This window comes from Ambystoma mexicanum, chromosome 2q, assembly GCF_040938575.1.
Source record: "Ambystoma mexicanum isolate Mex_15411 chromosome 2q, UKY_AmexF1_1, whole genome shotgun sequence".
In the NCBI taxonomy this organism is placed as follows: Eukaryota; Metazoa; Chordata; class Amphibia; order Caudata; family Ambystomatidae; genus Ambystoma; species Ambystoma mexicanum.
This window is the reverse complement of record NC_090924.1, coordinates 247,917,169-249,070,601: the sequence shown is the minus strand read 5'-3', so window position 1 is coordinate 249,070,601 and position 1,153,433 is coordinate 247,917,169. Positions and strand designations below refer to the sequence as shown.

At 47.4% G+C, this 1,153,433-nt stretch overlaps 1 protein-coding gene and 1 pseudogene across 1 annotated transcript; both read left to right on the top strand.

The window, feature by feature from the left end:
* Positions 1–442,588: 442,588 nt before the first annotated feature.
* GET4 (guided entry of tail-anchored proteins factor 4) lies at positions 442,589–1,064,297 on the top strand. The gene is made up of 9 exons (XM_069647221.1): positions 442,589–442,844; positions 540,594–540,672; positions 601,970–602,051; positions 678,072–678,221; positions 785,181–785,319; positions 818,770–818,910; positions 819,002–819,077; positions 995,086–995,158; positions 1,062,889–1,064,297. The coding sequence occupies exons 1-9, from the start codon at positions 442,696–442,698 to the stop codon at positions 1,062,975–1,062,977; spliced, it is 978 nt and encodes a 325-aa protein (XP_069503322.1). The 5' UTR covers positions 442,589–442,695; the 3' UTR covers positions 1,062,978–1,064,297.
* LOC138570324 (uncharacterized) lies at positions 520,474–521,336 on the top strand (annotated as a pseudogene).
* Positions 1,064,298–1,153,433: the final 89,136 nt, after the last annotated feature.

Sequence of the window (1,153,433 nt, the reverse complement as noted above, 5' to 3'; positions counted from 1 at the left end):
CCCTTACCTATAGAGTCCCCCAGCAGCTTTGCTGGATTTGAAGGTTTTTTTGTTTTTCTCCTGCTAAGAGCGAACCTCTTTTTCCCACTCTTAGGCCTTTTTGCTATGTGTGTTCTAGGTTATTTTTGTGTTTAATGCCTATGGAGTTTCTCTCCCCTCCATAGGAACCATCTTTATTCACATGTGTTACACAGCACCCTCCGTGCAGTGACACAGGGTTGTCGTAGCGACCCCCAAACATAGACTCCATACCCTGGGCCTGACTACTGTCTCCCAGGGCATGTAAAGTCCGAATTGACATTACTAGTCAATTTTTATGAACTATACCAGTACAAACCATCTTACTATGGAGGTACTGGGAAGGGTTAATAGTTTTTCCCTTATCTTCATTTTCGAGAGGGTACCGTACAGTCCCTCTCTCAAAAGTTTCTGGCTGGTGGCAGTGGTTACTACCAAAAATATTCAACGGCTAAAATTTTCCTATGGGATTTTCCCATTGTTCGAGGCTACCACTTTTTCCGACAGCCTCGAACATACCTCCGGTGTATTTTAATATTAACTTTACTCTGGTAGGTTTTATTTGCCAGAACATTAATCTAACTTCTTTTTCGTGTCTTTCTCTAAACTCCTAACCCAGGTCGGGGATCCTTTGTTCGTCTGTTTGGCGGGCTTCTGCCGAGAAGCCCTCCTTTCGGCGCCACCGAGTCTGGGGTGGGTCCATTGTGTGGGAGGGGGAGTAGGACCCCTGGACAGGGTTGCCTCAGCAACCCATGTTGCACTCTATCCTGACAGGCTGGAGGGTCTCCCGCCAAGATGACCACTTCACTGTGTGAGTGACAGCTAGGCTGTATGAATGGGGATCTTTTTGCATAAAAGCAGGGTCCTGAGGACTGGAAGAGCAAGACGTCGCCACTGGAACTAAGAAGCCAAAGAGGAGAGAAGCCAAAGACATCTGCAACGACTGAATCACCGGTGAAACCCTGCTGCAGCGTCTGACCACTTTTCTCCACATGACGAGAGAAGATCTTCACCTGCAAGAGCCTTCTTCCCTTGAGCTGGTGGGGCCAACCAGTTTGCCAATTGCCTTCCTTGACCTGCCTTGGTCGAATCTCCCGCACCCTGTACCCGGAGGCCGGATAGCCAGGCACCAGTCCACCCAGACCGTGATTTAAAGGAGCATACCTTTTATTCGTCGGGCAGCACCGCGACTGGTTTCATCCCTGGGTAGTGCAGTAACTCGAACCTTCCTCCACGACGAGAACCTCTCTTCCTCTGCTGGACCACCCGAACTGCAGGAACTACCAGGAACAACCGCCACCGCAGGAGCCACTTCTTCATTTTAAAGGTACATTGTTCCGCCAGGCCGCTCTTTCTTCGCGGTAGCACTAAAGGTGTTTTAAATCCTTTACCTACCTGTTGGGTTGGCCGCCCCTCTCTCTTAACCTTGTCTTTCAACTTCTGCATCCACCTTTTCAAAATCGTTAACCAAAGACTTGACTGCAGCTACAAGAACATTTTGCTCCTGGGCCCTTGCCCTGTACCACTGACTCTGGCACAGGCCTACTGACTCTGGCTACATTTGTAAGACCTGCCTTCTTTAGATTGATTCGCAACTAGAACTGTGCTGATGCACCTACTTCTTATAACTACCCCTTTCTTCCCCTTTCTAAACCTTGTGAAATGCCATTTTGCTCAGTTTTCATTTAAGTATTGCCTATACTGATGCACTATCTTGCTTAATCTGGTTCACAAACTTATGGGAAGTGTTGCTAGGGTGTGTAAGAAAATATTTCTATATAACTTGTGCTTTCCCTCCCTTGTGAGAAATTGATAGAGTATCCCTTGTATGTGGTTTACACTGTGTCGTTTTGCTCAGTTTTCACTCTGGTTCACCGGGTCTACAATTTAACTAGGGAGTATGTATATTTTTGCTCTGACTTATTTAACTTGCTTTAAGAACTGTGATAGATGTGTTTATTTAGAAGTGTATAAAATATATATATATATATATACTTTTTAATACAAAGCTTTGGTCAGTGTTTCCTTGTGCCGTAGTATGGTAAGCCTATTGTGTAAACCCTGAATATTGCTCATCTCCCTCTTGAGATAAGTCTGACTGCTCAGCCACAGCTACCAACTAAATCTTTGTGGTACGGACTGATACCAAAGGGGATTTATTGCTCTCACCTGTAGTCCTAATCTTGTGTAGTGCTCCCTAAGGGAACTGCACAGGATTCAGCCTAACAAACACCTTCACACACACATTAGTGAGTAGCTGCAATGTTGCACTACACAACGTTGAAGCTGCTTGCATATGTACATGTGAAAGTGTTCAAGAACACCCGTGTCCATATACACCCGTATGGTGATTATGAACAGCAACCTATACTGCAAAGCAAGCAGCTACAACGCTTCTTGCTTCGATGTATGTGAAAGTACACACATACACACGTGAAGGCAGCTCCACAGTCATTACAACCCAATTGGCAGGCTACAATTAATCTGCAGCCTATACCACTTGGTATAGGCTGCCGATTGACCAATCAACTTTCCTAAACACCCACTAGGGTGTTCCAATACTGAGTACATGTGTCACAGGATGCACCTGTGCCTGTGGCTTTCATGACAGTGAAGGGATGACAATCTGACCATACATGCCAGGTCACTTTGACATTGCAGCAGTGAGTGGGCATGTAGAACGGTGTAACATGGCTCAGAAGTGGGTTGGTGCAGTGCAGAACATGTGTACGTTACCGACTATCTACATGAACAAGTACATTATGATGTCAATCAATTAACAGGAAGGCAGTGTAAGGGCAAGTTCAGGCATCACGTGCAATGTGCATGCAATGGGTTGCATGGCTACTGGCAACCTCCCCGCCCCCCTTAGCGGAAATGCAGGGAGGCATTGCATGGCAGCGAAAGGTTGACAAGAGAACTGTGTACTGGCAGACAGTGTTGACTAGCGTCAATTGCATCATCTGAGTGAACTGACAACACAGCAGATGAGAATGGGACAGTAAGCAGGACACATGATGAACCCTAAGTAGTACACCCATTTGTGCAGAAGGCACTACACCAGTTAAACAGAGTCAGGGGGCCAGAAACAGGGGGAGGCCTGTGCCCCACACAGAATATGACACCCTAAACATGTGCGTGATGCAGGACTGAGCCAGAGTGGGCACGGAATGGATGATCAAATGCCATTAAATGTATGTCATCCTGGACACGTACTACAATGATCATCCTGCCAAGAACACATAGGGGCATGCATGGAATGCACATAGAGCATGAATGGGCACTCATGTCCCTGCGGAGCATCTGCCATCTGCACAGTCCGAGTGAGACCCCCTGCATCAAGGACAAAGGATGTACCCCACTGTATGTGCTTGGCAGGTTGGCAGGGGGAAGTGTGCATGTACACAGGAGCGTTGAACAGGTCATTGCAGTAGTCCAACATGAAACCCACCAGTGCCATGGTGATATTGGGATGAAGGGGGGTGGAGGAGCAAGGGAGCATGCCTATGTTGAGTACCCGCATGCAGGCTGCACACACATGCATGTTAGTCATGCCATGACACAGTCCCAGTGCTGAGTGGAAAGAAGACACCCCAGGCTACATGCAGAAGGGCCAGTGAGCTGGAACATGGACCGGAGGGGCATCCGGTTGACTAGCATGTGAGTAGGGTGCAAGTGTGGTGATGAGGACAGTCCCCGTCTGCTCTACATGTCCTGCATGCTGCACAGCAGGCACGCATCAGTGAAGCATTGCATGACTCGCATATGAGAACCAGGTACACATAGCATGTAGTGGCAGTCAAGCACAACACATCACACAAGCAAACCAGACATGGTCTGGACAAACACGCGACAACACTCACTGGACGGGGCATCATCTCTCCTACTCCTTCGTACAATTCTGCCGGGATGAACCCCGCAGCGACTGACTCATGCGAAGTGAGATCTTCCTCCTCAGGGGATGGCCCACTGCCAGTCACCAGAGTCATGTTATAATTAGAGGCACGCTTTAGCTCAGCAGAGCTTCGGAGGTCATCCCAACGCTTTTTGCACTCCTGAGCTGTGTGCACCTCATGTCCAATTGCACTGACACTCTCTGCAACATGCTTCCAGTGGGACAAACGCTGGGAAGCCGTAGTGTGACAATTCGGGTCCACTAGCATATGATGGTCGTGTCCCGACACGTAGTCCACAAAAAAGTCTAGTTCCTGCTTGCAGAAAGGCTTCTTCCTCGATGTGCCGGAGGCAGGAGCCGTGTCTGGGGTCCCAGCCTCTGCTGCAGATGCAACATTCCTCCTCTTGGGCAGTGGTCCGGACCCTGACTGGCAAATGCCACCCTGATCAGTAGGGGCAGTGGCGCTGGTGGATTGAACCGAGGGAGTGGCAGGTGGAACAAGGATGGAAGCCCTGACTTCCGTCAGTGGCTGCTGGGTGCCCTTGACTTGACCCTGCAGAGCAACATCTGCTGTGCCAAGGTCATTGACCAGGACTGTCCTGTATGGTAGACTCACAGCCGGGGTGGTGTCGGCTGCTTCTGCCCATGCACTTGCCAACACCCGGCTGCTCGGGCAGAAGATGACAATACTGCCCAAGGGACATGTGCCACGGTCAGGGCAGCCCTGTGTGCACTTACTGTGTACCTCTTGACCTTCTGGAAATCATCCTGGGTCTCTGCAGGTGCCAACGCAGCATGGGCTGGCCGACCCTGAGCCTGGGTGGTGGTGTCCACAGCTGCACCTGCAGCTGCCACTACCCTTGGGCCCGTGGCAGTCGATGAAACGGACTGCCGAGACACATGGGTGCCAGTGCCAGATGCAAGAGCTGCATCTCCCGGAACCACAGGGGATGGTGGCATGACTGCACCAACACGTGGCACAACATTGTGCCGAAGTGGCGCACCCCTGCCTCTTCCCCCTCTGCAGCCACCCTGGATACCCTGTAGTCCCCCTACTCCCTGGTCACCCCGGCCACATCCCTGACCACGCCCGCCACGTGGAGTACACCCACCTGAGGCGCCCCTCACCTTTTGTGGCCTCCCAACCATGGCACAGATGTAGTAGTGCCGGCACAGATGTAGTAGTGCCAATGGGAGGTGTACACAACAATTGTCTTGAGCAATTGGGGTGAAAGGGGTGGCATACAAGATGTTAACAGCACCCCTGTGCACCTCCAAGGCTGTATGTGACCAAGGTGATAAAGTGACGGGTCATGCAATGCTCAGGCACCCCAAAACTGCAGTAAAATCATGCACACAACCCCCAGTAGCCCACGTGTGTGAAATTAACCTCCCGCAGTACGCGTTGGCACCCAGGGACACGAAAAAACACGTACGCGTGGGATACGCAGGCTACAATGACCTCGGAAACGGGTACACGATACACAGGGGGACCCGCAGTGGGAAAAATAGTGTGTGCGACTCACCGTCTGACTAACGTGGTAATGAAAAACACGCATAGCCAATACCCCCGCCAAAAGAAGAGATACGTCCTTGATCCGCTGTGAAGTTGTGATGGCGCGTGAAACAACCAGAAGTAGCAACACATGCGTCGGTCTCCACGAAAGACACGTACAGCGAACTACTGGCCCTACTCACCTTTAACCTGTGCTGAAGGAAACGCCTGCGTGTGTCACGTCACCTACGCGCTTAGGTCCTTTCCTCAAATTACATGCATTAACATGCGGATGTGCTGTTTTTTCACATGCTGAATCACTATGCACCCGTGACGAGGGAAACGCCCGTGCGTTTCACATCACATAGGCGCTTACGCGATAAGGGCCTTTCCTCGAATTACACGCTGACGTGCTGTTTTTTCACGTGCCAAATCACTCTGTATCAAGCTGGCCATGCGACAACACATGGAAGACCACGCTCCTGCCGAGAAGGCCATTTTCCTGCCCCCCAGATCCCCCAGCCGACTCCCACCACCCATCTGCTGCTGCCTGCCTGCTGGCCACGTGCCCTGCTATTTGGTGCCTGCACGTCAACCATCTCCAGGGGTCCAGTTGCTGTGACCACCCCTGCTGGAACAGAAGACTCCTGACTGCAGTTCCATCGCTCCACAGCCCAGCACCAGGACCTCGTTGCCCACCCACACCTGCCTCAGGGGTTGCCATGATGGGGCAAACACCATCAGAGACCACTGGCGACCTCCAGCCAGAGAGGCAGAGGGCTGCCAGCTTCAGTGCCGCAGAAGTTGGTATCCTGGTGGAGCAAGTCCTGGTGCATTATGTAGCCCTCTACGGAAGAAGACGCGCCGACAAGGATGGACATGAGAGGATCTGGAAGGACATTGTGGCTGCCATCCACGTGAAGGGGGTGGTAGCCCACGACATACGACACGTCTGGAAGCGCTGGGAGGACTTCAGGTCCAAGAACCTCAGGAAGGCCCGGCGCCTCTTGGAAGCAGCGGGTGCAGTGAGGCGCCAGGTCCACCTTACCACCAACGACATGAGGGTCCTGGAACGCATTAACCCAGTGCTACACCGCCAGTTCCTCAAGAGGCAGAGCAGTCCAGAGTTGAGTGGTAAGTGTCCATGCGTACCTATTAGTCGCAGTGCATGTTAAGGTGTGCCAGGAGTGTGCAACTTGGACATATGTCTGAAAAGGCCCATGTATGGATGTGTATGTGCAGGGACATGACCATGCTGCATGTGAGTCCTGTCATGTGTGAAGCACATCAATGGTGTATGTGTTCCAAAGCATGATGCACAACTGCGTGTATGTACTATGGCATGGTTGGGGTGTGACACATGGATGCTGGTTCCACCTTCATGTACGTGCACAGCATACATGTGCGTGTGTGTGTTTGACATGTGTGCAACTATGATACGCCATGGATGCATGTGACACAGACATGTAGGAACCCGATTGGCAGATGTGACATAGTTGCTGATGATTGAACTGTGACAGGTGGTGGAGATGTACAGATGCATGTCTGTCTGTTGGTGTGTGTGCATGTGTTCGGCACTTCCCATGTTGCGCGTAACGTCATGCCAATCTTCGGATGTTGATGCTGGTGAGTGTGTATGGATACTGCTGCTTGCTGCACAATTCCTATTCATTTGTGCATGCTTGTGGATTAAAATGATATGAGTGTTGGGGAGTGTGATGCCATCGGTGAAGTTTGACACTGCCACTCATGTGCAACTGTCATGTGTGTATCCGACCATGGTACAGTGCCCTGATGCCTGTGTTCTGTCTCTCCCTGTCTGCAGCGTTGAATGATGAAGAGGATGGATATGGTGCTGTGGAGCACAGCGGCAGGGATCCCACCGCCAGCCGGAGATCCAAGACCCAGCTCTCCTCCCACGTTGTCATCTCTTCGTGGAGTGAGGAGTCTGGTGCCGCGTCCATGGTTGCAGTAGGCGTAGCTAAGCCCCCACAGGGGCCTATGGAGGAAGATGGCACGGAGTCATCCAGGTTGGTGGGGGGTTTGGTTGAGGAGGAGGCTGTGGAAGGCCCACCATGGGGCCTGGAGGGGCAATTTCACTGGTGCTAGTGGTGCAGTCCAGTGGCAGGGACAGGAGGCAGCACAGGCTGCCACGGAGGTGCCTGTGTGTAAACCTGTCCCCGATCCTGTGACTGCATCATCCCGCACCAGCAGGGATGCCTTTGTCCAGACCCGTTTTCAGGGAGGGGATGCGCACACAACAACTGGCCTTCCACTCCCTGCAGACTTGGCAATCCATGACCGTGTTGAGCCTGTCCTAGTTGGGATGGCGTTGCGTCAACGTTGTATTCGGAATGACGTGCAGGGTTCTCGTGAGGACAATGCACGTCATTTCGATACCTCATTGACCGCGTCGGCCTACTAGGACAGGTCACCAAGGCTGGGTTCCTCCATGTGCTGGATCTTCTAGCGACCCCCTCCTCAACCGAACCCTCTATGCACCAGTCGTCCTCCGTGCCATCTTCCTGCCCAAGTATCACCTGGGCGCCCTGTGGAGCTGCCCCTGACCCAGCGGCCAGGCTGGTGGATGACACATCCCTGCCACAGTCAGGAGTCGGAGGTCCAGCAGGAGTGGCCACCCCAACAACTGGACCCCAGCAAGAGGAGGACGTGCAGGCATCGACAAGCAGGGCACATGCACGGCAGCAGCAGGCTCAGGTTGGGAGCGATGATGGCTTGGGGCCTTCAACATCACAGGGGCAGGAATCGGCCGGAGGGCAGGAGGACCCTGGATTGGGAGTGTCTTCCATGTGGGAGCGGTTGGGCCAGCGGATAGATGCGGAGTGGCGGCGGGCGGAGGAGGCACGGCTCACTATGGTCAGGGCAGAGAACTCCATGCGCAGGGCATTGAGGAGGGCTGAGTGCCTCGAGGCAACTCACAGGGAGTTGGAGGACGCCATGACTGCATCCCTGCGAGACCTCGGGGCCAGGGAAGAGGCACGCCTCCGGGACATCGACGTGGAGTTCGATGATGCCCTGGCCCGGAACATCAACAAGTGAGCCGTTGGACTTGCCCGCCGCCTTTGTACATAGTTCTTTAGTGTTAGGTTTCCTTTGTTTTTTCTTTTTTTGGAGTTAATGGACTTTGCTCCACTTCATGTATATAGTTTTTTTTCATAGGACTTTTTGGTAGGTTTCATTTGTTTTGGGGATCATGGACCCTTTGGACTTGGATTGTATATAGTTGAAGACTTGTACATACTTTCTTTTTTGACATTTTCTATGGATCAATGGTTTCATTTTTTTGGGATTATTTTTTTCATATTGACATTGGTGATGGACCTCTTTTCTTTTTTCATGCTGTGGATTTTGGTTTTTCATTGGATTTTCTGTTTTGTTTGGTAATATCTGTCATTGTTTATTGATTTTCAAGTTTGATTTTCTTTGTTATTTCATTATGTTTTTAATACATTTATTCTAACTTCATGATTGGTGTTGTGTGCTATCATTGGTTTGTGCATGTCTCAATGAACATTGCCTCAGTCATGTGTTGCCACTGTGTGGCTCTGTTGTGCATTTATGCATGGGCATGGTGGTTCTTTTAAGACTTTCATGGTATGGGTAATTTGGGAGTGGGTGCTGTGGATGGTTGCATGCTTGTACTGGGGGCAAGGGGGATTTGGGTTGGCATTAGGGCCATGTTATTGGGACATGTTGTTTGGTGGGCCATGTGTTGGGGCCTGCTAGCAGGTGCCCATCAATGGGGCTGGTTGAGGGTGTGGGGGGACATGAGTCGGGGCCTGCTGGCAGGTGCCGTCAGTGGGGGTGGGCAGGGGTATGGGGGGACATGAGTCGGGGCCTGCTGGCAGGTGCCCGTCAATGGGGGTGGGCGGTGGTGTGGGGGGACATGAGTCGGGGCCTGCTGGCAGGTGCCCGTCAATGGGGGTGGGTGGGGGGGACATGAGTCGGGGCCTGCTGGCAGGTGCCCGTCAATGGGAGTGGGTGGGAGTGTGGGGGGACATGAGTCGGGGCCTGCTGGCAGGTGCCCATCAATGGGGGTGGGTGGGAGACATGTGTCGGTGCTCCCGAGTGCATGGTGCCATGTGGGCTGCCTGTGGGGCATGGTGTGGGGTGATGGGCTGCCTGTGGGACGTGGTCTGGGTTGATGGGCTGTCTGCAGGGCATGGGGAGGGGGGGGCACACCCAGGAGGACACACACTGCCAAATTGCGTAAGTCCACACGCACCCCCGGAATACACGAAGGGGAAGCGTAAACGCATATGAAAGTCCACACGCACCCCCGGAATACACATAGGCCAGCGAAAAATGTGTGTGAAAGTCCATGCACACCCCCATACCCACGTAGGCCCGTGAAAACGCATGTGAAAGTCCACGCGCACCCCCGGAAAACACGTACGTCAGCGAAATCACGTCTGAAAGTCCATGCGTACCACCGGAATACGCGCAGGCAGCCCATCCACCCTCCCCATAGCCCGCAGGCAGCCCATCTCCCGTGGGCAAGGCCCGCAGGCAGCCCATCACCCCTGGGCATGGCTCGCAGGCAGCCTATCACCCCTGGGCAAGGCCCACAGGCAGCCCATCACCCCTGGGCATGGCCCGCAGGCAGCCCATCACCCCTGGGCAAAGCCCGCAGGCAGCCCATCACCCCTGGGCATGGCCCACAGGCAGCCCATCACCCCTGGGCATGGCCCGTAGGAAGCCCATCACCCCTGGGCATGCCCCGCAGGCAGGCCACAACACAGGGTGGACTTTTTCCATGCATTTTACCTGACGCAGCGGGGTACGTGTATTCCGGGGGTGCGTGTGGACTTTCACACATGTTTTCGCTAGCGCGGGCGGGATATGTGTATTCCGGGGGTGCGCCTGGACTTTCACATGCGTTTTCGCTGGCCTACGTGTATTCCGGGGGTGCGCGTGGACTTTCACATGCTGTAACGCTCACCTGGTTCCCACGGAGGCCTGGCGTCGAAGGCGCAGAACTCTGAAGATGGACAGGAAGGGCCCCTCTATTCTGGCTTCCCTGGCTCGTTGGATACCCTCCTGTGCGTGAAAAGGGAGTATTACCAACTGTGGAACAATGCTCAAGCCTCCCACTCCCTTCCAACCCTCCACGATACCTCCTCCACGATTCCCCGTGAAGCCTCACCTTAGGGTTTGGAAGGATGAGCTCTCCATCCTGCTTCTGATGCAGGGGCGCGTTTAAACCCAGTTACTTCACTGGATTGAGGATTGATGGGAGTTCAGGTAAGCTTGACTGTTCAGGTAAGGCGCTGTAAAAGTTCTGTTCAAAAGTTCAAGCTTAATAATAATGTTCGTTGTCTAATTGCAGCAAGCGCTAATGCTTATGTCTTTTTCTCCTTAGGGGCCGGGGTTCGGAGTGCCGGAGGTATGGCGCCGACCCGAAGTGCAGTGGGAATAATCCAACATGTAAGACTTAAAAGGAAACTGAGCTTTCCTTATTCCTTTTCTCCCTCTCACCTTTGTTCTTGTCTTTTTTCCTCTAGGCGCCAGGGCGTAGCTGAATCCGGAAGATCGCTGCTGAAGATGGAAGTGCCTTGCAAAGGTGAGTAAAATGCAGCGCTGCAGCGATCGAAACAAAATGCCTTTAAAATGATGTCTTCCTTTTCAGGGCCGTTGGAGAAATGACTCTGGGATGCAGATTTAGCAGGTAAGGGCTTTTCTTCTCCTATTCTCTTCCTTTCTCCCCTTGCAGGTGTTCCAGGGTGCTGTCAGGCGTGGCTGAAGTCAGGATGCAGGAGCTAACACGGTGAGCGTCCAGCTGCTAGGTGCAGAACAACGCGAAGCACGTGTGGCTGTTCGGGTGGGGTTTAAATAGCCTTGGAAGAAGTTCCTGGTATGTATCCTTCCACCAATCAGGTATGTATCCTTCCCCGACCACACCCGGGTGGTGAAGTAGTCCTACAGGTAAAGTAGTCCCATTCAGGCCTCAAGAGGGCCTGGATGAAGCAGCAAGGTCTGCATCAGGTAAGAGTGCACCCAAGCACTTAAACACATATCCTCTTCTATGAGCCTGGCACCTAAGGCGCCAGGACTGGGGTCCGCTATGAGCCTGGCCCCTAAAGCGCCAGGACTGAGTCCAAAGGGCCCCGACTTGGGCCCGCTGAGACTTCCCTGGGGAAAATGATGTCTGCCTCTGGGGTTGCTGGGCCCGGCCTGGCTCCTTGGAGGTAGGCATCATGACAGTAACCCCCCTCAAGGCCCCTCCCAAGGTCTTTTCCTCCGGGGGTTTTGGTTTGTGCGGGAATCTTCGATGGAATCGTTGAATTAATCGTGGTGCGTGAACATAGTTACTGGGTTCCCAAGATCTTTCCTGAGGTCCATATCCTTTCCAATCAACAAGATAGAAGAGTTTCGACTTAACTATCTTGGAATCCAAAATGTCTTTCACTTCGAATTCTAATTCTCCATCAATTTGGACAGGGCCTGGGGGCTCAGACAGTCTGGTTCCAGGTTGTACTGGTTTTAGAAGAGATGCGTGAAAAACGGGATGAATCCGCATGTTGGATGGTAAATCGAGTTTAAAGGCCACTGGGTTGATAATAGCTTTGATGGGGTAAGGCCCAATGAATCTGGGATTAAAAGTTTGCTGACCCTTGAGGGGTAGATGTTTAGTTGCTAGCCATACCTGATCTCCTACTTGGTAAGGAGGAGTTTTACTTCGGTGCAAATCAGCGTTTTCTTTATACTTTTTCTTGGCTTGATGTAAGTGGGTTGTAGCTTCTTTGAAGGCTTGGGTTATTGTGGAATGTAGGTGATTTACTGCAGGCATCTCCAGGGTCAGAGGTGGATCTAGGTCAGAGGTCCGAGGATGGTGACCATACAGGGTATAAAAAGGAGTCTGTCCGGTTCCAGAATGCACTGAATTTTTGTATGCATATTATGCAATCCAAAGGATGTCTTTCCAATTTAACTCGGATTGGTGTAACATGCACCGCAGATATTGCTCTGATTGGTTCTCTCGGTTTGTCCGTCGGTCTGGGGGTGGTGGCTGGTGGATAACCGCACGTCTATTTGTGCTAGTTGGCAACATTTCTTCCAAAAGTGGGAGATAAATTGACTTCCACGGTCTGAGACTAATATGGAAGGGAAACCATGTAACCGCACTATATTTTCCATAAATTCCTTGGCCAAGGTGGAAGCTGACGGCAATCCTTTTAAAGGGATAAAATGGGCCATTTTGGAGAATAGATTCACTATTACGAGAATCGTGTTGTAACCACCACAAGGAGGCAGGTCAGTTATAAAGTCCATTGACAAGGTGTGCCAAGGTGCTGGTGGAATGTCCAAAGGTTGAAGTAGGCCGGCTGGCCTTTTCTTTTGACTCTTATTTTGGGCACAGATTCCGCAAGACAACACAAATGACTTTATGTCTTTTCTCCAAGAAGGCCACCAGAAGTGGCGTTTGATCTTTTCTTCTGTTTTCGCGATACCGGGGTGTCCTTCCATTAATGATTCATGATGACGGGTAATGACAAGTTCCTGCAATTCTTTACTTGGCAGAAATAACCGCTCTTGGAAGTAGGGTAAATCATCCTTAACGGTGTAGTGAGGACCCTTTTGACTCCATTCCAGTAAGGGAGAAGAGTCAAAAAGCTGTTTTACTTGAGCTTGGATGTCCTCAATGGTTTGCAATGAAGTCAAGCCCAGAATTCTTTGTTCCGGTATGATTGGCACAGGTTCTAAACTCGAATTGGGTTCTTCCATGCCTATCCGGGATAAGGCATCTGCCTTACCATTCTTGCAGCCAGGGCGATAGGTAATTACAAAATCAAATTCCGCAAAGAATAAAGCCCATCGGAGTTGTCGCGAAGAATGAGCTTTGGCCGTCTTTAAATACTGCAAATTTCTGTGGACCGTAATTACGGTGATGGTGTGTCTTGCACCGAGAAGATAGTGACGCCAAGCCTTGAAAGCTGATTTAATAGCCAGTAGTTCTTTGTCGGTAATTGCGTAATTGAATTCAGGTGGAGAGAATTTTTTGGACCAAAAGGCTACAGGGTGTAGTTGGTTAGTTTCTGGGTCTCTTTGCGACAGGACAGCTCCCATGGCCGAACTGGATGCATCGGTTTCCACGATGTAAGGGAGATCTGGGCGCGGGTGCTTCAATACAGGTGCAGAGGTGAATTTGGTTTTCAGGTCCTGAAAGGCTTGTTCAGCCTCAAGAGTCCATTCAAAGCGTTTATTTTTCTTTAGGAGAGCTGTGATGGGTTGAACAGTTCGAGAAAATTCCGGGATGAACCTTCGGTAGAAATTGGCAAAGCCAAGCATGCTTTGCACTCCCTTCACAGAGCTAGGAGATGGCCATTTGAGAATGGCGTCCACTTTCCGCGAGTCCATTCGGATTCCTTGAGGTGTCAGGATGAATCTGAGAAACTCCACTTCTGTGGTATGAAAAACGCATTTTTCGAGCTTGGCAAATAATTTGTGCTGGCGCAATTTCTCAAGAACTGCCCTAACATGGTTTCTGTGATCAGATTCTGAGGAGGAATACACCAGGATGTCGTCAATATAAACGATGACACAAACATCGATAAGTTCCCGAAGAACATCATTCATGAAGTACTGAAAGGCGGCAGGTGCGTTGCACAAACCGAAGGGCATTACTTGATATTCGAAGAGCCCAAATTTGGTGCGGAATGCAGTCTTCCACTCGTCGCCCTCTTTTATACGTACCAGGTGGTAAGCTCCTCTGAGATCTAGCTTGGTGTACACACGAACATCTTTTACTTGGTCGATAAGCTCAGGTATCAGGGGCAAAGGGTAACGATTCTTAATCGTTATCTGATTTAGGGCGCGGTAGTCAATACAGGCCCTAAGGTCTCCTTCCTTTTTAGGTACGAAGAACAAAGCGGAAGAGACTGGTGACTTTGATGGGCGAATGAAGCCATTGGCCAGGTATTGATCCAAATACTGGCGCAAATGCAGGTTCTCAGGTTCAGTAAGAGCATAAATCCTACTACAAGGTAGTTGTGCATTGGGTACCAAGTCGATTTGGCAATCGTATGATCGATGGGGAGGTAAGGTGTTAGCCTGCTCTTTCTGAAAAACGTCTTGGAATTCTTGGTATTCAGATGGTAGCTGTACAGGGGTGGAAGTTAGAGGCTAGACCCATAGCTGGATTCCTTGGGTAACAGGTTGGTTCACAATCAGGAAAAGTTATCTTCTTTGCTCGCCAGTCTATTCTCGGATTATGTGTTTCTAACAAAGGGATACCAAGAAGTACTTGAAATTGTGGGGCCTTGATCACATCAAACACGATTGCTTCCCGATGTCCGTCCTGACCAACCAGAGTGATTTCAACTGTGGAATGCGTTACAGGCCCTGAGGCTATTTCGGTTCCATCAACTGTAGTAATTACATCTTGGGTTACTTTCGGGCGGAGAGGAAGCTTAATCCTGGAAGCCAATTCACGGTCTATGTAATTTCCAATAGCTCCACTGTCTATGTATGCTTTTATAGCATGCAACTGCTGAGGCTGTTTTGGGTTCACAAGCACCATTGGCATGACAAAATGCGAGGTCAAAGAGTTTGTTTTCAAGCTCGGCAAGCGGACCCCTACGCTTGTCGGGCTAGGTCGTTTCCCGAACCAGGTGTCAATAACTCGTTATCAGTGGCTCCAACCACCTTCTTGGGTGGTTTAACTGGACAACTTTGAAGAAAGTGACCGGAAGTTCCGCAATACAGACAAAGTTGCATTTGTCGCCTTCTCTCTCGTTCCTTCTGCGTTAATGGTCCTTTAACACTGCCAATTTGCATAGGTTCGGAAACGTCAGTACTCTTGGAGTTAACGTGGGTCTTGATAGGTACTCTGGTTTCATACTTGAGCCGATCTGCTTTTCTATTTTGAAGTCTGTGATCAAGTTGAACCACTAAGTCTATGTAGTCTGCGCAGGCCTGGGGTGGATCTACTATCTGAGCTATAACATCTTTAAGCTCTCTGCGCAGGCCTCGATGAAACAATGTGATCCTTTTATTTTCAGGCCATCCGGTTTCCACAACTAGTCTATTAAAGGTGGCGATATAGGACAAAAGATCCTGATTACCTTGTCGTAAGGATAGCAGTTTGTTGTCAAGGGCGTGTCCCTGCGAGTGTCGAGCGAACAATCTTTCCATGCTGGCCTGGAAGCCCTGGAAATCCCGGAGAATGGGATCATCCTGATTTACCAATGGAATAGACCAATCGGCAGCACAGCCACTGAGGTAAGATAGTACAAAGGCTACTTTGGTCTGGTCGTTGGGGAAGGCCCCGGGCCTGCATAAAAAGTGTAAACGGCATTGGTTCAAAAAAACGGCATATTTCTTGGGATCCCCCGCAAAACGTTCCGGCGGGGCCAAAGGCATGTGTCCAGGTAGATTGATTTGTACCGGGTTATTCGAACCCATTGTTGTAGAAATATCTCCGGAAACAGGTAAAGGAGTGTGCTCTGCCTGGCCCTGCAATAACCTTTTGGCCAGATCATCAGTTCTTTCCTTGGATAGGATTAGTTCCCTTCTGAGAGCATTAGTCTCCTGGCGGGCTGAGTGCACTTCTGCCCGTAATTCCCCAAAAAGATATGCCAGCTGATCTGTCTCGGAAGTCTCCATAGCGCCCAGGTGGGAAATTGTGGTAAGGCTTCGCGTTCTGTAACGCTCACCTGGTTCCCACTGAGGCGCGGCGTCGAAGGCACAGAACTCTGAAGATGGACAGGAAGGGCCCCTCTATTCTGGCTTCCCTGGCTCGTTGGATACCCTCCTGTGCGTGAAAAGGGAGTATTACCAACTGTGGAACAATGCTCAAGCCTCCCACTCCCTTCCAACCCTCCACGATACCTCCTCCACGATTCCCCGTGAAGCCTCACCTTAGGGTTTGGAAGGATGAGCTCTCCATCCTGCTTCTGATGCAGGGGCGCGTTGAAACCCAGTTACTTCACTGGATTGAGGATTGATGGGAGTTCAGGTAAGCTTGACTGTTCAGGTAAGGCGCTGTAAAAGTTCTGTTCAAAAGTTGAAGCTTAATAATAATGTTCGTTGTCTAATTGCAGCAAGCGCTAATGCTTATGTCTTTTTCCCCTTAGGGGCCGGGGTTCGGAGTGCCGGAGATATGGCGCCGACCCGAAGTGCAGTGGGAATAATCCAACAGGTAACACTTAAAAGGAAACTGAGCTTTCCTTATTCCTTTTCTCCCTCTCACCTTTGTTCTTGTCTTTTTTCCTCTTGGCGCCAGGGCGTAGCTGAATCCGGAAGATCGCTGCTGAAGATGGAAGCGCCTTGCAAAGGTGAGTAAAATGCAGCGCTGCAGCGATCGAAACAAAATGCCTTTAAAATGATGTCTTCCTTTTCAGGGCCGTTGGAGAAATGACTCTGGGATGCAGATTAGAAGGTAAGGGCTTTTCTTCTCCTATTCTCTTCCTTTCTCCCCTTGCAGGTGTTCCAGGGTGCTGTCAGGCGTGGCTGAAGTCAGGATGCAGGAGCTAACACGGTGAGCGTCCAGCTGCTAGGTGCAGAACAACGCGAAGCACGTGTGGCTGTTCGGGTGGGGTTTAAATAGCCTTGGAAGAAGTTCCTGGTATGTATCCTTCCACCAATCAGGTATGTATCCTTCCCCGACCACACCCGGGTGGTGAAGTAGTCCTACAGGTAAAGTAGTCCCATTCAGGCCTCAAGAGGGCCTGGATGAAGTAGCAAGGTCTGCATCAGGTAAGTGTGCACCCAAGCACTTAAACACATATCCTCTTCTATGAGCCTGGCGCCTAAGGCGCCAGGACTGGGGTCCGCTATGAGCCTGGCGCCTAAGGCGCCAGGACTGAGTCCAAAGGGCCCACGACTTGGGCCCGCTGAGACTTCCCTGGGGAAAATGATGTCTGCCTCTGGGGTTGCTGGGCCCGTCCTGGCTCCTTGGAGGTAGGCATCATGACACATGCGTTTTCGCTAGCCTACATGTATTCCGGTGGTGCGCGTGGACTTTCACACGTGTTTTCGCTAGCACGGGCGGGGCACGTGTATTCTGGGGGTGCACGTGGACTTTAACACACGTTTTCGCTAGCGCGGGCAGGGTACGTGGGGAGTTTTCCATGCGTTTTCACTAGCGCGAGCGTGGTATGCGTATTCTGAGCAGTGCGCGGGGAGTTTTCCACACGTTTTCGTGGTTGGGGGGCTGTATGCTGGTCCACTGGCCTTTGCGCCATGTAGGGGATTTGTGCAATGTTTTTGGCGCACGGGGCGGGGTTGGGGCTGTAACTGACACTGCTGCAGGGTCGCTACGCCACTCTGCATCACGGCTGGTTATGGATGTTAGTATCCATGAATACGCTGTGCGCTAAAATGGGTTTTGGCGCACGCGGCTGCCGCAGACTGCTGCACGCGCACTCTGTGCGCCAGCCGCGTGCGCCACTTGTGCACTAAATTCTATGAATGACCCTGTCAATGTCAAAAGTTGAGGTACCATGCAATGGAACATTAAAGCAGTTCAGATAACGCATAAAAAGAAGAACATTTGGCATTAAACTTGGGTATAGTATCTAGGTAAGTGGCCATACATAATTCAATGCACATGACAAATGTTGTTCCAATATATATTGTGCAAATCTTTCCAGTTGGTAGTGATGAGCTTCAAAGCAAGGGCAATGAACAAATCATATAACTTGGCAGAGGTAGTCAGTTTGATGTTCGTGACAGCCAGGTTTCCCCAAAATAAATTCAGAAAAGATAGAGGAACATCAGCTATAAAGATGAGTTTAAGGAATTTCCAAACTTCCTGCCATAACTTAAATATATGTGGACAGTCAAAAAACATGTGTTTATAAAAGGCAGGGGCACCACTGCACGACCAACATTTATCATCTGCACCTACTATGGATTTGGATAATTTCAAGGGGGTAATAAATGCTCTATGAGTGAAGAAGAACAGATGTTGTGTTATGTTCGCAGAAGCAGATATGCCCCTGACCCTAGTGTACGAAAGAGACCAGGTGTGGTCACTAAAAGCAGAGCCTAGGTCATGATCCCATTTCAGGCGCACCGGCCAAACAGACACCGAAATCAAAACATTGTAAAATGTTGAAACCTTGATATTGGAAACATTGATTAAATACATATGTAAGGTCAGCAACATCAAAGGGATGTACCAGGTGCTTTTCTAACACCCAACAAGAAGGAATGTCTGAGGAGTTAAGGGGAGCAAACCAGCAGCGGGAATTTTTAAGAAGAAATTCTGAATGATATGATTTAAAGTTCGGAAACCTAACTCCCCCCATGTCGTATAGGGCTTTTAACATGGCAACAGCAATCCTCTTACATTTTCCTGAGCCCCATAAGAAATTGAGAAGAATTGAATTGACCAATTTGAAAAATGAGGGGGACAAAGGAACCGGCAGGAGCTGCAAATAATATAAAACAATGGGGGACAGCGTCATCTTAATTGTGTCAAGACCGCCCCACCAGGAGTGGTAGGGAGACCACATTGAAGTTAATTCTCTAAGTCTTTCTAACAATATATGCGTGTTAAATTTAACAGTATTGCATACTGAGGAGGCAAAACGAATACCAAGATATTTAATCGAATCGCTACACCATTTAAATCCGAACACATCTATGTCATGTTTGATGCAAAAGGAGTTGAGGGGTAAAATCTCTGATTAATCTTTAAGTTTGTAGCCAGATACTAGGGAAAATTGATGAAGTCTATTAAGCAGGTGGGGAAGGTGAAGCTTGGGGTTCTTAATAAGGATAAGAATATCATCAGCATAAGCAGCAATTTTAATAATCCATTTCCCACAGGGGATACCAGGAATGTTTCTGTCCGCTCTAAGCAGTTCTAACAAAGGTTCAAGAGAGAGAATGTAAAGAATAGGGGAGAGGGAGACGCCCAGTCTAGTTCCTCTACATAAGGAAAAGAAGGATGAGGCTAGACAATTGATACTAATAGATGATTTGGGGCAAGAGTAGAGAAGTTTAATGAGGGAGATAAACTACTCGCCACAGCCATGCCATCGGAGAGATTGAGACAAAAAGTCCTAGTTGACCCGATCAAAAGCTTTTTCCGAATCAAGCACAATTGCAGCACAGCCCTGTTTATCTTTCTTGTCCTTAGAAACTACATGGAAGGCATCTAGCAATAATCTAGCATTTGCAGAGATGTTCCGCCCCTTCACATAACTGACTTGGTCGGGTTTCATCAAAGCAGGAAGAGAAGATTCAATACTATTAGCGAGAAGTTTTGCAAAGATCTTGCTTTCAACATTAATGAGAGGGATTGGTCTATAGTTGCTGGGAAGTGTGGGATTTTTATCAGCTTTGGGAAATAAGATGAGCAAAGCCTCTGAGAAGGAGCCAGAAGAGGATTTTTGGGAGATGAAACTGGAGTATAACAATTTAAGTCTAGGGGTAACAGAATGGGCAAAACTATCAAAAAATTCAGTAGAAAGACCATCCGGCCCCTTGGGCCTTTCCTTTACCTAACCCCTTAATGGCACGAATGATTTCAGAAAGTGAGATATCATCTAAGTTAGAAAGATTAATTTGAGGATAAGACTGTTGATATTACTAAGAAAAGTATCAATATTCTCGGAGGGAACAGTGGTTTCAGGAGTGTATAGGTCTGCATAGAATTGTTTAAAACAATTTAAAATATCATCAGGGTGATTAAGGGAGGTACCAGACATCTTTAATGTTTGAGATATATGTTCTTTCCTTCCTAGTTTTAAGATTAGAGGCAAGTGACTTCCAGGCAGAGGTTCGATACATTGGAGTCATGATAGTAATGTTTTTCAGCGTTGGAAAGTTGGATATATAGATCATCTAGATGCTTTCTATGCTGTTTCTTTTGATATGGCCCCTGAGCGCAGCATTACACGCATCCCAGTTGGTAACAAGCAATACATTGTTGTTGGAATGATTGAACGGATTGGATAAACTGCTGATCATGTAACAAAACAATTATTGAATCTCCATCTGGACGACAGCTTTTTGATGTCCTCAGAATTAAAGAAAGTGCAAACGGGGGCATGATCAGAAATTATAATATTAGAGATAGAGGAGTCAACGATAGTGCCAGTGAGATATTTAGAAGAGAAGATGTTCTCTAGGCGGGAGAGTGTGCCATGTGGAGGCGAGTGAAATGTGTAATCTAACTGCGTTGGATCGGAAAGCCTCCATGAGTCTACTAGTCCGGTCTCCGCAAGACAACCTTTAGGCTTTACGAACGCAGACCGAGGTAGGAGGGTCCAGCGGCCGTGGAAATCGCAACCCCCACACACAGGGAACGGAGTCGCTCCACGGAGCTACGGCGCGGGAGGGAGCCTCACCCCGCCCTGTGAGTAGTGGCCCATCTGCCACAGAAGACTCTCGGCAGACGAAAGGGCCTGAAGAACTGGCCGAGTGCCATCAAGTGAGGACGAAGTGGTGCCTCACTGCCAGCCGGCAGACCAGGGAGAAGACATGGAAATACGGCGGTGGGGCCGTTGTGGGTGGCGGCGAGGGGAGGTGAAGTTCCACCGCTCTGTTGTCCACCCCACCGGCGGGGTCCGCGGGGTTGGCGAGTGGCTCAGCAGGGGGGAGGGGCGGTGCCTGACTGCTGGCTGCCGCCCCAGCAGAGGACCCACCTCACGGGCGAATACGGGCGTATCGGCCCTGAATCAAGTGGAGACCTGCAGTGCTGGACCCAGCACCCCCACTACCCTACCCTCCGAGATCTACAGGGGGCCAAGGAGGTGTGGCTCCAGCCCAGCGACGCTGCCAGCAGAGGCAACGGCAGAATCTGGTGGTGGCAGGCCCAGCGCCCACAAGCGTAAAGTTAAGGAGGAGACCGGGCGGCCCCCAGTGCGCACACAGAGAGTCAAGCAGACACAGACGGCCATAGATGTTAGGAGCCCTGCGAGTAGGGATGCACACCACCAGAATTCCGGCACGAGCTGGGAGGGGGAGAGACAACACGCACACCAAAAGTCAGAAGTCCATCAGACATCCCATCATTCAAGGTGCTAAGTGACTGGAGGGGCACCCTAGTGCACTGGGGTGTCCAAGACAAGCCCCCAACCGTATCACCGGCCCCAGAGGCACCCCCGATGATGGAGGCCCAGAGGGCAAGTGCCGAGGGCACATGAGCATGGCCACACTCTAGGCCAGAAATTATATGAGAATCCAGCGCCGGGGGAGACCCAGCCACAAAACCTGGGGAGGGAAACCAGGAAATAAACCGGTGACAGGGTGTCAGACACCTGCCAGAATGGACACCATGCCAGTGGGTGCAATTTAGTGGAGATCAGTGCCAACATTACAAGAACAGCAGTGAATCAAGCAACACAGTCGGACCCAAACAACAAGACCTCCCCGGGGCAGCTACCGCCCGCCCCCACATCACCGGACGCCTCACCAGCGACCTGAGCAGATTACGTTTGCACCCATTGCATGCTTCAAAGTGGACGGACCCACAGCTTCCCACAGGAGATAGTGGGGCATGGAAGGAAGGCACAAATGTCAAAAACAAGGGGGAAGTAACGGCATACGGTGTCCCAGACACCAGAACCTAGACAGGAAACCAGCCTGATGCAACTCTGGGGATCAGATCCCACAACGCAGACAAAAGGGAGAACGCAAGGGGAGCGACCACAGAGGACAGACACAGACTCAGCCAACGCAACAATGGCCACGAAAGAGGACATGAAAGCATGGTTCAGAGAATTTCAGGCACAATTTATGGTTTCCACGAACGCCCAATTTGAAACAATGAAAAATGAAATAAAGACGGCAGTTCAAGAGCTAAAAGCAGAAGTGGTGAACCTGGTGGAAACAACCGATACTCTGGAGAAAATAGTCCACCACAGGGAGGAAGAAACGCAGCAAACCGCCGAGACTCAGGAACATCTGGTCCGCCTGGCCCATAACCACGAACTGCAATGCAAGGACCTTGAAAACCATTCCCGGAGGTCGAACATACGAATAAAAAATATGGTGCAATCCGTAGAAGACAAGGATATGAAAGATGTGGTAAAAAAAGTCTTCAAAGACATTCTGGCGACTGAAGAGGAGGTGGACGTCCCAATAGAAAGGATCCATAGAGTAGGTCCGTGGCGGACGGACGAACGAACCGGGCACCAGGCCAGAGATGTGATAGTAGCTCTCACGTCATACACACAAAAAGAATACATTCTACGCAAAGCAAGGACTATGGACCATATAAGAATGAATGGAGTGGACATCCATCTATATCAAGATCTGGCCCTGGCAACTCTGTAGAAGCGGCGAGAAATAGGTCCAGTCACGAGGGAACTAGCGGCAAGACACATCAGGTACAGGTAGACCTTCCCATTCGGTCTCCTCTTCTCATGGGAGGGCAAGCAACAAAGAATAACGACATGTGAAGAGGGCGTGCACCTGCTGGACATTCAGGAACCAGAAGAAAACCCCCAGAGAAACCGCATGGAAGGGCCCTCGGTGCGAAGAACCCCATGGGAGGGGAAGATGGATCAACAGGAGGTCCAGGCGACCCAGCAAAAAGAAATAACCCGGAAGAGATGCAAGTCACTCTCAGGCACTGGGTTAGACCCTGTGCAAGGGTAACACCCGCAACCCCGACTGACACAGCCCCCATAAGCGATGGAATCCACAATTAGCGGGCGGGGTGGATAGAGGGGGACCCATCCCGGGCGCTGAAATTGGAATCCGAGTGGGGTTTAGGATCCCCCACAAAGTTATCCCTGAGACTGTAGAGGGCATGGCACAAAGTGAGAAGAAGAGTTGGAAGGAAAATTAGAAGCTATCCAACCAGAGTTGGCCCAGAAACACTCATCTAAGTTGAAAAGGGCTTTAAGGCACATTCAGGGGCCACTGGAGTCCATCCGCACCAAAGGAGCGGAAAGGAACCTTTTACACTTGAAGCACTGGTATTATATAAAAGCGAACAAAGCCAACAGACTCCTAGCCATGCAGTTAAAAGAGAAGCAACAAAAACAGTTGGTAAAAGCACTGGTGGACGAGCAAGGACTAATAAAATCACAGAAGTAGGATATTGGGAACGTCTTCAAGGACTACTATAAATGTTTATACACCTCGTACCACCCCGACGAGCGAGCGCAAGACACATACTTGGTCAGATCACCCTTCCAACGATGTCGATTGAAGAGAAACAACAGCTGGACAGCCCAATCACAGAACAAGAAGTAATCAGAGCAATCCGGGACCTTCCCAACAACAAAGCCCCAGGTCCGAACGGCTATAAGGCGCAATTCTACAAACTATATAATGACGACTTAGCCCCATTTCAATGCCTTCAAAGAATTGGGCACCATCACACAATCCATGAACGAGGCCAAAATAGTAGTGTTCCCAAAGCAATGGAAAGACCCGACACTTCCCAGCTCGTACCGCTCGATTGCACTAATAAACTTAGACTCTAAGTTGTTCACCAAAATACTTGCAATCCGCCTCACAAAAGTCCTTCCGAAACCGATTCACCAGGACCAATTGGGCTCCAAACAAACCCATGACAACATCAGGAGAATAACGCACCTAATTGAGAAAGTAGGAATTACACATACATCAGCAGCCCTATTGGTGCCAGACGCAGAAAAAGCGTTCGACCGCATGGAGTGGTTACTGCTTTTTCGCATCTTGGGTAAGATGGGCATGGGGGATGACTTCGTAAACATGATACGGGTAAACTACAACAAGCCCAGCGCAAGGATCGGAGTAAATGGAGAGCTCTCAGATAAGGTCAGGATTGAGAGGGGAACAAAACAGGGGTGTCCCCTTTCGCCACTCCTGTACGCGATATTCCTGGAACCCCTCCTAGCACGGATAAGGGACAGACCAGATATAGGAGGCATTCATATGGGAGGGATCTCCCACAAAGTCGCTGCATATGCAGATGATATGCTGGTGGCCCTAGGACACCCGGCAAAGTCATTACCACCCCTCCTTCAGGAGGTAGAGGCCTACGGAACCATCTCGGGACTAAAAATAAATAGACAGAAATCGAAAGTTCTTATACTGGAGGGCCAAAGGGAGGCCATTCACAGGCAAGCGTCAGCTCTCCAACTGAGGGTGGCAAATAACGGGGTCAAATACCTGGGAGTCATCCTGACCAACCGCATGGAAAACCTATATGAAGAGAACTATCCCCTCCAACTAGAAAAAATCATGAAGGACACAGAGAACTGAAACCCCCTATCCACCGCAGTCCTCACCGCCCACAGAATGAATGGAGGCTGCGCCCTCCCCCACTTCCGCAAATATTACGAGGCAGCTCAACTTTGGGTCTTGAAAGAATGGATACCGGACTCCTCCCAGAAGCTGTGGATAGCACAAGCGGTGGCCACAACCCGACTCTGTCACATGCTATGGATAAAAAAAAAAAAGAGTACAGACACCCCAAAGTACAAGTTAGCGAGGTTCTAATGGTATGGGACAGCACCACCCATAAACAGACTCTGACTATAGATCCGGCTCCCTTTATGCCCATGTTCAAAAATCCAGAGTTCCAACTGGGTATGGGCAATGGCGCATTTCGTAAGTAGGAGGAGGCGGGCTGCACAAAGATAGGTGATATGTACCAGATCCAGCAGATCAGATCTTAATTTGGCCTCACCAACAAAGACGGATACAAGTATGAGCAACTATACCACTGGCTCAGCTCCCCTCGGATCAAACATGCAGCGACAATAAACCTGACCCCATTTGAAACATATATTATGACTCATGCAGGAACTAAGAAGTTTATGTCGGACACTTATAAATTCCTCAACGCACAATCTGAAAAGATAAAATGGCTATACATGAAAAGGTAGCAAACAACGCCTGGGAGGGAAATTCCAAAAAAACAATGGGAATACACCTGGGGGCAATTCCCAAAATGACAAGGGCGGTACAATCAAGAGAGATGTGGATGAAAATACTTTTAAAATGGCACTAGACCCCGGAACGACTACACACGATGTACAAGCCCGCCTACAACAGGTGCTGGAGAGAGTGTGGTGCAGAAGGGGGCTGGAGACACATCTGTTGGGGCTGCCCGGCTAGTCAGCAATTCTGGACAGAGGTCAAAACCGAAATGGGCTCAATGTTCGCCGGAGCGGGAGACCCAGGGGAGGAGGTGTGGATGTGCGGCCTATGGAACCCCAGAGACAACACAACTTCATGTGCCTGCTAATAGCGGCATAGCTGGCCATCGCACAAAAGTGGAAGCAGAAGACCCCCCCATCAGGGACTGAATGGCTACAAAGGATATGGACACATATCGCGATGGAACGCATCACGTACAACATCCAGGGAGATCGCCAGAGATTCAGGACAGATTGGGGAGTCGCCCTGGATTACCTACTGGGCGACTACATGGAACAATGGTGCCCACAGAAAATTAGGATTTTAGACATGTTTACATAGATTTCAATGGACTTGGACACTAGGACAACCAAATACACAGAGGCCTTCTGAGGGGGGAGGGGTGGAAGGTGAGGAAGGGAGGGAGTGTGACAGAGGGAGGGAGTGTGAGGGAGGGAGGGATGGGGGATTGTCACAGACATGTTGGTCCAAATGTTGTGGTTAATGAAATGCAATAAAAATACATTTAAAAAACAAAAAAAAGAACTGTCGTCTCGTGCTGGATAAGCCCGAGGCCTTACTGTGCTCCAAGTGCTGGAGAGGCCCGAGACTGTACTGTGCTCCAAGCTCCCATTTTATCCTGTGTCCAAAACATGGGGAAGGGAGACCCAGGCTACTGCATCCTGACATATTATTTGAAGGCAGTTCTTTCTTTTCTTAAGAACTATCCCACAACCCTTTTGTATTAGTTATGAGGTTTGGCAATAGGTTTCTCAGTATAGGCCTTTTTGATTTGACACCACTAGTACTGCCTTATTTTTCATTTGATGGTTGAAGCTTGCTCCCATCCTAGATTTAGGTTTAGAATAGGCATTTTTCCAACTCGCATACAGAATTCATTGTTCAATAAACACCCTGTCACTGTGATCACTTGTGTCGGTCTTACTTTTTTCCATGAGTTTCTCACATCTTTGACCTTGGAGAGAACAGGGAGGAGAGATGTCCAAGAACTGTCACTTATTCCACTGACTCGTTGTGACTGGTGTCGGTAGAGGTGTAATGATCTCACTATTTTTGCCACAGTAGCTTATGAGTTGGTTTTTAAGAGTTGTTTCGGGTTTCCTAGCCTCGGAATTCTCCCAATCCGATATGGGAGAATTTTGGGAGTAGTAGTCTGTTAGCCAACAGCTCTGGGACAGAAAATCTCTAAATGAGAACAGAAAAGGTAGGGAAATCTCACCCAGAATAACTTCCTCAGGGAGCCCAGGGATTATGGTGGTCGATCTTTCACAGGATTCGTCCTGGATGTTTATGTGTACAGGTATCTTGGGATATGTCTCATTATCCCCATGTACACAGGTAACCCTAACTAGGGCCGCATTTTCCAAGTCCTGTAACCAAATCGGCCCGTATAGCAGTTTGCTTACTACCAGAATCAAGTAAGGCCCTTACTTGTCTCCCATTTACCCAGGTCTTTTCGTGTGTAAAGTCAGTGGAGGCTTGAAATAAGCAGATACTAAAGGTCTCTAGCTCCTCCTCTGGTTTGTCCCATTCTTCCCCTTTTAAACAACCTATTTCCATAGGTCTGTCCCTGAAATGCTTTGGGCAGTTCCTAGCTACATGTCCGGTTACTCTACAAGAAAAACTGACAAGAGGAGGTGGTCTACTTCCTTTTATTTCCTCCCTTCTACTTTCATCCTTGGTTTTGGGATCCATTCTTTTCGTTTCAAGCTTGTCTCGTGTCATCCCTTCTTTAGTACTATACGCCCCACCTGGTTTATCTATTCCTTGTGGTTGAGGTCGGTGGATAGGTTTATGATCCTTCCATTCCTCCCACCAATGGACTGAGTTGAATTGTTTAGCTGCATCAGAGTGATTTTGTGCAGTCAATGGCCGTGGCTAAGGTAGGTTGATTTAACTGTAGAACGTCTTTCTGCAAAAAAGGGGTTAAGGAATTAGTGAATTGTTCCAGGGTTAGTATCTGTCAATTCTTCTAGGGATTTGATATTAATCCACAGTGTCACTGTGTTTCCGACACATTCTCCTATTTCCAAGGGCGTTTCTCCTGGAATTCACCTAATGACCCTCTATTTCTGCCTATAAAAATTGCAGATTTGCCCCACTCTTTAACAGTCCCTCCTTAATGGATATAAATGTAGCACCATGTGCAATAGTAAGTAGTTGATAGGAGGTTTGCAGTTCTCCTTTCAACAAAGGACCCAAGTAGCATCTTTTGAGGTTCTCTTCCCATCCCAGTCGTTCCGCTAGGTGCTCAAAGTTCAGAAACAAATTCCCTAAATCTTCGCCTTCAAGATATGGCTGACCATTAGTACCACAAGCCCATTAGTACCCCTTGTGGTACTAATGGGCTTGTGGTACTAATGGTCTTGCCTGCAATTCAATCAGTTTAGTAAAATGTTCTTGAAGTCTAGCTTCGGCCTGCATCTGATGGGCCACTAACTGGGCAATGACATTGGGTAAGTCAGCCATTTCATCCGGGGTGTAAAGGCTCCTTCCGTGGATGGTTCGGAATCAGAATATAAACAACTCTTGACTCTGTTGGATAAGGTCTCGAAGTCTGCTGATACCCCTGAATCTGAGTCTGGCAAAAGAAGGGATTTTGGTTGGTTAATCTCTAACCATGATGGCCCAGCGACAGATGACAAAAAAAGGTTTAAAAGGGGCGGGGGAGTTCAGAGCACTATGTCTAATAAAAGTAAATATGGGTCGAACTTTTATTACTATTCGATCCCACTGTTGTATATTATAATGTGAGAGAGGAAGGGTGTCCAATAACACCTGAGTCTTAAAGAACAGGTCTTGTTGGCCAGTTGGGATCCGAAGTTTGGAGAACAACACCTCTTTTAGTGTGGATACACAATTTGGTTTCCCCTTCTGGTGGTATAACAATTATCAAAAAGGGTTTAGATTTTTAACAGATGAATCATATCCCACTTCTGACACCATATATAAGGAAGGCATGGTATCAAAGTAAGACAGAAGACACAAGTGATCACAGTTCAAGGGTGTTTATTAAACTGTAAAATGGGTGTGATAAACGCCTAAATCTAAGATGGAAACAAGCTACCACCATCATATCATTATAATACAGTCCTAATGGAGTCTTGTTAAATAAAAGGGCCTATAATAAGAATGCCTATTGCTAATCCTTACCGCTATGCTACAAAAGAGTGTTGGATAATGTTCACAAGAAAAGAAAGAAGTGTTCACAGGTCAGGATGTTATGGCCGGAGTCTCCCTTCTCCACATGTTTAGCATGGGACAAGGAAGGACTCCTCAAGCACAGCACACTCCTGGGCTTCTTCAGCACAAGGTTACAGTTCCTCTTCCAGTATCAGAACCTTCTGCGCTTAAGTCTCTTCACATGCAAAGTCTCTTGCTTCAGAGCACCTGATACGCCAAAACGACAGAACAACAAAAGTTGCTTCAGTTTCTCTTTACAGTGAGCGATTCCTCTTACCCTTGTATCCCCCTCAGCCGGGATACGTTCTTTTCTTTTACAAAAGCCTCCCTTGATTGGGCTCAGACCATCAGTTCACTGTGGACATCCCTCAGTCGGTTCATGCTTGTCATCAGAATGTTCACAGGTATCATACTATTTACCCCAATTTGCAGGCATCCCTCAGTCAGGTTCACGTTTGGCAATTTCTCAGTTAACCTAGTTTTCACAATGTGGGATTTACTTCCCTTAGCTTTCTTTCAGGCTTCCCTCTGTCGGGTTCATACTGCCATTCAGGCTAAAGATCCTCCTCTTGTAATAATCAAGAGTCTTAATCTCCTTTTAAACAATTGTGCAGTTTGTTCTCTCCACTTTACGGTTTCCCATAGCACTAGCCAATTCTCATCTTGCTGGGTAACGCAGTTATTTTATCACAGACGCTGGTTTCACAAAAATCACTTGGCGTTCCCCTCTTCGGGGCACAAACACCACTTTCACAGTTACTCTTGTGCACACTTTCACAAAGTGTCAAAGACTTTTGACTGTACAACGGGTTTGGCATAACCCTTGCATGATCACGTTGACACTTCACGTTTTCCTTGGTAGTTTCGCTAACCACAAAGTTTCGTAATTCAATATTTTATTTTTATTTATGCACTGGTTTATTACATACCTTTCACAAAAAATGAAAATTATATCCATCAAATTCATTACAGAACAGTTAAATGTGATCACAAAATTAAAAAAAATTAAAAATCAAATCGGTCCTCAAATTATCTACATCATTAAAACAGTTTCCATAAATTTCAAAGCAGCAAACATCAATGGATTTTCCCCAATTAAAAACATATTCCACCATTCTTCCATTGTCAATGTATTAAACTGATCTCCAAACTCAGACAGATGTTTCATTCTCAATGGGATCAATTTTGGACATTCTATCATCAGATGTTTTATTGATTCAATTATCCCACACACTTTACGGTACCTACACATTTGTCCCATTGCATCACATTGTCTTCTATTATTAAGTACCTCTTTTGTTGGCAAGATATTCACCTTAATCTCATGAATAAGTCACAGTACTTCGGGCTTGGGAATTCCAAAAGGTACATTGGAACTTGGCTGACAGATCTATTTTCTAACTCCAGTTTAAGGGCAGTTTTGTATGGAAGTCTTTTGGCTTGGGTCCCAATCCAATCTAGCCTCATAATCAGTTTTGTTTACTTTGCCTGGATTTCTCACTAGGATATCCCATGTTGTGTCTGAGTTACTCAACTCCTTTATACAATCTTGTTTCATTGGTCAAGAATGGGATCTCTGTTGATTGAATCTCTGTTCTTTAAAATCTCCCAGGGCAAGAGCTTATTCGGTTCTGTACATTTCCGAAAGAGCGCCAATGATTTTCCATTGAATAATTGAATGGATAGATTGCAGTCCTAGCTCGTATCTAATAAAAGCAGTCGGGACACTATTCGGGAGTCGAAGTACCCTTTTCCAGTAAAAACCGTGCACCACCTGCCAGAATCTGGGGGCGAGAGTCATGGCTACTTCCACTCCATATGTGAGAATGGGGATCACCTTCTGCTTACAGAAGGTAAAACTTGGCGTTAATGAGTACTTCCCATATCGCTTTTGGAAGATTAGCACTTGTGTAGTCAGTCCTTTAAATTTAAGATTTATCACTTGTATCCACTGTTTTTCAATTGTGCTTGGATTAATAGATACTCCCAGGTATGTCATTACTTCTACACATTCCATCCTCTCCCACACACCACCTATAATTTGGTCTTCTTTTCACATGAGCATTAGATAACACCATCATCTTGGTTTACTTAACGTTTATCTTAAGGCCATTTTCCTCCAGGTATACTATTAGCTGGTTTAAACGGCATTGCAAGCCAATTGGCGTTTGGTCAATCAAGACCAAATCATCTGCATATATTATCCATGGGAGCTGTTGGCCACATATCTCTGGGGGGGAATGCTTTCACCCCTGTTTGACTAGCCGCAAGGTCTGACAGATAGATGTTAAATAAAGCAGGGGCCAGAGGGCAGCCCTGTTTGAGACCTCTTGAATTTGGAATTTTCTCTGAAACCCTTGATTGCTTCCAGGAGATCCCCGAGGCAATCCCATGATGTAATTTGTCCTTGAGGCACTCTCTGGAAACACTGTCAAAGGCCTTTTCAAAGGTCTATAAATGCAAGGTACATTTTTGTTTTGGTCTTAATAGCCCTTAGCTTAAGTATATTTAATAAGAAAAGTTTCAGATTAGTACCTACTCCTTTAACGAAACAAGCTTGCCTATCATCAATATGGCCAGCTGTTTTAGCCCAATGATTAAGATGCCGCAATAAGACTGATGCAAAGATTTTACCCAATGAATCCAGGAGGTCGATAATTGCTTGGATCACTTTGATCGCCCTTCTTGAATAGTGGTACAAACAAGGCCGATTTCCATGAGGCTGGAATTTCTCTAGCCAACCGAATATGGTTAAAAAGGGTATAGCAGACGTCTGCCCATTCTTCTGGGTTTTGTTTCAGGATATTATTATTAAGAGCATGTGGCCCAGCTGCTAGTGATACATTTAGTTTTTTAATCAGCAGTATAATATCATCCCGGTCAAAATCAATAGACCATTTTCTAACCACATACCATAGTTTTTCCTTAGGTGCTTTCTGTGCTTCTCTAAGCAGCGAGAAGAAGAGGGACACCCACTTATCCTCTGCCACTATCGAGGCCATAGTCGCAGGTTGATAGACAATGTTATTAAGAAGTGCCCATAGGTCCCTTGTGCTTCTTTTAGCAATTATTTTTAGTAATTCTTCAGCATCTGTCTGCTGTCTCAGTGCCCTAGTTGAGAGAAGACAATTTTTATATTGTTGTCTCCCTTTTTTCATGAAAGAGAATCTATCGCTAGACTGTAATCTCTCTTTCTTTCAAGAAAGGGGTACCAGCTAGAGCCTTTTCGAATTAGCACCCATGTGGCGCCAGACCATGCTATTCTGGTACTGATTTTACTGACAAAAGACTTCCGTCTATTATCTTCTTTCTTCACATACAATGTTGCCACTGCAACTTTGAGCTTAACACAGTCCGGTTCACTATCAGCTTCTTTCAACTCACTAGCTGTGCCGAACTCGTTGGCGGTTCCTTTGCCGCTGGAGTCAAGGATGGTACCACAATGGCAACCACTTCTCCCCACCATGGCAATCAGTGCAGGAGGGTTCCACGTACCACTGACATCAACACACCATTCGCCAGCTGCGATTCCCGGTATTATGCTTCTTTCATCGAAGGCTTGCGGCTCTGTTGAAAAGGACAAGGGCAACTCCCTCCTTGACATCCTTTCAGGTCTCACCGCCTTTCTCCTCCGTTTGAACTGCCATCCTGGAATGGCTGCTTCCTCGTGCATTCAGCCTTGCTGGGGGGGTGCTTGTGTGCTCTGCCTTTTATCCCAATGGGGTAGGGAAAGGGTGGTCAGGCGTGTGTAGTTGGCAGTAATTGCCTGACTCTGGCTGACCCTTGTGTTGGGACATGTCAGGTAAACGGTCGGTTTGGGTATTAGTCCGTAGTCGTTCACGCTGTGAGAAAGTGTTTGTGACGGAAAAGGGGGAGGGAGGTTGAAGGGTTTCTGAGTATCCTACTGGGCCATAAGGAAGGAGATACCACGTCTCACCTTTCGGTGTCCTACTTCCACTCCCAGAGCACCCCCTCATTCAGGTGATCCTCCCTCACTAGTCCAACCCCAGGAACTGGATCCCATAGCAATGGCCGTGTCCTGACCATCTGGATGACAGGTCCCTGGGGACTAGTCAGTGAGACACCTTCAGGTTTTTCCCAGGTTACTCGCATATAAAGATATTAAGCTAGTTGATTTTATACACTTGGGGCGTTATGACTATATAAGTTTAGTAATCCCTTCTAGAATGGTCTATGAGATGTTGAATGAAACAGAAAACCTTCTAAAATTAGGTTATGATCTAAGGCCTTATCCATCAAAAACTGTTTCCAATGGAGCTAAAGACGGAGTGCAAAGGGTCTTGTCTCCCAATAAAATGGCATCAACTGACCGGCCTGGAAGGGTGACTGACTACCACCAGGTGGGGAATGAGAAAGAGTTGGAGGTGGCTTGCCATCTCTCTAAGAGAATCCATAGCTCATCTAAATGAAATGAAAGTGAAGCTTTAGCGTGAGGCCTGACTTAACAATACTTTCTTGGAATGTCTGGGGCTTTTCTGCATTGTGTACCAACACAACCCTATGTGAAAATCAAATCTCTGTACCCATTCCCCTCTTTGTTTGCAAGAAACTTGGATTACTGGTCTCCCCCTACTTGAAGGGTATGATATTGTTAGGGACTAGGCTCTACAGGGTCATAGGGGTCGTCCCACTGGGGTTTATTGATTGCAGTTCAACAGGGTAGGTAGGGGCTTAAGTTTTACAGACTATTCGGTTCCTTGAAAAGGTGTACTGGTAGCCTCTATTACATTTTTTTTTTAGACAATTTGTATTATTTAATACCACAAACAACCAAATAACCAAACAATAAACAATTGTCACAATGCAACAATAACATGACTCCCATCTTACCCCAAGACCCTCCCCTCCTCCCCCAAGCTTACACCATACCATCAGTCCTATCATCTACTCTGAGGGTATATTTTGTGCTTCGCCTGTCGAAGGGTCATTTTCTCCTGCTCCAGTCTGAGCCGGTTCAAACAACGTTACCACTAAATGTCTCCAGGCCATCAGTATCCTGTTGGCTGCTTCACTCCACACCACCGTCTCAGCATCCACCCATTTTTGGAGGTCACGCCACCACACCTCTACCTTCTGCTACTGGCTTTCCAGCCCATAGCAATCCTGCGCTTAGCAAGTATGTAGGCCAGATCCTTGAGCTTGCATACATGTTTCACCTTGCAGGGCCTGGGAAACCCTCCTATCATGCATGCCCACACAGATTTTACTTCCAGTTTAATATGTTTCTCCAAAAGGCAACTCGCCACCTCCCGCCAAAACCTTCCTATTTCAGCACATCCCCAGAACATGTGTATCATTCCCGCATTAACTTCTCCACATTTAGGACATGTCTGTATCCCTGCAACCTTGAATCGCGCAATCCTCTGTGGGGTCATATACGCCCTATGGGTAATATACAACTGGATTTTCTTCAACCTTGCATTTCTAGACACTTTTTTATGATATCTTTGGGCTCTCACCCATAACCCATCACTCATAGGTTCCCCGGCTTCCTCCTCCCAGTCCCGTCTTAACTGGAGCACCTCTTTACCAACCCGAGACATGAGCAGCTCGTAAATTCGGGAGATCTCATGTCCCCCATCTGATACATCATAGATTGTTTCAATGACCGTTTCGGGCTCACCCTCCAACACTATGTCCGGCCATGTATTTTTTACCATCCATACCAACCTGGTGTACGTGATGTATTGTCCCCTCTGCAACCCAGTGTTTAGCACAAGCGTGTCGAATACCATCTCCTTCCCCTCCTGCCACATATCCCCAACCGTTGCAACCCCATTCGGTTCCCAATGTCTGCGGATTGTGTTCCGCAGTTGTTCATCCACTCCCCTCAATGTCACTAGCAGTACCTGTGGGGAGCGCGGGGCTGGGTTCTCTATAGCCTGGCAAGCTCTCTGCTATATCTTCCCTCCCAATCTCAACATCCTCGTGCAGCCCTTCTGTTGTGCTTTTGGCAACCAAATCCATTCCTTCAGAAAGAACGGGGCGCATTCTGCCTTTAGTAATCTAGACTCTGGTGTCGGGTCATCTGAGAGCCACCTTGCAAAATATTGCAATTGACTGGCTAAGTAATAAGTCTCAAAGTTTGTCAACCTGATGCCCCCCCTATCATATGTGTTTTGTAGTTTCCACAGTGCTATCCTATTTCTAGTGTTGTGCCATATAAAACCCCTGCATAGCCTGTGGAGCTTGACAAAAAATTGCTTGGGTATCATGTGTGGTATGTTTCTGAAGAAGTGCAACAACCTAGGCAACACCACCATTTTTAGTAATGCCACTCTCCCCATCATGGTCAGGGGGAGCTTGGCCCAAAATGTCATGCTGCGTTCACTATTGGTCGCCGCCCTCTCCAGGTGGGGTTTATGTTCAACCTCCGGTGTGTGATATATATCGAAAGGTCTCAGTCACCCACTGTATTTGGAGTGCGGGTAGCTCCTCCTGTGGTATCCCTTTATATGTGCCCATGGGGAACATCCATGACTTCTTGGGGTTCACAGTTATTCCAGAAAACGATGCATACCTATCCATCACTTCTAATATGTATGCTAGATTTTCTTCAGGGTATCTCAGGTATAACAACATATCAGCATACATGGAGATCAAATGTAGCCCCCACCTTCGTAGGCATCCATACTTCTGCGTAACGATGCCTCAGGTATATCGCTAAGGGTTCTAAAGCTCTTAGAGCCGCCATCAACCATGGCCATTTGACAGAGTCAAAGGCTTTCACCGCATCCAATGATATTATTGCTACCTCTTGCGAGTCCTCCCCTGTTTGTCCTATGATTTGATGGAGCCTCCTGAGGTTATCAGATATGTTCCTGTGCGGGACATCCCCTGTCTGATCAGGATGTACGAGTTTATTAATGAACGGCTCAACCTGTTCACCACCACTACAGTTAATATTTTGCGGTCTTGGTTCAGCAAGGACAGCGGTCTGTACAACCTGCACTCCATGCTGGACTTGTTGGGTTTAAGGAGCGGGATAATGAATGACTCGCTCAGAGATTCTGGCAACACTCCTCTTTCTAGTGCTTCATTCAACATTGCCAGCATCGGGGGGAGCAGTTCCGCCCTGTACATTTTATAAAATTTGCTAGGGAGTCCATCTGTCCCCGGGGCCTTGCTAGTGGGTAAGAGCTTGTTCACCACCTCTAGTTCTTACAGGGTGACCGGGACCTCCAAGTTCTCCCTTTCCAGTGTCCCCAGTTTGGGAAGGCCTATATCTTCCAATGCGTCTAATATAACCTCCTCTGTCTCCCCTCACGTAGCAGCGTACAGTTGCTGGTAGAACTCTGTAAAGCTATTGTTCACTTCTCTTTGAGTGTCTAGTGCATGCCCATTCCTGCCTCTTATTGCTCTAATTGGTTGCTTAGGCGTCTCACATTTGTACAACCAGGCCAGCAGCCTGCCCGGCTTGTCTCCCCCTGCATGCTGTCTTTCTATGTACTTTTTGTAATTTAAGTTACACAACCTTCCCCATAGTCCCCCACAATTTTGTTTTAACCTGCTAATACTCTTAATCTCTTCTGTGGAGTGCTCTCCCTTAAGCATGATTACTTCCAGTGTCACCTCTGCTTAGTGTAACTCTCTGGTGATCTCATCATGTAGTCCTTTGGATTTAGATATTGCCGGTCCCCTCACAACCACCTTAAATGCCTCCCATAGTGTGCTGGCTGATTCCACACTTCCCGTATTCAGTTCAAAGTATTCTACTAAATTTTGTCTTCTCTAAACCTTATATCTTTCAAAGCCTCCGCCCTCGGTCTCCATGTCGGTATCATGCCCTAGGTGGTGAGTACTGCCACTCCACGATCAATGGCGAATGGTCCGATAAGACTCTCGCCTTTATATTCTGAGTCCACTATCTCTCCTGTCAAGCCTGATGTAGCAAATATGTAGTCCAGCCGCGTGTGCAGGTTCTGTGGTAGTGTGAGTATTGTCTGTCCCTCGGGTGGTGCATCCTCCATATGTCCACTAGATCAAAGTCCCTCAATAGGACTTGGCAGCCGGGGCAGGCTTAACCATTTTATCATCTGATCTATCCATGTTGGGGTCTAGCGTGCAATTAAAGTCTCCCCCCATATGACCTCTCCTCCCATGTAAGGGCCAATCATACTATACAGGGTCTTGAAGTAGCCCGCTGTGTCTTGGTTGGGGGCATACGTATTGATGATGCTCAACTCTCTATTTCTACCAGACCTTTAATCAGTACCGTCCTCCCCTCAGGCTCTATAGTGGTCTGTAACTGCTTAAAGGGGACATGTGGTGCTATCCATGTGATAACCCATCTGGCATACGCTGAGTACGTTGCTCCTATGTTGGTGCGTCTCCACTTCCTCCTTGCTGTTTCCAGCTTCTCTTTCGTGAGGTGGGTTTCCTGTAGTAGAGCGACATCTATTCTCTGCCGTCTCAAGTACATAATTATTTTGTTCCGCTTCAAATAACTATTGAGCCCTCTGACGTTCCAGGTAACTATCTTCAGGTCTCCCATCCTATCCGTATCCTGTCCCTCCCTTCACCCCCCTTGTCCTCTGCTCCATGCGTAATGGTGTATGGGTGTAAGCTGGTTCCATTGAAAAACAAGAAATCCAAAGACTGTATAAAGTGAATTCTAACCCAAAATCCTCAGTTTAATACTTATTCATATATTGGTATCAAAAGATATCCTAATTTAATTGCCCTTTGGAAACCAGAATATAAGCCAAAGAAGTAAGAAAGAGAGTAGGGGGCTGAGTTCGTATTTCAAATGAATTCTGTATTTTATTGAATAGAAAGCTTAACTCTCTTCAGAATCTAAATCAAGATGGTTTATAATCAAGAAAACACTTTCAGTACAGTAATTTGGAAAAACTGAAAAAATAATTCATAGTGATTTAAAGTTGAAGTCGAAAAGGACTTCAGGCACAATGGGCCTCATTACACGGACGGCGGTAAGGGTTAACGGTCACCGTTAATGGCAACGGTGACCGTTAACCCTTACCGCCGTACTACGAGGTCCCTTTGCGGGTTGGAGGAATTAACGCCTGCTTCTTGCAGGCGTTAAGTACCAACCCGCTAAGGGACCTCGGAGCTAATTACGGCACCGCAAAATTGCGGTGCCGTAATTAGCGCCTTCCCCATTCCCATAGAGCCCTATGGGGCAGAAATGGGAATGGGGAAGGGCAATGGCGGAAAGGGGATTTACCGCCCCTCCAACCTTGGAATGGGGCGGTAAATCCCCTTTCCGCCAAGGCGGTGCCGGTAATTTACCGGCATGGTCCAGGGTGCTAATAGCACCCTGGATTACCGCCTTCCATGTAATGAGGCCCAATGACTTAAAAGAGGTTGACATTTTATAAAGACTCGGTGAATACACGAACTGAAAATCAAATAAACAGTCCTGATATTAAGGCACATAGATTAGTGGAACACGTCACACAAATGTTAACAAGCAATGAAAAATAATGACACCCATAAACTAATTGAACAAATCAAATAAGTTTTGACAAGCAAATGAGAAAAAATAATAAATAAGTACACATTCACAATGATGTGAATTCACAGGTCTGCCTACGTAAAATTGCACAATTACTGGTGTCAAAAAAGGTCTAGAATGCTGTCACTTCAAGGGTCATAAAGTTCCATCTCGCATAGGCTAATTACGTTTCGGCGGGCCACCTGTAGAACCGTCAATGTCTGAAAACGCCCTCCTCGGGGCAGAATATGAAGTAGTGATCCCTGCAACGATGCTGGGGGGAATACTTTGGACAAGGTTTCTGACAGAAACCTGCATCGTGATGAGCAAGTGTGCTGCAGCACGGTGAAAAAATCGAGACCAGCCTTCATCTGGTTGCAAAAAACTGTTGTGCATCCATAGTGTGATGAATTCTAAAATGGTGGAAAAGCCAAATGGCGCCCTGGACGTGGGTAATGTTCCTTGACTCTGTTCAATTTGTCATGGAGTAGTCATGGGTAAATTCTCGTATTAAATTAGAAGAGTTGTCATCGTGGAATAATTGTGCAGCTTGCCATTAAGCTATGATAAGGTCAGAGCTGGTGGGTCCCATGTAGAAATCAGGAACCCGCGTCACTGTATGATGGATCCGTAAAGCCGAACAAAAACTGTTCCATTAACAACCCTTCAAACTTCTCCCCCTCTTCCCTCCCCCGCCCTACCCAACCCCAACTGTTGCCCTTCCCCTGCCCCCCCCAACCTCCCAAAACTGTTGCCCAGCTCCATCCCTGGATCTCAGGCTACCCCGCATCTAGCCCTTTTCTTGGTACAACCGATACTCGGTACTCAGCAGGGGGGATACCGCCCTAGCAGTATCCCAACTAAACTACCTTTGGGGCTTGGTAGCGCGTCTCCTGGTATTGCCTCCTGCTATGCGCTGACAGCACGTCATAATACAGGCCATATAAGCTGATCCACCAATCCGGTGTGCAATCCGCTATAATCTAGTCCCAATGTCATTATATGTGCCGTACTTATCTCTCTAGAAAGTCATCTTGTGCCACAGTGTGGCACTTGTAAGGCTCCCGCTCATTTCTCTGTCGCACTCTCCTTCTGATCTTCCGCTCCCGTCGGACAGTTCCTCGAATCCAGTCATGCACTCACTTCCTCTAGTGATTCAAAGAACAGAGCTTTATTCTTTAGGAACACCTTCATTTTTGCCAGGTAGAGCAGCATATATCTGTAGCCTGCCTCACGCAACCTCCTCTTCACTGCCACATAATTCAGGTGTTGCCTCTGTACCATGAGTGTATAGTCCGGGTACGCAGTGACTGTTGCTGATGCGCTGCTTATTGTTCCTCCTTTACGGAAGTGTTCCAGGACTTTCTCCCTGTTTTTATAGTTCAGGATCTTTGCGATAATAGGCCGCAGTGGGGCACCCGGTGGCGGTCTCCTTGACTGGGCCCTGTGTGCTCTTTCCACTGCAAACCCTTGGCTTAGTGCTCCACCCGTTATCTGCTGCAGCAACATGTTTTCAACATAGTTCTTCGGGTCAGATCCCTCCTCCCCCTCCGGAAGCCCCACTATGCGCACGTTGTTTCTGTGCACGTGCCCTCACGCTTCTTCGGCTCTATTTTCGAGGTTACGTATCTGTTGTTGCAACACGTGGATGTCTGTTGCATTAGTCTTACATGAGCTTGTGTTGTCTTTCACTTTCTTTTCTAGGGTCCTTGTGCGCTCGGCCAGTGCTCAAACATCCTGCCGCAGTAAATTCACATCTATACTCACAGTGTCAATTTTAGACTCCTACGTGGTCCTCAAGTCCGAAATGGCTGTGTCCATCCTACTTCCCATTGATACTTTCAGTTCCGCTATAGTGTCCAGTATATTTTGGTTGTTTAGCGCCATTTTCTCACTTTCTCTAGTGCTTTGTCTTTTCCCGCTGGCACCCTCCGTCACCTGCAATGATTTGGCAAACTACTCAATGGTGGATTGTTTTCCCCTGACTTTGGGCAATGTGGTAGCCATTTTCGCTCGTGAGTGGACTACGAGCCTGAATACGCCCTCAAACTCGTCACTCCTTGCTGTGTAGGGCCCTCCTTCCCTATTCCAGGGACGTCCCCCTCAGCCTGTTTCCTCCTAGTTATGCTGGAGCACCCCTGGCTTCACTTGTCACGGGGGTACATTCGCTCCTGGGGGTACATACAGTCCCAGGTGTCCACCAGACCCGGCTCTACGCGTCTGGCTAATGTTTGTACCGTTGCAGCTTGAATTTCAATGGCCATGTTCAGTGTTGTGTCTAAACTGGCCCCTGGGTCTCTCCCAGGAGGTTGATGCTTTTGGTTGCCTTTAGCACACAACCTCACCACTAGCAAGGCGCCACTCGCTGTACGCCTTTATCACACACAGGCCCCACCTCCATGCTGACAGTGGCTGTGCTGGCACCTCCTGACACTGTTGGGTTTTATTACTTGGTGTTTCTCCAGGCCTGTCAGCTGCTTCACAACTTATGTGTACCCTACTGTTCCCATCCAGCCTTCGTACGTCACTTGCATGCTCGCTACAATGTTACACTCTGAGTGTCTGGGCACTTCTGTTTCCCTTTTAGCCTCCGCTAAAACCCTTGGAGCGCTGTCCACTCATGCAGTCTCCCTGCTTGTATCAGGCACATTGCGGCTTATGTGAACACAACTGGCTTTCTTCCAGCTCTTTTGCTGCACTCAAGTGCGGCTACAATGTATACCGCAGAGTTTCTAGTGAGCATCGGTCTCCATGTCTATCCAGTATTATGAGCGCAGCCCGCTCCTACGGGTCCATGTGTACAAACATCTCGGCGTACCTTTTGTCTCGGGTCTCGTTCATTGATCAGCTGGCGATGTGTTTTTGCATCCGCATAGCTTGCTGCCTTTAGTAGCCACGTCCAACGAGGGCTCCCTAGTTCCTGTGTGTCCCGCTTCGGTCCGCACCCCGACTCACGCCAGCAGTATTCCACACAGACACTGGATCCATGAGTCCCACTAGCCGGGTCCACGATATGGCATCTGGTCTCTCCTGGCCGTTCTCGACCCGTGTGCCGCTACAAACCCCTGCGGCAGACTTCTGCTTTATTACGATAAGGCGGATCGAATTCCGACGCGCTCTGAATGCGATTCGTATGCAGTCCTCTCCTCCAGCATCAACTGCTGTGCGGACTTAAGCGAGGGACCCCCAAGTCCGTAATTATGTCACTCGGTCCTATCATCCGGGTCCGCCATCTTGTTTACTTTGTCTTATGACATCCACATCACGGCAGGCTCTGTTTCTCCTCAGCCCATGTTTTGGTGCATGCACAAACTACAGCACATGTGCAGCACGCCTTCCGACACCTATGCCTTCAATTTCAGCAATCATAGGCGGCATTTAACTTCTTTTGATACGGATCGATTCCGGATCTGCAGGAGCTTCCAGGAAATCACGTCCTACTCCATGGCTGGATAGCTACTCCCCCTCCTCTATTACAGTTGATGGTATATCTAATCTTAAGAATATTCTGCTGTTTAACATTTACTGGTGTTCAGAGGACAATCTATCACCAACTCTGCAGAAGATTAATCAAAGAATTGAGGAGTGGTATCTGACTTGCCCCAGGGATCAGGTGATAGTCCTTGGGGATTTTAATGCAGACTGTTACTATTCACCACCTATGCATGATGATACATCAATGAAAGATATTCAGTTGAAACTTTCTGTGTGGGATGGGGAGGAGGGAGGGACATCCATAAAGGCGGCAAGATGAAAAATCACACAAGGCCAACTGTGCCATTTGAATTTGGAGGGTTGGGGTCTCCATTTGCTATTCCCAGATAAAAAGAATGATAAGGGTAACTTAGACACATGGTTTGGTGCCATGGCCTCCTCCTGCATAGACTATATTTTTGTATCTAGTGCTTTACACGATGTGAAGAGATCTTTTGATGTGGTCCGGAATGACTTTAGCGACCATGCAATGTTGACTGTCAGCTTTAATTGGGAAAACTATAACTGTAAAGCTTTGTACTATAAATCCCAGATTAGGATAAACTCACAGGGCAATTGCTTAAAATGGAATGATAAAAAGATTATTTCTTTTAATCTGCACATTTTGAATTATTTTGAGAGCTTGACCCTTGAAACTAAGAGAGCAATTTACACAGCATCCACCTTTAACCAGTATATCTGAAGGATGCTGCCGAAGGACGGTAATGAATTCCTGGTAAAATTCATCACCACAATTTCGAGCCCATCCTTCAACATATGAAAAGATTAGCCAGGAAAGAAATTAGGTATGTAAAAGCCTCTTTGTTAAGTGACCTTATGTCTAGGCAGAATAGGATCAAAGGTATAACGCAGAGATTGAGGAATTGGTGAAAGATGTATAGGGTCAAACCTTTACAAGCTGACAGCGAGGCTATGCGTTCTTCTTTAAAAGAAAGTAACTTGCGTACCTTTTGGGTTTTGATTAATGACTTAGAAAGAAAACAAAACTTAATTCAAGCCAATCCGGTTAGGGAAGAAATCTGGCACTCTCACTTTAGAGAACTATACAAAGCAGGAGTCCAATCCACCCTCCCTGCATATGAAGGGACTGGTCACTCCAGTTTATCTAGGGAGATGTTGTGAAAAGTATCTCGAGGGCTAGTTGATCAAGAGTGGGGGAGGGGCATAATTCCCTAACATATACAATATTTAAACAGAATTTTGACCCATGGTCCAGAATTCCTTTCATCCTGTTTAATGATATCGTACAGTCCCAGATAATTCCAACTTCCTAGAAAACCTCCTATGTCTGTCCTATTTTTAAGATGGGTGATAGGTTATCACCAGAAAACTATAGACCTATATCTATAATGGATGCAGATTCAAAAATCTTTGCTGCAATTATTCTGAGACACATGGAATACTGGTGTAATGATAACAAACACTTCACACATTCCAGCTGGGTTTTCGCAAAGGAATGGGTACTGATTGTGGTGGTTTGAAACCGACCACTCTTCAACAAGGAATTCATAGGAAAAATGATTCCTCTGTAGTTTACGTTGCCTCAATAGATCTGTCCAAGGCGTTCGACTTAGGGGACTGTAAGAAGCTCTGGAAAAAATTACAAAAACTCGGTATGCCTGTCGGTTTGTTGAATGTTTTGATCTGTCTTCACAATTAATCCTCTGTTAGGGTGAGAATGAATCATGAGGGCTTAATGTCTCAAGCTATTCCTACTTCTAATGACAGGGTTGTTTAATTGCCCATACATTGTTTAATTTGTATGTATCAAATGTTGGATGTTACTAAAATAAAGCATCCCTAGTCTCAGTCTCTCCCAAAATTGGCAATATTCAGATCTCTTGGACGCATATGCGGAAGATTTTATATGAATGGATCCTACACCAATTGGTCTACAGAGACTATTAAATTGCTCCACGAAATACATGCAGTTAAACAATTTAGCAATTAATCCTAAAAAAACAAACAGTCATACGGAAGTTGTGCAGAACCCATGAGAAATGCTCATTTACTTGGTTCATAAATAAGATCAAGATCCAAGCTATGGACCATAGGGTCTACTTGGGTTATCCCATCGTTGCTCACCCTAGCAGGGAATTCTATAGGATCTATTTAAGGAACAAAATGCTATTACTTGCAACAACATATGTTAATCTGGTGGTCCCTAGATTAACATATGGTTTGGAACTTTTCCCTGAATGGATTCATATGGAGCTGGATCTGTATGAGGCTCTAAAACGGAGGAAGATTTTATTCCACCTACCCCGTTGTATTACCTTTGCGGCTCTAAGATAGGAGCTGGGTTTGCAGTCACTTTCCAGTTTGGTGGAGTGGAAGCAGTTGTCGCTTATGAGAAAACTATGGTTAAATCTGGTATCTAATCTCTATGGACTCCTTGGTATTCTGGGTAGGGAGGGACGGGGTAATAAAGGCTTCATCCAAGAATTATGAACAAAGTGTCTTTCAACCCTTTGAAAAATTGGGTCCTCTCAGACTATCTTAATAACTAATCCCAACTTTGTAAAAAAAGAAAAATCGGCTTCTCAATTTGTCCAAAACTATAGATGCAACTACATTTATATGGTCATATAATTTCTTATAAAAAAGTAAATTGGTACATTAGAACCGTATTTGATCCGATTTTCAAGGAAGCGTGTTAAAAATAATTTATTGCATTTAACTGTTTACCTAGTAATTTAATCAATGATTTATGCTTTCTTTACACTGTTGGTCATCTTTTCTTTTTACTTAAAAATTCTGTTTTAGTACAATATTTTCTTTTTAACTATGCAAATTGTGATTATGCATTATATAATCGTAGTTTGTTTTCTACTAATCGAAATTAATTTGTTCTGTTCTATTCCTATTTCAGAAAATCTTTTTTGTAAAGGTTTTTTTATAAAACCATAAACAAATAAATAATAGAAATAAGAGGGCATGCATGAAAGATCATGAGAAAAAGGTGGAGAATAAATAAGACCACCACAGAGTGTACTTTATGAATGGATACAGTGCAGCGAGGCCCAAGACTAGCATGAGATGTGTGACACATTATGGCAAAGCCAAGAGGGTAACCAGGAGGGTGTGAACCTGCACATAAAGCCAAGAGGCCTACAAGGAGAAGCAACTGAATGTGAATCTGTGCACACTGGTAAATATCGACAAATCTGTGTGGGCTGAAGAGCCTAGGGTTCCTGTTTGTGCAACCTGTGATGGGTGGACCTTGTGGTCTGACAACTGCGCCTAGACCAGGGAGCCCCAAAATTGTGAAAGCCAGAGACATTGTGAAACAAACCAAGAAGGAGCAATGTAAGTGAACTGTTGATGCAATCCAGAAGCAGGGCCAAGTTGACCTGGAGTTGTGTTGAACATTGAGAGACTGAACAAGTGCAAGGTGATACGTTGAAGTCTGGGGGAAGGGAACCCTGAAACATGTTGAACTGCAAATGTTGTCTTGAGGACGAAGCCTCAAGACCCTTTTCTTTTGAACTCTTTTGCCTTGAACTTGGGGAAGGACACCCCAAGGAGTGTGTGGAACTCTATGCCTTGAACTTGGGGAAGGGAACCTAAAAGAGTAATGGAACTTTCTTGAACTTGGGAAGGCGAGCTAAAAAGGAAGCTGAGAGCTGGAAGAAGCTCAAAACTTTGTTTTGATCACCATTTCTTTGATTATTGACATCCCTACAGATTGGTTAGCTTTAGTTGTGAGGGCAAGGATAGGTTTTGGACACAGACAGACTTTTAAGTTGAACTCTTTGACTCTGACACTCCTTAGTTTCCTTCAGGTAGGGACATCCCACCTTAGCATAGGGCAAGCTAGCCCTTCAACCATCCAGACATTTAATATAATAAACCATTTGATTTTGAACTCTTAATCTGTTGTCTGTGTCTTGCTTCATGATGTCTTCACATATCCAGTGTGGAGGGGGAGAGATCCTCGAACCCTAGACGATTGTTGTGCTCCAGTGAAGGAGAGAAGAGCCCCTTGATTCCAGAAGAGGGGTGTACTCCTGTGAGGTAGAGAACAGCCCATTGATCCCCAGGAGAGGGGTGTGCTCCAGTGACAGGGAGGCAAGCCCCTTGAGACCAGAAGACCCATGACAAGAGAAGTGGGAGTAGAATTAGCAAGAGAGAGACGGACTGATCCCCAAAAAAAGGGATATGCAACAGAAGAGGAGAGCCACTTGAACCACAGATTAGAGGCATGCTCCAGTGAAGAGGAGATCACTTTAAGCCCAAAAAAGGAGTGTGCTGCAGTGAAGAGAGAAAGAGAAAGTGACTTTGACCCCATGAAGAGGGGATGTGTATTCGAGCGGCAGAGCCCCTTTGCCTTATTAGAGAGTAGGAAACAATTGAGAGAAGGAAAGCCCTAATAAAAGGGAGGACCCTTTGGACACTTGGCAAAGGAAAGAAACGCTAAAATCCTGAGAGAAGGGGGGAGGCCTTATGGTCCTCAGAAGAAAGTATAAGAACGGAGCTCTAGAAATCACTAAGCAGGGGACCTTCCTGTCTGGAACATTATGTATGCCTTATTTGTAGTCTTTCACATATAATCCTGCTTTCAAGTACTGTTTCCCAAGAACCTGAAACCATTCCCATGCAAAAGACTTAGGTTTAACATGGAATAAAATGAGATAGCCAACAAGGAAAAAGGAAATAGTTATAAAATCATATCAAAACGTAAATACATAAATTGTCTAGCCATGGGGAAGAATTAGCAATCCAATAGAGATGCTGTTTGTGGTAATAAATAATGTCACAATGACGTAAACGACATCATGTCATTTGGCTTAGGATGGAGTCCTGGGTTGTCGCTCCGAGTCATAAACTGGATGAAGGGTTTCCATTCAGCAAGAAAACTGGGCATTTCGCCTTTCAGGGTGGCTTTGATTTTACACATAGCTACAATAAACCACAATTTAACCCACCATTCCCTAATGTCTGGTGCAGTAGAGGAGACCACCCCCCAATTCCGTGTCAATACTATTCTGGCAGCGACCAGGAAATGTGTAATCAACTTGGCTGACTTGGTGGACAATTTGTATTGCTCATCACAGTCTTCATCCCCCAAAAGAGGTATCAGGAGGTTCCATAGGGAGATCTATCCCTGTAATCCCCTTAATTTGGGCCAAGACCTATTTCCAGTAGGACTGAATCACAGCACAAGACCACCGAATATGGTACAGAGTCCCCAGGGTTTGCACACATGTCCAGCAATGGTCTGGAATAGCAGGATCCATCATATGGAGGCACGAGGGAGTAAGATACCTTCAAAATATTAGCTTATAACTATTTTCTTTCAATATAACACATCTAGATGATTTAGAGACCCTGTTCCATATATTGTTCCATGCAAGATCTCCCATAAGAACATTCATCTCTTCCTCCCAGCACAACATATAGGCATGCAGGGGGTTAAAGCGGCAGGCATTTAGAACATGGTATAATGAGGAAACCTTACGAGTGGGGGGTCACCTATAAAGAGATCCTCAAATGGGGTTGTATTCCTTTTAGCCTGTAGAGAGACATTAAAGCTAGATAACCAGTGGCAGAGTTGTATATAAAAGTACTTATCAATATCTTGGACCATAAAGGCCTGATTACAATTACCGAAGGTCGGGGGAGTTCAGATGCAAAAAGCTGACCTAGTCGCTACAGACTTCCTTCCACCCACCTAGTGAACCTTTCCTGCTGACAGCCTGGTGGAAATTCGGGTGTATTACATATACGAGTAAGGGGGAAGGGAACGTCATCCCCTGATATTTACAAGCCGCCTTGTCCCAATATGCCATTAACACCTGGGTTGACAGGAGATTAGCCTCTTTCTTATGAGCCAACAGCAATCGCCAGCACCAATCAGGTAGAGGACTCTGGATTCTACACTGCTCTATACCTAACCAATGCTTAGGGTTTCGGTCTGCGCTCATACTATCAAAAAAAGGGTCTATCTGTGCCGCAAACAGGTAATTCTATATCTGGGACCCCCAGATCTCCTTTATTCTTTTGCTGCCATCAAAGTACGTCGAGAAACCGTCTGTGTTTTCATAGCCAAAGGAATCTAAAAATTGAAGTGTGTAGGTCTCTAAGGGCCTGCTTGGGAACCCAAACTGGGAGAGCTTGAAAAACATATAGTAGGTGTGGTAATAACGTAATTTTAAGTGCTGCAACCCGCCCCAGCCAAGAGATATCGGTCTGTGCTCATCGGAGAAGGTCGACCTTGGCAGAGGAGAACAGGCTTCGGATATTTTGTACATATAACTGAGAATGAGAAGGTGTGATCTGGATTCCCAAATAGAATTTTTAAACCATTACAACTCAAACTCTCTCTGAAGTTCTTGTTTCGACTCAGGTTTCACAGAAACATTATGACTAGTGAATTTGGCTGTTGGAAGTAGACTATCTCCTAAGCAGGAACTTTGCATACAGTAGACCCATAGGAAGAGACCCTGTGAGCAAGTTGGGTCAACGTTGGGTTTAGGAAGGTGGGTGGTCATGGTGGGCAAGGGTTGTAAGATGCACCAATACATATTATGACATAATGTACTGATCCCAACCTTATTATACTAAAAAACAAATAAAAAAAATATTTTAAAAAAAGAATACTGAATTTTGAGTAGTTGATCTTAAAACCAGAAACCTGATGGAATGACTCTAGCAAAGAAACTATACGAGGTAACGTGGTCAGCGAGTGATGCATTAAAAAAAAGGAGGTTGTCCGCGTAAAGTGCAACCTTATGCTGATACCCAGCTATAGTGATACTGCAGATATTATCAGTCGCCCAAACCTTACTTACCAGGGGCTCCATCGACAACACAAATAATAATGGAGACAACTGGCACCCCTGGCGAGTTCCTCTAGTCAGGGCTAGCAGCTCAGACAAAACTCCATTTAATTTTATACGAGTAGTCAGATGAGCAAAGTTAGTCTGCATTCTTTTAATAAAAAGCAGCCCAAACCCAAAATCCACCGGCACTGCAAAGAGATATGACCAGTCTATATGGTCAAATGCTTTTTCCACATCTATAGATAACACAGCGAATTCCTGGTCATGCCACTTCGTGTACTCAATTACATCCAGAGTTCTGCAGATATTGTCAAAAGTCTGTCGCCCTGGGACAAATCCTGTTTGTTCGATCTGAACTATGCCCGGAAATACAGCTGCCACGTGTGAGACACCTGAAGGTGTATCCCTAACTAGTCCCCGGGGATCTATCATCCAGGTGGCCAGGACATGGCCATCACTATTGGATCAAGTTCCTGGCGGTGGAGCAGTGTGGGAGGATCACCTGGATGGGGGGGGGGTCCTTGAGGAGTGGAAGTGGGACACCGACTGGTAAGACGCGGTATCCCCCTTCTGTCAACACATTTTCCCCATCCTACCACATAGGATATTCCGAAACACTGCCCCCCCTTTTTCCACACGAACACTTTCTCACGCCACGAAAGACAACTAACACCGAAGCCACTTACCTGACATATCCCAATACAAGGGTCAGGTAAAGTCAGGCAATTGACCACAATAACACACACCTGATGGCCCTTTCCCTTCCCCACAGGGGTAAAAGGTGGAGCACGAGAGCACATACGAGCAAGGCAGACTGCACGATGACTCAGCTATCCAAGTACGCAGTTCAAGAGGAGGAGAAAGCAACCTTGCCCTTTCAGACCCAAGCCCCCAAAGCCTCCGTGGAAGGAATCTTAAGACCGCAAACAATAGCCAGCGTGTGTTGCGGCAGATGTCACTGGTACACTGGCCCTCCTCCGCTGATAACCAAGACAGGGAGAGACGCTTGCCACCGTGGTACTAGCCTTCACTCCAGAGGCAAAAAAAAGTCAAGCAGTCCATCACAGCCGGTGAGTCGAAGGGAAAGCCGATAAGAAACCGAACTGTGTTGAGCAAAAGTAGCAGACGGCTAATTGAAGAAAAGTACAAAGAACTGTTAATAGCAGAGGGGAAAACCAGCTGCAGAGGAGTCCGGAACCACGTGGGTGATCCTTCGAGAGACTTTGGGAGATTACCCTATTGTTGAAACTACTGTTACCAGAATGAAGGCTTTGGGAACTGGGTGAGAAAGGGGTCAAAGTGGTCATACAGGGGTCTGGTAAAATCCTCTGTACAGTCGAAAGTCTTTGACCGGCAGAAGTTGAAAAGCGAAGGGAAGTGAATCCCGACTCGTAAGAAAGCAGAAGATGGGGGAGTGGCCTCTGTGTGAAGCCCGTCATTAGAGTGAAAAATAAGGCACTTCCCGCTGGCTGTTGCAGTGCGGACCCCCGGCAATGCAGATCAGAATGGGTAGGGAACTATTTTACAGCATTTCCGGGATGGAGCAGTCCCGGGCCGGAAACAATCACAGAGGCCCACGGCCCTACGGCAGACTTCAAGATGGCACCACGGCATCTTTTACTGAGCCCAGCGAGGTTGCCCACATCGAAAGAACCGTAAAACAGGCTGGTTTTGGATCAGAGGGGGAGAAACATCTGAAGCAGCGCTTGCGGGATTACCAGTTTATCCTCTGTCACCAGACCAGATAATGGTGATCTGGCAGCACTAGATGGGGGACACACCCTCTATACCGGCATGCCTGAGGTGGGGGATATTCCCCGGATGTCTGAAGATCGGAGCAGTAATATCTACTTCTCCCCCACCCCCTTCGTATCCCACCCTTACCCCACCCTTCCGGCCACCATTATCGCATGACACAGCTCTGCTTCTTGCGGTTAGCCTGTGACAACCGGGCTTCACTTGCTCCCGATCCACTGGCGCATGGGACTTTGCCCTTCTCCCCCCTGATACCACTATATGCAGGGCTCCTCTGCGGTGGATGACTTCTTGGGATCTCATTAAGGACTTTTTCTTGTCATTGCTGCCCTCAACGAAGTGAACTGCACTCTGTGTGATGTTCTGCAGCCAATTGCCTGCAGGTCTTTGCGGTGACAGGACAGACTACCATTCCCCGGAGGCACCCGAGAGTAGGCAATCCATGTGGATAACCGCGACAGTGCAAGGGTGACTTCACAAGAGAGAGATCCCCCCCCCGCACTCAGCTACCAACATGTCTAAACATCCCAAGGCTCAAAAGAATGTGGACATTTCCTCTATGTTGTTGCCAGCAGAGAAAGAAAAGAAAATGGAGTTGGCAAAGTCTCTGCCTCAGGCTCCGGTATGCCCATCTGGGCAACTAGCCACCAAGGAGCCCATTCAATCCTTCATGCTCGATATCAAAACAGAATTCCACAGTTGCATGGCTGAAATGTCCACCAAATTAGAGCGCACCGATCAGACGGTGGTGGAGATGGAACAAAGACTGGGGGATGTGGAGGAACAAGCTCAGGATGTAACGCTCACCTGATTCCCGTAGAGGCGCCGGTCTTGACTGGGCGTATACCGTATCTTCAAAGGTGATGTGTAACACACGGCTGGCTCTTTGGGCTGGACCTCTGTGCACTGTATGTCTGACTCGAAGGGTAAGATGTCTGCAGATAGAAAATATGGGATTAAGGAACTGGGTTATTGAATGTCTCTCTCTTCTTCCCTTTCTCTTCTCCTGTAGAACCCCAAAGGTTAACGCTCTCACCTTAGGTAAGTGAACGCCGTGCTCTCCATCTGCCTCGGGGCAGGGTGCTGTAACCAGTTTCTTCACTGGATAAGGAGAGCAGGCCTCTTGACTTCAGAGGACTGCTGTCCGTCGTTTACTGCACGAACGGTAAGTTTCGAGTAATTCTAATGTCTTTAAAGTCTTTAGTAATGATGTTTCTTGTTTTGCAGGGTTCTGGCGATGGCGGATGACGGGCTGAAGTGAGTTGAAGATTGAGCCCGTGTGATGAATAGAAGAGCCTGGAAGCACGTAAGTAAGCGCTTGTTGCCTGCTTCACGATGCGCTCTAACTGTCTTTTTATTTTGCAGGTACAAGTTCGGAGCGGCTGCAGGGTGCCGGAATACCCACTGGGTTAGATGTGGAAAGGAGTAATGGCACGTGAGTATTAAAGTTCCCCAATGTCTTTAAACGCACCTTGTTTTATCTTTCAGATGCGGGATGCAGCGCCGAAGGCCTCCGGAGCGTGCGAAGAGTTGGTAAGCTTTTGTCTTTCAGATGCCGGAATGCAGTGTGAAGACCTCCGGAGCGCACGAAGAGTAGGTAAGCCTTTGTCTTTCAGATGCCGGAATGCAGCGCGAGGCGTTGGTGACAGCCGATGGACCAGGTAAGTGAAGAGCTGTCACTGAAGACCGTAATGCTAACCTGTTCTTTCTTGTCTTTATAGGTGTTGCTGAAGACTGGATTCAGGATGGTAAGCCTTTTTCCTTAGGCCCAGGATCAGATGCAGAAGACACGATGAGCGTTCTGCTGCAGAGGATGCAGAATAACGCAAAGCAAGATTCATCCATCGGGTGTGGTTTAAATAGCCTCCTGTAGTGCTTAGGTGTCTCCTTCCACAGCCACGCCTAGGTAAGAAAAGAGTTCCTGCTTTCCAGAAGAGTTCCAGTGTTCTGAATCTAGGGAGGTGCTCCTGCCCCACCCAACAGGAAAAGTAGTTCCAAACAGAAGAGGATCAGAGGCTCAACTGGCAGGCAAGTAAGCAGCATGGTCTGCTGCAGGTAAGTCCACCCAAGCATTATGAGCCCGGCGCTTCCAGCGCTGGGACTGGGCATATTTATGAGCCTGGTGCCACTGGCGCCAGGACTGGGTCCAAAAGGTCCCAATTGGGACTGGTTGGCACTCGGAACCTGGGTTATGGATCTGCTTCCAAGGGAGTTGGGAAAACCCTGACCTTTTGGAAGCAGAGATCATGACAGTACCCCCCCTCAAGGCCCCTCCCAAACCGGGCTTCTCCGGGGGTTTTGGCTTGTCAGGAAATGTTTGGTGAAATCTTTTGATTAGGCGAGGAGCATGGACATATTCAGCAGGTTCCCAGGATCTCTCTTGGGGGCCGTAGCCTTTCCAGTCAATTAGGTAAAATAGTTTAGATTTGGAGATCTTGGAGTCCAGAATGCTTTTGACTTCAAACTCGAGTTCTCCATCAACTAGGATAGGTTTTGGAGATTTAGTTAGTCGGGTTTGAGGTTGCACGGGTTTTAATAGAGAGACGTGGAAGACCGGATGTATCTTCATGTGCGGGGGCAAGTCCAACTTGACCGCTACTAGGTTTACTATGGTAGTGATGGAATAGGGACCAAGGTATCTTGGGTTGAATGTGCGTGGCCCTTTTAGAGGTAGATATTTGGTGGATAACCAGACTTGATCCCCTACTTGATATTGAGGGGCTTCCTTCCGATGTTGATCTGCTCCTTTCTTGTATTGTTCTTTAGCCCTTTGAAGGTGAGAAACAGCTTCCTTAAAGGCTTGGGTGATTGTAGAATGCAGGTAGTCTACTGCTGGTGTTTCAAGTTCTTGGAGGGGATCCAACTCCGAGGTTCGAGGGTGACTGCCGTACAAAAGAAAAAACAGGGTTTTCCCAGTTCCCGAATGGACAGAGTTATTGTAGGCATATTCCGCTATCCAAAGGATGTCTTTCCAAGTTTTTTCAGTTTGTTGCAGCATGCAGCGTAAATACTGTTCCAGAGTTTGATTGGTCCTCTCGGTTTGTCCGTCGGTCTGAGGGTGGTGACTGGTCGATAGTCTCACATCAATTTGAGCCGACCGACAGCAACTTCGCCAAAAATGAGAAATAAATTGACTACCTCGATCCGAAATTAGAACCAAAGGAAAACCGTGCAGTCGGACGATGTTTTCGAGAAATTCTCGGGCCAGAGTTGCTGCTGTTGGCAAGCCTTTGAGCGGAATGAAATGCGCCATCTTGGAGAATAAGTCCACGATTACTAGAATCGTATTGTATCCGGAGCATGGAGGTAGATCGGTGATGAAGTCCATAGAAAGCGTATGCCAAGGGCGAGGTGGGATGTCAATAGGGCGTAAGAGGCCTGCTGGTCTTTCCTTTTGACTCTTGTTTTGGGCGCATACTCCACAGGACATTATAAAGTCTCTGATATCTTTTTTCCAAGACGGCCACCAGAAGTAGCGCTTGATCTTTTCTGAGGTCTTGGCCATACCGGGATGTCCTTCCATTAAAGAATCGTGATAACAAGAGATTACTTTTTTCTGTAAATCTGTGCTGGGTAGGTATAATCGTTCTTGGAAATACAATAAGTTGTCCTTTACTGCAAAGTCCTTTCCCTGCAGATGCCAATTCTGTATGTCTGCTGGAGTTACAAGTTGCCTGGCTTTATCCTTAACTTCCTCTATGGATTCTGTGGCGATTACACCCAGAATTCTTTGTTCGGGAATGATTGGTACAGGTTTAGGGTTGATCAAGTGTTCTTCCACTCCCATCCGAGAAAGGGCATCAGCTTTACCGTTCTTTGTACCAGGTCGATAAGTAATTATGAAGTCAAACTCGGCAAAGAATAATGCCCAACGGAGTTGTCTAGAGGATTGGGCTTTTGCGGTTTTCAAATATTGCAGGTTTCGGTGATCCGTAATCACAGTAACGGTGTGTCGGGCCCCCAGCAGATAATGCCGCCAAGCCTTAAAGGCAGATTTGATAGCCAGAAGTTCCTTGTCAGTAATTGTGTAATTGATTTCAGGAGGCGAGAATTTGCGGGACCAAAATGCCACGGGATGCAACTGATTGGTTACCGGGTCCTTTTGTGATAGAACTGCCCCCATGGCAAGGCTTGAAGCATCAGTTTCCACGATGTAGGGGAGTTCGGGGCGAGGGTGTTTTAAGATTGGTGCAGAGATAAATTTAGTCTTCAAATCCTGGAAAGCTTGTACCGCCTCGGTAGACCATTCAAAACGTTTGTTTTTCTTTAACAAGGCAGTGATGGGCTGGACTATTCGAGAGAATTCGGGGATAAACCTGCGGTAAAAGTTAGCGAAGCCTAACATGCTTTGCACACCTTTTACGGAGGATGGTGATGGCCATTTGAGAACTGCATCGACCTTCTTTGAATCCATACGCACTCCACCAGGTGATAATATGAATCCCAAGAATTCAACTTCAGTCACGTTGAAAACACATTTTTCCAACTTAGCGAAAAGTTTATGTTGACGCAATCTTTCGAGGACCATTTTCACGTGTTTCCGATGTTCAGATTCCGATGAAGAATAAACGAGGATGTCGTCAATGTAAACAACAACACACACATCTATGAGCTCTCTGAGGACATCGTTCATAAAATATAGAAAGGCGGCCGGGGCATTGCAAAGTCAGAAGGGCATGACCTGATATTCAAATAGCCCATACTTGGTGCGGAAGGCCGTCTTCCATTCATCGCCCTCTTTTACTCGTACCAAGTGGTAAGCTCCTCTAAGATCCAGCTTTGTATATATGCATGCTTTTCTGACTTGGTCCAGGAGTTCAGGGATCAAAGGTAACGGATATCTATTCTTAACGGTGATCTGGTTCAGGGAGCGATAATCTATACAAGTTCTAAGGTCTCCTTCCTTTTTTGGAACGAAGAACAAAGCTGAAGAAGCAGGGGACTTGGAAGGACGAATAAACCCATTTGCCAGGTATTGATCCAGGTATTGTCGAAGGTGAAGGTTCTCAGGCTCGGTGAGGGCATAAATTCTACTACAAGGAGGAGTAGATCCAGGTATCAGGTCTATCTGGCAGTCATAAGACCTATGAGGAGGTAGAGAGTTAGCCTGATCCTTCCGGAAAACATCTTGGTATTCTAGGTATTCGGGAGGTAACTGGGGAGTCTCTGAAGAAATTGCTGCCAGTGCAACACCAGGTGGAGGGTGACAAGTAGAGACACATTCTGGAAACTGGACCGTTCTTGCTCGCCAATCGATCAGAGGATTGTGTTTCTCTAACCAAGGTATTCCTAGAATAATCTGAAACTGAGGGGCCTTGATCACATCGAACACGATCTTCTCATGGTGTCCATCTTGACTTACTGGCGTCACCTCTTGAGTGGTATGCGTTACTGGCCCGGAGGCTATCTCCGTACCATCCACCGTAGTAATGACGTCCTTTACAGCCTTGGGACAAAGAGTTAGATTCATCCTCAAAACCATTTAATGATCCACATAATTGCCGATGGCACCGCTGTCGACGTAAGCTTCAATTGCATGTAATCGATCCGGATTATCAGGGCTAATGAGGACCATAGGTATCACGAAATGCGAGGTCACGGAACTGGTTTTCACGCTCGGCAAGAGGACCTCTATTCTTGTCGGGCGAGGTCGTTTCCCTGCTCAGAGTTTGTAACTTTGGTAACTGCAGCTCCTACTGCCTTCTTGGCAGGTTTCACCGGACAGTCTCGAAGAAAGTGCCCTGAGTTTCCGCAATAGAGGCATAATTGCAACTGTTTTCTCCTTTCCCGCTCCTTTTGTGTTAGAGGACCTTTCAGACCCCCTATTTGCATGGGTTCACCGGAGTCTACTCCTTTGGAAGGAGTTGGCGGTTTGGAAAATACTCGAGCATCAAACTTGGAACGATCGGCCTTCCTGTTCTGCAGTCTGTGATCTATTTGAACGACTAAGTCTATATAGTCCGAACAATCTTGTGGGGGATTCACTACTTGGGCTAACACATCTTTGAGCTCTCCACGTAGACCTCTATAAAATAGCGTAATCCTTTTGTCCTCAGGCCATTGAGTTTCCACTATCAGTCTGTTGAAAGACGCAATATAAGCCAAAAGGTCTTTTGTCGCAACGAAAGAAGCTCATTGTCCAAGGCCTGCCCCTGTGAATGTCTTGCGAACAGTTTTTCCATACTGAGCTGAAAAGCTTGAAAATCATGGAGGACCGGATCATCTTGATTTACTAGAGGGATCAACCAGTCTGCCGCATTGCCACTAAGGTACGAAAGCAAGAAAGCTACTTTAGCTTGATCAGTTGGAAAGGCTGCTTGCCGGCATAAGAAATGCAACCGGCACTGATTGATAAATACTGCAAACCTCTTTGGGTCACCAGAAAATCGTTCGGGCGGAGCCAGAGGTACATTCCCAGGTAGGTTGATCTGCACTGGATTCATAGAGGATGTAGAAGGAAGATTTCCCCCAGATGCGGGTAACGGGGTCTGTCCGGCTTGTGAATGTAGCAATTGTCTAGCGAGATCATCTGTTCGCTCCTTGGAAATAATCAGTTCCCTTCGTAGAGCGTTCGTTTCCTGACGGGCTGCATGCACTTCTGCCCTTAGTTCCCCAAGTAACTGGGCTAGCTGGTCGGTATCCGAGGTTTCCATAGCGCCTGGACGGGAGTTTTGTGGTAGGCTTTACGTTCTGTAACGCTCACCTGATTCCCGTAGAGGCGCCGGTCTTGACTGGGCGTATACCGTATCTTCAAAGGTGATGTGTAACACACGGCTGGCTCTTTGGGCTGGACCTCTGTGCACTGTATGTCTGACTCGAAGGGTAAGATGTCTGCAGATAGAAAATATGGGATTAAGGAACTGGGTTATTGAATGTCTCTCTCTTCTTCCCTTTCTCTTCTCCTGTAGAACCCCAAAGGTTAACGCTCTCACCTTAGGTAAGTGAACGCCGTGCTCTCCATCTGCCTCGGGGCAGGGTGCTGTAACCAGTTTCTTCACTGGATAAGGGGAGCAGGCCTCTTGACTTCAGAGGACTGCTGTCCGTCGTTTACTGCACGAACGGTAAGTTTCGAGTAATTCTAATGTCTTTAAAGTCTTTAGTAATGATGTTTCTTGTTTTGCAGGGTTCCGGCGATGGCGGATGACGGGCTGAAGTGAGTTGAAGATGGAGCCCGTGTGATGAATAGAAGAGCCTGGAAGCACGTAAGTAAGCGCTTGTTGCCTGCTTCACGATGCGCTCTGTCTTTTTATTTTGCAGGTACAAGTTCGGAGCGGCTGCAGGGTGCCGGAATACCCACTGGGTTAGATGTGGAAAGGAGTAATGGCACGTGAGTATTAAAGTTCCCCAATGTCTTTAAACGCACCTTGTTTTGTCTTTCAGATGCGGGATGCAGCGCCGAAGGCCTCCGGAGCGTGCGAAGAGTTGGTAAGCTTTTGTCTTTCAGATGCCGGAATGCAGTGTGAAGACCTCCGGAGCGCACGAAGAGTAGGTAAGCCTTTGTCTTTCAGATGCCGGAATGCAGCGCGAGGCGTTGGTGACAGCCGATGGACCAGGTAAGTGAAGAGCTGTCACTGAAGACCGTAATGCTAACCTGTTCTTTCTTGTCTTTATAGGTGTTGCTGAAGACTGGATTCAGGATGGTAAGGCTTTTTCCTTAGGCCCAGGATCAGAATCAGAAGACACGATGAGCGTTCTGCTGCAGAGGATGCAGAATAACGCAAAGCAAGATTCATCCATCGGGTGTGGTTTAAATAGCCTCCTGTAGTGCTTAGGTGTCTCCTTCCACAGCCACGCCTAGGTAAGAAAAGAGTTCCTGCTTTCCAGAAGAGTTCCAGTGTTCTGAATCTAGGGAGGTGCTCCTGCCCCACCCAACAGGAAAAGTAGTTCCAAACAGAAGAGGATCAGAGGCTCAACTGGCAGGCAAGTAAGCAGCATGGTCTGCTGCAGGTAAGTCCACCCAAGCATTATGAGCCCGGCGCTTCCAGCGCTGGGACTGGGCATATTTATGAGCCTGGTGCCACTGGCGCCAGGACTGGGTCCAAAAGGTCCCAATTGGGACTGGTTGGCACTCGGAACCTGGGTTATGGATCTGCTTCCAAGGGAGTTGGGAAAACCCTGACCTTTTGGAAGCAGAGATCATGACACAGGACCACGCAATCACCCCGTAGGAGGTTCAACGGAAATTCAGAGCCCTGGAGGACAGAAATTAGATCCTGGAATACAAACGAGAGGACGCAGAGAACAGGGCTTGAACAAATAATCTGCGGATTAGAGGAGTGCCCCCATCCGTCCCAGATGAAGACCTGACGGAGTATGTAGGGAACTTTTTTCAATCCCTCCTTCTACATATCGACAAACAACTCCTTTTGTTGAACCGCACTCACAGACTGCGTACCTGCAGAGGGCTTGCTTTGGAATTTCCACCGAATGTGATTACCTGAGTCCACTTCTACACAACAAAGCAGGAGATCCTGGTGGTGGGTCGTACCCGGGATGAACTAAGTTTCCAGGGCTCCCACCCCAAATTTTGCAGGACCTAGCGACCGCCACAATTCAAAATCGCAGAGCGCTCCAGCCACCAACTCTCTTCTTGCGGGACCAAAAGATCAGGTACCTCTGGCTATTTCCTACCTCTGTACAGTTCACATTTAAGGGGGTGTCCTGGACAATATCATGTCTGGAGGATGCGGATGGGATCCTAAACGCAACTTCCCCAGACAAGGAGGGTGTCTCTCCCCGCCGGACACTCCTGAGGGAGTCGAGGGCTTCCAACCAAAGTCACGATGTTCCGCCTGGTCAAGAGTCCAGAAAGGCTGCAACCCAGGGAAATCTCTGCCGCACTCCTGATCCAAAGAAATGTTACCACCATAGGGATCTCATACTCTCTTATTGATTTCCTCAGTTCTGGCAGCTGGCACCGAGGAAGCACTAATCAATACAGGCTCAAGAAGGGCTTCATGCGGCCTACATCTGACCTCAAGAGGGATGACACCTGAAGTTCCTTGGGGAGTTTTGCCTTATGTTTATGGCAAACCTTAAGTTTTGGAGTTTGTTGTTGGGACTCCATATTTTTTTGCTGCTGTTTGTTTACTTAGTTAAAATCTCAGTTTGAACGGGATGTCAGAAATCTTCATGTCCTAGATGGCATCTGAAATCCACCTAGTCTCCCCACCCACCATGGAAGTAGAAAGCCCGGCAGTACCTCACCTGAATTTGAGATTGTTTCACTTAATGTGAAAGGTTTGAACTCTCCAGTAAAACGGAAATCGATCCTAAGGGGGTTGAAAGATTTAGAGGGAACAGTAATTTTTCTGCAGGAAACCCATCTCCTTCCGGTGGACTACATTCGCCTTCGGAATAGAGACTTCCCCAAGCAATTTTTGTCCTATGGTGGGTCTGGTGGGACAAAACGGGGGTTTGGGGGTGCAGCAATTCTGATGGCGAGGGGCATCCATTTTGAAGATATGGACACTATTCGAGACCCTGAAGGCCGATATATTGCAGTGAAAGGTAGGCTCATGGGGCAACTATACTCGTTCATCTTGATCTACGCCCCTAATGAAGGGCAAGAACATTTCCTGGGGGAACTAGAATAGTCTCTCTTTCTCTTTCTAGAGGGCCATATTGTTATTGGGGTTGATTTTGATGGTGTTCCCGACCCCAGCAAAGATAAAACACATGCTCCCTCCTCCAAAGATTTCCAAATCGCCCTGAGTATTCTTCACTTTTTCAAGTCCCTAGGAGTGGTGGATTGTGGGATGTTTTCCCTCACTAGTCCAGGCCCTGCAACATTACTGTGCATTGCTTGCATCAGGAACATCAGAATGGCCGCTGGAAAGCATGCTGCTTGCTAAAAATCACCCAGAATTGCGAAGGAAAAATCTGAAAAATAGGCCGCCATCCACTTTTGCCTATGTCAGTGGTAACACAGGAGACCACTGCCAAAACCCATCATTTGGCTACCCATAGACCAAAATGACTGCAAAAGAAACATAGAGCTGTTTGGAAATCCGTTTTTCTTGGTTGTCAAATTTGCAATAATCATGGCTCACAAACCACCCAGAAAGATCCAACCTCCTTGTTGGGCGTTGGACATCATACTACTTCAAGAATCCACATAAATATAATGTCAACAGGAGTATGTGTTATCAGAACAAAACCCACTTTTGAAGATGGCTGCTGGAAAGAAATCTGTCAAAAATTGGTGCAATACCATTACTCGCCTCTGTTAGACGCTAGCGATCTCCAAATCTGACAGGAGAAACTTGTGTCTCAAAAGCTAAATATGCCAAAGAAGAGATTTCCATCAAATGCAATATGGGGTGCCACACATTGATTTTCATGTTGAAAAAAGACTGGAATTGAAGATATGTTTGCTTATTTTAAATTTGTAACTGTGATTTTTCACAAGGAACTATGTCACAATTGACCATAAAGTAACCTGATTCAGCTAAAACTTCAAAGAGGCTTTCTTCCCCTGAGAACATACCACAATGTTCCTTCCCACCAAACGGAGAGGATATCGCATTGGCATGTTAATGAGAAGGGGAGGAGACTTCCTCTGCTGCTCTGGGAAAGAGACAATGGGTTCCTTGAACTGAATAGAAAATGCTAATTCGGGTGTGACTGACATCAACTGCCCTGGCAGGAAGAAGACCATGTGACTCTCTGACTCAGCCAAACTTGGAGGCGGGCCAGACTGAAAATGTCGATTTGAAAATGAAGTAACTGTATGTTTTAGAAAAAGACTTATAGCAAATTGTACTGAACTGATACAAATATGAAATGTATAAGTTGTAAAATGAAGAATTCACTCACAGTTTAAAACTAATGTGGAATCTGTGCGACATTCAGAGACTGAACCACGAAAAAGTTCATATTCTAGCAATTGTGATTATGTTAGGAACATGAAAAATTACAGGAATATGCCCAGATGGTATGTGCATGTATGTGGAAAAAATTGTACAGGTCCGAAAATGTGTAACCAACCAAAAGCGCGAAAAACTGTCATTTATGAACCAAAACTCGTAGGAAGAGAAGATTTGGACAGAAACGTACCTTAGTCAATCTGTCATGTAATTATGTATTATTAACAAGTTGTGCATATTGGAAATATGTTTTTTGGGAAAAATAGATATGCTGGGTAAAAGCAAAGGGGAGTAATTTCCTTTGGACCCTAAACACAGTGTCATTCTGACACATCATGAAACACTGTTCCTTTCTCAAATCAGGAAAGGGGGAATTCTCTGACCTATCAGATCCTTAGAGGGTTGGGCATAGTAGAATCAGCCTCCCCACCCCTTTGGAAAATGGATAAATAGGGAGTGTTGAGGACCCAGAAAGACACACTTTCACTCATCACTGATCCACCGGCGAAGCGCTCTGCAGGAAGAACCCATCTCCAGAACCCTTCTCTAGAACAAGACTCCAGAACCCTGAAGCAGAGGCCTAACCCAAAAAGCTGAACCCTTTGCAGCAGGCTTTTAAAATCTTGCAACCTGATTTAACCCCTAAACTTCCACGGGGCCTAACCTAACTCATTCAACAGCCTGGCTGAGCTGTTTTGCTGCTTCTGGCCAAAACCTGTGCTAGAACCCAAGATCCAGATCAGTCCAGCAGAGCTGTAACCCAGAACCCATCAGATCCAGTCCAAGAGGCCACGCAGAGACCAGAGTGCTGAGAGCAGAACCAAGCGCCTGAGACCTGTTCGGTAGCAAGCGAATCCCAGCCAAACCATTGACCAGATCTTTGACGGGTCCATTTTAAACTAGAGTTGTGAGTATTTAGCGTACAACTGTCCATAGTCATCTCTTAGTTTAAAGTAATCCATCCAACCCATTCCAACATATCCACACTGCATTGTAGAATCTCTTTTGTCCATTCTGAATCCTTTCTCATCCATCTAATCCTGTAATAATTGTTTTTTTTTTTAATTTCTTTTATTGATTTTATACAAACAAAACAATGAAAACCAAACAAGCAGCATAATCATAATGGTTCAATTACACATCAAGTTATCGTAGTCACTGCTCCCATTATCCCTCCCTCACCCCGTGAGCCTATTTGTCCATCTCTTTCAGTGTTTGGCACATGCGGCCGAGTTTCGTCCTCTTCGGAGTCTTTTGGGTTTGATATTACTCCAAACCATTCTGTTATTAGCGTTTTCCAGGCCAATAGGGTGCCCACCTCCCCCTCATCAGCCCGGCTACTCGCATCTTGCCATGCCATTGTTTCAGCCTCCGCCCATTTCTCTAAGTCCTTCCACCATACATCCACCTTAGGTTTGTGGCATTTCTTCCACCCCATGGCGATCCTACGTTTCGCAAGCACATATGCCAGATTTCTTAGTTTCTCAATATGTTTGAGTTTCCGTGGCCTAGGGAACCTGCCCAGTAAGCAGGCCCAAGCTGTGTCTATGACAAGAGTAACCCCTTTATTGGCCAGTTTCTGCGCCACATCACTCCAGTAGCATCTAATAATCGGGCACGACCAAAACATATGCGTCATTTCAGCGTTTTCCAGGTTACATTTAGGACACACTTGTATGCCAGCGTTTCGGAACTTAGATATCCTCAAGGGGGTCTTGTATGCCCTATGCGTTATATACAGCTGAATTTGTTTTAATCTGGCATTTCTAAATACTTTTTTGTGGTAACCCAGGGCACACTCCCACATCCCGTCCTCCATCGGGGCCCCCACTTCCATCTCCCAGTCCAGACTCAGATGCGTCAAATCTTTACCCACCTTAGCCATCACCATCTCGTACAGTCTCGAGATATAATGAACCCCTTCAGACATATCATACATTGCTTCCAAAACTGCATCTGGTTCTTCTATCAAAACTGTTTCTGGCCAGGTGCTCTTAATCATTCGCACCAATCTAATGTATGTGACATATTGCCCCGTGTGTAGCCCGCCTCTTCCTTGAGTTCTGTAAACTCCTTAATGGATCCCTCCTGCCAAACATCGCCTTGCGTTGCCAGCCCCACCGATTCCCAGTAGGTCCTAACAATCGCCCTTAGCTGATCATCCCCTCCTGTCAAAGCAACCAACGGTACCTGCGGGAGGCAGGGGTATGGGACCTCCATTAGGCGACAAGCCCTACGCCGAATTTTCCGCCCGAGCTTCAACATCGCAGGGCGCCCCCTCATTTCAGTTTCGGACAGCCAGATCATTTCTTTCAAATAAAACGGGGCACAGTCCTGCCCAAGCACCCTGTGCTCAGGGGTCACTTCATCGGAGAGCCACTTAGCCACATATTGCAACTGTCCAGCCACATAATAAACCTCAAAATGGGGCAGTCTAATACCTCCTTTTTCATAAAAGTTCTGCAGTTTCCAGAACGCCACCCTATTTCGGGTACCGTGCCACAAGAAATCCCTACACATGCTGTTCAATTTACTAAAAAACTTCTTGGGTATTATGTATGGGATATTACTAAAGTAATGCAAAAGCCTGGGCAGAACTACCATCTTGAGCATAGCCCCCCGCCCCATCATCGCCAAGGGCAATCTTGCCCAGAACTGCATGCTGTTTCTGATTTTCTCGACGGCTACTTCCGTATTGTGTCTGTGTTCATCTTGCGCCGTGTGATATATATCTATGCCCAAATAGCGAAAAGAGCTTGTTTCCCACGGTACCTGTAGCACCGGTAGTCCTTCTGCAGTGATCCCCTTATAGCTACCTAATGGGAATATGACGGACTTTTGGGGGTTCACCGAGATGCCCGACAACTCTGCATACCTTTCCATCACTTCAAGTATGTATGAGAGATTTTCTTCTGGGTATTGCAAGTACAGCAACAGATCGTCCGCGTACAAGGATATCAAGTGTCGTTCCCCTCCCACCTCAATGCCAATCGTCTCATACTGTGCCCTAAGGCATTTTGCCAAAGGCTCCAGGGCCAAGATGTAAAGCATCGGGGACCAGGGGCACCCTTGTCTGGTGCCTCTGCCAAGTTGCCATCTTTCGGATATCACCGCTCCAGTTTGGACCCTGGCAAGCGGCTCACTATACAACATCTTGGCCCACCTGATATAGCACAGCCTCATTCCATACCCTTTCAAAGCAGCCAATAGCCATGACCACTTGACCGAGTCAAGAGCTTTGACTGCATCTAGAGACACTATTGCCATCTCACCCTCGTTCTTAACACCCCATTCGACCACCCGATGAAGTCGCCTATGGTTGTGTGTAATGTTCCTGCTCGGGACATAACCCGTCTGATCAGGATGTAGGAGTCTGCCAATCACTTTCCGCAATCGATTTGCAAGGACAGTTGTGAGAATCTTGCTGTCTTGATTGAGCATCGACAGGGGCCTGTAGGAACCACATCTGTGCTCTGGTTTATTGGGCTTGGGCAGAGGTATTATAATCGCCTCTCTAAGTGACTCAGGCAACCGTCCTATCTCAAACGCTTCATTCAACATGTCCAGCATTGGGGGGAGGATGTCCTCCTTGTATACTTTATAAAATTCGCTGGGGAACCCATCTGCCCCTGGGGCCTTACAAGTGGGCAGCTGCTTTACCACATCTTCTAATTCTTCCAACGTGATTGGCTCATCTAACTCCTCCCTCTCTTCGTCGCTTATCTTGGGCAGCCCTATGTCTTCTAACGTTTCGGTTATCGTGCGCTGGTCGCCTATCTCATCATCTCCATACAGCACTCTGTAATATTCCACAAATTCTTTGTTAACCCCTCTTGCGTGGCCACCTCTTCTCCGTCCTCCCTAATAATAGTCCTAATCAGAGGCTTAGGGGTCTCGCTTTTGTATAGCCAGGCCAAAAGGCGGCCTGTCTTGTCTCCCCCCGCGTGCTGCCTCTCAACATATTTCTTATAATTAAGATTACAGAGTCTTTCCCAGTGCCCTGCACATTGTTGCTGTAGTTGGAGTACCAGCTCCGTGTCTACATCTTCGCTCTTTAACGTTGTTTCTAGCTCAGTTTCTGCCCTCTGTAGGTCAGCCAAGACCCCACCCTGTAACCCTCTTGACTTAGCAATGGCCGCCCCCTGCATCACCACCTTAAAAGCTTCCCATAGTGTGCCCGCAGAGTCAACACTTCCAGTATTTTCCACAAAAAAGTTAGTAATCTCCTCTCTTATATCTTCTCTAAAGATTGGATCTTTGAGCGCCTCCGCTCGGAGGAGCCATGTAGGGATTTTCACCCTCGGGGGGCAATATTGCCATCCGAGGATCAGGGGCAAATGATCCGAGAGGACCCTGGCCTTGTATTCGGTTTGAGTAATCTCGGACATCACATCTGCTGTGACAAAGACGTAATCGAGCCTAGTGTGCAGTTGGTGCGGGGCTGAATCGTGTGAGTATTGCCTCTCAGTGGGATGTTTCATCCTCCACGCATCTGTAAAACCAAAATCAGTTAGCAGCGTCCGCAACGCTCTCGCCGCTGGGCTAGGCTTACCCACCCTGTCATCTGACCTGTCCACCACCGGATCCAACACACAATTGAAGTCCCCGCCCCAGATCACGGCGCTCCCATACACACATTAAGATTGGTACACAGGGCTCTGAAATATGCTGCTGTTTTTTGGTTGGGGGCATACGTGTTTACTATGCATACCTCCCTGCTCTCCACCAGCCCCCGCAGTATAGCCATCCTTCCATCCATTTCAACCACCTCTTGTGTCAATTTGAACGGGACATGCGGTGCCACCCAGATTAGCACCCCCCGGGCATATGCAGAGTATGGCGAGCCCACTACGGTCCCTTTCCACTTTCTCTTAACTAGGTCCAACTTCTCCCGCGTCAAGTACGTTTCTTGTAGTAACGCGATGTCTATTTTCTGCCTTTTCAGATACATCATGATCTTGTTTCTTTTCAGGTAGCTGTTAAGGCCCCTGATGTTCCACGTTATTATCCTGAGGTCCCCTATAGGTCGTTAATAAGCACCCACCCGATCCTCCATCGATTGCGTCCCTTCATGCACCGCAAGTACCACAAACTGATTCTCCCAAATAGGCTCGAAACGAAACTTAAACTCCCCATAACCACACACACACTCAACTCCCCATCCCCCAACTTTCTGATGACCCACCCCGCCCGCAACAATACCCTCCACAACCGTTGCCCAGCCCAATTCCTGGATCTCAGGCACCCCCACATCTAGCCCTGCCGAGCGCAAGCTTCTACTCAGGGCTCAGTAGGATAAAGCCGCCCTAATGGCCACTGAAACTAATAGTCTATTGGAGTAGGTCATCCGCGTTCTGTTGCTCCTTTCAAAAAACATTACACATTCAATTGCCAAACCGTTACCGATTACAGTTACACTCACTATATTCCAGTCCGAATCGAGCACCAGGCTCAGATTGTGTACAAAGTTCAGTTAGTCACAGCTTCTCCATACAATCAGGGTCCTTCTCCTTACTGAATCTTCATTTGGTATGATCCTGCCGATCCCGATCCGCTTTTTGTTCCGGGCAGCCCTGCAGGTCCAGCCTTGCGACAACATCCTCAGGGGTATCGAAAAATAGCGCTTTGTTCTTATGTAGCACTTTCAATCATGCCGGGTACAGAAGCATATATCTGATTCCTGCTGCCCTCAGCCTCCTTTTGACGGCTACGTAGCTGTACCTCTGCCTCTGTACCAGCATTGTGTAGTCCGGATATGCTGTGATGTTGGTGGATTCTCTCTCTATCGTGCCGCCCTTACGAAAGTATTTGAGGATCTTTTCTCTATCTCTGTAATTCAGGATCCTCGCGATGATCGTTCTTGGCGGGGCCCCCGGCCGGGGTTTCCTCATGAGGGCGCGGTGCGCCCTCTCCACCGTAAATCCCTGCGAAAGATTACCAGCTCTGATCCCTTGCAGGATCATGTTTTCAACATGGTTTGTGGGATCTTGGCGTTCTTCTCCCTCCGGAAGGCCAACCACGCGAATGTTGTTTCTCCTCGCCCTTCCTTCCACCTCTTCCACACGATTTTCCAAGTTAGCGACCTGTTGTTTTAAGACATGAATCTCCTTCGCATTGCTCGTGCTAAAATCGGTATTAATCTTCACAGCACTTTCCAAACCGCTGGTCCTTTCTGCAAGTGCCCTAACATCTTGACGTAGCAGGGTGAGTTCTGTACCCACAGCATCAATCTTATTCTCCAGAGCTGTGCGTAGATCCACCATTGCCAAGTCCCATTTAGCGCTTAGCCCCGTTATAGCTTCTAGGATCTGGTGCTTATCCCCTTCGGGGGCATCCTCCTCAGGGGTCTCGATCGCGCTCTGTACTGATGTTGAGGGGGTCCGTTGCGTTCTCGTGAAAGTATCCATCGTGGGTTGCTTGGTCTTGACTCTCAACCCTTTCGCCGACATGGCGCTTCCCGCTGCTCCTGTACGCCTCCGCTTTAGTGCTGCTGTTGCACCGTCCTCGGTCCGACAATGGTCCGGCTTCCAGGTCACCTAACGCACATTCGAGATGGCACTTCGAATTGTCTTGCGGATGGGCTATGGCCTCACACTCCCCATGCCACTTCCGTAGGCCTCATCACCCAAGCATCCAATGTCATCTCCTCCTGCGGTCAGATCGCCGAGGCTCCATTCGCGTATGTCAGGCCGGGCGCCTTCATGGATTCGACCACTCTGCCATATCACCCAATTGTGTTACTTCTCCAGGCAATTTACCGCAGCCGTGTCCCTCAGGTCCGGGGAATCAGTTTCGTTTCTCCTCGGAGGCCTTTTCTTTGTTAGCCGCCATCTTGGTGTCAAAGCAGCCACACAATCGCACTGACAAAACCATGTATATCTCACGATTCTCGGGGACTATGAGCTTCTCCAGCGAACTTCACTTAGCGTGCGGCTTCCGACACCTGATCCTCAAAGTTCTAGGCGCTCGTTGCAGTTTCAGCAGGTAAATTTGGCAAAAATAGAGTCGGATCATCAGGAGCTCCTCACGCAGCACGTCCTATTCCATGGCCAGTTAGCCACACCCCCCCCTGTGATAATTGTTAGTGTAAGCCAACCTGTTTGTAATTTAAAGCACATCTTTCATTTTGAAATTTTGACTCTTTTGAGAAAAATCTACCTTCACTAAAACCTCTGTAACTTTTGAACCATACGTCCTAGAAACGGAATTTAAATGTCCCTTTGAAGCGAACATCCTCAGCTTCCAAACGAACCCAAAGCGATGATAGTTCTTCCGTAATCGGAAAAATTGCAGCGAATTTGCATTTGGCTAAATTTCATTCCATGTAAAACAGCTATTTCTTGATTTCAACTTCTGTATTTCGTTTTCCATCTACTAATCATTCTATAATCATTGCTAGTGTTGACCTGACCCAATCCAAAGCAACTCTCACTAGTTCTGAATCCCATATAGCGAATTAAAGTCATTTTTAGCATTTTTCCCATTCTATTCAACCACATTTAAAAGCAATTGATCTGTTTTAAAATCATTACTGTTTTCTCTAAGCTTGCTTGGGGGGAATCGAGATTGAAACTGCAATTGTTGATGGTTATTCCTGAAACCTGTGTGCCCTCATTCCATCTATTCATATTTCATATTGGGGGGAGTGAGTAACAGGGGGAAAGAGGGATCCCATTGTCTTTGATTGAAGTCATATCAGGTTTTATTTCTGTGTTGCATTCCTTCCTATCATTGCAATTTCCTGAACCCATAAAAAGTATTCTCTGCTACCTTATTCTTCCTATTCCTACTCCTAATTGATCAAAGAGATTGTTGATATTGTAATATTACCCATTGCTGATCATTGTTCATATTCATAAGTGCGATGTTCAGATAGTATTCCTATATATAAAAGTGTGATATATATTGTTCAATTCTTCAAATAAATCTTTTAACTTTGCAAAACAACCTTCTTCTTGGTTCAGTGATACCGGGGGGATTCAAAGAGAGGGGCGTTATATAAGAGTACATCATCCAGAATTAAAAGAACTTTTGACATAAAAATATATAAATAAGGGTTTCCATTGGGCAACCCATACTAGGCATTGACTTAGTTGGAGTGCTGGATTGAAATAATTTACAGATTGGCGGTCGTCCGGGATTTCTGGATTAGATCTACCACTTGTGCAGCTTAATATACATAAATCCTGTTGGGCTACCGCGCTGTGTTACACTGTAAAAACACCCCTCAAAAGGGAACGGTCTAAGTAAACGGTCTGTTTTGCAAAGATAAAATAAACTTCTGTAAATCAGGATGGAAATTAATATTTCCAAAATGGCGACATTGGTAGACATCAAGCTGGTTAGAGAACACCTTTTGCATAAGTTATTTGTGAGAGGTGAATGGACTGAGCAGGACCAGAATGTGTGGTTGCAGGGTTAGATACATGGCAAGACCAGAGTCCCTTACATGTGGCCCTGAGTGAACTATATATGGCCCCTAAGGCCAAGGATGAGCAAAATAAAATTGCCAATATAGCTGCATATCTATATTTATCTATGGGAGCCAAACAGGACAAATACACTGAAGGCCAAGATCTGGCAAGTAGGCAACTGATGGCGTTAGGAAAGGCCCAATCTGACCTGGAATCTTCTGAGCAGAGGCTGCAGAGAAACCAGGAGTCAGAAAATGAAAGCAGGCAGTATATAGTTAAATTCAAAGAGGACACGGCCACCATGGGGCGCAGGGATGAACGCAACCTCCGTGTGAGCTCTCCCCTCGGAGGTCCCAAAAGTGGCTTGAGCCCCGGCTTTGGGCCCCCCCCTCGAGTGACTACCAGTGGCAGCTGTCCGAAAGTGTCCTCCGTCAGCTGAGCAAAGTCCTGAAGAAAATCGGTGAGGAATTCGCCCAGAAACGGTCCGGGAAGGGAGCCAGCGAAAGTGAAAGTAAACAAACGCATGCAAGTACGGAGGAGGGCCTGGCCGAGGACCGCTCGGAACGCATGAGAAGCTTTCTGGAGGACAGCGGGTCAATCGCCAGCACCTACAACCAACACGGCAACCCCTGCAGCACCGAGTGAACCAACGGTGATCACGACTGGGCCCCCACGGACTGCCGTTGCCGAGTTGTGGAGTCCTGTTAACCCCTGCGGCACCGAACGCACCAACGTTGGGCACGACTGGGCTGACCGCAGTCAGGAAGCCCCCACTGACTGCCATTGCCGAATCAAAGAGCCCTGTCAACCCATGCAGCACCGAGCGCACTAACAGTGGACACGATTGGGCGGACCCCAGTCAGGAACCCCCCACGGACTGCCGTTGCCGAATCGTGGAGCCCTGTTGAGAACCCCATTAGGCCTGACTGGGTCCATCTCCGGCCCCCTTCCCGGACTGGGAGGGCTATTAACCCCACCCCATGAGGTGCCCCTAGCGGGGAGGACGAAGAACGTGGTGACACGTTAGTTAAAATCGCTGAACTCCCTGCGCACCGTAATACGCAGGGATCACTGTGCCGCGCCTCCCTGCAGGCCCCGCGCACGGTTTCTGCTGGCACGGCGCGAGGGACCTCTCGGGTCCAACATTCTGCCTGAGGGGGGAACCCGATTCATGGAATGAGGGAATCCACCACCCCGCAAACATATGGACATCCATCTGTGTCCATATAAATGTACGCAGCTGTTATCTTCCAACTGTTTCCAGAACCTGACGCACCTCCGCCACCTCCCTGGTCCTCGGAGCGGACTCACACTGTGTCTCACCGCCCTGAGTTCTGCCGGCAGCCCCAGAATCCAAGTGATCGCGTTGTGCGCACCCGTGAGCAGTATCTACTAGCCTGTTGCGTGTGAACTCCTGTGCCTCTGGCCCCGGAGCCGCGTTGGGTCCTCGTCTCATGACCCCCTCACGGACCTGAATCGAGGTGTGGACCCACAACAGCGTAGAATGCACACCATAAATCCCAATGGCTGTACGTCGACACCCACGAGGTGTAAAGGATAGGGGCCAGTCTTGAATCTACAGCCCTGTGCATCCTCAAAGAAGGTAGAGCCCCCTGTTTAGGGGCGTGTGCCGCCTCTGACCCGGGTTTCATCATATGGACCCACATCACAAACTAGCCAGATTTGCCGACGACCCGTCCACTTCATTCAGCGGATCTGCAGAGACTATGTCTATGGACGTATCGGAAGCGGGTGCCGCTGCCACCAAAGGAGACATCACCACACTACTGAATGAGATAAAAAACTTGGGGGCTAATCTTGGCGGTAAAATCGATAAAATTACCCAGAGAATGGACAGATTTGAAGAACGACTGGAATGTGTGGAAAATAATCAGGCGTCGATTGACACCCTGGAAACTAAGATGGATGTACGGATTCATAACATTGAAAAAAGGGAGGTTGAGGCGCGGCTCAGGATGGATGATTAAGAAAATAGGGAGAGGAGGAACAACCTCTGCTTTTTTGGTATTCCAGAGCGCGAAGGTGAAACTGAAAAGGACCTCAAAGATACCATCCACGACATCATAAAAATACTGACCGCTGATGAGGACATCGACGAACCTAAGACCGAACGCATACATAGAGCTGGTGGGCCGCCTGGCGGCCCACGCTCTGTCCTGGCCAAATTCCATCGATATCAAGATAAAACCAGAATTCTTGAGAAGGCCAGGTCTGGAGGCCCACTCACATTGGGAGGCGCCCAAATCACCATTTTTCAGGACTTGTCTTCGCTAACATTAGCCCTAAAACGCCTTTGCAGCCCCCTGACGAAATGGCTCAAAGACCAGGGCACACGGTACAGATGGTGATACCCCTTCTCGCTCACTTTTGAGCACGGCAGCAGAAAAATAGTCCTACATTCTGAGGATGAAATCAAAGACTGCATCGCTGACCTCCTTGGCACAGGCCCGAGGGGGAAAGAAGGAGGCGACAATGAGCCACCGAGATCGCAGTGGGAGCTGCAGGGCCCCAGGCGCAAGAGAGTAAAGGGATCGAGAAAATACAGACGCCCCAACAACACTCCCGATAATGAATAAGCAAGAGGAATTGCGTGCGACTTGACCTGACTACAGCGACAGCTGAAACACGGGGTGTGGACCCCCGCAGAGGTTGCGAAATTGCAGAACCCGCCGCGTGGGTGCCGCCGCAGGTGGGGCACCCCTTTGGATTGGGTTGTGACGAGAACTCCCACGAGAAGACCTGGGGGACACACGTAACGTTAAACTCTTACATGTTTGTTGTTATTACTGTTGAAATTGCATATTGTTTGGGGGGGGATCGAGAAGGGGGCTCACCCTTATGTTGCGATGGTAAATCTGACCGGGACCGTGAGGCAACGGTCCCCACTGATGGTCCGCCAACGGACTGCACACTGTCATCTAGCCCGTTCCGGACGTCGCCAACAGCTGCCCATGCAGCACCTCCTGTTCCTAGACCCAAACGAACACCACCTACTATGGCGGAACAGGGGGAAAGGAGAGGGAGGTAATGGACACTTGGGAAATGTACAGACATTAATGGGCTCACTTCAACGCATCACAGCCAAGGTGGCACTGGGAACTTGCGTGTCTCTCTGGCCGCTGGGGATGAATGATCTTCAAATACAAACCAATGATGGCATCACTTGAGAAGTCTAAGGGCAAGGGTTTCCTCAGAATTGGGTCTATCAATGTGAAGGGATTGAACTCCCCCACTAAAAGGTCGTTGGTGCATAGAGAATTCCGAAGATCTGGCATAGACATTCTTCTCATTCAGGAGACGAAATTTGCAAGAGGGGAGGAGTGGAGCGTTCTGGGGAGGCGGGGAGGCAGGGAGGCACGGAATTCTGGGGTTCTGGCCCGCTCAGAAGGGGAGGGGTCGGAATCCTCATCAAGAAGGGAATTGGGTTTGAATTGGAAAAGACCTGCTCGGATGTAAGTGGTCGAGCCCTTCTGATAGTGGGAAAAATTGCAAGAGTTCAGGTCACAATTGCTACAATATACTCACCCAATAGCGGACAGGCCGCATTCCTTAGGAAAACGATTCCCAAAATAGTACTAGAAACTGCAGGTCACTTCATCCTAGGAGGCGACTTTAACCAGTGGGTGGACCCATCCGTGGACTGGAAACCTTGCAACCCGGCCAAGAGGGCTCAGCATAGAGGGGACCGTACTGAATTCGCGGTCATGATGGAACTATACGATCTACGGGATGTGTGGAGGGTTTTACATCCCGGCAAAAGTGGCTTCACTTTTTACTCGATTCCCCATGGCACATTCACACGGATAGACTATATATTCTTCTCACCTGACCTCACAGAATCCACAAATTACTCTGGCATTGTCCTGATAACATGGTCGGACCATGACATGGTTCTGGCCGACGTCAATTGGACCAACCTGCCTGTCGCTGGGGGATCTTGGCGCTGCAACGAGTCACTCTGGACCGATGTGGTGTTTAGAAACGAAATGGAGACTGAGATCGAAGAATACTTTAAGGTGAACAACAACGGGGAGGTCTCTAGACAAGTGATCTAGGAAGCTGGGAAGGCTACTTGGCGAGGCATATTGATACGCGAGGGCTCCTCTAAAAAAAGGGAACGCAAGATTGTAGAAAACAAACTGCATAATGAAATACACTAACTGGAGGCGGAAGTAAGGGATAACACAGAGGTAGACCCCACTAAAATAGACATAGCTCCGCGTAAAAGGGAAGAACTACGGCTGTTGGAACATGGCCAGGTGGTGCAAAAACTGCAATTCCTAAAACAGACATACTATAAGAAGGGGGACAAGGCTGACGCACTCTTAGCTGCCAGGCTCAGGGAACGGAGAGAGGAACGCAAGGTGAAAGAGATAATGGAGCCCACTAATCCCACGATGCACCCCCCTCACTCAATACCCGAGTGCTTTGCCAACTTTTACGAAAACCTATATACCTCCGAGCTGAGCGCTGCCCAATCTGGTATAGCCTCCTACTTGTCCTCAATCACTATGCCTACGATAGCACACACTGAGGCCGACATCCTCGATAGTCCTATAGCCGAACACGAGATACGGGATGCAATCAAACGGCTTACACTAGGGAAGTCTCCGGGTGAAGACGGTTACATGGCCGGCTTCTACAAGACCTTTAGCAATCAACTGTCACCCTTCCTCACGGAACTCTTTAATGAGATAGCGGACTCGGGGGTCACACCGGACTCCTTTAAGAGAGCCCTCATAACAGTCATCCCTAAGGAGGGCAGAGACCCCAAATTATGTGGGTCATACCTCCCCATTTCCCTCCTCAATCTCGATGCCAAGATCTAAGCTCGTGTACTGGCTGCGAGACTGGAAACCTTAATGCCTAAGCTGGTCCACCCCGACCAGGTTGGGTTTATTCTTGGACAGCAGGGGGCCGACACCTTGCGTAAAACTTTACACCTTGCCCACGCAGCGCACAGTCTGACCGACGATCCGGCCCTCCTATCGATTGACGCAGAAAAAGCCTTTGATAGGGTGGAGTGGGATTTCTTGGGAGCAGTCCTCCAGAAAGTAGGGATAGGCCCCAAATTCTGTGATGGATACGAGCAATATACGCTTCTCCCAAGGCATCAATATTTGTGAACGGGGAATATTCCAGGTGGTTTGAACTACAGCGAGGGACCAGACAGGGATGCCCCATCTCTGCGATTCTGTTCGCACTCTCCCTCGAACCCTTGGCGCAAAAAATTAGAGATGATCCCCGAATAGAGGGAATACGGCTGGGAGAGGCAGAGTATAAAGCAGCGTTGTACGCCGACGACATCCTTCTACACGTAACTAAGCCTACAGACTCTATCCCTCATGCCCTAACTCTAATAGAAGAATATGGCCAGTACTCTGGATTTAAAGTAAACAAATCAAAGTCCATACTATTCCCCCTCCAAGGTACCCCTGATGAGAATGATGCCAAGTTCCTCCCTTTAGGGCTTAAAGTGGAACACACGACATTACAATACCTGGGTATACAGATCACCAGAACCCTGGGCGACCTCTATGAGGCTAACTTCCCCCTGCTCCTCCGACGGTTCGAGACAGACCTCGAGAAATGGAGCAAACTGACGATTTCTTGGCTGGGACGTATTAACGCCGTCAAGATGGTGTGCCTCCCCCGCTTTCTCTATCCTTTTCAGATGCTGCCGATCGAGATGCCCAAAAAATTCTTTGTAGATGCCCGAAAGATCATGATGCGATTCATCTGGCAGGGGAATAAACCGAGGATCGCATACAACACACTTATACTCCCCAGAGACAAGGGAGGGGTAGGCCTTCACAGATCTGGAGACTTACTACAAAGCAGCCCAGCTGCGTGTCCTAATCCCACACCTTAGAGACCACAAACACCTGCAATGGGTACAGATGGACAATCACTACATGTCCCCCGCCACAGTGTCAGAATGGCTGTGGTCACCATATCAGCGGGTCCAGAGGAGGATTAAACATCACCCCATACTGACCACCATATGGAACATATGGCGCACTGGGAAAGAGATGCGAGAAGTCACTACCTGGCCATCCCCGCTCAGCCACCTGTGGTCTCCTGGCATAAACGACCATATTCCGAATCTAGAGCGCTTCCGGTCATGGTACGAAGCGGGCCTGGAAAGGGTGGGACAACTCCAAAGAAAGGACTCGTTCATCACACTACCGGACCTGACGACGGCACTGGGGATAGGTAATTTGTCGACATTCCACTTCATCCAACTAAAAGGGGTGCTAACGAAATCCGAATGGAGAGAAAAATTGAAAAGAGACCTTACCGCATTTGAGAAACTCCTAGATTCCAGAACAGAAATGAAAGGCCTTATATCTGTAATGTATCAAACACTACTAGCAGCGAGAGGCGGAACCACAGAATCCCTTAGAGCCAGATGGGAAAGTGATCTTGGCGAAGAGATACTCCCCGATCAATGGGACTTAGTGTGCAGAGCTGCACCCAAATCCTCCATATCTAACCAATATAAGCTCCATGCAATAAAGCTCCTACACAGGTGGCATTATGATCCACTCAGACTTTCTAGAATGTCCCAGTCCATGAGCCCGAGATGCTGGAGAAATTGTGGAGAAAATGCCAACTACTGGCATATGTGGTGGGGCTGCCCGCATATTAAAGTGTTTTGGACTGAGGTCCTGGGATGGATTAAGGAAGTAGATGAGATCCAAAGGGAGCTTGACCCATGCCTTGTACTGTTTGGTCTCGAAAAGGACGAAGACGATTGGTTCCGGGTGAAAGGTCTGGCCCCCCAGCTATTGTTGGCGGCGAGGGCCCTGATAGCGATCAAATGGAAATCTCCTCAGGTCCCAGGAAAGAATGAGTGGATTAGACTGGCCACGAACATTTATGTGATGGAAACGATCACTGCCTCCCTGCATAATAAATCAGCGAAATGTGAAACCCTGTGGATGGACTTCAAGAATAAATATATCACACCTACGCCCGATTCCCAATCAGAGGAACCCTCAGAAGCTTAACCTCATGATGCAAGACTCAAAACATTACAAAGGCTGAGAGACCCATTTCCAGCGGCCATGGTGCTCCCAGATGTGGCACTGTGTCAATTGTGGGACCCTAGTATCTGCGTTAAACGTTCATAATTGAGATGTACACCAATCCAAGTGGGGGTCGGGGGTGGGAGTGGGTTGAGGCGAACAGTGGAAGAGACATACCCAGGTAAACTGGACTGTCACACAACTAAGGGACTTCAATAACAGGATCTAGTTTGCATTGATTGTTTGACATGTACTTCTGGAAGATGTATAATTTTGTTTGATTACTGTTTGCCTCTCTCTGTTTTTTTTTTTTTTGTTGTAAAATCAATAAAGAAAAATGTTTTTAAAAAATAAAATCGAAGAGGATATGGGTATCCTGCAACAGGAAAAGGCAGAGCAGGATACCAGAATTCTGGCCTTGCAGGATGAGTACCAAGAAAGTGTGGACTCTCTACTGCAGAGCCAGAAAAAGCTGGAGCAACAACTGGACTTCAACAGGGCATGCGCAGAGCAGGTAGTCACCCTGCAAAACCACCTAGATAGAGAGAAGGCAGAGAGCAACACATTAATTCTGAAACACCTGGACAACAGGCAGAGTTTGATGAAGAGCACCAGAAAGCTGGTGCCCTTCAAAGACAGAGGGACGACCTGGCGGCCCAGAGGCAGGCTCTTGCTCAGGAAAGGGACACCTTAGGCCAGGAAGTCTGCCACTTAAAAGGGAAACTGGAAGAAAATCACCTGGCCCTCCAGGGACTGGGTGTCCTCCAAAAAGAGCATGATAGATTTTTAGAGCATACCAGGAGGGTGGAAGATGCTCTGGCAAGAAAGGAGCAGGCCAGTAGGGACGGCACTCAGGAGGTAACCCTCCTGCAGCAAAGACTGGCCCAGTACACAAAGACAAACCAGGAAGCACAGAGAGAAAATGAGGCTCTCTGTGAGAAAAATGATAGGCTCCACAGGCAGGTAGCCATGCAGGAGAGACTGATAGAGACTACTAAGGCCTTGATTGAGGAACAGAAAGCTCAGGTTCTTGCATGGCGACAGGGAGCAGGGGCTGATAGAGATGAGGTTCGCTGGGAAAGGGAAACACCTGAGCATAACCTCAGGAACCCTAGGACCAGAGGCCTTCATCTCTCCCAGTCCCTGGACTCTGCCACCCCCATGTCCACTGGTGCACATGAGCCCAGGGCCACGGGGATGGCAGATTACTTTCCAGTCAGAAGTATGGGGCTCATAGACCAGCACCTCCCAGGAATGGATGGGCGGGCATCTGGGCATGGGTACCCAAGTACAGTGAAATTTAGTGGGGCACTCCAGGAGAGTAGGCCCACTAAGAGCATCCTAAAAACCTCTGCCCAGTAAGGACAGTGGGGGGTACCCATCAAATCCTGAGAGCAAGGAGGAATCAGAAGACTCCTCTGAGCGCCCCAGGACACAGGAGACTAGGTCCCCACATTCTGCCAGCCATTCCCAGGCTCGCAGAATCCAGGAGAACCTAGAAGACCAGACGGGCACCTCTGGGAGCAGTGCCTCTGAGTCAGAGAATGATTGGACCAGGGTTACCCGAACCAAGAAGGCCAATAAGGCAAAAAAGGGCCTTGCTTAAGGACCCCTTAAAACAGATCAAGGCAATAAGGGGTGTCATCACGCCTTATCATAAGAATGATAAGTATTCTGTTTGGGAGCACTTAGAGCTCTTTGAGCAGATGATGGAAACTTTCCATTTGAAAGATAGAAGTAGCTACATTCAGTATGTGAAATGGACATTCTCACCAGAATACTCCAGTTTCTTTGCGGGGCTGGAGGACCAAAATCATTCAAGATAGTCCAGATATAGGGCGGCCATCTTGAAGCATTTTTCTGTTCACAGAAATCCCCAAGAGGCTCGCAAGGCAGCCTACAACTTGCAATGTGGGGAGGATCAGGCCCAATGCAAATTTGTTCAGGAGTTAAAGCGGGCTTTTGCACAGACCACCAGAAGGGTGCGCATGGATAGCAGAGAATTTATTAATACGTTTTTCCATGCCTTGCCCAAATATATAATGACCCAGCTCATGAGAGATTTTCATGAGAAAAGATCTTTAGACTGGGTCATTGAACAGGCTACCCGGATCTATGAGGTGCAGAAGCCCAGCGAAAATAAAAATAATGCGCAGGAAAACCCCAAAACCAACAGCACCCCTGCTGCTGCCAAGGTGGCAGAGGTAAAGGTCACCCCCGTTTTGGATTTGGAGATGGGGGGGCCTAAAAACCTGCCTGCACCAAATAATTCACAGCCCAGAAGGCCCTCGGGCCAGTCACAGACAGGGAGTCGAGGAGGTAGTCCCACAAATGGGGTCCCTCGCTCCCCTGATTATGTAAGTCCCCGCTACAAGGGAAACCGAACCATCCTGGGTTATGTGTGGACTCCTCCAGCCCAAGGGGGGGGAATCCAGCCAAGCACCTGCCCCAGGGAACTTCCCTCCTAACGTCCCCCAGGAGGGCAGAAATTCACCAAATCCTGGGCAGAACTTTTTCCCCAGGTATCCACCCAATTTCCAACCCCAAAACCATCCATCCTTCTTTCCCCAATTCCCTGAGCCCAGACCACCTAATCCGGGAGAGGGGTGGCCAAGGGTGGAGGGGTACCCAAATCTTCCCAACCCAGGGTATTACCAGAGAAGGGATAGCTACCCTTCCCGGGATCAGCCCAGGGGAGAAAACAGAACCCTGTATCAACCTGAGCTGGTTTCCCAACTTGAGCGCCAGGTCCAAAATATGGCACAGGATCTGGGTCACATACTGAGGGCTCAACAGAACCCTCAGATGAGCATGCCACCTAGAGATGGGGGGGGGCTAAAAATATACCTGCACAAAATCAGCAAAATCGAAGACCCAGAAGGCCTTCAGGCCAATCACAAACAGGTGGTAGTCATGGAGGTAATCTCACAAATGGGGCCCCTAACTCCCCTGATTATATCTGCCCCCGATACAAGGGCAACCGACCAATCCTGGGGTATGTATGCTCTCCCGCAGCCCAAGGGGGGATCCAATTAGGTAAGTACTGCCCCGGGAAACTTCCTCTTAACTTCCCCCAGGAGGGCAGTAATTCCCCAAATGCTGGGTTAATTTTCTTCCCCCGATAATCACAAAACCCCAACCTGCAGTCCAACCCTCCTTTCATTGCCCGATTTCAGAAACCCACACAACCCAATCCGGGAGAAGGGAGGGCAAGGGTGGAGGTTTACCACAATTCACCATATCCAGGGTACTACGGGAGAAGGGATAGTTATCCTTCCTGTGACCCACCTAGAATTGACCAGAGACCCCCGTACCAGCCGGAAAGGGTGTCCCAACTGGAGCACCAGGTCCAAAACCTTAACCAGGATCGGGTCGCATGTTGAGGGCTCAACAGAACCCTCAGATGAACATGGCGGCTCCGAACCCCACAGGCCAAGGCTCTGGTACCCAGAACAATGACAGGGTGAGAACCCTGACAACTCACCGGTTCCAGAGGAGGTTGCATGGGGGAAAGGAAGGCGTAAACCCCTAGAGGAAGCGTCCTTCCTCACTCGTGAAAAGCTGCTGGATACCCAGGAACCAGAACAAAAATCCCTGGCCCACGAAAATCTGCACCCCAAGGAACAGAGGGTGGGTAGGAGAAATAAAAAACTCAAAAGGCCCATTTTGTGGAGGAAGTTAGTGTCTTCAAATTTGAAGGGGAAGAATCCTTAGAGGATTCTGGGAATAAGATCTTCTCCTTCAAGGACAGGGGTACTCCTCCCAAAGAAAAAGGGGTCCCAAGAGATCTAAATGAAGACTGGGTGGGTGGGGGGACTGAGTCAGAACCGCCCATCTTTGAAACCCAGAATGAACACCCAGGAAACCCAATAGTAGCAGAGGGATCACAAACCTCACAAACCAATTCTGTTGACTGCCTCTAAAAAGGGGGTGGGTGGAGCAGCCCAGAATCAGAAAAAAGGGAGCACGAAACTCCCCAAATATCAGAATGCTAAATTTTCCTTTCAGATCCCCAAACTCCAACCCAGAATTATGCCCAAACTACCCCTGTGTCGGAGTCAAACATAAGGAAAATGACCACCCAGCTTGCCCAAAATGCACATTACATTTGCCCATTGGAGGAGAAAGAGGGCAGATTTTATGCCCCGTCCAGGTGCAACGGCAAAGTACATTTCCGGTGCTGGTGGACACTGGATCCCAAGCCACTCTTCTGTCAAAAAGGGCCTTTGATCAGCTAAATTCAGGAAGGGGGAGAGGTACCAGATCCCTCTCACCCCTCTTCCTGGACAACTCCAAAACATCAACGGGAAGGAAATTCCTGTCGAGGGGACTGTGGATTTGGAAATAAAAATTGGGTGACATAAGGTGAAACACCCTGTCATAGTTGTAACTCCCAGGGGCACACCCCGTCTACTAGGGAATGACATCCTGCGCAGGTTGTCCCACCTAATAGACTGTGTGAATAAGGTCCTCTGGACTCAGACTAACAGGCCAATCAATTGTCAACCATGTTAGTTTAAATGGCACATGCCACATGGTTGAACAAAAACCTGATCATATTGAGTTTCACTTCCAGAATAATCAAATACCTGACGTGACAGTAATTGCTGTAGGACAACAAACTGGTGATGGGAACTCCACTCCATTCCTGAAAATCAACCTTCCTTCCAGTCCCAAGTGGCATTCCACACTGGAAGGAAATACAATCTGAAAATTCCAATTCTATAGCCAAAAGTGATGAGAAACCAGCTCAAAGTTTAGCTGATATTCATAAAATTAGAGAACAGTTATTCATCCCTATTAAATTAAATGAGGGGAAGGAATCTGTTCTCGTCCGAGTGTGCGTGAACAACGGTAAGAGCTTCATCAGCGAAGCCATGTTCCGAAAGCTCCCAAAAGATCCAGACATTCCCACATTTAAATTGATAAGTGGGAAAAGGGCCTGTAAACTCACAATTCCAAACATCTCCTGCCTAGCAGGTGTATGCTCAAAATTTCTATGGGAAACAAAAACATAGTACATAATTGTTGGGTTGTGCAAGATGACCCTGCTGCATCCTATTTAGGCAGTGACATTCTCAATCGTTTTGCCATTAATTTGGATCTGATAAATTACAAAGCCTGGTCCCATCTAGGGGGCAATCCCATGGACTTTGATGATTCAGAAAAAGCATTTCGATCAGCCCAATTGCTGCCGTATGCAGTTGAAGTTCAAATTGGAGAGGAGGTCACCATCCCAGGACGGACACAACTATTCCCACTTGATTTAAAAATTAAAAGAGGACAGAAACTGCAAAATCTTGACGCATATGCACACCTCAATGTCCATCTCCAACAGCAGGGGTTGGGGTTAAATCCAACACCATTAGTCAATGTAGAATACAACACCATTTCAATATTGATGGATAACAGCGACCCTAGGAGTATCACTCTGGGCGCAGGTACCATTATTGGAATGGCGGTTGATGACTGACATTTTTCCATGGATCTAGGTAATGAACCGATAGGACCAATCCACCATGACTGTTTTGACAGTGACAGTGACAATGAGCTTCATTACGAGTCCGCCGATCTGGAATCCGGTGATTCTGTGACGACGGTGACACCGTTTCCGCGACCGCAAGGTTGCAGAATGAACGCCAATTAAGGCTTGTGGGTCACGGGCAACACACCAAGGCGGAAACGGTGTCACCGTCGTCACGTAAACACCCACTCACATGGACATACCGCCACAAAAAGCGGTGCAAAACCCATGTCCGGAATCACCGGAAACGGAAATACCATGACGGCGAAAAAAACGGAAACAGAGAGGCGGCCATTAGCACAATCCACTGCCATTCTCAGACACCACAGGTCAGAACACCTCCCTGAGACTGAGAATACATCTACCACCATGGCATCCAGGATCCCAGCACGTAGACAGCGAAAGCAGTGCTTCATTGAGGCCGAGCTCACAGTCGAACACATTGTGGAGAATGCAGAAATGCTCTTCAGCGCAGACCAGCGGCGCGCTACCCAGCAACGCCGCAAGGAGTTGTGGGCCGAAGCAGCACGCAAGTTCACAGCGTCGGGGTGACGACATGGACTGTGAAGGACTGCCATAAGAGGTCTCAGGCTCCGGGTGCGCAACCTCATCGCTGCACACCGCCAGCACAGCACTGGCACCGGTGGAGGCCCTGCATCCCCTCTGAAGTTGCAGTTGTGGGAGGAGAGCTGCAGCAGTGTCCTGCACCTCGAGGGCATGCACGGCATCGGAGACGCAGAGGCAGGAGTGAACCCACCTGCAGATGCCAGTAAGTGCACAAAGTACAAAGCCATAAGTGTGAATGCACCCCAGGGGTGATGCAATGGACCCACTGACCATGCCCCCCAGCCAGGGCAGGAGTGACCCAATGGACCCACTAACCATGCCCCCCCAGCCAGGGCAGGAGTGACCCAATGGACCCACTGGCAATGCCCCCCAGCCAGGGAGGGAGTGACCCAATGGACCCACTGACCATGCCCCCCCCAGCCAGAGCAGGAGTGACCCAATGGACCCACTGACCATGCCCCCCCAGCCAGGGCAGGAGTGACCCAATGGACCCACTGACACCACAGATGGCAAGTAACACATCCCCAATGCATGTCCCCAGGAAATGCACACAGTGCGTGCCTGAGTGAAAGCAGAGACACACACACCTGAGTGCATCAACAGTCATAAGTGTGTACATGCAAGTGGTCATGGATCGTTCAGTTTGATGCATGTGATGGACACATCAAGTAACATCACACAAATAACAGCATGCCCTCTGTATCCCCACAGCCATGTCAAGTGACAGCGACGACGGGCAACAGGCGACGCAGCAGCCACCTGCACGCGCCCAACGCAGCACTCCTGCCCAGGAGGACGATGCTAGCTGCTCTGGCACACAAGCACCAACTGCATCGGGCACAGAAGCACCAGTGGACGCCACCATCCCGATGCAGGCACCCACCATGGCCCCGGATGCCATGCTGCAGTCCATCTGCACAGCTGAGGAGGCTACATCGAGTGATGACAGTGCCCCGGCCATGCAGGCCGAAGTTGTACAACAGGGTGAGGGGGACAACACGGATGAGCTGTCATCCATCCATGGCCTACAGTTCAGCCCCCAAACACTGCAGAGCCCCATGCGCTCCCCAACGCCCTCTATGGCTGAGCTCAATACTCGCATGCAGCGCATTGAGGAACAACACGCCACCCTGACGCAGCTAGTGGAAAGGCAGCTGGAGGCGGCCAGGCTGCAGCGTGAAGAGGCCATGCAGCAGCAGGAAGAGGCGAGGCTGCAGCGTGAGAGCAATGCAACATTGGTGCGTCGGCTCTCCAGGGCCATTGGACATTTTGCCACCACCATTGTCACCCTGGCACGCCATGTCAGGGAAGGCAACAGTGTGCAATCCAGCATAGCGGAGTCTATGTTGGTTGCCCAGCAGGCGATTCAAGGACGTGTGCCCACAGTCACTCCAGCAGTCACCTCAGCCAGCACCACCCCATCAAGCTCTGCCACTGCCAGGCCACGGAGGCGCTCTAGTCGGCTGACTGGACCCACCGGCAAGGACACTCCTGCGCATAAGCGCCCCCGCAAATAGTGCCAAGTGGGGATGGCGATAGACATGACATTCGGGGACACGATGGGTGTATGGGGGTGGGTACGTTTGAGTGGTGGGGTGGTCCATTAGGGGGTTAGTAGTTTGGGGCCTGGATGGGGGTGGGTACGTTTGGGTGGTGGGGGAGGTCCATTAGGGGGTTAGTAGTTTGGAGCCTTGTGGGGGTAGGTACGTTTGGGTGGTGGCTGGGCATGGTTGTACAGCTTCCCTACCCAATGCACCTTCTTTCCTGTTTTGTTTACAATATATCACTGTTGAAAAAATCTTTAATGAGTGGACATCCATCATTTAATTTGCAGTCAATCCATTTATTCACCGGCTTCGTCATATCCATGCAATGCTGTCAATGTGCAGTCTCTCAAAAGTAAATGTGAATTAGTGTATCCCGTGCTCGTTGGCCATCTTGTGCAGGTCAATACTTGTGCAGGTCAATACTCTAACCAGGGACCTCTCCACCCAGCTGGGGGAGGCTGCTGAGATAGCAAAACCGGAAGTCTTTCCAGGCTTCAGGCAGATGGTTGAAGAGCGAGTTAACCTAGCTGATTCCTGTGAGACTCCGGAGCAAAAGCAAAAGTTAAAACAGGTGTTCTTAGATTTTCAAGATCTCTTTGCGGTGGACTCGTATGACTGTGGTTACACCGAAATCCATACAACAACAATTCCCACAGACCCTGAAAGGACTCCAGTGTTTGTGAAGCAATACCGCCTGACTCTCGCATCCATGAAGTCCCTGACGGAAATCATCAAAAACCTTGAGTCCCATGGGATAATTCGTCCAGTCCACAGCACCTTTAATAATTCGATGCTGGGGATTTTAAAACGGAACGGCCAGTGGAGACCCTGTGCCAACCTTAGGGAGCTAAATAAACGGGGCCACATGTCCCGATGGCCGCTCCCCTACATTGACCAGGGGCTGGCCCAGATCCAGGGGTCAAAGGTATACACTGCCATTGACCTTACCAATGGGTACTGGACCGTGACTATCAGTAGGGAGGACCAATACAAGCTGGCCTTTACCTTCAGGGGGCAGCAGTACACGTGGACCTGGACTCCCTTCGATACATCAACTCTGGCAATTAATTCAACATCTTCCTACATAAGGCCATGCCTGACTTGGGTGAAAGGGGTAACCCGGCCTATGTGGATGATGCCCTGATAAAAAGCTCAACTGTGGAGGATATCCGTGATGTTCTGACACAGTTGAAGGTTGCCAGAGCAAAACTATACTTCCAAAAGGCAAATTGGTGCAGAACCCGTGTCAACTTCTTGGGGCATGAGATAACTCCTGAGGGTCTCTGTCCCCAGAAGAACAAAGTGGAAGCACTCCTAAAACTGAAAAACCCCACAACACTGCGTGAGCTAAGAAGCCTCCTATCGGTTCCCTTCTGGTTCTTCTTTTTCTTATTCTCGGGTTTCAGATGTTTCCTCTATTTGATTCTCTCTTCGCTCCTCAATTTGTTGCAAAGTATGCCCAGGGTGACAACTCTTTAGCTGATTAATATGGACCCATTTCTTTTCTGTCATTTCGCCTTTGGGGATGCGGATTCTGTAGGCGACAGCTCACATTTTATCTACAATTTAAAAAGGACCGCGCCAACTGGGCAAAAATGTGCACTCTTTGGTCTAGGTTCCTTTGGAAATTGTACAAGTAGACCCTGTCTCCTACTTGGTATTCCTTGTTGGTTGTTTTTAAATTATATTGAGTCTTCATCCCCTCTGCAGATCTTTCTAGATTCCGCTGAGCATACGCAAAAGCATGTTGAAGGTGTTTTCTTAGATTCTCAACATACTCATGAGTTGTGGAGGCATTTATCAGTGTCTGCTCCAGTGTTCTACAGAGCAAATGCAGAGGTAGCACCATCCTTTGTCCAGTCATCAGCTCAAATGGAGACATCATAGTTGCAGAAGAAGGTGTAGATCTGATGGCCATCAGGACAAGCTGCAATCAGATGTCCCAACTTGGCCCAGAGTCTGCCACAAACTTTTTTAGAATGCTCACAATGGTTTTATTGTACCTCTTAACTCAACCACTAGTGGACTTGTGGTAGGCAATGTGAAGTTTACTTTTTACCCCAAAGGTCTCCCACATCTTTGTCATCACTTCACTGGTGAAGTGACTACGTCTGTCTGACTCAATCCTTTGGGTTAGGCCAAAACGTGAGAAGATGTGGTGAATCATCAGGGCAGCTGCTGTTTCTGCCTTGCAATTTGGGGCCCGGAGACATTCCACCCATTTGGTAAACAAGCATGTTACGGTCAACATGTACTTGTTCCCCCTAGAGGAGCGAATCATGGGCCCGATGAAATCTACTTGTAAATCCGACCAAGGCAGTGTCATCCCCCTCTTCTGGAGGGGTGCTTGGTGTGTGAGTGATGTTGGCTGAAATTGTGCACCCACAAGACACCCCTTCAAGTATTGTTCGAGGTCCTGCCCCATGTGTGGCCAGTATGCAACCTCTTGCAAGATTTCTAAAGTAGTGTGAAACCCCCAATGACCGGCTGTGGCCGTGTCATGTGTGTGATTTAGCATCAGGCTTCGGAATGAGGTAGGGAACACCCATGGGTCACAGCCAGATATGGGTCTCCTTACCAACAAACCGTCTTGGATTCAGAACATTTTTGGACATTTCATCAACACCCTGAGGTCCTCTTTCCCAATATAAAAGGTATCCGTCAGGGGAAAGTTCTCAGGGTCCTCAATGTGTTGATAAAATATACCAATACTTGGATCGCCTTTTTGTACCATGATTAAATCAGCATCTGGAGTCTCCTTACTCCATCGGGCAATTGTGAGTTCATTGTGAGCATTTGTCTGGGACCTAGTGATAGCAGTGACCTGGATTTCCCCCAACAACGACTCGATCTCAAGGAGATCGCCCTGGATGGCTCTGGTTTTGTCCAACTGACCACCTAGGTCGTTTCCATTTTTTCTGGCCCCTCTATTCTGGAATGAACCTTGATCTTCTTCCAATAGATGGTCATCCCACTAGAGGTGACCAGATCATCAATATTTTGGATTAGCTTCCCATGTTTAAGCAGTTTATTGTTAGCACATAGCATGCCTCATGTTTTCCAATTAACCAGGTGCTCCACGAACCCGTTCCGGACATAATCTGAATCAGTGATTGTGACCAGTTTGTGGTGTTGGTGTTGGACGGCAGTGAGGATGGCCTGATGAACTGCCACCAACTCTGCTACATGACTACTACGGGGACCGATTTTGTCCCCATCAGAGAGTTCCGGAGCATCATCCACCCATGCATTCCCAACGCCGGCCACCAGTTCCTTTTCCCTGTTGTTGTCAACATGGTAGGAGAACCCGTCCACATAAACTGTGGGCATTACCTTGCACTTGTCTTCTACATAGACTTTGTGCAGGGAATTCAGGTATGCCTCCATGTTGTCTTGGGTTTTAAGACTTTTGTCCTCGAGACATCTTTCTCTGGCACAATCATGCAAGTCAGCCAGACCTTGCACGAGGGGACTCTTCTTGTTTTGGCCATTTCTGACCTCCACTGGAAAGCCTTGCAGTGACAGAATCCAGGAAGTAATTCAGGAATTTCTCACATTTCCGGCCCCGATTCTGTCACTTTGGAGGTATTGCAAAGGCTGGTGGGGAGTCTCCACTATGATGTGTTCCCCCCGGATGAATGGGCAGTAATTTTTCAATGCCCACACCGTTGCCAGGAGTGCCTTCTCACAATCGTTGAATTTTTCCTCTACAGAGGATAAAGTCTTGCTGGCATAGGAGATGACTTTATTGACCTTGTCATGCTTTTGATATAATACTGCTGTCAAGCATGTATTCGAGAACCCTGTCTCCAAGAAGAACTCCTTGTTTTTGACAGGGTGAGCTAGACAAGGTGACTGTGAGAGGCTTCTTTTGAGTTGCTTTACTGCCTTGGCTTGTTCTGGACCTGACTCCCACTTGACCCCCCCCTTCAACAGATGGATCAGGGGTCTTGTGATCTCTGCGTAATCCTCAATGAACTTTCTACTGTAATTAGTCAGTACAAGGAGGCTTCTTAGCTCACGCAGTGTTGTGGGGTTTTAAATATAATTATGTGCGTATCCCACTGCTGTCAACCCTATTGGAGGGCAGTTAGTGCGAAATTGTAGTAACCAGTTTCTGTTTCTTTCATAGATTTGTACTGGTTGTGTTTTCACTACCAAGGAGGATTTCCCCAGGGACCGGGAAAGGAGAAACCAAAGGAAATCCGGGGTTGTCGCTCAACACCATAAAGGAAGATCCAAGAGGAAGCTGGGGGTGTCGTTCCACGTTCCAACCAGAGAAAGCAAGAGGAGCGTGATGCACCGCTCTCTGATGGAAGAAGGACTCATACCTGACTGATCCTGCTTTGCCCCATTGAGGAATCCTAATTGCCCGATTCCCCCTCGACTTGGAATCGCAGAAGAAGTCGGGGGAGGGGATGTAGGATATATTGACCCACTCAACAGTATTTCCCCACATCACCAAACTGCATTTGTGCAGAAACAGCAAAATGGCTGTGCTGGCTCCTGTGAGCGCCATGGCCTCAAAACTGCTGCACCTTCTTGCCAAGCATACATTTGGCAGGATGGAACAAGGGGACACACTCAAAGAGCGTGCCAGTATGTTCTGACATATACAAAAGGAAGAAAGTGAAAAGGCAGCACTGCTTTGCAGAAAACCCCAAAATCCCCATTGAAAAGGAAACTTTTCACCTTTATAATAATGCTGCTGATGCTAATTCCATCTGTTCTTTCTTAAATCACTGTGATTAATAAGGCCCTGCCATGCACATTCATATCCACATTGTGCTTCAGCAAAAACCAACATGACCCCTAAATGACAGGCTCTGTTAAGCCAAATCTGAGTAAAAGAAAGGCCCAAGAAACTTCACTTTCTGCCGTGCACGGGAAATGCTTTATGTTGTGCTACAAAATGTCAAAGGAATGTGCCCTGCAAAAGATATCATAGCTCTGCACACATGTCCATTCCAGGAGACCGTTGCCTTGTACAGACTGTTGTGCACAAGAAACTAACTATGGCTGCAAAACAATATTGGGAAGTCAGATGGCAAAATCGAATTTGAAAGGAAATACTAGCAGTTTTCACCCCATGTGTAAAATGGGCTTTGCAAACCAAAGAAAAATAAATGCCCATTTTAAAGGAAAAGTAATACGTTGAATGAAAGCTTGTCTGTGCCTAGCCGTGATAAGGGGTTGGCTGCTGGGAAAGACATATGGGCTATTTTTATTCCAGAGGCTTGTTTTTTTCATTCAGGACCAAACAAAAGAAAATGAAGATTTTAAACTGACTTGGCTAGATTTTCCAAGCTTCTTAAAACAAGTTATTCTAGTTGGCAGAGCGAAGGCCTCCTCCTAAGGAAGGGAGCTACCATAACCTTCCAGGACACGAAAGTGATAATTGCTAGGTTGGAAAACTGAGACTAACCAGGACAAAGAAACTTCACATACTAATCAGACTTCAGTCTGGGAAGGGGCCTCTTTCAATAGAAATTCTGGGACATCAAAGTGCGAAGTGGATAAGGGGCAACAAACCTTCAAGCAAGCTGGATAAACCCCTCCTCCCTTTGGGGGAAGTGACAGTTGGTGGTAGCTGAAAAAGAACAAAAAATGGTCTGGTGCAGGACAAAGGACAGCCATTTGCATCCAGAGACCATTTCATAAATAAACCTTAAAGACTTTTATCTCTGCAGCAAGACTTTGTAAAAATGCGAAAATGCTACAGTTTAAATTTGATTTTATGGCCTTTTATTTAAGACATTGTAGAATTCCCTGACACCTTGGGAATAGAAATGGCTAATTATTGCGGGTTGTAAGAAAAGTATTCATGTTACCAATGCTAATTTTTATACTTACATCCCTTATGATCATCCACACCCCAGTTATAGAATTTTGAGTAATATAAATCCCATTGAAAAGTGCGAAAAACTGGTGGAAGGGCGAAACAATGTCTCACAAACTGGAAGATTGGACTGCCATGTGCTGCATAAAATATGTAACCTGCTTCTGTAAGTGTTTAGATGTTTCCACTGTATGAAGGTGCCATTTAGGGCAAAAATGGATTTTAAGTAAAGTAATTGTGGGACGTTTTGGACATTGTACAACTCACATCATAAATCTGACATCATTTTCTGGAAATCCAACCAGCTGAGAGCGAGGTGGAGACTATCACCCTTGTCCAATCCAGTTGTTAGAGGCGTGTTTAGTTAAGCCTGCCCCAGCCATATACTTTGATGATGTCACTATGCATTATAAATAAGAGTCCATAACAAGACTCTAGGAGACACTCTTCCTGACATCCTGCGCTGTGTTCCTATTCCATCCATCCAGATCCCAACTACAAAGCCAAAGCATTGCTGACCCTACTCCAGGGTCCACTGAAACACCCAAGCAGTGCTGATCCCATTCCCAGCAAGGCCTCAATACTAAAAACCCACTAATCTCCCATGAAAAAGGGGAAATCAGTGGTACCTTTTGCATCCTGAACCAACCTGGCTTGATGCCCACTAACTGCATGCTTGCTACAATCCTGCCATCCAGCTGGCCTTTAGTATCCAGTGACCAGAATTGCCATTCCAGTCTAGTGCCATCCAGTGACCAGAACGGCCCAGCTGTTTGCCAGACGTGCCACCGTGTGGTGACCAGAACCTATTGACGGTCCAAAAATCCCAAAACTAAAAGGTGGACTGTGAGTATAAATCACCACCCCATAGAAATCCATAGTATACCTTGTCTTGCCTTGGTCCTTATTGCACTCTCTAAGCCATCCTATCCTTACCCTGATAACTTGTTAAAACTGTTAGAATTATCCCTGCAACTCTGCCCTTGATTTCTAGTGCTAGTGCCATCTCTTTAGAAATTTTGTCTTGTGTAATCCTAAGCCATTAGTCCTATTTCGAGTGATCGGACTGGTTTCCACCAGGGTTGGGTGCCGGGGTGACAGGGTTGAAATCGCGAATCGGCCCTGGATCTTACTGTGTCCCTCTTTGGTGGGCTAGCCTGAATACTCTAGTTTAAAGTAAAACTGTTCTTGTAACAACTGATTTCCTTTCCTATTTCACAGCGTCATTTTACTCAGAGCGCACCTTTTTATATCTTGTATAACTCCTCCAATTTACCAACTAGAGACCTAGTTTCACTTCTAGAATATCCCTGGGATATACCTCTATTCCCCAGCCCAAACACCGCCCTCCAAATCTGTATTTCACCTGTTTTTATTGAAAACCGTTTGGGTAATTTAAGTCGGGAATTGAAAAATTGCAGTTTCCAACATGTCATTTTGCTGCAATCTGTATTAAACTTTCACTCAAATATCGAACTGTATGCTCTTGGTAATCCATTCTTAGTCATTATTAGTGTCTTTGCATTGTTGCTTTAGTGAGGAATTATATTTGCTTCAAGGATTTTAACACACATTCATTATTTATGTGTCCATTTCCGAGTGTCATTTCATAACATTGCAAGGGGTTTAAAATCTGCTTATGTTTATCCACTCAGAATTGATTATTTGTGGGTTGAGGGAACATTGCAGGGGGAAATTCTAACTTGGGTACTCGCTTTCCTGAATCAAAAAGTGTTCCTATTCCGCTGTGCTGTGTATATGTTCCACTAGAAGGATAAACCCTGTGCATTACTTACATTCTCATTGTAATTATGACCCTATTGGTGATTGCTGCCCTATATTAAAAAATGTAGGATTTCTTTTGAATTTTAAAATAAATACATACATTTTGTATTTTACCAACCAGCCTGGTTCATGGTCCATTGTGACCCGGGGTATTTGAAAAGGGGGTGTGATAAGAGTTGTGTACCATCTCAATACTGACTCTATATAATATAAAGAGATAAGCATTTCAATTGTGCGCTGCATACTAGGCCGAGACCAAGGTGTGTGTTGCCTGATTGAAATCCTTAACACACCAATGGAGGTGGATTGTGCTGATTCTCTGCTGTGTGTCCTCAGTCCCCCTCTCTCGGTGAGCTCCCCCTACTCATTTCGCCATGACCAGAGGCACCGGCAGAGGTAAAAAATGGGGCCATGGACGAGTTTGCTAAAGTTGATTCCCGCTAGAGCCCTGCACCCTAGACCAGCTCCCTTCCAGACCAGATCCAACACATCATGTCACCGCCATCGAACCTCACGCACATTATGGAAGCCATGGCAAAAGGCTTTGTGCCAGTCCACGAAAAACTGGATGACATTACGACTTATGTGGCGTCCATGAGATTGCAGCTGACCAAGGAATCAGGGCGCATTGCAGAAGCAGAGACGAGAATTGGAACAATGGAGGAGACCGTTCAGGGGCTACGGAGCACCGTAACATCCCTGGCGAAGGAAATGAAAATGGTGAGAAACAAATGTGACGACCTTGAATCGCGCTCCAGGAGGAACAACATTTGCATAGTGGGGGTCCCGGAGGACGCACTGTCTGGTGGAATGGAACAGGCAGTAGAAGATCTTCTCAGGGACCTGCTTGAAGCACCAGTGCTCTCCCCCTTTTTTGCTGTGGAACGTGCCCACCAGGCTCTCGCCCGAAACCTAACCAGGAGACTTTCCTCGCCCCATCATTGTGAAAATTCTGATCTGCCGGGACAGAGACCATCTTTTGCTCCTTGCCAGGAAAAAAAGGAACTATGCCTGGGCTCCCAGACAATACGCATTTTCCCAGACTTTTCAATCTCAGTCCAGAATGAGAGGTGCCAATTTGTCAGTGTCAAGAAATTGTTGCAGGCCTGTGGAATACAGTATGCAGTGCTATTCCTGGCCCGCCTGAAATTTCAGTTCTGGGGTAAATTATACTTCTGCACAGTGCCGGACGAGGCTGTGAAATTCACAGAGGCTCAGATACCGATCCTGGTCCACAGGGAGGCTATCGAGAACTAACAGCTACCAGTCTGAGTGAACTCATCATGGACTTGTTTCAGTTACCTCCTTTTTTCAGATGAGTACATAGCACCTAAAGATTAACCTACCGCCACCACTTTTATATTCAAATACATGATCCTGAAATTGTGCTGTGGTGCGGACCGAAGCGGCAGTAGTTAGCCCCATAGCAGCTTCTTGAACAATGTTGGGTCAAGTCTGGTCCTGCTGGCCCTGTTGGGGTGGGTGCTGGGTGGAGGATGGGGGCAGGGAGGGGTTTTATACTGTAGGTTGGGGGAGGTCAGTGAGGGTGGACGGGTGACGGTGGACGGGTGGGATGGGTGGAAGTAGAGATCTACGCTAACAACAGGTGTCTTTGAATGTTTAAGCACCTTGGGCGAATAAGAAACGGGAACATGAATTGGCAGCACAGTACAGGGTTGGAAAAGTCTTCATTTATAAAAGCGGGAAGTACATTCGGAGGTTTGTGGAACATCCAATAACCATGACTATCCGCTGCAATGTGGCTTAAGGAGATGAGCTTGAATGTTAGAGGGTTGGGGTACTTCACAAAATCACGTAAGATCTTGGCCTATGTTAATAGACATAGGATAAATGTCCTTCACCTACAGGAGACAAATGCGAAAGAGTGGACATCCAGGGGCATTGTAAAGTAAAGGTGGTGTTAGTTCCCAAACTCTTATATATATTTGCCAACGTCCCAATCTGGCCCGCTAGGCCCTTCTTCTCCAACCTCCACATGCTCTTTGCACAATTCCTATGGCATGCTGGGCGGTCTGGAAAATATTGGTAGATATGGACTCTCCATACGATAAGGGGGGCTTCATGGCCCCTGACCTTGATCTGTACTGGTTAGCCGTGCAAGCCCCATATGCCTCCTACTGGTATGGAGAAAAGCCACAGCCACCCCATGTCAAACTCGAGCGCCTGGCGGTCGGAGGATCGCATCTCAGGACGCTCATGATGGACTGCAGATACAAAGACAACTGCCCGTTCGATGCATTGTCCACCACTGTGCTAGCTTGGCGTCATATCTTCTGAGCCAAAGCTGGGATACACCCATACTATAAATGGCTTCCACTGTGAAAATTCCCTGGTCTAGGAGCATCTTGGCTACAGAGCCATAGCTGATCTATTCCTGGATGGGAAGTTCATCAACCCACTAACATGGTGGTGGGAACACGCTGGCTCAGGGATGGAACTCGTGCAATATTACAGGTTACACGCAGCTGTCCAATCGCAGTGGCCATGTTATCCTTCTGAACCCCTGGAGACAGAGGAGTTGGCATACAAAGCCAATTCTCACAGCAGTTGGCGTATATTATTTACACTCTACAAAATGCTTGTGACCAGACGGCCTTCCTTTGACCCCGAAGATACGCAATACCTGGTCTGAGGACCTGGGGATCGAGCTATCAGACTCTCAGTGGAAACACATGTGTGCACACACTAAACAGGTCACTGTAAACTTTCGATTCAGATGTATACAATATAACTTGTTAAACATACTGTATTACACCCCCAAAAGCCTCAGAAGGATATCTCAGGGTGTGGAGGGTTGCTGTCCTAGGTGCCACTTTAGCCCTGCCAATCACATTCATATGTGTTGGTCCTGTGCCCAACTGGGAGTATTCTGGGACACTGTACTAAAGGCTCTAGCTGATGTTATAGGGGTTCCTCTTGAGCGCTCGCCATTGGGGGCCCTATTTGGTATGTGGGATAACCTCCCGCACAAGAGACTCCGCTCGTTTGTAAATAGAGCTTGTCTGATTGCCAAGAGATGTATGCTACTGAAATGGAAACATGTCACCACGCTTAATTCCAAGACCTGGCTGATGGCCCTTACCTGGGACCAGAACTGTGAGGAGGTGTACCTGGACTCACTGGCCCCCACATCTTGCCCCACCAATGCCTGGTCAGAGTTTAAATCCTATCTGACCACCCTTCCTCCCGATGAATAAGTGAACAAATGTCACAAACTAAACTTGCTGATCATACCACTCCATCGAGCAATGCAATATATGCACCTCAAACACCTCATGATATGATGCTTTGGTAATGCATTGTGGGATGTTTTACCCATGCAACCGAGCCCTACCACATAAACTGTGCATTACTGACATTGAAAACATCATGATGGCCAGAACTCCCCAGAAAATGCACAGGGAAAACATGAAGAATATGCTGCCACCCATTTGAGCACAGGAGGGCACTGCCTAAAACCACCATTGGGCTACACACACAGTAGCCTGTACCCATTGGGAATGGCAAGGCTGATTGCCAAAAGCAACCCAGAGCTGTTGGGAATTCATTTTCTTGATGTCAAAAAGTTGCTAAAATCATGGGCACAAGACCACTCTATTGAAATGCATTAATTCAAGACAGATCCCAAAAATGGGTGCAGTACCAGCTTTGTCCACAAACCGGCGCTAGCGGTCTAAACTCTGACAGGAGAACTGCTACTTCAGAAGCTAATAAGCCTCCTGAGACAGCTGGAAACTTCAAAGGCCGGCTGGTTAATTAAAACTCTTAACCACCTGCTGTTCCCAGAGACAATCTGATTGCATTAACAGGCCAAGAGGCTGGGAAACCTTCTCACCTCAGAGACCCACACAACAGCCCAGGAAATCACAGGTTTCTGTTAATCAAATGCAGAGTGGCCCCCTGGTCTGTTGACCTCAGCCTGCCAGACACAACATAATAGACTCTTTCCCTTGAATGGGGTATGTTGATTTTCAGTGTGGACTGTAAACAGAGCCCTGCCTGGGAGAGGAGAGACATGTGGTACTCCTAAGATTCTGGGGGTGGACTCAGACACTTTTGTGGAATCATATTGCAGCAAATATATGTTTAAGTTAAATGCTTCTAAAATATTGTATTAAGCTCACAAAAATGTGCAATTTGGAGACCTTAATCTAAGAAATGTACCCACAATTCAAGACTTGATTCAACTTTGTACCATGTTCTGAGGCAAAACCCCGCTATTTATTGATATTACAGACACTGGGTTTATGCTAGAGACCTAGTAAACTAATTGAAGATGGGTAGAAAGGCGGTGTACATGTGTGCCATTTTTGGTAAACGTCTGATATTGGTAAATCAACTAAAAACGAAAATAAGTTGTCATTTTTGGATGCAAGCCCCCAGGAAGATCAGAGTTGGGCCAGAATGTACCTTAAGTAATCTGTAATATGTATATGTAATGTCAAACAACTGTGTCCTGGGAAATATGTGTAGTTATGAAAAATGATTTCTAAGGTAAAAGCAAAGGGGTTTTTCTTCAATAGATCGTAAATGGCTGACATCACTCTGACACACTATCCTTTCTCAAATCAGGGACCAAAGAATCCTTTGGCCTATCAAATCTTGAGAGGTTTGGGCATGCAGAATTAGCCGACCCACCCACTTTCTAAACACATAAAAAGAGCCACTGGAAGCCAGATAGGATTTTTCTTTTTCACTTTCTGCGGAGCATTTTGACAGACAACTCCACATCCAGAGATCCAGACTTCAAATCCATCAATCTCCAGAGACCAGAAATTAACTCCAGAATTTGTAGCAGAGAGGCCTGAATCCACAAGCTGAATCCTTTTTCAGCAGGCCTCCAAATCATTTGCAAACTATTCAACAGCCGGGCGAGCTGTTTGAATTTTTGCCAAGAACTTTTGCCAGAACCAGAGACCCAGAAGGCAGAATTATCCGGAGAGACCAGACCCAGACCAGATCGCTGTGCAGTGCTGAGAGCTGACCCAGATCGCTGTGCGCGGAACCAGTACCAGAGAACTGCAGTCCAATCCTGACCCGATCCGTGGCGAAGTCGCATTCCTGTCCAAAATATAGTGTGAGTACCGCCAGAACTGTGCAAAACCCAATCTCTTAGTTTAAAATAATCTAATTCAAACTATTTTAACCTATTGAGAACTGCATCCTAGAAATCTTGTGTTCCTTCTGTGATCTCAAACCTGAAAACTGTCATCTGTCATTCTGAGCTTGACTTTTCTTTTGAGAATCTACCTTCACGAAATCGTCCGTATCTCCGGAACCGTTTGTCCTAGGAACGGAATTTAACTTTCATCTTAAAGCTAAGATTCTGGGAATTCCAACGAATCCAGAACCGACTTTCTATTCATTATACTTTTTCTGTAATCGCGCTCGACACACTCGGAAAAATTGCTGCAAATTGCGATTTGGCTCAATTTCTTCACTTGGCAAAATAGCAGCTCCTTGCTTTCCTTTGCTGAAATTCATTTGCCACCTGACAATCATTCATAGAGCATTGCTAAAGTGATCCTGAACTAATACAAAGTAGCTGTCACCCACCCTGAACCTCTAGAGGGAATTAAAATCATTTTAGCATATTTTTCACTTCTTTGCATACCACCTTTAAAGTACTTTGCCTGTGTTTAAAATCATCCCTGTTGATCTAAGCTTGCTAGGGGGGAACTGAATTGGGATTGTACTGTGATTGTATTCCTGAAGACTGTGTGTGTCACTTCCACCCCCTTACATTGCATAGAGGGGGGGGGGTGAATTGCCAAAAGGGGAAAAGTAATTATATTATGTTTTGCTGAAATCATATCAAGTTTATTCCTGTGTTGCTTCTTTTCCACCTTGCATTTCCTTGTACCATATAAAGCATTCTCAGCTACCTTATCCTCTATACTACTCCTAAGTAATTACCCAGTGTGCTAGTATCACATCATCTATTGTTGATCACTCACTGTCATATGTCTAAGTGTGATATCAATTATTAATTTATTATAAAAGTGCGATATATATATTGTTTAATTCCCAAATAAACCTTTTAAATTTGCAAAACAAACTTACTTCTTGGCTCAGTGGGGTCAGGGGGATTCTAAGAGATGGGTGTTATATAAGGGTTGTCATCCAGAGTACACGAACTGGACATAAAAATATATAAATAAGGGCTTCCCTTGAGCAATCCCAGACAAGGCACTGACTTAGTGGGACTGCTTGATTGGAGTCTTTAACAAAGTGGGGGCTCCTCCGGGGTTCTGGATTAGATCTATCACTTGTGCAGATTAATACAGTGTGCCAGCTGACAGGATACATATCTGATTAGATCACCACGCTGTGTTATGCTGTAAAGCACTCCTCAAAGGAACGCTCTAAGGAAACGGTCTGTTTTGCAAAATAAAATACAAGCTTCTATAAGTCAGGAAGGAACTCAAATTCCAGAATGACGACACTGGTAGACATCAAAATAGCCAGAGAGCACTTCTTACATAAACTATTTGTGAGAGGTGAATGGACTGAGCAAGGCCAGGATGCGTGGCTGCAGGCAATCACACAACAGGTCACTGCAACTGGGTTAGATATCTGGAGAGATCAGGGTCCCTTACATGTGGCCCTGAGTGAACTATACATGGCTCCTAAAGCTAAAGATGAACACGACAAGATGGTTAGGATAGCGGCATATTTGTATCTATATATGGGAGCCATGCAGGACAAATGTGCTGAAGGCCAAGATCTGGCAAATAGGCAACAGATCGCGTTAGAGAAGGCTCAATCTGCCCTAGTCTCTTCTGAGCAGAGGATGCACAGAAGCCAGGAGTCAGAAAATGAGAGCAGACAGTATCTCATTAAAATCAAAGAGGACATGTGTATCCTGCAACAGGAAAAGTCTGACCAGGATACCAGATTTCTGGCCTTGCAGAAGGAGTACCAAGAAGGTTTGGACTCCCTACTGCAGAGCCAGAAAAAGCTGGAGCAACAATTAGATTTCAATAGGGCATGTGCTGAGCAGGTAGTTACCCTGTAAATCCACCTAGATAGGGTAAAGGCAGAGAGCAATAAACCGATCCTGAAATGCCTGGATACCCAGGCAGAGTTTGATCAGGAGCGCCAGAAAGCTGGTGCCTTTCAAAGACAAAGGGACGACCTGGTGGCTGAGATGCAGACTCTTAGTCAGAAAAGGGACACCTTAGGCCAGGAAGTCTGCCATTTAAAAAGAAAAACTGAAGAAAATCACTTGGCCCTCCAGGGGCTGGGTGACCTCCAAAAAGAGCATGAGAACTTGTTAGAGCACACCAGGAGGGTGGAAGAGGCTCTGGCAAGAAAGGAGCAGGCCAGTAGGGATGGGACCCAGGAGGTAACCCTCCTGCAGCAAAGATTGGCCCAGTACTCCAGGATCAATCAGGAGGCACAGAGAGAGCATGAGGCTCTCTGCCAGCGCAATGATAGGCTCCAGCAACGGGTAGCCATGCAGGAGAGACTGATAGAGTCTAGTAAGGCCTTACCTGAGGAACTGAAAGCGCAGGCTCTTGCATTGCAACAGGGAGCAGGGGCTGATAGAGATGAGGTTTGCTGGGAAAGGGAAACGCCTGAGTATAACCTCAGGAGCCCTAGTACCAGAGGCCTTCATCTCTCCCAGTCCCTGGACTCTGCCACCCCCATGTCCCCTGGCGCACATGAGCACAGGGCCACAGGAATGGCAGATTACTATCCAGCCAAAAGTATGAGGCTCATAGGCCAGTACCACCCAAGAATGGATGGGTGGGCATCCGGGTATGGGCACCTAAGTACAGTGCAATTTAGTGGGGAACCCCAGGAGAGTAGGCCCACTAAGGGCATCCTGAAAACCTCTGCCCAGTTAGGTCAGTGGGGGGGTACCCATCAAATCCTGGTAGCAAGGAGGGATCCGAAGACTCATCTGAGCGTCACAGGACACAGGAGACCAGGTCCCCACATTCTGCCAGCTATTCCCAGGCTTGCGGAATCCGGGAAAACCTGGAAGATCAGACGGGCACCTCTGGGAGCAATGCATCTGAATCAGAGGATGAATGGACCTGGGTTACCTGAACCAAAAAGACCAATAAGGTGAAAAGGGCCTTGCTTAAGGACCCCTTAAAACAGATTAAGGCAATCAGGAGTGTCATCACGCCTTATCATAAGAACGCCAAGTATTCTGTTTGGGAACACTTGGAGCTCTATGAGCAAATGATGGAGACGTTCCATTTGAAGTACAGCAGTAGCTGCATCCAGTACGTCAAATGGACATTCTCCCCAGAATACTCCAGTTTCTTTGCGGGGCTGGAGGACCAAAATTATTCAAGATGGTCCACCTATAGGGCGACCATCTTGAAACACTTTTCTGTGCATAGAAATCCCCAAGAGGCTCGCAAGGCAGCCTACAATTTGCAATGTGGGGAGGATCAGGCCCCACAATAATTTGTGCAAGAATTAAAGCGTGCCTTTGTGCAGACTACCAGAAGGGTGCGCACGGACAGCCAAGAATTTGTTAATACTTTTTTCCACGCTCTACCAAAGTACATCAGGACCCAGCCAGTGACAGATTTTCATGAGAAAAGATCACTAGGCTGGGTCATTGAACAGGCCACCTGAATCTATGAGGTGCAAAAGCCCATAGAAAACAAGAATGCTCAAAAAAGCCCCAAACCAACCAACACCCCTGCTTCTGCTAAGGTGGCAGAGGTAAAGGCTGCCCCCATTTTAGATTTGGAGATGGGGGCCTAAAAACCTGCCTGCACAGCAGAATAATCCCAAGCCCAGAAGGCCCTCGGGCCAGTCACAAACAGGGAGCCAAGGAGGTAGTCCCACAAATGGGGTCCCTCACTCCCCTGACTAAATAAGTCCCCGCTACAAGGGGAACAGACCCATCCTGGGTTATGTGTGGACTCATCCAGCCCAAGGCGGGGGATCCAACCAAGCAGCACCTAACCCAGGGAACTTCCCTCCTCACTTCCCCCAGGCGGGCAGAAATTCCCCAAATCCTGGGCAGAACTTTTTCCCCAGGTACCCACAGAACTTTCAACCCCAGGACAATCCATCCTTCTTTCCCCACTTTCCTGAGCCCAGACAACCTAATCCGGGAGAGGGGAGGCCAAGGGTGGAGGGGTACCCAAATCTTCCCAAACCGGGGTATTACCAGAGAAGGGATAGCTACCCCTCCCGTGATCAGCCCAGGGGAGAAATGAGAACCCCGTATCAACCTGAGCGGGTTTCACAGCTAGAGTGCCAGGTCAAAAAACAAGGCACAGGATCTGGGTCGCATGCTGAGGGCTCAGCAGAACCCTCAGATGAGCATGCTGGCCCAGAACGACCCAAAATCTGGACCTGGTGCTCCAGAACAATGACGGGGGCAGCACCCGACAACCCACCGTTTCCCAGGGAGGAGGCACAAGGGGAACTGGGGTGTAAAGCCTTGGAGGAAGCTTCCTTCCCCACTTGTAAAAAGCCCCTGGAAACCCAGGAACTGGAACAAAAATCTCCTGTCCCTGAAAGTCTGCCACCCAAGGAGCAGAGGGTGTTAGGAGAAACAAAGGACCCAAACAGACCCATTTTGAGGAGGAGGTACAAATCTTCCAATTTGAAGGAGAGGGATCCTCAGAGGATCCTGGCAAAAGGATCTTCTTCTTCAGAGATGGGGGAACTCCTCCCAAGGAAAAATGGGTCCCAAAGGATTCAAATCCAGACTGGGTAGATGTGGGGACTGAGCTAGCGCTGCCCATCATCCAATCCCAGAACCAACAGCATCAAAATCCCCTGGTTCAAACCCATCTGGTGACTGCCTCCAAAATGGGGGGGGCGGCCCAGAACCGGAACTCAAAACTTCTCCCATCTCTAGTTGCCACCTTTTTTTTGCAGATTCCCAAGACTCTCCACAGAATTCTGCCCAAATCTCTTCTCTCTCTATGTCCAAAACCAGAAAATTAACCCACCAGTTGTCCAAAAATGTACATTATCTGTACCCCCTTGCGGAGAAGGAGGGAAGATACTATGCCCTGGTTCAAGTACAGGGGCAGGGTACAGTTTTGGCACTGGTAGACAGTGGATCCCAAGCTACCCTTCTGTCCAAAAAAAAAGCCTTTGATAAACTGAATTCAGGAAGGGGGAGAATTACCAAATTCCCCTCACCTCTCTTCCTGGACAACTTCAGAACTTTGATGGGAAGGAACTTCCCGTCGAGGGGACTGCGGATTTGGACATTAAAATTGGGTGACACAAGGTGAAGCACCCATTCATAGTTGTGACTCCAGAGGGCACCCCTTGTTTACTAGGTAATGACCTCCTGCGAAGGTTGTCACCCCTAATAGATTGCATAAACAAGGTCCTCTGGACCCAGACTAGCCTACCAATAAAATTAAAACAGAGTGTCAACCATGTTAGTTTAAACGGCACATGCCACATGGTTGAACAAAAATCTGACCAAGTAGAAATTCACTTCCAGAACAACCAAATTCCAGACGTGACAGTAATAGCAGTAGGACAACAAACTGGTGATGAGGGGTCCTCTCTATTTCTGAAAATCAACCTTCCTTCCAGTCTAAGATGGTATTCCACACTGGAAGGAAACACTCTGAAATTCTTTGCCAATCCACAATCAGACATTCCCACTCCTATAGTCCAGAAAGATAAGAAATCAGCTCAGAGCCTGGCTGATATTCAGCAAATTGGAGAGCAGTTGTTCATCCCGGTTCAGTTAAATGAAGGGAAGGACTCTGTTCTCGCCCAAGTGTGTGTGAACAACGGTAAGAGCTTCATCAGCGAAGCCATGTTCCACCAACTCCCAAAAGAACCAGCCATTCCCACATTTAGACTCATAGAACAATGGGAAATGGTTCTGGAAACACCCAATTCCAAACATCTCCTGCCAACCAGGTGCATGCTCAAAATCTCCATAGGCAACAAGAGCATAGTCCATAATTGTTGGGTCGTGCGAGACGTCACTGCCGCCTTTTACTTAGGCAGTGACATTCTCAATCGCTTTGCCATTAGTTTGGATCTAATAAACTTCAAAGCTTGGTGCCGATTGGCGGATAATCCCATGGGCTTTGATGATCCAGAGAAAGCATTTAGGTCAGCTCAATTGCTACTTTATGCAGTTGAAATTCCAATTGGAGAGGAAGTCACCATCCCAGAAAGGACCTGACAATTCTCCCTGGAAGTGAAAGTTAAAAGAGGACAGAAATTGAAAATCCTGATGCTTATATTCATCTAAATGCTTATCTCCTACATCAAGGGTTGGGGGTAAACCCAACACCATTAGTCAACATAGAACATGAAACCATTCCAATAGAGGTGGATAACAGCGACTTAAAGAGTATCACTCTCACCGCAGGCACCATTATTGGAATGGCGGTTGATGACCGACATTTTTCCATTGATTTAGGCAATGAACTGTTAGGACCAATCCACAAGGACTGTTTTGATAGTGACAGTGATGACAACACAACACCAGACAGGATCTTTACCTGGCATGGGGGGAACTTCCTGGTGAACCTTCCTGCTCTTATGGTAAGGAAGATGTGACTTGTGGCTTCAGGAGGGATGGGGTGATTTTCCAGGTCCATGAGGGCTGCCTTTCCCACCTGAAGCCACCAGTCCAAATCAGCTGGAGGAGGCCGCTGAGATAGCAAAATTAGAAGTCTTTCCAGGTTTCAGGCAGATGGTTGAAGAGAGAGTCGACCTAGCTGATGCCTGTGAGAGACTGGAGCAGAAGCAAAAGTTGAAACAAGTTTTCTTGGATTTTCAGGATCTCTTTGTGGTGGACTCATATGACTGTGGTCGCACCGACATCCACACAACAACGGTTCCCATGGACCCTGGCATGACTCCAGTGTTTGTGAAGCAATATTGCTTGCCTCTCACATCAATGGAGTCCCTTACTGAAATAATTAAGAGCCTTGAGTCCCGTGGGATAATCAATAATCCGGTGCTGGGGATATTGAAGCCAAACGGCCAGTGGAGACTCTGCGCCGACCTAAGGAAGCTCAACAAACGGGTCCATACTTCCCGATGGCCTCTTCCCTGCATTGACCAAGGGCTGGCCCAGATCCAGGGATCACAGGTATTCACTGCAATAGACCTGACCAATGGATACTGGACTTTACCTGTCAGTAGGGAGGACCAATACAAGCTGGCCTTTACCTTTGGGGTGTAGCAGTACACATGGACCCGGACTCCCTTCGGATACATCAACTCCGGCAATGAATTCAACATTTTCCTACATAAGGCCATGCCCGACCTGGGTGAAAGCGGTAACCTGGCCTATGTAGATGATGTCCTCATCAAAAGCTCAACTGTGGAGGAACACATAGTGGAGATCCGTTATGTTCTGACACAGTTGAGGGCTGCCAGAGCAAAACTTTCCTTTCAAAAGTCACAGTGGTGTAGAACCCGTGTCAATTTCTTGGGGCATGAGATTACTCCTCAGGGTCTCTGTCCCCAGGAAAAGAAAGTGGAAGCACTCCAGAAATTGAAAGACCCCACAACTCTGCGGGAACTCAGGAGCCTTCTTGGACTGACTGGACTGAAAGTTCATTGAGGGCTACGCAGAGATCACAAGACCCCTGATTCATCTTTTGAAGGGGGGGGGTCAATGGGAATGGAGTCCGGAACAAGCCAAGACAACTCAAAAGAAGCCTCTCACAAGCGCCTTGCCTAGCTTACCCTGTCAGAAACAAGGAGTTCTTCTTGGAGACAGGGTTCTCTAATACATGCTTGACTGCAGTATTATACCAAAAGCATGACAAGGTCAATAAAGTAATCTCCTATGCGAGTAAAACTTTATCCTCTGTGGAGGAAAAATCAACGATTGTGAGAAGGCACTCCTGGCAACGGTGTGGGCATTGAAGAATTACCGCCCGTTCATCCAGGGGGAACACATCATAGTGGAGACTCCACACCAACCTCTGCAATATCTCCAAAGTGACAGGATCTGGGCCAGAAATGTGAGTAATTCCCGAATTACTAACTGGATTCTGTCAATGCAAGGCTTTCCTGTAGAGGTCAGATATGGCCAAAACAAGAAGAATCCCATCGCGCAAGGGCTGGCTGACTTGCATGATTGTGCCAGAGAAAACTGTCTCGAGGACGAAAGTCTAAAAAACAAGGACAACATGGAGGCATACCTCAATTCCCCGCACAAAGTCATTGAAGAAGACAAGTGTGAGGGAATGCCCACTGTCTATGTGGATAAATGCTCTTACCATGTTGACAACAACGGGGAAAAGGAACTTGTGGCCGGCGTAGGGAATGCATGGGTGAATGAGATCCCAGAACACTCCGCTGGGTACAAGACTGGTCCCCAAAGTAGTCAAATGGCAGAGTTGATGGCTGTGCATCAAGCCATCCTCACTGCTGTCCAACATCAACTCCACAAACTGGTCATAATCACTGATTCGGATTATGTACTGAACGGGTTCGTGGAGCACCTGGTTACCTGGAAAACCAGAGGCATGTTATGTGCTAATAACAAACCCTTGAAACATGGGAAATTAATTCCAAATATTGATTATCTGGTCTCCTCGAATGGGATGACCATCTACTGGAAAAAGATCAAGGGTCATTCCAAAGTAGAGGGACCAGACAAAACTGGAAATTACCTAGCTGATCAGCTGGCCAAAACTGGGGCCATCCAAGGGGATCTAATAGAGATCGAGTCCCTGTTGTGGGAAATCCAGGATACAGCTATCACTAGGTCCCAGACAAATGCTTACAATGATCTCTCAACTGCACAATGGAGTAAGGAGACCCGAGATGCTGATTTGATTACGACTCAGAAGGGGGATTCAAGTGGTGTGAGAGTGGGCAGTCTGTGGCAGTCTAATGGCGTCTAGGGCGGATGGGGGAGAAGCCCTGGACCTGAGACACAACATCTTTGAAGATGAAAACGAACCACGAAGGCTGCGGAGTGCCAACTGCGCCTCTATTCTTTTGCTGGCCCCCTCATCTTCCCCATCCTCTAACAATACTCAATCCACGTTACAATCTACCATCTTATCCTGTGCAGGCTCTCTGAAAAGGCCGGGAGGCAAACTACAAAACATTCCATCAAGAAAGCTGCCTAAACTAACTGTTCAACAGCACACCTCTAAACCCAACCACCCTACTCAGAAGCACAAACAACAACTTTTACCTGAGGAATGGATTGAGCATTCCGCTGGTTTCTCCATGATTGGGGACGCCGCCAGCAAGTCGAAACGATTGGAGCAACACGGCACATTTGATCCAGAACCGGTGATGGGCTCCAGCCTCAGGGGATCAGTGGCGCTTTGGCCCCTGGCTGCGACGGCGGACAGCATGGAGGGTCCTCCCCTCGTAGGGGGAGAGGCCTCCCATGTCGGCACCCGGGAGGAGCTGGGGTCGGGTGGCGCCTGTGAGGAGCCCCCAATCGGGCTAACTGCGGCTCCGCGGGACAGCGGAGCTGCGGGGAAGCCTCGCTCCATCAGCTGTTGGAGGCTGGGGCCGCACGCGGAGGACGATGCAGCGGAGCTGGGCTGACTGGGGCACGGCACCCCGGCCCGGTGGACGACGCGGAGGAGCCGTCCCTCGGAGGAGGGGGGGCCACCCGGGTCGAGGGCCGGGGGGAGCCGTGGCCGGGCTGCCGCGGTCCCGCTGCACCCGCGGGGGACTCGGAAGTGCTACAGAGTCCCGACGAGGAAACCAGCGTCTCTGGGGTGGAGAGGCCTTTGTACTCGGCTTCCCATGGCTCAGCTGCCCCACAGCGCCACCAGGTGGTTACAGACATCATTACAAAGTCTCCATTGCAAAACCTAATAAAGGCTCAAGTCCACCAGCAGAATGTGTCGAAAATACTATTTATGCAAAACTTGACCCGAAGTCTCCAGTGGGGGGGGCTTACCAATCATCTTGGAATCACAAGAATCTCGGCCAGAGAAAATGGCAATTTCAACATCCTTGCCAGTGTACAATGAGCCTTGTAGTGAAGTTCAGGAGTTTCATAGTGAAGCCCCAACTGATTTGGAGGCTGTGCCATTAACTGAATCAATACTGGGAAGTAAGAACTCTCTACCCCAGTCAGTCTGTTCCACAAATGCTCCACCAGTGTCACCGGAAATAAATAGCGTGGGGCAAAACGACACTGCTAGTCGAACTTCTCATATCTTTGAGAAAGGTAATTTTGGGTCTAAGCCCACCCCCTTGGTGGCTCCCTTGTGTACGGAGAGTGAAACACACAAGGAAAACGGAGGTAAAGAGGCCTTGTTGGATCTCCGGGAGGGCCCCATTTCGAGGCCGCCGACTTCCCAACAGAAATCAAAGGAAGCATCGCGGTTATGGTCTCTGTCAACACCTGTGAGTTCTGCATCTAACAGAAGACCAAGTGAGTCTTCCTATACTATTCCGAAGGAGACTCCGTCAAAAAAAGCGGACTTCATGTACATTATGTCTGCTGTAACAATTGCATTAGTACCTTTTTGCAAGCTTTATGAGGCAATAAATGACTCCCTGAAAGATCAAACATCTATCTTTGCGATGATGAACTCTAAGCTTATTTACTTAGAAGGCTATATCAATGCTTTAGAGAAAAGAAAAAATGACCCAATTGGTACTTCGCATGTTCACCAAGTCGAGCCCATGGAAGTCCTTACAGGCTTAAGAAAAATCAACAAAGACAGGCCAGGGATGGACGTAAGCACTCAAACAACAACACCAGACACACTGTGCCGGGACGCCTCCAACAAGGATTGTGGGACAAGGCCAAAATCGGGTTCAACCTCCTTGTCAGTTTACCTCAACACATTGCCACTCAGAGCAAATTCGATAACTAACAAGTTGGGCGATAATGACGTGATGTGTTTAGACGATATTCTCCCACAGAAAGAACAACTAGAAACGAAAACCACCCAAGGCCTAAGCAACAAACAACTGAATCCAGGGCCGCCACTCGAGGGGAACTTGGATATGAGACCTAAGCAACAGACTCTTAACTCGCACATATGCCTTAAAACGGCCCCTTTGTTTAAAGTAACCTCAGTGATTCAGCAATCTGACCTACTACAAAAGGATCCCATACCAAAGAAGACTCAGCAATCTGACCTCCTACAAAAGGATCCCTTACCAAAGAAGATTCAAAACTTGGGAGGGAAGAAATCAGTGTCAATAAATGCGATAGATACAGAGAAACAATCAGAAGTCTTACCTCAGTCACCTAAAACAACAGAAGATTTTCTTATGCAAAAGGATTTGATGGATATAAGTCAACACTGGGATGACTGCCCCGATAGTCAACAGAAAGGGGCGAATCTCCATCTAACTAAGAGGTCATCTAGTCATCAGACAGTTACTAGAGACCTCTCAGATTTCACTTCATTAGATGAGCGTTTTAAATCTCTACGAAGCATTCATGGGGACCAAACTAGAAATCCTATTGAAAAACAAAATCAAGATCTGGTCTCACCTTTACACCGGCCTCAAGTGACATACAGATCAAGAGTTCACACGCAAACAAAATCTGACATATCAGATCACTCTAAGGATTCGATGTACTCCCACAAGAGAAAGGGATTTCAGGAATATAAACACCATGAGAGTGGGGACTATAGACCTCACCATACGAAGAAGTCACATCAAGACTCTAAAAACCATAAGATGGACCCAACGGCCAAAATTCGTCAACGGTCTGGCAACCAAAAATATCTGGTCTTAAATAGACGTACAGTGTTGAGACTGCTACATAGTATCTCTTCTCTAAGAAACTTAAAATCAGAAGATCTCAAAACGGTGGAACCTTTCCACGAGGGTCATATGGCACAGTGTCTCCTATATATATCATCAGCCGACGTGACTACCTCGTTGTCAGCAGCAGCGGAGGCACTATTCAAACAAGGTTTTGAGCTAACACTAATTAGACAACCTATAACAGACCATGACAAGACAAAGGATCGTACAACGGAGGACAGATCGAATGAAGAACGCCAGAACATTAGCTCAAAGGCAAATCCCGCAAAGAAACCAGCAATAATCTTAAAGTCCAACACGGTCCACTCCACGCCTCAGGGGAAAGCCATTCCCCCTAGTAATTCTCCTAACATAAAGGCGATCATAACATTAGAGGAGAACCAAAAGGTGACTCAAGCTAGACCGTCTCTTGAATCTTCTACATGGGCCTGGCTCCCAAAAGCTTTATCTACACGCCTTCATAAATAGCCATCAGAATCCACTAAAACTGACCAAGAGCACCACCGACTGTCCCTGGCGACCTGGAATAAAAGAGGGTTTTTACACTTAACAGCTCCTGGAGACATCAATTTAGGGGACTATGACATCTTATGTCTCCAAGAAGTTTGGTTACAATCTAAACCAACATTGGATGGCTTCGAGATCGCTTTCTCAGAAGCATTAACGGGATATAAAGGAAGACCCTCATCAGGTCTAATCGTTGCAGTCCGGATGGGCATGGGACTAGAAATAACTAAAATAATCTTGAAGACCCCTTATGTCATCGCGGTACTCATTTCTTGGCGACGAAAGGAGGCTGGGGAAGAACTCCCCTGTTGGTGATGTCTATCTACTGGAACCACAAAGGGATGCAACAGACCTTACTGTTTGATACAGTGACCTCTACTTTGGACTCAGTCTACTTAGAGTTCAGAGCATGTGATGTTATAGTATGTGGAGACTTAAACATTAATTGTCCAACGGCTTGCAATAGTACCACAGGTCACACACAGAGTAATCCTTGCAAACAAGGCTTAGCCTGGCAGAAGCTAATATCGGCCAGACATCTTTTTAACTCTGCAGCCACTCTTCCCGATTGTAATTCTTTACCAACATGGTAAATAGGCTTGTCCAACTCAACAATAGACTACATATTTGTCTCTGATCTCCTCTTAGCCCGGCTGACAGACTTCAGAATTAGCCAGACCAGCCAAAGCGATCATAATTTGCTGGCTATTAAATGGGCCTCTACAAAACTAGATACAGACCATTATCCTGGAAGAATTGAACCGGAAAGAAAAGGCAATCGGATAAGGATCACACGGGCCAACATTCAAGCAATCACTCGTTCGTATGGAAGCAGTAAGGAGGCCACAAAGGTTGATTACAGACCACTCTTGGAACCTTACAGAGCCACGACAAAAAGATTGAATGGGCCAAATACATCCCAGAGCCATCACGCACATAATTTTGACGCCCTTTTGGTGGCACAGAGAAACATCCTCCGCAGAGCGAAAAGGATGGCTGCAAGAAACAACACGCCCGCCAACAGGGCGCATATAAAGGAGATAACAAGAGCCTACAAAAACTGGCTACGGTTCTACCGTTTAAAATTACATCAACAGGACTCTGAAAATATGCTTGAACAAATTAGAAAGTCCAACTCTAGAGACTTTTGGAGCCTGGTTAACCCACAAGCTAAAGAGGCATCTACAATGATGCTAAACAGCATTTCGGAACTAGCATGGACTGGGTTTTATTCATCACTTTTCAAATCTCCAGATCCCGCTGAAGGCCCTCTATCTCCTCAGACGACAGCACGGTGGGTCGACCTCTCCGACAGAACGGATATTTTGAATAAAATACTCAAACCAAAGAAATCGGGGCTCCAGGGCCTGATGGTCTATCTAATGAGAATTTGAAATCTGCACCAGAAGAATGGGCAAACCTGCTGAGTCTAATTTTCTACAAATGTACTATCTCCCGCTCAATCCCGCCTACTTGGACCTCAGCAGTTATTATCCCTATATTTAAAAAAGGAAGGAAGGACAACCCTAGAAACTTTCGTCCGGTGGCCCTCCTAGATGTTATAGGGAAAGTTTATGGTTCCCTTCTGCTGGATCACTTTAATCAATGGGCAAAAAGAGCACCCTGTAATGACCCTCTCCAATCAGGGTTTAAAAAGGGAGTAGGAACTAGTATAAACATCTTTATCCTCAGCCTTTTAAAAGAAAAAGCTCGGGAAACAAATCGGAACCTATTCCTGGCATTTATAGACCTGACCCAGGCCTTTGACTTAGTCAACCGAAGAAAGCTCTGGGAAAAACTCATCAGTTGGGATTGTCCCCAGGAGATTCTGAATCCTATCAAAGCTTTGCACACTTCTACATCAATGCAGGTACGATTGAACACCAGTGGCCTACTCTCGTCATCCATAACAACTGACAGAGGGGTCAAACAAGGCTGTCCACTAGCTCCAGCCCTCTTCCTGTCTTATTTTGGGGACTATAAAGATATTTCAACTAGCACACGAGCATTCCCCCCAGAATTGGGTAAAGAAAAGATCCCGAGACTTCTGTATGCAGACGATCTTATCCAATTGGACCAGATCCCAATTGGCTTACAACGGCAGTTGTCTGCACTGACTACATACACAGCTGCCAACGACCTAGAGGTAAATAAACAAAAAACGAAGATAATGGTGTTTGGAAAAAACCTAAAAAAGACAAAGAAGAATTTGTGGTACCTGGCCACAAACAAAATCGAACAAGTGACTGAATTTAAATATCTTGGAGTCCTTATTGACTCCACGGCCAAAGATTTAGCGATGCAACACCATCTTTCGGAAAAAATGAAAACTCTCGCCTCACAAGCAAAAATATTGGACAACAAATATGGTCGCTTCTCATTGTTGCCCCTAATCAAATTCTATAGGGGCAAAGTTATTCCAACTATTACCTACGGAGCGGAGGCTATGCCATCTTTACCCCACAGCTTATGGGCTAGATTGGAGAGTCTGTTCTGGCGTTCAGTCTTGAATCTACCATCTTCCACTCCGATCGCCTTGATAAGACGTGAACTTTCCTTCTCTTCTTTAGAGTCAATAGTGAAAAGAGCGGCAGTTATGTTATATCGAAAGATAAAAGATCCTTCCTCCTCGGCAATTTTTCTGATGGTACAGGCAGAGATGAACGTAAGTAAATCCATGTTACTATCAAAATGGGAGCTAATGTGCCTACAGCAACTTGAAATCTGCGGAAGCTCCATGGAAGAACTTTTGGGTAACCCGACAAAAACTAAAACACGAATGGAAGAAATGGACTGGATAATTACACTGGATAAGGCATCTGAGTAAAAAACTAGCTAGACATCTACCTCCAACAATCAGAAAACTGAATGAAATTCAACCTTTCTTGATAAGGCATCCAAACAGGAAAACTCGGAGCACTCTACTACGTGCAAGGCTAAACTTGTTACCCACAAACGAGATTCTGTACACAAGGGGCCTTGCAACAACGAATACTTGCCGTTTTTGTAATAACTCTGAACAAAGCAAAACATTACGGCATCTATTATTACTGTGCTCAGGCACAGAGAAATTTAGATCACCATACATACTTCATCACCTAAAAAATGCCTATCTAAGGGAAGAAGACCTCTGGTGGGAGCGCTTAATAGGAGGCTTGAGAACATCTTGGTCTATCGCAGCTACTAAAATCTTGGACTAGATCTTTGCACATGTACCTCCGAGCTTGGGGGACTGGACATAGATAAATAGATAGATGACGGCAGTGGGGAGTGTCTTCTACCTTACTTTCGTGTTGCTGTAGATTTATTCTCGTGTTGGGATAAATACGCTGTGAAACTTTATGTTCATCTTCTTGTAAAAATCACTTTGGTGATTATATACTCGTATAATAAAAAAAAATAATAATAATAATTGGTAAGTTTTATCAACACATTGAGGACCCTGAGAAATTTCCCCTGACGGATACCGATTACATTGGGAAAGAGGACCTCAGAGTGTTGATGAAATGTCCAAAAATGTTCCGAATCCAAAACGGTTTGTTGGTGAGGAAATCCCTAGCTGGCCATAATCAATAAGTGGTCCCTACCTCATTCCGAAGCCTGATGTTAAGTCACGCCCATGATGCAGCCACAGCCAGTCATAGGGGGTTTCATACAACGCTTGAAATCTTACGAGAGGTTGCATACTGGCCACACATGGGGCAGGACCTCGACCAATACTTGAAGGGGTGTCTTTTGTGTGCACAATTTCAGCCAAAATCCCTCACACACCGTGCACCTCTCCAAAAGAGGGGATGACACTGCCATGGTCAGATTTGCAAGTCGACTTTATCAGGCCTGTGATTCGCTCCTCTAGGGGGAACAAGTACATGTTGACCGCGACATGCTTGTTTACTAAATGGGTGGAATGTCTCCCGGCCCCAAACTGCAAGGCAGAAACAGCAGCTGCCCTGATGATCAACCATATCTTTTCGCGTTTTGGTCTACCCCAAAGGATCGAGTCAGACAGAGGTAGCCATTTCACGAGCAAATTAATGACAAAGATGTGGGAGATACTTGGGGTCAAAAGGAAGCTACATATTGCTTACCGGATAGCCTCTAGTGGTGCAGTAGAGAGATATAATCGAACACTTGTGAGCATATTAAAAAGGTTTATGGCAGATTCTGGGCCAAGTTGGGATATTCAATTACCTCTTGTCCTATTGGCCATCAGATCTACCCCTTCATCTGCTACTAAAATGTCACCGTTTGAGCTGATGACTGGACGCAGGATGGTGCTTCCCCAGCATCTGCTCTACGAAACCCAAGAGCAGACATTGATCAATGCCTCCACAACTCATGAGTATGTTGAAAATCTAAGAAAACACCTTCAACATGCTTTTGTTTATGCTCAGCGAAAGCTAGAGAGATCTGCAGACAGCATGAAGACCCTGTCACGACCCTCGCCCAAAACCCCCTCTGGCAAACCCATTGGCCAGGTGGAGTCAGGACTCGGGCCTCTAGAGCCTGGCATCCTCTTCAAGAGCCCTCATGGGGCCAGTCCTGGCGCCTATGGCTCCAGGCTCATACACCATGAAAAACAATGTGCTTGGGAACTACTTTATTGTATTGTCAGCTAACATGGAGGCACCCACATAGCTTGGTTCCTAAGAAGCAAGCTATGCGGTCTAGTGTTTTGGCTGTGGTAGCCTAGGAACTACTTTACCTGGACTATTTTGTTGCGGCTATTTAAACCACACCGAGCAAGACAACACGCTTCGCGTTACTTTGCAGCTTGCAACGTGACGCTCACTGTGTCCAGCTATTCCCTCGAACCTCGGAGAAGCAGAACCTGCAAGGAGACAAAAGGAACATCATTAGCAGCAGCATCTTACCTGCAGTCTTCATCTTTAAACACTTGTAGCTACTGAGAACAGCTTCCTCGAATCTGCACGCCTCCCGGATAGAACGACGTGAAAGAGGAAGATAGAGGCAACATTAAAGAAAGCAGTAGAGACATTTACAAATTACGAACTGCTCAAAAGGCTTACCTGGCTGGTCGCCTCTAGGCTGGCACCACTCCGGACATTCCACTTGCGCTGAAGAACACTGCGACCTACAAGGAAGGAAAACACAGGTTAGCAAAGGCAAGACTTCGCAACACTGCGCATAGTGCTTACTTACCGCATCATAGCGCTCTTAATGCGCCATCATTTACCAGCGGGGCTCAACCAAGCCAGTTTGCCACACTGAATCTGCGCATACCTAATGGGGAAAAAAGAGACATTTTAAACAAAGAAAGGCATGCAGGATAGCAACAAAACTAAATAACAGCAATAAGACCTACCTGAACAATATCAAACAGGCCGGCGCCAGAGGGACTGAAATCATATGGGGGTGGAGGGAGGATACTTACCCAAGTCGGTCAGTATTGAACATGGTCCTCCTGTATTTTCAGGCAGAGCCTTTGTAACGCTCACCTGACTCCCACGGGGGCGCTGGCCTGGTTCGCACTGCTGTGACCTCATCTAAGGTGATGCGCAGGGTTCGGAAGACGGACTGGACCGGGCCCCAGATCTGGCTTGTCTGACTCGCAGAAGTATCCTTCTGTAGGTGAGAATAGGGGGCTAACTGTCTGCGGGGTAATGCAATCGGCCTCCCACTTACCCCTCTCACCCTCCTCAAAACCCTTTTGTGCTTCCCCGTAGCATCTCACCTTAGGGTCTGGGAGGACGAGCTCTCCATCCTGCTTCTGATGCAGGGGCGCGTTGGTATCCAGTTACGTCACTGGATTTTCGGATGGGTGAGAACCAAACTTGCTTGGCTTCCAGGTAAGTTTTTCTATAAGTGGTTCCCCTTGTATCCATGCATTAATGTTCTAATGCTAGTGTCTTTTTCCCCATAGGGGCCGGGGTACGGAATGCCAGGGAACAGGCACCGACCCGAGGTGAGCGGTGAAATCCTTGTGGAAATCAGGTAAGTCTTTAATGAGTGTTTTGGTAATGTCTTTTCATTCACTCATTAACGCTGATGTCTTTTTCCCCTTAGGGGCCGGGGTCCGAAAATGCCTGGATGCGGCGCGGACCCGAAATGAAAAGGGAATGACCCAACAGGTAAGTCTTGACATGGAGTTTTAGCTTCCCTTTTCCCTTCTTTCTCTCACCTTTGTTCTTGTCTTTTCCTCCCTAGGCGCAGGGGCGCGACTGCGAATCCGGATGGTCGCTGCTGAACATGGAGGCGCCCTGTAAAGGTCAGTAGAATGTGGCGCTGCAGCTATCGATGCGATGTGCTTTTAAAAATAAATGTCTTCCTTTTCAGGATTGTCGGCGAAATGTCTCTGGGATGCAGATTTAGCAGGTGAGGCCTTTTCCTTCTTCTGTTCTCTTGTTCCCTTCCTTTGCAGGTGATTCAGGATGCTGGCAGGTGTGGCAGAAGTCAAGATGCAGGAGCAGACACGGTGAGCGTCCAGCTGCTAGATGCAGAAGAACGCGAAGCACGTGTGGCTGATCGGGTGTGGTTTAAATAGCCTTGGAAGAAGTTCCTAGAATGTGTCCTTCCTCCAATCAGGTATGTATCCTTCCCCGACCACGCCCGGGTGGTAAAGGAGTCCCACAGGTAAAGTAGTTCCTTTCAGGCCTCAAGGAGGCCTGGGTTCTGCAGCATGGTCTGCATCAGGTAAGTGCACCCAAACACTTTCATAATGAGTCTGGCGCCTATGGCGCCAGGACTGACGTTTTCTATGAGCCTGGCGCCATAGGCGCCAGGACGCTGTCCAAAGGGCCCCTATAAGGGGTTGCTGGGACCTTCCCCGGGGACTTGATGTCCGCTTTCGGGGACGCAGGGCCTGAGCCGGCTCCCCGGGAGCGGGCATCGTGACAGCACTCCCCCCCAAGGCCCCTCCCAAGGTTGGTCCCTCCGGGGGTTTTGGTTTGTTTGGGAAGAGTCGGTGGAATTTCCTGACTAATCGAGGTGCATGCACATGGTCACTGGGTTCCCACGACCTCTCCTGAGGTCCGTACCCCTTCCAATCAATTAGGTAGAAAAGCTTTGACCTAAACATTTTTGAATCTAAAATGTTCTTCACTTCGAATTCGGATTCCCCATCTATTTGAATAGGTTCTGGAGGTTTGAGTAGTCGGGTTCCGGGGACCACTGGTTTCAGAAGTGACACATGAAAAACAGGGTGAATTCGCATATTAGCTGGTAAATCAAGTTTAACCGCTACTGGGTTAATTATTGCCGTAATAGAATAAGGTCCCAGATATTTTGGGTTAAAAGTTCGAGGCCCTTTGAGCGGTAAATGTCTGGTAGCTAACCACACTTGATCCCCAATCTGATACGGAGGTGCTTCACTCCGATGTAGGTCAGCATTCTCCTTGTATTTTCTCTTGGCTTGTTGTAAATGCGTGGTTGCCTCTTTGAAGGCTCGGGTAATGGTAGAATGCAGATGTTCTACTGCGGGCACTCCGAGGTTCTGAGGCGAGTCGAGGTTTGAGGTTCGAGGGTGATGTCCAAAGAAGGTATAAAAAGGACTATGGCCAGTTCCAGAGTGTACCGAATTATTATATGCGTATTCGGCTATCCAAAGAATGTCTTTCCAGTTGCTTTCAGATTGCTGTAACATACACCGTAAGTACTGCTCAAGGGTCTGATTTGTCCTCTCGGTCTGACCATCGGTCTGAGGGTGGTGACTGGTCGATAATCTTACGTTGATTTGTGCCATTTGACAACATTTGCGCCAGAAGTGGGAAATGAATTGGCTTCCCCGGTCAGAGATTAGTATAGATGGGAATCCATGTAGCCGAACAATATTTTCGAGGAATTCTTTGGCTAGGACAGAAGCTGAAGGTAAACCTTTTAAAGGAATGAAGTGGGCCAATTTGGAAAACAAATCCACAATTACCAGAATGGTATTGTATCCCGAACAAGGAGGCAAGTCCGTAATAAAATCCATTGATAGGGTGTGCCAGGGTGCTGGCGGTATGTCTAGAGGTTGAAGGAGACCGGCTGGTCTTTTCTTTTGACCTTTATTTTGGGCGCAAACACCACAGGACATCACAAAAGATTTAACATCTTTTCGCCAAGAGGGCCACCAGAATTGTCGTTTCACCTTTTCCATTGTCTTGGCAATACCGGGGTGTCCCTCTATTAATGTATCATGATAACCTGAAATAACTAGTTCGTGTAAATCCTTGTGCGGCAGGAATAAGCGTCCTTGGTAATAAGGTAAACCATTATCTATGGTAAAGTCTGATCCCTTTTGTATCCAATCCTGTAGGACTGTAGGGTCCAGGAGTTGTTTCACTCTGACTTGAATGTCTTCAAGCGTCTGTAACGAAGTCATGCCTAGAATTCTCTGTTTGGGAATTATTGGTACTGGTTCTGCGTTTGTATCAGATTCTCCCATTCCAATTCGGGATAAGGCGTCTGCTTTGCCGTTCTTGCAGCCAGGTCGATAGGTAATCACGAAATCAAATTCAGCGAAAAACAAAGCCCATCGGAGCGGCCGTGATGACTGAGCCTTGGCGGTTTTCAAATACTGTAAATTCCGGTGATCAGTGATCACCGTGATGGTATGTCGAGCGCCAAGCAGGTAATGCCGCCAGGCTTTAAAAGCGGACTTTATGGCTAACAGTTCTTTGTCAGTGATTGCGTAATTAATCTCTGGTGCCGAGAATTTTCTGGACCAAAATGCTACGGGATGCATTTGGTTGGTTTCAGGATCTCTTTGAGACAGAACTGCTCCCATGGCTAGGCTGGATGCGTCAGTTTCGACGACATACGGGAGATCTGGACGTGGGTGTTTCAATATAGGTGCGAAGGTAAACTTAGCTTTTAAATCCTGGAAGGCCTGCTCGGCTTCTTCAGACCATTCAAAACGTTTATTTTTCCTCAAGAGTGCAGTAATGGGTTGCACTATGCGTGAAAATTCCGGGATAAACCTGCGATAGAAATTGGCAAAGCCGAGCATGCTTTGAACCACTTTTACAGAGCTAGGTGATGGCCATTTGAGGATGGCATCCGCTTTTCTTGAGTCCATTCGGACTCCTTTGGGTGTCAGGATGAAACCGAGAAACTCAACTTCTGTGGTATGGAAAACATATTTCTCCAGTTTAGCAAATAGTTTGTGTTGGCGCAGTTTTTCCAGAACTGCCCTAACGTGTTTTCTGTGATCAGATTCCGAAGAGGAGTACACTAGAATGTCATCGATATAGACGACAACACAAACATCGATGAGTTCCCGAAGGACATCATTCATGAAGAATTGGAAGGCAGCAGGCGCATTGCACAACCCGAAAGGCATTATCTGGTATTCGAATAATCCGTATTTTGTACGGAAGACTGTTTTCCATTCGTCGCCTTCTTTTACTCGCACCAGATGATATGCCCCCCGGAGATCTAACTTGGTGTATATGCAAGCGTCCTTCACCTGGTCAAGGAGTTCAGGAATCAGAGGCAGAGGATAACGGTTTTTAACCGTTATCTGGTTCAATGCGCGGTAATCGATACAAGTTCTAAGGTCGCCTTCTTTTTTAGGCACGAAGAACAAAGCCGAGGATGCCGGGGACTTTGACGGGCGAATGAAACCATTGGCGAGGTATTGATCCAAATTTTGTCTCAAATGCAGGTTCTCAGGTTCGGTAAGGGCATAAATCCTGCTACAAGGGGGTTGTGCACCGGGCACCAGATCGATTTGGCAATCGTACGATCGGTGAGGAGGTAACTTGTTGGCCTGTTCCTTTTGGAAGACGTCCTGAAAGTCCTGGTATTCCGGAGGTAATTGCATGGAGGCAGAGGTTACAGATGCTAGATTAATCTTCAGGTTTTCTGGGTAGCATGTTTGTGCACAATCCGGGAAGGTTATTCTCTTAGCTCGCCAATCAATTCGAGGATTATGTGTCTCTAACCAAGGAATTCCAAGAATAACCTGAAACTGTGGAGCCTTGATTACATCAAACACAACTGCCTCCCGATGGCCGTCAGGACCAATAAGAGTCACCCCAGTAGTGGAATGTGTTACCGGTCCAGAGGCAATTTCAGTTCCATCGACTGTGGTGATGACATCTTTGCTGGTTTTAGGACGGAGAGGGAGGTTAATCCTAGAGGCCAATTCACGATCCACATAGTTTCCAATAGCCCCACGATCGATGTATGCCTTTATTGCATGCAACCGCTTAGGCTTTTCTGGATCTACGAGAACCATTGGCACAATGAAATGCGAGGTCTGAGAGTTAGTTTTCAAGCTCGGCAAGCGGACCCCTACGCTTGTCGGGCTGAGTCGTTTCCCGAAACAGAGTCTTCATGGTTTTTATCAGCGGCTCCTACCGCTTTTCGGGGCGGTTTTGCCGGGCAATCTCGTAGAAAGTGTCCAGAGTTCCCACAATAAAGACATAATTTTAACTGCCGCCTCCTTTCACGTTCCTTTTGAGTTAAGGGTTCTTTAACCCCTCCAATTTGCATAGGCTCAGAGACATCAACTCCCTTGGGGTTAGCGTGGGTCTTGACCAACACCCGGGTCTCAAACCTGGACCGATCTGTTTTTCTGTTTTGAAGTCTGTGATCCAATTGGACCACTAAGTCTATATAGTCTGTGCATTCTTGGGGCGGATTTACAACTTGGGCCAAGGCATCTTTAAGTTCTCCGCGTAGACCTCGATAAAATAACATGACTCTTTTATCCTCTGGCCATCCCGTTTCCACAATTAGTCTATTAAAGGTTGCAATATAGGATAGGAAGTCCTAATTGCCCTGTTGCAGGGATAGAAGTACGTCATCCAGAGCCTGCCCCTGAGAGTGTCGAGCAAATAACCTTTCCATGCTTGCTTGAAATCCTTGAAAATCACGGAGAATTGGGTCATCTTGAGTAACCAGTGGAACTGACCAATCGGCAGCGCAGCCGCTGAGATATGACAATACAAAGGCTACTTTGGTCTGATCATTAGGGAAGGCCCCAGGTCTGCATAGGAAGTGCAAACGACACTGATTCATGAATACGGCGAATCGTTTGGGGTCCCCAGCAAAGCGTTCAGGTGGGGCCAGCGGCATGTTTCCAGGTAAATTAATCTGCACAGGGTTACTGGGAACCACAGGAGCGGGGTTCCCTCCGGAACAGGGTAGAGGAGTTTGTCCAGCTTGACCTTGCAAAAGCTGTCTGGCCAGGTCATCAGTTCTTTCCTATGATATTATTAATTCCCTCTTGAGGGCATTAGTCTCTTGAAGAGCGGCATGTACTTCGGCCTGTAATTCCCCCAGTAATTGGGCCAACTGATCAGTCGCAGAAGTTTCCATAGCGCCTGGGTGGGAATTTGTAGGAAGGCTTCGCGTTCTGTAACGCTCACCTGACTCCCACGGGGGCGCTGGCCTGGTTCGCACTGCTGTGACCTCGTCTAAGGTGATGCGCAGGGTTCGGAAGACGGACTGGACCGGGCCCCAGATCTGGCTTGTCTGACTCGCAGAAGTATCCTTCTGTAGGTGAGAATAGGGGGTTAACTGTCTGCGGGGTAATGCAATCGGCCTCCCACTTACCACTCTCACCCTCCTCAAAACCCTTTTGTGCTTCCCCGTAGCGTCTCACCTTAGGGTCTGGAAGGACGAGCTCTCCATCCTGCTTCTGATGCAGGGGCGCGTTGGTATCCAGTTACGTCACTGGATTTTCGGATGGGTGAGAACCAAACTTGCTTGGCTTCCAGGTAAGTTTTTCTATAAGTTGTTCCCCTTGTGTCCATGCATTAATGTTCTAATGCTAGTGTCTTTTTCCCCATAGGGGCCGGGGTACGGAATGCCGGGGAACAGGCACCGACCCGAGGTGAGCGGTGAAATCCTTGTGGAAATCAGGTAAGTATTTAATGAGTGTTTTGGTAATGTCTTTTCATTCACTCATTAACGCTGATGTCTTTTTCCCCTTAGGGACCGGGGTCCAAAAATCCCTGGATGCGGCGCGGACCCGAAATGAAAAGGGAATGACCCAACAGGTAAGTCTTGACATGGAGTCTTAGCTTCCCTTTTCCCTTCTTTCTCTCACCTTTGTTCTTGTCTTTTCCTCCCTAGGCGCGGGGGCGCGACTGCGAATCCGGATGGTCGGTGCTGAACATGGAGGCGCCCTGTAAAGGTGAGTAGAATGCGGCGCTGCAGCGATCGATGCGATGTGCTTTTAAAAATAAATGTCATCCTTTTCAGGATTGTCGGCGAAATGTCTCTGGGATGCAGATTTAGCAGGTGAGGCCTTTTCCTTCTTCTGTTCTCTTGTTCCCTTCCTTTGCAGGTGATTCAGGATGCTGGCAGGTGTGGCAGAAGTCAAGATGCAGGAGCAGACACGGTGAGCGTCCAGCTGCTAGATGCAGAAGAACGCGAAGCACGTGTGGCTGATCGGGTGTGGTTTAAATAGCCTTGGAAGAAATTCCTAGAATGTGTCCTTCCTCCAATCAGGTATGTATCCTTCCCCGACCACGCCCGGGTGGTAAATGAGTCCCACAGGTAAAGTAGTTCCTTTCAGGCCTCAAGGAGGCCGGGGTTCTGCAGCATGGTCTGCATCAGGTAAGTGCACCCAAACACTTTCATAATGATCCTGGCGCCTATGGCGCCAGGACTGACGTTTTCTATGAGCCTGGCGCCATAGGCGCCAGGACGCTGTCCAAAGGGCCCCTATAAGGGGTTGCTGGGACCTTCCCCGGGGACTTGATGTCCGCTTTCGGGGACGCAGGGCCTGAGCCGGCTCCCCGGGAGCGGGCATCGTGACAGCCTTCCCCGCAGACCACATCTGGGCAAAGCTGAGAAGTATACCAGCGAGTAACCCGGCTGGGTGACGTCCCTGTGGATATCAGGTGAACGTGACAGAACGTGAAGCCTACCATAACAAATCCACCTGGGCACCATGGAGACATCAGAAATTGACCAATTGGCCCAATTACTAGGAGAGCTTCATGCTGAGTTTCATTCTGCCCGACAAGAGACTAATGCCCTCCGGAGAGACCTAATAGTGACCCAAGAACGCACTGAAGAGATTAGCAGGCAATACTTGCAATCATAGGCAGGGCAGACGCCTCTACCTGGAAGCATTCCAACGATGCAAAGCCCTGCCATACCACCCACTCCGGTACAGATCACGTTACCTGGAACAGTGCCCCTGGCACCACCAGAAAGGTTCTCAGGCGACCCATGGAAGTATGCGGCATTCATCAATCAGTGCCGCCTTCATTTTCTTTGTAGGCCTGGAGCATTTCCAAACGACCAAGCTCGGGTAGCTTTTGTCTTATCATACCTGAGTGGTAGTGCAGCAGATTGGTCGGTGCCGTTGGTAACCCATGACGATCCTCTATTACATTACTTTGGGGGGTTCCAGAGAGAAATGGAAAAACATTTTGCTCGCCATACCCAGGAACAAGCAGTAGACAATGAACTCTTGTCCCTCCGACAGGGGAATCAGGACTTGTTAACGTACATTGCTACCTTCAACAGACTGGTTGCCGAAGCTAGGTGGCCAGAAAACAAAAGAACCACGTTATTCCATCGAGGCTTACGAGGCGAATTAAAGGACGTCTTAGCCCAGGTGGTTGATCCACTGTGCAGAATTCATAAATCTGGTTGTGCAGCTAGACCACGGGTTGCAGGACCAAAAGGCAGACCAGTCTAAGACGGACCCTCAGACCGTGTATGTTCGACCAAGGGAAAACCTGAGTACCTGAAAATGCTGTAGAACCCATGCAGATTGGTGGGATACGGTCTTAACAAAACAATAGCGAGACAAAGAAGACAACAACAGCTTTGTTTGTATTGTGGGAAACAGAACATTTCCTGAAGGACTGTCCAGTGAAACCCCCAGGAAGAACAGTCGGGGCCACAGAGAAGGATGAAGCTAAGGAATCAGAAAACTACCAAGCTCGACAAACGTAGAGGTCAGTTTGTCGAGTGAGAAGAAAGAGTTGCTGACCTCGCACTTTGCAATACCAGTGATCTTAATTAACCACCAACAGTCGTCAAGAATGCATGCCGTTGACGCATACATCGATAGCAGGGCAGTAGGAAATTATATTGATCAAGAACTGGCAGCAGAGATGGGGCTTCCTTTGTGTTCTAAGCCAACTATGGACAAGGTAACCACCGTGGATGGGACAGAAATCGCTTCCGGACCAGTAACCCAGTGCACAGCCAGGGTAACCTTGCTGTGCCACGACGGACATCGGGAGTCTATTTCATTTGATCTCATCAAGGCACCTCAGTTCAGGCTAATACTAGGGATGCCATGGTTGGTTGCTCACAACCCTTTGATAGACTGGCGGGCATGAAAATTAACCTTCCCCGGTGACTGCTCTCCTGCCTGCTATTACCAAGAGGAGAAACCCGACGTCTGTATCCCCATGACTCCCGGAGCGACAGTATCAACCCTGGGAGCAACTAATACCTTGTCAAGTGAATACCATGATTTCCAGGATGTTTTCCGAAAGGACCAAGCCAATACTTTGCCACCGCACAGGCCCTATGACTGTCAGATCGACCTTGTTCCTGGTGCACAAATCCCTTGCGGCAGGATCTACGCTCTCACAGAACCAGAAAACCTTCATTTGAAATCCTATTTAGACCAGTACCTTGCAAACGGATTTATCCGTCCTTCGAAGTCCCCCGCAGCCAGTCCTTTGTTCTTCGTACCGAAAAAGGAAGGAGACTTGAGAACCTGTATTGACTACCGCGCATTGAACCAGATCACCGTGAACAACCGCTACCCCTTGCCACTTCCCCCTGAGATGCTAGACCAAGTTAAAGATGCCAAGATTTATACCAAATTGGACCTTCGAGGAGCGTACCACCTGGTCCGAGTCAGAAAAGGAGATGAATGGAAAACCGCCTTCCGTACTAAGTACGGCTTGTTTGAATATCAAGTCATGCCCTTCGGGTTATGCAACGCTCCTGCAGCATTCCAGTATTTCATGAATGACGTCTTAAGGGAGTTAATTGATGTGTGCGCCTTAGTGTACATAGACGACATCTTAGTATACTCAGCCTCGGAACAAGATCATGTCAGGCACGTTCGTTGAGTCCTCACCAAGCTCCGTCAACATCGCTTGTTTGCAAAGCTTGAAAAATGCTTTTTTCACATCACCGAAGTAGAATTTCTTGGTTTTATCCTTACTCCAGGAGGCATCAGAATGGACATGCACAAGGTAGATGCCATTCTGAAATGGCCTTCACCGACGTCTCTGAAAGGGGTACAAAGCATGCTGGGCTTTGCGAACTTCTACCGCCGGTTCATCCCAGACGTCTCTCAGGTTGTGCACCCAATCACAGTACTATTACGAAAAAACAATAAAAAGTTTGCTTGGACCGAAGAAGCAGAAGAAGCCTTTCAGGAACTTAAACAAAGGTTTACCTCCGCTCCAATCCTGCGACATCCTCGTCCAGACCTCCCTTATGTCGTTGAAACTGATGTGTCCCGTCTCGCAATGGGGGCTGTCCTTTCACAGAAAGACCCGGAAACCAGCCAGCTACATCCTGTGGCCTTCTGGTCGAAAAGGTTCTCACCTCCAGAGATTAATTATGCCATCACAGACAAGGAACTCCTGGCTATCAAATCCGCCTTTAAAGCCTGGAAGCACTACCTTCTGGGGGCCAGACACGCCATTACAGTCATCAGAGACCACCGAAACCTGCAATATCTCAAAACAGCCAAGGCCCAGTCCTTGCGCCAATTACGGTGGGCCCTTTTCTTCGCCGAATATGATTATGTAATCACATTTCGACCAGGAGTCAGTAATGGAAAGGCGGATGCCTTATCTCGCATGGGCATAGATGAAATAGTATATACAACTCCAGACCCAGTACCTATCATACCTGAAGACAAACTCTTGGGTATAACGACAGACTTAACACAAGCAGAACTACAAAAAGAAATCCAACGGACAATGAATCCTGATGCCTACCTCGCATGGCAAACTCAAGGAGAACAATATACCATCAAGGACCATCTACCCTTTTTTAGGGATCGCCTATATGTACCCAAGAAGGAATTACAACAGCATATTATTTCAAACTATCATGCTTCACCGATCGAAGGGCATCCTGGGATCGCCAAAACCCTAGCTAAGGTGAAAGAGAACTTTTGGTGGCCTACTGGCGTAAGGACATCATTCAGTATATTCAGTCCTGCGGTGTCTGCGCACAAAATAAATCATAGAAACAAAAACCATCTGGCCTCCTACAACCATTGGACATTCCTCCAGTTCCATGGCACACTCTTTCCCTTGACTTCATCACTGATCTACCTCCAAGCCAAGGGTTCAACACCATCCTTTTAGTTGTGGACTTATTCTCGAAGATGGCCCATTTTATTCCTCTCAAAGGCCTCCCAGACGCAACCACTTTAGCAAAAGTGTTCCTGGAGGGTGTGGTTAAGCTACATGGCTTCCCTTCGGTTCTGGTCTCTGATCGAGGCAGCCAGTTTGTTTCAAACTTCTGGAAAAAATGTTGTGCAATGGCGCAGATCGACATTCGGCTATCTACGAGCCACCATCCCCAAACGGACAGCCAAACCGAGAGAACCAATCAGACACTCGAGCAATATTTATGGTGCATGCTGCACCACGAACAAAGGAATTGGAAAGACCTACTATAGATAGCCGAATATGCATATAACAATTCTTTGCATTCAAGCACGGGACAAACGCCCTTCTATACCCTTTATGGCAGACATCCACGTACCTCTGAACTAGACCTTCTAGCCAGCTTGGAAATGCCAGCTGTAAAGACTCTACACAAAACCATTACTCAGGCTTTCAAAAGGGCAAAGGAACATCTTATTCATGCCAAAGAAAAACAAAAGAGATTCGCCGACCAACACCGGAAAAAGGCCCCTGATTATCAAGTAGGAGACAAAGTGTGGTTAGCCGCTAAATCGTACCGATCAAGGGAACCCGGACCTTTCATCCCAGATTCTTAGGACCCTATACCATTAAGGAAATTATCAACCCAGCAGCCGTGAAACTGGATTTACCACCTAATCTACACCTCCACCCAGTATTCCATGTGTCCCTCCTGAAACCAATGCAAACCGACACAAGGATTGGGACACCACCTAAGCCCATACTTGACGGAGAACCAGAATACGAAGTCAAAGATATCTTGGACTCTAAATACTCTAGGACCAAGTTATATTATCTCATCGATTGGAAAGGATTTGGACCACAAGATAGATCCTGGGAGCCCAGTGAGAATATCCACGCACCACGTCTAATCAGGAAATTCCATAGGAACTTCCCTACCAAACCTAGGCCAGACAGAAGGAACACCATGGGAGGGGCCTTAGGGGGGAGTGCTGTCACGACCCTCGCCCAAAACCCAAACCCATTGGCCAGGTGGAGTCAGGACTCAGGCCTATAGAGCCTGGCATCCTCTTCAAAAGCCCTCATGGGGCCAGTCCTGGCGCCTGTGGCGCCAGGCTCATACACTATGAAAAACAATGTGCTTGGGAACTACTTTATTGTATTGTCAGCCAACATGGAGGCATCCACATAGCTTGGTTCATAAGAACCAAGCTATGCGGTCTAGTGTTTTGGGTGTGGTAGCCTAGGGACTACTTTACCTGGACTATTTTGTTGGGGCTATTTAAACCACACCCGAACAAGACAACACGCTTCACGTTACTTTGCAGCTTGCAACGTGACGCTCACTGTGTCCAGCTATTCCCTCGAACCTCGGAGAAGCAGAACCTGCAAGGAGACAAAAGGAACATCATTAACAGCAGCATCTTACCTGCAGTCTTCATCTTTAAACACTCGCAGATACTGAGAACAGCTTCCTCGAATCTGCACGCCTCCCGGACAGAACGACCTGAAAGAGCAAGATAGAGGCAACATTAAAGAAAGCAGTAGAGACATTTACAAATTACGAACTGCTTAAAAGGCTTACCTGGCTGGTCGCCTCTCGGCTGGCACCAGTCCGGACATTCCACTCGCGCTGAAGAACACCGCAACCTACAAGGAATGAAAACACAGGTTAGCAAAGGCAAGACTTCCCAGCTCTGCGCATAGCGCTTACTTACCACATCATAGCGCTCTTAATGCGCCATCATTTACCAGCAGGGCTCAACCAAGCCAGTTCGCCGCGCTGAAGCTCTGCATATCTAAGGGAGAAAAAAGAGACATTTTAAACAAAGAAAGGCATGCAGGATAGGAACAAAACTAAAGAACAGCAATAAGACCTACCTGAACAATATCAAACGGGCCGGCCTCAGTGAAGTAACTGGACCGCACCCACCCATGAAAGACAACGCGCCCCTGCAAATAAGGCAGGACTGAGAGCACGCCTAATTCTACCACAAGGTGAGGAGAGGGCGCCAGAGGGACTGAAATCATACGAGGGTGGAGGGAGGATACTTACCCCAGTCGGTCAGTCTTGAACACAGTCCTCCTGTATTTTCAGGCATAGCCTTCCCCGCACACCGCATCAGGGCAAAGCTGAGAAGCATACCAGCGAGTAACCCGGCTGGGTGGCATCCCTGTGGATACCAGGTGAGCGTAACAGACCCACTATGACTTAAAGACTACCAGGAAAGAATACAATATAGGAGACCGGGCCTACTTATACAATTTCCAAAGGAACCAGGCCAAACAGTGCAAATTTTTGCCTACCTGGAGGGGTCCTTTTGAAATTGTAGACAAAATCTCACCAGCCGCTTACAAAATCTGAATACCCAAAGGCAGTTTGGCAGAAGGGGAAGATAAGTTGGTCCATATTAATCAACTAAAGTTTTTCTTTGCCATCCTAGGCACACTCTGCAGCAACTGGAGAAGTCTTCTGGAACCCCAGAGGGGGCCACTCCAGATCCATAAAATTCCAACTCTAAAATATTCCATATATAGCCTATAAAATACAATAATAAAAATGTGTCCTGATTATCAAATGTATGTGTCCGCCCCACTACATTAATAGTGGTGGGGAAATGTCTACGAATATGTTTTTGCTTTGTCATCATAGGATTGATAAACCATGGAGACGGAAACCAAGGAGGACTACCCGGGGACCGGGAGCAAAGATCCGAGGGGCCTGGAGTATCGCTCAATACTCACATCAGGACTGGCGAGGAGAACCGATCGATCCACCCCTGATGGAGGAAAAAATTAGGAACTTTGCCATTTGTGGAATCAGAAGAGATTAAACTGACATCCCAGTCTTGCGAATTCCCATTGATGGACGATCAATGCCAAATCGCAAGGGGGGGCTTGTGGGATGTTTCCCCCACTAGTCCAGGCCCTGCAGCATTACTGTGCATTGCTTGCATCAGGAACATCAGAATGGCCACTGGAAATTAAGCTGCTCGCTAAAAATCACCCAGAATTGCGCAGGAATAATCTGAAAAATAGGCCGCCATCCACTTTTGCCTATGTCAGTGCTAATACAGGAGACCATTGTCAAAACCCATCATTAGGCTACCCACAGAGCAAAATGACTGCAAAAGAAACACAGAGCTGTTTGGAAATCTGTTTTTCTTGGTTGTCAAATTTGCAAAAATCATGGCTCACAAACCACCCAGAAAGATCCAACCTCCTTGTTGGGCGTTGGACATCATACTACTTCAAGAATCCACATAAATATAATGTCAGCAGTAGTATATGTTATCAGAACAAAACCCAGTTTTGAAGATGGCTGCTGGAAAGAAATCTGTCAAAAATGGGTGCAATACCATTAATCGCCTCTGTCAGACGCTGGCGATCTCTAAATCTGACAGGAGAAACTTGTGTCTCAAAAGCTAAATATGCCAAAGAAGGGATTTCCATCAAATGCAATATAGGGTGCCACACATTGATTTTCATGTTGAAAAAAGACTGGAATTGAAGATATGTTTGCTTATTTTAAAATTGTAACTGGGATTTTTCACAAGGAACTATGTCACAATTTACCATAAGGTAACCTGATTCAGCTAAAACTTCAAAGAGGCTTTCTTCCCCTGAGAACATACCACCCTGTTCCTTCCCACCAAAAGGAGAGCATATCGCATTGGCATGTTAATGAGAAGGGGAGGAGACTTCCACTGCTGCTCTGGGAAAGAGACAATGGGTTCCTTGAACTGAATAGAAAATGCTAATTCATTCCAAGATGGCCGCCGCGAGGGGAGACGCGGGTGAGACTCACTCCGGCCGGGCCTGTCATTTGCACCACAATAAGCCACGATCCCCAGGGCACCCCCACCAGCAATGAGTGGCCCTGCATGCCCTGGGACTGCGGGCTAAACCGGGAGGCGAATTCCCAGCAATAAGATCCGGTGGTGTGTCGGAGCGGAGGGCCCCTCCCCCACCGCGGCATCAGCACTCCCAGCGCGGGCCGGAAAATGTGCGAGGCCGCGCTGGGAAGGCCAGGAGACCAAGCGGGCACACTCAGTCGGCGTCAGAGAGACGCGGCGGGGGAAGCTACAGGGGATCAGCTCCGACGGCGAGGAACGCCACGGTTTACCAGCAGCGGAAACGCCCCCTGCCCTTCCTTGCTCCCCCACGGAGACCACAGCTGTTAGCACCGAGGACGGTGCGGGAGGAGCGGATCGCCGCTGACCCAGGAACCCGCATGGGACAACTTAAGCACACGGGGTCAGGGCGACACGGCCCCCGCTCCCTCCCATTATGAGGGAAGCCCGGGAGGAGGAGTGGAGAGACGGCACTGGAGATAGATAACGCTCCGGCCCCGAGGTGGAGACATCAGCAGCAGCTACCGGAGCGGCAGCTAATCAGGTGAGCGGCCCCCCAGCCCCCATCCTCCAGCCCCTGCACAGCATTATTTGGGACTCATTGACCATCAAGCAGGGGAAGGACGCCCATACACCCTGCATACCAGCCAGAGAAGGCCCAGAAATTGCAAAGCTAAGGAGGGGGAAGACTCCCCCCCCCAACACCCAGAATAATATAAAATAAACAAGAGAGGGTGCAAGGAAAACAGAGGGGGGGAGCGGGACAGGCAGGGCCTCACACCCCACACCCTGGCAACCAGAGGCTCCGCCAATAAGAGTGGAGCGAACAAATAAGAGACGGTAACCCTGTGCATAGCGGACACATAACAACATCAAGCAAGGGGCCATATCTAAAGCGAAAGGGAAAGGGGGGGCCACAATCGAACTCTCAACCCCCCAAGCAAGAGACGAGCCTCCTTCAAATGTGGGCAACAGATACCCCGGCAACAACCAAGGGTAGAACACAAGAAGGGCCAATGCTGCTGACAGCAGATTCCTCCCACACCACAGGCAGTCAGCCCCCAAGAAAGGACGATATGCACGCCTGGTTCGTAGAGCTACAAGATAAGCTCAAGTCAACTGTGCAAGATTAATTTGCCTCAATAAAAAATGAAATTAAACAGGCAGTCCAGGACTGTAAACAGGACATTGCTAACCTCGAAGAAAGGACAGACACCCTAGAAAAACTCTGCAAAACGTAGAGGACGAGGCAAATCAGTACAGTGAAACACAAGAGCAACTGGTGCGCTTAACCCACAATCTGGAGATTCAGTGCGAGGACCTAGAAAACAGGTCCCACAGATCAAACATCCGCATTAAAAATATGCCAGAATCAGTACTGGATAGAGACTTGAAGAAAGCGGTGCAGGAGGTGTTCGGGGATATCATTGACGCACAAGAGCCGGATAACATCGGGATCGACCGCATCCACAGAGTGGGCCCGAAACGCACAGGGGCACCTGGGGAAAGACCAAGAGATGTGCTTGCCGCTCTCTCATCGTACCCGCAAAAAGAACTCATTCTAAGGAGGGAGAGGCAGATGGACCAGATTAGGATGAATGGCATGGACATTCAGCTTTACCAAGATCTGTCAGCCGTGACAATCCTAAAGAGAAGAGAAATGGCCCCACTAATAAGAGAACTGGTCTCGAGAGAGATAAAATACAAGTGGACTTTCCCCTTTGGCCTGCTGTTTGAGTGGAAAGGAAACCAAAGAAGGGTGACCACCTGGGAGGAGGGCCTAAATATTATGGACATTCCGATAGAGGCGGCTCCCACCAGGCGCGAAAGGGCAAAGGGGGACCAACTAAAGAGGCCGAGAGGTTGGGACACGGTTCGGCAGAAAAAGAAACGGAGTGGAAGGGGAAAGATCATTCCGGCTTCCAAGGTACGCAGAGAGGTATCGGAGGAAGGGCATCGAAATACTTTGGAACTTACAGGCCCGGCGCGGAGCGGGAGAGACTCGCATTTAGGTCTGATGGAAATGCGGGGTTTAGTATCCCCCGCAAAAGTATTCTCGAGCTTACTGAGGGCAGGGAGCGATAGGCGGAACGCCAGAGCTATCATAGGAACCTCGGGAGCAAAGTTGTTACATGGTTTCTAGTTGGGGCACAGTTGGGGCGTTGTGGAGGGTGGGGAGGTGGGATCATCCGGAAGAATTTGAAGGCCAGCACTCTCGGGCTAAGGGGAAAGTCAAGAAGGACAGGCAGAAATTGGGAAGATTAGGTTACTCACCCTAATTGTTAGGGGCCTAAACTCCCCTGTGAAAAGGAAAAAAGTAGAGAATATGCTCAGGAGGGAAAGGGCTGAAGTGCTCAAACTACAGGAAACACACATAAGAGCCGTGGATAGGGGGAAAGTACGCCTTTGAGGATTTGATATACTAGCGCAATCTAATGCACCAGGGAAAAGAGCAGGGGTGTTGATAGCAGTTAAGGGGGGATTGGAAGCAACAATGATAGACAAGCAGACAGACCAAGAAGGGTGACTCGCATTTGCCAATATTAAGATGCACAATTCTGTGTTTACCCTGGCATCCATCTATGCTCCAAACACGGGCCAGGATGGCTTCTTGCGGGATGCGATGGGGAGATTGGAGGGATTCGCGAAAGGAGAACTAATTATTGGGGGAGATTTTAATATGGCATGGCAACCTCAACTAGACAGGAGTGCGGGGGGCCCCTACACCCAGTGTGCCCCACCTGAAAAGCTAAAAACAAAAATGGATGGTATGGCACTCTGCGACGCTTGGCGGGAACTAAAAGGTCTCAACAATGGGTTTGCATATTACTCGCATGTGCATAACACGATGTTGAGAATAGATTATTTCCGGGTCTTGGCAGGGATTCTGGGTAAAGTTCAGGGAACGGAACTGGGCTCCATAGCACTGTCAGATCACGCTCCTCTATGGCTAGATCTATTGACCCCAGGGAACGAGGGAGGCCTGTGGCGTTGGAAATTACCACAGGATCTGCTTTCCGACCCGGTGATGAGAGAGGCTATTAGAGATAAAATATTAGAATTTTTTTAACACAATGATACGGGAGACGTCTCTCTGAGCATGGTATGGGAGGCGTTCAAGGCGGTAACTAGGGGACACTTTATAGCACTGAAAGCCTCAAGGGACAAACAAAGGCAAGGATGGGAGCGAGAACTAGAAAAGAAACTAACTGAGATCCGACAAGAAATGTTGAACCATCCCACCAGAAAATTAAAGAGGACACTACAATACACACATAGGGGCAGCTGGAACTCCTCCGTAACAAAGAGGTATAGGGATCCCTCCTCTATCTCAAGCAAAGATTCTACATAAAAGCCAACAAAGCGGACCGACTTCTTGCATGGCAACTCTCCACAAAACAAAAGTCCATGATCATTCTCAACATCAAAAATCCACAAGGAGAGAGACTAACGCGTACCAAAGATATAGGGGAAACGTTTAGGGCATTTTATCAGGAACTGTACGCAACGGAACACCCAGATGAGGAGGGCTAAAACAGCTTCCTGCGACCACTCCCCATCCCAGAAATTTCAGAAGAAGCTAAAATCGCATTGGATTCCCAGATAACTGAAAGTGAAGTAAAGAAGGCAATAAATGATCTCCCACTCAATAAGGCACCAGGCCCGGACGGCTTCACGGCCTCCTTCTATAAAAAATGTGCGGACATCCTGACTCCATTTCTCACTCGACTGCTTAACTCCTTCAAAAGGAGGCAAACACACGATAAGCTCAGAAGAATATTACACTTGGTAGAAACAATAAACATCACCCACACCCCAGCGATTCTTTTATCGCTCGACGCCGAAAAGGCATTTGAAGGCTAACTACGCTTCCCCCTCGATAAGAGTAGCAGTTAATGGGGCAGTCACGGAGTGGGTAATGATTACTAGGGGGACGAAACAGGGATGCTGTTACGCTCACCTGGTTCCCACAGGGGCGTCGATCGGACCCAGACAGCTGCGGTCTCCACCAACGTGATGCGTAGTGAAGAGATGACAGTCTGGACTGGCCCGCCTAATCTTGTATGCTGGACTCGTAGAAGTATTCTCTTGCAAGTGGAGAAAGGGATTTTGCCACCCGTGGACTTTAGTGATGCCCCCCCCCACTGTTCTCGTTCTCCCCACTAATCACCTCCGATAACTCCTCTTGGTAACCTCACCTTATGTTTTTAAATGATGAGCTCTCCATCCTGCATGGCATGCAGGGGCGCGGCGATACCAGTTACTTCACTGGTTTGAAGGTACTGGAGGAGTTCCGGAGGAATGTTGACTCCAGTGTCTATAAAGTTCAAAGAGTTCAATATGTCTGAGGTTCACTCTTGTTCCATTCCCTCGTTAGGTTGCAGCTGGGTCCAAAAGAATATTGCCTGGAGGCAGCTGATGGCGTTCAGGTAAGAGTCTGTATTAGCAAACACTGTCCGGTAAAAGTTGCATGAGTTTAACTTGCTGTTTTCTCTCCCTTTATAGGTGCGGCATAGAAAGATGCGGCGAATTAAAGGATAATACCTCCGGTGGTAAAGCAGGTAAGCCTATGGTGGCAAAGAGATTGTCTTTGTCGGTTTTCTCGGCTCACCTTGTTATTCCATTTGTTTTCCCCCCAGGTGCTGGGTTTCGACGAAAAAAATGATGGAGGCAGCGCCGAGTTGAAAGATGCGGTGGACTGATGAGCATAACGCGGCGCTGCTGCTGGCGAAGCGACGCGACCTGAAATAATGTCCTTTCCAGGCTCGAAGATGTGCTGGGTCCGGAATCAGGTAAGGAATCAAATAATGTCCGTGATCTAACCTCTTCTCCTTTCTTTTCCTTTTGTCTAGGAGCTCCGGATTCGAGGCGGGCGTGGTAGAAGATTGGAGGCTGACTTGCAGACACGGTGTGCGTTACGCTGCTGGATGCAGAATAACACGAAGCATGAGCTGCTGTTCGGGCGTGGTTTAAATAGCCTGCAAAGTAGCGCTAGGTAAGAAGTTCCCCAGAACCACACCCGAGTAAAAAATAGTCCCTGTAATAAAATAGTCCCATCCAGGCCTCACGTTGGCTTGGACTCATTTGCAGCATGGTCTGCATAAGGCAAGTAAAGTCTATGAGCCTGGCGCCTATGGCGCCAGGACTGATTTCTATGATGAGTATCTGGATGCTTGTCCCAGGGCTGATGGACTCGATCCGGATGCCCGGGGGTAGGCATCATGGCAGATGCCCGCTTTCCCCCCTCTTGTACGCAATTTTTCTGGAACCGCTCTTAATCAAAATTAGGGAAACTACCCAAATTAAGGGGATAGAGATGGCGGGCAGACAGCATAAGGTGATAGCATATGCGGACGATATGCTTTTAGCGTTAGAGGACCCAACGGACACACTCCCCCGGGCGGCACAGGTTCTGGAGTCATTCGGGGACATCTCGGGCCTGAAAATAAACAAGAATAAATCAGAGATCCTACACTTAGCAGGGGATAGAGATCCACTGGACAGGGGGGCGGGATCATTGGGTCTAAAAATTACAGGTGAAGGCATAAAATACCTGGGCATAACACTTACACAAAAGGTAGATGCGCTTTACAAACGAAATTACCCCCCTCTTCTCGCCAAAGTAAAAAAAGACATGGAACGCTGGTGCCCACTAAATATCTCGTGGTGGGGAAGAATACAATCTGTAAAAATGAACACACTCCATAAGTTGTTATATTATTTCCAGGCCCTTCCGATCATAATCCCAAACTCGTTCTTTAAAGAGTTGGCAAAGACGGTCTCACGGTTCATCTGGAAAAGGAAATCCCCAAGAATGGCCAGAGCGGTCCTAACGACCCACGTCAGAGAAGGGGGACTAGCTCTCCCACACTTCAGGAACTATTATCATGCAGCGCAACTCTGGGTACTGAAGGAATGACTGGGGGACAACCAAAAATCGATCTAGGTGACGCAGGATAGGGCGGTAGCAAGAACCCCCCTAGAAGATCTCTTATGGAAACTCAAGCAACACAGACACCCAAACCTTCGAATCAGCGAAATAATGAAAGCCACAATGAATACCTGGGATGAGCAAACGCGGAAAGGTATCATCACCACGACAACTTCCCCTTTCACACCGATTTGCAGGAACCCGCAGTTTGCACCCGGACTAGAACAAGGGGCCTTAGAAAAATGGGAAGAGGCAGGGTGCAGGAAAATCGGGGAAATGTTCCAGGACAAGGAAATAAGGTCATACGCAGAATGCAAGACCATGTGGAACCTAACGAGCGCGGACAGGTACAAAAATGAATAGCTCAAACACTGGTTAACAACGCCGGAGATGTACCAGGCGGTGACCAGGGATCTGACCACTTTCGAAAAATTCCTCCTTACGAACTCAGGGGATAAGAAACTAGTCTCCACCCTATACAACTTCATAAACAGACAGGAAGAAGGTGTAAAATGGGCCTATATGAAAAAATGGGATATAACGCTGGGGGAAGAAACTACGATCCACCAATGGCAGGCGCTGTGGGCTGACATCCCTAAACTAACTAGAGCAGTCCAAACCAGGGAAACGTGGATAAAAATAGTCACGCAATGGCACTACACGCCGGAGAGGCTCAACAGCATGTATCCGAATTCGCCTAACCGTTGCTGGAGAGGCTGCGCTGAGCCAGGCAGCTGGAGACACATCTGGTGGGACTGTCACAGGGTCAAGGGTTTCTGGACAGAACTGATCTCAGAAATGAAGAAGATATTCCCAGAGGTGGACCAGGTAGGGGAGAAGGTGTGGCTGTGCGGTATGCAGGATCAACACACCAGGAAATATACAAAGGCGCAACTGAGAAGTTTCATGGGCTCGGTCATTGTGGCATGGGCCACAATAGCGCACAGCTGGAAGCAGCAAGACCCACCAATGATGCACACATGGCTACATAAGGTCTGGTCGCAAATGACCATGGAAAAAATTACACATAACCTTCAGGGAACACGGGACTCCTTCATGAAAGAATGGGGAGGAGTGCTAGAATACCTGCAATAGGACTACATGGTGCAATGGTGCCCACATAATATTAAAATAACTGACATATTCACCTCATAGATTAGCCCGAGGACAATGAAATCACTGTTACTTCTTCCGGAAGGGGGAATGGGCAGGGGAGGGGGATGGTGGGATATTTGGTGGGGCTGTTGTTTTTTTTCTGTAAGCAGTTTATATTGTGAAAACAATAAAAATAAGTTTGAAAAAATAGAAAATGCTAATTCGGGTGTGACTGACATCAACTGCCCTGGCAGGAAGAAGACCATGTGACTCTCTGACTCAGCCAAGCTTGGAGGCGGGCCAGAATGAAAATGTGGATTTAAAAATGAAGTAACTGTATGTTTTAGAAAAAGACTTATAGCAAATTGTACTGAACTGATACAAATATGAAATTCATAGGTTGTTAAAATTAAAAATGTGCTCATAGTGTAAAACTAATCTGGAATCTGTGCGACATTCAGAGACTGAACCACGAAAAAGTTCATATTCTAGCAATTGTGATTATGTTAGGAACATGACAAATTACAGGAATATGCCCAGATGGTATGTGCATGTATGTGGAAAAAATTGTACAGATCTGAAAATGTGTAACAAACCAAACGTGCGAAAAACTGTCATTTATGAACCAAAACTTGAAGGAAGTGAAGATTTGGACAGAAACGTACCTTAGTCAATCTGTCATGTAATTATGTATTATTAACAAGTTGTGCATATTGGAAATATGTTTTTTGGGAAAATAGATTTGCTGGGTAAAAGCAAAGGGGAGGGATTTCCTTTGGACCCTAAACACAATGTCATTCTGACACATGATGACACAACATGACACACTGTTCCTTTCTCAAATCAAGAGAGGGGGAATTCTCTGACCTATCAGATCCTTAGAGGGTTGGGCATAGTAGAATCAGCCTCCCCACCCCTTTGGAAAATGGATAAATAGGGACTATTGAGGACCCAGAAAGACAAACTTTCACTCATCACTGATCCACCGGCGAAGCGCTCTGCAGGAAGAACCCATCTCCAGAACCCATCTCTATAACCAGACTCCAGAACCCTGAAGCAGAGGCCTAACCCAAAAAGCTGAACCCTTTAAAGCAGGCTTTTAAAATCTTGCAACCTGATTTAACCCCTAAACTTCCACGGGGCCTAACCTAACTCATTCAACAGCCTGGCTGAGCTGTTTTGCTGCTTCTGGCCAAAACCCGTGCTAGAACCCAAGATCCAGATCAGTCCAGCAGAGCTGTACCCCAGAACCCATTAGATCCAGTCCAAGAGGCTGCGCAGAGACAAGAGTGCTGAGAGCAGAACCAAGCGCCTGAGACCTGTCTGGTGGAGAGCGAATCCCAGCCAAACCCTTGACCAGATCTTTGACGGGTCCATTTTAAACCAGAGTTGTGAGTATTTAGCGTAGAACTGTCCATAGTCATCTCTTAGTTTAAAGTAATCCACCCAACCCATTCCAACATATCCAGACTGCATTGTAGAATCTCTTTTGTCCATTCTGAACATCCTCAGCTTTCAAACAAACCCAAAACAACATTCCAATTCCTTATAGTTTTTCCATAATCGCGTTTCTCGCACGCAGAAAAGTTGCTTCAAATTTGCATTTAGCTACATTTCATTCCATGTAAAACAGCTATTTCTGGCTTTCAACTTCTGTATTTCGTTTTCCATCTACTAATCAATCTATAATCATTGCTATTGTTCACCTGACCCAATCCAAAGCAACTCTCACTAGTTCTGAATCCCATTTAGCGAATTAAAGTCATTTTTAGCATTTTTCCCATTCTATTCAACCACATTTAAAAGCAATTGATCTGTTTTAAAATCATTACTGTTTTCTCTAAGCTTGCTGCGGGGAATCGAGATTGAAACTGCAATTGTTGATGGTTATTCCTGAAACCTGTGTGCCCTCATTCCATCTATTCATATTGCATATTGGGGGGAGTGAGTAACGGGGAAAGAGTGATCCCATTGTCTTTGATTGAAGTCATATCAAGTTTTATTTCTGTGTTGCATTCCTTCCTATCATTGCAATTTCTTGAACCCATACAAAGTATTCTCTGCTACCTTATTCTTCCTATTCCTACTCCTAATTGATTAAAGAGATTGTTGATATTGTAATATTACCCATTGCTGATCATTGTTCATATTCATAAGTGCGATGTTCAGATATTATTCCTATATATAAAAGTGTGATATAGATTGTTCAATTCTTCAAATAAATCTTTTAACTTTGCAAAACAACCTTCTTCTTGGTTCAGTGAGACCGGGGGGATTCAAAGAGAGGGGCGTTATATAAGGGTACATCATCCAGAATTGGAAGAACCTTTGACATAAAAATATATAAATAAGGGTTTCCAATGGACATCCCATACTAGTGATTGACTTAGTTGGAGTGCTGGATTGAAATCACTTACAGGATTGTGCTTGAAGAATATTATATCCAGAAGAGCAGGACTTCACTTTTTTCTCACAGGTTAATCGCTCCTCCTCCCATATAGATCTGATCCTGGTGTCACCCCAGCTTATGCCATTTATTGATAAGGTGGCTATCGCCCCCAGGGTTCTCTCAGATCATGCCCCAGTCCTCTTGCATATTAGAGCTTGGATTCTAGCCCAGTCTCCCAGACCGCAATGGCACCTATATGATCCAATCTTAAGTGATATGTCCCTGAGGGACGAGGTAGCGAAAGCAATACACCATTATTTCCCTGAGAACCCCACAGAACTAACGTCCCCAGCTACGTAATGGGACTCTATGAAAGCAGTTGTCAGGGGTGTCTTAATAGCTCATACAGCGGCCTATCACAAATGGAAAAAACAGACCCAAGTCCAACTTGAACACGAAATCTCTAAGACCGAGGGGGAATACAAGAAGGGGTGGTCCCCTAAACGCAACTTAGCCCTTCGCATTGCACGAAATAAACAAGAGGCCCTATATGCTGAAGAGACGGTCCAATCTTTGATGACTATCAAACAGGGATACTTTGCTAAAGGTAATAAAGCCAACCGACTCTTAGCAAGAACACTGGCCCAATCCAGAAAACGAAACACTATCATAGGCCTTAAAGATCAACAACGGGTGACTCAATATGGGTAACAGATCAAAATACAATTAGCGAAAGCCCACCTGCTAGAAACGATGTCAACTTCGAGTAGATCAAGCTCGGCCCAAAAATGGTATATTGAGGAAGCTGCTCTGCCACACCTGTCCCCGGAGGATATGGAGGCGTTAGAGGCCCCAATTCAGCAGGCAGAGGTACAGGTGGTAATTAGAGCCTTCAAGTCCAGAGCTCCAGGCCCCGATTGATTCTTGCCAAAATGTTATAAACCTTTTAGTAGCCAACTGCTCCCGCCTTTAACAGCCCTCTTCAATTCTTTCAGAGAGGTGGGTAGTGTGACTCCCTCATGCAAAGATATTACTATTAAAACCTGGTAAGGATCCAAGGGATTGTGCCTCCTATAGGCCAATCTCTTTGTTGAATATCGACAAAAACATTTATTCGAAAGTATTGGCAAACCGCTTGGCCCCACTCCCTCCAACGCTGATCAATGCAGATCAAACAGGTTTTGTCCTGGGAAGAAAAACAGGGGATAACATTAGGCAAGCCCTGAATTTGATCGAAACGACCACTATGGTCCAAGGGAAATTAGCCCTTTGAGCTTTGGATGCCACTGAGGCATTTGACAAGGTGGACTGGTCCTTTATGCACTTAACCCTAGAACCTTTTCGTTTTGGGCCCGGCTTTAGAAGAATGATCTCGGCCAACTATTCCTCCCTGTACTCTACTCCAGGTTAACTGGGAACAATCATCCCCGTTCCCCCTTACGTGCAGAACACGAACGGCCGGCCCCCTCTTGTTTGCCTTAATCATGGAACCGTTGGCACAATGCATACGTAGTAACACATCAATACAAGGGGTCATGGTTCAGGGGTCTTTCCACAAGGTATCTCTATACGCCGACGATGTATTACTCTCCATTACTAATATTCGGCCCTCCATTCAAGCAGCCCTTCAAGAACTCTGATCTTTTGGGCAAGTAGCAGGATTAGACATAAATTATGGGAAGTCGGTGGCATTGGGGGTGGGGCTGCCCCACAGCATGTCTCCTCTTTTCAATACCTCTGTCCACTCCGTTGGGATACCAATTCTGTTGAATATCTGGGGGCTCGGCTCACAGCCTTCATGAAAGACCTTTTCACGGCTAACTTTTCCCCCCTCATTAAAACACTAGAAAAGGACCTAGTAAAATGGGCAAGCCAAGAGGTTTCATGGAGGGGCCGAATCACGGCAGTCAAAATTAACTTCTTCGCCTTCTCTATCTTTGTTCATCCCTCCCGGTGGAAATCCCGAATAACTTATTGGATCGCCTTCAACGTAAAACCCTGGGTTTTATCTGGCGGGGCAAGAAATCTAGGTTCCCCAAAAGAGTCATGATAGGTGGTTCCCAGTTGGGGGTTTTGCGGGTGCCCGATTTACATTTACATAAATATGCAGCGGCAGCACAAATATCACACCTATTAACTTGGATGTCCCTCTCTGCCCCACCAAAATGGGCTGAGATTGAACAGTCCAAACCTTCTCTCCCCCTTCATTTTCTACCCTTCATCACCCATGCTACACAAAAGTAATTTCAGAACCTGCTCTCATCAACAAAGGTCACCCTGAAGTCATGGGATGAGGCTTTGAGACAGAAAAAGATTCCTAGAGGCTTGGGCCTACTATCTCCAATGTTTGGCAATCCTGCCTTCTCCCGGAGCATGCATTAAGAAGCTTTTGGGAGCTGCAAGCGTGCAGTCTTCAAACACTAGCCCAGTTATTCGAAGTAGGCCAGCCGCGCTTGTTTGAGGACTGCAAAAGGATGTTTCAACTCTGGGAAGCAGACAGGTTCTCATATGTTCAGTTACGCCACTGGATTACACACCCTGAGACAAGGCAAAAGGCTACGCAAACTCTGAGTCTGATTGAGTTAACAGCCATGGAGAATCTGGGGACGGGTGGGGTCTCCAAGCTATATAAACTCCTATGGAAGGACTTGCTGGCTTCTTGTCCTGCTTACATGAGCCACTGGGAGGCGGATCTGGGCCACCGGCTAGAGGATCAATCGTGGTTAGATATTTGGGCCAGTGGCCACTCTTCCTCTAGATGTGTGACCAATAATGAGCGTGCCATAAAACTCTTATTTCGCTGGTACTATCCTCTAGCACAGATACACCACTTCTAAGCTGCAGTACCTCCCTCCTGTAGGCGTATTGTGTGCCACTTGGCTCATACTACCACATGTGGTGGGATTGCCCACTGAATCATTCCTTTTGGAAAAGCATTGTGACGATAATAGAAGCTGTCACTGGTAACAAACTTCCGATGTGTCCCAAAACTCTTCTCTTGGGGGCCCCAAGTGAGGAGATATACCCTAAATCTGGGGTGCGGGCAAAGTTACTGACACATTTGTTGGTGGCTGCGTGCAATACAATTGCCCACCGCTGGAAAGCCGTAGAAGGGCCAGAGCTTTCCTTATGGTGGATTAAAGTATGGGACATACTGGTGGCGGAAAAGGTTACAGTCGGAAGGAAAGGAAAAATCCACCAATTCCAGGCCATATGGGCCCCCCTGCTGGACTATGATTATCCAACATTGACGTTTAAACCCTGCCCGGCGAAACTCTATTTAAACCGGGTGAAGCTAAGTAACATTTGATTACCTGGAGGAAGTGGGCTATACAGGGTTTTGGGGGGACTGTTTCTATTTGCATATTGCTTATCCAGTCAGGCACACACAGGAGGATTTATGTTGATTGCCTTAATTCTTATCTAATGACCTAGATGCTTTGGATCAATAAAAAAGTTTGTAAAAAAATAAATAAAAAGAAAGCAGAAGAAATTGAGTGAATTATCAAGGTTGGCAAGAGTGAACCCAACGGAGGGATGCCGATGGTAAGGCACGAAGCCTAAAGTCCTGATGAACAGTGCATTGACAAAGGTGAACCCGACAGAGGGATGTCCATTGTAAACTGTTTTTTTTTTAAAAACAATTTTTATTGATTTTCCGTCAAACAACACAAACCAAACTTGCAGTACATATTTTATCATTTTGAATTTATATCACTTAAACAATGTCTACTGCTTCCCCAATGCCCTCCAACCCACCCAAGCCTACTCTCCTGTGCATTCTGTTTCTTCATCTTGCAACTGGAGTCCTTCTCCCGTATGCTCTGCTGGGTCCCGGTCGCTCGACCAGTCTTGCGTGGCTAGTAAATGTTTCCAGGCTGTCAAGGTTTCTGCTTCCTCCTCCCCACCAGAGTTGCTAGCTTCCTGCCATACTGCAGTTTCAGATTCTGCCCATTTCTGGAGGTCTTTCCACCACACTTCTATTCTCGGACTGTGGCATGCTTTCCATCCCATAGCGACTCTGCACTTCGCAAGTATGCATGCCAGGTCTTTTAATTTGCTAACATGCTTATGTTTACATGGTCTGGGAAACCCTCCTATCAGGCAAGCCCACACTGTTTCTGCCATTATCCTAACCCCCTTTACCTCCAGCCTATGTGCTACTTCTCCCCAGAATCTCTCAATTACTGGACGCTCCCAAAACATGTGCACCATTTCGGCATTCTCTTCGTCACATTTGGGGCATGATTGTCATCCTGCATTTTTTAATTTAGCTATCCTCTGGGGTGTCATGTAAGCTCTATGGGTTACATATAATTGTATTTGTTGCAACCTTGCATTCCTTGACACTTTCTTATGGTATCCTTGGGCCCGCTCCCACATCCCGTCAGTCAAAGGGGCACCCACTTCTTCCTCCCAGTACTGCCTCAGTTGTACCAGTTCTTTCCCAACTTTGGACATCATCATCTCATATATTCTAGATATCTCATGCCCTCCTTCTGCTATGTCATATATTATGTCTAAGGTGGCATCCGGTTGGTCTTCTAGTACTATTTCGGACCATGTCTCTTTGATCCGCCGCACTATCCCATGGTACGTGATACATTGTCCCATATGTAACCCCGTTTCCTCCATCAGCCTCTCAAATTCTTTTATCCTCCCCTCTTGCCATATATCTCCCATAGTTGCTATCCCTACTGGTTCCCAATGCTTTCTGATCATCTTCATTAGTTGGCTTTCTTTTCCCGCCAGCGCGACTAGTGGCACTTGCGGGGAACACAGGGATGAGTTCTCCATTACCTGACAGGCCCTATGTCATATTTCCCATCCCAATATCATCATCTTCGGGCGCTCTGTCATATCTGCTTTGGACAGCCACATCATTTCTTGTAGGAAGAATGGGTACATTCCAGCCTAAACAGCCTAGATTCGGAGGTTGGATCTTCTGATAGCCATTTTGCCACGTATTGTAGCTGGCTTGCTAGATAGTAAATTTCATAGTTTGGCATTTTTATCCCATCTTTGTCATGTGAATTTTGTAGCTTCCAAAGGGCTATTCTTTTCCTCGTCCCACACCATAGGAAATCCCTACATATGCTTTGTAGTCGAGCAAAGAATCGCCTTGGTATCAAGTGTGGTATGTTGCTAAAATAATGCAGTAGTCTTGGCAGGACCACCATTTTCAGCATTGCCCCTCTCCCCATCATCGCCAAGGGAATCTTTGCCCAGAACTTCAGGCTATTTTCAATGCTCTTGATCGCTTTCTCAGTATTATGCAGGTTCTCTGCCTCCACCGTATGGTAAATATCTATCCCAATATATCTAAACGTGTTGACCTCCCATGGTGTCCATTGTAAACTGTTTAAAAAGACATTAAGACTTATGAATGTAACAAGTGAAAGTGTTCTGTGAAAAGCCATGGTGAACCCCAAAGAGGGAGGCTGAGATTCGAGAGGTGTCTGCGCCCAGAAGAGGGGGACCCAGGGGTGAAGAACCCTCGCCCTAAGTGTCATAAGGAAGGAACTTTTAATTCTGTTATGCTGAACCTACCAGGTCATCAGAAGCAGGAGATCTAACTACCGAAGGTCCTGATATAGCTAAGAACTTGTTTAGGATCTGAGACCCAGAAGAGGGGGGTCCAGGAGTGAAAAGCCATCACCCAACGTCTATTTAAAAAGGAACTTTATTAATTTTTTACATCAGGTACGCGAAGGCAAGAGACTTTTAGGAGAAAAGACACACAACCATCGATGGTCCTGATACCTGAGAACGGAACTGTCGTCTCGTGCTGGCAAAGTTCGAGAGTGTGTTTTGTTCAGGAGTCCCACCTTGTCCCGTGCTCAAAACGTAGGGAAGGGAGACCCCCGGCTATACATCCTGACTTATCATTTGTGAAAACTTCTTTGCTTCTTGTGAACCTTATACCACGCTCTTTTGGGATTTAGTTGTAAGGATTGGCAATCGTTTTTTTTTTTTTTAACATAGGCCCTTTTATTTGACAAGACGCCACTAGGACTGCCTTATTTTTCATTTGATGGTCATACCTTGCTCCGATCTTAGCTTTAGGTTTAGATTAGGTGTTTTTCCAACCTGCATATTCAGTTTGATAAACACCCTTAAACTATCACTTGTGTCTGTCTTTACTGTTGCCACCATGAGTTCCTTACACAATCGAGCTGCAAGAACCTTAGGATACGGGAATCATAATTTAAAACTTTGATTGGACGGTACAACATGCCAAGGGTGGGATCCTTATCCGGCTTACCTATAAGTGAAAGCAGGGACTCACCCATAGTGAGCAAAAACGCTACTGTATCAATAAAACTATTGACAATTGGGACTAGCTGGGGGGAGAGAAGGGTCATGAATTTTTTATAAAACAGAGCCAAGTAGCCATCCGGCCCTGGGGCCTTATTACTAGGAAGATACCATATAACACGGTCACCTCTTCCGCCGTGATCAGGCTCTCTAGTTTCTGTCTGTCTTCTGTAGGGATGGAAGGCAAATTTGCTTCTCTGATGAACACTTTCTGGGCTTCTTCATCCCATTGATCAGCGCTAAAAAGGGAGTTATAATACTCAACCAAAATGCACATTTTAGAGTCCTCATCCTCTTTCAACTGCCCGTACTGTCTTGCAGCTTAACAATAGTATGTTTACCCCTCTGGGCCTTGAATTTGTACACCAGAAGCTGCAAGGCCTTATTAGAAGTGCTAAAATAAAATGATTTGGTCTGAAGTCATTTCTGAGAGATATCTGAGGCCCATAAGGCTTTGAGTTTGGCACTAGCTATTTGTAGCTGTCTCTAAGTCCTATGAGCCCCTCACCTCTTATATAGCAACTCTAGCTCCTTCCCACGCCTCTCCATTTCCTCCCGCTGGGATACCAGGAGTCGTTCCTTAGCAGAAACCAGGCTGATATGTTCCCCACGCAGTGTGGGCTTTAGCACGTCCCAAACGGTGGAAACTGGTACCTGCCCAGAAAGGTTTCCCTGAAAATACAGGGCTACAGAAGAGCAATAGGCTAAATCACTGAGCAAAGAGAAGAGCAATAGGCTAAATCACTGAGCAAAGAGTTATTTATCTTCCATAAGGAAGACCTACTGGCACCTGGTGTCGATATATCCATTTGAAGTGCTATCCGCGCATGGTCCGAGACCAACGCTAAGCCAATAGAAGTATTGTCCACTTTCGGGTCCAGTGAGTCAGACACCAAAAAGAATCAAGGTGAGAGTGACTGTGGTGCATGTGGGAGAAATGGGTATAGTCCCTCACCTCAGGGTGTTTTGCGATCTCCAAATATCCACCAGTAGTAAGTCTTCAATTGCTTTCCTAAGTGATTCAGACCTAGCTGCGTCAGCCCCACACGCTGAAACTGACCTGTCCAACCCACCATCAAACACTACGTTAAAATCCCCCCCTACGATAAGCTCCCCCACCTGAAATTGAACAATGCGTTTTGAGATTGATTGGGACCATAACCAAAAGAAAGTGAGGTCCACATCCCCAACCAGAACATGAAGGCCCAAAAAAACGGCCTTGCGAATCTTTAAGTGATTTCAACACTGTAAAATTCCAAAAGTGAGCAAATAAAATAGCCACACCTGCTCGTTTAGTTGGGGAGGTCCAAAATACTGGCGTGGGAACCATTTAAAAAGTAACCTGGGCCAATCCACCTTTAGTAGATGTGTCTCCTGTAAAAGGACAACATCAGTTTTCAGTTCCACAAGTTTAGCGAACACGCTCTTTCTTTTTCTGGGGGAATTAGGCCCCTGCACATTTATTGAAATCACCAATTTACCCAATTGTTCCATAGTTTGTCATTTCCTTAATTATGACCCAGTTCCGGACGAAAAATAATAATTAAAAAAAAATCACCCTTTAATAGCCATTGATCAATATAAACCAACCAAACAGAAATGAGCCACAAAGAATAGAAGAATAGACCCCAGCACTGCAGTAAAGAAGAAAAAGAACAAAAAGTATAACAACAAAAAATACAATACCGTTCAGGACATACATCGGGTCACCAATGAACCCAAAGAGAGTGGGTACTCCTGTTGCTCTAAACAACCTAAACTACCTATTGCTAGGCAGTAAGCCCAAATGCACTCCTACCGAATCTTCGTTCGGGAGTTAAATGTTGACTCTTAGTTGATCAATTGATACTCTCATGTGGAAAGAGTGTTAATTTAGTCTTGACTTTAACAAATTACAAAATAGAAAATAAATAACATCAATAAAGGATAAATCGGGCATGTAAGATCACTTATGTAACCAATTATACAGATCTGGTACTGACCAATACTTTTTGATACTTTTTAATAGACCTCTCAAGGTCTGTTTTTTCAAACAAATAAACAATGTACAAAAGAATTATTCAGACAATGGTGAAGCATCTAGGAATTCTCATTCCAATTAACAAACAGAGTATAACCTGGTTTGTAAAGGTATATAAATGTAACAAAAGCAGAAAGCAAGTAGCTCAAAGCTTAGCCTTATTATTCACATCCTGTAAATGTTCAAAGGGACATGTATACATTTCATTAACCAATTGTAAACCAGCGATATAAATTTAACAAACAGCAATAAGTTCACTCTTAGGGTTTTTGTATTGTGAAGTAACACCATTCAGGGAAGCCCCTTTTAATAGGTGACATAGGTAACCAACGCGTTTCGGATCGAATGATCCATCTTCAGGGTGGGGACTTCACTGTTCCTGTATGTAGTAGAGTAGTGATTGTTAAATGCGTTCTAAAAGCCTTTCCTGCGGGGAATTCAAAAGAATAAACATTACCATTTAAGCTAATCAGTGAGGTTAACTGATATAATTTTAAACCGAAATAAGTAGAGAGGTAATGGGTACTAACCTCAATCTGAGGCTGATAAAGTTCCAATTCAGACCCAGTCAACAGCTGAAATGCGCCGGAGGCCGGGAAGTGACAGAATGCGGCCAGGACACCCTATAAGGAATAGTGACAGAGCAATGATCAGACCAAACAGTCGTGAGTCATCTGGATGGTCATAACAAAGTTTTCTCAACGAGCTATGTCTAAACTATCCACCGAGGGGATAGAAACAGATATTAAATGTATGTTGGAGCGCCAGCCTGGTATCTCGCTACGAGATACATGAAGTTCAAAGCATCACGCCAAGTGTAAAAAGGCGGGTGCAAAAAAGTGCAGACGCAGGTGCGCCGTCCAAACGGAGTCTAAAGACTTACCTAGGTTGCAGATAAACACCGAGTGAGCCGACCGCTGTAAGCGTAGCGGCTCCACTACGGTAGGCATTAGTTGGTGTCCCGGTAACCCCGCGCATGCGCGTTGGGCCAGCCGGGAAATCCGCCATATTGGTGTGGGCCACTTATCGCAGAGAGAGGAGCTCCATAGAGTAATAGGTAAGAGCACCTTGGAATCAATATAACCCATGTAGCGGGGTCTCTATATTAAATATGTAGAGGAAAGCACTCAAACAGAAATTGATTACTCTGGGATGCGAGTGGGGGCACCACCGCGAAACCAATAGGATTCGCGGGGTGCCCCCATCTCGCATCAATATAAATGACAATTCCATGGGGGGGTATCTCAGGTGGCCGCATCTCTGTACTAAAAAGAGGTATTGAACTGGCGAGTCAAGCCAATATAGCTATGTGCATTCCTAATCTACTAATCACCAAGTGACAAAGTCATAGAGTAAATGTATCGACAAGTCCATGGTGACGAATCGAGTGGACAAAGAGGGGAATCTGTGATATCACACAATCTAGTTGTTAAGGACACAGGCTCTAGGTATTTGAAAACGAAAACCTAATAAGGAATAAAGAGAGTGGAAATATGAGCTCAGAGTCACAATGGCGTGGGGACAACCCTATTTACCGCTTGGGGTGAGGCATTGTAGTCCATGAAACAATCATATGTCAGTTACCCTTGCAGCTGGGCGGACATTGTGGCGATTCAGGCTAATTTATACAAAGCACATTAAATCAAATTCAACATTCATCCCCCGAGGGTGCAGTGAGTCTAGAAGATCAATCCATAGTATTTCACGTTGTGCTAATTTCCGTTGTATATCTCCCCCCCTGGTACCTGATGTCACTTGTTCTAAAATAACACATTTTAACTGCGCCACCGTGTGGCGTGCCTCTGTAAAGTGCAATGAAACAGGTGATTTGGGACTCTTGTTCCGAATATTGGACTTATGCTCAGTCCATCTTATTTTCGCTTTCCGAGTAGTCATTCCTACATAATAGAGTCCACATGGACATTTCAGTGCATATATCACATTTTGAGCATCACAGGTACAGGAGTGTTTTAATTGTAAAGGTTTGCCAGAATGGGGGTGTGTAATGTGATTGCCCTTTAAGATGTTGCCACAGTGTTGACAATTGTGGCATGGAATAGTGCCTTTGTGTTGGGTGGACGGACCCCCAACTGGGATCTCAGCTTTCACTAGAGTCTTTCGTATAGATCTGCTATTTCTATAAGCAAACGTTGGAGGATCAGGGAAAAGATGTTGTAATTGTGGGTCCAATTGTAGCATGGGCCAGTTTTTTTTGATGGCTTTCTTAATTCTTGTGCTCTGGACCGAGTAGGTGGTAACATATGTCAGTGCTTCTCGAGATTTTGTTGGCTTCGGTACTAGTAGTGAGTCCCTGTTTATCTCACGGACCTTTCCTGATACATCTGAGATCAATGTAGAGTCGTATCCTCTTGCTGTGAATTTATTTCCCAGTGTAATCACCTGACGTTCATATTCAGTGGGTTCTGAGATGTTCCTCCTATAACGTAGAAATTGACTCAGTGGCACACTGTCAATGGTTCGTTTAGGATGGAAACTTGTGGCGAGTAATAGACTATTCCTGTCAGTTGGTTTGGTGTAAATCCTGGTCTCCAATTTAGCTCCAGCCACGTAAATTTCCACATCCAGGAAATGTATGGTTGTTGTACTTGTCTCTGTAGTAAACCTAATGCGTGGATTCATCCGATTCATCATGTCAAAGAAATTGACAATTCGTCTTGAGGGCCAGTCCATACCCCAAAGACGTCATCAATGTATCTCACGTACAGGGATAGGTGTCTCATCCATCTTGGTGATGTGAGAACATGTTCGTATTCCAGATAGTACATAAATGCATTGGCATAGCACGGTGCCATAGCTGCACCCATGCTTGTGCCTGAAATTTGGATAAAGTATCTATCCTGAAACTTAAAAAAGTTATTGTTAAGTACCAATTTCAAGAGGGAGAGAATGAACAGCCGGTCTCCTTGACATTTGTCCGATCTCAAAATAAGCCATTCTATAGCTTCTAGGCCAGCTTCATGGGCAATATTTGTGTATAAGGACGTAACGTCCATAGTAAATAATATATCTCTCCCTTCCACAAACTGCGTGTTCTTCAACAGTTGCAGAAAGTGCATGGTGTCCTTCACATAAGTCGGCGTCTCTTGGACCAAGGGTTGAAGTATTTTGTCCAGATATTGTGCCAAAGGTTCAAGGATGCTGTTAGTAGCTGCTATAATGGGGCGGCCTGGAGGTTTTAACAGTCTCTTATGGATTTTAGGTAAGATATACATCACCGGCATGATGGGATGTTTATTGTCGAGAAACCGGCGTGTTTTCTCAGAGATTACGTCATTCTCTTCAGCCTCATCCAGGACTTTTTCAATCAGAGCTCGCACTGTTTCTGTTGGGTTCATAGGGACCTCAAGGTAAGTTTCCTCGTCTCTTAATTGGCCTTCAATTTCATCGAGGTAATCCTGTTTGTCCATCAGGACTAGGGCTCCTCCCTTATCTGCTGGTTTGAAGATGATAGTTTGATTGTCTAATAGATTTTTCAATGTCTGGCGTTCGATTTTAGTGAAGTTTCCTTGAGCCTTAGTATTGAATCGTATCTTCTTGAAGTCTTCAAGTACGGTCTTCTCAAAAGTGGATAGTATATGGTTATGTATTGGGGGATTAAAAGTACTTTTAGGAGTAAGCTCTAGGAATTCATGTGGTTCCTTTTCGATGTTGTCTTCTTCCAGAGAGTTGAAAAATACTTTAAGCTTCAATTTGCGCATAAGTTTAAAAAAATCAATCTTTTCCCTCAATAAGGTACTGCTATTCATTGGAACAAAGGATAAACCTTTCCTCAGAACTTGTGTCTCCATCTTCGAGAGATGGTATGACGAAATATTGATTATCAGGGTTTCTTCGTCCCCTTCTTTCTCTGTGGATTTTTTCTTTTGTCCTCTTCGAGTCGGCTTTTTTCTAAAAAAGGGGAAGTCGTAGCTTCATGGTTCGTGGACTCGCTGGCTAAGGGACCTTGTGTTGTTTCCGCGGTCTGACCTGATGTGGCGTCTAGTTCTGTGCTGGAAGCGTCAGAAGAGGTGTTCCCAGTCGAGGGGTGTCCGGTCTTCCGTGGATTGCTACTATTCTGTTTATTCGGGTTATATCCGTAATAGGCTTGCCAGCTATAGACTATGTCCAACTTATAGTCTAGCGTGTCCCTTCTGAACTTCCTGATCTTTTTAGCTTCAAGTTCCTGTGAATAGTTTGCTAGTTTCTGATTAGTTTCTTCAAGAATTTGTTTAAGTTGATCTGCCGTGTAGGTTTTGCTTAATGAAGTTTTAAGACCTTCTATATCTTCATTCAAGGTAGTCAAAGAACGAGCCAGTTCTTCAATCGTTAAAATGATCAAATCCAGTGAGCATTTATTGAGGATTAAATGCCAACGTTTCACAAAGGCAGGATTTTCTTTGCATAAGGTGGGTTCGAGGTTTACCCTCAGGCCTCTTGGTATCCTCTTTGTGGTGAAATACTGAGCTAAAGTTGATGCATGTAACTTGAGATTGATTTCCCTTCGAATCTTCCACTCTAATTGTCGAATCAGGGCTTCTGGTTTGTCAGTGGTTGTCAGTTCAGTTCCTGCTATCTTAATCAGCCCCAGGATTCTCGTGGCTTCTTCTTCGCTGAAAGCTAAGGTTTCAGCTCTGTTATTTGTGGTCTGGTCTATTTTAGAGAAAGACATATTATACTGTTCACTAGAGAACAGATATAGGTATTATATAATACCGAATATCTAGAAGGTGCGTGCAATTCCCTTTGTGTGGTCAGAGAAGGAAAACACAAGAGAACTATGGGGTGGGAATGCACAGCTCATGTAAATCTGGATAATTGATGTGGAGTAGAAGCACACCAAAGGTGTTAGTTCACACTATTAAATAAAGAAATAATGTCAATGAATTTTATGGTGAAATTTCAGGTGCAGGCGGGCTAACGTCACAAGACCACTTGGGACAAAATATCTAAACAACCTAAACTACCTATTGCTAGGCAGTAAGCCCAAATGCACTCCTACCGAATCTTCGTTCGGGAGTTAAATGTTGACTCTTAGTTGATCAATTGATACTCTCATGTGGAAAGAGTGTTAATTTAGTCTTGACTTTAACAAATTACAAAATAGAAAATAAATAACATCAATAAAGGATAAATCGGGCATGTAAGATCACTTATGTAACCAATTATACAGATCTGGTACTGACCAATACTTTTTGATACTTTTTAATAGACCTCTCAAGGTCTGTTTTTTCAAACAAATAAACAATGTACAAAAGAATTATTCAGACAATGGTGAAGCATCTAGGAATTCTCATTCCAATTAACAAACAGAGTATAACCTGGTTTGTAAAGGTATATAAATGTAACAAAAGCAGAAAGCAAGTAGCTCAAAGCTTAGCCTTATTATTCACATCCTGTAAATGTTCAAAGGGACATGTATACATTTCATTAACCAATTGTAAACCAGCGATATAAATTTAACAAACAGCAATAAGTTCACTCTTAGGGTTTTTGTATTGTGAAGTAACACCATTCAGGGAAGCCCCTTTTAATAGGTGACATAGGTAACCAACGCGTTTCGGATCGAATGATCCATCTTCAGGGTGGGGACTTCACTGTTCCTGTATGTAGTAGAGTAGTGATTGTTAAATGCGTTCTAAAAGCCTTTCCTGCGGGGAATTCAAAAGAATAAACATTACCATTTAAGCTAATCAGTGAGGTTAACTGATATAATTTTAAACCGAAATAAGTAGAGAGGTAATGGGTACTAACCTCAATCTGAGGCTGATAAAGTTCCAATTCAGACCCAGTCAACAGCTGAAATGCGCCGGAGGCCGGGAAGTGACAGAATGCGGCCAGGACACCCTATAAGGAATAGTGACAGAGCAATGATCAGACCAAACAGTCGTGAGTCATCTGGATGGTCATAACAAAGTTTTCTCAACGAGCTATGTCTAAGCTATCCACCGAGGGGATAGAAACAGATATTAAATGTATGTTGGAGCGCCAGCCTGGTATCTCGCTACGAGATACATGAAGTTCAAAGCATCACGCCAAGTGTAAAAAGGCGGGTGCAAAAAAGTGCAGACGCAGGTGCGCCGTCCAAACGGAGTCTAAAGACTTACCTAGGTTGCAGATAAACACCGAGTGAGCCGACCGCTGTAAGCGTAGCGGCTCCACTACGGTAGGCATTAGTTGGTGTCCCGGTAACCCCGCGCATGCGCGTTGGGCCAGCCGGGAAATCCGCCATATTGGTGTGGGCCACTTATCGCAGAGAGAGGAGCTCCATAGAGTAATAGGTAAGAGCACCTTGGAATCAATATAACCCATGTAGCGGGGTCTCTATATTAAATATGTAGAGGAAAGCACTCAAACAGAAATTGATTACTCTGGGATGCGAGTGGGGGCACCACCGCGAAACCAATAGGATTCGCGGGGTGCCCCCATCTCGCATCAATATAAATGACAATTCCATGGGGGGGTATCTCAGGTGGCCGCATCTCTGTACTAAAAAGAGGTATTGAACTGGCGAGTCAAGCCAATATAGCTATGTGCATTCCTAATCTACTAATCACCAAGTGACAAAGTCATAGAGTAAATGTATCGACAAGTCCATGGTGACGAATCGAGTGGACAAAGAGGGGAATCTGTGATATCACACAATCTAGTTGTTAAGGACACAGGCTCTAGGTATTTGAAAACGAAAACCTAATAAGGAATAAAGAGAGTGGAAATATGAGCTCAGAGTCACAATGGCGTGGGGACAACCCTATTTACCGCTTGGGGTGAGGCATTGTAGTCCATGAAACAATCATATGTCAGTTACCCTTGCAGCTGGGCGGACATTGTGGCGATTCAGGCTAATTTATACAAAGCACATTAAATCAAATTCAACATTCATCCCCCGAGGGTGCAGTGAGTCTAGAAGATCAATCCATAGTATTTCACGTTGTGCTAATTTCCGTTGTATATCTCCCCCCCTGGTACCTGATGTCACTTGTTCTAAAATAACACATTTTAACTGCGCCACCGTGTGGCGTGCCTCTGTAAAGTGCAATGAAACAGGTGATTTGGGACTCTTGTTCCGAATATTGGACTTATGCTCAGTCCATCTTATTTTCGCTTTCCGAGTAGTCATTCCTACATAATAGAGTCCACATGGACATTTCAGTGCATATATCACATTTTGAGCATCACAGGTACAGGAGTGTTTTAATTGTAAAGGTTTGCCAGAATGGGGGTGTGTAATGTGATTGCCCTTTAAGATGTTGCCACAGTGTTGACAATTGTGGCATGGAATAGTGCCTTTGTGTTGGGTGGACGGACCCCCAACTGGGATCTCAGCTTTCACTAGAGTCTTTCGTATAGATCTGCTATTTCTATAAGCAAACGTTGGAGGATCAGGGAAAAGATGTTGTAATTGTGGGTCCAATTGTAGCATGGGCCAGTTTTTTTTGATGGCTTTCTTAATTCTTGTGCTCTGGACCGAGTAGGTGGTAACATATGTCAGTGCTTCTCGAGATTTTGTTGGCTTCGGTACTAGTAGTGAGTCCCTGTTTATCTCACGGACCTTTCCTGATACATCTGAGATCAATGTAGAGTCGTATCCTCTTGCTGTGAATTTATTTCCCAGTGTAATCACCTGACGTTCATATTCAGTGGGTTCTGAGATGTTCCTCCTATAACGTAGAAATTGACTCAGTGGCACACTGTCAATGGTTCGTTTAGGATGGAAACTTGTGGCGAGTAATAGACTATTCCTGTCAGTTGGTTTGGTGTAAATCCTGGTCTCCAATTTAGCTCCAGCCACGTAAATTTCCACATCCAGGAAATGTATGGTTGTTGTACTTGTCTCTGTAGTAAACCTAATGCGTGGATTCATCCGATTCATCATGTCAAAGAAATTGACCAATTCGTCTTGAGGGCCAGTCCATACCCCAAAGACGTCATCAATGTATCTCACGTACAGGGATAGGTGTCTCATCCATCTTGGTGATGTGAGAACATGTTCGTATTCCAGATAGTACATAAATGCATTGGCATAGCACGGTGCCATAGCTGCACCCATGCTTGTGCCTGAAATTTGGATAAAGTATCTATCCTGAAACTTAAAAAAGTTATTGTTAAGTACCAATTTCAAGAGGGAGAGAATGAACAGCCGGTCTCCTTGACATTTGTCCGATCTCAAAATAAGCCATTCTATAGCTTCTAGGCCAGCTTCATGGGCAATATTTGTGTATAAGGATGTAACGTCCATAGTAAATAATATATCTCTCCCTTCCACAAACTGCGTGTTCTTCAACAGTTGCAGAAAGTGCATGGTGTCCTTCACATAAGTCGGCGTCTCTTGGACCAAGGGTTGAAGTATTTTGTCCAGATATTGTGCCAAAGGTTCAAGGATGCTGTTAGTAGCTGCTATAATGGGGCGGCCTGGAGGTTTTAACAGTCTCTTATGGATTTTAGGTAAGATATACATCACCGGCATGATGGGTTATTTATTGTCGAGAAACCGGCGTGTTTTCTCAGAGATTACGTCATTCTCTTCAGCCTCATCCAGGACTTTTTCAATCAGAGCTCGCACTGTTTCTGTTGGGTTCATAGGGACCTCAAGGTAAGTTTCCTCGTCTCTTAATTGGCCTTCAATTTCATCGAGGTAATCCTGTTTGTCCATCAGGACTAGGGCTCCTCCCTTATCTGCTGGTTTGAAGATGATAGTTTGATTGTCTAATAGATTTTTCAATGTCTGGCGTTCGATTTTAGTGAAGTTTCCTTGAGCCTTAGTATTGAATCGTATCTTCTTGAAGTCTTCAAGTACGGTCTTCTCAAAAGTGGATAGTATATGGTTATGTATTGGGGGATTAAAAGTACTTTTAGGAGTAAGCTCTAGGAATTCATGTGGTTCCTTTTCGATGTTGTCTTCTTCCAGAGAGTTGAAAAATACTTTAAGCTTCAATTTGCGCATAAGTTTAAAGAAATCAATCTTTTCCCTCAATAAGGTACTGCTATTCATTGGAACAAAGGATAAACCTTTCCTCAGAACTTGTGTCTCCATCTTCGAGAGATGGTATGACGAAATATTGATTATCAGGGTTTCTTCGTCCCCTTCTTTCTCTGTGGATTTTTTCTTTTGTCCTCTTCGAGTCGGCTTTTTTCTAAAAAAGGGGAAGTCGTAGCTTCATGGTTCGTGGACTCGCTGGCTAAGGGACCTTGTGTTGTTTCCGCGGTCTGACCTGATGTGGCGTCTAGTTCTGTGCTGGAAGCGTCAGAAGAGGTGTTCCCAGTCGAGGGGTGTCCGGTCTTCCGTGGATTGCTACTATTCTGTTTATTCGGGTTATATCCGTAATAGGCTTGCCAGCTATAGACTATGTCCAACTTATAGTCTAGCGTGTCCCTTCTGAACTTCCTGATCTTTTTAGCTTCAAGTTCCTGTGAATAGTTTGCTAGTTTCTGATTAGTTTCTTCAAGAATTTGTTTAAGTTGATCTGCCGTGTAGGTTTTGCTTAATGAAGTTTTAAGACCTTCTATATCTTCATTCAAGGTAGTCAAAGAACGAGCCAGTTCTTCAATCGTTAAAATGATCAAATCCAGTGAGCATTTATTGAGGATTAAATGCCAACGTTTCACAAAGGCAGGATTTTCTTTGCATAAGGTGGGTTCGAGGTTTACCCTCAGGCCTCTTGGTATCCTCTTTGTGGTGAAATACTGAGCTAAAGTTGATGCATGTAACTTGAGATTGATTTCCCTTCGAATCTTCCACTCTAATTGTCGAATCAGGGCTTCTGGTTTGTCAGTGGTTGTCAGTTCAGTTCCTGCTATCTTAATCAGCCCCAGGATTCTCGTGGCTTCTTCTTCGCTGAAAGCTAAGGTTTCAGCTCTGTTATTTGTGGTCTGGTCTATTTTAGAGAAAGACATATTATACTGTTCACTAGAGAACAGATATAGGTATTATATAATACCGAATATCTAGAAGGTGCGTGCAATTCCCTTTGTGTGGTCAGAGAAGGAAAACACAAGAGAACTATGGGGTGGGAATGCACAGCTCATGTAAATCTGGATAATTGATGTGGAGTAGAAGCACACCAAAGGTGTTAGTTCACACTATTAAATAAAGAAATAATGTCAATGAATTTTATGGTGAAATTTCAGGTGCAGGCGGGCTAACGTCACAAGACCACTTGGGACAAAATATCTAAACAACCTAAACTACCTATTGCTAGGCAGTAAGCCCAAATGCACTCCTACCGAATCTTCGTTCGGGAGTTAAATGTTGACTCTTAGTTGATCAATTGATACTCTCATGTGGAAAGAGTGTTAATTTAGTCTTGACTTTAACAAATTACAAAATAGAAAATAAATAACATCAATAAAGGATAAATCGGGCATGTAAGATCACTTATGTAACCAATTATACAGATCTGGTACTGACCAATACTTTTTGATACTTTTTAATAGACCTCTCAAGGTCTGTTTTTTCAAACAAATAAACAATGTACAAAAGAATTATTCAGACAATGGTGAAGCATCTAGGAATTCTCATTCCAATTAACAAACAGAGTATAACCTGGTTTGTAAAGGTATATAAATGTAACAAAAGCAGAAAGCAAGTAGCTCAAAGCTTAGCCTTATTATTCACATCCTGTAAATGTTCAAAGGGACATGTATACATTTCATTAACCAATTGTAAACCAGCGATATAAATTTAACAAACAGCAATAAGTTCACTCTTAGGGTTTTTGTATTGTGAAGTAACACCATTCAGGGAAGCCCCTTTTAATAGGTGACATAGGTAACCAACGCGTTTCGGATCGAATGATCCATCTTCAGGGTGGGGACTTCACTGTTCCTGTATGTAGTAGAGTAGTGATTGTTAAATGCGTTCTAAAAGCCTTTCCTGCGGGGAATTCAAAAGAATAAACATTACCATTTAAGCTAATCAGTGAGGTTAACTGATATAATTTTAAACCGAAATAAGTAGAGAGGTAATGGGTACTAACCTCAATCTGAGGCTGATAAAGTTCCAATTCAGACCCAGTCAACAGCTGAAATGCGCCGGAGGCCGGGAAGTGACAGAATGCGGCCAGGACACCCTATAAGGAATAGTGACAGAGCAATGATCAGACCAAACAGTCGTGAGTCATCTGGATGGTCATAACAAAGTTTTCTCAACGAGCTATGTCTAAGCTATCCACCGAGGGGATAGAAACAGATATTAAATGTATGTTGGAGCGCCAGCCTGGTATCTCGCTACGAGATACATGAAGTTCAAAGCATCACGCCAAGTGTAAAAAGGCGGGTGCAAAAAAGTGCAGACGCAGGTGCGCCGTCCAAACGGAGTCTAAAGACTTACCTAGGTTGCAGATAAACACCGAGTGAGCTACTCCTGTTGCCCTGCCCATATAGACATGATTGCTGAAACATTAAGCAACTTCATGAGCGCCCTCAAGCCAAACCAACATAAATTTATCAATGGTAGAACAGCCTCCGGACAGTGACCCCCAAACTGTGGAGGGAAGATTGGAAGGAAATCAGGCCATTGCACCCAGTCATGTCGGCCCTTCCGTGTCTCCACGTCTTTCTCGCCTGTCCGCAGAGGGCCATCTGCGGTCCCTGTGTCTGCTCTTTCTGGAACGTGTCTTGGACCATTCAGTTTGAGAGACATCACATTCAGACCCCTCAGAGATTTGCAGCTATGCATGAGGGATCTTTAACACCTCCAGCCCAGCGGGTAGTGAAGTGAATTGATGCTGGATTCCCTCATAGCTGAACAGGATATGGAAGGAGTACCCCTACCTGTATTGAACCCCTTTCTTGACCAACCACTGGGTAAGCGGCCTCATCTGTCGACGCCTCTGGATTGTTCCCTGTGCCAGGGGTTTTACCCAAATTGTTCGTTTACAATTGTTCGAATGAATAATTGACCGAATTTAAAGGGTCACAATTGACCTTTTCACAATTGACCGTATATATATATATATATATATATATATATATATATATATATATATATATATATATATATATCGCTTTGGTAATATATATATATATGTATATATATATATATATATATATATATATATATATATATATATATCTATAAGTGGTTTTGGGCGGGTTTGGGTTGATTGAGGAGTTGCGGGGGGTTTCCCCCGCATATATGTTACAATTGACCTTCACAATTCGGTCAATTGTAAAAGGTCAATTGTCATTCGAACAGTTGTAATACGAACAATTTGTATACAACCGTGCCAGGTCCTGGAATATTTGCAGCACAACACCCCTGAATGTGATGCTATGCTGTTTCCTGGGTTTTTTTGGAAAATGTGCTCCTTGGTACGGAAGAAATGGACTCTGGACAGTACATCTGGGAGGAGAATTTGCCGCTGCTGAAAATTTGAGAAGACCCTATGAGTGCGGTCCAGAGTCAAGTTTGCTTGTTCCGCTTAATATTGCAAAAAAGATCTCCCACGTATGCCTCAAGGTCCCAAAATTTTGTGTAGGATTCTGTGAATCCAAATATTATTTCTTCGAGAACGGTTCTCGGAATCTTCTAGCCGCTCATTTGTGGCTGCTTTGTGCCTCTCCAACGTCGCCACCCGCTGCTCCAGTTGTTCGTGAGAGTTAGCATGATCACTCAAACGATGCTCTGCCCGTTGAACATTGTGGGATAACTCTTGGAATGACTCCTTTAATTCCTGCAAGATGGACGCCATTTCCTTTTAAATGGACTGCAAAAGCTGCGCAATGTCAAATTTGGTAGCTGGCTGTGAGTCGTGAGTCATACCCACCGACCCAGATGTAACTGGCCTGGACGACTGTAATACGTTCTTAATAGAGGCAGAGGACTTCTCTTTGAAATTGCGGGACTTCATAGTCAGATGAGCCTGGTCCAGCGCCTACAAATTCCACCTTGTGGGGCCTGGCCCGCCACGTTACAGATACAAGCACCAAGCCAGGGGAGGGGAGGCGGCGAAAAGATGTCGGCCAGATAACACAATTCAATACATCCTGTGCCACTAGTGCGTAATCCAAGTGCAACCAAATAGGCAGCCCAAGGTAAAAAACCACGGGGGACCAATCATGCACCGCCTCCTTAACTGATTATGGGATACAAAATCGGAGAGCATCCCAATCTTTAGGGTGAATAGAGCAGCTATTAACTAATCCAGGGATTCCAAGGGCCAAACATCATTCAAACTCCACTGGTTGTACTGTCACAGGTGGGTGACCCACACCTATAGAATACAAGGGTTTTGCCACATTGAAAAGCCCACAGTGTGGCTATAGAAAACGCGGCCCTCCCGATGTGTCTGGTTCTCACTGTATGCAGCACTGATGGAGCGGTGCATGGAACTCCGTCACCAGGTGAGGGAATCTACCGGTACACATCTGCCAGATCAGAGGCTCTTTATTGGCTCAGTGAGGGCTGTCGGAGCCCAGCAATTCACCATCGCAGGCCCGCCACATTGTGGCTCTTCTCGGGCTCAATAAGGGACGCTAGAGCCCAGCTGCAGTGTCGCTTCCCCTGAGGGATCACGGGGGGGGGAGCCCTCTGTTTCCTTGGCATATAGCCCACACAGCAGGCCTCCATGGGGTGGAGCCATGCACCGGCAGCACCTCTCCCACTCCACCTCCACTCGCCCCAAGCGGGCGGCCGCAGTGCAGTCTCTGCTCCCAGGAAGCGGCACCCTCCCCGTCGGATCCTCAGAGAGGGGGGAGTGATCAGGCCCGCCAACCGTGCTTATGAGCTATTGCCTCCCACAGCAGGTATTCTGGCTTGGGCAGTGTTAAATGTTCGGCATGGACCATCGCTAAATAAAGCAGTTCAATATAAGTATCAGGCAAGGAATGTAAGCAATAAATCAGGAGCGGAGGCTCGGCTATGTCAACAGGTCTTTTATTAAACGAAGACTGCCCGTCGAGGCGGTAACCCCGCCTCTCCCATCACGTGGGGCGCAGCCCACTATCAACTGCAATAAACAGAGGACTGTTCCTCTGAACGCTACTAACAATGAAGATAGGACATTACATCTCCCCCCTCCTTAAACAAACACTTCAACGGCATTTAATTGGATTCTTCAATCCATCTGATGGGTCTGCGGATGACCCTCTTGGATGGGCTGCGCACCGGCGGGGCTGATTTTACCGGAGTGCTGTCACTTTCACTGCCACTGTCATCCGCGTCTCTTTCCTCTTCTTGATGCTCAGAGTCCGTGTCCGACGAGTCATCTATCGCTGTTGTTGAGGTGTTGACAGTGATGTCAGTGCTGTTGAAAGCCTTGAAAAAGGATGAATTCCTGGTGATTGTGCCACTTGGGCTAACGGCAGTTATCATCGACCCTTGGATGTGAGTCACTGTCATGGGGTCTGGTTTGAAAGCAGGCATGTCCTTCGTGACCTGCTTTTGCCGTACGAGTACTTGGTCGCCAATGCAGAGAGTGCTAGGTCTGGCACGTCTTCTGGCATCTGTGTATTTCTTCATCTTGTCCTTACTTTCTTGATCTTTGCTTCTGGCCTTCTTTATGTGCGTGGCCTCATCCTTTGCTCGCACATGGTGGGGAAGTCTTGTTTTGATGACACGCCCGAACATTAGCATTGATGGGCATTCACCGGTTGAGCTATGCGGTGTGTTCCGATACTCTCGTAGTAAGGTACAGATGGCTTGCATGAATGATCCATTTGTGATGGAGCAGATTTGTAGAGTGCGTTTGAGGTTTCCCATGAAACGTTCCACCATTCCATTCGCCTGTGGCCACAGTGGTGTGACTTTGTGGTGTTGGAAACCTAGATGTTCTGCGAACATGGCAAAATCATGGCTCGTGAAGGGAGGTCCATTGTCGGATTTGACTCTGGATGGGATGCCATAGTCAGCAAACGTTTTGTCCAGCGCAGGTATAACGGATTGTGCACTGGTTGAGTGAATCAGATGTACTTCTGGTAATCGCGACATTTCATCAATGATCACCAGCACATATTTACCGTTTGCCAGCGGCCCAAACATATCCACTGCTACTTCATCCCACACTTGCAGCGGCATCTCCGATGCTTTGAGTGGCTCAGGGAACCACCGCCTGACATGCTAGGCATTTCCGTAGTAGTTGTTCTACCCGTTCGTCTATGGATGGGAACCATACCTTTGTTCTCAGTTGCCTCTTGGTCGACACTATTCCTCTGTGTCCTGCATGGGCGATGTCTAGTACCTGATCTTGCAGGGTTTCTGGGATGACTATTCTGTTTTCTTTTAATAGTAGGCCTTCAGGTGATGTGGATAGAGTATGACGGACAAGTTTGAATGTGCGAAAGTGTTGTTCCTCCTCCTTGGACAAGGAAAATGCCCCTTTTGTTCTGATCTGCCATTGATTCGATTTTAGGCAAGATTGTACTGTCTGGAGTAGTACGTCCTTTTGGGTTGCTTCCAGTAGTTGTGCCGTAGTGATATATTTGGGTAGCGCACTGCTGATCAGGTATCTTAGATATTGATTTGCTTTGTGTGATTGGCGCTCATCTTGAGCTGGAAGTGGGTAAAGTGATAAGAAGTCTGCGGGATTGTTGTCTTTGCCCGGTCGATGTATTATCTTGAATGAGTACTCTTGTAGCCTCAGACCCCATCTAGCAATTCATGGTGGCATTCTTGCTGTCGGTTTTCCATATATGGTGGTGAGAGCTTGGTGGTCCGTGATTATGGTGAATGGTCGTCCATACAGAAATAGATGATAGTGCTCGCACGCCCACACTACCGCTAAGCTCTCCTTTTCAGGTTGGGAGTATGCGCATTCTGTCTTGGAAAGGCTGCGGCTGGCGTAGGCTACAATTCTTCTTGGCGAGTCAGGTGATGCTCCATGCTTGGATTGTGCTAGTATTGCTCCTAGTCCAACTGGGCTAGCGTCTACTGTGAGTTCCGTGTCAAAGTCAGGGTCGTAATATGCCATGCAAGAGGCCGTTGCGATTCTTTTCTTGATTTCTTGAAATGCTTCTTCACATGTATCCGACCACTGGAATTCTTGATGCTTCCCGGTTAGTAGTCGAAGGGGCGTGCTCACTGAGGCAAAATCTTGTATATATCGGGTGCAATAGCTCGCCATTCCCAGGAATGAGCGTACTGCTGAAGCTGACGTGGGTGTGGGAGTCTCAACTAGTGCTTGAACCTTTTCCGGGTCTGGTTTCAGGCCATCTTTTGAGAATATGTGTCCAAAGAATTTGAGAGTGGATTTACTGATTTCGCATTTGTCCGGGTTGAGTGTGAGGTGGGCATTTTCTAGCGCCATGCAAACTCTCCTCAGTGTGTCATCATGGCTCTCTTGCGTGGTACCGAAAATTAAAATGTCGTCCGAGTAGTTTAGACAGTTGGGGATGTGTTTTATCACTTGATGTATTTCGTTTTGGAAGATTTCGGCGGCTGAAGATACCCCAAAACTGAGCCTTTTATATCTGAACAGACCTAAGTGCGTTGAGAAGGTGGTAATATATCTTGAAGTAGGGTGCAACTCTAGCTGGTGGTACCCCTTATTTAGGTCTAACTTGGAAAACACCTTGGATCCATGCAGTAGGTGCATCATATCAGTCATTCTTGGAGCCAGGTGTCGTTCCCGCTCTATGGCTACATTGGGGGCCCTCATGTCCACGCAAATGCGAATGCTGTCCTTGTTGTCTTTCTTTGGCACGGGTACAATGGGAGACACCCAGAGGGTTGGTCCCGATGCTGGCTCTATGATGTCCTGCTGCAATAATGACTAAATCTCGTTCTCCACGTGTCTTTGTATGTTTAGTGGTATCCCTCTGTAGTGTTGTGCTGTCGGGGGTAATTGAGGATTGATGTGTAGCTTTACTTGTTTGTCCTTTAATTTTCCCAACCCCTTAAACAGGGAGGGAAACATTTGTTTTATCATGTCCTTGGGGCTGGTCGTGTATGCCGACATTATTTGATACATGATTTGAATGAGTCCCTTTTGAATTGCAGACTTGAAACTCAGGATGCTGCCGCCTGGCACGTCCCCTTTTATGACATATATTTTGATCTTTTGATTCTTGTCTTTGTATTGACAGTGTGCCATGAACATCCCTTGGCAGTTGAGGGGCTTATTGGAGCCATATGGATATATTAGCGTGTCTGCTTCCTTCAGTGACTTCTTGTAGTTGAGTCGTTTATAGGTCTCATCATTTATGACATTAACTGTTGCCCCCGTGTCAATCAGGAATTCTTTGTTCTGCCCATTTATTTGTAGTAGCAAAGTGGGACTGTATTCCGCGGCTATGCTGTTTCCAATGGCATGCACGTATCCCCTTTTCCTGTCCCCGCTGGATGAGGATGAGTGCGAGTCTCGTCTTCTGAGAGGCAAATTTTCTAGATGTCTGATCTTCTGTCTGGAATGTCTCCTTTGTGAGTCATGTCTGGTGCTGGTGTGGCTCGCGTGTTCTCTTCTTTCTTCCCGCCTTCTCCCCTCTCGTGGCGTGTCGCGGGATGAGTTTTGAGGTTGGTGTCTGGATACTGTGGGTGACTGTCTCCTGCGAGATCTCGGGCTTTCTCTTGTTGAAGGTCGGTCTAGCCTCCTCGTGTCCCTGTGCATTTCAGTCGGCTGGAAGAAGTTTATGTTTCTGCATACAGATTGAAAGTGGTTTTCACCTCCGCACTTGTCACAGTTGTGTCCGATGGCCGGACATGGACCGACATGTGGAAATTTGAAACCGCACCTGTAGCATTTCTTTTGTTCAGTGGGACGTGATTCTCTTGATGTTCTGATGGGGCATATCGATGCCGTGGAGGCGGATTGTGTGATTTTGATGTTATCAAGTGATTCTGTCTGTTGCATGAGGGCAGAGTCAGCTCGTGCGAGTTGTAGTATCTCTTCTAATGTCCTGCTTTTTTGCAATAGTTTCTTTCTGAATTCCTGAGATGCGCAGCCGGCAATGGTTTGGGACTTTAGTGCTTCTTCCGTTGAATATCTGTCAAAATCACAATATTTCGCTCTTTTTCTGAGACGCATCACAAAACTGTCCATATTTTCGCTGCTGTCCTGTGTGGAGGTGTGGAAAATGTGTCGTTCATAGTCGACATTTCGCAAAGGTGCGAAATAAGCATTTAGAGCATCAATGATGCTTTGAAAAGTGTCTGTGTTAGATTCAGGCATTTCAAAAACGATGTCTCGTACTATTGGTCTTAGAGAGTGGAGTAGGATTCCTCTAAGTCGGCGCTCCTCCCTTACCCCTGATGCGTCTATGTAGACATGCAGCTCTTTGAGCCATCTGGCCCATCTGCGGGCAAGGCTGCTAGTGTCTGACATGTCAAATGGTGGCACAGCAAGTAGTTGTAGCGATTCTGAGCCACAATCGTCTTTGTGAGTGGCTTGACGAGGTGTGGAACTGGAGGAGGGGTTTAGGATTCCACTATCCGGGTTATCTTCAGACATATTAGCTTTCTACTTACTGCCAGTGATGCCTTGTCTGTCTGCTGTTGGCACGCAGGTTTGCAGTGAAGTCTATTGGAAATGAGATTAATCGTGCGCAGGAGAGCGTCTTGGTAAGGCACTGTGCTTTTGTCTGAAGCACACGTGGTTGGGCCTGTTCGTCTTGCTGTGTCGATTTTGAGCGAGCCGCGTGCTTTGTAGTGCACGCACACGTGGTTGGCCCTTGGTGCTAGTGTTACTACGGAATTCCTGTGGAGCGCGATTGAAAATTCGCGCGTGCTGGGCCTGAAAACAGTTCTTTAGCTGCGTGTCGGAATACGCGTGATGTTGCAGCAGGTCTCCACGTGTGTTACGCGGCGCGCGTAACGCGTGGGTTGGCAATTTCTGCCTGCTCGGGTGAATGCTGCTTATGAGTCGGGGCTTCTTACTTGAACAGATGCTAGCGCCGCGTGCGTCGTGAACGGCTCCGGTGCTGCAAGTCAGGCGGCTGGAGTCCTGGAGTCGGTGACTGACGGCTGGCAGGACCTTCTGGCTCCGGCACCGGTTCATGAAAGCCTCGTCGCCATTGTTAAATGTTCGGCATGGACCATCGCTAAATAAAGCAGTTCAATATAAGTATCAGGCAAGGAATGTAAGCAATAAATCAGGAGCGGAGGCTCGGCTATGTCAACAGGTCTTTTATTAAACGAAGACTGCCCGTCGAGGCGGTAACCCCGCCTCTCCCATCACGTGGGGCGCAGCCCACTATCAACTGCAATAAACAGAGGACTGTTCCTCTGAACGCTACTAACAATGAAGGTAGGACATTACAGGCAGGTTCACCAACGCTTCAGGCTATAAGCCGCGGACCGGCATCTTGGGCCGCTCAACTGCGCTCATGGCGAGAAGCACCGTAAAACTCCTGCTGCAGCTGCACAGCTTCCACCAAAATGTCCCCACCTCCTTACTGGGGTCTATCAGCACGCGGCCCACTGTCCTCAATGCACAGAATGATTTCAGGATGTCACGAAGCTGCAGATTCCGTGGCAAGGCTGAGGAGCTCACGGGTCTTAGGACTCCATCAGCCTTCTGCCGGGCCACACCAATCTAAGGTTTAACTTTTGCTTAATTTTAACTTTATTCCGGTGTCAGTACTGTGTTCCCTCGGTATGTAACAGCACTCAAAACAAGCTTTTGGCCAGATGGTATAGTCCCCACGTTATTTCAACGATTGTGTCCAATCGGGCCTATAAGGTCCAGCAGGCAGACCGGAGAAATCCATCTCAGTTTACCATGTCAACAAATTGAAGGCCTAGTGGGAGAATAGTAACCCACTCTCATACTAGCTCTGTATGAGAACAACACTCGGGAGACTCCTTTACCAATAGCAGTACATGGGGTGACCATACAACAGGCTTACCAAGTTCCAGCTACAAAGACCTGGTGAAACTTCTGGAAAAATAATCCAAATGTGTTCTCCCCAAATCGGCAAGTATACAAGGGAGCTTTCATAAAATCCAAACCCCACACTGGAGGGTAATTTTTACTGAAGCCCTACAGATTACCATAGGCCAGAAAGAAAATTGTCTGGAGGAATTGAAGACAATATTAGATCTCTGTGGGTGCGGGGGGTGGGGTGATTGAGAGATGTTACAGTGACAGGTCGTCCCCGACAGATATCCCAATTCAACACGTATTCAATGCCGCAAATTGATGAATTGGTGGACATCCTAGGGGATGCCAGACTTATATCCACCCTAGACTTAACAAAGGGCTACTGCCACTTTCCCTTACATCCCAAAGATAACCTTCTTTCAGTTTACAGTATTACCCTTTGGCCTGCATGGGATAAAATATTATTGCACCAGGTCTTAGAATGCTGCAGAAAATGCATTTGATGATATTGTTATCAAAAGAAAGAAAAGGACAGACCACTTCAAACATTTCTATATAGTGTGATGAATCTGGAGACTTTGTCCCTTCTTCCCCAGTGGTAATCAACCTCTTTGACAATAGGCAGATAAGCCCACTCTGCAAAACCCTGCCTAGGGGTTTGGGAAAGCGGGACCTATCTCGGAGTGACTCCCCTTTAGGGGACATGGACTCCCATTCCCATGGAGAACTCCCTATACCCAAGGTAGTATCTGCCTACATGGGTGTAGAAATACTGACAATACCTCTGTGTTTGGCACAAGGTAATGCTAAACTTCCAACATGCTTGACAACCTGTGATGAACAATACGCCCCTTTTGAATACTGTAGCAGGAATAAAGGGCCACCAATCTTTGAATGGAGGAGGAGAAACTGAACACTGAGCCTAGACACGGATGTGTGAACGTTGTCAAGGGGCGCAGCTGCTCAGACCAGCGGAGACGGTTGTAGCACGGAAGAAGGTGAATGCCGTAAGGAGCCAATGTCTGCCAGACAAGGACGCGAGCAGGGCCTGAGAGGGAGAGACCACATGAAGCAAACTGGATCTGGAGTTGCAACCACATACAGCCAGCAAACAGCCTCTGAGTTCAGGGACGAAGGGAAGACTGGGTCCTCTGCTCTCAGACAGACAGCCAACAAAAGAGAGAGCTGAGATGAGCAGAACACAAACACTGCTAGCATTCAGTGCAGAAGAGTGACGAGCAATGGAGAACACTGCACCCTCTGATGAGAAAGACTAAATGGAGCAAGCACTGCAACACAGCAGGTACTTAGGTTTCCCAGGTCGGAGCGAGGAAAATGGAAGAGGGAATGAGTGGGGAAGAGGGAAGGACTGCCTTAGCCCTATCCAAGGGTCACAGGAACTGAGAGTAGTGAAAACCGGGCACAAGGAAAAGGGTTACAGAAGCCCGAGAAACCAGAGCAGCATAAGCTTTGAGAAGGGTCACAGGGACCCAAAGCAAACTAAGAGAACTAAGCAAACTAAGAGAGCCAAAAGGAGAAAGTGTCATAGGAACCCTAAAGAACTACATGAGATATTGGGTCAGGGGAACTCAAAGGTGCCACAGAGGCACAATAAGCAGAGTGAAACGCAGATATCACGGGTGCACGAAGGCACCCAACAGTTGGGAGAGACCGACCAAGTTGGTGGAAAGGGATCAGGGAAATATCCCTCTGCCTAAAGAACTTTGGGCATTTTGTTTCTCCAGGAACTTTGGTGAACTTTAACTGTCCAACAATGTAACTGGAAATCATTTGAAACCTTCTTGGACTCCAAGTCCCAGAAAGCCTCAAGTACTGAGACGAGGAAGAGGAGCAAGGAGTCAATGTGGAGGGGATGTGACACCAAGTGTAATGTGCAGTCTAGTTGTCAGGATCCAAGTCAGCTGCGCAGGACATTTAAACCTGGAGATCGCCTGCAGCTGACAGATTGGAGAAGGAGAGAGAGCGCGCAGAGCGGGAAGCGAGTCTGGAGGCAGAGGCAAGGTCACGGAGAAGGGACGTGAGGAGAACAAGAAATGTCTACCGGTAGCAGACAGGTGGCGTTTGGAACCGGAGAAGAGGAACTCTGGTGAAGTTGAGGTGAATGGTGTGCAGCAGTGCCAAGGGAGATACAGTCCTGCAGAGCTGCATTGGTTCAAAAGCTGAAGTGGGAACAAAACGGGACTCTGTCAAGAAGGGGAAGCTTGCCCATTGAAAACTCCTCACAGCAGCCGTACGGTAAACCGGTGAGTCACCCTAAACGAGTAGGGGACACTGGGGCATGCAAACACAATAAAGAGTATTTGGGAAACAGTTTTAAATAACAACCAAATAGAATTGAAGGGAAATGGCAAATATCGTACAATTCTCCTGATATGAGATGTCAGTTGGGGGAAACAAAGAACCAGCATTATTATAAGCCAAAAGACATTACCAAAAGAACAAGAGGGCAAATATGCTAAACATCTCTTTATATGAGACGTCAGTTGGGGGAAACCTGGAACCAACATTGCCATAAGCCAACAGATATTGTAAAAGAAACAAAGCAGAAAAAGTTGTACAATTTCCCTGATACGAGATGTCAATTGGGGAAAACCTGGAACAAGTATTGTCCAGAGCCAAGAAACATTGAAAGAAAGGTTGACAGACCAAGCTTGAACAAACCCTCATATATGGCATATCAGTATGGAGGAAATTGGTACAAGTAATAACTGAAGTCAACAAAACTTTATTTTTGAAGAAGTACAATTGTGAGATACCGAAGAGGAATATCAATGTTGCAGAAAGACGTGATGAGAGTGAGTTGGTATTCTGAGGGTGGATCACATGGGAGTTTATTCTTCCATTTTTTATGTGAGGAAGAAACCTTAATTCCAGAGGTTTTAATGGCATGTTGTCATTATTCAGAACCATTTATATATAAGAATCTGAAAACTACTTTGTTCCAACAAACCCCTATTCATTCTTCATGTGTGCATGATAAACCTAGAACATATCCAACATGTAATATTTATGATGTTTGTTGTCTGCATAAAACTGTCCAACAATTTAACTGGAAATCATTTGAAACCTTCTTGGACTCCAAGTTCCAGAAAGCCTCAAGTACTGAGACGAGGAAGAGCAGCAAGGAGTCAATGTGGAGGGGATGTGACACCAAGTGTAATGTGCAGTCTAGTTGTCAGGATCCAAGTCAGCAGCGCAGGACATTTAAACCTGGAGATCACCTGCAGCTGACAGATTGGAGAAGAAGAGAGAGCGTGCAGAGCGGGAAGCGAGTCTGGCGGCAGAGGCAAGCTCACGGAGAAGGGACGTGAGGTGAACAAGAAATGTCTACCGGTAACAGATAGGTGGCGTTTGGAACCGGAGAAGAGGAACTCTGGTGAAGTTGCGGTGAACGGTGTGCAGCAGTGCCAAGGGAGATACAGTCCTGCAGAGCTGCATTGGTTCAAAAGCTGAAGTGGGAACAAAACGGGACTCTATCAAGAAGGGGAAGCTTGCCCAGTGAAAACTCCTCACAGCAGCCGTACGGTAAACCGGTGAGTCACCCTAAACGAGAAGGGGACACTGGGGCATGCAAACACAATAAAGAGTATTTGGGAACCAGTTTTAGATAACAACCAAATAGAATTGAAGGGAAATGGCAAATATCATAGAATTCGCCTGATATGAGATGTCACTTGGGGGAAACATGGAACCAGCATCATTATAAGCCAAAAGACATTACCAAAGGAACAAGAGGGCAAATATGCTAAACATCTCCTTATATGAGACGTCAGTTGGGGGAAACCTGGAACCAACATTGCCATAAACCAACAGACATTGTAAAAGAAACAAAGCAGAAAAAGTTGTACAATTTCCCCGATACGAGATGTCAATTGGGGAAAACCTGGAACAAGTATTGTCCAGAGCCAAGAAACATTGAAAGAAAGGTTGACAGACCGGGCTTGAACAAACCCTCATATATGGCATGTCAGCATGGGGGAAATTGGTACAAGTAATAACTGAAGTCAACAAAACTTTATTTTTGAAGAAGTACAATTGTGCGATACCGAAGAGGAATATGAATGTTGCAGAAAGACGTGATGAGAGTATCGGGTAATGAACCTTTTTGGAAGAGATACCTGGCAGAAGAGTAAACCGGGATATCAAGAGTTTCAGTTGAGAGGTTCACCAGGAAACCCACTTTGAATTGATGTGTTGAAGAGAATCTTGGTCATTTAATTTGTTATTTCAATTGAACATTTTGTCAACCAGAGAATTAGAACTCTGTTGAACTTGGCTTTTACCTTACTTTAATCAAAATGAGAGAAAAGACATTTGTTTAACCATCCTGAAAAGTAGGAAAGACTTTCCTTTGCCATATTCCAACCAGTGCTGTGGAAAAGACATTCAGTTTTGCCATCCTGAAAGACTAGGAGAGACTTCCTCTTTGTTATATTCCAACCAGGCTTGTGGGAGAAACATTTGTTTTGCCATACTGAGAAAATGATTAGGTAAAATAGACATTTGCAGTGCCTTTAAGAGACCAATCTTGAAACAGAAAATTTCGAACAATGTTCCTGAAATAATCCAGGGGAAGGGAACCATACCCTGGACGCAAGGATTTAAATGTGTGAGTTCTTGCACATTTTGTTGAGTTGAGTTGTTGAGTTGAATTTTTAAACATTTACCTTGCACCTTTTGGTTATGTATGTTAGTGAGAGGGTCAGATTTAGTTTGGAAATGAGGTCAGCCTGCTTACTTTTATAAGAAGGGACATTTACGTTAGGATAATGTAAATGTCCCCCTCCTGTTCTTGTCAACAATCAGATTGAGTATGAAGTATCCAGGATATGCGACTCGAGGTATAGGATGGGTCGGCTGCAGTATTTGGTGGAATGGAAAGGCTATCCACCAAGTGACCGTACTTGGAAACCCGTTGGCAACATCAATGCCCCCCGTTTGCTACTTAGATTTAATCGGATTCACCTGGGCAAACCTGGTGGGACAGGTTTTCGGAAGGGGCATGCTGTCATGACTCGATGGGCTTGCCCCTTCTGGAGATCGTGGTCATGATGACACCGTCTTGTGGCATCCAGTTTTCCTTCCAACATAGCGACCACCGTCTTACCAGCCGCATCAGCGGTCTAGTTTCCTGGATCCTGTTTTTACATGGCAGATAGGCGCCTGACTCGAACTCAGCTGCGTGTCTCAACGCTCCAACTCTGAGCTCAGCGCGTTGTTGCTCGTTTTCCATACCTCGTTAGGCAGCCTCTCTCCTTCCCGTCCCTCGCTGCTTGCTGCTGCCTATCCCACTCTATTTCCTGACTTCTTGTGCGTTGTTTAGCCTGCTTCTTCCTGGTTATTCGTCCCCGATCCTTCCAGGATTCCTTCCGGGACTGACACCGCTCAAACTTCTAAATGGACGGTACCCTCCAGTGCCTGTCTATCCAGCCCTGGCTGACAGGGTGGCGTCTGGAGACGCGCGCCCTTATCTCAGAGACACCCGCACCAAGAAAAAGGACAAGCCTCCTGTGACAAAAAAGAAGAACTCCAAGTGCAAACAGGTGAGCCCGGGGAGAACTCGTGACAGCTTCAACACTACAAGTGCATTTCTCAAATTGTTTTTGGATCAATAATAATTGCCCTGATTTGAGAAAGGCACTTGTACTGTTGAAACACGTGTAATCCAAAGGGCACTACCGTATGAGCGGTTTCAAACTGCATGTGTTTGCCAAAATTGGCACTAAGACATTGTTGATGTTTACAAATTTTGTGTTTCATGACTCATAACCGAAAGATAAAGTTGTTGAAGCACAACAAATTTGTGTAGCACATTTTTTGGTCTGTGAGGATAAAATGTATATGCTCTCTACTGGAAACACTCAATGCAACCCTCTGGGCCTCCAATCGACGGCACGCGCCTCTGAAACACTGCACCTGCAAACTGATCCCATCAGCACCCTGCCACATGCAAGAACTCAACCTCAGCAAAAGAGTCATCAGGAGACAAGAGAAAACCTGGTGCCGCTCCAGGACTGCAAACAACCTGGTGATCCTCAAAGAACTCTGACCAACCCGTCAACTAATTAACACAGCCAAGGCCTCCTACTATCAGAGCACCATAGCAAAAGTCAACAACAAAAGCAGAGCCCTCTTCAAAGCAGTCATGCACTGCGTCAACCTGCTAACCGAAGCTGCCATACCACACTCCATCAAAAAACCCACCATCAACACCATCTTCATCGATAAAATCAGCAAGATTCACCAGCACATAGATACCAGCTCTTCATCCACAGACAAAACTCACTTCCCGCCCTTGTGAAATCTCCACACACTGGACAGCATTCAAGACGCTCTCTACAGAGGACCTGGTAGAAACCCTGGCCACCCTCAAAGACACATTGTATACAGAGGTCATCCGCCCAGCAGTCATCCTCAAGACTCTCCCTGCAGAAGCTCTCCTTCCCTACCTGGAGATCATCAACATGTCCCTAACTCAAGGCACCTTCCCCATCGACAGGACAACTCCTCCTTCTGCTAAAGAAACCCACTCTGGAAACTGACAAACTGGGTAACTAATCACCCCATCGCCCATCTTCCCTTCATAGGTAAGATCATCCAGAAAGTGGCAGCCGCGCAACTGCAGCAACACAGACAGCAACAATCTCCTCCAAACCTACCAATCCGGATTTAGACCCAGATACAGCATGGAGATGGCAACCATAGAGGTGGTCGTCAACGCCCTCAACATCCTTGATGACGGCCACCCCCTGCCTCCTGGTTCTACTTAACCTCTCCGCTGCTTTCACCTACATCGGCACATGGGGATCAGCGACATTGTCCTACACTGGTTCAAGCCCTACCTCGCCAACCACCAGCAGTTTGTTCATATGGACTCCTCTATATCACCAATGCTACCAGTCACCGGTGGAGTCCCACAGAGTTTCCTCCTCTCCCCAGTGATCTTCAATCTATAGATGGAGCGGCTGGAACCCCTCCTAGGCACACAACATCCACCAATATGTCGACGACACACAGCTATACCTCAACATCAACTCCATCAGGGACATCCACATGCTCAAAACCTGCCTCTCGCTGATCCAGTCTTGGATTTCCAGTGCATACTTGAAGCTCAACCACTCCAATACCAAATTCCTACTCATCAACCACAAAACCGAACACCCAGACACACATACCTGGCTATCAACCATGAACCGTGAGGGCTTAACACCGAAGCGCCCCTTCTCTTCCAAGTCCCTCGGGTTCCACATGCACAAAACCCTCTCTTTCAAGACACACATAGCTAAGAAAACTCAGACAGCTTGGTTATCAGTATACAAGAAACATAATCTCCCCACAATTGTCTGCTCAGTGTCTTGTAATATCTAAAAGAATTAGATACACCTTAGATTGTCTGTTGTCAATGTATGGTTTAATTTATATTGGACTTGGAATATTGCATCATATCTCATGTAAACATACATTGAAGTATGTGACTTGTGTGAGTGCAAAGCCAACAATAACCTTTGCGCACATACATTTATGTTTCGCAGATCAAATAGCTGTCTCTAGGCTTGTGCTTCGAATTTCTAATGGTTACAGCAAGGTCTATTTTTGAACGTTGCTGCTATTTGACCCAGTTTGTCTACTACTTTATTTCTGAATAATTTATTGGTAAGTACAACATGTGCATAATAATTGTTTCCAACATTCATGGTGAGTAACCATTAATAAAAACACATTTGAGGTGATTCCATCTGGTTTAGGTTGGAATGCAGCTTTAATAGCTGGTAATGAGGCAAGTCGGGTGTATACCTCTTGCCTCCCTCCAATTGGGTGGATTACTGGGATTTGGATTCTTAGTTGCTAATTTGAACATATTATAGAGTTACTTCCGTGTTGCATAGAAATTGGCCTCAAGTGGCTTCATTAACTGGGTGTCATTGCATGCGGCAGTGCCCTCTTTTATTCCTCTGGCCGAGTGCAGTTTGTCCTTATTTGTTGCTGCTTATTTCGTGGGGCTGATTCTAGGTATCCTGCAGTGTTCTGCAATGCCAGATGTATGAAGCGACTTGAGGCCAATTTCTATGATACACGGAAGTAACTCTATAATATGTTCAAAAGAGCAATTAAGAATCCAAATCCGAGTAATCCACCGAATTGGAGGGGGGAAAGAGGTATACACCAGACTTGCCTCATGGCCAGCTATTAAAGATGCATTCCAACCTAAACCAGAAGGAATCTTCCCAAATTTATTTGTACACATTTTTACTCACCATGAATGTTTGAAACAATTATGATGCATATGCTGTACTTACCAATAAATGATTCAAGTATAAAGTAGTAGACAAACTGGGTCAAAGGCAGCAACCTTTGAAAATAGACATTGCTGTAACCATTAGAAAGAAACTCGAAGCACAAGCCTAGAGAAAGCCATTTGATTGGCGAAACATAAATGCACCTGTGCCAAAGGTTATTTTTGGCTTTGCACATTAACTGTATGTAACTCATAAGGAACGTCACACAAGTCACATGCTTGAATGTATGTTTACATGGGATATGATGCAATATTCCAAGTCCAATATAAATTAAACCAGACATTGACAACACACAATCAAAGGTCTAACTAATTATTTTAGCTATTATAAGACACCGAGGGCACAATTGTGGGGAGATTAATTTTCTTGTATTTTGGCATAATCTGACTGGTAAATTATTGCAGTCATCCTCTCACATGTTGCAGACAGTGCAGCCCCGACACAAATAAACGTTGAACCCCAAAGTTCAACCCCAAAAGTGTTGGCACAACTATACTTGGCAAAACTGACACAAGCAACCTAAGCAGCTTGGTTATCAGCTCTCCCTCCTGTGGAACGTCAAGCCCTTCCTCCCCCCGGTCAGCTTTAGGTCCACCATTCAAACACTGGTCCTATCCCACCTGGATGGAGCCAATGCCCTCCTTGAAGGCCTCCCGTCCTTCTCCCTTGTGCCCCTCAGAAGTGTCCTACACGTAGCTGCATGCCTCATCAAGGGTCTACACAGATATGACCGCATCACCCAGCCCTCATCAACCTTCAACTGGCTTTCACTGCATGCACAAACCACCTTCAAGTCTTGCTGCATCATCTATAAGGCAGTTACCCTCAAGTCACCCAGCTACTTTCGCAGAGAAATTCAGCACCTCCGGTGGACAGCGCACCACTAGAAGCCAGGGCACATGCAGACTTGAAATCCGCACCTGCAAAAATAAATGGACCAGAAAACAAGCTTTCTCTGTCTACACACCAAGACTATGGAAACTCCTCACTGTCAGCCTCAGACTCGCCCCCATGCTCCTACAATTCAGAAAAGAACTCAAGACCCACCTCTTCAAGGAGTCTCTCCTCCTCAATACCTAGGCCATCACGTCGCCCCTGCTCCACGTGACTCGCTAGCCGTCGTCCGCCCCTCTCCTCCTCGCCAACCTGTACAGCTGTACCCCTCCTCTGTGACTTTGTTATTTGGTACACTATAAATGGGGTTGTGTAAACTACTGCAAGATGGCGTCCTGCCCGTGACAGTGGCAGTAACGGACTCATGACACATCTTGTGATATCAGCCCGTGATCATGACCAGTAATGTCACAGCACTTTACAAACTCAAAAACGACACCAAGCCCGGAGCAGCACGGCAAGCAGGCCCATCCATGCAGAGGAAGGGACATGGTGCTCTTCTGAGGTATGGTTCAATGGACTAATACTTGTCTTTAGTGCATGGAACGCTGCAAAAAGGGAAAAAGAGAGCACGTGGCACAGTGTGGCAAGCATGCTTAAAAACAAGAGCCTGTGCTAATCTAGCACTATTATTTGGATGGCTGTTTCTGTGATGGCATGCGTAGAAGCAGAGATTGGTGTCTGCTTTCGGGTGAACACATTTTGGTTAGTAAACCGGGGAATGTGTAACAGTATGCACTGCAGGGCATATAAGTATTCATCCCCTGAGCATATGTTGACTCATGGTAGTACATCACAGTACGAACTCGTGATTTTATATTCACTTTCGGCAAAGAAATAATGAACTAAGTTATTGTGTGTCGGGTTCAGTTTACGACAATAGCATGTTGTTACAACTGAGATATATGTATAATTACAGCTCAATCCATTTTACTTTCCACAGCTGTCTCCTCTTATATGTATGTGAGGGAAATCATTGACAAACTTTCAGGTAAATTGGTTATCCTGGTTGTTGATCATGTGACACAATGATTCGTGACACTAGTGCTGTATAGTTACTTTTGATGCACAGATTGAGATAAACTTTTAACAGATCTCTCTCTCTCTCTCTGTTTTCTCCCTTGTTTAGAATTGAAAAGCAGCAAAAGCCAGAAGAACCCATGGTGGTCTGCTGGTGTATGGAGTATGAAAGCCAATTTACACCAATCTCACTACTAATTATCACTTATAAATTTGGCGCACTGATATGAGCCACCAGACTAAAGAATGGAATTGCTCGAGGTCGAAAAAAATGCCCTTTTAGGGCTGTTCTGGTCCTGAAGAAGGCAGTGCATTTGGATATACCGCTGAAACCGGTCGACCTTATTGCTAAAGTGTAATATCCAAATGAATGTAGATACTGCTACATTATTTTAGGGTTAAAAACCAAATACAGGGATATGATAAATATTGATTTTGTATCAACCTTTATTTTTATCAGTCTTTCCTTCTGGGTAGACACATAAGGATGAATAAAAGAGGTTCCTTACTTTAGCAGTATAGGATGCTTTTTTAATTTCCACTGGTAGTTGTAGAGAGGGTGAGTTTCTCTTCTGTCCTGTCCCCCTTTTAGATCGGCAGGACATCAGCAAGACTTAAGGATAGGCACTTGTAGGCAGGTACAGTTGAGTTCTTCAGTGAGGGACGTGTATTTAGGGAGAAATAATTTCCTGGTGATTACCTCAATTGTGTGTTGTTGTTGGTTCCCCTCCTCTGTGCCCCTCTGTGTCCTACCTCCCCACTGTATATCTGTTCTGTTGTTACCTCTGAAAAGCGCTCCATTATGCATCTGTACTGTTGTGTATCTCTGTAAAGGTCGCCATTGCATTTTTCATTTTATCAGTATTAATTGTATATGGTATTAAATACATTTACAATATCTCTCCATAGCAAACAATTAATAACAAAGAGAAGAAAAAAACAAACTAAAATTAATTTTAAAACCACCATCATATTGTAGAAAAAAGACCTCGTAATCAAAAATACTCATTTGATGGGCTTAAAAAACAGGCAGATATAACAGTTAAAAGCAAAGATCAGCACACATTCATCATTACATCTCAAGATCATTATTCATAAATTTGATAGCATTAAGAAAATGTAAAAGTGAAAAAAGAACCGGATTTGAGTGACCAAACAATAAATACGACCATAAGATCTCATAATTAATAAAAATCTGGCTTATATATAAAATGTCTAACATGTATCAAACTTTTAAAATGCATCTTTGGACACTTTACCACGATAGGTTTGAGCGATTCAACACTTTCATCGTCTCCACGATTTCTACATTTAATCGTTTCATTCAGGAGCTTACCACATCTTACTTGTACCTCATTTGTGGGGAGTATATTCAGACAAAACCTCATAAAAATAGACCGTGCCCTTCCATCGTGGAACAAGCTTAGCTAGGAAGGAAGAATTCCGATCTTTTGATGCTCACACCCAAGATAAGCAAGCAAACTATATCCATTCAGGGTCTCAGTAGTCTGCAGCAAACAATGCTTTCTTGATATGCATTCGATTTCTAGGTAACTCCTCCAAAGGAAAGCCACATCTTACACAATCTTCGTACATACTGTAACTAGACGGACCATTGACTCATTTAACCATTTTTTTTTAAAGGTGACCCACATCTCCATAAAGAGAATCTTTTGACAGGTCAAAACATTTCCAAATTGGACTCAAATATTTCCACTTGAGTCTACATACAATAGAGTTCAGACCCAATTCATACCTAATAAAAGATATGGGTACACACTTTGGAAAATTAAAATCTTTCCTCCACACTATTGCCTCAAGAAATCCAGTTTATCTGCAACCCACATCTGCATTACCTTAAGGCCAATAAATAATTTCGGCACCACTTTCCCAACATAGAAGAGCACGAGAAGTCTTACAGAAAATGTACAATACTTTCTATTTATAAGGCGCATATATGCTCCCAAGTGCTCTGCCTTATTTATTAGGTAGTGTGAGACAGGCATGGTATCAAGAGAGACACAGACTCAAATGGGTTTGTTTGAAAACCTTTATTTACCAAGGTTCCTCGATTGGTGTAATGCCTGACTGGACCTAACTCTAAAGGGGTAATTCCCTTAACTGATGTTTCAAATGGACGTCATAGTTTAATAGTCCAAAATAAAAGTCAATCTGCGTCTAAACCAATGCTTGCCCTCACTCTGTACAAAATGTGATAGGAAGTCTTTTCATAGCAGGAAAAATAGTTGTTCACCAAAAAAGTGTAAAGCAGGGTTGGTTACAGGTGGTCTTCTCAATGTCTGTCATGATCCCAATCAGAGAGCACAGTTTCCTTTCAGGCATTCAACATAGGCAAGGAACATTACATCAGTTAGCGGGTCAGAAGTGGATATTAGCCTGGCATATATGGCATTAGCACCATTCACAGCATATGTTTCCATAGACTCTCATAGTGTCAACATTGGTCTCATACGCTAAACATGGCTGCCGCAAGATCCATTTGTGCCTTGCAGCACGTTCCATTCATATCGCAGAGGGAGCTACTTAAGCCCCGCCTCTGCAGGAACGCTTGCTTTGCGTCTGCTCCGCTGACAGCGAGTAACGCTACCAGTGTTTCTCCTCACATAACATGTCAAAGGAGAAAATATAAAGACATTAGCTTAACAGAAAAAGACAACAGAATATAATAGTTATAGAAAATACTTACCGAAGCAAAGTTATCTCTGAAGCAGTATCTTCCCTCAGCAGTGGTTCTTCGTTACTGCAGCAGCTCCTGTCAGACGTTTCTCTCACAGCGAGGCAAAGCTCACTCTAAAGTCATATTTCCTCCCAGAAAGGGATTCAACCCGATCCCGACAAAATAAAGGCACTGCAGGAGGCGCCGCATGCTGAAAACCGTGGCCCAAGTACAATCATTCCTGGGGCTGGCAAGTTATTGCACAAGATACAGTCCAGAATTTGCTACCACAAGTGCATCCCTGCGTGCGCTTACAAAGCAAGATGCCAAATTCGAGTGGGGACCAATACAACAGAGGAGTTTTGACACAATCCAGAAAGACATGGGCGCGCAGTGTGATATCCTATTTTGACCCCAACCTACAGATAGAATTGACTGTGGACGCCAGTCCGTAGGCCTGGGGGCAGTCCTTGCACAACATTGGAGAAGTGAACATGCAAAACAGAAAATAGTCTCCTATGGCAGCAGGAGTCTCACAGAAAACAGAGCAGAGGTATTCACAGGCCAAAAAGGAGTTGCTGGTAGTTGTCTGGGCAACAGAGCATTTTCATTTATTTATATTCGGTAAACCGTTCACGATAATAACGGACCATCAGGCACTTGTAACAATCTACAGCAAACCGACGGCACAAAGGCCGCCAAGAATCGCAAGATGAGGGCTACGCCTCAAAGAATACAAATTCACCATACTGCACAAACCAGGAAAAGATGAAAACCCAGTGGACTTCTTTTCACAACATCCATTCGCAGGAATAATAACCTCAAAAGACCGAACAGATGGTTATATATATTACATAATCCACCAGGCAATCCCGCCGGCCATTTTCATGAAGGACATTGCAAAACAAATGGCTGAAGATGCCACCCTCGCCCTGGTAACATCTTGCATCAACAATGGAAGATGGAAATCAGTGGAAGAGGCGATCTGAGGAAATCAAGCATTGGATGAAAAACTGTTCAAGACGTTGTCAAGGTCAAAAGACGAACTTTCCATATCACCATCGTCCCAGCTACTAAAAGGGGACGGAATAATCATGCCAGCTGTATTCCATCAACGAATAATAGGAATAGCACATGAAAGCCACCGTGAAATTGTGTCCACGAAATGAAGAAACTGTTCTCCGGCGTGTACAAGCTAGTAGAGGAGACACTGAAATCTTGCCATATCTGCAAAGCACTGTGTTCCCGGAACCTGTACACATGTCTGGACTCCCCAAAGGAATTTGGGAGGAGGTAGCAAAAGACTTCTTTGGGCCCCTCCGATCTGGAGAATATGTACTGGTAGCCCTAGATGAACACTCCAACTACCCGAAGATAGAAGTAGTACCCTTTACGGCAGCCACCACACTCATACCAGCATTAGACTGCATATTCTTGGCGTTTGGAGTGCCAAAAGGTGGTCAAATCTGACAATGGCCCAGCATTCACCAGCAAAGACTTTTGCGACTTTGCCAACTACCTCGGATCCCATCACTGCAAGGTCACACCAGTCTGGCCTCAAGCGAACGGAATAGTAGAACGTTTCGTGGCCAATGTCAAGAGGGCCGTTTGCATTGCAACGATCACGCATATACCTATTGAACAGGCACTTTGCCAACTCCTAAGGGATTACCGCAATACCCTGTATGACTTCACTGGAACATGCTCGGCAGAACTCATGTTCGAATGTCCAGTAAGGACGAGAATTGTCTTGAGGGCCAGGAAATGGAAGAGAACAAAAGAATGGCAGAAGCCAGGGTAAAGGATCATCGAGCGAAAGAGAAGATGAAAGAGTATACGGACAAAAGGAAAAGAGCATGAGCTGCAGAGCTGACATAGGAGAACAATTGCTGGTACGACAAACACAAACACACCTCGACCCGCCTATGCCCAACATTAGCAAGAAATGTAAGACTCCGCACTAGACTAGGCAAATCATATAAACCATATCCTGTATTATCACCACCTATCAACCCCACACTACACACAAATAAAGCCCCAACAAAAACACAGAAAGATTCTAGGAAATCCAAACTGACATCTAACTCGCCTGATACACACACCCCAGGTAACAGCCCCATAGCCATCCATGGAGCACTGATTAATGCTAGGTCCCTGGTAGCGCATGCAGTTGACATTGCTGACCTAATTGTAAAAGAAAATCTGGACTTCCTCGCCATCACCGAGACCTGGTTACATGCAGCAGCAGGCCCTTGCCTCCTTATTGCTACCCCAAACAACTACACTGTCCTCATATCAGACAGAGAATCGTCCAAAAGGGGGAGAGGATTCACCTTTATTGCTAAGGCCACCCTAGAACTCAGAACCATACCACACAACTACATTACATCATTCAAGCTATTCACAATGAAATTGCCTCTCAGCTCCTCAAGCACCATTACCGTGCATCTAATCTACAGACCACCTGGGCCTCTAGGATACTTTGCCGAAAAAATTAACACCCTACTATCAACAAACACAAAGCCCTCATCACAAATCCTTTTACTTGGCGACTCTAACCTAGGTTTCAATGACCTCAAAGACCAACCTGCACTGACTTTAGCTAATTCCCTGTCTGAACTAGGCTTCACGCAGAGAGCACTCTTCCCCAGGCATGAAAAAGGAATAATATTAGACTGGGTAGTAGACTACAACTGTGTACCGAATATATCTTCTATCGAACAGCAATCTTGGACTGACCACTTCCTACTGACTTTTATTTTACAAGATTGCATACTCCCCACCAAAAAGAATCCCATTGCTCCACCCATCCCAACAAGGAACAGAAAAAATGTAACAGTAGATAAGCTTATACCTCTCCTCCTCCCCCTGCTCAATCCTCTACCTGCCTCTCCCGATCCATCAGAATTAATGGACCTCTATAATGAAACCATTACCTCAGCAGTAGATGCTATTGCACCGTTAAAAATACGTAAAAGTAAACCAATAGCGCACTTCAACTCTTGGTACAATTCCTATCTAAAAAACCTAAGGAATGAAAAAAGGAAATGCGAAACTACATTTTTATCGGCCAAACGAGATACGTATAATGAAAGGATCGAGAAAGCCAGCTCTAGTACTAGAGAACTCTTTGCGATTCTAAGAGAACTCGAATCCCCCATCCCCCTTACAGAGAGCTGCTCCAAGGACCAAAACCGGTGCACTAAAATTCAAGATGCCCTAGCCAATAAAATCACCTTGCTTCAAAAGAAAATAACTGCCAAAAAACTCAATCTGACTACCCAAGAGAATACCCTGCCTCCACAAGGGAATATCTGTGAAAAAAATGTCACACTCCCTAAACTCTTCATCGTTTCAAATTTAGTTCAGTATCTACACCAGAAGTACAAAAAATCATAGCCTTGCTCAAACCATCCAATTGCCAAGGTGACGCTTGCCCAGCATCCATCATAAAGGAAGCAGCAAGTGTCCTTGCTCCCTTCATTACCTCACTAATCAATACTTCCTTCAGCACATGTGCTGTCGCTACCAACTTGAAGAACTCATGGGTACTGCCTCTACTAAAAGAGAACATCACTGGAACCGAATATACCCACTAATTTTAGACCTATCACGACAGTCGCCTTCTTATTAAAGATTATTGACAAAGTATCTTATAACCAGATACAAAAATACTTGGAGACCAACAAACTACTCGGACTTGGTCAATCTGGCTTTGGACCCAAACACGGCACAGAAACAGCCCTGATTGATCTAAAGATTCAGATTGACAACCTGAAAGATAAAGGGAAATCAGCCCTCTTGCTTATGTTGGATTTATCTGCCGCCTTTGATCTGGTTGATCACAAGTTTCTTTGCAAGCACCTTTCCACAGTGGCACATTTCTCAACAGAAGCAACAGCATTGATACAATCCTTCTTAAACAATAGGACTATGAGAGTCTTCTCTGCGTTTGCTGCAGCCGACCGTGTCCCTTTTTCGTGTGAATTTCCCCAAGGTTCATATTTATCACCTACCATGTACAATGTGTTTACCAAACCACTGTTTGATGATCTAGACAATCTGGGTGTCACCTATTATAATTACGGAGATGACACCCAGATCCTTATCCCCCTGACAGGCAACTACGATAAAGATTTAGCTTTACTAAACAAAATGTACCTCTTCATTCAGGCCTGGATGGCCACAGATGACCTTTGCCTGAATGATGAGAAGACCAAACTACTCCTCTTAGCAAATCCTAGTCACAATAAAAAACTGAGCGATCAATACCAAGCATTCAATATTGATGGAAACAATATTAAGGTCGCCAAAGAGACAAAAACTCTGGGGTTCTATCTTGACTCCTCCTTGAATATGCACAAACAGACCAATGCCTTAGCCTCGGCAACTGCATATACTTGTAAGCTCATCCATGCTTTTAAGCCCTTTCTCTCCGCAAACAGCTGTACCACGCTAGCTAGAGCACTAATATTATCCAAAATCGACTATTGCAATGCACTGTACCTAGGTGCAAGCAAATTTATCATGAAAAAACTCCAGATCTTGCAGAACAATGCAATCCGAACTGCATTAAGCATACATCGCAGACAACGCATCTCTGCCACGAGACGAGACATCGAGTGGCTCTCTATCAAAGAGAGAATACAACTGAAAACATTATCTCTGATCTTTAAATGTCTCAACAATCTAGCTCCCCAATACCTTGTTGAAAAATTCACCAAAAATAACCCAACCCGACTTACTAGATCTTCCAATTCAGGCCGCCTACAAGTGCCCAGGTATAAACTCAAAAAAGCTGGCGGCAGTATTTTCCCAGTTATGACCGCCCAACTGTGGAATTCCCTACCTGCAACAATAAGAGACAACCAGTCCTTCTTTACATTTAGAAAAGTTATGAAAAATTGAATAATTTCCAACAATGCTTCGTACTAGTCACAGCGTGAATCTCTGTATTATATTTCTGCACAATGTACACTACTGGAAATATCTAAATGCATACTTCTGACTTTTGCCTACCCATTGTATAAACCCTGCTCCTGTAATTACTGTAAATTGTATTCCCATGTCCTGTATATCTGTGGACTGCCCACTGTATATTTATTGTAAATTGTACTCCCATGTACTGTATTTCTTTGGACCGCCCACTGTATATTTTTTACTATGTGTAACTAAGCAACTGCATAACCCTGTAATTGCGCCCAGGTACCTCTGGGTTTGGTGCGCACTATATAAACAAACAAACAGGGATATGCCACCATTCGACCCACGACCCATGAAAGTCTCCCACATAAAGGGGCCCAGGGGCACAGTGGAAAGAGACGGATAGATCATAACCAGAAACAGCTCCTTCTTCAAAAAAGCAGGAGAGGACACACTGCAGCTAAATAGACAATGGAGTGAAGAAGAAGAATATGAAGAGAGACAAGGTGGATCATCAGGGTACTCTGCAGGAAGAGGAATCCGACAGAGATGAGCCCAGCCAGGAATGTGTATGTCCAGACGTAAATGAGGAGTTGCCCCGACAAGGAAGGCCACACTGCATGGTCAGGAGACCTTGATGATGGATTGAGGAAATGTGGTAGGACTGTATTTATTTTGGGGTGTGATGTAGGGTCGCGCAAACGTCACCCTGCTGGGACGTGTGGAGCAGTCACATGACCACAGTTACTGTGAATGCACACAGCTTGCAAATAAAGCACTTCCTGTTTAGCCAACAAGGTGTTTGGTCCTTCATTGCCGGCGCGCTGCTGCTTTGTCCCAGCACACCATTCCCGCGCCAGGAACCTCACACATTCAATAACAGCTGGTAAGCCCTGTGTTAGGGGATGGTTTACGCATCTAAATAATACGGTTTGATGTCTTTTCTGACTGCTAGTGGCTGATTTAAACTATACAGCCAAGCAAGATGCAGAATTACTGCAAGGTAATTAGCAACGCTACCACTGCTTGGTTGCATCATTGGGTGCAAAGTGGACAGTCTGACTTGCACATCCAAGCGAGAGGCTTTGCGACTGCTTGGATCCCAACAACGGTATCTTATTTTAAACAACGTGGTTGGATCTTTTTACCGACTGCTGGTGGCTTATATAAATCGCACAGCCACGTGGGACGCAGCACCAGTGAACAGCAAGGAGTAATGCCACGACAGCTTAGCTTTTCAACTGGCTGCCAAGTGGATGGTCTTACTCGCACACTTAAGCGAGAGGCTTCATTATTGCATCGCAATTAATAATGCCATTACATTTTACTGCAGCATCGGTCGTTTTTAATCTATGTAGGTTGTTTAATTATTCCACCATGTTATATATTGGGACATCCTATTTGATTGCAGATACAAGCGGATAGATCAAATATCAATCCCCTCTTTTAATTACTGCATGTTTTTGATTGCAGAATGGCAATACTATATTTTTCAGCTTATGCAAATTTGGTGCTTTGAATTGTTGGGATTGATGGGACTGCAATTCGACTTTTGAAATCAGAAGCAATTTATGAAGCGGGGTGGACTGGCGTATAGGGAACTCTGGAGATTTCCCGGTAGGCCTCTGCACCCTGGCCTCTTGTGTGGTATTTCCAAATGTTCCCATAGGGAAAGGGTTGGGCTTGCTGAAAATGTGTAATATAGGGCCACTTTGAAAATTATTTCCAGGGCCTCTTTTCGTTCCCAGTCCACCCCTAGAAGGAAGGTGAGCGTATTATTTATGTCTCCACCTTAATTGTTTGTCATTTTCTTGTTACTTTGCAACCCAGTATTTATGCAACAGAGACAATTGTCAGTTTTAAAAAAAAATGTAACATTTCTTTTATTGATTTTTGAGGTTACAAGAGCAACAAAATGTCAGATCATTACTTTATACCATATCAACATTCACTCTTGTAAGGTAGGCTCTAATTACAGGGGTACCCCTTAATTATACAGGTATCCCTAATCATGCTCACACCAGATTAAAGTTTACCCCTCTAGGGAATTAAGGCCAAGAGTCTATCTTGCAAGGATAACAAATGTATTCTTTACAGAGATGAGGATAGGAGCAAAGAACTCTGCTGCCTGAACAGTGTCCCTCAACCGTCCCATTCTCCTGCAAACTGGAGCCAGACAGGAGCTTATATATTTCTTGACTAGGTCACTGGATACCGTCATGGCTCCATCCAAAACTGTCCTTCTTCCCTACAAGGGATGCTGCAGTCTTCCTTCCTTCATGGTCTAATTTTCGTTTACGATATACTACTTAACAATTTGCTAGCCTATGCAAGAATATACTGTAGCTCATGTTTTTCATAATTTTGCTACATCATGAACATTTATATGTAAAAACATTTCCCCGTCATGCTCTCCATATTGCAGCCATTCGACTGATATTTTTATCTGGTCTTATATGATATGATATGATATGGCATTTGTAACGCGCCTATACACAAGTGTTTCAAGGCGCGACGAGGCAGGGAGGGGGGAACAAGGGGAGACAGACAACGATCCTTCTAGGCCAGGTGTCATTCAGATCGCGCAAGTGCATGGGTAGGGGGGACGGACAAAGTGCAAGGGGGAAGGGAGAGGGGAAAGTGCAGTACAGGGTTAGTAATGAACAAGATAAATAATAAGGGCCAGCTGGTGGCAAGTGCAAGATAAGTACAGACAAGTGCTGGGAAGGGGGGCTGTACGGATACAGAGACAGTCCCGCAGTGCAGGGGTTGCAAGGAAGGCAGTGCAGAGGAGAGTGGCTGGGCCAAGGACCGAGATTGGTGAGTGGCCCAGTTGCTGATTCAGTACAGTTTCAGTGATTTAGCAGGGGAGAGGGGGAGAGAAAGCAGAAGCAAAGAGGAAGGTTTTGAGGTGCTTCCGGAACCGGAGATGGTTCTCCTCAAGTTTCAGGGAGGCAGGAAGGCTGTTCCAGAGGGAGGCTCCTGCTGCGGAGAGAGATCTCCCCCCAACTCGAAACCTTGTTTTCCATAATTCTGCATTGTGTGCATGAGCCTTAGCCTGCCTGGGCTCTCTGACAGACAGCAACCAGCTGCTGAGTTACATGCTGGCCTGCCAGAGCTAACGAACACCACAGCAATGCCTGTAGTCTATTTTTAGCGCAGGCCACATTCCTTTTGGCAGACAACCTGCTTCCACCGTGCTTTTTAACACCAATGCATTCAGCTAATAGTTATTTGTGCCTTATATTTAAATAATAACTGCCTTCTTTGAATGCTCCTCCTCCCACCTGCTCTCTTGTAGAGCTTAGAAACAGTCAACAGAAGTCTTGCCTAATTCTAAAGCACTTAGGAATGAAGGAAGGCGCTAGCTCCTTCCCAACATTCCCCCCTTTCTTTACTTCTACATTAACAAACTGATCCCCACCCGACATATCTGCAAACCCAGAAATATTAGTCTGAGTTTTGCGGTTTATTGTATGGCAAGGTGTTTTAGATCCCCCAATTGATACCATCATCTTTGCACTAAAAGGGACTACATGAACACAACATCGGAGACCCAGTTGGCACGTGCAGAAGAGGACCAAGAAGAATACGATAACAGGAACCAGTATTTTTACTGCTGCCCCCAGCTATGATGGGACCCAATCAAAGGCAAGCGATAGCCAATCCGTGTTCTGAGCTCCACCTTCTTTCTTCATTTGAACACCTAGATTGTGCACCGCCTCAATGACGTGGGATAGTGACCCATTCTCTGCATTCTCTGGGGTAAAAAAGTGCAGCAGCTTCTTGTACCCAATGAGCCAAAAAAGATGAAAAAAAGTCTCTGCTGAGCTGAAAAGTTCATACTCATCAGGTATTCCTCTGAGCAGTGCGGAAGAGTCTTTTGAGACACAATTTGATCTCTTCTTTCTTCCCCGCGGTGGAAATCGTCCTTTTTCTGGCAGCATACCAAATTCTTGTGTGATTTGCAAGTTTCGTTCTGTTTCTTTAGGTGCTAAAGTGTCTGTTGGCACCTCGACAAGCATTTCTTCTTCCATCAGGTGTTCTTCCAGGATTACTAGTAGCACTAAGTGCAGGGTAGCCAATGAACACTTGCCCCTCCATGAGGGTGGTAGGTGCAAGTAGGCTTGTTGGCCACAAACCCATTAGTAATCCATCACTGCTGCTGTACCTTTCGTCATATCAGGGATCACAAGAGTGTGGTTGCACTATGTGTTTGCGCCAACAGGAACTGTTCCTTCATTGCTAAAACAAAATTCATACTATGTCTATATGTATTTGCACCGGCTTCTCCATTATTGCAATTCATGTCAGCCTTGTCATGTATTGGGACCATGTTTGCGCATCCATAGTTTCTATTTGGGCTATTGCTTCTCTGTTGTACTCGATCAGTCCCTCTGCCGGGCATGTCACTGTGGCGCTCTGCCATTTGTCGTGTCCATTAGAGTAACCTCCCAAGGAAAAATATGGTACTTGTAGACACTGGCAGTATTTTGTTTTGCAATTGCATAATGCTGGGTCTAGATCAATGCTCCTCATCTGCACGCTGTGTGCCTGGAATGTTCCCTTTATTTTACATATTGCAAGATGTACCAGGAATTGTGCCTCTGTAATTGGGACTGGATGTGGAACTAAAACCTTAAGAGCCCCTGATGCGTGCAGCACAAGTGCACACATGTAACAGCGTTCATTTATTACATTCCTTCCTGCAGTGCGCATATCGGAGTACCAGCTATTCAATGTTTCTAAATGCTGGATGTCAGAAATTAAGTCAAAGCCCAACCCCTTATATAAATCATACGTCATTCGTACATCCCGTTTCATTCGTCTAGAAAACTTGTAGGGTTGGCTGACAAAAAGTGAGCCATTTTGTATTTCCTTTTTTTATATATTCATATTATTTTCCAACTGCCCTCCAACCCTTTATATGGCCACCTCATATAACAGACATACCTTCATCTACTCCAACAACCACGACCAGTGTCATACAAAACAATATAATACTTAAAATATATAATGCATAATTCCTAGAACAAATTACTTTTATGTTAATCTTATCCCTACATAACAGAGAGGTTTGAACATGTCAGTCAGGCATTCTTGCTTATTTCTGGAGAGGAGCAAAAAGGCCATCAAGAAAGAGAGAAAGACAGAGAGAGAGAAAGAGGGAGCGAGAAAGAGGGAGAGAAAGAGGGAGAGAGAGAGAAAGAGAAAGAGAGATAGAGGGAGGAGAGGGAGTAGAGGGAGAAAGATGGAGAAAGAGACCCTTTTCCCACCAGGGCTGACCGCGTTCTGGACCTCCAAAAATTGAAAAATATCAAAACAAAAATTTGGAAATAAGATAAAAAATAAAAGAACAATAAAAAAAGAAAAAAGAAAAGAAAGCAAGCATGTACCACTGCACACCACCCTGGCATGGACCCTTTAAAAAAAAAGAAAAAAAATCTTCTTTGGCTATGTCCTCACTTTGTTGATTGAACTTTGCCTTGTCTCAGATGCTCTTTGGACATCAGAGAGATGCACCCAATATTTTAACTCTTTCACACGGACGGTGAGAGGAGTACAGAAGACCACCTCATAAGGCCCTTGAAACCTGGGGCTGATCAGTTCCCCAGGTAATAATGGTCAGTTGTAATATGGGCAATGCTGTGTATGGAACGGTAGTCTCGCTTTCTTATCCGATGCTAGTATCCGGACCGCAGCACTGGCTGCAGAAGGGCCATCCAGGCTGATCCTAACAAGCACTGGATCCTTGCTCTATCGAGGAAGCATACTCCTGCTACGTTTGCAAGACGCCTGCAGAATTTCACTATTTTGCTTTATCTCTTTGTTATTTGCTGATCCAGACTGCGTGGTGCCCCTAAGATGGCCGCCGCTTGTAGAGGGTGATGATCGCCTAGCAACCTACAGCGAAGTCCATTGGTCCGCTGCAGCATATCCTTTGCATGGCTCCACCAGAAGGCGTGAGCCGGCTCCCCAGTTAAGGCACCCTTTTAAGGCACGCAGCCTGTCTGTGCCTTTGTTTCTACAGCTGATTGCCGAATTGGCAGGAGCACATCCCTCGCCGCATCACAGCTGAGCTGATTCAACGCTAGTATCCGGACCGCAGCACCAGTCGCAGAAGGGCCATCCAGGCTGCTCCTAACAAGGACAGGAGTCCTGCTCTATCGAAGGAGCATTTCCTGCTATGTCTGCAAGCCACCTGCAGAATTCCACTATTTTCCTTTATCTCTTTGTTATTCGCCGATCCAGACCGCATGGTGCCCATAAGATGGCGGTTGCTTGTTGATGTTGACGGTCGCCTAGCAACCTACAGCTTGGTGCCGCTGGAAGGCGTAAGCCGGCTACCCAGTCAAGGCACCCTTTTAAGGCATGCAGTCTGTCTGTGCATCTCTGTTGCCGTAGGGCCGTGGGCCTATCCACTATGCCCAAATCCTAAAAACACCTGGCGTGAGGTAAGAAGCCATCTAGACTTTCTACTTCCGAAATTATGATTTTACTTCTTGCCATTGCTAAACGATACTGCTCCATACTCACCGTCCTACCTCCCCGTTGAGTGAGCATCTACTGACTCCCACTAAGTGCTAATTAACGTCACCTTCAGCGCCTGGCCTATATCGAAGCTAAATAGTAACCGTCGAGCTCTACTCGATCCTGCACAGCGCCTTGTCCACAGGCGTAATCCACCTGCCTAGGCTGCGAGCTCGGCACCTCGATCCTGGAAATAAAATCTATCCAAAACAAAGAGAAATTCACAAAAGAATCCACTATCTATAAATCAACCATCTTGGAGACAAAAAGGAGAATTACAACATCAGAATTTCTAATTCCAAATATAGCACCAAGGAGCTCTTTTCCATCCTTAAAGAAATAGAATCTCCTATCTCACCCCTTGACTCCTGCAAGAAAGACACCTTATGGTGCACCAACATCCAAAAAGCCTTGCTCAACAAAATGTCTCTACTTCAATCCACAATTGAACCACTGCCAACCCTAACATCCACAACATGAAACAGAACAATCTGAACCCCCAATCCGCCACACCTACCACCCAAAACAAAGCTTTTGAATTCTCCCCGGTCACTCCAGCAGAGGTTGAATCTATAATTAAAAGCCTCAAAGCATCCATATGCCAGGGAGACTCCTGCCCAGCATCCATCATAAAAGAAGGAGCCAAAGATTGTGTCCCTTATATTTCCTCCTTCATAAATGCCTCCTTCGCCTCATGTACAGTACCTAAAAACTTAAAAGATGCCTGGGTTATGACATTAAGAAACCCAACCTAGACCCGAACATACCAACTAATTACAGGCCCATAACCACTTAGCCTTTCCTACTAAAAATCTTAGACAAGGCGGCATGTATACAAATCCAGAATCATCTTGAGTCCAACAATCTCCTAGGCCTAAAACAATCGGGATTCAGAACAAGACACGGGACAGAAACAGCCCTCTTGGATCTGAAAATCCAAATGGATGAAGCAAGAGATTCTGGCAAGCCTGCTCTTCTCCTCTTACTAGATCTTTCGGCTGCGTTCGATCTAGTTGACCACAGCATCCTTATCAATCACCTCAACACAGCCACATCATTCTCCAGTAAGGCTGCAGCTTGGGTCAACTCCTTCCTAGTGGACAGATCCATGAGGGTCTTCTCCTCCTCTGCCTCAGCCCACAGCTCTGACCCATCTCCCATCACATGCGGAGTCACACAAGGATCTTGCGTCTCCCCCACCCTTTACAACAACTTTACTAAGATCTTGTTCGACTACCTAGATGATCAAAGCATCTCATACACAAATTATGCGGATGACACGCAAATACTGATCACCTTTTCAGCTAGCTACCATGCCGACTCCTCTCTCCTAAATGACATATATAGCAAAATACAAGCTTACATGGCCAACCATGGCCTTTGTCTCAATGATGACAAAACAGAGATCCTTCTCATTGGCTCCAAATTAAGACTTAACCAGCTAGGCCCGAAATATTCCTCATTCACAATTGATGGCAACCATATCAAAGTTGACAAAGAGTCAAAGACCTTAGGCTTCTACCTAGACTCGGCACTAGCTCTCCAAAAACAAATCAATGCCACCTCATCCTCTATGGCCTACACAACTAAACTAATAAATGCCTGTAGACCCTTCCTGAACACCGACAGCTGTCTTACGCTGGCAAGAACCCTCATAATGTCCAAGCAGGACTATTACAATATTCTCTATCTAGGTACCAGTCAGAGACATTTGCATAAGCTACAAGTAACGCAAAATAATGCTCTGCGAGCAGCCCTTAACATTCCTTGATCTAATTACATTACGCAAACTCGTCGCAATGCCAATTGGCTCCCCATCCAAGACAAGATCACCTTCAGAACGCTCATGATCACACACAAGTGCGTCAATAACTCAGCTCCCAAGTACCTCATGAATAAATTTGCTAGAAAAGAATCCTCCAGACTGCTTAAACATTCATAAATTCAAACTCACTAAAGCCGAGGGTTCCAGCTTCCCAGTGCTTGCAGCGAAGACTTGGAATAAGCTCCCACCAGAATTTAGGACTGACCCGGTATTCTTCTCTTTTCGGAACAAAATAAAAACCTGGCTCCTCTCATTCTCAAGCTGATCTTTTTACCTCCCCGTACCTTTGATCCTCTAACCTGCGACCTCTTGACACAATCACTGACTAACTGTTCAGCTGAATGTCCTCCGCTTTAGCTCAATCTGCTCAGGCACTTGGATAATCTGCGCATTTGTACATGCCTGTATATTATACTGTATATTCTATGTTATTTTATTTACTGCAATCCACTGTACATTTTTGTAATGTTTCTGCATCTACCTCTGTATATTAATGTTTCACATTCTGCATATTGTAACTATGTACTCAAGAAATGCGCCCATTTACCATTGGGTTTGGCGCACTATATAAGCAAATAAAACAAACAAACAAAACAAATACAGGGGTGGTCACTATTTCTCCCCTTTTACAGCACCCCACTAACGCCCTCTGTGCCTCCGTCCCGTCTCCTGGTACATTATTGATGACCCATCAACATATAGTAGGTTTCCTTCTGTCAATGCATGAGCTGTTCATCAGAGTGGGAAAATAAATAAAACCCATGTATATAATCCAGAGTTGCTAAAACAGGGGCCGTGCAAATAACTTCTTTTAAGTCCTCAAATTGTCTATTCAGTTTGTCAGTCCATTCCAATTTACTTTTAAGTAAATTGAAATGGACAGATCCTTCCATGTGAGCGGCCTTGTGTAGACTGCGTAGCCTAGGATCCATGCCCTACAACAATTACATAAGCCCACAAACTGCTGCATATCTGACATTACTGGGTCTAGGGGTAGTGTGTACTGCCACCGCCGTATCTGGTAATATTTTTTCCCCGTTTGTAAACATGAGTTGTCCCAAGTATAGTACCTCCTGTTGGCAGTATTGTAGCTTCTTTTTATCTGACGTATACCCTTTGTGAGCCAGCAATTGCAATAATGCAACAGAATCCCTCCTGCATTGATGTTCATTTTCACTACACACCAAACAATCATCCACATACTGGATGATTGTGCTGGGCACCTGACTTCAATGTTCTCTGTACTGGGGTCACATCTCTCAGTAACCTAACATCATGTGGATTAATAGTCCATAATTGTGCTGGCACATATCACATGTCAGCCTCAAAAAATAAAAACGGGGTCACCACTGCCATCAGGGGGAACTGTACCTTCCTATACTGCACCATGATCTCACAGGGGATGCAGAATTCCAAAATAATCTCCCCATTTTTCTCACTGTCCTCAAATAATTAATCAGTCATTTCCTTTAATTGTACATTCGGATCTATACATAATACTGGGTGCCACTCGCACCCGTCTTGGTCTGTTCCAGTCAGCACTACTCTTTTGTCTGACACTACTAGTCCTTACAAATTTAATGAAAATATTGTCCCTTCCACCATCTCGGATGGCACCATGGGTCAGAAAACAAAATCTGTGGGCACTCGCCAACATTTTGTCGCAATTTGAGGCACTGCTTTTGCGAATACCCTAATACCATGGAAAATATGTCTGGGACCACAGGAACACCATGGACTACTGACTCCCTTGCCATTGCATTGATTATTACCATTGCCCGAACTACGCACATTCCTGGAGTGGAACACACTACCCTTTGATCTGTGAATGATATAGTTATATTTAGTTTACTGAGCAGATCCCTACCCAACAAGTTCATAGGGGAACTCTCTGAATATATCAAGGAGGCTTGTAATACCTTCCCTTCCACTTTTATATCCAGCTCCTCAGTGTATGGAACTGTAGAACTAGCCCAAGAGAGCCCCTGCGTGTCAAGAATTTTACCTGATAATAGAAAGTTCCCCTCCATAATGCATGATTTCATTGCGCCTGAATCTACCATAAATATAAATTGCTTGTTTCCCATTTCCGCCTCCACCAAGAGCTCCTCTTCAGGGTGTGCGGTTGTCAATAGGATTGGACATGCAAGTGCTCTCTGTGGGCTGTCCTAATCAGAATATGTATTTGTCCCGGGGGAATGAAAAAGGGCCGCCCCCTGCCATTGTAACTCCTTGGAATGGGGCGCCTGTTCCCCCTGCCATCCTGTTGAACTGTGTTCCCTTACCCTGCTGTGGTTGTTGCCCACGTTGCCCCTGCCTATCAGCCCCATAAGGGAACTGATTTTTACCCCCTCACCCAAATTGGTGTTCCTTGAGGCCCTTGGAATCCCTGCCCTGGAGGTGATGGCCCATAATTAAATCCCTTCCCAGGCCTGTTCCCGCATTCCCTTGCAAAATGCCCCCATCTCCTGTAATACCATCACTGTGATGTTCCCAATCATTGTCCCTGAGGCCCTATCCCCCCCAAAGCCTCCTGCTCTTGCTCCTCAAAATCCTCCTTTTCCCCTTGGTGCTCCTTCATACTGCCACTGTGGGTTGGGGTGCTTTCCCCCCATCCCATTGTCCCCGTCTGTCATCTCCTGTCCTTTCCCCCTGAGCCGATGCCGTCACTGGTGGTTGGACGAGAACCTTATTTAGATTCTTTTCCACTAGTTTTGCCTTCTCCGTTTGCCGCTTCTGGGCTGTCTCCCTGTCCCGCTCCTTGATGCTCCTACAATGGTGGACGATTATACTTTGTATCTTCGCCCATTTCAATTCCCACAATTGTATCTAGTGCCTTCTGGACCTCTTTTGGTAATCCCCTCTTTACGATAAAATAGAAAAATGGTACCAAAAGATCCCATTGCCCTCCTGTCTCACCACTCCACATTTCTTGCAACTTAAGAATAAACTTAACTGGGTCCTCATCATCACCCATTGTATATTACATAAAGAATGTAAGTCAGTGGTATCTGGGTACATCCTTTCGTAGGGCATGCCATACCCTTGCCCGTACCTCATTAAAGGCTGACCATCATGTTCATTATCTGCAAGACTTATCCCAGAGTAACCAGCCCTTGTCCATATGTCCTCAGCCTGGTCCCCAACTATGGTGACCAGTAAACTCTTAAGGTCTGCTAGTGCTAAGGCTACCACTGCTGTCTGTAACGCTCACCTTGGCATGCGGGGGTATCCGGAACCTCTGTGAGACACCGCTTTCCGCTTTCCGGGTTACATTTTCTGGGATGATTAGTCTGTGGGAACAAGGATGAAAGAAATAATGAGATGAGGAAGATCCTTAACAGCTCCCTGCACATTACTCCTGCCCCTCCCTGCCACTATTAACACCCACCCTTTGAGTGTGTATATGCTCACCATATATATATATATATATATATATATATATATATATATATATATATATATATATATATATATATATATATATATATATATAGAGAGAGAGAGAGAGAGAAAGAAGGCTCTCCGTCCTGCTTTTGTCTATACTCAGCAGTTACTTCACTGACTCCCTTGAAGCCCAGACCTGCTGCGGCTTGACGCGTCTCTGTGGAGATGATCCCAAGTGGTTAGGGTAATTATAGAACAGTTCTTAATTCTCTGCTCCCAAATGTTGTGAGTCCTTGCCTCAATGTCTTTACTTGTTATTGGCGTAACGTGCCTTCATATATGTTGTGATTCCTTGTCTCAATGTCTTTCCTTGTTTCTTCTCAGGTTGTCACGGAGCGGATGGATTGGATGAACGAAAAGCCGGGGCGGAGCGGCTGCGTAGTGAAGAAGCTGCCGATAATTAAGTATGGAACTACTCGAAGCCGTGCGTGCCTGGTGAAAAGGAGGGGCCGCCGGCGCTGCAGAGCCGTTAGCTGGTAAGAATGGAACTGCTGAAGCCGCGCGGGCCCAATGAAGAGGAGGAGCCACCGGCACTGCGGACCCGTTAGCTGGTAAGTATGGAACTGCTGAAGCTTCGCGGGCCCAATTAAGAGGCAGGGCCGCCGGCGCTGCGGAGACGATCGCTGGTAAGTATGGAACTGATGAAGCCGCGCGGGCCCAATGAAGAGCAGGGGCCGCCGGTGCTGCGGAGCCGATCGCTGGTAAGTATGGAACTGCTGAAGCCGCACAGGCCCAATGAAGAGGAGGGGCCACCGGCGCTGCGGTGCTGAAAACAGGTAAGTATTGCTGTAGGGAAACTCCATTCGCTGAAGATCAGGCTCCGGAACTGCAGTGAGCGTCTGCTGCTCGAGACAGATGAAACGCAAAGCTTGGATTCCTGCTTGGGTGTGTCTTATATAGCCAGCCACACCCAAGTCCGATAACAACTAGTCTGTTGCTTCTGGTGCCCTGGCAACTCACTTCCCCCTCCATAACGAGCTATATACATATGTTTATGGGCAGAGCTGGTTCCAGGTGTGCCATGCCCTGGTCCAACTGAGTCTTTTCTTGTGTCTGGTGAAATTATTTGGTGCAGACCTATAAGAGTGTCCATCCAGTGTGTATGAATGAGCTACTAACTTGGTGGGAGCGGGATCATTTTAGGTGGGGGTCGTGACATGTTTGTTTTTCAAATTCATAGATCCATTTACTAGCTCTGGCTATAAGCTGGGAGAAAGCTTTAATCACATTATTTGGGTCTATTTGAGGCCATGGCACATACTGCATTATCCCTACCCCTATATGTATAAGAGGCATCTGCATATCTATTTTGTCTTTTACCCCTTTTTTCTTCTGATTGTATACTACCACAATTAAATCTGGTCTATTTATTGGTCTGTCCCTCCTCACTGCCTCTTGTGGCAGGGACAGGTTGCTTGCCACCTCTTCTCCTTGATCTCCTTCTTGCCCTGCCTCTTGATTATTTCTACCACCTTGATCTTCCCATCCATTTTCCCTTGCTTGTTCTACTTCTTGTCCCAGGACCTTCCATACCCACTGCCCATCATCTTTTTCAACATTTCTTATTGCCCCAGGGTTGAATCTAATCTAATCAAAAAATCTCCTGACTTACAATCCCCTATTTTCTGCACTGGTACCCTTATTTCTGGTGATACTTCTTCAGGTTCTTGTAACCTGACTAACCTTTCCTGCAATGCTCTTAACTCATTGTCAACTCAACTCATTAAGAGGCATCAACATCCTTTTCATAACAGAAACTTGGCTAGATGACAACTACAAGATCACCCTCAATAACTGCCTGCCCGATACCTTCAAGTGCATCCAAGTAAACAGGAAAACCAAAAGAGGTGGTGGACTAGCAATCATTCATAACGAACACCTGGAAATTAAAGCGCAAGATCCATTAAACATCAACAAATGTGAATCCCTAATCAAAGGTCTATCAACTGATCCCAAAACAAACCTGAAAGTCATACTGATATACATACTACCAACGTACGATGCAGCTTTCATAGACAACTTCATAGAAGCAATCACCAACCTGGCCATCAGACGTAACCAACTGATTATCCTCAGAGACTTCAACATCTGGTTCCATGAAGAAACCACAACCTCACCAAAATCACTTACCGGCCAACTAACAACAATGGAACTACATCAGCTGGTCAAAGGAGCAACCCACATGGCAGGACATACACTAGATGCAATCTTCTCCAACAGAAAACTAATTACCACAGCACCACCAATTCAGATCCTGTGGAGCGACCACCTCATCATCCCATTCGTAAGCACATTGCCCTCCCCAATTTCCAAGAAACAAGAAAAACTACCAACCAACATGAAAAGAAACTAGAGAACCATAAAAAACTCCAACTTTACGGAACAGCTGGAGATCACCAAACCACAAACAACGACCACGAGCAAAGCTGACCTAGATACTAAAAAAGATAAACTTCACAACTGGATCCCCACAACAATCGACGAGATTGCAAAAGAAAAACCTTTCAAGCCATCCCGCAAAAGAGCAATAGCAAAATGGTTCACCCCACTACTAGGCACCATGAAAAGGAAAAAACAAAAACCAGAACTAGAATGGAGGATCAATAAAGACTGCGGAAAAAACTCAAACTTCTACAACATACCCGCTCATACAAAAAGGAATTACTAAAAGCAACAATAAAATATTACGACAACAGAATCCTCAAAGCACCAAACACCCAAAAAGAACTGTTTAAAATCATAAACAAAATTAAAAAAACACCTGGCTGCAACAACACTCCAATACCATTGAAGAAATTATGCAATGACCTCGCAGACCACTTCAAAAATAAATTCATGACTGTTAGGGAGAATTCTCTTATAAGGCTAATTTCCCAAACCTAGTGAGTTCTCCAGCAGCTTTGCTGGATTTTTGGGGTTTGTTTTTTTCTCCTGCTAAGAGTGAGACTCTTTTCCTCCCACTCTTAGGCATGATTTGAGGTATGTCTTTGACTTTTTGTGTGCTTATGGGCTATGTTTTTTTTACTCCATAGGGTATCATCTGTGTTTGTGTATGTGTTACGCAGCACCCTCAGTGCAGTAACAGAGGGGTGTCATAGTGACCCCCGAACATAGACTCCATACCCTGGGACTGACTACTGTCTCCCAGGGCATGTAAAGTCACCATTGACTTTACTAGTCCAAAATTGTGAACAGAACCAGTACAAACCATCATATTGTGGAAGTACTGGAAGGGGTTAATTTGATTGCCCCTGGGTCTGTTTCCAAGGGGGCACTGTCCAGTCCTCCCTTGTCAAGTTTCTGGTTGGTGGCAGTGGTTACCACGAAAAATATTCCACCGGAATATTTCCTATGGGATTTTTCCCATTGATTTTAAACACATCACTTTTTGGTGCAATGTTAAAGATACCGCTGGTTTAATTATTTAATATTAAATCACTGGTTGGGTCTTTTTGCCAGAACTCTTTTCTAAAATGGCGTTCGTGTCTGTCTCTGTAACTCCAACCAAGGTCGGGCCCTTTGTTCCACTTTTTGGCGGGCTTCTCCGCAGAAGCCCTCCAACTGGTGCCACTCTGTCTGTGTTCCACAGGATGTGTGGGTGGGGGAATGGGCACCCTGGACTGCGTTGCCTTAGCAACTCAAGTCGCACTCTGTTCTGAATAGCCCAGTGGTGAGCCGCCCGGCTCACCACTTAGCATGTATGAGTGACAGCTAGGCTGTTGAATGGGGGTTTTTCTGCATAAAAGCAGGTCTTTTGGGACTGGAACTTCAGAAGTCACCACAGGACCTAAGAAATCCAAAGAGGTGAGAAGCTGAACCATCTGCAATGACGACACCACCGGTGGAGCCCTGCTGCAACAACCTCACCACTTTCCCGACGACAAGAGAAGATCTTCTGCTGAAAGAGTCTTCTTCCTCTGAGCTGGTGGGATCAACCAGTTTGCCAGTTTCACCTTCCAGGACGTCTCTTGGTCGAATCGCCCGTGCCAAGCACCCCGGCAGCCGGATAGCCAAGCTTCACCACTGTGACTGCGAATAAAAGGAACGCACCTTTTAACCGACGAACTCCGCGGCTGGTCTCTTCCCTGGGCAGTGCAAAGACTCCAAGTTTCCTCCTCGACGAGATCCTCTCTTCCCCTGGTCGAAACCACGAACTGCACCCGCTGCCAGGAACAACTGCCACCGCTAGAGCTTCCTCAACTTTAAAGGTACTGTTTCCACCTGGCCACCCTTTCTACGGTTTGCTAAAGGTGACCCTTAAATCCTTTGCTTTCCAACTGGGTTGGCCCCAGACCTTCTAACTTTACCTTCTGAATCAACCCAACCTCTTTTGAACATTTCTACAAAGACTTGAATGCATTTCTCAACTGTGTGATCTTGGGCACATTTCACCTTGCTCCATTTAAAGTGGGCCTGGCCTATGAACTTTGGCTCTACATAGACTCTGCCTTCTTTAACTTGTTTTGGTCTTTTAAAAGTGTTGGGAACTGTTTTATTTTTATGACCTGCCTTTTTCTCTCCCTTTTACTTAATTATTGGAGTGCCATCTAAGTTACGCGCTCACCTCTGTTTTGACAAAAAGTGGTGTTTTGACTTAGACTTGTCTAATAATTCTTAAGGGACGTGTGTATAGTTTTCTGATTGTGTTTTGAACTTGCTTTGATTAATAGTGCTGGTGTATTTTCTAAAGTGTGTGTTTAATAAATAAATATATACTTTTGATACAAAGCTCTGGTCAGTGTTTGCTTGCTCTACTGTGTTTTTAGCCCTATTGTGTATCCTCTGTATACTGCCTAACTCTTCTTGAGAGAAGTCTGACTGCTCAGTCACAGCTACCAGGTAAATCTGGGTGGTACAGACTGCTACCAATTGGGTAAACTGCTTACTCCTGTAGTCTTAATCTTTTTGCAGTGTTCCCCAGGGGAACTGCACAGGATTCTGCCTAACAATGACTATCCAACAGACCATACAAAACAGACCATGTAACTACTACACTGAAGACACTGACTGATGCAAGGAACGCCAGAACAAACTCTGAAACTTCCCACACATATCAGTGGAGGCTTTCATCAAACTCGTAAACCAAACCAACAAATCTGTCTCCCCGCGGATCCCAGCCCCCTGACATCTACAAAAGGAACACCAATGGAATACTACAGGAACATCCTCAACCAATCAATCTCAACAGGAAGAGTGCCTCAAGCCTTCAAACAGTATACATCAAACCACTCATTAAGGACACAACAGGAAACGTAGACAACCTCTCCAACTACAGACCCATCTCCAACATCTCCTACCCAGCTAAACTCCTGGAATCGCACATATACAGAACAACCCAAGACTTCATAGAAGAACATCACCTATTAAACCAGGCACAAGTAGGCTTCAGACCAATGAGAGGAACAGAAACTGCACTTATTTCAATCTGGGATGACCTAAAGGCGAACGCAGACACAAACAGCACTGCTCTGATACTTCTAGACCTCTCTGCAGCATTCGACACAGTCAACCACAACATCCTTATCATGAGACTGGAAGAATTCGGAATCACTGACACCGCCTTACTTTGGGTCAGATCCTTCCTAACTAATAGAACAGAAACAATATGGATGAAACCTTACAAATCAAGCCCTTGAGAATCATCATGCAGAGTCCCACAAGGATCATCCTTCTCGCCACTTCTATTCAACATCTACCTGTCACAGCTAATTAACATAATCGAAAGACATGGCCTCACCTGCTACAACTACACTGACGACACACAAATCTACAAAATACAAGACTTACACGAAGACAACGCAACACTAGAGAACTGCCTTCATGAAATATACAACTGGATGAACTTAAACTACCTCAAACTCAACCCAGGCAAAACAGAAATAATGATCATCACAAAAAACGTAGAAGACAACCTCTACATCCCATGGCCAACTGAACTTGGTGTAACCCCATCATCAACTGTAAAAAACCCAAGATCTCACTCTAGAGCCACAAGTAAATGCCGTAACCAAGAAATCCTTCTTTCTCCTGCGATCGGTTAAAAGGATCCTACCATTCCTCTCGTTCACCAATAAAACAACTGCCGTCATCGCCCTTATAATGTCCGGACTAGACTACGCCAACAGCCTATATCTAGGCCTGCCTGAACGACTCCTAAATAAACGCCAACACATACAATATGTGGTGGTCAGATTACTCCTTAAACTACCTCAAAGAGAACACATCACACCAGCGCTGAAAACGCTACACTGGCTAACCATCAAACAGCGAATCAAGTTCAAATCAATGTGCATAACCCATAGAGAAATCCACAACCAAGGTACAGAGTTCATCAAAAGAAAACTAAACATACATCACACTGCAAGGCCACTCAGGCCCAGCAGCGACATCCTTTTGGAACCCAAATCATACAACAAGAGAAAACTCGGAGGATCCTCCTTTTCCCACCTCGCCCCAAAAACCTAGAATGAACTACCAAAGAACATAAGGAACACAAGAGATCACCTACAATTCAGGAAACTCTTCAAATCATGGCTCTTCACCCATAACCAGAATGAATGCCCATAAGGACATACACTGAGGAACTAGGGCAAGAGAAAAGCCTACCCTGACTCATTAAATCAACCCTTATCAATAAGGATATATGGACATGTAACATATCTATTTATCAATTAAAAACAATCCTCACCAATTATAACTAGAACACCCACCATTTTAATTGGAAGGGAGAGCAAGCTATCACCCAGCAATGGCACCTGGCATCCTCAGGAGCACAGGCAGCAATGGACCATAGACAGTAATGCATAGGAAAGAATGGGGAGAGATAATATAACTCCACCGCCTAAGCAGGACTTATGCCTGCACCCCGGGTGTACCAAGCTCAACAGCTTAGCTGGGGGCCAACCTCTTCCCCGGCTCTGAAACTACACAGTCAGGAAAGGGAAGAGAAGTTTATACCACCCATGGACTACCGACAGTAAATAGATAGAAAGAAGGTGGGTAATGATAATAAAAGCCCACTGTTGTTCTAGGGGCAATGCTCACCGAACCTGGGGTACTATGCCAATTTATCTGCTGAAATAGCCACAGTATCACCACAGAAACTAGACAATCATTATACCTAGAGAGAGAATCTGCAAATCCCCTTTGACTACCTGATACATAAACTAAACTACAGGGATTATGAGGCATACAACCCACTAACCAAAACCTCTAATTTCTGGTTACTTAATTCACACAAAACCAACACAACCACCTCTCTCACACGAAATCACACAGACTTCATCACACCGCAACAACAAACTACCAACACACAGATCGCAACAACAGCATGCAAGGTCCTGCTTCGATCCTATTTGCATACCTAAGCTCAGCGCACGGTGATAACCGTACTGAAGCTGCCAACAGTACACCATCTGTCACTTTCCTAAGCCCTATTCACCCACAAACCCACCTTGTCCACCTTTCTTTACAGATCCGCCTGAGCGCCTGGAGACCAACTCCGTTGGTGACGGTGCGCTATATAAATACCTTTAACATTAACATTATTTATATCTGCTTGTGGGCCCTCTGAGTACACTGATTCTAGAGGCATGTCAGCGCTTGTGGATGGGTTATATGGAGGTGGAGGTGCAAAAGCTCTTTCTTCCTCGCCCCCCCCTCTAGTTGCTAATCCTGTTGTTAACACTCTCTCTACCACTGGAGGCTTATAGACTGGGTTTGCATACTATAATTGTTAAGGATTTCAATCATGCAATAGACCCGGGTCTCAGCCTAGCATGCAATGCACAAATGAAATACTTATTTTATTATGTCTATAGGTTCAATATTCTGAGTGATATACCACTCATATCACACCCCTTTTCAAAATACACCCAGGTCACAATGGCCATCAGGATAGTTAGTAAAGGTAATATTTATTTAAAATTAAAATCAAACATATGTTTTAATATATGGGGCAGCAATCACCAATGTGGTGACAATACAATTGAGAAAGTAGGTAATGCAGTTGAATTCACTTATAGCAACACAGAATATAAAATATCAGAGAAAAGAACACTTTTGGCTTGCTTGAAAGATAGTGCTTAAGTTAAGATTTACCCCTGCAAATTTCTCAACTCACAAATAAGCAATTCTACACAGATGTAAGTAAGCAGCAGGTATTCAGGAATAAAGAACAGTGTACAGGATTGGAATACAACCTTCCCTCTCCGAACAAGAGAGAGAAACGGTTTGGAAATCTGACACTTTTAAAATGACATTCGAAAATTGCTGTGCAAAACAATGAAAAGTGTGTAAAAGTCCTTAAATCAATATAAATTCCAATCGGAGCAACTCTGAAAAGATGCTAACAATCATAAGCTATAGTATGAGCAGATTTACACACTTTGAATCTTAATGGAAGTTTGGAAATAATTGAAATTGAAAATCACACGTGTAAACTTTTGCAGAAATACGAATTCCTGCCTAAAATTTACTAAACGTTTTTTTAAAAAAATGGGTAAATACACTGTTTTGGGATGCGGTTTTTGTGTTGAGATTTAGCTACAGGTCTTATGTTTAAGTCAGAGTTGAAATGAAGTCTCTAGCTATTAAATTGAGGAAGTTATGCAATGTTGAATGAGAGACGTTTCAAGAAAATAGAGCAGAGAAAAACTGAAAATCGGTTTTAAAATGACAGGTTAATTTTACTTAAACTAGATTTAATGGCTAAGAAAAAGAGAATGCCACCCGTGAATCTCCACAGTTACACGGCCTCTTGTAACCCTTCATGTGGCGGATACCCCGTTTTCTTTATGGGAATTACTTTATTTAATCAAAATCGCTAATGGCTTATGGTCTAGAAAAACAAAAATGAGGAGAAAATCGGCGCTAACACTCGGAATCACAGACAGGGTTGCAAGAATTGTTCTGACAATATTATAGGTTCGTAAGGTAAAGATAGGATGTTTTAGAGATTGGGATAGGACAAGGCAAGATTAGATATGCTATGGTTCACTATGATTCCTATTAATACTTAAGATATTGGACCATCAGGGGCTTGTGTCATCACATGGATAGGGTCTAAAGGACAGCAGGGCACATCTGGCGGAATTAGGTCAGCTGGGCCGTTCTGGTCACCTAGACGGGCACCTCAGACTGGAGACTGCACTGGTTACTGCACTGCTTACTGGAGACCGGAGATCAGTGGGATGGCGAGTTTCGGCAGGCAAGCATTAATGGTAGCAAGCCAGACTGGATCAAATACTTCCCTTAAGTTTTGGGATGGTTTCAGAATTTGGGCCTAGCTGAAAAGGAGTTCAGCAATGCAGAGGCCTTGGCTTTGTAAAGAAATCTGAAATCAGGATAAGATGGAGAATTCAGGAACAGGGTGCCATGCGGAAATCATGATGAAGTCAGGAATCAGTGTGTGTAAGTGTGTTGTGAGGCTCCCTTATTTATCATATCAAATGACATCACCAAAGTTTATGGTAGGGGCAGACTTACTACCCACACCCACAAGGCTATGATTGGGCAAGAGCACAGTTCCCGCCTTGCTCTTTGCTGGTTGGATGACAGAAAGAGCTGTCATGTTTCATGATATGATCTGGAAACCCATAGCTATTGGGACCAAAATCTAACTTTCCCACAAATACATATTTATGTAGTTATGCCCTCTAAGAAAATCGGAGGAACCTGGTTTAGTCGTTCTGTTGAATTTTGGCAATTTTAACCGTTAAAGGTTTGGCCTAACATTTCCCAATTCTGTACATATATGCACAATTACCCCTAGCATATGGGTACACAATATTATATTTGCAACATTAATAGTTTTGTTATGCTCACCTAGTATCCACGGGGGCGCCACACGATACTGGATGGAGGTCTAAGCGCTATCCCGGATGCCTCTCTGCTTGGTTATGTGCCAGACGTTGGGTAGCGCCTATATCAGGAAAATTGAGGATTAAGATACTGGTTCTGTGATGGGTGTACTCCCACCTACCTCTGGTCCAAATCCCCTCCCTTGGGTTATTGCTCACCTTAGGTTTTTGTGCGTTGAACTCTCCGTCCTGCGTCTCTGTGCAGGGGCACGTGGTTGTTGCGGGCGTTCCGTGGACCTAGTTGCTTCACTGGTCCGTGTGCCCATATGTCAGGTCCAGACCGGCTGTGACTCTGACTCTGCTTGCTGTCTTCCAGGTGGGTTATAATGTCTTTCCTGTCTTTAATCTGTCTCTTTCTTTCCCTCTGTTTTCTCTGTCTTCTCGGCATCTTGCTCCACTACCCTGTTCCCTAACAATGTCTCTTTTTGTTTTCACAGGGATGGTTGCGATCTCGGAGTTGCCGCGCCGATGGCAAAGACCACAGTGAGTTATTGATGCGCGGAGCGCTGCGCTGTTTATTGGTGTTAATTGCTAACCTGTGTTCTCTTCCCTTCTTTGTACAGGTTGCAGTGATGTTCCGGAGTGATGAGCGATCGAAGCGCTGCTTGCCCAGGTAAGTGCTTTGTTAATGTTGACCTTGTTCCTTCTCCCTTGCAGGTTGCGGTGAAACCCTGAGATGGCCGAGGTAAGAGAAGTGCAGGGTGCTGCCAGGACTCGCTCTTTACCCAGGTAAGAATTGTTATTAATGCTGTCCTTGTTTCTTTACCTTTGTAGGTTGCGACGAACTCCAGAGATGGGCGAGGTAAGCGAAGCGCAGGATGGATTCAAGACTGGTTACTTCACAGGTAAGTGTTCTTGCTCGCTAATGCTGTTCTTGTTCTTCCAGGTTGTTAATGTAATCCAGATCTCGGGCTTCAGGATTTGGCCGCCGGAGAAGCAGATGAGCAGGAGCTGGACACGGTGAGCGTTACGCTGCAGGAGTGCAGAATAACACGAAGCGTGTTCTGCTGTTTGGTTGTGGTTTAAATAGCCCAGGTAAAGTAGTCCCAGGCCAAGTAGTTCCAGGCCCAGCCACACCCAAAACACTAGACCGCATGGCTTGGTTCTAAAGAACTGAGCTGTGTAATAGGCCTCCATGTTGGATTAAAGTCCAAAACTGGTATTGCTTTATTCCTGATAATGAGCCTGGCGCCAAAAGCACCAGGACTGGCTCCATGTATGTTTCTGATGGAGTTTTAAGGCCCTTGGGGCTAGTGTGAAGGGCTTTAGCCCCACTGCTGCCAGGGGGCTGTTATACCTGAGGGGGTCAGGGGCATGGATCGTGACAAGTTTCTGCGCAATTGGTCATTCTTTATAACTTCTGTTCCTTATGCAGTAAGACATTCTACCACGGTTTCAAATGGATAGCATAAATTCAGATTTAGATGTATGTACTTTTCACTCTTTTTCTTATTCTTGCTGCCAAGTTAAATGTCTTGCAGTTCAGTGGCAAAATAAGCATTTTAAACCCAAAAGTCACATGTCATTTTTTTTTCTTTCTTCCCAAGTGTGAGCAAATGGCAAATCCTTTGAAGTTGAACGAGGGGCCTCTCCCTGGAGAGTGGAGCTTCCTGCCCTCTCCTGGAAGGGTGAGTGTCCAAGCCTGCTATTGTCTTCGCCTGGGGCACAGACGAATGTCTAATGAAGTCCCTTTGTCATAAGTATGCGAGTCCTCCCAGCAGTGGAGGTGTCAACCTTTCTCAGGCTAAGAACTGTCAGAGCAGGGTTTCTTTTTTTATATAGTTGATTAACTCAGACTGGCTTTAGCTCTAAGTTTCATCTTTTAAATATTTCATTTAAAGATATAAAATTTAAACAGTTTATAGGTAGATTTTTAACATTAGCACTCCTTTGACATTCTTAAAGAATTAAGCCCTTGCACAAGAATATACTTTACAACAGGCGATTTTGCTCTTCATTCCTGAAAAAACAGATTAAACTTATTCCTTTAAATCCGATTTTCTTCTGCAGCAAATACACATTTTAGTCCACACTAGTTCTTACCTCGAGTGCTGGGATTGTTTGCAGCCTGGATACATGTATCATGCCTTTGTTTAGAGTTTATCTCTGCACAGCTGATTCTGAGATTTGTTGCAAAGTTTTAGCTGCGTTTCCCGTGGAAGAATGAAAACACATTCCCTGGTTTGCTTTTACAAAGATACTGTAGGCAGAAGCTGTCATTCAATGAGGCCCGGTTCCTCTGAGCCACACTGGATGATCCTGGGCATTGCAGGGTGTTTTTAATCTCAATGATTCAGTAGAAATGAATGGATCTAGCGCCAAAACAGCACTTTTTATGGTTGAACAGCTTATATTTTAAAAAGGCATTTTGGGTTTACAGCAAAGTACTGCTGCTTCTTTCCTCTGCTTTATGTTGAATACTGCAAAGCACACTGGCACATTCCTGCAGTGATTACTCTTGTTTTACCCCACCTGAAATGGGGTTGGCAGGGCAGTGCAGCCTTTTTCTGGTTATTACAAAACGCAGTTTCAAGATTTTAGCACGCACAGAGTCAGCGCATCCATTTTGGGCTGTTTCCTTCACCATTGCAGTAAAGTGATGTAGTGAGGCACATTGGAATGGGTCAAAATATCCCACAGAACCCCCCGACTTTGGTTTGACTTCCAGTCGTGGGGAAGTCGGGCAAGTGGGATTTTTCTTTCCTTTCGTGAAAAACACAGGTTTATTTAGGTGTAAGTTCTTCTTCCATCAGCGAATGATGTGACACGCTCTCCTCACCGGCTCTGGTTGGAATAGGAACAATACCCCGTCTTCTCTCAGGCTTCTTATTGGGTGTGGAGCGATACTCCGGATTTCTTTGGTTTCTCCTCCCGGGTCCCTGAGGAGGTCCTCCTTGGTTGTTAGGTATAATCAGTGCAAATCTATAAAATACAACACAAACCAGTTATGACAATTTTCTCCCCTACTGTCCTCCAATTGGGATTTCAGCAGTAGGATATATGCATGCATTCAGTAACAATTTGAAATATTCCACACATGCATTCAGTGACAATTTGAAATATTCCTATGTTTCAGAATTCTCTCCCAATGTGTTTTCTTTGGACGCCTCTATTTGCTGCAAAGTGCGCCTAGAGTGGCAACTCTTAAGCTGATTGATGTGGACCCACTTTTCTTCCTCTGTCAAGTCGCCCTTGGGGATGCGGATTCTGTAGGCGACTGGTGAGATTTTGTCCACAAATTTCAACAAAAGGTCCCCGCCAGCTAGGCAAAAATGTGCACTCTTTGGCTTGGTTGCTTTGGAAATTGTACAGGTAGACCCTGTCTCCTACTTGATATTCCTTTTTGGTTGTCTTAAGGTCATAGTGGGTCTTCATGCTGTCTGCAGATCTTTCTAGATTCCGCTGAGCATACGCAAAAGCATGTTGAAGGTGTTTTCTCAGATTCTCAACATACGCATGAGCTGTGCAGACATTTATCAATGTCTGCTCTTGGGTTCTATTGAGCAGATGTTGGGGTAGCACCATCCTTCGTCCAGTCATCTCAAATGGAGACATTTTAGTTGCAGAAGAAGGGGTAGATCTGATGGCCATCAGGACAAGGGGTAATTGAATATCCCAATTTGGCCCACAGTCTGCCACACACTGTTTTAGTATGCTCACAATAGTTTTATTGTACCTCTCAACTCCACCACTAGAGGACTGCTGGTATGCAATGTGTAGTTTCCTTTTTACCCCACGTATCTCCTACATCTTTTTCATCACCTCGCTGGTGAAGTGACTACCTCGGTCTGACTCAATCCTTTGGGGTAGTCCAAAACGCGAGAAGATGTGATTGATCATCAGGGCAGCTGCTGTTTCTGCCTTGCAATTTGGGGCCGGGAGACTTTCCACCCACTTAGTAAACAAGCATGTTACGGTTAGGAGGAGCGAATCACATGCCTGATGAAATCTACTTGTAAACCTGACCAAGGCAGTATCATCCCCCTCTTTTGGAGGAGAGCACAGTGTGTGAGTGATGTTGGCTGAAATTGTGCACACACAAGACACCCCTTCAAGTATTGGTCGAGGTCCTGCCCCATGTGTGGCCAGTATGCAACCTCTCGCAAGATTTCTAATGTAGTATGAAACCCCCGATGACCGGCTGTGGCTGCATCATGGGCGTGACTTAGCATCAGCCTTCGGAATGAGGTAGGGACCACCCACTGGTCACAGCTAGATATGAATCTCCTCACCAACAAACAGGCTTGGATTCGGAACATTTTTGGACATTTCCTCAACACTCTGAGATCCTCCTTCCCAATGCAATCAGTATCCGTCAGGGGAAAATGTTCAGGGTCCTCAATGTGTTGATAAAACTTACCAATGATTGGATCCCCTTTTTAAGCCATGATTAAATCAGCATCTGGGGTCTCCTTACTCCACTGGGCAGTTGAGAGTTCATTGTGAGCATTTATCTGGGACCTAGTGATAGCATTGACCTGGATTTCCCCCAACAGGGACTCAATCTCAAGGAGATCCCCTTGGATGGCTCTGGTTTTGGCCAGTTGATCAGCTAGGTCATTTCCAGTTTTGTCTGGACCCTCTATTCTGGACTGACCCTTGATCTTTGTCCAGTAGATGGTCATCCCACTAGAGGTGACCAGATTATCAATATTTTGCATTAGCTTGCCATGTTTCAGTGGTTTGTTGTTGGCACATAGCATGCCTCTGGTTTTCCAATTAACCAGGTGCTCCACGAACCCGTTCCGGACATAATCTGAATCAGTGATTATGACCAGTTAGTGGAGTTGGTGCTGGACTGCAGTGAGCATGGCTTGATGAACTGCCATCAGCTCTGCCACCTGACTACTACGGGGACTGATTTTGTACCCAACGGAGGGTTCCGGGGCAACATTCACCAAGGCATTCCCCACGCTGGCCACTAGTACTTTTTCCACGTTATCAACATGTTAGGAGCACCCATCCACATAGACAGTGGGCATTCCCTCACACTGGTCTTCTTCATAGACTTTGTGCAGGGAATTCAGGTATGCCTCCATGTTGTCCTGGATTTTAAGACTTTCGTCCTCGAGACAGTTTTCTCTGGCACAATCATGCAAGTCAGCCAGACCTTGCGCAAGGAGACTCTTCTTGTTTTGGCCATATCTGAGCTCCACAGGAAAGCCTTGCATTGATGGAATCCAGGAAGTAATTCTGTCTGGTGTGGAGTCTCCACTATGTTGTGTTCCCCCTGGATGAACGGGCGGTAATTTTTCAATGCCCACACCATTGCCAGGAGTGCCTTCTCACAATCGTTGAATTTTTCCTCCACAGAGGATAAAGTCTTACTTGCATAGGATATGACTTTATCGACCTTGTCATGCTTTTGGTATAATACTGCGGTCAAGCATTTATTTGAGAACCCTGTCTCCAAGAAGAACTCCTTGTTTTTGACAGGGTAAGCTAGGCAAGGTGCTTGTGAGAAGATTCTTTTGAGTTGCTTTACAGCCGCGGCTTGTTCTTGACCCCACTCAACCCCCCCTCAACAGATGGATCAGGAGTCTTGTGATCTCTGCATAATCCTCAATGAACTTTCTACTGTAATGAGTTAGTCCAAAGAGGCTCCTTAGTTCACGCAGAGTTGTGGGGTCTTTTAATTTCAGGAGTGCTTCCACTTTCCTTACTGGGGCGGGAGACCCTCAGGAGTTAACTCATGCCCCAAGAAATTGACACGGGTCCTGCACCACTGTGAATTTTGGAAAGATAGTTTTGCTCCGGCAACCCCCAACTGCGTCAGAACATAACAGATTTCCGCTACGTGTTCATTCACAGTTGAGCTTTTGATCAGAACATCATCTACATAGGCCAGGTTACCCCTTTCAACCATGGCCTTGTGTAAGAAGATATTAAATTAATTGTCGGAGTTGATGTATCCGAAGGGAGTCCGGGTCATGTGTACTGCTGCCTCTCAGGTAAAGGCCAGCTTGTATTGGTCCTCCCTACTGACAGGTACGGTCCAGTACCCATTGGTCAGGTCAATGGCAGTGTACACCTTTGACCCCTGCATCTGGGCCAGCCCCTGGTCAATGTAGGGGAGGGGCCATCGGGACGTAAGGACCCGTTTGTTTAGCTCCCTTAAGTCAGCACAGAGTCTCCACTGGCTGTTCAGTTTTAAAATCCCCAGCACTGGATTATTAAAGGTGCTGTGGACTGGACGAATTATCCCATGGGACTCAAGGTTTTCAATTATTTCTGTGAGGTACTCCATGGATGCGAGAGGGAAGCGATAATGCTTCACAAACACTGGAGTCATACCAGGGTCCATGGGAATTTTTGTTGTATGGTTTTCGGTGCGACCACAGTCATGAGTCCACCGCAAAGAGATCATGAAAATCTAAGAAAACTTGTTGCAACTTTTGCTTTTGCTCCAGAGTCTCACAGGCATCAGCTAGGTTGACTCTCTCTTCAACCATTTGCCTGAAGCCCGGAAAGACTTCTGGTTTGGCTATCTCAGCGGCCTCCTCCAGCTGGGTGGAGAAGCCCCTGGTTAAAGTATTGACCTGGACAGAGGGTTTCAGGCAGGGAAGGCAGTCCTTGTGGACTGTCACGACCCGTGACACAGAACCCCACTGGCATGGTCACATGCCAGGTAGTGTTAGGACTCGGGGTTCATTTGGGGCCCCAAGCACCTTATAATATCATCACACTCTCCTGGAGTCAGTGCTGGCGCCTTTGGTGCCAGGCTCATGTTCAGATTGGGACTTTTACTTGAAGGGACTACTTTTTCCTGTGAAAGCCTGAAGCCAACATGGAGGCACCCACACGGTCTAGTTCCTAAGAACCAGACTATGCGATGCGGTGCAGTGTTTTAAGGTGTGATAGCCCGGACTACTTTACTTGGACTACTTTACAGGGGGGTTATATAAACCACACCCAAGCTACAGAACGTGCTTCGCGTTATTCTGCAGCCAGCAGTGTGACGCTCATCGTGTTTGGAGACCAGCACCTGGCGATCCTTAAATAGCGGACTTGCAGAGGAGACAAAAAGGACATCATTACCTCCGTACACCTAAGGGGGAAAACAAACAAGGAAAGACATTAATAGCAAGAAAGAAAAGCAAAGGCCTTTAGAGGCTGCTATAGTCGGAGTTACCTCCTTAAAGACACTTGAATGGTTGGCACCAGTGAAGTTAACTCGGTCGCTTCAACCTGCAGAAAACTACGCACCCCTGCGCAGAAAGCAGGACGGAGAGCACGCCAGACATCATAACAAGGTGAGGAGGGGGCCATCAGGTCGAGTCCAAGGGGCTCGTGGGAGGAAACGAAATCAGTTCCTAAGTCCAGTCCTCATGTGTTTTCAGGCCTGCCTGCCATAGAAGACATCACCCCAAATTGGGCACGTCCAGGTTGAATCTGTCAACCAGGGCATACGGGCGTGGATACCAGGTGAGCGTAACAGAACGCGAAGCCTTCATAATAAAATCCACCTGGGCGCCATGGAGACTTCAGAAATGGACCAACTGGCCCAGTTATTAGGACAATTACGCGCCGAAGTGCATTCGGCTAGTCAAGAGACTAATCCCATGCAAAGGGATCTTGTCGTCACCAAAGAACGCACCAAAGAAATCAGCAGGCAGTTACTGCAATCACAGGCCAGGCAAGCTCCATTACCTGGGACAAATTCACCGGCACAGACAACCACGTTGTCTGCCGCTCCAGTGCAAATCACTTTACCCGGAACAAACCCATTAGCACCACCGGAAAGGTTTTCAGGTGATCCAAGGAAGTATGCTGCTTTCATGAATCAATATCGCCTTCACTTCCTCTGCAGACCGGGCGCATTTCCAAACGATCAGGCATGAGTAGCATTTATTTTGTCATATCTGAGCGGTAGTGCGGCAGATTGGTCAGTGCCGCTTGTGAGCTATGATGACCCATTACTACGTGACTTTGGGGGCTTCCAAAGAGAAATGGAAAAGCTCTTTGCTCGGCACACCCATGAACAAGCTGTAGACAACAAACTCTTATCACTCCGGTAGGGGAATCAGGATCTACTAACATACATAGCAACCTTCAATAGATTGGTGGCCAAAACCAGGTGGCCTGAGGACAAGAGAACCACATTGTTTCACCGAGGCCTTCGAGGGGAATTAAAGGAAGTCTTGGCTCAGGTAGTTGATCCACAGAGAGACTGTAGTGAATTCATCAATCTGGTGGTACAACTAGATCATCGACTACAAGATCGGAAAGCGGATCGGTCCAAATCAGACACACGGGCCGTGTATCTACGAACCAAGGATGTTACTCCGCACATGTCAGAGAATACCACGGAACCAATGCAAATTGGAGGTATACGACCACCGTTAACAAAAGCCGAAAGAGACATGAGAAGACAACGGCAGTTATGTTAGTACTGCGGACAATCGGGGCACTTCCTCAAAGACTGTCCAATAAAACCCCCCAGGTGAATTGTGGGAGCTACAGAAAAGGTTGAGCGTAAGGAGTCAGAAAACTGCCTAGCTCGACAAAAGTAGAGGTCAGTTTGTCGAGTGAGAAGAATGAGCCACCGACCTCACACTTTGCAATACCAGTGAGCCTAATCAATCACCAACAACCTTCAAGGATGCACTCCGTTGAAGCTTACATAGACAGCGAAGCAATTGGGAATTATATTGATCGAGATCTGGCCGCACAGATGGGGCTTCCCCTAAGTTTTAAGCCGAACACAGAAAAGGTAACCACGGTGGATGGAACTGAAATTGCTTCCGGACCGGTAGCCCAATGTACAGCAGGAACAACCCTGCTGTGCCAAGATGGACAACGGGAATCAATTTCTTTTGATCTCATCAAGGCACCTCAGTTTCAGCTAATTTTAGGGATGCCATGGTTGGTTGCTCATAACCCTCGGATAGATTGGCATGCAAGAACATTGACTTTCCCTCGTGATTGCGCCTCCACCTGTTATTTCCAAGAAAACAAGTCCAGTATCAAGGTTCCTACGAATCCAAGAATCGGTATATCTACACTTGGCGCAACCAGTACTCTCCCTGAAGAATATCAAGATTTCCAGGATGTGTTCCAGAAGGAACAAGCCAAGATCCTACGACTGTCAGATTGACCTCATACCTGGTGCACAGATCCCTTGCGGCAGAATCTATGCACTCACAGAACCAGAAAACCAGCATCTAAAGTCTTATCTGGACCAGTACTTGGCAAATGGGTTAATTCGCCCATCCAAATAACCAGCAGCCAGTCCCTTATTCTTCGTACCAAAAAAGGAAGGGGACTTGAGAACCTGTATTGACTATCGCGCCCTGAACCAGATCACCGTGAAAAACCGTTACCATCTGCCCCTTATTCCCGAGATGCTGGATCAAGTCAAAGATGCCCAGATTTATACTAAGTTAGACCTCAGAGGAGCGTACCACCTGGTCCGAGTTAAAAAAGGAGATGAATGGAAAACGGCCTTGCGTACTAAGTATGGGTTGTTTGAGTACCAGGTCATGCCTTTCAGGCTTTGCAATGCCCCAGCAGCGTTTCAATATTTTATGAACGACGTCCTAAGAGAACTGATTGATGTTTGCGCCTGGTCTACATAGACGACATCCTGGTGTATTCAACCTCAAAACAAGACCATGTCAAACACGTCTGCGCTGTCCTTGCCAAATTGCGCCAACATCGACTATACGCAAAACTTGAAAAATGTTTTTTCCACGTAACTGAAGTAGAATTTCTCGGTTTTGTTCTTACTCCAAAAGGCATTAGAATGGATGCGCACAGGGTGGATGCCATTCTTAAGTGGCCCCCTCTGACCTCATTAAAAGGGGTTCAGAGCATGCTGGGCTTTGCAAACTTCTACCGTCGTTTCATCCCAGACTCCTCTCAGATCGTGCATCCGATCACGCTACTGCTATGAAAAAGCAATCAAAAATTCATGTGGACAGAAGATGCCGAAAAGGCCTTCCAAGAACTTAAGGAAAGGTTTACCTCAGCCCCAGCAATTGAGCTGACCGAAATTCTTTTTCTGAATCATCAAAGTCCATGGGATTACCCCCAATGGGGATTAGGATTTGTAGTTTATCAGGTCCAAATTAATGGCAAAGCGATTGCCTAAACAGAATGCAGCAGGGACATCTCGCACGACCCAACAGTTATGTACTATGCTTTGTTGCCTATAGACATTTTGAGCATACACCTGCTAGGCACGAGATGTTTGGAAGTGGGAGTTTCCAGGTCCATTTCCCATTTGTCTATCAATTTAAATGTGTGAATGGCTGGATCTTTTGGGAGTTTTAGGAACATGGCTTCGCTGATGAAGCTCTTACCGTTGTTCATGCACACTCGGGCGAGAACAGAGTCCTTCCCCTCATTTAACTGAATAGGGATAAATAACTGTTCTCTAATTTTCTGAATGTCAGCTAAACTTTGAGCTGGTTTCTCGTCATTTTGGACTATGGACGTGGGATTTTCTGATTGTAAATAAGTATAGAATTTCAGAGCATTTCCTTCCAGTGTGGAATGTCACTTGAAACTGGAAGGAAGGTTGATTTTATGAAATAGAGAGGAATTCCCATCACCGGATAGTTGTCTTACAGAAATGACTGTCAAGTCAGGGATTTGGTTGTTTTGAAAATGGAACTCAATATGATCCTGTTTTTGTTCAACCATGTGGCAAGTGCCATTTAAACTAACATGGTTGACACTATGTTTTAATTTTATTGGCCGGTTAGGCTGGGTCCAGAGGACTTTGTTCACGCAGTCTATTAGGGGAGACAACCTTTGCAGGATGTCATTCCCTAGTAGACAGGGTGTGCCCTCTGGCGTCACGACTATGACCGGGTGTTTCACCTTGTGTCGCCCAACTTTAATTTCCAGATCCGCAGTCCCCTCGACAGGAATTTCACTGTCATCGAAGTTCTGGAGTTGTCCAGGAAGAGGGGTGAGAGGGATCTGGTTTCTCTCCCCCCTTCCTAAATTCAGCTGATCAAAGGTTCTCTTTGACAGAAGAGTGGCTTGGGATCCAGTGTCCACCAGTGCCGAAAATGTCCATTGCCCTTGTACTTGGACCGGGACATAAAATCTTCCCTCAATCTCCTCAAGGGGGCAAATATAATGTGCATTTTGGGCCAGTTGGTGGGTTAGTTTCTTGATTCTTGATTCCGACAGGGGTAGTTTGGGCAGGATTATGTGTCGTGGCTTGGGGATCTGCAAGAAAAATGTGGAAGTTGGATATTGGGGGAGTTTTGGGCTCCCCTGGTTCTGATTCTGGGCCGCCCCCCCCTTATTGGAGGCAGTCACCAGAATAGGTTTGGGCAAGGTGGTTTTCTGGATTATCATTCTGGGGTTCAATGATGGGCGATCCTAACTCAGTCCCCACATTCACCCAGTCTTCATTATGATCTCTCGGAACCCATTTTTTCTTTAGGAGGAGTTCACCCATCCCTGAAGAAGAATATCTTTTTGCCAGAGTCCTCTGAGGACCCCTTTCCTTCAAATTGGAGGACCCTAACCTCCTCCACAAAATGGGTCTTTTTAGGTCCTTTATTTCTCCTACCCTCCCTCTGTTCCTTGGGTTGCAGACTTTCAGGGGCAGGAGATTTTGGTTCCAGTTCCTGGGTTTCCAGGGGCTTTTCACAAGTGGGGAAGGAAGCTTCCTCTAAGGCTTTACACCTCCGTTCCCCCGTGCCTCCTCCTTTGGAACCGGTGAGTTGTCGGGGGTTCTCTAGTCGTCATTGTTCTGGAGTACCAGACCCTTGGTTTGTGGAGTTCTGAGCCGCTATGTTCATCTGAGGTTTCTGCTGAGCTCTGGCTGGTACGGGGGTCTCTGGTCCATTCTTTGTGGATCACGGGAAGGGTAACTGTCCCCCTTCCCATAGTACCCTGGGTTGGGAAAATTGGGTTAAACCTACATCCTTGGCCTCCACTCTCCCGGATTAGGCTGTCTGGGCTCAGGAAAGTGGGGAAAGAAAGGAGGGTTGTTCTGTAGGTTGGGTTGAAGTTTTGAGGGTACCGGGTAAAGAAACTCAACCCAGCATTTGGGGGATTACTGCCCTCTTGGGAAAGTTAGGAGGGAAGTTTCCTGGGTTAGTACCTACCTGGTTGGATCCCCCCCTTGGGTTGGGGGAGTTCACATATACCCCAGGATGGGTTTGTTACCCTTGTATCGGGGGCTAATGTAATCAGGAGAGTTAGGGGTTCCATTTGTGGGATTACCTCCCTGACTACCTGTCTGGGATTGGACTGAAGGCCTTCTGGTTCTTTGGCTGGATGGATTCTGTACAGGTATATTTTCAGGCCCCCCATCTCCAGATCTAAAATGGGGGCAACCTTCACCTCCGCCACCTTAGCAGCAGCAGGGGAGTTGGCTGGTTTGGGGGTTTTATGGGTGTTCTTGTTATCTACAGGTTTCTGTACCTCATAAATACGGGTTGCCTGTTCTATGACCCAGTCCAGTGATCTCTTCTCGTGAAAGTCCCTCGCCAGCAGAGTCATTATGTATTTGGGGAGTGCATGGAAGAAGGTGTTCATGAACTCCCTACTATCTGTGCACACCCTCCTGGTGGTCTGCGCAAAGGCACGTTTGAGTTCCTTCTCAAATTCTTGTGGGGCCTGATCTTCCCCACACTGCAGATTGAAGGCCGCCTTGCGGGCCTCTTGGGAGTTTCTATGGACAGAGAAGTGTTTTAAGATGGCCGCCCTGTAGGTGGACCATCTTGAGTGGTCCTGATCCTCCAGTCCTGCAAAGAAGCTGGAGTACTCAGGGGAGAATGTCCATTTCACATATTGGATGCAATTCTGACTATCTTTCAGATGAAAAGTGTCCATCATCTGTTCATATAATTCAAGGTGTTCCCAGACCGAATACTTTGCATTTTTATGATAGGGAGTTATAACACTCCTAATGGCCTTGATCTGCTTCAGGGGATCTTTTTGCATAGCCCTCTTGATTTTGTTGGCCTTTTTGGTCTCAGTCACCAGAGTCCACTCGTCCTCTGACTCAGAGGCACTGATACTGGAGATGGATTCTTGATCCTCTAGGCACTCCCTGATTCTGCGAGTTTGAGAATGGCTTGCAGAATGTGGGGGCCTAGTTTCCCTATTCCTGTGGTGCTCAGAAGAGTCTTCTGACTCTCCCCTGCTCCCAGGATTGGCGGAGTACCCCCCCCCCACTGCCCTCCCTGGCAAGAGGTCTTTAGGATACTCTTTTTGGGTTTTCTTTCCTGGAGTTCCCCACCAAATTTAACAAACAGATCTTTTGGTAGGCGGTATTTTTGAGGATCCAATTACCTGACTCTCCCCTCATCTAAGTCTTCCCGGTCAGAGATATTAGCCCTAATCTTTGGGCATCTGTACAGGGACGCCCGTCCATCAATTTCTGGGTGGCGCTGATCTGTCAGTCCCATCTTACCAACTCTGTTGAAGTCTACCATCCCCATGGCCCCTGGTTCATATAAGCCAGTGGACATGAAGCTGGCAGAGTTCATGGTATTGAAGAGGTTTGAGTCCCTGAGTCCAGGGATCCTGATGTTAGGATCAGGGGTTGCTCTGTCCCTCTCTACCTTTTCTCTTTCAGACCCTATTCCCTGGTGATATGCAAAAATCTGAGACTTTTGTTCCTCTAGCAAGGCCTTACTGGTCTCAATGATTCGCTCTTGCCTTGCTATCTGTTGGTGGAGTACATCATTCTTTTCAGAGAGAGCCTCATTGGCTCTCTCTGCTTCCTGCCTGGTCTGGGAATACTGGGCCAATTTCTGCTGCAGGAGACTCACCTCCTGAGTTTTAGCATCATTGGTCTGGGTGTTCTTTTCCAGAGCTGGTCTGGTGTGCTCTAGTAGCTTCTCATATTCTGTTTTTAATTAATTGAGCTCCTTGAGGGACAGCTTTCTTCCCTCTAGCTCAGTTTTTAATTGGCTTACTTCCTGGCCTAAGGTGTCTCCCTCCTGACTCAGGGTGCCCCTCTGTGCAGCCAGGTCATCCCTTTTGTTTTTTGAATGTACTGAATTTCTGGCGCTCCTCATCAAACTCCTCTTGAGAGTGGAGGTCTTTAATAATTATTATTATATTATTTTCCTCTTTTAATTTGTCTATCTGGTCTTGTAGGACAACCATCTGTTCTGCGCAGACGCTAGTAAAATGTTATTGTTGCGGCAGTTTCTGTTGACTCTGTTGCAGAGAGTCCACCCTTTCCTAACACTCCTCTTTCTTTTAGTGTCTGTAATTGGGTTTCTTGGTCTGCCTTCTCTTGCTGTAGGAGAGCCAGATCTTCTTTTCATTTTGTAATATTCTGTCTAGATTCTGTCTCTAATTCTTGGCTCTTCTGTAGCCTTTGACCTGCAGAGTCTAGATCATTCTGGATTTTCTCGTGTTACCACTTGATTCTTTGCCAGAACTATGTTTTCAGCAAGCCCATCCTGCATTACTCCTATGTGGAGGTATAGGTAGGCCGCTATTCTGCAATTTTACTCTGCTCCTCTTTCACTTTTGGGGCCATGTACAGTTCACTAAGAGCTTGCTGTAATGGGCCCTTGTCCTGCCATGTATCCAGGTCCATGGCAGTGACCTGTTCTTTGATTTCCTGCAGCCAGACATGGTCATTCTGTCCTGGTCACTCACCCCTGACAAAATGTTTGTGCAGGAGGTGCTCCCTCGCCATACTAATTTCTACAGGAATCGCCGTTTTGGAAATTTCAATTTCTTTGTTACTTATTTTGGGTTGATTTACTTTTACTTTTACAAACAGGCCTGATTTTGAAGTATTTGTTTTGACAGGTGCTTGTACAGTGTAGCATAGTACACCAACCCAGCAAGGTGTCTCTACCCTGCAGGCTAGTCTGCTGTGTTAGACATTCACGGATGGTAACTCGAACTCAAAATCACGGCACAAGCCCCCAAATCTGTTAAGGATTTCAATCAGGCAATACACCCGGGTCTCAGCCTTGCATGCAATGCACAAATGAAATACTTATTTCAATATTCTGAGTGATATAACACTCATATCACACCCATTCTCAAAATAACCCCAGATCACAATGGACATCAGGCTGGTTGGTAAAGGTAATATTTATATAAAATTCAAATCAGACATATGTTTTAATATATGGGGCAGCAATCACCAATGTGGTGACAATATAATTGAGAAAGTAGGTAATGCAGTTGAATTCACTTCTAGCAACACAGAATATAAAATATCAGAGAAAATAATACTTTTGGCTTGTTTGAAAGATAGTGCTTCAGTTAAGATTTACCCCTGCAAATTTTTCAACTCACTAATAAGCAATTCTACACAGATGTAAGTAAGCAGCAGGTATTCAGGAATAAAGAACAGTGTACAGGATTGGAATACAACCTTCCCTCCCCAAACAAGAGAGAAAAACGGTTTGGAAATGTTACACTTTTAAAAAGACATGCGAAAATGGCTGAGCAAAACAATGAAAAGTGTGTAAAAGTCCTTAAATCAATATAAATTCCTATGGGAGAAACACTGAAAAGATGCTAACAAACCTAAGCTATATTATGAGCAAAATTACACACTTTGAATCTTAATGGAAGTTTGGAAATAATTGAAATTGAAAATCACACATGTAAACTTTTGCAGAAATGCGAATTCCCGCCTAAAATTCCCTAAATAGTTTTTAAGAAAAATGGGTAAAATACACTGTGTTGGGATATAGCTACAGGTCTTATGTGTAAATCAGAGTTGAAATTAATTCCCTAGCTATTAAATTGAGGAAGTTATGCAATGTTGAATGAGAGGCGTTTTTAAGAAGAGAAAAACCGGAAATTGGTTTTAAAATGGCAGGTTAATTTTACTTAAACTAGATTTAATGGCTGAGAAAAAGAGAATGCCACCCGTGAATCTTCACAGTTGCACGGCCGCTTGTAACCCTTCACGTGGCGGATACCCCGTTTTCTTTATGGGAATTACTTTCTTTAATCAAAATCACTAATGGCTTATGGTCTAGTGAAACAAAAATGAGGAGAAAATCGGCGCTAACACTCGGAATCACAGACAGGGTTGCAAGAATGGTTCTGACAATATTATAGGTTCTTAAGGTAAAGATAGGATGGTTTAGAGATTGGGATAGGACAAGGCAAGATAAGATATGCTATGGTTTACTATGATTCCTATTAATACAGTCCACTTGAATTTAAGATTTTGGACCGTCAGGGGCTCGGGTCATCACACTGATAGGGTTTAAAGGACAGCAGGGCACATCTGGCGGAATTAGGTCAGCTGGGCAGTTCTGGTCACCTAGACGGGCACCTCAGACTGGAGACTGCACTGCTTACTGGAGAACAGGGATCAGTGGGATGGCGAGTTTCAGCAGGCAAGGATTAATGGTAGCAAGCCAGACTGGATGAAATGCTTCCCTTAAGTTTTGGGATGGTTTCAGAATTTGGCCTAGCTGAAAGAGAGTTCAGCAATGCAGAGGCCTTGGCTTTGTAAAGAAATCTGGAATCAGGGCAAGATGGAGAATTCAGGAACAGGGCACCACGCGGAAATCAGGATGAAGTCAGGAATCAGTGTGTGTCTGTGTGTTGTGAGGCTCCCTTATTTATCATGCCAAATGACATCACCAAAGTTTATGGTAGGGGCAGACTTACTACCCACACCCACAAGGCTATGATTGGGCAAAAGCACAGTTCCCGCCTTGCTCTTTGCTGGTTGGATGACAGAAAGGGCTGTCATGTTTCATGATATGATCTGGAAACCTCCCATAGCTATTGCGACCAAAATGTAACTTTCCCACAAATACATATTTATGTAGTTATGCCCTCTAAGAAAATCAGATACATAAATTGCATATTTCGTGGGTCACATTCCAATCCCACTCCCAAGTCGGTGGGACCTGGTTTAATCTTCTGTTGAATTTTGGCAGTTTTAACCATAAAAGGTTTGGCCTAACATTTCCCTATTCTGCACATATATGCACAATTAACCCTAGAATATGGGTACACAATATTATATTTGCAACACTAATAGTTTCTGCGCAATTGGTCATTCTTTTTTTAATTATCTTTTTATTGTTTTATAACATACAGAACAAACATCAAACGATCCCCCGTTCCTCCCCACCCCCCCCCCCCAGCAAGCACTGGAGTTCCCATTTGTCCGACCCATTTCCCAAAAAAAAGAAACATACGAAATGTAGTCAACCAAGAAGGTCCAGCAGTTTCAACCTTTGTGGGCACCACTGTTCTCTGAATTCCCCTTTCAGGCAGGACAGTGTCGCACCCCAATCCGCTGCAAAGTTCTCCAGATTATTGTTGACCGCATAAGTGGCCCATTCCATAGCTACCAGATCCCACATTTTTCTTAACCATTCCTGCTCCGTTGGGATCCTGGGCCCCTTCCACCTCAGCGTGATGAGTGATATTTGCCACTAACGTAAACATAATTCTCGCCTTAACTAGGCCTCTCCCCGCTCCACCATCTCCTATCCCCTGCCTCCCCATCAAGACAACCCGGGGATCCCGTCCCTCTCCTTCTCCGAATGCCTGTTCCTGTGCCTCAATGACGCTGCTCCAGAAAGGCCTGATTTTAGGGCAGTCCCACCATATATGGGCTGCCGTTCCGTCCTAACCGCACCCTCTCCAGCATTCCTTGGATGTCGCTGGGTATATCACGTGCAGTCGGGCAGGTGTGTAGTGCCAACCGAAGATGTACTTGTACCATGCCTCCTGTAATTGGGCCGCCCTTGCCCCCTTCGGCAACCCCCTCCACAGCCTCTCCCACTCCCCTCTATCCAATCTCGTTCCCAGAATCTCTTCCCATCTATCCATGTATGCCCAGTCAGTTTTTGGGCCAGCGTCCCCTAAAGGTTTGTAGAGGTCCAAAATTAACCCCTAGCCCCCTCATGAGTGAGAAGGAACCTTTCAAACTGCGTTGTAGCCAAGTAGCCGCATTTCTTGCCTCCTCAGTCATCACCCAGTGTCTGATCTGAAAATACCTGTGCCTTTCTCCTTCCCCCAGGGCGAAATCCTGCTTGCACTCTAGGTATGTTTTCACCTGCTGTTCCCGGAACATGTCCGTGATGACCCTGCATCCCCCCACTTCCTGAAAGCCCATCTTACCAACCCAGGGGTAAAGTCTTTATTGCAAAATATCGGGGTAAAAGGGGAGGGATAAGCCGTGATCCCTAACTTCCTCACTGCCCCGTCCCAACTATCCGCCAGGCCCTTCGTTATAGGGCTGGGATACATGTGTGGCAGCCTAAGGTGGCGCGGTATCCAGAGGACCTCCCCCAGATGATGCCGGGTGACTGCACTATCCATTTGAACCCACTGTTTCCTGTACTCACCCGAGAACCACTCCCTGACCACTCTTAGCTGTGCAGCCTCATCGTACCGGCTAAATTCCGGGAGCCCGAGGCCCCCGTCCCTCCTCGACATGGTCATTAGGTGTTAGGCCAGCCGCGGCCTCTTGCCCTCCCATACAAATTCCTTTGCCGCCCTGTCCAGTTCTCTAAAAAAGCTAGAAGGGTCTTGAAGCAGAAAAGCCTGAAAAAGATAGAGTAGCCAGGGCAGGATCACCATTTTAAGGGCTCCCCTCTCCCCAACCATGATATTCTGAGGGAGCTCCACTTCCGTAGATCCCTTTTGACTGCCTTCAGCATGGGGGCGTAATTTGTTGCATACCACCCCTCCAGAACTGGGGTAATTTTCACCCTCAAGTACCTTAATCCCCCAGGGCACCACTTAAAGGGGGATCCCTCCTTAACCTCTGCGGCATCCCTAGGTTGTAAAGACAGGTTCATGAGCTCGGACTTCTGCCAGTTGACCCGCAAACCAGATACTTCCGCAAACATGGTCAAGAAGTCCTTGCTCGCCTCAATAGACCCCTTCGGACTTGTAAGGGTGAGGAGCATGTCGTCCGTGAAAGCCGCCACCTTATGCTGAACTCCTCCAAACAGTATGCCCTGTATACGCTCAGCATCCCGAATCGCCTGCAATAGAGGCTCAAGGTAGATTGCATAAAGTAAGGGGGAGAGTGGGCACCCCTGTTTGGTTCCCGGCCTTAGGCTAAATGGGTTTGATGTTGCCCCATTGGCCGAAATACGTGCAGAGGGGCTTTGGTAGTTAGCCCGGACCATCATAATATAGTCTTCCCCCAGTCCCATCCTCTCCATGACTTGGAACAAGAACGACCACTACACCCGGTCAAACGCCTTTTCCACGTCTAAAACCAGGAGCACCGCCGGAGCGGCCGTCTTTTGGGTTTTTTCTACCAGGTGGGCTACGCGCCTGAAGTTGTCTGAGGTCTGCCTCCCCTGTACAAACCCTGTTTGATCCGGTGGATTAGCGCCAGGAGGTGCCCCTTGAATCGCCTCGCCAATATCTTAGTGTACAGTTTCACGTCCGTATTAATAAGCGCAGTAGGCCTATAAGACATGCAGTCTTTGGGATCTTTCCCAGGCTTATGGATGAGCGTGATTTTAGCTTTGTCCATAGATGGATTGATTCTGCCAGTTACCTTGAAGGAATTAAACAATTGCGTGAGGTGTGGAGTGAGAATTTGGGAGAAAGTCTTGTAAAAAGACGCTGGGAAGCCGTCCGGCCCTGGGGCCTTGTTACGAGGCAGCAATGCTATTATGATTCTCACTTCGTCCTCTACTATATCGCAGCCCATCTCCTCCCCCGCTGAATGGGGCAAACTAGAGAGGGGCAGAGCCATGAGGAAGTCCCTCTGCGGTTGTGGCGGGGGATACTGTGAGGAGTATAGATACTATAAAAACCAACTAAGTGACCCACTCCTCAGTTCGAGTGAGTCTGTTCCCCCCCTCATCCCTCATGGCCAAGATCACATTCTGCTCCCTGGCTTCCCTAAGGAGGCACGCCAGCAGAGTCAGCCTTGTTGGCCTTCGCGTAATACTTTTGCCTGACCATAAGCATGGCTCTTTCCGCTTTCTTAGCCCTTAGCACCCCCAATTGGCCTTCAACTAGCCTGTATGCCCTGAATGCTTTCCTAGATGGAGCTTCCCCCAACTTGAGCCTTGTCGACTCCATCTCCCTCTCCAATTGTGCCTCCAGCTGCCTCATTTGCCTATTCCTGTCCACCTTCAAGGCAATAAGCTCTCCCCTTAGCATAGCCTTGAAGGTATCCCACCTCGTGCCCAGGCTTGTGTCGGTGCTATTGTTCAACTCAAAGAAAGTCCTTATTTTTCCCCTGGTCTCTTTCCGAGTCACCGGATCCCTCAGAAGTTCTTCGGGGAATCTCCACTTCCACACACCCCGATTATGCTTCCCCAGGCCCAACTTCATCTGCACTATTTTGTGGTCTGCTATACCCAGGGGGCCCGCCTCTACCATCTCCACACTCCCCACCAGACTTGCTGAGATCCATATAGAATCAATTCTAGATTGTGACCCGTAAACCCCTGATACAAACGTATGGCCCTCCTCCCCACCTCGTAAGGCCCTCCATACATTCCTAGCTCCACCTCCTCCACCCGATCCCAGAGTTGGGGCCAGGCCACCGATCCACCCCCAGCGCCCTTGTGAACCATCCTGTCTAGGTGTCTGTCCCAGGCCAGATTTAGATCCCCCATTAGGATGATTTGTCCCCTTGCAAAATTCTCCATGACACCCAAAGTTTCGCGCAAAAACCGATCCTGGCCCGTGTTTGGGGCATACACCGAAGCTATAGTGAAGGGCATACATGCATATTCCCCTCTAACAAGGACATACCTCCCATTCCTATCCCTGAAGACTTCCTGCGTTCTAAAGTCGAAGCCCCTCCCGAAGGCCAGCGCGACCCCCCTGCTTTTGTGGGTCCTGAGGCGAAGAATATCTGAGCGAAGCCCATCAACCGCAAATGCTCCTGATCCTTTCTCAGGAGATGGGTCTCTTGAAGGGGAAGTATGTCCGGGGTGTGCAAATTGATGAACCATTCCAATTTGGCCCGTATTGTATTGTATATCGTATTGGTATTGAGCCCCCTAACATTGTGAGTCATCCATCTGAACTCAGTGGGAAGAAACTAACGCAGCCCTGCTTTTTGCCCCTCTGCCCCCAGCCCGAGCACTCTTTCCAGCGGGAACCGCCCTCCTCCATCCCCTCCATCTCCCTCCTCTGGCCACTCTGTTGCAGTGCCCTACCCCCAGTAGGCTCTAATTGATGGGACGCTCCGATACCTCCCTTACCCCCTCCCACCCCCTTCCGACCCCCGCCCCCAACTTGGAGTGTGCCCGACCCTCCCCCCCACCCCCAGCCAGACTTAATGGTCCTTCCTTGATCCAACATGTTTTCTACTCCACCCTCCTTGGCTCCATTATATGCCCATTCCCCACCACTCCCCATTAGACAACCTCCAAGGCTTAGGCCTGCAGACTCAACCAGAACCTTTACCTGGATCCTCTACCCCCCTGCTCATCCCTTCTCTCCGGTGGACCCCTCAGCGTAGCTCTCCTTCTATTCCTTTCCCCCACCGTTGACCATGTCCACAGTCTGGGCCTCTCCTTTAGCCCTGCAGCGGCCGATGGCCCGCCCCCGTGGGCCTCCCCTTCCCATTCAAATTCCAAGTGCAGTATACTTGCCGCTTCCTGAGGCGTGGTCATTCGCTTCGGGCCCCCTCCCATTCAAACAAACCAAAGGGGAATGTCCATTTGTACTTTATTCCTCTCCCCGAGAGCTCCCCTAGGACTGGGTCCATATTCCTCCTTTTCACCAGCGTGCTATTTGCCAAGTCCTGGACAAGGAGATCTCTTGCCCATTGTAATGAACTGGTTTGTGCTGCCTGGCCGCCCGCAGCACCGCTTCCTTCTGACCATATCTGGCGAATGCAGGCAAGATGTCGCAAGGCCTGGCATTGGTGCCCCGGGGGGGCGACCGACTCTGTGCACTCTGTCCAATTCTATCGACTCCGGGCCCTCCTCCCCCAGGAGGTCAGCAAAGACCACCTGGACCTCCCCCTTCAGATCCCGGTCCGTCACTGATTCTGGAAGAAATTGTATCCTGATATTGACCCTTCTCGATCTGTTTTTCAGATCCTCCACTTGGGCCTCCAGGTTCCTCGTTGCAATGTCCAGCCGCTCAATCGCTTAGTTGTTAGCTGATGCGTCTTTTTCCGGTTCCTGGAGCCCTCTTTCCAATAAGTCTGTTCTCTCTCCCAGCTGGGCCATTTCTTGTTTCAGCTTCCCGAGTGCCACATTCAGATCAGCTCTCATCAGCTGGAATTGGTCCTGGACGGTTTTAGCTAAAGTCTCTCTCAAGGCGAACATTTCCCCTCTGAGGTCCTGCCTCGTCATTTGTGCCGAGTCCGCTGCTCCCTCCTGCTCCGGCTGTACTTTCGACTGACCGATACCCCCTCTGTTCAGCTCGCTGGCCACAGTGTAGGGAGGGTACCTTGGGGGTCTCCGGAACGCTGGCCGGACTTCGCCGTTCTCCCCTTAGCCCTGGAGGACATCTAACTCCTTGACAGCGTCTTGCGAAGTTGTGCGTGCACCCCAATCCTCTAGCGAGGGCGATCCGGTTCCTATGTGCCTGTCCTCCGGTAAATGAGTGTGCCCCGGACAGTCCTCCTTCTCTCTCTCCTATCGCTCTGGAGAGGTGACCTTGAGGATGCCAATCTTCGGCTTCATGCCGTTGAAGACGGTCCTCAGACTGTCGGGCGCGGGTGCGCCTTTTCGGGTTATTCTCGGGTGAGCCCCCCCTTCCAAAGGTGGCCCCAGGTCTCGTCCCAGCTGCCTCCCCATGTGGGGGTAACTGCTACTGCCGCCCTCCTCCATGGTGTTGGTGGCAATGGTGGGTGCCGCTCCTCAGACTCCTGGAGCTACCTCCTTCCCATGTTGCTGTGCTCCAAGCCTGCCTCGTTAGCCCCCCGTTCCGGGTCCCTGGGCCTCTCTTCTCTCTAAGACAGGCCCCAGCCACCCCACGCACTTTGCCAGCTCCAGAGGGTGCGCTTGTTGTAGATGCCGTTGCCAACCCTGAGAGTGCCTGCAGGGGCTAGCTTGCTCTGGGCACAGCACAATATCCTGGACCCGGGTCTCAGCTCCACCCCGGCCCACTCTTGGTTGATGTAGAATGGGGGGGCAGTTCAGGGGCACCCCACCTGATGCTCACTCAAGACCCTGGGGAGCCGGCGCCTCTTACCTCCACTCCCCGGCGGCTTGGCCCCGCTACTGCTTGGGCCGCACTGCTCCCGGCCACCTCCTGCACACCCGCCTCCTCCGGGGCCCGCCTCCGAGCTCCCGGCCGCCTCTCTCCAGGGCCGCCCAACCAGACCACCGTCACAGCCCACCAGATCAGGGGGGCCCACGCTGGGGCACCGATGCGTCCAAAAAGCACAGCAGCGCCTGCTCCGCTGCGCTCCTCCTCCTGCCGGTCTGGCCCCCAGGTGCTGCAACGGGGCTCTTCACCATTTCTCCCGGAGCCACCCGGCGTCGTAGTGGTGTTAGCCTCAGTGCATAAATGCCCCGTTCACTTCACTCGTGGGGTGCCACAACCAGGGCGCCCTCCCGCGCTGACTGGTGCGGCTCCTGCACTCCACCGACAAATTTGTTGCGGCTTGGAGGCCACGCCAACTGTGTCGCGGGCTTCCTCAATCAGCCCTCCGCAGATGTAGAGGACACCCCTGTGTCCCTGCCGTGTGGCCTGAGGGCACCGCTGCCCGAGTCCGGTCTGCTGCACCTGGGGGGGGAGGGGTCCCCAACAGATAGGCCTCGGAGCCCGGGAGCAGCCATCGGCATGTCTACTCTGTGCCGCCGGCCATCTTGAATTAATTGGTCATTCTTTATAACTTCTGTTCCTTACGCAGTAAGAAATTCGAACAAGTTTTCAAATGGATAGCATAAATTCAGATTTAGATGTATGTACTTTTCACTCTTTTTCGTATTCTTGCTGCCAAGTTAAATGTCTTGAAGTCCAGTGGCAAAATAAGCATTTTAAACCAAACAGTCACATGTCCGTTTTTTTTTCTTTCTTTCCAAGTGTGAGCAAATGGCAAATCCTTTGAAGTTGAATGAGGGGCCTCTCCCTGGAGAGTGGAGCTTCCTGCCCATCCCCTTGAAGGGTGAGTGTCCAAGCCTGCTATTGTCTTCGCCTTGGGCACAGACGAATGTCTAATGAAGTCCCTTTGTCATGAGTATGCGATGTGAGTCCTCCCAGCAGTGGAGGTCTCAAACTTTCTCAGGCTAAGAACTGTCAGAGCAGGGTTTTTTGTTTATATAGTTGATTAACTCAGACTGGGTTTAGCTCTAAGTTTATCTTTTAAATCTTTCATTTAAACATAAAATTATATCAGTTTATAGGTGGATTTTTAACATTAGCAATCCTTTGACATTCTTAAAGAATTAAGCCTTTACACAAGAATATACTTTACAACAGGCAATTTTGCTCTTCATTCCTGAAAAAGCACATTAAACTTATTTATTGAAATCTGATTCTCATCTGCAGCAAATACACATTTTAGTCCACAATAGTTCTTCCCTTGAGTGCTGGGATTGTTTGCAGCCTGGATACATGTATCATGCCTTTGTATAGAGTTTCTCTCTGCACAGCTGATTCTGAGACTTGTTGCAAAGTTTTAGCCACGTTTCCCCGTGGAAAAATGAAAACACATTCCCTGGTTTGCTTTAACAAAAATACTGTTGACAGGAGCTGTCATTCAATGAGGCCCAGTTCCTCCGAGCCACACTGGATGATCCTGGGCATTGCAGGGCCCTTTTAATCTCAGTAGAAATGAATGGATCTGGTGCCAAAGCAGCACTTTTTATGGTTGAAAAGCAGGCATTTTAAAGAGGCATTTTGGGTTTACGGCAAAGTACTGCTGATTCTTTCCTTTGCTTCTTGTTGAATGTTGCAGAGCACACTGGCACATTTCTGCAGTGATTACTCGTTATACCCCACCTGAAACGGGGTTGACAGGGCGGTGCAGCCATTTTCTGGTTATAACAAAATGCAGTTTCAAGATTTTAGTGCGCACAGGAGTCAGCACATCCATTTTGGGCTGTTTCCTTCACCATTGAAGTAAAGTAAGTGATGTAGTGAGGCACATTGGAATGGGTCAAAATATCCCAAATAATGCAGGTTTAGGCGTTACAGGGTATATCCCCTTCCATTGGATCTCTTTTTCATCTTCTGATCTTCCATACCCTTGAATAATTCCGAGAGATCTAAAATCTCTTTTCGTTTTTGAAATGTTTTCCTTTATATTTTGCTGCTAAAAAGCTTGACATTTTTTCTAGCATGTTTCTGTTATGGGAGCCCTGCTCTGGCCAGGAGCAGGATAACCCCCTTACTTTGTTATGTGGGATGTATTGACCCACTTCACTATGCTAGGCGGCATCACTCTGATAGTATGGTGCAAGGAACTGCAACAATGGCAGCAAAATTCTTGTGCATGCCAAAAACCTACAAACACCATGTTCTCAAGCACACAAGAAGATGGATGCACAACCGGACACCCATGGTGCATGTGTGGGGGAATAGAGCACACCCTGTAGAAAATGTGCCAGTGGGCTCCATGACCAGCAAACAGAGTGCAGAGGGAGAAGCAGCGCTTTGCAAATTAAACTCCAAAATGTGCCTATAAATGACATTTGCTTTGTTGCTAAAAACTCCAAAATGCCTAGAACACAAAACTTCTCAACATTCAAAACATTGCTTGGCGCTAAAATTCATGTAATCTAATGAAGCATTGTGAACATACAAAGTCCTATAGTGAAGAGCAAAACATTTATCAGACAAACTGGATTGTCTGTAAACTGACAGCCCCCGTCAAACTCTGGGTGCAGTACCTTGGGCTACCTGAATGACAGCTGTCAGATGAGTTACTGATGAAACTTCAAAGTGATCTAAACTAAAAAGTCTGCCGGCTTAGCAAACATAAAAAGGATTGTGGCTAAAAAGAATACAGCTCTCAGTTGCTTTTTATCCCACAGAGTTAAAGCTAAGAAAGTAATGTATTTATGTTTGATGCAACAAGTTTGTTTTTTCCTGGATTTTTTATTAAGAATAAATTAGCTTGGCTGAGCTGTTTTCTTCCAGGGGGAGGGAAATTCTCTCAGCTGAAACTCACAGTGAGATGATAATTGTGGGTTAACCCAGACTTGTGTCTACAGGAAGAGAATGAACAATAGCAGACCCTTCAGCCCACGAAACGGAGGTGTGAGAGGGTCATAAATGGCTCCTAGAAGGAACTTCCCCAAGGAGGGGAATGCTCCTGGACTCCAGGGAGAGAAAAAGGGGTGTACCATTTGCTGTTAAGAACAAACAAAGAAAAATGTTTAAAGACTCATAACTTGTGATTCAAAGTGGTGAAAAATATACCAAGGACATATCTGTTAGTCTAATTTTTGGCTGCACGTTTTATGAGGCGGCAGAACCGTAAACCATGTTCTGGACAGGAATGGCAATATATGTGGTTTTATGTGAAATGTATTAATCCTAGAATTGTGAAAAGTTACACACACATCCCTATGTTATGCACACACATTTGTGGAAATTTGCATAAAGTTTGGAAATTGTATTCATAGCGAAAAGGACAAAATTCTGTAGAAAGTTGAAACAAGATCCCACAGCTGCAAGATTTTCAGGAACAGCTACTACATAAAATATGGCATCTTTGTGTGTGATTTGTGTAAAGGTGACCAATGTAGAAATATCTATTTAGGATGAAATCCAATTTTGAGACCAGTGGCTAAAGGGAGGTTTCTAAGAACTGTAAAGCAAACCATAAAATGTGACATCATCCGGCCTTGATCCAATCACTCAAATGCAAGGCGGAGATGATGTTTTGATCCAATCCCAGCTCACAGGAGCAAGCTTAGCTAAGCCGGCCCATACACCCATTTTGTGATGTCATTTGAAAGGATAGAGACAGCTGACACAAATAGAGACTCACTGGTCCACTCACTTTCCTGATTCCGGCAAAGCACTCTGATCCAGCATTCAACATCCAGCTTTAACATCCTTCCTCATCCAGATACCAAGACTCTTGCAAGCAGTAGAGAACTATTGATTTCAGCAAGGTCCAAACCCTCAAATGTATTCTCACCACCCAGTGAAGCGCTGTGGGGTGTGGAAAGGCCTTTTGAACTAGTATCCTGAAACTCTCTGGCTTGCCACCACAAGGCTTTCCGGAGGAACTCGCTATCCAGCTGATTGAAATAACCAGAAACAAGAAGGGCAGATCCTGTGCAAAACCGGTGACCGGCCTAGCTGATCCAGTCCCGCGCCTGATGTGCTATCCTTCCTAGACCAGACCAAATCCATTGACCAGAACTGACGGTCGCATTTAAATAGAAAGGACTGTAAGGATCAATAGGAAGGACAGTGACCCATAGTATATTTGCAGTCTTATCCAAATCTCAACCCATCCAATCTGTAATTCAGCATCATAGTATTTTCAGAACCTTTCTTGCGCTGATTTTTCTCATTTGTTTCATAAAATCATAAGTCATTAGTGATTTTGAGTAACTAACGTGAATCCCAGAAATAAATTGAGTATCTACCACATCTAGGGTTATGCTAGCCATGTAACTGTGGAGATTCATCCTCTTTTTCATAGTCATAATATAGTGTGATCAAACCCATCTTTCATTTTCAAAGTGCATTTCTGTTTTCCATTCTCGTGCCTATTTTACAAAAACGACTCTCACTAAAACCTTGATAACTCCCTCAGTTTTTATGATAGAAACGAAATGTCAACTCCTACTTGTACCTAACATCTATAGCTATCCATAGAACCCCAAACCGTTATAGCGAATATCGCGCAAGGAAAAGTTTGCTGTGAATTGAAATTCTGAGAAATTTTACACATGGGAAATAGCTTTCATTTATTTCCCACATGGTGTAATGTTTCAACACTAACCTGTCTCGTGCAGCAACCAACGAGGCAAATGGAGAGTCCCCTGAGGCCCCTAACACCTCCCTCCACCCTAAGAGGGAAACGAAGGGTTGTGCAAGGGATCCCAGGGAAACCCTCCTGGGGGAAAAAACCATGCTGGAACGGATGTGGAGCTGGATCGGTCGCGTTATCCGCTGGCTGCAGCTCCTCAAGATTTACAGGACTCACTGGATCTGGTCATGGAATCTCGGCGAAGTCCGGATTCTAGATAAGTAAACAAGAGATGAGCGAAGGAACTAGGTACGAGAGGAATCAATGTAATGGTTGGTGGTGTACCTAACGTGTCTGGAAGGGGAGGCTACCGGAGCTTCCTGTAGACTCGTGGGCAGCGGAACTGGATGACTGGGCAGAACGGCAAGGCTGTAGGAAAGAGCAGTAAGGAAAGGTAAGCATAGGAATAAGGTATAGAGTAATAAACACCCTAGTTGCGAACTCACGTAGCGTCTGTAGAGAGTAGCGACGCACTGAGCTTCGGCTCTGCTGAGCCATATCCGGAATCCATGGGAGAACGAGATGACGTCAGAGGACGTCTGCCATGCGAACGTGAAAACACTGCACCGTAACCCAGAGGATGAGGTGCCATCTTGGAAGAAGGGGAAACGGAGAGTGCTCGCAATCTCCAGCGTTGCCACAGGGAACGCCGGTGCCAGCGAGCCGTGACAGTATGCCTCCTTCCGAGGGTAACACCCCATGGCTTGCCCGGATGACACCTGTGAAAACGGCGAACAAGTAAGGGGGCGTGGACAGCTGAAGCTGGTTCCCACGTACGGTCGGCCACAGAGTAACCCTTCCAATGGATCAAATACTGCAGTCGACCGCGATGATAACGGGAATCACAAATGCCCGAGACTTCGAACTCAGGACCATCCGTAGTGGCTACTGGAGGCGGGTAGGCCTTTGTAGATCGACCAAAACGATCCGATACATGAAGCTTGAGTTGTGAAACGTGAAAAACTGGGTAGATCCTGGACCAAGAAGGTGGAAGCTGTAACTCAAAATCCAAAGAATCTTTTGCTCTCAATACCTTGAAAGGTCCAAAATATTTCGGAGACAATTTAGAGGGAACCAGATGTCTGGGCAGAAACTTTGCTGAGAGCCAGACCAAATCCCCCGGAACAATCACTGGAGACGGTGAAGGATGCAAGTCAGCATAACGTTTAGAATGCTCTTGAGCTTCCAGTAATGCGGTTCTGGCCAAAAGATGTCCCTGTTGAATGTCGCCCATTAGGGCGTCCACATCTGGAAAGGCCGAAGATCTGAGAAGAGAGGATGAATAGCAGGAAGGATCGTACCCATAGGTAAAATGAAAGGGACTCGTTTTGATAGAAGCATGAGGAGCGTTATTGTACGCAAACTCTGCCAAAGGTAACAAATCCTTCCAATTGTCCTGTGCCGCTGATACAAAACAGCGCAGATACGTTTCCAGAGTTTGATTTAAACGTTCAGTCTGCCCATTAGTTTAAGGATGGTATCCCGAACTCAAGGCTCTTTTTATGCCTAAAGCAGAGCAGACTTGTTGCCAATATCGGGAAATATATTGGGAACCCCGATCTCACACTATGCTGTCAGGAAGACCATGCCGGGAAAAGATGGAGTCTATGAAATGTCTTGCCATCTGTGGAGCTGTCGGTACTGAGGGCAGAGCCTGGAAATGAGCCAATTTGGTGAAATAATCAACCGTTACCATAATGGTGGTATGATCTTTAGACTCAGGTAAGTCAACAATAAAATCTGTGGAAATCAATTGCCAAGAACGGGTAGGTATTTGGACTAGAGCCAGCTTTCCCAATGGTTTACTGCGAGGAACCTTGACTTGCAGACAGACCACACAGGAAGAGACGTAATCAGTCACGTCCCTTCTTAAGGTTTCCCACCAGAAATGTCTCAGTATGAGCTCCTGGGAGCTGGCTATTCGACGATGTCCAGCAACTATAGAATCGTGACACATGTGCATTACTTCAGTTCGGAGCTGGAGTGAGGGAATGTACACCTGATGACCCCGGTAGAAACATCCGTCTTCGAGACTTAGTCCCCATTTATCCGCCTGAAATCTAATGGCGTCCATTAAGACATGAGTTTGGGCTGCTACAGAGTGGAGGAAGTCCTGAACCATAGATATAAATGTAGCATGAGGAAACAATCTTTCGGTCTGAAAATCAGATTTGCAATCGGGATCTCTTCGAGATAGAGCGTCTGCTTGAAGATTAGTTTTACCTGGAATGATAGTGAAAGTGATATTGTAGGGAGAGAAAAAATGGGCCCATCTTGCTTGCCGGCTGTTGCGAGTCTCAGCGTATTGTAAACTCTTGAGATTCTGATGGTCGGTGCGAACCTCAATGGGATGTTGGGAACCCAAAAGGAGATGTCTCCATTCTTGAAAGGCCCGTTTTATAGCCAGCAACTCTTTCTCTAGCACCGTGTAATTGATCTCAGAAGGAGAAAAAGTCTTGGACAGAAAAGCCACAGGGTGTTCTGGTCCTTGAGCAAAAGCTTGTTTAAGCACTGCACCCAAAGCAAAATGGGAGGCATCAGTTTCGACTATAAACGGTAAGCTCTGATCTGGGGTTCGCAAGAGTGGAGCGGAAGTAAAAAGAGTCTTCAAAGTATCAAAGGCTGACTGGGCGTCTTCTGTCCATTTAAAAGGCTTTCCCTTCTTGAGTAATCTTGAAAGGGGCAACGATTGAGGAAAATCCTGCTATAAATTTCCTATAGAAATTCGAAAACCCCAGAAATCTCTGTAGTTCCTTGATAGAACTAGGAGAGGACCATTCCAGAATAGCGGTCACCTTGCGAGGATCCATGGAAATTCCAGTAGGGGACAGAACAAACCCCAGGTACGTGACTGTAGTCTGATGGAATCTGCACTTTTCTGGCTTGCAGTAGAGGTGGTTACTTCGTAATCGGTGTAATACCCGACATACGTGTTGGTGATGTTCTTTAGGATTCCTGGAAAACACCAATATGTCGTCAAGATACACCACTACCGTATGAAGAAGGAGGTCTGAGAATATATGGTCAATGAATCTTTGAAAAACTGCAGGTGCATTCGCGAGACCGAAGGGCATAACCGGGTATTCGAAATGTCGAAAAGGGGTACGAAATGCGTTCTTCCACTCATCCCCTTCTTTAATTCTGATGAGGTGATAAGCCCCTCTGAGGTCCAACTTTGTGTAAATTGTTGCCCCTTTCACTGCTTCTAGGATGTCTGGTATTAAGGGCATTGGGTATCGATCGGGAATTGTCATCTTGTTAAGACCCCTATAATCAATGCAGGGACGTAACTCGTCCGTGTCCTTCTTTGCTATAAAGAATAATGATGAGCCTGCAGGGGAAGTCGATTCCGCAATCAAACCGTTTCTGAGGTGGGTATCCAAATACTGTTGTAGGACTCATTTTTCCTTCTAGGAAAGGATGTACATCTTTCCGAAAGGGAATGGCTGAGAGGAGTCTAGACGGATGCAACAATCGTCTCTCCGATGAGGCGGAAGTTCAGAAAATTTGGAAGAGGAGAAAATGTCCTGAAACTCTTCGTACTCAGGAAGAACAAGACTAATCAAGTCTACTATCCTTTGAGGGGCAACAGGATTCGAAGAAGGAGTACAAAATCCGACTGATCCTTCAGCAAGACAGTGTTGGGTACAATATTTTGATCCCAAAAAAATGGAACCGGCTGCCCAATTTATGCAAAGGTTATGTAGTCTTAACCATGGCAAGCCCAAAATGACAGGGTAGTGAGCTGCTTTTATTATATCAAATACGGCGTCCTCCCTGTGTGATCCAATGAACATCTTCAAAGTGAGAGTCTGTTCTCGTATAGGTCCCGATATTAGTGGGGTTCCGTCTACGCCTTCTACAGGTATCGCGATTGCTTTGGGAGACCGGGGAATATTCTGTTTTCTCACCCAAAAATCGTCCATGAACAAACCAGGTGCCCCACAGTCAACCAAGGCTGGGACAGTAACAATGCTTTTATCTGGCAGAGAAAAAGTGACACGCAGGACTACCATGTCCAGTGAGGGAGACAACCTTGCAGGAGATTAGGAACCTGTATCTGTTACCCCGACCGTAGGTCCCCTTACGGATGAGGTCTGGCGTTTCCCGAACTAAATGGTTTTCTGAGAGGAGCGACTGGGCACTCATGATCAGAAGAGCCGCAATACATGCATAGTCCCTGGTTTCTTCTGCGGGCGCGTTCCTCTTGAGTTAGAGGACCCCGTGTAGTGCCCACCTGCATAGGTTTGTCCGGAGTAGCAGTTTTAGGGGAGGATGCTAATTCTGGCGCAGAGCGATGACTTCTCCCTTTCCTCCTCTCAGTGTGCCTTTCTTGCAGTCGATAGTCCAGCTGCATGGTTAACGAGATTAGTTCAGCTAATGTGTTTGGTCTCGGAACTCGAGCTAGTTCATCCTTCAACTCCTCATTAACCCCTCTCCTAAACAACGTAATAAGCGCATCATCGGCCCATGATGTACCTAGGGCCATTTGTTTAAAACGGGTAATGAATTCTAAGATTCCTAAAGACCCTTGCTTGAAATCTAGAAGTTTCTCTTGTGAGGAGACATTGTATTCCCTCAGAGAAAACATAGCTTTTAGGCTCGCCGTAAAAGCAGGCACAGAATCTAATATGGCATTGTTGGAAGTGACAATAGGCGTGGCCCAAGCTAGCGCGGGACCTGTGAGATGGGTAATCATATATCCCACTCTATCTCTGTCCGAGGTAAAGAAGGCTGTTTTAAAAGCAAATTGCACCGTACATGCATCCAAAAATGTACTTAAAGATTGCGGGTTTCCGTCGTATTTCCCGCCTGGTAGAGGGCCAGGAGGAATCTCCAAACTAATGGGGGCCTTAATTAACATTTGTTGTTTGAGTATTGCATTTTTCATGCTTTAAGGCTTGTACCTCATGGGACAATCCTTGTACTGCGGTCGTTAATTGCTGCACTTGGTCTAAGGCTGCCTGTAAAGTAGTCATGATGTGTATCTTTTCTTTTTTTTTTTTTCTCTTTTATAAGGCGTCGCTAGCTGTAATGTTTCAACACTAACCTGTCTCGTGCAGCAACCAACGAGGCAAATGGAGAGTCCCCTGAGGCCCCTAACACCTCCCTCCACCCTAAGAGGGAAACGAAGAGTTGTGCAAGGGATCCCAGGGAAACCCTCCTGGCGGAAAAAACCCTGCTGGAACGGATGTGGAGCTGGATCGGTCGCGTTATCCGCTGGCTGCAGCTCCTCAAGATTTACAGGACTCACTGGATCTGGTCATGGAATCTCGGCGAAGTCCGGATTCTAGATAAGTAAACAAGAGATGAGCGAAGGAACTAGGTACGAGAGGAATCAATGTAATGGTTGGTGGTGTACCTAACGTGTCTGGAAGGGGAGGCTACCAGAGTTTCCTGTAGACTCGTGGGCAGCGGAACGGGATGACTGGGCAGAAAGGCAAGGCTGTAGGAAAGAGCAGTAAGGAAAGGTAAGCATAGGAATAAGGTATAGAGTAATAAACACCCTAGTTGCGAACTCACGTAGCGTCTGTAGAGAGTAGCGACGCACTGAGCTTCGGCTCTGCTGAGCCATATCCGGAATCCATGGGAGAACGAGATGACGTCAGAGGACGTCTGCCATGCGAACGTGAAAACACTGCACCGTAACCCAGAGGATGAGGTGCCATCTTGGAAGAAGGGGAAACGGAGAGTGCTCGCAATCTCCAGCGTTGCCACAGGGAACGCTGGTGCCAGCGAGCCGTGACAGTATGCCTCCTTCCGAGGGTAACACCCCATGGCTTGCCCGGATGACACCTGTGAAAACGGCGAACAAGTAAGGGGGCGTGGACAGCTGAAGCTGGTTCCCACGTACGGTCGGCCACAGAGTAACCTTCCAATGGATCAAATACTGCAGTCGACCGCGATGATAACGGGAATCACAAATGCCCGAGACTTCGAACTCAGGACCATCCGTAGTGGCTACTGGAGGCGGGTAGGCCTTTGTAGATCGACCAAAACGATCCGATACATGAAGCTTGAGTTGTGAAACGTGAAAAACTGGGTAGATCCTGGACCAAGAAGGTGGAAGCTGTAACTCAAAATCCAAAGAATCTTTTGCTCTCAATACCTTGAAAGGTCCAAAATATTTCGGAGACAATTTAGAGGGAACCAGATGTCTGGGCAGAAACTTTGCTGAGAGCCAGACCAAATCCCCCGGAACAATCACTGGAGACGGTGAAGGATGCAAGTCATCATAACGTTTAGAATGCTCTTGAGCTTCCAGTAATGCGGTTCTGGCCAAAATATGTCCCTGTTGAATGTCGCCCATTAGGGCGTCCACATCTGGAAAGGCCGAAGATCTGAGAAGAGAGGATGAATAGCAGGAAGGATCGTACCCATAGGTACAATGAAAGGGACTCGTTTTGATATAAGCATGAGGAGCGTTATTGTAGGCAAACTCTGCCAAAGGTAACAAATCCTTCCAATTGTCCTGTGCCGCTGATACAAAACAGCGCAGATACGTTTCCAGAGTTTGATTTAAACGTTCAGTCGGCCCATTAGTTTGAGGATGGTATCCCGAACACAAGGCTCTTTTTATGCCTAAAGCAGAGCAGACTTGTTGCCAATATCGGGAAATATATTGGGAACCCTGATCTGACACTATGCTGTCAGGAAGACCATGCCGGGAAAAGATGGAGTCTATGAAATGTCTTGCCATCTGTGGAGCTGTCGGTACTGAGGGCAGAGCCTGGAAATGAGCCAATTTGGTGAAATAATCAACCATTACCATAATGGTGGTATGATCTTTAGACTCAGGTAAGTCAACAATAAAATCTGTGGAAATCAATTGCCAAGGACGGGTAGGTATTTAGACTAGAGCCAGCTTTCCCAATGGTTTACTGCGAGGAACCTTGACTTGCAGACAGACCACACAGGAAGAGACATAATCAGTCACGTCCCTTCTTAAGGTTTCCCACCAGAAATGTCTCAGTATGAGCTCCTGGGAGCTGGCTATTCGACGATTTCCAGCAACTATAGAATCGTGACATATGTGCATTACTTCAGTTCGGAGCTGGAGTGAGGTAATGTACACCTGATGACCCCGGTAGAAACATCCGTCTTCGAGACTTAGTCCCCATTTATCCGCCTGAAATCTAATGGAGTCCATTAAGACATGAGTTTGGGCTGCTACAGAGTGGAGGAAGTCCTGAACCATAGATATAAATGTAGCATGAGGAAACAAACTTTCGGTCTGAAAATCAGATTTGCAATCGGGATCTCTTCGAGATAGAGCGTCTGCTTGAAGATTAGTTTTACCTGGAATGATAGTGAAAGTGATATTGTAGGGAGAGAAAAAATGGGCCCATCTTGCTTGCCGGCTGTTGCGAGTCTCAGCGTATTGTAAACTCTTGAGATTCTGATGGTCGGTGCGAACCTCAATGGGATGTTGGGAACCCAAAAGGAGATGTCTCCATTCTTGAAAGGCCCGTTTTATAGCCAGCAACTCTTTCTCTAGCACCGTGTAATTGATCTCAGAGGGAGAAAAAGTCTTGGACAGAAAAGCCACAGGGTGTTCTGGTCCTTGAGCAAAAGCTTGTTTAAGCACTGCACCCAAAGCAAAATGGGAGGCATCAGTTTCGACTATAAACGGTAAGCTCAGATCTGGGGTTCGCAAGAGTGGAGCGGAAGTAAAAAGAGTCTTCAAAGTATCAAAGGCTGACTGGGCGTCTTCTGTCCATTTAAAAGGCTTTCCCTTCTTGAGTAATCTTGTAAGGGGCAGAACGATTGAGGAAAATCCTGCTATAAATTTCCTATAGAAATTCGAAAACCCCAGAAATCTCTGTAGTTCCTTGATAGAACTAGGAGAGGACCATTCCAGAATAGCGGTCACCTTGCGAGGATCCATGGAAATTCCAGTAGGGGACAGAACGAACCCCAGGTACGTGACTGTAGTCTGATGGAATCTGCACTTTTCTGGCTTGCAATAGAGGTGGTTACTTCGTAATCGGTGTAATACCTGACATACGTGTTGGTGATGTTCTTTAGGATTCCTGGAAAACACCAATATGTCGTCAAGATACACCACTACCGTATGAAGAAGGAGGTCTGAGAATATATGGTCAATGAATCTTTGAAAAACTGCAGGTGCATTCGCGAGACCGAATGGCATAACCCGGTATTCGAAATGTCCAAAAGGGGTACGAAACGCGGTCTTCCACTCATCCCCTTCTTTAATTCTGATGAGGTGATAAGCCCCTCTGAGGTCCAACTTTGTGTAAATTGTTGCCCCTTTCACTGCTTCTAGGATGTCTGGTATTAAGGGCATTGTGTATCGGTCGGGAATTGTGATCTTGTTAAGACCCCTATAATCAATGCAGGGACGTAACTCGGCCGTGTCCTTCTTTGCTATAAAGAATAATGATGCGCCTGCAGGGGAAGTCGATTCCGCAATCAAACCGTTTCTGAGGTGGGTATCCAAATACTGTCGTAGGACTCATTTTTCCTTCTAGGAAAGGATGTACATCTTTCCGAAAGGGAATGGCTGAGAGGAGTCTAGACGGATGCAACAATCGTCTCTCCGATGAGGCGGAAGTTCAGAAAATTTGGAAGAGGAGAAAATGTCCTGAAACTCTTCGTACTCAGGAGGAACAAGACTAATCAAGTCTACTATCCTTTGAGGGGCAACAGGATTCGAAGAAGGAGTACAAAATCCGACTGATCCTTCAGCAAGACAGTGTTGGGTACAATATTCTGATCCCAAAAAAATGGAACCGGCTGCCCAATTTATGCAAGGGTTATGTAGCCTTAACCATGGCAAGCCCAAAATGACAGGGTAGTGAGCTGCTTTTATTATATCAAATACGGCGTCCTCCCTGTGTGATCCAATGAACATCTTCAAAGTGAGAGTCTGTTCTCGTATAGGTCCCAATATTAGTGGGGTTCCGTCTACGCCTTCAACAGGTATCGCGATTGCTTTGGGAGACCGGGGAATATTCTGTTTTCTCACCCAAAAATCGTCCATGAACAAACCAGCTGCCCCACAGTCAACCAAGGCTGGGACAGTAACAATGCTTTTATCTGGCAGAGAAAAAGTGACACGCAGGACTACCATGTCCAGCGAGGGAGACAACCTTGTAGGAGATTGGGAACCTGTATCTGTTACCCCGACCGTAGGTCCCCTTACGGTTGAAGTCTGGCGTTTCCCGAATGAAATGGTTTTCTGAGAGGAGCGACTGGGCACTCGTGCACGGCATGATCAGAAGAGCCGCAATACATGCATAGTCCCTGGTTTCTTCTGCGGGCGCGCTCCTCTTGAGTTAGAGGACCCCGTGTAGTGCCCACCTGCATAGGTTCGTCCGAAGTAGCAGTTTTAGGGGAGGATGCTAATTCTGGCGCAGAGCGATGACTTCTCCCTTTCCTCCTCTCTGTGTGCCTTTCTTGCAGTCGATAGTCCAGCTGCATGGTTAACGAGATTAGTTCAGCTAATGTGTTTGGTCTCGGAACTCAAGCTAGTTCATCCTTCAACTCCTCATTAACCCCTCTCCTAAACAACGTAATAAGCGCATCATCGGCCCATGATGTACCTAGGGCCATTTGTTTAAAACGGGTAATGAATTCTAAGATTCCTAAAGACCTTTGCTTGAAATCTAGAAGTTTCTCTTGAGAGGAGACATTGTATTCCCTCTGAGAAAACATAGCTTTTAGGCTCGCCGTAAAAGCAGGCACAGAATCTAATATGGCATTGTTGGAACTGACAATAGGCGTGGCCCAAGCTAGCGCGGGACATGTGAGATGGGTAATCATATATCCCACTCTATCTCTGTCCGAGGTAAAGAAGGATGTTTTAAAAGCAAATTGCACCGTACATGCATCCAAAAATTCCCTTAAAGATTGCGGGTTTCCGTCATATTTCCCGCCTGGTAGAGGGCCAGGAGGAATCTCCGAACTAATGGGGGCCTTAATTAACATTTGTTGTTTAAGGATTGCATTTTCATGCTTTAAGGCTTGTACCTCATGGGACAATCCTTGTACTGCGGTCGTTAATTGCTGCACTTGGTCTAAGGCTGCCTGTAAAGTAGTCATGATGTGTATCTTTTCTTTTTTTTTTTTCTCTTTTATAAGGCGTCGCTAGCTGTAATGTTTCAAGACTAACCTGTCTCGTGCAGCAACCAACGAGGCAAATGGAGAGTCCCCTGAGGCCCCTAACACCTCCCTCCACCCTAAGAGGGAAACGAAGGGTTGTGCAAGGGATCCCAGGGAAACCCTCCTGGGGGAAAAAAGCCTGCTGGAACGGATGTGGAGCTGGATCGGTCGCGTTATCCGCTGGCTGCAGCTCCTCAAGATTTACAGGACTCACTGGATCTGGTCATGGAATCTCGGCGAAGTCCGGATTCTAGATAAGTAAACAAGAGATGAGCGAAGGAACTAGGTACGAGAGGAATCAATGTAATGGTTGGTGGTGTACCTAACGTGTCTGGAAGGGGAGGCTACCGGAGCTTCCTGTAGACTCGTGGGCAGCGGAACGGGATGACTGGGCAGAAAGGCAAGGCTGTAGGAAAGAGCAGAAAGGAAAGGTAAGCATAGGAATAAGGTATAGAGTAATAAACACCCTAGTTGCGAACTCACGTAGCGTCTGTAGAGAGTAGCGACGCACTGAGCTTCGGCTCTGCTGAGCCATATCCGGAATCCATGGGAGAACGAGATGACGTCAGAGGACGTCTGCCATGCGAACGTGAAAACACTGCACCGTAACCAAGAGGATGAGGTGCCATCTTGGAAGAAGGGGAAACAGAGAGTGCTCGCAATCTCCAGCGTTGCCACAGGGAACGCCGGTGCCAGCGAGCCGTGACACAAGGACTTCGAGATTTCAAAAGTTTTCTTCTAACTAAATCATTGTTTGTGATTGTTTGCAACTGTTCAAAGCGGCTACCATAGGAATGTATAATAATTTAAGTATTTTTGACCACATTTGGTGTTTTTGCCGAGTCAATTCCAAAGACAATTTCAAAGCCATTCTCACAGCTGAAAAGTCAATACGGTTTTCTCTTGTGTTTGAAGGGGGAAGGTGAGAGTGATATTCTGGTTGATTTGTGCTATTCCTGAATACCTGCTCCCTCCACACATCTATTTAATTGCCTATTGGTGGGTTGAGGGGTGTTGCAGGGGGAACCGCTAACCATAGTGCTATCTGTTCTACACCAATTCAAAGGTATTATTTTCTGTGCTGCATTTGTCTTTGTGCTCATTACTTGATTCCTAGTGTATTAAAGATATTATTCAGTGTTCTGTCACCCCATTGGTGATTGTTGTTACCTATTAAAATATATTGTGATTTAAATTCTAAATATATAAATAAATATTTACCTTTGCAAACTAGCCTGATTCCTGGTTCAGTGTGACCGGGGGGTCTCAGGAGAAGGGTGTGATGCGAGTGGTATATTGTTCAGAATATTGAACTTATAGATAAAAATAAATAAGGGTTTCAATTGCGCACTACACACTGGCGTGACTTGGGTGGGTGCCGGATTGAAATCACTTACAGCTTGGGGGCTCAATGCCAGGATCCTGAATTTGACATACCACTCGTGACAATATAACACAGCATGCTAGCCGACGGGGTACATACACCTTGTTGGGTTACCATACTGTGCTACACTGTACAAGCACCCCTCAAAAGAAATACTCAAAGGAATTGGGCCTGTTTGCAAAAGTAAAACAACCCTGAGAAAGCCAGAAGGAAATTAATATTTCCATAATTGCTAGGGAACACCTTCTGCACACATTGTTTGTCAGGGGTGAATGGCCAGAACAGGACCAACAGGTATGGCTGCAAGGAATAAAACAGCAAATCACTGAAATCAATATTGATACCTGGCAGGACAAGGGGCCATTACATCAAGCACTTAGCAAATTGTATATGACCCCTAAAATAAAAGAGGAGCAAGGCAAAATTGCCAAAATAGCGGCCTACCTGTACCTCCACATAGGAGTCATACAGGAAAAGTACGCAGGCAATGTAGATTTCACAAAGAGGCAAGGGGAAGCACGGCAGAAAATCCAGAGCAAGCTGGACTCTGCAGAGCAAAGGCCCCAAGATAGCAAATAATCTGAAACAGAGGCTAGGCAGTCTGCCACCAAACTCCAAGAAGATCTGGCTCTCTTCCTGCAAAGGAATGCAGAGCAAGACACCCAGACACAGACACTGCACAAAGAGTGTCAGGAAAGGTTGGATTCCCTACAACAGAGTCAACAAAAGCTGGCGCAACAATTAGCTTTTACAGAGCATGCACAGAACAGATAGTCACTTTAGAGAACCACCTAGTATCCTTCAAAAAGGAAAACAAATTAATTATTAAAGTCCTAGAATCCCAAGCAGAGTTTGATGAGGAACGCCAGAAAGCTGGTGCATTCAAAAAACAGAGGGACGACCTGGCTGAGCAGATGGCACTCTAACTCAGCAGAGGGACGCCTTAGGCTAGGAAGTCAGCCATTTAAAAACAAAGTTGGAGGAAAGTAAGCTGACCCTTCAGGAGTTTGGGGAAATCAAAACTGTTAGAGCACACCAGGCGGGTGGAGGATGCTTTGGCAAAGAACAGACTAATAAGGACCAAACTCAGGAGGTGAGTCTCCTGCAGCAAAAATTGGCCCAATACTCCCAATACAGGCAGGAAGCACAGAGAGACAATGAGACTCTCTGCGAAAAGAATGACAGGCTCCACAAACAGATAGCATGCAAGAACAAATCATAGAGACCTGTAAGGCCTTAATAGAGGAACAAAAGGGTCAGTTTTTGGCATGTCACCAGGGGGTAGGGGCTAAAAGAGATGAGGTAAGATGGGAAAGAGAAACCCCTGAGCATAATCTCAGGACCCCTGGCATCAGGGACTTCAAACCCTTCAGTTCCATGGACTCTGCCACTCTCATATCCACTGGCTCACATGAACCAAGGTCCACGGGGATGGTAGACTTCAACCCAATGGGAGATATGGGACTGACGGATCAGCGCCTCCAAGAAATGGATGGACGGGCATCTATGTACAGGTTCCCAAATGTTGGGGCCAGCCTCTCTGATCATGGAGACTCCCGTGAGGGGAGAATCAGAGAACTGGATCCTCAAAAATATCACCTACCAAGAGATCAGTCAGTCAAATTTGGTGGGGAATTCCATGAGACTAGGCCCACAAAGAGCATTTTAAAAACCTCTTCCCAGCTAGGACAGTGGGGGAGGGGTACTCAGCCAATCCGGGGAGCAAGGGAGAGTCAGAAGACTCTTCTGAGCGCCACAGGTTTCGAGAGACTAGGCCCCCACATTCTGCCAGCCATTCCCAGGCCCGCAGAATCAGGGAGAGCCTAGAGGATCAGACAGCCACCGCTGGTAGCAGTGCCTCTGAGTCTGAGGATGAGTGGACAAGGATTAGTGGACAGAACTAAAAAGGGTAACAAATTAAGAGAGCCCTACTGAAAGATCCCCTGAAGCAAATCAAGGCTATTAGGAGCGTCATAACGCCCTACCATAAAAATGCAAAATATTCAGTTTGGGAGCACCTCAAATTGTTTGAGCAAATGATGGAGACTTTCCACATGAAGGACAGCCAAAGCTGTATTCAGTATGTCAAGTGGACATTTTCACCTGAATACTCCAGCTTCCTTGCGGGGCTGGAGGATCAGAACCATTCAAGATGGTCCACCTACAGGGCGGCCATCTTAAAGCATTTCTCAGTACACAGAAACCCTCAAGAGGCCCGCAAGGTGGCCCACAATCTGCAATGAGCGGAAGACCAGGCCCCACAAGAATTTGTTCAAGAGCTGAAACGTGCCTTTGCGCAGACCACCAGGAGGGTGCGCACAGACAGTAGGAAATTTATCAATACCTTCTTTCACACCCTTTCTAAATACATTATGACCCAGCTGGTGAGGGACTTTCATGAGAAAAGATCACTAGACTGGGTCATTGAACAAGCAACTCTCATCTACGAAGTGCAGAAGCCAGTAGAAAATAAAAGTGCCAATAAAAGCCCCAAACCAACCAACACCCCTGCTGCTGCTAAGGTGGCAGAGGTGATGGTTGCCCCCATTTTAGATCTGGAGATGGGGGGGCCTAAAAACATTCCTGCGCAAAATCCCACCAACATAAGACCCAGAAGGCCCTCGGGCTAATCCCAAACAGGGAGTCAGCGAGGTAACCCCATAAATGGGATCCCTAACTCCCCTGACTACATCAGCCCCTGTTACAAGCGCAACAGACCCATCCTGGGTTATGTGTGGACGCCCACAGCCCAAAGGGGGGGGATCCAACCAGGCAGCTGCCAACCCAGGAAACTTCCCTCCTCACTTTCCCCAGGAGGGCAGTAACCCCCAAATGCCGGGTTGAGTTTCTTTCCCCGGTACCCGCCAAACACCAACCCCCAAAACAACAATTCTTTCTTTCCCCACTTTCCTGAGCCCAGACAGACCAATCCGGGAGAGGGGAGGCCAAGGGTGGAGGAGTACCAAAACTATCCCAACCAAGGGTATTATGGAAGAAGGGATAGTTACCCTTCCCGTGATCAACCAAGAGTAGACCAGAGGACCCTGTACCAGCCAGAGCGGGTGTCCCAACTGGAGCGCCAGGTCCAGAACTTGGCACAGGATCTGGGTCGCATCCTGAGGGCTCAGCAGAACCCTCAGATGAGCATGGCGACTCAGAACTCCTCAAATCAAGGGTCTAGGGCTCCAGAGCAATGACGGGGAGAGAATCCCCGACAACCCACCGGTTCCCAGGGAGGAGACACAAGGTGAAGGGAGGTGTAAAGCCTTAGAGGAAGCTTCCTTCCCCACTTGTGAAAGCCCCTAGAAACCCAGGAACCGGAACCAGAATCTCCTGCCCCCGAAAATCTGCAACCTAAGGAACAGAGGGCGGGTAGGAGAAATAAAGAGCCTAAAAAGGCCCATTTTGTGGAGGAGGTTTGAATCTTCCAATTCGAAGGAGAGAGGTCCTCAAAGGATTCAGGGAAAAGGATCTTCTCCTCCAGGGATGGGGGAACTCCTACCAAAGGAAATTGGGTCCCAAGAAATCCGGATCAAGACTGGATAGATGTGGGGACCGAGTTTAAACCACCCATTATTGAACCCCAAAATTACCAGCAAGAAAATCACCTTGTTCAAACCAATTCTGGTGACTGCCTCCAAAAAGGGTGGGGGGCAGCCCAGAATCAGAAACACGGGAGCCCAAAACTCCCATCTCCAACTGTCACTTTTTTCTTACAGGTTCCCAAGATCCCAAACAAAATCCTGCCCAAATCACCCCTCTATCAGAATCCGGAGCAAAGAAATTGACCCACCAATTGGCCAAAAATGTGCATTATCTTTGCCCCCTTGAAGAGAAGGAGGAAATATTTTATGCCCCAGTCCAAATACAGGGGCAATGTACATTTTTGGCACTGGTGGGCACTGGATCCCAAGCCACCCTTCTGTCAAAAAGGGATCAGCTGAATTCGGGAAGGGAAGAGAAATAACAAATCCCTCTCACTCCTCTTCCTGGACAACTTCAGAACTTTGATGGGAAAGAAATTCCTGTCGAGGGGACTGCGGATTTAGACATTAAAATTGGGCGACACAAGGTGAAGCACCCGGTCATAGTTGTGACTCCACAGGGCACACCATGTTTACTAGGGAATGACATCCTGTGTAGAGTGTCTCCCCTCATAGACTAACCGACGAATAAAATTGAAACATAGTGTCAACCATGTTAGTTGAAATGGCACATGCCACATGGTTGAACAGAAACCTGACCAAATTGAATTCCATTTCCAAAATAACCGAATCCCTGCATGACAGTAATTGCAGTAGGACAACAAACTGGTGATGGGAAGTCCTCTCTATTTTTGAAAATCAATCTTCCTTCCAGTCTCAAAGGGCATTCCACACTGGAAGGGAACACTACAAATTCACAATCAGAAAATCCCACTTCTATAGTCCAAAATGATGAGAAATCAGCTCCAAGCTTGGCTGACATTCAGAAAATTGGAGAGCAGTTGTTCATCATCCCTATTCAGTTAAATGAGGGGAAGGACTCTGTTCTCGCCCGAGTGTGCGTGAACAACGGTTAGAGCTTCATCAGCGAAGCCATGTTCCGTAAACTCCTAAAAGATCAAGCCATTTCCATATATAACTGTTAGACAAATGGGAAATGGACCTGGAAACACCCAATTCCAAACATCTCCTTCCTAGCAAGTGCATGCTCAAAATTTCCATAGGCAACAAGAGCATAATCCATAATTGTTGGGTTGTGCGAGATGTTCCTGCTGCATTTTATTTAGGCAGTGACATTCTCAATCGCTTTGCCATTAGTTTGGACCTAATAAACTTCAAAGCTTGGTCCCGATTAGAGGGTAATCCCATGGACTTTGATGACCCAGAGAAAGCATTTCGGTCAGCTCAACTGCTGCCATATGCAGTTGAAATTCAGATTGGAGAGGAAGTCACAATCCCAGAACGGACCCGACAATTCTCACTTGAGGTAAAAATTAAAAGAGGACAGAAACTGAAAAATCCTGACGCCTATGTTCACATCAATGCCCATTTTAAACAGCAAGGGGTGGGGTTACGGCCAACGCCACTAGTCAATACAGAACACGACACCATTCCAATAAAGGTGGATAACAGCGACCTAAAGAGTATCGCTCTGGGCGCAGGCACCATTATTGGAATAGCGTTTGATGACCGACATTTTTCCATAGATTTAGGTAATGAATTTACAGGACCAATACCCAATGACTGTTTTGACTGTGATAGCGACAATGAGACAACACCAGACAGGATCTTCACCCGGCATGGGGGGAACTTCCTGGTGTACTTTTCCTGCCCTTATGGTAAGGAACATGTGACCTGTGACTTCAGGAGGGATGAGGTGGTCTTCCAAGTCCCCCAGGGCAGCCTTCCCCACCTGAAGCCATCAGTCTAAATCAGTACTATGACCAGGAACTTCTCCATTCAGCTGGAGGAGGCCACTGAGATAGCCAAACCAGAAGTATTTCCAGGCTTCAGGCAGATGGTTGAAGAGAGAGTAAACCTAGCTGATGCCTGTAAGACTCTGGAGCAAAAGCAAAAATTGAAACAAGTTTTCTTAGATTTTCAAGATCTCTTTGCGGTGGACTCATATGACTGTGGTCGCACTGACATCCACACAACAACAATTCCCACGGACTCTGGGATGACTCCAGTGTTTGTGAAGCAATATCGCTTGCCTCTCGCAGCAATGGAGTCCCTTACTGAAATAATTAAGAACCTTGAGTCCCATGGGATAATTCATCCAGTCCGCAGCACCTTCAATAATCCGGTGCTGGGGATTTTGAAACCAAACGGCCAGTGGAGACTCTGTGCTGACCTAAGGGAGCTCAATAAACTGGTCCATACCTCCCTATGGCCTCTTCCCTACATTGACCAAGGGCTGGCCCAGATCGGGGGTCAAAGGTATACACTGCCATTGACCTGACCAATGGGTACTGGACTGTACCTGTCAGTAGGGAGGACCAATACAAGCTGGCCTTTACCTTCAGGGGGCAGCAGTACACTTGGACCCAGACTCCCTTCGGATACATCAACCCCGGCAATGAATTTAACATCTTTCTGCATAAGGCCATGCTCGACTTGGGTGAAAGGGGTAACCTGGCCTATGTAGATGATGTTCTAATCAAAAGCTCAACTGTGGAGGAACACATAGCAGAGATCAGTTATATTCTGACACAGTTGAGGGCTGCCAGAGCAAAACTCTCTTTCCAAAAGGCACAGTGGTGCAGGACTCGTGTCAATTTCTTGGGGCATGAGATAACTCCTGAGGGTCTCTGTCCCCAGGAAAAGAAACTAGAAGCACTCCAGAAAATAAAAGACCCCACAACTACGCGGAAACTAAGGAGCCTCCTTGGACTAACTAATTACAGCAGAAAGTTCGTTGAGGATTACGCAGAGATCACGAGACCCCTGATCCATCTGTTGAAGGGGGGGGTCAAGTGGGAGTGGGGTCCAGAACAGGCAGCGGCAGTAAGACAACTCAAAAGAAACCTCTCACAAGCGCATTGCCTAGCTTATCCTGTCAAAAACAAGGAGTTCTTCTTGGAGACAGGGTTCTCAAATACATGCTTGACTGCAGTATTATATCAAAAGCATGGCAAGGTCAATAAAGTAATCTCCTATGCAAGTAAGACTTTATCCTCTGTGGAGGAAAAATTCAATTCAACTCCTGGCAACGGTGTGGGCATTGAAGAATTACCACCCGTTTATCCAGGGGGAATACACCAGCCTCTGCAATATCTTCAAAGAGACAGAATCCGGGCCGGAAATGTGAGTAATTTCAAATTACTTCCTAGATTCTGTCAATGCACGGCTTTCCTGTGGAGGTCAGATATGGCCAAAACAAGAAGAGTCCCCTCGCGCAAGGTCTGGCTGACTTGCATGATTGTGCCAGAGAAAACTGTCACGAGGAAGAAAGTCTTAAAATCAAGGACAACATGGAGGCATACCTTAATTCCCCACACAAAGTCTATGAAGAAGACAAGTATGAGGGAATGCCCACTGTCTATGTGGATGGGTGCTCGTACCATGTTGACAACAACGGGGAAAAGGAACTTGTGGCCGGTGTAGTGAATGCATGGGTGAATGATGCCCCAGAACCCTCCGCTGGGTACAAAATCGGTCCCCCAAGTAGTCAAGTGGCAGAGCTGATGGCTGTGCATTAAGCCATTCTCACTGCTGTCCAACACCAACTCCATGAACTGGTCGTAATCACTGATTCAGATTATGTATGGAACCTGATTAACTGGAAAACCTGGCATGCTATGTGCTAATAATAAACCATTAAAAAACGGAAAATGAATACAAAATATTGATGATCTGGTCACCTCGAATGGGATGACCATCTACTGGAAAAAGATGAAGGGTCATTCTAAAGTAGAGGGACCAGACAAAACTGGAAATGACCTAGCTGATCAGCTGGCCAAAACCGGAGCCATCCAATGGGAACTACTTGAAATTGAGTCTCTGTTGGGGGAAATCCAGGTCACTGCTATCACTAGGTGCCAGACAAATGCTCACAATGAACTCTCAACTGCACAATGGAGTAAGGAGACCCCAGATGCTGATTTGATTACAGCTCAAAAAGGGGATCCAATAATTGTTAAATTTTATCAACACATTGAGGACCCTGAAAACTTTCTCCTGATGGATACCGATTACATTGGGAAAGAGGACCTCAGAGTGTTGATGAAATGTCCTAAAATGTTCCGAATCCAAGACGGTTTGCTGGTGAGGAGATTCATATCTGGCCATGACCAGTGGGTGGTCCCTACCTTATTCCAAAGCCTGATGCTAAGTCACGCCCATGATGCGGCCACAGCCTGTCATCAGGGGTTTCATACGACATCACTCACACACCATGCTCCCCTCCAAAAGAGGGGGATGACACTGTCTTAGTCAGATTTGCAAGCCGATTTTATCGTGCCTGTGATTCGCTCCTCTACAGGGAACTAGTACATGATGACCGTAACATGCTTGTTCACTAAATGGGTGTAATGTCTCCTGGCCCCAAATTGCAAGGCAGAAACAGCAGCTGCCCTGATTATCAACCACATCTTCTCGTGTTTTGGACTACCCCAAAGGATTGAGTCAGACCGAGGTAGTCACTTCACTAGTGAAGTGATGACAAAGATGTGGGAGAAACTTGGGGTCAAAAGGAAACTACACATTGCCTACCGGCTGTCCTCTAGTGGTGGAGTTGAGAGGTACAATAAAACTATTGTGAGCATTTTTAAAAAGTTTGTGCCGGATTCGGGGCCAAGTTTGGACATTAGATTACCCCTTGTCATGATGGCCATCAGATCTACCCCTTCTACTGCAACAAAAATGTCTCCATTCGAGCTGATGACTGGACGAAGGATGGTGCTTCCCGAGCATCTGCTCTACAGAACCCAAGAGCAGACCTTGACAAATGCCTCCACAACTCGTGGGTATGTTGAGAATCTGAGAAAACACCTTCAACATGCTTTTGCCTATGCTCAGCGGAATCTAGAAAGATCTGCAGACAGTATGAAGACCCATTATGATCTTAAAACGACTAAAAAAGTATATCAACTAGGAGACTGGGTCTACTTGTACAATTTCCAAAGGAACCAAGCCAAAGAGCGCAAATTCCTCCCAACTTGGCGGGGTCCTTTTGAAATTGTGGACAGAATCTCACCAGTTGCCTACAGAATCCGCATCCCCAAGGGCAGTTTGACCGAGGGGGAAGACAAGTGGGTCCACATAAACCAGCTGAAGAGTTCCCACCCCGGCATACTTTGCGGCAGATAGAAGGGCTTACCAGAAATCCAGAGGGGGAAGCTCCGGATACCTAGAAAAATTATTAAATCTTCATTGATTGCACCTAAGAAAAGGAGTAGAGGATCACTGAAGAATAGATGGGGTATACTGCCAATTGTTAACCAATGCAAGTGTCTTTCCCACTGCTGACATCCCCCCGAAGATGTGTGGACACAGTAGTGGGAACATTTCCATAACCATGCTATGTTCTATCTTCTAGCATTTGGACTAAGAATCATTCAAAGAATCACCAAGGAGGACCACTCAGGTACCAGGAGGAAAGACCCAAGGAGCCCGGAGTGCTGCTCAATACTCCCAACCAGAACCAGCAATACTCCCAACCAGAACTAGCAAGGGGAGTGGGTTGCCTCAAGCACTGACGGGAGAAGCGACTGAAGTTCTCCACACGGACAGAAAAAGAACATCCCAATCTCCTGACTTCCCATTGACGGGAGGTGGTCAAAACCAAGTCGGGAGGGGGGGCTCTGTGGGATGACCCACTTCACTATGCTAGGCGGCATCGCTCTGATAGTATGGTGCAAGGAACTGCAACAATGGCGGCAAAACTCTTGTGTGTGCCAAAAACCCACAAAAACCGCGTTCTCAAGCACACAAAAAGATGGATGCACAACTGGACACCCATGGTACATGTGTGGGGGAATAGAGCACACCCTGCAGAAAGTGTGCCAGTGAGCTCCATGACCAGCAAACAGAGTGCAGAGGGAGAAGCAGCGCTTTGCAAATGAAACTCTAAAATGTGCCTATAAATGACATTTGCTTTGTTGCTAAAAACTCCAAAATGCCTATAACACAACACTTCTCAACATTCAAAACATTGCTTGGCGCTAAAATTCATGTAATCTAATGAAGCATTGCAAACATATAAAGTCCTAATGTGAAGAGCAAAACATTAATCAGACAAACCGGATTGTCTGTAAACTGACAGCCCCTGTCAAAATCTGGGTGCAGTACCTTGGGCTACCTGAATGACAGCTGTCAGATGAGTTACTGATGAAACTTCAAAGTGATCTAAACTAAAAAGTCTGCCGGATTAGCAAACATAAAAAGGATTGTGGCTAAAAAGAATACAGATCTCAGTTGCTTTTTATCCCACAGAGTTAAAGCTAAGAAAGTTATGTATCCCACAGAGTTAAAGCTAAGAAAGTAATGTATTTATGTTTGATGCAACAAGTTTGGTTTTTCCTGGATTTTTTATTAAGAATAAATTAGCTTGGCTGAGCTGCAATCCTTTGGACGTGGACAATTTTTTTTTTTTTTTTTATTGAAAAACTACCGTTTTGACATAAAGAAAAAACTTTTGTTTCAAAACAGAAAATGAAGAGAGAGGAGAGAATCAAGATCATAAACTCTGTTCCTTCACATCAAAAGTCATCACTGTCATTTGTCATGAACCGAGCAGACTCCTGTTCTGTTCAACGCTGGTGAGCCTATATTAGGCTAGACAGGAAATTTCAGGAGTACATTCAGGTAATTAACAATTGCACACACGTGTTTCGTGTTGTTGCCAGATGAGATCCTATGCCACCACGCTTCCATGTCTCCATCTAAAGGGGCAAATTGACCCAGATGTTTCGAACGAATGCCACAGATTGCCTGGCAATCTAGGATTAAATGTTTTAAGGATTCCACCGCATCCAGACAAAAACGACAACAGTTATTATTCGTTGATGGATTTTTCCTTTGTCATAGGATTTCCTTCGACTGCAAAGTATTTAGACGAAAGCGGAGGAATTGGTCATGATAGTGGCGAGAGTAGCATCGTATCAGGTAGTATGGCTGTGTATTTAATTGTTTCTGTTCAATTCCTAACCAGCTTGCTGCAACCAGTTTTTCCCGTTTCTCTAAGTTGGTGATCCATGCCCAGGCTTCAAATTTTCTCTTAGCATGTTGTGGGCGAGAAAAAAGGTCAAAGTTGCTAATTTCCGCCGCATCGATCCAATCTTGCACTCTTGAATACCATTGACTCAGCAGACAACCAGTTTTCGGCTCTTCATTGATCGCAAATATCTTATAAGCTGGAGCTCCACTGATCTCTTTCATCTTACGCATTAGTGAAATAGATTTCCATATCACCTGGCTGAACAACGAGTTTAGTGATAACTCATGTCGTATCAGTGTCATTGATACGCAGGACAGAAGGTTGAGGACACGTCTCCAAAATTGGCCCTCAAATTGATTCCATTTTGGCTCACTGATGTTCCAGCCGGCTTCTGCGCCAAACGTTAGAATTGGTACTACCTTTTGTTGGTAGAACATTAGCACAGGCGTAAGGGAGAATTTGCCAAAGTCTTTATTTATCTTAACCGCTTGCAGGGCTAGTCTTGAGGTTTTCAATTTTAGGTCTTTTACCCACTGATCTTCGCAGATTGAAGTGTTGAACTGGACTCCTAAATAGCAGATTGAGTTGACAGAAGTTAGAGACTGGCCATCAACCTCCCACTTGAATGCACAATCTTTTCTGCAGGTCCCAGGGCCGATAGACAGTATTTTCGTTTTGTCTGTGTTGATGGTAAATTCGTTAATAGACAAGTACTCATAAAGACTGCATAGTAGCCGTTGAAATCCAATCTGTGTTCTGTCCATCAGGACCAGATCGTCAGCATATGCAATATATCTTACCAAGATCTTATTTATTTTTGGAGGGAAGCTATGGGCTTTCTCAAGATAAATCGGAAGATCCGCTAAGAATAATTTGAATAAGTCTGCTGCGAGTGGGCAGCCTTGTTTGACTCCCCTTGTCGTAAGTATATTATTTGATAGCATGCCAATTTTGTTGAGACAAACTCGAAATGACGTCTTCGAAAGAAGTGCAATCATTGGATTGAGAATCCCAGCCGGGCAGTTCCACTTACGCAATTTAGACCAGAGCAAGTCACGATTGACACAGTCAAATGCTTGCTTCATGTCTATGAATGCTAGATGAATCTTAGTTCTTGTTTTTATAGCATCTAGTTTCAGAATTGTTAATATTGCAAGATTGACGTCTACTCCGGTTCCTTTCGAGAAGCCTGTTTGTCGAACGTCAAGGATTCCAGCATGTTTCGCCCAGTTGACCAATTTCATCCTGAGGTTCGAACCAAAAAGTTTGCCGATTGAGTCTAGAAGGGCGATGGGATGGCAATTTTCTGGAGCCTCCCAGCTGCCTTTCTTGTGGATCGGTACCACAATTGCGGTTAACCAAGAATCGGGTAATTTCTTAGAGGAGGCAATTTTCTTAAACAGACACTCAATAAAGGGTGCCATTGACGTGTGTTTTTTTTTAACTTCACGTTGCTCACCATATCTGGGCCAGCTGCACGAGAGTTTTTTAGCAGCGCAATAGCTCTGACAATATCCGCCTGTGACATTTGCACATCCCAGGGCACTGTTTCAGCAACCTGAGCTGGTATGATCTCATTGCTTTTAGAATTAAACACTGCTGAAAAGTGTTTACACCACTTGTCACCCGCAATTGTATTCTGGGTTGAATTTAGGCTGTGTATGTGGCCCATATTTAAGATTTGCCAGATGTCACATGTGTTCTTAGTGATTAGGAACTTCATCATTAGTTCCGCACAAACTTGCTCCACAATGTTTTTATGGGATCTTGCCCAGTTTCTATAGCTTGCTCTTCTTGATTTTACCTCTTAAGTCTGTTGAGCAATGGTGATGTTTTTCTTCTTTTTTAATAGACACACATCTCTTCTCAGCTCTTTCTTTTTGTCGTCCATCACTTTACTAAATGGATGATTGTGACTTTTGACTTTTTGAGGTGGATCTTTTTTGTTTACTATGTAAATTGACAAAAGGGGAGTGTAATCCACGCCGTTTTGCAAATTCATTAATCTTTCAATTAAGTTGCCAATTATATTCACACTCAGCCAAAGACGATTGCCACTAGAATTCGCTTCCACTGGTGTAGCATATCTCAATGCAGCTTCAGGAGCTGCTAATAGGCATCCAAGTTTTAATAGCCTATGATCGCTATTGGGCATTTTCAAAGATTGAAGATTGATTAACTTGGACTCGAAATCCCTGGAAACCCAAAAATAATCGATGATACTGTGTGATGACAATCGTGCCATGTCGGTTGCGCCGGAATGTCACCTTGGACGGCACCGTTCAGCAACACACAGTCCCGCATCTTCATTGCGTCTGACCAATGTTGCACTTTCACGCCCAGATCTCCATAGGCGAGTTGTCTATAGCTTTGGATGTTTGAGTCATGGTGGAACCATGTACAGTTTAAATCACCACAACAGATGATGGTCAAATTGTTGTATTTCAGAATTGTCTCATCCATTAGCTCGCAGATCGCATTAATGAAGACCTTTCCATTTATTTTGGCTGGATTCCAATAACAGATGATAACCAGCAATGATGGATTTACCCTTGCGGCATCGGTCGTTGAGTGCAGAATTATGCCTTGAATGAAGGGGTTTGGATTTGAGCACATGGGTGTAGACCAATTTTCAGATAGACGCACCATCGTCAATAGGCCTGCACTTGGACGTCCTTGTATGTTTCTGATGGCTGGATTAACAAAAATTGAGAATCCATCTCTCATAGGCGCTTCAGAAAGCCAAGTCTCTTGTAAACAGATTGCAAAAACATCGTCTAAGGGAACCTCAAAGCCTTGAAAGAGGTGATGGAATCCTCTGGTGTTCTCCGAGAGGATTGAAAAAGGGGCATCCACGAGTTTCAATCATTGCTAGTCAAGTGCTTTCCGTCTCGGTCGAGCACCTTGCTTTTCATATTGATGACTTGATTGACTCTTTCTCACTTCCACAGATAAGCTGCTACGTAGCTGGTTCACGTCAACAGCTTCTGTTCCCATATTGTGTTTCCGGTTCGACTGAGATGTCGAATCCAAAAATCAGGAGGTCGTCAACCGCTTTAAGCAGAGTGTAACGAACTCCTGCCAATTCGATGTGGAACAGATCAGCATCGGAGCATTGCTCAGTAACATATTCTACGATTTTGATATCGTCAGAGTTGATCAGCCGCAGGGGTGGAATATGTTTAAATAGTCTCAGCACATTTGCTCGGTTTAAGTTTAACTCATTATCATCTTTGTGGATATTTTCCAACCTGAGTTTACAATTGTATTCGGCAGCTCGGTCAGCATGAGGTTTATGCACCTTGGATGTAAATCGAACTTGCTGTTTACGTTGATTCGTAGTTAGTTTTGGATTCAGGCTCAAAGCTGCCACATATGATTTCTTTTCCTCTATGTTAGAAGGGGCTATACTCATTGCTCGATCGACTTGCGATTTTGAGGGAGAGGAAGACGTTGTGGCATTTGTAGCTCGAGATGAAGGATGTAAAGAGGGCAGACTTTCGTCGCTAGAAGTATGAGACTTCACATCATCATCTGAGTTTGAGTACGTAGAAAGGTCACATAAAGCGGTTGAAGCTGAGTTTATTGATGTGACCGATTGACAGTTGTCCGAATTTATGCGATGCCGTTTTGCGCCAGGTTTTAAGAACATTGACTCTCAGTTCTTTTGGGAGCTGTGGATTCCTTGGCGCCATCACTCTGGTGCTTGAAGAGTCCCACCCTCGGTGGTGTAGTGAGGTTTCTTATAAAGCTTTTCGTAGATGAATGAGTGAGTTTCTTTACTTTCTTCACTGTTGTGGTGGATTTGTTTTTTTTGATAACTTGTGGTTGTTTCTTAACTTCTGTTAAGACTGCAGATGTTTTAGCAGGGCAACCCACAACTCCTGTTTTGGCCGAACCAGTGAAGATGCCGAATGAAGAGAATTCAGCTCCTTGCGAAGCCACTTGAGGTGGAACCTGTACAGGTAGCCTCTCTTCATCGAGGGACACACATGCAGCTGCGATAGACAAGTCAATTACCGGCTGAACTTGTAGAGGAGCACTATCAAAAGTGATCTGAGTGTTTCCTGCCACACTATTTTGAGCGCTTTCATTTTCGTTGGCATGGGCTAGTATCGACTTGTTTTGGGCCGGCGTTAACAGACGAGTACCTGCATCTTCCTCAGAAGCTTGTAGCCCAGCAAGAGTACTGGAAGATGGGACAGGGGTCCGTGTAGCACCTCCAGAGTTGTTTGAACAGCAATCTGTACACAACATGGGAGCTAGTTCTCTAAGCACCTCCAAGAGACAATTTATCTGGAGCTCATGTCGCTCCTGTTGCGTGGCAACTAATTCGCCAAGGCGCGATTGCCACTGTAAACTGTTGTCTTTCTTCTTGCATCTGTTTTTGTACAGACTTGGTGAAGTGATCTAGATGGTCAAGTTTAGTTGAGCGATTTGATAAAACTGCCGCTTGATCTCGAATTGTTTCATTCAGTGATTCGTAGAGTTTTACAAACGGGATCATCGCTTGGGATGAGGCCGCCAGCACATTGTTGTGCAACTGAATTGCGGCGCCCACCGAAAGATTGATTTTGGAGTGAGGCGTATTTTGACCGTCTTTTCCTGGACTTGGGGCAATTGACGGCTCCGTAAGAGAAGTGAGAAACTTTGATGGAGTTGCAGGAAGAGCTGCAGCATTTAGCTTTTTCGCACTTAGACGCCCTTCAGATTGTTTGGCAATAGATGGCAAATTTGGAGCGTTATCTTTTTCTTGATGGCTACTTCGTGGCGTTAACAAAGAGTTTGTAGGTGCAGAAGCTACAGTTATAATATGTGGAGGCACCATGATCTTGTGGTTCAGATTAGAAGGAGTAGTGATCACCTGCTGACACTCATTTTTACGGGGCTGCTGGTTAGACGCTGATTTGTGAACTTCCTTTTGTGGGTATTATTGAAGTGGTGTTTCACGAAGATTGATTGCACACCCATTTACTGGTTTTGCTAAAGGATGATTAGAAATCTTGGAACCTTGCACAGAGGCAGCCTCGTGTTGTAGATGGAATTGTTTTTTTTGAATACCGAGGCCGTCCACCATTGCCACAGATGACTGAGGGAGCTGCCAATGACCGCAGTTCCTTAGTCGGCGTGTCAGACGCCGCTGGCAGGACTGTGGTTGGGTCCGCCGGGCTACTGTGGATAGCCGTTTGAAGTATCAAATCTACAGTGGCCTGATTACCACTGGTTCGTGCGTCAGTTTTTTCAGGGATGCTCTCGATATTACCTTCTGAAGTATTTGTAGCAGGTCACTCACCTGTAACGGCATTTACATAACCATCCAGTTTGCTAAGTAACGAGACTATACTTTCAGCAGGTCTTTTGTGTGTGTCAAACGTAGCACTTATGATTTCTGCGTCCGTTAAGTCGAATGGAGAAAAATACTTCTCGGGGAGAACAGTTGGCCTTGGAACGACATCAGCTATTTCTTCATGTGCAATTAGCAGGAACGGAATCGTCTCCAAATCGGCCAGAGAAAGCAGCACCAGAGGTCTTATTGGATTTTCACATGAAGGAGTACATGGCTGACTGCTCGAAGAGTCAGTCGCTTCTGGTACGATAGAACTTGCAATCTGGCATGTAGAGTCAACAGACACATTGGAGACTTCATTAGCGATGTCTTGATGCACTTGGGCACTAGTCAGGTTAGGCAAAGTCAAATTCAAGCTTGGTATTTTTGACGTGGCCGGAACATCATGCAATGCTAATTTGCTTACCTTGGGGCCAAACGCGGACTTCTCAGGCAGCGCAGTCCAAGGATTTAACATGCGGCGCTGCTGCAGCGTCTTGCGACGAGTCTGTGGGCTGCTTAAAAGGGACACTTTCTGCGGAACAACCATACCGGCATTCCGTCCCTGGTCATCCTGGTGACCTGAGCGCACCGGTCGAACTGGGCAAACTGGGCAAACTGGACTCTGCCGGGCTCACAGGGGCAAGCTTAGCTAAGCCGGCCCATACACCCATTTTGTGATGTCATTTGAAAGGATAAATTGAGACTGCTGACAACACATGGGGACTCACTGATCCACTCCCTTTCCTGATTCCCGCAAAACACTCTGATCCAGCATTCTACAACCAGCTTTAACATCCTCCCAGATCCAGATGCCAAGACTCTTGCAAGCAGTAGAGAACTATTGATTTCAGCAAGGTCCAAATCCTCAAACTTATTCTCACCACCCAGTGAAGCTCTGTCGGGTGTGTAAAAGGCCTTTTGAACTAGTATCCTGAAACTCTCTGGCTTGCTACCACAAGGCTTGCCGGATGAACTCGCTATCCAGCTGATTGAATAACCAGAAACAAGAAGGGCAGATCCTGTGCAAAACTGGTGACCGGCCTAGCTGATCCAGTCCCACGCCTGATGTGCTGTCCTTTCTAGACCAGACCCAATCCAATAACCAGAATTGACGGTCCCATTTAAATACAAAGGAGTGTAAGTATTAACCCTTTAAGTGCCAAGGACGAGGTATCTCGTCCTTGGAAGTGCACACGCAGTGCCAAGGACGAGATAGCTCGTCCTTTTCGGCACCTTGTTTTGAGCGATCCCTGCAAAGCAGGGATCGCTCAAAACTGTAATCCAACCCCCGGGCTATGTGAGGGGGAGGTGCCCAAACCCTACTGCCCCATCTATTGGGGGTCCTGCCCCACCTTTTGGGGTGGCCCTCTCCCCCCTCACCCCAAATGGAGGTGGGGTGTACCTCACGCAGCCGTTTGGAGGAGGCCCAGGGAGGCCTGCATGAGGTGTGTCCCCCAGCCATTTGGGGTGAGGGGGGAGAGGGCCCCCAAAAATGGTGGGACAGGCCCCCCCAGTGGGTGGGGCAGTAAGGTTTGGGCACCCCGGCGCCAGATTGGCACACCAATGTGACCCTCTGCACCAAGGGGAGTTGGGTTACCAAAGGAAAAAAATGAAAATGGTGGAACGCTTTTTAGGGGGGGCGGTGGGGCACCCCAATGGGTCAGGGATTTTTCTAATGGGATGGGGCGTTGACCCCCCCCCCCCCACCCGCAATGGAGTGGGTGCCAAGTCATGCAGCCCTTCCTGGGACCAGATATCTGCTCCTAGGAACGGACGCCTCAGCCCAGGGAGGAGTGCAGGACAACCCCCCCCCCCTATCTGCCCCCGGGGAGGGCTACATTTTGCTGGTGTGACCATAGGTAACACATGTTCTTTGTTTTGTTTACAGCTTTTTCTACCCGAGCAGCTGCAACGTTATGTGAGTACTGTTTTTTATTATTCTATGGTTAGGGCCCACTGTCAGTGGGGTGGGTGAGACTGGGGCTGGATTGTTGGTGGTGTGGGTGGGAATGGCCCGTCTGGGCAGATCACCTCCAACTGTCCTGGAGTTGCGGCTTGGCTGCATTACAGCTTTTCCCTTCGGGGAGGTATTGGCACACTGCCGAGACTCCTTGGTGGGGAGAAGCTGTAACGCAGGGCAGCCAGGGCTCCAGCAAAGTCGGCGGTAATATCCCTGGCCTTGGGCACCCTTCTCCCATGTGGGTCTTTGCTGGTGGTTCTGGGTATTACATTCTGGGCCGATTTGCGTAAGTCAGACCTCTGTGGATTCCCACGGGTGTCCTCTTTTGGGAAATGCATGGGGTTCCCTGTTTCCCTTGCTGGCTGCGACACCCTAGGCCCAAATCTGTAGGTTGCCCACATGAACAAAATGGGCAGTGGCGAATGGCTTGGGGTTCCCAGTCGGTTACCCTTTTCCTTTTGCGCCCCCGGTAGGTGCACCCACACATGTGAGGTACCGTTTTCATCGGGACACGTGTGGGGACACGGGAAGGTAGGCCAAGTGTTGTGGGGGGCGTGTTTCGATGGGTGCGGCGAGCGAAATGTGCGGAAAAAGCGTTTTTTTCCCCACATTTCCGACTTTGCAGGGCTGTCTGGGTAAAAAAATCTGGGGCGATGGGCGCAAATCACACCTCTGCGGATTCCCACGGGTGTCCTCTTTTCGAAAATGCATGGGGTTCCCTGTTTTCCTCGGTGGCTTGGACACCCGAGGCCCATATCTGTAAGTTGCGCCGGTCGGCAGAATGTCGGAGATTTCCCTCTGACAACAGACTTGGGGTTACTTGTGTTTTAGGCTTTCCCCTTGGCGGCCAGGTAGGTGCACCCACACATGTGAGGTACCGTTTTCATCGGGACACCTGTGGGAACGCGGGACGGTAGGCCATGTGTTGTGGGGGGCGCGTTTCGATGGGTGCGGCGAGTGAAATGTGCGGAAAAAGCGTTTTTCCCCCCACATTTCCGACTTTGCAGGGCTGTCTGGGTAAAAAAATCTGGGGCGATGGGCGCAAATCACACCTCTGCGGATTCCCACGGGTGTCCTCTTTTCGAAAATGCATGGGGTTCCCTGTTTTCCTCGGTGGCTTGGACACCCGAGGCCCATATCTGTAAGTTGCGCCGGTCGGCAGAATGTCGGAGATTTCCCTCTGACAACAGACTTGGGGTTACTTGTGTTTTAGGCTTTCCCCTTGGCGGCCAGGTAGGTGCACCCACACATGTGAGGTACCGTTTTCATCGGGACACCTGTGGGAACGCGGGACGGTAGGCCATGTGTTGTGGGGGGCGCGTTTCGATGGGTGCGGCGAGCGAAATGTGCGGAAAAAGCGTTTTTTTCCCCACATTTCCGACTTTGCAGGGCTGTCTGGGTAAAAAAATCTGGGGCGATGGGCGCAAATCACACCTCTGCGGATTCCCACGGGTGTCCTCTTTTCGAAAATGCATGGGGTTCCCTGTTTTCCTCGGTGGCTTGGACACCCGAGGCCCATATCTGTAAGTTGCGCCGGTCGGCAGAATGGACAACAGACTTGGGGTTACTTGTGTTTTAGGCTTTCCCCTTGGCGGCCAGGTAGGTGCACCCACACATGTGAGGTACCGTTTTCATCGCGACACCTGTGGGAACGCGGGACGGTAGGCCATGTGTTGTGGGGGGCGTGTTTCGATGGGTGCGGCGAGCGAAATGTGCGGAAAAAGCGGTTTTTTCCCCACATTTCCGACTTTGCAGGGCTGTCTGGGTAAACAAATCTGGGGCGATGGGCGCAAATCACACCTCTGCGGATTCCCACGGGTGTCCTCTTTTCGAAAATGCATGGGGTTCCCTGTTTTCCTCGCTGGCTTGGACACCCGAGGCCCATATCTGTAAGTTGCGCCGGTCGGCAGAATGTCGGAGATTTCCCTCTGACAACAGACTTGGGGTTACTTGTGTTTTAGGCTTTCCCCTTGGCGGCCAGGTAGGTGCACCCACACATGTGAGGTACCGTTTTCATCGGGACACCTGTGGGAACGCGGGACGGTAGGCCATGTGTTGTGGGGGGCGTGTTTCGATGGGTGCGGCGAGCGAAATGTGTGGAAAAAGCGTTTTTTTCCCCACATTTCCGACTTTGCAGGGCTGTCTGGGTAAACAAATCTGGGGCGATGGGCGCAAATCACACCTCTGCGGATTCCCACGGGTGTCCTCTTTTCGAAAATGCATGGGGTTCCCTGTTTTCCTCGGTGGCTTGGACACCCGAGGCCCATATCTGTAAGTTGCGCCGGTCGGCAGAATGGACAACAGACTTGGGGTTACTTGTGTTTTAGGCTTTCCCCTTGGCGGCCAGGTAGGTGCACCCACACATGTGAAGTACCGTTTTCATCGGTACACCTGTGGGAACGCGGGACGGTAGGCCATGTGTTGTGGGGGGCGTGTTTCGATGGGTGCGGCGAGTGAAATGTGCGGAAAAAGCATTTTTTCCCCCACATTTCCGACTTTGCAGGGCTGTCTGGGTAAAAAAATCTGGGGCGATGGGCGCAAATCACACCTCTGCGGATTCCCACGGGTGTCCTCTTTTCGAAAATGCATGGGGTTCCCTGTTTTCCTCGGTGGCTTGGACACCCGAGGCCCATATCTGTAAGTTGCGCCGGTCGGCAGAATGTCGGAGATTTCCCTCTGACAACAGACTTGGGGTTACTTGTGTTTTAGGCTTTCCCCTTGGCGGCCAGGTAGGTGCACCCACACATGTGAGGTACCGTTTTCATCGGGACACCTGTGGGAACGCGGGACAGTAGGCCATGTGTTGTGGGGGGCGCGTTTAGATGGGTGCGGCGAGCGAAATGTGCGGAAAAAGCGTTTTTTTCCCCACATTTCCGACTTTGCAGGGCTGTCTGGGTAAAAAAATCTGGGGCGATGGGCGCAAATCACACCTCTGCGGATTCCCACGGGTGTCCTCTTTTCGAAAATGCATGGGGTTCCCTGTTTTCCTCGGTGGCTTGGACACCCGAGGCCCATATCTGTAAGTTGCGCCGGTCGGCAGAATGGACAACAGACTTGGGGTTACTTGTGTTTTAGGCTTTCCCCTTGGCGGCCAGGTAGGTGCACCCACACATGTGAGGTACCGTTTTCATCGGGACACCTGTGGGAACGCGGGACGGTAGGCCATGTGTTGTGGGGGGCGTGTTTCGATGGGTGTGGCGAGCGAAATGTGCGGAAAAAGCGTTTTTTTCCCCACATTTCCGACTTTGCAGGGCTGTCTGGGTAAAAAAATCTGGGGCGATGGGCGCAAATCACACCTCTGCGGATTCCCACGGGTGTCCTCTTTTCGAAAATGCATGGGGTTCCCTGTTTTCCTCGGTGGCTTGGACACCCGAGGCCCATATCTGTAAGTTGCGCCGGTCGGCAGAATGTCTGAGATTTCCCTCTGACAACAGACTTGGGGTTACTTGTGTTTTAGGCTTTCCCCTTGGCGGCCAGGTAGGTGCACCCACACATATGAGGTACCGTTTTCATCGGGACACCTGTGGGAACGCGGGACGGTAGGCCATGTGTTGTGGGGGGCGTGTTTCGATGGGTGCGGCGAGCGAAATGTGCGGAAAAAGCGTTTTTTTCCCCACATTTCCGACTTTGCAGGGCTGTCTGGGTAAAAAAATCTGGGGCGATGGGCGCAAATCACACCTCTGCGGATTCCCACGGGTGTCCTCTTTTCGAAAATGCATGGGGTTCCCTGTTTTCCTCGGTGGCTTGGACACCCGAGGCCCATATCTGTAAGTTGCGCCGGTCGGCAGAATGTCGGAGATTTCCCTCTGACAACAGACTTGGGGTTACTTGTGTTTTAGGCTTTCCCCTTGGCGGCCAGGTAGGTGCACCCACACATGTGAGGTACCGTTTTCATCGGGACACCTGTGGGAACGCGGGACGGTAGGCCATGTGTTGTGGGGGGCGCGTTTCGATGGGTGCGGCGAGCGAAATGTGCGGAAAAAGTGTTTTTTCCCCACATTTCCGACTTTGCAGGGCTGTCTGGGTAAAAAAATCTGGGGCGATGGGCGCAAATCACACCTCTGCGGATTCCCACGGGTGTCCTCTTTTCGAAAATGCATGGGGTTCCCTGTTTTCCTCGGTGGCTTGGACACCCGAGGCCCATATCTGTAAGTTGCGCCGGTCGGCAGAATGGACAACAGACTTGGGGTTACTTGTGTTTTAGGCTTTCCCCTTGGCGGCCAGGTAGGTGCACCCACACATGTGAGGTACCGTTTTCATCGGGACACCTGTGGGAACGCGGGACGGTAGGCCATGTGTTGTGGGGGGCGTGTTTCGATGGGTGCGGCGAGCGAAATGTGCGGAAAAAGCGTTTTTTTCCCCACATTTCCGACTTTGCAGGGCTCTCTGGGTAAAAAAATCTGGGGCGATGGGCGCAAATCACACCTCTGCGGATTCCCACGGGTGTCCTCTTTTCGAAAATGCATGGGGTTCCCTGTTTTCCTCGGTGGCTTGGACACCCGAGGCCCATATCTGTAAGTTGCGCCGGTCGGCAGAATGTCGGAGATTTCCCTCTGACAACAGACTTGGGGTTACTTGTGTTTTAGGCTTTCCCCTTGGCGGCCAGGTAGGTGCACCCACACATGTGAGGTACCGTTTTCATAGGGACACCTGTGGGAACGCGGGACGGTAGGCCATGTGTTGTGGGGGGCGCGTTTCGATGGGTGCGGCGAGCGAAATGTGCGGAAAAAGCGTTTTTTTCCCCACATTTCCGACTTTGCAGGGCTGTCTGGGTAAAAAAATCTGGGGCGATGGGCGCAAATCACACCTCTGCGGATTCCCACGGGTGTCCTCTTTTCGAAAATGCATGGGGTTCCCTGTTTTCCTCGGTGGCTTGGACACCCGAGGCCCATATCTGTAAGTTGCGCCGGTCGGCAGAATGGACAACAGACTTGGGGTTACTTGTGTTTTAGGCTTTCCCCTTGGCGGCCAGGTAGGTGCACCCACACATGTGAGGTACCGTTTTCATCGGGACACCTGTGGGAACGCGGGACGGTAGGCCATGTGTTGTGGGGGGCGTGTTTCGATGGGTGCGGCGAGCGAAATGTGCGGAAAAAGCGTTTTTTTCCCCACATTTCCGACTTTGCAGGGCTGTCTGGGTAAAAAAATCTGGGGCGATGGGCGCAAATCACACCTCTGCGGATTCCCACGGGGGTCCTCTTTTCGAAAATGCATGGGGTTCCCTGTTTTCCTCGGTGGCTTGGACACCCGAGGCCCATATCTGTAAGTTGCGCCGGTCGGCAGAATGTCGGAGATTTCCCTCTGACAACAGACTTGGGGTTACTTGTGTTTTAGGCTTTCCCCTTGGCGGCCAGGTAGGTGCACCCACACATGTGAGGTGCCGTTTTCATCGGGACACCTGTGGGAACGCGGGACGGTAGGCCATGTGTTGTGGGGGGCGTGTTTCGATGGGTGCGGCGAGCGAAATGTGCGGAAAAAGCGTTTTTTTCCCCACATTTCCGACTTTGCAGGGCTGTCTGGGTAAAAAAATCTGGGACGATGGGCGCAAATCACACCTCTGCGGATTCCCACGGGTGTCCTCTTTTCGAAAATGCATGGGGTTCCCCGTTTTCCTCGGTGGCTTGGACACCCGAGGCCCATATCTGTATGATGTGAGAGTGTGACATTTCCGGTGAGAAAACAGACTTGGGGTTACTTGTGTTTTAGGCTTTCCCCTTGGCGGCCAGGTAGGTGCACCCACACATGTGAGGTACCGTTTTCATCGGGACACCTGTGGGAACGCGGGACGGTAGGCCATGTGTTGTGGGGGGCGTGTTTCGATGGGTGCGGCGAGCGAAATGTGCAGAAAAAGCGTTTTTTTCCCCACATTTCCGACTTTGCAGGGCTGTCTGGGTAAAAAAATCTGGGGCGATGGGCGCAAATCACACCTCTGCGGATTCCCACGGGTGTCCTCTTTTCGAAAATGCATGGGGTTCCCTGTTTTCCTCGGTGGCTTGGACACCCGAAGCCCATATCTGTAAGTTGCGCCGGTCGGCAGAATGGACAACAGACTTGGGGTTACTTGTGTTTTAGGCTTTCCCCTTGGCGGCCAGGTAGGTGCACCCACACATGTGAGGTACCGTTTTCATCGGGACACCTGTGGGAACGCGGGACGGTAGGCCATGTGTTGTGGGGGGCGTGTTTCGATGGGTGCGGCGAGCGAAATGTGCGGAAAAAGCGTTTTTTTCCCCACATTTCCGACTTTGCAGGGCTGTCTGGGTAAAAAAATCTGGGGCGATGGGCGCAAATCACACCTCTGCGGATTCCCACGGGTGTCCTCTTTTCGAAAATGCATGGGGTTCCCTGTTTTCCTCGGTGGCTTGGACACCCGAGGACCATATCTGTAAGTTGCGCCGGTCGGCAGAATGTCGGAGATTTCCCTCTGACAACAGACTTGGGGTTACTTGTGTTTTAGGCTTTCCCCTTGGCGGCCAGGTAGGTGCACCCACACATGTGAGGTACCGTTTTCATCGGGACACCTGTGGGAACGCGGGACGGTAGGCCATGTGTTGTGGGGGGCGCGTTTCGATGGGTGCGGCGAGCGAAATGTGCGGAAAAAGCGTTTTTTTCCCCACATTTCCGACTTTGCAGGGCTGTCTGGGTAAAAAAATCTGGGGCGATGGGCGCAAATCACACCTCTGCGGATTCCCACGGGTGTCCTCTTTTCGAAAATGCATGGGGTTCCCTGTTTTCCTCGGTGGCTTGGACACCCGAGGCCCATATCTGTAAGTTGCGCCGGTCGGCAGAATGGACAACAGACTTGGGGTTACTTGTGTTTTAGGCTTTCCCCTTGGCGGCCAGGTAGGTGCACCCACACATGTGAGGTACCGTTTTCATCGGGACACCTGTGGGAACGCGGGACGGTAGGCCATGTGTTGTGGGGGGCGTGTTTCGATGGGTGCGGCGAGCGAAATGTGCGGAAAAAGCGTTTTTTTCCCCACATTTCCGACTTTGCAGGGCTGTCTGGGTAAAAAAATCTGGGGCGATGGGCGCAAATCACACCTCTGCGGATTCCCACGGGGGTCCTCTTTTCGAAAATGCATGGGGTTCCCTGTTTTCCTCGGTGGCTTGGACACCCGAGGCCCATATCTGTAAGTTGCGCCGGTCGGCAGAATGTCGGAGATTTCCCTCTGACAACAGACTTGGGGTTACTTGTGTTTTAGGCTTTCCCCTTGGCGGCCAGGTAGGTGCACCCACACATGTGAGGTACCGTTTTCATCGGGACACCTGTGGGAACACGGGACGGTAGGCCATGTGTTGTGGGGGGCGTGTTTCGATGGGTGCGGCGAGCGAAATGTGCGGAAAAAGCGTTTTTTTCCCCACATTTCCGACTTTGCAGGGCTGTCTGGGTAAAAAAATCTGGGACGATGGGCGCAAATCACACCTCTGCGGATTCCCACGGGTGTCCTCTTTTCGAAAATGCATGGGGTTCCCCGTTTTCCTCGGTGGCTTGGACACCCGAGGCCCATATCTGTATGATGTGAGAGTGTGACATTTCCGGTGTGAAAACAGACTTGGGGTTACTTGTGTTTTAGGCTTTCCCCTTGGCGGCCAGGTAGGTGCACCCACACATGTGAGGTACCGTTTTCATCGGGACACCTGTGGGAACGCGGGACGATAGGCCATGTGTTGTGGGGGGCGTGTTTCGATGGGTGCGGCGAGCGAAATGTGCGGAAAAAGCATTTTTTTCCCCACATTTCCGACTTTGCAGGGCTGTCTGGGTAAAAAAATCTGGGGCGATGGGCGCAAATCACACCTCTGCGGATTCCCACGGGTGTCCTCTTTTCGAAAATGCATGGGGTTCCCTGTTTTCCTCGGTGGCTTGGACACCCGAGGCCCATATCTGTAAGTTGCGCCGGTCGGCAGAATGTCTGAGATTTCCCTCTGACAACAGACTTGGGGTTACTTGTGTTTTAGGCTTTCCCCTTGGCGGCCAGGTAGGTGCACCCACACATGTGAGGTACCGTTTTCATCGGGACACCTGTGGGAACGCGGGACGGTAGGCCATGTGTTGTGGGGGGCGTGTTTCGATGGGTGCGGCGAGCGAAATGTGCGGAAAAAGCGTTTTTTTCCCCACATTTCCGACTTTGCAGGGCTGTCTGGGTAAAAAAATCTGGGGCGATGGGCGCAAATCACACCTCTGCGGATTCCCACGGGTGTCCTCTTTTCGAAAATGCATGGGGTTCCCTGTTTTCCTCGGTGGCTTGGACACCCGAGGCCCATATCTGTAAGTTGCGCCGGTCGGCAGAATGTCTGAGATTTCCCTCTGACAACAGACTTGGGGTTACTTGTGTTTTAGGCTTTCCCCTTGGCGGCCAGGTAGGTGCACCCACACATATGAGGTACCGTTTTCATCGGGACACCTGTGGGAACGCGGGACGGTAGGCCATGTGTTGTCGGGGGCGTGTTTCGATGGGTGCGGCGAGCGAAATGTGCGGAAAAAGCGTTTTTTTCCCCACATTTCCGACTTTGCAGGGCTGTCTGGGTAAAAAAATCTGGGGCGATGGGCGCAAATCACACCTCTGCGGATTCCCACGGGTGTCCTCTTTTCGAAAATGCATGGGGTTCCCTGTTTTCCTCGGTGGCTTGGACACCCGAGGCCCATATCTGTAAGTTGCGCCGGTCGGCAGAATGGACAACAGACTTGGGGTTACTTGTGTTTTAGGCTTTCCCCTTGGCGGCCAGGTAGGTGCACCCACACATGTGAGGTACCGTTTTCATCGGGACACCTGTGGGAACGCGGGACGGTAGGCCATGTGTTGTGGGGGGCGCGTTTCGATGGGTGCGGCGAGCGAAATGTGCGGAAAAAGCGTTTTTTTCCCCACATTTCCGACTTTGCAGGGCTGTCTGGGTAAAAAAATCTGGGGCGATGGGCGGAAATCACACCTCTGCGGATTCCCACGGGTGTCCTCTTTTCGAAAATGCATGGGGTTCCCTGTTTTCCTCGGTGGCTTGGACACCCGAGGCCCATATCTGTAAGTTGCGCCGGTCGGCAGAATGGACAACAGACTTGGGGTTACTTGTGTTTTAGGCTTTCCCCTTGGCGGCCAGGTAGGTGCACCCACACATGTGAGGTACCGTTTTCATCGGGACACCTGTGGGAACGCGGGACGGTCGGCCATGTGTTGTGGGGGGCGTGTTTCGATGGGTGCGGCGAGCGAAATGTGCGGAAAAAGCGTTTTTTTCCCCACATTTCCGACTTTGCAGGGCTGTCTGGGTAAAAAAATCTGGGGCGATGGGCGCAAATCACACCTCTGCGGATTCCCACGGGTGTCCTCTTTTCGAAAATGCATGGGGTTCCCTGTTTTCCTCGGTGGCTTGGACACCCGAGGCCCATATCTGTAAGTTGCGCCGGTCGGCAGAATGTCGGAGATTTCCCTCTGACAACAGACTTGGGGTTACTTGTGTTTTAGGCTTTCCCCTTGGCGGCCAGGTAGGTGCACCCACACATGTGAGGTACCGTTTTCATCGGGACACCTGTGGGAACGCGGGACGGTAGGCCATGTGTTGTGGGGGGCGCGTTTCGATGGGTGCGGCGAGCGAAATGTGCGGAAAAAGCGTTTTTTTCCCCACATTTCCGACTTTGCAGGGCTGTCTGGGTAAAAAAATCTGGGGCGATGGGCGCAAATCACACCTCTGCGGATTCCCACGGGTGTCCTCTTTTCGAAAATGCATGGGGTTCCCTGTTTTCCTCGGTGGCTTGGACACCCGAGGCCCATATCTGTAAGTTGCGCCGGTCGGCAGAATGGACAACAGACTTGGGGTTACTTGTGTTTTAGGCTTTCCCCTTGGCGGCCAGGTAGGTGCACCCACGCATGTGAGGTACCGTTTTCATCGGGACACCTGTGGGAACGCGGGACGGTAGGCCATGTGTTGTGGGGGGCGTGTTTCGATGGGTGCGGCGAGCGAAATGTGCGGAAAAAGCGTTTTTTCCCCACATTTCCGACTTTGCAGGGCTGTCTGGGTAAAAAAATCTGGGGCGATGGGCGCAAATCACACCTCTGTGGATTCCCACGGGGGTCCTCTTTTCGAAAATGCATGGGGTTCCCTGTTTTCCTCGGTGGCTTGGACACCCGAGGCCCATATCTGTAAGTTGCGCCGGTCGGCAGAATGTCGGAGATTTCCCTCTGACAACAGACTTGGGGTTACTTGTGTTTTAGGCTTTCCCCTTGGCGGCCAGGTAGGTGCACCCACACATGTGAGGTACCGTTTTCATCGGGACACCTGTGGGAACGCGGGACGGTAGGCCATGTGTTGTGGGGGGCGTGTTTCGATGGGTGCGGCGAGCGAAATGTGCGGAAAAAGCGTTTTTTTCCCCACATTTCCGACTTTGCAGGGCTGTCTGGGTAAAAAAATCTGGGGCGATGGGCGCAAATCACACCTCTGCGGATTCCCACGGGTGTCCTCTTTTCGAAAATGCATGGGGTTCCCCGTTTTCCTCGGTGGCTTGGACACCCGAGGCCCATATCTGTATGATGTGAGAGTGTGACATTTCCGGTGTGAAAACAGACTTGGGGTTACTTGTGTTTTAGGCTTTCCCCTTGGCGGCCAGGTAGGTGCACCCACACATGTGAGGTACCGTTTTCATCGGGACACCTGTGGGAACGCGGGACGGTAGGCCATGTGTTGTGGGGGGCGTGTTTCGATGGGTGCGGCGAGCGAAATGTGCGGAAAAAGCGTTTTTTTCCCCACATTTCCGACTTTGCAGGGCTGTCTGGGTAAAAAAATCTGGGGCGATGGGCGCAAATCACACCTCTGCGGATTCCCACGGGTGTCCTCTTTTCGAAAATGCATGGGGTTCCCTGTTTTCCTCTGTGGCTTGGACACCCGAGGCCCATATCTGTAAGTTGCGCCGGTCGGCAGAATGGACAACAGACTTGGGGTTACTTGTGTTTTAGGCTTTCCCCTTGGCGGCCAGGTAGGTGCACCCACACATGTGAGGTACCGTTTTCATCGGGACACCTGTGGGAACGCGGGACGGTAGGCCATGTGTTGTGGGGGGCGTGTTTCGATGGGTGCGGCGAGCGAAATGTGCGGAAAAAGCGTTTTTTTCCCCACATTTCCGACTTTGCAGGGCTGTCTGGGTAAAAAAATCTGGGGCGATGGGCGCAAATCACACCTCTGCGGATTTCCACGGGTGTCCTCTTTTCGAAAATGCATGGGGTTCCCTGTTTTCCTCGGTGGCTTGGACACCCGAGGCCCATATCTGTAAGTTGCGCCGGTCGGCAGAATGTCGGAGATTTCCCTCTGACAACAGACTTGGGGTTACTTGTGTTTTAGGCTTTCCCCTTGGCGGCCAGGTAGGTGCACCCACACATGTGAGGTACCGTTTTCATCGGGACACCTGTGGGAACGCGGGGCGGTAGGCCATGTGTTGTGGGGGGGCGCGTTTCAATGGGTGCGGCGAGCGAAATGTGCGGAAAAAGCGTTTTTTTCCCCACATTTCCGACTTTGCAGGGCTGTCTGGGTAAAAAAATCTGGGGCGATGGGCGGAAATCACACCTCTGCGGATTTCCACGGGTGTCCTCTTTTCGAAAATGCATGGGGTTCCCTGTTTTCCTCGGTGGCTTGGACACCCGAGGCCCATATCTGTAAGTTGCGCCGGTCGGCAGAATGGACAACAGACTTGGGGTTACTTGTGTTTTAGGCTTTCCCCTTGGCGGCCAGGTAGGTGCACCCACACATGTGAGGTACCGTTTTCATCGGGACACCTGTGGGAACGCGGGACGGTAGGCCATGTGTTGTGGGGGGCGTGTTTCGATGGGTGCGGCGAGCGAAATGTGCGGAAAAAGCGTTTTTTTCCCCACATTTCCGACTTTGCAGGGCTGTCTGGGTAAAAAAATCTGGGGCGATGGGCGCAAATCACACCTCTGCGGATTCCCACGGGGGTCCTCTTTTCGAAAATGCATGGGGTTCCCTGTTTTCCTCGGTGGCTTGGACACCCGAGGCCCATATCTGTAAGTTGCGCCGGTCGGCAGAATGTCGGAGATTTCCCTCTGACAACAGACTTGGGGTTACTTGTGTTTTAGGCTTTCCCCTTGGTGGCCAGGTAGGTGCACCCACACATGTGAGGTACCGTTTTCATCGGGACTCCTGTGGGAACGCGGGACGGTAGGCCATGTGTTGTGGGGGGCGTGTTTCGATGGGTGCGGCGAGCGAAATGTGCGGAAAAAGCGTTTTTTTCCCCACATTTCCGACTTTGCAGGGCTGTCTGGGTAAAAAAATCTGGGGCGATGGGCGCAAATCACACCTCTGCGGATTCCCACGGGTGTCCTCTTTTCGAAAATGCATGGGGTTCCCCGTTTTCCTCGGTGGCTTGGACACCCGAGGCCCATATCTGTATGATGTGAGAGTGTGACATTTCCGGTGTGAAAACAGACTTGGGGTTACTTGTGTTTTAGGCTTTCCCCTTGGCGGCCAGGTAGGTGCACCCACACATGTGAGGTACCGTTTTCATCGGGACACCTGTGGGAACGCGGGACGGTAGGCCATGTGTTGTGGGGGGCGTGTTTCGATGGGTGCGGCGAGCGAAATGTGCGGAAAAAGCGTTTTTTTCCCCACATTTCCGACTTTGCAGGGCTGTCTGGGTAAAAAAATCTGGGGCGATGGGCGCAAATCACACCTCTGCGGATTCCCACGGGTGTCCTCTTTTCGAAAATGCATGGGGTTCCCTGTTTTCCTCGGTGGCTTGGACACCCGAGGCCCATATCTGTAAGTTGCGCCGGTCGGCAGAATGGACAACAGACTTGGGGTTACTTGTGTTTTAGGCTTTCCCCTTGGCGGCCAGGTAGGTGCACCCACACATGTGAGGTACCGTTTTCATCGGGACACCTGTGGGAACGCGGGACGGTAGGCCATGTGTTGTGGGGGGCGTGTTTCGATGGGTGCGGCGAGCGAAATGTGCGGAAAAAGCGTTTTTTTCCCCACATTTCCGACTTTGCAGGGCTGTCTGGGTAAAAAAATCTGGGGCGATGGGCGCAAATCACACCTCTGCGGATTCCCATGGGTGTCCTCTTTTCGAAAATGCATGGGGTTCCCTGTTTTCCTCGGTGGCTTGGACACCCGAGGCCCATATCTGTAAGTTGCGCCGGTCGGCAGAATGTCGGAGATTTCCCTCTGACAACAGACTTGGGGTTACTTGTGTTTTAGGCTTTCCCCTTGGCGGCCAGGTAGGTGCACCCACACATGTGAGGTACCGTTTTCATCGGGACACCTGTGGGAACGCGGGACGGTAGGCCATGTGTTGTGGGGGGCGCGTTTCGATGGGTGCGGCGAGCGAAATGTGCGGAAAAAGCGTTTTTTTCCCCACATTTCCGACTTTGCAGGGCTGTCTGGGTAAAAAAATCTGGGGCGATGGGCGCAAATCACACCTCTGCGGATTCCCACGGGTGTCCTCTTTTCGAAAATGCATGGGGTTCCCTGTTTTCCTCGGTGGCTTGGACACCCGAGGCCCATATCTGTAAGTTGCGCCGGTCGGCAGAATGTCCGAGTTTTCCCTCTGAAAACAGACTTGGGGTTACTTGTGTTTTAGGCTTTCCCCTTGGCGGCCAGGTAGGTGCACCCACACATGTGAGGTACCGTTTTCATCGGGACACCTGTGGGAACGCGGGACGGTAGGCCATGTGTTGTTGGGGGCGTGTTTCGATGGGTGAGTCGAGCGAAATGTGAGGAAAATGCGTATTTTTTCCCACATTTCGGACTTTGCGGGGGTGTCTGGGTAATAAATTCTGGGGCGATTTGGGCATATTATACCTCTGCGGATTCCCACGGGTGTCCTCTTTCCGGAAATGCATGGGGTTCCCTGTTTTCCTTGGTGGCTTGGACACCCGAGGCCCATATCTGTATGATGTGAGAGTGTGACATTTCCGGTGTGAAAACAGACTTGGGGTTACTTGTGTTTTAGGCTTTCCCCTTGGCGGCCAGGTAGGTGCACCCACACATGTGAGGTACCGTTTTCATCGGGACACCTGTGGGAACGCGTGACGGTAGGCCATGTGTTGTTGGGGGCGTGTTTCGATGGGTGCGTCGAGCGAAATGTGCGGAAAAAGCGTTTTTTTCCCCACATTTCAGACTTTGCAGGGGTGTCTGGGTAATAAATTCTGGGGCAATTTGGGCATATCATACCTCTGCGGATTCCCACGGGTGTCCTCTTTTCGGAAATGCATGGGGTTCCCTGTTTTCCTCGGTGGCTTGGACACCCGAGGCCCATATCTGTACATTGTGCCGGTCGGCAGAATGTCTGAGTTTTCCCTCTGAAAACAGACTTGGGGTTACTTGTGTTTTAGGCTTTCCCCTTGGCGGCCAGGTAGGTGCACCCACACATGTGAGGTACCGTTTTCATCGGGACACCTGTGGGAACGCGGGACGGTAGGCCATGTGTTGTTGGGGGCGTGTTTCGATGGGTGAGTCGAGCGAAATGTGAGGAAAATGCGTATTTTTTCCCACATTTCGGACTTTGCGGGGGTGTCTGGGTAATAAATTCTGGGGCGATTTGGGCATATCATACCTCTGCGGATTCCCACCGGTGTCCTCTTTCCGGAAATGCATGGGGTTCCCTGTTTTCCTTGGTGGCTTGGACACCCGAGGCCCATATCTGTACATTGTGCCGGTCGGCAGAATGTCTGAGTTTTCCCTCTGAAAACAGACTTGGGGTTACTTGTGTTTTAGGCTTTCCCCTTGGCGGCCAGGTAGGTGCACCCACACATGTGAGGTACCGTTTTCATCGGGACACCTGTGGGAACGCGGGACGGTAGGCCATGTGTTGTTGGGGGCGTGTTTCGATGGGTGAGTCGAGCGAAATGTGAGGAAAATGCGTATTTTTTCCCACATTTCGGACTTTGCGGGGGTGTCTGGGTAATAAATTCTGGGGCGATTTGGGCATATCATACCTCTGCGGATTCCCACGGGTGTCCTCTTTCCGGAAATGCATGGGGTTCCCTGTTTTCCTTGGTGGCTTGGACACCCAAGGCCCATATCTGTATGATGTGAGAGTGTGACATTTCCGGTGTGAAAACAGACTTGGGGTTACTTGTGTTTTAGGCTTTCCCCTTGGCGGCCAGGTAGGTGCACCCACACATGTGAGGTACTGTTTTCATCGGGACACCTGTGGGAACGCGTGACGGTAGGCCATGTGTTGTTGGGGGCGTGTTTCGATGGGTGCGTCGAGCGAAATGTGCGGAAAAAGCGTTTTTTTCCCCACATTTCGGACTTTGCAGGGGTGTCTGGGTAATAAATTCTGGGGCAATTTGGGCATATCATACCTCTGCGGATTCCCACGGGTGTCCTCTTTTCGGAAATGCATGGGGTTCCCTGTTTTCCTCGGTGGCTTGGACACCCGAGGCCCATATCTGTACATTGTGCCGGTCGGCAGAATGTCCGAGTTTTCCCTCTGAAAACAGACTTGGGGTTACTTGTGTTTTAGGCTTTCCCCTTGGCGGCCAGGTAGGTGCACCCACACATGTGAGGTACCGTTTTCATCGGGACACCTGTGGGAACGCGGGACGGTAGGCCATGTGTTGTGGGGGGCGTGTTTCGATGGGTGCGGCGAGCGAAATGTGCGGAAAAAGCGTTTTTTTCCCCACATTTCCGACTTTGCAGGGCTGTCTGGGTAAAAAAATCTGGGGCGATGGGCGCAAATCACACCTCTGCGGATTCCCACGGGTGTCCTCTTTTCGAAAATGCATGGGGTTCCCTGTTTTCCTCTGTGGCTTGGACACCCGAGGCCCATATCTGTAAGTTGCGCCGGTCGGCAGAATGGACAACAGACTTGGGGTTACTTGTGTTTTAGGCTTTCCCCTTGGCGGCCAGGTAGGTGCACCCACACATGTGAGGTACCGTTTTCATCGGGACACCTGTGGGAACGCGGGACGGTAGGCCATGTGTTGTGGGGGGCGTGTTTCGATGGGTGCGGCGAGCGAAATGTGCGGAAAAAGCGTTTTTTTCCCCACATTTCCGACTTTGCAGGGCTGTCTGGGTAAAAAAATCTGGGGCGATGGGCGCAAATCACACCTCTGCGGATTTCCACGGGTGTCCTCTTTTCGAAAATGCATGGGGTTCCCTGTTTTCCTCGGTGGCTTGGACACCCGAGGCCCATATCTGTAAGTTGCGCCGGTCGGCAGAATGTCGGAGATTTCCCTCTGACAACAGACTTGGGGTTACTTGTGTTTTAGGCTTTCCCCTTGGCGGCCAGGTAGGTGCACCCACACATGTGAGGTACCGTTTTCATCGGGACACCTGTGGGAACGCGGGGCGGTAGGCCATGTGTTGTGGGGGGGCGCGTTTCAATGGGTGCGGCGAGCGAAATGTGCGGAAAAAGCGTTTTTTTCCCCACATTTCCGACTTTGCAGGGCTGTCTGGGTAAAAAAATCTGGGGCGATGGGCGGAAATCACACCTCTGCGGATTCCCACGGGTGTCCTCTTTTCGAAAATGCATGGGGTTCCCTGTTTTCCTCGGTGGCTTGGACACCCGAGGCCCATATCTGTAAGTTGCGCCGGTCGGCAGAATGGACAACAGACTTGGGGTTACTTGTGTTTTAGGCTTTCCCCTTGGCGGCCAGGTAGGTGCACCCACACATGTGAGGTACCGTTTTCATCGGGACACCTGTGGGAACGCGGGACGGTAGGCCATGTGTTGTGGGGGGCGTGTTTCGATGGGTGCGGCGAGCGAAATGTGCGGAAAAAGCGTTTTTTTCCCCACATTTCCGACTTTGCAGGGCTGTCTGGGTAAAAAAATCTGGGGCGATGGGCGCAAATCACACCTCTGCGGATTCCCACGGGGGTCCTCTTTTCGAAAATGCATGGGGTTCCCTGTTTTCCTCGGTGGCTTGGACACCCGAGGCCCATATCTGTAAGTTGCGCCGGTCGGCAGAATGTCGGAGATTTCCCTCTGACAACAGACTTGGGGTTACTTGTGTTTTAGGCTTTCCCCTTGGTGGCCAGGTAGGTGCACCCACACATGTGAGGTACCGTTTTCATCGGGACTCCTGTGGGAACGCGGGACGGTAGGCCATGTGTTGTGGGGGGCGTGTTTCGATGGGTGCGGCGAGCGAAATGTGCGGAAAAAGCGTTTTTTTCCCCACATTTCCGACTTTGCAGGGCTGTCTGGGTAAAAAAATCTGGGGCGATGGGCGCAAATCACACCTCTGCGGATTCCCACGGGTGTCCTCTTTTCGAAAATGCATGGGGTTCCCCGTTTTCCTCGGTGGCTTGGACACCCGAGGCCCATATCTGTATGATGTGAGAGTGTGACATTTCCGGTGTGAAAACAGACTTGGGGTTACTTGTGTTTTAGGCTTTCCCCTTGGCGGCCAGGTAGGTGCACCCACACATGTGAGGTACCGTTTTCATCGGGACACCTGTGGGAACGCGGGACGGTAGGCCATGTGTTGTGGGGGGCGTGTTTCGATGGGTGCGGCGAGCGAAATGTGCGGAAAAAGCGTTTTTTTCCCCACATTTCCGACTTTGCAGGGCTGTCTGGGTAAAAAAATCTGGGGCGATGGGCGCAAATCACACCTCTGCGGATTCCCACGGGTGTCCTCTTTTCGAAAATGCATGGGGTTCCCTGTTTTCCTCGGTGGCTTGGACACCCGAGGCCCATATCTGTAAGTTGCGCCGGTCGGCAGAATGGACAACAGACTTGGGGTTACTTGTGTTTTAGGCTTTCCCCTTGGCGGCCAGGTAGGTGCACCCACACATGTGAGGTACCGTTTTCATCGGGACACCTGTGGGAACGCGGGACGGTAGGCCATGTGTTGTGGGGGGCGTGTTTCGATGGGTGCGGCGAGCGAAATGTGCGGAAAAAGCGTTTTTTTCCCCACATTTCCGACTTTGCAGGGCTGTCTGGGTAAAAAAATCTGGGGCGATGGGCGCAAATCACACCTCTGCGGATTCCCATGGGTGTCCTCTTTTCGAAAATGCATGGGGTTCCCTGTTTTCCTCGGTGGCTTGGACACCCGAGGCCCATATCTGTAAGTTGCGCCGGTCGGCAGAATGTCGGAGATTTCCCTCTGACAACAGACTTGGGGTTACTTGTGTTTTAGGCTTTCCCCTTGGCGGCCAGGTAGGTGCACCCACACATGTGAGGTACCGTTTTCATCGGGACACCTGTGGGAACGCGGGACGGTAGGCCATGTGTTGTGGGGGGCGCGTTTCGATGGGTGCGGCGAGCGAAATGTGCGGAAAAAGCGTTTTTTTCCCCACATTTCCGACTTTGCAGGGCTGTCTGGGTAAAAAAATCTGGGGCGATGGGCGCAAATCACACCTCTGCGGATTCCCACGGGTGTCCTCTTTTCGAAAATGCATGGGGTTCCCTGTTTTCCTCGGTGGCTTGGACACCCGAGGCCCATATCTGTAAGTTGCGCCGGTCGGCAGAATGTCCGAGTTTTCCCTCTGAAAACAGACTTGGGGTTACTTGTGTTTTAGGCTTTCCCCTTGGCGGCCAGGTAGGTGCACCCACACATGTGAGGTACCGTTTTCATCGGGACACCTGTGGGAACGCGGGACGGTAGGCCATGTGTTGTTGGGGGCGTGTTTCGATGGGTGAGTCGAGCGAAATGTGAGGAAAATGCGTATTTTTTCCCACATTTCGGACTTTGCGGGGGTGTCTGGGTAATAAATTCTGGGGCGATTTGGGCATATTATACCTCTGCGGATTCCCACGGGTGTCCTCTTTCCGGAAATGCATGGGGTTCCCTGTTTTCCTTGGTGGCTTGGACACCCGAGGCCCATATCTGTATGATGTGAGAGTGTGACATTTCCGGTGTGAAAACAGACTTGGGGTTACTTGTGTTTTAGGCTTTCCCCTTGGCGGCCAGGTAGGTGCACCCACACATGTGAGGTACCGTTTTCATCGGGACACCTGTGGGAACGCGTGACGGTAGGCCATGTGTTGTTGGGGGCGTGTTTCGATGGGTGCGTCGAGCGAAATGTGCGGAAAAAGCGTTTTTTTCCCCACATTTCAGACTTTGCAGGGGTGTCTGGGTAATAAATTCTGGGGCAATTTGGGCATATCATACCTCTGCGGATTCCCACGGGTGTCCTCTTTTCGGAAATGCATGGGGTTCCCTGTTTTCCTCGGTGGCTTGGACACCCGAGGCCCATATCTGTACATTGTGCCGGTCGGCAGAATGTCTGAGTTTTCCCTCTGAAAACAGACTTGGGGTTACTTGTGTTTTAGGCTTTCCCCTTGGCGGCCAGGTAGGTGCACCCACACATGTGAGGTACCGTTTTCATCGGGACACCTGTGGGAACGCGGGACGGTAGGCCATGTGTTGTTGGGGGCGTGTTTCGATGGGTGAGTCGAGCGAAATGTGAGGAAAATGCGTATTTTTTCCCACATTTCGGACTTTGCGGGGGTGTCTGGGTAATAAATTCTGGGGCGATTTGGGCATATCATACCTCTGCGGATTCCCACGGGTGTCCTCTTTCCGGAAATGCATGGGGTTCCCTGTTTTCCTTGGTGGCTTGGACACCCGAGGCCCATATCTGTACATTGTGCCGGTCGGCAGAATGTCTGAGTTTTCCCTCTGAAAACAGACTTGGGGTTACTTGTGTTTTAGGCTTTCCCCTTGGCGGCCAGGTAGGTGCACCCACACATGTGAGGTACCGTTTTCATCGGGACACCTGTGGGAACGCGGGACGGTAGGCCATGTGTTGTTGGGGGCGTGTTTCGATGGGTGAGTCGAGCGAAATGTGAGGAAAATGCGTATTTTTTCCCACATTTCGGACTTTGCGGGGGTGTCTGGGTAATAAATTCTGGGGCGATTTGGGCATATCATACCTCTGCGGATTCCCACGGGTGTCCTCTTTCCGGAAATGCATGGGGTTCCCTGTTTTCCTTGGTGGCTTGGACACCCAAGGCCCATATCTGTATGATGTGAGAGTGTGACATTTCCGGTGTGAAAACAGACTTGGGGTTACTTGTGTTTTAGGCTTTCCCCTTGGCGGCCAGGTAGGTGCACCCACACATGTGAGGTACTGTTTTCATCGGGACACCTGTGGGAACGCGTGACGGTAGGCCATGTGTTGTTGGGGGCGTGTTTTGATGGGTGCGTCGAGCGAAATGTGCGGAAAAAGCGTTTTTTTCCCCACATTTCGGACTTTGCAGGGGTGTCTGGGTAATAAATTCTGGGGCAATTTGGGCATATCATACCTCTGCGGATTCCCACGGGTGTCCTCTTTTCGGAAATGCATGGGGTTCCCTGTTTTCCTCGGTGGCTTGGACACCCGAGGCCCATATCTGTACATTGTGCCGGTCGGCAGAATGTCTGAGTTTTCCCTCTGAAAACAGACTTGGGGTTACTTGTGTTTTAGGCTTTCCCCTTGGCGGCCAGGTAGGTGCACCCACACATGTGAGGTACCGTTTTCATTGGGACACCTGTGGGAACGCGGGACGGTAGGCCATGTGTTGTTGGAGGCGTGTTTCGATGGGTGAGTCGAGCGAAATGTGAGGAAAATGCGTATTTTTTCCCACATTTCGGACGTTGCGGGGGTGTCTGGGTAATAAATTCTGGGGCGATTTGGGCATATCATACCTCTGCGGATTCCCACGGGTGTCCTCTTTCCGGAAATGCATGGGGTTCCCTGTTTTCCTTGGTGGCTTGGACACCCGAGGCCCATATCTGTATGATGTGAGAGTGTGACATTTCCGGTGTGAAAACAGACTTGGGATTACTTGTGTTTTAGGCTTTCCCCTTGGCGGCCAGGTAGGTGCACCCACACATGTGAGGTACCGTTTTCATCGGGACACCTGTGGGAACGCGTGACGGTAGGCCATGTGTTGTTGGGGGCGTGTTTCGATGGGTGCGTCGAGCGAAATGTGCGGAAAAAGCGTTTTTTTCCCCACATTTCGGACTTTGCAGGGGTGTCTGGGTAATAAATTCTGGGGCAATTTGGGCATATCATACCTCTGCGGATTCCCACGGGTGTCCTCTTTTCGGAAATGCATGGGGTTCCCTGTTTTCCTCGGTGGCTTGGACACCCGAGGCCCATATCTGTACATTGTGCCGGTCGGCAGAATGTCTGAGTTTTCCCTCTGAAAACAGACTTGGGGTTACTTGTGTTTTAGGCTTTCCCCTTGGCGGCCAGGTAGGTGCACCCACACATGTGAGGTACCGTTTTCATCGGGACACCTGTGGGAACGCGGGACGGTAGGCCATGTGTTGTTGGGGGCGTGTTTCGATGGGTGAGTCGAGCGAAATGTGAGGAAAATGCGTATTTTTTCCCACATTTCGGACTTTGCGGGGGTGTCTGGGTAATAAATTCTGGGGCGATTTGGGCATATCATACCTCTGCGGATTCCCACGGGTGTCCTCTTTCCGGAAATGCATGGGGTTCCCTGTTTTCCTTGGTGGCTTGGACACCCGAGGCCCATATCTGTATGATGTGAGAGTGTGACATTTCCGGTGTGAAAACAGACTTGGGGTTACTTGTGTTTTAGGCTTTCCCCTTGGCGGCCAGGTAGGTGCACCCACACATGTGAGGTACCGTTTTCATCGGGACACCTGTGGGAACGCGTGACGGTAGGCCATGTGTTGTTGGGGGCGTGTTTCGATGGGTGCGTCGAGCGAAATGTGCGGAAAAAGCGTTTTTTTCCCCACATTTCGGACTTTGCAGGGGTGTCTGGGTAATACATTCTGGGGCAATTTGGGCATATCATACCTCTGCGGATTCCCACGGGTGTCCTCTTTTCGGAAATGCATGGGGTTCCCTGTTTTCCTCGGTGGCTTGGACACCCGAGGCCCATATCTGTACATTGTGCCGGTCGGCAGAATGTCTGAGTTTTCCCTCTGAAAACAGACTTGGGGTTACTTGTGTTTTAGGCTTTCCCCTTGGCGGCCAGGTAGGTGCACCCACACATGTGAGGTACCGTTTTCATCAGGACACCTGTGGGAACGCGGGACGGTAGGCCATGTGTTGTTGGGGGCGTGTTTCGATGGGTGAGTCGAGCGAAATGTGAGGAAAATGCGTATTTTTTCCCACATTTCGGACTTTGCGGGGGTGTCTGGGTAATAAATTCTGGGGCGATTTGGGCATATCATACCTCTGCGGATTCCCACGGGTGTCCTCTTTCCGGAAATGCATGGGGTTCCCTGTTTTCCTTGGTGGCTTGGACACCCGAGGCCCATATCTGTATGATGTGAGAGTGTGACATTTCCGGTGTGAAAACAGACTTGGGGTTACTTGTGTTTTAGGCTTTCCCCTTGGCGGCCAGGTAGGTGCACCCACACATGTGAGGTACCGTTTTCATCGGGACACCTGTGGGAACGCGTGACGGTAGGCCATGTGTTGTTGGGGGCGTGTTTCGATGGGTGCGTCGAGCGAAATGTGCGGAAAAAGCGTTTTTTTCCCCACATTTCGGACTTTGCAGGGGTGTCTGGGTAATAAATTCTGGGGCAATTTGGGCATATCATACCTCTGCGGATTCCCACGGGTGTCCTCTTTTCGGAAATGCATGGGGTTCCCTGTTTTCCTCGGTGGCTTGGACACCCGAGGCCCATATCTGTACATTGTGCCGGTCGGCAGAATGTCTGAGTTTTCCCTCTGAAAACAGACTTGGGGTTACTTGTGTTTTAGGCTTTCCCCTTGGCGGCCGTTTTCATCGGGACACCTGTGGGAACGCGGGACGGTAGGCCATGTGTTGTTGGGGGCGTGTTTCGATGGGTGAGTCGAGCGAAATGTGAGGAAAATGCGTATTTTTTCCCACATTTCGGACTTTGCGGGGGTGTCTGGGTAATAAATTCTGGGGCGATTTGGGCATATCATACCTCTGCGGATTCCCACGGGTGTCCTCTTTCCGGAAATGCATGGGGTTCCCTGTTTTCCTTGGTGGCTTGGACACCCGAGGCCCATATCTGTATGATGTGAGAGTGTGACATTTCCGGTGTGAAAACAGACTTGGGGTTACTTGTGTTTTAGGCTTTCCCCTTGGCGGCCAGGTAGGTGCACCCACACATGTGAGGTACCGTTTTCATCGGGACACCTGTGGGAACGCGTGACGGTAGGCCATGTGTTGTTGGGGGCGTGTTTCGATGGGTGCGTCGAGCAAAATGTGCGGAAAAAGCGTTTTTTTCCCCACATTTCGGACTTTGCAGGGGTGTCTGGGTAATAAATTCTGGGGCAATTTGGGCATATCATACCTCTGCGGATTCCCACGGGTGTCCTCTTTTCGGAAATGCATGGGGTTCCCTGTTTTCCTCGGTGGCTTGGACACCCGAGGCCCATATCTGTATGATGGGAGAGTGTGACATTTCCGGTGTGAAAACAGACTTGGGGTTACTTGTGTTTTGGGCTTTCCCCTTGGCGGCCAGGTAGGTGCACCCACACATGTGAGGTACCGTTTTCATCGGGACACCTGTGGGAACGCGGGACGGTAGGCCATGTGTTGTGTTTGTGTGGTTTTCATAACGTTTTGACCCATTTGCTGGAGCCCTTTGTCTCACAACCCTTTCTTTTCCCAAATGTGACCTACATTTAGTCGCTGCTTTAGCCACCATACACTTTTGTAACCTGCACAAGTCACCTACCCTTGAAAAGGTCTGCCTGTGCTCTTTCAAAAAATGTATGGCTGCCGTTCCTCACCACATTGGTTTTCCCAATTTACACATGCTAAGTGCGTCTGGTCAGGCCGTGAGCGTAAAACTCCTGTGTACCATGGCTCAGTGTTTGGCTTGTGGTATTGCTTGTTTTGTACAAACACTACAAAAATGGTATGCTCTCCTAACTGCAAGAGTCGGGGGAATGTAGCGGAGCATTGCTTTTCTCAAAATTCATAGAAGCCATTGCCGTACCAAGCCAACCATGTCCAACACATACCTTTTTTTCAGTCATTTTCCCGCTTTTCCCCCATTCGATGGCAGTTTCCCCTACCTAGTTGTTGCCTGACCTATACAAATCACCCCTTCCTAAACTTGGAATTTTGTCTACTTTTCAGAAATATATGGCTTTCTGTCCTCCAATTTGGCTTTCCTGCCCTTTTCTTCCATTCCGTCCATGCATGTCCAATTGGCAAAAATGGCAAAAATCGCCTACCTCTCACAAAACGGTTGATATCCCCATCAAAATAATTTTTTTCCATTTCCACTCAACCTGTTCCTGAAAGCCAACACATTGGGGAACTCAGCACAGCAAACCATTTGTTCCTAGCTCTTACAAGGAAAAAACCACAGGCTTCTTTGTTCATCATTTTATTGGCATTTTTTGAAAAAACCCAAAATTTTCGCACATTTTCCTTATTTTCTCTCACCCCCCTACAGCAACCTGGGATTCCTGGGTGGCGTTACGACCGCCTACATGTGGGAAAAAAAGGAGCCAAATTTGGCCGAGATATCTCATGTAACAAAAAAGTTACAAGCCATTGAATGGCCACATACCAAAATCACCAAAAAAGGCTCTGGCACTGGGGAGAAATACCCATGGCACTTAAAGGGTTAATAGGAAGGACAGTGACCCATAGCATATTTGCATTGTCTTATCCCAATCTCAACCCATCCTATCTGTAATTCAGAATCATAGTATTGTCAGAACCTTTCTTGCGCTGATTTTTCTCATTTATTTTATAAAATCATAAGTCATTGGTGATTTTGAGTAACTAAAGTGAATCCGAGAAAGAAATTGAGCAGTCACCACGTGAAGGGTTACGCTAGCCAAGTAATTCTGGAGATTCATGTGTGGCATCCTTTTTTTCGTAGTCATAATATAGTGTGATCAAACCCATCTTTCATTTTCAAAGTGCATTTCTGTTTTCCATTCTCGCGCCTATTTTACAAAAACGACTCTCACTAAAACCTTGAAAACGCCCTTAGTTTCTATGATAGAAACGAAATTTCACAACTCCTACTTGTACCTAACATCCATAGCTATCCATAGAACCCTAAACCGCAGTCCTAAAGTCTCCCGTTATAGCGAATATCGCGCAAGGAAAAGTTTGCCGCAAATTGAAATTCTGAGAAATTTTACACGTGGGAAATAGCTTTCATTTATTTCACACTTGGACTTTGAGATTTCAAACGTTTTCTTCTGACTAAATCATTACTTGTGATTGTTTGCAACTGTTCAAAGCGGCTCCCATAGGAATGTATAATAATTTAAGTATTTTTGACCACATTTGGTGTTTTTGCCCAGTCAATTCCAAAGACAATTTCAAAGCCATTCTGACAGCTGAAAAGTCAATCCTGTTTTCTCTTGTGTTTGAAGGGGGAAGGTGGGAGTGATATTATGTTTGATTTGTGCTATTCCTGAATACCTGCTCCCTCCTCACATCTATTTAATTGCCTATTGGTGGGTTGAGGTGTGGTGCAGGGGGAACCTCTAACCATAGTGCCATCTGTTCTACACCAATTCAAAAGTATTATTTTCGGTGCTGCATTTCTCTTTGTGCTCATTACTCGATTCCTAGTGTATTAAAGATATTATTCAGTGTTCTGTCACCCCATTGGTGATTGTTGTTACGTATTAAAATATATTGTGATTTAAATTCTAAATACATAAATATTTACCTTTGATTTCTCTCTCTCTCTCACACACACACACACACACACACACAGCGACTCATCCACCTTCCTTTCTTTTTACCACAAAACACAAGAGAAAATATTCAAAAACAATTGACTAAAATTCAGGCCCATTGCTTATTCTGAACCACTACTGTTTCTCCTTATATCCTTTGTAACACCACCTTCCCAGCATTTTCTTTATATGCTGAGGATCCCATTGCTTTGATCGTCATAAAATCATAAAATACTAATGTGTTGTACTACCTTCTTAACCTATTATGGCTGAGGTTCCCTTACTTCCCAATCTTTATAAGCTGGGGCTCCCTTTCCTCTGCGTCTTTATACACGGAAGTTCCCTTTTCCATTATAAAAAGTAGAAAAACAAAAATACGTGACAAGTTCAATACATAACCCACCTCTTATCCAATCTACTCTTTAACACATCAAATCCTATCCAATATATTCCTTAACACATCACCAAAGAGTCCTATTCCATAATACACCATAATACATCACCAAAAAGTCCTATTCCATAATACATCACAAAAAGTCCTATTCCATTGACCTCGTACATCATCCACATCATCATACTATCATACATGCATACATACATGTTCCCATGCTGCTATCACTTGCAAGCGTATACTCACATGTGCATGTTTCACTTGAGTTTTCTCTCTGTTACGAAGTTTGCCTGTCTTTCTGGAGCCATTCCCCACTTCAGTGAGCAGAGATGATTTCTTTTAAAATGGCTCCTACTAAAATCACTCAGGATACATGCGTTTTTTGATTTAGGGGACTGATCACTATAGATGGGCATGGCTCTTTTCCTGGTGACTGGCCTAGGGCTTCACAAAGTACGGGGGCAAAAGACTAAGGTCACATCCGGGTCACCACTGTAATAAGACATTCCATTCCTAGATACCCGCTGAGCCCTCCCCTTGGTCCCTCCAAACTGCCCTTTTCCAAGCCACAGATTCCGCCTCCCCCACCTGTGAAAATCTTCCCACCATTTCTCTATTTCCATAGCAATCCTTAGTTTAGCAAGGATGCAGGCCAGGTCTTTTAACTTACTAACATGTTTCCGGCCTGTAGGTCGCGGAAACAGTCCCAGTAAGCAAGCACCTGGGAAAAGCGCATCCAACTCTGCGCCTCCTCTACGTAGTCTATTTGCCACCGCTCTCCAGTATGATGTCGTCACTAGGCATGCCCAGAACATGTGCAGCATTTTTGCATCCATCACTTTACACCTAGGGCAGCACTGCACCCCTGCTCCCGGAAACTGAGATCCTCTGAGGTGGCATATATGCCCTGTGTGTCACTAGCAGTTGTATGAGCTGCAATCGCACATTTCTATTTCTTGACACCGTCTTCTGTAAGGGGTGCCACCAAGTCGTCTTCCCATTTGCTTCTTACTACTAGGGGAGAGGCAGACCCATTTGCCATAGTAGCTCATATATTCTTGATATGACGTGCCGTCCCTCTGCTATATCATATAGGGTGTCCACTAGCGGATACCTTTCCATTCATTTGCTATATGCAGGCCACCTACCTATAATCTCTTTCTTGATGATGTTATATTGTAGATATTGGCCTGTGTGGACACCCGTATGTCTTGTCAGCTCAGTGAAGGGTATCTAAGCAGTATCTTGTAACAAGTCCCCTATGGTGGCCACCCCTCAGCCCTCCCAGTGCATGTGTACGCTCCTTATTGCTTGAGGCAGCTGTGACACTACTGAAACCAGCAGAATCTGCATCAAGATTCGGTCTTTCAGCCCCATCACTTCCATCGCCCTGTCCCACACTTTCACACCCAAGGATACTAAGTGTGACCAATTGTCTCTAGGAGGCTTCTTGAACCACAGACAACTCTTTCAGATAATAACTTTGTCCAGTGGTTTGCAACATCATTGTGTCAGAGATTGGTCATCTGCCATCCAATCTACTACACATTGTAGCTGCCCTGCTATGTAGTACAATTCAAACTGCAGAACCCTAATGCCCCCTTATTTATATGGCCTATAAAGTGTCGTTAATGCTATCTTATTCTGCTCATTCTGCCACAGAAAGCCCCTACAAATACACTCCAGTGTTTTAAAGAAGGGTCTAGTTATGTAGAATGGGACATTAGCAAAGAAGTGTAATAGCTTGGGTAGCACCACCATATTCAGCAAAGCCACGCTGCCCATCATTGAGAGGGGTAACTTAGTCCAGAAATTCATTGAGCCTTTAACCCCTTCTAGAGCATATTGTGTGTTGCTCCTCCTCAGGGTCGTGGTACACATTCACTCCTAAATATAGAAAAGTGTGCACTTTCCATTGTAGCGAAAGCACAGATAGTTTGTCTCTCCTCTTCCTGCGTAATCCCGCTATTGGGAATATCGTGGACGTATCCATGCTAATTGTGATTGCTGACATTGTTGCGAAGAGCGCCATAGCTTCTAATATCAATTCCAGATTATCCTCTGGGTTCTAAATGTATTGGAGTCTATCATCTATATATAGGGATATCAGATGTCTGGCCCCATCAATTGCAATACCTGCCTCTCTGTATTCTGTTCTAAGGTATTGGGCTATTGGTTCCATCGCAAGAACGTACAGTAGCTGTGATAATGGACATCCTTGCCTTGTTCCCTTCTCCAGTTCCCATGCCTCTAATATAATCTTACCTGTCTTAACCCATGCCATCGGTCTGGTGTACACCAACTGAACCCACCTGATAAATGCTTGCTCAAAACCAAACATACGTAGGGTTGCGCAGAGACAGTACCATTTCACTGAATCAAACGCTTTTACTGCATCCACAGTGGCTATGGCACATGGGGTCTCCCAATCTGCTGCCCTGTCCATTACATGATGTAATCTCCTCAAGTTCCATGCCATACTCCGGCCTGGAATGTAGCCCGTCTGGTCTGGCTGCACTAGCTTAGGTATCACTGCTTTCATCCTCATCGTCAGTTTGGACGTAAGAATTTTATTATGTGGATTGAGCAGTGAGAGGGGCCTGTAAGTCTAACTGGATTTTGTGGGGCTTAATGAGGGGTATGATAATAGATTCTCTAAGGCTAAGTGGAGGGGTCCCTACTCTGTAGGAATCATTAAACGTACTGAGCAAGTGGGGGGCCAATTCGTTATAGAATTCGCTAGGCAGACCATCTGAGCCTGCCGTCTTTCCTGTTGGCAACCCTCTAATTGTGCTTTGTGTTTCTTCTAGGGTGATAGGCCCCTCTAGGCTGTCCTGTTCCTCCTGACTTAGTACAGGAGCTAAATCTCATCTAACATCTCCCATAGATGACTGCTTGGTGTCAGTGGAACACCTTGGTATAATTGTGGATAAAATTCTCAAAACGTCTCATTAACTCCATACTGGGTGTAGCATGTTTCTCCCTGTCTCGTGTTTATCGCATGTATGGGGCTTTGCTGTGCCTCATTCTTGTATAACGAAGCCAACAATCGGCCGGGCAATCATGTCTCCTTCCATATGCCGTTTCTCTGTATATTTCGCAAAGCTACGTTGACCCAGTCTCCCCCAACAGTCCATACATTTCCGTTGTATTTCCCTCACTTTTACAACTTTGTCTGGGTGCTGCTCTCTAGTCTGCTCTAGTTCCCTCAATTGTTCCTCCACAACGGACAATTCCTTATTCAAGATTGCCTGGACACTAATGGATCTTGCTATGGCGGACCCTCTGACCACCACCTTCAGTGCTTCCCAGAAAGTTCAGGCTCTGGGCACACTTCCCAGATTATGCGACACATATTCCGTAATGTCTTTAATGCTGTCTCGAAACAAGGGATCGCTTAGCGATTTGCTTCTAAGCCTCCACGTGGCAATCTGTGGTCTGGGGGGCACATATTACCATTGCAAGCTAAGCGGTGCATGGTCCGACAATACTCTCCCTTTATACTCAGCCGATGTGATGTGATAATTCGCTCCCTACAAAATAATTATCTATCATAGTATTTACTGCGTGGGGCGCTGAAAAATGAGAATATTGTCTAGTGTCTGGATAATGAACTCTCCAGGCAGCCACAACGCAAAGAAATCCAGGAGTGTATGTAAGGCCCTTGCAGGCGGCGCTACGTTGGTATACTTATCATCTGATCTATCTAACATTGGATTTAACATGCAATTAAAGTCTTCTCTCCGTATCATGTTACTGTCCCGATACGAGCCCAATCAGGGATATAATGTCTGGAAGAACTTGGCACTATGGTTGGGGGCGTACATGTTGATCATACATGTATCTACCTGTTCAAGGAGGCCTTGCACAAGCACCATCCTGCCCTCATTATCCGATTTAACATAAGTGATCTTGAAAGGTACAGAGGGTGCTATCCATATGAGGGCTCTGCGGGCATAGGCGGAATAAGTTGAACCAAATACCACCATCCATCTACTTGACAATAGTGCCTGTTTTTCAGCTTTAAGGTGCGTTTCCTGCTATGTCCACTTTACATCTCCTAAGATACGCATATACTCTATTCTTCTTCACATAGGCATTCAAACCCCGTACATTCCAAGAAAGCACATTTACAGTACTTGCCATTTACAGCGGTCTCTCTTCTTGTTCCGTTCCCGTGGTTCACCAACCCTAAATGCTATGCTATCATTTTCTCTCAGAGTACCTGCAGGCAAACCCTCCCCACAATAAATCACCACAACCAAAAACAATTGCCCACCTTTGTTACCCTTGCTCAGGGATGTCTGCCTCTTCCATCTGCCCCAAGCCATCCTGCCTGGGTCTAGTGCACAGCGGATGGGCAAACAAACACTTGCCCTTAAAAACTGCAACTTGGAGGTTGTGACCCACACAGCTGTAAATCCGGTCTACTCATCCTTATTATGAGGCATTTTCTGTTAGTAAAACCTGCCATATATAAAGACAACACTAATATAAGCGTCTGCCATCTATTCATCCTGGAAATGTCTCATGCCCGCCAGCCTTGCAGTCTCATGGTGTTTGTATAAGGGCAGCACTGTAGGTGTGCCCCTTTGTTCCGTGCCCACAATACAAAATACTCTATACGTTCTTAGCCTTGGGTCGGATAATACTCTCTACGTGTCTCCCCTGATCCTCTTCTCTGCCATTCTCAATATGTCCTATCTTCTCTCTATTCATCCATACTTGCGCGTCTTCCGGATGGTCAAAGAACCAAGTCTTATTTTTGTATATCATTTTGAGCCACGCTGGGTAGATCAGCATTTATTTCAGCCCAGCTGTGCGGAGACTGTTGTTAGCCGTTGCAAATTGCGCTCTGGGCCTCTCCACCTGGAACGTGTAGTCAGGGTAGACCACCAAATCTGCTGTGGCTCTCTTTGTAATTCAAAACTTTAGCGATAATCAGTCTCGGGGGTGCTACCGGAGGAGCGCGGGGCGTGTTGTGGCACTTAGTTAACGCCCTGTGCGCTCTCTCTATTGTAAATCCTTGGGTGCGGTACCCAGGCCCAATTTCCTAAAGTAACATATTTTCAATGTATGTCGTCGGGTCATTTCCTTCTTCCCCCTCCAGCAGACCTACTATGCGTATTGTTTCTTCGGGCTCCTCCTTCGGCCTCCTCCACTCTGTTTTCCAAGAGGCTAACTTTCTGCTGCAATCCAAGTACATCCGCTGGCATGTTCCTGAGCGCCCATGAATTATCTTTTACTTGCACCTCAAGCCTAGAAGTGCGCTCACACATCTTGCCGCAATAGTCCCACGTCTAATTGCACTTCTTCAATCTGCGATCCTAATCAGGCCTTGAAGTCTGATCTTGCCAACATTACCTGGTTATGCAGCTTCATGGCGACCTCTTCTTTTGTTAGCACTGATTCCGAGTTTCCACAAGGTGTCTGCGGTTTTGATTTGGCAAAACCGTCCAAGGTAGGTTGGCTTGCTTTATTTTTCGTCGTTTGGGAGGCATTCAGACAATTTGCCATCTTGCTAAATTGTTTTCTGGTGGACACCCTTTTAGTGGCTCTTATGTGCAGTTCCCCGATTGTATATGTCCAGAATCTCTTTTCGTGTGTGTTCTGAACTCGTTACGTGGGTTTGTGTCTCAGCACTCTTCTTTTGGCAGGCACGTCAGGGTGGGCCCAGCTCAGGTGGCGTCTCCTTGCGCAGTGCTTTGTGAGCTTGGGCGGCTTTCTCTTCTTGTCTGTCACCTGCGCTTGATTTTCGGGTCTTTAATGAGTGAGTGACTGGCTGTGTGACATGCGTCCCTTCTGACATACTACAGCAGGCTCCTGCAAGCTGCCTGTGTAGCACTAGTGGATGTTACACTCCCAACCGGCAGTGGTATTTATATGCGCTACTTCTCACAGTTCTTGTTTGCACTTTCTCCCCTCACTTGGCTGCCTCATACAGGCGATTGCGGCGCTTATCTTGCTTGCTCTGGGTCTGATATAGCAGGGACACTGTGCCAATATCCCTGCCCTGCCACAGTTTCCCCCGTTGACTCTTCTCGCTGGTTGGTGCCCACTGTTTCCCTGTATTCACTTCACTAAAGTCTCCGCGGTCTTATTTCGAAGGGAGTTCACCACGTGTTATCACCTTGTAGCCCAAGTACGGATGTACCCTTCTTCTGCCGTTTGAGCCTCCAGCTGCTCGTCTTCCTCTGATCTAAGCAGCACAGCCTGCCATTAGCACTGGCCTCCCCATGGTGTTGCTTTCCATTCCAGGTTCGTTTACTTTTTCAACTTGAAGCACCCATCTGCCAGCAGTCTGCTTTCTCTGTGCCCAGGTCTCACTGCCCCTTTGTAGTCTGGACTAGTATTCCTCTAGTGCCACCCCTGACCCGGTTGTCCCACAAGCCTATCTCTGCCATTCACAGCATTTCACACCTCATATCTCAGCTCTGGACAAGTCTCTGCCTTCCTTCTTTCAGTCTTGTGAACTTCAGTTATTTACACACCTATTCCTTCGTTGCACGGTGACTCGGCCAGTTTGTAAACTTTGTAATTTCTTGGATCTTAAACGGATTTAGCAGGTGCCATCTCAGAGGACAACCTACTCCATCAGATGCTTGCCACGCCTCTCCCCTCCCCCCCAAACAATTGTCAGTTCTTACACTTTTTGCTGTTGTTCTTTTCCTTACACAGACCTCTATTGATGGCAATTTTAGCACCAAAATGATTCAGCTGAGTTGCCGTTTCCTGGAGTGGCATGCGGATATGTTTCAGATCTGAAATTGTTTCGGCGAGACATTGATCCCTCACCGGGAAATCCGTAATGGCTACAAGTTCAATGAACCATAACAATATTCCATTATGGCTGCCATACTAAGACAACGTTTGTTTACCTTCTCAAAACAGAACTATGTTCATCTCCATAACCGTGGTATCTGTCCAGCCGTCTATGTGCCCATGTTGATGTGACAACAGGAATACCTTGTCCCACATTTTAAGGTGGGGTCTCTTTTGTCATTAAATAGATAATTGGCAAATAAATTGGACTAAATCATAATTGTTTTCAATTGTAATTTTTGTATATATTTGTTTTATTTGTAGGACTTTACCCATCCTGTATATTCCAAGATACTTTTCCGCCCTGATAAAGGCTTGGCCTGTTTAGAGAATTGCATGGCCTAGAGCCGAAACTCAAGCAGGTGATCAATGAAGGGACATTAGTCCATCTAAAAGGATCAGGCAATAACTTCTTAGCCCTAGTGATACAGTTGAGAGCTGCAGTAGAGGCTTAAATAGTATTATGGACAAACTGTTATTTTCTACTTATGTTGCCAGACAGGCACATTAACAGACATCTTCGACAGATATTTGAATTGATGTGGTTTTGCACATAATTGTGTTTTTTTGCACACTTTATCTGATTTGTACACAATTGTCAGTTATGAATGGTAATATATGTAGGTTGTTTGAGTCCAGTAGGTTGTGAATTTGAGTATGTGTGAATTTGAGTATGTGTGATCTAGTGTGATTGAACATGATTGAGTATATATCTAATAGCTTCATTCGAATCGTCATTTGCCTGACATTTTGATGGTTTGCATTTTTTGTACTATATTAATAAAATACAATCATATGTATAATTAAATCACCTTCTGTGACCTCAACGTTTTATGGAAAATTGTGTGTTAATTTATCCTGAGCAAAGGTACGTGTCCTGAGGAGGGCTACACGTTCAGTGACCTTAGCAGAGTTAGCTGCTGGCAATCGGTATGCTTCTATGGATGAATACAGAATACCCTGCAAGGGGGATTTCTGACAAATCAGTTCTGGGAGACATAAGCATTTCGACAATGTTGTGGACGGACCCCCAGCTATACCAGAGGGACACTGGAAGTCTGCGAACTTGGAGGGCCCAACTCCCTGCCCTCCCAGATACACGGAGGACTCAGTCAACGGCAAGTTCAAACTGTGGTTTATTACAGACAAAACAGACAGGGATCAGCACAAGAACAGAAAAAATCCATGCACATCTCGCTCTTCCTCGGCTCGCAGGCCAGTTCTACTACCCACTGGCATCAGCATGACATCACAACCTGGGCCCATCTCCAGAAAACCTGTCGGGCCAGGCTATTTGGTATTGAGTATTTTATCACCTATAGTGGACTATATGTTACTCTATATAGTCCACTATAGGTCTGGCCACACAGGAAATGTATAACAATAGAATCTCGCAAGCAAACTCAAGCACAAAGGAACTATTTGTAATTTTTCTTCGTCAAAATCTTTTTATTGAAACATCGATAAAACATTGAATTCATCCGAGAACTAAAATCAGTGACAATATTATTTGATCACAAATAGACGGTCAACACCGCCCAATTGTCACTCATCCATTGAGTCAGCTTCTAAAATTCATAAAGTTCAACATTTGTCACTGTACTTACAACTTCAATTAATCTTTTAACAATACATCAACATTTCATTTTAACGTCTTAACAATTCCTCTAGTAAATACATTTCATAAACAACCCTTGGGGGTATAGTATTGTAGCTTTGTGTTCTGTAGCGTTATTAATTGGAGAAGAAGAAAAGGAAAAGAAGAAAGGAATGAAAAATAAATTAAATAAATAAAAAAAAGAATATAAAACCCTCACCAGAATCACCATTAGTTCAGGGCCTTGCCCTCAGTGGCACTGCAGCATCCCCCCATTCTTATTTCAAGCCGGTGGGCCCTTCATTCGTTTCCCAAGCTTGTCAAGGTTGGAAGAGGTATTTAACCAGTCTTGGCTGGAAGAACAAGTGTTCCTTTTCCACCACATGGTCTAGGAATGGGCCCCAAATATTTTTGAATTTGGCCGTCCGGTTTTCCATTGCAGCCGTTACTTTCTCTATTCCAAGAAGTTCCCAAACCTTAACCCACCAGTACGCAATGTGGGGACCCTCCAGTTCCTTCCAGAATCGAGCTCGTGTAAGGCGGGCCGCCATAAGTAGTTGAGTGATTAGCCACGCTCTTGGACCGGACTGTGGAAAGGACCAATCATCTGGAGTGTCGCCTAACAGCAGCACTAATGGATCCATGGGGAGGAGGGTTTCGCAGATGTCCTTAATTTTGGACCTGATCTCCAACAAAAAGGATTGAATGATCGGACAATAGACCACAGGTGCCCCAAGTCTCCCTTTGCCCCACAACCATGCCAACATAAATCAGGATAATCTACATTCATTGCGTGCAGCCTCTGCGGTGTGAAGTACCACCGGTAGCATATCTTAAGTGCGCATTCCCTGACTGATGCGCACCTGGAGGACCTATGTGCTCTGTCCCAGATTCTCTGCCATGACTTCGGAGATATCTCTATCCCCAGCTCCCTCTCCCATGCCAAAATATAAGAAAGTTTCTCCTCCTCTGGGACGTTTTCTAGAAGGTGATAACACGTTGCCACTTTGTGTGAGCGTTGACTTTCCGAGACCGTTACCTCTAAACCTGAGGTGGGCCTAGTGGCAGCCTTTTTAACGGTCGGGTTGGTGGTCCAATGCCTGAGTTGTATATATCTAAATCTCTCCGTCTCTGGGAGGTTAAATTTCTACTTTCACTGGACGAAGGTCAACAGGTTATCGTCCAAGTAGAGCTCTTGCAGTCGCAAGGTCCCCGTTCTTGTCCAGTTGTGGTATGAAATGGGTTGGAGCCCTGGAGTGAGGCTGGGTTCTGCGTGATTGGGGTTAGAGGGCCCAGTCCCGGGGCGATCCCCCTTAGCGTACAATGCCTGTCCCAGCAGCGGAGCGTGGAGCTTGTGGTTGCGAGAAGGGGCCTCTGGGAGGCACGTGCCTCCCGCGGTAGGAAGGGGAGATGAGAGAGAGGAGCCCCGGAGAACAGTTGTTCAATGTCCCGCCATTTGGGGGGGGGTCAGCTTGGATAGCCCAGCCCAGGATGGGGGCAATTTGAGTTGCTCAATAGTATCTCAAGATGGAGGGGAGCCCCAGGCCTCCAAGCTGCCTACTTCTGATGAGAATTCTGGGTGTTCTACACTGCCAGATAAAGCGGCATATTTCTTTCTGCAAATCTTGTAAGTCTCACTCTGGAATATGGCCCGGAAGCGCTTGGAATGTATAAAGAAGCCGGGGTAGCAAGGTCATTTTAACAGCAGTTATGCGTCCCAGCCATGATATCTCCTGGAGGGCCCATTTTTGTAGAGACTCCATCGCGTCTTTTATTAGCGGAGGAATATTGTCTCTCACCAGCCCCGAGTATGTCGGAGTTAAGTGCACCCCAAGGTATGTGATTTTGGAGTTTCCCTAGCTAAGGGAGAAGGTGCTCTGTAAGGCGTTTAGCACCTGCAGGGTTTTAGGTAAACTCAGACCCTTTGATTTGGCCATGTTTATTGTGAAGCCCGAGATCTGCTCAAAACGGTTAAGCAGACTCATAAGCGGGGAACCGAGGTCTGAGCCTCTCTTAAGAAGCAGAGCACATCATCCGCATAGAGCGCTACTTTGTGGCCCTGGTCTCCTACCTCGAACCCCTGGATTTCAGGGTGGAGGTGGATGTGCTGGGCTAGTGGTTCCAGTGCTAGTGCAAAAACCAATGGCGATAGGGGGCACCCTTGCCTGGTCCCCCTGCCGAGGGGTATCTGTGGTGTCCAGTGGGGGTTGACTCGTATTTTGGTGGAGGGAATCTGGAAGTTGGACAGAACCAATTTAGAGAATTGTGGGCCGAAACCAAAACCCTTCAGGACCAAATGCAGGTAGTCCCATGACATGCTATCGAAAGCCTGATGGGCATCTAAGGATAGCAGTGAAAGGAAACCTGGTATGGAGGGGGCTAGAGCTATTAGGTCTATTGCTCTCCGAATGTTGTCGTGGGCCGCTCGGCCCTGGATAAAGCCTGGTTGATCCCCGTCTATTAGTGTAGGTAACACCTCCCCCAGGCGCCGTGCTATAATTTTACTAAACAGCTTGGCGTCAGTATTGAGCAAGGCTATGGGCTGGTAGGATGCACAATCCACCGGGTCTTTTTCGGGTTTTAGGAGTAAGGTTGCATTTGATTCAGCCATGGATTTTGTAACGGAACCTGTTTCCCATAAGACATTAAATAGCTTTGTGAGATGCGGTATGAGTTCTTTTGCGAAGGTTTTGTAAAACTTGTTAGTGAATCCGTCTGGGCCCAGAGCCTTGCCAATAGGGAGGGCTTTGATGGCAAATTCAATTTCTTCCACCGATATTGGGGCTTCTAAGGATTCTAGTGAGGACTGTGGCAGCTGAGGGAGGTCCACTTTAGTTATAAACTCTTTGGCGAACTGCAGGTCCCCCGTGTGCAGAGTCGCATGTTCCCTGAAAAATTCTTCTATAATGCGGCATTTACCCTCTTCAGAGTATGTGCCTTTGCCTGATTTATCCCGCAGAAAATCTATTCTATTTTGCTTAGTCCGTTTACCCAATTTGGCCGCTAATAATTTGTTAGCCTTATTTCCCTTTGTGTAAAATAATTGTTTGGTGCACATCATACCATAGGCCGCCCTCCCCATGCTTCTAGCGCTTTTTTTGCCATCCTCAGGTCTCTCAGTGAGCGCCGGGAGGGTTTCTTCTTGTGCGCTTCCTCTATTCTAAGGGCTTCTCCCTCTAAATGCTCCAGCAGCAATCTCCTAGCTCTCCCCCGTTGTGCTGCCTGTTCTATTAAGTGGCCCCTAATTACTGCTTTGCTTGCTTCCCAGATCGTACCCCAGCTCACATCGCCCGTGTCATTCTCTCTATAGTATTACTCCATGGTTTCTCTAATGTGGGCACAAATCACTGGATCATCTAACAGGAAATCATTTAGTCTCCAGGGGGGTTTCATGGGGGGGGATAGTTCGGGGAGGGGTTATGGACAGTGAAACCGGGGAGTGGTCTGCAAGCGCTTCTGGGTGTATGTTCACTTCCAATACATTTTGGATGAGCAAGTCTGAGATAAAAAACATGTCCAGCCTTGAAAATCCCCCATGAACTGCCGAGAAATATGTGTAATTCCTTTCTTCTTGATGGCAGTATCTCCACACTTCAACCAGGGAATGATCTTTCAACAGTGAGGTGAGAGCCTTGAAGTTGTTCCTGTCATTTAATGTTGGCGGTAGTGTTTTGTCAACCAAGGGGTTGATCACCGCATTAAAATCCCATCCTAGAATCACTTCCCCCTCAGCATGATCAAATAAGGCTTTCGACAACTTCATAAAAAACTGGTCTTGGTTAGTGTTTGGGGCGTAGATGGAGACCAGTGTGACTTTACGCCATCTAGTGTTGCGTTGACCAGCAGAAACCTTCCCTCCCCATCTCGGACCACTCCCGGGGTCTTAAAGGAAATCCCCTTGCGCACCAAGATGGCAACCCCTTGTTTCTTCAACCCGCTTGAGGCAAAGAATCTGGTGGGATAAAGCCTGTCGTTTAGGTGGAATTCATCAGCCGGTTGTAAATGGGTCTCTTGGAGAAACAGGAATGATGCGTCTAAGGACTTTGGTCTATGGAGGAGTGCTTTGCGTTTCAGGGGGAAGTTCAAACCTTGCACATTGAGCGAGAGGAATTTATAACTAAGGGTTGCCATGTTATGGTCGCTCAGGTTTTCGCTTTAAGCAGGCTCTCCTAACCAAGTCAGGAGTAGGATACTTCTTTAGATCGAACATTGCGGTGCAACAGGAATGAGGATTGTGGTGAGTCGAAACATAACATCCCCCTACCAGCTTCAGGGTGGGGGTAAACACTGTAAACTCAAAGAAAAAATAAAGGTTAAAAACAGATGAAACCATATAAACAAGCTACTTTCATCAAAAATTGCATCGCTCCTAGTTCCCGAGGTAATTTAAACCAGATACGAAATATGTCGGGCGGCATCCATTCCGGCGCCCAAGTCAGCTATTAAACAGAATTTTCCAATGCCCTAAGTCGAGCTAAGCTTGAATTCAGGAGCGGCAGGGAATTGCAGTAATTTCACATGGACTTCGGTTGAGGTGGGTTAGTCCCTTACTGCCACCTCGGGGCAGGCTGCAGGTGAAGCATTCCTAGGCGCAGTTCAGGCGTAGAAAGGGAGGCATCCGATGCTGTTCAGGATCCCCCGCCCCGCCAAGAGAATCTCCTTCCACGGGTAACAGTGGGAGCTAACCGGAGATCCAAACGGTGGACGTTTCTCCTCAATGAAGATTGAACCTCCCGCCCTCGAACTGTTCAGGTCGCTGCCTAACTCTCTCCCTCCGATGATGCTGGAGGCAAAGCCTCTTCTGGGGCTTTGGTTGCTTTCCCTAGGCCAGATTCTCGTCATGGGTTTGTTGCGGATTGTGGCCGACGTCGGAACCTCCCCCGCCCAGCCTTCGGCGGGGGGCGCAAGGCAGAGCCATTCGCCTCTTGGGATTGCGGATTAGGGTCCACCTCATCGGGCTTCTCGGCCATCAAGCTTTTCCCTTCTTTTTCTGAGGAGATTATGGTGTGTTGATTACGGAGTTCAAACATCAACTTGCATGGGAACCCCCAGCGATAACGGATCTTTTGGGCCCTTAACCAGGATGTTACCCTCTGCAGACTCCGTCTGCACGCCAGAGTGTAGGGGGCCAGGTCCTGGAAGAGTTGGACCTTTGCGCCTTGGAATTGTATTGAGTCTGAGTTCCTGGCTGCAGCCATGATGTCCTCTTTCTGGCAATCAAAGTGCACCCGAGTGAGCACGTCTGGGAGTAGGTTTTTCCTCATCTGGACTGAAGAGTACACACGGTGGGTTCTATCTAGCTTTAAATCTTCATTTGGTGAAAGGTACAGGAAGGCCCTAAACAGTGTCTCTACATATTCTGCCAGGTCTCAGTCGGGGATCTGCCGGGGATCTGCCGGGGAACCCCTCGAAGGTGCACGTTGTTTCGTCTTGACCTGTTTTCCAGGTCAGCCTGTTTTTCCCAAATGTCCTCAAGGTGCTCCTCAATGGCCTTTACCCTTCCTGCCAGGGTTTCATTATCATGGGATTGCACACAGGTTACATTCTCCAGGTCATTAACTCTAGACTCCAGCCCCCCAAAGGCCTTCAAGCATTCCCTCTAGGTCTTCTCTGGACATAGCCATGTTGGAGGCCTGCTTCGGGGTTGGGGCCGGGTGGATTTTAGCTGTGGTAACGTATGTAAGGGGTGGGTCGCCCGGCTGTGGTGTCAGGTAGGCCTGAATGCTGTGTGTTTTCTTTTTAACCACTGTTTTGGGCATCCCCCGACGAGATTGTTAGTATCACCCACTTAACTTTACAGGGGACCGGGATCCCCCAAGAGGAGAGGCATGTAGGGGCTTGCTGCATGTGCTTTCTGTTCACCTGAGCACTGTAGGGTGTGAGAAGCTTCCGCGCATTGTAGTGATGTTGTGGGCCCACTCCCCACCGTTGGGGTCTCCCTCTGGGGTTCTTTTGCAGTTGATGGGGCTCCTTCAATAGGAAACCCTGCCCTTACCCTGTACCCCAGGGCCCCGACACTCACCGGGGCTTTGTATGTGCATGGACCTCCGCTCCTCCCTTCAGCGCCGGGGTGCCCCCTCTTTACGTTATCCGGCTCTCATGGGGCCTTATGGATCTCTCGGTCTCTCTCCACACTGCGGGCTGCAGGCCCGTCGCCACCGGGAGCCGGCGCTGTGCGGGAACTGGGGCCGGCGAGGCTGCGGGGACTCTCCCCCTCTCCGGCGCTCCCGCTATGCCGGCAGGGGGTCCTCCGGTCACCAGGCAGGCCGCCCGGCAAGTCTCAGAGTCGGCAGGGAGGCGGGAGCCTCCACTCTTCCCGCCCGTCGGGCCGCACTGCTTCTTCGGGGCTTCCACAGACAGCTCGCTCCTCGTCGCGTGGGGGGATCCCCCCCGCCCAGCCGGTCGACCCCTCCAGGCGCAGCTCCCAGCCACATACGCCGCACTGCAGTCGGGCCCGGCAGGGCAGCACGGCCTCCCTCTTTCTTCAGAGTTCGTGCCGAAACTGCCGGGGGATCCACCAACTGCGGCGCAGATCGCCGGCTGGTCTCCTCGCTGGCGCTGCACAGCTTCCTCACCGGGGCCCCTCCGCTGCAGGTGCCCCTTCAGGCCAGTCTTGACATTCCCATGTGTTTCATCAGTAGCAGCCTGGTCCTCCGTCGCTGCCCCTCTCTGCCGCCGAGGCCAGCGGTGGGAGTCTCAGCACTGACGCGGCACAATCAGGGAATCCCCTTCACAGAGAATTCTCGGGAAGGCGCGCGCCGCCATTTTTGCTTTCCTTGCCGGCAGGTTCCACAGCCCGAAAAGTGCTCCATATGAGGGGCTTTCAGCCTCAGAGCCCATCAACACCTCTGGCAACGCCTCATCTGCATTCCGGAACCGAAATTGGGCAAACATTCCTCCATTTAACAGGAAAATTGTATGACTTGGGCGCTACGGAGTGGAGCTCAAGGGAAACACGACTACACGGCGTGCTGCCTAGCCACGCCCCCCACTATTTGTAATTTTAAAAGAACTTGAAACTCTGGTCCCGGTGCCAGACAACTGTCTGAAGGACAACATTTGGTATTCCAATATACAGCAAGCCCTATCTAACATAGTAATCACTTTTCAGGATAAGAATGCTAAAAAAAAGCCAACCTACCGAACTTGATCTCATCAGCCAGTACTCCCAAGCGTTCTCATACCATTACACCGCTTTAGTTTTTCTAAAATAACAATTCTCGAGGTTGAAAAAGGTCATCCTCTCCCTCAAACTAGAGACTTGGCACCCTTCATATCGAAGTTAATCAATACATCATTCTCTTCGGGCAGCATCCCTAGCAATTTAAAGGAGTCTTGGGTGCTCCCCCTCCTTAAAAAACAGCAATTAGATCCAACTATACCTACTAACTACAGGCCTATTACAACAGTGCCATTTTTACTCAAAATCTTAGACAGGGTGGCCTCTCTCTAAATACAGGAGTACCTACAGCAAAACCAGCTCCTAGGAGTCCGCTAATCTGGTTTCAGGCCTCAACATGGCACAGAAGCAGTGTTAATTGATCTAAAGGCCCAAATCAACGAGTTGAGGGGCAAGGGAAAATCAGCCCTACTACTTCTTCTTGACCTTTCGGCTGCGTTCGACTTGGTGGACCACAAGGTCCTATGTAATCACCTGGACTCAGCAGCCCATTTTCCTCAGGAGGCCATAGTTTGGATACAATCCTTTCTGAGCAATAGGACCATGAGAGTCTTCTCACCATCTGCAGCAGCAGACCCCATCACCTTTGGAGTGCCTCAGGACTCCTGTGTTTCACCCACAATGTACAACATATTTACCAAGCCCCTTTTCGATGATCTGGACATTCTTGGTATCACCTACACTAACTATGCAGATGATACCCAGATTCACATACCACTTACTGGGGATTGCGACAAAGATTTGGCCTTGGTAAATAGAATTTACCTCATCATCCAGGCATGGATGGCTGTCCACGGTCTATACCTGAATGATGACAAAACTGAGCTGATCATTTTGGGAACCACCTCTAACCTAAATAAACTTGGCCCTACATACACCTCCTTTAATATTGATGGCAACTCTATTAAGGTTGCCAAAGAGGTAAAAACCTTAGGCTTTTATCTAGACTCGATCCTCACCTTTGCCAAACAGGTTAACTCTATGTCCTCTGCATACACTTGCAAGCTAATTAGAGCCAGTACACCATTCCTATCCAAGAATAGCTGCATCATCCTGGCCAGACCTCTAATCTTGTCTAAATTGGACTATTGTAACTCCCTTTACATTGGTGCCAACAAGTACATCATCAGCAAAATTCAAACTCTCCAGAATAATGCCCTCAGAGCAGCTTTGGGTATAGCTAGACAATAGCACATTTCAGAGGTAAGGAGACAGAATAACTGGCTCTCCACCAGTGACAAAATCATGTTGAAAACTGCCTCGCTAACACACAAGTGCCTCAACAACGCTGCACCCCGCTATCTCACAGAGAGATTCAATAGAAACATCCTCCAGCCAGCCCACCGGACCGTACCAAGGTTCACATTGGCTAAAGTTGGGGGGAGTAGTTTCCCAGTTAAAGCTGCACAGCTATGGAACTCACTACCACTCTCCCTGAGAGTGGACCAAATCTACCTGAACTTTAGACAGAATATTATCAACTGGCTTAAAGAAAAGGACCACTAAAGCACTCCAATCACTCTCCATTTGTCCATTTGTCTCTACTATCTCTTGCACTGTAAATAGTTACCTGATTGCACAATTTATGTTGAATCCTATCTTAACTATGTAACGTTGTATCGCTTATCCATACTGTATGCACTTACCACTGTCTGTATATGTTTGCCCATCCTTTATATTACTTTGTAACCCTAAGCTGAAAATATCCTTGTATCTCCTGCGCCCTGATACCCTCAGGTCTGGCGAGCATTACAAATAAATAAAACAAACAAACAAACTCTACTGGCTCTCGCATGTCAGGTGGCTGGCCTGGAACATCCCCAAGTTACTAACTATAACTGTAGCAGTGTGGTGGACTTACCATTGGTTCTGACCCATTGCTGCCCACCCCTAGGGTACTAGACTTTGATTTGCTAGATCAGACATCCCCCAGGCCTGGGACCCTCTGGTAACAAGAATGACTATGTGTCTGCATTATAACTTGTGTACACCACCTTTGCTCATGAGAGTGCTCTCTGGATTGGCGCAACACTTGTTGCATATTTGTTGCATAATCTTTTCTGGTAGTCTGGGAGCAGTGTTCCTTTCCCACCGGTGCTTGCTGTCCATTGTCTGCTTCGGCTGCATCACCTGTTCAGAGACCACGAATTTGAGCTGTGGAGCTCCGAATTATGAGGATTTATTGTTATTTTCTGCAGCTGGTCCCTTTGGCGTCTGGGGATTGGAATGTTATCTGTATCTGTTGGCCTTGGCTGCGGGTCCTGTCTCACCCTTCTTGCTCTCAGTCTAGGCTGAATCAGCTGAGCTTGTCTCTTGCTCTGGGGCCTGCTGTAATTTTCCTAAACCTTATAATGTGGTTTCTCCAGTGTCCCTCCTCTCTTTACATACTATACTACATTTCCATAGGTTAGTCACACTTGGCTCTGTCAGGTCCCGTAGGTGCTCCTCCAGTTCCATAAGGTTATTTGCATGTAAGCATCTGCAAGCTGTGCTCAAGATCTCTCTTCTCTTGCAGTTTGTGTGTTTAGCTAATGGCAAAATAATAAAAGCAATGACAGTATGTATATCTACCTGTCCTCTAACTATAGAACTGTACACTAATGTTCTTCATGTATTCAAGTGCTTGTTTGTGTCCTGAAGTGCAGATGGCACCAGTACTTCATGTCTAACGCTACTATGTTGTGTTTATCTAACAACGTCAACAACAGGGTACCTTGGTGATTAGTCCAAACTGTCCATACAGGTATCCTTAATCACGACCTGTGGCTCTTCATCCTCTCAGCGTATTTGTCAATCATGTGTCCATTGGGGATTCGTCTGAAATAGAATGGGTGATTTCGGTGCTTTCTGGCCTTCTTCCGTGTCATGAATTTGATAGGAGGGGAGGCGGGTGGCAGGCTTCCCCGTCCCTCTTCAGTCCCCCCACTGGTTGGCCTGTTGACCACATCCTTATAGGACAGTCCTGCTGCTCTTGGCTGCCATATCTTCGTTATTATTCTGAGGTGCCCATGGTAGTTTGTGTGGTCATCGTAATGAACAGTTCATGTAACTGCACACTCCTTCGGGGTTGCACCAAACCCACTTTCCTGCATAGTACTTTGCATCACGTGGGTTGTCCAACTTCATGGCGCTAGTTGGGAACAGATCACACTCCTCTCTCTCATCTGGTCTCTTTCAGCCACAATCTCGTCCTTTGTTTCCCTATATTTGCGTCCATCAGGATATGCATTCCAGTGGTTTCTTTCGCTGTTTTCATGTACTTTGCCATGCAGATTTTGATCCCACACATTGATGCGGCTGCCAACACAAGAGCTCACGTTATCACCTTTAGTCCATCTGAAAGCCATGCCAGCATCCACGACCATAAGTACGCTATCCAGCTCTTGTCTTTAACTGTCCCCCTTGCTTCATCTTCCATCTTGTCATGCATTTGTGCCAGCTGTGCAACTGCACCCGATAGGGTTCCGTTATCCTCGTTGTTGGCAGGTATAAATGTACAACAGGAACTCCTATCTTGGTGCAAACTCCTCCTTCCGTGGCTGTAAGCATATCCAGAATGTAACTATCCGGGAGACCCACCAACCTTATTGCTCAAAGCTCTTACTTTATGGCGTTGAACCCATTCACAGTGGAATTGATAGTCACCATCAGCTCCCAAATCTGTAACCACTTTGCATTTGTGTACGTCTGTACAGAGGGTATTATTGATGCAAAGAACATTTGTGTCCTGATGAACAGCCTGTGCACCACCAGAATTTCATCTAGTGCCCTTTCTGATGCTTCCGAGAAGGAATTCCCTCCTCTCTTTACTCTGCTCAATCTTGCTGGCTTCTCTACCTTCTCTGTCTTGGCTGTTGGTGCCACTCCAATTGATCTCTTCTTTCTTTTGTCATTGTCCATTTTTGGGAAGTCATCAAGCTTCACATCCTTCCTCAGCACAATCCACAAAGGCATGTTGATGTGAACCAACGAGCAAACTCCTCCCCAGTCAGGTGGCAGGTTCTCGTATGCTTTTGATCTGCACGCCCAGCAGTGGTCCATAATCACTACTGTTCCGCCCTTTGTAGCTTCATGTTGTTCAATGCTTTTGCACTGCACATTTTTGCCAACTTCCACTTCACTGCTGTTCTGGTAGCACAGTGCTGGTGTCTTCAGGGGTTTTATTGCCATTGGTCCAGCTTCGTGCTCCACCCATGTTAGTAGTTTCGCACTTGCATCCCATTCCTTCAGGCACTGGTCATTCTCTTCCTGCACCATGTTCATTGGTGACTGCGCAAGTGTCAGGGCTTTGCTTACCACCACTCCATCCTGCCATCCATCCTTAGTGTATACTTGGCCATACACCAGTGTAGAGGAGCAGCCAAATGCCTCTACAGGAAGTCCTGCCCCTATTTTTCCTAAATGTTGGGAACCGGAAATTGTGTCATGTGCAACGCCATTAATGGTACCTATACCACCAAGAATCTTTGAGATGAGGTATCCAATAAGAAAGCCCTATGTGAAGTTTCCCCAAAAGACTGATGGCTTCATGAGAGAAGCACCTGAAGATGTGAAAAGGAGAAGCTAGTGACGTCATGAAAGATAAGAAGTGACGCACTGGGAAGGATGACCAGTGAAGAGAATGCATAGGCGCTATAGAATCTGATGGCAAAGTAAAAAATTAAGAAGACTTTCATGTGCGGAATGAAGATTGCACGTGCGAAGAACATTGCAGAAAAACAAGTCGTTTTATAATTGTAGAGATTCTGTAATGCAAGTAGACTAAGAATTCGTAAGGCTGGCTATACGTAGTATATAGACTGAAGGCGGTGCCGCCAACATATATGCATATAGAATTCTGTTCATTCAATGATACAATTTAATAAGCAAGTCTCCATGGAGGAAGACGGATTGAGAGTGCGTGTCACAGCAAAGAATAGGCTTGAATCTGAAGCAAGACTAGAGATGCTGTCTGGCTTGATGGCAAAGACTGCAAGCAGCCAATAACTGGTTATCAGCCTGTAAAGAACAATATATGTAAGAAGCCGGGGCATGCCAAGTTTCTTCATTAAAGACTATTAAATGCTAGAATACGAGCAAATTCACTGTCTCTGATCACATGAGCTGAGGATGAAAATAGACGAAGATCATGGTGCACCAGATTGAAGATGGCGAGTGCCTGCAGTACCTTATATTCCCAGGGGCGAGAAGGTACTACAATTCCGAGTTCAAAGACAATGTGAATGGCAGACGGCATGAGTGATGAGAGGTGTTGGGCTAATTGGGTGGGGAGACATGGTCAAGTTCACCCACCAGCACCTGGGCTACCAGCTTACGTGCTGCTAGAGCATTGAATGTTCGAGAAGGGTACAAGTGTACCAACCAACTGTTGGAGGCCATATAACGAGGAGCCTTATAGTTTAAGAGCCAATGAAGTGTGTTTCTAATTACTGTTGAAAATGACTTGCACTATGACTTGCACTAAAGGAGGCCATGAGTGCCCACCTGACTGTAGAGACCCAATCACAATCCTTTCCCATATAGAAAATATACTTAAACGTCCCCTTTGAGCTAACCACAATCTCCCGTAGGTTTTCTTAGTTTGCCATGTAGTATGACATCACGTATGATGAACCTTTAGTATATAAATGTGATTTTTTACGAGATGCTTGAAGATTATGCTGTGCGACGTCCGTTGTACTCCCTGTTTTAGACAATTGAGAATAAAACAGAGTTATTTGCCAACTCCCTAAATCGGATTTACTGCTTCGTGTAAGGATTTATTCTCAGTCCCATCCATAGTATGATGTGTTATCTTGATTAAAAGGGCCTCTACGGTTCACGTGGTAGCATGTCGGATGGTTGACATAAAGAATAATCGACCTATGGACTCTAGTGCTTCGGATGATCGAGTGCCCTTTGCCATCTAGCCAGAAGATTGCGAGGTTTCCTATGGAGAGCGGCTAATATAGAATTCTTGCAAGAAGATAGATAAAGGTGGGACGGGTCCCTCTATGACGAAATCCCTCCTGGTTTCCACAGGCGCCGTTCGGACAGAAGGCGAAAGTGGTCAATTGGAGAAGGGAGTCAATACCAAAGGTCTCGAGCTGAAAAAGCGAATGGTGAGTAGACTAAGGGGAATGGCAAATTAAGGGGATGGGATAGTGGTAGTTTTTCTAAAAATTAACTGGGGACTTAGAAAATAGTTTAGAAGAGATAATGAGTGGGTTTTTGTGTGTGTATGTGTGTATATATATATATATATATATATTGTAATGTTGAAGAACATCAAAAGACGCAATTCAGGCGAGCAGCACTCCACACATAAATGTTCCAAAAATAGTCATTTGTAGCCAACGACAAACACTGCTACTGGGGTTGCACGTTATAAAACAACCTTTATTTTCGTTCGTGGCAGTTAAAAAGGTAAAGTTCCCCCATGAGAGTCTCTTGCCAGGCGGCAGCCCGACGCGTTTCGCCACAACCTAGTGGCTTGTTCACAGTAACCCATCCCACACAGGAAGTTTATTTTTATAAAAAAACACACTATTGTGAAAAACATCAAAGAGGTGACTTGCAAAGTTGACATAATGGTCAATGGCCATCTTGGCTTGGGCTATTGAGACTGATAGTAAAGCCTATGATGTTATATCTAATCAAGCCATGCTGGTATGCATTTTGCAAATAAGACATAGTGCTTGCAATAGCCGACATCTGGACACCATACTGATTACTTGAGAATAAAATATTGCGCAGCACATTTCTATATTTCAAACTGCCGTAGCCGTAGGTAGTAATGGCATAGTGCATGAGAGTTTTAGGAGTGTGTTTTTTGCAGGCCATTAATAATTATAGTGTATAGGCATTGTCATTACAAGCGGTGTAATTATATAATTAAATAATTAAAATGAACTTCGCAATGATCAGGCAGTGTTGTAATAAAATAGAATAAAGTGCATAGTGCTTCCTATGATAGAATTCATTTCACATTTTAAATGAAAACACTGTCAGAGTCTAAAGTGCATAGTGCATGGTTGTTGCATCCTGTGAACAGTAGTCACATGGTCACAATTACAAAATTAATTTCTAAAAATGCAAAAGTGAACCCGCAAAGCCACATAAGCGAAATAGGCCTGCAATCAAAAATATAATACAACATTCCTATGGTTACCATAGGCAACATTGAATGAAAAAGATAGATGTAAAAGAGAAATGTGCACAGAAAGTGCCATATGTATAACTAAGACATAAGATAAAAAATTAAAAAAGGCGCTCTAAAATCAGAATGGTCCTGTTTTAAGTGTAAAAATATCAGCGAAATGTATAGTAAATGCCACTGCTTGAGTATCATATTAGTAATAAAAAATATTTTTTGTATATGCCGATGGCCACATACATATATTATGTAGCACAAGAACGAAGGTTGCCCAAGTCGAATTGCAAGTCACCATAGAAAAGTGAGAAATAAGGGTGATGTAAAAATAGAAAAGAATAAAAGAAACTTAACACAATTAATTAAGGATAAGAAATCACAGTGTGTAGTCATAAGCTCACTAAGGTTTCTATACTATATCAGATAAAAAACCTTATGTCCCAAAAAAGGTATAGAGTGTCAGGATTCGTAATTCAGGGAAGCATAATGGCAGTCTTTCCGTTCCTGCTCGCTTACCTTCCTCACCTGGTTTTCCTCCGCTTTTGTCACGGAGACGCTGGTTCAGGACACAGAAGTTTGCTCAGCCAGTTCGTTCTGTGTCATTAAAGCAGCGCTGGGCTTTACCATGGAAACGCAGTCAGTCTGCGTACCCGAGGTCACATGTCTTTGCACGTTGTTAGACACTCACGTGACTTTTTTGTTTTCGTTCTTATGCCCCGCCTCCTCGCTACTCGCTGCTTCTGAAATTATTTCTCTTGCCGCTACGGACCTTGCTTTGCTTCTGTTGGATTAGTGTTTGACCCGGATCGTTTACTGGACTCCTGCTGGTTTTTCCCTTGTTTTGTGCCTCTTGTTGGATTGCCTCGACTTTCGGAACCCCTCATTGGAATTGTTACGGATCACAGATGTCTGCTTGATTTTGCCCGCTTGGTTTTCGATTCTTGGAACTATTCACAGATTTTCTCGTGTCTTTCCCATTCGGCTTGCGCTGCTATTTACGTACTCCACTCTGCTGCAACTGGAACTTTCTATAGACCTGTGGATACAGACTTCCTCATTGTCCCTTTGGAACTTGAGACTCTCTTGTGTAGTAGGCGCCCGCGTGCCGTCGGTTTTCAGGTGGACATTGTTGGCTTACCAGATTTTTGGTTTAGGCGTCCTCGTGCCGGCGGTGGGTAGGTGGATCAACGCTCCTGCTTTTGCGGATCGCTCCTGCTCTTCATTTCATCTTCTGGATATTGTACTTCCTTGGAAACTCAACTGGTAAGACTGTTCCTATATTTCTAATTCAAGTTTTTGTCCTTGTTTTTGGTTCCAGTGAATTATTGGTTATTTTCGTTCTCTTAGAATTCTGACGCCAATCTTACTATTTGGAATTGCCATTCAGTCAACTACAGTCAATTTTCAGGTACTAAGAGTTTGGGTTATCTGTTCATTGCTATTCAGGTTGTCTTCTGTCACTAATGTACGGTTCCTTTGCAGGTTGACCGGTTCCTGTGACGTCCCCTCATCTTTAGGTCAATTGACCGTTCAGAGAGTTTTTTCTACCTCTCTGTCGGGTACATTGACAAAAAGAACTCGTCCACTACACGACGAGTTCAAAATCTTGAAGTCAGGATTCTGGTTGCTTTGTCAAGGAATATACCCTGACTTAACATAGAGCTCTTCATCAATGTTGTGTCCCACAGGGGTCTTTTTTTTAGAACAGGGGGGTGGTCCTGACCTTAAACATTTAAGCTACAATGATTTGCTGTAGACACATTTTTCATACATCTCCATATACAATACTGCTCACTTAACAGATTATGCATTTTGGGAGGAAAAACATAGAAATCCAAATGCTGAAAGGGCTGGAAAACCAGTTTTTTGACCTTTATTACTTTAGGTCACATATTACAGCGTAGCAGCCCCACTGTCTTATAAACTTCCAGATAAATAGTAGACAGAAAAATCTACAACTTAGTCATCAGCATACTCTATTTTGTACAGCGAGGACTTGAGTATTTAAACAGGGGAAGAAAGGCATTAAATGCAACTTTTTGTATTTGTAAGCGTGCCAGAATTAAGCTGAACTTTAGGCATTCTGTTTACATTATCAGAAAGAACACATTAAAGAAAAGAGAGGTGTAGTTTGTTGGCTCCACAATACTACTTTTTTTACTCAATTATATTACCTATGTGTTGGTTAAACAAAATATTGATTCATATTTGTCATCAGTGTTTTGTACAAAACAAACATTTGCTTGAAAGGACCTGAAAATAAGGTCTGCTGAGAGGCAACACTTTTGCAGCCAATACTTTGTACAAAACAGTTTTTTGCTTCGCGACACCTAAAAATAGGAACTGCTAGGAGGGGTCTTGCCTTCGAAGTCTAAAATGAATTTAGTCTCTTCTTGTCGGAGTAATCTCTCATTGTCTCCCCCCCTGGGACCTGGAATGACTGTGTATGCCAAAGAATGTAAGGCACGCAGGATCGGCATTATGAACTTCAGAAAAGTGTTTCACCATTGGGTAGGAGCAGTCTTGTTGATAATGGCTCTAACATGTTGGAGGATGCGTACTTTCAACTTACATTTTGTACTTCCAACATACCATTTAAGACACGGGCACATCAACACGTACACCACCAACTCAGATTCACATGTAATTTTACTGTCAATAGAAACCAGATGTTTCAATATCGGGTGAGCATAACTTTTACAGTTTCTCGCATATTTACACATTTTGCACCTGATGCATTTAGAGAAACCAACTCCTGTTGTGGAAAGCCAATTGGTGCCTGAATCATTCTTTTCCGTAGACATATAGCTTTTTACCACTAAATCTTTTATGGATGTGCTTTTCCGAAAGGTAATATCAGGGTAGTTGTTTAACATACTTCCTATGTCTTTGTCAGCTTTCAGCACCTTCCAATATTTGTTAATTATCCGTTTGATAATTCTGGAGTGGCTTCCAAATGTCAAAATGAGCCTAGTGGTGTTCTCCTCTTCTTGCGTTTTTAGGTCTTTCTTGGATGTTGTTAACATTTTTTGTCTGTCCATTTCTCGGACCTTCAGATATGCCCTTTCAATGATCTTCCTTGGGTACTGCTGTTGCAGGAAGTTTTGAGCCGTTATTTTACTTGCCGAGTCAAAGTCCGTAATCTTGCTACAATTACGTCTGATACGAATAAACTCTCCATATGGAATACTCCATAGAAGAGGCTTGGGATGTGCACTATTTGCGTGTAGAGGGATGTTGGCGTCTGTAGTTTTTCTATACAGGCATGTCTCCATTTTTTGAGCCTCTATCTTTACCTCTACATCCAGAAACACTATGGACTGATGACTGTGGTGTTCAGTAAACTTGAGGTTTACATTGTTAATGTTGAGTGATTTAACAAACTCGCACCACAGCTTGATAGAACCATCCCAAATTATAAACAAATCATCAATGTAGCGGAGCCACAGCACTATTTTCTCATTGTATTTTTCATTAGTTTCTGCCCATACTGTATATATATATATAAGAGATAAGGAGATAAAGGCCCAAGGATTCCTGATTCAATGGAATTTCAGAAGAAGTCATTATACGCTTCAGCCGAAGTAACTTAGGCGACGCAGAGAATAGATCCCTGTTAGATAATCACTTAAACCCCTTTCAGGGTATATTTAGGGGCAGAGATAAGGAATAAAGCGCTGAGGATTAATGTAAAAGAGTCGACTAGTCTGTCTGTCTTCAATTAAGGTTTTGAAGAGTGACAATGTTGTAAAGAAAATTAAGAGAAGGTTGAGAAAATATAGCATCTATCTAGAGACGTTGTCGGTACTAACTTAAGCTAGACTGAGATTATTGAAAAATAGAGGGTTTGAGCAGCGAGTTGTTGGAGTTCGTTCATATTTGTTGTTTTTATAAACATATGTTTTGTAAAGCACTGGTAAGTATTGACAGTCAATTGAGACGTGTCTTAATGGAAGTATAGTGCGGAATGGGTGAAAGGCACGGCGGATAAGATGTTCATGTCGTGGCACAAGGGGGATCTTTGGCAAATGCAATATTGCAACACATGACCACATACCTGCACGCTGCGTACACGGGAAAGAAATTGTAAAAGAAGTTAGCTATTTTAGAGCTTTGGAAGGTGTACCAGGAAGAGAGAGAGGATCCGCCACCTGAGGATTGGATGCTTACCAAGTGGAAAGAGGAAGGTGTTGAGCCTTCTGCTCCCATTGCCTCGCCTGAGATAAAAAGCGTTAGTACAGAAAGCGCAGGATTGTATCCATTGAGGCAACTGAAAGCGGCGACCGGGTATTGTAATCCGATATACACACGCCTGCTTATAGCAGTGACAATAGTGTAGAGGAGATAAAGAGAAAAGAGGATATCTTTAAGGTCTTACAAAACAGGGAAGAGAAAGGTGAGAGATCAAATGTATCGACAGATATAGAACGGGAGATTAGGTGATGGAAAAGAGAAAAGGATAAAGCTGATGAGGTAACACTCGTACAGAATGAATGGATGGAAGGACAGATATTGCTTAAATTAGATGGAAAAAGCATTGAGGAAGTTAGGCAAAGGGAAGATCGAGATGAGCAAGATAAAGGCAGGGAACGAGAAAAGAGATAAAGTAAGATGAGCAGAAAATGCAGAGCCGACAGCGGCGAGAACAGTTGTAACAGGAGGAGCAACAAAAGAAAGGGCAGAGGAACAAAGGAAGTATGATAACAGACAGAGAGCAATGGAAGAACGGGATAGAAAGAGAGAAGAAGAGGAAGTGCAGAATTTAAGAGATAAGAGGATACAGAGACGAAAGGAAGAGGAAGAAAGAAGAGTGGGGGAAAGGAGAAAAGAGATGAGAAAGGAAAGTTAGATGGGAAGCAAGAAAGCAAAGAGAAGTAGATGAAGAAGTAGAAAGAAAAAGGAGACATCGAGAACGCAAGATTGATTGCATTCAGAATAAATTAATGGAGCCAAGTCCACTGATACAATGGAGTGATATAGAAGAGTTCCTCCCGTTACAAGGAGAAACGTCAGGATCATCTAAAGTTACATTAGATGAGGATTTCGATATAGGGAGCATCGGAGATAGGCTTTTCCTATCAGGATTTAAGAGAAAGAAGCAAATCGAGTAGCCAAGGAAAGGGAGATAGATTTATAATCTACCAATCATGAGGTGAAGATGGAAGCTCATTTGGTTCTGAGCATAGAGCCCTGTCTTTAAGCAGGCTAACCTTAGACAAGGGTGTAAGGGAGGAGAGACGTACTAGTTGGGGACTAGACATGTCAGATGAAGATAAAGAACCCTTCAGTGGGGAAGGAAGGAGAGCGTGTGCCCCCGAGGGAGGCATACAGGCAGATAAAGGAGTAAGATAGTCTGATCTAGAACAACCTAAGGCTAGGATGCCAGATCCTATAGCATGTCCAGAGCACCCTAAAGGATGATCTTATAGTGAAAGGGGGGAAAACGACATCATATGTAAACCGGTTAGGGACCCTGCCAGGAAGAAGGCGATCAGGAACTATTGTTCCTACTGTGGATAGGCAGACGATGGGAGCGGATTGTGGAATAGGGTTTACGCAGTTTCCTCTACTGGAGAAGGGACGGGCTAGACCACCGTATAGTCCAGGGCCACTGATGGACAAGGATAATTTAAGATGCAAACTCCCCAGCTTAACGGCGGGTGCGGGAAAATGGATTTATGAGTTAGAAACAATGACCGGAGATAATACTTTAGCAATAGGGGATATTAAGGTTCTCCTAGCAGCTATTCTTGGGGAAAGAGCAGCTGACATTTGGACGAGAGCAGGTAATTAGAGTGTCACGGCACAAAACACAGCACACGATGGAGTGCCATTTAACCGTAGGGCAGACGTCTGGAGAGCCCTTGGAGTAAAATATCCTGACGTATCAGATATGGGTGCGATTATGACATGAAAGAAGAAGATCCGCTTGCTTACATTCAAGACATTCAAGAGCGCTGGTATCTTGAAAGGCGCGAGCCGTCGAGTAAAACAGTGGCAGTATTTTACCATATTTTGTGTCAAGGACTGCCTGAGCTGGTACAGAGACAGGTTAAGAAATTAGTGGGAATGGAAGCAAAACAGTGGCCCGAGATACAGTTGACTATAATGCATCACTGTCAGCTGTTACAGGAGAAGAATAAAAAGAAAGATGATGCTAGGAAAATTGAGGAAGCTAAGTTAGTCCAGAAGAAACTGTCAAAATACACCATAGAAGGGGTGGTATTGACAATTGGAGAAGGGCTAGATGTACAGCAAGCCGTGGATACATTGCATGCGAATAATCAGCATCCAATGAATCAAGAAGGAAGTGGGTTTAAACCACGGGGTAGAGGCATAGGCTACAGAGGAAGGGGTGGATTTTAAAATATCCAAATGGGTTTCAGAATGGGCAGAATGAGAATCAGAATGTGCAAGGAGGATTTAACAAAGGAGGGCTAACTAGACAAAACCCTCCTATATGTTGTACATGTGGAATGACAGGGCACATTGCGCGCACATGTGGGAGACAAGGGTATATTTGAAATAGTCAATACTCAAGAGGGAGGGGACAGCTTATCCTCCAGCATATAGCTCACAGCCTATGGAAGGATTCGCCCAGGATCAGACAGTGTATTCGGCATAAGCACCACAAATGCAACAGGTGCAGCAACTGCAGCAATTATCATTGAATCTACCGCAAGGACAGTCGCAGCATGCTCCCATGCAGATACAGCAGAATGCAAATACGGAACAGTTATAGACACCTAGAATAGGGGGTGTCCCAGTAGTGGGAGGGAATCATTTCACAAGTACAGGGGTATGTATGTGTCCACAATAGGCCAGCTCACAGGGCAACTTGATGTGCTCAGTACTATCCATGACACCAGACCCCCAAGAGGAACCAAGGGTTGATGTGATGATAGGAGGCAAATCCTTTTCATTTTTAGTTGACACTGGGGCTAATCGTTCATGTACACGAGAGGGAAAATACCCAATGTTGGGAAATGCCATGAATGCTCAGGGATTCTCTGCAGCTAGAAGTCAAGTTCCTTTTACTGATGAATTACCAGTCACTATAGGAGAATGTGAAATGCCTGTTCCACTGTTGTATTCACGCTAGACTCCTGTTAATAATCTGGGAAGAGACTTGATGACAAAAACTTAATATGACAATTTCTTTTACTGATGAAGGTATAGTGTGCTCCACTATATGAATGTGGGTGAGTTTATATTGGCATTTAAAGGGCAAATGGCTCTGCGTCATATACTGATAGAGCCAGAAGTTTTCCTTTAGGGATGATTATTCTGTTAACATGGCTACCTGTCTTTGTGGGAAGGACTTTCTGTTTAGACCACAGATACCTATGGACGAAGAAGGGGGGCAGACATAGATGCAGCCATAGTATGAGGGGAAATGGCAATGCTTGAATGCACAGATGATGAGGGTAGACCATGGAGAACAGTAATTGCCATTGGGGAGGAGTGCAGATTGACTGACATCACTGACAATTACATGTTTAAAGATGATCCATCAGATGATGAAGTGGTGTTGTTAATGAGCATTATGTATTGGATCAGACTAGAGAAAAGGGAGATCCCACAGCGCATGACAGCAATGTGACAGCACCCAGCATTTTTTGATGAAGACTTGGAAAACGTGATAAGTGTTTTATGGACTACAGGCCCTTATGATGTAGACCTATCATAGGGGGTGGGAGAGGTTAAAATAAAGTTGAAACCAGGAGCAATTTTACCTCAAGTAAAACAATACGCAATGTCTCGAGAGGCAGATGAGGGCATTTTTCTCAGCATTGATGAAGCAGCGTATTCTGGTACCGTCAGGGTCATCGAGTAATACCACGGTGTACCCTATGAAGAAATTAAAGGGAGGGTCGTGGTGATTCATACAAGACATGAGACTGATTAATCAGATTGCAGAGGCCGAGTTTCCTTTAGTTCCTAATCCAGCGACGATATTATGTAGTATCCCAGTAGAAGCGCAATAGTTTTGGGGGGGGTTGATAGAGAGCTCATAGCCAAGATGGCAGCATCTCTGTGAGCTTGCAGCCGTCCTACAGAGAGGGGAGGCCACAACACCGCCCATTGGGGTCCAAACCAGCCACCACGAAAACACTGGAGCGAGTGCCACCCTGTTGTCCAAGTTAGGGGCTCAACGGGGCACTGGGAGTCCCATGCCGAGACAACGGCGTGCAACGAACTGGAGGGCCGGGTGCATGACCAGAGGCCAGCTTTGCATTGTGGCAGCAGAACCACCCAGATTCTGCATACTGAAGACAGCGAAGCAACTGATGAAGTACTGTGCCCAGCCGAGGGGCTGAATTGGTGAAACTGGCCCATGGTGGTGGAGCGCCCAGCAACTGTACGGGACTGCGGCAAGGTGCCGAATACCAGCGATAGACTGAACTGGCACGCAGAGCCCGCGGTCGGAGTGGATGTGGGGAAGAGAGGAGTGAGACGGAGGCTGGGAAACTTTATCCCCAAGGGCTTGTGATACAGCAGACCCGTTGGTCCCTCCTGTGGCGAGTGAGGCCCCCTGCCCCCAAGAGCCTGGGAAGGAGGCCAGGATGGGGTACAAGGGGGTGAGCTGCCCGCAACTAGCAGAGCCGGCGGTGGTGGAGCGGGGGGAAGATGAGCAGATTAAGTGAATCCTCCCAGGAGCCTCTGAGGGATGACGTTGTGAGGGGCGTGGTGGCCCTGGGCCCCGCCTGGCTGGTTGAAGCGATCTAGGGCCCTCAAGTGATGACTGGAATGAACCAAAGCCCCAGACAGCTAATAAGCCCCAGGGCACGGCAATAATGCAGCGCTGCTCCCTTGTCTTGCAGTGACATTCCGAGGAGGGGGGCAGTACTCTCTAAATTACAGAATGCAGTTACAGTGAACTCTCCACCCCCCCCCCCCGCAGGAGCCATAACACCAGCTGGGAGGATTAGGCTGCTTCCAGTTGCTTAAAAAAAAGGGGTAGAAGCACTGGCTGGCTTGCACACAGAGGGCCCTGGGCTGGAGATCAGAATAACTGCCCAGCGCACGTTGACAGCAAAGTAAATCCAGCAGCCCAGACAGGGGGGAAGACAGCCGGAAAGACTTCTGATCCCCTGGGAGAGTGGAGCCCCCCCCCAGGGAACCCGATACATACACCAGGTGGCAACAGACTGTTTAAAGCCCAACAGTTACCCAGAGGGGAAGGACGACCTGCCCTGGTAATACTGGGAGCCGGAAGGGGCTGCAAGCAAGAGCAACTGGGGTGTTGAGGGGGAACTTGGGGCAAGTTGCCACATTTGAAGTACTTGTACCTAGAGAGCAGAGGACAGAGCAAAGTGCTGAGGACTGATCACTGGGAGAAAGCCATGTTAGTGTCACCACTCAGCCTGCTCACAGGCCGGGAAGTCAACATTCAGGTGAGGGGTGGGAGCTAGCCTTGAAGTGGTAGACAAGTAGCGGGGTCAGGGGAGGGGTCCACCCAGTGCGCACTGACCGCTGGCTGTCCGGAGGAACGTGGCAGGGAGCCCCACAGAGAGAGCTTTATGGCTAAAGGCAATAAGCAGCAGTCCCACTTGCCATTCACACAGAAGCAAAGCCAGCACAAGGAGAGCGACAAAGTGATGGCACCCTGAGACGCGTCAGGCAAGATACCCTCATTGACCCAAGCGGAGGAGCTCGCTGGGTCGAGTGAGAACACCCCGATGACAGAGCTTGGTCAAGTGCTGGAGGAGATGAGGTCGGGCTTTGCATTCATCAACGCAAAGCTGTATGGGATGGCGTACAAAGTCGACAGGATGCAGGAACGTATTGATAAGGAGAGCTGGAGGACCTTCCAGGTCGAGTACAGGGTGAGCGCACTAAAGGACACCAGCAGCGAGGCGACGCAAGCTATATAGGAGCTGCAGACGGAGGTAAAGACCATCAAAGACAAGAATGAGGACCTGGAGGCGAGGTCAAAAAGAATCAACATCTGGGTGGTGGGGATCCCGTAGTCAATCTCGCAACAGAACATGGAAGTCACCCCTAGACCGGGCCAGAATCCCTGCCCGATAATTGCGAGAGTCTTAAACTATAGAGACAGGGATATCATACTCCGCAGAGCAAGGGAACTTGGAGAACTCACTTGTGAGAACACAAGAGTGTCATTTTATCCGGACTTTACCCAGTCAGTCCAGAAGGCCCGCCTTTCATTCATGGCAGCAAAAAGGGCACTCTGGGACTGAGGGATGCAGTACTAGATGCTATATTCATCCAAGCTGCGGGTCCAACATGAGGGTCAGACCCATTTCTTTACTGATCCCAGTGCAGTACATGACTTACTTGAATCTTTGCCTAAGTGACCAGCCGGTCCAACAGGCTCAAATCAAAAGCTGGGTCAGAATGGTTTTTGTTTCAAGTGTTGCTGTTTGTTAGGTCTCCCCGATGGGTTTTGAACAAATTTGCTGCAAATGTAATTAATTAAGTCTGACCGCATAATAGGGAACTGTTTTGACGTCCTCCCCTCGAAGTAAGGAGTGGTGGGGGTCACTTGGGTAGCGGTGTCTGGCACCCCCGGGCTGTGACCCATGGTAATGTGTTTGGTGGGGTTTGTTGGGTGGCAGGCTCCAATCACTGCAAGTTGGGGGATTGCAGTGTGGGTGGGGTTGGATGGGGTGGGGACAGTTGGGAAAGGAGGGGGGGAACAGAGGGAGCGTAGCCAGCTGGGAAGGTGGCTAGAGTTTTTTCAAAAAGCTGCACGTCTCATGGGACTAGTCAACAGCAGGTGCACAATCTGGGAGAGTGGCCGGGCTGGGAGAGCCCTCATCTATAGTCCATATCCCGGTGATGGCGAGTAAAGTGATAAACTGGAATGTGCGGGGGCTTAACAACCCACGCAAAACCTGTAAGGTGCTCCAGTACTGTGAACAGCACAGAGCCAAAGTAATGATGCTGCAAGAAACTCACTTAATGGGAAAGGGCAATGAGATGGTGGCTAGAAGCGCGGGAGACTGCAAACACTACACCTATTCAGCGTATTCAGAAGGGGTAATGACGTTGGTGCATAAATCGTTGGTATTCAGGACAAAAGATACGGTGATCGACCCACAAGAGAGGTACGTCATTGTTTCGGGATGCTGGGGTAACACGATGATCACATTTGTCAACATATATGGTACCAACTTAGATGACCCTGGGTTCTTTGAGGCATTAGTGAACAGATAGCATAAATATGTGCATACCAACATTGTATGGGCAGCGGATCTCAATGTTACACTGGACCCTAAGAGAGATACATCGGTTGGGGAGGTGAGACGACGGTCCAGAGCAACAGAGGCGATCCTGGTATGACAGAACTAGAGCTGGGGATGTGTGGAGGTTGATGAAGCCGGAGGGAGGGAGTACTCACACCACTCGTCGGTGCATGGCACCTCATCCAGACTAGACTACATCCTTGCTTGCCCATATCTGGTGCACCGAACTGTCGATAGTGTATTGCTCCCGAGAACACTTTCTGACCGCTCTTCCGTCCTATGGTCCCTGTGCCCAGATCAGAGGATGTCTCGTCCTTCATGGAGGTTTAATCCTGCAGCAATGTCAGACATAGTATTCAGAAGCGAGGTTCATGCCATGGTCAGGGACTACTACTGTGAGAACTTGGGTACGAAGATGAGAACGAAGATGAGCTCGGTATGGAAAGTGTTCAAGGTGGTACTGCGGGGTGAGTGTCTCTCCCTGGAACTGGCATGTTAAAACAGATACAGAAGCAATTACATGACACCGAGCTAGAGGTTAAGAGCTGGGAGAGAGTGGTAGACGGGAGAGGCGGGCTGGACTCGATGGCTAAACTGAGGGAGTTACTGGACCGCTTCAATGACCTGGCAGAGCGGGAGGTTAAATATCTGGCCCGCCCTGCAATGGCACGCTGGTATGGAGAGGAGGGTAGGCCGGGCAAACTCCTTGCAGCAATGGTGAGGCATGAAAGGGGCCACAGGGAGATTACAGAGGTGAGGACAGCATAAGGGGAGGTGGTTGTAAAACCGGAGGCAATGGCGGATGCTTTTTGCCATTATAAACAAGCTCCTACACACATCATGGGGGACACTGCCAAAAGCGGAGTTAGAGGACTATATCAGGGTGGTGACTTTTCAGAAGCTTAGTGGGGAAGCGGTAGAGGCCCTGGCAGTACCTGTAACAACCAATGAGATTCTTACCGCATTGAGAGCTCTCCCCTCCTCCAAAGCGCCGGGCACGGACAGAATCACTGCTTAGTTTTATAAGGAGTGAGGCCCCCGAGATGGCCCAGCATATGCTAGCTGTGTGGGTGGAAGGGCTGACTGTGGGGCACCTCCCCTGAACGATGCACAAGGCGATGATGCGGTTGATACTTAAACTGGGTAAAGACCCCCTGGACTGCTCCTCGTACCGCCCGATATTCCTGCTGAACCTTGATACGAAAATATTGGCCAAGGTGCTGGCAGACGGCTGCTTCCGCATGTCTCACATATTATTCACATGGACCAATCTGGGTTCATCCCAGGGAGGTCGAACTCATTAAATCTAAGCCAGCTGTTCATAATTTTGGCCCAGATAGACCCCAAGAAACAAGCAGCAGCAGCACAGCTAGACATGGAAAATATATTCGACTCCATGGAATATGACTACTTATTTGAAGTTTTACGTCAGATGGGGGTCCCACAATATTATCTCTCGCCAGTGTACCTGCTGTATGCCGGGTCAAGCGCCCAGATTAGAATAGGTGGCACACAATCTCATCTCTTCAGTCTTGGGAGGGGAACTAGGCAGGGCTGCCCACTCTCGCCTCTTCTCTTCGCTATGGCAATTGAGGACAAGGCCGCCCGGTTGCACAGATTTCCCGTTGACAGAGGTTTGGCGATGGGAGGGGTCAGGGAGCTAATTTCACTCTACACAGACGACGCAATCTTATATTTTAAAGGACCCTGCTAATAACCTGGCCCCATTGACATGGGAAGTGCCAAGGTTCTACTCCATTCCCCCTAAACGAGTCCACGAAGCAGCCACTAAACACTGAAGGATATAATTGGGAACAGTCTGCGGTAACATACCTGGGGGTGCAGGTGAGCAGAGACACCCAAACTCTCCTAGAGGATAACCACGTTAAATACCTACACACCCTGAAAGCCAGTGTGGAATGGTGGTGCAGGCTCCCTCTCTCGCTGCTGGGCAGGATTGCGGTCGCTAATATGATAGTGATCCCCAAGCATTTATATATTTTCCAGAACATCCCAGTATGGCTAGGGGTGGGTTACTTCACAGACGTGCAAGCTCAACTGGTCAAGCTCGCTTGGCACCCGAGGAGTCCTTGTGTCAGCTAGGACACATTGTAACGCTCACCTGATTCCCACGGTGGTGCAGGTCTGGCTTCGAGTGCTGATGCTTCTTCAATGGTGAAGCGCAGGACTCTGAAGATGGACAGGAACGGCCTTCTACTCTGGCTTCTCCGGCTCGCAGGAATATTCCCCTGTGCGTGAAAAGGGAGTATTACCTACTGACTGAGTTATGCTCAAGCCTCCCACTCTCTTCCAACCCTCCACGATACCCTTCCATGATTCCCCGTGAAGTCTCACCTTAGGATCTGAAAGGACGAGCTCTCCATCCTGCTTCTGACGCAGGGGCGCGTTGAACCCAGTTACTTCACTGGATTGAGGTTGGATGGGAGTTCAGGTAAGCTTGATTATACTGGTAAGGCGCTGTAAAGGTTCTGTTGCAAGTTCAAAAGTTCAAGCTTTAAATAATAATGTTCATTGTCTTTTTTCAGGTGATGAATGAAGATTCCTTTGGAGACTTCTTGCAACTAAGCACTGATGTTGATGTCTTTTCCCCATAGGGGCCGGGGTTCGGAATGCCGGAGATATGGCGCCGACCCGAAGTGAAACGTGCCGTTCCAGTATAGATCTGGTAAATCCTAGATGAGCGCTCAGGTAATGTTTTTTCATTCGCTCATCTAATGTCTTTGTCTTTTTTCCCCATAGGGGCCGGGGTCCTGCTTGGAAGCAGCAAGACCAGAAATGAAATGGGAATGACCCAACAGGTAAGTCTTAGAAGGAAACTGAGCTTTTCCTATTCCCTTCCTTCTCTCACCTCTTGTTCTTGTCTTTTTCTCTAGGCTCTGGGAAGTGGCTGTGTATCCGGATGATCGCTGCTGAAGATGGAGGAACCCAGGAAAGGTGAGTGAAATGCAGCGCTGCAGCGATCGTAACGAAATGCTTTTAAAAATTATGTCTTCCCTTTCAGGATCGTCGGTGATGTCTCCGTGGTGCAGATTAGCTGGTAGGTCTCTTGTCTCCCTTTGCAGGTGACCCAGGATGCTGACAGGCGTGGCTGAAGTCCAGATGCAGGAGCTGACACGGTGAGCGTCCAGCTGCGAGGAGCAGAACAACGCGAAGCGTGAGTTGCTGATCGGGTGTGGCTTAAATAGCTTTGGAAGAAGTTCCAAGTGTGTATCCTTCCTCCAATCAGGTATGTATCCTTCCCCGACCACACCCGGGTGGAAAGCAGTCCCACAGGTAAAGTAGTTCCTATTCAGGCCTCAAGAGGGCCTGGATGTGGCAGCATGGTCTGCATCAGGTAAGTGCACATTAAAACACTTGAACACATGTCTAGCTTTATGAGCCTGGCGCCTAAGGTGCCAGGACAGAGGTCCAACATGAGCCTGGCGCCTAAGGCGCCAGGACTGAGTCCAAAGGGTCCCAGCTTGGGCCCGCTGGCACTCCCCTGGGGGAAATGATGCCTGCCTCTGGGGTTGCTGGGTCGGACCTGGCTCCTTGGAGGTAGGCATCATGACAGTACCCCCCCTCAAGGCCCCTCCCAAGGTTCTTCCCTCCGGGGGTTTGGGTTTGTTCGGAAATCTCCGGTGAAACCTTTGTACTAATCGAGGTGCGTGGACATGGTTACTAGGCTCCCACGATCTCTCCTGAGGTCCATATCCCTTCCAGTCAACAAGATAGAAGAGTTTCGACTTTACCACCTTGGAGTCTAAAATGTCTTTAACTTCGAATTCTAATTCCCATTCAATTTGAACTGGATCTGGAGGCTTGGACAACTGGGTTCCTGGTTGTACTGGCTTCAAAAGTGATGCATGAAAAACTGGATGAATACGCATGTTGGACGGTAGATCCAGTTTAAAGGCCACTGGGTTGATTATAGCTTTGATGGGATAAGGTCCTATGTATCTGGGATTGAAGGTTCGCGGGCCCTTGAGGGATAAATGTTTAGTTGCTAGCCATACCTGGTCTCCTACTTGGTAAGGAGGAGTTTTACTTCGGTGCAAATCAGCGTTTTCTTTATACTTTTTCTTGGCTTGCTGTAAATGAGTTGCAGCTTCTTTGAAGGCTCGGGTTATTGTGGAATGCAGATGATTTACTGCGGGCATTTCCAGGGTCAGAGGTGGATCTAGATCAGAGGTCCGAGGATGGTGACCATACAAAGTATAAAAGGGGGTTTGTCCGGTTCCAGAATGCACTGAATTGTTGTATGCATATTCTGCGATCCAAAGGATGTCTTTCCAATTTAACTCGGATTGGTGTAACATGCACCGAAGATATTGCTCGAGAGTCTGATTGGTTCTCTCGGTTTGTCCGTCGGTCTGGGGGTGGTGGCTGGTGGATAACCGCACATCTATTTGTGCTAGTTGGCAACACTTCTTCCAAAAAATGTGAGATAAATTGACTTCCACGATCCGAGACTAAAATGGAAGGGAAACCATGTATGCAAACTATATTCTCCAGGAATTCCTTGGCCAAGGTGGAAGCTGAAGGCAAACCCTTTAAAGGGATAAAGTGGGCCATTTTGGAGAATAGGTCCACAATTACAAGGATTGTGTTGTAACCAGCACAAGGAGGCAGATCTGTTATAAAGTCCATTGACAGGGTGTGCCATGGTGCCGGTGGAATATCCAAGGGTTGAAGTAGGCCGGCTGGCCTTTTCTGTTGAGCCTTGTTTTGGGCACAAATTCCACAAGACAGTACAAAAGACTTTATGTCTTTTCTCCAAGAAGGCCACCAGAAGTGGCGTTTGATTTTTTCCTCCGTTTTAGCGTTACCAGGGTGTCCTTCCATTAAAGATTCATGATGATGGGCAATAACAAGTTCTTGCAATTCTTTACTTGGCAGAAACAACCGCTCCTGGAAGTAGGGTAAGTCATCCTTAACGGTGTAATGAGGACCCTTTTGACTCCATTCCAGTAAGGTTGAAGAGTCTAGAAGTTGTTTTACTTGCGGTTGGATATCCTCAATAGATTGCAATGAAGTTAAGCCTAAGATTCTTTGCTCAGGTATGATGGGCACAGGTTCTAAGCTCGAATTAGGTTCTTCCATGCCAATCCGGGATAAGGCGTCTGCTTTTCCATTCTTGCAGCCAGGGCGATAGGTAATTACAAAATCAAATTCTGCAAAGAATAGAGCCCATCGGAGTTGTCGTGAAGATTGAGCTTTGGCCGTCTTTAAATACTGTAAGTTTCTGTGGTCCGTAATTACGGTGATGGTGTGTCTTGCCCCGAGAAGGTAGTGACGCCTAGCCTTGAAAGCAGATTTGATGGCCAGTAACTCTTTATCGGTAATTGCGTAGTTGATTTCAGGAGGAGAACATTTTCTGGACCAAAAGGCCACTGGGTGTAGTTGGTTAGTTTTTGGGTCTCTTTGCGACAGGACAGCTCCCATGGCCGAACTGGAAGCATCGGTTTCCACTATGTACGGGAGATCTGGGTGCGGGTGCTTCAATACAGGTGCAGAGGTGAATTTGGTTTTCAGGTCCTGGAAGGCTTGTTCGGCCTCAAGAGTCCATTCGAAGCGTTTGTTTTTCTTTAGGAGAGCGGTGATGGGTTGGACTGTTCGGGAAAATTCCGGGATGAATCTTCGATAGAAATTAGCAAAGCCGAGCATGCTCTGAACTCCCTTCACCGAGCTTGGAGATGGCCATTTGAGGATGGCGTCCACCTTTCGCGAGTCCATTCGGACTCCTTGAGGCGTCAGGATGAATCCGAGAAACTCAACTTCTGTGGTATGAAAAACGCATTTTTCGAGTTTTGCAAATAGTCTGTGCTGGCGCAGTTTCTCAAGAACTGCCCTAACATGTTTTCTGTGATCAGATTCTGAAGAAGAGTACACCAGGATGTCGTCAATGTAAACAATGACGCAGACATCGATAAGTTCCCGAAGAACATCATTCATAAAGTACTGAAAGGAGGCAGGTGCATTGCACAAACCGAAGGGCATCACCTGATATTCGAAGAGCCCAAATTTGGTGCGGAATGCAGTCTTCCATTCGTCGCCTTCTTTTATGCGCACCAGGTGATAAGCTCCTCGGAGATCTAACTTGGTGTACACACAAGCGTCTTTCACCTGGTCGATAAGCTCAGGGATCAAGGGCAGAGGATAACGATTCTTAATCGTTATTTGATTTAGGGCGCGATAGTCTATACACGTTCTAAGGTCGCCTTCTTTTTTTGGCACGAAGAACAGAGCTGAAGAGACAGGAGACTTGGACGGGCGAATAAAACCATTGGCTAGGTACTGATCTAAATACTGACGCAAATGCAGGTTCTCAGGTTCCGTAAGAGCATAAATCCTACTACAAGGTAGTTGAGCATTGGGTACCAGATCGATCTGGCAATCATAAGACCGATGGGGAGGTAACGTGTTAGCCTGTTCTTTCTGAAAAACGTCTTGGAATTCTTGGTATTCTGACGGTAGCTGTACAGGGGTGGAAGTTGCTGTAGCTAGACCCATAGCTGGATTTCTTGGATAACAAGTTGGTTCACAATTAGGAAAACTTATCTTCTTTGCTCGCCAGTCAATTCTGGGATTATGTGTTTCTAACCAAGGAATTCCAAGAATTACTTGAAATTGTGGGGCCTTGATCACATCAAACACGATTGCTTCCCGATGTCCATCCTGACCCACCAGTGTCACTTCAACAGTGGAATGCGTTACAGGCCCTGAGGCTATTTCGGTTCCATCTACTGTAGTAATGACATCTTGGGTTACTTTCGGGCGGAGAGGAAGCTTAATCCTGGAAGCCAATTCACGGTTTATGTAATTTCCAATAGCTCCACTGTCGATGTATGCTTTTATAGCATGCAACTGCTGAGGCTGTTTTGGGTCCACGAGCACCATTGGCATGACGAAATGCGAGGTCAAAGAGTTAGTTTTCAAGCTCGGCAAGCGGACCCCTACGCTTGCCGGGCTAGGTCGTTTCCCGAATCAGGTGTCTCTAATTCATTATCAGTAGCTCCAACCACCTTCTTAAGTGGTTTAACTGGACAATTTCGAAGAAAGTGACCGGAAGTCCCGCAATACAGACAAAGTTGCATTTGCCGCCTTCTCTCTCGTTCTTTCTGCGTTAATGGTCCTTTAACACCACCGATTTGCATAGGTTCAGATACGTCGGTACTCTTGGAGGTAGCGTGGCTTTTGATCGGTTCTCGGTTTTCATACTTGAACCGATCTGCTTTTCTGTTTTGAAGTCTGTGATCAAGTTGAACCACCAAGTCAATGTAGTCTGCGCAGACCTGGGGTGGGTTTACTATCTGAGCTAGAACATCCTTAAGCTCTCCGCGCAGGCCTCGATGAAACAATGTGATCCTTTTGCTTTCTGGCCATCCAGTTTCCACAACCAGTCTGTTAAAGGTGGCTATGTAGGAGAGAAGATCCTGATTACCTTGTCGTAAGAATAGCAGTTCGTTATCAAGGGCCTGTCCTTGAGAGTGTCGAGCGAACAATCTTTCCATGCTGGCCTGGAAGCCCTGAAAATTCTGGAGAATGGGATCATCCTGATTTACCAATGGAATAGACCAATCGGCAGCACTGCCACTGAGGTAAGATAGTATAAAGGCTACCTTGGTCTGGTCGTTAGGGAAGGCTCCGGGTCTGCATAGAAAGTGTAAACGACATTGGTTCATAAAGACGGCATATTTCTTGGGATCCCCGCAAAACGTTCAGGCGGGGCCAAAGGCATGTGTCCAGGTAGATTAATTTGTACCGGGTTACTCAAACCCATTGATGTGGAAATGTCTTCGGAATTAGGTAAAGGAGTGTGCCCTGCCTGGGCCTGTAATAACCTTTTGGCTAGGTCATCAGTTCTTTCCTTAGATAAGATCAGTTCTCTTTTGAGAGCGTTAGTCTCCTGGCGGGCTTAGTGCACCTCTGCCTGTAATTCCCCCAAAAGCTGGGCCAGCTGGTCAGTCTCGGAAGTCTCCATAGCGCCCGGGTGGGAAATTGTGGGTAGGCTTCGCGTTCTGTAACGCTCACCTGATTCCCACGGAGGCACAGGTCTGGCTTCGAGTGCTGATGCTTCTTCAATGGTGAAGCGCAGGACTCTGAAGATGGACAGGAAGGGCCCTCTACTCTGGCTTCTCCAGCTCGCAGCAATATTCCCCTGTGCGTGAAAAGTGAGTATTAGCTACTGACTGAGTTAAGCTCAAGTCTCCCACTCTCTTCCAACCCTCCACGATACCCTTCCACGATTCCCTGTGAAGTCTCACCTTAGGGTCTGAAAGGACGAGCTCTCCATCCTGCTTCTGACGCAGGGGGGCGTTGAACCCAGTTACTTCACTGGATTGAGGTTGGATGGGAGTTCAGGTAAGCTTGATTATACTGGTAAGGCGCTGTAAAAGTTCTGTTGCAAGTTCAAAAGTTGAAGCTTTAAATAATAATGTTCATTGTCTTTTTTCAGGTGATGAATGAAGATTCCTTTGGAGACTTCTTGCAACTAAGCGCTGATGTTGATGTCTTTTGCCCATAGGGGCCGGCGTTCGGAATGCCGGAGATATGGCGCCGACCCGAAGTGAAACGTGCAGTTCCAGTAAAGATCTGGTAAGTCCTAGATGAGCGCTCAGGTAATGTTTTTTCATTCGCTCATCTAATGTCTTTGTCTTTTTTCCCCATAGGGGCCGGGGTCCTGCTTGGAAGCAGCAAGACCCGAAATGAAATGGGAATGACCCAACAGGTAAGTCTTAGAAGAAAACTGAGCTTTCCCTATTCCCTTCCTTCTCTCACCTCTTGTTCTTGTCTTTTTCTCTAGGCTCTGGGAAGTGGCTGTGTATCCGGATGATCGTTGCTGAAGATGGAAGAACCCAGGAAAGGTGAGTGAAATGCAGCGCTGCAGCGATCGTAACGAAATGCTTTTAAAAATTATGTCTTCCCTTTCAGGATCGTCGGTGATGTCTCCGTGGTGCAGATTAGCTGGTAGGATCTTGTCTCCCTTTGCAGGTGACCCAGGATGCGGACAGGCGTGGCTGAAGTCCAGATGCAGGAGCTGACACGGTGAGCGTCCAGCTGCGAGGAGCAGAACAACGCAAAGCGTGAGTTGCTGATCGGGTGTGGTTTAAATAGCTTTGGAAGAAGTTCCAAGTGTGTATCCTTCCTCCAATCAGGTATGTATCCTTCCCCGACCACACCCGGGTGGAAAGTAGTCCCACAGGTAAAGTAGTTCCTATTCAGGCCTCAAGAGGGCCTGGATGTGGCAGCATGGTCTGCATCAGGTAAGTGCACATTAAAACACTTGAACACATGTCTAGCTTTACGTGCCTGGCGCCTAAGGCACCAGGACAGAGGTCCAACACGAGCCTGGCGCCTAAGGCGACAGGACTGAGTCCAAAGGGCCCCAGCTTGGGCCCGCTGGTACTCCCCTGGGGGAAATGATGCCTGCCTCTGGGGTTGCTGGGTCGGACCTGGCTCCTTGGAGGTAGGCATCATGACACACATTGACCCAGCCGTGGGACAGAGAAGGGGTCGGAGCACCAGACGTGGAACTGTACTTTCTGGCATCTCAGCTCTTCTTAGCATAAATTTGGATGACGGGAGCTCGGGACCCCTCATGTACGCATAGAACAGCGCTCAGTGTACCAGTCTTCCCTCCAAGGGGTGCTGATCACCGGTAAGGTAAAGGACAAATGTAAACTTCACCCAGTGGCGTGCACGGTACAGGTTTGGAAAAGAGCTTTTAAGTGACTCGGGATAGACCACCCCTTGGACGCGGGCACCTCACTTTGGAACATAGAGACCCTGAAGCCAACATGTGATGAGGCTATCATTCAGGACTGGCGGGGGCGGGAATTTACCATTTGGAGGACAGGGGCCACCGTCATGCAGGAGTTATTTGAGGATAAGATGGGAGGGGGACTGCACAGACGGCTACAGTATTATAGAATGAGAGCAGCATTCAGGGAGTGGTCCTCTGTGCTCACAGAAATCCTGCGGTGTTGAAATATCTCAGGTGCTCCCCCGGGGATGGCGTGTGGTTTCTACGCTCTATGAACTCATCCAGGCAGACTCCTCTAGGGAAGCCCTAAAGTGTAGAAAGAAATGGGAGGACGACACTGGGACACTCTTTACGGATAAACAATGGGCGGTCCTCTGCGGAAACACATGCAGTGGGGCATTCAACACCAGGCTACAACTAATCCAACTGAAGACACTACACAGAACATACCTCTCTCTGGTCTGCCTACACCAGTTTGATAACACTAGATCTGCGGGTTGTCCGAGATACATGTGATCTGGTCATGAATTAAGCTGCACTCATTTTGGGTGTGGGAGTACCTGTGACTATGTCGGAGATGCTAGGGCAGGCAGTGCTGCACGATTTGTTGTGCTGCATGTTTGGGTGGCTCCAGGGGCTGTCGAAACAGTACCGGAGGTTACTATCGACTTGCATGATCACTGCCAGTCATTGTATTTTGATGAAGTGGATGAGTGCATCCCCCAGGGGTGAATTTGTGGCTGAAGGACCTGGTCTGGTTTAGTGACACAGAAAAATAATATGCTAACCTCTGTGGGTACAGACCGGCCCAAAAACATCTGGAGCCCCTTTACCATCTATTTGCTGTCCCGGACTAATGATCCAGTTTAAGTGATGAATCAGGTGGGGGAGGACTGCGGTCTGATCATGGTACTGTGTCTGCCGATCATAACAAACGCCCATTGTGATCAAGAACTCGTCTGAATGAATTGCCCGATAATGTCTGAGTTTTGAATTGCAATCACCAGATACTTAATGCTCACCTGGTCTCTGCGGAGGCGTTGGGGCATGGTTGCAGCCCTCCCTGAACTTGAATCACCCTCTTCAGGCCTCTCCCTCAGTAGAAAAGCTGTGAGCGGTGGTACATGGTGAAACTGCTCCTGCGTGGAGATAAGAGTGTGTGAGTGCGCCAATCTGCGATTGTTGTATCTCTTGAACCCTTCACCCCAAAGTACGGTTTCTGGGAGCATAGGCCGGCCCATAAAGCTCACCTGTGAATTATGGAAGATAAACTCTCCGTCCTGCTACTTCAGGCAGCGGCGCGTCAAATGGGATCTAGTTCCTTCACTGATCCCTGATAAGGATTAGTCCAGTCCAGCTGTGACTATGCTTCTCCTTATGATTTGTATGTCTTTCTTGAGCTCTTGTGATGCTGTTCGTTCTGTTTAATGTCTTTATGTTGCTCCTATTTATGCCTGCAATAATGTCTCTCTTCTGTTTTCTTCCCTTAGATGGAAATGAGGCCTCAATGCAGCTGTGAGACGCGAGACGGGGCTGGATGGAAGAGGGAGGTACTGCAATGTTAGAATGCAGGTAAGTGATAGTTTAAGGAAAAGCGGGAAGTATGGCGAAGCACAACGTTAAACTGACTGTTTTTTCGATGTCTAATCTTGTCTTCTGTTTTTCCTTGCAGGCGCTGCTGTCAACGATGGAGCATGTCGTGCTGCAGTGCCAAGATGAAGATTTTGGCGTTCCGGAAAGTGTAAAGATGAATACTTGGTTCGCCGAAGAGATGTACAGGTAAGAACAGCTTTCCCCAGTTGGTAAGTATGCTGGCAGGAAGCAGGATCTTCAAAGGTTAGTCTGATCTCAGGCGAGGGTGAGCGTTACGCTGCTTGCTAGTGCAGAATAACGCAAATCGTCTGTCTTGAGGATCGGGGCAGCTTATAACGAGACGTGGTTCAATGCCAGCTCAGTCACTGGTTTTGACTCCCTTCTCCCTGATGGCTATAAGAGCATCTCCACGCCTCACCCTAAACATGCTGGTGGTGGGGCTGCTCTGATCTTCCCTGAGTTGCTCCCTTCTTCCTTCATACCCACCCAGCCTTACTCTTCCTCCGAGAGCCTGCTCTGCAAGCTGGTCATCTCTCCCACTTCCCCTCAGACCATTGCCACGATAGAGGCCGCCTGGCTTTACCACCCTGCCCCTTTCTGAATGGGCCGATTTCTCCACTCTCCTCACAACCACCTCTATTCCTTCTCCTGAGTGATTTCAACATCCACCCATCTGGCTGGACACACTCTCAATACCTTCATCCACACTGATCTTTTGCTCTCCTCCCCACTTATCAACCCACTCTCCTGATCACGCCATTCTCTCCTCTCACCTGGGTCCTCTCTGCCATCTGACTGCATCTTCCCCAGCCCTGCCAATCTTATTCTTGAACATCCGTCCAATGAAACGAGTGTCAACTGCTGCCTACGCATTGACCTTCATCACAGTCCCCCGCCCCCACTGCACACTCCACTTCAGCAGCCTCCATCTTTCCATTACTAACACTCTTAACACTCTTGCCCCAGTCATGAAGATCCGCCTGAAACATGCCTCCAAGCGTAACACCTGGTACGACTATGAACGTACAGCTCTGACATGCAAATGCAGATCTGTGGAACACAAGTGGCAGACCTCGAGCTCACGCTCTTGACAAACTGGCCTGTCGCATCCAACATCACAGCTGAACTCTCTAAAATCAGCGAGGAACTAGCCAACCCTTCCGCAGTCTCCACCTCCCCATTTCCATCCCAGGCAACACATTGCCAAATACTTCACTGCAAAAAACCAAGGGCATCCTGACCAGCCTCGCTTCTTCCTGCCCCACCCCCTCCTATGGCCTCTCGCCTCCGAACCCCCTGGCCCTCTGTCTCTCCTCCTTCTCTATCACACCTGATGAGGTCACCAGAGTTGTCCGCACATGAAGGTCTCTTCCAAACGGGTCTCCCCTGTTCCTTGAGAACCATTAAGGACAATATTGGCTATCTTGGCCCTGCACTTGTTGATTTCTGCAACCACTCTTTTGGTACTGGATCATTCCCTTCTTCCGTTAAGCACTCCTTGTGTGCCTGACTCCTGAAGAAAAAAAAAAATACTTCTACAGACTAGTCTTGTCTGACTATCTACCTCCTCATCTCAATCCCACCCTTCCTTCAAACACTTGGTGAAGCTGGTCTGCCTTCAACTAACCCAGTAGACTGAACTTGTAGGTTGCCTACACGACCATCAATCTGGATTCCGAGCATCCAGAGACACGGAAACTGCTCTTCTGAACATCCCTGAAGAACTGCTTGCATCTCTTGATTCTAACTCTCCCGGTGTTTTCATACTACTTGATCTCTCCTCTGCATTTGACACAGTCCACCACTCCTCCTCATAAAACGGCTCCACAATCCCTAGGTATCTCGGAGCAGGCACTGGACTGGCTGACCTTCATCCTCAATGACTGTCCATCCCAGGTTATTTTGGACTTTCTCCTCTCTATCTCCACCTGTGGCGTCCTCCTGGGCTCCACCCTTTCTTCCTGGGTCTTTAGCATATCTTGCGCCGATTGCACACCTAATTTTCACCTTCTCCCCTAACTTTCAGTGTTATGCTGAGGAGACACAACTCTGAACTTCCCCCTAATCATCTCTTTATTTCCTTCATTCCTGGCTGCCTTCCTCCATCATTCCTGACTGCCTGTCTGCCATCCAGACCCGGTGTGCTTCCAATGATTTCTGCCTCAATGCCAGCAATACGGATATCCTTTCCATTGGGAATCCTGCTTGCTCTTTCTTCCCCTCACTCTAGCCACCCTCTATTCTCTATGGGTTTCTCCTTCATCTGAAGCCAGAAAACTTGGAGTCCTGTTCGACCCCGCTCTGTCCTTCCTCCCTCACATTCAGGACCATGCCAGGAAGGGCCACTTTGTACTCCACCTCCTCAAAACAGTCCTTCCTTTTTTTACCCCCCCCCTCTGAAACTCAATGGGCCTCATTACGACCATGGCGGCCATGGAATGAAGGGTGCCAGTAAGGGACTGGCACCATTCATTCCGGGCCGCCACATTACGAGTTATGCAGCGGGTCCCGCTCTGTACGCCTGACCAAACATGCTGGGCGGGACCCTTAGCAGACCGGGATGCTAACAACGGGTCTGTTGTTGGCATCCTCCCCATTCCCATTGAGCCCTATTGAGCTTGAATGGGGACGTACCGGGACTTGCGAAAGGGGAATTACCGGGCCCTCGAAGGTCAGTGAGTCCCCTTTTGCAGGACACGGACCCGAGTTTGGAGGTAGCCATGCCGGTAATGACTGCATGGCTACCTCCAAACTCGTAATGAGGCCCAATGTCTCTAGAACTCTGGTTCTCTCTAGGCTAGACTACTGCAATCGCCTCTTCCTTAATCTACGCTCTTCTTATCTATGACCCCTCCAGCTAATCCAGAATAGGGCTGCAAGATTTATCCTTGGCCTCAAGCCCAGCGACCGCATCTTGGCCTTTTCCTCAGATGGTTCACTCCTGAGCTGAAGACCACTAAACAACTATATAAATACCTAGAACGCAAATGGCAGAAAGAAAAAAACCAAGGAGAACAGGGCCACCTTGGCTCAACACCTCTATCAGTACAAGGCCGAAATCCGGAAAGCTTAAAAGCCCACTACAACTCCCGAATACTAAACTGCAAAAAACCGTCCCTTGTCCCTCTGCAGCCCAAAAACTACCGCCCCATCTCGAACACCAGATTACTTGCCAAACTCATTGACCGAACCGCCTACTCCCAACTAAATGCCTTTGTCGAAGCCAACAATCTCCTAGACCCCGCACAATCAGATTTTAGAACCCGTCATGGAACCGAAATCACCCTAACCTCAATCTGGGATGACCTTAAAATGACGGCAGACTCCGCGGGATGCGCTGCACTAATCCTTCTTGACCTATCTGCTGCCTTTGACACAATCAATCATTCAATCCTCCTAGATCGCCTCCACTCCCAAGGAATTCGCGGCACTGCTCTTAAATGGATAGCTTCATTCCTCAAAGATAGGTACCAAATAACGATACTCTCCACCTATACCTCCCAAGCCCGACCAGTCGACACGGGGATGTCCCACAAGGAGCATGCCTATCTCCCCTCCTGTTCAATCTGTACTTGATCACCCTCCCTAGTTCGCTCACACAACATCCTGTGTTACAACCACGCCGACGACACTCAACTAATTCTAAAATTAATGAACTCAAATCCCAACTCCCGACCTGACCTGGCCTCCTGCCTCCTCGACATAGAACTCTGGATGACCCAAAGCCACCTCTTGTTAAACCCCTCCAAAACGGAAATCATGGTATGTGGCAACTCCGAGCTTCTTCCGCAACCACTACCCTGGCCATCCACCATGGGCAGCTCGCCGAACCCCTGCAACTCAGTGAAAAATCTTGGGTGCATCCTTGACTCGGACCTAACACTCTCGCGCCAAGTCAACAAAGTCTCAAAATCCTGCCGCTACCACCTTAAAACCCTAAGGCGCATCTTTCCTTATATCTCCTTTCCTAGCAGACTCTCCGCGGTCCAATCAATCGTTATGTCAAGACTGGACTATGCAAACCCCCTATACCTCAGAATCCATGCATACCAACTGAATAAACTCCAAAGGGCACAAATCGCGGCAGCCAAATTGCTACTTGTGCTCGGCCCAAGAGACCACATCTCCCCAGCCCTTAAGACGCTGCACTGGCTTCCAGTAGCCCGAAGGGAGACTTTCAAAATCTCTCATCGAGCACTGCATAAAACTGGACCTCAATATGTTCAAGACAAACTTAAACAATATCACCCCCCTCGCACCCTAAGATCAAGCTCAGCCGGCCTCCTAGTCATTCCTAAAACAAACTCAGTCAGATTAGGCGGATCAGCATTCTCAGCCTTGGCCCCCACCCTGTGGAACTCACTCCCACCGCACATCCGCCAAACTGAGGATTTAACTGCTTTCCGCAAACTGCTAAAAACCTGGCTCTTCCCCTAAAAGCCAACCAGTAAACAAACTGACCCAAACAGACAATCAGTATCCCAACGACACCAACCCAACAAACTACCTGAGGCGAGAAATTGACAGCTAATGAACCCGAATATAAACTAGAACGACAAACAGAATTAAACGAGTAATGTAGATCAAAATAGTGAAGCGAATAATAAGAATAAATCACAGGGAAACTGTAATGAGATGTAAACTACTGAAAGGCACTTAATAAACGAAGAGGGACCGAAATTAATGGCATCGATGAAATAGTTAGAATAGATGAAGCGTGTTGAACAGACGAATGCACTGACTGAAAGAATGCATGAGCGGAAGAACTAATGACCATATAGACAGAATAAGTGTGTAAATTGAATGAGTATGTACATCGGATAAATGTATAGAATGGATGAACTTGCTAAGCGTGGACTGTGCAAAGTGGTTGACGATAAACAGTTGAATGCACTAAATGGAAGAATGCATGAGTGGAAGAACAGATGACAACATAGATAAAATGAGTGTGTAAATTGAACAAGTATGTAGATCGGATGAAGGTATAGAATGGATGAACATGCTAAGCAGATGAGCGTCTGGAGTAATTGGGTGTGAAGAGCGGACGAGCATGTATGACGGATGTGTGCATAATTACAGAGAAGCGAATGTAGATCTGATGAATGTACAGAACGTATGGGAGTGTAAAGTGAGGGAGCGTGTAGACCACGGGAGCGTGTAGAGTGGGAAGCCTGTGGAGTCGGAGAAGTGTAAAATGGGGGAGTGTGTAGAGTGGGGGAGCGTGTAGAGTGGGGGAGTGTGTAGAGTGAGTGAATGAGTGGGGGGAGCGGATGAGTACATAGAACGGATTAGTGCATAGAATGGAGAAGTGACGAGAGCTGATGAGTGCTGCAACAAATGAGTGCAAGGGAGTAGGTGAGTGCGGAGAGCTGTTGAGTGTGGCAACGGATGGGTGCGGGGAGTGGGTGAGTGCCGGGAGCTGATGAGTGCGGGAACGGATGGGTGCGGGGAGCGGGTGAGTGCCGGGAACGCGTGAGTGATGGAGTACATGCATGGGGCAGGCAGGAGCGCGCAGGGCGGTCTGGAGTGCATGAGTGCGTCGAGCAGACCGGAGTGTAGCACAGACAGAGACGCATGGAATGAATAAAAGTACATAGAAAAGACTGGAGCACATAGAACTGCATAGACGTACATAGTATGGTTTGGAATGCAGGGAACGTTCAAAAGAGCATCTAACACACCATAATCACACCCCACGCTTACTCTCTTCTTTACACCACCACTCAACTAGAACACAGTGATACTATGACACCATTCCGTATAACTGTTCTCATACTAACATCTCCCGCTCACGCCCCATCATTCTAAGTAAACACTGCTGGTTACATACCCCCCAGCCAGGCGTTCCCCTCAGGCCTAACGCATCCACAGTCGGTCTGGATAAATCCTGCCAGAACGAACACATTCCCCTGATCTCAACCATCACACCTACCGCTAAGAAACAGCTTTTTCACAAATACCACACCAGCCGCACACATACCTGGTGCGCACATGCGCCGTTGACTCTCCCTACTCTCTCTACTGACCTGAACTTCGGTTCCCAAGGGCGTTCAACCTACCAGCGCCTTCAGACCATACCAATGGTATATAAGGCGCTATATAAATGCAAAATAACATAACATAACATGTAGCTGAGATCGTGGGCACGCCCATAAGTGCCGGCTAACCAGCCACACCCTGCCACTCCTAGAGAGTGAGCACGTGCAAAGGCAATCCATTAGCAGCCACACGCAAGAATACACTTGGGGCTGCTTAATGGATAGAATGTTCAAGGTTAATGCATCCTGCTTAATGGATGGAATGTTCAAGGTTAATGCATCTGAAGTGCTATGTCCATAATAAAAGCTTTTTGGTGTTAAATGGATGTTCTTGTTTACTTTTGTTCATGAGCCTGGCACCAAAGGTGCCAGGACAGTGTCCACCCAGGTCACCTCTGCATGCGACCCCTGCATGCCTGTGCACCCGACTTCATGACCATGATACATGTTTGACTGTTGTTGATGAGACGTGAAAAGAAAGTATAAAAAAAAAAAAAGAAGCGCGATATTTCACGGTGATGGATTTGAAAAATGCATTTTTCTCATTTCCATTGCATAAGGACTCACAAGACTTAACTTCCTCCATTTTTCACCAAATTCAATTAAAACATACTCGTTTGACTCAAGGGTACTGAGACTCTCCATTGATTTTTAATAGAGTCCTGCAGATGGACCTTGGCAATATCGATTTGAAAAGTACTGTGATACAGTACGTAGATGATATTCAGTTACATGTCTTTATATCTAAAATGTTATAGCTAAATACACATATATCAAGTATTTTATAACAAAAACCTGTATACCGAAACCAGTCCCCAAACCCCAATTTACTACCCTTAAAAACCCACCACAAACATTTCCCCCCAAAAATTAACCCTTTACCCCACCCAAAAATACATTCGGCATACAGTTTTTCGTTAGAAAATCCTTGATATATGTGTGTTTCTGTATATACATTTTCGATATAAAGACTGGATACCATGATATTCTGATTTGTAGCATAACAGAAGATGAGTGTAGACAAGACTCGATTCAGTTAATGACTATCCTTGCAGACAAGGGATATAAGGTAGATGAAGAGAATTACAGTATTGTCAAGAAGAAGTGTTGTATATAGGCCAGTTGATCTCACATGAGGGGAAAAGGGTGACACTTAAACGAGCTGAAGCAATTATGAAAACTGCAAAACCGCACATGGTAAAGCAGATGCAGCGATTCTTGGGACTATGCAACTATTTGAGAGCATGGGTGTTTGACAAATTCTTTTTATTTTCACACGCTGATTGGACAGTTATGACAGCGGTGCTAGCACAGAGTACTACATTAGGGTACAAACCTCTGGCATATTACAGTGGGATGTTAGACCCAGTAATGAAAGGGCATTTTCTGTGCGAACAGTCATAGCCAGCAGCTGCGTTCGCAATTGAGAAGTTTGCAGGCATTGTAATGGGTTGTCCTATGACACGTTTTGTAGAACATGCTTTATTTGCCATTTTGGAGAAACCCAAGGGTACATTGGCATCTTAGAGGGCTTCACTGTACGAAGTAATTATATCCAATCCAGCGATTAAAACTGCTAGATGTAAATAGTGAACCCTATCAAATTTATGTACCAGTGGCAGAGGGTGAGCATGTGCATGATTGCGCAAAGTGTTACGACAACATACCACACGTTAAAGAAAACGCACTGTCAGGAGAGGAGATTTTCTTTATTGATGGTTCTTTGAAAATTTATCAAGACAGGTGGGAAAAGACATTTCGGCGCAGCTCTAGTGAGGCATAGAGCAAACAGTGAATTTGAGGTTGTAGCAAGTGCAAGACTACCGTCTCACTTTTCAACACAAGCAGCAGAATTGGTAGCGCTCATTGTGGTGCTTGAAAAACACAAAAGGATAGGAAGTGACGATATACAGTGACTCCGCCTATGTGACGTCGACTGTACATGCAGGGCTAGTACATTGGAAAAGGAGGGGGTACCTCCGAGCGGAAGGCACTCCAGTGCAACATGCATCATTATTGGACAGGCTTATTAAGGCACTACAACTCCCAGTAGCCATAGCGATAGATAAATGTGAAGCACATACTAAGCAAACTGATTTTATTTCTTGAGGAAACGAAGACGCAGAAGCCAAACATGTTGCATACGCACCAGATATTTCAAGTTTTGATGCTCCCGATGTTAAAGAAAAGGTGGTTAAGATTATGGTGGTAAAGGAAGGATTTAAACATTTATCAAGAGCTCAGTTAATGGAAATTCAGGGCATTGCACCACAGGAAGAGCAAGAATTATGGAAACAAAGGGGGTGTTCTCTATCCCCCACAGAAGTATTGTGGCGACAGGACAGTACCGGCAAGCCGATGACGCCACTAGCATTATCAAGGGTAGCACTTGAACAGCTGCACTACCCAGTGCATGTAACTAGGGAGAGTCTCGCTGCAGCTATTGCAGAAGACAGGTTCGTACCAAACCTGTTAGAACACGTGACATTTTATGTAATAAATTGCATCGTATGTCAAAGGTTTACCGATGGGCACACCCTGCAAACAATAAGGAGCGATTCCTCGACTGAATGGTCCTTTTCAGCATTTACATATTGACTATGTTGATATGCTGCAAGTATGTAGTGGATATAGATATCTAATAGTGGTGGTGCGTCCCTTCTCCAAGTGGATCGAAGCAGGTCCTTGTACACACCCTGATGCCACTTGCGCAGCAATGTTTTTAGTACGTGAAGTCTTTCCAAGATGGGGAGTGTGTGAAGTGCTGAGATCCAATAATGGGACACATTTTGTTAATGAAGTATTTGAACAAATAGGATTATTATTAAATATTAAACACAAGTTTTCTTCTGCTTATCACCTGCAAGCAAAGGGATATGTGAGAGACTCAATACCTTCCTAACGGAGAGAGTCGCTGGGCTTAAATTGACACTGAAGAAGGGATGGCTATATTGCCTGCCGTTAGCGTTATATGCCCTAAGGAATCAGCTTGGTTTGGACCATCACCTCACACCCCATGAGTTAGTGACAGGAAGACAAATGAAAATGCCTTTGACTCCTCCACCGAGAAGCAGAAGTGATGCCCAGAGTTCTGCAAAACTGTTAGGAAATGAATTAAATGAGTACTTAACATGTATGACCGCTAGTATCTCTATCATTTAAGATCAACTCAAGCGCCGGGGTGTGGGGCGTCGGTCTCAGAACACAGATGAAAACCATTCAGCAGCCGAAGTTTCTAAATTATTATCAGCACCCAGGTTACTTATTGGTGATATGGTGCTGATCCGGAACTTTACTAGAAAGTGGTATGAACCTAGATGTGTCGGACCATTCATCATGGAGGACGTTACTCCCTCTGCAGTAAAAATTCAAGGAAGAAGAGCATGTATCCACCCAAGCAATGTTAAAATCTGCATTAGAGAGGCCGACGCACCCCTAACTATCGATACAGAAGCAAGACAAGAAGAAGAATTTCAGCGTGTGCAGACTCGATCGATGACAAGGAAGAAGGACGATAAACCAACGGATTGATTAAAAGGTGCAGATTTGCACTTGGACTGTGGCTCTCCTCAACGCTCCTTATAGATATTATCGCAGGCATGCAAATCCATTTCTTGAGCCACATAGCTCTTTGAAAATAAACTTTAGAAAGTTGTTGACATATTGTGGATATGTTTGAGAGGCAACATTTGATAAGAAATTGGAAGAGTGAACAATACACAGATTCTTTTCGTACAATGCAATTACTTGCTTGAATCTATGGTGCTGACAAACAATGATGCCCATAGGATCCTACCTGTGGTTTTCATATTTATTCTTAGAGCTTATCCTGCTCTTGCTGGGTGTAGTGTCAACATACTTACTTTTCGGTGTGATCCTAAAAATGGCTTTGCTATAAGGAGGCTGCTTACAAAGATAATGGAACATATCCTGCAGCTACCTGATTTACCTGATTAAAACATGTTTTTGTTCCTTAAAGTAGTAGAAAGGCACAATGAGGAATCTTGAAAATGGTACGATTTTAGAAAATGAGCAAGGCCAAGAGATTCCAGAATGGCACAAATGGTGGGGTTTCATATGTTGGTTTTTCATATATGTGTTCACAATTATGCTTTGTGCCTTCCCGTTTCTTCTGATTTATTATTTTATTGATCCAAAGAAAGCAGAAATTCCTTTGATTCTCCCCACTTCAGTAACTCGTGTAGATTTACAAATTACTAATGAACCTAGGTCTCGTGTGTTCTCTGCCCAGAGCAGAGCTGCTTTAGAATTATTTCCATGGGCAGCAACCATTCTGTTGGGAAGATGCAAAAGGACTACAGAGGAAGATGATAATATTGACACATATTTAGACAGCACAGCACATTTGGGTAATAACATGTGGTACAAGCACATGAAAAAGGGTGAAAAAACCTCGAAGGAGAGCTGCAATGTTTGTGCTCCCATACCTTATGCTGTGGGGACCTCTAGGATCTTCATAGCTACAGAAGTACCAGTACAGAAAGCCCATTGTCCCACGCATCTTGCACTCTGCCAGACATAAGGTCAGTTCCAGGGCTGAACAGCATCCTTTAGATGGCCGACTGAGAAGAAGTCTCCAAGAGAAGACAACTATATACAAGATTTGAAGACAAAGAAAAGCCAGAGACACGAAATCTGGTGATAAGATAGGAACAGTCTGGAATAAACAGAGCAGGTATCAGAAGAGAAGAAAACAAGATGCTAGATGGTCAAGGCAAAAATCCAGAGGAGATACGGAGGTGCAAGGAACGAAGCCAGTTACAAATTAAAGGAACAGTGTTGACTCCGAAAGGATGGACTGAAGGCCTGATTGTGTGCAGAGCAGCAGCAATAACAGGATTTTATGAGCCAGTTGTGACTACAGCAGAGAATGATGCAAGCACCACTGGCCATAGATTGTGAAGCTGTTGACATGGGTCAACGATAAAGGAGGACCCTTGCAGATAGTGCCTCTGGCCAGAGCAGCCCTATGCTTCAGAAATAATGGTAGTTGGAGAAAATCAACAGTATGGCCAAATCTTTGATGTACCAGGCATGAAGGATGGAACAGTAGTTCTAATGGATCACTACTGGGCTTGTGGGTCCAGAGTTTATATGAAGTTGCCCAAGGACTGGGGAGGGAAGTGTTCTCTAGGGCTTATTCATGTTCCAACACTAGTGATTCCGAAAAGTGACCTGAATATTGAAGAATTTCCAAAAGCAGATGCACATTTGAGGAAAAGAAGATCACTTGAGTTTCTCAATCTAACCAGGAGAATTACTTTTCAGTGAAATTGATAGAAGCCTTTTATGCGATTCTGTGTGAGACCAGATTGTTCAGCCAGACTGCAGCAGTCTTCACAACTATCTTTATGCCAGGAATCCAGACGATGGCCAATGTTAAATGGCTGCAGATTACCAGATGGGAACTCCTGCAGATGATCAACACTACTATAAAGGGATTCAATGCGATCAAGGAAGAATTGAGAGCCAGAAGACTGATGACTCTCCAGAATAGATATGTCCTTGACATGATCACAGCAATGGATGGAGGTGTTTGCGCCAAAATCAAAGAATAATGTTGCACGTTCATACCTTCTCATGATAACGAGAATGGGACCTTGATGGAGGCCAGAACGTTGTTGACGAACCTGGACAACAAAATGGAAGACGAGACATAAGATATTGCAGATGACAGCTGATTTGCGTCCGTCTTCTCATGGGTTCCGCAGTGGATGGCGAATATCTTCAAGCTTTTGGGAGCTTAAAGGAATGGTTCGGTCAAAACATTTTATTGCCCCGACGGGTCGGCCATGTGTTTTTAAGCCCAAGTCGCTCGATTTTAGAAAAATTTCCTATGGACCTTACCTGAGTTTTCGTCCATTAAACGCACGCGAAAACAGGCATCAGGGAGCTGCCATTTTGTGATAATCCTATCATTTCCCCCATCGCCCTGGCTGACCTGCTTTTGCGGCACTAAATCATATCCCCCGCCCCAGAGCCTGTCATCAGCAGACGCGTACCGCCCATTTCACAACGCCAAAGCACGTCTCGTGTCAACAATCGCTGCACTTCAGCTAATGACATGTCGCCATGGAAATGGCAGGACGCCTCTTTCCTCAATAAGTGTAAACAGACCGTTTCACAACACACAGCAGCAGATGTTCGATTCCATTCCTCTCTCTGTGTTACTTTGAGTATTCTGTGACTCGTTTCTGTGCTCTGGTCAGCTACCTTCGTTGCTTGTAGCCTGTGTGAACAGATACCAATACCACCGCTATAAATTATTTTAGTTTGTTTAACACACAATGGCTACAATAATGCCCTATGAGCCCGAGTATACCGAGGAGGAACTACTGGAAAGGGAAACACGCGAAAATGATGGGTCTTCGGACGGCAGTTGGGTGGACGATTCAACAGCTGAAGAGCCTGGACCTAGTCGCATGGATGGTGTGTCCACCTGGTGCACATGCAATCGGTGCGAGCTAATGCCAACCGAGGGTGAGAACTGCTGCTGCTGTGAAAACTCGGGATGCGTGGCCTAGATTTCGGAAGGCGAGCCACGACCGCAATGCATCACTGAGCTGCCAGACTTCAGGGCAGCCTGCCTCACACGGTCCGTGTTGAGGAAAATGATGGTGCTTTTGCACGAACTTCGCGCAACTGTTCGTCCTCATAATCCGAGTAACGAGTAAGTATACTCTGCTTGTCATGCCACTCCTATTTCATGGTCTTCTACTATATCCAAAATTACATATACATATCATTGTAACGCATGAAAGTCGTTCAATAGTGTGCAGTGTCTAGATAGCATTTGTCCGAGCAGAATGCCATTAGTTACAAGAATTGTCATTGACAACAAACGTTTATTAAACTTATCTTGGTAATTTAAAAACAGTTTGTTTCATTCCTTTTCACGGGTGGTACAGGCTGGTGGCCCATCGTTCCTTTACATGGTGGCTTCACGGGAGGCTTGGACACCGCGTTCGAAGAGTGATACCCGCCTGTGCCGTTCGTGCCATAAGGGAAACGTTCCCGAGTGACAGCGGTCAGTACAGGGGATTTTCTCTCGCTGTGCTGCAACCTGACCTGTACAATGTTTAAAGTCTTGTATTTTTGTGTCATCAAAATAAGATACAAAATAAAACACCACATATATTTTAACAACCGTTGTTTCGATTTTTTAAATGAATCAAGTGTGTCTCCATTCAAGGATGGACGTCAGACATCTGTGCTCCGAATGGGTGAAGGTCAGGTCGCTGTGAAGCAGGGTGGTCACTATCTAAGCTAACATAATATATTCTCAATAATGCCTGCACTAAATAACACTTGTTCAAAGTCTTTCGGTCGGTTCTGTCTCTATAAAAGTCACACATATATCTATACTATCAATTAACATTGGATTATACAGGCCTTAGCTTAAGGGTCTTGACCACTATAATACACTGTTGGAAGTGTGGGTCTGTGCTCACAAGAATCTCCGGTATGTGGCATTTGTTATTGATGGGCAACGATATACTGCAGTCGGGGTCTAATGTTAGTTGGGGATCTGCTAGGTGGGCATCATGGCGTGGTCAGTGGTCTGGCACATGAAGAGAATACCTTGCAGGGACACAGGGTCAGAATGGCAGTAAGTTTCCACTGGCGATGGTGCGTGGGCAAAGACACGTTTGTGGAGATGAACGAGCTATGGGCTTAGTTCAGGCTGGTTCACATGCAGGACCGTGATCTCAGAGGAAGAGTGATGTGTTACATTTATTAGCTGTTGCAAATACCTCTGGAGTTTTCCAGTCAGAGTAAGAACGAGGGTGGGGGCCATGTGCTCTGCGCAGTGAGGCCTGGTCACCAGGATGCAGTGGAAAGGGGGTACAAAAATGGATGCCCTGTGTCCTGCTCAGTGGTCCCATCTACGCGAATGTCATCCAAAGTTAACATCACATAAGGGCAAGGGGCGAACCCACTACTGGAGGCACTTGGTACGAGTTTCTACTGAGAAGTAAAGGATGAGAGGGGCCTGATGGCCCCTTGCTCCCACACACTTGCCTGCACGCCCCAGGCCCATCCATCCCACCCACCTCTATCAAAGGCGGTTCGCACCCGGGGATGAGCGCTGGCATGGGGGGCTGTCAAGGGCGCAAATGGCCAAGGTGCCAAACAGCATGTACACTTCAAAAGGTATCCCACGCCCAGGGGCCATCGCTCACATGGCCTCCTCAGAACTCGTGTCTCCAGGCAGGCCGCCCCCCTGCAATAAACATAAGTGTGTATCCATTCAGCAGTCTTCCTGTGCCTTATCTGCACGCCCCAGGCCCATCCATCCCACCCCCTCTATCAAAGGCGGTTCGCAACCGGGGATGAGCGCTGGCATGTGGGGTTGTCACGGGCGCATACGACCAAGGTGCCAAACAGCATGTACACTTCAAAAGGTATCCCACGCCCAAGTGCCATCGCTCACATGGCCTCCTCAGACCCCGTGTCCCCAGGCAGGCCTCCCGCTGCAATAAACATAAGTGTGTCTCCATTCAGCAGTCTTCCTGTGTCTTATCTGCACGCCCCAGGCCCATCCATCCCACCCCCCTCTATCAAAGGCAGTTCGCACCGGGGATGAGCGCTGGAATGGGGGGCTGTCACGGGCGCAAACGGCCAAGGTGCCAAAAAGCATGTACACTTCAAAAGGTATCCCACGCCCAGGGGCCATCACTCACATGGCCTCCTCAGACCCTGTGTCTCCAGGCAGGCCTCCCCTGAGGCAGGCCGCCCCCCCTTTAAACCACATAATACCACGACATACACAAGTCATTCATTCACAAACGCACCCCTGTTTCTAATACTTTATAAACCACTTGATATGTCTCATGAGAACATCTTTGTGCTTTGCAAGTCAACTCCTGAACCTTCTACCTGAGAAGCACTGAGATCTATGCTAATCTGCTTGTCGTCGTGCTATCTGTGACCGCTTCGAGCAAACTCGTCAGTGTGCTACCTGTGGCCATCTACTTGTTCTCCTGCAACATACTGCTCGGCCTGCTGAATCCAACTGTTTGTTGGTCAAGGTAAGGCAATGTATCCTAGTCATATTTCGTTCATTTTTACATTTCTATCTATTTGTGATTACAGTACCCAATAGAGCTATGGTCATTGGTCTCATTGCTATTGACTTGAATTTCAATTGTTATGCTATCAATAGATCTATTTATTTTCATCTGTGTCAATTGTCATCGAATTGCATCCTTCGGGGGTCCAGTCTATAATGTAAGCATGTTTCCTTTTCGTGCAAGACAGAAGATCCAAGGGACGAGTCACATGTTCAGAGTTTAGTCACATCATTTAAAAAATGTCTGTAACTTATGCAAATACTAAGCCGCACATGATGAACTGGTATAGTTCCGGCGACCAAAACAAACCTTGCATTGAGCATGGTATGGTTCATTTACTTTTTTACATATGACATTTTTATTCATCAAGGTTTTATAATAATATTGATATTTACTCTTCAGAATTTTCAACAATGCCTGCCTGTTCGATTAGCGGTTGCCCTTCGAAGACCCATGCTAAATCTGAAGGCACTACAATGCATGTATTCCCGAAAACAGTTGATCGAATAAGAGAATGGGTCAGACATTGCAGATATCCACTGGATGAGCTGGAAAGTAGAGTCCAACAAGTCTTTGAGGACAAGAGGGGTGATCGATACCGCATCTGCAGCCGGCACTTTCCCTCGCACATGTACACCACATCTTGGGTAACAAAGAAGAATAAACGGCGATCGACACGAAAATTGCTCGCAAACGCTATTCCCACTCTATTCGTCCACATTCCGCCACTGGTAAGTCAAGTGTCCGTTTTTAGCTTTAGGCCTTGCGGTAGTGTGTAGGTAGCCGAATGGATTCATTGATATTTTAGGTGTTTGTTTCCAATTTGTAATACTTTCGACATTGATATGAGTGTATAGCTTTTTGAATAATGACATTTATCAATATTTATTTTTAGATTTCAGAACCCACAAACGAAATCTATATATGGGCACAAGGAAATGTGCTATATTGCGCATTACTCAAGTATTCTGTCTCCTTACATGGCAATTTTAAATATTGGCATTTCATTATCAAACAATAATTTACCTTTAGAACTGCTTGAATATCCATTGAATCTGAAGCAAGAACATTCTACTTCCGTGACGTGCTCGCAGTTATCAGCCACTTGTAGCGCGTATCAGGTAATCACACTTGACTATTCGGCTACAGACTTGTTTTATGCATGTCAAGTAATAGTTTTTATGTATCGTGTGATTATTTTACCAATTGTTTGGTTAGTGCTTTCCAATTTATATACACCTTAGTTGTCGTCCCCTGGTGTTTGTTTTCAGTTATAATTAGTGTTATCCATACTAATGCAAGTACTGTCTTTCAGGGATATGCTGAAGTGTCCACCACATTGACAACAGCCCTAGATGTTCATCAGAAGCACAAGGTTTGGATACTGACAGCTCCATCGACCGTGATCATCAGGACTGGAACACTTGTCATTTGATTGTTCTACACCATGTTTCATTCGTGGTTAGCCATTGATATGTACCTGTGCGGTCGACCCCAAGTGTGTGTTGTGTTTTCAATATTGTAATGCTTACTAATGCAAATACTATGTATCAGGCAGTTGTTGAAGCGTCAACCCACGCATTTGATGCAGAGCCCAACATTCAAGTAATACCAGGGGAAGAGGGACCATGCGGATACGAATTGGCGCAACAGCTTTCGGAAGTGCGCACCACATTGACAACAGCCCTAGATATTCTTCAGCAGCACGAGGTATGGATACTGAAAGCTCCATCGAGCGTGATCATATAACGTGATTACATTTGCTATACTTTCTTCCCTATTAACGCAAGTACTGTGTTTCAGGGAGACGATGGAGCTTCCACTACAATCACAAGATCCCATTTAGATGATGCAGATGTAAAGAAATCGGAGAAATAAGTCGATTAAATCTGATCATATTTAAATATTCCTTGATTCTTTTAGACAATGCAACATTTGTGGTTATCTCTTTATATGTACCTGTTCCATCAACCCCAAGTGTGTGTTATGTTTACAATATTGAAAACCATACTAACGCAAGTACTGTGTTTCAGGGAGTTGCTGATGCCTCCTCTTCAATGCAATCATTCGTGGCAGTCCATGCAGAGCCAGAGGTATGGATACTGACAGCTCCATCGAACTAGGTCATCAGAGCTCGAATACTTGTCGTTTGATTGTTCCACACAATGTTTAAATCGCGTTTGGCTATTGAGATGTACATGTGTGTTCGTCCTCACGTGTGTTTTATGCTAACAATATTTTGATACACAGTAATGAAAATACTATGCTTCAGGGAGTCGATGGAGCCTCATTCCGTGCTGTCTATGCGGATACAGAAAATATAGTAGTTGCAGCGCAAGAGGAAGGGGAGACATGCGGATACGAATCGGAGCAACAGCGTGCAGATGTTGAAGGTTGAGTCAAAAAAGTTGCAAAGAAAAGAAACAAAAATAAGGTTAGTAACAAAGAGTTCATAACTTTAGAAATTCTTTTGTGCTGGGGACTATTTTATGTTTTTTTCCAGTCAATTGCACTATACTTTATCTTGTGTTTAAACTGAACATCCCTTTTCCAATCTGTCCTCTAGTTACCCGTGGCTCTACGAACTATACATACACAGACAGTGAAGCGAATGAGAGATGTTGATTGCCAGAGCATATACACTATGGAGGAACTATTAATTCAGATGCGGCGTGTTGAGACTCGGGATGCTCATTTCCAATGGCCAGAAAATGAAATGAATGTGTCCGTAGAATCCAGCAAAGTTGTATTGGACCATTGCTACAGTACGACCGCACCACCGCAACAACATGATACTGGATGTATTGAAGATAGCTCTGAAGTAGTCGCAGATCAATTCACACAATCTACACCCACCAAAAAATTGCCACCAAAAAAGCTGTCGACATTGTTGTGTTCTCCCATCAATGTTGAATTAGCAGATGTTGAAATGACAGAGAATGAACCAGCAGCAGCATTCACCGACGCATCAGAACTTGATAGCAGTGATATTTCTTTCAAATGTGGTGATATGTCGTCAACGTCACAGGCCGAAACAACTTTGACGCAGGATGACAGTCTAATGAAAGAGGGCAAATACATAGTATTCGACAGTTGTTTGATGGATATTATAAGTATGCTGAAATGTGGGCATTCCGTCAGAGGGAAAGTATGTGGGAAGCCATTGATTCATGTGACTCGTCAAAAACAAGGCAGTAACGTCACAATACATGCCGTCTGTAGATTAAATCATACATTCTCATGGTCTGCACAACCGATGCTGGGGAAACTGCCAGCAGGCAATCTACTGTGTGCAGCTGCATTACTTTTTAGTGGCTCCAGTTTTAGAAAGTTAGAGTCTTTCTTTCAGTTTGTGGGACTCCATTTCATTTCAAAAACACAGTACTACAAATACCAACATGATTATCTGTTTCCAGCCATTAGTGATGCTTGGAAAATTGAACAATTGTCTCTAGCAAGTACATTCGAAGGCAAACGATTCAGGCTAGCCGGCGATGGACAGTGCGACAGCCCTGGATTTTCTGCCAAGTACTGCACCTACCACTTTCAGGACATGGATAGTAAGAAAATTGTGAGTTTTGTGGTCGTGCAGGTAACACAATGTACATCCTCAGTGGCAATGGAGAAACTAGGATTTATAAAATCAGTGGAATATCTGCAATCGAGGGGAATGCACATCGACGTCATAGCCACGGACAGACACGTTTCAATTGCCAAGACAATGAGAGAGCAGTTCCCACATATTAAACATCAATTTGACGTATAGCATCTTGCTAAATCAATCAATAAGAAAATCTCGGCTGCAGGGGAAAAAAAAGGTTTGGAAAGTATTTCAGAGTGGTCCCAGTCTATCAGCAACCATCTTTGGTGGAGCTCCAAAACTTGTGAAGGGTCAGTGGAAATACTACTTGAAAAATGGCGGTCACTGATGCACCACTGTACCAACGTGCACCACTGGTCAGAAAACCTACATTTCCACCAATGTCAACATGGCCCTTTGTCCCCAGTGGAGGCACGGAAGAAGAAGTGGTTGAATCCATCTTCACCGACACACAAAGCCATTGAGAAGATTGTTTTTGATAAAACTCTATCAAGAGATTTGAGGGGACTGACAGAATTCTGTCACACAGGAGGTTTGGAAGTGTTCCACAATATGTGCCTAAAGTACAGGCCAAAGCGCTTGCATTTCAGCATACTGGGCATGAGACATAGGACTCTACTTGTCGTCTTGGCCCATAACGAGAATCTCGGCCGTGAACAATCTAGGACTACGGGTAATGTAAGGATGCCCCGGTACACTAAGGCCTTTTCAAAAGCAATGGGTAAGCAATGGGTGATCAAACCAGTCTATGAGGAAATGGAGTTCGACTTTGTCAAAAGCCTTATTGTTGCTGTATTAAAGAAACACAGATATGGAATTTTGAACGTTTCTGTGCAGAGCACTGATCCATTGGCGCCCAACATTGCCACTGTGCCATGTCCACCCAAAGGAGAGCTGGTTGTGAAGTACAAATCCCGGTTTAAATAATTGTAATACGAGTGTCTTTTTGTAAATAAATGTTATTGTAGAGTGTGCATACAAAGTACGCTAACCCTAACCCCTACCTTCACCATCCTGGGTGCCGATCAACCTGGGTGTCATCTTTGAATTCTCTCTCTATTCACCTCATATTGCTGACCTTGTTTATATGTGTATGTATATATTTTTGTTGATGTAACTAATTTTCGCAATCTCTTGTAAATGATGCTCACTGTTAACCGAGGGGAGGCTTGCGTATTGCAAATAATAAAACAAACAATAAATCTCACTTTCAACTCAACTCCTCGGGTACTTTATACTTTCCCTGACCTTCCCCAAAAAATTAAAAGTCTCAATAGTTATGGTTCTTTGGGGCTTCAAAGCTCACAGACAACAAGGACAAAATTGGGGGCCTTAGAATGCGGCAAGCGAGCCATTGCAGATGGGAGAGAAGCCAGTTCGCATTTGCACATTGAGGCGCTGTACATAGATGGATTCGAAACTTCAAGTTCTCCCAGATGGCTTTACTACGGGATGTTGCAAAGAAAGAATGTATGCTCATTTCTAGTGAAGGTCAGCGGCTTTGATTTTCAGCTCGCGCCCTGAAGAGGCCCACAACTCGCACTGGCAGTATAAGGTTCTATTGTTTTTTGACCTTGAGAGACAGGGACCATGCCGAAAGAACTTCATTTGAAGGGGGGGTGGGGTGCAATAACGTAAGAGACGATAAGGCAGAACATTCTGAAACTAGACCGAGTTTCATGTTAGTTCAGTATACGAAAAATCGTTGTCAAGAGCACAGTGGGATTTACGGACTGAATTACGCAGAGACACAATGGAAATTGCAAATATAATGTAAGTAACTCTTTAGACGCTTTTATACCGGAATGAAGAATTAATGAATGGATGCATGAATAAATGAATGAAGAGCATTCCACACGCATGTAGACAAAAAGTCGTTTCTCATTGTGTACTAACCTCGATTTATTTTGTTACTTTTTGCATTGATTTTAGAGCCGAACATACTCCATTGCACTATCCTTGAAAGCAAATAGTTTTAGCTCGGCCGTAATAAATAAAATGAATAATATTAATAAAGATCGGCTGGCGAGACTAATTATAAATTTTATGTTTTCAAAACAGGTATATCCTTCCCTTTTGCTACTGCCACCAGTTTCAGACACCGGCAGATGGTTTTTTCAACCGCTAGCTGCAGCTTAATGTAAACAACTGCACAATTCTGCTGATTTTATGGGACGATCGCCAACATATCAACCTTTACGCTGGCCTAGTGCCTACTTGATGGAACAGCCTTGCGGTTCAACGTGCAACAAAAGTGCTTCTTTTAACGAAAATCAACACCCTGTGCACCATAAAGGAACAGCGCGTGACTCACGATAAACTTTTACGGATTTGCGGATAGAGATAAAAGAAAATAAATGGCTTTCGGAGTTCATATGGCAATTGCTGAATATTCTATAAACATTTAATGTCAAATAAATGTACTTTACCAAATTTACCAAATGTACCGTGTTGCTGTTTGATTTTAAAGTACAGTTTCATATTCCGAATTGTGGCGCGCTGTGTTGCGAGTTGATCTGTGTTGGTTTCCGGGTTCTGTGTGAAGTCGCGTAGAAGACGACTGGGCGCGTTTGCCTATGCAGCACAGAAACGTCACGGAGAGAGGCGGGGAATATGAATGTTTTGATAATGTCAGGCTCAGGGGCGGGGGATATGATTTAGTGCCGCAAAAGCAGGTCAGCCAGGGCGATGGCGGAAATGATAGGATTATCACAAAATGGCAGCTCCCTGATGCCTGTTTTCGCGTGCGTTTAATGGACGAAAACTCAGGTAAGATCCATAGGAAATTTTTCTAAAATCGAGCGATTTAGCCTTAAAAACACATGGCCGACCCGTCGGGGCAATACACATTTTTGACCAAACCATTCCTTTAACTCATGATGGTGATGTTTGGGTTCTGTGTAATCAGAATAATAATTACACAGTGCAAGAACACAGCGAAGAAAGCAGTAGGAATGAAGATCATGATAGATGTTGAATCAGGGTTTGGACCCAAGGAATTAACAGATGAGAAAATCAGAAACTTCATAAAAGCCAGTATGTTAGCACCAGAGGGAACAAAGTTCCAGCATCCAAGAAACCACAGGAAATATGTGGGATGATGGATTTACTGGAACCCGAATGGCCAATGTAGCCATATGACGTGGAGTGTCGATGAACAAGTAAAATTAGCAAGATCTCTGAAGGGATTAATGAAAATGTGGACTCCAAAAAAATACTTTTTCAAGAAAGGATGCCGAGATGTGGAAGCTGGTGGTGATGAATCGACCAGAGGGGGGAGTGTAGAGGAGCAGCCGAATGCCTGTACAGGAAGTCCCACCCCTATGTTGCCTATATGTTGGAAACCGGAAATTTGGGCATGTGCAACGCCAGTAAAGGTACCTATACCACAAACAATCTTTGAGATGAGGTATCCACTAAGAAAGCCCTATGTGAAGTATCCCCGAAAGACTGATGGTCTCCTGAGAGAAGCACCTGAAGAAGTGTGAAGATGTGAAAAGGAGAAGCTAATGACATCATGAAAGATAACAAGCGACGCACTGGGAAGGATGACCAGAGAAGAGAATTCATAGGCGATATAGAATCTGATGGTGAAGTAAAGAATTAAGAAGACTTTCATGTCCGGAATGAAGATTGCATGTCCGAAGAACGTTGCAGAAAAACAACTTGTTTTAAAATTATACAGATGCTGCAACGCAAGTAGTCTAAGTATTCGTAAGGCTGTCTATACGTAGTATATAGACTGCAGGTGGTGCCGCCAACCTATATGTACATAGAACTCTGGACATTCGATGATGCAATTTAGTAAGCAAGTCTCCATGGAAGAAGACGGATTGAGAGTTATGTGTGTCACAGCAAAGAATAGGCTTAAATCTGAAGCAAGACCAAAGAGGCTTCCTGGCTTGATGTCAAAGACTGGAAGCAGCCAAGCACTGGTTATCAGCCTGTGAAGAAAAATATACGTAAGAAGCCGAGGCATCCCTTGTTAAGTTGCAAAGAGAGAACACCATGAGTGCCAAGTTTCATCATTAAAGACTATCAAATGCTAGAATACGAGCAAATTCATGGGGCCTCATTACGAGTTGGCCGGTAAAAATTGCAAATTACCGGCAAGCCGGTGCAACCATGTCCGTGTCGCACTGCTGCTGGAATCAACGGTTGATTCCGAGTCAACGTGTACGTGCATACCGGCATGCCGGTAACGGCTCCACAAGCATGCCGGTAAAGCCCTCCAAACCCCAGACAGCAGCATTATCAATGCCGCACACACCGGCACCAGCATCCTAGATGCCCTAAGGAACGGTACTATTGATACCGGTACCGGACGCAACGTCATCGCGTCAGAATGCGAAATCCACTGGTGGCCATCTTGAAAATCAGAACCCATTGCAATCCTTGACCGACAAGCTGTATCGAATACTATGTCAGGGACACGTGGAACCGTTCGTCGCAGAAAACCCTGCTTCTGTGAGCCTGAGCTGAACATGCTTGCAGACACTCTGGTCGGGAACGCAGATGTGGTGTTCGGAGGAGACCTGCGCCGGCCAGCCCAGATCCGGAAGAAGGCCATATGGACGGAAGTGGCCTCAAAAGGGTATGCGGTGGGCACAACACCCGGGACCGTAAAAGACTGCTGCAAGGGGTGGGACGACTTGCGTCTCTGTGTCCGGAACCTCCTTGCAGCTGAGCGCAGCCAGGGGCAGGCAACAAGAGGCGGTGTACATTCACCCATCAAATTGCAGTCATGGGAAGAAACATGCATCTCAGTCATCAACATGGAAAGCACCGAGGGGGTTGGAGATGCGGACGCCGTAGCATCATCGTCTGGAGATGCCGGTGAGTGACCATGACTTACATCCGATATCCCAGAAATGTCCCCCCATTGTCAATGGTGCTTTTCGAATTACAAGTTAGTGCCACCAGATACCTGCCGCCTTGCCACACACCAACTAGACCATAGCACTGAAACATGCCCCTTCCTGGAAGACTGGCAACAAACCCTACAGACAGACTCCACATGTCTCCTGCAATGCACACACAACTACCATCTGCATGCGGAGACATACATTACTGTCCACAACCTGCCCTCAATGCCATGACAACACATGGTCCAATCGACCTCAGGCCAAGACGCATGCATCATTGCCACCACTCGCCCACATGCTACCCCCACCATATCTCTTCCCGCAGACCCAACATCATTGCAGCAACGTACACGGGTCGACCACATCCCCATCACAGGCAGACTACACATGTCGCAGAGCCATGGCCGCATGGACACAACGCCCATGCCAGAACACACCAGTACCCCAGCCAACAGGCACATGCCCATCCATGTCCACACTGCAAAATGTCCCCGCTCCGCTTCACGCCCACTCATGTGTGCTCCATGCCACGTCCTACACTGTGAGCATGACAATGCACATGAACAGGAATGTACCAAGTTTGATGCATGTTACATGGAATGTCACACAACAGTAATGGGCCGCTGCACTGTCCCCGATAGGCACCTCATCAGAAAGCAAGGGCGAGCTAGCCACACACCAAACACCACTGCAGCATGTGGACGGAGCACCAAATCCACCAGCAGCAGCCAGGACCCAGGAACCACCAGCACTGAACCAGAGCGTACAACATCAACCGCTCACCCCCCCGCCATCAACATACACCTGCCAGTCAGCACAGGAAGTAAAAAACACCTGCAGACAGTCATCCTCGCAAAACAACAGCAGCAGTGCCAAACCCGGTATCTCACCCCAAAACACTCCTTGCCAAGGAATCACATCACATGCGGATCTGGTGTCACCAGACATGACTCTGCCTGAAGACCCATAATCCCCTGTCCTGAGCCTGTCTGCAGAGCCACTCTCCCCTGTCCGGAGCATGCCGGACCTTCAGGACTCATCCACAACGACCCATCTGCCCTTCCCAGGAAGTCCAATGTTGAATGCAGGGGCACGCGGCACCGTTGAGACCACTTGTCAGGAACGCATAGCAGTGTGCCCCAGGATGAGGAGCCTGTGTTCAGTCCATCAAGCCACCACACCCCACCACCCTGGGCACTGCCTGGACTCTGCCACATCCGGGACATTGATGGCCGCCTCAGCCGAACGGAGGAATGGCAGGAGGCCAGGCATGCCCTGGTAAACCGCTACCTCACTGAGGCCAAGCTGACCCGGCAGACGATGCAGGACCACAAACGCAACACTGCTCGCATGCTGGGCAGGGCAACTGAGGCCGTCTATCAACTGGCTCAAAGAGTGCGTGAGGGAAACGAGGTCATGTCCTCAATGGCTGAGTCAATCAATCTGCTTGTCACTGCCATAGCCGAACAACGGCACATCATCACACCACTGGTCGAATCCGCTGGTGCAATGCCAAGCACATCCACCCAGGGGAGCCCCGTGCAGTGCTCACAGAGACTGACTTGTTGCAGGGGCCTCAACCACATGCACCTAAAAGGGGCCACAAATTGTCCATGGTCACCAGTGCATGGGTTGAAGTAGTGGATGGGGAAGGGATGTTGGTGTAATGGTGGAGGTGGCTGTGGACATGGGGGAGGTGTTTGTGGGGTGGGGGTGTTTGGATATGGGTTACTGGGGGGGTGTTGGGGCATTGGGTGTGGGGGCATTGGGGGGTGGGAGTTTGGTCGTTCAAAAGGGGGTAGATGTATATGTGGCGACAAGGTTATATTGTACATAGTTCAACAACCATCAATACACCAGGTGTAGCAAAAAAAAAAAAAAAAAATTGTCTGGACATTTATTCTTCAGTGTGTAACGATTCGATATTGCACAGTGTCCAGCACGCAGTGTGACCCACGCCCATTCCAATTTGCCCTACATTTATTCAGAAATAATTTGCAGCCAATGCCTGACGTGTCGTATGTCCATCATGGGCATGGTGTTGCTGAGGAATTCCAGCATCCTCCTCATCCTCATCCTCCTCCTCCGTGGCATCATGTCCATGTCAGTGGTACATTATGCCGGATGCCCATGTTGTGCAGCATGGTACTTACCAAAAAATGTTGCCCATCTTCTCAGGCCCGTATATGGGGGCCCCAGCGGACCTGCTGAGGCACGGAGACTGTGCCTTCAACAGCCCAATAGTCTGCTCAATCATCACACGAGTGCGTGCATGTGCACGACTGTAGTCCTCTTCGTGCCTGTTGAGTGGATGCCCGACAGGGGTGAGGAGCCACGGCTTCAGGGGATAACCAGCATCACCTGTATGGGAGCAATTGGAAATTTGATTGTGAGGGTTTTTTGCATTCCTTGTGTACACTGGCTGTACATTGTTTGTGGTGAAATGCAAGAGATCTTCACTGCCAGCTATTGCCATTTCATTAGAGCAACACTCAGGTTGGTGTACTTGATGTTGATCCATGGTAGGGGAGCATAGGTAACGTTCAGGTCCTAGGGACCTTAACACCCGATACAGCACTCACACAGATGATGTCAGTAGGTCCATGATGTACTCACATGTGATGTCTGTGTTGCAGAGAAAGATTCTGGATGATGAATTTCCCTGATGTGCAACATGATACAAGTAGTTTTGCCTATCATGCTTTCAAATACTGGATGATGCCATGTACATGTCCGTCAATGCCTTCCCCCATGTGACCATGGCAGAATGGAATTGGTGGTATGGTCAGCCAGTGTGGGGAGACATTTCTGTGATGGCGTTGGGTGTCAACTGGCATGGTGGAACTGAGGTTCTGTGTATTGGTCCTGCACCACTCGCACATGTGTCAGTGGTGTTGACTACTTGCTGAATTCTATTTTCTACATCCATGTCCCATTGATTTTTTGAGTGTCCCTTCTGGTGCACGGAATGGCATGGTGGTGTGCGGTGTACCTGGCAGGGCCAGTGACAGGGGATTCCCTGAGAGGCAGTTGGATTTGGCTCAGTAATGGCTGCATGACATGCTGCTGCGCTCATGTGAATTATGCATTGTGACTGCAGGTTGGTGTATTGTGGTACCTGTGGCTCAGGTCTGATGATGTACCATGTGCATGTGCAGGGGTGGGTGCTGTGTTCGTAGCTACCATTTACACATAGCTGTGCGGCCATGGCATGTCTGCATCCATTGTCAGTCTATTGCATCCTGTCGTAATCATTGGGGTCACAGTGTTTGGCACCCAGGACGGTGCCCACCCCACTACAACCCCCATGGCCCTGTGGTTGGACTTACCCAGCAGCCAGGCACGTTAAGCAGCATGGAGTTGTGCATCATGTGTGGATCCCCGGAATCTAGCACTGCAATGCGTAATTATGTTGCTTGCATCACACACCATCTGGAGATTCAGGGAGTGGTATAGCTTCCGGTTGCTGTACACTACCTCCGTGGCTACCTCCATGGCATATCTCCATGGCATGCCAGACTACCAGCTCCAAATGGGTGCAGTCGAGGATACCAATGACGTTTGGCATGCCTGCCAGTGCATAGAATGCAATTTTGGTGGCATTCACCTCCTCTGCAGTCCGTGGTAGCGATATGTGGGGCCTTGCGTGTTTCAGGATTGCACCCAATACTTAGTTGAGCACACAGGAGAAATATGGCTGTGAGATGCCATGCAGCTGCCCCAATGTGTGCTGGTTGGTGCCTGTGGCAAGGAAGTGGAGCACAGACACTACCTTCAGCTGAGGGGGGATGACGGTACGGATGTTGATCAGGCTGACCAGGTCATTGTGAATGAGATCCACAATTGTGCGTATTGTGTCCCTGTCCAGGCGGTACAGGGTGTGGATCTGTGCATTAAGTCTAATGGACTGGCCCTTATGCGAGGGATTGGTTGCTGCCTGCAGGGTACCACTGCCTGCACTGGTGGTATGCGGTGGCCCAGTCTCACTCTCCTTCTCCTGCTGCGCCTCCTCTGCATTCCCTGGTTTAGTGCCTGCTGGAGCAGTAGCAGTGCAGGCATGTCCTCCAGCCCCAGTATTGCAACTGCTAATGGTAGCATTGTGTGTTTGGAAGGGGTGTGGTGTGTGGGTCTGCTCTTTTTGTGCTGTGCCAGACTCCATTGCCTCCACCTATGCTGATTGTGTGCACCTGTGGCAGGTTTCAACACAGCAGATTGCTATCAACGGCTGTCCCGCGATGCCGGTGTTAACGGCATCATGGTACCCATTCTTATCGGCATCTGGATGCTGTTAAGTGCATGTCTGTGAACCTTGTAATGTGCACTTGCTTACAGCATGCCGTTGTTACTGGCACGGCTGCCGCGTGCCCGTACCCATTCTGGGTAGGTGGTGCCCAGTCACAACGGGTCCCTGCTGAGGCCGGTAGCACCGGCATCGCGTGTCATAATGCACCGGTCCGGTAAGCGATGCTGGTATTCCTTTACCGGTATGGTTATTACCGGACCGCCAACCTTGTAATGAGGCCCATGGTCTCTGATAACGGGAGCTGAGGATGAAAATAGATGAAGAGCGTGGTGCACCAGACTGAAGATAGCGAGTGCCTCCACTCCCTTGTATTCCCAGGGGCGAGAAGCTACTACAAGGCCAAGTTCAAAGACAATGTGAATGGCAGACAGCATGAGTGATGAGAGATGTTGGGCTAATTGGGTGGGGAGACAAGATCAAGTTCACCCACCAGCACCTGGGGTACCAGCTTACGTGCCGCCAGAGCATTGAATGTTCCAGAAGGATACAAGTGTGCCAACCAACTGTAGGAGGCCATATAACGAGGAACATTACAGTTTAAGAGCCAATGAAGAGTTGTGTTTCTAATTACTGTTGAAGATGACTTGCACTATGACTTGCACCAAGGGAGGGCATGAGTGCCCACCTGACTGTAGAGACCCAATCACGATCCTATCCCATATAGAAAGTTTACTTAGACGTCCCCTTTGAGCCAACAACAATCTCCTGTAGGTTTTCTTAGTTTGCCACGTAGTATGATGTCACATATGACAAACGTTTAGTATAGGAAAGTGATTTTTTACGAGATGCTTGGAGATTATGCTGTGCGTTGTACTCCGTTTTAGATAATTGAGAATAAAAGTTATTTCCCAACTTCCTGAGTTAGTCTTACTGCTTCGTGTAAGAAGTTATTCTCCATCCCAGCCATAGCATAATGTGTTACCTTGATTAAAATGGCCTCTAGGGTTCACGAATATCTGTGGTCTCTTCCAGCAAGCCTGTTCTCCTCCTGTCTCCTTCACTCTTGTCCAGGGACAGGGTAGTTCCTTCAGAGTGATAGGCTTAGTTTCTCCCTGTTCTGGTCCATCACTTATGTACTGTATAGCTTCATCTAGTTGCCAATAATTGTTCATCATGTCTAATGTATTTATGTAATTATCTTCATACGAGAACGTTCCTTTGGACATCCATCTCAGTGTAGCTGTCTTCCCTTGAAATCTTCCTCGAGTTTGCACCATCGCGAGATACATCAGGCATTGTGCTCTTGCTGCGGGTATTTCAGTTGCTATGAACGTTCTGGGGGCACTCATTGCGTAGGGGAATAAAAAGCAGAAATAACAGCTCTCACCAGTGGTTTCCTTACCTACTTTTGTCATGTGTTTGTACCATGTCGGTGAGATATATATCAACACCCTTCATGTCCGTGTCAACACTGCACTTACCTCTCCCTACCTTGTCAGCAGTGTTCTCCTGTCCATCTGACATTGTCGTTCCTCCTGCTCGGGTTGGGGACATGTTAGTAGAGGGTACAGCGGTAGCGCTAGCAACAAGGTATATTCGCCAGAATATGAACCCCATCAACCCACTTGGATATAACAGACACAATATAATAATAATGTTCTTTATTGTTTCCCTCTTTTTCACTTACACTGCTTGATCCTTGCAGCCTGAATATATAGTTGCCCGCCCGAAATGATTGAAGAAATGCAATATTTTGTTAGTATTGTTGTGAAACACTCTTAAGCCCCGTGGACCAAATAATCACGGATGGCGAAGGCAAACACTTCCGCCCCCAGTTTTCTTACTCATGGGTCTCTTAGAGTGGCAAGGACTGGGGGATCACCGTGGTCAATCTGAGGGTCCGTTTGCCCAAATACTCTATGAAGGCAAGATAGTATACTCCGGGAGATCGGGCTCGGAATTTGCTTGGTTTCCTCACAGCGTGGACCAATGTGTTGGAGAAAGTCTCCGGGTGACAAGTGGAGGGCAACATGAATATAAACAACAGTACAGTGGTATCGCCTTGCATGTAGGCTGTGTGCGTGTGCAAAAGAGAAAAATAACAGACAGTGTAGTACCCTAATCTATATCCACAAGGGTTCCAGTCTCTACTTCTGCTGCATAGGAGCATGTGACCATTGGATGTACTGGTCTTGAAGTTGTTTAAGTTCAGAACGCGCTTGCAGCTCTCCTAGGTGTTGAACGTTGGCCCTGTCAGTCAAGGCAACCTTGTTGTAAGGTGAGGCCGCTGCTTTGTAGGGCTTGACATCCGTCAAGTGGTTCCAGACCATCTTGCCCTCTAGTTTGACAGCTTGGCCGGTGTCATGATTCCTGCCCCTCATGTCCCCAGCCCTCCAAGATGTCAGGCTGGAGCCAGGCCACGATCACCTACATGGCCCTCAAGGGCCTCTCCATCCCTCCAAAGACCCATTTGGCGTCAGACTTGGCGCTTGTGGCACCAGACTCACTCACTCCCATAGGATAACATTGGGGACTGGACTTGTAGTGCTTTGATGGGGACAAGATGGATGCCCCCACATATTTCAGTTCCCTGAACTGCATGTGCAGTCTAGTCTTTTGGGTGTGGTTCAGCCCAGAGACACCTGGGATACCCAGAGACTATTTAAGCCACGCACAGGCTGAGAAACATGCTTTGTGTTTTCTGCACCTGCAGCGTGACACTCACCGTGTTTGGATCGGTCTCCAGTAGGCCTGCATCTTTCTTCTGCGCTCAGCTCCTCAAGAACAAGAACACCGTTAGGAACAGCCTTACCTTGCGGCGCTTCTGCCCATCATTCATCGCTTCTTCTGTTCTGCGGGCATCTTAGGCGGTGTCCTTCCCATCCTGGCACGCCGCTTCCTAAGGAAAAGGGAAAAGAACAGAAAAAGGCATTAGTAAGCATTCAGCAAATCTTTGCTTATTTTTAAAGACTGTACAAGCTTCAAACGCTTACCTGAATCCCAGCCGCTCTGGGGGAACTCTGTCTCCGGAACTTCTCATCAATTTTGCAAGATGGAAAAGAGACTCCAGGTTAGCGTGGAAACATCTAGAGACGCTGCATATCGCGCTTACTCGTGCATCGCGCTCTCACTCACCTTCAGCGCTACTCATCTCAGCAGCACGTCGCCATCCCCGGACGCCGGCCATCATCTAAGGAAGGAAAGGAACGAAGTTAGAGAACTGTTCAAAAGACTCATTATACCTCATATAAGACCTGTCGGACTCTTGCCAGTGAAGTAACTAGGCAGCAACGAGCCTGCATCAATCAACGCACCCTCTGCGCTGAAAGCACGACGGAGAGCACACTTTCAGAGAAAACAAAGTGAGCTGTGGACCCCGGGGAAGAAGGGGTCAAAGCACACAGAGACAATAGGGAGTTAAACTCTACGAATCCTGTGTTTCAGGCCCAGTCTCCAGTCGAGTAGACTCCAGGGAAGGGTTCGAGGTCGGAAGAGGTCAGAACAGGCTGAGTGACATCCCCGTGGATACCAGATGAGCGTTACAGTCGGCCAGTTGCTCCATGATATGCAGACCCAGTGAACCTGGCCACATTTCAGCGCCAAACGAAATTCCTGAGGACAACGATATCCCAAACACTCACAGGATTTTTCAGTCCAGAATCTTGTGGTACGCTAATTACAAAAAGGATGCATAAGCACCCAAGAAAATCCAGGACAGTGCGCTTTATAAGGTTTGTAAATTGTATATTTAATTCAATCACAAATGAGCCCTTGCAGATGACACGTGTTTCGGCCACTTTGGCCTTTCTCAAATCTGGGCTGATTATTAACAGACTGTTCAGAATTGGAAAATATATGTGAAAACATGTATTACATCATACATTAGGAGCAAACAATAATCATACAAATTGGCCATTTGGTCACATTAAAAGTCATGGGTTTCAATATATCAACATAAAGCATAATTATATGATCAACGGTAAATTCAAATGTAAATATAAGTAAGCAAAAAGAGATAAGTAGGAGAAAGGGGAGAGACAAAAGAGGGTGTGTGGGGGAACAAAACAAACAAGAGACAAAGAAAGCAGATGAGATAATATTAGTAAGCGTTTTCTTCGTACTCTTTAAACTTAAGTTACCAAATAGTTGTCAAGCTCACGTCTATCCCAAGTCAAAAAACTCACCCAAACCGGGGGTCATTATGTTCTTATTCAAAAAGCAAACATTTTATTGGGTCAAATCCCAAAGCAGTGTTATTCTGTTGGGGTAAAGGAATTATGCAAATAGATTAATGAACAGGAAACCTGTTAGCCGCAAGGAATACGTCATTAATGTGTGCTAATAGTGCACTACTAGGAACTATATTGTGATACACATTAAACCTAAATGACTGGATTTAGCCTGATAAGGGCTCACCACTTTCTGCCCTGTCTCGTTACATATAGGATCTATGTATTGGTGATATTTCACTGAAGCCACTCATTCAGTACCGAGTGTGCTTACGGACACGCAACAAAGTTAAACGCTATTTACACACTAATCGGAGAATATAATGTGGCGCCGTGTCTCCGCTTGCATAATATTAAGCAGAATAATATAAAAATCTAGTAACTGGAATCCCCATCTCCTTTCCTGACTAACAGGATTAAGTCGCTTACCTAAATCAGAGGAAAATCACTTCAAACTAATGGCGAGCACCATTTTGGAACTCTTTTAAAAGGTTTCCATAGTAACTTAATGCTCCGCGCAAGCCGGCGTGTCATTGCTAAGCAACTAACTTAGGAAACACACAAAACAGTGTATAGAGTGGTTCAATAGGATTAATTTATCCAAACTATCATCTGTCCTAAAAAGCGGGTGCATATCTTTAATGTATTTTGCTTGTTTTATAAATTCAAATTAAGCTATTAGCAAAAGGTTACAAAAAACGCGCCGGAGCAAGTCTACCAAGTGCGAACACTAGTTATTTAAAGGGGCAGTCACTCTAAAATAATGTAGGACTGGAAAATGTTTAATTTACCCTAACTCTAAGTTGGAAAAATACCTAATTTAATTTTCCTAATTTAGACTGATTGAAATAGATAACTGTATTGTTAGTAATCATGCGTCACATCTAACCCGAAACGGTGAATGGAAAATAAATAACCCCTTGATAGGGTCAGTATTACCTGTTATTACGGTCCTCTTTAATTGACAAGTAGTTCAAAAACAAATGCAGGGTGACAAACGGGAAAGAAGAAGAGGCATATAGTCCAACATGGGCATTAAAATCAACGAACCTAGACAACAAAAAGGTCCTTAGCATAAATAATGTGAGAAGTGATAAAATGACAAAATGCACTGTTATTAGAGGCATACTATCTGCTTAGATCATACATGAATTAAGTCCAATGAAAATCTTCACTTAACAATGTTGTGAACATTATAAAAATGAGGACATTTCGGAATCTAAATTTAGACCCAAAACAGTGGTATTGAAAAAACAAATCATTCTTGCTTCTGATTGTTGCAGTGTCTGTACTCTATCTCCTCCCCTTTTAGATAGGGTAACATGTTGTAGGCCACTGAATCGTATGTTGGCCTTATCATCCATCTGATGAAACTCTTGCCAGTGTACTGCCAAAGGTAAACTTGGATCTTGGCTACCTATTTTGGCCAAATGTTCACAAATCCTAGTTCTCAGTTCTCTTTTTGTGCTCCCGATGTACAGTTTGGAGCAGATGCATCTGATTTCATAGACAACATATTTAGTTCTGCAATTGATTGTATGTCTAATCGAAAATATTTTTCCATTTGGTCCTGTTATTGCGGTAGATTTGTCTTCAGCGAATTTGCACATTGTGTAATAGCCACATTTTCTGAAACCTGGTTCTATTTTAGGGAGCCAAGTGAGTCCTTTATCCTTATGTAGATCTGGTAATAAGGATGGACTTATAATAGTTTTCAAAGTATTTGCTCTTTTGAATATAATTGTGGGGTTGACATCAATAAATTCTCGCAGGTGTTCATCCAACCGTGATAGATACCAATGTTTATTTAAAATTCTTCTAATTAACTGGTGGTCTTTGTTGTATTGTGTGATGAACACAAGTTTCCTTTGTAGAGATTCTCTTGGCGTTTTGGTCTTCAAAGTTTCCTCTTGTTTTAGATTCTTGGTTTTTTCAAAAGCTTGTTGCAGGCATTTGTTTGGGTATCCTCTCTGTTTAAAACGAGACCTCAAAAATTGACATTCATTTTTAAATTTCAAGTTATCTTGGCAGTTTCGTCTTGCACGGATATATTCCCCCAATGGGATGTTCTGAATTGCAGCACGTTGGTGACAACTCTATGCATGTAAGATTGAGTTGACCTCTGTAGGTTTTCTGAAGGTCCAAGTTTCAAGACAGTCATCCTTGACATGAATTGTTAGGTCCAAGAAGTTTATTGCATGATCATTATATTCTCCTGTAAATTCAATTTCAAGTTTATTACAGTTCAGTCTTGCAATAAACTCCATGAGACTGGGGTATGTGCCATCCCAAATCAAAAAGATATCATCTATATAGCGTGTCCAAAGTTTAACTTGGGTTTGAAAAGCCGGGTCCGGATACACTATATGCTCTTCTAACATTCCCATAAAGATGTTGGCGAGTAAGGGTGCATACTTCGTCCCCATTGCCATTCCCTTCAATTGCTGGAATAGACAGTTATCAAAGTTAAATAGGTTTGAATCCAGAGTAATCTGTAACATTTCTTTTAACATTGTTATATGACAATAGTAGGAGGCTGAGTCATCTTTGAAACTGTGGTCAATGGCTGCCAATGCCCATTTGTGCTGTATCGACGTATATAACGCCTTGACATCCAGGGTTACCAATAGAAATGTATTTTTCCAGACAAACGATTTTAATGTTTGTATGAGACTCGAAGAATCCCGTAGGTAAGATCTGACTTGGGTTGCACGTGGTTTTAGTATCTCATCTAGGTATTCCGATAGGGTCTCTGAGGCCCACCCTATCCCGCTTAGAATTGGTCGACCTTCCGGTATATCCTGAAAACTTTTATGTATCTTTGGTAAGAAATACATTGTCGGGGTTATTGGGTTGCGTGTAATAAAGAAAGCTCGTTCATCATCCGTAATGAGACCTTTTTTGTGCCAGCTCATTATTGAGGTGTCAATTTGACTCAAGATTTGTTTTTGATCCATTAGGCTGAGTTGCCTATAGCATCCTGGTACCGTCAAATGGTTGTTTGCCATTTGTAGATAATCTTTTCTGTCCATTATGACAATATTTCCTCCTTTATCAGCCTCTTTAATGACTATTGATGTGTCTTCAGAGAGAGTTTTTAATGCTAGTCTTTCACCTTTAGTCAAATTATCCGTATTATGTTGATATTGTTCATGTTTCTTTGTGTGTACACATTATGAGTATAAATCTTGCGTCACCACTTTATAAAATGTGTCGATAAGGCTGTCAGAAGTTAGTTGCGGATTAAATTTTGATTTTGTTTTCAGTTCCTTAATGTTCACAAGATCTGGTTGAATTCTTAATTCATTTAGCAAATGATGCATTTCGAAATTCTCATCTTTGTTTAAAGATCTTAATGTGAAGGTATCTTCAATATCTTGTATAGAAAGCTCACTGACAGGACCGACTGTATCTTTTCTCACATTGGTACCTGGTGCCTTGGTAGCAAAAAAAAAATTTTAATCTCAATTTACGTATAAATTTAAACAAATCAATGTGTATATCGATTTAATTTAGTTTTTTGTTTGGTGCGAACGAGAGGCCTTTATTCAACAGTTGCCTCTCATCTTTCATAATACTTCTTGTCGAAAGGTTCAATACTAAATCTTTGTTTATTTGTTCTTGATTGCTTCCTTCGAGCTGGCTCTTGTTTGTCTTTTGTTTTCCGCTGTCAATCTTGGTCCTTCTCCGTTTGCATCCCCCCCTCCTTCCTCTCCTCCTTGCGGTATATTCAGTGTGTTCACCCTTGGGGATAATTGAAAACGGACTGTTTTCACTGGTTGGGTTCTATTACCTTTTTTGTATCTCTTAATTTGGTTCATGTAACTTTTATCCTGTTTTGGTGGTTGTATTGATTCAGTATCAGCTGTATCTGGTTCAGAGTCCGCATTGGAACTTGCCGATGATGTGTTTGGTGTAGAGCTTTTGGACGATGGTTTCAGATAATTACCATATTTCGGTTGAAAAGTGTACACTCGATCCTCTTTGTAATCTCGAGCATCTCGGTAACTTTTTCTTAATTTCCTAATTTTGACTTCATCTTGGTATACTTGAAGGATATCATACATTTTTTCATAATTCTTAAGTTTTGTTTCCTCATTGGATTTCATTTCCTTGATTTCTTTTTTAATGGTTTCAATCCCTCCTACCGCTCTCTTATGTTCCAATAGTAAGTCCATCATTTTCATGGAGCTGTTACTGAGATTAGCTTCCCATGCTTCCGCTAGGTCTGTATCCTCATTGTTGGTGAAATTGGGAAATATAAGAATTCTGAGGCCTCTTGGGACTTGGTCATTTTTGACGTAGTTTTCTAGGGAGACTTTCTCCCAATATTTATCAATTTCTTTTCTGGATATTCTTTCCAAACGAATAAATTTAGTGCGAAGATCATCCTGACGTTTGTTTAAATTTGAGAATGCATGTGTCATGTCTCCTTTTTGTGTAAACAGATTCTTGGTTTCTTCTTCCCTATTTTTAAGGTATGCTGCCATTGCCACTTTATTGTTCAAAAATAGGTTCCCGAAAAAAAACGTGCAACGTCTGCCCAGTTGCCAAACTGCAGAAAAGTAGGAACAAAAAGTAAGGCTTAGTGTTGCAGTTGGTCTGTCAGGCGACTCCTCTTATATTGATTGTGGTGATAGGGAAATGAGGTTCAAAACGATAATAAAAGTGTAGACGGGGGCAGGAAAAACCCCTTGGTCATACCAGTTTTTTAGGAATGGTCGCAGGTCACTGGATTGACGGTAAGCCACATGAAACCCGTCAAATGTAGGAAAATACAAAAAGGATGCATAAGCACCCAAGAAAATCCAGGACAGAGCGCCTTATAAGGTTTGTAAATTGTAGATTTAATTCAATCACAAATGAGCCCTTGTAGATGACACGTGTTTCGGCCACTTTGGCCTTTCTCAAATCTGGGCTGATTATTAACAGACTGTTCAGAATTGGAAAATATATGTGAAAACATGTATTACATCATACATTAGGAGCAAACAATAATCATACAAATTGGCCATTTGGTCACATTAAAAGTCATGGGTTTCAATATATCAACATAAAGCATAATTATATGATCAACGGGGGGCGTGGCTTGGACGGCCATGTAAAGGGTCGCACTCTGGAGGAGCTCCGCTGATCCTGTTTTGATCCTGATGGAGGGGTGCGTCCACGGGGGCCGGCCGACGCTGGAAATCGATGTCCAGGTGTGGGAATGCCACCACTACACCCGATGAAAGTTTGTGATCTCTAGGAGACCCGGGAACCGAAATAAATGCGATTGACTGGGATGAGCCCTGAGCAGGCGGACAATACAAAATGGCGGCGACACTTTGCGAACACCGAGGACCGTGAAGTCAGTGTCGCGATCACGAGTGCAGAACCCATGGGTCCCTTCGCTTGGGGACTAGTACACGTGAGCGCCGCCTAGGACGCACGGTGGCCCGGTGAGCTGGAGGGCCGAACGGATGTAGCTGTGACGACGGGACCGTGGGCCTGGTGGTTGGGGTGCTCTGGGCATGTTGGATGCCCCATGGTGTGGTGGGCCAGGCTTTGTGCACTGAGTGGCGTGATTCCCCTTCGGTGCCTGGCGGGACGGGCCCCCGACTCATACAACAACATGACCACGAGAGGTGTGAAATCCAAGGCCAAACAGCCCACGATGGAGGCTTACGTAAAGTCCCCCTCAGGGGCGGAAGGAGGCAAGAACAAAGAGACCCCCGTGACGGTCGCAGAGTCGCCGGGCACAATACAGGAGGTGCTGGCGGCGATTGCGGACTTAAAAGCGTCATGGGAGACCAAGTTGGGCCTCGCCATGAAAGGGCTGCAGGAAGGCTTAAACCTTAAGATCGGTGCCATCCAGGAGGAGGTGAATCTGCTTAGACTGGATGTGAGGGCGATCTCGGAGCGCACGGGGACCACTGAGAAGGAGACGGCCACGAACACGGCAGACTGCGCTGCTCATAAAAAGGAACTACACGCCCTTGTGCAACGGGTGGGCAACCTGGAGGACAGAGCGGAGCAGGCGGAGGGACGTGCCAGGCGCAACAATATTCGCATTGTGGGCCTACCTGAAGAAACGGAAGGACCAGACCCCACGGAATTTGTGGAATCCATGTTTTTGCAGGAGATTACTGGCGGGGTGCTGACCCAGGGGTTTGCAGTCGAGAGGGCGCATAGTGCCCTAATCAGGAGGCCGCCTCCTGGGGCCCCCCCGCGGCCGGTGATCGCGAAAATTCTGAACTACCGAGATCGCGAAAAGATTCTAGAATTCTTTCGAAAAGGGGGAACGATTGACAGAGGATCGGCCAAGATCACGGCCTACCCTGACTACACGCTACAAGTACAGCGGAGTCGGATGCACTTCGGGGCAGTGAAAAGGAGACTTCGTGAAGCTGGCCATCGCTACATGCTACTCTACCCGGCCAAATTGAAAGTTTTTTACAGAAACAGATCCCTGTTCTTTGAAACACCGACTGAAGCAATGGACTGGCTAGACGCGCTGGGCAGTCCTCAAGAACCGGGCATCCAGGCAGAGACTACGGAAGATAAGTAGCTTACGGCTGGGTCGCCTAGGGCAATGGGGCCGAGACATTGGGACTTGAATATAGTCATTAATATGGCATATGGTGCGTATGATGAGGTGCTGACTGGCTGGCCCATTGGGCGTGCCTACCCGTGGTTACTTGGTTGGGAGCTCCGAGAGGCTTCCTTTGTCCCCAGTAGTAACATATCTAAGTAAGTTAAGTCGCTGTTAGATCGGCGACGCCCCGCGGGGTCCTATTCCTTGAATACGGGATAAGACCAGACGCGGGTGGGCCTGAGATCCAGGGATGGAGCTGGGCTTTTGTTGGGGTGGGAGGGGTTGTTTGCTGTGGTGTGTAGTTGGGAAACAGGGAGGGGGGACGGGGATCAAGGACGGAAGAGCCGGCGGAGAGTTAGACCAAGGGAGCATTGTGGGGAGGGCGGGGCTGAGTATAGACCGAACTGATGGCATCGGATAGTCTTCGCATAGCTACCTGGAATGTCCGAGGCCTCAATAGTTACCTCAAGCGGAACAAGGTAATGCTATACCTGAAGAGGATGCGGATAGATATAGCCCTGCTACAAGAGACCCACCTCACTAGGGAGAAATTGGAGGTGGTCAAGAGGAAGTGGAAGGGCAATGTGGTGGGCGCCACGTACTCGGCGTATGCTAGAGGGGTTATCACCTGGGTGGCGCCGCACGTGCCGTTCCGGGTGCTTGACTCGATAGTGGACCCAGAGGGCAGAATGGTGGCGATAACAGGACTCCTGGAGAACAGGGAAGTACACATCCTCAACCTGTATGCCCCCAATCATGATACTGCAGCCTACTTTAGATCCCTCTATGGCAAACTAGGCCCCTTGGTAGGGGGTGCGATGGTGTGGGGTGGGGACTTCAACTGTGTCTTGGATCCCAAAAAAACGACCGGTCCGCTGACACCAAAGGGAAAATGTCGCCGGCGGCCAAGGCGCTCGGGACATTGCTGGGAGACCTGGGACTGGTAGATGTGTGGAGGAAACTCCACCCCACAGATAGGCAGTATTCGCAATATGCGGCGCCATACGATTCATACACGAGATTGGATTATGTGTTTGGAACTGCCGAGATAACTGCGGGTGAAATAGTGGGGGCGGAATACAAGGCCCGAATATTGTCGGACCATTCGCCCCTGGTGGTAGAGTGGCGACACCAACCCCCTAGGCCTCGGGTCCCCACATGGAGGCTCCGGTCGGAGGCACTGCAGGATGAGGGATTCCGGGAGGACCTGAGGGTTGCCATCGGGGAATACTTTGAGATAAACACGGGTAGCGTGCGCTCTGTGGGAACTCTGTGGGAGGCCTTTAAGGTAGTGGTGCGCGGAGTGGCCATCTCTAAATCCAAAGGACTTCAAGGGAGTATCGAGAGGGAGCTTCAGGATACCGAAAGGGAACTGGAGAGCCTAGCTCATCTCGAGAACGCCACTCAGGAAGACAAGACTAGGGCGAGGGACCTTCAGGTGGCGTGCAGCGCTCTTTGGGATCGATTATGCAGATTGAACCATAGGAAATACACCGAGAGGCTGCACGCGGGGGGCGACAAGCCAGGCAGACTGCTGGCCTGGCTGTACAAGAGCGAGTCCCCCCGGGTGGTTATTCATGAGATCTGTGGTGAGGACGGTTGTCTTCGCAACACTCAGGATGGGGTGAACGAGGAATTCCTCAGGTTCTACAAACGTTTGTATGAGGATACTGGGGAGGACAGGAGTCAGGACATCCTGAACACACTGGAAGACATTGGTCTGCCCACCCTAGACGACCTGGAGCGGGAGGAACTGGACGCCCCTATCACTTCAGACGAGCTGGAGGTGGTGATCCGGGGCCTCCCCACGTGTAAGGCACCTGGAACGGATGGACTGCCTAGTGAGTTTTACAAGGTGTACGTGCAGGAGCTGCTCCAGCCACTGCTGGCCTTGTTTAACGAGGTATACGAACAGGGAGAACTCCCGTTGTCCCTCCGGGTGGCCATGATTGTCCCATTACTGAAACCAGGCAAGCTGGCTGTTGAGTGTGGATCTTATAGACCTCTGTCCTTGCTAAACCAGGACAGCAAAATACTCACGGCGGTGCTGGCCAACAGGTTGAAGAAGGTGATCGGCAAGCTGATCCACCCGGATCAAACGGGATATGTCCCAGGCAGGAATATCAGTGATAACCATAGGAGGCTGCACCATGTTATCGACCATACTAAGGACGACATGGGCGAGATGGCGGTAGTGTCGCTGGATGCGGTCAAGGCCTTCGATTCAGTGAGATGGCCTTGGCTGAAAGCGGCCCTGCAGGGATACGGCGTGGGCCCTGGGTATATCAGATGGGTCCAGTTGTTATATAGCAGTCCGGTGGCGAGGGTCAAGACAGGGGCCACAGTCTCGGATGCCTGGCAACTCAGCAGGGGAACCAGGCAGGGATGCCCTTGGTCACCCATGTTATATATACTCGCGCTGGAGCCGCTGGCGATATGCCTGCGGCAACAATACGGAGAGGTGGGCATTAACACCGCCAGCGGCAGCCACTTAATATCTCTCTATGCGGACGATATGTTGCTTTACTTACGCTACCCGGAGGAGAACCTGCAGTACGTACTGGAGGTACTGGATCATTACGCTGTCCTCTCGGGCATATCAGTGAACCCCAGGAAGTCTAGCCTGTTCCCTTTGGGCGGGTACAGGGACGTCCCGCTGGAGAGGCTGCCTGTGTTGCCAATACCATGGCGGACTGACACGTTTAGGTACCTGGGGGTAAATATTTACCACCGGACTGAGGCGGTACACAAGCATAACACAGAGAGAGCCATAAAGGGGGTCAGGAACAGCATGGCATTCTGGTCCAGATTGCCCCTGTCCATGATGGGGAGGGCGGCTTTGCTGAAAATGGTGGTCCTTCCCAGACTCCTGCATTTCTTCGTGAACGTCCCGTATTTGATCCCTAAGAGCCTATTTGTGCGACTTCATAGTATGTGTAGGGGCTTCGTGTGGGGTAACTCCAGGAATAGGGTGGCCCTGTGGAAGCTCCAGAACCCGCACGAGAAGGGGGTATAGGCTTGCCCAACTTCGAACTATATTATCTGGCGGGGCAGCTGTTGTATGTGGCCAGGTGGTTGTCTGATGAAGATTCGGCGGAATCTAGGTTGCTGCGGGAGGATGCGGCCCCATACTTCCTGAGAGAGGTGGTGTGGCTACAAAGGAATAAACTGATGGGAAGAGGGCGGCTATTGAGGTTGGGATGGGAGGTCTGGCACAGAACGTGGAAATTGATGGGGGAGTCAGAACCGCTATCTTGGCAGGTCCCGCTGGTGGCCCTGTGCGAAAACGACTCCCAACTGTTTCAGTCTGTCCGTAGGCACTGGGAGCCAGTGGGCCTGGCCACGCTCGGGGACATATGGCGGGAGGGGGAGGCGTTGGACTTCCAAAAGTTGCAGGATGAGACGGGGGTGCACAGAGGCCAGTACATCACCTATGCCAGGCTAGTGAAACGAGTAAGAGAGAGATGGCCGGTGACGGCACTGGCAGATGACCCTGATGCCACCCTTGAAACTATGTATGATGTCTCAGAGGGCGGGCATGAAATATCACGGATATACGAACTCCTCAGAGCGAAGGCTGGGAAAGATTTTCCCCAACTGAGGCATGAATGGGAGGAGGAGATGGGTGGACTCATGACGGAGGGTCAGTGGAAGAGGGTCCTGGGGTATCATAAAAAGGTGTCCCAAAATGCACGGCTCCAACAACTCCAGTTCTACATTACTCACAGGGCCTACCTGACTCCCCAGAAGATCGCACGGTTTGGAGGCTCGATGACTCAAAAATGCCCCAGGTGTGGGGAGGTGGACACAGGGTTGCTACACATGTTTTGGGCCTGCCCGGAAGTGTATAGATTTTGGGAGGAGGTTAAGATGAAGCTCGCAGGTGGGGGAGTGGTGTTGGACGTGAGATCGGCCTGGTCGTGTATGCTTGGGATCTTCCCCAGGCCCAGACACCTTAGGCAACTGGGCAAGATGAGGGACCTGGCATATGTTCTGGCCAAACGCAGGATTGCCATGAACTGGAAATCGGCCAGCAGGCCGAGAGTGGAACTATGGTGGGCGGACCTCGTGAGGTGGGCGGAGGCGGAATCCGTGGTATGGTTTGAAGCGGTCACTAGAGGGGGCGAGGTGGAGATAGGGCCCTTGCTGGCCTGGCGACAATTGGTGGCCTCTATGACCAACCCACAACAGGGTTTGGACGAATCTGAGAATTCGAAAGATGGGCCTACGGACAATGCTCCACCTGACAGTGCCACGACTGAGGATACAGGGAAGCCGGCTCTGACTTGATGGGGGTGGGGGGAGTTTTCTCGTATTTTCTTTTGTGTTTCTGTAAGTAATTAATAGTTGTATTGTGTTGTGTGTTGTTTGGTTTTCTAAAATATAAAATCAATAAAATATTTAAAAAAAAAAAAATTATATGATCAACGGTAAATTCAAATGTAAATATAAGTAAGCAAAAAGAGATAAGTGGGAGAAAGGGGAGAGACAAAAGAGGGTGTGTGGGGGAACAAAACAAACAAGAGACAAAGAAAGCAGATGAGATAATATTAGTAAGCGTTTTCTTCGTACTCTTTAAACTTAAGTTACCAAATAGTTGTCAAGCTCACGTCTATCACAAGTCAAAAAACTCACCCAAACCGGGGGTCATTATGTTCTTATTCAAAAAGCAAACATTTTATTGGGTCAAATCCCAAAGCAGTGTTATTCTGTTGGGGTAAAGGAATTATGCAAATAGATTAATGAACAGGAAACCTGTTAGCCGCAAGGAATACGTCATTAATGTGTGCTAATAGTGCACTACTAGGAACTATATTGTGATACACATTAATCCTAAATGACTGGATTTAGCCTGATAAGAGCTCACCACTTTCTGCCCTGTCTCGTTACATATAGGATCTATGTATTGGTGATATTTCACTGAAGCCACTCATTCAGTACCGATTGTGCTTACGGACACGCAACAAAGTTAAACGCTATTCACACACTAATCGGAGAATATAATGTGGCGCCGTGTCTCCGCTTGCATAATATTAAGCAGAATAATATAAAAATCTAGTAACTGGAATCCCCATCTCCTTTCCTGACTAACAGGATTAAGTCGCTTACCTAAATCAGAGGAAAATCACTCGCGTCGGCTTCAAACTAATGGCGAGCGCCATTTTGGAACTCTTTTAAAAGGTTTCCATAGTAACTTAATGCTCCGTGCAAGCCGGCGTGTCATTGCTAAGCAACTAATTTAGGAAACAGACAAAACAGTGTATAGTGCGGTTCAATAGGATTAATTTATCCAAACTATCATCTGTCCTAAAAAGCGGGTGCACATCTTTAATGTATTTTGCTTGTTTTATAAATTCAAATTAAGCTATTAGGAAAAGGTTACAAAAAACGCGCCGGAGCAAGTCTACCAAGTCGGAACACTAGTTATTTAAAGGGGCAGTCACTCTTGTGGTACGCTGTCTTCATTGCTCTCCTCACCGTCTTCTGGGCCTCCACTGAGTAATATCTGACGAGAGACAAAAGAAGCGCTAACCACCAGAGAAGTCACATAATGATCTCTTGTCCTAACACATCTGCACTATTCTCACAATCTTTCAGTGCTCTTGTGGGAGGAGCCAGGGGGAGATGCATGCACCGTCCAGTCAACACCTCATGGGGCGTTAAATGGTGGTCACACCCATGATTATTGCACAATACAAACAGTGCAAGAGGTAAACAGTGCAACCAATTCCTTTTGGTACTCTGCTGTGTCTTGGCTATGCACTTCTTCATAAGGCCGTTCAACCGTTCACACACTTCATTCGCTTGCGTGTGGTACACACAGGCAATCTTATGTTGGATGCCCAACAATGCTGTAATGTGCTGCAACACTTCGTTGGCGAATTGGGGCCCAGTGTCGGACCGCAGGACCTCACATACACCCCATCTTGGGAACACTTCTCTGACGAGGAATATGCCGCTCTAAGGGCATCAGCATGTGAACAGGGCCCAGCCTCAATCCACCTGGAGAATGCGCATACAACTACTATCATGTAGCAGTACTCTTGACAGACTTGGATCGTGTCTACATAATCCACATGTAAACGCAGGAATGGGCCTACTGGTCTTGGTATGGCTCCTCTCACCACTCTCAGGGTATGCCCTGCTGTAAACTGCTGGCAGGTCAAACAGTTGCTCACAAACTCAGTCACGTGTTCATTTAGGTTAGGGCAGAACCATGTTTCGCCAATGCGTGTAACAATGACCTCCTTCCAGGTGTGTATTGGATAGTGCAATTGCGTCAATGCTGTGTTCAATAATGCTAGTGGCATCACCACTTTTCCTGTGTTATCTTGTCTCCATAGTGCATATGTGGGAGACATTGAATACCCTCTCCTTATCCACAACTCCTTCTATACCTTGGGTGCAGCTCCCTGCAACTCCATAATCTGTGCTTCTGGCAGCACATGGTACCCAGTCCTGGAATACCATATACCTGGTGCACTCTTTCGCATTTGAGTTTCCTCCTAGCTCCCACTGCTCTCCAAAATATGCTGCGAAGTCTGCTGCTTCGTTTCCTCTTGAAATAGGATCTTTCCCTTTCGTGTGTGCTTGGCACTTCACAATTGCTACCTCTGTTGGATAAGCAATTACTTCAATCAGTCTGCCCAGTAAGAGTGCATGTTGTATTTAAGTCCCATCTGCCCTTCTGAACCCTCTCCTGAGCCATCGTGCCAGTCCAGAGTGTACTGTGGATGTCACATAGGCTGAGTCCGACTAAATTGTCACATCCTTCTCAATGCTGTTTTCCTGGGCTAGTATTAGGGCCACTAGTTCTGCTGCTTGTGCCGAGTAATGGGATGGTAGGCGTGCACATGGTACCACTTCACTTGTCCCGTCCTCCTTCAGTCTTACCACTGCAGTCCCAGTATGCCTGATCCCATTCTGTCTGGTCAATTGTTGACGAACCGTCAATATAGAGCACATCACCCCCGTAAAGTACATCCTCCTCCACTTTGCGAGTGACACTGAACATTTCTATGTTTGCTGTGCAGTCGTGTGCATGGTCTCCTGTCTGTAGAACGCCTGCTATAAATGCGGCCTGGATAGCAATCCTGCATCTCACTTTTTTCAAGCCTACATTAGATAGTATCACCTCATTTACTGATGCTCTTTGTGTAGTTAGAGTGCTCTTCGGCTCCGGCCGGATTGTGAAGAGGGCGTGTTCCACGAAAAGAGTGGTGGTGTACCCCATGGTTATCGCTGCTAACTTTTCGGCACCTGCCAGAGCTTGTTCTCACTGATAGTGTCCTCTAATCACTTGGTCAAGTTGCCCACTGTAATAGGCTATGGGTTTGTGGCCCATGCTTGTCTTTTGTGTCAGTACTGCCTTCATCACTGTACCATCAGTGTGTGAGAAGAGGAAGAATTCCTTTTTGTAGTCTGGGATCCCTAACACTGCTGCTGTGCTTATTGCTTCCGTCAGCTCCTCAAATGCCTCAGCCATCTCTGTGTCTTGTTTCCTTTTTTTGCTTCTCTCAGTGTCCAGTGGCCTTGTGTATGTGCAGTAGTCAAAGACCCATGCTCTGCAGTAGTTGCATAAATCTAAGAATTGTTGCATTTCCTGCACTGTCGTGGGCCTGGGTGTATTGCATATTGTCTCTGCGGTTATTTGTCAGCCATTTTCGGATATCGTCTGTCAAATGTATAGCACCTCCTTCTGACAGTACTGTAACTTGCCCTTGTCCACCTTGTACCCCGGGTCAGCTAGCACAGTCAGCATGTGAACGGAGTCCTTCCTACACTGGTATTCTGTTGCGCTGCAGATCAAAATGTCATCTACATATTGCAAATCTGTGCTTTCCATCTGAATGTTGCTCAAGTCCATCTGTATCACTCTGTTAAAAAAAGATGGTGACCAGTACCCTTTTCGTAAACAAGTGTGTATCCACTTCTGATTTCGGTACATAAAGTGGGTCAAGTCTTGGGTGTCTGGGTGTAGGGGCACAGAGAAGAATGCATTCTTCAAATCAATCAGTGTGAAGCAGGTGGCTTCTGCCCGAATGCTGCACAAAATTGTTGCTGGATTTGCAACTAAAGGATACTCTGCTTATACAATATGGTTAAGATGCCTTAAATCCTGTATGAAAAGCCATGACCCTCACTTTGCCTTGCGTACTGGGTTTACCGCAGCGTTGCATAGAGATTCTGATGGCACGAGAATGCCTATCTCAATCAGGGCTGTTATTGTCTCATAAATGCCCTCATCTGCCTTGTTGGTTAGGGGATACTCCTTTACTCTGGGCAAAATTGCTCCTTGCTTCAGCTTCATCTTCACTCCTCCTATGCTCTTTATGCAACTCACATCATAGGGACTTGTAGTCCATAGGGTGCTGGGTACCTTGGCCATGTCCTCTTCCCAGAAAGAGGGTGGTGCCTCCAGTATCATTGCCATGCTCTGCGGCACTTCTTTATAGTGAATATGCAACCAATAGGTCATACTCATTTCAAAGACCATCTCAACTTCTAGCCACTCTTCCCTGAAAAAGTTATTTGACTGTCACTGTTGTCAACCTGCATCCCTCTGCCACTGTGATCACTGCTCTCCATGCCTGCCCTGTGTCATCCCATCCCATGCACTGAAATCCAATCCTCTCGTGCAACCACTGTCTCTTTTTCTATTGGCACTATGGTTCCCCCTGGCTCATCCATTGGTAGCTCTGGCCTGAATAGGTACTTGTTTGGAACTCGACACATCTTCCCTGCGATGCCTGGAAGCCATGCAATGGCAATGACCGTTCCATAATGGAACATTTCTGGGTCCACTGGCACTCCTCTGTAACGTACGTCCACAATAAGCTTGACCGATCTATTTTACACTGAGCATGTGTATGCCTGGTGTGGCGCACACTACCACCTTGTCTGTAAATGAGATGGTCATGTTCAGTCTGCTCATAATGTGTTGTCCTAGAATGTTTTCAGGTATCTGTCGAGAATAAAGCAAATGTAGTGATAGATCATGATCTCAGTTAGAAAGTGAGATATTGTCTGTAAAAGGAACCACTTCCCGAGCCCAGAGAATTCTTGAGCGTTCATGACATCGCCTGACAACTTAAATGCTCCTTCCCTAATGTAGGACCTAGTTCCCCCTGTGTCAGCAAGAAAGGAAAACGTTTTGTCACCTATCGCCACCCCTATCCAAGTTTCCTCTGCAGGGTTGGGTGTGATAGACAGAATGGTACACATCAAGTTTGTCTGTGGGCTGTCCTATTGAGGGTACACGGACATCCCATTCCCAGTAAAGGAGGTTGTTCCCCACCATGGTTACTCCTCCCAATTGTCTGGTGTGGACTGTCGCCACATTGTGCTGGTGCATCATGGTTCTGTGTCAGCGCTAGTTGTGTATTCCCTCAAATCTGTGCTGCTTGTGCATACTGTGGTGCTGCATCTGTGATGCTTGCGTTTGTATCTGTGGGGCTGGTGCTTGCGCCTGCAGCATCTGTTGATATGTGCCCTGCACCTGTCCTTGCTGTTGCTGGTCCTGTGTATACTAATTGTCTTGGACACCTTGTTAGGGCTGTAGGCCCTGCCCTCCCCAGTTCTGCTGTATCCCCCTGTATCTGCACACTCTTGAAATGTGCCCTTTCCCTTGCCCCTGAAAATCCCCCCAAAAATCTCCTGGGTTCTGCTGCATCTGTTGCCCATATCCTCGAAACCCCCCTGAGAAACCCCTTTGGTTGTGATCCATCTGTGGTCCGAAGCCACACCCTCTCTGTTGGCCTCACCTTCCTGAGAACCCTTGCTGTGGGCCACCTCGCCCAATGAACTCTCCTCCCGTGGGCGGTGCAAACTGCTGTGGGTGCGAGTGCTGCTGCGGCTGCTGCACTCATTTTGCTTCATCCAATCTTCATCCTTTTTCTTAGTCTTCTCCTGCCATAGCCTGCAATGGTGAACTTCTGGTAAGCTGCATTTCAGGCCACTCCCTTGCTTCCAACCCTACCAATTTCCTTAAACTCTCCTGAAGAGGTTCTGGTAGTCCCTGAACCAATATGTGGTAAAATATGGCTACTGTTTTGTCCCAAGGCACTCGAGTTTCAAGGTGCCAAAGATCTTGAAGCTCCTGAATGTACTGCACTGGGTCTTCATTTCCCTCATTTTGCTTGACTAATCACCCCAATGTCGAACGTGTCTGGGTATTGTGTCCTCAGTGCTTGCCATACTGCCGCTTTGCAGTTTGCAAATGATCAGCCATCATGTGCTGTGTTCTGTGTCGTCACTGCTGGAAACCCCGCCCTTTTCCATACATCAGCTGCGTCTCCTAAAATCGATACTAAAAGTCCCTTTACGCCACCTACTACTGTCATGATTCCTGCCCCTCATGTCCCCAGCCCTCCAAGATGTCAGACTGGAGCCAGGCCACGATCACCTACATGGCCCTCAAGGGCCTCTCCATCCCTCCAAAGACCCACTTGGAGTCAGACTTGGGGCTTGTGGCACCAGACTCACTCATCCCATAGGATAACATTGGGGATTGGACTTGTAGTGCATTGATGGGGACAAGATGGATGCCCCCACATATTTTGGTTCCCAGAACTGCATGTGCGGTCTAGTCTTTTGGGTGTGGTTCAGCCCAGAGGCACCTGGGATACCCAGAGACTATTTAAGCCACACCCAGGCTGAGAAACATGCTTTGCGTTTTCTGCACCTGCAGCGTGACACTCACCGTGTTCGGATTGGTCTCCAGTAGGCCTGCATCTTTCTTCTGCGCTCAGCTCCTGCAAGAACAAGAACACCATTAGGAACAGCCTTACCTTGCGGCGCTTCTGCCCATCAGTCATCGCTCCTTCTGTTCTGCGGGCATCTTCGGCGGTGTCATTCCCATCCCGGCACGCCGCTTCCTAGGGAAAAGGGAGAAGAACTGAAAAAGGTATTATTAAGGAAAAGAACTGAAAAAGGTATTATTAAGCATTCAGCAAATCTTTGCTTATTTTTTAAATACTGTACGAGTTTCAAACGCTTACCTGAATCCCAGCCGCTCTGGGGGAACTCTGTCTCCGGAACTTCTCATCCATCTGCAAGAGGGAAAAGACACTCCAGGTTTGCGTGGAAACATCTAGAGGCGCCACATACCTCACTTTCCCACCGCATTTGTTCTTCATAACCGGCATCCATGCTGAAAACGTCGCAGCACCTAAAAGACACAGAAAAAGAACTCAGTTAAATGCAAATAGGAAAGGGGCGCATCACACATTGTGCTCTCACTCACCTTCAGCGCTACTCATCTCAGCAGCACGCCGCCATCCCCGGAAGCCGGCCATCATCTAAGGAAGGAAAGGAACAAAGTTAGAGAACTGTTCAAAAGACTCATACTTACCTGTTGGACTCTTCCCAGTGAAGTAACTAGGCAGCAACGAGCCCGCATCAATCAACGCACCCCTGCGCTGAAGGCAGGACGGAGAGCACACTATCCAAGAAAACAAGGTGAGCTGTGGATCAAATGGAAGGGTTGGACCCCGGGGAAGAAGGGGTTCAAGCACACAGAGACACTAGGGAGTTAAACTGTACCAATCCTGTGTTTCAGGCCCAGTCTCCAGTCGAATAGCCTCCAGGGAAGGGTTTGAGGTCCTAAGAGGTCAGAACAGGCTGAGTGACGTCCCTGTGGATACCAGGTGAGCATTACAACTACTAACCTGTGTCCGGCTGTCATTTTCTCCATCTCATAGATTCATTTCCCAGCCCCTACACTCAACAATGGTAACCTACACTTCACATTCTCCTTGTCAGTGTGCTTCCACGGTACTGAGGTCGCACCCCTCCTCGCTCTAGTAAGGCCATCTGTGTGAACGCTGCCTCCTCCTCATGCGTCCTTCGAGTCAGTCTTACTTGTCGGTCGCCTCTCTAGCTCTCAATACCTGTGCATACATCTATTGGCTCCAATAGGGGCACACTCCTGCCATTGTCATACCTCCTTGACAACTGCCCTCTCGAACAAGCCATTGCTGTCTCCCATTTCCTTCATCCTTGGAGGTCTCTAATCTATCCATATATGTAGTGGTGTCCTGTTGAGTCTTGAAGTCAGTGGTCAGTCGTATGTGCTCATTCGTGCTGCCCTCTCCTTCTCCCCATGTGTGCATTCAAAACTTGCATGCCACTCGCTTGTTTGTCCCTGCCCCCGCTGACTGAGGTCGGGACTGCTCCCCCCTCTCATCCCCACTGTACTTGTCCTCATTATTTGATTCTGTGTCCATGTTACTACAAAAAATATCCACAAAACTCAGTCTCCTCGACGTAGAGTCTGTGTTAGGCCTTGAGCTGAGATCAATGTCTCTTAGATCGCACCTGCTTCCTCCTGCCCAAGACCCTAGACCTGCTCCCTCCCAGTCTATAGTGCTCCTGTCTCGTGAGTGGGTACTGTCTGGTTCTGTCTGCCTGGCCTCTTCGAGTCTGCCACTTCCCCCATCTAGACTTCATGTTTTTACCGTCCTTCGCTTGCTCGACCCTCTTCTTGCGCGCTCCCTCTCTCACCAACCTGTCCAGCTGCAACTTCCTCTTTTCCCACTCTGCTAACTTGCATTTTTCCTGCTCTGATACCTCTCTACGCCTCTCGATCTCTTCCAGCTACCTTTTTCTTCTCTCCAGCATCTCCCTTTCTGCTCTCTTTCTTTCCTTAAAATTTCCCTCGATCCTTTCTTCATGTTCCCTCTCCATGCGCTCCTTCTCCTCCCCCTTCCTTTTCTCCCTATCCTCACGCTCCAACCTTTCCTGCCAGTCCTCATCTCTTCTATCTTCCTCATCCATTATCACAGCCCAGTCTGTGGCTTTGTTACTTCTCTTCAATCCCTCTATTGTCTTGGTCACCCCTTATACCTCTCCATCTGTCTTCCCTTGCAGTTTCAGGAGTATCTGTCCTCCTATCCACTCATTCGTGGCTATGCCCCCCAAGCCCTTTTCCGCGCCCTCATGTGTCTTGCTCGTTGCATCTCGTTCACTAGCCTGCTGCCTTGCACCTACTGGCTTTTCCTCCTTAGCATATGGTGGTGGCTTGTAAGTCGGGTTAGAGTACTCCTCTGATGCCCTTAATTCCCACATTGGATACATCCCCTGCTCATCATCTGTGTCATTGAATGATACACTTGGCAGGGCTGGTGCGGAGGGATGAGCCCCTTCACCTCATACTGGCTCAGCATCCACCGACACATCGCTGTATCCCCCTTGCCCTCCTGGAACATGCGCCAAAACTTGAATATGGCAATGCGCTTTGTCAACTTCCCCTTGTAAGTACCCTGTATGTGTGTCAATAGTGATTGCTGCACGTCTTTGGAGAAACTTCCACAAGATGGCCTTGGTTTAATTAACTTCCCCTCTGTATTTTCTGATCATTTTATGCTATATTTGCACATTTTCTCTTGGTAAGGCGGTAATGTCTTACACAGGTGCTGAAGGGGCGTACCCCCGCATTCCCCGATACATTATGCAGTACCTTTACCTGAACTGAAGTCGAAGGTTTCGATAATTCGCTGTTAAGGGAGAAAGGGACAATCTAATGGCAATACTTTTCAGTTTCTACAAGCTTCTTCTGCTCCACAACTTATCAGGCGTGTTCCACGCATCGCCCCTCCTGCACACTCGTTGCCTCCTCAGGCACACCCACAATCTTGCGCATGCGCCTTCCGCGCACCGCCACTGGTTCACCTCGTCTGCCAATCCCAAGTTTCGAATTCTAGCTCCTCACCGTCTCGTGCTCTCTGTGTCCTACGTGCAAACCTATGGACGACGTCACCAGTTCTAGATAAGGTAACACACAAACAAATACCGTGCAGACACTGTAGTAGCCCATTACTTCCAAATCACACAAAAGCCCCACAGATGTCTTCCAGCCTCTAGGCGGAGTATATCAATATTCTCTTGTGATTGAACACGGGCATGCGTTTTCCCGTCTTCTCGAAATATGCGAGGGTCCTGCAGCCTCTCATGTTCGGCGGCGAAGGAGACGATCTGGTGCTGGGCTCACGCAGCAAACCATCCACTCTGCTACCAACTTGTTGGGGACAGACCCCCAGGTATACCAGAGGAACACTGGAGGTTCGCGAACTTGGAGGACCCAACTCCCTCCTCTCCCAGATACACGGAGGACTCAGTCAATAGCAAGTTCAAACTGTGGTTTTTTTAAGGCAAAATTGGCAGGAATCAGCACAGGAACAGAGAAAATCCATGCACATGTCGCTCTTCCTCGGCTCGCAGGTCAGTTTTACTGCCCACTGGCGTCAGCATGATGTCACATCCTGGGCCCTTCTCCAGAAAACCTATCCAGCCGACGATGGAGTATTTTACCACCTATAGTGGACTAATATTATATATAACTCCACTGGCTCTCGCATGTCATGTGGCTGGCCTGGTCCATCCCCAAGTCACTAACTATAACTTTGTTGCAGTGTGGTGGACTTACCATTGGTTCTGACCCGTTGCTACCCACCTCTAGGGTACTAAACTGTCATTGGCTAGAGCTGACGTCCCCCAGGCCTGGGACCTGCAAGGGTTCTCCGCTCTCTGTGTATCTCTTCAAGGTAACTAGAATGACTATGTGTCTGCATTGTAAGTTGTGTACACCACCTTAGCTCATGAGAGTGCTCTCCGGATCAGCGCAACACTTGTTGCATACTCTTGTCTTGTAGCCTGGGGCCAGTGCTCCTTTCCCACCGCTGCTCGCTGTCCATTTTCTGCTTTGGCCGAATCACATGTTCAGAGACCACGAATTTGAGCTGTGGAGCTCTGAATTATGAGGATTTGTCAGGGTTTTCTGCAGCTGGTCCCTTTGTCGTCTGGGGATTGGAATGTTATCATATCTGTTGACCTTGGCTGAAGGTCCAATCTCACCCGTTTTGCTCTTTGTCCAGGCTGAATCAGCTCAGCTCGTCTCTTGCTCTGGGGCCTGAGGCCTGCTCTAATTTTCCTAAACCTTATAATGCGGTTTCTACAGTGTCCAGCCTATACTACATTAACATAGGCTCTGTCAGGTCCCGTAGGTGCGCCTGTAGTTCCATAGGGTTATTTGCAAGTAAGCATCTGCAAGCTGTGCTCAGAATCGCTCGTCTCTTGTGGTTTCTGCATTGCTGCATTTAGCTAATGGCAAAATAATAAAAGCAATGACACTATGTATATGTATCTGTCCTCTAACTATAGAACTGTACGCTTGTGTTCTTCATGTATTTGAGTGCTTGTTTGTGTCCCGAAGGGCGGATGGCACGTGTTCTTCGTGTCTAACGTTACTATGTCGTGGTGTCTCTAATGACATCAACATGGCACCTTGGTGATTAGTCCAAACAGGTATTCTTAATCACGACCTGTGGCTCTGCATCCACACATGGATAGGTCTGTACGTGTCGGACGGTATGGCTGGCTGAGAGGATACCTCTCAACGTATTTGTCAATCATGTGTCCATTGGGGATTAGCCCGAAATAGAAGGTGATTTTGGTGCTTTCTGGCCTTCTTCCATGTTATGAATTTGGTAGGAGGGGTCAGGGGTTGGTAGGCTTCCCCATCCCTCTTCAACAACATTGATGAAAACATGTGGTTCACAATCCTGCAGGTTAGGCAACAAAGAGGCAAGGTTCAAGACGGGGCATCGGTTAAAAGTTACATTGGCTGCGGACATAAGCAATTTGTGGTATCAGGTAAGTCTGGAGTTGAACACGTGGTGGGACTTTCCTTTGAGCAGTAGGGACAGCACGGCATGACGAACTGTTATTGTGACCGTGTGGCTTTGTTTTGATTTGATTTTTTGAATTTATAACGCTCACTGAACAAAATAAACTGTATAATGGCGGAGATGACGATGATAAGATAAGAGTATAGCAACATTAAGCCCTCATCGTAGGGAGGTTTGTCTATCTGAACAGGAAGGTCTTTAGTGCTCGTCAAAACTGAAGAAGCAAGCTCATAGTCCTCAATTCAAGTGGCAGAGAATTCCACAGCCTTGGACCAAAGACAGCAAATCTTCTATCGCCCCGTGATTTATAGCCTGAATGAGGGATAGCCAAAACATGACTATCACTAGAGCATAGCTGCCTTACAGGGTAGTATAGCTCCCTCAAATACAAAGGGGCAGTACCATTTACACACTTAAAAGACGATGCAGGCTGTCTTAAACCTAATACGATCTTCTATTGAGAGCTAGTGTAGCTTGCGGCAAAATGGAGATACATGAGCGGTTTTCTTCAACTTAAATATCAATCTGACTGCTACTTTGTGCTTTCTGAAGTCGCTGAAGTTGTTAACAGCAATACACAACAATTGACTATTACAGTAGTCTAGGTGGGCGCCGGTTAAGGGTCCCACCACAGCCGCCTGATTTTCGGGGGGTATATAAGAAAGCACTACGCAGCAGTCTCAAAACAAAATGTACTGCTTGAATCTTGGCTCCGACCTGTGCTTCAACCCCAAGCACAGATTTTTTACCTTAGATGCAAATTTTAGGCTTTTGCCCAAAAGCAGGCGAATAGGCAGGTTCTTTGCAATATTCAACAGATGCTTTGGCCCAAACAAATAAGCTCAGTCTTTGAAGCAGTGAGCTGTAAATAGTTTTTGACATCCAGCCACTTACTTCTTTCAGACACTGGCCTAGTCGATTAAGTGCTTCCTCAAAGTTGGCAACTCGAATGAAAAATCAGTACATCATCCGCGTACGAGTGAAAATTCAGCCCATAGCGCTTCTGAATTTCTAAAAGAGGTCGGATGTATAGATCGAACAGCAGAGGAGACGGGGAGGACTCCACAATTTAATTTAATGAGGTCCGACAGGAACTCCCCCAGCCTCACTCGCTGTTGACGGGTTGGTTAAAAGGACCTAAACCAGCCCAGTGCCAAGTCAGAGACTCTTCCAACTTCCTGCAACCGTTCCAAAAGAATGTCATGGTTCACAATGTCAGAAGCTACGGACAGGTCCATCATCACCAATAGTGAAACCTCCCCTTGGTCCGCGGCCTTTAGCAGTTCATCCTGTACAGCCAGGAGTGCAGTCCGGGTTCCGTACTTTGGCCGGAAACCGGACTGAAATTTATCTAATAGCAATTTGCGTTTGACAAACTAATTGGTAACAATCTTTTCGAATATTTTAGCAGGCCGGCTAGCCCTGCGAAGGGGCGAGAATTCTGAAGAATCTCCATGTCTGAAGATGGCTTTTTCAACAACGGCGAAACAATGGAAAGCTTAACATTTTCTGGGACAATCCCGCTTGTCAATGATTTATTGACAAAAGTTGTAACGAATGGGGTAAGTTCCTGCGCCATTCTCTTTGCTGTATAGGCTGGCAGTGAGAATAGGGAATCGATAGTAGGTTTAAGAGACCCAATAAGTTTAGATATATCATCTTCAGCAACTGGGTGAAACTCAAACATAGGTACTAATGTCTGATTCTGTAAATCATCCGAGTTGCCTAGAGGTTGGTTAGACAAGGACACAGGGAGTCAGTGTTTTCTATCGACAGGCAGCAATAGCTCGTAGGCAAGCTTGGAGTTCAGCTGCGACTGGGTCTAGGGCTACTGTAAGGGTGTGGAAGGAGGAGACCGACACAGAGGTGGAATGATTTTGGGCAAATACTTTTATTCTTTAAAGAAAGTAAAGAGAAACCCCTATTTTTCCCTAACTCTAAGAGGGGTTCCCTGCCTCAACTAAATACTAAGGAGTCTGTCAGGATGTCTCTCTAAAGAAAATAATCCACCGTCCTGTGACAAAACCTATTTCCAACTCTGACACTTGAAAACAACCTAAAGTGGGTTACTGTCATGTTCCAGAAGAATGAATCTCTTCCTCTGGACCCATACAGATTGATCGTTTTTTTTTTCTTATAATAAAAAAGTATATATATATATATATATATATATATATATATATATATATATATATATATATATATATATATATAGCAATTTCACAAAGTGCAGGGAATGGCTCCCTTTCCCTGGCCCCTCTCAGGCTTCTTTTGGCAGTTCAATATAGTTGGGGGAAATGTCTCCCTTCCCCTGGCCTTTCTCAGGCTTCTGTTGGCTATTCACAGCGTGGCGGGGAATGGCTGCGCCTCCTGGTTTTTCCCACAGGCACAGTCATCCTGGTTCACTACCTTGTCAGGTACTGTGACTATGGAGATCAGCAATGATGCTTGACTATGGGTGCGGGTCCCAGACTCGCACTTCTTGCTTCATGCTTTCTATTGATAGCCTTGGTTCACTCTCCTGACAAGGGCGAATGCTAGATTTCCAATATGCAAATCTTACTTGTCCCATCTCAGGGGTCCACGCCCAATATATATTTTTTTTTATAACACTTTTTATTGGTTTTATTCTTAAAACAACAACAACAGACTCCTATTTGGAGCCAATCCCCAACAACAAGTAGAAGAAGCCATTGGATTCAAGCAGGTCATACATAGCTTAAGAATTTGAACAATCCTTACATCGCCTTTATGCTCGTATATCATTTGCAATAAACTCATGGAACTCATATAGCATCCTCCCATCGTTGGCAGATTTTCTCAGCTTTATCAGGGCACCTGCGCGCCCTGTACACTCGCCGTTCCAGGGCTATATATATCTGCACGTCTGTGACCCATTGCTCAGCTTGTGGTAGAACTGCAGAGCCCCACATCCTAGCAATGTTTTGTTTAATCACTGCTGTGGCGGTTGAAAAGCATAATCTCTCATAGCGTGACAGTTCTATCTCTCCCTCCACCCCAAGCAATAGCAGTTTGGGATGCCTAGGGATCGTCTGACCCAGGACTCTCGATAGTATGTTGCAGCACTGCTGCCAAAAGTACTGTATTTGCAGGCAGTCCCACAGTTCGTGGAAAAAAAGTTCCCTCCTTTGACTGGCATCTCAGGCAGTTAGGTTCTGCAGGCCTTACCCCAGCGAGGGCCACCCTTGGGTAATAAACCCTATGTAGAATTTGTTGTTGGATCAATCGTAACCTGGCCGAGATAGCCGACTTGCACGGGTACATTAGAATCGTGACCCCAGTCTTCTGGCAAAATATCTCCCACCTCCCCCTCCCACTTGGCTTCTACGCCCTATATTCTTGACTTCTTTCCATTCTACTGTTTCCCGACCACTTTCTAGCGGCCCCAGTGCCTCCCTTGCCACCCGACCACTTCTCTTTATGGTCTGCATTGGTCCCAGGTCCTCCTGGATGGCTGCAATCTGTTGTGGGCATTCCCACTTCTCTATGGCTCTCGTCTGAGGCAGCCCGCAGCTGAAGTCTTTCTCCAGCTGGCATGGCTCCTGCTTCCCACGTTTGCAAGGTTTCAGGGACGCCAGGAACTTATTCCTTGTTGCGCGGCGTGTGGTCCCTCCACACAGGACCCACTCTCCACCGGCTTGCTCCCGCCTTAGCGTCCTGGTCGGCCTTCTTCCTTCCTGGACCATATGACCTCTCGCAGCTTCTCCAGGGCGGGCTCAACAACATTGTTAGTCCTTCTTCTATTTTATTTGGCATCGAACCAGTAGGAGTTTGCCCACTCAAGGCAGTTCTAAGAGGTTCTCTTGAGGTCTCTGCACCTCCTCCTTGTCAGAGTATCACTTTAGTGATTTTCCCAAGTGACAACAAGAGATCTTCTTCGTCTCAGTGGTTGGTGCATAGAATCTTCTTGGGAAGCGTAGTTCTTATTCCTCCTGATACTAATACCTTCTAGGGGATGTTTTCTTCTACCCTACATACATACAGAGAAATATAGGGGAATGGGTGAGGGAGTATGAGGTGAAGAGGGTGAATGAGGGTTTGGTGAGATATACTAATACCACGTTCTCTCTGGATAGTCGTCCCTAGTCTCACAGGGGGGATCCCTCCCCATGAGATCCTCCCGCTGAGAACCACCCCCAGGGTGACTATCGGGTAGCAGCCCCACCTCACTGGCCTCATGAGAAGGGACTCCCCTAGCGAAAATGGAACGACATCTGAGGATTCGTCACAGTACACTGTGGTATGATATGGGCTGATGTTCATCACCCTGCAACTGTGCCAACACTCCTTGGGCAGACCCGTTGAGTTTGTCACAGTACAACAGAAATGGCTTTCTGTAATCCAGCAAATCGAAAGCCAGGGTCATTGCAAGCAACTGCTTTATGGTGACAAGGGCATCTTCAGCTTCCTTGAACCATGATAGGAGCTCATGGGTCGAATCATGCGTGAGGGTCTGAAGGGGCTTAACTTGGTGACATACCCTGAAAACCACTGCCTGCAGTAACTGACCATCCAGAGGAACCCTCTCATTTGTTTCCTGTCTGAAGCTTGGGAAGTTTCTGTATCGCTATAACCTGTTCCTGGGATAGGTGTCTTCCCCCAGCTGTAATTTCATGGCCCAGGTATCACACACGGGCAGACACAACTGTAGCTTGTCCTTAGATGCCTTGTGACCTTTTTCAGCAAGCGCTGTCAACAGTGTGAGGGAGTCCAGCCCACAGTCTTTCAAAAAAGCAGTGGCTAGGAGCAGATCCTCTAGATCCTTCTTCGGGATTTGGAAAAATAGAATGCCGCACACAACACCCCATATGAAGATGAGTGAATTTGCAATGCATGGATTTATGGGTAAATGTAAACAGGTACCGATTGTCAGGGTAAATGGGTATGAACAAGAAGGCAGAACATAAATCTACAACTATGAAGTATATGGATAAGTATGGGATACAAGACAGGATGGTGGCAGGGTTGGGCACATCGGGAAATGCTGGTAACAGCAGCATGTACCACATGTAAATCCTGGACAAAACGATAAACTTCTTTTCCTGGCTTTTTTGTAGGCTAAATCCAGGTATTGCACAGACTACGAGTTGGAACAATAATACATGGGTCGAGAAGGGACTGTTACAGGACGGATACCTTTTTCGGCCTGTTTGGAGATAGGATACTGTGGTACACACTTTAATTGGCTCAGCATTGAGCATGTAGCCAGCTTCATTTGCATGAGTAGACCATAATTTGGTAGGGACTTGGTCCAATACTCCCTCAGGTGTTCCTGTAACACAGCCAAAACATCATGCTCTCAGTGGGCAGAGAGGTCAAGGGATAGACCATCGGGGGAACAATAGATGGAACAGCTCAATTTACACAACACATCTAACCCAAACAAGTTCACAGGGGAGCAGAGACTGAACAGGAATGCATAGTGTTCCGAGATAGGACCAAATGTGACCATAAGACGGGGAGACACAGGGTGAGGTTTCAGAGTACCTCCAATTCCAATAGCATTGACAATGTCATTGCTCAATATGTGGAAATTTAGATGCCTTTAATGGTGAGAGCAATGCTCCTATGTCAACCAAACAGGATACCTTGTGAACAGCAACAGTACAATCAACATAAGGAGCAGCAGGATTAAGCAGTATGAGCGGTGCAACAGGTTTGGGTACCCCTTGACAATCACTTTGGAGCGATGGTGGTGGAGGCGGGGTTACAGACAACCCAATCTGTGCAGTTGGTAGACCACATCGAACGCCATATTAAGGCCTGATTTGGAGTCAGCTTTTCAGTGCCCAAATTATTTACAGTAGTTGGACCGTTCGCAGTATGTGTTTGTGTGGTATCTCTCGTTGTTCTGTCCCCGTTCGTATGCTCGGCATCTCTTCTTCCCCTTCCCTGTCTTCACCCCCTACCCTCCTGGCATGGAGCGGAACCTTCCCCTTCCCTGGGTAAACTAACTGCTGCATATGCAACACCATAAGTTTTGCTTCAGTGCTTTATTTCTGTCAATCTTTTAATGGAAGTGTTGAGTGGTTAGCAAAACCTCTACCAAGTTCTTTCCCTCTAACTCCATTAGTACTCATTTTATACCATCCGATACCTTGGGTTGCAGCCTCATAACAAATTGTGCCACCACAGCCTGTGGCACTACAATGGCGGCATCAATGATTCCAGAATACTGTCCAAAACACTGTTTCAGACGCTGAAGATTTTATACAGGATTTTCACCCTTTTCTTGTTTACAGGCATTTATTTTTGACAAGTCCGTTTTCAGGGGACACATTCTTTGGGAATTTTTAATGATATTAAATAAATCAGCGGCACTCCATGGTGCGTGCACCCCGACGATGGCATCTCCTCCTACAGGAAGCTAAGTAGATATGCGCCTGTGCTGGTATTGGCGGGAGAAGCTGGACACCTGTGAAATGTTTGTGTGGTGGTGGATGATGCTGACTGAAAGAGGCTGAAGATCTAGGCTCATATTGGGCTAGTCAAAGAGATCATCAGGGTTGACTGGAGATAAGTCGGTGGTTGGGTAGAGTCTGGGCTACCGGACTGGCAGTCGGGTGCAACATTTAAAATGGCTGGATTTCAAGAGTCCAGAGTGTCTTTCGGAGAGTCCTTTGGAGGGGAACTCTCTTGGATGATGGAATATAGGTGGTTGTGCCTTGTTTTTTGGTCTCAGATTTGCAAATTGGAGTACTCAGTCTTTAGGGTCTTGAGCTGCTCTTGGATATCTTTCTGGGCTCGGGTCTTGGATTCTCGGTAGCTTTGGCATACCAGTCTAGGTAACTATCTGTCATGATGCCCGCTCCCGGGGAGCCGGTTCAAACTCTGCTTCCCCGAAAGCGGACATCCAGTCCCCAAGGAAGGACCCAGCAACCCCATATAGGGGCCCTTTGGACAGTGTCCTGGCGCCTATGGCGCCAGGCTCATAAAAGACATCAGTCCTGGCGCCATAGGCGCCAGGCTCATTATGAGAGTGCTTGGGTGCACTTACCTGATGCAGACCATGCTGCAGGATCCCGGCCTCCTTGAGGCCTGAAAGGAACTACTTTACCTGAGGGACTAATTTACCATCCGGGCATGGTCGGGGAAGGATACATACCTGATTGGAGGAAGGATACATACCTGGAACTTCTTCCAAGGCTATTTAAACCCCACCCGAACAGCCACACGTGCTTCGCGTTGTTCTGCATCTAGCAGCTGGACGCTCACCGTATCTGCTCCTGCATCCTGACTTCTGCCACGCCTGCCAGCATCCTGGATCACCTGCAAAGGAAGAGAAGAAGAGAACAGAAGGAAAAGTCCTTACCTGCTAAATCCGCATCCCGGAGACATCTCGCCGACTATCCTGAAAAGGAAGACTTTTATTTAAAAGCACATTGCGTCGATCGCTGCAGCGCCGCATTCCACTCACCTTTACAGGGCGCCTCCACGTTCAGCAGCGATCATCCGGATTCTCAGTCACGCCCCAGTGCCTAGGGAGAAAAAGACAAGAACAAAAGGTGAGAGAGAGAAGGGAATAAGGAAAGCTAAATCTCCATGTTATTAAGACTTACCAGTTGGTTCATTCCCTCTTCATTTCGGGTCCGCGCCGCATCCTGGCATTTCCGGACCCCGGCCCCTAAGGGGAAAATAGAGACATCAGCGTTAATGAGCGAATGAAAGACATTACCAAAACGCTCATTAAAGACTTACCTGATTTCTACAAGGATTTCACCTTTCATCTCGGGTCGGTGCCCTTTCCCCGGCATTCCGTACCCCGGCCCTATGGGGAAAAAGACACTAGCATTAGCGCATTAATGCATGGACACAAGGGGAATCTCTCATCAAAAAAACTTACCTGGAAGCCAAGCAAGTTTGGTTCTCACCAATCGAAAATCCAGTGAAGTAACTGGATACCAACGCGCCCCTGCATCAGAAGCAGGATGGAGAGCTCGTCCTTCCAGACCCTAAGGTGAGACGCTACGGGGAATCACAGAAGGGTTTCGAGGAGGGTGAGAGGGGAAAGTGGGAGGCCGATTACATTACCCCGCAGACAGTTAATCCCCTATTTTCGCCTACAGAAGGGTACCTCTGCGAGCCAGACAGTCAAGATTTGGGGGACCTTGTCCAGTCCGTCTTCCGAACCCTGCACATCACCTTAGAAGAGGTCACAGCAGCGCAAACTAGGCCAGCGCCTCCGTGGGAGTCAGGTGAGCGTAACAGAAAGCGAAGCCTTCCTACAAATTCCCACCCAGGCGCTATGGAAACTTCTGAGACTGATCAGTTGGCCCAATTACTGGGGGAATTACGGGCCAAAGTACATGCCGCTCGTCAAGAGACTAATGCCCTCAGGAGGGAATTAATAATATCAAAGGAAAGAACTGATGACCTGGCCAGACAGCTTTTGCAAGGTCAAGCTGGACAAACTCCTCTACCCGGTTCCGGAGGGAACCCCGCTTCTGTGGTTTCCACTAACCCTGTGCAGATTAATCTACCTGGAAACATGCCGTTGGCCCCACCCGAACGCTTTGCTGGGGACCCCAAACGATTCGCCGTATTCATGAATCAAGTGTCGTTTGCACTTCCTGTGCAGACCTGGGGCCTTCCCTAATGATCAGACCAAGGTAGCCTTTGTATTGTCATATCTCAGCGGCTGCGCTGCCGATTGGTCAGTTCCACTGGTTACTCAAGATGACCCGATTCTCCGTGATTTTCAAGGGTTTCAAGCAAGCATGGAAAGGTTATTTGCTCGACACTCTCAGGGGCAGGCTATGGATGACGAACTTCTATCCCTGCGACAGGGCAATCAGGACCTCCTATCCTATATTGCAACCTTTAATAGACTAATTGTGGAAACGGGATGGCCAGAGGATAAAAGAGTCACGTTGTTTTATTGAGGCCTACGCGGAGAACCTAAAGATGTCTTGGCCCAAGTTGTAAATCTGCCCCAAGAATGCACAGAGTATATAGACTTAGTGGTCCGATTGGATCACAGACTTCAAAACAGAAAAGCAGATCGGTCCAGATTTGAGACCCGGGTGTTGGTCAAGACCCATGCTAACCCCAAGGGAGTTGATGTCTCTGAGCCTATGCAAATTGGAGGGGTTAAAGGACCCTTAACTCAAAAGGAACGTGAAAGGAGGCGGCAGTTAAAATTATGTCTTTATTGTGCGAATTCTGGACACTTTCTACGAGATTGCCCGGCAAAACCGCCCTGAAAGGCGGTAGGAGCTGCTGATAAAAACCATGAAGACTCTGTTTCAGGAAACGACTCCGCCCGACAAGCGTAGGGGTCCGCTTGCCGAGCTTGAAAATTAACTCTCAGACCTCGCATTTCATTGTGCCAATGGTTCTCGTAGATCCAGAACAGCCTAAGCGGTTGTATGCAATAAAGGCATACATCGATAGTGGGGCTATTGGAAACTATGTGGATCGTGAATTGGTCTCTAGGATTAACCTCCCTCTCCGTCCTAAAACCAGCAAAGATGTCATCACCACAGTCGATGGAACTGAAATTGCCTCTGGACCGGTAACACATTCCACTACTGAGGTGACTCTTATTGGTCCCGACGGCCATCGGGAGGGTGTTGTGTATCAAGGCTCCACAGTTTCAGGTTATTCTTGGAATCCCTTGGTTAGAGACACATAATCCTTGAATTGACTGGCGAGCTAATAGAATAACCTTCCCGGATTGTACACAAACCTCTTACCCAGAAAACCTGAAGATTAATCTAGCATCTGTAACCTCTGCCTCCATGCAACTACCTCCGTAATACCAAGACTTTCAGGAAGTCTTCCAAAAGGAACAGGCCAACACGTTACCTCCTCACAGATCGTACGATTGCCAAATCGATCTGGTGCCAGGTGCACAACCCACTTGTAGCAGGATTTATGCACTTACCGAACCTGAGAACCTGCATTTGAGACAATATTTGGATCAATACCTAGCTAATGGTTTTATTTGCCCGTCAAAGTCCCTGGCATCCTCGGCTTTGTTCTTCGTGCCCAAAAAAGAAGGCGACCTTAGAACTTGTATCGATTACCGCGCATTGAACCAGATAACGGTTAAAAACCGTTATCCTCTGCCTCTGATTCCTGAACTCCTTGACCAGGTGAAGGACGCTTGCATATACACCAAGTTAGATCTCTGGGGGGCTTATCATCTGGTACGAGTTAAAGAAGGCGACTAATGGAAAACTGCCTTCCGTACTAAATACGGATTATTCGAGTACCAGGTGATGCCTTTCGGATTGTGTAACGCGCCGGCTGCCTTCCAATACTTCATGAATGATGTCCCTTGGGAACTCATCGATGTTTGTGTAGTCGTATATATCAATGACATTCTGGTGTACTCCTCTTTGGAATCTGATCACAGAAAACACGTCAGGGCAGTACTTGAAAAACTGCGCCAACACAAACTATTTGCTAAATTGGAGAAATGTGTTTTCCATACCACAGAAGTCGAGTTTCTAGGTTTCATCCTGACACCCAAAGGAGTCCGAATGGACTCAAGAAAAGTGGATGCCAACCTCAAATGGCCATCACCTAGCTCTGTAAAAGGGGTTCAAAGCATGCTCGGCTTTGCCAATTTCTATCGCAGGTTTATCCCGAAATTTTCACGCGTGGTACAACCCATTACTGCACTCTTGAGGAAAAATAAACGTTTTGAATGGTCTGAAGAAGCCGAGCAGGCCTTTCAGGATTTAAAAGCTTAGTTTACCTCCGCACCTATATTGAAACACCCGCGTCCAGATCTCCCTTATGTCATCGAGACTGACGCATCCAGCCTAGCCATGGGAGCTGTCCTGTCCCAAAGACATCCGAAACCAACCAACTGCATCTCGTAGCATTTTGGTCCAGAAAATTCTCGGCACCCGAGGTTAATTATGCAATCACTGACAGAGAACTGTTATCCATTAAGTCTGCTTTTAAAGCCTGGCGGCATTGTCTGCTTGGCGCTCGACATACCATCACTGTGATCACTGATCACCGGAATTTACAGTATTTGAAAACCGCCAACGCTCAGTCATCACGGCAGCTCCGATGGGCTTTGTTTTTCGCTGAATTTGATTTCGTGATTACCTATCGACCTGGCTGCAAGAATGGCAAAGCAGACGCCTTATCCCGAATTGGAATGGGAGAATCTGATACAAACTCAGAACCAGTACCAATAATTCCCGAACAGAGGATTCTAGGCATGACTTCGTTACAGACGCTTGAAGACATTCAAGCCAGAGTGAAACAACTCCTGGACCCTACAACCTTACAGGATTGGATACAAAAGGGATCAGACTTTACCATAGATAATGGTTTACCTTATTTCCACGGACGCTTATTCCTGCCACATAAGGAATTACACGAACTAGTTATTTCCGGTTATCATGATGCATTAATAGAGGGACACCCAGGAATTGCCAAGACAGAGGAAAAGGTGAAACGACAATTTTGGTGGCCCTCTTGGCGAAAAGATGTTAAATCTTTTGTGATGTCCTGTGGTGTTTGCGCCCAAAATAAAAGTCAAAAGAAAAGACCAGCCGGTCTCCTTCAACCTCTAGACATACCGCCAGCACCCTGGCACACCCTATCAATGGAGTTTATTACGGACCTGCCTCCTTGTTCGGGGTACAATACTATTCTGGTAATTGTGGATTTGTTTTCCAAAATGGCACTCACTTTATTCCTTTGAACGGTTTACCTTCAGCTTCTATCCTAGCCAAAGAATTCCTCGAAAATATTGTTCGGCTACATGGATTCCCATCTATACTAATCTCTGACCGGGGAAGCCAATTCATTTCCCACTTCTGGCGCAAATGTTGTAAAATGGCGCAGATCGACGTAAGATTATCGACCAGTCACCACCCTCAGACCGAGAGGACAAATCAGACCCTTGAGCAGTAATTACGGTGTATGTTACAGCAATCCGAAAGCAACTGGAAAGACATTCTTTGGATAGCCGAATACGCATATAATAATTCGGTACACTCTGGAACTGGCCACAGTCCTTTTTATACTTTGTTTGAGCATCACCCTCGAACCTCAAACCTTGACTCACCTCAGAACCTCGGAATGCCTGCAGTAGAACATCTGCATTCTACAATTACCCAAGCCTTCAAAGAGGCAACTACGCATTTACAACAAGCCAAGAGAAAATACAAGGAGAATGCTGATCTACATCGGAGTGAAGCACCTCCGTATCAGATTGGGGATCAAGTGTGGTTAGCTACCAGACATTTACCACTCAAAGGGCCTCGAACTTTTAACCCAAAATATCTGGGACCTTATTCTATTACGGCAATAATTAACCCAGTGGCTGTTAAACTTGATTTACCAGCTAGTATGCGAATTCACCCTGTTTTTCATGTGTCACTTCTGAAACCAGAGGTACCCGGAACCCGACTACTCAAACCTCCAGAACCTATTCTAATAGGTGGGGAGCCCGAATTCGAAGTGAAGAACATTTTAGACTCAAAAATGTTTAGGTCAAAACTTTTCTACCTAATTGATTGGAAGGAGTACGGACCTCAGGAGAGGCCGTGGGAACCCAGCGACCATGTGCATGCACCTCGATTAGTCAGGAAATTCCACCGACTCTTCCCAGACAAACCAAAACCCCCGGAGGGAACAACCTTGGGAGGGGCCTTGGGGGGGGGGGGAGTGCTGTCATGATGCCCGCTCCCGGGGAGCCGGTTCAAACCCTGCTTCCCCGAAAGCGGACATCCAGTCCCCAAGGAAGGACCCAGCAACCCCATATAGGGGCCCTTTGGACAGTGTCCTGGCGCCTTTGGCGCCAGGCTCATAAAAGACATCAGTCCAGGCGCCATAGGCGCCAGGCTCATTATGAGAGTGCTTGGGTGCACTTACTTGATGCAGGCCATGCTGCAGGATCCCGGCCTCCTTGAGGCCTGAAAGGAACTACTTTACCTGTGGGACTAATTTACCATCCGGGCGTGGTCGGGGAAGGATACATACCTGATTGGAGGTAGGATACATACCTGGAACTTCTTCCAAGGCTATTTAAACCCCACCCGAACAGCCACGTGTCCTTTGCGTTGTTCTGCATCTAGCAGCTGGACGCTCACCGTGTCTGCTCCTGCATCCTGACTTCTGCCACGCCTGCCAGCATCCTGGATCACCTGCAAAGGAAGAGAAGAAGAGAACAGAAGAAGGAAAAGTCCTTACCTGCTAAATCCGGATCCCAGAGACATCTCGCCGACAATCCTGAAAAGGAAGACTTATTTAAAAGCACATCGCGTCGATCGCTGCAGCGCTGCATTCCACTTACCTTTACAGGGCGCCTCCACGTTCAGCAGCGATCATCCGGATTCTCAGTCACGCCCCAGTGCCTAGGGAGAAAAAGACAAGAACAAAAGGTGAGAGAGAGAAGGGAATAAGGAAAGCTAAATCTCCATGTTATTAAGACTTACCAGTTGGTTCATTCCCTCTTCATTTCGGGTCTGCGCCGCATCCTGGCATTTCCGGACCCCGGCCCCTAAGGGGAAAAAAGAGACATCAGCGTTAATGAGCGAATGAAAGACATTACCAAAACGCTCATTAAAGACTTACCTGATTTCTACAAGGATTTCACCTTTCATCTCGGGTCGGTGCCTTTTCCCCGGCATTCCGTACCTCGGCCCCTATGGGGAAAAAGACACTAGCATTAGTGAATTAATGCATGGACACAAGGGGAATCTCTCATCAAAAAAACTTACCTGGAAGCCAAGCAAGTTTGGTTCTCACCAATCCGAAAATCCAGTGAAGTAACTGGATACCAACGCGCCCCTGCATCAGAAGCAGGATGGAGAGCTCGTCCCTATAGACCCTAAGGTGAGACGCTATGGCGAATCACAGAAGGGTTTCGAGGAGGGTGAGAGGGGAAAGTGGGAGGCCGATTGCATTACCCCACACACAGTTAATCCCCTATTTTCGCCTACAGAAGGGTACCTCTGCGAGCCAGACAGTCAAGATTTGGGGGACCCGGTCCAGTTCGTCTTCCGAACCCTGCGCATCACCTTAGAAGAGGTCACAGCAGCGCAAACCAGGCCAGCGCCTCCGTGGGAGTCAGATGAGCGTAACACTATCCCCCTGTTGGTGGTGTGTATGGGCATTTTCTTCTATAGCACTTGGTGCAGGATTATCTTGTCTAAATCGAATGTGCCTGAGGAAAAAGTCTAGGTGACTCATTCTGCATATATTTGTGCCGTTTATCCAGAAACCTACAGGCTTTGGGCGAGTAGTATGTAAATGTAAAAAAAACTGGGCTTCCTCTAGGAGGAATTGGCACTTCTGTAGACTGACCTGAACCCATTCCTTCAAGGGATATGACAAGGTATGACTTTTGGTGGAGCCAGGTCCATGCCTAATTTCGCCTGCGCCGGTGCACTATTGTGTCCCGGTGCTGTCGTAGCTGGTTTGACTCATAGCTGACCACTCGGCTAAGTCTAGCCAGAGGCCCAGGCAGGGAAACCCGACCCCTGCTCCTTCCCCATTACAGAAATTTCAGGGACAAAATGTAGGTGTTGGTCGAATTCAAATGACTGTCATTTGCAGTCGCTGACTTCCGGTATGCTAACCATAGTGCAGGCAGCTTTTTCAGAGATGGGGGTAGGAAAGGGTCGAAGACAAGACAAATGAACCGCGGAAACGAAGCCTGTTACAGCTCCCGTACTTAGATAGGGGAAGAGTGTGAATACAAAGTTGGGGTGGCGCATACAAGGTTTCAATAGCATGGGTGGGGCCTGACTTCATCCCATATATTTTCTTCAAATTCACACAAGGTTCTCTCATCCCAGTCCCTGGTTTTATCCTACTCTACTCTGACCAGCAGCGCGGTCTCATGTCAGTAGGGAGTATGGATGCGCTGCTTTTTACACTTACTTTTAACTGTGGTGGTCAACAGTTTTTATAGTTTTCCTGCTCAGATCGCAACATTTGTAGGCAGGGTACCTTCCCTCCGATGTCGGGCAACAGAATAATTTTACCAGAGACAACCATTTCCCCAACCTGTTTCAGACAATTGTACACAAGACATGACACAACACTGCATTACCTTTGTTCACCAATTTACGATTTTTCAGTTGGCTCTCCTGCTGCGCCTGCTTATTCTACTCCCCGGGCATGCCTCCATGCTCTCCTCAACAATAAAATCATCTCTCCTGGCCCCAAGGGGGATCGCCTTCGGCGATCTTTGTGTTTCGCCGCGGGGTCGCGAGAATCCAATATCGCAGGCACCAATCTTGTTGTGGAAAAAGTAACTGCAGACTATTCCGGTGGATTGGTGAATGGCTCTATTAGCAATAGCAAAGCCACAGGACAAAAACAAACCAGCAGCAGAACGAGACTCAGCGCAACAACCTCCACTCCCCTGAAAGTGCTGAGTTATATACTGGAAAGTACACATGCATTTCAATGGAGAGGGAGGTATGGACATGAGACAGGAACAATACTGCAGGTGGAAGCACAGTTTCTCAATGGTGAGGTGTCTCAGCATACAAGGCTCAGGAAGCAGCTGCATTCTCATGCTCTGAACAATGCAATCAGGCTGGAAGGCATATAACAATACAGTGCTTTATACAACGTAAGCTACTTCTGCGGTTCACACACAGTTAGGAGTGGGCAAGCACGCTTACTATATAACTTCCGTTTGCTAAAGCAGCCTTGCCTAGGATAGCGGAAGCCTAAAACATGCTTACTTATGCCAAAAGGTAAACACATCAGAGGTGAGAATTGTGGAGGCGAGCGCTGCTACACTCTAGACGATGAAGCTGTTGAGGTTAGACCCTGTGCAGAAGAACATAGGGCTCACTTCACAATGGTAATAAGGCACTTGTAAAACATGGCAGCTAGCATTAGCAGCACAGTATTATTATGCAAAAGGGAGTCAGGGAAGTTTATTAAAATGTTAAAAACCCAGTTTGCCGCCATTTCCAGTAATGTACAACTTGCCATTCATTTTTCTGTCTCGGTTTTCATATATCCAATCAACTTTAGTTCTTTCTCTCTGTATCCTCCTGGGTTCATCCTTTTCCTTTTTAGATGGTATTACCCAAATTGACCTTTTACAATTGACCTTTTGCACAATTGACCTAATTATAGTGGTCCTAATTGACCTTCTGCACAATTGACCTTTATATTATTTTAGCTATTTTATGTATGTATTGGGTTGGTTTTGGATTTTAAATAATATAAGGGGATTGGGTGGTGGGTTGTGGGGGGGGTTTGGATTGGGTGGGGTGTGTGCGGGGGGTTTCCCCCCGCATATATGTCCTAATTGACCTTCTAAATTAGGTCAATTCTCCCGAGGTCAATTGTGAAAAGGTCAATTAGTATACAACCTTTTAGATTGTTTTCTTTGTCTTCTTTCCATTGCTCTTTGTACAGTTTTTTTGATATGTGTCAAGTCTGATACCAAATCTATCTCTGTTTTGTTTTCTTTCCATTCTTGAATCCTGCAGTCAATATTTCTAACAAGCCTTTTTTTGCCTTCTTCTGAACAGCTGCTGCTAATAAATGTTTTTGTTCTACTGCTACACCAGTGTACGCCATACTTCTTTACAAAGTGACTCATTCTTTGGCATGTGTTGCACTTTCTTCCTAGACCCGGGCAAGCTGTTAGCCATGTGGTCTTCCATCCCATACCTGAAGCACTGTCTTTTTTGTCTGCTTTCTCCTAGATATTTCTCCTTCTGTTGTCTTGGTTTTATGTTCTTATATGTATTCTTCTGTCCTTGCTGGTTTCCTATTCAATGATTTGCTTCAGTTCCCTCTGTTTTTATAGTGCTCTAGTTGCTGCGCTCTATGCTGTTAGTATTTCTTCCAATGTGGGATTTGTGCAATGCAAAATTTCTTTCTAGAATGTTGGCGCTTTGACAGCCCACCACCAAGGAGTCTCTCAAAACAGTAACTAAGATTTCCCTAAATTGGCAGTTTTTTGGTAGCTCTTTTAGTGCTGTGAGCTGGTCATCTATTGGTTCCTCTTGCCCTTCTTGTATCTCATAATAATGCAACATGTGTCTTAATGTGTTGCTTTTCCTTTCTCGTGGTTTGAAATATCCTCTGCCCTTCTATCCCCAGCACATTCACTAATACTGCCACTTTACTTTTTTGTGCTGGACTCTTGAAAGCCTGCTGTCTCCATATACACTTTGAAGATATGCAGCCATTGCTGCCACAGTATACTAGGCGTACCTGGATTAGCTATGTCAGAGGAGTTGCCACTTGCTGTGCCATTTTGTTTCGTTTTCATTATATTTCTGTTCAATTCAGCACTGTGGGATATTGTAGTTAGGAATCCCTTCTTTTGTTGACAAATTGCAATAAGATTTGATCTTCTACTTTAAATAAACAAGTCTCACCAAGTAGCGTTTTGTATTTGTTTTTATGCATTCTCATGAAAGAAACTATGTTCCTCTGTGGAGACATAGTCTCGTGAGAGCAGCTCTGGCTGTCATCTCTCAAGACTTTGCCTCGTGACACAAGGACTTGGGAGAGCGTGCGTAAATTAGAGGAATTGTAGGGAGAGTTTGCACTGCGGCAAGCCTCCTGGCAAAAGGCCCATCCGGCCTCAGCACAGTGTGCTGCACAGACATTACGGACCATGTGTCAACTTATTATGGACAGTGAAGCTAACTAGTCCTATGCATTGTGACAAATCCTTAGAGGTCGTCACTTCTCCCATAGGGGGGAACCCCTTACCCTGAGAACAGAGAAGTGAGGCTGCTACCCGAAAGTCCCCCTAGGGGTGGGGGGGGGGAAGAGAGAGAGAGAGAGAGAGAGAGAGAGAGAGAGAGAGAGAGAGAGAGAGAGAGAGAGAGAGAGAGAGAGAGAGAGAGAGAGAGCTCTATAGGCTAACCCCTACTGAGGGGAGGAAGAGGATAGGTGTACCAAGTAAAACCTATGTGACTCCAACTGAGACGAAGAAGTGGCACAGAGCCATAAAGAATCCCTGGTGGAATGGTAATCCCCATTCTAGCATTCCGCAGAGGCGGGAATGTGAGGTTAGAATAAAAATTGGCAAAGGACTTACAGAACTGCCTAAGAAGCCAGAGGAACAGCTTTGGGAAAAGCCACAGCCGCACCATCAACTGAAGGAGGACAGCCCAGGGAGCGAGATACGTAGAAGAAGAAGAAATCCCTAGGTCTCGGAGGAACAAATAACCCGGTGGCATGGAGCGAGACTTGAGCAGCTCTGGGAGCGGGAGGTTGGTACCAGAATGAGAAATGAAAAGCCAGAGCCAGAGGGCAGAGAAACAACCACGCAACCCAGCGAACGACCACAAGCACCAAAGGAGAATCGGCAGAGTGTCCAGAGGCCCGCGAAGGTAAAGGGCTAGACGATGGTGCAGACTTGGAAAGCAGGGTCTGAGAACCACATGCAAAAATCAGGTACTCTCCCTCATGACAGTACTTGGCGAGAGAGAGTGAGACAAGCTTTTCAGAACTAAAAGGAAGAGGAAACAGGGTCTGAGATCCACACACAGAAAAGAGGTGTCTTCCTCCCAGCCACGCTTGGCAGGAGAGTGAACCAAGTGGGCCAAGCCAAGGCGAGGGAGAAGAGGACCCGAGTTCCTTTTATCAGTTGTGAACTGTGTAAAGAGAACCTGCGAGAAGGGAGACATTCCCCCCTGGTGTTGTGAACTACAAGTAAGCCTGAGAGAAGGCCAGGGGAAGAGAGACATTCCCTCTGGTGTTGTGATCTGTGGAGTAAGCCTGAAAAGGGCCGGGGGAAGAGAGTATTTCCCCTGGCATTGGGGAAAAACTGAGAGCAAGATATCTGGAGGGAGACATTCTCTAAAAATCCAATAGTTAAGAAACAATTATGGACAATAAGCAATGCTGATGTTTTGAATTGGAACTTTGCCTTTTGAGTTTGAACTGAGAACATTGCTGCTTTACAATCTGGGACTTTGTTTAGTACCTTGGAAAGGGATTGCGACTTGGAGTCATTCCCTCTGGTAAAGATGCCACCACAGACTGGGAACTGTGATCTGCTGTCCAGAAGGGAGCCATTCTTCTGGATCAAGAGGATCATCTACTTCATTAGTTTAGTTATAGATGTAAAGGGCAGAGATAGGTTTTTGATACAGGATGGTGTACTCTTGATTTATGTGGACATCCTGACCGATTCCTTAGTGTTTTAGTTGAGGCAGGGAAACCCCTCTTAGAGTTAGGGAGCAGTAGGTTTTCTCTTTATTTTCTGGTACAATAAAAGTGTATGCCACCTGTGTGTCAGTCTCCTCCTTCTGCACCCTTATAGTACATATGGTAAATGATTGCTGGAGAAGCTCAATAAAGAAGTGATCATCAATTAAGTATCTGGGTCTTAACTTCAAGGCACAACATAATTTGCAACAAGTATAAAGGATCAGGCCTACTGCCATAGAAGATGCAAGGTGCAACACCACACAACAAGCCTTCCTGCAGACACCAGGTAGGCCAGCGATCCTGTGGCTACAATGGGAATCCCTATTCACGACTTTTCTAGATGCCTTAGGAGGGGTGGGAGTGCAGAGCCGGCAGATGACTATGTCACAAGAATGCGTGAGATGGCCATGCTGTGTGAATTTGAGGACAACACTGAAAACATATGTGACATGTTGATAGTGCACACAAACAGTGGAAAGGAGCAAGACAAGTTTATATTGGAAAAATAACTGCAGTTGGATAAAGCCATCAAGATCGTTAGAGCAGCAGAAGAGACCATGCTGAGGCATAAGGAAATGGCGGGAAGTTTACAAAATGCACAGGTGCATGCCATCCAATACAGAGGAAATAGAGAGAGGCCCAGGAGGGATGCCAGAGAGAGGGAAGCAAATGAAGCCTCTAAAATGTCACAGGTGCACGAGCTCCCGACATTTGGCGAACGACAGACAGACCATGCCCGGCCCGAAACAAAGAATTTACGAATTGTACGAAATTTGGACACATCGCTATAGCGTGCGCTGGCATAGAAGAAAAGTGACATCCATTGAAGCACTTGGACATACAGAGAGTGATGAGTCCTTAAAAGAGGACGGGCCAACAATCATTATGGTGAACAGCTCGACTGCCTGAAGAAAGAGGCTGCACTGCTTGATCAAAGTAGATGGTAATGAGAACAAACTAATGGCGGATTCAGGATCAGACTTAACCATATTACCCATACGCACCTACAAGGAAATGGTAGGAAAAAGTGAGGTGGAGGTTTGAAGGATGAAGCACCGACCCACAGTGTTCGGTGGGGCCCCAGTAGGTCTATTGGGCGACTTCAACGGGACCATAGAATTCAAAGGTAGACCTGGACAAGGGTGAACTTTTCAGAAGAGGGTCTGCAGTGCTGGGTTGCGATGATCAGGCGAAGTTGAACATCCAGCTAGACCTCAACACAGAAGAACAGGTACTCTCCATAAGAGCAGGAGGAGTGTCTGTGTCAAGGGATGAGTTCCGAAAGCTGCTTTCAGAAGAGCTGGAAAAGATAAAGAAATATGTACCTAAGATTCGGCAGAGGCAAGGTGCAATGCCAATCAAGCACAAAGTTAGACTGGTTCCCGCAACGGTGAGAAGTGCATTGCAAGACCAACTAAAGAAGATGGTCAAAGAGAGCACGATCAAAACAATGGAGTCAGAGTGGCTAAACCCAGTGGTACGGATTAAAAAGCAGCAGTCCAATGATATTAGAATCTGAATTGATCTGCACAGTCTCAATGTAGAGATCATAACAGAAAGCGATCCACTGCCCAGGATCAACAAACTGATCTTAATGATTAAAAATCCAGGTACTTCTCAAAGTTGGACATGCAGGATGCATATCACCAAATAAGTTTGCACAAAGAATCAAGACCTTTGACGGCGTTCATCACACCGCTTGGCACTTATCAATTCATCAAAATGCCATTCGGCTTGTTCTCTGCCGCCTCAGTGTTCCGAAGAATGATGGACTTGTACAATCCTCACTTATGCCGAAGATGAGGATGCTCATGATATTGTGTTGAGAAATGTGCTTACTAAACTGCAAGAGGCAAGAGTGAAGTTGCAATAAGAGAAGTGCATAACTAAGACAGGGGAGGTAGAATATTTGGGTTACAAGATTTCACGTGAAGGCCACAGTTCCCTAGAAAAATCTGCTGGGCAAAAGCCCCTGCACCGGCCAATAGGGAAGAACTAACATCGTTTTTAGGACAAGCAAAGTATTATGCAAAGTTCGTACCCCGTTTCTCAGAGATGACAACGCGGTTGAGAGAACTACTAAAGAAGGGGACAGAGTATGTATGGAAGCTGGAACAGAAGAGAGAGTTTAAAGCGGTAAAGACAATAATAGTGGACAACTCATACTTACGACCATTCAACCCGATATGGAAAACCTACATCACCACTGATGTGAGTGCATGCGAGTTAGGGGCGACAATTACGCAGAAGAGAGGAGACGTAGAACACGTTGTGGCATTTGCATCCAAGGCACTGTCGGATGCAGAGAAAAACTACTCCACAGTGGAGAAAGAGATGTTGACGTTCGCCTGACAGTGGAGTACTCTAAGACTTGTGTGTGAGGCACCGAATTTCATCTAGTCACGGATCACAAGCTGTTGGTGCACATGTTGAGCCCATGGGACACAGACAACTACTCCAAGATTGGCGCACATTGCAGCAAAACTTTACATAGAAGATTGTGCATATTCCAGTATGGAGGAATGTGGCAAGCTGACTGTATGTCACACCTACCGGAGCAAGGAGGTCAGATAACCACATGTCTGCAAGATGGATGTGTGGTGGCATCATTTGGGGACGGGAGGAGTAAAGAATACATGGAAATGAGTGAGAGCCACTGGTCAGAAAAGGCGGCCAAAGATGAAATTGTGACGCAAGTGACTAAATGAGTCAGAAATTGATGACCGAGCAAACAAGACATTCCTAGAAGATTTAAGACTGTACTGGAAGGTGGCAGAGAAGATTTATGAAGCAGAGGGTCTGCTGCTCAGGGGCGATCAAGTGATAGCTCCCATGGCTATGAGGAAACTCATACTGTGCAGAGCCCATTCAGGAAATGTAGGCAGCAAAACGACAGAGTAAGAGAATTATACTGGTGGACCTACATGGACCAGGACATCCGGACTACGAGGAACAGATGTCATGAGTACCTCAACAGTGATGAAAGAAAGGCAATCACCATTAATTCCCATGGAAATCCTGAAAGGGGTATGGCAGATGTTAGGGCTGGACTTTATAGGCCAGTTAGAAGCCATGACCTCCGAGCACAGATATGGTATGGTAATGGTCGACTATCAGTCAAAATGGGTGGCAGTGAAATTTGTGGCCGACATCAATACAGCAACAGTAATAAATATCCTCACGTCAGTCTTTCAAAGTGAAGGGCTACCAAAAGTGATTGTGATAGACAATAGAGTCCAGCTGAGATCAAATGAAATGGAGAAATACATGAGAGAAAACATCATTAAGCAAATAAAAACAGCCCTGTATCATCCCCAAGCCAAAGGGCTAGTAGAAAGGACCAAGAGTTTCATAAAAGAGGCCATGCAACTGGCCATGGATCCACACAAGACAGTGAAGGAAGCAGTGGCTGCTCACAGATTGACACCCAATGGAATCACCAATGTGTCACCGTTTCACATGCTGAGAGGCAGAAGGGCTGCATCCACGCTAGTGCCTCAATGGCTATCCAAAGTGAGGGAGGATGACTTTATAAACATGGAAGCTGTGTGGAGAATCAAGAGCAAGGATCACATGAAAAGATGGAGTGACAACGTAGGGCAGTGTTAAGATGGATTTTCGAACTCTGACCGGGTGGGAAGAGGTTCAAAAGGCCAGCCAAGTTTCTTGGAACAGGGTAACCCTCTGGACAAGCCAGACCAATCAAGGTAGCATTGACGGCGGTATAGACTAGGTCTCAGGAGGGGTGAGGGTGATCGAAAGCCCACAATGAGCACACACAGTAAACTACACCACAAATTACTCTGTCAGGTGTATATATCAAAAATACATATACATTTATGAAAGGCCTTTAAGTCAAACACAAAGTAAATCTTCAGCAGTATCAACAAAAACACTGCAACACTAACTATGAAACATATATACAGTAACCAATGGCCTAAAGGAATATTACACAGTATAGATCCACAACCTGTAAAGATAGGGGTCACACAGTGCAAATATCTTTTAGGCAGTCTTTCACAATTCAAACCCTAGCTAAGAAGCAGTCCAGTCCCTAAAATAAGTGGAGCCTTGAGCTCAAAAGTACATTCGGTGCTGGTGAACGTGTGTTAGGCTCACCTGGCTCCCACAGGGGCGTCGATCGAACTGGACAGCTGCAATTTCCACCCACGCGACGCGTAGTGCAGAGATGACAGACTGGACTGGCCCACCTAATCTCGTCTGCTTGACCCGAAGAAGTATTCTCCTGAAAGTGGAGAAAGGGAATTAGCCACCCGTGGATTTGAGTGATAACCCCCGCTCCCCCACTGTTCTCCCCTCTAATCACCTCCAATGTCTCTTTTTATATTCTCACCTTAGGTTTTTAAAGGATGAGCTCTCCATCCTGCGTAGAATGCAGGGGCGCGTAGATAAGCAGTTACTTCACTGGTCCGAAGGAATTGGAGAGTTCCAGAACAATTTTGACTCTGAGGTTCCTGGCGAGGAGCCGTAAGTATATAGTTCTTAAGAGATCAAAATGTCCGACTTTCACTCTTGTCCGATTCTTTGCAGCTTGCAGCTTAACCCTAGAGAAGATTGCCTCATGCGGCGGGTAAGAGTCTGTATTATCCAACACTGTCCAGTAAATGACAACTGTATGTAATCTGTTGCTTTCTCCCTTATTACAGGTGCAGAGTGAGAAATTATGGCGTTTTGAGGAATAATACCTCCGGCGGTAAAATCAGGTAAGTCTATTATGGTGAAAGAGATTCCCTTGGTTTGTTCTTTCAGCTCACCTGGCTGTCCTTTTGTTCCCCTTAGGTGCCGGTTTCGGCAAAGATGAATGGAGGCTGCGCCGGCCTGTGGAGATGAAGAATGCCTCCGGCGGTAAAATCAGGTTAAGTCTATTGTGGTGATTAATATTGCCTTATTATTCTCTCGGCTCACCTTGCTGTTCTTTATTCCCCTTAGATGCCGGAGTTTGGCGAAGAAAGAGGTGGATGGTGGAGGTGCTGCGAAGACTGGTGAGTATAGCGTGGCGCAGCAGCAGGCAATGTGAAGCGCATCAAATAACATCTTTCTTCCTATTCGAAGGCGCGATGGATCCAGAATCAGGTGAGGAAATAAATATTGTTCTTGTTCTAATCTTTTTTCTTCTTTCTCCCTTTTTTCTAGGAGCTCCAGACTCGAGGCGGGCATGGCAGAAGAGTGGATGCTGGCTTGCAGGCACGGTGAGCGTTACGCTGCAGGATGCAGAATAACGCGAAGCGTGAGCTGCTCTTCAGGCGTGGTTTAAATAGCCTTCAAAGTAGTTCCAGGTAAGACGTTCCCAAGGCCACACCCGAGTAAGAAAATAGTCCCTGAAATAAAGTAGTCCCCCTTCAGACTTCCCATTGGTTTGAATGCTGAGCAGCATGGTCTGCATGAAGTAAGTGAAAGCAAATGAGCTTGGCGCCTATGGCGCCAGGACTGACCCCTTCTATGAGCCTGGCGCCTACGGCGCCAGGACTGTACCCAGATAGCCCCTAGCCGGGGCTGCTGGGTTTTTCCCAAATATCTGGATGCCTGCTCCCGGGCCAGATGGACCTGGTCCGGATGCCCGGGGGTTGGTGCACTCGGGACTAAACTTCGGCAGTCGAGTCCACTTCGGTCACAGGTTCAAATCCTGCAGTTGCGCGGCTCTGCAGCTTTCAGGTGATGCGTTCCGGGAATGATTCTGTGGTGGGACAGTGGCGTTTTCTCCACTCCTGGTGAAGGGATAAGGCCAGTTCCACTGCAGCGAGTCTGAGGGCACAGGGGGGCACAGCAGCAAGGCACCTACGAAGTTTGTCACCACAGCTGGGAGACAGTGACCGCGTATGCTCGGATTTAGGCGTACTATCCTAATTCCAGACCTAGGAATGCTAGGTATCCGAAACTCGGCAGGAGAGTGCCTTATACCTAGAGTTTACAGTCTGCAAAGGCTCAAGTCGAAACTCAAATCAGAGGTGGTTCCAAGGCAAAAAGGTCCCATACGAGCTGGACAGTTCACTGGGCGGTCCAGGAACACTTCCGAAAATGCTCGCTTACAGGTGTTGAGAATAGTTGGTCCCACTATTCCAATGGGTCAAAGCGCATTTGCAAGCCTTCTAGGTTCGATCAGAAACAGGGTGTCCGATGGCACAACAGCGGGCTCAGGGTGCAAAACCTTCCAGCGGGTCACCAGCGGTTCCACGGATCTGCTTCTTCGTTTCAGGATACTTGGCTCTTTTACTAAGTGTGAACTCAGAAGATCGACCTTGAATGGGTGTAAGGTGTCTTCTCTTATCCAGAATCTCCTTTGCACCAAAATGAAGAGATAGCAATAGGAGATCTGCTCACATTCAGCCATCCCAGACGTGGGCCAATCACGGACCACAGTGGTCCCAGTCACTCCCAGCACACCTGACATCCTGGCACCCAGAATGTTTACTGGAACTAGACAGAGACAGCCCACATCCTGGGGGAGGCACACACACACACACACACACATGCACAAGCCCGCAAAAGCTTTGGATTGCGTGGGGGTCTGCATGACCAAATAAGGAATTTCCTGGGTCAGCTCGACCTGGGGAAGGCAAAGGGGCAAGATGGCCAAAGGACAGAACAAAGGACCTTGTGACATGGCCATTTTGGGCACAGGACACTGTCCTCGGCCAAACGCGGTAAACGCGGTTTGGACCATAGAAAGGAGTGAAAAATGCTTTTAGTCACCAGCTCTGTCCTGGGCACATCTGTACATTCACGATCCTTTGAGGGAGTCAAGTGCCTTGAAAATGAACAAGGGACCCCAGCGCACTGTGCTGGAAGGTACATTGTGCACTGATAAAATGTTACTAAGGAATAGCTTCAAAGTGAAAGACTAAGGGAAACAAAGTCTCCCTGTACGGACAGTCTGAAGGGCATGTTAGTTTCCCCATAACAAAATGAGCAAACCCCCAGCAGAGTGCAGCAGAAGGCTGGGCTTCACTGGCAAAAGTCAGGTTAGAATGGTCAGAAAAGAGCACAAAGTTGGGGGGGTTCACAACTGAGGGAAAATTACCCCTAAATGGAAATCTTTCCTAACATTCGCCCAGGCCTCAAGATAAGGTGCTTATCAGGCCTTTTTACACACAGAAATCTTGTCAGCCCTTTTAATTCTTTTTTGCATACAGCGTACACAGGCTATTTATAGCAGTACCCCCATAAATCTTGGAGGTCACTTGTGACAGGCTGGCTAGCAGCAGCTTGCAAACCTTACTTTAGCAATCCACGCAGTTCCTTGAAAGAAGCAACTGGGACGAGTCCTGGCGTATTTCTTTTTAACACTCTCTGTTAATAATTCTAACAAGATAATACTTTGAGTGATGTGGAAGGGAATTTGTGTTTTGTTCACATTAGTCAACTGCCTACATTTTGTAGGTTACAGTGTTATTAAAGCATTTTGAATCATGATCATGCTTTTCACATATACAGTATTGCTTTAGGACATATACAGTATTGTGTAAAATGGAAATTGTCTTAAACTAGCGCTGCATTTCTGCTTATATTTCATACTTAGATTTCTTTTCATCAGAGAAGCACATAACTTGTGTTTGATGTCTCGAAGTTTTAGAAGAGCCTCCCAGCAAGCAGTTGTTTGGCATTTGTGAGAAGGAAAAACTTTTGGGGGTTTTATATGAAGACCTGTTTTGTCTTACGATTGTATGCGTCCATGTGCATGTGCATGCATGAAAGGGCACTGTACATAGTTTGTTGTCTTAGAGAGCAAGGAATAGCTGGGCATAGAGACTGAAATTTACTTTAACTCCCTTTCTGACCACCCGCCCACCGTAAGCGGGTATAATGGATGCAGGTAGCAGCAGTGCTGTATATATTTTCAGTGGCACAGATTGTATAGGTACCTCTGAACAGGACTGCTATATATTCAGGCAGAGTAGCCTAATTTATCAGCAGAGCTACTACACGTATGCCATGGCACAATGCCAATGATTCACAGCAGGGCCGATTGCATCATTCCCACATTTCTTAGCAGGACTGCTATGTTTTGGGACAGTACCTGAATTTGTTAAAAGAGCTGCTGTAATGACAAAGTACGAACATGTGTTGGCATTTTCTGCAGCAAGCTAAAATACTGAGCAAGAACAGTGTCTGAGCTCTTCCCACCGATTTCGCTACAGAATTCCTGAATCCCATTACTGCGATGTAGAAAACCTTGCATGGAAAACAAAAAATGTCTCCCAAAGAATAGATGGGGAGGGGCGTTGGATAGGGGTATTTAATAAAGTGGGTGGATATGGAGGGGGTGTGCTGTGAGCGGTCTCCCTCTGCATTAAAAATACAGAAAATGTGTTTTACATGCAGGATTTTCGACCTTGCAGTAAAAAATGTGGGTATTTTCACGTAGATCCTTCCCACCACCCTCCTCAGCTGGTGTGATACACGCTGGCGGACAGTGTGAGAAGATGGCACTGCTGTCATATACTTTAATCCCTCCTACTCCATCTTGCGCTTTTCAAAACTTCTGCTTCTCCCATGTCCGATTACTGAGTCCCAATACCAAAAATCTAGCACATTTCAAAGCCTCATTATGAATCTACTGACTCATATAGGATAGTTCAAATAGGCTGTGAGATTTTGAGAAAGCCAGTTATGTCAAACAAGCCTCACATGCAACTGCCAGTGCCCTAACCCTATGTGCCTTTCCAAGTCAACAGCCTGTTGGGAAAGGTAGCTCAGTGGATCAATAACCTTGCTGAAGAGATCATTGTGTAACCGATTAGTTCAAATCCTGTTGATAGGTTAGTTAATGCGTCTGCATCAGAGATATGTGTTTAAGATTCAGGTAACATTCAATTGTAACAGAGCTGACTTAGCTTTCGACTTATCAAAGGACTACTAAATGTTCAGCGATGCAGAACACACGCCTCTCATCAGGATCATACAATTACCTTTTTTATAGCAACCACTGAAAACTATTTCAAACCCATATATAAGTGGGGGGATAGGTACAGTATATAAGGAATGTAGACGGTAGAAGGGAGATGCAGGGGGTCTCCCTCTGCATATATATATATATGGGGAGAAAAGGGTGTTGACATTTTTTTTTTCTTAAATTAGCTTTTTCAGTGGTCACAGTAAAAACAGCACAGTGATCACACATATCCCCTCTCTTCAGGCCTGCTATTGCTGTAATGGCTCACAACACCCACATCTCATCAGGCCGGCTATACTTGTAATGGTTCAGAACAGACTCATTCAGTCAAGGCTGCTATACTTGTAATGGCTCAATCCACACATCTCATCTGGGCTCTTATAATGGTATGCAGTGCTGGTAAAGCATCTGCATGCAAGCAAGTACTGCATCTGGTGAGACGCACCTCCCACCTCTATAATTCCCAGCCTAATGGCCAAAAAAAGGTTTGCACACATCTAAAAAGGAGCACCCAATGGTAAAGCTGAACTTAATTTGTAAATGGAAAAGGCATTTTCAGCTTTTTAAATATTTATTGGTGCTATATCAAAAGACAAAAAGGAGAGAAAGAGCAACTCTGAACCTAAGCAATACAGGAGAACAAAGTGAGGGGTCGGGGAGAGGCAGCGAGAACAAAGAACGTATTAGACAATCCAAAACAGGAATTCGAGCAACAGGAAGAGAGAGACCAATGAGCTACAAAGAAAGTGAGAAGGGAAACAGAGGTATATAATTGGACACACACACACACAATAGGAGTGAGGGATAGAAGTAGAGCAAGAGAGACGTAGAGACAGTAAAATAAGAAAACACAGATCAACGGCAGACAGGGAGATCTGTAAACAGAAAATCCAGATTAGAGAAAGGCAGGCCAATAACATAAGAGGCAGTGTAAGAAACTAATCAAAAGGGGTAACAACCACAACAGAGAAAATGAAAAAACAGATATAGCCAGAGTAATGACATGAGAGAGGAAGAGGAGTTATATCAACCGATACAGCACAATGTAGGAGGATAAAAGCAATAATAGAATGCAGAGATGGGAGAGGAAGAGTGACAGAGCAACATACCTCAAAACGTGGAATAACAACACTTGAGAGGCAGAACATCAGAAAGTGAGAAACAGGGGGAACAGAGTAGGAGCAAGGAGAAGGAGAGTTGGTGCAAAAACGCAGAGTGGCTGTCAAGAAGGTAGTGCCAGGCAGCAACAGTAGGCACAAGAGGCAGAGACGTGATGCTGGTAGAGTGAGGGACTTGATTTATGAAGTAACTAGCTGGCATCTGTAGTATTTCTTACCAGAGTTTTGGTGTCCAAGTATAATGAAGATGAAGCTGGGTAGTACGCATCAACAAGTTCTTTATCACAAATGTTTTGAAACACAGTTTTAATTTTACGCACAAATTGGATAGTTGTCAGACAATTTTTTACTCTTGTGAAGAAAGAAACTAAATGTTTACACTCTTGAAATTGGATTTACTTTCCAATTAAAAACCGGGAGTAAACTACTCTCATGTCAAAATCCTATTTGGATCACTGCACTTGCCTCTCCCAGACCAAGCACAGGGGGAACTAATCCACCCCTGGATGAGCTTATTCAGGTTGGTAAAACATTCTGGACAACCCATCAGCATTGCTATGTTGGACACCTGGCCTATGCTCAATGGTGAAGTCAAACCCTTGCAGGCTAATGGACCACCTAGCAACTTAGGATTCTCTCCCTTCATGTTCATGAGCCACTTAAAGGGCTTATGGTCAGTGTGCACAGTGAAGTGAGTCCCATAGAGGTAGACCTCAGCTTCCTTAGGGCCCACACAACAGAGAAACATTTCTCTACTCTGGACCACCTGAGCTCTCTCAGGCTGGCGACTTATGAATCCAATCGGGTGTTCCTTGCGTTTCTCATCTATCAGTGATAGTACAGCTCCTAACGCAGGCTCAAAGGCATCTGTCTGCACAATAAAAGGTATTTTGTAGTCCGGGGCCCTGTGAACAGAGGACTGGCACAAGGAGTCTTTTAAGCCATTGAAGGCCTTCCCACACTCCTCAGGCCAAGAGACCTTCTTGGGTTTCTTTGGAGTTGTGAGAACAGTCAGAGGGGCTATGGTACCATGGTCTGTAATGAACTTTCTGTAATACCCAGTGAGACCTAAAAAGGTTCTTGCCTGGGTTTGAGTAGTGGGGGTATGCCAGTCTTGTACTTTACTAGCTAGAGGCAGAATCCTCCCTCCACCTACTTCATGCCCAAGGTAGACTACTGAACCTTGACCAATCTGGCACTTGCTGGCCTTTATGGTCAAGTGGGCCTTCTGAAGAGCCTGCAACAAAATTCTAAGGTGTTTCACATGATCCTCTCAGGTGGCACTGAAAACTGCTAGATCATCCAGATTTGCACGACAGAATTCATCCAACCCATTAAGGACATGACTCATAAGCTGCGGAAAAGTGGGAGGTGCATTTTTCAACCCAAATGGCATTACCCTTAACTGGTAAAGGCCTTCTGGAGTTGAGAATGCTGTCTTCTTCTTGCCATGTTCTGCTAGGGCTATTTGCCAATACCGTGCAGTGAGGTCAAATGTGCTGAGGTACTTGGAGGCACCCAAGGTATCCACCAGCTCATCAGTTCTAGGGAAGGGGTGTGCATCTGTCTTGGTGACAGCATTCAGAACCCTGCAATTCACACAGAACCTCAGCTCAGAGGTACCTGCTTTTGGTACCAGAACCACAGGACTGGGCCAAGGAGTACTGGAGGGTTCAATCACCCCAAAATCTAACATCTTGTTGACTTCTGTCTTGATGTAAAATCTCACCTTATCCGATATACTGTATTACTGTATCCCCTACCTTTGGTAGGTACACTATCTCCTGTGTAAATATCATGTTTGCACCAAGGTGTCAAACCTGGAGCTAGGGGAAACAAGGGGGAGAATTGCCTCAGCAAAATTCTCACCTCATCTTGCTGACCAGAAGTCAAGTGAGGAGACACTTTGACACCCTCAATGGAGCTGTCTGAAGAACTGCCCTGAAACAGATCAGGAAGCGGTTCGGAGTCTTCCTCCTCTACATCAGATGACAAGAGCAGTGCAGCAATTTCAACCCTAGGGATGAGAGCCTTCAGCCTATTCACATGGAGCACTCCTGGAGCCTGTCCAGCCCTTCCAATGTCCACTAAATAGTTAACCTCACCCAGTGGCTCCACTACTGAGTAAGGGCCTGGCCATTTATCCAGTAAAGCTCTAGGCCATATAGGGTTCATGATCACGACTTGCTGGCCTGGTGTAAAGTTGACAAGGGAAGCATTCTGGTCATACTAGTGTTTCACCAGAGTTTACCTAGCCTTCAACTTATCACTAGTCTGAGCCATCAGGACGACCATTCTCTTCCTTAAGCCTAGCACATAGTCCACGACATTGGTAGTAATAGTGGGAGTAGGCGTTCTCCCACCCCCCTTGACTATAGCCAAGGGTCCCAAATCAGGGGGACCAAAAAGAAGCTCATAGGGGCTGAGCCAACCCCCTCTTGAGGTACCTCTCTGTAGGCAAACAGCAAGCATGGAAGAAGGAGATCCCATGGTGCTCTTCCAGATCCCCAATTATGCTTTTGAGGGTTCTATTGAACCTCTCAACTAAGCCATTGGTTTGGGGTGATATGCTGAGGAAAACATATAAGTAACTCCACACTCCTTCCACATGGCTTGCATGTACTTGGACATAAAGTTGCTGCCCATATCAGACACAGCTTCTTTAGGGAAGCCAACCCTAGTGAATATGCCAAGCAAGGCTTTTGCAACAGACTTATCAGTTACAGTCGTTAGTGGGGTGGCCTTAGGATACCTGGTGGCATGGTCGACAAGCAACAGGATAGATCTATTGCCTGAGGATGTCTGAGGGTTAAGGGGACCAACAATGTCAATCCCTACCCTTTCAAATGGTACCACCACAACTGGAGTGGTACCACTGGAGCATGGAGTGTTGTGCCATTTTTTCCAAATAACTGGCAGGTGGCACAACTCCTGCAGTGATTTTCTACCAGGACCCCCCCGCCCCATCTTGGACCAGCAGGAGTGCATGGCTAATCTTAGCTTGGTTCTCTTGAAGTCAATGTGAGCAGCAAGGGGGACTTCATGAGCCAGATGCAAGGGGAAGGGTCTTACATGAAGGAGACCCACCAACCTCCTATGGTCTCCCTTCTGTGGGCTCACTGTACGGGAGCCCACCTTAACAATAAATACTGTGTTTCCCAGGAGGTTCACCCTGAAGCTGGGAACAGGCCTGTCTCCTTAGGCCTTCCAAAGATGGGCACTCATGTTGGCCCTTACTAAACGCAACCCTATCAGGACCACCTTCAACCAACAAACTCTGGAGTTCAGGATGGTCATGTGGATTGAGAATTTCAGGCAACACCTTCCTCGTCAGATTCAGGTGTTTGGCCAACTACCTCCACCTCAGTGGTAGGTGGGTTAGGGGGAATATTTTCTTACCCTCTCTTGTCTCTTTTGACTCCTTTAGCCTTGAGTTTACCTCACATGCATACTCAAATGCAGTCAACCAGTCCATAGAATGTCATTCTTTTCATCATACATACTGAGCAGATCTTCAGGAAACCATGGATGAGACGAGGACCCAGACCCATGTCCAGATGTCCTGGAGGAGCCAGTTGTAGGCTGCATCTTGGCCAGTTCCAACTGGTGATCCCTGTCCTTCTGTATTCCTGCTTGCTCGACTCTCAGCTTTGCCATGTTGACCTCAAACTCCTTCTGCTTAAACAGCAGCTTGTGCTTCTTGAATACAAGCATGGCTTCAGCATCAGAGCCAACAGATAAAACTGTTACGCTCACCTGATATCCACGGGGACGCCTGTATGCCCTGGTTGGCGGATTCCCCCAGATGTACTCAATTCGGGATGATGTGTTTTCAGGCCCACCTGCCATAGAAGACAGGAGGACTGGGCTTAGGCTCAGATTTCGTTTCCTCCCACCAGACCCTTGGACTCGACCTGAAGGCCCCCCTCCTCACCTCGTTATGATGTCTGGCGAGCTCTCTGTCCTGCTTTCTGCGCAGGGGCGCATAGTTTCTGCGGGTTGAAGCGACTGAGTTAACTTCACTGATGCCAACCCATTCAAGTGTCTTTAAAGAGCTAAGTTCGATTATAGTAGTTTTTGAGGGCCTTTGCTTTCTTTCGGGCTATTAATGTCTTTCCCTGATTGTTTCCCCCTTAGGTATGCAGAGGTTCGCTGGGTGCGCTGCTTGGGTTCGACTCCTGCTGGGATTTATGGACGCGGAGCATATGAAGAAAGGTAGGTTCAGTGCGAAGTGCGGCCCGCTAATGTCTTTTTGGGCTAACCTGTATTCTTTATTCCTTTTCAGGTTACGATGGTCTTTCTGGGCGTGCAGTGATTTCCGGAGCAGAACCGGCCAAGATATGCCCAGCCAGCTGAGGAGATTTTGGTCGCTGCTGTGATTGCCGTGAGTAACCTGTTTAACGTTGTCCCTTTTTCTCTCCTCCCCAGGTGCTTCGTTCCGGTGCGAGCGCGGTGTCCTGAAGATGCTGCCAACGGGATGGAAGACCGCGAGCAGCTGGGATTGAAGGATGGAAGACTGCAGGTAAGCTAGAACTGCTAATGATGTTCTTTTGTCTCCTCTGCAGGTCCGCGATTCCAGGAACGCCGGGGGCTGGTCTCTGAACACGGTGAGCGTTACGCTGCTGGCTGCAGAATAACGCGAAGCACGTTCTTTAGCTTGGGTGTGGTTCATATAGCCTACCCTGTAAAGTAGTCCAGGTAAAGTAGTCTGGGCTACCACACCCTAAAACACTGCACCGCACAGTCTGGTTCTTAGGGACTAGACTGTGTGGGCGCCTCCATGTTGGCTGCAGGCCTCCACATAAAAAGTAGTCCCTTCAAGTCCCATTTCAAATATGAGATTGGCGCCAAAGGCGCCAGGACTGACTCCAGGAGAGTCCCTGGTGAAAATGCAAGGCCCTTGGGGCCCCAAATGAACCCCGAGCCCTAATCCTACCCTGCATGTGACCATGCCAGTGGGGTTCGGGGTCAAGGGTCATGACAGCACTCCCCCCCCCCCCCCAAGGCCCCTCCTAAGGTGATTCTCCTGCCTGGTCCAGGCTTGTCTGGAAAGTTTCGATGAAACTTTCTAATTAGACGTGGTGCATGAATGTTCTCACTAGGTTCCCATGATCTGTCTTGAGGGCCATAACCCTTCCAATCAACTAGATAGTATAGTTTGGTCTGGTATATTTGGAATCTAGGATTTCTTTCACTTCGTATTCGGGTTCTCCATCGATCAGGATGGGTTCAGGTGGGGGTTTAACTCGTGTACCGGGTTGTACTGGTTTTAGCAGTGAGACGTGGAACACTGGATGAATTCGCATGTTAGCTGACAATGTTAGTTTAACTGCTGCCGGGTTGATGATGGCTTGAACAGCATAAGGCCCCAAATAGCGAGGACGAAATGTTCGGGTTCCCTTTGGTGGTATGTATTTTGTTGCTAGCCAAACTTTGTCTCCCATCTGATAGTCAGGAGCCTTTTTTCGACGTTGGTCTGCAAACCTTTTTTGCTTACTTTTGGCTTGTATTAAGTGTTCTGTTGCCTTTTTAAAGGCCTGAGTGATGTTTGCATGAAGCGTCTTTACAGCCGGCATTTCGAGGCTGGGAGGGCTGTCAAGTTCGGAAGTATGCGGCTGTCAGCCGTAGAGGGTGAAAAAGGGTGTTTGCCCAGTACTGGAATGTACAGAATTGTTATAAGCATATTCGGCTATCCATAATAGATCTCTCCAGGTTCCCTCAACTTGATGCAGCATGCATCGCAGGTATTGTTCGAGAGTCTGGTTGGTCCTCTCTGTTTGACCATCAGTTTGGGGGTGATGGCTGGTGGATAGCCGTATGTCGATGTGAGCTATAGCGCAGCACTTTTTCCAGATGTTTGATACAAATTGGCTCCCTCGATCAGAGACCAGGACTGAAGGGAATCAATGCAGTTTGATACTGTCTTCTAAAAACACCTTTGCTAGCTGGGAAGCATATGGAAGGCCTTTGAAAGGGATAAAGTGTGCCATTTTAGAAAATAGGTCCACTACAACTAAAATGGGATTGAACCCTTGGCTGGGAGGTAAATCAGTAATGAAATCGAGAGAGAGTGTGTGCCATGGTGCCGGAGGTATTTCTATTGGTTGCAGGAGGCCAGCTGGTCTTGCTTCAATGACTTGTTTTGTGCACACACTCCACCTGACTGAATGTATCGGATGAGGTCTTGACGCCAAGTGGGCCACCAATAATTACATTTTACTTTGGCTAAGGTTTTGGCGATTCCGGGATCACCTTCCATCAAAGAGTCGTGATATTCTGAAATGATTTGTTGTTGTAGCTCAGTCTTAGGCACGTACAGGCGTTCGCCAAAATATGGCAGTTGATTTTTGACAACGTATTGTATTCCTTTGGTATGCCATTCCAGTCACTCGCTTGGGGTTATTTCCTGTTAGATCGCATTTCTAAGTTTAGTTTGTGTTAAAGCTGTGGTGAGGCCTAAAAGCTTGTCCTCAGGTATAATGGCCACTGGATATGGAGTTGCATATTCTCTTGCATCGATGCCAATGCGAGATAGTGCGTCAGCTTTCCTATTCCTTACGCCTGGCCGATAAGTGATTATATAGTCATATTCGGCGAAGAAAAGGGCCCATCGTAATTGGCGCAAGGATTGCGCCTTTGCTGTTTTTAAATATTGTAAGTTCCGATGGTCCGTAATTACAGTGACCGTATGTCTGGCCCCTAAGAGATAATTCTGCCATGCCTTGAAGGCGGATTTTATAGCAAGCAGTTCCTAATCGGTAATGGCATAATTGAGTTCAGGAGGTGTTTGTACATTGTGGTGACCAGAAGGCCACAGGGTGCAATTGGCCAGTTTCAGGGTCTCTTTGAGAAAGAACCGCCCCCATCGCCATACTGGAAGCATCTGTTTCCACGATGTAAGGTAAATCTGGACGAGGATGTCGTAGGATCGGGGCTGAGGTGAATTTTTCCTTTTGTTTTTGGAAGGCCTTTTCAGCATCTTCTGACCATATGAATTTTTTATTGTTTTTTCGTAGAAGTAACGTGATTGGATGCACAATCTCAGAAAAGTCTGGGATGAATCGATGGTAGAAATTTGCAAAACCCAGCATAATCTGGATCCCTTTTACTGAGATCGGGGAGGGCCATTTTAGAATGGCATCCACTTTGTGTGCATCCATTCGAATGCCCTTTGGAGTAAGAACTAAACCAAGAAATTCAACTTCCGTTACATGGAAAGAACATTTTTCAAGTTTTGCGTATAGTCGATGTTGGTGCAGTTTGGTAAGGACAGCACGGACATGCTTAACATGGTCTTGTTCTGAGGTTGAATACACTAGGATGTCATCTATGTAGACCAGGGCGCAAACATCGATCAGCTCCCTTAGGACGTCGTTCATAAAATATTGGAACGCCGCCGGGGCATTGCACAGCCCGAAAGGCATTACCTGGTACTCAAACAACCCATATTTAGTACGAAAGGCCGTTTTCCATTCATCTCCCTTCATGACTCGGACCAGGTGGTACGCTCCTCTGAGGTCTAATTTCACATAAATCTGGGCATCTTTGACTTGATCTAGCACCTCGGGAATAAGGGGCAGTGGGTAACGGTTTTTCACAGTGATCTGGTTCAGGGCGCGATAGTCAATACAGGTTCTTAAGTCCCCTTCCTTTTTTGGTACGAAGAACAGGGGACTGGCTGTCAGAGATTTCGATGGGCAAATGAACCCATTTGCCAAGTACTGGTCCAGATAGGACTTTAGATGTTGGTTTTCTGATTCGGTGAGCACGTAGATTCTACCGCAAGGGATCTGTGCACCAGGTATGAGGTCAATCTGACAGTTGTAGGACCTGTGCGGTGGTAGCGTATTAACTTGTTCCTTCTGGAACACATCCTGGAAATCTTGATATTTTTCAGGGAGAGTACTGGTTGCGCCAAGTGTAGATATACTGACTCTTTGACTCATAGAAACCTTGAAACTGGACTGGTTTTCTTGGCGATAGCAGGTGGAGGCGCAATCATGAGGAAAAGTCAGTTTTCTTTCACGCCAATCTATCCGAGGGTTATGAGCAACTAACCATGGCATCCCTAAAATTAGCTGAAACTGAGGCGCCTTGATGAGATCGAAGGAAATCGATTCCCGGTGTCCATCCTGGCACAGCAGGGTTATTCCTGCCGTACATCGGGTTACTGGTCCAGAAGCAATTTCAGACTCATCTACTGTCGTCACCTTTTCTGTGTTTGGCTTAAAACTTAAGGCAAGCCCCATCCGTGCGGCCAGATCTTGATCAATATAATTCCCAACTGCCCCGCTTTCTATGTAAGCTTCAACGGAATGCATCCTTGAAGGTTGTTGGTGATTGATTAGGATTACTGGTATTGCAAAATGCGAGGTCAGTGGCTCGTTCTTCTCACTCGACAAACTGACCTCTACTTTTGTCGAGCTAGGCAGTTTTCCGAGTCCTTACTCTCATCCTTTTCTGTAGCTCCTACAATTCGCTTGGGAGGTTTTATTGGACAGTCTTTTAAGAAGTGCCCCAATTGTCTGCAGTACAAACATAACTGCTGTTGCCTTCTCTTGTCTCTTTCGGCTTTTGTTAACGGTGGTCGTATGCCTCCAATTTGCATTGGCTCTGTGGTATTCTCTGACGCGCACGGAGTAGCATCTTTGGTTTGTAGATACACGGCCTGTGTGTCATATTTGGACTGATCCGCTTTCCGATCTTGTAATCGATGATCTAATTGCACCACCAGATTGATGAATTCACCACAGTCTCCAGGTGGATCAACTACCTGAGCCAAGACATCCTTTAATTCCCCTTGAAGGCCTCGGTGAAACAATGTGGTTCTCTTGTCTTCAGGCCACCTGGTTTCGGCCACCAACCTATTGAAGGTTGCTATGTATGTTAGCAAGTCCCGATTCCCCTGCCGGAGTGACAAGAGGTCATTGTCTACAGCTTGTTCATGGGTGTGTCGGGCAAAGAGTTTTTCCATTTCCCTTTGGAAGCCCCCAAAGTCACGTAGTAACGGATCATCATAGATCACAAGCGGCACTGAGCAGTCTGCTGCACTACCACTTAGATATGATCAAATAAATGCTACACGTGCTTGATCATTAAATGCAGCCGGTCTGCAGAGGAAATGAAGGCGACATTGATTCATGAAAGCTGCATATTTCCTTGGATCTCCTGAAAACCTTTCTGGCGGTGCTAAGGGTATTGTTCCGGGTAAATTTATTTGCACTGGAGCGGTAGACGACGTGGCTGCCTGTGCCGCTGTAGTTGATCCTGTTATGGAGGTTGCCTGGCTGTGATTGCAGTAGTTGCCTGCTGAGTTCTTCAGTGCGATCCTTGGTGACGTCAAGATCCCTTCGCAGGGTATTAGTCTCTTGCCTAGCCGAATGCACTTCGGCGCGTAATTGCCCTAATAACTGGGCAAGTTGGTCCATTTCTGAAGTCTCCATGGCGCCCAGGTGGATTTTGTTATGAGGCTTTGCGTTCTGTTACGCTCACCTGATATCCACGGGGACGCCTGTATGCCCTGGTTGCCAAATTCCCCCCAGATGTACTCAATTCGGGATGATGTCTTCTATGGCAGGTGGGCCTGAAAACACAGGAGGACTGGGCTTAGGCTCAGATTTCGTTTCCTCCCACCAGCCCCTTGGACTCGACCTGAAGGCCCCCCTCCTCACCTTGTTATGATGTCTGGCGTGCTCTCCGTCCTGCTTTCTGCGCAGGGGCACGTAGTATCTGCGGGTTGAAGCGACCGAGTTAACTTCACTAATACCAACCCATTCAAGTGTCTTTAAAGTGGTAAGTTCGATTATAGTAGTCTTTGAGGGCCTTTGCTTTCTTTTGGGCTATTAATGTCTTTCCCTGATTGTTTCCCCCTTAGGTATGCAGAGGTTCGCTGGGTGCGCTGCTTGGGTATGGCTCCTGCCGGGATTTAAGGACGCGGAGCGTAAGATGAAAGGTAGGTTCAGCGCGAAGTGCGGCACACTAATGTCTTTTTGGGATAACCTGTATTATTTATTCCTTTTCAGGTTACGATGGTCTTTCTGGGCGTGCAGTGCTTTCAGGAGCTGAACCGGCCAAGATATGCCCAGCCAGGTGAGGAGATTTTGGTTGCTGCTGTGATTGCCGTGAGTAACCTGTTTAACGTTGTCCCTTTTTCTCTCCTTCCCAGGTGTTTTGTTCCGGTGTGAGCGCAATGTCCTAAAGATGTTGCCAACAGGATGGAAGACTGCGAGCAGCTGGGATCGAAGGATGGAAGACTGCAGGTAAGCTGGAACTGTTAATGATGTTCTTTTGTCTCCTGTGCAGGTCCGCGATTCCAGGAACGCCGGGTGCTGGTCTCTGAACACGGTGAGCGTTACGCTGCTGGCTGCAGAATAACGTGAAACACGCTCTTTAGCTTGGGAGTAATTTACATAGCCTACCCTGTAAAGTAGTCCAGGTAAAGTAGTCTGGGCTACACACCCTAAAACACTGCACCGCACAGTCTCGTTCTTAGGGACTAGACTGTGTGGGTGCCTCCATGTTAGCTGCAGGCCTCCACATAAAAAGTAGTCCCTTCAAGTCCCATTCCAAATAGGAGCCTGGCGCCAAAGGCGCCAGGACTGACTCCAGGAGAGTCTCTGGTGAAAATGCAAGGCCCTTGGGGCCCCAAATGAACCCGAGCCTTAACCCTGTCTGCCATGTGTCCATGCCAGTGGGGTTCTGGGTCACGGATCGTGACAGACTCTACATCATCACTGTCTTCATGAACCCCATGGACGAGGGCAGCAACAGCTCTGCTAGAGCTGTCAGTGAGAGCAGCCCCACCACCTTCTGCACTCTCATTTGAAGTAATGGCATTAAGTTGCACCTCTTGCCAATCCATGATCCTTTGTACCTTGAACGGATAAGCCTATCACGGTACACATCATTCTCAGTGTTTCTGACTTGGAAGCATTCAAAGTTATGTTGTGTGGGGTACATTATCTGCCCAGCAGAACTCCCCTACATCACCAAACTGCATGTTCAGCAGTACCAGCAGAATGGCTGCGCTGGCTCTATTGAGCACCATGGCACTGCACCAAAATGGTGTTTTGCAGTCACCGAAAAAATGGCTGTGTTGTCTTTGCCAAGCACAGATGGGGCGAGATGGAACATGAAACACCACGAGAATGGCTTCCAGTGTTTTCCTTATGTACACCAAAGAAAGGAACTGAAAAGCAGTGCTGCTATGCTGCCAACTCAAAATTTCCCATTGAAAAAGGAAATATTTTGCCTTTAAAATGACTGCGCCCTGATGCTCTTTTCCACTGTTTCAACAGGACACAATTTTGTTCCAGTGAGACCCAGCTATGTCCATCCAGAGTCAGGTGAGCTCCAGCAAAAGGGGGCTGTGTCAGGCAAGATCTGTGAAATAACAAAAAACTTCACTCCAAGCCATAAGGAAAAAACGCTTTACTTTTTCAACAAAATATCACAGCAAAACTATTCACAAGAAGCCCTCTCTCTCTTTGCTTATGTCAGTTTCAGTGGACCCTTGCCTTGAACAGATTTCTGTATACGAGAAATTAATTAGGGCTACAAATAATGTTTAGAATCTAGATGTAAGAGAAAAGCGCATTGTAAAGTGACAGCTAAGGAAAATTAACCATGTGTAAAATGGTGCTTTTTACAAACAAGAAAATGTCTGTTTAAATGTGAATTGTTGAATTAAGGCCCTGTCCTTGCATAGAAATGTGAGGGGGGGATTGTTTTAAAACATATGTAGGATATTAATTCCAACAGTCCTGCTTTCTGGTTCAGGAAAGAAAAATAAATAAACAAATTTGCTGAAGCCACAGAACAGGTTTTCTCCTGACCTGGCTTCAAAGGACTTTGCTTCCTGGGAACAGGATCTGCCTCCCTTCAAGTGGACCAGCCCCCATGGCATATGAATAGGCAAGGGTGGTGGATCTTGCACCCTCGTTTCAACAAATACATGCACCCCTGCGTTCGTTGGAGGAGAGTATGCTAAGTTTGGTGGATAGAGTCCATTATTGGATCTATCCTAAATCTGTGTTCTGTGGTCTCCTTAATTAGAGATCCATGGATTTAAATCTGAGAATATCCACCCACAATATCAATGAACAGTCAATTCCATTTGGCTAGTAAATATTTAGAAATTAACAAAGGAAAAACAGCATTTAGTCCATGATGCTTCTTTACTCAGTGCAAACAGACATGTTCTTATTTTGCTCTCTGTACAACAAAGAAAAAGGAGGGAAATCACACCCTATCTTATATATATTTTTTCTATAAAACGTGCTTCATATATTCCTTGTTTTTCTGATCCACTGACCCTTATACTAATCAGTTTTTTCTGGGTGCCAGGGAGAAAAAGACGGACTCTTGTATCAATAAGTCAACAACAATATGAAAACAAATGAAGTTCCTATCAGTAATAGGAACTCCCGTCCCCTGCACACCATTCAGTAGTGTAAAGGTAACTTTCCAAACATATCTCAATATTTTCAGTAATTCCAACTGTTAGTTGTCTCGGTATATCACACATTATTTGGCAGCAGTCAGAGTAAATCTACACTGCATGTGGAATTCAATCAACAAATATTCACAATTAAAGTTCAAATTGTTTTACTGATAGTATTTCTCAGTATTTCATAAAATAATATTTTTTCTGAGTTCTATTCACTCAATGACTCAATTGCAATTTAACAACTAGTCAGTGGCATTAAAACAATACATTGTAGCTTCCCCTAGCATAAAGGGGACGCAAATGGCAGAAAAATGTAAATCATGGGGAAAGTATACATGGTATAACTTGGAAATTTAAACGCAAACATGCTTTGTGATAATAGGTACACATATATAAAATTGTAGAATTTTAGGTGAAGCGGTTCCCACTAGAAATTGCGAAAGATTATTAGAACTACGAAACATCAGACAAATGTGGGAATTGGAATGACAAGTTCAGTGTAAAATCTGGAATCTGCCTATGTGATTTTCGAAAGTGCCACAACTGTAAAAAGGTGCAATTTATGTCATAACTGATTTTGGCTAAAAGAACTGTGGGAGGGCCATGGGCATTATAAGCTCACAGCATAAAACTGATGTCATGTACTTGAAGTCCAACCGGCTGACAGGAAGGCGGCAACAGTCACCCCTGACCAATCCAGTTGTAAGAGGCATGTGAAGCCAAAGGTCTGCCCCCATAGTAAATCCTCTGATGTCACCCGCTTATAAAAGGTGGAAGCTCAGAGAGACAAAGGAACACTCTCTTCTGAATTTTCCAGCTCCTGCGCATCCAGATATTCCATATTCACTCTGCAAGATTCCAGATTCCACTGCCAGACCAGAGCATAGCTGACCCTATCCAGGCAGAACCACTAATCCAGAAAAACCCCAATAAAACTCCCAATAACTCAGGGAGAAAGGTGGCTGAATCCTCATTGGGATTATCCAGTGGTACCTGCTTGCCCTGCTACCCGCTTTATCCAGCTGATGTGCCGCGACCAGACCCTTGCCCAGCTGTTTTTTTCTAGGAGAGCCCACTGCTGTGACCAGTGTCTAAATATTGCCTCGCCGTCCAGAAACCCGGTCCGCTGTCCAAAATACCCCAGTCAAGTGCGTGTTGTGAGTATTTCCCTTCCCCAACAACCGTAAACTGCATCCCTTGCTCTGTTACCTTGTATTTGGTCCCATCCCATAGAAATCCCATAACTGCCTTAGCAGAAATCCTTAAACCTGTCAGAATCCTCTGTGCATCCTGTCCTTGATCTCCAAGTGTTAGCGCCATTCTTTTAACTAATTTCTGTCTTTGTGTAAGTCCTTAGTAATATTTTGATTAAATAAATTAATTCTCCCTAAAGAGGCACACAGCGTGAAAGGGTTAAAACTGCAGCTTAACCTTTTAATTCACGGGTGGCGTTTCTCTTTTCTAGCCACTAAAATCTAGTTTAAGTGAAACTTGTAATTTCGTTTCCAAACCGATTTTCTCTGTCAACTGCTTTGATTTTTAAAACCGAATTCCCTTTCCCATTGAGAATCTCATCCTTTAATTAATTTAGAGTCACTCTTTCACTTTCTTATGATTCCTGTGATGTGCATTTGTCCCTTAGCATGAAAAGCGCATTCCGATTTTGTCTATTCCACCCGTTTTTCAAACCGTTTTGACATTTATACCTGTGTAAAAAAATGCAACACTGTTTTAGTTCCCCAGTCGATTTTCTGAAATTTATGCCAGTTGTTAGGACATTGATTGATAGTTTCCTAGTGGTCTTAAACTGTTATACTAATTTCATGCCTTTCTCATTCAACCGTGCCTGTAACATAAACATTTAGTAATTTCGTGGGCCGTTTGGCTCAGTTTTCGGGAAGCAAAATCCGTTTTCACCTCCTTTTCAGTGTTGGTAAGTCAGATTTTAATTCTAATTGTTGCATAGTGTACCTGACTCCTTGCTACATCACCCCATCCATGCAAGTTTAATAGGGGTTTGAGGGAGTGTTGCAGGGGCAATGATAAATTGTGATCCCATTTAAAAATCCATTTGCAAAGTAATCCCGCTTTCGTTCAATTATGTAGTGTTTATTTTACATGAAAAGGTCTTAAGTGCATTACATCATTTTTCATGTACTCATAACTACTTTGGTGATTGCTGCCCAATAATAAATGTGTGTGATTTCAGTTGAATTTTAAAATAAATATTGTATTACTATCCACTGGCCTGGTTCATGGTCCATTGTGGCCCGGGTTTTTTTTAACAGGGGGTGTGAGACGGGTTGGGTGCCATCTCAATCTGAATTCTTAGTCAATAAAGTAAAAGTGTTTTAATTGTGCGCTGTATCCTAGGCAAGTAGCAAGAGTCCTGGTCTGGTGTGTGACGCCCCATTAGAATCCTTAACAGTTGGTTTGCTTCCATGTTTTAAGATAGGTTGTTAACCTTTACGGTTAAGTTACTACTAAGGTCACTATGTGTCCTGGGTAAGTGTAATCTGGGTACCTTTACCAGTTCGCAACACTGGGTACCTTCGATCCTATCCCACCGCTTTACACCAATTTGTTAAGATGGATTTCTGAACTCTGACCTGGTGGGCAGAGGTTCAGAAGGCCAGCCTAGTGTCTTGGAACAGGGTAACCTTCTGGACCAGCCAGACCAAACCAATCAAGGTAGCATTGACGGCGGTCAAGACTAGGTCTCATGAGGGGTGAGGGTGATCGAAAGCCCACAATGAGCACACACAGTAAACTACACCACAAATTACTCTGTCAGGTGTATATATCAAAAATACATATACATTTATGAAAGGGCTTTAAGTCAAACACAAAGTAAATCTTCAGCAGTATCAACAAAACCAACACAACACTAACTATGAAACATATATACAGTAACCGATGGCCTAAAGGAATACTACACAGTATAGATCCATAGCCTGTAAATAAAGGGGTCACACAGTCGAATATCTTTAAGGCAGTCCTTCACAATTCAAACCCTGGCTACGAGGCAGTCCAGTCCTTAAGATGAGTGAAGCCTTGAGCTCAAAAGTACATTTGGTGCTGGCGCACACGAACAGGCAGTTAAGTTAAAATAATGGGGTCTCTTTTCAGGTGGCTGTTGCGACTCATGAAGTTGGGTGAGGTAGTGAAGAAAGAATAAGTTCCCACTATTCAAGGAGGGTCTCCCCAATAGGGCAGAACAGGTTCCAAGAATTGGGAATAGCTCGGTAGCACAGGCTACCTCGATAAAGAGTGGCCCTCAAGGGACACTTGTGCGTAAAAAGGTCTATGGATGCGCCAGGGGCCACGGGTAAGGGTTGCAAGTACTAACCGACCCTTGGTGCACTCCGGACGAAACTTTGGCAGTCGAGTCCACTTCGGTCACAGGTTCAAATCCTGAAGTTTCACGGCTCTGCAGCTTTCAGGGATGCGTTCCGGGAATGATTCTGTGATGGGAGAGTGGCGATTTCTCCGCTCCTGGTGAAGGGATCAGGCCAGTTCCACCGCAGCGAGTCTGAGGGCACAGGGGGCGCAGCAGCGAGGCACCTACGAAGTTCGTCTCCACACCTGGGCGTCATAGTGACCGCGTATGCTCGTGTTTAGGCATACTCTCCTAATTCCAGACCTAGGAATGCTAGGTAAACTTGGCAGGAGAGTGCCTTATTGTTGTGTCATGACTGTCGTGTAGTCGAAGAGTCCTCTGTCCGCAAGTGCCACACAGAGAGAATCAAAGTCACTCTCTGTACAACCTTTGAGGCCACAGGTGGGAGATGTTCTTCCGGAACTGCGGAACTCGTGGAACCCCGAACCACTGTAAGGGAAACACCGGTTAAGTATCAAGCCAAAACAGCATCAACAACCAATCAACAAGTGGAACGGTCTTACCAAGAGGTGTCCGTGGAGAATCAGTTGTACCTATAGGGGAGGTTCTGAGACCCAACAAGACTGTTCCTTCAGCACTGTAGCAATCCCAGCAGTGTTGCAAGAGCCGGGCTCAGCGGGTACCAGAATCCGCACAATGAAGGCAGAACGTAATGGATAGAAGTCCGAGAGGCAGTCCGTGGTCGTAGCAATGAATCCAAGAAGTAGAAACCAGAGCCAGGGGTAATCCGATAGCAGTCCGTAGTGAAATCCGAGTCCAAAACCCAGAGGTGACAAAAGACAAGAATAGCGCCGTACAGGAGTCCAAGAGAACAGCTGTGAAGCAACGAAGCCCTACGATGCAGCCGTTTAAATACTAGCGCTGCTATTTCCTCCCGGTCACATGAGCCGCGACCGCATCACGTGAGCGTAGCTTAGAAACACGCGAGCGGGAGGCGGTGGTCATGTGACGCTGAAGAAGCCGGTCTCGCAAGCGCCAGGGAAGACGCCAATGGAGGGGGCGTCTCCGTGAGCAAGCAGCATGCCAAAACTTGCGCTGTGGCACTTGGCGCCGTGGCACCTGGGGATTCGAGGAAAGCACATGCGAGTCCCGGAACCGGGCCAGAGGACGGGGGGAAATGGAGGTACGGGGGCGGGAAATGGGAACCCTAGAAGAACTAAAGGGAGAGTGAGTGGAGTGCGTGACACTTATACCTAGAGCATACAGTCTCGAAACGCTCAAGTCGAAACTCAAATCGGCAGTGGTTCCAGGGCAAAAGGTCCCGTACAAGCTGATCAGTTCACTGGGCGGTCCAGGAACACTTCCGAAAAGGTTCGCTTACAGGTCAAGCAGGAGGTGTCGAGAATAGTTGGTCCCAATATTCCAATGGGTCGAAGTGCATTTGCAGGCCTTCTAGGTTCGATCAGAAACAGTGGGTCTGACAGGACAACAGCGGGCTCAGGGTGCCAAACCTTTCAGCGGGTCACCAGCGGTTCCACGGATCTGCTTCTTCGTTTCAGGATGCTTGGCTGCTTTACTGAGTTTGGTGTGAACTCAGAAGATCGACCTGGAATGGGTGTAAGGTGTCTTCTCTTATCCAGAATCTCCTTTGCACCAAAACGAAGAGATATCAATAGGAGATCTGCTCATATCCAGCCATCCCAAACGTGGACCAATCACGGACCACAGTGGTCCCAGTCACTCCCAGCACACCAGACATCCTGGCACCCAGGATGTGTATTGGAACTAGACAGCTCCAGCCCACATCCTGGGCGCGCACACACAGGCATGCAGAAGCCCTCAAAACTTTTGGTTTGCGCAGCGGTCTTGATGACCAGATAAATGTCCCGGGTCGGCTCGTCGTGGGGTAGGCAAAGGGATGGCCAAAGCACAGAACAAAGGACCTCATGGGATGACCATTTTGGGCACAGGCCACTGTCCTGGGCCAAGCACGGTAAATGTGGTTTGGACCATAGAAAAGTGTTAAAAATGCTTTTAAAACAACTGCTTCCTCCACCAGCTCTGTCCTGGGCACATCTGTACATTCACGAAAAATCCTTTGAGGGCGTCTAGGGCCTTAAAAATGAAAAAGGGACGCCAGTGCACTGTGTTGGAAGGTACATTGTGCACTGATAAAATGTTACTAAGGAATACCAACAAAGTGAAAGACTAAGGGAAACAAAGTCTCCCAGCACTGACAGTCTGAAGGGGATGTCAGTTTCCCCTTAACAAAATGAGCAAAAGCCCAGCGGAGTGCAGCAGAAGGCTGGGCTCCAATGGCAAAAGCCAGGCTACGATGGTCAGACAACAGCAAGAAGTTGGGGGAGGTGCACAACTGGAGTGCAAATTACCCCTAAATGGAAATATTTCCTAACAGGTAGTGCAAAGAACAGAAGTAGAAGAAAGAGACATGGTGAAGATTCGTCTACCTGATAAGGATCGCATGACAGTGTCCTGGTACAGCCAACCCATCAAAGTAGTGCAAAAAGGGACAAATCACATATGTACGTGAGATGGGAAAAGAAACCTAAACACAGTGGCAGTGTTCGAAAAGGGGCTCATTGCTGAAAAGGGATTACCACCCCACGCGCAAGCACCACAAGGAAAAAGTCCTGCTAAGGGAATTGGAGTCACCATAGAGGAGAGCAAACAGGGAATGATCAGCGAGTCAAGAGAAATGGAAGATGAGATTAGTAGAGAGGGAACCGCAGGGTGAATGTGATGCCCTTGCACCGACAAGAGTTAGAGAAGAAAAAACATCACACAGCATAAGGAGTCAATATGGGCGGCCACAGTGTAAGAGAAGGCGGCCTACGAGTTACCAAGACTTTTTAATGGAGTAGACCATGCTGCTCAAGAAAAAGATGCATGTTGTTGTGTACTGGGTACACGCGTTGCGCATGCGCGAGGCTCATGAGCTCGCGCATGCGCGGTTGTTAAATAAAGGCGGTGCCCCGGCAGTTCTAGCCGGAGACCGGAGCCATCGCACGTCTCCGGCGTGTGTCTTTGGTGTGCCTGACTGCGTGTGCCTGGGCGCGCGCTGAGTGACTTGCGGATCGCCCGCGAGTACGCAAAACTGGCGACGAGGCGGGATACGAACCGCTACCTCGTTCCGACAATATCGCAGGAACGGAGCGCAAATCTGCAGTCGCGGACCGCTCGAAATGGCCGGCGGCCATTTTGAGCGCTCGACTGAAAACATCACACGCAGTGGTTGCGGCCCGTTCTGGGTGCTTGTGCGCCATCTGTGAGTCATCAGCAACTAAAGCAAACAATTTTTGGACACTTCACAGCCCAGCTGGAGCAGGGCTGTGATAAACAAAGAGACAAAGGACAACAAAGAAGATCTTTTGTCACAGCTGGGAGCCGGATCACCCATTTTCTGCCAGGACTTTACTGTGAGTACCCAGGGAGATGGGTGATGAGTCAGAAGAGGAGGGTGCCACCGCCCCAGTACCACGCAGAGTACGCACCACCCTAGCGCCCATGCCCGAGTTTGACACCACAGGCCCCCCATCAAAACTCGGCCCCAAATGGCTCACGTGGGTCAAAAGACTGGAAATGATGTTCAGGGCCTCAGGGGAAACAGCGGATGAGGCAAAGATTGCCATCATGATGTACTCGGCAGGCACGGAGGTCCAGAAGATATACGACTCCCTTGACATTCCAGTGGCAACATATGACGCAGTCACGCAAGCGCTAAGGGATCACTTCCTACCACTAGCGAATGTCGATTTTGACAGATTTGTTATGGGGGCTGAAAGACAACGCAGCGACGAATCGCTAGACCAGTTCTGTGCCCGTCTGAGACGCCTGGCGAGCTCCTGCAGGTGGGCCAATGAGGAGGAAATGGTCCGAAACCAGCTACTGCAGGGATGTTGCTCTGGCAAACTCAGGAGGCAAGTCCTGAGAGAACCGGGACTAACCCTCCGGCAGATCCTAGACATGGGGAGGGCGCATGAACTGGCGGAGGCCAGAGGGTCGAAGATGGACGCAGCCAGTCTTCCCAAAGGCGAGGAAGAGGCACTCGCTATCAGGCGTTTTACGCCGGGAAAGGCCAGATGGACACCGAGGGCGGAGGAAAAGACCACGAGATCGAGCCCCTCTCAATCGTGCCCGGACTGTGGGTACGATCTCCCTTACAGGGGTGAGTGCCCAGCTAAGTCAAGGACATGTGGCAGATGTGGGGCCCCCGGACACTATGCCAGGATGTGTAGGGCCACTGTGCCCGTGGCAGCCAACAGGGGACCGGAGAGGTTCACGAAGTATGGTGCCCGCACTGTGAAGGGTATATCTTCTCTGGAACAGGAGGTACAGGACATGAACATCGCCGAAGAAGAAGAAGAAGAAGAAGAAGAAGGTGAAATATTCTGTATCTCCAGCATAGCAAGTGGCCCCGGAACTCGACGAAAACCCACATGCACCGTGAACATTGGGGAAGTTCCCACCCCGGTCCTCATCGATACGGGAGCATCGGTATGTGTGCTCGCGGATAGACACTACAAGGCACTTGCGGGCCCGCCGACACTCTCGCCATCTAGAGCCCAAATATATGCGTTTGGCGAGGATGCCCCCCTACCTATCCAAGGAGTGTTCATAGCCCCAGTATCCCACGGCGGGAGCAGTATCAAGGCGAGGTTTTTCGTCACCAGTGTGAGCCCGCATTCATTGCTGAGCTGCGCAGCTTCGGAAGCGCTCAACCTGGTGCACTTCACATTCGCAGTGTACCTGTCGGATCTGAACGGTCTATTGGCACGCTTTCATGGACTTTTCAAAGGGATAGGGAAACTAAAGGCTGATCCTGTACGGCTCCACATTGACAAGTCAGTCAGACCAATGGCACTAAAACATCGCCGCATTCCTTTTCACCTGAGGGCCCAGGTGGAAAAGGAACTACAACTCCTAATAGAACGAGACATTATCGAGAAAGTGGAAGGGCCGACGCCTTGGGTTTCCCCGATTGTTGTCGCCCCAAAACCCAAGCAACCGGGGGCTGTACGCATTTGCGTTGACATGAGACTGCCCAATTTGGCTATAAAAAGAGAGCGTCATATCATACCAACTCTGGATGACATCGTTGGCGAGCTCCAAGGAGCCAGAGTCTTTTCAAAACTAGACTTAAGAGCAGGATACCACCAGCTGGAGCTCCACCCAGAGTCCAGATATATAACGACCTTCACAACCCATGAAGGACTGTACCAATATAAGAGGCTCAGTTTCGGAATATCCTCCGCGGCGGAGGTCTTTCAAAATTCCATCAGAGGGGCTCTGTCAGGGTTGAAAGGGGTCATAAACATGTCGGATGACATTCTTGTATTCGCCAGGTCGGAGGCGGAACACATCAAGCGCCTGGACGACACTTTTCGCAGACTGCACAGCCTTGGGCTAACGCTGCACCAGGAGAAGTGCGAGTTCATGAAGGACAGTTTAGAGTTCTTTGGATTCGTTTTTCACGCGGGGGGCATATCACCTGATCCCAAGAAAGTGAAGGACATCAGGGAGGCATCGTCGCCCACGTCCCCGGCGGAAGTTCGCAGTTTTTTAGGCATGGTGACATATTGCGGACGGTTTATTCGCGACTTGGCCTCCATCTCTGAACCGTTAAGAGCTCTCACGAGGAAGGAAGTGGCATGGGCGTGGACTGGAAAAGAGCAGAGGGCGTTCAAGGCCATCAAAGAAGCTCTGTCTGAACTGGACACCATGGCATACTTTAACCCAACCCGGGAATCTGAGATAGTGGTGGATGCCAGTCCCGTGGGGCTCGGGGCAGTTCTCTTGCAGGCAGATCAACAGGGAGCGATGAGGCCCATCGCGTATGCCAGTAAGGCACTAACCAGCACCGAGAGGAGGTATTCTCAAATTGAACGTGAAGCCCTTGCCATATTATGGGGCTGCAAACATTTCCGGTTATACATCCTAGGGAAGCCAGTTGTTGTTGTGACGGACCACAAACCACTACTGCCCATCCTAGCTGGTGCCTCATCTAAACCACCACCGAGAATAGAAAGATGGATGTTATCCCTCATGGAATACGGGGTAAGACTGGCGTACCGCCCAGGGACTCAAAACCCTGCTGACTACCTGTCCCGCCATCCCTGCTCAGGGCAGTCAGGGGAGACCACGGAAGTCGCGAGCTGTGCGGACTCCATTCATTTGGTTGTCGAATCGGCACTTCCCATAGCACTATCGAGGGAAGAGATTGCCAACGAGTCCAACTCTGACGAGGCATTTCTGAGGGTGAAGGAAGCAGTGGCCTCAGGAGCATGGAAGGACCTTCTTATGAACAATGCCAGGAGAAATGTGGGGGTGCAGAAGGACCTGCAGGCATTGTGGAGTGCACGTCACGATTTGTCTGTAACGACCGATGGACTACTGCTGAGAGGACACAGGATCGTGCTTCCCAGGTCCCTCACAGCGAAGGTCCTTCACTTGGCTCACAATGGGCATCAGGGGATGACCAGGATGAAGGCACGCCTCAGACTCAAGGTCTGGTTCCCGGACTTGGAAAAGAGGGTTGAAGAGTTTGTGAGGGCATGCATCCCATGCCAGGCCACCAGCCCAGCGGACAGAGGTCCACCAGTACAATCCATGCCAAGAAGTGAACTACCCTGGGGGACGGTCCATGCTGACTTCGGCTCCACCGGTCGGGGTTTGTACTTCTTGGTTGTGACCGACCAGTGGTCCCGTTATCCCGAAGTGGAACTGGTCGAATCCACGGCCAGTGATCACACCATCACAGCGATGGACAAGATCTTTGCCACCCATGGTTTTCCCGTGGAATTGTGTTCGGACAATGGATCACCTTTCCAGGGGCAAGTGTTTGCCCGGTACTGTGAGGAAAGGGGAATAAAGCACCGGAAAGTCACCCTGTTATGGCCAAGGGCCAATGGCGAGGTAGAGCGCTTCATGCGCACTTTAAACAAGATATTTCGCATATCCGAAAATGGAGGGGAAGACCTCCGGAGGAACCTGTTTGAATTTCTCCGGGAGTATCGTACAACTCCACACCGATCCACGGGAATTGCCCCAGCGGAAGCGCTCTTTAGAAGAATACCGCGAGGGCTCATACCCGAGGCCGAAGGGCGGGAACCAGGCGTGATAGACAACGAGCAGGTGCAGTTGGAGAGAGTGGCCAGGAATGAGAGAGAGACAATACGGAGACGGCTACCCGAGAAGCAAATAGCAGTGGGGGATACTGTCTTAGTACGAAACAGAAGGTCGGAGGGCAAATTATCGACAACTTATGAGACTCAACCGCTAGGTGTAACTCATGTGAAGGGTACCATGGTCACCGCAGCCAATGCCAGAGGCACTATCACACGGAATGTATCATTCTTCAAGCGCATCCAGACAGCAGAAGATAGTGAGATAGCGGACCATGCTCCGGCACAAGAGTGTGGGACAGGGCAGGCAGATGGCCCTCCAATGGCCGACATGCAGGCGGCGGAAGTCCCAGAGGAGACGGCGCCACGATACCCGAGCAGGGCCGGACGAAGGCTACCACAGAGGTTCAGGGACTTCATTATGGACCCAGCCCCCTAGAATGGACGGTGTGGATATCTCCTGTTCCTGATGACAAGCAACTTCTGTGTTAATGTTTTGTTCATGTTCTAATGTTTTGTTTCTGGGGGAAGAGGAGGAGTGTTGTGTACTGGGTACACGCGTTGCGCATGCGCGAGGCTCATGAGCTCGCGCATGCGCGGTTGTTAAATAAAGGCGGTGCCCCGGCAGTTCTAGCCGGAGACCGGAGCCATCGCACGGCTCCGGTCATCGTTTCGTGAGACTTCACCTCGTGGAACAAGAGCACATGTAAATGAGATTCGGTGCCAGGAATTGCAAGGAGACGTCACACCGTGGCGCTCCTAACAATAGGCCCCTTCAGCCTCAGCCACAGGCCCACATCATAAGTGACATTAAGGACCATACGTCAACTGATTATGGACAGTGAAGCATATTTGTCCTATGTATATATGGTAAATGATGGTTGGAGAAGCTCAATAAAGAAGTAATCATCAATTAAGTGTTGGAGTCTTACCTTCAATGAACAACCTCTTCCTTTCAGTTGGCGCCACACGAACCTCACCCTGCATTGTCCTGCCTCCCTGTCACTGTGCGAGTGCACCAGAGATGTAATGTAACATAACAAAAAAAGAAGATTGTGTTTTTACCGGGTGAGAGCCCATTGACAGCCATGGAGATTGCGGGTGAGTGAACGGACTCAGGCAGGTCAAGTGGCACCCACCAAAAAAAGGTGAATTGACAGATATGCTACAAACTGATGTGTTTTCAATTCCTTTTGTAACTGATAAAACTGTTAAACCTGTTTACAAGTCAGACTGCAATGATGATGTTAAGCTGGTCCTTTTAATGTATTGCTCTTCACGTGCATGTTTCTTCAGCCATGTAAATGCATTTTGTTTCAAATGTTTATGTTTCATTTTTAAAAAGCATGTTCAAAAAAGCGAACAGATGTACATGGAAGCCATATTGGAAAGGGACTTTTTTGTTCAGTTGCTTTAAATTCTAATTCTTACCGTTCCAAAATGGTTGGAACGCTGAAGCAATGGAAGCGCTTACGACTGTACAGCTGAACTGTGCTCTCAGAAATGATACGTCCAATAAGCTCCCAGCGAGCCACCGTAGCCAATTGGGAAACGCTACGGAAGCCGGCAGGACTGCGGCTCCGAAACGCATCCAATTTCTCGTTTGACCAATAATGTCAGCGATGATGGCGGAGCTAGATGGCTCAAAGAACAGTGCTCGGAACCGGGGCGGGGTACAACGCGTGGAGGGGAAACTTCGTGCCAGCGTGGAGAAGGGTGATTACTACGAGGCGCATCAAATGTACCGCACCCTATTTTTCAGGTAAGCCGGCGCCCCACAAGTAAAAACTGGCATTCTAGGGCTTTCTGTGTTTGCTAGACCCACCCCTTAACTCTCATTGGCCTGTCATGTGGCGTAAGCACCTACTGGACGCTTTCATTGATCCAGAGTAGCGTCAATCTCTTGTAGGCCTGATCCCTTCCTCTTGTCAGAAAGGACCTGTCAGTAGTGAAAGTGTCCTCTGAGTTTGTGTCCTGGTTATAAGGTGCCAAACCTCCTCCACTCTCCGCATCTTAAATGAATCCGCGGGGATAGAAGGAAGTGCTTAACGGGAATATGTAGTAACTTTACGTTATGCAGGAACAGGAGGCAGAAAGCGGAGCGCAGCTACTCCGCTGTTATGCTAAAGCACACGATCTGAACAATAAGCGGACTATGAGGGACGATCTGTTCCTCCACTGAATTCAGTGCATACAGAACACGGGGACCTACATTAAACGTGTCCGACAGACACAGCTCACACCCCATAAAAATGCAAGAGGCATACATTACGCTCCCAGGTGAAAGCACTATCAGTGTATGTCATTTATAACGTGTCTGTACACAAGTGTTTCTAGGCGCGACAAGACAGGGAGGGGTTAACAGAAGGAGGACAACACAGTTATCTTACTAGGCCTTGTGTCATTCAGATAGGGGAGGGGGAAGGGAGAAGTGCAGCCGGAGGGTGGCTCATAAGTGCAGAGAGAGAAGGGACTGTAAGGGTTACAGATACAGGTCCTTAAGTGCTGGGTGAGCGCAGAGGCAGCACAAGGGCAACTGGACAAGCAGGAGCCCGGGTCCGTGTTCAGTGGGAGGCCAGGCGACCAGTTGGGGACATGAGAAAGGGGAAGCGAAAAGGAAGGTCGTGAGTTGCTTCTGGAAGTGGTTCTGCTTAAGTTTGAGAGAGGCTGGGAGGCTGTTCCAGAGGGAGGCCCCAGCTGAGGAAAGAGATCTGCCCCCCACTCTCTGCTTGGAGAAGCGACTGACCCTCAGAGAGTTGGAGGTGGATGAGCAGAGAGCTTGAGAAGGAAAATGTTTAGGAAGAGAAAGTTGGAGGTAGTGTGGTCACAGGTCCCAGAAAAATTTGTGGACAATGCAAAGGGTCTTGAACTTGATCCTTGCAGCAATGGTGAACCAGGGAAGAGATTTCAGAGCTGGAGAGATACAATCCCTGGGCTTGAGGCCAAGGACAGTTCTCGCAGTCCTGTTGTGGATACGTTGTAAAGGTTGAAGAGTGCAGAGATGCATATTTAGAAAGAGGCTGTTGCAGTAGTCCAGCCTTGAGAGGACCAGGGCTCTAGAGACAGTGAGCTTCTGGGGGAAAGTGAGAAAAGGCAGAATACCTCTGTGGAGGTGCAGCTGATAGTGTGACTTCTTAGAGACGTCGGAGATGAGAGCAGAGAAGGAGAGGGTGGAGTCGAAGATAACACCAAGGTTTTTAACCCCACAGGAAGGAGTAGGAAAAGGGCCCATGGTGGGTGGCCAGAGAGAGGAAAGTAGGTAGCAGGAGTCCTGATTGATCTAATAAGGGCTCCGCGTAACCTCCCCTCATACTCACTGTCACCCCCTCCTCCACATTCAAACCACGTACATTGGTCATTCCTTTACTCCACCACACAACGCTATGTTTTACAACCGTACTGTCAAGGCAGAAGAAAATGCATTTAAATTACCACCATCACCCATGCATCTTTCTGCAGCCTACCCTTTCCGTTCGCACCTCTTAAAGGACAAGCCCATGACTATAGTCACACACAAACCCCTCCCATTACCTGCAAAGGCCGCAATGCCTATAGAAATTCAAAGACAGATTGTTGCTGAGATAGATTCCAGTAAACATGGGGAATCCAGCACCTGTGCGTTGACAATGAATTATCAGCTGGAATCCCCAGCAGCGGATTTTTTTTTTTAAAAACCCACCAAGGGGACTTGCCTGTGGTGGTGTCCCCTTTAAACTCCCTTGTCATGACGTACCCTTAATAGAGGGAGCCTTTTGCTGGCACGTACGGGAGTACGGGGGTAGACTCTATGACCGGTACTTCTGTCTCTGCGTCTCATTTACTGTGTGTGCAGAGTGACGCTATGTGACCACAGTACTTCATCACCCTGTTGATCTGTACAGATCTGAATGCTGTGCCTGGCTGCGCCCAGGCCACTGTCCAACCATGTGCTCACGGCTCCATTAAAGGTATGGGTGCAACTGTATAACCTGCTGTGTCCCCAGCAGCACTGATCAGGACGGCCAGTGTGTCCATGGAATTGCCTTACAATACTGTCCTATTGTCCCGCGACAGTGTTCCCGGCAGGGGAGTTTTCAGCATGGCAGGTAGGGGTGAGGGGGCGAATAATGGAAAAAGTCCTGTTTTTTCTCAAGTGGGGAAAACAGGTTCTTCCAAAGTGTGATCAAAGAACGTATCAAAACCCAACTAACCCATCTTAATGGGTGTCCATGACCGCAGAAATAAAACCACTACACCTAGAGCAGTTGCAGCTGGTGAATTTGTAAAATGGAGTATCAATGATTTTCTTGAAACCGAAATAGTGCACATGCAGTACAATTTTGTCCCCTTATATAATTTTTAAATAATGGGTTTAAATCATACTTTTCGCGGTAAAATAAATCAGAAAAAATGGGTAACAATGTAGAATTTATATTTGAGGGGACACATCAGATCCTCATCAACAGTACAAAGGAAAATGTTGTATTGTGTATTCCCCAAAATAACGCAGCCTCTCCCACATTACATGTCAGCATTCCTCGACATTCAAGCACTTTATCCCCAAATCAGGTTTGTTCCCCTTTCGTAACTTTTGTGTCATAAGAAATGAATGAGGCTGGTATTCCATTATCCCTGGTAAGCACCTTTTTCTGCTGCTAGTGCCCAAATAAAATCTTGCAGTTCTCATAAGATAAGCCCACACTGACCTCAGCCCTGCATCCTATCACGCCATATTCATGACTAAACTGATTAATGCAGTTAAACCATTCTTGTCTAAGCAGAATTTCCTCCCAATAGCCAGAGCCACTATTGGGGCTAAACTTGACTATTGTAACATACTCTTGGCTGGCACCTCTGCCAAAAATCTTAACAGACGTCAAATGATTCAAAATAATGCGCTCAGATCTGCCTTAAACATTCCCGCGAGAGAGCATATTTCCCACGCCAGGCATGCTGCCCACGGGCACCCCGTAAGAGAATGCATCAGATGCTAGCCATAACCCACAAGTGCCTCTCGCTCATAACCCCATCTTATCTCACTGAGAAAGTGTCAACTAGCTCCTTTAGACCTAAGCGTTCCCTTTACTCTAACCAGCTGACCATTCTCACCGTCAAAAGGGCCAAGGCTGGTGGCGCTAGCTTCACTTTCATTGCTCCCAAACAATGGAATGCTCTCCCAGTTACACTCAGAAATGAACCCTCTCATTTGTCCTTCCAGAAAGCACTTAAAACCAGGCTCTTTAACTAGTCTTCTTAACATTGCTAGTTACAGACAGAGGTCTGTTCCACCTGTGTTTAATACTACCTGTGCCCCCTCTGTAACCACTGAAAGAGAATCTTCACTCCCCTATGTACACTACACGTTTTAACTGTTACCTGTCTGATAATTAGTTTCAATGTAACCACGAACCTCAGACAGGCTGTCTTCTTATGTTTTGTATGTAATCTGATTCATGCAACTAAGTAAGCATTTCTTGTAACAGCGCCACTATCCCTGAGGGCTGCTTTGTGCGCTTTATAAATGCAAATAAATAAATGTTGTAAGCTAGTTTATTCATAATAAATCCATGGAAAGGAGATTTCCCCTGCAGCCGCCTCTACTTGCAATACTACAAGCCCCATGCTAAGAATCACAGGAGTCAGTGGTGATGGTTAGAAGTTTATTATTGTTGCCTGAATATCTAGATGCTGGAAGGACTGAGCAGTGAAGCTATAATAAATGCCGGAAGAGACCAAAGCGGATCCTCCGCTAGATCCTTTGGTCTGCACCAAAGTCTAGTGCAGTGCAGCTCGCTCACATGTATTGTTTTGCGGTCACGCCCAGTATTGATACTTTAACCATATAGTGTCTTGGCTGTATGATGCCCACACTACATTCTTCCTCTCGCAACTAGTCCCTAGTCCATCGCTTTTGGAATACATCTGTTTCCATATGTGGCAGGAACCTCTAACACGAGCACACAATCTTCGGGACAGCCGGGTCTCGTCTCTGATATCGGGGTGAGCTTTCTGATGTCCCTGATTCTTGTTATATTGGCCACCTCTGTTTAGTATACATTACTCGTGTGCTCATCCTGATGATCAACACTCAGGATATGAGTTGTTTTCAAGTTCAGCACCTATGTCTTTGAGTTTTCCAGCAGGGGGTGGTACCTATTGGCTCCAGGGAATATGATGCTCTTTCCTGCCCACGTTTGCTGTAGTGTGATATCCGTTCATGTTCCAAACTCGGCCGTTTTCTGAGAGGACATCATTGTGGACTTTGCTTAGTGTTCTTTTGGGAGTATTAAACTTTGAGAGTGTGCTACACCCTTTTCTCATTTTTATTTTCACCACGGCTCCCTCACGCATTTCAGAGGCAGAGCTGCACACTGCTTTGTAATTTTCACATCTTATTTCGTCGTGTTTTGTTTTTGACTCTTTAATATGACTTGTATGGAGTCAAGTGTGTCGTCTCCTATGTCGGCAGCCAAGCAGGTATGAGGTTCAATGTTGGTCTGTGACCTCTGATGAGCTGAAATTAGGACGTTCCTGTGGTTGGATCTCTGAGTGATTTTGCTGCCAGTTTCAGAGTGCTTTTATCTATTTGCCCTTTCAACATGGCCATTGGCTTAGGGATAGGACAGGGCTGCTTTATGCTCTTCTATCCTGTTGTTTTCTACAAAGGTTTGCATTTCACTGGAGACTAAGTGGTCTCTCTTGTCAGGGCCTATATGCTTATGTATTCCTTCCCTTCGGAATAATACTGAGTTTGGAAATGTGGTTGACGTGGTGTTATTGGGTAGAAAATGATGCTGGATCCACTTACATAAGTAGTCTTCCATTGCTAAGTCATCTTGTTCCTTCCTTTTTCCATTATCTGTATGGACCTGTATAATTTATGGCTACCCTTTTACAAGGGGTGGTTGATTGTTTCTGCTTCTTGCAGAGGGGCATGTCTCGTGTCACTGTTTTTGCATTTATATCAATGTTCAATTGCAGAACTTAAGATTTGCGGCCATCAGTAGGCTTCCTTGATCCTTTTGCTGTGCCTTTGCGATTAACATAAGGTGTATTTTGATTGGTGGGCGTTGCATTGTCACCCCTGAATAATATGGAATTAACTAAGAGTTCTCCGGCGCTATTTGTCGATATGTTCATAGTGTTGGTGAGAAGATTTGCATATCTGGCCAATCATTGATGGCGTATTGTTCCACCTTTATTGAGGGTTTCATACCAGCTTATTGACTTGGTCCAATCCCTTTCTCGTAGGGGTTGCAGCCCTCACCACTTCTAAAGAAAAGCTTATAAGGAACGGTAGAGGGGGACATAAAATCAGCTTGATTATTCTCACTGGGCACGTGCTGCATGATGGTTGTGGACTCTCGCAGCTTGGCTGCTAGTCTAGTGTTGGCATGGAAGGCTTTGTTCCTCCCTGACTTAGCATATGTACAAGTGATTTATGGTCGGTCAGTAGATGGTTTCTGAAGAATTGACAAGCCCAAGCACGTTCCAACATCTCTTACTTGATCACTGAATTGGGGGTACAAATTTCAAGTTGCAAGCTATTAGCCGAACATAAAATCACTCGTCACATGCACAGAGCACATCATTTCTGACTTGCCAAGAATCCCTTATCACTCACCAGTATGTAGTGGCAATTGCATCTTGTGAGAACTGACTGAATGGGATTCGGAGAGTGTTTTGGAGACAAAGAATACCACGTTTTCATAGTTATCCTTTTATTTTCTTAGGTGTGGCCTCATGGCTGCATGCATTTTATCATCAATTGATGTGGGGTTGAAGGGCTTGAGAGATGGAGAGGTATTTGCGCCCTCGATTGCTGATTCCGTAAGAAATTACCATTTCAAAGTGACCTCTGTTTTGAAGACACACCTTGCAGGTTTGGTCCTTTCTGAAAAGGTTGAAGGACATTTTTCATAATTCTATGCTAAAACAAGGCATACCTTGAGCTCTTCTTGTTGCTGGGGACAGTGCTTCTATAATGATCTTGAGTAGACTTTGCTTAAGTCTTAACACATCTGCAAAAATTATTTATTCCAAATATTCAACACAGTTCACATTGAAGATGCACTTTTCTCTTATTGGAAAAATGTCTGCTGTCTCAAGGGTATGGAGGACAGTTTTTAGAATGTTGTGAATCAGAATTCTGTTAGCAGTATATCCTCCTGGGAGTAGATTACATTTCTGATGTCACGCAAGACAGGCAATCATCCTCTGGAAGACTGAGGTGGCCGAGGGGAGTCCAAAGGTCTTGCTGGTCGATATGTATGCACCAAATGAGTAGTGAATGCCATCGGGAACCTGGAGTCAAATTTCAAGTCTGATTAGATGGTATCCATCCCTCATATCCAGTTGGGAAAATATAGTAGTCCCTGGCAGCCTGGGAATGAGATTCGTTGTGGTTGGAATGGGGTAGATGTCGGTTTACTTGTCAAAATTTGTGTCGATGAAAATGTGACATTTGTCTGTGGATGTTTTCTTGATGAGGATTGTGGGGCTTAACCATTCTAAAGCCTTCACCGGTTTGATAGTATTGAGCAGTATTTGGTTTTTGGTTGTTTGCTGCTTATTGAGTCTATGGTTAGGTGTGACTCTCTTCTTGACCGGGATCACTGTTTTGACATTTTGGCAGTAGCTGTCCAGTAGGTTTTGCAAAGTATCCCCATCACCTGCAGTTGATGTATTCTCAAAAGCATGCCAGCCACATGCTATCATTGGTCTGTTGAGCGTCACTGCCATAATGGTGACATGCTATCTCTTCTGATTGGCTGGTGTCTCATTCCTTCCTGAGGTAGGGGGCGGGCCTGTTGCCTTCTGCATTGCGTCTGAAAGAGATGGAATGTAACTCCCGTTTGATTTGGTGGCAGCCACACACTTCTTCCTTCTGACTTGGTTTCTTACATGGATATTGCTATTTGTACAACCATGGCTAGTAAGCTGCCTTTTTCTTGCATACGTTTTTCCTTTGCCTTATGATTGTTGGTGTGTACCTCTAACATGTTGCTTATCTCATGCTGTCAACTTATTATTTGAAATGACAATGAATCGCCGTTTCCTTTAATTTGACAATGAAATAATCCACTGTTTTATTGGGCGATTTGTACCCTTGTATAGAACTTTTCCCCTTGTTTTGAAAATAGCATGCTCATCGTGCAGGGTTTCCAGGTACACAGTCATTGTTGGTGACACCAGGTGGAGGTAAGCCGCTGAATGTGTGGCCCCTCCTATTGGAGGGCGTTAAGAAGCATGACCTTCTTCCTTATGGGGGGGGCGGCAGGGAGCTTTCCCTGTGTTGTACCACCAGGTGCTAGGGGGCATAGCATAGGTTTTGGCACTTTCGTGGTGACTCTGGGGTTGTTAGCGCATCCTTTGAATCCTATTCCAGAGTCATTCCAGCACTCTTGCCACTTTTCCCTGTTTATATAGGCTAGTGCGAGGAGCGTTTTGCAGTGTTTGGGAATGTGATGGGAGAGGGATTAACCTTACCGAAGTTCGCCCACCAAGCTCGGCTTGGTATCCCCCAAAACTGTGCTCCCCGCCCTCCCCATGCATTGGCCAAATGGGCTTGCAAAGGAAGGACTGACTACCAGTGGATCCAAAACCAGAAGGTACTGTGACATTGGAGGTGACAGGTTGAATCAGATTAATTGAAACATTGCTTGTGGTGATTGCGGAAATATTGAAACATTGCTTGCCGTGATTGAGCAGGGAGCCTGACATGGGGTTATTGGATCATGATTGCCTGCCGTTAACTGCAAAAATGTACCCCTGAAATAGCCTTTGTTGTGACTGCGGGGGTGTGGTTGGCTCTCCCACTCTCTGAGACGCGACCGACCGCTGACTAGTTTAAAACCAATCTGTGATTTTTAAATTTTTTTAATTAAATTTAAAAAAAAAATCTTTCTTTATTGGAACACTTGGTAGCACATTACACAATACAGCAGGGCAGCAATACAAAGCCAGCAGAGAGGTCGGGTCAGTGAGACCTGGGAATGGGTATTACAAGGTACAGAAGGATAAATCACAAATACACAGACGGTTGTGTTTGTATGGTTCTCGTACAAGAAGTTTGGTGTTTGGGATAGTTCACGTCAATTGGGGGGCGAAGGTTGTGCCCGGCATTATTGTTGTATGCAGAATGTACATTCTAAGTGGATTCCAAATGTCTCTTGGGCGAGGTTCATGTGGTTGCATGTGTGCCCATTGCTCTTCCATACCTTTGGCCTAAACTACATTCTTCAGCCAGTGGACTTTGTTGGGAGCATTCACACTTGTCCAGCGCAGAAGACTACAGAGTTTGGCTAGAAGGAAGCATAGCCATAAACATTTGCACATATTGCCCAATGGTGGGCCGAAATATGAAACAAGCAGAGCAACGATAGGGGGGCAACAACCTTACCAGTCATTTCGGACAGCATCACACACATCTCTCCAGAAGGTCACAAGTTGCAGGCAGTCCCACAGCATATGAAAGTATTTAGCGTGGGTTATGTTATGTTGGGTATATTTCTTGAGCGCACGGCCACCCAAGGGTTTCTTGGCGCAGGAGAGATAGGCAGTATTCAAACAAGGGGCCAAAGAGAAGGGAACAGACACCTAGAAGAGCACGCCAGAGGCGAACGCCGGACCAACACACTAAGGACCACACAACAAGGAGCTGGTCCTGTCCTGAGCCTGTCCAGTGCCCACAGAGCCCAGGGCCAGGAACGCTACACATACAACTTCAAACTGCATGCAACCCTATCCTGCCATCATCGTCCGTTGAGCGGGTAAGTACCCTAGCTTCTCATTGACTCTCGAACAATGCACTTCCTATCCTATCTCAACCTACATGCTGCTACCTCTACAACCACACGTGGAACAATTGCCCTCCTATTTGGCTGTATGTGTAATGTAGATACCCTGCCTATTGTCTAGTTGGGTGCACTTCCATTTGCCTCACACGTGGGAAAACCACCCAGTCAAAACCTTATTACTTCTAAACACATTCTTACTGCCTTGTGCACACCTTCTTATGAACGTGCAGCCTAGTCATCCAACCTGTACATGTCTGCATCTGCTTAATTGTGCTACTGTCTGGTCTGCAATGAGCCCCGCTTTTATGCCTGCACTAGCCGCTAACTTCTACCTCTAGCCCACCGCACCGTCGCTACAGCATCTACCCTTTGACACTGTATTCACCCGCTGTGCCATGATATTGCATTTAGCATCCCAGTGTATTCAGCTTTTTGTGCCTAATATTGCATTTAGCACGTGACACTGTATTTTCCCTTCTATGCCTTTTTGATACCGCAGTCAGCCCACGATAATAGAAGTGTAAAATGTTGCTAACCCTAGACTCATCCTGCTTACCGCACTGGTCTCACCAGATACAGCTCATTTACTAGCTATATTTGTATTTTGGTTCTTCTGCCTTAGTGTCTTTTCTACTCGTGACTCTGCCCCTAAGCACCACCAGTGCTCAAAGACACTCCTGGCCCACACCTGACACCATCCACCCTCTCTCATATTATTCACCAGCCTTACTCACCATGGTTGCACCCAACCCGTATTTGAACGACCCAGCCCTCTGGATCCAACACTTTACCACCAAACCCACACCGAATCGCCCTTGCACCACCCTCACCAGAAACGCGAGACTTGGCTCCAGATGCTGTCGCTCACTCACCACCCAGTCTACGTGCACAGCCACTCGAGCCTCTCCACCGACGCTGCCCATCGCTACACATAACCGCAACTTGAGACTAGGTATGAGACTACACTTGTCATCTACTCATCCCCATCCCCACATTAGCAGCTTCACCTGTCCACGCCATACTCCTAACCTACCATCTCGGAGCCCGACTGAACCCGTCTGCATTCACTGGAGTCAACCATGCACCTCACACACAATAAACCAGAGACTAGCTACCAGACTCCTTCTGGGGACGTGCCACGAGGGCCTGTACCCCAACTCCATACCCCCCCACGACCAGCCTTTGACCGCACTCGAACACACCTCCCTAACCCAGCACCGGACACGAACTCAAACCCATCACCACCTCTGACCTCGGGCCATATCAAGGCAAGCAACAAGAAACTCGCTGGTGTTCTGATCAAGGCCCGATCCCTCTCGGCTCACGCCTTTGATATTGCGGATATGATTACTTCTGGTAATCTAGACTTCCTGGCTATTACCGAAACCTGGTTGCATACTGTATCCGGCCCTGCTCTCTTCCTTGCAGTTCCAGACAATTATTCCATCATTAGACAAGACAGGGATTCCAATCAATCCAAGGGTGGAGGACTAGCTGTCATCTTCAAAAGTTCACTTGAACTCAGGATGATGCCTACCATCCAGATTCCATCTGCTGAAATCTTTTAAGATACCCTTCTCCCCTAACCAAGATACCCTTCTCCCCTAACCAAGATACCCTTCTCCCCTAACCAAAATATCACAGCTCATCTCATATATAGGTCCCCTGGCCCCATCACTTCACTTATTGATGATTTATCTTCCATTCTTGCCTCCAGCACCAAGCACAACTCGCAAATCCTTCTATTTGGCGACTTCAATTTAGGCTACCAAGACGCAAATGATCACAAAGCGTCTGATTTCCTAAACGCTTTAACGGACTTTGGTTCAACCAAGACATCAAAGAGCCCACCCATATCAAAGCTCGCACACTCGATTGGGTTGCGGACCTAAACTGCAAACTTAACCTGATCTCTGTGAGCCCTTGCCTATGGTCAGCCCACTACAAAATAACCTTCGCTATCAATTCTAGCCCTCAAATTTGCAAACCTAATCTAGCCCCGGCCATTCAAACCCGCAATAAGAAGGATATCTCGACCGAGAAACTCCTTCCCATTATCCTTCCTCTACTAAATACCTCTCTATCCACCAGTTCCGACCCCACATTATTAGTGGATATTTACAACGAAGCCATGCTCAAAGCCCTCGACACTTTTGCTCCGCTCAAATTGCGTAAACAGAAACCTCGTTCTCATCTGAACTCCTGGTTCACTCCGCATCTCAGAGACTTACGCAAAGAAAAAAGAAAAGCTGAGTCCCTTTGGAAAAACACACCTTCCACTGTTAACAAAAACAACCTAACCTTGGTTACCCCCTCATACAAAGCCGCTATTCTTACAGCCAAAAAAGATGTCTACAACAAACGCATCCCGCAGGCCCAATCTAAGACGAAGGAACTCTTTAAGATCCTTAAGGAACTAGAGTTCCCTGTAGCCCCCTTGGTGACTTGCTCCACTGACACTGTCTGGTGCTGGAATATTCAAAAGGCACTACTAGATAAAATTGCCTTATTGCAAGTGAAAATGAATGCTAAAAAGAACACCCTATCTGATCTTCCCCTGAACTCGCCACCGCCTAACCTCCCAGTCCCTACATGCCCTCCCAAACCTTTTAGCTTCTCTACGCTATCCATTGAGGAAGTGGAAAATATCATCAAAAAGCTTAAACCCTCAAATTGTCAAGGCGACTCATGTCCTGCACCTATTATCAAGGAAGCTGCCCATGACCTTGCACCATTCATCACTACTTTTATAAACGCCTCCTTCAGATCGGGTATTGTCCCTGAGAACCTCAAGGATGCTTGGGTTATCCCACTAATCAAAAAACCTTCCCTTGACCCAAGCAACCCTGCTAATTACAGGCCTATTACTACGGTACCTTACCTACTAAAAATTCTAGACCGCGCCGCTTACTTGCAAATACAGAACTAACTTGAATCAAACCAACTACTTGGTCTTCGTCAATCTGGCTTCCGCCCTAGACATGGCACAGAGACTGCCTTGATTGATTTAAAAACGCAAATTGATGACTTTAAAGATGAGGGCAAGCTGGCACTCCTCCTCTTGCTCGATCTGTCAGCAGCATTCGACTTGGTCGACCATAAGATCCTTTGCCACCATTTCAAAATTGCTGCGCATTTTTCTGACTCAGCATCGTCATGGATCAGTTCCTTTTTAGCAAACAGAACCATGAGGGTTTTCTTTCTTCTTGCCTCAGCAGAACCTGCACCTGTCCCCTTTGTAGTCCCCCAAGGATCCTGCGTCTCCCCCACACTATACAACGTGTTTACTAAGCCCCTCTTTGACATACTCGATTATCTGGGTGTCTCATATACCAACTATGCTGATGACACCCAGATACTCATCCCTATATCAGGCGACTTTGCTCTCGTCGCAAAGGCACTTAATGATGTCTACCTAATCATCCAGGCGTGGATGGCTCATCATGGCCTCTGCCTCAATGATGAGAAAACAGAGCTACTCATCCTTAGAACGCACTCCAAACTGGCCAAACCTGACCCAGCATACAAATCATTCACCATAGACGGTAACATCATCAAAGTGTCAAACGTAGCTAAAACTCTAGGCATTTATCTTGACGCAACCTTGTCACTAACCAGACAAACCAATGCCGTAGCCTCCGCCTCGGCCTATATGTGCAAACTCATCACAGCCTGCAGACCCTTACTGAACACCGAGAACTGCATCATTTTAGCTAGAACACTAATCTTGTCAAAAATAGACTACTGCAACGCCCTTTACTTAGGAACTAGCAAAAAAAACCTGGACAAGCTACAAGTCACACAAAACAATGCCATCAGGGCAGCCCTCAACATCCCGAGAAGATCTCACATTTCTGACATTAGGTGCAACCTTCACTGGCTCCCTGTTGTGCAGCGAATATCGGATAAAACATTAGCATTAACTTACAGGGCCCAGAACAACTTGGCACCAGCTTATCTGACCAGCCGGTTCTCACAGCATGTTGCGCTCAGACCACTGAGATCAGCCTATATCAACACTCTCTCTATTCCTAGATTTAAGTTACAATCTGCGGGGGGATCAAGCTTCCCAGTCCTTGCAGCTATACTTTGGAACACCACCCCCGTTGCACTCCGATCAGAACCCACGTTCCACGTCTTCAAAACCAAAACCAAATCTTGGCTTCACAACCTTGATGAGCCTACTTCGTTCCCACTTTAGGTGCTCTCCGTAGTACACCAGCATCTCTTTCCCCGGTCCAACTCTTGCTCTCTCTTACTCTCTCTCCCCCTGCAGACCCTACTTTAGCTTCAAGTACCTTTCATACATTCGTGGAGTAACTATGTTTAACCGGCTCCACTATTTCACTACCTGTATCTTTATAAGCTTTATTGTATATTGTTTCCTATATTGTTTCTTGTAAGACTGGTCCACTAAGGGATCAAGTTATGCTTGCCTGTAACCACCTTCTTGTAACTACGCGCCCATATGCCTCTGGGCAAGGCGGCACGCTACAAATAAATAAATACAAATACTGTTTTGAGCGCTTTTCTAAAAGCCAGGTGATTCGATAATTTCCTGATCGACGGTGGCAGCTCATTCCATAAATTGGCAGCCACAATGGAAAACGCACGGCCACCCACCCTTGTGCGTTGAAACCTGGGTACGATAAGTAGATCCTCAGAGGAGGATCACAACAGGCCCGGTGGACTATGCACAAAGCTTCGAACCTAATGCGCTGGCTCACAGGTAGCCAGTGCAATGATCGTAGTACCAGAGATATATGAGCTCCATAGGGGGTACCAGTTGCCATGCGGGCTGCCGGGTTTTGTAGACGTAATTGCTGCGTGAGACCCTTGGGCTGGGACAGATACAGCGAATTGCAATAGTCTAAACGAGGTAAGACCAGAGCATAACTACCAGAGGGTGTAGAAGCTCGGGGATAAACTGGAGCACCTTCTTCTAAACTTTAAGTTGGTAATGGCCTGTTTGGCAGACTGCTGCAACTTGATTAGCCATAGACAAGGAGGCTGAGAGAATTACCCCTAGATTTTTCACTTTACTAACCGGATTAGGAAGGGGACCAAGAGTGAAAGGCCAGAAGGAAGAAACCTAAAGTGAAGGATCAGGAGGGCACCCAACCTCCGTCTTGTCTCCGTTCAATTTGACCCAATTGTTGTCCATCCACTCACTAACGGCAGCCAGGCAATCCCTTTAGGCATGACGACACCTCAGCCCAATCCAAACGGATCAGGATTTGGGTGTCGTCGGCGTAAGAGTAGCACTTGAGGCCGTGGGAGCAGATGAGACCCACCAGGGCCCAGAAGTAGATGCTGAATAAGATCGGAGACAAAGACGAGCACTGTGGGACACCGCAGGTGAGGTGACAAGGAGTGGATAGGAACGGTGGCATAGAAAGAGTCTGCATGCGATCTGCCAGGAATGAGGTGAACCAGGCTAGTACCTGACCAGATATTCCTATCTGGGCAAGATGAGACAGCAGGATGGGGTGGTCGACCGCGTCAAATGCCGCTGATGGGTTTAATAAAATCAGGGCCCCCACCCCACCTGAGTCCACCAGCCCGGACATGTCATCCTGGACAGAGACTAGCACACTCTCAATGCCTCTGCCAGGTCTAAAATCGGCCTGTGCAGAATCAAAGACGTTGGAGGTTTCCAGAAAGGACGAAAGTAAGGGGGAGACCAGAGATTCAAGTAATTTAGTCAAAAAAGGCAGCAAAGAGATGGAGCGAAAATTGGCTGAAACAGTAGGATCAAGTGACGGCTTCTTAAGAAGCGGGACAATCCTAGCAGATTTCTGCTGGGATAGCATCGGAGGGCGAGGAAGATTTAATGCTTTGAAGGGCTGATAACACTCCTTCTGTAAACAACTGAAAGGTAGGCCATTTAGTAGTGCTTTCTGGGTGTGTAGCACTAAGAGTAGGTTTCATTTTGCTAGAGGATATAGCTACAGATTTAGCAATATTCGTCCGAATATCGTAAATTTTAGTGATAAAGAAATGAGACCGTCACATAATTCTTGTGTTGATTTAACCCTCCATATAAGAGAATCAGAGGTTGACAGTGATTTAATGATGGAGAACAGCGTTTCAGGTTGACGCAGAGCTATTTCAATCTTGCGAGAGAAATAAAGTGCTTTAGCAACTTTAATGTCTGCCAAGTAAGTAGTAAGGCAAGATTTATATGCTTCTCTGAGATGAGGATCATAAGATTTGCGCCACTTGCGTTCGGACTGTCTAACCTTCACTCTAGCTGTTCTGAGTTGGTCAGAGAACCAGGGCTGGGAAGGCAGTCTACGCAGTTGTACCAGCTTCAGTGGAGCACATTTATCTGCAGTATCCTGAAACAGTGGAGAAAGTAGTGAGAGAGAAGTGGGGAGAACAGATTTACATCTGGAGGCTATCTCCAAGGCTAAGTCTTGCGTATGGAAAGGGCGCCAAAAGTGCAACCATACTTTAGGTGCTGGAATCTTAGTGGACGAAGTTGTGGTTTTAAACATGCAGGTTATGATAAAATGATCTGACCAGACCACAGATTCAATAAAGTTAAGAGTTATTAGAGATTCTTTGGCAACAATCAAATCCAGTGTGTTTCCCAATTTATGTGTGGGGCCTTGGACTAATTGATGTAGTTCAAGGTTGAGTATACTGTCAAAAAAAAGATTCATGTCAGTAGGTCTAGGGGAGTTAACTCGCAAGTTAAAATCTCCTAGCACTATAAGGTTGGTAAAATGCATTTGCACGTCGGCGAAGAGATCTAGAAAAAGTTCCCCGATGGATCAGGGAGGCGGTATATGAGGAAAAAATGGCACAGACATGAAGACGAAATAGCACATCGGAAAAGAAGTGCTTCCATTTTAAGATTATGATAACAGCTCAGCTGAGTGGCATCAAATTCAGAGCGGTAGATAACTGCAACCCCACCCCAATGTTGGGGGGGAAAGGGGGGGAGGCGATCAAGATGACTAATGCAGTATTCGGCTGGGTTTGCCTGGACGAGTGCCGACGATGAGCTGGGCAAAAGCCAAGTTTCAGTGAGACAGAGCAGCGCTGGCCATCTGCTTATCAAGAGATCATATATTTGGTCAGTATGGGCAAGCAAAGAGCACGTGTTTATTAAAAGTAAAGACGATAAATGGGAGAGAGATCCCTCCATCAACGTTGTTTTACTGGGGATGGGACCGACATTGGAGAAGGTGTCCTTCCATCCAATTGGCAGTATGGTGGGTACAACGTGGGCATTCATCGGTCCCCTCATTAGAAAACATGTGCAACCTATCTGGAGTGTAGTGATACCAGTGTAGCACTTTTAGTGGTATCAATTGGAAAAGTGAATTATATGATACTTTGCGTACATATGTCAGACCAGAGATCGTCAGTGACGTCCAATTGGAGATATTTGCCCATTTAGCTTGTACATTGTGATGTAGTATACCTGAGCGAGTTTGAAGTCAGTGATATAGGGACGACCCTCGGCTACGACTGTCGCACACCGGTAGAACAAAAACTAAAAGCATCGTTTTCAGGCTTGACAGGGTGACAACTCCATAATTTCTTACATGCCTTGCGCAGACCCGCATATTGCAGCCAATGTGAAGACGTACTGCACTTGAGCCCTGGGATATCGGAGGTTTGGATGAAGTTCGTCTCCCAGATACAGTGATCCCAATGTGTGAAACCTGTGTCGCATCCAAGCCCTGCGTGAACCGGCATAGACCCCTGGTAGGGATGGAGCACAGTTCCAAAGAGGAAAGTCTTCATGGTATGGGGCATGTACATCTATCTCCTCCCATATTTAAGCCAGGCCAGCGCTGTGACGCTTGCAGGGTCAAAGCCGCAGTCGTCAGCAAATCTGGCGGGAACAACCAACGATCGCAGGTCCCTGTCCCCCACTGAGTGTCTTTCTAGTAGTGTGTAAAGGGAGCGCGGGGGGTGAGTTATCGCCGAACCAGAGGGCTGCACATTGTGCTTGTGCAGCCATCCAGTACAGCCGGAAGTTAGGGGAGGGTTTGCAGCCCCCATCGTATGGCTGTGTTCAATCTTACTACCCTTGAGTGCCACACAAATTTACAAGGTTCACCTTCCAAGTCTTGAAAAAAAGATTACCCAGGACACAGTGGTACATTGATGAAAGATACAAGAGTTTAGGAAGAACAATCATTTTGGGGAGGGCTATCTTGCCGGCTATTGTGATGGGGAGATGGGCCCAGTCTGTGTGTTTAGCCCGTAATTGAGTCGTATGCGCATTTATAGTTGCAGTCGTGCAGCATAGGGCTTTTGTCTTGCAACTGTCACCCCCAAGTAGTGTATGGTCACTGGAGCCCACTTGAATCCCTGTAGATCCTCGGGTGGGGTGGTGATGTCCATAAGAGGAAAGAGCTCCGATTTGCTGCATTTCACCCGGAGACCTGATACCTTTCAGAAGTTTAGAATGTCTTAGTGTTCCCGGGGGTTCTGAATGTATACCAGCGCATCGTCTGCATAAGGGGAAATTGTCTGCGGTGCGCCCGCCATTCTGATCCCATGGTGTGTATGTTTATGACTTATTAAATCTGCCAATGGTTAATAGCAAATATCAGGGGTGACAAGGGGCAGCCCTGCCGTGTTCCTCTGCATACCTCAAATTGTGAGGAGAGCAACCCATTTGTGTTGACCCGGGCCACTGGCATTGTATAAAGGAGATGAAAAGCTTCAAGAAACCCTTGGCCAAACCCACACTTTGATAACACTGCATACATGATTCGCCATGCTACAGAGTCAAATGCCTTTTAAATGTCTAGTGTAGCAGCTACCGCTTGGACCCCAGGATCTATCTGTGCCAATATATTAAAGAGGTGGCGCAGGTTCAGTTCTGTGGACCTATCTGGGATGAACCCCGACTGGTCCGGGTGGATAATGTACAGCATGACCGGCATCGGCCGAGTGGCCAGTATCTTTGCGAACACCTTTACATATGTATTAATTAAAGATAGGGGACAATAGGAACTGCATTGATCCACAGGTTTCTCCGGTTTCAGCAAAAGCATAACGGCCTTGCGTATGGTGCCAGGAAGTGACTGGGACGTGAGGGATTCACGCCAGACCTGTAGAAGGTGTGGGGCAAGGGTCTCCTTGTAGCATTTGTAAAATTTGGTTGTGAATTTATCAGTACCAGGGGCCTTCCCAGATGGTCAATTGTCTGAATAACATCGGATAGCGAGATGGGGAGATCCTAGTAGGGCCCTGGTGTCATGTGATATCTGACTGTGGGCGTGGATCGAGAAATACACAATCTCCTCCCGCCTGCATGTGTCATTGTTAGTGTAAAGGTCCTTTTAGAAACCTGCAAATACTCCATTGTTGGGTGTGTGGACTAGGTTACCCGAGGTATCCCTTATGCGTGGAATGCACCCATTGCCGTTCTCCTGACGTGCCATGCGAGCAAGCAGTTTTCCAGGTCTGTCCCCCTCCTTGTATCCTCTAGTGGACATTAGGGTATCAAAGAATTTAATTTCACGCTCAGCATGGATTCTAAAGGTGTCGATGGCCTCCTTGATCTGTGCCAGCGTGGCCATGGGGGGTGGGGAGGGTAGCTGGCTAGCCCCTGTTCTAGTCCCTGCAGTCCGTCCTCGCATTGTTCTATGCTTCTGTTTTTATTAATTTTACCAAAACTCATACATGGCACTACATAAACAAATGTGATATCAAGTGTCACCTTTAAAACATGCCTACACCCTACTACTCCCAACCCACCCGCCCGACATCAAACTCCCCCACCCCCTCACTTGCCTGCATTCCATATACACTATAAGCGCATTACTTTCCGACCAGGTAGGAGCCCCATGCATTATCACCGAAATCAGTCCGCATTTGCGTCTTCTGTCGTCGTCTTGGCAAACATAGTTTGTAACAGAACTTCCTATTCCCCAACTCCCTCCAAGGCTTCTTCGTTATCCCGATATACCACCCATTTCCAGGTCACAGTTTCTGCTGCTCCCCCCTTATACAAATCCCTCCACCATTCCTGTATTCTCGGACTGCCGATTTCCATGGCATAGCTATTCTCCGTTTGGCAACGATGCCTGGTAAATCCTTCCGTTTACTAACATGTCTCCGGTCCTTTGGGTGTGTGAAGTAGCCCAGCAGGCACGTGCCAGTGGAGAGCATATCCAAGTCCACTCCTACCTTTTGTAACCTGTTTGCCACCTCCTGCCAGAACCGCCCAGCCACCGGACATGACCAGAACATGTGAAGCATTCCTGCACCTATCGCCTTGCTGCTGGGGAAACCTTGTACTTTTGCTCCCGGAAACCTGGAAATACGCTGAGGTGTCAAGTACGCACTATGCGTCACTAGTAATTGTATAAGCTGCAATCTCGCGTTACGTGATACTTTCTTATGGTATCCCGGTATCCTTGCCCATTGTACTTCTGTGACGGTTACCCCCAGATCCTCGTCCCACTTCCCTCTTATCTCCAAGTGGAGACAAACCCATTAGACAGTAAGAGGTTGTATATTCGCGATATAGTGTGCACACCTTCAGCTATATCATACAGGATGTCAACAATCAAGTGTTTCTCCATCACCTTGCTATATGCGGGCCACCTTCATGTAATTCTTTTTCTTAATAGGACCGTGTAATATATATGGCCTCTATGTATGCCTGTCTGTCTTGCTATCTCTAAAAAGGGTATTAATACAGTGTCCTGCTAGAGATCCCCAATAGTAGCCACCCCACTGGCCTCCAGTACGTGCGTATGCCTATTCTCGCTTGGGACAAGGATGCCACTATCGAGACCTGGGGAATCTGTGCTGACACCGGGTCTGTCAACCCCATCACAGCCAAAGCCCTGTCCCACTCTTTCAACCCAAGGGACACGAGGTGCGGCGGCTGGCGCCCTCGAGGTTTCCGGAGCCACAATATGTCCGTTAAGTAATAGCACCTATGCAGATTGCAACATCGTGTCCGGAGTAGGGTCCTCTGCTATCCAGTCAACCACGAATTGAAGCTGTCCTGCTATATAGTATAATTCAAAGTTCGGGACTCGTATGCCTCCCTCCACTTGCAGCCTATATAGAGTTGTAAGGGCTATTCTGTTTATCCCATTTTGCCACAGGAAGCCTCTGCAGATACTTTCCAAGGTTTTAAAGGTCCTAGGGATATAAAATGGGACATTCACAAAAAAGTGAATTAATCTGGGCAGTGCCACCATCTTCAACAGAGCGGCCTTAGCCATCATCGAGAGGGGCTACTTAGTCCAGAACTTCATAAAGCTGCTGATGTTTTCCACAACACACAGTGTTATGCTTGTGTTCCTCAGCAGGGTCGTGGTACACATTAACCCCCAAATACTTAAACTCTCGCACCTTCCACTGTAGGGCAAGCACTGGCAACGCTTTACTCTCCAAATGTCTCAGTCACGCTGTCGCAAATAATGCCGATTTATCCATGCTGATTGTAATCCCTGACAGTGTCGCAAAAAGCGCCATGGCCTCCAGGAGCAATTTTAAGTTATCCTCTGGATTCCGGATATATAACGATGTGTCACCCGCGTATAAGGAAATCATTTGTCTGGTCCCCTCTATGTCTATACCTGCCTCCTCGTATCCATGTACTGGGCGATCAGCTCCATAGCAAGGACGTAAAGCAGCGGTGATAATGGACAACCTTGCCTCTGAAATGCGTCTGCCAGTTTTGACCCTAGCCATCGGCCTGGTGTACACCAGTTGGATCCACTTAATACAAATCTGTCATAAACCGAATTTGCACAGTGTTGCATAAAGCCAGTCCTATCGCACCAAATCAAATGCTTCCACCGCATCTAATGTGGCTATGGCACACGGCATTTCCCAGGATGCTGTAATATTTATTACATGATGTAACCTCCAGGTTCCATGCCATGCTACGGTCAGGAACATATCCCATCTGATCTTGTTGTACTAATTTATGTATAACCCTTTTCATTGTATTTGCCAGTATGGAGGTCAGTATCTTAACATCCTGGTTAAGCATTGAAAGGGGCCCTAAACGAGCCACATTCTGTTGGGATTTTGTGTGGTTTGAGGAGAGGTCTGATAATAGATTCTCTCAGGCTAAGTGGGAGGACTCCCACCTCATAAGCGTCATTGAAGGTGCTAAGCAGATAGGGGGGGATGGGGGGTGGTAATTCGTGTGCATATTCTTTATAGAACTCGCTGGGTAGTCCATCCGAACCCTGTGTCTTCCCCATTGGCAAACCCCCAATAGTGTTTTGTATATCTTCCACTGTCGGGGCACCTCTCAGCTGTCCCTTTCCTCTTGGGTCAGTCCTGTGAGCTCAATGTCGTCTAACACCCCCTCCAGGTGTGCGCCAGACACCGGGGGTCCCTCTTGATATATTAAATGCTAAAAATCCCATAACGCATCGTAAACCCCATTTAGCTGTGGCACAGGTGCCCCTGTTCCACGTTTATCTAATGTATAGGCCCTTGCTGTCCCTCCTTCTTGTATAGCCATGCTAGCAATCGGCTAGGCTTATCCCCTTCTGGATGCTGCCTCTCTGTATATTTAGAAAAACTCTGCTTGCCCAATCTCCCCCAGCAATCTATGTATTTCTGTTTTATCTCCTCTGTTTCCGCACTGCTATCTGCTAAAATTTCCTCAGTTGCTCTTCGGCAGAAGCCAACTTTATACACCACTAGATCCCGCTATTGTGCCACCCCAAACCACTACCTTCAATGCCTCCCAAAAAGTTCCAGCACTAGGTAAACTGGCCAATTATGCAAGGCATATTCTCTTATGCAATCTTTAATCCAGTCACGGAATGGAGGGTCCCTCAACGACTCACTTCTGAGCCTCCAAATGGGTATTGTGCACAGGGGGGTACATATTGCTACTGCAGGCTAAGTGGGGCATGGACCGACAAAACCCTACCTTTTGTATTGAGCATTTGTAATGTGATGCATCAATTCTCTGCCCACCCAAAAAAAAATCTATCCTTTTGTGTACTGCGTGTGGGGCTGAAAAATGCGAATAATGCCAGACATCTGCTTGAAGAGCTCTCCAGGCGTCCTCCAAGTCAAAGGAATCCAGAAGCGTTCGCAACATCCTGGCAGTTGCAGCCGGCCTTGTGTATTTGGTATCTGACCTACTAGTGTTGGGTCTAATATGCAATTAAAGTCTCCACTCCCCTCATCCCCCACACCATGCTGCTCCCCCGATAATGGCCCAGCCGTGAATATAGTGTCTGAAAAAATCTGGCTGCTCCGTGATTGGGGGCATACGTGTTAACCAAACAAGTATCTATGTGTTCCAAAAGGCCCTGTACCAGCACAATCCTTCCCTCGTTGTCCCTTTTTAATTTGCATAACCTTAAAGGGCACTGAGCGCTATCCATATCAAGACGCCGCAAGCATAGGTGGAATACGGGGAACCAAATACCTGCCCCTTCCATTCACTTGCCAAGAAAGCTTGTTTTCCGCTGTAAGATCTGTTTCCTGTAGCAAAGCAATATCCACCTTACAACGCTTAAGATATGTAAATAGCCTGTTTCTCTTCATATATGCGTTCAAACCCCACACATTCCAGGTTAGTGCATTTGTTACCCGCCATTCGCTTCTGACCACGCCCAACCGACTGACTCTTTGTCCTCCCATCAAGCTCTCCTTTCCCCGCTTGCTGTGCTCCCATCCGAAGTGCTGTGTTGTTTACCCCTATCTTTGTACATGCAGACAACCCTACCCCCTCTTGAACTTCCTCAACTAATAACTGCCCAGCTTTGTTGTCCTTGGTCAGGCATTTCCGCCTCTCGCAGTCGCCCCAAGCTGTCCTGCCTGGGGCTTGATCACAACGGATGGGCACCTAAACTATGAAGGTTGTGGCAAGCGCTGCCATGGGTACTTTCTCTTCTTGTTGCAAGTGTTGACTACTAAAAGATCCTGTCATGTGCGAGAAACGTCTGTTCGAGCGTCCAAGACCAATTCCATGGGCAGATTGCCCTGTAGCAAAACAGCCCCTGCATCACAAACTATACGTTGAATGGCAGACCCACTGGAGTCTGCAGCTGCCCAGGTTATGCTGTCCAAGACCCTTTACTTATTTCCAGGCTCAGACTGGGCAGGGCTTCCCTTACGTCTTCCTCGGTAGTCCCCCTGCTTTCACTTCCCAGGGCCTTATCTTCTCCCTGTCCATCCACGTCTGTGCCTCCTCCGGGAGGTCAAAAAACCAAGTCTTGGATTTATATATGATCTTGAGCCGTGCTGGATAGATCAACATATACTTCAGGCCAGCCTCCCTGAGCCTGGCCTTAACTGCTGAAAAATGTGCCCTGCTCTTCTGAACCTGAAATGTATAGTCTGGATGGCCTGCTGCGTGAGGTTTCCCGGCCCAATCTCCTGCAGCAGCATGTTCTCTATCTATGTTGTCTGGTCCGCTTGGTTGTGCAGTTCCAAGGCGCCCACTTCCCAACTCTTGCACCGGTTCCATACTTCCTCCAGGTGTTAGCTGCTTGGTCCTGACAAAGCTATCCAATGTTGGTTGGTTCACCTTGGTCTTGGCAGACTTTGGAGGCATTTGGTCAGTCTACGTTGTCCCCCCCCCCTCCACACCCCATTATTGGCCACCGACACTACCTGTTTGGAGAACAGCCCTTGTGGGTGCCCACGGTTAGGCGCCACTTAGGGAGCAGAGCTTACATGCTCATAGCCGTATGGGGTTGTCCATCACCATTGCTTTCCAAGTCTGGTGCTCAATATGCGCAGGCCATGTACCCAGCGTGAACTTCCCCTGTATGTTTCCCTCCAATCTTGCCAAGTGTTAATGACACACTCAAGGTGCTGTTGTCTCCTGTAAGTAGCTCACTGTATTCTATGTATCTCCCCCTTATTCTTATAGAAGCCTGCTGTATTGCGACTGTAGTATGTTGCCTCTTTGTGTTACGATCAAACGCAGCCTATGCTTCTCATCGCCACTCTCCTTCAGTAATCGGGTCCCTTGATGCTCGCAGGTGGTGTGTGTGTGAGAGAGAGAGTCTGAGAGAGAGAGTCTGAGAGAGAGAGTCTGAGAGAGAGAGAGAGAGAGAGAGAGAGAGTCTGAGAGAGAGAGAGAGTCTGAGAGAGAGAGAGAGTCTGAGAGAGAGAGAGAGTCTGAGAGAGAGAGAGAGTCTGAGAGAGAGAGAGAGTCTGAGAGAGAGAGAGAGAGAGTCTGAGAGAGAGAGAGAGTCTGAGAGAGAGAGAGAGTCTGAGAGAGAGTCTGAGAGAGAGAGTCTGAGAGAGAGTCTGAGAGAGAGAGAGAGTCTGAGAGAGAGTCTGAGAGAGAGAGTCTGAGAGAGAGAGTCTGAGAGAGAGAGAGTCTGAGAGAGAGAGAGTCTGAGAGAGAGAGAGTCTGAGAGAGAGAGAGAGAGAGAGAGTCTGAGAGAGAGAGAGAGACAGAGAGAGAGACTGAGAGAGAGTCTGAGAGAGGGAGGGAGGGAGGGAGGGAGAGAAAAAAAAAAACACACACACACACAGCACCTCCTGGTGCAATCGCAAAAGCCACTGCCCGCTGAGGGCTCGCTGCTGTTCTGTACCCCGCTCCGTCACGTTCCTCAAACGGACCGGGTCTGCAGCAATCCTCCTCTGCACCGCTCGCTCCCTGTAGCTGCAGCAGCTGCTCCACTTGCATTCCGCGCATCGTTGTGCCGGTTGAGATACTCTGCTTCTCCAGAATCTCCGGGCTCTCTGTTCGGCTTCACTTCCCTCTTTGTTTCACAGGCGCCATTTTGCTATCGGGCACCGCCGTCGGCTGCATCGTTTCTCTCCTTTCATCTCTGCGTGCCGCAGACCTCCGTTCTCCCCCTTGCAACCATGCCCTCCAGGAGGGTTCATACCAGCTTCAGTTCGCTTCTCAGCTATTCCGACTGCTCGAACATCGTATGTTGTCGGATCTTTGAGGATCCGGCAGGAGTAGCCTCAAAAGACTACCTACTCCATCAGCTGCAAGCCACGCCCGCATTGTTCTATGCTACGTCGGATTGCTTTGAGGACACTGAACTCTGCCGACATCGCAATCCCCCAAATGTAGACCTTGAAGGCTTCCCAGAGCATGCCGGCCGAGGGCACAGAGCAGACTTTTGTCAAAGGACAATTGCACATGGTCATCAATAGTGGATGCAACGCCACATCTTGCAATGCTTGAGGTTTAAACCGCCAGTTGTTGTGAGGCCTGGAAAGCGTTTGCAATGTCAGGGAGATACTAACTGGGGAATAGTCAGCGTAGGTGCAAGGTCGCATGCTGGCGTCCCTTACCCCTCCGAATAATGTATCAGAAATTAACCACATGTCTATAAGGGAGAAGGAGTCGTGGACCGTTGAATAAAAAGAGTAGGAGCCGTCGTCAGTATGTAATGTTCTTCAAACATCTACCAGGCCAAGGGAAAGCATGCCCTCTTTTATAATAAAGGCAGCTCGCGTAAGGGTGAGTGTGGGTGGATCGGTCTAGCTTCAGATCTCTCCCACCCGTGTCTTCCCCATCTGGCAAGTTCATCCAAGATGTCTGTGTATTAAACTGGGGGTCATCAACATTAGGGCCGTAAACATTCAGCAACAGCATTCTCTACCCGCAAGGAGCCCATACACCAAGACATATCTACCCAGAGTATCTACCTTTGCATGTTTACACTGGAATGGGAGAGATTTGTGCACCAGGGTCATGACTCCCCTAGCCTGCGAGGAGTATAAAGTATAGAAGTGGTTTCCACCCCAGTTCCTAGCGACTACCTCGCTGAGCGGGCATGGGTTTTTCTGGAAGTACAGAATTTGTACTTTGTGTCTTTCGACATACAGGTGTATCTTCCGTTGCTTGATTGGATTACCCAGTCCACGGACATTCCAACTAAGACAGGTTATGTCTCCCATCTGGGTACAGAGTGGTTAGTATTTTCCCTTGCAGTATATTGACCCGACCATCCCCTTACCTCCATGTTTTCCCCTATGCCCGTCTCTCTCTTAACTGTAAGTGTAGTGTGTCCCAAGTGCTGTTTTAACAACCCCAACAGTCCCCCACAACCCCCTCCCGCATCTCCCCTGAAACTAGGTTGATGATACCCCCAAGTAACTACCCAAACTATTATCGCACCATAGAATGGGGAAGCTGGTGCATGGGTCCACCCGGGCCAACTCAGGACTGGACACAGAAAAAAGGATGAATGTTCACGTACTACTTATGTAACTGTCCCGCTAGGGGTAATACAGTCGCCTTCAGCCGTAGGCCTGTGGATAAGAATCTGTCCATTCTCAGCATCCCATCGGACATTGGGCTTTGTGCTCCGTGCTCAGGGCGCTGGTAAGGTCTCATCCAGAACCTTCATTGCTTCACCAGGTAACGTGAAAAAAGTCTCCACACGTAGCTTGGCAGGATATAACATTGCATATTTCACATTACTGTCCACAGCCGTTTCTTAACCGCCATGAAGAATTTCCTCTTGCTGAAAGGCCACCAAGAAGTCGGGTAGATGTGTATTCTGTTCGATCCCAACATCAGGTCCCTTGTTCACGGGCCGCTCGAAGGAGCGGGTCTTGATCCCAGTAATTGAGAATACAGGCAATGATGCGCCGTGGAGGTGCACCAGGTATGGGTTTAAGAGCCAGGGATCTGTGAGCACTTTCAACTGCAAACTGCAGCGATAATGTTGGATTCCCCAAAAGTGGCAGCAGGGTGGTTTCTATCCACAGATCCAGGATGTTTCTGTATTCCTCTCAGAAACTCCTATAATGCAAATGTTATTGCGGCGGGACCATGATTCCAAGTAGCAATTCTTCTCTACCTGAAGCACTCGACTAGAAAGTGTAGTGAGTTTGTTTCTCATGGTGGATATATCATCTTCAACTGTGCGTACTCTTGTCTCGACCTCCGCTAGACGTTGAACGGTCTTATCAATGCGTCTTTTAATGGAGTCTGTGGTGCTGGTCATGTTATCAAGTTTGCTGTGCACTTTGGCAAATCTTTCTTGCATGCGTCGCCGTCATGTGTTGGTAAGTTCCACCAGTATTTCTTCCAATTCCATATTTGCGGCTGTTCCGCAGGTGGTCGATGGCTTAGGAGTAGTTTGGTGTATTGGCTCATGGAACATTGTTTTTCTTTCAGCTTTATTGAGTTTTTCAAGAAAAGAAAAAGAATTCCAAGGTACGTAATGGAACATTAGGACGCCTAATTAAAAAAGGAACATGTAAACACTGTCATTTATTTTACCCTCCCCGTCCTCCCGCTACAAACTCACCTCCTTCCCCAATCCCTTTAAGCAAAGAAACGGCTCTCACATGTCCACCTAAACTAATTTTTTAAAACAATTTTTATTAGGTTTAACACAAACATCAGACATCAGAACATTGCATTATAATTGCATTATATAACCACATTTTTCATTTTCTCACCCCTCACCGCCCCCCCACCCCCAATAGCCTGCTCTTCACTTCGATCTTTCAAAGCCGCTTTTACGGGCATGTCATCCATTGAGGAGCCCTCTTCCCCAGAGTCATCCATTCTGCCCTCAAGCAGGGACGCTACTAGGTGTGTCCAATCTACCAATGCATGTGCCTCCTCATCCTCCCCTCTGTTCGTGGCTTCCTGCCACACTGTTGTTTCGCTATTCGCCCACTTCTGGAGATCCTGCCACCAGGTCTCCACACTCGGCCTCCTCTTTAATTTCCACCTCATAGCTATCTTACGTTTTGCCAGTATATACACCAGATCTTTAAGCTTGCTTACATGTTTAAGGTTACCCGCCAAGCATCCCCGCCCATAGGGAGTCTACGTCCAGCATTATCTCCTTCTCAGCTAGTAGGTGCGCCACCTCCCTCCAGAACCTCTTGATTTCGGGGCATGTCCAGAACATATGCGCCATTCCAGCGTTCACTTCTCCACATTTCGGGCATGCCTGTGGCCCTGCATTTTTGAACTTGCCGATCTTCTCAGGGGTCATATACGCCCTGTGGGTTACAAACAGCTGAATTTGTTGTAGCCTTACATTCCTAGAGACTTTTTTATGATACCCTTGCACTCTGTGCCACAACCCGTCTCCCATCAATTTGCCCCCCTCCTCTTCCCAATTGCATCTTAGTTTAGTTACCTCCTTTCCCACCCGGGTCATCAATAACTCATATATCCGAGTGACATTGTGCCCTCCCTCTGATACATCACAGAATGTTTCCACCACAGTGTCGGGTTGCTGAACCAACACTGTCCCGGTCCATTTACTCTTAACTATCTTTGTTAACCTGGCGTATGTGATGTACTGACCTCGGTGTAGTCCAGTATCTCTGACCAGCTCCTCGAATTGTATCACTACACCTTCTTGCCATATATCTCCTAGCGTCGCTATACCTTTTTGTTTCCCACTGTCATCTGGTGATCAATCCCATCTAATGCTACCAATGGCATTTGCGGGGAACATGGCTCTGGATTACCTAGTAGCTGGCAGGCTCTCTGCCATACTTCTCTCCCCACGTCGAACAGTCTCGACCCGCTTTTCCACTTCCCTTTTGGTAACCACATCCATTCATTTAAAAAGCGAGGGGCACACTCCTCTCTAAGCAACCTGGATTCGGACGTGGTATCGTCCGCTAACCACCTCGCCACACATTGGAGTTGGCTGGCCAAGAAATGCACTTCAAAATTGGGTAGCCTGACCCCTCCCTTTTCATATGGGTTTTGTAACTTCCACAGCATAATCCTATTCCTGTTATTGCGCCATATAAACCCCCTACACATGCTCTGTATACCGACTAAGAAGAGTTTTGGTATCAGATATGGAATACTAGCAAAGTAATGCAACAACCTAGGTAGTACCACCATTTTCAGCATTGCCACCCTCCCCATCATGGTCAATGGCAGCTTAGCCCAGAATATCATACTGTTTTTAATGTTAGCCACTACTTTTACTGTATTTTGCTCATGTTCCTCCTCAATCTTATGATAAATGTTAATCCCTAGGTACCTGAATGTCTCGAGTTCGCACTTGATCTGCAGTACTGGGAGTCTGTTCACTGGTACCCCTAGGTATCTATCCAAAGGGAATATGCTGGACTTCCCAGGGTTAACTGTCATGCCAGACAACAGTGCAAACTGCTCCATGACTTCCAGAATGTACTGTAGGTTCTCTTCAGGGTAATGTAAATATAACCGCATATTGTCAGCATACGGCAAGATTAGGTACTGCCTCCCATTGGTACTGATCCCGACCTCACCATAGTGCTGTCTAAGGTACGCCGCGAGGGGCTCAAGTGCCAGGACAAATAACATCAGGGACCAAGGGCATCCTTGTCGGGTGCCCCTTCCCAATCGCCAACATTCAGTTCTAGTTGCCCCTGTTTTGACTCGGGCCAAGGGGTCGCTGTATAACCGCTTCACCCATTTAAGGTATCCTTGCCCTATCCTATATTTCTCCAGAACTGCCAGCAGCCAAGGCCACTTGACCGAGTCAAATGCCTTCACTGCATCTAACAAGATTATCGCTATCTCCAGCGAGCTCCCCTCGGTCTGGTCTATGACATGGTGTAGCTGCCTAAGGTTATCTGATGTGCGCCTCCCCGGGACATAACCTGACTGGTCCGGATTAACAAGTTTATGTAGCAGGGGCTTCAGTCTATTTTCCATCACCGCCGTCAATATTTTGCTATCTTGAGCATCAAGAGCGGTCTGTAGGACCCGCACACCACCTCTGGCTTATCAGGCTTGAGCAGGGGAATAATTATTGTATTCCAAAGGGATGTAGGCAGTAAACTGGCCTCGAAAGCCTCGGTTAACATGGCCAGCAAGGGAGGGAGCAACTTCTTCACAAATGCCTTATGGAACTCGCTCGGTAAGCCATCTGCTCCAGGGGTTTTATTAGTGGGTAGTGTCTTGATAACGTATTCTGTTTGTCTAGCGTCATAGGCGCTTCTAGGCTCCCTCTTTCTGCCTCCTCCAACAGTGGCAAGGTCATTTCCGTCAAAGCTTCCACCATGTTGGTTCCCCCCCTCATCCGTAACCTCTGCATACAGTTCCTTATAATATTCATAAAAACATTAATTCACCTTCTCTTTGGTATCTTGCAACTGCCCATCTGCTCCTCTAACCACCTGCCGTGGGGCCCTCACTCTTGTACAACCATGCCAGCAGCCTGCCTGGTTTATCACCTTCAGCATGTTGTCTGTCTACGTACTTCTTGTAATTCAGATTACATAACATGTCCCAGTGCCCTCTACGTGTTTACTGTAGTTGGATTATAATCTCTGCTACCTCCAGGGATTTCCCCACCTCCAGTAGTGTAGTTTCTAGCTCTTTCCGCTTTACTCAGGTCACTCATGATGCTACCCTCTATCCCATTCGCCTTCGATATAGCTGCCCCCCTTGCCACCACCATGTTGGGACTCTAGCCCTAGGGGGGTGAAATCTGCCATGTCACTATCAGTGGCGCATGATCAGAGAGGACTAGAGCTTTATTTTCTGCCTTTGTCATTGCATCTAGTAATTCTGATCCAACAAATACATAATCTAATCTAGTGCTTAGGTGCTGCGGGGCAGAATAATGTGAATAACCCCTATCTTGCGGGTGTTGTACTCTCCATACATCCTCCAACTGAAAGACACACAACAGGGTAATCTGAGTTTTGGCAGCAGGGGTTGGCCGTCCCACCTTCTCATCTGATCTGTCTAGCCTCGGGTCTAACGTGCAGTTGAAGTCTCCGCCCCATATAACCACCCTATCCATATATGGGCTAATCTTGGTGTACAAATTCTTCAAATAGGCCCCAGTGTCATGATTCTGGGCATACACATTTATGATATTTACTTCCGTGTTCTCCACCAATCCCTTAATCAATACCATCCTCCCATCTCTATCTACGGTGGACTGCAGTAATCGGAACAGGACATGTTGTGCAATCCATGTGAGGACCCCCCTTGCGTAAGCCAAATATGTCACTTCTAAAGTCGTGCCTTTCCATTTCCTTATTACCACCTCTGTCCGTTCCTTAGTCAGGTGAGTTTCTTGTAATAGTGCCACATCAACCTTTAACCTTCTCAAATACATCACCTTGTTACGTTTGATATAGGAATTCAACCCCCTCACATTCCAGGTCACTATTCTTAGGTCTCCCATTTAACCATACCCTACTCTCTTCATCCCCACTCCTCCACCTCTTATCCTCCCCCATGGCTTGTGAATGCAGGCCCGTGTTCTTGCTTCAAAAACTGACTAGTGAGTACAGGCTATCTCCGTTCCCTTATCCCCAACTCCCCCCCCCACCCCACACACCACAACAAAACTACCCCCACCCTCAAACCCTCCAACTCCACAAACAAGTACCCAGCTCCATCCCTGGATCCCAGGCTCCCCCGCATCTAGCCCTTTTCTGTGGTTCACACCGATACTCAGCAGGGTGATACTAACCTACTAATATCCTAACTGCTAAACTACTAGCCTATGCTACTAGGGGTGATGACACGTTTTAACTGCGTTCCTGCATTAAACTTCCCATACACGCCTTACTTCCCTTCTAAAGGGTCAAACATATATGGTCCATTACGTGTCTCTAACGTGACCTCCAAGAGTTGGTCCATAACATTTAACCATGTAGAAAAGCAGCATATCTACCCATACGCCATTTACAACGTATCAGAGAGACCTCCAATGCTCACCCGTCCGTTCTGCCCTCCGTCTGGTCATCTGCGCCTGCTGGGCAGTTCCGTGCATCCAACCATGCCGTTGCCTCCTCAGGGGTGTCGAAGAAATGTGCCTTGCTGTTGTGTATTACTTTCAGCTTCGCTGGGTATAGCAACATGTACTTGTATCCCGCATCCCAAAGCCTCCTTTTTATCGATACGTAATTCAGTTGTTGCCTCTGTACTAAAAAGGTGTAGTCCGGGTAGGACCTGATGGTTGCGGACCCTCTGCTGATCATTCCACCTTTCCGGAAATTATCCAATATCCTCTCCCGATCTCTATAGTTCAGGATCTTGGCGATCAGTGGGTCCGGCTTCGGTCGCCTGATAAGGGCCCTGTGTGCCCTTTCTACTGTGAATCCCTGAGTAAGTGCGCCGCCACCAATCTCCTGCAGTAGCATGGTCTCTACATAGCTTGTCGGGTGTGAGCCCTCCACTCCCTCCGGTAGGCCAATAATGCGGACATTGTTCCTACGTGCCCACCCTTCTGCTTCCTCCGACCTGTTTTCCAGGTTGTGCACTTGTTGCCGGAGTATCGTAACTTCTTTAGCGTTGTCTGCACTAGTATGCGTATTGACTGCCACGTCTTGTCCCGGTGCGTTCTGCCAATTTTGTGACATCCAGCCGCAGGCGATTCACGTCCATGCAGACCACATCTATTATTTGTTCCAAAGAGGATTTCCGTTCCGCTACAGACGCGTCCATCCTATTTTCCCAGGAAGTCTTCAGCTCCGCTATGGCATCAAGGATCCGGTAGTCTTCCCGTGTCTGAGGCCCCTTCACTTGCACGTCCTGTTTCTTTGACTTTGCTCCCTCTGTCGCAGGGGAGGCCTTGGTAAATTCTTCCATTGTTGACTGTTTACCTTTAACTTTGCCCATCTTAGTCGCCATATCTGCTTACGTCGCTTGCAGTGCCTGCAGATAGATGTTCTTTCCGCCTGCTTGTCTATCGTGGTCAACTCATGGGTGCACCTCTCATTTGTGTGGCTGAAATAGCTCAGCTGCAGTACACTTCGACCTTGCCTGTGGTCGTGCTTGCGAGCTCTAGCTCGCGCCCTGCGTGTCTTGTCTTTGCCTGTCAGACCTTCCGTGTGGCCACCTCTGCTGTGTCTTTTTACAATTTGGAATCTCTTGTATCTTGTTACAGCCCTATTTCAGGGTATAGTGCACCTGTCGCCCTTGCATCCATTATACCCTTCCCATCTCTGTGGGGCGTCCGACTGTGTTGAGGGGCACGCAGGTATATATCAGTTTTCAATGGGTGAGGGCCTTAATGCTCTCTCGTGCCTCGTCGGGACTCGCGGCCACACCTGCTCCCTTATGCCGCCTAACACCACAGGGGATCCTCCAGTGCACCAGTCCTGGATGACCATTAGCTAAAAGCCACTGGTCATATTGCCTCCAACTGCCACCACACCTATATGGCCAGCCCTCCTGAGTTGCGCCTCTCTGTGCCCTCGTATGCTCCAGGCCTGTACAGCAATTCCAGTTAATGTTATTGTTTGGGGCACCTTAGCAGGTTATTCCTCTTCCCCTGCCAGTGCCATCCGTTCAGTAAGCGTGTACAGGCAAGCCGTCTCTCCAATGTGCAGTTCCCGGTACGCAAGGGCCTCACTGTGCAAGGCAGACACCCTGCACAACCTGCAGCAGATTGCCTCTCTGTGGCATGTAACTGTGCTCTGCTCTGCACAGCGTGCCAGCCCTGCTTGGATTAAGTGTTCAAGGATACTAATGTATCCAAAATGTTGCACTGCCTTCAATCGTTCGCCGAGGCTCGGGCGTCGTGAGTCCCTGGGTATCCCATTCAGGTCTCTAACCCAGCTAAGGACCTCATCCCAGTAGGACTGGACTGCCTCGCAACCCCACCACATATGCCAATAGTCAGCCCTTGCTTCGTACTTATGCCAACACATGGGACCCACACTTTGGAACATTCTGGAGAGCCTAACTGGGTTGTATTGCCATCACTGCAACAACCTAATGGCGTGTAGCTTATACTGGCAAGAGATCGATGTCTGGGATGCTCACTGCACATGATTTGCTATGTTTGGGGTGTAAGTTCCATCTCGGTCTTCCTCCCATCGCTGTTTCGACCCATCTGAGGGCCTGTAAAGACTGGAGGGGGGATCTTTACTCCTGCTCTCTCTATTGCTGAGTAGAGGCACAAAGCACCCCAGCCAAGATTCTCTATTTGGTAATGTTGGACGAGCAATCACGGCTTAAGCTCTCAGGAGGTGATGCAGGCTGGTTCTTAAGTACAGTGTAGTTCCCAAGCACCCACAAATGAATGTCGGCGGATCCTTCTTGAGCGGCTCCCTTTAAGGCAGGAGCCACGGATCGTCGGACCTGGCGGTGCTCATCAGCGATCGGTCGTGGACGGCCTGCGAAGATGAGGTGTGCGGTGCACCTCGACAACGATAGTTTGTTGCCGCAAAGAGTTAATGAAGAACTTTGGCCCAGCAAGGACGTCGAGTCGTCGGCGTCTCTGTGGTCTTCGGGTGGCGGGAAACCCACCGTCGGATTCTGATCGGCGCATTGACAGCCTTGACTTTCTCCGGCGGGAAGAATCGGTTATCGGTGATGAGCGAGGGCGTCCTTCGTTCAAAGTGTTCTTAGGCGAAGGAGCTCTGCGGCTCCAGTTGGGGACGGCGGTCGACAAGGGTGATGGACTTCAATATCCGGGTGCTTTGCTTCGTGATTCCGCGTTGGTCCCCGTCTCCGGTCGGCAGCCTTTTCGAGGGTCTGACGTCCAGGGAGCTTTGGCAAAGATCAGCTGGTGCATGATGGTCCCTCGTAGCTCAGGAAGAGTTCTCCTAGGCAGTTCCTCTCTTGGATCAGTTCCTTGATAGTCGCACAGCTTTCAGATTAGCGAAGGACAGCAGCAGCAATTCTTCTTCTTCCAGCGAGCTTCAAGGTTAAGCGTCAAGTATCAACTTCAGCTTCTGAACGAATTCCATCAGAGAGGTGTCCCCAGATATACTGTTGGGTCTCTCATTCACTCTGCTGGGTTACGCTGAGACAGCCAATCATTCAGTAGGGCATTCATGCAGGCTGGCTGCCAATCAGGCTCACAGGGCATTCAGACCATTCTCCTCCCTTGCAACAAGGAATGTGTATTGGGACAAGTGGTATCCATGTTTTTTGTTTCGTGAGTAAATAAAAGGTTAAAAAAAACAACAAAAAAAGGCGTTTTGGGGGAACCCCCCCCATTTCAAACAAAAAAACATTCGAAAATTTTATTTTTTCCTGTAACATTTTTTCGACATTTTGGCATTCGAAATTATGTCATTCGAAATATTCACTATAAACCGGGACAAGTACCCAGCCATTTAGCACTCCACACTGCATTCATGCCAGTTCCGGGAAGGGCTGTCTCATTCATTGTGTTACATACTAGAAACTAGACACCCATAACATGAAGTGCTTATTGGTCACACACTCCAGGTCCCACCCCAAGGGCGCACCCACAACATAGTCCATGGGAAGGCTCCAGCCAGTCTGGCCTGGACCTCCCCACAATAACATACATGGAACTCCCCCCCCCCCCCCCAACAGCTTGTCAGGGGGAAGGGACAGAGTCAGGGCTGCCCAGGACTTTGGGAAAAACAAGGTAACGAGCAATAGAATGTAAGAGGCCACAGGGGCCATCTTGTCTTCTATCAGGAATCAACTGATTCCAATAGCAGGGCCTGGGTATCCCTAAATGGAGGATACTTGGAGCACCTGCAAATTCAGCATGGAGCTGCCACCAGCCCATACCCTGCTCTGTGGGCCACACACAGGTGCCCAGAAACCTACACTAGGAGCTCAGGATTGTACCCCCACCCATACGTGCCATAAGGGTACCCCAAGGGTCTGTATGGAAGAGCTGCACTTACAGGAGTCCCACATGGACTCCTGAGCAGAAAATAACACAGAACATACATGAAAAAGGGCTACAGAACAAGGACAGGGAGGCCCTGTCCTGCCAATGCATTTCCAGCATCACAGGGCCTCCTTCTCGTCTCAGCAAGCTCCCTGTATAATGACCCAATCAACCCTTTGGCACCAGATGCAGTGTCTAGGATCCTCTCGAAGGATGTGAGTTCCAGGTCCTTCTGTATTTTCCTCCAGGCCTCTTTCGTCAACACCCCCTTCCATTGTAAGTACGAGAAGACGGAGAGCGTGCCCAAACCAAGTGCCTCTTCCAGCTCCAGTATCGTGATGAACCTGCCCTCACTCCACAGTTGACAATTTCGAGACCCACCTCGGACCAACCCTGGAACCTCCCTGGGTTCGGCATGGCAACCCTGACCCCTGGCACCCACAAATGGCCCAGTGGAGATGGCCACCTTGTGATGCCCCCCAGTCCGGCTCTTTGTCTCCAGATGCTCCAGATTGTACCCAGGATGGGGCGACTCCTTATTCTCTGAAGTAGCTTGGACCTTGGCACCCACAGCCATTCCCCTACAGTAGCTGGCTGTAAGTGGTAGTTATCAAGCCCCACCCATTGCAAGTCTTCCCGGCATGTGAGATGTGGAATCAGAATCCTAAACTGGGTAGCTTTGTAGTACAATTGTATGGCTGGAAGACCCACACCTCCCCAGTTTTTCGAGAGACTCGGAGCAACGTTGGAGACCCTTGGTTTCTTCGCCTGCCAGAGGAAACTGGTGCGGGTGCCCTTGGTTATTTTAAAGTAGGAGTATGGGATCTGTATTGGTAGCATCTGAAATAGGTAAATAATCTTGGGAGTATTGACATTTTAATCGCGTTCAACCTACCCAACCATGAGACGGTCCGCTTATTCCATCTCACCAGATGATCTTTTTCGAGTTCCGTCATCAGGTGGGTGGGTGGGGAGTCGTTGGCCTCATAGAGGTCATTTAGCTCTCTGGTGACTGTAATACCCAGGTACCTCACCGTCCCCATACTAACCCTCATACCCAGGGATGAAAACTGCCCAGCATCAATGTCCCTACTTCAATCCAAGGGGAAAAGGAGCGACTTGCCAGTGTTTTTTGTAACCCTGCCATGCAGTCATATTCTTGAATCTCAGCTACCACAGCAGGCACAGAGGTCAGCGGGTTTACCACATGCAGAAGCATGTCGTCCCCGTATAAACCCAGTTTGTAAGTCGCCACCCCCCCCCTCACCCCCACCACTCCCCACAACAAATCCTTTTATGTGCGGGTCCTGTCTCAGCCTTTGGTCCAGAGGTTTCAGCGAAATTACAAAAAGAGCAGGGGACAACCCTGTCTTGTCTCCCTACCAAGTTAAACCACCTTGAGTATCCCCCGTTTACCACCACATAGACCACTGAGGGAGTAGTAAATCGCCATTATGCCCCTGAGAAATCTCTTGCCCAACCTCACTTTGGTAACCTCTATGAAATCCCATTCCACCCTGTCGAAAGGCCTTTTCCGCATCCCCTGAGAGAAGAGTGGGGTCACCCCGCATACCCTGAGCTTTGTTGATGAAGTGGAGTCTTTCTCATGGTGTCCGCACCCTGCCTCAAAGCTACAAACCCCACCTGGTCAGAGTGGACAAGCCTCGTTAAGTGGAAACTTTCCAGCTCGTAGCAAGGACCCTAGCCTAGATCTTGGCGTCTGTTTAGTAATGAAATCGGGCGATATGAGCCGCAGGGTCTAGGGTCCCTACCCTTCTTAGGAATCGCTGTGATGAGGGCCTGAACAAACGACTTTGGTGCTCTCCCCGTTTACATAATATGTTATTGTTATGTAATTTGACATTTATATAGCACCCTTCTATATCATTGTATGACCTCAAAGCGGTTATGGATTGAACGCCCTTGGGGACCGTAGTTCGGGTCAGTCGAGAGAGTAGGTTATCATAGGGTGCTTGGGTGAACACACTATGTGAGCAGCTGATATGATTGCCTGATGGTAGCTGCATCCTAACAATAGGTGTGGTGGTTTTGAGAGATGTGTGCAGTCTGGTGGTTGGTCTCCGACTACATTCTGGCAGCATTAGGCCTGTGTAGGACGCTTATGTGTGCAGTTAGGCCAATTTTTCTTTTTTTTTGTGAGGTATAGCTGCGTTCTAGCAGGATGTTGAGGTGCTCATGGAGTATTGTTTGTATGTGAGCAGCTAGGCCGAAATTGATTGAGGGTTGTAGCTGTGCTCTATTGTGTGTTGGTGTAGAGTAGAGAGTGAGCATAGTGATAGGAGAGATGAGTGTCTGGAGTGGATATTTTATTCTTATGAGCCCACTGTCCGGATTACATTCACGTGCTTCGCGATGGCAGAGGCGGCAGCTAGGCATGTATAGTAGTCTCAGGAAACTGATAGTCAGCAGTCCTATATATAGCACCTGCAGGACGCTAAGGTTGTCATCTATGGTAACCGGTTCGTGATTCTGTCTTGGTGACTTATTAGTCGCTTTCAGTGGTGTCATTGTTCGGTATCTCAAACATTTGTATGCAATTTGTGATCACTTTCCAATGTGATGAAATTGAAGTCGTGGTCCATGGTGTTGCAGGGTGTCAGCGGCCCTAGATGGTCTTAATCAGGTTTATGGTAAGAGCCAGGATTTTAGAGCTTTGCGGAAGGCCATGTAGTCTTGGGTGTGTCGAATATGTGGGGGGAGTGAGTGCCACAGAGTTGGAGCCAAGGTTGAGAAGGCGGATTTTCCAATCCTGGCTGATTTGGAAGTTGGAATCACTAGTAAGAGGGCAGTGCTTGATTTTAGGGTGCGTCATGGGAGGTTGGTTTAATCTTCTCTTGTAGGTTTTGTTGGGCCGGTCTTGTGCACTGCTCAGTGGGTAATGCATGGGGTTTTGAAGGTGGACCTTTGTCTGACAGGGATCTAGTGGAGGGTGCGGAGAGCAGGGGAAATGTGGTCTTTGTGTCCCAGGGCAAGAAGGAGTTTGGTGGCAATGCTTTGGGCTCTTTGGAGTTTAGTTTGGTATGCCGGTGCTCCCAGGTATAAGGAGTTGGCATAGTCCAGTCTTGGCAGAACAATGGACACAAAATCGGCAAGTCTGTTGGGATAGGTGGGGTACGGGAAAATGCGTCTAAGGAGTTTGAGGTGATAGTGGCAGGATTTTGATACTTTATTGATCTAACGGGAGGGTTAGGCCTGAGTCCATGGTGCAGCCAAAGTTTTTGACTATTTTGGAGGGGGGATTGCCCAGAGAGGGGGGGGGCATGGGAGTGGTTACGGGAGAAGCGCAGTATTGCTGCACATCATGATTTCTGTTTTATCTGGGTTCAGAAGGAGGTGGTTTCTTGTCCTCCATCGGTCAATATCTTAGCTTCAAGGTCGGGACGTGGGTTGGTGCTTGTTATGGGACTTCTTAGAATAATTTGGGTATCGCCGGTAACAGGAGAGGTTGCGTGTGGATGATTGCTGGTAGAGTGCTCAGATAGAGGTTGAAAAGGAGAGCAGAGAGGCAGGGGCCTTGGGGTACTCCAGTGTTCACAGCGCTAGCAGTTGAGACAAAAGGGGTGAGGAAAGCAATTTGTTTCCTGTTGCTAAGGAAGGAGGCAATCCATTTGAGGGCCAAGCCACGGATTCCTAGGGACTGGAGGCGGCCAAGGAGCATAGAATGGTGTCAAAGGCTGCTGACCGATGGAGAATCAGCGCTGCACAACCCTTGGATATCATTAAAAAGTAGTTTCAAGAAGGGGATCAGGGACGGCACGAAGGTTTTATAGAAGCCAGGGGAGAACCCATCTTCTCCCGGATCTTTCCAAAGCCGAAGGCGCCCTATTGCGTTCTTAATTTCATCACAGGTAATTGGGGCATCCATGAACCCCGATTCGATCCTCAACAGGGAGGGTAGAGAAGCCCCTTCAAGATATTCATTTGCCTCCCTTCCAGCAGTCCTCCCACCTCCCCCCTTCACTTCGATATATATCCTCCTAGAACGAGGCAAATGCCTCCTGAATCCCTTCTGCAGTATCCTCACTGGCCCCTTCCCTTCTATCTCCTTGACCCATCTGTCTGCCCGTTGTCCCCTTAACCTTGCAGCCAGAAGAGCATCAGCTTATCCCATTTCTCATAGAACTTCTATTTTAGAAACTGTAGGTTGCGGATTATCTTCTCCTCCTCAAGCAATTTCAGCTCCTCCCTCAGGCCCCTTGCCTTCAGAATATTGTCCTCCCTATTAGTGGGGGAGGATTGACCGAGCCTTTCCAGGGCTCCTATTTTGACCCCGAGTCCTTTCTCTACCAGTGTACGTTCCCTCTTCTTTCGAGCCCCTTTCCCAGTCAAACCCCTTCATGTGGTCTTCGTTGCATTCCATACCGTCCCCTTCCACACCTACCCCGTGTCGTTGAAAACAAAGAATTCCTTGACGCTATTCTCGAATTCTTTTTTTAAAGACCGGGTCCTTCCACAGCGTCTCATTACACCTCCATGTTCAGTTTCTAGGACCAAGCCCTCCCCAATGAATATCTATTGACACCATGTCTTGGTCAGACCATGAAACCGGGTGAATCGCTAAGTCCCTGGCCACATTCCATAAGTCCCTAGATATGTACAGGTAGTCTATTCATGTGAGTGTGCCATGTGGATCGGAATAGAAAGTGAATCCCCTCTTCTGGGGGTGGAAGTACCACCATACGTCCCTCAGCCCGTAAGTCCCAAGAGCTGTTTTCAACTCCTCCTCTCCTTGTTTCTGGGGTTCCCATTTCTCCTCATGTCTGACCTGCCTGTCCAGACTCGCATCCATCCAGACATTGAAATCACCCCCAAGGATAAGATGTCCCTGGCCTTCGCTCACCACTTTCTCTAGGGTTCTTTGTAGTAATCTTTTCTGACACTGATTCGGATCCTATATTGTTGCATATGTGAACCTTATTCTCTTGACCAGGCCCGAGATTAACACAGCTCTCCCTTCCGCATAAGACCATACCTTTGTCCCTTCCATCCGGAGCCTTCTACGGACCAGAATCCTAACCACTGGCTTTCTGGATATTCCTGAACCCCAGTTTTCGCCTCCAATAATGGCCACAGGGGATCATCTGCTCGTCGCCCCTCTGATATCTAGTCTCCTGGAGAAATAAGACGTCAATCCCATTTCTTTTAAATTCACTAGGTGAGTCCGAACCCCCAAACAAGCCCGAAACCCAGGCCAATCTCAAGGCACCTCAAACTCTGGTGCCCCCACCAACTTGGACTAACCAAACATCATGAAACCTTTCAAGCCCCCCCTCCCCCATCCAAACCGCAGGTTACGCTTCCATCCCTCCATACGAACCGTGACCTGAGTTGATCTTGTCGACTTTGTCTCTAATTTCGGCCCTCATGCCCCTGATTTCCTCCATTAGCGATGCAATGTCCCACTTTGTCGCCATTGAGTCCAAGCTTCCAGCCGCCATAGCGCTTCCTTTGTTGTTGTCTGCACTCTCAGACTTGCCCAGGTATTCACATTCAGCTAGCCGGGACCTTGGGGCCATGCAGAGTCACGTCGATATCAAGAACCACCACGGAACAGGCACTCACATAGCGTCTTTTCTCCCAAGGGAGAAGAGTCAAAGAAAGGACCCACTTGTTTAGCCGGTAGCTGGTCTCTGAGGAAACAGAGGAGAGAGGAGATTCTCTGTTGTGCCCCCAGTCGGGCTCCCGGGGCAAGTTTGGAATCTCCGGGCAAAGCTACTCTCAAAGCTGCTCTCGCATTGTATGTCCCCAGCCCGTGGACACTGGTGATTCTCCTATTGCTGTGGCGCTCGCTGCACCACGGGGCCCGGTCAGGCGGACACACGCCCAGAGTACGGGGGCCACACACCTCCACTCCAGTACCCAAGCAGGGTCCTGGGTCTTCGGGGCTTCAATAAGACTTATTGAGCCTCTCTCATCTCCACCTGTCTCATGTGTCCTGATCCAATGAGGCAGGCACACGCCCCAGTCCTGAGGGGCCCTCACCTCAAACTCCACTCTGCAAGGGGGGGGTTTGAATTTAGACTGGACTCAGACCCGAGTCAACCCCACAGTAGGGGACCCGAAGTATTCCACCATGTACTAGGGCCTCTTCCACGTCAACCCTCTCACTAAAAAGTCAAATGGGCCCTGGGGCCAGGGCCAGCGAAGTGGGAATGCATCCCAAGATTTGGGGACCGTCCTGCAGTCTCTTCCTGGCCCTCCATGTTGTCTTCTCAACCATCGCAGCCCGGGCTCGTCACTCATGGACAAGACTATTTCCCTGAGAGCCACAGGAGAGCTCAGCGTTCAGCCACTGCAGCGTGGTGCCTTAGGATTGCACAGACTGTGCTGCCCGCGCCTGAGACCTAGATGCCCCTCTGATGGTTTCCCCTTGGGCCCCCTGCGGGCCGGGGCTCTTCTAGTGCTTTCACTTGCGGAAGGTGCGGCTGGAGCGCTACCGACAGTCCCTTCTGCCCTCCCCTCACCTTCTGCCCCTCCTGTCCTAGGAGGACGGGAGCTGGACGGCTCACTTCCAAACCGGGTAGCAGGATCAAAGGACCTCTGTTTTCATGTTCTGGGCCTTGTCCATGTACTTTCGTTTTCACGCAGCTCCGTGGAGGAGCTGGTTCTCCACTTTGCCGGCCGGCTCTGATTTTTGTCAGACTTCGGGGCGAAAGGAAGCACACCGGTCCAACCGTTAGCCGCCGGGGTCACATCCACTCTGTGGGGGCTAATTCACTCTGTGGGGGCCTGGGTGACAGAGGAGCGCTGTTAGGCGACCGACATCTGTGCGCCCACTGGTGGCCGGAGCGTTCTTTGTTTTACACTCCCTTGTCATACTTTACAAGGATCACAGTCCAAGATTAAGCGCGCTCCAGGGGTATTGAGTATCTTAATCCTGCACCCACAGTGCATTGATGACAAAGAGGCCAATGGTTTTTCACTTGCTATGAAGGCGCAGTCAATAAGGATAAACACAGCCTCTTAGATGGCGGGTTTGGGCAATGCGACCACCTCGGGTCTCAGTTAAGAACCTCCCCCCCGCCCTCCTCCCCGCCCCTTGCTTGGCAACGTAGATTGGGTGTAAAACAGTGCCAGCATCGCATGCAGTTCTGCCAAGCAGTCAATTAGATGGTGCCCCTTATAACTTAATAGACAACTGGCGGTACGGTACACTAAGTGCAAGGCTCTCACCACCGCAGGCTCCAATGGTCCGGTTGTAATGGGTGGTCGCCCTGCTGTCTCCAAGATGGCCGTCAATGTTCACACGAAGAAGTTGTAGAGCTTTATCTGCATTTGTTGGTCATAATGGTGCATGGCGCTGGGTCAGCAATTTTTGTCCACTGGATATTGCAGGGCTCGGATTAGTGGGGGAGAGGCCCATTGCCCCATGGAACAGCCCCCAAACGTAGTTGGATAGGCGGCAGTCTGGGGTATCCCACAGGGAGATTCATGTTGCAGATCTGCAGGAGGCAGTTTAGCGGTTCGGTGGCATCTCGACCACGGCGTCCGTGGTCCAGTCCCAGCAGCTCAATACTAGCAGACCCGTGCCGCCGGGGGAGGTGCCCTGTGTGTCCTTGTCAGATGCTGCCGTCAGTGCGCCAGAGAGGTGGCAGGGTCCGCCGAGTTCCAACGCTCAGCAGGATTCTTCCGTCCCCAGTGGGTCCAAAGTGGCCAGCTCCCATGGTGCGGTGGGAGCTGCCGGTCACTTTGCACTCGCTGTCCCTCACCGCCACCACAAAGCCAATCGCTCGTCCCCTGCTTCCCAGCCACCAATTGAGACCGGGGTAGGGTCTGCTTGCTGCGGTGGCTGCCTATAGTTAGTTGCCTGTTCTGGAATGCTGTACCATTCAGTAAAGACCGGTTCCAACCAAGTTGGTCTCGGGCACGGGAGCTCTAGATAAGAGCTGCCATCTTGGTCGCCGCGCAACAGCGCCCCAATCTGATTTTTCTGATTGTGGTGACTGCGGCGGTGAGGCCGGTGCCGCCCCTTTGAGCCACGATCGATCGTTGATAATAGTGGAAATTAAAGCCTGGCAATCTGCTTGTGGCGACTGCGTGGGTGTGATTCATCCCGCCCATTTGAGCCACGACATAAACAGCATAGAGTGACCCTGAACGGCAAGTCCAGAAATTAAATCGGGACATTCGGTCCGTGGTGACTGCAGGGGCGTGATTCATTCCTTCCCTTTGAGCCACGTTCCTAAACGGTACATAGTGTGAATTAAACACAGTGAAGAGGGTCCACCGTTGCAGCAACTAACCTAATAGTGTGCGGACAGGAGAAATGAAGCGAGCAGCCAGGAAATACGGGACACAAAGTACGACCCTGACGGAAAAAGCTTGCAGAGAGCTAACATGGCGGGTAAGCAGATCATGCCCAGAACACAAATCTGCCAAATCACGCGTTCTCCTTATGTCCTATCTGTAGTACTGCACATGTTATCAAAAGTGAACAAAAATATCTTACTTTTCAATATATATTACCCCCTTCCCTACATCCCCCACACCTGCTCACAAACTTAAAAAAAATGCAAAGTTGTTAGTGAAACAATTCCGCGTTGGTATGGGAGGCATCCCAAGGGAAATATTGTTCTCCCAGGGGACCTGAACACAACCTGCACTTGAGGCAGGAGCAAGCTGAGAAAACTGATTGAAGCTGGCACCATTTCATAAACATGTACAATTTTGTATATCTTCCATTTCTGAGGCTTGTGGGATCTGCTTAGATCACATGCTGTGCATAGGCCGACATCTAGTGGAAGCTGCGGAGTATTACAGTTTGTTTTTCGAAACTCGAAAATGGGCGTCGACGCAGGGCGTGCCAGTAATACTATCCCTAGTGTGACGTCCACTGTACCCAAGATCCCGCACGCGTCTAGGATCCTCAGATTGTTTTTTTTCTGCCATACTGGTCGGAAGCATTTTGCGGAGTCCCCTGGCCTTAGCCATACTTTTGCTAAAAATTTAAAATAATAATCTATTGACATCCTTCCCCACCCCAACGTCGAACTTCGACACTCGGCGCCGGCTGGAGAAGAAATCGACCGTCGGCTGCTGCACGACGGATTTGGGCCTCGGAAGGCCGCTGGCCTCGGCCCGGGCCTTGGAAGGCCTCTGGCCTCGGCCCTGCAAGTAGGGAGAGTGGGGGCTGGTACATACTCTACACTCTTGGTATATAGGTACACCTTATACATTTCCTACACTTAACAGCCCGCTGCCTCAAGGTGCGTATGGAGGGTACCCCTTTTCAATTCTGCCCCAAGTGCAATCGCAAATACCCTTGGGTCGACAGGCACGCCACGTGCAATCTCTGCTTGCCAAGGGACCACCCCGAAGCGAACTGCAGAGCGTGTAGTAGGTTTAAACCTAAGACACTTAAGGACCGTTCGATGAAGCGTTGGGCCCACCACGCCAGGCAGGCGGCCATGGCAGCGGAGGGCGCCTTCGAAAGTACGGCGTCGCTGCCGTCGCTGGACGGCGAGGGCATTATGGCGTCGAAAGACAGCCGAGCGCAGGTCCCCGACCTCGGAAGGTCGTCCGGCAGGGCGGCTACGGGGAAGACCCCCCGGCGACAAGCGCTTCACATACTACACACACTAAACACACTAAGTCCAACCAAGACTCGACGAGTTCTCGGAAAGAGGCACAAACAGAACGGTCCGATTCGGTGTCCTCTGGGCGCTCTCGATCAAGATCGCCGCATGACTCCAGGCAATCATCCACTCTTGCCAAGAGTGCCTCGCTCCCTAGGCTAACAGAAGTTCGATCGTCGGAAGACGAAGACGACTTCCACCCCCAGGCCGCGCTCCAGGAGTCGGAGCCCGCAGTTAAAGCCAGCGAGGCCCCACGCTCGAAGGACAGGGACATCACCCCCGATCCTCGACGCCAAGCGTCGAAAACCTCCGGAGCCACTAAAGGACAGGGAAAACATTTTTCCACGCACGGCGAGGGGGAAAACAGCAGAAGAAACAACCTTTGCACTCTTCCACACCTGTGAAACACACCACTCACCCTAAACAGACAGGCAAAATCAGGTCTGCTGATATGTCTAAAGCCAGCAAAGCTACTCAAGATAAATCCCATAGACTTGCTGAGAGTCATTCCCAGTTCCAAAAAATGGTCCAGTGAAGACATAGATAGGGTCATGTCAAGAATGTCTTCTTTGGCTGATTTTTATGATAAAAATCCAGAACATTTCCTCTCGTATGATCCACAAGGGGCGACACCCTCAGGCTCTACTGATCCTATCCCCCCGAGTAAAAAGCCCCGATTTGAAACTCCGATGAGGTCAGAACCCTTCGAGGTACAACCATACGCAAGACCATACTCACTGTATCAAGGAGAGGCTTCCTTTGGTGAGGACCAAGAATTTGGTATGGTAGAAGAGCAAACCGGGACAGGCTACTATGGGGATGATGAGGACCAGGAAGAAGAAGAGGAGGACCCGGAAACATACATAGTAGATTCCCCGGTAGAAAACGAAGCCCCGGTTACCGACTCCACGGTCGATAACCAACCCCTCCTAAATGAGGTTCTTGCACGCGCAGCAGAACATTTCCACATTGACACCCACGGTGTCCAGGAGGAAAGGGACTTCGCAGAAGAGTTAGTGGGAGAAAGGAGGCCTGTTGCCCAGACCATCCCTATCCTGAAGTCCATTCAGCGGAGAATAGATCCGTCCCTGGTGAACCCGAACCTCACCAGAGCAGTCAATCCCAGGGTTGAAAAACTTTTCAGGGTGGCCCAGTCCGACCCTCTCTATATAAGAGGACATCTGAAGCCAGACTCCCTAGTTGTCACCAACACTCGTAAGAGGGCTGGAACACCCTTGTCATCGTCCGAAGCTCCTCCCGACAAGGAGAGCAAAAAACTATACGGATTTGGCAGAAAAGTAGCCTCAACGTCCGCCTATCAAGCAAGGATTGCAAACTCCACCACCCTGTTGGCCAGCTACAACTGCCATCAGTGGGAAGAAGTCGCGGCACTCGTAGCCTCTGCTCCTGAACCTTTAAAAGGCCAGTTAGCCCGGATTTCCGCAGAGGGTAGAGCCGTGTCTGGTTGCATTTTGAAAGCAACCTTCGACGCCGCGGACAACGCAGGCAGATTGATAGCGGAAGGCACTGTTATCAAAAGACATGCGTGGTTACGGCAGTCTGGTTTTAAGGCAGAAACCCAGGCATCATTATTGGACAAACCGGTGGAAACCGATCTGTTGTTTGGTAAGGCGGTCGAAGACGCACTGAAGAATGCCAAGGACGAATACGAAACACTCAAGTCCCTTGGCCAGTTAACCAATAAACCCCCTAACCAGAGAGGAAATAGTAATTTTCGTCGCCCACGCGGCCAAAATTCCCAGAGAGGATCTACCTATTCCCAGGGGCAGGGTACACAGTGGAACAACCAACAGTCTACCCCGGTTACGGCAGGGGTAATAGGAGAGGTCATGGTAAAGGCAGAGGCAGCCCCAACAAGGGAGGTGGCACGCCTCCACCAAAGCAGTGATGCTCAGTTCAGGGTCCCTTCTCACGCAACCCCAGTAGGGGGGACGCATTTCCAACTTCACCCAGGCTTGGGAAGGGATCACATCAGACAGATGGGTGCTGTCAACAGTATCCACAGGATATTGTATAGAACTACTGCAGCGTCCCCGGAACCATCCTCCACGACAAAGAGTACATTCTTTAGAACATCAGAAGATTCTCCTCGAGGAGATCGCCATTCTGCTAGAAAAGGACGCGATAGAACTCGTCCCGGGACACCAGGTAAACAAGGGTATTTATTCAACTTACTTCCTTGTGCCAAAAAAAGATTTGACAATGCGCCCAGTATTGGACTTACGGTCTGCCAACAATTATCTCAAGCCCCACAAATTTCGTATGACTACGCTACAAGAGGTAATCCCCCTGAGAGGCTGGTGTGCCGCTGTAGTGGCAGAAATGAAACGATACGCACGTGTTTATCGTGCTTTCCCTTTGATATCGGCCGTGATCGGCATACGCTCCAAAAGTACGTGTGCACAATGGCGGATTGTTTCATGGAGAACACAGCACACCAGCTGGGCAAATACTACGGCTTCATTTCATGATTGCTCACAGACCTGGCCAGCAACGCTTTCAGGAATTACCATTTTGCTGACTTTTTCTAGAGTACGACTATGACTCAATTAACAAATATCACTACAAGCTAAGGTTCAGCAATCGCATAACAGTTCAAGAGATAAATGGACTTGAATGCCCTGAGGACGGCCTTTTAGGCTGAAACACGTGTTGGTATTACTTGGCAATTACATAGTAGGCCTTATTTGGCACTATGGAACCTCTTTAGTTTAAAGCACTTGTTTGGCACCAAAATATTGCACTACTAATGTGTTTTGGTAATACATGGCAATTTATCATCTCTTTAACAATAGATCATTTTTCATAATGGTCTAAAACTCAACGGTGTTATGCTTTTTTGGAAATTTGCAACATATGCATACACAGGTGTTTATTTTACTTTGTTCAAGTTTGATTCAACAAACACATGAAACGTGAGTTACTTCTCCTGTGAATGTACAATCTTTCATTTGAATTAAAAAATGTGTTGAACATATCTTTTGTGACTACTTCCCCATCTACTGTGTTCAATTTACCACACCTCGTGGTCTCTAAACGGTTACCAAGCGCAGGATATTGAAGACCAGTGTTAGGAAAGATTTCTCTTTATTGCACCTTTCCTTCCATCTTTATGGAACCCCCAAACCTTTTGCTTTTATTTTTAAATCTGACCTGTACTTTTCACTGTGCATTGAAGCCTTGAGCTTCACTACACTGGCCTTTGCTCATGTCATGGGGAAACTGATATGTCCTTCAGGCTGTCAGTACTGGGAAACTTTGTTTCCCCTTAGTCGTGTTACTACTTTTGGTTACTTTTGTATCACTTGTGGTAACTTTTTATCATTGTGCACAGCAGCTTACACCGCAGTGCAATGGGGTGCATTTTTGTTTTGCCCTAGACTAACACTCAGAGGATTTTTTTGGTTACTCTACATGTGCTAAAAGGCTAGGCTGGTGGCAGCAGTGACCTTTCTCCAATTTTTGGGGATTTTCGTTTTAGCTTTACTGCGTTTACTGCATTTGGCTACTAACTGTGGCTACTGGTGAAACATGGCCGTGCCATAAGATTTTTCGCATGCCCTTTTGCCATCTTGTTCTTTAGCCCTATTCCTGGCCTGAGAGGCCAGGAAAATCCTTTATAAGGACTTCCAGTGCCCGGGAAAGCAGAATCTTTTGGCAGGCTATTGGAGGGCTTTGTGTGTTTGCTGGCAGGATGTGGGCTGGGACTGCCTGGTCCCAATCCACAAACTGGTTTCAGTGTGTCTGAGTGGTATGCATGAATTTTCCCACAAGTGGGCCTGATTGGACCACTGCTGGGGTGTGTGGGCTAGTCCTGCTATTGTCTAGTGAGGGCAGCAGCTCTTACCTGGCTTTTAGGATTGGAGGACAGCTGCACCCATTCTTCAGAGATCCTGGAGAAACCTGAAGGAGCCAAGTATCCTATCCAGCTGGGAGACCCGCGAAGAACCTGAGACCTGACTGAAGGAGGCCTGTCAACCAACTTCTGCTGCTGTCCTAGAGGAGCCCGGTCTTGCTCGTGATCTTTAGTATTCCTGCGAAGGAGCTGCGACCCTGGGAGTGGAGGGACCATCCATTCCCGGCGTCTGCCAAAAGAAGCCTTAGGAAGTGCCCTGGAACCGTCCTGTGGCTGCTGAGTCCTTTTTTGCATCATCCTGCTGCGGTGACCACCGGCCGAAATAGCTTACCTGACGAGTCCAGTCTTGAGGGGGTGCTGCATCGAGATTTTTCTGCATTCTTTGATAGAGAGTGCTTGCAACAGTAAAAGACACCAACCGGAGGTCATCTCGAACCTACCTGCAACCCCGGGGAATCGAGGACTGTGACCTTCGGTGGGAAAAGCAACGCCGGACCATCTTCCTTTGTTCTGCCAAGTACGGGGGTAAGTGAAAGAGTTTTTAACCTGCCCCTATGCTCCCATTATAAGTGGGCTTATAATAAACCTTATTTATAACAATATTGACTTTGCCATTGCTTGCTTGCGCAAGACATCTGACTGTTGGGTCTACTTATGGGCTTAAGTCAACTTGAACACTAAGCCTAAGAACCCTTCACTGGACCCCACAGACCCTACCTGCATTTTTGCCTGCATCCTAACTTCTGTGGAACTGTAACCTGAACTATTGGGCAAAAGGCCCCAGGCAATTTAGGGCTGGACAATTGTAGTTCGGCATCATTTCTGTGGACCTTTTTGTGCATTATTCTTGTCTAACCTTTCCTTTGCAGGAGTTTCTGATATGTATTGTGCCCTATAACAAAGTGAACGTATATATGTATTTAGTTTGATAGTGTTGTGTGATCAGTCTACCTGCTAGTAATCATTTTTTCTATAGTGTTTTTACCATAAATATCTGTATTTTTATACATCCCTTGTAAGTGTAATCTGTGATTCCCATTGTGTGACCTCATTGGGGACCTCTTACAAGCTCTCCACCTCTGAACAACTTAGCCTAGACCGCCTGTCACTGCTACCTAAACTGGTTTGGCTACAGCTTCCCAAAGTTGTTCCTGTCACAATATAGGTTGGCCTTCTCTACATTTGTCCACCATGCAAGAGTATAGGAAATCAGTCCTAACAACCAGTAATAAAGAAAATAAATTAAGATTAAAAAAAAGAAAAATGCGTCTTTTGATGAGCTACAGAATAATGCTTGGAGCTGCTTCTCTATATTGGACATAGAACAGATTCTGAAGAGGAAAGAGGCTTACTGCGATAAAGCCGATAATATTAGGAAATTATCAGCTAAAAAGAGATACATGGAATATGCAGAATCTAGTTTTTCAGTAATTTGTTTAACCGTTGCCTAGCAACTTTCCCAGCTGACCCGTGCACTCCGATTGGCTAGAGCGCCATACTTGCTTGATCCGTCTTCACCGGAAGGCGAGAGCCGGACCCGACTACAGAAGGCCCAACATAAAAGACCCAAGCCTGTCTGTGCCTGTCCGTGGATGTCCGCTCTGTGACCACCCCCTAACGTCTGCCACCAAGTGAGTAGCCACGTCACCTAACCGCTTTCTACAATACCTTTTCAATTGGGGTTTTGAACAATACCACTCATAACGGCTTCCACTAACACTGACCGTACCTCGCCCCTTAGTACTTGAGGTCTCCTCTATGACTTTCTCCCACGAGTGCACACTCGGAACGCACTGGACAGAGCCCGCTGACGCCTTACCACCTCAAGGCACCTTCTGTGCCGCTGCACCCTCTGATCCTGGTCTACTTTCCTGGGCACCCCTGCACACTTTGACTGTATGATATATCTCGTTTTTGGCTTTCACATTGCAGTGCCCAGTTTACCGTGAACACTGTTTTACTAAAATGCGTATTTGCCATTACAGCTACGTGCTTTGAATTATTACAGCATACACCGTTCTATGTCTATTAATGCTAAAACGCACATCCGTGCCCACTTTTTTGCTTGCTAATGAATCTGTTGAGTAATACTACCTACCACAAACTGCCACTGTGTTATGTAACATCTGCTATTGATTCTTAAGCATGTTATGCATACTGTTACCTACCTGTACCTAAACTGCCGCCTCTATTTGTACTGCAGTTCTTGCACCACCCTGACACTACAGATAACTGCCTGAGACTTCTGTGTTTAATCCCAGGCCCCTTCTAACAAGGTCCAAGTACGCATAGATCTGTCCAATTACATTATCTGTCATTTCGGTTGCCTGACTGCAATGTACAGTTTAACTTACGTGTGTACCACCAATACATAGTCAAAGGTCCACCAAGCCAATTATGACTTTGCTCCTTTGCTACCTGAAAGGCTCTGTGTAGTCTATTATTACTGCATCTGAACTGAGCCACGCACAGGTTTCTGTGTCCCCACTGCAATTTATATTCAAGCTTGCATTAGGATCATAGCCAATCTTGTCTGTTGTATATGACTAGCCTACCTCGCACTGAATAGATTTACTTTTCCATAGCCTATACCTTGCACCCCATTTTAGATAATCTGAATACTAAGGAGATAGCCATACTGAGATACATAGGGGCCACAGCATAGCACCCACGTAACTAGACCCGAACTACCTCTCCACTGTAGCCATCTAGCCTACTCTTCCATAGTATGCTTGCCACTAGCTGGACCAAAGTGCTCCTGATACTCACTTCCATCGTGGCTAGCTACCTTACCACAACAGTCGACAGTGCTCTGCTAGAAGCTAAGCTTACAATAATAACCTCTCCATCCTTACCATCACAGTGGATTAAACCCACAACATTTCTGCCACCTCTGATGCGTAGCCAAATGCACGCCACCATTAAACCCACTAAATTCTTAACAGAATTTAACCTGGTTATGAAGTACTATAATACTGACCTCGTCAACCTAATTGGCCCGGACGATACTGTAACTCCCAGCCAATGGATTAATCTCTATGCATTGAAACGAGTACCTAACCATCCTTGTTCCATTGGAGTTGGGAATGACTGGCTTGGCTCCAGACTTGCCAGAGCCTTCTCTCATCAAACTAAACTATCAACCAAACCTAGGCCACACCATAACGGTGAGCAACCCAAATTCCAATACCAAACGCACCAAGAAAACTAATGGTAACCAAAGTAATCGCTATCCTTACCCATCCAACATTACCAACCCCGATATCAAAGGTGCTCTAATAAATGCCAGATGAATAGTAGCCCACGCCATAGACATTGCGGATATAATCACTACTCGAGAATTAGATTTTCTAGCAATCTCAGACGTGGCTCCACGCTGTAGCGGGACCTCGTCTGCTTCTAGCCATACCCGATAATTGCACTATCCTGAGAGCGGACATGGAAACCTTGAGAGGTGGAGGCATTGCGCCTTTATTGCAAAGTCGAGCCTATAGCTTAGAGTATCCACCTCACCTTGTGTCAAATCAAGCAAACTACTTATAGTTAAACTAACCAACACCAAGTCTAGACCTCCAGGCCCCATTGGTACCTTTTGAGGAAGACATCGCTACCATACTCTCGACTACCACTAAAATCCCCTCACAAATATTACTGCAAGCTGATTTTAGCCTAGGATTCAACGATCCTAATGACCAACATGCAGTAGCATTGTTGGCCTCTCACAAAGAGTGAACCTCCCCACCCATGATAAAGGTCGAACTTTAGACTGGGTAGCAGATCTTGACTGCGAGACCTCTATCACCTCAATCGAACCTCAGATGTGGACAGAACATTACCTAATATACTTTAATACACAAGCAAGTAGACCTTCTACCAAGACTAACCTAGTAGATCCACTGCTCCTCACGAGGAACAAAAGGAATATTACTGTAGACAAGCTACTACCACTTGAACTCCATTCCAGACTCCTCCGACTCAGCTCAACTAGTAGACCTATTTAACGCCACCATCACTCAAGCCTTGGACACTATCGCTCCACTCAGAATGCGAAAAGGTAAACCTACAGCCCACCTAAAACTCCTGGTTCAATCGCCAGCTCTAAGCCTTAATGCAGAGAAAAGGAAACTGGAAATCATATGGAAAAATATCCCTTCCACTGAGAATAAAAATAATGTGACTGAATTGTCTTCTAAATATAAAGCGGAAGTACTGCGAACAAAACACGAAACCTACGATAGGATCAGTAAAGCCAGGTCCAGCACCAAGGAACTCTTTATCTTAAGGGAAATGGAATATCTTATCCCTCCTGAGGACTCATGTTCGAAAGATTAAAGTATGGTGTACGAACATCTAAAATGCACTCTCCTACAAAATTGCCCTCCCCCAAAACAACATTGCAACCAAGAGGCTCAACCTCACCAAATTGGGCACCCAGCACAAACCACAGAAATACAGTTCTAAACCTACCCAGAGCTTTAAATTATCCCAAGTCTCATCCCAATAGGTGGAAAATATCATTGCTTCTCTTAAACCGTCAATATGTCAGGGAGATATCTGCCCCGTCCAGATAATCAAAGAAGCGGCCAGAGATTTGGCTCCATTTATCACTAAATTAATCAGCGTCTCATTCCGAACTTGCAATGTCCCCACCAACCTCAAGGATTCGTGGGTGCTACCACTAAATAAATCATCTCTGGACCCAACCAATTATAAGCCTATTACAACAGTGCCGTTTTTACTCAAGATAATCGACAAAGCAGCCTGTCTCCAGATCCAAAAGCATCTAGTGACCAACAACTTTTTAGGGCTGAGCAATCTGGTTTTAGACCACTACATGGTACTGAACTGGCATTGATTGATCTTAAAATGCAAATTGATCAACTTCAAGATGAAGGCAATGTGCCCTATTACTGCTACTAGATCTATCAGCTGCTTTTGACTTGGATCACAAAGTGCTTAGCAAACACCTATGCAGTGCTGCACACTTCTCCCAAGAAGCCACAGCATGGATTCAATCCTTTCTCAACAGGTCACGGAGTCTTCTCCTCTTCGGCCTCCACAGACCCCTCGCCAAAAAACATGTGGAGTACCGCAAGGTTCATGTGTATCCCCAACGATGTACACCATCTTCACAAACCCCACCTCCCCAAGGAGAGCTGCATCACGCTAGTGAGAGCCTTAATGCTCTGTAAACTTGATTACTGCAACGCCCTTTACATAGGCGCCAGTGAACACATCACCAACAAACTCCAAATACTACAAAATAATGCACTTAGAACAGCATTAAGCATTCCAAGGAGACAACGTATATCAGAGGCTAGGAGAAACGATTGGTTATCTATCAAGGACATAATTCACTTCAAAACAGTCTCTTTCACCTACAAATTCCTTAACAATGAAGCTCCTCAATACCTTAGAGATAAAGTGATCAAAAAATAATCTACACGCCCCACGAGGATGGCCAATTTCTTCTGCATTGCAGTTCCCAGATTCAATGTCAAAAGAGCAGGTGGCAGCAGTTTTCCTGTCTTGGCTGCTCAACACTGGAACACCCTCCCTCCCACCCCCCCGTACCTGCGAACAGACCAGACCTTCCGAAGCTTCAAGTTAAACACCAAACTATGGTTAGTTATGAATTACTCATAATTCCCATTAGGAAAACCTCTACCCTTGACTCTATAACTGCGCTTATGCAGTAATGTACTCTTTGTTTCATACAAAATGAAAAACATTACAGCAGTAAGTATCATACCTTCTGACTCCTGTTGTATTACTGTATCGCTAATTTATATGTAACTTTAACTCTAATCTTCTTGTAATGCGCCCAGATACCTACGGGTTTGGTGCGTTATATAAATCAACAAACCAGTTTTAATTTAAATAGTCCCTGTTCTTAGCTAACAAAATTCTGTAGCACTGATCTCAAACGTTTTATATTGCAATTAAGGATGGGTATCCTACTGACGATGGATCATTTAGTGGCTTGGGGAAAAATCCCCACAGAGGATTGGCTATTCTGTGAGCAAATGGTTGAAACTAGCCGACATCTCCTCCCATTATGCCCGGCACTACACGTTTATTACATGAGGGGCTATAGTGTTTTTTTTCTCATTGATAGATGCAATTGTGCAGGACCAATTCTGGAGCAGCCTATATGGGGCACAGTCGGTCATAACAACTACGGCACATAAGATCTGGAAGGAAATATTAACACGGCTTGAGATTAAAAGAAGCATAACTGACAATTAGAAAGTATCATGTAAAACATAAAACCAAAAATTGTACAGCTGGCAACAGGACTTTTAGATCTCGAATTTTAAAGGATAAATTATGGGAAGTTTTTATTGAATTGAAATGACTGTAATGTATATGTTAAATTTAAACGCGGGTGTATATCTACTAGTAATAGATTCTTTTATTTTTTGTATATGGTTTTATGTGCTTTAAGCTCGTTCAATAGCTAAATGCACAATAAAGAAAGAAGAAAAAACAACTCCAATTTCAGCAATTTGCACTTGCAAGATCGTAAGTGATGACGCAAGGTTTGAAATCTGCAGTATTGCCTGCACTACGCCTGATCAGGACATGCTGGTCAAATCTTTGTCCTGTCTTTACTAGGACTGCAGAAATCACCTTGCACTCCTGCCAGTGTAACTGGCTCAGCACAACATATATTCAAGTAACTCACTTTCCCTTTAGTGAGAGCATTATCACCACTGTTTCCCTGCTGCTCCAAATGTTGCAACCTGCAATACGTAAAGCCTGTTTGTAAAAACATCTGGCAGAGATCTTGATTTGATATCGGCCAAGTGGTTGCATCCAAAGTCACATTTTCAAGTGTCTGTTAACGTCTCTAAGCGATAAAAAGACCCAGGGTACACCCATTTTTTTCATTTGTAATATAGTGGTGTCTCTAAGGTACGTTTTTGGTTTTGTCTTTGATCTTAGGGAAACTGTTATGTTTAGTTTGTGTGTTTTCTTAATCTAAGAGTTGCAAGCTTAACCATTTTCATTCATTATGTTTACCACAACCTGGGGAAATGTAGTTTGGAAGCAAGAAATATGGGTAACCCTCAGTTGTATTATCAAAGGATGGACTCCTTATGTTTCAAGCTATATGTTATGTTGGGTCCCGGGCCAAGAATGACACTGACATCATTGCAGGAGCAGTCAACTTCTTTACTGTGCTCCATGTACATCATACAAGTACATCAGGTCAGGTAACTACAAAGGGACAGGAACATCCACCCGCATCCTCTTGGTCACCCCATCATCTCAACTGACATTCATGAAACCACTCATAACATTCTCTCACTCCGCATTCCACGTCAGTCACTCGCAGGATTCCAAACAATACAAAGCAGGGTGAAGGTAAAGCTAAATCACAACATATCTCCCCCCTTTACCAACACACCACAACGCCCACAAAGCAAGGGACATGCATACACCACGGACATCTGCACCAAATAATTTCTCTTTAAACATTCCTATAGTCACATAAACATTTCTATATATTAACTGATGCACTAAACTGTGCATTTTAAAACATTTTACTCTTATCATGTTGTCCATAGAAAGCTGCATGAACTAATGGAACAACGCCTGTTTTTCAGTCTGGCGGCCTGGTGTGCTGGAGTGGGGTCCGGCCTGGGAGCAGCTGGTGGCAGTAGTTGGGAGCCTACTGGTTGCTGGGAGCCTACTGGTTGATGGGATGTGGGGGTGCCGGTGGCTCCCAGTTGTTGCATTTCTGCTGTGTAGGGCGCTCACTGGGGACCCTTTCCCTTGTCGGCCAGCAGGCCTGAGTCCAGTGGGTGGTAACTGGGCTACTGGGTGTGTGGCGGAGGCCGGTGCTGGTGGATTGGAGCTGGCTCATCTTGATTGCTCTTGCTCCAGCTGGCTGTTGGCTCCTTCTGTGGGGCCCTTTTAGGCTGGTTGGTCTTTATCTGTCTCTCCTGGATTGGCAGGCTGCTGGACGACCCCGAGCCTGACTGGTGGTGACTGTACGGAGTGTGCTGCCTTTGTGGATTTCCCGCTTGGATGACACCTGGTTGCCCTTGCTGCTTGTTTTGGGGTTTTTGGGCCCGTCTGCCCCTTCCTCCCCCAACCCTCTCCAGAGTTTCCATGTGGGCTCTGCCGGGTGTGCACCTCGATGGTGAAGGCTGATAAATCTCAGAGGAAGCGTACATTTGAGTGGTGCCCATCTACCAGGATGCCCCACACTCCGCCTCAACTGGCGGATCCGGAGCCCATGGAGTTGGTCCCCGGGGCTGTGGCTGCGGAGCCCGAAATTGAGGCCGATCCTCCTGGATCCTCAGGGCTGGCATTGGTGGCCTGGACTCCCAAGCTTAACTCGCTCTCCTCAAAGGTGGACACTGATTTTATTTGTTTATCTGTTTATAATGCGCCAGAATCCGCAGGCATCAGGGCGCAGGAGCAGACAGAGAAGAAGGACAACCGAGGAGCTGCGTCACAAAATTATTCATATAGGATTGTTTTCAATTGCTTCCTAAAACTTAAGAGATGTGGTTCTGCCTGTAGTTCTTGGAGCAGATTGTTCCAGGCTTCAGCGGACTGAACCGGGAAGGATCTCCCATATCCAAATGGAGGATCTGCGTCACAAAATTATTCAAATAGGATTGTTTTCAATTGCTTCCTAAAACTAAAGAGATGTGGTTCTGCCTGTAGTTCTTGGAGCAGATTGTTCCAGGCTTGAGTGGACTGAACTGGGAAGGATCTCCCATATCCTTTAAACCGGTTACTCCTGGGAACGGCCAGAAGTATTCCATTACTTGATCTAGTAGCTCGCCCAGGAGCATGAACTTGCAGTCTTTTATGTAAGCTGAGGCTTGTCCATAGTGACATTTGTGAACAATAGTGAGTGCTTTGAAACGGGTCCTAGATTCTACTGAGAGCCAGTGTAGATTACTTCTATACACTGACACAGGCTCATAACTGTGCACATTTTTCACAATGCATACAGCATTATTTTGCAACACCTGCAAGCGTCCTAAACCTCCCTTACTATCGCCAATATGCTGTGCGCTACAATGGTCCATCCTTGGCATGGTCCATGCTCTCACAAATGTGGTAGAATTGGGTTTGGAGACATAGGGTTTGACTAATTGGAATAGTCTGAGGTGGTATTGAGTTTTGTTAACCACATTCTGTATATGAGCGTCTGAATTTAGTGATGCTTCAAAGATAACCCCCAATGTTTTCACTTTAGCAACCGTAGGGATGGGGTGTTTGTCGATGGTAAAACCAGTGTAAAGGTCACCAAGTTACACTTGTGCCTGAGAGGAGCCAAAGAAAAGCAGCTTGGTCTTACCTGGATTCAGGCACATTCCATTGCTCGCCATCCAATTCTGAATTGAGTTGGAAATCTGAGATACCCTCTCAGCGTCTTTCTCATACGCTCCACACAGCTCGTTCACCAGCTGTGTGTTGTCCGCATAGTTTGTGAAACGCACCCCTCATTCATCCAGTCGGACACATAGTGGTTGGCAGAATATATTAAACAAAGAAGGCGAATGTCAGGCGCACTGTGGTACAACGCACTTCAATACTTCTGCGGGGGAGCTGGCACTACCCCATACAATTATGGACGTCCTATTTTCCAAGAATGATTCGATCCAGGCAGCGGCTTCACCCGAATAACCACCAATGTTCTTCAATCTATTTATGAGCTTCGCATGGCCCACAAGGTCGAAGGCTGCTGAAAGATTTAATAACATCAGCCGCCCTGCCTTGCTTTTGTCCATGAGAAGTTTTATTTCCGTCTGCATGTCCACCAAGGCACTTTCTGTGCCATGGTAAACCCTAAAGCCGGATTGCTTTGGGTGTAGGCCCCAGAGCCTTCCAAATGTACCTGTAATTTTGATGATGCCACTTTATCAATTATCTACAATAAGAAGGGTACATTCGAAATGGGTCTCAGATTGGATTAATCTTTGGGGTCCAGACCCATCTCTTTTTTTTATTTCAGGGGCGTTGAAGCTACCTTCTTAAGAGAGTCGGGAACCATACTATCTCTAAAGGTCGCGTTAGTAAGACGGACCAGAAATGGGGTGAAAAGCTCTCTGTTCGCAAGAATAACTTTAGAGGGAAGGGTCTTTCCAGTACATGTGGATGGTCTAATTGATTTTAAGATTTTTATCAATTCTCCTTCCTGACTAGGCCTAAAGGTGAATTTAGCCCCCCCCCCCCCCTTCCCACTTGACCCTAATCTTTGGTCGTATCTCCTGGTTAGACCGACCCATGTTAACTGTAATATTAGAATGGGCTTTTGCTATCTTATCGGAAAAAGCCTTCTGAATATCTTTACAGTCAGTGTCGGGTGGCGTGAAGGGGTGTCATGACTTTGGGTTTTCCTAGATCTCGAAGGATCTCAAAAAGGTTCTTTTAAGTCATTCACAGAACTGGCGATTTGGCAGTCAAAATGTATTTTTTTTCGCAAGCACGATATAGTTTCTCCAAGGATTTCACGTATCCTTATTAGCCTGTTTGTTTTTTCTCCCAGGCTCTTTTGGCCTTTTGTTTCTCTTTCTTCCAAATAAATGGAGCTGTTGCATACCATTTTTGGTTAATTTATTTTTCTCTACAGGTTTTTTACTGTGGTAGGTGCCACCTGATCCTATAGATCATTTATTGCCCTATCATATTTTAGTACCAGGTGAGCGGGAGAGCCTAGATCCGAAATGGACGCCATAAGCCCTGTGAGATGGCCCACTAAGTCTGCTTGGCTGATTTTCTTTTTTTTAAATTTGTTCTATTCCTGCTCGTTTTTTCAGTGTTGCATTTTTTTTGTCGGCTAACTAAATGGGAAGAGGCAAATTGAACGTGACAAAGAAGTGATCAGACCAGATACATTGTACAATTTCCAAGGGACTTAAGACTAGGTTTTAACTAACAACCCAATCCAGTGTATTACATAGTTTGTGCATTGGGTCTTTACTATGGACTTCGAAACCCACTGTCCTAAACCGTTGTGCCAGGCAGGTGGCTTATGTGTCTTGGGGATTACCGTACAATCTGTTAGTCTCCCAGTACAAGTGTTGTACTGTTTGGTTTGTTGAAAGAGGACAAGATTTCTGAGAGATCATCAACAAATAGTGACATGTCATTAGGAGGACGATGGACTAGGATGATATTCATACAGTAATTCGAGGTGGTATAATTTTGCAATTTTTGCAGCTAATAGCTGCTCGGGGGAAAAAATGAAGATCCTCACGAACCACAGTAGCTACTCCCCCACCATTTCGAACATCTCTATTCTGTCCCAAAAAAGTGTAACCTAGTGGGGTAGCTAGATGTATGTTGGGGCCACTGGAATCATGCAACCAAGTTTTGGTTAAGCACATTATGTCTATCTGCTGGTCCACTGTATACTCCCCGACATTTAGGGCGTGCTTGTCCAAGGATCTTGTATTAAATAAGGAGATCTTAATATGGCCTGTATGCATACCATTTTGGAATTTTGTCTGTCGCTCAGCCTAATCGAGTCCCCCATGGATACCTTGGATGTGGCAGTCGTGCCCATCGGTGCATTCCTACAGGTAAGCCCGTCTTCTACATCAGCCGAGGTAGGAGACTCCTCCCATACATCTGTTCCTTTGTCCATACCTTCACGAACAGAGCTAGGCGCAGACTTGCGCAGACTTGGGCAGACTTGCTAGTGCCCAACGTGCCTGACAACTGTAAAAATAGGCACACAGACTACAATTACCCTGGGTATTGTCGTTTGCTCTGCAAAGGTGTTCGCGAGTTCTGGGCAAATAGTATCCCGCGCAAGAAGACAAGGTGGGCAAGCAATTAATAAGGAGCATAAATCCTAAATCAATAAAATGTATCCTTTCGAATATACGTGCACTGTACTTTAAAAATGCGATCAACTCATGGCTGGATAAACATGGCGACCACTTGGGTGAGGTGGAGCACGGGGTGTCGCATATTGAGGACTGCTCCATGACGCTCGCGGTTAATGTGTAGGCTCTGGAGGTGCAGTTTAAGGCTGTCTCTGCTAAGAACGAGGACCTGGAAGGCTGAGCACGCAGGAATAACATCAGACTGGTTGGGATCCGGGAATGTCTGGGTCAGACCAGGACGGAAGTGTTGGTCGACAGCCTGTGCAAAGCTGTCTTTGGGGACACTGACTTCTCCCCCCGTTTATTGTTGAAAGGCACCATATTCCAGTGGCTCGTTCCGTGCCGGGGGCTCCCCCGTGACTCATTATTGCTTGCTTCTTAAATTACTGAGACGGTGACACTATCCTTCATTTGGCAAGACAGAAAGGTGAGCTCCAGTATGATGGGGATATGTTCCAGGTTTTCCCAGACTTCACTGCTGCTGTGCAGGCGTCGAGGAGGTCCTTCGTGGGTGTTCAGGCTTCGAGATCACAATATTCAGTATTCCATGCGGTTTCCTGCAAAGCTGCAGGTCCAATACCAGGGGAAACCCCCAATTCTTTTTCTCCTGAATCGGCAAGCTCTTTCTTAAGCAGGGCACATCGTCCCAACCATCAGTGACCCCAGGATGGTGCTGGGAACGGGGTTCGGGTGGACCGAGTGGGTCCCTGAAGCTGCACCATGGATGTTGTGGGGGGGTCACTCCAAACAATTGTCTGCTTACTGCTGGATGATAGGTGCTCGCTATCCGCGTGGGCACTGGGGTTTTGTTGTGATTTGTTTTTTTGTTTTTCTTGTTTTTGTTCTGGAGTCTGAGCTCCATGCAGTGGCTGACGGGCACATTTGGCAACCTGTGGCACCAACTGGCCGGGGGGATCTGGGGGCGTGCCGCGGGACAACTACCATGAATATCCATGACTGGAAGGGATGACCATCAATATAGCCACTTGGAATATCAGAGGGGGGCGCGGGGAGACCAGTCCTCTAAGGTTGGGAGGGTTACCCAGTATCTGAGGAGGCACCGAGTGGATGTGGCCCTCATCAAGGAGACCCGCCTCACTTCATCTTTGGAATCTGGCTGGGTGTCGCACTGCGGCTGCCATGGGTACTACTCTTGGTGGTACTCCTACTCAAGAGCGTGGGGTTGCGATACTTATGAATAAAACTGCTAAATTCAGATTAATCTCTGTGATGAGGAGGGGGGTGAGAGTATCACTGATGAACACTTACGGTCTGAATGCGGATAACGCCAGCTCCTTTGTCTGGGTTATGGTCCAACTGGGTGGATGTCGGGGCACTACCATTGTGTGGTGTGGGGACCTGAATACAGTGCTGGATCCAAGCTTGGATAGATCTGGGACTATGCTGGGCTCACAATCCAAGGCGAGTAAACAAGTGTGGCAAATATGTGCTGTCTACAACCTAGTGAATGTCTGGAGAATGCAGAACCGAGATGCCAGTGATTATACTTTTCACTCCCTGGTTCATGGCTCCAGTTCTCGGCTGGACTACTATAAAGGTATCCTGAAGCAAGACACAGACAACAGACCTAAGTTCGAACAAAAGATATTTATTAACTTAAATGCCAGGATGGTAGAATGCCTAACTTGCCCTATGCTAAGGTGAGATTTCCCTACCTGAACGGAACTAAGGAGAATCTGAGTCAAAGAGTTCAACTTAAAAGTCTGTCTGTGAACAGAACGTATACCTGCCCTCACAACTAAAGCTAAACAATGTGTAGGGATGTCAATAATCTGAGAAATGGTGATCAACACAAGCTTCTTCCAGCTCTTGGCTTCCTTTTCAGCTCCCTTTACCCCAATTCAAGAAAGTTCCATAAAAATAAATCTCAAGATTTACCTGGTTCAAGTTTAAACAGTGTCACAAACTCCTTGGGGTTTCCTTTCCAAAGTTTAAAGTATCACAGTTCAAACAATAGGGTCTTGAGGTCCTGTCCTCAAGACGGTATTTGTAGTTCATCAAGTCTTGGGGTTCCTTTCCCCAACGTAACAACCAATCTGTGCTTCAGTCTTTCAAAGTTCAGCCTAAATCTGGGTCAACCTGACCCTCGTCCTGGTTCTTTCACAAAATCTTTGTCTTTCAGGATGTAGGGCTCACTGGTCTAGGCGCAGTTGTCAAACCAAACAGTCCACCCATCACAGGTCACGCAACCAGGACCCCTATGCTTTTCCACCGACTCGGGTTCCTCTGTATCTGCTCTGTGTTCAGAGCCACATTAATTTAGGACCTCTTTGTTGGCCTCTTGGCTTTATATGCAGGTTTACACTCTGGCTTCTCCTAGTTAGCCTCTTGGCGTTGCCACAACGTGTCGTACACCTCTTGCCAGTCTTTGGCCTTGCCACACTGCATCTGTTCATAAAGGTCACTTTCAGGTGGTCTTTTCCATGCCCCACCTTTCTATGGCAATCTTTCACACTTGCGCTCTCACATGGGCACTTTCCCTTTGGCTGTCATCTGATATTTGCTTTGCCTATAAAGTTGTGTTCAATTTAGTATTCAATATGTTTAAATTCAGGGTTTCATTTAGTTCGATATTCACTAAGCATCATTTGCCATTATTTCTAGTTTAATTCAGTTTGTCGCTTTGGCCATAACATTTTATTGAATTGATTATTCATTATGCTCAAATTCAAACTTTCATTCAATTCGGTACTTCATAAGCATAATGCAGCTTGGATACAAGTTTTCAACTCATTTGATACTTGGTTATTTATCTGCAGCCGGCTAGGAGCGCCGCGGTCTTGTGGGCTCCTCCCAACACTCTCTGGTCCTTCGGTGTCCTCCCCAGCGGCTTCTGCTGCTTCTTTCTGCATCACTGGTTGACGGACCGGCTCCTGCGAGCTCTGCTTGTACACCAGCGGCACTCTTGCACATACAAGCAACCATGCGGTCTTGACCGGGACATGGATGGCATCTCCCCTATCTCTCTTGCTCGCAGCAACAGCTGCTTCTTCAAATGTAAGGAGGCTCCCACACCTGTACCAGCCCCATGGCCTTGCTCGCTTCGCTCTCCTTGGGGGGCTTCCCAGGTCGTGCGGGATCTCGGCCAGCGTCCTGGCTCCTTTTCCTGTCCCACCACAGCTGCATCCTGTCAGAAAGGGTCCCTTGCTGGTCTCTCCTACTCATGCCTCCCTATTCCCCCCCCCCCCCCCCTCTCTCTCTCTCTCTCTCTTCACAAGTCTCCCTTTATACACCTGAAGCCCCTGGACAAGCAGCAGGTGTGGATGTGTAATTAGACTTCTCTGACCATGATTAAGGGGACAAGCCTGACTCTCAGCATGCTTTTCAGGCATCTTCCTCGTCTCAGTACCAGAGTGGTAAAGTGCAGGTGTAGTGTTAATCTCCTCTTCCTCGTCCCAGTACTTTCAAATGTTAAATGTGGGGAAATGAGCTTCTTGCAGTAACCCATAAAGGTCGGGGGAGCGTTAGGTTGGTCATAAACTAGGCAAAGGGGGATACCATGTCTTGCCTGTGGTTACCCCACTCCCAATCTGCAAGAACCCTCCACCCAGGTGATCCTCCCTCCCTTCTCAACCCCCAAAGTCAGATCCAAAAGCGATGGCCTTTCCATGGCCACCTCAGAAGAGGATCCAGGGGGCGGGGGTTAGGAGTGAGAATACCTTCTGGTTTCTCACACTACCTGTTTGTGTCCTGTGATTGAGGGTGTGGGGGGTCTATTGGGTTAATAGTCAGATTCTCCCTCGGACTCTGACCATTCACCAGTTATTTCGGTATGTGGTGTGAGGGGGGTGCCTGGTGCTTTAAGGCGGATGTGCTGACTGATGCGCTTTTCCGTCAGGAATTGCAAGATGAAATTGAGGCTTATTTCAAGTATGATTGCTCTTTTTCCTTGCAGGGGGTGCGCTGGAATTGTTTTAAGTGTTACATCAGGGGCGTCTGCATGGTCAAGGAGAATGGGATTTTCCGGGTGATCAGGAAGGATCTTGCCGCGAGCAAAGCACGATTGAAGTGTCTTGATGGCGACTATGCATCTGTGGTGTCCCCCAAAGTCCTGGCCGAGCTACGGGAGGAGCTGGATGGTTTCAGAGTGCATGCTGAAGGAGAGGTTAAGCTCCTCAGCTGGGCACACTCCATGTGGCAATATGGGGAGGGACAGAAACCCGGAGCCCTGTTGGCCTGGCTGCTAGCGGCAGATAGGAGACTGCCGCATATGGAATGCATTAGGATCCCCAGGGAAGACCTCTATATGATTAAGAGGATATTGCGGCAGCGTTTCGGGAATTTTATGGTCGTCTTTGCACCTCCAGTTAGATGTAAGACTCGGCGTGCGTGCAGGGCTATTTGGAGGATATAGAGCTGTAATGGGTGGACAATCCGCTCCGGGAGGCACTTAATCGTGAAGGGACACTGGAAGAGATTCTGGGGCCATTAAGGAGCTCCCCGGGTCTAAGTACCATGGGTTTGACGGCCTCTCTGGGGAGCTTTTGAAGGCTTATGCTGTCATACTCGCCCCAGTATTATTCCAAGTGCACGCTGTGTCACTGGCATCTGGGCCAGCAGAATAATGTGCCACCTACCGACCAAACTCTTTTATGTCGACAACAAGATTTTTGCTACGGTGCTGGCCAACCGACTCCTTTCTCTGAGGCCTCAGTTGGTGCTGGCGGATCGGGCCAGATTTGTCCCCGGAAGGAATACTACATATGGGCTACATAGGTTTTTTGGAGTTCTGTATGCGTTGGCATTGGAGCCTCAGGCGGTGGCAGTGCTGTTGGATGCCGAAAAGGCATTGACTATGTCGAATGGCCCTACCTACTCGCTGTTCTCCAGAAAATGGGCGTTAGGTCTTGCTTCGTCTCATTGATGTCCCTTTTGTATGCCGGGCCGACAGCGCAGATAGTGGTTGGGCACCAGCGATCTGAGGGTATAGACTTTAGACTGGGGACGAGAAAAGGATACCTGGTATAGCTGCTCCTTTTCACTCTAGTTTTTGAGCTGCTGTCTGCCGCCCTACACGAGCGTCATCTCCAGCTGGGGGTTACAACTGGGTCTGCATAGACTGATTATTTCTTCATATGCTGCTAATGTGGCATTGTTTCTCTGGGACCCCGCAATTAACTTGTCCTCATGATGCGTGAAGTGATTAGGTCTGGGGAGTACTACAGGTTGAAGATCAATCCTAGTAAGTCAGTGGTGTTTCCCCTTACTGATGGGATGGAGGCAGTTGAGGTGGAGTTTGGGCTCACATGGGAGTCGGCCGGGATGCAATACTTGGGGATGCAGATCTCTCGCGTACTCCGGAATCTTTGTTTCGTGACCACAATGGGAAAGCCATTGGGAATCCTTGGGACCGGGCCGCGCGGTGGCTGACTCTCCCTCAAGTTGCTGGGCTGCACCTCTCTTGTAAAATTGCTTGTTCTTCCTCAATTCCTTTCTTAATTTTCCTTTGTTTCTATTGTCCGGCTTCTTCCTACATTTGAGGGGCATTATCCTTAATTTGATCTGGGCCGGGAAACAGGCCAGTGTGGCCTATGCCACACTGACACAACCATGTGAGAAGGGGGGAGCGTTATTACTGGGCGGCACAGGCTCACTATCTGACACGTGGGTATGCTATGCATTTTGAACGCCCACATGTTAACGTGCAAAGGGCGCTGGCTGCCCCTCACCTCCTACGCTCTGATTCTCAATGGTGGGGGATTTTGTGTTGTCACTTGCAATCTGTCGGAAGGTTGTGGGCAAGATGGGGATCGACACGTCTACTCACCGCTGCATACGGTTGGGGCATGTGGCCGGGATGGTGATCACTGGGGAGCGGGCGTACCTCAAGTGGGTGCTAAAGTTGGGTATTGTCGTTTTTGGTGACATTTTGGGTGAAGATGCGTTTCTCTCGCTACAGCTGGCAACTAAAAGAGGTGGGTCCTCTTCCCTAGATGTTTTCTTGTACTTTCGGGTGTGGAACCTCTTTAAGTGGGTGTTCTCATTCCCCCGACAGCCCCCTACGTGGGTGATTCTGCATGGATTGATACAATCGCAGGGCGAGGGTTGCCTTGTCTCGTATCTATATGGTAGCTTCATGGCTGATATCCTGTGGGACGGGGAGGCACCGAAGACCTGATGGGAGAGGGATCTTGGCAAGTACATTGCAAGCCCAGATTGGGAGTATGTGCTACGGCAGACCCAAAAAGTATATCTGAATTCTAAACTCGGCTGATTCACTTAAACTTTTGGACAAGGTATACCATACTGCATAGACATTTCCCGTCCACCCCGGACTTGTGTGTCAGGTGTGGCCTTGGCCTGGCAGGGTTTCTCCATTTGGCTTGGGAGTGCATGCATATCGCCCGGCACTTGGGGAAGGTATTGATTAGGCTGTCACTCATTATTGGGGAATGAATCGCTCATGACCTGGTGGTGGCGCTCCTTAGGTGTGTGATGGGGCTGACACAGGTGTTCAGATGTTTGGCCGGTCTGCTCTTGGTGGTGGCCCGCAGGAGGGTTGCCATATCCTGATGGAAGGGTCCCCCGCCCAGTGTGCCAATGTGGTTACAGCATGTGGCATACTGCCATGATATGGAGACGATATTTCTTCGAATAGTGCCCCTGCATGCCCGCCTTGTGTGTGGGCGCCCTATGTACAGTACTTGCTCACTGCTGCAGGTTAAGTATGCTACAAGAAACTGTGTTGATGGCCTCTCTGACTCGTCTGTTGCCGCTGTGAAATGTATTCTGTGCACAGTGGGTCATTGCTGGTATTGGACTACATATTAGTGTTGGTTTGTTATTGCAAAATGCCTAAATAAGAAGTTGGAAAAGAATAAAATGGCATGCAGTTGCTGGGGAGGGACTCTTTGTTTGAAAGAATATACCATCATTGCAAACCCAATGATGCTGGATAACGTTTGGTTATCTGAGTGCCAGAAAACAGAGCCACAATGCAAGATTACAAGCATTAAGCATTCAGGCTATCTGCTTGGTTTGCTCTTTCGCATCGAAGCACTGTATCCGGCTTGGAAGCGTAATCATCCGGCATTTTAACAGACGCGTTCTATAACTGCGATGGGAAAAGTTGGATATTAGAAAAGTCCTATGCAGCACTTTACTATGTTAAACAGATCATCAACAAAAAATCAGATGATATTAAAATCCATTCTGCAAAAGTACTAAATTGTTATTAAGAAAAAAGAATCTTAAGTCTCTCATTGTTGAAACTGATATGATGTAAATGAAAAAGCAAAAATAGGTTACTTTAAGATGATTTATTTCTGAAGATGTGAAACTTGTCAATCCTTGGGGAAAATGTACTATGAATTGTTATGAATCCCAGGGTATTGTCACTTCTTCCGTGGGGGGGAAGCACCTTTCCATGAGGCCAGGGAGGTGAGGCCGCTACCACATAGTCCCCCCTCAGGATGGTACTCAGCGGTGGATCTTGTGGGGAAGGAAGCCCTCCATGGGAACAATGACCATCACCTTCGGAGAACGCAGTTATCCCCTCCTTCATTTCATTTCTGTCCTTTCCTTCCTTTCATCCCTCTCACTACTTTGTGGTCACCCCCCACACCTCGATCTATGTAGAGTTGAGAAAACCAAGAGAATACTGAGACGAAGAAAAGTGCTACTGAACTCTATAATGATCATCAGTTCAGTACTGTGACGAGGAGGAAAGGTGGAGCAATGAGGAAGACCTATTGAAACCAGAATACCACAGTCTAGTTGCTGGAACTGCCTATTGGTTACCCAAAGTACAAATTAGAAGAGGGACTAGGCCTTTGGCCAAGCCTGCCCTGGAGGAACCGAGAGCGACGTTTGAATGTCGCGGACAGAGTGACACGGTAAGAAGCTGTAGTCTGGGACGACCGTGGACTAGAACTGCTTTCTCACTCTAAGGGTGCTTCCAAGAACCAGCAGTCTACGAGAAACTGAAAAGAAATCACTTACGCAGAAGAGTTGGGATGCCTCTTCTAGCAAAGCCGTGCAGTGCAGCCCGCCTTGCCGAAGTAGGGATGCAGACGAGAGTGGGAGCTGAGAGGAGGATCGGAAGGTTGTCCAGAGAACAGAGGAGGACGCTGCACATCAGGAACCCTAAAAACAAGGTACAGGTCCTGCCTGGGTCTTTGAGAATGGCTGGGGACTGAACGTGGGGAGCCTATTAAGTGTCGGGGATCCGATATAAATGGAAGCTGATAATGTATGAGTCAAATGAGTCAAGGACTCTTAAAGAAATGTAAAGACACAGACAAATGCTGTATCAATAGACACTTGGCAGGAGCGTAAACCAAGTGTCTTGAAAAGCCAATAGAAAGGGGTCAGGGACTGAAGTGAACCCCAGAGGCAAAGCCAAAATAAACAGGTTGGCGACCCAAAAGAAATACCAGGGCCAAGTGGACAGAGGGTCTGGGACCCTGGGAATGGCAGAAAGAGTGGGAATCAGTTATGCTTGGCAGGAGCCAATATTCTGAGGGGCATAAAGGGATAACTATGGAACTGTAAAACCTGAAAATAACTTTATAGAATATCCTATGTGGAACAGTACCTGACTTGTGAGTACATCAGGACTGTTCAGTTTAACATTGAGTGAAACTGAGGTAGAGAACCTGCAAAACCAACGCACCAGGGTTTGGGACCCATATGAAGTTTGGCGAGGCCCACAAGATCAAAGCAAACTGGTCAGGTGCCCATACAAAAGCAAAGAAACACCTAGCCAAGGGGCCGAGGCCCATTGCAAGTCGGTGACAGGCAGAGGGTTCTGGGACCCATGTCAAAGAATAAAGAAGAGCAAGAAGCAAAAACAATAGGTGGACCACCCTTTGCCAAATTATTTTTCTGGAATTCTGAGTTCGATAGTGCAGTCTGGCAGGATAGTCCACCAGACGTGGTGCTACAGCAGTTTTCAGTTGGAGGAAGAAACTAGGGGAAGTGACTTTCCTACTCCTGATGCTAGGATAATGTTTTTTGATAATGGCAGGATAGTGAACCAGACTTAACATTACATTTGGGAATTGAAGACGAGAACAAGGGGAAGAAACTCTCACTGTCCCCACATCCCACCTCCCTCCTCTCCCCACCTGATACTTGCGAACTGTGTTTAAAACGTCACTCTGTGTGTTTTCACACCACAAACTGAACTTTAAAGGTCTATGTCCAAAACCAAAGAAGCAGGTGTTCAGGATCAAGGAGATGCCCAGTTTATCCTTAGTTTTAGTGTAATGGACGAGAATAGGTTTGGACACAGGATGGTGGATATCTTTTTTACAAGACATTCTGACAGTCAGTCCTTAGTGGTGTTGTTGAGGTAGGGCACCCACTCAGAGAAATGCGGAAAGATAGATGTTTCCTTTTCTTTACTTTTATAATGGTTTTTGCCAACAAGCATGCCACTACTGTGTCAGATTCCTAATTATACTTCTTAGAAGCTAAGTCTCTTTGGTGATATATTTGCATGCACATTTAGAATGCTTTTCTATGCTGCTATGCATGATCAACTAATTGCTTGAAAAAGACAAATAATTTTCCTCCTACGTCCGTTGCCTGATGCATTGACGCTTGGGCTTGTGCCTTATATATGCAACTGTAGATGTCCTCATTTAGGTAACAGTTTTTGTTTTTCTCGTTCGATTTCCTTATTTCGCTGCAGGTTGTTGGGTTGCTAATGCGATATTCCTAAATTTGCCTGTACCTTAATGTTTCTTCTTATTCCCCAAGCTAATCTAGTTTAATAAGGTGGTGGTTTGACTTGCACATTGTGTCACAGATGGTACAAAAGAAAACTCGAGTATTTGAGAGAGTTCAAGGTTTTTAACATTATTTGTGGGGCCTAGGGCAGTCCCTCTCCCTCATCGGCTCACAAAACTCTCTGTAATCCAGGCGTCCATAACACCTGCTTATGTCTACAGAATGGTAACCCCTACTACTCTTATCCAATATGTTCCCTGTATGCAGGTTTTCTAAACTCCCTCGGGGCATTCTTAACCTTCACTACTGTAACAAAGTTTGGCACACTAAAGGGTTTTAGGATGGCGCTTTGCACATGCCCAGTGATATTCCAGATGGATCAGTCACACCCACTCTCTTTTCTTCTACTCGCTACCGCTCCCTCCAACTTGCTCCTCCTTCATCCGATTGATGTTTCAATCTTGTCGCCACTTTGACATCTCGACTCATCCTCACTCCTACTGCTCTGTCACACTCCTCCCTGCTACAATACTACTACTCCCAATTACACAAACTTCTTTCTTTCACCCAGTATCAATAACTTTGCTTTCACTCCTTACAGCACCTACATCTACTTGCATGCTACACAAGCACACATTCAAACTGCAGAAACACTTTCACTCTCACGACCCGCTGACCTATTGTTCCTGCTGGTCTTTTGGTCATCCTACGCCTCCCACAAACTCCACTTTCTGTCCTCCCTGTTAAATACTTCTCTATTTCTCTCTCTCTTTTTTTCTCTCTCTATCTCTCTCTGTGAGAGAGCAGCAACTCTGGAACGCTGGAGGGTTTCTGTTTCTTTTGTTCCTCCGTTGTCTTGGTTCTGTGTTGATTATCTTGAACAGCTTTTGCTCAAAAGGCATGGTTGGAGATGAGGTTCTGCATGCAAGCAGTCTGGCATGAGGGGACGGGATTCGGGGGCCCTATCTTCTGCCACCATCCACCAAAGGGGTACGACTTGCTCAGGGTGGCTCACTGGTAGGCCTCCCACCCCAACTGAGAGGGCTTCTCTTCTCCTTGTGATAAGGCCTGATTACTGGCCTTTTTGACAATGTGTGACAAATAAGACTGCTTTTAGGTCAAAGGTTTTCTAATCATTATGTCCGGGAAACCAGGCTCCTGCATCAATTTTGGGTGATAAATAACAGGGAACGGGGATGTTGTCTTGCAAGACGAAAAAAACAGCATCACATTTCTTCCAGGAAACCGAACGGCATTCTGGAAAGCATCACTAGTAGGCCTTCCTTAAGAAATATCCCACCTACTTCAAGCGCAAGAAATAGTCCATGGACGTCCCTCTGCGAGAACGAACATGGCCCATTGACCTGTTCTTTGGGATGGTACCCACTCGAGAGTCAGCAACCACACTTTAGCTCCTCACTGTACCTTTCATAGATGGGAAATATCCATTTGCACATCAGTCTTTGTCCCGCCCACATGGGCAGTCCAGCACCGAAATGCTATGGAAATTCCCATCTGAACAAGAGTGCCAGCAGCAACCCCATACACGTGTTTCAGCATTGTTGGACCTTGTTTGGGCCTCATCACACACTCCATCCTTTTCATTAATTATTAGTCCTTCTTTGAGATCTGCTTCCGTGTTACCATGTCACATGTCAAGTCCTCCATGAAACCATCCTGCCGAAGGGCATATGCACCCCTCCCATCATGTAGTCATTCGTGCTCTGAGCAATCTTTTTGTCTGTACCTGACCTAACCAGTTTATACAGTAGCATGGCTTGAAAAAAAGACCTTTGATCTAGTTTCTGCTAGAGGACTATTTCCAGTTCTACCTTTTGGTTATACTCAAAACAGGAAACGACCATTGCCCTATGACAATCTATTAAACCCCATTGTAACAGAGAAAACAATAGAAATTAGGATATCCATAGAATCAAGTGCAAGGGGGTGTACCAAGAACAGTTTGCCTGCCCCTTGCACAAAAGTGCAACATATATGAATCAATCATGATAATATAGTATCTTTGAACTACAGCAGACCCTCGTCCTGAGGTATAGGTTTCATGGTAACTGGGTCTATGCAGACAGACCTTTTTAATATCTCCCCTATATTTCAATATTCATCGGGCATCTATTTTCTTTCTCTAGTTCATCTTGTTCATAGAACATATCATACTGAAATAAACATTCTAATGTTCAAAGTTCATGGGATCTGTAGGCGACACTGGTTATGACATTCCCACTACAAAAGTATGCATGCCAAAAGAACTGAGAACAATATCAAACTCCAGGCAGTGGTAACTATATATTTCTCTTTTCCACTTAGCCGGGAAGCATCACACGGGCTGCACAAGGTGGCATATCCGTGTACTATTATCGGGAATGCTTGTATTTCATCAACAAAAACAATGTCTAAAATATGCATTTCCAGGGGTCAAAATAAGGATTTGGTTAGCAGATGCTCATAGCAGCTCCTTGGTATCCCAACTCTTAGTAAGCAGGAGGTACCTCTGAGGAACCAGGCGCCGTTTTAAAGCGGTGCTCAAATTTAACTTGCATCTGAGATGCAAACAATAATTGTGTGTCCGTAGTATATGATCCATTATGCTTTTAAATGGCTTCTAGATTCATTTTGGAGTGTTGTGCATAGGTGCCCCAAATAGTATTATAAAAAAACTAGTGCAAAAGCCAAAACGTGTTTGGATATGGGTGTCTTCCTCAAGGCCATGATGCATATATAGGCGAGAGTCACGATTCTCATGGATTCGTAATATTTTCCATTGAGGTTGGGCAGGTGTCAGCTAGAAATTCCAATCTTGTGCTTGAGATGTAGATTTTATGCTATGAAGGTTCGTCATGATGATTCCTCCTTCTATTTTTCTGGTTGTTTGTAATCATATGCCTGCCAAATTTGGCAGCAGCGTTTCACATGTAGAAATACTAGATATGTCCACCTAACGCTCATTTATACTCCTTAACAAACATACAGAGTTAATGTCAATTAGGTATGTTTGTAAGGCAACAGTTGGCCTTAAGAGCCAAATGTAGCTCCCGATAGCTCTTCGTGTCAAGCAAACCAGGCTCTATTAGGCTATAAACAGGAGCTAAATATAGGGTGCAAAATCAGACTTACCGGTAGCCATTTGCTAGTAATGGACTTTTGGCGAGTAAGAAACGCTTTGCTATTTGTATAGAATTAAGGTTAGCAAGTGACTTTTTATGGGTGGGTGGTAGCTTGCAACTTATGTTTACCCCTTAATAACTCGCAGCGATTTCTAACTCAGAATTTATTTTAATTTTTTTATTAGCATTTCTCAAAACGCAAAAAGAGCAGCAATGAAAACCACATCAATCATATAGATAAAAAAAAAGAAAAACGCGACTCTTCCCCCTCCTCCCCCCGTCCCCACGTATAGGCAACTAACACCTCCAGACCCATAGGAACTATAATACAAACTGCTTGTGCGATATATGAGTACATAAGCAAAGAAACAAAACCACATGGAGAGCGGAAAAGCAAGAAAGAAATGGAAAGCAGACATTAAGCCAAAACATCCACCAAATGTTAAAGCCCAGCACAGGCACATAGATCAACTCCCCAGCAGGGAGGGGCCCAATCCCATCCATCTAGAGACACAACCTCCAGCCGCACTCCACCCCGAACCAAACAGTCGCAGACCTCAAGGGGGCATGAACCGGGGACAGGACCCACTCCATTCCGTCTCAATACTAACCCCATGTCCGTGGATGGCCGCCATGATCCTTTCCATCGCGTAAATATTCTTAGCCGTGTTGTCCCACTCCATTTTCCGGGTAATTCTAGCCTTGTATCAGTGACAAATAGTACCTGAGGGGGCTATGCCATCTTGGTGCCAGTGTGGTCTTCCACACAAATTGACTGATTGCCAGTCTCTTGGCTAGAGTTGGTGGCAGGCTTCCTCTAGCTCCTTTGGAAGGGCTTCCTCCGGGTGCATATGAGAATTCTGTCCAATTGCATTGTTTTTTTTACAGTAACGATAAAAAGCAAGTCATCAGTGAGATGTATATCGACATAAACATTCTTTGCAGGCGGTTAGGACATTAAACGCATTGGCCCGCTATTAAGGATCTCAATGGAACTCAATGGGACAGTGTTCTCCTGTTTGTGGTACTTCTCATACGAAGCAACATTAATTAAGGACCCTCATCCAGTTCATATTGGTCTCATCTCTGCACATTCTGCCTCTCCACTGCCCCAGCTAACTTGGCATGGTGTGGGCGGTTCAATTGTGCTGGGTGCTTAAGGCTCCACACAATTCCTTAATCAGTTGATTGCTAGTACTCCTAGCACCATTTATACTGGTTCCAAACCTGGGTGTCTAGTCCTTCAATAATACTTTAACCAACAAAATGGTATCTGCTCACCTGCGTGGCTACGCCTCCACCCAGCCAGAGAGAACATCCAGAACAACTAGTATGTATTGTGAATTATTTTATCGTATGGTGCTGCATGTGCTCCTTGAGTAGTATGTACTGCTTTTCCAACATTGTTTTGCTGGCAGTTAACACGCAGTCTACAGTAGGCTTGAGCCGTGGCCGGAAAATGCGGACCATATCCGTCTTGGTTTAAAGTGGCAATCATACTCCATTTTCCCCCTTGTGGCCTCTCTGTGGTATATTCTGGTTGAGTAAGATCACAACATTTTCGAAGCAAAAAAGATGGCCATGTTGGTCCTGTCACAACGAGTCCTCATGTAATCAACAACCCTTTCTTGCCCAAGAGTCTTGCTCTATTGAAGGAGCTGCTTCCATGATGTAGTCTAATTTGCCAAGCGTTTGGAAGGGCTCTGACTCTGATGCCATTTTAGTCTTAACATATACTGAGCCAGCTATGGCGGGCAGTTTAGTATGCTAAATCATTTACGCAAGCAACCTCCCTATCCTTTAGTTAATGTACTGCACATCTGCTTGGGCAACATGGTGGCTTCCAAAAATGCCTCCACGTAGGCATGATTTATTTATGGGTGAACCAGATGTCTGAAAGCCTCTTTCCTTCCACAAAATCGTGCACAACCCCAAATAAATATCTAGAATTGGTGCATATGTTTACTGATTGCTATTCTGCGAATGATATGGTTGTAACTGGGTGCCCATGTCTGTACACCCAGTTCTAATACATGTGCTGAGGTCACGCTGATCAATGTCCCACATCTTCCAGTGTACATACTGCATACCCTACTACTAACTGCCCGTATTTACCCCTATACTATGTTAGCGTTATGCATTAGTGTATCAGACAAGACCCCTTCTAGGTAATCGGTAACTACTGCACAATTGTACAGCTCAGTGTCATGTGGTTCTCCATTAGTTGGGATTGGCAACACAGATGCTAGTTTCAGCACAGGAAAACAGGCTAGGGTGATGTTGGAAGAACCCAGAATTAAACGCCTCATCATTTGTTTGAAAGTCACACAAACTGGGTTGTGTTTTTAATTTTCAACAATAATGCAACCACATAATGTGGAACAGCTACTTCTAAAGGAGATACCAGAATTGTTTTCACAAAGTTGTACTGCTTTGCTTCATCAGCTTCTGAGTGGTGACCAAGGCATTCCTGCTCCTACTGACTGGGCCTCGCTCCTTGCTTTAATATGCAATGGGTCTGTGGTACTGACCATGTGTTTGTTTGAGTACTGCTGCTGATGCAAACTCGTTTATCTCGTGACAATACATGGTGAATTTATTTTTGTAATTAGTCTGGTCTAATGCAGGCGCACTTGCTAAACTTTTCTTGACTGTATCAAATGCCTTCTTTTCCTCTGATGTCCACTGAAGTGGTTCTGGTGTATTGGACTTTGTATAATGTTGTAACTGTTTGACTCGGCATAGCCTAGCTTCCTCCGTCTACAGTAACCTTCTATGCCTAGAAATGCTCTCATTGTTGTGACGGTCGGAACATTCGAAACCCTATACACAGTTTCCTGGTAGCTCTCAATGAACAGGTGACCCAACATAATATGTCTCAATGTACCCTTTTCCGACATTATTGCGATTTCTGTTTTGATGCTTTTTGCCTTTCCATCGCTAAATCAATTAATAGTACCTGGATATCTTGCTTACATGTTTCATATGATAGGAAGGCTAACAGATCTTCTACGTACTACACTGTACCTGTTTGTCAGGGAATCTGTAATCTAAAGCCTTCTTGAGATGTTGTGAAAAGAGAGTGGGTGATCCTTTGAATCCATGTGGGCATCTCGTTTATGTATTTCGAATTCCATGAGAACAAATGTGAATAAAAATGTTTGTTGCTGAGTTTGGTACCATTGGAAAAGCGGGAATAACTACTGCATTTACAGATTTTTAAAAAATGTTTTTTTTGCTTGCAAAAATGGCAGATTACTGCATGCGCAAATATGACCTATGTTATTGCTCTGAGTTTCAGATTTGAAACTTGGAATTTGGCAGCTTGGTTAAACATGCAATATTTCCAAATACTGCATGTTTTACTATTACAGCCAAACTATTAATTGGGCCGGTAAAGCTTTTCAAAGGTGAATAATCTGTCGGAGGAAGATTGCCATTTGAAGTACAAAATAACTTTATTTGGTGATGGGCTGTCTGCCGGAGCGTGAGAGGGTGGGGGTCGGGGCACATTAGGTGATATTTCGGCATTTTGGAGGCAACACCAAAACAACCAAAATAAATCTTTTTGGTTTTCAGCCTTCAAAATGCGGAAATATCAGAGCCGGTTTCATTATTTCCCATGGAGAATGGTGCAGCTGCAGTTTGTGAACACACTACAAATGGGCAAAGAAGTTAGGAAATTACTACAAGAAGCACGTCTTGAGATAAAAAAAACATGCTTGTCGGACTAGTCCATCTCCTTTGTCTTAAGTGTAGCTGTTACTGTGCCAAACCCACAGTGGAGTCTGTGGTACACAGGAAAAGTATTTTCAGAAATGTGGGATCGTCAGTCCAGCGCCTAGTTTAGCTTTCCTTTAAGTTGCTTTTCAGTGGACTGCCAGCTGCTCCAACTGGACGACTGCAATGGTGTGTGTCAGCTCAGCCAAACGTATGCACACACTGTGGTTCAGGAGGATGGCTGACTTCATGAGGCTGCGTGTCTTCCAGGCTGGCATGGATGACATGCTCGTATCTTTCTGCAAGTTCGAGAGCTGGGAGGAGTGGGTCTACCTAAAAGCTTGTTACCTGATTTTGTGCTCTACCAGCCTGCTTGTCCTCTGGGCCATCTTTGACCTTGGTGACTGGAAAACCACGTTTACGGATTTCCTTCTAGAGTTCCTCAAGGCGATCCACTGAAATGAATGAGAGCTGGAGCTGAACCGGACACTAGATCACCTGGAGTCTGCCCAGATCTGCCCGTTCATGACTGACAAGTTGAATAACCTACAGATCTTGTTTGAGAAATTGACACATAAAGCTGTCTTTTGACTCACCCGAACACTTGCATTACTGGCTCATTTTCACCAAGTACACACTCTGGAACTGAACTACTTCTGGCTAATTAAGGGTGTTCGTCCTGAAATCATGCAAGTTTTTACAAAATGTTAACCAACCTTAATTCTCCTTGTCAAGGACTGGAGTATCTCCTGCCTGTTATAATCCTGGAGTATCTGAACACGCTTCTGAGTCGGGCCTGGTTTTCAGCTACCTAAACCTGCTCTCTCTGAAAGAGTTGAAGGTCACATAAACCATCCGGGGCATAATTGTGTACCACCAGACAAAGCTGGCTTTCCAGAGTCGATGGTGATGCTTGTAAAACTTAATGAAAGTGGGACGCCAAACTTCCAAATGCTCAATTTGACCAGTTAACCACATGCTGGTGGGAGCAGAGCATTGCTTGGCTGAGTAAGGTTTTAATACAGTCTTGCTCTTGCATACAGCACACCAACACTTGGTTACTGCAACATAAAGGCTGGAAAACCGTATACAACACCTAGTTTGAAAGACAATTCAAGGAGGCTCTTTGCAGGGTTGAAACCCTACCACCGTGGAGGTATTTTAAGCAGTTCGTCTTTAATTCAAGGAAAGTGTTGAGCAGTGAAATAAACTGAGCGAACGGATACAGTCTTCCTTCCACAGAGCCATTTGTTTGTGAAAATATTACCTTGATTAATTGCAACCTTCATTGTAATAATCAGTCAAAATACTTTATTCGGCAGAAATCCATAAAGTCAGAGATAAGAACATACATTGATAAAGAAAATGTTAAACACAATCTGTCAAAATTCATTACAAAACTGAAAGAATACATATGATAATGTGCATAGTAAAGAACAATATAGTGAGTCAGTTCACTATTTAGAGTCCAGACGGGAGATTATACTCACAACCCTTCTGCCTCTTGCTAATAATTATGCTTGAAGTCTATATCATTTTATCACATAGCTGTCCTTAGCTCAACTTCAGATGAGCCCCGAATCAGTTGTCCTCTCTCATTACGCTCATCCATTTTTTCCTTAGGAGCCACACTCTATGGACAAATTGAGCAACACAAGTTACAGTATATGGATTTGAGGATCCTTAACACAGGTCCAATGCCTCAGCTGTAGAACGAACTCCAGCATCCTCAAGTAGTCAGTGTTCAAATATTGCTGTCAATGGTTTACATAAAAACAAGAAATGAGTCTCATCTCCCAGACCACATGCAGGGCAAAACTTGGAGCCTCCCTCGGCCCAGCGGTTGGTTACAATGGCAACCAGTAGAGTCCCAAATCGTAATCTTACGTATTGCATATTGGGAAAACGGATGGACAAGATGCTGTTCTAAGCCAAATTCAGATTTTAAGCTCAGATACACTGGGCCTCAGCACAATCTACCTGCATTTTCAATCAGCTTATTCCTTGTAGTGATACTTGCTGCTCTTTTAATCCTTCTATAAGCCCCCTTATACATATTATGGGGCACCCCACAGAATCTGGATTCATTTGTTCAAACTAAATCTTTTTCACATGAGCCACCCAGGGGATGCTTTTACCACCTTCAAAGCCCAGAAGATGTTTTAGGGCATCTTGATACTTCCCCAGCGCCTTGGAACTCCAGAGCCGTACCCATTACAAAATATGGACAAGAGAGGCCAGATCGTATGTAAGGCGTAGATCAAGTTCCAGTTGTTAAAAACAGTGGGGGTGGAGCAAGGGAGCAGTATCAGATGTTTCATAAGCGTATTTACCTCCCATGTGAAACGTATGTGTGAGTTACCCCATACTCCTACGTCCTGTCCCCTTTCCTCCATACTTGTGGGCCATTCCGTCAATCAGGACGGGACCAGAGCACTTTTTGTGGTTCTTATATTTTCTATGTGGGGCGACCGCACGTGACAGTAGCCCCGCCTTCCTGAGCTATGCATCGCCCTTCAGTCCTTTTCTCTGTGTGGTCGGGGTGGGACGCACTTACATCTCAGGGAATATTTTTGATTTTGTTCCCCTGTCCTTCATTTTCCTGCTCCGGTTCCATGGTCCTCTTTCTCCCGTCTATTCCGGAGCATCTAGAATTTGTGTCCTGTTCATCGTGTGAACGTTGTTTCGCAAGGGCAGATCCCCACTCTTTGCCTGGAGTGCTTAGGCACCTGCACACTGGTGGGACTTGTGCTTCTACTGCGACTCCCTCTCCATCCGTTCACTCAAGCCTCGGCTTATCAGGTGGGAGGAGTGTATTCCTCCACCACATTTACAGCAGTTCATCGAGGAAAAAAAAAGGAAACAGCCAGTAAGTTTGTTCCTTTTTAGGGCACCCTGGTTTAGGGACTCCTTCCCGGGGTGTTCTGGGTCTGGTAGGGGTTCAAGTGGCTAGGTTACCAGGGGATCTCCCTGAGGTGTCTCGAAAGGGATCTAACCAGCGCTCCAGAGTTTCCTCCGAGGACCCCTGCAAAGGGGCTGCCAAGTCTGGATCTTCATCCGCGGTTCCCCTTTTGGGGCTGTTGTTTACTGGGGTCAGCCCCCAGGTTTCCACATCTGGAAGGAAGTGTACAGAGTCTCGGCTTGAGGTCCCTGTCAAGCTGACTAAACGTACCAGGGTTACCCCTGAGGTTCCCCTTCTTGGGGCTATATCGAAGACCAGCAAGTTTGAGGGGGTCCCCTTTGAGGGACTATTGCTTCAGGGGGTGACTAAGCCTTCCCATGCTCAGACCTGTGGTTGAACCGATCCTGCTGAGGGGGCAAAAAAGCCAGTTAAAAACCTTTAGTCTTCGAGTACTGGTTCAGCCGAGGTTTCCTTACTTGGGGGGGCTAATTCATCAGCAGTCTCGAAGGTGTCTCATACACACTCTAGATCTGCTAGCACCGGCTCTGCCGATGTTCCTTGTCACAAGGCTAAAATGGAACACAAGTCCCCTGATACGCCTCTGGTGACCACGGCCTCACTGACGCCTGTGATGCAGTTCACTTCAGGCGTTAAGACAAAATGGCGGTCCAACCGCCGCGGTTCACGGCAGCCATTTTGACTACCTCTCACACCAACGTTCACTACGGCTGGTACTGAGGGGCCTGTTTTTGGGGCAGAGCAGCCTTTTCCATGTTTTGTGGATAACAAGAACCTGTTCCGCCCTCCAATGGATTGGCAGCTTAGACTCTGCTGCTGCACACTGTCTCACTCCCTCCTACGTCCGCTCCTTTCATTCAGGATTTATTTAAGGAAATGTATCCTAAACCCATGAACCGGCCCCTGCTCCTGCAATCCCTATGCAGGTCCCGGTAGTGCCACTTGCTCCACCACTTTCTGTGGGGCCTCCTCCACTGCCTCCACTTTCCCCTGTGGAAAAGACTCCTGTTGTGCAGTCAACCGTGCCCTCAGGACCTGAGGCGTCATGTGCAGCAGATCAGATTTCTGCTACCGCCTCACTGGATGAGGATCAGGCAGACCAGGATCGCGATGACACCCCCCGCTCTATTAGAGCCTTTCACAACCTGGTTGCGTACATGATGGCGTTGCTAGACATCCCAATACCCAAGCCCCTGGCTCCACAAGAAGGGGTACTTTCTGGAGCCTTTACTCTGTTGGCACAGGAGCGCACCGGCCTGTTCCGTCAAAAGGATGTTCTGCCCGAGGCCCATAAGGTCTGGGGAAAAACCTCATTCCGGGCAACACCTAATCAAGAAAATTGACGCTCGCTACAAGCTAAACGTGTCTGAAGACATATCCTTGTCTGCATTTCCACTCTCCTCATCGACCGTGGTGGCAGCAGCTATGCTCCAGTCGAAGCCGGCATCTACATCCTCCTGCAGCATCTCGGATCCTTTCCAAGGAGGACAAGCTTCTTGATGCCATTGCGAGGGGGAAAAGGTATTTTCCAATTTGGCTCTTCAGTTGCGTCAGCCTAATACTGAGCTTATCCTGGCGGCTGCTAATGTCAAGCTGTGGAAGGAGCTTGCCGAGATTCAGGAATGTATTCCTCCTGATAGGCTCGAAGACTTTAAAGGCAACTTATCTGATGCCAGGGTTCTGGCGCAGGATCTACTGGAGGCCGCGGCCCATCATGTAGACACTTCCGCTCTGGCCCTTATGGTCGTAGTAAACGTCTCCCGCCAAGAGTGGCTGCATGCTACAAAGTTTTTGAAGGAAGTTCAGGACAAGGTGCTTGCTCTCCCCTTCGAGGGTAAGGAACTGTTCCACTCCTCCACTGACGACGAACTTGCAAAAACCAAGGCATGCACCCAAACTGCCAAGTCCTTGTCAGTCCTTGCCAAAACCCCAGCAAAGGTACCATGCACTCGGAGGTCTGTCTCTGGTTCGACAGGTTTTCAGGAATGCAGTGCACACCTGGCAGAGGCTCCCGCTGGTGGTCCGAGCTGTAAAATACAAAGGCACGGTGGCCGAGTTTTCTCTCGGTCAACAGCCTCTTCTTCAGCAACAGGTGGTCTCCCTGCCGATAACCATCTAAATTATGTTTTTCCTCGGTCGCAGGAGACTACGGTGTTAGGACGAATTTCGCCTCATCTGCAAGCGTGGCAGACCATCGCAGATGACCAATGAGTTTTGTCCATCACCCGGGCGGGCTTCTGCTTGCCCCCCCCCCCACCCCACCATCTCACCCTCCTCTCCAGCGGACTAGGTCGCCCTCACTCAGAGCCGAGGTAAAGAAACTTCTAGACCTCAGAGCAGTGGAACCTGTTCCCTTGCGGGTGCAAGGGGAGGGCTATTACTCTGTCTGTTTACAGTGCCCAAACTCAACCAGGCTGGCCTGCGCACTATCCTCGACCTCTCCAAATTCAATCTCTTTCTATCCCAAGAGAAATTAAAGCTGATTACACCCTGCCAGATGAAGTCCTCTCTCTGGAAGGTCGATTGTCAGTGTGATAGACCTTCAGGATGCCGACATGCATATTCTGATCAGGTCTCTGATGCCGAGAGGGTTTTACACAAGCTAGACGTCAGACGCGCTCTGAAGTTTTACCTCGGCAGAATAAGCAAACTCAGAAGTTCTTGACAACTCTTTGTTACGTTTGGTGACCCAAAAGGGAAACCAGCCTCGAAAGCGTCCATCTCTCGTCGGATAGCTTATGTATGTCCAAGGCCTACAAAATGTAAGGCCTTCAGCCCCCAAAGGTCATTCATGCACATCTGGTCCGTGGCAAAGCAGCTGCTGTTGCTTGCCAAAAATACATCCCTTGGGAGTCCATTGCCAAGGTGGCTACATGGGCCTCCCCATCGACTTTTTGCATACATTGTCTTGACCTCAGCTCCTGGGCTGATGCCCAATTCGGCCAGGCAGTTCTTATAATTGGTTCCAATAAGGGATTTTCCATCCACCCATAATACCTATGGTCATTGCTTGGGAATCTCCCACAAGTATGGAGGAAAGGGACAGGACGTAGGAGTACAACAGAGTTACTCACCGTATTGACTACCTTACTCCTAGTCCATAGTCCCCTTTCCTCCATACGCCCACCCGCCGTCCCCGCTAATAAGTATCCTCTATTGTTGCTAAATGGTCCTGGGCCTGACGATAGGAAAGGACTGAAGGGCGATGTGCGGGGGCGGAGCTCAGGAAGGCAGGGCTACGGTCACGTGCGGTGGCCCAGCGTAAAAATAAAAGGACCAATTTTGATATGCTTTAAAGTGCTGTGGTCCTGTCCCGATGGACGGAATGTCCCACAAGTATCGAGGAAAGGGGACTATGGACTAGGAGTAAGGTAGTCACTATGGTGAGTACCTTTTTGTCATGTCTCTGAGCTGTAGAGAGTAGCAGTGATCGCCTGTTTTCCATACAACTCTACAGCTGGGTGGACTGCCCCTCTCCCATGTCCGTTCAAAAAGGATAGTGTTGCTCCACTATGTTTTCCCCAACGTGATGCATGCATTCTCTACCCAGCTGGTCCAATGGCCTTTTTCATGAAACCTGGTACCCAAATTATCAAAAAATGTAACTTGCTCTAAAAAAATAAAAAATAAATCGTGCCACTTTATGTTTACATTTGTATAGCGCACTAAGCTCTTGCGCATCAAGGCGCTGCTTGTTACAAAAAGAAACCAGTTACATATAGCTGAACCAGACGATATACCGCAGTGATACATTGACGTTAAAAAGAACAAGTTGCAACAGTAAACGATTCATGCAAGTGGTGGTGAAAAATTGGTTGCTCTAAATTGCTTGTTACTCGGCTTCAGATGGGAACAGTGGGAGCAGGGGCTAGGTGAACAATAAGGTTTTTAATGATTTCCTAAAGGGCCATTAGGACTGTTTGGGCCTCAGGGTGGGGAGGGAGAAGGTTCCATTGCTTGGCCGCAAATGTAGCAAAGCTGTATCTGGCTTTTTGTCATTTGAATTTAGGTTGAGTAATGCAGTGGGTGTAGGCTGCTCTAGTTGATCTCCAGGTGTTTGATTTGGAGATATTTTGGTATAATTAAGGGGGGGGGGCAGTTTTAGATGGACATCTGTGCGTGATAGAGAGGGTTTTGAAGATGATCTGTTCACAAATCTAGAGCCAATGGGCATGTTTTCTTGCTGCAGTGATGTAGTCGGCTCTAGGGATGTTAAGCGTAGCTCTGAGAGCGTTATTTTGAATGACTTTCATTTTTCGAATGTTGGAGTCTGTGGTACCTGCAAAAAAGGGCATTACAGTAGTCCAGTGTGAACCCTATGGTGGCACTGGCTATAGTCATGCAACTGTCTGAGGAGAGGAAGGCTCTAGGTGCATTCAGTAGTTTGGTTGTGTAAGCAGTGCTGGAAGAGATGGCACTCACTTTTTGTGTAAACGATAGTGACGTGCCCAGCTATACACTAAGTGTTTTCACTGCTGGGGAGACCCGGATAGTTACTTTGTTGATGTTAAATGAGGAGTATTGGGGGCTTAGTTTTTTGATTACTGAGGGGGGGGGGCTTACTATGAGAAGCTTGGTCTTCTCATCATTAAGGCATAGACGGTGTGTGGCCATCCAGGATTGGATTGTCAGGTATACAGAGTTAAGAGAGGCAGAATCTTCTTGGTAGTTTCCAGAGAGGTGGAGTAAGATTGTGTATGTTATGCCAATGGCGTCCAGGAGAGTGGATAGTGGTTTTGTAAATATGTTGTAGAAGGTGGATGACACACAGGATCCCTGGGGGACCCCACAGGAGATGGGAGCTGGTGGAGTGCTAGCACCCTCTGCAAATACCCTCATGGATTGGTTTCCTAAGAATGAGGCTATCCAGGCTGGGAGTTCTGGAGAAAAGTAGGCTGATATGTGCTGACCTAGAATTGAGTAGTTGACTAGGTCAAACACAGCTGAGAGGTCTTGGAGTAGTAGCAAGGCAGGCTTGCCTTTGTCCCTTATTTCATCGATTTAGATTTTTAGGTAATTAAGTGTAGATTCAGTCCCATGGCCTGGGCGAAAGCCTGATTGGCGCATACCCAGGATTTGGTTGTCCTCGAGGTCTTTGAATTTGTAAGTAGTCTGCTCTGTCAAGGATTTTAAGTAGAAAGGGGACAGTTGTGATTGGGCAGTAGTTCGTAGGGATAGCTGGGTCCAGTGTGCGCTTTTTGGTAAGTGGGAGGACCCAGGCTTCTTTAAGGCTGGTAGGGGCTAATCCGGTCACGAAGGATGCGTCGATGAAGGCAGTAATGAGTGGAGTTAGGTGGTCTGAGCAATCTTTTATGAGACTTTCAGGACATCTGTTCCCTTTGCAGCAGGATGGCTTGAGGCCAATGAGGATGGCTTTGACTTGGTCCGCAGAGTCATTGGTGAAGTGGAACAGAGGCGGGGTGTGGTGGCTGACAATGGGTGTGGTCTGGTCAGTCGGCAGCCTTAGTAGTGATTGGATCATGACTTGTTTGGAGTCCTTTTTCTTTTGCAGGGTTTCAATTTTAGGAAATATAGCATTTTATATATTGGAGCACCATACAGCATATTTTGTTATGGTGGCGGGCGGGGTGGGCAGTGTCTGTAGTTCTGAGAAGTGTGAAGATCTCACGAGTATTTGAATTTGCATTTGCAATACGGGCATTGTAGGTGGAAGATTTGGCAGACATGATTTTTTTTTTTTTGTAAAGGTTGGCTGCTGTTGTCTACTGCAGCTTACTGGCCTCAGTTGGAGATCGCTTCCAGCTAGCTTCAGCTAATTGCTTGTTGGTGTGAATTGTTAGGATTTCAGTGTTAAACCATGATTTTCTGTGTGTCGGAGGTTTAAGTTTACAGGGCATTAGAAGCGCTATTGTGTTGATGGCTACTGTTCATGTTTCTGAGTAGAGGTTGGCAAGTGTGGTCGGGTCATTGGGGAAAGGGGGGATAAAGTAGCAATGTGCTTAGCAGGGCTGCGTCAAGGCGTTCTGTTGTGAGGTTTTTGGAACTGATGGCTAAGGTAGCGGGTAAGGGGTGAGAGTAGGCAGTGTTTGGGTGACCGGTAAGATGCACAATAGCACAATGTTGTGGTCTGACCATGAGCAAGGGTTATTAGAGAGGAGCGATACCTGTACTTTGAGGTCTGCGATCTAGCCGAGAGTCCTGCTTTGGTTGCGAGTGGGGGTGTTGACGCAGTGATTGAAACAAAGGGCGCTGTGCCAGTTAGATAGCGATCGGGCTGCTGGATCTTCCGGGTCATTAAGGCCTAGATTGAAATCTCCCATAAAGATAGTTTTGGAGGGGGCATGGCTTGGTGGCCATGTAGGAGGACGTGGATCAGGCGATCTCAAAATGGTGGCGATTAGAACAAGGAGACCAGCTGCTGCAAGAAACGGTGGATCGGAGTTCGTGCCCAGATGATTGCACCGCGATAGCTGGCAGCGCAAGCAAAACGGTGCTGCACCCTCGGATGGAGAGACTTGGTGTTGGGACACTGCACCCCATGCACGTTGGTGTGTATAACGTGGGACAAGGGCTTTGGCAACATAACTGCGACACAGCCCACAGGGCAGGAACTACATCTGCATCGGATTGCCCGAGACTTGGAGGGCTGGCCCTGCTACGGGTCTGCGCTGCGCTACGAGAGGACGTTGTCTCCCCTCCGGGACATCAAACGGTGGCGTGGATACAATGTAGCAGGGGCACTGCTGCATTGAGAAACTGCCGCGGCGGCTCGCCCCAGGCGAAGTTTCGTTCCCCATGGAACGTTGACGCCAGATGGTGGCAAGACCGGAGCAGCGGCACACAGGGTGCATTATCTGAGCATACGAAAGAAGCCAACAGGAATAAATATATTGACTCCTACTAGTATACAATGGCCGGGCGCTGAGCCCGACTGATGGTGCAGCAGAAACCATTAGGATCACAAAAGAGGGCAGCATAAAGGAGCTGAATCCCCAGGCCCTGCATACTATTCGTGGGCGCGGGAGCCGTGGGATATTGACTGCGGACGCCCGTTCTGGGAAGAGGAACACTGCCTGGGTGCCGGCACCCCACTCCAATTAGAGGATGGGCTGGGAGCCTGCCCTCAAGGTGGCTACCCACAGCTGCAGGACCATGTAGTCACTGGTGGCAGGAAAATGTGGTGTCCATGCGGCGCATGAGCCCCATGAGGTAAGTGGACGTGCATAATCAATGTGACCCTGCGAGCTGAGGGGGCAGGTCACTGCACACTGTCACACTGGGGAGCACTCCGCAACGGATTTTTGCAGCTCGGCCTTCCAGGGCGGAAGACTCAGACACTGCAGCTACGGATGGGATGCTTTCTCCCAACATCAGCGTCGCATTGCTTGCAACCTTGTAAGAGGGTACCTCGGGAGGATGTGAGGAGGAATCTATAAACGTTGGGGAACAGATGACCCTAGTAGACATAAACTGGCATAAACTATTGGCACAGTGGAAGTACGAAGTATTGCAGCATCGGTAGGAGCACCACGCTCTACATGAGCAGGGAAACACAAAACACTTCAAAATCTACCCGTACGTCTCTAATGTCAAGTAAATTGTCTGTGCACAAATCCTCATGAAACATTAACTATATAACAGATTTGAAGTACCGCAGGCTAGACCCTTGCCACCTGGAACTGAAGCACAGAACGACACTGAGATGATGTCCAAATAGGTCAAGACAAAAGGGAAGCAACCCAGACTGGAAGAATTCTCAAGGACGCCGCAGCCAACGGAGGGAGCCAGAAGCAAGCAAAAGACCCCACAAATGGACACTACCCCAGCACGCAATGATCAACAGATCCTGGAGGCGATTGCAGACCTGAAATTAACGTGGGAAACTAAACTGGAGTCAGCCATGGTCTCACTCAAGGCACCACTGGAACTCAAAGTTGGCGCAGTCCAGGAGGATGTGAATCTACTCAGGCAAGATGTAAGAGCAATAGCAGAACGCACAGGCGAACTGGAAAATGAAGTGACCCCGAACACAGCTGCATGTGCGTCTCATGCATCGGAGATTCACATACTGAAGCAATACGTGAGCAACATGGAAAATAGAGCGGAGGTAGCTTGGGGGGGCTTCCGGAAGGTGAAGAGGGACATAACCCAATGGACTACGTTGAGACTACGTTGAGATGATGTTGCTGCAAGAAATAGGTGTAGGGGTGCTCACCAAGGGGCTCGCGATGGAGGGGGCAAACAGAGCCCTGACAAGGAAGCCACCCCCGGGAGCCCCTCCAAGACCAATAATAGCCAAAATCCTGAACTACCGAGACAGGGAGAAAATTCTGGAACACTTCCGGAAAGGCGTTACTATACAAAGGGCGTCCGCGGCCATTACGGCGTATCCAGAGTGCACATGCTGGTGCAGGGACGGTGATTGAATTATGGAACAGTGAAGAAAAGATTGCGGGAGGTGGGCCACAAATGCATGCTGATATACCCGGCGAAACTGAGTGTTTCACAAGAACAGAGCCCTGTTCTTTGACGCCCCTGAGGATGCGACAGAGTGGTTGGATGCCCAGAACTGCCCGATGGGAACGGACAACCAGGAGGATGGAACAGATAAGTGAGACGGTGATCGCAGAATCCGAGGTGCTGTATAAATTGTGACACTGGGACTTGAATATAAGATAGAGCAATGCTGGCTGGAATAGATAAGCTATGTGTCGAATAAGTAGATGTGAACTAGCATGGCGCTAGTTTAAAATTGCGGGAGGCACTATGGACTCGCTCTTACACCCCTATAGATAGTTTAGTTAGGTTACCGGTAGTGCGGCAACCTCCTGCTGCGTTCCTAGTATTGGGACTGCCGAGAAAGGACTAAATGCGGGATAGCCTGAGATCCAGGCATGGAGCTGGACAACAGTTGGCAACAGTTGGGAACGGGAAGGGATGGGGGTGGGAAGGGAGTTGGAGGGTGTGCAGTGATTTTAGTTAGGGACCGAACCTATTTCCACGCGGCGCAAGATGCAGAAGACAAAGGCGCACAGTGGCGGGTCTGGGTATGGATGAATGACAGGAGACCTCAAGATAGCTACCTGGAATGTCAGGGGGCTAAATGGCTACCTGAAGAGAAATAAGATCATGATGTACCTGAGAAGGCAGAAAGTGGACATTGCTCTATTACAAGAAACACATCTCACCAAAGAAAAACTAGAGGTGATAAAGAAGAAATGGAAGGGAACCACCGTGGGGGCAACATATTCGGCATATGACAGAGGGGTAATTACCTGGGTAGCACCGCATGTCCCCTTTCAGCTATTACAATCTGCGGTGGAGCCGGATGGGAGGTTAGTTACGATACGGGGCCTGATAGAAAACAGAGAAGTATGTATCATTAATATATATGCCCCAAATAAAGACACTGTGACCTACTTTAAGACCTTATATAGTAAAATAAGCCCCTTCCTGGGGGTGTGTGCTCATATGGGGAGGCGATTTCCACTGCACGCTGGACCCCAAGGTAGATAGGTCAGATGAGAAATTAGATAAACCCACCCTGGCAGTCAAAATCTTGAAGACCTTGTTGAGAGACTTTAAACTAGAAGACATGTGGCGACTACAACACTCATATGATAGACATTACTCGCATTATTCAGCCCCACACAATTTGTACACACGGCTAGACTATCTGTTTGCCTCCCCGGAGATAATAGAAGTAGTGCAGATGGAATATAGAGCTGGAGTCCTTTCAGACCACTCACTGCTAATCTTAACATGGCAGTACCAATCCCCCAGAGCTAGAATTCCAACGTGGCGGCTGCGAGCCGATGCACCAAAAGATAGTGTTTAGAGAGGACCCAAGGGAAGATATAGTAGAATATTTTGAATTTAATACTGGGAGTGTAAAATCGGCCGGCACCTTTATGGGTGGAGTTTAAAGTGGTGGAAAGGGGGTCAGCGATAGCAAAATCCAAAGGGCTGCAAGGAGGCATACTTCAAGGGCTGCAGGAGGCAGAGGTGGAAATCGAGACGGTCATGCAAAGAGGGGATAACACATTGGAAGGGGCTGACACCATAAATAAACTAGGGCAGGTATGTGAAGAGCACTGGGAGAGACTATGTAACTTAACTACAGGAAATTCGTGGAGAGATGACATGCTGGCGGGGACAAACCGGGAAGGTTGCTAGCATGGTTATATAAAAGCAGGACACAAAGACCGATGATTAGCAGTATATGGGGAGAAAGGACGGATACTAGATACCCAAAGGGAGTGAATGAAGAGTTCTTTGAGTTTTACAAACCATTATATGGAGATACGCAGGGGGGCGATTGGGATGAGATAGTGGAAACACTAGGGGACATTGGCCTGCCCAAATTTAAATGAGGAGGAGGAGGAGGAGGAGGAGGAGGAGGAGGAGGAGGAGGAGGAGGAGGAGGAAGAGACAGACTGAGACGACGCCCCAGTCACACTGGACGAACTAGAAGCAGTGATCGAGGCCCTACCCACCTGCAAAGCCCCGGGGGCAGACAGACTCCCTAGTGAGTTTTATAAAACATATAAAACGGAATTGTTGGCTAGGCTAAACTAAGCCCTTGAAATAGGAATGTTGCCAGAATCCCTACGGGAGGTAATAATCGTCCCGATCCCCAAATCAAATAAGCCGAGCATCGATCGTGGATCGTATAGACTGCTGAACCAGGATAGCAAGATTCTTACAGCTGTGTTGGCGGGGAGATTGAGACAGGCTAGAAGCAAACTTATTCATCCCGATCAGACTGAATATGTTCCACATAGAAGCATATCCGATAACCTTCGGAGACTTCACCGGGTCATAGAACAGACAGAAGGAGGGGGGGGCAAGAAGTTGCAATTGTTTCCTTAGATGCAGTCAAGGCTTTCGACTCTGTTAAATGGCCGTGGCTAATAGCAGCCTTACAGGAATATGGGATAGGGCCTGAATATCTGAAATGGGTTAAACTACTGTACAGTTCACCATTGACCAGAGTTAAGACAGGAGCGGTAATCTCAGAAAGATGGCAACTTAGTAGAGGTACCAGACTGGGGTGCCCCTGGTCCCCAATGCTAAATATTCTTGCACTAGAACCCCTAGCTATATACCTAAGACAACAGTACGGAGAGGTGGGGATTAAAGGAGGGTCACATCTAATATCATTGTATGCAGATGATATGTTGCTATATTTGAGATACCCAGAGGAAAACCTGCAATGCATCCTAGAAGTAATGGAGCGATTCATATCACTCTCGGGCATTGCAGTCAACCCTAAAAAGTCATGCATATTTCCCCATGGGAGATATAAAGGGATTCTACGAGAGCACCTACCTGTTCTACAAATACCCTGGGAGACCGATACCTTCAGATACTTGGGAATAGACATCTACCATGCTGTTGAGAATGAACACAAATATAATACAGAAAAGGCAGTAGCAGACATTGAGAACAGCATGAGATTCTGGGCTAAACTCCCATTCGCTATGGTAGGGAGGGCGGCTTTGTTGAAAATGGTGGCATTACCTAGGCTGATACACTTTTTCAGAAACATACCATTCTTTGTCGCATATGCAGAGGTTTCATCCGGCACAACAGTAGCAACAGAATAGCCCTGTGGAAACTACAGAATAAATATGATAAAGGTGGCATAAAACTTCCTAATTTCGAGATCTACCACTGGGCCAGCCAGATACAATACGTGGCAAGGTGGCTATCTGAAGACTCAACAGCTGAGTCCAGACTGCTGAGGTCGGACTGTGCTCCATTATTTCTGAAAGAATGGATATGGTTTCCCAAAGCTGCACCAAGGAATGCTGGAACTGGGATGGCAAATGTGGCGGAAGGCTTGTCAGGCCATGGAAAGCCCGACCCGGGGTCCCTGCAGGTGCCGCTAGTAGCACTGACGAATGGGGATGTACAACTGAGGCAGATGATACGCAGATATTGGGAACCGGTGGGTATTGCAACACTGGGAGATATATGGCAACACGGGAACATACTGGAATTTAACGCACTGGTAGTAGATATAGGCCTACATCTTGGGCAATATATCACATATACTAGACTAGTGCGACAAGTAAGAAAAACATGGTCTGAGATAGTGCTAGAACACCAACCAGACAGTGATGGATACAATACACAACATTACAGAGGGAGGGCATGAGGTCTCCCGGATCTACGACCTGCTGATGACTAACGTGGAGATGGAAGTGTTCCAGCTAAAACGGGATTGGGAAGAGGAAGTGGGAGAAAGTATGAATGATGGGCAGTGGGAGAGGGCTCAAAGGTACCATAAAAAGGTGTCCAGAAATGCAAGGTTTCAACAAATCCAGCTATATGTAACTCACAGAGCGTATATATGACCCCCCAGAGGATAGCTCGATTTAAGAACGCAGGAATACAAACATGTCCCAAGTGTGGAGAAGTAAATGCTGGCATGACACATATGTTCTGGGCGTGCCCAGAAATTGGTGAATTCTGGAAAGAAGTGGCCCACCTCCTGGCGGAGAAAGGCATTACGCTAGTGGTGGAATCGGTGTAGGCATGCATGATTGGGGAGGGGGGCTCCCTAGACCACGCAAGCTAAAGCATGTGAGTAAACTCAAAGACCTGGCTTACATACTGGCTAAGCACAGTATTGCCATGGGCTGGAAAGCATGTAATAGACACAAGATAGAGGTCTGGTGGAATGATCTTAAAAAGTAGGCAGAAACCGAAACGGCAGGATGGACCGAGGCAGTTAATTGAGTAGGAGAGGAAGAGGCAGATACATTGACGGCCTGGAGGCACTTGGTGGCCACATTGCCGGGGTCTACCCAGGAAAGTCCAAGTGGAAATGATACCTCCCAAGACACAGAAGAGGGTACATCCCAGGAGGATATTGCGGACGGCGAAATGGAATAGGCTCATGTTGTTGTGGGGGAGGGTAAAGGGGTCTTTGGCGGCTATGGTTTAAACATGACACGAGCTACGTAAAATGTATAACACATACCGCTAAATTTGTTTTATTTGATTGATTGTTGTAAAAAGTTAATAAAAATTGTTTTTAAAAAAAAAGTTTTGGAGGACAGTGTGATGTGAGCATTCAGACAGTGAAGGAGGTTCTCTTCAAAGGTCAAGGATGGGCCTGGGGGACGGTACATAGTGTGCAGGGAGATGGAGCTGGAGTCAGTAAGTTTTAGTTTCATGGAGAGTATGTCACTGTTGTTTGGGAGGGAAGTGTTCAATTGTCTAATGTGTAGGGTGTCGTTGTCGATCAGTGCTGCTCCCCCTCCTTTGGTGTTCATTCTATCTGCATTATATATGGTATAACAGGGCGGGAGGGCGATAAACGGGGCTGGGCCGGAGGCTGCATGGAGCCATGTCTCAGTAATAGCCAGGATGTCTAGGTTGCTAGTAGTGATGAGGTCGTAGATATCTATGGCATGGGGTGGAATGGATCTTGCACATTGGAGAGGAGTGGGAGTCAGTAGGTTTGCTCCAGATTTTGGATGCAGTTTTCTTTGTCATTCTGTTTGTTGTTGGTGGTAGTGGTGCGATACCCAAGGCAAACATTTCTTTTTACTGTGTTGGATGGTGTGGTAATAAGGCAAAGGCTAGGGATGGTTGAGTAGGCAGGGCAACATTCTCCTGTTTGTGGGCATGTTTTTTCTGGTATTCAGGTCTAAACCTTGAGTAGTAGTTGGGAGATGCAGGGACCAGACTGTGGGAGCAGGGGGCATATCAGTGACTGAAGTGGAAGCGGTCATGGTGCTATTGTTTTTGCAGATGTAGTCTGTTTGTTTGGTGTAGGGGTGAGAGTATTTTGCGTGTCGTGACTTGTTCGGGGGCTTCAAGGACGGTAGAAACCATGGGAGTTTTGGTAGCAATGAGGCTGCCTGAAGGTATGTCGATTTGGAGAACTTAGATGGTTGTTTTGTGGATGGGATGTTTCCTGAATGCGCGTATGGTGGATGCAAAGGGAACCAGAAAGGAGCTTGCAGTATTGTGTGATGTGTGGATTTTGCTGGGACAGTCGTTCTTCCCACTAGAAGTGCACCACTTTAGATGTGTGGGCGTGGATGGAAGCTCTGCAGTGTTGGGGCATAGAGGGCCTCTGATGGAGGTCATGCTAAGGGGGGGGAACCATATTGGAGGGGCTAGGGTGGCAGGAGTGGTTTCAGCAGCCTGAGGAGGCTGTGCCCAGTGATCTCAGGGCAGGGGGAGACGTGGTGCACAGAGCAATGAAACGCTTTACCTTGCACAGGGGTGCAGCTCATGTAGTATAACTCTGTGCTTCTGGTAAAAGTCTCTGGCGATCTAAGAGTTGGTAGGTCCAAGGTGGCAGCGTCCTGCGTTCCGATTCGGCCTGGACAGGCCAAGACTGGCATCAGGGCACCTTAGCTCGGCCCTTCGGTGCGGGCCAGCGGCAGCCAATCATGCTGCAGGAGGATGGAGTGTAGGTTTTGACTTCTAATCTGCATTGCTTTTGCAAATTTACGCTTCAACACCATAACTTTTGCTATGCTAAGTTCAAATAAAGATCACTACATTTATTCACAAAAGTTGCCAAGACACTTTTCATCCCCTTGGGTGTCGTGGATAGCAGGGACTGTCCTCTTCAGTCCCATATGGACGGGTGGGTGGGTCGGGGGGGGGTGTCACACCTCGGAAGGCTGTGCATGTTTCTCATACCCGGAGCACCAATCGTGGAAGGCGTGTTCCTTGTTGGCTCACTAAATGCAAGGTTTATCCAGCCATTTGACAGAAAACAAGACGTTTAGCCGCTCCGTTCCTATGGCTCTGAGGTTTCCCTGGAAATGGGCTGTTACAGCCAGCTGTTACCAGGGTAACACCTGCACGGCCTACCCGTCCGACTTTGTCAGGTGGCATTGTGTCAGGTGATTCAGGCGACCAATAGCCGCTCAGTGCCTCGTTCCGGCTCGAACTTAAGCATTGTTCATACTCCAAACGCTGCATCTGTTTGAAGTTACTACCTGACTATTTTTGTCTTCTGTAGTTCTTGAGCTACTTTTGCCTTTCTCCATTCAAATTCCTGTGTACCGACTCCTTCTATGTTACAAGGACTGCTCTGGGAATTCGTCTCGCTCTCCTCTGACTTCCCGTGTACTGACCCCTGCTACGTTATTTGGACTTTCTTTTCTGAATACCCATGCATCGACTAGAAATTATTGGATCCCAGCATCGATCATCGTGCACCTCAGAACGCTCTGCAGCCGGTGCACCATCCCGACTCCAGTGCGTCCCTCGTGCCGCCCGGGTCAGTCTCCCTTACTAACTTACCTTATTTGTTGTTTTCTCCCGTCGTTTACCACTGTATCACGCACTGTCATCCATATCCCAGACATTTGTGAAAGAACGGTAAGGAATCCTTCCTCCAATTGTCTAACCATGCGTTATTGTGAATCTACCTGATACTTAGTCAAACCTCTCATTCTGTTCTTGTAGTGATTAGCCACTGCGATAGTCCACACCATCATCTCTAGGAGGGAGGGGGAGACAGGTGGTTATCTAACGTTTCTTTTTTGGTTTACTTCTTTCACCTAAACTACCACTGACCTGTGTTTTTTCCTTTTCAGCTGGTATCATGGCAGAGCGTTTCCCCCCCGCTCTTATAGGTGATCAGTCCATTTGTCTGCTTACTTCACTCAGCAAAGGGGCATATCGCAGAGGTTTTTTTTTTCCCCTCCAGAGAGGCGGCTTAGGTTCATAACCTCAGGCTCCTCTATCAAGTCGGAAGCATAGGATTCCGAAGCCTTGCCGTCCCACACCAACTCATCACCAGAACGGTGAGTGATGGGGGGGGGGGGGGGGTCCATGCTGACCTCCAAGAGCTGCTATAATTTCCTCCCATACATATACAAAAAAGTAGAGGTGCAAGGACGCAGCCCTTCCTCACACCCTGATGGACACGAAAGGGCGCTGTGGGCTCACCAGCCATGCCACATCTTAATACAGCTTGATTGTTACTATACAACTCCTGGATCCGAGCAATCCAATGAGGGGCTTTTCTTTTTTCGTAGGACCAACCACAATTCATCTCTGGGGACTGTATCAGGCGGTCTTCAGGTCAAATTGTGTATAAATGCATATCCTTTAGCACAATGTACTTCTCATTTAATAAGAATAATCTGAAGCTTTGGTCCACCGTGCTGATGTGCTTCCGAAAGCCCGCCTGTAGGTCACTGATTACATTATTCTCATCAGCCCACGTTTGGTGGTGGGAACAGAACAACCTTTGCAAATATATTCCCGCTCCAATCCAGGAGGGAAATTGGTCTGTAGTTTTCTGGCGAGTCCCTAACCCGCCCCCTTCTTATAAATTGGGACTATAACGGCTTCCTGCCAGGTGGAGGATACTCTATTCAGTTTAATGTTTATTAAAAAGTTTACACAAGACACAGCCCCAGATTTCAACCTTGTCCTGATACAGATCTAACGGGACACAGTCAGGACCTGGAGCTTTGCCATTCTATTGGGAGGTTATGACTTTTGAGACTTCTGCCAGACTAAGGTGGAATGCCTCCTTGATAGCCTGCTCAAATATTTGGGACCCTCCCTCCCCCCGCCCGGCCGACCCCCCGTGATTGCAGTAGAGATTAGAAAAATTAAGCTCCCATGCTCCTGCAGGTATACCACATTGGAGTTGTCTCCTCCCCTGAGATTAGTTTCCAAAAAGCTCCTGAATCGCCCTCTTTGTGCGCTTGACTAAGTAAAGTCCATCCCTCAGTTGTGTAAGTCCCCTTTTTTGTGCAAATATATATTTTTGTTTCTGGAATCTAAGAAGAGCCCTGTCGACCCCTTTTCACGCTGACAAAGTTGCCGTTATCTGACGTTTTATTTGGCGGCTTTCATTGTCATACCATCTGGCTTTGTTTATTGCGTTTGTCCTGATTACTTGGGCCATACTGGTTATATGTGGGAGAAGATTATCTGTAAATCGACATTATTAACCCAGATTATTTAGGGTGCAAATCCTATCTATAGCTTGAGTGTGAACCCCCTTTGTACTAATGAACATGGAAGTACTCCTATTTATTTTATACTGTGTGAAGCTGGGAAAATTGCAAGAAAATTAGGTAGGGGGAACGGTTAACTCGTATATCACCCAAATCAGCAATATTCCAGCACCCATGGTGCCAATTCCACTGTACCTGGAATATGGATGGCGTTGCTCCCGTTACTCTGGTAGCCGTTAGAATATTATTTGACTCTGTGACTTGAGCCAATTCAAAGAGGAGCAATCGTGGGAGTAAGATCTTATCCATTGGGAAGGCCATACAGAATATAAGAAATGTGTTCTTTGTTTCGAGTCTGGCTTTTCAAACCTTGGTATATCTTATATGTACTTTCTTTTAAAATAAACTTGACGCTAGTTTGGTAGAATTGTGATTCTCTGAGTGCTTGCATGCAGCATCAAAGCTTATTGGATCTCAAACGAAACCGCTAACTTCATTTTCATTACATTATTTTTCAGGTATATGTCACAAAACAAACATGTAGAGGCAAGAGAATTAATGTATTCTGGGGCTCTGCTGTTCTTCAGTTATAATCAGGTGAGTGTAATTTATATATATATTTTTTTTATTTAATCTTTTATTTGTTTTCAAACAGTGCAACCAGTAGGGAATCGTAAGACATATCTGTATATACTCGACATCCTTTTTATATAGCATTGTCTAAAATTTCCTTTCTCCCTCCCCTCCCCCCCAAGAACAGAGCGAGAATAGAGTTTATGGCACATGAAGCATTTCTATCGGATTAGGGCGTGGTCTTACAGAGATACAGTTATACTTCCGATTTACCACTTCACTGAGATTGCATATACAGTGGGTAAGCATTTGCCAGTGGGCGCTCCCATATTCTGCAGTACCCATTCAGTTGTATTTAACCTTCGTTCTATATACCAGATAATTGTACTGGTTCATGAAACCAACCCCTTTTCACACATTTGGGGTTTAAGTGTAGGATAGACTGTACATCTTCCTGCAACCCCCTCCCCGCCCTCAATCCCCCATTGTGAGTATCCCTTAAAGTTATATGGGCTATGTTTCATATATATTACATCAGAAATACGATTACGGTGAGTAATGTATCCCATATATAATACATTACTCACCGTAATCGTATTTCTGATGCTTGCATCTGCTTAGGTTCACATGCTGTGCATAGGCCGACATCTAGTGGAAGCTGCAGAGTATTAGTTTGTTTTTTCGAAACACGAAAATGGGTGTCGACATAGGGCGTGCCAGTAATACTATCCCTAGTGTGACGTCCACTGTACCCATGATCCCTCACGCATATTGTATTTTTTTCTGACATGATAGATAAGACTACAAGCATCCATGCGCCTTCTCTCCTTCTCTCAGAGAGGAGGAAGGGCGGGTGCATGTGAATCTAAGCAGATACAAGCATCAGAAATACCATTACGGTGAGTAATGTATCCCTTCTGAGGCCTGTGGAATCTGCTTAGATCACATGCTGTGCATAGATTAGCTAGCAGTTTCAGAAGGAGGTGGGATGTGAGAAGGGTCATGAGCGAACAGATGTCTTAGAACCGCTTGTCCCACTTGAGTATCTGTCTTGGAATGAGTGTCAATGCAGTAGTGCTGAGTAAAAGTGTGAACAGAGCTCCATGTAGCTGCTTTGCAAATGGTGTCAAGGGGTACATTTGCAATGAAAGCCAGAGTGGCCCCAGTGCCTCTTGTAGAGTGGGCTTTTGGTGTAAAAGCCAGAGTTTTTCAGAAAGGGAGTAACACAGCTGGATACATTTGACTATCCATTTTGAGATGGTACCTTTAGAGACGCGATATCCCTCTCTGCCTGTAGCTACGGAGACGAACAGTTGGTCTGTCTTTCTTAGCGGTCAGGTCTTGTCTACATAGTAGAGGACCGCTCTTTGCACACATCTAGAGTGTGTAGTTTCACCTCAGCAGAGCTTTTGGGTTCTTGGAAGAAGGCCGGTACCTCAATGGACTGGTTAACGTGGAATTTAGAAATTAACTTGGGTGAGAACCTAGGATGAGTTTGTAGAACCAGTTTATCCTTATGAACAGTAAAGAAAGGATCCTGCACTGACAGAGCCTGAATTTCTATTTTTTTTATTTATTTAAAAGATTTACACAAAGATAAAAAAGCAAATCAAGTAATACAATTAAAACAAAGCAATTAAGTACACACAGAATATAATATACAAAGAACCATCAAAGAACTAATACAAACTCAGAAAATCATCCCAAATCTTTTCATGTAATCTCAACTTCCCTTGTCGCTTATAAATTACCCTCTCCATGGTTGAATTTCACTGACTCATCTTATGGATGTAATGGCTACTAAGAAGGCAGTTTTATAGGTCAGGTGTTTGAGACTAGCTTTATGCATGGGCTCAAAGGGGGCCCCATGACTTTAGCAAGCACCATATTAAGGTCCCATCCTGGTGCTGGGTTAGAAATTGGAGGGTGGAGTCTCTTAACCCCTTCCATGAATGCTTTAACCACTGGTACTTTCCACCACAACACCTTGTTATGGGAGGGGGGTCTAGGCTGATGGCGCCGCCAGGTGTACCTTGAGTGAATTAAATACCAATCCTGCGTCCTGCAGGTGGAGCATGTAGGTGACAATATTGGAAGGAGTACAATCAACTGGGTTGATCTGTTTATTCTGGCACCAAATAACGAATCTCTTCCATTTATCAAAGTAACAGTGTCTTGTGTTTGGTTTCCTAGATCCATGCCTCTATGTGGTAGATTGAGATGGCCAAACTCTATGACTTCAGGAGCCATGCTGCCAAGTTCATCGAGCTTGGTTGAGGATGCACTGTCTGTCCTTGGTGCTGGGATAGTAGTTTGTGCCAGCACGGGAGTTTGATGGGTTCGCACATTGCCAGTCTGCGCAGGTGTGGGAACCATGGTTGCCTCGCCCTTGGGAGCAACCAGGATGAGCGTCATTTATTCCCTGGGCATCTTGTTGACTAACTTCCCCATCAGAGGAGTGGGAGGAAAAGCGTAGGCAAACATCCCTGACCAGTTCATCCACAGGGTATTCCCCCTTGGAGCCTGGCTGGGGGAACCTGGATGCCAATCCTGGGCATTGTCTGTTTTCGCTTGTAGCGAATAGGTCTATAGTGGGGAAACCCCACTGCAAGAAGAGGTCTCCTACGACTTCTTCGTGTAGCCACCATTCGTGGTGTTCTGGGAGGGGATCTCTGCTCAAGGCGTCTGCTAGTGAATTGAGATCCCCTGGAACATGTTGAGATGACAGGTAATTGATCCGTCTGAGTGCCCATTTCCAAATTTTCTGGGCAAGCTTGGACAGATTTGGTGAACACGTCCCCCCCTTATGTAAAACATAGCTGTCGTGCTGTCTGTTAAGATCTGCCCCGACAGGTTCAACAGGTGGGGTTCGAACGCCTAAAGCGCTCTGAAGACTGCTAGAAGCTCTAGCAGATTTATGTGATTCTCGGCCACTGTGTGAGACCAGAGACCCTGAGCTGTGTGGTAAAGGTGTGCTCCCCACCCCGATAGGGATGCGTCTGGGTGACTATGGCCGGTATCTCCGGGTCGTAAAAGGGTTTCCCCTTTGACAGGTTCTTTCTTGTCCACTAGTGAAGACTCTGTACTAGTTTTGGCGAAACGACCACTAGATCATCCCACTGACCACTTGCCTGAGACCACTGTTTCGCCAAGCATTCCTGCATGTTGCATGCGCAGGCGCGCCTGGGGAACCAGGTAAATCCATGACGCCATCATGCCTAGCAAACCCATCGCTTTGCGCACCCTTATCTGGCGACCGGGCTGATATTGAGGAATTTGCAGTAGTAGATTCCGAATTCTTTCCTCTGATGGAAAGGCCAACCCCTCTTGCGTGTTTAGGACAGCTCCTAGGAACTGTTTGGAGGTGTTTGGCACCAGGCTTGATTTTTTTCTCGTTGATTGAGAAACCCAATTCGAAGAGGTCGATCGTTCTTTGGATGTTAGAAATGCAAATTACTGGGGTCTCCCCCGTGATGAGCCAGTCGTCCAGGTAAGGGTACACTGGGATTGCCTCCCTGTGTAGGTGTGCCGCCACCACCGCCGGTTCCTTGGTGAATACCCTGGGAGCCGAGGCTATACCGAAGGGCAGCACCTTGAACTGGTAGTGCTAACTGTCCACCTTGAAGTGCAAGAATCTTCTGTGCGCTGGGAACATGGAAATATGAAAATAGCCATCTTTCATGTCCAAAGTCGCCATGTAATCTCCCTTTTTTAGGAGGGGGATTAACTCTTGGAGCGTAGTCATGCAAAATGTTTGCGGCTTGACATACTTGGTTGCAGGGCGTAAGTCTAATACTGGGCGCATTGTCAAATCTTTTTTTGGCACAAGGAAGTAAGTTGAATAAATACCCTTGTTTACCTGGTTACCCGGGACGAGTTCTATCGCGTCCTTTGCGAGAAGATTGACGATTTCCTTGAGGAGGATCTTTTGGTGGTCCAGGGAGTGTATTTTTTGTATTGGAGGGTGGTTGCGGGGGTGCTCCAGCAGTTCGATGCAGTATCCTGCGGACACTGTGGACAGTACCCATCTGTCCGAGTTGATCCGTTCTCATGCTTGAGTGAAGTTGGAAATGCGCCCCCCTACTGGGGATGCGTGGGAAGGGACCCTGAGCGGAGCGACACTGTTTGCTGGGAGGCGTACCGCCTCTGCCTGGGCTGCCTCTCCCTCTACCGCTGCCCCTTTTGTTACCTCTACCGTAACTTTGGGTACTTTTTTGGTTGCCACCCCATGATGTACCCGGCCCCTGTGAGTAATTGGAACCCCTCTGGGAATTTTGTCCGCGTGCGCGACGAAAATTATTATTATTCCCTCTTTGGTTTGTGGGTTTGTTCGTCAATTGTCCCAGGGACTTTAGGGTATCGTTTTCATCCTTGGCAGTTTTGAGTGCCTCCTCTACTGCTTTGCCAAACAAGACATTCGGTTCCACCAGCATGTCGATAAGAGAAGCCTGTGTCTCGGGTTTAAACCCGGACTGTCTGAGCCAAGCGTGTCTCTTGATGACGGTGCCCTCTGCGATGAGCCGGCCTGTATAATATGCGGCGTCGAAGGTCGCCTTTAGAATGCACCCGGACACCGATCTACCCTCCGACGCGATCTGGGCTAACTGGCCCTTTAGTGGTTCAGGTGCGGAGGCGATGAGGGCAGCTACTTGCTCCCACTGGTGGCAGTTATAGCTTGCCAGCAGAGTGGTGGTATTGGCGATTCTTGCCTGGTAAGCGGAAGTGGAGTCCACCTTTCTTCCCAACCCATAAATCTGCTTGCTCTCCTTGTCTGGGGGAGCATCAGATGATGACAGGGGTGTCCCCGCTCTCTTCCTGGTGTTAGTGACTACCAACGAGTCGGGCTTAAGTTGACCCCTTATATAAAGTGGGTCTGATTAGGCGGCCCTGAAATGTTGTTTTAATTCTGGGGTTGACAGCCCTAGTGAGATTAGGGGTGAGGAGGGAAGGGTCAATTCGTCGTTGGATGGACTTCAGAATTGGTATGGTTTGGGCGATGTGTTTCTTATCCCCCATGATCTCTTTTGCAAAGTCCCTCTCTTCTTGAGCCCTTGAGTGTCTATGTGAAAGTACTCTGCTGCTCTAACTAAGATCTCATTCAGTAGAGGCTGATTAACCACAGGTGAGTCAGTGACCGGTGGTTCTTTGTTAACAGGCGAGTCTAGATTATAGACCTCTGCCTCGTCTTCCTCCTCCTCCTCCTGGTCCTCGTCGTCTCCGTAATAATCGACTCCTGCTTGGTCATCCAGCATTTATATGTCTGGGTCTTCAGCATACTGGTGGTAAGGTTGAATAGAAAATGGGTCTGAAATCAGGCGCTGAGCTTGAGTTTCATTACAAGGCCTTTTATTGGGAGGCTGAGGGTCTTTGGATCCTGAAGGAGTAGAGTTGTCAGCGGTAATATGATAACTCGGAAAATAATCAGGGTTTTTCTAATAGAAATCAGCCATAAATGACATTCTCCTTATTACCCTGTCGATGTCTTCAGAGTTCCATTCCCTGGAGCTGGGGATAACCACCTCCTGCTGAGGTTCATCTCCTATTCCCATACCTTTTAGAGTGGGAGGGATAACTTTAGGTTTAATGACAGGGTCAGGGGGTCTTAGATTTATCCTTATCTAAGGATCTATGTTTGTCCTTCTGGACCTGGGGTGAAAATGTTGTCTCTGAAGACTTTTGCTGCTGTTAGTCCCCTTTACCATGAGTTGCGGAGTGTTTCCCTGATGGTCTGGCCTTCTCTGAATCTTTTGACGCCTGGCGCCGAGATTCGGGGGTGTGTAGGCTAGCTTCTGTATCTTTAGAGTGTGAACGTCGAGACTTGGAGGCAGACTTGGAGCCGAGCCTAAGTGTTCAGCTTTGGGGTGGAGGTCCGATTCGTCTTCTGACGACCATACCTCCGTGACTTTGGGGAGCGAGGCACTCTTGGCAACTGGACGGTTGCCGTGTGTTGTGAGGCGATCTCGACCTGGAACACCCAGAGGACCCCGATTCTGTGGACCGCTCTCTATGTGCCTCCTTTTTCTGAGCACTCGAGTGTCGAATCTCGGCTGGGCTTAGTGTGTTTAGGTGTAGTAGAATGGGTAGCGCTCATGTCGCCGGGTGTGTTTCCCATAACTGCCCCGCCGGACAATCCTCCGAGGTCGGGGACTAGTGCTTGGGTGTCTTTCGACGCCGCTGTGCCCTCGCCGTCCGAAATGGATCTCACCGCTTCCATGGCCTCGAGCTGCCTGGCGTGATGGGGCCAACGTTTAGTGGAGCGGTCCTTTAGTGTTTTAGCCTTAAAGAGATTACATGCTCTGCAGTTAGCTTTGGGGTGGTCCCTAGGCAAACAGATTACAGATGGTATGTTTGTCAACCCAAGGGAACTTGCGGTTGCACTTGGGGCAAGATTTAAATGGAGTATTCTCCATATGTTACCTAATGGCAGTGGGCGAGTGTATGTAGGAAATAAAGCAAGTGTGATTATGTCCACCCCCCACTCTCCCTAATTGCAGGGCCTACGCAAGAGGCCTTCCGAGGCCCGGGCTGAGGCCTTCTGAGGCCCAAAGTCCGTCGTGCAGTCTTGACGGTTGTTCGTTCTTCAGACCAGCGTCTATCTTTGATCTCTCGATGTGGGATTGGAAGAAGAGATTTTTAGATTAATTATGAGTAAATGGCTGAAAGCCAGGGAACAATGCTTCCGACAAGTATGGCGGAAAAAAACAATCTGAGGGTCCTACACGCGAGACGGATCATGGGTACAGTGGACGTCACACTAGGGATAGTATTACTATATATATTACAATGTTGTCAGCGCATGCGGGGGACGCAAAGTTCTCTATGGCCAATGCATATGATGAGTGGCATATCCCCTTCCTCAAAGAAAGTCCGGGATCACTTGGAAATAGGATTTTTGCACTTGGGTTTAATTTCCGCTCTAGGGGTAATCGTGCAAGTCAATATAGTGGGGTAACCCAGTCCCCTTGTGTGCATGTTTGGCCATACCTAGCTCAGATGTCAGTTGATCCGCCTCAGTTGCACCTCTCAGCTGTCCGTGTTTTGAGTTTATGGGTCCAGCTGGGTACGCAGTGCCCCCCTGAGAGAGGATTTGTACGCATACCAGCATTTAAGGGAATTATTTTCGGGTGAGAATAGTACAGCTCCACAAGCTGTCTGTAACCTCTGTCGGACGTGGTGTATTGTTGCTAGATCTTCAAGATGGAAATCCCTTCGGTTCCTCTGGAAAGGTACATTTCAGTAAGACTGAGGCATGGTTGGATAGAGTGATGGGTAGTATGTCAAACTGATCAATCATGCATGTAATATTCAAAGCTTATAGGCCAATAATATAGCCTAGCCTGAGTGTGGGAGCTGGCTTCAGGTTGACAGTGCATATGAGAGGGTGTTTGGGTTTGCTAGCCACTGCAGCCAGGCCCCATGTGGGCCTGTTTGAATTAAACCCTGATTAGTATGTGTGTGCTGCCACCAGCTACATGGCTCAACAAAAGATAGATCCACTGAGCCTTTGTTAGTTAATTAGGCTGGTCGTGGCAGAGGGAAGGTTTGGCCCTCCCCCTTCTGAAATGCCATCCGAACTTAAATATGACAGGGGGGGACTGCACCTGCAGGCTGAGTCCACCCAGAGTACATAGGTCTATGTGCACGTGGTGCTATGAGCATAGGAAAATGTGTGCGGATTAGATCCACACATTTTCCTGAGGTTGATCTACCATCATTAATTTTCATTTAAAATGTTAAAAAAAGCCCAGGCGAGCGAGCGCACACCCACCGTGCGGATGGACTAATTCCTCAGAGTGTCTTTGACTCACCAGTGTCGTCTGAGACCATAAAGGGAAGGTTATCAATATAGTCTGTAGTAATTTGCGACATGTCTACCAGCAGAAACCTGATTGAGTTAGCAAAATGTACTTTATTGCCTGAAAGATTGCCATACCTTTTGTACTTCTGCTAATGGCTAGAAAATAGTTCACTGGATCACTTAAGTGAAGCCGCACATTGTCCACAAATAGACCTAGTTTAAGTACCTTATCTGTCATCACTAAACCAGTGATCGCCAGGTTCTCCTTGATTGCTATGTCCAAAAGTTCCATGACTATCGCATGAAGGAGAGGGAGGACTACCCTGTCTTGTCCCCCCATTCCAATGCAAATGCTTCTGATCCAATACTATTCACCCTAACTCTGATGGGGAGGTTGAATGAAGTAGTTGGTGATTTCTGTGGGTCGTACCCGGTCTAAGACTGCCTCCTCCCGCTCCCTCACCATCCTTCTTTCTAATCTTTGCCTCTCCGGACTGTAGGCCACAATAGTATCTGCCACGGTTCCCATTTCATAATATCCCTGCTTAAGGCAACCTAAGATTTTTATAAACCCAATCTAGCAAAATATTGCCCATCTGCTGCGTCTTCTTTTTTTATCTCTGATAAAAAGAGCCTGATTGTAATTTCAATCGGTTGACCATGAGCTCACCAAAGCTTGTATCTTTTTTTCCTATGAGACCTTTCTCCTTTTTCTTCCTAGAGCCTTCCATAATAGACATTCCCCTCATGAAAGCCTTTGCAACTTCCCAAACGCTGCTCAGAGCCACTTCAGCAGTATCCATAATCTCAATTTTCTTTTCTTTAGTCTTCTAGGCAAGCTTTGAATACAACATGACTCGGAAGAATGTTCACATTGGCACCTTTTGCGTGATGGTCTTGTGAATTGAATGTCACAAAATCATGGTCTAATACCCCACCACTCCTATTCTGTAATTGTTTATTTATAGAGCGCTTATACAGAGGTGAAGTGCTTCAAAGCGCTTCAGTGCAGGACGGAACAGGGAAATACAGAGTCATTCTTAAGCCTTGAAACTTCTGAATGATCTTGCAAAAATGACCAGCAAACTTGTTCTGAAGGCCATACTACAAGTGCAGGTGTAAGAAAAGGAAGGAGCGAAGGGGGATAAGAGGGAGAAGAACATACAATCTTTAGGCTACCATACTCGATAGTGCAAGTGCGTGTGTGTGTGACAGATGGTAAGGAGCTTAAGCAGGGTGTGGTGAGAAGGACAAACAAAAATCTACCGTACTAAGCCTGGCGGTCTAGGCCCAGTACATTCTAGGTAACGTAAGTGCCAGACATGGAATGAAAGGGAGAGGGGTAGGGGAACAAATGCCTCCAGTCCAAGGCCCTGGGTCAAGTACCGAGCGGTTACCATTCTCAAGGAATGAGTAGTAAAGTGCAGAAGTGGTGGGTGGAGGATAGAGGCCTGGGGCAAGTGCGAGGTCTGGCGGGTAGCCTGAGACCTGTGTGGATCTGGAGGTGCAGCAGACGACCAGTCCGCAAACAGAGCTGAGTTAGGGAGAAGGGAGGAAGGGGCGGTAGGCAGAAATAGAGAGTGAGTTAACAAGGGAGAGCGGAGGAAGAGAAGAGGAAGGTCTTGAGGAGTTTCTGGAAATTAAGGTGATCAGGCTCAAAACAGAGAGAGGCAGGGAGGCTGTTCCAGACAGAAGTGCCTGCAGAGGAAATAAATCTATCCCAAAATCTCTGTTTTGAAAATCGGCTCACACTGAGAGAGTTGGAGGCAGACAAGCAGAGGGCTAGAGAAGGAGAGTATTTAGGGAGAGAGAGATGTAGGTAGTGCGGGCACCGGCCCCAGAAAGCCTTGTGGTCTATGCAGAGGGTCTTGAACTTGTTCCTTGTAGCTACGGGGATCCAGTGGAGGGATTTCAGTGCCGGCGAGATGTAGTCCCTGGGCTGGAGGACAAGGATAAGTCTTGCGGTCCTGTTCTAGATGACTTGTAGAGGTCGGAGAGTGTAAGTAAGAAGACTGAGAAAGAGACTGTTGTAATAGTCCAGTCTAGAAAGAACTGACAGTAAGCCTCAGGGGGAAAGTGAGAAAGTCGAATACCTCTGGGGAGTTGCAGCTAGTAGTGAGATTTTTTAGAGATGTCCCAGATTTGAGCAGAGAAGGAGAGAGTGGAATCGAAGATGACCCCTGATTTTTTTTTGCCTCACTAGTGGTTGAAGGCACAGGACCAAGGGAGGCCGGCCATAGTGACAGTGGGAAAGCAGGAGCAGGGGTCCCAATGATGACGATCACTGTCTTGCTGGCATTGAGGCAGAGATTGTTCGCAGCACACCAGGACTGAATTGCGGACAGTCTGGGATGAGCGAGGAGGAGGAGGTGGCCGTGAGTAGCCTGAAGGAGAGCTGTGGGTCATCCACATAACACTGAAGACAGAGATCTTGCGGGCCAGAGGGGCTATGTAGACATTGAAGAATCAGGGGGATAGGTTAGATCCCTGGGCGAGACCACAAGTAGAGAGAGTAGTAGCTGAGAGAAAAGACCCCAGTTCCATCTGGGAAGGACTGTCCGAGAGAAAGGAGGCAAGTCATGACAGGGCCTGATCTGTGATTCCCCAGGGTGTCACAGAGACGAGATATCAGGTTGTTGTGGTTTATTGTGTCGCAAGCGGAGGAGAGGTCGAGAAGAATGAGGACCGAGGGAGAGTTGGAGTCTTGATTTGAGAGCAGGTTTTCACAGGTGTTCAGAAGAGCAGTTTCTGTGCCTCTGGATGCTCTGAAGCCAGACTGATGGTCATGGAGACAACCAACCGATTCTGTGTGGAGGGTAAGCTGAGAGATTGCCAACTTCTCAAGGAGTTTTCCCAGGAAGTGAGTGATGGAGATTGGTCAGTAGTTTGCCGGAATGGAAGGGTCGGTGGAAGGTTTGTTGAGCAGAGGGTGCACAGGTGTGCTTATGAGAAGTGGGGAAAACTCTGGCAAAGGAGAGGTTACAGAGGTCTGCCGAGCGAGATTGTCAATGTTGTCCTTGATGGTTTTGGAAGGGCAGGGGGCCACCTGTTTGGAAGAGGCTTTCATAGATCGGATTTGTCTGGAGACCTCCTCAGGTGTGACTGGGGAGAGGATGGCCCAAGAGATGTTGCAAGAATGGGTGCAGAGGTGCGAGTGGCCAGAATGTCCTGTGTTTTGGCTGTGAAGTGAGCAGCCAGGGCCGAGCAAAGTGCCTGGGTGGGTGCAGTACAAGATGACACTGCAGTAGGGTTGGCCAGTTCCTTGCAGACTTTGAAAAGTTTGGCCGTGTTAGATGTTGCTGAGATGCAGGCTTGAATATGGACTCTCTTTGGATCTTATGAGGAGTCTGTATTGCTTTTGAAGAAGGCTGCAGGCTAGTTTGTCAGAAGGGGGATGTGTGAGGATCTCCAATTCCGTTCTGCTGCTCTGCACTTGCGTTTAAGTGCAGCCAAGTCGGAGTCATATCAAGAGTTGCACTCTTTGGCAGGCTTCACTCGGACCCTCATGGTAGGGGCAAGAATGTCGAGTGTGTTGGAGATGTAGAGGTGAAGGTTAGTGAGGGTTGTGTTAGGGTGGGAGTCGGCCGCAGGAGTCCAAGGAGGAGAGTAGGTGGAGGCAAAGGCAGCCGCAGGCACTCTTCATGGGTCGGAAGCCCTTGATGGTGGTCGGCGGTGCAGGGTGTGCCAGTGCTAAAGGATAAAAGAGCTTCAGGTGTGAAGAGAGGAGAGTGATCGGTCCAGGAGAGTGAGGTAGTGAGAGGGATGTCGGTAGAGATAAGGGCATCCAAGGTATGGCCTGCAGTGTGTCAGACCAAAGGGTAGAATGGAGAGAGTAAGAGAGTTGCATATGTTGCGGAAAGGACCTGAAGAGTCGGTAGAGTGAAGGTGTATGTTTAAAATCCCCCAGCAGGAGGAGTTGGGAAGAGGAAAGGAGAGCAGAGGCCAGGTATGCCCATTCTGCAATGAAGTGGGTAGACTGCCCTAGTGGCTGATGGAAGGTGGCCAGAGTAAGAGAGGAGACTGGGGAGAGGGAGAGAGCGCTTGCAGACCAGACATTGAAAGGAGGATTAGGCCTGAGTGGGAATAACACAAACGTGCATCCACTCAGGAAAGATGAGGACTACCCCACCTCCTGGACTGTTGGGCCTGGGCTCAGAAAGGATCTTGTAGCCTTCAGGGAGAAGTGTGTCAAAACGCTGACAGAGCTGTCCTTAAACCATGTCTCGGTGAGGGCAAGAACATCAAGATCCAGAAGTTCAAGGAGGTGGCAGATGTCGGAGGAGTGTTTGACACCAGAACTAAGAGGAGGTAGAGGACCGGAAGATGACAAGGATGTCAGTGGGGAGAGCGCAGGCAAGGGAGCCAGACAGGTTGTAGGCAGCAAGGGAGCTGTGGTTATAGAGGCCATGCGGTCAGAACGAGGTGAGGGAGCAAGGGAAGTTGTGGAAGCAGATGACAAGGCAGCCTGTGAGGAGGAAGGTGGCAAGTTGATAAGCAGAGGGAGGAGCCTATCAAAGAGTAGGAGGTTGGATTGAGGCCCTTGTACCAGGATGTTACCATTCCAACAGACATTTATGATGACCCTGGAGGTGGAGGAGGGGGCAAGAAAGATCTCCCAGCGGGTGCCACCATTTATGTATGAGGGAGAGTAAGGAGAGAGCAGAGCAACCATTTGAAGAGTCCATAGGTTGGGTGAAGAAATTACAGAGAGTTTGTTGGTGAGAGTCACTCTGGCAGAAGCCCTGACGTAGGTGTCGGCGATGGGCAGGCCTGGGTTGGAGCCCAGTGTATCCTTCTTGAGTATCATCCGGCCAGACTTAGTGAGAGGTGAAGGGTAGGAGATAGAGAAGCAGTTCAAGAAAATAGCAGACCTAGTAATTGCCATAGAGAGGGTATTGCTTAACCAGGCAGAGCAGCTGAGGTATGTGGGTGGGGGCTGTGGGGGAGTGGGCAGGTGGCACACAGGGTAACTACAAACAGGACTGGAAAAGGGAAACAATGGGAAATGAAGGGTAGGAGCAAGAAACGGACAGAGCAGAGGGCAAAGGGAGTGTCCAGCAGGAAATACAGATGCAAGCACCTAAACACAATTTTAAACTAACTGGTACAGACAATGCAGGATGAAAACACACGTCAATTGGAATGAAGTGACACAGGTATTGCAGCCCAGCAGTACAGAAGTGGAGGCAGAAGAGGTTATGGCAATAGGGAGTGAAAAGCAATATGAAGTATGGCCATGCCGATGACCGCAGAGAAAAGAGCATTGAGAATGAATGGAGGGGCCAAGTGTGAAAAGTCGAGGAGGGATGGGGCACGCAACAAAGCTACAGTCGGCACTTACATGGTGGCAGAAGGGGATGCCACAGTCCATGGGCCCATGGATGAAGTTCCGGCAAAGTGGAGCATGGTTTTTTGCCACTAATGAGGTGCTGTAGGGAAGGCAGGGAGCATGGGCGCTTTCCCAGCCAGGCCCAGCCAGGGCCTTAGTTGTGTGCCTTGAGTGGGGGCCGGTGTTCACCTGCCGGCAAATGCGATTGGCTAACGATGGAAACAGCTGGCCAATCACTGCAGGGCAGGGGAAGGAGATGAGGCACTCCAGTGCCTGGGAAGAGCGGCGGCCATAATGATAGGGCAGGCCATGCTCCGCAAAATCAATGCCATCAGGATGTAAGAAGCACAAAGATGATGAATGAGGCAGCAGGGCCTCCCCCATGCAGAGACAGTTTGTTTTTCTTTTTTTTCTTTGTTTTTCTTAGATGCCCCCAAGTCCACAAAGTCAATTCTGGTTTAGGGGATGTGGATGGCAGAAGGTAAATCCCCAGTTGTCTGCATGTACTGTTCTCCAGGCGTCTCACCAAAAAGAAAGTGCTCCAGGCACTGTTTACGATGCTCTCCCTCCTGTGAGGAACCTGAGAGCATCCTCCCCTTCTTCTTTTCCCTCTGGATCCTCCTCTCAGGTGGCCAGAGTGGTGGATATGCAAGGGAGGATCACCTGGGCGGAGGGAACTTGGGGAGTGGGTAGAGGACCTTGTTGGGTATGTTTTTCTGAAGTCCAACTGGTGTGGGACTCTATAACACTTATCTCTTGATATTAGGGACCCAACTTTTAATATAGGCCTGTACTACACAGGTCGGTAGAGTGGCCGAGCCGCCAGGCTTATTTTAGGAGGGTTAATGTGAGCTGTATCAGTAACAGTAAATCTGTAAACACTTACAAACTTATTTAAAATGGAATATATTCTAGCCAAATCAATCAATCAAACTAAAAAGGCAGCAACTAATAATGACATTCAATTGAAGATGGATTTAAATTAATATAAGAATCAATAATGCAGGTGAGTAATTTCTTTCTATGCTACACAGTTCCAGCACATGGAGTGACATCAATAAAGGTCAGTAATAGCACATATATAATCACCTTTACACATTGAGCCTGGGAGAGAACGTTTCAGAGTTATATAGAACACACATTAGCAACTGTTAAGTAGTCATTTCTCCCAGAGGGATGTGGGTATTCTTTTTCCTAGCAGAAACAAGTGTTAGACAATTAAAACCTATGGAGGAACCAGCACTGCCAAAGGCGAATAGGGTTGCGAAGAGGAGCCTTTAGGGAACCAGGATAATCTGTCAAGGGGATAGTTCAAGTGCTGATGCAGGTGTTCAGAGAAAAAAGTTATTCACACAGTCAGTAGTTCTAGAAGAATTCCAGGAGCTCAAGAGGAGCCTGTCTACCTGCCTACCTGATGGTGCACAAGCTGCAAGGCCTGCACCAGTGAGTGGAGGTCATCTCTCTATGGGTGAAAATGGCACTTCCCAAACCAGGAAGCACCAAAAATGGCACAAGGTAATTACACCCCAAGCCCTCAGTACCTTAAAGATTAAGAAGTTTTCCAGCTGGTTTCCTTCCTCATGCAGTGATGCAGACCTTGGTTGTGGGGACGGAAGGGGTGACCTTTGCTGGGCTTCTGCGGCAGCTCTCTGAAGAGGGACTTGGCAGCAATAGATTCCACTCATTTCTCGATCTGTGATTTTGGTGGCTTTTTTTCGGCGCCAAGGAGGAACGAATATCTCCAGTTGGACTTTCCTCAGCCACTCGGTCCGGAATTCTAGTGAGGGAACGTTTGATGAAGAATTCCTGCTTCTGTATGACTCCACGGATGCCTGCGCAGTTTCAGCCCGATTCATTCTTTGGAAGACAATGACCTTGATGGTCCAGACACCCCGGGTATTGGGATATTGCAGCCCAGGAAGGTTGCAGCAATTTGGGGGTTCAGGCAAAATGAAGCGGGTCTCTGGGCTAATTGGTCCCACCAGCCTAAGGGAGGAAGTCGTCATTGGCTGATCTTCCCTGTCGATGTGAATACGGGGTTAGCACCGGTGCAAGGCTTCCTCAGTGCTTTTGGGGTCCTGGACAGTGCTGCTGGCGTCTCTGCTCATCCTCTTCGTCAGATGTCTTGTTCCAGTGGTCGACTCTGCTTGTAGTCCCAAAATCCTATGCAGAATCTAATTCATTCAGTCGAGCAGCTGTCAATCACCTGAGGGTTGGCTGTCCTCTGGGACAGCCAGCCGCCCAGTTATAACTGGTTTCAGCCAGCCATTCCTACAAAGGACAGCAAAGTTGTGGCTCCTCCCTCCTTGCCTTACCAGACACACTGGAGCCTGGGCGGGTTTCAGGGCTGAAGCCCACCAAAGGCAAAACACACAAAGTACTCAAACCTAGTCTAAATGATAAAGTAAAAGCCCAAAAGGAACTGGCAAACGAAAAAAGGAAGACTGGGGCCATTTTGCAAAAATGGTCACGATGGGTACTGTACTGCAGCTGAGAAATCAGCCTACTAGTACCCTGCACACAAGGTAGTAAAAGGGAACCACTGCCACGAGCCAATAAGTCAGTCAGTGTAACAAAAAGTTACATAAGTGGGATAAGGAGTTATAATGTAACCCTCAGCACGCCACATAGGGCGGTGTGTGTGCTGAACCCACAAAAGAAAAGGTAAGTAAGGTGAAAGTTATCTTTCTATAACAAAATGTATTTAAATATTAAGAAAAGTCAAGTGACTTCTCAGTGGCACTGCACAGAGGGTGCTGTGTATCACTATGCAAAAAGCAGATGCCTCTGGAGTTTAACAGACTCCATTAAACGGTAAGAATTAAAAATCCCAGTCAGAGAAACAGAAGGAGAGAGTGGGGAAAAAGGGCCACTCAGGAGATTAAAATAAAAAAAGTCCAGAGTCCAGCAAAAGTGCTGGGGTGTCATAACCAAGGCATTACAAATATTTAGGCCCTTAATTCTGTTTTGTTGGGTGGTTACTGTGACAGCATGAGAAATAGTCTCAGTAGGGACCTTGGACCAACACCGTTGAAATTTCGTGGGGAGAGAAAGCTTAGTTCTAGGGAGAGTATAAGGAAAAGCAAAAGGAATCAGCCTATGGTTTGGTCCGATCATTTTCTAAGAGTTAAACACCTGTAAACCATGGATATTTGACAAGATCAGATCAAGCTGGTTGCGCCCAATATGAGTGGGGCTATGGTTACAGAGGGAGAAGCCATAATCTGCTAGAGAAGCAACAAGGTTCTGTGCCTGAGGATCAGAAGGCTGCAATAAATGAAAGTTAAAATCCCCCAACAGCACAAAGGTAGGGTAAGTAACGGCAAGATCTGCAATAACTTGCGCAAAGTCAGCCACAAACTGGTTGGTAACGAAGCACGGGGGCGATGCACAGCAAGGAAATAAACAAATTCAGGAGAAGCCTGCAGTTTAACCAGAAGCAATTCACACAGAAGATTATGCTCAAAGGGTACAGACTGGCAGGTGTACGTTTTTTCAACTGTCAGCGCAACACCATCCCCGATCTTGGGGGATGGTCGGGGTAGTTGCACTGGGTCATGATTAGCTGGCAAGAGCTGGGCAATGTCCAGGCCAGGATATGCATTAAACCAAGTTTCAGTAATGCAGAACACATTGGGAGCATGTGTATCCAAAATGTATCTAAGATTGTTCCGATGTGCAACCGCAGAGCGGGCGTTGACCAAAAGAGCCTTTAATACAGGAGGCGGGCCAGTAGTCTTCCGAGATACAGAAGCAAAAGGAGTAATAGCAGCAAAGTGTAAAAACCCCTGAGGCCATGACAGGATGGCCGGTGCCAAAGCCATAAATTCACTGTGTGAGTAAGGAATGAGATCTTGAGGGGAATCAATCCCTGCATCATCCGTAGCCCAGAGCCCGTTCTTGGCACGGATGGGCTCACAGGCTTGCCTTAAGCACGCCTTCGGCCTTGTTTTGTAATGCAGACACACATCAGTCAGTACCAAGAGGAGGAGGAAGAGACTACATTATTATGCACACTTTGTTTACTTCTCCAGCATGGGGTCAGGCATGGATTCACATGCTCATGAATATTCCCCGTCGTCAGGCTGGGAGTCCTCGGTAAAGAAAAATCATTATCAGTTTCGTTTCTGATCTGTCTTTCGTAGTAGTAACCAATCACTGATCTCTGCGTCATACTGACCACAGCCAATGACTGCCATTTCCCTAACCCCTGCCTCTGGCAGCCATCTTCAGATTTTTACCGCACGTTCAAGTGTTGGGATCCTCGTGCTATTGCTCTCGAGCTTTAGTGCGTTTTTGCGCTTTTTCATAGGAAAATTCTCTTTTTTCGGTCAAAAGAGCCTCAAGCTCCACCGTTTCTTTATCTGATCAACGGGGACCCATGTTGGATTCTTCTATGCCCCTCAAGGGTGAAGATTTCGTCGAACCACGCTTTTGGAGGACTCCAGATGTTTCTCAGGCCCATCTCGGGGGGGGGGGGGGGGGCTGACATGGCCCAGGAGAAGGGAAGTGTAACGCTCACCTGATTCCCGTAGAGGCGCCGGTCTTGACTGGGCGTATACCGTATCTTCAAAGGTGATGTGTAACACACGGCTGGCTCTTTGGGCTGGACCTCTGTGCACTGTATGTCTGACTCGAAGGGTAAGATGTCTGCAGATAGAAAATATGGGATTAAGGAACTGGGTTATTGAATGTCTCTCTCTTCTTCCCTTTCTCTTCTCCTGTAAAACCCCAAAGGTTAACGCTCTCACCTTAGGTAAGTGAACGCCGTGCTCTCCATCTGCCTCGGGGCAGGGTGCTGTAACCAGTTTCTTCACTGGATAAGGGGAGCAGGCCTCTTGACTTCAGAGGACTGCTGTCCGTCGTTTACTGCACGAACGGTAAGTTTCGAGTAATTCTAATGTCTTTAAAGTCTTTAGTAATGATGTTTCTTGTTTTGCAGGGTTCCGGCGATGGCGGATGACGGGCTGAAGTGAGTTGAAGATGGAGCCCGTGTGATGAATAAAAGCGCCTGGAAGCACGTAAGTAAGCGCTTGTTGCCTGCTTCACGATGCGCTCTAACTGTCTTTTTATTTTGCAGGTACAAGTTCGGAGCGGCTGCAGGGTGCCGGAATACCCACTGGGTTAGATGTGGAAAGGAGTACTGGCTTGTGAGTATTAAAGTTCCCCAATGTCTTTAAACGCACCTTGTTTTGTCTTTCAGATGCGGGATGCAGCGCCGAAGGCCTCCGGAGCGTGCGAAGAGTTGGTAAGCTTTTGTCTTTCAGATGCCGGAATGCATTGTGAAGACCTCCGGAGCGCACGAAGAGTAGGTAAGCCTTTGTCTTTCAGATGCCGGAATGCAGCGCGAGGCGTTGGCGACAGCCGATGGACCAGGTAAGTGAAGAGCTGTCACTGAAGACCGTAATGCTAACCTGTTCTTTCTTGTCTTTATAGGTGTTGCTGAAGACTGGATTCAGGATGGTAAGCCTTTTTCCTTAGGCCCAGGATCAGATGCAGAAGACACGATGAGCGTTCTGCTGCAGAGGATGCAGAATAACGCAAAGCAAGATTCATCCATCGGGTGTGGTTTAAATAGCCTCCTGTAGTGCTTAGGTGTCTCCTTCCACAGCCACGCCTAGGTAAGAAAAGAGTTCCTGCTTTCCAGAAGAGTTCCAGTGTTCTGAATCTAGGGAGTGGCTCCTGCCCCACCCAACAGGAAACGTAGTTCCAAACAGAAGAGGATCAGAGGCTCAACTGGCAGGCAAGTAAGCAGCATGGTCTGCTGCAGGTAAGTCCACCCAAGCATTATGAGCCTGGCGCTTCCAGCACTGGGACTGGGCATATTTATGAGCCTGGTGCCACTGGCGCCAGGACTAGGTCCAAAAGGTCCCAATTGGGACTGGTTGGCACTCGGAACCTGGGTTATGGATCTGCTTCCAAGGGAGTTGGGAAAACCCTGACCTTTTGGAAGCAGAGATCATGACAGGAAGCTCGACGCCCGGAAAGCTGTTCAGGGTCTGCCCTGGATGCCAGCTTCAGAATGTCTTTAAGGAGGACGAACACTCCCTTTGCCTCTACTGCCTGCATGAGGACAAGACGCACGTAGAGAAGGACTGTGCGTTTTGTGGCAATATGTCGGAGCGGACCATGAAGGACCACCATCTGTGTCTCCCCAACTGGCTAGAAAGGAAGAGCCCGTCGGGCGAGAAGAAGTCGTCAGAGCGGTCTTCTAAGACCTTTGAGGGCGCCCTGGCGACGGGGGCCCAACAGAAGGCCAAGCACTGCGAGTCCGCTTGCACCGGGATAGCCGAACGGTCGGGCTCTACGGTTGCCAGGCAGGGCGCATCCTCTGCGGCGCCATCAACCACGAGCCAACGCTCTGGCTCGGGTAAGAGGAAGGCGAGCACCCGGCAAAGCTCCTGGAGAGACCCCGGTCGAGCTCGAAGGCCCCATCGGAGGGGGAGCGAGGCGGTGACCCCCCCTACCCCCCCAAGGAGAAGGCGGTGAGCGCACCTAAGGTGGTGAAAACCTTGATCCACCCTGCCAAGGCCTCTATCGAGACAGTCGCGGCGGCCCTGGCTCAGCCTGTGGAGGCTACAGCAGTGGAGGCGACCTCGGGGCCCAGAGTCTCCCTGCCACCGCGGAGGGAGTCCTCTTTCAAGCCCATCGACGGGACCCCCGTGAAACCTCCGACGGAGAAGAAAAGGGGGGGGGGGGCAGGAGGCCATCGTGGATTCGGTCTCAACCTCTGAAGAGGAGCTGATCGAAGTCTTAAGCCACGGCATTGGCGTGGAAGAAGACCAGCCCGTCGGGAGGGACCCCGAGACGAGGCTCCTGACCGCCCGTCGGAATCCCCTCAACCAGTGCCGCAAGACAACTCGGCGGCCATTTTGTTGGCTATACAGTCCTTCTGCTCGGAGATAAGGACGAGATTGCCGTTACCACCAATGGAGGAACCGCTCCCGACGGGGGACCCAAGCCAGGCCCTTCTGGGAGCCCTCCTCCTAAGAGAAGAAGGATTCATCCTCCACCTCGTTTTCAACCATCACGCCCTGCTCAGCCCTCCTCCCCGTCCACGACCAGTGGGGATGATACGGGGGCGGACACAGCCGCGACGGGTACAGACGACGAGGTTTACGACGAGGATCTTCCGTCGTCACCTCCTTCCCGGGCTTCCCCGCCCAACGAGATTGGATCGTTTCATGCCATGATCGCCAGGGCATCCGAGCTTTTCCAGCTCTGCCCGGAAGAGAAGAAGGAAGGTTTCCTTTATCAACTGCGCGAGACCAAGAGGAAGACGGTCCTCGCTGTACCTCTACTGGACGATATCTGGGATGAGGGTCTCGCCCTCCTCAAGAACCCATCCACAACGCCTGCGAGAAGATATCGGTATGAGAAGAAGTACCGGGTCCCGGACGCGGCCCCCTTGTGCCTTCGGGCACAGCCGACCTCAGACTCGGTCGTCTCTGCGGCGGCCAGGAAGAAAGCGGGGGGGGCTTCGGCGTCAACGTCAACCTCCCCCCGCTCACCCCCCCACCCTGGACGGCGAGGGAAAGAAATTGGACACGATGGGACGCAGAGTCATCTCATCGGCAGCAACGACGATTAAGGCTGCCAACGCCTTGGCTATTGTAGCTCGCTACGACAGGGAGTTGTGGTACAAGATCGCCCCCCTGCTGGACTTCCTACCGGACGACAAGAGGGTGGAATCCCTAGAGATCTTGCAGGAAGGAGAAGTGGCGTCGGACCACGCCATTACGATGGCGACGGACATCGCTGACACTGGGTTTCGCCAGTTGGGCAACGGCGTGTGCCTTAGATGGCGTGGATGGCTCAAGGCAACGGACTTCCGGCAGGACGTGCAGACCAGAGTTTTGGACATGCCGTTCACCGGGAGCAACCTGCTTGGGAAAACAGTGGACAATTCCCTACAAGCCATCAAGACGGACACGGCCCGGGCTCTTGGTGTTCTCCAGCGACGGCCGCCCTTTCGGAGCGCTGGAGGCAAGCAGGGTGCCTCCAAAGGTTCCTCCTACCGTCAAGCGGCCCGTTCGTCGTCACAGGAAGCCTACAGGGGACGAGGCAAGTCGGGCGGACCCCGCCGTCGTCGCCAGGGATGACAAGGCGGCAAAGCCTCATCAAAGCAGGACTGAACCGGCCGTGGGGTCGGGCCCCCACCGAAGCATCCTGGTGGGAGGCCGGCTGGCGAACTTCGTCAGCGTGTGGGAGTCCATCTCCACCGACCATTGGGTGCTGGACGCCCTGGCCCAGGGTCACGCGCTCGAGTTTCTAAAGAAGTGCCCGCGTGTCCCCCCCATGACCAGGAAGGAACATCATGTCCCTCAGCTTCTCTTGGAGGTAAAGGCGATGCTCAAGAAAGGTGCCATTGAGCTCGTCCCAAAGAGGCTTCGGGGCTCCGGAGTTTACTCAAGATACTTCCTCGTGAAGAAGAAGACCGGAGGATGGCGTCCCATCCTGGACCTACGACGACTGAACAAATTCATCAAGGCACAGAAGTTCCGGATGGTCACCCTCCAGCACGTCCTGGGTCAGCTGGCGGAGGGCGATTTCCTGTCGTCGTTGGATTTGGAGGATGCTTACTTCCATATCCCCATCCTAAAGGGACACCGAAAGTTTCTCAGGTTCGTGGTCCAAGGGCGTCACTACCAGTTCAGAGCCCTTCCCTTCGGATTGAGGTCGGCACCCAAGGTGTTCACCAAGTGCCTCGCACCGGTGGCGGCGCGGCTGTGCCTGGAGTGGATCCACGTCTACCCCTACCTGGACGACTGGCTCATCCGAGCAAAGACATGGGAGCTCGCCGCGGAGCACACAGCGAGGACCGTCCAACTACTCACAGACCTGGGATTCTCCATAAAGTACGCCAAGTCCCATCTGGTGCCCGTGCAAGACGCACTGTTTCTGGGAGCGAAACGCGTCACAGTGGCGCTTCTGGCCTCTCCGTCGGAGGAAAGGACGAGAGCCATCATGGGCAAGGTGCAGCGGATGCTGGTTGCGGACGCGGCCAGGGTGAGGTCCATCAAATCCCTCCTCGGAATGATGTCTTCTTGCATTTATCTCATCCGCCTGTGCAGGCTTTGGATGCGCCCGTTACAGGAGTTCCTGGATGCTCGCTGGATCCAGACGACGGACAGCTTCGAGGACAGGATCACACTCGACGAGAGCTTCCGACGAGCGATGTGCGCGGGTGCCCCACCACCGGATCTGATGGCGGGGATGGACTTCCAGACCCCGGGCCACCAGAAGACAGTGACCACGGATGCCTCCCTGGAAGGGTGGGGAGCGCACACCGAAAATCTGCACGCGAGAGGCCTTTGGCTTCCGACGGAGAAATCCCTCCATATCAACGTCCTGGAGCTTCGTGCAGTGTTTTGGGCCCTCAGGTCCTTTCTTCCGTCCCTCAAGGGCAAGGTGGTGAGGATCTTCACCGACAACACCACCACCATGTTCTACATCAGGAAGCAGGGCGGCACCAGGTCCCCAGCCCTGTCCAAGGAGGCGCAGGATCTGTGGCATTGGGGCGTCGCCCAAGGGATGTTTCTGGTGCCGTTTCATCTGGCAGGAATAAAAAACACCATCGCCGACTCGCTCAGCAGAGAGCTGCACTCATGCCACGAGTGGGAACTACGACAGGATCTAGTGGACCGCCTCTTCCGACGGTGGGGCACACCCCAGATGGATCTGTTCGCGACGGCGACGAACTCCAAGTGCCGGAGGTTCGCCAGCAGGTTTCCCCAGCCGAGGAGCATGGGCGATGCTTTCTCGTTCCCCTGGGAGGGCCTATTTGTATACGTGTTCCCCCCATTGCCGTTGCTGATCCGGCTCATCAACCAGCTCAAGAGGTCACGGTGCAGGATGATCCTCGTCGCACCTGCGTGGCGGAGGCAGATATGGTTCCCGGACCTTCTGGACTTGTCAGCGTCCCCGGCATTCAAGCTGCCAGTGGACGTGGATCTTCTCTCCAAGGAAGGAGGCGCCATCCTCCATCACGACCCGAAGTCGCTGGACTTGCAGGCCTGGCTCCTGCAGCGTTAGAGTTTGGAGGTTACGACATACTGGCCGACTGCAGAGAGGTTCTTGCAAAGGCCAGGGCGTCCTCAACTCTTAAATGCTACGGACACAAATGGAAGAGGTTCTCTGTCTGGTGCCACGCACAGAAGATTAACCCTCTACGGATTACGGCTCCTCAAGTACTGCCATACCTACTGACGCTGGCCAAGGCTGGACTGGCACAAGCTTCCATCAAGATTCATCTTGCTGTGATGTCCCGATAAACCAGAACCACGGGACGGACGTCTTTGTGGTCTCATCGTCTGGTGAAAGAATTCATGAAGGGACTGTTCAGATCGTTCCCGCCGGTGAAGGCTCTGGCGTCGGAGCTTAACGTGGTGCTGACCAAGCTCATGGGACCTCCGTTCGAGCCTCTGCACTCAGCTCCGTTGAAGTTCTTGTTGTGGAAAACAGCGTTTCTTGTGGCCATCCCCTCCGCACGATTGGTGGGAGAGATACAGGCCCTTTCCTGCAAGCCCCCGTACTTGACTTTTCACGACACGAGGGTAGTGCTCAGGACGCACCCCTCCTTCATGCCCAAGGTGCCGTCGGACTTCCACCTCAACGAACCCTTGGTGTTGCCTGTTTTCTTCCCGTCGCCTTCGTCGCCGGCTGAAAGGACTTTGCACTCGCTGGATGTGGCTAGAGCGCTGAAGTTCTACGTGGACCGCACGAAGAGTTTTCGGAAGACGTCACAACTTTTTGTGAACTTTGGACCTGTCAATCAGGGGAAGGCTCTCTCAAAGGCTTCCATTTCCAGATGGCTCTCCGGCTGTATCATGTACTGTCATCGGTTGGCAAACCGACCGCGAGCCCATTCCACCAGAGCGATCACAGCTACCACGGCGTTCCTAACTGGTGTGCCCCTGCTGGACATCTGCAGGGCTGCTACGTGGAGGTCGACGCACACCTTCACGAAATTCTACTGCGTCGACGGGGATTCCAGGGAGGAGTCCAGGGTCGGCCAAGCAGTGCTGCGCAACCTGTTCGCCTAAGGTGAGCCTGGTGAGAAGCTAAGAGATGCTTAATGTTCAGTTGTTGTTTTGCTTAATGTTGAGCCTGTTGCCACCTCCCGTGGTTGTGCATGTGTGTACTGCTATGTATTCTTTTATTCATGAGCATGTGAATCCATGCCAGACCCCATGCTGTAGAAGGAACAAGTTACTTACCTGTAACTGTTGTTCTCCAGCATGGGTCTGGCATGGATTCACATGCGAACCCTCCCGCATACCCCTCTGAGGCTCTTCACTTGGTCATACTGCCACTTCACGTGCTACCAAATCTGAAGATGGCTGCCAGAGGCGGGGCTTAGGGATATGGCAGCCATTGGCTGTGGTCAGTATGACGCAGAGATCAGTGATTGGTTACTACTACGAAAGACAGATCAGAAACGAAACTGATACTGATTTTTCTTTACCGAGGATTCCCAGCCTGACGACGGGGAATATTCATGAGCATGTGAATCCATGCCAGACCCATGCTGGAGAACAACAGTTACAGGTAAGTAACTTGTTCCTTCCAACCTCCCCAAACCCACTTTGGTACTGAGGGCTATGGACTTGCACCGATGGAACAGACGGGCATGTCCAGCTAATGAGTTTCACTATGGTCAGGAAGTTGAACTTCATGACCCACACCTGTGGTCATTTAGCAATCCCAATAGGTATAAGAAGCCTGGCCGCATAGCTAGAAGGGGAACACAGAAGCGGGCTGCAAACGCAGGCTGGAGAGAAGCTGGCTGGATATAGGGGGGTGTGGGAGACACAGGAGTTGAAAGCCATGTCTAGCAGGAGAGAGGGATGTTGTGGCAGAGGCCTGCCACGGGAGGGTCTGGAAGTCCTGCAAGCTCTCCTTGTGGGGTGCACATAGTGGGAGCTGTGAGGCACCATAGCACTCCAGTGGCCGCAGAACGCCAGGGGAGCGAGTGGTGCTCTCTCCGGTCTCTGTGAAGGAAGAGCGGCGACACAGGAAGCCGGACAGTAGTACAAGAAGCAGAAAGGAGATGAAAGGAGCTGCCGTGTCGAAATAGTGAGTGAAAACAGGGAAACACTCATACTGGGGTGCTCCGAGAGCTTGAAACGCATACTCTTGAATAACAAACTGAAAGTTGTTAGAAGCACTTTTTGAATACTGGAACAAATACATTTGAATGCCGAACGAATTGAAAGAGATTAAAAGCAATTAGTAAGTTATGATTAATTGTGAATGGAATGAAAGAAAGGTGGTGCTCTGGGCAGCACCAAGGAATGGTATGAAATGAGAAACATTTGCAAAGTCAAGAGCGTACGAAGAACGGTATGAAGTGAAAAACCAAGCATTGACCCAAAGCAATAAAGGAGTCCCAAGAATTGCAGTTTAAGAGGAAACCTGTGTTGGCTAGAGCCAAAGGAAAGCAGTGAAAGTGTAACAAAGTGCATCGTGGCCAAGCAAGCCACGGTACAGGGTCAGAAGAGTGTGATACTGTGGAATCAACTGAATAACAATGCGAAAGAGAAGCAGTGGCTAATTGTTGATGGAAGCTGTCAAGAAGGGTATCGGTTGTGTGACCTGTGATGGGTGGACCTTGTGGTCCAACAACTGCTCCTAGACATAGTGTCCTGCATGAGAAATCCATTGAAAGTACATGTAAAGAAACCTGTATTTTACAACAACCTTTTGTGCTTAAACTCTAGAAACAGAACTGCCCAACCGAACTGCTAAAAAGTATTGATATCAAAGGAGCAGGGAAGTTTTCCAAGGATCCATGTTCATTTTGAAGCTGGAAGATTTGAACTCTTGGGGAAGTGAATCCTATCTTTTGTGAACTGTCGATCTGGGGTAAGGGGGAAGCTGATCATAAACAAAGAGCTGGAAGAAGCTCTGAACTTTTTTTTGAACACTATTCATTTTCAGCTGACATCCCTAGTCATTGTATACAGTCAGTTGTGAGGGCAAGCATAGGTTTTGGACACAGACAGACATTTCATCTTGACTTTCTGACTCAGACTATCCTTGGTTTTCTTTAGGAAGGGGAATCCCTCCTTAGCATAGGGCAAGTTAGGCCTTACTCCATCCTGATTATTAAGTTAAATAAAACGTTTGAAACCGAATTTCAATCTGTTGTCTGTGTCTACCTCACAATGCCTTCACATTCCCCATACCTAGATTTCTCTTTGCTCCCTTCACAGTCTATCAAGATTGCGATCTGAACTAAATTGAATTAATAAGTAAGGGGGTTTCTGCGAGTTTCTCTCTACTGGCCTATATCCCGGGTTTGAGTCTCAACCAGAGTCTTTAGCTCACTTTCATTTTACAGAAGAGATATTTCCACTGCATATCAGTCTTTTTCCTGCGCAAGGGCAGTCCAGCTCCGAAATGCCAGGCAATTCTCTTCTGAACAAGAGTACCAACAACAACCCAGACACGTGTTTCAGCCTAGTCAGTGAGGTGGAGTTGTGCCTCTCTAAGAACAGCGAGCAAGTCTGGAATACCCTAGTAACTTACAGTGAAGCTACTTAATATGCATATGTCTCTGAGGTTGCTGTTGACACTCTTGTTCAGAAGAGAACTGCCTGGCATTTCAGTGCTGGACTGGTCTTGGGCAGGACAAAGACTGATATGTAGTGGAAATGCTCTGGTCACTGTGATTTTTGGAGCCTTTTGGGCAGCCACCAACAAAGGACGCGATTCGCCCGACCAATCCTCTTTGCCTCCTGCACTCTGAAGAGGAGGAAGGGGTCTGGGCGAGTTGGATCAGATCTCTGGGGTGTCCTGGAAGATTTGGACGTATTCAGCCTTTCCACGACTATGCACTCGAAATGGGCAGCAGGTCTCCTGGTATTGTGGTTCTGCGGCTCTGGAAACTCACAGGACCTTGGGAGATGGCTCAAATCAAAGTTCGTCTCGGGACTGGTTGTTCCCACAAGCCAAAGGGAAGGAGTAGTCCTCTTTGGAGCTCCACTGATGCACAGAAAACAGGGTCAAGAAAGCAGTGGTCGCTTCGGTGATGCAAAGGGTCTGCAGGTGTCTCTGGTTGTCTTCTTCGGTTACTTCAGCTTCCATTGGTCAACTTGCATTTCATTCTAGGAGCCTCACCTTTTATACAGTTAGAGCACACACTCCTCTGCAATCTCTCTCCGCAATTTACAGAAAGGGGCGTTTGGCTGTCCAATTGGGACAGCCAGACCCCTAGTGTGAGCTGGTTCTAATCGGGCACATTGGCAGACAGAGAAAAGGAGGGTGGAAAACTTCTACCGCACTTCCTGCCTGCCCAGACACTCTGGAGCCTAGGCAAGAACACCCAAAGGTTCCCGCCAAAGGCAAAACACACACACAGGCCTCCCTTTCCAGAATTGTAGAAGAAGGGCTAACAAAGAACAACCACGCTAGTAATGGTGAAAAACAAAGGGAGGACCAAAGTTGGGACTTGGGTGCCCCTATTTTGCACTACCGAGGCTAAGGACATAACCTGTGGTACAGAAATTACACAATAGTTGGTAGAACACGTCCACTGCCACTAGCTATAACTAAGAGATTGTCTGTGTGACTAAGAAGTCACAGGAGCAGAGAAAAGGGGGATACTAGGTATTCCTTTGGCCCTCCACTTAAGGTGGTGTGTGCCATCTCCCAGACTTTTTAAGAGAGCTAACTCTATCCTTAAGAACTGCAGTTACTCTAGGACAAAGAAAAGAATCTCAAAGGAGGACCTTAAGGGTCCCCAACAAAACTGCCTTTAAGGAGTGATGTGCTGCAATAGTAAAATACAGATGCCTTTAAGAGTTATGGAAAATAGACTCCATAGTAGAGGTAAAATACAAAGAATAGGGTTCCAAAAGACAGAGCCCATAAGAATGAATGAGTGGAAAAAGGCTCCACTCGTTAAGGATAAAAAAAAGTCCAGCAAAAAATGCTCAGGGTCTCACTAGGAGAGGGGATGAAGCATAAACATGATAAATCTCCCTAACAGTATATCCATTTTTATCTCTGTAGTAGTGCCATATCCCAATACTGGGCCTAGGGCTGATCTGTGGTGTTCCTCACCACCCCATGTACCATGTGAAAAAGATTATTCTTATCCCTTTTCTCCTCTCTTTTCAACTCCTCCTTCTTCGGGACACCTCATACCCTTGCATTCCATTCTGCATTTACGTTTCTCTGCATTGTCAACCTGCATCCTGGGAACCCTTTAATGTTTTCCAAGTAATGTGTGAGTCTGTTTTTACTTCCCAGAGATCAATGGAGAACTAATAATTTGAAACCACAGACTCAATCTCATAACTTCTCTAAATATCCTTAAAGCTCCAAGGTTGACCTTCTCACTTCACAATGCTTTCAGCTCCTCCTGGAGAACCATGACATATTGCTTTGTAACTAAACCCACTACCCTGGAATTTGTCCCTGGTGCATCTTCCAAAGTGTCAGCCATTTCCATGGGTCATGTACTCGAATGTTCCCTCAAAGCTGTGTGCTTGCCCAGCTTCCTTCTGGGTGCCACTCAGACTTGTAGTAGCACACAAAGACAATTCCCACCCATTCAAAAAGATGTATTTAAAAAGGAACAAGCCACAGCATGTACCCAATATTTGCTTTCTCTCAAAATGAAGTTAAATTATATGAACTAGTCTTGATCTTCTGGTCTAGTTTAGATCCATTGCCCTACTATGCAAGCTTGACCTTTTTAAATGCTAAAAACCCTAAAAATAGAATGCATCATCAAAAGGTTTAAAAACAAACTGATGTGCAAAAGTGACTCCATGAACAGAAGATAAAACTAAGATATGCCTGCACATATCTACCAAAATGTCTCTCTCCACCCATCTCTCCTATACTTTACTCTACCACACTTATTCTTATGACTCGCTCTTCTGTCCCAGGCCACATTTAGATATTACCAGACACCCTTGACTTCCCACATTGGCTCTGCAAAGGCTTACTAGACCTGTACTTGTATCCACTTATTTTAGTGTTATAATAGGAATGGCGTTCAAGTAAATTAATTTGTTGCGTATTGTGCCTTAGGAAAAGCGTCACCCAGTTTATGTAATCCAACTGTCGGCTCAAATATCAGATACTGACTTTAAGTGTTCATCAAGAATTGATGTAGTAAACCTGTGGGACACTACACAATACGTGTCCTCTTGGTATTGGGTAACCCACTTTTGGTATAGGCCTGTAATACACAAGTTGGTAGTGTGACTGAGCAGACAGGCTTATCTCTAGAGGGGTAATTGTTAGCTGTAGAGCTGTAGCAATGAAATTCGCATTTACAAGTAACACTTATCCTCACGGTTTTAGTTATAAATAGTTATTTATTTAACATCAGTTTTTAAATAATCATTCTTTAAAAAGGGCAATATAGATAACAATCAAACTTTAAAATACTTTTCCGGAATCAACACGAAGTGAGTAGATACTCTTTAGAGATGCTTTTTACACACTTCCTACACCCTGAGGTGACTTCACTAACTAGGACAGTAATGGCATTTATATATCATTAGTACCCTTTGTCGATTCTGAGGTTTGTAGAAAGGAAAAGTTAAGGGAAGGAAAAAGGTTAAACCGGTTCTCGGAGCATGTGAGCACTTAAATATTCCAATGAAGTCTAGACAAATACCTTTCCCAGCAATAATAGTTTAAAACCAAGTTATCACCGCCTGAGGGACAGTAAATATCAGTCAAGTGGACTAGAAGAGCCTGCAGGGAGCCAGGCCAGCCAAAGGCAATTGAAGCACAGTCTATGGAGCTGAGGCACTTCTTATATAACAAAGTCTTGCTTAAGGTTGTTGAAGAAAAATCACTGTAGGGTCAAGCTGTTACACTTGTGAAGGGTAGAGTTGAAATGAACTCTAGCAAAGTAGCTAATGCAAGTCTCAGCTGAGAAGAGCGAAGCTAAAGACACTGAGGTAAGTACCCCATGTCGGAACAGTACCTTTGGTTAGAAGAAAAGTGGTCCAGCTGACTTCAGTTTGGTTGCAGCAATGCTGATCCTGTGTTCCTGGGCCTCAGTTGTGGGGACAAGAGGGAGGACATCCGCAGGACTTATGCAGTAGCAATTCAGAGGTCGGCGACGGGTACAGGCTCTTTTCAGATTAGCAGCACTTTGCAGTGTTAGCGCTCGATAAACGGCACCACCGCGGATCCTGGACACGTGTTGGGCTTCTTCACTCCATGAGTCCTGCACTCTGCTGAGGGGACTCGAGCTCTGGTTGTCCTGCTTCTGGAGGGTCCTTAGGAGACTCTTGGAGCTGATGGACGGATTGCAGATGTTGTACTCGACTAGGGATTTCTCGACCCTTGGCACTTCGTTCCTGCAGCAGCAAAGAAGTACAGCCAGTCGGGGGAAGATGGTCCAGTGGAGTTCGTCTCGGGGTTATTTGGTCCCACTAACCCAAGGGAGGAAGTCGTCCTTTCCAGAGCTACTCTTGTCAATCAAAAAAAAGGAGTTTCAGCAGAGCAGCATGGTTTCACCGGGCAATTCAAAGGTCCAGGAGGATGCAGCAAGCTTCGTTCACGGTTTCTTCGTCTGGTGTTCTTCCCAGTGTTCACTGCCTTTAGTCCCAAAACCCTCACCTTTTTTAAACCGATTTCTCCCATTCATGCATAGCCTAGGCTGTCACTCAAACAGCAGGGTGGTTGTCCTGAAATGACAGTCAGCCAGCCTATCATGACTAGGTGCATTCAGGCATTCCTAAAGACAAAGGACAGAGGAGTTTCGGGAACCTCCCTCACTTCCTGCCCTTCCAGTCACACTGAAGCCAGAGGCAAGTTTTAGTACCAAAGTCCATCAAAGGCAAAGCAAACAAAGGGCTCAAACCTGGCTTGGCGCTCAGAGTAAAACCCAAGAAAGGCCTCACAAACAGAAAATGGTGAAAAAAGACCGGGGCCATTTTTACAAAATGGTCACCCATGGGTGCTCTACTGCAGCAGAGGATTCAGCCTGCAGTAGAAAAGCACAATGGTAGGAAAATTAAACCACTGCCACCAGCCATTTAAAGTAGTGAGGGTAACGTACATTTTTGTACATGAGGAAGTAGGAAAAGGGGCTGCTAACTAACCCCCCACCCCAGCATTCCACATAAGATGGTGTATGCTGGACCCACAAAGAGAAAAGGTAAGTCAAGTCGATTTCACTTTATTATTCTTGTGAACAGTAGTTAACACTAGAAAAGGGATTTAAACCTTATGAGAAATCGAAAGGATTTCTCTGTGACACTGCACTGAAGGTGCTGTGTGTCACCATACAAAGGGTAGATGCCTATGGAGTGTCATGATTCCTGCCCCTCATGTCACCAGCCCTCCAAGATGTCAGGCTGGAGCCACGCCACGATCGCCTACATGGCCCTCAAGGGCCTCTCCATCCCTCCAAAGACCCACTTGGAGTCAGACTTGGCGCTTGTGGCACCAGGCTCACTCGCTCCCATAGGATAACATTGGGGATTGGACTTGTAGTGCATTGAAAGGGACAAGATGGATGCCCCCACATATTTCGGTTCCCAGAACTGCATGTGCAGTCTAGTCTTTTGGGTGTGGTTCAGCCCAGAGACACCTGCGATACCCAGAGACTATTTAAGCCACGCCCAGGCTGAGAAACAAGCTTTGCATTTTCTGCACCTGCAGCGTGACACCGTGTTCGGATCGGTCTCCAGTAGGCCTGCATCTTTCTTCTGTGCTCAGCTCCTGCAAGAACACCGTTAGGAACAGCCTTACCTTGCGGCGCTTCTGCCCATCATTCATCGCTCCTTCTGTTCTCCGGGCATCTTCGGTGGTGTCATTCCCATCCCGGCGCGCCACTTCCTAAGAAAAAGGGAAAAGAACAGAAAAAAGGCATTAGTAAGCATTCAGCAAATCTTCGCTTATTTTTAAAGACTGTACGAGCTTCAAACGCTTACCTGAATCCCAGCCGCTCTGGGGGAACTCTGTCTCCGTAACTTCTCAACCATCTGCAAGAGGGGAAAAGACACTCCAGGTTAGCGTGGAAACAACTAGAGGCGCCGCATACCGTGCTTACTCACTGCATTTCTTCTTCATAACCGGCATCCACGCTGAAAACGTCGCGGCACCGAAAAGACACAGAAAAAGAACTGAGTTCAATACAAATACGAAAGGGTTGCATCGTGCATCGTGCTCTCACTCACCTTCAGCGCTACTCATCTCAGCAGCACGTCGCCATCCCCGGACGCCAGCCATCATCTAAGGAACGAAAGGAACGAAGTTAGAGAACTGTTCAAAAGACTCATTATACTTACCTGTCAGACTCTTGCCAGTGAAATAACTAGGCAGCAACAGGCCCGCATCAATAAACGCGCCCCTGCGCTGAAAGCAGGACGGAGAGCACACTTTACAAGGAAACAAGGTGAGCTGTGGGTCAAAGGGAAGGGTTGGACCCCGGGGAAGAAGGGGTTCAAGCACACAGAGACAATAGGGAGTTAAACTCTACCAATCCTGTGTTTCAGGCCCAGTCTCCGGTCGAGTAGACTCCAGGGAAGGGTTCAAGGTCGTAAGAGGTCAGAACAGGCTGAGTGACGTCCCCGTGGATACCAGGTGAGCGTTACAGGAGTTTGTCAGACTCCCAAAAAAAAAAGGAAATGCATAATCCAAATCGGGTCAAAACACATGAGAGCGTGAGGAAAAGGGCTCACTCACTCCAGGGTGAAAATTAAAAAGTCCTAAGTCCAGCAAAAGAGCTGGGGGTCTCGAAGTTTGAAGGGAATTGGCACAGAAATGAGAATTCTTCTTAACAGTAAGTATTGTATGTAAGGCCTGGTATCAAGAATAGACCGCCACAACTGATCACAGTTCAAGGGGGTTTATTAAACTGAAAATACAGGTTGGAAAAATGCCTAATCTAAACCTAAATCTAAGATGGGAGCAAGCTTCGACCATCAAATGAAAATTAAGGCAGTAGTCCTTGTGGCGTCTTGTCAAATCAAAAGGGGCCTATGCTAAAAAATGTATTGCCAAACCTTAAAACTAATTACTGAAAGGCCGTGGTATAGAATTCACAAAACAGAAAGAAGTGTTCATAAAAAATAGGTCAGGATGCAGTAGCCGGGGTCTCACTTTCCCACGTTATGAGCATGGGACAAGGTGAGACCTTCGAGCACAACACACTCTCGAGGTTTCCCATCACGAGACGAACATTCCGTTCTCAGCTATCAGAAGCCTTGATGGCCAGGTCTCTTTTCTATCAAAAAGTCTCTTGCCTCTGAGGGTCTGATATGTTCCAAAATAATAAACAAAAGTTGTTTTCCAATCGTACTTGGGGTGATGCTTCTCCACCCCTGGGTTCCCCTCTTCCGGGCTCAGACCCCTCTCGAATGTCGGCCTCCCTCCGTTGGGTTCACTATGGCTTGTGTGCAAAGATATTTTCACCTTTCGTATTCACAAATCTTAATGTCTTTTTAAACAGTTCACTGTGGACATCCCTCTGTCAGTTTCCTTCTTTGTCCTCACAAGGTTCATCTGGCATCATGCTTCGTCCCGTTCTGTAGGATTCCCTCCGTCAGGTTCACTCTTGGCAATCTTACAGTTCCTTTTGGCTTCCCTTGATTTTCTAATAGTTTGCCGGTCAAAGACTTTCGGCTGTACAGAGGATTTTGCAAGACCTCTGTATGAGCACTTTGACCTTTCTTTGCGGCTCTCCTACGGCCTTCTGGTATCAGTAGTTTCAACAAAATGTGTCAGTTTCTCTAGGATGAGCACCCACGTGGTACCAGACCACTCTGAAGCTGGTTTTCCCTTAATGTTAACAGTTCTTTCTTTTAATCTGCCATTTGTGACTGTCGTTCGACACAGTTCGTTTTCTCATCGGTTCTCCCTTCGACTCACTGGCTGTGATGAACCACTTGGCTTTTCTTATCTCTGGAGTCAAGGCCGGTATCATGGTAGTAAGCATCTCTCCCTGTTCCGATTATCGGTGTAGGTGTGCTCCGTGTACCGTTGACGTCTGCTGCAACACACGCCGGCTATTGTTTGCGGTCTTAGGATTCCTTCCACGGAGGCTTTGCAGGTCGGAAATGGCAAGGTCGCTTCTCTTCTTGCCGTCCTTTTGGTTCTCGCCGCTTTCCTCCTCCTTTTGAACTGTAGTGCTTGGATAGCGGTTACGTTGTGCTGTCGGCCTTGCTTGTTTTGTGCTCCGTTTTCCACCTTTTATCCCTGTGGGGAAAGGAAAGGAAAGGGCCGTCTGGTGTGTGATTCTGGTCAATTGCCTGACTTTGGCTGACGCTTGGGTTGGGAAATGTCGGGTAAACAGTTTTCGTATTAGTCCGTTGTTTTTCATTGAATGGGAAAGAGTTTGTGTCGGAAAAGGAGGGTGGTAGCGTTTCCAATTATCCTACAGGGTCAGGGGGAAACGTGTTATATGAGATTCTAACCTTCATACTAGGAGGTCTGATAAACTCAGAAGGGTGAGATTGATGTGGTTTGTGAGACAGACGGGAATGACCGGGATTATTATTGTGAAAGGAACAGGGGGGATTGTTAGAATGATCGTGTTTGGTCAAGGTAGACTGGGTGTTTGGAAAAGAATAATCAAAGTAACGTGGAGAAGAATGATTGGGTGCATTCGGGGTGAAAACAGGAAAACTGGGATTCTGGGAATTGTGGTCTGTGAATGTACCGGGTTTGGGTTTATAGAGAAAGGAGGTTGAGTTGGTGCACCCTATAAAAGCTTCAAGAAGCTAGTCTTCCTCATCCCTTTCTCCGGCATAATATCGCGCCTCACCTGGGGCATTCCCCCAAGCAGAACCCTGGGCTCCCCTACCCAGGTGATCCTCCCTCACTCATCCACCCCCTGGGTTGGGATCTGAGAGTGCCACCCGTCCCTGGCTACCTGAATAAGGAATTCTTGAGGTCTACTTGGGAGAATACCCTCAGGTTTCTCACAGTAGTCTCTTCGATGTATAACCTCATCCAATCGCTTCCTATTCTTTGGACATATGTCACACAAGCACTTTGTTGCTGCCCCCTTGCAAGTTAACAATACAACTCAAATATTAATTTGCTCACTAGCGGCCCTCATTACAGTTTTGCCGGTAATGCCAGTGAGATGCCGGCAAAACTGCCTTACCGTTTCCATCGCCTAATATCCCTGTATTACCGGGATATTACGGACAGTGGAGAGGCCAGTAAGTAGGACTTCATGGATGCGATTGCAGGAATTACCGGCACAAGTAGTGCCAGTGATTCCGACATTTATTTGCCGGTAGGGGCCTGAACTCCCAGTTGGTCGGGTCTGCTGTTAGATCACTGCTACCACCGGCAAACTTGTCTTTCCCCGGTTTGGGAAAAATGCTGATGCCGCATTTACCAGCATCTTTTCGGAACTGCGGAACTCCCATTGAGCCCCTAAGGATTTCAGTAGGGAATTGTCATGTTCTGCATCTCAGTTCTATATACTATAAATTAAAGGGCTCCTGGCAGTTCCCTGATCTATCCAGGTAGACACATTGGTAGTAATACTCAGACGGAGAACTGAAATGGTGTTTTCTTCAAATGCTGAATTTGCAAATGAGAGGAGACCTCAAGAAACAACTTACACAACTTGGAGAAAGGTGGATATACTGTTTAGATACGGCCAACAGGGGCCTGAACATCATGGTGGAGTGGAACCACTTTGTCATGGCCACACGCCCCAGAACACAAAAACCACACCATCTAGTGATGGGGGCAAGGGGTCACTTGACTCGCTTATGTCCCTTTGGGACCTATAAACACAGGGGCCCTGGCTGGACTCCTGGCGCCTTTGGCACCAGACTCGTATAAAGATGTGAGCAGAAACACTTTATTTCAGTGCAGGAGTGCTTTTACTTTTTCAGTACAGAAGTGCTTTTATTTTACAAGAACTTTCCAGGAGCTGAAAGCCTTTATTTCAGAGAACATCCTCATGCGCTGACTCATCAGGTTTAGCTCCCTAGGCCTGGTCTTCATGTTCTCATCAGGTGTGGCAGGCAGGCTGAACCTGGTGGGTGTGGCTTCAGAAGCTCAGCTTTATAAGCTGCTCCATCCTTAAGGCCGGTGCTTCGCGTTACTGTGCACGCCCATGCAACTTGACGCTCACCGCTGCTTGGACCAGTTTACTTACCTTTGAAACCAGAAGTTCTCCTGCATACTCACCGCCAGGAACCGGTGCTTCATCGCTTCACCTGCAGACTCATCTCCTGAGATCCAGTGATCTTGATCCCGACGCCGCAGTACTGCATTCTGCATCCACGAACTCTGACCCTGTGAAGAAGAAGAAAGACAAGGTTGGAACATCCGTCCTAGGGCAGCGCCGCATTTGAACCCCACGCGCCCCCCTAGTTAACAATTTACCCGCTACTGTACCACTGCAGCTTCGTTCGTTCCTCATTCCCTCTGGCTGTCGCCTTGAGCTCCGCAGCTTCTGCCGGGCCGGCAACTTCACCTGCAAGGGAAGAAAGCAAAAGAGCAAACATCAAAAGTGGAATGGATAGCAATACAAGACAACAAACTTTACAGTACAACAAAAACGGACGACCAAAGGCAAACAGGAACACTTGGTTGCAGCAGGACTGGAGTACCACATGCAAGGGACCAGTCAAGGAACTCGCTCCAGATCATACAAGCGCCCCTGCCAGAAGAAGCAGGACGTAGTGCTCGCTAAAACTAAACAGGTGAGCTTTCCAGGGGCAGCGCATCCCACGGGTACCACGGTTTGGGAGAAGGCATCTGGAAGGGGATCAGGCTCACAAGCTGGCATACTCGCATTCTCCCCGCAGGAGCAGTCCCGAGTAGCATCACCTATTACCACCAGTCACCACATAAGTGCAGAGGGCGAAGACCGACCCGAGCGACATCACCCCCTGGAGGGCAGGAACCGTGCCCCAACGCCTTGGCAGAGACCAGGTGAGCGTAACAGAACGCAAAACTTCTTCGAATCTCTGCCTGGGCATTATGGAAACTTCTGAAACGGACCAGTTGGCCCGATTACTGGGAGAGTTACGGGCTGAAGTTCATGCCTCAAGACAGGAAACCAATGCCCTAAGGAGGGATCTAATTGTAAACCGGGAGCGGACAGATGAACTAACAAGGCACATGCTCTAGGCATAGGCAGGCCAGGTCCCACTGCCAGGGTATGCCCCTCCTGCTGCTTCTCCACAGCCCACGCCAGTACAGGTGGTTTTTCTAGAGGGGGGGGGGTTCCCCTGGCCCCACCAGAACGTTTCACAGGTGATCCGAATAAGAATGGCATCTTTATGAATCAATGTCACCTACATTTCTTGTGCAGTCCTAGGGTATTCCCCAACGATCAAGCGAGAGTGGCATTTGCGCACTCATGTTTGGGAGGTAGTGCAGCGGACTGGTCAATACCCTTGGTAAACCAGGATGATCGTTTGCTTCAAGACTTCAGAGGTTTCCAGCGTGAAATGGAGAAACTATTTGCACAGCATACTCAAGGGCGGGCTCTGGACAATGAACTGTTATCACTACGGAACGGTAATCAAGATCTAATAACATATCGCTTCCTTCAATCGTCTGATAGCACAAACTAACTGGCCAGAGGAGAAAAGAACTATGCTCTTTTATCGAGGCTTGCGAGGGGAACTTGAGGACGTATTAGCCCAAGTAGTAAATCCCCCGGAAAGATGTGCTAAATACATCGACCTGACAGTGCAGCTCTGTCAGATTGCAGCATCAGAAGATGAATCGGGCCAAGTCCGAGGGGCGGTCGGTCTACGCGCGACCCCGTGAGAATCAAACCAAATCACACAATTAGTCAGAGCCAATGCAAATCGGAGGCTTGCGGAGCCCACTCACCAAGGCAGGAAGGGAGAAAAGGAGACAGCAGCAGCTTTGTTTGTACTGTGGTAAGGCAGGTCACTATCTCCGAGAATGCCCAGTGAAAGCACCCAGGAAAGCAGTTGGAGAAACTGACAAGGGTGAAGAAGAAGAAGAAGAACAGGACTCGGGGAAACTCCAACACTCGGCAAGCGTAGGGGTCCACTTGTCTAGCGGTGAAAAGGAACCTATACAGTCCTCACATCTAGTCATCCCTGTGCTCCTGGTAAACCACAAGCAACTGTCGCAAATACATGCCTTGCATGCATACGTTGATGGTGGGGCTGTGGGAAATTACATGGACCAAGATCTGGCTACCCGGATAGGCCTTCCTCTCCGACAGAAGCAGGTTTCGGAAAATGTCACAGCAGTTGATGGATCTCAGCTATCATCCAGTCCAGTGACGCATCACACCGAGAAGGTCATGCGTCTGTGTCAGGACGGTCACCAAGAGGACATCACCTTCGTCATCGGCGCTCCTCAGTTCCAAATGATATTGGGAATGCCCTGGCTGGAGACCCACAATGCCAGGATTGACTGGCTTAAACCAGTTCTGACCTTTCCCCAAGCCTGTGCCGACACCTGTTATAGCAAGGGATTCTCATTAAAAGGTCTTACCAACCCAGGTTCATCTAAGAAAGAAACCATACTAGGCCTCACCAGTTCACTACCACCTGAATACCTGGATTACCAAGATGTCTTTGAAAAGGAGCAAGCAAACACCCTACCTGCGCACAGACCGTATGACTGCCAAATTAATCTGGTACCTGAAGCTCCAGTTCCCTGCAGCTGTATTTACGCCATAACCGAACAGGAAAACCAGCATCTAAAAACTTATCTCGATCACTATCTGGCAAATAGCTTCATTCATCCGTCCAAGTCCCCTGCTTCTTGTGCCTAAAAAGGAGGGAGACCGGAGAACTTGCATTGACTACATAGCACTTGACCAGATCACTGTAAAAAACTGGTACTCGTTCCCGCTTATCCCCGAGCTCTTGGATCAAGTCAACAATGCTCAGATATATACAAAACTAGACTTAAGAGGGGCCTAGCATCTAGCAAGAGTCAAAAAAGGAGACGAGTGGAAGACATATTTCACACAAAATATGGCCTTTATTAATATCAGGTTATGCCCTTTGGACTATGTAATGCCCCGACGGCGTTCCAATCTTTCATGAATGACGTGCTCTCCGAACTGTTGGAGACTGTGCTCTTGTCGATGCTGATGACATTCTCATCTATTTGACCACCAAGGAGGACCACGTCAACCATGTCCGTGCAGTTTTGGCGAAACTGCAGCCACATGGCTATATGCCAAATTGGAGAAATGCTTCTTTCATGTGACAGAGGTAGAATTCCTCGGCTTTATTCTCACACCACGGGGCGTACGCATGGACACGCGCAAGGTAGACGCTATCCTTAACTGGCCCTCACCGACATCCATAAAGGGAGTACAGAGTGTCAATATCGAACTGTCTCCAATGGCCTCAACAGCGATCATGAATTATCTGTGTTTCTTTGAAGTCATTGCTTATTAATTGCTCCAATGGGGCTCCATACATGTCAGCTTATACACTGTGATGGGAACCGATTTGTGCAGCCAACACTGGTAGCCACGGCACAATTATTACAAAATTAATTTGAATTGGTCCACATGCACGTGTCACTGAGAACTGAGGGACACGGGGATTCCTTTTATGGTAGGTCATCCACTTACATTAACTATTATTGTTGGCCCGCAACAGCCCACTTATTCTGCCCCCCCGTGTCCCTGGGAACAGGACTCTGATGCGGATCTCATCATCATGATGCATCAATTGCTCTCCAACTTATGGCTAACTCCCCAATTGCTGATATTGGTGCTCTTGTCCAGTACGGATTGATTCCAATTGGCCGTTTATTAATTTTACATTATAACATGCAGATCAGGCCATATGTAAATGTTGAGCACATCCTTAGTGAAGTTTTGTTCCTACTAGCTATTAATTCAATTAGCAACGTCCTTTAACTTCCTTCTTCTCAATTTTCTTCACCTGCACCTGCATTGAATATACTGTGGGTTTCATATCCAATATGACTGCCGTGAGGCAACGGTTGAGGTCTAGTTGCTCACACAACGCCGGCTTCATTGTAAATAGGAGGCTAGCCGTCACGCGCGCGGCTCCAGTCTTTCAGTACGAGCGTACACGCCGGTAAATTCAGGTCTTTCGCGCAGGCCCCTACAGACAATAGGGCCTGGGGGCTTGCGCATGTGACCGTCTTGCACTTGCAAGTCTTAATTTCCTTCCCTAATTAGTCCCTTCCCCTTCTGTCTCCCACTTCACCCGGCGTCGCGTGCATGCCGATCCACATCCTTAATCTCCTTTTGCATACCTGCTTGACAACTTCAGGTTCAACACGCACTTGCGTCTATATAGGTATGTCAACTTTAATTATTTTCTCATGCACGGCATTAATTGACATTACTCATGCATTGTGACTAATTTAGCATTTTATTAGCACAATTCTACTCAGATTTGATTTATAATTTACAAACATATAGGTAAAAATCTGTTTAGCACTTACTTTAATTCTAATTTGGAGAAGTAATAAAAACGGGCATTACTCTGTAAACCACCCAAGATGGTTGGTTCTAATATTCATTCTATATACAAGCAACACAAATCACTTCTCTTTTCCGTAGTACCAGAGTTACTGCTGAGTCTCCTCCGGTAAAACCGATTCCCTAATTTTCATTTATATGGTCAAAAACGTAACCAGTTTTGTACTCGCAGGACTGTTCCCATCATTGCTCTCATTTTATATATTTTTCTTTTTCCCTTTCTCTTTCTACACATGGCATTTGATCCGTCTGTCAAACGAATATCAATGCACAATTGATTGTATTTCCTTTTTATGGTATCTATATCACTGCCATGACATGTTACTGTTTTTAATTTGGCAAATTTTATTGGGAAATGTTGTGACCCCAATATAATAAGCCACTTCCATGTTCGCTCTATATCTTTTGGCCTGGCTGATGTACAACTGTTGGTAATCCAAACCTATGATTATCATAAATGCACATATTTGTTATTAACCTTGTAGCCTTGGAAGAAGAGTTTGTGCTCGAAACACGTGTCGGCTGTCTTTGTTTTGAATTAAATGGCGCTTAAACTGAGCACTATAACTTTTGGCTGTGTGCGCAATTTTGGGAGCAACCAACCCTCATCATATTCAACTTATGTGCACACTTTAGGCAGGGTGTTCACACACTGCTTCCATTTGCTGCCCGCCTACCTCCTCATCCTCGGTCAGTGCACCTAAACCTCACTTGTCCTTTTCTGCCCAACTTTCTTTTGCAGAGTGTACTATGGTTTGCCAACTTTTATCGCCGGTTCATTCCTGGGTTCTCCCATATCGTCCACCCAATCACCTCTTTACTACGGAAACATAAACAATTGAATTGGTTCACAGAGGCAGAGAAAGCCTTCCCGGAGCTAAAACAAGCATTTACCACAGCACCAATTCTACGGCATCCTCAACCAGAATTACCATACGTCATCAAAACTGATGCTTCCAACATAGCAATGGGAGCAGTCCTGTTACGAGACTCCGAAACAGGTCAGTTGCATCCCGTGGCATTCTGGTCTGGCAAGTTTTCAGCCCCTGAATTGAATTATGCAATCACTGATAAAGAACTGCTAGCAATTAAGGCAGCGTTCAAAGCCTTTAGACATTATAGCTAGACAAAAAGTCACCGTTGTCACGGATCATCGCAATCTACAATATCTGAAGACCGCTAAAGCGCTATCATCACGCCAACTCTGCTGGGCTCTCTTCTTTGCTGAATACGACTTAGTCATCACCTATAGACCCGGAGTACGCAATGGAAAAGCGGATGCCCTTTCTCTCATGAGTGAGGGAGAAGAGGCATTCACTACAACAGACCGCGCGGCCATCATCCCTGAAGGGCGTATCCAAGGCATGATTGCCGCAACCACCACTCTAGACAACTTAAAATCTAACCTGCAACACTTGATGAGTCCACCAGCGCAACAGGAATGGCTAGGGAAGGGAGACCCGTATACGATCGTGGGCAACCTACCATACTAGCAAGGACGATTGTTCATCCCGGATAAGAAATTACAGAATCAAATCATCGCAAACTATCATGGTTCATTAGCAGAAGGGCATCTGGGAATAGCCAAAACCCAAGCTAAAATAAAGAAAAATGACTGGTGTCCAACTTGGCGAAAGGACATTGTCCAGCAGTTCATCGCAACCTGTGCACAACACAAGTCCCAAAAACAAAGTCCTGCAGGTCTGCTACGTCCTTTAGAAGTACCCCCAGCACCTTGGCATATACACTATCAATGGAGTTTATTACAGACCTTCCCTCCTGTAACGTATACAAAACCATCTTAGTCGTCGTAGATCTGTTTTCCAAAATGTCCCACTTTTTTCCCCTGAAAGGTCTCCCAACTACCGTGTTTTTGGAACAGATTGTCCGGCTACACGGGTTCCCATCAATATTGATATCAGACCCAGGAACTCAGTTTGTCTCTGCATTCTGGAAAAGGTGTTGTAAAATTGCCAAAATCGACCTATGGTTATCTACAAGCAATCACCCCCAAACCGACGGCCAGACCAAACGGACTTACCAGACCCTCGAACAATACATAAGGTGTATGCTGCAACAAACCGAGGATACCTGGAAGGACATACTTTGGTTAGCAGAATACGCATATAACAACTCCATTCACACCAGTACGGGACATAGCCCATTCTACATAGTGTACGGTCGACATCCACGGACATCCGTTTTCGACCCACTCGAATCATTAGAAATGCCTGCTGGAACGACCTTACACAAAACCATTACCCAGTTTTTTTAAGGAAGCAGCAGAGCATCTTGCCAGAGCCAAAGAGAAACAGAAGCAGTTTGCGGATCGACGCCGAAGGGAAGTTCCCAACTACCAAGTCGGAGACGAGGTTTGGTTAGCATCCAAAAACATCCCCCTGAAAGGACCACGGGTTTTCCGTCCCAGACATCTGGGACCCTACACTATCAAGGCTGTGATCAACCCTGCGGCCATGAAATTAGAATTACCGGCCCAAATGCGGATCTACCCGGTGTTTTATGTCTCCCTCCTAAAACCATTGAGACCAGGTACGCGGATCGATACTCCACCGGATCCCAAAATAGTTGAAGGGGAACCAGAATACGAAGTTAAAAGGATCCTAGACTCTAAGATGGTCCAGTCCAAGTAATACTACCTAATAGACTGGAAAGGTTATGGACCCCAAGATCGGACCTGGGAACCCAGTGAGCATGTCAACGATTAATCGGGCAGTTCCACCGCAATAACCCCACTAAACCAGGGCCAGGGGGCAAAACCACCCATGAGAGGGGCCTTGAGGGGGGGAGCTGTCATGGCCACAGGCCCCAGAACACACAAACCACACCATCTAGTGATGGGTGCAATGGGTCCCTTGACTCGCTTATGTCCCTTTGGGACCTATAAACACAGGGGCCCTGGATGGACTCAGCCCTGGCGCTAGGCTCATATAGAGATGTGAGCAGGAACACTTTATTTCAGTGCAGGAGTGCTTTTCCTTTATTTCAGTGCAGGAGTGCTCTTATTTTACAAGAACTTTCCAGGAGCTAAAAGCCTTTATTCCAGAGAACATCCTCATGTGCTGACTCATCGGTTGTGGCAGGCAGATTGAACCTGGTGGGCGTGGCTTCAGAAGCTCCGCTATATAAGCTGCTCCATCCTTAAGGCCAGTGCTTCGTGTTACTGTGCACTCGCATGCAACGTGACGCCCACCGCTGCTTGGACCAGTTTACTTACCTTTTGAAACCAGGCGTTCTCCTGCATACTCGCCTCCTGGAAACCGGTGCTTCATCGCTTCATCTGCAGACTTATCTCCTGACATCCAGTGATCTTTATCCCGACGCTGCAGCACCGCACTCCGCATCCACGAACTCGGACCCTGTGAAGAAGAAAGACAAGGTTAGAACATCCGTCCTAGGGCCGCGCCGCATTTGAATCTCATGATGCCTACCCCCGGAGCACCAGGCCAGGCCCAGCACCCCCGGGAGCAGGCATCACACCCCCGGGTAAAAGCCCAGCGGCCCTTTATAGGCGCTCTTTGGACTCTGTCCTGGTGCCGTTGGTGCCAGGCTCATGTTGGACATCAGTCCTGGCGCCGTAGGCGCCAGGCTCATAAGGGGAAGTGTTTGGTGCACTTACCTGTAGCAGACCATTCTGCACACTCACCTGATGCAGACCATGCTGCATGAAGAACCAAGCCAAATGAGGCTTAGGAGGGACTATTTTTCTGAAGGAACTATTTTGTTAATTGGGTGGGGCTGTGGAAAAATACTCACCTGGAACTTCTTCCAAAGCTATTTAAGCCACGCCCGGACAGCCACATGTGCTTCGCGTTGTTCTGCATCCCAGCAGCTGAACGCTCACCGTGTCTGCTCCTGCACCTGGACTCCAGCCACGCTCGCCTCGAACCTGGAACATCTGTAAGGGAATAAGAGAAGAGAAAGGTGAAAACCAAGAACTTATTCAACCTTCTTACCTGCATCCGGAATCTTCACGCCAGCATTCCTGAAGGAAGACTTCCATTTAAAAGCACTGCTTTGCTCGCTGCAGCGCCGCGCTTCACTCACCTGTTCCCGAGACGCCGCCCGGCTCCATCGCGGCTCTCAGCACCGGTCGCCACATCTCTGCACCTAGGGGAGAGAAGAAGAGACAAAAGGTGAGCAAGGGAACACAAGAGGAAAGCTGAATTTTCAGCCATATTACTTACCGGCTTTTCTTGGTGAACCATTCCACATCTCGGGTCGGCGCCGCATCTTTGGCAGGTACCGCACCCCGGCCCCTATGGGGAATGGACATTTTCAGCCATATAACTTACCGGCTTTTCTTGGTGAACCATTCCACATCTCGGGTCGGCGCTGCATCTTTGGCAGGTACCGCACCCCGGCCCCTATGGGGAATGGACATTTTCAGCCATATAACTTACCGGCTTTTCTTGGTGAACCATTCCACATCTCGGGTCGGCGCAGCATCTTTGGCAGGTACCGCACACCGGCCCCTATGGGAAAGGACAAAAGACATTACTGGGGAATTATAAAGACATTTAGAGGGGTCACCCTCATCACTAACTCACCTGATTTTACCACCGGCAATTTAACCCCTCAACGCATCGCCTTTGTTCTGCACCTGAAATAAAGGACAGGAAAGACAACATGAAAGGAGGCTCACACTTGAACTTTTGCATCTTCATACTTACGGCGTATCGCTCAGAAAAGTCAAGTGGATGTGCCAGCGCCATTCTGAAAACCAGTGAAGTAACTGGACGAACGCGCGCCCCTGCACCAGAAACAGGATGGAGAGTTCATCCTTCCAAACCATAAGGTGAGCTTAAACCGGGGGTTTTGGAGGAATCGGAGAAGAACGAAGGGGGGAAGGGGGGAGCAAGCACACTATTCGGCAGACAGTTAATCCCCTTTCTCATCTGCAGAAGGATAATCCTACGGGCCCGACAAGCAAGATTTGGGGGTCCTGTTCAATCGGTGGTCCGAATTCTGCGCATCACGCTTGAAGAGGCCACAGCAACCCAGACCAGACCAGCGCCTCCGTGGGAGCCAGGTGAGCGTTACAGAATCCTGCGTGCCCCCTAGTTAACTTGCCAGCTACTGTACCGCTGCAGCTTAGTTCCTCATTCCCTCCAGCTGTAGCCTCGAGCTCTGCAGCTTCTGCCGGGCCAGCAACATCACCTGCTAGGGAAGAAAGCAAAATAGCAAACCTCAAGTGGAACAGACAGCAATACAAGACAACAAACTTTACAATACAACAAAAACAGATGAGGAAAGACAAAGGCAAACAGGAACACTTACTTGAAGTATAGTGGCTTAGTCGCAGCAGGACTGGACTACCACGTGCAAAGGGACCAGTGAAGGAACTTGGTCCAGTTCATACAAGCGCCCCTGCCAGAAGCAGAAGGACGGAGTGCTTGCCAAAACTAATCAACAGGTGAGCTCCCAAGGGACCGCGCATCCCACGGGTACCACGGTTTGGGAGAAGGGCTCTAGAAGGGGATCAGGCGCACAAGCTGACCTACTCACGCCCCCTATTCTCCACACAGGAGCAGTCCAGAGCCGCATCACCTATTACCACCAGTCACCACATAAGGCCAGAGGGCGAAGTCAGACCATAGCGATATCACACCCGGAGGGCTGCAACTGTGCCCCAACGCCTCCGCAGAGACCAGGTGAGCGTAACGCACTTCATAGCAGCCAGATAACCATGTGTTGTTATACACCATTTAGTCACTGTCAAAAGGGGCCTGAACACCATGGTGGAATGGAACCACTTTACAGCGGCCTGATGGTGTCTTCTTCCTTCTTCATTTTTCTGGATGTTACTTGATTAAATGTGTATCCATTAAGAAACGCGATGAAAACCTTTCATCACTTCTGTCTCAAGGCACCAAGTACGTAGGTGCATATTGGTTTGCCCATACACAGGAGACTGCTCCTGAGACGCACCCACAGCTTCATCCTGTTGTTCCAGTACACAACTGGTTATCTAGCATACATTTGTTGCAATGGGAATCATTCCTTACTACAGACCTCTTTCTGCGTTCAGCAACCTCACCACGTACATCTCCCTAACATACGTTCAGTGCCACCTCAATGTTGGCACCTACCATGTCACACATCCGCATCCCTACAGTGTTGGCTTATCTCATAGTTGCGTCTTAACATAGCCTAGTACACTTAAACTGTATGGCTATGCATGCAGAACGTTGACCGTGCTTTGACGCCTCTGGTTCACTTGTGCAGAGAATTGGTGGATCTGCTATTCATGCCCTCCTCCTTTGTGTCATGCCATCATGCGCATGACCACAGTGCTCCACTCCCACTCGTGTCAGTCTTAAGGCCATCTTAAGATGGCAATCGCCATGACAACCAGTACCATCTTGATATACACTGAACCTGAAACGCTACGTCTGTTACACACAGACATCCAGGGAGATACCAGATGCTCGGTAGATCTCACAAAGCAGCTACTCTTCTAAGAAAGAGAACTCATGCACTCACTCACTCATTCTTGGCCATCACGGCATGCCCATCCCAACATTACTTAATGGCACTGTGAAGACCCACTGTAAGGGGTTTCTGTCATTGTACGTCTAGATAAACACGTGATATTGCGCTTCTCTTCTTTTATATGCTAGACCAGACCATTTTCCTTCCTGTCTGTATTTTTCGAACAGACTACCATGATCAAGGCAGTGTTTTGAACTTCCTCACCAGCCTTGAAGGATCCTCTACAAACAAGCTGTAGCAGAGCCTTCCATACACCATGCTTAATAGATTTTGCATGGTATTGCCTTTGTGGGTCCTATACTAATTACAACAGTAATAGCTTCCTAAACCATGTACAATATACTCAAATATAGACTCACTCACAGCACCATTCTCTGAACATTTCACAGATACACACAGGAACCATCATTTCTGAACCGCAATCCATCCTTTTTCCATCCTGATGAAGGCCACCCAATTTTAAGCATCTCAAATCTGCTACAAGTGGCCGAAACACACCCATGTGACGAGCCTCTTGCGCACTATTGAACGCCCATACTGTGAATACAGCTGTTTGTGTTAGCCAACAAAATTATTTCTGGCTCCCAATGGATGAAATGGGACCCACTTTCTTTTCTTTTTATACAATTTGATGTAAAATGTTTTGTCTGTTTTTTTACTTGTGCATTTGCATTGACTGTTTTCTAATATTACGTTTTCTCTCTGTCCTGTGAAGACATCAAACGTATACTATTGTTTACAAATGTTCAACACTAAGATGATCTTTTGTAACGTAATGTTCAATTTTTCTTTTCAACGTATTCACAAGTAAACTCCTCAATTTTCTATGGTCACTGTAGTCTGTTATGTATTCGGGACGCCCTGATCAAGTTGTGTTTACTACCAAAATGTTCTACACCTCCTACTTTATCATTGCAAGCCTGACCCTATTAGTGGAGAGCGACATTGCAATATCGTTTACTTGGCCTGGAAAGGATAACTGGTGTGGGTTGTGCTTGGTATTGATTGTATACAGTATTAAGGCAACAGATATTCAGATAGCTGGAATGCGTTTTACACAATCTGCATCCTTTCCAGATTTTCATAGCTCCAAAGTATATGTTAACTCGCTGCTATACAAAAACTGTTTCACTGAACACTTGTATAATCCAACCCAACAATTTTAAGGTGGGGTACGTTGCAAACAATCTTGTATGCACTTCATAAGAATTGTGCACATGCAGATTCAATTTCTTTGCACTGACCATAATATCATGGTGAGGCTTTAAATATGTTTTGCTTGCAAAGTTGTTGGCATGCAAATAATAGTGTTGTACTGCAACAGCCCCTTGCTTTTTACAGATCCTTGGCAACTAGTATTGAAGGGTAGCACAGGAGTCGGGGAAGGGTACGGGTGGAAGGGCATATGAGGACACTCCTTCAGGGTAAAGAACAAATCAGCAATTTTCAAAAAGCAAATCTAATGTTTTGGCAGTACAGAACAGTGAAGGAAATGTTTGTTTGCTAAAGGATATGCAATTCTAGTAAAAGTTTAGGAAATTGCACCTTCTGTTTCTTTCAATGGTGAGCTGCTGAGTACTTTTCAACATAATCATGCGTTTGCGTTTATTGCCTCTAGCATTCCCATGCATCTTGTTCAACTGATAACAGTGAATTTAAGAAGAGCGGCCCCTAGTTAAGGGAGAAGGCACTCAATCTGTTGTACCTGTGAGCATTGTTGCTTTTGAACGGTAAATATGTATATGAATGTCTTCAACAGGGCTCCAGAAGAAACTTTGGTAAGGCACTTGTTGAATTTCATCTAGGCTGTGGTGAGGAAGGGTGGCCAAAACTATACATTGTATTATGTGCCCTGTCAGTTCATCTATATCAGGATTACAAGCAAGGTGCTGATTCGATTTTGCTCACTACTTTGAATCAAGATATTTCAGTAGTAAGAAAGTAATTAGCTTTGCCAATAGGGATATTTCATGCTTCTTAAAATAGGTTCTATCCCCTTGAAATTCTTCTTGTGATAGGCAGTAATATCATAGTTTCGAAGTATGCCACTGCTCTACTAGTCACGGATTCAAAGAAATATCAGTGGAGCTCTATGGATGGAAGCAGGGGTACTGTCCTATATGTTCATGCATTCCCATTTTCTAGCTCACCTTTTTTCTGCTTTGAAAGGGTAAAAATAAATGTGGTATATGCCTCTTAGTTGTAAGGCTCGTTTTGAGAAATGCTGTCACAACTCACAGGACAGCATAGCGTGGATAGTAGGAAGAGGCCCAGGAATTCAGATGATATTCTGTAGTGCAGTTATTTTGATGCAATTATCATCCGTAGAAAAATGAGAAGCATGTTCTTCTGGGCCTTGAATTTCTTCATTAAAGTGGCACATGAAGTCCTATTGGCATTTTTTCCGACACATTCCTTTTAGTTGCCATTATTCCATTTGCTAAATTTGTATCCTATCTGAATTTTTGGACAGCCACATAAGTGATATTTGTTTTTTTGTAATCAACAGGAGTTTTTTTTTCCACCAATTGCATTAAAAACTTTGTGGATTGTCTCTGAGGAGTGTTGACAAATGAATAGCCACAACTAAATATATTGTTTATCCTGGGCATACAAAGCTTTTTATGTGCATTTGGTTTTTTTTCTCTGCTCAGGAGTACTTTTGGTTGGTACTATGGCTTATCTTGATGTTTTATGCATGGTCACAAAGTGGCTTACCTCATTATTCAGTTCCACCCATGGAAAACGTGCTCACAAAAGCTAACCGTTTCCGCATTTGAGAGGCAGGGTTTTTGGTGGTGGGGGTATTATTGGAGGGAACATTGCTGTGCACCGTATGCATTTCTGTAAGATAGCCAAGCTAGAAGTCAACAAGCTACCACAAGGGCTCGCCTGTAGTATATTACACCCCAGTAGTCGGAACCTTGATTGGTCCGCTTCCCACACAATCTCTCCACTCAATTTCCAATGCACTTGTATGGTCCCAGCACTTGTGCAAATCCTAACCTTTTAGTGGGGTTGTTGCTTGACAGCACCACCACCAGATATCTCAGATGTTAGATGTCGGGAATTGTGAACCAAGACAGAAAGTGGGGCCAGGAGGAACCAACAGCCTAACTAACTTGGAGGAAACGCCCTGCCTAGTGTGGACCTTCACCGTCTTGGCGCGGGACTTGTCCTCTTCTTTTATTTTGCCTGCACGTGCAGAAAAGAAACCAAACGGGTGATAGAAATGCCTGTTTGCCACTGAGTGGCATGGCAGATTTATTTTTCCCCAACCCCATCTTCTTCCTTAGGAATGGATTGTGTCATCCAACGTATTCCTCATCTTTGACACGTTTGGTTCAGATTCAGAATATTTTTTTCGGCAGAGGGCGCCCTGCATCGATGGCGTTGAGTCGATGTCCCTCGAAGGCCTCAGTCGAGGGTGACGTCATCGGATGGTTTAAGTAGCACGCACGGTGCCCGTGGCCTCAGTTCCGTTTTTCCGCCAACGTGTTGCTTCGAGAAACTCAGCGCGCCTTGTTGAAAATTGATTGTGTAGTTTCCAAATTGCGCATTTTTCCTTCGACAAAATGTCTTCGTCCTCCACTCCAACAACCCCTCGTACCGGGTTCAAGAAGTGCAAGGAGTGTGACTCCAAAATGTCAATCACGGATCTGCATCGTTCTTGTCTGTGGTGCCTGGTTGAAGGCCATGACACGGATTCCTGCTCAAAATGTCACGGTATTACTGGAAAAGCCTTACGAGAATGAAAGGGAAGTTGCAGGTAGGGAAGTTATCCAAACCCCATAGAACCAGACCGGATCATTCTTCAACTGTCGAGTCGAGAGACCCCTCTCCTTGACGAAAGAAAGATAAAAAACGATCAAGGTCCTGTAGTGGCTCAGGCCGTTCTTCGTCCTCAGCAAAGCGATCGAGGAGGAGGCACCACCGGTCGCCTTCCTTTAGAAATGCTAAAGATATTTGAAAAACAGGGTAAGGCTCCATCCGCACCTTCTATTGTTTGTTTATTCATTTGTAGCGCGCTCCAGACCCGAGGGTTTCAGGGCGCGAAGGTTACAAGTAGGTTCTCAGCTTAGTTGCACAAATAGATAAATTAACAGTACAGGTACATACAAGCACAGAATAATCACAGGATAACAGTAGACAATGGTTATACATTTCGTGATTGTCCATATGATGGATTTTGCAGCTAGTGAACAACCGGATAGAGTTAGATATCTGAGGATTTGAGCCAGTTGGTGCATTTAGATCTGAAGTTCTGATAAGGCTGTTCTTCTCGGATAGCAGGAGGCATGGAGTTCCAGCGCTGGGTTGCTTTAGTAGGGAAGCTGTTTGAAGCCGGCAGGGAGCGTTCTCGAGCCGACACTTGTGCGCCCTCGAGCCCGGGTGTTCGGCGTGATTCTCCATCGAGAGCCCTCGAGGCCTTGATCGAGTAAAAATCACTCGAGACATGGTGCGCATTCGAGATCACAGATGCCTTCGAAGCCTGTAGAACCTTCAAAGTCAAAACTGCTGAAGGGGCCAGTCGATTCGTCAATGTTATCTAAGCCATCAGCGCCATCAACGCCGAAAGTACCGGTTCTGTCAGTTCAGCCCCTAGAACCCGAGGCAAGTCTTAAAAAAGGCTAAGACCAAAACGCCTTCAAAACCTGTGAGTGTTCCTGAAAAAACTTTCACTCCTCAGCCAAAGGAGGATTTTCTCAAATCCCTCTCTTCCATCTTTGAGGAAGAGGAAAGATCAGATGGGGAGGATGCCCTTTTGAGCTTCAGTATGGGACCCCCAATGTTTCGGAATGCCTCATATCAGAGGAGAGCAAGATGTAAGATCTTTGTGATACCTTACATAATGCCAGTGGCATTGATACTTCTCCTGAATTGGAGTTTGGCAGGCCAGAACCTGGGGAGCACACCGATTCCTCATACCGGCAACTGATGCCTAGAGTGGTGGCGTATCTGGGCTGGGCTAGACCCCCCGGTACAGTTTGTTCAGGATGATCTGACTGATACTCTAGAACAAGGCCCACCTACCATTCCATGTGGCGCTGCAAAAATGGGTGGCCAAAAATTGGGAGACGCCAGACACTAATCTGGCGGTGAACAAATCCCTTACAAGGAAATACCCCCCTTCCAGTAGCAACCCTGTCTACCTGTCCCAACAGCCCACTCCGGAGAGTCTGGCGGTCCAGGCTGCCACGGCTACCTCGAACAAGGCAGCATGCCCCATCATCCCTCCAGATAGGGACGAAAAGCGTGTGGATGGATGGGCACGGAAGGTATTTTCAGCTGGGAGTATGGCCCTGAAGTCGGGCAACTCCACATGTGCCTTTGCAAAATTTTCATACACTCTGTGGGAGTGCATATCCATGACGGCGGGGCATATTCCAGAAGGGGATGAAAGGAATGACTTCCTGGCTATTAGGAACGGCAAGGAAGCCATGTGTGAGTCCCTTCAGTCTGGATTGGACACTGCAGATAGCATCAGCAGGTCCATGACCACGTGCCTCGTGATGCGCAGATTTGCGTGGTTGCAGAAGTCAGGTTTTGCACCGGAGGTGCAGGCTCGTCTTCTCAACATGCCATTTGACAAGGCTCTCCTTTTTGGCAGCAAGACCTCGAAAGCTGCTGCCAAATCTTTAGGGGCCGCTGTTAGGCAACCGCAGCCTTTTCATCCAGTGGGACAGCCATGGAGGGGTTGATCTTTTCGCTACTATTCCTCATTTGGAAAAGCAAGAGGAATAGCCAGTCAAAGAGGCTAGCGGAAGTTCCCTCGTGGTGGACGAGATGGAGGTGCCAAGCCAGCTCCAGCTACTGCTACCTTGTCATCAGCAGCTGCAGTAACCGCTTCAAAACCACATTGAGAGCTGGCATCCCGAGTCGCCGGTGGGGGGCAGACTGTCTCGGCATTTCGAAGAATGGCGAGCCATTACTTCAGATGCTTGGGCTCTGGAGGCAATAGCCCAAGTTTACTGCCTCCCATTCATAACGCAGCCTCACACCAATCCACCAGGGAAACACTCTTTGAGGATTCCAGATCCGCCTTTGTGCAGGAAATATTAACCCTGCTAGAGAAAGGTGCTATAGAACCATTACCTGTAGCGGAGAGGAACAAGGGTTGGTATTTCCCATATTTTTTGATCCCCAAGAAAGACTGGGGACTGAGACCCATCTTGGACTTGAGATACTTGAACAAGTTCCTCAGGAAGGACAAATTCAAGATGGTCACACTTGCTCAGATCCTTCAGGTCCTCCAGTTACAGTATTGGCTGGTGTCATTGGACCTTCAGGATGCTTATTTTCATGTGCCAATCCATCTCAAGCACAGAAAATACCTGAGGTTCTCCGTTGGCGGCTCGCACTATCAGTTTTGAGCCAAGCCATTCGGGTTGACCTCCGCCCAAGGGTCTTCACCAAACTGATGGTGATGGTGGTGGCAGCGCATCTCCGGAGAGGGGGTATTCATGTCTACCCTTACCTGCACAATTGGCTGATCAGGGCGCGTTCTCCCGAGCAAGCCTTGGATCATCTCAAAGTCACCTGCCACTCCCTTCACAGACTGGGCGTCTCCCTCAATTTCAAGAAGTCACAGATGACACCTTCCCAGCAGCTCCAGTACATCAGGGCTGTATTAGACACATCCTTGGGAAAGTGCTCGCCACCCAAGGTGAGGGCTCAAGACATTCTTCTGATGGTTTCCAAATTTCAGAGTGCCCAGAATCTTCGGGCCTTCGAATTCTTGAGGTTGCTCAGCCTCATGGCATCCTGCATTTTTCTGGTGCCAGAGGCCCGCCTGAGAATGAGATCCCTTCAATGGGCTCTAAGATCTCAATGGTCCCAGTTCTCAGGAAAGATGACGGACCTACTTCAGGTTCCAAGCAGGGTCGCACAGGATCTTCTGTGGTGGACCTGCGAGGACAATATTCTGAAGTGAGAACATTTTTGGCAGCCATGGCCGCAGATTCCAGTAGTGACGGATGCCTCACTCATGGGGTGGGGTGCCCACGCCAACGATCTGACCGTCAGCAGTCGTTGGTCTCCATCAGAGTCCAAACTACACATCAACCTTTTGGAGCTGAGGGCAATCGGACTAGTACTGAAGGCCTTTCTGCCCTCTGTACGGGACAAAATGTCCTGATGATGACGGACAAACCAGTAGCCATGCATTACCTCAACAAAAGAGGCGGTGTAGGGTCACTACCACTGTGCAGAGAAGCAATGCATCTCTGGTACTGGGCAATTTAAGAAGGAATCTCCCTATCAGCAGTTCACGTAGCTGGGTAGGAGAACATGACGGCAGATGCTCTGAGCTGGCAGAGCAGTCGCCCACGAGTGGGAACTAGCTCAGGAAGTCCTTCAAGAGATCTTCGCCCTTTGGGGAACCCTCAAGTAGACCTGTTTGCCACTGCAATGAACTGGAAGTGCGAAATGTACTGCTCTAGGGAATTTCCTCCTTGAGGATCTCTGGGAGACGCGTTCATGGTGCATTGGGATTTTCTGCTACCATACACGTTCGCGCCGATCCCCGTCATTCCTCCAGTAATCAGGAGGTTGAGATGGTTCGGAAGCCACATCATCCTAATTGCCCCGGATTGGGACAGGATGACGTGGTACCCCTTCTGGACACGTCCATCTATCCTCCGATATGTCTCACGCATAGTGAGGATCTTCTCTCGCAAGGGGAGGGTCAGGTTCTCCATCCTGAGGTCAACACTCTCAACCTTCACGCGTGGTTTCCGAAAGGTTGAGATACAAGGATTGGGACCTCCTGGATGACGTGATGGAGGTGTTGTTTTGGGCAAGAAGGCCAGCAACAAAATCTCTGTACCGTTGGAATACGTTTTGCGACTGGTGCATGGAAAACGAATGTTGATCCTTTTCTATGTTCTTCTTTTCTATGTGCTATCCTTCCTGCTTTCATTAGACCACAAAGGTCTTCACATTGGGACCATTAAGGGTTATCTTGCAGCACTTTCTATATTAGAGTGCTCTTCGGAAGAATGTTCCTACTTCAAAATACCTTTGATTAATTACATTTTTGAAAGGGCTCACAAACGTGGTCCCACTGTCTACTTTTCAGGGTCCGTTATGGGACCTTAACCTGGTTTTAAAATTCCTAAAGTGTACACCATTTGAACCCTTGCACACGTGTCCATTGAGATTGTTAACCCTTAATACCATACTGTTGGTTGCTCTAACATCTGCATGTAGAGTGAGCGAGTTGCAGGCACTCTCTCCCAAGCCACCCTTTACCGTATTCCACAAGGGCAGGGTTGTGTTAAGGGTTAAACCCTCCTTCCCGGATTTCCATTTAAATCAAAACGTTGTTCTGCTGGCGTTTTATCCTCTGCCGCATCCCAGTAAAGAGGAAGAAAGCCTCCACAGATTGGACCCTAAAACAGCTTTAAGCTTTTATATTTCTAGGATGTCCAAGTTGAGAGTGGACGAACAGCTCTTAGGACAAGCTGTTTCTAAACCGACTTTGTCTAGGTGGATTGTCCTTGGGATTTCAGAATGTTACAGATTGGCGGGCAAGTACCCACCAGAGGGTCTGCGGACACATTCTATCGGGGGCATGGCCTCTTCTGCAGCCCTGCAAAGAGCAAAACCCATTTAAAAACATTTGTAATGCTGCAACATGGTCATCGTTGCACATGTTCACCAAGCATTATTGCTTGGATACTTCCCTTGCTCAGGACATCGCTTTTGGTATGGCAGTACTTTATTCTGCCGTGTGAAAATTGGAAATTCTAAATTCTCCACCCTCCTCTAGTCCGGTACACTGCTATGGAAGTCTGTCGAAGATGAGGAATACGTTGGAGGACACGATCGATTCGAAGAACAAGTTACTTACCAATGTTTTTTCGACTGGATGTTCCTCCAACGTATTACTCATCACCCTCCCATCCTACCCCTCTCAATGTCCCATGCTGTTACAGCTTTCGTTCTAACAAGGCTGACTACTGCCTGCCTGCTAACACGTGAAGGAGGGGAAAAACAGAACTGAGGCCAACGGGCGCCGTGCGTGCTACTTATACCATATGATGATGTCACCCTCAATGGAGGCCTTCGAAGGACATTGACTCGATGCCATTGACGCAGGGCGCCCTCTTCTGAAATATATTTCCGAAGCAGCCGAAGCTGGACCTGACATGTCTAACATGAGGAATAGGTTGGAGGAATATCCAGTCGAAAGAACGTTACCAGTTAAGTAACTTGTTTGTCTCTTCTTGTGATGCCGCCGATTATCACTCAAGTTATCCTTTCTCCTTTTTCTTTTTAACAACTTTTATTTATGTTGGTTACAGCATAACAAACATGATATTCATAATGGACCAGCTCCCGTTATTGGTGATGTGCATGAAATGAGTTCAATCCTCCCTCTCCCCCCTCCAAACCCCACCCCTCTAGGTGGCTCCCATCATGCTCCCCACCCATGTCTATGGTGCTCTGACAGTCTGTCCTTTCTCCTTTTCAAGGGTGAATATCGGTTAAGAGGATTAAATGCACACAGGGCTTCAATGCCACTCTTCATCACCTCTTGTTCATCAACAACCGTGACCTCCAAAGTCACAAGCTTCCCGAGTCCCAGGAGACTTAAGCTTGCCCACTGTCCATACGTCCATGCCCTGTAACAGCCCTGCAAGCATGGGCTGCATGCCCCAAGGACGGGCATATCTTCCACTTCACAATCTGTGGTCTGGAGGCTGTGACAGATATGCAACGCCTAACACTTGTTACACTTGGCAAAGCAGACACCAGAGGCAGGCATCCAGGGTTTTGATCACTTTTCGCCAACTGTAAAACCCCACCAGAGAATGCAAATACTTTGTCATTTGGGGGGGAGATTGTTCAGTTACTCGTTTGTCTTCACCCTGTATTCCTGAAAACTGATTTAATTAATTACTGCATCTACCAATTTGCCAGTGTAAGCAGGTTTGCAAGTTTGTTCCTCAGTGTTCAGCGTGTCACAAACTCTTTTGGCAGAATAAAGACATCCCCACCACATTACATCCCCGCCACATTGCTTCTGGATCTGATTGCAGAAGTGTTGTCCATGGCCTTAAATTAGAAGCAGCTCAAAGGTTGTGGTTTGAATTAATCTGTGCCTCTTACGTCTATGTCTTGTTCCCTTTCCTGCATACCTGTGGGTAAACATCCCCTATGGGTATTGGACCAGAGCATGTTGCAGAGCGACATCAGTTCATGAAAAACGAAGATTGGCTGCATGTGCAGATGCGTCAACTCCCTGCCCCACCTTAGCAAATTCTCCCGTGTCTATCCCCCATTCCTTTTCCTTGCATGGATGGCACAGGACTATTGGCCCATAGGATCGTTGCACTGTAGACAATTGTGAACCTCACTTCCTGATGTACATGAATAAGAGTTCACCAAAAATCGGGCAGTTAATCCTCTGGTATAAATTCTGAACCCAGTTCTTCCTTGCAATAACCAGGGGTTTTGGATCTTCCTCCTTCACTTTGTTGCTTATGGAGGTTCTGCCCTGGGGTCTAGGGCTGCTATGAGCTTTCATACAGGTGATTGTGCACTGCATCTTGCTTTACTACTCTTGGTAAGGTCCCAACTATGAGAGGCCTGCACACTCATTTGGTAGGGGCTAAGTCGGCGTCCTTGCAAAGGCCAGGGCGTCCTCGACTCTTAAGTGCTACGGACGTAAATGGAAGAGGTTCTTTGGTGGCGTGCACAGAAAATCAACCCCCTACAGATTACGACCCCTCAAGTGCTGCCGTACTTGCTATCGCTGGCCAAGGCGGGGCTGGCTCATGCCTCCATCAAGATCCAACCAGCAGCTATCTCCAGCTACACCAGAACTCCGGGGCGGTCGTCGCTGTGATCTCGCCGCCTTGAAGGAGTTCATGAAAGGACTGTTTCGCTCATTCCCGCCGGTGAAGGCTCTGGCCCTGACGTGGGAGCTCAACGTGGTGTGGCCAGACTCGTGGGCCCGCCGTTCGAGCCTCTGCATTCGGCACCATTGAAATTCCTGTCGTGGAAAACGGCGTTTCTTGTGGCCATCACCTCCGCACGACGAGTGGGAGAGATCCAGGCCCTCTCCTGTAAACCTCGATATCTGACATTCCATGAGATGAGAGTAGTGCTGAGGATGCACCCCTCCTTCATGCCCAAGGTGCCGTCGGACTTCCATCTCAACGATCCCTTGGTGTTACCTGTTTTCTTCCCGTCACCTTCATTGCCGGCTGAGAGGACTTTGCTCTCGCTGGATGTGGCTAGAGCGCTGAACTTCTATGTGGACCGCACAAAGAGTTTTCGGAAGACATCACAGCTGTTTGTGAACTTTGAACTACCTCTCAAAGGCTTTCATTTCCAGATGGCTCTCCGACTGCATCATATACTGTTACTGGTTGGCAACCCGACTGTTGCCCTGCCGTCCGAGAGCCCATTGAACCAGAGGGATCACTGCTACCTGTCATGCCTGCCGGACATACCCCTGGACCAGTAACAACTTCTCCATACAAGATGAATTACGCCCACAGAACCAGTAGACCTTTTTACTCAAAATGGAGGTTGTTCGATACATTGCCCGGAAAACGACGTCTTCATTTTTCACGTCGTTAATTTTCACGTGATTTAGGTCCGTCACGTGTATCACGGCAGTGCGTACATAAGCAGCGTGGAAACTCTATTCGCTGCTTCTGATTAAGTCAATTTTGGCGTTTGTAGCTGAACCCCGGACCTGCGTTCTCGCATTCCTGTCAGAAAACTTCTTTGGCCTAATTTGAGCTTGTTTTTCCTCCACACGCTAATTCCTGGGTTGCGTGTATCCTGTGCACGTGCCAAATCTCCACGCGGATGCTGTCTGCAAGCGCGGCTGTCCTGAGCTGCGTGAATCCAGTTCGCGTGTCAAATCTCCACGCGGGCGCTGTCTGCAAGCGCGGCTGTCCGGAGCTGCGTGAATCCAGTTCGCGTGTCAAATCTCCACGCGGGCGCTGTCTGCAAGCGCGGCTGTCCTGAGCTGCGTGAATCAAGTTCGCGTGTCAAATCTCCACGTGGGCGCTGTCTGCAAGCGCGGCTGTCCTGAGCTGCGTGAATCCAGTTCTCGTGTCAAATCTCCACGTGGGCGCTGTCTGCAAGCGCGGCTGTCCTGCGCTGCGTGAATCCAGTTCGCGTGTCAAATCTCCACGCGGGCGCTGTCTGCAAGCGCGGCTGTCCTGCGCTGCGTGAATCCAGTTCGCGTGTCAAATCTCCACGCGGGCGCTGTCTGCAAGTGCGGCTGTCCTGAGCTGCGTGAATCCAGTTCGCGTGCCAAATCTCCACACGGACGCTGTCTGCTAGCGTGGCTGTCCAGAGCTGCGTGAATCCAGTTTGCGTGCCAAATCTCCAAACGGACGCTGTCTGCTAGCGCGGCTGTCCAGAGCTGCGTGAATCCTGTTCGCGTGTCTAATTCTTCACGCGGAAACGCTGTCTACAGGCGCGGCTGGCTTGGCTGCGTGTATACTGTCGCGTGCAATCCTGCACGTGTTTTTCTGAACTTCTTCGAACTTTTGGTACCTGTGACAGTCAACAGGTGAGATTCCTATTTTGTTCTTTGTGGGAAAGGAAGTATTTCATGAACTATTGGAAGGTGAATGTGCACAGTACATTGGACGCTACCCTGTGGTGCACCAACCCGGTATCTAGCGAGAGCCTCGTGCCGTTCGGGATAAGTCTCCCTTACTAATCTTCCCTTCCTTTGTCGTTTGTTCAACTCTTGGAACTCTTCAAGATATTGTCCTGGAATTCTTCAGTTTAGCCTTAAGGTCAGTGTTTGAATTAATCCCAATTCTGTGTTTCTTAGTATTTAATTTGGGACAGTGTCTTATGATACTTATCTATTTTAGGCTTACTTCCTGTACAATTCCCACACCCTTTCCAGTGATCCATCTCTCTGCCTGTTTTATTCAGTCAGAGAGTTGTATCATTTGGAAGGTCTAATTTGACCTGCCTTCAATCAAGTCGTGTGAAGATAGGATCCGGAAAAGCCCTACCAAATTGTATCCTTTTTTGGTTACTGTATCCTTTTCAGTTGATACTTTGGTGATTTATGACACTACCACAGCGTTCTTGTCTGATGTGCCCCTGCTGGACATCTGCAGGGCTGCTACGTGGAGGTCGACTCACACCTTCACGAGATTGTACTGCGTCGACCGGGATTCCAGGGAGGAGTCCAGAGTCGGCCAAGCAGTGCTGGGCAACCTGTTCGCTTGAAGGTGAGCCTGGTGAGGAGGTAAGAGATGCTTAATGTTGAGTTGTTGAAATGCTTAATGTTGAGCCTTGCCACCTCCCGTGGTTGTGCATGTGTGTACTGCTATGTATACTTGTATTCATGAGCATGTGAATCCATGCCAGACCCCATGCTGGAGAAGGAACAAGTTACTTACCTGTAACTGTTGTTCTCCAGCATGGGTCTGGCATGGATTCACATGCGAACCCTCCCTCCAACCCCTCTGCGGCTCTTCTCTTGGTCCTACTGCCACTTTACGTGCTATCAAATCTGAAGATGGCTGCCGGAGGAGGGGCTTAGGTAGGGGGCAGTCATTGGCTGGGGGCAGTATGACCCAGAGACCAGTGATTGGTTATTAGTAGAAAGACAGTTCAGAAACGAAACTGATTTTTTCTTTACCGAGGATTCCCAGCCTGACGGGTAATATTGATGAGCATGTGAATCCATGTCAGACCCATGCTGGAGAACGGTTACAGGTAAGTAACTTGTTCCATGGGGGGTGTGAGGTAAGGGATTAAAACATGGGGGGCGGGAGGGGGAGGTTTGTAGTCGTGTAATAAAGCAAGTGAAATAAGGGGTTTGGGGCGGGGGGGAACCCCCCTTAATTGAAAAACCAAAAGAAACTTGATATTCTTTCGTTATCTGTAATTAATTAATAACATTTTAGTTATTGTTTGATTCGTTACTCTCACATGGAACCAGTGTTTTCTTACACTGGTTGGTGATCCTCTCCAACCTTACTACCCAAAGGTATCACTAGTTGATGTCTGAGCGCGATGCCTTTTGCTGTTTATAATCTTTACCAGGATTTCCTTCCAGAAGATTTTATCGTCAGCATGTAAATGTGACACCGCCACAGCCCCGAATCTAATAAATTCTCCAAGTCAAAATTTCGAGAGAGTTTAAATGTAGCAGTTGTGATTTTTCATTTTCTTAATATAGCGATATTATTTACTTTGTGACAACATGCTTATTTGTACTTTTTGTTTTACTTTTTTATTGTTTATCTTTTAGCAAAACAGTGCTGCAGATCTCTCCATGCTGGTTTTGGAGTCTTTAGAGAAATCTGATGCAAAAGTAACAGATGACCTATTAGGTAAGCACTCCTACAATAGTAGAATTTGGAGATCTCATGAGAAATTCTATTGAGCATCGCAGCTGACTGCTGTCCCTGTGCTTTGTAACCTAGTGCTCTCTTTTCATTGTGGTTATCAATATTTTGAATCTCTTTGAAGCAACATTATTGCATTTGTAATTTATGTAATCCTGATACCACAGCTGCCATCTGTTTACCTGATGTACACATGTGCTGGTTTTCGTATTTATGATGTGGGCACTTGTTGACTGGATGCCTGAATGAATGTCTGACATACCCTGGGTAACTTGAGGGTGAGCCACCGAGCAAACAGAACTTAAACGCTTTGGATTTCTGATGGATACTGTTTCCAGCAGATTCCCCAACTAGACTCGATCTGTAATTTTGTTTTCAGCTTTGCCGACTGAAGATGCCAACCAATTGTTCCATTTGAAATTCCACGGGGACAGAAGGCCAATGTTGTATACAGATGATGCTCTGACCCAGAGGTGCCAGTATGATTTTATAAAAACGGTGCTTGCTGAAATTATAGCATTGGCTCTTGGAGCGCAAATGAGACCATGATAAAAAAAATTCCATTCCTGGATTGACCAAGGATAAAGCAGAAAATAATTGCGAATGTTGGAGTTAAAGCAACAATGTTTGAGAGATTTAATCATGTGAATTGAATTAAATGAATGGGTGATATAATGCAGGATTAGGAACTGGTTTGGCCTAGTTCTTTCTCTGAGACCGAATGAATGATATCAAATGCCAATCCTATTTGGTTTTGAGGTAGGTCATTATGAGTTAGACATTGATGATAAAAAAGCATGTTCTACTGTCCGTTCGATTATGGGTGCACGAGTAATTCTGGGTATGGTTGATATCTCATTACAAGGTTGAATATCACCACTGAATACACAAAGTAAGGTGGAGGTAAAAACGGTTCCTGAATCAAAGTGGAGGTGGATGTTGCAATGACGGGATGATACCTCATTACAAGGTTTAATATCACCACGCTGAGGTGAATGTTGCAATGACAGGATGGAGAGTCTGAACTGTACAGGTGCAGTTCGTAATCTCACGCAACTGAGGAAAGGGAGGAGCCAGACAAGTGCATGCAAGTTGCTCTGTGGAGCTGCAGGTACTCGGAAGACTAAGCTATTTGGGGCTGATTTACATGACTGCTGCAGCTTTGGAGGTGGCAGTCGGTAAATGTAGGGCGGCGGATGGTGGTGGGAGCGACCTCAGAATCACATGCGATTGGTGCTACTTTAGCTGCTGGTCCTTTCCTTTCCCCCGCTGGTCCTTTCCTATCCCCTGCTGGTCCTTTCCTTTCTTCATCTGGTCCTTTTCTTCTGTAGACTTTTCTACTGTAAGAGATCTTTCTCATTCAACTTTTTAACTTAATGGGTACGCCGAACTGGACTGACGCATGGCATCCTGATTCCTACCCTCCTGCAGACAATGGGGAAATCTGAATGTAGTGATGTACTGTGGGAAGAATGCACTGAGCAAATTGCAATATCCTGCTCCTACTGGTTCTTTTTATGGTTATGCAGGTTTAGTGTCATCTCATGATCTTTTAAAGGTCAAACTTAAAGTACAAGTTCACCAGACAGACGCAAACAGGTTCTGTTGTACAGAGTGATGGCGCACAGGGTGTGTGATGGTCTCAACATTTCTTTCTTGGTTTATGCAGGTGTGATGCTAAGCATCAAGGCACGGCCAGATTAATGTGATCCATTTGTTTTGGGTGGACTTTCTCATTAAAGCCCTTTTGGATTCTTTAATTCTCCTAGTCATGGAGACTCTACTGAACTTGCACTTCCTTTTTGCGGCAAACCATGCGTCTACATTTTTTTATTACCCCCAAACACCAAGAAGCCCATTGCACTGAACTTAATCTGGTCACACTTACCTAGTGGGGCTGGATGTTTTCAGGAACTATGAAGAGCCTCTCTTCCTCTCCAATCCCTCAGTAAAGCTCCACTTAGAGGGGTTGGCATCCCCACCCACCCTCTCACAAAACCAGTTCATCCCCAGTGGGATAATGTTCTTGCAGCTCTTAGCCATAAGCCCTTTGCTACTTCTGAGAGTCTAGTTGATTGTTGGAAGACCGCTTTTTAGGGGCATCGCTTGATAAAATCACATATTACAGAGGAAAGCGGACTATGGTTTTGGCGAGCAGTAGTTGCTATGTTGGGGCAACTTTTTCTTTCTCGGTTGTCTTACAGTGTGGCCTATCGTGTTTGGCGATCTTGTGTCCCTCCTTATACATATCTTGCTTCTTTCACTCAGTATGACACCAACACTCAAACGCTATCCTATTGTCCACGGTCTGTAGGCTTCTGCCTATTTTTTGGAGTTTGGCTTTGGCACTATTCCAATGGTTTCACCATCTCTTGTGAATGCCTCATGTTTTCACTTAAGTTCTCGTGTGGTGGTTTATGTGATGACCTAATTCTGCCAATGGCTTGGTCATAGCGGCACATGGGCTCAAATAGTCTGTGCAGCATGCTGAAATCGGGCACTCGCATCAGGGGCGTTGGATGTTTGTGCATAAATTAGTTAGCTCAGTGTTAACAAGTATTCTTGGTCTGTGTTCTGTTACTTGTTGGTACATGTTTATTGGATTCTGTTCCACTATCCATAGGGTGGCTTGCACACCAGAAGCACTCCTTGTTACAGTCCCGTTCTATATGTGTAATTGCAAACGGGGCATGGAAATTTCTGCATATCTCCTGCATTATGGTTATTACAGCAAACATTTCCTGTTACAGATTGTTCCAGGATGTCTTCCCTCTGATTATTTCCCTCGTGTAAAAGTAGCACTGTACCCTTTCCTCACTCACAAGAGATTTTCTCGTGTGAAATACTAGTCACCTTTTCACTCATAGGTGACTGCATAGCCCGGGATGAGGCTCCTGGGATTTCACTGAAGGGAGATCTGGCGTATTCTCCCTAGAGGTCCTCCAGGAGTTACATCTCTTAGCTGGTGGCTTGCCTTGGCCCCCCAAGGTCATCAGTTTACCGCTGTGGTCTTTCCATCTGTTGCAATTGCTAAAGGATATTAATGTGGAAGCGGCTTGGACTGGTTACAAGGAGCCTGGGAACTTCCTGATTGTCAATTTATACTGCTGACAATATAGATTAAACAACATTGTGACTGGAAGAAATGAAGATTGTAAACCGGTTCACTAAGCATTCTGTGTCCGGCAACTATCATGGCGGGGGTCTAGCTGTAAAAACAGGCAAGCCTGTTTTTCTTTAAAAAATTAAAATAAAAAGTCGAGCCCAAAGCTACTTTGGGGTGTTTTTTGGGGGGTTTATTTATTTTTTTATTACGTTTCCCAAATGAGAACTATATGTAAATCCCCACTGATTCAATTAAAATCTCAGATGTTCTTTCCTCCCATTTGGCGACAACTGGGGTGGGAGATTTGTTTTGGAAGGGGATCAGATTATCCAAAAAACATTGGGAAACTATATTACTCAACCTAGGTATATTTGATTTACATGAAGATTCAACATTTCCTCTGGCTGTAAAGATAACAAAACCAAGATCTTCTACTTGATGGCATTTTTGAGAGCAGAGAACCGATGTGTTTGGTATGGTGAGTTTGTTGGCTTTGTATGGAAAGGGATAAATGATACCCAAAGGCATTAGAGGTATAGCTTGGGGCATGTACCGGATTTTAATGGCATGCAGGCATCATTTGGTATCCCCTTCTTACCTTGAGGTCACCATGTTATATCTTGAATCAACTTTATTATTTGCCAGAAAAGGTCAAAGAATGATTTTGTGATTGTTGTAATGGAAGAAAAAAGGTAACGATTACATATGCTGTTGCAGTGCTATCAGCCTGCTGTGACGAATCCCAAGATGGCGCCACTTCTCCCGGAGGGGGAGCCCCTTTCCATGAGTCCAGGGAGGTTAGACCGCTACCCGATAGTCCTCCTGGGGGATGTACTGAGCGGGAGGATCTCATGGGAAGAGACTTCCTCACTGGCGACGGGAGAAAACATTGCGGGAGAACGCGGAATGCCAACACTCCAGCCACACCCTACGCACATCCCTGGCCCATAAAGACCAACTGCCTTTCCAATACTTCCATGTATGTTTGTAAGTCTAACAGCTTAAGTACTGAGACGAGTAAGAACAGGGACTACCTCGGGGAGACCTACTTAACAAGTATTGAAAGAGTATGTGTGGGGCAACAAAGAGTAATGGGGAGAACTTGAATGAATATTCTAGTTTTCTTTGTCCACTGGCAATAAAGATGGAAGAAGGACCTACCATTTTGTCAAATGGGGTGTCAAGCCATCCCTCGGAGCACCGAAGTGGCGCAGCGTGAGAAGAGGCTGCAGACTACTATGCCTGCACGAGGACGGAGATGCTCCTGAACGGTCCCACGCTAAACAATCTACTTGAGAGCTTGCAAAGCAGTAGACAAGTACTGGAAAGGAGGCGGACAGCGCGGTCAGGCTAGGACCCGAGTGCTGTGAGGGACCAGAGACTGAGAAGCTGCCACAGAGCAGAGGGAAGACCACAGAAGTCGTGGGAAGCCAAAGCGTAACTGAGACATGCCACAGCCTGCCAGAGCAAGTACATAAGGTACAAGGGATACCGGGCAGGGTGCTGGGAAACCCACAGGGACATGGCAAACTAGAAAGGACATCAGCAGCAAGAGTCCTCAGTACAGCGGCACGAAGAGAAGCCCACACTTAAGGAAAGATACTAGGGGTAATATTAAGACCACCATCCTGAAAGGAGAACCCTAGATAAAGCACTTGTCTTCCTCATCCTAGTGGTCAAGATGGGACTGTTAGGTACCCAAGAAGGGTCTGGGACCCACAAAGCTTCAGAAGTCACATTCTTCATAACAATACTTGGCAGGTTAGTGAACCTAGCTTGTCCAATGAAGGGCAGAGAGAGATAGGGGTCTGGGACTCCCAATAAAAGGAGTCAAGAGAGATCAACCATTTACCTTTTGGCAATATTTGGAAAGCTAGAAAAACAAATGGGCCATACAGGGTAATCCTGGGCCAAGCGCCAAACTGGTGTATGAACTGTTGGGAAAATGAGAAACGAGAATCACCATGGGATGGGGGTCATTCCCCCTGGGTCCTGTGGAATGTGAATTGACTGAAATCGAGATACCAGGACAAGGAAGCCATTCTCTTGATAGTGTTCAATCTGTTGAAAAGGCTAGAGAAGCCTGGAGAGGGGAGTTCTTGCCCCCAGGTTGAGGAGAAAAGGCCACAGTCAAGAGACAGAAGTCATTCTCTTGACCACTTAGAGAGTTGTACACAGAAAACTTAGACCTGGGGAAAAGGGAGTCATTCCCCCCTGGCAAGAAGAGTATTGTGCTGACAACAAATGATCCAGGGGAAGGGAATCAGTCCCCATGGAGTGAAGAAACAGTGACGTTTCTGATACAGAGTGTTATAGGATTGGCAGTCCATTGTTTGTGAAGTATTTGAACCATGGAAACAGTCATTCACCCTGGTTAAGAACTTGCAACAAGAACTATGCCACCTAGTCTAGGAGAAGGGAGTCATTCTCCTGGACCAAGAACATTGATGCAACCTTCTAATTTAGGCATAAGTGTAAGGGACAGAATTTGAGATTTTGACAGAGGACGGTGGAGTCTTTAGTTTACAAGGACATTCTGACGTATCCCTTTAGTGTTTTAGTGGAGGCAGGGAAACCGCCTATAGAAGAAGGGAAAGATATTATTTTTTTTCGTCTTTTGTGACTGATGAGTCTAGAAATTGCCAAGGCACCTCCTCCTTCTGCGCCCTTACACTACCCAATATAGTAAGTTCCACTACCAATAATATCCTTGATTCTGATTCATTTCTGTATATTGAGGCGGATCCGAAGGAGGACACAGACTCTCTGGAGACATTAATAAGAAGGTAGTCGATCTCTCCCTATAGCTAAGGGGTGTTCCCTACCTATATAAATAAGGGGCTCATCAGTCGTCCGGAAATCGAAAACGAGGCTACTATGCAAAAAACGAATCCTATCTGACCCTATCACTAGTCAAAACAAACCTTGTGCAGGAGAATGACTAGCTCACTTAGTATCTTTTCAAATAGTCTTTTGCCACTTTCTGTACCAAGGCTTGCAATTCTTGGATAAGTTCTTTAAGTCTTCCCTTTCTTGTGTGATTATGTTCCAAGGGTTCTTTCATAAGTTTGTTAGATCCTTAAATCCACATGGTTTGGCCAGGTACAACCTTGGTTGATAACTTCTTAGTGGGGGTATCCCCTCTGGATTCTTAACTATGTTCTCCCTAGCTTGGTATTATTTAGGTTTTTTTATTTGTTTATCCACTTCTAGGTGCTCTTGATTCCACTATCCTCTGTTTGGGATGTTCTCCCCTCTTTCCACGGTAGTTTTATCCACTGATTAATAGTCTTTCTTAAGTTTAACTAGCACATTTCCTCCTATATTGTTACAGCTCAGCTTAATCAACGTTGTAGTTAATTTCAACAATTTCACTGGGACGAGTTTCTTCACTCGTATAATTATTCCCTTTTGGCCTCACGGTCCCCCCGTCTTCTCATAGGGGGATCGTCTCTGGGGCCTACAGTCGCTCGGGACCTTCCTTCTCACTTTGTTTCTCTTTCTTGCTTAGTTTCTCTGTCCGCGTCACCTCTGACTTCTCGCTTTCTCTTCGTTTGATGGTCGTTTTGCCTGGCAACCGGTGCTGCTGCGGATCTCCCCAGGTTGGTGTCAGCGTAGTTGGTTGGGCCGCCTGGCCACCACAACCTATTTGTGGTCATGCCACCAACGGTTCTCTGCTTCTCACACCCTCAGTTTCTCTTTGATCTGCTGCCTCCCCAGCGTCTGGTACTCTAGTCCAGAGCAGCTCCGAATTTCGAGGGTCCCGCGAGTCTTATTGGCTCCATCTCCGGGTTGCGTTTTGCAACCAGAGAGCCCCCGGTTACCGTATGATTTTCTCTCTTCCTGATCTCAGCGTGTCCTCTTCTTTAAATTTCCTTGTCGCAGAGGTATCAAGGGTGGCCTTAAAGATACAGCTTCTTTTCTGTGTTACTCATGGTACATGGTAAGTTTATCTTTGGCTCAGTCTTTTTTGTTGTTGTTAGGCATATCCGATAATCCCATGTATGCCATCATGGGGAATGGGTTAGGGAGTTCATTCGAGGAATGTGAGTCCTTGTCCCTGAAGGGGAGTTTCTCCTAGTGAGGTTTCACTTGCCCTGACCCCTAGGGAGGGTCTTGCGGAACGGGCTCACCTCCCCAGTGTCAAAGAAAAGGGATGAATTCCCTTGATTCGTCACAGTATATATTAAAGCGGCCTTTCTGTATTTTAAGGTTATTATGCATGATCTTGTTAGCCAGATATCAAACCATGAAAACCCAAATATCTGCTAAAAAGTACAATCTGGACAATGCATCTGATCCAGGTGATGGGCCCAAATAAAGAGTGGCTGACTGCCAAACCACATGACAAAAGAAATGTATTAATACAAGCTAAGTACTTCGTATAAACTCCTGAAAGCTATAGTTATTTATAATTTAAAAAGATTTTCCTCCGCCTGGTAATGTTTTAGGCAAATGGTCTGGATTGGTTAAACTATAAGGTGACCGGATTCTCAACCTATTAGGGATACTGATATTACTCTGGCTCACGGTTTGTAACCGATATAGCACCTAGCCACTTATTTGCTCATCTGTCGCAGAGATGGCCCCAAGCTAGCTATTTGTAGTCCACCCAAGCAGATGCGAACTGGTTCATTCTTAATGTTCCTGTGATGTAGTTCCCCAATTTACTTGCAAAACATGCGGTGCATGTTTTTATATCCAAGGAATCTAGCACATCTGACAAAGTGTCCCTTTCGAATGGATTGTGTCCTCCCACGTATTCCTTATCCTTAAATCCACTTCCTGCTATCTGGCCTCTGAAAAATGTTTCCCAGTAGAGGGCGCTACCATAGGTATAAATAGTCTTGCGCAGCGTCCATTGCTCCATTCTGTTTTTCTGCGCTTCGTAAGCCTCGGAGACGCAATGCTTGGTTCCTCAATGAATCTTTTCAAAACTTCGATTTTCATGAAGAAATCTTCAAATCTACGACGACATGTTCGTCTGCTTCGACACCAGGTTTAAAAAAAAAATGCAGGGATTGTGGAAAAAAGATGTCGTTAACCGATCCTCACAAGATCTGTCTGTGGCGCCTGGGCCCAGAGCACCCAATGCTCGGAGTGTGAGGATTGTCTATGACGGCGAAAGCCTTGAGGGATCGCAGGGCGAAGATGGAAAAAGGTAAGACCGTTAAATCTTCTACCCCTTTGAAATTGTCCTTGTCCAAGTCGAAACATTCGTCTCCTCGTCATCAGAGAAAACATTCCCGCTCGAGATTTCGTAGTGGTTCTCAACACTCATCCAGATTGAGACATACCAAGAAGAGGCACTATAGATCACCTTCCTCTTCATCTTCCAATACACCAGAAAGGTCACCTGCCCCACAATTTATTTTGAAATATGTTTATTGGCATTTATAATTACAATCTTATGTAATTGGTAGTATCGACATTTACATTAGAATCATGCCTTTTAAAAATAAGACAATTGTTATACATAACAACATAACAGTAACTTGAACTTAACTTGTCTCCGATTCGGGAATGAGTGAAATTTAAAGTGTTCGAGCATGTGGTCACCTGCCCCACAAAACGCAGCTCTCCAGCTAAGGGGGAGAAATTTTGCAAAGAAATGCTAAGGGTCTTCTAGAACGCGACCTTGTACCCCTCGGAGATGCCTAGAGGTGATAACCCGGGTGAAAGACCCAAAAAAGAAAAACGTAGTGACAGAAGTGTCCATTCCCTTTTTATCAAGGAATGCTCTTATTTCCTGCCATAAAGCAAAGAATTGCTTCAGAATATTGCCACGACTAAGCCATCGAACATCAGTGTGATATAGGACATCACCATAATCCACCTTTACCTCTTCTAAAAATGCCTGAAACAATCTCTGATTTAAAGAGCGTGCATGGATAAAATTAAGTTTTCACGATAAAGTCCATGACTTCTGTGAATTTCAAATGTTTTGCACATAATATGTATGATGCATTGATACTTTTTTTAATGGACAGCCTTCTTGCCCAAATGTCTTTTCAAGCATCCAATAAAACCATTTTGCTCCCCAACCATGGCTGACGCCCACTCAGTCGTCATGCCTACCAGAGTATCCCATAGCAAATTTAAATCATCGATGGCTTTTTGAAAGGCATTAAAAATGTCAGCACCAGTAGTCTTGCCATGCAAAAATACCAGGGAAGCCAGTTCCTGAAATACTTTGCATTCGTTATTGACCCCCCCCCCCCTCCTCCAACCCACCGAAGGAAAATTAAGAGTTGGGCTGTGTCACTTGAATCTGTGTTCTCATCAAGGGCACCTGAAAAGAACTTGACAGCCTTAGATGACATTTTCAGTCGGCTGTAACAATTGTCAGCCATGTCTACGATACGCTGCTGCATACTCGTCCGTGAAAGGGGAACATTTGTAAAGGCATCTTTTTTTTTTCTTTACACACTGCCTCGCAAATCTCCATCAGGCAGTCTTTTATTAAAATCCCCATCTGTGAAAGGACGTGCTGACCTTGCAATAAGCTGTGCAACCTTATAACTCGCAAAAGTGGCACATTCAGATTCTTTTTTTTTTCTTTTCTGGGAAAAAACTCCCTGTTACTTAGTTAGCTGTGTTTTTTGTTCCCCAGCTTTCTTAATTCTCGCTTCCCTCAGCAAATCCTTATATTGTGAATGTTTCGTTTCACAATGGCACCAGATATTATATTCCTTGGGGTCTGCTATGCGCTCTAGACAAATGACACGAGTACACATTCGGGTTGGACTCGATGGAAAAAAAAATAATAACTTCAGTTCACTTGTCCTTAGATTGACGGTGCTCTTGGTCAGTCTTTCTTTTTTTAACTGCACTGGACATTGGCAGCGAAATCGTTGGAGCACAAACAGTGATGCAATGCACCCTGGGGCCTGTGTACTGAGATGGAGTACCAATGCTAAAGGGCAGGTTCAATGGTACTTCGGGGAAGATATGGACTCCGCTATTATGCTCCCACTACAACGGTCCAAGTCTAGAGAATATACAAATTATATACTTTTTAGAGAAGCCTAGAAGCGACAAAAGAACAAGATCAGATAAAGAACATGACCTTGGCAGCATACCTTTTCATGCACTTATTGATGGATACTTCCTTCAGGAATAGCGGGCTGCATAGCATATCAAACTGTTATGTTTGAGATGAAGGTGGTGAATGCAGGGATTGGCTGGCCCTACTACAGTAGCCATTTGAAATTGCGGCAGAGCTGCGCTGTACACATTCCACCTTCGAAACAAACATTCAGCCAGAGCACACAATGTAGAAACCGGCACAAATGCATAGTCGGGAGGCCTCCACTTTCTAGAAAAGTCATTTTTGCAAATCTAAAACTGCCATAAGGTGTACATGCCCTGGAAAGTTAGTGCTCAATATAGGAGGGCTGTGGCGGGGACAGTATTTTGGACTGCTATACTTTGCTGTTTTGGTCAATCATACTCTTGGGAATATAGCCTTTGTTGGGTCACGTTTCAACAAAAGGCGAAGGAGGTACATATCTTAACTTTGCCCGTTTTTAGCTTTATGTTGTTCCAAGAGCCACACGGAGAACCCAAGCTACTATAGTGCCATAAGAAACAGTTTTCCCCTGGTCGGGAGTCTGAAGTCTACATTTGTTCCCAGTTTCTAGGCTGTCTGCATGAAGATGGATCCGGGCACTTTCTTGATCGTTCCCCTGTCTACCTGGAATGAACGCATTCTAAACTTAACTACATGTTGTATGTTTGTTTGGATGTGGTCACACATTAATTTGCCACACTTGGTGAGCCTGCATTGACATGGTCAAAAGCTACATAGAAAACTGATTTTCTGTGCAAGATTTGCCTTGTGCATAGCCTTTGACCAGCCCCAGCAAGACAACCATTTCGCCTTCTCATATTTGGCGGAAGGCATATAGTCCTGCCGGCCAGATGGCCATGCCCAAACTTCCAAGACAACCCATTGTGTCTAGAGGACCGGGCCAATGGGCATGCCCACGGGACACTGTGCCAGCACATACTCCCCAATAGGCCAATGTCCCCACCAGGCATTTCCAGAAGTGGGAGCTAGCTCAGGAAGTCCTTCTAGAGATCTTTGCCCTTTTGGGGGGGGAACCCCTCAAATTGATCTGTATGTGACAAGTATCAACACGAAGTGCGAGCTGTTCTGCTCCAGGAAAGTTCCCCAAAGAGGAGCTGTAGGGTACGAGTTTGTAATAGACTGTAGGAGTTTCCACTGCTGTACGCGTCCCCTGCAGTCTCCGTCATTCCTCAAGTAATTAGGAGGTGGAGAAAGTTGTTGAAATCTGTGATCCCGATTGCTCTGGACTGGGCCAGGAGAACGTGGTACCCGGACCTTCTAGAGATGGCCATCTGCCCTCCAGTTTGTCTTCCCCAATGAGAGGACCTCCTCTCGCAAGAGGGAGGTCGCAATCTTCACCCGGAAATCAGGACTCTCAATCTTCACACCTGCTGTCTGAAAGGGTGAGATATAAGCATTGGGTCCTCCTGGAAGACTTGGAGGAGTTGCTTTCGGCCAGAAGGTCAGCAACTAAATTCCTATACTGCTGCCGTTGGAATTGCTTTTGCAGCTGGTGCGCGGCTAAGAAACGAGATCCTTTTACATGTAAACTTCCCACTTATATCTTTCTTTCTCCACTTGACCCACTCTGGGTTTCAAGTGGCCACAGTGAAGGGCTACATGGCGGATCTGTCAATCTTTAAGAGATCTCCAGATGAGGGATTGTACTTTAAAGTGCAGATTGTAATACAATTCCTTAAAGGTCTAACAAATGTGTTCCCGCCTACTCCATCTATCATGCCAACACGGCATTTAAACCTAGTTTTGTTATGCCTTACGGGAGCTCCTTTTGAGCCCCTCCATTCGTGTCCATTGAGAATGCTTACAATAAAGACTGCCTTTTTAGTAGCTATCACGTCTGTGCGCAGGGTAAATGAGCTACAAGCACTGTCTCTTCAAAGCCTCCTTTCATGTCCTTTATCAAGGACAAGGTCGTTTTTAAGAGTTCAATCATTCTTTCTTCCGAAAGTTGTGTCAGAGTTTGACCTTTTGCAACGTATATTACCAACCTTTTATACTCTTTCTCACCCATCAAAAGAGGAGTAGAGACTCCCATCGTCTGGACGCTAAAAGGGTATTAAGTTACTATATTACACAGGCAGCAAATGTTTGCCAGGATGATCAGCTTTTCGTTGGATGCTGTACAAAGATTAGGTTTAGCGGTCACAATATAAATTATTTCCAGATGGATTGCCATGTGTATAACAGATGCTACTCTCTGGCAGGCAAAGACTTATCCGAAGGTTTGAGGGCTCATTCCTTTAGAGGGGTGGCTGCTTCATCGGCTCTAGTAAGGAGTGCCAGTGCAGGCCATCTGCAGTGTGGCAACCTGGTCACCCTGTCAAACTTTCAGTACATTTTACTGTATAGACTCTTTGGAGATGAGGACAAATTTGGCAAGGCTGTTCTCCATAGCATCACCAAGTAGAAATTCCTAGCACCCACCTCCTAAGACAAACTGCTTTGGGAATCTATCAAAGATGAGGACTACGTGGAAGGACACAATCCATTCAAAGAAAGTTACTTACCTGTGATGACGTTCTTTCGACTGGATGTTCCTCCTATGTATTCCTCATCGCCCTCCCATCCATCCCCTCTTGCTTGCCTCGAATGTCTGTGTCTTACACCTTCTTTTGTCACAACGTAAAGAATGTCTTCTCCAATGGCAGAGCATGCAATTTAAAGGGGGGGGGGAGCTAGAACTGAGGGAACGGTCACTGCGCATGCTTAATATACCAGCATCAACGTCATGCCTCGGGACGCTATGGAGGCCGTCGAAGACCATGACTCGATGCTGCAAGACACTCGACCCTATGAAAAGAAATTTCCAAAACAAGCTGCAAGTAGCCTTGGATTTTTCTAAGATGAGGAATATGTGGGAGGAGCATCCCGTCCAAAGAACGTTACCAGGGGAATTTGTTCTTCTGCTCCCTGTTCCGTTCGCTCTGATCCCACCCACTTGCAAGCTACCTGTAATGGGATCAGCCTGTTTTTCACAGATAAGATTGAGACGATTTGGACGTTGATGATGGCAGCTGGACTGGGAATAGTGGATCCCGCCCCTGAAATCCTCCCTAGCCGCAGTTGAACGTGCTTCGGATGAAAGTGTCTTGGCAGCATTGTGTACATTTAACCCATTGCATCTGCTTCGGTCCCTTCCGCCCGCTACGATTGCACTTTTCACCGCAGCACTTTGTAAGGGTGTTAGGCCACTCATGGGGACAGAATCAGTGATGATCTTAATCGTGGATGATCTGGCCCCGTTCCAGGACAGCGTGGAGGTGGGAGTTCTCCTTCTCCTTGACCTCTCAGCAGCGTTTGAAACCATCGACCACAAAATTCTTTTACAGCGCCTGGAGCAAGCGGGTATGACCAGCTCATTCTTGGCATGGTTTGCGTAGTTCCTGAGGGACCATACGTAGACTGTGTCCCTTTCAAGTTTTATTTCCCCCTCTATGCCAATATCATCTGGTGTTACGCAAGGATCAGCACTATCCCCTTCACTTTGTCTATATGTATATGTGTACTCTTGCGTATCTGATCTGGGTTGTACGCCGTGCGTTTTTATACATACGCTGATGACACTCAACTAGTGTTTAGACTGAATGCTCCGGTATCCCGCCCTTGTTCCAAACTGAAATCCTATTTGTCCGACCTTGGATGCTAGATGTCTGAAAATTGTTTGAAGTGAATGGCGACAAAACGGAGATTATGATTGCTGGTCCACCAAACGCTCACTCTTTTTGGCATTCTGATTTTTGTCTGGAATCGCTGGAACCCTGTCCTGCTCCCAGCCCCTTGGTTAAGAGCTTGGGGCTTTAGCTTCTCCCCTCTGATTCTAGCGAGGGGCAGATTACTGCAGTCTGTAGTTTGAGTTTTCTGAAACTTTTGAGAAGTGTTGCTGTTTGTGCCAGTACAGGTCTGCACAAATGTAGTCACTGCCTCCATTATGGCGGCATTGGATTACTGCAACGGCATCTCTGGTATTGGTATGGTATTGTTTATTTATATAGCCCCTATATACAGACGTGTGTTTCAAAGCGCTCAAGGAGGGTGGGAGCATGGGAGAAAAATAAACAGTTGCTCAGAGACCTTGACATTCTGAGACGATGAGTCTGCACAGGCAGAGTAAGTGCGTAAAAAGCACATAAGATTGGGGGACAGCAAATAGGCCTGACAAAGATTCTGCAGAATTAGACAGTGCAATTAAGGAGTGAAGACAAGGGAGAACAGACCTACGATCTTCGGCGCAGTGCGTACGGATCGAGCAAGTGCAAGGTGTCACAAGGAGGGTGAGGATCAAGTGCACCCGGTTGGTTGAGACACGGGTAAGTGCAGAGAGAACACAAACAAACTGAAGGGCACAGACTTTGAATGAATAGGGTTTTGTCCTAACAGTGGTTTAACACAAAAAAATAGGCAACGCACATCTGAGTTTACTTTATCTGCAACAAAGTTTCTCAGTCATACAGTGGCTTTCGGGGGTATAGGTTAGCAGAAAGACACAAGCATAGAGCGATTTTCTTACTGAGACTGCCTACTTTGTGACTAGGAAGGGCTGATGTGCCGCTTATCTAAAAGGAGACAGCAAAAGGAAAGAAAGAGATCTTCATAACATTAAATTGTCCATTGCTTTTTCAGATGGTCCAAGCTCAGAACGAGTACTCAACCTGGTCCATCCTAGGCCACTGTCTCATGTATATGAACACATGAGAAAAAAGGCTTAAAAAAAGAACACCTATGGCATCAATTCAGAAATCTATTATGGTTACATAGCAGTTTAATATCCCTTAGATTTACTGAGTGAACCTAGGGTTACTTAGGGTTAAAAGAAGAAACCCAATATGAAAGGATGTTGCTTATAAATAGCTACACCTATTGGGATGTACAAGAAGACAAACCACCCCTCACTCTTTGTTCTCAAATACTGTTTCTTAACAGGGAGTGTGAAGAGTTGTAAGTTGCTCAAATTAAAGGTGGGCAAACATTGTCCTCATATGTCTCAACCACTGTCTACCGGTTTCAGTGGTATTAATGTAGATGTAACCACTTTCTTAGTTTTCACAAACCTCTGGTACTATGGAGAATTAAATAACCTGAGAAAGTGTTGTGTGGAATATACATTACCACACTGCCAATGCCAAAGACTGGGGAAGCCTCAAGCAAGAGACCTGTAAGCAAAAAAGGCCCTAAACAAATTGGCTAGAGAAAATGCACTTAATTAAATGCATTCCTACAATGTACAGTAACTTTATTAAAAAGCACACATGAAACCTCAACAGAAGGGTTGTAGATCATTCAAAAGTTTGCAGCTTAGTGTCAATATATATGAACGTATATTGGGGCACTGACCTCTTAGGTAGTTCTTGTGGAGGTCAAAAAGATATAGTTTCACACGGCAGCTATCTCCTATAGGAATATTGTCTGGTGTGGTCTATGTTCACCATCTAGTAAGGCACTAGAAAGACAAAAGGGCCAGAGAGCAATGTAAGACAGGGCGCTCTTGTTTTACGTGCGTGGTCTCTTTTGCTCATAGACGTGTGTGCCAGATGTCTGATAAAGGCATGCAGTATAATGAATACCCACTTAGTTGAGTACAAACTGCATATTAACACACGTCACCTCATAGAAACCAAGATTCGTGAGACAGAAGGGTAAATACCCAAAGTCAGGGGGAGTGCGTTTGTAAACATATGCACATAGCCAATTGAGCAATTCCACTTCTTGCATAGGCAGACGAGCAGGTATGTATTGGAGTCTAGTGACGGTGTCCTGTGTAAACAGGCATTGGGCAGAGTCGTCGTGAAATGACAACGATAAACAATTCAAGCTTATCTTGACTTACTTGCTGGAAAAGTTACAAGATGTCCCATTAATGCGTGTAGCTGTCAAGCTCCGTTAGTAACTGCAATGGTAGCGCGGGAGTTTCACAGGTGTTAAAGCAACCCGTACTTGTGATTAAAATCACGTGACTTTTCCAGCCATGCAACGTAAAGAATACAAGCAGAAGTTAGTCACAGCGCCGTAATGGGCATGTGAATGGGGGGAGTCAGGCGGGTCAGGCAAGGAAGTGAAGGTAATAGGATTCTGTTGGAGCACTGATCGAGGGGTACCCCGGCAGGTATTTTTTAATTCCTTGTTTTACTCAAGTGAAGTCACTGAGTAAGTATAGGAACGTATCTCCGGTATAAGAGGCATGTCACTGGGCATATTTCTGTGACACCCTGATACATCTAGGTGTAAATGAACTGGCGAAGTGCGGCGCAAGTGCTGTCTACGGCAGTCCGCCTACGTGAATTGACTGGGGATTCCTGTTTACCTGCTTTTGTTCAAAGAGTTTATGCTCCAACTATTGGCATCAGTTTGCAGAAGGCACATGGCAGCAGTGGGAAAAATTGTACCTTCTGCTTTAAGGGGACGCAGTGTTGAGCGTGACTGGCTCCACCCCCCTGTTGGTCCCAACCTTCAAAACCTCGCGAGATCTGCGAAGCGGCCACAAAGTTCGGCGAAAGTGCAGTCTACGGAAGGACACAGAAGACCAGGTAACATTCTTTTTGCCTAGCTTCAAGAACGTATAAGGCTTGTGACTCTTTCATTTGAGGTTGGTTCATCTGCAGCGATTAAGGAGACAAGTCGCCGGGACCCACAGAGGGAATTTCTGCTGCAGAGACTTTTGGGCAAACACCCTTTTATCCGCGGCACTACGGTAGTTTGGGACAAATTACCTCCATCACAAACCACGTGATTAACGACTTGATTGTGGAGGATGTAAGTTTACACGCTTTAGAGGGTAGATCTATAAGCCCGAACAAAGGCACTGGCTTAGTATACATACCGCCAATCAGTAGCGGTGGGTGCCCTCTAACACAGCTTCCAAATCGGTTTGCAAACCACTTCATACAATAACATTTTTCAGGAAACTTGGATAGTTCCTATCGACGAAGATCGGGATAAAACATCCCTTAATATTCTGGACAGTAATGCTACACATACAAATACGGACCGGTCCAAATTGGACGACATAGCGGGTGGGGGTGTAACAAATTCTGCAAATCGGTCTCCCACGGAACCAAGTCCGGTGTTTGGCAAGGTAGCCGCTATGAACGGGGACCCGGACGTACGACCTAGTGAAGTGCCTCAAATGACCAACATAGACCTCCAGTCTGGGGAGGGGGTAGGCAGTGACTCGATGGAAACAGAGTGGAATAACACCTTCTTCTCTGCAGGGAACTGTTTTTTTACACCCGGAAAAGTGACACGCAGAACAACACAAGTGCACCCTTGACGAGTCATAATCCCTGTGTGACCTTTTACCAGACAAATGCCTTGTTACCTAAACCAAAACAATCTTCAAGTGAGGTGGCTCACGGCTCCCCATTGGGATCCAACGGGGGGAGGGGCTAATTTCAAACGCCCTTCCTTACATCAGGGTAAGAGAGGGGCTGACATCCAGGATGACTCTCTATGGGAAACAGCAGGATTCGCCGCCATCAGCTCTACGGCCGTCTAGAGCCAGGATTGAAAATGATTTGCAATCCTGGGCTAACTAGATAAATGCATGATGCACTGCTTCGCTCCGTTTTCTAGGAAAAATATAAAATGTCACCCCATCGAAAGCCAACTATTAACAAACGTCAACGTTTGGATTCCCCACCAGCAGATGAAGACCTTCTGATGGATATGGCGGCAACTCAAGTGGAGGAACAGAGGGAAGCAAAAACATCCATTGACGCCGGGATGATCGTGGCATATGCAATAACTATGGCACCTTTTTATGAAATTGATAGAGACCCAAAATAACCAGTTAAAAGATCAGACTACTATAGCAATGCTTCATTCTAAACTGGTGTATGTGGAGGGGTTCATTACGCCTCTCCAGTTTAACTTGGACAAGAATACAGATCAAATAACCAAAATTCTTAAAAGCATACTTGATCCTATTATAATGGAAAAGGAAAAAAAGATCAGCTAGATTAAGCATAAATTCACAAATAGTTGGCCAGTCCACAGAGGGGCCTGCACATGAAGATTGTTTAAAATTCAAAGAGCACTGGGTTTGCTGAGATAATAACTCTGCATCATAGGCGAAGTTTAATAGTTGTTGACTTTGACGGCAAGGACCTAGAGTCTAATATCGTGTTTGAATCTGAGGTATGTACCTCTGTGTGTGGGGTAGACTCGCTGGATCAGAATGTAAGTGACATAACAACCGAGAAAACTGAACCTCAACTTATATCCATCATTGAAAAAACACAGAAACTAGTCTCGATACCGTCGAGTGAGAGTCGGAGCCTCCCACAATACCCCCTAAAATATCAAATCTTTAACAAGTCACGTGGGGGTGAAACGGGACCACTTGACGATAAAAAAAATCACCCCAAACAAAAAGAAAACCCTTAAAAAATAAATTAACGACACAAAAAAAGAATGACGTAAGACCACCGACACAGATAATATCGACCAAATCAAAAACACCCACTGTCCCGGTAGTGGGGCCTCAAGTAAGAAACAAAAATCTCAATCTACCACAAAATATATCTAAACCTGGTAAGGCAGTGGTATTTGAATAGGTTAACAAAACAAGGACTACTGCATGTACAGAAGATCTATTTGAGATAGACTCTGGAGAATCAGAAGAAATAGTCCTGGTGGAAGCCGACATGGATACAGAACAAGAAGTGGAGAATATGTTGTTAAATCTTTCCACATACTGAAACGAAGGAGACTGGGATGGGCTTGTAAGGGTAGGAACTCTGTGAGGAGTCAAGACCCTGAAGTCCAGCAGGGTTCCCGACCAGTAAACTATCTCCTAGTTGATGAAGAGAGTATGGAGGCAAAACCCACGAAGGCTGTTGGTGACAAAAAGATCCAAATGGCTTCGGCTCCTTTGACAACTGGATGGAATACCAGAGTCCAAAAGAACTCTGCTGTTGGAAAATTTTGTTATGAGAAATAAGTTTATAGAGGGTGAACGTCACTTAACCTATGAATATAAGACCTTGGAACAATGGAGAAATGATCTGTTGACCCACAGCAAAAGCAGACACCATATTGGGTAGAGGGCCAGCTTTTCCAGAGTTGGAACAACGAAGAAATAATCTGAAAATAAGTACAATGAAACATACAGAATGTCTTTGGAGAGGGTACGAAGGATTGATGACCACCTCATTATGAATAGGGCAAACGTAATAAGGCTTTTGCATAGTATCCCAGTACTCAGACCAATTAAATCCAAGGACTTGCATCTCATAGGGTTTCCTAATGAACAGCGACATGACATAGTAAACCTCTACTTTTCATCTCGTAAAGTAAAGGACCTCTTGAACCACGAAGGACATAATTTCATTCCGTCTGGGTTTTTTTGTGAAAGAATTGGATGGTGTCTTACCCCAAATAAACCAGCAAGTCCAAGATTATGATCGGAAACCTCTTGACGTATATAGCAAACAAAAACATTTTGGACACTTTAAGTCGTCTTCGAAAGTTCCTCCACATAGGGAGACCAGAGGATCGAACTCGAATGGGGGAAGTAGACTTTGCTGTGGGCATAAAAGAAGGAAAGGGAGAAGTTTCTGTGGAACCTGGTGAGGGTCTGTACGAAGCCAGAGGAAGATTGGAGCTGGTTAGCAGGTACTCTAGCTGCAAGATCATAATGCCTACAGCCACAGGTGGATGCCCCGACCATTGGAACCATCTTTGGAAGTTGGAACACTATGGGCTTTACTCACCTTTTCAGAAAAGGTGATATCGACTTTGAAGACTGACTTTTTATGTTTACAGGAAACGTGGCTGCAGGAAGCTCCACTTTTTGAAGGCTTCGAAATCCCCATTAACCAGACACAGAAAGGTATCGCGGGCACCCTTTTGCCGGTCTGATCACAGCTATTAAGAGATCAAGTGGACTTGTGGCATTGTCCTCAATAAATCCAAATCCTTTTCCACAATTCACCATAATAAAAAATACCTCTCAGAAACAATGGAGTTCGTGGACTCTGTTGATCTGCAATCTATACCGAAACCCAGTTTTTCAGCTTGTAGCAAACTTCATGGATTCAGTATTAGAGCAAATGGATGATGCAAGGGTAGCTTGGAAAAATCTTGTCATCTTGGTATGTGGAGACCTGAACATGGAATGTTTCACACAGATCTGGTGCTTATAAAAGATCACCTAATCAACGCATGCTTGAACATACAAAGGGGGTTAAGTTTGAAAAAAGAACTGCAAAATGGAAACATCAATATGGTCAACAGCAATTTAAATATCCCAAGAGCGGTAACTTGGAAAAGAGGAAAACAATCAAATCTCTTAGACTATATGTTCGCCACAGAGAATCTCTTTGGAAAATGTAACAGCATGGACGTAATAACCACTAAATTTAGTGACCATAATTTACTACACGTACAAGGGAGCCATTGGGCGGAGGACTAGGTCTACTGATCATTATCAAAAAGGACTTAATTACGAGGTCACACCGGGGGAAATGGCCTAAGAGTGAGAACCAATGAAGTGCCGACCTTGATCAAAAGCCTGATTCCAGCAGCCAGTGAGGACAACTCATCAAAGGGAATTCTACACTATCCAGTAGTGTTAATGGCTTATAGTGAAAAATCTGGAAATATCTCTAGATGGGTTTTTTCAGCAACCCATGCGTTTCATGAGCAAATTGCAAGAAGAAAGAAAGACTTAAATAAACTAGGTCACCTTTCTAAGAAATGTCCATCAAGTTCAAAAATAGCTGCTCTTAAACAAGGGAAACGAGCCTTTAAAAACTGGATGAAAAATCATAGAAGCCAAATCCCCCAACAGGATGGTGAAAGAATGTTGAAGCTGGTGGCTAACAAAAATACGGCAGAAATTCTGAAAATGACTAACTGCCTCATAAGTTCCGGAACATGCTAAGATATGTAATTCACTGTCATCAAAAGTTTGGCAGGACCATTATGGCACACTATTTAGGGACAGTAAGATGGTACAACCTATGTCCACTGAACCTTGTGATGTCACCTGGAACTTTCATTTATACAAGAATGACAATGTTGATTTTAAATAAGAAATCAAGCAACTCAAGAGCCGCAGGGTCGGATGGCCTTAATGCAATACTGAAAAGAAGACCCTGAACAATGGGCATCTTTCACGCTGGAACTCTTTGAAAGAATTAAGAAAGATTAGTCCATACCACAATCATGGATCAAGTCCATTATAGTTCCCATCTTTAAGAAGGGTGATAGGTCGTCTCCATCTAATTATAGACTTATCGCCCTTCTTGCCATGGTGGCGAAAATATCTGCAGCCATTCTGTTAAAGGAACTTAATCTCTAGAGCTATGCAACAAAAGATCAAGACGTCTGGCAGTCTGGCTTTAGAAAGGGCATCGGGACAGCCCTTAATCTTTCTCATTTAACCTACTAAAATGCAAGTTGAAAACTAGAAGGATCAAAAGGTTCTATATCGCATCGATTGACTTAGAACAAGCATTTGACTCCATAGACAGCAGCATTCTTTGGTCTAGACTGCGAAAATGGGCTTGTCCATCCTATCTCAGAGAAGCCCTGGAAGCCCTAAATAAGGAAAGCATATTGAGAGTAAGACTGGACGAAAAGGGCACATTATCGAAAGAAGTCAAATCATCTAAAGGCCTAAAACAGGGCTGTCAATTAGTGCCAGCGATCTTTAGTCTATACATATCTGACATCGAAGACGCATTTGAGAACATAAGATGCTTTCCTCCCAGAATAGCAGGTAGAGCGTTGGGCAGGCTTTTATTTTCAGACGATCTGTTGCTGCTAGATCAAACTGAAATCTGGCTGCAACAGCAACTAAAGGCCTTGGAAGCATACGTAGAGTACAATGCTCTTAAGATCAATGTGAAAAAGTCCAAGGTACTAATTTTGGGAGATACAAGGAGACATAAGACGAACAAAAGATCATGGTATTTAAAAGGGGGACAAATCCCAGAAGTAGCTTCTATGGTTTATCTGGGTGCAACCCTGAATAACAGCATCAAAGATGCCCTTGGCCTAGCAGCAGCAAGGAGTAATTCCATTAACATGGCTACCCAAGCAAAAGTTATCAAGCAAAGGCTTTGCAAATGTTCTTTAGCTCATTTGATAGACTTTTACAAACTTAAGGTGTCTGAAATCTTAACATATGGGGCAGAAGTCCACCTTTTTCTAGCTAGTACAGGATGGCTGAAGTTAGAGGGCCTCTTTTGGAGGCGAGTTTTGCCTCTGCCCCAATCCCTACCAATGGACATCATTCGGAGGGAGTTGGGCCTAACTTTGCTATGCGCAGTCATGATATGGGAATCACGAACATTCTACAGGAAATGTTTGAATCCACCAGGAGAAGGTGGATTTATAACCCTCAATGTTGCTTTTGAGTAAACCGGAAGTCTTCTCTTGTTGAGTGGAAAGAAATATGTGCATCAATATTGACTAGTATCGAACTGACTGAAGACACGCTAGCCAAAAATCCAGATTGTGTCCAAAAAAAGTTAGTCGACTTGGATTTGATAACACAAGAAACGTAGACACCTTTAAAATCTAGGGATCTGTTGAGTAAAGAGTACCAGAAAAGAGGCAAAGTGCCTTTGTATATTAACAAGTTTGGTTAAAACAAAACTTCATGAGATTCTGGTTCAATTTATACCCAACTAAAGAAGTTACTGAGGGAAGGAAACAAGATCCCTATCGAAGAAACTTGCCTTGTAGACTAAGCAATCATTCTATGGCAAGCCGGAGTCATCTCATGTTGCAGTGTCAGTCTTTAAGCCTTCTAAGAACCAAGTACTTGGGTAAATTCTTTGAAGAACGAACCTTGCCTACAGTGGGAGAATGGTGGGAAATCCTGAGACAGGGAAAAAGGATATCAATGATGTTGGCTTTACTGGGCTTTTTAAAAGATACATTCGAGCGAATATTCGAAGAGGGGAAAAATTGATTGATGTTGGCCAAGGACTTATGAGTAATATGGCCGAGCCTCCTTTTCTTCTTTTTCCTTTTTATCTGGACAATTGTAAACAGATTAAATGTTCTTTTTTTAATCTTTTTGTTAAATGTATAGCATAAAAGGTTTAAATTGAAAACCAGAATAATGATTAGTAAAAAATATGAACTGGTGTGGCTAAACAGACTATTCCAGTACAGATGGAGACTGCCCAGGTATCGGAATGATGTTTATTTGCAAAACATAGGAATCCAGAGTACCAAGAATTGCTTATCTATATGAAGTGACCTAGTAAGTCATAATCGGAACATACCTCAAGACTAAGGAGCATGTAACTGAGCATATTTTTGTGGCCCCCTGGTATATAGGGAAGTGTGAATGAATGGACTATTCCAGCACAAACGAGGACTGCCAAGGTATTGCTTTGTTTAGGCCATTTTTATCTGTTTTAAGTGGAATATCCAATTCTCTTCGCGTTTTAGGAGCATGCTGGCAATGTCTCCTCCTCGTCTTGGACATTGCACCTTTTCAATAATAATCCATTTGATTTCTCGGGCGTTATGTCATTTTTGTTGGAAATGTGCCACCAGCGGTGCATTTTCACGGTTGGTCCTGACATAGGACATGTGCTCTTGGATCCGGTTCTTTACTGGCCTGCTCATCATGCCAATATACAACTGTTGGCAGGGGCATTTTATTGGGTACATAGCATTGGAACTATTACAATTTGTTAGGGAATGATGTTTTATGGGGTTTTTAAGCCCAGTTCCAAAGTTTTCCTGCATGTCGTGATAATGCAGACGTTGCATTGTCCACATGGGAAGTGTCCCAAAGCTGATGCTGTCTCCCAAAGAGTGGTTTGATGTCCAAGTACATCAGGTGGCTGATAGGAATGTACCAAGGTATCTCAGAGATTTCTTTCTCTTGTTTTTATGGCAAATCTTGGTGCAGGTAGGTTCACAGGGCCCACATTAAGTATTGGCCAAAGTTTGAGAATTTCTTTTACTCCTACGTCCATTCCCCTTTCCTCCATACTTGTGGGACGTCTCTCCGTCCTGTGGGACGGGACCGGAGCACTTTGTAAAAAGCATCCAAATTTTTCCAAAAATGTGTCCTTCCTCTCTTTCCTGCGCGGGGCCCGGCACGCGGCCATAACCCCGCCGACCTTGGCTCCGCCCCGCGCCCCTCAGTCCTTTTCTCCGCTCGATCGGGGCCAGACGCACTTGCATCCTCGGAAGATATTCTTCCCTGTTTTCCTCTCTGGCTCTGGCTAGCGTTCGCCCTCTACTCTGTCTGTCTTTAAATTAGACTGTCCAGACTGTTCTTCGTGTAATCGTCGCTTCGCGAGGGCGGATCCCCATCCTCTTTGTTTAGAGTGTTTGGGTCCGGAACACCGTTGGGACTCCTGGTTTTACTGTGACTCCCTTTCGGTCCGGGCTCTTCAACGTCGGTTGGAACGGTGGGAGGAGGTGTTCGACGCACTCCTCCATCTCATTTTCAGGCGTTCATCGACGAGAAGAAGAAACGCCCGGTAAGTTCTTTACTTTTCAGAGCAACCTGGCCGGGGGATACCTTCCCGGGTTCCTCTCGAGCCAGTAGGGGCGTTGATCGCTCTGTCACCGGGGTTCGCCCTGAGGTGCCTGTCGGGCCTAATAATTCTACCGGAGTTTTCTCTGAGGGTCTCCGTAAGAGGCCTGTATACACCGGAGTAACTTCCGAGGCCCCTCCTGTGGGGGCTGTGTGTAGACCCAGTTCTGCTGAGTCACAGGGTACCGGAGCTTGCTCTGAGGCCTCTCTTTCGGCTTCCCTCAAAAACAAGACCGGGGTGCGCCCCGAGGCCTTGACTGGGCTTGTGTTTAACGAAGGTATGTTTGAGGCCCGTGCTGATAAGGCTATTACCGGGCCTACGCCTGAGGTCCCTCGTACAGAGGCTAAGGCTACCAACAGTTCTGAGGGGCCGGGCAGGGCCCTGTTGGTGAAAGCGGTTTCTCACCGTTCCCGCTCTTGTGGTGATACCAGATCTGTTGAGGAGGCAAAGAAGCAAGGTTCTTCTTTTACCGGCAGTGCCGAGGTCCTTCCTTCGAAGGCTCAGTTGGCGGTTGGTATGTCGCAGAAACATTCCAGGCCTCATAGTACCGGCTCTGCCGAGGTTCCTTATGTTAAGGCTAAAATTAAGACCCCTGACCCATCGACGGGGATCCCTGCCTCACTTCCTCACGTGCCGCAGTTCCCCTCAGATGAAGACAAAATGGCGGCCGTTCCCGCCACGACCACGGCGGCCATTTTAGGTACTACCCCTACAACTACGCCATCGCCCTCTGGTGTAGGGTTCGGTCCTTTGGGTGAACCTAAGATCACTTGTTAGTATCCTTACCGGCCCGTTTATGATTGGAACGCCCGGATGCCTCTTCCGCACAATGTTTCGTTGCCTGCAGGGGCGGCCCCTTTGATTTATGTGGATACGTCGGCGGAGGGCCCGGCGTGGCACCCTTCTCCGTTACGTCCCTGGATTTGTCCACCTCATGAGAGGCCTCCTCAGGTTCCGAAGCAATCTCCTGAGGACGCTTTTTTCAGTCAATTTCAAGCGCTTATGCGCACCGACCCCATGAGGGAGTATTTCAAAGGGCTTTTTAAGGAAATTTGTCCACCCGTTCCTCTGGTGGTTCCGCTGGCGCCTCCTTTGCCCGTGGTGCCTGCCCCTGCTCTTCCGCCTTTGCCACCGTTGTCCCCAGTGGACAAGGCAGTGTCTGACATGGTTCAGCAGGATCCTGACATGTCAGATGACCCTCAAGGCGAGCAGGACAACAAGGACCTTCCCCGCTCTGTTAGAGCTTTTCATGACCGGGTACCGGACATGATGAATTTCTTAGATGTCCCGGTTCCCGAGGCACCTGCTCCACAGGAGGGCATGCTTTCTGGGACATTCACCCTGTCTCCTTTAGATGTACCGGCCTTTTCCTGCAGAAGGATGTTTTGGCCGAGGTCCGAAGAGTCTGGGAGAAGCCACACTCAGGACTTTTTGTCAATAAAAAGATTGACGCGAGGTACAGGCTGTACTCTTTGAAGGAAGTGGCCTTGTCGTCTTGTCTGCGTCCCTCCTCCACAGTGGTGGCTGCGGCCACGTTGCAGTTCAGACCTGCAGCATCCCTAGGGAGGAAAATCTTTGCCAATTCGGCCTTGCAGCTCAGGCAGGCCAATGCCGAATTGATTTTGGCGGGAGCTAACATGCGGATGTGGAAAGGTCTGTCGGAGTTTGAGGAGCACATTCTGGTCGAGAAGTTGGAAGATTTCAGAGGGGGCTTTCGGATGCCAGGGTCTTGGCCCAGGATCTCCTGGAGGCCGCGGCTCATCAAGTAGACACCTCGGCTCGGGGCATGATGCTCGGGGTTGATACCTCGAGGCAAGCGTGGCTGCATGCCACTAAGTTTTCTAAGGAAGTGCAAGACAAAGTATTGGACCTTCCATTCGATGGTAAGGAGCTTTTTCATTCTTCTACTGATGTAGAGCTCACCAAAACCAAGGATAGCACTCAGACGGCTAAATCATTGTCTGCTCTGGTTAAAGCTCCTTTCAAATCTCAGAGACCGTTATCGCAGAGTCGACCTTCCTCTGGTTTGAGGGGCTTCCTCGACCGCAAATCGCGCAGAGTGGATATTCCTGCGGGGAATAACCGCCGTAGACAACAGCGTATGCAGTATTTCTCCCGCTCCTCAGCCTCCTCATCAGGTTCAGGTGGCACTGCCACCGATAAACCTGCCAAATGAGGGTTTTCCGTGCTCGCACAAGACCCCGGTGGGAGGACGCATTGCGTCTCATTGGGAGGCGTGGCAGACCATCACGGAAGACAGATGGATCTTGTCAGTCGCTCGGGCGGGCTTCCGCTTACCTTTACCCCCTACCCCACCCCTCAACCCTCCTTTTCAGCTATCGGGCTCACCCTCCCTCAGGGCCGAGGTTCAGAAACGTCTGCTCCTCAGAGCTGTGGAACCCGTTCCCCTTGGGGAGCGAGGGGAGGGCTTCTACTCCCGGCTGTTTACTGTGCCCAAACCCAACCAGGTTGACCTGCGCACCATCCTAGACCTTTCCCAGTTCAATCTTTCCTTACCCCAAGAGAAATTCAAGATGATCACGCCCGGTCAGATTCGCTCCTCGTTGCAGGCGGGCGATTGGCTCCGCGTGGTGGACCTTCAGGATGCGTACATGCATATCCTGATTTGGGCTCCACACAGGAGGTACCTCTGTTTCTCTTTGGGAGAGGAGCACTTCCAGTTTCAGGTGCTTCCTTTTGGCCTCAGCTCGGCGCTGGGTGTCTTCACGAAGATGATGTCGGTGATTGCGGCCTATCTTCGTCTTCAGGGTATTCATGTGTATCCTTATTTGGATGATTGGCTTTTACGCACCCCTTGTCTGCTGGCGGCAGCGGGCAACCTCCAGTCTCTCCTTCAGCTCCTGTTCCATCTTGGGCTGTCGGTGAACTGGCGGAAATCCTCTATGACGGTCTCTCAGGACCTGATTTTTCTGGGTTTTCGTTGGAACACGATCGACTGCAGAGTATACCTGACCGGGGACAGAATGGCGGATCTGTTGGCCATGTGTCAGATGTTTGCGCAGTCGGAGAGTATGTCGGCCTGGTGGTTCCAGAGGCTTCTGGGCCTCATGGCCTTGTGTGTGCTGGCTATTCCTCTTGCTCGTCTCAAAATGAGACGGACCCAGATGGCCCTTCGGAATTCATGGCGTCAGGCAGTGGACCCAGACTCCATGTGGATAATGATTCCGGATTCCATGAGAGTGGACCTGGACTGGTGGTCATCTCTCAGCAATCTGTCTGGGGGCGTGGGGTTTCAGGACCCGGTCCCTATGGTGACGATCACGACAGACTCCTCCCTCCTCGGGTGGGGTGCGACGTTAGATCTCCTTCAGGTCTCGGACCTCTGGTCGCCTCAGGACAAGCTCCTGCACATAAATCATTTGGAGCTACTGGCGATTTTCTGATTTTCTTGGCGCTCAGGGCGTTCACACCGGTCATTGTCAACAAAGTGGTCCGCATAAGAACGGACAATGTGGTGTCAATGTATTACATCAACAAGCAGGGGGGAACGAAGTCTTTCCCCCCCCCCTCGTGGATCTGTCCATCCAGATTTGGGAGTGGGCCGTGCTTCATGGTGTCTGGCTGCTTGCAGTGCACATCCTGGGCCAGCTGAATGTCACAGCAGATGCCCTCAGCCGGCGGACAGTGGTCAGCTACGAGTGGGAGTTGAAGGCGGAGGTCCTCTCAGGGATTTTCTCGCGCTGGGCCACACCTCAGGTGGACCTCTTCGCGACGGCGGCGAACAAGAAGCTTCCTCTGTATGCCTCCAGAGGGGGGCTGGGAGCCTCCTCTCTGGGGGATGCCCTAGAGATTCCATGGCACAACATGAGAGCTTACGCCTTCCCGCCTCTGCCTCTAGTTCACCGGGCAATTTGGAAGTTGAAGAACTCAGTGAACTGTTCTCTTCTACTGATGCCCCGTGGTGGCCGGCCAGGTTTTGGTTCTCAGAACTCCAGCACCTGTCGGTTTATCCGCCGATCAGGTTACCGGTAACTCCCGATCTTCTCCACCAGGGGGAGCAGCAGCTGTGGCACCCCTCCCCACAATCCCTCAGCTTGGCGGCATGGTGCCTGAGTTCAGGTCTTTAGAGCATCTGAATTTGTCTGCGGATAACATACGTATTATCCAGGCAGCCAGAAAACCCTCGACCAGATCTCAGTACAAGAGTAAATGGCTCGGGTTCTGTCATTGGTGTCTAGAGAAGAAATTGGATTCAAGGGGGGCCACGGTTGACACGGTGTTGTCCTTCGTGTCCTCCCTAGCAGAGTCGGGTGTTCATGTTCTATCATGCAGGACTTACCTTTCAGCGGTCTCCGCTTATCTTTCTACGGATCAGTGTTCGCATTCTCTGACAAACCCAGTGGTAAAGACGCATTTCGCTGGTTTAACACGCCTTTACCCTCCAGTTCGTAATCCGCACCCGCCATGGGACCTGAATGTTGTCCTGACGACGCTGTGCCATAAACCCTTTGAGCTAATGGCTACTCTGGACCTCAAGTGCTTGTCTTGGAAAGTGTCCTTTTTGGTCGCCGTCACATCGGCAAGGAGAGTGAGTGAGCTCCAGGCATTGTCGGTGGAGCATCCTTTCTTGGTCTTTCACAAGGACAAGGTAGTCCTTCGAACTAATACGGCTTTTCTGCCGAAGATAGTGACCGAATTCCATTTGAATCAATCGATCTCCCTACCGGTCTTTTTTCCGAACCCCGCCTCTGAGGCGGAGAGGGTTCTACACTGTCTTGATATCCAAAGAGCTCTTAAGTTCAACCTAGATAGGACTTCCGAGCTTAGAAGTTCTTCTCAACTTTTTGTGACTTTCGGCAACCCTCAAGGCAAGCAGGCGTCTAAGGCAACTATTACTAGGTGGATTGCCGCCTGCATCATGGAGTCTTTCACTGTCCAAAAGCTGAAACCTCCTAAAGGTATTCATGCACACCTGTTGCGGGGCAAGGCAGCTGCGGTTGCTTTTCAGAAGTATGTTCCCTGTGAGTCCATCGCTAGGGCAGCTACTTGGGCCTCCATCTGCTTTCTGTAAGCATTACTGCCTCGATATGAGTTTAGAGCTGATGCTCAGTTTGGTCAGGCTGTGCTGAAGAACCTTTTTCAGTAAGGGGAATTTCCATCCACCCGTAGTTCCTGTAAGGAGTGCTTGGGAATCTCCCACAAGTATGGAGGAAAGGGGACGGGACGTAGGAGTATAACCAGGTTACTCACCGTAGTGACCACCTTACTCCTAGTCCATAGTCCCCTTTCCTCCATACGCCCGCCCACTGTCCCCTCTAATAAGGTTCCTCTGTTATTGGTAATGGGTCTCTGACCTGGAAAAGAAAAGGACTGGGGGGTGATGCGCGGGGCGGAGCCAAGGTGGGCGGGGTTACGGCCGCGTGCTGGGCCCCGCGCAGGAAAGAGAGGAAGGACACATTTTTGGAAAAATTTGGATGCTTTTTACAAAGTGCTCCGGTCCCGTCCCACAGGACGGAGAGATGTCCCACAAGTATGGAGGAAAGGGGACTATGGACTAGGAGTAAGGTGGTCACTACGGTGAGTAACCTGGTAATTTGATTTGGTTAATTTTACTTGAGTAGCTAAATACCACAGTAATAAGTTGCGGACCATCCGGTCTCACCCCTTGTTGTAGGGTTATTTCACGTGGAATGTTCCTCGCCTGTTTTCTTGCATGTCTAATCATTTTCTTGGGATATCCTCTTTCTAATAACCGGTTTGTCAGGAAGCCAGCTTGTGTGTCGTACTCCTGTAATGTTGAACAGTTTCTTCTGTATCGTAGAAACTGACCAAATGGTAAGTTATCGCTAAGGCTTTTGGGATGAAAACTGGAATATTCCAGAACGGAGTTCTGATCTGTTGGTTTACGGAACATAGTTGTACTTAGTCCACCACTATTTGTTCTTATCTCCACATCAAGGAATTGCATGAAATCTTTGTTGATATGTGTACATTTCAGGTATCTTTTCCTTGAGTTAAGCCACGTCATGAATTCCCCAAAAGATGTTGCATCACCTTTGAAAATGGCCAGGACGTCATTTATGTAGCAAGTACATAGTGTGATCTGTGAATGAAAGGGGTTGGTGGTTTGGTAGATATATTTTTCTTCAAACTCAGCCACATAGAGATTAGCCAAAGATGGGACAAAAGTGGCCCCGATTGCCGTGCCGGAGCATTGTTGGAAAAAAGTGTCCTTGTAGAGGAAAAATTCCTAGTAAGTGCTATTTCTGCTAATTGCAGGATGAATTGTATAGGCATCTCTTGAGGAGGATTGAGTTTCTTCAGGACTGATTCAACAATTAATGAAGTGTCTGTGGAATATTGGTGTACAGAGGTTCTATGTGAAGAGTATCCATGTACTGTGTCTGTGGGTCAAATTTTAAATTGCTTACCATATTTAAAATGCTGGTGGTATCCTTTAAATATGATCGCATTTTAGGGCCTTCTGTTTTCAGAAAAAAATCCACAAATTCTCATAATGATTCCAGGATGGACTGGGTTCTGGCTACTATGGGGTGACCTGGAGGGAGGATAGGAGGGGGGGGGGGGAAGAGATTCCATTGTGGACCTTCAGCAAGGTGTAAAAAATGCTGGTATTTTTGAAAATTTTGGACAAAGAAAAGCAGCCTCTTTAGAGCTGATGTGATCTTCACATAATGCTTCTTAAACTAATCCTGTAATTAGCATTCAAAATGTATCTGTGGGGTCACATGGGAGAATCTGGTAGTGTTCTCTGTTGTTCAGTAGTGTTGTCACCATTGTGTCCCGGATTTTTCTTCTTTCTCAATTGTTTCCAATTTCCTAATTATAGCTTTTTCGAAAGTGATGGACTCCGCAGAGATGTTATGCGAGTAAAAAGTAGATTTGGGGTTAAGACCAGTAGTATCTTTCTGTGTCTCTGCTCCAGGGCATGTGTCTTGTTCGCTGAAGAATTGTCAAAGCTGTGTTTTTCTCATTAGTTTTGAGAGTTCTAATCTTGTCTGCAAGCCATCATACTGGGCTGTGGGTACTAAACTCCCTATCTGTAAAACATTAACCTTAGATTTAGACAGGGAGTGCTTGGGTACATTTAGCACTAATAATGCTGTTGGAACAGCCGTCTCCCCCTGCTCCTCGTGATGCTGGGTGAGTTTCGATCTTGTCCTCTCCCTCTGCCTTTCCCTTTGCCTCCTTGATATAAAAAGGCCTCCTTGCTGGGTCTTGTCCTCTCTGTTTGTCTTGGAATTGGACACGCCTATCCCCAGATTGATCTCGGTTTCTGGAGCTATTCTGGTCATTTCCCCTTGAAGTACCTGGTCAGCTATCGTCGGAGCTTCCGCCAGAGAAATTCCATGTGGCCGGTGTATTACATCTCTGATTTTGTCTGGGTTGTCGCCATCTACGAGATTGATTAGTTGTCTGTGTTGGCTGATTACTCGTCGTGTCATCGTAATAGCTATCCAAAACATACAGATATGTCAGTTCGTGTGAATTCTGTGATGTCTTTCTGGAATTGAGTTGAATCATGGTAATGTATTGAGATGTTTTTTAGAATTGATATTTTATATGTTTCTATGCTAATAAATTAAAATTTGAATTAAAAAAAAATTACATTTTATTGTTAATTATGGAAAGATAAATGTTTGATATATACCATTCCCTATCCCACTGGTCCCTTTCTCGGTTTTACTACTGTTGTTAGCCTGAAGGACCAAGGTTCAGGCACTCCTTTGTTTATAAATAAGTAACAAAATATGTGCTGTGTGATCTCAGTGATGCTGTTATTTGCATCATTAAGAACAGCCTTTCTTCAGGCCCAAGTCACACCTTTGCTGCCATGGCAGCGTCACCTCCCATAATCTGCTGTCCTAGGTCCAGGGTACTGCCCGTTCTGCACAACAATTCGATTCAATCTTCAGTTCCACCCTTGCAGCTCAACACCCTCTTTCACCCGCTCTCTTCCACACGATCGCTCCCCCTGTTCCCTCTCTTGCATCCTTTGCTCACACTCACACCATCCCTGCACTTACACCCCTGCACACTCACACAGCGTTGCTCATTATCACACTTAAGCTAGGTCTCGCATAGCCTCACACCCGCACACCCTTGCACGCTCACACACTTGCTTTTGATCACCTATGCTTTTCTTACACACCCTTGCATCCACACACCCGTTTTCAGACCACTGCCGGCTAGTACAAATTGAGGTTTTGAAATCACTCGGATAAACAGACTTAAAATTATCAAATGGCACACAGATGACTGTAGGGCCTTGACAGTGTCATGTGCAGGAGGAAAGTAGCAGATCTGAGTGCTGCAGCTCAGAGATCCTTTCAGAGTCTGCTGGCATACAAATAAAATTCAAGAAATGTGCTATTTCAATTGGGAGGGAAAGGGCCAGGGCCCCAGTAGATTATCTTGCCACTGCTGGTTAGCACAAAAAAAGTTCCAATGAGCTGATTATAGATAATGACGGTTGGTAACTCTTCAAGCACAGATCATGTATTCCTTGACAGGCACCTGCTGCAGAGAAGCTACATTTCAATGAGTTGAAGCCGTGAGATCAAAGTGCAGCCACACATGTGCAATGTTGACAAATCCAAAATAAAAGGGGGTTGGGGACTACCAAACCCCATGCAATAGGCTAGTAACCTACCTTTAGAAAATAAGGCTCATTTGAATGCAGCCCGCCAAGTCAAAAGGAATTTCCTAAGTGGCACTGCAGACTCTGCTCACAAACCTTTAGTAAATGCTGCTCATGTGAAGGCCCTGCTCGTTTCTACTCAGCCTGCCATTTCGAAAGTAATTTCGGGAGTGATATATGATGATATGATGTCATTTATAACGCATCTGTACACAAGTGTTTCCAGGAGTGACAAGACAAGGGAGGGAAGACAGAGGGAGGACAAAACAAACCATCTTACTAGGCCTTGTGTCATTCAGATTGTGCAAGTGCGATAACGGAAAGTGCAGGGGGTTAGGGGGAATTGGCTGGGGACTGTAGGGCTACAGTTACAGCCCCTAAGTGCACAGTAGGCCCAGAGGCAGTGCAGGGGCGACTGGTCATGGAGGAAGGAGCCTGGTACCCAGTGAGACTCTGAGGGTTGTCAGGCCACCAGTCAGGGCAGCAGACAGGTAGGTCAGCATGGGAGAGAGGGAGAGAAAGCAGAGGTGAAAAGGAAGGTATTGAGCTGCTTCGGTACTTCAGGTGGTCCAGCTCAAGTCATAAACCTTGTGCCCTTTCTCTCTCCATGCACAGCCATCCAATCTGGCTGTATGTATTTACCTTACCAATGAGGAGACGTGAACCTGCAACAATGCCACTGGAAACCACATGCACTAACCTAGGAGCTACTAGGCCCTCCACAGCGAAAGCACAGGCGACGATGTAAATGGTTCATGATAATATCCTAGAAAACCGTGCCCTAAATCTGCTGACACTAAATCATCACAGAAACCATTGTGCCCTTCACTACTGCTGTGCGCCCATGAAGGAAGTCCAGTACATGAAAGCAAATAAGCTGCAACGAGCATTGCTATGCACTGCAATCGCTCGGACCATGGGTTTGCCCGTAATGGGACACATTAATCCTTATTATGGGAAGGATGGCTTTGAAGGGCCTTGACTAACATAAATGAAACGCAGTACCACCAATTTACACTTTTAGACCAGACACAGACCGAGGTAGTCATCAAAGTATACCAGATTCTTTGAAGGGCCTGTGCAAACGTGGTCTGCACTTTTCATCACAAATGAATCGCATTTACAGAAAGCATTACACTTGAAGACAATACACTGTCAGTGGTAACTATCGTTATAGAGGAGGCAATTACAGTAGCTAAGCAGAGTCATTCATGCAAAACCCATCAACTCATTATTGGGCAAGTCTGTGCTCTGTTACTGCACAGCTATTTGTAATTCTACAGACTTTTCCGTATGATCAAAGCCATACACCTTCACCCCACGCTCATATGAGCAAGCAGACCCTGGCACTAGACATAAGCCAAGTTACCCTCCCCCACGCGACGGCTGGAAAGATCGACTGCTCTGCAGGCATGCCTCAAAAAATAAATAAAAACACTCCCCTTCGCCGATCAAGCAAACCTCCATGGCTGTGTACATTTTTGCAGGCTGGGCACTGTCCTGCAGTGCTTGATACCCAGAAATCCAGTGGCACTGCTGTCTGCTCACGAAGCTCCTGTGTGCAAAACTGATGGTTCATACTGCACTGCCATCTACTGGCAGAAAGAGGATTTTTTAAAATAAAGAATTAGTGATAATCCTGCGTAAACCATACGCATTTAAAAGTGAAATGTGCCGTATTGGCAAGAATTAAATGCGTAAAATGGCATGATAAATATCTGGAGGGCTGGCTCCAATCCTTTCGGAATTGTATTCGGCCGATCCGCGGTTCTATTCTGATAAATGGACCATCTGGAGCTGCTTGGGCTCGCAAATATTCGGTCATCAAAAGACCATGTAATTCGGTCCTTATCAGTTTCTTTTGAAGTTCTTCTAACTTGTTCCAGTCAACACTATTAGTCGCCACTTGTGCCCCTGGAATGCCTCCAATTAAGGATGCTGCTGCCAGTATTGTATCGACCAGTTCGTCAGCGAAAGCGAGGTAGTTCGATTCAGTCATTATATTAATACTAATGTCTGTCATTTTGCAAAAGGATCAAATATATGTGTATTATGATCTAAAATTGAACAAAGAAACCATACTGGATTTCTGTCTTGAGGAACAACAAACCGTAGTGTGGGAATAAATCACCCATATAAGGCCCACGGCTGTCGCCGTTAGAAGAACACAACAAACTGAAGGGAACAGACTTTGAATGAACAGGGTTTTGCCCTAACTCATCAGTGGTTTAACACACAAAATAGGCAAAACACATTTGTGTTTACTTTATCTGCAACAAAGCTTCGAAGGGATTGTGTCCTCGGACGTATTCCTCATCTTGGATATCTCCTTCCAGCTCTGCTGGCCTCGGAAAATGTTTTCTCTAGAGGGCGCTGCGCGTCGACGTCCTCCGAGTCGATGTCCCTCGTCAGCCGCCGTATCGACATCGACGTCATCCTGCCTATAAAGGCTGCGCGCAGCGTCCGTTGCTCAGTTCCGTTTTTCCGCGCTTACTCAGTTCCTCGGAATACCGTTGCTCAGTTCTTAGTCAGATTAATCCTATTTACCTCGAGCCAATCGATCCGTACTCGATGGCTTCCTCGTCGGAACCGACAACTCCTCGATCCGGCTTCAAGAAATGTCGAGATTGTGGGAAAAAGATGTCGTTGACTGACCCTCACACAGTTTGTCTGTGGTGTTTGGGAGCTGAGCACCATTGTTCGGAATGCGAGGACTGTATGTCCATGACAGCTAAGGCCCTGAAGGAGCGTAGGGGGAAGCTGGAGAAAGGTAAGACTTTTAAAGCTTCTTCTTCGTCGACGAAGTCGAGACATTCGTCTCCTCGTCACCATTCGCGCTCCAGGTCTCGGAGTGGGTCTCATCACTCCTCGAGATCGAAGCACTCGAAGAGGAGACGTCGAAGATCCCCTTCTCCGTCTTCCTCTTCCTCTGTTTCGCCAAAAAGAATCCCTTACCCCACGAAACATAGTTCCCGGGCTGAATGGGAGGAATTCCGCAAAATTATGATGAGCGTCTTCGAGAAAGCGGCCTCGACCCCCTCGAAGACTGCCGAGAGCGATGTTCTGGTCGAAAGAACCGAAGGTCAAAAACGCTGCGAGTCGCAGTACCCGGCGAAGGAAACCTCTCGAGCGCGTCTCGAACCCTCGAGTAGGACTATGACCTCCAAACCTTCCTCGAAGGTTCCGTCAACGCCGTCGACGAGGGTTCCGTCGAGGTCGATGTCTTCGACGCCGTTGTCGAAGGGACCTTCGACACACGGGTCTGTCGACTCGACGCCAGCTTCGACACCGGCGTCGACGCCAAGAAAAGTCACGGTTACGACACACCCAGTGACTATCCCCAGGTCCTCGACGTCGATGGCTTCGAGATTGTCGAGTAGAATTCCAATTCTGTCGAGGTCTTCGAGGCCTCTGCCTTTGTTTTCGACGCCACGCTCGAAGCCTTCGACGTCGGTGTCAACGACATTGACGTTTTCGAGGCCGATAATGATAAGTTCAGCACCCTCTGCCTTGGAAATGGAATTTACTCCCTTTATGAGTTCAGAACAATTGAGAACTATGTCCTCAATTTTGGAAGAGGGTGAATTGTCTGAACAGGAAGACACATTTGTGTTGCAGGGACCTGTAACCCCAATTAGAGAGGAATTTTCCTCTGAAGAGCGCAGGTTAAAGGATCTTCATGATTCCTTACATGAGGCAAGTGGGTTAGACACTTCCCCTGAGGTGGACTTTGCTAAGCCAGACCCGGGGGAGCATGCTGAAACCCCCTATAGAGCCTTAATGGCCAGGATCAGAGTTCATGGGGTGGTCTGCACCTTCACAATCTTTCCAACAAGATGACCTCATGGATATTCTTGACAAAGGCCCACAGGAGGATCCTGTGGTGCCTTTTCATAAAGCTCTTCAGAGAAAGATCATGACAAACTGGGAAACCCCAGATGTAGTACCAGCAGTAAATAAAAAACTGTCTACATAGTACAGGGTATCTTCTACAGACCCAGAGTTTTTGTCTAAACACCCATCCCCAGAAAGTCTGGTGGTACAGGCAGCATCCTCTACCGATGTCAAGACGGCTTATCCTACCATCCCACAGGCCAGGGACGATAAAAAATATGATGCTATGGCAAAGAAAGTCTTTTCAGCATGTAGCATGGCGTTAAAATCTGTTAATGCTACTTGCACCCTTGCTAGGTTCAGCCATACACTTTGGGAGTGTGCTTCTACAGCGGCTGACTGCATCCCGGAGGGAGAAGAAAGGGATACGTTCTTGAATATTATACAAGACGGTAAAGACGCTGTGTGTGAATCCCTCCAGACGGGCATTGATTCGGCTGACAGTATCAGCAGAGCAATGGCGGCAAGTACATCAACCAGGAGATTCGCTTGGTTGAGAAAGTCTGGTTTTGCCCCAGATGTGCAAGCCAGGCTCTTGAACATGCCATTCGATGGCTCTTCTTTGTTCGGGAAAAAGGCGGATGACAGTTTAGAGAAACTGCAAACTTCAAAAGCAGCAGCAAAATCCCTAGGAGCTGCAATCCGTCAGACTCCTTTTCGTCCCACAGGAACCTCTGCGAGGGGCAAGTCCTTTCGCTTCTACTCCGCATTCGGAAGAGGTAGAGGACGACCGGCTCAAAGGGGACAAAGAAGAACTACCCGAGGTGGACGGGGTAGATATTCAAAAGCCGCAGCAACAGCAGGTACCTCTTTACCATCGGCATCTGCATCAGCCGCCCCAAAACCACTCTGAGGACTTCCCTCACAGGACACCTGTAGGAGGCAGGTTGACTCAACATCTGGCGGTATGGCAGGCTATCATGTCAGATGCTTGGGCATTGGAAACAGTTGCCCAAGGTTACTGCCTGCCTTTCCTACGTATACCTCAGAGTCATCCACCGGGGATCAGCTCTCAGAAAGCTCCAGATCCGCTCCTCTTACAGGATATGTGGGACCTGCTAGAGAAAGGTGCCATAGAACCGGTACCTGTAGTGGCGAGGAACAAGGGCTGGTACTCCCCTTATTTTCTCATTCCAAAGAAAGACGCAGGACTGAGACCCATCTTGGACTTGCGAGAATTGAACAAATTCCTCAGAAAAGACAAATTCAAGATGGTCACTCTTTCTCAGATACTCCAGGCCCTTCAGTTCCAGGACTGGTTGGTATCTCTGGACCTTCAGGACGCTTATTTCCATGTGCCTATCCATCTCAAACACAGGAAATACCTGAGGTTCGCAATTGGCAACTCTCACTATCAATTTCGAGTGCTGCCATTTGGGCTGACCTCCGCCCCGAGGGTCTTCACCAAGTTAATGTCGGTAGTGGCTGCAAGTCTAAGGAGGGAAGGGATTCACGTCTACCCCTACCTGGACGATTGGTTGATCAGGGCTGTTTCTCCGGAACAAGCTCAGATCCAGCTAAATCACGTGTGCCACTTCCTTCACAGACTGGGCTTCTCCCTCAATTTAAAGAAGTCACAAATGATACCATCGCAGAGACTCCAGTTCATAGGAGCGATCCTGGACTCTTCCCTGGGAAAAGCCTCGCCACCAGAGGTGAGGGCTCAAGATATTCTACAGATGGTTACCAAGTTCCAACATGCCCAACGTCTCCCAGCCTTCGACTTTTTGAGGTTGCTAGGCCTCATGGCATCCTGCATTTTCCTAGTGCCAGAGGCTCGCCTGAGAATGAGATCCCTCCAGTGGGCACTGAGGACTCAGTGGTCACAATTCTCAGGGAGAATGACAGATCTTCTTCAGGTTTCCGGCAGGGTGGCTCGAGACCTTCAGTGGTGGGCCTGTCAGGAGAACATTCTGAAAGGAGAACAGTTTTGGCAACCCTGGCCGGAGATAACAGTAGTCACGGATGCCTCACTCACGGGGTGGGGAGCCCACGCCAACGACTTAACCATCAGCGGTCGTTGGTCTCCATCGGAGTCCAGACTACACATCAACCTGTTAGAGCTGAGAGCCATCAGACTTGCGCTGAAGGCGTTCCTGCCAGCTGTACAAGGGAAGAACGTCCTGATAATGACGGACAACACGGTGGCCATGCATTACCTCAACAAAAGAGGAGGCGTAGGATCACTACCCCTGTGCAGAGAGGCGATGCAGCTCTGGTTTTGGGCAATCCAAGAAGGAATCTATCTATCGGCAGTTCACCTAGCCGGAGAGAAGAACTTGACAGCGGACGCTCTGAGCAGGCAGAACAGTCTCCCACGAGTGGGAGCTAGCTCAGGAAGTCCTTCAAGAGATCTTCGCCCTTTGGGGAACCCCTCAGGTAGATCTGTTCGCCACCAGCCTAAACAGGAAATGCGACCTGTTCTGCTCAAGGGAATTTCCCCCGAGAGGAGCTCTGGGAGACGCGTTCATAGTGGACTGGGAGTTTCCGCTTCTGTACGCGTTCCCACCGGTCCCTGTCATTCCTCAAATGATCAGGAGGTTGAGAAGATTCCGGAGAACCATGATCCTAATTGCCCCGGATTGGGCCAGGAGAACGTGGTACCCGGACCTTCTAGACTTGTCCATCTGCCCTCCAATTCGACTTCCACTCAGAGAGAACCTACTCTCACAGAAGGGAGGTATGGTTCTCCATCCAGACATCAAAACCCTCAACCTTCACGCTTGGCTTCTGAAAGGCTGAGGTACAAGGATTGGGACCTCCCTGATCATGTTATGGAGATGTTGCTTTCGGCAAGGAGGCCAGCAACAAAGTCTTTATACCGCTGCCGTTGGAACAGATTTTGCAGCTGGTGTAGAGAACAGAATATCGACCCTTTTTCATGTGGTACACCAATGGTTTTGTCCTTCCTACTACATTTGGCAAAGTCAGGCCTTCAAGTTGGCACCATTAAGGGCTATCTCGCAGCGCTATCCATCTTTAAGCGTACTGCGGAAGAACCATCATATTTCAAATTACCCTTGGTAATACAGTTTCTAAAGGGGTTAACCAATGTTTATCCCCCAAGACCATTCCAAATTCCCCTATGGGATTTAAACTTAGTACTAACTTTCCTGATGGGTACACCTTTCGAACCTCTCCATTCTTGTTCGTTAAGATTCCTTACCCTTAAAACTGTTTTATTAATAGCACTTACATCTGCTAGAAGGGTGAGCGAATTACAAGCTCTTTCTTGTAAACCCCCTCACACAATATTTCACAAAGACAAAGTTGTCCTGCAAGTGAAGCCTAATTTCCTCCCAAAGGTGGTTTCTGAATTCCATATCACTCAGAAGATTACCCTACCATCTTTCTATCCTCCTCCTCACCCGGGAAAGAGGAAGAGAGGTTACACAGGCTAGACCCTAGAAGGGCTTTAAGTTTTTACATCAGTAGAATAGCCAGGATAAGACAGGCAGACCAGCTGTTTGTAGGTTATGCAGGTCACAAGCTGGGGTTACCAATAACTAAGCAGACCATTTCCAGATGGATCATTCTAGCCATTCTGGAATGTTATAAACTGGCAGGGAAAGAGCCCCCTCAAAACCTTAGGGCTCATTCGACCAGAGGTATTGCAGCTTCATCGGCCCTCAAAAGAGGCGTGCCGGTTAAAGACATATGTGCGGCCGCTACATGGTCGTCTGTCCATACCTTTACACGTTTTTACAATTTGGATTCCTCCTCCAGTCAAGAGACTAGGTTTGGAAGGGCTGTACTGCATTCTATTCATCAATAGAAGACAGCGTGAAGTCAGTACTCCCTCCTCCGATAATAGAATACTGTTATGGGAGCCTATCTAAGATGAGGAATACGAGGGAGGACACAATCCCTTCGAAGAACAAGTTACTTCTTACCTTGTAACGTTCTTTCGACGGGATGTTCCTCTGACGTATTCCTCATCGACCCTCCCATCCATCTCTGCAGTTCTACTTCCCTTGTTGTTGCAGCTTACGCTCCTTCAGGGTCATTATTTAGTCCAGAAAGTATTATTGTGGGCTACAAAACGGAACTGAGCAACGGACGCTGCGCGTGGCCTTTATAGGCAGGATGACGTCGACGTCGATACGGCGGCTGTCGAGGGACATCGACTCGGAGGACGTCGATGCGCAGCGCCCTCTAGAGAAAAAAATTTCCGAGGCCAGCAGAGCTGGAAGGAGATATCTAAGATGAGGAATACGTCGGAGGAACATCCCGTCGAAAGAACGTTACAAGGTAAGAAGTAACTTGTTCTTCTCAGTCATACAGTGTCTTTCAGAGCTATAGGTTATCAGAAAGACACAAGGATAGAGTGATTTATTTATTTTTTCTTTTTTTTCCTTCTTACTGAGACTGCCTACTTGGTGACTAGTACTAGGAAGCGCTGATGTGCTACTTATCTAAAAGAAGACGGTAAAAGAAAAGAAAGCTCTTAACAGCAAATTGTCCAGTGCTTTTTCAGATGGTCAAAGCTCAAAACGAGCAGTCAACCTGGTCCATCCTATGCCACTGTCTCACATGTATATGAACACATGAGAAAAAAAGTTTAAAAAAAGAACAACGATGACATCAATTCAGAAATCTATTATGGGTACATAGCAGTTTAATATCCCTTAGATTTACTGAGTGAACCTAGGGTTACTTGGGGTTAAAAGAAGAAACCCAATATAAAAGGATGTTGTTTATAAATAGCTACACCTATTGGGAGATACAAGAAGACAAAACACTCCTCACTTTGTTCTCAAATACTGTTTCTTAACAGGGAGTGTGAAGAGTTGTAAGTTGCACAAATTAAAGGTGGCCAAACTCTGTCCTCCAACATGTAGTAACCACCATCTACCGGTTTCAGTGGTATTAATATAGATGTAACCACTTTCTTCAGGACAGTCTTCACAAATATCTGGTACTATGGAGAATTAAATAGTCAGAGAAAATGCTGTGTGGATTATACATTACCACACTGGCAATGCCAAAGACTGGAGAGGCTTCAAGCAAGAGACCTGTAAGCAAACAAAGGCATAATCCAGTGTCACTTGTCTGCTGCAGCCCCAAACAAATTGGCTAGAGAAAATGCACTTAATTAAATGCATTCCTACAATGTACAGTAACTTTATTAAAAAGCATACATGAAAACCTCAACAGAAGGGTTGTAAATCCATTCAGGCGTTTGCATCTTAGTGTCCATATATGTGAAGGTATATTAGGGCACTGACCTGTTGGGTATCTCTTGTGGAGGTCAAAATGATGTAGTTTTACACAACAGCGCTCTCCTATATGAATATATTCTATATGAATATTTTACGTGCGTGGTCTCTTTTGCTCATAGGCGTGTGTGCCAGATGTCTGATAAAGGCATGCAGTATAATGAATACCCACTTAGTTGAGTACAAACTGCATATTAACACACGTCACCTCATAGAAACCAAAATTTGAGAGACAGAAGGGTAAATGCCCAAAGTCAGGGGGAGCGCGTTTGTAAACATGTATGCATAGCCAATTGAACAATTACACTTCCTGCATAGGCAGAGGAGCAGGTATGTATCAAAGTCTAGCAAAGCTGTCATCTGTAAACGGGCATTGGACAGCGTCGTCGCAAAATGACAACGCTAAACAATTCAAGCTTATCTTGACTTACTTGCTGGAAAAGTTACACAATGTCCCATTAATGCGTGTAGCTGTCAAGCTCCGTTAGTAACTGGAATGGCAGCGGGGGAGTTTCACAGTTGTTAAAGCAACCCGTACTAGTGATTAAAATCACGTGACTTTGCCAGACAACGATTCTACAGAATTAGACCATGCAATTAAGGGGTGAAGACAAGGGAGAACAGACATATGATCTTCGGCGCAGTGCTTACGGATCGAGCAAGTGTACGGAGGGTCACAGGGAGGGGGAGGAAAAAGTGTACCCAGTTGGTTGAGACTGGGGCAAGTGCAGAGAGAGCGCCACTCTCTTGGGTTAATTTCTCAAGTGCATTTAGTGGGGTAGGGTGTAGGGCTTTGAGGCAATGCGAGTGAGGACTGGCGGTGGTACCGGGGACCAGTGAGATTCACCCGTCGGCCAGTTAGCATGCTGTATGGCGGAGGAGGAGGGAGAGAGGGAAAACACAGAGAACTAAGTTAGCGGGGTAGAGGGATAGAGAAGGAAGAGAAGAGGAAAGTCTTGAGGAGTTTCCACAACTTAAGGAGATTTGGCTCAAGACGGAGGGTGGCAGGGAGGTTATTCCAGAAGGAGACGCCTGCTGAGGATATGGATCTCACTCCAAATCTCTGCTTGGAGAACCGGCTCACTCGCAAAAGGTTGGAGGTAGATGAGCGGCGGGCTTGTGAAGGACAGTATTTAGGTAGACAGCGTTGTAGGTAAGTGGGTCCCAGGCCCCAGAAAGCCTTGTGAACAATGCAAAGGATCTTGAATTGGATTTCAGTGCCGGGGGGATGCGGTCCCTGGGCTTGAGGCCAAGGATAAGTCTTGCCGTTCTATTCTTGATGAGTTGCAGAGGGCGCAGAGCAGAAGAAGTGAGGTTCAGGAAAAGGCTGTTGCAATAGTCCAGCCTGGAGAGAATTAGGGCTCTGGAGACAAGCCTCTGGGGGAAAGTGAGAAAAGGTAGAGTACCTCTGAGGAGGTGTAGCTGATAGTTCGACTTTTTAGAGATGTCTGAAAGGTGAGAGGAGAAGGAGAGAGTGGAGTCAAAAATGACCCCAAGGTTTCTTGCTTTGCAGGTGCAGGGCCAAGGGAGGCCGGCCAGAACGAGTGGGAAAGCAGGAGCAGGGGTCCCAATGCGAATGATCTCAATCTGCGTTGAGGCAGAGGTCGTTGCAGCACACCAATACTGAATAGCGGACAGACAATCAGATATGGGTGAGGCCAAGGAGGCAGCTGAGAGGAGCCTGAAAGATAGTTTAGGGTCATCCGCGTAGCAATGGAAGTTATAGGTGAAAGTGGCGATCAGACGTGCTAAGGCAGCCATATAGACATTGAAGAACCAGGGGGATGGTTGGATCCCTGGGGAACGCCACCGTTTGAGAGAGTGATAGTTGAGTGAAAGGCTCAGAGTTCCACCTGGGATGGGCGGTCAGAGAGGAAGGAGGTTAACCATGCCAGAGCCTGACCTGTGATTCCCAGCATGTCACGGAGACGTGCGATCAGAATGTCGTGGTTAACCATGTCGAACGCAGGGGAGAGGTCCAGGAGAATGAGGATAGAGGGAGTTTTGGTGTAAAGATTTGAGAGCAGGTCTTCACGGGGTTCAGAAGAGCAGTTTCTGTACCTCTGGATTAGGGGTGTCACAGTATTAGTTTTATGACGGTATGATAACCTTCTTGCCAAATGACGGTATATCATGGTTATCGTGGTTTAGCAGGTGATGTTAACTAATCTTAACAAATATTTTCTAAAAGGTCATAAATTGTCAGATTTATCATCACAAACAAAATCAGGCACCCAGGGCCAGAATTGGGCTTTTCAACATACTTTCCACTGAAATGCCACCCCTTGCTTCCACCAAACACACGTGTGGAGAGGAGGAGGGGGGGGGACCCCTGCTGCGACTAGCAAAGCAAACTGAATAGCTTTTCTTAAGTGGTCATTTAGGCTTTTAGCTCCCCCACTGGCTACTGGTGAAGATGAACATGTTGCCATCTTGATAACCTGCATGCCACAGATCAATGGAGGCTGATGGTAGTATACGATTGTTCTCTCTCTCTCTCTCTCTCTCTGTCTCTGTCTCTCTCTCTCTGTCTCTCTCTCTCTCTCTCTCTTTCTCTCTCTCTCTCTCTCTGCCTTTAGTTTACTTGCGGCCCAAAAGGTGTTCAGTAATCACGGACATGTTACCCTTTGGTATGGCAGCAGGGAATACCCACAGAGATGAGTACATTTTACAGTAACTTATTATATGTAAATGCAATGATAGAACCAGGGAAATCCCCCATTGTCATATGTTTAGCAAACATTATCCATTATAAATATATAAACCCCAAAGCCGCCATCCCAAAGTAAACCCTTTTTCTTCTTAGCACTGTATTTATTCTTCCTATTGCTATCATATTGATTTTATGTCAGGCACGTGTGATTTATGGAATGGCATTAAAAACTGCTCCAACTGTAACTACTTGGCAGATGGCACATCCAACAGTGCAAGACCAAGACTGTGCAGCACTTGCTTACTGCAGCTTTTCCAAATCAGATTGAAAAGCACACTTAACGGTATACCGGTATAAACAATGTGACGGTTATTATTATTCAATTAAGTGGTTCATGGTATCTTTAACGGTATACCGTTATACTGTTACATCCCTACTCTGGATGCTCTACAGCCAGATTGATGGTCGTGGAATGAACCAATAGATTTGGTGTGGAGGGTCAGCTGAGAGATGGCTAGTTTCTCCAGGGGTTTGCACAAGACAGGTGTGATGGAGATGGGGCATTAGTTTGCCAGAATGGAGGGGTCGGCAGAGGTTTTTTTGAGGAGAGGGTGCTTCGGGCAGTTGGTAAAGCTCCAGAGGAAAAGTAGAGATTGCAGAGATCAGCCAAGGCTGGAGCGAGGGAGTCGATATTGTCTTTGATGGTTTTGTAGGGGCAGGGTTCTACCTGTTTGGATGAAGCCTTTATAGATCAGATTTGTCTGGTGACCTCATCCGGTGTGACTGGTGAACGAGAAGAGATGGTAAGAGGAGGGGGGCTAAGGGAGGCTCTGGTGTTGTTGTATGCTGTGGTGTGGAAGAGAGGGTGGAAAGGATGTCTTGGGTTTTTGTGGTGAAGTGTGCAGCCAGGGCCGAGCAAAGGTCGTGGGTGGGTGTGACAGAAGAAGAGGCTGCTGCAGGATTGGCCAGTTGTTTGCAGACTTTGAAAAGTTTGGCCGTGTTGTTTGAAGCCGCAGAGATGTGGGCTTGAATAAAGACTTTTCTTGGTGCAGATGCAAAGTCGATAATGCCTTTCAAGGAGGTGGCAGGCCAGTTCTCAGATGGTTCGCCTGACACATTCCATTTACGCTCAGCAGCTCTACACTTGCGTTTAAGGTTAGCCAGGTCGGAGTTGTACGAAGAAGTTTGAAGTTTTGTTTATTTATAAAGCGCAAACCAGGCCCAGGGGCAACCGGGCACATACTCTTGAGAACAGATTACAATAATCAGTACATACACAATACATTTACACAAATATACAATAATGTAAAGAAAGATACTATTAGCAGATTATAATACAAGTACAATAATAGGTGTATATGCACATAGCCTATATTACACGTGGAAGGCAGGTCTAAGTGAGGAGCCTCATAGATCATGAGAGAACAGCCAAGTTTTGGCGTTGTTCCTGAAGGTTTGGAACAATGGTTCATTTCTGATAGGAGTAGGCAGAGTGTTCCAAAGTTTGGACGCTAAGACAGGGAAGCTCACACCACCAGTTTTTTGGAGTTTGAATCTCGGCATGGTGAGGCTGTGAGTTTGGGTTGATATAGTGGGTCGAGAGGAGGTGTGGAGTGTAAGGTGGGAGGAAAGGTAGGGTGGGGCATTGTTATTCAGGCATTTGTGGGTCAAGGCTAGGGTTTTCAAAGCAATTCTTTGTTTTACCGGGAGCCATCGTATGTCAGATCTGATGGTGGAGATATGGGAGCGTCTCGGGATGTTTAAGGCTGCCCTTATGGCTTTATTTTGTACAGTTTGTAATTTATTGAGGTTGGACTGACTGGTTCCTAGGTAGAGGGCACTACAGTAGTCGATTTTGGCCACGAATGTTCTGGCGAGGGTGATGCAGTTGATGGAGTTTAGAAAGGGTCTACAGGCGCTGATAAGTTTACAAGTATAGGCTGATGCCGACCTTACTGCATTTGTTTGTCTGTTCAAGGAGAGCGTGGAATCGAGATAGACGCCTAAAGGTTTAGTGTCTTTGGAGACCTTGACATCATTGCTGTCAATGGTGAAGGACTTGTAAGTTTGATCTAATTTGTTAAGACGATGGCTTCATCCTAGTAGTAAAAGCTCGGTCTTATCGTTAAGGCAACGTTCGTGATGTGCCATCCAGGCCTGAATGACCAGGTAGACATAATTCAAGGCTTTGGTGTCAGCGGTGTAATCACCTGTGATAGGAATGAGTATCCTGGTGTCGCCGCGTAGTTGGTGTAGGAGACACCCAGATAGTCAAGCACATCAAAGAGGGGCTTGGTGAATACATTGTACAACGTAGGGGACACACAAGAGCCTTGAGGAACGCCACAGTGAATGGGGGAAAGGGTCTGCCGAACGGTAGGTGAGAAGACCCTCATGGATCTGTTGCTCAGGAATGAATGGATCCAGACATTGGCAGAATCAGAGAAGTGGGCCGCAGATTTAAGATGTTGGCAGAGTATTTGGTGGTTGACCAAGTCGAAGGCCGCGGAGACGTCAAGGAGAAGGAGTAGGGCTAGCTTCCCATTATCCTTTAGTGTCTCCATCTGAGTTTTCAAATCAATCAGGGCTGATTCAGTGCTGTGTTTGGGATGGAATCCTGATGATTGTCTTAACCCCAGGAGGTTGTTGGATTTGAGGTAGTCTTGAATTTGCAGGTAGGCTGTGCGATCCAGGATCTTAAGCAGGCATGGGACTGTGCTGATTGGTCTAAGATTGGTTAGGATGTTAGGGTCAAGGGAAGGTTTTTTGAGAAGTGGGAATACCCATGCATCCTTTAGGTTATCGGGGACTATACCCGTCTTGAAGGAGGCATTTATGAAAGCTGTGATGAAGGGGGCTAAGTTGTGAGATGCTTCCTTGATGATAGGTGCCGGGCAAGGGTCACCTTGGCAGTTAGACGGTTTGAGGTTGTTTATGATTCCTTCTACTTCAAGGGTGGTGAGCCGGGAGAAAGAGAAAGGTTTATGGGAGGGATTGGTTTGCAGAGTATTAAGTGTAGGTGTAGTTGGTGGTTGGTCAGACTGTAAGGATTTGTGTTTGTCTTTGATTTTAGTTTGGAGAGTGGCAATTTTACCCAGGAGTGGTATCTGGATATTCGTGCACCAAGTGCTATCTTTGGTACAGGAGTCAGGTGTCTCGTTCCTTGAGAAATTTGAATAGTTCCTTGGTGTTGGACTGGGCTGACAAAATACGGTTGTTGTAGGAATCTTTTTTAGCCTGGAGTAAGGCTTCTTTATAGTTAAGGGTGGCTAGCAGAAGACCGTCCTTATGGGTGTCAGAAGGGTGGCTTTTCCAGCGTGACTCTGCAGTACGTTTCTCTTTGCATAACACTGTGAGCTGGGGAGTAAACCACGAGTTAAGGTGAGCGCGCTGTTTGGATCTCCTAAGTTTGAGCGGGGCGATAGAGTTGATGGCTGCAAGCACTGACTGGTTGTACATGTCGGCTAAGGTGGTAGGGTCCGAACACATGTCAGGAGCATTATTGAGGGTGGGAAGGATGAGGGGGGGGGGGAATAGTTTTTCCATGGTGGTTCTTTTTATTTCTAGTGAGGGTGGCTGGGGCGACAGGATGTGAGGGTAGGGAGGCTGCTTCAATCGTGAAGGTGATAATGTGGTGATCACACCAGATGCAAGGGGCGTTCGAGAGTACACGGATATTGCAGTTGGTGTCACTGAGCCAGTCAAGGGACTGCCCTTTGATGTGGGTGGGTTCCTGTATATGGTCTGAGAATCCTAGATCTGTTAGGGTGGTGGCGAGGTCAAGGGCCGCGGAATCATTAGGGTCTTGGTAGCCTAGATTAAGGTCACCAAGAATGATGGTTTGAGAGTTAGATTTCGCTTTATCAAGTACAAGGGCAGAGATGTCATCCACAAAGGATGTGGGAGGACCAGGGGGTCTGTATATTAGGTGGATGGCTACCGTTTGGTTGGGTGAAAGTTGGAGTTTGACAGAAAGTAACTGCGGATTCCACCTTAATGCTGGGACGGTTCTGAGTCCTGGTGAGTTTCTATAGATAAATGCAATACCTCCACCTCTTGAGGTACGGTCACATCTGATGGAGTCATCTGTCGGGATAGCCAAAGAGAGTGCAAGGCCTGATGCAGCATGTAACCAGGTCTCGGAGATGGCGATAAGGTCAAGTTCCTGAGTCTTGATAAGATCAGCAATGTCCAGGGCGTGGGCAGCTAAGGACCTTGGGTTGATCAGGGCGGCCTTGATTAGACCGACTTTGCTCATTGAGGCAGGGTTGTACTTTTCTTCCGGCCATATTTAGTGATTGGAGAAGGATAGGAGATAGTGAAGCAGTTGGAGAGGATAGGAGAGATAGATAGCAACATGGTTGGCAGAAGTGGAGGGGGGAGGAAGAGAGACACTTGCCAGGATGAAGCACTGATGCACTAGGAGGGTGGGGGGGTAAAAGGTGGGGGGCGGAGGAGACCGAGGGAAGCGCGCTAGCTGGTGAGAACACAAGCAGCCACAAGGCACAACTAAATTCGAATTTTAGCAGTGCAGGGGAAATACATGCAGCACTAGACAGGCTAAAATCTATTTTCAAGCAGTACAGGTGAAAAACGAGCAGCACTAGACGAGCCTAAATTCGATTTTAGCAGTGCAGGTAAAAAACAAGCAGCACTAGACAAGGACTAAAATCGATTTGCCAGCATGGCAGGTGAAATGCATGCAGCAGTAGACGAAGGCTAAATTCGGTTTTCCGTCAGAGCAGGTGAAATACATGCAGCACTAGACATGCTAAATTCGATTTTAGCAGTGCAGTTGACACATTCAGTAAAAATTGGCAAGGCAAGTTAAGTTGAAGTCCAGATCAGGTGAAGTGGGAGGTCAACAGACCAGGTGTGAAGGAAAGGATTGAAGAGGCTAGTTAAAGTAACTGACCTTAGTAGTGTTCGGAGGTCCATTACTTACCGTAAATCCAGGGAGCATGGAGCTTTCCTCAGCCTCCATGTGCACATGGGGGGTGTAGGAGAGGACCCACAGACCCGGCCAGGCAGCAGACAGGGCCTTAGAAAGTGGTCCTTGGAATGGGTGGGATGGCTAAAGCCTGCCGGTTCACCATAGGCCGAAATGTAATTGCAGGTGGCCAATCGGCAAAGCCAAGGAGGCAGATGCTTGTGGCCACAGTGAGTCATCACTAGCATGAAAAGGCGGCCACAGAGAAAGGCCTCCTGTGTGGCTCCCACCTTGCAGTGAACACGGAGGGCAGCAGTCAGGGTGTGGGAAGGAAAAGGAAAAAATGAGAGATGAAATTCAAACGTTCTAATTTTTCTTCTTTTTTCTGTTTTTCGGAAAACCATCAATAATCAGCAAACACCTTTTTGGTTTTTTTGTAATGCTGCCAGAGTTCCTCCTACCTCACGTGTGAGGAGATACACGGGCAATGGTCGCCGTCTGAAGCCTTACCTGGTCACAGGGAAGAGTCAGACAGCTCGGCCCCCACGAGAAGGAAAAATGGGCCCACACAATTTCCTGGTTCATCGGCTTCAGAGAGTGCAGAAGTCTGCCGCACGCCTGGCGCTAAATGCCCCAAGCCTGTCTTCTGCCTCACTTACTGGTTAAACTCCACTGGCTCCCTGTTATTTATTTTATTTGTTTTTTGAACATTTATATAGGGCACAAAACCCAGAGTCTTGTATTGGAGGAAAGGTCTTTCAGGCCCCCTACCCTCCATTCTGACCCGCTGGCCCGTTATGTTCGTCCGAGACTACCCATGCGCCTGTGGCCAGAGGTGCCGGATAGTCGCGGGACGATCCATATGGATGCAAAGCCCCGCTAGAAGGCAGATTAGTGACTCCGTTTTGCACATGTTAAAGCAGGACCCATAAGTAAAACCAGCCTGCAGGGCTGCAGCTCTCCCTCCGAGATCGCACACAGTGAGCCAGTTATTTCCCTCCCCCTCCACCCCTCTGTGTCCATGCAGCTATTCTGTTCTCACGGGAGACTAGGCGCAAACAAGCTACAAGACGAACCCTGTATCTTTCGCCTTCCTCCGTCCACCACTGACCTGTGAATGACCGGTCAGGAGTATGGGAGAAACGATCCATCTCCACAAACATGTCCCCTCACTTGCAGACCCCACATTTTAAAATGTATGCTGTGGATAACCCCCCAACCTTGCTCCTCTTTTGAAGTAAGATACATACCCTATGCTGGTGTGCCACCCTGTTTCACCCACAATGCTAATCCCCTCCGTAAAGGCTGTAACTCCCTTTCTGCGGTTATGTGTTAAGGGGCTGAACATATGAGATGCAACAAAACGATCCTTTATTGTCGGGCCTAATTCAATTGCACTGAACACAGTTATGATCTATATGTCTGGGTCTTATATTGTTGGTTACACATCATTCTCCACCTAAGACCTACCTTCATTTATGATATGCCAAGTAGCTTGCTCGATATGATGCAACATATACACTCCACATGCTCACTGATTTTCAATATCGTGTATATTCACTAAATGTGTTCAGATGGTATACATTTAATTTGTGTGCAATATAAACGACAAAGCCACAAGGCTAATGTAAATAGTAATTTTGCAGCACAATGATCATGATCAATGAAAAGGCATAGCTTATAAGGTAAACAGAACTCGTTTATTATTTGTTGTTACACATGTAGTGGTAATACCCCGGATTTATCTCGCCCTAATGATTCATATATATTCCAACAAATTAAACGGGACCAAGCTCAACAGGCCTCAAGGCCGTCTTTCCCCTCATGTGGAGCGCCGCGCATTCAGCCCCCACCGTTCTCCCCTCATGATGGGCTGATGGCTTAAGGCCCTTGTTTCACTGATTATTGAGTATCCACCCCCCTGACACACAGTATCTCCATGAATCTGCCTTACACTCTCAGACGCTGTTTAAAGAAATATAGACTACACGCCCCTTCACCCCAAAGCCTTTAGATGTAACAGTTGCATGCCCCTCATTTGTGTGCCATCCCAAACTACTAATGCCATGTGTGGCAATATATTCTATTTACACTGAGAAACAATAAAACCATCCTCTTACGGGATCTAAGAGAATGTTTGATAAATGTGTCAATGATATAGTGTGAATAACTTAGGAACCTGGACCCATGTAACTGTACATTTATTGTCTAGATCAAACGTCTAGTAATGTAGATCTTACATGTCAGAACATATAAATAACGTTCAAGGTATGTGTGGCCACAAGGGCAGAATATCAGAAAGGTTGTATCTTCATGATTTGGACATCACCTGACCCTGCACCTCACCCAGATGAGCCCAGCTGACCCACATGCTCGACGAAGTAACCAGTTTCCCGACAGCCAATCCGGGATCACCACCCCTACAGCATGGATACAGTTCTGTCCCCTTCATCCAATGACCTCACTTCAATGTATCCTCTATAACACACGTCATAGACGGCGTGATTTTGTAATATAATGTGCATTTTTCTGATGTTGGGCAGAGCGCTCTGAGTTTGCAGAGTTCTCTGCTTCCCATATTTGGTTTTAGATAAACTTTACTTTTATCTTCACCCGCACTTGGGATTGGTCTCATTCCCTCCTGGGGTGTGTCCATTATTGACTCTCATTGGAGAGTTGTCACCGTATTTTGGGGGACGCTCACTTTCAGTATCTAGGCACTTAATCTTACGAGATTGGTTAAAAGCCACATTAAATTCAAGGTACTTTGTATTGCTCACAGTGCCTTTTTCCATACTGTGCCATCCTCCTTTCAATCTAACCTGACTTACTATCTCCCTAGACGCACTTTGTGGTCTACTTCGCCAAATTTGTTGGAATTCCCCCACTTTCTCAAAGCTTGACCTGGTGGTTGATCCTTTCCGGTGATAGCCCCTACCCTGTGGAACTCCCAACCTACTCTCCTGAAGAGATTCCAGACCATCTGGGTTTTCGTATGGGACTGAAGAAGTTTCATAGCCTGTCTGTCCTCTTTCTGGTCGACTTTTCTTTTCTGGTGGTGTAAGGAACTTGTGGTGGAAACAGTAAAGACAGACACAAGTGATCACTATTCAAGGGTGTTAAACTGTATATGCAGGTTGGAAAAACGCCTAATCTAAACCTAAATCTAAGATGGGAGCAAGCTACGACCATCAAATGAAAATAAAGCAATCCTAGTAGAGTTTTGTCAAATAAAATGTCCTATACTAAAAGAAAAAAACGATTACCAAACCCTACAACTAGATACAAAAAGGGTGTGAGATAATGTTCACAAGAAAGAAAAGTGTTCACAAATGAGAAGTCAGTATGTCATAGCTGCCATCTCCCTTCCCCACGTTCTGAGCACGGAACAAGGTGGGACTCCTGGGCACAACACACTCTCGAGCTTTCCCTGCACGAGACGAAAGTTCTGCGATCAAGACCTTGGATGGTTAAGTTTCTTTTCCCTTAAATAGTCTCTTGCGTTCGAGGACCTGATAACTAATAAAAAGTTCCTTTCCGTAGGTATACAGGTAATGGCTTCTCAGCTCCCACTCCAATAGCAGCCTCCCTCTGAAGGGTTCACACGGCTTTCCTTGCATTCACAAGTCTTGATGTCCTTTCAAACACTACACTGTGGACATTCCTCTGTCGGGTTTACTCTTGCCACATGTTCCTTCGCCTTTTTACTATGCAGGATTGTGTCCCTTAGTTTTCCAATTGCGTGGCGCTCAAAGACTTTCGACTGTACAGAGGATTTTGCTTGACCTCTGTATGACCACCTTGCGGCTTTCCCAAAGCCTTCAGGTATCGGTAGTTTCAACAATGAGGAAATCAACCAGAGTCTCTAGAGTGAGCACCTTCGTGGTGTTGAACCCCTCTGCAGCTGGTCTTCCCCAGCTGGTCTTCCCCAGCTGGTCTTCCCCATAGGAGTGTTCTTTGATTTAATTTGCCATTTGCAGCTTTCTTTCAACACAGTTCGTTTTCTTATCGCTTTTCCCTTCGACTCACCGGCTGTGATGAACCGATTGGCTTTTCTTCTCTCTGGAGTCATGGACGGTATTACAGTAGCAGGCGTCTCTCCCTGGCCTGGTTATCCGTGTAGGAGGGCTCTGTGTACCATTGACATCTGCTGCAACACACGTTTGCTAATGTTTGCAGTCTTCCGATTCCTTTCAAGGAGGCTTCGTGGGTCTGGGTCGGAAAGGTCAAGGTCGCTTCCGTCCTTGTCACCCTCTCAGTTGTCACCGCCTTTCTCCTCCTCTTGAATTGCCGTACTGGGATAAGCGGTCTAGTCGTGCGGTCTGCCTTGCTGTTCGTGTGCTCTCGTGCTCCACCTTTTATCCCTGTGGGGAAGGGACAGGGCTGTCAGGTGTGTGTGATTCTGGTTAATTGCCTGACTTTGCCTGACACTTGTGTTGGGACATGTCGGGTAAACGGCTCTGGTTTTAGTCCGTTGTCTTTCAAGGTTTGCAAGTGTTTGTGTCGGAAAAGGGGGATAGAGTTTTTGAGTATCCTACGTGGTAGGATTGGGAAAAGGTGTTGGAAGAAGGGGATATCGCGTTTCACCCGTCATTGTCCACTTCCACTCCCCAAGGACTCCCCCACCCCCCCATCCTGTTGATCTTCCCTCACTGGTCCACCGACAGGAACTGGATCCAATAGCAATGGGCGTGTCCTGGCCACCTGGATGAGTGTTTCCTGGGGACTAGTCGGGAAGACGCCTTCAGGTTTCTCACTGGTCAGCGCCCAGATGTCTTATTGGCCATGGTTACTTGTACTTTATAAATTGTTTTACATTACATTTCAAGACCATGGTCTCCCTCACCCTGTTTAAGTTGGAAGGCCTTTCACCTAGCCCTCGGGCCTTTCATTACATCCATTATGAACTTCATAGTTTAAACATTCTACATAGAATTTACTGTAAAATATAAGATCTGCAATAACCTTAGCAAGATTACATTTAACTCTTTAAAATACCCCTGCCTGATGGTTTTGAATTGAGTACTTTAAACTGATTTGCGTAGCGTTGGCCCTAAATTAATAAAGTTGGGGAATCTGTACACATCGGGTTTACGGGTGGTTTGGTGTTGCACATCTACTAATCCTTCTGCAACTACTCCATTGCTTTTGGACACCACAACTCTGTTGATATGTGGACCCCTGTAGCCTCTCCTGCTCTTCATTACTGGTTTAAGCCCTCCTTTGTCTGATTGCCGCAAGGAGAAAAGGGGTGCATGAGGCTCTACTGCTTTGCCGTAAGCCTGGTTACCAAGATTACCCCTCTCTTCCCTGCGCACTATAATTCTGTTGGTATAGTAATCTGCACCTGGCTCAATGAAAACCTCACATTTATCTCACTGCATGAGGATTGATCTTGGAAAGGTGTTTTTCACACTGTGGGAAGGACTTCTGCTCAACTTAGTTGGTGGCATCCAAACACTTTGTTGCTTTTGCTTCATAAGGGCCTTCTGTCAGAAAGATGCAGCTTGTGGTGAAGTGTCTGTTTGGAATCCATAGGGACTTGTTTATTTGGGCAATGAGCATAGCATGTCTCCATTTACAGCTCTGGTAACTTTGAAAGGCATAAGTAGACTGACTCATTTTTCGATAGCAAGACTGGATATCGAACCTGTAGGTACTCTTGCAAATCTTCTCCAATAGACTGTCTCCTGAACCAACGGCATATGCAAGGTTTTTTCTTTGAGAAGCATCCCTGTTGAGCATCAAGGGAGAGCATGTTTGCAATGGGCTGGAGCTTACAGTTGCTGTGGGCTTTTTGAGCCCTTTAAGCCATTCTTAACCTCTCTTCTTTTGGCGTATATGTGTCTGACTCCCCCCTGAATGTGCAAAGAGGACACACCGCACCATTTCACTGGCTCTTGGCCTTTGAGAGCCTGCTCAATTTCCTTTCAGGCAGGTGCCACTAACAAAGCAGGAAGTTAGTTTTGTGCACGCGCACTGGAAAGTGTGCCTCCTGAAGGTTGAGAGGCAAATGTTTTGAGTAGTATAGAAGTTTGTCTTCAGGAGCTGCATGATCTGGTAGGTGTAAAAAGTGAATAGTTGCAGTTTTGCACATTGTTTTTGTGGGTTCTGTGTGATTTCCTTGAGATTTTTTCATCGAGGTAGAACTTCTTATATATATATATATATATATATATACATTTCTGATGTTTGTTAATCAGTCCGACATCCAGTGGTCACTGCTGAGTATTGCATTTTGTTTTTCGTAGTCGAAAAGGGGACGTCGACAAGGCATGTCTGTAACACTATCCCTATAGTGACGTGCATTGTACCCACAATCCCTCACGCGTCGAGGTCGCTCAGATTGTTTTTTTCCGCCCAGATATTGGTCGCCTTAACGCAGAGCTCGTTCGAGAGAAATTGCAAAACATTTATTTGACCCTTTGGTCGTTATTTCTTATATATTACATCAGATCCCCCCCTTCGACGGCGAAGCTGTTTCACCAGCGAATAAGAACTTCGACGGCGGTGACTTAGACAGAGGCGATCCTTCGGCGCTGCCGAACACGTGGCCTGGCCTCGCCGGCCTAAAACAGTAGGGAGAGAGGGGGTCATGGGACATTTCTGTTGCTTCTAAGAATGCCTTTCTCTTTCACCCCCTTTTCCTTCGGGGTCGTTATCACTCTTAATTGTATCCTCCGCTATGGAGAGGACTCCTTTTTAGATTTTGCCTGCGCTGTAACAGCAAATTCACATTGAAGGATAAGCACATGCGGTGTAACCTTTGCTTCCCTCTTGACCACAACGAGGATGGCTGTGCAGCCTGTAAACTTCTTCGCCCAAAGACTTTAAAGGACCGCAGAGTCAAGAGGTGGGCAGCCTGCGCTACGTCTAGAGCTCATTCGTCACCCGCCGCCGCCAAGTGCGACGAGGACAGTGATAACCCGACCTCCGTTTCGGAGGTAGTAGACCACTCTAAGGAACGTACCCGCTCCTCAGTGTCTGTCCCTGGCCCCGACAAGTTTGGCTCACGCCCTACTTATGGGGATGAACACCCCAGCGACACTGACGAACACAGAAAACATAAACATAAGCACACAACCCATGGCACTTCTTTGTCAACGACGAAGAAAGCCCTAGCGCCAACGGAGATGCCGGGCCTACCGGCGTCCTCCACCGACCATAAGGGTCGCAAGCCCTCCCCGCCACCGCAGACGCGACTAGCGACTGGGCTACCTATAGACAAGGGTGCTACCACCAAAACGCCAGGCGACGCGCCTCGTAAGAGTGCGACCATCGCCGAAAGAGACTCGGCACCGCCCAACAAGACACCAGACGAACCCTAGATGGAGAAATTAATCGTTGAAAGCTTGGCTCGTATAGTTTCCACTGACGGCCAGAGACTGGCGGCGAGTGCTACGCTGAACCCCGCTCACAAGGCCAGGGAGACGCCGAGAATGCCGGAAGGGAGGCAGGGACCACTCCCGCCGTCAAAGGAAGGCCCTAGCCTACGAGAAGGTTTCTCAGAAGGCAGAGGGAATTTATCCTCAACGTTATGGGACAGATCTAGACGGCTACAGGCGGAGGAGCTTCCCTTTACGCCTCCAGACCGTTCTGGGTTAACACATTGGACTTTTGAGAGATTCCAATCATGTATGGATAAGCTGGATAGATTTATGTCCACTCCTGAACATAAAACACCCAAGAGGCCAAGAGAGGTACTTCATGAGGACCCCAGGGCTAAATATCCTAGACTATTTAACCCCCTTCAAGAGGAGGCTAATACTTACGACCTCACTGAAAGAAGACTCTCACTTTCAAGAGGATGAGGGGTTCTTAAATAGTGAAGACCAACAGAACCTCGAAGAAGGTTTTGAGGAAAACCCTGACATGGGTGGGGGGGGGCTTCGAAGAAGACCCAGATGAAGATGTCTCACAGCCTTGGCAGTCCCCAACAGCGTCTACAGACCCTGAGATCCTGAACCTTTCCCCTCCTCAAACCACACCGGTCAGGAACCCGTCACCTATAGATGACCAACCCACTTTCAACGCGCTACTACGGAAAGCAGCAGCGCACTTTGAAATTGAGACTGGGGAAATGACTCCCGATATTGATTTTGTAGAAAAAATCATTAAGGAAAAACCTCCCACTAGCCAGACCATTCCCCTCCTCGCCTCAGTTAAGAGACTAATCATCCCATCGCTGTCTACACCTGCGTTGGTTAGAGGGTCAACCCAAGAATTGAAAAACTGTTTACTCCCTCTCCATCGGACCCATTATACATTAAGGGTCACTCAATACCAGATTCCTTGGTAGTAACTACCACAAGGAAAAGGGCAGGGGTTCCGCTATCAACTAGCAAAGCACCCCTGGACAAGGAAGGAAGGAAAGAAACTCTATGCCCTGGGTAAGAGAATTAAAACCTCGGCAGCTTTTTCCACCAGAATTGCCGTTAATAATACCTTACTGGCAAGTTATGCTGATGCCCAATGGGGAAGTTGCGCCAAGACCTCAAAGAAGTCCCTGAGCCCTTACGAACTTGCTTGTTAACCACTGTAACGGAAAGAACTCTGGTTAACCAGAGCATCATTAAAAACACACTTGATGCTGCAGAAACGGCTGGCCGTTCTTTAGTCCAGGGGATACTTCTGAAGTGCCATGTCTGGCTCTGGAACTCAGGTTTTAAGCGAGGAGTCACTCACAAACAAACCAATCAAGGACTCTAACCTCTTTGGGAAAACAGTGGACGACGCACCAGAGACCGCTAAGAAGGATTTCAACACCCTAAAGACTTTAGACCAGATCTCAAGGCCTCCCAATAGGCGAGGATTCGGCAACAAATGCTTTTTTCGAGGTCAACGTCAACAGCAGCAGCAGTACACTGCAGGCAACTGGTCCTCTACTCAGGGAACCAGTGGCCAATACACTCAAAGAGGACAACGCCGTGGCAAGGGTAGAGGTCGGGGCCCCACTCCCAGAGGTGCCCCAGCTACCAACACCAAATGACCCGAAGGTTTGAGTCCCCTCCCATGCATTGCCGGTCGGAGGACGGTTAACATCCTTCCTACCAGCATGGGAGGGAATAACATCAGAACGCTGGGTATTGTCAACTATAGCCCGCGGTTACTGCATAGAATTCAGTCGGTCCCCCACATACAGACCCAGAAGGGGACGACGCCTATCACCAGAGCACCTCGCCATCCTTCTTCAAGAATTGGAACTGCTGCTACTAAAAGGAGCAATAGAGGTTGTGCCTGTATCACAGGTAACAGAAGGTATTTATTCAGTGTACTTCCTTGTACCCAAAAAGGACTTAACCATGCACCCTGTATTAGATCTGCGCCCAGCAAACAAATTTGTCAAAGCTCAACAATTTTGTATGGTGACCTGAAAGGAAGTAATTCCCCTGCTTTCACAGGGAGATTACATGACAACACTGGACTGAAAGATGCATACTTTCATATTTTAATGTTGGCAGCGCACAGAAAATACCTCAGGTTCATGATAGAGGGCAAACACTACCAGTTCAGAGTTCTACCCTTCGGCATAGCATCAGCACCGAGGGTCTTCACGAAAGTACTGGCAGTGGTAGCGGCCAACCTGCACAGGTTGTCCATCCCAGTATACCCTTACCTCCATGATTGGCTCATAACAGGGGATTCTTATGAGACATGCTGCTCAAATACCCAAAAGACTGTAGACCTTTTGTTCCAACTGGGCTTCTCCATCAATGACAAGAAGTCCAGCCTAGACCCCAGCCAGATCAAACAATTCCTAGGGGCTCTAATTCGAACAAAGGATGGCCTCGTCTTTCCCTCCAATGCGATGGTCCAAAATATGCGGTTTCAGATCCCTCAATATATGGCCGGTCGAGAGGTGACGGTACGCAAAGCAATGCGTTTGCTAGGAATGATGGTGTCATGTATATATTTGGTACCTCACGCGCACCTGCGCCCAATGCAAGAGTGGCTCAACAGCCAGTGGTGTCAGGCCAGCGGACAATGGGACGATCTAGTGGTGGTCTCGCAGGCCTTGGTTCTCTTGCTACGGTGGTGGTCAAAGGAAAACCTTGTAACAGGGAAACCATTCGCCACCCCTGCAGTGGAAGCCACTCTAACCACAGACGCATCCCTCACAGGATGGGGGGGGGGCTCACCTATTCCATCAGACTGCACATGGAGTTTGGACTCCGAGTGTAGCGTTCAAACACATAAACTTGCTGGAACTGCTAGCGGTCTTCAAAGCACTGAAGGCTTTCCAGGCGCACCTGCAAGGGAAGGCGGTGATGGTCCTCCCAGACAGCACCACAGCCATATACTACCTGAACAAGCAAGGGGGCACTCGCTCTCCAGGACTGTCCAAGCTGTCCCACAACATCTGGAAGTGGGCTCTCAAACACAACATGTTCCTGTTGTCACAACATGTACCAGGGGAACTCACGCTGGTAGCAGACGAACTCAGCAGAGACTTCCCTCTGCCCGAAGAGTATGAATGGCGGTTACGAGAAGACATCGTCTTCGATATTTTCACACAATCGGGATTCCCAGAAATAGATCTGTTCGCAACTCTGGAGGAACTCCCAATGCCAAGATTACACCTCCAGGTACCTCCAGAACCGATCCAAGGGGAACGGTCTCTGGATAACATGGTCCGGGAAATTTGTTTATGCTTTCCCCCCCCCCCCCCGACTCCCCTTCTCAACAAAATAGTGCACAAGATGCACTAGGAACCAGTCAGCATGATACTAGTGGCCCCGATGTGGGCCTGGCAACCATGGTTCGCTCACCTGATGGAGATGTCTCTATCTCCAGTGGTGAAACTACCCTGTCCGTACAACATGCTGTCACAGGACAGGGGCAAGACGCTACACCCATGCCCACAGACCATGAACTTGGCAGCCTGGCTCCTGAGGTCATAGAATTTGGACATTTACAGCTCCCTCAAAGATGCATGGACATTCTTAGGGAGGCTAGAAAACCTAACACTCGTTACTGCTATTCTAGCAAGTGGAAGAGATTTGTTATCTGGTGTAGAGGTAAGAGCATCAACCCCGTTGACTGCTCTCCCACAGATTGACCACGACGCTTGAGGGATTGTGGATACACTGCACGTCACTATAGGGATAGTGTTATAGACACGCCTTGTCGACGTCCCCTTTTCGACTACGAAAAACAAAATGCAATACTCTGCAGTGACCACTGGATGTCGGACTATGCACAGCATGTGAATCTAAGCAGATACAACCATCAGAAATGCTTTTACGGTAAGTAATGCATTGTCATATATATATATATATATATATATATATAATTTTTTTTAGGACATTTTACTGCAAATGTATGGGGGGGGAGAGCCCCCCCCATATACGTTTGCAGTAGCATTTGTTGTGAACAGTTGATGATTTCTCCCGTGATGGAAAAACCTCCCATGGAATATCCCTATACCGTTTTTGTGTTGGTTTCCAAAGGCGTCATTTTCCCCTCTGTTAGGTATACTGGTCTCCCACTGGTAGTCTGTGAATACAGTGTCATGGATATAGGGCGTAGTCACTTTTTTGCCCAGTTTACCTTCTCAGAGGATATAGTTAGATTTGTAATCTGTTCATTGAGATGGTTTTGGCTCACTTCTTCGTGCTCCAAGGATGTAGTGTTAACTTAACCATTGAGGGATATTGTGCCCTTCTCACTATTCAGGGATATAGTGCCCTCCCTTATGGGGAGCTTTTTTCTCTTTTAGATTCTCGGGCCCCCCGAGTTGTAGCAGTAGTTTGGCCTCCCAAGCTTGCCAATGATCTTTTTAAGGCCTTTGTTTCCAGCACCACCCTTTCCTCCTTCTCCTCTGCGTTTTTCATTAGAATTGTTTCATGATCTATTCTGATTGTCCCACTGCACAACCGTTCTCTCCAACCAAAGTAAGTGAACTACAGCAAGATAAAACGGCAGAAAAATAATTTGTTGTGAATGGTATTTGTATTGACAGTATATTTCACATTTGTATTTTATTGAATGTGTATTGTGCTTCATGCCAAAGCACTGCTTAGACATTATCATGGCACATATCCATAGAAATCAATCAGTTCATTGAAGTTTAAGCAGATAACTATCCGTAATACTGGAGAGAAATTGGGAGAAAATGGACAGAGAACAAAGAGGAAGTGCCTTCCAATGTTTGTGCTAACAAAGTAAATGAATGAAAACGAGATTGAGTGCAGGGCACGAGGGACGGTTAAAAGATTGTGACCGAAGGGAGAGGCATTAAGAATAAAATGTCATCAAAGAATAGAGCAAAGGAGGAGACCTGCAATAGAGGCTTTTAAACCAAAGGTGTAGACTTAAGGAAACCAGCGAAGTGACAGTAAAGCAGGAACAATGGTAGAAGTAGTAGATGAATAGAGGAATTAGAAATGGTGCCAGCTAGTAGAAGACCAAGAAGTAGATGAATACAATAAAAGGGGCGAAAGAAGATGAGACATGAAACCAGTGTTTTAGTGACATGAAATGAGAGAAATAAGCACGCCTTCTGGATGTAAAAAGGTGGAGCGTACCATTGAAGAAATGTGAGTGTAGAATCGAAGTAGACACCCAAATTACGGGTGGGGCGGAAGAGGAGATTAAAAGACATGAAGTGGGAGGAAACAAATGTGAAGAAACAGTTGGGGCTGGAAAGGAAAGAACCTCAGTCTTGGATGGCTTAAGATGTAAAGAATGGGCCAACATCGAACAGTGGCCTGCAAGAAGATAGGCTGAAAGCATTGAATGTATAGTGTCTGTAAAGGAAGAAAATGATAAAAGAATCGGAGTGAATGTGTTAGACCACCGAAGGCCAGGGAAATGGTATAGAGTGCGAAAAGCAAGGGACCTAGCACTGAACCATACAGAAGTGGGTGCAGAGAAAGATTGTCTTGGCCACGAGTCAGAATAATTGCGGTCTGATGAATCACAGGCATTTGTCCCTTCTCTCAAAGGGAGAGCCCTCCCGATGAGGCGAGGGAGGTGAGCCCAAATGCAAAACCCTCCCCTGAGATCGAGTCAAGTGGGACCTCACCGGGAGACACGCCCCCTTTGGGGACAAGGACTCCCGTTTCTGTGAGGAACTCCCTAGACAAACGAATATAGTTGAATACATGAGGCTACCTGGTAAGCTGAAGAATAGTGCATTTGTTTCTTGTGCAACTGGGTTTAGTCTTAAATTTCATTGATACAAAGATGAGAAAGATGTCTCTTTAATACGAGATGCATGTTTAATTGTGGCAAGGAGGAAGAGAAGTGAGGAGCCTGATGCGCAGGTGAAGCCCCCTGGCATCACGCCGGCTGTAAGGTGGAGAGCAAGCTAGTCGCGAAGCCCGTAACTTGGGGAGAGAACGTAAGTATGAGATACCAGAGAGCCATCATATGCAGATCCACGAAGAGTCTTGGGTCGACGGAGAGAGGAACAGTCAACCCGATGTTGGCGTGACCACAAGCTGGACGTGGATGGCAAGAAGAGCGGGGCTGCACTGGGACAGCTGTTATATAATCAGTGAAAGAAGAGACTCTTTAAGATTGATAACTTATGATAATGAGAGTTTAGAAAACAGTGAAGGAAACCCCTGTTCAAGTTTTTCTGGAGGGGAGGCCAGGAAGGAAAGAGTATCAAGAAATATTACTTTGGAGGACATTCTTTTTTTTTTTTTAAACCTTTATTTTTTGCTGACAATCATAACTAAATTATGCAGACTTTGGGAGTGAATCTTGCAGTTACATAGGCAAAGTAGCAATTGTCTTTACAACGCACATGCATATGACTGACCTAGTCTACAAACTTTCATGGGGAGTCCTTTGAGCTACCTTATTCATCGTCTCTGAGATAGGTTCGTAAAGGAGCCCAAATGTCTTTCGGTCTGTTGGTAGGCGTGACACTGTTAACATATTGTTGCTCGGAATCCTGTACATATAATAGATACCGCAACCATGCTTTATGAGTCGGGGCTTTTTTTAGAATTCAATGACTAGTATATTTCTTTTGGCCACTGCAGCTGCAATAGCCACCAATCTACGGATTTTAACTGATGCCTTCTCTGTGTCCCCCAAGAGGTATTTATGTGGGATAGCCGGGATATGTAGTTCTTTAATGTCACTTATACTCCTAGCTACTTCCACCCAAAAGGCTTTAATAGGGAGACATTCCCAGTACATGTGCATTGAATTTGCATTATCGACATTACATTTGGGGCATGTCACCTGGAGGGTAGGGTCAAATTTGGAGATCTTTTTCGTGGTCATGTGTAGATGATTTCGAATTTTAAACTGGATTAACCTAAAGTTAGTTTATCGAGATGGATTTGTTATGTTGACAATATCTGGCCCATTGGGCATCTTCTATGATGCTGCCCAGATCCCATTCCCATTTTAGTTTCATGGTGTTCCCAGTTGGGGCATGTTCTTGAACTGCCCTATACTGTCTTGGTATAGTTCCCATAAAGCCCTCTTGCGTCCTAACCGCAGACATGAATTCATGTATCGGTGGGGGGGGGAGGGAGCTCGGGGAACAACGGTCACTTCTTCTTGCAAGCTGCGTTCATACGGTAGTATTGCAGTGTGGTGATAAGGCCCGGCCACACTTTATTATGCACATTTGCGAGTGAAGCAAATTTACCCTCCGGGTATACATTTCATATTCTCATTTCTTTTCCCGTGTACCATTTGCGCTGCAAAGCCGTATCGAATGTTGGTTCCAAATCAGGATAATGCCACAAGAGGGTAAACAACCAATATGGGTTTGTACATCCCACCCCTGCAAAAAGTGCTGACCAGGCGCATACTGTTGAGTTCAGAGGGTCTACCTCTGCCTCATCAGCCAACTCAAGAAGTCCAGGTGCAGGATGATCCTCGTCGCACCGGCGTGGCCGAGGCAGGTCTGGTTCCCGGACCTTCTGGACTTGTCAACGTCCCCGACAGTCAGGCTGCCGGCGGACGCGGATCTTCTCTCCAGAGAAGGAGGCGCCATGCTACACCACGACCAACAGTCGCTGAACTTGCAGGCCTTGCTCCTGCAGCACTAGAGTTTGGAGGGTACGATATCCCGGCTGATTGCAGAGAGGTTCTTGCAAAGGCCAGGGCGTCCTCAACTCTCAAGTGTTAAGGTCATAAATGGAAGAGGTTCTCTGTCTGGTGCCGGGCACAGAAGATTAACCCTCTGTGGATTACGGCCCCTCAAGTGCTGCGGTACTTACTGTGTCGCTGGCCAAAGCTGGACTGGCTCACGCCTCCATAAAAATACTTCGAAGGGATTGTGTCCTCCGACGTATTCCTCATCTTAGATATCTCCTTCCAGCTCTGCTGGCCTCGGGAAATTTTTTTCTCTAGAGGGCGCTGCGCGTCGACGTCCTCCGAGTCGATGTCCCTCGACAGCCGCCGTATCGACGTCGACGTCATCCTGCCTATAAAGGCCGCGCGCAGCGTCCGTTGCTCAGTTCCGTTTTTCCGCGCTTACTCAGTGCCTCGGAATACCGTTGCTCAGTTCTTAGTCAGATTAATCCTATTTACCTCGAGTTATTCGATCCGTACTCGATGGCTTCCTCGTCGGAACCGACAACTCCTCGATCCGGCTTCAAGAAATGTCGAGATTGTGGGAAAAAGATGTCGTTGACCGATCCTCACAGAGTTTGTCTGTGGTGTTTGGGAGCTGAACACCATTGTTCGGAATGCGAGGACTGTATGTCCATGACAGCTAAGGCCCTGAAGGAGCGTAGGGGGAAGCTGGAGAAAGGTAAGACTTTTAGAGCTTCTTCTTCGTCGACGAAGTCGAGACATTCGTCTCCTCGTCACCATTCACGCTCCAGGTCTCGGAGTGGGTCTCATCACTCCTCGAGATCGAAGCACTCGAAGAGGAGACGTCGAAGATCCCCTTCTCCGTCTTCCTCTGTTTCGCCAAAAAGAATCCCTTGCCCCACGAAACATAGTTCCCGGGCTGAATGGGAGGAATTCCGAAAAAATATGATGAGCGTCTTCGAGAAAGCGGCCTCGACCCCCTCGAAGACTGCCGAGAGCGATGCTCTGGTCGAAAGACCCGAAGGTCATAAACGCCGCGAGTCGCACGAGTCGCAGTACCAGGCAGAGGAAACATCTCGAGCGCGTCTCGAACCCTCGAGTAGGACTATGACCTCCAAACCTTCCTCGAAGGTTCCGTCGACGCCGTCGACAAGGGTTCCGTTGAGGTCGACGTCTTCGACGCCGTTGTCGAAGGGACCTTCGACACACGGGTCTGTCGACTCGACGCCAGCTTCGACACCGGCGTCGACGCCAAGAAAAGTCACGGTTACCACACATCCAGTGACTATCCCCAGGTCCTCGATGTCGATGGCTTCGAGATTGTCGAGTAGAATTCCAATTCTGTCGAGGTCTTCAAGGCCTCCGCCTTTGTTTTCGACGCCACGCTTGAAGCCTTCGACGTCGGCGTTTTCGAGGCCGATAATGACAAGTTCGGCACCCTCTGCCTTGGAAATGGGATTTACTCCCTTTATGAGTTCAGGACAATTTAGAACTATGTCCTCAATTTTGGAAGAGGGTGAATTGTCTGAACAGGGAGACACATTTGAGTTACAGGGACCTGTAACCCCAATTAGAGAGGAATTTTCCTCTGAAGAGCGCAGGTTAAAGGATCTTCATGATTCCTTACATGAGGCAAGTGGGTTAGACACTTCCCCTGAGGTGGAGTTTGCTAAGCCAGACCCAGGGGAGCATGCTGAAACCCCCTACAGAGCCTTAATGGCCAGAATCACAGAGTTCATGGGGTGGTCTGCACCTTCACAATCTTTCCAACAAGATGACCTCACGGATATTCTTGACAAAGGCCCACAGGAGGATCCTGTGGTGCCTTTTCATAAAGCTCTTCAGAGAAAGATCATGACAAACTGGGAAACCCCAGATGTAGTACCAGCAGTAAATAAAAAACTGTCTACAAAGTACAGGGTATCTTCTACAGACCCAGAGTTTTTGTCTAAACACCCATCCCCAGAAAGTCTGGTGGTACAGGCAGCATCCTCTACCGATGTCAAAACGGCTTATCCTACCGTCCCACAGGACAGGGACGATAAAAAATATGCTATGGCAAAGAAAGTCTTTTCAGCATGTAGCATGGCGTTAAAATCTGTTAATGCTACTTGCACCCTTGCTAGGTTCAGCCATACACTTTGGGAGTGTGCTTCTACAGCGGCTGACTGCATCCCGGAGGGAGAAGAAAGGGACGCGTTCCTGAATATTATACAGGACGGTAAAGACGCTATGTGCGAATCCCTCCAGACGGGCATTGATTCGGCGGACCGTATCAGCAGAGCAATGGCGGCAAGTACATCAACCAGGAGATTCGCTTGGTTGAGAAAGTCTGGTTTTGCCCCAGATGTGCAAGCCAGGCTCTTGAACATGCCATTTGATGGCTCTTCTTTGTTCGGGAAAAAGGCGGATGACAGTTTAGAGAAACTGCAAACTTCAAAAGCAGCAGGAAAATCCCTAGGAGCTGCAATCCGTCAGACTCCTTTTCGTCCCACAGGAACCTCTGCGAGGGGCAAGTCCTTTCGCTTCTACTCCGCATTCGGAAGAGGTAGAGGATGACCGGCTCAAAGGGGTCAAAGAAGAACTACCCGAGGTGGACGGGGTAGATATTCAAAAGCCGCAGCAACAGCAGGTACCTCTTTACCATCGGCATCTGCATCAGCCGCCCCAAAACCACTCTGAGGACTTCCCTCACAGGACACCTGTAGGAGGCAGGTTGACTCAACATCTGGCGGTATGGCAGGCTATCACGTCAGATGCTTGGGCATTGGAAACAGTTGCCCAAGGTTACTGCCTGCCCTTCCTACGTATACCTCAGAGTCATCCACCGGGGATCAGCTCTCAGAAAGCTCCAGATCCGCTCCTCTTGCAGGAAATTTGGGACCTGCTAGAGAAGGGTGCCATAGAACCGGTACCTGTAGCGGAGAGGAACAAGGGCTGGTACTCCCCTTACTTTCTCATTCCAAAGAAAGACGGAGGACTGAGACCCATCTTGGACTTGCGAGAATTGAACAAATTCCTCAGAAAAGACAAATTCAAGATGGTCACTCTTTCTCAGATCCTCCAGGCCCTTCAGTTCCAGGACTGGTTGGTATCTCTGGACCTTCAGGACGCTTATTTCCATGTGCCTATCCATCTCAAACACGGGAACTACCTGAGGTTCGCAATTGGCAACTCTCACTATCAATTTCGAGTGCTGCCATTTGGGCTGACCTCCGCCCGAGAGTCTTCACCAAGTTAATGTCGGTAGTGGCTGCAAGTCTAAGGAGGGAAGGGATTCACGTCTACCCCTACCTGGACGATTGGTTGATCAGGGCTGTTTCTCCGGAACAAGCTCAGATCCAGCTAAATCACGTGTGCCACTTCCTTCACAGACTGGGCTTCTCCCTCAATTTAAAGAAGTCACAAATGATACCATCGCAGAGACTCCAGCTCATAGGAGCGATCCTGGACACTTCCCTGGGAAAAGCCTCGCCACCAGGGGTGAGGGCTCAAGATATTCTACAGATGGTCACCAAGTACCAGCATGCCCAACGTCTCCCAGCCTTCGACTTTTTGAGGTTGCTAGGCCTCATGGCATCCTGCATTTTCCTAGTGCCAGAGGCTCGCCTGAGAATGAGATCCCTCCAGTGGGCACTGAGGACTCAGTGGTCACAATCCTCAGGGAGAATGACAGAACTTCTTCAGGTTCCCGGCAGGGTGGCTCGAGACCTTCAGTGGTGGGCCTGTCAGGAGAACATTCTGAAAGGAGAACAGTTTTGGCAACCCTAGCCGGAGATAACAGTAGTCACGTATGCCTCACTCACGGGGTGGGGAGCCCACGCCAACGACTTGACCATCAGCGGTCGTTGGTCTCCATCACAGTCCAGGCTACACATCAACCTGTTAGAGCTGAGAGCCATCAAACTTGCGCTGAAGGCGTTCCTGCCAGCTGTACAAGGGAAGAACGTCCTGATAATGACGGACAACACGATGGCCATGCATTACCTCAACAAAAGAGGAGGCGTAGGATCACTACCCCTGTGCAGAGAGGCGATGCAGCTCTGGTTTTGGTCAATCCAAGAAGGAATCTCTCTATCGGTGTTAGGAAAGATTTCGTAATTGTAGGGAATTTTCCTTCCATGTGGCAACCCCTAAACTTTTTGCTATTGTTTTTAACCTTGTTCTTGACTTTGCCAGAGAAGTACAGCCTTCTGCCGCACTCCTCTGGGCTTTCGCTCCTTTCTTACGGGGAAACTGACATGCCCTTAAGACAGTCAGTACCGGGGAACGCTGTTTCCCGTAGTTTCTTCTATCGTGTTGCGGCTTTAGTGCAACATGACACAAGAGGGCACTGTAAGCTAAGTTACAGCTCTCTTGGGTCTCTAGCCTTCTACAGACCCTAGATACTCTTTTAGGATGGTATTTGATCGGTGCAAGTCATTCAGGGACTCGAATGGTGGCAGCGATCGTTTTGTTTATTTTGAGCTCCTTTTGGCGTTCTGAGCACGTTTTTCGCACTGAACCCAAAATGGTGGCCTGGCTCCCAAAATGGCCAGTCCACGAGGCTCCTTTGTCCTGTCCACTGACCGTCTTGCTCCCTTCACCTTCCCCAGGTCGGGCGACCCGGGGCCTTCCTTATTTGGGCATGTACTTTCCCGCGAAACGTGGTTGCTTTCGCGGGCTTCTACATGTCGTTTGTGTGCCTCCAGGGTGTGGGCTGGGATGTCTGGTCCCAATACACATCCTGGGTGCCAGAGAGTCTGGAGTGGTGTGAATGCCTGGGACCACCGTGGTCCGTGATTGGTCCACGTATGGTATGTGTGTTGATGAGCGGATCTCCCATTGGCTCCCCTCCGTTTTGGCGCGAAGGGAACCGTGGATAAGAGGGAGCTGGAAACACCACTACCATGTCGATCTCCTGAGTTCTCACGAACGAAGGAATACAGGAGCCAAGTATCCTGCAACCAAGAGGCTGGACCGAGGAATCGCTGGTGACCCGCTGAAGGAATCCTCCTTTGCACTGCTGTCGTCCTGTGAAACCCTTTCCTCCTTGGATCGAACCAGAAGGCCTGTACTGGTGCTTCGACCTTTGGAATAGCAGGAACAGCTATTCCCGGCGACTTCATCATCTCCTGCCAAGTAAGCCTTCGGAAGTGTCTCTGGGCCATCCAGTTGACTGACCAGCTTACAAGGGAGTCCTGCTCTGTAACTGCCGCCAGGTTGTGTTGTATTTCGAGTCCTTGTCACTCTCCCACGCTTCGTACACTTGGCGTTCCCAAGTCTGAAGGGAGGAGTGTACATTTGGCTTGAATACACACGGCCGCTCCGTTGTCCTGCTGCGGCAACAAACTGTGCTGGTTTCGTCGATTGGGACGTCTTTTTGCTCTACACGACTACAAGGCGTTCCCTGCTCTTCTGAACCTGCCAGCTGCTGAAACTAACGTGGAGAAGCCTGGGTCTGCTTGCTTCGGGGACCGGTGAGTAGTTTAGCTCGGATCTGGTCGCCCTCCTGCAGTATCCCATTGCTTTTCCCTGCTGTGTAAAAACAGCCCCCTTTTGGCCGTACTCGCGCTCTGCTTCTGCCCGCTGTGGAGGCTGCGCTTGAGTTGCGGAACCTGTTCTCCTTCTGCTGTGCACTAACCCGAACTGCCTGACTTCCTCCGAAGAGCTTCCCCTTTTGCCCGTTGGCACCGGCGTGGCAGGTACTTTGAGCACAAGGCTCCACTCTTCGCAGGGCTCGGACTTCCATCTAGTTAGGTGCCTCTGAAGGCGAACTGAGTCTAAAGCGTTATCGCACTGCCTGTTTTCCTTTCCTTTCAGGTGGACTACATATTTCGTGCTTTAAACGCTTGCGACTGTGTATTTGTATATATATTGTGTTGATATGGTATGTGTTGGTTTAATATTGTGATATTGTGATTTTCTCGCTACGGTCATTATTTTAAAGGCCTTAAAATAAATGTGTATCTATTTTTGATATAACAACTGTTTGGAGTAGTTTGTAAGCGCTCTTGCTTTGTGTGCTCATTGCGGGCTTTCAGTCACCCTCACCCCTCTTGAGACCTAGTCTTGACCGCCGCGATCGCTACCTTGATTGGTCTGGCTTGTCCAGAGGTTACCCTGTTCCAAGTAATTAGGTTGGCCTTCTGAACTTCTGCGCCACCAGGACAGAGTTCAGAAATCCGTCTTAACAATCGGCAGTTCACCTAGCCGGAGAGAAGAACTGACAGCGGACGCTCTGAGCAGGCAGAACACAGTCTCCCACGAGTGGGAGCTAGCTCAGGAAGTCCTTCAAGAGATCTTCGCCCTTTGGGGAACCCCTCAGGTAGATCTGTTCGCCACCAGCCTAAACAGGAAATGCGACCTGTTCTGCTCAAGGGAATTTCCCCCGAGAGGAGCTCTGGGAGACGCGTTCATAGTGACTGGGAGTTTCCGCTTCTGTACGCGTTCCCACCGGTCCCTGTCATTCCTCAAATGATCAGGAGGTTGAGAAGATTCCGGCGAACCATGAACCTATTTGCCCCGGATTGGGCCAGGAGAACGTGGTACCCGGACCTTCTAGACTTGTCCATCTGCCCTCCAGTTCGACTTCCACTCAGAGAGAACCTACTCTCACAGAAGGGAGGTCAGGTTCTCCATCCAGACATCAAAACCCTCAACCCTCAACCTTCACGCTTGGCTTCTGAAAGGCTGAGGTACAAGGATTGGGACCTCCCTGATGATGTTATGGAGGTGTTGCTTTCGGCAAGGAGGCCAGCAACAAAGTCTTTATACCGCTGCCGTTGGAACAGATTTTGCAGCTGGTGTAGAGAACAGAATATCAACCCTTTTTCATGTGGTACACCAATGGTTTTGTCCTTCCTACTATATTTGGCAAATTCAGGCCTTCACTACCCTTGTGTCATGAAAAGTCAAGTATGGAGGCTTGCAAGATAGGGCCTGAATCTCTCCCACTCGTCGTGCAGAGGTGATGGCCACGAGGAACGCTGTCTTCCATGACAGGAACTTCAAAGGCGCCGAATGCATAGGCTCATAGTATGAGCACCATTGGCACCATTAAGGGCTATCTCGCAGCGCTATCCATCTCTAAGCGCACTGCGGAAGAACCATCCTATATCAAATTACCCTTGGTAATACAGTTTCTAAAGGGGTTAACCAATGTTTATCCCCCAAGACCATTCCAAGTTCCCCTATGGGATTTAAACTTAGTACTAACTTTCCTGATGGGCACACCTTTCGAACCACTCCATTCTTGTTTGTTAAGATTCCTTACCCTTAAAACTGTTTTATTAATAGCACTTACATCTGCTAGAAGGGTGAGCGAATTACAAGCTCTTTCTTGTAAACCCCCTCACACAATATTTCACAAAGACAAAGTTGTCCTGCAAGTGAAGCCTAATTTCCTCCCAAAGGTGGCTTCTGAAATCCATATCACTCAGAAGATTACCCTACCATCTTTCTATCCTCCTCCTTACCCGGGGAAAGAGGAAGAGAGGTTACACAGGCTAGACCCTAGAAGGGCTTTAAGTTTTTACATCAGTAGAATAGCCAGGATAAGACAGGCAGACCAGCTGTTTGTAGGTTATGCAGGTCACAAGCTGGGGTTACCAATAAATAAGCAGACCATTTCCAGATGGATCATTCTAGCCATTCTGGAATGTTATAAACTGGCAGGGAAAGAGCCCCCTCAAAACCTTAGGGCTCATTCGACCAGAGGTATTGCAGCTTCATCGGCCCTCAAAAGAGGCGTGCCGGTTAAAGACATCTGTGCGGCCGCTACATGGTCGTCTGTCCATACCTTTACACGTTTTTACAATTTGGATTCCTCCTCCATTCAAGAGAGTAGGTTTGGAAGGGCTGTACTGCATTCTATTCATCAATAGAAGACAGCGTGAAGTCAGTACTCCCTCCTCCAATAATAGAATACTGCTATGGGAGCCTATCTAAGATGAGGAATACGTCGGAGGACACAATCCCTTCGAAGAACAAGTTACTTCTTACCTTGTAACGTTCTTTCGACGGGATGTTCCTCCGACGTATTCCTCATCGACCCTCCCATCCATCCCCGCAGTTCTACTACCCTTGTTGTTGCAGCTTACGCTCCTTCAGGGTGATTAGTTTAGTCCAGAAAGTATTATTGTGGGCTACAAAACGGAACTGAGCAACGGACGCTGCACGCGGCCTTTATAGGCAGGATGACGTTGACGTCGATACGGCGGCTGTCGAGGGACATCGACTCGGAGGACGTCGACGCGCAGCGCCCTCTAGAGAGAAAATTTTCCGAGGCCAGCAGAGCTGGAAGGAGATATCTAAGATGAGGAATACGTCGGAGGAACACCCCGTCGAAAGAACATTACAAGGTAAGAAGTAACTTGTTCATCTGGCTGCCATCTCCCGATATACCAGGACTACGGGACGGGCGTCCTTGTGGTCTCATCGCCTGGTAAAGGAATTTATGAAGGGACTATTCCGATCATTCCCGCCGGTGAAGGCCCCTGCCCCGGCGTGGGAACTTAATGTGGTGCTGACATGGGAGCCCCATTCGAGCCTATGCATTCGGCGCCTTTGAAGTTCCTGTCATGGAAGACAGCGTTCCTCGTGGCCATCACCTCTGCACGACGAGTGGGAGAGATTCAGGCCCTATCTTGCAAGCCTCCATACTTGACTTTTCATGACACAAGGGTAGTGCTTAGGACGCACCCCTCCTTCATGCCCAAGGTGCCGTCGGACTTCCACCTCAACAAGCCCTTGGTGCTACCAGTTTTCTTCCCGTCGCCTTCGATGCCGGCGGAGAGGACTTTGCACTCGCTGGATGTAGCTAGAGCGCTGAAGTTCTACGTGGACCACACAAAGAGGTTTCGGAAGACGTCACAGCTATTCGTGAACTTTGGGTCTGTGAATCAAGGGAAGGCTCTCTCGAAGACTTCCAGTTCCAGATGGCTCTCCGGCTGCATCATGCATTGTCACCACTTGGGAAACCGACCGCTGCCCGGCCGTCCGAGAGCCCATTCGACCAGAGCGATTGCTGCTACCACGGCGTTCCTGTCTGGTGTACCCCTGCTGGACATCTGCAGGGCTGCTACGTGGAGGTAGACGCACACCTTCACAAGATTCTACTGCATCGATCGGGACTCCAGGGAGGAGTCCAGGGTCGGCCAAGCAGTGCTGCGCAACCTGTTTGCTTAAGGTGAGCTTGGTGAGGAGATAAGAGATGCTTAATGTTGAGTTGTTGTATTGCTTAATGTTGAGCCTGTTGCCACCTCCCGTGGTTGTGCATGTGTATACTGCTATGTATTCTTTTATTCATGAGCATGTGAATCCATGCCAGACCCCATGCTGGAGAAGGAACAAGTTACTTACCTGTAACTGTTGTTCTCCAGCATGGGTCTGGCATGGATTCACATGCGAACACTCCCACCTACCCCTCTGCGGCTCTTCACTTGGTCATACTGCCATTTGACGTGCTACCAAATCTGAGGATGGCTGCCAGAGGCGGGGCATAGGGAGAGGGCAGTCATTGGCTGGGGGCAGTATGACCCAGAGATCAGTGATTGGTTACTACTACGAAAGACAGATCAGAAACGAAACTGATACTGATTTTTTCTTTACCGAGGATTCCCAGCCTGACGACAGGGAATATTCATGAGCATGTGAATCCATGACAGACCCATGCTGGAGAACAACAGTTACAGGTAAGTAACTTGTTCCTTACAAGACAAATAAGCGGCCGGGTCAGAAGCAGAAAGAGAAGATGATAATGTAGGGTTGGTAGCAGCAGGAGAGGATATGAGGATTAGAATTTGAGGCAAGCGGCGGGGGTGAGCGAAGGAATCCAGATCAGAGTAGTATTGTTGCTTAGCCAGAAGTAGCATAGAATCAATAGAGGTAGAGGTAGAGGTAGAGGTAAAGGTAGAGGTAGAGGTAGAGAGAGAGAGGTAGAGAGAGAGAGGTAGAGAGAGCGAGGTAGAGAGAGAGAGAGGAGATTTACTTTTCCTCCACCGATGCTCGGCACAATGAAAGATGGGACAAGCTGAGCGAATGGGGTGGAATTCCTCCATGGTTGAGGTTTGTGTATGAGTGAAAGACGAAGCAGGGTACCAGGAATCAAGACTGTCCAACAAACATGAAGATAAGTATTAGTGCCATATGTAAAAAGGGGGGTGTTTAGTGGTAAAAAGCTAGTTTTTAAATTCTGGTCTTTTATTAGAAAAATACCATTGCACTGCATCCAGTTAGCACTCATATGGGAGCATTACTAACCATGACATTTTCCTGTGGATGGATAAATCCTGCATGAGAAGGCAAGGTCTGCCTTCAATGTGATTATTTCAGTTACAGATAATTTAGACCGTGATCAGCACAGAAGGGCAACGTTTCACTTCTCGCTTGCTAGTTAACTGCAGGTGTCCTTCATTAAATACCAATCCTGGTGTTTTAAATAGCGCTAGTATCATAGGGAATCCATTTTCATAGCGCTTGGTAAGTTGTTTGTTATTACTGACATGAGTACCCGCAATGCAGTACTTCATTTATCAACATGGGTTAGTGTTTTGTAGGAGAGGTGAATGGTAAAGGGCTTAGTCAACCCAACTGTGGTATCAAAACGATGACTCGCTGAATAATCCTGCTTCCAAGACAAATTGCTTTGCACTTGAGTCGGCCTTCCGGCTTAATACCGTTGTTTCACCCAAGACTATGACTATGACTGGATTATTGACTTTACTGTTCATTTATAGTGGCCCATGTGACACTTTGTAGTTTATTGGCAATGGGTACTTTTATTGTCCGGTATGGGAAAAACTTGCTGCAGACTGGGGTTTAAACATGCCTAGTGTCCAACAACCAAAACATGTATAGCTGTTTAGCTTTCCTGAACACAGATTTTCAGAATTCTTTCTCGATCATGTGCTGTCTAGAGCATATATTACTGCGTGCAACCTTTGTTTGTTAACCATGTTGGGTTATGTGATTTTTCTTTAGAAAATCTGGCCAAATTGTTTAGTCTGATGGATCCAAACTCCCCTGAAAGAGTGGCTTTTGTGTCGAGAGCATTGAAATGGTCAAGAGGTGGATCAGGGAAACTGGGTCATCCAAAACTGCACCAGTTGTTGGCTGTTACACTATGGAAAGGTAGGTGCCATTTACTTTGAAGTGTTCACCATTACGGGATGTTTTTGACATACATAAAAACTAGTTATTGTCCTAACATGGCAGTTACAAGGCACATCATCTTGTTAGTTTAATTATGTTGTATGTATATAGATCACCAAAGCCCTTCACTCAAGTTGAGACCTGTACAAAGTAATATACAATGTGCACTAAATTAACAGTGGGAAGGAGCTTAGAGTTTCAAGATGCATTGTTTCTGATGCTTTTTAATCTGCTTAGAATCATATGCTGTGCATATAGTCCGGCATCTAGTGGTAATCGCGGAGTATTGCATCTTTCTTTCGAAGATCGAAAGGGGACGTTGACATGGGCGTGACTGTAACACTATCCTTAACGTGACGTGTAGTGTACCCAAAATCCCTCACGCGTCGAGGTCCCTCAGATTTTTTTTTCCGCCCAGCTAGTTGGATGCCTTATGCAGAGCTTGTAAGAGTTGATGGTGCTCATTAATTACTTCTTTGTCCCACGACTGATGTTCGTCTAGTCTGCGCTACTTCTTTTCAACAACTACTTTGTGGACTCCTACACTAAAGATATCCATTACTGCTCAGCGAATGGTACATTGATCAATGTCTGTCGATCGCGTGGCCTCGGCCCTCCAACCAGGTCCTTACAGTAGGGAGAGTGGAGCCCTGGGTTGATTCTTTTTGAGAATGCATTTTTTCCCCCTTCTCTATACGTCTTTGGTCTGGCTGCCGTCTAGCTCTGCTATGGAGAGGACACCATTTAAATGTTGTCCGTCGTGTAACGGAAAATTCCCCTGGAAAGACATCCATCGCAGATGCAATAGGTGTTTACCTTGTGAGCACGACAAGCGTTCTTGTAAGTCCTGCAAACTCTTTCGTCCCAAGACGTTAAAGGACAGGCGGGTAAATCGGTGGGCGGCCTACTCAATGCAGGCCAAAAGTTGTTCCCCCGTTGGCACCGTCGCTTCGGATGACGAGTACTCCAGCTGCAGCCATTGCTCCGACCTGGAAGTCAGACCTTTTTGGCGGAACCCTCCGGTTCCCAGATGCCCATTCCCAGCCCCGACAGACAGAACATCTGTTCTATTATGGGGTTTTCACACCACAGCGACAAGGGAACACACGCACCACCTAAGACAAAACACACAACCTCTAAGTCCTCCTCGATGGACACGTCGAAGAAGCGCCAAACCCCAACAGACCCGCCGAAAACTTCGCTGTCTACTGAACCTCGCGTTCCGATGCCCTCCACCCAACCTCTGAACAAGAAGACACATAGAAAGACCATCCTTTTGATCAGGACACAGCTGACCAGGACCCAGACTGGGAGCAAGATCAGCCAACAGATTGGAGGCCTTGGCTCTCACCCACAATACCCCAGACCCAGATATATGCACAAGGGACTCTCCTCAAGAGACATGCCTGGTTGAAAAATTCATGCTTCAAGCCGGAGACTCATGCCTTCTTGATAAACACTTGGAGGAGTCAAACTTATTTGGTAAGGTTGTCGATGACTCCTTGGAGAGAGATGGCTAAAAAAAAAACCTGAGAAGCTGACATCGCTCAACCAGATTACGGCCAGGCCTTTGCAACAGCAGGGAGGTTCAAACTCTCGTTGTTCCTTTCGAGGTCAGTCCTTCTCCCGATCTCCCCATGGGCAATATGGCGCAAGAGGCACCCCATGGTCCTCCGGACAAGATTAATCTGGCAACAGTCAGTACCAGCAAAGAGGGCAGCGCAGATGCAAGGGTAGAGGCACAAACTCTACTCCACAAGCCTCCCTGGCCTCCACGTCAAAGTGACTTGCCAGTCCGGGTCCCCTCCCATACCACCCCGGGCGGGGGACGGTTGTCCTCATTCATTCACGCATGGGAGGGGGGGAGAATCCCATCAGACCAGTGGATGCTCAAGACCGTCACCCACGGTCATTGCATCGAGTTCCACCGGCCACCTCCATATTACCCACCAAAGAGCAGACGCCTATCACCAGCACACCTGCAAAGCCTGCTGGAAGAGGTGCAGATCCTTCTTTAAAAGGGTGCTCTAGGAGTAGTCCCCATTCACCAGGTAAACAAGGGTATTTATTCAGTGTACTTCCTTGTACCCAAAAAGGATCTCACCATGGTGTTAGACCTGCGCCCAGCGAACAAATATGTCAAACCGCAAATATTTCGAATGACAACTTTGCAGGAAGTAATCCCACTGCTGGTACAGGATGATTACATGGCCACATTGGATATGAAAGATGCATACTTTCATATTTCAATATTGCCAACGCACATAAAGTACCTAAGGTTCATAATAGAGGAGACGCACTATCACTTCAAGGTTCTTCCCTTCGGCATTGCCTCAGCTCCACGGGTGTTCACAAAGGTACTGGCAGTAGTAGTTGCTCACCTGCGCAGGCAGTCCCTCCCAGTCTACCGTTACCTTGACGACTGCCTATTAACTGGGGATTCGTACGGAACATGCCTAACAAATACCCAGAAGACGGTAGATCTCATCTTCAACCTGGGGTTCTCCATAAACGAGAAAGTCCAGTTTAGAACCCAGCCAAGTGGGGCTCTAATTCGTACCAAACACGGCATCGTCTTTCCCTCCGAGCGGGTTCAAAACATGCTGTTCCAGATCCCTCACTATGTAGCCAGTCACAAGATGACGTACACAGAGCAATGCGACTGTTAGGGATTATGGCCTCCTGCATCTACCTAGTTCCCCACGCATGTCTGCGCATGCGCCCTATGCAAGAGTGGCTCTCGAGCCAATTGCATCAGGCCAGCGGACAATGGGACGATCTAGTGGTTGTCTCGGCAGCCCTTGTTCAGTCTCTGCAGTGCTAGGCCATAAAGACTACATATGGAAACTAAGGCACAATAACCATATACACTAGTGACACGACAGACATGAGGTTCGATTTCCAAACAAGTCTGGTTTATTTCAAAGTATCTCAGTCGGCTGACTGGGTCTCAACGGCTTGCAGCGTGTGTTCCCAGACCTCGTGAGACGCAAGAGAGCGAGCAACGCTCAAGCAGCAATATATATGCATAACATACAATCTTTACGAAGGCAATTCGATCCGCCCATAAACATATCATTCAGGCTAGGGTTCGGTGATCGACAGTAGTGACAAATATGACACGTTATGACAAGTCTTCATTCAGTCTAAACACAGTTATTCTAGCAGTGGCAGCAGAGACAGTTTTCTTGTTATGGGGAACATAGAGCTCTTAGTTCGGCAAAGATATCATGTTCGTATCAGAGAAACATTCCTTAACACGTTATCTGTGTGTCTCGGTTCATGGGCTAAGGGTCAGATAGTTCTGAAGCAGAAAATACCACTCTCCGCGAAGGAGTACCGCTAGAAGAATATAATTCATGCTTTAACTGACTTTTACTACAGTGTTTGCAAGACAGGCTGGCACCTGGACTACTGATTAGATGCAGCTTCTGCTCGACTTCAAGGATTTAGTGGGAGAGAAAAACAGTGTATCTCAGTATAGTTTGACATTCCAGCCTGTGTTAGTATTTCAGCATTCAGGCCGTGGCCTTGCACCATGTTTGAGTTCGAAGCATAGAAAACATTTGCAAAGCGTTTTGACAAAAAGGAAAAAAGCAAATGTCTGTCATTTCACAAAATGGACGCCCTCTGGTTACATTGACGATTCTGCGATTGTGAGGTTTGTCACATGATGCGACTGGTTTCTGGCCAACATACTACACATACTATAGGGTCGTTTCTGGTCTAACAGCACTGGTGGGCAAGGAAAACCTCCTGCAAGGGAAAACCTTCCCCACCCCCGCAGTTAAAGCTACTCTCACCACAGACGCATCTCTGACAGGGTGGGGGCTCTCTTCCTTCATCAGACGGCGCACAGCGTGTGGTCCCCAGCGGTAGCATCCAACCACATAAACCTATTGGAACTGCTAGCAGCGTTCAAGGCCCTGAAGGCATTCCAACATCACCTCCAGGGGAAGACAGTTCTAGTACTCACGGACAGTACTACGGCCATGTATTACTTAAACAAGGGGGCACTCACTCTCCAGGGCTGTCCATACTGTCACAGAACATATGGAGATTAGCTCTCAAACACAAGATGTACCTTCTGTCCCAACACGTTCCAGGGGAACTCAATTTTCTGGCGGTCATGCCCGGCAGAGACTTCCCCCTACAATCCGTAGAGTACGATTGCACGAGGACATTGTTCTCAGCGTCTTCGCAGACTGGGGCTTCCCAGAGATCGACTTGTTCACAACTCTGGAGAACGCACAATGCCCAGATTACGCCTCCAGGTACCCTTAGAACCACTTCATGGGGAACGGTCTCTGGATTACCTGGTCAGGGAAATTTGTCAATGCTTTTCCCCCTTGATTCCCCTGCTCAACAGGATATTGCACACAATGCACGAAGACAGTCAGGATGATTCTGGTGGCCCCGATGTGGGCCCACCAACCTTGGTTCTCCCATCTCATGGCAATGTCAGTTTCCTCTCCGAGGAAGCTGCCATGCCCCTACAATATGCTGTCGCAAGACAAGAGGGAGACACTACATCCATGCCCTCAAACCCTCAACTTAGCAACCTGGCTCCTGAGATCATAGTGTTCTGGCACCTCCAACTCCCTCAAAGGTGTATGGACATACTCAGGGAAGCACAGAAACCTAACACCAGATATTGCTGCTCCAACAAATGGAAACGCTTTGTCATCTGGTGTAATGGCAAAAGCATCAATCCTATTGAATGCACACCAATACATATTGTCCTGTACCTAACTCACCTGCTAGATTCAGGCCTGGTTTTCAATTCCCTAAAAGTCCAGCATTTATGGAAGGGGTAAAAAGACTTCATCCCCCTATTTCCAATCCAGCTCCCGGGTGGGACCTGAATGTTATACTTACCACACGAATGATGCCTCCCTTTGAACCAATGCACAAGGCTAGCCTTAAAGCAGTCACATACAAGACTGCCTTCTTGGTGGCTATTACATCAATAAGGAGAGTTGGTGAACTGCAACCCCTTTCAGTTCAAGACCCATTTGTTACGATTCACAAGGATAAGGTGGTTTCAAAGTTCCATCTGAACCAGTCCATAGAACTACCCACCTTTTTCCAGAACCCCACTAACGTGGCAGAAAGAAGCCTCCACAAACTAGATGTGAGGAGAGCGGTGATCTATTATCTGGAAAAGACAAAACCACTAAAAGACAAACACGTTTTTTGTTTCAGTAGCAGGTGGTAGAGCAGGGGACCCTGTCTCCAAATCGGCTATTTCAAAGTGGATCGTAAACTGCATCACACTGTGCTACACTCTTGCCACGAAACATCTGCCCTTCACGCCTGGTGCACACTCTACTCTGGGCTAGTATGATATGATATTTTATTTGTATCGCGCTCGTACACAAGTGTTTTAGAGCGCGACTAGGCAAGGGAGGGGCACAGGGGAGAAACACAAACCAACAACAATCTTACTAGGCCCAGTGACATTGAGAACGCGCAAGTGCATGGTAAAAGGGAAAAGTGCATGGAAAGGGGAGAGTGGAAAGTGCGGAGCAGAGGAGAGCAGATAAATAATAAATACAAATAAATAGAAAATGGGGGCAATAAACAGTGGTAGTTCAGCCAGCAAGTAGCAAGTGCTATGTTTATGACCACAAACTGAGTATGTCTGATCAGTGCAGAAAAAGAAAAAAGGTGGGGGGGCTGTATGGGTACAGATACAGTCCACCAGTGCAAGGGGTGGTGGCCAGGAGGCAGTGTAGGAGGGCGGCAGGGTGAGCAGGTACCTCGGCCCACGGGAAACAGGGTGGCCAGGTGCACAGTGCCAAGAGAGCCGGTCAGCAGGGGAGAGGGCAAATGTTCCTCTTGAGTCCATTTGTAAAGCAGCAACCTGGCGTTCTGTCAAAAGTCAAAGCACAAAGGTAAAGAGGAGTCTCTCAGGGAGCCAGGACAGCAATGTTAATTGCACAATGTCAAGGGGAGCTGAAGATCTTCTTTTGCCGGTAGCTAAAGTCTTGCACAGTGTTTGTAGAAATGTTTGTAGATAAATAGAACACTTGAAGGGCCACAAGCTGGTAGGCTTGTGAGGGGCAAAGCTCTAGCAACTCTGCAAGGTAACCAAGTCAGGTCTCAACTGAGAGCAAGTAAGGATTCACAACAAGAGGCAAGTTCTCTTAGACTTTACAGTACCTCTGGTTAGAAGAAATAGTTCCAGCTGGCTTCTGTTCTTGTGCAGCTCTGCAGATCCTGTTGTTCCTGAGCCTGTCGTGGGGACAAGATGGAGGACGTCTGGGGCCTCCTGCTCTGCAATGGGAAGGTCAGCAGCAGCAATGTGCAAACTTCAATTCAGTGGTTCTTCTGTGTTTCAGCTCCTCGCGTCTTACAGCAAATAGCAACACTGCAGTTCTCGGATACCACTTTAGACTTTCCTCGCATCTGGGGCCCAGCACTCTGTTCAGGTGGCTCAGTCTTGGTCAGTCCTGCATCAGGGAAGTCCGGAGGATCTTCCTGGTGCTCGGGTCAGACTTAAAAGCAACGGACACAATCTGGTGTTCCTCTCACTGGTTCTTCGGTTCCAGCAGCAGCTGCCGTGGAAATACAACAAGCTTCGAGAGGATGTCCAGACGGGCTTACTTTGGAGTTGATTGGTCCCACCAACTCAAAGGGAGAAGTCGTCCTTGCAGGGGTTCTCTAGTTGAGGTGAATTTAGAGCTTCAGCACAGCAGCAGGGCTTCACCGGGCAAACCAACGGTCCAGGAGTTGCAGCAGGCGTCTCTTCCAAGTTCTTCTTCGGATTCCTTCGTCCAGTGGCCGACTCTGCCAAAAAGCCTTGCCTTTTATGCAGGTTTCTCCCATTTCATTCCAGCCTAGCTGTCAATCACACAGCAGGGTAGCTGTCCTTGCCAGACAGCCAGACGGCCAACCACCTTTTGGGTGCATTCCTGTAACCAAGGGGATTAAGCACAGGGAGTTTCAGGCACCTCCCTCACTTCCTGCCCCTGCCAGACATCCTGGAGCCAGAGGTGGGCTTCACTCGTGAATCCTGCCAAAAACAAAACAAACAAAGGGACCAAACCTGGTTTGGCGTGCAGAGTGAATTTCAAGAAGGGCCTTTTCCAACAAGAAATGGTGAAAAAAGAAGACCGGAGCCATTTTGACGAAATGGGCACCCACGGGTGCCTTACCGTGGCTGCGAACGCAGCCCACGGTAAAAACACACAATGGTAGTAAAAAGTAAACCCCTGCCACCAGCCATTCATTGTAGAAAGGGTAACATACAACTGTTACATTAGAAACTAGACAAAGGGGATACTAAGTAACCCCTCCAGCACCCTATGTTAAGATAGTGTGTGCTGGGTCTAGAAAGTTACAAAATGCAAGTAAAGTTAATTTCCCTTCACTGCGCTTGGAAACAGTAGCTTCACCAAGAGAAGGTATTTAAACCTTTGGGAAATCTAAGAGACTTCCCTGTGCCACTGCACTGAAGGTGCTGTGTGACACAATGTAAAGATGATGCCTATGGAGTTTGTCAGACACCAAAGTCAAAAGAAACGGAGAATAAATCAGATTAAAATTACATGAGATAAAAAGTCCTAGAAAGAGATGGGGGTCGCTAAATTAGAAGGGAATTATTACATATCTGAGAATTCTCCCCAGCAGTGCATGACAACGACACATGGTATCTTTCCCACACCCCAACCCCCCAACACTGACTTACCCTCCCTTTCCTCAGCCTTCATGGGCTACTTCCATTAATGCCCTGTTTTTCCATGCGAGTACCCACCAAGTACTGAGAAAAGGAAGAAGCAACTATGAGTAATGCACACTTCCTATTTCAAACACCACTCTAGTACTGGGACGAAGCGAGGGTATGATGGCATCCAATACTGAAGGTCAGGCGTGTCCAATTGATTGGGTTCATTATGTTCAGGCAAGACAAGCCAACCACTCACACCTGAGGCCCCTTAATAGGGCTCAGGCGCATAAAGGGCGGGGGGCCCAAGCAAGCAATAGAGGGAGAACTGCTGTGGTGGAACGAGACCAGGAGCTCTGAACGCCAGCAGTGATCCCATTGACCTGCAGGACCTGGAGTGAGCGAGTTGCATGGTGGTTGCAGGGCCAGGAGCCTTCAAATTATCAGAATGTGGGCAGTTGGAGCTGCCAAACAGCTGAGAAGCAGAAGTGACGCGATCCGCATCCGTTTAGGACTCTGGCGGGTGCAGAGAAGTGCCTGGCGAGTAAGCGGAGCACAGGCTGTCTGCTTCCCGGCTACAGAGAAGGTGAGCGGGAGCAGCAGGACCTGCTGCTATCCATACACAAAGAGCCAGTGGGGCTGATTTTATGGATTTGCGCTGAAAAAGGGCAATTTGTGCGCCATTCTGCCTGCAAATCCCCATTTGTTAAACAGGGATTTGCGGGCAGAATCGCGCACAAATCGCAGTTTTTCGGCGCAAATAATTCCATGAATCCTCCCCAGTGAGTGTCAGGTGGACACGGAAAGACCAGGGGACCGCTGGCAATTAACGGTCCACAAACCTAAATGAATATGAACAATGAATATGAACTATATTGAATACTGAATTTCCCTGTTAGACATGGCTGGGAATTTGTTTGGAAAGATAATTCTGAAACCCCTCCAATTGTGGGTGGACCAGAAAAGGCTAATTAGTGTACATCAGGCAGGGTTCCAAAAGGGCTGTTGGACCGTGGATCAGTGTTTGTTTTTTCCTATTAATAAATACTCTGTCCTACTGAAAATGCGCCTGTATGTACTGTTTGTGGGCCTCAGGACAGCATATGATTCTTTGCTCCGTGAGCAGTTATGGCAGGTGCTGGCGAAGTATAAGGTTCCAGAGTATCTGAGAAGTATCATTTCATCATTCTTCTCTAATACCGTGGCTGTTTATGCTACAACATGGGTTGCGATCAAACCTAATTCTTTGAGGTGTCTCCTTTTATTTGACCTCCATATAGAGGAGATCATAGACAAGTTGTTAAGAGGGTGCCGAGACTGCCCCAAGATGTCTATGGGGGTCTGGGGATGTTGAGACGACTGTTAGAAGGGAAAATAACTTCCTGAAGAAACTGTTATTACCCCGACTGCTTTAGTTCATTTGGAATACGGCACAACCCCCTTAAGCACTGACCTTATGTTTCGACCTGTCTCCCTATGGGTTACAGTCTGGAACCAACCAGCTTTGGAAACGTATAGGGATGCTCTTACATATCACGTCTCCTGAAGGAGTAAGTGGTTTGAAATGGCTTTCCCACACACAAAATGTATTATTCTGTTTGAATGTGGGTGAGTTTTGGAATGACCTCGGAGCCTTTGTGCAACGAGCTGGAGCCGAATTAAGCCCCTGATAAGACAGAGAGCAAGGAATCGTCTCTTTGAGGCTTCAAAGCTAAGGTTGGGCCTGGATTATTTGGATCAGAGGCACACAGATGGTCCTAAAGCCTACTTGGAGGTGATCATGCCCACACATGCAAGATCACTTTGAGGCTTAGATTGGGGATCCTACCAATTGCTGCTTTTTCTTCCGAATGGAAAGATTTAGGTTCAGCTAACTGCCCTTTGTGCGGTGCCGCCGAGGAGACAATTGCACATTTCCACTTATTTTGTAAGCCTAATTTTCGGCTAACGCGGTTGTATTTGAGACCCTTCCTGCTGGAAGCAGGTATCAAAACATGAGGCCACGCCTCAGATTTTTTGGCTCAATGTCTCATCCCCTCAACAGCTTTTTCCGTGGCCAGATCCCTGCACGGAGTATGGTTGCCGAAGAGAAAGATTGCTGCTTATTAACTTGGGCCCCAGGCTGCGAGTATTTCTCTCCTGGCTTTCTAATAATTTTACGCATGGCAGCGCCCATTCGCCCATTTATGCATGACAACCACAGCATTATGCTGCAGCAACAACCCTTTTTAGCGGAAAACACTAGTTTTCTACCTAAGGCCTTTTAGCAGGGTTATTTTCAACTGTATGTTACTATGTATTTTTATCTGTTTTGTAATGTATTCAATCCTGATAACTCTACATTGAATAAAGGCTTTTGAATGAATGAATACGGAACTGAATGGAAATGGCAGTTTGAATGAGACCATGGCATATAGAATGCCGAACAAACATTTGAAGTTATATTGAATGTCAGACTGTATGTAAGCAGCACTGTGAGCAGAACGAAAGTATATTAAAAATGGAATAATCAGTATGCCAACAACCAATGTGAGAAAAAACCATAAATTTTTGCTAAAACAAAAGATTGCTGCAGAAGAGTGTTACACTAACCAAAGAGAATATAAGTGTGAGAAGTTAGAAGCACGAAGCAACAGAGCTGGTGAAGGAGTCAAACAAGGCCAAGGGGAACTTATAGTTGCGCAACTTGTAATGGGTCGACTGTGTGGTATGACAACTGTGTCTAGTCCATGGAGCCCTAAATGGTGACTAGCAAAATACCTTATGAATAAACCACAGAGAGCTGTGAAATAAATGGTAAAGCAAGCTAGAAGGTGGGTCAACTGAACTTATTTTCTTATAATGAACCCTGAGCCAGTATAAGTGCTACAGTGAAAACTTTGGGAAGGGAACCCTGGGAACCGACAGAACTGAGAAACACTGTCTTGGGGAAGGGAACCTCAAGAGCTCCCTTTTGTGTGTACTATGCTACGTTGAACTTGGGGAAGGGAACCTCACGACATGGCAGAACAATGGTAAGACAAGCAGCTATTGGAACTGTATTGAACATGGGATAGGGAAACCAAGAAGGTGAGAAGAGCTGAGACTTTTACTTTTGAACACTACTTTGTTGGCTAAAAAGAACCCCACACCATGTTTATTTCTGGACGTAAGGGCTGTGAGAAACCTGAAGGTGTCTCGGCCGCTAGTCCCCGGGGTTCTGTCATCCAGGACCCCTGAACTTTTTAACTTCTAATAATTAACCCATGTAGAACAAGAAGCTGGCTAACTTTCAGTTGACCACAAGTGAAACAATGACACTTCTATGTTTGGGTTATACTCTTTATATCCAGGAATCTTTTCCATCTATACTTGGAATTTCTCCTATGTCACACCTGAAAACTGTATCGGCTACAACGGTACCTACCGGATGTATTGTTATTTCACCTACATGTTTGGTTAAGCTTTTTAGTTTTTTTAAAAAAAGTTCTTATGATCTACCAATCACATGTATTTAGTATAATTTCATGTATATTTAAATTCTGAATGTTTTTTGTACCAGGTCACTTTAATTATACCAAATAAATATTAATTTGACAACCTCTGGAGACACAGCACAGCGTGCTTTGTTCTGATCAATACAGAACTATAAGGACCTTCAGAGCTTCTAAGGTTCTAGATGTTTCAAATATAATTCCTAAATGTTTGTTTGCACATACAGTGATTACATTTGTTTTAACTAATCTGTTGTTTTCCCTGTCGGGACACTTTTGTTGTATGTTATCCAGGTGTTATCCAGGTGCAACTTTTTGTAAGGTAGACTCCCAATTTTATCTTTTCGGGGATCAATTTCTCGAAACTGGAGACCAGTATGAATTTTCAATATAGAAAGGTGAGAAAAAGATGACCCCTCTCTATACCGATTGAAGGTAGGTTTGGTAGTGCTTTTACATAGTTAGCAGGTTAACCAATTAGCATGTGAATCCATAGTGGATACACTTATCTACGATGTATATACACATATGTATACACACATCTAAGAAACGGACACAGATTTTATCAGGTGCAAAAGTTTTCAATTCATTAATAACTCATTAAAACTACAAGGGAATCAAAAAGAAAAATAAAGGAGAGAAAGAAAAGGGAATGAATACCATACAATCATTCATACAGGGGTCGATTTTTACTAAATTAACATACTCTTAATAATTCAGTCTTTTCAGATTGTCGACATGTTTCGGCCATTACAATCACATTAGACACTATCTCTAGTGTCACTTCCAACATCAGTTCTAAGGCCTTCTTCAGGATGGACTGATTTCTTCAATTCGGTAGTAATACTGTCTTGTACCCCATAATTATTTTTCAGATTCTGTAGACAGTGTCTTCTGAATTTGCCCGTCACTTTTCCCGTTCGATATTGTATAACTTAATTGACTTCTTACTTAAGACCAGGACATGAGTGACGTCTGTCTTCGTCAAGCTTTTTTATGTGCAACGATGAAACTATTTCTTGATGGTGGCCGATCCTTGGTACTTCACGTAACTGATTACACAAGCGTGCAGCACTTAGTTCTCTGATGAGAAGGGCACTCTGGTCCGTTATCGTCTGGCTTTCTCGAATCGGCATCAAACGACTCGCCTTGCCAGGTTATACTTGGACCCTTCACAGCAATGCCGTGATCCTACCTTGTTTGCGGCTGGATAAATCTTTCCTCAGTATTTCAGCGGGGAGCGTCATAGGTCTGCACTCTTCTCTTGTAGCAGTTGCGGTGAAGGTGTTATCCAGGTGGCCAGGACACTGCCATCGCTATTGGATCCAGTTCCGGGGGGTGGTCCAATGCGGAAGCATCACCTGGATGGGGGGGGGTGTTTCGGGGAGTGGAAGTGGGACACCGAAGGCTGAGAAGCGGTATCCCCTTCCTTATAACACCTCTCCCCATCCTACTAGGATACCTAGATACTCACCCCCCCCTTCCCGACACAAACGCTTTCTCACAGACAATTCATTGTGAGCGACAACGGACTAACACCAGAGCCTTATACCCGACATGTCCCAACACAAGCGTCAGGCAGAGTCAGGCAATTACAGATCATTACACACACATGGCTTCCATCACACTTCCCTACACGGCTAAAAGGCAGAGCACGAAAGCACACTCTGAGCAAGGCAAAATGCACGAGGAAGCAGAAATTCTGAGATGGCAGTTTAAACCAAGGAAAAAGGTGGTGAGACCAGAGAGGACGACAAGGAGGGATTTACCCTTGCCCTTCTCAACAAAGGACTGACATTTTCAAGAAACCTCAAGGAAAAGAAACGTTAGACCGGAATTGCAGCTGACGAACAGTGTAGTGTGTGTCAAAGGTACACTGGGCCCTCCTGCATTGATAGCCAAGGCGGTGAGAAGTGATTGCCACTGTGGTACTGTCCTTGACTCCGACAGCAAAGCTACACCAGCGAGTTCAGCAGAGCCAGTGAGTTGGAGAAACTAATAGTGGACTGGACTGTTATGCTGAAGGTTGCAAGTGGAAACATTGTATGAAGAAAGAACTTGTGTAAGAATGAACTTTATGAAACCGAACTAGGTAACCGATACAGATTGGTCCGGCGCCATGTGGGTGCTCTCTCGAAGTTCTCTTTGGTACCCCCCGAGCGGGTTAGAATTATTGAACTGTGAAATCGAAGTGGTCCTGCAATGGGTTAAGTTGAATCCTGTGCACATTCGAAAAAGTCCTGGATTGTCTGTAAACTGAAATTGGTCTGAGCCTGGCTGAGTGGGAATAATTTTAGAAAAGGGATTTGAGGGGGGCTCTGTTGTGCAGCAACGAGTAATGGCATGCTAGTTGCTGCTCGGGCCCCGGTATTCTAAAAGCATTAAAAAAACCTGCTGTGTGCCGTTAACATATTCTCTGAACGTTGGCGATGCAAACGGAAAGCATGGATACCTTTGTGACCGAGAACTACTGGATTTTTTGGGAAACTGGGAACAAAAACAACGCTGGAGTGACCAGCAGTGCCTGGGTGTGTCGGACCCCCAGCCGAAGGTCCACAGGTGTGGCAGCCTACTCAACACCACCCTTTGGCACCCTACAGCCATTACAGGCTCTGCAATTCCCAAACCCACGAGAACTGATCTCTGCATGCCACGCTGCCTGCGGGAGGTGTGGTGCCTCCAACGCGGCTTTGGCTCCTATGCTGTGTCGAGCCGACTACGATCCGCCAGGTGAGGGATGTTTGACCTGCGGCATAGTGCGGTCGTGGTGATCACTGTGGGGAAGGCTGTGAGGCAGTAACATTGCCGGCCCAGCTGGACCAGCTGCGTGGGTACCCGAAAGAACGTCTGCTGTGGTTACTATCCCAATCCTGTCCCAGCCATCGGCCTTGACCCCCCCCCCCCCCTCGGTGGTCACCATAAGTGTATTGCCAGCTCTATGGTCGGCGAGCAGATGCCACAGTCACAACAGAGGCCCACACTCTCATGTTGTGCAGATCAACGCGGTCCATACTACTGTCGGTAGAAGCACATAGCAACTGTGTGCGGGGCACAGTAGACGTTTGGGGACAGATCATCATTAATACCAACTGACAACGCGCAGTGGAAGGACCACAATAAACAATATAAGTGGAACTCACTGCGCTACGTTTCATGCTGTGCCTAGCATCCAGAACTCCTTTACAAGAAACGAGTTGTAGTAAACAGCAGCAGTATCTCAGCCCCAATACACGCAGGGACCCGGCAAGTAGTTCATATTCTTCAAGATTCACCAGTATAAACTCAGATATCTGGGGCAAGGCCGGTCCTTAAATTGTGGAGGAGTTACGAAACCCTGTGCTGTCAAATGGACATTGGGGACTAGCTGGAGATCACAGAGCATCATAACCCACAAGTAGGCGGATTGGCATGGAAAGTGGTCCTACAGCACTAACATGTAGATTAAATGGCCTAGGCAGCACCCTGACCTCCTGAGATCCCACCGTGCAACACTACCATCTGAGTAACGCAAAGAGAATATACCCTTGTGCGGTGCTAGGGGGAGGGAACGCGACAGCCACTTAGCCAGAGCCGTGGATACAAATTTAACGTCCTGCTAAAACCTTGACCCTTCAGGGACCCCCCTTACGAGCAGAAGGTTTTCCCTGCGCTCTTAAGACTGCAAATTGTGTAGTTCACCCGCTCATAAGTGTTGTGCACCAAACTGGGTAATGTAACATAACACAAAGTTACAGACGACACTGGATAATGGGCATAGCCATCCAATGCACACATTACGCTGCGGCAACACAGGTGGAAAAAAAAGGGAACTCTGACTACCAGAGCCCTCCTGGCTACTACCAAAAACAGTGTACCTAGTACGTGTGTTACTGTTGGTCATTAGACACGGCCCCACTACATCATCGAAGGAGACGAGAGCCACAATATGACGAAAGGCACCAACAAAACGAGGCCCAATAAACTTTTACACTAATGCCACGCCAGCTACCACTGCACCAGCTGACCAGGAATCTGGTGGAAGCACATATACAATTCCAGGAGAAATCCGAGACGACCAGCTGATACTGGGAATGAAGAACGGATTTATGTCGGTGAATGTCAAGCTAGATGACATAGTAGAAACAATTAGCTCTCTGAAGGCTAAAGTAGAAAAACAGAGCAGGCTTATAACCGAGGCTGAAACTAGAATTGGAGCAGCGTAGGACAGAATGGACCAACATGACAGCGACATTGCGGATTTTCTCAAGACCTGGGTCAAGTATGAGGACCTGGAGTTACGATCGTGGCGCAACAACATCCGTATTGTGGGGTTCCCAGAAGCGGCATGCAAGGGTCCGATGGAACCATTTATAGAGAACATTATAAAAAGCCTCTTTGAAAATGCAGTATTCTCTTCACATGTTCTGGTTGAGTGGGCGCATCATACCTTCACTCCACTCCCCAAGCCTGGCACCCACTGTGTACCATTATTGCAAGACTGCTCAATTAGAGATGGAGACCTTCTCCATAAACTTTCCAGAGAGAAAGGGTCACTACACTACAAATCCAGCACAGTTTCATATATACCCAGACTTCTCGACTGGGGTCCAGACACAACAGCGGTCATACGACCAAGTGAAAAGAGCGTTACGCGCAAGACACATCCCATATGCGTTGATGTTTCCAGCTAAACTTAAAATAGAGCATAGTGGCTGTGAATACTTTTTTGAGAATCCGGCTGAGTCCATGGCATACATGGAAGCGTCATCACTTTTCTGCCATGGGACCGCAGAAACAACCAAAGCCCTAGCCGAGAGATTGGGAATGTACACGACAGCGAAATAGGATGACCTGCGAACCCTGTCCCCGAATAAATATATCACTGTTAAAGCAGTAGAAAGGAACATTGGCACGCAGCTCAAATATTGGATTTTTGAAAACTGGGGCATGTGAGCGCTGGGCATGCTGAAGGAAGCGTGGACTGCTCACAGACCTACCCAGGAATATTCCACAGTTTTGCGAGGGGTACACCACCGAGTTGGGGTGGATGGTGAGGGGAGGGGGATGCAAATAAGGGAAAGTGGTCGGGTGGGGGATGTGAATTGTGATGTTATACGTTTAGAAATGCAGGTTGGCGGGCGGACAGAACAACACGTGATCACACAGGGAAAATTAGTAGGTTGCTAAGCACACTAACATTATTGAGAGTTGGCAATACAACGAATGGGTGAATCGATAGGTCTGATTTCATAGAATGTGAGAGGCATTAATAACCCTATTAAAGCCAAGAGAATACTGGCATATATCGATCACCACTTACGCAAAATATTGATGATACAAGAGTTGCATGCCACAGGAGTATTAAACTTGACCTTTGCCTCTAAATGGGGGGGTGATGTAGATTTTTCACTTCCTATTCGTCACAGTCCAGAGGGGTAATGATATTTGTACACCGCACCTTGCCCTTTAATTCCCAAAGGGTACAAATGGACCCTGAAGGGAGGTACGTAATGGTGACAGAGAACTGGCTGGGAGGAAAATTATATTTGTGAATTCATATGGGCCCAATATCGATGACCTGGGTTTCTACAGTGGGATAGCCAAGAAGCTAGCTAGAGAAGGTGAGATCCCGATCATATGGGTTGGGGACTTCAATCTGATTTTAGATATGGGTAGGGACAGAACAAGCACCACCCAACGGAAACTATCCAACGCTGCACAAATGGTTAAACAAATAATGGGTCAGTTGGGGGTGATTGATGTGTGGATGACTGAGCACCCAAATACTGCTGAATATACATACTACTCCTCGGCGCATGATGCAAGTTCCCGAATTGATTTGTGGCTAATCTCCGCGTCCAGACTGCAGGGTAGTAAGATCTTATTGCGCACTCTTTCAGACCATTCACCAGTAGTAATGAATCTGTTAGGAAATGCTGAGATCTCGCCCCATGCGGAGAATGCTTCCAGCTGCACTACAAGATCACTCGCATGTCTCATCCTTACAAGAGAAGATTGTTTTTCGAGATGAATGAGGGTACAGTACCTAAATATGCCACGGTATGGGAGTTGTTCAAAGTGTGGCTACGTGGCATGATGATCTCCACTGCCAGTGGAATCTTAAAAACAACCAGACAGGAACTTGGTGTACTCGAGGGACGTACGATACCTAACCAATACGGTATCGCCAACGATGGGGCTCTTTTTTTAAAATGTATTTTATTAAAAATATTTGTTTTGGAGTACAACACCTTTACAAATAACTTCATTAAAAGACATTTTTTTTTTTACATATATAAAATCTTTAAAAAAACACATCTGTTTAGCATCCGCCCTCAAAATCATAATTTCATTTCAGAATGAGTCATTTCTATTCTTAAACATAATGACAATAACAATCTTTTTGCATTTCATTTCTAATATGATTCGTCAAGCGGGCCGTAGCTATTATGGCAGTATTACTCGCTCCCCACATACAGTGCTTCCATATACAGTTCCTTGCGAAGCTCGTGTTAGCCTTTGTGAATTCTTTCAGCATAAGTACACGTGTGTTTTCGGAATAGGAACAGTATAAGAATAAATGTTTTAAGTATTCTGAGTTTCCTTTGCAGAATCTACAAGATTGATCACCTAACTCACATTGATCTTTATTCCAATGCTTTGTTCTTACTTTTGTTTGAATTAAATCCATTCGAAATAACATGTAAGTTCTCCTAATCATCTTGTCAGGACACATCACTAAATAGTTCAGTCTGGGCTTTTGCCGGTGAATAAATCCTGCATATTCGTCAAAGGATGAATACGATTGAACTTGTGTTATGCATTCGACCCAATCATTCTCGAATATTTTTTTTTCATTTTGTCTGTATTCACATCTAGCTCATCAGCTCTAAGGTTGATCTTCAGTAGGAGTTTATCCATTCTCTCCTTAAATTTCAATACAGATGCCGGATGTTCTTGAATTAGCATATTTGCAAATTCGGTATAAATCGAATTACGTGGGGGGTCCAACATTTTAAAATATAGATATAGTAGATGCCAATAATAGCGTGCAGCTAACGAAGATAGACCCACTTCATGTCTTAGAATAGCGTTTGGAAGACTCTGCGGCAAACCTAGGGGGTTCTTCCATAGAATTCCTTGTATGGAATTGAGGAGGGGTCCCAGATCTTCTAGATGTAATTCGACCCCATATAATAGGATCGCTTCAATTTTCTTATTGTAGTATTCGTACAAAGGAATGAGGGAGAAGATACAGAATTTAGAATATATAATTTTCATTTGCCCTTTAAGGAGTCGCATTTTCCCCATCAATTTGTTCCTTGGCTTTTTTTAAGGATGTGTTATTTGAGACCCTAAAACCAAGGTAAAGCATTTCTGGGACTACCTTTATTTGTGTTGTCTCTATATTCCACGTGAAATGGCGTATTTTCTTTCGATTTGAAAAAATCATGATGTTGGATTTTTGTGGATTCACTTTGAGATTATTATTATTGCAGTACAAGAGGAAGCTCTCCAGCTTTGCCTGTAATCCAGAATGGGTTTTGTCAAACAAAAGTATATCGTCTGCATAGGCTAACCACGATAGTTTGAGGTTTCCTAATCGCACTGCAAACTATTCTTTTTCGCTCCAAATCCTATCCAAATTGGCCATATGAAAAGAATAGCTGCCATGTTGCAACCTTGCTTCACCCCAATCCAACTAGGGATAGCTTCTGTTAGGGTTCCTTCCCGAGTTATTCTTACCCTAAAATTTGTTCTGTGGTGAAGCATGGATATTAGAGTTATTAAGTGATCTGGAAAGTTAACACTTGACATTTTTTTCCATAAGATTTCTCTAATAACACAATCAAATGCAGCTTTAAGGTCAAGCGCAGCAACAAAGATGGGAGTTTTGTCAGATGTTTTACAGGATGCAATCAGATGCGCAAGAATGCTCGCATTTAGAGTTGTCCCCATTGCTTTCCGAAATCCAACTTGGACAATGCTAAGGCAATCAGTGTTGCGAATCACCATCTCTATTTCTTGAGCAACAGTATGGAAAATACTTTGGCAGAGACATCCATTAAAGCTATGGGCCTAAAGTTATTAGGGTTATCGATAGGTCCCTTTTCATGGATTGGTATAATGATCGAGGTATACCATGATAATGGAATTTTTTTAGTTCTATATATCGATTTAAAGTTTTGTAATAGAACTTGTGCCCAGAATAACGGATCATTTTTAATCACACATCAGGGGTAGGCCATCAGGTCCTGCACATCTAGACATTTTTAGCTTACTTATAGCATACAGAATATCTTGCATATCCCAAGGGCAGATGTCAGGAATGTTTTCACTTTTTGGAGCACTTACTAAATGTGAGAATTCAGAAGGAATTCTATATTTGAGTAGAAAAAAGGAAGTCCATGATGCCCTATTGATTGAGAATGAAATTACAAGTGTGTTTTTTTTGTTGCTAACTCCAAGCTGTTTCCATATATCTCTGATTTTACGTTTACATAGCAATGTAACCATGTTTTGATTTTGTTTCAGTAGCTTAGATGCCCGAATTCGTGATACATCGTTTTTATATTGCATAATTATTTTCTTTTTAGCAATAGTGAAGCAACTCGATTCATGGAGCAGAAAGGACTTTCTTATTTTCCGTAGTTCTCTGTTTTTTTTAAGTTTCAACTCCAGAATATTCAGCTCTCTTTGGGCACTTACGTATTTGTTAGGGTCTGGGGCTGTTTGCATACTGGCTATGGAATTTATATGAAATAATATAATTTTTGAATTCCATTGCATAATGGAATCAATTTCCCGTGGTAACTGATTTTTACTTATCCATAGATCTCGATTAACCAGGAATGTTATTTTTCTACAAGTACTTAAGTTCCAATTGATAGCCTAGTTCTGTGGCTCTGAATCATGGATAGCGAGGAATCGCATGTGTATTTAGCAATATTGCATTTCATTAGGGAGGTAATCATTAAATGATCTCCTAGCTTGGGATCTATCGTGCTAGAGCGAGACATCCAACCAGACAAAATTTTGGAGCCTACCAAGTAATCAATCCAAGAGGAATGTGGCCCTCTTTTTCATGTATATGCCTCATGACTACCATCGGGTTCAATTGGATACAAGTCATAGCTTTCAAAGGTGTTGGACCCACATTTAACCTTTTTCATAGGTACTTCTAGAACCCAATTTCAATTTGTATTTACTATAAAGTTCCGAGACGGATAAGAACGTAGCGTAAAGTCTCCTCCAATCAGGATTTCTGCTTGGGGAGATTTTTCATAAGCCTCCTGAAGTACTACCTCATATTTCTCGCATGCTTGTAGAATTGACATACAAGACGGATTCCAGTATAAAGTGATCAGGAAAACATTAAAATTGTGAAATGAGTCAATTGTCACATCTACCAAGAGTAACAGATCAGAATGGTGGGTGTGGTTCACCTTAAAGGAAAGTACATTATTGATAAAGATGGCCAATCCCCCTGTCGGTCTGCCACCACCTTCCCCATTTGCTTGGTGAACCAAGGAAGTAAAGCCGTCAAAGTGCAATTCAAACGTGGACATGGTTTCTTGAACCAGAAATATATGAGGCAACATGTCAACGTGAGTATGTCGCAACCATTTTCTAAGGTTGTTGAAACCACAGCAGTTCCACGTGATCATTTTTAGTTCTTTCAATTATGAGACTGCTTGCGAGGAACTTGTTAGTGATGCTGCTTTTATCAGTGGTTCCAGCCATGATAAGCCATTGAGTACTGTAGTGAGCAAGGCTAAATGTTCCATCATTTGCTTCGAAGTATCTATGTTGGATGTGGCTTGATTTATGTTATTACCGGAAGTTTCAATAGGGGGTGGTTGAAAGTCAAGAAAGTCCATCGCCTCTTCCACTACAGTGAATGCGTATAGTTCTAGGCCCAACATCATTAAATCAGTTTTATGCTCCCAAAGTAATTTTGCAATGATGGGAGAAAGCAAGATCGAGAGCATACAGTTATTATTTATGTTCGATAACCGGATGCTTTCAATGTCGTCGGAGACCAGATTTCTTAGTGGGGGAATTTTGTAAAGAGATTTCCTTAGGAAGGAGCGATCACTTGGATCACTTTTCCAACCAATGGTGGTTCTCATAGACTCTGGAATGTTATTGAATGCCACGAGGGTTGAATCAATGATGGTCAAGGGTTGAGAGTAGGCAACATTTCCTACAACACCAGGCACAATATCGTTTAGCAGAGACTTACTTTCATGTACCTGACAGTTCTTTCTTATATTGTGTGCTTTTTGTGAGACTACTGATGTAGAGAGGCTGTTTGTATTTTCGCCTTGGATAGGTGTAGATGTTACTTCCAAGTTGCTAAAATCCTTGCTCTGAGAAAGATTAGTTGCGTTTGGAGAACTTCGGGTTTTTTGCACTGCTTCAGATGTGTTAAGTGTATGTTGTTCACTTGGACTACCGTGAATTTCAGCACATGTTTGTACTAGGGTAGAGGCAGTCATAATTTGCCTAGGCAAGATGGTGGATACTTCCTCCACAATCTCACTGTTCATGATACCATGTTTAAGAGGTGATTTTGTACTTTCCACATTGCATTCTGTTTTTTTTGTGTTGCTTGTTTTATTAGTTTGTGTTTCTGTGAAGTATGCCTTCATTTTTGTTTGAGTTGCTTGTACTATCTTGAGTTCCTCGTGAGCCATTGGTGGTTCTTTTTCCTCCACAACATGTTTCTCCTTATCATTTTGTGGATGTATTTGCAATACTATCTTGCTTTTTTCGTTTAACTGACTTAAGTTCAGAGCATGATCATCTGACTTTGGTGTGGGCAATTGTTTCTGTATTTTGCCTTTCTTAGCAGCCACCTGGAGTTGTTTTACTCCTTGCTGTGTTCCATTTACGTCCGCTCTTTTCTTGTGCCTTCTTTTTAATGCTCGTTGATAGATTTTTTTTGCCCTTCTTGATATGTGATAGATCCTTTCTGCTGATATACTTGTGTTCTCAGCTTCCTCAGCTATTAACTCCAATTCTGTCTCCTTCTCAATAATTTCTAAAATAGCCGAAGGGCTATCAGGAGATGAATTCTGTATGTCTTGCTCTGATGTTATTGGTCTCTCCATTTGAGGCATTTTTCCAAGATGTAAATGCAGATTATTGTGGTACAGCAGTTGTTCAATCTGCAGCAGCCGCTCGTGTTGTGATTTGGCGACGTCCATTAGGTCTATCGGGTCTTCGTTTACACCCATGGAAATGGTATTAGCCTGCATTCTTGCTATGTGTGCAAAGGTTTTCGGGGATCCCAGGTGTAGCAAGAGATCATTCCACGTCTGTGTTCCCGTGGAGTGATGCACAGATGTATTAGAAGGAAGGCCATCTTGTTTTAAGTATTGCGGCTGTTCTTGTAGGACATTCTAAATGTAATTTGTGGCAGGCTTCTTGCGCAAGGAGAAATCCTTCCATTTTACATAATTTTTCAGAATTTAACGAAATGTTATTTTGTATATCCTTCAACAGAGTGTGTGTCAATTCATGAACCTTGTCTAATAAGTTAAGGATTCTGGTTATTACCGGAAAGTCGTGCGTTTCTTTCTCAAATGCTTCTGGTAGCTTTCTTTCTGCTTGCACCGGTGTCTCCCCTAACGGACTGTTGCTAAATACAGGGATCGAAGTTTGTGTGGTACTTGGTGGGTATCTCCCTGAAGAGGTTACTTGTTTCTTTTCCAATGTAGCAGTTGGGGAGCTAGTAGATTGATATGACATTTTGTCAATAAAATCCTCACCCTTTTGGAAAAAGCTCTGTGAAAGATTACTATGTTCCTGAATATTTAATTTATGTAAGTGGACATGTTCTTGAAATTGTTCAAAGGTGGATACTGGCGTTGAAGGGCCTAAAGAGAGGCGTACCCTTTTGTCTAAATCGGCCACAATAACAGGTGCTAACATGGAGATGTCCCCATCAGGAGTAAAGCTGTTCTCTTGCGTCTCTTGGTCAAATATATCATCGTTTTTATTTTTTGTGTTTTCTTTTTCAGTGAAAGGCTCATGCGTGATGTCTTTATTTACATCTTTCAGGGAGCATAGTGCTGTCTTTTCTTGAATCTCAGCATGAGCGTTCTTTTCGTCGGTATTATCTGCAAGTTGAATGGACATCGAAAGAAAGGAACGTTTTTCTTTTGGAATGGTAGGCAGACTTTCATTTTGGTGTTTTTTTTAATTGGTTTTGGTGCAAGTAGAGTTTGTGCCAAAGGACTCTTTTAGCATAGAGTCCTTAATTTTTTTCCTATTGCGGAGTATGATCTCCATCTTTAAGTTCAACTTCAACTGTTGTCAACTTGCTGTATTGTTAGGTGTGGTACTGTCTAGTTTTGTGGGGTTATAGATTCGCAGGTGCCTTAGAATGCGAGTTTAGAATATAGTCTCAACTAAGTACGCCCCAACCTAGCGACACACAGCCCTCCTTTTTCTCAGTTATTCAAACCAATTTATGCAGATAAGTATGACCGCCCTTTGTATCAGCATAGCAATGAATACGTTGACATCAGAAAGATCCTACGTATACATGCATACATTCATCATGATTCAAGTGCTTACTTACTGGGCGATCGTCAGAAATTCCCTTTCCCAAACAATCAATACCATTTGTCATCAATATGTGATGATGAAAACTGGAACAAAAAAGTTGCTGCATTAACAAAGTGCCAAAAACCGCTCCCCGCACCACGCACTGCGAACAGCAAACAGTACTTGTCCGTACGGCGCAGTGCGCGGCGCGGGTGCGCCAAGGTGAGGTTATTTAACGTGGAGGGAAGGACGTCAAATGGCAGAAAGGGGCGGAGCCACCCTCCTCTTAATGCACCTTTAAACATTGGAAATAGAAAAAGGAATTTAGTTTACTAACTCGTATAATTTTACTGACGAGTAAATCTCAGGAGCATATATTTGCATAGGGGGTGTGTTTGGACCGAGTAGAAAGCACACTATCACAGGGGGTGTGTTTGGGCCGAGTAGAAAGCACACAGATATACAGTCACCTCCTATTTCGTCCAGGAAGGGTCAGGCAAGTTGAGTGTTCACATTAAAGACGTCCTCCAGGTTCAAATAGTATCACGGCACGCAAGCTAATCCTCGCTCTGTGTGATTGCCGTGTGGGGTTGCAATGCAGCGCTGGATTGATGATTCAGTCAGCAGACGTTCCGGCAACAGCGAACAGTACTTGTCCGTACTTCGCACGATGGGGCTCTACTGGGAGCGATCAAAGGGAACTTGATGAAGTTATGCGACTTGGCTGACCGAGGGGTACATTATGTGGCCAAACTAGCCCTGGCCCGTAAGTACAGGGAGGGGGACCGACCTGGGAAATTGCTGTCTCAGGTCGATTAGAGTGACGGGGTACACATTATTACAGGTATTGATGTGCCCTTGGGCCAATTGCTAACTGCCGCTGATTAATGTAGAATTCCGGAGATACTATAAGTCATTATATGCCAATGCGGACACAAGCACTTGTGAAGAAATAGAACAATATTTAGCTGGGAGTTCCCCCATCGGTCTCCTAGTGAATGTAAGGGAGGAAATCGGTAGACCAATTGAGTTAGAGGAAATTGTAGAGCCAATACAGACATTGTCCTTGGGAAAGGCCCCAGGCCCAGATGGACTTGGCATCGACCTATATAAAACATACAAGGGAATCCTAGCTCCGAGACTTCTGAGAGTTTGGGAAGAGGTGCTAGAGAACGGGCAACTCCCGCCATCGCTATCAGAAGCCGTTATTGTGAGGGGATTGGGTCCTCCGACGTATTCATTATCTATGACAGGTAATGTCCACAACTGTGCTGCTTCGGAAAATCTTTGGCGTCTGCGTCCTGCGTCGATGCGCCCGTCCCCAAGGACCTCCTCCGACGGCCGACGTCACCCGATGTGATAAGTAGGACGCACGACGCCCACAGCCTCAGTTCCGTTTTTTCCGCAAACGTGTTCGCTTCGTGTATCTCGGTACGCCTCGACTCGTTGGAGTTTGCTGTTTTCTATTCTCGGTTTGTTGAACCTGTTCGGTTTGTTGTGACAACCTGCTCGTGGCGATGTCTTTCTCATCTTCAACACTGCGTCCGGGCTTCAAGAACTGCGGGGACTGTGGGTCCAAGATGTCGGTCACAGACTCGCACAACGCCTGCCTCTGGTGCCTCGGGGAGGCCCACGATACTGACGACTGTGTCGACTGCCAGTCGCTCACGGCAAAGGTCTTTCGGTAACGCAAGCAGAAGCTGTCGGTAGGCTGGGTGTCTAAGCACCGGAAGTCGAGGTCTGCGGGGCTTTCGATGGATGACTCGAGGGGCAACTCTCCGCGTCATCGTCGGAAGTCCAGTGGGTCTCCTTCCAGGAGTCGGTCTCGCCACTCCTCCGCCTCTTCGAGGCATTCCCAGAAGCGCTGGCATAGGTCGTCTTCCCCGTCCTCTTCCGAGGACTCTGCCCATCGGCGGGTCGCTTATCCCTCCATGCAAGCGACACCGGAGGAATGGGCTTCCTTCGGGAAGCAGATGCTAGCGATTCTTGAATCGCAGGGCATGGGTCCGTCCGCGCCTCCGAGTGGGGTCGGTCGGCACCGGTCGAGAGACACCGCTTGTACGCCTTTGGGCTCGGGTGGTCGGCACGGCTCGGGGGAGAGGTCCCGCTCGGACAAGGGTAGCCGTTCTCGCCATGCCCGTGCCAGGAACCGGTCCTCGACGCGCTCGAGACTGTGTGATCCTGTGCCGTCTTCGAAGAAGACGTCGACGCCTGTGCCGCCGAGGTCATCGACGATTTCTCTCGAGGCTCCGCCTCCGAGGGGGCCGTCGGCGCCTAGGTTGTCGAGAGACCCGCTCGGAGCTCCGGCTTCGAGGACTGTGTCGACGCTGCCGGCGCTGCAGCTGACGTCGACGCTGATTCGCTCGACCTCAACGCCTTTTCTGTCACGCCGGAGCCGACTCGTTCGGCGTCCTCGACGCCTTTCGAGGCGGTGGTGTCGGAGGGGCCCCGTGGCACGGGGTTTGCCCCTAGAAAGGCTATGGCTAAGGTCCGGCACTGCTTTGGTCCACAGAGGTCTTCCTCTCCCCACCTGGAGTACATTTCAGAGGGTGATGACGGCTCAGATGGCGGCCTGGTTCCGGTTACGGTTCCAGATGACCTTATCTCGGGCCATAGCCAGTTTGATGACCTGAGGCAGTCACTGCATGATGCCAGTGGACTGGACACCTCTCCGGAGGTGGAGTTTTGTCGGCCGGAGCCTGGCATTCATGCTGAGTCTTCATATCGGCGCCTTATGTCTCGGGTTACCGAGTACTTGGGTTGGTCAGCTCCCCCAGGGGAGTTCGTTCAGGATGATCTCACGGACATCCTTGATCTCGGTCCACCCACTGACCCGGTTTTGCCTTTTCATATGGCTCGGCAGAGAAGGGTGGCGGCGGCTTGGACTGCTCCGGAGAGTCTCCCGGCAGTGGGCAAGTCTTTGTCGCGAAAATACCGTCCAGCCAGTAGTGACCCCTGCTACTTGTCTAGGTACCCCATCCTGGAGAGTTTGGTGGTGCAGGAGGCTACGGCCCCGGCAAATCAGGCGTCGTATCCTACCATCCCTCCGGATAGGGACGACAAACGTTTTGACGGCTTGGCGAAGAAAGTGTTTTCTTCGGGTGTATGGCGCTTCAGGCGGCCAACTCCATATGTGCCTTGTCTCGTTTCACGCACACACTGTGGAACTGTGTTGCATTAGCGGCTGATCATATTCCCGAAGGGGATGGTATAATTGCTATGGTTCAGGATGGCAAGGATGCTATGTGTGAGGCCGTTCAGTCGGGTTTGGACTTGGCGGATTGTGTCAGCAGGTCCATGGCGACGAGCACCGTAATGCGCAGGTTTGCGTGGTTGCGGAGGTCTGGGTTCGCTCCTGATGTGCAGTCCCGGCTCCTCAACATGCCTTTTGACGGTGAACACCTTTTTTGCAACAAGACTGAGCCTTGAGAGGTTGCAGACCTCCAAAGCTGCAACAAAGTCATTGGGCGCTGCAGTTCGCCAACCTCCGCCTTTTCGTCCTAGGGGACAGCAATGGAGGGGAGGTTCCTTTCGCTATTACTCGTCCTTCAGTAAAGCGCGGGGAGCTAGCAGTCAAAGAGGCCATCGTAAAAGTGCCAGAGGTGGAAACAAAGGTACTTGAGGTGCCAAGGCCGCTCGGGCAGTTGCCTCTTTGCCCTCAGGCAACGCCGCAGCCGCTACCACTCAGTCATGAGGCCAGGTCCCATGGTTCGCCGGTTGGGGGAAGGCAGGCGCAGCATCTTGTAGAGTGGCAAGCCATTACTTCGGATGTGTGGGTTCTGGAGATCATAACCCACGGCTACTGTCTTCACTTTTCGGCAGAGGCCTCACGACAATCCACCAGGGAGCCTCTCTTTGAAGAGTCCGGATCCGCTCCTTGCGCAGGAAATTCAAGCCCTGTTGGAGAAAGGCGCCATAGAACTGGTGCCTGTAGCGGAGAGGAACACAGGATGGATTTCCCCTTATTTTTTCATATCGAAGAAAGACGGGGGATCGAGACCGATCATGGACTTGCGCGGTTTGAACAAACTCCTCAGGAAGGACAAGTTCAAGATGGTGACTCTTTCTCAAGTCCTCCAGGCCCTTCAACTTCAGGGCTGGTTGGTGTCTCTCGACCTCAAGGATGCTTACTTCCATGTGCCGATCCATCCCAAGCACAAGAAGTACCTGAGGTTCGCGGTTGGCGACTCGCACTTTCAGTTTCGGGTCCTGCCGTTCGGATTGACCTCCGCCCCAAGGGTTTTCACCAAGCTCATGGTGGTGGTGGCAGCGCATCTCAGGAAAGGGGGGATTCACGTCTACCCCTACCTGGACGATTGGTTGATCAGGGCGAGCTCTCCCGAGCAAGTCCTGGATCATCTGTCCATCACCTGCCACGCCCTTCACAGGCTGGGCTTCTCCCTCAATTTAAAGAAGTCCCATTCGACACCAACGCAGCGGCTCCAGTACATCGGAGCAGTGCTTGACACGTCCCTGGGGCAGTGTTTTCCTTCTCAGGTGAGGGCTCTTCACATTCAGCAGATGGCGCACAAGTTTCAGTTTGCCCAGAATCTCCCAGCGTCCGAGTTCTTGAGACTGCTCGGCCTCATGGCATCCTGCATTCTTCTGGTGCCAGAGGCTCGTCTGCGGATGAGATCTTTGCAGTGGGCACTCAAGCTCCAGTGGTCTCAGTCCTCCGGCAGGCTGTCGGACCCTGTTCAGGTGCCGCCCTCGGTGGCCCGGGACCTTCTGTGGTGGGCCGTCGAGGGCAATCTGATGAAGGGGGCCCCATTTTGGCTGCCCTGGCCGGAGGTGACGATTGTGAAGGACGCTTCCCTCACGGGATGGGGAGCTCATGCCAACGAGTTGACAGTCAGCGGTCGTTGGTCTCCGTCGGAGTCCAGACTCCATATCAATCTGTTGGAGCTGAGAGCCGTCAGGTACCCCTGAAGGCTTTTCTGCCGACTGTGCATGGAAAGGGTGTCCTGATTCTAACAGACAACACGGTGGCCATGCACTACCTCAACAAAAAGGGGGGGGCAGGGTCACTTCCGCTGTGCAGGGAGGCGATGCAGCTCGAATTCTGGGCCATCCAGCAGGAAGTTTCGATCTCGGCTGTTCATCTGGCTGGAGACGACAACGAGACGGCGGCGCTCTGAGCAGGCAGAGTTTGATCTCTCACGAGTGGGAGCTGGCTCAGGAGATTCTCCTGGAGATCTTTGCCGTTTGGGGGACCTCTCAAGTGGATCTCTTCGCCTCCAGTGTCAACCGGAAGTACGAAAGGTTTTGCTTGAAGCAAAATTCTTCCAAAAGGAGCCTTAGGAGACGCGTTTGTGGTGGAGTGGTCATTCCCACTGCTGTATGCGTTTCCACCAGTCCCTGTAATCCCGCAAGTGCTGCGGAGGTTACGGCGTTTCGGTTCCCGGATGATCCTCATTGCTCTGGCGTGCGCCCGGAGAACGTGGTACCCGGACCTTCTAGACTTGTCCATCTGCCCTCCACGTCGTCTTCCCTACCGAGACGATCTGCTCTCACGGGAGGAGGGGGTCAGGTTCTCCATCCAGAGGTCAGATCCCTCAATCTTCACGCTTGGAATCTGAAAGGTTGAGGTATAAGGATTGGGACCTCCCTGAAGACGTAATGGAGGTGTTACTCTCGGCCAGGCGGCCGGCAACTAAGTCTCTGTACCGTTGCCGTTGGAGAAAGTTCTGCAACTGGTGCAGAGTTCAGAATGTGGATCCTTTTGAATGTGACATTCCCATGGTTCTGTCTTTTTTGCTTTCTTTGGCCTACAGGGGCTTGCAAGTGGGGACCATTAAAGGTTACCTGGCGGCGCTGTCCATTTTTAAGCGCTCGTCTGAAGAGTGTTCCTATTTTAAAATTCCTTTAATTTCTCAGTTTTTGAAAGGGCTCACTAATGTGTTCCCTCCGTCACCTTTTCTGGTGCCAGGTTGGGATTTGACCCTTGTTCTTAAGTTTCTTATGGGTGCTCCGTTTGAGCCTTTACATTCTTGCCCTTTGAGGCTGTTAACTCTGAAAACTGTGTTTTTGGTTGCGGTTACTTCCGCACGCAGAGTGAGTTACAGGCACTTTCAGTTAAGCCACCCTTCACTGTGTTTCACAAGGACAGGGTTGTCCTTAGAGTTCGTCCTGCTTTTTTTCCGAAGGTGGTTTCGGAATTTCATTTGAACCAGAAGGTTGTTCTTCCGGCGTTCTATCCTCCTCCACATCCTGCTAAGGAAGAGGAGAGCCTCCATAGGCTTGATCCTCGGAGAGCGTTGAGCTTTTATATTTCGCGCATGTCCCGGGTCAGAGTGGACGATCAACTTTTCATTGGTTACGCTGGAAAGCGTTTGGGACAAGCTGTGACGAAACAGACTTTGTCTCGTTGGATTATTTTAGCGATCTCCAAGTGTTACCGCTTGGCGGGTAAGGACCCTCCGGCTGGCTTCCGGGCCCATTCTACCAGATGAGTGGCTGCGTCTACTGCCCTGCAGAGGGGAGTTCCTATTCGTCACATCTGTGATGCAGCCACCTGGGCTTCAGTACATACTTTTGTACGTCCCTATTCCCTCGATTCCATCAGAGGGCAAGATCTGGCCTTTGGCAATGCAGTTCTCTATTCCGCAATTTGATTGGGCATGCTAAATTCGTATTCTACATTCTTTCCCACCTCCTTGCTTGGTGTGGGGGAGCCTGAGATCCAGGGATGGAGCTGGGCAACAGTTAGGAGAGGAATGGGGGGCCGGGGGAGTTGGGAGTTCAGTTGGGGCTAGGAAAGGTGGAGGGAGGGAGGTGGGGGAAAGGGCAGTTGGGCGGGAGGGGGGGAGGTGAGGGAGTTGGGGAACGAGCATGCACCCGCGCGCCTCTGCGCATAATCCAGATTACGCATTCTCGGGCTAAAGATCATGGAGTGAGAGATGGGGGGGGGGGGGAGGACCGGAAGGGCGATGGGTGACCTCAGAATAATAACCTGGAACGTCATGGGGCTCAACACCTACTTGAAGAGAAATAAAGTGATGATTACTTGAGCAGGCAAAAAATAGACCTAGCCCTGCTGCAAGAGACCTCACTAAGGAGAAACAGGAGGTAATTTAAAAAAAGGTGAAAAGGCACTACTGTAGGTGCAACATATTCAGCATATGCTAGGGGGGTGATCATTTGGGTGGCACCGCAGGTGCCTTTCCAGATATTAGACCATGGGGGAACCAGATGGGAGGATGGTAGCGCTCCGAGGGCTGTTGGAGAATAGGGAACTAAGCATTATAAACGCATATGCCCCCATCCAAGATACAGTGACAGAAAAATCAGCCCCCTCACGGGTGGGGCGATCATATGGAGGGGGGACTTCAATTGTACGCTAGACCCCAAACTAGACAGATCGGATATGAAATTAGATAAACCTACCCCCGCTGCGAGAGCGTTACGGGCCCTGCTGAGAGACATTGGACTTGAAGATATCTGGAGGTGGCAGCACCCGACAGCAAGACACTACTCACACTATGCGGCCCCACATAACTCGTACACAAAGCTGGATTGCGTGTTCACCACCCCCGGAATAGCGGGAGAAATAGCGAGCTCGGAATACAAAGCCAGGATATTATCGGACCACTCCCCTCTGGTTCTGGAGTGGTGACACCAGCCCCCAAGAGCCAGAATTCCAACATGGAGACTTGGAGCTGAGGGACACCGTATTCCGAGAGGATCTATGGGAAGGGATAATAAGCTATTAGCGAGCACAACACGGGAAGTGTGGAATCGGAGGGGACCCTAGGGGAGGCCTTCAAGGGGGTAATAAGGGGAGCGGTCATATCTAAATATAAAGAGCTTCAGGGTGGTATAGAGCGGGAGCTGCAGGATATATAAAAGAGGCTGGAAATAATAATGGGAAAAGAGGGGACCTCGCAGGAACAGGCGGAAGGGATGAGCCAGTTGCAATTGGCTGGCGGGGAGCTATGGGAGAGTCTAAGCAACCTGAATTACAAGAAATATATCGAGCGACAACACGCTGGAGGGGCCAAACCGGGGAGGCTACTAGCATGGCTATATAAAAACGAGGCACCAAGGCCCGCCATTAGAGAGATGGTGGGAGAGGCGGGACAAGTTTGGAATACCCAGGAAACGGTGAACAAGATTTATAAACATCTCTACGCAGACAAGGGGGAGGACATGGAGAGGGAAACGTGCGAGATCCTGGAAGACATAGGATTGCCCAAACTAAGCGGAGAGGATAGAGAGAACTTAGATGCTCCAGATAAACAAACTAATACACCCTGACCAAACTTGGTAGGTCCCGGGCAGGAGCATATCTGATAACCATACGAGGCTCCCCCACATCACAGAACAGAGGGTGACCCAAATTAAATGGCTGTAGTCTCGCTAGATGCAGTCAAGGCCTTTCACTCAGTTCGGTGGCCATGGCTGATGGCGGCTTTAAAGGAATATGGGATTGGACCTGGGTACCTGCGATGGTTGAAAATGCTGTATAGCTCCCCCACAGCTAGAGTACAAACGGGAGCGATCATCTCAGGGAGATGGCAACTAAGTAGAGGCATGAGACAAGGTTGCCCATGGTCTCTGATTCTGTACATCCTCGCACTTGAGCCACTAGCAATCTATGACAGCAATACAGTGAGGTAGGGGTGTGCACCAAAGGGGGACCGCACTTGATATCATTATATGCAGACGATATGCTCCTGTATCTGCGTTACCTGGAGGAGAACCTACAATACATCCTAGAAGTGATGGAGCGCTATACGGCTCTATCCGGAATAACGGTCAACCCCAAGAAATAGAGCATGTTCCCCCCCCTGGGTAGATAGAGGAATACCACAGACAAACCTATCCACCATGCAGATAACTTGGCAGACCAAAACGTTCAGATACCTGGGGATCAACATTTACCATACAGGGGAGCCGGAGCACAAGCACAATACAGAGAAAGCGGTGGAGGGTGTCAAGAGTAGCATGGAGTTCTGGGCAAAGCTCCACCTGGCCATGGTAGGGAGGGCGGCCCTGTTGAAAATGGTGGTTGTGCCTAGGCTATTGCATTTCTTCACAAACATCCCATACATGGTGCCCAGGCGCTTTTTCACTAAATTGCACAGCATGTGCAGAGGTTTCTTGTGGCACAACACAAGAAACCGAGTGGCCCTGTGGAAACTACAGAATACGTACGACAGAGGGGGGATACATTTACTGAATTTTGAGATATACAACCTAGTGGCGCAATTACAATACGTAGCGGTGGCTGGCTGCGGACGAAACAGCAGAATCCAGGCTGCTGAAGGATGAGTCCCCCATACTTCCTACGAGAACTAAAATGGCTACCCAAGTCAGAGATGCGGGGTAGGCCGAGATTGGTAACACTGGGCTGGGAGGTCTGGCACAAGGCGTGCCGGACCATAAGAGGCTCGATCCTGTGCTCCCCGCAGGCGCCACTCTATGTGGAGCAGATGACCAACTAAGAAAAGCGATCCAGAAATATTGGGAGCCAGTGGGCCTAGCTACTCTAGGGGATATCTGGCAGGAGGGGGAGGCTATGGATTTCCAAACAACAATGGACGGAACCGGGATACAAGCGGGACAGCATATCACATATAGAAGAATAGTCAAAAGGGTGAAATGTGGTCTGAAATAGCGCTAGCGGAGCCACCGCATACTGCCATTGAAACGATGTATGACATCTCGGAGGGAGGGCATGAAATATCCAGAATATACAAATTAACAATGTTAAGAGTGGGAAAGGAGCCGCACAAATTGCATCAGGATTGGGAGGAGGAGGCGAGAGAGGCCATGCAAGGTGGACAATGGGAGAGGGCCCAAAGATATCATAAGAAAGTGTCCAGAAATGCCAGGTTACAACAGATCCAACTATGTTACCCACAGAGCATACATGACCCCCCAAATGATAGCAAAATTTGGAAACGGAGAGGCACAAAAATGCCCCAAGTGTTTAGAGGAGGGAGCAGGGATGATCCACATGTTCTGGGCTTGCACGGAGGTTGGGAAGTTTTGGGGGAAAATTAAACACAAGCTATCTGATAAGGGAATTAAACTAGACGTGGAATCCATATGGGCATGCATGCTGGGGGGGTTTCACCATGCAGCGCAACTTGAGACACGTATGTAAACTCAAAGACTTAGCATACATCCTGGGCAAGAAGAGGATTGCCATGAGCTGGAAAGTCGCTCATAGACCCAGACTAGAGATGTGGTGGAAGGACCTCTTAAAGTGGGCAGACGCAGAGACAGTGGCATGATATGAGGCGGCAAACGGGAGGGAGAAGAAGTGGGACCACTGATGGAATGGAGACAAATGATAGCCTCGTTGTATGGGTACACCCAAAGTGACCCCAGCGATGATGACCTGCCCTAGACCAGGAAGAGAATTAACCCCGAGTAACGGAAGCCAGAGGCACAGGGGGGAAGAGCTCAAGTTAATGGGGAAAGGGGGGGGGGAGACATTAAGGAGAAACATGTAAGGTATGCTATGACACTTGTAAATGAAAATGTTGGGAGTGTAAGTTATGTTTTGGTTGTTATAAAATCAAGAAAATTATTATTTTTTTAAATTTTATGTTGAAAATATTTCCTTATACATTTTTATTGTTTTTGTAGTGTGAGAGTCAGGATAGGATGTTTTGGACTCAAGGACGGCTTTTCAATTATTGACATCCTGACGCAGACAGATCCTTAGTTTTGGGTTATAGGTAGGGAAACTCCTCTTTAGCATGGGGTCAGAGAGGCATTTTGCTAACCCTTTTTCATTTAATAAATATCTTTGACAAAAACATGACAACCTTGTGTCCAGCTCTCATTTCTGACCCCTCACACTACCCCTTAATCAACATTTTTCCAGGGATATGTTTGCTGCTGAGAGACTGTCTCTCCACTGTTGTAAAACCACCTCCAACTTTGAATGTTGCAAGCAGATCCGAAGAGGTGGACAACAATAAATCTTTGGAGGACTGCTGAAGAAGTCCACGATGGCTCAACCAACTCTCCTGCGTCACAAACATAGTACTTCTCCAGCATGGGGTCTGGCATGGATTCACATGCTCATGAATATTCCCCGTCGTCAGGCTGGGAATCCTCGGTAAAGAAAAAACCAGTATCAGTTTCGTTTCTGATCTGTCTTTCGTAGTAATAACCAATCACTGGTCTCTGCGTCATACTGACCACAGCCAATGACTGCCCTCTACCTAAGCACCGCCTCTGGCAGCCATCTTCAGATTTTTACCGCACGTTCATGTGTTGGGATCCTCGTGCTATTGCTCTCGAGCGTTAGTGCTATTTTTTCACGTTTTTTCTCAAAAACTTCGTTTTTTCGGTCAAAAGAGCCTCAAGCTCCACCGACTCTCCATCCGATCAACGGGGACCCGTTTCGGATTCGTCTGCGCCCCTCAAGGGTGAAGATTTCATCGAGCTACGCTTTTGGAGGACTCCAGAAGTTTCTCAGGCCCGTTCATGGCCCAGGAGAAGGGAAGCTCGACGCCCGGAAAGCTGTTCAGGGTCTGCCCTGGATGCCAGCTGCAGAACGTCTTCAAGGAGGACAAAAACTCTTTTTGTCTTTACTGCCTACATGAGGACAAGACGCACGTGGAGAAGGACTGTGCGTTTTGCGGCAAAATGTCGGAGCGGACCATGAAGGACAGCCATCAACGTCTCGCCTCATTCAAACAATATAAGGAGATAGAGGGATATGTAGCACTAGCATACCCTCAAGTTCAAGGGGTTAACCCTTCATTATTGTAAAACAACACAGCTAGTACTACTCATAGCTGCTCACTCTGGGTGGTCCCTATTTAATACTGTTTCCTACTTTGCTCTATATTAACAAAGAATTAATTTAGTACGAATTTACTTATAAATGTAAACAAATTTTATTATTCCAATGTACAAAAAGATACATACATTATTAATAACACCGCAAATGTGCAATAGCTGCCTAATTCATAAACAGTATCAGTTAATCTCTAAAAAGTCGATCACTATGTCGTAGGTAACACCTTCAATCCTTATTTCTAAAACACTTCGTGGTTTTAATTAGGAGAGGCTTGTGAAAGCATATTGTGTTGTATAGTGTTTCACACACGGTCGTACATATTTTCACACAACTCACTTATTCTCATGCTCACTCACTCCCAAAAATCTTATAAAAATTACATTCAAAACATACACATCTATTGCCCAACATGTTTCTTTCCATATAATGTGCAACTATCAATGATTGTTTAAGGAAATTCATCAGGGGCTTGCTAAAAGGATAGGTGTACCCTACGCAATTATCTCTAATTTGGTAGTGATTATTTCTCATAAAATCAATCTCTAAAAAAACAGTTTTATATTATCGACTTTCAAATTTCAATTTAATTTTTCTTGGTCGAATTTTTAAGGGCCTTCGTCGTTAGTTTCAGAAGGGAAGGTCACGATCCATCACCTATTGAGGAGCAGCAAGACACAAAAAACAAGAGTAGGCATATTAGTGACCCCCTCTTTTACTGCATACTGCACTTAACCATTGTTAAATCATGGCAATTGATCCACATAGAGCAAAGGCTCTGTCATCGGTAGTTTACTCTACGGTACATCTGGTTATTAACTACAAACTGGATATAAAGCCGTGGTCAGGGGCAACGGAAGCGGATAGACATATTTTTTACTTGAGACCTGTCTGATGTTTTAAGCATTCTTAACATGAGCGACAACCGGTCACTCACCCTTCGGACCTTGTCCACTATTCAGTGTTCAATTGAAGCTTCGCCTGTAGTCCTCTATTTGGTCAGGTTCGGTATAGAGTACAAGAGGCTTAAGCCGGATCTAGATCTACATAGAAAAACAGGAAAATCTATTTACTCCATTAATGTGGTTTATCGTCCAGATGATTATGGTGAGTCTAGACGGGAGACGGACATACCTGTCTTTGCAAAATTTTATTTTAGTTAATTTATTCAGTCTAGTTCCTGCGGTCATTTCCCGTGCTTGCAGTCCAAGTTTCTATTATCAGAAAAGAAAGAGAGAGGGAGAGAGTACAATAGGTAGATGGATCAAACTGCCCCCACATCTATCTTCCTACGGCTAATTAGCAGTTCATTTCTGGTAGTTTCAGTTTCTTATTATCTACATTGTTATATTATATTTTTTCACCGACATTATTCGATGTTCAAAATAGTGGAATTCTAGATGGCGGGACCTCAACGTCTCGCCAACTGGCTGGAAGGGAAGAGCCCGTCTGGCGAGAAGAAGAGGAAGAAATCCGAGCGGTCTTCTAAGACCTTTGAGGACGCCCCGGCGACGGGGGTCCAACATAAGGCCAAGCACCGCGAGTCCGCTGGCACCGGGAGCGCCGAACGGTTGGGCTCTACGGGCGCCAGGCTGGGCGCACCCTCCCCGGCACCATCAACCACGAGCCAACGCTCTGGGTCGGGTAAGAGGAAGGCCGAGCACCCGGCGAGGCTCCTGGAGGGGCCCCGGTCGAGCTCGAAGGCGGAGGGGGAGCGAGGCAGTGTCCCCCCCCCTCAAGGATAAGGCGGTGAGCGCACCTAAGGTGGTGAAGGCCTTAATCCATCCGGCCAAGCCCTCTATCGAAACTGTCGTGGCGGCCCTGGCTCAGCCTGTGGAGGCTACACCACTGGTGGCGACCTCGGGGCTCAGAGTCTCCCTGCCACCTCGGAGGGAGTCCTCTTTTGTGCCCATCGATAGGACCCCCGTGAAATCCCCCGTGGGGAAGAAAAAGGGGGGGGCAGGGCGTCGTCGTAGATTCGGCCTCAACCTCGGAGGAGGAGCTGGTCGAGGTCTTAAGCCACGGCCTCGGCGTGGAAGAAGACCGGCCCGTCGGGATGGATCCCGACGCAGGTGACGAGGGTACCGACGGGGCCCCTGATCGCCCGTCGGATTCCCCTCTGCCAGCGCCGCGAGACAACTCGGCGGCCATTTTGTTGGCTATACAGTCCTTATGCTCTGAGATAAGGACGAGACTACCGTTGCCGACGGAACCTCTCCCGTCGGGGGACCCAGAACCGGGACCTTCTGGGGTTCCCCCTACCAAGAAAAGAAGGATCCACCCTCCGCCTCCTTTTCAGCCGTCGCGCCCCTTCCAGCCCTCCTCCCCGTCCACCCGAGGGGATGATACGGGGACTGACACGGCAGCGACGGGTACGGACGACGAGGTATACGACGAGGATGTACCGTCGTCGCCTCCCACCAGGGCTTCTCCGCCCGACGAGATTGGATCGTTCCACTCCATGATCACCAGGGCATCCGAGCTTTTCCAACTCTGCCCTGAGGAGAAGAAGAAGGAAGGTTTCCTTTATCAGCGGCGCAAGGCCAAGAGGAAGACGGTCCTCGCAGTGCCTCTATTGGACGACATTTGGGATGAGGGCCTCACCCTCCTCAAGAACCCTTCCACGACGCCAGCTAGAAGAGACCGGTACGAGAAAAAGTACCGGGTCCCGGACACGGCCCCCCTGTGCCTCCGGGCGCAGCCTACCCCGGACTCCGTCGTCTCCGCGGCGGCCAGGAAAAAAGCGGGGGGGGGGGGGTGCGGCCTCCACATCGACTTCCCCACCGGACGGCGAGGGAAAGAAATTGGACGCTATGGGACGCAGAGTCATCTCGTCTGCAGCGACGACGATTAAAGCGGCCAACGCCTTGGCTATCGTGGCCCGCTACGACAGGGAGCTCTGGTACAAACTGGCTCCCCTGCTGGACTTCTTGCCGGACGACAAGAGGGCAGAGGCCCTGGAGATCCTGCAGGAAGGTGAGGTGGCTTCGGACCACGCCATTACCGTTGCGACGGACATCGCCGACACTGGGTTCCGCCAGTTGGGCAACGGCGTTTGCCTTAGGCGGCGTGGATGGCTCAAGGCTACGGACTTCCGTCAAGACGTTCAGACCAGAGTCCTGGACATGCCCTTCGATGGGAACAACCTGTTTGGGAAAACAGTGGACGATTCCCTTCAGGCCATTAAAGCGGACACCGAGACGGCCCGGGCCCTTGGAGTTCTGCAACAACGACGGACGCCCTTTCGGAGCAGCGGAGGCAAGGGCGCCTCCAAAGATTCCGGCGGCGGTTTCTCCACCTACCGTCAAGCGGCCCGCTCGTCGTCTCAGGAGGCCTACAGAGGACGAGGCAAGTCTGGCGGACCCCGCCGTCGTCGCCAAGGAGGTCAAGGCGGCAAAGCCTCGTCGAAGCAGGATTGAACCGGCCGTGGGGTCGGGCCCCCACCGAACCACCCCGGTGGGAGGCCGGCTGGCGAGCTTCGTCAGCGTGTGGGAGTCCATCTCCACCGACCGTTGGGTGCTGGACGCCTTGGCCCGGGGCCACGTGCTCGAGTTTCAAAGAAGGTGTCCGCGCGTCCCCCCCGTGGCCAGGAAAGAACTTCACGTCCCTCAACTTCTCCTGGAGGTAAAGGCGATGCTCAGGAAGGGCGCCATCGAACTCGTCCCAAAGAGGCTTCGGGGCTCCTTCCTCGTGATACTTCCTCGTGAAGAAGAAGACGGGGGGATGGCGCCCCATCCTGGACCTGCGACGTCTGAACAAGTTCATCAAGGCGCAAAAGTTCCGGATGGTCACCCTCCAACACGTCCTGGGTCAGCTGGAGGAAGGAGACTTCCTGTGGTCGTTGGATTTGGAGGATGCCTACTTCCATATTCCCATCCTAAAGGGGCACCGAAAATTCCTCAGGTTTGTGGTCCAAGGGCGTCATTACCAGTTCAAAGCCCTCCCCTTCGGACTACGGTCGGCACCCAGGGTGTTCACCAAGTGCCTCGCACCGGTGGCGGCGCAGCTGCGCCGCGAAGGTATCCACGTCTACCCCTACCTGGACGACTGGCTCATCCGAGCCAAGACGAGGGAGCTCGCCGTGGTTCACACGGCAACGACCGTCCAACTTCTCACAGACTCGGGATTCTCCGTGAACTACGCCAAATCCCACCTGGTACCCGCGCAAGACGCTCTGTTTCTGGGAGCGAAGCTCAACACAGTGTCCCTTCTGGCCTCCCCGTCGGAGGAGAGGACCAGGACCATCCTGGGCAAGGTGCAGCGGATGTTGGTGGCCGACGCGGCCAAGGTGAGGTCCATCAAGTCCCTCTTCGGAATGATGTCTTCCTGCATCTACCTCATTCCCATGTGCAGGCTCCGGATGCGCCCGTTGCAGGAATTCCTGGATGCACGCTGGATCCAAACGACGGGCAGCTTCGAGGAAAGGATCACACTCGACGAGAGTTTCCGACGAGCGATCCGGTGGTGGGGCACCCGCGCGCATCTGACGGCGGGCATGGACTTCCAGACCCCAGCCCACCAGGAGACAGTGACCACGGATGCCTCCCTGGAAGGGTGGGGAGCGCACACTGAAAATCTGCACGCAAGAGGCCTTTGGCTCCTGACGGAGAAATCCCTACATATCAACGTCCTGGAGCTCCGTGCAGTGTTTTGGGCCCTCAGGTCCTTCCTTCCGTCCCTCAAGGGCAAGGTGGTGAGGATCTTCACCGACAACACCACCACCATGTTTTACATCAGGAAACGGGGCGGAACCAGGTCCCCAGCACTGTCCAAGGAGGCGCAGGACCTGTGGCATTGGGCAGTCGCCCAAGGGATGTTTCTGGTGCAGTTTCATCTGGCAGGGATAAAAAACACCATCGCCGACTCACTCAGCAGGGAGCTGCGCTCGTGCCACGAGTGGGAACTACGGCAGGATCTAGTGGATCGCCTCTTCCGACGGTGGGGCACACCCCAGATCGACCTGTTCGCGACGGCGACGAACTCCAAGTGCCGGAGGTTCGCCAGCAGGTTTCCCCAGGCGAGGAGCATGGGCGATGCTTTCTCGTTCCCCTGGGAGGGCCTGTTCCTCTACGCGTTCCCTCCTTTGCCACTGCTAATCCGGCTCGTCAACCAGCTCAAGAGGTCACGGTGCAGGATGATCCTCGTCGCACCTGCTTGGCCGAGGCAGATATGGTTCCCGGACCTTCTGGACTTTTCAGCGTCCCCGCCAATCAAGCTGCTGGTGGACGCGGATCTGCTCTCCAGGGAAGGAGGCGCCATCCTCCACCACGACCCGAAATCGCTGAACTTGCAGGCCTGGCTCCTGCAGCGCTAGAGTTTGGAGGATACGACATACCGGCCGACTGCAGAGAGGTTCTTGCAAAGGCCAGGGCGTCCTCGACTCTTAAATGCTACGGACACAAATGGAAGAGGTTTTCTGTCTGGTGCCACGCACAGAAGATTAACCCTCTACGGATTACGGCTCCCCAGGTACTGCCGTACCTGCTGACGCTGGCCAAAGCTGGACTAGCACACGCGTCCATCAAGATTCATCTTGCTGCGATCTCCCGATACACCAGAGCCACGGGCCGGTCGTCCCTGTGGTCTCATCGTCTGGTGAAAGAGTTCATGAAGGGACTGTTCAGATCGTTCCCGCCGGTGAAGGCGCCGGCCCCGGCGTGGGAGCTCAACGTGGTGCTGACCAAGCTCATGGGACCTCCGTTCGAGCCTCTGCACTCGGCCCCGTTGAAGTTTCTGTCGTGGAAAACAGCGTTTCTTGTGGCCATCACCTCCGCACGACGGGTGGGAGAGATCCAGGCCCTTTCCTGCGAGGCCACGTACTTGACTTTTCACGACACGAGGGTAGTGCTCAGGACGCACCCCTCCTTCATGCCCAAGGTACCGTCGGACTTCCATCTCAACGAACCCTTGGTGTTGCCTGTGTTCTTCCCGTCGCCTTCGTCGCCGGCTGAGAGGACTTTGCACTCGCTGGATGTGGCTAGAGCGCTGAAGTTCTACGTGGACCGCACGAAGTGTTTTCGGAAGACGTCACAACTCTTTGTGAACTTTGGACCTGTCAATCAGGGGAAGGCTCTCTCGAAGGCTTCCATTTCCAGATGGCTCTCCGGCTGTATCATGTACTGTCATCGGTTGGCAAACCGACCGCTGCCTGGCCGTCCGAGAGCCCATTCCACCAGAGCGATCGCAGCTACCACGGCGTTCCTTTCTGGTGTGCCCCTGCTGGACATATGCAGGGCTGCTACGTGGAGGTCGACGCACACCTTCACGAAATTCTACTGCGTCGATCGGGATTCCAGGGAGGAGTCCAGGGTCGGCCAAGCAGTGCTGCGCAACCTGTTCGCCTGAGGTGAGCCTGGTGAGGAGGTAAGATGCTTAATGTTGAGTTTGATGTAATGCTTAATGTTGAGCCTTTGCCACCTCCTGTGGTTGTGCATGTGTGTACTGCTATGTATTCTTTATTCATGAGCATGTGAATCCATGCCAGACCCCATGCTGGAGAAGGAACAAGTTACTTACCTGTAACTGTTGTTCTCCAGCATGGGTCTGGCATGGATTCACATGCGAACCCTCCCGCCTACCCCTCTGCGGCTCTTCACTTGGTCATACTGCCACTTCACGTGCTTCCAAATCTGAAGATGGCTGCCAGAGGCGGTGCTTAGGTAGAGGGCAGTCATTGGCTGTGGTCAGTATGACGCAGAGACCAGTGATTGGTTATTACTACGAAAGACCGATCAGAAACGAAACTGATACTGGTTTTTTCTTTACTGAGGATTCCCAGCCTGACGACGGGGAATATTCATGATCATGTGAATCCATGCCAGACCCATGCTGGAGAACAACAGTTACAGGTAAGTAACTTGTTCCTTCTAATCTGTGAGGTGCCTTCCTCCCTTTGACTAGTGAGAACAATCAGTCAGCCGTCCTGCTCGAGATTCATCATCTGTTTTTGGTTATTGAAGCCTTTATCTTTGCATTTTCTTTGCAAGTCCCCGATCTAGGTTTGCTTCGCTGCAAGGACTTTCAACTGGCCCAATGATTGGAACTCTGTGGAGGAGGGCATCTCCTTCCCTTTGACTGGTGGGAACAACTAGCCCCAAGACTAACTTTGATTTGGGCCATCTCCCAAGGTCCTGTGAGTTTCCCCGAGCTACGGAACCTTAATACCAACCAAGAGACCTGCTGCCCATTTTGTGTGCGTCGGCGTGGAAAGGCTGAATCAGTCCAAATCTTTGCTGAGCTCTCAAGTACACTCCAGAGATCCGATCCAACTCGCCCAGACCTCGTCGGAGTGTGGGACTGCAGGAAGTGAAGAAGACGGACTGGACAAATTGCGTCCTTTGTTGGTGCTGCTGAAAAGGTGCCAAAACCGCATAGTGACCATAGAGGTTGCTGAAAGCTGTGCCAGAGATCCTCCCTCGAGACTGCTGCCGAGAGATCCCGTCCATTGTCCTGCCTTATGTCATCAGACCAAGGAATCCAGAAGTCGGGTCCAGAACTGCAACATCGCAGAGCATCCAACATTAAACCTAAGGTACTGTGGAGAAAAGGGTATTGCTTACCTTATTACCTTATTCCAGAAAATTGCTCCAGAGCGTTGGACCCCCCACCTCAGACGCAAGCCGCTTCTTGTGTTCCCTTAGTGAGTCCTTTCTCAAGGTCGCCAACATTGGTTAAGTCTTCTTGTATCTTCTTTCCTAGAAACGACTAAAAAGTATCCACAGGAACCTTTGACTTCTGCTGCTTTTCAAGACTTTAAGCCTCTCCGAAATGTGTTTTAGCTAAAGTTGCATATTTTCTAAAATTATTTGTTCTTTCTTCTCGATTTTTGGTTTTTTAAAAACTATTTTTTTCCCCACTCCATACAGCTGGTAAATACTACAAATTCTGCTCGATCTTATTTAAAATTCGGTCTGATGGTCATTTTTGCTAGTCCTGTCTAACATTTATTGTTAAGGTCTTATTGGCCAATGCACTTGAGAAAGACATTTGTGTCGCATATTAACTGACTGGTGGGCTGTAATCACCCCAAACCCAGCATTTGGTCCATCTGGAGACCTTTTGATGATGCCATTCAATCACTAAAACTCTTAACTGAACCACTAAATACCTTGACTATTATTGCAACCGCCATTGTCCAAGCCAATTCCCATAAGGCAAAGCTCTGTATGTTTTAATCAGTGGAAGCCTACTACAGGTGACTCACTCCTTTGAGCCAGTTGGGACAACTCGTTTCTCATCCTGCTCTTGTGGCGTGCTTGTACTGCAGTGCAGAATGTTCTGCACATCCTGAGGGGGAAGCTCATCTTGAATCTGGACACCTAGCTGCTATACATGCTGCTCCCTATGCTGTGCGACAACACAGGACTGGCTGTGTTGCTGCATGTGGCCTCAAAGCTGAGTTAGTCTATGGGAGCAGAAGTCTTCCTCATTTCCAGAATGGCCCTTGCTGGCTCACAAAGTCTGCCATTTGCATCATTTGTTCTTCTCCTGTACCCATCCATCCTCTTTAGTTGTGGCTGCCGCCACGCTGGGCTCCAGGCCAGCCTCCTCTTCGACCTCCCACATACTGAGCAGAGTATAAAACTCTTGAGGTGGTGGGTAAGATTTTGTTTACCAATTCAGCCTTCCAGTTGAGGCAGGCCAACGCCTCAGCTTTGCTTGCGGTGGCAGACACAAACCGTGGTGGTGGATGCTATTGGAGTCTGAGAAATTCATCCCATCAGAAAAGTTGGAGCAATTCAAGGGAGGCTTTGCAGATGCTACGGTAATTGCCCCAGACCCCATGGAAGTAGTAACCCATCATGTCAACACTTCTGCCAAAGTCGTCCCACTAGGGGAGATGTGTGTAGGCAGGCATATCTTCATTCCACCAACTTTGTTTAGATTTTCCATTTGATGCAGTGGGGTGGTTCCTTCACATTAGAATTTGGAGGACCAACACTTCAGACCCCAGCATCCTGTCAGTGGAGAATTTGCATTTCTGCCTTCCTCTTTCTGATTTGTTTATTTTTGCCTTTGCACCCTACTTTCGTACAGCTGGGGTTTTATTCCCTGAAGGCTATAGAGATCTCCTACAAATGGAGGCAATGAAATCTGTCTCTCTTCTGGAGGGAAGCCAGGGTTTTACTCTCGCATTTTCATAGTGCTTAAATTCAACCAGGTTGCACACCATACACTACCTCTCAGGGTTCAAACTTGACCTACTGTGATGAATCCGGTGGAGTCATTACCCCGCCAGTGACCTCCTTCCATGTGGCCAGGGGACGGCAATCCCTATCTGATCCTGACCCAGGTGGTGGATATATGAGGGAGGATCCTGTGGGAGGAGACAGCTGTCGGGTGGGGAGGGGTGGTGACTACATCAGACAAGGCACTGTATTCTCCCCTACCTCTTGAATACCATATAATGCCCAAGTTCTTGATGGCTTGTTGTCACCCTACAATTCCCCCTTATTGTAGAAATCAGAAACTCCTTCCTTTGTGTCACTCTTGACAAAATTCCATTCATACTCTGACATTATTGGATTTTTAAAATGTTCAAAAGTTTCACTTAGAGAATCATCAGAAACAGGAAATGTTGTGTGTTGTGAATGTTTCAGCTCCCATAATGCCTCAGGTACTGAGACTAAGAAGAGGAGGGAGGAGTTGATGCAAACTAAAAGGCACCTGAAACCTAATGTGCAGACTAGTTTGTTTGACTGAACCTCAAGTGCACGGGGCATTTAAAAATGGCATGTACCCTAAACAGAAAAGCAGAATGGGATAGAAGCTTGCAGGAGAAAGCCGACAGAGAGGATGTACCGATCCAAGCGTCGGCTTGCGATCGTGAGCCACACATACTGGCGTGGCATGAAGGAAGGAGAGGCGCAGCAGGCACACCTGAAGGGCCGTGGAAGCACTGGGAGCCAAAGCAGAGGTCTTTTGAGGTACGGTTGTGCCAGGAAACAGCATTCTCCGATCGAAGCCGCAGAAGGAAGCCTACGAGTGAACACCCAGGTGCAGGAAATGCTAGCAGAACGTCCACATCGTGGATGAAGCCGACCCAGGGAGGAAGCTTCACCGCAGAGGCACGCCATATGCTGGATACGCTGTGAACTACTGGTACGTCTGTCCAGAACCGATGGGGATCCTAGGGCGTCAAGTGATTGCAATCAAGTGAATGAACTCTGTGAGATTGCTTATATGGACAATGCTCAAAAGTGGTTTAAATACAGACAAAACTCATTGTTAACTCACTGCCCAAGAAGATAAATATTTGAATACCGACAAGATAAAGCGTAGTAAAAAATCAGAAACAAATGCAGATGTATGAGATGTCAATGTGGGGAAAAGCTGAGGCATGTGTTAACCTAAGTAAATATATTGAACACAACAAAGTAGATGCTGCTGTAGCATTGAAAAGGACAGTGACATCAATAAGAAGTCCTGGGAAAAGCAATACTCAAGGCAGCTGCTGCCAGGTATCTTCCCCCAAATGTCAGAGGATCCGTAAAAATAACCCCAGAGGAGGATTCCCGGCAGAGGCATATACCAGGCAGTCATCAAAGTTGTATACAGATTCTAACATTGTGTTAAGATACCTGGCAGCGAGGTATACCAGAGGATCTAAGAAGTCCACGAAAAGAATTCCTGGCAGCAAAATATATCGGGCATTTGAAATTGTATAAGAACTCCAACATTTTGGGAAGATTCCTGGCAGGGAAGTATACCAGGGGATCTGAAGAGCCCATAAAGGGGATTTCTGACATAGGAGTATACCAGGTGATCCATCAAGGTTGTAAAAGAACGTTTAACAGTGTTGAAAGAGGATTCCTGGCAGAAGAGTATACAAGGCGTGAGGAGCCGAAGCAACACTTTGAACAGGAGAAGATAGTTATTTGCCCTGATGGACAAGTTTTCCAAAATGCAGTGGCATTTTTAGCATTTTTTTGGCATAGGCTGCTGACTGTTTTCATTTGTAACATCAATACAGCTGTTTTTTCTTTCTCACAAATTATAAGTCTCAGCGACATTATTTTAAACAAGCAGACAATGAGAAAAGAATGTTCTAATAACATAAATTGAATGTTTGTCTAGTCTTTGAGCTAGATTAATGGTGTGCAACCCGCACCACAACCTACATTTATTGAGAGCAGTGTGTACTAGGCAATCTACCGAAGATGTAAAGGTAAGTTTAAAACTGTGGTAAGATAACTGGCAGTAAAGTATACCGGGGGAATCTGAGAAGCACATGAAAGAAGTCCTGGTAGGCAGATTCATCAGGCACTGGAAGTTGTATAGGCACTCCAACGTTTTGGGAAGATACCTGGCAGGGGAGTATACCAGGAGATCTAAAAAAGCCCATAAGAGAATTTCTGGTAGAGAAGTTCAGCAGATAATACTTCAAGATTACAAGGACTTTGTCAATCCAATATAGAGAAATAAAGGAATTGTTGAACGTTTTGCTTGAATAAGAATCTGGTATTAAGGCCCAAAGGAACTATTGGATAACTAAGCACTTATGTGATACAAAGAAACCTTTTAAAAGAAGCACGTTTGCCATCCTACCTAAAAATCCAGTGGAAGGGAATCACCTTCTGGATCAAAGGGTTTCTCCTTGGAGAACACTTCTGTTCGATTTATCTTTATTTTTTTGAACACCTTTAACTAAATATTAAGTCTGAGGCATTTTCGATGTACCCTCAGTTGTTTCTTGTGCGAGGGCCAGATTGGAATGTTTTGGACATAAGGACGGTTTCTAAGTTACTAATCACTTGACACAGACTGAACTTTAGTTTTAGTTTCCTAGGTAGGGAAACCAGGGAAAGACTGGCCTAACGGGCATTCGGCCACCAGCCGAATAGAATTAGACTTTGGATGGTCCTGGAGCCTGCTTTATAAGGCACCCTGGGGCCGGTTTTATGCAACATTATTTGTTTGTAACGTAAGTTAATTGAAGTAACTGAACGTTGGTTGCTTGCTTGCTTGCTTGCCAGCCTCCAGGCTCGCAGCGGCAGATGGCTGCATTCATCAGAAAGTTAACACATAGTTACTAAGTGTTAACCTTGCTTTGATGAATAACTGAGGCCATGCTGGCAGTGCCCCAGGCATCCGCTGGCGTGGCGCCAGCTTAGGCCCCTGCGCTCACTCAACAACAAATTGTTGTTGGGGGGGGGGGGTGGGTTGTGTGAGCTGAGAGAGCTTGTGCATGTTTGCTTTGGAGGCAGGGCAACTGCTGGGCTGACTCACGTCCTGAGCCTCGGGGCAGAGGGCTTGTTGTTAAATCGGGCAGGCAATCATAAGGGAGCACATTTGGAGGAAGTGTTGAGGATTGACAGAGATGGAGGAGGCCTCTGGAAAAAAGCACATGCAAGAGGCCTTTTTGAGCTCTGCTGCAGCCTGGTCCAACCGAGGGGTGGTCAGAAGTTATTTTGTGCATGTGGGCTGGCATGCCAAGAATTCATACACAGACTCTGAGTAAGTAAAGTAAAAAGAAAAAACATAAAATTGAAGGGGCCGGGTGGAGGGGAGTCAGAGAAGATGAGAACAGACTCAAGTCAGTGAAGTGAAGCGTTTTGTAAGGACCAGGGCTGGGCACTGCATGCGTTCGCATCCACCAGAGGTAAGACACTATCTGCCTCTGATCGATGCCTGTCACTGTGTGTGTGTGTCTCAGGTACTAATGTGGCTTATCACAGCACGTTATTATTGCATTATATTATTTTGGACATAATGGTGGAGCATAATTGAATGTATGGTGCATATGGAGGAAAGGGTAAATTAATGGAACTTGCATTCATTTACAGCTTTGGTTTTTAGGTTGCACCCATTTATAAAATTGTTTTTGCAGTGTTGTCCTCATATGCTTACTCCAGAATAGGATGCAGTTGTAGAGTGTGGTGTTAACGTTCCCCCAGTCGATCACCTGTTTTGTGTTTGAATGTGAATGCAACAGGAGCAGAATTGAAACGCTGCCTTCCCATTGTTTTAGTGGCACCTACTTACTGTTACATTTTGCTGTTTAATAAAGCCTGCCTGTATATGTACCCAGCATCGCACTAGCAAGAACATAAATAGTATACAACGTAGTTGCATAATTGAGGTTAATTAAAGCCACATCTGATCTTACCATGTGTTATGGCATTTGTGTGTTTTTTAAGTGTCGTGTCATATGTGAGCAACAATCCTGGCTGGTCCGTGGCATCAAATGCACCCTTCATGCAGTAGCATCAGTGCCCCATCGGGCCACTGGAAACCACTTTGGCAGGATGCATTATGCAAACGTAAATCTGACACTCATTCATACATATCGTGCCACATAACATTACACACGATTCCCTGCTGTGCAACCACCAAATGTGATCTTGGGCGAACCATGTTACCGCCACATGCCGCAAAGACCTTATTTGAGCAGATTGGAGCACTTAAACAGGCCACTCACCCGGCCACAGCCCAGTGCTGGGGAGACCTCGGAGACCTCGGAGAGCTAGGAGTACAGTGACTAACAATGCACTGTTCACTTCCTGGGTTGCTTGTCTTCCCCCATAATGTACCTTATGTCTGCCTGTATCACACTTATAGGCTAGCTCTGCATGAGGTTTATAATCCTTATTACTTACAGTGCTTAGGAGTGGGGGCTTTCAGCATAAAGCACTACATTACAACGTAAGATTACTATTCTAGTCAATGGGACATTAGTAGCTAACGGTCTGGGCATCATCTGCTCAGCTTCATTTAATATTTCCTATATAGTGGGTTGTTATTTTAAAATATTTTAAAGTAGCATTGCCGCTATGGGGGATCATTCTGAAATGTCTAAAATATGTTGACCGGAATGGAAAGCGGGCATACATTACACTGCCGACACTTTTTTTTCCAAACCATCTCGATTCTACTCTGTTAAAATTGAGCAATGAGCTAAATGTTCTCAATGTGCCCCTAGGGCTACCCTTGCATCCCCAAAACACACACATGCACCGCCGTTTTTTGCATTCTTACCGTCCTACATTCTGTTAATTTGAATACTGCTGTGTTCACTGTACACTGCTTTCAAATTAAAGGTACACTCCTTTTTATTACCTGGCATCCTCAGACAGAAGTTAATTGGAGAGTATTGGACTGTTGTAATCACTATTTCCACAAGATCTATAGATTATTTGCGAAGAAACCCAGTAAATTATCTGGCCCTAATATCCCTTCAATGGAAAAAGACTGCATTAATAAACGATATGCAAATTGGGCCAACAACGTTTGCAGAGGTCTTTAAAGAACAGATAGAGGCTGCCCAATTTTCAAAAGAGGCCCAGTGTCCTAAGGGATCACCTATTGTAATTTCACCATGTGCTCCTGCAGGGACTGGTTGTGAGTGAAGATAAGGATGAGCCACAAAACGCTAAATCCCCCGAGAAAAATAACACATTTGTGACTTTGATTCGATCAACCATTGTGGAAATTTTACATCTACATCCTAGTTCCTGTGGTCTTTCCTTGCCTTCCTCCCCTGCTACCATTAATCCTCAAGGAGTGGAGGGCGCGGAGATGGTGGAAAGAGTGACCAACTTAGCTAAAGTATTACCTCCAGTTATTGGCTCGATCGAGTTGCAGAGGCGGAAACAAGGGACAGTGCAGCCTGAAGCAAGCCCTGAGAGAAAGGTAGGAACAAGAACTAACCTGACAAATTAATATTAGAAGGACCTGTGGGTAAACTCCCTATATTTCAGAGTGATTTTAAGTTTGTTCAGTGGTGCCGACCCAGTTTACCTGATAATCCGAGCATTCTTCTTTACTACTTGTTTGATTACGGAGATCCCCCCTCACTGAATCGTGAACGTGTTCTGGCCCTCTTCAATGAGATACCCTCCCTTAGACTTGTTTCATCAGCGGATCTAAAATTTGTTGATTTTATACATCCAAATCGCTGACCAGGTCAGATTAGTTTTTCATTCGAGCTCCGTTTGACGCTGTTCTTCTGGAGGCTTCGCAGTTCAATCGTCTGGGGTATGATATCCTGATTTTTAGTCCGGGTCTGGTACTGCCAAATTTTGGAGAGAAATAGTCTGTCCCTCCCTGGGTGAACCAGGAAGGGAGAGGATCCACGATAGGTGAGAGGTTTGCTTCAAGGGCGGACGATGAAGAAAGCTGGAGATGGCTAGCCCTATCATTAAGGGACTCCATATCCCAGCTAAAATCTTTGAAGCAAGATCTTTAACTAGATTAATCGGACCAATGACCTTGTATTAGTTTCCTAGAATTCTAGGGGTATGTCACATTTTTCCTTGTTCGGTCAGTTGTTTGAAGCAAGGAAATTGCAATGTGTTATGTATCCAGGAATTTTGGATGACCTCTGAATTCCACATAGACGGGTTTGAGTGTAAGCACCAATTTGCAAAAAGGGGAAATGGGGGTTTCTTAATTGCGATAAAAAAATGGGGAGGGAATTAAGATTTTGGAATCTATTGATATCAAAACGGGGGTCTTGGCAGTAGTTCTAGAGCTGAAAATTGCTAGTCTTCCTTCCCACATCCTTGTCATAAATATATTCTGGAATGCGGTTTATGATCTCACCTCCACCATGAGAAGGATAAATGAATGTTTAACTGCACTGACAATGAAATATAGTGGGCTACATCATGATAGCGGGTAATCTTAATGTAGAGATACCTCATGCGTCGGGCTTGCATTAAAACCTGGGATCTGTCACAATGTGGAATATAGACAGTATGAGTACCTGAAAGACGCATGGAACCCCTACACTCTGGACCAGATACCAGAGTATTATTATGCCAAGGAAAACTGAAAGAATTGTATAGAGGACATATTAATTTTATAAACAACGTATCAAAATTTTATTTAGCATGATAAATGAATTAAAAAACAGGTGAGTTAATCACATATTACTACGACTTCACAATTTATATAACATAGCAGGAAAGCTTGAGACTACCCAATACAAGTTAAAACAAACATACCAATATTTCATCATTCAAAGGGCAACATTCAACCTTTATCTACACTCTGTCACTCATACATACCAACAATGACTAAAAACCATACCAACAAATTACAAAATTAAGGGGTGGGGACATACAGCTTGCCACCACAGACATACTATGTATAAAACAGAACTAGGCAATAGAATAATTTCATATGATCTATTGCAAAGGTGGATCAAAACAACATTGTTCTTGCCAGATCACATCCCTTTTGAGGATTCTCGACCGGTTTCGACATCACACACTGATTATGTCCACGCCTTCTTCAGGAGATTAATGGAATTGTACTTATGCTCTTTAGATGGGTATAACCCACGTGTGGTCAAAATGGTGGAATATAGGTAACGAAATGGACTGCTGCTGTCACACGAGCAGCTGTTAGTGGGTCGCAGGCTCTGCCAGACCGTACTGACTGGGACAGCACTCTGTTGAGTCATGGGTCAGGCCTGCATAAAAACCTGGGATCTGTCACAATGTTGAATATAGACCGTAGCCCTCACTGGCAAAACGGCCTTCCAGTTAGGGCCAGGTCAAAGGCCTTAAAACCTCATCCAAGAGTCTCTTGGAGCCAGCCCTGGCGCCTTTGGTGCCAGGCTCATAACTATCACGAAGACCAACATTAGAATGGGACTATTTACTTGGGACTATTTAACTTGGGGGGGTGGGGGGTTCAGCCAACATGGAGGCACACACACAGCTCAGTTACAAGGAACTGAGCTATGCAGTCTAGTCTTTTGGGTGTGGCAGGCCTGGGACTATTTTACCTGGACTACTTTACCTGAGACTATTTAAACCACACCCAAACCACAGAACATGCTTTGCGTTATTCTGCTGTGGGCAGCGTAACGCTCAACGTGTCCAGTTCTTTGATGCCAGCCTACCGGAAGCCAAGGACCTGCAGAGAGAGAAAGAACACTATGAAACTTACCTGGAACAGTATCCTGTCTTCAATCCATCGCTGACTTCAGTTCCACTCACCTGAAGGTACGAACTCCATCATTCGGCACCGCATGCATCCGGCAATACCATAACCTGGATAGAGGAGAAAGAAAGACAGCATTAGTAAGCGTTTACTCACGTTTCCTCCCGAATGAAGAAAGCCACACAATTCTTACCTGGGTAGTCCTCTCCTTGTCAGTATCATTGCCAGAACATTACGGAGCTCGTGGAGGAACATCGCAACCTGCAAAGAGAAAAAACACAGGTTAGCAATATAAAAGGCAAAACAGTGCCGTGCATCACGCATTACTCAACGGACAGCATTGCGCACACCGCGCTTTTGCCTACCGGCCCATGCTCATCTTGAAAGTGCGTGACAACACCAAAATATCTTTCCATACCTAAAAGGAACGAAGCAAGACATATTATTCGAACTAAGAGGAACAAAAGAACTGAATATAAAGACTGTAAAGCAGCAAACCAACGGAGCAGCATTAGGCCTAAATTCCCATAGGTGGGGCCTGCACCAGTGCAGTAACTTGGTCGCTGCTCCCCCACCCCCCACATCTAGGCGCCCCTGCCACGAGGAGCAGGACGGAGAATCCACCTTTTACAATATTAAGACCCATCTTTAACCAGAAGCCTTACCAAGGGACCAGGAGAGGGTTCGAGAGTGCAAATCATCCAACCAGGGCTGGGTGGCGTCCCCGTGGATACCAGGTGAGCGTGACACCAGGCATAACCTCCAATGGCTGTCCATCAAGAGCAGAATCTCTAGCAAAATACTAGGCCTTATACATAAATGTTTGGCTAATTTAGCTCCCAAATATCTGACTTGCGAAATCTGAAACAGTTCTGCCCGTCCCACTAGAGCGAAGTATCAAAACTTATCAAAACTGTCTCAAGTCCAAAGAAAAACTGCCAGAAATCAGGGGGCAGCAGCTTCCCTGTACTAGCCCCGAAACTCTGGAACTCATTACCCACGCACCGCAGAGACGTACCCTGCTTCTGTTTCAGAAAGAAGATACTCATTCAAGAGCAGTCATAAAGTACACCTAGAGATGCCACTATGATCTCACCTGTACATATCCGCTTTTGTGCCTTACACTAGGCCGCCAACAATACGCTAGATATCTGTACTGTACCTTTGCTGTTTTATTATATTGATTTGTATCACTGCCTATATGTTTATTGTTCTGCACAATTTGTATCACTGACAATATATATGTATATTGATCTGCATCATTGTACTTCATCGTACATATTGTATATCGCACCTCTTTACCTAATTGCAATGCCTGTACCGTTTTCAACAGTTTGACTGTTTTTTGTAACCCATGCGCCTAGATACCTGAGGGTTTGATGCGCTTTATAAATGAATAAACTAAACTAAACTGAACTAAAAGTAATTCCCAAGCTATGCTATGGCTTAGAACTGCTTCCATTTCGTTTGCAATTTGATCTGCAGAAGATTGTTTTTTCTACTGAAATGTATTCCATTGGCAGCCCTGAGATATGAACTCGGTTTACAATCTCTCAGGAGCTTGGTCGAATGGAGAAGAATCTCTCTGTACAGAAACTTAATTTCAGAAAAGGGGAATAGTCTATACGCTGACTTGGGGGTCAAATAAAAAAACTGGAAATCCAGAGTCTTTGTGGCGGTCTTCTATGCAAGAAGTGTGTCTAACGACGGCCTTGAGGAATATTGGGGTCGCACATGAAGATCTTATGGCTAACCCAGTGCGAGTAAAGCATATGCTACAAAATTTAGATTAGACTAATACCATGGAACGTGTGCTCAAATCACTGATATACTACCATCTGGTTTCTAACTGGAAGTATATGGGTAACCTAGAATCATATTTGTTACAATTCCTGACCCTAATTGCCGAAATGCATAAATGAGGTTTCGCATAAATGTTTTATTAACGGGTGAAATAATTGAATTCCAGGGATGCCAATGAGGGGCTTGGGGGGGCCTGTGCCATGTCGCTTTTGTTTAAATACGGAAGTTAAGGAAACCCTTGGACATCTTCTTCTGCAATGTGAATCAATTAGTCTAAAACAGCTGAGTATTTTGGCAAATTCGTCTAAAATACTGACCACATTTTTCCAGTAATAATTTGGTGGGCCATGTTGCATGGAAAATCTGTGGCACCAAAGTTGCCACTGATTAGATTTCTCTCCGAAGTATGTGGTTTAATCACAATTGGATCCTGTATTCCGCCCAGATAACATCAGCATATGGTCTATTTGAACCTGTGGATTCCGCCATAGTAAAACAAGCTCTGGATTTGTTTTATTATTATCAGGACGGCTAATTTTCAGCAATTGCGTTTTGGGCCAAAGACAGACTTATTATATAGATTTTTTACAGTTTACTAGTGAAAGTGTGTAGTTTAATTGTGCACTTGCTAATCACAATGTAGTTAAATTCTTCTTTTAGTGTTGCAGTTAGTTGAATTGTGTTACTTCAGTCATTTTATTCTGTGATTTCTGTGTCTAAAGATAATGTCACTTTTTCCTTTCTGTAAATAGGAAAAGTTGTATTGACTGTTAATTTACTTTTTGTAAAGTTTTCTTTCGGAAAATGTTAAAACCAAAACAAATAAAGAAATATATTAAATAATAAAGTTATGAGGGTTATGTTGAATATAACTGTTATTTCTGTTGCATTTGAATTGCCATTGATTACCTTTTGAGTTTGATATATATGGATGTGCGAGGAACATATATTCCTTTTATTAAGAGCGTTTTCCTTTAGTTATTTTGAAGAAAATTCTCTTTAGGGTAGGGATAGTGAGGCGTTTGTCACACCCTTTTGAGTTAATAAATTGGCATTTTGTGAAAAACCTTTACCAAGTTGTCCGCCTCACATTTCTGACCCCTCGCAGCGTCCAGTATCAACAGGAAGTGCGACCTATTCTGCTCTAGGGGATGCGTTCATAGTAGACTGGGAGTTTTCACTGTTAAACGTGTTTCCTCCAGTCACCATCATCACTCCTGTCATCAGGAGGTTGAAGAAATGCAAGAAAACCATGATCCTGGTTGCACTGTATTGGGCCAAGAGGGCATGTAACCGGACCTTCTGAACATGTTCACCTGCCATCCAATTAGTCTTCCCCAAAGAGGACTTGCTTTCACAAGCCGGAGGACCCATTCTTTACCCAGAAATGAAGACCCTGAATCTTCACCTCTGGTTTCTGAGAGGTTGAGATGCAAAAATTGGGATCTGCCAGAAGACGTAATCGCAACAAAGTCTATGTACCGCTGCTGTTGGAACATGTTTTACAGCTGATATAGAGATAAGAATATAGACCTTTCATCTGCGATACCCCATTGGTGCTGTCTTTTTATACCTCATTTGGCCCATTAGGGGCTACAGATTGCAACTGCAAAATGCTATGTGGCAGTACTAGCTATTTTTAAGCGTTCGCCAGAACAAGGATCGTTCTTTAGGATCCCAATTGTGGTCCAATTTCTGAAGGGACTAACTAATGTTTTCCCTCTTGTCCCATTCATTGTTCCCGGCTGGTTAAAATTTCTCATGTGCTCTCTGCTTTAGCCCTTTCATTCATATCGTCTAAGGATGCTGGCCCTTAACTTTTTTCGTAACGGCCATTGCTTTGGCTGGTAGTCAGTGAATTACAGGCTCTATCTTGTAAACCTCTATTTACCACCTTTTACAAAGACAATGTTGTGTTGAGAGTCCACCTTTCCTTTGTTCCGAAGGTAGCTTCATAATTTCATCCAGCACAAAAAAATGTGCTTTCTACATTTTACCTGTCACTGCATTGCTCCAAGGAGGAGGAGAGACTTCATCGTCTTAATCCTAAAAGGGTTTTGAATTTTTAGATCTCTAGAATGACAAAGCTTAGGCAAGACAATCTGCTTTTTGTCTGGTATGTCGGTCACAAGCTAGGTTTAGTTGTAACCAAGCAGACCTTGTCCCACTGGATTATCCTTTGCATATCAGAATGCTACAACCTAGCGGGTAAAGACATCCCGGTTGGATTATAGGCACACTCCACTAGATGAGTGGCTACTTAATCGGCTTTGCAGAGGGGTGTTCCAATGCTGGACATTTGTAATGCTGCAACCTGGTCCTGAAACACTTGAGTTATAAATGCCATATCATATCTCTAGTCATACTTACGCAAAATATTATTGCCTGGATTCTGCATCGTCAGGAGGCGAGATTTGGGAAGGCTGTTTTACACAGCGTTAAAGAAGGATACATTCCCTATTCCCTCCTCCAATAACATGCTGCTTTAGGAGTCTATAAAAAAAAGATGAATACGTGGGAGGACACAATCCATTTGAAAAAAACAAATTACTTACCCCTGGTAATGTTCTTTCGACTGGGTGTTCCTCCCACGTATTCTTCATTGCCCCTCCCATCTTGCCCCTCAAGAGAATTCCTATGTATTACACCTTCCTCTCCTTCAACGTTTGGGCCATTCCTTGGTCTCGCAAAAGTCTGTGATTTTGATAGAGGAAAACCCAGAACTGAAGTAACAGGCGCAGTGCAGGCTATATATGCAGTCTATGACCTCATGCTCAAGAGCAGACATAGACCATCCAGGGGCATAGAGTCGACAACGCACTGTGCCTCTACTGACTAAAACGATTCTGAAGTATCTTACGTTAGATGGAAGATATCGAAGATGAGGAATACATGTAAGGAACATCTAGTCGAAAGAACATTACCAGGGCTGTGTAATCTGTTTGTCTTGTTCATGTCATCAACCTGTCCCCCACCCCCTATGTGGACAACCCTAACTTTTCTCATCCCACACATGGATAGCCCAATCTGCTGCAGGATAAGTGTATTTGAGCAATGAAGGGTTTGGTCCGACAGTCTTGCTGCCTGCCACCATATACGTATCAACGGTGCCACTGGAGAGGTGAGCCATCCAAGTTCTCTTCTCCTAGTGCCTGGTACTTTAAGCACTGGAGTGACATGCAAACAGTCACAATCGTAGTAGTGACAGCATCTGTATGTGGGTGTAAAAAACAGTCAACCACATGCTGCAATCCTGCGGCCCAGGGACTTGTTTGGGGCTCCAACATTCCCTTTCCCTGCAGGTTATTGCAACGTTGCCAAGGCGATTCTCAGACTTTCTCCCTTCCATAGCAACTTGCCCTTATCATATGGGGCTTAGGAAGATATTCCTCCCGTATAGTCATTGGCATCACTTGAAACATATACAACAGCCACAGCAAAGCCATCATCTTGGCGGGTGCTACACGTCCCAATACTGATAGATCTGCTGAATTCTGGGTAAAATGTCTCTCAAGCAGGCGTTGTTCCTCATTCTGTTGGTAAACCCACTCCCAGTCCACACCCACTTTAATACCCAGGTACTTAAAACCCCAACCAAACGCCCCCATGCATAAATATGCCAGTTTATGGTCCAAAGTTTCAGCTATCGTGGGTGTGGGTGTGTGTGTGTGTGTGTGTGTGTGTGTGTGTGTGTGTGTGTGTGTGTGTGTGTGTAGGTGGGTGTGTATGTAGATGATGTCACAAATTCGCTCACTGAATCCAGGGCCCCTTCCAGATTTCTCAACTGGTCACATACGGTCAATAATAGATCATCCGCATACGAAATACAATGCGTCATCCCTCCCATATGAAGACCAACAGCATCATGCCTCTTGCGTATCACCCTGGCCAGTGGTTCTATAACCAGCTCAAAGATCATAGACCCTACCAACTTGTGTAGTGCAGGCATATGTTAAAAGGTAGGTTACCTAATCCCAAGTTTTGTGTAGCCCCACACTGCACTAAATCTTACCTAACACACGTGCCAGCCAAGGTGGGAGGGCCGTACTCCATTCGGCTTCCGTGGTTAGGGAGGGTTGTGGATTCCCCCTAGCCCACCCACCCTCCCCCTTTGGGCAGGACACCTCCTCATCCATTTTCAGGGATTTTTATGGAGCCAACAGTAGGCAGCGAACAGGAGCACCTTTGCTGTTGTGCAATAAGAGACAGACCATTGGTGAGCAGCTGCTTTGTTGGGGGTACCTTATTCTTTCTGAGACCATCCTGCACTATTTAGTGCTCCTTTTTGTTTAACAAGTCCAAACACCTTTACAGTCATACGCAATGATGTATATTCTTACCCTACCCTAGGCATAAGATGAAGGCCAACTGTGTATGGAATCATTTATCCTAACGTAAACTCTTTTTCTAACCCCAACTCTCATCAACAAGCTTTTGAAAACTCTACGTCCGTCACAAAATATATTATCCTCATACCAGCCTCACCTAATAGTACTTTACATGTAAAGGATCTTGTATTCTCTGCAGTCCGGAGGAGAATATTGGAAAGGTAATTTAACACTCCTGGTTATGCTTCTTCATGTCTCACGATGGATTTTCAATACAAAAATATTATTCCATCAAGTTCATAGGTCAAGTTCACTTCTCTTTGGTCAGTAGATAAAATAAGTTACTCAAACCTGCAGCTCAAGTAGGATTTTTGTTTAGGCCTGAAGCAACAACCTTATATGGACATCCATTCATTTCCATGCTTACAGGGTAAATTAGTCTTGTAGTGCAGTCTTACTGGACTTCTAAAACCAGGTCGATATTTGTAGGGAACAAGCCTTTATGCATTTCTGGAACGTAGAAAGCGTCTAATGCCATTTTACTTTCACAGGACCAAATTAGCTGCCACCAGTCACACAAGCTGAGCAAGTCTACATGCTTAGGGAGGGGGTGGGGGTATGAATGTAGGGCACCTTTAGAGCATCCAGACCAGAGTGTGGTAGGGCACATGGTAGAGACCAGGGCCTAGTTGCATTGCTAGGGAGGCTCACGAAGGAGACTAGTGGTGGGGGTGTGGGACACTGGGCAAGGCAGTGGAAGATGTTGGTGAACCAGTCGGATAAGCAAAATTATTAGGGGACTCGCATAAGGTTGCAGGATAGACTGTTGTCAATTTGAACTCGTATAAGGCGTTTGATCCCGACAACTGGGACTTTCAATGGCGAGTTCGAGAGAGAATTGGGCTGTGCTATCACTTAATAGGGGTGGGTTCATCTTCTGTATGAAGGATCAGTGTCCAGGGTTAAAGTTAAAAGAGTTGTGTCTACGTGTGGGCCAGTGCATAGGGGTATGTGGCAGGGGGTAATCTTATCTTAAGAGGGGGAATGTGAGCTGTAGAGCTGTAGAGTGAAATCAGTAAATACAAGTATCCAATTAAACACTTAAAGTCATATAATACATTATTTGTTTATACACAAAGATATTTAAAGCAGTCTGTAAAAAGCAGTAATTAGCTGTAAGATTAATCCCGAAGTAGGATTCAATCTAAACAGTGAACAATAAAGCAGGTGAGTAATTCATTCATATGTTACACAATTCCCAGCACCCGTAGGTGACCTTATTTGAGGTCAGTATAGAATTTATATAGTATTACCTTTGCAATATTGAGTTTTCAAGGAAGGAAAGGTTAGGGTTAGATCAGAACAGACTGATGGGTTATAAGAACAGTTTAGATTCTTCCAAAGGGAGGCAGACAGTCTATTATGCCAGCATTAAAGTGTTCAACATTTAAAACCTGTAAGGGAACAAGCACTGGCAAAGCCAATAGTTTCATAAGGAGGCCTTTAGGGAGCCAGAACAGCCAAAGTCAGTGGACATAGACAAAGTTCTAATGCGGTTCTTCTTAGAAAAAATGTTCTTAAATAATCAGTGTTCAAAAGAGAATTCACAGCAACCCAAGAGGAGTCACCTTTAGAAAGCACAAGCTGTAAGGCCAATGCAGGTAAGTTGAGGTCAATTTAGTGGAGGGTTAAATCGCACTCCCAAAGATAGGAAGCTCCCCAAATGGCAAAAGGATAATGTACCCCAAGCCCCACAGTACTTATGAAATGGAGAAGTTGTTCCAACGGGATGACTTCACAATGCAATGCAGTATACCCTTGTTCCTGGCCCTGGGTCGTGGTGACGAAAGGGACGTCGTCTGACAGGGCTCCTGCGGCAGCACGAGAGAGAGGGACTCGGCAGCAATGGATTTCCGTTGATTCAGCGGCTCTTTGTGGTTTTGGTGCCTTTTTCTCAGCACCAAAGAAGAAAGAATAGCTCTGGTTAGGATTTCCTTGATCCCTGGATCTTGGACTCTTGTGATGGGACTCTGGATGTGGATTTCTTGCTTCTGTAGGGTCCTCTGGATGCCCACGAAGATCTGAGCGGATTCAGACTTTGGAAGACCATGCTCTCACAGGCGGTCGTGGTACCCAGGTTCAAGGAGGACGAACACTCTTTTTGTCTTTACTGCCTACATGAGGACAAGACGCACGTGGAGAAGAACTGTGCGTTTTGCGGCAACATGTCGGAGCGGACCATGAAGGACCGCCATCAACGTCTCGCCAACTGGCTAGAAGGGAAGAGCCCGTCCGGCGAGAAGAAGAGGAAGAAGAGGAAGAAATCCGAGCGGTCTTCTAAGACCTTTGAGGACGCCCCGGCGACGGGGGTCCAACATAAGGCTAAGCACCGCTGGCACCGGGAGCGCCGAACGGTCGGGCTCTACGGGCGCCAGGCAGTGCGCACCCTCCCCGGCACCATCAAACACGAGCCAACGCTCTGGGTCGGGTAAGAGGAAGGCCGAGCACCCGGCGAAGCTCCTGGAGAGGCCCCGGTCGAGCTCGAAGGCGGAGGGGGAGCGAGGCAGTGTCCCCCCCCTCAAGGATAAGGCGGTGAGCGCACCTAAGGTGGTGAAGGCCTTAATCCATCCGGCCAAGCCCTCTATCGAAACTGTCGCGGCGGCCCTGGCTCAGCCTGTGGAGGCTACACCAGTGGTGGCGACCTCGGGGCTCAGAGTCTCCCTGCCACCTCGGAGGGAGTCCTCTTTTGTGCCCATCGATAGGACCCCCGTGAAATCCCCCGTGGGGAAGAAAAAGGGGGGCAGGGCGTCGTCGTAGATTCGGCCTCAACCTCGGAGGAGGAGCTGGTCGAGGTCTTAAGCCACGGCCTTGGCGTGGAAGAAGACCGGCCCGTCGGGATGGATCCCGACGCAGGTGACGACGACATCGTCGAGGGTACCGACGGGGCCCCTGATCGCCCGTCGGATTCCCCTCTGCCAGCGCCGCGAGACAACTCGGCGGCCATTTTGTTGGCTATACAGTCCTTATGCTCTGAGATAAGGACGAGACTACCGTTGCCGACGGATCCTCTCCCGTCGGGGGACCCAGAACCGGGACCTTCTGGTGTTCCCCCTACCAAGAAAAGAAGGATCCACCCTCCACCTCCTTTTCAGCCGTCGCGCCCCTTCCAGCCCTCCTCCCCGTCCACCCGAGGGGATGATACGGGGACTGACACGGCAGCGACGGGTACGGACGACGAGGTATACGACGAGGATGTACCGTCGTCGCCTCCCACCAGGGCTTCTCCGCCCGACGAGATTGGATTGTTCCACTCAATGATCGCCAGGGCATCCGAGCTTTTCCAACTCTGCCCTGAGGAGAAGAAGAAGGAAGGTTTCCTTTATCAGCGGCGCGAGGCCAAGAGGAAGACGGTCCTCGCGGTGCCTCTATTGGACGACATTTGGGATGAGGGCCTCACCCTCCTCAAGAACCCGTCCACGACGCCAGCTAGAAGAGACCGGTACGAGAAAAAGTACCGGGTCCCGGACACGGCCCCCCTGTGCCTCCGGGCGCAGCCTACCCCGGACTCCGTCGTCTCCGCGGCGGCCAGGAAAAAAGCGGGGGGGGGTGCGGCCTCCACATCGACTTCCCCACCGGACGGCGAGGGAAAGAAATTGGACGCTATGGGACGCAGAGTCATCTCGTCTGCAGCGACGACGATTAAAGCTGCCAACGCCTTGGCTATCGTGGCCCGATACGACAGGGAGCTCTGGTACAAACTGGCTCCCCTGCTGGACTTCTTGCCGGACGACAAGAGGGCAGAGGCCCTGGAGATCCTGCAGGAAGGTGAGGTGGCTTCGGACCACGCCATTACCGTTGCGACGGACATCGCCGACACTGGGTTCCGCCAGTTGGGCAACGGCGTTTGCCTTAGGCGGCGTGGATGGCTCAAGGCTACGGACTTCCGTCAAGACGTTCAGACCAGAGTCCTGGACATGCCCTTCGATGGGAACAACCTCTTTGGGAAAACGGTGGACGATTCCCTTCAGGCCATTAAAGCGGACACCGAGACGGCCCGGGCCCTTGGAGTTCTGCAACAACGACGGATGCCCTTTCGGAGCAGCAGAGGCAAGGGCGCCTCCAAAGTTTCCGGCGGCGGTTTCTCCTCCTACCGTCAAGCGGCCCGCTCGTCATCTCAGGAGGCCTACAGAGGACGAGGCAAGCCTGGCGGACCCCGCCGTCGTCGCCAAGGACAAGGCGATAAAGCCTCGTCGAAGCAGGATTGAACCGGCCAGGGGGTCGGTTCCCCACCGAAGCACCCCGGTGGGAGGCCGGCTGGCGAGCTTCGGCAGCGTGTGGGAGTCCATCTCCACCGACCGTTGGGTGCTGGACACCTTGGCCCGGGGCCACGCGCTCGAGTTTCAAAGAAAGTGTCCGCGCGTCCCCCCCGTGGCCAGGAAAGAGCTTCACGTCCCTCAACTTCTCCTGGAGGTGAAGGCGATGCTCAAGAAGGGCGCCATCGAACTCGTCCCAAAGAGGCTTCGGGGCTCCGGAGTCTACTCGAGATACTTCCTCGTGAAGAAGAAGACGGGGGGATGGCGCCCCATCCTGGATCTGCGACGTCTGAACAAGTTCATCAAGGCGCAAAAGTTCCGGATGGTCACCCTCCAGCACGTCCTGGGTCAGCTGGAGGAAGGAGACTTCCTGTCGTCGTTGGATTTGGAGGATGCCTACTTCCATATTCCCATCTTGAAGGGGCACCGAAAATTCCTCAGGTTTGTGGTCCAAGGGCGGCATTACCAGTTCAAAGCCCTCCCCTTCGGTCTACGGTCGGCACCCAGGGTGTTCACCAAGTGCCTCGCACCGGTGGCGGCTCAGCTGCGCCGCGAAGGGATCCACGTCTACCCCTACCTGGACGACTGGCTCATCCGAGCCAACACAAGGGAGCTCGCCGTGGTCCACACGGCAAGGACCGTCCAACTTCTCACGGACCTGGGATTCTCCGTGAACTACGCCAAATCCCACCTGGTACCCGCGCAAGACACTCTGTTTCTGGGAGCGAGGCTCAACACAGTGTCCCTTCGGGCCTCCCCGTCGGAGGAGAGGACCAGGACCATCCTGGGCAAGGTGTAGCGCATGTTGGTGGCCGACGCGGCCAAGGTGAGGTCCATCAAGTCCCTCCTCGGAATGATGTCTTCCTGCATCTACCTCATTCCCATGTGCAGGCTCCGGATGCGCCCGTTGCAGGAGTTCCTGGACGCGCGCTGGATCCAAACGACGGGCAACTTCGAGGAAAGGATCACACTCGACGAGAGTTTCCGACGAGCGATCCGGTGGTGGGGCACCCGTGCGCATCTGACGGCAGGCATGGACTTCCAGACCCCAGCCCACCAGGAGACGGTGACCACGGATGCCTCCCTGGAAGGGTGGGGAGCGCACACCGAAAATCTGCACGCAAGGGGCCTTTGGCTCCCGACGGAGAAATCCTTACATATCAACGTCCTGGAGCTCCGTGCAGTGTTTTGGGCCCTCAGGTCCTTCCTTCCGTCCCTCAAGGGCAAGGTGGTGAGGATCTTCACCGACAACACCACCACCATGTTTTACATCAGAAAACAGGGTGGAACCAGGTCCCCAGCACTGTCCAAGGAGGCGCAGGACCTGTGGCATTGGGCAGTCGCCCAAGGGATGTTTCTGGTGCCGTTTCATCTGGCAGGGATAAAAAACACCATCGCCGACTCACTCAGCAGGGAGCTGCGCTCGTGCCACGAGTGGGAACTACGGCAGGATCTAGTGGATCGCCTCTTCCGACGGTGGGGCACACCCCAGATCGACTTGTTCGCGACGGCGACAAACTCCAAGTGCCGGAGGTTCGCCAGCAGGTTTCCCCAGGCGAGGAGCATGGGCGATGCTTTCTCGTTCCCCTGGGAGGGCCTGTTCCTCTACGCGTTCCCTCCTTTGCCACTGCTAATCCGGCTCGTCAACCAGCTCAAGAGGTCACGGTGCAGGATGATCCTCGTCGCACCTGCGTGGCCGAGGCAGATATGGTTCCCGGACCTTCTGGACTTGTCAGCGTCCCCGCCAATCAAGCTGCCGGTGGACACGGATCTGCTCTCCAGGGAAGGAGGCGCCATCCTCCACCACGACCCGAAATCGCTGAACTTGCAGGCCTGGCTCCTGCAGCGCTAGAGTTTGGAGGATACGACATACCGGCCGACTGCAGAGAGGTTCTTGCAAAGGCCAGGGCGTCCTCGACTCTTAAATGCTACGGACACAAATGGAAGAGGTTCTCTGTCTGGTGCCACGCACAGAAGATTAACCCTCTACGGATTACGGCTCCCCAAGTTCTGCCGTACCTGCTGACGCTGGCTAAAGCTGGACTGGCACACGCGTCCATCAAGATTCATCTTGCTGCGATCTCCCGATACACCAGAACCACGGGAAGGACGTCCTTGTGGTCTCATCGTCTGGTGAAAGAGTTCATGAAGGGACTGTTCAGATCGTTCCCGCCGGTGAAGGCTCCGGCCCCGGCGTGGGAGCTCAACGTGGTGCTGACCAAGCTCATGGGACCTCCGTTCGAGCCTCTGCACTCGGCCCCGTTGAAGTTTCTGTCGTGGAAAACAGCGTTTCTTGTGGCCATCACCTCCGCACGACGGGTGGGAGAGATCCAGGCCCTTTCCTGCAAGGCCCCGTACTTGACTTTTCACGACACGAGGGTAGTGCTCAGGACGCACCCCTCCTTCATGCCCAAGGTACCGTCGGACTTCCATCTCAACGAACCCTTGGTGTTGCCTGTATTCTTCCCGTCGCCTTCCTCGCCGGCTGAGAGGACTTTGCACTCGCTGGATGTGGCTAGAGCGCTGAAGTTCTACGTGGACCGCACGAAGTGTTTTCGGAAGACGTCACAACTCTTTGTGAACTTTGGACCTGTCAATCAGGGGAAGGCTCTCTCGAAGGCTTCCATTTCCAGGTGGCTCTCCGGCTGTATCATGTACTGTCATCGGTTGGCGAACCGACCGCTGCCCGGCCGTCCGAGAGCCCATTCCACCAGAGCGATCGCAGCTACCACGGCGTTCCTTTCTGGTGTGCCCCTGCTGGACATATGCAGGGCTGCTACGTGGAGGTCGACGCACACCTTCACGAAGTTCTACTGCGTCGATCGGGATTCCAGGGAGGAGTCCAGGGTTGGCCAAGCAGTGCTGCGCAACCTGTTCGCCTGAGGTGAGCCTGGTGAGGAGGTAAGATGCTTAATGTTGAGTTTGATGCAATGCTTAATGTTGAGCCTTTGCCACCTCCTGTGGTTGTGCATGTGTGTACTGCTATGTATTCTTTATTCATGAGCATGTGAATCCATGCCAGACCCCATGCTGGAGAAGGAACAAGTTACTTACCTGTAACTGTTGTTCTCCAGCATGGGTCTGGCATGGATTCACATGCGAACCCTCCCGCCTACCCCTCTGCGGCTCTTCACTTGGTCATACTGCCACTTCACGTGCTTCCAAATCTGAAGATGGCTGTCAGAGGCGGTGCTTAGGTAGAGGCAGTCATTGGCTGTGGTCAGTATGACGCAGAGACCAGTGATTGGTTGTTACTACGAAAGACAGATCAGAAACAAAACTGATACTGGTTTTTTCTTTACCGAGGATTCCCAGCCTGACGACGGGGAATATTCATGAGCAGGTGAATCCATGCCAGACCCATGCTGGAGAACAACAGTTACAGGTAAGTAACTTGTTCCTTCCATTCGATGGTAAGGAGCTTTTTCACTCTTCTACTTATGTAGAGCTCACCAAAACCAATGATAGCACTCAGACGGCTAAATCATTGTCTGTTCTGGTTAAAGCTCCTTTCCTGTCTCAAAGACCGTTGTCGCAAAGTCGACCTACCTCTGGGTTTAGGGGCTTCCTTGACCGCAAATCTCGCAGAGTGGATACTCCTGTGGGGAATAACTGCCGTAGACAACAGCGTTCGCGGTTTTTCTCCCGCTCCTCAGCCTCCTCATCAGGTTCAGGTGGCACCGCCACCGATAAGCCTGCTAAATGAGGGTTTTCCGTGCTCGCATGAGACCCCGGTGGGAGGACGCATTGCGTCTCATTGGGAGGCATGGCAGACCATCACAGAAGACAGATGGGTCTCGTCAGTCGCTCGAGCGGTCTTCCACTTACCTTTACCCCCTACCCCACCTCTCAACCCTCCTTTTCAGCTGTCGGGCTCACCCTCCCTCAAGGCCGAGGTTCAGAAACTTCTGCTCCTCAGAGCTGTGGAACCCGTTCCCCTTGGGAGCGAGGGGAGGGCTTCTACTCCCGGCTGTTTACGGTGCCCAAACCCAACCAGGCTGGCCTGCGCACCATCCTAGACCTTTCCCAGTTCAATCTTTTCCTACCCCAAGAGAAATTCAAGATGATCACGCCCGGCCAGATTCGCTCCTCTTTACAGATGGGCAATTGGCTCAGCGTGGTGGATCTTCAGGATGTGTACATGCATATCCTGATTTGGAATCCACACAGGAGATACCTCCGCTTCTCTTTGGGAGAGTAGCACTTTTGGTCTCAGCTTGGCGCCGCGTGTCTTCACGAAGGTGATGTCGGTGATTGCTGGCTATCTTCGTCTCCAGGGTATCCATGTGTATGCCCATTTGGACGACTGGCTCCTACGCAGCCCTTGTCCGTTGGCAGCAGCGGGCAACCTCCAGTCTCTCCTTCAGCTCCTGTTCCATCTTGGGCTGTCGGTGAACTGGCGGAAATCCTCCATGACGGTTTCACAGGACCTGACTTTCCTGGGTTTTCGTTGGAACACGATCGACTGCCGAGTGTATCTGACCAGGGACAGAATGGCGGATCTGTTGGCCACGTGTCAGATGTTTGCGCAGTCGGAGAGCATGTCGGCCTGGTGGTTCCAGAGGCTTCTGGGCCTCATGGCTTCATGTGTATTGGCTCTTCCTCGTCTCAAAATGAGACGGACCCAGATGGCTCTTCGGAGTTCCTGGCGTCAGGCTGTGGACCTGGATTCCAAGCGGATAATGATTCCGGATTCCATGAGAGTGGACCTGGACTGGTGGTCATCTCTCAGCAACTTGTCAGTGGGCGCGGGGTTTCAGGACCCAGCCCCCATGGTGACGATCACGACGGACTCCTCCCTTTTGGGGTGAGGTGCGACATTGGATCTTCTTCAGGTCTCAGACCTCTGGTCGCCTCAGGACAAGCTCCTGCACATAAATCATTTGGAGCTTCTGGCGATCTTTCTGGCGCTCAAGGCTTTCAGACCGCTCATTGTCAACAAGGTGGTCCGCATAAGAAAGGACAATGTGGGATCAATGTATTACATAAACAAGCAAGGGAGAACAAAGTCTCCCCCACTCGTGGACCTGTCCATCCAGATTTGGGAGTGGGCCGTGCTTCGTGGGGTCTGGCTGCTTGCAGTGCACATCCCGGGCCAGCCGAATGTCACTGCGGATGCCCTCAGCCGGCGGACAGTGGTCAGCTACGAGTGGGAGTTGAAGGCGGAGAGCCTCTCATGGATTTTCTCACGTTGGGGCACACCGGAGGTGGACCGCTTCGCTACGGTGGTAAACAAGAAGCTTCCTCAGTACGCCTCCAGAGGGGGGCTGGGAGCCTCCTCTCTTGGGGACGCTCTCGAGATTCCATGGCACAACATGAGAGCTTACGCCTTCCCGCCTCTCCCCCTAGTTCATCGAGCAATTTGGAAGTTGAAGAGCTCTGTCAACTGTTCTCTTCTACTGATAGATCCGTGGTGGCCGGCCAGGTTTTGGTTTTCAGAACTTCAACACCTGTCGGTGTGTCCGCCGATCAGGTTACCAGTAACTCCCGATCTTCTTCACCAAGGGGAACAGATGTGGCACCCCTCCCTACAATCGCTCAACTTGGCGGCATAGGGCCCGAGTTCAAGTCCCTAGAGCGTTTGGGCTTGTCTGCGGATAACATACACATTATCCAGGCGGCCAGGAAACCCTCGACCAGATCCCAATACAAGAGTAAATGGCTCAGGCTCCCATTGGTGTTTGGAGAAAGAATTGGACCCGAGGGTGGCAACGATTGACACGGTGCTGTCCTTCGTATCCTCCCTAGCAGAGTCAGCGGTTCATGTTCTGTCTTGCAGGACTTATCTCTCAGCGGTTTCCGCTTACCTCTCTACAGACCAGTGTTCTTATTCTCTAACTAACCCGGTGGTGAAGAGGCATTGTGCTGGCTTGACACGCATCTACCCTCCGGTTCGTAGTCCGCACCCGCCTTGGGACCTAAATGTAGTCCTGACGGCGCTGTGCCATAAACCCTTTGAGCCAATGGCTACGATTGACCTCAAGTACGTGTCCTGGAAAGTATCCTTTCTGGTCACCGTTACGTCAGCGAGGAGAGTGAGTGAGCTCCAGGCATTGTCGGTGGAGCACCCTTTCTTCGTCTTTCACAAGGACAAGGTAGTCCTTTTGACAAACCCAGCTTTCCTACCAAAGGTAGTGACCGAATTCCATCTGAATCAGTCGATTTCCCTTCTGGTATTTTTTCTGAACCCTGCCTCGGAGGCAGAAAGGGTTTTACACTGCCTTGATGTCCGAAGAGCTCTTAAGTTCTACCTGGAGCTTCGGAGTTCTTCCCAACTTTTTGTGACCTTCGGTAACCCTCAGGGCCGGCCGGCGTCTAAGGTATCTATTTCCAGATGGATTGCCGCTTGTATCACGGAGTCTTTCACTGTCCATAAGCTGAAACCTCCTAAAGGTATCCATGCACACCTGGTGCGGGGCAAGGCAGCTGCGGTGGCTTTTCAGAAGTATGTTCCCTGGGAGTCCATCTCTAAAGCGGCTACTTGGGCCTCCCCATCTGCTTTCTGTAAGCATTACTGCCTCGATATGAGCTCTAGAGCTGACGCTCAGTTTGGCCAGGCTATGCTGAAGAACCTGTTTCAGTAAGGGGTATTTCCATCCACCCATAGTTCCTGTAAGGAGTGCTTGGGAATCTCCCTTAACAATGGAGGAAAGGGGACGGGACGTAGGAGTATTACCAGGTTGCTCACCGTAGTGACCACCTTACTCCTAGTCCATAGTACCCTTTCCTCCATACGCCCACCTGCCGTCCCCTTTAATAAGGTTCCTCTGTTATTGCTAATGGGTCTTTGACCCTGCAATAGAAAAGGACTGATGGGCGATGCCCAGGGCGGAGCCAAGGCGGGCGGTGTTATGGCCGCGTGCCGGGCCCCGTGCAGGAAAGAGAGGAGGGACACATTTTTGAAAAAAATGTGGATGCTTTTTACAAAGTGTTCCGGTCCCGTCCCACAGGACGGAGAGATGTCCCCTAAGTATGGAGGAAAGGGGACTATGGACTAGGAGTAAGGTGGTCACTACAGTGAGTAACCTGGTAATTCATGAATGCCAGATTTGGGTACTTATCTCGGGCTCACGTTTCTTCCCGAATGAAGAAAGCCACACAATTCTTACCTGGGTAGTCATCACCTGGTCAGTATCGATGCTGGAACATTATGGTGCTCGGCGAGGAACATCGCAACCTGCAAGGAGAGAAAAGATATATATAGATATAGCAATATAAAAGGCGAAACAGCGCTGCGCATTACTCACCGGTCAGCACCTACCGGCCCATGCTCATCTTCAAACTGCATGACATCACCAAAATACCTTTCCATACCTAAAAGGAAAGAAGCAAGACATTATTATTCGAATTAAGAGGAACATAAGAACTGCATATAAAGACTGTAAGGCAGCAAACCTACGTAGTCGCAGCAGGCCTGGATTCCCACAGGGGGGCTTGCACCAGTGAAGTAACTTGGTCCTGCTCGCCCCCCACATCTACGCGCCCCTGCCACGAGGAGCAGGACAGAGAATCCACCTTTTACAATATTAAGACCCGCCTTTAACCAGAGGCCTTACCACGGGATCGAGAGAGGGTTCGAGAGTGCAAATCATCCAACCAGGGCTGGGTGGCCTCCCCGTGGATACCAGGTGAGCATTGCACCTGGTCTGTACATGATGATGATGACCTCAAACTGTTCAAGTATTGCGCCCAGTGTGATTTCCTAGGGCTCAGAGTCTTGCCTGTTCTCAAATACTCTAGATTATTATGGTCTGTTAACACTGTTAGCTGATGACGTGCGCCCATAAGGTAATGCCTTCTCTCCTGAAAGGCTGCCCTGATCGCCAACAACTCCTTATCTGTGATGGAGTAATTCTGCTCACAGCTCGTCAATTTGCATGAAACAAATGCTACAGCGTGCATGACTCCTGCATTATCCTTCTGTGAAAGAACTGCCCCCAGTGCCAGATTTGAAGCATCAGTCTCCACATGAATTGGTTGCTCCTCGTTTGGATGCTGCAAAATAGGTGCCTTTAGTAAAAGCCCCCTTCAAGTCCTGGAAAGCCTGTTTGGCCTCCCCATCCCTTGTGAATTGATTTGCTTGTATGAGCAACCGAGTGACTGGGGTAATGATTTGTGAATAAATCACTGATGGAAATTTGCAAAACCCAAGAAGGTCTGCACATCCTTCACACACTGTGGGGATGGCCAATCTGTGACTGCCTATACCTTTTTCTGATCCATCTCAGTCCCCTTGGGTGTGAGGACAAACCCCAAAAACTCACCCATGGAAGCGTGAAAGACACATTTTGCCAGTTTTGCCTCCAGCCGGTGTTACTTAAGATGTTGCAATACTGCTTGAACATGTTGCACATGTTGTTCCTTATGATTCTGAATAAATCAGAATGCCATTGATGTATACAATTACAAAGATGTTGATGCAGTCACTAAATTTGTCTTGGATAAAGTGTTGGAATGGCGCTGGGTCAACACAACCTAAAGTGCATTACCAGGTACTCATACAGACTGAATTTGGTCCAGAATGCTGTCTTCCACTGATCCCTGGTCTTAACTCTGATCAAGTGATATGCCTCTTTTACATCCAGCTTGGTATAAACCACTGCTGTTTTGACCTGATCTAAGAAGACGTATATCAGTGGCAAGGGAAGCCTGTTCTTGATGGTTACTTTGTTCAAAGCTCTGTAATCTATACAGGTCCTCAAGGTACCCTCTTTTTTGGTGACAAAAAATAAGGGGGCTGATACCAGAGACGTGGACACCCTTATGAAACCTCATGCTAGCATGTTGTCAATATATTGTGTAAGTATTGATTTTCTTGTTCTGTGAGAGCATATATTCGACTACATGGTAGTTTAGCACTGGCTTCTAAATCAATCGAACAATCATTAAAATTCCACCTTTCCCTTGTCAAATACTTCAGCGTATTCTGCATAAACCTCAGGAAGCACTGTCTCTATAAAACCAATGCGATTATGACATGCTGTGCCCTCCACCAAGAAAGTTGCTGGCCCAGTGAAGTCTTGTACATATTCTGTGCATTGTTCACCATTGAAGGACAGTGTGTTGTTGGGATGGTTCCCTGGTATGCCAGAGGTCGTCTGGGGGTCCCTCCGACTCCCAGCGGCCCAACACCCTTCCCCAGAATAAATTGTGGACTCGGCCAATGGCAAGCTAGAACTGAGGTTTATTACAAAAACCAACAGAAGACAATCAAGATTCTCCAGTACTTATCAATATTCCATGGTGTGCCTTCCAGTTTTGTTGACAAATTCCCTTCCCAATAAACCTATCACCACAAATGATTGGGTATCGAGAGTGGTAACTGTTAGGCAGAAACCTGTGCAGTTCCCTTAGGGACCACTGCAAAAGATTTAAGACTACAGGTGTTGGCAGTAAACCCACTTGGTAGCAGTCTGCACCACCCAGATTTACCTGGTAGCTGTGGCTGAGCAGTCAGACTTCCCTCAAGAAGAGTTAGGCAGTATGCAGAGTATACACAACAGGCACTCAGGTACAATAAACAAGCAAACACTGACCAGAGCTTTGGTATCAAAGTTTATAATTATTTATTTAAAAACACACAGTTGAAACACTCCAGCACTCTTATTGTAAAATTTTCTAAATACAGTTACTATTGTAATATATACACCCCTTTTTCCTTATCAGATTAGTCACAGTAAACACCACTTATTTTCATACAGAGGTGAGCGCTTAACTAGATTGCACTCCAATAAGTTTATGAGAAAGGGAGGGAAAAAGGCAGAATTTGAAATGGTACACCCTTCTAAGATTCAGGAACACGGTTAGCAAGGCAGAGAGCAAAAAGTCACTGGTGAGCCAAAGTCCAAAGGCTGGGCCCACTCTTAGAGAGAGCAGAGCACAAATGTGTCCAAGATCACAGTTACACTATGCTTAGAAAGTCTTGCAGAGGGTTCAAAAAGGGTTTAGAGAGGCTTTAAGAAAGTTTAGCCAGGGTGTCCCAGACTAACCCAGGTTCGAAAGCCGGGGGCTAAATCTACCCCGTACAGTCGGTAGCAAGGGAAGCCAGGCGGGACACGGTACCTTAAGTGGGAAGGATCCTCCAGCGGTGGAAGTTGTTCCTGGTAGTGGGTGCAAGTTGCGTCGTCATCCAGGGGAAGAGAAGATCTCGACTTGGAGGAAAGATGAAGGTCGTTGCACTACCAGGGAAGAAACCAGCCGCGGAGTCTTCCGGTTAAAGGTGGTACCTTTGTTTCGCGGTCGTGGTAAAACGTGGTATCCCGGTTGCCGGGGTGCTTGGCACGGGCAAGGCGGCCACGAGATACGTCGGGAAAGCGAAAAGACAGTGAAACTGGTTATCCCCACCAGTCAATGGAAGAAGACTCTCCGGCGGGAGATCTCTTCTGTCGTTGGGAAAAGTGGTGAGGCAGTCCAGCAGGGCTCCACCGGTGGTGGTGTCGTGGCAGGTCGGCTCAGCTTCTCCCTCGTCGGATTCTTAGGTCCTGTGGCGACTTCTGAAGTTCCAGTCCCCAAAGCCCTGCTTTTATGCAGCAAACCCCCATTCACTCAGCCTAGCTGTCACTCAAACATGCTAAGTGGTGAGCCGGCCGGCTCACCACTTGGGCCAATCAGGATGGAGTGCGACTTGAGTTGCCTAGGCAACTCAGTCCAGGGTGCCTACATTTCCCACCACCCCTCCTAAGTACCCCAGACAGAGTGGCACCACTTTGGAGGGCTTCTGTGGAGAAGCCCACCAAAAAGTGGAACAAAGGGCTCGACTTGGGTTGGAGTCATAGAAGAGAACACAAACGCCATTTTAGAATCAAGTTTTGGCAAAAAATACCAACTGGAGAATTAATATTAATTAAATAAACCAGCGGTATGTTCGAGGCTACCGTAAATAATTAAATAAAGATAGTAGCCTAAAACAATGGGAAATCCCATAGGAAAATATTCGCGGTTGAATATAAGTAGTATCCACTGCCACCAGCCAAAACTCGATCAGGGGGGGACGGATATGTGCCCCCTCGACTAACAGACCCTGGGGCAATCGAATTGCCCCAGCCAGTACGTCCACAATATGATGGTTTGTACTGGTTCTGTTCAGAATTTAAGACTAGTAAAGTCAATGGTGACTTTACATGCCCTGGGAGACAGTAGTCCGTCCCAGGGTATGGAGTCTATACTGGGGGGTCACTATGACACCCCTGTGTCACTGCACTCGGGGTGCTGTGTCACACACATCACAAAAACACATGAAGCCCTATGGAGTAAAAGGCCCCATAGCCCATTAAACACATCTAGATTCAAAGAAACACACTCAAATCATGCCCAAGAGTGAGGGTAAAAGAGTCTCACTCTTGGCAGGAGAAAAAAATAAACCCCAAAAAATCCAGCAAAGCTGCTGGGGGACTCACTAGGTTAGGAAATTCAGCCTAAACAGCGACTTCCCCCTAACAGTAACCCTTATGGAAGTACCCTATAGAGGTTATTCTACTGGTCCTTGCATGTCAGGTGGCTGGCCTGCCCCATCCCCAAGAAACTATCTATTTCATTGTTGCAGAGTAATAGGATTACCATTTGTTCTTGCCCCTTGCCATCCACCCCTGATTTTCTATGTCATGATTTGCTAGAGCTGATCTCCCCAGGCCTGGGACTCGATTTGGTTCTCCGCTTTCTGTGCACCTCTTCAAGGTGATATGAAATGACTGTCTGAATTGTAAATGGTAGTATATCACCTTTGCCTGTGAGAGCGCGTTCCTACATTGCAACGCTTTCACTTGTCGTCTGGTCATCTCGGATCAGCTTGCTTTCCCACCACGGATGAATGCCCATTGCCTGGCTCGGCTGCATCACGTGCTTGTAGACCACCATAAAATCGAGCTCTTAAGCCTGCATTGATGAGGAAGTATTCCCTTTTTCTGCAGCTGGTCCCTTGTCGTCTAGTGTTTGGAATGCGACTGTGTAAGCTTGAGTCGGCTCCTCTAGTCTCGTGTTCTGTGGCTTGCGGCCTCCTATAATTTTCCTTAGACTTATAATATGATTTCTACATGCTAATGTGATACTAGGTAACCCATAAGTTACTCGCACATGGTCTTACCAGGCTCCATATATACTTCTGTAGTTCCAAAGGGTTAGTTGCCTTAAGCATCTGCAAGCTTGCTCAGGATCTCTTGTTGCTTTTTGTTTCTGAATTACTCCATTTGGCTAATGAGAAAGATAATACGAGCTTTGACAGTATGCATATGTATCTGTCCTCTAGCTATAGAACTGTGTAAGCATGTTCTTCGTGTATGCGAATGTGTGTTTGTGTAATGCGGTGCAGGGATGCGAGTGTCCTATATGACTAACGCTGCTATGTCGTCGTGTCACAAATGATGTCCGCATACTGGTTGCTTCATGCTTAATCAAGACTGTTCATTAGGGTATTCCCATCCATGAGCTCAGTTTCTTCCCCTATACCTGTAAAGATATGGACTGGATTCGGTCTGTATGGCTGGTTGAGGTGATGCCTTTCTGTGTGCAAGTCAGCCATTGGTGCACTTAGGATTCGTCTGAAATAAGATGGGGGACTTTGAGCGTTCCTGGCTCTTCCTCCCGTCATGTTCCTGGGGGTGAGGAGGGACATTCTCGGGACCCTCTCTTCAGTCCCGCACTGGTCGACCACATCTTCATATGGAACAACCTTTTTCCTTGGTAGCCAAATCTTTCTTCGCCCTCCGAGGAGTCCATAGTAATTGGCATGATCGTCAAAATTCCATGACATGTAACTGCATACTCCTTCCGGGTTGCAGTTTACCCATTTTCCTGCATACTTCTTATTGTGGAATGAAGCTTCGTCTCATGTTGGAACAGTGGACATTCCTTCTCCTCTCAGCTTGTCTCTTTCCTCCACTATCTTGTCTTTTTCACCTCCTACATTCACATCCATCATCACCTTCATCCCAATCGACGTCTCTGCCTGGCGGCATTGAGTGATGCAAATCTTGATCACACAGTCCCACTAGTACCAATGTTAGCACCCTTAGTAATACTTTCAGTCCATCTGCCAGCCATTATGGCATCCATGACCAGAGGTATGCTATCCAGCTTTGATCTTTCCCAGTCCCCTTGGCTTCTTCCTCCATTTTTGCATGCATCTTTGACAGTTTGGTCACTGCTTCTGTCAGAGTACCATTCTCTCCGTCATTGGCAGGTACGAATGTGCAACCGGAACTCAGAATTTCTGCGCAAGCTCCTCCTTCCATACTCCTCCTTCCATTGCAGTGAAAAGATCCAGAAAATATCTATTCTGTAGCGCCATCAACCTTACTGCTCTGAGCTCTTAGTTTAATGCTTTGAAGCCATTTACTGTAGAGTTTATTGGATGCATTGGCTCCCACCTGGTAATCTGCAGCCAGTTTGCATTTGTGTACGTCTGAATTGCTGGAACCACTGATGCAAAAAAAGAATCGGTTCTGCCGAATAACCTATGTTCTGGTGGTACATCACCTAGGGATGTTTGACTCTTCTGAGAAGTAGTTGCTTCTTTTCACTCTGCTCACTTCTTCGGACCGTTTCTTTCCTTCCTTTTCTTCTTATCTATGGACCTTTTCTTTCTCGTGTTAGTGTCCATCTTTGGGAAATCATCAAGCTTAATATCCTTCTGGGGCACTACTAGCGATGGCATGCTGATGTGTACCAATGAGCAAACTCCTATCCAGTCGGGTGGCAGCTTATTGTATGCCTTGGACCCACATGCCCAATAATGATCCATCAATACTACAGTGCCAATCTTCATTGCTGGATGCTTTTCAGTGCACCGACATTCTGTGTTATCACTAACTCTTACTGCTCCATCGTTCTTGTAGCACAATGCTGGTTTCTTCAGAGGTATATTAGGCATTGGTCCAGCTTAATTTTCTACCCAGGTGAGCAGTTTGGCACCTGCATCCTATTCCTTCAGGCATTTGTCATTTTCTCCTTGCACTGTATTCACTGGTGATTGTATTAGGGTGTGTCCTTTGCGTCCCACAACTCCATCTTTCCATCCTTCTGTGTATACTTGGCCATCACAAGCATCTATGGTCTCTCCCAGCATCCTGGCTCTCCTCCTATTTCTCCCCCTCCCCTCTTTGGGCAGGATAGCTCGTTCAGTGTTAGAGTTTTTGTGTCGCCTTTCTGTGGCCCGTCATTTATATATTGTATAACTTGGTCTCTCAGCGTCTTTTAGTGCCCTTGTGGGGGGAGCCAGGGGAAGTTGCGTGTGCCGTCCTGTCACCACCTTGTGTGTGGTTAAATGATGTTCAGACCTGGGCGTATTGCGCAATGCAAATACTGCTAAGGGTAAGCAGTGGAGCCACTTGTTGTTGGTACTTTTTTAGTCTTAGCAATGCTCTCCTTTAGAAAGCCGTTGAGAGATTCACACGTCCCGTTTGCTTGCGAGTGATAAGCGCGGGAGAATTTGTGTCGAATGCCAAGCAACGTTGCAATGTGCTTGAACCTTTCATTGGCGAAGTGAGGCAATTGTCAGACTGTAGGGCCTCACACACGCCCCATCGTGGGAATAGTTTCCAGATCAGACATTTCTTGCCCTGAGGGCGTCGGGATGGTAACAGGGGCCTGCATCAATCCACCGAGAGAATGGGCCAACGACCACAACGGTATCCCTGGCAAACTTGAATCATGTCAACAAAGTCTACATGAAGATGTTGGAATGGACCAGCTGGGAGAGGTATTACTCCTCTCACAACTCTCAATGTATGTCCTGCAGTAAACTGGTTGCAAATTAGGCAGTTGGTCATAAATTCAGCCACGTGTTCTGACAAATTAGGACAGAACCATGTTTCTCCAATATGGGCGGCCAGCACTTCCTTTCCTGTATGTGTTGGATAATCTAACTGCGTCAGTGCTGTGTGCAACAATGCAAGTGGCATGACCACCTTCCCTGTATTCTGCCGCCAGTGGAAGTCTGTTGGAGATACAGTGCATCCCCTCTTAGTCCACAGATCCTTCTCCTCCCTGGGAGCAGCTCCACGCATCTCCATTATTTGTGTTACTGGCAATACATTGTACCCCTCTTTTAGTGTCCTTGTTTTTGCATAGTCACAGAAATGTAGCAAAGCCTCCATTTCTAGGAGCTCTCCAAAATATGCAGCACACTTGGCTTCCACGTCTGCTACTTAGTTTCCTCTTGACAGGGTCCACCCCTCGAGTGTGTGAGCCTGACATTTCACTATGGCTATTTGATCAGTTTAATTTATAACCTCTATTAGTCTGCCCAATAAAAGTGTGTGCTGTACCTGTGACCTGGAAGCCCCTCCTCATCCATTGGGACAGTCCTGAGCGTATTGTGGTAGTCAAGTATGTGTAATTCTGAATCTACTGTGCTCGAATGCCAATATTAAGTGACTAGTTCTGCCTGTGCTGAATAATGTGATGCCAATTGCGCACTGACCACTACCTCACTGGTTCCATCTTCCCCTTGGCCTCACAACTGCCGTTCCTGTAAGCCTGGCCCCATCCGTCTGATCAATTGTCGAAAAACCATCAATGTAAAGCATGTCTCCCCCCCCTTAGTGCGTCCTCATGTACCTTACAAGTGTCACTGAATTCCTGTATGTTTTCTGTGCAGTCATGTGCATAGTCACCGCCCTGTAAGATGTCGGCGAGAAAAGTTGCTGGGTTAATGAGCCTGCACCTCACTACCTTGAGTGATGGGTCTGATCGTAGCACCTCGTACCCTGATGCTCTGTGTTGTCAGTATGTTTGTTGGTTTCTCCAAATTTGCAAAGAGGGCATGCTCCTCGTAAAGTGGTGCTGCATCCCATGGTGATACTTGCTGATTTGTCCACTGTGAATGCGGCAGCAGCCAAAGCCTGCTCGCAAGGGTAATGTCCTCTCATTACTGGGTCAAGCTTCCCACTGTAGTATGCTAGTGGCTTGTGCCTCAAGCTCGTCTTCTGTGTTAGTACTGCTGTCATCACCACCCCATCGGAGTGTGAGAATACAAATGATTCCTTATTGTAGTCTGTGATCCCCAACACTGGAGATGTGCATATCGCTTCTTTCAGTTCATCGAATGCTTCAGTCATTTCTGTTGTCCATCGTATTATCTTGTGTCCATTTTGTGCTTCTTCAGAGCACTCAGTAGAGGTCTGGTATGCGTGCTGTAGACAAAAACCCATGCCCTGCAATAATAACACAACCCCAAGAATTGCTGCATCTCTCACTGTCGTGGGCTTTGCTGTCCTGTGTATTGCCTCTGCCCTTTCTGGCCTCACCTATCTGGTATGTTGAGGGATCATCTGTCCAATTTGTAGCACTTCTTTCTGACAGTACGGTAGTTTGGCCTTGTCCAGCTTGTAATCTTTGTCAGCTAACACTGTCAGCATGTGTACTGAGTCAATTTTGCCCTTTTTTCTTTCGTGCTACAAATCAAAATGTCGTCTACGTACTGTATGACCGCGCTCTCCATCTGTACATTGCCTAGGTCCATCTGGAGGACTCTGTTGAATATGGACTCTTGTATGTTTCCACTTCTTGTTTCTGTACTTAAAGGATGTCAAATCTTGTGAGTCTGGGTGTAGTGGTATAGAGAAAAAGGCATTCTTCAAGTCTATGTCCCTGAAACAGGCAGCTTCCACTGGAATACTGCACAACATTGTCACAGGATTAGGAACCAGAGGATAATCAGCTTCTACAATATGATTAAGAGGGCGTAAATCCTGTATGAAACTGCATGACCCCCCCCTTTTGCTTTCTTGACTGGATACACAGCACTGTTGCATGGTGATTCTGATGGTACTAAGATGCCGCGCTCCACTAGTGCTGCAATTGTCTCGTAAATGCCCTTGTCTGCCTCCCTTGAAAGTGGGTATTGTTGGACTCTGGGTAAAATTGCTCCTGGCTTCAGCTTTATCTTCACCCCCTGCCCCCGCCTCCCTCACTCCCTACAAAAGCCTCACATTATAGGGAGTAGTGGTCCATAGGATGCTTGGTACCTTGGTCAGATCCTTATCACAGAATGATGATGTTGCTTTCAGCGCCATTGCCATCCTCTGTGGAACCTCTCTGTAGTCCAGTATGTCACTCATTTCGAATGTCTGATTTGTTGTCTCTGAATAATTCGTCTGTCACTGTGGTTAGTCTGTACCCTTCAGCTACGGCGACTACTGCTCGCTATGGTCACCCTGGGTCATCTGTCCCATGCACTGCTATCCACTTGTCTCCCACACTCACTGCTTTCAATTCTAGTGGCACTATTGTTCCTTCTACCTCATCTCTGGTCTGAACAAATACTACTTTGCAACACGCCACATCTTCCCTTAAATCCCTGGGAGCCATGCAATTGCAATCTCAGTTCCGTATTAGAACAGCTCCTCATCCACTGCCCCCCCCGCCCTCCCTCTGTACCTTCAAACCGCAGTAGGCTTGAAAGATTTCCCTTACATTAAGAACATGTATTCCTGGTGTGGAGCACACTATTCCCTTGTCTGTGAATGAGATCGTCATGTTGAGTCTGCTCATAATGTCTCGTCCCAGTATCTTTACAGTTGTCAATTGAGAGTAAAGTAAAGGGGAAGGGAAGTTGTGTTCCCCTATAGGGAAATATTGTCTGTGAAATGAACCACTCCATAGCCCCAGAGAATCCTGAGTATTCATGGCATTGCCTGACAACCTATATGTTCCCTCTCAAATGCAGGAACTAGTCACCTCTGTGCCTACAAGAAAGGAAAAAGTGTTGTCACCTATCGCCACCCCTATCCTAGTTTCCTCCGCAGGGTTGGGTGTAATCGACAGGATAGAACACATCAAGTCTGTGAGCGGGCTGTCTTGTTGAGGCTATAAGGACATCCCATTCGTAGAAAAATGAATTGTTCCCCACCATGGTGACCCCACCGCCCCAGGCTCCTATTGGGGGTCGTTGCCATGGAGTCTATGCATGCCACTGTCCCATCGCTTGGCTGTAGGTTGTTCTGTATCTGTGGTACCTGCTGTGTGTTAACCTCGAGTCTGGGGTGATTGCAAATACTGCGGTATGGGTGCTTGTATCTGTGTCATGTGCTGGTGTCTGCGGGTGTGCGCTCAGTATCTGTTCTTGCTGTTGCTGTGCTTGGTCCTGTGTAATATTCGTCCTGCTCCCCTTGATATGCTGTCTGGTATTGCATTCCCCCATTCTGTTGCATCCCCCTGTTTCTGCACACTCTTGAAATGTGTCCCATCTTCCCATATGACTAGCACTGTGGTGGGTGCCTCCCTTGCCCTTGGAAACCCCCTGCATAGTCCCCGGTGCCCTGCTACACCTGCTGCCAATATCCTCGAAACCCTCCTGGGAAAACCCCTTGGTTGTGATGCATCTGTGGTCCAAACCTGTGTCCTTTAGGTGGCCCCCCTCTTCCACAAAAGCATATTTTTATAGCTTCTTTTGCACTAGCTTAGCTTCCTCTTGCTTCCTTTCCACATTTGTTTCCCTTATTTTCTCTTGCAATAGCCTACAATGGTTTACTATTGTGAGCTGTATTTCAGACCAATGTTTTGCTTTCATGCCTACTCACTTCTTGAGCTGCTTGTATATTGGCTCTGGGAGCCCCTGGCATAATATGTGGTAACATAAAGGTACTGTTTTGTCCCACTGTTCTCGCATTTCAAGGTGCCAAAGCTCTTGGATCCCCTGGATATAGTGTAAGGCATCTTAGTCTGCCCCCACCTTTGGACCCTAATCGCACTAATGCCCTATGTGTCTGGGTATCGCGTCCTTAAAGCTTGCCATACAGCTGCTGGGCAATTTGCAAACGGTGAACCATCGTGCGCCGTGTCCTGGATGGTCACTCCTGGGAACCCTGCCCTTTTCCATACATCACCATCGGCTTCTCCGAGCATTGCCATGAATAGTCCCTTCACGCCCCCACTGCTAATCTGTCCTGCTGTCATTCTTTCCATTTCCCTGCACCCACGGTCAACAAAGCTATCCTACATCTCACGTTTTCCTTGTTAATATGTTTCCATGGTATAAATGGAGGTTGCCCACCTCCCTTTTCCAGTAGGTGCAGTTGTGTGAACCCTACCTCCCCACTCGCTCCTGTAGTCAGTCTGATCTCTGTCTGCTTTTCTAATGTCCGTGTGTATGTCTATTGGCTCTCCCATGGGCAATCGCACACAGTTGTCAGACCTCCCCCCCGTGATCCTATTAGAACATGCTATAGCCGTGTCCCCCTTCCTTCGTCCTGGGAGATCTCCAAGTTTCTCGAAGTACGGGACCAGGTCATCGATGCTGCATTATTTGGCCACCGATCGCAGTATTCTTTGCCTCTTTGCCATTGTGGCTAGTGTGGGTCTGCTCCAGCTACTGTTACTGATCCTCTGCAGCGTTTAGTTCCCTGCCAATTGCAACCTGTACACTACTGGATTTTGCAACGTTGGCTCCCCTAATAATCACTTTAAGAGCTTTCCAGAGGGTGCCTGCACTTGGGACGCTACCCGTGTTATGCGAAATGTGATCCGCAATGCTATCACAGATTTTGTCCCAGAAGGGAATGTCATGTAAGGATTCACTTCTAAACCTCCATGTAGATATTCAGGCTCTTGGGTGCACATACTACCAGTGCAGTCAGAGGGGGGCATGATCCGATGGGATTTTGTTTTTGTATTCGGCGAGTGTGAAGCTACCGGCCATCTCGTGACCAGTGAAAAAGTAATCAATGCTGGTGTGGACTGCGTGTGGGACGGAGAAATGTGAGAATTGTCTGCTGTACGGGTGTAGCACCCCCCTGATGTCTATCAAATCGAATGATGTCGGAAGGGATCTAAAAGGCGGAGCGGGTCTGTGTAGCCGATTGTCCGATCTGTCTAATACTGGATTCAGCGTATATAAAGTTGCCACCACTAAAGGGGATGAGCCTTGGGTATAGCAGTTGGAAGAACCTGGCAGTATTATGGCTAGAAGCATATGTATTAATCAGACAAACTTCGAAGTGTTCCAAGAGCCCCTGCACTAGCACCATTCTTCCTTTCTTCCTTCATTATCCGTTTTAATTTGGGTAACCTTAAACGGTGTCAAAGGCGCCATCCAAATGAAGCCCACCCTAGCATACGCAGAGAATGGAGAGCCAAACACTTGCCCGCTCCATTTACTAGACAACAGGGCTTGCTTATCCGCCGTTAGATGCGTCTCTTGCAGCAAAGCAATATCTATTTTATTCCTCATCGGGTATGAGTAGACCCTGTTCCTTTTCACATGATTATTCAAGCCCCTGACATTCGAGGTAAGTATATTTCCAGTAACATAAGGATGCCCCACATCGCTGACCAATTAGGCACTGTCCACCCCTGGAATGCAATCGCAGGCTCCCATCTGTTCTGAGGTATTGTGCAGGCTTTCGTAAAGGCAAAACATAATCCCCTTTAACAGCCCCATCTTCCCCAATGAAATACAAATGCCCAGCATCAGTGTCCATGTCTTGCGACCATGTCAGGTATATGAACCAGCGGCTTGTGCACAGCGGATGGTCACATAAAACAAGTGCCCTAAAGAGAAGAGAAGAAAAAAGAGCTGCAAGGCTGCAAAACAAGAAAGAAAGAAAGAAAGGGCGAGCGGCCCGAGGACATGGTAGCGTCCATCTCAGGCCCTATATGTCACCTTAAAGGTGACTGTCTCCACAAAAAGGAGCAACGGGAACAAGAGAGGAGCGCGAGCTGGTAATACGGAGCGCTTAGTTGGTTATCCATTCGATCCAGGGTCCACCCTAGGCACTCGAATCCTGGCAAACCCCTCCAGGCGCAATCAGAGCAGGCACTACATTAACATTTGTTCACTGGAAGCTTGTCTGCTTCCTGACGATTGTCTTAAGTGTCTGCCTCCCCTCTGGCAGGTCGTATCTGCTCCCTATCCATCCACTCGTGTGCTGCCTCTGGGAGGTCGAAATACAGGGCACGGTACAGGACGTTTAAACATGCAGGATAAATCAACATATATTTTAGGCCAGCCGGCCGACCTAAGCCACGCTTTGGCCAATGAGAATTGTGCACTGCTCTTCTGCACCTGGAATGTGTAGTCTGGGTCGCCTGCCAGGTCTGCCCAGGGTCTCCGTAGTATGCCCCTTTGTCTGGAAAATGAAATGGCAAAGCCTTGAGAGAGGTTCCCTGGACCGATTTCTTGTAGGTTCATATTCTGGACGTACGTTGTAGGGTCATTGCCTTCTTCACCTTCTGGTAGGCCGACAATGCAGACATTGTTTCTGCAGGCCCTTCCTTCTGCATCCTCCACCTTATTTTCAAATAGGCTTACTCTCTGCTGCAGGATAAGGACGTTGGTACTTGCTAAATGGAGCGCTGCAGTATTGTCTTTTGTCTGGGCCTCTAACGCTGTGTGGGTTTTTCAGCCAAATTCCGGGTGTCTTGGCGTAGCAGTCCCACGTCGATATTGACGGCTTCAATTTGAGAGCCTAACATGACTTTCAGGTCTGGGATGGCCTGCATCACCAGATTGTGCATCTCAATGGGCCTCATTACAAGCTTGCCGGTCCGGATACAACGGTACCGGTAAGCTTGCCGGTACCACTGTATCCAGACCGGCAAACTCTGAGGACTGACCTGGCGGAATGAAAGGCACCTGCAAGCACAGCACTTCGGATATACAGGCACCGTTCTAAACATTGCCTGTGCATCCCTGGCTTCCCCATTGCGATTGAGCCCTATGATGGGGCTCAAATGGGGAAGAATTTTTTTCCAGCGCCCAGGAATGGGCAAATACCGGGTCTGGCAAGGCCGTAATGACCCGGTATTTGCCCAATTCTGGGCGCCGGGAAAAAAATGAATACCGGCGACAGCCGTGCCTGTGTTACAGGCACTGCTACTTCCAGCTTCGTAATGAGGCCCAATGGCCCCCCCTTCTTTAACCTGCAATGATGCCATCTCCCCTCCTCCTCCCCCGGTGCACGTCACATGCTCCTGGCGTAAATGTCCGAAGTTGTTTGGGTTGCCCTCCGTTTGGCCATCTTTTAGGCGGCATCCAGCCTATACTACGCACCCCTGCAGTGCGTGAGCTGTGGGCTATTCGTACCACTCCGGGGTATCCATGTGTGTGTAGGGGTCCGGCACTGTCCGTTCTGTAGCCCGGGTCCAAGTCTCCCAGAGGCTGGGTCACCGTAATGTGACAAAGGCGGATCTGGGTGCCTGGTGGGCACTCTGCTGCGGCCTATGCTGCGGACTCCAACAATGCTACAACCCGCCAGGTTACAAGCAGTATGTGCCCTCTTCCACCCTGGAGACCTAGCACCAGTTGCATGTGGGGTTTCGACCGTGTCCTTATTTGAGCCGACTACCCCTTCTGTTTTATTGCCGTACACTTTTTGTATGAAGTCGCACTTTTCCTTCCCTTGGTCCACTTATCATCCAGTAAATTTGGGAGCCTGCTGCTAGGGGGAAAGGTGTGATGCTTTAGTTCGAAGTGAGGGTAAGGACCACCTGTGTCTGCTCTAGGGCCACCACAGTGACACCGGTCTACCAAGAGGGGCAGGGCTGCAGGTGGCATCTGCGCGGGGGCCAAGGGAGGCCCAGCATGATTAATCGTGCTGCCCAGTGCGTGCTTCGGGGGTCATAGGCAGCTCCTGTGAGGTCGGTGGACCCTTTCCCAAAGTCCTGGTCGGGCAGGGCTCAAAGCGACTCACCTAGCTGATTTGCCTCTACTTGAGCCATCCGGACCCTGGCCTTGCAAATCTCGTTTGTCCAGGGGATGTCTTTTCCCACTCCCCCTTAGGCAACATGTGTAGTGCTGGTAGCCTGTATCAGGGCTGCCCTGTAGGTCTCCTTCCTCTGCACCAGTACATCACTGTCCGTTTGTGTGCCACGGGCCAAGAAAATCCTGTTCTGTGCCCTCTGCACTGATGTGCATGCTCGGATCTTGTGCGCAGCTGAGGGCTGCCGGTTGGGACGCGGGTGCCGCTCACTCTTATGATTTACTGCATGTTAATCCTGCCCAGTTGGGGGCCCCCGCTGTAGGTCAGACACCTTAACTTAGTTCGGGTCTGCTGGGTGTCTCTGCTGCAGAATCTGCTGCAGTGCACCAGCCTGTCTGTACGTGTCACACCCTCGGGGGTTATTATTCTCTCATATCCCGGATGTCCCAGCAGGAGCGGCGACTCGGTCTGCGTTGGCCTATTCTCCCAGAGCGGTAGCCTCTGCCGACATATCGCTGCAGGCACTGCCCAGTCTCTGGTCCTTTGTCCCTTTCCGTCTATGGCAACACATGGAGCGAGCACCATTCGACATTTGAGAACACTTCTGCCAGCAGATTTAGGACAGGGCAGTATCACTGCTGCGACCGTGGTCCTCTAGTATGTCTGGGCAGCCGACGGGAGCCACGAAAGCATGCCCAAGCTCACATAAGGGACCTCCACACCTTCCAACACTTTTTTCAGGAAGTATATCTCTCATGCCCATGTAAAAGGGATCAGGATCAGCCTTGGGAGCTCGCCTCAGGCACTCCTTACAGCACCATGGCAAGCTACCCCCTTAATGCTCACTTATCTTGTATTCATGACTGAGCAATCTGCATTGTACTTCCAACACCCTGTTTGCCACACAGCGTGTAAACTTCCCTAATACTCACAGCGCATTGACTTTGCGTGGTACTCCGATACTGATTGTTCAAACAACACTGTTTGCCTCAGTGTGCTTAATAATGACTTTTCATGCAAATGCTGGTATCAATGTTAAGACACAATATTGGTTTCTGAGCGTGCCCAGCAACATAACATTCATTAACGCCTGTTTGTGTACTTATCTTAGGCTCAGGGAAAGTATAGAAATGTGGGCGAGGATTCTGCAGTCCAGGAAGCTGCAGTCTCTTGCTCCCGCTCTCACTGCCACACCACCGGGCTCATTACTCCAAGTTCACTGCCATGCAGCCACATACGTTCTTCTTCCTGCCTGTGCTGCAAGGTCAGCCACAAGGCACAGGCAGGTGCGGCTTATCAAGATCCAGCAGCACATGTGCACTGCACCTGATGCCGAGCATCATGGGGCTTGTAGACCCAGAGATGTACCTGCATCACCAAGGCTTGTTAGTATAGCCAAAATGACTATATCCGCACCTGTAGCGACAGCCCCACAAACCCTTACAGCAGGGCCCTTCAAGAATATAAATAAACCTGGGAGTCTACTGCTCCAAGCTAACCGTACTTGAAAGGCCTCAATTTACATATCGATTTTGAAGCTCAACATCTGCCCTTTCCACAGAAATGGGGCTGGTTGTGTTGTTGCTGCAGCAGCCAGAGATACCATGGGCACCATTGCAGCTGTCCTCCTTCTGCAGCCTTCACCTATGATCTGTTAAGTTCGCATTGTATTGAACATATGTCTGAAGTCTGTGTTGACGTTGCAGTGTTATTACCAATTACTCAGATTTGTTACATTCTTTCTATTGCACAGTGCTTCCAATGAATGCTCAGCTACCCTCCTCTGAGACCTCCCTCCCACAATGAACCTTTAGTGACTGCGTTGGTGCTTGCTGCTGAAACCATGGAAATTTGAGGCAGAGAGAGACTATCTCCGGTCTCTATGCTCCTCCGGGTGTGGTGGGTGCCACCTAGACTGCTGCTGATGTTTGTGTTTAACAATCCTTTGCCCTCCATGGACTGATCCGACCCCATCCTAAACTTTAGCCTTTCCATGCGCCACCATCAGAAGGCTCTTTAGCAACTTTGTGATGGACAAATATGTTCATATTTCAAAGCCCTCGCAATGCTCCTTCCTCAACACCAGTGCTTGGGCTGCAAAGCCTGTCACGCTATTGGGTTCAAGCTTATAAACTCTACATATACAGAAATGAATAAACAATAATTGTTCTGACCAATTATCAATGCTATAAGAAGACAGTTAAAAAAATGTAATTAGTCCTATGCAGGCTAGAAGCATGTAGCCATAAGGGTCATCCAGCAAGTTGCAGTGTGGACATTGGTTTGATGTGGAGTTTTTTGACGTACTGACTAGTATAATGTAAGATATCTATTGTACCACAACAGTTCTAGGCCACATGGATACCTTTTGTGTGCTGTTAACGGGTCTCTGTGGCTATTCCTCTGTGATCTCTTAATGAAGAAAGCAGGAGCCGGCTGTCCCCTAAGCAGGCCCACGCCTAGATTCACTTCACCTCAGAGCTACCCCACACCCACCCATATCTGCCTTCACCAACAGGCACAGATTGATTTCTGGTACTTGCAATTAACATGGTGCTTTTCTGCCATTTAGAGGGCAGCTGTGGACAGTGTAATTAGTACATACATTTTGAAGGGACACTGATCGAGTATCATGGAAATGCTGCTAGACCCGCCCAAAAACTACTCTACTATGGTAGTGATAGAGTGGATTTCGTGAGCCCTGCTTGCTACCTTCTTGTGACTCTCAAGTTGGGAGCTTTGAGAAACCATTAATCGACATGTCCAGCTGTATGAAAGGGGACATGGGATTCACTGCTGAATCCCTCTCATTTGTTTCACCCGAATTAATCCTGGGAAGGATTGAATGTGGAAACCATTCCTGATTCCGTGGCAGCCAAATATTTGAATGCTGATTGGAAGCTGGGTGTAAATTCTGCTTACAGTGCTTTGGGTTGGAGGCTTATGTACCATACCTGTTTCTAGGACTTGTCTGAAGACTGAGGAACATGACAGATGCTCTGCTTGGATATCTCTCCTGATCCTGCAATAGACTTCTGGCCTCTGCACAACCCAGACTTCATAACACCAGAGGGAACCAAGCCAGGCCTCTTCTCCATTGACGCAGCAGCATCACCTGGGTTACTTGCCTCCAAGACCAATCCTTCCCTGAAAAAACAGGACCCTGTGTGGCTCACGTTGTTGCTGGAGTACCACATAGTAGAAAAATGGCTGGCAGTTGGTGGGATCTGCAATCTACATCTACCCAAACATCTGCAGTCATCTTCCGAGACTGACTGGTCCCAGTTTAACCTGTTGAATTGCTAGGTCACTGCTATTCTGGTTTTTCACCAAGATTGCTCTCCTGTCTGCAGTTAGTTGCACTGTACCCAAGCATCAGGTTCATTCTTCTGCACATTGTTGCTTCCTTGAGTCTTCCTCCTGGGACAGGGTTTACTGGTGGCATTCCCTGCACCTTCGTTTGTTGAGCTGTAACTTTGTCAGCTTCGTTATCCTATAACCAAGAGTTTTGTTCCTAGAATAACACTGGCAAATGGGCTTACAATGCACATAAACTGTACAAACCTCAACTTGTCCTGATGCTTGACAATTTGACAGCTCAGTTTGGCTATAACCACAGAGCTTTCTTTTCTACTTTTTGTGCGTTTAATAACATTGGATTTTTCCTGTCCCTAAACCCTATTTATTTCATAGAATTTGTGCAAAAAATTTGAATCATGAACATGTCTTATAATGGTGCAAACCCATTGAAAAACGCACTGAATCAGAACCTAAGTGCGCTGTTCCTAAAATGTTACCTGCCTTTTATCACGCTGCATTTTCTTTCTACATAAAGCCTGAATAAAGAATGTGTTTTTTTTTTTAACAGATCTAGTGCGAACATTCCCATATGTTACACTGCTCCCCACCTACGAGTGTGGCCTTTCACTTCTCTTCCACATTTAGCCCTTGGAATTGGGCATCCAGGATATACTCTGCAACTTGTGTGTAGGCTAGTCTTTCCTTGCCCTACACGTAGAGCTTAGGATGACGTTCCTAACAGTCTTCATTCTCAAGAGCATGAGTTTTCATAAATAACATGGCTGACCTTCACATCAAAGACAATCGTGGCAGTTCTCATTCCCCTCCTCTCTATCAGGATACTGGATTTTGCACTAAAAGGAATACCTTCTTCTTCAGAAGCTTATATGATAAGTCATTTATAACGCGCCTGAACACAAATGTTTCTAGGTGCGACAAGACAAGGGAGGGAAGACAGAGGGAGGACAAGACAAACGATCTTACTAGGCTTTGTGTTATTCAGATCGTGCAAGTACGAGAACGAGAAGTGCAAGGGGAAAGGGAGGAGGTCCAAGGGAGAGGGGAGGGGAAAACAGGGCAGCATTGTACAGAGTAAGTGCAGCCAGGACAGCGCGGCTCTGGGTAGTGCAAGGAGAACAAGGAACTGTAGGGTTACAGTTACAGCCACTAAGTGCGTAGTAGGCCTAGAGGCAGTGCAAGGGGGACTGATCAAGAAAGAGCCTGGTATCCAGTGAGACTCTGAGGGTAGCCAAGCAACCAATCGGTACAGCAGACAGGGAGGCCAGCAGGGGAGGGAAGAGAGAGAGAAAGCAGAGGAAAAGAGGAACATTTTGAGCTGCTTCTGGACGTTCAGGTGGTCTGTCTCAAGTTTGAGAGGTGCAGGGAGACCATTCCAGCAGGAAGCACCTGCAGAGTAGAGATATCTACCCTCCACACTCTGCCTGGAGAAGCGTCTAACCCTTAGAGGTAGCTGAGCGAACGGCTTGAGAAGGAAGGTGTTTTGGAAAAGAGCATTGGATGTAGAGCGGCCCCGGCCCCAGAAAGCCTTGTGGACAATGCAAAGGGTCTTGAACTTGATCCTTGCAGCCGCCAGGAGCCAGTGGAGAGATTTCAGGGCTGGAGAGATACTGTCCCTGGTCTTGAGGCCAAGGATACGTCTTGCATTCCTGTTCTGGATTAGTTGCAGAGGGCGGAGAGTAGAGGAAGGCAGATTGAGAAAGAGGCTGTTGCAGTAGTCCAGCCTAAAGGGAACCAGGTCTCTGGAGACGGTGAAAGTCTGGGTGAAAGTGAGAAAGGGAAGAGTCCCTTTGAGGAGGTGCAGCTGGTAGTGGGACGACTTTGCGACGTCTGAGATGTGAGGAGAGAAAGAGAGAGTGGAGTCGAAGATGACACCAAGGTGTTTGGCCTCACAGGAAGCGGCCCCAAGGCAGGTGGCCAGGGTGAGAGAAGGAAAGCAGGGGGAGGGGCCCCAATGGGATGGCATTAAGGCAGAGATTGTTGGAGGCGCACCAATCCTGAATCGCAGATAGATAGTCCAGGAATGAGCGAGAGGAGAGGAGGCAGTGGGGAGCCTGAAGTAAAGCATAGTGTCATCCGCATGACACTGAAAGTTAGAGGAGAAGGTAGAGATCAGGTGTGCCAAAGGGGCCAAGTGGAGGTCGAAAAACCAGGGTGAGAGGATGAGCCCCAGGGAACGCCGCAGGTAGAGAAAGGGACCAAGTTGGACCTGGGAGGGGCGTTCCAAGAGGAAGGAGGTCAGCCCTGATCCGTGATGCCAAGGTTCTCACAGTCAATTGGTCAGGATGGCGTAGTTGACCGTGTCAAAAGCAGAGGAAAGATCAAGGTGGCCGAGGACAGAAGGAATGTTGGAATCAAGGTTAGAGAGCAGATGTTTATACCTGTGGTCTCTATTTGCAGACTGACTTCTTGAGTAAATTGAGACCCTCCCCATACGAAATGCATCAGAGCTTCTCCTCTTTTGGTTTCTCACACAGAGATTTATTACCAGCCCCACAAAATGACAAGTGCCACCTAAGCAGCTCAGGGTCCCAATTCTCTCAGGGATACCTTCAGTGTGTAACCAATTTCATTTTCCTTCCATCTTTTACAACTATCCAGTTTGGCCCATAAACCTTTTGAGCTTTTTTGCACTATTAACATTTGTTTTTGTTACTCTCCGTATTTTCTTTCCGATTGTACTTAATGTTGATCAGACAGCTCAAAGTACCTCTTACGTATTAGGTGGGTTTGATGTATATCCTCAATGGTATCCTAACTAGACATACGATGTTCTAGCTCTGTTTCAATACAGTGAATAATATTTATTAATCTAAATATTTGGTATCTGGTTTTGGCATTGCTACTTCGATAGCTTTATTTATTTCATTTTGGGAATTTGATATAGGATAGACCTATCCTAGATGAGCATCAGTTTGTTTCAGAGAACATTTGTTTGTATCAAACATTTCTGATATGAGCATCTGTACATTTAATAGTAATGGGGGCGGGGGGCAGGAGGTTGGTTGCAACCAGATTACAGAAATTACAATGTATGACATTTGTGTCTTTTAAGGCTTGAAACAATGTTTGGGAGTGCCGCTTGAAAAATGTAATTGGAACACTACTACAATGCACCTTATACATTGGTTTTTCTGTTACACATTTTAACAAATCCGGCTAATGGAGATAGGTATTTGCCCTGAATCACATGATGCGTTTACAAGTTCTAAAGTTAGAATTAGGATGTGTGTGGAATCTAAGGGTGTCCTCACTTCTTTCCCCAAAATATCCTCATCCCAGGTGGCAAGGGAAAGGCCGTCGCTCTTGAATCCTGACCCTGTAGGGGGATATGCAAGGAAGGATCATCTGGGAGGAGGAGACTCTGGGAGTGGGGATGAGGCACCCTTGGGTAAGACAGTGTTCCCCCTTTTCCCTTTCATTAGGAATCAAATGTCCCCCAGGCTTTTATGGGATATTTCCAATCCCTTTCCTATTGTGTTAGAAAACCATCTCCCAATGATACTATTCTGGTACTGAGATGAGGAAAAGACCACATAGGCACTTAGATTCAACCTTTATTGACAGACATGCACAAACGCCACTCTGGTACTGGGATGAGGAAGAGGGATGCTGAGTACCAAGCTAGTTGTGAACTTAATGTGAATAGCCTGCAACTAGAGCCAAGGAGGTGGGATAAATGGCCCGCTCAGGTGAGGTTAATGATGGAGAGACTGAAGGAGTAGAGCAGCAGTAGAGTCAAGCGAGGCAGAGGAGAAGGTGCTTGCAGACTGAGAAGCCACAGCTGAAGGTATGGAGACGTGTGTCCGAAGCGCTGCGGAACTACAGCGGAACCAGATTGTGGCCGGTGGTGTCAGAAGGTCTCCGGTGGCAAGGGCAGGCTGCCAACCTCAGAGTCAAGAGGACACCCTCTCCGAAAGCCCGAGGTGTCGGAGACGCAGGAAGAGGGGTTTGCCAAGCTGGGAGCTGCAGCAACGATTTGCCGACCGAAGCGGAGAAGGGCACAAGACAGCATAGCTGGTGAGCGAAGTGAGGCTCAATGACTCCGGGACGCTGTGGTGTGAACCGGGTGGGGAAGGAATGTCCGAGTGCTCAGGAGTGAACGAGCAACAGCAGAGGCAATTTGATTGCAGGTCAAGGAAATGCAAAACCCTGATGTTTAATGGAAGCGATAATCTGAAAGTTGATTAACGGAGCAGATTGCGAATACCGAGCTGTAGCAAACATGGGAAGGCCACGGAGAGGGCCAGAAAAGCAGTAAATATGGAAACTTGAAATTGAATGAGAAGCCCATGAGCAATGTGCAAATTCCCAGCAATAGAGTGATCAAGGTATTTGCAGTTAAGTTGTAGTGGATCTGAATGAACTACAATTTTGAAGACTGAGCCAATGGAAAATACTGAGTGAATGCTACACGGGTGGAACACAGAGAAAAGCGTTCCCAGATATAAAGGAACTGAATAAGCGTTGGTAATGAATATAAAGAATTGTGAATTGTGAAAAGCAAGCATTGGCAAGAGCCAAGAGGAACTGTACAAGATGAAAGTTGAAACTATGGAAGCATTATGTTAAAGCCTGATATTGCAACAAATGAATGGTGGCAAAACAAGTGTTGAACTGAAATAATATAATTCTCATACCACTGTTGAGCTGAAGCAGTGATGGTGTGAGTGTGGAAAAAAAGCCAATCTGGCATGACCGGTAATGGGTGGACCGGGTGGTCTGACAACTGCGCCTAGACCGAGTACACCCCAATAAAGAGAGGCCACTTGACTCCTCCTAGAAGTTGAATATCCAGAGAAGCTTGTACTTTTAGAACATAAAGAGTTCAACTTTGCGCTATTGAGTGCCAAAAAGACAAAGCTGGGAAGAATCCAGAGGAAATGTGGTGTTGTGAAACCCGTGAAAGACTTGAAAGCTTGGGGGAGGGAACCCCTTTGAGATTGAAAGTGAACTATTTGGAATCATGGGTAAGGGAGAGCCCTTTACGACCAAGAGCTGGAAAAAGCTCTGAACCTTTGTTTGAACACTTTTTCAGTTGATGCAGACATCCCTACACAGTTTGAACAAATAGATGTGAAGGCAAGCATAGGTTTTGGACAAAGACGGACATTTAATTTGGACTTCCTGACACAGACTATCCTTAGTTTGTTAGGTAGGGAAATCCCACTTTAGCATAGGGCAAGGTAGGCCTTACACCATACTCTTACTGATTTGTATTGAGTTCATAGCCCAAACATTACTCTGTACTCTGTCTCTACTGCCTGATGTCAGGAGTGGGATGCATCTCAACCAATATAAGTTTGGGAACCCTAAAGTTTGAGAAATTGAGTTCCAAAGCATCAGACCCCTCAGTAGCCACAGAAGACTATTGGGTTTGACATCTGTAGTAGTAGGGAAGAGGTCATTCCCCCAGGTGAAAGGAGATTGATGCACACCGACCTTGTTTTGATTCTCTCACCACATACCTACATTAGGCTGGCTCCCAAGTTGGTGTTAACATGGAGGTTTGGGATTGATGTATTGGCCGGGGTGATAGATCTAGACTTTAGGTGAGACATAAAGGCGTTACTGTAGAATCACGGTAAGGATCCCTTTCAGATACATCAAGGGGATAAAATTGCACAAGGAGTGATAAGAGGGCAATGTTTCCTACGGTAAAGGAAGAGGCCGGGAGAGAGATTACAGAGAAGGGCACCCGTGACTTTGGGGAAGCTGACAAACCACATGACACACAAAACCTGAGCTACGAAGAGTCATGGAGGAAGAACCGTTACTCCTCCCAACTTGACCTTTTCTTAGCTTCACCAGAAATACGGAAAAAGTCATCACGGAAACTGGGAGTCTTTTTCCACCAAGTTCTCTTTTCCTGCCACAGATCTGAAGAAATGGTATGTCTCCCAGCAAGCGCTGAAGACACCAGTGTCTGAGCTCCAAGCGCCCCGTGGGCGGTACCCTCGGGAAACCCTCTGGGGAATAAAACCTGATACAGGTAAGACCAGAGAACCTCCAATATTAGACTGTAGTAGTTTGTGGTGAAGGTTGACTGAGTGGACCGTGCTCTGTGCACAGAGGAGAATCTTGTTGGTGCCGGAATCAGGGCGCTCTGATGGCTTAAGGAGCAGCACGGCAATGGAAACGGGTATGCGGTGCCGGAGCCGGAGGCTCTAAAGTGCTTAATGAGAAGCCGTGAAGGAAGGAGCTGTATGGCAAAGGAGGCGGATAGGAGGTGACGGATCATGACGCTCGGCTGGGCTGAAAGAGACGCTGAGTGAAAGGCACAGAACGACAAAGGGGGAGGAAACACAGAGCTGCGGAGCTAGGAGAATGGAAGCCGAGCGGGAGTCAAGGTGAAAGAAAGGAGCAGAAAGGAGGATGAAATGGAGGAAAAGAATAGGCCGACCGAAGTCTGTGAGAACAAGAATAGGTAGAAAGGTTTTTCTGCAAGCAAGCGTAATGCTAAGAAAGCTGCACAAAGTGTGGAGCGGGTTGCGACACACCTACCCATTCCTTCCTGCAGGTCATTCTAGAGAGAGGGCCATGAGAGAGGACAACCCTTTTTCTTTTTGAACCATGGGTTGCTGTATAGAGTGGACACTACTCCAGAGGGCCTAGCTAGGACAAAGCTTGTAATACCCACAACCCATAAGTCGATGTTTCTGGAGATAGCTCACTCTTGCCTAATGGGTGGTCATTTAGATCGAACCAAGACACAGGCCCAGATTTTGAATACATGTTATTGGCCCGGGATCTGTGCTGATATCAAGACATTCATATAGTCCTGTGACATATGCCAGAAGACCAGTGCCCAAATGCCACCTCCAGTCCCATTACAACATCTCCCAATAATTGAAGGCCCATTTTCCCAACTAGAGAAGGATATCGTAGGTCCCCTTGAAACATAATTAGGGAATCAATACATCCTCGTCATAGTAGATTGTCACACGATATCCCGAAGCCTTTCGCCTTTGAGCCAACACCACCCAGCAGATCCTGAAACACCTACTTCCTTTTTTCTCAAGAGACCTTAACAGATCAAGGCTCTACATTTATGAACACGCTCGTGGGGGAAGTGAAACGGTTATTACACATCACCACTCTTAAGACTTCAGTGTACCATCCTCAAACCGATGGCCTTGTGGAAAGATTTAACACTGAAAACAATGTTGCGGAAGTTAGTAGAACAAGATGGAAGGAATTGGGATCAAATGATGCTGTCAGCTTTATTTGCCATTGTGAAAATACCTCCGGCCTCTACAAGCTTTTCGCCGTTTGAATTACTGTATGGACGGGAACCCTGAGACATCCTAGATATGTTAAGGGAAACCTGTGAGGAAAGAGAGGAAGCCACAATCCCATTTTTTGAAACCGCACATAGGCTTAAAGAACATATGACTGCGGTAAGATCTTTATTTCAGACCCATATGACCAAAGCTGATGAACAACAGGAAACATCATATAATCAAAAGGCCACCTTAGGTTCTTTTTTGGTAAGACAAAAAAAAATCCTAGTCTTACTACTAACCTCAGAGAACAAACTAATACCTAACTGGCATGGACCAAATGAGGTACTATAACAGTTTTTTTGTTTGTTTTCTTCCCTTCTACCCCCCTTCCTGCCGCCTTCCTGCACTTCTCCCTCCTCCCCCCAGCCCTGCCTCATTTTATAGCACTTGCACGTTCCCAATGTTTCAAGACCTTTTAAGAAAGTTTTTGTTTTATAACTTCTTCGTCATCCCTATTCTCCCCCACACCCCCCTGTCTTGATGCGCCTTGAAACACAATTTTTGCTGTATAGTGCACATTATAAATAAAAGTATGTATCCCTCCGGGTATTAGTAACAATAAAAAACAAGATATGTATGATCTACTCAGCCAATTCACAGAAGGGTGAAGTGATTTTTATCACCATATCTGCACCCTGAAGGCAAAGTTGTACATTTGAAACCTTATAGGCTACCCGAGGCTAGGAAAGAGACCATTGTCCAGGAAGTCAAGCAAATGCTGGACTCCAATATTCTCCAGCATGGGGTCTGGCATGGATTCACATGCTCATGAATATTCCCCGTCGTCAGGCTGGGAATCCTCGGTAAAGAAAAAACCAGTATCAGTTTCGTTTCTGATCTGTCTTTCGTAGTAATAACCAATCACTGGTCTCTGCGTCATACTGACCACAGCCAATGACTGCCCTCTACCTAAGCACCGCCTCTGGCAGCCATCTTCAGATTTTTACCGCACGTTCATGTGTTGGGATCCTCGTGCTATTGCTCTCGAGCGTTAGTGCTATTTTTTCGCGCTTTTTCACAAAAACTTCGATCTTTCGGTCAAAAGAGCCTCAAGCTCCACCGATCCTACATCCGATCAACGGGGACCCGTGTCGGATTCATCTGTGCCCCTCAAGGGTGAAGATTTCGTCGAGCTACACTTCGGAGGACTCCAGAAGCTTCTCAGGCCCGGTCTCGGAGATGGCCCAGGAGAAGGGAAGCTCGACGCCCGGAAAGCTGTTCAGGGCCTGCCCTGGATGCCAGCTGCAGAACGTCTTCAAGGAGGACGAACACTCTTTCTGCCTTTACTGCCTTCATGGGGACAAGACGCACGTGGAGAAGGACTGTGCGTTTTGCGGCAACATGTCGGAACGGACCATGAAGGACCGCCATCAACGTCTCGCCAGCTGGCTGGAGGGTAAGAGCCCGTCTGGCGAGAAGAAGAAGAAATCTGAGCGGTCTTCTAAGACCTTTGAGGGCGCCCCGGCGACGGGGGCCCAACATAAGGCCAAGCACCGCGAGTCCGCTGGCACCGGGAGCGCCGAACGGTCGGGCTCTACGGGCGCCAGGCAGGGCGCACCCTCCCCGGCACCATCAACCACGAGCCAACGCTCTGGGTCGGGTAAGAGGAAGGCCGAGCACCCGGCGAAGCTCCTGGAGAGACCCCGGTCGAGCTCTAAGGCAGAGGAGGAGCGTGGCAGTGCCCCCTCCCTCAAGGATAAGGCGGTGAGCGCACCTAAGGTGGTGAAGGCCTTGATCCATTCGACCAAGCCCTCTATCGAAACGGTCGCGGCGGCCCTGGCCCAGCCTGTGGAGGCTGCACCAGTGGTGGCGGCCTCGGGGCCCAGAATCTCCCTGCCTCCTCGGAGGGAGTCTTCTTTCGTGCCCATCGATAGGACCCCCGTGAAACCCTCCGTGGTGAAGAAGGGGGGGCAGGGCGTCGTCGTAGATTCGGCCTCAACCTCAGAAGAGGAACTGATCGAGGTCTTAAGCCACGGCCTAGGCGTGGAACAAGACCAGCCCGTCGGAATGGGCCCCGACGCAGGTGACGACGACGACATCGTCGAGGATACCGACGGGGCCCCTGCTCGCCCGTCGGATTCCCCTCTGCCAGCGCCGCAAGACAACTCAGCGGCCATTTTGTTGGCTATACAGTCCTTATGCTCCGAGATAAGGACGAGACTACCGTTACCGACGGAGGAACCTCTCCCGTCGGGGGATCCAGAACCGGGACCTTCTGGTGTTCCCCCTACCAAGAAAAGAAGGATCCATCCACCGCCTCCTTTTCAACCATCGCGCCCCGTCCAGCCCTCCTCCCCGTCCACCCGAGGGGATGATACGGGGACTGACACGGCAGCGACGGGTACGGACGACGAGGCATACGACGAGGATTTTCCGTCGTCGCCTCCCCCCAGGGCTTCTCCGCCCGACGAGATTGGATCGTTCCACTCAATGATCGCCAGGGCATCCGAGCTTTTCCAACTCTGCCCTGAGGAGAAGAAAAAGGAAGGCTTCCTTTACCAACGGCGCGAGACCAAGAGGAAGACGGTCCTCGCAGTGCCTCTGTTGGACGACATTTGGGATGAGGGCCTTTCCCTCCTCAAGAACCCTTCCACGACGCCAGCGAAAAGAGACCGGTACGAGAAAAAGTACCGGGTCCCGGACTCGGCCCCCCTATGCCTCCGGGCGCAGCCTACCCCGGACTCCGTCGTCTCCGCGGCAGCCAGGAAGAAAGCGGGGGGGGGTGCGGCCTCCACGTCGACTTCCCCGCCGGACGGCGAGGGAAAGAAATTGGATGCCATGGGACGCAGAGTCATCTCGTCGGCGGCGACGACGATTAAAGCGGCCAACGCCTTGGCTATCGTGGCCCGCTACGACAGGGAACTCTGGTACAAGATAGCTCCCCTGCTGGATTTTCTGCCGGACGACAAGAGGGCGGAGGCCCTTGAGATCCTGCAGGAAGGTGAGGTGGCCTCGGACCACGCCATCACCGTGGCGACGGACATCGCCGACACTGGGTTCCGCCAGATGGGCAACGGCGTTTGCCTTCGACGTCGCGGATGGCTCAAGGCTACGGACTTTCGGCAGGACGTCCAGAACAGGGTCCTGGACATGCCCTTCGACGGGAACAACCTGTTTGGGAAGACAGTGGACGATTCCCTTCAGGCCATCAAGGCGGATACGGAGACGGCCCGGGCCCTTGGAGTGCTGCAGCAACGGCGGACGCCCTTTCGGAGCGGCGGAGGCAAGGGCGCCTCCAAAGGTTCCGGCGGCGGTTTCGCTTCCTACCGTCAAGCGGCCCGCTCGTCGTCGCAAGAGGCCTACAGAGGACGAGGCAAGTCTGGCGGCCCCCGCCGTCGTCGCCAAGGAGGCCAAGGCGGCAAGGCCGCGTCCAAGCAGGATTGAACCGGCCGTGGGGTCGGGCCCCCACCGAAGCACCCCGGTGGGAGGCCGGCTGGCGGGCTTCGTCAGCGTGTGGGAGTCCATCTCCACCGACCGTTGGGTGCTGGACGCCCTGGCCCGGGGCCACGCGCTCGAGTTTCAAAGAAGGTGCCCGCGCGTCCCCCCCGTGGCCAGGAAAGAACTTCACGTCCCTCAACTTCTCCTGGAGGTAAAGGCGATGCTCAGGAAGGGCGCCATCGAACTCGTCCCAAAGAGGCTTCGGGGCTCCGGAGTCTACTCGCGTTACTTCCTCGTGAAGAAGAAGACGGGAGGATGGCGCCCCATCCTGGACCTGCGACGCCTGAACAAGTTCATCAAGGCGCAGAAGTTCCGGATGGTCACCCTCCAGCACGTCCTGGGTCAGCTGGAGGAAGGAGACTTCCTATCGTCGTTGGATTTGGAGGATGCCTACTTCCACATTCCCATCCTAAAGGGGCACCGAAAATTCCTCAGATTCGTGGTCCAAGGGCGTCATTACCAGTTCAAAGCCCTTCCCTTCGGACTGCGGTCGGCACCCAGGGTTTTCACCAAGTGCCTCGCACCGGTGGCGGCGCAGCTGCGCCGTGAGGGGATTCACGTCTACCCCTACCTGGACGACTGGCTCATCCGCGCCAAGACGAGGGAGCTCGCCGTGGTCCACACGGCAAGGACCGTCCAACTCCTCACGGACCTGGGATTCTCCGTGAACTACGCCAAATCCCACCTGGTGCCCGCGCAAGTCGCACTGTTTCTGGGAGCGAGGCTCGACACAGTGTCCCTTCTGGCCTCCCCGTCGGAGGAGAGGACCAGGACCATCTTGGGCAAGGTGCAACGGATGTTGGTGGCCGACGCGGCCAAGGTGAGGTCCATCAAGTCCCTCCTCGGGATGATGTCTTCCTGCATCTACCTCATTCCCATGTGCAGGCTCCGGATGCGCCCGTTGCAAGAGTTCCTGGATGCGCGCTGGATCCAGACGACGGGCAGCTTCGAGGAAAGGATCAAGCTCGACGAGAGTTCCCGACGAGCGATACGGTGGTGGGGCACCCGCGCGCATCTGACGGCGGGCATGGACTTCCAGACCCCAGCCCACCAGGTGACTGTGACCACGGATGCCTCCCTAGAAGGGTGGGGAGCGCACACCGAAAATCTGCACGCAAGGGGACTCTGGCTCCCGACGGAGAAGTCCCTGCATATCAACGTCCTGGAGCTCCGTGCAGTGTTTTGGGCCCTCAGGTCCTTCCTTCCGTCCCTCAAGGGCAAGGTGGTGAGGATCTTCACCGACAACACCACCACCATGTTTTACATCAGGAAACAGGGCGGAACCAGGTCCCCAGCGCTGTCCAAGGAGGCGCAGGACCTGTGGCATTGGGCCGTCGCCCAAGGGATTCTTCTGGTGCCGTTTCATCTGGCAGGGATAAAAAACACCATCGCCGACTCACTCAGCAGGGAGCTGCGCTCGTGCCACGAGTGGGAACTACGGCAGGATCTGGTGGATCGCCTCTTCCGACGGTGGGGCACACCCCAGATCGACCTGTTCGCGACGGCGACGAACACCAAGTGCCGGAGGTTCGCCAGCAGGTTTCCCCAGACGAGGAGCATGGGCGATGCTTTCTCGTTCCCCTGGGAGGGCCTGTTCCTCTACGCGTTCCCTCCCTTGCCTCTGCTAATCCGGCTCGTCAACCAGCTCAAGAGGTCACGGTGCAGGATGATCCTCGTCGCACCTGCGTGGCCGAGGCAGATATGGTTCCCGGACCTTCTGGACTTGTCGGCGTCCCCGCCAATCAAGCTGCCGGCGGACGCGGATCTACTCTCCAGGGAAGGAGGCGCCATCCTCCACCACGACCCGAAGTCGCTGAACTTGCAGGCCTGGCTCCTGCAGCGCTAGAGTTTGGAGGATACGACATACCGGCCGACTGCAGAGAGGTTCTTGCAAAGGCCAGGGCGTCCTCGACTCTTAAATGCTACGGACACAAATGGAAGAGGTTCTCTGTCTGGTGCCACGCACAGAAGATTAACCCTCTACGGATTACGGCTCCCCAAGTGCTGCCGTACCTGCTGACGCTGGCCAAAGCTGGTCTGGCACACGCGTCCATCAAGATTCATCTTGCTGCGATCTCCCGATACACCAGAACCACGGGCAGGACGTCCTTGTGGTCTCATCGTCTGGTGAAAGAGTTCATGAAGGGACTGTTCAGATCGTTCCCGCCGGTGAAGGCTCCGGCCCCGGCGTGGGAGCTCAACGTGGTACTGACCAAACTCATGGGACCTCCGTTCGAGCCTCTGCACTCGGCCCCGTTGAAGTTTCTATCGTGGAAAACAGCTTTTCTCGTGGCCATCACCTCCGCACGACGAGTGGGAGAGATCCAGGCCCTTTCCTGCAAGGCACCGTACTTGACTTTCCACGACACGAGGGTAGTGCTCAGGACGCACCCCTCCTTCATGCCCAAGGTACCGTCGGACTTTCATCTCAACGAACCCTTGGTGTTACCTGTGTTCTTCCCGTCGCCTTCGTCGCCGGCTGAGAGGACTTTGCACTCGCTGGATGTAGCTAGAGCGCTGAAGTTCTACGTGGACCGCACGAAAGGTTTTCGGAAGACGTCACAACTCTTTGTGAACTTTGGACCTGTCAATCAGGGGAAGGCTCTCTCGAAGGCTTCCATCTCCAGATGGCTCTCCGGCTGTATCATGTACTGTCACCGGTTGGCAAACCGACCGCTGCCTGGCCGTCCGAGAGCCCATTCCACCAGAGCGATCGCAGCTACCACGGCGTTCCTATCTGGTGTGCCCCTGCTGGACATATGCAGGGCTGCTACGTGGAGGTCGACGCACACCTTCACGAAATTCTACTGCGTCGACCGGGATTCCAGGGAGGAGTCCAGGGTCGGCCAAGCAGTGCTGCGCAACCTGTTCGCCTGAGGTGAGCCTGGTGAGGAGGTAAGATGCTTAATGTTGAGTTGATGGGATGCTTAATGTTGAGCCTTTGCCACCTCCCGTGGTTGTGCATGTGTGTACTGCTATGTATTCTTTATTCATGAGCATGTGAATCCATGCCAGACCCCATGCTGGAGAAGGAACAAGTTACTTACCTGTAACTGTTGTTCTCCAGCATGGGTCTGGCATGGATTCACATGCGAACCCTCCCGCCTACCCCTCTGCGGCTCTTCACTTGGTCATACTGCCACTTCACGTGCTTCCAAATCTGAAGATGGCTGCCAGAGGCGGTGCTTAGGTAGAGGGCAGTCATTGGCTGTGGTCAGTATGACGCAGAGACCAGTGATTGGTTATTACTACGAAAGACAGATCAGAAACGAAACTGATACTGGTTTTTTCTTTACCGAGGATTCCCAGCCTGACGACGGGGAATATTCATGAGCATGTGAATCCATGCCAGACCCATGCTGGAGAACAACAGTTACAGGTAAGTAACTTGTTCCTTATACAACCCTCCACCAGTCCTTGGTCTTCCCCCATAGTATTAGTAACTAAACCGGATGGAAGATGGAGGTTTTTGTATAATGCAATTGTCTCGGGAGGATAGCTCAGGGCCAACGTGCTCGCCTTGGAAGCAAGACGACACGGAGCAACACAGGTTCGATCCCCGGGTCCGTGCTTAGAAACCTCTGGGTATTAAGCACGTTATAAATAAACTATGATATCATAATTTCACCTTTGATGTGTATCCCATACCTCGCATTGACGATCTTATCGACTGCCCTTGGAAACACGGTCTATCTCTTTACCATAGACCTTACAAAAGCCTATTGGCAGCTTCCATTGTACGGTCCTGGTAAAGATAAAACAGCCTTTGCTACACCTCTAGGTAGAGCCCCGGCAACATTCCAACGGTTGATGGATAAAATTTTGCAACCTTATTCTCACTTTTGCAGGGCCTACATAGACCACATTGTGATCCATAGTAAGACCTGGGAAGATCGTGTCGATCATTTATACACCATCATGAGAGTCTTAAGAGCCACAGGATTAACAGCCAATCCCAAGAAAAGTAAGTTGGCTCCATCTGGTGTTAAATACTTGGGTTTTTTTTTGTGTGTAATGGCCTGGTACAGCCACAACAAGAAAAAGTTAGAGCCTTTCTAGACGCTCCCATACCCAAAACCAAGAAAGATCCAATGGCATTTCTAGGAATGATTGGCTATTATCTGTAGGTAAGCCCCTAGACGCTCCCCAGAAAAAATACAACCTGTGAGGGAAGAAGACCCAATACACCTCTTGCAAGGATAACCAGGTTTATTTCCACACAAAAATGGAAAGCGCCAACAAAGAACTTGCCGTGGAACGTTCTGCCAAAATCTGCATGAGCAGCACATTATGAAGGTACACTACATCATCAGTGACCTCATCACATACAGTAAAAACCTGTGTGGCTGGTTGGTGAGACCCTATACATAGGCAGCTTGCTCCATAGGGGATGCCAGGCCATTTCCCCCAACCCTGTCTGGCCATCTTCTTCCATGTGGCTGATGCTGCATTCGTCATCGGTCACAAGGCGGCTAATTTGCAGTTATGTACAGAGTAAACCGTACATCTCTATGTACCAGTGCACCTGGTACAAGCAGACCGGGACCCTGGCGAAAAGCCAAGGTCATACTAGCTTCCACACTTCACCCGCTCCCAGACAGGCCGGCACCTTTCCAAGGTCTTCCACCCTCGTTCTTGGGCTATAATGGTATCCCTCCCTGCACCTCGCAACATAAATCATGTAACCCATAAGTTAGGCAAGAAAGCGCTGCCTTGATCGATCATGGGTCTAACAGGTTTATGGTCCGTGTTCTGGGTCTGGCTGGTACCTTGGAATTCAGAGGTCTTTAAGCTAGGACATTTGGGTGCTATAACTTTACATAAACAACTAATGGGTGTAATCGAGAAACCTTTTGGATAGACAAACTTGGGAGCCTTTACCCAAATGGCCTAAATGAAGAGATTAACTATCACTGTTACATTTGAATCATTGTTTTCCATGCTTGACTTAAGAGGATTATGTTGATACATGAGTGACTAATCAGGATTCCCTTCCTCTACCAATGTACATTTGTACCGGGACACTTTGGATGACCTCTCTCTCTGAGGGGGTCATTCATGTCTTTTATTATAGGATTCAATATGAATTGTTATCACATTAGGATCTAATTACCAACGTTTACACACCATTGTCGCCCTTCCCGAACTTAGGTTTGGGACCCAAGGTAGCGCCTTCCGGGGGCTACCGCATGCGACTGGTGTATTTAATATAAATGTACATGATATATCCACGATTACACCCATTAGTTGTTTATGTAATGGTTTAGATACATATGCTACCCTTGCATGATTTTTTCCATATAGTGCAGTGTGTCGAATATGCTTATTATTTTTATTATTATTATCACAATGTTTGTTTATTTTATTTGACATTTTCACTCATTTATACACAATTGTCAGTATGTTTTCTATGTCTATTAGCCTTTTTTCTTATATTCAATTTTCTGTTCTTTTCCTTTTTATAATTCTACATTTATCAGTAGCTTCACTGTAAATTATTTTTCATCTCGATTCCTGGCTTGAATTGCCTGATTGCATAGAGTGCAATCGTCAGTATGTTTTCTATGTCTATCAGCCTTTTTTCTCATACATTTTTCGATTGGTTTCCATGTATAATTCCGCAATCATCACCAGCTTTACTGTAAATTCTTTTTTATTTGAATTCTTGGCTTGATTTGTCAGATTACATAGAGTGTAATCGGCAGTATGTTTTCTATGTCTATAAGCCCTTTTTTTTAATATTTATTTTCGATTTTTTCCCCTTCTATAATTCCGTAATTATCATCAGCTCTACTGCAAATTCCTTATTTCTATGATTCTTAGCCTGAATTGCCTGATTACATAGAGTGCAACTGCCTATCGGCATTGCGTCGATTAATGGACACATTTGGGTCACGTGTTTATATTAGTATGAGTAACCTTGGGAACGCTGTTCCCTGGCAATGCGGAACGGCGTCCCCTGCTTGACCGCAATCCCAGCCTCAGTACACTCGTAGCTTTACGAGTACAGGTAAGCATGCAGACCTCTACAACTAGTTTCAATGACAAATTCTGAGACAATCCACTAAAACACATGTTGTTGCACCTACAGATTGAAGAATTGATTTGGTCTGGTTTCCAGACCTTTGATCTTGCGTGAAGTTGTTGTCAACTCCCTGCACATTTTTTCCACGGGCTACCTCGATCCCTTGAGGTAACTTTTCTTGGTTTTCTGATCATGTTCAAATCAACTGAGTTATTTGAGTTACACAATATTTATTTTGGTATCTTTTCTTTTCCCTACTGTGTGGCTTAATTCACCTTTTCCATATACCTTGCAACTCATCGGAAATTGGTATGTTATTTTTACATTGTTTTCACGCATGGTTATATTTTGTATCACAATCACAATTTTGTTTGTTTTTCAAAACTTGATACTTTTGGTATAAATGTTCCACAGTTTGTGTAAATTGGACCTGCCCTTATGAAGGAGCTGTATGCTCCGAAATGCATTGGCACTTTATGTCTATAACAATTATGGGATGAGTTAGCCGCGGCCTCACTAAGATTTTATTAGTGACCAACTTGGAATTTTCTTTTTGATAAACGCATATTACTTTTGGACCCGACTAAGAGATTTATTTGGATGAGTTACGTTCTGTAAATATAGTGAACATTTACTAGTTGACCCTAATTTTGCAAATTGCACTGCCCTTGGTAGGGCTTAAACAGAGAGCGGCTGTGTGGCCAGGTTTGTTACCTGGTCTTCTGTATATTTTCAAGTTGGGCATTACCCCAAGCTCTTGGTGATTTTTAGTCAGTTTATAGCCCAAACTTTACTCTGTTGTCTGTGTCTACACTACTGCTTGATGCCTTCACAGATTGCAGGTTTCTGGATTCCAAAGCCAGAAATGAATCCTTGTATAAGGCCACATGTCTAATTAATAAAATTACTGACCAATATCAACCATGAAGTAATGTGTAGATCGGGGTGCATGGAAGTGTTGGTATAGGTCATACAAGGGCTGAGATGCCTTGTCGTTTTGTTTATGAAGCATTTCTGTTCTATCACTAGGTGACAGAAATTCTCAACGTTTCGTAACTAGGTAGCCTATGGATAAAGTAGGAGTCATAACAAATGTAACTCTAATCAATTAAATCAACCAAAAAGATGTAAAAGTCGCTGGTTCAGTTCTTTTTCTAATCCCTATTTTACTGTAGTGTTTAGTTTTTTATGGAACAAAGAGGTGGGGTTAAATTGGTGGTTCTGAAATAAGAATGACTTTACCTTCTGTTCATTCGTAACAGATCTATGCAGGATTATTAGGATATTTTAAATATCATCTTGCCCAAGTTTTCCATGTACTGCATTGTACAGATCTACTTTATTAGAGCCTCTTCCTTAGAAATGTTTTTGCAAATTGATTCTCATGCATTATTAATGGAAACCATGTGAATTGGAAGCTGCACGTGGTTCATTCTAATTCTGCACTTTCCTTTCAGAGCAAAACTATTGTGAATCTCGATATCACTTCTTGCACTCTACGGACGGCGAAGGATGTGCTAACATGCTAGTTGAATATTCAGCCAATCGGGGTTATCGCAGCGAAGTGGACATGTTTGTAGTGCAAGCAGTCTTACAGTAGGTGCCTAGTGCTCATTTGTTTCTTAGTCTTTCCATATTTAGTGTCATTGAGCATGTGTGCAAGGCAGTATCCCTTGGAAATCATTCAGCTGATAATCTTGTGTGAAAGTTTTGGTAAATATGTATTGCTGCAAGCAACATTTTTCAATGCAAGTGCCTTCATTTTAGCAATTTAGTACTGTAAATAAAAAAAGAGCAGAATCTGCTATATTCTGATGGTCCTGGGAAAATGGAATAAAAAACACACAATTTTGCACTCTTTAATTGGAAGGACAGACTAAATGTTTTTACTGGATAAATGAATGCAAAATGTCTCCAATATATATTCCTGATATAAAAAGGCATATCTACAACTGGGAGTGTACAGTAACAATATTTGCACCTTGAATGATGCATTCATTGAATGCTTGAATGAATTGCAGCATTTCCTTTTTTCCCTTGTGCATTTCCAAATATTAGCACTCGTTATTGAATTACCAATAATATATGCGATAGCGGACTCCATACTGTACTTTATAAGGATATTACACATTATAGAGGTGTGATCAAATGGAGGAACTTGGCCAATGGCCTCTGTAAGGAATGCAACACCAAGGTGATATGCAATATTCTTTGGACATGTGGCGACTTGGATGAGCTGTGGCAGCCGCATGCTGCCGTTCGTTTTCATATTTTGTGTGCGCTACGGAGCGCATGTATTGATGAATTAGTTAAAATTGCATCCAAAATGGCATCCAGTACACTCTATATTATGCGGTAACACAGTATTTTGCTGTTCTGGTGTCTGTTATGCTGTATTCAGCAGAATTATGCATCAGCTCAGTCTCCTGAATGGTAGAGCATTGGGGAGTCTAAGGGGAGGGGTCTCTGGTGTGGGGAGGGAGGTGAGAGAGCTGGAGAGCAATAGAGCTGGAAGAAATCAGTTGACTAGCTTGACAGTAATCCAATCCATCCACAATTGGACAACGCTGTCCCCATGGGGTCTGAAATGCTTTAGAGACACTGCCCCCACTGGCCTCTTACCACCTCCCTCACCGTTAGCTCTACCAAATCATCAGCGCCAGCATGGAAAACACAAGGAGTACAAAGGGGCACCGGAAGATACGAGAGGGCACCAGCAGTTCCACACGCGGGGCAGGCCAGTCTCCTGTTTCCAGCAGCAGCCAATGCTGCATGAGGCCCCTGCACCATTTAGAGGCGAGGACACAATGTGTACAAAGGCAGAGGCTCTCGTGAATGCTGCATCAAGCTGTGCTGATTTCAACCTCCCCAGCCAGCCACTTCCGACAACAGCGAGTGCACTGGTCTAAACTTGTCATCGTGCCCTGGAGTGCTAACTGAATTCCATTGATATTTTTCACATAATACTACATGTCTGATTGGTCTAGATCACTGATCCCAGGTCGAGTTGTCTCCAACTTTCTGGGTGGGCCAAAAAAGTATATTGCGTGCTTGTCGCTGACAATTCCATTCAGAAGACACTTGGAGGTTGCTATAGCTGTGGTTAATTTGCCTTTAGGTACTTGGAAGTAGTCTTCTTAGCTGCCATCACTTCATTGTATATTGAGCAACCAAGCTCAAAAGCTTTTTGCACTATGATTCATTCACAGCTTTTACGAGACCTAATAGAGCTGCACACTCACCCTTGGTTACTGCTCAAGGTATTACCAACTTTCTAATTGGAGATCTGCTGCCTCACGTCCACTCTTCATCCTGGAAGTTAGTGCACTAATGTTGGAACTTGACTTAACGGTACGCCGCGGGATGTTTTTTCGCAGGGTTTTTAACGCAAATTTTTTGCCGAAAAAGCGCATGACATTTCTGGGGGGGGGGGGGGAGAAAAATATATAAATTGGGTGTACGGGAATATAAAAAAAATTAAAGGGGGTGGGGGTTTGGAGGGGATAACCCCCAAAATGAAAAGAAAAAATGTGAGTAGTTTCCGTAAAAAAAAAATCCACGGTAAAAAACCCCACGAAAAAACATCCCGCGATGAAATTACATAGAACAGACCTAACCAGTGCCATCTGTCTGTCCCCTGGACATACTGTCCTGTCGGACTTCTTAGGATATGAATTCCAGTAAACAAAGGCATCAGTAGCCAGATGGCTAATCTCTTGCATTCTTGACTGCTACCTCGCTGCAGGCAGTTGTGGTACCCAAGAAAATACATACTACTGCAGGTCAGGCCAGTGACTTTTAAAGACATAAACCTGGTGGTAATGCAACAAGGGTCTGTTCATTGGTCAGCTGAAGTGAAGGATGCGCGGACAACAGGAAACGGGCAAGTTACTTTAATGGTTTCTGACTCCACGGCACAGAGCAAAACCTGCAGACCACTTTTGAATGGATTGTGTCCTCAACATATTCCTCATCTTTGATAACCTCTTTCCAGCTCCAGGTGCTTTGGAAACATTCTCCTTGGTAGAATACTGCTCCAACGGACAGAAGAGCAAAAAGATCCCTCTTGTAGTACAATTCCTGAAAGGGCTCACCAATGTGTTCCCTCCAGTCCCTTTTATTGTACCAGTTTCTGACTTGAACTTGGTAATCAAATACCCCTTATATGCTTCTTTTGAGCCACTCCGTTCATGTCCTCTGAGGATATTAACTCTCAAAACGGTTAAACTGTAGTTTTTCACCATCCCAGAGGAAGCTGTTAAATTTATAGTGTCTCCGATACCACCTCATAATCCAAATGGAGGCCCTGTGGTGGAAGACTGAGCCTCAATTACCTAGAACCTGTATAGTCTGGTCAATATTGTTTATCCTCCAATGTGCTGATGGTAACAACATTTTCATGGACCAACCACGCATATGCATTTGTCACTTGAGCCAATCCCCACTGTAGGCACCCCACCGGAGCCCGTTAACTGCTTCTCACCAGGCCCTGCCTACCTGTTGACAATCACTCAACTACTCCCATACCTCTGAGCACTTATCATTCATGTTGATGACGTTCTGCCCGCTGTCTAGGCCTGGTGGTGTGGGAAATATGTGACTACTATACGTCCCATTGTTTATTGTACCGCATGATGTTCCATGTCATTTGCATTTGCCCAAGAGGTCCACCACATGGCAACGGAGCACCCCACTGCGTTTGCAATGTTTGCTCTGGTTAGATTGAAGTTTGACATTGGTCCCGGTTGGGCCATTAGCGAGCTGGACCCATGTTGGGTCTCGCCCGCTGATCCCTCTTTTGTGGGGGAATTGGGTTTTGAAGGGTGGGGGGGTGGTTGGGTACACTGCCTGCCAGGAAGGGGTGGTTCGGGAGGGGGGCGGGGTTGGGTTGAGAAACGTTATTGGAAAAGGACCACAAGACATCAGGGGGCCCGCCCGCGTAGGGGCGGATCTCGCCTTAAACGTACTCTGCGACAACAGTTGTGGGATGTTCCCTAGTCTCTTAGAATGCCTACAACAGTGATGTCCTGCAACATTTGGGGTTTGAGTAACTATACCAAGGCTGGTAAAATCATGGCCTACGCTAATAGATATGGTTGCAAAATATTACTCTTGCAGGAAACACGCTCCACGGGCCCTCTGACTAAGTGTATGGCACCATCATGGGGACCCCACAGATATTCCACCTCATACTCCACTCGGGCCAGAGGGGTGTTGACAATTATTCACAAATCACTTAAGTTTGTACTCCACAAGAGCTATATAGACCCGGAGGGAAGTAACATACTGCACTGGGCAATAGCTAATAGAATATCTGTTGAACACCTATGGCCCTAATGTGGACTCCCCCGACTTTGTTGACCTGGTGGTATCTATATTGCTGGGCTATGTGGGGGTGCATATCATCTGGGGGGGTATGAATTTCATATTGGACACTATACTGGACAAAACAGGCACAGCTCCCAGACTACTGTCCGGCGCGGCACGTAGACTGCTAGCACACAGCAAAACGCTCGATATTCGAGACGCATGGAGGGCACTGCATCCACAAACACGCGAGTACACTCGCTACTCCTCAGTACACGATAGCTTCTCCAGAATTGACATGTTCCTACTGTCAAGCGCAATGCTGGGTGGTGGAAACACAAATACTTGCTCGAACTCTATCGGACCACTCACCGATCTTGATATCCCTAGAACTGGGAACACCTGCCCCTACCATCAACACATGGTGATTCAAGTCTTCCACCCTGCAGGATATCGTATTCAAGGCGGACATCCTTGCCGACATCCAGTCCTATTTTAAGCATAATACATGCCAGTCCACCACCATGGGAGTCCGTTGGGATGCTTTCTAAGCCTTCTATCAGGGGAATGTCCATATCTAGGGACGCAGGAGTCCTCAAAACTATAAGAGCAGCCCTTAGCCGCTCCGAAGCCAAACAACGTGAGCTAGAGTGGGCACACCCGACGTCAGTTGACCATGCTACCCTCTCCTAAATTAGCAAAGAACTCCAATTCTTCAATGAACAGGCTACCAGAGAAGTCCAATACTATAGTCGCGGAAGTATGGAGAGGGTGATAGACCCGGCAAAACACTGGCTGCTTTGGCTAGGTGTGAGTGGGGCCAAACTCAGATCACTTGCGTCAAGGATTGTTGGGGGGCAGTACAGTGGTCCGACCAGCAGATCTTGGAAGTCTTTATGGACTTCTACTCGGAACTATACTCCCAACCCCCTGAGAACAGTGATTCCCACATGTGAGACCTCCTCGAGCAGATACCCACGACCTGTATCTCCCCCGCAACCAAACACCAACTGGACTGGAGTCCCCAATCCTACTAGACTAAATAGTTGAGGCCATATCCAGTTTCCCGACAGGCTAACAGCAGAATTATACCAGGAGCACGTAGCTGTACCGGCCCCCAAACTACTTGAAGTATGGAACGAGTCACTCTGGCTAGGGTCCCTTCCCCCCAACACTACGCGACGCCGTCATAACGGTCCTACTCAAACCCGGTAAGCCCAGCGATAAGTGCAGATCATACAGGCCCCTCTCGCTAATGAATTTGGACACTAAAATCTTCGCCAAAGTCATTGCCAATCGCTTCCTTCCGGTCAAGACATATATGGTCCACGACGACGATTCAGGCTTCGTGCCTGGGAGATCCACATTCCATAACATTAGAAGGCTGATCAACGTCATGTCGCGAATTGATCACGGCGCGAGTGCAGTTGTGGTCACACTTGATGCTCAGAAGGCATTTCATATGGTGTCCTGGAAGTACATGTGGCTAGTATTGGAAACTATGGGCATAGGGCCTAACATGATTGCATATATCAAGTTATTATATACTTCCCGAGTGGCCAGAGTTCGAGTCAACTCCCAGACGTCGGGCTGCCCGTTCTCCCCGATCCTGTTCGCCCTGGCAATAGAGCCAATGGAGGACCATGTCAGGGCGTGCCACTCACGCAAGGGGATACGTCTGCAAGATACTCCTGAAATTATTTCGCTCTATGCGGATGACGTGTTATTGTTAATCAGAGACCTCGCTGCTCACCTTGACCAAATTTTACGCGACATCACCCGCATAGGAACGCACTCCAGATTCACTATAAATTACACCAAATACAAGCGCTTCCCCCTCACCAGCTCCACTCTGCAACCCGCCACTGAGTACCCGCTCTGCTGGTCCCCTGATGGGATTAAGTACCTAGGAGTCCAGATGTCCCTGACCAAAGATACATTGTTAGCAGACAACTACCTTGCTGCGGCACAGCAAGCCGAAGCCAAAAAGGCACGTTGGCGCTCCCTTCCACTATCACTTACTGGGAGACTGTCACTTATAAAGATGATATTGCTCCGCAAGCTGCTGTACATATTCACTAACGTACCCATTTAGCCCGGAAAGAAATACTTTACAAGACTACACAAGCTGTGCGCTCAGTACTTATGGCATTCTGGCGCTGTGCATAAAAAATGGTCTGCATTGACACTCCCCTACGATAGAGGGGGTACTGGTTCACAGCACAGGCGCAGTTCGCTTCTTACTGGTATCCTGGGCCCTCTCCTCGCCCCCATGTCAAGCTGGAAATTCTGGCGGCAGCAGGCACTAACGTAATGTCATTAATACTACACCAGAAGTATGAAACGGACTCGCCCATTGACCTGGTCCAAACCACTGTGCATGCTTGGGGTCGGATATTCGGGACGTGTGCGAACAGCAGCCATACTACAAGTGGCTCCCCGCCTGGTGATTTTCCGGGCTGGAACCCACACGACACAGCCCTGGCGCGACACTGGGAGACCTTGGGGTACCTTGCTCTAACTGATTTCTACCCAGTTGGGCAGTTCACAACACCACAGGCGTGGAGGCTGGGCCACTCAGGTTCTGCACTGGAACTTCTGCAGTTTTATAGACTCCGTGCCGCCTTCCGAAATGCCTGGCCTGACTTCCCCAACGAACCCCCGGACTCCCCTGGGATTGCCTACATCACCAACTCTGGCGCCGCCTGTGGGGTGGTCTCTTCATTGTACAAGCTTGCTGGTTGCTGCCCCACCCCAGCCCTCCAGGGCCTGGGACGACTGGGCGTCCGAGCTGGAGTTGGAGCTCACTGACCACTTATGGGCGAAGATGTGCTCTCACACCAACAGGGTCTCCCTAAACTTCCGCTATCATACCATACAGTACAAATTGCTAAACAGGCTGTATTATACTCCGCACAGAATTTCCGGGTTTGCACGTACCGACCCACAACTCTGCCCTTGCTGTGGTGCGGAGGGCGCTGATCATTTACACATGTTTTGGGACTGCCTGAGCCTGGCCGTATTCTGGGGCAAGATCCTGGAAACACTATCTGCAATCAGCGACGCTGTTGTTGACCCGGATCCGATGGGAGTTCCGTTTGGGGTGTGGAAGACTGAGGGGGCTAAAAGTATGGCCAAGTTTCTGAATGTGAGCTGCATAGTGGCTAAGAAATGTGTCTTAGAGAACTGGAAGAGCTCTCCCGAACCCCCCCCCCCCCTCATTCCAGAAATGGTTAAACTTACTCACCTGGTCCCGTAATTGTGAAGAAGAGTTCCTTGGTATGATCCCAGTTTGCTCCCGCCCCAAAAACATATGGTCTGCCTTCAATGGCTACCTGAATAGCTTGGACGAGCCAACAAAAATAAAAGTAAAAAGAAAAAGAAAACAGTTTTCCTCACAGCCATTACATCAGCACGAAGAGTCATTGAACGTCACTGTTTTGTGTAAACCGCCTTTTACCACCTTTTTCAAGGAAAAGGTTGTTTTGAAAGTCCGTCTCACCATTCTTCCAAAGGTAGTAAGAGAGTTTCATCTTGCTCAAAAAATAGTCCCTCCACCTCATCAATCTATAGAGGAGGAAAGACTTAATTGTCATGATCCTGAGAGGGCCTTGCGCTTTGCCGTTTCTAAGATGGCAAACCTTAGGCAAGACAACCAATTGTTTGTGGGTTATACTGGACACAAGTTAGGACTGGCTGTGACCAAGCAAACCTTGTCCAGCTGGATTATACTTTGCTGCTATATTTTAGCGGGTAAAGACTTTCCTGTAGGCCGACTGGCACATTCTACAAGAGGTATGGCCACGTCATTGGTTTTAAAGAGAGGGGTACCAGTACATGACATTTGTGTTGCTGCCACTTGCTCCTCTCTGCATACATTTCAAAACATTTCTGCCTGGACTCTGCATTGGGACAGGAAGCAGGATTTGGGAAGGCTGTTCTTCACAGCATTAATGGAAAGTCACATTTGTAATCCCACCTCCTAGACATACTGGTTTGGGAGTGTATCAAAGATGAGGAATACATGGGAGGATATATTCCATTCAAGAAATACATCACCTAGCCCTGGTAATGTTCTTTTGAGGATGTTCCTCCCACGTATTCCTCATCGCTCCTCCGATCCTACCGTTCAGTAGAATTGTCGTGTATTACACCTCCCTCTCTTTATAATCTGGTCTTTTGGCCTTGCGAATGTCTGTGCTCTGAAACAAGAGAGGAAAAACTAGAACTGCAGTAATGGGCACAGTGCGTACTATATGTACTGTTGGTGACATCCTGCTCGAGAGCAGACCAAGACAGTCGAGGGACATAGTCAACGACTCACAGCACCCTCTACCTAGAACATTTTTTCCAAAGCAGCTGGCTGTCATGATCTCTGCTTCCAAAAGGTCAGTGTTTTCCCAACTCCCTTGGAAGCAGATCCATAACCCAGGTTCCGAGTGCCAACCAGTCCCAATTGGGACCTCTTGGACCCAGTCCTGGCGCCAGTGGCACCAGGCTCATAAATATGCCCAGTCCCAGCGCTGGAAGCGCCGGGCTCATAATGCTTGGGTGGACTTACCTGCAGCAGACCATGCTGCTTACTTGCCTGCCAGTTGAGCCCCTGATCCTCTTCTGTTTGGAACTACTTTTCCTGTTGGGTGGGGCAGGAGCCACTCCCTAGATTCAGAACACCGGAACTCTTCTGGAAAGCAGGAACTCTTTTCTTACCTAGGCGTGGCTGTGGAAGGAGACACCTAAGCACTACAGGAGGCTATTTAAACCACACCCGATGGATGAATCTTGCTTTGTGTTATTCTGCATCCTCTGCAGCAGAACGCTCATCGTGTCTTCTGCATCTGATCCTGGGCCTAAGGAAAAAGGCTTACCATCCTGAATCCAGTCTTCAGCAACACCTATAAAGACAAGAAAGAACAGGTTAGCATTACGGGCTTCAGTGACAGCTCTTCACTTACCTGGTCCATCGGCTGTCACCAACGCCTCGCGCTGCATTCCGGCATCTGAAAGACAAAAGCTTACCAACTCTTCGCACGCTCCGGAGGCCTTCGGCGCTGCATCCCGCATCTGAAAGACAAAACAAGGTGCGTTTAAAGACATTGGGGAACTTTAATACTCACGTGCCATTACTCCTTTCCACATCTAACCCAGTGGGTATTCCGGCACCCTGCAGCCGCTCCGAACTTGTACCTGCAAAATAAAAAGACAGAGCGCATCGTGAAGCAGGCAACAAGCGCTTACTTACGTGCTTCCAGGCGCTTCTATTCATCACACGGGCTCCATCTTCAACTCACTTCAGCCCGTCATCCGCCATCGCCGGAACCCTGCAAAACAAGAAACATCATTACTAAAGACTTTAAAGACATTAGAATTACTCGAAACTTACCGTTCGTGCAGTAAACGACGGACAGCAGTCCTCTGAAGTCAAGAGGCCTGCTCCCCTTATCCAGTGAAGAAACTGGTTACAGCACCCTGCCCCGAGGCAGATGGAGAGCACGGCGTTCACCTACCTAAGGTGAGAGCGTTAACCTTTGGGGTTCTACAGGAGAAGAGAAAGGGAAGAAGAGAGAGACATTCAATAACCCAGTTCCTTAATCCCATATTTTCTATCTGCAGACATCTTACCCTTCAAGTCAGACATACAGTGCACAGAGGTCCAGCCCAAAGAGCCAGCCGTGTGTTACACATCACCTTTGAAGATACGGTATACGCCCAGTCAAGACCGGCACCTCTATGGGAATCAGGTGAGCGTTACACTGGCGCTTCAAGGAGATTATCAAAGATGAGGAATACGTAGGAGGAACATTCAGTCAAAAGAACATTACCAGGGGAAAGTAATGTGTTCATGTACATAGACTCTCTCCCCTTCAGTGCCAACCCCCCTGCTCCCATGTTCCAGGTTCTAACCTTGAACTTCGTTCAAAATAACATACATCTTACCCGCAAACAATAAACAACATTTGCAAAAGAAACAACCCATAACATGAAGATACTAATGTGTGTTGCGATGGCAAAGGGCAACCGAGAACATAACTACTAATTAAAAGCTGCATAATATGATTACTCACACGCACTTCCTACACCCTGAGGTGACTTCAATTACTAGGACAATGTTTGGCATTAATATATCGCTTTTTACACTTAATGAATGCAATTCTGAGGTTGTGGACAAGGAAAAGGCTTGGGAAGGAAAAAGGTTAACAGGTTCTCGGAGCATGTGAATACTTTTCAATCTCCCAATGAAGTCTAGATTAGAGCTTTCCCAGCAATATAAGTTTAAACTTATGCACCACCTATGAGGGACAGTTAGAATCAGTCAGTTGGCTAGAAGAGTCTGCCGGGTGCCAGAACAGCCAAAGTCAATTTGAGCAATGTCTATGGAGCTGAGACACTTCTTTAGATAGCACAAAAGTCTTGCACAAAGATTAGAGAGTTTGTAGTAAAAAAATCACTGTTGGGCTACAAGCTGTAAAGCTTGTGAAGGACAGAGCTGGAATCAACTCTACAACAAGTAGCTACTGCAGGTCTCCAGTGAGAACAAGCAAGCTACAGACCAAAGAGGTAAGTACCCCTTGGTCAAGACAGTACCTTAGGTTTGAAGAAGAGGACCCAGCTCGCTTCTGTTCTGGTTACAGTCTTGCAGATCCGGGGTTCCTGGGCCTCAGTCGTGGGGACAAAAGGGAGGATGTCTGGAGGACTCAGTTTGAAGGTTGTCAGCAGCTATGGGCTCTTTTCAATTCAGCGGAACTTTGCAGTTTCAGCTACCAGTCAATAGCACATCTGCGGTTCTTGTACACTTGATGGGCTTCCCTTGATTCTGGGGTCCAGCACTCTGGTGAGGTGGGTCAGGCTCGGGTCGTCCTGCTTTGGGAGGGTCCTCAGGATCTTCCTGGAGGTCTGGTCTGGCTTAAAGTCGATGCACTCGGTTCTGGTTTTCCTGACCCCTGGCACTCGGTTCCAGCAGCAGCAAAGCAGTACAGCCAGCAGGGAGAGGTTTTCCAGCAAAGTTCGTCTTGGGGTCAGTTGGGCCCAACAACCCAAGGGTAGAAGTCATCCGTTCCGGGCTTCTCTAGTCGATATGAAATTGGAGCTTCAGCACTGCAGCAGGGCTTCACCGGGCAATTCAACGGTCCAGGAGGGTGCAGCAAGCTTCTCTTCGGTTTCCTTCGTCGGATGTTTTGTCCAGTGGTCGACTCTGCCTTCTGTTCAAGAGACCTTGCCTTTTTATGCAGGTTTCTCCCATTCATGCACAGCCTAGCTGTCACTCACACAACAGGGTAGCTGTCTGCCAAGGACAGGCAGCCAGCCAATCAGCACTGGGTGCATTTAGGTAACCAAGGAGACTAAGGACAGGGAGTTTCGGGCACCTCCCTCGCTTCCTGCCCTGCCAGACACCCTTGAGCCAGAGGCGGGTTTCAGCATTGAAACCCGCAATGGCAAAATGAACAAAAGAGTTAAACCTGGTTTACGCGTAGAGTAAAACCCAAGAAAGTCCTCCAAGCAAGAAATTGGCAAAAAAAGACGACCAGTGCCATTTTGTTAAAATGGGCACCCATGGGTGCAAGAATGCAGCAGAGGACACAACCTGCGGTAAAAACCCACAATGGTTATTAAACCACTGCCACCAGCCATTAAATGTAGTGAGGGTAACATAAAAAATGTTACGTGAGTAAGTATAATAAGGGGCTACTAAGTAACCCCCAGTACTTTCACATAAGATGAGGTGTACTGGATCTACATAGGAAAAACAAGTAAAGTCAATTTCAAATGGATTGTGTCCTCCAATGTATTCCTCATCTTTGACATGTAATGTCCAGCTTCGGCTGCTTCAGAAAACTTTTTTCCGGAAGAGGGCTCCCTGCATTGATGGCGTCGAGTCGATGTCCCTCGAAGGCCTCCGTCGAGGGTGACGTCATCAGACGTTGTAAGTAGCATGCACAGCGCCCATTGGCCCAGTTCCGTTATTACAGAAAAATGTGTTTTCTTTTTGAAACTCGGTGTGCCTCCTACTTGTGAAGTATTTTCTATTTGTCTTATCGACATGTCTTGGTCTTCTACTCCGACGACCCCTCGATCTGGGTTAAAGAAATGCAAGGACTGCGGTTCCAAGATGTCCATTATTACGGACCGGCATCAAGTCTGTCTGTAGTGCTTGGGCGAGGGCCATAAGACGGATACGCGCTCCAAGTGTCAATCTTCAGATGGACAAGGTATCGAAACCCCATAAGTCCCGAACTGCTAGGCCTTCGACTGACGAGTCGAGGGGCGACTCTCCTTGGCGGAGGAAGGCCAAGCGTTCAAGGACTTGTAGTGGTTCCCGCCACTCCTTGTCGAAGCGCTCGAGGAGAAGGCACCGCCGGTCACCTTCCTCATTTTAGTCAGGCGGCACCCCAGAGAGGGTGACCTACCCGTCCAAAAAGTCGACACCGGCAGAGTGGGAAGCTTTCCGTGTCGAGAAGCTTAAAATCTTTGACGGGCAGGGCTCTGTCCGCGCCTTCTGTGGAAGCCAGCAAGGAGCGGTCTTGCCAGAAACCCTCAAGCCCGAGTAAACTGCGTGATCCACATCGAGAGCCCTCAAGGCCTCAATCGGACAAGGTATCGAAGGATCACTTGAGACGTGGTGGAAGATCAAGGTAGTCAACACCTTTGAAGCCTTCGACGCCACAGCCATCGATGGTACCCATCAGGTCGTCGACCCCAGTCAAGCCTACGGTGCCTTTGACACCATTGTCGACACCAAAACCATTGACGCCGGCTGTACCGATGTCAGTTCAGCCCCCAGAGCCTTTTGAGCCTCCGAAAAAAAAAGGCAGTGGCTAAGTCAAAGTCGACGCCTTCGACTGCTTCGAAGCCGCTGGGTCCCTCACTTCCATTTTAGAGGAAGAAGAGCATTCGGATGAGGAAGATACCCCTTTTGGTCTCCATTATGGGACCGCAAATGTGCCTGAATGTCTCAGTTCAGAGTATGATATGATATGATAGTTTGTTTATATAGCGCCTATACACAATGTGTTTCAAAGCGCTTCAAGGCAAGGGAGGGAACAAGGGACAATACAATGGTATTCTTATAGGCCATGAACAGTAAGGACGTGAAGTTAACTCTCATACTCGGCCTGACGACATTTCAGATAGTGCAAGAGCTAAAACATAGATAAGGAAGGGAGGGGGAGAGTGGGAATGAAATGGAAACCGACAGGCGACTTAAGTACTAGGCCTGACGACATTTCTGGTAGAGCCGGAGAAAAACGAAAGGTGAGGAAGAGGGGTGCATAAAGGGAGGGGAGGAACGAAACAAGCGACTATCATACTAGGCCTGACGACATTTCAGATGGTCCTGGAGGGGTGGTGGGGTGTAATAAAACAGTAATGGGAGGCTGGAGGAAACAGACGAGGTCGCTATCATATTAGGTCCAGGGACAATTCTGATAGAGTAAGTGCAGAGAAGAAAGTAAGGGGAGGAGATAGGAAAAGGGAGAATGGAAAGGAGGAGAGAACAGAGAGTAAGCAGTCAAAAAGAGTGGAGAAGCAAGGGTGGAGAGCGAATACAATTGCAGAAGTCAGTAGTAACACATAATGTAGCAAGCCAGGATACAAGATGAAGATGGGAACAGCATGATTCAGGGCCACCATGAGTACAAGATGCAAAGGAAGTCCAGCATGAGAGTTGAGAAAGGGTGACGCGCCATGAATGAATGAAGTCCATAAAAGTCAAATCCAGCATTGGCCACAAGACGGTGATGGTTAAATCAGAATGTATCAGGACAGACTCCTGCAGAAGTTGGCTGGAGGAGGTTGAGGGGGAGCAGGGTAGAATGCAAGATCTCTGTGACACTTTGCATAATGCTAGTGGTATTGACACCTCTCCTGAGCTGGAGTTCGGTAAGCCAGAGCCCAGGGAGCATGCTGACTTCTACCGGCAACTTATGTCTAGAGTTGTTGAATATTTGTGCTGGTTGAGACCTCCAGTGCATTTTGATCAGAATGATCTCACCGACATTTTGGACCAGGGTCCGCCTACGGATCCTGTGTTACCTTTCCATGTGGCTCTTCAAAAAAGGGTGTCCAGGAATTGTGAGTCCCCGGACACTAATCCGGCATTGGACAAATCTTTCAATCAAATACCGCCCTTCCAGTAGCGACCCCGGCTACCTGTGTCAACACCCCAATCCCGAGAGTTTGGTGGTGAAGGCAGCCATGGCCACCTCGAAACAGGTAGCGTACCCTTCCATCCCTCCTGATAGGGACGATAAGCGTGTGGATGGATGGCCACCGAAGTCGGCCAACTCCACCTGTGCCTTGGCAGAATTTTAATACACTCTCTGGGAGTGTATATCTATGGCGGCAGAGCATATTTTCCGGACGGGGATGAAAGGAACTATTAAGGAGGGCAGGGAAGCCATGTGTGTCCCTTCAGTCTGGGTTGGATACTGCAGATAGCGTCAGCAGGTCCATGGCTACGAGCACCGTGATGCGCAGGTTTGCGTGGTTGCGGAAGTTGTGTTTTGTACCTGATGTGCAGGCTCGTCTTCTCAACATGCCATTTGTCGGGTCTCATCTTTTTGGCAGCAAGGCTAACGAGAGCCTTGAGGTTGCAGACCTCTAAAGTGGCGGCCAAGTCTTTAGGTGCCGCCGTTAGGCTACCTCAGCCTTTTCATTCTAGCAAACAACCTTACAGGGGTCGATCTTTTTGTCACTATTCCTCATTTGGAAGGGCGAGAGGAATGGGCAGAAGAGGCCAACGAAAATGTCCTCGTGGTGGACAAAGTAGAGCTGTCAAGCCAGCTCAAGCTGCAGCCTCCTTGCCATCGGCGTCTGCAGCAGCCGCTTCAAAACCGCTCCGAAGGCCTGCGTCACGATTCACCAGTGTGGGGCAGACTGTCTCATCATCTCAACGAATGGCGAGCTATTACTACAGTTGCTTGGGATCTGGAAACAATAGCCCAAGGTTACTGCCTTCCTTTTATAGTGCAGCCTCAGACCAATCCACCGGGGAAACACTCTTTGAGGATTCCGGAACCGCTCCTTGTGCTGGAAATCTTAACCCTGCTAGAGTGAAGGGGCCTCTGAGGGACCCTCGGATGTGGAAACAAGGCACAGTCACCACACTCGACTAGATACGCCAGACACAAGGTTCTGTTCCCAAAATCTAGGGTTTATTGCAATACAAAGAAGTCCCAGTTGGCCAAATGGTCCAACGCCCTGCGACGTGTGTCTAACAGACCTCGGGGGACGCAAGAGAAGTGCAACGTACATCAGTTAAATATAAACAAAACAAGCACCTTACAATCAGCAATGACACAGTATGACACATTTGATGCCGCCCCCAGTTCATTTCCCTTTGAATTGGAGGCGATGATAGACCAGTGTGATAAATATGACACCTTAGACCACCATATTTAGTAACGGTTTGCAATCTTCAATTTTACAGACACCATTCTTTATTTGTGAGAACACAGCGTTTGTTTTTCATGGGCAAGCTGCGCGTAGGAGACTAGCACATACCAGACCTCACTATTTTGGCTCTCCGGGGGCTCACTCGGCCCAGAAAGGGCGGCCGTAAAGAAGAGCATAATTCAACTCTTTAAATGCTAGTTTCGTACATTGATATTCTTTCAGGAGACTCGCTGGCATTCGTGTACTGATTAAGTGCCTTGCTCCCCATCTTCAAGGATATGTGAGGGAGGGAATCGGGCATTTCTGTCTGGCTCTCTAGTGTAATGTTTCAACATGTTTCTTAGCCTTGGACCATTGAAGCGAAATAATATCTACAGCAAAGCATTTTTACATGAGGCAAAGCGGCAACGTTAGAGAGAGCAGAGAGAGAAAACAAAATGGCGATTCTGGTCATCTTAAAATGGCCTCACTCTAGTTGAACTAATAGCTACGTAATAACTAATGAATATATATTCTTAACACGGTAAATGAGGCGGTTGGTCTTCGGCCAACCAATTATCATTCATTTCCGGACCCTCAAGGGGTGTTTGGTTTTTCTGGACTGACAAACCCTCCTCTTGGCCATATGCCAAACGTCTCATCCATACATTGCATCCTCCTCCGACCAAGTATTTGGATTAGATTCGGAATCTGATTCAAATTCTGACTCATGTACACTTGTTGTCTCCTCGTTATTATTATCAATATCAATTGCCATGAATTCTTTAATGATTTCAGATTCGTTACTATGGCAAGTGCTTGATTTAGTAATGTTTTTTCGTTTCATCATTTGTACACACTGTTCGCTAATTTCAGTACATACTATGGGGAGGTAATGTATGCAACAACAACATGTCACGAATATTCCTAGGATTGCAAATAGCTTCCATCCCCAGGTCCGCAACACTTCCCAGAACCAGGAGCTTATATTCAATTCCCAGCCACCTTCAGGGGGGTGGAGATCAGAGCTTAATACATGCAATTTTCTTATCGCCTCAAAAATCGTGGGGGAGGAGTCACTTACAAATACGCAACACGCTGATCCCACGATTTTGCAAACACCACCGCGATCAACTAAGATTATATCAAGGGCCATTCTATTTTGCTGTGACATTAATCTAATTCCTTTTTCCTCAAGAGTCATATTATATAATATGTCAGTTGTTCCATTTATTGTTTCTTCTAATATCCTAGACAGTCTTATGTTATAAGAATTTATCGCTTGGCCCCAAAATGGTACAAATGATTTTGCTATGTCTTCTGCAATCAACCCGTCCCCACTATTCCTGCAAGGTCGTGACCTGGTCAGCTTGGTTATATCCGCTGTTTTTGAAAGGAGCACCTCAGGAAACAGAAATCCCAACTAACTCGTGCCTCCCCAGTTCCAAGGTAACCAATGATATGCTTTTTCTCCACATATGAAATACACAGGATCTCCCACATAGATTGGTTCCACTTCTTTATCAAGGAATGCTATGTTCCTGCATCTGGTAAATGTTCCTACCTGGAAAGAACCATTTTTCTTTAAACAGAATGGGACAGAATGAGGGTTGTACTTCACTGTATATGAAGCGGGTTCCGCATCCTTATTCCCCTGTGGGTTCATGTGGAACATGATCACAGAAGTTTTATAAGGTAAAGACAATCTATCCTGTGGCATTATTGCTGGTGTAATTAATTGTCTTTTAAGGAATTGAGAGCAACCCCCCGGTTTCATAATCATTTCCTCAAGTTCATTCATATTTGTTTTATCTAGTTGACCAGTTTCACTTTCGTTCCATTTCCCATAATATAGGGCACTCAGAGAGGCATTACATGCGGATGTCAATGGCAGGGACGGTACATACCATCCTATTCCTTTGCCACCATGTTTAGGCAAATGGGCACAGACCCAGCAATTGTTTTTTTCTTAGGATTGAGTGTGTCATATTCATTATTAATAGCAATGTGTTGTTCCCATATCCTTCCCTATGTCTTTCTTCCATTGGGGAAAAGGTATAGGAAATCACATGGACTGGGCTTTCTGTTGTGTCAATGTTCATAATGGGCAAGAGTACTTCAAGAGGGTGCATTTCCTCTAGGTACAATAATACTGATATGGTCAGCATTGGGGCTAATATACTCATTATGCACATTACTATGGTTAGACCCAGCATACAATTATTTTTACCATGTCCTTTTTCCGCCTTCCTATGTACTATGTTTAATTATCTATCAGCATTGGTGCAGGAGCGGGCATTTGCTGGTTCCAACATTTCTTCCCTTCCTTCTTCTTCTGCTGTGCTCGTCGTGAATATCTCTTGTTCATGTGCTTCCCAGTATGTTGACAGAGTTCAATCAATGTCTACAATCTTTTTATGCCAGTTTGCTATCTGCCTGGATTGCTTTTTCATTTGGCAAGTCCTTCGTGCATTCTCACATTGCCCTATAGTTTCAGAGCAGCTGCCTTTGTACCACGTGCGCCCCGCTTGTTCGCTCGGGTTCCTGACACATGGATTTAGCACCGAGGAGTTGCGTTTCGTGAGCTGTCTAACTTGCACAACTCTTACGCCACCCTCCTCTAGGCCTCCGGTTCCCACTTCATCCGAAAATAGGAAACAGAGGCAAGAAATTCACCAAGAGATGAAAATGTGATCACTCCATCTTTCTGCTCCGCAGGTTGAACCGATTTGCTCCTGGTACCGTGTGATCAACAAATAGTGTGGCTGCACTTCCGGTCTCGAGCTTGGAGTCAGCCTGGGGCACAATGGCAGTTGATGATGGGTGCCCAGGCGACAATGCAGGCTGTGGCGCAACAGAAGATGGTGGGTGCCGCAGAGGTATGTGCTTGATGTCGGCCAGCAGAGATGCAGAATCTGCTGGACAACGTTGAGGCACTCTTTGCTTTTCTGTTTTTATGGCAGTCTCATCAGGCTCTGTTTCACGATCAGGCAACTTCTGTGGCAAAGGACTGGCAACAACCTTTTTCGTTTCTGGAACCGCTGCTGTCTTCTTCTGGTCTTTGTCCCGATCAGTTGACGTGTCGAATGGCAATGGGACTTTCTTGGCATGCGTGGCATGAATCCACGCCTTGCGTCCATCCACGCGTAGTGCTGTCTGCGTGGTTAAAAGTACCTGATGGGGCCCACGCCACCTGGGTGCCAGCAATGTTTTCCGTTCGTAGTTTCTGACTAGTACCCAGGTTCCTGGCTCCAATGCATGTCCTGGGCCAGTATACCGCACTGGTAATGCCTCCTGCACCTGCTGATGAATCAAACTCAGTTTTTTTACTAACAGATTACAGTAAATGCTGAGTACAGGGTATTCTACCTCTCTCATTCTCCTAGGCTGGGGTGCGCACCACACATTCGCCCGTCTCCCCATTGTGATTTCATAGGGGGAGAGCCCAGTTCTGGCCTGCACTGACGTTCGCATACACAGTAACGCTATTGGTAATGCATCTACTCAACGTAGTTTGCTGCCTGCACAGATCTTACTGATTTTGGACTTCAAGATTCCGTTTTGCCGTTCAATAAGACCGGCCGAAACTCAGATGTCTTGAACAATGGAATCTTATCGATCTGCAATCCTGCACAAATCTGCAGTATCACTGCACCTACAAAGTGCGGACCATTGTCCGACCATATGACACGAGGCAGACCAAAGCGAGAGAAATACTCTTTTAGCATTACTTTCGCCGTGCTCATGGCTGTGCAGTCTTTCAATGGATATGCTTCCACCCATTTGCTGAATGCACATATGATCACCAAAACATACTTCAGATTTTGGCATCTCTCCATTTCTATGAAGTCAAAGTGAATCCCTTTGAATGGCATAGAGGGAGGTCCAAAACTTCCTGTTGGAGTCACTGTTCCCTTTCCCACATTGTGCTGTAGGCATGTAATGCAGTTTTGTACCAGTCTTTCGGCATTCTTTTTTATGAGTGGATTTTCCCAGACTGTGGCTAAATGTTGGACTATTTTCTTCGCACAGATGTGTGTGGGACTGTGAGCCGTTGTAATCATTGCGCTTACATAAGCATTCGGCAACATCCAATTCCCGCTTTTCTTGTCCACCCAGCAACCCTCCAAATCCAATTCTGCAGAGCCCTTGGCCCATCCCTGTATTTCGTCGGCGGTAGCTTACGCCTGCATTTCTTTAACAGTCACAATTCCATTTTCTATCATGCAGGGCACTTCCTCCGATTGTACTGTCAACATTTTCGTATTCAAATCAGTGGCAGTCTGTTTTGCAATCTTGTCTGCAAATACGTTTCCTTCACCCACTTTACATGTCACATTTTTATGCGCCTCACATTTCACTATTGCCAGGTGCTTTGGACACGTAAGTGCAGACAGTAATCGCACAATCAGAGGACCATGTTCAATTCTAGCCCCATGGGATGTTAAGAAACCTCTCTCGGCCCATAATCGGCCAAAGTTATGGACTACGCCAAAGGCGTACTGGCTATCAGTATAGATATTTACACTCAAGTTCTCTGAAATTTCACAAGCTCTTGTTAAGGCAATTATCTCTGCTGCCTGGGCAGAATTATAAGGAATTATTTTACTCTCCACAACGCTTTTTAATGTCGTAACAGCATATGCGGCAGTTAATGTGGCGTCAGGTAGTTTAAAACGGGAGCCGTCACAAACAGTTCCCCTTCTGGTTCTTTTAGTGTTGTGTCACTCGGATCAATTCTCCCTTTTGTTTCTTCCTCTGTAACCATTAGGCAATCATGGGGAGGAAATTCAGTCCCACCACTGTTTTCCCCGGGCATTGGCATTAATTCTGCTGGATTCAAAGCGCTACACCTCATAATTTGGATGTGGGGCGTGAACAATACAATTTCATATCTAGTCAATCTAGCAGAGGTGAGGTGTTGCGTCTGCGTTCTATTGAGTAGAACAACTATGGCATGTGGCACCATCAAAATTAAGGTGTGCCCCAAAACCATCCCTTCTGTTTGTTTCACTGACGCAGCAGCTGCTGCAACAGCTCACAAACATCATGGTAGTGCGCGCGCTACAGGGTCCAGCGCAGAAGAAAAATAGCCGCACGGCCTATTTCTTCCACCTTGTTCCTGTGTTAAGACAGACAACTCACATCCTTCGTTCTCATGCACAAATAGCCTAAAAACCTTTTCATAATTCGGTGTGCCCAAAACTGGAGCAGAACTCAAAATGTTTTTTAGCGAATCAAATGCTTTGACATTCTTCATTCCACTGCAAAGGCATCACAGCATCCTTTTTTGTCAATTCCACCATTGGTTACACAATTAAAGCGAAGTTTATAATCCATTGACGGCAATAAGAAGCCATCCCTATTATCGCTCACACCTTTGTGTTGTTGGAATAGGCATACCAGAAATACTCTTTACCCTCTCTGGCGTTAATCTTCTCCCTTCCTTTGAAAGTAGGTAACCCAAATAAGCTACTTCTTTCTGACAGTACTGACATTTCTTTAAGCTCGCTTTATGGCCATGCGTAGCTAGATGAGTCAATAATAGAACAGTACCTTCTTTACAGATCTCCTCCGTGTCAGCAGCGATTAGTAAATAGTCGATGTATTGTAGCAACACACAGTCTGCTGGTAATTCTAACATGTGTAGCTGTTCTTTCAATGCTCTACTGTATATACTCGGACTTTCAGTATAGCCTTGTGGAATGCGTGTAAATATGAATGATCGTCCTCCTAGAGTGAAAGCAAATAAATACCTGCTTTCTTTGTGTACTGGAATGCTGAAAAAAGTTTTTTAAATCGATAACACTAAAGTATTCCGCTGATGCAGGGATCATTGTCAAAATCGTAGTGACATCTGGCACTAACAGGAATTGGGGGTCTACCACTTTGTTCAATGCACGGAGATCAATTATGAAACGGTACGGTACTTCAGTACCCCCTTTCTTGTACACTGGAAGAATGGGACTGTTACATACACCACCTGTAATCTCTTCAATCACTTCCAATTTCACCAAATCAGAAACAATGCTTTTCAATCCTTTTTCTCCTTCTGCTGAAATTTTATACTGTGGAATATGTGTTAGCGTTATTCCTTCTTTTAATGTAATTTTTACTGGCTCTATTTTCAAGCATCCCACATCATTGTCTTTTACGGCCCAAATGCAAGTTGGTACCTTACTCAATTCCCTTGATAAAGGTTCTGTCACAAATTCAGAAGTCGGCATAGTTTGGGGAGAAATAGTCAAAAATACCCCATCTGGTGTACAATGAATAACTGCGCTTAGTTTTTTCAATAGATTCAATCCTAAAAGATTTTCCCCACAATGCTCTCTTAAAAGAAATGGACAATGTTCAGTAAAAGGCCCTATTGTCACTGCTACTGATTTGGATTTGGGGGTTTATTACTGGGGTACCTGCGAATCCTACTGAAATATTCTGTCGCGCTGACAGAGGTATGTCTGGAACCAAGTGATGATCTATCGAGCACTTTTGTGCCCCCGTGTCTACGAGGAATCTATGCTCTTCATTCCAGATTTTCATCTCTACGTAGGGTCCTTTCTGATTCACGGGAATTGACACTGGTTCCGACCCCTGTCCTTGGCTGTCCTATTGGGGTAACAACACATCAATTGATGTGTAGTCTCCACTGTTATTATAGTATGCACCTGTCTGGTTATCAAAGATGTTCCCCCCCTCTCCTCCCTGTTTGTACACCCTGCTGATTTTGACTTTGAGTAGTTTGATTCGGAGCCTGGCCTTGATTCTATGCACCATTCCCATAATTATTTTGGTGCTGCTGCATATGATTTCTGTTGTGACCATTTGTTCCCATGTGCCCTCTGTGAGGCCTTCTGACTATATCCGCCTCTATTTTGCAAATGCGGCCATTGTGCCCTGCAGTATGCGCATTGGTTTAATCCCAAAGGCCCTCCCTGCGGTATGCACATTGGTTTAATCCCAAAGGCCCTCCATGCATATTCAAATTTCCCCTGTTCTGTGCATTTCCCCTTCCCCTGTTGTGTCCTGCTACCTGCTGGAGTAACACTCGTGTTTTCAAGTTTGTTCTATCCTTTGCTTCTCTTTCCTTCTCGGTATTTACTCGGTTCTCATAATATTGGGCCATGTGTAATACTTCTCCTAGCGTTTTTGCTTGCCATGCACTTTCTGAAGTCATTATCAAATTTTGAATCGGAAGTATTAATCCCCTCACATATTTATCCACAAATAACCTTTTCCCTGCTTCCGTACTCACATCCTGTCCACTGAAATTTGTAAATACTTCTTCGAATCTGTTGAAATAATCTGTGGACAACTCATCTTTATCTTGAACACACGCCGTCATCTTGTCCCATTGAATTCTTTTCTCTGGGACCAATTCTTTTAACTTCTGTACTATTCATGCCGGCAATGCTAACATATTCGCCCCTGGCTGTGCACCCACTGCTTTATTCTTATCTTCCAGTATTAAATTTGCCCACGTGGCACCATAGGCCGTCTCATTATCTACCTTTCTTATCCGTTTCCACATGTCCGCTGGCAAAATTACGGGGAATATTAAGTCTGTATCACCCATAGTGAACACGGGGGATTGCAATAAAGACTCTACTTCTTTATAAAAACCTGATGGATTTTTCTGTATGTCAGGGATTGTCTGTTTTATATTATTCACTTCCTGTCTAGAGAAGGGAACATGCACGTTTTGGGCTGTATAATGTGCTGGGATTACCACAGGTGGCGCACTGCCTACTGTACAAAAGTAGGAGGCACTTCTCTCATGGGGAAAGCCACACTCACTCTTCCTCCCCCCTCCCTCATATGCAACAATATTCCCAAGTCGAGGGATAAGGCTGTCTCTCCTGTTCCTCGTTCCATCGCTCTTAAATACTGCCAAGAATTCAGGAGGGCTCACCTTTTCCTCGCGTATATCTTTGTATATCAAATATTCAACCATCGTCTGTAACGCTCTCCTTTTCATTGCTAACGTGTATTCATCAAATATTCCATGTATTTCCATTGTGGGAATACTGGGATCTGAAATCCATTTGTGTGCCTCCCGCATACATACTTTTATCTCTGCACTAATTTGCGCTGCTGGTGACGAAAATCGCTGCTGTCTACCCCTCTCAATATTCTTTCTCCTATTCCCAGGTGTGGCGAGTACTTCAGAATACTCTTCATCCAATTCATTCTTTATTTCAAACACTCGCTTCACATGCTCTTCCATTTCTTCATCTCTCTCTACAACGGGCTAATGCATTCAAATCCAACAATCGTTGCGGTGGTAACTTCCCAATTAACTTTTTCCATTGTCCCGACAAATATTCCCCCGTGCATTTCAACAATACCTGTCTTTTGTTGTTCCTTCTGAAGTCATATAGGGGCGCTAGCGTGGATGCCTCATCATTCTCGTCTATGTACATTTCCGCCTGTTATTGCAGCTCACGCTTTCTCTCCTTACTGATCGCGCTGCGAGTTACTCTTGTACATTCATTCTGCTCAATTCCAATCACGGGAGGGGCGGTCGGAACAGTGGCACCCTCTTGATCGGGAGATGCGGAGGGGGCAGTGAGAGTGGGATACGTCTGCTGGGGCTGTGGTAATTGCGAAACACTCGGGGCTGGCTTGCTAGTGGGCAGTGCAGTGTCTGATGCAACCTGTGGCTGTGCTGGCATTGGGAGGGGCTGAGCAACGGGAGGGGGTTGAGCGGCAGCTACTGACGTAGTCTGTTTAGTTTCACTCCTCGGGCCCTGTTTTGTTTCAGTTAAAATTTTGTTTATTAATTCGTCCGATGAGTGTGGCTCTCGTTGTGGATATATTTTTTCTATGTTTAATTCATCGCGCCGTCTTGTCTTTCTCAAGCTATTACTCCACTCCTCCTCCTCAGCATTCTCCACCTTTGACTTATGCCTGCGCGCATGTTTCTTTATACTTCTAAATCGGAACATTGCTTCTCTCCTCCAGTCCCTAAGGATATCAAGTGCCCCAGTGCGTGCTCTCTTAATTATCAACACCTTTTCCAGGTTATCTATCCGGTCCATCTCAAAACTCGCATTCCTCGGCCACTGAAGATTTTCCTGTTTTCTGGTTTTCTTATGCCAAGTTTCACAAAACATTATCGCTTCCATACCATACTTTATGTACATATCATAAGCCAGCGTTCCACCCGGTGGTGCTTCCTGGCCAGTTTCCAAATATTGTTCGCCGCAGTGCAAAAATCCTGCTAAGGTGGACAATGTGTTAACCTTTCCCCTTGGCTAATCAAACTTACTCCGGGTGTTTGATTTTGCAAAATCAACTCTCAACCAATATCAGGATCACTTACGAATCGGGGCACGACTCACCCGATTAGTCAATTTGTCTTTTCAAGACACAATTCGTCCGTATACTGACGCAACCAATGACGTTGTGTCTGCGTATCTCGGCTCTGCCTCGTTTCGGGACCCTCGCCTCCTTGTTCGCTGGCCAGGGATGTCGATCAGGGATCAGCGGTGTGCAGATCTGCAAAGGAGTCTCATCGCTTTTCGCAGGGGCGCCCCGTACACCTCTTGATCCTGGCTCGATTGCTCCCGTTCTCGCCGTTCTTACCGCCTTCCTTATTTTGCAACGTACACAATGGTACAAGTGGAGGATGTGGAAACAAGGCACAGTCACCACACTCGAATAGATACGCCAGACACGAGGTTCCGTTCCCAAAATCTACGGTTTATTGCAATACAAAGAAGTCCCAGTTGGCCAAATGGTCCCACGCCCCGCGATATGTGTCTAACAGACCTCGGGGGACACAAGAGAAGTGCAACGTACATCAGTTACATATATACAAAACGAGCACCTTACAATCAGAAATGACACAGTATGACACATTTGATGCCGCCCTCAATTCATTTCCCTTTGAATTAGAGATGATGATAGACCAGTGTGATAAATATGACACCTTAGACCACCATATTTAGTAACGGTTTGCAATCTTCAATTTTACAGACATCATTCTTTATTTGTGAGAACACAGCGTTTCTGTTTTTCATGGGCAAGCTGCGCGTAGGAGACTGGCACATACCAGACCTCACTATCTTGGTTTCGATTCTCGCTCTAGAGGTCAGCCTGCTCTCCGGGGGCTCACTGGGCCCAGAAAGGGGGGGGCCGTAAAGAAGAGCTTAATTCAACTCTTAAAATGCTAGTTTCGTACATTGCTAATCTTTCAGGAGACTCGCTGGCATTCGTGTACTGATTAAATGCCTTGCTCCCTGTCTTCAAGGATATGTGAGGGAGGGAATCGGGCATTTCTGTCTGGTTCTCCAGTGTAATGTTTCAACATGTTTCTTAGCCTTGGACCATTGAAGCGAAATAATATCTACAGCAAAGCAGTTTTACATGAGGCAAAGTGGCAACGTTGGAGAGAGCAAAGAGAGAAAACAAAATGGCGATTCTGGTCATCTTAAAATGACCTCACTCTAGTTGAACTAATTGCTACGTAATAACTAATGAATATATATTCTTAACACGGTAAATGAGGCGGTTGGTCTTCGGCCAACCAATTATCATTCATTTCCGGACCCTCAAGGGGTGTTTGGTTTTTCTGGACTGACAAGAGAAAGGCGTTATAGAACCAGTACCAGTAGTGGAGAGGTACAAGGGTTGGTAGTCCCCATATTTTTTGATCCCCAAGAAAGACGGAGGACTAAGACCCATCTTGGACTTGAGCTACTTGAACAAGTGCCTCAGGAAAGACAAATTCAAGATGGTCACTGATGGTATTTACTGAATGCCATTGCCTGTGTAATCCGATTGACAGCTCTTCCGTACCTGCCATCGCCTGCACAGCCCTTCTCTTGAGCCCGGGCTAGCCCCGTTGGGTCTGTGTCCTCCAGCCCCTCCAGTGAACTCACGTGGGGTCAGCAACACGTCTTCCACACATCTTGGATCCTCTCCCTGCTTTCCGTCGCACATACTCTACAGAACTGCATGCTTTCACTTCCCACCTCGGCTTCTGCTGGCGTTAGCACTCCTGCTGCAGCCCCAACAGTTTCAGTATCTTTCCTAACTGCATATGCCGCTGCTGCTCCTTTCCTCGCTACACAGCTGTGGTCCATTTTCAGGTTTAAATGTCACTCCGGTGCCTTGCCTCCAAACAACTAGACCACATATTCCCTTCAGTGGCACCTTTTGAGCCTCATTGACTCTTGGTCCTTCCTCGTCCCAGTACCACAGGCATTATGGATATTGAACTACATAATGGATTTGAGTCTTTTATATCTGTTCATTTCTATTTGATTGATGAACTGGATGTTATCAGAGTTAGGAGATGTTATGAGTGATGAGTGAAGTAACATTAAGGATACAACTTCTACCCAAGACAGAATCATGGCCGTTAGAGCATGCTGCATCTCATTCAGGAACTCCCAAGTTATACAACTTATTCTATCTAGGTGACTTTTCTTATAAAGTTCTTTGGGTTTCCTCGTAGGAGGGACTTGTGTAATGACAGCATGCGATCAGATGTTTGGGAATGACAAAGGAGTCACCACTTCCCGGACAGCCAACTCCTCCCATCTGATTCTCCCTCATGATACCAACCCCAGGGTTGGGATCATGTAGCAGCTGCCTTCCCCTGGCCACATGGGAGGAGATCTGAGGCTGGGGTTCAGTCATCACACTATAAAGTTTGGAAGTGTGTGCAGAGTCCACATGAGAAAAGCCTTGACAGGAGAGTATACTAGGCAGTTGCAAGTGTGTGCATATAAGAAAGCCCTGGCATGAGAGTATACCGGGCATTTTCAAGTGTGGTTGTAGGAAAAAGCTCTGGTAGGGAAGCTGAACAGTGTATTCGAAATACACCACCTAAAGAGATCCTGAGAAGGCTATATCATGACTAGCGAATGGTTGTGCTAATCAAGAGAAAAGGAGTGAAAACCTGGCAGTACACTAGGGATCCTAACAAGTTATAGAATAAGAGCCAAGTTGTTTTGTGTACAAGTTGTTGGGGGGGTTTTCCTAAAGTCATACTGGTAGTAAGATTTTAGTAAGCTATCCCAGTGGTTTGCAGATCCCCAACTCTTGGTATCAGTCCTACTAGCTCCGACGTTGGTAGAGTGGCAGAGAAGTCAGGCTTATCTTAAGGGGAAGATGTGAGCTGTAGATGAGTACACTGAATCTTAGACAGGCACAGCAAAGAAGCACTTAAACATATAGTTATTATATGTACACCGGAATCTCTTTTAATACTTCAGACATTTATACTAGAACACTTAGCAATATGGGCATTTTCACTTTTGTGTTTGTTCGCGGTTACATTTGTAGCAGCGTTAGAAAGGGACAAGACAATGTTATCGTATTATCGGTTATTGCAGTCATGCAGTTTTCAACGATTTATACAGTAATGCATTTACTCTACAAACACATATAGTAAAGTCACTTAAAGGGAGGAAAATGGTTAGTGTAACATAAGCTTAGTTCAAGGTTCTAGAGATGGTTTCTTCGCCTATTAAGCCCAAACAGGCAACCCTAGATAAGGGCAGTTCAAAGGGAGCTTGAAGTCCTGACAAGCAGCCAATTACCAAGAGTTCCTGTGGATTGCTTCCAATGTCTAGTGTTATTGAAGCAGCAAGTTATCAACTAATAAGGGAGACCTTAAAACAGACTTGAGAAGCGGACACAAACCGCGTCTTCTTGGACTCGTGTAAGCAATGCCCTTTCCCCACAGTACCATAGCTTAGAAGAAAATGTTTGTGCTGGATGCTCTGTGATGTTACAACTCTGGACCCAATCTCCGGATTCCTTGGTCTGATGACTGAAGACCGGACAATGGATGGGACCACTTCAGAGCAGTCTCAAGGGAGGACCTGTAACAAGACTTTTAGCAACATTTGGGTTCATGCTGCTGTTTTGGCGCTTTTTCTGCAGCACCAACAAAGAACATGGATCGCACGGTCAATCTTCTTCGCTTCCTGCAGTACCACGCTCTGATGAGGGGGTCTGTGCGAGTTGGATCGGATCTCTGGAGTGTCCTTATGAGTTCAGCAAAGATTTGGACCGATTCAGCCTTTCCATGATGATGCGCTCATAATGGGCAGCAGGTCTCCTTGTATTGGTGTTCTTCAGCTCTGGAAACTCCTAGGACCTCGGGAGATGGCTTGTTTCAAAGCTTGTCTTGGGACTGGTTGTTCCCACCAGCCAAAGGAAAGGAACCGTCCTCGTCGGAGCACCTCTGTCGCACAGAAAATGGTCGCTTCAGTTTTGAAAAGGGTCTGCAGGCGTCTCTGGTCGTCGTCTTCGGTTACTTCAGCTTCCAGCGGTCGACATGCTTTTCACTCCAGAAGGCTCACCTTTTGTACAGTTCCAGCACACACTCTTCTGCAATCTCTATCAGCATTTTACAGAAAGGGGCATTTGGCTGTCCATCAGGACAGCCAGACCCCCTGTGGTAGCTGGGCTTATTCAGGCACTCTAGCAGACAAAGGAAAGGGGAGCGGTGGAAAACTCCTCCCCCACTTCCTGCCTGCCCAGACACTCTAGAGCCTATGCAAGGGTTCCCGCCAAAGGTAAAACACAGAGGCTTCCCCTTCCCAGAATGGTAGAAGAAAGTGACAAAGAACAACACTAGTAATTGTGAAAAAAGTAGGGAGCCCCAAGTTGGTACTTGGATGCCCCTATTGTGCACTACCGTGGCTATGGATATAGCCTGCGGTATACAAAATATACAATTGTTGGTTGAACGCGTCCACTGCCACCAGCCATAACTAGTTGATTGTCCATGTGACTAAAAAGGTCACAGGAACAGAGAGGAGGGGATACTAGGCATTCCTTTGGCACTCCACTGAAGGTGTTGTGTGCCAATCTTTCATACTATAGAGTTTTGGGAGAGATACTAGCCTTAAGAACTGTAGGTACTTGAGGATATAGAAAAATAATCTTAAGGGAGGACCGTAAAGGTCTCCAGCAACACTGCCCTTAAGGTGCTGTGTGATGCAGTTGTAAAAACACTGATGCCTTTAAGAGCTATGGAGCAGTCTGACTCCATAGTACAGGTAGAGTACAAAGAATAGAGTTCCAAAAGACAGAGCCCACAAGAATGAATGAATGAGTGGAAAAAGGCACCACTCATTCAGGATTGAAAGAATAAGGTATAGAAGGCTGGCAAAAAGTGCATGGGTTTCTCGAAAGGAGAGGGGATGAAGCATAAGAATGATAAATCCCCCTACTAACACCAGTTGTGTTGTTGATCAAGAGAAACTCAAGGAACTGTTATACTTGAATATAAAAGTGAAGAGAAATTCAGGGAAAGTGAACCACCCCTGGAACGAGGAACCATATCCTTCTGGAACTGTTGTGTTGGAGTTACATATTTTACTTTTTGAACATGTATAAACCACTCCAGGCCAAAGACATTAACCTTTTCAGCTCAGTTAATTGTGTTAGAATGTGAGGGTCAGAATAGTACTTTGGACACAGGATGGTTTTGCTTTGGCCATTCTGACCTTGACAGACCCTTAGTTTTTGTTTTAGGTATAGAAACACCTCTGAGCAGGGACAGAGGCATTTCCCCACCCCTTTTATCTTGATGAAAGTATTTGACCAAAACCATGACTCCCTTTTGTCCTAGTCTCCTTCCTGGCTTTTCACATAGTCGTTTGAGCATGTTGCATGATTATTACAAGAAACAGTCTAAATTGTTAACAGGTCTGGATAGACATTATGGATAATCCTAAGAAAAAAGCCAACATGTGTTTCAACCCTGTGTGGGTCTTTTTCAAGGCTCCTTGTACCATGTGAGGGCGTTAAAGTCCACATAAGGTCCATATTGGATCTGCACTGAGCAACGTAGTCCAACAATAGTCAAAAAGCCATATTGGTAAATCAGATGCAGGGCTCTGTAAGACCTGTTCTCTTAAGCTTTTTGGTGAATGTGTTGGTTTTTATACTGTGTTTAATGCGTTTGACTTATAATCGTACTTACCTTTCTAAAGAAGTCTTTTCCTCTCTTTATATAATATAAAACTCTATTTTAACAATATATCAGTGTATAAGTGTTTCTTTGGACCATATGGGCTCTACAAATTCTTTGTACTTTCCTATAGCCCTCTCTCCCTCCTAAAAGGAGCCTGGCTGCTCTGCCATAACTACCGCTTTACTGGTTAGTACAGGCCTGCACTAAGAGTTGGAGATCTGTGTTGCCCTAGGAATAGCTTTGGGGGAACTTTAGAAAAACGGCCCTAACACTAATTACATACATTGGCAGTCTATTTAAAGGTTGTTGGCAGGAGGCTATTGCTTCCTTCCACAAACCCCACTGGCACTCTGCCAGCACCCCCAATTTGGATGCTGAACTACCACTGCATCTGCCCGCCCTCCACCTACATCCATTAAACCTCCACTAAAGAGTGTGGCTGAAATGGCTGATCGAATCACTGGAAGTGCGAGGGTGTTACTGGCTGTCGGTAGTTTTGCTTCCATAGCCTCTACCTCTGTGTGGTGGTAGCCCCCTCACATCTGGTCCCAAGTATCTGGGATGGCAGAGGAATACCAATGACCTTTGCTAGACTGCATCCGCAAATGAGCAGAGGAAGTTCCTTTGGAGTCTCAGAGTTTGAGCAAACAGGAGCGAGCCAGCACCTGCCATCCACAAGCAGGTGGTGCATAATCTGGTGTTTCAGGGAAACCATCTGGTGAACATTCTTTACAAATTCCAGGCTGTGGAAGTGGACAGCCAGAGAACAAGTCCTAAAACTGCAGGCCCAGTGGTGCAGCCTGGCTGGAACATATGCGTCCATTTGAATCGTATGCCAAAGTTCAATAAGGGTCCTTTATGTTCAATAGCACCCAGAGTGGATTATTAGGTGCTCTAGCCTCCTTTTAAGGGATTTCAATTTGGAGGGTCAGACCACGTTTCCACTATCAAACTGCTATTATGAGCTTAAAAAAATACATTTATTTAATACTTTTTACTGTAAGTTTATTGTTTGACCAGCAGTTTATCATCAGAAGACCCATATATAACTTACAAAGACCGCAAGACAAGTATGATTGTGTTGCTTTGAAAGTTACCACAGAAAATTCCAAATTAACTGGACATCTTTTTTTAACTTTAAAATAAATGCTAGATAATGCTTGCAGTTGTGAATTCAGCCAGATACAAAGAATGTCAACCTCAAATAGCATGTGTGCCCAAAATAAAGTTTATTCATGAAGTAGCTTTAAAGTTGCATGAATAAATATGCATTGCTTCCAGTTGAGCGCAAACACTGCAACAAATCAGTTGTGGGGTCAGTACTCAGCCCTTCCAGCATTGCTTAAGTTATATCTATCAGGTTGTTCATGCTAATGATAATGTTTCAGAGTAAATGTGCTGAAAGCTCTGCGTACTTTGTTTGACCTATTCTGGGATAATGTGGACATGGCCATTTAACTCATTGTTGCTGAACTTGCATGATGCCGCTACACCCAACCCATTTCCCTCCTGCTCCTAACCGTGACGTGTACTTCACCTGACTCATGCCCTGATGCTAGAAGTTGCAGGTGGGTTCTGCCATGACTCTTAACTTCCCTTTTGTGAGTGAGTGTTCTTGTTCTGATGTATTAGCAATGTTTTCTCCTGCTAGGCCTTTGTGTTTTTATTTGAGCCACACCACATACCGTGGTGCTCAGAAACTTGCCAATAGTCCTGCTTGCACCGCCAAGTTGGAGACTCCTAGAAATGCGAGCACTGTGATTTGCAGCAAGGCACCCTCTAATTGTAGGAGGACATAATTAAGCCACCTTAACTCAGATTGGTTTACGTCTCTCTTCTAATTCATGAAAGCATAGGGAAAAAACTATTCTTTGGTTCCCCCTGCTGGCCAGCCCCTTAGTTTGCCTAGTGCTAGAACCGGCCCTTCACACACATAGTACTTACTGCACACGGTAGCAGTGCATTGATAGTCCTAATATCAGTGATGTGAAAAGAGGCAAATCTGCTTGTTGTAAAGACCTGCCACCTACCAAATTAATCAATTCTTTTTGGACTTTGGGAAGTCTGACTGTAAAGTTCAAAACAATGCTTCCGTCCTTCCCCCTCACCTTTCAGAACTTGCTTGCATACAATTGGCAATGAAGCAGAACCTTTAGTTTCAGAGCCCGAATTACTATGGTGGTGTTCAGTGATGAAAATGTCCTCTTTTCAGAGAGTTCAAAACAAAGTTACCAAGATGTGGGAACTCCCGTCCAGTGCATACTCTCTAAGGCCGATGATCAGCCAAACATTTATAGTGTAGTCTTTGAATATATAAAAAAGCAGTTTGAAACTGATTTAGATCTCGTCAATATACAATCCAATGTTCATCAAAGAAATTAATTTCAAAAATGTTCTTTTTTGCTTCAGTGTTTACTTACATGGGGAATCCAACGTGTTTTCGAGAAACACTACTCTTCATCAGGGGTGTTCTACTGTGAAATAAGCTGCAATTTAACAAAAGAATATATTTTCAAAGACCTACATACACTATAAATGTTTGGCTGATCATCGTCCTTTGAGAGTGTCCAGAGGACGGGAGTTCCCACATCTTGGGAACTTTGTTTTGCATTGTATATTTATGCGGTCCATGTGGCAGGACCAGATTTTCTCCTCTGTACCATGAGTTCATGTTTAACTGGTATACACTTCATTTTACCTTGGATTGACATCATATGGTTAACAAATGTACATAGGTCTGCGTTGCCAACCGTCTTTGTAATCTTTTCAGAGGGTAGCACTTATTGAAGAAACCATGTTTTTCTTTTTGAGTGCAGAATGATATGGTACTCTAGCTGTTTAACTGAAAATGAGAGGCTTTGCTTAATAAGGCTTTGAATGGATGATCATTTCCTTAAACTGTTGAGTTTGTAAGTTCACAGTTCAGAACAAATTCAAATGATTTGATGTAGTTTAAAAATAAAACGATTGCTTTAATCAAGAAAATCCACAAGTTTTGAATGATGTCTGTGTTGTGGTTAACCATCGCAACCGCCTGCTTGGCTGCTTCTTATCATGTTGGATGAGATGTTTGCTATGCTATCCATACATGTGAACTAATCTGCTCAGTGCCAGTGGGTGGATAGTACATTGCATTTACAAATGTTTTTTAATTAATGTTAACGAGTGATATTAAAAGGCTGAGCTGCGTTAATGGTGGCATTGTGTCCCTGTCTTAGAACATCTCTTGGGGGAATGTGTACATTTTTCTTTTAGATAAAATCTGTGTCCTGGCATGCATAAAAAAAGTGTTGCTGTGAAATGGTTTAAACAAAAATTAAAATGCAGCTAAAACACCACTGCTACACTTTCAAATTTTTGACTATAGGAGTGTAAAATTGAAATGCAAAACGTGTGTATTTTAAACATTTTCTTTTTTCCTACAGATTTCTGTGTTTAAAAAACAAAACTAGTGCTTCAGTGGTTTTTACAACATATACACAGCGGCATCCGTCAATAGAAACAGGACCCCCATTTGTGCAGCCATTATTAAATTTCATCTGGTTCCTGTTACTTGCTGTAGAAGGGTATGGTTCCTTTTCAGCTGCTTAACTGCATAAAAATGTTTTTTAATGCTCTTGCTTTCTTGCGAACTTAGTTTTTTCTTTTGCATTTCAGTGGAAAATTAACAGTATTTACAGTATTGTGTGAGCAGTACCAGCCCTCGCTCAAAAGAGACCCCATGTATAACGAGGTGAGGATTGGAATGTTTAAATTTCAGTGATTTGTTTAGTTGTTTGTACAATTATGCTGAAAGCATGTACTCATCCTGTAGATTAAGAATGTATCTGTTTGCAAAACAAACCCAATATGCCCTTTATTTGCATTTTGATGAATCTTCGACTTGCATCACCTGCTTGCAAATAGAGCTCATGTTTGAAGTCAAGCCTGTGAATAAGATTTTTAGTTTGGACAACTTTGTGGACTACGTTTGGTATTTAAATTTAAAACCGATGTTGGTGTGCTATGCATAGCAAAGTAAAAAAAAATATTTTTAAAACCATCGTTTTTTGGCATAGTCATGCTCCCATTGCATTTGGCAATTCTTGCAAGTGGAAATATCTTAATTTCTTGTGATGTTTTTGTGCTCACTTCGCAAAAAATGTCAATATATTCAACAATTAAGGAATCACATCTTCATAGACAGTTATGCTGTGTATATATTAAGTTACAGCAAACCATTAGAAGCAAGGCCTTGTTGATTAATGAAACGTCTGCACCACTGGTATTTATTCAAGGTAAAACATAGATTGAGAGCTCTGGCATTATTATATGGGTTCTACTGTGTTCTAGAGCTTTTATAGTGCGTCAAATCACCACAGCTCATGGGCATGGCCAAAGGTTGGTGTATTATTTCCTCCAGGGTTTTCCTATCCGATCTGTGTAAGCGAGAGGAAATGTATAGGGAGGAGGACATCTTCTAAAATGAAGAGTGTTTAGTGATGGTTGCTATGACAATCACTGTGACAGCTAAACTGCATTCCCCATGGGTCCCACTGCACTCCAGAGAGTGCTGGGTCAAAGATGGAATGGGGCCAGCCAGTACAAATAGTCCTTCAACCCCAAGGGCAGCACTCTACTGCAGAGGACTCTGCCTCAACCCATGTGTAGAACACCTGCACAATGAACAACACGCAATCACATGCACAATATTCAGACATGTCAAAGGTACACTTGATGCATATCTGCCTGTCAGCCTGCATCAGACAATGACCACACCTATGACACTCAAAGGCAAGATAACTGGTGCTAGCCACAAGTGCATACAGTGTGACGCATGCAGAACAATGCAACAAAACAATGCATAAGTGTGATGCTCTGTAGCAGGGGCTTTTCCTTCTAAGCGCTGCGAAGGTGAGCATTCAATGTACCAATCTCAGAAATATTGACAACTCTCCGCAAGATCTGCACAAATGGGCACCAGTCTAGCAATCACCGAGATGAATGCACAACCCTCAGCGCCTCGACCAGAATTCAGTGAATTAAAAGAATGGGCAAGCACCTCCACCTCTGACTAGCAGAACTTCCAGGGAGGACGCCACTAGTGTGGTTGATGGTAACACACCAATTCATGTCGTGGACGTGCCATTCCTGGTGCAAACCTAAGAGTTCAGAGGAGCTGCAAGGGCCACCAACCAGACAACCACCCAGTACGACAATCTTGGGTTCAGTAGGTCTGCAGAGCCTGCCTCTGTAGGTCACCAATGGGCGATTGAGCCATTCTTCTGAACTGAGTGCAGCCAACGTGTACTAACCGTTTATGGGGCTGTGAAGTGCTACATATCACTTTCTCCCCACAGGCTCTGCATAAAGCAACATGGCACTACGAAATAAAAAACATAGCATGATGGAATAGCAAAACGACAGCTGTGCCCAAAAACTGAAGGTGGGAAGTGGTGGAAAAACAAATGGGCATATGATGTAAACAAAGCGAAAAACAACAAAGTGTATCCCAAAAGTGAAAAATAGCACCTGCCAACAAAATTTGAACCTTGAAATAAGAACTAAAAAAAAACATGGATGGAATGAAGTGGAAGTCCATCGTGTTTGTGTATGTTGTACACATGCGTGTTTGGCTAACATCCCAATCAAGGTTGAAGGAATGGATACTTAAACAATAGGTGTAAACAAATTGGGGTTCTTAGTCCTTGGGAAAACATGACTAAAAGCGTGAAGTGTGAAAGCCAAGTGCTTGGTAACAGCAGTACTATAGACGACCTCTTGAGATCACTCTGAGCACTGGTTGCTGCTTCCACTTTAAGGGCAGGAGCCCATATAAACAGGAGTCCACACACGAAGCGCAAAAGCCAAGTGTTTCGGTGTTTGGGTGAGAAGAAAAGAACAAGAAAAACATCACTCTGGGACAAGCCATGGAACTGGAGTAAGTTGAGGTAATTTTGCTTTGGCACCTCTCTCCCCTACCCCCCAACCCCCACTCCTCATCTTGCTTTACCTCGTGACCAATGTCTAAGCTGTGAACGGATAATCGCCATTATTTTCCTGGCTTGACTGTGGGGTCCCATGGAACTCGGAGCGAGAGCCAGTGTTAAGTTATGCCACTCAGAACCACAAGGAAAGGCAGACAGCTAAACAGTGCAGCTAATTACAATCTTGGGAACAAAGGGGGTAAGGTAGTTGGGAGCAAGATGCCCCCTTTGGTCATCTCTCCCCTGCTCCTCCAGAACCATCATGGACATATTGACACCGTTGCTCCAGCCCTGGCCGATTTCTGTAATCACTCTTTCGCCATTGGAACTTTCCCCTCTCCACTTAAGCTCTCCCTTGTGCACTCCCTCCTCAAGACGCTGTCTGCCAATCCTACCTGCCTGGCAAACTATCGCCCAATCTCCATCACCCCTTTCCTGGGGAATCTCTTGGAAAAGCTGGCCATCTCCCAGCATACCCTCCACACTGAATCTGTTGGTTGTCTCCATGACCATCAGTTTGGCTTCAGAGTTGTCTGAGGCACAGAAACTGCGCTGCTCTCTCACCATTCTCCTTGATCTTTCCTCTGATTTCGACACATTCAACCACGCCATCCTGATCATTCAGGTCTGTGAGAACCTGGCCATCACGGATCAGGCCCTGGCGTGGCTGACCTCCTTCCTCTTGGACCACTCCTCCCAGGTCCAATTTGGTCACTTTCTCTCTGCCATCCCTCTCGCTACCAGTGGCGTTCCCCAGGGCGCTCTCCTCTCACCCTGGTTTTTCAACCTCTACTTGGAACCTTTGGCCCACCGGATCTCTACCTTTTTCTTTAACTTTCAGTGTAATGCGGATGACACTCAACTTTCCTTCAGGCTCCCCTCAGCATCCTCTGTTCTCTCGCTCATGCCTGACTCTGTCTGCGATTCAGGATTGGTGCACCTCCAACAATCTCTGCCTTAATGCCAGTAAGACCGAGATCCTTCTCATTGGGACCCCTGCCCCTGCTTTCCCTCTCTCACTCTGGCTGCCACCTGCCTTGCACCCTCTTCCTTGGACTCCACTCTCTCTCCTCACATCTTGGACGTCGCCAAGAGGTCCCACTGCACCTCCTCAAAGGGGCCCTTTCTCACTTTCCCCCAGAACCTCACTGTCTCCAGAGCCCTGGTTCTCTCTAGGTTGGACTTTTGCAACATCCTCTTTCTCAATCTGCCTTCTGCAACTAATACAGAACAGGACTGCAAGACTTATCCTTGGCCTCAAGCCCAGGGACTGTAGCTCTTAAGCCCTGAAATCTCTCCAATGGCTCCTCGTGGCTGCAAAGATCAAGTTCAAGACCCTTTGCATTGTCCACAAGGCTTTCTGGGGCCTGGTCCCGTAATACATACAATGCTCTCTTCCAAAATACCTTCCTTCTCGAGCCCTTCACTCAGCTACCTCCAACTCCCTAAGGGTTAGACGCTTCTCCAGGCAGAGAGTGGGGGGTAGATCTCTCCTCTGCAGGTGCCTCCCTCTGGATTGGCCTCCCTGACCCTCTCAAATTTGGGCCGAATAACCTGAAGTATCTGGAAGCAGCTCAAAACTGTCGTCCTCCCTTGCTTTCTCTCTCCCCCTCCCCTGCTGACCTACCTGTCTGCTGTACCGACTTGTTGCTTGGCTATCCTCAGATTCTCACTGGTACCAGGCTATTTCTTGACCAGTCACCCTTGCACTGCCTGTGGACCTACCACGCATTTAGGGGCTGTAACTGTAACCCTACAGTCACTTGTTCTCCTTGCGCTACCCAGAGCTGCGCTGTCTTGCTGCACTTATCAGAGCATTGCTGCCCTGTTTGCACTCCCCCCTCCCTTTCCCGTCCCCTTCTCATTCTTGCATTTGCACAATCTGAATGACACAAGGCCTAGTAAGATGGTTTTTGTCTTGTCGTCCATGTCTTCCCTCCCTCCCTTGTTTTGTCTCGCCTACAAACACTTGTGCTTATATCTCATATCATATCTATGCAAACAAGTCAGGCTGACCCTGTGCAAATAGAAAATATTCTGAAGGAAGTCCCACTTGCTGTTGGGGGTGGTAAAACTAAAGATAAAATCACTTCAGATTTTCAGCCAGGGGGATAAATCGGCTGTCATGAACTGTATCAGAAGTGAGACAGAGAATGCAGTTGAAAAGGAGAAAACAGATTCCTTGGTCGTTGATAACAGCCCTCTTTCCGAACTATGCTTTTCACTGCAAAACGCTGCAAGGGGAACCCTGTGGACCAGTGTGTCCCACAGCAAGCACTGGGCAACTAAGTTGGTAAGAGTGTACTAATTGATCTACTACCTGGCCAGTCATCCTTCCCAAGGTTATCTTGGTCACCAACCCTCGTCCCAGAGTTGGACAACACGAGATGCTCTACTAACGAATGTATACAAATGGAAGAAATGCAGAACTTGATAATTAAGTTACAAGTTGCAACAGCAATCTTATTGAAATTGTGCGGCGTATACATGAGTACCAACAGGAGTTAGGCTCTACTTGATTAAAGTTGGAAGACAAAATTGACTCCCAGCATAGCGTGGCTACTGCCAAGTTAGAAGCAGTGGGCCACCCATATGAGGAGGTAAGCCAGCTGTTGAGAGAGGTCCCAGCTGGCGAGGTCACGGAAGGTACACTGGAGCCACGGGTAGAGACTAACAATAACGCACTTGAGCAAAGTGTCTGCAGTACAGTTGACCATGAAACAGTGCTTTACGCTCAAGTGACTAGAAATGCGAAACAATCTGGGGAGGATAGCCTTGGAGCCACTGGCCCAGACATTGTACCAGTTACTAAAACCAAAGCCCAGACACGTCAAGTAAGAAAATAAAAAAGAAGGCAAAAAGCTGTAGGCGGAGATCGCCTAAGGATTCAGGAACATTGATCAGTTGGTTACTGCAATGTCCTTGACCTAGTAAGATCGATGTTGTGAAGCAGTTAATAACAGATGGGCAGCCTGAGGTGGATACTCTCGATCAAACTGACCAAGTCGAGGACTGTGACCACTCTCCTGAAAAGATCCCATTGAAGAATGTTGACAACAAAATGGTAGCACTGCAGTGGAAGTGAAGACGGTAAAGCCACATGTACTCTATGCTAAATCATTTACAATCGAAGCATGGAGAATAAATTGGTCGGATCTGTTAAATTTTCTGCAGCTTATACCACCTTTGCAAATATACAATACCAAGGATTTCTGTATTGTTGATCTTTTGGACAATGAAGACTCCTATGTCCAGGGTCCACTATTATAAAATGGAAACTGCTTTGGCTATACAAGAGCAACACCAAGGTTGTCCGATACTAGGCTATGACCTAAACTCCTCTTCAACAACGTACTTAAAAAAAAACATGGCCCCTACAAACTTAAAAAGCATCATAGTAACTGCCTGATCCTAATACGACCCCTGTTTACCCTAAACCGGAGGAAATACAGTAAGTACTGAAATAGATTTGCCAGCACAGTGTCACCAGTTGGTGCGTAAAGCAAGCATAATCGACCAAAATTGCTGTGTGGAAAATAAGAGCATTTAGCCATTGACTTGCACAAGATGGTTTTCACCTGTTTAAAACTATTGATGGTTATAAAGTTTACTAGAAGTCTGCTTTAAAGGAGGGATTTACAGGGGACCTAGTGGGGGCATTTTGGTGGGGGATGTTAGGCAACGTTTGTATGCAGTACCCTTTGGGTGCACTACACACAACTCGGACTACAGGTATAGGAAACCCAACCTTTGGTGTAAGCTTGTACTACACGGTTTTGGTAGCGTTTTGAGCAGCCAGGCTCATCTCAAGAGGGGTCAGTGTGAGTTGTAGGGGAGTGACACAGAGATTCACAGTGACAAGTATTCAAATAAACTCTTACACACAAGGTTTCTTGAATAAACAATTATTAATTTATTTATCAGTCAGTTAGAGTAAGCCTTCTTCAGAAGGGAGCAATATCAAAAGTAAGACACAAATATACTTCACATCTATTCAGTCTTAGTTTCTAAATCAGAAAAGACCCTTTTGGGATGGCCCACAGACACAACTTACACCCTCAGGTGACTTCAATGGCTAGGGTGCTGGGGACATTAATATGTTACTGTTTACATTTAGAATACTGTTAGAAGTGGGTAAAAGGAAAAGGGGATTAGAACAACAAGAGACCACAAATATTCTCAAGCAGGAAAATACTTTTGGATCCCCTAAGCAGAGTCATTCAGTATAATAGGCTAAGCCAAAGTCAATGGGCAAAAGTCTTATATAGGATTAAACACTTCTGGTCGTAAGTAGAAAAGTCTTTGCACAATGTTTTAGAGTTCTTTGAAGAAAAGAAGAATCAAATGTAGGGCCTCAAGCGGATTAGACTTGTGAGTAGTATAAGATGCAAGCAACTCTACAATAAGAGGTAAATTCTCTCAGACTTTACAGTACCTTGGTATTGAAGAAAAAGTGCAGCAGATGACTTCTGTTCCTGTGCAGCTCTGCAGATCTCACTGTTCCTGGGCCTCATTCGTGGGGACAAGAGGGAGGACTTCTGGGGACTCCTGCAATGGGACGGTCACCACTCGCAACCGGCAATCTTTCCAACTAGTGGCACTTAGTGTTTCAGCACCTCGCGACTACCACAAATAGCAACACTGCGGTTCCGGGCTGTCGAGATGGACTTTCCTTGCTTCTGGGGTCCTGCACTCTGTTGAGGGGGCTCAAGCTTGGTCAGTCCTGCTTCCTGGGAGTCCGGAGGATCTTCCTGGATCTCTTAGCCAACTTAAAAGCAGCGCACACAATCTGGTGTTCCTCTCCCTGGCTATACGGTTTCCAGCAGCAACTCTGAGAATATTCAACCAGCTCCGAGAAGGATGTCCAGGTAGCTTACTTTGGAGTTGATTGGTATGACCAACTCGAGTGGCGAAGTCGTCCTCGCAGGGGCTTCTCTGTCGATACGAATTTGGAGTTTCACCACAGCAGCAGGGCTTCACTGGGCAAACCAGCGGTCTTGGAGTTGCACCAGGCGTCCACTTCAGGTTCTTCTTCGGTTCCTTTGTCCATTGGTCGCCTCTGCCTTCCAAGCCAAAAGCCTCGCCTTTTATTCAGTTCTCTCCCATTCATTCCAGCCTAGCTGTCAGTCACCCAGCAGGGTGGCAGTCCTTGCCGGACAGTCAGCCGGCCAATCACTACAGAGTGCATTTGAGTCTCCTAGGAGACTAAGCACAGGGAGTTTCGGGCACCTCCCTCACTGCCTGCCGACCCCAGACAACCTGGAGCCAGAGGCGGGCTCCACTCGTGAATCCCTCCAAAGGCAAAGCGCTCAATGGGACCAAACCTGGTTTGGGCGCAGAGTACATCTCAAGAAGGACCTTTCCACAAAGAAATGGCGAAAAAAGAAGACCGGGCCATTTTGGCAAAAATTGACCCTTGGGTGCTTTACTGCAGCTATGAACGCAGCCCGCGGTAAATGCACACCACGGTAGTTAAAACAAAACCACTGCCACCAGCCATACAGTCAGAAAAGGAAAAGGGTAACATAAAAATGTTACATGAGAGGCTAAACCAGTAGTCTTCAAACTTTTTATGCCAAGGCCCCCCTGAACAAACCATAAATTGTTCGGGACCCTCTGTGTTGCTGTCATTTTTTTTTTATCGAGATAGCTGCAAAATGTGTTGTCCATACACGAGCACACTGGATTGTTTTGTATATGAAACTCTGACGAGCATGCCAATCAAAGAAGTTGCTTCACATCGTAAATCCACTAGGCCAGTGGTCTTCAAACTTTTTAGGCCTGGCACCCCCTGAGCAAAATTTGGGCAGGCCGGGCCCCCCAAAAAATACCAAAAAGACAGTATGTATTGCGCACCGTCACTGCAGCCTACTCCCAGTATAGACCCTCGGCTCCCCCACCTGCTCCCATCACAATGGCTGGGCTCCCTCCTCCCACTCCTACACAGTTCCTGAGCTCTCCCCACACCATTACACACCCTTGGCTCTCCCCACCCTGCTCCCACCACTATCCCATGGTCCCCACCCATCCCGTTCCCAACACAGTCCGAGAGCCAGTGGCGACTGGTAAATTTTTTAAGTGGTGGGCATAACTATTTCCCCCAAAAATGCCATAGCGACAGAGCAGTGAGGGAGTCAGAACCAATCAAGAGTGGTTCAGGAGGGTCGGGGGGGTTCCCCCCCCGTGAATTTTTAAAAATAAAATAATGGGTTAAAATGTTGCATTGTCGAGCATTCTTTAAAAAAAAAAAAAGGGTAAATATCCAAACAGTTTGCAATTGCTGCTGCTAGGGCCCAGGTGGCAGGCATTACATGTTTTACTTGCCATCTATGATAGATGTCCAGTAAAAATATACCATCCCTGTCCCCTGGGCCCCACTAGGCCTAACACAATCAACATGGTTATGTGTGTATGCAAGGCGCTGGGGTGCGAAGGGGGAAAGCATGGTATTTTTGACTGGACATCTAGGAGAGAAATCCAGTAAAAAAAAAAAAATACCATCCCTGTCCCCTGGGCTCCACAGCATGTCAGAAGGAGAGCTGATTTTGGCAGGTGGGTAGGGGGATTGTGCAACAAAGGCATTTTTAAAATGCCTTTGTTGTACAACCCTCCTCCCCCCATATATCCACCACTTGCCAAAATCAGCTCAACGTACAAAAACAAACTAACACACACACATTCATACAGCAATCACTCTATCATTCACACAAGCATCCATAACCATGCACTCACACGTAACACAAGCATTCACGCATCCATGCACATGTTTCAATAAAAAAATGAACATAAACCTACATTCTGCATTGGCCTGCATGAGGGTGCTGAAACGCCCTGTACTCCTACGTCCCATCCCCTTTCCTCCATACTTATGGGACATCTCTCCCTCCTGTGGGACGGGACCAGAGCACTTTGTAAAAAGCATCCACATTTTTTTTTTCAAAGATGTGTCCTTCCCCTCTTTCTGCGCAGGGCCCGGCACACGGCCGTAAGCCTGCCCACCATTGGCTCCGCCCCGCGCATTGCCCATCAGTCCTTTTCTCTGCTCTTTCGGGACTGGGCGCACTTGCATCCTCAGAAGATTTTCTTCCCTTTTTCCTCTCTGGCTCTCGCTAGCGATCGTGTACTAGTCTGTCGTTCAAACTAGACTTTCCAGATTGTTCAACGTGTCATCGTCGTTTCGTGAGGGCGGATCCCCATCCTCTTTGTTTAGAATGTTTGGGTCCGGATCACCGCTGGGACTCCTGTTTTTACTGCGACTCCCTTTTGGTCTGGGCACTTCAACGGCGGTTGGAGCGGTGGGAGGTGGTGTTCCGACGAACTTCTGCTTCACATTTTCAGGCGTTCGACGAGAAGAAAAAACGCCCGCTAAGTTCTTTACTTTTCAGAGCACTCCGGCCGGGGGATTCGTTTCCAGATTCCTCTCGGGCCGGGAGGGGCGTTGATCGCTCTGTTACCGGGGTTCGCCCTGAGGTGCCCGTTGGGCCTAATAAATGTAGCAGAGTTTTCTCTGAGGGTCTCCGTAAGTGGCCTGTGGATACCGGAGCATGCTCCGAGGCCCTTCCTGTGGGGGACGTTTGTAGACCCAGTTCTACTGAATCGTGGCATACCGGAGCTCGCTCTTAGGCCTCTCTGTCGGCTTCCCTCAAAAATAGGACCGGGGTGCGCCCCGAGGCCTTGGTGGGGCTTGCTGTTACCGAACGGATGTTCGAGGCCCGCGCGGATAAGGCTGTCACGGGACGTGGGTCCGAGGTCACTCTTTCAGAGGCTAAAGTTACCAACATTTCTTAGAGGCCTGGCAAGGCCTTACCGTTGAAGGCTGTTTCTCACCGTTCCCGCTCTTGCGGCGACAACAGATCTGTTTAAGGGGCAAAGAAGTAAAGCTCTTCTTTTACCGGCAGTGCCGAGGTCCTTCCTGGGAAGGCTGATTTGGCGGTTGGTATGTCGCAGAAACATCCCAGGCCTCATAGTACCGGCTCTGCCGATGTTCCTTATGTTAAGGCTAAAGTTAAGACCCCTGATCCATCGACGGGGACCCCTGCCTCACTTCCTCATGTGCCGCTGTTCCCCTCAGGCGATGACAAAATGGCGCCCGTTCCCGCCATGACCGCGGCAGCCATTTTGGGTGCTACCCCTACAACTACGCCATCGGCCTCAGGTGTAGGGCTTGGTTCCTTGGGTGAACATAGAGTCCCTTGTGCGCATCCTTATCGGCCAGTTTACGATTGGAACGCCCGGATGCCTCTTCCGCACAATGTTTTGTTGCCTGCTGGGTCGGCACCTTTGATTTATGTGGATACGTTGGTGGAGGGGCCTGTGTGGCATCCTTCCCCGTTACGTCCCTGGATTTGTCCACCTCGTGAGAGGCCGCCTCAGGTTCCGAAGTAGTCCACGGAGGAGGCCTTTTTCAGTACATTTCAAACATTAATGCCTACCGACCCCATGAGGGAATATTTCAAAGGGCTTTCCAGGGAGATATGTCCACCCGCGCCTTCGGCTCCACCCGTTCCTCCGGTGGTTCTGCCGGCGTCTTCCTTGCCTGCGGTGCCTCCCCCGACTTCCACCTTTGCCCCCCATTGTCCCCTGTGGACAAGGCAGCGCCCGACACGGTTCAGCAGGATCCTGACCTGTCGGATGAAGCGCAGGGCGATCAGGACAACGAGGACCTGCCCCGCTCTTTTAGAGCTTTTCATGACCGGGTACTGGACATGATGTGCTTCTTAGATGTTCCGGTGCCCGAGGCACCCGCTCCGCAGGAGGGTGCGCTTTCTGGGGCGTTCACCCTGTCTCCTTCAGAGCGTACCGGCCTGTTCTTGCAGAAGGACGTTCTGGCCGAGGTCCGCAGGGCCTGGGAAAAGCCACACTGTGGACTTTTTGTCAATAAGAAATTTTGACACGAGATACAGGCTGCATACTTCGGAAGAGGTGGCCCTGTCGTCTTGTCAGCCCCCTCCTCTACAGTGGTGGCCGTGGCCACTCTGCAATCCAGGCCTGCAGCATCCTCTTCTATGACGGCTACTCAGGTTCTGGGAAAGGAGGAAAAGCTCCTTGACTCCCTTGGGAGGAAAATCTTTGCCAACTCGGCCTTGCAGCTCAGGCAGGCCAACGCCAAATTGGTTTAAGCAGGAGCTAATATGCGGATGTGGAAAGGTCTGTCGGAGTTTGAGGAGTTTATCCCGGTCGAGAAGCTGGAAGACTTAAAAGGGGGCCTATCCGATGCCAGGGTCTTGGCCCAGGATCTCCTGGAGGCTGCGGCTCATCACTTAGACACCTCGGCTCGGGGTCTTATGCTAGGGGTTGATACCTCACAGCAGGCGTGGTTGCATGCAACTAAATTCTTGAAAGAAGTGCAGGACAAGGTGTTGGACCATCCGTTTGATGGGAAGGAGCTCTTTCATTCTACAACGGATGTAGAGCTCACCAAGACGAAGGATAGCACTCAGACAACTAAGTCCTTGTTGGTCCTTGTTAAGACTCCTTTCAAAACCCAGAGACCGTTGTTGCAAAGTCGACCTTCCTCTGGCTTTAGGGGCTTCCTCAACTGAAAATCTCGCAGAGTGGATATCCCTGTGGGGAACAACCGCCATAGGCAACAACGGACACAGTTTTTCTCCTGCTCCTCAGCCTCCTCCTCAGGTTCAGGTGGCAACACCACCGATAAACCTACTAAATGAGGGTTTTCCGCGCTCGCACGAGACCCCGGTGGGAGGACGCATTGCGTCTCACTGGGAGGCGCGGCAGACTATCACAGAAGACAGATGGGTCTAGTGAGTTGCTCGGCCCTCCTTTTCAGCTGTCGGGCTCGCCCTCCCTCAAAGCCGAGGTTCAGAAACTTCTGGACCTCAGAGCTGTGGAACCCGTTCCCCTTGGTGAGCGAGGGGAGGGCTTCTTCTCCCTGCTGTTTACGGTGCCCAAACCAACCAGGCTGGCCTACGCACCATCCTAGACCTTTCCCAGTTCAATCTTTTCCTACCCCAAGAGAAATTCCAGATGACGCCCAGCCAGATATGGTCCTCCTTGCAGATGGGCGATTAGCTCAGTGTGGTGGATCTTCAGGATGCGTACATGCATATCCTGATTTGGAACCCACACAGGAGATATCTCCGTTTCTCTTTGGTAGAGGAGCACTTCCAGTTTCGAGTGCTTCCTTTTGGCATCAGCTCGGTGCCGCGTGCCTTCAAGAAGATGATGTCAGTGCTTGCGGCCTATCTTTGTCTCCAGGGTATCCATATTTGGACTACTGACTCTTACGCACCCCTTGTCCGCTGGCAGCAGCGGGAAATCTCCAGTCTCTCAGCGCCTGTTCCATCTTGGGCTGTCGGTGAACTGGCGGAAATCTTCCATGACGGTCTCGCAGGACCTGATTTTCCTGGGTTTTTGCTGGAACACGATCGACTGCAGAGTGTACCTGACCGGGGACAGAATGGCGGATCTGTTAGCCACGTGTCAGATGTTTGCGCAGTCGGAGAGCATGTCGGCCTGGTGGTTGCAGAGGCTTCTGGGCCTCATGGCCTCGTGTGTGCTGGCTCTTCCTCTTGCTCGTCTCAAGATGAGACGGACCCAGATGGCTCTTCGGAGTTCCTAGCGTCAGGCTGTGGACCCGGATTCCAAGCTGATAATGATTCCGGATTCCATGACAGTGGACCTGGAATGGTGGTCATCCCTCGGCAACCTGTCAGTGGGTGCGGGGTTTCAGGACCCAGCTCCTATGGTGACGATCACGACGGACTCCTCCCTCTGGGGTGGGGTGCGACGTTAGACCTTCTACAGGTCTCGGACCTCTGGTTGCCTCAGGACAAGCTCCTTCACATAAATCATCTGGAGCTTCTGGCGATCTTCCTAGCTCTCAGGGCGTTCAGACCGATCATTGCCAACAAGGTGGTCTGTCTACCCCCCCCCCGTGGACCTGTCCATCCAGATTTGGGAGTGGGTCGTACTTCATGGTGTCTGGCTGCTCGCAGTGCACATCCCGGGCCAGCTGAATGTCACAATGGATGCCCTCAGCCGGCGGGCAGTGCTCAGCTACGAGTGGGAGTTGAAGGCGGAGTTCCTCTCATGGATCTTCTTGCGTTGGGGCACACCGGAGGTGGATTCCTTCGGTACGGCAGTGAACAAGAAGCTTTCTCTGTATGCTTCCAGAGGGGGGGCTGGGAGCCTCCTCTCTGGGGGATGCTCTCGAGATTCCATGGCACAACATGAGAGCTTATGCCTTCCCGCCTCTGCCTCTAGTCCATCGAGCAATTTGGAAGCTGAAGAACTCGGTGAACTCCTCCCTTCTACTCATATCCCCCTGGTGGCCGGCCAGGTTTTGGTTCCCAGAACCTCAACACCTGTCGGTGTATCCGCCGATCAGGTTACCTGTGACCCCGGATCTTGTTCATCAAGGGGAACAGCAGATGTGGCACCCGTCTCCACAATCACTCAGTTTGGCGGCATGGTGCCCGAGTTCAGGTCTTTAGAGCATCTTAACGTGTCTACGGATAACATGCGTATTATCCAGGCAGCCAGGAAACCCTCGACCAGATCCCAATACAGGAGTAAATGGCTCAGGTTCTGTCATTGGTGTTTGGGAAAGCAGTTGGACCCAAGGGTGGCTACGATTGACACTGTGCTGTCCTTCGTGTCCTCCCTAGCAGAGTCAGGTGTTCACGTTCTGTCATGCAGAACTTACCTTTCAGCGCTCTCCGCTTATCTTTCTACAGACCAATGTTCCTACTCTGAGTAACCCAGTGGTTAAGAGGCATTTTGCAGGCTTGACACGCCCCTACCCTCCAGTTCGTAGTCCGCACCCGCCGTGGGACCTAAATGTAGTCCTGATGGCGCTGTGCCATAAGCCTTTTGAACCCATGGCCACGGTGGACCTCAATTACCTATCCTGGAAAGTGTCCTTTCTGGTCGCCGTTACCTCAGCAAGGCTAGTGAATGAGCTCCTGGCCTTGTCAGTGGAGCATCCCTTCTTGGTCTTTCACAAGGACAAGGTAGTCCTACGGAACAACCCTGCCTTTCTACCGAAGGTGGTAACTGAATTCCATCTGAATCAGTCGATATCCCTGCCAGTCTTTTTTCCGAACCCTACCTCAGAGGCAGAAAGGGTTCTGCACTGTCTTGATGTCAGAAGGGCTCTTAAGTTCTACCTTGACAGGAGTTCCGAGCTTAAGAGTTCTTCTCAACTTTGTGTGACTTTTGCTTACCCTCAGGGTAAGCATGCGTCTAAGGCGACTATTTCTCAGTGGATCGCAGCCTGCATTACGGAATCTTTCACCGTCCAAGGGCAGCACCTCCTAAGGGTATTCATGCACACCTTGTGCGGGGCAAGGCAGCTGCGGTTGCTTTTCAGAAATCTTTCCCCTGGGAGTCCATCGCTAGGGCAGCTACTTGGGCCTCACCATCCGCTTTTTGTAAGCATTATTGTCTTGACATGAGCTCGAGAGCTGATGCTCAGTTTGGTCAGGCTGTGCTGAAGAACCTTTTTCAATAAGGGGTATTTCCATCCACCCGTAGTTCCAGTTAGGAGTGCTTGGGAATCTCCCATAAGTATGGAGGAAAGGGGACGGGACGCAGGAGTATAACCAGGTTACTCACCGTAGTGACCACCTTACGCCTAGTCCATAATCCCCTTTCCTCCATACGCCCGCCCGCCGTCCCCTCTAATAAGGTTCCTCTGTTATTGCTAATAGGTCTCTGACCTGGCGATAGAAAAGGACTGATGGGCGATGCGCGGGGCAGAGCCAAGGTGGGCGGGGTTACGGCCGTGTGCCGTACCCCACGCAGACAGAGGAAGGACACATTTTTGAAAACATTTTTTTGGATGCTTTTTACAAAGTGCTCCGGTCCCGTCCCACAGGACGGAGAGATGTCCCATAAGTATGGAGGAAAGGGAACTATGGACTAGGAGTAAGGTAGTCACTACGGTGAGTAATCTGGTTATTCCAGGCTGCTCTGTCCGTATGTGCGAGAAGGCGCAGGAGCTCCCCTTCGCACATAAAGACATGCAGTGACCCGGCCAGCATTTCCAATGAGCTATGCTGGCAAAGCAAAATGCCCCAGCCTTGCATAGCTCAGGGAGCATGTGCGGCTGGCAAACTGAACTGTCAAAGGGAAATAGGGTTTCAGCCAGCCCAGGAGCACTCCCTCAGCTGCAAAAAGCAGCTGAGGGAGTGCTCTTTGTTTCACTGGGCTGGCTCCTTAGCTCCTCCATAATGGGTGAGGGGGCCACTGGGTGGGCGCCTCCTCGCCATTATGGATGAGCCGCCAGGCTCGGACTAGCCTGTAGGGCAATGCCTGTACCAAAAATACAAAATGCTAGTGTAGGCCAGTCAAAATGGGCTAGTTTGGTGAGTTACTGCACTATGCAGTTAGTCATTTTGACCATTGTTGCTGGATAAATATTCTGTAAATATCACAATGTAATTACATTTTACCACACAGCACCCCAGTGAGTACTATTCAAAGTCTGTGAATGAATATCCATTTACAACTGCGGGCCACTTTTTCATTGGTGCCTGAGACAGTGTCATGATTCAGCCCGACCAAGTGAGCCGCCCCTGCCCATTTCTTCCAATTTTAAAAAAAAATAAAAATAAAAAAATAATTTATTTTTTACATTTCATGCTGGGCTCTCACAGCCCCCCTGGGATGCGGCTGCGCCCCCCCGCTGGGCTGTAACCCACAGTTTGAATAACACTGGGCTAGACAAAGGAGATACTAGGCAACCCCTCCAGCACCCTATTGTGAGATAGTGTGTGCTGGGTCTAGAAAGTTACAAATGTCCTGTAAGGCCCTCTGCCTTGTAGTTACCATAACTAGAACTAGCTGGTCTTGGGTAAACTCAACCATGTTGGCCTTCTGGTCATGCCAATGCTTCACAAGAGCCTGACCTGTTTTCAAGTTATCTGAAGCTTCTGTCATCATGTGTGTCATTCTCCTTCAGAGACCTAACACGTAGTCAGTGACTCTCACTGGCTTGTGGGAAGGAGCACTCTCCAACCCCTCCTTTATTAGGGCCAGTGGACTTCTAACCGGATGACCATAGAGAAGCTCAAAGGGACTGAATCCAACCCCTTCTTGAGAGACTTCTCTATAAGCAAAGAGAAGGCATGGCAGTAGAAGGTCCCACTTTCTTCTAAGGGGTTCTTCTAAAGCACCTATTATGTTCTTTCTAGTCCTATTAAACCTCTGCACCAATCCATTGGTTTGGGGATGGTAGGCTGTTGAGAACTTGTAGGTCACTCCACAGTTTTTCCACATGGCTTGCATGTAGTGGGACATAAAGTTGGATCCCCCTGTCAGAGATAACCTCCTTATGAAAACTTACTCGGATAAAAATACCAAGTAGGGCCTTAGCCACTGCCTGGGCAGTAACAGTCCTCCTAGGTATTACTTCAGGATACCTGGTAGCATGGTCTAACACAACCAGTATAAATCGGTTGCCTGAAGATGTTGGAGGGTCTAAGGGACCAGCAATGTTGGTTCCTACCCTCTGAAAAGGAATCCCACAACTGGGAGAGGCCACATTATTGGCTCCACTCTTCCCAGAGGTCTGACAAGGGTGACAGCTTCTAAAGAATGTATCTACTTCAGACCCCATCTTGGGCTCTCACGGCCCCCCAGGGATGAGGCTGCGCCTCCACCCCCCCCCCCCCCCCCCGCTGGGCCGTAACCCACAGTTTGAATAACACTGGACTACACAAAGGGGATACTAGGCAACCCCTCCAGCACCCTATTGTGAGGTAGTGTGTGCTGGGTCTAGAAAGTTACAAATGTAAGTAAAGTCATACTCACTTTACTACTCTGGGAAACAGCAGTTTATCCCAGAGAAGGTATTTAAACCTTTGGAAAATCTGTTCCACTGCACTGAAGGTACTGTGTGACACAATGTAAAAGATGATGCCTATGGAGTTTGTCAAACTCCACAACCAAAAGAAACTCCACATTAAAATACATGAGAGAGTGGAAATAGTCTCCCTCTCTCCAGGTTAAAAAAAATCAAGTCCTCAAAATCCAGCAAAGTTACTGGGCGTATCTAGGGTGGAGGGAATTGGCACATTTTTGAACATTTCCCCATCACTCGTCCCCCGCAGACTAAGGTACAGGAGGATTTAATCCACCCCTGGATGAATCTCCTTACTCCAGTCAGTCATACTTTCCTACCCTCTGAAAAGGAATCCCACAACTGGGAGAGGCACCAAAGGTGCCACATTCTTGGCTCCACTCTTCCCAGAGGTCTGACAAGTGTGACAGCTTCTAAAGAATGTATCTACTTCAGACCCCATCTTAGGCCAGTAGAAATAAAGACCTTTCCTTGGTCTTCTTAAAGCTTAAGTGACCAGCCAAAGGAATCTCATGGGTTAACTGTAGAAACTGAGCTCTCACCTACTGGGGCACTACAAGTCTTCTGTAGTCTCTGGAGGTAGACTCAATAGGTTCACTGAAGAGGAGGCCATCCGCCAAGTACAACCTGTGCTTCCCTGGCTCTTGCCCTTCCAGCTGGGAAGCTGCCTGTTGACGAAGTCCTTCAATAGTAGGACACTCTCTTTGACCTCTGCTGAAGTCTGCCCTACAGGGGCCACCACCTGCAAGCAAAGACTGCAGCTCAGGATGGTCTTTAGGATCCAGATCTCCAACACGGGGAAGGTCTTCTTCCAGCTCTCTCATCAGTAGCTGACTCAACCTCTTCTGCCTGGACCTCACACTCAGCCTCAGCTGGTGGAGTAGTCGTAGGTGTCCTCTCAGGGATGTCCTGGTTTTATGCACAGGAGTGCTATCTTTGTTTCCTGACACCTTTTGGTTTCCCCTTTGTCTCTTACTTCATGGACATAGGAATTGGCTTTTCCTGTGGACTGGGTGTTATAGGTTCTTCTGTAACAACCTACTGAGAGTCATTCAAAGTGAGCTCTCTGGCCTTCCGAATCTGCTCCTGCTTCCTTTTACTGGGAGGCCTGGGGGTGCTTGATACAACTGCAAGAGTTTTTAAGTCATTCCCCAGCAGGACTCTCGCAGGCACCTCACTTTGTACACTGACAGGTATTCTTACAGTCATATTGTTGCACTGGATGAGAGCTGGTAGTATTGGTACTATCTGGATAGGGCCTCCAACAAGCTCAGTGGGGCCTTTGGGTTCCTTAGCAACATCCTCAGGTTTGAAAAAGGTTTCATCCACCACTGTGATGCTGGCCCCAGTGTCTCTAAAGGCAGTGGTCTCCTGACCATTTACAAGTAAACTGTCCTTGTAGTATTATTTTGTGTTATCTGCTATAGAGTTATACACATCTACATTCTGTTGTTCCCACAGACCCAGGGACACTGAAACACTGCCAGAGAGTCCAATGGGGGTCTTTAGCCAATAGTTTAAAGTTTCCACTTGCCATATGTACTTCTCCCTTAGGGATTAAGGCTAAGGAGGCAGTGTGGACCCCTGAAGGCTTACCCTTGCATCTGGGATCCCCTTTCACATGTTCAGTTGACCCACAAGCATAACATTTTCCAAATGTTTTGACAAATGGGGGGCTTCTGCTGACCTCCCTCTGGTTTGGCACTAGAGGTTTCACTAGACTGACCTTGTTTCCCAAGTGGCTTACCCTTCTTATGTTTGTGGCCCTCTTTTGGATGGGAGGTTTTTGAATTCTCTGTCATTTTTCTTGTGCTGCTTCCCCTCATCCTTTTTATGACTGGCCCCAGAATCCTTGTGAGTAGCCCTGTTGGCATCCCACAAGTCAGCAGCTTTTGCTAGCTTCTTGGGATCAATCACTTTTGAGTCAGCCAAGTGCTGTCTCTGCTCAGGAGAGCAGGCATCAAAAATAGATTCCAACAAAAACAGATTTCTCATTCCTTCAAAAGAGTTCACTCTGTAACCCTTAACCCAACCATCTAAGTTTTTCAAACATTCACACACCCAGGTAGCCCTAGGGGTACCATCAGTCTTTGTGAGGGTCCTAAACCTCTTAAGGTAGTGCAGAGTTTTCCCAAATGTAGCTATCAGAGCTAGCTTCACATTTTCATACTCCAATCTTTCAAGTTCCCCCACCTCCATTACAGCATCAGTTGCAACCTGGGGGAGCCCAGACAAAAGCCAAGGAATCAACTGATTCCCTGTGAAACCCTGAATCCCATAGTTATATTCAAAAGCACCCACCCAATCCAAAACATCAAGTTTCATATTATACATACACACTGCTTCTTTAGGCATGCAAGGTCTCTTTGGACTGGAAAACCTAGACGACTCTGGGATAGAAACATTTTCAAGAGACAATTTCTTCATTTCATGAGCATGTTGCATTTCCATTTCCCTTAGTTTGATGTCCTGATGTTTGGTTTCAGCTTGGATCAGTAATCTATCGAACTCTAACTCGTGTCATTTTCTCAAGAGACACAAATTCTGGACTCCCTGGTGGATCTTGTGGGGTCCCTGTGGCTAAAGGTTGAAGTAAAAAGGACCTGTTGAGGTAAAGAGGGGCTCTCTTCCTGGGACTTCCCCCCGACTCTTCTGACTCTTCAACAATATTAGAGTTTGACTCTGAATTATCATCCTCATCATCATTTTCCACGTTTCCTGGGTTAGTAGGTGTGACAGGCCTACTACTCAGACTTTTATTATTCAACAATCTTGCAATTAGTTCATTTTTCTTTCCATTAACAGGGAAATTCCTGATTTTAAACATTTCTTTCAGGTGCAAACAAGATACCTCGATCGCAGGCAATACTCTTGAACTACGATAAACCCGACCTGGGATAGACATTGTTATATGCTTTTCGTATGAGGAACTCCTGGGGCAACATCCACCCGTTTTCTACTTTCATAATTGCCTTGAGAAGGACCTTGCTGGGTCGAAACACGTGTCAGCTGACCACCCATGTGTCTACACTGAGAATAATATTTAAAAAACACTATTGGAAAAAACGCACCTAGTGTGAGAATCTTTGTATAATGGAAAAACTGCATCTAGCGTAAGAATCTTTGCATAAATAAGATTCTCTAAAAGCCTAAAACTGCAAGGTAACCAGGACTGTCCGCTGTTAATGGGATTACATGGACTGAAGGGACTATCCGGAATATGAAGATCCACGTTTCCAAGCTTAATAGTAGAGCACTGAAAAGCCTCGAATACAAACCGGGGGAGGATATTGAGGGCTGTATCAGGCAGTTAACTGACAGATGTGTATTACAGAAGGGCGATGGCAAAGGGGATATTAAAAGGTAAATCGAGGGATTGGAGATGTCGAGCGTTCTATGCGAACAGAGCTCAGAATGATAGTTAAGAGCTCTCAGGAACAAGATAGCTCTCAGGAACGAGATATGAAGTCGGCTCACATTAGGGGAACAAAAAATGTTTCAAGAATTGGTTGAGGAGGAGTGAGTGTAGTAATAACAATCAAGGATGGCAGAAGATGGTGCAGATACTAGCAAAGGGAGATTCCAGAACGATCTGCTAACTATTGAACAGATACGGTGTTATGAAATCTAGGAAGGTTACGAACCCCATCTAAGAAATGGTGTGGATGGAGTAACTAGTCAATTTTGAATGCCCATGGGCGGCAGCGACGACGACAAACAACTTGTCGGTACTTCGTATGCTTTTGATCTAGATTTAAAATATAATGTCGGAAAACGGCTAGGGTTGATAAAAAGATTGAAATCCTCCAGAGTATCTGGGGTGAATGGGTTGGCGAACGTGGTTCTCAACTTGGACCCTTTGGTATGGGCGCCAGTGGTAGAAAAACTGTTTGACAAGGTAATGAAGACAAAGATTCAACAGACATGTTATGTAGTGAAGACAAAGATTCAACAGACATGTTGTTCGTCACTTTTGATATATATATATATATATATCTCTCCATATATAGCTGGAAATCGACAGGAGCCTGTGAACTACAGATTACTGTTGATGCTGGACGTCACTGGTATTGTATTTGTCTCAATACTCCTTAAATCACTGCACAAATGGGTTGAGGGGGAAAATATCCTGGACGACATGGAACTGGGTTTCAGAAAGTGAAGTTCAGCAATACACAATCTGATGCTGATTGATTTGATCACAGATAGTCAGAGAAAGAGGTAACCCAGTGTCATATGCAGCGTTCATAGATTTCTGTGCTGCTTTCGGCATGTCAACCGGAAAGACATATGGACAAAACTTTCTGCGTTGGGTGTCCAGGGTACTTGTTGTATCGTATGTAGAGGTTGTAGACTGAAACAAGTGTAAAGGTGAGGTTGGCGAGTGGTGGGGCCTTCACTGCGCCAATGGCACCAAAGCAGGGGATGAAGCAGGGTTGCGTGTTGGCCCCACTCTTGTTCAACATTTATCTAAAGTATTTGCCTCTCAGATTGAGAGCCACGCCCAACTGCCTGCCAAACGTTGGACAAGTGCAGATGGGTAGCTTGCTATACGCTAATGAAATTGTCCTGCTAGACCATATCTAGGGTGGATTGATCTCCTCCCTGAAAACGTTGGAACATTATGCTGCTGAGAACGACCTTTGTGTAAAACTCTCCAAAACAAAGCTAATGCAGTTTCATAGTGTCACTCCCAACTATGTGGTTGATGGGTAGACACCTGGAATATGTGGACAGTTACAGGAATTTGTAGGTGGATATAGAGGTCTATGGAGGATACACAATGCTAGTTAGGGACAGAAGAAGAAAGGCGCATCCACTTACTGCCTTAATTGCAAAATGTTCAAGGGAAACGTCGGGGTACAGTATGGATGGCATATTGCGATAGTAAAGGCAATATTTTTGTCCATCTATTCTGTATGGTGTAGCAGCTCTCGTAGGTGTTGATTTGAAATGGCTGGGAGTCCTGAAGGGTACGTTTTGGCAGAGAATTACATCTCTCCCTCCGAGTGTGTCAATTTCTGTTCTACGGCTAGAGATGAGACTTATGTCACTTAAAGGTCCGGTTCAAGAAAGGAAAGGATTGCTTTATTTTAAAAATCATTAAGAAATGAAATGCCCGGTAATGAAAGTTATGAGTGCACTTTTTACATACTTTGGGTCACTTTCTGCCAAGAAGGTCTGGCTTGAAATTCTGTTCAACAAGATGCTAGAAACAATCTCTTTGGTTCCTGATTGGTCCTTGGACCTATCAGTACTATGCTTTGAGTGGAAAGCTAAGCTGAGAAGTTGGGATTGGAACAGTAACTACTACAAACTCAGGAGCCTGAAAACATATGTGGAGGTTTTCGAGAGTATGCACAGATTTCACGCTCCGCAAAGATGCTTAATAATTCTCCCGTCTGTAAAGGTCTGCGGGTTCATATTATTAATCTGCGTTAACCAACTGCCGGTTTTACGTGTAGTGGGCCCTATAATGGGTGTGTTTTTGGAACATGTCGCCTATGTAAAATATGTGGTATATTATAGACCCCAAGCCCCATCCTCACGCAATGTATATGTTTTGGGCCTCTGTACGTGAACGAGTTGCCTGAGTTTGTTTATCGCTATGATGCTATTAAGAACCAGACCTTTTGGAAGTACTGTATGAGCACTAGGAATGCTTTGTTGCACAATGCACTTTATAGAATATAGTATTGCTGATAAATTGAATATTGATAGATTTTAGCTTTTGTATGATGAACATTTTACTGTATTTGTTTATTTATTAGGGATACACTTTTTAGATAAATGGTTAAATAATCTGCTGATGATTGGATGAAATCGAGGACTAAAGTCAAATTGTGAATTTATGTATATTTTTTTTTTTTACATCCATTTCTTGATAAGTTGTTGCTATTTATCATTGTGTTAAAAATGCTGAAGGCACTACCTTACCTTTTTTATCGGGACCTTGTTGTGGACTCCATGAGCACCTGGTTGGCTTATCAGGACAACAGGTTGGTCCTCTCAGAGCGCTGGAAGGATGGCCTGCCTGGGAGTAACTGTTGGACAGGTTGAGAGGGAGATGTCAGAGTGACTTTCCCTTCAGAGGTGGTGGAGAGGTACTGCTGGCTCTGTCTGTATTGATAGGGTTGAGTTCGGGCTCTAGGTTGGTGGCATGACAACAGTGCCAGCTTGCAACTTGCAGTGGAGGTGACACCGGTGGTCAAGGAGGGCCCGGCTGGCCCAGGAAGTGGTCCCTCAATGGCTGCTGGTTGTCTCTCTTGCGATCAGCATAGCTCATAGAGCGGGGCAGAGTCCGTTGAGGTGATCAGCAGTGTACATCTGTGTTAAGCGTGGCCCTCCTGCGTAGATCTCCTATAAAGCTAGAGTCCCTCGCAAGCTCTGAGCGGAACCCAAGTGAGTAAGTGTTGTGCCACTGCCTGCTGAGTTAAATGGTTTCCACCCACCACGCAAGTGGAGCCAGTGCTCGGCTGACATGTACAGACACACTGCGGTTGGGTTGGTGAAGAAGGAGATACTGCCAGAAGGGGCATAGGCAGTTCTTGCTACATGGTATCCCATACCTTGGGCCTAGGCAGAGGGTCCACTACTCATGGCACAGATAGCAGTAGCTCTTCCTTGTGCCAGTGTTCATGGTCAGAGTGAATAACGATAGAAGTCAGCTTGCCAGTGGCACTTCATTCAGTCTCTTGACAGCCACACGGGAAGTAGGAACATGAAGAGACAGTAAGTGAACCATCAGCCGTTTCATGACTATCACGGCATAAGCTACTGCCAAGTTGGAATGCGTGATAAAGGAGCACAATATGCTATTGTAATCATAATGAAGTGGGATGAATAGTCTGCAGCTGCCAGAGGGTAAATTGAATTTCAAATGGATTGTGTCCTCCCACATATTCTTCATCTTATGATAATTATCTCTCCAGCTGCTTCTGAATTTTTGACAGAGGGCGCTGTGTGCCGTCTTGTTAAGTCGATATCCCGCAAGGGCCTCAGTTTGACTGTCGACATCATCATCAGTGTAAGTAGCGCATGCAGTGCCTGTTGGCTTCTGTTCTGTTTTTCCGAGCTAATGATTCGAACACTTACGACCTGCTTCGGTTCTTCTTTGAACTTCGATAGTTTTTGTTTAAAAAATGTCTTACCAGTCGGCTCAAGATTGAAGATGTCGATCACCAACCCCCCACCGCATATGTCTATGGTGTCTTGGTACCGGTCCCCGTACCTCCAACTGTGGCTCCTGTCTGGCGATGACCGAAAAGGCTCTTGGAGCGTAAATTGGCGGTGGGTAGGTTGCCTTCGAAGTCTCCTTCAAGAGTTCAAAGGGAAAGACCGATGAGTCGAGGGATTCTTCTCGATGTAAACAATCGAAACGGTCTCCACCGAGAAGCCAATCACGCCATTCTTCGTCTTCTTCAAAGAAGGCCAGAAACGGTGTCATAGATCACCTTCGACTTCCAGTGATTCCTCGGCTGAGGTAATCAAGTGTCCAATAAAATCGGACTCCCAGCAAAATGGGATGCGTTTCGTAATTACATGCGCAAAATTTTTTGAGAATGCAGCCTCGATCCCCTCGAAGGACAAGCAGAAAGACCATGCCCCTGTCGATCTGCGAAAAGACGACAAAGGGAAGTTCGAAGACAAATTCCTTGAAACTGAGACTTAAGCCGGTTCTGCTTCGAGAAAAATCACGATCTGACGAGAATTGAGGTCTTCGACGAGTCAGGAATGCAGCTCTTTGAGAGTTCCTTCGAATAAATATAAGAAGTCGTCCACTCCTTCGCTGACACGGTCTGCTTCGGAGCCGGCAAGACCAGTTTTGAAGTAGACGCCGACAAAGGCGATCCAGACTTCGAACTCACTGTCAACAATTACTTCGAAATTGTCAAAGCCGGTGGTAGTCCAGGAAAAGGTTTTCAAACCTTTGCTCTAAAGAGACTTTTTAAAGTCTTTATCAGCCATCTATGCAGACAATGAACAACCTTCGGATGATAAAACACCACCACATTTTGGGTTACAATTTGGCATCCTTAATGTGCCAGATGTACTGATTTCTGATGAGTCTAGATTAAAAGACGTATGACAACATTCAGTCAGCCAGTGGGTTAGATACATCTTCCGAATTAGAATTCAGCAAACCAAATCCTACTGAACATGCTGACTCCTCATATAGGAGACTAATGAGTAATGTTAGAGTTTTTATTCTGGAGCAGGGCTACTCCTTCTTTTGAGCATGATGATATGGCAGACATCTTGGACCAGGTTCCCCAGAAAGATCCAATTTTGCCATTTCACACTGCACTACAAAAAAGGGTCTCGGCAAATTGGGAGACACCAGAAACTGCGGCTGCAGTGAATATAAATGTTCCTGAAAAATACAGACCATCCAGCAGCGACCCAGAGTATAAACATCCAACACCAGAAAGTTTGGTGGTTCAGGTTGCTACATCTACCAAGCAGTCAGCATACCCATCCATCCCTCCTGATAGGGATGATAAGAGTGGATGCCTGGAAGAGAAAAGGTATTCACTGCTGCCAGTTTGGCGTTTGTCAGCTAATGTAACTTGTACCTTGTCAAGGTTTACGTTTACCCTGTGGGACTGCGTAGCTATGGCGGCTGACCACATGCCTGAAGGAGAGCAAAGAGACAGCTTCCTGGCAATCATCAAGGATGGTAAGGAGGCAATGGGGGAATGTCTCCAGTCAGGTCTGGATACTGCATACAGCATCAGCAGATTCATTCCAGCTAGCACAGTTTTACGCAGGTTTGCATGATTGAGGAAGTCCAGGTTTGCACCAGATGTGCAAGCTACACTACTCAACATGCCCCTTGACGGCTCGAGGCTGTTTGGCAGCAAGGTTGATGAGTTTGGAAAAACTGCAGACCTCGAATGCGGCGGCTAAATCCCTTAGCGCCGCCATTAGACAGCCTCAACACCCCAACTCTGGCTCATCTTCCGGAAGGTGTATGTCCTTTTGATTCTACTCCTCAATTGCAAGAGGAAGAGGACAAGCCGGTCAAAGACTTCACAGAAGATTCCCTCGTGTTGGACGAGGGAGAGGTGCAAAGCCAACCCAAGCGGCAGCAATTTTACCATCAGCCGCCTCTTCAGCTGCCTCAAAACCACTCTTGAGGCCTTGACTCACAAGAGCCCGATGGGAGGCAGACTTACTCAGCATCTGAACAAATGGCGAGGCATTCCTTCAGATACTTGGGCACTGGAAACTCTAGCCCAAGGTTACTGCCTTACTTTTTAAGAAAGGCCTCGGGATCATCCACCAGCAAACAACTCTTTCAAAATTCCGGATTCACTCCTTGTGCAGGAAGTGTTGACCCTGCTAGAGAAAGGTGCAATACAACATGTACCCGTAGCGGAAAGGAACAAGGGTTGGTATTCCCCATACTTTCTGATTTTGCAATAAGGACAGAGGATTGAGACCCAGCTTGGACTTAAGAAACTTGAACAAGTTCCTCAGGAAGAACAAGTTCAAGATGGTTACCCTTTCACAAATCCTTCTGACTCTTCAACTCCAAGACTGGATGGTATCATTGGACCTTCAGGATGCTTACTTTCATTTACATATCCATCTCAAGCACAGTAAGAACCTGAGGTTTACGGTTGGCGGTTCTCATTATCAGTTTCAAGTTCTGCTATTCGGGCTGACCTCCGCCCGAGGGTTGTCACCAAGTTGATGGCAGTGGTGGCAGCCACTCTCAGGAGAGGGGGTATTCACCTCTAGCCCTACCTAGACGATTGGCTGATCAGGGCTCTTTCACCCAAACAACCCTGGGCAACATCTCTGCGTAACCTGCCACTCTCTCCACAGACTGAGCTTCTCCCTCAAATACAAGAAGGCCCACATCATACCATCTCAAAGACTCCCAATTAATGGAGCTTTCCTGGATGCTTCCTCTTGGAAAGCCTCGCCATCGGAGGTGAGAGCTCAACACATTCTGCAGATGATCATCAAATTCCGAGTGCCCAGCATCTTCCGCCCTTCAATTTCTGAGGTTGCTCGCTCTCATGGCATCCTGCATTTTCCTGGTGCCAGAGGCTCGCCTGAGAATGAGATCCCTTCAATGGGCTCTAAGGACTCAATGGTCCCAGTTTGCAGGCACAATGTCAGACCACCTGAAAGTTCCGAGCAGAGTCTCTCAGGACCTTTTGTAGTGGGCTTGCAAGGACAACATTCTCAAGGGAGAATCTTTTTGGCAGCCATGTCCGGAGATAGCAGTAGTGATGGACGCCTCACTCATGGGGAGCCCATCACAACGATCTGACCATCAGCGGTCGTTGGTCTCCATCGGAGTCCAAACTACACATCAACCTTTTGAAGCTAAGGGCAATCAGACTAGCGCTCAAGGCCTTTCTGCCCTGTGCATGTGGAAAGAATGTCCAGATAATCATAGACAATACAGTGGCCATGTACTATCTCAACAGGAGAGGAGGTGTAGGGTCACTACCACTGTGCAGAGAAGCAATGCAGCTCTGGTTCTGGGCAATTCAAGAAGGAATCTCTCTATCGACTGTTCACCTAGCCGGAGAGCAGAACACGGGGGCAGACGCTCTGAGCAGGCAGAGCACAGTTTCCCACGCGTGGGAGTTAGCTCAGGAAGTCCTTCTGGCGATCTTCACCCTTTGGTAAATCCCTCAAGTGGCCAACAACCTATAAGAGGTAAGAGGGAATGGATACCAACAAGCAATCCCTCAAATCAGGCGACTAACCTTCAGTTAGAAAACAATATGCGCTTGTGGACAACGTTTTTGTTATAAGGACTAGATACTCCGTGCTGCTGCCCTATCTGGACCATTGATCAGTCTAGCCAAAAGTTATCTTTAAAAAATTACATATTTTAATATCATTACAACATGGTTAAAAATTCATAGCAAAATACATGACAATACAACAATTCGAGTTGTGTAGTCACAGTACAAAGGACACAGAGAATACAGACACATGGAAAAGAAGCAAACGGATCTTATTTGCGACTCCTAACTAATAAAGTGACTAGTGCTGTGTAAACTCGCATCTAAATACCTTCACTCTAAAACACTATCCACCTTTCACACCATTTCATGCCATACTTATCACACGCATTTCCTAACATTTGCATAAAAAACATCTAAAATCACCCAAAATGTTTCTTTCCTGATACTCTTGTTTACTTGATTCTATGGAAACTCATCAGGGTTTTCTTATTGTGTCTAAAACCTCTGTCCTACGGTGGCAAAAACAACCCAAATAACAATATTTAGTTGTAGTTCATAAACCGCCTGGTTTAGCTTTGTGTCTTGAAGTTTCAATATTCTGACGTGTCATCTACAGATATACATATCTTACCCATAATTCTAAGGTGTGTTCTTTCATTCTTCACTTATTCTCCCTTTACTGGCGAAATACAGTTGGTTGTAGAACTCCCTTCCGTATCTTTCAGTCACAGAGGCTATAGCAGAAGGAGTATTTAGACGTGCGGTGACAGCCGGGACGTTATCTAATACGTCGTGGTTTGGCTGGTGAGATCTCCGAGCTATAAAATTAGTTATGTCTTCACAGGTTCTTTAGCTCTCTATGGACCGGTGTGTATTTAACTGGCCATCTGTTTTTGCCACCATCCACCACGCTAATACTAGTAGGCAGATTATCCGCAGCAATAGTTTTGGGACCTCTCAACGTAGTTTACTCTGCAAACAGTTTGTGTCACTGGGACCGCCCTTCCCATCTCCCAAAAAGCGCCTGGGAATTGGATTCCCCTTTGTGTAAGTGAGGTTGTATGAAGATCCATGTGAGAAAGAAACACAGTCCACGTCTCCCCTCAAGTGGATCTGTTTGTGACCAGTATCAACCGGAAGTCAAACTGTTCTGCCCCAGGAGACACGTACGTAGTGGACTGAGAGTGTTTCCACTCCAATGCGCGTTTCCTCCAGTCCCCGTCGTTCCTCACATGATCAGGAGGTTGAGAAAGTTCGGGAAACCCATTATAGTAATTGACCCCGATTGGGCCAGGAGCATGTGGTGCCCAGACCTTATAGACCTGTCCATCTGCGCTCCAATATGTCGTCCACAGAGAGATGATCTTCTCACAGGACAGAGTGTCGGGTTCTCCATCCAGAGGTCAAGCCACTCAACCTTCACGCATAGTTTCTGAGAGTTTGAGGTACAAGGATTGGGACCTCCCGAATGACGTAATGGACATCTTGCTTTCGCCCAGAAGGCCAGCAACAAAATCTTTGTGCTGCTGCCGTTGGAACAAGTTCAGCAGCTGGTGCAGGGATGAGAATCTGCATCCCTTTCTAAGTGACACACCTGCGGTGCTTTCCTTTTTGTTACAATTGGCAAATCTGGGCTCCAGATTGGAACAATCAAAGTTTACCTGGTGGCGCCTTTGATTTTTCAAGCACTCTGCAGAGGAGGATTCATATTTTAAGATCCCTCCGATTGTTTAATTTCTTAAAGCTCTTTTGGATGGATTGTGTCCTCCAACGTATTCCACATCTTTGACATGTAATGTCCACAGCTGTGCACTTCGGAAACTTTTTCAGCAGAAGGCGTCATGCGTCGATGACGTTGGGTCGATGTCCGTCGAGGGCGATGTCACCGGATGCTATAAATGGGATGTACGGCACCCGTAGCCACAGTTCCATTTTTTCCGCAAACGTGTTTGCTTCGAGAACTCGGCACGCCTCTTGTGTTTCATCATAGTTATGTCTTCTTCTTCGACCCCTCCGACTCCTCAGTCTGGCTTCAAGACTTGCAGGGACTGCAAGACTAAAATGTCGATCACCGACCCGCATTGCATTTGTTTGTGGTGCTTGGGCGAGAGTCCCGACACGACTGTTCGAAATGCCAGTCGCTGACTGCCAAGGCCTTGCGGGAGCGTAAGGGGAAGCTTCTGGTGGGTAGGGGTTCTAAACCCAGTAAGTACCGAAAATCTAAACCGTCCAAGGGGGTTTCCACCGACGACTCGAGAGGCGACTCTACGTGTCGGGGAGGAGACATGTGGAATCTCAGGCCCGGAGTGGTTCCCGCCATTCTTCTTGATCGTCGCGGCACTCTAGGCAGCGCCGTCACCGGTCGCCTTCCCCGTCCTCTTTCGGAGGATGGTGCCTCTTGGAAAGTGGCATGCCTGAAAAAGTCCTCGACTCCGGAGGAATGAGCTACCTTTAAGGAGAAGATGTTGGCAATTTTTCTAATCGCAGGGCACGGTTCCAGTCGTGCCTTCTAACTTCGGGCTCGGTCCTTGATGCGATTCGCACCGGGAACCTTTGCGATCCCCTTCGGACAAGGCTCAGGAAAGTCGCAAGAGACCTGCCTCCAGGTCTCGGTCCTCGTCCCCAGCGAGATCGCTGTAACCTGCTAAAGGTTCAAAGCCTGCGTTGACTCCATCAGCGTTGTCAGTCGGAATCGGACCTCAAGGCTTTGCCTTCTTATCAGCCAGCCCTCGACCCCTTTGGGGATTTTTGCCCGATATTTACCATTGGAGTACCCTGATCTGTTGGATCCTCCAAGGAAGGCTACTGCTAAGTTTGTGAGGCCAGTAGAGAACTCCAGGCCTTCTTCTGTCCCCAGACCTGGTTTTCACCTCCCTCTGGATGACATTTATGAGGAGGAAGAAAGGTCTGATTTATGAGGATGTGGCTCCTGTCTTTTCTGGAGACAGTCTATTGGAGGAGTCGAGGCAAATTCTCCATGATGCCAGTGGGTTGGACACTTCTCCGGAAGTGGAATTTGGCAGGCCTGAGCTGGGGGCTCATTCAGAGTCATCATACAGGCGGCTCATGGCTAGGGTGACTGAGTATCTGGGCTGATCCAGTCCTCCTGAAGATTTTGTACAAGATGATCTTACGGACATCTTAGACCAAGGTCCGTCCTCTGACCCGGTGTTACCTTTTCATCTCACTTTACAGAAAAGGGTGGCGGCTGCTTGGCAGTCACCAGAATCTCTTCCGGCTGTTAATAAATCATTGACAAAAAAGTACTGCCCTTCCGTTAGCGACCCCAGCTATTTATCCACTCGCCCCACTCCCGAGAGTTTGGTGGTTCAGGCGACTACAGCCATCTCGAGGCAGACCACGTACCCTACCATCCCTCCTGATAGGAACAACAAACGCTTTGACGGTTGGGCTCAAAAGGTATTTTCTGCGGGGAGCATGGCATTGAAATCAGTCAACTCCACTTGTGCCTTAGCAAGGTTCTCACACACTCTGCAACTGTTTCTTTAGCGGTTGACCATATTCTGGAGGGGGAAGAAAGGGATGGCTTCCTTGCTCTCATGCAAGATGGCAAGGATGCCATGTGCCAAATCCCTTCAGTCGGTTTTGGATACGGCTGACAGTGTTAGCCAGGCCATGGCTGCGAGCACCGTTATACGCAGATTTGCGTGGTTGCAGAAGTCGAGTTTTGCCCCGGATGTGCAAGCCCGTCTTTTGAACATGCCCTTTGATGCTGCACATTTGTTTGGCAACAAGGCTGACGGGAGCCTTGCGAGGGGGCAGACCTCGAAAGCTGCGGCAAAATATTTAACCGCAGCTGTGCATCAATCTCTGCCTTTTCGTCCAAGGAGACCGCAGTGAAGGGAAGGTTCTTTTCGTTACTACTCCTCCTTTGGTAGAACGAGAGGGGTCGCCAGTCAAAGGGGCCAGCAAAAAAGTACCCGTGGTGGCCGGGGAAATAGTGGTGCCAAAGCTGCTCAGGCAGCTGCCTCTTTGCCTTCAGGCACTGCCACAGCCACTCCAAAACAGTTATGAGGCCGTGTCCCTTGGTTCACCAGTTGGGGGCAGGCTGTCTCAGCATCTCGAAGAGTGCCGAGCCATTACTTCGGATGCGTGGGTTCTGGAAACAATAGCCCACAGCTACTGCCTTCCCTTCCTAAAGCGGCCTCACGATAATCCACCAGGGAAACTCTTTGAAGCTTCCAGATCCGCTCCTAGTGCAGGAAATCTTGACCCTGCTGTAGAAGGGCGCTATAGAACTAGGGCCTCTAGCGGAGAGGAACAAGGGATGGTATTTCCCTTAATTTTTGATCCCGAAGAAAGACTGGGGATAGAGACCCATCATGGACTTGCGTTGGTTGAACAAACTTCTCAGGAAGGACAAGTTCAAGTTGGTTACTCTTTCTCAAGTCCTCCAGGCTCTTCAACTTCAGGATTGGTTGGTGTCTCTGGACCTACAGGATACTTACTTTCATGTGCTGATTCATCCCAAGCACAGAAAGTACCTAATGTTTGCGGCTTGCGACTCACACTTTCAGTTTCGGGTCCTGCCATTCAGATTGACCTCCACCCTGAGGGTCTTCACCAAGCTCATGCTGGTGGCAGTGCATCTCAGGCGAGGGAGGATTTGCGTCTACCCCTACCTGGATGACAGGCTGATCTGTGTGCGCGCTCTCGAGCAAGCATTGGCTCACCTCTGTCTCACCTGCCACTCGCTCCACAGGCTGGGCTTCTCCCTCAATTTCAAGAAGTCGCATCTGACACCTTCCCAACAGCTCCAGTACATGGCTCTGTTGGACACGTGCTTGGAAGTGCTCGCCTCCCAAGGTGAGGGCTCAGCACATTGTGCAGATGTTGGACAAGTTTCAACGTGCCCATAGTCTCCCGGCTTTCGAATTCTTAAGGTTGCTCGGTCTCATGGTAGCCTGCATTTTCTGATGCCAGGGGCCAGACTGAGGATGAGATCCCTGCAATGGGTCTTCCAAGATGCAGTGGTCGCAGTTCTCAGACACGATGTCTGATCCCGTTCAGATTCCACTCTGTCTCCCAGGATCTTCTGTGGTGGGCCAATGAAGGGAACCTGATGAATGGGGAGCCGTTTTGGCAACCATGGCCGGAGGTGACTGTAGTGACGGATGATTCACTCACAGGATGGGGCGCTCATGGCAACGCCTTGACCGCCAGCGGTCATTGGTCTCCGTCGGAGTCCAAACTCCATATCAACCAGTTAGCGCTGATGGCCGTCAGGCTAGCCCCAAAGGCTTTTCTGCCGTCTGTGTGGGGGAAGAGTGTCCTGATCATGACGGACAACACAGTGGCCATGCATTACCTAAACAAAAAGGGGGCTGGATAGAGTCACTCCCGTTGTGCAGAGAGGCAGTACAGCTCTGGTTCTGGGCCATCCAGCAGGGAATTTTGATCTCAGCAGTTCATCTGGCCGGAGACGAAAATGTGGCGGTGGACGCTCTGAGCAGGCAGAGCACGGTCTCTCACAAGTGGGAGTTGGCTCAGGAAGTCCTTCAGGAGATCTTCGTCCTTTGGGGAACCCCATAAATTGATCTCTTCGCCACCAGTGCCAACCGGAAGTACAAGAGATATTCTGCTCAAGGGAATTTCCTCAGAGAGGAGCCTTAGGAGACGCGTTCATGGTGTATTGGTCATTCCCACTTCTGTACGTGTTTTCTCCAGTCCCCGTTATTCCTCAAGTGTTACGGAAGTTCGGGTCCCACATGATCCTCATAGCTCCAGATTGGGCCAGGAGAGCGTGGTACCCTTCTCAATGTCCATCTGCCCTCCACGCCGTCTTCCCTACCAAGAGGACCTGCTCTCGCGAGAGAGGCGGGTCAGGTTCTCCATCCGGAGGTCAGGACTCTCAACCTTCACGCTTGATATCTGAAAGGTTGAGATATAAGGATTGGGACCTCCCGGATGATGTGATGGAGGTGTTGCTTTCGGCCAGAAGGCCAGCAACAAAATCCCTGTACTGTTGCCGTAAGTTTTGTGACTGGTGCAGAGGACAAAATGTTGATCCTTTTCTGTGTTCCATTCCTATGGTTTTGTCTTTCTTACTTTCTTTGGCCCACAATGGCCTTCGTGTAGGTACCATTAAAGGTTACCTGGCGGCGCTTTCTATATTTAAGCGCTCGTCTGAAGAATGCTCTTACTTTAAGATTCTCAATTTCTTAAGACTGGCTAACGTATTCCCACCGACCCCTTTCCGGGTGCCGATTTGGGATTTGGACTTGGTTTTGAAATTTCTCACGGGTGCTTTGTTTGAACCTTTGCACTCTTGTCCTTTGAGATTGTTGTCCTTCAAGACAGTGTTCTTGGTTGCGGTTACTTCCGCTTGCAGTGCAGACACTTTCATCTAAGCCGCCTTTCACAAGGACAGGGTTGTACTACGGGTACGTCCTTCCTTTCGAAGGGATTGTGTCCTCTGACGTATTCCTTATCTTTGATAATACGTTTCCAGCTTGCTGGCCTCGGAACTTTTTTCTGTAGAGGGTGCTGCGCGTCGACGTCCGCATAGTCGCTGTCCCTCGACGGCCACCGTATCGGCGCCGACGTCACCATGCCCATAAATAGCCACGCGTGGCGTCCGTTGCTCAGTTCTGTTTTTCCGCGCTTCGTGGGGCCTCGGAACATCGTTGTTCAGTCAGATAAACCTACATCTACTCGAACATACCAACTCGTTCTCGATGGCATCTTCATCGGAACCGACAACGCCGCGATCCGGCTTCAAAAAATGTCGAGACTGCGGTAAAAAAAAAATCGATAACGGATCCACACAGGATCTGCTTGTGGTGCTTGGGAGCCGAGCACCATTGTTCAGAGTGTGAGGACTGCATGTCCATGACGGCGAAAGCCTTGAAGGAGCGCAAGCGGAAGCTCGAGAGAGGTAAGTCAGTCAAAACCTCCTCGAAAGTTTCTTCAGCTGAGTCGAGGCACTCATCTCCTCGCGGGAAGGAAACATTCTCATTCTAGATCTCAAAGTAGCTCCCACCATTCGTCGAGATCAAGACACTCAAAGAAGATACGTCGAAGATCCCCTTCCTCGTCGTCTTCTGTTTCCCCAGAAAGGGTCTCCTGCCCCACAAAACACAGCTGTCAGGCTGAGTGGGAGGAATTCAGGAAGAAAATGTTAAGCGTCTTCGAGAAAGCGGCCTCGACCCCCTCAAAGACAGCTGAGGGTGATACCCCGGGTGAAAAACCCAAAAAATCAAAACGCTGCGAGTCGCAGCACCCGGTGAAACATTCCACCCGAGAGTGCCACGGGCCATCGGGTAAGAAGGCACCGTCTTCGACGCCGTCATCGAAGATCCCTTCGACGCATGGATCAGCGCCATCGACGGGTTCTTCGACGCATAGGTCGATCGACTCGACGCCATCGTCAACGCCGACATCGATGCTGATGAAAGAGAAGACCACGGCTACTCCACAGCCAACGGTGATTCCAAGAGCCTCCGGCACGACGCCGAGACCGTTGTCGACATCCTCGAGTAGGAACCCGATCCTCAAGTTCTTCGAGGCCTCTTCCAGTTTTCGCCTTCGAAGCCTGTCACATCGGCGTCGACGACATCAACGTTTTGTCCCCCAATAATGACGAGTTTGGCTCCTTCTGCCTTAGAAATGGGTTTTATACCATTTCAGAGGTCAGAGTACCCTGGATTATCTTCAATTTATGAAGAAGGGGAAGATTCTGACCAGGAAACCTTCGGGTTGCAGAGGACCACACTACCCGTTTCAGAGGATTTCACCTCTGAGGAAAGAAGGTTGAAAGACCTACAAGAGTCATTACATGAGGTAAGTGGGCTGGACACTTCCCCAGAAGTGGAATTTGTTAAGCCAGACCCATGGGAACATGCCGAAACACCCTATAGAACCCTGATGGCAAGAATTATTGAATTTATGGGTTGGTCTGCACCTTCGCCTGTTTTTCAACAGGATGACCTGACAGACACATTAGACAAAGGTCCACAGGAGGATCCTGCGGTCCCCTTCCATGCAGCCTTACAAAGAAAGATTGCATCTAATTGGGAAACTCCTGAAGTTATCCCTGCTGTCAATAAAAGATTATCAGCGAAGTATAGGGTAGCTGCAGCTGACCCTGAAAACTTATCGAAACACCCGACTCCAGAGAGCCTCGTGGTCAAAGCGGCAACTTCATCAAGCAGCAGGACCGCTTACCCTACTGTCCCACAGGATAGAGATGACAAGAGGTACGATTCTATGGCAAAGAAAGTCTTCTCTGCTTGTAGTGTGGCGTTGAAGTGCATCAACGCCACCTGTACGCTCGCCAGGTTCAGTCACACACTGTGGGAGTGTGCTTCATCAGCGGCTGACTGCATACCCGAAGGAGAGGAAAAGGAAGCCTTCCTTAACATTATTAAAGATGGCAAAGATGCCATGTGCGAGTCACTTGAAACTGGCATCTATTCTGCTGACAGTATCAGCAGGGCCATGGCGGCAAGTACAACAATCCGCAGGCATGCGTGGTTGCGAAAGTCTAGCTTTGCTCCAGATGTACAGGCCAGACCTTTGAATATTTCCTTTGACGGCTCTTCATTATTCGGAAAAAAGGCTTATGACTGTCTGGAAAAGTTGCAGACATCTAAAGCAGCAGCAAAATCTTTAGGAGCTGCTATCCGCCAAACTCCTTTTCGCCCCTCAGGAACCTCTGGGAGAAGAAAGTCCTTTCGCTATTATTCCGCATTTGGGAAAGGCAGAGGACAGCCGGCTCAAAGAGGCCAAAGGAGATCCACCCGAGGTGGCCTGGTCAAAAGTACTAAGGCTGCAGCAGCAGCAGCAGGTGCCTCTTTACCCTCGGCATCTGCATCAGCCGCCCCCAAACCACTCTGAGATCTTTCCACACAAAACACCAGTAGGGGGCAGGTTAACTCACTATCAGACGGAATGGCAGGCTATTATGTCAGATGCTTGGGCATTGGAGATAGTTGCCCAGGGTTACTGCCTACCCTTTCTACACATCCCTGAGTCATCCACTGGGGAACAGCTCTCTAAAAGTTCCAGATCCGCTCCTCTTGCAGGAAATTATAGACCTGCTAGAGAAAGGTGCCATAGAACCGGTACCTGTAGCGGACAGGAACAAGGGCTGGTACTCCTCCTACTTTCTCATACCAAAGAAGGACGGAGGACTGAGACCCATCCTGGACTTACGAGAATTGAACAAGTTCCTCGGGAAGGACAAGTTCAAGATGGTAACTCTCTCTCAGATCCTTCAGGCCCTCCAGCTCCAGGACTGGTTGGTATCTCTGGACCTTCAGGATGCTTATTTCCATGTGCCAATCCATCTCAAACACAAGAAAATACCTGAGGTTCGCAATTGGCGATTCTCATTATCAATTTCGAGTTCTGCCATTTGGGCTGACCTCCGCCCTGAGGGTCTTCACCAAGCTAATGTCGGTAGTGGCTGCGAGTCTAAGGCAGGAAAGGATCCACGTCTACCCCTACCTGAACGATTGGCTGATCAGGGCTGTATCTTAGGAACAAGCTCAGATCCAGCTAGATTATGTCTGCTACTTCCTTCACAAACTGGGCTTCTCCCTCAATTTAAAGAAGTCACAGATGATACCATCACAGAGACTCCAGTTCATTGGAGCGGTCCTGGACACTTCCCTGGGAAAAGCCTCGCCACCAGAGGTGAGGGCTCAAGATATTCTGCAGATGGTCAACAAGTTTCAAAATGCCAAACGTCTCCCAGCCTTCGACTTTTTGAGGTTGCTAGGCCTCATGGCATCCTGCACCTTCCCTGTGCCAGAGGCTCGCCTGAGAATGAGATCTCTTCAGTGGGCACTGAGAACTCAGTGGTCCCAATTCTCAGGGAGAATGACAGATCACCTCCGGATTCCGGACAAGGTAGCCCGCGACCTTCAATGGTGGGCCTATCCAGAGAGCATCTTGAAAGGAGAACTGTTTTGGCAACCATGGCCGGAGAGAACAGTAGTCACAGAATCCTCACTCACAGGGTGGGGGGCCCATGCCAACGACTTTACCATCAGCGGTCATTGGTCTCCATCGGAGTCCAGACTACACATCAACCTATTAGAGCTGAGAGCGATCAGACTAGCACTGAAAGCTTTCCTGCTATCAGTACAGGGGAGAAATGTCCTGATAATGACGGACAACACGGTGGCCATGCACTACCTCAACAAAAGAGGAGGCGTAGGGTCACTGCCACTGTGCAGAGAGGCAATGCAGCTCTGGTTTTGGGCAATTCAGGAAGGAATCTCTCTATCGGCAGTCCAACTACCCGGAGAGAAGAACATGACAGCGGACGCTCTGAACAGGCAGAGCACAGTCTCCCACGAGTGGGAGCTAGCTCAGGAAGTCCTTCAAGAGATCTTCGCCCTTTGGGGAACCTCTCAAGTGGATCTGTTCGCCACAAGCACCAACAGGAAGTGCGATCTGTTCTGTTCAAGGGAATTTCCCCCGAGAGGAGTTCTAGGAGACGCGTTCGTAGTGGACTGGGAGTTTACGCGTTTCCACCAGTCCCTGTTATTCCTCAAATGATCAGGAGGTTGAGAAGATTCCGGAAAACCATGATCCTAATTGCCCCGGACTGGGCCAGGAGAACGTGGTACCCGGACCTTCTAGATATGTCCATCTGCCCTCCAATCTGTCTTCCACGCAAAGAGAATCTTCTCTCGCAGAAGGGAGGTCAGGTTCTCCATCCAGACATCAGAACCCTCAACCTTCACGCTTGGCTTCTGAAAGGGTGAGGTATAAGGATTGGGATCTCCCTGATGACGTCATGGAGGTGTTGCTTTCGGCCAGAAGGCCGGCAACAAAGTCTTTATACCGCTGCCATTGGAACAAATTTTGCAGCTGGTGTAGAGAAGGGAATATCAACCCTTTTTCATGTGGTACACCAACGGTGTTATCGTTTCTACTCTACTTGGCAAACTCAGGCCTTCAAGTTGGCACTGTAAAAGGCTATCTCGCAGCGCTTTCAATCTTCAAGTGCACTGCGGGGGAACCATCGTATTTCAAACTACCTCTAGTAATACAATTTCTCAAGGGATTAACTAATGTTTATCCTCCAAAACCATTCCAAGTTCCCTTATGGGACTTTGTCTTAAACTTCCTAATGGGCACTCCATTCGAACCACTTCACTCTTGTTCGCTGAGATTTCTCACGCTTAAAACTGTCCTATTGGTAGCACTAACATCTGCTAGGAGGGTGAGCGAGCTACAAGCTCTTTCCTGTAAACCCTCACATACAATTTTCCACAAGGACAAAGTTGTCCTACAGGTGAAGCCTAATTTCCTCCCAAAGGCGGTTTCTGAATTTCATATTACTCAGAAAATTACCTTACCTTCGTTCTACCCTCCTCCCCATCCAGAGAAAGAGGAAGAAAGGCTACATAGGCTGGACCCAAGGCGAGCTCCAAGCTTTTACATCAGCAGAATGGCTAGGATCGGGCATGCAGACCAACTGTTTGCAGGATACTCAGGTCACAAGTTGGGACTACCCATAACAAAACAAACCATTTCCAGGTGGATTATTTTGGCCATTCTGGAATGTTACAAACTGGCAGGGAAAGAGCCACCCCAAAATCTTAGAGCTCATTTAACCAGGGGTATCGCAGCCTCTTCGGCCCTCCAAAGAGGGGTACCGGTCCGAGACATATGTGCGGCTGCCACATGGTCGTCCGCACATACATTCACAACATTTTACAACCTGGATTCCTCCACTAGTCGAGACCAGATTTGGCAAAGCCGTATTACATTCGGTCCATCCCCAAAGGGATACATGACATTCTTACTCCCACCTCCAATTGCATGCCACTGCTATGGGAGTCTATCAAAGATAAGGAATACGTCGGAGGACACAATCCCTTCGAAGAACAAGTTACTTCTTACCTTATAACGTTCTTTCGATGGGATGTTCCTCCGACGTATTCCTTATCGCCCCTCCCATCCATCCCCGCAGTAATACTTCCTTTGTGGTTGCATCTTACGCTCCTTCAAGGTCAATAACCAATTCAGGCATGACTTTTCTTATGCTACAAAACGGAACTGAGCAACGGACGCCGCGCGTGGCTATTTATGGGCATGGTGACGTCGGCGCCGATACGGTGGCCGTCGAGGGACATCGACTCGGCGGACGCCGACGCGCAGCGCCCTCTACAGAAAAATTTCCGAGGCCAGCAAGCTGTAAACGTATTATCAAAGATAATGAATACGTCGGAGGAATATCCCATCGAAAGAACGTTACAAGGTAAGAAGTAACTTGTTCTTCTACCTAAGGTAGTGTCTGAATTTCATTTGAGTTAGAAAGTGGTTCTTCCTTCTTTCTATCCCCCTCCTCATCCTGGTAAGGAAGAGGAGCGACTCCATAGGTTGGATCCTAGGAGAGCTCTGAGCTTTTATATTTCTAGGATGTCCAGGGTCAGAGTGGACGATCAACTCTTCGTGGGATATGCTGGACACCGTTTGGCCAGGCTGTTACCAAACAGACCTTGTCCAGGTGGATTATCCTCACCATTACTGAGTGTTACCGATTGGCGGGTAAGGACCCTCCTGAAGGGTTGCAAGCTCATTCCACTAGGGGCGTGGCTATTTCCACCGCCCTCCAATGGGGAGTTCCTATTGGGGAATATTTGTGAAGCAGCCACATGGGCTTCTATCCAGAATTTCCTATACGATTGCAGCTTACTTTTCCGCAGGGCTATGTGCAGTCCAGCAGGCATTGGATTGGTGCCACACGTTCTGGGGGAAAAACATAAACTGAGGCTATGGGCACCGTGCGTCCTATTTATAACATCCGGTGAAGTTGCACTCGACTGCGGGCTTCCAGGGACATCGACCCGATGTCATCGACGGAGGACGCCCTCTGCCGAAAAAGTTTCCAAAGTGCACAGCTGTGGACATTACATGTCAAAGATGTGGAATACGTTGGAGGAACATCAAGTCGAAAGAACGTTACCAGTTAATAAGTAACTTGTTCTACTAATGTATTTCCACCAGTTCCATTCAGTATCCCTGTATGGGATCTCAAGATTTTTAACATGCATTTCTTTTGAGCCTTTTAACTCATGCCCATTAAGACTTTTAACATTCAAAACTGTTTTTGCTTATTGCAATAACATCAGCCCGCAGGGTAAGCGAGTTGCAGGCTCTTTCCTGTAAACTTCCACATACAGTTTTCCTTAAAGACAAGGTTGTTCTCCAGGTGAAAACTTTTTAACCTAAGGCAGTCTCCAACTTCCACTTGTCACAGAAAATTACTTTACCAACTTTCTATCAATCTCCCCATCCGGGAAAGTAGGAGGAAAGATTACATAGACTGAACCCAAAAAGGGCTCTGTTTTTACATATCTAGAATGGCTAAATTTCACCAAAATGACCAATTATTTATTGGCTATACTGGTCCAAATTGGGTCTAGCTGTTACAAAACAAACCATATCCAGATGGATCATCCTGGCTATCGGTGAATGTAACAGATTAGCGGTCAAGGACCTGCCGGAAGGCCTAACAGCACATTCCAGAAGGGCATGGCAACCTCTGCTGCTCTTCAAAGCAGTGTCCCAATCAAAGACATTTGTTCAGCGGCCACTTGGTCGTCTGTTCACACTTGTGTGAGACATTACTGCCTGGATTCATCTTCCAGTCTTTTGCAAAAGCGGTCCTTCATTCGGTTCAGTATTAAAACATTTAATTCGTACTTCCACAACCAAATTATTACTGCTTTGGGAGTCGATCAAAGGTTTGAGGAAATGTGGGAGGACACAATCCATTCAAAGAACATGTTACTTACCCCTGGTAAAGTTCTTTCATTTGGATATTCTTCCAACGTCATCGCCCCTCCCATCCTACCCTGCCATAGAATGTACGTTTTCTCACTTTATGCTTTCTTGGGAGCCTACGGTATATGGTAACCCTGGTAATTCCTCTTCAGGAGGGGAAAACAGAACTGAAGCCAACGGGCGCTGCATGCGCTACTTATACTGATGATGACGTCGACAGTCGAAGGGAGGCCCTCGTCAAGACAGCACACAGCGGCCCATGTCGGGGGGGGGGGGGGGAAATGTTGATGCAGCTGAAGCTAGAGAGATAATTATCATAAGATGAGGAATACGTGGGAGGAACATTCAATCGAAAGAACGTTACCAGTAGTAAGTAACTTGTGTGTCTTGTTTAAAGGGGATGATCAAAGATTGACGGTCCACCCTGGGCTGCTGCAGATTTTTTCTCTCAGCATCATCTGTTGGGCAAAGGTCAGAGGGCAGGCGGCCATGAGGTTGAACTTATTTCATATGTTACAAAGATATGTTGGCATGAAGAGTTGTTAAGTCTCTCCATTCATTCTGTAGGATTGTAGTGTTGCATTCACTGTTCAGACTTATGTTTATAGCCCTCTCCTGGCCCTGTTGTCTGCACATGTGGTTAAGTGGTATGAGCCCTTTTTGCCGTTTAACTTAGCAAACATTGAAGGTGAGAAAAAGTGGGAAAGGTGTTTGTCGGGATGGAAGTAGGCCACTGCACTAAGACCAATGTACCTATACTGGGTGCTAATGGGTACCGTGTGCCTCTCTGATTGGATGCCAACCTGTTATACCACACTTCTGGGGTTTCCTTGCCTTGGCCACAGAGTTAAATCTTGGTAATACCCAGAGGTTGATGAGTCACTGAACCCAGGTCTCCAAATAAGGTGCGTAGCAGGCCTTTTTATGCACGAAAATCTTGTAAATACGACAGCTTTATTATTTTCCTGTGTACATTTAAGCAAGCAGTGCAAAGGTCAGGTTACTTGACAGAAACCAGAAGGCTTATTTTGATGTAATTGCAAGCCATGGAAAAATCATGTATTTCTCTGAAGTCTTTAAAAAAAAAAGAAACTGCTTACTGTGATAAAAGGAACCGTTTTTTTCCATTCAGCTACTTCTGTGTTGCTGCTCATGGAGCAAACAGAAGCACTGTGCATATATATTTTCCTAGCTTTTTAGGATTGTAAAATTAATAAGATGGAAAATTAAGTTGCAATTGAGAATTGATATTTTGTAACAAATTATGCTTTTTTTCCCAGTGAAAGCAAACCAGTATGTTTCAGAGTTCCTGTGCTGTGTGCATAATCATGCTAAGGCAGATAATGTTTACACTTATAATTTAATTTACACTGTAACTATAAAAACAATGTGTAAAATGATGGCTATGACTATTCACAATCTAGTTTACATCCATTCAACCTTGCAGTCAATGGGTTACGTTACTATAAATCGTCAGTGGCAGCAGAGTCTTTGTCAAGGGCGAGCCTCTCAAATCTTCAAGACTACAATTAAAACATCCCGAACTTGACTCTCCAATAAGTGCCAGAAAGAGCTGTTCAAAAACAAACAAATGAAAGTTACATTTGTAATTGAAATAGAAACTCAGCAAAACCTGTCCCTGTGATATTCCAGATTGGTATTTAACTTTATGTAGCCCTTCATACATGGTTCGTCTAACATCTAGGCACTGTGATTATTATACCTCAGTCGATACTTCAAGGTTAACCAACCTCTGAAGGATGTTGCCAAATAAGATAGCTCAGCTGGTTGAGCACTTGTTGCTGCGATATGTGCGTGATCTGTAGGTTGCAGGTTCGAATCCCTGCAAGGCCAACTCAGCCTTTCATCCTTGCAAGGTCGATAAAGGAATACCGACTTTGGTTTGGTTATAATTGTGATAAATATGTTTTATGTACAGCGCTTTGACAAAAGCGCTATATAAATGACCATTTGACCATAAAATTGGATATTGAATTTAGCATGGAGTCCTTGCATCTCTTCACTGTTGTATCATAACATTGGCATACCAATAGGTAGTATAGCTCCAGGAAATTAGGACTTTCATTAAACATCAAAGATAATTCTGCTATCGAACCTCAGAACACACAATACAATTCATGCTTGCTTTACTATGTAATGGCTAGGTTTTTGTGTTTTCAACATTTAAATATATACAAGAGATCAAATGGCTAGACCTTACAGAAATAAATGAAAGGTGTATTCTCTCTCAATGCAGAAAGCTGCCACATAATAATTATTTCCATATAGTTTTTGCTCTCTTGCAAAGGAGAAAAGTTATTTTTACTCTTTTAAAATCACATTTACTCTCAAAGTTTAAAAATAGGGAGCACTGACTTAATCTTTAGGATTTCCAGCATGGATTGCTCACAGGTACTCTGGTTAGTAGTCCCCTGCTGTTACTATGATTTGTTGCAGGTTGTCTAATGCTTATGTTCTTTCCACAGCTGGTCTCCGGAGGTGGATGTTTTAGCGGTGCACCCATACTTCCTTATCCATCCCCACAGACCCCATCTAACACCTGCAAACACCTCACCCGTCCTCTTTCATGGGGAGAAGGCCTGTCTCCGTGCCAGAGAAAAAATACTTGGGCTACAATACTGTCGGCTGGACTAGCCCATATGATGCAGCAAGTTGCAAATATCCCACCACCCACACATCGCGTAATCCCTTTATTATAACGGGAAGCCGTCACCCTTGCCCCAAATAGTCCATCATTGGATTGCTCTGGAAAAGTACATTGCCTCCTGCGTAAATATTGTGTGATGTAAAGGGATGCAGGCCCCCCTAGATAGCAATCATTTGTTTGTTTTTTTTATTCTTTTTTATTAACCTTTCAACAACAACAGAACAGACAGCCATGTGCAGCAAGAAAGAGGGAAGGGGTAAACAATCGCACTTTGTGTGCAATGTAACTTCCATAATTGCTTGTTCATTCAGTTTCTCATCATTGTCTTTGCCAAGTTATTACTTCAAGTCTGTGTTGCGTGCTTCTAGTGCTCCCTTCCATGTCTGCTTCATTCTCTGAACATAATTTCACTCGGCCATACTGAGCCCCCCTGACCCCAACTTGCAAACAAAGGTGGAAAACCATGCACGCATCTCCCCGCACCCCCTGTCCTCCCTATCATCTCATCACCCCCTAACACTCCTCCAACTCTGTCATTCTATACTCGGTGCACCTTGCTCCGCAGCTACTTTAAGCTTCATGGGGATCAGCGGACGCAAACATCATTTGGACTAGTGCGTTCATGCTGTGATGTCATTGATGACCTCCCTCTGTCCCCTGTACACTGTCCCATCCTCCAGTCCTCCCACCATGCCTCTACCCGGGGACCATCCGCTGATTTCCATTCCAATGTGATCCTGCACTTAGCCAAGATACAGATGAGGTCTTTCATCCTAGATGTGTGCCTCATCACACCTAAGCGTGAACAATTCCAGCAAGCACGCCTCAGATGGCCATTCATGCACGACAACCCCCCCCCTCCCTCCCATCAACTCTTTCCGTAATGTCCTGCCAGAACCCCCCGACCATCGGGCACAACCAAAACATGTGCAGTATATCTGCCAATTCACTTGCGCATTTTAGGCACTTCTGTTCCCCTGCACTCAAGAAATGTGAAATGGTGTGTGGGGTCATGTACGCCCTATGTGTAACCTGTAGCTGTATTTGTTTAAATCTGGCGTTCCTGGATACTTTCCGTGCATACAGCAGCACCCTGGCCCATTCCCCATCTGTAAAGGCTTGTCTTGCGTCCTTCTCTCACTTGGCTCTTGCTTTCAGTTCTGGTCTACTAAGCAAGTCCAATATGAATGCATAGAGCCTGGAGATCACATGGCCTCCCTCCGTTAAGTTATGAAGAGAGCCCAGCATGGCATCATCTACAGTTCCCTTCTTTATTTCCGGCCATCTGGCCGCAACCATCTTAATCACCCTATGATATGTCAAGAACTGTCCTTTGAAAATATCGTACTCCTCAGTCAGGTCGGAGAAACCCAGCAATACGCCGTCTTGGCACAGGTCCCTTAAAGTAATTAGCCCATTTGGCTCCCAGTGAAGTCCAATGCTACAAACCTCCTCTCGGGTCCTCCCCCAGATTGCCATTAGAGGTATACAGGTCTTGTCTGCCCGCCATCCTCCAGTCTACTCCACAGTTGTTGTCCTAGTGCCACTAGCGCAGGTATCTCCCGCAGGCCAGCGCTCTCGACCCAGAGCCCTTCCTTCATATGTTATGGTTCAACCTCATCCTGCAGCAGCCCCGTGTCAAATGAACTGCAATTGGCCAGCGAGATAATATGCTTCGAAATGCAGCATTCTGATACCCCACCCATCCTTCCTGCTCAGTGTGCCCAGCGAAATTCGACAACTTTTACCTCCCCAGATAAATCCCCTCACTGCGGAGTGAAGACTGCGAAAGAACTGCCCCGGTATCTCATAGGGTATGTTTATAAAATGGTACAGTAGGTGCAGCACAACCACCATCTTGAGGAGCGCCACTCAGACCACTATTGACAGCGGGAGTCTCTGCCAGAACGTCAGATTCCTCGACTCTGTTAAGCGCCCTCGCCACATTCGCTGCATGCTCCTTCTTAGGGTCATGATATGTACCCTCCCCCCAAATAACGAAAGGTGTCCACTGCAACCCCGAATTTAAGTGCTTTGTTTCAGCTCCGTCAGGCCCGCAAGTGGGAACAGTCTCGACTTCTCTTTACTGATAATTATGCCAGATAGCCATCCATCACAGCAAGGATGTGTGGCAAGTTGTCTTACGGATTTTGCATGCCGAGCAACATGTCGTCTGAATATAACGAGACCACGTACATGCTGCCCCCTACCGGTATGCCAGCCCTCTCAAAGTGCTTTCTGCGGAATGCCGCCAGGGATTCCAACGCCAGGATGAACAGCATGGGGCAGAGCGGGCACCCATGTTTGGTGCGCTTACCCAATTCCCATGTTTCTGAGATATGCCTCCTGGTTTTTACTCGGGCCAATGGTTTCTTGTATAACAATTGCACCCACCACGCAAAGCACAGCCCTATCCCAAGCGTTGCAGCAGAGCATGTAACCAATCCCGCCGCACGGAGTTCAACGCTCTTATCACATCTAGTGAGGCCATCGCATACTCCGCCTCACCCCCCTGTCCTGTCTAACACATGATGCAACATGCGCATGTTCCAAGACATGTTCCTACCAGGAACATATCAAAACAAAAAGAGGTGCAAGGGAAGCAAAGACCACATCTAACCAACCCTCAAATAGGTTCACAAACCTTTGTCAACAAATAATACGAGGTTAGGGGGCGAAACACTCTAATTCAGGTAGGTAGAGGCCACCGTAAGTGGAGTGGTTTAGAAGAGCATCTTGCCTCAATCAAACTCATGAGGCATTGTTAATATTACATGAACAATTTTATAAGTTCCAACAGCAACAAGTTTTTATAAGTGCAATCAAATTGCCAAAGAACCAAGTTAATAACTGGCTGTTATTAGATAATCAGTCGGAAAACACAGTGTAAAAATATGACAGACAGCGTAACATATTATGGGCTTCTAATAGCCAGCCCTATAATGTTTGTATAGAAAAAGTGTCTTGTGCTGTGCAAATACCATAAATCAAACACATCAACACTCCACTTATACTAATCATAAATCACTCCTACTCTCATCGGATTCTTCCAACATGTTTCTTTCCAGATCAGTGTGTGCAAGGTTTAATTGGAAATTCATCAGGGACCGTCTTTGACCCACTGAATACACTGGTTTCAGAGGAGTTTTTCAAACCAAACAAAGGTGTCTAAAAAAAATACAACATAGCAATTTACAAGGAATCTGCAGTTGAAATGTCAGTGCAGTTCGGCACCTTGAAACCAGGGAAAATAGAAGGGGTTACTAAAGGACCGTCAATTGTGCTCTGAAGTACCGGCAAACAGTGGCATCACCTGAAATAGAGCAGACAATGGTGTCAATAATCATATGTCTAAGAGTTAATCGTTTACTAAATATACTGATCTCCCATCCATAATAATCAGATGGGGCGTCGCAAGAAAGAGATTTCTCTGACTGGCATGAGTAAAAGCAACTTATAGGGGAGTAGATATCAGAAGAAAGTTTGTGAATAGTGAACAAAGGCACTTATTGTTGGGCAGAAATTGCAGCACAAGGGTTCTGAGTAATGTTAGCAGCACCACCATGGTTGCTTTCATATTACAAGGATCACAAACCTGTGATAACCAGGGCGCATTGTCAATCTTACGCTTACCGTTAGTGTGTGCTGAACAGGGCCTTGGTTCCAAGTATGTGGTCCCGATCGTCAAGTAGACCAGCACCGTTGCTAGTACATCATGCTCCGGACTTGCAGCAAAATGTTTGGCACGTAACGCTTTAACTGCCGATATCACAATTGTGAATCTGAAAAAAGGGTCAGACAGTTGGAAATACTAAAATGGCAGCAGCTAAACTGTAAGTAATAGAGGTCTTAGCCCAATAGGAGTAATACTGTCCGAGATGTCGACTGGTGTTAAGTCAAAAACGATATCCAGTGCGGATCCCAAGACTCAGTGCGGGCTCTTATGTGCATCTGGGTGGATCTACCAGGAACATAACCTGTTTGGTCGGGGTGTACCAGAGTGCTGATCACTCGCTGCAGTCTGTTCGCCAGCAGCGCAGCAAGAACTTTATGGTCTTTGTTAATCATTGAAAGTGGTCTACACGAGCCACACTCATGCAGTGGCTTGATTGGCTTAAGTATCGGCACTATGATGGACTCCCGGAGGCTAGCTGGCAACAGGCCCACCTCAAAGGCCTCCTCCAGCATCTGTAAGAGATGCAGCACAAGGTCTCCTGCATACTCCATGTAGAATTCCGCCGGGAACTTGTCCGCCCCAGGCGTTTTGCCGGAGGATAAGGTGTGTATGGTTGCCTTCAGCTCCTCTTCAGTGAGCGGAGCATCAAGCATCTCCTCCTGCTCCAAATGGGGCAGCTCAATCTCTGTCTAGACTTCTTCCATGTTCTCAGCGCAACCCTCCTCACCAACATCATATAAGCATCGGTAGAACCGACTAAAGACCTCCCAGTTTTATGCCCGCTTTCGTGGAGTCTCTCTATGTATTGGTTGTAATCCTGCTTGCCAAATCGCTCCCAGGCTGCTATCCACTCCTTTCGAAGCTCAGTGAGCCTCTTTTCGCGCTCTGCGGATTGTCCCACCCCATTCGCTAATGTCTCCATCTGTGCTTCTATGCTAGATGATACGTAACAGGTCCCTCCATATCCAACCCATTCTGCCAATTGCCTTCACCCTAATCACCACCTTGAAAGATTCCCACAGAGTCCCTATGATGTGTATAAAGAATTCCTCCATCTTTTCTCCCATATAAACCCTAAACTGTTCGAGTAGTGCCATCGCTCTTAATCACTATGTCAGGATGTGCGGGGGGGGGTTGCTTGCGTCACTCTGCCACCTCAGCAACTGTGGTGCATATTCTGAGAGGACTCTCTCCTTGTACTCGGCAGCGTCAAATTCACTCAGAGTCTCTGTGCCAGTGAGCACATAATCAATGCGTGTGTGTAGCCCCTCCTATCCCCATTCAGCTGCCTCCATAGGTCGCACAGTCCCAGCTCCCACAGTAAGGTCCCCAGCACCTTAGCCGACAGTGCCCTCCTTCTGTACCCCTCCTCTGACCTCTCTAGCACTGGATCCATGGTGCAATTAAAATCTTCTCTCGGCTGTATGGTTCTAGTTGGGGACCCAGTGACCTAGAAAAGGTGGTAGCGTCCGAGTTGGGCGTATACGTGTTTATTATGCAGATCTCCCTCTGTTCCAGGAACCCATATACAATAGTCATCCTGCCCTTGTTGTCACAGTGATCCACACACTAGTCCCCCCCACACACTTTTTGGCGATTGTGGCCATTCTGGCAACGGTGAGATGCATCTCCTGTAGGAGGACCATGTGCACCCCTTTGCTCATCAAGTATGTGCGCACTCTGTTCCGCTTCGATAAAGCTATTGAGCCCCCTGACATTCCAGGAAATGACTGTCATGTTGCTCATCCAGGTTATGTGGTGCCCTCCCTTCTAGGGTATCCTACTCACCCACTCCCACTCTCCTCCATCCCTGAACCTATTCGAGACCATCAGTCAATCTCTGTCCAGCTCTGGGGCTGCTTTCGTTTCACTTCCCAATACTCTCCCTGTCGCCACCCAGGGGGCATCCCGGTATGTATGCGCCTCCCAGCAGCAGCGCGGGGCAGGTCGCAGGACAGTTCAGCATGCAGTACAACCCAACAGTAAACTTTTCCCATACCCCCAACATCCCCAACGGCTCCTGGCATGTTCAGGCTCAGCCGCTTCTCGCGCTTAACCGGTACTGCTCCCCTCCACCTGCCGGTCTCACGCAGCAGCAGGATGCACCTAAACGGCACCCCAAAGAGAAAGAAAGCAATGTGTGAAGAGGGGGTTTGTAGTGCCAATTGGCGACCGCTCGCACCACAGTCCCACAGCCTGCTTTCAGTGAGGTGCGCAGTCTCCCCCTTCAGCTTTATGCATATCTCATGTCGCCCCACTTTGTATTCCCAAAACCTAAGCTTGCCCTCTCAACTAATCTATATACAGTGTAAGGATGTCAGCAACCTAAATAAACAGTGTTCAACGTAAAGTTCTGAGCTACTTCCAGCTCGTGACTTTCTTTCAGCTCCCTTCCACAAGTATAAAATAGTACCACACAGAGAAATGTCTCAGGATTGCCTATCTTGAATTTTAGGATGCAGTAGTCGTTTCAGGTCTCGGGGTCTCCTTCCCCAAGTCAGGACTCTGGGTTCTGTTCCCCAAGTTCCAAGTTGCACACAAACACAAAATGTCCTCATCTTCCACAGTTGAGCTAATGTGGTTGTCAAAGACATAATTCAAATATACAGTTCTGGTAATTTTGTAACTTTTACACATGTTAGCAATATCGCTGTAAATCAGGTTTCAGTATCCTTTGTTTGTCTGTTCTTTGCAGGTCATATAAGATCTAAGCATACTGTGGTTGGTTAAGAATTATATTCATTTTAGCACTTCAATGTATGATGGTTTGCATGGATTTAAACTTTCTCTATTTTGGATTTCAACTGTTTTAATTCTGTTTAGCAGCAAAGTTGTAGTTCAATTTGTTATTCGATAGAACTCTGGCTTCAGGTTCTTTTCCTCTAAATATTCCCTTTTGTTTAATGACAAATATAACTGTTTGTTTCACTTTAATTGAATAGTTTGGGTTTTGGAGTCTTTCGAAAACGTGTTCCTTGCCACACACGGCCACTCCGATGCAAGATATTCCTCTTTTCTTAAAAGTTGACAAATATAACTTTCATTTTACTTATACACTTCGGTGTTCAGAGACTTAGGAAAACCTTTTCCTTGTCACATGCGATCACTCCAATACAAAGTATTTCCCTTTTGTTAGATGATTAACAAGTATAGTTTTTAGTTTCACTTTAATTGGACGATTCAATGTTTGGAGACCTTCAAAAACGTGCTTATTGCTACACACCACCACTCCGATGCAAAGTATTTCAGGAAATGCTCAAGTTCACTCATGCGCACTGGGGTTTCTCAAGCACCAGAAATTCACTGGTCGCTTTGCATGTTTGAACTGCAGCACTGATCACACAGTATTCTTCCTTTTGTGTCGGGACTCCAGTTTCTGCCCCTCAGACACTCCTGAGGTGATGGTGATCCTCCACCACAGGGGAATGAGCATGTTGAATAGAAAGGAATGGGGCAGCCTTCCAGCACAACTTCCTTCACCTTTCCTCTTCTGCTCCAGGGAGTCCCCACTATCACGCCATGCTGCCTGCACTGGCCTGCTGGTTTTCTCCTGTTCCCCTCTTCCACTGGGTTGGGTTCCATTTGTACACCTGCATCCCTTTAACTGGCTGCATGTGTGGATGATTATTTATCCCTGCCTGATCACAATTAAAGGAACATGCCTGACCTTCATTGCTCTTAGCAGGCATCTTCCTGGTCCCAGTACTAGTGGTAAAAGAACATAGACTTCATTGCTCTTAGTTGCCTCTTCTTCGTCTCAGTACTGTCAAGTGTCAATTGTGGAGAAATGGGGGGCGCTGGCTTGCAATAGCCCATAAAGGTTGGGGAAGGGTTGGTTGTCCCTGCGGAAAGGGGATACCATGTCCCGCCCAAAGGCACCCCACTTTTTCTAACCTTCCTTCTAGGTTTTCAATGTTTGTCTCTTCTCCTGCTGTTATTTTAACCAAAGGGAATGAGATAACAATATCCCATAAAAGCCTCTGAGATTTGGGTTTCATCATGTAGCGGAAAGGAAAAATACTCCTTCTCCCCTAAAGAAATGTTCTTCTCTCCCAAAGAGCCCTCTAACGAGGTGATCCTCCCTCGCTTCTACAACCCCAGGGTCAGGATCCAAAAGCGATGGCCTATCCCTGGTCGCCTGTGCACAGGATCCTACAGGGGGTGGGGGGCGGAGATGGTGAGGTTGTCCTCAAATTTCTCACAGAATGTCTGCCTTCAAATGTGTGAGTAAAGACCCCATACTAGTTCTCGGTGGGTATTGCTGTTTCTTCTGCTCCCAGTACCACTATGGTTGTGCAAGTATCGATGTTGGTGATATCCTTAATATTTTACTTGACCTCTGGCAAAAATGTCGCACTTTTGTGCGTTCCCAGCAAAGATCTGACCAACAGGATAAAACGGAGCATGATTTTTCAGGTAGCAGTCTACTGTTTTTGCTTGGGTCTCTGGAAGTTTTGTGCATATCAATTTTTACACTATTCTCCTGCATTTCCTCCTATTAATATTCATCTAGCATTTATTTAATGTGCTTACTGAGTCTCTTAAGCTCTATGGACTGATCAGTTTCTTAAATTCAGTATACTGTAGAGTATTACTATGAAAACCCTTTATCACTGCCTCCCTTTCTTCAATTGATGTAGTCTCCATTTTGTGTCTTGATATTAATGGACTCGTTCAGATTCTCTAAAGTGTAAATCCTTTCTCTATTCTTCAAAAAATGCTTTTCTCTTAGCTAGTAGAATGTCGCGTATCTTAGAACATGCCCTGCACGTATAAAGCTCACATACATGATTAGGCCTCGAATAAAGTCACTATTTGCATTTAACAGGAGGAATGAAATAAGGTTTTATTCATGCCGCTCCATTCAATGCTTCACAAAGTATCACCATAGCAATTATTGACCTACAGACCCGGGGACCTTCAGTGTTTGGGAGCCAGGGCTGGGTCCCAATGTGTTTACCTGCTATTGATTGATCCATATGTTTTTCTGAAGATTCTTTGAGCCACTTGGCGAAATACCTTTCATTTGGGCGGCACAGTAATAGTGGTGTAGATTAGGGCAAGCCATATCGCTTATTGACCTATTTCTTTTGCCATGTCACATACATGTCAAAAATAGTTTCCCACCATTTCATCATTGTTCTTGGTTTGGAGTGAGAACCATCTGGAAGAGATTGAGCAACCATGGTATAGTTTTCATTTTAATTACTGAAATCTGTCCTATCCATAAGAGACACATTATTCCTTCTACTAAATCTTTTTAATTGCTCTCATGAAATTTGCATACCTAGCTGAGAACGTGGAGTAAGATGGATAGTGAACATTTCAAATTGTGTGTGGTTAACTTTGAAACTGGACGTTTCCCTGAATGCTTCCAGGTCTGTGTTTTTTTTTATTTATTTTTTTAAGGATTTTGATAGGTTGGCTCGAGAAAGATGTATTTTATTAGCAAAAAGGTTTATCTTATTTTCCCTCCAATTATTGGTATGGAGCTTATTTTAGCAGCTTGGGGGTCAAAGGGTTGATTGGAAAATATAGTATAACGGACAGTGGTCATCCTTGGTGAGTTCCCCTTTGCAAAAGTATGTAATCAGTAAGGTCTCCATTAACATCCATGCTCGCCAGGGGGTTCCTATGATTCGCTAACATCTTTGTGGTCATTGCTGGTCCAATGTTGAACTCTCCGGAAGACCCAGTCTGCCTTGACCCCCCTGGACTTGTCTCTAAAGTCTAAGACCTGCTGTATATTATTAGGGGTACTTCGGTTAATAAAGCCTGTTTGGCCGGCTTCCACTAAGTATGGCGTCAGTCCCTCAAGTCTCCCAAGGCAACATTTGTATAAATATTTGAAGCTTGTGTAATCTGCTTAGCTCACATGCTATGCATAGGCCGACATCTTGTGGAAGCTGCGTAGTATTACAGTTGTTGTTGTTTTCAAAACACAAAAAGGGATGTCGACAGGGCGTGCCAGTAATACTATCCCTATTGTGACGTCCACTGTCCCCAGGGTCCTTCATGCATCGAGGTCCCTCAGATTGTTTTTTTCCGCCATCATCAGCGGACGCTTAATATATCGGCTAACGCTATTGATTTGAAAAATAATTACTTGGATGCTCTTTCTATCCTTTTAATCACCGACCTTCAACAACATCTTCAGTGGTGGATAGGACGAATGTCGAACAAAGACCTTGCTTTGACGCACCCCTTCGGCCTTGAAGGCCGCACCGGGCCTTGGCCCTGACAGTAGGGAGGGTGGGGGTTGGACATTTCTTAGGGCTCTAAGAGAATGCATATTCCCCTTTACCCCCTCTATTCTCGCCTGGCTGCCCTTCCTTTAAATTATGGAAAACACACCATTTCAGTTTTGCCCAAGTTGCAATAAAAAGTTTCTGTGGAAAGACAAGCACCGGGTGTGCACTAATTAAGAGGGTGTCAGGACGTGGCCTCTTAGTTGGGTTTCAGATGTGGATGCGCCAGCAGTGGGTGGCGTATTCTGTAGGCTGTTTAATGCCTGTGGGTTTTTGTCAAAGAAATTGACCATGAAAGACTTCTATGCATTATTCTATCTATGTCTTCACAGGACCATTGAGAGGAACTTGGTATATTAAAAGGATTTAGCGATAGAGGAGTCTGTGACAGAGGAGTTTGTGGTATTTCTGGAGTAGACTGCTTATGTGCCATAGCTTCTGTTAAGGTATCATCCCCTAGGGAGGTAATCTTTTTCCTTGTGAGGTCCTCTACCCTTCTCCTTGTGGGAATGGTGAGTTTTTGAGGAATGGCTTTTGGAGGAATATCAAAGGTTCTCCCTTTGAGGAGCGTCTCTGGGACATATGTTAGGGAGAATTCTCTGTAAGGCTAATTTCCCAAACCTAGTGAGTCCCCCAGCAGCTTTGCTGGATTTTTGGGGTTTATTTTTTTCTCTCCTGCTAAGAGTGAGATTCTTTTGCTCCCACTCTTAGACATGATTTGAGGTGTTCCTTTAACTTTCCATGTGTTTTATGGGCTATGGGGTCTTTTACTCCATAGGGTCTCGTGTTTTTTTGATGTGGGTTACACAGCACCCTCTGTGCCGTAACTCAGGGGTGTCGTAGCGACCCCCCAACATAGACTCCATACCCTGGGACTGACTACTGTCTCCCAGGGCATGTAAAGTCACCATTGGCTTTGCTAGTCCCAAATTATGAACAGAAACCAGTACAAACAATCATATTGTGGACGTACTGGTCAGGGCAATTCGATTGCCCTGGGGTCTATTGTTCGAGGGGGCACATCTCCGTCCCCCCTGATCGAGTTTTGGCTGGTGGCAGTGGATACTACTTTTTATATTCGACCGCGAATATATCTCTATGGGATTTTCCCATTGTTCGAGGCTACCAACTTTAATTACTTAATTCTTATAGCCTCGAACATACCGCCGGTTTATTTATTGAATATTAATTCTCCGGTTGGTATTTTTTGCCAGGACTCGATTCTAAAATGGCGTTTGTGTTCTCTTCTGAGACTCCAACCCAAGTCGAGCCCTTTGTTCCACTTTTTGGCGGGCTTCTCCACAGAAGCCGCCAAAAGTGGTGCCACTCTGTCTGGGTACCACAGGGGGTGTGGGAGGGGGTTTAGGCACCCTGGACTGAGTTACCTTGGTAACTCAAGTCGCACTCTTGTGTGATTGGCCCAAGTGGTGAGCCGGCCGGCTCACCACTTAGCATGTTTGATTGACAGCTAGGCTGAGTGAATGGGGGTGTGCTGCATAAAAGCAGGGCTTTTGGGACTGGAACTTCAGAAGTCGCCACAGGACCTGAGAATCCGATGAGGGAGAAGCTGAGCCGACCTGCTACGACAACACCACCGGTGGAGCCCTGCGGAACCAACTCACCACTTCCCGACGACAGAGAAGATCTCCCGGCTGGAGAGTCTTCTTCCCCTGACTGGTGGGCACAACCAGTTTACCTTCTTTTCCTCGCATCCCAGGACATCTTGTAGTCGAATTGCCCGTGCCAAGCACCCCGGCAACCGGATAGCCACTTACCACTGGACCCAGAATAAAAGGACCGCTCCTTTTAACTGAGAACTCCGCGGCTGGTTTCTTCCCTCGCAGTGCAACGGACTCCTGTCTTCCTCCCCGACAAGATCCTCTCTTCCCCCCGGACGAAGCATCCGCTGCCAGGAACAACTGCCCCCGCTGGAGTATTCTCACCACTTTAACGTACCGTGTCCGCCAGGCCTCCCTTTCTAAAGATTGCTACAAGGTAATAATAATCCCTTGACCTTCTGGACTGGCTGGCCGCCTTGACCATCTAACTGGTCCCTTTCTTTTGGTCCAACTCTTTCTGAACTGATTTCGAGACTTTTAGGCACTTTGAACCGTGTGACCTTGGACATATTTCGACCGGAGCCTCTTACAGTTGGCCCGGCCTTGTTAACTTTGACTTTATGGTTTTAACCTGCCTTCTTCTCCTACTGTGTTCTTCTGAAAGTGTTGGGATCTGTTTCTATCGTTGCTCTGCCTTTCTCTCCCTTTTAAACCGATTGATTAGAGTGCCATCTTCATTAAGCGCTCACCGCTGTCTGAAAATAAGTGTTGCTTTACTTAAGACTTGTCTAACTAATCGTTGAAGGGAGTGTATATCTTTTAGTGACCGTGTTTTTGAACTGCTTAATATTAGTGCCTGTGTGTTTTATTAGATGTGGTTTTAAATAAATACTTATATCTCTTTTACACCAAGCTCTGGTCAGTGTTTGCTTGTTCTACGGTGTTCTTTTGACCTATTGTGAATACTCTGTATACTGCCTAACTCTTCTTGAGGGAAGTCTGACTGCTCAGCCACAGCTACCAAGTGAATCTGTGTGGTACAGACTGCTACCAAGTGGGTTTACTTCCAAACACCTGTAGTCTTAAATCTTTTGCAGTGGTCCCAGAGGGAACTGCACAGGTTTCTGCCTAACAACATGTTTTTGGACCGGTTGTAATAATTTCGAAGAACTGGTGTTTTTTCGTCGATTTCGACATTAGAGTATGATGTTGAATCTCGGCGGAAGGGCCGTCCGAAACTGCGTCCTCTGATTCTCAGCTTTCAGCCGTTCTACTAGGCATGTCTTTCGCATCACATTTTTCACGCGACTTTGGGGGCCTGCTGTGTGGTGATCGAGATCTTGAGTGCCCAGAGGACAGGGAACTTGTGGACCTCCCCCTTGGAGCCGTATCTGGCTGTGTCGAAGATGGCGTCGTCGACTTTCGGCCACAGGGTATGTGCTTGGTGTGAGTTGCACTGTGTGTGCTACTGCCACCGGGTGTCGTCCCCGTAACACTGCCTCCGGCCTGTCTATTGGGTTTGGGGGTTAGCACATGGGAATTGATCGGTTCCACATCACCTTCATGAAAAGATGTCGATTCTGCCATCGCTGAAAACACCCTCTACATTGTGGTCCCATGCAAGGCAAAGATTGCAAAGAATACCCAAAGTGGGGGGGTTCAATATTATGAGAATGATGAGGAAGACGTTTACGTCATGGCCTCACCCGATCATCTTGATGCACCAGAGGCAGATTCACCTGTGGACAATCAACCCCAGTTTAATTATGTGTTTTTAAAAGCAGCTGAGCACTTTCAAATACAAATCCAAGAGGCGTAATTGGATAAAGATTTTGTGGAGGACATGTTTATACCCCTCCTCCAATCCATACAAAGAAGAATACAGCCATCACTACAAACGCCAAACCAAACAAGGGCGGTGAACCCACGTATTGGAAAAATGTTCTGCCCTGCGCCTATAGATCCACTTTACATAAAGGGTCAATTTAAGCCAGACTCGTTGGTAGTGACTTCTGAAGCATCCCCAGATAAAGAAAGGAAAAAGCTTTCACTCTAGGGAGAAACGTGGCCACCTCACCGGCTTTTCAGACAAGCATAGCAAACCCCATATTATTGGCGAGTTACAACTGCAGCTATTATAGCATCAGCACCTGAACCCCTCAAGTCGCAACTGTCCCTCATAGTAACTGAGGGAAAGGCAGTATAAAGTTGCATACTGAAAAACAGCTTGGATGCCGCAGAAAAGCCAACTTTAACTCATCACTGTTCTATGATACTTGCACACACTCACTTCCCTCGCTCTAATTTCTCCTCTTTCTCTGGACAAAGCCACGGCCTCCCTTTCTTCTTCTCTTTTTTCTGGCTTGGACCAGCTCTATCCTCTATCCTCCTTTCACCCCACTCGCAAACCTGCCCAACCTTGGCTTTCTCCTCATCTCGCATCTATGCGCTGTCTTCTCCATCGCCTCGAAAGGCACTGGCGCAAAGATCGTTCTCTGGCTAATCACTCTACCTACTTTTCTTACCATACCCTTTATGACAATTGCCTCAAATCTGCTAAGCGCACTTACTTCCTCGATCTTCTCAACAGTCAATCCACGCATGCTTGCTGTATTTTTCTAACTTTGACTCGCCTTCTCGCTCCTCCTACACCCGATCCTTCCATTATATCCTCCCTAACTGCCTCAGATCTTGCTAACTTTTTCTCCTCTAAAGTACACTCTCTACATCGGGATATTTGATCATTTCCTTCATTTAACACTTCTTCCTTATCCTCCCAGTACCCTCTACTACTGTCTCTAACTTCACTCCTGTATCTGACTCTGACATAGCCCTTCTTCTGGCTAAAACTCACCTTAGAGCTGCCCCCAGCGATCCTCTTCCCTCATTACTCATTCCTAAAGTCTATCCACTTCTGCTATCTTTCCTCACCTCCTTCTTCAATATCTGCCTTGCTAACTCAACTTTTCCATCAGCTTTCAAACATGCGACCATCATACTTATTCTTAAGAAACCTACAGCAAATCCTTCTCTTGCCTCTAATTTTCATCCTATTTCTCCCCTACCCTTCCTATCTACGCTTCTGAAACGTATTGGCTATTCCTAAATTTCATCTTCCTACTCAGCCTGGTTTCCATCCCTGTCACTCCACCGAAACCGCCTTGACTTCTGTACTCAACTCTCTTCTTACTGCACGCTACTTGAAACACTCTTCTGTTCTTATTCTTCTTGACCTCTCTGCTGCTTTCGACACAGTGGATCACTCTTTCCTTCTGGACTCTTTCCTCATTTGGTTTTCGTGGTACTGTCCTATCCTATTTCTTTTCATCTATCTAACCAAACGTGTGCCGTATCATGGGGTGGCAATATCTCTCCTCCTCTCCCTCTCGATCAGGGAGTGCCACAAGGGTCTGTTCTCGGTCCTATTCTTTTCTTCTTTATTCACCTCCTTTCTTGCCCCTGTTGTTCTTTGGAGCGTCACATCACTTCTATGCGGATGACACTCAGCTCTTTCTCTCTTTCTCATCCTTCACACCTGATATCCATTCCACTCTTTCTTCCTGCCTTACTGCTATTAAGTCATGGATGACTTCTCATTTTCTCACCTTAAATTACATAAAGACCGAAGTTCTTTTCTTTCCTGCCAATGTTATTCCACCTCCGTCTTTTCCTCCTTCCATCCTCTTTCCTCCCTCAAATCTGTTAATTTCCCCTACTGCCCGCAATTCCGGTCTTTACCTTGACTCAATTTTCTCTTTCACCCATCATATCTCACTCAACTCTCACGCCTGTCGTTTTCACCTCTACAATATTCGTAAAAATGTGCCCTTTTCTTACTTTTCATACTACTAAGCTTTTGGTTACTTCACTAGTCTTTTCTTGACTTTTCTACTGCTCTGTTCTACTTTTTGGTCTTCCTTGCTCTCGTCTAGCCCCTCTAAGATCAATCTATCACTCCTCCATTCACTCACTTTGTTTACTTTCACATCATGACTCAATCCCCTCTTCTCTTGACTCTCTCGGATGGCTTTCCTTTCATTCTCAGCTCAAATTCAATTTCCTCTGTTTAGTATTCAAATCTCTTTATGCTCTTGCTCCTGATTACCTTGATTCTCTTCTCTCATTCTATTCTCCTCCTCGGCCTCTCCGTTCTGCTGGACTCTTCCTACTTACTGTTCCTCGTGCCTCTTGTGCACAATCTTGCTTTAGATATTTCCAACTGCTTGCCCCTCTCCACTGGAATCTTCTTCCTCCATCTCTGTTCTATATAACCTCCTATTCTCTGTTTTGCTCCTCCTTAAAAAGTCACTTACTTCAGTCACCTATCTGATTGTTACTGGCTGATGTTGAACACAATTGTCTGCTGATTTTATTGTACTGCTGATTGTTCCTTGTGAAGCGCTTTAAAATACAACAAAATACGAATACAAACGCGAGCAGAATCATCGCTGAGAGGACAACATTGAAACGCCATGCATGGCTTCGCCAGTCGGGATTCAAACTGGAAACACAGGCAGCCCTCCTAAACATGCCCAGAGAGCCAAATGTCCTGGGAAAGCCGTAGAGGATGCTTTAAAATCGGCCAAAGAAGAGTGTGATGCTCAAATCTATGGGCCAGCGAACTAATAAGCCACCAGGCCAAAGAGGCGGAAGCAATTTTCCCTGCTTTCGAGGTCACAAAGTGGTTCCAGTTAGAGACCAAGCCAGGGTTCATCCTGGGGAAACAATCGGGGACAGGCTTCGCAGGGTTTCCAAAGAGGCCAGCGCAGATCTCCTGGCTGGGGAGGAGCGTGAATAACACACTTCACCCATGCATGGGAGGGAATCACCTCGGACATGTGGGTGCCATCAACCGTAGTGGGCGGTTATTACGTTGAACTACTTCAGCAACCCTCAAATCATCCCCCGCGTCAAAAACAAACACGTAGGAGGAGCAACGTATCCTCCTGGAGGAGGTTGCAACGCTGCTGCTCAAGGACGCCATCGAAATCGTCCCAGCGAACTAGGTAAACGAGGGTTTCGAAGGGATTGTGTCCTCCGACGTATTCCTTATCTTTGATAATACGTTTCCAGCTTGCTGGCCTCGGAAATCTTTTCTGTAGAGGGCACTGCGCGTCAACGTCTGCCGAGTCGATGTCCCTCGATGGCCACCATATAGGCGCCGACGTTACCATGCCCATAAATAGCCACGCGCTGCGTCCGTTGCTCAGTTCCATTTTTCCACGCCTCCTGGGGCCTCGAAACGTCGTTGCTCAGTTCAGTCAGGATAACTCTATATCTACTCGAATAATACCTACTCGTTCTCGATGGCATCTTCATCGGAACCGACGACGTGGCGATCTGGCTTCCAGAAATGTCGAGACAGCAGTAAAAAAATTTCGATAACTGATCCACACAGGATCTGCTTGTGGTGCTTGGGTTCCGAGCACCATTGTTCGGAGTGTGAGGACTGCATGTCCATTACGGCGAAAGCCTTGAAGGAGCGCAAGGCGAATCTCGAGAGAGGTAAGTCAAAAACCTCCTCAAAGGTTTCTTCGTCTGAGTCGGGGTATTCGTCTCCTCGCCGTCAAACATTTTCATTCTAGATCTCGAAGTAGCTCCCACCATTCGTTGAGATCAAGACACTCAAAAAAGAGACGTCGAAGATCCCCTTCCTCGTCTTCTGTGTCCCCAGAAAGGGTCTCCTGTCCCACAAAACACAGCTCTCAAGCTGAGTGGGAGGAATTCAGAAAGAAAATGTTAAGCGTCTTCTAGAACGCGGCCACGACCCCCTCGAAGACAGCTAAGGGTGATACCCCGGGTGAAAAACCCCAAAAATCAAAACCCTGCGAGTCGCAGCACCCGGCTAAACATTCCACCCGAGAGCGCCACGAGCCATCGGGTAAGAAGGCACCATCTTTGACGCCGTCGTCGAAGATTCCTTCAACGCATGAATCGGCGGCATCAACGCCGTTGTCGAAGGGTTCCTTGACGCCGACATCGACGCTGATGAAAGAGAAGACCAAGGCTACTCCACAGCCGACGGTGATTCCAAGGGTGTTACGCTCACCTGGTGTCCACGGGGACGTCGATCTGAACTGGGCTGTTGTTACCTCTTCCAGCGACACACGGGGCGCCGAAATGATGGACTGGACCGGACCACCCAGCTTAGCTTGTTTTGCCCGTATGAATATTTTTCTGTAATGGAGAAAAGGGAATTAGCCACCTGCGGGGACTGGGCGCCAACCCCACCTTCCCCCACTCCTGCGATCTCTTCTCACAAATTACTTCCGAACTCTTGCTATGTTCTCACCTGATAGTTTGGAAAGATGAGCTCTCCATCCTGCCTCGAGCGCAGGGGCGCATAGATGACCAGTTACTTCACTGGTGTGGGATGTTGGAGAGTTGCAGAACGGTATTGACTCCGTAAGGAATTAGTTTGAGAAAGAGTTCAAAAACGTCTGGCTTTCACTCTGTCCAAATTCCCTAGGTTGCCTAATAGTTGTTGAGCAGAGTTCCAAGTGGCAACCAGTAAGATGCAGGTAAGTGTTTATGGATTCTGTTCAGTTCGATAATGAGGACCTGGTCTAACCTGTGACCCTTTCCTTTTGCAGGCGCTGAATCGGTGGAGGTTCCGGTGATTGCGGCCTCAGGCAGTAACCAGGTAAGTTTATAGCGGAATTCGGTTTCCCCTACTTGAGCTTTTGTGTTACTTTTGTTTCCCCTTTGGGGCTGGGGTACGGCTGAGAAGCTGTGGAGGCCGCGCCGACCGGAGATGAGCTAAGTACCCCCTGTGGTATCAGGTAAGTCCTGGGGATTGCTTTTATTGTCTGGAATGCTCCCTTGCTCACCTTATTGTCTTTATTTCCACAGGTGTTGGAGAGAGGGCGCTGGATGCTGATAAGCGCGATGGAATGCGGAGGATTGCTTCAGGTGAGTTCCTGCGCGGCGCTGCAGAATGCGAAGCGGCGCGCGTCTGATTTCTCTTAGGTCAGAGCCAAGAAGTTTCAGGATTCAGGTAAGGATTGCACGTAAAAACTCCGGTTCTAACCTTCCCTCTGCTTTCTTTCAGGTTTTCAGGAGCTCCGGCATCCAGGTGGGCGTGGCTGAAGACTGGAAGCTGCTGCAGGCACAGTGAGCGTTACGCTGCAGGTGCAGAATAACGCGAAGCATGGATTGCTGTCAGGGCGTGGTTTAAATAGCCTTGGAAGTAGTTCCAGGTAAGTATCCTTCCGCGGTCCCACCCGAGTAATAAATAGTTCCTAGGGAAAAATAGTCCCTCCTAGGCCTCATTTGTCTTCTGGTCACTGGCAGCATGGTCTGCCTCAGGTAAGTTAGCAGCATGGTCTGCTTCAGGTAAGTCCTTGACCATGAGCCTGGCGCCCATGGCACCAGGAATGATTCTGAACTTATGAGCCTGGCGCCACAGGCGCCAGGACTGCACCCAAATAGCCCCTAATTGGGGCTCATGGGCTTGCATTAAATGGCATGATGCCTGCTTCTGGGGTAGCTGGGCCAAACCTGGTTTCCCGGGGGCAGGCATCGTGACAAAGGGCCTCCGGCACGACGCTGAGACCGTCGTCGATGTCCTCGAGTAGGATCCCGATCCTCTCGAGTTCTTAGAGACCACTTCCAGTTTTTTCGGCGCCTTCGAAGCCTGTCACATCGGCGTCGACGACATCGTTTTCTCCCCCAATAATGACGAGTTTGGCTCCTTCTGCCTTAGAGATGGTTTTTACACCATTTCAGAGGTCAGAGTACCCTGGACTATCTTCAATTTATGAAGAGGGGGAAGATTCTGACCAGGAAACATTTGGGTTACAGAGGACCACACTGCCTATTTCAGAGGATTTCACCTCTGAGGAAAGAAGGCTGAAGGACCTACAAGAGTCACTACATGAGGCAAGTGGGCTGGACACTTCCCCAGAAGTGGAATTTGTTAAGCCAGGCCCAGGGGAACATGCCCAAACACCCTATAGAACCCTTATGGCAAGAATTATTGAATTTATTGGTTGGTCTGCGCTTTCCCCTGTTTTTCAACAGGATGATTTAACAGACATTTTAGACAAAGGTCCACAGGAGGACCCTGTTGTCCCCTTCCATGCAGCCCTGCAAAGGAAAATTACATCTAATTGGGAAACTCCTGAAGTTATCCCTGCGGTCAATAAAAGATTGTCAGCCAAGTATAGGGTAGCGGCTGCTAACCCACAATACTTATCAAAACACCCGACTCCAGAGAGCCTGATGGTTCAAGCGGCAACTTCATCTAGCAGTAGGACCGCTTACCCTACTGTCCCACAGGATAGAGATGACAAGATGTACGATTCTATGGCGAAGAAAGTCTTCTCTGCTTGTAGTATGGCGTTGAAGTCCATCAACGCCACCTGTACGCTCTCCAGGTTCAGTCACAAACTATGGGAGTGTGCTTCATCAGCGGCTGACTGCATACCCGAAGGAGAGGAAAAGGAAGCCTTCCTTAACATTATTAAAAATGGCAAAGATGCCATGTGCGAATCACTTCAAACTAGCATCGATTCCGCTGACAGTATCAGCAGGGCCATGGCGGCAAGTACAATAATCCGCAGGCATGCGTGGTTGCGAAAGTCTGGCTTTGCTCCAGATGTACAGGCCAGACTTTTGAATATGCCCTTTGACGGCTCTTCACTATTCGGAAAAAAGGCTGATGACAGTCTGGAAAAGTTAGACTTCTAAAGCAGCAGCAAAATCTTTAGGAGCTGCTATCCGCCAAACTCCTTTTTGCCTCTTAGGAACCTCTGGGAGAGGAAGGTCCTTTCGCTATTATTCCGCATTCGGGAAAGGCAGAGGACAGCCAGCTTAAAGAGGCCAAAGGAGATCCACCCGAGGTGGACGGGTCAAAAGTACTAAGGCCGCAGCAGCAGCAGGGGCCTCTTTACCCTCGGCATCTGCATCAGCCGCCCCCAAACCACTCTGAGGCCTTTCCACACAATACACCTGTAGGGGGCAGGTTGATTCACCATCTGACTGAATGGCAGGCTATAACGTCAGATGCTTGGGCATTGGAGACAGTTGCCCAGGGTTACTGCCTACCCTTTCTACACATCCCTCAGAGTCATCCACCGGAGAACAGCTCTCTAAAAGTTCCAGATTCACTCCTCTTGCAGGAAATGATAGACCTGCTAGAGAAAGGTGCCATAGAACCGGTTACTGTAGCGGACAGGAACAAGGGCTGTTACTCCCCCTACTTTCTCATACCGAAGAAGGACAGAGGACTGAGACCCATCCTGGACTTACGAGAATTGAACAAGTTCCTCAGGAAGGACAAGTTCAAGATGGTAACTCTCTCTCAGATCCTTCAGGCCCTCCAGCTCCAGGACTGGCTGGTATCTCTGGACCTTCAGGGTGCTCATTTCCATATGCCAAACCATTTAAAACACAGAAAATACCTGAGGTTCGCAATTGGCGACTCTCATTATCAATTTTGAGTTCTGCCATTTGGGCTGACCTCCGCCCTGGGGTTCTTCACCAAGCTAATGTCGGTAGTGGCTGCGAGTCTAAGGAGGGAAGGCATCCACGTCTACCCCTACCTGGACGATTGGCTGATCAGGAATGTATCTTCGGAACAAGCTCAGATCCAGCTAGATTATGTCTGCCACTTCCTTCACAAACTGGGCTTCTCCCTAAATTTAAAGAAGTCACAGATGATACCATCACAGAGACTCCAGTTCATTGGAGCGGTCCTGGACACTTCCCTGGGAAAAGCCTCGCCACCAGAGGTGAGGGCTCAAGATATTCTACAGATGGTCACCAAGTTTCAAAATGCCCAATGTCTCCCAGCCTTCGACTTTTTGAGGTTGCTAGGCCTCATGGCATCCTGCATCTTCCTTGTGCCAGAGGCTCATCTGAGAATGAGATCTCTTCAGTGGGCACTGAGAAGTCAGTGGTCGCAATTCTCAGGGAGAATGACAGATCTCCTCCGGATTCCGGACAAGGTAGCCCGCGACCTTCAATGGTGGGCCTATCCAGAAAACATCTTGAAAGGAGAACTGTTTTGGCAACCATGGCCGGAGAGAACAGTAGTCACAGACGCCTCACTCATGTGGTGGGGAGCCCATGCCAACGACTTGACCATCAGCGGTCGTTGGTCTCCATCGGAGTCCAGACTACACATCAACCTATTGGAGCTGAGAGTGATCAGACAAGCGCTGAAAGCTTTCCTGCCATCAGTACAGGGGAGAAATGTCCTGATAATGACGGACAACACGGTGGCCATGCACTACCTGAACAAAAGAGGAGGCGTAGGATCACTGCCACTGTGCAGAGAGGCGATGCAGCTCTGGTTTTGGGCAATTCAGGAAGGAATCTCTCTATCGGCAGTCCACCTAGCCGGAAAGAAGAACTTGACAGCGGACGCTCTGAGCAGGCAGAGCACAGTCTCCCACGAGTGGGAGCTACCTCAGGAAGTCCTTCAAGAGATCTTCGCCCTCAGGTGGACCTGTTCGCCACAAGCACCAACAGGAAGTGCGATCTGTTCTGTTCAAGGGAATCGCCCCCGAGAGGAGCTCTGGGAGACGCGTTCGTAGTGGACTGGGAGTTTCCACTTCTTTACGCGTTTTCACCAGTCCGTTATTCCTCAAATGATCAGGAGGTTGAGAAGATTCCGGAAAACCATGATCCTAATTGCCCCGGATTGGGCCAGGAGAACGTGGTACCCGGACCTTCTAGATATGTCCATCTGCCCTCCAACCCGTCTTCCACTCAAAGAGAATCTTCTCTCGCAGAAGGGAGGTCAGGTTCTCCATCCAGACACCAGAACCCTCAACCTTCACAATTGGCTTCTGAAAGGGTGAGGTACAAGGATTGGGATCTCCCTGATGACGTCATGGAGGTGTTGCTTTCGGCCAGAAGGTCAGCAACAAAGTCTTTATACCGCTGCTGTGGGAACAGATTTTGCAGCTGGTGTAGGGAAGAGAATATCAACCCTTTTTCATGTGGTACACCAATGGTGTAATCGTTTCCACTCTACTTGGCAAACTCAGGCCTTCAAGTTGGCACTGTAAAAGGCTATCTCGCAGCGCTTTCTATCTTCAAGCGCACTGCAGAGGAACCATCGTATTTCAAACTTCCTCTAGTGGTACAATTTCTCAAGGGATTAACTCATGTTTATCCCCCAAAACCATTCCAGGTTCCCTTATGGGACTTAAATTTAGTCTTCAACTTCCTAATTGGCACTCCATTCGAACCACTTCACTCTTGTTCGCTGAGATTTCTCACGCTTAAAACTGTCATATTGGTAGCGCTAACATCTGCTAGGAGGGTGAGCAAGCTACAGCTCTCTCCTGTAAACCCCCACATACAAATTTCCACAAGGACAAGTTGTCCTACAGGTGAAGCCTAATTTCCTCCCAAAGGTGGTTTCTGAATTTCATATTACTCAGAAAATTACCTTACCTTCGTTCTACCCTCCTCCCCATCCGGGGAAAGAGGAGGAAAGGCTACATAGGCTGGACCCAAGGCGAGCTCTCAGCTTTTATATCAGCAGAATGGCTAGGATCAGGCAAGCAGACCAACTGTTTGTAGGATACTCGGGTCACAAGTTGGGACTACCCATAACAAAACAAACCATCTCCAGGTGGATTATTTTGGCCATTCTGGAATGTTACAAACTGGCAGGGAAAGAGCCACCCCAAAAGCTCAGGGCTCATTCAACCAGGGGTATTGCAGCCTCTTCGGCTCTCCAAAGAGGGGTACCGGTCCGAGACATATGTGCGGCTTCCACATGGTCATCCGCACATACATTCACAAAATTTTACAATCTGGATTCCTCCACTTCTCAAGAGAGCAGATTTGGCAATGCCGTATTACATTCGGTCCATCCCTAAAGAGATACATAACATTCTCACTCCCACCTCCAATTACATGCAACTGCTATGGGAGTCTATCAAATTTAAGGAATACGTCGGAGGACACAATCCCTTTGAAGAACAAGTTACTTCTTACCTTGTAACGTTCTTTCGACGGGATGTTCCTCCGACGTATTCCTTATCGCCCCTCCCATCCATCCTCGCAGTGATACTTCCCTTGTGGTTGCAGCTTACGCTCCTTCAAGGTCAATAACCAATTCAGGCATGACTTTTCTTATGCTACAAAACGGAACTGAGCAACGGATGCAGCGATTGGCTATTTGTGGGCATGGTGACGTCGGCGCCGATATGGTGGCCGTCGAGGGACATCGACTCGGTGGACGTCGACGCGCAGCGCCCTTTACAGAAAAAAATTCTGAGGCCAGCAAGCTGGAAACGTATCATCAAAGATAAGGAATACGTCGGAGGAACATCCCGTCGAAAGAACGTTACAAGGTAAGAAGTAACTTGTTCATCTATTCAACCTACTTCCTTGTGCCAAAGAAAGATCTAACGGTGCGCCCAGTATTAGACGTACGCCATGCAAACACCTATGTCAAGCCACACAAATTTTGCATGACAACGCTACAAGAAGTAATCCCACTGCTAAAGCGGGGGGGACTACATGGCAACATTGGATTTGAAAGATGCCTATTTTCATATTTCAATGTTCCCAGCGTGCACAAGATTCTTGCGTGTCAAGATAGCAAACCAGCACTACCAGTTCAAGGTGCTACCCTTCGGCATGGCATCCGCTCCAAGGGTATTCACCAAGGTACTGGCAGTGATGGCGGTGCAAGGAAGCAATCCCAGTGTACCCCTACCTGGGCGACTGGCTAATAACAGGGGAGTCTCCGCTAATTTGCAGGAAAAATACTAAGAACCATAAACCTTCTCTTCCAATTGGGTTTCTCTATAAACAAGAAGAAAACAAGCCTAGTACCAAAGAAGACCAAACACTTCCTAGGAGCTGCCATAAACGCGGATGAAGGACTAGTCTTTTCATCAAAGGAAAGAGTATGAAACATATGACTGCAAATACCTCAATATCAAGCCGGTCACTAGATAAGCATACGCAAAGCTATGCGCTTGCTAGGCATGATGGCATCTTGCATTTACCTGGTCCCGCATCCATGTGTGCGCATGAGCTCCATGCAGGAGTGTTTGGTGAAACAGTGGTCTCGGGCAAGCAGTCAGTGGGACGATCTAGTGGTCGTGTCGCAAACACTACTACAAGACCTTCGCTGGTGGACGAAGGAGAATCTGTTGAAGGGAAAACCCTTCCACAATCCGGCAGTGCAAGCTGGGAACAGACGCGTCACTCTTTGGGTGGCGGCACATCACCTTCCTCTCACAGCACATAGTCTGTGGACTCGTATCAGAGCACAGAACCACATCAACCTGCTGGAACTTCTAGCGGTATTCAAAGCGCTTCAGGCATTCGAAGCAGAGCTGACAAATCAGTTGGTACAAATCCTAACCGACAGCACCACTGCGATGATCTACATCATCAAGCAGGTGGGCACACATTCTTCTATCTGCCCAAGCTAGCACACAGAATATGGAAATGGGCACTCTGACAGGTATGTTCCTATCTTCCCAGCATGTTCCAGGGGAACTCACACACCGTGGCAGACTCACTTAGCAGAAATCCCCTACCAGAGGAACACAAGTGGCAACTAGACACAAATGTAGACCACATCTTCTCACAATGGGGTTACCCCACACTAGATTTTTTTTCGTTACAAAATTAAACAAGCAAGGCCCAGACTTCGTGTCCAGGTTTCCCCAGCCAGACTCGGGGAACGCCCTATGGATGAGCTGGTCAGGGGAATTTGCTTACTCTTTTTCCCCCAACTCCTCTAATGAGCAGAGTGGTGAACAAGATTCACAGAGAACAAATGACTCATCCTAGTTGCTCCCATGTGGGCAAGACAACCATATGGTATCCACATCTGCGCAAACTGTCGATTCTGATTCCCATCAAACTCCTGTGCCACACCAATCTGCTGACCCAACATGGGGGAATAACAGTGCACCCTCAACCTCACTCTATGAACCTGGCAGCATGACTCCTGAGGTTATAGAGTTTGGACATCTAAATCTTCCACAGAGGTGTATGGATATCCTCAAGGAGGCACATACACCGAACACCAGATATTGTTATTTCGACACTTGGAGGAGATTTGTAATTTGGTGCCAGTCTAAACAAATAAACTCAGTAGAATGTACCCCATCCCACTTTCTAAACTATATGCTCCACTTGTTGGACTTGGGGCTAGTATTCAACTCTATAAAGGTCCACCTGGCAGCTTTATCAGCTCACACCACCTCTCAGAGCAAAGTATTGTGGTGGAAAGTTCCTGTCATTAAAGCATTCATGGAGGGACTAAAAAGACTACATCCTCCAATTTCAAACCCTCCGCAAAGCTCATGGGACCACCCTTTGAGCCTATGCATAAGTCCAGTCTAAAATACCTGACATAAGACTGCCTTCTTAGTGGCTATTACATCCATAAGAAGAGTTGGTGAACTTCAAGCATTGTCAGTGCAGGACACATTCTTTGTCATACACAAGGATAAATTGGGTTTGCGGACACACCCTAGGCATTCACTTAAGTTAATTTCCAAATTTCACGTGAATCAATCCATCAAGCTACCGGCCTCCTTCCAGAACCCTGCCTGCTCAGCTGAGGAGGACAGTCCTTTACTATGTAAACAAGACGAGACCGCTCAGAAAAACAGACCAACTGTTTGTCTCTGTAGCGCCAGGCAGAGAAGGAGACTGCATTTCCAAGAATGCCGCCAGATGGATAGTCAGATGTACACAAATCTGTTACTCATTATCAAGCAAAACACTGCCTTTGACACCAAGAGCGCACTCCACAAGGGGTACAGTAGCTACTTTGGCTTTCATCGCTAATATCCCGCTGGACACCATTATTGAATCAGCTACATGGTGTTCAGTATACTCTTTCACTAATGCAGACAAACACAACATTTCGGTTTTTGTCAACACTGACGTAGAACTTAGTGCACTGAGAAACAATGCGCCGACGAGCAGCGTACTGATGCAACTAACAGGAGACCTGATCACGAACGCTTATGAGTCACCAAATACGCTTGCTGACCACACAAACGGTGAGCTAACCCTATCGCAGTCACCGCACGTCACACTAACATTAAGAAGCAGTCCTAGTAAGAACATTCAGAGAACACCCTCTCTAAACCGCTCCTTGCCCATCGACTTACCGTGCGAAGCTCTGGACAGACGCAAGGATGCTGACTTGGGTGACTTGGATGGTGGCTGTGGGCAGGGTCTATCACAGTCCCATTCGGACCACGCGTTCGCCGCGCAGGGTGGCAGTATTGCTCTGGGTACTGCAGAGAGGTGTGGGTGGCCCCCAGGGTGAGTAACGCCAAAGGGGGGTGCGGGCTAAACCCTCGAGGGCATAGCTTTGGAAGCCAGATGAGGGACGGCCGCTGGGGATGCGGGGGCTCCAACAGTCTTCCTGCCAGCGACCGCGAACGTTGTCCAACTGAGTGAGGTTGGTCACGTGACACTGATTGGCCCAAATTCACTGGTACGTGAGCCAAACAACCTGCAAAGAGAGGCACAATACACTGTAGCATCGCCTCGTCCAACATTTAGCTCAATGTCTACAGCTGACTTTAGAGGACAGGAGGCTGTTCCTTGTTGTCAGGACGTAGAGGAATTCCAGGCAGCAGGAGCCTCGCAATTTGCAACGACCGACTCACGGAATGATGAAAGGAGAGACTCACTTGGCATTGCAACTAATGTGTTACAAAACTTGGTTTCAATAAACAAAGCCTATAATGAGAGATCACATAGAGAGTCCACGTTACCCTTTTTAGGCACGGTCAAACAACCATTAAAAAGAAATAATACTCAATTAACGGGAGCAAATGAGGACATATGGCATAAAGTATGCTATAAACAGCCTAAAAGGCTTGACTATACTTATAATGGAGACCCTCTGCACGATGCTTCTGGCACCATGTTGAACTCCCAGAAAAGGCTGACAACTGTGAAACGAAAAGGTCTTGATGCCACTGACTTATCAGTTGTCTTGTGATAACGTCTCAACCATTGAGGACACCTTAGACTCCTCACTGATGGAACGTCCATTTCCTAAAATTCGACACGATAGAGAGGGGTCCTCTAGGAAGGCTCGGAACCAACAAACTCATGTGTACCCATCCGAAGTGACCACCTCTACGCCGTCATCTGAACTTCAAGCACTACTAATTTCATCTATGGCGATTTCCTTAGACAGCTTCATGAAACTGCATGAAAACATACACGATTCAACCAAAGATCTGACGACAGTGGTAGCCCTAATGAATTCTAAACTAATCCATCTAGAACAATTATCCGATCAATCATGCACAGAACAACACGAAGGGATTAAAAGGTTAGATGTGTCCTTTAGGCTATTAAGCGACCAAAGAAAAAATGACATTATCGCAAAAAAATTGCTTTCCGAAGTCGCTAGGGAGGCACTCGCATTATTTAAACTCAATGGAACCAATATAAATAGGGCAAGACAAACCGAAGCACTTGAGGGCAAAAGGGAACACAATGGTTGCAACAGAGTTCACGACGAGCGAGGTATGAACTCGACGAAGCAAATCTATTTGGATCTTCAAGGAGGGACGGGACCTCAGGTACCTCTACACTCAAAGCGGACAAGCCAGAGTGGACAGCCTGACAAGCTCACCTTGATGACCAGGCAGCAACGACCTCAAACGTGGGGTTAAGAATCAAGGCTGCCACCAGCATAGCTCCCACAATTCCTACAGGGGAGCAACCAAATGTTTACCCAATCTTCACTGGGACGCCTCAAAATTTGATTAACCTGGTGAACTTAAAACTTCGAAACTAACAAATAAACAAAGGAGCTAAAAAGACAAAAAACCAAACTGGCAGGTAAAACAACTCGTTAAAGGGGGCACGGAAGTTCCTGCAGAACAGAAAAGTGATCCAGTACGTGGCAAACGACACAATAAAGTCCACAGTCGTTATACCACCAACGACCATCAAAAAAATACCTTTTAGCACACTCGGACGTAACGCCTTTAAACCAACCAGTAGTGGATCTGGAAAGCTCCCTGCATGACATACCTATTGAGCTTTTAAATATGTCAACATATGAAGACTCAGATGATGTAGAGTTGGAAGAAGGATCCGAGCAAAGCACGAGTGTCAAAAACAAGGATGTTCAGGTCATCCCGGAAGCTACACCAAAGGGCTCTATAAAAGCTCCCTCGGAAGACAAAGTGGTGTTAGATAACATCGACATGAGTGCAAGTCAAGACCGGGTTCGACAAAATTCTTGTCAAGAAGAGCGAACAAAAGACAGAATTTGCCACATCCTTGCTGAAAAGGACAACTCACAAATACAACCAGTCTCCTCACTCAGTCCAGCCTTTATGACATTACACGAAAAGAGACTGTGGACAACCGCCAACCCACCAGTAGGCGGTCCTGAGAGAGTTTGGCTTAAACCTTGCGAATCTGTCAAACTCAGGCCTCCAAATAATCCGAGTGACCTGACTGCGACTTCAGCCAGCACTGAGACACTTGGGCTCAAAAGATCAATGATGAACGAAACCGCTCCAGACACTCGATTCCAAACGACTAAAGTATCCAAGTCAAGAACTGATGACAAAAAAATCTTGACTCATAAGTGAACAATTGAGAGCCTAGAGCCTACGGACAACCTGATTTTAAATTATGGCAACATAATCGGGCTACTTCACTTTGTGCCGAGCCTATGTGCTATTAGTTCTAACTACTTGAAAATCGTGGAGTTTTTAGAGGAAAAATGGAACGACAAGGTGGTCCTCCACGTAACTTCACTACTAATTGCCTCAACTATACTGGAGGATAATGTAGCCTTGTTCTCATTGGGATTCGACGTTTATTATAAGCATTACTCATTATGAACCTTGAAGCTGGCCGCCACAAGTCAAATGCACTTAGTGGTACCATAGAGACGGATTCAATAAGCTGTTCTTCCAAGTACAAAAAAAGGCTTCCAACCGAGGCGAAACTTCTTCATCTAAGACAAAGCTGGATCTGGTCACTGCAGAACAAACTCCCACAGAGGAAGCTCAAAAACTCAAAATAAGAATCACAGTAAAAGGCAACAAACGATCGGAACACCCCAAGGAGTCTAGTGTAAAAGCCAATGGTTGGCAGCGTCATTGAACACCAAACAGCAATAATGCCAGGTGGATGAAAAGCACAGTTCTGGAAAATAGCCTCCTGGAATACACGTGGCTTTACACACTTGTTTAATTCAAACTGGCTAGACGGCCTCCACATTGCATGTTTACAAGAAACAGGGTTAAGCGACGCTCCTGTTACAACACAGTTCGAGGTGGCTTTAAATCCAACTATTAAACCATTAAAAGGACGCCTGATGGCAGGCCTAGTTACTATGGTCAGAAGAACTTCGGGCTGGAGGATATCAAATTCAACCATTCATTCACCATTTATTCAAGAGACCACCATGGAAATGCTGGGGCAACAAGGGCAGTGCATCGACCAGATAATATTAAATGTTTACTGGAACCACAAAAGAGCTAGAAAACATGAGTATATAGACCAGAAATCAGAAATACTCGGTCACCTGCAAGAAGCCTCAGGTTGGGCAAACATAATCATCTGTTGTGATCTAAACATCGACTTGCTTAAGCCACTGGAAAAGGAAAAACAAAAGTTGGTACAAGCATGCACTGACAAGTAAGAAATCTAGAAATGCTTAACGGAAACACCCGCGATGATATACCACCAGCATCAACATGGCACAGGGCTATCTTGGCCTCCACAATCAACCACATGTTTGTGTCTGAAGCCTTACACCCACAAATAAAATCTCTGAAAGTCACTAGAAAAATTGAGTGACCACGACATGTTAATAACAGAATTTTTAACTGAAATCAAAGTACCGACCTCAAAGTGGTCTCGCAAAATTCTGGTTGAATTGTACAGAGTGCGCTTGAGACTGGAAGAGCAGGAAGTCGCACAACTGTCAATTCATTACAGTCAACTCAGCGCAAATCTTGAATATGGCCAACTATTGATGCAATTTAATATTAAGAACGTTGGGCTAAAACATAGGAACTTCGCTCGTGTACATTGCTTTGACTTGGAGATCTTAAAGCATAAGCGCCAGATGCGAAGAGGAATTGGATGACTCAAAGCTCTAGGCGAGGACGCATGAAAACAAGAAGTAAAGACTGTAAGACAAAGATACAGAAACTGGCTAAAATCACATAAGCATATTATGATACAGAATGATGCTGAACAAATGCTAATGACTCTAAAAAACAAAAACTGAAGGGATTTTTTTGAGCTTTATCAACAACATGGAGGCGCCTCAATCTTCCCTACAAACATGTAAGGTGTCGGAAGCATCTTGGACAGCTCTTTTTGAAGAGCTATACAAAGCGGACGAGACACCGAGTGGCCTAGCTGAAGAACCGTCAAAACCATGGGCATTGACCTTCCTGAAAGATGATATAGTGGCTATAATTAAGAAAGCAAACAGCTTGCGTGCCCCAAGCCCAGATGGCCTTACAAACTTTACCATCAAACAGCATCCGGAGCTATGGGCAGACATATGCGTGACACTATTCAAGAGGATAAACGTGAACCGTCAGACCCCAAAATCCTGGAAGTCAGCAGTTATCGTACCTGTATTTAAAAAAGGAGCCAGAACAAACCCCAAAAATTACCAGCCAGTCGCATTGTTGGACGTATTAGGAAAAATCTATGCCACATTACTGCAACAAAAACTGGTAGACTGGGTGACAAAAGCCAATCATGTGGATAAGACAGTCTGGGTTTGTAAAACAAGTGGGCTGCTCACTAAATGTACTACTACTAAACATGATCAAAATGGAGGTGATAAAATCAAATATGAAGGTTTATCTAGCCTTCAATGACTTCTCTTACGCGTTTGACACCATCGACTGATCAGTCCTGTGGTCAAAAATGCGTAATTGGGGGTGTCCGACGGACCTAACGGCAGCGATTGGAGAACTCCACACTGAAACCTCAATCAAAATTCGTTTGGACCAAACAGGGCTATTGTCTGCACCGATTAACACCTTCAAGGGTTTAAAACAGGGATGCCCCTTAGCAGCTGCAATATTTAGTCTATTTATATCGGACATCAATAGATGCAGTAAAATCATTTCCGCCGAAAGTTGCCAACTCGCACTTAAGCTGGCTTCTTTATGCTGATGACTTGATAGTCATGGATGCAACGCCGATTGGGTTGCAAAGGAAATTAAATGCTCAACAGTACGTGGCATCAAACCATCAACTGATCAATACCAAAATATGTGAACTCCTGGCTCTAGGAAACCTGAGCGGTGGAAGAGTGAATAAAGAGAATAAACTGAAATGGACTTTAGGCAAAGAACCTGTCCAGATATCCCAGCGTGTAAAATACCTTGGAATGAAATTAAGTTTGTCTATTAACGACGGCCCATGGATTGCTGAAAAAGAGGGAAATGCAAACAACTTGCTAGTCAGGCATTGATCATGCAAAAGAGATTTGGAAGATTCTCATTAAAACCATTGCTGTCCTTTTACCAACAAAAAGTAATTCCAGTCCTTGGGCTGCTCTTACAAGGTCTGGGCATCCCTATAGAACTGTTTTTGGTCTAAAGTTTTAGCCCTTCCCAAGGGTTTGACGACAGTATGCATAAAATATGAGTTGTCACTCATCTCGATTCACACCAGGATCAGCCGGTCTTTGTTAGGTTTGTTTCGGAAGACACGCTGTCATGCACAAATTCCACAATTTGACATCTTTTACAGTGCTATACCTGCTAACTCTAGAGTTATGTTAATGTGGATAAACAAATGTGAAGCAATTCTAGATGAATATGACATCAATCTAGGCATGCTCCATGATAACCCCACTGCGGTTAAATTAAAAATCTGGCGTGCCTACTGGGAGCAAACATGTATCCAGAGATCTGCTGTCAAACTAATGAGCGAGGTACCTCTTGAAATACGTGCCTACAATAGTCCACAATGTTACATCACGCTGTTTCCTGACCCACAAGCACGAAGGCTATTCATATTATTTCGACTAAACATGTTTAAAACTGCAGAATGACTCTCTTCATGGAAAGGCAACGCACACCTAAAGCCAGTGTGTAGACTTTGCATGAAAGCAAATGAAACCCTCAAACACTTAGTACTAAGCTACGATCAGAAAGAACCATTCACTTGGGTCCTTGGAGCTTAAATCACCTCTCTCTCTGTGCAGATGATTGGTGGGAGCTTATGTTTCAAGGAACAGACTTAAAATTGATACTTCCACTAACACGATTGTTAGTGACAGTTGAAAATCGTCTGAGGGTTGAAGGTATCTGAATGTAAAGTGTGAAACATACAAAAGGATGGAGATGACGCACAACAACGTTTTACAAGAAAGAATGGGAAATGTTTGCGTCATTTGTCTGTATGTTTGTATGTTGTAACTATTTTAAAGGTTTGAAAAAGCCAATAAAATAAAAAAAAAGATTTGACAGTGATGATAATTTTGGGGCCAACATTTTATAGGATGAAGCAGTTAGGACATCAGGTACTGGACCTTGATTTTTCTTTTTACATTTTAACATTTGTATAGCCTCCAAAAACTCCTTACGGATTTGCTGGAATTTCCAATGTTTTTTGTTTTCATTTTTTTGTTTGTTTTAATAGTTCATCCCTTCTTGTTGATATATTTTTGCTGTCTAGTACATTGAGTTTGTTGGCTAGTAGTCTGCCTATTCTATCACTGTTTGTAGAAGCAGTGTTTGGTCCTTGAAAGTATACATTCTGCGGCATTAATGTGAAGGGTGCTTGACATCAGATACTTGCGAGTTGTCTTCAGTTGGAGCCGGATGGTTTTTGTTTATGCAAGTCCCCCACCCTTTTGAGATCTTGAAGCCCCTCTTCATTAAGGTGCGTAAGGTTCAACAAAGTCAGAGCCAGCAGAGAACCCCTGTCCAAGGCCTTAAATACATCCAAGCAGACGTCCAGGTTTGTGTCCCCTGGATTGTTTGATTGATATGATATGGCATTTTTAAAGCGCCTATACACAAGTGTTTCAAGGCGCGACGAGGCAAGGGAGGGGAAACGGAGGGAAGACGGACAGCGATCCTACTAGGCCAGGTGACATTGAGATTGTGAAAGTGCAGGGGCAGGGGAAAAGTGCAGGGGGAAAGGGAAGGGGCAGTGCAGTACATAGGATAACAGTAAATAATTAAAGACCATAAATAAAAGTGCGGCCAGATGGTGGCAAGCGCAGGGGTAAGAGCGGGCTTCAGGGGTCAAGTACTGGTAGGGGCTGAAGAGATACAGAAATAGTCCCAAGTGCAAGGGTTGCCAGGGGGCAGTGCAGGTGTGCAACTGGCGGGGAGGGGACCTGGGCCCGAGATCAGAGGGTAGCCAGGTAACCAGTGCCAATTAAAGTTCAGCCAGGAGATCATCAGGGGAGAGGAAGAGAGAAAGCAGAAGCAAAGAGGAAGGTCTTGAGGTGCTTCCAGAACCAGAGGTGGTTCTCCTCAAGTTTCAGAGATGGCAGGGAGGCTATTCCAGAGGGAGGCCCCCGCAGAAGACAAAGATCTACCACCAACTCGCTGCTTGGAGAAGCGACTGACCCTGAGGGAGTTGGAGGCGGATGAGCGAAGAGCTCGCGAAGGAAGATATTTAGGAAGAGAGAGTTGAAGGTATTGAGGTCCCAGGCCCCAGAAGGCCTTGTGGACAATGCAGAGGGTGTTGAACGTAATCCTCGCTGCCACTGGGAGCCAGTGAAGAGATTTCAGTCATGGAGATATACGATACGATCCCTGGTCTTGAGGCCAAGGACAAGTCTTGCTGTCCTGTTTTGGATGAGTTGCAGAGGCCGGAGAGTAGAGGCAGGCAGATTAGAAAGAGGCTGTTGCAGTAGTCCAGCCTAGAGCTCTGAAGACAGTGAGCTTCTTTGGGAAGGAGAGGAAAGGAAGAATACCTCTGAGGAGGTGCTGCTGGTAGTGTGACTTCTTAGAGACGTCAGAGATGTGAGGAGAGAAGGAAAGTGTGTAGTCGAAGATGACCCCCGAGGTTTTTAGCATCGCACGTGGGAGCAGGAAGAGGGCCAAGAGGGGCCGGCCAGAGAGTGACAGGAAAGGAAGGACTGAGTGTGCCAATGAGGAGAATCTCAGTCTTACTGGCATTAAGGCAGAGATCATTGGCGGCACAACACTCCTAGATAGCAGCCAGATAGTCGGAGATGAGAGAAGACGAGGTGGCGGAAGGGAGCATGAAAAGGAGTTGGGTGTCATCTGCATAGCATTGAAAGTTGGGGCAGAGAGCGGCAATGCGGTGGGCAAGAAGTGCCAGGCATTGGTTGAACTAGGGAGAGAGGTTAGACCCCTGGGAAACACCACAGGTAGAGATGGAGGAGAGGAAGGACCCACGTTGGACCTGGGAGGGCCGATCGGAGAGGAAGGAAGTCAGCCAAGCCAGGGCCTGATCGGTGATACCCAGGTTATCACAGAGACGGTTGAGCAGGATGGCATGGTTGACCGTGTCAAAGGCAGAAGAGAGATCAAGTAAGATGAAGACACGGGGGATGTTAGAATCCCGCGTCTTCACGGATGTTCAGGAGAGCATTTTTCCTGCTTCTGGCAGCTCTGAAAGCCAGACTGATGGTCATGGAGGCAGCCAACAGATTCAGTGTGAAGATTAAGCTGGGAGATGGCCAGCCTTTCCAGAGGTTTGCCCAGCAAAGGAGTGATGGAGATTGGACGATAGTTAGCCAGGCAGGAAGGGTTTCTTAAGAAGAGGGTGCACAAGGGAGTGCTTCAGGGGGAAGGGGAAGACTGCAGTGGCGAAGGAGTGGTTGCAGAAATCAGCCCGAGCAGGAGCCAGGGTGTTAATGTGGTCCTTAATGGTTTTGGAGGAACAGGGGTTAACCTGTTTTGACAAGCCTTTCAGACTTGTCTAGAAACCTTGTCAGAGGAGAACAGGGGAAAGGCAGAGCAGGAGGGAGGAGAGGTGGCCGCAGAAGGGTCAGAAGAAGAGCATGGAGTAGAGAGAGAGGGAGAACAGGATGTCCTAAGTTTTAGAGATTAAATGAGAAGCCAGAGCTGTGCAGAAGGCCTGGGAGGGGACAGGAGTGTAGACTGCAGCAGGATTGGCCCTTTCCTTGAAGATTTTAAAGAGTTTGGCCGAGTTGTTAGATGCTGCGAAGACGCGAGCTTGGATGTGGGCTCTCTTCTTGGTGCGGACAGAGAGCCGGTATTGCCTTTGGAGCAGGCGACAGACCAGTTCGTCAGAGGATGTACAGGAAGAACGCCATTTCCTCTAGGCCACCCTGCACTTGCATTTAAGTGTGACGAGGTCTGAGCCATACCAAGAGTTGCACTTGGCTTTGGGTTTCAAGCGGATCCTCTTGACAGGGGCACAATAGCTTCTAACAGCTTCTTTTAATTCTTCCCTGTAAGCTAACAGGTTGAAATTAGAATTTGTGGAGCAGTAGCTGTAAGTAGCTCCTGCGTGGCAACACTTTCCTCTGACAAGCACATAGAGATTGTGACCCAGGAGCTAGTCGAGCCTCATGAGAGTACTCGAGATGTTGTAGATTTAATGGATGGCATAAGAAAAGGAGCAGCAGAAAAAGATAAAAAGCAATGCAGAAGTTGCAAGGAACTAATTAACATTTTGATGAGCAGGAGCTCCTAGGCATCGGGCATCGCCTCGCAGGCATGAGCTACCTTTGTAGAGCCAGGATGTAGTACTTTGCATGTTGAATGTCTAACGTCCACATGACATGCAAGGTTAATTTTGTATTCTTTGTACACCATCCATTACTTTTTTATTCTCATGTATACACAACCCTAAACGTAATATTAGATTATAAATATCACATAATTATCTTAATATTGCACAAGTTGGCCTCGGGAGACAAAAGTACTCCCTGGCAGATCTTGGTCTCAAGCTAACCAGGCTCTCCTAGGCTATAACTAGGAGCCAATTCACTCCCAGCAAATTCAAACCCTGATGCTGTATCATTGAACACTGTGACGAATCCTGAGATGTCGTCACTTCTCAAGGCGGAGCACCTTCCCATGAGGCCAGGGTGGTGAGGAAGCTACCCAACAGTCCTCCTGTGGGTTGGTACTCAGCAGGAGGATATCATGGGGAGGGACCTTCCCTCTGGGGACACAGGAGAAGATCTCGGGAGAATATGGTATAACAGCCCTCCGCACACACCCTATAAACCGTACAATTGCCATAGAACCCAACTCCATATCTCATGCTTCTGTGTATGTCGGTAAGCTGAAAACGGAATAACTACTGAGACGAGGAGGAGCAGTGACTACCAAAGGGAGACCTACTTAACAAGTACTGGGACAAGGAGGAGGTGCAGAACAAGGTAGAGCAATAAAAACAAAAGAAGGACTTACTGTGTTGTCAAGCCAGCCCCTGAGCAACAGCAGGCATGGAAGCTGAGAGGCCCAGGAGCAGAGAGACTGCGGTACCGAAGAGCAGAAGATGGTGACGAGTTGCAGAAGGCAGCTCTCCAGTACCGGATGTCGGTCGGTTCTTTGCCTGTGAGGCCAGGCAGAGGTAAGGCTCCTTAAGGATGTGGACCGCAGGGGTCCAGAGCCATACTTAGTTTTCTGGTAGTCACAGAATCAGATGCGAGAAGCTAACAACCGGGGAGGAGGAAATGAAGAGGGTCCCTGGAATGCCCCTCCTCGCCTGCATAGACATGTCGGCCCTAACAGTCAAACATGCACAAATTCACTCACTATTCGGCCCTTGGAGGACCAGTGACTGACACGTATGCAGAAAGATATTCTCTCAGACAGCCAATCAAACCTTATCCAGTGACTGTCTTTATGGATACAGGTGCTTCAACATTGGTCATGGACTTGCCTCGATGGATGACGTTGACTAATGCCGAGAGACACTGTGCTGATGTCATTAGTGACACCACGACATTGCCACGTTAATCGTGAAGTACACTCGCAACCATGCACAACATTATACAACCACAACTTGCATACACGAAGAACATGCTCCTAAAAGAGGGGTGCAACATATTACAAGTGACACAAATTATGGAGCTGCATCCAGGGAGGAAAAGGAACTGTGGCTAAGGAGGGGATATAGTGTCTCCAACAGTCGCCATATGGCGGCAAAACAACACGAGGAAGGTGGTTATGCTACTTGCATTATTGCACATAGCACTGACACAACTACAGTATCCAACCCATACACAGAAGGAGGTGCTTGCCGCGCATATTGGAGAAACATGGTTCTGTTCTAGCTTGGCGGAACACCTGGCCGAATTCATGATTGTTTGGTGTGTAAACAATATACTGCAGATCATACATTAAGGTTAGTTACAGGAGCCATACCTCGCCTGGTGAGTCCTTTACAACACCTACACGTTGACTATGTCTACATGACCCAAGTCTGCCAGGGTACCGCTACATGATAGTGGTCGTATGTCCATTTTCCCCATTGGATCGAGGCCGGTCCCTATTCTCATCCTGACGACATTAGAGGGGCAAAAATCCTGGTCCTGGAGATATTCCCACGATTGGGCTTGTGTGAGGTCCTGCAGTCTGACAATGGCCCTCACTTCGCCAATGAGATGTTCCAGCATATAACAACCTTGCTGGGAATGCAACACAAATTCTTCTGTGCCTATCGCCCACAAGCGAAAGGGCTGTATGAACGCCTCAACAGCTTGCTTAAAGAAGCTTTAGCCAAAATGAAAAAGTTTGAACAAAATCTGGCTGCATTGCCTCCCCCTAGCCCTGTTCGTACTGCGCAATAAGCCCGGGTCCGACCACCATTTATCCCCACACGAGGTGGTGATGGGACAGCGCCCATGACTTCCCATGGCTCCTCCCACTAGAGCAGTAAAGGATGCTGAGAATGTGGTGTATCTATAGGGTCAGGACTTGTATGAGTATAAGACAATTTTGATTGCTCGTGCCTCTTTTATTTCTTGCCATCTGCAAAGACACCAGGAGAGGCCTGAAGCCAGAGAAGAAAGCAACAGCGTCGAAAGCCACAAGGACTTAGTTAAGCAGCCACCAATGTACCCAGGAGACTAGGTTCTCCTGAGGAATTTTTCCTGCAGTTGGGATGCACCAAGGTTCACAGGCCGCCACACTGTAGAAGCAATAACTGAGAGAGTAGTTAAACTGGTTGGGAAGAACGTTTGGAATCACCTCAGCGACCTCAAGTCCTACAAAGCAGTGGCCGCACATGGCATCGACATCGATGGAGCCAACGATCCTTAGCAAGAAGAGCAGATGAATAATTCGGAATCAGCACTGCCGAGCAAAGGACACCCAATGGTTACTCACTCATGGGCAGCAGAGTTAGGGCAAGGATTTCCTACACATCCAGAGTGAGGGTACACTAGTGTCTTTTAGTTTTTTTTTTTAGCACACATTCTTTGTGAAAGTGACTGTTTGTATTGCATTTCTTCCATGCTTCCCACTGATCCCCAACCTGACACCTTCCAGGGCCAATTTATCCAATTCTTTAGAAGATCTAACAGCTCTTTAGACCGCCATCCTAATGTGTATTTCCATGTGTTCATAGCATACCTGGCCCAAGTTTACCCACAACTAGAAAGAGGAAACTCATCCGTCCTTGCAGGCCTCAGAGACACTAGAATTAAGGTTGTGTGGGAACAACTATTCATTTTTGCCATGACAGACTGCATGGTCTACGGGGCTTGAACTAATATAATACCAATTTATTAAACGCTCATTTTTGCGCATTTCAGGCGGGCAACTGATAACTTCAAGATGCACCAGGATCCAAACAGCACAGGTAATGGAAATTGTTATTTAAAAAAATGCTTGTCTTGGCTATTATTTCCAAGTGGTGTGTTTGCTTTCCTTTTTTGGTGAATATCCCTTGTGTCTACTGTAGCCTCAACTCCAGCAAGTGGAATGATCATGTCCGGTGTACAAGGGAGCACTATAAGCACAGTAAGGAGAGGTAAACGCAGTGCTGATACAGCTATGGGAAGGGTGGAACTGAAGCTCACTGCTTGAGTGTCTAACAATGTGGTACAAGCACATGACCAAAGTAGGTAAAGAAACCACTAGGCAGAGCTGCTATGTCTGCTCACTAATCCCCTATGCAATGAGTGCCTCTAGAACGTTTATAGCTACTGAAATAACAGTAGCAAGAGCCCAATGCCTACCTATCCATGGTGACAACCTGATGGCCGATTCTAAGGGAAAACAGCAACATTGAGATGGGGGTCCAAGGTCACTTTCCCCTATGAAGACAGTTATATAAAGACTCTTGACATGATGAAAAATTACTGGCAATTAGACCAAGCTATACAATATATAAATGATGGCCCATAGAAAGGAGGTTATATAGTGAAATGATCAGTGTGACTGAACCCATATAGACTCATCACATTAACCCTACATGAAGAAAAAGAAAAACGTTGCTCTTGATCGCAAGTGTGAGCAAAACAGCATTTTGCCCCAATATTTTTAATGCATAAAATATAATTTTCAAATTACTTCTTCAAAGCAGGAAGCACATTAATAACAAACGTCTGTATACAATACACAAATGTTCTGTCCAGTTAAACTGACCGGAATTGAATGCAAATGGACATGTAGCATCCCTTACAGGATCTAGGGATTTCGGTACACAAATAACATGTAAGTAAAGTACAAAACAGTACACGATTGACCGTGTTGATAATACAAACTGGAGACAAAAAAAGGTTGTTGAAACTACTGTGTTTCGGCCAATTCATAAGCTATTCCATAAAGCTGGCAAGTCGTTGGCCTTCATCAGGACGGAAAAACAAGTTGAACTGGAGGTGTCCTACTGTTCTCGTGTATTCAGATTGCCACAGTGTATGTTGGTCACACTTCCCCTGTATTGAGTCTAGGAGATTGTTGCCACTCTGGTATTCCTTGAGTACGAGAGTCCCCATTGGGGAGAACACATGGGTTTCAGATATCAAATTCCTATTGATGGACGTCTGGATCCCTATCCTCGGGGTGGTATTATTCTGCCGAAGTATATCCCATTACTAGAAGTCTTGCTTTATTAGGAGACAAGATGTTAGAAAAAAGAAATAACCTGAGAGCAAGGACAAAGGAGTGCCCTCTGTTCCCGATTGAGATAACATTTGACTATCCATTCGACAATAAAAGATACTATTCGACAATAACAGATACTGGGGAAATGGGTATGGTGCAACCCGGAAAGAGACTTTAGCTATATGACCTAGAGTTTAGATGACCATGCAAATTACTATGGACATCTTGGAGGAGTAACGAAGATATGGTTACCAAAAGGAAGAGTGATAAAGTATGGAGGTTTGGTCAACATGTCGACCAGAAGGGGTCTGTGGAAAGCCCCTCCTCGCCCCCATTAACATGACGGTCCGAAGAGTCAATAAAGCACAAAGTCACTCACTATTCGGCCAGGCCCCAGGAGGACCAGTGACTGACACGTATGCAGAAAGATATTCTCTCGGACAGCCATTCAAACCTTATCCAGTGAATGTCTTTATGGATACAGGTGCTTTAACATTGGCCATTTACCCAAATGTCTCGATGGATGACGTTGACTAATGTTGAGAGACCACTGTGCTGACATCATTGGTGACACCACGACATAGCCACGTTAGTCATGGAGTGCACTCGCAACCATGCACAACATTACACAACCACATACTCGTATTCGCGAAGAACATGCTAATAAAAGCTTTCGACAATATGAATATGTATCTGTATTCATATTCATATTCATATTGTCGAAAGCTTTTATTATTTTTCTCATTAGCCAAGTGCAGGAACACTGAACGCAAAGCAACGAAGAGATGCAGAGCAAGCTTGCAGATGCTTATGGCAACTAACCCTATGGAACTACAGGACCACATAAGGAGCCTGGCAGGCCCAAATACGACTAACTTTTAGGAAACCTAGCACAATACATGTGTGCAAAAATCATAGTATGAGTATAACGAGGATCACATAAGGCCACAAGCCGCAGGACGAGAGACGAGGTAAAGCAGAACCAGGCTGCACAGAACAGGAAGGCCAGAGCTCACAGCCAAGGTCAGAGACAAGCAGCACATTCCAAACCTAAAACGACAAGGGACCATCTGTAGAAAAACCAAATAAAGCCTCACAAATTGCAGACCAATAGAGCTTGATTTTGTGGTCCTCAACCACGTGATGCGGCCGAGGTAGACAATGGTTATTCACCCGTGGTGGGAAGACGAACTGTTCTCAGCAACACAGACATGAAGTGAAACATGAACAAGTTAACAATGTTGCAACGTGGAGAGTACTCTCACAAGCAAATGTGGTACTGCTAACTACATTGGGAACACCGTTATCCACATCACCTTGAAGAGGTGCACTGAGAACTGAGCTGGGTCCCAGGCCTGGGGAGTCCAGTTCCAGCCAATCAGGGGCCAAAAATCCAGGGGTGGATGGCAGGGGGCAAGGGCCAATGGTAATCCTGTGACCCTGCAACAATGTAATAGTTTCATGGGGAAGGGGCAGGCCAGCCACCTGACATGAGGGCCCATTAACTAAGATCCATAGGGGCAATCTATACTGTGTACAACACTGATCACCCAACCAGAAATTGGGACAGGTTTTTCAGGGAAGGCCCCATGCTGTGACGATACTCTGCAACAAAGAGGCTTGACACAGGTTTGGGTGTGGTGACTCTGTAGAGTTTTGAAGGTCCTGTATGATCCCTGTCAGTTTGTTCTGGGCGAAGTGTTGTCGGGACCTGGGAGCTGAACGGGTAAGCTCCCAGTAACCCCCAGACCTCTGGCATACCAGACCTCACCAACAGAACGGACATTTAATTCCAGTCCCCAGAAGGTAACAGGGGCGACGGTCGGACGGCTGGCATGTAGGGAGGATATTGGGGCCCAATCCATACGCTGCAAGGGTTGCGAGTCCTAGGAAGAGGCCTTGAATGGCCTTGAATGGTCTGGGACCCAATGAGAAGTTGTGAAAATTACACACACACACACAAACGCAGAGTGAGGGCAAACGGGGTCTGGGTCCCCAAAGAGAAAATTGTGAAAATTGGAGGGAATCTCGCTCTGGTTGGTGGTAGAGGAAAGCCACTGACCACGGGGTACACGAGAACAACACTAGTCATCTTCCCTGTGACAGTACTGGGTGGGGCGAGGACTCACACCCACAAAAGAAAGTGAACCAGGCCTGCCAAATCAAAGCAGCAGAGAAATGTGTCTGGTACCCACAAGCAGAGTACAAACCATCTTCCTTGTGGTATTACTTGGCAGGGGAGTAAACCAAGTCTGGAGACTGGGAAGTTTGGGACCCTCAAAGTGAAAGTTTGAAAGTGTTGAACTGTGTACGCAAAGTGAAAGAGAGGCCAGGAGAAGGGAGTCATTCCCCTGGTATCCAAGTCCAGGGGAAGGGAGTAATACCCTCAGGTTGTGTTGAACTGTAAATTCCAATTGCCAGGAGAATGGAGCCATTCTCCTGGTAAGTGTTAGGGGAGTTTTTCTAAAATCCACTTGTGGTAAGATTTTATAAAACTATCCATTGATGTACAGAGCTCCAACTTCTGGTATAGGACTGTACCACTCAAGGTATTGGTAGTATGGCAGAGCAGCCTGGCTTATCTTAGAGGGGGATGTGAGCTGCAGGTAAGTACAAAGAACTTTGAATATGCATTGGCCCAAACAAACACTTACACACTTGTAGTTATATCAAAATAATCATTTATTGTGTGTACTCAAGGTTACGTTAATTCTTCAGGTAAGCAAGTACTATTTCAAACTAATAAACACAATAGAAAAACAATGCAATACTTAGGTGAGTAAACCATAAGGTAAGACTTATACAGTTACTGAACACAGTTCAATGGTAAGTAATATCACTATTATAGCAACTCAGAAAATGTTCTGTTGTAGTAATAAAATGTTAAGCAACACCAACAATAGCAGGTCAGTACTTTTTAGGACTTGTACTTTTCAGAGGCCTTAAGGCCTGAACAGTCCATCCGTATCCAAGTATGAGTTCCTCAAAGTCAGATTGCAGGTAAAGCAGGCAAGGCACAGATGCAGAAAAGGCAAAGTTCCAGATGATTTTTAAAGTATAAGTAAGAATGGGGCTTTTGTTGGTCAAAAAGGTTTCAGGTACCTTGGTAAAGCCTCCCTGTATGCGCATAAGCGCTAGGCCTGGGTGAATGGTATGAACGGACACTCGAACACCGGATTAAGCTCTCCAGCAACAAAGGGGCGACAGTATGACTCAAGGTAAGTATTAACACGATTCCCACAATACCTGAGGAGTGATGAAGCGTGATGATGAAGAAGTAGCAGCTGGATTCCTTCACGATGCAGCAGCAGGGGAACCAGTCTCCTGGTGGTCGTGGTGACGAAAGGAGGGACTGTGGAAGGCACGTCGTTGCAGCAGTCGAGAGAAAGGCATCACAGCAAAGGATTCTTGGTGCTCCAACTTTAGTCTGTAGTTTTGGCACCTTTTCACAGACTGCAATGTACAATGGTTCTTGTCCGAACAATTCACCTTGCTTGCTCAGTCCTGCATTCTGGTGAGGGGACTTTGAAGAGGAAGGTTCTTGCCTTTGGAGGTCCGGAAGAAGTCAACCAAAGTTTCGTGAGACTTTGTTCACAGCAAGACAATGCACTGCAGTCGGGCTTGAAGTCCAGGGTATTGGCGGTTTGCAGCCCAGGAAGGTTGCAGCATGTCGTGAGATGGCTTGAATTGAAGGTCATTTTAAGACTGATTATGCCCACCAGTCCAGGGGAGAAAGTCTTCCACTTAGGAGCTTCCCTGTTCATTTGAAAACTTGGTCAGTACTTCAGCAGGCTTCTCTAGTTGCTGGAAGGTGCTGCAGGTGTCTCTGGTCGTCGTCTTCTTTGGTTCTAATCCAGTGGTCGACTTGTCTTCAGCCTCAAATCCTTGCCTTTTATCCAGGAACCCTGCCAATCAACACTCTCAAAGGACAGCCAGCCTCCCAGTTGGAACTGTTTCCAGGCAGGGATCCCAGGAGACAAACAGCAGCAGAGTTTGACTGCTTCTTGTGCTCACAGACACACTGGAGCCTCGACATGCTTCACAAAGGATTCCTGCCGAAGACAAAAGTTAAAACGGGACCTACCCCCACCCAGGTTGGCAGAAGGACCAAGAAAAGGACAAGCACATAAAATGGCGAAAAATAATGAAGTCAACCTTTTGGATCAATGGTGACACTTCTGTGTATAACCACAGTGGTGAAGAAAGCCTGCAAATAAAAAATACACTAAGGTCGGTAGAGCACATTCACTGCCACCAGCCATTCGGGTATGCTTGTCACTGTAGCAGAAATGTTACCACATTGGGGTGGTGTTTGCTGATCTCACAAAAGAAAAAGTAAGAAGCATAACATGTTTCCCCCCTATCCTTGGGAACAGTAGTTCTCCCAAAGAACATAAAAGAACCAGCAACACTGCATGAAAGGTGCTGTGTGCTGCAAAAGTGAAACACAGATGCCTTCGAAAATATGGAGGAAAGCCAGACTTTATAAATTAAAGTAAAAACAGAGTGAACAAGGGTTCCCATAGTCGTAGCAAAATGAATGAATGAGTGAGTGAATGAATGAAGGAGGGGGGGGGGGCTCCTCTCATTCAGTAAAATAAGAAAAAGGTCCAAGAGTCCAGCAAAAAGTGCTGGAGGTCTCACAAGTAGGGGGTATTCGCCATAAACATGAAAAATATCTAACCAGAGCTGAAAAGACTTTCTGATACAAAGTGTTAGAAGATAAGCAGTGTGTCTGACAGAGAGGTGCTGGAACTTGGCCTTTTGTGCTGGAGGACAATTTTTTTCCCCGAGGAATTGAGTCATTCCCCCTAAGAAGAAGCCAAAACCTAGAAGTGAACTTTTATCCCTAGTCCAGAATAAGGGAATCCTTCTTCTAGACCAAAATGTTCTACTTTATATCTCTAGTTTAGTTTTAAGTCTAAGGACACAAGTGGGGTTTTTGGCACAGGACGGTGGACTATTGGTTTAATGGACATTCTGACAGAATCCCTAGTGTTTTAATTGAGGCAGGAAAACCCCTCTTGGAGATGGGGAAAGTTAGGTTTTGTCTTTATTTTCCTTTTTGTCAGTCCCCTCCTTCTGCACTCTTACAACGCCAATTGATCAATTTATCATCTCCTGTGGACTCTTTGTTAATGTCCAAAATAGAACCTCAACCATATTGTGATTCAACAGTATCATCTGAATAATCTCAACTTTATCTTGGTAGATTAGGAAGTCCGGTTGACCTGAAAATGTAGTGCTAGCTGAAAATATGACTAGTGTATGTGGGATTAATGACTAGTGTACGTTGGATTAATGAGTACAGTCAGCTGGAAAGTTGTCACCAGCTATCCAGTTAACCGAGTTCTGGTAGCCTTCCCATTTGTGACATGGATGATCATGTCTAATATATTGTTCATCACCAGATTCATGTCTACCATGAGGAAAGTGTCTCTATCTGTAAAGTCGTCAACTTGGTGTAAGAACTGGGTAACAAAACTGCCCTGGGCCGGGTTTAGTCCATAGAAAGAAGCAAGGGTCATAGGCAGATCTCTGTTTGCCTCTAACCATTATGAATCTGCCGTCCTTATCTTTTATATATTTCCCTAAGGCACTGAGTTGGAAAGGAAGGTTTTTGTGGAATAACAATGCTATGCCTGCATTCTTTTTCACATGGGAAGAGTGAAATTGTATTGGAAAGTACCTGTGTCGGTCTTCTCTGATCTGTGGAAAGAAAATGCTTTTTCTGTGAAGCCAGTATCTGTAGGTGCAATCCCGTAACTTCCTTAAGGATTTCTCTTTTATTTGTAGTTTTAATGCATCTCACATTGAGATCCTATGCCAACATAGAAGTTAGTCATAATCACTATGTTTGGATGTATCTTCTGCTGAATAAAATAATCTTTCTGATCAAGCCTGCTATCAAAAGTACCAGATTTGCTAGTGTTTCCAAAATGGATCATAACGCCTAAAGAAAAACCTTAGTGTGTCCCTTCATTAACCTGTCTGATAACCTCATCCCATAAACACCAGCAACAGACTGTGTGTCATATTGGAATATCCTTCTCTTCCTTTGCAGTCTCCCCATCTAGCAAAGGCCTTATGGAGGGCAAAGCTTGCAGCGTCTTTTTGCCCAAGTTACTTTGATAACATTACCTCATGGAAAAGTCAGTAATTTTTTATATTTTTTTAGGATTAGACAGTTGGGTAGAGGGGTGTAGCAACTCGTTCAATATCAAGAATGGCAAAATGGAAATATCTCCAAATAGAGAAGTGACAGAAACCTTACAAAAGTATCACATGGATTCAAGGACACAGAGCTGTACCACCAGAGTAGTCTCAGCATAAAAGACAGTAATGTAGAGTGCTGCTTTCCTCAATGTTAACAGTTCTAAAAGTGATTCCTACCTGGCAACAGGAAGACTGGGATATCGTATTTCCCATTTGGCCCCTTAAGCCTTTTATCTTCCTTTGCAAGTGCTTAGGTTGAAGGTTTTTTTCCAAGCAGGTCGCTTAGCTTTATGCCCAAGGCTTTTGAACCGTCCCTATGGGGAGAGCACAGTAGATGGCTTGTCATCCATTATTACAGACTGAAGGGGTAGGTCTATTTTGTATCCTCTATTATGGGGTTCATTTGTCATCTACTCACCAGTGTAACTTGTGAGATCTTCGAAGCCCTGGATTTGAGAGCTCTTGCCTTTTATTCTGCCCTCCGAGTACTTCTTTGGTTGTATAGCCATGTCGTCTTGTGGGGGTTATCTGTTTGGTCTAATGGTGCCAACACTGTGTGCTCTCCAGTGTAATGTATTGAATAGGAGTGGCCTTCAGAATTTGGCAGAAGAGTTCAAGTACACCCAAGGTGTAAAAGGTCAAGTTGCAATCTACTAGCCCGCCATAAGTCACCCACCACGTCAATTCCACACATATACACAGCACACCATTTTTTACTCGCCAAGACTCAAATATCACTAGCCAATGGCTACTGGCGAGTCCAGTTTTTCACCCCAAGTACACACTTGTGTATGTATGCAGCTCCATAACCTTTCTTCAGAAATCTGATGCCTACATTCTCACATTGAGCCTGATTTTCTTCGTCTTAGAATATGGTGTGTAGATTGAGGTTATTCTCTCACTTCCTTCAGTTCTTGTCAGTCTCTAGAGCTTGTTTTCCATCAAGCAAATTGCTTTTTCATTGTTATGGACTTGCATGCCCAAATCCGAAATTTCTTTCCTGTTCTCAGTAATTGTATTACTTCAATCTGTATGCAATGCTGAGATCATAGCTTTCAAAGTAGCAGTCATATATTTGAAAGACTGCATTGTCTAAATTAGTACTTAAGGATCTTCTGTCTGTTCATTACACCTCACCATCTTAATCGGACCAACCTCTTGATTCTCCACAAATTGGTTTGTTTTTAAACTCTTTAATGGATGGGTTTTTGTTATTTTCTGTGATTTAGACATAATGAAACTGATACTCTGTCAATGCATTTCAAAGGTGCTAATTTTGCCCTTTATGAGACATACTCCTCCGGAGGGTATCACTTTTACTAGAGGGAAGATGTGCAAAGGTTTCTCGGGATACAGATCATTTGTGGTTTTCAGCATGTTTATGCCAATGGATCATGATGAAGAGGACTTTGCTCTGTGAAAGAAAAGATGGCAACACCCACATTCCTGATAACCTCTATCTCGTTCACTCCAGCCACACTGACCTGGGACAGAGGAGGCTTCACAGAAATTGGGTCTCTGGGTTCCTTCGAACTGCAGTGTGCGCCCCCAACCCAACCACTCCTGAGGATTCCTGTTAGCCTCTTCACTTGTGAGCTGCCCCTAACAAAGGGCGGCGGAACACAGGAGAGGTCTGTTTCTCGCTGCATGCCACATTGCCCACATCCCATCCCCCCGGGATTGAGCAACTAGACACACTTCTCAACACAGGAACAAATCTACCTATAACACTGCAGTGAGAAGATCAGCACCAGGCCTCCATTTTGGTTGAAGAGACTAGCGTGGCACTGTGTCTTCTGATGTTGGGAAATTGATAGTTTGGCCTGCAAAAGATTAATCAGATCTTCACCTCCAGGGCGACCCGGATAGTGCTAATAATAACGAATATTGCTACATATTATGGAGGAGAAGGCGTAGGACATGGGAGCACCTGCTTCAGGCATCCGCTTTGTGGGCCATCTGGGCCAACCCCCCTTTTTATTTTTAGTCTTTAGGGCTGTCTTCAGATCGGCCAACTATAGTTGGTCATTGTGGCAAATGCTATTTTGGCCACTGGGCTGAACACCTCAATGAAGAAGTGCAGTTGGATTGGATGTCTAGCTGTTTCTTAGCCTTTTATTTATTTATTTATTTTTATTTTTTAGCATAGTCTTAATATTTCTACGTCCTGTCCCCTTCCCTCCATACTGTATGGGCGTCCCTCGCTAGGGACGGGAGACGGTACCTTTTTCATCAGAAAAATCATCTTCCCCTTGAGATGCGTGCAGGGCGCGGCCCTGGGAGCATGCGCTTCCCTGACTCCGCCCACTGGCGCCACTCTTCTTTTTCGTGTCAATGGCAATGGACCGCTTTCACCAGCGCTCCTGGGTTAGGCCTAGTAATTCCACATGCTCTTTCCCAGAGAAGTACTTTTTGTTTTCTTTTTTCTTGTCTTTAATCAGGTACCTCTGGCACAACGCTCCTCCCCGGTGCATGTTGACGTCAGCGGGCTTCAGCAGGTGTCCAACCTGCTAGGGGCTCTTCCCTACATCCAACCCCCACGTTTTCTGCCTCTGCTGCCTTGGCCCCAACCACGGCTGGGAGGGCTGCACCGTGTGCAACGCTCTTGCCACCACACGCACTGAAGAACAGACTAGCCAGGTGGATGGCGCTTTTCGGAAGGTCGCCTCCAGAGGACTTGGTCAAACACAAGACCAGGCCCAAGGTAGGGCCACTGTTTTGATCTGCACCCTGCAAAGGCGACACCTTCCCCAGGAAGCGCACGCGTGGGAGGAACCTATCGGGTCCTAGTACCAGTGCAGGTACCAAGGCTGCTTCAGCTACCCGCTACCAGGGTGAGGGTTCGCGAGAGCCTAACGGTGACTATGCTGAGGGACCGCAAGGTTCTACTACCGTGTTTCAAACCGATGACTACGGGGCGCCTGTAAGCAGCACTACTGGTGCCACAGCCGAGGGTACTCCGCCTACCAGGCCCCGTTCTGAGGTGCAGGGTAGGCCTCAACCTCCACTGCCAAGAGTCCTGGAGGAGGCTGGGCCCAGCATGGCACGCACGACAAAGATACGTGGCATGCAGCTTGACAAAATGGCCGCCGGGCCAGACAAAATGGCTACTCACCCAACACCATCCCCATTTGGTGACCAGGTAGGGGAACAAGTTTCCAGGTGGGACTGGTCATTGACTGGAACGTGGCCCACGGCATATCTCTTGTCTCAGGGCATATACAACCTGCATACAGCAAGACAGATTGTGCCCAGGTCTCGGCAACCTCTGGGCCCTGCACCCATGCCCGCTCCACCAAGTGCTACGCTGGCCTGTGAAGACAGGTTTTTAGAAAAATTCCTCACTCACATGAGGTCTCCGCAGATGGGCACCCTCCTCGAGGATGTTATCAGAAACATGCTCCCTCCAGTACTGCCGCTTGTACCCACGGCCACCCCGTCCTTGGGTCCAGCACTTTCGGGTCCAATGCAGACCCAGCTGCCTGCGCCAGTCCCCATGACACCGGCTCCCATGCCTCTGCCAGTCACAGCGCCTGTCAGTACGCCACAGCCCCCTGCGCCCACCACTCCTCCAGCTGTACCGGACCAACAGGACACATTGGTGCATACGCCCTCGTTTGCCAAGGCCTTTCACAAACGGCTTGCGGGCCTGGCAGAGTAGCTGGGGCTCCCACAGCCTGAGGTGGAACAGCCAGAGGTGGGCGTCTTGGCAGGGGTCTTGACTCTACGCCCCGCGGCTAGAACGGGGATTCCAGTACAAAAGGACGTGGTGGCCCTTGCCAAAAAAGGATGGCTCAAACGCCATTATACACGGCCTACCAACAGGCGCCTTAACGACAAGTTTAGGCAAATGGAGGGGGACCCCCCCCTCTTGCTGTTGGCACACCCCGAGCCACACTCCTCTGTGATCGCTGCAGCTTCACTCTACTCCAAGCCACAATCGTCCTCGGCTACATCAGCCTCTGCACTCCTGGGTAAGGAGGAGAAGATCCTGGAAGCATACGGAAAGAAAATCTATTCCAACGCTTATCTTCATCATCGTCAGTTGAATGCTGATGCCATTCTGGCTGCTGTCCACCAGAGGCTCTGGCGAGAGATCGCAGATTTCCTTCCTGAACTCCCTGTTTAGAGTCAGGCGCGCTTCAAGGCTGGGCTGGCTGAAGCCAAAATTGTAGCGCAGGATTTAATGGAGTCCACGGTGCCTCACTACTGACATGAGAAGGGCGGCTTGGCTACGGGCGATGACGTTCAACTCTGATGTCCCGGAGCATATACCGGACCTTCCTTTCGAGGGTGGCGATCTGTTCCATTCGTCTAGGGACGAGGAACTTGATAAGAACAGTTCAGACTGTCAAATCCTTATCAATCCTCACTAAGGCCACCCACCATGGCATATAGCCAGATGCACCATCGCTCAGACAAAGGTCGGTCTTTCTGAGGTTTCAGGGCCTTCCAGGAGGTATTACCCAAATTGAACTTTTACAATTGACCTTTTGCACAATTGACCTAATTATAGTGATCCTAATTGACCTTCTGCACAATTGACCTTTATATTATTTTAGTTATGTTATATATGTATTGGGTTGGTTTTGGATTATAAATAATATAAGGGGATTAGGTGGAGGGTTGCGGGTGGTTTTGGATTGGGTGGAGGGCTGTGGGGGGTCCCCCCCCACATATATGTCCTAATTGACCTTCTAAATTGGGTCAATTCTCCAGAGGTCCATTCTCCCGAGGTCAATTGTGAAAAGGTCAATTAGTATACAACCTTCCAGGAGAGACGGTCCAGGCAACCTGACAGATCCCTGAGCCAGCACAGACGCAAGCAGCACAAGGTGGCTCACAAGGGCTTTTTCCAGTCCCCCCTCCTCAGCCTCCTGCGGGCAAAAAGGCATGACAGCCATCCGGATCCACAAGTCTGCAATGGTGTGTAGGCTTGGCCTTCACTCTCAACGCTGACAGACAAGGTTCACGGACCCATGGATCCTCTCAGTAGTATCCACGGGCTTCTGGCTCCCTATCCCTCCTCCTCCTACTCTCTCCTCCCCTCCGCTCCCACAGATTAGGACAGCAACTCTGTTGGCGGAAATGTGCTCGCTTGTAGAGAGTCAGGCAGTGAAGGAAGTCCTAGCCTTGCAGCGTGGTCTGGGCTTCTAATCACAGATTTTTGCCATACACAAGAAGACCTGGCTGGCCTGAGAGTTGTGTTTGGACCTTTCAACCTTGAACATTTCCCTTCCTCTTCAAAAGTTCAAGATGGTTACCCCAGCGCTTATAGCGGAGACATTGTGTGCAGGAGACTGGATGTGCTTCCTGGATCTGAAGGATGCCTATCTACACGTCCCTATCTGGCAGCCCCATCGGTCCTTCCTGAGGTTCAGGATCCTGGATTTTAATTTCCAATACATGGTTCTACCCTTTGGCCTCAGTTTGGCCCCTCGGTCTTTACAAGACTGATGAATGTGGTGGCAGCCCTGCTCAGGGCCCAGGGTCACCACGTCTATCCGTACCTAGACGACTGGCTCGTCAGGGCACGGTCTTCGGAGGTAGTCCACCACGCCACCTCCGCCCTCATGAATACACTACACAAGCTGGGATTTTTCATCAATCTCAAGAAGTCACCGTTGGAGCCCATGCAGAGTCTAACGTTCCTGGGCCTCATCTGCAACACGAGCTGTAAGAGGATTTTCCCCCCAGAGGACAAGATCAGTCATCAAGAGGGCCACAGAAGCATTTTCTCAGCAGAGCCGTGACCTCGGCGTGGTGGTACCAACACCTACTGGGCATCATGGTGGCATGTCTCGCTGTGCCACATACAAGGCTCAGGATGAGGCGCTTGTAGTTACACTTCGCAGCCTTCTGGTGCCAGGAGAAGGGTTCCCAAGCGGAGATGGTCAGCATCCCGCATCATCTCCACCAGGACCTAGTCTGGTGGAGCGGGAACAGCAACCTGCAGATAGGCAGGCCCTTCCGTCAACCAGCGCCTCGGGGCACCATCACCAAGGACTCTTCCCTTGAGGGCTGGGGTGCTGCCTTGGGCAGCCACAGCAAACACGGCATCTGGTCACGTCAGGAGCAGGTTGCCCACATCAACTGGCTCGAGTTGATGGCCATCTGGCTCGCTCTCAAAGCCTTCCTCCCGATCAGCGGCAAGGCAATCTATTCAGACCGACCGCTCCAACATCATGCATTATATCAACAAGCAGGGTGGCACCAGGTCCCCTCCACGCTGCACTCAAGCAGTCGTCATTTGGGAGTGTACTCTGGTAAACGCCAAACACCTAACAGCAATACACCTCCCAGAGGAATCCAACCTGGATGTGGACAGGCTTAGCAGGCTAGGTGCGGACAACTACGAATGGCAGTTGAACGTGCAGGTCCTTCGGGGGATCTTTGACAGGTGGGGTCTTCCTCGGGTGGACCTCTTCGCCACCTGGTACAACAGGAAGTGCCCTGAGTTTGCGTCCTGGCAGGATCAGGGCAGCGGCTCCCTGGACGACGCCATGCAGATCCAGTGGAACGACATGAACGTTTATGCCTTCCCTCCAGCCCCCCACACCGCTGGTCCACAGGGTAATCTGCAAGATACGGGAGGCCAAGCACCTCCGTATCTTCCTGATCACTCCGTGGTGGCTGGCAAGAACATGGTTCTTGGAACTATTCAGCCTGTCGGATCAGGCCCCGGTGCAGCCTTATACTACGATTCATAAAGACAAGGTGGTGCTTAGAATTCACCCTGCGTTCTTACCGATAGTTGTCGCCTCTTTTCACCCGAATGAGGAGATAGTTCTACAGACTTTCTTTGCGGACCCCAAGGATGACGCTCAGAGGGTACTGCACTGTCTAGATGTCAGAGGCGCTCTAAAATTTGACCTAGATAGAACTAAGTGCTTCTGCAAATCAGACTCTCTTTGTTACCTTCGGTGGGTCAAAGCTGGGCTGTCGGGCCTCCAAAGCTTCCATAGCAAGGTGGATGGTTACGGCCATCAAAGAGGCGTACAGGGGGCATCACAAGCCTCTTCCAGCAAACATGCATGCCCATGAAATCAGAGCGAAGGCCACGGCGGTTGCATTCCAAAGGCACGTGCCTTGGCAGGTTATCAGCAAGGCGGCGATGTGGGTTATGCCCTCGGCCTTCTGCAATCACTACTGCTTGGATGCCAGCTCCAGGTCGGACGCGGCATTTGGTCAGGCAGTGTTAAGGAACTTGTTTTCTTAAGAGGTGCAAATCTCCATCACATGGGTACAGTCAGTTGTAATCGCTCATACAGTATGGAGGAAAGGGGACGGGACGTAGGAGTAATTATAAAGTACTCACCATAGTGACTAACATACTTCTAGCCAAGGGGCCCTCTTTCCTCCATCCACACGTCCCACCACCCCCGCCCCCTGCCCCCCGAATAAAGCTGGTGTCATTAGGCAATGGTAATATTGTTGACGTGTCAAAGGGGGGGGCTGAGTGGCGCTGGTGGGTGGTGTCAGGGGAGCGCATGCTCCAGGGCCGTGCCCTCACACGCATCGGAATTTAAAGGGGAAGATGTTTTTCTGGTGAAAAAGGTTCCGTCTCCCATCCCTAGCGAGGGACGCCCATACAGTATGGAGGAAAGGGGACTATGGACTAGGAGTACCTTAGTCACTACGGTGAGTAACATAATTTCGAAGGGATTGTGTCCTCCGACGTATTCCTTATCTTTGATGGTACCCATCCCAGCTTTCTGGCCTCGGACATTTTTTCAGTAGAGGGCGCTGCACATCGACTTCCCTCGAGTTGATGTCCCTCGACAGCCTCCATCTCGGCGTCGACATCACCGTGCGTATAAATAGACTTCCGCAGTGTCCATTGCTCAGTTCTGTTTTTCCGCGCTTCGTGGGCCTTGGAAACGTGTTGCTCAGTTCTTTCTTCAAGAAGATTCAGACTTATTCTTCGAAGATATCTTAATTCGATGGCTCGTCCGGCTTCAAAAAGTGTTGTGACTGTGGGAAGGAAATGTCGTTGACAGATCCTGACAGGATCTGTTTGTGGTGCCTGGGATCGGAGCATCACTGTTCGGAATGCGAGGGCTGTATGTCCATGAGGGCGAAAGCCTTGAAGGAGCGTAAGGGGAAGTTAGAAAGAGGTAAGACTCTTAAATCTCTTACTCCCTCGAAAGTTTCTTCAGCAGAGTCGTCATTAGAAACATTCCCGTTCAAGATCTCAAAGCGGTTCCCATCAGTCTTCGAGATCAAGACACTCTAAGAAGATGGGTTGTAGATCTCCCTCTTCTTCGTCGTCACCTGCCCCACGAAACACAGCTCTCCAGCTAAGTGGGAGGAATTCCGTAGGAAAATGCTTAGCGTCTTCGAGAAAGCGGCCTTGACCCCCTCGGAGACATCTAAAGGTGATACCCCGGGTGAAAGACCCGAAAAATCAAAACACCGTGAGTCGTTGCACCCGGTGAGAGAAACTACCTGAGAGCGTCATGAACCCTCGAGTAAAGGCAGTAAGAACGCGTCATCGACGCCGCCGTCGAAGGTTTCTTTGACTCCTAAATCTGCGTCATTGACGCCTTTGTCGAAGGGCCCGTCGACGCATAAATCAGTTGCATCGACGCCGCCTTCGACGCCACTGTCGACTCCGATAAAAGACAGACCTACAACTGTCACTACATCTCAGACAGTAGAGGTGTTGAGGACCTCGACCATAACATCGAGAATGCCATCGACTATTTTGACGACACCGAGTAAGATTCCGATCCTCTCGAGTACATCAAGGTCTCTTCAAACTTTTTCGACACCCTTTTTGAGTTTGTCGAAGCCTGTGACTTCCACGTCGACAACCTCGACGTTTTCTCAACCAGTGACAACAAATTTGGCTCCTTCTGCTCTAGAAATGGGTTTTAAACCACATCCTATGTCTGACTATTTTAGAGTCTTGTCCTCTATATATGAGGAAGGAGAGGTTTCCGACCATGAGACCTTTTGGTTTACAAAGGACCACTACACCCATACCAGAGGTGTTTATCTCTGAAGAGAACAGGTTAAAGGACCTTCAAGACTCCTTACATGAGGCAAGTGGTTTAGATACTTCTCCAGAAGTAGAGTTTGCTAAACCAGACCCTGGTGAGCATGCTGAGACCACTTTTAGGGTTCTGATGGCCAGAATAATCGAATTCATGGGGTGGTCTACACCTACACCTTCTTTTCAGCAGAATGACCTTACTGATATTTTAGATAAAGGTCCACAGGAGGATCCTGTTGTTCCCTTTCATTCGGCTCTGCAAAGAAAAATTGTTGCAAATTGGGAAACTCATGAAGTTATCCCTGCAGTTAACAAGAGACTGTCTGCTAAATACAGGGTGTCTGCTTCAGATCCTGAATATTTGAGCAAACATCCATCTGCAGAGAGTTTGGTTGTACAAGCAGCAACTTCATCAAACAGTAGATCTGCATATCCTACTATTCCACAGGACAGGGATGATAAAAGATTTGATGCTATGTCAAAAAAAGTATTTTCGGCATGTAGCATGGCGCTTAAATCTATTAAAGCCACTTGCACGCTTGCAAGATTCATCCATACACTTTGGGAGTGTGCTTCATCAGCGGCTGACTGTCTCCCAGAAGGAGAAGAAAGGGAAGCATTTTTAAACATCAAGGATGGAAAAGATGCAATGTGCGAGTCCCTTCAAACAGGTATTGATTCTGGCCATGGTGGCAAGTACCACAATCCGCAGATTTGCATGGTTGCGGAAGTCTGGTTTTGCTCCAGATGTACAAGCCAGACATTTGAACATGCCCTTTGACGGCACTTCTTTGTTTGGTAAGAAGGCTGATGACAGCCTGGAGAGATTACAAACTTCCAAGGCAGCAGCGAAATCTCTTTGGGCTGCAATCCGACAGACTCCAAATCGCCCCTCAGGAACCTCCTGGAGGGGTAGGTCCTTTCGCTTTTACTTTGCATTCGGAAAAGGTAGAGGACAGCCAGCTCAAAGGGGCCAAAAACACGATTCACCCGTGGTGGATGGGTCAAAGGTACAAAAACCGCAGCAGCAGGTGCCACTTTACCCTCGGCATCTGCATCAGCCGCTTTTAAACCCCTCTGAAGTCTTTCCTCACAAGACACCATTAGGGGGCAGGTTAACTCAACATCTGGCAGAATGGCAGGCTATTACGTCAGATGCTTCGGCATTGGAGACAGTTGCCCAAGGTTACTGCCTGCCCTTCCTACACACCCCTCAGTCATCCACCGGGAACAACTCTTTGAGGTTTCCAGATCCGCTCCTTATGCAGGAGATTGTAAACCTGCTAGAGAAAGGTGCCATAGAACCGGTACCTGTAGCGGAGAGGAACAAGGGTTGGTATTCCCCCCTACTTCCTAGTACCAAAGAAGGACGGAGGACTGAGACCCATCTTGGACTTACGAGAATTGAACAAATTCCTCAGGAAAGACAAATTCAAGATGGTAACTCTTTCTCAGATCCTTCAGGTCCTCCAGCTTCAGGACTGGTTGGTATCTCTAGACCTTCAGGATGCTTATTTCCAGGTGCCAATCCATCTCAAACACAGGAAATACCTGAGGTTTGCAATTGGCAACTTTCACTATCAATTTCGAGTTCTGCCATTTGGGCTGACCTCCGCCCCAAGGGTCTTAACCAAGCTAATGTCGGTAGTGGCTGCAAGTCTCAGGGAAGGGATCCACGTCTACTCCTACCTGGACGATTGGTTGATCAGAGCAGTATCTTCGGAACAAGCTCAGATCCATCTGGATTATGTCTGCCACTTCCTTCACAAGCTGGGCTTGTCCTTCAACTTAAAGAAGTCACAGATGATACCGTCACAGAGACTCCAGTTCATTGGAGCAGTCCTGGACTCTTCCCTGGGAAAAGCCTTGCCACCAGAAGGGCTCAAGATATTCTGCAGATGGTCAACAAATTTCAAAATGCCCAACGTCTTCCATCCTTCGACTTTTTGAGGTTGCTAGGCCTCATGGCCTCCTGCATTTTCCTAGTGCCAGAGGCTCACCTGAGAATGAGATCCCTCCCGTGGGCACTAAGAAACCAATGGTCGCAATTCTCAGGAAGAATGTCAGATCTCCTTCAAATCCCAGACAGAGTGGCTTGAGACCTTCAGTGGTGGGCCTGTCGGGAGAACATTTTGAAAGAAGAACTGTTTTGGCAACCATGGCTGGAGATAACGGTAGTCACGGATGCCTCACTCACGGGGTGGGGAGCTCATGCCAACGACTTGACCATCAGCGGTCGTTGGTCTCCATCGGAGTCCAGACTACATATCATCCTGTTGGAGCTGAGAGCAATCAGACTAGTGCTGAAGGCTTTTCTGCCATCAGTACAGGGGAAAAATGTCCTGATAATGACGGACAAAACAATGGCCACGCACTACCTCAATAAAAGAGGAGGCGTGGGATCACTGCCACTGTGCAGAAAGGCAATGCAGCTCTGGTTTTGGGCAATTCATGAAGGAATCTCTCTATCGGCAGTTCACTTAGCCGGAGAGAAGAATTTGACAGCAGACGCTCTGAGCAGGCAGAGCACAGTCTCCCACGAGTGGTCAGGAAGTCCTTCAAGAGATCTTCGCCCTTTGGGGGAACCCCTCAAGTGGATCTGTTCGCCACCGGTATCAATAGGAAGTGCGATCAGTTCTGTTCAAGGGAATTTCCCCCGAGAGGAGCTCTAGGGGAAGCGTTTGTAGTGGACTGGGAGTTTCCACTTCTGTACGCGTTTCTTGTCATTCCTCAAATGATCAGGAGGTTGAGAAGATTCCGGAAAACTATGATCCTAATTGCCCCGAATTGGGCCAGGAGAACATGGTACCCGGACCTTCTGGACATGTCCATCTGCCCTCTGATTCGTCTTCTGCAAAGAGAGGATCTTCTCTCGCAGAAGGGAGGTCAGGTTCTCCATCCAGACATCAGAACCCTCAACCTTCACTCTTGGTGTCTGGAAGGTTGAGATAAAAGGATTGGGATCTCCCGGATGACGTCATGGAGGTGTTGATTTCGGCTAGAAGGCCGGCAACAAAGACTTTATACCGCTGCCCTTGGAACAAATTTTGCAGCTGGTGCAGAGAAAAGAATATTGAACCCTTTTCATGCAGTACACTTATGGTGTTATTTTTCTTACTGTATTTAGCAAAATCAGGTCTTCGTTGGTACGTTCAAGGGCTACCTCGCAGCGATATCAATCATTAAGCGCACTGCAGAGGAGCCTTCATATTTCAAATTACCCCTGGTATTTCTGAAAGGGTTAACTAATGTTTATCCCCCAAAGCCCTTCCAAGTTCCATTGTGGGACCTAAATCTAGTCCTAAATTTTCTGATGGGTACTCCTTTTGAACCACTCCATTTTTGTTCATTAAGATTTCTCACTCTTAAAACAGTCTTTCTAGAGGCTCTAACATTCGTCTTCTGCAAAGAGAGGATCTTCTCTCGCAGAAGGGAGGCCAGGTTCTCCATCCAGACATCAGAACCCTCAACCTTCACGCTTGGTGTCTGGAAGGTTGAGATAAAAGGATTGGGATCTCCCGGATGACGTCATGGAGGTGTTGCTTTCGGCTAGAAGGCGAATTACAGGCTCTATCTTGAAAACCTCCTCATACAATCTTTCATAAAGACAAGGTTGTCTTGCAAGTGAAGCATAATTTTCTCCCAAAGGTGGTCTCTGAATTCCACATTACTCAGAAAATAACTTTACCTTCATTCTATCCTCCTCTCCACCCAGGGAAAGAGGAAGAGAGGTTACATAGGCTGGATCCAAGGCGTGTCTTGAGTTTTTATATCAGCAGACTTGCTAGAATAAGACAAGCAGACCAACTGTTTGTAGGTTATACAGGACACAAATTATCGATGCCAATCACGAAATGGACCATTTCAAGATGGATTATTTTAACCATTCTAGAATGATACAAATCATGATACAAGAGCCCCCTCAACGCCTTAGGCTCATTCAACCAGGGGTATTGCAGCCTCTTCGGCTCTCCAGAGAGGGGTTCCGATTCGGGACATATGTGCGGCTGCCACATGGTCGTCCGTGCATACTTTTCCAAAGTTTTACAGCCTGGATTCATCCTCTAGCCAGGAGACAAGATTTGGCAAAGCTGTGTTACATTCTTTACATTCTTAATGGGAAGTATTCAATTTTACTCCCACCTCCTCTTTTACACCACTGCTATGGGAGTCTATCAAAGATGAGGAATACGTCGGAGGACACAATCCCTTCGAAGAACAAGTTGCTTCTTACCTTGTAATGTTCTTTCGATGGGATGTTCCTCCGACGTATTCCTTATCGCCCCCCCCCCATCCATCCTCGCAGTAAAACTTCCCTTGTAGTTGCAGCTTACGCTCCTTCAAGGTCAAGAACCAATTCATGCACAGCCAATTTCAAGCTTCAAAACGGAACTGAGCAACGGACACTGCATAAGTTTATTTATACGCACAGTCACGTCAACGCCAGGACGGAGGCTGTCGAGGGACATCAACTCGAGGGACGGCGACGCACAGCTCCCTCTACTGAAATAATTTCCGAGGCCAGCAAGCTGGGATGGGTAACATCAAAGATAAGGAATACGTCGGAGGAACATCCCATCGAAAGAACGTTACAAGGTAAGAAGTAACTTGTTCTTTTGCTCCATTCGCATGCATAAAGCTGGTGCGTAAACTTCTTTGCCTATAGTGTATTTTACACTCCAGTTAATGTCACTTTGGGGTTTTAGCAAATGGGAGAAATTGCTTACTCCAGTGTGCTTAAATGTGCAGTCATTACATTGTTGTCTACTGAAGAATCAAGAGCAACTGTCTATCATTGGTTAGTGTATGGAGAGGAAATAATCCAAAAAAGAAGTTGTTGTGGATAGATTTAATGTTTAATAATGCAGGATATTGTATCCAATGTAATGGTCTTAAATATTCCACATTGGGGTACAGGATTCTGGTAGGTTGTTTCCTGGACTTTAGCGAAAAAAAGGTCAATACTTAAACTCAAAATATAGCTGATAGTTAAGTGGTGCAACTCAACAGCTCTGATTCAAGGAAATTCCATCTGCTTTAGAACTCCCCAGATATCCTGCCATCCATGTATCTCTGGATTGATCTTTTTTTTGTTTTTGTCTGAGGTGATGCCCCGAGGTGGCGGAACCACCCTGTGGGTAGCGGCCTGCTGCCTAAGCTAAGGGCCTGAGCGAAGCAAGGGTCCTTTAATGAGGGTGGCAGGCCGTTACCCACAGGGTGGGCCTAGCCACCGAGGGGCATATCTTCATTAGCACCTGTGTTACATGTTACGAGGGTGCTAATGTTTTTTGTGTTTTTTTTTTTTAATGGAAAGCATTTTCTTTCTGTGCACAGGACGCCTTGCGGCAGCATGCTGTTCACAGAGATAAAATACTCTTCCAACATGGTCGCCAATGGAACATGAAGTCAGCACTCCGTATGGATCTCCTCTTCCATTTCCATGGGGGCCAGAACGGGGACGGTAGCAGCAGCAGCAGCAGCAGCTGCCGCAGCAAACAGTTAAGTGGGATTGGGGGGAGGGATTTTTTTAAAAAGCAAGGTTGGTGGGGGAAGATGGCTGGCGGGGGAGCCGGCCATCAGGCGGTATAGAACGTAGGCTTTCACTGGTCGTCCGCCCGCCCGCGTTGGCTTGCTCCCCCGCCCATGGTGGAAATGATAATTGTGCAAAAGTGCTATCTTTGTTTCAGTTTTGCAGATTCTTAGGATTCCTTTTATTTAATTAAATGAAAATGGTGGGTCAGCCATTTCAAGTTTCTACATTTACAAGCAATGGAGGTGATGGTGAATGATTTTGGATCGGGAAGGTAGACTGGAGTTGGATTGGGAAAACTTGGATGGGAGATGGAGATACTGCAGAAAAAGTGGTGTTTTGGTCTTTAATGAACTGGCTCCGGTCACTGCGGGAAGCAGACTCCCATGTTCTGTCTAGAGAGTGGCTGTTGGAGGGTGCTATTGAGGTACTCCTGATGAGGCGGGGTAGCACTAGGTGGGCACTGGGCTGCACAGGTAGATATCATCTGCAGAAGAAAGGAAACAATTGTGTACAAGTACATTAGGACTTCCGACACTAATTGGGGGATTATTTTAATTAGAGGGGAACTAGAGTAGACAGTAGTGGGGTGGGGTAAAGGGAACTGAGAGGGGTAGTTCTGGCATGGTAAGCTACAATAGCTCAGAGTCCAGTATTTACTTCTATGGTGGCAGAAGGCAATAGCCACATAACTTCACTATTGTCCATTCTCACCATAGTTTTATCCTAAACAGATCTTGAAGTTATATTTTTAAACTTAACCTGGATGGATTTGGAATAGCCTAAAAATTACTGAACCCAAAATAACCGACCCCACCAAAAGACCTAAAACACATACCATGTAAAGTTCGAACTACCAAAAGTTTGAACTTGGTATGTGTTTAGGTCTTTTGGTGGGGTCGGACAAAAAAGAAACAAAATGCTGCGGGGGAGTCCCCCGCAACACCCCGCTCACTATACTACATAGTATAGTGAGCGGGGTGTTGCGGGGGATACCCCTGCAGCTCACCCTACCGAAAAAAAAGAAAGAAAAAGCTGGCGGCTGCGGGATGTCTACCGCAACACACGCTCATTATACTATACAGTACAGTGAGCGGGGGACACCCCTCCAGCTGACCCGACTAAAAGTTTTAAAATAGGAAAGAAAAAGAAAAGGACCCTGCAGTGCCGGCTCTTAATCACGGAAGTAAAAGGGAATCGGCGCTGCAGGGATACTGCGCGTCGGAATGAAAGGTAAGTTTGTACTGACCTTTTGAATGCAATCCTTTCCGTCGCGGGTTATTTAGCCTCTGGAAAATCACACAGATTCATGGATTCTTGGTTCTGGGGAAGGTGTGGGAATGTGATGGTATAACACGCATATTAACATCTGTAGCTGCATTACAGGTGGTCCTTTAGATATAGAGGGTCAGGGACAGTAGGCTATGGTGTGGTTTGAGGGTTGTTTTACTCCAGGAGGAGGGGGAGTGGAGTGGGTGCATGTTGACTCCCATTGGGCTACAGAAACGTGATTCCAGTGTTACAGCGGCAGGTGCATGCATGGAGGACGCAAGGGCCTGACCCTATTTACAGAGAGCTGCTCTTGCAGACATTTGGAGGATTGGCTGCTGATTGGTTAGTGGTTCTCTTATTTATTTGCATTTATAAATCATGCAGAAGCGCACGTGGAATGATTGGGGTTTGCCAGGCACTGCACATCATACACACAACATGGAATCTCAGAAGACCTTACAATGATAACTGCTGGCAACTGCAACCAGTGAAAGCTGCCACAGTTAATCGACCCCCCCAAGCAGATGTCAGTGAGCGAAACTCAGAGACAGGACATGTGGGTAGGGTGCAAGATTAATAGTCAGGAGCTGACCGTTTACTATTATAATGTATTGTTTTTATTACCCTCTTAGGTCTAGACTTCCTTTGGTTTCATGTTGATCTCGCGCCTGCGTGCTTTCATGCCCTAACCTCTTGATTTGCGTTAAGTGTTTGGCTTGTGGTATTTTTGCTGCCTTGTGTTTTGTGCTGCCCTGTGCCTACTTCCTTCACCAAGCAAGATGGACGCGACAGGGATGAACATGGCAAGTGATCTGGGCTCCGACCGTCTCCACCATGTCACTGCCTTGGAATTTCTCATTACATTTGTGTTACCCTTCTCACTTTCCACTCCCTAGCCGCCTCCCCTTCACTTCCTTGGCTATCGCCATGCACAGCCGACATCACGTAAGCAGTCACTGAATACCTAGCGTCACTCCACTCCTGCAACCTTGTCTACCACATCCCCCTATCCATTAACCGAGGCACACCATGACACAATGAAACCAGGCTATCTGGCTTCTACTCGCCCACTACTTAATAACATGCCTGGATCAATTTAATTAACACCTATATCCCGCCTAATATCACATGATCTCACAACCCCCACCCTTTTCATGTTTCAACTTTTCAGCACTCATTTTACACTACTAGAGGCCTTAAAGTGCATTTAAATGATTCCGCGCTCTTCGTAATATTCAGCATTCCCTGCTCCACTTTTTACCGGTGCCCTGCCTCCATACATAGATTTCGAGGGGATTGGGTCCTCTGACGTATTCCATATCTATGACATGTAATCACCACAGCTGTGCTGCTTCGGAAACTTTTTTCGGCGTCTGCGTCCTGCGTCGATGACGTTGATGCGCCGTCGTCGAGGACCTCCTCCGACGTCATCCGATGTGATAAATAGGACGCACAACGCCCGTAGCCTCAGTTCTGTTTTTTCCGCGAACGTGTTGCTCCGTGATTCTCGGTTCACGCCTCGACTCTTTAGAGTTCTGTTCTTCTCGGTTCTTCGAACCTGTTCATTTTGTGAAAATCCTTCGTGTGAAGATGTCTTCTACTTCATCTTCGACCCCGCGTCCGGGTTTCAAGAAGTGCGGAGAGTGTGGGTCCAAGATGTCGGTGACGGACTCGCACGACGCCTGCCTCTGGTGCCTCGGGAAGGCCCACGACACGGATGACTGTATCGACTGCCAGTCGCTCACGTCCAAAGCCTTACGCGAACGTAAGAAGAAGTTGTCGGTAGGTCGGGTGTCCAAGCCCAGGAAGTCGAAGTCTGCAGGGCTTTCGACGGATGATTCGAGGGGTGACTCTCGGCGTCATCGTCGGAAGTCTCGTGGGTTTCCTTCTAGGAGTCTGTCTCGCCACTCCTCAGCCTCTTCGAGGCATTCTCGGAAGCGCCGACACTGGTCGTCTTCCAGGTCCTCTTCGGAGGACTCTGCCCGGCACGTCGCTTACCCCACCAGCCGTGCAACGCCGGAGGAATGGGCTTCCTTCGGGAAGAAAATGCTGGCGATTCTTGAGTCGCAGGGTACTATGCCGTCCGCGCCCCCGAGTGGGGTCGGTCGTGAGAGGTCGAGAGACACCGCTCGCAAGAGTGGTCGGCACGAGGCACGGGAGAGGTCCCGTTCGGACAAGGAGACTCGTTCTCGACGTACCCGTTCCAGGTCCCGGAGCTCGACGCGTTAGAGACCGCATGCACCTGTGAGGTCTTCGAGGAAGACATCGACGTCTGAGGCGTCGAGGGCGTCGACAGGCTTTCTCGAGGCTCCGGCTCCGAGGAAGTCGTCGAAGCCGTCGACGCTCAGGTCGTCGAGGGACACGCTCGGGGCTCCGGCTTAGAGGGCTGTGTCGACGCCGCCGTTGCTGGAGGCGCTGCATCTGACGTCGACGCCGATTTCCTCGACGCCGATCCTCTCGCCACCGATGCCGGTTCTCTCGACGCCGGCGCCGATTCGCTCGACGCCTTTCGTGACGGAGGTACCCCGTGGCACGGGAGAACCCCCTAGGAAGGCTCTGGTTAAGAGCAAGCACTCTCGGGTGCCTTCTTTTCGCCACCTGGACTATATTTCAGAGGCGAATGAGGATTCTGATGGCCTGGTTCCTAGTCAGGTTCCAGATGAAATTGTCTCGGGCCATAGTCAGTTTGACGATTTGAGACAGTCACTGCATGATGCCAGTGGACTGGACACCTCTCCGGAGGTGGAGTTTTGTAGGCCTGAACCTGGCTCTCATGCCGATTCCTCGTACCGGCGCCTTATGGCTAGGGTTTCTGAGTACTTGGGATGGTCTGCTCCCCCAGGGGAGTTTGTGCAGGATGATCTGACGAGCATCCTTGATGTTGGTCCCCCAACTGATCCGGTACTGCCGTTCCATATGGCTTTACAGAGAAGGGTGGCGGCGGCTTGGACTGCTCCGGAGAGTCTCCCGGCAGTGGGCAGATCCTTGTCGCGAAAATACCGTCCAGCCAGTAGCGACCCCTGCTACTTGACCAGGCACCCTACTCCGGAGAGTTTGGTGGTGCAGGCGGCCACGGCCCCGGCAAAGCAGGCGTCGTACCCTACCATCCCTCCTGATGGGGACGACAAACGTTTTGATGGCTGGGCGAAGAAAGTGTTTTCTTCTGGTGGTATGGCGCTTCAGGCGGCCAACTCCATTTGTGCTTTGTCTCGTTTCACACACACTATGTGGAACTGTGTTGCGTTAGCGGCTGAACATATTCCCGAAGGGGACGAACGGGATGGTTTCCTTGCTTTGGTCCAGGATGGTAAGGATGCCATGTGTGAGTCCGTTCAGTCGGGTTTGGACTTAGCTGAATGCGTCAGTAGGTCCATGGCGGCGAGCACCGTGATACGCAGGTTTGCGTGGTTGCGGAAGTCGGGGTTTGCTCCTGATGTGCAGTCTCGGCTCCTCAACATGCCCTTTGACGGTGATCACCTTTTTGGCAGCAAGGCTGACGAGAGCCTTGAGAGGTTGCAGACCTCGAAAGCTGCAGCGAAGTCGTTGGGCGCTGCAGTTCGCCAACCTCAGCCTTTTCGTCCTAGGGGACAGCAGTGGAGGGGTGGTTCCTTTCGCTATTCCTCGTCCTTCAGTAAAGCGAGAGGAGCTGGCAGTCAAAGAGGCCAACGCAGGGGTACCAGAGGTGGACGACAGGGTACCCGTGGTGCCAAGGCCGCTCGGGCAGTTGCCTCTTTGCCCTCAGGTAACGCCGCAGCCGCTCCCACTCAGTCATGAGGCCATGTCCCATGGTTCGCCGGTTGGGGGAAGGCTGGTGCAGCATCTTGTAGAGTGGCAAGCCATTACTTCAGATGTGTGGGTTCTGGAGATCATAACCCACGGCTACTGTCTTCCCTTTCGGCACAGGCCTCGCGACAATCCACTGGGGAACCTCTCTTTGCAGAGTCCGGATCCGCTCCTTGCGCAGGAAATTCAAGCCCTGCTGGAGAAAGGCGCCATAGAACTGGTGCCTGTAGCGGAGCGGAACATGGGATGGTATTCCCCTTATTTTTTGATTTCGAAGAAAGACGGGGGATTGAGACCCATCATGGACTTGCGCGGTTTGAACAAACTCCTCAGGAAGGACAAGTTCAAGATGGTTACTCTCTCTCAAGTCCTCCATGCCCTTCAGCTTCAGGACAGGGTGGTGTCACTCGACCTCAAGGATGCTTACTTCCATGTGCCGATCCATCCCAAGCACAAGAAGTCCCTGAGGTTCGCGGTTGGCGACTCGCACTTTCAGTTTCGGGTCCTGCCGTTCGGATTGACCTCCGCCCGAGGGTTTTCACCAAGCTCATGGTGGTTATGGCAGCGCATCTCAGGCAAGGGGGAATTCACGTCTACCCCTACCTGGACGATTGGTTGATCAGGGGGAGCTCTCCCGAGCAGGTCCCGGATCATCTGCCCGTCACCTGCCACTCCCTTCACAGGCTGGGCTTCTCCCTCAATTTAAAGAAGTCCCATTTGTCGCCAACACAGCGGCTCCAGTACATCGGAGCAGTGCTCGACACTTCCCTGGGGCAGTGTTTTCCTCCCTAGGTGAGGGCTCTTCACATTCAGCAGATGGTGCACAAGTTTCTGCATGCCCAGACGCTCCCAGCGTTCGAGTTCTTGAGGCTGCTCGGCCTCATGGCATCCTGCATTCTTCTGGTGCCAGAGGCTCGCCTGCGGATGAGATCTTTGCAGTGGGCGCTCAAGACGCAATGGTCGCAATCCTCCGGCAGGATGTCGGACCCGGTTCAGGTGCCGCCCTCGGTCGCCCGGGACCTTCTGTGGTGGGCTGTCGAAGGCAACTTGATGAAGGGGGCTCCTTTTTGGCTTCCCTGGCCGGAGGTGACGATCGTGACGGATGCATCCCTCACAGGTTGGGGAGCTCATGCCAACGGGCTGACAGCGGTCGTTGGTCTCCGTCGGAGTCCAGACTCCATATAAATCTGTTGGAGCTGAGGGCCGTGAGGCTAGCCCTGAAGGCATTTCTGCCGACTGTGCGAGGAAAGAGTGTCCTGATCCTGACGGACAACACAGTGGCCATGCACTACCTCAACAAAAAGGGGGGGCAGGGTCACTTCCTCTGTGCAGGGAGGCGATGCAGCTCGAGTTCGGGGCCATCCAGCAGGAAGTTTCGATCTCGGCAGTTCATCTGGCCGGAGACGAAAACGTGACGGCGGACGCTCTGAGCAGGCAGAGCACGATCTCTCACGAGTGGGAGTTGGCTCAGGAGATTCTCCTGGAGATCTTCGCTCTTTGGGGGACCCCTCAAGTGGATCTCTTCGCCTCCAGTGTCAACCGGTAGTGCGAAAGGTTTTGCTCACGGGAATTTCCTCCAAAAGGAGCCTTGGGAGACGCGTTTGTGGTGGAGTGGTCGTTCCCGCTGCTGTACGCGTTTCCCCCAGTCCCCGTCATCCCGCAAGTGCTGCGGAGGTTACGGAAGTTCGGTTCCCGGATGATCCTCATTGCTCCGGCGTGGGCTCGGAGGACGTGGTACCCGGACCTTCTCGACTTGTCCATCTGCCCTCCGCGTCGTCTTCCCTACCGAGACGATCTGCTCTCACGGGAGGGGGGTCATGTTCTCCATCCAGAGGTCAGATCCCTCAACCTTCACGCTTGGCTTCTGAAAGGTTGAGGTATATGGATTGGGACCTCCCTGAAGACGTGATGGAGGTGTTGCTTTCGGCCCGAAGGCCAGCAACAAAGTCTCTGTACCGTTGCCGTTGGCGTAAGTTCTGCGACTGGTGCCGAGTTCAGAATGTGGATCCTTTTGCATGTGACATCCCCATGGTTCTGTCCTTTTTACTTTCGTTGGCCCACAGGGGCTTGCAAGTGGGTACCATTAAAGGTTACCTGGCGGCGCTGTCCATCTTTAAGCGCTCGTCTGAAGAGTGTTCTTACTTTAAAATCCCTTTAATTTCACAGTTTCTGAAAGGGCTCACTAATGTGTTCCCTCCGTCACCTTTCCTGGTGCCCGGTTGGGATTTAAACCTTGTTCTTAAGTTTCTTATGGGTGCTCCGTTTGAGCCTTTACATTCTTGCCCTTTGAGGCTGTTAACTCTGAAAACTGTGTTTTTAGTTGCGGTTACTTCCGCTCGCAGAGTGAGTGAGTTACAGGCACTTTCAGTTAAGCCGCCCTTCACTGTATTTCACAAGGACAGGGTTGTCCTTAGAGTTCGTCCTTCTTTTCTTCCGAAGGTAGTGACGGAATTTCATTTGGCCCAGAAGGTTGTTCTTCTGGCATTCTATCCTCCTCCGCATCCTGGAAAGGAAGAGGAGAGGCTCCATAGGCTTGATCCTAGGAGAGCTTTAAGCTTTTATGTTTCATGCATGTCCCGGGTCAGAGTGGACGATCAACTCTTTATTGGTTACGCTGGAAAGCGTTTAGGGCAAGCTGTGACGAAACAGACTTTGTCTCGCTGGATTATTTTGGCCATCTCGGAGTGCTACCGCTTGGCGGGTAAGGACCCACCGGCTGTCTTGCGGGCCCATTCTACCAGGGGTATGGCTGCATCTACTGCCCTGCAGAGGGGTGTTCCTATTCGCAACATCTGTGATGCAGCCACCTGGGCTTCAGTACATACATTTGTACATCACTATTCCCTTGATTCCATCCGAGCACAGGATCTGGCCTTTGGCAAGGCGGTCCTTTGCTCTGCTATTTGATTGACTATTCTAAATTTTGATTCTAAATTCTTTCCCTCCTCCTTGCTCTGGTACTGCTTTGGGAGTCTGTCATAGATATGGAATACGTCGGAGGACCCAATCCCCTCGAAGAAGAAGTTACTTTCTTACCTGGTAACGTTCTTTCGATGGGATGGTCCGACGACGTATTCCATATGGCTCCCGCCCTGCCTTCCCCGCTGCAGAATTTCTTTTGCGATTGCAGCTTACGTTCCGCAAGGCTTTGTGTCTGACTGGCAGTTGACTAATGTCACACATTCTGGGGGAAAAAACTTCAACTGAGTCTACGGGCGTCGTGCATCCTACTTATCACATCGGATGACGTCAGACGTCGGAGGAGGTCCTCGACGACGGCGCATCGACGCAGGACGCAGACGCCGAAAAAAGTTTCCGAAGCAGCACAGCTGTGGTGATTACATGTCATAGATATGGAATACGTCGTCGGACCATCCCATCGAAAGAACGTTACCAGGTAAGAAAGTAACTTGTTCTTCTCCTCCCATCGTGTACCATGACCTCGATTTAGCCGTTTTCCAAATGCACCCTTTAATCGGTCACTCTCGCCATCCACCCAGCCGATATATTTATGCAAAAAGATACTGCATACAAAAGAGGCACCCATTCAGCCCCCCACCACATCTCGACGGCTTCTGAAGTCTTCATTCCCTCCCATACCAGTTTTCACCACGATTAGTTAAAACGTCAGGACTAAGTTTACCTGAGGGGACATTACACAGGAATTACCCATCAACTGCTTGTTCCTCCATTCCTAAGCTTACACCGACACCTAGTGGCAACTCTAAGGTTTCCTTCAGATCTATTGCTGTGTGTTATTCACAATGTTTTTTTTGTATTAGGCATTTTAATTTTAGATCTTGCCGATAGATTTACTAACGCCATGATTTTGTTTTCTGTGTTTCAATTTTAAGTATCCCATTTGGACAGCATTTTCGAACTACAGTCACATTTGAAATTTTTCAATTACATATCCCTGGCATTGATGGATTATACTTATTTTGTTTTTAAATTATTTTATTTCGGTTTATACAAACGTTTTAAATACATATTACATCACATTTGATTATGAAATTCAAATGTCATTCAAGCGCTTTCATTGCATTGTAAATCAAGTGTATTCTAATCCAACGGTTATAACACTAATTCATTGGGATTTCATTAAGACTTTTTTCCAAAAAATGTAATTGCTGCTATTACTGGGCTGGTATCACAGCCCGCGACAATTCTATTACACCACTCCTCCGCTGGCATCGTTTCCACAAACTTTCCCAAAGTGGCTTGATATTTCTATTCGCAAGGCTGGGCTTGTAATTAGTAAGTGCTTTGATGTTTCACAGACTTTCCAATTCTTACAGAATCTTCAGCCCATACCGGTGTCTAGTCTCCTATTCCATAAAGCTAGAATTTGGCCCGTTTGTAATATATTGAGAGGAAATCTCAAAAACAATCCTCGAATGTGATTTGACGGAAATTGTTTAAGATACTGCGGTATCTCATTTAACAATCGTGTTTTGAAATGCATTTTCAATACGCATTTTGCTGTTGGAGTTTCTGGTTTGTGTCAATATCCGATCCTCCTTTTAGTTTCCCTTTGATCCTATCCGGGTTTGTTTTTAGTAACTCTTTGGATCCTCCAAGGTGTTCCAGACGAACTTGACACAGTCTTCCATTGATCAAAGAGTGGTTCTTTCCTCTCCTTTGTTTCTGTCCTAAGTATTTCAAATGGTAGTGAAAACCCCCTGTTATGCATTTTCTGTAAAGGGAGAATGATTTCCACAGAACTTGTGCTTCTAGTGATTGAAGACCCAACTCCTATCTGATGAAGCTCATCCGTGTCCCCCTGGGTAGGGGTTGGGCCTTTTTCCAGAAGAGACCCTCAAGTACGGTCCACAAGTTCCAGTGTAGATTAAGCAGAGTACAGCCCCGTAGGTTACGATCGGGACCATCTTTGGCTTGTAGAAGATTATTGCAGGGATTAATGTGTAGTTGCAATACTTCTTGTTGATATGATGGTTTGTGACGCTAATGTTTTGACTTTCTGGCGTAGTACCTCCATCCTTTATTTTTCATACAAACTGCAACTGAACAGCACACCCAAATATGCAATGGAATTTACTTGGGTAAGTTGCTGGTCTTCAATTTTCCATTTGAATGTTTTTGTAGATCTTGTACTTTTGCCTTGTTTCGATCCATGTTCCAGAATGCAGGTTTTTTTCACATTGATCCTTAGATTGTTGATTTTAGCAGAATACACTAAGGCATTCAACCTCCTCTGTAGCCCAATCTGAGTTTGGTCAATGACCATGTCGGTCTTGGGAGGATAGCTCAGGGGCAAACTGCTTTCCTTGGAAGTAAGACAACACGGAGCAACGCGGGTTCGATCCCGGGGTCCGCGCTTAGAAACCTCTGGGTATTTAGCGCGTTATAAATAACCTATCATATTTCATCAGCATAAAGGATCCATGACCTGTGACATTTGGCTATTGGCTATTTTGGGAGGGAAACCAGATACTAAACTCTGCGATTCCGGGAAGTCCAAAAGGTAGAGATTGAATAGCATCGAGGCAAGCAGGCATCCTTGTTTCAATCCCCTATGAGTTGGAATTTTCAAAGATAATTCACCCTGGTTGTTTATCATGACTTGGATAGTTGTATCTGAATAGAATGCCATAAGGGCATCAAGTAGGTCTATTGGGCAATTCCAGGCTTTCAATTTGTGCCATTGTCTTGTTCTATCTACCCTATCGAACGCCTGTTCGAAATCGATAAAAGCAAGGAAGTATTTCTTTTTATAGCATTCCTTTTGAAGATGTTTAAGATGAACAAATTGAGAGCTGTACCAACGCTCTTGATGAACCCTATTTGCCAGTCATCTAATCGATCATTCTTTTCAGCCCATATAGTCAATTCTTGCAGAAGGAATGAGCAGGAGATCTTGCTCAGCGCATCCAATAGAGCTTTCTGCGTTCCCCCTGTTTAAATATGGGTACTATTATTGCATTGGACCAGGAGGGTGGTATTTTCCTCTGTTGTAGGATTCTTTTGAACAAGATTAGTATAAAATGTTCCCGGAGCTTCAGATTCTCCTTTAACATGCAATTAGTTAAGCCATCCGGGCCTACTGCATTTGATGTATTCAATTTGTTAATTATTCTTAGAATCTCAACAATGTTCCAAGTACATCTCCATGTATTAGATGACATTTCCACACTGAAGTTCTCTGTGTGCTCAGGGGCAGCATATAACTGTGTAACGTGTTATCCATTGATCTTCCTATACACCAAAAGTTAATACTCTCTTGGAACTTTCCATTGTTATTTAATAGTTCCCATAAGTACCTGGTATTTTATTTGGCAATTGTCTTCATTATGATCTTGGCATCATGTTGAGCTTGCATTGATTTTGTCGCCTTCAGCCAATTTCTATGATGTTGTTTTCTTTTTCTCAAATTCTTCATCATATCTGGGTCTTTGCTCTTCCTAATCCTTCTTAAGCAAGAGTGCAAGATCTTTTTAGCTTGCGCAACCTGTTGGTTGTGTAAGTGGATGGGCTTAAATGATGATTTTTCAAACCTTTTGATGGTTTGTTTGAAGTTTGATAATAGTCCTGTATATTCCACACTGTGTCGCCATACCATCTGTACTGTCCAAGTGATCTGTAATGTTTCCTATATCTCTGGCTTTAATTCTTAATTCCTTTCGTCCTTGTCTCACTTCAGTAGCATTTCTCATGTATTGGTGGTTATTCCTATGTGGACAAGTTCACAGCAGTTCTAATAATTCATGGTCACCAGTCATATAATCTAGATGTCCTTTGATTCCAAAATTAGCCTTATGATGTACTGCTAATTTATTGGCATCAAAATAGATCAAGCAAAACAGAAAAAGTCATGGCTTTAAGGTTTCAAATAAATATTAACCTCATTATTCTGGGCAACCCTCCAGACCATTGTTCTTCAGCCTGCCAAGCCATTACAGAAAGGGGAAAAGACCATATGCAAATCAGGCTCGGCCCCACCCCCAAAGGGTCAGTTGAGCCCAAACTGCTGGCCACATCCTTTCTGCACGAGACCTCTAACAACCTCGGACATGTTTCAGCCTAATTGGGCGTCATCTGTGAGGTTTAGTTTCCATCTCTAGCCTCAGTAGGTTCGGGACCCACGTTTGTTCATACATGTCCCAAACGTGGTACTGAGGAGCCATTGTTAATGCTTGATGTGGCTATCTGAGCTATGATGTTCACTTTAAATCTTAACAAGTAAACATTTAAATCCGATTTAAGGAGGGCTCTGATTTAAAGTGGATTTTTTGATTTATCAAATGAGCATGAAGGGGAAAAAATAGTCTGGGAATAATTTGTTAGATATACAATTAACCCCCAGCCTATCTTGTCTAATCCCCTGTCCACAAACAAAACAGCTATTCATGATCTACTACTTCATCTCCCAGCGATTTGAATCAACAACGTATGCAATATTCAAATGTAAACCCGAAGCTGTGTAATTGTGTGAGGGAATTGAGTGACGCACAAAGTAGAATTCGTGGTTGCTCTGCCTGAATGGTCCCGTCTTTCTGGAAGTTGCACTTAGTTGCAATGTGTGTTTATACTAGTTAACTTAGCTCGTGCTACTTTTTGTAGTCTCTTTGGTGAACCCAAAATGAACCACGCTGTGTGATGATGTAATAAGTTAAATAAAATGAATCGTAGTGAGTCAGTTTTTCTTTTCCCTACTATCTGAATATGTGAAAACAATATTGAAGTTGCTTGTTGGTGTATTTTTCTTCTATTTCTTGAAAATGATGGGTTTAAATATGACTTTATATTTGAAAATTCATATAAAAAATATGTAAGTACATTTCTAGATTTTAACTCTGCAATGGTTTACGTAATCGGTTTGACTATTTACCCTGGTTCTTGAGGATTGTGACATACACCTATAGAACCACGTTTCAATAGCCTAATGATGGAATTTTATATAAGAGTGTCCCAGTTCTTATTTCAAAGCAAAAAAACATTTTCAATCAGTTTTCCATGTCAAGAAACGTTAAGTACACTGGTCCTTTTTTGGGGTCACTTATTCCTCAGACTTTGAAAGTGTCCAATTTATTTTTGAATTTATATTTGGTGATCTTGAGACTGCTTACTTTGGAATCCGAAGAAATCAACGGGAAAAAAAAAGAAACTAATGGTAGAAAACACCAAAAAGGGCATTGGAGGAAAAAAACGAATTCCAAAAATGTCGATCAAGTGATCAACATTTCGGGCCTTCAGGGGTTGCTGGGGTGTCCCCTGATTCCATAAAAAGGAAAGCCGGGGACAACCAAACTTAAAAAAACTAAATACATTTAAAAAAAAGAATGCATCCTGCGGCGCCGGTTCCCTTCCATGTGTGTAAAGGGAACTAGCGTCGCAGGGGGATAGCGGAGGCAGCAGCACACTGCTGTGTGACGCCATAAGGTAAATAAAAGGGTGCGGGGGTGTCTGAAATGTCCATGGGAGGCAAAACCGAAAGTTCTTTTCTCCCCTGGTCATTTCGGATTCAATCATTTCATGATGATCGCTTACTCGGAGCGGTCTCTTTACTAAAGCATATGACTCTCCTAGATTTGACTGTATGCAGATTGATATCTTTTAGTCCACACAGTATTCCTGGTATTTCGTCATGGAGTTCATGCATGTAACATTTAGAAAGTTTTTTTTGTTTACTTACATGAAAGATTTGGAGTGTAATCAAAGAATGTGTCATAGTGATCTCAGGAATTATTTTCTATTTTTGCCAGTCTTTTATTTTTCCAGATTTTCTGAGTGTGAGCCAGTGCCTTGGTTAAAAATGTTCTGCAACAGTTAAATGCTTTGGAAAATAGTTAGAAATGTAATTTGAGGTTGGGAGCATTTGGGAGTCCTGCGATGGACTAACTATTCCACACAGTCAGAAGCCTTTGAATTTGCAAAGTTAGTACTTCAGAGTTTTGGACACTGTTGCCCTCAGGTGGTAGGACTTTAATTAGTGCAGTTTATAGTCTCTGTTGTGTTTACATCCTTGAATGAGTTTAAATTGTTAGATACATTATTGCATCTCAAGTTCTTCATTTTAAGTCTCCAGTCAATTGTTTATTGTAAACACTCAAATCAACTTAGCAGGGTCTCAATTGCTAAGCAAGCTAGGGAAGTTCACACAAAATAGGTGGTTCTCACTATTCATTACAAAGTTCTATCATTTGAAATAAACTAACAGGGTGTTAACAATTGTCTGTCAGTTGAGAAGCCACTGCCTTGAAAACATACCATTCATTGATGTGCAGGTGAAGAGCACTTTTATGCAAGGCCTGCAGCCAATTAGCCATAAAATGGCATTGCCCACCTTCTGCACTAGTCCATGAGACAAGTAGAGAAAACGTTATGTTCACCCTCTCAGCTAGTGCTAGCCCACCAAAGACACGGATAACTGCTACACCCTAACAAACTGTATATATTTAAGGTTTGCTTTTTCAATTGCAACTTGATAGAACTATTTCTCCCAAGCTGCGCCAATGCACCTGTGGTGAATCAGAAGAAATCAGACTTAGCATGTTCAAAAGATTTGTTTTTAATAAAAAGGAAAACGCCTATCTATTGCTATGAGCATACCATATAGCATGTCCAAAACCTACTTGCTATCTGGCTGTACCACGTAGAAAAAAAGTAACACAAATAGACCAGAGCAAAAGCCCCTCCACTCAGGCTTTGCTTGGCCAACCTACTTGATTTCCTCCCAAAGAAGGATTTTTCAAATGGTAAAATTTCACAATACAGTTCTCCAGCCTCTTTCAAGTCTTTATTGACCAGAAGTCTTCGTACACATCCAATACTTTCTGTTCTTTAAATGGAAAAAGGATTTTCGAAGGGATTGTGTCCTCCGACGTATTCCTCATCTTAGATATATCCTTCCAGCTCTGCTGGCCTCGGAAAATTTTTTCTCTAGAGGGCGCTGCGCGTCGACGTCCCTCGAGTCGATGTCCATCGACAGCCGCCGTATCGACGCTCGACGTCATCCTGCCTATAAAGGCCGCGCGCAGCGTCCGTTGCTCAGTTCCGTTTTTCCGCGCTTACTCGGTGCCTCGGAATACCGTTGCTCAGTTCTTAGTCAGATTAATCCTATTTACCTCGGGTTATTCGATCCGTACTCGATGGCTTCCTCGTCGGAACCGACAACTCCTCGATCCGGCTTCAAAAAATGTCGAGATTGTGGGAAAAAGATGTCGTTGACCGATCCTCACAGAAATTGTCTGTGGTGCTTGGGAGCTGAACACCATTGTTCGGAATGCGAGGACTGTATGTCTATGACAGCTAAGGCCCTGAAGGAGCGTAGGGGGAAGCTGGAGAAAGGTAAGACTTTTAAAGCTTCTTCTTCGTCGACGAAGTCGAGACATTCGTCTCCTCGTCACCATTCGCGCTCCAGGTCTCGGAGTGGATCTCATCACTCCTCGAGATCGAAGCACTCGAAGAGGAGACGTCGAGATCCCCTTCTCCGTCTTCCTCTTCCTCTGTTTCGCCAAAAAGAATCCCTTGCCCCACGAAATATAGTTCCCGGGCTGAATGGGAGGAATTCCGAAAAAATATGATGAGCGTCTTCGAGAAAGCGGCCTCGACCCCCTCGAAGACTGCCGAGAGCGATGCTCTGGTCGAAAGACCCGAAGGTCAAAAACACCGCGAGTCGCAGTACCCGGCGAAAGAAACCTCTCGAGCACGTCTCGAACCCTCGAGCAGGACTATGACCTCCAAACCTTCCTCGAAGGTTCCGTCGACGAAGGTTCCGTCGACGTCGATGTCTTTGACGCCGTTGTCGAAGGGACCTTCGACACACGGGTCTGTCGACTCAACGCTGGCCTCGACACCGGCGTCGACGCCAAGAAAAGTCACGGTGACCACACATCCAGTGACCATCCCCAGGCCCTCGACGTCGATGGCGTCGATATTGTCGAGTAGAATTCCAATTCTTTCGAGGTCCTCGAGGCCTCCACCTCTGTTTTCGACGCCACGCTCGAAGCCTTCGACGTCGGCGTCGACGACATCGACGTTTTCGAGGCCAATAATGACAAGTTCGGCACCCTCTGCCTTGGAAATGGGATTTGCTCCCTTTATGAGTTCAGAACAATTGAGAACTATATCCTCAATTTTAGAAGAGGGTGATTTGTCTGAACAAGACACATTTGAGTTACAGGGACCTGTAACCCCAGTTAGAGAGGAATTTTCCTCTGAAGAGCGCAGATTAAAGGATCTTCATGATTCTTTACATGAGGCAAGTGGGTTAGACACTTCCCCTGAGGTGGATTTTGCTAAGCCAGACCCGGGGGAGCATGCTGAAACCCCCTACAGAGCCTTAATGGCCAGGATTACAGAGTTTATGGGGTGGTCTGCACCTTCACAATCTTTCCAGCAAGATGACCTCACGGATATTCTTGACAAAGGCCCACAAGAGGATCCAGTGGTGCCCTTTCATAAAGCTCTTCAGAGAAAGATCATGACAAACTGGGAAACCCCAGATGTAATACCAGCAGTAAATAAAAAACTGTCTGCAAAGTACAGGGTATCTTCCACAGACCCGGAGTTTTTGTCTAAACATCCATCCCCAGAAAGTCTGGTGGTACAAGCAGCATCCTCTACCGATGTCAAGACGGCTTATCCTACAGTCCCACAGGACAGGGACGATAAAAAATATGATGCTATGGCAAAGAAAGTCTTTTCAGCATGTAGCATGGCGTTAAAGTCTGTTAATGCTACTTGCACCCTTGCTAGGTTCAGCCATACACTTTGGGAGTGTGCTTCTACAGCGGCTGACTGCATCCCGGAGGGAGAAGAAAGGGATGCGTTCCTGAATATTATACAGGACGGTAAAGACGCTATGTGCGAATCCCTCCAGACGGGCATTGATTCGGCTGACAGTATCAGCAGAGCAATGGCGGCAAGTACATCAACCAGGAGATTCGCTTGGTTGAGAAAGTCGGGTTTTGCCCCAGATGTGCAAGCCAGGCTCTTGAACATGCCATTCGATGGCTCTTCTTTGTTCGGGAAAAAGGCGGATGACAGTTTAGAGAAACTGCAAACTTCAAAAGCTGCAGCAAAATCCCTAGGAGCTGCAATCCGTCAGACTCCTTTTCGTTCCACAGGAACCTCTGCGAGGGGCAAGTCCTTTCGCTTCTACTCCGCATTCAGAAGAGGTAGAGGACGACCGGCTCAAAGGGGTCAAATAAGAACTACCCGAGGTGGACGGGGTAGATATTCTAAAGCCGCAGCAACAGCAGGTGCCTCTTTACCATCGGCATCTACATCAGCCGCCCCAAAACCACTCTGAGGACTCCCCTCACAGGACACATGTGTAGGAGGCAGGTTGACTCAACATCTGACGGTATGGCAGGCTATTACGTCAGATGCTTGGGCATTGGAAACAGTCGCCCAAGGTTACTGCCTGCCTTTCCTACGTATACCTCAGAGTCATCCACCGGGGATCAGCTCTCAGAAAGCTCCAGATCCGCTCCTCTTGCAGGAAATTTTGGACCTGCTAGAGAAAGGTGCCATAGAACCGGTACCTGTAGCGGAGAGGGACAAGGGCTGGTACTCCCCTTACTTTCTCATTCCGAAGAAAGACGGAGGACTGAGACCCATCTTGGACTTGCGAGAATTGAACAAATTCCTCAGAAAAGACAAATTCAAGATGGTCACTCTTTCTCAGATCCTCCAGGCCCTTCAGTTTCAGGACTGGTTGGTATCTCTGGACCTTCAGGACGCTTATTTCTATGTGCCTATCCATCTCAAACACAGGAAATACCTGAGGTTCGCAATTGGCAACTCTCACTATCAATTTCGAGTACTGCCATTTGGGCTGACCTCCGCCCCGAGGGTCTTCACCAAGTTTATGTCGGTAGTGGCTGCAAGTCTAAGGAGGGAAGGGATTCACGTCTACCCCTACCTGGACGATTGGCTGATCAGGGCTGTTTCTCCAGAGCAAGCTCAAATCCAGCTAAATCACGTGTGCCATTTCCTTCACAAACTGGGCTTCTCCCTCAATTTAAAGAAGTCTCAAATGATACCATCGCAGAGACTCCAGTTCATAGGAGCGATCCTGGATACTTCCCTGGGAAAAGCCTCGCCACCAGAGGTGAGGGCTCAAGATATTCTACAGATGGTTACCAAGTTCCAGCATGCCCAACGTCTCCCAGCCTTCGACTTTTTGAGGTTGCTAGGCCTCATGGCATCCTGCATTTTCCTTGTGCCAGAGGCTCGCCTGAGAATGAGATCCCTCCAGTGGGCACTGAGGACTCAGTGGTCACAATTCTCAGGGAGAATGACAGATCTTCTTCAGGTTCCCGGCAGGGTGGCTCGAGACCTTCAGTGGTGGGCCTGTCAGGAGAACATTCTGAAAGGAGAACAGTTTTGGCAACCCTGGCCGGAGATAACAGTAGTCACGGATGCCTCACTCACGGGGTGGGGAGCCCACGCCAACAACTTGACCATCAGCGGTCGTTGGTCTCCATCGGAGTCCAGACTACACATCAACCTGTTAGAGCTGAGAGCCATCAGACTTGCGTTGAAGGCTTTCCTGCCAGCTGTACAAGGGAAGAACGTCCTGATAATGACGGACAACACGGTGGCCATGCATTACCTCAACAAAAGAGGAGGCGTAGGATCACTACCCCTGTGCAGAGAGGCGATGCAGCTCTGGGCAATCCAAGAAGGAATCTCTCTATCAGCAGTTCACCTAGCCGGAGAGAAGAACTTGACAGCGGACGCTCTGAGCAGGCAGAACACAGTCTCCCACGAGTGGGAGCTAGCTCAGGAAGTCCTTCAAGAGATCTTCGCCCTTTGGGGAACCCCTCAGGTAGATCTGTTCGCCACCAGCCTAAACAGGAAATGCGACCTGTTCTGCTCAAGGGAATTTCCTCCGAGAGGAGCTCTGGGAGACGCGTTCATAGTGGACTGGGAGTTTCCGCTTCTGTACGCGTTCCCACCGGTCCCTGTCATTCCTCAAATGATCAGGAGATTGAGAAGATTCCGAAGAACCATGATCCTAATTGCCCCGGATTGGGCCAGGAGAACGTGGTACCCGGACCTTCTAGACTTGTCCATCTGCCCTCCAATTCGACTTCCTCTCAGAGAGAACCTACTCTCACAGAAGGGAGGTCAGGTTCTCCATCCAGACATCAAAACCCTCAACCTTCACGCTTGGCTTCTGAACGACTGAGGTACAAGGATTGGGACCTCCCTGATGATATGGAGGTGTTGCTTTCGGCAAGGAGGCCAGCAACAAAGTCTTTATACCGCTGCCGTTGGAACAGATTTTGTAGCTGGTGTAGAGAACAGAATATCGACCCATTTTCATGTGGTACACCAATGGTTTTGTCCTTCCTACTATATTTGGCAAATTCAGGCCTTCAAGTTGGCACCATTAAGGGCTACCTCGCAGCGCTATCTCTCTTTAAGCGTACTGCGGAAGAACCATCCTATTTCAAATTACCCTTGGTAATACAGTTTCTAAAGGGGTTAACCAATGTTTATCCCCCAAGACCATTCCAAGTTCCCCTATGGGATTTAAACTTAGTACTAACTTTCCTGATGGGTACACCTTTCGAACCTCTCCATTCTTGTTCGTTAAGATTCCTTACCCTTAAAACTGTTTTATTAATAGCACTTACATCTGCTAGAAGGGTGAGCGAATTACAAGCTCTTTCTTGTAAACCCCCCCATACAATCTTTCACAAAGACAAAGTTGTCCTGCAAGTGAAGCCTAATTTCCTCCCAAAGGTGGTTTCTGAATTCCATATCTCTCAGAAGATTACCCTACCATCTTTCTATCCTCCTCCTCACCCGGGGAAAGAGGAAGAGAGGTTACACAGACTAGACCCTAGGAGGGTTTTAAGTTTTTACATTAGTAGACTAGCCAGGATAAGACAGGCAGACCAGCTGTTTGTAGGTTACGCAGGTCACAAGCGGGGGTTACCAATAACTAAGCAGACCATTTCCAGATGGATCATTCTAGCCATTCTGGAATGTTATAAACTGGCAGGGAAAGAGCCCCCTCAAAACCTTAGGGCTCATTCGACCAGAGGTATTGCAGCTTCATCGGCCCTCAAAAGAGGCGTGCCGGTTAAAGACATATGTGCGGCCGCTACATGGTCGTCTGTCCATACCTTTACACGTTTTTACAATCTGGATTCCTCCTCTAGTCAATAGACTAGGTTTGGAAGGGCTGTACTGCATTCTATTCATCAATAGAAGACAGCGTGAAGTCAGTACTCCCTCCTCCGAATATAGAATACTGCTATGGGAGCCTATCTAAGATGAGGAATACGTCGGAGGACACAATCCCTTCGAAGAACAAGTTACTTCTTACCTTGTAACGTTCTTTCGACGGGATGTTCTTCCGACGTATTCCTCATTGACCCTCCCATCCATCCCCGCAGTTCTACTTCCCTTGTTGTTGCAGCTTACGCTCCTTCAGGGTGATTAGTCTAGTCCAGACAGTAATACTGTGGGCTACAAAACGGAACTGAGCAACGGACGCTGCGCGCGGCCTTTATAGGCAGGATGACGTCGAGCGTCGATACGGCGGCTGTCGATGGACATCGACTCGAGGGACGTCGACGCGCAGCGCCCGCTAGAGAAAAAAAATTCCGAGGCCAGCAGAGCTGGAAGGATATATCTAAGATGAGGAATACGTCGGAGGAACATCCCGTCGAAAGAACGTTACAAGGTAAGAAGTAACTTGTTCTTCTTAGTGCAATCCCACCATTTTTAATCTTGTATTTGATAATGTTCAGGGTTCAGGCAATCGAACCCTCTAGGTTCTCTGTGGGCCCAGTCTTTTCTCTAGGGCTCCCCAAAGCCCTCTGATCTATTTTTTGCAGCGTGGCCTTGGTTGGGCTTCTGGCCGTGTTCAGGTTTTTCCAGCACTTCTGGACACAGCTGCTCGCACATCTCCCATTTCTTTCCTTCTTGGGAGCGTTTGCTTCAATTTTTCTGCCTGAGTCGGCAGTTGGTACAAATCTCATACAGAGGTCGGTGATCTGATCTCTCTGCTGCGGTCTGGTCCCAGCGTCAGTTAACGGGCCCCAGGCTCACCACAGATCCAGTGCGACAGTCTCGCTACCACCTCATTCTTGACTTCTATGCTGCTCTGGACACCAGCCTTCCAGCATCTTGCTAGTGATTAGTTCACTCTCCACGTTACTGCTGGCTCTGCGGTCTAGCGTGGATCCGCCCCTCGAGGACGTCTTCCCGTCAGAGGCTCGCCTCTACGTAGGATTCTTTCTCCTCCATTCAAGGGTCCTCATCTTTTTATGTTCGTTGTCAATAACAAAAGGGGTGGGTCGTTCCTCTTTGTTGAGTTCAGGGTGAATTCAGCATTACCTGAAGCCAAAAAGATTGAAGTTATATCATTGCTATTTGAATCCAAACAGAAGTAACATCAGTCCTTTTGATTTCCATATATGCAGACCGTGTATTCTTATTTTTTATTTAAAAAAAAATGTATATAACAATTTTATTGGTTTTTATAATGTAGAAAAAACTGAATTGGTCATTGTCACAAAGATACCATTATCAAGAGTGTGATCACCCAGGTTATTAAATAGTTGGAAGTGCAGACTAAAAGGCATTGCACCCTTCCCTATCCCCTGTTGTCAAGCAGACACTCCCCTGCCTCGCATCACTGCCAGATTTTATCTGCCTTTTCGGGACATCCCTGTGCAGTATACCCATGCCTTTCCATGGACATACACCCGTTCGCATCAGCATCCCATTGTCTAAACCTGGGGTGCTCAGTGACTCCCCATTTCATTGCAATGTTCTCCAGCATGGGGTCTGGCATGGATTCACATGCTCATGAATATTCTCCGTCGTCAGGCTGGGAATCCTCGGTAAAGAAAAATCAGTTTGTTTCGTTTCTGAACTGTCTTTCTCCTAATAACCAATCACTGGTCTCTGGGTCATACTGTCCCCAGCCTATGACTGCCCTCTGCCTAAGCCCCTCCTCTGGCAGCCATCTTCAGATTTTTACCGCACGTTCAAGTGCTGGGAGTCCTCGTGCTATAGCTCTCGGGCTTTTACTGCGTTTTTGCGATTTTTCAAAGAGTTTAATCTCATTTTTTCAGTCAATCGAGCCTCAAGCTCCACCTACTTCCGATCAACGGGGAACAGTTTTGGAATTTTCTGCGTCCTTCAAGGGCAAAACTGTTGTCGAGTTTCGCTTCTTGGAGGATTCCAGAAGATCTTTGAGGCCTACCCCGCGTGGACATGGCCCAGGACAAAGGAAACACGACGCCCGGATCCAAGCTGTTCAGGAGCTGCCCTGGTTCCGGATTGCAGAATGTCTTCAAGGAGGATGAGCATTCCAGATGCCTCTACTGCCTTCATGAAGACAAAACGCACATGGAAAAGGACTGTGCGTTTTGCAAGAACATGTCGGAACGGACTATGAGGAATCGGCGTATCCGCCTCACCAACTGGCTGGAAGGGAAGAGCCCAGCGGTAGGTGAGAAGAAGTCCGAGCAGTCTTCTAAGACCTTTGAGGGCGCTCCGGCGACAGGGGCCCAACGAAAGCAAAGCACAGCAAGTCCACGGACACCGGGAGCGCTGATCGGTCGGGCTCCTCGGTTGCCAGGCAGGGAGCACTTTCACCGACGCCATCACCCACGAGCCAACGGGCTCGGGGAAGAAGAAATCGGAGAACCCGAGAGAAGCCCCGGTCGATCCCGATGGAGCAAGCCGAGGGGGAGCGAGGCGGTGACCCTCCCCCCCAAGGTGAAGGCCTGAAACGCGCACAAAGTCGTGAAGGCCCTGATTCACCCAGCTAAGACCTCTATTGAGGGAGTCGCGGCGGCCCTGGCGAAGCCTGTGGAGGCTACTCCAGTGGAGGCGACCTCGGGGCCCAGAGTTTCCCTGCCACCGCGGAGGGAATCCTCTTTTCAGCCCAGCGATAAGACCCCCGTGAAAGCCCCGGTGGAAAAAGAGGGGGGGCCTGGTGGCCATCGCGAACACAGATACAGCCTCTGCAGAGGAGCTGGCTGGAGTCGTGAAGATCCAGAACAAGAACTTTGAGGAGGTCCGGTCCCACGGGAGGGATCCCGACGAGGTGGACGAAGAAAGCGACGGTGGTGCCGACGAGGAGCCTGTGGAGGCAGAGGATTCCACACCCCAACCGTCGCAGCCGGTACCTGGGCCACAGGACAACTCGGGAGCAATCTTGATGGCGATCCAGGCCTTGTGTACTGAGATAAGGACAAGGTTATCCTTACCCCAACGGACGATCCAGCGGAGCCTGGGCCGTCGGGAACCCTCCAAGCAAGCGGAGGAGAATTCATACCCCCGCCCCTCCGCCCTTCCAGCCTTCACGGCCTTCTCAACCTTCATCGCCCTCTCCTGATCCGAGGGATGACACGGGAACGGAGACGGCCACGACGGGGACAGATGACAACGGTGGTGACGATGGGATGGGCCTTCCATCACCACCCTCTCGGGCCTCCCCGCCCGACGAAATTGGCTCCTTCCACGTCATGATCGCCAGGGCGTCCTAGCTCTTCCAGCACGGCCCCGAGGAACAGAAGAAGATAGGTTTCCTCTATCAACGGCGTGAGGCCAAGAGCAAGACGATCCTCTCAATTCCCTTACTTGATGTCATCTGGGACGAGGAGCTGTCGCTCCTGAAGAACCTGTCCACGACTCCTGCCAGGAGAGACCGGTACAAGAAGAAGTACGGGGTCCCAGATTCCAACCCATGTTGGAACCTCAGATTCGGTTGTCTCCGCGGCGGACAAGAAGAAAGCAGCGGGGGCAACGGCTTCAACTTCCGCTGACAGAAAGGGGAAGAAACTGGACGCCATGGGACGGCGAGTCATCTCGTCGGCGGCAGCGACGACGATTAAAGTGGCCAACGCCCTCGCTATTGTGGCCCGCTCCGACAGGGAGCTGTGGTTCAAGATCGCTCCCCTGCTGGACTTCCTCCCGGATGACAAGAGGGCTGAGGTCCTGGAGATCCTACAGGAAGGCGAGGTGGCGTCGGACCACGCCATAACGGTTGCCACAGACATTGCTGACACCGGTTTTCGCCAGATGGGCAACAGCGTTTGCCTTCGCCGGCGTGGTTGGCTCAAGGCAACCGATTTCCACCAAGACGTGCAGACCAGAGTTCTGGACATGCCCTTCAATAGGAACAATCTGTTTGGCAAGACAGTGGACGAGTCACTGCCGGCCATCAAGGCCGACACGGAGACTGCTCGGGCCTCAAGTATTCTGCAACGACGACGGCTGCCCTTTCGGAACTCCGGAGGCAAGCAAGGTGCCTTCAAAGGAATCGGTGGCGGCTCCTCGACGTACCGCCAAGCGGCCCGCTCCTCGTCGCAGGAGGCCTACAGAGGGTGCGGCAAGTCAGGAAGATCTCATTGTCGTCGCCAAGGGGGGCAAAGCGGCAAGGCTGCAGCCAAGCAGGACTGAACCGGCCGTAGCGTCAGGCCCCCACCTGAGCACTCCTTTGGGAGGCCGGCTGGCGAAGTTCGTCAGTGTGTGGGAGTCCATCTCCACTGACCGATGGGTGCTGGATGCCCTGGCTCGCGGGCACACCCTCGAGTTTCTAAAGAAGTGCCCCACATTCCACCCGTGGCCAGGAAGGAAAATCACATCCCTCAACTGCTGCTGGATGTAAGGGCGATGGTGAACAAAGGAGCCATCGAGCTCGTCCCAAAGAGGCTCCGGGGTGTACTCAAGATACTTCCTCGTAAGAAAGAAGACCGGCGGCTGGCGACCCCTCCTGGACCTTCATCGTCTAAACAAGTTCATCAAGTACCAGAAGTTCCAGGTGGTCACCCTCCAGCACATGCTGGGACAGCTGGAGGAGGGCGACTTCCTATCATTGCTGGTCTTGGAGGATGCCTACTTTCACATCTCCATTCTAAAAGGACATCGAAAGTTCCTGAGATTCGTAGTTCAAGGGTGACACTATCCGTTCAAGGCCCTTCCCTTCGGATTGAAGTCGGCGTCCAGTGTATTCACCAAGTGCCTTGCACCAGTGGCGGCGCGTCTGCGCCTGCAAGGGATCCACGTCTACCCCTACCTGGATGATTGGCTCATCCGAGCAAAGACAAGAGAACTCGCCGTCGTTCACACAGCGAAGACCGTCCAACTTCTCACAGATCTGGGATTCTCGATCAACTTTGTGAAATCCCACTGGGTGCTGTTGCCCTATTCCTGGGAGCCACGCTCGACACAGTGGCGCGATTGGCTTCTCCGTCAGAGGAAAGGACAAAGGCCATACTGGGCAAGGTGCAACGCTGTCGACCATGGACGTGGCCAGGGTGAGGTCCATCAAGTCTGCTCGGCATGATGTACTCGTGCATCTACCTCGTGTGCCTGTGCAGGTTCCGGATGCGTCCGCTGCAAGAGTTCCTCAACGCCCGTTGGATGCAGGCGGTGGGCAGCTTCGAAGACAGGATCTCACTCAATCCGATGGTGGGGCACCTGCGCGCATCTGGCGGCGGGGCACCTGCGCGCATCTGGCGGCGGGGCACCTGCGCGCATCTGGCGGCGGGTATGGACTTCCAGACCCCGGCACATCAGGAGACTGTGACGACGGATGCCTCCCTGGAGGGATGGGGAGCGCACTCCGGAGATCTCCACGCAAGAGGCCTTTTGCTCCCGGAGGAGAGGTCGCTGCGCATCAATGTCTTGGAGCTCCGGGCCGTGTTCTGGGCCCTCAGGTCGTTCCTCCTGTCCCTCAAGGGCAAGGTGGTGAGGATCTTCACCGACAACACCACTACATGTTCTACATCCGGAAGGAGGGAGGCACCAGATCCCCAGCCCTATCCAAGGAAGCCCAGGATCTGTGGCCCTTGGCCGTCGCCCAAGGGATGTTTCTGGTACGCTTCCATCTGGCAGGAATAAAGAACACCATCGCCGTGCCACGAGTGGGAACTGCATCAGGATCAAGTGGATCTACTTTTCCAACTATGGGGCAATCCCCAGATCAACCTATTCGCAACGGCGGCGAACACCAAGTGCCGGAGGTTCGCCAGCAGGTTTCCCCAGCTGGGGAGCATGGGCGATGCCTTCTCATTCCCCTGGGACGGACTGTTCTTGTATGCGTTCCCACCGTTGCTGCTGCGACTCATCAACCAGCTCAGAGGGTCCCGGTGCAGGATGATCCTTGTCGCACCAGCATGGCCGAGGCAGATCTGGTTCCCGGACCTTCTGGACATGTCAGCACCCCCCCCGTCTAACTGCCAACGGGCGTGGATCTCCTCGCCAGAGAAGGAGGTGCCATCCTCCACCACGACCCAGGGTTGCTGAACTTGCAGGCCTGGCTCCTGCAGCACTAGAGTTTGGAGGGTACGACATCTCGGCGGACTGCAAGGAGGTGCTTGCAAAAGCCAGGGCGTCCTCAACTCTCAAGTGCTACGGACACAAATGGAAGAGATTAACCCTCTGCGGATTACAGCCCCTCAGGTGCTGCCGTACCTACTGTCGCTGGCAAAGGCGGGGCTAGCTCATGCCGCCATCAAGATACATACATCTGGAGGCGATTTCCCGCTACACTAGAACCTCGGGGCGATCATCTCTGTGGTCTCATCGCTCGGTGAAGGAGTTTATGAAGGGACTGTTGCGATCATTCCCGCCAGTGAAGGCTCGGCCCCGGCGTGGGAGCTCAACGTGGCGCTGAGCAGGCTCATGGGGCCGCCATTCGAGCCTCTGCATTCGGCACCGTTGAAGTTCCTATCGTGGAAGACAGCGTTTCTTGTGGCCATCACCTCCGCACGACGAGTGGGAGAGGTCCAGGCCCTCTCCTGCAAATCACCCTACCTCACATTCTACGAGACGAGGGTGGTGCTGAGGACGCACCCCTCCTTCATACCCAAGGTGCCGTCTGACTTCCATCTCAACGAGCCCTTGGTGTTACCCGTTTTCTTCCCGTCGCCTTCGTCGCCGGCTGAGAGGACTTTGCACTCGCTGGATGTGGCTAGAGCGCTGAAGTTCTATGTGGAACACACAAAGAGTTTTCGGAAAACATCACAGCTGTTTGTGAACTTTGGACCTGTGAACCAAGGGAAGGCCCTCTCGAAGGCTTCCATTTCCGGGTGGCTCTCTGGCTGCATCATGCACTGTCACCGGTTGGCAAACCGACCGTTGCCCGGCCGTCAGAGCCCATTCAACCAGAGCAATCGCTGCTACCATGGCGTTCCTGTCTGGTGTGCCCTTGCTGGACATCTGCAGGGCTGCTACGTGGAGGTCGACGCACACCTTCACGAGATTCTACTGTGTCGACTGGGATTCCAGGGTGGAGTCCAGAGTCGGCCAGGCAGTGCTGCACAACCTGTTCGCATGAAGGTGGGCCTGGTGAAGGGGTAAGAGATGCTTAATGTTGAGTTTATGTAAATGCTTAATGTTGAGCCTTGCATGTGTGCACTGCTATGTATTCTTGTATTCATGAGCATGTGAATCCATGCCAGACCCCATGCTGGAGAAGGAGCACGTTACTTACCTGTAACTGTTGTTCTCCAGCATGGGTCTGGCATGGATTCACATGCAAATCCTCCCTCCCACCCCCCTGCGGCTCTTCTCTTGGTCCTACTGCCACTTTACGTGCTACCATATCTGCAGATGGCTGCCAGAGGAGGGGCTTAGGTAGAGGGCAGTCATTGGCTGGGGGCAGTATGACCCAGAGACCAGTGATTGGTTATTAGGAGAAAGACAGTTCAGAAACAAAACTGAAACTGATTTTTTCTTTACCGAGGATTCCCAGCCAGACGACGGGGAATATTCATGAGCATGTGAATCCATGCCAGACCCATGCTGGAGAACAACAGTTACAGGTAAGTAACTTGTTCCTTTCGTTTGATCAGGCCAACTGTCGTGGATAAGAATAGCTCCTCGTATCTAGCATAGGCGTTTTCTCCCCAGAATGATTGGTTCAGGGTCTTGTTGTATCTCTTTCCCCAGTATGGTTTCTTGATAGGGAGTTCTTTATAGGGATGGGACTCCTTGTTCCCTAGTGAGGAATCACTCCCAGTGAGGTCCCACTTTCCCAGACCCCTAGGGAGGGTCTTGCTTACCGGGCTGATCTCCCTAGCCTCATATGGGTAGCGCCCCTCTAGGGAGAAGGGACAGATGGTCCAGATCCGCCACACTCCCCAAAATGTTTTAAAAAGGTGGATTCTAAAACATCAGAAACAGGAAGGTTTCTTGTAAAAAAACACTTGTTTAAGATCTAAATGTGCAGTCACTGGCAATATGCATATCTGGATGCATGGCAACTAGTGTTAACAATGAACGTTCACATGTGGTTCAACATGCTGGACTGTACATGTTTCCTGCCATACACCCATCCTTTCAAGTCATGGCCTATATTTTAAATTTTCTCCCAGAAATTAGAATCCCTTAACCAAGGTGTTTCCTAATTTACATTAACCATGGTCATGTAGTGACGGTTTGTGCAGCCGCAGATGAAATAGGCACCAACTGCTTGTTTAAGTTCTACAAGTTTTCTCTGTACTTTCCACCAAACTGCTTTACTTGCGTCTTACAACTTTCCTTGTTAAGCTATCCAAGATTGAAATAGTGCCTGCAATTATTAGGTGTACTTCGCTATTTAACACATGTCTTAAGGTAGCAGTAAAATGAATGCTTGTAAAGCATAAAGAATTGGGCAATAATTATAACTTGCATGCTAGAGAAGCCTGTTTTAGGGCATTCCACTCTTCGTCCGCTCTTCCTCAAAATTTTATAAACAAGAAGAAAATGTTTATAATCTGCCCCAGCCTTACTAACGCCTGCTTTATCCACTAAATTGGTCTCTTACCATAGATTTAAAAAGTCCTTCCTAGTATTGCACTAAGTCAAACCAATGTGCTCTACTAATGGCTTGTTTATATTGGCATTAATAAGGTAATATAAATGTACACTTTTTTTGTCGGCCCTTATATATGCTTCCAAAGAAACAGTTTTGTGTACAGTTTTGGAAGCTGTCTAAGTACAGATTTGGCCTCTTAATGTTTTTCATGTTATACGTTACTGGTACATTGAGCTTTTTTTTTTTAGGTTTTCTGATCTTAGTTAATAGTGGATTATGGTCACTTTGTGGTGTTACAGATTTTACAAATTTCTTGCTATAAGGCTAGCAGGTGATTTAGTTTGATCGCTAAAGTATAATGAATATGGCTACGTGTGTTCCCTTTATCATCTGTTGGAGCAGCTGGTCTATCACCCTTTATTCATCCATTGCATGCTCCGCCTAGCCTAGTTTAATCCATATTTGAGAAACGTGCAACAAATGCAAATGTTCTTAGTTTGTACAGGCTACTAACTCTAGAATATTCCAAATGTGGTGGTCGTCTTTTTTTTTATATTTAATGGTTCGAGTTGCACATTGAGATCATCCAATTTCATTCTTTTACTATCTTTACATCTTTAGTGGAGACTAGCCTCCAATTGGAGAGCATATTTTCTAAATTTCTCAAAATTAATTTACCTTCTTTGCTATCTGGTCTGTGGTAAACCTTAACCTTGGTAAAAAAAAGAGCAGTTAAAACAGTGCCTGGATGACCAGTGATTTGGTAGATAATTTCACACATTCAAACATCCACTGGAGGTCCCCTTGTTCCTTTGACAGCAGGGACATTTCCCTTTTCAAACAGGGCATCTCTTCCCTGCCAAGGTTTTCTGGAGAACAGGCCCTGTACCAGGGCTCGCCGGTTGTATTTCCGGGGCCCTCCCGAACGCTGTTTTATAAGGTTCTTCAGTGGGGGTTACTTCGAGTGGATTTCTGGAAGTTCCCACCCAGTCTCCCTTCTCCCTTTCCCCTTTCCCAGTGTCTTTCACCCATTCTCAGTCTCTTTCCCCCTCTCTGTCCCCCTCTCTTTCCCCCTCTCTTTCCCCTTCCCTCTCTCCCTCCCTCTCTCCCTCTCTCTCTCCCTCTCTCCCTCTCTCCCTCTCTCCCTCTCTCTCCCTCTCCCTCTCCCTCTCCCTCTCCCTCTCCCTCTCCCTCTCCCTCTCTCCACCCCCCCTCCACATTGCTGGCAAGCACCTCGCTTGGAAGGCCTTTGTGGCCATGAGGATCTTTTTATTTCATTAAACCTTGGCCCTTCAAAAAATGGCTGCTGGGACTGCTGTCTCACTCTGAGGCATCTCCCTAGCTTCCAAGTAGCATCCAGGCTGGGCGCAGAGGAAGATAAAGGAACGATTGGCCTGGGAGCCAAAGGGCCTCAGCTAAGGGCAACGTCTCGCCCTGTCAGAGCCTGTCCGAGACTGGTAGGGGCCCGTCTCCCTGTCCGCCGCTGGATTCCACCCATGCATAAATTTATCCTGCTGGCTCTGACCCGGTAAGGTGCAAGGCTCACACCTGCCACTTCTTTTCCACAGTCCCATGACTGTGGGCTTACCCACATTAATTCTTCCACTTGATGCCTGCTATGTTCCCTTCGTGTGGGCTCTTTTTCAGAAGTCAGCCTTGATGCCTGTTTCATTCCCTTCCCTACTCTAATACCTTCACACTGGTATGCTCCCCAACACAGACCCCTCACAGCTGTGATCTACCAATCTGCTTTGACTAAGCAACATGATTTGTTGCTCACATTGCATTTGCCTAGGGCTTGTATGTGCCTGCATTTTCTTAATGAGTCCTATTCTCCTGCTGGCCCTTGAGCCCCCCTTCCCTAGCTGCCCCCCCGCCACTCCCCTTGCTTTCAGCCGTTTATAAAAAGAGAATGTTTGTGTTTGGTTTTGCTTTAATGTTTGATGCCTTTCAGCATGCTGATTGTGTGTGCACATGAGTGGCACTATCCTCAGCACATGTCAGATGAGTAACCTGTAGGCGGCTTGAAACTGGACTTTGTATAACTGTGACTGTTTTTAAACCTAGCCCTCTGCTACATATCTAAAATCTTGAATCTGGAAAATTGCATTTAGATGTACCTTTAAACCTGCACATCAATTGTTTTCTGCTGTATTTTAGTGCCCTACTGGAAAGTTGAATCTAGATGTGCCTTTAAACCTGTGCATTGATTGTTTCTTGTTCCACTAGTGTGGGTGTGTAAAACTCTTTACCTTGTGCATATCGTCTGTACCTCCTTCATCTGTGCCCACCTGGCTGCTAGGCCACCTGGGGAGTTATTGATGTTCTGTGCACTGTGCAGCTCTCCTGTCTCTCTTCTCCACAACTCGCATGCCACTCCCTATCTCTATCTATTCTAACTGCTACTCTATCACATATCCTATCTCTCTCACGAAGATTGGAAGAAAAACATCTTAAGAAAGCTCTTCTGGCATCTAATCCAGGCCTGCCTATTGCTGACACCAACGTCAATGCTACTTCCTGGCAGACTATTACCAACATCCTCATTTCTGTCCCCTACCCGGACCTATGGACTCCCCACTTCGCCTCTACTCTCTCCACTTTCTCCTCTTCACCCATTAATGGTGGCAGTAGATGGGAAGTACTCTTGGCATACTGGTCATCCTCGAGGTGCATCATTAATGTTGTATCATAATGGCACTATCATGGTCCAAGGTTCTCAACCTACTCTCCTGCTTTTCGACCGGCGCCTGCTAGGGAGAATTTTCAGTTTCTGTGCCAATTCCCTTTAGCCTGAGAGACCCCCAACACTTAGCGGGACTCTGGACTTTTTCGATGTTATACTCTTGAGTGAGTGGAACTTTTAGCCACTCACTCATTCTCTTTCTTTGACTGGGATTTTTATCTTTACTGTTTTGTGGAGTATGGTTAACTCCAAATGTTTAATACAAGCATCCACTTTTTGCTTTGTGACGCCTAGTACCCTCTTTGTGCAGTGTCACTTAAGTCCATTGGACTTCTCTTTATGTTTACACACATTTTCTTATGAGAACTACAGTTCCCAAGACTAGTAAGATAACTTCTATCTTACCTTTTCTTTTGTGGGTCCAAAACACACCACCTTATGTGGGGTGCTGTGGGGAGGGGTTAAATTATAACGTCTTAACCCACTCCTCCTGTATTTTTGTTAAACTGACTAACTTAAATGGCTGGTATCAGGCGTTACTTCCTACTACCTTTTGTGCAGGTTACTAGCAGGCTGATTTCTCAGGTGCAGTACATCATCCATAAGTGGCCATTTTCCCAAAATGGCCACTGTCCTCTTTTTTTCGCCCTTTTACGTTTGTCAGTTCCTGCTGGGCTTTTCTTCTATACTTTAGAGTAGATTTGAGTCCTTTGTGAGTTTTGACTCTGGCGGGCTTCAGCCCTGAAGCCCGCCAGGCTCCATTGTGTCTGGGAAGGCAGGAAGTGAGGGAGGAGCCTGAAACTTCACTGTCCTTTGTATGTATGCTGGGATAAAAACAGTTCTAACTGGGCGGCTGACTGTACTGGAGGACAGCCAACCCACCAGGTGATTGACAGCTCTGATAGTGTGAATGACTGGGATACAGCATACAAGGTGAGGATTTTGGGACCACATGCAGAGTCAACCACTGGAACAAGGTATCCAAAGCAGAAGACTACCAGAGACGCTAGCAGCATCTTCCAAGACCGCAGAAGCACTGGTGAAGTCTTGCGGTTGTGCTGACCCAGTTTTCACATCGACAGGGAAAACCCGCCAAGGACGACTTCCTCCCTTAGGCTGGTGGGATCAACTAGCCTCAAGACATACTGGGCCATCCCCCAACTTGCTGCGACTTTCCTGGGCTGCAGAATCCCGATATCTGGGGTACCTGGAGCATTATTGAGTGCATTCTCTTCCGAAGATCGAACCTGGCTGAAACTTTGCAGGCATCAGTGTGGACCTCCAGAGGCAGGAATTCTTCACCAAAAGTCCCCTCCCCAGAGTTCAGGACTGAGTCATCAAAGAGATACCAACCAACGATATTTGTTTCTTCTTGGTGCTACGAAAAAGGCACAAAACCACAAAGAGCCGCTAGAATGAGCTGAATCTATTGCTGCGGACACCTTCTCCCGAGTGCTGCCGCAGAAGCCCGCCAAAGGTCCCCCCATTGTTACCACGACCAAGGAGCAGGAATCGGGGTCTGTAACATTGCACCTAGAAGGAAGCCAGCTACAATTTCCTCTTCACTTTCAAGGCACTGTGGGGCTTGGGTTGTGATTACCTTGTGCCGTTTCCTATGCTTCCTGGCTTGGGAAGTGCTGTTTTCTACAAATGAGTTGACCTCAACTCTTTGTGCGTTTCCTTGCAGTCTGTGCACTATCAGGTAGGCTCCCCTTGAGCTCTTGTGTTTCCTCAAGTACCACTTACTGGTTAACTAACTTTTCTTCTGAATATCTTCATCAGAACTAGAACTGCTCATTTGACTTTCGCTGTCCTGGTTTCACAAAGGTCCATCTTCTTGATCCTATTGGCTTTGGCAATGCTGGTTCCTCCATAGGTTTTAATTGTGAACACCTTTATTGCTAGCAAACGGACTGCCTTTATCCCTATGGGAGAGTATACTTGTTATTAACAGTTGCTAGTTGTGTTCTGCATAACTTTGAAACTTTCCCTCCCACCTCAATTTTGGAAAGGTGATGTATATAAGTACTGATACTGACCTTAATTGATGCCACTCTCTGTGCTGGATATGTAAAGCATAGAAAAAGTTACTCAACTGCATTATTGTTTCTTATATAAATTGATTCCATTTCACATTGAATGTTATTATTAGTTGCTGCATTTTAGATTTGCTTGTGTGCATATATAAATAAATATATTTTAATATAACTAAGTGTTTACATGGATAGCTGTGTGAACTGATTTCATTGTACTGCTCTACAGCTAACATAACTCCCTCCTAAGACCTAAGATCAGCCAGGCTGAACAGCCACTCTACCGACTTGTGTAGCACAGTCCTATATTAAGTGCTGCGTCCCTAATACCAAGAGATGTCTTATGAAGTCCCACACCAGTTGGACTTTAGAAAAACCTACCTAACAGTGCCTGCCTTCTCTCATTCCTCCCTTCCCCTGCTACTCCTCCTTCCTCCTCTCTTAACCTATCCACCACAACCAATGGGAGTACCACGCCCTGTACCACTCCTTGGAAAACTTTCAAAAACAGTAATTCGCTTCACTTAGCTACTCCGAACGCTCGTTCTGCTGTCAAACACTCCTCTGACATTGGTCTCCTCCTCGAAGACTTTGATGTCCTCGCCCTCACCGAGACGTGGTTCAAAGGCAGCTCTGTCACTGCTCTTGACACTTTTTCATGAGTGCTACAAACTCCTCTCCAAACCCAGGCTCAACCAACCCACAGGTGGAGTGGCACTGATTTTTCCTGAGTGGGTCCCTGCTTCTATCATACCTACTCAATCCTACTCCTCTTTTGAATGCCTTGTCTGCAGTCTCGGGGTCTCTCCTACTCTCTCATTCACCCTTGCCACCATCTACAGACCCCCTGGTCCTATCTCTCTTTGTTTCTGAATGGTCAGACATCCCCTTCTCCATCTTGACATCTACATCCAAACTTCTCGGTGACTCCAATATCTACCTGGACTCTCCTGTTTCACCCACTTCATTGTTCTGTGACCTATGTGACTCTTTCTCTCTTACTATTCTTCCTTTATGTCCGACCTACTCAGCTGGACACATTCTGGAGACATCCCTATCTCTAACTCGGTCACCACCCCGCTCTCCTGGTCCGACCATTCTCTCTTCTCCTCCCACTTGGGGCCTCCTCGGCCCTCTATCCGAGCCGCCTCGAGCACCTCCATCCTCCTTTGCCGTCATACGACCGATTAAGCGAGTGTCAGTCAATATCTTTGCTTCCACTTTCACCCACCTCGGACCCCTGCCTCTGACCCTCCCTCTGACTCTGTCCTTGTTAAGCTCCATCTCTCGCACCCTTTACATCCTTGCCTCCGTCATGAAGATCCCCCTGAAGTCTGCCTCCAAGTGAAACCGCTGCTATGACTAAGCTGGCTTCTCTGAAACGCAAGTGTAGAGCTGCTGAACGGAAGTGGCAGACCTCGGGTTCATCCTGCGACAAATTGACCTATCACCTGTTCCAAAGGCATTGCTACTTCTCTGTCCGCTCCAAGAAGAGGGCTCACATCCAAGCCCGCATCTCTGGAGTCACTAAGAACACGGCTGCCCTTTTAAAAATCTGCAAGGAACTTGCCAATCCAACTGCAGTCTCCACCTCTCTCCTTCCTTCCTAGGCGCTCTGCACCACTTTGGCCTCCCATTTCAGATCTTAAACTAGGGACATCCTGTCCTCACACTCCACCTCCACTCCCATCTCCCTTGGCTCCCCTCTCTCCACCCGCTGCACTCTCCTCCCTCCTGCCCATAGCACTTGATGAGGTCTCTACAGTTGTCTGCTCTGTGGAGGTCTCAATCAAACAGGTGCTCTCCTGCTCTTCTAGAACCATTAAGGACAATATTTCTTCTTTCGACCACCCAGCTGTTGCTGATTTCTGTAACCACTCCCTTGCCACTGGCACTTTCCCTCTATCCCTCAAGCACTCCCATGTGCACCCTCTCCTAAAAAAGCCATCTGCTGACTCCTCCTGCCTGGCTAATTATCAACCTATCTCCACCACACCCTTCTTGGGGAAACTCTTGGAGAAGTTGGTCCACCCCCAACAGATCCTTCATACTGAACTTGCTGGTTGCCTCCATGACCATCAATCTGGATTCCGGGCATCCAGAGGCTCAAACATCTCTCCTTAACACCTGTAAAGACATGCTTGCAAATCTTGACTCTAACTATCCTTCTTTTCTCATTCTCTTCGATCTATCCTCCGCCTTCGACATGGTCAACCATTCTGCCCTCTCAAAGAGGCTCTGTAACACCCTCGGCATCACCGACCGGGCACTGGACTGACTGACCTCTTTCCTCACTAACTGCCCCTCTGAGAAACCAGAAGGTGTTTCACCGCTAGCCCAGCAGAGATCTCTCTCAGGTGGCCAGGGCACAGCCATGACCTTTGGATCCAGACCCTGGGGGTGGACCAGTGCGGGAGGATCACCTGAGTGAGGGGTCCTCAGGGAGTGGGACACTGGGTTATGAGACGCGATATCCCTCTTTCCTGTACCCCTTTACCCCATCCTACCAGATGGGATATTTGGAATCTAACCCCGAGCCCCTTTTCATGCACAAACAATTTTACACGTACAGCCCGCTCTGGGAGAAAACAGACCTGCACCCGAGCTGTGAACCTGGCCTGTCTCAATACTATTGTCAGGCGAGGTCAGGTAATTATCGACAATTTTTTAAATTTTTTATTTAGTTTATTACAAACTTTTGAAACGAAAACTAAAAACACCTCTAAAAAGCAAATACACAAAATGTACACTCAATTTACAAAACCCTTTGAGTCATAACACCTTACACTTAAGAGGGTTAGTTGTCCATTTCCCGTTTCCCCAAAGACCCTGTATCAGTTTTTGCTGATTCCTTCGGACAGTTCATCAAACTGCTTCCTTCATTTTACTTTCGAGATGTTTCCGGAATAGTGTGAGAGCAAGGGTCAACTTTTTGCAATAACTGCTATGCATTCATGACCACCATTCGTCGGCGCTATACGTCATGCTGGTATTCAATTCTGGGCCCAGGTATTTCGTTCGTAGCGCTGTTAGTTCAGTACAAAACAGTACCAAGTGTTTCAATGTTTCGTCCCCTATTTGACAAAAACGGCATTTGGAATCGGCCACAAATGGGTTCCTCTTTAGTCTTTGAATTTCCCCGGTTTCATAAAGATTCAGCCTAAATTTCAAATAATTTTTCCTTAAATGCTTACAGGGGAAAACTTCCACGTATTGAGGTATACTGTTAAGGCTCTTTGCTTCGAATGGCATGTTTTCCGTGCATTTATAGGTCACTTTTCTCGGCTGTTTCAATCCAGTCAAGTTGGAATAATTTCTTTTTTACAGCGTTCAGATTGGTTGTCAAGGTCTTTTCATCTGACCCGATATGATGTAGGATTTCTCTACATGTTTGTCGCCATTTTTGGAGTATCGGTTGGGTCCTCCTTTTCATTCTCGGCCATTAATTCAAATTGAGGAGATGGAGATTCAATAGTTTTGCTGAATAGCGTTGGCATATTCCACATTATTCTCGGATTCAGTGTTGCCATGCTCACTTCATATAGGACACAAGCTGTTGGGCATCCTTGCGGGATTTTGAATATTCGCTTCCAAAACATACCTTTGCACCAGGCCTACATTTTGTTTGAACAGCCAAACATGCTTTCTGCGCCTTGCTCAGACCTGTAAAAAATTTCCCATATTTTCTTTGTGTATTGGCGGCTTGTGTTGTCTGCACTTGCTTAACGTTTTATTTACCATGGGTTAATCCCTTAAACTTGAGTTGGTGTAAATTCCCAAGTATCGGCAGCAATCTACTTGCCTTAGCTGTTTTGTTCCAAGATACAATCGGAATTTTTCCTTTTTGCAAGACCTTCCTTTAAAAATTTCCAGCACAAAGATCTCGGATTTGGCGGTGTTTATTTCTAGCCCAATGTCCTCAATATAAGTCTTCAGGGCATTTAGTTTCCGTTGCAGACCTATCGGTGTCAATGTTGTCCGCATAAAGGATCCAACTGATTTGAGTTCCATTCAGCTTTGGTGGCGATGATGTTACTCCATCCAAGGCCCCTCGTACTTCTGAAATGTAGAAGTTAAATAAGGTTGCGCCCCAAGGGGCACCCTTGTTTCACTCCGCGGGCCGTTGGTATTGCCTTGGAGAGATGACCTTCATTATCTAAATGGATCTTCACATGAGTTAGCGAGTATAGTTCTTTTATGGTAAGTTGTAGACTAACAGGGCATCCTCGTTTTATTAGTTTCGACCATAAGATTTCTCGATCCACGCCATCAAAGGCGTGGGCTAGGTCGGTGAATGCCAGGTAGACTTTCCGGCCTGTTCGAATAGCATCCATTTTTAAGAGGTTAAGTAATAGGAGATTTAGGTTACACCCTACTCCTTTCACAAACCCCATTTGTCTTACGTCCATTGCTCTTGGAGATCTTATCCAGTCTGATAATTGCACTAGTAATAGGCTTGTAAATATTTTCCCCACAACATCTAACTGGCTATCGGCCGATAGTGTGCTGGATCCATTCGGCACCCTTTTTTGAAGATGGGTTACTAATATGCCTTCTTTCCAGGTGGAGGGTATTCTTGCTTCATGTATTATATTTTTTAATAAGATGTTGCAGAACTCTGACCACTCTTCAATCTTGTTTTTCAACATTTGGTTGGAAGGACCGCCTGGACCAGCCGCCCTGGAAGAGCTACACTTTTGGATGCATTTCTTGATGTCTTCTCGTTCTAATATTAATAGCCATGGTTTTATTGTTGGTAGCTGGGGGCACTCTGTACCCATTTGTTTCCCAAACAGAAGGTTGTAGTGGGCTATCCATTGGTTTTCGTTGACCATGTTCTTCATTAGCGCATTTTGAGGATTTTCCGCTTAGTTATCTAATTACCAGAATCCTCGGGAATTGCTTTGTGATGAGGTGCTAAGCATGGCTTCTGCGTCATTTTGCTCCAAAATCACTGCTTTTAACCAGGCTTCTTCTTCTTTGGTTCTGGTTTCCTTTATTTTCTCTTCTTACAATCCTGATATCTTTCCTTAAGGCTCTCTTCTTTTGAGCAACTTGTTCATCAAATGTGTGATTCCGATATAAAGATATCTGTGGTCCTGATGTTTAGACCCTGTAAATGTCCATAAACTCTAGGTATTCATTGGGTTTTCCTCGTTTGACCCAAACTGAGGTCTAATATCTTCAGCTAGAGTCGTTATGTCATTATTATTCATTCAAAGGCGGTTCCGGCCAGGCTCTAGGGCTATCTCTTGTTTCCATTGATTGTTTTGTGGCAGCTTTGCATGTTTTCAAGTCAGTGTCACCAGATTATGATCACTTTGAGGTGTCTTTATGACCTTTTGGATTTGTAATCTCTGATGCCATTGCTTCGGATATAAAAAAGTAGTCCAATATTGACTTTTGGCAACCTCTCTCCCAGGTCTCCATTGGAGGAATATCCCCACTGATGTTTCCATTCATCATGTGCATTGTTCGATCATTCATTTCTTCTAACCAAGTACTGTTCTGTGTTTGCTCTTTCTTTGTTACTTTCGCCTTGTCTCGCTTGTGTGTGTGTGTGCACTTCATTTCATGTTTAGATCTCAGCATAATACTATATGCGGGTCTACATTGTCCACCAACACACTGTCAACCAGGTCTAGTAATTCTTCCATCCGGTTTCCTTGGATGCCGTCAAGATGGTTCCAATAGACGTTAAAGATGTGGACCTCTTTTTTCATGTGGATCGTCCTGGAAGGTGACTCTAATTTTGCATACTGGATGTGAGGTGAGTGGTTCCGGCTTGTTTTTATTCGGAACCCACTTTTGCAATTTACTAGAATTAATTGGCCTGACATTGGACGACCCTTCGTTTGTAAGATCGCAGAGTTCATAGCGACTTCAAATCCTTCTATGCAGAGGCAATTGGACAGCCACGTCTCTTGGAAGCATATTATGTCACATGTCTTGAGGACATCTGCCGGCCGATCAACTAAATGTACAAGTCATCTGATGTTCCAGGTTACCAATGTGACTTCATTGCTTACATCATGGCGTTCGCCTTCGATTGAGTCATTTAGAGATTTTGCTAACCAGGTCCAATTTCCTTCTTCTGTATGTCTGAGATTCAGATTTGTTGTCTGACTATTGTCACTGGTGGTTGCCTTTGCGTTCACAACAGTAATTTCTATTTTTTTTGTTTAAACTCTTCGCGCAAGGGTGTCTCTACCATCTGTACCTTCTTCTTTGCGCCTTCGTCAAATTGCCTGTTCATTTGTTTTGAATTAGCCTCCCCTGCTTTTGTTTTTGTAACTGAGGAATGAGCGTTGTTGTGGTGGCTTTTAACAGTGTGTTGTCGACTTCGGAGACCTGGAAGCCCGCTTCTAGTAGCTGTCTTTCAAACATCACAAGCTGAGTTACTTTTAACAAATCAATGTGTAGCAAAGCTCTAGCACGACCAGACTCTGTCAAGATTTCTAAGTAGATTTCAGTGCTTGTCAACGCCCTTAGTACCTGAATGAAGTAGAACAGCAGCAGCACTGTATTTCTATTTATTGGAGAGCTCTTTTTTTTTTTAGCTCAATTCTTTCGATCAATAGCCTATAGTTAGAGATGGGGCATGTTGATCGTTGGGGCACAGATTCTTGGTTTCTATATTGCTTTCTGCCGTTACTTAGCTGTTGGTCTTTGGCTGATTTTACACAGGGTATTGCAGACGCAGCGTTTCTGTCACGTCGGCCGTCTTCATTTGGAGCCATTGCCTCGTCTTGCTTGAGGCTCTCAGCTAGATAGTTAGGCTTCTTGTGATTCGTCAGCTGATTTTTCAACAGGCTTCGCTTTAGTTTCTCTTCGATCGTATATAACGGTTTATGTTCAGGCTTGTCATTAATGCTTTTGTTGGTTTGAGCCTCAGTTTTCCTGGAGATGCTATTATTCTTATTACTCTTTTTTGGCTGATCTCGGCTTGTGAGTTACCCATCGCTGTGCTTCTCCTCTCTTTTGGTGGCGTTTTCTCAACATCTTGTTGCTTCGGGACTTTCACACTTTTCGTGGGTTCTTCGTTGGCATCTTCCGGATTGCTATATGTCGACATGTTGATCAGGTCATCATTTCGCATTCCTCGTCGCTAATTTCAACAGTCGTGTTTTCCTTTCTCACCTCTGCTTGGGGCTCAATCTGATTTATTGCGCTGCTATTCTTTGGCTCTGCAGCAAAATTTCTTGCAGTCGCGTCCTTGCTCGCTTCTGAGTTGTTAATTGTAACATTCAGCGCTTTGATGTTTCTAAAAAAGTTTGACGCATTTTTTGCATTTTGATTCTTTGGTGCAATCATATTTTTAGTTTATTTTTGCATTTCCCTTGTTTAGGACAGCAATGTTCTTTTTTTTATTCTTGATTACTTGATTTGTGAAATGGGGTTTTTCAAAAAATGTCTTCCAATCGGGGTCATTCATTTTGTTCTTCTGTTGGGAGGACTTCGGGAGCGATTTTCCAACCTTTTCGCACTCCACGTCCTTTTCCATTTCTGGTTTATGGCATGTCTTTTGATTTGTGGACGTATTTGGGTCATTATGCGGGGTGGAGGTTACTCTGACCTCTGCTGAGGTAGACGGTTTCTCGAGCAGCTGGCCCAAGTCAACACTTGAGTTAACACTTGATTCAAGAGCCTGCTCATCTATGTTGAGACCAGGTATAGGGCTATGTGATTCGCTCTGGATTCTCTCCTTAGCATTATTTGGGATGATGTTAACGTGCCCCAGTTTGGTCTCAAGGGCCTCTGTAATCTGCTCTCCTGTTTCACCTTCTTTAGGTTTTAAAGGGGCCTTATCGGAAGATCGTTCCGTCAAACAGTCACAGTGATGCGGGCTTGTAGGACCTGTCAGTTTGCCGGTGTATCGCATCCCCCAATCCTCCAGGTCCTCTTTTTTCACTGGGGTCTGCACTCCTCTCTTGCTCCTTGTTTAGAATTGTCAAAGCTTGTCTTGTTTCTTCCGCTAATAGAAGTTTGTCTTCAGCGTTATTTTTAAGGGCTTCTTTCAAAACCGAAATTGAGAGCTCATTCCCACGACGCATCATTTTATTTTGTGCTGACATTTCTGACAGAACACATTCAAGTTTTATCATTTTTGAGTTAAGGCGATCAAGGTGTTCTAGTTCTTGTAGTAATCATTCAACTGTTCATATAAATTGGCGAGGGGAGCTACTGCAATTGTGGTTTCTGACATTAGGTTAGGTCGTAAGTCATTAGCCACTTTTTCAGTTATTGCAGCAATTGCCGGCAGCCCGTTGCGCTCCTTCCGTGATGGGGGTTTTATACTTTATCTTCCGGTTATAGCACATTGAGTTTTCGGATTCGGTCTCTGAAGAGGTCGTTGATGAGTCCGTTTCTAACTGGAGAGCTCGTCTTTCGCCCTCCTGACGCTTATTGATGTCTTTTTGGGCTGATTTGTAATCCAGACCTCGTCTTTTGAAGCGTTTTTGCGAGTGACAGAACTCGCTCACCGAGCTTGCTTCCCTTCGTATCCTTTTTGGATGTCGGTGTAATCCGTCGTCGTTCGGCAACTCGGCTAACTGGCACTTACTGGTGATGTTGGGGATCTGCACCCTCCAGGTGTCATCGCTCACTTTCCCTTTGTGGGACACAGATGTTGTTCTGCCACTTGACGTGGACAGCATCATCTTCGCATTTAGCTTTGTCAGGTCTCTGATCACTCGATCAGCTATCGCAATAGAGTTGCGTCGTGGTTGAGTCAGACTAGTTCCACGGTTCTCAGGCTGCAAGTTGTAAGCCGGCGCCGGCACCCAGACTTCTTCAGCTTTGTCTGTTATGAAAGTTGCAGTCGGAGGTGCCGAGGTCCAATTCCAGGCATCTCTGTCATCCACAGGAATGCCGACCTCAAGTGTCGTTACGAGTTGGATGGATTTCCTCCTCCTGAATGTTGGTCACTAGTTAGTTTTATTGGGGCCGGTCTGGATCTGGTTGGATGCTTCACGTCCCGTGCACTTAACCCTTTCACACTACTTAACCAGGCAGCTGAGATGTTATTTCTCGACTCTCTGGCAGAGTTTAATTGGGCATTGGCGAGAGACTTCTGGTTGCCTAGGCCCCTTGTGAAGACCGGGCTCCCATCCTCTCAGTTTTTGTGACTTTGTATCGTCAGTTTAGCCTTGCTAGCAGCTAATTTGGCAGACCTTTCGACAGCCCTCCATGCTATTAGTTTCAGGGAGTTTAGACTCGCCGTGCACTGTGCTACTGGGGGGAGAGGCGTATTGCCCGTTAATGTGTGATGTACGTTCGGGATTTCACCTTCTGCTGTTACACACATCCACTTTGCAGGCACACCAGCTCTCATAGGCACAGACAGCTTTACTGAGCACCTTTCTTCACTATGTTAACTCCACCCATTTGCTGACCATTATTGCAGGTTTAGTTCTGCAACACACCCAGGCACACCCCCAACGACCGCCTCGCCGTCATTGCAGCTTGCCTCTGCCGACGCGTTTGTTGCAGACTCGGCTTCGATTTCTGATGAGGGCTTTTTTTGTAACCTTCGCTTGCGCAACAGTTGCATCGGGACCGGAGCACTTTGTGAAAATTATCAAATTTTGCAAAAATGTGTCCTTCCTCTGTTTACGCGGGGTATCGCACACGGCCGTAACCCCGCCCTTCTTAGCTCTGCTCAGCGCATCGCTCATCAGTCCTTTTCTCCGCTCTCTAGGGACTGGGCGCACTTGAAGATTTTTTCCTTCCCGTTCCTCCTCTCTCGCGCTGACTTAGTTGTCGCGTGGTAGTCCGTCTATGCCTTTTCCGCTAGACTTTCCTAATAATTGTTCTTGTCAGCGACGCTTCGCTAGGGCGGATCCCCATCCTCTTTGCTTAGAGTGTTTGGGTCCGAACCACCGGTGGGACTCGTGCTTTTATTGGGACTCCCTTTCGTTCTGGGCGCTTCAACGTCATTTGTAGTGGTGGGAGGAGGTATTTCAATGTTCTTCCCCGGCTCATTTTCAAATTTTCATCGACCAAAAAAAGAAACACCCGGTGAGTTCTTTACTTTTTAGGACAGCCTGGCCGGGGGGCTCCTTTCCGGGGTCTTCCCGGTCTGGGAGGAGCGTCAAAAGCTCGATTACCGGGGCTTGCCGTGAGGTGCCTTCCAGGCCTAAATATTCTACCAGAATTTGCTCTGAGGGCATCTGTAAGGGGCCTTTCAACACCGGATTGCATTGAGGCCCCTCCTGTGGGGGCTGTTTATGGGCCCAGTTCTACTGAGGCATCGTGTACCGGAGCTTGCTCAGAGGTCTTCCTTCATATAAATAACCGGGAGCTTCTGGCGATCTTCCTGGCGCTCAAGGCGTTCAGGCCAGTCATTGCCAACAAAGTGGTTTCTGTCCGCACGGACAATGTGGTGTCCATGTTTTACATCAACAAGCAGGGGGGCACCAAGTTTCCTCCTCTTGTGGATCTGGCCATTCAGATTTGGGAATGGGCGGGTCAGCATGGTGTCTAGCTGGTGGCAGTACACATCCCGGGCCAGCTGAACATCACGGTAGATGCCCTCCGCCGACAAACAATCGTCAGCTACAAGTGGGAATTGAAAGCGTTGGTCCTCTTACAGATATTCCAGTGTTGGGGCACTCCGGAAGTGGATCTCTTTACGTCATCGGCAAACAAGAAACTTCCTCTGTATGCCTCCAGAAACGGGCTGGGAGCTTCCTCTCTGGGAGACGCTCTCGAGATTCCATGGCACAACATGAGAGCCTATGCTTTCCCGCATCTGCCTCTGATTCATCGGACGATTTGCAAGCTGAAGAACACAGTCAATTGTTTTCTTCTGCTCATAGCTCCGTGGTGGCTGGCCAGATTCTGGTTTTCAGAGCTTCAGTATCTGTCGGTGTGTGCTCTGATAAGGCTTCCACTGGTTCACAACCTGCTTCACCAGAAAGATCGGCAACTGCGGCACCCCTCCGCACAATCGTTCAGCTTGGCGGCATGGTGCCTGAGTTCAGATCTTTAGAACACCTCAACCTGTCTGCTGACAACATGCGCATAATTCAGGCAGCCAGGAAGCTCTCGGTGAGGTTACAGTATAAGAGCAAGTTGCTTTGGTTCTGTCACTGGTGCTTAGCGAAACAGTTGGACCCTATGGTAGCTACGATTGACATGGTACTGTCTTTTGTTTCTCATGTTGCAGAGTCAGGCATTCATGTCCTGTCATGCAGTACTTATCTTTCGGCTGTGGCCGCCTACCTATCCACGGACCAGTGCTTGTTCTCACAATCAAATCCAGTGATTAAGTGCCACTTTGCGGGTCTTATACGTCTTTACCCTCCGGTTCGTGAACCGCATCCAACGTGTGATCTGAACATGGTCCTTACTGCCTTGTGCCATAAGCCTTTCGAACCAATGGCTACAGTAGTTCTTAAGCACCTTTCTTGAAAGGTGGCTTTCTTGGTTGCTGTTACCTCGGCAAGGCGAATGAGTGAGCTCCAAGCTTTGTCGGTGGAGCATCCCTTCTTAGTCTTCCACAAGGATAAGGTTGTCCTTAGGACCAATCCTTCTTTCCTACCAAAGGTGGTTTCCGATTTCCATTTGAATCAGTCAATCTCACTACCTGTCTCCTTTCCAAACCCAGCTTCGGAAGCTGAAAGGGTTTTGCATTGCCTGGATGTTAGAAGAGCTCTTAAATTCTATTTGGACAGGACTTCTGAGCTTAGGAGTTCTTCTCAACTTTTGGTGACCTTTGGCAGCCCGCCAGGGAAGCATGCCTCCAAAGCGACTATCTCAAGCTGGATTGCTGACTGTATTTCGGAGTCTTACACTGTTCAGGGCCTACAGCCTCCTAAAGGGATTCATACACATCCGGGGCAAGGCAGCTGCTGTTGCCTTTCAAAAGTGTCCCCCCTGGGAGACCATTGCGAAAGCGGCTACTTGGGCCTCCCCATCGGCTTTTTGTTAACATTACTGCTTGGACATGAGCTCCAGATCTAATGCTCAGTTCGGGCAAGCTGTGCTGAAAATCCTTTTTCAGTAAAGGGGTTCCCATCCACCCATAGGTCATGTAAGGAATGCTTGGGAATCTCCCATCAGTATGGAGGAAAGGGGACGGGACGTAGGAGTATAACCAGGTTACTCACAGTAGTGACCACCTTACTCCTAATCCATAGTCCCCTTTCCTCCATTCGCCCGCCATCCCCTCTTATAAGGTTCCTCTATTATGGCTTAAAGGTCTCTGACCTGGCGATAGAAAAGGACTGATGAGTGATGCGCTGGGCGGAGCTAAGTAGGGCAAGTTGACGGCCACGTGCTGTACCCGTGTAAAGAGAGGAAGGACACATTTTTGCAAAATGTGATGCTTTTACAAAGTGCTCCGGTCCCGTCCCACAGGATGGAGGAATGTCCCCATAAGTATGGAGGAAAGGGGACTATGGACTAGGAGTAAGGTGGCCACTACGGTGAGTAACCTGGTTGTCTCTTATAAGGAACTTTTATGTGATTTACATAGTGGGGGCGACAGTCTAACCGAACTCAGGTTGGGAAAATAGTCACTGATGTGCCAGGCAGCTCTGGATTCTATAATAAGGGAGGTGCGGGCGGTTTATGCTGGAAGACATGAGAGTCAATTACTTCATCTTGCTTGTATTCCGGGCAGCGGTCCATGCACACCTCAGCCGCCACCACCAACGCTGAACATCCACCCTCAGCCGCCCCCTCTGAGCTCGTACTTCCGTTGCTTCCGTCACTGTGGCAGGCTCCACTCGACCATGGCCATGGTCAACTCCCATTCCGGGGGGACGTAGTAGAAGAGGAGAAACTTGTTGCAGGTCGTCGAAGGCGTGGATTTGTTGTGACCAGAGCCAAGCTACGTTCCACTCGTCTAACCTGCGTCAGCGGGATGCCTTTTCTTCCGGACATACTCACGCCACCCAGGGAACACAGGTAACACACTCCTGCTACACTCTGTGACGCTCTGCGTCCGGCAAGGAGTTTTTGGTGAATTTTCTCCACCTTCAGCATGGAGCTGGAAGAAACACTGGAATCACACAGGTAACACACTCCTGCCACACTCCACTTATCGACAATCACTCACACCTGACTTCCATTACACTTCCACCCACGAATAAAAGGCGGAGCACAAGAGCACACTCTAAGCGAGGCAAAACCCACAAAAGTACAGCATTTTTGAGTTGGCAGCTGAATGTGGGGAGAAAGACGACCATACACGAGAGGTCTGTGAGAGGGGCAACATCATTGACCTTTTTTGTAGGAAGCTGTAATTTTCAAGAAACGCTCAAGACAGACAACGTAAGACCAGGAAACCAGGCGGAAGAATCCTGCATTATGTGTTGGAGAAACAGAGTGTCTTCCCACGTAGCTAACCAAGGCAGGGAAGAGCAACAGATGCTGTTGTATCGTCCTTGGCTCCAAGAACAAAGAAGCGACAGAGAACAACACAGCTGGTGAGTTTGGGAGACTAATGCCAAACCGGTCTGTGTTGAAGTCAAGGTTGCAAGCAGCAACATTGTAAAATGAGCACTGGTACGAAAATTGTTAAAGGCGTGTGATGGAAGACGCATGTGAAACTAAATTAGTGATGAACATTTGAACATTAGAAGGAAAGATACAATACATTTGACAGAGTAGTCCGGCACTGTGAATGTCCTCAGTTGAAGGTCTCTGATCGGTATCCTGACCAGAAAAACAAAAGTAGAAGATTGATGTGAAGTGTAAATTGTGTTAAGTGAATCGAAATGGTCCTGCGATGGTTTAAGCAAAACCCATCGCACATTCGTAAGTCTTCGATTCTGGTATCAAAAAGGATCTGAGCACGGACAAGGGGGATCCATGGTCCGAGCCCGAACGAGGGAGACCAAATTGTGAAAATTGTACAAAAGGGGTCTGAGCCCAGACGAGGGGGACTCGTGGTCTGAGCCTATAGGAGGGATACCAGTCTTGAAGTTGTGAAAAGGAAAACCCTGACTAAGGAAAGGAACTTTTGTGTTTTGTTTGTGACATCAGTCCCTCTGCAATAAGAGACTGTCCTTGTGAGAGAGACTTTGATGGAAGGCCGTGATGCCTGTGTTGAACTGTTACCTCGTGGCCAAGGAGCCAGAGTGTGTGCGAAGCCTGCACGTGCCGCCTTGCCCCGTGCTGAAAATGTGGGGAAGGGAAGCCAACTGCTCAACTATCCTGACATATCATTTCTTGAACACTTTTTTTTGCATACATTATCCCACACCATTTTGCATTTAGAAGTAAGGATTGGCAATAGGTTTATTAGTATAGGCCCTTTTATTTTGACAGACTCCACTAGGAGTGCGATATTAATATTTGATGGTCATAGCTTTCTCCCATCTTTAGATTTAGGTGTAGATAGGCTTTCTACCACCCCATTGAAGTTAATAAACACCCTTGAACTGTGATCACTTGAGCCTGTCTTCACTGTTTGATACCATGCCTTCCTTACACCCTTCCAGTTGCAACTGGGCCCGGTCTCCTGCATCACTGCACTCTCTTTACCTGCTGCTTCCCCCAGACCTCTATCCTATCGTTGTGGCTCTGAAATATCTATCTCGCTCCTCTAGCTCAGCTGATCTCCTCTTTTTCTCCTCATTTCCAGTGTTATGCTGATGACACACAGCTTTCCTTCAAACATCCCTCTACTACCTCCTCTTCAATCCCCGATTGTCTGACCGCTATCCAGACGTGGTGTGCAGCTAACGTTCTCTGCCTTAATGCCAGTAAGACTGAGTTCCTTCTTATTGGGACACCTGCGCCCTGTTTCCCTCCTACCCTCTGGCTGCCCTCCTTGGGCCGTCTACCCTCCCCATTCTGTGAGGCGAAAAACCTTGGGGTCATCTTCGACTCCTTTCTCTCATTTACCTTGCCAAGAAGGTGCACTTCCAGCTTCACTTCCTTGGAGGCATTCTCCATTTCCTCACCTTTCCCCAGAAGCTCAATGTCTCCAGAGTTACGGTCCTCTCTAGTCTGGACTGCTGCAACAGCCTCTTCCTCAATCTCCCCCTCTCCTCTCTAAACCCCCTACAGCTAATCTAGAATAGGGCTGCAAGACCTATCCTTGGCCTCGAGCCCAGGGACTGTTTCTCTCCAGACCTAAAATCTCTCCACTGGCTCCCAGTGGCTGTTAGGATCAAATTCAAGAACCTTTGCATCATCCACAAGGCATTTGGGGGCCTGGCACCACGCTATCTCCAACTCTTAAATACGTCCCTGCTCGAGCACTCCGCTCCTCTAACTCCAACTCTCTGCTGGTCAAACGCTTCTCCAAGCAGAGAGTGGGGGGGCAGGTCTTTCTACTCGGCCGGCACCTCCTTGGAACAGCCTACCTGCCTCTCTGACTTAAGCCAGACCGACTGTTCTGGAAATTTCTAAAAACTCTGCTTTTCTCTACCGCTTTCCCTTCCTTGCTAATCGCCCCACTGCAGCTGAGATTGGCGGCTTGGTCCTTTATGAATTCCACAGGTTACCAGGTTCTCTGCCCAGTTGACACCAGCTTCCCCCCCCCCCGCCCGCGCTGTCCTTGTGGCCCACCTGCCTGGTGGCTTTGCATCCCACCAGGGACTCCTCTGCCTTAGCACTTAGCCAGTGGCCCCTTCTCTGGTACCCCTTGGCACTTCACTCATGGGACACCTCTGGTATTTGCCCATACCTTGGTCCCTCCCCACCCCTCCCTATTCTCCTGCACGTCTCTTAATTGCATTTGCACATCCGAATGGTACAAGGCCTAGTAGGACCACGATTGTCATTTACTGTGTTTTTGTTGACATTGTTATATACTGCCACGTCCCCTCCCCATTTACTTTATTGCCCCTGAAAACACCCTTTTGTTGCATAGGTGCCTGACAAATGCTCAATGAATAAAATAAATACATGAAAATCCCTCTCCATCCGTCCCTCTCTCCCTGTCTCTTCCCTCTCTCCCTGTCTCTTCCCTCTCTCCCTGTCTCTTCCCTCTCTCCCTGTCTCTTCCCTCTCTCCCTGTCTCTTCCCTCCCTGTCTCTCTCCCCCTCCCTGTCTCTCTCCCCCCTCCCTGTCTCTCTCCCCCCTCCCTGTCTCTCTCCCCCCTCCCTGTCTCTCTCCCCCCTCCCTGTCACTCTCCCCCCTCCCTGTCACTCTCCCCCCTCCCTGTCACTCTCCCCCCTCCCTGTCTCTCTCCCCCCTCCCTGTCTCTCTCCCCCCTCCCTGTCTCTCTCCCCCCTCCCTGTCTCTCTCCCCCCTCCCTGTCTCTCTCCCCCCTCCCTGTCTCTCTCCCCCCTCCCTGTCTCTTCTCCCCCCTCCCCTGGTCTCTTCTCCCCCCTCCCCTGGTCTCTTCTCCCCCCTCCCCTGGTCTCTTCTCCCCCCTCCCCTGGTCTCTTCTCCCCCCTCCCCCGGTCTCTTCTCCCCCTCCACTGCTCTCTCCCCCCTCCATCGGCCTCTCTCCGGTCTCTCTCTGTCTCTCTCCGGTCTCTGTCTCTCTCCGGTCTCTCTCTGTCTCTCTCTCTCCCCCTCCTTGCGGTCTCTCTCTCTCTCCCCCTACCGGTCTCTCTCTCCCTCTCCCCCCCCTTGCGGTCTCCTTCCCCCCCTTTGCGGTCTCCCTCTTTTCCCCCCCTGAGCCCCTTTGCGGTCTCTCTTTCTTGTTCTTTCTCTTCTTTCTCTTCTTTCTCTTCTTTCTCTTCTTTCTCTTCTTTCTCTTCTTTCTCTTCTTTCTCTTCTTTCTCTTCTTTCTCTTCTTTCTCTTCTTTCTCTTCTTTCTCTTCTTTCTCTTCTTTCTCTTCTTTCTCTTCTTTCTCTTCTTTCTCTTCTTTCTTTCTTTCTTTCTCTTCTTTCTTTCTTTCTCCTCTTCCCAGTCTCTCGCCTTTGAATGGATTGTGTCCTTCACATATTATTCATCTTTAGATATCTTCCCTTCCAGCTTTAGCTGCTTCGTAAAAACATTTCGGCAGAGGGCTCTGTGCGTCGATGCGGTCAACTCGATGTCCCTCGAAGGCTTCCATCTCCGGGTCGACATCATTGTCGGTATATATAGCATGCCCCCTGCCAGTTTGCTTCAGTTATGTGTTTTCTGCGTTGGCTACGCTTTGGGAAATATGGATTTTTTTAATTTTTATTTTTTAATTTAAAAACTACTACATCATTGAGATTGACAACCCCGGAGACCAGGTTCAAAAAGTGTCATGACTGCGGTGCCAAAATGTCACTTACGGACCCTCATTGGGTGCATCTGTGGTGCCTTGGCGTGAAGCACAGGACAGCGGACTGTGGGTCCTGTCAGTCCATGACCGGTTAGGCTCTGAAAGAGTGTAAAGGGAAATTAGCGGCAGGTAGGTCCCCTACTAAATACCGCTCAATGACAAAGCCGAAGAAACGATCATCAGAATACCCTTGAAGGAAAAGATCGAAAAAGTGGTCACGCCGTAGGAGTGGGTCTCACCATTCCTTGTCTTCTTCCAAGAAGGCGAAGAAAAGGCGTTATAGGTCTCCAATTTTTCTCCAGCGACAAGTATAGCCTGTCCAATAAAGTCTTCGACTGCTAACGCAATGGGAGGAGTTCATGCAGAAAATGCAAAAAATTATTTGTGAAGATGCCCCGTCCACCTCGAAAGAAAAAGAAGAAAGCCATGCTCCTGTTGCACTACATAAAGCGGACAAGGAAAGGTTTGCGGGGTTGAGGAAGTCAGGATTTGCAGCGGACGTGCAGTGTAGACTTCTCAACATTCCCTTTGACGGCACTCACCTGTTTGGCAGCAAGGCTGACGAACGTCTGGAGAAGCTGCAGAGCTCAAAGGCAGCAGCCAAATTCCTGGTGCCACTGTCAGTCGGCCACAACCATCTCACCCCAGTGGATCATCTTCGAGGGGTAGGTCCTTTCGCTTCTACTCCTCAGTTGGAAGGGCGAGAGGACTGGCTAGTCAAAGGGGCCAAAGATTCCCTCGTGATGGACGAGGGAGGGGTGCCAAGTCCACCAAGGCAACGGCTACTTTGCCATCAGCTGTTGCTGCAGCAGCCTCAAAACCTCTGAGGCCATAACCCACAAGACCTTGGTCGGAAGCAGACTCTCATAGAATCTGCAAGCATGGGGGGGGGGGTATTACTTTACATGCGTGAGCATTGGAAACAGTCGCCCAGGGTTACTGCCTCCCATTTTTAAGAAGGCCTCAGGACCATCCACCAGGGAACCACTCGTTCAAAGTTCTGGATCTGTTCCTTGTGCAGGAAATGTTTTGCCTGCTAGAGAAAGGTGCTCTAGAACCAGTACCTTTAACGGAGAGGAACAAAGGGTGGTTCTCTCCTTATTTCCGAATCCCGAAGAAGGACGAGATGCTTGAACAAGTTCATCAGGAAGGACTAGTTCAAAATTGTTATACGTCAACATGACCATCTTTTCATGTTCTACTGTACACAAACTGGGACTTCAGTTATAAAAGGCATTGTCCAGATGGATAATTCTTGCCATTACGGAATGCTACAGATTGGCTGGGAAAGATCCTGCAGAAGACATGAGAGCTCATTCCACAAGGGGCATTGTGATAATCCTCTTCTCTTCAAAGAGGGGTGCCTGTAAAAGATATTTGTGCGGCAGCCCTTGGTCCGTCATTCATACATTTACAAACCATTACTGTCTGGACTCCTTCTCTGGCCAGGAAGAAGGATTTGGAAAAGCTGTCCTACATTGTCCATGACAAATCTTAAAATTCTTAATCCCTCCTCCAAGACCTAACACTGCTTTGGGAGACTATCTAAAGATGAGGAATACGTGGGAGGACACAATCAATTCGAAGAACAAGTTACTTATCCCTGGTAACGTTGTTTCGACTGGATGTTCCTCCACGTATTCCTCATCACCCCTCCTAACCTACCGTGCAGTAGAATTTCCAGTTATTACACTTACGCTCTTTCAAAGTCTGGTGCCCCTATGTTCCCATCCACAAAACACATGAGCTTTGTGGATGAAGTATCATATCACACCATATCATATCACTACGCTTACTCTCTACTCTACACCATCACTAAATCAGAGTACAGCTATACCGCTCAATAAATTTGGCCTAGCTGCTCACATACGACCACTACCCCATGAAAACCTCATCACTCTAATAATACGCAGCTATATCTCATGACAAACCGACCTAGCTGCTCACATAAGCGTCCTACAGGCCCAACGCTGCCAGAACCCAGTCTGGGTGTCCATGCACCAGACTGCACACATTCAACTGGCATCTCCACCACCACACCTAAGGCTAGGATGCAGCTACCATAATGCTATTACATCAGCTGCACACAACTGGTGCACCCACGCACCATACGACTCTAGCCCTCTCTACTGACCTGAACTGCGGCCCCCGAGGGCGTTCAACCGACCCATGCTTTCAGATCATACCAATGATATTTGGAGCGCTATATAAATGGAAAATAACATAACTCACTGATGCTGATATTTCTGCAAAAGGCAGGCGTAAAAACAGAACTGAAGCAAACTGGTGCTGCGCGTGATATATATATTTCTCCAGCATGGGGTCGGGCATGGATTCACATGCTCATGAATATTCCCTGTCGTCAGGCTGGGAATCCTCGGTAAAGAAAAATCAGTATCAGTTTCGTTATTGACCTGTCTTTCCTAGTAGTAACCAATCACTGGTCTCTGGGTCATACTGCCCCCAGCCAATGGCTGCCCTCTCCCTTAACCCCTCCCCCGGTAGCAATCCTCAGATTTTTACCGCACGTTCAAGTGTTGGGAGTCCTCGTGCTATAGCTCTCGAGCTTTTACTGCGTTTTCACACTTTTTTGTCAAAGATATTTTCTCATTTTTCGGTTAAATCGAGCCTCAAGCTCCACCGTTCTACTTCCGATCAACGGGGACCCGTTTCTGAATTTCCTACGCCCCTCAAGGGTGATGTTTTCGTCGAGTTAGGCTTCTTGGAGGATTCCAGAATATTTGAGGCCTACCATGGACATGGCCCAGGACAAGGGAAGCTTGACGCCAGGATCCAAGCTGTTCAGGAACTGCCCTGGATGCGGGTTACAGAATGTTTTCAAGGAGGACGAGCATTCGAGATGTCTCTACTGCCTTCATGAGGACACGACGCAGGTGGAGAAGGACTGTGCGTTCTGCAAGAACCTATCGGAACGGACCATGAGGGATCGTCGTTCCCACCTCGCCAGCTGGCTGGAGAAGGGCCCGGCAGTTGAGAAGAAGAAAAGGTCCGAGCGGTCTTCTAAGTCCTGTGAGGGTGCCTGGGTGACGGGGGCCCAACAGAAGCTGAAGCACCGCGAGTCCGCGGGCACCGGGAGCGCAGAACGGTTGGGCTCTTCGGCTGCCAGGCAAGGGCGCGCCTTCCCCAGCACCATCGACCACGAGCCAACGCTCTGGTTCGGGGATGAGGAAATCCGAGAACCCGGGTAAGCTTCTGGAGAAGCCCCGATCGATCTCAAAGGATTCGGCTGAGGGGGAGCGAGGCAGTGACCCTCCCCCCAAGGTGAAGGCCTCAAGCGTGCCAAAGGTGGCGAAGGCCTTGATTCACCCGTTTAAGGCCTCTTTCGAGGGAGTCGCGGCGGCCCTGGCGAAGCCTGGGGAGGCTACACCAGTGGAGGCGATCTCGGGAGCCCAGAGTTTCCCTGCCACCGTGGAGGGAATCCTCTTTCCAGCCCATCGACAAGACCCCCGTGAAGACCCTGGTGGAAAAAGAGGGGGGGGGCCCGGTGGCCATCACGGACACGGATTCAGCCTCTGAGGAGCTGGTGGAAACCGTGAAGAATCTCAACGAGAGGTTCGAGAAGGTACGATCCCACGGGAGGGATCCCGAAGAGGTGGTTGAGGAAAGCGACGGTGCCGCCGACGAGGCCCCTTTGGAGGAGCAGCCATCCCTCCCGTTGCAGCCATTGCTCGAGCCTCAGGGCAACTCGGCGGCCATTCTGATGGCAATCCAAACCTTATGCACGGAGATCAGGACAAGATTACCACGAACCCAGGCGGACGATCCAGCCCTCCGAACAAGCCGAGGAGAGTTCATCGCTCCCCGCCCTTCATGCCCCCATGACCCGTGGATCCCTCATACCCCTCACCGGACCCCAGGGATGACACAGCGACGGATACGACAACAGGGATGGATGACGACGGTGGTGATGACGGGATGGACCTTCCATCACCACTCCCTCAGGCTTCCCCGCCCGACGAAATTGGCTCCTTTCACGCCATGATCGCCAGGGCATCCGAGCTCTTCCAGCTCTGCCCCGAGGAACAGAAGGAGGGTTTCCTCTATCAACGGCAAGAGGCCAATAGAAAGGCAGTCCTCGTGGTACCGATACTCGACGATATCTGGGACGAGGGACTTGCGATCCTGAAGAACCTGTCCACGACGCCTGCCAAGAGGGACAGGTACGAGAAGTACCGGGTCCCTGACGCCGCCCCTTTGTGCCTCAGGGCTCAACCTACGCTGGATTCGGTCGTCTCAGCGGCGGCCTTGAAGAAGGCGGCGGGGGCAACAGCCTCAACCTCTACTTCCCCACCTGTTGGCGAGGGTGAGAAATTGGACGCCATGGGGCGACGGGTCATATCGTCGGCGGCGACGACAATTAAGGCGGCCAACGCCTTAGTGATTGTGGCCCGTTACGACAGGGAGCTATGGTACAAGATAGCCCCCCTACTGGACTTCCTACCAAAGGACAAGAGGGGGGAGGCCCTGGAGATTCTGCAGGAAGGTGAGGTGGCGTCAGACCACGCCATAACGGTGGCAACGGACATTGCCGACACTGGGTTTCGACAACGAGGCTGGCTCAAGGCGGCAGACTCCCATCAGGACATGCAGACCAGGGTTTTGGACATGCCGTTCGACGGCAACAACCTGTTTGGGAAAACAGTTGATGAGTCACTGCGGGCCCTCAAGGCCGACACAGAGGCGGCCCGAGCCCTGGGAGTCCTTCAGCAACGACGGCCCTTTCGGAGCGCCGGAGGCAGACAGGGGGGGCCGCCAAGGGATCAGGCGGTGGCTCCTCTACGTACCGCCAGGCGGCCTGCTCCTCGTCCCAGGAGGCTTACAGAGGTCGCGGCAAGCGAGGAGGATCTCGGCATCGTCGCCAAGGAGGCAAGGCCACCGCCAAGCAAGATTGAACAGGCCGTAGCGTTGGGCCCCCACCGAAGCACCCCAGTGGGAGGCCAGCTGGCGAAGTTCGTCAGCGTGTGGGAGACAATCTCCACCTACAGTTGGGTGCTGGATGCCCTGGCCCATGGGCACACTCTCAAATTCCAGAAGAAGTGTCCCCGCATTCCTCCCGTGGGCAGGAAGGAAAATCCTGTCCCTCAACTGCTGTTGGAGGTAAAGGCGATGCTCAAGAAGGGTGCCATTGAGCTCATCCCCAAGAGGCTCCGGGGCTCCGGAGTATACTCGAGATACTTCCTCGTTAGAAAGAAGACCGGCGGTTGGCGTCCCATCCTGGACCTACGTCGGTTGAACAAATACATCAAGACACAGAAGTTCAGGATGGTCACTCTCCAGCACGTGCTGGAACAGCTGGAGGAGGGCGACTTCCTATCGTCGTTGGACTTAGAGGATGCTTACTTCCCCATCCTAAAAGGACACCGAAAGTTCCTCAGATTAATAGTCCAAGGATGCCACTACCAATTCAGAGCTCTGCCATTCGGACTGAAGTCGGCACCCAGGGTGTTCACCAAGTGCCTAGCACCAGGGGCGGGGCGGTGCGGCTGCGCCTGCAGGGGATCCATGTCTACCCCTACCTGGACGACTGGCTCATCCGTGCAAGGACAAGAGAACTCACCGTCGAGCACACGGCGAAGACTGTCCGCTTACTCACGGAGCTGGGTTTCTCCATCAACTACCCGAAATCCCATTTGGTTCAGTCACAGGTGGCACTGTTTCTGGGAGCGAAGATCGATACAGTGGAACGATTGGCGTCTCCGTCGGAGGAAAGGACGAAGGCCATCTTAGGCAAGGTGCAGCGCCTGCTAGCCACGGACGTGGCCAGGGTGAGATCCATCAAGTCCCTCCTCGAAATGATGTCCTCATGCATCTATCTGGTGCGCCTGTGCAGGCTACGGTTGCGTCCTCTACAGGAGTTCCTCGACGCCCGCTGGATGCAAGCGGCGGGCAGCTTCGAAGACAAGATCCCGCTCAACGAGGGTTTCCGTCGGGCGATTCAGTGGTGGGGCACCCGTGCACACCTCACGGCGGGCATGGACTTCCAGACTCCGGCACATCAGTAGACGGTGACGACGGACGCCTCCCTGGAGGGATGGGGTGCGCACACCGGAGATCTCCACGCAAGAGGCCTTTGGCTCCTGGAGGAGAGGTCCCTCCACATCAACATCTTGGAGCTCTGTGCCGTGTTCTGGGCGCTTAAGTCGTTCCTCCCGTCCCTCAAGGGCAAGGTGGTGAGGTTCTTCACCGACAACACCACCACGATGTTCTACATCCAGAAGCAGGGAGGCACCAGATCCCCAGCCCTACCCAAGGAGGCCCAGGATCTGTGGCACTGGGCCGTCGCCCAGGGGATGTTTCTGGTTCCCTTCCATCTGGCAGGAATAAAAAACACCATCTCCGAATCACTCAGCAGGGAGCTGCGCTCGTGCCACAAGTGGGAACTACGCCATGATCAAGTGGGTCGGCTCTTCCAACGATGGGGCAAACCCCAGATCGACCTGTTTGTTGCGGCGACGAACTCCAAGTGCCAGAGGTTCACCAGCAGGTTTCCCCAGCCGAGGAGAATGGGCGATGCTTTCTCATTCCCCTGGGACAGCCTGTTCCTGTATGCGTTTCCTCCTTTGCCACTGCTGCTTCGACTAATCAGCCAGCTCAAGAGGTGCCAGTGCAGGATGATCCTCGTCGCATCTGCGTGGCTGAGACAGATCTGATTCCCAGACCTTCTGGACCTCTCAGCGTCCCCACCAGTCAAGCTGCCGACGGACGCAGATCTTCTCTCCAGAGAGGGAGGTGCCATTCTTCATCACGACCCGGAGTCGCTGAACTTGCAGGCCTATTGCAGCACTAGAGTTTGGAGGGTACGATATCCCGGCTGACTGCAAAGAGGTTCTTGCAAAGGCCAGGGCGTCCTCAACTCTCAAGTGCTATGGACACAGGTGGAAGGGTTCTCTGCCTGGTGCCGTGCACAGAAGATCATCCCTCTGCGGATTATGACACCTCAAGTGCTACCATACCTACTGCCGCTGGCCAAAGCTGGACTAGCTCACGCTTCCATCAAGATACATCTGGCAGCAATCTCCCGATACGCCAGAACTGCAGGACGGCCATCCTTGTGGTCTCATCGACTTGTGAAGGAATTTATGAAGAGACTGTGCTGATCGTTCCCGCCGGTGAAGGCTCCGGCCCCAGCGTGGGAGCTCAACGTGGTGCTGACCAGGCTCATGGGGCCGCCATTCGAGCCTTTGCATTCGGCTCCATTGAAGTTCCTGTCGTGGAAGACAGTGTTCGTTGTGGCGATCACCTCCGCACAACGCGTGGGAGAGATTCAGGCCCTATCCTGCCAGCCTCCATACTTGACTTTTCACGATACGAGGGTGGTGCTGAGGACGCACCCCTTTCATGCCCAAGGTTCCGTTGGATTTCCATCTTAACGAGCCCTTGGTGTTGACAGTTTCCTTTCCGTCGCCGGCCGAGAGGGCTTTGCACTCGCTAGATGTAGCTAGAGCGCTTAAGTTCTACGTGGACCGAACAAAGAGTTTTCGGAAGACATCGCAGCTGTTTATGAACTTTGGACGTGTGAACCAAGGGAAGGCTCTCTCGAAGGCTTCCATTTCCAGATGGCTCTCCGGCTGCATCATGCACTGTCATCGGTTGGCCAACCGACCGTTGCCCGGCCGTCCGAGAGCCCATTCGACCAGAGCGATCGCTGCTACTACGGCGTTCTTGTCTGGTGTGCCCCTGCTGGACATCTGCAGGGCTGCTACGTGGAGGTCGACGCACACCTTCACGAGATTCTACTGCGTCAACCGGGATTCCAGTGAGGAGTCCAGAGTCGGCCACGCAGTGCTGCGCAACCTGTTCGCCAGAAGGTGGGCCTGGTGAGGAGGTAAGAGTTGCTTTATGTTGAGTTTATGTAATGCTTGATGTCGAGCCTTTTGCCACCTCCCGTGGTTGTGCATGTGTGTACTGCTATGTATTCTTATATTCATGAGCATGTGAATCCATGCCAGACCCCATGCTGTAGAAGGAATAAGTTACTTACCTGTAACTGTTGTTCTCCAGCATGGGTCTGGCATGGATTCACATGGGAACCCTCCCTCCTTCCCCTCTGCGGCTCTTAACTTGGTCATACTGCCACTTTACATGCTACCAAATCTGAGGATGGCTGCCGGGGGAGGGGCTTAGGGAGAGGGCAGTCATTGGCTGGGGGCAGTATGACCCAGAGACCAGTGATTGGTTACTACTAGGAAAGACAGATCAGAAACGAAACTGATGCTGATTTTTCTTTACTGAGGATTCCCAGCCTGATGATGGGGAATATTCATGAGCATGTGAATCCATGCCAGACCCATGCTGGAGAACAACAGTTGCAGGTAAGTAACTTGTTCCATATTCAATGAAAAAACTTTGTTAAAGGGACGTTATGGTTAAGTTGCACTATTAAAAACCTATGAAATTCAAGTAAAACCGAAAAACCCTAGAAATTCGCCAGCTATGGTAAGCTAAGGAACCATACCTTGCACCACCACCGTGCACTGCTAAGACTAACACCCAGGACATCAAAGATGACATCACAAATATCTTTGATGACATCACTGATGACATCACATATCTGGGCCACTTGTTTTTGTTCACCGACATATATAGGCCAGGTGGTTTTGTTCACTGACAGTTAGAATATTAAAACATCTGAATTGCATAAATAGCCAAAATTGGCTGGTTTAGCATTTTTTGATTTGTATGTGTTGGTAAAGCTTTTCTGATGTCTCTTAAAGTCATGATGTACTAAAATTCAGTCATAAATAATTATACCTACCTTTGAATTAACGACTCGCTGCGGGATCAATTTGAAGATGTCAAAAAGGGGACACCAGAGATTTTGATTTTGGTAATGTATTTTATCAAATTTTGAGCATGCACCCATGGTGCAGTATGTTGTTATGGGCATGAAGCTCAGTACTGCAACTACTGCTTCAGAGTGCATATTACCATCATAGCCTAGAGAGCCTCTCTGCTGGAGCGCTCACTGGTTTTAAGATTCCAATAATTGGGTTTTTAGAGTATTTTTGAAGCACAGGGCCTTCTCTACCAATCAAGGTTCAATTGGGAGCATGTTCCACAGCAGTGCACCCCTGACCACAATGATTCGTTCTTGAAAATCATTGGAGTTTACATTTGGGTGTTACCAATCTGTTTGTGATTTGACAAGTTCTATTAAACGTATTTATAGATTTGTGAGGCATGTGACTGTTTACTCTTGCATGCTTTGCATATGCCACAATCTAGTGGTTTATATACAATAGTACCATTTGTTAAAAGTAAAAGAGCATTTACAGGGACGTTTTATCACACTATCCTAATCTTATGTTTACAGGTACCCATTATCCTTCATGCATCAGCGTCCTCCTTGCGTTTCTTTTTCTGTCATCAGTTGCTTGCGAGTAAGTGAGGAATGAGTTACTGAACTTCATACAGACTTCGATATCGACTGTTTGCGATCAGTCCTCGACACGGCATCCGAACTTTCAAACGCCACCCAGCATGTCTTGAGACAAATGTTTACTGACCGATTGCATCCCGGCGGGTGACGCCCTCCTCGAGGCAAAGAGTGGGGAGAGTCGGGTGAGGTTATTTACTTGTCTGAGACCTTGAGAGTGCCCCCTGATTCCCACACACCTACTCTCATTGACTACTGCTGCATTGGTTCTGTTTTTAATAAATGGAGAGGGTGCTATTTAAATTCTGTCCCTAATGTAAAACCAATTTCCCTTTGGAAAGCTCACCTAGTGTGTGTAACCATTGCCTTCCAATGGACAATGCTGAGAACAAATTCTCAGCGTGCTGGCAATTTAAAGTCAGTATGCTTACAGAGTGTGTTGAATGGTCTGTGCAATGTAGGCAGTCGCAGAAGAGTAAGACCTCCATCTCCCAAGAGGTTTTTGAGTTCGAGGATCCGAGGAAAGGGATCAAGACCGTCCCTGATCAGTACCAGAAGGGTGCCGGAGAGAAACCCTTACATTTGGCTCCCAGCTTCAAAGGCCCTCTATCCAAACCCCTTTTGGCGACCATGCGATTGCAAAGCAAGCGTAGTCCCAATATCATTGGCGATCCAAAGCGCTGAATGGCAAACACCCCTCTGAAAATACAGGATCCGTGAAATGCAGGAAAAATGCATAAGGGGCTCTCTGTGCAAGTACGAACAACCTCACCATACTGCAAAATCTGCTCCGCCATCTCAGTGTGCACAAAAAGGAAAGCTTAGCACACAGATAAAAACAGGGGCATCACACACTAAGGCTTAGTCCTACACTAAGTCACTGGCCGCAACATTGAAATCCTGCTCACAATAGTCAACCCATCTGAAGCAGGTCATTCCTTGGTCTCAATCCTTCAAAATAAAGGCCTCTGAGTTCTCGACCTCACAGGAGAAGCTACCTAGAGGAAAATTCAGTATCCTCTTAAAGATGGGAAGGCAGATTCTAATATTTCTACAGCGTCCCTGTCCTGCCCAACTAGGACAGTGACACTTTTCATTTAAAGATGGCAAATATTGCAGTTTTTTGCAGGTTAGAGAGGAACGGCTGTGTTGAGAAAACACTGCCTTTTCGATTGGATTGTGTCCTCCAACGTATTCCTCATCTATGACATGTAATATCCACAGCTGTGCTGCTTCGAAGAAAAAAAATTGGCAGAGGGCACCCTTGCGTTGGTGACGTAGGGTCGATGTCCCTCGAGGGCCTCCGTCGAGGGTGACGTCATTGGATGTAACAAATAAAGACGCACAGCACCCGTAGCCTCAGTTCTGTTTTTTCCGCAAACGTGTTTGCTTCGAGAACTCGGCGCGCCTCGTGTCTTCAACTTCGTATTGTACGACTGTCTTCTTCTTCCACCCCGACAACCCCCCGGTCTGGCTTTAAGAAGTGTCGTGACTGCAGGTCCAAGATGTCCATCACGGACCCGCACCGTGTCTGCTTGTGGTGCCTGGGTGAGGACCACGCCACGGGTGACTGCTCGAAGTGCCAATCGTTGACTGCCAAGGCCTTGCGGGAGCATACGGGGAAGTTAAAGGTAGGCCGCATTGCCAAACCCAGTAATTCCAAATCGGCTGGGAGGTCGATCGATGAGTTGAGGGAGTCTCCTCATCGGAAGCCATCCGGCAGGTCTAGCTTTTTGGGAGAAGATGTTGGAGATTTTTCAGTCTAACGGCACAGCCCCGTCCGTGCCTTTAGTTTAATCCGGCGAGGGTCGATCTCTGTCCACTACTCGTACACCCTCGTGTTCGGGTAAGCGCCGCGATAAAACATCGGTACCCGTCGAGGTCCCATTCGGACAAGGCATCGGGAGATCGCCAGAGATGTGCCAGGTTCAGGTCGCGGTCTTTGTCACCCACAAAACTGTCGAAGCCTGAGAAGCTGTCGAAGAAGGTGTCGATTCCTTTGGCGTCGTGCCCATCGGAGGAGTCTGTCGGGTCTCTCCGTGGGGTTGGACCGTTGAGGCCTTTGTAATCTTCGGCACCTTTGTTGATGTCGACGCCGAGTCTGAGCCATCAATGCCGTTGGCCCCTTTCTGGGCTGGAGTTGCCTTTGGACTCCCCTGTGGCCCCAGGACCTCCTAGAAAGGCGCTTACTAAAACAGTGAAGCCTGTTTCAGATAAGAGGTACACTCCTCTCCCTACGAAAGAGTTTTTCCAGTCTCTCCAGAACATTTATGAGGAGGATGATGATGCAGAGCGGTCTGATGGTGACGTTGTGCCTTTTGGTCTGCCTTATGGGACACCTAATGCTCCAGAATGTCTCACTGATGAGGATAGTAGGATTGAGCATTTGCGTCAGTCCTTATATGATGCCGTGGCCTTAAAACCTCCCCTGAGATGGTATTTGGGAAACCCGATCCGGGTGAGAATGCAGGATCCTCCTATAGGAGACTGATTTTGAGAGTGGCTGAGTACCTGGGTTGGTCCAGGCCTCGGGTTGAGTATGATCAAGCTGATCTTACTGACATCTTGGATCAGGGTCTGTCCACTGACCCGGTGTTGCCATTTCATGTGGCCCTACAGAAAAGGGTGCTGATACTTGGACTTCCCCGGAATCTATTCCAGCGGTTAACAAGTCTTTGTCAAAGAAATACCGCCCATCCAGTAGCGACCCCGGCTACTTATCCACCCACCCCACTCCCGAGAGTTTGGTGGTTCAGGTGGCTACGGCCACCTCAAAGCAAGCCGCGTATCCCTTCCGGACAGGGATGATAAACGCATGGATGGATGGGTGCGCAAGGTATTTGCTGTTGGGAGTACGGCCCTGAAATCGGCCAACTCCATCTGTGCCTTGGCGAAGTTTTTGCACACTCTGTGGAATTGTATTTCACTTGCTGCTGAGCATATGCCAGAAGGGGAAGAAAGGGGTGGCTCTCTAGCTATTGTACAGGTTGGCAAGGATGCCATGGATGCCATGTGTGAATCCCTTCCGTCTGGGTTGGACACTGCGGATTGTGTTTCACGGTCCATGGCTACGAGCACCGTGATGCAAAAATTTGCGTGGTTGCGGAAGTCTGGTTTTGTACCCGATGTGCAGGCCTGTCTTCTCAATATGCCCTTTGACGGGTGGCATCTTTTTGGCAGCGAGGCTGACGAGAGCCTTGAAAAGTTCCAGACCTCCAAGGCGGCTGCCAAATCTTTGACGCGGCTGTCCGTCAACCTCTGCTTTTTCGTCCTAGGGGACAACAATGGATGGGTGGTTCCTTTCGCTATTACTCCTCATTTGGAAAGGTGAAGGGGATGCCCACTCAAAGGGGCCTCCGCAGAGGCACTCGTTGTGGACGAGGTAGGGGTGCCAAAGCCGCTCAGGCAGCTGCCTCTTTGCCTTCTGGCACTGCCGCTTCTAAGCAGCTATGAAGCCATGACTCATCGTTGTCCAGTGGGGGGCAGGCTGTCGCAGCATCTCGAAGAATGGCAAGCCATTACTTCCGATGCGTGAGCTCTAGATACAATAGTCCACAGTTACTGCCTCCCTTTTCTCTGACGGCCTCACAGCAGTCCAGCGGGGAAACACTCTTTGAAGGTTCCGGATCCACTCCTTCTGCAGGAGATTTTGGCCTTGCTGGAGAAAAGCGCTACAGAACCTGTGCCTGTGGCGGAGTGGGACAAGGGTTAGTATTCCCCTTATTTTTTGACACTCAAGAAGGACGGAGGACTGAGACCCATCTTGGACTTGCGTTACTTGAACAAGTTCCTCAGGAAGGACACGTTCAAGATGGTCACTCTCTGATCCTTCAGGCCCTCCAACATCAGGATTGGTTGGTGTCATTGGACCTGCAGGATGCTTATTTTCATGTGCCGATCCATCTCAAGCACAGGAAATACCTCAGGTTCGCAGTCAGAAGATCCCACTATCCGTTCCCGGTCCTGCCGTTTGGGCTTGCCTTCACTCCGATGGTTTTCACCAAGCTTGTGGTGGTGGCAGCGCATCTCAGGAGACGGGGATTCACGTTTACCCCTACCTGGACGATTGATCAGGGCGCATTCTCCTGAACGAGTCTTGGATCACCTAAGTATCACCTGCGACTCTCTTCACAAGCTGGGCTTCTCCCTCAACTTCAAGAAGTCGCATATGACACCATCCCAACGGCTCCAATACATAGGGGCTTTTTTGGACACGTCCTTGGGGTAGTGCTCGCCACCCAAGGTGAGGGCTCATCACATTCTTCAGATGGTCAGTTTCAACAAGCCCAGAATCTTCTGGCTTTCGCATTCGTATGGTTGCTCGGCATCATGGCATCCTGCATTTTTCTGGTGCCAGGGGCCCGCTGGAGGATGAGATCCCTTCAGCGGACTCTAAGGACTCGGTGGTCCCAGTTCTCAGGCAGGATGTCGGATCTCCTTCATGTTTCACCCTCGGTCTCGGAGGAACTTCTGTGGTGTGCCGACAAGGTGAATCTCATGAGGGGAGTATTTTTGGCAGCCATGGCCGAAGGTCACAGGGGTGATGGATGCATCCCTGACAGGGTTGGGAGCTCATGCCAGCGATCTGTCCATGAGCGGTCGCTGGTCTCCATCGGAGTCCAGACTTCACATCAATCTTTTGGTGCTGAGAGCCACTGAAGGCTTTCCTGCCGTCTGTATAGGGGGAGGAATGTCTTGATAATGACAGACCGCATGGTGGCCATGCATTACCTCAACAAAAGAGGGGGTGTAGGGTGTAGGGTCACTGCCTCTGTGCATGGAGGCAATGCAGCTCTGGTTCTGGGCGATCAATGTGGAATGTCCCTATTGGCGGTTCATCTAGCTGGCAAGGAGAACATGGCGGCAGATTCTCTGAGCAGGCAGAGCGCAGTCTCCCACGAGTGGAAGCTAGCTCAGGAAGTTGTTCAGGAGATCTTTGCCCTTTGGGGAGACCCACAGGTGGACCTGTTCGCAACCGGAAGTGCGAAAGGTTCTGCTCGAGGGAATTTCCTCTGAGAGGAGCTCTAGGAGACGTGCTCATAGTGGAGTGGTTCTTTCCGCTACTGTACGCATTTACTCCAATACCCGCCATTCCTCAAGTACTCAGGAGGTTGAGAAGATTCGGGACCCGCATAATCCTCATTGCCCCAGATTGGGCTCGGAGAGTGTGGTACCCGGACCATCTGGACATGTTCTTCTGTGCTCCAATACGTCTGCCCCTCAGAGAGGATCTTCTCTCGCGGGAGGAAGGTTGGGTTCTCCATCCAGAGAGCAAGACTCTCAACCTTCACGCATGGTTTCTGAGAGGTTGAGATATAAAGATTCGGACCTTCCGGATGATGTAATGGAGGTGTTGCTTTCGTCTAGACGGCCGGCAACGAAGTCCCTGTTCTGTTGTCGTAAGATTTGCGACTGCTGCAGAGGAAGGAATGTGGATCCTTTTCAGTGCTCGATTCCAGAGATTCTCTTTCCTGCTTTCCTTGGCCCACAAGGGTCTTCAGGTGGGCACCATTAAAGGGTACTTGGCAGCGCTGTTTATATTTAAGTGCTCTTCAGAGGAATGCTCTTATTTAAAAATCCTGCTGATCACCCAGTTTTTGAAAGGGCTCACAAATGTATTCCTGCCGTCGCCATTTCAGGTGCTGGTCTGGGACCTTAATTTGGTTTTGAAATTTCTGTTGGGTGCTCCATTTGAGCCTTTGCACTCTTGCCCATTGAGGCTTTTGACTTTTAAAACTGTTTTCTTGGTTGCAGTTACGTCTGCTAGAAGAGTGAGCGAGTTACAGGCATTTTCTTCTAAGCCACCCTTTACTTTGTTCCACAAGGACAGGGACATACTAAGAGTTTGTCCGTCCTTTTTGCCTAAGGTTGTGTCCGAATTTCATTTGAGACAGAAGGTGGTACTCCCTGCTTTCTATCCTCCCCCTCATCCTAGTAAGGATGAGGAACGGATCCTAGGAGAGCATTGAGCTTTAATCTCTGCAGAATGGCCAAGCTCAGAGTGGTCGACCAGCTTTTTGTGGGATATACTGGACACTGTTTGGGACAGACTGTTCTAAGCAGACCCTGTCTAGGTGGATTATCCTCCCTATTTCGGAATGCTACCGGTTGGCTTGTAAGGACCCTCCTGAGGGTTTGCCTGTCCACTCCACCAGAGGCATCGCCACTTCGACAGCACTCCAGAGGGGTGTGATAGTTAAGAATATCTGTGATGCTACAACGTGGTCTTCTATAAACACATTTGTTAAGCATTACTCCCTGGATACGTCCCATGCTCAGGATGTTGCCTTTGGTAAAGCAGTTCTGTACTCTGTCATTTGAATTGGGTATGTCTAAATTATTTTCCCTCCTCCACTCATCTTTACTGCTTTGGGATTCTGTCATAGATGAGGAATACGTTGGAGGACATAATCCATTCGAAGAACAAGTTACTTACAAAACTAGTAACGTTCATTCGACTGGATGTTCCTCCAATGTATTCCTCATCGCCCTCCCAGACTACCCCTCTCAAGAATTTCCCATGCCATTACAGCTTACGTCCCGCAAGGCTAAGTGCAGTCGGCTTAGGACTCTAGGTATGTATGCCACACGTTGTGAGAAGGGAAAAAACATGAACTGAGCCTACGGGCACCGTGCGTCCTATTTGTAACATCCGATGACGTCGACAGAGGCCCTCGAGTGTCATGGACCCGACGCCATCGACGCAAAGGGCGTCCTATCTAAAAAAATAAATCCAAAGCAGCACAGCTGTGGACATTACATGCCATAGATGAGGAATAATTTGGAGGAACATCCAGTCGAAACGGCGTTACCAGTTTGGTAAGTAACTTGTTCTTCTCACCCAATCTATGTGCAACCCTATTAAAGAAACCAAGTGTGGATTTCAGCCAACCTTACTACAACAAGAGAGACAATGCTAAGACACCATGAGGACAGAAATCGGCATTCCTAGCCAACCCCAGCCAACAACCTCATCTGATCCATAATTGCTACCAGGTATCATACTTGTATAGAGTTGTGTGAACGTTAGCACTTGCCAAACTTGAACTAACTTGTGGATATTGGCATGGGCATTGACTGAATGGAGTTGTGAATGAAGGCAGGTGCCGCCCCTGGACGTAATTGCAAGCGTTAGCATGTGCCACTTTTCGAAGGGGCTGGGAGCAGTAGCATGCATGAGCAACTGAATAAGATGACGAATGCCGAACAGCCGCCACATATGGATGGAGTAACCTTGGCTGACTGATGCCGCACACCGACTGGACTGGGAATGTTATCGGGAACAGATTTGAAGGGACACACAAACGCTTGCCTGCCCTGCATACAGACAGGTGTCACTTAGGTGGCGGTTGCCCAACCTGGACAAGGGTATGAATGTGAATGGATGGCATGTGTGAAAGGAACTGTGAGTGTCCAACGGCCCCAGATCTGGGCGGGGACGCAGAAGCGCTCACGCACCCCACCTGGAGAGAATACGGAAACTTAGCGCCTCGCTTACAAACAGCTATGCCAATTAACCAATCCACTAACAATTTCACCACTCTGCATACACCTCTCAAACTCTAACCAACCACAAGCCTACAACAAAACAATCCGCACAAACTTCACTACACTGCAACAACAAACGAACCACACATAGACTTGCACAACAGCACACGACTACTGACCGTAAAACACCCCAAGCCGAGCCAACGGATTTACCGGGCTGAGGCCGCCAACAGCACATCAATGCTCTCTTGCACTTTTCCAGCTTATTCCCACTAACTCACCCCCTCGCCCTTTTTTTCAGAGCCGCCAAAGCGCCAGGGGACCACTCCCGTGGTGATAGTGCGCGGTACAAATATTCTTTAACATTAACAACCCAATGATTGGGAAGACCAAAAAGAGGAAGAATGGGCACAGCGGTATGAAGCAGCCAGAGATGAATAGATCAGCATCAGTGGATTGTCACATGGATCCGCTGGAAGATGTATAACCCCTAGGACTACTTTACCGAGCAGCATTTAAATTTGACATAAAGACACAGGATTTCGATGAATACTTTGATCTTCATCAAGAACAATCTGGAAGAACATCTGTGTCTCATTGCAACACATTAATGATCTGTAAAGAAAAGTATTACACCTTCCCTGCCTAAAACAGCTTCAATCGGGGGGCGTAAATGTGCAAATCGCAACCGCCAGATACGTGGGTGCAGTACTACTTTGTTTCAGAGCACCCTCATGATGAAAGGCAGAGCAAAGGGATGTATGCTTTGCTTGGAAAATAGCACTTTCAGCTGACTACAGTGTGGCTGTTGGTAATGCCTGGGCTGTAATGGCAAAATATAACCAGGCACTATGTAACAATCTCAATGCACGTCTTAAAGATTTACTACTTATACAAAATCTAGTGCACGAGGGAGAGCAATCTGCAAATGCCCGCCTTAAGGATGCGTTGGAGGCAGCAGAGACTACTTTATGACATTTTTCAGGAGCAGCAGCAACCAAAAGGCATAGGCAATTACAAGGCACTGGTTTCAAACCAGAGACACAGGCTAGTTTAATTGATAAACCATTAGACACGCTACTGTTTGGAAAAGCAGGCGGCGAAGCTCTCAGGCAAGCTAAAAAAAGCAGCATGACACCCATCACTCTAAGGCCAATCTTAAGTAAAACATTCCAATCCAGAGGATCACACTGAGACAGATGTACTTTTAGAAGCCAAGGCTTCCTTTACACTATGTCACATTTTTACCATTTACCCTTCAGAGGATTTGGACAGCACATGAGGCAGACAGTCCAGCTTTTGCATTTTGCCACATGGGGCCAGTGGCATGGAAGAGGGGCACCCTCAAGGGGAGCATCCTCCTCCATATAGCAGTGACTAACGTATTCCGGTCCCTTGTCATGTCACTCCATGAGGAGACCGAATCACAGAACTCAACCACACATGGTAGGGGATCACAACCGACAAATGGGTGTTCAACACAGTGAAGGTGGCATTCTGCATTGAGCTAATGCGGCAATCAACCACCAGAGCACAGGAAGTTGCCAGATCATCATTAGCTTAGTTTGCGAAGAAGTGAACAAACGGCGCATTGTAGCAAGTCCCCAAGCACCAGTAAAACAAAGTTATTTACTTAGTCTATTACAAACCACAAAAATTCTAAATGACAACATGTTCAGAGGTAATTCCCCTTCTAAAGAAAGAGACTACATGGCGACACTGGACATGATCAGGCATGTTCTCATGTCCCAAGTCATTGATAATATGTCTGGTTCTAGTGGAGAAAAATGTCACGTTCAATTCAAAGTGCTTCCTTTTGGGATTGAATTGGCAACACATGTATTCACAAAGTTTCTAGCAGCATTTGCTGCACACCAACACACAACTCAGTGTATATCGATCTAGACTATTGGATAATCACAGGGAAAATCACCAACACATTCTGCACAAATACCCAAATGACCATCAGGTTTCTTTACGATCTGGTGGTTCCAGTTAAGCACCCAGAACTCGCACTTAGTCCCAAGGCAATCCAAATGTTCTTTGGGGCAATTCTAGACACAAGAAAGGTGATGGTTTACCCTTTGCAGCAAGCTCTTCTGCTGCAGATAACATATCGATCCAACCAATCCAAAGCAGCTTGCTCATTAATGAGACTACTGGGAATGATGGCATCAAGCATTTTATTAATTCTGTTTACTTGCCCACACATGAGTCACTTGAAAGTCAATGATCACAAACAGGCAAGTGGGTCAATCTATCGATTTGGTTCTGAAAAGTTGGTAAAGGCACTAAAGACTCTTGCAAGCATGTTAAATAGAAAGCCTTTCATGAATCTGCCAGCGCTAGTGACTATAATGATTAATGCATCAATTGTGCATTGGGGATCACATTGCCAGTCGCACATGGCAAGTGGATACCTTAACAGCATCCTTTCCAAATAAACGTTTTGGATGACCAGCAATGAAACACGTTCTATGCAGTTTTCAAATACTTCGTTTGCACTTGCTGCAATTAAGTATAGGTCTGGATTACCCTATATTGCGAAGATGTGAGAGTGCATTTGTGTTGAGATTCCACTTGTGTTCCTGAACCAGCAGCCTGCTTCGACGTTCTGCAAGCAGCTCTAAACAGATACAGGCCACTGAAACACTGTTACTGTGTAAGTAATGTCCTCCCCATATGGCCTATTGTGTGTGTGAGATCTACTCCCCCCGCCTACCCTCACCCTTTTTTTTATCTGTCTTGATCTTACGTTGTGGTGGAGGTGCAGATTGGTAAGGCAAATGAGTTAAATTTCAGCCTCTCGAGGAATGGGCAGGGGAAAATATCTGTGCGTTTCTGTTGATCATAGAAAATGGTCCTACCGTGGGTCACTGATCTTTCAAACATTACAACCACTCTGTTCTAAGAGCTTTACTTGCATTTTATGTCTTTTATTCAATCTGTTCACTGTTATTTTGCAGTATGCTCAGGCAACCTTTTTATTTTTCAGTACCTAGACCGGATAGGACAGCTGTTCTTCGGAGTACCACCGAAGCAGACATCATCGTATGGAGGTTTATTAGGTAACTGAAATTCATTCTATTGTTGATTAAGAATAAAGTCTTTGGTGTGTTCTTTTAAACCACATGCTTATCTTCAGACATTTAATTGATATGATAAGTTATTTATAACGCGCTTAATACCCAGAGGTTTCTAAGCATGGACCCGGGGATCGAACCAGTGTTGCTCCGTGTCGTCTTGCTTCGAAGGCGAGCCTGTTGCAGCTGCGCTATCCTTAGTGGAATTTAAGCGATATGAATGCTTATTACTTCTGTTCTGAAGCAGTTGATTAGATTTGTTCTCATGTGCCATTGAAACCTACCCAGTTATAGATTCTCAGTACCGTTGCACCTCTTATTGGTCTCGGCATACTTTGGGAGTGGGGCAGGCTTTGTGGCACCAGCTGATGAAGACTACATTTCTCAGAATATCGATGCAATTTGACTTGGAAGACTGCAGTGCGCGAACAGTTTCCTTCAAGCTATTTAGTTTCAGGTAGATGTCTCATGAACCACATTTTGCTACCGAAGTCGGTCATCCTCTTTTACACTCCCTGGTTTACACCACAGGATATAAAACACTGATGATCTTTCTTGATGGTAGACCATTGGACAAGACCTGCTGGACACCTGCTGGAGAGGTTCATCACACATTACTATTTTACTTTAACATTGATGCTAGGGCAAGCCCCCATTAATGAGTGCAGTTTGAGGTTTTTTTTCTCTAACAGGTTCGCCACTCCCAGTGTTTCACTGCTGAAATCACATCCAAAAATAGTTTATTTGCCTCTGCATAAAGTGGGCTACGAAAGACCTTAAGATGATGTTTTCAAAAGTCCTCATGACATTTGGAGATGATTAAAAATGTACATTTAAGTAAGCTTCCAATATTGGTGAAAGGCAGCATTATTACAACTAAGGAGCCTATCCCTTTGCAGCAAATGCTTTTCATTGGATATATGTGCTTTAAGAATTCCCTCCTGCAGACTCCATGGAACAGTGTTTCTCCATCATAATTTCTTTATTAATATTCATAAACGCTGTGAAAAACACTCCTATTGTGTACCCACCTGAAAATACCACACAGGATCCATGTAGATTGATGAGAAAACCTTATTCTATTAAATTCTCTTCCAGCAGCCCGAGCTGTGACCTCCTCTTAGCTCTTCCACTCTCAACTCCTCTGGTTCAAACCCAAACATGCTCTCGTTCATTCTGCTGGGGCCATACAATCCACATTCCGTTCATAAAATTCTGTAATATCTCAACTCTCTCTCGCTCTCTCTCAAGGAGGATTGTGGATCAGCTTAGATCACATGCTGTACCTAGGCCGACATCTAGTGGTAGTCGCAGAGTATTACAATATTTGTTTTCGAAACTCGAAAAGGGATGTTGACAGGGTGTGTCAGTAATACTATCCCTAGTGTGACGTCCGCTGTACCCATGGTCCTTCACGCAACAAGGTCCCTCAGATTGTTTTTTTCTGCCATCAAAGTTGAACGCAAGTTGCAGAGTACCTTCTTTCTGACTAACGCCATTCATTATACAAGTTTTAAAAGTAAAATTTCTTCAGCGACGGATTGCAAGGAAAGATTCTTCGTCGACGACTACCTCGACCGTATCGACAAACTTTGACAGGGCCTACTTGGCCCCAATGGGCATCGGTCCTTTACAGTAAGGAGAGTGGGGGGAAGCCATCACTTCTTTCCTTTATAGAATGCCTATTTCCCTATTCTTCCTTGTCCATCGCCGGGCTGCCATCTTTCCTTAATGTGAAAAACCACCATTTAAATGTTCACCTTCCTGTAACATTTGGTTTCCCTGGAAGCACTTGCACAGGGACTCTGCCTCCCCAGGGATCCCCCCCGAAAAGTATTGCAAGTTCTCCAAGCTTTTTCGGCCCAAAACACTAAAGGAATGTAAGACTAAGCGCTGGGCCCATCACGCCATGCAGGCTGAAGCCGCTATGGATGTGGAGGGAGCCTCCAGCGATGTCCACGCCCTAAGTGACGCTGAGGGCGATAAGGACCCGACTGTTTCCACGTGCAAACCCTTGACTCATCACCCAGTGGCTCGAGCACCCACACTGCATGCCAAACAAAGCACACTCCCCATGGCCCGCTGTCGACTACTTCGTCGACTGATACACGCAGTGTCGAAGGGATGGTCCGAAAAAATCCCTGTCCTCTGGGCCATCGCGTTCGCCATATGACAGGCCCCCAAAACAGACACTGAATGCGACACCGTGAACAAAACAAACCCTCGGGTACTGACAAACGTGCGTCGAAAGACGATTCGACTGCCCTTTCCAAGAACTCCAAAATGAGGGAGCTTATTTTTTTTCATTTTATTTTTTTATTTTATTTGTGTATGTTCCGAATAGGAACTTTACAAAGAATTTTCATGTTGAGCAGGTCTTCTTAAGAGTGACCTGAGTCATGGTATTTTTTTCAATGTCTGTTGTAGAATTTTAACAAAGGCTAGTTGCCAAGTGGTTCTGTTGCCAGCAATCAGTCTCGCCCACCATTTGTCCTCGTCCCACCATCTATCTTCAGCCAGAAGGTGTTGGAGATGGGCCGTTCTTATTTGGAGGTTTTTTGGGCACGACATTAGCAGATGACAAATCGTTTTATTTCTGTGCCGCATAAGCGGCACTCGCTCGTCGTTGAAGTTCCTCTGATCTTTCGTATTTCATTCGTTTCTAGGAGATTTAGTCGTGCCCTGAGCATGAAGTTTCGTACCGTTCTACTAGGACATATTTTCAAATACCTCATTGGTTCATTTAGGTTGCAAGTAGTTTGAGGTAGATGAAAGAGCAATTTGTTTGCAGCTGCAGTGTCTTGTGTTAGCGACCAATCAAGATGTTTCAGTTTCTCGGTCACTCTGACTGGGTTTGAAATAAGATCTTCTTCAGAGCAGGCAACTGTGAGCAAAATGGCCTCATTTTCCTTCTTCCATGATGTTAGCATTTTTACCTTTTCTGACTGTATTTCTTTCTTGATCACGTTATAGATTTCTTGACTATCTTGGATTATGCATTTTCGATATAGAAGAAGGGATTTGATGTTGATTGTGCCCGCAAGAGATAGGAGACTCAGTTCACGTCTTATTGCCGGCATTGATGTAGATTTTGGCAGAGATATGGCAGTCTTCCAAAAGAGGCCTTCCAACTTTGGCCAAACTGATTTAGGTATCGGAGGCATCGCCTCTGGGCCGTATGTAATTGTAGGGACCACTTTCTTTTTGTAAAATTCCAAGACTGGAATGACTGAAAATTTTCCAAATTTCGTGTCTATTGCCTTTCCTTGTGCTGCTAGCTTTTTTGTTTTATGTTTTAAAGAATCTTGCATAGAGGTTTCATATTTCGAACTGTCAATTTGTACTCCAAGGTACTTTAACTCTTTTATTTTTTTCTATCTCGGATTCTTCTAGGAACCATTCATATTTTTCAGATCTTTTTGATGCCTTCTCCCATATCATTATTTATTTTTGTTTTTTCTGTGTTGATTTTCGGGTTATTTTCTCAGGTGTATAGTAATAGGTTGTTTAGTTGTCTCTGTAGTCCGATTTGAGTCTGATCGAAAAGAATGAGATCGTCCGCGTGCCAGAGTCTGCTTATTTTTTGATTTGCCAGATTAGGTGGAAAAGTTCTGGTGAGATCTTCTGATTCGCCAAAGTCGCCTATATATGCGAGGAACAAGGCGGGAGCTAACTGGCAACCTTGTTTCACTCCTCGTCCAGTCGGTATTTCTGCAGAGAGGTTTCCTTGCTATGATAACCGCACCCTGAGTGTTTTATTAGTGTGTAGGGCTTTTATCGGAAGAAGGATCTCATTCGGGCAGTTCCACTTTTCTAGTTTCTCCCAAAGACGGGCCCTGTCCACAAGATCGAAAGCTTGAGATAAGTCTTTAAAAGCAACAACAATTCTAGGCTTGCCTTCCAGTACCTTACTTTTCAGTATGCTGGTAAGATGTTAGCTGTAGTGCCGGCATTTCTTTTGAACACCGATTGAAAACTGTCGTTGCACGGGGCCAGTTTTGCCCAGTCCTTGAATCTTGTCAGTATTAGCGTCCCAAAAACTTTCCCGATGCAATCCAAGAGAGCTATTGGCCAAATATTTGAGGGGTTGCTAATGTCTCCTTTCTTGTAGATCGGGACAATTGTAGCTTTTGTTCATGAGACAGGAATGGATTTATGGATTGTACATCTCTCGAAGATTTTCTTTAGGAGGATTGCCCATTCTGTAGAATTGCTTTTGAGATCTATATTGGTGATCCCGTCTGGGCCAGCCGCGCGGGAGTTTTTGAGCTTTTTCAGCTGGCCTGTAATTTCTTCCAGGTCATTGAAAACAAGCCAGTCTTTGCCGGTGACCACCCTCTGATTGGTTTCCTGATGCGAAGGTGATTTAAAAAGGGTGGTGAAATGGTCAATCCATTTTTGTTCGCCCACGTTGTTTAAGATCGAGTTGTTCCTCGAGGGCGTTGGGGTTTTCAATAGTGACCAAAATTCTCTTGCTTTATTGCCGCAAATTGCTTTTAACATGTTTTCTGAGTCGCGTTGGTAGTCGATGGTGCTTGGCCCAGTTTTGGTAGATTTTTATTGCGGTCAACAATTTTTCTTGATTTGATGGTGATTTCCCCAGCTTTCTTTTAGTTCTGCGCAATTTGCGTAATTTTTCTACTAGTTGTGTATCATAATTGTGCATGTGTGAGCTGGTGGAATTTGGCTTCAACTTGTTTTTCACAATAAAAGGAACTAGTAGTTGGACGTAGTCTGGGTTTCCCTTAGGTTGTTGCATTTCCCCCTGGGTATACCTTTCTGTCAGACTTCTAATTGAGTTGGCCGTAAGTTTCAGACGATTTCCCTGCTTATTTGGTTCAACACTAAGACTCTTGTTGTGCAATTGAGTGAAACCATTTTGCCACAATGTTGTCAGTTGATTATGGTCACTTTCTGTTGTTTTGCAGACATTGAAGGTCACTATCTTTCCCAGGAACGGGCGAGATACAAAAATGTAATCTATTGTTGCATGTAGGGCACCCTGCTCCCATGTTGGGAGGCTGTCTTTTTTTGTGAAGATGGTATCCAGGTTTAACATTTTTCTTGAGGTCATCAGTTTTGACCATTGTTGGCCTCTTTTTGTTGCCGCTGAGGTTTTCTTGATTTTTCCATTTAGTTCATTCTTGAAATGACATGAGATATTCAGGTCCCCACATATTACAATGAAGGATACCTGATGGATGGATGGACTAAGCGTAGTCGATCGTTTTTTCCATCATGGATAAGAAGGTGTTTTGCTCTATGGCCACGGGATTCCAATATGAATTGATGAGTGCAATTTTGACAATTTTATTCGTCAATGAGTCTTCCCAGTCGATGAGCACTGCCAAGATTGATAAGTTTCGACAGCAGCGTTATATTAAACTTCAAGCCTTTTCCTTGGCGGCATGCTATCAAGAGGCCGGAAGTGGGGCGTGCAAGAGATCCTTTGTTAGCCGGTGCCAGGATTATGTCATATCCGTCTAAAACTGGGGGGTTCGTTAGCCACGTTTCTTGGAGACAGATTAGGTCATAACAGGCCAGGTCTGCGTCTCCCGGTGCTGTCAAGTGGAGGTGGCCTCTCGTATTCCATGAGCAAAATTGTAGTATATTCAAGTTTTGGTCGGGAGGCGGGTCGTCGAGGTTGCTGAGCTGCCGGCCTGTGGGTTGCTATTTATTTTTCGTTTGGTCATGGCTGCCTAAGGCCTTGACTCAAAGTGCCTGCAATTTGTCTTTTCCTTGTTGCGTGATCTTTGCGTATTTTCCAAATCTTGCCCGCTCAAAGGTCGAGATGTCTGAATTTGAGCAGTGTCAATTTCTCTTTTATTTTTCAAGGAAGATTGTTTTCTAATTGAGGCGCCATCGTCTGAAGTATTATGTCTATTGCTCCTTCTTGGGGGTGCTGTAGAGTTAGTTTTGGTATCAAGGTTCATTTAACAATATTTAATATTTTTGCTTTTCACAGTTTGTGATTAAGGTTGCTTCCATTTATGGGAAATGTATCATTTCGCTGGTTGACTGTCCGGGGTCCCTTTGGGGTAAGTTTCAGACCTGTTGCCCTTCTTTTTCTTTTATCTGAGGTCTCTTGTCTCAACAGCAGAGTAGGGGATTGATCCGTCAATATCTAGCCTAGTTCTAAAAGTTCTTCATATTCATCGATTATTTTATATTTCAGCCTCTCTGACGCAATGTATAAGTAGGTTTTTGCTTTACGATGTGAATGGTATGGATCACAATTGCCAATTCATCAGACTTTCTTCGGCGAAGCGCTGGTATAAATCCAAACAATGCGAGAATTCCCCTGCTGCGGTTTAGGATTATGTCATCTCTGTTTTCAGCACATTGCTCCAGTTTTAAGACCCAAGCTGGTCTTTTTGAGTCTCTTGTGGATTTGTGATGGGCTTCAATTTTAGATTTATAGTGTATATGTTGGTCTTTCACGTTTTCCTGAGCTGAGTTTGCTTTAGAGATTGTGTATGTCTTGCCTTTTAAAGTTGACTCATTGTCTCGACGACGTTCCCTATTTGAGGTTGATCGTTGTGGACAGAGATCCGGCGACCGACCTATCCGGTCTGGCGAATTTCGCCGGGATGAAAAGGATACTTTTCGTGACCTAGGGTCGGTTGTCTCCTTTCTTTTTGGCGTCTGCTGAGAGTTTTTTCTTTTGTTCTCGGGTGTGTGAGATGACGAGGAGAGATCAGCTGCATTGTTTCAGGAATGCTTCTGACGCTGGGGTTCTGTAGTCCCGATTTCCTTCTGAACGGCGGGGGCGTCTCGATTTGGCCTTGTTGCTGGCCTTGGAGAATCAATGTCTATGTGCTGACTAATGTTCATCAAATTTCCATCTGCAAGGAACTCTTCAGTTGTTTTTGGCAATGTTTAGTTGTCGTTGGGCTTTGCGATCTGTAGGGCAAAGTTCGTACTTGGTTGAGGTGTCATATTGATTTTTCTTTTTTTGTGATGGATTTACCTGAGCCTCCCTCCTCTGAGGTTTTTGTAGATCGGGCTCGGTTATCAGGGTTTATTGGCATTGGGCCAGTGAAAATCGGATAGGCAAGGTCTTTACCCTCAATGGATGGGGTTTGTTGAAGTGGACCAGAAGAGTTGTCGTCAATAATGTAGATGGCGTCTCGTGTGTCTGACTTGCGAGTTTCAGGCGTGGACACCGTTTCTTCTACATTGATTGCGCCAGACATGCTGTTTAGCAGTTGTGATCGTGTAACGGAATCTGGTCCAGCAGTTCCTGGGGCTTTATTCCATTGATGTGTATTATGAAGATGGGAGTCACTGTAAATATTGGACTTCTTCAGGTGGTCATCTAGTGCAGTGATGTAGCCTTCTAGGAATATTAATTTTGTGTGCATCATTGCTTGTATACTCGTGTGGTCCTTGAGGTTTTCGCTTATTGTTTCGTAGAGTTTTGTGAACGGTGCCAGGGCAATTGTTACTGCTGACATAATAGACAATAGATCAGACTTTTTTTTCAAAGGCGAATCTATCGTAATTCCGCTTAGCTGTGGATCTTTTTTTGCCACTGGAGTTCTAAGGTGGCTTTCACTAAGAAGACTTCGAGTGGAGGGACCATTTAACAAGTCTATGGAGTACCGTCGATCCTTGTCCGTGCTTTTCTTTCTGATCGAGTTTTTGATAATTTCTTCGACTTGACAGTGACTTCTTGGAGGTTGTTTTTCTGTGTAGTTTGGCATATAGCCTTCAAAGTTTTCTAGATTCTTCTGAACAGACATGGTGTCATGTACTGATGCCATTTCTTGCGATGTAGGTGAGATTTGAGGAAATGGTTGAACATCATTTGCCCACGCCTCCCGTGGGTCATCTGAGTTGTGCATCTGAATTGGCATGTTCTTCTCAATTTGCCGTCCAAGCCGAGGTGGCCTTAATTCAGGGTGAAGTTTCTCCCCTTGAGGTGGGGGGAGGTTAATTGGAGTCTTTGAAACTGGCGTGAGCCGTATAACCAAGGGCGGAGTGATGTCGCCAGTTTGGGGCAATGTCAGATTGCTGCTGGTGATTTTCCCTGTCTCTTGTCGCTGTGTATCCCCCAATTGGGGGGCTTGGTTTATCTTGTCGGCGTTATGATTTATAGCAGAGCACTCAGGTGTGTAAGTAATTTTCCTCGACTTCTGAGGGGGTTGGCAGGACATAACAGCCTCCAAAATGTCAGCGTCTGTCAGCTCATCCTGCACTGCTTGAGGTTCAAATGCTTTGAAAAAATCTGTTACCAGGCTCACCGCAGATGGTTTCTTAGAGTCTGGTTTCCATGTTTTTTTCCTTTGCTTCACCCCTTGTTTTTTGGAGACTGCAGATGTGGCGGCGATGATCGCTTGTTTCTGCCTACTTGATTTAGGCTTCCCTTTCAGCTTAAGTTGACGTTTTGGGCCTTTTTCGGGTGAGGCTATCTGGCTCGAGTGGCACTTTTTGGTTGGATTGTTTTGGACGCACACCGCTTCCTCTGGTGGCCCGATGGAGTCCTTCTCAACTGGTTGTGCTTCTATTTCATCTGAGCATACATGAAATGTTTGTTGCGAGTTTAGCTCACTTTGCGACAAAGGGGTGATTTCCCCCCCCCCCCCCCCCCCTGGTGCTGGAGGTCTTTTTTTAGTCTGGTCACAATGGATCCGGGCGAAGGTTTGTAACCTATTGTCAGGGTTATATAGACCCAAGGTCTTGAAACTTGTCGTAATTTTGGGGGTTTCCACAGTGTCATGTTCCTCAATAAGGCCGACATTTTGTTGTAAGAAGTCCACGACTTTCAACGGAGCAGAGCGGGAAGGGGGCTGGAAGCGAGATTGTGTTTCTCAAGTCCTGCCTCTCTCCCCATTCGCCTGGAGGGGGAGGTGCCCCCGGAGCTCCAGCTTCCCCTGCTAGGCAGGCCTGTGGCGTCTCTTCGGCCCCTAGGCCGCCCGGACTCGGCACTCTCCGCTCCCGCTCCTCGGTCCTCGCTCCGGAGAAACCCGACGACTGGGGTGGGGCCACAAGCAACAACGGGCCGGCACACAAGGGCTGTGGGGGGGGGGGGCGCGGACACCACTGCTACGGGAGGGCTCCCTCCGTCTCTGCGTCTCCCACCGAACTCGCCCGGAGTCGCCGTCCCAGCCATCCTCTCAGTCCCTGAGGTGCACGGCTGATCTCAATGCACAGGCGCTGGCAATATCCTTGCGGACACTGGATCTTTCCCCACGTCGCTGTTGGTAAGTTAATGATCCCTTTACGGGAGGACGATTTGCAAGTTTCTGTGCGGGAGGAGGTGGACGCAGGCATGCACTTCTGACCAGGCGTCCTTCAACCTTTTGCGTAGTTTCATTTTCTTTATTGGAGTGGACGGGGGAGTCTGCATTTAAGTCAGCCATGGGTGCCAAGACTGCCACTCTCGGCCACTCTGCGTCCGCTCCACGGAGAATGGAGTGTTTGATGGAGGGGTAGAGGTGATGTGAGGCAGGACACGCCTCCGATTCAAAAAAAAAAATAAACAGGAACAGACTTTGGGTTTGGCAGCAAGACTGCCACTCTCCGCCACTCTACAGCTTATTAAAAAAACATGTCCCAGACACACTCCGCAAATCCAAAATGTCGAAAAACACAATCTTCAATGCCCCCACTCCCTAAATCCCGCATTGCAAATGCTAAAGCACCCTCTCTCTCTCTAGTGACACCCTTTCATGGGCCATGCTGCACAAAAAACCCTCAACATCGGAGAGTATCTCTTCCCCTCTGTTCCCGGAGGTGTTTTCCAAGCTCCACCCAATGGACCCCTAAAGAATTCAACAAAGTAATGCAGAGAATGTCATGCTTTGTTGACTCTTTTGATAGTCACCCTGATCAACTGTCCAACCTCCAAGGGCCCTCCCAAGGGGAGGCAGCTAAGAACCAACCTATTGCCAAAAGACCACGACTAGACACTGCCCAGCCAAGTACTTCACAGGACATGCCAGAAGACTTATACTACATTGACATTTCAGGCTTTCAAGATCCTGGTTCAATAGCAGACCAAGGGGACCAAGATGACCTAGAGGACATAAACCAGTATTATGATGATGACGTCTATATCCTACAATCTCCGGACCATCATGACCAACCCCGTGGCTGACTCCCCTGTGGATAATCAGCTGCAGTATAATGAGCTCCTTTTAAAGGCTGACGAACATTTTAAGATCGATGCCCAAGAGGCACAAGTCGACAAGGACTTTGTAGAGGACATCCTTCCTTGGGGATGAGATGGCTGCAGTACAGTTTATACCACTCCTGCAGTCCATCCAGAGGCGCATTCACCCTTCTTTACTTACCCCCAACCTTACGAGGGCAGTTAACCACCGTATTGAAAAGATGTTCTGACCCATTATACATCGGGGGTCAATTAAAGCCTGACTCTCTCTCATCGTAACTACCACAAGAAAGAGAGTGGGCACGCCCTTGGCCTCTGCTGAAGTCCCTACTGACAAGGAGAGTACTAGGATATATAAACTGGGCAGGAAAGTAGCTTCTTCAGCGACATACCAATTAAGGATAACTTATAACAACACACTCTTGGCAAGTTACAACTGCCACAAATCACAACAAATCGACTGTCCCAGAGCCACTTAATACACAGCATTTAAAAACAGTAGCGGAGGGGTAAGCAGGTGGCAAATTGCATCCTGAAAAATAGTCTGGATGCAGCAGATAATGCAGGCCGCATAGTAGTAGAGGGTACTCTCATTAAGCGCCATGCATGCCTAAGACAATCCGGCTTTAAGCTGGAAACTCAAGCCACCCTACTTGATATGCCGATCTAACCAAATGCCTTATTTGGGAAAGCAGTCGAGGATGCACTTAAAAGTGCTAAAGAAGAGTATGACACCCTCAAGTCCCTGGGACTGCTCACTAACAATTCTTTTGTGCAGAGAGGTGCCTTTAATACACTCCGATTTCGAGGACCAAACGCAACAGTCCTCCAACTATAGTCAGGGTGGACAAACATCATCATGGGGTTCGTCGCAAGGGCAGTCCTCCAGCACAATTCTAAAAAGGGGCACAGAAGGTATAGGAGTAGAGGCAAAGCCTCCAACCCCCCCCTCCTTGCCCCAAAGCAATGATCACCAGTTTCATGTCCCCTCCCATGCTTCTAGCATTTGTCATTTTACCCACTCATGGGAGGGGATCACGTCAGACAAGTGGGTACTTTCCACCACAACAGGCTATTGCATAGAACTCGTATAGAGACCACCCAACTATTCGCCATGACAAAGACGGACATTCTGCTGGAAGAGGTCAAAGCACTGCTGGAAAAAGACGCTTTAGAGATTGCCCAGGTAAACAAGGGTATCTATTCAATGTACTTCCTTGTGCCAAAGAAAAACCTTGCAATGCGCCCTGTCCTAGACCTGCGCCCTGCAAACACATATGTCAAGCCAAAAAAGGTTTGCATGACAATGCTACGAGAAGTAATCCCACTTTTAAAACAAGGTGCCTACATGGCAATATTGGATATGAAAGATGCATACTTTCATATTTCAATGTTCCCAGCGCACAGAAAATTCCTGCACTTCAAAATAGCAAACACACACTACCAATTCAAGGTGCTCCCCTTCGGAGCTCCAAGGGTATTCACCAAGGTATTGGCAGTAGTGGCGACGCACTTACGCAGACAATCAATCCCAGTGTATCCTTATCTGGACAACTGGCTATAACCGGGGAATCCCCTCAGATTTGCAAGCAAAATACCCAAAGGACAATCAACCTTCTGTTCCAATTGGGCTTTTTCAATCAACGAGAACAAATCAAGCCTCGTTCCAAGGAGCTATCGTAAAGACAAAGGAGGGGCTAGTCTTTCCCTCAAACGAAAGAGTTCAAAACATATTGTTTCAAATACCTCATTATCCTGCTGTTCACCAAATAACCGTAAGCAAGGCAATGCGCCTACTCGGGATGATGGCTTCATGCAGTTATCTAGTTCCACATGCACGGTTTCGCATGCGCTCAATGCAGGAGTGGTTAGCAAAACAATGGTCTCAGGCAAGTGGTCAGTGGGACGAGCACAAGCACTTCGCTGGTGATCAAAGGAAAATCTGGTAAAAGGGGAAACCCTTTCACAATCCTCCAATAAAGGCGATAATTACAACAGATGCCTCACTCTCCAGATGGGCAATTCATTACCTTTACCACACAGCGCATGGCATGTGGACAGAGATCACAGCCCAAACCCACATCAACCTTCTAGAACTACTAGCATTATTCAAAGCCCTGCAAGCTTTCCAGGTGCATCGAACAGGCCAAACGGTGCTAGTCCTCAGCACCACTGCCATGTTCTACATAAACAAGTAGGGAGGCACACACTCTCCAAGTCTGTCCAGGCTATCCCAGAAAATATGGAAGTGGGCCCTCAAGTGGAACATGTTCCTAATGTCTCAACACGTTCCAGGGGAGCTGAATTCTCTCGCAGACTCTCTAAGCAGAGATCATCGACCCGAGGAACACGTGTGGCAACTCAACAGAGGAATTCTAGACCATGTCTTCTCCCTCTTGGGTTATCTTCCTTGAGACTTGTTCGCCACAAGTCTAAACGCACAATGTCCAGACTTCGCATCCAGGTTTCCCCAACCCAAATCCAAAGGGAATGCCCTGTGGATGAGCTGGTCAGGGAAATTTGCTTTTCCACCAACACCACTCCTGAGCAGGATAGTGCACAATATGCACCGGGAAGAAGCGACTCTAATACTGGTTGCTCCTTTGTGCACGAGACAACCTTGGTTTCCACTTATGCTCAAACTGGCGATATGCAAACCAATCAAGTTCCCGTACCCCTACAACATGCTATTCCAGCACGCGGGGACAACATTCCACCCACATCCTCAGTCTGTGAACCTGGCAGCTTGCCTCCTGAAGTCATAGAGTTTGGGCATTTAAAATGGCCTCAAAGGTCTATGGAAATCCTCAAAGTGGCACGTAAACGTAACACAAGGCACTGCTACTTCAACAAATGGAAAAGATATGTAATATGGTGCCGATCAAAGGATGTAAACCCTATTAAATGTACTCCATCGGACATTCTTCACTACATGCTCCACTTACTAGACTCTGGCCTAGTATTTAACTTCATCAAGGTTCACAGGTTGGGATCTTAATATTGTACTCTCAAAGCTCATGGGTCCACCCTTCGAGCCTATGCACAAATTCAGCATCAAACACATAACATACAAAACAGCTTTTCTGGTAGCCATCACCTCAATAAGAAGGGTCAAATGAGCTACAAGCTTTGTCAGTGCAAGACTCTTTCTTAGTCCTCTGCTAGGAGGACAAAGTGTTACTTCGAACACACCCTAGGTTTTCACCTAAATTCATATCCAAGTTCCATGTTGACCATTCCATTAAACTACCTGCTTTCTTTCAAAATCCAACTCAGCTGAGAAAAACCTCCATACACTGGATTAAGGAGGGCAGATTTATACTATGTAAAAAAATCTGTTAAGAAAAACAGATCAACTGTTTGTTTCCGTAGCACCTGGAAGGTGATCACGTTTCAACGAACGCCATCTCCTGATGGATAGTGAAATGCATACAGCTCTGCTATTCCCTATCAAACAAAACTCTGCCTTTCACACCAAGAGCCCACTCTACCCAAGGTAGAGGAGCTACTTTGGCATTTATTGCGAACGTCCCACTAGACGCCATTTGCAAAGCAACCACATGGAGTTCCATACATACCTTTACTCGGCATTACTCCATTGACACGCACTCTAAAGCAGATTCACAGGTTGGACAAGCGGTGCTGTAACATCTATTTGCCGCTGTACCTTCTCGCAATCCACAAGCCTCAGAAAGCATAAATTACTCATTGTAATTGTATTTCCGATTCTTGTATCTGCTTAGATTCACATGCGTCCACCCTTCCTCCCCCTTGGAGTAGAAGGTGCATAGATGTTTTATCTGGCTTTATCGCTTCTTATCTCCTTTATTACATCTGTACTCATGCTACACTTCATGCTACCGCATGTCTGAAACCAAACAATCAGAGGGACCTCGACACGTGACGGTCCATGGGTACAGTGGACATCACACTATGGATTGTATTACTGAGATGCCCTGTCAACGTCCCTTTTCGAGTTTCGAAAACAAATAATGTAATGCTCTGCGACTACCCCTAGATGTCAGCCTATGCATAGCATGTGAATCTAAGATACAAACATCAGAATATATTTCTGAGGCTTGTGGATCTGCTGGTAGGCAGTGTTATGAACGAAAAATAAATAACGCAAACTTTTTCAGTGACACCTGACTAATGAAAACATTTCAAATTTTTTAGTCCAAGTATATATGGGGGTGGGGTAGGTTGGGGGTGGGTACAAAAGCTGTAGAAACAGAAGGTTTGTGGGGGAGACCCCCAAATTAAAAAATAAAAATAAAAAGTAATTGTTTCATTATTTATGTGTCACTGAAAGTTATTTGTGTTGTTATAAACACATGTAACCCAAGCTGGTTAGAATCACGTGCTTTGCATAGGCTGACATCTAGTGGAAGTGCAGAGTATTGCACATTAAGTTTTCGAAGTTCGAAAAGGGACATAGACAGGGCGTGACTGTAATACTATCCCCAGTGTGCTGTACCCTTTACCTATGATCTCTTACGCATCGAGGTCCCTCTGATTATTCTTTTTCTGCCATCATGACAAGTTATTTTGCAGAGTCCGTAGCTTGAGTTAACTCATCTAATCCTCTTCTGTCATTTGCGTTTTGACACACTAATTTGACGCCCGTTTCCTTTGAACATCTCGACGGCTGATCCCGACTTCAGAAACAGGCGTTCTGTTCCGACGAGCAGCTTCAGCCTACACCGCGCTTCGCCCTACCCAGTAGGGAGAGTTGGGGGGACTGATCCTTCTTTGTTATAGAATGTATACTCCCATTTCCTGCCCCCAATACCTTTGTTCTGCTGCCTCTGTGTCCGCCTTCCACTATGGAGCGCACCCCTTTTAAATTCTGTCCCAAGTGGAACAGAAGATTCCAGTGGGTCGACAGAGTTTGCAACCACTGCCTTCCACGTGACCATCTCAAATCCTGTTGCGCGGCATGCAAGCTCTTTAGTCCCAAGACCCTAAAGGAGCTGAGGCAGCCAAGACTCTGATTCAGAGCTCGAGGACATTATTGGGGAACTATCTAGTTCCTGCACGCCTGTTGTGAGCCTCCAAAAGGCAGTCCCAGCGCGCTATGACAAAGGGCTCTGGCGATGCCAGCGTATACACAATCTTCCCATAAACACAAACCCTCTAGCCGTCCCTCAACGGGTCCCTCGACAGAGGGCCAGACGCTGTTGGTTGACGCCTCCCGGCCCACAGACTTAACGCCAACCGTGCCCGCTGTGGTTCCGCCTACACGCTTACCACAAGGAGATGACGCAGACACTCTGAAAAGGGCATGCACAAACATTGCTCGACGGCTGAGGCGGACACGCCGAAACAGCCGTCAAAAAAACAAATATCACATTTCCGCACAGCAAAACAAACCTAGGGAATTACATGGCAGCATTGGACATGAAAGATGCATACTTTCATATTTCAATGTAGCCAGCACACAAAAAATACCTCTAATTCAAATTGGGAAACTAGCACTACCAATTCAAGGTGCTACCATTCGGCATTGTCAGCTCCCAGAGTATTAACAAAGGTTCTAACAGTGTAGGCCGCCCACTTGCAAAAGAAATCCTTTCCAGTCTACCCTTACATAGACTGGCTAATTACTGGGGACTCTCCCCAGAGATGCCTTTGAAACACCCAGCAAACTATCAATCGCTGTTCCAATTGGGCTTCTCCATAAATGAAAAGAAGTCCAGTCTAGTGCCCCGCCAAGTAGACATTTCGAATGGATTGTGTCCTCCCACGTATTCCTCACCTTGTGATATTCGTTATCGCCAGCTGCGCTGCTTCGGAAGTTTTTTGGCAGAGGGCGCTGTGCTCGAGGTCGTGGCATCGATTGTCCCTCGACAGGCTCCGTACGGTGTCGACGTCACTGTTGGTATAAATAGCTCGAGCCTTGCTCGTTGGCTTCAGTTCCATTTTTTCCGATTGCTTCGCTCTCGAGAACAGCGCGCTTTGGGATTTTCTGTCAGAAAATGTCATCATCTACTGCTTCTACACCCAAGACTGCGGTTCGACGATGTCAATCTACACCCAAGACTGCGGTTCGACGATGTCAATCACCGATCCTCACCACATCTGTCTTTGGTGCCTGGGTTCAGATCATCAAACCGGTGACTGTGGCTCCTGTCAGTCGATGACAGAGAAGGCCCTCCGCGAGAGGAAAGGTAAACTAGCGGTGGGGCGGGAGGCTTCGAAGGCCGAAAAGACATAAAAAATCATCTGATTCAAAAGAATCGGAACATCACAAAAAAATCTCTTAAGAGATTACGATCTCGTAGTAGATCGAGGCGATCTTCATCTTCTAAGAAAGTTAAAAGGAGACATAGATCTCCTACGTCATCATCTGATACATCGACCGAATTGGTTCCATGCCCTTCTAAATCGGATTCCCCAAGAATATGGGAGGACTTAAGAAGAAAGATGATGGAGGTCTTTGAGAATGCAGCCTCAACCCCCTCAAAGAAACCCCAAAAGAGCCAGACCCCGGTCGCTCCATTGGACGACACAGGGAAGTCTGGAACTACTGCGGCAAGACCCAGTAGAGTGGGTGACACCCGTAAAACTCGAGTCGAGTGTTTCACCGATACCTCATAAAAAACAGACGTTGTCGAAAACATCTGCAACTTCATCGGCGCCGACAGCTTCGATATCTAAGCCTAAAGAGTCTTTGACGCCATTGTCGAAGATTTCATCGTGGTCGTCGAAGATTCGACACCATCGAAGAATCCTTCCATTGCTTCGACGAAAACTCAGGAGGAAGAGAGGAGATTTACGCCATTACCAAAATTAGACTTTAAGTCTATGTCTTCCCTTTTTGAAGAAATTGGCTCTGAGGATGAGGAAATCTCTCCTTTTGGAGTGCAATATGGCACTAGACAAGTTCCAGATGAACTTATAGACCCAGAAACTAAAATGAGAGACCTGTGCGAGACTCTGCATTCTGCTAGTGGCATTGACACATCACCTGAACTAGAATTAGACCTGACCCTGCAGAACATGCAGATTCAGGGTACAGGAGTTTAATGAACAGAGTTGTAGAATATATGGGCTGGGGTAGAGCCTCACCCACTTTTGAACAGGACAATATGATGGACATTATTGTTCGGGGCCCCCAGAAGGATCCAGTTCTCCCCTTACATAGGGCGCTTCAGAGAACAGTGGAAAAGAACTAGGAAACCCCTGACAACATTGCTGCGGTAAACAGCAGTTTTCCTAAGAAGTATAGAACTTCTACTTCTGATCCCGAGTATCTGAATAGACATCCCACTCCAGAAAGTCTGGTTATTCAGGCTGCAACTGCTTCGAGACAAACTGCATATTCAACCATACCTCCGGATAGAGAGGATAAGAAGGTTGATGCTTGGGCCCGTAAAGTTTTTACTTCGGGTAGCATGGCCTTAAAGTCAACCAATGTCACCTGTACCCTAGCCAGGTTCACACATACCCTGTGTGAATGCATTTCGGCGGCGGCTGAACATATTCCGGAAAGCAAAGCAAGGCAAGGCAAGGCTTCCTGAATATTGTCAAAGACGGGAAGGAGGCAATTGGGGAATGTCTCCAGTCTGGACTGGATACTGCTGAAAGTATTAGCAGATCCATGGCATCAAGCACAGTGCTACGCAGATCTGCGTGGTTGAGAAAGTCGGGTTTTGCACCAGATGTTCAGGCCAGGCTTCTCAACATGCCTTTTGATGGCTCGAGGCTGTTTGGTAGTAAGGCTGATGAGAGCCTAGAAAAACTACAGACCTCAAAAGTGGCAGCTAAATCCCTTAGTGCCTCCATGAGACAACCTTAGAAACCCTATTCGAGCTCTTCTTCCTGTTTGGGTCATCCTTTTCGGTACTATTCTTCTTTTGGTAGAGGAAGAGGACAGGCTTTTCATAGGGGCAAATGAAATGTTACTCGTGGTGGACGAGGAAAGACTACAAAACCATCTTCAGGAACGGCATCTTTACCCTTAGCCGCTCCTGCAGCCGCCTCCAAATCACTCTGAGGCCTTATCATACAAATCACCAGTGGGAGGCAGAATCTCTCAGCATCTGAAAGAATGGCGGGGCATCTTCAGATGCTTGGGCACTGGAAACAGTAGCTAAAGGTTACTGCTTCCCTTCCTAAAAAGGCCTCACGATCATCCACCTGTCATGATGCCTGCTCCCGAGGAGCCAGGTCAGGCCCAGCGTCCCCGGAAGCAGACGTCATACTCACCAAGCAGGACCCAGCAAACCCCTATAGGGGCTCTTTGGACCTTGTCCTGGCGCCTTAGGCTCATCATGGCAGAACATAAGGTAATGCTTGGGTGAACTCACCTGAGGCAGACCATGCTGCATACTCACCCGAGGCAGACCATGCTGTCTGAAGCTCCAAGCCAACTAAGGCTGGGGAGGAACTATTTTCTTTCAGGAACTCTTTTCTTACTCGGCTGGGGCCAGTGGAAGAACACTCACCTGAAGCTCTTCCAAGGCTATTTAAACCACTCCCGGATGGCCACACATGCTTCGCGTTATTCTGCATCTGCAGCAGGACGCTCACCGAGTCGGCTCCTGCATCCTGGCTCCTGCCACGCCCACCAGCACCTGGAACACCTGCAAGGAGAGAAAGGCAAGCATTAGGACATTACCTACCTTCATCCAGCATCCGGATTCTTCACTCCGTCGATCCTGCAAAAGAAAGTCAAGGGTTAGAAACGCATCTCATCGCTCGCTGCAGCGCCGCTTCCGCTTACCTTCACGTGGTGCTGTCTAGCTCTTCAGCGGTCATAGGCGACATCGGCCGCATCCCAGCACCTACGGAAAAGAAAGACAATAGTTAGAAGTGCTCCGCTTCTCACGTTTCCGCGCCGCTTCCACTTACCTTCACGTGGCGCCGGCAACCTTTTCAGCGCCCATAGGCGACATCGTCGCATTCAAGACCTACGGAGAAAAAGGACAAAACAAGGTGAGCAACAAACTAATTGCAAAAGGACAGATTACTCACCTTAAGTCTTACTTGAATTTTGTTGGGACCTCAGTTCCCTTTTCGGGTTGGAGCGGCTTTTCTGGCTTTTCTGTACCCCGGCCCCTATGGGGAAATAAGACACACTCATTAAGGTGTCGGAGCAAACCACTAGGGCACACCTTCATTAAAAGTACTCACCTGAGCTTACCTCGGCGAATCCATTCCTCCACACGGATTCCTCACCTAGTCCCTGAAAATTAAACAAAGGCCAAGGGACAAATAAGACTTGATCTTTTGAACTATATACTTACGGCAGCATTTTGGTAAAGGCAAGCAGACATCGAACCCTCGCCAAATCCGAGATCCAGTGAAGTAACTGGAAATCTACACGCCCCTGCGTTAGAAGCAGGATAGAGAGCTCGTCCATACAGACATTCAGGTGAGAATGTGCAGAAGGCACAGCTAGGGTTCGAGGAGGGTGAGAAGGGGGAAAAAGGGGGGAATCTCACACACAATCTAGCAGACAGTTAACTCCCTTTTCCCATCTACAGATGGATTATTCTACAGGCCAGACAGACGAGGTTTGGGGGTCCAGTCCATCTTCCAAGCACTACGCTTTACCGTGGAAGAAGTTGTAGCAGTCCAGAACGGGTCAGCGCCTCTGTGGGAATCAGGTGAGCGTTACACCACCAGGAGCCAACTCGCCCAAAATTCCACACCGGCTCCTTTTGCAGGAAATTTTAAGCCTGCTAGAGAAAGGTGCAATAGAACATGTACCTGTGGCGGAGAGGAACAAGGGTTGGTACTCTCCCTATTTTCTCATCCCAAAGAAGGACAGGATTGAGACCCATCTTGGACTTAAGAAACTTGAACAAGTTCCTCAGGAAGGACAAGTTCAAGATGGTAACTCTTTCTCAGATCATTCAGGCTCGCCAACTCCAAGACTGGTTGGTATCATTGGACCTTCAGGATGCTTACTTTCATGTGCCAATCCATCTCGAGCATAGAAAGTACCCAAGGTTCGCAGTTGGCGGTTCTCACTATCCGTTTCGAGTTCTGCCATTCGGACTGACCTCTGCCCCGAGGGTTTTCACCAAGCTGATGGCGGTAGTGGCAGCGAGTCTCAGGAGAGGGGGGATTCACGTCTACCCCTACCTGGACGACTGGTTGATCAGAGCACGTTCTCCCGAACAAGCTCAAAAACATCTGTCGATCACCTGTCACTTCCTTCACAATCTGGGCTTCTCCCTCAATTTCAAGAAGTCCAACATGATACAATCCCAAAAACTCCAGTTTATCGGAGCAGTCTTGGACACTTCCTCGGGCAAAGCCTCGCCTCCCGAGATAAGAGCTCTCCACATTCTGCAGATGTTAACAAAATTTCAGAAAGCCCAGCATCTGCCGGCCTTCGATTTTCCGAGGTTGTTCGGCCTCATGGCATCCTGCATTTTTCTGGTGCCAGAGGCCAGATTGAGAATGAGATCCCTTCAATGGGCCCTCAGGACTCAGTGGTTCCAGTTCTCGGGGAGTATGTCGGCTCTTCTGCAAGTCCCGAGCGCAGTTGCTCAGGATCTACTATGGTGGGCTTGCAACAACATCCTCAAAGGGGAATCTTTTTGGCAAACATGGCCGGAGATAACAGTAGTAACGGACGCCTCACTCACGGGGTGGGGAGCTCATACCAACGATCTGACAATCGTTGGTCTCCATCAAAGTCCAAACTACACATCAACCTGTTGGAGCTGAGGGCAATCAGACTAGCGCTGAAGGCCTTCCTGCCCTCTGTACAAAGAAAGAATATCCTGATAATGATGGACAACACAGTGGCCATGTATTAACTCAACAAAAGACGAGGCGTAGCATCACTACCACTGTGCAGAGAAGCAATGGAGCTCTGGTTTTGGGCAATACGGGAAGGAATCTCTCTATCAGCAGTTCACCTAGCCGGAGAGCAGGACACAGCGGCAGACCCTCTGAGCAGGCAGAGCACAGTCTCCCACGAGTGGGAGTTGGCTCAGGAAGTCCTTCTGGAGATCTTGACCCTTTGGGGAACCTCTCAAGTGGGTCTGTTCGCGACCCAGGTAAACCGGAAGTGTCAACAGTATTGCTCAAGGGAATTTCCCCCGAGAGGAGCTCTAGGAGACGCGTTTGTGGTGGACTGGGAGTTCCCCCTACTGCAGGCATTTCCTCCAGTCCCCGTGATTCCTCGTAAAACCATGATCCTAATTTCCCTGGATTGGGCCAGGAGGACGTGGTACCCGGACCTTCTGGACATGTCCCTCTTTCCTCCAATACGTCTTCCGCAAAGAGAGGATCTTCTCTCGCAAGAAGGTCGGGTTCTCCATCCAGAGGTCAAAACACTCAACCTTCACGCATGGTTTCTAAAAGGTTGAGATGCAGGGATTGGGACCTTCCGGATGACGTAATGGAATTTTTGCTTTCGGCCAGAGGTCCAGCAACAAAATCCTTGTACCGGTGCCGTTCGAACAAATTCAGTAACTGGTGCAAAGATAAGGATGTGGACCCTTTTCAATGTGGCACCCCAATGGTGCATTCTTTCCTATTGCATCGAGCTAATCTGGGGCTCCAGATCGGAACAATTAAAGGCTATCTTGCTGTGCTGTCCATTTTCAAGCGCTCCTCGGAAGAGGCTTCCTACTTCAAAATTCCATTAATCATTCAGTTCCTGAAAGGACTTACCAATGTATATCCACCAGTACCGTTTCATGTCCCAACTTGGGATTTAAACCTAGCTCTTAAATTTCTAACTTGTATACCATTTGAGCCTCTGCACTCCTGTCGATTGAGGCTTCTAACACTAAAAACTGTCCTCCTTGTAGCATTAACATCAGCCCGCAGGGTTAGTGAACTGCAGGCTCTCTCATGTAAACCTCCAGTTTCCACATTTTACAAGGACAAGGTAGTTCTTGAGGTTAAACCATCTTTCTTACCGAAAGTAGTTTCGGACTTCCATTTGTCACAAAAAATCATTTTACCAACATTCTATCCTCCTCATTTGGGTAAAGTAGAGAAGAGACTGCATAGACTGGACCCCAAAAGGGCCCTCAGTTTTTACATTTCAAGAATGTCAAAATTACGTCAAGATAACCAACTCTGTGGCTTATACAGGTCGTAAATTGAGGTTGGCGGTGACAAAACAAACTATATCCCGCTGGATCATTCTAGCTATATTGGAATGCTACAAAGTAGCCATAAAGACCCACCAGATGGGCTACGGGCCCATTCCACTAGGGGAATGGCTACTTCTGCGGCTTTGAAGAGGGGAGTCCCTGCAAAAGATATTTGCTGGGCTGCAACATGGGCATCAATGCATACCTTCATCGAGCATTACTGCTTAGATGCCTCCTCCTCAAATGAGGGTTTATTTGCCAGGGTGGTACTTCATTCCGTCCATGAAAACGATAACTCGTACTCCCACCTCCAAATTGACCACTGCTATGGGAGTCTATCACAAGATGAGGAATACGTGGGAGGACACAATCCATTCGAAGAACAAGTTACTTACCAACTGTAACGTTCTTTCGACCTATTCCTCATCAACCCTCACAGCCTACCCCGTAGTACAGTTTACTTTTCTTATACTTTCCTCTCACGATGGGCCTATCAGTCACAGGACACGCCTGGGTGTTCCACGAATATTTCCATGCAAAAACAGAACTAAAGCCAACGGGCGCGGCTCGAGCTATTTATACCAAGTGACGTCGACACGGTACAGAGCCCCTCGAGGTACAATCAACGCCACGACCTCGAGCACAGCTCCCTCTGGCGAAAAAAAAAATTCCAAAGCTGGCGATAACGAATATCACAAGATGAGGAATACGTGGGAGGAACATCCAGTCGAAAGAACGTTACAGTTGATAAGTAACTTCTGGGGGCACTAATCAAAACGGACATCAGAGTAGTGTACCTCTCCGAGCAGAGGGCTCAAATCATGCTCTTTGAAACGCATCGGTACGTAAGCTGGACGTCAGGTGACGGTACGAATGGGAATGCGCCTGCTGGGAATGATGGCTTCCTGCATCTACCTAGTGCCTCGCGCCAGGCTGCACATGCGTCCAATGCAAGAGTGGCTAGCGAAACAATGGTTGCAAGCAAGCGGGTTGTGGGGCAATCTAGTGGTGGTTTCGCAACATCTGGTTCATTCGCTCCTCTGGTGTAACAGCACAATTTGCTAAAGGGACAACCTTTCCCCACACCAGCGATCAAGGCCGTTCTCACGCCAGAAGCATCAATGATTGGGTGGGGCGCTCACTTCCTGCATCACACTGCTCACGGCCTGTGGACACAAGCGCTAACCAGGAAGCACATCATCCTTCTCTAACTACTAGCGATTCTCAAAGCACTTCAAGCCGTCAAGGCTCAGCGCACAAGTCCGTGTCCTAACGGACAGTACCACGGCCATGTTTTATGTAAACAAACGGGAGGGTGGGGATGTACACATTTAACAAAGGTGTCCAAACCAGCCCAGAACATCTGCCGATGGGCACTGTTGGGGAGAATTTTAATTTCTTTGCCAATTCCCTTAGAGACCCCCAGCTCTATTGTGGAACTCACAGCTTTTTTTAATTTTTACTCCTGAGTGAGTGGGACCTTTTTTCTCACTCATGTGTTTTCCTGACTATGGGTCCAGCACCCACCATGTGGCATGCTGGGGGGGAGGGGGTCACATAGCAATTCCTTGTGACTGATACCTCGGTACTTCACTCAAGGAGGACCATTTTCTCAAAATGGCCCCTGTCTTTTTTCCCCCCATTTCTTGTTAGTTTCTTATGGGCTTTTACTCTGTTTGCATTAGGTTTGGGTCCTTTGTGTGTTTTGCCTTTGGCAGGCTTTAGCCCTGAAGCTCGTCCAAGCTCCAGTATGTCTGGAAAGGCAGGAAGTGAGGGAGGGTCCTGAGTGAAACCAGTTCCAATTGGCTGGCTGTCCTGGAGGAATGCCACCCTGCTGTGTGATTGACAGCCTAGGGCTGTGAATGAATAGGAACTTGCATAAAAAGTGAGGTTTTTGGACTAAGAGCAGAGTCGACCACTGGTGGACAACATCTGAAGCAGAAGACTGGATAAGAGACCAGCAGCATCCCGCTGGATTGCGAAGTACCCAGTGAAGCCCTGTTGCTCTGCTAACGCTATTTTCGAATCGACAGGTAAGATCCGTAAAAGACGACTTCCGCCCTTACGCTGGTGGGACCAACTAGCCTCGAGACAAACTCTATTTTCGCGCAACCCCTGACTTGCTGCGACTTACCAAGGCTGCAGAAGCCCAATACCAGGGGTACATTGACCACCTGTGAGTGCATTGTCTTCCGAAGTCTGAATCTGGCCAAATTTTCATGGGCATCCAGTGGACCCTACAGAAGCACGAAATCCACATCCAGAGTCCCCTCACCCGAGTCCAGGACAGAGGATCAATGAAATCCTAACCAGAGATTTTCGTTTTTCATTGGTGCTGCAAAAAATATCGCCAAAACCACAAAAGAGTCGCTGAATCGACGGAAATCCTTTGCTGGAAAGACCCTCTCTCGAGTGCTGCCACAGGAGCCTGCCAGACGTCCTCCATTTCGTCACCACGACCAAGGACCAGGAACAAGGGTCTACTGCATTGCATTGTGAAGGCAACCAGATGGAACAACTTCTTCATTTCAAAGGTACTGTGGGGCTTTGGGTGCTTTATGCTTTTGCCATTTGGGGTGCCCTTCTATCTTTGGGAGTGCGATCTAACCCTACTCTAAGTTGACATCAATTTACCAGCATTGGCCTTACAGTGTGCGCTTGCCAAAGGTGACCCCTCTTGAGTTGCTGTGATGTCTCTTTTGAACACTGACTATTTAAGAACATATTTCTAAGAAGAAAATCATAACTTTGACTTTGTCCATTGGCTTTGGCTGTCCTGCCTCCCTAAAGGCCTCCTTCTGAACCTATTGGCCTTGGCAGTGCGTGTTCCCTTACAAGTTTTATACTGAGATAGTAGACTGCCTGCATCCCTTTGGGTGAATCTAATTGTTCTTCTAACCTATCAGTCTGTTCTGATATTGCCCTATCCTTTCCTTCCTTGAAAACTCAAAATTGCAAAGGTGATACTATATAAATGCAATACTGACCTCATATGACGTCAAGTCTGGGTGCTGGAACACGTTTAACATATGAATTAATTACTCACCTGTTTATTGTTCACCTTTTGAATTGAATCCTAATTTGGGATTAATGTTACAGTTAATTACTGCTTTTTAAAGAATGCTTTAAATATCTTTGTGTATAAATAAAGTATTATATAACTAAGTGTGTGCGTGTTTAATTGGATACTTATATTTACTGATTTCATTGTACTTTTCTACAGCACACATGGCTACTCTTAATATAAGCCTGGCTGCTCAGGCACATTACCAACTTGTGTAATACAGGCTTATATTAAAAGGTGGGTTACCTAATACCAAGAGAAGTCTTGTGTAGTCCCGCACCAGTTGAACTGCACTAATATTTACCCAACAGGCACTACATCAAAACATGTTCCTAGTGGCACAACATGTTCCAGAGGAACGCAATTCTCTAGTAGATGTACTACGCAGGGGTACAATGCTTCTCTGAGTAAGAATGGCAACTAAACGGACGTGCTAAACGACATCTTCTCAAACTGGGGTTCCCAGAGATGGACCTTTTTGCAACCCTGGAAACGGCAATCCCAAGATTACGCATTTAGGTTTCCCCAGAAAGGATCCAAGGGGAATGCACTTCTGATGAACTGGTCAGGGAAATTTGCATATGCTCCATCCCCATGCCCCCGACACCTCTGCTCAACAAAATAGTCCACAAGCTACACCGAGAACAGGTAACACTGATACTCCGACGTCCCATCCCCTTTCCTCCATACTTGTGGGACATTTCGTCCTTCGGGATGGGACCCGAGTACTTTTGATAAAAAGCATAAATATTGAAAAAATGTTGTCCTTCTCTTTTTACGCAGGGTACAGCATGCAGCCGTAACCCCGCCCTACTGCGCTCCGCCCCACGCATCGCCCTTCAGTACTTTTCTGCGCAGTCGGGACTGGACACACTTGCATCTTCGGGAGTTTTTGTTCCCGTTGTCCTTCTCTCCTGCTCCAGTTCTGCTGTCGCGTAGTCCTCTGTCTATACTGGCCCATCTGGGATTTGTGTCCTGTTCTTTATGCAAACGTCGCTTTGCTAGGGCGGATCCCCATTCTCTCTGCTTGGATTGTCTTTGGCCGGACCACCACTGGGATTCGTGCTTCTACTGTGATGCCCTCTCCGTCCGGGCACTCCAGCGCTGTTTTCTCGTGGGAGGACTTTTTTCAGCGCGTTCCTCCACCTCCTCTTCAGCTTTTCATCGACGAAAAGAGTCGCCCGCTAAGTTCCTTACTTTTTAGGGTGCCCCTGCCGGGGGACTTCTTTCTGGGGTCTTCTCGGTCCGTGAGGGGCTACAGTAGCTCTACCACCAGGAATTCTCCTGAGGTACCTAGCAGGCCTAATAGGTGTACCTGAGTTTTCTCAGAGGGTTCCCTCGATGGACCTGCCAAGACCCGAACACGTTCCGAGGTTCACCTGTCGAGTGCATAACGTTGAGCCAGTTCGTCTGAGGCTTTGGATACCGGGGTACGCCCTGAGGCCTCCTTTTCTGGAGCTTTCTGTACCAAGCCACGGCTTGAGGCCCCTCACGAGGGATCTATACATACTGAGACGAAACCCGAGGTTCCTCTTCTTGAGGCTAAGGTCTGTACCGACAAAACCGAGAGACCTGTTCCTAAGGTCTTGGCTGTAAGGGTGATTCCTCAGTTTTCCCACTCTATTGCAGTGATACCGGTTCTGTCGATGGGGCAAAGATGGCGGTCATGCACCGTAACTCCCCTGATACCGGCTCTGGCAAGGTTTCTCTCTTGGAGGCTAATGTTGGGGGCACCTCCAAGATGTCGAGCAAACATCTTAGACCCACCAGTACCGGCTTGGATGAGGATCCTTGTGTCAAGGCTAAAATGTTACTGAAGTCCCCTGACCAGCCTGAGGTGATGATTGCCTCAGCTGTACATGTGACACAGTTCTCTTCAGGCATCGACAAAATGGAGGCCCACCCCTCATGGTCTACAGTGGCCGTTTTGGATTCTTCCCTTACACCTACGTTCTTGACAGCGGGTGCTGGGAATCTTGGCTGAGCAGCCTTTTTCACCTCAGGTGGAATGTAAAAATCTGTTCTGCCCTTCTTATGACTGGCATGCTCGGATGCCGCTGCCACATATTGTCTCGCTTCCTACTACTTTTGCTCTGCTGGACTATGCGGATCCGATCGTTGGAGGGCCTTCCTGGCAACCATCCTCATTGCATTTGTGGGGGTATGCCCCATATGAGAGGCCTCCGTCTACTCCAGCACCTAAACCTTCATCAGAGGATGTATTTTTCGGGACCTTTCAGAGGCTCATGCATTCTGACCCTATGAAAGAGTAATTTAAGGGTCTTTTCAAAGAAATCTACCCTGACCCTCCGGCTCTACCTTTCACCCCGGCGGCGCCTGTGGGGGTACCACCTCTTCCTACCGGTCCACCTCCAGCACTTCCTCCCCTACCAACGCTATCTCCCGTAGAGAAGACACAGGTAGAACAGGATAGCACTTTGAAACCTGTGGCAGACAGCCGTGGATGACCCTCGAGCAGATCAGGATGGTGATGAGCAGCCCTGCTGACCAGGTTCTGGATATGATGGCCCTCCTTGACATTCCAGTACCTGAGGCCCCCGTTCCGCAGGAAGAGGTGCTTTCGGGAGCGTTCACCTTGTCACCGCAAGAGCGTACCAACCTGTTCCTCTAGAAAGATGTTTTGGCTGAGGCCCGTTAAGTCTGGGATAAGCCCCCACACTGGGCTGCATATCAATAAAAGAATCGACGTCTGATGCATGCTTCACAACTCCCAGGAGATGGCCTTGGCGTCTTTTCCACTCCCTTCCTCGACAGTGGTAGCTGTGGCCACGCTTGAATCCAAGCCGGCCTCTGTAACCTCTACTGCTGCGGCTCAGATTCTCTCCAAGGAAGACAAAATTCTGGACTCCTTGGGCAAGAAAGTCTTTGCCAACTCAGCACTGCAACTTCGGCAAGCAAATACTGAGCTGATCCTGGCGGCAGCCAATATGAAGCTGTGGAAGGAGTTGGCTGATTTCCAGGAGTGCATTCCTACGGCTAGACTAGACGACTTCAAGGCCGGTTTGTTGGATGCTAGGGTGTTGGCACAGGATATCCTGCAGGCTGCGGCACATCATGTAGATACTTCAGCTCGAGGCCTGATGGTGGGAATCGACACCTCCCGCGAGGCGTGGCTCCCTGCGACAAAGTTTTTGAAGGAGGTACAAGATAAAGTTCTGGACCTTCCCTTCGACGGAACGGCATTGTTTCATTCTTCTACGGATGACGAACTCGCAAAGACCTAGGCGAGTACCCAAACCGCCAAATCCTTATCAGTCCTGGCAAAGGTCCCAGCTAAGGCCCCTTATACTCAGAGGTCGGGGGGGTCTCAGTCCCGATCCATCTCTGGCTTCAGAGGGTTTCAGGACCGTAGGGCGCGCAGCACTGACCCTCTGGTTATGACGATATGGTATTTATAACACGCCTATACACAAGTGTTTCAAGGCGCAGCGAGGCAAGGGAGGGGAACAAAGGGGAACGGACAACGATCCTACTAGGCCAGGTGTTATTCAGATCGCGCAAGTGCGTGGGAAGGGAGGAAAGGAAAGTGCAGTACATGGGAATAGATAATAACAATAAGTAAAATAACAGCCAACATCTGGCAAGTGCATGGGTAAGTGCGGACATCAGTTCTCGAGGTCTGGTAGGGGGACTCTAGGGATACAGAACAGTCCCCAAGTGCGGGGGTTGCCAGGTGGGCAGTGCAGGGGTGTGATCCTGGTGGGAGAGGCACCTGGGCCCAGGATCAGAGGGTGTCCAGGTAGCCAGTGCAGTACCGGTTTCAGCCAGGAGGTCAGCAGAGGAGAGGAGGAGAGAAAGCAGAAGCAAAGAGAAAGGTTTTGAGGTGTTTCCGGAACCAGAGATCGTTCTCCTCAAGTTTAAGGGAGGCTGTTCCAGAGGGAGGCACCAGCCGAGGAAAGAGATCTACCACCAACTCGTTGCTTGGAGAAACGACTGACCCTGAAGGAGTTGGAGGCAGATAACCAAAGAGCTTGAGAAGGAAGATATTTAGGAAGAGCGAGTTGAAGGTATTGAGGCCCCAGACCCCAGAAGGCCTTGTGGACGATGCAGATGGTTTTGAACTTAATCCTCGCAGCCACTGGGAGCCAGTGCAGAGATTTCAGTCCTGAAGAGATACGATCCCTAGGCTTGAGGCCAAGGACAAGTCTTGCATTCCTGTTCTGGTTGGTGGCACCCATCGAAAACGTGGTCGGCTTTTCTCTCGGCCTTCAGCCTCCTCTCTAGGAGAGCAGGTGGTCTCCCTACTGACAAATATGCAAAATGATATTTCATGTCGGTCACACGAGACTCCGGTGGGAGGACGAATCTTGTCTCACCTTGAGGCGTGGCATACAGTCACAAACGATCCTTGGGTTTTGTCCATCGCTCGGGCGGGCTTTCGCTTGCCCCTACCGCACCCTTTAATCCTCCCTTCCAACAGATCGGGACACCCTCCCTCAGAGCCGAGGTTCAGAAACTTCTAGACATCAGGGCGGTGGAAGCTGTTCCCCTCAGGGACAAGGGGAGGGCTTCTACTCTAGATTGTTCATGGTGCCCAAACCCAACCAGGCTGGCTTGACTTTCCCAGTTCAATCTTTCTCTTCCCCAAGAGAAATTCAAGATGATCACACCCTGCCAAATAAAGTCCTCTCTTCGGAAGGGCGACTGGCTCAGTGTTGTGGACCTTCAGGGCGCATCGAAAGTATCTGCGGTTCTCCTTGGGAGGGGAGAATTTCCAGTTCTGTGTGCTCCCATTTGGTCTCAGCTCGGCACCACGTGTCTTTACGAAGATGTCGGTCATTGCAGCTTTCCTTCGTCTACAGGGCGTTCATGTATTTCCGTATTTGGATGTTTGACTCCTACGCAGCCCTTGTCCACAGACGGCATTGAGCAATCTCCAGTCTCTCCTTCAGCTCCTGTTCCACCTCGGGCTTTCGGTGAACTGGCAGAAATCTTCCATGACGGTCTCCCAAGACCAGATCTTCCTGGGTTTTCATTGGAACACGATCGACATCGACACAGGGTGTATTTGACGGCAGACAGGATTGTGGATCTATTCGCCACGTGTCATCTATTCATACGGTCGGAGCACATGACGGCCTGGTGGTTCCAGAGACTTCTCGGCCTCATGGCCTCGTGCGTACTTGCTCTTCCTCTTGCGGCCCCAAAATGAGGTGTACGCAGCTAGTTCTTTGGAATTCTTGGTGTCGGGCTTCGGAATCGGATTCCAAGATGATACCAGTTCCTTCTTGCATGATGGCAGACCTTCAATGGTGGTCCTCGACCAGCAATCTTACGGTGGGGGCCTCCTTTCAGGAGCCTTGCCCACAAGTGACGATTACCACAGACTCCTCCCTTCTAGGGTGGGGAGCAACTCTGGGTCATCTCCAGGTTTTCGATCTGTGGACACCGCAGGACAGGCAGTTTGATATAAATTATTTGGAACTCCTGGCTGTTTTTCTGGCGCTGAAAGCGTTCCAACCATCCATCACGAACCGGGTCGTCCGCGTCTGCAAGGGCAACTCTGTATCCATGTTTTACATCAACAAACAGGGTGGTACCAAGTCACCACCTCTTGTGGACCTTGCCATTCAGATGTGGGAATGGGCCATCCAGAACGGCATTTGGCTGCTGGCGGTACACATTCCGGGGGCAACTCAATGTGACTGCATACTCACTCAGCCGGCAGACAGCGGCCAGGTACGAATGGCAGTAACTGAACATGGAAGTCCTCTCCAATATCTTTCGCCAATGGGGCACGCCAGAAGTGGACCTTTTTGCGACTGCCACAAACTGGAAACTTCCTCTTTATGCATCCAGTAAAGGTCTCGGGTCCTCTTCTGTAGGGGATGCTCTCGAGATCCCGTTGCACAACATGAAGGCATATGGCTTCCACCCTCTTCCTCTGATTCATCGGTCACTCTGCAAGCTCAGGAATGCATCGAATTACACTCTCCTGTTCATAGCTCCTTGGTGGCTAGCCAGATTCTGGTTTTCGGAACTTCAGAATCTGTCGATTTGTCCTCCAATCAGCCTGCTGTTGATTCCCAACCTGCTTCACCAGTGTGATCAGTAGATGTGGCACCCCTCCCCACAATCATTCATCTTGGCGACCTGGTGCCTGAATTCAAATCCGTAGTGCAGTTTAACTTGTCTGAAGACAATATGCGCATTATCCAAGCGGCCAGGAAGCCTTCTTTGAGGTCTCAGTATAAGAGCAAATGGCTCTGGTTTTGTCACTGGTGATTAGCAAAGCAATTAGACTCCAGATATGCCACGATTGACACTGTCCTTTCGTTCATTTCTCATCTGGCTGCTTCGGGCATTCATGTCTTATCTTGTAGGATTTACTTGTTGACTATTGACGCCTACCTGTTTGACAAACCCAGTCATTAAAAGGCATTTCGCAGGTTTTTTACATCTTTTTCCACCTGTACGCAATCCTCACCCAAAGAGGGATTTAAATGTGGGTTTGACCACCTTATGCCAGAAGCCATTTGAGCCTATGGCTACGACGGATCTTAAGTACCTTTCTTGGAAGGTTGCCTTTTTGAGCGCAGTGATTTCGGCAAGGCGTGTAAGTGAGCTTCAAGCTTTGTCGGTGGAACACCCATTCCTTACCTTTCATAAGGATACGGTTGTGCTCCACACTCATCCTTCTTTCATTCCTAAAGTAGTGACAGATTTTCATTTGAATCAATCTATATCATTACCTGTCTTTTTTTCCGAACCCGGCCTCCGATGCCGAGAAAGTATTACACAATTTAGATGTCATAAGAGCTCTAAACTTCTATCTGGACAGAACAACTGAACTCAGGGACTCCTCCCAACTCTTTGTTACGTTCGGAGACCTAAAAGGGAAACCTGCTTGCTTCACAAGCTACTATCTCCCAATGGATTGCCTCCTGTATTTCAGAGGCCTATACCATTCAGGGCCTTCAACCTCCGAAGGGCATTCATGCCCATCTTGTACGTGACAAAGCGGCTGCTGTTGCATTCCACAAATATGGTGGCTGGGAGACCATTGCCAAGGCGGCTACGTGGGCCTCCTCATCAGCTTTGTGTAAGCATGACTGCTTGGACCTGAGCTCCAGTTTGGTCAGGCTGTTCTTAAAAACCTCTTTCAGTAATGAGTTTCCATCCACCCGTATTACCTGTGAGGAGTGCTTTGGAATCTCCCACAAGTATTGAGGAAAGGGACAGGACGTAGGAGTATAACAGTTACTCACCGAAGTGACTACCTTACTCCTAGTCCATAGTCCCCTTTCCACCATACGCCTGCCCGCCATCCCCTCTAATAAGTGTCCTCTATTATTGCTTAAATGGTCACAGACCTGGCGATAGAAAAGGACTGAAGGGTGATGCGCAGGGACAGAACTCGGGAGAGCGGGGTTACGGCCGTGTGAGGTACCACGCGTAAAAAGAGAAGAAAGACCAAAAAAATCAATTTTGATGCAATTTATCAAAAGTGCTCCGGTCCCGTCCGAAGGACGGAATGTCCCACAAGTATGGAGGAAAGGGGACTATGGACTAGGAGTAAGGTAGTCACTACGGTGAGTAACTTTGTTATTCTAATAGCTCCAATGTGGGCCCCCCACACCTGGTTCTCGCACCTAGAAATTATGTCACTGTGTCCTCCCATGAAACTACCCTGCATTGACAACTTATAGAACCGTGATCGGGGAACAACGCTGCACCCATGCCCTCCAAAGCTGAACTTTGCATCTTGTCTCCTGAGGTCATAGAATTTGACCACCTTAAACTAGACCAAAGATGCATGGAAATACTCAAGGAGGCACATAAGCCTAACACAAGACACTGCTATTTTAACAAATGGAAACGCCTTGCGTTATTGTGCAGAACATGGTCTCTCAATCCAACCGACTGTTCACCGACCAATATAGTCCACTACTTGCTCTACTTACTTGACTCAGGATTAGTATTTAACTGCCACAAAATACACTTAGTGGCTCTCTCCGCTTACACCATGTCTCAGAATAAAATGTTATGGTGGAAGGTGCCCGTAGTTAAGGCTTTCATGGAGGGTGTCATAAAGGTGTACCCTCCCATCTCTAACCCTATTACCGGCTGGGACATCTATGTCATACTCACAAGTTTCATGGGAACCTCCCTTCGAGCCTATGCGCAAAGCCAGCCTTAAACACCTTACATACAAAACGGTCTTCCTAATAGCTGTTACTTCTATCAGAAGGGTTTGTGAACTACAAGCTCTGTCATTGCAAGACCCCTCGTAGTTATGCACAAAGACAAGGTGGTGCTACGCTGACATCCTCGCTTCTCACCCAAATTCATATCAAAATTCCATGTCAAAGTATAGACCTTCCCACGTTTTACCAAAACCCAACCAACGCAGCAGAGAGAAGTCTACTTACACTGGATGTACGCAGAGCTGTCATGTTCTACCTTCAAAAGATAAAGTTGATCAGAAAGACAGATTGTTTCTTTGTATCTGTAGCAGCTGGAAGAGAAGGGGGCCCCTATCTCTAAAGCTGCGATTTCTAAATGGATTGTCAACTGCATCCAACTCTGTTCATCTCTTGCCAAGAGAACGTTGCCCTTTAAGCCCAGAGCACACTCAACTCTGGGCACTGGGCAACTTTAGCCTTTAATAGCAAACGTGCCTCTAGATGTGATTTGCATGGCTGCCACTTGAGTGCAGTACACACCTTCACCCAACATTACTGTCTGGACATACATTCTAGGGGTGATTGTTAGGGAGAATTCTCAGAAATGTGCTAATCCCCTTCTACCTTAGAGACACCCAGCTCGTTTTGCTGGACTTTAGGACTTTTAATTTCTAACCTGGAGAGAGTGAGACCTTTTTCCCACTCTTGCATTATGTTTCTGTGATTTGTACTGTTTCTTTTGACTTTGGAGTCTGACAAATTCCATAGGCATCATCTTTACATTGTGACCAAAAGCACTTTCAGTGCAGTGACACAGGGAAGTCTCTTAGATCTCCGAAAGGTTTAAATTCCTTCTCTTGGTGAAACCGTTTCCAAGAGCAGTAAAGTGAAATTGGCTTTACTTACATTTTGTAACTTTTTAGACCCAACATACAATAACTTACCATAGGTTGCTGGAGGGGTTACTTAGTATCCCCTTTGTCTAGTTTCTTATGTAACATCATGTTTGTTACCCTTTCTACAATTAATTGCTGGTGGCACTGGTTTACCTTTTACTACCATTGTGTGTTTTTACTGCGGGCTGCACTCGTAGCTGCGTTAAGGCACCCATGGTTGCCCATTCTGTCAAAATGGCCGCAGTCTTTTTACGCCATTTCTTGCTGGAAAGGTCCCTCTTGAGATTTACTCTGCATACCAAACCAGGTTTGGTACCTTTGTTCGTTTTGTCTTTGGCTGGATTCACGAGTGAAGCCATCCTCTGGCTCCAGCGTGGCTGGCAGGGGCAGGAAGTGAGGGAGGTGCCCAAAACTCCCTGTGCTTAAACTCCTTGGTTACAGGAATGCGCCCAAGGGTGATTGGCTGGAGGACAGCCACCCTGCTGTGTGATTGACAGCTAGGCTGCAATGAATGGGAGAAACCGGCATAAAAGACAAGGCTTTTTGGCTTGGAAGGCAGTCGACCACTGGACAAGGGAATCTGAAGAGGAACTTGGAAGAGGCACCTGCTGCAACTCCTGGACCGCTGGTTTGCCCGGTGAAGCCCTGCTGCTGTGCTGAAGCTCCGAATTCGCCTCGACTAGAGAAGCCCCGCAAGTATGACTTCTCCCCTTGGGTTGGTGGGACCAATAACCCCAAAGTGAAATTGTCTGGACATCCTCTCAAAGCTGGCTGTACTTCCACTGCTGCTGGAAACAAAGTGCCATGGAGAGGAACACCAGATTGAGTGCATCGCTTTTAAGTTGGACCCGAACGCCAGGAAGAGCCTCCGGACTTGAGCCACCTCAAAATAGTGCTGGACCCCAGATGCGAGGAAAGTCTAGAGTGGTATCCAAGAGACCGCGATGGTGCGATTTGCTGAGACGCGAGGAGCTGAAACCGCGAAGTGCTGCTGAATTGAAGTTTGACCTTTGCTGCCGCCGGCCTTCCCATTGTGTTGCAGGAGTCCCCAGAAGTCCTCACGACAAGACCCAGGAACAGGATCTGCAGAGCCACACAGGAACAGAAGCCGGCTGGAACCATTTCTACTAACCAAAGGTACTGTAAACCTAAGAGGAATTACCTCTTGTTGTGTAGCCTTACTTGTTCTCAGTTGAGACTTGTTTTGGTTGCCCTTGCAGTGCTGCTTGCAGCTTTGCACCTCATAAGCCTCCCAGCTTGTGGCTCTTCAAGTGAATCTTATTTCTATAAACTTTTCAAGAGCAACCTTGTGCAAAACTTTTACTTACCTGCAAAGAAGATCTTCAGCTCCCCTAGACTCTGCTCAACTAACATTGACTGTCCTGGCTTCCTGAGAGAATCTTCTTACCTCTGACTTTGTGCCTTTGCCTTTCCTCCAGGAAAGGGTTAATTTACTTTGCATTGGATGGTTTAAAAAGTACTTAACAGTTTATTAATTATTTATTAACCATTGTTTTATTCCTCTATCTAATCCTTTATACCCAAACTCAGTATTGCTCTAAATGTACCAGTGATAAATCAATGTCCCGTGTCCTAGCTATTTAAGTCACCTGAGGGTGTTGGAATGGAAGTGTCTGTGTGCCATCCCCAATGGGTATCATCTGATTTAGAGATACAGAGTGTGTTATGAAGTGTATTATAAGTGTTACATGTTTTACTCCCTTCTGAAGAAAGCTTATATAACTTGACTGTTAAATTAATAATTGTTTAATCAAGAAACCTTGAGTATAAGTATTTATTTGAATAACTGTTGCTGTGAAACTGTACCGCTCACATTGACCCCTCTTGAGATAAGCCTGGCTGCTCAGCCACACTACCAACCTCTGTAGTACAGACTTACACTAAAGGTTGGGTTCCCTATTGCCAGGAGGACAAGGATGCTGTAGTCTCCCAAAGGGTACTGCACACAATCTTGCCTAACAGTGATGCACAAGTGGGATAAGCTGTGCTGAAACATCTCTTTGCAGCACTACCTTCTAATAACCCATCTCCTTCTTCTAGTACTGCTCGCTAAGCCTCAGAAGGGGTACATTACTCACTGTAATCATATTTCTGATGCTTGTATCTGCTTAGATTCACATTAGCCCGCCCTTCTTCCACTCTTGGATTAGAAGGTGTTTTGGGGGGGAGGGAAGCATAGATCTGTCACACCTCATTGTCTTTACTTATACTTCACGCTTACAACTTGCACTCCCTCTTGTCGGAAACAAATAATTTGAGGGACCTTGACGCATGAGAGATCATGGGTACAGGGTACATCACACTAGGGATAGTATTAGTCATGCCCTGGCAACGTTCCTTTTCGAACTTCAAAAACCTAATGTGCAATACTCTGCAACTTCCACTAGATGTCGGCATATGCAAAGCATGTGAATCTAAGCAGATATACGCATCAGAAATAATATTATGGCGAGTAATGTATTATATATTGTATATATATTTTATATATTTTTTTTTTATATTGGGTTTATTGGTTAAATCAAACCTTTTACACATTCAAAATTAGATAAAATCAACTGTTTGAAATACATTTCACAAAATTACATACAATATCCAAATGACTACAATAAATGGAGTACATCAAAGCTAAAACTGTTGACAGATCACCCTCCTATATTCTTAGTAATTTCTTACCACAAATAATACACAGTAAAGTTCATAACCAGATTTTCTGCCATAAAAATATAAGACCAAAATTGATTAGTTTGAATAAAATCCACCCGAGCACCATAGGCCATTTCATAAAGAGAGATAAGCATGTAACAATTAGTTAATAGATACCTCAGGGTGACAACGTCTGTTTTACACAATCTACACAAACAATCCTCATATAAATACTATTCCACGCACCCAAGTTAGAAGTTGATTGGACCTTAAAAGAATTATAAAACGTCTAGAATCCTGATTTTGTATGTTTTTTTAAATATGTACAGGGAATATCCACAGGGGGGATTGTCTAGAGTAGTCAGCATAGCTAGACTTCTTGGATAAATGGGCACATCTTGCATTTGGAATGGATTGTGTCCTCCAACATATGCCACATCTTTGACATGTAACGTCCACAGCTGTGCTGCTTCGGAAATTTTTTGGCAAATGGCGTCCTGCATCGATGGCGTCGGGTCGATGTCCCTCGAAGGTGTCACGATGCCCGCTCCCGGGGAGCCGGCTCAGGCCCTGCGTCCCCGAAAGCGGACATCAAGTCCCCGGGGAAGGTCCCAGCAACCCCTTATAGGGGCCCTTTGGACAGCGTCCTGGCGCCTATGGCTCCAGGCTCATAGAAAACGTCAGTCCTGGCGCCATAGGCGCCAGGCTCATTATGAAAGTGTTTGGGTGCACTTACCTGATGCAGACCATGCTGCAGAACCCCGGCCTCCTTGAGGCCTGAAAGGAACTACTTTACCTGTGGGACTCATTTACCACCCGGGCGTGGTCGGGGAAGGATACATACCTGATTGGAGGAAGGACACATTCTAGGAACTTCTTCCAAGGCTATTTAAACCACAACCGATCAGCCACACGTGCTTCGCGTTGTTCTGCATCTAGCAGCTGGACGCTCACCGTGTCTGCTCCTGCATCTTGACTTCTGCCACACATGCCAGCATCCTGAATCACCTGCAAAGGAAGGGAACAAGAGAACAGAAGAAGGAAAAGGCCTCACCTGCTAAATCTGCATCCCAGAGACATTTCGCCGACAATCCTGAAAAGGAAGACATTTATTTTTAAAAGCACATCGCATCGATCGCTGTAGCGCCGCATTCTACTCACCTTTACAGGGTGCCTCCATGTTCAGCAGCGACCATCCGGATTCGCAGTCGCGCCCCCGCGCCTAGGGAGAAAAAGACAAGAACAAAGGTGAGAGAAAGAAGGGAAAAGGGAAGCTAAAACTCCATGTCAAGACTTACCTGTTGGGTCATTCCCTTTTCATTTCGGGTCCGCGCCGCATCCAGGCATTTTCGGACCCCGGCCCCTAAGGGGAAAAAGACATCAGCGTTAATGAGTGAATGAAAAGACATTACCAAAACACTCATTAAAGACTTATCTGATTTCCACAAGGATTTCACCGCTCACCTCGGGTCGGTGCCTGTTCCCTGGCATTCCGTACCCCGGCCCCTATGGGGAAAAAGACACTAGCATTAGAACATTAATGCATGGTCACAAGGGGAACCACTTATAGAAAACTTACCTGGAAGCCAAGCAAGTTTGGTTCTCACCCATCCGAAAATCCAGTGACGTAACTGGATACCAACGCGCCCCTGCATCAGAAGCAGGATGGAGAGCTCGTCCTTCCAGACCCTAAGGTGAGACGCTACGGGGAAGCACAGAAGGGTTTTGAGGAGGGTGAGAGGGGTAAGTGGGAGGCCGATTGCATTACCCCGCAGACAGTTAACCCCATATTCTCACCTACAGAAGGATACTTCTGCGAGTCAGACAAGCCAGATCTGGGGCCCGGTCCAGTCCGTCTTCCGAACCCTGCGCATCACCTTAGACGAGGTCACAGCAGCGCGAACCAGGCCAGCGCCCCCGTGGGAGTCAGGTGAGCGTTACAGAAGGCGTCCGTTGAGCGTGACGTCATTGGATGTTATAAGTAGGACGTGCAACGCCCGTAGCCTCGGTTCTGTTTTTTCCGCAAACGTGTTTGCTACGAGAACTTGGCGCGCCTCGTGTTATCAACTTCGATAATATCTTCTTCTACCCCTCTGACCTTCGCGGTCGGGCTTTAAAAAGTGCAGGGACTGTAAGTCCAAGATGTCCATCACGGACCTGCACTGTATCTGCTTGTGATGTCTGGTTTAGAGCCACGACACAGGCGACTGCTCAAAGTGCCAGTCGTTAACTGCCAAAGCCTTGCGGGAGCGTAAGGGGAAGTTGCAGGTAGGTCGGGTATCCAAACCCCATAAATCCAAGAAGTCTTTCCACCGACGACTCGAGCGGTGACTCTCGCCGTCGGAAGGAGTCTAGGCGATCTCGATCCCAGAGTGGTTCTCACCACTCGTCCTCGTCGAGGCACTCCCGGAAGTGGCGTCACTGGTCGCCTTCCCCATCTGTGTCGATTGATGACTATGCGAGTAAAGTGGCTTGCCCCACTAAATCCTCTACTCCGTAGGAGTGGGAGATATACAGGGAGAACATTTCGGAGATTTTTCACTCTCAGGGCACTGCCCTGTCCGCGCCTTTGATTGAAGCCGGCACGCAACGGTGTTGGTCCGACGTTCGTGTGCCTTCGGGCCCTGGTAGTCAGCGCGATAAGCATCGGGAACAGTCGAGGTCCTGTTCGGACAAGGCTCCGCTAGATCACCAGAGATGTGCCAGATCCAGGTCGAGGTCCTGGTCCCTGGCGAGACCGTCTAAGCCTGGGAAGGTGTCTCCCAGTCTGCGCTGTGCCCATCGAGTGTGGCTGTCGGGCCTTGCCCTCGACCAGGCCCTCTGCGCCATGGAGGCCCCTAGAGCTGTGGAACCTCTGAGAAAGGCTCTGTCTTAAGACTGAGGCCCCCTGTGGTCTCCAGGTCTACTCCTGTACCTAGGAGAGAGTTATTTCACTCTACAAGAAATTTCAGAGGATGAGGAGGGGTCTGATGTGGAGTTCAAGCCTTTTGGTGCTCCTGGTGACACTCCTGAAGCTCCTTACATGGTCTTCTCCAGCATGGGGTCTGGCATGGATTCACATGCTCATGAATATTCCCCGTCGTCAGGCTGGGAATCCTCGGTAAAGAAAAAACCAGTATCCGTTTCGTTTCTGATCTGTCTTTCGTAGTAGTAACCAATCACTGGTCTCTGCGTCATACTGACCACATCCAATGACTGCCCTCTACCTAAGCCCCGCCTCTGGCAGCCAGTTTCAGATTTTTACCGCACGTTCATGTGTTGGGATCCTCGTGCTATTGCTCTCGAGCGTTAGTGCTATTTTTTCACGTTTTTTCTCAAAAACTTCGTTTTTTCGGTCAAAAGAGCCTCAAGCTCCACCGACTCGCCATCCGATCAACGGGGACCCGTGTCGGATTCGTCTACGCCCCTCAAGGGTGAAGATTTCGTCGAGCTACGCTTTTGGAGGATTCCAGAAGTTTCTCAGGCCCATCTCGGTCATGGCCCAGGAGAAGGGAAGCTCGACGCCCGGAAAGCTGTTCAGGGTCTGCCCTGGATGCCAGCTGCAGAATGTCTTTAAGGAAGACGAACACTCCTTTTGTCTTTACTGCCTACATGAAGACAAGACGCACGTGGAGAAGGACTGTGCGTTTTGCGGCAACATGTCGGAGCGGACCATGAAGGACCGCCATCAACGCCTCGCCAACTGGCTGGAAGGGAAGAGCCTGTCCGGCGAGAAGAAGAGGAAGAAATCCAAGCGGTCTTCTAAGACCTTTGAGGACGCCCCGGCGACGGGGGTCCAACACAAGGCCAAGCACCGCGAGTCCGCTGGCACCGGGAGCGCCGAATGGTCGGGCTCTACGGGCGCCAGGCAGGGCACGCCCTCCCCGGCACCATCAACCACGAGCCAACGCTCTGGGTCGGGTAAGAGGAAGGCCGAGCACCCGGCGAAGCTCCTGGAGAGGCCCCGGTCGAGCTCGAAGGCAGAGGGGGAGCGAGGCAGTGTCCCCCCCCCTCAAGGAGAAGGCAGTGAGCGCACCTAAGGTGGTGAAAGCCTTAATCCATCCGGCCAAGGCCTCTATCGTGACAGTCGCGGCGGCCCTGGCTCAGCCTGTGGAGGCTACACCAGTGGTGGCGACCTCAGGGCTCAGAGTCTCCCTGCCACCGCGGAGGGAGTCCTCTTTTATGCCCATCGACAGGACCCCTGTGAAACCTCCGACGGAGAAAAAAAAAGGGGGGGTAGGGGGTCGTCGTGGATTCGGCCTCAACCTCTGAGGAGGAACTGATCGAGGTCTTAAGCCACAGCGTTGGCATGGAAGAAGACCAGCCCGTCGGGAGGGATCCCGACGCAGGAGACGATGACGTCGTCGAGGGTACCGACGGGGCCCCTGACCGCCCGTCGGACTCCCCTCTACCAGCGCCGCAAGACAACTCGGCGGCCATCTTGTTGGCTATGCAGTCCTTATGCTCAGAGATAAGGACGAGACTGCCGTTACCAGTGGAGGAGCCACTCCCGTCGGGGGACCCGGAACCAGGCCCTTGGGGCAGCCCCCCTCCTAAGAAAAGAAGGATTCACCCTCCACCTCCCTTTCAGCCGTCGCGCCCCGTTCAGCCCTCCTCCCCGTCCACGACTTGAGGGGATGACACGGGGACTGACACGGACGCGACGGGTACGGACGACGAGGTGTACGACGAGGATCTGCCGTCGTCACCTCCCACCCGGGCTTCCCCGCCCGACGAGATTGGATCTTTTCACTCCATGATTGCCAGGGCATCCAAGCTCTTCCAGCTCTGCCCTGAGGAGAAGAAGGAAGGTTTCCTTTATCAGCGGCGCGAGGCCAAGAGGAAGACGGTCCTTGCGGTACCTCTGTTGGACGATATTTGGGACGAGGGCCTTGCCCTCCTCAAGAACCCATCCACCACGCCGGCTAGAAGAGACCGGTACGAGAAGAAGTACCGGGTCCTGGACGCGGCCCCCTTGTGCCTCCGGGCACAGCCTACCCCGGACTCCGTCGTCTCTGCGGCGGCCAGGAAGAAAGCGGGGGGGGGGGTGCGGCCTCCACGTTGACTTCCCCGCCGGACTGTGAGGGAAAGAAATTGGACACGATGGGGCGCAGGGTCATCTCGTCTGCAGCGACGACGATTAAGGCGGCCAACGCCTTAGCTATCGTAGCCCGCTACGACAGGGAGCTGTGGTACAAACTGGCTCCCCTGCTGGACTTTCTACCGGACGACAAGAAGGCGGATGCCCTGGAGATCTTGCAGGAAGGTGAGGTGGCGTCGGACCACGCCATCACGATTGCGACGGACATCGCCGACACTGGATTTCGCCAGTTGGGCAACGGCGTGTGCCTTAGGCGGCGTGGATGGCTCAAGGCTACTGACTTCCGTCAAGACGTACAGACCAGAGTCCTGGACATGCCGTTCGATGGGAACAACCTGTTTGGGAAAACAGTGGACGATTCCCTTCAAGCCATTAAAGCGGACACGGAGACGGCCTGGGCACTCGGGGTTCTCCAGCAACGGCGGCCGCCCTTTCGGAGCGGCGGAGGCAAGGGCGCCTCCAAAGGTTCCGGCGGCGGATTTTCCACCTACCGTCAAGCGGCCCGTTCGTCGTCTCAGGAAGCTTACAGGGGACGAGGCAAGTCAGGCGGACCCTGCCGTCGTCGCCAAGGAGGTCAAGGCGGCAAAGCCTCGTCTAAGCAGGATTGAACCAGCCGTGGGGTCGGGCCCCCACCGAAGCACCCCGGTGGGAGGCCGGCTGGCGAGCTTCGTCAGCGGGTGGGAGTCCATCTCCACTGACCGTTGGGTGCTGGACGCCCTAGCCCAGGGTCACGCGCTCGAGTTTCAAAGAAGGTGCCCGCGCGTCCCCCCTGTGGCCAGGAAAGAGCTTCACGTCCCTCAGCTTCTCCTGGAGGTAAAGGCGATGCTCAGGAAGGGCGCCATCGAACTCGTCCCAAAGAGGCTTCGGGGCTCCGGAGTTTACTCAAGATACTTCCTCGTGAAGAAGAAGACGGGAGGATGGCGCCCCATCCTAGACCTACGACGGCTGAACAAGTTCATCAAGGCGCAGAAGTTCTGGATGGTCACCCTCCAGCACGTCCTGGGTCAGCTGGAGGAGGGCGACTTCCTGTCGTCGTTGGATTTGGAGGATGCCTACTTCCATATTCCCATCCTAAAGGGGCACCGAAAATTTCTCAGGTTCGTGGTCCAAGGGCGCCACTATCAGTTCAGAGCCCTTCCCTTCGGTCTACGGTCGGCACCCAGGGTATTCACCAAGTGCCTCGCACCAGTGGCGGCGCAGCTACGCCGAGAGGGGATCCACGTCTACCCCTACCTGGACGACTGGCTCATCCGAGCCAAGACGAGGGAGCTCGCCGTGGAGCACACGGCAAGGACCGTCCAACTTCTCACGGACCTGGGATTCTCCGTGAACTACGCCAAGTCCCACCTGGTACCCGCGCAAGTCGCACTGTTTCTGGGAGCGAAGCTCGACACAGTGTCCCTTCTGGCCTCCCCGTCGGAGGAAAGGACCAGGGCCATCCTGGGCAAGGTACAGCGGATGTTGGTTGCCGACGCGGCCAAGGTGAGGTCCATCAAGTCCCTCCTCGTAATGATGGCTTCTTGCATCTACCTCATCCCCATGTGCAGGCTCCGGATGCGCCCGTTGCAGGAGTTCCTGGACGCGCGCTGGATCCAAACGACGGGCAACTTCGAGGAGAGGATCACACTCGACGAGAGTTTCCGACGAGCGATCCGGTGGTGGGGCACCCGCGCGCATCTGACGGCGGGCATGGACTTCCAGACCCCAGGCCACCTGGAGACAGTGACCACGGATGCCTCCCTGGAAGGGTGGGGAGCGCACACCGGAAATCTGCACGCGAGAGGCCTTTGGCTCCCGACGGAGAAGTCCCTCCATATCAACGTCCTGGCGCTCCGTGCGGTGTTTTGGGCCCTCGGGTCCTTCCGTCCCTCAAGGGCAAGGTGGTGAGGATCTTCACCGACAACACCACCACCATGTTTTACATCAGGAAACAGGGCGGAACCAGGTCCCCAGCACTGTCCAAGGAGGCGCAGGACCTGTGGCATTGGGCCGTCGCCCAAAGGATGTTTCTGGTGCCGTTTCATCTGGCAGGGATAAAAAACACCATCGCCGACTCACTCAGCAGGGAGCTGCACTCGTGCCACGAGTGGGAACTACGGCAGGATCTAGTGGACCGCCTCTTCCGACGGTGGGGCACACCCCAGATCGACCTGTTCGCGACGGCGACGAACTCCAAGTGCCGGAGGTTCGCCAGCAGGTTTCCCCAGCCGAGGAGCATGGGCGCGATGCTTTCTCGTTCCCCTGGGAAGGCCTGTTCCTATACGCGTTCCCTCCTCTGCCACTGCTGATCCGGCTCATCAACCAGCTCAAGAGGTCATGGTGCAGGATGATCCTCGTCGCACCTGCGTGGCCGAGGCAGATATGGTTCCCGGACCTTCTGGACTTGTCAGCGTCCCCGTCAATCAAGCTCCCAGTGGACGCGGATCTGCTCTCTAGGGAAGGAGGCGCCATCCTCCACCATGACCCGAAGTCGCTGAACTTGCAGGCCTGGCTCCTGCAGCGCTAGAGTTTGGGGGATACGACATACCGGCCGACTGCAGAGAGGGTCTTGCAAAGGCCAGGGCGTCCTCGACTCTTAAATGCTACGGACACAAATGGAAGAGGTTCTCTGTCTGGTGCCACGCACAGAAGATTAACCCCCTAGGGATTACGGCCCCCCAAGTGCTGCCGTACCTGTTGACGCTGGCCAAGGCTGGACTGGCACACGCGTCCATCAAGATTCATCTTGCTGCGATCTCCCGATACACCAGAACCACGGGGCGGACGTCCTTGTGGTCTCATCGTCTGGTGAAAGAGTTCATGAAGGGACTGTTCAGATCGTTCCTGCCGGTGAAGGCTCCGGCCCCGGCGTGGGAGCTCAACGTGGTGCTGACCAAGCTCATGGGACATCCGTTCGAGCCTCTGCACTCGGCCCGTTGAAGTTCCTGTCGTGGAAAACAGCGTTTCTTGTGGCCATCACCTCCGCACGACGAGTGGGAGAGATCCAGGCCCTATCTTGCAAGCCACCATACTTGACTTTTCACGACACGAGAGTGGTGCTCAGGACGCACCCCTCCTTCATGCCCAAGGTGCCGTCGGACTTCCACCTCAACGAACCCTTGGTGTTGCCTGTGTTTTTCCCTTCGTCGCCGGCTGAGAGGACTTTGCACTCGCTTGATGTGGCTAGAGCGCTGAAGTTCTACGTGGACCGCACAAAGTGTTTTCGGAAGACGTCACAACTCTTTGTGAACTTTGGACCTGTCAATCAGGGGAAGGCTCTCTCGAAGGCTTCCATTTCCAGATGGCTCTCCGGCTGTATCATGTACTGTCATCGGTTGGCAAACCGACCGCTGCCTGGCCGTCCGAGAGCCCATTCCACCAGAGCGATCGCAGCTACCACGGCGTTCCTTTCTGGTGTGCCCCTGCTGGACATATGCAGGGCTGCTACGTGGAGGTCGACGCACACCTTCACGAAATTCTACTGCGTCGATCGGGATTCCAGGGAGGAGTCCAGGGTCGGCCAAGCAGTGCTGCGCAACCTGTTCGCCTGAGGTGAGCCTGGTGAGGAGGTAAGATTGCTTGATATGAGTTTGATGTAAAGCTGAATGTTGAGCCTTTGCCACCTCCCGTGGTTGTGCATGTGTGTGCTGCTATGTATTCTTTATTCATGAGCATGTGAATCCATGCCAGACCCCATGCTTGAGAAGAAACAAGTTACTTACCTGTAATTGTTGTTCTCCAGCATGGGTCTGGCATGGATTCAGATGCGAACCCTCCCGCCTACCCCTCTGCTGCTCTTCACTTGGTCATACTGCCATTTCACGTGCTTCCAAATCTGAAGATGGCCGCCAGAGGCGGGGCTTAGGTAGAGGGCAGTCATTGGCTGTGTTCAGTATGACGCAGAGACCAGTGATTGGTTACTACTACGAAAGACAGATCAGAAACGAAACTGATACTGGTTTTTTCTTTACCGAGGATTCCCAGCCTGACGACGGGGAATATTCATGAGCATGTGAATCCATGCCAGACCCATGCTGGAGAACAACAGTTACAGGTAAGTAACTTGTTCCTTTTCTGAGGACAGTCAGCTGGAAAATCTGCGTCAGTCTTTACATGATGCCAGTGGCCTGGACACATCTCCTGAGATGGAGTTTGGCAGGCCTGAGACTGGGGCTCATGCTGAATCCTCCTATTGGAGGTAGATGTCGAGGGTTATGGGGTACCTGGGGTGGTCCGTCCCTTCAGTTGAATTCGATCAGGATGACCTGACTGACATTTTAGATCAGGGTCCGTCCACTGACCCAGTGTTGCCTTTTAACATGGCATTACAGAAAAGGGTGGCTGCTGCTTGGAACACCCCGGAATCTCTTCTGGCGGTCAACAAGTCGTTGACTAAGAAATACCACCCATCCTTTAGCAACCCCAGCTACCTATCCACACACCCCACTCCTGAGAGTTTGGTGCCACACGTTCTCCAAATCTGACCAAACTAGCTCAATAAATTCGAAAAATGGAAACTCAAACGGAAGATATTCCTATCCTCACAAAACGTTCCAGGGGAACTAAACTCTCTGGCAGACTCACTGAGCAGAGATCCCCTACCAGAGGAACACGAGTGGCAAGTAGACACCAGGGTCGTAGATCACCTCTTCTCGCAGTGGGGTTTCCCCACGCTAGACTTGTTTGCTACAAGCTAAAACAAACCATGCCCAAACTTCGCGTCCAGGTTCCCCCAACCAGGTTCCATGGGGAACATCCTATGGATGAACTGGTCAGGGAGATTTGTTTACGCTTCCCCCCACCCCTCCGACTCCGCTTATGAATAAGGTGGTGAACAAGATTCACAAGGAACAAGTGACGCTCATCCTAGTTGATCCTATGTAGGCCTATGTAGGCAAGACAGTCATGGTATCCACATCTGCACAAACTGGCGATGTGCGATCCCATCAAACTCTTGTGCCAGACCAACTTACTCACTCAACACGGGATTAACAGTGCACCCTCAACCTCACTCGACCTTGGCAGCGTGGCTCCTGAAGTTAGAGTTTGGACATCTTAACCAACCACAGAGGTGTATGTATATCCTCAGGGAGGTACGAAAGCCAAACACTAGACGCTGTTATTTCGACATGTGGAGAAGATTTGTAATTTGGTGCCAGTCTAAACAATGTATCCAATACCACATTCTAAATTATATGCTCCACTTGCTATACTCGGGGTTCGTATTCAACTCTATAAAGGTCCACCTGGTGGCCTTATCGGCTTACACCACCTCCCACAATAAAATATTATGGTGGAAGATGCCGGTCATCAAAGCATTCATGGAGGGAGTAAAGAGACTCTGCCCTCCAATTTCAAACACATCGCCAGGATGGGATCCTGGCCCCCGTTTGAGCTGATGCACAAGTCAAGTCTTAAACACCAGACTTACAAGACTGCCTTCTTAGTGGCAATTACTTCCATAAGAAAAGTTAGTGAATTGCAAGCATTGTCAGTGCAGGATCCTTTCTTTGTCATACACAAAGACAAATTGGTTTTACGTACACATGGTAGGTTCTCTCCCAAGTTCATCTCTAAATTACATGTGAACCAGTCCATTGAGCTAGCTGCTTTCTTCCAGAACCCAAAGAGCTCAGCTGAGGTAAAACTCCATACATTAGATGTAAGGAGGGCGGTCCTTTACTATGTAAACAAGACCAGACCACTAAGAAAAACAGATCAACTGTTTGTCTCCATAGCACCAGGCAGAGAAGGAGACCACATTTCCAAAAATGCCACCTCCAGACAGATAGTCGAATGTACACAACTGTGCTATTCTCTGTCAAACAAAACCCTGCTTTTCACGCCAAGACCTCCCTCCACAAGGAGCACAGGAGCTACTCTGGCTTTTATTGCAAATATCCCCTTAGACAGCATTTGCAAGGCAGCTACATGGAGCTCAATACACACTTTCACTCAGCACTACTGCCATGACACCCATTAAAAAGCAGATACACAGGTGGGACTAGCGGTTCTAAAACATCTGTTTGCCAATGAACCTTCTCACACCCCACCACCTTCTCCTAACACTGCTTGCTAATCTATGCACAGCATGTGATCTAAGCAGATTTCACAAGCCTCAGAAGGGATACATTAGTCACCGTAATCGTATTTTTGATGCTTGTATCTGCTTAGATTCACATGTGCCCACCCTTCCTCCCCTTGGCGAGAAGGTGCATGTATGCTTTATGAGCTTGTCTGATAAATAGATGCTTCGATACACCTGTACTCAGGCTACACTTCATGCTACCTCATGTCGGAAACAAAACAATCTGAGGGACCTAGACCTTTGAAGGACCATGGGTACAGTGGACGTAACACTAGGGATAGTATTACTGGCACGCGCTGTCGAGGTCCCTTTTCAAATTTCGAAAAGAACTGTAATACTCTGCAGCTTCCGCTAGATGTCGGCCTATGCACAGCATGTCAATTTAAGAAGATACAAGCTTCTCCAGCATGGGGTCTGGCATGGATTCACAGCTCATGAATATTCCCCGTCGTCAGGCTGGGAATCCTCGGTAAAGAAAAAACCAGTATCAGTTTCGTTTCTGATCTGTCTTTCGTAGTAGTAACCAATCACTGGTCTCTGCGTCATACTGACCACAGCCAATGACTGCCCTCTACCTAAGCCCCGCCTCTGGCAGCCATCTTCAGATTTTTACTGCACGTTCATGTGTTGGGATCCTCGTGCTATTGCTCTCGAGCGTTAGTGCTATTTTTTCACGTTTTTTCTCAAAAACTTTGTTTTTTTCGGTCAAAAGAGCCTCAAGCTCCACCGACTCTCCATCCGATCAACGGGGAGAGGGGATGACACGGGGACTGACACGGCCGCGATGGGTATGGACGACGAGGTGTACGACGAGGATCCGCCGTCGTCACCTCCCACCCGGGCTTCCCCGCCCGACGAGATTGGATCTTTTCACTCCATGATCGCCAGGGCATCCGAGCTCTTCCAGCTCTGCCCTGAGAAGAAGGAAGGTTTCCTTTATCAGCGGCGCGAGGCCAAGAGGAAGACGGTCCTCGCGGTACCTCTGCTGGACAATATTTGGGACGAGAGCCTTGCCCTCCTCAAGAACCCATCCACGACGCCGGCTAGAAGAGACCAGTACGAGAACGAGAAGAAGTACCGGGTCCCGGACGCGGCCCCCTTGTGCCTCCGCGCACAGCCTACCCCGGACTCCGTCGTCTCCGCGTCGGCCAGGAAGAAAGCGGGGGGGGGTGCGGCCTCCACGTCGACTTCCCCGCCGGACGGCGAGGGAAAGAAATTGGACACGATGGGGCGCAGGGTCATCTCGTCTGCAGCGACGACGATTAAGGCGGCCAACGCCTTAGCTATCGTAGCCCGCTACGACAGGGAGCTGTGGTACAAACTGGCTCCCCTGCTGGACTTCCTACCGGACGACAAGAAGGCGGATGCCCTGGAGATCTTGCAGGAAGGTGAGGTGGCGTCGGACCACGCCATCACAATTGCGACGGACATCGCCGACACTGGATTTCGCCAGTTGGGCAACGGCGTGTGCCTTAGGCGGCGTGGATGGCTCAAGGCTACTGACTTCCGTCAAGACGTACAGACCAGAGTCCTGGACATGCCGTTCGATGGGAACAACCTGTTTGGGAAAACAGTGGACGATTCCCTTCAAGCCATTAAAGCGGACACAGAGACGGCCCGGGCTCTCGGGGTTCTCCAGCAACGGCGGCCGCCCTTTCGGAGCGGCGGAGGCAAGGGCGCCTCCAAAGGTTCCGGCGGCGGATTTTCCACCTACCGTCAAGCGGCCCGTTCGTCGTCTCAGGAAGCTTACAGGGGACGAGGCAAGTCAGGCGGACTCCGCCGTCGTCGCCAAGGGGGTCAAGGCGGCAAAGCCTCGTCTAAGCAGGATTGAACCGGCCGTGGGGTCGGGCCCCCACCAAAGCACCCCGGTGGGTAGCCGGCTGGCGAGCTTCGTCAGCGTGTGGGAGTCCATCTCCACCGACCGTTGGGTGCTGGACGCCCTAGCCCAGGGTCACACGCTCGAGTTTCAAAGAAGGTGCCCGCGCGTCCCCCCTGTGGCCAGGAAAGAGCTTCACGTCCCTCAGCTTCTCCTGGAGGTAAAGGCGATGCTCAGGAAGGGCGCCATCGAACTCGTCCCAAAGAGGCTTCGGGGCTCCAGAGTTTACTCAAGATACTTCCTCGTGAAGAAGAAGACGGGAGGATGGCACCCCCATCCTAGACCTACGACGGCTGAACAAGTTCATCAAGGCGCAGAAGTTCCGGATGGTCACCCTCCAGCACGTCCTGGGTCAGCTGGAGGAGGGCGACTTCCTGTCGTCGTTGGATTTGGAGGATGCCTACTTCCATATTCCCATCCTAAAGGGGCACCGAAAATTTCTCAGGTTCGTGGTCCAAGGGCGTCACTATCAGTTCAGAGCCCTTCCCTTCGGTCTACAGTCGGCACCCAGGGTATTCACCAAGTGCCTTGCACCAGTGGCGGCGCAGCTGCGCCGAGAGGGGATCCACGTCTACCCCTACCTGGACGACTGGCTCATCCGAGCCAAGACGAGGGAGCTCGCCGTGGAGCACACGGCAAGGACCGTCCAACTTCTCACGGACCTGGGATTCTCCGTGAACTACGCCAAGTCCCACCTGGTACCCGCGCAAGTCGCACTGTTTCTGGGAGCAAAGCTCGACACAGTGTCCCTTCTGGCCTCCCCGTCGGAGGAAAGGACCAGGGCCATCCTGGGCAAGGTACAGCGGATGTTGGTTGCCGACGCGGCCAAGGTGAGGTCCATCAAGTCCCTCCTCGGAATGATGTCTTCTTGCATCTACCTCATCCCCATGTGCAGGCTCCGGATGCGCCCGTTGCAGGAGTTCCTGGACACGCGCTGGATCCAAACGACAGGTAACTTCGAGGAGAGGATCACACTCGACGAGAGTTTCCGACGAGCGATCCGGTGGTGGGGCACCCGCGCGCATCTGACGGCGGGCATGGACTTCCAGACCCCAGGCCACCAGGAGACAGTGACCACGGATGCCTCCCTGGAAGGGTGGGGAGCGCACACCGGAAATCTGCACGCGAGAGGCCTTTGGCTCCCGACGGAGAAGTCCCTCCATATCAACGTCCTGGAGCTCCGTGCAGTGTTTTGGGCCCTCGGGTCCTTCCTTCCGTCCCTCCAGGGCACACCACCTCCATGTTTTACATCAGGAAACAGGGCGGAACCAGGTCCCCAGCACTGTCCAAGGAGGCGCAGGACCTGTGGCATTGGGCCGTCGCCCAAAGGATGTTTCTGGTGCCGTTTCATCTGGCGGGGATAAAAAACACCATCGCCGACTCACTCAGCAGGGAGCTGCGCTCGTTCCACGAGTGGGAACTATGGCAGGATCTAGTGGATTGCCTCTTCCAACGGTGGGGCACACCCTAGATCGACCTGTTCGCGACGGCGACGAACTCCAAGTGCCGGAGGTTCGCCAGCAGGTTTCCCCAGCCGAGGAGCATGGGCGATGCTTTCTCGTTCCCCTGGGAAGGCCTGTTCCTATACGCGTTCCCTCCTCTGCCACTGCTGATCCGGCTCATCAACCAGCTCAAGAGGTCACGGTGCAGGATGATCCTCGTCGCACCTGCGTGGCCGAGGCAGATATGGTTCCCGGACCTTCTGGACTTGTCAGCGTCCCTGTCAATCAAGCTGCCAGTGGACGCGGATCTGCTCTCCAGGGAAGGAGGCGCCATCCTCCACCACGACCCGAAGTCGCTGAACTTGCAGGCCTGGCTCCTGCAGCGCTAGAGTTTGGGGGATACGACACACCGGCCGATTGCAGAGAGGTTCTTGCAAAGGCCAGGGCGTCCTCGACTCTTAAATGCTACGGACACAAATGGAAGAGGTTCTCTGTCTGGTGCCACGCACAGAAGATTAACCCTCTAGGGATTACGGCCCCCCAAGTGCTGCCGTACCTGTTGACGCTGGCCAAGGCTGGACTGGCACGCGCGTCCATCAAGATTCATCTTGCTGCGATCTCCCGATACACCAGAACCACGGGGCGGACGTCCTTGTGGTCTCATCGACTGGTGAAAGAGTTCATGAAGGGACTGTTCAGATCGTTCCCGCCGGTGAAGGCTCCGGCCCCGGCGTGGGAGCTCAACGTGGTGCTGACCAAGCTCATGGGACCTCCGTTCGAGCCTGTGCACTCGGCCCCGTTGAAGTTCCTGTCGTGGAAAACAGCGTTTCTTGTAGCCATCACCTCCACACGACGAGTGGGAGAGATCCAGGCCCTATCTTGCAAGCCACCATACTTGACTTTTCACGACACGAGGGTGGTGCTCAGGACGCACCCCTCCTTCATGCCCAAGGTGCCGTCGGACTTCCACCTCAACGAACCCTTGGTGTTGCCTGTGTTTTTCCCTTCGTCGCCGGCTGAGAGGACTTTGCACTCGCTTGATGTGGCTAGAGCGCTGAAGTTCTACGTGGACCGCACAAAGTGTTTTCGGAAGACGTCACAACTCTTTGTGAACTTTGGACCTGTCAATCAGGGGAAGGCTCTCTCGAAGGCTTCCATTTCCAGATGTTCTCTCCGGCTGTATCATGTACTGTCATCGGTTGGCAAACCGACCGCTGCCTGGCCGTCCGAGAGCCCATTCCACCAGAGCAATCGCTGTTACCACGGCGTTCCTTTCTGGTGTGCCCCTGCTGGACATATGCAGGGCTGCTACGTGGAGGTCGACGCACACCTTCACGAAATTCTACTGCGTCGATCGGGATTCCAGGGAGGAGTCCAGGGTCGGCCAAGCAGTGCTGCGCAACCTGTTCGCCTGAGGTGAGCCTTATGAGGAGGTAAGATTGCTTGATGTGAGTTTGATGTAATGCTTAATGTTGAGCCTTTGCCACCTCCCGTGGTTGTGCATGTGCGTACTGCTATGTATTCTTTATTCATGAGCATGTGAATCCATGCCAGACCCCATGCTGGAGAAGGAACAAGTTACTTACCTGTAACTGTTGTTCTCCAGCATGGGTCTGGCATGGATTCAGATGCGAACCCTCCCGCCTACCCCTCTGCGGCTCTTCACTTGGTCATACTGCCATTTCACGTGCTTCCAAATCTGAAGATGGCTGCCAGAGGCGGGGCTTAGGTAGAGGGCAGTCATTGGCTGTGGTCAGTATGACGCAGAGACCAGTGATTGGTTACTACTACGAAAGACAGATCAGAAACGAAACTGATACTGGTTTTTTCTTTACTGAGGATTCCCAGCCTGACGACGGGGAATATTCATGAGCATGTGAATCCATGCCAGACCCATGCTGCAGAACAACAGTTACAGGTAAGTAACTTGTTCCATCAGAAATATGATTACGGTGCGTAATTTATCCTATATATACATACCAACAAAACGTGTGTGATTCAGGCCTATACTAAGAGTTTGAGCCTGTGTCCCAAGTGTGAGTCTTCTAAAGTCTTACCATGGGTGAACTTAACTCCCTAACAATCGGGACTCATAACAATAATTTTGTGAAATGCAATCCTGTATTTACAGAGAGAAAAAAACTCAATTTGTTACAAATGACACTTTCCAATCATAATTCAGTGTTCCAACTTATTACTGATATCGTAAATTGCTAGGAAAATAAATATGTATGCATTATGCTTCTGTTTGTACCATGAACATCTACAAAAACAGCTAAGTTCAACAGAAAGAAAACCTTGCTTATCCCACCACATGCTGCTTCTTTCCGACAGGCTCAGTGCACACAGCACTTAGAATAGATGTCAGTTTTCAAACAGCTCCTCTTTGGTCTGCATTTTCACTTGGGCAGATACAAATCAAAAGATGTGTTCTGGTTTCTGTCAAGTTGCTGCATAAATGATATGCATCCAAAGATAAAGATAAAAAGGTATAAGATTGAGGCTCAACCTTTGGGTTAGGCCTTTTTGTCTGAAGTTGCATTCCAGTTTCATACTAGCCAAAAGATCAAAGTACTTGTTCGAAAGAGGAGAGGCTTCCTAGGTTGGATCACAGGAGGGCTCTTTTATACAGCCATGACAGACCTGTTCCGTCAGGACAATCGTCTGTTTGTTTTTCTCAGACACGGTTAGATCACGCTGTGATTAAACAATTCTTACCAGGTTGGATAGTTTTGTGTTTATCTGAATATTGTGAGAAAGAGGGCAAGGAGGTGGCACCTGGGCTTGGATCCTATTCCACCATAGTGGAGGCAGCCTTTTCTGCATTGCAGCTAGGGGTCCCATTGAATTAAATCTTTTGCACTGCAACTTGGCGCTTGTTGCACAGTTCTTTCGAAGCACTATACTTTAGATTTGTTGGCTGGCAATTTGTTGGCTGGCAGAGAAGCCTATTTTGGAAGGGGGCTTTGCAGAATTTCATTTTGTAGTGTGCTTTCATGCTGCTTTTGGAGTCTTTCTGTAGTAGGATGTAATCCATTGAAGGAAAATGTACTTAATAGAAATGTCTTGTATATGGATTTTCCTCCCACATATTCCTCATCACCCTCCCATCCTGCCACTTTTCTGGATGCGGAAGAAACAGGGAAGTCTTTCTTGGGGGGCTAGGGGTAGGATGAATCCCTGTGTGCTTGGAGGGTGAAAAGGAGATGGAAGTCTTTTCTTGGTTTTAAAAAATAAAATAAAAAATGAAATTATTGATTGGTATTTTTCGCAGTCGTACTGCTTTAAATTCTCCCTAGTTGTGTTTCCCCGTGGCAGCTGAACATGCGTTAAAGAAGGGGGAGCTGCATTATAGTGTGTGCTATTTATACAGGTATGACGTTATGTCTGGAGTTGAGAAGGTAGTGTCGAAGAAGATGAATGTCGAGCTTCACTATACGATCTGACAAAGTGTTCCGAGAACAGCAGATGCTGGAAATAGCTATCCAGATGAGAAACCTGTGGAAGGAGAATCCGTAGGAAGAACATTACAGGTAAGTAATTTATCCTTCTCTCTGGCACTTTATGGTTGCTGGCTCCGACATCCTGTAGGGAGCATCCAATGTCATGGCATCAGGGATATGACTAAACCGCTACAGTTAAGGAAAGAAAAAAACAAGTCTGGATTTATTTTCTAATTTGAAAAGGCAGATTTAGCTTTATCTTAAGAATGGTGATCCGAGATCCTGCTGATTGGCTGACCTATTCTGTGTTTGTGCATTTAACAAAGATGCCAATGAGGAGTACTAGGATTACAAACAAGATTTCCCGTTTAAGCGAACATCAGTGGGGCCCCATTTCACAGTTAAAGTTTGACTTCCCGCCTCAGTGAAAAAGAATTGTGAGGCTAGTACTAAGCCTCCAGGTTAGCTGCTTAGTTGTGATATTATTCCCACCCCTCCTTGGTTGGACTTAGGGCCTCATTACACGGTAGGCAGTAAGGGTTAACGGTCACCGGTAAGGTTACCGGTGACCGTTAACCCTTACTGCCTTATTACGAGGTCCCTTTGCGGGTTGGTACTTTAACGCCTGCTTTTAGCAAGCGTTAAAAAACGAACCCGGAAAGGGACCAGGGTGCTAATTACGGTACCGCAATTTGCGGTACCGTAATTGGCTCCTTCCCATTCCCATTATGCCCTATGGGGCAAAAATGGGAATGGGGAAGGGCAATGGAGGATGGGGGAATTACCGTCCTGCCAACCTTGGAATAGGGCGGTAATTCCCCTTTCCTCCATGGCGGTACCAGTAATTTACCGGCATGGACCAAGGTGCTATTAGCACCTTGGTTTACCGCCTTCCGTGTAATGAGGCCCTTAGTCTCTTATGGTTCTGTCGCCGCTTGAAGTTCAGTTGATTTCCATTTGACCATACATTCATAATTGACATCCAAATGCGATATATTTCTGATTTCAAAGGCATTGGTTGTAGAATTCCCTCTCTTCCCCCTTCTGTACGGAAAACATCCAATTAATACCTTTTAGAACCTCTAAAGAGATATGTCAGAGCTTTTGTAAATGTGCATAATAGCCCTGGACTCCATATTGGAGGGAATTAACGATTGTGTGCTACGTAGCTCATGTGTGGTTATGATGGGTGACATCAATTCACGATCTGGCAATCTAAGATTCTATAACTAAGATTTGGAAGAGTGACATTTAAACAATGCTAACACAGACTAATTATGTCAACAATCAAGATTTTAAATTCAATTGTGTGCCAAGCACAATATGTTAAACTTGAATGGTAGGTTAGAAGGGGACCAACCTGCTAAAGGCACGTTTGTACGTACACCATTGTGCCCAATTGACTACATTTTTGTGAGATTGGTGGAGGGTAAAACGATTTTGGAGTAATCATTTGAACTGAAAGCGATCACCATCTGCTAGTGTGCACACTTACCTTTTATATGGGCAGCTGCATACTGTGGCTTTATGTAATTTTAAATCACCTGGAATTGGCAAACAATAAGGTATGGGTAAAATGGACCCAAGGGAAAGGTGCAAATATTACCTCACAAATTATGTCCAATTTCCTTGATCTAGCAACCTGTCTAGTAGGGGACAGTGACCGTGCTTGGGTGGTAAATTCTTTTGATAATCTTAATGCTATATTGTCTGATAGCTAAACTATTAAAGAATACCTTCTACAAACCGCTTGAAAGTTGGTTTGATTACAGATGTAGGAACTACAGACAGAATGCATAACTAATCCTGAAGTCCCAGATAGCTACCTAGCAGGAAATAATCAATGCTCAGAGAATATGCAAACAAACTCAAGAAAGAGGTAAGAGAATATCAACTAAAGGCATGGGAAGAATTAAAGAAAACATATAGCAGTAAAGTCTCAGAACATACTTGAAATTAGTCACGAAAGGTATGTCCACTGAAACCAATAACGAATTAGGCTCAAATATTGCTGGTTCTAATTCGTTTGACATGCCTATTATAGCAATATCTAGAAGACTTCCACTTTGAACATTGGGAGTGATTCGGTTAGTGAAAGATTTGCCCCACGTGCTCAATCTTTCATTGATTAAATAAACCCAATTGTAATAGAAGGCTTCATAAATGAGCTAGCTTGTGGCAGATGGGTTTCCGGGCAAAGTAGACTTGAAGTTATGGGCTAAAGTATTAAGCTGCTCAAATCAATTTTGAAACAGCATGTACTACCGGCGACATGTACATCAAATGCAATAGTACCAATTTTCAAAAAGGGAGACCGTTCGAGATGGTTATAGATACATTTTCCTGAGTGATGTCTCACGTAAACTATTAGGGACATTTGTGCTGGAGAAATTCTCAATGGGTTGATGATGGTATATTAACAGACCAACAATTGGGATTTCTAACATCAGTGGAAACTGCTAAACAATGTTTAAATGTGTCCATGTTCTTTGGGAAATATACAGAAGACAAAGGAACGGTACTCTATCTGGCCTTCATGGACCTATCGACTGCATTTGATAGAATGAATAGGTCCTTATTATGGGATAATCTTAAATCCCTAACCGTAGTTGGAGACCTTAGTATTATTGTACAACTTTACTCCAATACAACAGCCTTTGTACACTAACACAAATCAGTGAGTAGAACTACAAGTTTTGGGATATACTTGAGTGTGCGACAAGGCTGTGTAATAGTGCCAATTCTATTTAGTTTATACTTAAATGGCCTTTCAGACCGATTCTAACATCGGACGTCCCATGTGTCTTGAGACGTCTAATGCCATGTTTAGCATATCCCAACAATGTCCTACTTATACGAAGAACCCCTAAAGCCTTGCAGAAGCTTTTGCATCATTTATGGCGAAACATAAAATGAAAGTAATTTTGCCAAATCTAAGACTATGGTTGTTTGAAAACAGAAAATTAGGTCGTACCCAACCTTTTAATTTGCAAAATATAGCTGAAGCAAGTTGTTTCCGTAAACCTTTTCGGAATTTGCATCAACAATGAATGTAATTGGTTAACCCATACTCGGAATTTAACAACCCGCTTGAGACAAACAAATGCAGATATTCAACACTTTATGGCAAGTGTAAAGGTACAGAAGGAGGAGACTGACACACAGGTGGCATAGTGATTGCCTTAGACATTGATTAGCAATGCAAATAAAGAGAAAACCTAACTGCCTAACTCTTAGGAGGGGTTTCCCTGCCTCAACTAAAATACTAAGGGTTCGGTTAGAATGTCTGTGTAAATCAATGGTCCACTGTCCTGTGTCAAAAAGCATTCTTCTTTCCCTTACACTTAAAACTAAAGGTTGGACCAATGTTCTTGGTTGAGGAGAATGACTTGCGTCACCTGGACGAGGTTGCACAATGATCCTCCAACCCTCTGCTTCAGAAAGTTCACAATTTCTTTATCCCAGGGGGAATTACTCCCTTCCCCTGGAGCACTGGCTTGATTTCTCTTGCGAGTACAACCGCCAGGGGAATGCCTCCCTTCTCCTGGTCTTCCTTGGCTTTGCTTCACAGTTTGAAACACCACGGGGAATGTCTCCCTTCCCATGACCTTTCTTAGGCTTTAGTTTTGGCAGCCTTGGTTCACTCTCCTGCCAAGTACTGGACAAATACTGCCATGAGGAAGTGGATGTTGAACTTATTTCCCACTATTTTGGTTTGTGCCCTTAACCCTGTTTTTCTGTCTCTTTGTGGGACACACTTGGTTCCCACTCTCGCCTAGTATTGTGACGAAAAGGAGGGTATTTCAACTCACTATAGCCATGCAGGGTTTCTGCCTCCTGTGTTCCTCTTCCCCTACCAGTCTCAATGCGTTGCCTGTTTCCTTCTGGACTTGAAGGACGATTGGCTGATTCTTCCGGGTCTGGCTTCTCTTTGGTTTGTTGCACGGCATTCTCTGTGTCTCAGTGCCTGTCGCCCCTCGGTCGCAGGCTCCACTATCTTATGTACAATGTAGGTGCCATCCTCGCTTTGAGCGCCTCTGTCCTTCAGCCTTTGTTCTCCTGGACTTTGCCTGCGCCACTGGGTATAGGAGTTCCGATATCCCTGTTGTCCAGCTGGCGTCTACTTTACACTTCCCGGGCTTTAAGATTGCACGTCCTGGTTGGCTGCTGCTCTCTTGTGATCCTTCTTTACTTTTTTTTTTTTAAAAAAAACTTGTATTTATTAGTTTTACATAGATATTACATGAAAAAAGATAACATTGAATCTTATAACATTCAACTCCCCCCTCCCCCCTCCCTCCCCACGGGTCGGATGGAGTCATTTTGTCCAGGGATCCTGTTATGCGTTGAATATGTCTGAGATTTTTATGTTATGGGGGCACCATTGTTCCATAAAGTCTGACTGGAGGTATTGCAGGGTCCCTTCCCATTCATTTACAAATTTGTCTCCTGTTCCTTGAAGTTTGTGAGTAATTTTCTCCATTGTTATATGGGCCCATACTTTCTGTAGCCAGGTGTAGTTCAGTGTGGTATTTTTATTTTTCCAGTTCTGTGCAATGGTGGTCCAAGCTGCTATGAGTAGTCCCATGAAAGATCTCCACTGCGTTTTGCTGTATTGCCTTGCTGTATCGTCTCTGATTCCACAGAGCCACACTACTTCCCCATCAACCCCACATCCGGGAATATTTTGCCCATCTCGTTTTTCACTTCTTCCCGAAAGGGTCTAATGCCTTTACAGTCCTGCCATATGTGTCTCCATGTTCCCACTTCGTCACATCCTCTCCAGCAGTGGTTGGATGTGTTGGGGTACATTGAGTGGAGCCTCTCTGGAGTGTAGTGCCACTGTGTCATAACTTTGACCCACATCTCCCTAGTTTGTGCCGAACGGGTCATTCTGGGGATCTGTTTCCATAGGTCTTCCCATTGTTTATCCGTTGGTTCCACCCCCAATGTTCTGCCCCATTTTATTCTGTATGACCATTTAATGCTTTCCCCTTGTGAGTTTATGTATTTGTATAAAGTTGATACCCACTTTTTTTCCCCCCGTGTTGGATATGATGTATGTTTCGAACCCTGTAAGGTCCCTGGTTGCTGCCTCGGTGATTATCGGAGAGTTTAGCCAGTGCTTTAGCTGTTCATATCTATATCTATCGCTTTTAGGGATTCTCGTGTCTGCCAAGCACGACTCCAGGGAGATGATTTCCTTGTCCACAAACATCTCGCCTATTTTAGTAATGCCCACCTTCTCCCAGGTGTCATATGCCCCTTGTTCCATCCCCGGTGGAAATAGTGGGTTTCTACAGATGGGTGTAAAGGGTCCAATCGCCGTGGTCATTATGCCTTTTTTTGTTTGGCTATCCCATGCTTCCAGCGTGGTTTTCATAATTTCGCTTAGCCTTAGATTTTCGTGCCTGTGCTGTCTCTGTTTCCAGAGAAGTTCTACCAGTGGGGTCCTTGCTACTGTTCCGTCTTGTTTGGCCCATATCTGTTGCGGATCCTCCCCCACCCACTCCCTCAGAACTTTAAGCTGTGCTGCCTGGTAATATTTTCTAAAATGGGGGAGCGCCATTCCTCCTTCTCTGGTTGGGGCCGTGAGGACCATCCTGGCAATTCTCGGTGTTTTCCCTTTCCATATGAAGGACGATACCAGTTTTGTTAAGGTTTTGAAGAACGTGTCTGGGACCCCCACCGGGAGAGCCTGAAAATAATATAGTGCCTTTGGGAGGATGGTCATCTTGATTGATTGTATTCTACCCCACCAGGATATCTGTAGTGGGTTCCATCTATTTAATTCCCTTCGGATGTTTGTAATTAGCGACGGGTAGTTTTCCCCATAGAATTGTTCTATTTTTGGGGGTACATTTATTCCCAGATATTTAATATCTTTCTGTACTATCTTGAGGTCCAGTATTTTTGCCTCCCTTTCTATGTTCGTTCTATCCCCTGCCAGGATGAGGATCTCTGATTTTTTTTCTATTTATTTTTAGGCCAGAGATGGTGCCATAGTTTTCTAGTTCTCTAACTGTAGCCGATAAAGTGGATTCAGGGTCCTCTATGGTTATTAGCATATCGTCCGCATACGCAATTACTTTGTGTTGCTGACCCGCCATTTCTATCCCTTTAATGTGTACTGACTCCCGAATTTTAATTAGGAGGGGTTCTAAGAAGAGAGCGTACAATAGTGGTGATAGGGGGCAACCCTGTTTCGTTCCTCTCGTTATCGTTACCTTGCCAGTAAGCTCTCCATTAATGGCTATTCTACTAAATGGGGAATTGTAGTTTGCTCTAATACTCGCGATATATTGTTCCCCAAACCCCATGGATTCAGAACCCTAAACAGTATTGACCACTCCACTCTATCGAAAGCCTTCTCGGCGTCTACTGACAGTAGTATCGCTGGGGTGTGGGTTATCCCTATTTTTTCGACCAGGTGGGCTAGCCGCCTAGTGTTATCGTGGGTTTGCCTGCCGGGAATGAAGCCTGATTGATCCTCACTTATCAGTTTAGGGAGGAGCGGGGATAACCTTGTTGCCAGGATTTTCGTATATATTTTTGCATCTAGATTGATTAGGGAGATTGGTCTGTATGATGCGGGGTTAATTGGATCTTTGCCTGGTTTGTGAAACACCAGCACCTTCGCTTCATTCATTGTGGGGGTCACGTTACCGGTGTCCTTGAATGAGTTTAGGAGTTTTGTTAGGATCGGAGTCAATATGTCTGCATATTTTTTATAAAATGGGGCCGTGAACCCATCCGGGCCTGGAGCTTTGTTACTTGGGAGTCCTTTTATGGCTTTATTGACTTCCTCTTCGCTGATAGGGGTCTCTAGTGACTGTTTGTCTTCTTCTGAGATTTTCGGGATCTTTAGGGCCTCTAAGTATGAAGTTTGGGCGTTTATATCGGGGTGCTCTGTGGAGTAGAGAGTTTGATAATATTGCCTCAGTGTTTCCCCCATGTCGTGCGTAGAGGTTTGAATGACCCCTTTCGCATCGCATATGGCCTTAATCGTTGTTTCTTTTTGTTTCGCCCTTAATTGTCGCGCCAGGAGTCTGTCTGCTTTGTTCGCTCTTATATAATATCTCTGTTTCAGATAGAGTAGATTCCTTTCTGCGCCCTTCGTACGTAACAGCTCTAGTTGGCCTTGTGTGTGTTTCAGTGATTTTTTTAATATCTTTGTGGGTTGAATCGTCAATTTCTCTTGGATCTCCTCAATTGTTTTTTCCAGCTCTTTTTCCCACCGATCCCTTTGTTTATCTCTCCTGATTTTCATCGCTATCATCTTCCCCCTCAAGACTGCTTTAAACGCATCCCAGACTGCGCTCATTGCGACCGCCCCTGTGTCATTTTGTATGAAGTATTCCACTATCATTTCCCTTATGGCCTCCCCTGCAACTGGGTCATGGATCAACTCCTGCGGTAGCCTCCATTTCCATAGCCCGCTCTTCCTCCCTGGGAGAGTCACGTCCAACCATAGAGGGGCATGGTCTGAGAGGGTTATAGAGCCCTTATCTAGCCCTTGTATCTTTCCCAGTAGTCCCACTGACACCCAGAGATAGTCGATCCTGGACATAGAGTTGTGAACATGTGAGAAATATGTGTACCCCCTCTGTTCACCTTTCAGTTCCCTCCAAACATCATTCAGAGCCATTTGGTCCATTTGCTGTTTCAGACGTTTTGATGGCGCCCCCTGTCCATGTGTGTTTCCTGTGCTCCTATCTAGCTTTGGGTTCCACGCCAAATTAAAATCCCCCCCCAAATATCACTTCCCCTCTAGCGAAATCTTCCAGTTTCGATAATGCGCTTCTGAGAAAGCCATCCTGTCCCTGATTGGGTGCATATATTGAGGCGAGTGTTATGCGACATCCTTCGATTTCTACACTGGCAAAGGCGTATCTCCCTTCCTTATCGGTTATAGTGTCTAGTGGTTTTATGTCCTTTCCTTCTTTTATCGCTATCAGGACTCCTGCTTTTTTCTTTGTTGTTGTTGCCTGTGCCCATATTTTGTATCCTTTTATCCGCATTTTGTGCTTATCTTTAGTTTTGATATGGGTTTCCTGGAGGAGTAGTACATCCGCCTTCCCCCTTTTGATTTGTTTCTCCAGTTTCGCTCTTTTTGTTGGGTGGTTCATGCCCCTAATATTGTAGGTCATAAAGCGTATCATCCCCATTCTATTTTGTTTGTATGCCATTGCATCCGGTCCCCTTCTGTTCTCGATTCAACTCTTTGATTCTTCCGATCCCTTCCCCTCCCTTGAACTTCCCTTCCCCCCCAACTTTGAACTTGAAACCAACCAAACTGTCCCCCGAGTAGGGGGAGGGTTCCTATTGACGCTTGGGCGTTGCGCCCTTCGCTCCCTGCCCTCCATACCCTCGGGGGGGTATGTTGTGGGCATTCCTAAACCCCACTGAACCATTTGTCTTTACCTGGTTCCAGACCGTTGGGTCTCGACCAGACCGCCCTCCGTGAATTGTCTGTTCCGCTCCGTTCCCATACTCCCCCCCTCTCCCCCCCCGACTGGGTCTCAGTGGCAGCGTTTCCGTGTCTGTCCCCCTGGCATATGTTTTTCTTGTGTTCCTCATGGTACCTTTCTCCGGGTGTCTCTCCCTGGATTTGCCTTCTTCTGCTTGCTGGATTCCCAGCCCATAGGTTTTCTCGTTCGTTCTCTCCTGTATGTGGCCTCCCCCTGCTCCATCTCTTCATCTTGTAGTCCCATCGTGCTGAGGCCTTCTTCCAGCGTGGTCACTCTTTTCTGTTTTCCTTCCCATGTAAACAGTAACCCAAATGGGAAGGTCCATTTGTAGCGGATTTGTTTTTCTATTAGCACTTTCACCAGTGGGGCCGTTGCTCTTCTTTTTTGGAGGGTTATTAGTGCCAAGTCCTGATACAGTTGGATGTCTTGCCCATTCATTTTAATATGTTCCAATTCCCTGGCTCTCCTGAGGATCTGTGCTTTCTGCGGGTAGGAGGATAGCGCCACGAGGACATCACATGGTCTTTCCCCTGGGGCCCCCGCTCTTTTCGGTCCCACCCTGTGGATTCTGTCGACTCCGATATCCTCAATGTCTTGTGTTCCCAGAATGTCTCTGAACACCTCCTTCACCGCTTCCTTCAGATCTTTGTCTAGCACTAATTCCGCCATGTTCTTGATTCGGATGTTGGAGCGTCTAGAGCGGTTCTCTAAATCCTCACATTGTAGTTCCAAGTTGTGAGTGAGTGTCACCAGGTGTTCTTGCGTTTCGCTTGTTTGTCTCGTGTCTTCTTCAAGACTTTGCACCGTTTTTTCCACTATCTGTTCTTTCTTCTAGGTTGTTTATGTCAATTCTCATGTCTTGTACCGCTTGTTTCATTTCGTTCTTCATGGATGTAAATTGTTCCTGGACTGTGGACATGAACTTTTCCTGCAGGTCCATGAACCAGGTTTGCATGTCCTCCCTGGTCAGTGGTTGCTGTTGTTGGGATAGTGGTTCTGCCTCCCCCGTGGAGTCTCCCTGGTTTCTCCCTCTAGGTTGTGGTGTCCCCTCTGTTGACCACATTTGTAGAATATCGGCCCCTTGTTTCGCTGTTTGGGGAGTCTGCTGGATGGGGTTCCCCTTTCCTTTTGCTCTAGACATGATAGGGCGCTCCGTCAGATAGTCTATGTGGCTCCTGCGCCCTCTTGTAGCCCTCCGATGGGGCCTCCTCGCTTTCTTGTCCTCCGAGATGTTCTTAACTGTTGGGGGTTCTGCGGTAATGTGTTTCTCCTTCCTGAGTTTCCCCCCTTTCCTCACCCCTGTCTTGTGGGCCTTGGATCCAGCCTGCGTGGGTTGGGGGGGGGGACTTGCGAGGTGACTCCTTGTGTCCCAGGGGAAATCTAGTTGGTGCCAGAGAGAGGTTCTTTTTTTATTTTATTTTTTATTTTTTTGTGAGTTCCCCCCCCCCCCCGGGGTATGTGCGCACCGGCGGGCGCCTTATTTCTGGACCTCCCCCTGGGCCGGCTCACCTTTAACGCTACGTCCTCTTGTGCGCTCCGTGCAGGGCAGCCCCCGCGGCTCCTCTCCTGCGGTCCGCCCTGTTCGCGCTGTTTTCTCCCAGCGCAGCAGCTGCTCCGCTGCACGCCGCTCTCCCTTCACCTCGGGGTGGCGTGGGGTGGCGTGAGGGCGGTTCTGTTCTTCGGGTTCCGCTGTGTCCCCGATCCCGCTCTCTCGCTGGCCGGTGTCGCCCAACGCCGCGCTGGACGGCCCCCTGCGACGCGGGAGAGACTCCTTCTGCCCCGATGGGGGAGGGGGCGGTCTGCCTCGCTCCTCGTGTTTTCGGCGGCGCACGCTTTCCCACAGCGCCTGCTTCCTCGCTGGGGGGGGGGGGGAAGGGGTTATGGGGGCAGCTTGGTAATCGGGGGGGGGGGCCGAAGGATGGTCCGTCACGGCTTCGGTCGTGCTATTTTCGGCGGCCCGGGCGGAGCGCGGTTTAGCTGCGACTCCTCACCCCGGCAGCCATCTTGGAATGCCCTTCTTTACTTTTGAAGACGGTCGGGAAGCCACACCTCTGCAGAAGTCTATACCACTCTGGTTCTCTCCCCGGGCTTCACTTGTTATGCTTCCAATGTTCGTTCTTTTCTCAATACTGGTGCTACTTGCGATCTTTTGACTCTTCTTCGTCCCACTCATTGTTCGAAGAGTAACTTCCTCTGCCTTAAAGAATATGGTTTTAGCCAAAAAGTTATTAGATGGAAAAGAGGCTAGGGTATGTGAAGGTGTAAGGGTTCTATCGGGGCCATACCGTAGATGGTCGTCTTTGTTCCCAGAGGGTGAGTACCCCCGCATGAGGTCCTCCTGCTGAGTACCACCCCTAGTGGCACTATCGGATAGCAACCTCACCTCTCTGGCCTCGTGGGAAGGGGCTCCTCATCGGGGAGAAGTGACGACTTCTAAGGATTCGTCACACAAGTAATGGGGGGGAAATCTCCTGCCCTGGAAATATATAAAGCAAAAACTTGCAGGCACTCAGGATATGGTGCCGATGTATGGCCAATTAACAATATGAAGGTGTGGGCAAAACTGTACGCGATTTTCTGAAATGCATTTCAGGAATGAAGATAGCAGTAAATTAACTTTTATACTTGGAGCTCCAAAAGCAGCAGATTGCGGTTTTGTTGGAAGCTGCTCCAGCATTCCTCTGGCTATCGATTTTGTCTAACCCACAGGCCAAATTAACCCAGCTTCTGATAAATGTCATCTTGAATTTGACTACACCCATGGAACGAAAGCCTACATGATATTCAATTCATATTTCAAAAAGGTTTATAAAGACACACATAATCGGAGAAATCTTTTATGACAAATTCGGTTATGTAATTTTTGGCTGAATGTTTTTTATGCATGTACAGCAAATAGAATTGGAAATTGTATAGTGACCAAATTTATAAAAGACTTTTATATCAAAAGTACATTATAGAATGTGGCTGGATGCTACACACTCCCCATATATCCAACCATCAAACCTACAACTGCACTCATTCACACAATTCACTCCTCTTTTCTCCGATTGTGTCTCTTTGTAAACCTTTTTTAAATATTTATTAAATATTATGTGGGCTTTCTTTCCATGGTTATTTGATTCCCACTGAGTCCATATGCAGAAATAATTACTGTGGGATGACCCGCGTTTTGTGTTGATATATTGACACACAAGAAATAAGATAGCTAGCATGTGCAGGGAAAATCTTTCATCTGTAGGATTAGATGGAATGTTTTGGAATAATCCTGGTATTTCCAAAACTGATAAATCTGTCTTGAAGGATTAACAGTTAAAGTAAAATCAGTCCATTACAAGAGCTTTACAACAGAAAAGTACGGTGAGAAATTACCTGAATGCAGTTTTTCAACTGCTCGATCATTTGTATTCAAATATAGTCATCATAGATTAAGAAAGTTTATAACAAGAACCCCTATTGATCATATCCCTCCGCGTATTAATGAAGTGTCATCTATCGAGTATAACCCCCAGTGAATGTGATGGTGTAACACGTAGACCTTCTTTACATGTCTTATTTTTCTGATCCCTATATACAAAAGCCCAGAAGTTTAGTTGTGATAGTGTTAAGGAACCTAAATTTGCTGGATTATAGATTATCATATATCATTTACATGTCCACTCTAGGACCGCTAATTATTTTTAGCCTCAACATTTTTAGCCTAAAATTTCTTTTTAATGAAGCTTATAGATTTTGAACACATTGCAACTATTTTCATTTGATTGTATTTATTAAGCTTATTTTGTTGTGATTTTTGTATTTTGTGGCTGTACAGTTTGATGAATTTTATTAGAATAAATTTATTTTGATGACATCCATGTACCATTTAATAACCCATTTGTTTAATAAATTCCTCTTGGTCCACCTATTCCTCACCTTTATTGGGGGTCGTGGTGATAAGATGTTTTTCCTACATTAATCATCCTGGTTTATTTTGAAGCATACATTTTAGAATGTCAACTATTTCACGTCCTTCTAGGTATAGAAAGAAATGGGACAACTTTGCTGCATGTGCAGACAATGCACTTCCTTTGTTATTGCCCGATTTACTATGAGCAGGACAGCTAAAATCACATTTTAGATACTATAAGCTGAATTGGATTTTTCAACCAAAAGCTTTAGATTGCATAGCCTCCAATATCACTTCAGAACCAAACTATACATTTTGTATGTAATTTTTGCACATTTTAAACTGTAAATAAATGTTTAAGTTATAGCATGAACACACAAATGTGGTTTATTTTCATGATCTATGTAGTTGAAGGAAAGACTAAGTCAATACATTTGAATGATGGCCAGATCTTATGTGAATATTAACAGGACAGTGCTGTTTTTCAGGAAACCTATTGAACAGCTTGATGGGAGCTGGTGATGAAGATGATGTGGAAGATGGGCAAGATGATAGTAGTCCTATTGAACTGGATTGAGAGACGCAATACAAGGAGCTGCATGAATCAGAAAAACGTAACTCAAAAGACGATTTCAGAATTTGAGTCTGGCTAGTTCCCATCTCTGTACTTGCCAGGACTCGGTCCGTTCTGTTAAGCGATTGTTCCAGATGTTGGGTCTCTAATATTTATGACATAATTGTAGGCAGAGGAACCGATCGCAATGGCTGTTGACAAACTTCAGTGAGAAGAATGGCGATTCTTTTTTTTTCTTTTTTAATTCAGGTTGTCTTTTTTTTGTTTCAAGTGCAGTATTCCTTTTTTGGAGACGTTAAGTGTATCATAAACACTTAATGTGTACCATTTTCATTTTAAAAGTGAACTCTTTTACTGCTGACCCTCGCAGAAAGAATAATTTGATCTCTGTTGCACTGGAAAGTGTTGCCAAGCTATCAAAGTAGTTTCGGTCAACCCAGTGCCAGGCGTTTGAAGACCAGCCAAAAGAGTGATATTTAACTGAGGACATACACACCCATCCAGGAATGTAAGGTTGCCAAAGCAAGCACAGCCTAATCAAGTCACTGCTCCACAGGATAGCAAGTGTTCAAGGAATGTTTGGTAATGTTTGTAGGTTGAATACCTGTTTGACCCACATCCCATAGGTCTGTTTTTTATCGGTATTCCACACTCAAGAAATTGTTTCATTTATGTTTCAGTATAAAGGGCACTTGTTGAATGTAGATAAATGCACAGTTCCTAATTATTGCACACTTACACAAAATGCACACTGAAATAATCAACCCTGCAAATTTGTACTCTTACACAGGCACATGGATCCACAAATTCAGTCCTAATCTTTCTTTCAAATACACAGTTAATGTGCAGTGAATCCTTTAGCATTGTGTTCTACAGTAAATAAAGATGAATGTCGAACAGCAAGAAGCTAGTTTTTTAAAGAACTGGGGCATTTCCCCTAATTCCCAAGCTGTACATGCATTGCTGTTAATAAAGATAAAAGGGTTAAAGCGAAAATGCAATTTCATACATGATATAATATTTATTTTTACCAGTCAGATTTCGTTTCATATTTTATGTGAATAAATGTCAAAATCCTAATGGAAATGGAGCTTGAATAAGCTTGAGTTACGTCAAAGAATCCTGCACTTGATATCCTTTCAAATCAGTTGTTTCCAATGTGATTAGAGGATGGAAATACAAAACCCATGTTATTTTTTTTTTCTAGAAAAAAGGATGAAACGCAAAGATCATGCATTAAAAAACGTTTTATTTTCTGTAAAAATAATGACTGAAGACATTTTGTGTTTGTTGTAGGGTTCTAATAAATTCTTTATACTGGGATTGGAGGCACTGCTAATTTGTTTAAAAATCTGTCTGCAGTAAAGGCCACCTTTTGAGTTGCCCATCCTAAGAAAGGTTCCTATGTGCCATTTCAAATTGCTGTGCATTGCCATGGAAAACTGCACCTATATCCACCATGCTACATGGTCCCAATCATTGCAACCAGTCCTGTTCTACAAGATACACCTATGTGTCACACCATTTCCTTCAAACCCCTACGATGTCTGACTGGGGTACATGGCCCACGCCTTTTGCACACCAAAAAAACCCAACCTCAAAGCCAAGACACACAAGTGGAACTATTGCCCTGCCCCCTTTGTTTGTCTTTTGTTCTCCCTTAAATCCCTTTCTGTATACCAGCAGTGAGTCTGATACCTCTGCATGCCTGGGAGAGGTTTTCTTTTTCCTGTTTGCTTTGTTTTTCTTTTGCAAGGAGGCAGTTGAGCGGAGCTGGGGTAAGGGGGCTGGTGGAGTGCCTGGGAGGTGGTGTTCTGGCTTGGACATTTTCCTCTGTTATATGGCTCACAAAGTAGGGCTTTCTTTGCAGGTCTTCTGAGTGGCATATCCTGGCCCCAGTGCCTTGCAATCTGTAATGTCTTTTATCCTGGAGCATTTGTGCGACCTTTGCTCACTTTGCAACTCCTTTTTACTAGTGTTCTTGCTTGGGGAACGCCTGCAACTTTGGGAGGAGATCTTCATAAGACCTCTGACTGATGCGTTCTGAGCCTTTCAAGTCAAAGAGTAGTAGTAGTTGCAGTTTTATTCAGATAATATCCATTAACAACAAACCTATACAACATTAATGATATAAAACCATAAAAACATCAATGATCACAATCCATATAAACATCAGAATGCTCTAGATCTTCTTTGCAATGCAGATTTTACAAAATGTAAAACATCATACATAAAATCTTCATCACTATCTTTATATATAAAGCTGTATGTGTGTATGTGTGTATGTGTGTATGTTTGTCCGGCTATACAAATCCACACCGTTGTACCCACTGCTACCACATTTTTTTATGGATTCCTCATTTGTCTGGGGCAAGATTGTAGTCTGTCTGTAAAATAATTCACTCCGTAGACACCCTCATTTACTGATGCTGACACCGATTCACTACAGTAGGTACAAGGAGGAGGCAACATTTTGTAAAGTGTCTGAAGCAAAATGTCGATGTGTTGGTTATTCCTTTGAAATGTATACAGTTCGAAAGTGTTAATTAAAGCATTTTTAAAGGGAATTCTTTTAAAAAAATACGTTTTTTTTCACACCACTCCAAATATGGTAAATGGCAAGGTTACAGTTTACTTAGGTTCATTCATGAGAAAAGAGCACAATCAATCAACCAATCTTTCTTGGACATTTTCTCAAATGTGCTGAAGCCATTAAGTGCCTGAAACATGCTGCACGAAAAATATACATCACTTGGAAAAGCTCCATCTGAAAATCAATATCAAGAGCTTCTGAAACACAAAAACAAACAGCATGACTTGCCGACCTGAGGACAAGAGCAACATCCTCCAGGGCACATGAGACACCACTCGATTAGGACACGGCAACGCCGGGTAACCCAGCTAGTAATTCATAAACGGGGACATTGCTTCCCTATATGATGAGCTGATATTATTTTTGATAAAATAAGGCCTGGGCCATCTCCTTATAAAATCTAAAAAAGCCTACACATTAAAAAATGCACCATATCGTCTTCTTTACCTATATGGCAGGAACAGTTTATCAGAACCCAACCAGCTCATGCAAGCTTTCAAGGGAGCATGTTCAATCTTATCCGTGCTATTCTTCTGCACTTGGGGACTTCATTTTGATTATAAAATCTATGTTGCCATTATGTATCCCTAAACCCTCACGCTCTACTGTATAGCTATAATTACTTTAATTTTTTATTCTAGACAAGGTCCTACTCCATTCCACTTCTGCAGCTCTTTTTTTAAGAACAGCCTTGCATTGCAATTTGGACCTTTTTCTGAAAAGGGCTACCTCCCCGAAGCCTCCTCCCTTTCAGATCCATATAAGGCTGACATTTGGGTTTTCGCCTTAATCACTACCAAGAATGTATCCAATCTTTTACCCCATATCCGTAATAAAAATGAAGCAACCCCTCACAGCTTGCTTAACACCCTTCTTAAATGTAAACCGCAATTAGCATCATTCGATGCCAAGAGCCCCAATTATCTGTAAGCCCAACCATCTGTCTTTTAGTTGTTAATAAACCAACTGCTTCCTGGGGCCTCTTTCCAATAATGATAATCTTTGTTTTTGTCAAGTTTAGTTACAGACCGTGGTCATTAACATGTGAACTTGCATACAGCAGAATCTGCTGTAGACCACCAGAAAAAAGATACAATAAAACTGCATCATCAGCGTACAGCATGGTGCTGAATTTAATCCAGTTTAATAATGGGGAATGAGCCTAGCTGGCAAATCTGACGGACAAGAAAAGTAGTGGGGCAAGAGGACAGCATTGCTTGACCCTCCTATTTGTTGGAAAGTCCTTGGAGTAATCATTTGTCTTGGATCAGCGGACAGAGGTGGAGGTTTCTTCATGTAGAAGTTGAATTAACTGAAGGAGGTCTTTGGGTACCCAAATATAGTCGAGATTTCTCCATAATCGTGTTAGGTCGACTGACTTAAAGGCCTTAGATAGGTCTAGAAAAGCAGCATATACCCCACCCCTCCTCACTTTGTTATATCCGTCTACAATGGTATTCAATAAAAAGCCCTGGTCCATTATAGAAAAACCTTCCTAAAGCCAGCCTGACTATCTGATAGAATGTTATTTTCCAAAGCCCATTCTTTCAAACTCTAGAGAAGACGGCTTACAAAAATCTTGCTCGAGACATTCAAGAGAAATCAAGTCAAAGAAGCGGCTGGTAAATTCAGTCTACTTTATTCCTCTTCACCAATCATTGACTATTTTTTGTCTGTGGCCCTTGCCATTCTGAAGTGGTTGGCCACTGATCAACTGAAGGAAAATTCACGGATCTCTACAATGGCGGCTACTGTGCCCTGGAGCCGAGGAGCTTCTAGCTCTAACCAGGGTTTACAATGAGGTGAAACTGCCGAATTCTAGAGCTACCAGTTTGGCTAGGACCAGGGAATGTGTCCTAGATGGCATACCACCTTCCAGGGTTTTCCACCCCAGGGACCCCACACAAGTTAAAGAGGATTTATCAGAGTGCTTCTAAGCCTCTAACCACACTAGTACAGTTGCAGAGCTTAAGTCGCGTATTCAGTTGGTATCCCAAAATTACTCCGACTCCTCATCCCATTTCCTCAATTCCTATTGGGTCTCCTTCCCATCGGATGGGTTGGCACATTTTTGTCCAACAAAACCACTTTCGAAGGGATTGTGTCCTCTGACGTATTCCTTATCTTTGATATACGTTTCCAGCTTGCTGGCCTCGGAAATGTTTTCTCTGTAGAGGAGAGGGCGCTGCGTGTCGACCTCCGCCGAGTCGATGTCCCTCGACGGCCACCGTATCGGCGCCGACGTCACCATGCCCATAAATAGACACGCACTGCGTCCGTTGCTCAGTTCCGTTTTTCCGCGCTTTGTGGGGCCTCAGAACGTCGTTGCTCAGTTCAGTCAGGTTTATCTAATCTATTTCGACGAATATTCCTTTTTGTTCTCGATGGCTTCTTCATCAGAACCGACGACGCCGCGATTCCGGCTTCAAGAAATGTCGAGACTGCGGTAAAAAAATGTCAATAACGGATCCACACAGGGTCTGTTTATGGTGCTTGCGGTCCGAGCACCATTGTTCGGAGTGTGAGGACTGCATGTCCATGACGGCGAAAGCCCTGAAGGAGCAAAAGGGGAAGCTCGAGAGAGGTAAGTCAGCCAAAACCACCTCGAAGGTTTCGTCGGCCGGGTCGAGGCATTCGTCTCCTCGCCGTCGAAAACACTCCCATTCTAGATCTCGAAGCAGCTCCCACCATTCGTCGAGATCTAGACACTCAAAAAAGAGACGTCGAAGGTCCCATTCCTCGTCGTCTTCGGTGTCCCCAGAAAGAGTTTCCTGTCCCACCAAACACAGTTCTCAAACTGAGTGGGAGGAATTCAGAAAGAAAATGTTAAGCGTCTTCGAGAACGCGGCCTCGACCCCCTCGAAGACAGCTGAGGGAGATACCCCGGGTGAAAAACCCCAAAAAATCAAAACGCTGCGATTCGCAGCACCCGGCGAAACATTCCACCCGAGAGCGCCATGAGCCATCGGGTAAGAAGGCACCATCTTCGACGCCGTCGTCGAGGGTTCCTTCGACATCGTCATCTAAGATTCCCTCGATGCACGGGTCGGCGCCATCGACGCCGTTGTCGAAGGGTTCCTCGACGCATCGGTCGGTCGATCGACTCGACGCCATCGTCAACGCCGACGTCGACGCCGATGAAAGAGAGGACCAAGGCTCCACAGCCAACGGTGTTTTCAAGGGCCTCCAGCACGACGCCGAGACCGTCGTCGATGCCCTCGAGTAGGATCCCGATCCTCTCAAATTCTTCGAGGCCCCTTCCAGTTTTTTCAACGCCATTTTCGGCGCCTCTTCGAGGCCGGTTACATCGGCGTCGACGACTTCGACATTTTCTCGTCCAATAACGACGAGTTTGGCTCCTTCAGCCCTAGAGATGGGCTTTACTCAATTTCAGAGATCAGAATACCCTGGTCTTTCTTCAATTTATGAGGAAAAAGAAGACTCTGACCAAGAAACTTTGGGTTTACAGAGATCCTCACTGCCTGCTGCAGAGGATTTCACCTCTGAAGAAAGGAGGCTGAAGGAACTACAGGACTCACTTCATGAGGCCAGTGGACTTGACACTTCCCCAGAAGTGGAATTTGTAAAGCCAGACCCAGGGGAACATGCCGAAACACCATATAGAACCCTGATGGCAAGAATAATTGAGTTTATGGGTTGGTCTGCACCTTCACCTGTTTTCCAACAGGATGATCTAACGGATATTTGGATAAAGGCCCACAGGAGGACCCGGTTGTCCCCTTCCATGCAGCCCTACAAAGAAAAATTGCATCCAACTGGGAGACTCCCGAAGTCATCCCAGCAGTCAATAAAAGACTGTCAACAAAGTATAGGGTAGCGGCTGCTGACCCTGAATACCTGTCAAAACACCCGACCCCAGAGAGCCTGGTGGTTCAAGCGGCAACTTCATCCAGCAGTAGGACTGCTTACCCTACTGTCCCACAGGACAGGGATGACAAGAGGTACGACTCTATGGCAAAGAAAGTCTTCTCTGCCTGCAGTATGGCGGTGAAGTCCATCAATGCCACCTGTACGCTCGCCAGGTTCAGTCGCACATTATAGGAGTGTGCTTCATCAGCGGCTGACTGCATACCCGATGGAGAGGAGAAGGAAGCCTTCCTTAACATCATCCAAGATGGCAAAGATGCCATGTGTGAGTCTCTTCAAACTGGCATCGATTCCGCTGACAGTAAGTCTGGCTTTGCTCCAGATGTACAGGCCAGACTTTTGAATATGCCCTTTGACGGCTCTTCGTTATTCGGAAAAAAGGCTGATGACAGTCTGGAAAAGTTACAGACTTCTAAAGCAGCAGCAAAATCCTTAGGAGCTGCTATCCACCAAACTCCTTTTCGCCCCTCAGGAACCTCTGGGAGAGGAAAGTCCTTTCGCTATTATTCCGCATTTGGAAAAGGCAGAGGACAGCCGGCTCAAAGAGGCCAAAGAAGATCCACCCGAGGTGGACGGGTCAAAGGTACTAAGACCGCAGCAGCAGCAGGTGCCTCTTTCCCCTCGGCATCTGCATCAGCTGCCCCCAAACCACTCTGAGGCCTTTGCACACAAGACACCTGTAGGGGGCAGGTTAACTCACCATCTGACGGAATGGCAGGCTATAACGTCAGATGCTTGGGCGTTGGAGACAGTTGCCCAAGGTTACTGCCTACCCTTTCTACACATCCCTCAGAGTCATCCACCGGGGAGCAGCTCCCGAAAAGTTCCAGATCCGCTCCTCTTGCAGGAAATTATGGACCTGCTAGAGAAAGGTGCCATAGAACCGGTACCTGTAGCGGACAGGAACAAGGGCTGGTACTCCCCCCTACTTTCTCATACCAAAGAAGGACGGAGGACTGAGACCCATCCTGGACTTAAGAGAATTGAACAAATTCCTCAGGAAGGACAAGTTCAAGATGGTAACTCTCTCTCCGATCCTTCAGGCCCTCCAGCTCCAGGACTGGCTGGTATCTCTGGACCTCCAGGATGCTTATTTCCATGTGCCAATCCATCTCAAGCACAGGAAATACCTGAGGTTTGCAATTGGCAACTCTCATTATCAATTTCGAGTTCTGCCATTTGGGCTGACCTCCGCCCGAGGGTCTTCACCAAGCTGATGTCGGTAGTGGCGGCGAGTCTAAGGAGGGAAGGGATCCACGTCTATCCCTACCTGAACGATTGGCTGATCAGGGCCGTATCTTCGGAACAGGCCCAGACCCAGCTAGATTATGTCTGCCTCTTCCTTCACAGACTGGGCTTCTCCCTCAATTTAAAGAAGTCACAGATGATACCATCTCAGAGACTCCAGTTCATTGGAGCGGTCCTGGACACTTCCCTGGGAAAAGCCTTGCCACCAGAGGTGAGGGCTCAAGATATTCTACAGATGGTCACCAAGTTTCAAAATGCCCAACGTCTCCCAGCCCTCGACTTTTTGAGGTTGCTAGGCCTCATGGCATCCTGCATCTTCCTTGTGCCAGAGGCTCGCCTGAGAATGAGATCTCTTTAGTGGGCACTGAGAAGTCAGTGGTCACAATTCTCAGGGAGAATGTCAGACCTCCTCCGGATTCCGGACAAGGTAGCCCACGACCTTCAGTGGTGGGCCTATTCAGAGAACATCTTGAAAGGAGAACTGTTTTGGCAACCATGGCCGGAGATAACAGTAGTCACAGATACCTCGCTCACAGGGTGGGTAGCCCATGCCAACGACTTGACCATCAGCGGTCGTTGGTCTCCATCGGAGTCCAGACTACATATCAACCTATTAGAGCTTAGAGCGATCAGACTAGCGCTGAAAGCTTTCCTGCCATCAGTACAGGGGACAAATGTCTTGATAATGACGGACAACACGGTGGCCATGCACTACCTCAACAAAAGAGGAGGCGTAGGATCACTACCACTGTGCAGAGAGGCAATGCAGCTCTGGTTTTGGGCAATTCGGGAAGGAATCTCTCTATCAGCAGTCCATCTAGCCAGAGAGAAGAATTTGACAACGGACGCTCCGAGTAAGCAGAGCTCAGTCTCCCACGAATGGGAGCTAGCTCAGGAAGTCCTTCAAGAGATCTTCGCCCTTTGGGGAACCCCTCAGGTGGATCTGTTCACCACAAGCACCAACAGGAAGTGCAATCTGTTCTGTTCAAGGGAATTTCCCCCGAGAGGAGCTCTGGGAGACGCGTTCGTAGTGGACTGGGAGTTTTCACTCCTCTACGCGTTTCCACCAGTCCCTGTTATTCCTCAAATGATCAGAGGCTGAGCACATTCCGGAAAACCATGATCCTAATTGCCCCGGACTGGGCCAGGGGAACTTGGTACCCGGACCTTCTAGATATGTCCATCAGTCTTCCACTCAAAGAGAATCTTCTCTCGCAGAATGGAGGTCAGGTTCTCCATCCAGACATCAGAACCCTCAACCTTCACGCTTGGCTTCTGAAAGCTTGAGGTACAAGGATTGGGATCTCCCTGATGACTTCATGGAGGTGTTGCTTTCGGCCAGAAGACCTGCAACACAGCCTTTATACCGCTGCCGTTGGAACAAGTTTTGCAGCGGGTGTAGGGAAGAGAATATCGACCCTTTTTCATGCGATACACCAACGGTGCTATCGTTTCTACTCTACTTGGCAAACTCGGGCCTTTAAGTTGGCACTGTAAAAGGCTATCTCGCAGCGCTTTCTATCTTCAAGCGCACTGCAGAGGAACCATCGTATTTAAAAATTCCTCTGGTGGTACAATTTCTCAAGGGTCTGACCAATGTTTACCCTCCAAAACCATTCCAGGTTCCATTATGGAACTTAAATGTAGTCTTAAACTTCTTAATGGGCTCTCCATTTGAGCCACTTCACTCTTGTGCATTAAGATTTATCACACTTAAAACTGTCCTACTTGTAGCACTAACATTGGCTAGGAGGGTGAGTGAGCTACAAGCTCTCTCCTATAACCCCCCACATACAATCTTCCACAAGGACAAGGTTGTCCTCCAGGTGAAGCCTAATTTTCTCCCAAAGATGGTTTCTGAATTCCATATTACTCAGAAAATTACCTTGCCTTCATTCTACCCTCCTCCCCATCCGGGGAAAGAGGAGGAAAGGCTACACAGGCTGGACCCTAGGCGAGCTCTCAGCTTTTACAATAGCAGAATGGCTAGAATCAGGCAAGCAGACCAGCTGTTTGTAGGATACTCAGGTCACAAGTTGGGACTACCATAACAAAACAAACCATCTCCAGGTGGATTATCTTGGCCATCCTGGAATGTTATAGACTAGCAGGGAAAGAGCCACCCCAAAACCTCAGGGCTCATTCAACCAGGGGTATCGCAGCTTCTTCGGCTCTCCAGAGAGGGCTACCGGTCCGGGACATATGTGCGGCTGCCACATGGTCGTCCGCACAGACATTCACAAAATGTTACAATCTGGATTCCTCCACTGCTCAAGAGACCAGATTTGGCAAATCCGTATTACACTTGGTCCATCCCTAAAGGGATATATATAACACTATCACTCCCTTCTCCAATTACATACCACTGCTATGGGAGTCTATCAAAGATAAGGAATACGTCGGAGGACACAATCCCTTCGAAGAACAAGTTACTTTCTTACCTGGTAACGTTCTTTCGACAGAATGTTCCTCTGACGTATTCATGATCGCCCCTCCCATCCATCCCCGCAGTGATAACTTCCCTTGTGGTTGCAGCTTTCGCTCCTTCAAGGTTACTAACCAATTCAGGCATGTCTTTCTTATACTACAAAACGGAACTGGACAACGGACGCAGCGCGTGTCTATTTATGGGCATGGTGACGTCGGCGCCGATACGGTGGCCGTCGAGGGACAGCGACTCGGCGGACGTCGACGCGCAGCGCCCTCTACAGAGAAAACATTTCCGAGGTCAGCAAGCTGGAAACGTATATCAAAGATAAGGAATACGTCGGAGGAACATCCCGTCGAAAGAACGTTACCAGGTAAGAAAGTAACTTGTTCTTTTCTTCAATACATTTCAATTTGTGGCCAAAGCAGCCTGTTTGGTGTGTCCTTGATGTGCACTAGACCTGTACCAAAAGCACCTTTCTGTGCAAGTCTGGCAGTCCGCTTAGCAGCGTTCTGTGTCTCTTTTTGACTTTACTGTGATTTAGTCCTCTGCTCATCCTTCCCTTCCCCTGGTCCTTCTGAAAAGTGCCTATGTAAGTATCCATATAGTTGGTTATTGCCATATTGGTTTGTCTGGAATAAAGGTTGTTTTTTCAATGTGTTGCTTGTACACATGGCTCTACCCGGCTCTGGACCTGCACTCCCTCGGCTTGCAGTGCTTTGTAGTCAACCACCTTCAGGAACGTGTGGGTGGCCTGCTACTCTGTCATAATGGAGCTTAAGGAAAATGCTCATGTTGGGTGATATCCCATTTTCATCCTCTGGATCATCTTCGTACCTTAGTTGGATCGTTTCGCAAGGTAGGTGAATTTCTTGTTTTCAGGGCCCCTTAATGCAGCGACTCATTGCCGGGCGTAGCCATGTCAGAGAGGGATTGGTCAAACCCTCGTGTGGTGGGCAGCCAGTTTACCGAAGGCAACTTCAAGGCCCAAAGAGCTATTACTACTGGCCATACGGCCAAAGACTCCAGAGTCTTTTGCCAAAACTGCAACCGGGATGCATCATGAGGGCCTCATGTCTCGCAGCTCTGGCGGTGTCTCACTGTCATTACCGGGACTGATTCCCAGGGTAAAAAGCCTTTGGCGAGGGGCTCAGGATCTAAAATCCCTCAAAATCCCTTAACTATGTCAGAGTGCAGGACTCAAAATGGTGGCTGGTCAGGCAGCGTGTGGTGCCATTTTTACCATGAAGGACTCCACATCAGCGATGTCCTCCCGTCAGGATTCGGGGAGCTTGCCTCAGGAGGTGCATAAAATGGTGTCATGCACTCAGTTGAGCAAGTCTAAATGCCTTCTGACCCAGTTATGTGACCATCCTCCGCTTGAAAGGCTTGGAGTGCCTGATTTTGGTTTGTTTTGGGAGCCACTCCTACAGCTGGGGGTGTGGGAAGGTGTATTGGACAACAGAACCCTGGACAAGACTGGGATTCCGCTACAGAAAGATGTCATATTGGTATCCTGCAGAATCTGCAATAAGCCCCATTCTGTTGCCCCAACTAGCAAGAAACTAGGTGTTCATTCCCTGCTGACCTGGTCAGTCTGGAGGTACAACCCCAGATTTCATCTTTTGTGGTGGCTAGCAATTCTCTTGTAAAAGCAGTTCCTCTTCAGCACCTTCTGCAGCATAATCATTTAATCCCCTGGAGAAAGAGGGCAAACTCTTAGATGTCTTGACGGTAAGGGGGTTGTTTACGAACACTTGCTTACAGTTGAGGCAGGTCAATGCCAGCTCTTTATTAGCTGCCGCAAACCTGCACCTTTGGAAGGAGCGTAAGGGGTTGCCAGTGATAGGGTCGAAAACAAAAGTATCGAATGCCTTTTGATTGACAGTCAAAGGATCGAAAAAAGGGTCGATTTTCTTTTTTTTTTGTGCGGGCGTTCCCCCTCTCAGCCCCCCGTTTTCTTTATTAAATACATTTTTTTACCAACCCAAACTGAAAAATATATATAAATAAATAAAATAAAAATTCGACCCTTTTTTTCGATCATTCGATCCTTTTTTTTTCCCGATCGTTTGACTGGACACCATTTTCAACGGGTCTTGCATCTTGACAAGCAGGAAATGTTCAAGTCTAGACTGGCAAGCCCCAAAATCATAGCTCAGGACCTTCCAGATGGATCAGTGCATCATCTAGACATGGTAGTGAGGGGGATGTGCATTGGTGCTGACGGGTGCAGAGCCATATGGTAAACAGGCCTGAAAGACAAAATATTGGACCTTCCGTTTGTGGGCTCAGTTATTTCCCAGTTCTATCAAAAAAAAGGCCTCCTCTCTGTTATATCGCTGTCAGTTCGTACAAACGCACCTCAGAAGCAGTTCCAGCCATCAGCCTTTTGGCAGGGCTTTAAAGAAAGCACCTCAGACGGTTTCACGGGGTTCCTTGAGACCGCTTTTTTTCTTGGGATGTTTAGGGAATGATCAGGTTGCTGGAGGACAAACACTAAAGGATTTTTCAGGCAGTCTTATTCAGCAACCTCCCAGGCAGAGGAGAAGCAAAAATGTTGGTGGTGTCCTGGTGTTAGGCAGAGTTTGTATGCAGTACGCTCTGGGAACACTACACACAGCTATGACCACAGGTGTAAGCAAACCAACCTTTGGCATAAGTCTGTACTACACAGTTTTGGTAGCGGGGCTGAGCAGCCAGGCTTATCTCAAGAGGGGAATGTGAGCAGTAATGCCGTTACACAGAGGTCTACAATCACAGGTGTTCAAATAAACTCTTGCACTCAAGGTTTCCTTGATAAATACTTATTCATTTATCTATCTGTCAGTTATAAAACATTCATTAGTAGGAGGCAATTATATATTACACAAATATACTTCAATACTATTTCAGAATACTTTTCAAGAGGAGTAAAAGGCAAAGATTATTAGAACATGAAAAGTTACAATTATTCTTAGACAGTGCAAATACTTGGAGTTCACCAGAGGTCATTTCAGTTCAATAGGCTAGGCCAAAGGCAATGGGCTAAAGTCTTGGATAGGTTAAAGCAGTTCTGGTAAGTAAACGGTAAAGTCTCGGCACAAGTTCTCCGAAGTAGTTTGTAAAAAGAAGAATCATATGTTGGGTCACAAGCGGATTAGGCCTGCGAGTTGCAAAAGTTTCAAGCACCTTTCAGTGCGAGAGGTAAGTACTCTCAATCTTGTTTCACAGTACCTTACAATGAAGAAAAAGATGCAACTGATGACTTCTGTTCCTGGCTGTTTCTTACACTCGGCCTCAGCTGGTGGAGTAGTCACAGGTGTGACTTTGGACTGTGCTCTCAGGGATGTCCTGGTTTCATGCAAAGGAGTACCATTTTTCTTGTTTCCTGAGACCTTGGGTTTCCCCTTTCTCCTTTTTCCTGGAAATAGAAGTTGCCATTTCCTGTGGACTGGGTGTTATAGGTTCTCCTGTAACAACCTCTTGAGTCATCTAGGGTGAGCTCTCTAGCCTTCCTTGTCTGCTCCGGTTTCCTTTTACTGGGAGACCTGGAGATGCGTGATACAACTTCAAGAGTTTTTAAGTCATTCCCCAGCAGGACTCTCCCAGGCACCTGAGGCCACCAGAAAATGCAAGAAATACGCCTTGTTGGGGCTTAGGCGGATGAGGCTCTGGCTTGCCTGGTGACTCCCTCTTCATGTCTTAAAACAATCAGTTGATATATACCTTGTCACTGTTTTCCCCATGATGCTCAAGGTGGTGATCAAGTGGCGTGTGACTACAAACTCTTCCATGATCCTGCTGGCCGTGCCCTGGTTAGCCAGGACATTCTTCCTGGACTTGCTAAAGCAGGCGTCGACTGGCCTGTTCTTACTTCAGGTTTCCAGAAATGCTCTTTCTGTAGGGAGCGAATGTTTTTCACCCCTCCTCTCAATCCTTGAACTTGGTCTGCTGGCTCCTAAAGACCTGACCTTCTCCCATTTAGGGATTATACAGACATCACGCAAGCCGTCCACATGCTCCCAGTACACGAGCATCTGGATCAGATGCTGCCACTAATCTTTGCAGAAAGCGTGCAACCCACTTAATACAACCTTGAACAAGTGCTGCCATTTATCTCATTCCTCGCAGGGACCAGGTGGGTTTCAGTGAAAATCCTGTCATCGGTACATAGAGTAACCCTGACTTCCAAACCTGTCATCTGTATGCATTTTGAGGGATTGCTGCAGATTTATCCTCCCGTTAAAGCTTTGCATTCGGTATGGGACCTCAACTTGTTTCTTTCTGCTATGACTTGTAAGCCCTTTGAACCATTGGCCACACCAGATATTTGGTTTGCCATGCTAATGGCAGTGAGTCAGGCGACAAGAATAGGTGAAATTCAGGCTCAGTCATAGAACCATATACAGTTTTTCACATCTCAATTCCAGTATTCTTCCTGAATCTGCAATAGGCTGTTTAGAGGGTATTGCAGAATCTTTTTTACATTTAAAAGAAAAAAATGTTAACAATTTTTATTGATTTTCAACGTACAACCATACATCTTTACAATCCAGTGGTTACCTTAAATTTACTGCACAGTCATATGCTTTTTCTCCCTGGCCCCACCCGTAACTCCCCCCTCCCTCCAAGCCTACATCATTCGCACCAGTTTGCGTCTTGCTCCATTGGGTCAAGTCCTCATTACTTCGGCTTTCCAGAGCTAGTTACTTTCCACCCTTGCTTGGTCCTGTAGATAGTTCGGCCACCAGTTGTCTCCAGGCTTCTTGGCCCCCATCCTCCGATTCCTCATTTTTACTGCTAGCTTCTTGCCACACCACCGTCTCCACATTTGCCCATTTTATTACATCTCGCCACCACCCATTTGCAGATGGTCTCGTTCGAGTTTTATAGCTCATTGCTGTCCTGCGTTTTGCCAATATGTACGCTAGGTCCTTTAGTTTGCTCAGATGTTTACCTCTACGAGGCCTTGGGAACCCCCCCAGCAGGCATGCCCAGGGTGTACTCACATCCAGGTTAATTTCTGCTTTGGCTATGATTCGCACCGCTTCTTCCCAAAATCTCCACACAAGACCAGAACATATGTAACATCCCTGCATCCACCTCCCTACACTTCGGGGCATGTCTGTATTCCTTCCTGCCTGATTGAACTTAGCAATTTTCCCGGGGGTTAAGTATGCTCTGTGGGTTACATACAACTGGATCTGCTGCAATCGTACATTTCTCGATATCTTCTTGTGTTATCCCTGGACTTTCTTCCACATCCCATCCGACATTAGTTCCCCCACTTCCTCCTCCCAGTTTAGTCTCGTCTGGACTATCTCCTTTCCTATTTTAGACATCAACAACTCGTAGACTAAGGAGACCTCATGCTCCCCTTCTGCCACATCATACAATGTTTCTATCACTGTGTCCGGTTGTTGGGCCAATTCAGCATCGGGCCACATCCTCTGAATGAACTGCAGGAGTCTATAGTACGTAATATGCTGCCCTTGATGCAAACCCCCTGGGTCTCCCATCAATCCATACATCACCAACTGCCGCTACTCCAACTGGTTCCCACCACTTCCTGACGTTCAGCCTAACCGGTCTATCCACTCCTCCCAGCGCCACCAGTGGCATCTGCGGTGAGCATGCAGTAGTGTTGTTTACCGCCCACCACACCCTGCGCCAAATCCCCCTTCACAGTCTTAACAACTGGCTCTCTGACTTCCCTTTTCCTAAGCAGCCATATTATCTCATTTAGGAAATATGGTGAGCACTAAGTAGCCTGGATTCTGGTGTCTGTTCCTCGGATAGCCATTTTGCAACAAATTGGAGCTGACTTGCTAAGTAGTATACTTCAAAATTAGGCAGTTTGATGCCTCCCTGTTCGTATGAGTTCTGTAGTTTCCACAGTGCTACTCTGTTTCTTGCGTTATGCCAGATAAAGCCCCTGCATATACTCTGTACTTTCTTAAAGAACCGTTTGTGTATTTCATGTGGGATATTGGCAAAATAGTGCAGAAGTCTGAGTAGCGACCATCTTCAATAATGCTGCGCGACCCATCATGGACAATGGTAACCTGGTCCAGAATGCCATACTTTTCTCTATTTTGGCCAGCGCTACCTCTGTATTTTGTTTGTGTTCCTTCCCAGGGTTGTGATATATATCGATACCTAGGTATCTAAACGTATCAATTTCCCATTCTATCGGCTGCACCGGCAGTTTGTGTATGGGCTTCCCTACATACTGCCCTAGGGGGAATATCTTTGATTTCTGCGGATTGACAGTTATACCCGATAACACGGCACATCGTTCCATCACCTCTAGAATGTATTGTATGTTTTCTTCTGGATATTGCAAATATAAGGGCATATGATCAGCATACAGTGATATCAGGTTTTGTCCTCCCTTTGTACTCATTCCTACTACCCCATATATCTCCCTTAGGTACACCGCTAAGATAAGAGCATCAGAGACATGGGCATCCTTGTCTGGTGCCCTTCTGCAGTTGCCATTGTTCAGAAATAGTGGAACCTGTCTTGACCCTTGCCACCGGCTCACTGTACAACATCTGCACCCATTTCAGGTATGTAGGCCCAATCCCGTATCCTTCAGGACCGCTAGCAGCAACGGCCATTCGACAATATTGAATAATCTTGATGTTGGAAGGGCTCTGGAATTTTACATTTTCAGATCCAAAGATTTCAGAAAAGATGATATTTGGGTAGCTCTGGGGCCCGCTTCCGGGGACCAAGACATCCAAGGTATCCATGGCTCGTTGGATAGTGGTGTGCATTCCAGTCATATACTTGCAGCGATAAAACCGCCAATAAGTTATTTCACGCTCAATCTATTCTAAAGCAGCCCCCATAGTGTTCCAAAGACAGAGTTCATGGTATGTCATTACAAAAACAGCAACATGGTCCACGCCGTTTTTTTTTTTTTTTTTTTTTTGCCTTATTCACTGGACACCAGCTTTAGGTCAGTCTGTTCTCGGGATTCCATTTCCCCACCTCCTGGATATATGTGGGTGGTAATTTTCCATAAGCATAGAGGAAAGGGGGAGGAGAGGAAGTAAGTGAAAGTTGCCAAAGTGACTACTGTACTCCTTGTCTATAGTCTCCTTTCCACCACACGCCCCTCACTCAATCCCCCGACAAAGATGTATCTTAGCTCTAGCCTATCTAAAGCATCAAGAAAAGAGGACTGGTGGACATTGCTTATGGGTGGTCCTAGCTCATGGGTGGTCCTAGCTCTCGTGGAGGCAAAGCCCTGTGGGTCTGCTAGTGCTGCCCCCAAATACATTTTCTTTCAATGAAAAGTGGTTTTGCTTGGCAAAAATACCCAATCCCTTATTCTGCCTTATAACGATCGCTAGGGTCAGGCTGTCCAGATTTAAGCCACCATGCTTTTCAGGGACATGTTTCGTTATAAGTTATTGTTTTTTTAAAATAAAATCTGTGCCTCATAATTGCCATGTCTATGACTAATGCCTGGTTTGATTAGGTGGTCCTTTATAACCTCTTTGGCTAAGTCCAACCTTCCTCCAGATTGTTCATGCTTTGGGGATCTTAGAACTATTCATCTTTTATAACACGCTTAATACCGGAGACCAGTCTCTAAGCACGGGACTGGGATTTTAACCTGTGTTGCCCTGCGTGGTCTTGCTTCCAAGACAAACCTGATCCCCCTGAGCTATCCTCTCGGTACCAGAATATGGATCAAGGGGCAAGGGGTGTAAGAGTTTAAAAGGTAGTCACCAGTGTGACTCCTGTATGCTAGTTTGAAGTGCCATACCATTTTGGTGTATATTTGGTCCTTCTGGGTGGCTGATGTCAAAAGAAAATCGTCAATCGTATCATTTTATATGTCCTTTCTATTATATCTCACCATTCATTGTTTAGTTTCTTCAATTTCTGTGCTCTCTATAGCTTTTCCCTTTCAACATGGACACTTTAATATAGAAATGCATGTATATGAATAAGTGACATGGATACCACATCGGTACAGAGCATGAGACCTCAGTTATGCAAGCTGATGTTAACAAATAGGCTGGTGTGTTATTAGTCTTCAGAAAAGTAATATCGCTGGCATTGTGCATTGAGGCTGCAGGTTGAGAACTACAGACAATAAAAACACTCCTTTAAGGAAAAAGGACCAGTGCACGCTTTGAAAGGAAAATGAGATTTATTTTGAATACAAAAAGGAAAGAGGTGTCTGGTCACGTAGAACCAAATTGATGCGGAACTCTTAGCTCAAAGCAGGTACATGGCTTTTAAGGTATGAAATTGTCACTCATGACATAAACAGTATACAGTGTTATTCCCTTGTCTGATTGGCCACATCCTAATCTATCCCAGCCCTCTTAACATATGGTTCCACTATGTCACTTTGGTTCCCACTTACTGGATTGGCGTGTTACATGGAATGTTACCTGCCCCATCGGCCTAGTCTCATGGTGTGCACCTGGTCGTTGGCATGAGTTCAGTGGACAATAATTCTGAGGTCCAAGTGGCCCTTTGAGATAATAGTGCACTTTTCTTGATACCAGACACGCTGACGCCCGGCCATTCCTCACCAGCTTTAGACTAGATGTGTTTGCTCTTCATATCACAAATCACAGGATACTCCTCGCTCCCCCCCTTATCAGTTGCCCACCCGCAGTACACCTCCTTGCTCTCTCAATATTAACATTTAATCTGCCCAACTCTGATGGATTTATGCACTCTCTTTTCCAGCTGCCTGGCAGTTCAAATAGGATGGCCATTGTCCCGAGGGGTGCGCTGGTGCCCTAAATCTAAAACAAGCATGTTCCCATGGATTTGTTCGGGAAGGCCGCAGCCCTACCCTCACTCTGCTGGTCACATTCCAATCTTGTTCCCCAGGCCTATAGCTTGATACAAATGAACCATTATCTTTTCGGCCTGAATGCCACTATTTTCCGCTTCACTACTGGTGCTTGGGAAAGGGGAAATTATTTTAAATCTTCATCATGCCACGCTGCTAAGCCTCCAACAGGGATTACAAAATGCTAGGCCTCCCTTCCAAAATGGCGATGCTTCAGTATTTCCTGCACCTCGGCTGTGTGTCTGCATCATCATTACATATTATATTTCACTACTGCTACACAATTTAACCGGTGCCCTATACCTGGGCCTATCTACGCCTCTATAACTATGTTAAAGATACATTTGTTGCTTACTCCTTATTTCCAATGTAAACTACTCATATAAGCAATTCTCAACTGTGCGCCCTACGACTCTGCTGCCGCTCACCTTCACTTTCTCGTGTGCTAATAGATTTCCCTTAGTCTGAATCGGTTGACTGTGCTAGGAAACTGAATGTGCATCCCCACATTCCCCCTTTAGTTAATCCCTCGTTAACTAACCCAGCAGCTTCCCTTCTATAATCCTCATCTTTGGCAGCCATACCCCGTACACGTGATGTTTACTTCCCCCCATCTTGGGCATATTTTCCTAGGGTACAGGTAAATTAAAGAGAATCTCTATCTCCAGCTAAGTCGACCCAGTGCTCTTCCTGGAACTAGTGGAGGGAAGTTAATGTCCCCGGGCGATCTATAGAACAGTCTTTTCTCACCATGCATGGTCTATTTGGACTGTCAGTGTATACTGGTGTGTTGTGTTAGGAGGAGCTCCACCTCCCCTTAACAATACCATCATCATGGCACTGTTCAGAAGAGTCTTTGTGCAACACTGAAGGTCCATCTGGCATGTGGACAAAATTAGTAGCAAGAACATTACGATGCAACCAATATCTTCACTGCTATTCCTAGCCAGGTTGAGGCCCAGGAAAAGCTATCAAACCTATCATCGGCTTGCGCTCCCACTTCTGTCTCCATTCCCGTCTTCAACTTATGTTGGTACCCTACTATATGGGACAAGGGCCCATTGTCGGCATCATTTTTGGGGTATATATGTTCAGCAGGATCACCCAATCTTCTTGCAGACACCTCCTTCCATGACTGTGAACAAGTCTTAGACGTACCGATTCTGCACACTTGCAACTCAGTCTTCATCGAATCCCAACCCTGCTCTGTATCATTCGCCAACTGGATCATTTCCCACCAGACTATCTGCAGCCATTTGGCATTTGCTGTAGCCTGGATACCTGGCACTAAAAGGGAGGCAAAGAATGTTTTGGTCTTTGTATATAGGCGATATTTGCCTGTGATGGCCTTCAAAAGTTTGGGACCTGTTTCTCAGCGCGAGGCCGAGATTCGAACCTTGCCCCTGAGCTATCCATCCGGCCCAATTAGATATTTTCTGACGGTGTCATCTGAATTGAACGTGTCTTGAGCCTCACTTGCGGGGCTTGGGATGGCTCTGGTCCTGGCATGTTCAATAGAGACAAGTGTTCATCAGAAACCACTAAGGCAGCTGACTGCAGGGTAGTTGCTGAACATGTGCCTCTCCATGATTGTGGGAGATGCATCTAGGCTTGCTGGCTGCAAACCCAGCATATGTCCATGAGAGCAGCTGTTCCTTTATTTTTTCAATGAAACATTTGATTAAAGTTATCAACAACACAAACACACTTACATTTGCATCATAATATAAAGCGTAGAGAAAACTGAAACTTGGCAATAAAAGAAAACAAGTTGAATCACTCAGAGCACACTCCTTCCCCCACCCCTCCCCCATCCACAGCCCGAAAAGTGAGTCAGCCTTGAAGCCAACGGGTTAGAGGAGGTCTCCTGGTAAGGGCAGGGAATCGATCAGCATAGTCTATAAAGGGAGCCCAGGTCGTTAGGAAAGAGTTCACGTTCCCTGTGCGGACGGCTGTGACTTTCTCTGCCACTGCGATCTCCCAACTTGGGAGAGGGGAGGGCGACAGGCACTCAACCAACCAGAGAAAGCCATAGGGCTCTCTTCCCTCTCACTACCACCTGCCACCCCCCAAACCAGTGAACCATCATACCCAACGGGGCAACTGGTAAAACTCTGGCAACGAGCACAGTGGTCATTTGGGCCCAGCGCGGCAGCAGGTAAACAAGTCGAGCGTGCTAGGTAACAGTGTAAAACAGGCTCAAAGACAGCACCTATCCATGCGCTGCAATTCAGGAGCATGAGGAGTATCGGTGACCATCCACCCTCCCAATCCCCCCACCCCGGGTCCAGGAGGTCCTCGTGGGGGTGATAGGACCAGCAGTTGCATCTCAGAATAGTGAGGCCCATCAGGGCACGCCAGCGAGGGAGGAGCTCATGGATCTAAAAATACCTGCCCATGAGAGCTTTGAGTCAAGCGGAGTCTGGCTTCTTGCGGGGGGGGGGTCGGATTCTGTGCCTACTGCTGACCCTTGACTAAGAAGCTGAGGGTTGCTTCTTATTGAGTTCCTGGGAATGTAGCTCTGAGTCTGATACCACGGCATCCTCCCCGACACCCATGAGCTACGCGGCCTCCTTCAGATTGAAAATTTGGCGCAGCGTTCCCTCCCAGGAAAACTTTACCGATGTAGGGAAGCCCCATCGGGAGAGAGTCTTTCTTTCACACAGCCAGAGAGTGAGAGGTTTCAGGGCCTTCCTCTTCTGGATGGTGGAGGCTGCGAGGTCCTGGTATAGTACAATATTGGCCCCTCTGAAGGAGATTTGCTGCATTGCGCGTGTTTCCTACATAATTTCTTCCTTCAATTTAAAGAAATGAACCCTGGCAAGGACATATGGAGGAGCAGAGTTGGGTTGTTGCGGGGATGCTCTGTGGACCCGGTCCCGCTCCAAAGCAGAGTCATCAGGGAGAGTGATAATGAATCGAAACAAGTCTCGAACATAACCCTCCAGGTCTGCATCAGGGACGGACGCTTGAATTCCTTTAATGCGGATGTTATTCCTCCTAGCCCTGTTCTCTGCATCCTCCTGTTTCAGCTTGAGTGCCTCCCAATGTGCCTCCAGGGAGAGCAGTCTCTCCTGGGCCCTCTCACATTCATAGGACTGCTCACACAAAGCGTTCTCCACCTCGGCCATCCGATTCTCCACCGCTTCTACTCGCTTATCGAGGGAGTCGATCTTCTTTGTTACATTCTCGGTCCCTTTTTGAATTTCTTTAGTGAGGGCAGCAAGTAGGTCTCTCAGATCTGTTTTCGTGGCTAGGGTCTCAGATTCTGGGGTCTCCTGGGCAGGATTGGAGCACCCCGATCGCTCTCCCAAAGAGTCCACCTTTCGTGGTTTATCCAGGGTGTTCTTCCCCAACAGCATGCCAATGTCTGTTTGTTTGGTGGACTTGTTGCTTTTAGCCATAGTAGCGGGCTGCTTGCAAGGAGGTGGGGTAACTGAGAAGAGATGGCAGGTAACAGAAGATCCAGGGGCCAGTCCAGCAGAAGGCGAGACAACAGTCCACTGCAGACCGCAGATGGCACTGCGTGCGCGGGCCCCTCACCGGAGCGACACTCAGCCCGGGAGTAGGGAAGAGGCCCAGTGGAGGAGTGCCTTTAATAAGATCAAGGATGAAAACGTCTTGTTGCATTTGCTGTTAGTTCCCACAGGCACAGTGCCATTTCCTTGGAAGCAAAATGCATATTCTGCTGCTGTCTGTATCTTCACTGGAGTCTCTTTTGCTTCCATCCATGTCCGTATCGACACGTATGTACCCCATATGGCAACAGTTTTTGTTCATGTTCGATATCACTTCATCAAATCCCACCAATCCCCCTGCTGCTCAGCTTGCTACAACCACCTCACATTTGTTGGCAACAAACAGTACTCCTTCCATCCTCAGCAATGGCTGTGTCCTTCTTTTTGTGCACATTTTCCATCATCTGTCGATCAGTACAACTTGTACTTTCTGCCCTGGAAACATGCTTAGTGCCCGGCACAGTGCCAAATGGACTAAACACTGGACTACCAGAGGTAGCATCTCTTGTGGGTATTAACAGCTTGGGTGCCCCTGCCGCCTAAGGGATGAGGGAGCAATCATAGCTCCTGTGACTGTACCATAGATTACTGAATTCTAGATGGTGCACGGCAGCCACTGTATCAAAAACCACCCTTTTATATTGGTCATATTCCCCAGCTTATTCAATCCCCTGCCTAATGCAATGTTTTCTATACCAGGTATTGTCTTAGTCTAGTTCTTTTCATATTTACATCATTTTGAAAATATCACTTTGTCCATACACACACCCTTTATACGTCACCACCATATAAACTGACCCAAAGAATATGCACAATAACCTGCAACAAAACCTAAACATATGTACAATCTTGACAATATTATACGCTTGTGATATGAGGAAGAGCAAGAGGCAAACATGCAGTGATCAGAGCATTCATCATGTTCCTTACCACTAGTACTAATGTGCTAAACAACTGAATGAGCACACTCCTGAAAGAAGAACACATTCTCTACTTAAAATGCTTTCTCTAAAACATCAATTCCTGACAATCACACTTAAACTGTTATATCTTTATTGTGGAAGTTGCTGTGGGTCTGGCAAAAGGGGAGCTGTATGAGGTGCCTTCCAATCATCAGAAAGGTGAACCCAGTACCTCAACTCCTTTACCTTGATAGCAAATTGTGTGGCATACTCAACGGTGTAGGGCCTGTTACATCTGGGTTGATGCCAACGGCATACGAAGTTCCTTACATAGATGGTATCTCCAGGCAGGAACTGTAGGGGCAGTAAGATTATGTCGTTGGGCACCATGCTGTCCTCTGAATCTTCTCTTTATGTTGCTGTTGACTGAGAGGTTTTTGCATCTGGTTAACTGGTGCAAATACCCTGTAAACTTTTCCCCCAAAATACTCGCCTACCTGTGAGAATCAGATGCACTACGTGTAGGTGAAAGAGGTATGTGCTTACTCCTCCCCGTCACTATTTCGTAAGGTGAAATGTGATGATCTTTACAGGGTTGCATTCTCAAATTGAAGAACACCAGTGGCAAACAGTGGACCCAGTTCTTTTTGAGGGTTACACACAATTTCGACAACTTCCCCTTAAGAAGTGCATTCAACAATCCTGTTGGCTTGAATATGGTAAATGGAGCGAAATGCCTAACAATGCAACTCTCTCTTTTAAATAACTAGATGAAGTGACTGCAGTTATTGAATCCAAGTACTTTGCACACTCCCCAGCAGGGAAACACTTCTCGAACTAGAAATATGGTGGCTGATTTAGCATCTGGATGCGCACATGGCCTTGCCTCAACCCACCGGGAGAACGTGCACACAATGACAATGAGGTATCTGTAGGTGTTGCATCTTTCCTCCATATCAGCAAAATCTAGATGGTGCTCACAGAAAGGTCCACTGGGGCGGGGTAATGTGCAATGCAGTGTCCTCAACGCTTGCCCTGTATTATACAGGTGACATGTAGTACAGTTAGCTACAAAAACATTCAATAATTCTTGCAGGTTCAGGACAAAGCAATCCTCCTGAATGTCCGCAGCGATATGCTAATATGGTTCTTGGACGCGTGCGCTGGATTATGTAATTGCTCAAAAGCAACCATTACCAATTCTCACTACTTTACCTGTGATGACCTGCCCACAGATCAGATCAGTAGGCAACTGCATACATCCCCTTTTTTGCGACAAGTTTCTCTTCCTGGGGTGCCTGCTCCTGTAGTTCAATAATTTGAGAGACTGGTACAGCAGTATTTGGAACCTCTAATTGCACTTGCAAACTTGCTACTTCTGGATACGCTGCAATGTCTGGCACTGAGAGATACGCTGCTGCTTTGGCTGCCTGATATGCTACCTCGTTGCCACAGGAAATTGGATCTGTGTATGGGTGGTGCACTTAACCACTGTGACAAGTGTGGGCCGCAAGAGGGCATAAATCAATCTGTCTAGTAGTGCCACATGCTGTAATGGGGACCCGTCATCCCTGCAACACCCTCTCCTCTTCCATCGAGATAATCCTTAATGCGCAGTGATGGTGACGTACGCTGAATCAGAATATATTTTCACGCGGCATCCCTGGGATGCTTCCAGTGCTTTAATTAGGGCAATGAGCTCTGCAGCTTGGGCAGAGTAATGCATGGCCATTAGTTAATTGGGCGGTTAATTGTCTGTCCTGTCCCCTCTCCTCCCCCTGCACCCCACCGTTTCTCATCTCCCCCACCTGAGCTTGGTCGCAACTATAACACTTCATGCACTTACTCTAGGAGAAATGTCGTCGAGCCTAGTCTAGTTTTCTTTCTCTTTTTTGATCATTCAGAATCTTCAAGGCCTAAGAGTGATTACTGTATTCCCTTGTTCCCTTCCTGCCTTGAAGCGCTTTGAAGCACTTCACCTGTGTATAAGCGCTGTATAAATAAAATAAATGGGCAATTCTTTCTGAACCAATATCTAATACCCTCCATCTACTAGGCGGACCACTACTGCGGCTGTGTACCTTTTGCCAGTCTCCTGGTCAATGGTCGCTGACCCATCCACGAAGAATACCCCCCCTCTTCAAGGGCACAGTTCCTCACCTTAGGTATGTCATCCTCAGGGCCTTCATAGGTGACAGAGTCCTACACTTCGTCCTCCTCATTAATTGGTTCAGTAAGAAAAGAAGCTGGATTGACAGTTCTACACCTAACAATGTGAATGGATGGACTTGAGAAAATCACTTCGTATGCTGAAGCTCTCTGTGTAGTTGGTTTGTATTTGGAACTCTCAAGAATTGTGAATACTGCATGTTCCACATAAAGTTACTGAGCACCCCATTGTATTCGTGCCAGATTTTTCAATGGCAAAGGCTGCCACAGCCAAAGCTCGCTCACATGGGAACTGACCTTTCATCATTAAGTCTAACAGCCCCCTATAATAAACCAATAGCTTGTGACCCATAGTACTTTTCTGTGTCAACACTGCTGTCATCACTTGTCCATTGGAATGGAAAAACATAAAATTCCTGTGTGTAATCGGTGGTTGCTAAAACGGGGGTATTACTGATTACATCTTTAAACTCTTGGAAGCATGTGACCATCTCTTATGTCCATGTAATAATGGCCTAGTGTAGGTGGTGTAGTCGAAGATCCATGCCCTACAGTAATTGAACAGCCCTAGGCACGTCTGCATGTCTTTCAGTTGTCCTAACTATAATACTTCCTGCTGATAGAATAGCATTTTGGCAGTGTCCACCTTGCACCCGTCGCCGAAGAATTTCAACAGTGTGATGGAGTCTTTTCTGCACTGCTGCTCACTTGTACTACATACCAACACATCAACATGTTGGATTATTATACTGGGCACATGTATGTTCCCTAGGTCAGCATGGAGCGTTGAAAATACGGTATGCAGTGATAAAATCGTGGCAAAAATGCAGTGGTTTGACCTGTTAAAGGTGTACCGCATTACACCATTTAAGGGGAGCAGGGGTTGCAGGGGTGTCCCACGCTCCCCTTAAATGGTATAATGGGTACTGGGGTTGCAGGGGTGTACCCCGCATCCTTTACATGGATTGCGGTGGCAAAACCACAGCCTTTTTGCCACGATAATGTCCACAGCCATTTTTGCCACAATTTTAACACATGGAACCGAAAATACTGGGGGACTCTCAGTTTGCCTTTGGTAGCTGAGTATGCTGGAATCTCATCCCACGTGGGGTGAACACTGTGAGGTATTGGGAATCAAGATGCAATGGGATAGAGCAAAATGCATGCTTTAATCTGGGGGACATAATCTGCATCATAACAATCCAAATCTTGGTCTATCTCAGTTGGTTGCGGGTTCTACCCACTCTTCGGGCAATACTCTAGATCTCGTATTTACCCCATCCTCTCTGGTTACTCTTTATCCCTTCATCCCAGTGATCTGGTCCAACCATGTTATCCCTTGTGTTGTCAACGTGTCACCTGTACCTCTTGCTCAGATTCTCCCCTGCCCTCCTGTGATGCTGGAAATGCATTCGAGGGACAGGGCCTCCCTGTCCTTGTTCTGTAGTCCTTTTTTGTGTATGTTCTGTTTTATTTTCTGCCCAGGAGTCCATGTGGGTGTCCTGGCAGTGCAGCTCTTAGTATTTTTGGTTTAGTGTACAGACCGTTGGGATACCCTTATGGCACCCATCGGTTGGGGTACAATCCTTTACCCCGAGTGTATTATTTCGGGCGCCCTTGTGTGGCCCACAAAGCAGGGTTTGAGCTGGTGGCAGCTCCATGCTGAATTTGACCGGTGCTGTGCGTATCCTCCACTGTGGGATACCCAGGCCCTGCCATTGGAATCGGTTAATTCCTGATAGGAGACAAGATGACCCCTGTGGCCTCTTGCTTTCTATTGACTGTTACCTTGTTTTTCCCAAAATCCTGGGAAGCCCCGACTCTGTTCCTTCCCCGACTGGATGTTTGGTGGAAGTTCCATATATGGTATTGTGAGGAAGTCCAGGCCAGACTGGCTGGAGCCTTCACAGTGACTGTATGTTGTGGGTACACCCTGTGGGTGGGGCCTGGGTGAGTGGAGTGTGTGACCAATATGCACTTCTTGTTATGGGTGTCTAGTTTCTGTTATGTGACACAAAGACTGAGACAGCCCTGCCCGAAACTGGTATGAATGCAGTGTGGAGTGCTGAATGCCTGGGTACTTGTCCCAATAAACATTCCTTGTTGCTAGCGTCTGAGAGGGAGGAGAATGGCCTGAATGCCCTGTGAGGCTGATTGGCTGCCTGCCTGCTGAATGCCCTTCTGAGTGATTGGTTGCCTGAGTGTGACCCAGCAGAAGGAATGAGAGTCCACAGTATATCTGGGGGCCTCTCACTGCTAGAAGCTGAAGTTGATACTTGAGGCTCAACCTTGAAGCCCACTGGAAGACCAACTGCTGCTGCTGTCCTTTGCTAATCTGAAAGCTGCTGTACCTTCAAGGAACTGATCCAAGAGAGCATGTTATGCCTACCTTGTCTCTGCGGGTACGCCTGGAGCCTCAGTGGGGTCAGGTCTCAACTAGGGCATAGATTGGGTATGGTTCACCTCCCTCCTAGCGTGAACAGAACAGGAGTTAGTTTAGAATATGCATGCCCCGCCTAGCTCCTCCCTCCTCACTGTATGTATTATGCTCTCTTGGTTCTTCTCACCTTGTGAATTATGTGGATGAGCTCTCCGTCCTGCTTCCATCAGCAGGGGCGCCAATGTCTCTGTAGTCTCGTGATGCGTTGTCAGTTGTTACACTGAGGCTTAAGTCCAGTCCTGCTGTGACTCAAGGAGGCATCTGTGTTTGCTTGTTCAGGGCTGCAGGGTTGCACTGCTCTCACAGCGATTGATGTATATGTCCATGTGGAGTTGTTCTGTTCTTTCCCTGATGTAATTTGTTCTCGCTGCTGCGGGCTGAGGGTGTAGGTAGCTTTGTCTGCCTATGCGTGTTTAGCTCCTTACACGTGTCTCTTTCGGTGCATGTGCACTTGTTAGCTGGGTTCTGCAGGGTATTGTGCTAGTTCATCTGCAGTATGCCAGTTAAGAGTCAGACCAGTACTCTCTGTTGCTTCTTCACAGGCTCTGGTCGTATTACATATGCCTTAACTTTCTGTTAAAGCGCCACAGTATGACAGTTAAATGTTCTGGGCGGTGTGCGTGCGCTTGCTGTTATAGCTCACTTGCCTTTTTCTGATATCTTTCTCTTCTTGCTTTCAGGTGTCCGTGATGAGGGAAGCTGGTTTCTGGCACAGCTGCAGTGCGTTGTGAGTTCTGAACGTGGATCCTGACCGGGGCTCCAGAGTGCGGATGCTGAAAAACGAAGGAGCTTCTACCTTCTGCAGTGAGTATGACGATCAGATGGTTCTGTTACGCCTTGCTTTGCTCACGTGTGTTTTCTTCTTTTGCAGGTCTGGTCAGAGCGACGGTAGCGTTACGCTGCCAACAGTGGCAGAACAATGTGAAGCAGGGGCTGGCTGCCTATGCGTGGCTTATATAACCAGCCACTCCCAGAAGCACGACAGCCTCTGGCATTGAGTGTTATGGGCCAACCTGCCTCCATCTTGGGGGAACCAGGAAATACCTAGTCTCATACTGTACCCTGCCTTAAAGACCAATGGGAATGGCGCCAAATGCACCAAGCTTGGGCCCAGCTAGCTTTCTTCTTCATCTTCTGTGGTTCATGCCTAACACCCTTACATGCATGGGTTTGGGGGTGGGTGGGGTCAAACAGGCCAGGGACAATGTTGGAATTGAGGAGTGCCTGTTTGTGTGAGCGAGCCGATGGTTGGGACAGTACTCCCCCTAAGGCCCCTCTCAAGGATGGGTTCCCTGGTCTTGGCTTGGTTGGATGATTCAAGTGGAATCTCTTTACCAGACGAGAAGCGTGAACATTACAACTGGGTTCCCAGATAGTACAGCCTTTTTCTGACTATTTTGGAATCCAGGATGTCCTTGACCTCATATTCTGGTTCACTGTCCGCCACTAACGGAGCCGGAGGTGTCTTGATCAGAGTACCGGGTTGGACTGGTTTCAATAGTGATACATGAAACACTGGATGGATTTGCAGGTTTGGGGGCAGTGCTAGCTTCATGGCGACTTGGTTAATCACAACCTCGATGATGTATGGGCCCAGGTACCTGGGATTAAATGTTCGGGCCTCTTCAAAGAGACGTGTTTGGAGGCCAACCATACTGCATCGCCAACTTGATACGTAGGGGCCTCTTTTCGATGCCGGTAAGTGCACTTCTTGGGCTTTTCCTTGGGTTTTGTCAAGTGTTCTGTGGCTTCCTTAAGAACCTGGGCGATCGTTGCATGCAAGGTCTTTACTGCTGGCATTTCTAGTGTTTCTGGTGGGTCATAGACGAAAGACCGTGGGTGCCGTTAGTACAAAAAGTAAAAAGGGATATGTCCGGTGGTAGTATGGCCTGAGTTGTTGTACACGTATTCTGCAATCCATAACCTCAGGCTTTCCGTTTGATGAAGCATGCATTGCAGGTACTGCTCCAGTGTATGGTTAGTTTGTTCTGTTTGCCCATTGGTCTGGGGGTGATGGCTTGTGGACATACGCACGTCAATCTGTGCTAAAGCTCAACTTTTTCTCCAGAACGCCGAGATGAATTGACTGCCCCGATCACATATTGGGACCGAAGGGAAACAATGCAACTTAACGATCTGTTCCAAAAAAAACTTTGCCAGTGTTGATGCTGTTGGGAGCCCCTTCAGAGGTATGAAGTGGGCCATTTTGGAGAACAGATCCACCATGACGAGAATGGTATTATACCAGTTGCAGGCGGTAGGTCCGTAATAAAATCAAGTGACAAGGTTTGCCACGGCATTGGTGGGACTGCCAGATGGCGCAGAAGTCCTGCTGGTTCCTGTTTTTGGGTCTTGTTCTGTGCACAGATTCCACACAATAGCACATATTGGGTAACATATCTCCGCCAGGTTGGCCACAAGTAATGCCTTCTGAGCTTGGCCATGGTTTTGGCAATTCCTGGTTGCCCCTTCAATAAGGTGGCATGGTACTTCGTAATGACCTGTTCTTGTAGGGCTTGCGTTGGAAGGTATAGACGCTCTTAATAATACGGTAACCCTTCAAAAACAGTATGCTGGGTGTCTTTACTAGTCCATGCCTGTAACTTCTCCACACTCATATGTAATTATACACTCGCTCTCAGGTCGTCAAGGGGATATGCTGCAGCTGCTAGAATGCCTAAGAGCTTGTCTCCAGGAATAATGGCTACCGGGTCTGGTACTGTATAGATGTCTTCACCTCTACCCAGGCGTGATAGGGCATCGGCCTTACCACTGTGCACTCCCGGACGGTAGATGATGATGACGTCGTACACTGTGAAGAATAATATCCATCCTAGTTGACTTGATGACTGCGCCTTGGCTGTCTTCAGGTATTGCAGATTGCGATGGTCAGTGATGACCGTGACGGTATGTTTCGCCCCCAGCATATAGTGCCTCCATTCCTAGAAGGCCTCTTTGATGGCTAGCAATTCTTTGTTAGTGATCACGTAATTCAGTTCTGGTGCAGAACATTTCTTTGACCAGAACGCCACCTGGTGTAATTTGACAGTTTCTGGGTTCCTTTGTGAAAGTACTGCTCCCATAGCAATGTTGGAGGCGTCAGTTTCAACCACATAGGGGAGATCTGAGTTCGGGTGTTGCAAGATGGGGGCTGAGGTAAACTTCTGTTTCAAAGTCTGGAATGCCTATTCCGCTTCTGGGGACCAATCGAACAGCCTATGTTTCCGGAGTAAAGAAGTGATCGTATGGACTATCTGGGAGAAACCGGGAATAAAACAACGGTAAAAGTTTGCGAATCCTAGAAAGCTCTGATCTCCTTTCACAGATGTAAGCAAAGGCCAGTTGAGGATTGCATCCACTTCCCGATTGTCCATTCTAATGCCTTGGGGAGTTAAGAAGAATCCCAGGAACTCGACCTCTGAGACGTGGAAGGAACACTACTCAAAGTTTTGCATACAGCTGGCGTTGGCAAAGCTTCTCAAGGACAGCACATATGTGTGTGATATGGTTGCATCTCGTGGAGGAGTATATCAGGATGTCGTCAATGTATACTACAGCACACACGTCTAGCAGTTCCCGCAGTACATGGTTCATGAAATATTGGAATGCAGCAGGGGCATTGCAAAGCCCAAAGGGCATCACCTGATATTCATAGAGGCCATATTTAGTATGGAATGCAGTCTTCCATTCGTCTCCTTTTTTCACACGCACTAAATGATATGGCCCCTAATGTGCAATTTGTTGTATATTTGCGCATTCTTCACTTGGTCCTTGCAGGTTGACCTGTTTTTTACTGTTTGGTTTAATGAGCGGTAGTCAATACACGTTCTTAAATCTCCCTCCTTCTTTGGCATGAAGAAGAGGGGCGAGGCCACAGGAGACTTCGAGGGACGGATGAACCTGTTAGCCAGGTACTGGTCAATGTTGGTCTTTAGGTGCTGGTTCTCCTGCTCCGTCAGAGCATAGATCCGGCTACAAGGAATCTGTGCGCTTAGAATGAGGTTGATTTGGCAGTCGGACTGTCTGTGTGGAGGAAGAGTGTTCGCCTGATCCTTTTGAAAGACGTCTTGGTACTCTGCTTGCTGGGGGGAGGGGGAGCAATGTCCCAACTAGACCTAGAGTGGACCCCAATTTCAGGATGGTTTTCACTTGGCCTTCCGGGGCACAGCTGGCCACGTAGCAGGAGCGTCTGCAATAATTGGAGAAGGTCAGGACTCTTGTACGCCAGCCGATGTGAGGATTATGAGCCTCTAACCACGGTATCCCCAGGACCACCTGGGACTGCGGGGCACAGATTAAGTCAAATGCGATGTTCTCCCTGTATCCATCCTGGCAAAGTATCGTTACCTCTTCTGTACAGTGCGTCACAGGCCCGGAGGATAACGGGGTGCCATCTAGTGCCATGACGATTTGTTACTGATTTGGAACGGATGGGAATCCCAATCCTACTCACCCGGTTGTGGTCCATATAATTGCCTATCACACAGCTATGCATGTATGCCTCTAGAGCATGCATCCTGGACTACTGTTGGTGGCAAATCAGGATCACTGGTATGACCAGGTGTGAGGTGTGTGGCTCCTTCTCTTGACTACACTTGCCGGGCGTTGGAGTTTCCCACACTGTTTTTGTCCTGTCTTGTCTAGGGCCCCCACCATCTTCTTTGATGGTTTCACTGGGCCATCACGGAGGAAGTGTCCTGCCTTTCCGCAATACATCACAGCTGCTGCTGTCTCCTTTTCTCTCTCTCGGCCTTGGTAAGTGGCCTCCGGATCCCTCCTAATTGCATAGGCTCTGGATGGTTTTCAGGGTGTCGTACTCGATTTTTCCTTGCACGTACAGAAACGGTTCTCCCCTCTGCATGTGCGTGGTCTGTTTTACGGTCTTGTATCCGGTGGTCTAATTGCACAGCCAGGTTGATATACTCTGCACACCCCGCGGGGGGGGATTAATCACTTGGGCCAGAACATCCTTTAATTCCCCTTGCAGACCTTGGTAGAATAGGGTTGTTCTCTTCCCCTCAGGCCAGTTGGTTTCTGCAACCAATCTGATAAATGTGGCTATGCAGGTTAACAAGTCTTGACTGGCTTGCCGCAGTGATAGCAATTAGATTTCCAAGGCTTGTCCTCGAGTATGGCGGGCAAATAGCTTTTGGAGTTCTTGTTGGAATCCCTGAAAATTGCGTATCAGAGGGTCATCTCGGTTCACCAATGGGATTGACCAGTCCACAGCACCCCCCCCCAAATGCGACAACACGAAGGCGACGTTTGACTGGTCGGTGGGGAAGACCCCGGGCCTGCAAAGGAAATGCAGGCGACACTGATTCATGAAGATGGGGAATTTATTGGGGTCTCCTGTAAAACACTCGGGTGGGGCCAATGGGACTGTTCCCGGAATGACCACTTGCACAGGGGCTGCTAGAGGGTTCAGGGGATTACCACCAGGCAGTGGGGCCTGACCCGCCTGAGTCCTGAGCAACTGTCAAGCCAGCTCGTCGGTGCGGTCTCTATTTACCACTAATTCACTCCGCAGGGCGTTCGGCTCCTGCCGAGCCGCATGCACTTCGGCTCTTAGTTCCCCTAGTAACTGGGCTAACTGGTCTGTATCTGAGGTATCCATGGCGCTCAGGCAGAGGTTCTAACTGGGCTTTGCATTTTGTTACGACTACCTTGTCTCTGCAGGAGCGCCTGGAGCCTCGGTGGGTCTGGTCTCAACTGGGGCATAGGTTGGGTATGGTTCACCTCCCGGAATCCCTCCTAGCGTGAACAGAATAGGAGTTAGTTTAGAATATGCGTGCCCCGCAGGGGCGCCGATGTCTCTGTAGTCTTGTGATGTGTTGTCAGTTGTTACACTGAGGCTTAAATCAAGTCCTGCTGTGACTCAAGGATGCTTCTGTTAGCTTGTTCAGAGCTGCAGGGTTGTACTGCTCTCACAGCACTTGATGTATATGTCCATGTGGAGTTGCTCTGTTCTTTCCCTGATATAATTTGTTCTTGCTGCTGCGGGCTGTGAGTGCAGATAGCTTTGTCTGCCTACACGTGTTTAGCTCCTTACATGTGTGCCTTTCGCTGCATGTGCACTTGTTAGCTGGGTTCTGCAGGGTATTGTGCTAGTTCATCTGCAGTATGGTAGGTAAAAGTCAGACCAGTACGCTGTGTTGCTTCTTCACACGTCCTAGTCGTTTTGCATATGCCTTGAATTTCTGTTAATGCGCCACAGTATGACAGTTAAATGTTCTGGGCGGTGTGCGTGTGCTTATCGTTATGGTTCCCTTGCCTTTTCCGATGTCTTTCTCTTCTTGCTTTCAGGTGTCCGTGGTGAGGGAAGCTGGTTCTGGGACAGCTGCGGTGCGTCGGGAGCTGTGAACATGGATCCCAACTGGGGCTACGGAGTGCGGATGCTGAGAAACGAAGGAGCTTCTACCTTCTGCAGGCAGTATGACGATCAGATGTTTCTGTTATGCCTTGCTTTGCTCACGTGTGCTTTCTTCTTTTGCAGGTCGGGTCAGAGCGACGGTAGCGTTACGCTGCCAACAGTGGAAGAACAACGCAAAGCAGGGGCTGACTGCCTTGGTGTGGCTTATATAGCCAGCCACTCCCAGAAGCATGACAGCCCCTGGCAATGAGCATTCCGGCCCAACCCAGCTCCATCTTGGGGGAACCAGGAAATACTTAGTCTCATACTGTACCCTGCCGTAAAGACCAATGGGAATGGTGCCAAATGCGCCAAGCTTGGGGCCAGCTAGCTTTCTTCCTCATCTTCTGTGGTTCATGCCTAACACCCTTACATGCATGGGTTTGGGGGGAATCTAACAGCCCAGGGATGATGATGGTACTGAGGAGTGCCTGTTTGTGGGAGCGAGCCGATGGTTGTGACAGAGGACCTGGCTAGGCGACCTCTTCACGAGCTACGAGGGACCATCGTGCACTAGCTGATCTTTGCCAAAGGTCCCTGGACGTCAGACCGATCCGTTGATGACCCAATGTCGAACTCTGCTATTCCAGGTACATTGGGTGGTAGAACCGTTCTAGGGGAAATAAGACTTAATCGACAATGTATGGACTGGGCTTGTCAATATCTTTATTTACAGGTTGACCAGGTGGGGGATACTCATACAGAATTGTGCCTTGTGGTAGGGGCCCGTTATTCTGCCTATTGATTTAACCAACCTGCTTTCCTCCTATGTCTATTGTTGGCTCACATTAATAACTGATTTGTATGACACTTGAACTGAGTACAGTTAATGCATTTTAAAGGAATCCAAGAGTAATTGTGGTACCACATAGAAACTGTATATATTTGCCATTGTAGATTAACCTGAGCACAAAGTGTGTTATTGAGATTGTGTGTATATAACCTTGAACCTGAAAAGATCCTTGATTGTTTCCAATGTGGATTTAGAAGCGGATATTCCACTACACATAACCTGGTAGTAATGGATATTCTCTGTAACAAGGCCAGAACACCAGGTAACCCACCTCTATATGCCTTGTTCATAGATTTCAAGTCCGCCTTTGATTTAGTCCCCAGGGAACTACTTTGGGCCAAACTCGAAAAACTGGGATGTCCTAAAGAAATACTACATTACCTCAAGTTATTGCACTACAATACCACAGTTTCCCTGAAGCTGGACGCAAAAGGGAATATGACCAGCAAGGTCAACCAAAACTGTGGCGTGAAACAAGGATGTGTTACGGCACCAATACTATATAACCTGTTTGTCCATGATATACCTAAAGCACTATCATTGGAAAACAACTGCCCCCCTAAGATTGGATCCACCCATTGTGTAGTGCTAGCATATGCTGACGATTTAGTCATCTTGGACCACACTATCAGCGGCATTCGTAGATCAGCTGAGGCACTATGGTCCTATACTCAAGCCAATGGGTTGGCCATTAATCTAAATAAAACACAGATGGTAATGTTCAGTTCCAAGAAGATAGCAAGAACCGGTCTAAACATATACGGGACGGCAATTAAATATACCCCATATTATAGATATCTGGGTGTCGAGGTTGAGCACAAGGGGCATTACACCATTTGTAAACAAATTAGAACTACAAGAGCTGCTCAAGTAACAGCACTTATTCATCGTTTTTCTACAACTCACTGTGGCTATACCATCTGGGCAGCACGCCAACTATACCTACAGGTTTTAACACCAATGATAATCTATGGCCTGGAGGCATTGCAATTGATAGAACTGGACTGGCTTCAAATCCTTGAAGGAAAATTTTGGAAAAAAATACTCTGTCTCCCGGGCTGTATCCCAATGGCCATCCTTAGATTAGAGCTCGGCCTTACTTCCTGGAAGTCTCTTGTACTCAGGAAGAGAGCCGAATTATACCTAAAAGCAACACCGGACACAGCCAATTTATTGTTAGTGGCGATTCATTGTGAAATTAACAAAGCATCCTCATATCCTTTTATGAAAAAGAACATCGTCAAATATCTTGAAGAGATCGGCTGGATCCAAAAACAAGAGGTCTCCACTCCTGTGTTGAGAGCGTTAGCCAAGAAATCTGAATTGCACGATTGGATTAGCAATTTTGCACACTTGGAAAACCTAAAGCGCTATAAATTTGTGCAATTCATGAATTACACTCTCAAGAAGCCATTGCCATATCTGAATCTATGCCCTTCGCCACGGCTACGACGATTTATCCTTTTGTTAAGGATCGATCAGTTGCCTGTACTGGCCATAAGTGGGATTAAGAATAATCTCCCCTTACCTGAACGTTTCTGCAGGTTGTGTAAGGACAGAATGAAATCAGAAACGGGCAAACATGTTCTTACCAGATGTGTCGATATGATAAAGGTCTACACATCATTTTACACAGATTTTGTCCATAACATGGAACATGTTGGCAGTAATGAATTCTGGCAAAGAGCCGTGATCGCAAAGGGAAACGGAATGAAATTATACATTGCCATGTATAATGTTTGGATGACTGTCGAGAAATTATTGGGCATAAACATATAGCGAACTGTCAACTCATGGATGCTCTCCTTCTGTTTTACTATGAGAAAGTTTTTATTAGGAAAAAACTTTATAATTTTCCCACCAGCAATTACAATTTAGACTTGTAGTCTTTAATACGTAAAAGAATTAATATTCATCCACTGGTGGATTACGAACACATCCGTACATTCTTTTAACTTTGAACTTTGAATGTAACTCATTTCTCTTTTTATGCTCAATTCTTTTTTCTTCTTCTCCTTTTTTTTGTTTATTCTGCTTATTTTGCTCCTTATGTTATTATTTTCTTTTCTTTATTCATTTAATATGCTAGTATTTATTTGTATGATCAATTGTTTTTCTTTTGCTGAATGTAATTTCTTATGTCATGTGAAAAGCTTATAATAAGCTGTAACACATTAATATTAAATTAAATTTATATAAAGACTGTGTTTTCAGTAACATAGTGTGTGGACATTCCTTTGTGGGTGCTTGTGGACTAGTCTGTACTTAAGAACCAGCCCACATCACTTCCTGAGAGCTTAAGCCTTGATTGCTCATCCATAGCTACCCTATGGAGAATCTTGGCTGGGGTACTCTGTGCTTCCACTCTGTCATATAGAGAGCAGGAGTACAGACACCCCCTCCAGTCTTTACACCTCCCTCACGGCATTGGCCTAACATTGCAGATGCAGACATTTCTGCTGGCGTTAATGACGCTTTTTCTCCCGATATACTGTGACTTTACGCCTCTCTCCTCAGCTCTGGATACCACTGCTAATTGCCACCTAAAGCCTCCAGATCTCAAGGCCATCCTTCAGAGCCTTGGTTCTCAGTCGAATTGGGCAGCCTCCATTTGGCTCAAAGTCAAGCAGAGCAGAAGTGGTGCATATCCTATTGCCCCATAGCCCGCCTCGTGTTGCGTAAAGCCACCTTGTCTTGTCAGCATGCCGTTGTGCAAGCCAAGTGCTCCTATTTTGCTTCCCGGGTGGAAGTTGCAGTTAACTCCACTGAAGAACTTTTCAAGGTAGTGCAGTCTTCCTCCCTCTCCTCCCTCCCTTCCATCAATCTGGTAATCCCGTCACAAAGACTGTGTGATTCTCTTTCTAGATTCTTTGATGGCAAAATCATTATTATTCTTAGACAGAAGATTGCCAGCCATCTGGCCCCTTCGGTTCTCGTCCATGACTTGGATGTTGTTAGAGACACTGTGAGTATGAAATCAGACTCCCCTGCTGATCCCATTCCACTCAACATTCTTAAAAGTATTATCTCTGCTATTGCACCTTTAGTTTCTACTGCGGTTAATCTGTCTTTTGCCAATAATCACATTCCTGCTTCACTTAAGCATGCTTTGATTAGCCCTCTTCTTAAAAAGCCTAATCTTGATCCATCTATTTCTTCTAACGTTAGTCCTATTTCTCTGCTCTCTTTTCGTATGAAACTCTTGGAACCTCTGGTTACCCTCCTCTCCTTTCTTGAAGACTCTGGCTTGGCTACCGGTCTGGTTTTCGGCATGGTCTGGAATTTAATCTGTCCTAATGTCAGCGGTTGTTGATTGGGCCCAGATTGTGGATCAGGGTGGTCTGAGTGCCCTGATCCTGCTAGATGTATTTGCTGCATTCAACACCGTAGACCATGGCATTCTCATTGAGAGGCTGTCCATGGCAGGTATCTCTGGCTCAACCCTGGGCTGGTTTTGATCCTTTCTTTCTGATCACTCTTTCACCATTCATCTCACCTTCTAGACCCCTGCCCTGTGGCGCTTCCCAAGGTTCTGCTCTTTCCCCTCTGCTCTTTAATGTCTATATTCAGCCTCTTGCTAAACTGATTAACTATTTTGGGTTTCGATGTTACTCCTATGCAGATGACACTCAAATCTTGGTGCATCCTGATCTTTCTCTCCCTGCTACTGCTGAGCGGTGTTGTTCCTGTCTGTCAGCTTTCCACCTCTGGATGGGTAACAACTGGGTTCGCCTCAATGGCATTAAATCTGAGGTCCTTATTGTTGGTCCCCTCCACCCCCCTGAGTCTTTGGTGTGGTTGTTGGCCTTCTGGCCTAGCAAGCTTGGTCCTTTGCCCTCACCCTCTGCTGTGGTCAAGAATTTGGGCATCAAGCTTACCAACTTGCTGTCTATGCAGGCCCAGGTTAGTGCGGTGTGCCAGTCTGTTAACTTTAAACTGTGCATCATGCTCAGAATTCTACCCTTTCTTCCCTCTCTACATTGTCCTTTGGTGGTATCGTTTTGGATTTTGGGATCTTTGGACTATTGCAATTCTCTTTTTTTCTTGCTCAACATATTTCTCTTTTTATAGATGTCAAATGCTCAAATTCTGCATCCAGCCTTGCACTGGTACTCCCTGCTACTCTTCTACATTGCCTATTCTGAAGGCCTTGCACTGATTGTCCGTGGCCAAACGGGGCACTTTGCATCGTCCACTGGGCTTTTTACAAAACTGGGCCAGTGTATCTCCAAGTTAAATTCTACCAGTATTTCCCTTCCCGTCCTCTACGTTCCTCGTTTCAAGTACTCTCGGTGGGAGGTCACTCTTTCACAGTCTTCGTGAGATTTCAGACCATCTGTCCTTTCAATGCTCCCTGCAGACTTTCCTTTTTTCATTTTGAGCCTGTGCTGTGACTTCCTGGAAATCTCCTCTACAATTCTACCTCCTTAGCGCCATGATGCCTTTGCTGGTGTAGACCGCGCTCTAAAAGTGTTATTAACAGTGAAATAAGCGGCTGTGGTAGGTAGATTACAAAGAATAGTTGCTGGGTTTGGTACAACTGGGAATTCATCTTGGACCACACAGTTTAAGGGGCGTGAATCCTGAATCATCCTCCAACTAGACCCCTTTAATTTTTTTAACCAGTTATATAGCCGTATTACAGAGTGATTCTGAGGGCACTATAATGCCCTGGTGCAATAATGCTGTGATGGTGTCACATATTCCCTCATCTGCCTCCTTAGACAACGGGTTCTACTTTACTCTGGGTAATATTGTTCCTGGCTTGAGGGAAGTGTGTACTGCCGCCACACTCTTTAACAACCCTACGTCATGGGGATTAATTGTCCATAAGCCGTCTGGTACTTGGGCTAAGTTGTCCTGGGCAAATGATGGCATGCTTCCTGCTACCATAATGGGACACCGCGCTATTGAATCGTCATTTCACATTGGACACAGACTTCCAATACTACTGCTCCGTCATTGTTCATTGTCAGTGTCCTCAAACAGTTGTCCGTCTGTTCCCCCCCTCAATGATTGGGGTCAATGATGGGACTGTGTGCCCCCTCACATTCTCCCACCCTCCCCGCTTTGGTCCCTATCAACACAATTATGTCTCTTGTGACCACCACCCCTTCCAGATCTAATATAAGGATCATCCTGGCTTCATGGTCTTGGGGCATAGCTGGTCAAAATAAGAATCCAGACGGTACCTTTCACGGTTTACTGGCCATGCCTGGCACTGCATTAAGCAAAACTGAAACCCCAAAAGTGAACAAGTCCGGTTATACAGGTACCCCTCGGGTCGCTCCCTCACTTCCTAATGCGTGCACAATGAACATGGCCCTCACATAACCTATTTCTGTGGTCGAACATACTACACCTTCCTCTGAGAATTATATGGTCATGTTGAATTTACTTAGACAATCACTCCCTAACAAATTCACAGGGGATGCAGCTGAAAACAACGGTGCTCATACTTCTGTTACCTACCTTTATGGGTAATTCGTCTGTGAATGTAACTGATTTTATTGCCCTAGAGAACACTTGCATGCCCTTACTTTGCCCAATAAGGGGCAATGCCTCTCCCTGATACATGACTTTGTTGCTGCGGTGCCTACCATGAAAACAAATGATTTGTTTCCTATCTCCATGCCCACCAATGGCTCTCTTTGGCTTGGTAGTAACTGACAGGACTGGACACGCTAAAGCTGTCTGTGGGCTGTCCTAGTCTGGGTAGGTACTGTTGCCTGGAAATGTAAATGGAGTCCCACCCACCACACAGGCCCCTTGGTACTTAGTGACCGAACTGTGGGGTAACGCATTGTCATTTGGCCCCTGAGGGACCTGTGACGGTGGCTGATGTATGGTATAAATTGGCGTGCTGTTGGGTGCTGCTATGGGAATCTGTAGAAACTGGGGTGGGACATTAGATGGGGCATAGAGAAACTCCCAGAACCCCCCCCTTGTTTTTGCATACTAAGTAGCTTTGGTTTTTCACCCTAAGTTACTAGGATAATCCAGACGTGGAACCCTTGTTCACTGTTCTTAGAGAGGCACAGCTCCACCTCACTGACTAAGCCCAACCAGGCCAAACACGTGTCTGGGGTTACTGTTGGTACTCTTGTTTAGAAGAGAATTGCCAGGAATTTCAGTGCTGGACTGCCCTTGGGCACGACAAAGACTGATATGTAGTGGAAATTTCTCTTCTCTGAAAGGATGGTGAGCTAAAGACTCTGGTTGAGACTCTAACCCGGGATATTGGCCGGTATTAGAGAAACTCCCAGAACCCCCCTAGTTTTGGCATGGGTGTTACACCATACGCAACATTCGGAAGCACCATGGCAAATGTCTGTTGATAAGGGGGCTGTCCTTGTGTGTATGGGGGCATACAGGGGTCTTATACAGCTTCTTGTCTGCTCCTACATTCCCGTGAGAAATGGTCCATCCTCCCACATGTCCAACACTGCCCTGTGCTCCCAAACCATGGGCCCACTCTTCCAAATCCTCCTCTGCCCCCTCTGAATCCTGCAAACCCCTACACCCCACACCCCTTTCCTCTTGGATACCCACCTTGTGGCCCTCCCTCGTATTGCCTCTGAGACCCAATGTGACATTCATACCCTCCTCCCCAAGTGGGGGCTGTTTTTACTTCTCCTGGTATCGCCCTCTGCCCTCCTTGTGACGTAGATAATACCGCTCCATCCACCTTTCAACTTTGCAAACTTCTTCTGTGCAAGTTTCGCTTCTGCTTTTTGTGTCATCTCTGCCACTTCTCTTTCCTTCTCTTCTCCCTCACCCTTTTACAATGGTGCACAATGATTGACTGTATCTCCCCCAAACCCTTTGCTTCAATTCCCACCACCTGTTTAAAGCTTTCTGCATCTTTTTGGGGATGCCTTGCCTCACTATATAGTAAAAGAACTATATAGACTGGTCCCATGGCTCGCCCGTTTCCACCCTCCACATCGCCTGTGCTTGTAATATGTAATGTGCTGGGTCCTCATCTTACTGCATAGTTTGTACCCTTATTGAATGGAGATCTAGCGTATTGGTTTACATATGCCACCCACACTTGGGCCCTACAGCCATTAAAAAGGGTCTCATCATGGCAGTCATCCCCTATCTGTACTCCGGGATACCCCACGTTAACCAAAATGTCATCAGCCTGGTCTCCTAATACTGTGGTGAACACATTTTTCATATTGCCCACAACTAGTGTAATGCCAGTGTTCTGTTTGTCAAAGTCATATATCCATTTACCCGCACCTGCAGTAAGATGATAATGTCTTAATCAAATTGTTCCTGTCCATGTGTGGCCAGGGTACGTATTGTGCCCGCCCAGGCCCTTTGTGCAACAACAGGAACTGTGCTCCTACTGGCCTCCCTGTGATCGTTTTCCCCCCTCATTTCCCTTTCACTACCACCATGTGCCCATGGCGAGATCTCAATCTCGGCCCCCACCAACTTTCTACCCACTGTGATATAATGGATGGGGCCTTGTCCTCCTCCTGCTTCTCCGAGTCCAACTCTTCCTCTTTTGCAACTGCGGCTATGCCAGCATCGGAAGAAACCGATCCGTAGTCCAAGCTCCCAGCTTGTGGCCTTCCTCCATGCTGCCCTTCAGAATACTGTCCTTTACCTTCTGTGACCACATGCACATTCCTAATCGCAGTACTATCAAGTATGAACAAAGTGTCACCCGCTCGCCATTCATCCGTCCCAACAGGGGCTCTCTGCCAGTCTCCTCTGTCCAATTTCAACCTTGCTAACTATTCATCTGTCTTCCTTAAAGCTGTCTCTAACATCTCTGTGGCCTCTGCTCTGAATCCCTGTGCTCTATAGGTCGATCGGCTGCAGATGCTATAGGGTTTGGGATATTCTCATACTGTGCGGGCGCTGAAGGAGGGGCAGTGGCAAGCAGTGGTACATATGAGGGATTTGTGTAGCCTGCTGCTGTGCATTTGGGATGATAGCATGCTGTGGGAGGCAGCACTGTGTGTACTGTGCTCGGAGGGATGGGTGCTATGTGAGAAACCTGAAGGAGTCTCCTTGGCTAGTCCCCGGGGATCTGTCATCCAGGTGGCCAGGACACGGCCATCCCTATTGCATACAGTACCTCGGGATGGACCACTGAGGGAGGATCACCTGGATGGGGTAGGGGGTGCTTGGGGAGTGGGACACCAACAGGTGAAATGCAGTATCCCCTTTCTCCCAATACCGTTTCCCCATCCTACAACATAGGACATTATAAAACACTGCCCCCGCTTTTCCGACACCAACAAGTTCGCACAACACGAAAGACAATGGACTAACACCAGAGCCATTAACCTGACATGTCCCAATAAGGGTCAGGCAAAGTCAGGCAATCGACCAGAATCACACACACCTGATGGCCCTTCCCCACGGGGATAAAAGGTGGAACACGAAAGCACACTATGCGCAAGGCAGACCGCACGACAAGACAGCTATCCAGACCTGACAGTTCAAGAGGAGGAGAAAAGCGGCAGAAACCGAGAGAGTGACAAGGAGTGAAGCGACCTTGCCCTTTCCGTCCCAGACCCACAAAGCCTTTGTAGGTGGAAACGTAAGGCCACGAACAATAGCCCAAGTGTGTTGCAGCAGATGTCAACGGGACACGCAGTGTGCCAATGTAGAAAAGCCAGTGCGAGGGCAAGTCCTGGTACCATTGTACCGTCTTTTACTCTAGATGCAAAGAAAGCCAAGGAGGTTCATCACAGCTGGTGAGTTGAGGAGTTCAACGATAAAGAAGCCAAACTGTGTTGAAGGAAGGTTGCCAAGGGGCATAGTGACAAAGTTCAAGGAACTGTAAAATTAAGGGGAAGCCAACTGCAGAGGAGACGGCACCAAGTGGGTCTTGACTCGAGAAACTCTGGTTGATCCCATGTTGATTGAAACTACTGATACCAGAAGGCTGTAGGAGAGCCACCAAGACAGGTCAAAGTGGTCATACAGGAGGTCTAGCAAAATCCCTGTACAATCAAACTTCTTTGACCACCAAACTTTTAAGAAAGCAAGGGAAGTGAATCCTGCATCAAGAAGAGAAAGCCTGTACAAAGTAAAGGGGAGCTAATCCCGTTAAAATGAAATGTGAAGTGGCAAGAGTGTACCCCGAAGGAGAGATGCCGATAAAGTGTGTCACAGTCTAAAGTCCCAAGAAACAGTGTGTTGACAAAGGTGAACCCAGCTGAGGGCTGTCCGCAGGAACTGTTTAAAAAGACATTAAGATTTGTGAAGGAGAAAAAAGCCATAGTGAACCCAGCGGAGGGAGGGTGATATTCGAGAGGGGTCTGTGCCCGGAAGAGGGGGATCCAAGGCTGGGAAATAAACACCAAAAGGAACCACATTTTTATTTTGTTATTGCTGAGACATCTGACCCTCAAAGGCAAGAGACTTTTGAAAGTAAAGAGACTTGGCCCTTGAAAACCTGATAGCTGAAACGGAACTGTCGACTTGTGCTTTGAAGGCTCGAGTGTGTGCTGCCCTCAGGAGACCAGCTTTATCTGATGCTCAAAATGTGGGGAAGGTAGACCACTGGCAATCGCATCCTGACATATTATTTGTTAACACTTCTTTCTTTTGAAAACCCTATCCCACACTCTTTCTATATTTAGTTGTAAGGATTTGGCAATATATATATATATATATATATATTTTTTTTTTTAGTATAGACCATTTATTTTCAAAAGACGCCATAAGGACTGCCTTATTTACATTTGATGGTCGAAGCATGGTCCCATCTTAGATTTAGGTTTAGATTAGGTGTTTTTCCTACCTGCATACAGTTTAATAAACACCCTTGAACGGTGATCACGTGTGTCTGTTTTTGCTGTTGCCACCATGAGTTCCTACCAGACCCTTGGGTACTTTGGAAAATGGGCGTGGATGGGGCGGGAACACACGTTACAGGTGTCCCACTCAGTGCTTTTGTAAGGCCATGGGGAACATCCACCAAATCTTTCACCATCCTTCCCAATTGTAAGACCCACTTCCTGTTTAATGTCTTCCGCTTAAACTTGGCCGCCAAAAATGTGTACATATGGCCCAAAACCTCATTGTCACTGGCCATGGCTTATACATGCCTCCTCTCGTTTTGGCCACCCACTCCTTATGTTAATTCATAATCTTCTTACAATGTAAAGGGAGAGCAGTACACATATACTCCAATGCAGATGGCTTAATTTTGGTGGCCCCTACTCGGTCGTAACGTCTTTACTCAACCCAGGCTCTGATCCAGCGGTGCCTTAATTCCCCTTCCGCACCCCTTTCCCATTTCCATCCCCCTTCCCCACTTGTTACTCTTCACACCTCGTTTCACCACACTGCAATTATCCACACACACTCACAGCAACCATGCATACATTCATGTCATTTTACAAAATCTTATATATAGAATGGATTGTGTCCTCCCATGCATTCCTCATCTTTAGCTATCTTCTTCTCCAGCTGCCGCTTCTTTGGAGAAAATAATTGATCAGAGGGTGCTGTGCGTTGCAGTCGACTCCATGTCCCTCGAGGTCCTCCCTCTTGAGGTAGACATCATCAATGGTACATAGAGCATGTGCATCGCCCTTTAGCTTCAGTTCTGTTTTTCCACGATGGCTAACGCTTTGATAATTACGGCACACTTCGGTTTCAGTGAAAACTTCGACATACTCGAAGAACGATGGCCTCCTCAACACCATCCACCCCAAAGACAAGGTTAAAAAAATGCCACAATTGTGGCAACAAGATGTCCCTTACGGATCCTCATTGAGTGTGTCTGTGGTGCCTTGGCATGAGTCATAGGACAGCAGACTGTGGGTCCTGTCAGTCCATTACTAGTAAGGCTTTGAAAGAGCGAAAAGGGAAATTAGAGGCAGGAAGGCACCCTATGAAATCCACCTCGACACCATCATTAAAAAAGTGCTCGTCCGGCAAGTCTAGAGGCGACTCTCCTCGAAGGAAAAGATCCAAAAAATGCTCTTGCTCCAGGAGTGGGTCGCACAATTCCTCATCCAAGAAGATGAAGAAAAGGCAATATAGATCACCTTTCACCTCCTCCGATTCCTCTCCTGAGAGAAGTATTACCTGTCCGACCATGTCGTCGACTCCTGCTGAGTGGGAGGCATTCAGACAGGAAATATTAAACATTTTTGAGAAGGAGGCCCGACCCCCTTGAAGATAAATCTAAAAGCCATGCTCCTATCGTACCATTAAAAGTCGACAAGGAAAGGGCTAAGATGAAATCCTGCGTGCCTTCGAGCCCGGGACGTAGGCCAGAAACCCAACGAGAACCTTCAAAGTCTTGACTTGACAAACAATCATTGAAGAGACTATCTAGTCGGGGTTTGAGCCCCTCAAGGGCTCAGTCGATGCCAAAGTCGAAACCATCAGCACCATTAGCGTCGAAACCATCAACAACATTAGTGTAGAAACCATCGGGGTCGAAGCCATCAACACCATTTCCCACTAAACCTACAGGAGGTTGAAAAATCATATAAACCTTTACTTTCAAATCTTTGTCTTCTATTTATGAAGAACGTGAACCTTCAGACCAAGATACTCCATTTGGTTTGGAGTTTGGCACACCTAACGTCCTAGAGGCCCTTATCTTTGAATAGTCCAGGTTAAAGGACTTGTATGAAAATCTTCAATCGGTAAGTGGCATAGACAAGTCACCAGAACTTGAGTTTGGCAAACCAGATGCGTCAGACCACACAGATGCCTTTTACAGGCAGTTTATGACCAGAGTAATATAATTTTTAGGATGGGGCAGGGCTACTCCTCCATTTGTGCAAGATGACCTGACAGACATACTTGATAGGAGTCCTCTGAAGGATCCTGTACTTCCTTTCCATATCGCCCTATAGAAAAGGGGAACAGGAAATTGGGAGGCTCCCCGACACAAGTCCAGCGCTGAATAAGGACCTCACCAAAACATCCTGCACCAGAGAGCCTGGTAGTTCAGGCTGTGATACCTACTTCTAAACAAGTGGCTTATCCAGCCATACTGCCAGACAGGGATGATGAGCGTTTTGACACGTGGGGAAAGAAAGTGGCTCTTAAATCTGCACATGCCACTTCCGCTTTAACAAAATTTGCGTTCACCCTGTGGGTCTGTATAGCGATGGCAGCTGAGCATGTTCTCGAAGTGGAAGAAAGAGATGGTTTTCTGAATATTGTAAGAGACGGAAAGGAGGCCATGTGTGAGCCTCTTCAATCAGGACTGGACTCTGCTGACAGCATCAGCAGGTCCATGGTGACGAGCACTGTGATACGCAGGCTTGCATGGTTGAAGTATGGATTTGCATCAGATGTGCAGTCCAGGCTCCTCAACATGCCCTTTGACGGTGCTCAGCTGTTTGACATCAAGGCTGACGAAAGCCTATAGAAGCTGCAGATCTCAAAGGCGCCAGCCAAATCCATGTGCCTCTATCAGATAGCCACATTCTTCTCACTCCAGTGGATTATTTTGGAGGGGTAGGTCTTTTCGCTTCTTCTCCTCAGTTGGAAGAGCAAGGGGACTGGCTAGGCAAAGGGGCCGAAGAAGATTCCCTCATCGTGGATGAGTGAGGGGTGCCAAGTCTGCCCAACCAACGGCTATCATACCATCAGCTGGTGCTTCAGCCACCTCAAAACCTCTCTGAGGCATTAGCCTACAAGACCCCGGTGGGAGGCAAAGTCTCACAGTATCTGCAAGAATGGTAAGGTATTATCAGATGCATGGGTGTTGGAAACAGTAGCCCAGGGTTACTGCCTCTGTTTTTTAAGAAGGCATCAGGACCATCCAACGGGGAGCCACTCGTTCAAAGTTCTGCATCCGTTCCTTGTGCAGGACATTTTTAGCCACGTGGTTGTACTCTGCTTATTTCCTCCTTCTCAAGAAGGACAGAGGATTGAGACCCATCTTGGACTTGAGATGCTTGAACAGGTTGCTCAGGAAGACAAGCTCACAATGGTTACTCTTCCTCAGATCCTTCATGCCCTCCAGCTCCAGTACTGGATGGTGTCATAGGACCTTCAGGATGCTTACTTTGATGTGCCAATACATCAAAAGCAAAGAAATCAGCTGAGGTTCACCATTGGTGGTTCTTATCAGTTTCGAGTTCTGCCATTCGGGCTGACCTCGGCTTGAGTGTTTTTGGCAATGGTGGCATGGCGTATCAGGAGAGGGTGGATTCACATCTTACCCTACCTGGATGGTTGGCTGATCAGGACTCGTTCTCTTATACAAGTCCTGGAACATCTCAGCAGAACCTGCGGCGCTCAACACAAACTGGACTTCTCCCTCAATTACAGGAAGTCCCACATGATACCACCTCAAAAACTCCAGTTCATTGCAGCAGTACTGTATACATCCTTGGGGAATGCCTTGCTACCTGAGGTGAGGGCTCAACACATTCTGCAGATGGTCACTAAATTCCAGAGTGCCCAGCGTCTTCCAGCCTTTGGCTTTTTGAGGTTGTTCAGCCTCATGGCATCCTCCATTTCCTTGGTGCCATAGGAACGCCTGAGAATGAGATCCCCACAGTGGGCCCTCAGGACATAGTGGTCTCATTTCTCAGGCAAGATGTCACACCTACTTCAGGTTCCAAGCACGGTCACACAGGATCTCTTGTGGGGGCCTGCAAGTACAATATTCTGAAGCAAGAACCTTTTTGGCAACCATGGCCGGAGATGACAGTAGTTACGGATGCCTCACGGGGTGGGGAGCCTACACCAACGATCTGACAGCAGTCGTTGGTCTCCATCGATGTCCAAACTACACATCAACATTTTTGAACTGAGGGAGATCGGACTAGCGCTGAAGGCCTTTCTGCCATCTGTATGGGGAAAGAATGTCCTGATAATGACGGACAACACAGTGGCCATGTACTACCTCAACAAAAGAGGTGGTGTAGTGTCACTATCACTGTGCAGAAAGGCAATGCAGCTCTGGTTCTAGGCAATTCAAGAAGGAATCTACCTAGCAGCAGTTCACCTGGCCGGAGAGGAGGACACACCAGCGGATGCTCTGAGCAGGCAGAGCACAGTCTCCCACGAGTAGGAACTAGTTCAGGAAGTCCTTCAAAAGATCTTCACCCTTTGGGGAACCCCTGAAGTGGATTGGTTCGCAACCAGTGACAACCGGATGTGTGAGCTGTTCTGCTTCAGGGAATTTCCCCCCAAGAGGAGCTCTACGGGGCGTGTTCGTAGTGGACTGAGATTTTTGACTACAGTACACGTTTCCTCCAGTCCCCGTCATTCCTCACGTGGTCAGGAGGATGAGAAAGTTCGGGAAATCCATGATCCTAATTGCTCCAGATTGGGTCAGGAGGATGTGGTACCCGGACCTTCGGGACATGTCCAAATTCCCTCCAATGCGTTTTCCACAAAGGGAGGACCTTCTCTCGCGAGAGGAGGGTAAGGTTCTCCATCCACAGGTCAAGACACTCCACCCTCATGCGTGGCTTCTGAGAGGTTGGGATACAAGGAGTGGCACCTAGTGTATGACGTAATTGGGATTTTTGCTTTCAGCCAGAAGGTCAGCAACAAAATCCTTGTACCACTGCTATTGGAACTGATTCTGCATCTAGTTCAGGGAAAATAATGTGGACCCTTTTCTGTCCAGTACACCTACGGTGGTGTCTTTTTTTGTTAGATTTGGCAAATCTGGGGCTCCAGGTTGGGACCATTAACCCCTTAAGTGCTAAGGACGAGTATGCTTGTCTTTTTTGCATAATAGCCTGGCATTTAAAGGATACTTGGCAGTGCTTTCAATCATCAAGTGCAGCTCGACAGAGGTATCATACTTCAAGATGCTGTTAGTCATACAATTTCTGAATGGGATCACTAACGTGCTCCCTTTATCTCCATTTCAGGTTCCGATTTGGGACCTCATTTTTGTACTAAAATTACTTATGTGCACATATTTTGAGCCACTTCATCCATGTCCATAAAGGTTGTTTACCTTTAAAACCATCCTTAGTTGCATTGACATCAGCCTACAGGGTGAGTAAACTACAGGCCTTATGTTGTAAGCCTCCATATACTAGCTTCTTTAAGGACAGGGTAGTTCTTAAAGTTGTCAACCTGTCTGCTGAAAATTGTATCGCTCTTTCATATGTCCCAGAAAATAGTTTTACCATAATTTTATCTGCCTCCACATCCTGGCATGGATGATGAAAGGCTGCATAGGCTTGATCCAAGACCAGCACTTAGCATTTACATCTCTAGGATGGCCAAGTTACGTCAAGATGACCAACCTTTTGTTGGATACACGGGTCACAAGTTGGGACTACCAGTCACAAAACCAACCTTGCCTAGACTGTTCATATTGGGAATTACAGAATTCTACAGATTGGCTGAGAAACATCCCCCAGAAGGCCTTAGGTTCCATTCCTCAAGAGGCATTGCAGTATCTTCTGCTTTACAAAGAGGGGTGCCGATATATAATATTTGTGTGGTGGCCACATGGTCTTCCATTCACACTTTTACAAAATATCACTCTCTGGATTCATCCTCGGGTCAGGAAGGAGGATTTAGAAAGACAGTCTTCCATTCTGTCCCTAACAATTCGTAAGAGCACATCTCGAATTCTTACTCCCTCCTCCAAAACTAACACTGCTTTGGATGTCTATCTAAAGATGAGGAATAAGTGGGAGGACACAATCCATTCGAAGGACAAGTTACTTGCCCCGCGTAACATTCTTCTGATTGGATGTTCCTCCCACTTATTCCTCATCGCCCCTCCCAACCTACCCTGCAGTAGAATTTCCATGCGATACACTTTATGCTTTTTCAAGGTCTTATACTGCCTTGGACTCACTAATGCTGATAATTATGTAATAAGAAGGTGGTGTAAAAACAGAGCTGAAGTTAACGGGCCCTGCGTGTGCTATATGTACCAGTGATGACGTTGACCTCGAGACAGGGGTCCTTGAGGGACATCTAGTCGACCGCATTGATGCACAGCGCCCTTGCCGAAAATGTTTTTCCAAAGCAGCTGAAGCTATAGAGGAAGATATCTAAACATGAGGAATATGTGAGAGGAACATCCAATCGAAAAAACATTACCAAGAGTAAGTAACTTGTTCATCTCTCTCAATATATACACATATATATATATTGACTGAAAAAACTTTGTTAAAGGGGCAGGTTAAGATGCACAATAAAAACCTATGAAATTCAGTGAAAAAACGTTGCTAAAGGGACGTTTTTGGGTACAAGTAAAATCGAAAAATTTGCCAGGTATGTAAGCTATGCAACCATAACTCATGCCACTGCCATGCACTAACACCCAGGATATCAAAGATGACATCACATATGATATTAACACTGAGTAACAATGCAAATGGAACGTCAGTATAAGGGGCACTGCTTACAAGCTATGACCCGGACAATCTGGCCACCGGGAGGTAGTTAACTATTTTTTGTGTCTACAGTTTGACACTTTTCAAAAAATAAAACCGACACATTTGTGAAACAATGCTTTTGGGTCCTTGCCAATGCTCGCTGCACTAGTTTGCTCCAAATCCGTTCATGTTTATTTTTTGAAAAGTGGCAACATGTATGTACAAATAATAGTCCTATAACTTTGCCCCCACTTGATAAAATCCATTTAAACTTTGCACAAACATTCAAGGTTGAGGGTCTATAATCTGTCTGCAAACTTCTGTACTTCTTCGTCAAACGGCACAAAAGTTATAAGCCATCTAAAAACATTGAGACACACCGCTAATTTTGCCCCCTTTTGATATAATCTCACCAAACTTTGCAAAAACATTCATATTTGGATCTAAAATCTTTTTGCTGGCTTTTGTGCTAATTCATCAAATGGAATAATTCAAGGTTGGGTCTAGAATGATATCGCAAATTTTCATGCAGTTTCATTGAGTGGCGCCAAAGTTACAAGCCATGCAAAAACTGATTTTCACCAATCCTATAATGCAGAACTATGCATTGATGTCCCCGAACATCTAGGATGTTTGTGAACCTCACAGGAATGTTCCCGAACATCTGAGATGAAAAAACACCTGATTTTTGGCTTTACATGGCCATATCCCATCCTCATCACCCCAGAGATTGTTTCATTAGTTTGACAAGTGTCATGTTGTGTTTTTAAAGTTTTTACTGCAATGTCCGCAGACTATCAGGTGCAGTTTGTGAATACAACATTACGTCTGTTTCAAAGGTTTTGATGCTCCTCATGTTTTTAATTGACCAATCAGCGGGTGCATGTGATGTCCGGGAACGTCACTCGGCTCTCTGATTGGTCCAGAAGTGTCCGCAGACAGCAATCAGAAAGTGAGTCTGGCTCACTACGCAAAGTAATGGAAACAAGTATTAACGCCCCATCCTGTGAAGCACACCCTCAGTACCGATACTCCCCACTATCCCATTCCCATTGGCAGCATGCTCACAATGGAAGTATGTGGCACACACCCTAGTAAAGCAGTAACAGCCCTTCTTCCCCTTCCACTATCTTCTTTCCAGCAACCCCTGATTAGGTACTGATAAATAGTCACACACACATCCACCAAGCACAGTGAAGAGCTCTCCATGCATCACTTTCAGTTCTGAACAACGTTCCTCTGCGTATGACACCACAGCCAGAAAATTCTATTGCGCAATCCCTTAGCCTGCACAGTCTCGGATGTGGATATTGTGCTGTGTGCAGCCATGGGGGAATAAATTGCAACCAGGGTAGGGGATTTCGTCTTCAGTGGTCGCTCTGAAAGCCATTTTTTAGATGCTTCTAGCGAAACACCTTTATTTTTGTTTTTTATAGGGTTTTCTGTTTTTTTCTGCTCCTCACATTCTTATAATAAACTTTTCAATGCCCTCCTGTATATGGAAAACAAGAGCATTAGCAATGCTGGGCAAAGAAATGGCATTTGCATGGAAACACGCTGCATTTCGTGAATGAATGCTGTCATGGTTGCAGAAGAACATCGCACTAGCGGACAAAAAAAAAATCACATATGCTTCTATTGATGAGACCCCTTCCAGCCTTGGGATGGGCACAGCATACATTAGGATAGTCCCATACTCTTCTTGGTGTTATGGCAGAGAAAACCACCTGGGCAGTGGGAAAAAAGCCTTTTCACTGCCTTCATCAACCTCTTCAGTTCGTGGAACACACGTGAACAAGTCATGTAACCCAGATGCATTCCACCCTAAGGTACGACAACAACATGCACTGCAGCAAAACTGGGCACTTGTCTGGAAAGGTCAAGAAAAATGCCAAAACTGCAGACATGGACAGCGCACCACAATGCGTCCACTCCTTCCAAACCGAAATCGCCATCAACGTGGCTTTCCTGGGCATACTTTTGCAGATCTACCACAAAGGCATCACCCAAAATCAATCCAATGTGTTTCTCCATGGCAGCCCTTCTCACTAAGCAGAGTAATGAAAAGTAGTATTACTGCCCCTTCCTGTGAACCACACCCTCAGTACCTGATTGGATAATCCCCACAGTCCCATTTCCATTGGACCGCATGGTGAGAAGCGCAGACTGTGGCATGTGCGCTTCCACAAGTACCGCGAGGGCTGCACTCCAGTATAGCAGAACCAGTCCTTCTTCCCTTTCCACTATTTTTTGTCCAGCACTACGTCATTGGGTACTGTTAAATAGTCACACACGCATCTACCAATCACATCGAGGACGACAGCATATAATACTGTTAGTTCTGTACAACACTTCATATGTACCATTACACATTCAGAGTGCAAGTGCCGTGTGATTCGAAAGGACCTCCAGTGGAAAGTTCTGTGAAACTATCCAAGATTTCCGCATCCACATTCATCAACATGGCCACCCATCACTGCAAAGTACAGGTAGAAATATTTTCTGTACACTATTTTACAACTCTGTTATAAGTGCCTCAGAGCAGGCTGTCTGCCACTGAATGTCCACAACGTACTTAGAAGGCGTACTGTTCTTTCTTCCATCACCTACCATCTAGTGCCACTGCAATGGAATGTGCTTTCAACGTTTTCATTTACCCATATTAGCCATTCTAATATCCAAATAGTAACTGTCTGCTAGCCTTCCGACAAGGCTACAAATTTTGTTCCGCACTTACCCATCTCCTACAAAATTCATAGAAATATCGCTGAAAAGCAGCATTCAATGTTTCTTAGCAACGTACATCAAGTACATTCAGTGCATGCATACAAACAGGTTGCCTTCCCCTTACCTTGCACACTTCAACCACAGCCTTCTGCAGGTCTCTGTACAAATTAGACCTTCTGCCACAGTTTTTGCGTACACGCCACACCCCGAAACCTTATTGAGCAATGCGTTAGCCTCCACAGTCCCATTTCCATGCCTGCCATCCTGAAAAGGGCCTGATGTGGCACGTGTGATCTTGAAACTACTGCAGAATCTGCAGTGTTATTGTGCTAGGATGGGTGGGGGTAAGGGAAGAAATTTGAAACAGGGTAGGAGATTGGGTCTGTAGTGGTGGGTCTGAAATATTTTTTTTTGTTTTGTTGTTTTGTTTTATTTACGTGCTTTTAAACAACTTTTTTTCCCTTCTCCTTGCATATGTTTCTGATTGCTTCTCCTCCTTAAATTTTTACCAAATTCTGGTTAACGCTTCTTGCACAGCGAAAAAGAAAATGGCTTTGCCAATTGCGGTCAAATAAATGCAATTTCTGTGGAACCACTGCATATTGTGCAACCTCTTGATCTCATAGTGGGTGTGGAACATCCCAGCAGTGCACATAAATTCACACATGCTTCTGTTTATAAGACACCTTCCGAGCTCTGGCTGGGGAGAAATTACACCGGCATGGTCCCATACTCCTCTTGGTGTTATGTATGAGAAAACGACCTTGGCAGTGGGAAAAATCAGAATCACTGCATTCTGCAACTTCTGTGAAGGAGCAAACGTCCACATGACATGTAATCCAAGACTTCCATAATGCACCGCAACAACATTGACAGTACCCACAGAGGCCACATATCTGCAAAGGCGAACCATCCCACGGAAACTGCACTCATAGAGATGCCCTACAAAGCGTCCATGACTTCAAACCTGAAATTAGCAGCAATGCCTATTTTCATGGCACACCTGTGCAGATGCTGCGCAAAGGTATCACCCACGGTCAGCACTGTGCGTCTCTCCCTCTATACCAACCTCACTACACAGAGTATTGGGAAAAAATAGACCCGCCCCTTCTTGTCAACCACACCCTGAACACCTGATTGGATAATCCCCACAGTTCTATTTCCATGCCCACCTTGCTCAGAATGGCAGGATGTGGCACCTGCCCTTTCCCAGCTACAGCGAGGGCTGTGCCCCAGTAAAGCAGGCACAGTACTTCTTCCCTTTCACTGTTCTTTTTCCAGCACTCCCTCATTGGGTCCTGTAAAATACTCACACGCATGCATCAATGACAGACAAGGCCTTGCATCCAACACTATCATTTCTGTACAGCACTCCATATTTACTGTTACACACTTTGAGTGCCTGTCGCATGTGCTTCCAAAGCACCAACAGTAGAAAGTTCTGCAAAATATCCCACGATTTCAGCATCCAAAATCATCCAGAGTGACACCCATCGCAACTTTGGCCATGCACACAAGAGTCTAGGCCTTCCCCACACCCAGCGCAACATAATGGAGCCATGCATGCGAACATGTGGCCAGATACCACAAACGTAACATAGCCAGTGGCACTTCTACCCAACCCCCACACCATAATACAGCGATGAATAGAAACATGTAACAGTTAGCAGAATCCAAAAACATACCACAGCCTCCGGCACCTCTACCCACTTCCATTCACTAGGTATTGTGTTACTGTCAACCAAACCACAAAATCTTCACAACATTGGCCCTACTCCCTTCAATCTCCACAAAGCAGAGTATCCAAGGACATAGAAGATGCACTTAAACCCTACCCTCTTCTATACTGACAGTATTCCAACACTGCACCCAGTGGCCACACTGCAGGACTTGTCACTGCACCATCTCCAGCAATACACCGAAAACTGTAGGATGTTCTAACAATGACTACACCCATGGAACCAACAATGTATGCAGGTCAACGCACATCTGGTGCTCTATCAAGTCTAAAATGTGCTCCACAACCATTCTTTACAGGTCACCACCCTCTGACTGATGCAGAGCCGAAACTGCATTGCTACGGGCCTACGGCCTTTGGCCATGCACCCAAGAGTCTAGGCCTTGGACACACCCACTGCAACATAATGCAACCATGCATGCCAACATGTGACCAAGTACCAGAATCCACAAACATACTACAGCCACTGGCACTCCTACCCAATCTCAGCACCGTAATACAGCTATACATGGAAACATGCAACAGTTGGAAGACTCTACAAACATAACACAGCCTCCGGCACCCCTACCCACTTTAATTCACGTACTATGTTGTTACTGCCAACCGACCCAAAAAATTGTTCACAACAGTGGCCCTGCTCCTAACAGTCTATTCAGTCCACAAAACCAATACTTCACAGTGCAGTACAGTAGTCAGCACTCCGTGCAATGCATACTACCCAAACCCATACAATATGCACGGCAACCCTATCCACTTCTATGCACACACTATTGAAACATTGCACCCAGTTGACACACTGCAGTATCCCTCTTCTACATTGACAGTATTCCAACACTGCACCCAGTGTCCACACTGCAGGACTTTCCACTGCACCATCTCCAGCCATACACCGAAAACTGTAGGATGTTATAACAGTGACCACACCCATGGAACCAACAATATATGCATGTGAGTTTACTTCTGGTGCTCCCATCGAACCAACAATGTATGCAATGTTGACAAACCACTCGCACAAGGCAACAATGTGAAATCTACTTGCAACCAGGGCCCATAGTTGTCAGTGCAAGGCCTCCAGCCATGCATGGAAGGGGCTACGGGCTTACCACATGCAACAAAGCATAGCATGCGGTATGTTACAATGTTTATGGCAGGTGCAATGCACTCCCCTTCTGCAATTAAGCTGCCACCAGTCACCACGGTAAGGGGTTGTGGCACGACCTACCGTGCCGTAACGAAGGCTGCCTGTATTCCCCACACATGGTAGTCACCTGTGGAGGGACCCGCGAATTGCAGCAGTATGCATGGATACTGCAGGCACACCACTGTCTTCTTCCACCTAATAACATATCTCACATGAACCACTTCTCGCTCCCCACCCTTTCCATCCCTTCTTCCCACCACCACATGGTGTAAAGTACATTTTCCATGCCCTTTCGGTCCCACACTGTCCTTCCGAAACACCATGACAGCGTTTCCCAAAAATGTTGACGCACAGCACACTTCCCTCCACACAGCCACGGGCCGTGTCCAATGTTCGCCGACATCATGGCGTACTGTAAGCCAATGAGACTTTTGTCCGCGGAGAGAACAGTGAAATGGGTCAGCGGAGCGGAGCCAGATATCACTAATTTTTTTAGACGTACATTTCAGTTCTTTTCAAGAAAAGTACTGGTCGGATTTCGACCAAACACATAAAAGCACACTTTTGGAACCAAGGCCCTGCTCCTGCCACAAATTTGGTTAAAATCCGTCCAGCTGTTCGGCCTGTAGGGGTGCGCAAAGTTTTTGCCCATTCAGGTTATGGAAAAGAAAAGTGGGACCCCCCATATAACTTTGCTCCCCCTCGACTAAACCTCACCCAACTTTCCCCAAAAAATTCAGCGGGACTCATATACATTTTTGGCAATGTTTTAGCCACATTCGTCCAAGGGGAGCAAAGTTGTAAGCCGCCAAATTAGTGGTCTTCCTATGTGTTTAGCAACTTAACCATGACTACACGGCCGCTACCGCGGGCCGTGTTTTATATATATATATATATATATATATATATATACATATATATATATGCAAATACAACAAAACTGGACCCCGCCTCGGTCCGTACCACAGTAAAAACACCAAAAAGAAAAAATACTATTTGTCCTCAAGCCTAACTCTTTATATCAGGCAGAGGGATCCCAGGCCCTCTCTTTGTACTGAGCCGCTACCCTTATTCATCTTTTTCTTCTTATTTCTGCAGCGCTGACTCCTCCCCGCAATCGGAGAGGATCCCTTTGCTCTCTTATCCTCGTTTTACCTCATATTATATACCATGACTTCAATCCAAATAACGAAATACATATATAATGCAATGTTGTCTTTCCACTCCACATCCACTTCACCATCAACACACATACACCCTGCAACACTCCCACACCCCTTCCCCTTATTGTTTTCTCCTGCAAAGGTGCACTTACATCTACATGCTCTCCCAAGTTCCTCCATCACTGGGTCCCATCAACGGCCTGCACAATCCAGGAGCAGCACAGTGCTCCAACGGGCAGACAGGAATTCAGGCAACACGACTCCTGTAAACCTCTCCAGTTTGTGCACAGGGGACTGGTCAGTGCAGCTGGGAACGCCCCCTCCGGATGTGCGGGCAGGAATCCTCAATCACTATGGAGGGTCTGGGATCATATCAGGTCACCACATTTGTAATGCAAGACCTCCACACACCACCAGGCAATAAAAACAATCCTCTAAGGAAAGAGGCTCTGTGCACTGCTTTGCAAGGAAAACAAGATTTATTTTGTATACAAAAAGGAAAGAGATGTCACAAGGTCCTGTAGAACCAAACTGACACAGAGCTCTGTTAGCTCAAAGCAGGTACATGGCTTTTGAGGAGAGACATGGTCATCGCGAGATAAACAGTATACAGCATTATTCTCCTACCCTCATTGGCTGCCACCTATATACACACACTACCAGTGCCCTATAGTCCCTTGGCCACATCGTAATCTACGTCAGCCCTTTAACACGTGGTTCCCCTATTCTGTCACCTTGGTTCCCGCCTACCTGGGATGTTACCTGCCCGATCAGCCTACTCCTGTGGTGTGCACCTGGTCATTAGCATGAGCTCAGTGGACAACTCCGAGATCAAGTTAGCCCTTTGAGATAATAGTGCTCTCCTCTTGATACCAGACCCGCAGGCACCCCGGCCGTGCCTCACCAGCTCTGGACTACATTTGTTGGCATCACCTCTGCTCTTCGCTGCCTTCTTATCAGTTGTCCACCTCCTTGCTCTCTCGAGAACCACATTAATCAGCCCAATTCTGATGGATTTATGCACTCTATTTTCCAGCAGCCTAGCTGTTCAAATAGGACAGCCATTGCCCCGGGGGCACTAGTGCCCTCAATCTAAACTGAGGATATTGGCAGCTCGAGCCCTCTAACCTGGCACCCATAGATTTGTCCTTCGGGAAGACTGCAGCTTTACCCTCGCTCTGCTTTTCACATTCCAATTTTGGTCCCCAGGCCTACAGCTTGATACAATTACACCATTATCTATTCGGCCTGAATGCCACTATTCTCACTTCACTCTTGGGGCTTGGAAAAGGGAAAATAATTCAAACTCTTCATCATGCCATGCTGCTACACCTCCAACAGGGAATACAAAATGCTAGGGCTCACTTCCAATATGTTTATGCTTCAGTATTAACCACAACCCGCCCCTGTGTCTGCATCATCATCATTCTTACATATATTTCACAAGTGCTACACAGTATCACCTGTGCCCTATACCTTAACCTACCTAATCCTCTATAACTCTGTTAAAGATACATCTGTTGCTGACGCCATATTTCCATATGTGCACTACTCATATAAGCAGCTCCCAACTGCACTCCCCACGCCTCTGCTCCTGCACACTTTCCCTTTCTCATGTGTTAATAGATTTTCCTTGGTCCGAATCGTTTGGCTGTGCTTGGAAGTGGCACGTGCATCCCACGAAGGCCTTGGGAGATGGCACGAGGCTAGGACCCTAAAACAACGGAATACCAAATAGACAGAAGGCTTCTGAAAGAATAGGATTAAAGGTTTGGAATGAGAAACTAAAAGGCCAAATGAAAAACCTGATGGTAATAAGAAAACTGTTAGAGCGGAAATGCATGGGGCCGGCACAACCTCTGCTGTAACCACAATTCCTAAAGGATGAGTAAGAAGAGAAGATAGCAGAGGATATAATTGGGTTTTCATTACTGTATGATCTAATACCCTGTAAACAGACCACTCTAGTGTCTCAGGCACCCTGCACTTGAATGATACACAATCTAGTCAAGCTGCCCAAGCACTAGCTCCACAGGGTCTGTTTACACCTCTGATCCTCACTGACAGTTCGGCTAGCTTATTCTACTGAGACTCCTGAGGAGTTGATGGCCCCATAGACTTTCCCAGATTCTGACTGGTTCCCCTTTCCCAATGTCAATATCCTGTGGATGTACAAACTATAGACCCCCAAGACTTTCCACAGATGGCAATGATAATTTAGTCACAGTACATGCCCCAAGGGAATCTAAGAAACCTATTGAAGGAATTCCCAAATATGTATGTGATTTTCTGAGAGTTGTGGACTGTAGTGCAGTGCTACAACCTATCATGGGTTGACGATCAGTTAATTTGAGTGATTATGCCAGCAGATGTTAGGCAGTGGCTGGTTAAGCAAGGTGGTTGGTCCATACTTGACACTCGTATAGGGACAGACTTAATACAAGCAAGCGAAAAACTAAACTGTTGAATGCCATCTCTGAAGAGTGTCCCTAGAGGTCAGATTGGGCAAAAATGCATAAATGCTAACAAAATAAAGGGGCATTTCTGGCAACCTTTCCAGACCTGCTTAAGATTGTTTTTATTCAGCATTCAGGTATTATAAAGTCCAGAAACACTGCAGAGAAGCAGTTGTGAGAGCCTTTGTTATGAGACTGCAGCCACAGATGGACCAGCATCTCAAAATGATTTACTTTGGGTGGCAAACTAAAGCTTTGTCAGAACTAGTTACAGTACAGTGGAACCACTGCCTTGCGTGCCAAGAACAGAAGAAAGAAAACACTGATAACCGGCTCATTGCCTTGCAGCTGCAGAATCTACTATGGCAGGCCTAAGGGGGAGGAAGAGGATCTCACAAGGGAAGCAATAGGGGGTAAGGCAAGGTAAGAGATAAAAGAGCAGTTCAAGATTGGTGTGCACTACAGCTTTTAATTTTTGTAAGCAGGAGGGTCACTGGAAGAATGAATTCCCCAACTAAATGTACAACCACAACCCCCAGATCAGCCCCGTTCCTGAATCCTGGTGCAACGAGGTTTACACATAATAACCTAGTGCCCACAACTCCCAATTGAAGCCTAGTACTAAGACATCCTGAAAGAGAATCTCATTGTGAAACCTTTTGATACTGGTAGATCAGGACGGTTCCTGTGGTTGGTGTGTTGTAGAAGGACGGGCCATTCCCAGTTTGGTGTGCACAGGAGGTAGTAAATCACCTATACCCTTTGATTTTTTTTCCCAACATCCCCCTGCAAACCCATTGGCACTATTTATTTTACAACAGGTGGAGTGTTCCTAGACATTCCTGATGACACTGAAGCCATATTAGCAATGCTGCAGGAAGTTCCCTCCCTAGTCTAAATTCCTAAATAACCCTGTTTATCCCCAGAGTTTACCATCTCGGGTTGCTGATTGCCACTGGTAGACATTGTGGTAGTGTGGATATGGAATGCAGAACTGGTCTGAATATAAACGTACCAGTGTAAGTGATTTCCCAGAATACCCCAACATTAGTTGTGTTCTGAAGCAGAGCAAGTGAGCTCCCATTATACAGTCACTTCTAAAACAATCGATTATAATCCTGAAAAGAAGCCTCTCTAAAAATCCCATACTTCTGTGAAGAAACCACGAAAGGACACCTATCGATTCGTACAGAACCTCTGTGCTGTAAATGCTGTTGGTGCCCTTTTTTTTTTTTTTTTTTATTTTTCATTCAGTTTTTACAAACTTTTTGAAAACTTCTTTTTAAACACTTACTTTTTGCACAAGAACAAAACACTTTTTTTAAAATGTACCAATTGCATCTAAAAGCAACAGAGAACATTACGACTGGAAGACAATTTTTCCCTTGGCTTGTCGCGCCTAAACTTTAGTGTAACTCTGCTCAGGCGATTTTTCTAGTTCTCTTTTAGTTCTATGCTCTTCGTGCCTTCTATTTTCGCAACTGTGTGAATGAAATTGATGACATTCTTGATCCTTGTCTCCACTGTTCGCCTGATCATTCGTTTGTGATTGTCTTATCCTCAACGTATGGAGAAGTCTCCTCTAACCGAATTTGCATTTGGTCGAGGAATCGCATCATTGCGATCAGTAGGGATTTGCTTTCGCCGATGTGGAGGTGCGTCCACCATTCTTCCAGACCATACGACAAGACTCGACATCTCTCTTTCTTTAAGCATTTTTCTCGTTGAACTTTGAGTTCAGGACAGTGCAGGACCAGATGTTTTAGATTTTCATCTTCCTCTGCGCATAACCTGCATTTCAAGTTTCTTGCCGCGATCTTCCTTCGATGGATTAAAATCTCTTTCGTTTCATAGATGTTTAAGCGAAATTTCAGGTATAGTCTTCGTAGTCGTTTACATGGTGATAACGTTAGGTATTTCGCTAGTGTGTTACGTCTTTTTACTTCAGGTGGAGTGTTCCGCATGCATTTATGCGAAGATCTTTTTTCGTTGGTTTCTATCCAGTCCCAGTCTAGTAGTTTTTGTTTTACTAGCTCTGGATTCTGCCATAAGGTGTCTTCATCTGAACCCAACTGCGCTAAGATTTCTTTGAATTGTTGTTTCCACTCCCATAATGCTGATTTTCTTTGTCTTTTGTCATCAGTCAAGAATTTGACGGGGGGTAAGTTTGCTGCTTCATGGGTTTTCCTAAATAGCGCCAGTTTGTTCCAGGTGATCCTCGCGTTCAGAGTGCGAAGACCCATCTCAAATAGTACACATGCTGTGGGTGTACTTAGTGGGATCTGCAGAATCCTTTTCCAGAAGATGCTTTCGCAACGGGCCCATATTTTGTAGTCGCACCCAAACATATTCTCGGCACCGTAAGTGAGAATTGGACATACATTACTTTGGTAGAATCTTCTTACCGCTTCATAAGAGAATTTGCCATATTTTTGCTGTAAAATGGCGCCTTGTGCTGTTAGTAATTTACAGCTATTTAAGAGTTTTTTTGTCATTGGGGTATCATTTATACTCAAGTTGATTGTTGTCCCCAAGTATTTTGTGTGCGGTACTTTGTTTAATTTATTTGTTCCTATGTACCATGTTGATTTTTTTTTATTTGGACATCTTCCCCTTTGGTTTTCTAGTACTAGGATCTCCGATTTAGCCACGTTGATCTCGAGACCTAATGCTTCAACAAAGGTTCTTAGAGCTGTAAGTTTTCGTTGGAGCCCTATGGGAGTCTGGTCTATGATTACCATGTCATCCGCATACATGATGTGGTTTATTGGGACTCCATTTATGAGTGGCGGGAATGCGACCACAGAGGAGAATACTGTTCCAACTTCCGATATGTAGAAGTTAAACAGGGTCGCTCCTAACGGGCACCCTTGTTTCACGCCCCTCTCAGTTGGTATGGGGTTGGTGAGGTTTCCTTCACGATCTAATCTCACCTGTATATAGGTGTCGGAGTATAGCTCTTTGATGGCATGGATGAGGCTCGCATTACATCCTCTTTCTTTAAGTTTCTCCCATAATATTTCTCTATCCACACCGTCAAATGCATTCGCCATGTCGATAAAGGCGAGGTATATTTTTCTTCCTGATCTGATGGAATCGATTTTTAACAGGTTCAGTATCAGCAAATTTATACTACAGCCTATACCTTTGACAAAGCCCGATTGGCGTTCGTCATATACTTTGTTTTGCTGGATCCACTTGGTCAGCTGGACTTGTAACATCGATGCGAACACTTTTCCCACTACATCAAGTAGGGCTATTGGGCGATAGTTCGCGGGGTCAGTACGAACGCCCTTCTTGTAAATTGGAACTATAATCCCGGCTTTCCATGTCCCAGGGATTTTCCCTTCCTTTTTTATTGCTTTGAACAGTGTGTAGCAAAAATGTGACCATTCTTCAATGTTTTCTTTTAGGTCTGCATTTGACAGGCCATCAGGTCCCGCCGCACGGGAAGCGTTACATCTTTTGATGGTCGCTCTAATTTCATCTCTTTCCATCTCAATTTCCCACGGCTGTCTCGTGTCTTCATTTAGTGTCTCGAATGATTTTCTCCTTTGAAATAACCTTGTGTAATGCCTTACCCACTCTTTTTCTTGCACCATGCTTGATAGCAGCGCCTTATCGGAGTTCTGTGTATCATTGATGATGTCCCAAAATCCTCTGGTATTCTTACGATTTAGCGCCTTCAACATTGACTCTGCATCTCTTTCTTCTACTATTGCTCTGCGCTGTTTATACCAGTTGTTGTACCGGTTTTTTATCTTTTTTTATCTGTGTTACTGTGTCTGTTGCCTGAAAGGCCCTGATTTTCCGTATTAGTTTCCTTGATTCTCTTTTTCTTCGTGCAACTTCCGGGTCAAACTGATGGTTTCTGTGTTCCGGTCTCAACGACGACGTTCTCTTTTTGACTTTATAAATTTCAAGGAATTGTTGGTATTCTATAGCCGTCGGACAATTCTGTTCTTGAGATTTTCCTAGTAATTCGGTGATTGCCACAATGTCGCGTTGTTTCAGGCGCAATCTGTTTCGGCCAGGCACTACAGATGGATCTTGTCTCCATTGCTTACGTTCCTCTAAGATGTTCTTGTTCCATTCGGCTGCTACTATGTTGTGGTCGCTGTGGTTAGTCATGACCACTTGGAAGGAGTCGATTTCCTGGAATATATTGTCAGAGACAAAAATGTAGTCTATTATTGACTTTTGTGTTCCTCGTGTCCAGGTTGGTTTGGCTGGAATGTCACCATTTATTGCTCCGTTCAGCATTACTAGATTTCTTAAGGACATTTCGTTAAGCCAGCGTTCACAGTTTGTTTTTTCTCTGTGATTCACTAGTACCTTAGCTTGCAAGGTCTCAATCAGCTTCATATTAAGATCACCACATAATATTAGTAGTGCGTTTGGGTCGCCTTCTAGTGTGCTGTCGATTGCATCTAGGATGTCATCCTCAAATTGTAGATGCGACTTCGCTGTTGTATTCCAATACACGTTTAAAACGTAGATAGTCTGATTGTTAGTTTTTGTCGGACACACTGCTTCAATGCTGGTTTTTTGTAAATGGGATGATAGATTCCACATTTCCTTAATTCTCAGACCCCTTTTCCTTTTGATTAGAGTTAGTTGTCCTGACATTGGGCGACCTTTTCCATTACAGATCGCCGGATTAAAAGCTATTTCATATCCTTCTATGTACGGTATACATGATAGCCATGTTTCTTGCATACAGACAATGTTGGCTTTCCTCAAGTCCTCTGGTGTTGAGTTCAGTAGGTGGTTAAACCCCCTCGTGTTCCAGGAGGTTATTACCAATTTTCCCTTTTGGCATTAGCTCATGGGTGACCCATTTAAGGATTTTGCTATCCATCTCCATGATTGGGACACTTCCTCAGTATTCAGTATCTTTTTGCACTGTGTCCTTTTTGGATCCTGGGTGTTCTCCACTGTTATACTGATTTTTCTCTGCTTTATCTCCTCCAGCGAGAGTTGTGTACCGCCACCTTCCTCATCTTCTTCATTTATGTTTTCCTGTGCTTCATTTATTAATCTTTTCTCCTGTTGGCTTTTCATTTGTGTTTCTTTTTCGGTTGTCAGCTGGGCACCTTTTTCGTTGTAATTTTCACGGTCATTTCCTCCCAGTGCATTGTCTACCTCGTACACTTGATAACCTGCGTTCAACAATTGTCTCTCACCCGTCATTATCCGTTCGACAACTTTTCTCTCAGCAATATGAAGCAATACAAATTTCTGGTTTGAGTCTGCTATAATTTCCACCCTGTCAATTTGTGGACTCTTTAAAGTTCTTAACACCGGGATCTTTTGGAATATCTGCAGTATCGAGTATCTATTTAAAGCGGAGTCACTCTGTTTGGGGTCAATTTTTTCCACTAGTATTCTATATCGTGTGGAGTTCTCATCTTTCTTCGATTTCCAGCTATGCTCGAATGCTTTGTCTGCTTTTCTTTGATTTTTCGGAGAAGGTACTATATTTGATTGTATCCCACTCTTTGTTTGGCGCTTCGTGTCTTTGAATGTTGAATTAGGTGATACCCCACATGGTCTACATGTCACGTTCATTTTTTTTTGTTGTTGTGTGCTCCTTAAACGTTTCTCCTCCAACGCACAGAAGTTTTTGCTGTTTCCGTCTGTGGGCTCTTTGTTTTTTAACGTTGCGTCTGCTTTCTTTGGGGTCGCCGGCCATTGGATGACTCTTTTTCCTACTTGCCTTATCGCTCCCTCTTTTTCAGGTTCTGTAGGAATCTTGCATGTCAAGATTGGTACTCCTCTCCTTTTGTCTTGCTGGATTTTCGATTCGCACTCGTCAGTTGTCTCAATGGCGTGGTCTTCATCATCTTCTCCTTTGGTCTGTAAACTGTAGGTTGACATATCTAGTAGATTTTCGTCGTTTTCGACTTCCTCCTCGATCGTCACTGGTGTTTTTGTTTTTCTTTCATCTTTGGTTTTCTCTGTCTGTCTGGACTTATCTTTAGGTAGTTCTTCTGTGGCCATTGTTATTCTGGCCTAACTGGAGTCTGGGCTGCTTTTTTTGTTAATCGTGCCCGTAGGCTCTGTATTGTTTACTGTAATAGTTAGCGCTTTGATGTTTCGGAAGAAGTTTGCAGCGCTTCGTGGATTTTTGACCTTCTGCACTTGCTGATTTTTGGATTTCATTTTCTGTTTGCTCTGCTTTGAGACGACAGACTTACTGTTTAGGCTTGAACTGGAGCTCTTTTTTGCATTTCTAGGCTCGAAAATGTCAAACCATTCCACATCGTTCTTCTTTTCAGCTGTGTCATTGACTTTTTTATTTAACGACGTCTGTCTCGCTTCTTTTCCTTTCGAATTCGTCCTTGTGTCATCTGAGACTTCACTCTGGCACCCTTCTTCCTCATTTTCAGTTTGTATAATCTCGATTAGGTCAGTTTCTTGGGGCCTCTTTTTTTTTTGTTGGAGTTTTGAGTGAGTTTTCATTCATGTCTTTGCCCCCATCTTTACCCTCTTTGGAGGGATCCTCTTTCTTATTGTTTTTCTCTATGTTGCTTCTTTCACTTACTCCATCTAAGGAGTCCTTTGTATTTTTTGATTTCTCTGCGCTATCTCTCATCACAATTGACATTTCCAAGTCTGTCACAGAGCAACTACTTTTGTTCTTCCTTGTTCTTATGGGCGCAGATTTTAGTTTTAATGTTTCCTCATTTGTCAGAGATACAACATCGCTGTCAATTGTGATTGTGGCATGTGTTATCTCTGGATTCATTTGGATTTTCGCTGGGGGTCGGTTCTCATTTGCATCTGCTCTATGTTCACGATCTTTTTGTAGTAGAGTCAGGGCTTGTTTGGTCACTTCTGCCAAGAGTCTTTTGTTGCTTTTAAGGACTCTTTTAGCGCTGTTAAAGATATGTCATTGCCTCTTCTAGTTTCCACGACTTGTGTCGTCATGTCCAACAAGTCTATTTCGAGCTTTATAATTTTCGAATTCAGCAGGGCGACCAGTGTTGTTTGGTCGCGAAGGCTCTCATTTAGATTTTTGTAAAGTTTCAGCAGCGGAGCCACCGCTATCGTCGTGGCGGACATTAAGACAGGGCTCAGCCTTCCAATTGTCGTCTCGACAAGTGTTGTGACTTCGTCAGAGTTTTGCGGAGCCCTCGGAGTTGCCTCAAACTGTTGTCTCTTCTTTTTTGAATGGAGAGACTCTACTTCATCTTCAGGCTCAGATGAGGCCTGACTCTGTGTTTGCTCCCTTACTCTCTTTGGTGTAGGTGTCAAACTCCGTCTCGTATTACTTTTAAATCTTTTATGTCCGCCTTCAAGTTCTAGATCAGAGCTTAGTTTTCTTCTGCATCTTTTTTGAGGTACTGCAATCTCTTCGTTTCTAGATTCGAAGGAAGGAGTATTCGCTTCTAGTGCCATCACATCGTGTAGGCTCTTTTCCTTCGTTCTTTGCCACTCTGCTTGTGGAGTTGTCCTTCCACATGAGAGTGTTTCTGAATTCCTTCGTCGTTTCGCTAAATTGGAATTCATTTCTACTAGGCCTCTCAGAACCTGGTCAGCGAGCTCTACTGAATCCCTTCTACGTGGTGTCTCGGCAGCTCTATCCTTTGTAAATCTTTCTTTCCATCTCACGTCGCGGGCCCGCGTCTCTAAGGGGTTTTCTTCTGTCATAGCGATACTCGTTTCCACGCTTGACTCCGATGTTCTTTTTTTGTTGTTTCTTAACGCATGATCTTTTTCCTCTTGAGTTTGTAAATTTAAGACTTTGTGATCCTTGCGATCCTTGTTGTGCATTGTGGCCACTCTTGTCCATGCCAGTAGCTTTAGAGAAGCGCCGGTGTGTGTTGGTTTAAACGGGGGCTCGTGGGGACCATCCGAGCAATCTAATGGGGACACACTTTGTCCTCTCACACTCCCTGGAGATGTCACGTTTGTTAGATCGAGCATCTCTGCTGCTGTCTCTTCTGCTGGCACACAAGTTGTTTCATTCATTTCTTTCTTCTGCTTATTGGCTTGTGAATCGTGTTTCGTTAGGTCCACACTCCCCTTAACTTTATCGGACTGGGCGCTACTACTCGTTTGAGCGACCATGTGTGTAGGGTTCGAGGTAGCCTTCATGGAATTTTCTCTCTCTGTCCTTGTTGTACATTTTTCCCTCATGGACCTGGTGCGTGGAATTCCATCATTAGATGTTGTCGTGGCAGAGTCGGAGTGTATCATAGCAGTACAGATCTTCAGTCTCGCCTCGACCCCCGTCATTCTCTCCTCTTCCAATTGTGTTTGCGACACGACTATTTCAGCTCTCATCGTGTCAGTAGTTTCTTCAATTTGCGTTAGCGCGTTGGGGGGGGGGGGAAATCTGTTCTTTTGTATCTCTCTCTCGCCCCTCATTCCGATGTGTCCACTCCTCTGGGCAACCAGTGTCCCCCTCCATGGAATCATCATCACCATCTTGGTACTCTGTCTCAGTTATCCCCTCACCGTCACCATCACAATCACTTGAAGTGCTCGACTCCTCAATGGCTAAGTTAGAGACATTGCCCTCTCGGGTTAGTGATAAGTCATCTTTCCTCTCGTTTCTTGGTCTCAACGCGTCAGCACAGTGGTGTGTTGAGAATGAGCTCATTACATGAGAAACGTCTGCACCCACTCCTCTTTCTTCTCTCCCTTCGGTTGCTGGCTTCCCATGCATCGCTGTTAGGGTGGTGTGAACACCCTTCATCGGGGCACTTAACGTTACTCTCTCTCTTTTTGCGTGTGCTCGCGTGTACGGGGGGGCCGTGTCCCCCGTTCTCATCCTTGCGACTTCCAAATCGCTCCTGCAGCACGAGGGGCACACTTCGCGCACTTCGTGTCTTTTTTTTTTTATCGGGGCTCACTCGGGGCTCACTCGGGGCTCACTCGTAGAGAGCGCAGGGCAGAGCAGTTGGAAAGAAAAAGAGGGGGACTATGAGGAGGGCACGCACGCGCAGCAACTCTTACCCGTTCCTTCTTCCTTCTACTGGCGAGTTTCCAAGCCTCTCCGGACCTCCACGGAACACCAGGGAACACAGGAAACGCTCTGTCCACTCCGCTCCGCTTCGTTTTGCTGGGGGATTATAACAGCTGGCTCCTCCTCTCCAGTATAGCAATGAATAACAGACTGCTCCACACAGGAAACACTCTGTCCACTCCGCTCCGCTTCGTTTTGCTGGGGGATTATAACAGCTGGCTCCTCCTCTCCAGTATAGCAATGAATAACAGACTGCTCCACACAGGAAACACTCTGTCCACTCCGCTCCGCTCCGCTTCGTTTTGCTGGGGGATTATAACAGCTGGCTCCTCCTCTCCAGTATAGCAATGAATAACAGACTGCTCCACACAGGAAACACTCTGTCCACTCCGCTCCGCTCCGCTTCGTTTTGCTGGGGGATTATAACAGCTGGCTCCTCCTCTCCAGTATAGCAATGAATAACAGACTGCTCCACACAGGAAACACTCTGTCCACTCCGCTCCGCTCCGCTTCGTTTTGCTGGGGGATTATAACAGCTGCCTCCTCCTCTCCAGTATAGCAATGAATAACAGACTGCTCCACACAGGAAACACTCTGTCCACTCCGCTCCGCTTCGTTTTGCTGGGGGATTATAACAGCTGGCTCCTCCTCTCCAGTATAGCAATGAATAACAGACTGCTCCACACAGGAAACACTCTGTCCACTCCGCTCCGCTCCGCTTCGTTTTGCTGGGGGATTATAACAGCTGGCTCCTCCTCTCCAGTATAGCAATGAATAACACTGCTCCACACAGGAAACACTCTGTCCACTCCGCTCCGCTCCGCTTCGTTTTGCTGGGGGATTATAACAGCTGGCTCCTCCTCTCCAGTATAGCAATGAATAACAGACTGCTCCACACAGGAAACACTCTGTCCACTCCGCTCCGCTCCGCTTCGTTTTGCTGGGGGATTATAACAGCTGGCTCCTCCTCTCCAGTATAGCAATGAATAACAGACTGCTCCACACAGGAAACACTCTGTCCACTCCGCTCCCTTTTTCCCAGTGGTCCCAAATCCAGCTATTCCACTGTTTTGCATTCCACTATCAGCTACTTATTTTACTGTTGTAGACCTTTGTTCTGATTTCATGTCCATTCCAGTACGCATGGAGAGTAGAAACCTTTCGTCTTGCGTAATCCAGTACACCGGGACCCACTTTCGTCAGGGGTATAGTGCGTATCAGACCCCCCACCCCCCAGAGTTAGATATATGCAATGTAATTCTCCAAGCAAAATCTGTGTACGCCTAGTATGTAGGTGGCCTACTGTGATGAATCTTTGATCTGGTCCGGTACTCTCCTCAGGTGACCAGGGAAAGGCAAACACTTACTGATCCTGACCCAGGGGGTGGTGTACAGCGGGAGGGTCACATGGAGGGGAAAACAGACCATGAAGACTGGGAAACCCCCCTGTTTAACTTTTCCCGTAATCCCACACTTTTAACGGCTGTTTGCCAAACTGCAAAAGTTGAAAGAAACACCTTTGTTAAAGGGGACTAAAAGTCCCATAATCCCAGAAGTACTGGGACAAGGTAGAGGCATGCTATAACAGTAGTTGGGCAATTGGTCCTAACGGCGTACACCTGAAGAAACCTGGGAGACATAAAAGGCCCCCTCAGGTGCAGGCAATTGGAAGGAGTGGAAGGAGCTGGAACTGTGACTGGAATGTGAGCTGTTGCAGTAGTAGCAGAAGGAAGAAGGCAAGAGGGTGGCAAACCAAGCAGAAGTGGGAGAACAAGGATGACGCTGGAACTTGGAGATAGCAGTTTTCACCTGCTTGTTCTGAGAGGGTCCTGTTCCCCCCAACTCTGAAGTGCAGAGGATATGCTGTGGAAGGTGTGCAGGAGTGATGTCTTTCCCCATGTGAGCCTGATTGCTGTGCAACAAACATGCTGGGGACCGAGGCATGGAGTAGTTGTCAAGTCGTGGGTCTTGGGAGCGAGAGGGCCCCCATAAACGTGTAGCCGGACCGGAGACACCTTTACAGAAGAAGGGTGTGGGTCCCTAAAAGTCCAGAAGTCCAGAGTAGAATTTGTTTGTTGAAGTTGAATACTCAAACAATGGAAATGTAGTATTCTCATGTAATCTGAAAGTCCCTTTTACTTGCGTAGAAAGCTAATGCTATTTAAATCCATTGTCCAATCTTTAAAAGACTGTTACTGTCCAAAGGAGCGGTCGCGTGTCACTAATTAAGAAAAGCAAACGCTGCGGAAACCATTGCTAAACGCCTAACCTTGACAATACCATTTTTGAAATCTTTAATTCTTGAAAACGCCATCAAGGAGTGGTTGCGTGGGCCTAATCATAATTCCCAAAGGAGGACTGAACTCTATCCTTAACCTTCACAGGGGAATACAATTATATACCAATCTTTAAACCTTGAAACTACATCACTAAGTGGTCGCATGGGCCTGATGGTGATTTCTAAAGCAAGACTGAATCCTATTCTTTACTTTAACGCGGCATGTCTTTCATCTATAAGTGTATAAACTTTTAAAGAGAACAAGCATTGCCCAAGCCAAGAGTCTCCCCACATTAGCAGTGAAACCTGCCTTTCTCAGAGTTAAAGAGCAATCTACCTGTACTGTGAAATAATTGGCCTGAGACACAAGTGTGCAAGCATTACCTGAAACCAGGAGAGTGTCACCAAGACTTCTGGGTAATTACGTGGGCTGATAACTGACAGAAAGGTACAGGTGAAGTTGGGGAAGGGAAACTGGCTGCTTGTAAATACTATTTTGAAGCTGACACATCCTGTAGTGCCAGAGACTGTGGAAGACAGAGAGTAGTAAGTCTTAAAAGGAGAGGAGATTTGCTATAATTGGAACGTTGGTTAGCACATTGACTTTGAAACATCAAGAACTGATTTGAGACATTTCCTTCTTTGGTGAACACTAACAGAATTGACCTTGCATCCTGGGGAAGGTACATCAGCCAGGACACTAGAAGGTTATTCAGAGGATGTGAATGTTGTTCATGTTCTGTTATATTGCCATAAATGTTCTTTGTGTATTTGTTGTTTAGTGTGAGGCCAATTATCCTGTGTTGGTGTTTAGCCTCAGCTTACAGCTCAGCTTTGGTTAGGCAGGGAAATCCTCAGCAGAGTACAGATAGTGAGGCATTTTGATCATATTTCTTTTAAGAATAAAATGACATATGTTGATAAATCCTCGACCAGTTGTCCGCCTCACGCTTTGAAACAGTATTTTCTTATTGTATAAGTGCCTAACAAGCAAAAGATAAAATAAATAAATAAATTATTGACCCCTCACATATGCTTTTCTTTCCCTCACATATGGTGTCAGAATGAGATCTGAGCCAATTGATACAAATTGGGGAATCCTCCGGTTTGAGACGCTTAGTAAGAGAGCTTCTAACCCCACTATAGCTACTGAACATTTCCTTCTTTGGTTGAACACAAACAGAATTAACCTTGAATCTTGGTCAAGGGAAATCACCCGAGACATTAGAAGGTTATTCAGAGACTATGGATGTTGTTCATTGCCATATTGCCATATATTTTCTTTGCATATTTGTTGCTTAGTGTGAGGGCCAGTTATCCTGTGCCACAGTGTTTCCCCTAGCTTTAGCTAGGCAGGGAAATCCTCAGCAGAGTAGGGATAATGAGGCATTCTCAAACAATTGTCTGCCTCGCATTGCTGACAGCTCACACTACTTTTGGAATTGCCTTCTTTCAACGCTTGAAAACTGAATATGCTAGTCTCCTTTGCTACTTTAGCTCAGAAAAGTCTCAAAGCATCGAAGCAGAAACTGCAATTATGTAGGGAAAGGGGCCGTTGTTTAGGACATATTAGGGCACGCTACCCGCTACTGAATTATACATGCACGGAAGTTCTCACAATACCCACTCTCGCAACTTGCACAGATGACACCTTTTTAGGGATAACAAGCTATTGTCGACAATAGATCTTAGTTTATGCAGAACTTTTGAAGACACTATAGTCAACTAAAACACACCAAATCCCTTATCGAGACTTGAAGAAACTGAGCAGGTTTTCACTGCAGTTAAGTGTGAGCTATCAAAAGTACCAGTTTTAGAGATGCTAGACTATAAAAACCAATTAACACTATACTTTCATCAGAGGAGTGGGTTTTAATTAGCAGGTCTTGTGCGCATAAGTGCAGGGAGAAGCACCTTCACTTGCTTACTATAATACAGCCCTTGACCCATTAATCACAGGATTTACTCCTCATTTTAGATCTGTTGCTGCATTAGTGGTACAACAGAGTTAATGTATTATTTTAGAATCTCCATTAGAAGTAGCTGTTCTATAACTGCTTTAATGTTGAAAATTAAGAGACAACCCCTTTCCCCTTCTCAGTTTGACCAAGTATGAAATGTTGCTCTTGAATTTTTCGCACAAAAAATTAACACACTGTCCTGAAGCCAGCTTCCTTATTACCTAGTTTGCTTGCCATTAAGCCTCATGACTATGTAGTATTACAGATGAGCTCTTACAACCCAGATAATCTTACAGGACCCAGATCTGATATACTTTGCTGATGGGTCATGTTCCCAAGATGAAACAGGGAAATTAATTGCATGGCATGCAGTTTGCTCCCCTGAGACAGTAAGAGAAAGTACTCAACTACCCAATGTGTTCTCTGTTTAGGGTGCAGAGCTAGTAGCTGTGACCCAATCATGCATATTTACAGACTTTTATGATATATACGAATGCCTGGTATTACTTTGGTGTAGCACATGACTTTGGTCCGTTATGAAAACAGTGTGCTCCTCGCAGCTTCAGGTTCTCCAATAAAAAAGCATGACTATGTATCCACACTTATATTCTGCAATGTTACCCAAATGGTAAGCGTAAAGTGCGCAGCTCATCAACCACTTGAGGAGATTTCATGTGGAAATAGTTTAGCCGATGCAGCTGCTAAACAGGCGGCAGTTTCCAGCTGTCAGGTGGAATATGTACTATAAGTAAAGTGACTGATGCAGACCCCTCCTTCCTCTTTCATAGAAGAACTAGCACTTGTACAGTATACTGCCACATGATCAGGAAAAAGGGGTTTGGTCTACAAGGGGCTGCCCCTTGCTCTACAAAAACTTTGGTGAGCTGGACATGGTCACAGAGTAGCAGCAAAGATGCTAGTATTCTACTTGGATATGGTCTACCACAAACTGGTACATGTAGGTAAGGGGAGTATGGTCACCACCCTGTATTGATCGGCATGCACCAGACTTTTCTGTCATTGTACAGGCTTTTGTCCCTCCTGACCCTAAATCATTGTTGCCTCCCCGTATTTCCACCAGCGTCTTTTCTCCTTCCACCCCCTTGGGCCTTCCTGGATACCTTCCATAGTCCACCCTCCTAACACTGGACTGGTATTCTCTGAGGAGAGTAGAAGGGCACAGGTCACTTGGGGATATGGATGGGTGACTCTTGGCCAGAAGCTTAAGGAATTTGGGCCTAGAGATGGGGGAGAACGAAGAGAAGGTAGGGTGGAGGAGGGTGGGTTAGAGGATGCATGTGGGGGGTCGGAGGTAGAGGTGGGTGTGGGAGTGGGTGTGGGAGTGGGAGTGATGTAGTTTTGTGGTGCTGATGGAGCAGGATCTTTCTAGTGCTGTGTTGTAGAAATGGTCTGAGAAGGTATTATAGAGACATTGGGAGATGTGTGAGTATGGGAAGGTGCAGGGCGCAAGGCCATGAATTCTGCAATGATCTTGTGAAGTTCTTTGCTACTATTATGTGCGTTGGAAATTCTGTTCTCGTAAAAGGATTTCTTTGGCCTTCCAGAGTTTTGCTTTGTAGACATGGATCTGATGGCCGTAGGATGTTCTGTTTTGGGGAGATGGGTCTGCCCGCCATATGCGTTTCATTGAATAGTTGAGTGCTTTGAGGGATTTGAGAAGGGTGGTGAACCACCAGGGCAGTTTACCTTGTCTGTAAGGGGCTGATCTGGGATGGGTTTGTAGCAGGAGGGCGTTGGTGAGCCATGTGTCGAAGTGACTGATGGAGGTAATCCTTATTCGACTGGTAGTTGGTTGGGGAGGTTAGAGAGCAGGGAAGCGACCCCATCTGGGGTTACCAGCACCTTGTTCCAGAACAGGGCACCGTGGATGGTCCAGTGTTAGCCATGTGTGGAGGATGGGTGGGTGACAGGAGCGAGAAAGGGATAGCTGCATGGTGTGTCCATATGAGAGGTCCTGGAGATAGGTTTGGTGGAGCTGAAGATTGCGTCAGCATAAACAGTGACGGAGGCACACATTTCACTGACCAAGTGGTAGAGGAATTTTGTGTGTCCCCAAATACAGAAAATACTCCACTGCCTGTTCTATCTCCAATCAACAGGGACATTGGAGAGACCGAACGGGTGGCAGTACTAATTAACTAGCAAAGATTTGGGCTGAAACAGGCCTGGTGTGGCCAGATGCTCTACCCTTCATGCTTTTCAGTATTCGTAGCACAGCAAGAAGAACTGGTTTGAGCCCACAAAAAATTATAATAGAGGTCCAACAAATCTTTCATGGCCATCTCTGAAAAGCACCAATTCAATAATCCATTTAGTTGCTTATTGGCATATTACAAAAAAGGACTCATATCTTCAATTAAGTCTTTACATGTGCAGATATGCAAGGTTGTGGCAAAGTAGCCGTAAGAATCTTGCCTGTCTCTGAAGCCATGTGACTATGTATTGCTCATTGTGCACCAGAGGATGCTTCCACTGGCCCCGAGGTGGAGAGGGGACCTTCCAGGTACTGATAATGCTATTAAGGTGATGGACCTCCCAATATGTATTCATGTTACACAGTGCAAGCACATCGTTGTAATGAAAGATGCAGAGCAGACTGATACATTAGTTTCCTGGTCAGGCTTTAGTCAGTGATTGGAACTCTGGGAGAGACAAGCACACTTGGAAAACCTGGTTAGGAAGATGAATGCAGTATGGGGTTAATTCGAGCAATGATGTAAGCACAGTGGAATTTCAAAGCAGGCCTTGGTGGTGGTAATGTAAAGTGATGGCCTGGCAAGGGGGATAGTGCTTTCCTCTGGGGTTGGCAGTGTAGTGTTGATTTGAAGTGGGGGGTTTTCTATTTGCATCAAATTGCAAGGAAGGACACGTTATTCCCGCTTGCTACATCCTTCCTAACTGAATATCTGCTTACTATGAGAAGGCGCTGGCCACCTTTGTTAAGCCACAATTGCAAACTGTTGCATGTGAATTCAACTGTGATTATTAAAGCTCAAATAGCTTTGATATTGCTTGTTTATGTTAGGTTTATGTTTGTTTATTTTATTTATATAGCGCACCCTGGCCCGGAGGCATCTGGGCACTTGACTTGGTTACAGACATGGTATTGCAGTTACATACAGAAAATAATATACAAGATATACAAGAATATGCAGTGATATACTTTACATAGTTGCACGGTTGAGGATATACACATATGTCTAAGGGTGATAAGTCAGTGATAACTCAGTCTTCATTGGAGAGTATCCAGGTTTTGGAATTTCGTCTGAATCAGTGGAAGGACTGTTCTATTCTACGGGCCAGTGCTAGGGAGTTCCACAGTTTAGGGGCAAGCATGGGGAAGCTAGTGCCGCTTTCTCTTTGGAGCTTGAACCAAGGGACTTTCAGGCAGTGAGTTTTAGCTGATCTGGTGGGGCTGGAGGAGGTGTTGCAGGTGAAGGTGTCTGCTAAGTATCTGGGTGCTTGATTGGCCAGACACTTTTGAGTGAGGGAGAGTGTAATGTACTCTATCCTTTGGGATACAGATAGCCATTGTGTAGTTTGTCTCAGATCTGAGATATGTTGAGATCTTGGGACGTTCAATGCTGCCCTCAGGGCATTATTTTGAATCACTTATAGCATATTAGTATTGTGTTGACTGGTGTCCAGATAGAGTGCATTGCAATAGTCCATTTTGGAAAGTACTAATGCTCTGGCTAAAGTTATGCAGTTGGAGGAGAATAGATATGGTCTGCAGGAATTGATAAGCTTGCAGGTGTAGGCAGTAGATGAGGAGATAGCGTTGATTTGTCTAGTCAAGGTGAGTGAAGAGTCTAGATAGATACCTAAAGTTTTGATGTGATTGGATACTGTGATGTTGTTGCCTTCAATGATTTGTAGGGTTTGTCAAGATTGTTGAGTCTGGATTGGGAACCTAGAAGAAGTAGTTCAGTCTTGTCGTTGTTGAGGCAAAGTCTATGTTTAGGCATCCACGCTTGGATGATGGAATAAATGCCATTGAGGACTTTGGTGCCTTGGGAATAGTCGCCTGTTAGAGGAATGAGTATTTGGGTGTCGTCTGCATAGTTCGTGAAGATGACACCCAAATGATCTAGGTCGTCGAACAGGGCTTTGGTAAACACATTATATAATGTGGTTGAAACGCAAGAGCCCTGTGGGATGCTGCAGGCAACAGGGGCTGGTTCAGCAGCAGCAGAGGGTGCGAAGACCCTCATGGATCTGTTGTTTAAGAAGGACTGAATCCACTCATTGGCTTTGTCATAAATCTGGCCTCTCCCGGCACCTTATCATGGCAAGATGCCTTCAACTTTGCAGGAACTAGCAACAATGAATTTGAAAGCAACTTGTGCCTGGGAGCTGGCCCGGGCACTAGGAATGGGGATGCGGCTCAGGCCGCTGACACAGACCCAGTGTCACCGCAATTAGACTCTCTCGTGATTACCACGTGACTCTCTGAAGAGAGAGTGAGAGGATATAGTTGGGCCTCCCCCAACCCTAGGCATGCTGATTTTGGCCACAATGACGCCGGCAGCAGGCAGCCAGCCCACGAGTCACGACTGCCACCAGTTGCACAGCAGCAGCAGCAGACTTGTCCTGAGACCCTCAGAGTCAGCGCCCGGCCTGAAGTGGAAGAGAAGACGAGACGACAAGTCACGAGAGAGAGACCGAAGTTCTGACTGGACACACACTGTGTTAGGAGCCTCCTGTCCTGAGGTAAGGCATCCCACAAGTTATTGCCCCTACATTTACCCTGTGTTACTCAGTACGTTGCCCTACAACTGCCCAGGCCACATCCGAGTAGAGGGCTCACAGTGGTTTCTTCTGACTGACATCATACTCTAGCAGTAACGGCGGAGAAGCCGACGACTCGCCATTTTATCCATCTGAAATGTAATAGATACATTCAGTGCCATTAAATTGGGTTATAATAGCCATTTTATATCACTTAGAGGTGGGAGGAATCTGGCATGAAGTGTTAGATGGAAAACGTATATTATTGCTATTATGAAAAACCCAATTACTTAAATTGGCCCTTGCCACTCTCATTTCCCAGAGACATGCTGCATACCATGCAACCCTACCCCCTGCTCTGCCAAAGCACACTTCACATAGATGTACAAGCCCCCACATTGAAATGCTTTATGGTATGTGGCCATTTACTCTCAAACCCGATACCACCCACATGTGCATTTGTCCTCACAAACACACACACACACATGTTTTTAATATTGCCTCATACGTGTCACTTGAATGACACATAGTGGAGCAAATGCGATCTGTATGACTAGTGCTAGAGTAGAACGTGCATAAATACATGCCTGCCTTTGTGATGTGTCATTAGACTCTTTGTATGTGTCTGGCTTTGTGGTATGCTAGTGTGTGCCTTATTTGTGATTAGTTGCCTCTGTTGTAAATGTAATGGAAAGAGTGTTGTCATTTTACGAAAGCTTGTCAAAACAGTGCTGGTGTTGCTTTTTTTTGTTCTGTGTGACCAGGATTATGGGTGCCTATTTTTGGGTAAGAGTCCCCTTTGCAAAGAATTTCCCTCGAGCAGATACACAGGCTATGATGTCCAGGTACTCACCACTTTAAGAGAAATTAACAGCAAATGCCCACATTGACCACTTAGCAGTGCCTTGGCATTCAATTCCAAGTGTGCAACCCCTTTGCAAGTAATTTGCAGCATGTGCTCAGATACACTTCCCGATGTCTGGTTTTGAGATTAAAATGTCCAGGTATTTGCTAGATCCACCTTGCAGGAACGACAGTGCAGTGCAGCCAGTTGATGCCCTGTGCAGAACTCCCCCGACATGCATCTGCATTAAAGATGAGCCATGTTTTGGATAGGAGCATTTGCTGCTCTTGTCATGCCCTTCCCCTACTGCCATTGGCAGCAGGTCTGGGGAAGCAGACAGGGTCTGTGAGTGCATGGACACTGCAGCATGGCGACGCTATGCTTCTCCCTGCCCTGGCCCCTGCCTGCTAGCTCGACCGAGGGACGAACAATCGAACACACCCATCCCTACTTTCCCCTGCTTCAACAAGCAAACCAGCCGCATTGCCCTAGGAGGTGGGTTTGGGCAGGGTGGCTAGGCAAATGAACAACAAGGATACCTTGCTTCACTGATGTGGGTTCTTCCTAGAATTGAGTCCCACAAGGGAGAGGGGTACCATAGTCAAAGGCGGTGTGCCTCACACTCTCCCAAACCTGCTGGGCCTCAAGACCCAAGCTACACCTCCCTGACAATGGCCAATGATCCTAAAACGTGTCTGGGCTTGTTTGTGTCCTTGTGCAGAAGAGACATGACCAAGCAGTTTAGGCTGGGCTGTCCCTATTAGATAGGATTATGCCTGAATTGCACATGGTCTTTCCCCTTTTGAAATAACATGGAAGGCTAAAAAAAGATAGTCTTGAGGATTGGCCTGAGCATTGCCAGTGGATATGATTCATGCAAAATTGCCCAGCCATCACCGTTTTGTTTTGCTACATACATTTCCCCCCACAACTTCCTGGAATTATAACATAATTGAACTAAGAGAAACATTTAAGGATGAATCCATATTGCAAAACAAGAACCCTTTTCTACTATCATATATCTTAAATACCTTTTCAAAACTTGGCTTGTCAGGCACATTTTGAGTGAGGATGGGCATCATCAAGACAAGTGTAGAACATTCTAGGCATTCACTGGCCATCTTGCTTCATCGACTGGTGAACTCCATCATCCATTGCTGTCTTCCTCATTCGCTGCCCACTGTCTATTTCACTGCTAAGCCTGCTTCAGTCTCTGCTGTCGCTGCAGCATTCCCTGCTGAGCATACCCCACTTACTGCCCAGCCTCCCGCATTCAGTACCCAACTCACCTTTTCACTACCAAGTCAGCCTCGTTCACTGCTCAGCCTGCCTTATTCACTGCTCAGCCTGTCCTGCTCAGCTTGCCCTATTCACTGCTCAGCCTGCCCTATTCACTGCTCAGCCTGCCCTGCTCAGCTTGCCCTATTCACTGCTGAGCCAACCCTATTCACTGCTCAGCCTGCCCTATTCACTGCTCAGCCTGCCCTAGTCACTGCTCAGCCTGCCTTATTCACTGCTCAGCCAACCCTACTCACTGCTCAGCCTGCCCTACTCACTGCTCAGCCTGCCCTATTCACTATCCAGCCTGCCCTGTTCACTGCTCAGCCTGCCCTATTCACTGCTCAGTCTGCCCTAATCACTGCTCAGCCTGCCCTGTTCACTGCTCAGCCAACCCTACTCACTGCTCAGCCTGCCCTATTCACTGTCCAGCCTGCCCTGTTCACTGCTCAGCCTGCCCTATTCGCTGCTCAGTCTGCCCTAATCACTGCTCAGCCTGCCCTGTTCACTGCTCAGCTTGCAAACTCACTGCTCAGTCTTTGGCACTCACGCCTCAGCCTTCTCCGTTCCCGTCACCCTTTAGTTACTTGTTCGCCTGACTGCCTCATTCACTGGCCATCCTACTGCTTACAATTGCTGCAATTTGTAAACTTTTGTAAACACCAGGTGGTAAATGTGAGAGGTAAACTGCCCCTTATGTTCTGCACCTACAGCGCCCTCTGTGAAAGTGTAGCAGCCTGGCATTGCCATTTTAGACATGTCTTAACTAGACAAAGCCTAATATCACTCAATTGAAACAGATATGGTGCGACCCACTAGGAATTACAATTGAATTGTGGGTCTTGTTCTTCTTGCTGATAGATGTTATCCATCAGCGACAGCGGTGATTATCGGATACCGTGGCTTGAGCCTCATTACTCCATCTTCTCGGATTGACTATGTAGTTGTGGGTTAGGATTCGTGCTGTTGAGAATAGTAAGGGTCATGGCATACGTTGTCAAACATATGGCGGAAAGGCAACAACGGCACTGGTAGTGCTCCTGGCGCCGATGTTACCTCTCCGCCACATTACGAGTTCTGCTTGCCGGTGCCGGACTGCACGAGTGGTCTGCAACCATGCTCCCGCCCCCCATTCTGCCCTATTGGGCAGAATGGGGATCGGGAGGCCGGCCATACCTGCACCCGCGAATGGGCAATTACCGGCCCATTCATCTCGTAATGGGCTGTTAATGGCCCATTCGCGGGTGCCGGGGCCGATAGCGAGTTTGGTGGTAGCCGTGCTCTTCATTGAAATCTAGACACCACCTAGTCCTCCCCTGCCCCCCACACCTCAGCATTGATGGATTTCTACCCAGATGCAAGTCCCAACCAGAAGCTCTATGTATGCAAATGTTCACTCAGCACTTCCAATCAAAACTACTGAGTGCAAGAAATAGAGTACCAATGAGTCCAGATGTGTAAACCATTGGATAACCTTATATGTAAGAGCATTAATAATTGTTAAAAGTGTGAACCTTTATGCTGTCAGTCATGCCATGGACTGCATGGGGGTATTTGAGGCTGCAATGGACATTAAACAGCTAAACCTATTGGCTTTGCTGTGCTTGTTTGAATTTATCTTGGGGCCCAGCCCAGGCCCTTTGCTCTTCCACATTTCCACAGAGAATCATGATGCAGAGAGCGGAGAGAGCGGTGTCGATGATTTTTCTCCTCGATGCCTTGCACTTGGTGAGCCCTGGAAGGCCCCAGAGAAGCTGACTCACAGCCCCACTCCTCTTAACCCCATTCCGAGTGTGCCATTGTACACACTGCCACCTTAGGTCTGGCGGTGGCTTCTTGCCAACTATGGATTCATGAGGTAAGACCTCTACTGAGGGTCCTGGGTACCCATGAACAAAACAGTGTGATCCTGGGCAAAGCATATCATTCTCTCTCTTCGTCTGTCCCCTTAGGTGCTGACATTTGACATAGGCAGTATTTGTTAAGCGATATGTTGAAGAGGGTTTGGGGGGGGGGTCGGCGGCGGGCTGGTGCACGAATAGCTAGCTAGCCAAGAAGGAAATGTTGTCCACCCAGCATTCACCTGTAGTTGAGCAGGGTCCATTTGGGCTGTAATCGTGAGCGGGAACGGCAGGTGCGAATAGGCAAAGGCCAGCTTGAGAGTAGTTAAAATGTAAACACTCAGGTGGAGTTGAGGGAGGGGAAAAGGCAAAAAACACGTTGGTTGAAATTTTAATTTCAGAAAAAGCTGGGCTTTCAAATCCAGCACTACAGGAGCACGGGAAGCCGAACATTTGCAAGAAATGGCAAAACACGCTTTCTTGACCTCTCTCGTGGAGAAAATGCCCACGTGTGTACGGAAGGCAGCAGCCAGGTTCTCGAGGCTTGAAATGCGGCCAAATTTGCCCCAGACCTGCAGATGCTCATTTTACTATAGACGATATGATTGCTTAGTGGGATGTGCGCTCGCTGCTGTGATGTGTGTGTTATCTGCAGGTTTGAATCCCAGCAAGGCCATCTCAGTCTTTCATCCTTCTGAGGTCGATAAATGAGTACCAACACAGGTTGGGGGATATTGTATGCATATTTGTTCTATAAAAAAGAGCTTAAGCGTAAGTGCTAATACAATAACATATTATCATTTAGCCCTGGACGTTTGCTTGCATTCACAGTAATTTGACAATATGGATCTATACACACAGATATTAATGATACATATCGTGATCCATTCTTGTATGAAATAGCACTTTAGTGAAATCATAACCATATTTTTCGTAGTGCACTTAGGAACAATGCTATTTGATGCCCACTTCCTGTTTTGTAAAGGAGTGAAAGGTAGTGTTTCATTAATGGCACTGATTCTGTAGAAACATCCGTGTTTGCGCAGTGAGAAGCGTAGTAGGCACTGCATTCCTTTCTATAGCGTTGCGCTTTGCTGGGAACAGATTGCTCAGTCAGTGTTCACCCTGTATCAAGTCTCACTCACACACATTGTTTTTTACAAGCCCTTGCAGCTGATATCTATTTTAAAGGTTATATTCAAATGATCTTTACCTGTTTACTGCAATCCCAGTTTCCTGCACTAGCACGTTACTATCTGGAAATTCTTTAGCAATTTGCATCCTCCAAATGAAACAAGGAATACAGCAACACATCACAAATCATCCTCTATTGTTTTGTAGCTCAATTTGTATACAGCCTTTATGGACCTGGATGCTCTAGTCCTTTTTTTGTGACAGACTATGGTTTAGCCCCTAACTATTGGGGGATGCTTTGGCACCTATCATATCTGTGTTACAAGCCCTGCACTGCATTTATATGATATATACTGTGTTTATTGGGCTTTCATCATCTTTACATTGTTTCTTTTTGCAGGCAGGTCACTGTTCAAGTATCCACTCTAGTCAGGCCTTAGCGTGGAGATACCAACAGCCAGCCAGGCGAGTCCATCCCTGTGGGTAAGTAACCACTAGTGACTGTACATCTTCAATGCAGTGCAATGTAAGGTGGTCCTGTATAGCACACTCAAACCACTGTGGCAGCCTTTATTATGCACACCTGTTGTCTCCCCCCAGAAGCACGGCCACCCTAGGCTCCAGTCCAGCCTATAAGCAGCACAGTGACCAGGCCGAACTCCTATCCTATTCCTCCTCTTTCAATCTGACCTAATGTGTGCTAAGACAAAAGGAAAACCGCGATTATAACTCTCTCAAACACTGGGGTGGAGGGTAGGATGATTACACAAACGTGTGCATTTGTGTGCATGCAGCAGGAATTCACTTGCTATATGTAAGTATTGCTGCATGCACGCTTGGTGTTTTTCATAAGTTAATTACAATCCAGCTTTCCTTTTTGGCTACTATTTCTTTCTGAGACGTCAGACCACGTCCAGGCCACTGCTGGCCAGGAGAAATAACATGTATGCATCCAGTTCATTTACCATGCCATTGGACTGGATTACTGTTAGACTCAGCATTTTATAGACCCAGCTGGATATTGTTCTCTTTCTTGGGGAGGGAGGTTATGGTGAGGCTAGGGAACAGTCAATACTGAAAATGCTGACATTGATCTAATGGAAAGCACTTGTTTTCTCGTAATGAAATTATATTTTGGATGTTGGCAGCCAGGTTACTTCGACCTACTGTGATAAAGGTAGGAATCCGATGCACAATTAAGGAAATTTTATTTTTTAGGCGAAAAATGGATTAAAAAAAAGAAAGGGAGGAGCAGAAAAACTAAGAGAAAAGAAGAAAAAGCGGATTGAAGAGGAAGTCTGGCAAAACAAAAAATGGAAGATCTGTTTACAGGTCAGACCATCAAAATTTCACGTGGTATTGCTGGGAGAAAAGTGGAGGAGTGTGACCAGCCATCTTCTTCAGGTACAAGTGTTAAACCTGGTTCTTCACTGAAGCCATCAACAAGAGCTCAAGATGTGAGAAGACTAGAAGCCAGAGTCTCTGCAGTTATTGAAGACATCTCAACAAAGGCAGATGCTGCAGCAACTACGATGTCAGCAATCATTGAAGGGGCCCCCCGAGAGGAAGTGTCGGAAACAACTCTGCGAGAAATAATTGAGGGTGTCCCTCTCGAGGAAGTGGCAGCCAGTGGTGGTACCAGTCTGTCACAAACAATTGAAGATTCCCCCAAGGAAGAAGTGTTGGAAACAAGTCTGTCAGAAATAATTGAGGGTGTCTGTCTCGAGGAAGTGGCAGCTGATGGTGGTACCAGTCTGTCACAAACAATTGCAGATTCCCCTAAGGAAGAAGTGTGGGTCTGCCAAAAATAATTGAGGGTGTCCGTCTCGAGGAAGTGGTAGCCGGTGGTAGTACCAGTCTGTCACAAACAATTGAAGATTCCCCCAAGGTAGTAGTGTCAGAAACAAGTCTGCCAGAAATAATTGAGGGTGTCCGTCTCGAGGAAGTGTCAGCCAGTGGTGGGAACAGTCTGCCACAAACAATTGAAGAAGAATCCCGCAAGGAAGAAGTGTCGGAAACAAGTCTGCCAGAAATAATTGAGGGTGTCCGTCTCGAGGAAGTGGCAGCCAGTGGTGGTACCAGTCTGTCACAAACAATTGAAGATTCCCCCAAGGAGGAAGTGTTGGAAGCAAGTCTGCCAGAAATAATTGGAGACATCATCCCCCAGAGGAAGTGGCAGGTACTAGTCATTCATAAGAATCTTTTCTGCTTTACAACATACTGAAGACTCAGGGAATGGGGGTGTGAAGCAAAGAGCACGGAAAGATGATCTACAGGTGGCAGACTATTTGTTTCAACGTCCAAAACCAGATCAACTTTCCTATTTCTTTCAGAACCATCCAATTCAACCTCCCAAACATAGACGCATTAAAGCAGAGTTAGCACTTTTGAGGAAAGATGGGAGAAAACGGCATTGGTTAAGTTACTCTGAAATACGAAAGGCCCTTTTTTGCAAAGTTTGCTTAGCATTTACTAAACGGCTTAGCATTTACTAAACGTGGAGAGAGGGGTCTTTTCATCAACGGGATGAAAAACTGGAGGCGTCTTTACCAGCGCATTGCAGAACATGAGGCGGTCATTGGAGGTGCACAGATTCCTATATGTTGACCTTTTCAGGGGTCGACATAGGCGGCCTACTCTTTCATCGACAGAAATTAGCTCGAAGTGAGCAAATCAGAAAAAGGAGAGACATATTGGAGCGCGTTATTGACGTTGTAAAAGTCATTGGCAAAAGGGGGCTCAGTCCATGTCCGAGATGGATAACGGATAGCTGGATCATGGCAACTTCCTTGAAATCCTTCTGCTCCAAAGTAAATATGACAGACCTCTAAAGGAACATATTGAGGCCATTCAAACCAAATCCAAAAAGAAAACTCAGCAAGGATGGGGTGCATCTGTGACCTTCATGTCAAAGACTACAGCTAGGTATGTGATTGAAGCCATTTCCAAACTGATTAAAATGGTAATCTGTCAAGAAATAAAGGAAGCAGGAATATTTTCCATTCAGATAGACTCAACCCAAGATGTGAGTGTTACTGATCAGTGCTCTATAATTATTAGATATGTTACTGACAGTGTACATGAACGCCTGCTAGCAGTAACCAACTGCACTTTGTCTACTGGAAAGGGGCTGTTTGAGTTGGTGCTAATAATAATGGTCTGGACCTACGCAAGTGCATTAGAAATTCAACCGATGGTGCAGCCAATATGCAGGGGCAGTATAATGGTCTGACATCCTGGCTCAGTAAGGAATCCCCTGGTCAAATACATGTCTGGTGCTATGGACATGTATTAAATCTTGTACTTGTAGAAGGGACACAAGCATCAAATTAATCCATGTCTTTGTTGGCCTGTTAAATTCCTGGTTTCGTTTTTTTTTTCAGGGAGTCCTACACAATTATGGATGTGTGGCGTGAGCTGTCTGTGGAAGGCAGCACAATCCAAATAATAGGAGAAACAAGGTGGTGGGCAAAGGATGCAGCACTACGGAAAGTTTTTGGCTCCTTTAATAATCCGAACAAAGCAATGTTCATTGATGTGGTTGTAGCACTCAATAATATTGGCTCAAATACAGATAAATTCAATGCAAAATGTCTGTTACCAAGTTTTAAACTTTTCTGAGTCTCTGTGCAAATTCCAAACAGTGCTCACAGCCCAGTTATATCCCAGAGCATTTAATTCGACAACCCCATTATCTAAGTACCTCCAGACAAGTGGAATGGACATCCTCCAGGCACAAAGAATGGTCTCGGACACTACAAAAGCGATTGCTGCACAGTCAAGAAATTTTAATTCTGTGTACTCTGCAGCAGAAATATTTGCAGAATGGGCCATCGTGGGCTTGGAAGAGAGAGGCTATGATAAAGGAGTGGAAACTGCACTTCCAGAGAGGAGAGTGTCCCACAAAAAGAGGATGCCTGGAATGAATGCAAGGGATGAGCCAATCACCTTGGCTAAAGACCGGTTTAGAGTTACTGTACATAATGCCATTATGGACAACATTCTTCAAAGCCTAACTAGTTTTAAAACCCACTCATCTCTTGCCGCAGATATACCATGCCTGGATCCTAAAAATGTCAATGAAAGTCTACCAGACACTGCTTTTAGAAATATTTGCTCCTTGCTTGAAAGACTGGATGACTACATAACGGTACAGGGTTTAAGGGAAGAACTCTCAGACTTTGCAAGCAAGTAGACTAAACTGAGGAGGACACTACCAGAAGAGTATGCCTTTGAAGCCCTACATAGTAAAGATCCAGCACTACAGGAATTGGGATAGCTACCTAAACATTTAGTGCAGCAATGCAATACATGCCGTAACTGTGTAGTATGTTCCTACTCAATTCTAAAAACGTATGAACTTTTTAGTAGTGCTTACCGGCAATTGTATTTGGCATACAAGCTCATCTTGACCTTATCTTGCACACAGGTAGTATGTGAAAGATGTTTTTCGAAATTGAAGAATATTAAAACCCGCCTAAGAAACCACCTCAGCCAGGACAACCTCGAAGCCTTTATGCTCATGTCTGTGGAGTGGAATGTGCTTGTCCAATAGCAAAATCCAGACATAATCGACCTGGTTGCACATAAAAGTGCACTGTTGCAGGAACTCTTGATTGAGTGATATCCAGGATTTCCAAGAGCTGTGGACCCTGTCACAGAACGGTATGCAAAGTTATGTTATTTTATGGGTTGTATTGTTATTTGAGCATAAATACAACTGGCAACTGGTACTTTCCGGTGTCATAATTTGGCTGTACTGCTTATTAAATGCAACTCTATTTTCATTACTGGTGGCAACGAGTAGACATGCCGTGAGTCTGGTTCTGAAAAATAAGTATTTAGCTATGTGATGATGATGTTTTTTTTAAAAAGAACAAAAGGATGTTATCACATTCTCAAGCGTGTACACAAAACATAACATGCAACAGACATATGAACCATCCACAAATAGCATTTTCTGTAAAGTCGTGAATTGATGCGATTCACGGATGATGGTTTGAGGGCCACTTTTTTTGAGGGGTGGGCTACTTTTTGAGGTGAGGGGTGGGCCACTTTTTTGAGGTGGGCCATTTTATTTTGGGCGTCCAGCCCTATTTCTTGTCCCAGTCTGACCCTGAAGGTTGTTGCTCGATCTTAAGTCTCTTGCTGGTTGGTAATGGGTGATTTTTACTTGGAGGAATTTGGCACTTTGTCCGTGTAGTGATTTATGGGCAGTGCAGAGGGCTTTGAAGTGAATGTCTTTTTTTACTGGCAGCCAGTGTAGACTTCTCAGGGCTGGTGTGATGTGGTTTCTTCTATTTAGTCTCAGGAGTAGTCTTGCTGCTGTATTTTGGATGGGTTGTTGTTTTTTGTGAGACATTCTGGCATTCCAAGATAGAGACTATTTGTGTTGTTTATTCGTGATATACCAAGGGGGTGATTGCAAGGATTCTGTTTGGTAAACTGATGAAAGAGAAGATCCCTCTTATTAATCGCAGATGGTCAAAACATCTTTTTGCTATTGCGTTGACTTTTGGTTCCAAAGAGAGGCAGTTGTCCATGAGAATGCCTTTATTTTTCATCACTGTCGATGTCTCTGGTTGGGTTCCCATGCTCGGTGGCCAGGGTCGGTATACCTGTGCTCTATTTTCTTTTGTTGGGGAGATAAATATTTCTGTTTTGTTTGGATTTTGCATGAGGTTGTTTTTCATCCAGGTTTTTATGTTGGTGATGCATTTGTTGAGGGTGTTGTCAAGGTCTCGTCAGAAAATATCCTGAAGATGAGTTCGGTGTTGTCTGTCCAGTTGTAGACTGTCAGTCCATGGGTTTGAATAAGTTTCATTAGGCGGGACATGTAGGATGTTGAAGGGAAGCAGGGATAGGCTTGATCCCTGTGAAGCGCCGCTTTTGATATTTTTAGTGTTTGATGTAAATGGCGGTATGTGTGTTCTTTTGGTTTGGTTGTTGAGGAAAGAATTCAGCCATTGTAGTTCAGAGCTTTTAATGCCCATTCCTCCATTTTCTTTGTTAGCTTTGTGTGTCTGTCTGTGTCAAAGGGGACTGATATGCCCAGTAGTACGAGAGGCGACTGGGTGCTGTTGAGTTTATTTTTAGGTTGTCCCATAAACTCAAGAGTTTCTCATGGTTCTGAAGCAGACTTGGCATTGGTCAAGTATTCCATTGCTTTGTACATGATTGATTAGTTCTTTGTAGATGTGGTTCTCTAGGATTTAGATCTAAGTCGGTAGTTAGTAGGGCCTTCTGTATTTCCCGTCTCAATTCATCTGTTAGGCAGGATTTGATGTTTGCTGATTTGAATGATTTTGGTACTATTTCTGTGTTTAGGGATAGATTCATCAGTAGTCGGAAGTGTAAGGCTGGTGTTTTGTAGTTCATACTTTTTTTGTAGAAACACAGTTGGCATGGATCACTGGGAGATCCTGCGATGTTGGTGTCTTTTATTAGTTTGAAAAACATTCCTTGCTTATGGGTTCGAATCGATCAAATGTTGTATTGGTTGATGACTGCTGGTTTCTGTGAGGGTGTTTGTGATACTTCAGCCTGCATCGATGGCCCTTTGTAATGCCTCTATTTTTGCTCTTAGATGGTTTGTGATATTGTCATATAGTGATAACGATGGTACGATGAAGTTGTTGCAAGATGTT

What these genes read in the sequence shown, in the direction of transcription:
- GET4 (XM_069647221.1), top strand. Translation starts at nt 442,696, where the DNA reads ATGTCAGCGATGATGGCGGAGCTAGATGGCTCAAAGAACAGTGCTCGG. An exon ending in TACCGCACCCTATTTTTCAG is followed by an intron (nt 442,845 to 540,593) that starts GTAAGCCGGCGC and finishes ATTATTTTTCAG; the next exon opens with GTATATGTCACAAAACAAAC. An exon ending in GGCTGTTACACTATGGAAAG is followed by an intron (nt 678,222 to 785,180) that starts GTAGGTGCCATT and finishes CTTTCCTTTCAG; the next exon opens with AGCAAAACTATTGTGAATCT.